General features: G+C 44.2%; 6 protein-coding genes and 2 long non-coding RNA genes across 13 annotated transcripts; 3 read left to right on the top strand and 5 right to left on the bottom strand.

Moving 5' to 3' along the window:
• Positions 1-9271: 9271 nt before the first annotated feature.
• On the bottom strand, positions 9272-92684 carry EDC3 (enhancer of mRNA decapping 3). 3 transcript variants are annotated; one of them, XM_073579539.1, is made up of 7 exons: positions 92532-92684; positions 74284-74479; positions 66276-66562; positions 36840-37190; positions 16234-16387; positions 11969-12186; positions 9272-10005 (listed from the first exon to the last, which is right to left on the bottom strand). In XM_073579539.1, exons 2-7 carry the CDS (start codon positions 74445-74447, stop codon positions 9671-9673), a joined length of 1509 nt encoding a protein of 502 aa, XP_073435640.1. In that variant the 5' UTR covers positions 74448-74479; positions 92532-92684; the 3' UTR covers positions 9272-9670. The 3 variants fall into 3 exon arrangements, with proteins under 3 accessions (XP_073435640.1, XP_073435641.1, XP_073435639.1); XM_073579540.1 differs by having other exon boundaries at positions 66477-66562; positions 92433-92536; XM_073579538.1 differs by having other exon boundaries at positions 92433-92536.
• An 85260-nt stretch (positions 92685-177944) lies between these two features.
• On the bottom strand, positions 177945-204801 carry CYP1A1 (cytochrome P450 family 1 subfamily A member 1). 2 transcript variants are annotated; one of them, XM_073579542.1, is made up of 7 exons: positions 204701-204801; positions 182337-183178; positions 181988-182114; positions 181522-181611; positions 180343-180466; positions 179971-180057; positions 177945-179165 (listed from the first exon to the last, which is right to left on the bottom strand). In XM_073579542.1, the coding sequence occupies exons 2-7, from the start codon at positions 183171-183173 to the stop codon at positions 178862-178864; spliced, it is 1569 nt and encodes a 522-aa protein (XP_073435643.1). In that variant the 5' UTR covers positions 183174-183178; positions 204701-204801; the 3' UTR covers positions 177945-178861. The 2 variants fall into 2 exon arrangements, with proteins under 2 accessions (XP_073435643.1, XP_073435642.1); XM_073579541.1 differs by lacking the exon at positions 204701-204801 and adding an exon at positions 185599-185634.
• Positions 204802-445662: 240861 nt separating this feature from the next.
• Positions 445663-597329, bottom strand: LOC141093086 (uncharacterized). Its single transcript, XR_012232980.1, has 2 exons — positions 597152-597329; positions 445663-446302 (listed from the first exon to the last, which is right to left on the bottom strand). It is a non-coding gene; the product is annotated as an uncharacterized lncRNA (long non-coding RNA).
• Positions 597330-597437: 108 nt separating this feature from the next.
• Positions 597438-706487, top strand: CSK (C-terminal Src kinase). 3 transcript variants are annotated; one of them, XM_073579545.1, is made up of 14 exons: positions 597438-597858; positions 607631-607815; positions 637272-637348; positions 644122-644235; positions 655421-655533; positions 679639-679858; positions 689116-689209; positions 689738-689803; positions 697089-697188; positions 698595-698685; positions 698797-698870; positions 699436-699631; positions 700565-700651; positions 702790-706487. In XM_073579545.1, the coding sequence occupies exons 3-14, from the start codon at positions 637334-637336 to the stop codon at positions 702970-702972; spliced, it is 1353 nt and encodes a 450-aa protein (XP_073435646.1). In that variant the 5' UTR covers positions 597438-597858; positions 607631-607815; positions 637272-637333; the 3' UTR covers positions 702973-706487. The 3 variants fall into 3 exon arrangements, with proteins under 3 accessions (XP_073435646.1, XP_073435645.1, XP_073435647.1); XM_073579544.1 differs by lacking the exon at positions 607631-607815; XM_073579546.1 differs by lacking the exons at positions 597438-597858; positions 607631-607815; positions 637272-637348; positions 644122-644235; positions 655421-655533 and adding an exon at positions 664418-664510.
• LOC141093087 (uncharacterized) lies at positions 706006-869094 on the bottom strand. Its single transcript, XR_012232981.1, has 2 exons — positions 868544-869094; positions 706006-706687 (listed from the first exon to the last, which is right to left on the bottom strand). It is a non-coding gene; the product is annotated as an uncharacterized lncRNA (long non-coding RNA).
• LMAN1L (lectin, mannose binding 1 like) lies at positions 723558-933353 on the top strand. The gene is made up of 13 exons (XM_073579548.1): positions 723558-724553; positions 725286-725440; positions 737611-737718; positions 742949-743010; positions 773987-774086; positions 785531-785654; positions 791697-791752; positions 792783-792900; positions 793752-793939; positions 836769-836836; positions 856896-857037; positions 862567-862676; positions 933081-933353. The coding sequence occupies exons 1-13, from the start codon at positions 724373-724375 to the stop codon at positions 933115-933117; spliced, it is 1449 nt and encodes a 482-aa protein (XP_073435649.1). The 5' UTR covers positions 723558-724372; the 3' UTR covers positions 933118-933353.
• A 91438-nt stretch (positions 933354-1024791) lies between these two features.
• CPLX3 (complexin 3) lies at positions 1024792-1057044 on the top strand. The gene is made up of 3 exons (XM_073579547.1): positions 1024792-1025577; positions 1047589-1047676; positions 1051174-1057044. Exons 1-3 carry the CDS (start codon positions 1025414-1025416, stop codon positions 1051396-1051398), a joined length of 477 nt encoding a protein of 158 aa, XP_073435648.1. The 5' UTR covers positions 1024792-1025413; the 3' UTR covers positions 1051399-1057044.
• Positions 1057045-1057941: 897 nt separating this feature from the next.
• Positions 1057942-1132291, bottom strand: ULK3 (unc-51 like kinase 3). Its single transcript, XM_073579543.1, has 16 exons — positions 1132049-1132291; positions 1118162-1118302; positions 1117427-1117547; positions 1116584-1116688; positions 1100260-1100403; positions 1087287-1087369; positions 1085832-1085987; positions 1071801-1071906; positions 1071655-1071695; positions 1071384-1071486; positions 1061650-1061714; positions 1061488-1061563; positions 1059120-1059160; positions 1058800-1058841; positions 1058637-1058703; positions 1057942-1058049 (listed from the first exon to the last, which is right to left on the bottom strand). Exons 1-16 carry the CDS (start codon positions 1132142-1132144, stop codon positions 1058033-1058035), a joined length of 1404 nt encoding a protein of 467 aa, XP_073435644.1. The 5' UTR covers positions 1132145-1132291; the 3' UTR covers positions 1057942-1058032.
• Between the last annotated feature and the right edge of the window lie 21142 nt (positions 1132292-1153433).

Raw genomic sequence — 1153433 nt, forward strand, 5'->3', positions numbered from 1 at the left:
GATAGTAAAAAGCTGGTGTGACCATTCTTTTTTCAAGAATCCTCTTATACTGTGCAACATATATGCTCCGAATACAGCCCAAATAAAATTTCTTAAATGAGTTATGCTTAAGATTTCACATCTCTCACCTTCAGCCATAATCTTAAAATCTCCTTGTAACATGGTGTTTAGCAAAACTATCAATAGACATGCCTTGTCTGGTAAACCACCATCTCTGTCCCAAATTTATTTCTAAAGAATTTTGTAAGCTCATTAGGAAATATTCTTTATATGACTTATGGAGGATAAATCATCCAGGCGAAAGGTCTTTCTCCTTTTTTCACCACATCATTGTACCCATACACGTATAGATTACTTTTTCAGACACACCCCTATGATTCGTATACTGGCAGGTGAGGGAATGGGCCCATAACATGGTCAGACCATACCCCAATAGAAATCTCACTGAAGAGGTCCTCACTGTATACCTCACTGAAGACTTAATGAGACGTTATCGAAGAAGTCTCATCTCAGAGAAGCTTCAACCTCATTAAAAGAATACTTTGAACTTAATGTTGCTTCTGATGAAACTGAACCTATATTATGAGAAGCTCACAAAGCAGTCATTAGAGGACAATGTATAGCCACGAGCTCTAGCTTTAAGAAAGACTATACATTGAAACAAGAAGCTTTGACTTTGGAATTAAAGCTTCTCGAAGCAAATATGCTCTCTAACCTTCCCAGAATAACCCTTAAACGACTTATAGACGTTCGGGCTCAGTTAAAAAACTTAGCTTTGAAACGGGTAGACAAGCTTCTTCTCTATATTCGACAAAGATTATGAGAAGGCCAATAAGCTTCACACGTTGCTAGCTAAACATAGAGATCATACAGAACAGACTATCCCCTCATGCCTTACGTAATAAAAATAATCAAATTACACATAACCCTAAAGACATGTTTCATGACCACTTCTCACAACTTTGCTTCTGGTTAGTGGGTTCTGATGGCAGAGTAGAATGGAGTGAGTAATCTTGTTGGTTCTTTGTTGGACTCTTGTCATTTACCTTCTCTTTCCTCAAAAGCAATAGCATCATTAAATGATATAATTACTGAAGAGGAAATTAAGGATGTAATGCATAACCTTCCAAATAGGAAGGTACCTGATGGCCTGTACTACTTCGACTACAAGACCTTCCAAGATGAACATCTCCAATCTCCATACATCAATTCTCCTTTTCAATTAATTTCTAAAGGGAACCCTGATCCCTGCCTCCTGCTACACTCATTTATAACATTGATTACCAAACTAGGCAAGGATAGACTAGACTGTAAAAACTCTAGACTGATTGCCCTTCTCAATTCAACTCAATTGTTAAGATATTCACAAGCATTTTAGCAATATGGCCGAATCAGTGGTTGTTGCCTTATATGATTCACAAAGATCAAGTGGGATTTGTCTTTTAGACAAGGCGGTGACAACACCAGAAGTGCAGTTGATCTAATAGAAGTAGTTAAAACTCTGTAGAACCTACTCTTCTACTGAGTTTGGATGCCGAGAAGGCGTTTGATTACCTCAGTTGTCCTTTTATGCTTAAGGTCCTTAGGCCATATGGCATAGAAGGTCCTTTTTTTAAAAGCTGTTGAGGGATTATAGTCTAGTCCCTCGGCTATGATATATCTTCCTCATAGCTACTATAAACCAATTAAGATTAAAAAAAGGGCACCAGACAGGGATGCCCGCTTTCCCCTCTACTTTTTGTCTTTTGCATTGAACCTTTTGCTGCTGCTATTAGGGCATCATCAGACATTAAAGGAATCCAGTTTAAAAAGCAAAGAATTTAAAATTATTCCTTTTTGCCGACGATATCCTAGCACTCATGAAATCGCATACATCGCTCCCCAGCCTCCATTGCTTTTAAATGTGGTCAATTATCAGGGTATAAAACAAATACAAGTAAAACTGAAGCCCTTACACATAAATGATTCCCATTTAGATCACCTCCAGAGTAACTTTAAATTCCACTAGGGCACCGCCTATCTCAAATACAGTGAAGGAAATAATCATTTGATCCCTTACTGATTTTTTAAGTTTGCCCATTGACAGACAGCTGCTTGCAAGGCAAGGGGCAGCTGCCGGAATACTCAACGCTCTGCACGCCGGGACTGTGTGCGCGCAAAGCAGTGAGCATTCATTGCTCTCTAGCAAGCAGAGTGTCAGTCGGAGCCTTCCTGCTGCTGCTGGCGGTCACATGTACCGATACTTAATAGAATTGAATATTCACCCCATTCAATGAATATTCATTTCTCTTAAGTATCGGCACACGAGACTATTGGCAGCAGCAGGAAGGTTCCAGCTGACAATGTGCTTGCTAGAGAGCAATGAATACTCACTGCTTTGCGCGCAGTCGCGTCGTGCAGAGCATTGAGTATTCCGGCAGTTGCCCTTCAGCTTGCAAGCAGTGCATGCCATGCGCTGCAGACAAGCATTAAGCAGCTGCTGGCATCGGAACAGGACGCTGCGAGGGAGCGCCGGGAAGGCAAGTGTAATGGTTTGGTTTTTTTAATGCTTTCTAATGGGGCCAAGCATATCAGGATGAGGGTGGGGGTCAATCATACCAGGATAAGGAAAGGATGGGACCAATCATAACAAGAACTGGGATGGAGGCCAATCATACCAGGATACCATTAAAGAGAAATAAATATTCATTGCCCGCCCCACCCATGAGCATGAATATATTCATTTCTCTTTAGCAGCGGATACAGGAGTTACCGTAGAAGCTGGCTCCTGCCTCTGTGACCCGCTGCTCCGCTGCTCCTGCTCCACCTCCCCACCATATCCAGAGCCGGTACATCCGGTCTATAAGAGGCAACCCCCATTTTTGGAGGAAAAAAACGCGTCTTAGTCCAAAAAATATGGTACTTCACCGCATCAATGGGAGAATGGATGGAGCCATGTACTGTAAAATCCTGAGTGACAACCTCCTTCCCTCCACCAGGACATTAAAAAATGGGTCGTGGTTGGGTCTTCCAGCAAACAATGACCCAAACAGCCAAGGCAACAAAGGAGTGGCTCAAAAAGAAGCGCATTAAAGTCATGGAGTGGCCCAGCCAGTCTCCAGACCTTAATCCCATAGAAAACTTATGGAGGGAGTTGAAGCTCCGAGTTGCCAAGCGACAGCCTCAAAATCTTAATTTGATAATCTGCAAAGAAGAGTGGACCAAAATTTCTCCTGACATGTGCAGAAATCTCATCAACTACAAAATTCACCGAACACAGCTGAACATCATTGGAGTCAATGGGAATAGAAATGAACGAATATGTTCGGAACCGATCATCACACAAATTCGGAACAAATAGGGTACAGATATGGCACGAATATGGCAAATTCAGATTCTGCGACTGATTCTGAACATATATTCGCTCACCTCTAGTCCTCAACTCTTTCTATTAAATATTTTCCCTGAATCCATATCCAAGAGATCCATGTGCACTCGGGAGTTTTTTGATGGTACGGATTTTGTAGTAAAATCCGCAGATAATCCTGATATCTGCGGATTTGCCTGCGGTTTCACACCTCATAATGGATGAGGTGTGAAACCGCAGCGTTTCTGCACAAAAGAATTGACATGCTGCGGATTGTAAACCGCAGAAAAATTTGCAGCATGTGCACAGCGTTTTCCAGTTGACCATTGAAAACAATGGTACTGCACAACGCACCTAAATCTGCTGCGGACCCGCAGCTGCAGAAACGCTGCGGATCCGCAGCAGAATCCGTACCATGTGCACATACCCTAAGATTGCATTTACATATGTTAACAGCAGCATGCTGTCCTCTCCACCTTCCCAACTAGATTTATATTCTCGCATCAAGGATATCAGGAACTTTGGATATCAGGCAGCCCTTAACAATACCATAGAGAGATTTAACCTTGTTCGATCTCCTTGGGATTCCTTTTGTGCCATGTTAAATATATGGCCTATATGAGATGCATCTAACTAGGTCATAATATTCCACATCATTTCTCCCCCACCCCCCCCGTTCCTTTTGTCTGAGTCTGTGTGTTTGTCTGTTTGAAAGATTTTACTCTTTATATACTTGAAAATGTAGCTATTAATATAGTATGATTGGATGTTAACCTTTAAATGATAGTGAAAAAACTAAAATGCCTATTTTTCTTTTCCTGTAAAATTTGAAACATTTCAATAAAAATTACAATTTATAAAAAAGTGATTAATTTGGTTAGTCATATTGGACTGCTATTATTTTAAAATACTACTATACACAAACTCCAACAAAATAGAGAATTTTATAAAAACCTTTGATGACTAAGCTTGGCATCCAAAAATTGATGTTGCAGTTTTTGTGGCGTTTTGGGGAATTGATGCTTCAGTTTGAGGACATGGGATTGCTTAAGGTTGCAAAACACAGAAAATCCAAAAGGCTTCTCAAAAAGAACCTAGGAAGCAACTGAATCTACATCCATGGCAAAGTCTCTGTCTGGTTTGAACAACTGAATGTACAAATTGGGGTAGAAAAATGGGAGTGAATATCTTCACCTCCCTACCTGCCATCCAGAAGGCAGATTTTCTCTTTGCTTAGGCCTGTTTCACACATCAGTTTTTTTGTGTCAGTTAAAATCCGCCAAAATGGCAGAAAGCGGATCCGTTGTTAACTGATGTGAATGGATGCCACTGGACCGTTTTTTTTTACGGATCCGCCGAATGAATAATTTTAAAGGAACCGCTGCCCCGGGAAGGAGAGAGAGAGTGAGAGTGAGAGAATTTTTTTTTCTGTCCGCCCGCCAGAAATGATTTCAGGGTTAAATTTCCTCCTGACTTCATTCCTCCGGGCATGCGCTCTATAAAAATGCGGATCCTGCAGTACAAAAAACGTTACATGGTCCTTCCAGGCATCTTGGCGGACGCAAAAAAATTGACGGATCCGCAAAAAAACGGATCCAACGAATGGCCATCCGTCAAGATCCACCGGTAATGCAATGGGGAAAAAACCGGACCCGCCAAAAAAAATGGCGGATCCATTTTTTTTTACAAAAACGGCGGATTTTGACTGATGGTGAAAAACGGAAGTGTGAAACAGGCCTTAATAATAATAATAATAAATTTTATTTTTATAGCGCCGACATATTCCGCAGCACTTTACATTTCAGAGGGGATTTGTACAGACAATAGACATTACAGCATAACAATAATCACATACAGTAGATTATAACAAATACCAAGAGGAGTGAGGGCCCTGCTCGCAAGCTTACAGTCTATGAGGAAAGAGGTAGACACGAAAGGTGGGTGGTAACAGTTGCCCTGCTTGTATGGACCAGCCATAATGTTAAGTGTGTAACAGTACAGACACAGAGGGCTAATGGATGCATAAAGCATGTGGGAACATGATGCTGGGAACCTGGTTATGGTAAAACTTTTGGCTCTGCCACACAGGGATAGATTAGGTTAATGTGTTGAGGCGATAGGCCAGTCTGAATAAATGCGTTTTCAGGACACGCTTAAAATTGTGGGGATTGGGGACTAATCGTATTGACCTGGGAAGTGCATTCCAAAGAATTGGCGCGGCACGTGTAAAGTCTTGGAGACGGGAGTGGGAGGTTCTGACTATTGAGGATACTAACCTCAGGTCATCAGCAGAACGGAGGGCGCGGGTAGGGTGGTATACTGAAACAAGGGAGGAGATGTAGGGTGGTGCTGAGCCATTGAGGGCTTTGTGGGTGAGGGTAATAAGTTTATACTGAATTCTGGAGTGGATGGGTAGCCAGTGTAATGACTGGCACAAGGTAGAGGCATCGGTGTAACGATTGGTGAGGAATATGATCCTGGCTGCAGCATTCAAGACAGATTGGAGAGGGGAGAGTTTGGTAAGAGGGAGACCGATTAGAAGAGAGTTACAATAGTCGAGACGAGAATGAATAAGAGAAACAGTAAGAGTTTTTGCAGAGTCAAAAGTAAGAAAAGGTCGAATTCTAGAAATGTTTTTGAGGTGCAGATGACAAGAGCGAGCCAGTGATCGAATGTGGGGGGCAAAGGAAAGCTCGGAATCAAGTAGACAAACATATCTATGTCCATTAACAATCATTTGGTTAGACCAAGCGATGAGGGCTCTTTACCATTAGCTGTCTCTCAAACTGAGAAACCTGAACTAAGCTATTGCAGGGGCATATTCTTCTTCTGTTCTGTGTTGCTGCCTGCTTATGATTGGCCTAATATCTTACAGGAGATAGAAGCACACGCCCCCAGTGAAAATTGTCTGATAACACCCACTTGGACTTACCGAAAATTAACTCATTATTGCCAAATACTTTGATTGCTAGTATCTCTGCAATGAAGAGGCAAGACGCAAAAAATAAAAACACGCTTTATTCAGCTGTGAAGACCCTGTTACATTGTGTGTCCAGATCAACATGAAAAATTTGGCTTGCTTTTGACAAGCAAGATCAGGCAAAGATTTTGTCAGTTTTCAACCCATGGACACTTCCAAAGCTCCCAGACCTATTGTTCCAGGGTCCAATGTCTCATCCTCAAATACCGTCCAACAGCCTGGAATATGAAAAGGGAAATGACATAACGGTTTCCCAAACATATCTATCTATGCTTTAAACAAGCAGCAAATACTTATGGTAAAATCTGGATTTCTATGTTTCGGAGGGAGGAAGGGTTAGGCACCCAAACTCAAGAGTTCAGGCATCTGAACCTGGAAGTTTTATTTCATTGTAATCTAGCTGAGAAAAGCTGTTTTGAAGTCTTTAATGGCTAGCTTTAGATTTGGACCCCAGACGGGTCAAATAGTTCCTCGTTGGGGCCTAAATCTGGTATAAGAAGCACTTATTGAAATTCATTATGAACCTTTGGAACTGTAACCTATAAGGATTCTTACCTCAAAACCATACTTATGGTTGCTTTAACCTTAGCTAGTAGTTTGTGAATTCTATAGTCCCTCCTTTTACTATATACTTGGATGATAAAGTAATTTCCAAACCTGATGCAGAGTTAGTGCTCAAAGTATCCTCCAAGTTTAGCAAGGTCTCAGGAGATAGTTCTTACTGCTTTGTGTAGTAGGAACCCGAAAACTCCCAAGTAGAATTTTATTCTTAGATGTTGATAGATGCCGAACATAATTATTAGGACTATTTAGGCTAAGGCTACATAGCGAAATGTGTTTTGCAACAGCAAATTGCTGATGTTGTAAGCAAGTCACATATGACTTGAATTGAAGTCTATGATAAGCAAGTTGCGTTTGATTTGTGACCAGTTCTAGAAAATCAAAACACCTTTGGAAACATTTGCGACACCATAGGAGATCATTAGATGCGTGGACGCATGTAGTTAAAGGCCAACTCCAGTAGAGTAATTTTTGACACCTGGGTTGACACAACAAATCCATCAATTGAACAGGTTTGTAAAACTGCTGCTAAGTCTTCACACTTTAACACCCACTACCAGTTAAACTTAGGATCTTTATTTGATGGTGAAACCTTTCTAAGGATGAAAAACACCTAGTTAATTCTCTGGTTATGTCCTGAATGAAGGGAAAATATGACAACTACACTCATCAGTAGCTTCATTATTTATTGTTTTGTTTTTTGTTTATTTTTAGAACCCATGACAGCCCCCTTTAGTCATTTGTATTTTGGGTACTGGTTTCTTCTCTTGTGTGTTTAATGTGGAAGCACAGCAAGATAAAAATGTAACTGTTTGGTACCAGCAATAAGGCATGTTAGGTTTATTTTTAGTTATTTAAATGAATAAGGTGCCAGCTAATGTGGTCATGAAATCCACTCATGTTTTGGCGAGACTACACCTTTACCGTTAGGTCTCCTGTCCATGAGGTGCTTTCCCTTGATCTGGTGCGGTCATTTTATGGAAAATCAAATTTGCCTTGGGGAAAAATATATTTTTATGCAAAGATTAGTAAAAAAAAAAAAAAAAAAAAAAATGTATAGAGTGATATATTCACCTACTGTCAGTCAGGTGGACCTAAAGTACGTGATCTGCTCTTGAAGCGAAAACTATGCCATCAATATATCATAAGACTGAGATTGGCTATATAGCAGTCAGAAATGTGGGTCATCAGATGTTTTTTGATTATGTGTTTTTCCCAGTCATTGATCACTGCAGCCAATCAGGAGAGACAGTGTTCCTGTGACATTAGGATGGTGTAGTCATCACTTCTGTAGATCACTGGCACAGCCTGTACTGAATGGAGAGGTGTCAGCAGTGGACTACAGTGAAGTCAATTTCAATTCCCATAATTTATTGCCCTGACCCCTTCTTCATGCTAGTAGAATGTAATAAAACATTTATATTTTATCTATGAGTTTTGGATGACTAGTCTGTGGTTGGTCCATTGTGGATTTTCCCTACCCCACTCCCTTACATTGACAGACCTCATGCTGTGTGTTAAGGTACTGTCACACTTAGCGATGCACCAGCGATATGACGCGGTCAGGATCGCTGGTGCATCGCTAAGTGGTCGCTAGTGAGCTGCCACACAGGCAGATCTCACCAGCGACATAGCAGGGGTCGCTACTTACCTGTCAGACAAGGCGATCCTGACGTCCTCCCGTCCACGTCCACTCGTCTCCACAGCACGTATCCCAGCAGGAAGCTGAAGATGAGAAACGGCCCAGGACGTTCTCACGCGATCAGCGAAAACCAGTGGGGGAGTGGTCGGAGGTAAGTATCAGACATAGCGATATCGCTATAACATCACAAAAACCAGTGACGTTATAGCGATATTGCTAGTGATATCGCTTAGTGTGACAGGCCCTTTAGTCATGGGAAGCGGGGCGGGGAGAAGCCAATCTCCCATGGACTTGTCAGCCCACAGTTCCTGGACAGCTTTTAAAAGTATGCCTTCAGTAAAACGCTGCAGTGTTTAAGAGTAAATCACACAAAACTGCAATAACAGTCACTGTCTGGATTTATGATGCCCATGGTTTGGGCAGCATGAATAAGCTAACAGGTTCCCTCTCTTTAAATGATACTTGAAAGAATTGCTAACTTTTATAACATCAGATATCTAACCATCGGCTAAATGTCTAGATTTCTGTGGCTATCCCATTCATCGCAATAGGATATTCAGAAAGCCATGTACTGGCTACAGAAAACCACCCAATTCGGATATATGAAAGGATTTACTGTTGTAGAAATATAAGCAGCAAGTCTTCTGCATGTGAACATGGCTTCTCTCGCGATAAATGACATTGTAATGAACAGTTCTGCTCAATTTGTCATCCAACAATTAAGAAAAAACCACACCATACATACACAGAACACCAAGTGCTTCATTTGGTTCATATCACGAGTCAAGTGATAACATGGCAATGAACAGCTGGCAATGCTACACGGTAACAGGATTGTATTGCACAAACAATGTGAATCCAAAAACTGTTTTAGACAGTATTAACTAAAACAAAAAAAGGAAAAAATAAAAAACTTCCTTTTTTTATAGGAAGAACACCTCTTGCATTGTTTACATAACTGGTATGTGAGGATAGGAAAACAAAGAAATAAAAACATTTTTGTTTCCTCAATACCCCTTGATTGTGGCCAGAAATTTACCACTGTGGTGGAAATGGACAGCAATGGCAGTCTTGTGCCCATATTAAGGCACCGTCTTGAAGGTTGTGTGGCATTATTAAACACTTGAAGCTCATATCATGCCTACATGGAATGCAGAGGAATAACAAACTTGCAGCCAAAAGGTGAATGATAGCTGATTCCAACCTCTCTGAAAACCTTTTGAGGAATGCCAATGTCACACAGGTAAACTCTTCCAGCCTGCTCTCCAAGGGCTAATGGGAGACCCAACTGTAGTGACCACTTGGCATGGATACCCTGCCCCTGGTCAGCCACTGGAGGGTCAATGCTAAGCACTGGGGCTCGGTTCTGATTGGCCCAGTCCACAGCTGCTCTGTACCATGGTTGATCTCGTAGAAAGGCATTTTCATGGCAGTCCAGACAATTAATAACCAGGTCGACAGGGCAATGTGGAAGATCTGAAACAGAAAGATATATAGCAAAATTTAAATATTTTTCTGCCAGAATACACATAATACAATATTTAAGTAAAACAAACTTCAAAATGTAAAACTTTGCTGAGTTACCAAAAGTCCAAAAAAAATTTGAAAAAAATTAAGGATAAGATTTGCTAATGCTTTCTATTCTTCATACAAAGCCACAAGATGGCAGTATTGCATTGAGAAATACGTAAAATGCTGCAATTTCTTATGCTCCATTTAAGCATAATTAGCACCGTCTGCTTGTGGCTTTGACCAATGTACCCATAAAATGGCTTTTTGTTTTTTTTTTTAATTTGGCAACGCCTGCAGTTTTTAATCATTAAGGCACATAAAGGCTGTGTCCAATCTACTTTTGTCTTAAGAGACTAAGTATACGATATACACATATGATATGTGAACACACATGATCGTGCTACTTTGCTTTATGCAACATTGAAAAGTCATTGTATGCTATCCAATTCAGCAGACTTTTCTTAACCAGTGGCTACATTCATACATGTGTCTATTTTAACATTATGTAAAGTGGACTTTTTTTAAATCACGTGTCATCCATATTGCCTCTGTCTTCACGTTCCAAACCTTTTTTGATTGTTTAAATAATGAATAAAAAAGCCTAATAAAAAAACTGCATTATCAGGTGCATTGTCTGTCAAGCAGTTGTAGAACACTGTCACAAAACTGCAGTTTTTTTTTTTTTTTTTTTTTTTTTTTAAATCGGGGGTCTGAAACATTACACCCCTCGAATAAAGGCTGTCAGTCACATTACGAAGAAGAGAAAGCACATGAAAGTTTGCTAAATCTTACATCCTGTTCACATCTGTACGTGGAATAGGTCATCATACTGTACTACTTTTGAAAACTACGAATGCCTTCTCGGAGCCTGCGCCAATGGGGTCCTTTGGGCACTAACAACTCATTGTTTCCTCAAACGAGGACTGTAGTGCAAATGTTACAGGGTCCTAGATTAGGCCTAAGTAAACATGCAAACAAATGTTTCCAATAACCAACTAGGGTCAGCAATTCCATACATATCAGACCAAATACTTGTTTTGAGGGGTTTTGGATGCTTTAATGAAAATGGCATTAAACCAATCAAAATATTTTTACCAAGTGTAGATCTATGTATTTTGGCACAGACCAGCTCAACAAGTCCATTAGATGAGAGATGATTTTTGGAAGCTCACTGGAGCATTCACACAATACTTTACTGGGCAATTAAAAATCTGAGCAGTGAAAAAGGGCTCAAAGCTTCAGTAGTGGGACAAAACATGTGGTTATGGGCACACAGCAACTGACTCAAATTTTAAATTCTTGAAATTAACAGCAAATCTGATTTTGTGTAAGCACAGTTTCAAAAATTGTGTGGCACAAGATGCATATATGCTTATGAGGCTGCAGAGTTCCGTACAAGAGACCTGTGGAAAGTCTATGCATTTTGGATCTTCAGGCTTAGAAGCAAAGCCTGGTATTATCTGGCAAGTCAGAATAGCCATCACATGACCAGTAGTGATGAGAGAGTGTGCTCGTTACTAGAGTTTTACAAGCAAACTCGAGTTTGGCGCGCTCGGAGATTAGGTTTCAGTTTCCGCTGCTGAATGATTTGCGGCTGCTAGACAGCCTGATTACATGCAGGGATTGCCAGTTTGCTAGGAAATCTCCGAGCATGCCAAAAATACTCAGACGACACCTAAGCATGCTCAGAAAACTCGAGTAACGAGTACACTGGCTCATCACTAGTGAGCAGAAAGATGACCAGAGCAGTGCTGGGAATCAGTGACTATGGCGATCGTTGAGTATATTACTGCAGTTGCACAGGTTTTGGCAATAGTTTTGTGAGAATGCTCTTTTAAGTAAATGTTTCTGACAGGCATTCACAAAAAAGTACTAGTCAAATACCATCGGATGATCCAATCGCTTATTATGCAACTCAAGCACTGACCTTTTACATTTGACACCTGCTTGCCCTCTGTTCGACAAAACAGATTTATCTCATTGGTAACCGACTCCAACATCTTCACAAAATTCGGTAGAAAGAGGATAATATCTACATCATGATTGGCCAAGTGCCGACCGCAGCTTATTCCCTGAGCCCCTTTGATGTGTGGTCCACACAGAACGGCAACAATGGGTCGCTGGTGAACATTTTTAGGATTAAGCCTACAAAATAGATTAAAGAAACAAATGAATACAAAATGAGATTATACTTCTATATTAACAATCATTATTACATTTTTCACCATTTGTCAGCTTTATGAGACTGCTTTGGAGCACTACTACAAGGAAGAGTGGGCAAAGTTTGCCAATTGCAGATGTGCCATGCCGATAAGACTCCTATCCAGAAAGACTGAATGTTAACAAATTCAAAGGCAACTTCAAAAGGATTAGTTTAAGGATGTGCATAATTTATGCAACCAAATTATGTTAGTATGGGATTATTTTAGATGTCTGATCCTGTAAAGCCCCCCGTTACACACTGCGATATCGCTAGCAATATCGCTGTAAAGTCACCGATTTTGTGACGTAGCAGCGATATTGCTAGCGATATTGCTGCATGTGATACTTACCTCCGACCGGCTCCCCCCGCTGCTCATCGTTGATCGCGCGAGAAGCTCCTGGACCATTCCTCGTCGGCCACTTCCTGCGGCGCCGACGAGCGACGCGTGGAGCCGGGCAGGAGGACGTGAGGTTCGCCGCGTCTGACAGGTAAGTAGCGACCCCCGTCCCCAGCGATGTCGCTGGTGAGATCTGCCTGTGTGGCAGCTCACTAGCGACCACCTAGCGATGCACCAGCGATCCTGACCGCGTCATATCGCTAGTCGGGATCACTGGTGCATCGCTAGGTGTAACTGTACCCTTATGCATGCCAGGGTCCCACAACCCACAAATTCAGGCCTGAATTTTGATGCTTTTGACAACTTATATTTAGTAAAATCACCAATGAATAGGGCTCCCCAATCTTATTTAAGAGGTTTTAAGACCAAGTTAAAAAAAAATAAGCAGTTTTGGGCTTCGTTTATTCCCCTTTTTTTTTTTTAAACCAGCCATATGGCATCAAAGATATGTGCCTTTTTATTTTGAACTTAGTTGCCATGGCCGTACCAAGGAGGCGTTACTCTAGGGGTGAAGTAAATAGTTTTAAAATGCTGCCTGGCCGCTTTACTAAAAACGAGCTACCAGGAAGATATGAGCTTACCGTATATCTTCCCAGAAGCCACTTCAATCAGAGATGAGTACAAAACAGTTAGTCACCACTCACATTGTGGAAGGTGGTTGTAATCACTAACTGGCAAATGATGGCCAGCCCCAGACTGGCGATAGGTACTCTAATAAGTTTTCAAATCTTATTAGGGTGTAAAGCGCCTCAATTTCCCCGACTCCCGACCCCACAGCCCTGCCTCCCTACTGAGCATGTGCATAACGTGCAGACCAGATTCATCTCCACTAAAAGTCTTGATCCTTAAATAAGGATCACAATTATAAAACATTTCATAACTTTCTCAAAAGTTTATGAAAAAATATTCAGCACCTACTGCATTTAACTACTGCACCCAATTTATTATACACTTTAATAATAATAATAATAATAATACATTTTATTTTTATAGCGCCGACATATTCCGCAGCACTTTACATTTCAGAGGGGATTTGTACAGACAATAGACATTACAGCATAACAATAATCACATACAGTAGATTATAACAAATACCAAGAGGAAAGAGGGCCCTGCTCGCAAGCTTACAGTCTATGAGGAAAGAGGGAGACACGAAAGGTGGGTGGTAACAGTTACCCTGATTGTATGGACCAGTCATAATGTTAAGTGTGTAACAGTACAGACACAGAGGGCTAATGGAGGCATAAAGCATGTGGGAACATGATGCGGGGAACCTGGTTATGGTAAAACTTTTGGCTCTGCCACACAGGGATAGATTAGGTTAATGTGTTGGGGTGGTAGGCCAGTCTGAATAAATGCGTTTTCAGGACACGCTTAAAATTGTGGGGATTGGGGACTAATCGTATTGACCTGGGAAGTGCATTCCAAAGAATTGGCGCGGCACGTGCGCGGCACTTTAGGAGTCAGTGTGTTTTCTTGGAGTCAAGTTCGACTCAGACTACACAGTACTGGTGTAAAAGTCAGCTTTAGTTTAACCTCTTCTCCAGTGAGGCTTATAATCTAATTTCCTTATTTAGAAGAAATATATTCTGGCTAACAAAAAGCAAAAAACAGAGAGATAACGAATGTATATATTATTAACTGCTTAAATTACACTGCTATATAGTATACACAAATTACTACACAATCTACATAGCACATGATATGGTATTTTATTAGTAAAATGATTTACAGATTATGTTACAAGCCAATAAACAGGCATTGAATGTTAAGTCTCCAGAGATATCGGTGTGTTTCATGCAGAAGTAATGATATCCGGTTTATTCACACTTTGAAGACCAACCCACACCTAGTAATTTATTTGTGCTTGTTTATACACACGCAAGGCTTGCTAAGCACGACCTTGCTAAATTGGTTTGTACTTTAGTGCCCTGAGTAAAACTGGTCTTACTGGTGTGGTGTGAGAGCAGGAAGAGAGGAGGGCAGAAGATCGGCATCGCGTGTGAGAAGAACATTCCTAACAGACTTGTATCACTTTAACAGTGGGAAATAGAGGCCTGGTTGTATAACTGGCTTCATTCCTCTTCTTATCTTGCACGTGTGGTGGCAGAGTTCCCAGTTTTAAGGCTAGACATTGGCTTGGCAACTCTAATGATACAGTTAGACACTCAAGGTTTTATTCAATTTGCGTTCACCTCGTGCCTGTGACCGATCAGTATATACTGCATATAGATACAATTTGGATAAACTAGTTTCTCTCTCTTCCATGTCTGAATCTTATATCTTATGCTGGATGTAAATGGTAGTTCTAAGCTGGGCAAAAAACTTAGGACATGTAGAGCACATAAAGTGCATTCAATCGTCAAAGTGCTTGATGCAAGGGAATTTTTTCACAGCACCAACCAAGAGGGGACAGAAAGTGTAGAAGTGGGGGGTAGGTGGAGTTGGCTGTACTGAGGAAGAGGGGTGTGGGGAAATTAGTAATCAGAGTGTGACCTCTTGTAATGTTCCTATCCAATCTAAGTGTTTTGGAAGAAAGGAGAATAAAAAAAAATCTTTTGGTCTAGATAACAACTTGATCATCATCATGCATCGGAAGGATGGCCTGGTCTCTTGAAACCTAGATCTTGCGATACTCCACTTTTTTGCATATGGCAACCCCTTAACTGTAGCCCAGCACTAAGAAATTTTATCTAGTCTAGACCTAATAATTACTTTGTTTTGTTATCTAAATAATTATTCATAATTACTGGCAATTTCTGTCCTAAATACCTTAAAGCTGGAGTCACACATAGCAACTTACCAGCGATCCCAACAACGATATCAACGTGTCAGGATCGCTGGTAAGTCGCTATGTGTTCGCTGGTGAGCTGTCAAACAGACCGCTTCACCAGCGATTAGCACAGCGATGCCGAGCGCGCAGCGTCGCTGTGTTCGTTAGCGCTGATGCCATATTCTTGTCAAAAATAGAATTAAAATAAAAAATATTGTTATTCTCACCTTCCGACGTCCCGCGTAGCATTCCCGCCTCTCTCCACGCTCCGGTCCCAGTAATCCTTTGCGAGAATTACCGCGATGACGTCCGTTATCGCGGGATCGCGAAGTCTCGCAGTCATTCTTGCAAAGGATTACTGGGACCAGGAGCGTGGAGAGAGGCGTGAAGACTGTGCGGGATGCCGGAAGGTGAGAACAACAATATATATATTTTTTCTATTATTTTACAGCTGATCGCTGGTCTCCCGCCTGTCACACGCAGCGATGCGTGCTGGCCAGCGGGAGATCAGCGACAAAAAAAATGTCCAGAGGTTTCTTGCAGCAATCAGCGATACCGGCAGGGGGGCCGGTCGCTGATCGCTGTCACACACAGCGATCTCACTGGTGAGATTGCTGTTGTGTCACAAAAGTTGTGACTCAGCAGCGATCTCGCTAGCGAGATTGCTATGTGTGACAGGGCCTTTAGTTTAATCTCTGACAATAAACAGAAAAATATAGCACCTTCATGAGTTTCCAGATCTGTAATCACATTTGCCAGATCTGTTAACAGAAACGTGAAACATTTTTTCATAAGCAGTGTCATTCTTTTTTAGCTCACCTGTTTGGCCCACCAAGTAGCGTCAGTGCCATCTGACTGGCACAAACTCCTGACATTTCCAACCGTTTCTCTACTGATAGGCCGTGCTTCTCAGCCACGCTTAAGAGCTTTTTGTGCAAACCATATGAAATGCTGGGTACCACCAAACCCGAATCTGGAAAATAAAGAGTTTGAAGTCAAAAACTTTAGTGGAAAATATAAGAAATACCATGCAATCATCTGAACAGAGCTTGTGGAACTCCATATACTTCCCACCAAAACAAACCCATTTAGATGTAGCCATGTATAGGAGACATGTTTAGTGTAGATTCACCTATCCTTTTGCAGCTCAACTTAATGATAGCAAGCTGCAATGCCCAAGATATCCCTTTTTTGCAAAAAATCTGTGAAGCCAAGCTGCTGTCATGGATTCAGAAAACATGTAACATACAAGGCCTTGTCTGAGTTGTTTCAAATAAAATAGAAAAAGGTCTTAACGTTCAACTTCTGATCTGCGCTTTATGCTCTGCTGCGAATTTAATATGGCTAGGAGTTGTTTAAAACGGAACTCTTACGTAATAATCTGACTGTAACACTTACAGTAAACGATGTATATAAACTAAAGGGGCAAAGGGCCTAGTTCTTCTGCATTCTGATAAGTAAAGCTATGGCAATGTGTTTATTCACACAATTCACAGTTGCGTGCAATACACTGTAGACTAACTTGACTATGGGTGCCACCCGTGTCACATGGGGAGCAGAGTCTGTTGTTCTACTGCACGAAAGCCTGGCAGCTGTGATTAGGAATTGGCACAAGGACTAAGGCAAGCAGCCAAGCCTCTCACCTCAGATAGAGGCAGCTGGTGACTTCTGGCACAAGTAGATTTGCTTGTCACGTTATGTTCATGGAACTGACCAGGAGCCAAAGCTTGCCCCCTCCTCTGCCCTTACGAACCAGCACTATTTATCAGTTACCAAGATGAAAGAGTGTAAAGGTAGCACAAAAACACAACAATTACAATAAGGAGCATATGCTGGCAACTCTACAGTAAAGATCACACACACAGTTAAACAAATCTTGGACCCACTGTGACTTAAAATAGAGCATATAATTAGCTTAAATAGAACAGCATATATACCATCATGGGAAAAACTAAATACGCCATCTTTGAAGTAATAATAATAGTAATAATTTTAAGAGCTTCTAAGGACCAGAATTAAATAAACAGAATAAATAAGTCGACATGACAAATTACCATACACTATTTAAGAAAAAATAAAACCTGGACCAAAATGTAGAAGACGTAGTGTGTGATACACTGGGTGCATCCTCTGAATTAAAGGGAACTGGTCACTATTAATATGCAGTCCAACCTACAGGCACCATGTTATAGAGCAGGTGAAGCGGAGCAGGTTGATATATAGTTCTTCAGGAAAAGATTCAGTATAACTTGTGTATTATTCAGTTAACCCCTTCGCGACCCCAGCATGTTTTCACCTTTCTGACCACCGTCCCTTTAACTCTGAAACGCTTCAACGGATCCCATTGATTTTGAGACTGTTTTCTCGTGACATATTGTACTTTATGAAAGCAGTATAATTTCTTTGTTATGACTTGCGTTTATTTGTGAAAAAAAATGGAAATTTGGTGAAAATTTTGCAATCTTCCAACTTCTAATTTTTATGCCCTTAAATCAGATAGTGACATATCCCACAAAATACTTAATAAGTAACATTTCGCACATGTCGACTTTACATCAGCCCAATTTTTTAACCAAAATTTTTTTCTGGTTAGAAAGTTATAAGGGTTAAAAGTTGACCAGTGATTTCTCATTTTGAAGTGACTTTGAGGGGGTCTATATGATAGAAAATACAAAAAAAGATACCCAAAAGTGACACCATTGTAAAAACTGCACCCCTCAAGGTGCTCAAAACCACATTCAAGAAGTTTATTAACCCTTCAGATCCAATTTGTTTTATTTTACCAAGGGTACCAGGAAACCCCCACCAGTAACACCATTCTGGAAAGTAGTCTCCCCCCCAAGGAACTTCTCTAGATGTGTGATGAGCACTTTGAACCCCTAAGTGCTCCACATAAGTTTATAATGTAGAGCCGAAAAAATAACATCTTTTTTTCACGAAAATGCTCTTTTCGTCCCCATGTTTTTTTATTTTCCCAAGGGTAACAGGAGAAATTGGACCCCAAAAGTTGTGCAATTTGTCCTCAGTATGCAGATACCCCATATGTAACAAAGTAGCATAGTTATTAAGGTTGAAGGAAGACTAAGTCCATCTAGTTCAACCCATATCCTATCCAAACTTGCACTAACATGTTGATCCAGAGGAAGGCAAAAAAAAAAACAACATGTGGCAAACAGTAAGCTTCACATTGGGGAAAAAAATTCCTTCCAGACTCCACATACGGCAATCAGACTAGCTCCCTGGATCAACGCAATATTAAGGAAACTAGTGTATATACCCTGTAATATTATACTTTTCAAGAAAGGCATCCAGTCCCTTCTTAAATTTTAGTAGGGAATCACTCATTACATCATATGGCAGAGAGTTCCATAGTCTCACTGCTCTTACAGTAAAGAATCCGCGTCTGTGAGTATGCTTAAACCTTCTTTCCTCCAGACGTAGAGGAGGCCCCCTTGTCCCCAGTCTAAAGGGGGTTTTACACTAAGCGATATCGCTAGCAATATCGCTAAAACGTCACTGATTTTGTGACGTTATAGCGATATTGCTAGCGATATCGCTATGTGTGATACTTCCCAACGACCGGCTCCCCCGCTGTCCATCGCTGATCGCGCGAGAATGTCCGGCTCCATTTCTCGTCGGGCGCTTCCTGCTGAGACTTCCTGCTGTGACGACGAGCGACGCTGGCGGGAGGACGCAGGATCGCTGTGTGTGAATGGTAAGTATCGTGCGCTGCGTCGCTGCTGCATCGCTGTGAGATCTTTCTGTATGAAAGCTCACTAGCGATCATTTAGCGATGCACCAGCGATCCTGACCGGGTCGGATCGCTGGTTGGATCGCTGGTGCATCGCTAAATGTAAAAGGGCCTTAAGAGTAAAAAGATCATTAGAAAGGTCTTTGTACTGTTCCCACATATATTTATACATTGTAATAAGATCACCCCTAAGCCTTCGATTCTCCAAACTAAATAACCCCAAGTGTAATAACCTGTCTTGGTATTGCAGACCCCCTAGTTCCCTAATAACCTTGGTCGCTCTTCTCTACACCCGCTCCAGTTCAGTTATGTCTTTCTTATACACCGGAGACCAGAACTGTACACAGTATTCTAAGTGTGGTCGCACTAGTGACTTGTATAGAGGTAAAATTATGTTCTCCTCAAGAGCTTCTATGTTTTTTTTAATGCAATGTGGGGGTAAACCATTGTTTGGGCGCATGGCAGAGCTCGGAAGGGAAGGAGCACCATTTTACTTTTTCAGCGCAGAATTGGCTGGTATTGAGATCAGACGCATGTCGCGTTTGGAGAGCCCCTGATGTGCCTAAACTGTGGAAACACCCCAAATTAACCACAAACCTAACCCCAACACACCCCTAACCCCAACCTGAACTTTAGCCCCAACCCTAAGCCGAAAATGGAAATAAACACAGTTTATTTTATTATTTTTCCATAATTAATGGGGTTATAAAGGGGGGTTTGAGTTACTATTTATAGCGGGTTTTTATGTTTGGCAGCTGTCACACTAAATGAAGCTTTTTATTGCAAAAAGTAGTTTTCGCATCACCACATTTTAAGAGCTATAATATTTCCATATTTTGGCCCACAGAAGCATGTGAGGTCTTGTTTTTTGCAGGACGAGTTGACGTTTTTATTGGTACCATTTTCGGGCACATAACATTTTTTGAAAGCTTTTTATTCTGATTTTTGGGAGGCAGAATGAACAAAAACCAGCAATTCACAAGTTTCTTTTTTTTTTGGGGGGGGGGAGTCTATACCGTTCCACGTGTGGTAAAATTAATAAAGCAGTTTTATTCTTTGGATCAGTATGATGACATCGATACCTCATTTATGCCATTTTTTTCATGTTTTGGTGCTTTTATACAATAAAAACTATTTAATAGGAAAAATTATTTTTGCAACGCTTTATTCTGAGAGCTATAACTTTTCTTTTTCCGATGATGGAGCTATATGGCGGCTTGTTTTTTTTCGGGACAAGATGACGTTTTCAGCGGTACCATGTTTATTTATATCAGTCTTTTTGATCACGTGTTATTTCACTTTTTGTTTGGCGGTATAAAGATAAAGCATTTTTTTTTGCCTGCTTTTTTAATGGTGTTCCGTAAAGGGGTTAACTAGTGGGACAGTTTTATAGGTCAGTTGTTATGGATGTGGCGATACCAAATATGTACTTTTGGGAGTTTTTTTATTTATATAAATGAATTTATTGGTAAAATATTTAATTTTTTTTATATGGGGATTTTTTATTTTCACACTTTTTTTTTTTTTTTTACACTTTATTACATTGTCCCAGGGTGGGACATTACTATAAAAAGTCAGATCGCTCATCTGACACTTTGCATAGCACAGTGTCAGATCAGAAATCTGACAGGGAGTGAAGAAGGCTTGCCGGAGCCTCCTTCTCCTGATTATGGTCATTTGGATGTTTTTGGTTGTCATTATGATTTAAAAAGAGAAAACACATTAGTTTGACAATAAATGGCTTCACCCAACCACTAACCATGAGTGGAGAAAAAGTTTTGGTGTTATCATTCATTTTCGGAAAAAAGGCCAAGAAAGCAAAAATTCTGCCAGGGTTTGTAAACTTTGAGCACAACTGTACATCCAAGTTGATGTCCAGCTTGAAAGCACCATTTTATTGAGATCACTTTCTAATGTGTGCGTATGTATGTATGTGTTATACACACACACACACACACACACACACACACACAATTAGAAAGTAATCCCAATAAAATTGTGCTTTCAAACTGGACTGCATTTTCATGGTAATTGATTCTTTTATTTAACATCAAACTGGATGTATATTTGCTCATGTGCTTGGGATTATTGTCCTACTGTGGGCAAGCTTTAAGATCAATATCCTCACATTCAACTGTGTAGTACTTTGGAATATGCAGATGCCCAGGGTCTTGTGGCTGCAAAACTAGCCCAAACCATGACCCCACCACTGTGTTTGACAATCAGTATGTGGTGTTTTTACTCATCTGCTGTGTTTGGTTTTCTCTAAATATTGCACAAGACAGGACCTAACATCTTCACTTTAGTCTCGTCTGTCAAAAGTACATTGTTCCAGAAGTCTTGTGACTTGCTCAACTTTGCAAACTTTTGCGGTGCGGTCATGCTCTTTTTTGAAAGAAAAGACACTCTCAGTAACCCTTTTAAGCAAGTCATACACTTGTTCAGTCTCTAATTGTACTGCCATGAACGTATTCATTTACCATGCTAACTGAGGCTTTTAGAGTCTGAGCCTTAGCTCTTGGGCGTTTTGCAATTTGTCCGAGCATTGCACAGTTTGTTCTTGAGGAAACTTTGTTGAAAGTCTACCTGGAAAATTTTACACTTGGAAATAATCTATTTCACTGTGGAATGATTGACAACAAATTGTTCAGAAATGGCCTCAAAATTTTTCCCAAATTTGATTCTCAAAGATCATTACTGATTTTCCTCCTTGGTATTGCGTTAACACACTGGAAATGCTCTAGAAAATCTAACTGTTATAACGTCAGATTAGCGGTCAAAACTTGCTAATGACCAATATTTGAAGGACATTACAATAGCAGCTTCTTAGCCCTCTTAATTCCTACGTTAGCAGTGCTTAATTTTTCAAACACTGCTCTTGCATTTTGGCTTAGTTTTTGTCATAAAATGTGTAATTTGTCATGTGTTGTTGTATTTACTACATTTTAAAAAGACAAGATTTCTTTTGTCTTGTTACTTAAAGCCATGGAATTCAAAGAGGGTGTTCTTGGTTTTTCCCATTACTATCTTTCTGCCCATCCCTGTTTGAAAACCTTCTCAATAATAAACTTACCATAATAAAAGTTTAAAGGGTCATCCACCTTCTTCATAGTGCATCTTCTCACAAACTAACCAGCACTTCTGTCCATAAAAAGCTGCTGATGGAGGAGCAGGTGACAAGACCTGTCCATCAGCCTCCAATAGTAAAGTGCTGCTCTGTTTGTGTGGAAAGATGCATTAACAAGGGAATGTGGACAACCCTTTAAACTCAACTTACTGTTTATGCTATTTGCCACCATTACAGCTCTGTACTTTTGCTATAATATGGCACCATTGAATACCAATATCAGCTTATGTGCACAACATATACAATCTGACCAAATATTGACTTCCTTGACAAGGTAAATGTAAGAAGAAAAAAAAAAAAGATAATGAGTTGTCAGACAGGTTACTCAGGCTGCACCTGATTTTCCCAGCTGTTCAACAGTCACACGCAACATAAGTCTCCATTCATGAGGTCTCATTCATCTACTGTGTTCCCTAGCACAGCCAAATCTCTGTTTAACCCATTCACACACCTGCAGTTGTGTATTAGCTCAATCTGCGAATAGTTCTTGAAATTTTGAAAATCGCTTCTCAAAATAAAAATAAAGCCAAACGTCTTGCCAGAATGAACACCAATCAAGGAGATAAACTAGCAAAGGCCATTTTACATAGACCGGTACAACTTTTATAGGGATGAACAATCGCTAAAGGGTACCAGTCACCTGGCTCATGCTGCTCAAGCTACAGGCAGCATAAATAGGTGGGTGGCTGCACAACTGGAGTCAGGTATATTTTTCACCAAAAAGCTCCGACGCTTCAGAGAATGTCTAAACAGGATACGTCTGGGGACCATAGGCAGAGGAAAGACTGGTTCAGCGCTGCCTCAGCTGGCTTTTTTTATGCATCGCTCTAGGTGACTGACCAAGAGACCTGTGGATCATATGGAACAGCGATGGGGTAAGCTGGCCGGGGGCAGTGCTGAACAAGTCTCAACTCTATCTGTAGTCTCCCCTCCAGGAAGTTTCAGAGTCAAAAAAATGCCTGGCTGCAATTAGGCAGGTAGGCTCCAATTCATACAGCCCATGGTTTGGGCAGCTGCATCAAGTGACAGCTTCCCTTTAATAGGATTGTACGGCCTTCATTTGGTCTAAACAATATCAACAAGAATTAATCCGTTTATTTGGAGCGATGTGCTGCAGACAACATTTAGGCCAGCATAAGGGATACAATCCGCTGTCGGTCCAATGATCAGCCTGTGTAAGGCTAGGTTCACATTAGCAATTGAGTCAGCAGCATATCATTTGCATGCGTAAACGCATGCATGTTTACACAGCGTTAATACGCATCATCTTATGCATGACAGAAAAAAATGCTGCATGTGCGTGCGTTTGTAAGCGTTTTTGCATGTGTTTACGTTGTTTATGTGCATGCATTCGATATGACATCAAACAAAAATGGGTGTGTCTCATGGGATTTCTATCTACATTTTGAAGAATGCATGCGTATCGAACGCATGCGTACGCATGTCCTTGTGTACCAATGCGTTCCCATAGACAGTAATGCGTTTTTTACGCACTCATCCGCATGCATGCGCATATTTGACGATGTTTACGCCTCAAAATGCAACATGTTGCGTTCTCCACACACCATGCTAAATATATGTATGCATGACACATGCAGATCTATGCGGATCAAACGCTGGGCACACAGACGCAAATGTGAAACCAGCCTAAGAGGGCGTTTTACCAAGTATTGTGTTTCCACAGCACAATAAGCTAACCCCATTGGTGTCCTCTGCTTTTGTGATCAAAACTAATGAGATGTACTTAGGCATTAGCCCGAATTTGGTGGCTTACTGTCCAGTACTGTATAACAGGAGGTTATCAATGAATACTTGTGTTTATTTGTCCATGCAAAATTCTCAAATATCATTTTGCAGGACTGGCTTCACTCCATCTATGTACCTTGGTCTCTCCATGAGGTTTCTAATATACAGTCATCTAAGCTACAAAAGAAAAAGCAGTGACTGGAAAGTTACAGAAATATATAAATTTTAACCCCATGTGTGAGTGCGATTGCTGCTGAAATCCACATCAGCATGCAGTTGTAAATACTCTTAAAACTGGTTTAGACCTGTGCAGCTTTGGAGATGGAACTGAAGTTTACCTGCAAACCTGCATGGACAGCATTACATTTATAAACCATGCAAATTGGCTGGAAAGTACATGTAGCACTGTTTGTCTGCAGCTAAATTTATCTGTACTCATTTATCAAGACGCAGAATTTTCATTCTCCTTAAAGTGATTTTTACGCTCTCTGACGATTAGATCCCTGCTCTGAGATGCTGGAGACATGTGTTGCAGTTCTAGATATGGTTTTGGAAAGGGTAATTATGCTTAATGCTAGCAAACAAGATAAACATGATGTAATTACACCTAATAACAGATGCCCACATTCCTCACACTTTGCGTGCCATACAACACTATCCTGCTGGCATTGCTCACACTATATTGGCAGGTAACTTTCAGGAACTGGCAGGCAATGTATTTAACTCTCTAACTTTTGCCAAGGTGACCCATCGCACACAACCTAATCGAGGACAGAGAGGGTGAAGGAGAAAGTCCTGTCACGCAATGAGGGAGAATCTAAAGCTAATGTTTAGACTTTTAATTACTGGATGACATATGTGCGAGTGAAGAAGGAACGCCTCCTGCCTCGCACACACGCAAGCCAACTCTAAGGCAAACCACAGCAGAAGTAATAAGGGATGTAATATAAACTTTACAGTGGGGTAGAGAGGAGCAGGAGCTCCTCTGGGAGGTGAGAAAGCTGGAAGGTGAAGTTAAACATAAAATATGAAGTAAAATGGGGGGACCTTGGCAAAGTGCTATATGTTCTTCTAAACAAGCTGAACCTCAGGCACAATGGGGCTTGCTGTGGATAGGAAGCTGGGGGGGAAGCTTGGCTGCTCAGGAAGCCAAGTAATTAAAGAGGCCCTGAAAGGAGGCGGGAGTGGGGCTGTTGGAAAAGTTTTACTATGAGATTTTACAGCTGGTAGTGAAGCTAGGCAGATACTGATTGAGCAGCACTCTTAACACGCAACACAATCATTCACACTGTGGGAAGGAGCAAGGGTCACTTGTAATACAGACAATACCCAGTAACCCACTTCTGTCTGTATCAATCACATGACTTTACAACACGTGTATGGAATCAGAATTGGGGCTTATTCACACTTTTTACTTTGACAATTCCCAGCCCAACTGCAGGTCTCCTGAGCACATGTAGCACTTGTTGGGTCAGAAGAACGACAGGTTAGTCTGAGAGTTGCAGTTGTACCATGGACTGTAAAATACAGCCGGTATAAAGTCATGTGAATAAACCCTATGGGCCTACGCATACCACGTTACATGCTCTAGTGCATGCTATATATATTTTCTGCCCTAATGCTACTACATGTGACTATAGTGTGCATGTTGAAGGCAGTCTAAAGTGTACTCTGTGCAACAGCGTACATGTCAATTTACACGGCACCGAGCTCCAACGTGTTCAGCTATATCAGGTGTGAATGTTTCCATAGAATGAAAAGCTCCTAATGATACATATTTATTATACTGCAAAAGGAAAGTTTAAACAGATGACCTATGGCCAGAAATACAATCGAGCATATTGATAAATGGCTCCAGGGGGTTTGTGCACCTCGACGTAAAATGACAATTATATAGAGCCCAATTCTCTCTACTGTATTTCAGAGCCGGAATTAAAACAGTGGCCATTAAAACAGGGCTTCAATGCTGGCCATTTGACCAGTTGGCTCTCCATGCAACTGTTGTGACTATAACACAGCCATGACACATGCAACTGCGGAACCAAACAGCTGATCAGCTGGCGTGCTCCAGGAAGCCGGGTTCTCTCTGCCGCTATAGCTTGCAAATAAGCCCTGACCCGATCAAATTCTCTCATCTCTATTAATAATCTACAGGTTAATAGCCACCACTTAGACCCCTGCTGCCTGGAAGAAATTAACTTTATTCCACCCAGCAGCATTTGGGGTTCAGTCACTGCTCTGTGTATAGAGCGAGTCGGCTGTAACTGTGCCCTGGGCACTGTCAACAGCTTAGCATTAGTGCCGGTTGTCAGTCAGTGCTTGGGGCGTGGCTAAATTGCGCTGGCACCATTCCTATGACTGAACGCCAGAATACTTATCAGAGACCCATGACATTTTCAATATTCTGAATACAGGCCTTGAGAAGGCTTATTCTTTGCACCCTGAACTGCCATTTTTAATGATACCATTTTGGGGTAGATCCGAAGTTTTGATTGCCTCCTATTGCAATGTTGCGAAAGCTAAAAACCTTAATTTGTTTAGATATTTTTTTCTCATTACGCCGTTTACAGATTTGATTCATTTAATATTTTGATAGATTGAACTTTTTTCGACGTGACGATAACAAATGTGTATTTTTTATTTTGCTTTAATTTTTAAAGAGGCAAAAAATGAGGGGGGGATTAGAACTTTAATTTTTTTTTTAAAATGACAAAAAAAATACAAAACTTTTTTTTCTCACTTTTTATTGTATTCAATAATCCCTTAAAAGGACTTCAAGCTGCATTCATCCAATCACTTATACCACACATAGCACTTCTTTCACAGGAATATCATAAATGACCGGCCCGGGGTTCTTCAGCAGCCCCCCTGCTGTCATGGCAACACATAGTCATGGGCGCACCGATTAGTGTTAATGCCACTCCTCCCGCAGCTGTTAGAGGCAGATAATAGCTGAATAAATCAGCCATCATCTTCTGGGACAGATGCAAGCCAAGTAAGCAGCAAAGGAAGTGACACGACATATGACGTAATTGTACCTCATGTCGTAAAGAGGTTAAAATGTGGAGCCGAAAACTGGATCCCATATTGAAGATATGGCCTTACCAGTGATTTATAGATGGGCAATAAGGTGCATTATTCTACAGTTATTAACATTAAACTTCATTTGCCAAGTGTTTGCCCATACAGATATCCTATCCAGATTCATTTGTAATACATTACACTGTCAAGATCAGCTTTTATTTTACTCATTTATATAGCGTCATTAATTCCACAGCGCTTTACAAACATTATTGGCACTGTCCCCAACGGGGCTCAATCTAGAATCCCTATTAGTATGTCTTTGGAATGTGGGTGGAAACCAGAGTACCCGGAGGAAACCCACGCAAACACGGGGAGAACATGCAAACTCCTTTCAGATGTTGTCCTTGGTGGGATTTGAACCGAGGACCACAGCGCATTATCTACAAAGTTGTGGTCATCAGCAAAGACCAAAGAGCCATTTTGCAAATTTGTATGGCTATTGGAGCATGTTTTTACTGAATTCAGAACTTTCCTTGCAATGAATGGAGAGCTTCACATGCATAACTACCTTCTCCTGTTATTGAGTCAGCCTCCAGTCAGATTTGGGGTGGATTATGGTACCAATATTATGCAAGCAGATGTGGATCCCACCCACATTCCTTAGACATGTATGAGATATCCTGTAGATTAACAGCTATGTACCTACTGTAGCCGCTAAGATTAGAGATAGCCAAAATTAACCCCTTTCTGCCATATGATGTACTATACCGTCCATGGGACCCGGGACCCTATGCCCATGGACGGGATAGTACGTCATTGTTATGCGAGGCTTAGGTCGAAGGAGGCTGACAAAACCCGGGCCCCTGCGGAGTCCCTCAAACTAGGGAAAACCCTGTCTGACCCTCAACCCAGGGTTTTTGCTAAAGGTGCAAATGCCTGAGCCTCCAGCCTCTCCTTATCTCCTGCTCAGCCCTAAGCTGAACCCTCCACCCTCCACCCAGTGAGTTGTCAAACCACCAAAACCCACACAGTAATGACAGACAGGGAGAACTCAAACCACACCGCGCCGCAACCACACAGGACAATACTATAATGTGAACAGGGCAAAACAAAGCACAAATATAGGAAGACGAAAAGGAACCAACGGATCATACGACACCAGCTATGAATTTCTCTCTCCAACACCTCCACTCCAGACCGGAACCACTTGGCACAAAACACAAGCTATAAATCGGCGACGCCCACAGGCCAGCACGACTATTTAAAGACCGTGGGCGTGACCAAACATCCCACCTGATTTCCAGCTAGATTAACCCCAGATAACCTGAGTAAAATCAAGCCGGCGCCACTGAGGCTATAGTGGACGGAGATGGAACTACCGCTGCCTGCCGGACGCTGTGGTGTGAACAGCGTCCGACATGACAGTACCCCGTCTTCTACGAGGGACCCCAGGGCCCTCAAGACTCATAGGACCCGGCTTGTCCGGATGACGGCGGTGAAAGGAACTGACCAGCCGATCCGCATGTATGTCTGAGGCTGGAACCCAAGACCTCTCCTCCGGACCATACCCCCGCCAGTGCTCCAAATACTGAAGAGTACGGTGCAGTACTCGAGAGTCCACCACTTTGGAGACTTCAAACTCTAAATCGCCATCCACCATGACTGGAGGTGGCATCGGCGTCGTGTCCACAGAGCCTACCACCTTTTTCAATAAAGACCTGTGAAACACGTTGTGTATCTTGTATACCGCAGGAAGCTCCAACCGAAAAGCAACCGGGTTTATGATGGCAGCAATCTTAAAAGGGCCAATAAACCTTGGACCCAATTTCAATGATGGAATTTTGAGTTTTATGTTTTTAGTAGCTAACCACACCCAATCACCCACACACAGGTCCGGACCTGGCACGCGTCTAGAGTCAGCCACACGTTTGTATCTTGCACTCATGCTCAGCAATCGCTGTTTCACACTCCTCCAGACCGATGATAGTTGAACTCCTAACCGGTCCTCCTCTGGGACGCCCCCAGAGCCCCCCTGATGCAAGGTACAAAATTGAGGATGGTGCCCATAAACACAAAAGAACGGAGACTCTCCTGATGATTCTTGGCGGTGATTATTTAATGCGAACTCGGCCAAGGGAAGGAACGTCGACCACTCCTCTTGGTTGTCGGACACAAAACATCGCAAATACTGCTCCAGATTTTGGTTCTTGCGCTCAATTTGACCATTTGACTGCGGATGAAACGCCGACGAATGAGACAACTTGATCCCCAATCGTGAGCAAAAAGCTTTCCAAAACTTCGCCACAAACTGGGTACCCCTATCAGACACTATGTCCGACGGAACTCCGTGCAGTCTGACCACCTCCTGCACAAAGACCTGAGCCAACGTCTTCGCGTTGGGCAAGGAAGGCAACGACACAAAATGCGCCATCTTCGAAAATCGATCAACCACCACCAGGATGACCGTGTTCCCCGCCGAGGCAGGCAAGTCTGTGATAAAGTCCATGGAGATTTCTGTCCATGGCCTACTAGGTATCCCCAGAGGCTGTAGAGTGCCAGCAGGACGGGTTCTGGGCGACTTGGCCCTGGCGCACGTGATGCAAGCTGTCACGTAGGAAACCACATCCTGCCGGATTTTTGGCCACCAGAAGCGGCGCGATACCAGTTCCAAGGTGCCCCTAACCCCTGGATGACCGGCCAGGACCGAGTCGTGGTGTTCCCCCAACACTTTAAGACGAAGATGAAGGGGTACGAACGACTTATTAGCGGGAAGTCCTGGTGGTACCTCCTCCTGGGCCTCGGCAATCTCCACCTCTACCTCAGTCGTGAGAGCCGAAACCACTACACCTTCCTGGAGGATGGGTACCGGCTCTTCCCGAGGTTCTCCCCCCGGAAAACACCTGGACAAGGCATCCGCCTTGGTGTTTTCCGCCCCAGGACGGTAAGTCACCAGAAAGTTAAAACGTGTAAAAAACAATGCCCAGCGAGCCTGCCTGGGAGACAGACGCTTGGCCGACTCCAGATAGAGCAGGTTTTTATGGTCGGTGATGACTGTGACCTGGTGGGCCGCCCCCTCCAAGAAGTGTCGCCATTCCTCAAAAGCCAATTTGATGGCCAACAAATCCCTGTTGCCGATGTCGTAATTCCGTTCGGCCGGCGACAGTTTCTTGGAGAAGTAGGCGCATGGACGCAAATTGCTCAAGGACGAGCCCTGCGACAGTACTGCCCCCACTCCCACCTCAGACGCATCGACCTCCACCGTAAAAGGTTTGGTTATGTCCGGTTGCACCAGAATGGGGGCTGAAGCAAAACGGTTCTTCAGAAGCTCAAATATACGCACGGGATCCTCAGACCAGATAGCGAGATTGGTACCTTTTTTCGTCATGTCCGTGAGCGGTTTGGCTATAGTAGAGAAATTCTTAATAAACTTCCTATAATAGTTGGCAAACCCAAGGAACCGCTGGAGCGCCTTTAGATTACCAGGCCGTTCCCATCGCAGCACCGCTTGCACCTTCGCGGCATCCATTTTAAACCCTGCGGCGGACACAATATATCCCAAAAAAGGCAACTCTTGAACAAAAAACACGCATTTTTCAAGCTTAGCATAGAGCTTATTCTCACGGAGCAGCTGTAACACCTGCCTGACATGCTCTAAATGAGTGTCCTGGTCGCTCGAATAAATAAGGATATCATCCAGGTACACAATCACAAACTTCCCCAGCACATGAGCAAATACATCATTTATGAAATGTTGGAACACAGCAGGCGCGGTTGTCAACTCAAATGGCATAACTAGGCTTTCAAAATGACCCTCAGGGGTATTAAATGCCGTCTTCCACTCATCCCCCTGACGGACCCTTATGAGGTTATATGCCCCCCTGAGGTCAAGTTTGGAAAACCACTTCGCACCAGCCACCTGGTTGAACAAATCAGGGATCAGAGGCATCGGGTAGGGATCACGGACCGTAAACTGGTTTAACTCCCGGAAATCCAGACACGGGCGTAACCCCCCATCTTTCTTCTTAATAAAGAAAAACCCCGCTGCTACAGGTGAGGATGAAGGCCGGATGTGCCCTTTACTTAAACTCTCCGCAATGTAGTCCTTAAGAGCTTGTCTCTCCGGACCAGAAATACTAAACATCCTCGCCTTTGGCAATTTAGCCCCGGGTTTTAACCTAATTTGACAGTCATAGGCTCGATGTGGAGGTAGTTCTGAGCAACCCCTCTCAGAGAATACGTCCACAAAATCCAGCAATGCCTCCGGAAGGCTGGACTTCACGGCGGACACACATGTGGCCAAGCAATTTTCCTGGCAGAAACTGCTCCACTGGACTATGTCCTGGGTTCTCCAGTCAATCACCGGGTTGTGCTTAGACAACCATGGGAAACCCAGGACTATTTGTGCTGGGAGATTATTGAGTACCTTACATGTAACCCACTCAGAATGTAGGACCCCAATGTGGAGTTTAACCTCAGCTACAAACTCAGTAATCTCCCCCTGTGGGAGGGGAGCGGCATTAATGGTAACCACGCGAATAGGATGAGGGAGTTTTTCGATCTTGAAACCTGCCATGCGTGCAAACTCCTCATCCATGAGATTGGTGGCTGAACCGCTATCCACAAACACTGATATTGGTAGCTCTCTGCCCACAATAATAACCCTGGCAGGGAGCATACATTGAGATACCATCATGGAGGATATGCATACGCTCAGTTGGGCCTCCTCCATACCCTCTGAGCTTACCAGTTTTCCGCCGGTGCGACTTTCTTTGGTAGCACAGGACAAGCATTTACATAATGATCTCTTTTACCACAGTAAAAACATGCTCCATGCTTCCTGAACCCAGGAACGCGACGCTGCACATGTGATACCCCAGCGATTTGCATAGGTTCCGTGGGCTCATCTGCAGCAACCACACTGGCACCCCTGCTTTCCCCCAGAGGCAGCGTCTCCTGCGCCCCTTGACGCAAACGGCGATCAATACGGATTACCAAACTCATGGCAGATTCTAACGATGCAGGAGTCTCATACATCAGGAGGGCCTGTTTAACTCTTTCTGAGACCCCATGAATAAACTGACTCCGCAGCGCTGGGTCGTTCCACTGTGTGTTTACTGCCCAACGGCGAAATTCTGAACAATAGTCTTCCGCCATACGTTCCCCCTGACGGAGTGCGCGGATCTTAGATTCTGCTAAAGCCAATCTGTCGGGGTCATCATAAATGAGCCCGAGTGCTGAAAAAACATTCTCAACCGAATGAAATGTAGCAGAGTCGGCTGGTAAGGAAAACGCCCATGCTTGGGGGTCCCCACTCAGTAATGATAACACCAGACCCACCCGCTGAGCCTCATTACCTGAGGAGACCGGGCGCATGCGAAAGTATAACTTGCAGGCCTCCCGAAAGATGACAAATTTGCTGCGTTCCCCAGAAAATCGTTCAGGCAGCGGAATCTTAGGCTCTGCACCTGCACCAGCAGAAGCCGCTTGTACATTAGCTACAACCAGGCCCTGCTGCTGAACTGCCCCCTTCAACTCGGTGACCTGTACGGACAGCGCCGCCAACTGGCGGTTTATGGAAGTCATGGAATCCATGGAAAAATGTTGGGCCGATTATAATGTTATGCGAGGCTTAGGTCGAAGGAGGCTGACAAAACCCGGGCCCCTGCGGAGTCCCTCAAACTAGGGAAAACCCTGTCTGACCCTCAACCCAGGGTTTTTGCTAAAGGTGCAAATGCCTGAGCCTCCAGCCTCTCCTTATCTCCTGCTCAGCCCTAAGCTGAACCCTCCACCCTCCACCCAGTGAGTTGTCAAACCACCAAAACCCACACAGTAATGACAGACAGGGAGAACTCAAACCACACCGCGCCGCGCCGCAACCACACAGGACAATACTATAATGTGAACAGGGCAAAACAAAGCACAAATATAGGAAGACGAAAAGGAACCAACGGATCATACGACACCAGCTATGAATTTCTCTCTCCAACACCTCCACTCCAGACCGGAACCACTTGGCACAAAACACAAGCTATAATCGGCGACGCCCACAGGCCAGCACGACTATTTAAAGACCGTGGGCGTGACCAAACATCCCACCTGATTTCCAGCTAGATTAACCCCAGATAACCTGAGTAAAATCAAGCCGGCGCCACTGAGACTATAGTGGACGGAGATGGAACTACCGCTGCCTGCCGGACGCTGTGGTGTGAACAGCGTCCGACATGACAGTCATTGCGATCAGCGGCGCCCACGTGGTGAGCGCCGCTGATCACGGCCGGGTGTCAGCTGATTATCACAGCTGACACTCGGCACTATGTCTCAGGGGCGGTCACGGACCACCCCCGATACGTTACCCCTGGCACACTGCGATCAAACATGATCGCAGTGTACCGGGGGTTTAGGGAAGCATCGGGAGGGAGGAGGCTCCCTCCGTGCTTCCCTGAGACCCCCCACAGCAGCGCAATGTGCAGCGCTGCTGCGGGGGTCTCCTTCCCTGCAGGTCCCCGGATCCAAAATGGCAGCAGGGACCTTCGAGGGCCTGCAGGGAGCTGGCTTCCTCAGTGCCTGCAAAACGCAGGCACGAGGAAGCCTTCTGCAATGCCTGTGACAGATCGCTGATCTGTCACAGTGATCTGTGATGTGTCAGATCAGCGATCTGTCACATGACAGTTATGTCCCCCCTGGGACATTGTAATAAAGTATAAAAAAAAAAAAAAAAAAAGTGTAAAAGTAATTTATAAAAAAAAAAAAAAAAAAAAAAAAAAAAAAAAAAAAAAAAAAAATCGCTAAATAAATTAAAAAAAAAAAAAAATTCCCTAATAAATTCATTTTTTGGAAATAAAAAAAAAAAAAACAATAAAAGTACACATATTTGGTATCACTGCGTCCAGAACGACCCGTCCTATAAAACGGTCCCATTAGTTAACTTCCTTAGCGAACCCTTTAAAAAAATAAATAAAGCTTTATCATCATACCGCCGAACAAAAAGTGCAATAACGCGAGATCAAAAAGACGCATATAAATAACCAGGGTACTGCTGAAAATGTCATCTTGTCCCGCAAAAAACGAGCTGCCACACAGCATCATCAGCGAAAAAATAAAGTTATAGCTCGCAGAATAAAGCGATGCAAAAATAATTATTTTTCATATAAAATGGTTTTCATTGCATAAAAGCGCCAAAACACAAAAAAAAGACATAAATGAGGTATCGCTGTAACCGTACTGACCCGAAGAATAAAACCGCCTTATCAATTTTACCGCACAAGAAATGGTGTAAACGCACCCCCCAAAAGAAATTCTTGAAATGCTGGTTTTTGTTCATTCTGCGTCCCAAAAATCGTAATAAAAAGCGATCAAAATAATGTCACGTGCCAGAGAATGGTACCAATAAAAAAGTCAGCTCGTCCCGCAAAAAATAAGACCTCACATGACTCGGTGGGTCAAAATATGGAAAAATTATAGCTCTCAATATGTGGTGATGGCAAAAACTATTTTTACAATAAAAAGCTTCTTTTAGCGTGCGACAGCTGCCAAATATAAAACCCGCCATAAATAGTAAATCAAATCCCCCTTTATCACCCCCTTAGTTATGGAAAAATAATAAAATTTTAAAAAAAATGTATTTATATCCATTTTCCCCATTAGGGTTAGGGCTGAGATTAGGGTTAGGGGTGTGCTGGGGTTAGGGTTGGAGTTAGAATTAGGGGGTTTCCACTGTTTGGGCACATCAGGTGCTCTCCAAACGCAGCATGGCGTCTGATCTCAATTCCAGCCAATTCTGCGTTGAAAAAGTCAAATGGTGCTCCTTCCCTTCCAAGCTCTGCCATGTGCCCAAACAGTGTTTTACCCCCACATATGGGGTATCAGCCTACTCAGGACAAATTGCAAAACAACTTTTGGGGTCCAATTTCTCCTGTTACCCTTAAGAAAATAAAAAATTGGGGGCAAAAATATAATTTTTGTGGAAAAAAAATGATTTTTTTTATTTTCACGCCCGGGCGTTATAAACTTCTGTGAAGCACTTGGGGGTTCAAAGTGCTCACCACACATCTAGATAAGTTCCTTAGGGGGTCTAGTTTCCAAAATGGGGTCACTTGTGGGGGTTTCCACTGTTTAGGTACATCAGGGGCTCTCCAAACGCAACATGACACCCGCAGACCATTCCATCAAAGTCTGCATTACAAAACGTCACTACTTCCCTTCAGAGCCCCGACGTGTGCCCATACAGTAGTTTTCTCCCACATATGGGGTATCAGCGTACTCAGGACAAATTGGACAGCAACTTTTGGGGTCCAATTTCTCCTGTTACCATTGGGAAAATAAAATTGGGGACTAAACGATAATGTTTGTGGAAAAAATATGATTTTTTTATTTTCACGCCCAGGCGTTATAAACTTCTGTGAAGCCCTTGGGGGTTCAAAGTGTTCACCACACATCTAGATAAGTTCCTTGGGGGGGTCTAGTTTCCAAAATGGTGTCATTTGTGGGGGGGTTTCCACTATTTTGGTACATCAGGGGCTTTCCAAACGCGACATGGTGTCCGATCTCAATTCCAGCCAAAAAGTCAAATGGTGCTGCTTCCCTTCCGAGCTCTGCCATACGCTCAAATAGTTGTTTACACCCACATATGGGGTATCAGCGTACTCAGGACAAATTGCACAATAACTTTTACGGTCCTGTTACCCTTGGGAAAATAAAAAATGGGGGTGAAAAGATCATTTTTTTGGAAAAAATTTGATTTTTTTAATTGTACGACTGTACGTTATAAACTTCTGTGAAGCCCTTGTGGGTTCAAAGTGCCCACCACATATCTAGATAAGTTCCTTGGGGGGTCTAGTTTCCAAAATGGGGTCACTTGTGTGGGGTTTCCACTGTTTAGGTACATCAGGGGCTCGCCAAACGTGACATGGCGTCTGATCAGAATTCCAGCCAATTTTGCATTGAAAGAGTCAAACGGCGCTGCTTCCCTTCCGAGCTCTGCCATGCACCCAAATAGTCGTTTACACCTACATGAGTTATCCGCGTACTCAGGACAAATTGCACAATAACTTTTGCAGTCCAATTTCTCCTGTTACCCTTCGTAAAATAAAAAAAATTGGACCTGAAGTAATTTTTTTGTTAAAAAAACTTAAATGTTCATTTTTTTCTTTTTAAACATTCAAAAAATTCCTGTGAAGCACCTGAAGGGTTAATAAACTTCTTGAATATGATTTTGAGCACCTTGAGAGGTGCAATTTTTAGAATGGTGTCACTTGGGTATTTTCGATTATACAGACCCCTCAAAGTGACTTCAAATGTGAAGTGGTCCGTAAAAATAAAATGGTGTTGCAGAAATGAGAAGTCGCTGGTCAACTTTTAACCCTTTTAACTTCCTAACAAAAAAAAAAAATTTGGTTCCAAAATTGTGCTGATGTAAAGTAAACATATATGAAATGTTATTTATTAATTTTTTGTGTGCCATATTTCTGTGATTTAAGGGCATAAAAATTCAAAGTTGGAAAATTGCGAAGTTTTCGCCAAATTTCCGTTTTTTTCACAAACGCAAGTTATTTGAATGAAATTTTACCACTAACATGAAGTACAATATGTCACGAGAAAATGTCAGAATCAGTGGGATCCATGGCAGCGTTTCAGAGTTATTACCTCATATAAAGGGACAGTGATCAGAATTGTAAAAATTGGCCCCGTCATGAGCGTGCAAACCACCCTTGGGGGTTAAGGGGTTAAAGGTCAAAATCTGAGTTGACACAGGTGATCAGTGAAATAGACTCTTCTTACCTGTGCAGTATTCCTTAACACCGGGTTGTGGTACTATAATTCTCCTATATATGATAGGCTCAGATTCAAGTATATTTTCATCATGTCTGTATGTTGGGGGTCTTTCATTTGGGGTTCCACGAGTCTTGGACCCTCCACCAGAGCCTCCACCTTTTCTCTCATGAGTATCTATCTCTTCAAAGACTGCTGCTTTGTCAAAGAGAGCAAGATTTCCTTCAAAGTCAAAATCTGTATCTGGAATTTCCTCTAGGTCATCTCCAAAGCACTCATCATCCCGAGCCTTCAACTGCCCATTCTTGGGTCCACTCTTTTTAGGCGTAGCTTGGTTAGGGTGCCGACTGCTTGATGACCCTAGGTGTAAAAAGCAACAATATCATATAAAGAACACGAACTATAGATGGTAACAAAGCACTTTGCAAAGGTTTTATGGTATAGATTGAATTTTGTTCTGAAATATGCATAGTTTATATATTCATATAATGCCCGGGTAACCGTTCCTGTTCTTAGTACATTATGTACTTGAGGCAGCTTTACATGACTTGCGAGGATTTAATTTACTTATTGTACTCATTCCACTGTTCCTTTAACACAACTTACACATAGATCTGTCTTTCAAGCAGAGCCCATTAGCAAACCAACAAACTGATGTCCTCAGGGAACCTATGGTAAGTAAGGTCATTTGCTGAGTCACACTATTCACAATAGAGTTATACAAATCCAAAATTACACAAACTTTACATAAAACTTTTTGTTGTACATGTTCCTTCATGTTGTCAATATAAGCATCTGAAAGCCACTTTCAAACATAAAAAAGGTGTACATTTTCCTTAAGACAAGCTGCAGTGGTAACAGTCTAAAGTGAGAACACTGGTTTCCATAACTCCCTTTGATTATATAGGAAAGGAAGAAATTAGAATTACGTGGTGTGTGGAGGGCTGTGGAGTCGGTGTCCATTTTAGTGGAGTCAGTTGGTATAAAATGGGTACAGTAGTACAATGCAGGATGTGCTGTAAATGTTTTCAGAAGAATTTAGGAAAGTTATAATAATAATACATTTTATTTCTATAGCGCCGACATATTCCGCAGCACTTTACATTTCAGAGGGGATTTGTACAGACAATAGACATTACAGCATAACAATAATCACATAGATCTTAACAAATACCAAGAGGAATGTGGGCCCTGCTCCCAAACTTGTTACAATCTATGAGGAAAAAGGTAGACACAAAAGGTGGATGTTAACAATTGCCCTGATTGTATGGACCAGCCATAATGTTAAGTGTGTAACAGTACAAACACAGAGGGCTAATGGATGCATAAAGCATGTGGGAACATGATGCGGGGAACCTGGTTATGGTAAAACTTTTGGCTGTGCCACATAGGGATAGATTAGGTTAATGCGTTGAGGCGATAGGCCAGTCTGAATAAATGCGTTTTCAGGGCACGCTTAAAATTGTGGTGATTGGGGACTAATCGTATTGACCTGGGAAGTGCATTCCAAAGAACTGGCGCAGCATGTGTATAGTCTTGGAGACGGGAGTGGGAGGTTCTGATTATTGAGAATGCTAACCGCAGGTCATCAGCAGAACGGAGGGCGCGGGTCGGGTGGTATACTGAAACAAGGGAGGAGATGTAGGGTGGTGCTGAGCCATGGAGAGCTTTGTGGGTGAGGGTAATAAGTTTGTACTGGATTCTGGAGTGGATGGGTAGCCAGTGTAATGACTTGCACAAGGTAGAGGCGTCGGTGTAACGATTGGCGAGGAATATGATCCTGGCTGCAGCATTCAAGACAGACTGGAGGGGGGAAGAGATTGGAGGGGGGAGAGTTTGGTAAGAGGGAGACCGATTAGAAGAGAGTTACATTAGTCAAGACGAGAATGAATAAGAGAAACAGTAAGATTTTTTGCGGAGTCAAAAGTAAGATAAGGTCGAATTCTAGAAATGTTTTTGAGGTGCAGATAACAAGAGTGAGCCAGTGATTGTATGTGGGGGGCAAAGGAAAGCTCGGAGTCAAGTATGACCCCAAGACAGCGGGCATGTTGCTGGGGAGTAATAGTGGAACCACACACAGAAATGGCAATGTCGAGTATAGGTACATAAGTAGAGGAAGGAAACACAAGGAACAGTCTTTGACAGGTTCAGTTTCAGATATAGTGAGGACATGATGTTAGACACAGTTTAGACAATCACTGGTGTTTTCTAGAAAGGCAGGCGTGATGTCAGGAGAAGGAGCATATAATTAGGTGTCATCAGCATAGAGATGGTACTGGAAACAAAATCTACTGCTTGTTTGACCAATAGGGGCAGTGTACAAAGAAGAGGAGGGGGCCTAGGACTGATCCTTGAGGAACCCCAACAGTAAGGGGAAGATGGGAGGAGGAGGAACCAGCAAAAGATACAGTAAAGGAGCGGTCAGAGATAGGATTAGAACCAGGAGAGAACGGTGTCCTTGAGGCCAATGGAACGGAGCATAGTGAGGAGGCGCTGATGATCCACAGTGTCGAATGCTGCAGAGATATCCAAGAGAATTAGAATGGAGTGATGACCATTTGATTTAGCTGTTAGTAGATCATTAGAGACTTTAGTGAGGGCAGTTTCAGTAGAGTGTAAAGAGCAGAAACCGGATTGGAGAGGGTCGAGAAGAGTTATCAAAGAGATAGTGGCTAAGACGGGAGTGGACCAGGCGTTCCAGGAGTTTAGAGATGAAGGAAGATTAGAGACAGGTCTATAGTTAGCGGCACAGTTTTGGTCGAGGGATTTTTTTTTAAAGTAGTGAATGTATGATGGCATGCTTAAATGAGGAGGGAAAGATACCAGAAGAGAGAGAGAGAGGTTAAATATTTTAGTTAGGTGAGGGGTGACAGCAGGGGAAAGGGACTTGAATAGATGTGACGGAAATGGGTCACTGGTGCAAGTGGTTGGGCGAGAAGATACAAGGAGCCTGCTTACTTCTTCTTCTGTGACTGGTTCAAAATCAGAGAGTGAGCTAGATGCAGTGGGGGAGGAAGGACAGTGCATAGTATGAGGTGATTGGGAGATAATTTCCTGTCGGATCTAGTCAATTTTTTCTTTGAAGTAATTGGCCAGATCGTCAGCTCGAAGCTCCGTGGTTGGGGCCTGTACTCTTGGGTTGAGTAGAGAATGAAAAATGTCAAAGAGCTGTTTAGGGTTATTGGACAGTGAGGTGATGAGGGTGTTGAAATAGGTTTGTTTTGAGAGGTGAAGGGCAAAGTTGTATGTTCGAAGCATAAACTTATAATGGATGAAAATTTGGTGTAGATTGGAGAGAAGACCAAGTCGAGGGAGTTTCCGTTTTCATGCGTTGGCGAATTAGTAAACTGCGAAAGGCCAAACGAGCAGGTTAGAGATAAAAGGTGAGTAGCAGATAGGGAGAGGGGAAGAGCAATGGGGATGTTGAAATCGCCCATGATGAGGGTAGGGATGTCACAGGAGAGAAAATGTGGAAGCCAAGTAGCCAAATGATCCAGGAACTGATGGGAGGAGCCGGGAGGACGATATACCACCGCCACTCGCATGGAGAAGGGGATGTAGAGTCTGACGGCATGAACCTCAAAAGAAGGGATGACAAGTGAGGGTACTTGAGGGATAACCTGAAAGGTACATTTTGGTGATAGGAGCAGACCAATGCCTCCACCTGCTCTATTGTCTGATCTTGGGGTATGAGAGAAGTGTAGTCCACCATATGAAAGAGCAGCAGTAGTGTCTGACTGCTGGATCCAGGTTTCAGTAAGAGCCAGAAAGTTAAGAGAATTAGAAAGGAAAAAGTCATGAATGAAGGAGAGTTTGTTACACACTGAGCGAGAATTCCAAAGGGCACAATTAAGAGAGACAGATGGCATGCAGGGAATATTAATAAGATTAGAGGGGTTTCTGAGTGTAGCATGTGGGGGTTTGACTTTCTATAACATGGGGGACCAGGGTTGGGAGCAATGTCTCCTGCGACTAGGAGAAGGAGGATAGAAAGAGTGAGCAGATGTTAAGTGATTTGTGAGGGAGTCTCTGATGTTGAATGGTGGGACTGAATGGATCTGTGCAATTTAGCAATGTGAAAAGAGCGTGAGTGCTATACATAGGAGAGGAAAGGAGTGAGGGGCCGATATGGATGGAGTTTAGAGAGTTATTGCCAGGGCGGTGGATGTGTGTGAATGCAGCAGCCAGGATATAAATTACACAAATGCATATAGTATATATTTATTGTAATACAAATGTACAGGGAGTAAGTGTCTTACCTGTCTCTTGCCCTGTCTAACTGCCATGGTATAACTGCCTCATACTTTGATTAAATATGCATAAATGCCTTCCCAAAGCTATGTATGAATATATAGGAGGCGAAGGCTTAGATCTCTTTTATTTTGCTCTCTCTCTCTTCTCGTTAATCAATCAAACTAAATTGAGACAGCAGGACCCAATAAATGTTGTGGTCAGATAAACAAATGTCCAGCACTACATGGATCATAAAGCACTTTGAAAAGTTTCATGACCTCACAACATAAGGGGACAAGCAGAGTAAGCTGAAATAACTATATACCAGATATAAGCTTGCATAGTTAAAAACACATATGTAGCATTCAGGATTAACTGCTTGCTGACATTGAATGAAATTGAGACACACATGAGTTGATTCAGAGCAGAGATTGAAAAAGCTGGTTACCAGATATAAGCTTGCATAGTTGAAAACACATATGTAGCATTCAGGATTAACTGCTTGCTGAAAGTTACAGGAACAAATCCATATATAATTGGAATATAAATAAATTCTTAAAGACTTTTAATTAGCAAATAACACTTACAGAAACCAGTCCCAGAAAGTTTAATAGTAAAGTTGTCTGTGAGAATTTGCAGTAGGAATAGTTGCCCAGCCAAGTGTAGGAAGGTGTGATATTTTGATAGAATGCTGGAGATACCAGTGGTACTCTCGCAAGAAAAAGGCTGCTCACCAGAAAACAAGACAAAAAACACATTAAACTGTTTAAAAGTAGTGACTGCTACAAAAGAATGCAATCTATTGTGCTTTTGTGCAGTAGTTATATTTATGCTATATAGCATGCAGCAATTTTTCTGCATTCTAAGGTAAGGAATTTCATATCTAGAGAATAAAGTATATACGGTAAGTGTCCTACTTTTGAGTGACAGTGTACGTGCCTGTGGCTTACAACCTGTTCACATCTCGTGCTGAGGAAGGAATTCCCACCTCCTGGGGGATGAACTGCAGCACGGATTCTCCGTGACAATATAAGTGAGCTGGGAGGCAGCGCACGCATGGAGACATGAACTCTGTCTACCCTAGCCCAGGCAATGTTTAATCTAATTGTGTTTGTGTAGAGCTTATTAAGCAGCACTCTCTTTTTTGGCAGAAATAGGTCTTCAATGAATCCCTGAAGAAATAGCAAAAACAAACACTGCCTTCCCTCCCACATGAAGGGTGCGTGCAAGGATTTGCTCATTTTCAGTAGTGGAAAACTATCTCAAAGCCTGAAATGCCCTGGAAATCACTTATCTAGTGTTTGATAAGTGTTTAAAATAAACTTCAAAATCACTTTACGCAGAAACAAAAATTTAACGGATATATGGCGTTATTAATGAAAAGGAACAGAGTCTCCTCACCCTGCAGACGCTTAAGGGGATTAGGAAAACTTGTATGCAATGCAATGTAGGGTTTTAGGAGCAAAAATAACATCATTTTGGAGAGGGAACAGCCTATTATAGAGGTCTGATGGAGGTAAAATAAGGTTATCAGGTTGGGAAGTCCAAAATCTGAAGGCTCAGCTCAGTTTATCACATGTGCACGTCTTTGCATGGCATGCTTTTCTGTTACGTTAATAGTGACTTTATTTTAAAACAATTCAATGTCCAGACAGAGGCACATGAACAAGATCTGCCTGAGGAGAGATGGAGGGAAACCTAGTAACATTTTGCTGCAAAGAATGTAGGTATTACCGATCACTTTCAAGCCTATTGCCCAGGCTCACAGCTTTAGGTGCAATAGTCAGCACACAGGGCTCCTGTGAAGTTGGGGAGCAGGATCATGAGTCTTCCTTCTCTCTTGTCTGTAAGGAAGGGGGCTGAATGTGACACCAGAAGGATCGATCATAGCTACTGTCAGCTCTTCACTAGTGCATTCTCCAGCGACCCCAGAAGGAGAGGAGTGGAGATGGGGGGAGATACAGGAACTTTCCCTTATGTTTATATATGCTAACCAGTAACTGCAATTGCTCTCTAATGGCCACACTTTAGGGGCATTTTGTTCCACTAATTAGGGCCAAGATTGAGCAGTTGTACATTGCATCACTAATGTTGCTTAAACTACCCATGTTTTGACTCCATGATTCGGATGCTTACCAGCACTTGTATAATCAATAATTTGGGATATTACACAATGCATGATCCATGCAGAGGTGGCATGAATAAAACGATGCACAAATTAATTTTTAGTAGGTGTTGTATAGCTTAAACTCTGCTTGGTCAGACCTCTACCTACAATTCTTTTTTTTTTTTCCCCACTTGTTTTTTTTCCTTTTTATACTGAATACCTCACTTTAAAGAAAAATTGCAGAAAGGCAATAGTGAATGGCAAAAACTGATTTAAAATGTCAACAAAGTACCAACATTCAGAAAATACATCATAATTGGGTTAATAATGACTTTGTATTTCAGGTTTTATTAGGGTATGAAAATAAGCTAATTATGGTGAAAATTAAGGATTAAAGCTGCAATTCAGCATTTTTATTTATTCACATCCTTAGCCACAGTTATGTGCACAGTGGATGTAATGAAACGCTTACAGACTGCCATTTTCTCCATTCCTAACGATGTACCAAGCCTCTTCTAAACCAAATGACGGCAGTTCTGACTACCCGGCTCTGAGCTACTGTTGTGGGCTGAAAGTCACTTTCTCAATGTGAACCTATGAGACTTGCATCAAGGCTCTAACAGAACTACATTGATAAAGCAACTTCCAGTCCACACAAGAGAAGCTGTGAGCCGCCTGGTCAGAACTGTGGCCACGTGGTTTATAAAAGGATCGGAACACTGTGGAGAACTGGAAAAAATGGTGATCGATAAGTATTTTAATACGTTCACTGGGCACACCAACTATGACGGAGGGAGTAAATAATAAAGATTAAGCCAAGCTTAGCCAATAGGACCAATATAATTAAAATTTATTTTTATATACCCACGTTAATAAAGCACTCCCACGGATTTTTTTTTTTAAATTTAGGCTACTTTCAGACTTGCGTTCTGAGGAGCAGCGCAGGGCCGCCGCTTAGCTCCGCCCCCGGTTGCGCCTCCTCCGGTCAGCTCTTCCTATGGGCGCATGACGCTGCATGCGACCGGTGAACCCTATATTTAGCGTTAGGTAAGCTGGCCGTGCCGACGTGCGCCAAACGCACCGTGTTGCATTTTTGTGCGCTCGGCGCAGCGCAAAAAGGGCGCATGCACCGGCAGAAACATACCAGCGCACGGCCAGCGTACCCAACGCTAAATATAGGGTAAGCCGGTCGCATGCAGCGTCATGCGCCCATAGGAGGAGCTGACCGGAGGAGGCACGTCCGAGGGCGGAGCTTAGCGGCGGCCCTGCGCCTCAGAACACAAGTCTGAAAGTAGCCTAACTGTGTGTATATGTATATGGTGTGTAGTGTGAGCATTAATATACTCACCCACCACCGCCTTCTCTGGAATCCAGCACACTTGTGCTCCTCTTCTCAGTGACATCAATGCAATTCTGACCATCAGGCTATGTGCACACATTGCGGATTCTACCGCGGATCCGAAGCGTATTTGGCCCTGTGGGTCCACAGCAGATTCTGCTGCATTGTATAGTACTATTCAAGTCAATAGAATTTGAAAAACATTGTGCACATGCTGTGGAAAAATCCGCGCGGATTAGCTGCGGGTTCATTTCCGCAGCATGTCAATTCTTTGTGTGGATCTGCAGCAAAACTGCAGGTCTCCAAAAGATCTGCGGCTTTGCTGCAGATGAAATGCTGCAGATCGGTAGAGGGGAAGAGTGGGGGCGGTGATGTGTGCATGTATGGTGTTTGGGCGGGCTGTGTGTGGCTCATCGGGCTGTCCGGGCCTCTGCGATGTGTGTATGTGTTTGTGTACCGTGTGTGTGCATGCGTGCGCATCGTCCGCGCGCATCGTCCGATGGGCCTACAAATCCCAGCGGGCGATGCCTGCTACACTGTCCATGAGTAACACATTAGCCAATGATGGGACAGTAGTAGTCCCATCATCCGGCTAATGTGTTGCATGTAAAAAAAAAAAAAAAAAAACACAATACATTACATACATATAACACAACACATAACAGAGTACATACTCACCACACACACCTACCGTAATTCCCCGAAGCCATTGATCTCCTGTAATAAACATAAAATAAACCAACCTATACTCACCTCTCCGCCGTAGTCCAATTAATAAACGAGGGTTCCACAACGATCTCCCGTGAAGAACAGCCGCATTAGCTGATGCGACAGCTCTCTAGGGGCTCCTGCACTGAAATGACAGGCAGAGGTATCCCTCCGCCGGGAAAGAGGTCCTGTAACCCTAACCCCAGCCCTAACGCAGCAGTGCTGTAAAATGAGACTGCACTCCGGTAACCTCAGTGATGGACTGCAGGAGGCATTGTCTCCTGTCAGTTCATCACTGGGAGGCCCCATAGAGCAGTGTTCCCCAACTCCAGTCCTCAAGGCCCACCAACAGGTCATGTTTTCAGGATTTCCTTTGTAATGCACAGGTGCATTATCACCTTGTCAATACTAAGGAAATCCTGAAAACATGACCTGTTAGTGGGCCTTGAGGACTGGAGTTGGGGAACACTGAAATAGAGCAGTGACATCACCTGCTCTATAGGGGAGATTGTTGAGAGACCCTCGTTATTAATTGGACTGCATCGGACAGGGAGTATGTATATGGTTGGTTTATTATTTTCGTTTTTTTTCTAGTAAACGAGTGCGTCGCATGGATCTGAGCGTGCAATAAAAATATGAAAACCGTGTTGTGTTTAATTTCATTAAAAGATTTAATAGATCGGTGTCTTATTGACACCTCTCCATTATTAACCGGGCTTAATGTCACCTTCCAATAGCAAGGTAACATTAACCCCTTTTTACCATATATCCCACTGTTACACAGGAGTGGGAAGAGAGGGGCTAAGTGCCAGAATTGGCCCATCTTATAGATGCGCCATTTCTGGGGCGGCTGCGGGCTGGTATTTGTAGCCGGGGGGCCGGGCAATATCCATGGATCCTTCCTACGCTACGAATATCAGCCCGCAGCTGTCTGCGTAGCCTTTCTGGCTATAAAATATGGGGGTACATCATTCTTTTTGGGGGTCCCCCTATTTTAATAGCCAGTAAAGGCTACGCAGCCAGCTGCGGGCTGATATTCATGGCCTAGGAAGAGGCCATGGATATTGGCCCCTCCTGGCTACAAATATTGGCCCCCGGCTTCCACCCTATGGTACAGAAAATTGCGCGGGAGCCCACGCCATTTTTTTTTTTTTTTTTTTAAATTTATATGGCCATATATCTATAGATATCTCTATGGCTAAATCTATAGATAGATCTATCCATAGATAGAGCCATAGATCCATCCACCCGTGTGTAATACAGTGTGGGTTGGACCAATGTAAATGAGGAGGTTGGACAGAAATGACATCACAAATCTTTTTGTTGTTAAATAACATCTTTATTTAGCTTACAAAAACGCATACAAACCCGCAGGCAAAACCGCACTGAAAAACCGCATTAAATCCGCGGCAAAAACGCACCTGCGTTTTCTGCCAAGAGCTGCGTTTTTTGTGCGGAAAGTCAGCGGGAGACTCCACAACATGTGCACATAATAATAATCTTTATTTTTATACAGCACTAACATATTCCGCAGCGCTTTACAGTTTGCACACATTATCATCACTGTCCCTGATGGGGGTCACAATCTAAATTCCCTATCAGTATGTCTTTGGAATGTGGTAGGAAACCTGAGTACCCGGAGGAAACCCACGCAAACACGGGGAGAACATACAAACTCCTTGCAGAAGTTGTCCTTGGTGGGATTTGAATCAGGGCTGTGGAGTCGGAGTCGTGGAGTCGGTGCTCATTTTGGTGGAGTCGGAGTCGGTATAAAATGGACCGACTCCTAAAATATATAATAAATTGGGTACAGTAGTTCAATGCAGAATGTGCTGAATATTTTTTCATAGGAGTTTGGGAAAGTTATGAAATGTCCTATAAATGGCTGTTATATTCCTGATCTAAGGCTACATTCACACACAGCGTTTTTCCTGCGTTTTTTGAGGATACGTTTTTCAGTTGCAAAAGCAGATCAGCTTTTTAAAAAACTGCATCACCTGAAAGGTTTTTGAGCTCATAGATAATGTTTTCAATAGCAAAAGCAGATTAGAAATCTGCTCTATCCATTTATCCATATCTGTCTATCCATATCGTATCTGTACCAAAAAGAATGAAAACCGGGTAGTACACCAATATATATTCTGTTCTATCTAAATATCTTGATTATTGGATCACAAAAATGATTAAATGTCTGAGGTTCACATTGTACTACAATAAATTTTTCACTTAAATATAAGCAATATGTGTGGGAGTCGGAGTCGTGGAGTCGGAGTTGGAGTCGGTGTAAGGGAAATTGAGGAGTCGGAGTCGCAGGTTTGGCTTACCGACTCCACAGCCCTGATTTGAATCCAGGACTCCAGCGCTGCAAGGCTGCAGTGCTATCCAGTGAGCCACTGTGCCGCCCACATAGCCTAAAGCTCTCACTGTATACATGAGCCGGAAGTCTCTTACAATGTAAGCCTTGGGAGCCTCTCTCCAAAGACTTACATTATAAAAACCACTTCTGGGTCACACACAATGGAGTATGACCCTAAGGGTGTGTGCACACGTTGCGGTTTCTGCTGCGGCTCCGCAGCAGATTTGGCCCTGGGGATCCGCAGCAGTTTCTGCTGCGTTGTACAGTACCATTTTAGTCTATGTAAATAGAAAAACACAGTGCACACGTTGCGGAACTTTCCGTGCGGATTTGCTCCATGACAGGTGTCAAACCACAGGAGAAAACCGGAGGTCATTTGACCTGCGGATTTAGACAAGTCTGCACGGTAAAATCCGCAGCAGAATCTGCAACGTGTGCACACACCCCAAGGGTCTGCAGAGTGGTGAAGTCACTAAAAAGCAGACCAAAATGGTGCTTGATCCCAGAGAGAGCAGAGGCAGGGGAGTATGTTAGTATTCTCACATTAAATAACAGACATACACACATTTAATGATAAAAATATTCATGGGGTGCTTCTTTAAAATGGTTTTCTGGTTTCAGACCACTCCTTATCCACAGCTACAGTATATATATATATATATATATATATATATATATATATAAAAAAAAAAAATTACCCACCCTCCTCCTTGGGTCCAGCGTTTCTTCTGCAAAGCTGTAACTGTCTGCACACGATGACCGTGCTGCCGCCAATAAGGCTATGTGCCCACGTAGCATTTTAATCCGGACACTGAAAACCGGATTCCTTCCCAGAAATCGCGCGTTTTTTCGTGCGATTTCATCGCGATTATGTTCGCGATTTTCACGTGCGATATTCAAGCACTTTCCAAGCGATTTGAAGCATCGCTTGGTAAGTGATTGACAGGTTGGTCACACTCGTCAAACAGTGTTTGACAAGTGTGACCAGCTTTTTACTATTGAGGCCGCCTATGCGGCATCAATAGTAAAAGATAGAATGTAAAAAATAATAAAAAAAATCGGGGTATATTTACCTTCCGACGTCCCGCGCAGTCTCAGCGACACTCCCGTTCCCAGCGATGCCTTGCGAGACCTGTGATGACGTTGGTCTCACGTTGCTATAGCGATCTCACGAGACCGCTAGAGTCACGCGAGACTACATCTTCACAGGCATTACCGGGAACGGGACTTTAGTCCTGCGGATTTATCTGCGGTTTTTACTACAAAATCCGCAGAGCCAAAAAACTCCGTGTGCACATAGCCTAAAGCTGCTTATCTCACCGATTGGCTGCAGTGCTGTCAATGTGATGTCAGTGTTGTTTCAGTGGAGAGGGGATTTCCAAAACCAGAAAACCCTTTTTTATTTACCATTACAGTACAGAGAACTTTATATACTTTTTTTGTGTGAATAACTGTAGCTTTTCAGGCAAAATTTTGGGGAACCTGTAAGCTGTGATTAAAGCTTTACTTATACGAATTTAGAAGTAAATCCACTTCATTTTAGGCAAGGAAATCTCCGCAGCAACACTTTTCTACTCAAAAAAACAATGCACACATCACAGAAGTATCAATAGTTGCTGACCAGAACTAGAGAACTGCTGTTTTCTGGTCGGTGACATTCTTTGACTTACATGATCTGTCTGATCCTGCTATACCTTTAGTCTGCATTTATTCAGCATGGATGATAGAGATGTATGAGAAATACATAAACACATGTAATTTCCTGACCACAACACTATTTATGCAGTCTACCAAGTCACCTACTAGAATTTGCAGTTTACTGCTGCTAAGTTTTCGTCAGTAGACCTAATTGAGACCGCCATATTGCAGTGGCCATTTGTTCAATTTTTATAAGATGCAGCATTTTTACAAGAAAATGTTATCTGTAAACTATGGCACATTGATGGATTTTGTATGCCATCAATTTTTAACCCTTTAATGCATAATCTGGACTTAATTTTAACAATTATAATTACAATGTTGTGCATTTTTTCATATCTTACTTTACAATATTGAAATAAACTTGTAAAAGTGTATTTGAGTTCCTCCATATGATTTGCACAATGGCCTAAAAGGCTCGGGTTATGTGAAAGTGTATATTTCAGAGGTTACGCATTCTCTTAAAAGAGCCCCATGCATGATCTGAAAAAAATGGATCAGAAAAGGACCATACTTTTTTTCAGAACCAGACAGACAGATGTGTAGCCCCATTGATTTGTATGATGACAAATGGACTTAAAAACAAAATTCTTGAGTGAATAAGCTCTTAGGTTACTTTCAGACATCAGTTTTTTAGCATCAGGCGCGATGCGGCGAAAAATGTAAAAGCCGGATCCGGCTTTTACCCCATAGACTAGCATTATCTCCGCATTGCGCCTGATGGCCATGTGCCCGGCCATCAAGTGCCCGGCAAGAGAGAGATCTCTCTCACCCGGACACGAGAGATCTCGCTCGCCGAGCACTTGTGGGTTAACACTCAGTGTCCGGGTGACAGAGAGATATCTATCTCTCCTGGCACTTGTGGGGTTAACCCCACAAGTGCCAGGAGAGCGAGATCTCTCTCTGTCGCCCGGACACTGAGTATTAACCCCACGTGTCTCTCTCTCTAACCGCCACCCCTTCCCCTCCCCCCATACCCTTCGGCGGCTGTCTCTCTCGTCCCCGATGTATCTTCCTCCTGCGACTCCTTTAAATCCTGTCCGAGCCGTATCAGACACCGCATACACATCCGGTGTCACTGCTGCAGGCCGGATCCGGCGGCTCGGCTTTTCGCCACACGCCACCGGACCCCACACACCAGATGTCTGAAAGTAGCCTTAATCAGATATCAACAATTTAAGTATCATTTTGTGTCTATAGTTTTTACCTAGATTTTGTAGGCAATTATAGGACACATTACAAATGGGTACATAAAATACAGTACACCGCCATGCAATCACCATATAAAAACAATAACATGCACGGATGCATTGACAAGTTTACTGACTTTAAATGAGGCACTGTCATAGGAAGCCAGCTGAAAGTTCTGATCTTTAAAATCAACGGTGATAACTATAACTAACTATAAACTATATTAACTATATGGGGCCAATTGATCAAAATTGTTATACCAGAAAACAACTTTTTTGCAAGGTGGAGATGCAAACATTTTCCAGCTTTTTGGCGTTTTCATGCCAGTTTCAAGCAGCTCTGCCAAAATGGGTGGAGCTGAGGAGAAGCCAGGTTGGAAAACAGCATGGCTATGAACACCCATTAAATCCAGTATAAATTCTGGCATTCAAGTCAGAAATGTTACTCAAATTCCTAAAATGGAATAATATTTTTGGCGCGGCGCAAGCCACTTATAAGATGCTTCAAAATTAATTAAGTGGTGTGTCACATTTTATTCCTGCACACCTCTCATTAAGACTGGCGCACAAACCAGTTTTAACAAATCAGAGCTTAAAACACTAATTTTAAAAGTGTAAGCAACAATCAGTCACAAGGAGATGGAACAAGCAAACTCACAGAGTGGTGCTGGCGACAGCCAAAACGCATGGCTCTTAAAAAGTTAAATAAAAATAAATCAACTATCGTGTTGCAATATTCTTTACGGAGTTCAAAAAAGTGACCCAAATGCAAGAATGAGCACTGGAAGCTTAAATCAAACTTGGCAGTTTGGTGGGTGCTTTGAGTACACCCCCCCCTCACTGAAATATATAGTTCCTTCTTAAAGCACCACGCTTGCAAAAAACACTGCTGGAGTTGGGCTTATTAATTTATTGGCAGAGAAAAAGTTACATAAAAAAAAAAATCGGGCAGACTTCTAAGGTTTAGGTTAGGCCTATTTGCAGTGAAGGGTAATATTAATGCAACAGCATACAAAAGACATTTTAGGAAATTATCTTTCTCGTGCAACATCAGTGCCTGACTATGGCACTAACTCTTTTGCTTGAATGGTAGAAGTTTCTATGGACACAGGAGCTGGAGGGATTATCACCGCTAATCAGAGTCTGACATTCTTATTTTCTATTAGATTGGCAGAGATCAATAAAGAGATAGAATTACACCATGGTCTACAAGAAACATGAAAGCACGTTATACATTTGAACAGGAATCACATATATTAGTAGAAAATACAAAGCAACGTGAATAAACCCTCAGGAGGATCATCGGGGCAGTCATGACCTCCCACTGATGTGACCCAGTGAGCTACCTTGGAGAAATAGTTCAGCATCATTAATAAAACATTTATACTACTAGGCTTCTTGACTTAAAGCACGTATCTCTCATATATCCAAGACAATATACTGTTAACTGCACAACTTATAGATAAGGTCAAGGAGAAAAGAATATTGGAAAGTTGTCAGGAGGCATCAGAAAGAAAAGGTCAAAGAAAGTTCCATATTTAGAGTGTGATAACATTGTGGGAACAAAGGTGAATTATGGAGCAAAGATCAACTATAGCACCAGGCTTTTTCTTGTTATGGAGAATATAATGCACATGAAATCACTGTGCTTTTGCTAAACAAAAGGGACATAAAACTCCATACAACATATATTTATATATTCCAAACACTACAGTTTTAGGAATTCCCCTAAGCAGCTAAAATACAGTGGGGAAACAAGTATTTAGACAGCCACCAATTGTGCAAGCTCGCCCACTTAAAAAGATGAGAAGCCTGCAATTGACATCATAGGTAGACCACAACTAAGAGTCAAAATTGAGAAAACAAATCCAGAAAATCACCTTGTCCGATTTAGCAAGTTTTTTTTTTTTTTTTTGCAAATTATGGTGGAAAATAAGTATTTGGTCATTAAAAAAAGTTCATCTTAACATTTTGTTATACAGTGCCTACAAGTAGTATTCAACCCCCTGCAGATTTAGCAGGTTTGATAAGATGCAAATAAGTTAGAGCCTTCAAACTTCACACAAGAGCAGGATTTATTAACAGATGCATAAATCTTACAAACCAAAAAGTTATGTTGCTCAGTTAAATTTTAATAAATTTTAAACATACAAGTGTGGGTCAATTATTATTCAACCCCTAGGTTTAATATTTTGTGGAATAACCCTTGTTTGCAATTACAGCTAATAATCGTCTTTTATAAGACCTGATCAGGCCGGCACAGGTCTCTGGAGTTATCTTGGCCCACTCCTCCATGCAGATCTTCTCCAAGTTATCTAGGTTCTTTGGGTGTCTCATGTGGACTTTAATCTTGAGCTCCTTCCACAAGTTTTCAATTGGGTTAAGGTCAGGAGACTGACTAGGCCACTCCAACACCTTGATTTTTTGCCTCTTGAACCAGGCCTTGGTTTTCTTGGCTGTGTGCTTTGGGTCGTTGTCTTGTTGAAAGATGAAATGACGACCCATCTTAAGATCCTTGATGGAGGAGCGGAGGTTCTAGGCCAAAATCTCCAGGTAGGCCGTGCTATCCATCTTCCCATGGATGCGGACCAGATGGCCAGGCCCCTTGGCTGAGAAACAGCCCCACAGCATGATGCTGCCACCACCATGCTTGACTGTAGGGATGGTATTCTTGGGGTCGTATGCAGTGCCATCCAGTCTCCAAACGTCACGTGTGTGGTTGGCACCAAAGATCTCGATCTTGGTCTCATCAGACCAGAGAACCTTGAACCAGTCTGACTCAGAGTCCTCCAAGTGATCATGAGCAAACTGTAGACGAGCCTTGACATGACGCTTTGAAAGTAAAGGTAACTTACGGGCTCGTCTGGAACGGAGACCATTGCGGTGGAGTACGTTACTTATGGTATTGACTGAAACCAATGTCCCCACTGCCATGAGATCTTCCCGGAGCTCCTTCCTTGTTGTCCTTGGGTTAGCCTTGACTCTTCGGACAAGCCTGGCCTCGGCACGGGAGGAAACTTTCAAAGGCTGTCCAGGCCGTGGAAGGCTAACAGTAGTTCCATAAGCCTTCCACTTCCGGATGATGCTCCCAACAGTGGAGACAGGTAGGCCCAACTCCTTGGAAAGGGTTTTGTACCCCTTGCCAGCCTTGTGACCCTCCACGATCTTGTCTCTGATGGCCTTGGAATGCTCCTTTGTCTTTCCCATGTTGACCATGTATGAGTGCTGTTCACAAGTTTGGGGAGGGTCTTAAATAGTCAGAAAAGGCTGGAAAAAGAGATAATTAATCCAAACATGTGAAGCTCATTGTTCTTTGTGCCTGAAATACTTCTTAATACTTTAGGGGAACCAAACAGAATTCTGGTGGTTTGAGGGGTTGAATAATAAATGACCCTCTGAATAAACTTTTCACAATTTAAAAAAAAATTAAACAAAGAAATAACATTCTTTTTTGCTGCAGTGCATTTCACACTTCCAGGCTGATCTACAGTCCAAATGTCACAATGCCAAGTTAATTCCGAATGTGTAAACCTGCTAAATCTGCAGGGGGTTGAATACTACTTGTAGGCACTGTATATCCTTTGCTGGCAATGACAGGTCAAACGTTTTCTGCAAGTCTTCACAAGGTTGGCACACACTGTTGGTGGTAAGTTGGCCCATTCCTCCATGCAGATCTCCTCTACAGCAGTAATGTTTTGGGCCTGTCGCTGGGCAACACAGACTTTCAACTCTCTCTAAAGGTTTTCTATGAGGTTGAGATCTGGAGACTGGCTAGGCCACTCCAGGACCTTCATATGCTTCTTACAAAGCCACTCCTTCATTGCCCTGGCGGTGTGCTTTGGATCATTATCATGCTAAAAGACCCATCCACATTTCATCTTCTATGCCATTGCTGATGAAAGGAGGTTTGCACTCAAAATCTCACGATACATGGCACCATTCATTCTTTCAGGTTCACAGATCAGTCGTCCTGGTCTCTTTGCAGAGAAACAGCCCCAAAAGCATCATGTTGCCACCCCCAATGCTTCACAGTAGGTATGGTGTTCTTTGGATGCAACTCAGCTTTCTGTCTCCTTCAAACACAACGAGTTTTGTTTCTACCAAACAGTTCTACTTTGGTTTCATAAGACCATATGACATGATTCTCCCAATACTCTTCTGGATAATCCAAATGTTCTCTAGCAAACTTGAGATGGGCCCGGACATGTACTGGCAGGGGAACAAGTATGGCACTGCAGAGTCCCTGGCGACGTAGTGTGTTACTGATGGAAGCTTTTGTCATGGTGGTCCCAGCTCTATGCAGGTCATTCACTAGGTCCCCCGTGTGGTTGTAGGTTTTTTTGCTCACCGTTCTTGTGATCATTTTGACTCCACGGGATGAGATCTTGGGTGGAGCCCCAGATCGATGGAGATTATCAATGGTCTTGTATGTCTTCCATTTTCTTAGTATTGCTCCCACAGTTGATTTCATCACACAAAGCTGCTTGCCCATTGCAGATTCAGTCTTCCCAGCCTGGTGCAGGGCTACAATTTTGTTTCTGGTGTCCTTTGACAGCTCTCTGATCTTCACCATAGTGGAGTTTAGAGTGTGACTGTTTAAGGTTGTGAACAGGTGTCTTTCATACTGATAAGTTCAAACAGGGGCCATTACTACAGGTAATGAGTGGAGGACAGAGGAGCCTCTTGAATTACATGTCTGTGAAAGACAGAAATCATGCATGCTTTTTGGTGACCAAATACTTATTTTCCACCATAATTTGCAATAAAAAAATCTTGCCAAATCAGACTAGGTAATTTTTTTGGATTTGTTTTCTCATTTTGACTTTCATAGTTGTGGTCTACCTATGAAGTCAATTACAGGCCTCTCTCATCTTTTTAAGTGGGAGAACTTGCACAATTGGTGACTGACTAAATACTTTTTTTCCCCCCACTTTAACTGCTTCATCCGTTTCCCAATTCCTCCCCACAGAATGTCAAAGGCTTTTGGGAGCGATGCTGACAAGCAATAGTGAGAAGACAAATGAAAGATGAAATTTACTGATAATTGGATTTTCTAGACTTCCTGACAGCACCACACGAGAGAAGGGATCCGCCCATCAAGGACAGAACCTCTCCCCCACATCAGTTAGGTTACAAAGCATGAATGGACCTCCAAGACAATTACACTCACTGGCCACTTTATTAGGTACACCATGCTAGTAAGGGGTTGGACCCCCTTTTGCCTTCAGAACTGCCTCAATTCTTCGTGGCAGAGATTCAACAAGGTGCTGGAAGCATTCCTCAGAGATTTTGGACCATATTGACATGATGGCATCACACAGTTGGCGCAGATTTGTCGGCTGCACATCCCTGATGCGAATCTCCCGTTCCACCACATCCCAAAGATGCTCTATTGGATTGAGATCTGGTGACTGAGGAGGCCATTTGAGTACAGTAAACTCATTGTCATGTTCAAGAAACCAATCTGAGATGATTCGAGCTTTATGACATGGCGCATTATCCTGCTGAAAGTAGCCATCAGATGTTGGGTACATTGTGGTCATAAAGGGATGGACATGGTCAGCAACAATACTCAGGTAGGCTGTGGCGTCGCAACGATGCTCAATTGGTACCAAGGGGCCCAAAGAGTGCCCAGAAAAAATTCCCCACACCATGACACCACCACCACCAGCCTGAACCGTTGATACAAGGCAGGATGGATCCATGCTTTCATGTTGTTTACGCCAAATTCTGACCCTACCATCCGAATGTCGCAGCAGAAATCGAGACTCATCAGACCAGGCAACGTTTTTCCAATCTTCTACTGTCCAATTTCGATGAGCTTGTGCAAATTGTAGCCTCAGTTTCCTGTTCTTAGCTGAGAGGAGTGGTACCCAGTGTGGTCTTCTGCTGCTGTACCCCATCTGCCTCAAAGTTCGACGCACTGTGCGTTCAGAGATGCTCTTCTGCCTACCTTGGTTGTAACGGGTGGCAATTTGAGTCACTGTTGCCTTTCTATCAGCTCGAACCAGTCTGCCCATTCTCCTCTGACCTCTGGCATCAACATGGCATTTCCGGCCACAGAACTGCCGCTCACTGGATTTTTTTTCTTTTTCGGACCATTCTCTGTAAACCCTAGAGATGGTTGTGCGTGAAAATCCCAGTAGATCAGCAGTTTCTGAAATTCTCAGACCAGCCCTTCTGGCACCAACAATCATGCCACGTTCAAAGGCACTCAAATCACCTTTCTTCCCCATACTGATGCTCGGTTTGAACTGCAGGAGATTGTCTTGACCATGTCTACATGCCTAAATGCACTGAGTTGCCGCCATGTGATTGGCTGATTAGAAATTAAGTCTTAACACACAGTTGGACAGGTGTACCTAATAAAGTGGCCAGTGAGTGTATATGTACATACCATACACTACAACAACATCTGAACTATACACCTAATACTATTAGTGCACACCAATGTCAGTGGGTGAGGAATATAAGGGTGCTATAATGGGCACTGGAAAATCCCATTACCAGTAAGTAATTTTCTCTTTTCCTTTCCCCCCATGACAGCACCACTTGAGAGACTTACAGAGAAAACAAATCCACCCTATGTAAGGACCACAGCTTGTAGAACCCTTCTTCCAAAAGGATAGATCAGATCAAGCCTTTAGTGCTTATAGAAGATGGAAGGAGAGGCACATGCTGACACCTTACCCATCTGGTCCATTGACACCCCCTCGTTCTCTGCCCAGGAAGTTGCGACAGCTCGGTTAGAATGAGCTTTTATGCTTTCTGGTACTGAACTACAATTAGAAGAGTAGGCTAACCTAATGGTTCCTTAAATCAATCCAGCTAGGGCATCCCCCTTCAAGACTTTTAAGCTTTTCCTAAAGCTCTATAAGGAACCCAACGACTGGCTTTTTTTTTTTTTTTTTTTCTTTTTCATTTTATTACCGATATGTAATTTCATAAAATCCTCCTATTGTTCAAGGTATTATTTTTTCCTCCTCTCGGTTCTTACGATAAGTGCAAATGGAGGGAAAAATAATCTCCTGACTCCTATGAAATTTCATAGCAACTTTTGGAAGGAAGGCTGGATTCCACCAAGGCCAACAACTGAAAGGATGGAGAGAGTTTGTATGTTCTCCCTGTGTTTGCATGGGATTCCTCTGGGTACTCAGTTTTCCTCCCACACTCCAAAAGGACATACCAATTGGTGCTCACAATATAGATTCCCTAGGAGGACAGTTCCGATAATGACTGTAAAGCACTGTGAAATTAATGTAGCTATATAAATGAGTAAAATAAATACAAAAAATAAGATCTGGTCTTAGAATAACCCTATCTTCCAAAATCTATATAAAAAGGGGCATTAGCTGACAAGCCCTGGATATTACCGACTCTACGGGCTGAAGTCAGTGCTACCAGAATCAGTCAAAAAAGTTAAGTATTTAACAGATGAGATATAGAACGGTTCAAAGCAGGTGATGGTAAATGCCTACAGCACCAGATTCAGCTCCCAAGGTGGAATCTTTGGCCTAAGGATTGGTTTTGACTCATCACATGCTTTAATAAGTCTAGTTTATCGATCTACTGACAGCTAGGTCACAGTTATACAACACTTTTAAAGGCCAAAATCTGCACTTTAAAAAGTGCTAATGGATAGCCCAAGCTCAAATCATTTTTGGAGAAACTCTAGGATAGATTTAACCAGAATTTCCTCTCTGACTTTCCCCTGAATTAGACAAACTTTTATCAGGTCCTACCATATATTTTTTGATGCAAGACTGCTGGAGTCAGGGCCATTCCCCTTGTCTTAGTCAACTGCGGCTTAGGAAGTCTACCCGGTCGTTCTCTTTCCCTTTCATATGTGACGCTGCGCAGCTAGTGACAAAAAATGCTTTTCTGTCATCTGGAAAATTTCCTCCATTGCCGCCATCAGGGAATGAGATCTTGTCCCCCCTTATGGTTAATGTAAGCCACAGTCATTTGATTGTCTGACAGGATATGAACATGACTGCTTTGGAGGGATGTGAGCAATTTCTTCACCACATATGTCACTGACAAAAGTTCTTTGATGTTGGAGGAGCGTCTCTTATGACCAAACACCCTGGACTACACCCATTCCTCCCTCAGGTGAACTCCCCCATCCACTTGGGCTTACAACTGTAGTTATGACATCTGTAACTTGATTTACCCATGGAACCTCTGCTGACATTCTCTTTGCGTAAGAGAATTGGATGCCACTGAAGAAAGACAAATTTTCCAAACACCCTATGTAATTTGCTTATCAGTATCTCCTGCTGGAATTGTCTGGTATACAATTGAGCCCATAGTATTGTTGGAATACATGAGGTCAGAGTCCCTAACTATGACATTGCTTTCCTGAGTGTCAACTTGGTGGGGTTGCTGACTGATGCTGATACCAAGCATGCAACTTTATGCTTATTCTCTTCTGGTTAGAAATAAGTCTGACTTACTGAGTCTAAGAGATTACCTAAAAAGACTGAGCTTTTAAAATGGAACTATTTTTTTAGGTTCAGGAGTGAACCCAATTCTTTCAGGGTGGCTCTGACCCTTGCTAGCTGGAAGTTGCAGTGTTCTGTTGACAATCGGGAATTCATCCAGGTACGGAATTAGAGTATCCTGCTCCTGAAGATCCACTTATTTCTACTACAATTTAAAAAAACCGCTTGGGTAAATACAGAGGGATAAGGCCCTAAACTTAAAATGCCTGACGTGCTTGTTTATGGATAAGGCCACCCTTAGGAATTTCTGGTCTTTTGCATGAATAAGAACATGGTAGTATGCATTTTTAAAGGTTCAGCACACATGTAACAGTCTGGGAACAAGTTTTATAGCCAATCTTATTGACTGCATTTTCAAAGGTCAATATATCAGGAATTTGTTCGGATTCTTCAAATTGATGGTTCTGAAGGTGCCATCTGGCTTCTTTGGCAAGAAAAGGAGGGAATAGAATCCCTTTTCTTCTTCCTCCTCTATTGGTACTTTTATGAGAACCTGTTTCTGAACTAGATCCATAACTTCTGTTTCCAGGACTAATTGTTCCTCCCAAGATTTGAAGCATGTTACTGCGAATGTTTGGGATGTTACTGAGAATGATTACAAAGGAACAGTCCAAAATTACAACCCCGGGCCTGATTCTGCTGTACGTAGAATCCAGCCAGCCACAGGACAAAACTTGTGCCAAGGGAGGAAGAGGGAAAGCTTTCCCCCTACTCGGGGAGTGGCATCATTGGGATGACTTTTTCCCCCCCTGTGGATTGACCTCCAAACGCAAATCCTGTTTTTTCCCCTCTTTAGTCTTCCCATTTCTCTTGATCCCTGGGAGCTCTTTTCCGGCCACACCTTTTCCTCCAGAAGGACTTTTTAATACACCGGGATGGACAAACTGGGATATCCTTTCTTCGTATCACAAGTTTTGTTCAGGATTTGGACAAGAACCTGACCAAATAAATGCCAAACATATACTCTCCATCACACAGGATGGAACATAATTTGGTTTTAGACAGGACATCCACTATCCAACATTTGAGCCATACGAGAAGCCGGCTGATCTGGCCGCCAACCTCACCATGTCTGCTGAAGCATCTGTGAAAAAAGCTGTTGCTCCCAGCATTAGTGGCAGATTGGCCAAGATCATATCTCACCGAACATTATCCCTTTGTTGACCCTCCAGAGTATCATAGATCTTGCTATACAGTTCACAGATGGCCGGTTTCAGGGTTCCTGACGAGGAATCCCAGGTATGCCTTAGGTATCCATCAGCCTTCCTAGCTAAAGAATCTTTTAAGATGGCCATTTGAAGACATGGTTATGTAGATTTTTGGCCACTACTACATATATCTTTGGAACTTTATCCCACGAGGCTGTCACCTCCTCTTCAAAAGAGGTACTTTTTTTTTTTTTTTTTTGTAGACTAGGGTAGAGAACCTCTCTTTTCCGGTTTCTTCTATTCCTTTTTAAGGAGAGCCTGAATTTTCTAATATATTGGAAATGTTCACCTTTTCTTCTGCTCTAACCCCACCGAACAGAATATCCTGTACTGATTTGGGCTTTTATCATCTATGATGCCCATTGTAGCCCTTATAGCTTTGACAGGGAAGCATTGCCTACCCCCTGGTACTACCGTCAGAGGATGAAGAGAAACAAGCATCAGATCCACATTCATCTTCCAACATCACGGATTCATCTGAATCACATGACATCCTCTTTTTCCCCCCTTCCATCTCTTTCTTTATGGATTAGTCTTAAGGGAAGCTTTAACGTCTGCCGTAAACAGAGTTTAAGTTCATGGCAAAGTTCTGAGATTCTTCACAAATAGATTTTTTATACAAAGCTGAGCAGCGGTTCGTTTCCCTGCAACACCCACACTTTTTTTTTTTTTTTTTTTTTTTTTTTTTTAAGCTTTGCACCACATTTCTTAGGTCTTTCCTAATAAACAAGAAAACGGACCTTTGTACCATGGTGAACTTTCACAAAGATCACTCACCACTCAGTCGCTTAGTAAGGGTTCCGGATTCAGAGGTGGGATCAAATAACACGATTTTTCTCCCTAAGAGGCTGGCCATACTGTTGTTTCCTGTTTCTTCTGTCACTGCTGCGCCTACTCTCTTGCTGGCACTGCCATTGTTGCTGCTGCTGATCCTCCTCTACAACCACAGTGGAAAGGCAAGCCAGAGCAAGTGTCACTCTCTGGCAGTCAGAACCTTATTTAAATGGAGGGACAAAGCAACAGCTTCTCCCTCCACATGGATGTCTCTGTTCCGGATCCCCCGGATGTGAAGTTACCACTTCCAGGACAAAAGACTACGGCTCGCGTGCCATGCAAATTCGTAGACCCAGGGCGACCGGCAGAAAAATGGAATCTCTCCACCACTCGGGTCCGCACAAGCCCCCACTGGACCCGACACCATTGCTACAGACACAGCCATTCTTCCAGGCAACCGGCCACACCTGGGCAAGTCTTTTTTTAGGTCACATAGATATAGGACAGGAAACCAATTGATGCAGGGAAGAGGTTCTGCAGTTTTTATTCAGTAGGTTCCTGTCCTTGATAGGCAGATCCCTGCTCTAGTGTGGTACTGTCATGGGGAAAGATCAAGTCTTTCTAATTGGACTGCATAGTTACCGTAGGTAATTTTTATATAGGTGATGCAAGCCAAACCTCCGACTCCGAAATTTCCATCACACCGACTCCACCAAAATGGGCTCCAACTCAGACTCCATGACTCCAGCTCCACAGCCCTGCTAATAGTACCATCTATCACTGCTTGGTCCTCACTAACAAGGCTCCATATATGGCTAACCCTGATGTGTACACTTATCAGACATAACATTAACAGGTGACTGAAGGAGAGGAATTATCATGTGACAATGACACTTGGCAAAGTGTGAGATATATTGGGCTGCAATTAAACAGTCAGCTCTTGAAGTTCATGTTTTAGAAGTGAGAAAAGTGGATTAACATAAGGATTAAAATGAGTGACCGGGGCAAAGTCATTATTGAGATGCTCCATCTCGCAAAAGGCACATGTCTTGTGAGAGGTTTCTTGTAGTGTATGCACTGGTTTTTAACACAAAAAGCAATCCAAGGAAAGACAACGAGCAAACTAGTGACAAAAAGAGGGTTGCTCAATCCTCCTTGATGTGGAAAGGGAGCAAAGGCTAGTCAGTATGGTCTAATTTTACAGACCAGCTACTGTGGTAAAAATAGCTCAAAAAGGTATTGGTGGCTATGATGGCAACCATACAGTACCCGCTCAAGTCTTTGTACTAAGATACCATATAACACCTTAAGTATTTTTTGAGGTAATGCCAGCAGGACAAGAGTTTTAGGGGCAAAAGGGTTACCTGAGCAAAATAAAGGAAGTAGGTTTAAAACGAAGACCATCAGCCCAAATTTACACTTCAAACTAACCATCCTAGACGGGAATGGTGCAAAAATAAAGATCAAGCATGCATGCTACAGAATTCTCTTCAACTGGCTATGGACAAGCCAATGCTGCCAATCAACATATGAAGGGTAGGCATGCTAAATTTGTGGGTGGAATAATGCACAGGGGCCACGCCAATAGTATGCTGAACATCCTAACTTGCATATTTTGGTTTTATTTTTATAAGAAAGCTTTTGTGGTGGACAAAGGAGAAAAAGATTTAAAAAACTAAACCAAATGTCATTGTTTTTAAATCCCCTACAAGCTGAATGCTTAGTCTGAAGTATACAATAGGCTGAAAGATTGCTTTAATGGTATGGCTGATGAGTGTATAGCCAGTTACAACTTAGGCATACGGCCTGGGTTGGCTCAGTGAAAGATTTGCAGATCTAACTTAGATCCTTTATAAAGGGATATGCTAGTCTGAAAATAACTATTTGATATATTTTAAAATAATGCAATATCAATTCCTTCTAGTTTTAAGGATTTCTGCTTGCAATTATTTAATATGTGTCTTCACAGTACTTACTATGTGCATCAGAGCTGCATAATGTACGAAGCAGAGCAGGTCAAAACAGATATTTATGCACTGAAGGCTGTGAATGAATGAGAGGAACTGATACAAGAATTATATTGGAAAATCTTTATAATACTATTGTTACCAACAATAATATGAATATAATGATAATTTGGTACTTTTAAAAGGGATCACTCACCGTGGAACCATTTCAAAAAATGAGGTTATGAGCATTCTAGTCTAGTACTTAAGAGTAAGGGGATCCTACAGTACATCATCACTGGTGATAAAGCTCATTTCAGTTACCAGAGCAATGCAGTATCCTACTTTTATATTAAAAAGTTGTAGAAGATAAATATGGACAGAAAACAACCTAACGAGGGCAAAAAAAAATATCAGGAAATAGGACATTGTAATATATTGCAGACAACGAAATACAAAAATGTAGAAAGACAAAACGTAAGGGGAGAATAGTGAACCAATAATCTACAATTAAAAGTGAACCTGTCAGCAGGATTGTGCTGAGCAACCTACAGACAGTGTCAGGTTGGCACCGTTATACTGATTACAATGATACCTTGGTTGACTAAATCAATCTTCTGATTGTTGTTTAATCTTTATTTTCAATTTTCAGTTAATGATATGCTCGTGCTTTGGATTGCCAATAGATTCTACTTAGCAGGAGCAGTCGGCATCATTTCGAAACAGTTTATTTATTTTATTAATTTATACCAGCAAATAAAAGAATATTATGCACATTATACATGTGATCATGCTATAGCGCAGGCGCCTGTCTGCTGAAGGTGATTATGTGTGTGTGTGTGTGTATATATATATATATATATATATATATATATATATATATACACACACACATACATATACATATACAGTGCCTACAAGTAGTATTCAACCCCCTGCAGATTTAGCAGGTTTACACATTCGGAATTAACTTGGCATTGTGACATTTGGACTGTAGATCAGCCTGGAAGTGTGAAATGCACTGCAGCAAAAAAGAATGTTATTTCTTTGTTTAATTTTTTTTTAAATTGTGAAAAGTTTATTCAGAGGGTCATTTATTATTCAACCCCTCAAACCACCAGAATTCTGTTTGGTTCCCCTAAAGTATTAAGAAGTATTTCAGGCACAAAGAACAATGAGCTTCACATGTTTGGATTAATTATCTCTTTTTCCAGCCTTTTCTGACTATTTAAGACCCTCCCCAAACTTGTGAACAGCACTCATACATGGTCAACATGGGAAAGACAAAGGAGCATTCCAAGGCCATCAGAGACAAGATCGTGGAGGGTCACAAGGCTGGCAAGGGGTACAAAACCCTTTCCAAGGAGTTGGGCCTACCTGTCTCCACTGTTGGGAGCATCATCCGGAAGTGGAAGGCTTATGGAACTACTGTTAGCCTTCCACGGCCTGGACAGCCTTTGAAAGTTTCCTCCCGTGCCGAGGCCAGGCTTGTCCGAAGAGTCAAGGCTAACCCAAGGACAACAAGGAAGGAGCTCCGGGAAGATCTCATGGCAGTGGGGACATTGGTTTCAGTCAATACCATAAGTAACGTACTCCACCGTAATGGTCTCCGTTCCAGACGAGCCCGTAAGTTACCTTTACTTTCAAAGCGTCATGTCAAGGCTCGTCTACAGTTTGCTCATGATCACTTGGAGGACTCTTGAGTCAGACTGGTTCAAGGTTCTCTGGTCTGATGAGACCAAGATCGAGATCTTTGGTGCCAACCACACACGTGACGTTTGGAGACTGGATGGCACTGCATACGACCCCAAGAATACCATCCCTACAGTCAAGCATGGTGGTGGCAGCATCATGCTGTGGGGCTGTTTCTCAGCCAAGGGGCCTGGCCATCTGGTCCGCATCCATGGGAAGATGGATAGCACGGCCTACCTGGAGATTTTGGCCAAGAACCTCCGCTCCTCCATCAAGGATCTTAAGATGGGTCGGCATTTCATCTTCCAACAAGACAACGACCCAAAGCACACAGCCAAGAAAACCAAGGCCTGGTTCAAGAGGCAAAAAATCAAGGTGTTGGAGTGGCCTAGTCAGTCTCCTGACCTTAACCCAATTGAAAACTTGTGGAAGGAGCTCAAGATTAAAGTCCACATGAGACACCCAAAGAACCTAGATAACTTGGAGAAGATCTGCATGGAGGAGTGGGCCAAGATAACTCCAGAGACCTGTGCCGGCCTGATCAGGTCTTATAAAAGACAATTATTAGCTGTAATTGCAAACAAGGGTTATTCCACAAACCTAGGGGTTGAATAATAATTGACCCACACTTTTATGTTTAAAATTTAACTGAGCAACATAACTTTTTGGTTTGTAAGATTTATGCATCTGTTAATAAATCCTGCTCTTGTGTGAAGTTTGAAGGCTCTAACTTATTTGCATCTTATCAAACCTGCTAAATCTGCAGGGGGTTGAATACTACTTGTTGGCACTGTATGTATATATATATATATATATATATATATATATATATATATATATATATATATATACACACACACACACACACACACAGTATATATAATATTTAGAATGTTATATAGGGGGCAGGTCACAGTGATCAGTGACCTGTCATAAGACATCAGTATGAATAGCTAAAGCGTGTTATTAACTGATATCGGGAAATAAAAGATTAAAAAAACCACAAGACAAATTTCATCAACCAAGGTATCATTTTAAATCAGTGGAACTACGCCCACCTGACACGGTCTGTAGGTTATTCAGCGCAATCCTGCTAACAGGTTCCCTTTAATGCCAGAGAATATGGGACGCAAGATGTGCCACAGTCCGTGCTGCTGAATCCACAAAATCACCTGGGATGCAAGATGTTGTAACAAAGTACTTCTTTATTTCTTCCTACGCGTTTCGGCGCCCTTCCTGGCACCTTCCTCAGGGATATCCTACGCGTTTCACCCTGAGGAAGGTGCCAGGAAGGGCGCCGAAACGCGTAGAAAGAAGTACTTTGTTACAACATCTTGCATCCCAGGTGATTTTGTGGATTCAGCAGCGCGGACTGTGGCACATCTTGCTTCCCATATTCTCTGGCAGTTTTTCCACTTTGGAGTGGTCGGTGGAGGTCCTGCAGCAGCTGATACTGTGTTATGTCTTCAAGCCAGTTGTGGGCCACACAACTGGAATAGGTGAGTGGAACTGCATCACACCACTCACATCGTAGTGTCACTAGTGATAGGGCACTATTGCGCCTCTTGTTCCCCCACCCTTTTTGTATTGATACAGTGAATCATAGGTTCCCTTTAATGTCAGTCTTAAAATACAAAAATATATTCACTCATGGTTAAATGACATTGTTCCTATTCATGTCAGTACTCACATGAGTTGTGCCTACGGCGAAAATTCTTAGGCTGGTTAAGACCTTCAGTGTGTCTGTCCACATAACTTTTTGAGTAGGGCTGTGGGGAAGTGCCTACAGAATCATTGCTCCTCACATCTGATCTGCGAGGGATATTCTGTGCATTACTTGTCTCTACTGGCCTTTGCATTGTTGTACCATTTATGTAGTCTGTATTCATACCCGTTGTGTTCTCAGGTAGGTCATTTGTCTTTAGTTTGTCATCTACAGGCATCTCCAAAATCTTCAGCTCTACAATGTCCTCTGCCCTAGATAAAAAAAAAAATATATATATATACGGTATATATAATCTCAATATTAAACATGTACACATAAATGGGTTTGGTTTCTCACATCATTGTTCCTGTCAAAACCTTTCCCTGCCATCACAGCATTCCAGCTACATTGCAGTTTATTTTTTATGTATTATGCACCTCAATCTTATATTACAATTGATAACAGTTAAAGCTTTGAGCCTTACCTTTTTTTAATGTTGATACAATCACGAAGTGTACAAAGAAGTGTATTTTAGACATCACACACAAATTGCTGCCCATTAAGTACACTATCAGGGGCCTCTGACTGAATAGAAACTATATGCAGATGTTCCTCCAACTTAAGGGCCCGTTACACTAAGCGATATCGCTAGCAATATCGCTATAACGTCACTAGTTTTTTGACGCTGCAGCGATATTGCTAGCGATATCGCTATGTGTGATACTTACCTCCAACCGGCTCCCCCGCTGATTATCGCTGATCACGTGAGAACGTCCTGGGCCGTCCCTCGCCGGCAACTTCCTGCTGTGGCGACGAGCGGACGTGGGCGGAAGGACGTCAGGATCGCCTCGTCTGACAGGTAAGTAGCGACCCCCGACCGCTGCTATGTCACTGGTGAGATCTGTGTCATGGTCACGTGAGACTGGACACACCGCCTCCAGCAGGGCGAATTTATATGACACGCGTGACCCTGGATGCACCTCCTCCAGCATGGCGAATTTAAATAGAACGTGCAGCCGGATACACCACCTGCAGCAGGCAAATTTCAGTAGTACCCGTATGTCTGGATACACCGCCTCCAGCAGGGCGAATTTCAGAATAAAGGGGAAAACCAGGAAAACAATTACAATGGTGGCCCTGCGATAGGGAACGGGGACGTGGAGACCTCCTGCACTCCCCTGAGTCAGAGTCTCTACACTCCTAACGATCCCTAGGCCGGTTCCACACCGGGCGCCGATCAGGATACCTGAAATCCCTAGCTCGCCCTGAACCCATCCCTTACTAGTGAAGTGGACGGTGCAGAAACTAATCCCACCACTGCTCTAAAACACACATTGAGGAAAGTGACAAACAGGGAAATACCACTTAGCTATGCTCTGTTGCTAATGCTCCAAGCAACAGAGTCCGACACCCGAGTGCATCTTTTCCTCCAACCGGATCCAACACCTGAGTGAAGCTTTCCAGCAACAGAGTCCTGCATCTGAGTGCAGCTTTACAGCAACAGAGTCCAGCATCCGAGTGCAGCTTTCCAGCAACAGAGTCCAGCATCTGAGTGCAGCTCTCTTCCAGCAACAGAGTCCAGCATCTGAGTGCAGCTCTCTTCCAGCAACAGAGTCCAGCATCTGAGTGCAGCTTTCACCATAGGTGCCACTCCACCAAGCTTTGCAAGAACTCCTTGCTGACACCATAGCTGTCACTCCAGGATTCTGACTGAGCTGCCAGGAACTCTCTCTAGCTCCTTCCTTCACCAAGGATGGTTGGAAAAGACCAGTATCACCAACAGTGAGTGAGAACACCTGACACACCTTTATAGTTAGGAGCCAGAGTCTCATACCTGTTAGATTCCTGTGCAATAACGCTCACCACCACCGGGGGGCAAACTAGAACAAAAGACACCACTGTGTAATAACCCTAATGGCCACCGGGGGCAAAACCAACTCTAAGCAACCAGCTCAAAGGAAAAAAAATAAAAAAAAGGTTACTTAGGGTGGTTTCACATTAGCGCTTTTTAAGCGCACGCACGGCCGGGGTAGCTCCGCCCCCGAGCCGGCTCTCTGCCCGGCGTGCCCGCCCCTTGCTTGTAGCGCCGCCTGCGATCGGCGCACCCTATCTTTAGCATAGGGTGCGCAGATCGTGCGCAGGCCGTGCGCTAGTTGCGCTTTGACCTGCGCACTTTTGACGGTGCGCCGTGCGCGCCAAAATCCGAAAAGTTTGATTTTGGCGCGCACGGCGCACCGTCAAAAGTGCGCAGCGCAGGTCAAAGCGCAACTAGCGCACGGCCTGCGCACGATCTGCGCACCCTATGCTAAAGATAGGGTGCGCCGATCGCAGGCGCCACTGTGTGCTAGGAGGCGGCGCTACAAGCAAGGGGCGGGCACGCCGGTCAGAGAGCCGGCTCGGGGGCGGAGCTACCCCCGGCCGTGCGTGCGCTTAAAAAGCGCTAATGTGAAACCACCCTTATTCAAAACCTGTCATATCCAACCTGGATCACGACAATCTGCCTTTTGGCAGCTCACTAGCTACCACTTAGTGATGCACCAGCGATCCTGACTGGGTAATATCGTGGTAGGGATCGCTGGTGCATCGCTAAGTGTAACAGTACCCTAAGACATTTAGTTGAATGAACTAAACAGAGTCTAAAGCTCCTCCCCCACCATACACAATAGAATCCTTCATACATAGACAAGCGCTTCTTTATTCTCTGTAATAGAGCTGCTGACTGATTCCTGGCAGCGGCTTTTCTCACCAAGAACTGAAAAATGCCAGGTTGCCGGATCCTTCTCTTCCAACATCTGTCAGAGGAGAGGTAGTAGGCACCCATACCTATATAAAATGAGCCCGCTGACATTGGTTGGGGGGAAAAAAAAAAAAAGTCAAGATATCCGTTGACATGGACTGACCAACGGCACCGATAAAACCGCTGATTAGTAAACTTTTACTGATCGTCATTCATTTGAATGCCTGTTTACCCAGGTAGACCAAAATAAATTATGTGCATGGAGTTATCTTCATTCTAGATTGCTTAGTGTGTACTATTTAGTTCAAAAAAATTACACTGCAAACATTTGTTGATTAGCAAAAACAAGAAGATAGATTAAAGGAGTAAACTACAGGATCAAACTACAAATGGTTTGTTTGCATCTGCTACCATAGAGAACATACAGCAAGCCTGCATAACAGCTGTAGACACAAAAGTATTAAGTTATGTACCGGTAACAGTATTTTTCGGAAGCCCATGACAGCACTACGAGAGGGGAGTCCGCCCTTCGGGAACAGGAGACCTACATACACAAAAGGGCAGCACCTCTCACACGCATCAGTTAGATTACAGAGCTTGAGAGGAGCTCCATGGTTAAATGGCACAAAATAAGCTAATCAACCCACGTGAAAATTATAAGTGGAAGAAGTGCGCACCCACACGTGAAAGGGAGGGAACTAAGGGTGCTGATGGGCTTCCGAAAAATACAGTTACCGGTACATAACGTAATACTTTATTTGGAGGGTTTTTTTATGTTTTTTTCAATGCAAGGCCATTATACTGTCTGCAGCACCACGTGGGGCCATTATACTGTATGCAGCATCACGTGGGGCCATTATACTGTATGCAGCATCATGTCCGACCATTATACAGAATGGAGCATTGTGTGGCCATTATACAGTATGGAGCATCATATGTGGCCATTATACAGTATAGAGAATTGTGTGTGGCCATTATACAGTATGGAGCATCATATGTGGCAATTTTACTTTTGAGTAAAAATCCTATCCATTCTCAAGAACAGACCTCCACTGCAATCGGTGGCTAGTATCTTAGGCTTGGAGTGCAGGGATTACGAGCTCTTTGCTATAGCGCGCTAAGGTAGGAGTTGTTTTTCTAATCTAAAACCTCAGTATTCCGGTTAAATTGCCATGTTGGCATTTTGCGATAAGTGGGTTTTAGATTGCAGTTTGGGCACTCTGTCTCTAAAAGGTTCGCCATCAACGATCTAAGGTATGAAGTTTTTCCTCCTTCTGGTTAGTGGGGTTAGGGAGGAAGGAGGGGAGAACTCTCTCTTGTGTTCTGTGGAAGTCTGAGGCAACCTTGGGAAAGTAGGCAGGGTCTGGCCTAATTACTACCCTGTCGTTCAAAATCTACATGTAAGGAGGGTTCCAACTGAGTGCCTGGATATTGCTTATTCTACGTGCCGATGTAATAGCTACCAAAAAGGCTACTTTGAGGGATAGTCTTAGGCTACTTCCACACTAGCGTTTTTTGCGCTGCGCCTCGTGCGCATTCCAAACGCATGCAAAAAACACATTAAGCGTTTTGCGTGTTTGCTGTTTTTGCGAATGCGATTTAACCAGTTTGTCGCCATGTTAACTCAAAACGCATGCAACTTTAAACGCATGCGTGCGCATGTCCTAGCGCACGCGTACGATACCATGTTGCGTCTGGCGCGCCTGGGCGCACACCTGGAAAAACGCAGCGCACGAAAACGCACATGAACGCGTACAAGCGCTATCCCATGCGCCTGCCATGTTAAACATATGGGAGCAATGGACATGCGCTTGATAGCGCACGTGGCGCAGCGCTAAAAAACACAAGTGTGAAACCAGCCTTAACTGAGGCAGATACCATGGGTTCAAAGGGAGTCTCCGTCATAGCCGTAAGGACTAAGTTTAAGTCCCATGGTACGTACCTTACCTTGTGTATGGGCCTAGATCTGCCAGCTACTTTAATGAATCTAGATATCCAGTAATTCTTTGCAACATCACAATTAAATAAGGCACCGAGGGCTGAAATCTGCACTTGCTAGTAGCTAAACTTACAGACCCTTCTGCAGGAATTCTAAAACATGTCGTATGGGAACCCCTTTTACGGTTTTAAGGTCAAAAGTGGCTGGACTTGCATCAGTAGTTACTACTCAGCATATGTGATTCTCCCAGGGAACTCCAGAGGACAAGTTGTTCTTGTTAAGCCACCATTTTAGGGAATTCAAGGCAGATGGACCTACTATCATTTTATCAAGTAGGGACCCCCTAGGTCTTTATCAGATAAAGTCTCTCTCTGAAGGGCTCTGGTATGAAACCAAGCCTATTTGACGGCCGGGATACAAAATGTTAGGGAACCCAATAGGGACATGGCCTGTCTGAGGGACATGGATGATATTTACCGCAAGCAATACCTGATGACGAATATGAGAGATTGTGTCAGTTGGCAGACGACATTCTTGTTTTTCAGAAACAAAAATGAGACCGAGAAATTGCTGGACCTTCAAGGGTTGTAAATGGGATTTTTCAAAGTTTATCAGCCAACCCAAGTTTTTTAGAACGGATATAGACCTTTCTACTTGGAAAAGGCAATGGTCTGCAGAATTGCCTATAATTAAGAAGTCGTCTAAGTACCGTACTATTAAGATGTCTGACTCTCGAAGGTGGGCCGTAACTTCAGATATTAACTTTGTGAAAGCTCGAGGTGCTCCTGAAAGGCCAAAGGGAAGAGCTCTATACTGGAAATGCCGGATTACGCCATCTATGGAAACAGCCACTCTTAAGAAGCGTTGGTGATTTGCACGAATAGGCACATGGTAGTACGCGTCTTTTAAATTTAAAACCATCATAAGATAGTTCTGAAACATTTTTATTCCTGAACAGTTTCCTTTTTAAAATTCCTACCTACTAAGAACCTATTAAGGGACCAAAAATTGATAATGGTCCTTTAAGAGTTATTCGGTTTCCGAACCAAGAACAGGGGAGAGTAAAATCCTCTACCCTCCTCGGAATCCGGTACTTCCAACTAGGACTTTTTTGTGAAACGATTTAACAATCTCTGTTTCCAGAGACGTCTGTTCTGAGAACACGGACCAGAGTTGTCCTAAACATATAACCTGGGACTGAGAGGAACTGAAGCTTTAGTCCTGTCGATATCACATCCTGCACTCAAATGATGTTTGTGATAGGAGCCCAAGCTGGATAAAAGGCCGACAGTCTACCACCTACGGGGATCGCTATTCATTGGGATCTACAAAGGGCGCATTCTCTGTGCATTTCTTCCCCTAAGACAAAAAACATAAGGGGGAGGCTGCATCACTGGGTGAACAACATTCACATAGATCACTTACCAGCATTTCCAGTAATAGCTACCGGGATACAAGGAGGGAAAAATCTCAGCTGGTGATGTTGTCTGTCGTCTGGAAGAGCTCTTCCGGCTGGACCGGTCACTCAACTGGCCTCGACTTGCACTCCCGTTTTTCTGTCGGGTCTGAAATTTATCTGCTGCTTGCTGCTCTGTGGCTTCTTCCTGCTGCAGTGGTTGCTGCAGCTGCTCAACCTCCATGGTGAAGAAAAAAAATGGGCCAGAAGCATGGGTGCCCCTGCTTAACTGCCATATATACTTCCCCTCAGTATCCGGTCAGCAGGTGATGCCGCGCTTGCTCCCCGAGCTCCCCCGCAGGTACTTGCATTTCCAAATCAGTGCTCCGGTCCCCTTGGATGGCAGCCGCCAGTTTCCCGGCACCAAAAAAGCCCCACAAGTGCGCAGAAGGGAGCCGGCGCCGGTGACCCGGAAGCGACCGCCGGCCCCATCCCCGGCGACCCCAAAATGGCGCTGACCATGTCTGAGGCCGCTCCAGGACTCCCAGAGGGGAGCCGTACGTGACCCGCACCAGACACCACCGGACCCGGGCACACAGAGCCCCCGCATCACTGGAGCCGCAGGGAGACCAAGGGGATACTTACCTCGCGCAGGCTTTCCTTCCGGGGACGGTGATCCTCCGGACCCCGCTCCCTGCTGCACGCACACTACCGTGAAGTCCATCGAGGACCACTGTGGCGCCTCCAGGGCCTCTGCACTGGTCGAGGTAGGAGCAGACAGACAAAACAGCATACAGATGGCTTTTTTCCCCCACAGACTTGCATTGTGAATTTTGATTCGATACTCGGGTCAATATCAGATGTGTCTCTGCGTTTCTGCATAGACCATTCGGTCTGAGGAAAAAAATCTGACAGGTGAACTACACCATAGGTATATCAGTGAGGGAAAAAAAAAAAAAAAATTGACGTGTGAGTGAGGCCTAAGTAATACGGTGTTTGTTTTGATATGACTCTTGCAGCTTATAGCCCAAAATGTTTTGGAAGGTAACAACGCCTTAAATCTCCACACACCTAACCTCATTGATAGCTCCAAAGTGTTCCTTATCCCATTTGCTGAAATCTCACACCTCACATACAGGCTGTAGTCGTCCATAACCATAAGTTGGTGCAGACTTAATATACTTGGACTCATGAGCTCTCTCACGCTATAGATAGATCATAAAATGCTCATTTTAACATCAAGATTATACAGCTATTCCAACATGTATTTTAAAGCAAGTACATCAGCCTTGTTAGGTCTGACAGATCTATTTAAGAATGCATACAGTTTGGATTGGGAAAGCTGGTGAAAGGTCTGCTTACAAGGATTGTTGAAAGCCACTCACTTTCGCAACCTGGAGATGAACAGTGAACGGCATCTACATAAAATATTTCATGTTAAAATCTCATGTACCTTGCTGCTGTAACTGTAATATACCAATTTCCACCTGAAAATCAGAGCAAAAAGTCTACAGTACACAACATGACCATATCCTTAAAATCCACTGAGTCTGCTCATTTTTGCTGAGGATTTTCTCTGCAGCATGTGGATGAGATTTTGTACAATCTCCACCACAATGCTGGTACTGTAGATTTTCAACACTGACTAATTTTCTGGCAAGTCTATTCTTTCATTTATACATGTACCGTCTGAATTGTAAAGTGCTACGGAATAAGTTTCTCTTAACTGTATAAAGATTAATTGTGTGAATTATAGAAAATATTATGGAAAATATCTACTGCGTGTACAAATTCCATGCTGCACTATTACCACACAGTGAACTTACTCTCTAACATACAGACTTTTTACTGCTCACATACACCAACAAGTAACCAAAGGCAGAGGCTTATAAGAAGAAAAAACAAAAAAGTGTCAACTAACCTGAATGTAACCTCTGGAACGAGGCACTTAACTCCATTATGGAAGGGTTGTGTGAGCGATATTGTCTGATTGAGCTGATCAACAGAAGATACAAGGCCTTGGTACACTCCAAGGATGTTTCCACAATTTATGGATACAATGCTCCCCAGCCAATCTAGTGCCATTGTTTAGGCTTAATTTATCCAAAGTGCTTTCCCTGGAAGAGAAAACAAAGTCTATAAGTCCATACAAAAATGTATAAGTGCACATTGTCACACCATGTAAAGGCTAAAATCAGCAGCACTCAACTTTTTATCGCATCAGACGAGAGTGAACAAGAGTCTTTACCCATTTTGCCCACATAGCCTGTGTGGATGAATGCATGTGTTTTCATTAATTCTAACAATGCCATAAAGCAGAATGTAGCTAAATAGCCACCGAAAACTATTAAAGAGTATCCGTCTCCAATTCTCAGTAGTATTTTCTTTTCAGGAGTATTTTACAGATTCAGACAATATTAATATTCTACAATTTTTTTTTGTTTTAAACAAGAAAATATACAATTTTCTTTTGTACCCTCCCCACGCAAGGAGTTAGCAAGCAAATAAAAATTATAACATCACAAAGACCATTACATAAATAATCAGCTGATAACTGCTTCCTCTGATTTACTTTAAAGAAGTTGTCCACTAGATTTACAATGATGCCCTATCCTTAGCATCTGATCAGCTGGGATCCGGCACTCCCGCTGATCAGCTGTTATTCATGCCGGTGGCAGCCAGACAGAATTGCCTACTTGTGGAGCTTGGCTATCTACTTGTAGGTGCCAGAGCTTGGTACATCCTATTGAACTGAATAGGAAGCGGATGTGTAGTACCTCACAGCAGCCACTACAAATAGACGGCCAAGCTCCACGAGTAAGTACTGTACTTCCAGCCGGCCGGCAGCCGCCACCGATAACAGCTGATCGGTAGGTTGCTGAGTGCCAGACCCTGGACGATCAGACACTGATGCCCTATCCTTAAGATAAAAGTCAAAGTAGTGGACAGCCAATAATATTAAACCCATCTCCAAAGGTCCCTTGGTCCTCCTGCTAATGTGGCTACAGAATTCAAGTTATTAATGATTGGAGTGGCACCCACATGTGCAAGTGGATCTTTTATTCCCTGCTATGGGAGAGTGTGGAGGCCATAAATCATAAGGGAGAATATTGTTGCATCATGGTTCATAAGGGGAGATTGAGTGGTGCATATATTCATACAGCTCCACTCTTTGTTTTTTATCCCCTTATTTGGATATCAATTTGTTTCAAGCATTGCTATATGGTAATTTTGACAGCTTGCATTACCAGCATAGTTTTATTCCCTGTGGTTTGCACTTTGCCTATTTGCACATAATGCCCTGTCATGTATTGTGGAGTCTATTTTGTTCTCATTTATCATTATAATACTTGACATCTATTAACATATGGACTATAGGATCTGTGTGTTCTACAAACCTGGATTATTGCTGCATGAAAAATTTTCTAGTCATATATATTTCACGTTTTGCCTAGCATATTGGAGGTGAGCATTAGGTCCTTACATGGATCTTGACTGGTGTTTACATGTGGCCAATTAGTTCTGACCTTTTTAATTGTTTTTAACTTTTGTCACTTGTGTTTTTTTTGTGAATAAAATTTATTACTATTTTTCCATGAAATATTGTAGTTTTCATTATAGGGTTGATCGCGTCCTCTATACACACTTCTTTCTTTGTTCTCAGTTTACACATATTGTTAGGTGCATGTATATTTGGACAGAGACAACATTTTTCTAATATTGGTTCTAGACATTACCACAATGAATTTTAAACAAAACAATTCAGATGCAGTTGAAGTTCAGACTTTCAGCTTTCATTTGAGGGTATCCACATTAATATTGGATGAAGAGTTTAGGAGCTTCAGCTTCTTAACATGTGCCACCCTGTTTTTAAAGGGACCAAAAGTAATTGGACAGATTAAATAATTGTAAACAAAATGCTCATTTCTAGTACTTGGTTGAAAACCCTTTGTTGGCAATGACTGCCTGAAGACTTGAACTCATGAACATCACCAGACGCAGTGTTTCATCCTTTTTGATGCTCTCCAGGTCTTCACTGAGGTGGTTTTCAGTTACTGTTTGTTTGTGGGCCTGTCTGAAGTTTAGTCTTTAACAAGTGAAATGCATGCTCAATTGGGTTGAGATCAGGTGACTGACTTGGCCATTCAAGAATATTCCACTTCTTTGCTTTAATAAACTACTGGGTTGCTTTGGCTTTATGTTTTGGGTCATTGTCCATCTGTAGTATGAAACGTCGACCAATCAGTTTGGCTGCATTTGGCTGGATCTGAGCACACAGTATGGCTTTGAATACCTCAGAATTAATTCGGCTGCTTCTGTCCTGTGTCACATCATCAATAAACACTAGTGACCAAGTGCCACTGGCAGCCATGCATGCCCAAGCCATCACACTGCCTCCGTGTTTTACAGATGATGTGGTATGCTTTGGATCATGAGCTGTACCACGCCTTCGCCATACTTTTCTCTTTCCATCATTCTGGTAGAGGTTGATCTTGGTTTCATGTGTCCAAAGAATGTTCTTCCAGAACTGTGCTGGCTTTTAGATTTTTTTTTAGGAAAGTCCAGTCTAGCCTTTCTATTCTTGATGCTTATGAGTGGCTTGCACTGTGCAGTGAACCCTCTGTATTTACTTTCATGCAGTCTTCTCTTTATGGTAGATTTGGATATTGATACGCCTACCTCCTGGAGAGTGTTGTTCACTTGGTTGGCTTTTGTGAAGGGGTTTCTCTTCACCATGGAGATTATTCTGCGATCATCCACCACTGTTGTCTTCCGTGGGCGCCCAGGTCTTTTTGCACTGATGAGTTCACCAGTGCTTTCTTTCTCAGGATGTACCAAACTGTAGATTTTGCCACTCCTAATGTAGCAATTTCTCGGATGGGTTTTTTCTGTTTTTGCAGCTTAAGGATGGCTTCTTTCACCTGCATGGAGAGCTCCTTTGACCACATGTTTCCTTCACAGCAAAACCTTCCAAATGCAAGCACCACACCTCAAATCAACTCCAGGCCTTTTATCTGCTTAATTGAGAATGACATAATGAAGAGATTGCCCACACCTGTCCATGAAATAGCCTTGGAGTCAATTGTCCAATTACTTTTGGTCCCTTTAAAAACAGGGTGGCACATGTTAAGGAGCTGAAACTCCTAAACCCTTCATCCAATTTTAATGTGAATACCCTCAAATGAAAGCTGAAAGTCTGAACTTCAACTGCATCTGAATTGTTTTGTTTAAAATTCATTGTGGTAATGTCTAGAACCAAAATTAGAAAAATGTCTCTGTCCAAATATATATGGACCTAACTATGTGTGTGTGGTCGGCAATCCCCTTTAAAATTTGGTAGTGCCCTCAAGTTTCCTAGTTTATATTCATAAAGGAGGACGGTGTGGCAGTTAGGCTGTGTGCCCACGTTGCATTTTCACCGCAGCGCACAAAAAAAGCGCTAATAAAATGAATCCTCATGCAATCCTATGGGATTCCGCAGTTGCTGTGTCAATGCTGCGGATTTTACCGCTGCGGAATTGCATAACGGTAAAATCCGCAGCATGTTCATTATTTCTGCAGAATTGCGGCGATTCCACCGCCATAGGATTGCATTGAAACGCTCACTTTACGAATGTGGCTATGCTCACCATGCGTAAAGAGAGTGCTTCATGTGCGGATGGTACCCAGGGTCTGGAGGACAGGAGACTCTCCTCCATGCCCTGCGTACCATATTCCTGTAAAAAATAGAATTAAAATAAAAAATAGGAATATACGCACCTTCTGGCAGCCACCGGAGCCTTCCAGCCTCTCAGCTACGCATCTTCCGTTCCCAGGGATGCATTACGCGAATGACCTCTGATGACAGAGCATCATCAGATGTCATTGTCACAAAGCATCCCTGGGAACAGAAGTTGCCGGCAGCGCCAATGAGGGGCGGGACGACTCCGGGGCAGACAGAGGGTAATTTTTTTTTTTTTTTTTTTACTATTAACATTCTATCTTTTACTATTGATGCTGCATAGACATTATATAGTCATTACAAACAGAGTGATCTAATTCAAGTGTTTATTTCTGTTAATGTTAATGATTATGGCTTACAAACAATAAAACCCAAAAGTCATTATCTCAGTAAATTATAATAACAAAAACACCTGCAAAGGCTTTCTAAGCATTTAAAAAGGTCCCTTGGTCTGTTTCAGTAGGCTCCACCATCATGGGGAAAACTGTTGACTTGACAGATGTCCAGAAGGTAGTCAACACACTGCACAAGGAAAGTAAATTTTGCATTTCACTTCGAAATCAAGGTCCCAGAATCTGGAGGAGGAGTGGTGAGGCACACAATCCAAGCTGCGTGAGGTAGAGTGTGAAGTTTTCACAATCAGTGATGGTTTGGGGAGCCATGACATCTGCTTGAGTAGGTCCACTTTGTTTTATCAAGACCAAAGTCAGTGCATCTGTACAACAGGAAATGTTAGAGCACTTCATGCTTCCCTCTGCCAAGAAGCTTTCTGGAGATGGAAATTTCATTTTCCAGTAGGACTTGGCACCTGTCCACACTGACAAAAGTGCCAGTACCTGGTTTAACAACCGTATCACTGTGCTTGACCTTAACCCCATAGAGAATCTTTGGTGTATTGTCAAGAGGAACATGAGAGACAGCAGACCCAACAAAGCAGATGAGCTGAAAAGTGCTATCAAAGCAACCTGGGCTTCCATAACACCTCAGCTGTGCCACAGCCCGATTGCCTCCATGCCACTCTGCATTGATGCAGTAATTCATGCAAAAAGAGCCCCGACAAAGTATTGAGTACATTTACTGAACATACGTTATAATAATAATAATAATAATAATAATAATAATAATAAATTTTATTTTTATAGCGCCGACATATTCCGCAGCACTTTACATTTCAGAGGGGATTTGTACAGACAATAGACATTACAGCATAACAATAATCACATACAGTAGATTATAACAAATACCAAGAGGAAAGAGGGCCCTGCTCGCAAGCTTACAGTCTATGAGGAAAGAGGGAGACACGAAAGGTGGGTGGTAACAGTTACCCTGATTGTATGGACCAGTCATAATGTTAAGTGTGTAACAGTACAGACACAGAGGGCTAATGGAGGCATAAAGCATGTGGGAACATGATGCGGGGAACCTGGTTATGGTAAAACTTTTGGCTCTGCCACACAGGGATAGATTAGGTTAATGCGTTGGGGTGGTAGGCCAGTCTGAATAAATGCGTTTTCAGGACACGCTTAAAATTGTGGGGATTGGTGACTAATCGTATTGACCTGGGAAGTGCATTCCAAAGAATTGGCGCGGCACGTGTAAAGTCTTGGAGACGGGAGTGGGAGGTTCTGACTATTGAGGATGCTAATCTCAGGTCATCAGCAGAACGGAGGGCGCGGGTAGGGTGGTATACTGAAACAAGGGAGGAGATGTAGGGTGGTGCTGAGCCATGGAGGGCTTTGTGAGTGAGGGTAATAAGTTTATACTGAATTCTGGAGTGCATGGGTAGCCAGTGTAATGACTGGCGCAAGGTAGAGGCATCGGTGTAACGATTGGTGAGGAATATGATCCTGGCTGCAGCATTCAAGACAGATTGGAGGGGGGAGAGTTTGGTAAGAGGGAGACCGATTAGAAGAGAGTTACAATAGTCGAGACGAGAATGAATAAGAGAAACAGTAAGAGTTTTTCCAGAGTCAAAGGTAAGAAAAGGTCGAATTCTAGAAATGTTTTTGAGGTGCAGATGACAAGAGCGAGCCAGTGATCGAATGTGGGGGGCAAAGGAAAGCTCGGAATCAAGTATGACCCCAAGACAGCGGGCCTGTTGCTGGGGAGTAATAGTGGAACCACACACAGAAATGGCAATGTCGGGTATAGGTACATTAGTAGAGGGAGGAAACACCAGGAGTTCAGTCTTTGACAGGTTCAGTTTCAGATATAGTGAGGACATGATATTAGACACAGCGTTTAGACAATCGCCGGTGTTTTCTAGAAAGGCTGGCGTGATGTCAGGAGAAGAAGCGTATAATTGGGTGTCATCAGCATAGAGATGGTACTGGAAATCAAATCTACTGATTGTTTGACCAATAGGGGCAGTGTACAAGGAGAAGAGGAGGGGACCTAGAACCGATCCTTGGGGGACCCCAACAGTAAGGGGAAGATGAGAGGAGGAGGAACTGGCAAAAGATACAGTAAAGGAGCGGTCGGAGAGATAGGAGGAGAACCAGGAGAGAACGGTATCTTTGAGGCCAATGGAACGGTGCATAGTGAGGAGGAGCTGATGATCCACAGTGTCGAATGCTGCAGAGAGATCCAAGAGAATTAGCATGGAGTAGTGACCATTTGATTTAGCTGTTAGCAGATCATTAGAGACTTTAGTGAGGGCAGTTTCAGTAGAGTGTAAAGAGCGGAAACCGGATTGGAGAGGGTCGAGAAGAGAGTTTTCTGAGAGATAGCGGATAAGACGGGAGTGGACCAGGCGTTCCAGGAGTTTAGAGATGAAGGGAAGATTAGAGACAGGTCTATAGTTAGCGGCACAGTTTTGGTCGAGGGATGGCTTTTTAAGTAGTGGATGTATGATGGCATGCTTAAATGAGAAGGGAAAAATACCAGAAGAGAGAGAGAGGTTAAATATTTTAGTTAGGTGAGGGGTGACAGCAGGGGAAAGGGACTGAAGGAGCTGTGACGGAAATGGGTCACTGGTGCAAGTAGTTGGGCGAGAAGATGCAAGGAGCCTGCTTACTTCTTCTTCTGTGACTGGTTCAAAATCAGAGAGTGAGTTCGATGCAGTGGGGGAGGGAGGACAGTGCATGGTATGAGGTGATTGGGAGATAATTTCCTGTCAGATCTGGTCAATTTTTTCTTTGAAGTAATTGGCCAGATCGTCAGCTCGGAGCTCCGTGGTTGGGGCCTGTACTCTTGGATTGAGTAGAGAATGAAAAGTGTCAAAGAGACGTTTCGGGTTATTGGACAGTGAGGTGATGAGGGTGTTGAAATAGGTTTGTTTGGAGAGGTGAAGGGCAGTGTTGTATGTTCTAAGCATAAACTTAAAATGGATGAAATCTTCGGGTAGATTGGATTTTCTCCACAGACGTTCGGCGCACCTGGAGCACCGCTGCAGGAAACGTGTTTGCACCGTGTGCCAGGGTTGTCGCCGTCTGCGTTGTGGTGTTCTATTTATAGGGGGTGCAAATTCATCCAGGGCACTTTGAAGTGTTTCATTGTAATGCTTCAATGCAGAATCAGGACAGGAGAGGGAGGAGATAGGGGCCAATGAAGACTGCAAGTTCTTCATAAGTTTCTGGGTGTTAATGGCCTGTATGTTTCTATAAGTATGGACAGTGGGGGTGACCTGAGCAGCATGGCAGTTCTTGATAGAGAATGAAAGAAGATTGTGGTCAGAGAGCGGGAGAGGGGAGTTTGCAAAATCATCCACTGCACAAAGCCGAGAGTAGACCAAGTCGAGGGAGTTTCCGTCTTCATGCGTTGGAGAATTAGTAAGCTGCGAAAGGCCAAACGAGGAGGTTAGAGATAAAAGGTGAGTAGCAGATGGTGAGAGGGGAAGAGCAATGGGGATGTTGAAATCACCCATGATGAGGGTAGGGGTGTCACAGGAGAGAAAATGTGGAAGCCAAGTGGCAAAATGATCCAGGAACTGATGGGAGGGGCCGGGAGGACGATACACCACCGCCACTCGCATGGAGAAGGGGGTGTAGAGTCTGACGGCATGGACCTCAAAAGAAGGGAAGACAAGTGAGGGTACTTGAGGGATAACCTGAAAGGTACATTTTGGTGATAGGAGCAGACCAACGCCTCCACCAGCTCTATTGTCTGATCTTGGGGTATGAGAGAAGTGAAGCCCCCCGTATGAAAGAGCAGCAGCAGCGGTAGTGTCTGACTGCTGGATCCAGGTTTCAGTAAGAGCCAGGAGGTTAAGAGAATTAGAAAGGAAAAAGTCATGAATGAAGGATAGTTTGTTACACACTGAGCGAGAATTCCAAAGTGCACAATTAAGAGAGACAGATGGCATGCAGGGAATATTAATAAGATTAGAGGGGTTTCTGAGTGTAGCAGTCGGGAGGTTTAACTTTCTATAACATGGGGGACCAGGGTTGGGAGCAATGTCTCCTGCAACTAGGAGAAGGAGGATAGAAAGAGTGAGCAGATGGTTAAGTGATTTGTGAGAGCGTCTCTGATGTTGAATGGTGGGACTGACTGGATCTGTGCAGTTTAACAACGTGAAAAGAGCATGAGTGCTATACATAGGAGAGGAAAGAAGCGAGGGGCCAATGTGGATGGAGTGTAGAGAGTTAATGCCAGGGCGGTGGATGTGTGTGAATGCAGCGGCCAGGATTAAAATTACACAAATGCATATGGTATATATTTGTTGTACTCCAAATGTACAGTGAGTAGAAGTATATAAATGTCTTACCTGTCTCCTGCCCTGTCTAACTGCCATGTTATAACTGCCAGTACTTTGATAAACTGTACTTGGATAAAGTGTGCATAATTGCCCCCTGCATTCAATAGGCCAACATTTTGGATTTTAAAATAAATTTTTCAAGATGGTGTTATAAAGTATTCTAACTTACTAAGATGACGACTTTTGGGTTTTTATTGGCTGTAAGCCATAATCATCAACATTAACAGAAATAAACACTTGAAATAGATCACTCTGTTTATAATGACTCTAAACAATATGAGTTTCACTTTTTGTATTGAAGAACTGGAATAAATTAACTTTTTGATATTAGAATTTTGTGAGAAGCACCTGTGCCCGAATCGAACGGTGCATTTACATTGGCCAATGGTAGTGTTTAATCCCTTGACAAATATGACGTATGTAGCAAGTCATATGCCATTTTCCTTTATCTGATGAGGGCTCATTTGAGGGCTTAAGCAACCACAAAAGAGCTATATTCAGCTGATAGTCATTTAATATCCTGATCAAGCAGGCTGACCACACTATCATGTGCACCAAACGATTGCCATCAATCTGTCATATTTCTCGTGCGATAATCGCATCACACTGCACGGACTGGCCGACACCTCTCCTGACCTAAGCAAGACAGCGTGATGGATTACTATGCAGCTGTCAAGCTCAGGTCAGGAGAGCCGACAGCCAGTGAGTTTTACGATGCGATTCTTGCACGAAAAATACGGCAGTGTGTCTCTGCCCTAACTGGGAGCACGTCCTCTTTACACAAGACGATATCCTGCTGAGAATGATTCTTAGGGATCGCTAACATGCGCATACAACTTGGACGAGTGCTATCCTATGTTTTACTCAGATCAATGTTATTCTATTGGGCAGTGCTGATCAGTGTTTTTCCTCATGCTGCAGCTTGCTGCAAGTTGCTCTGCAAATTGGATGACACGCACTCATTCAAGTCTATGGGTGCGTTCAAAACATTGGACTGGTATTCAAGTGCAGTCCAACATCCGCAGCCTCAGACAATGGAGAAGATGGAGAAATTACATTCATCTGCTCCTCACTTGTGCTATGGTTTCTTCACTCAAGAGAATCCATACACAGTAAGTTGTTACTCTGATCAAACTCGGAGCAAACTATGATTGGAGACTCATTAGCATAACTGAGCGGATTCTCTCACATGAGAAAAACCAAAGCTCACGTGAGAGCCCTCAGGGTATGTGCACACGCTGCGGATTCTGCTGCGGATCCGCAGCAGAACTAGCTGTGTTGTACAATACCATTATATCCTATGGAAAATGGAAACCGCAGTGCAGAATTTTCCGCGCGTTTTTTGCTGCGGTTTCCAATCCGCAGAAAGAATTGACATGTCATTCTTTTCTGCGGATTCCACAGCGGTTTGCCATCTCCTTCATTGTAGAGATGATAAACCGCAGGGCAAAACCGCAGGTCTTTTGACCTGCGGATTTTGCGGAAAAATCCGCAGACCAATCCGCAGCGTGTGCACATACCCTCAGAGGCTTCCAGGTTTGGGATGAAAGTCTGCAGTCACACTAGGTTACCATAGACTTTTGAATCCCCACACATGCACATTGTCAGGATTCTCTAGTCCCAGATGTGAAACCATGCGGTCACATGACCGCAACTATGTGATTTGCATAGATGCGGTCAAGCGCCAACTAGACATGCTCAGTCTCACTAATTTGATTTGTATTACGTGAGGCCACAGAATGCAACAGAAGTCAGAATGCAGCTGGAAATATGCAAATCACTTATTTGTCGTCACGTGAGAGCCTGTTTGCATCACTGGCACAGGAAAATCATGATAGCGTGAGGTACGCTCTAAGGATGATGAAAGTCTACAGAATTCATCACAATCCTAGACAGCCACTCTATGCAACCTTAAAACCCATTTCATTAAAAAAAAAAAAAAAAAAGCAAGTGTTACTCCTTAAATGATTAATAGCCTTACTGTCTGATCAGTACAGTCATTTTGTCAAGTCAGCAGTCGGTTGATGGCTGGCAACCACAATTCTAGGATCTCATCACCATTGTTTAGGAAATATTGGGGGATGGCAGGTACATGCGATTCAACTATATATGGTGGCGGCTGACCAGACCTTGCAATTGATTGCTGTCCTACACTTAGCGCTGCATTCTTGTACAAATGATAGTTCTGATCCTAATGCCCTATTGTAGTATTCTTTAATTTCTCAGATGACGTGTACATGGCTATGTTAATCACGCATTGTGCCGTCTGACAAGTTATGGTATGTGCACACGATCCGGAGTTGCTGCGTGTTGAACGCTGCATACTTTTGAAGCATCCAACCAACAGAAGCCAGATGTTACAGCATAGTGGATGGGATTTCAAGAAATCCTATGTCCACTATGTGTTCACAGAAACCCACGGCATGTCAAGTACTCTTGCGGAGACGTTAGGCTGGGTCCACATTGCATTAGGGGGGGTGCGTTTAACGCATCCATTACACAGCGGCACTAACACTATGTAACGGATGCGTTAACGCCCCAATAGACGGCAATAATGTAGTGCATTGCTAATGCATGTCATAATCGGCATGCATTATCGATGTGCTGTCATTCTGTGACGGACCCTCAAACGCGTTAGCGTGATCGCATAACGCGATCAGAAAATAGGGTAGCGTTAACGCTATGCGTTGAAAGGACCGCATTAACGCTATGTGAACCTGGCCTTAGTCTTTGCAAGAGAAGGTTCACCAATACAATGTATTGAATGCTGTGAATCTGCATGGTTCAATGAACATAAGCAAATTCACCTGCATTCAAAGAACAGCAGCAAACATGCCCTGCGTCCAAAGCGTTGCTACTTCGGGATTGTGTGCACCCGGCCTTAAGGATTACTATTGTATATTCAGTGGGTACAGAAAGTATTCAGACCCCTTTCATTTTTTCACTCTGTTTCATTGCAGCCATTTGGTAAATTCACAAAAAGTTCATTTTTTTTTCTCAGTGCACACTCCGCACCCCATCTTGACTGAAAAGAAAAAAAAAAAAAAACAGAAATGTAGAAATTTTTGCAAATTTATTAAAAAAAAAAAAAACTGAAATATCACATGGCCATAAGTATTCAGACCCTTTGCTCAGTATTGAGTAGAAGCACCCTTTTGAGCTAGTACAGCCATGAGTCTTCTTGGGAATGATGCAACACATTTTTCATACCGGGATTTGGGGATCCTCTGCCATTCTACCTTGCAGATCCTCTCCAGTTCAGTCAGGTTGGATGGTGAACGTTGGTGGACAGCCATTTTCAGGTCTCTCTAGAGATGCTCAATTGGGTTAAGGTCAGGGCCCTGGCTGGGCCAGTCAAGAATGGTCAGAGCTGTTCTGAAGCCACTCCTTTGTTATTTTAGCTGTGTGCTTAAGGTCATTGTCTTGTTGGAAGGTGAACCTTCGGTCAAGTCTGATTTCCAGAGCACTCTGGAAGAGATTTTCATCCAGGATATCTCTGTACTTGGCCGTATTCATGTTTCCTTCAAACACAACCAGTTGTCCTGTCCCTGCAGCTGAAAAATATCCCCATAGCATGATGCAGCCACCACCATGTTTCACTATTGTGATTGCATTGGGCAGGTGATGAGCAGTGTCTGGTTTTCTCCACACATACCGCTTAGAACTATCACCAAAAAAGTCTTTCTTCGTCTCATCAGAGCAGAAAATCTTATTTCTCATAGTCTGGGAGTCCTTCATGTGTTTTTTTTTTTTTTTTTTAGCAAACTCTATGCGGGCTTTCATATGTCTTGCACTGAGGAGAGGCTTCCATCGGTCTACTCTGCCATAAAGGCCTGACTGGTGGAGAGCTGCAGTGATAGTTGACTTTGTGGAACTTTCTCCCATCTCCCTACTGCATCTGTGTAGCTTAACCACAGTGATTTTGAAGTTCTTCTTTACCTCTCTCACCAAGGCTCTTCTCCCATGTTTTCTCAGTTTGGCTGGACGGCCAGGTCTTGCAAGACTTCTGGTGGTCCCAAACTTCTTCCATTTTAAGGTTTATGGAGGCCACTGTGCTCTTAGGAACCTTGAGTACTGCAGAAATTCTTTTGTAACCTTGGCCAGATGTGTGCCTTGCCACAATTCTGTCTCTGAGCTCCTTGGCCAGTTCCTTTGACCTCATGTTTCTAATTTGGTCTGACATGCACTGTGAGGTCTCAAATAGAAAGCTGTGTGCCTTTTTAAAAATCAAGTCCTATCAGTTTAATTGAAACACAACTGGACTCTAATGAAGGAATCAAATCATCTCAAGGAGGATCACAACGAAATGGACATCATGTGACTTAAATGCGAGTGTCTGAGCAAAGGGTCTGAATATTTATGACCATGTGATATTCCAGTTTTTATTTTTTAAAATTGTCTACATTTCTGTTTTTTTTCAGTCAAGATGGGTTGAAGAGTGTACATTAATGAGTAAAAAAAAAAAATTATGTCTGCAATGAAACAAAGTGAAAAATATAAAGGGGTCTGAATACTTTCCATAGCCACTGTATGGTAGGAGCATTAACGTTCTGAATTTTGGAGAGAGGGCAGAATAATAGAATAATGAGCGATCAACCTCGGCGTGCTGTGTAAATTGTGTAATCTCAAGAAATATTTGCATAATAGCTACTTCATTATCAGTACTCAAAACAAAACTCTCAATCTTTGAAAAAGATGATCTGCAATGTGTTGCTCAGTGCTGAGCTTCCGCTCAAGCATGAATGCAGAGCGGTACGGTATACAAGCTCATCAGAAAGTCTATGTTTATTAACAACTCTCTAATAGAACCGTTTCTGTACCCACCAGACCATAAACTAAAAGTGAGCACTAAGGCCTGGGCTACTGTACAAATTTTTGTAGCCCTACCGATTAATTTAACTGTTTAGCTACAGCTGCAACCAAAGGCAACACATTGAGTTTCATGCAATTGAGTAGGCTGCAGTTGCCACTTAATTAGAATTAGTAGTACTATGCAAAGTAATAGTGAGGCCCAAGGCTGCATTCACACATTGCAGCCAAAGTGTGTTTTTCAGATAGCAAAACAGCAACATTTGTTTTTGCGATTTTCAGAAATTACACACAATGCATTTTTTTTGTGCCCAAAAAAATGCACCAAGGTAACCAAGTAGCTTGAAAGAGTCTAGGGCAGCTAAAAGATGTAAATATGGGACTGTATACATCATGTGACACCTATGTGTTACCAATTTCAGAGGATAACATCTCAATAAAATGGCACAAGGAGCCTACTAGTATCTGCGAAAAAAAAATCTATTTTCCATTGGCCAAAATTTACAACAAGACACAGTATAACCTTTAATAGCTGATCCATATTTAAGATGACAGGGCTGTGCACTTGGTGGCTTTTACTTTATCTACATGGTATCAAATGTTCTCTACACACATTGTATAATTAGTACCAAAACAAAGTCATGAAAAGAAAGCACAATTATAACAATTTCTTTTTCTGCACTCGCTTGACAAGAACTTCTCACTAGTCATGAGCGAATATACTCATTGCTCGGGTGTCCTCCAAGTATTTTGGCGCTCCGCGATTTAGTTTCTGTCGCCGTAGCTGCATGTTTTGCGGCTGCTAGACAGGCTGAAAACATGTGGGGATTGCCTGTTTGTTAGGAATTCCACACGTATTCAGGCTGCGGAGATCACTCGAGCATGCTCAGGAAAACCAGAGCAATGAGTATACTCGCGCATTACTACTTATCACTTATACTAGGGACACAACTCAGCCTTAGGCCTCCTTCCCATGTCCTATAGCAGGGGTGGGGAACCTCAGGCCCCAGGCCTCGATGACCTTTAATCAGGCCCCCGAGCAGATTCTCAGGGACCGCATTCTTGGTCAGGGAGCTGTATTTTGATTGCCACAATCTCATTAATTTCTTCTTGCTCTGTTAGCACACACACACAGTGTTCACTACTGCACATTGAAGGGCATGCAATGAAAGATTAAGTCATGAAACCAGTGCCAGAGTCAGGATGTACTTTGTGGGCGGAGTTTGTATGGCCCCCCGAAGGATGGTATAAAAATCCAAATGGCCCTTGGCAAAAAAAAAAAAAAAAAAAAAAAAAAAAAAAAGATTCCCCACCCCTGTCCTATAGTATCTGTTTCTTCACAGATACGTATCCATTATAACCTATGGTGCTATTCACGTGTTTTTTTTCCCGGCAGCGTATTGGACCTTGTCATCTATAAGTCTATGAGTTTGTAAAAAGCATGTACAACACATGGACGGCATCATTGCACCGTCTGTATTTAACATTGAAAAGTATAGAAACTTTGTCATTTCTTTATCCATGGTGGACAAATACTAATGGAAAACACTCATGCCACCAGTACTGTTTTTTTCACGTATGTGTTTTATACACTACCGTTCAAAAGTTTAGGGTCACTTAAAAATGTCCTTATTTTTGAAAGAAAAGCATAGTTTTTTCCAACGAAGCTAACATTAAAGGATTCAGAAATACACTATACATTGATAATGTGGTAAATGACTATTCTAGCTGCAAATGTCTGGGTTGTAATGCAATATCTTCATAGGTGTAGAGGCCCATTTCCAACAACCATCACTCCAGTGTTCTTATGGTACTTTGTATTTGCCAAATGTGTAAGAAGGCTAATGGATGGTTAGCATACCCTTGAAAACCCTTGTGCCAGTATGTTAGCACAGCTGAAAACAGTTTGGCTGATTAGAGAAGCTATAAACCTAACCTTCCTTTGAGCTAGTTGAGAATCTGGAGCATTACATATGTTGGTTCCATTAAACTCTCAAAATGGCCAGAAAAAAAGAACTTTCATGTGAAACTCGACAGTCTATTCTTATTCTTCTTAGAAATGAAGGCTATTCCATGCGAGAAATTGTGAAGAAACTGAAGATTTATTACAACGGTGTGTACTACTCCCTTCAGAGGAGAGCACACACAGGTTCTAACCAGAGTAGAAAGAGAAGTGGGAGGCCCCCCTGCACAACTGAGCAACAAGACAAGTACATTAGAGTCTGTAGTTTGAGAAGTCGATGCCTCAGAGGTCCTCAACTGGCAGCTTCATTAAAAAGTACACGCAAAAAGGCAGTGTCAACATCTACAGTGAAGAGGTGACTCCGGGATGCAGGCCTTAAGGGCAGAGTGGCAAAGAAAAAGCCATATTTGAGACTGGCTAAAGAAAAAGGAAAATATTAATATGGGCAAAAGAACACAGACATTGGACAGAGGAAGATTGGAAAAAAGCATTATGGACAGACGAATCCAAGTTTGAGGTGTTTGGATCACACAGAAGAACATTTGTGAGACGCAGAACAACTGAAACGATGCCTAAAGAGTGCCTGACGCCATCTGTCAAGCATGGTGGAGGTAATGTGATGGTCTGTGGTTGCTTTGGTGCTGGTAAAGTGGGAGATTTGTACAAGGTAAAAGGGATTTTGAATAAGGAAGGCTATCACTCCATTTTGCAACACCATGCCATACCCTGTGTACAGCGCTTCATTGGAGTCAATTTCATCCTACAACAGGACAATGACCCAAAACACACATCCAAATTATGCAAGAACTATTTAGGGAAGAAGCAGGCAGCTGGTATTCTATCTGTAATGGAGTGGCCAGCGCAGCCACCAGATCTCAACCCCATTGAGCTTTTGTGGGAGCAGCTTCACCGTATGGTACGCATAAAGTGCCCATCAAGCCAAACCAACTCGTGGGAGGAGATTCTGGAAGCATGGGGTGAAATTTCTCCAGATTACCTCAGCAAATTAACTGCTAGAATGTCAAAGGTCTGCAATGCTGTAATTGCTGCAAAGGGAGCATTCTTTGACGAAAGCCAAGTTTGAAAGAGAAATAATTTAAAATAAAAAAAATTTTGAACCTTGTTAAGGTCTGGACTAGATTTTAAATTCATTTGGCAACTCATTTGATTAATAAAAGTAAGAGTTTTCATTGAAAACACAATTGTCTGTGTGACTCCAAATTTTTGAACGGTAGTGTACGTACACACTGATGGACACCGCTACCGGTTTTCACACGTTTTATATAGACATATTAAAGAGGACTAAGGCTATGTGCCCACGTTGCGTTTAAATCCGGACACTGAAAACCGGACTCCTTCCCAGAAATCGCGCGACTTTGCTGCGATTTTTGCATGCGATATTCAAGCACTTTCCAAGTGATTTGAAGCATCGCTTGGAATGTGATTGACAGGCTGGTCACACTCGTCAAACATAGTGTTTGACAAGTGTGACCAGGTTTTTACTATTGAGGCTGCCTATGCGGCCTCAATAGTAAAAGAAAGAATGTAAAAAAATCGGGGTATATTTACCTTCCGACGTCCCGCGCAGTCTCAGCGACGCTCCCAGCGATGCCTTGGTCTCGCGTTGCTATAGCGATCTCACGAGACAAATAGAGTCACGCGAGACTACGTCATCACAGGACCTTGCCGCAAGGCATTACTGAGAACGCTGAGGCCCGGGAAGGCAGCGCGGGACGTCGGAAGGTAAATATACACCGATTGTTTATTCTTTTTTTTTTTTACAGAGGTATGGTACCCAGGGCCTGGAAGACAGTCTCCTCGCCTCCACACCGTGGGTACCAATCGCACATGAGATGCTTAACTTCGCGCATGGTGGCCATAGCCACATACGGGAAGTGATTCTCATGCATTCCTATGGGTGCGGAATCGCGGCAATTCTTTGCGATTCCGCACAAAAGAATGATCATGCTGTGATTTTTTTCCGCGATGTGATTCCGCCGCAGAAAAAAGCGCAGCATTAGCACAGCATGTGCGGAATGCCATAGGAATGCATGGGGTGCGTTCTGTACAAGATTTTTAAACGCTTTTGCGCCGAAAATCGCGGCAAAAATGCTTAAAAATCGCATCGTGGGCACACAGCCTAAGTGTAAGGCCAGACTGCAAGGGCTGCAGCTTTGCCCACCAGCATTGGGCCAATGGCTGCATAATTGTAAGAGAAACTAATTGGCACCTGGCCACTGCAGAATTTCAGCCATCTTAGCCTCTGTTCACATGTGTACTCCATTACAGGTGCAGAAGACAACAATTAACCACAATTATGGATTGGCTACATGAATAAAACCAGCAGTGCTCGTTGACTATAACGGGATGTGTTAGATTTCTGCATTCTACCTCTCAGAATAGCTCAGCATGCAGATATGTCCAGTATAACTTAGGGGAACATGCAACAAAGCCTCCAATGCAATAGTGCGCACAGCCTTAGGTGATTAGAAGAGACCCATGTGCAGGAGGCCAAGGCCACCACCACAATTCCCAAGAGTATTGATTGGCACAGCTTTCCGATGCCCAAGAATGGAGCTGAAAGTTACAAGGAGTTAGGAACGTGACGGCATAAAGGCGGTGTCATCCTCATTATGTGACAAACAGGAGACCTGCGACCTCCAGCCGCCATGCAGTGTGTGGTCACAGCTCTGGGCCACAGACACGGTTCTGTCACATGCTCGTGTGTCTGAGCAGCAAATTACAGCCTTATGGATATATTTTTAGCGCTTCCCACGGGGCGTGAAGTTTGCACCCACACGTGGGCGACAGGAAGGTAAACCAGCAGTATCCCGGAACAATGCCACAGACGCGGCTCACTGCACAACTTCTCCGCATTACCGAGTGCTGTAGGGAGGACTCAAAGCGCCTCAGAAGCCCACAGACACCGAGAAGAACGCGCCGGTACAGACAGCTGCCTACCGCGGAACACTCACCCACCTTCATCTACACAGAAGTGTCGAACATAAGCTTCCGCTTCCGGTCGCCTACTTCATGACGTCACTGCCGGTTTTGTAAAGCATGTGCATTGTTGCTATGGAAACGGGGGGAACGCGGCTTCCCTGCCTGTACTCTCTGACGTCACTCGTAGGAGGAGGCAGTGTAGTGCTGCTTTGTGCTTGTGGGCGGGCGCCAAGTTCCCGCTTCTTGCTGGTTAGATGGACGTAATGGCCTCCAGTGTTTCTTGTGTGGAAAAACCTCAGGGACGTTTATTAACGTTTCTGCCCTTTCATTTTTTAATCTTGCGTTTTTCCAAGAGCCATTAGTTTTTTTTTTTAATAGCCATTTAAAAGTTTGTAATGTTTTGCAGGCTGGATTTTTTTCTTTTACTATAAAATGTACTGAAAAACGGAAAAAAAAATCCAGTTGGATACGAAACGGTGAAAAAAGATTCAAAGTCACCGATTTACAGCGATACCAAACGTATAGAATATTTTTGTTTTTGTCACCATTTTCTTCAGGTGCTTTCACATTGCGTTTTGGCGCCCGTTCAGTGGCTCCGTCGGGGCTCACAGCTGAACCCCACCCCACAAAATGGGATTCGGAGGAATGTGCTGACAGGGCCGTAGACTGTAATGGTGCCGGCAGAGCATCATTTTCAGGCATTTACACCTGCTGGAGACGGTCACCAAGACTCTGTCTACTACGTCTCAGTGTTCACCTTCAGTAGGCGCAGATGCCCAAAATGACGCAATAGGTCCCATGATCGCTCTGCCGTCACCATTATAGTCTGTGGTCCCATCACGCATACATCCGAATCGCGTTTTGTAGGGGGGTTCAGATGTAAACCCTGACGGGGCCTCTGAACAAGTGAAGAAAGGCAGTGAGATAGCACCCCAAGCACGGAAACAACGGATGAAAAGATTCTAATTGTACTTCAGTATAGTATAGAAACATTAGAGTAAAAGATGGAAAAATACTGACACCAATTTTGGTTTTTACAAACTTTACTGCTTCTGTCTCAAAACTTTTGGCCATGACTAGAAAAAATGACAAACTAATGCTTGTTGCCTATAGCAACCAATCAGAAAACTTGTTTTCATTTCTTAAATTCTTGAGGTAAAATGAATGCAGTTATTGGTTGTTAAGGGCTGCACGGCCAGTTGTCATGACAAGTTTGATAAAGGCCAATTGCGATGTCGTAAATCATCAGAGTTGAACTTTTATTTTTAAATCAGTGCTAAAAAAGTAACGTTCTTATTGGGGCTTTAAAGCTAATTCTTCACTTTTTCTGTGCTTCAATCACCGGTACTTGCCGATTGACTGAAAACTGCACTGAAAAAGTGCGAGCTGCATTTTAGGGTATGTTTCCACAGTCAGTATCCGGCAGCTCTTTGGACGCAGCACATGTCCACTCTGTCCAAAGCGCTGCTGGCTTTTGAACGCAGGTGAGCCCGCATGTGTTCATTGAACCGTGCGGAATCACATTGGATGGGTGACTTTATCTTGCAGAGACTGAGCATCTCCGCAAGATAAATAGACATGCTGCAGTCAGTAAAGACGCGCCACATGTGTATACGCAGGGAAGCGGGAAGGCGTCCTGCATGCATAGTGGACATGGGATTTCATAAAATCTCCAATTTTCTAATTTGTGTTACTCCACCACATCTGGCCACTGCGGGCTGGACGCTGGGGAGGTATGCAGCGTCTAACCCGCAGCATTTACTGAACGTGGGAACATACCCTCACACACTCGTTCAAGAACATTCAAAGTAATCTGCTGTGTAAACAAGTTACCGATTGCCCAATTTAGGCCACATTTACACGTTCAGATTTTGGTCAGTATTTCAAATCAGTATTTGTAAGCCAAAACCAGGAATGGGTGAGAAATCCAGAAGTGGTGACTAGTGTTGAGCATTCCGATACCGCAAGTATCGGGTATCGGCCGATACTTGCTGTATCGGAATTCCGATACCGACTTCCGATATTTTTTCAATATCGGAATTCGGCATCGGAATCGGAAGTTCAAAGTTGATTGACAGACTGACGTCATCATGATGCGCGGTGTGTGCGCATCATGATGCGCCGTCATTTCGGGCCTTCCGGGGGTCTCTGCCGGCCTGCCGGGGGGCTGTGCCGGCCTGCCGGGGGGCTGTGTGGACTGCCCGGGGTCTGTACCGGCCTGCCGGGGGGCTGTGCCGGCCTGCCGGTGGTCTGTGCACCCTGTGGGGGTCTGTACCGGCCTGCCGGGGGGCTGTGCCGGCCTGCCGGTGGTCTGTGCACCCTGTGGGGGTCTGTACCGGCCTGCCGGGGGGCTGTGCCGGCCTGCCGGGGGGCTGTGCTGATGTCCGGGGGTCTGTGCAAGCATCGTCCGATGGGACTACAAGTCCCATCGGGCGATGCCTGCTACCATGACAGTGATTGACACATTAGCCAATGATGGGACAGTAGTAGTCCCATCATCCGGCTAATGTGTTAAATGTTAAAAAAAAAAAAAATACTACATACATACTACATGCATGCTACATACATACTACATGCTACATACATACTACATACATGCTACATACATACTGCATGCTACATACATACTACATACATACTACATGCATGCTACATACATACTACATGCATGCTACATACATACTACATGCATGCTACATACATACTACATACATGCTACATGCATGCTACATACATACTACATACATGCTACATGCATGCTACATACATACTACATGCTACATACATACCACATACATACTACATACATACTACATACTACATATATACTACATGCATGCTACATACATACTACATGCTACATACATACCACATACATACTACATACATGCTACATACTACATACATACTACATACATACTACATGCATGCTACATACATACTACATGCTACATACATACTACATACATGCTACATACATGCTACATACATACTGCATGCTACATATATACTACATACATACTACATGCATGCTACATACATACTACATGCATGCTACATACATACTACATGCATGCTACATACATACTACATACATGCTACATGCATGCTACATACATACTACATACATGCTACATGCATGCTACATACATACTACATGCTACATACATACCACATACATACTACATACATACTACATACTACATATATACTACATGCATGCTACATACATACTACATGCTACATACATACCACATACTACATACATGCTACATACTACATACATACTACATACATACTACATGCATGCTACATACATACTACATGCTACATACTACATATATACTACATGCATGCTACATACATACTACATGCTACATACTACATATATACTACATGCATGCTACATACATACTACATGCTACATACATACTACATATATACTACATGCATGCTACATACATACTGCATGCTACATACATACCACATATATACTACATACATACTACATACAATACATTCATACAATACATACATAGACATACAGTACATATAACATAGAGTAACATACTTACCAATACTTGTCACATTGTTCCCCGAAGCCATTGTCTTTTCCGGAATAAATATTAACATAACAAACCACAAAAATACTCACCCACGATCCGAAGCAGTCCACGAGTGTGTCCCACGACGATCTTGGGTAGAGAACTGCAGCATCAGATGATGCTGCCGTTCTCTACGGGCTGCAGGAATCCAATGACGGAAGGTAGGTATCCTTCCGCACTGTATTCCTCCGCCACTTAAAAAAAAAAAAAGTCCCTAGTCTCACTTTATGCCATTGCTGCGTGGGAAATTCATTGGATTCCTGCAGCCCGTAGAGAACGGCAGCATCAGCTGATGCTGCAGTTCTCTACCCTAGATCGTCGTGGGACACACTCGTGGACTGCTTCGGATCGTGGGTGAGTATTTTTGTGGTTTGTTTTGTTAATATTTATCCCGGAAAAGACAATGGCTTCGGGGAACAATGTGACAAGTATTGGTAAGTATGTTACTCTATGTTATATGTACTGTATGTCTATGTATGTATTGTATGAATGTATTGTATGTAGTATGTATGTAGTATATATGTGGTATGTATGTAGCATGCAGTATGTATGTAGCATGCATGTAGTATATATGTAGTATGTATGTAGCATGTAGTATGTATGTAGCATGCATGTAGTATATATGTAGTATGTAGCATGTAGTATGTATGTAGCATGCATGTAGTATGTATGTAGTATGTATGTAGTATATATGTGGTATGTATGTAGCATGTAGTATGTATGTAGCATGCAGTATGTATGTAGCATGTAGTATATACACTCACTGGCCACTTTATTAGGTACACCATGCTAGTAAGGGGTTGGACCCCCTTTTGCCTTCAGAACTGCCTCAATTCTTCGTGGCAGAGATTCAACAAGGTGCTGGAAGCATTCCTCAGAGATTTTGGACCATATTGACATGATGGCATCACACAGTTGGCGCAGATTTGTCGGCTGCACATCCCTGATGCGAATCTCCGGTTCCACCACATCCCAAAGATGCTCTATTGGATTGAGATCTGGTGACTGAGGAGGCCATTTGAGTACAGTAAACTCATTGTCATGTTCAAGAAACCAATCTGAGATGATTCGAGCTTTATGACATGGCGCATTATCCTGCTGAAAGTAGCCATCAGATGTTGGGTACATTGTGGTCATAAAGGGATGGACATGGTCAGCAACAATACTCAGGTAGGCTGTGGCGTTGCAACGATGCTCAATTGGTACCAAGGGGCCCAAAGAGTGCCCAGAAAAAATTCCCCACACCATGACACCACCACCACCAGCCTGAACCGTTGATACAAGGCAGGATGGATCCATGCTTTCATGTTGTTTACGCCAAATTCTGACCCTACCATCCGAATGTCGCAGCAGAAATCGAGACTCATCAGACCAGGCAACGTTTTTCCAATCTTCTACTGTCCAATTTCGATGAGCTTGTGCAAATTGTAGCCTCAGTTTCCTGTTCTTAGCTGAGAGGAGTGGTACCCAGTGTGGTCTTCTGCTGCTGTAGCCCATCTGCCTCAAAGTTCGACGCACTGTGCGTTCAGAGATGCTCTTCTGCCTACCTTGGTTGTAACGGGTGGCAATTTGAGTCACTGTTGCCTTTCTATCAGCTCGAACCAGTCTGCCCATTCTCCTCTGACCTCTGGCATCAACATGGCATTTCCGGCCACAGAACTGCCGCTCACTGGATTTTTTTTCTTTTTCGGACCATTCTCTGTAAACCCTAGAGATGGTTGTGCGTGAAAATCCCAGTAGATCAGCAGTTTCTGAAATTCTCAGACCAGCCCTTCTGGCACCAACAATCATGCCACGTTCAAAGGCACTCAAATCACCTTTCTTCCCCATACTGATGCTCGGTTTGAACTGCAGGAGATTGTCTTGACCATGTCTACATGCCTAAATGCACTGAGTTGCCGCCATGTGATTGGCTGATTAGAAATTAAGTCTTAACACACAGTTGGACAGGTGTACCTAATAAAGTGGCCAGTGAGTGTATGTAGCATGCAGTATGTATGTAGCATGCATGTAGTATATATGTAGTATGTATGTAGTATATATGTAGTATGTATGTTGCATGTAGTATTTATGTAGTATGAATGTAGCATGTATGTAGTATGAATGTAGCATGTATGTAGTATGCATGTTGTATGTATGTAGCATGTAATTTTTTTTTTTTTTTTTTTTTTTACATTTAACACATTAGCCGGATGATGGGACTACTACTGTCCCATCATTGGCTAATGTGTCAATCACTGTCATGGTAGCAGGCATCGCCCGATGGGACTTGTAGTCCCATCGGACGATGCCTGCACAGATCCCCGAAGCCTGCACAGCCCCCCGGCAGGCCGGCACAGCCCCCCGGCAGGCCGGCACAGCCCCCCGGAGCCTGCACAGCCCCCCGGCAGGCCGGCACAGCCCCCCGGCAGGCCGGCACAGCCCACCGGAGCCTGCACAGACCACCGGCAGGCCGGCACAGCCCCCCGGCAGGCCGGCACAGACCACCGGAGCCTGCACAGACCCCCTGGCAGGCCGGCACAGGCCCCCGAAAGGCCCGTACAGACCCCAGAGAGGCTGTACAAGGGCAGGAAAGGGTTTTTCTTATTCCGATACCGGAAGTCCCATAGACTTGAATGGGACTTCCGGTATCGGAATCGGCGATACCGATACTTTTTTTAAAGATCGGCCGATACCATCCGATACGATACTTTGAAGTATCGGACGGTATCGCTCAACTCTAGTGGTGACGTGTTTCTATTATTATACTTTTCCTCTGATTGTTCCGCTCCTGGTTTTGGTTTACATATAGTGATATAAAATACTGACCAAATACTGAAGGTGTGAACTTAGCCTAAGGCCGGAGTCACACACAATGTATAAAAATACAGTTCGTATTTTACTGTCGAAATACGCAGAAATGTTCCCTGAACAGTGATCCGTATGTCATCTGTTGGCAATGCGAGGATGCGATTTTTGCTCATGTAAGCATCCATATGGCATCCGTATATGTTTTTTTCTCGCAACCTTGCAAAATGGACAGAATGCTGTAGATAAGCCCCTGATGGCGGTGGCCGCAGCTTATAGAGCTAAAATGGGGTGACAGATACCCTTTAAAATCACATAGCCATTGGAACTCTTTTAATGTTGTTATGGCATGGCTTGTTAGGCCTCTTTCACACATCAGTTTATTTGCGATTAGTCACAATCCGTTGTTTTTTGAAAACAACGGATCCAGCGTTTGTTCATGTTGGATCCGTTTTTTCTCAGAGACTTGTATTACCGACGGATGGCGGCACGTGTCATCCGTCGGTCGACTGATCTGTCGGAAATTCTCTGTCCGTTGGACAGAGACAACGAACATAGGAACGTTTTTTGTCTATGTTGAAAAGTCGGACAGCGACGGATCCAGCACCATCCTTCATTGGCTATAATGGAAGCCTATGGGCGCAGGATCCGTCGCTGTCCGTCAAAAGACGGAATCCATCGACGGATTCCATTTTTTAAAACTGAGCATGCCTGGAACATTTCTCTTCCTTTAATGTAACCCCTACAGCTGAGTTTTCCATTCTTGCACATAAAAATTCTCTCTCTCTCGCATCAGTTTTTCTCAATCTGCGCAGGATCAGTTTTTTTCACACTTTGACGGATTGCGACTGATTGGAAAAAAATAATGTGTGAAAGAGGCCTTAGGTAGACACTGTAACTTTGAGTAATGTCATTTTGTTTTAACCTTAAAAATGTTATCCAATTTTTTTTCTTTTTTTTCTTTTCTTTTAGCTTCCTTAGGCTACTTTCACACTTGCGTTTTTTTTGCACTGCGTGGAGACTCTAGGGCAGTGATGGCGAACCTATGGCACGCGTGCCAGTGAGGGCACGCAGAGCCCTCTCTGCTGGCACGCAGCATCGCCTCATCTGCAAGTGTCCTCACTCCGGAGCTGCAGCTTCCGGCGTGGCTGTATGGCATCTCACTGTGCCAGTGAGAGGAAGCTGCCGGCGAGCGCGCGGAGAGGTGAGAGGTGTGTGTGTGTAATGATGGAGATGATGAAGAAGGCAATGATGGGGGAGAGGGCAATGATGGGAGTGATGGGGAGAGGGCAATGATGGGAGTGATAGAGAAGGCAATGATGGGGAGAGGGCAATGATGGGAGTGATGGAGAAGGCAATGATGGGGTGATGGGGAGAGGGCAATGATGGGAGTGATGAAGAAGGCAATGATGGGGATGATGGGGAGAGGACAATGATGGGAGTGATTCTGGAGAGGGTAATGATAGGAGTGATGGAGAAAGCAATGATGGGTGGTGGGGGAGAAGGCAATGATGGGGGTGGTGAAAAGGGCAATAATGGGGTGGTGAGGAGGAGGAAATGATGGAGGTGGTGGAATCAGAAATTTCTACATGAAGGGGATTATAATGGGGCACATTTCTACATGAAGGGGATCATGCAAACAAAAAGACCAAATGGAGTAACCATAAACCACAAAAAGGATAAGGTAGATTATATAGAAAACATATCATTATTAAAGTTAAAAATATCAAACAATTGTAATATAAGAGGTATCTAGAAGGTGCAGTCCAGAAAAACAATCAGCAGTGAGGAACTGACATAATATACATGATACGCAACGGCAACAAAATATTACAGGTGTAAGTCCCAATATGTAAGACAAGGGTGTAGAGATAAGCCTAGATGGCGGTGCATCAATATCAAGTCCAAACATAGTCGTAAAAAATCATTAGCAGCCTATTACCGCATGCACCCCATGCAGGTCAAATCAAAATAAATTTACAGAGATTGTATCTCCATATCTCCACATCAGGTACTTAGATCACTCACCCATGTTGCCAAGATGCCCAGGTCGGTACCTCACCGCTACCCCCGACGCGCGTTTCGCCACTTCTTTTTCAAGGGGAGATGTCTGCCCATATTACAAGTCCACCTTTTATGCCTGAAATCCCAGATGCCATTAATTAACACGGCGCATGCCCAGTGGGGCCGGACGGCGATAACACCATGAACCGCCGCCATCACAAGAGTCGCGCGCATGCGTGGTACAATAACCACCCATGTGACGTCATTATAATGCGCGCGACTCATAATAGATGGCCGGAACATGTAACGCCGATACCGGTCACACTGCGCATGCGCTCAAAATCGCGGCCATTTTCTTGTAGATCAATTGCCGGACGCCATACTAGGAGAGTCCTATTTCCCACAACACGATTACTGTGTCTATAATATGTCCTTATTGCGAATAGAATACATAGATGTCAAAAATCACCTTCCCCAGCGTATTAGTCTGGTATAAAAAAGTACAAAAAAACACAAAATGTTTAGTTACAATTACAATGTTATCTAAATCTCAAGTACACAATATATAAATACATAGAATATTAATACAAAACAGGAAAAAAGACATATCTCATATATTACTAAACATCACTCCAACCGGTTCCATTGAGTCTCTCAGTTTAATTATTCATCCAAAAATCAATTATTGAAGTGTAGATGGATTAGAACCCTTGGGGAAAGATGTCCATGGCAGACCGACCTGAGTGATCCTATAGATCACACTCAAATTTCCGGGAGCAGGCATAGATCCATCAAGACGAAATTAAATTATAATTGAATGATAAACTAAAAAGCAAACACACAAATATAAAATTAAAACATATTAAAATACAGAAACCAAGGAAATACACAACCAAAGAGTTTTTCAAGCAAAGAATGAAAAACACAGAACCAAATAAAGGCAAAGCGAGAAAAAGATATAGATCCGGAGCACCGAGATCAAGATGGATCAAAAGAAGAGAGGAAATAGTTAAAGAAAAGACCCAAAGCTGTTAGTTTCATTTAATCCTTTTGGTGCCAATGTATCTAATGTAACGATCCATCTGCACTCATGCTGTGCAAGGATCTTCTTAACATTGCCACCCCGGACACCACACTCAATTTTGTCAATACCTCGAACCAACAAACCCTTAGGATTAGCATCGTGAAACAGTTTAAAATGCTTGGGAAGAGTTTTCAGATTAGAGATATCTTGAATTTCCCTAGCCGCTATTATGTCCCTCACATGTTCACGTATGCGGATCTTAAGTTCCCGTGATGTGAGTCCGACATAAATTTTACCACAGGGGCAGGTGGCATAATATACCACATTAGTTGTATTGCATGTGATGAAATCCCTTATATGGAAAGTTTTTTTCCCATCAGATGATATAAATGTCGAAGTTCTACAGACATTTGGGCATGCCACACACCTGCCACACGGGAAACATCCCTGTGTTCGTCTTGAATTCATAAATGATGTTGTCATTTTCGGTACATAATGACTTTTGACTAAATAGTCTTTTAAATTCATACTGCGTCTAGGGATTATTCTTGGTGTCGATGGTAAACAGGCCATTAAAGTTGTATCGGTCTGTAAGACCGGCCAACATTTTGTCACAATATCTCTCATCCAATCCCAATAGCAATTAGAAGTAGATACAAAACAGATGGTATTTTCATTTTCTTGTTGCTGTGGATTGGAAGGTTTAGTTAATAATTCATTGCGTGGGGTCCGTTTGGCTCTCCTATATCCCTGTCTAATGCAGCGATTACTATATCCTCTCGATCTAAATCGTTCTCCCAGATCTTTCGCCTGCCGCTCAAATTTTTCCTCTGTAGAACAAATACGCCTCGTCCGTAAATACTGTCCAGTGGGAATAGCACGAATAACGGGTGGAATATGCGCAGAGGATGCGTGTAAAAGGGAGTTTACCGCTGTCTCCTTACGGAATAGGTCAGTTTGGATTCCTCCATCTGCATCCACACACAATAGGACATCCAAAAACTCGAGGTTTGATTTGTGCCATTTGTAAGTGAATCGAAGGTTTACATCGTTTAAATTAAGATATTGCATAAATTCTCTAAGCTCAGGTATAGAGCCTTGCCAGATGACTAACACGTCATCTATATAACGATGCCAGCACTGCACATGTTCTGCGGCGTGCGCCCTGCCACCGAGAAAAATCTGCCTCTCCCAAAACCCAAGAAACAGGTTTGCATATGACGGGGCGCACGCCGCACCCATGGCAGTGCCGCGTCTTTGTAAGAAAAAACGATCCTTAAAAACAAAAAAATTGTGATATAATACAAACTCCAATAATTCTAATATGAATTCGCACCAACCACCATTAGGGTATGTCATCTCCAAATAAAATTGTACTGCCGCCAATCCATCACTATGATTAATCGATGTATACAGTGACTCAATGTCAATGGCCACCAAAACCATATCATCCTCGAGTGTAATCCCATTGATCTTGTTCAACAAATCTGTCGTGTCCCTGACATAGGAGGGAAGAGTTTCCACAATAGGTTTTAAATAATGGTCAATAAATGTACATACCATATCACACGGCCCCCCTATGCCAGAGACAATTGGGCGCCCAGGTGGATTAACCGGATCTTTATGGACCTTTGGCAGTAAATAAAAGGTTGGCACTCTCGGATTTTTTATCAATAGCCCCTCAGCGACTTTCCTGGGAATGAGACCTGCCTCAACCGCATTAAATAAAATTTTTTCCAAAAGCTGAGTAAACAATGTAATAGGATTACTCGACAGTTGTTGGTATGTCTCCTTATTTTTTAGTTGTTTGAATGCCTCTTTTTCATATTTCTCAATAGGCCACACCACGACATTCCCGCCCTTATCTGCAGCCTTTATTACTACATCATCCAGTTTCTGTAGGTCCTTTAATGCTTTTCTCTGTTTAAATGTAAGATTATCCCTACCGATACTTGTTGGAATTTTTTTAAATTCTTCAATTACCATTTTGCAAAAGATCTCAACCTGTGGGCATACAGCAAGGGCAGGGAATGTCGTGGATCTAGGCAAAATAGATTTAGGAAACATACCTGTAGTCTCAACCTGTTGTTCCCTAAGTAGATCCTCAAGGGCCAACAACGCTTGCTGTTCAAGATCCTTATCCAAATTTGCATTCCTCTGTCGTACATGATGTAGCTTAGCAAGTATCAATTTGCGACAGAAGAGATGCATATCTTTCACAGCTGTGAAAAAATTGAAACTATTACTCGGAGCAAATGATAAGCCCAAGCCTAGGAGGTCACATTGATCCCATGTAAGTGTATGATTCGAAAGATTAATTACCTCCATAGTCTTGGACTTAGATTTAGCTCCAGCTGGAGATGGGGGATTCGCCACTCTTTTCCCAGCATACCGGCTTCTAGTATGGCGAGTATTCCTCCCGAAAAAATTCCGTTCCCTTACATTCATCCCAGAGTTATTAGGTAGTCTCGATTCTTCCGTTGAAGTATGAGATGAAAGTGACTCTGATCTAGCCACAGAGGGAGATCTATCACGTTTAAAACCTGATTTCCACCTATATACCCTGTTATTCTGGAAATCTAGTGTATCCCTCTGGAATTTCTTGGATTTATTGGAACAGATCTCCTGTTCCCATTTACCGAATGACTCATCTAATTCTCTATTGAGTTTTATCAGAGCATCGGTAGATAAATTCTTTTTCAGTTCAATTTGGAGTGCATCTATTTCACTTTCCAAAGAGCTAATTTTGGCACTGTCAAATTTGATTAATAGCTCCATATATTCTCTAGAGGACCTAGTAGAAATCTTCTCCCAGTTTTCTTTAAAAACGGTATCATCTACAGGGAAAGCAGGGAATAGCTGGATACGTAATCCCCTTGGTATCAGTCCTTTACAAAGGTATTTTTCTAAGAAAGCCCTGTTCCACCATGATCGTGTTCTTTTGAGAAACAGACTTTTCAACCGTATGATTTGTTCCTTGGTATCTTTAGTTTGTGAATCTAAAAGAACTGGAGCCTCCTCCTTAAAAACCTCATTAAGTCGCGTAAGTCAAGATTGGTCGCGAGCACGAAAGTCCATTTGTTTTGAGTCAGCTGTGAAAAACACAGGAAACAACAATATCAACCAAAATATCAAAACATACATAATTCTATTAATAGGCCAGGAGATTGTGAAAGACCCACTCTAACTCCCCCTTGATATATGGACATAAGAATAAATGTGGAATACTCCCAATAGCATGCAAACAAAAAGACCAAATGGAGTAACCATAAACCACAAAAAGGATAAGGTAGATTATATAGAAAACATATCTTTATTAAAGTTAAAAATATCAAACAATTGTAATATAAGAGGTATCTAGAAGGTGCAGTCCAGAAAAACAATCAGCAGTGAGGAACTGACATAATATACATGATACGCAACGGCAACAAAATATTACAGATGTAAGTCCCAATATGTAAGACAAGGGTGTAGAGATAAGCCTAGATGGCGGTGCATCAATATCAAGTCCAAACATAGTCGTAAAAAATCATTAGCAGCCTATTACCGCATGCACCCCATGCAGGTCAAATCAAAATAAATTTACAGAGATTGTATCTCCATATCTCCACATCAGGTACTTAGATCACTCACCCATGTTGCCAAGATGCCCAGGTCGGTACCTCACCGCTACCCCCGACGCGCGTTTCGCCACTTCTTTTTCAAGGGGAGATGTCTGCCCATATTACAAGTCCACCTTTTATGCCTGAAATCCCAGATGCCATTAATTAACACGGCGCATGCCCAGTGGGGCCGGACGGCGATAACACCATGAACCGCCGCCATCACAAGAGTCGCGCGCATGCGTGGTACAATAGCCACCCGTGTGACGTCATTATAATGCGCGCGACTCATAATAGATGGCCGGAACATGTAACGCCGATACCGGTCACACTGCGCATGCGCTCAAAATCGTGGCCATTTTCTTGTAGATCAATTGCCGGACGCCATACTAGGAGAGTCCTATTTCCCACAACACGATTACTGTGTCTATAATATGTCCTTATTGCGAATAGAATACATAGATGTCAAAAATCACCTTCCCCAGCGTATTAGTCTGGTATAAAAAAGTACAAAAAAACACAAAATGTTTAGTTACAATTACAATGTTATCTAAATCTCAAGTACACAATATATAAATACATAGAATATTAATACAAAACAGGAAAAAAGACATATCTCATATATTACTAAACATCACTCCAACCGGTTCCATTGAGTCTCTCAGTTTAATTATTCATCCAAAAATCAATTATTGAAGTGTAGATGGATTAGAACCCTTGGGGAAAGATGTCCATGGCAGACCGACCTGAGTGATCCTATAGATCACACTCAAATTTCCGGGAGCAGGCATAGATCCATCAAGACGAAATTAAATTATAATTGAATGATAAACTAAAAAGCAAACACACAAATATAAAATTAAAACATGTTAAAATACAGAAACCAAGGAAATACACAACCAAAGAGTTTTTCAAGCAAAGAATGAAAAACACAGAACCAAATAAAGGCAAAGCGAGAAAAAGATATAGATCCGGAGCACCGAGATCAAGATGGATCAAAAGAAGAGAGGAAATAGTTAAAGAAAAGACCCAAAGCTGTTAGTTTCATTTAATCCTTTTGGTGCCAATGTATCTAATGTAACGATCCATCTGCACTCATGCTGTGCAAGGATCTTCTTAACATTGCCACCCCGGACACCACACTCAATTTTGTCAATACCACAAACCAACAAACCCTTAGGATTAGCATCGTGAAACAGTTTAAAATGCTTGGGAAGAGTTTTCAGATTAGAGATATCTTGAATTTCCCTAGCCGCTATTATGTCCCTCACATGTTCGCGTATGCGGATCTTAAGTTCCCGTGATGTGAGTCCGACATAAATTTTACCACAGGGGCAGGTGGCATAATATACCACATTAGTTGTATTGCATGTGATGAAATCCCTTATATGGAAAGTTTTTTTCCCATCAGATGATATAAATGTCGAAGTTCTACAGACATTTGGGCATGCCACACACCTGCCACACGGGAAACATCCCTGCGTTCGTCTTGAATTCATAAATGATGTTGTCATTTTCGGTACATAATGACTTTTGACTAAATAGTCTTTTAAATTCATACTGCGTCTAGGGATTATTCTTGGTGTCGATGGTAAACAGGCCATTAAAGTTGCATCGGTCTGATTGTTCCGCTCCTGGTTTTGGTTTACATATAGTGATATAAAATACTGACCAAATACTGAAGGTGTGAACTTAGCCTAAGGCCGGAGTCACACACAATGTATAAAAATACAGTTCGTATTTTACTGTCGAAATACGCAGAAATGTTCCCTGAACAGTGATCCGTATGTCATCTGTTGGCAATGCGAGGATGCGATTTTTGCTCATGTAAGCATCCATATGGCATCCGTATATGTTTTTTTCTCGCAACCTTGCAAAATGGACAGAATGCTGTAGATAAGCCCCTGATGGCGGTGGCCGCAGCTTATAGAGCTAAAATGGGGTGACAGATACCCTTTAAAATCACATAGCCATTGGAACTCTTTTAATGTTGTTATGGCATGGCTTGTTAGGCCTCTTTCACACATCAGTTTATTTGCGATTAGTCACAATCCGTTGTTTTTTGAAAACAACGGATCCAGCGTTTGTTCATGTTGGATCCGTTTTTTCTCAGAGACTTGTATTACCGACGGATGGCGGCACGTGTCATCCGTCGGTCGACTGATCTGTCGGAAATTCTCTGTCCGTTGGACAGAGACAACGAACATAGGAACGTTTTTTGTCTATGTTGAAAAGTCGGACAGCGACGGATCCAGCACCATCCTTCGTTGGCTATAATGGAAGCCTATGGGCGCAGGATCCGTCGCTGTCCGTCAAAAGACGGAATCCATCGACGGATTCCATTTTTTAAAACTGAGCATGCCTGGAACATTTCTCTTCCTTTAATGTAACCCCTACAGCTGAGTTTTCCATTCTTGCACATAAAAATTCTCTCTCTCTCGCATCAGTTTTTCTCAATCTGCGCAGGATCAGTTTTTTTCACACTTTGACGGATTGCGACTGATTGGAAAAAAATAATGTGTGAAAGAGGCCTTAGGTAGACACTGTAACTTTGAGTAATGTCATTTTGTTTTAACCTTAAAAATGTTATCCAATTTTTTTTCTTTTTTTTCTTTTCTTTTAGCTTCCTTAGGCTACTTTCACACTTGCGTTTTTTTTGCACTGCGTGCGCAGTGCAAACGCACATAAAAAACGCATCATGCATTTGTATGCATTTTTTGTGTTTTTGCACATGTTTTTTTTTTAAAAACGCATGCGGTTTTTTTGCGCTGACGTGCGCATTACCATGCGCACGTCAGCGCTCCCATAGACTATAATGTGTTTTTGGGTGAATTTTGTGCGCATTGCGTGCGCATTGCGTGCGCATGCGTTTTTTTGAGACAGGTCGGACGCACAAAAAATGCAACAGGATGCTTTTTGTGCGCCCGGGCGCACACTACAAAAAAACACATGCGCATACAAACGCGTACAAACGCATGTCTATGCGCACCCATGTTAAGTATAGGGAAAAAAACACAGCGCAAAAAAACGCATGTGTGAAACCAGCCTAACTGGTCTTTCATATGCTGCACTGCATCATGAATTTTTAATCAGGAAATCCACAATATCAGCCATAGTCCGCTCTACCTGTTCAGAACTATGGTCATGACTTCATCAAGTGGTTATGCCTGAGCCAAAGAGAGAAGACTGGTTGCAGATTTCCCGTGGATTTGAAGAGACCTGCCTGTTTCCAAATTGTATTGGAGCCCTGGATGGGAAGCACATCCGTGTGCATAAGCCGCCAAACTCAGGGTCCCATTTCTATAATTATAAACAATATTTTTCTGTAGTTTTGTTGTCCCTGGTCGACAGTCACTACAGGTTTATAATTGTAGATATTGGGGCCTATGGAAGCATTGGAGACTCTAGGGCAGTGATGGCGAACCTATGGCACGCGTGCCAGTGAGGGCACGCAGAGCCCTCTCTGCTGGCACGCAGCATCGCCTCATCTGCAAGTGTCCTCACTCCGGAGCTGCAGCTTCCGGCGTGGCTGTATGGCATCTCACTGTGCCAGTGAGAGGAAGCTGCCGGCGAGCGCGCGGAGAGGTGAGAGGTGTGTGTGTGTAATGATGGAGATGATGGAGAAGGCAATGATGGGGGAGAGGGCAATGATGGGAGTGATGGGGAGAGGGCAATGATGGGAGTGATAGAGAAGGCAATGATGGGGAGAGGGCAATGATGGGAGTGATGGAGAAGGCAATGATGGGGGTGATGGGGAGAGGGCAATGATGGGAGTGATGAAGAAGGCAATGATGGGGATGATGGGGAGAGGACAATGATGGGAGTGATTCTGGAGAGGGTAATGATAGGAGTGATGGAGAAAGCAATGATGGGTGGTGGGGGAGAAGGCAATGATGGGGGTGGTGAAAAGGGCAATAATGGGGTGGTGAGGAGGAGGAAATGATGGAGGTGGTGGAATCAGCAATTTCTACATGAAGGGGATTATAATGGGGCACATTTCTACATGAAGGGGATCATGATGGGGCACATTTCTACATGAAAGGGATCATGATGGGACATTTCTACATGAAGAGGATCATGATGGGACATTTCTACATGAATTAGAGCAGGATGGGGCATATCACTAAAAGAAGGGGACAATGATGGGGCATATTACTACAAGAAGGGGATCAGGATGGGGACATAACTACTGGCTGTGGGATCATTCTAATTGGGCAGGTGGTGAGCACAGTAATTAAAAGATAAAGTGTGTACCTGTTACTAGTTTGGCGGTTGTTTGCAATCTCAGCACCTGGACCGCCAGCGATTTTTTAAATATATTTTTTGGCAAATGTGGAGCCACAGCAAATATTTATACTTTTTCAGTTCACGGTGAAGCCTCCTAGCCTGCCATTCTTGCCAGGTGTTGTCTACAAGCCACACAGCTTCCCAAGCCAGCCATCTCCATGCCAGGATTCAGAAGTCAGCAGCCAGATACAGTGAGTGTTACCAAATTTGTGTGACTGTGGCTAGAGATTAGAGATATTCATACTTTGAAATGAAGTGGATTTCAGCGTGGAATCTGCTTGCATTCCATGCTAAAATCTATCTATCTATTTATCTATCTATCTATCTAATATTCTGCATTTTTTTTCCTAAAGATCAATCCAACTGCTGTGTCTGGAAAGGGCTGTGTGAGTGGCTCAGTTTCAGTGTATGATAAGGACGCATGAGCTTGAAGCCCCCCTGCTGAACAGAAGAGAACACTGCAAAGGTAAGTTTAAAATCAGTGAATTGTTGACATAATAGAATTGATCATCAGGGTTTAGAGACGGCAAGCGCTGTACAGGGAAGAGAGTTGGCAGCTGCTGACTCTCCTCCTGTACAGTGCTTGCCCTGTTGGCACTTTGTCATAAATAATTGGGTTTTAGGTTGCAGTTTGGGCACTCGGTCTCAGAAAGATTCGCCATCACTGCTCTAGAGTCTTCAATTCTTCCATTATGGGTCGGCGGCTGCGCAATAATCAGTTGGACCTACCACCACCACGTCAGCTTCCAAGCTCCAATATTGAACCTGTGCCTTAAGTCCTTGTTGCAGATGAGGCCTTTCAATTGACCCGTCATGTAATGAGGCGCTATCCCCGTAGAAACCTGGACCACCGGCGCAGAATCTTTAACTTGCGCCTATCCCGCGCACGACGACTGGTGGAGCGCGCCTTTGGCATTCTTTGTGCCAAATGGCGTGTCCTCCAGTCTGCCATTCAGCTGAGTGAAGCTAACGTTAATGAGGTAATTAAAGCATGTGTGATCCTACATAACGTCACCCGAATACGTGATTGCTCCTCATCTGATGGTGCTGAAGTTGTGTTGGGAAATGTGGGGATGCCTATTCCACATGTGATACCTCCTCGTCGTCCGCCTTCTAGACTCAAAGTACGTGATGTGTTCAATAATTATTTTGTTTCACCTCAGTGAGCTACTCCATGGCAAGATAATACTATATATATTGTGACATCGGCGGTCATGCCCGCCGCAGTCCCGTCAGCGGCGGCACCCGCCGCAGCCTTCTCTTAGCTGCGCTCCTCCACCCGCGCGCCCTGCAGTCCTGTCTCCCGCTCTGCTGTTGTCCCGTGCGTCTTCTTTAGGCCGCGGGCGCGCGCCCGACCGCTCTCTTTACCTGGCGGTGGGCGTCGCTGAGGGGCATGGCTTGGTGACCTACTTCCTGGCATGAGGTATTTCAGGTGTCTTCCACAAAGGGGAAGACGCCTGGTGATTGTGTGGTATTCTCTGCACTGTTCTGGCCGCCTATAGTTTAGCTATAGTTCTCTTGTCTCGTGTTTTCCTCTGTTCCTGCCTGCTTCGTCTCTGTCACTGGTTCTGCTGCCGTCCTCCCTGTCTGCCTCCGCCTCGTCCTCTCCGTGCATTCCACTCTGTGTCCTCCCTGTCTATCGTCTGGTGTACGTGCCCCTGTGCTTGTCTCCTTCCCTTCCTAGGGTTCCAGTCCGCTGCCCGTCCGTTGCTCTATCAGCCCTTGGGGCTCCTTGTCTGCTTTCCCTTGCCTTCTGTGGCCCTCTCCTGCTGCCCCCTGTGTGTATTTGCTGCCTGGCTCCCTTTGTCCTTCCTTCCCCGGTAACCCCTGCTCAGGTACCCTAAACTCCGTCCAGCATCCCGGTCCCGCCTATAGCCTTGCTTGTCCTTCGAGCAGTCCCTCTTGGTTCCGGCTGTCGCAGTTCTGACCCCTGTGGTCCTGCCCCTTACAATCCCTGTATAGGGGTCGGTCATCACCTGGCGCGCTCGGCCCGGGGGCTCCAGATCCACGATCCAGAGGGTCCACTCTCGGACGTTGTCTGTTCCTGAGCGTCACATATATGTTGTAATTATCATTTATTTTGTTCATTAAAAAGCCTGTTTGTTCTTGCAGTTTGTGTGGGGTTTCCCTTACACTGTGGCAAATGTGTAAATATTAAGATGATCAATATCTGAATTAAAAAACACAAAAAATTCATATGGTTTTAACTTTTTATAATGCCAAAATATATGCGGATATTTAGTTTGGAAAAACAAAGGCTTAGGGGTGATCTTATTACAATGTATAAATATATGCGGGGACAGTACAAAGACCTTTCTAATGATGTTTTTACTCTTAGACCTGTGACGGGGACAAGGGGCATCCTCTACGTCTGGAGGAAAGAAGGTTTAAGCATAATGACAGATGCAGATTCTTTACTGTGAGAGCAGTGAGACTATGGAACTCTCTGCCTATGATGTTGTAATGAGTGATTCCTACTAAAATTTAAGAAGGGCCTGGATGCCTTTCTTGAAAAGTATAATATTACAGGTTAAATACACTAGTTTCCTTGATATTGCGTTGATCCAGGGAGCTAGTCTGATTGCCGTATGTGGAGTCGGGAAGGAATTTTTTTCTCCAATGTGAAGCTTACTGTTTGCCACATGTTTTTTTTTGCCTTCCTCTGGATCAACATCTTAGGGCAGGTTAGGATAGGATATGGGTTGACCTAGATGGACCTAAAGTCTTCTTTCAACCTTAATAACTATATTACTATGTTAACTTTGGAAACAAATAAACCAAATTTTTGTCATATGGCTTTTGTGCTCATACAAATTTGGGAAGAAATAGATATCCCATTTTGAAAAACAAAATTATTAACAAATTAAGAACTTTGCATAAGCAAATTAAAAAAAAACAACATTATAAATTCTGATATGTTGGTGGTGGGGATGGCAGGAGTCCAGCTTGGGATGGATGCTGGGTTTGAGGCGCAACTTGGACCTCACCCTGTGTGAGGACATATTCTGACCCAGGATGGGTGATGTGGCCAGGATTCTGTTGCTGAGGATAGAAGTGGCATGAGAGGTATTGGAGTGGATGCTCCTGTGGATTTGGGTATCCACATGGTTCATACCCCTCAATATGGCCATGTCGACCAAACCCAGGGTGGGACCAGCCTCCAACACTGGGTCTGATCAAGTGGCCATATTGGGCAGGTGGATTATAGGCTGCCATTTGAACCTGTGTAGGTTATTGTTGGGTTGGTGGTGGATTGGGATGTGGTGTAGGCACCCGTGGAGGAGGTGGCTCAGATCCTGATTGTGCCTGCACTTCTGGTATTGTGGACATTCTGAGCTGCTTATTGGGTGACAGCTGCCAGCGCTCCAAATACTCAAATACCTGATATGGGTTATTGGGGGGGTGTGCAGGCATCAATCAGGATTTGAATCTATCCTCTCACACGCAGTCTGACCTCCCGGGGTAGTGGATGGAGGTACCGGGCCAGACTGCGGTCATAGGCTTCCTCACCATCATCGTGGGCAGCCCTGGTCAAATAATTTAACACCCCTGTATCGACATGCCTCCTTTTGTCAGAGGCAGGGATGTCTCTCCTTCGTTGGCCACAGCGACATATGACGGCAGGCTGGGGTGAGGTCTCAAGAGGCACAGTAGGGCTGCTGCTGTTTCCCTGGTCCTCTTGTTGCTGTTCCTCCAGGGTGCATGATGCCACTGCTTGTGCTGGGGATGGTACTGGTGTGGTGGTGGTGGTGGGATGCAGCTGGAAGGTTCAGAAGATGGTCCAGCCACCTCTTCGCCTCCCCCGAACTGGGTCAATAATGGTCTCGGAATCTGAGCCTGTCTCTCTGTCAGTGAGGTTGGACTGAGTGCAGTTTTTTGGGGTAAAAAAAGCACAAATATTTAGAGTTTTAGGAAACTAAATAATGCTGTCAGCCGCTGTTGATGGCATCCAAGTTATTCATGGTGAATATCCATATGGCAAAGTGGGGCCCTAGGCAAAGTTTAAAATGGGGCTCCAAATGCTAACATATTGCACATCACACAGAAGCATTTCGATTGTATTTACATATGCTGAGTTCAGGCCGCTAAATGATCGAAAAAATTGAAGAAGTCGTTCAAAACTTGTTTCCCGGCCTCTTTCCACCATCTGCCCCATAGTTCTCCATATAGTATTATACACTCCTCAGTCCTCCATATAGTATAATAAACTCCTCACAGCCCTCCATATATTAAAATACACTGCTCAGTCCTCCATATAGTATAATACACTCCATATAGTATAATGCACCGCCATAGTCACCCATGTAGTATAATTCACTTCCCAAATCATAATGCACCCCATAGTTCTTCATATAATGTATTCCCCATAGTCCTCGATACAGTATAATGCAGCCCACATATAGTATAATGCAGCCACCCAATAGAGCATAATGCAGCCACCCCACAGAGTATAATGCAGCTCCACCATACAATATAATGTAACCCCTATAGAATATAATGCAGCCTCCCTCTTATAGTATAATGCAGCCACCCCTTAGAGAATAATGCAGCTACCCCAAAGTATAATGCAGCCACTTCACAGAATATAATGTAACCCCCCATAGAATAAAATCCACTCCCCATATAGTATAATGCAGCCCCTCCATAGAATATATGGCAACCCCCTCATAGGATATAATACAACCCCTTATATAGTATAATGAAGCCCCTCCATATAATACAGTGTAGCCCTCCTCATATAGTATAATGCAGCCTCCATCGAATATAATAAATATAATACAGCCCCCCATAGAATATAATGTAGCCCCAAATAGACTATAATACAGCCCACTTCCCCATAGAATATAATGTAGCTCCCCATATTATATAACACAGCCTCCCCTATAGAATATAATGTAAAATGTACCCCCCATGGTATATTACACAACCGCATAGTATATAGCCCAGCACCACATGGTATATAGCCCAGCACCACATGGTATACAGCCCAGCCCACCATGGTATACAGCCCACCCCACCATGGTATACAGCACAGCATGGTATAATATAGCCCACCATGGTATACAGCCCAGCATGGTATAATACAGCCCAGCATGGTATAATACAGCCCAGCATGGTATATAGCCCCCCAGAATGGTATAATATAGTCCAGCATGGTATATAGCCCCCTAAAATGGTATAATACAGCCCAGCATGGTATATAGCCCCCCAGAATGGTATAATACAGCCCAGCATGGTATATAGCCCCCCAGAATGGTATAATACAGCCCAGCATGGTATAATACAGCCCAGCATGGTATATAGCCCCCCCAGAATGGTATAATACAGCCCAGCATGGTATAATACAGCCCAGCATGGTATATAGCCCCCTCAGAATGGAATAGTACAGCCCAGCATGATATATAGCACCCCCCAGAATGATGTAATACAGGCCAGCATGGTATAATACAGCCCAGCATGGTATATAGCCCCCCCAGAATGGTATAATACAGCCCAGCATGGTATATAGCCCCCCCAGAATGGTATAATACAGCCCAGCATGGTATATAGCCCCCCAGAATGGTATAATACAGCCCAGCATGGTATAATACAGCCCAGCATTCTATATAGCCCCCCCCCAGAATGGTATAATACAGCCCATCACAGTATAATACAGCCCAGCATGGTATATAGCCCCCCAGCACGGTATAATACAGCCCAGCATGGTATATAGCCCCCCAGAATGGTATAATACAGCCCAGCATGGTATAATACAGCCCAGCATTCTATATAGCCCCCCCCCAGAATGGTATAATGCAGCCCATCACAGTATAATACAGCCCAGCATGGTATATAGCCCCCCAGAATGGTATAATACAGCCCAGCATGGTATATAGCCCCCCAGAATGGTATAATACAGCCCAGCATGGTATAATACAGCCCAGAATTCTATATAGCCCCCCCAGAATGGTATAATACAGCCCATCACAGTATAATACAGCCCAGCATGGTATATAGCCCCCCCAGCATGGTATAATACAGCCCAGCATGGTATACAGCCCAGCATTGTATAATACAGCCCAGCATGGTATATAGCACCCCCCCAGAATGGTGTAATACAGGCCAGCATGGTATAATACAGCCCAGCATGGTATATAGCCCCCCAGAATGGTATAATACAGCCCAGCATGGTAGATAGCCCCCCCAAAATGGTATAATACAGCCCAGGACAGTATAATACAGCCCAGCATGGTATATAGCCCCCTCAGAATGGTGTAATACAGCCCAGCACAGTATAATACAGCCCAGCATGGTATATAGCAACCCCCAGAATGGTATAATACAGCACAGCATGGTATAATACAGCCCAGCATGGTATATAGCCCCCCAGAATGGTATAATACAGCCCAGCATGGTATATAGCCCCCCCAGCATGGTATAATACAGCCCAGCATAGTATATAGCCCCCCCAGCATGGTATAATACAGCCCAGCATGGTATATAGCCCCCCAGCATGGTATGATACAGACGAGCATGGTATATAGTCCCCCCAGCATGGTATAATACTGCCCAGCACAGTATATAGCCCGCCCAGCATGGTATAATACAGCCCACCATGGTATATAGCCCCCCCACCATGGTATAATACAGCCCAGCACGGTATATAGCCCGCCCAGCATGGTATAATACAGCCCACCATGGTATATAGCCCCCCCAGCATGGTATAATACAGCCCAGCAAGGTATATAGCCCCCCCAGCATGGTATGATACAGCCGAGCATGGTATATAGTCCCCCCAGAGTGGCCCCACAGTCCAGTACTCACAGTGATTTAAAAAAAAAACAAAAAAAAACACTCCTCACCTTCTCCTCGTGCCTGCGCTGCTGGCTGCTCCTGTCTCCTCCTACTCTGTCTGGCACACAGTGAGAGCGCGATGACGTCATCGCGCCCCCGCTGTGTCAGAGGCAGAGCGGGGAATGATGGGAGAGGGAGCGTCAGCTAAAGCGCTCTCCTCCATCACTGCCTCCTTCAGTGCGGCGGCAGCGGGAGTCGGCGTTGGGGGCAGGCGGGCCCCCCTGCCTCACAGGGGCCCCGTAGCGGCTGTGTGATGTGCGGCTGGCTGGGGGCCCCTGGAGGAGCGGGGGCCCTAGGCAGCTGCCTGGTCTGCCTGCCCATAACGCCGGCCCTGCCCACAACGCCCAATGCGTGTCGCTGCTGCCTGCAGCTTCGTGAGGGGAAGTGATTTATCATTATTTGCTTTCTTTCATTTAACTTGTACGAGAGTAATATTTAGGCACTACGGATTTACCATATGGATATTCACGATGAATAACTTGGACACCATCAACAGCAGCTGATAGCATTATTTAGTTTCCTAAAACTCTAAATCTTTGTGATTGTGCCCCATATTTCCTCTCCTGCTAGTTTGTGATTCATTATCTCATATTTTACCATGTGTTACCCTTTGTTCAATGGTAATATGTACATGTACACTTTGTTGTGATTGTGTATCCACTAGCCCACATCTTCTTTGTTTTTAATTGTTTTTTATTGTGCACATTTGTCTGTCTGGTATATGCATGTCTAATAAAAGCCTTCTCAATACTGATTCATGCAGTGATTGCACCTTTCTCTGTGCTTCTTTTTCTTTCCTCATTTCAACCTTCCACTGCAACGTCACACAATAATTAGGACATTGCAAATATTTCTACACACTTTAATATATATTTTACAGTGTCATGTGGCCTAGTAAGGTATCATTTTAACATCAGATATATTACACAGAATGGGCCAAAACCAACACATATTATGATTTTATGGTCTAATGGGAAACGTGTTAGTTTGCGCATTAATATTACTTAATAAAGGATAGAACTTACTAATTTGTTGCTGGCTGTCACGTGGTCTGTCCTCATAGTCATGAAACATCTGGACACATATCCTCCTCCATGCCGCCTCTTTTAGGGCCCGGTCTGCATAATGGGCGTCCCTCTGATCCCACAGTTCTGGCCACTCTTGGACCAGAACGATCAGCATTTTTTTTTTTAATCAGATAAATTTTTACTAGTGATATCAATTATAACATATATGACATCAAGCAATTGTTCACATATAATCATATATTTTTATGAACAAAACTCCCCCCCCCCTTTTTTTCCCCCCTATCCCCCCCCTCCGAGACTCGCTCAATGTCTTCCTCATTTCTATTCCGGTACTCTTTCCCACATCCATATATAATTGTTTAGTATGAACATCATCTATATCATAATACATCCTCCCCACAAATCTAACTCCATTCTACCCATGGCTGCCATATCTTTTGAAATACATCGAGTTTATTTCTGTTAGTATAAATACTATTTTCCAATGAAATTATATGCTCCGCCTGCATAAGAAAGTCTCATCTAGTCGGAGGCTCTTCTCTGATCCAGAACCGAGCAATCAACTTCCTTGCTATGAACAACAGTCTAACAATCGCCAGTTTGACCATGGATACCGCTACTAATTCTTCCACATAACCTAATATACAGACCAAAGGGTCTCTGGGGATTACACACCTATATATCAATTCAATCCGAGTCAATACAACTGTCCAGTAGGTAGACAATCTAGGGCAATGCCACAGCATGTGCAGCATGTCTGCCCGTTCCTGCGAACATCGTGGACACTCGGAGTCAGACCTCAAACCCATCTTAAACAGTCTATCTGGAGTTCTGTAAGCTCTATGAATTATGTATAGCTGAGACATCCTCCCAGGTTCGCTCATAGAGATCTTAGGCACATATTCTAAAATAGATTCCCATCTATCTTCATTTATCTCTCCCAATTCAGCTTCCCATTTCACTCTAGACTTGATGGGATGTTTGACTAGAAAGGTGAATAATAAATCTCTATACACTTCTGAGATTGCCCCCCTTGTCACGCTGTTCTCCAAAATGGAGGCCAGCGTGATATCAATCTGGATCTCAATCAGTTTTCTCCGACATTGTGACCGATACGCATGCTGAATTCTTTTATAATGATATAAATTTGAATGTGATAGCTGGAATTCTGATTGTAGCTCCACGAATGACTTAAGTCTCCCCTGACCCATTAGCTGACCCATCCTTCTGATTCCTGCCTCTCTCCAGGGCCCAAATCCTTCCATTTGCTTGAATTCTTGCAAATTTATATTATCCCACACAGGAGAGTATTTGGTAAGGACCGTGTCACCCCTAATCTGTTTAACTTTTTCCCATACCTTATGAATTAGGAGAACAGTAGGAAACCGAGAGCCTAATTTTAAAAACTGCCCCCCTTCCAAACTCTCTCCCAGAGGCCATTTTCCAAACAAAAATCTCAAACTACTGGGCGATTGTCCCTGTCCCGTCTCCTCCCCCCATCCTCCCATATGTTGACATTGTGCTGCTAAAAAATATACCCAGGGGTTAGGGAGCGCTAAGCCTCCTTCCTCCTTTGGCCTCTGCAAAGTTTCTTGTTTAAACCGTGGGCTTTCCCCCCCCCCATATTAGTTCGCCAAACAGCGATTTAATTTTGCGGAACCTACTCTGCGAGATCCAAATTGGAGAATTATGCAGTGCATATAACAGCTGTGGCATCACAATCATTTTTAAAAGGTTCACCCTTCCAATTACCGAAAGATGTAATTTATTCCATGCCGAAATTTTGGAACAAATTTTTTGTAACAAAGGGCTTAGATTAAGTTCTTCAAACCTAGTCAAAGGAAGGGCGATTTGTATCCCCAAATATTTAAATCTCGAAACTACCTTCAATTTTGCTGACATTTCCTCCTCCCCCATATCCCTATCTACCTCATCAATGGGCATAATGCACGATTTGTCCCAATTGATTTTGAGTCCGGAAAATTCCCCGAATTCCTCAATGCCACCGCGTTATCCAAATTCTCCCCTGAGTCCTCCAAAAATAACAAAATATCGTTGGCATACAAAGACACCTTCTCCTCCTTCACTCCATATACAAATCCTTTTATCTCTCGTGCATCCCTTATTTTTGTGGCCAGGGGCTCCACGGCGATGGCAAACAGCAACGGAGACAATGGGCATCCCTGGCTCGTACCCCTATGTAATGAGAAACTATCAGATAATTCATTATTTACTCTAATGTTTGCCGTTGGAGAGGAGTATAGCAACCCCACCCAAGATATAAACTTAGACCCGAACCCAAGGCCCAACAAAACCGACCACAAGTACTTCCATTCTACACAATCAAAGGCCTTATGGGCATCCAAAGACACTACTACTCTCTTTCCAGCATTTTCGGATGGAATTTGCATATTTAAATATAGCCTCCTTAAATTGATTGCTGTAGATTTATTGGGCATAAATCCCGATTGATCTGGGTGGATTACTTTATCAATCACGTGGGTCAGTCTGTTGGCCAAGGCCTTCGCCAAAATCTTTATATCTGCCGTAAGGAGTGAAATTGGTCTGTAGGACTCCGGATTCAATGGGTCCTTATCAGCTTTAGGAATGACCACAACAATGGCCTCTCTCATAGATGTAGGTAACATTCCCCTCCCCAACGACTCATTAAATACCTTCTCCAATTTAGTTATTACTTCTTCAATAAAAATTTTATACACCTCTGCCGGAATGCCATCCGCCCTCGGGGCCTTATTACCCGCCATGTCCGCCAGTGCCACCCTCAACTCCTCCGCTGCAAGCGGCCTATCCATCCATTCTCTGTCTTCATCCCCTAATCTAGGAAGCTTAATCGCTCTCAGATACCTGTCCATCTCCTCTTGACCTTTATGTATCTTTGAGGAGTATAGCTCACTATAAAATTGTTTAAATACATCCAAAATTTGATCCCCCTGTGTAACCACATTACCGTCCTTAGATTTAATTGCATACACATGTGAGGATTCCCGTTGTGCCGAAGCTATCACTGAGAGCAGGTGCCCCACTTTTTCACCCTCCGCATAGAATGCCTCATTCTGAAATGCCCGCCGTCTCTCTGCCTTACGGATGTGAAGTTTATTAACTTCCGACTGGGCCACTCTCATGCGGGTCTGCGTAGCTTTAGTACACTGCGCACCCAATGCTTCCTCCGCCGCCCTTAATTCCTCCATCACTGCTTTGTCTAGATTTTGAGACCTAGTCTTATATCGAGATACTTCTCTGAATAAAATCCCTCTCAAAAACGCCTTCATAGTATCCCAGACTATATGACCCTCTGCATTACCTTCGTTTGTCCTAAAGAATTCTCCCAGTTCCTCTCCTATCTTTCCCATATCCAGCAACCGTAACCAAAAGGGGTGAATTTTCCAACCCATACCTGTCAACCTCCCTTGTTCTCCCAATTGTAGAGATACCACCAGTGGACAATGATCCGATAGGACTCTGGGCAAATATTCCACTTCCTGTACCAAGTTATCCATCCCCTCATTTCCCAAAGCCACATCAATGCGAGACAGGGATCCATACGTCGCCGAGTAGCACGAGTAAGTGTAATTCTCCAAATTCCGAACTCTCCACAAGTCTATCCAACCAATTTCCCTCATGTAGTTTCCAAAAGGTGTCACATTCCCTCCCTCTCTGCTCCCCGTATGTTTACCCTTATCTCAATGATCATTTGCAATATTATTCACGTAACCTATTACAAGCAACGGGACCCCAGTCCATTTCCCGGATAAGTCCAGAATTTCCTGTATCTTTTTTCCAGAAAATGGTGGAGGGATATACAAAGACACAATACATAATAATCTATTCAATATCCTACATACAATAAACACGTATTGCCCATCCTTGTCTATTATAGACTCCACTTCTTGATATGGAGTAGAAGTGTGGATTAACACCGACACTCCCCTAGCATAGGCTGAGTACGTCGAGTGATAAGCCTTCCTCACCCATCTTTTTTGTAGCATAGCTACTTTGTCATTTACCAGATGTGTTTCTTGGAGGCAAATCACAGAGGGCCTCAGCTTCAGCAGATATTGTAAAATTGCGGCCCCTTTTGAGACATAAGCGAGACCCCTAACTTTCCAGCTTAGAATTTTAATTTTACCCCCCATGATATGTTGCAATACCAAACATTTGACACGTTATAACTGAAATCTCGGTCCTTCCCCCCTATCCCACCCCGCCGCCCCCCCACCATCCCGCCTCTACCTCCTGTCCCAACCTTCCAACTGAAATAACTCCCATCCTTCCCCCCGTCCCCCTCCCAAAAAATTAGTTGTCTCCCACAGCATTTAAGCTGATAAGGATTCTCTCTCCCTCTCTATTTGAGATCTAGAAGGGCGTTTTTACAGCCTAACAATACAAGCTCTGCACTCCAACTACTCTCCCGTCCACATTTATCAAACTGCAATAAGCGTTGCGCCGCCAAACACAACCCACATAAACCAACATGGCATTACTGCATCTCAGAGATGACCATTAACTTATCAAATTCAAACTAAATCACAGTTAGTCACTGTTTCAACATCACTCAGAGTATGCTTCAACGGGACCGTCCCGCTTTGATATTTTTTATGTTAGAGTCAAGCCAGAGTGTCGCCTCCTCTGGATTTTGAAAAAAGTGCACTCGATCCAAAGCTACGACTCTCAGCTTAGCTGGGTAAATCATTGAATAGCGCACATCCATGTCTCGTAGTCATTTTTTAACTTCTCCAAACGTCATCCAGAGCCTTTGAACCGCTGCAGAATAGTCTGGGTAGATGGAGATGCGATTGCCATCTATGGTAAGTTCCGCACAGGTCCTGGCTTTCCTCAGTAGAGTTTCCCGGTCTCGATAATTCAGAACTTTAGCCAAGATGACTCTTGGGGCTGATCCTAGGGGCGGGGGTCTGGTGGGCACACGATGTGCTCTTTCAACGGAAAACATTTTAGTGAGACCATCCCCTCCTACAGTATTTTTCAGCCATGACTCAATGTACTCAGTGGGGTTATTTCCTTCCGCTTTTTCTGGTACCCCCACAATCCTCAGGTTGCTCCTACGGGAGCGGTTCTCCAGATCATCAGTTTTAAATTCCAGTTCAGCTATACGCTGCACATACTTTTTTTCCCTTTTCAACTGTTCATTAACCTGGTCTTCAGCGCTCCCCACACGTTCTTCCACCACCTCCATTCTCTGTTCAAGTTTGCGCACTGCAGCATTAATCGCAGCCATCTCTCCCTTTAAATCATCCACACGACTGTTCAGAGCCGGAAGGGATGACTTGTTGTAGATTACCACAGAAAATATATCTGAGCGTCGGCTCTGTTATATCTAATATGTCCGGCTGTTCAAGCTGGCCAGCACGTGCAGCCACAACAGGGGATCTCTGTTCCTCCCCACCACTCTGTGGCTGGCCCCCTCCTTCCTGCTGTTTCCCAGAGACATGCGTTGTGTCAGGTCTCTCACCTTCAGCCGCTGACCTCTCATTAGTAGCCTCCTCTGACCTCGCAAAGCGTTCCAGCCGAGCGATCACCTCCATCCTTCTTTGATATGCCGTGCTCGCCCTTGCCACCTCCTCTGCAGCCTCGGCGCCATCTTGGGCCTGAGCGCTTCCCGTCGCTGCCTGCTCCTTCTGTCTCCTGCGCGTCATCCTCGTGCCGGACTCCTCTCCACCAGACTGCACTCCACTCACTGCTACTCCCCGGATCTCTGCACACTCCTAGGAGCAATTTCAGTGTTCGGCGGCGCCTCAGGTATCATTAATAAGGGAGATTGTGGCAGGAGAGCACCACTGCACGGCTTCTCACATCGTGCGCTGAACGATCAGCATTTTAACGTTTATGTAGGTAGACATGATGGTGGACTCTGTGGAGGCATTCTTCCGGGATGTCTTAAGCCCTTTAATTAGCATGTCAAAGCTTCCTGATAATGGATGATTCCATTTCCTGTCACCTGGAGAAGTCTTGCATATTTCTCGCAAGTCACACGTGTTGTCCGTGTGTAATCCGTAGTTTTCTCGCCCCCATAGACTTGCATTGGCGTTTTACGGGCGTAATACGGTGACAATCGCAGCATGCTACGATTTTCTCAGCCCGTATAATATGGCGAAGAAGAAATCGGCTGATGGGAGCTGCCCCATAGATTAACATCGGGACGAGCATAGCACTCGTCCGTATTTCTCGCTAGTGTGACTCCGGCCTTAAGAAGCAAAACAGTTGTCAGGTGAAGTGATCTTTTAACCCCTTAAAGACTGCCGATACGCCTTTTAATGGCGGTAATTAAGGGTACTTAAACCACAGCGCCGTTAATTCAGTGTCAGATTTTTTCTGGGGTCTCGGCTGCCAGGGGTAGCTGAGACCCCAGTGTTATGATTGAGTCACCGTAGGAGGCGAAAACAGAAATGCTAGCTAGTCCTGAAAACCAGAGAAGTTGGCAACTATCAGATTGCAGACCCCTGAACCTATCAACACAATTAGCAGTAGCCGTGGGGGGTTCCTACGATGACCTAGACCCCTCGATCACAGCCGGAGAGATACATAGGCCTAAAGAAGGAAAGGGGAAATCTAACTGCCCCAGAGCAGACCCCAAAGCGATAGGCAGCCCCCCACATATAATGACGGTGAAGCAAGATGAAAACACTTACACAGACAGAAAGACAGGCTGAGCAAAGACGGGGCCCAAAAACTACCTAGATAGGAACGGATAGGAAGGCTGCTGTCTGCAATCTGCCAAAACCCTATCAGAGACAAAAGCCAACAAGCTGATATAAAAATGGCCCTGAAGCAACTAAGCTTCAAAAACTAAATCAGCACTCAGGTACTTTCAGAAGACAGAGCTCTAGGAACACTGCTCACTCCAGCAGGGAGTGGCAGAATCCAAAAAGCAAGAAAAGCAAAAACAAATCTTAGATGCAAAAAGGCAAAACAGAAAACTTAGCTTTAGGAGAGCAGGAATCAGACTGGTGTCCAAGAGTCCACAGAGAAATCACCCGCAGGGCAGAAAGGGCGTAGGCTGCCTTAAATCCAGTCAGTGACTCCACTCAGCCAATCGTCTTCATTAGTCCCAGGTGCCTGATAATCAGGCTCACTACCTTCCTTCACTAGAATAGGGAGTTCACCAGGTCTCAGTGACGGAGGGGAAACCCTATAACGTCGATCGCAAAAAAAAGCCGCGATTTTGCATTTAATTTCTCTCTCCTCTGATGTGATTGCACATCAGAGGAGAGAGAAATAAGGTCCCCGATCCCCCCCTGTACCTCCCGGTGGTCCTGGATTCCCTCCCGGTGGTCCTCTGTCCTGCCGGCATCCTCCAGTGGGCACCGCCATCTTGGATCCGGAAGAAAATGGCAGGCGCATGCACAGTGCGCCCGCCGCGAATCTGCCGGCTGTCGATTCCATTCATTCATTTTGATCACTATGATAAACTATCATAGTAATCAAAATAAAAAAATAGTAAATAACCCCCCCCGTTTATCACCCCCTTAGTTAGGCAAACATAATGAAATAAAGAAAATATATTTTTTTTTCATTTTTCCATTAGGGTTAGGGCTAAGGCTAGGGTTAGGGCTAGGGCCAGGGTTAGGGTTAGGGTTGGAATTAGGGTTAGGGTTGGAATTAGGCTTAGAGGTAGAATTAGGGTTAGGGTTGGAATTAGGGTTAGGGTTAGAATTAGGGTTAGAATTAGGGTTAGGGCGAATTAGGATTAGGGTTAGAATTAGGATTAGGGATTAGGGTTGGGATTAGGGTTGGAGCAAGAATGGAGGGGTTTCCACTGTTTACCAACTTTGGGGGTCTAATTTCTCCTGTTACACTTGGGAAAATAAAAAAAATTGGGGGCTAAAAAAATCACTTTTGAGGAAAACAAAAAGACTTTTTTATTTTCACGGCTCTGCGTTATAAACTTCTGTGAAGCACTTGGGAGTTCAAAGTGCTCACCACACATCTAGATAAGCTCCTTGGGGGGTCTAGTTTCCAAAATGGGGTCACTTGTGGGGGGTTTATACTGTTTAGGCACATCAGGGGTTCTACAAACGCAACATGACGCCCGCAGACGATTCCATCAAAGTCTGAATTCTAAAATGGCACTCCTTCTCTTCCGAGCTCTCCCATGCACCCAAACAGTGGTTCCCCCCACATATGGGGTATCAGCGTACTGAGGACAAATTGAATAACAACTTTTGTGGTCCAATTTCTCCTGTTACCCTTAGGAAAATAAAAAATAATGGGCTAAAAATCATTTTTGATGAAAAAAAATGATTTTTAATTTTCAAGGCTCTGCGTCTATAAACTTCTGTGAAGCACTTGGGGGATCAAAGTGCTCACCACATATCTAGATAAGCTCCTTCAGGGGTCTAGTTTCCAAAATGGGGTCACATGTGGGGGTTTATACTGTTTAGGCACATCAGTGGCTCTGCAAACGCAACATGACGCCCGCAGACCATTCCATCAAAGTCTGCATTCCAAAATGGTGCTCCTTCCCTTCTAAGCTCTCCTATGCGCACAAACAGTGGTTCCCCCCCACATATGGGGTATCATCGTACTCAGAACAACTTGCTCAACAACTTTTGTGGTCCAATTTCTCCTATTACCCTTGAGAAAATAAAACAGCGGGCTAAATTATCATTTTTGAGGAAAAAAAAGTGATTATTTTATTTTCACTGCTCTGCGTTATGAACTTCTGTGAAGCACTTGGGGGTTCAAAGTACTCACCACACATCTAGATAAGTTTCTTAAGGGGTCTAGTTTCCAAAATAGTGTCACTTGTGGGGGGTTTTCACTGTTTAGGCACACCAGGTGCTCTCCAAAATCAACATGGCGTCCAATCTCAATTCCAGCCAATTCTGCATTGAAAAAGTCAAATGGTACTCCTTCCCTTCTGAGCTCTGCCGTGCGCCCAAACAGTGGTTTACCTCCACATATGGGGTATCAGCGTACTCAGGACAAATCGCACAACAACTGTCGGAGTATGATTTCTCCTGTTACCCTTGTAAAAATAAAAATTTGGGGGCGAAAAGATCATTTTTGTGGAAAAAAATGATTTTTTATTTTCACGGCTCTACGTTATAAACTTCTGTGAAGTACTTGAAGGTTCAAAGTGCTCATCACACATCTAGAAAAGTTCCTTAATGGGTCTAGTTTCCAAAATGGGGTCACTTGTTGTGGGTTTCCACTGTTTAGGAACATCAGGGGCTCTCCGAACGCAATATGGCATCCAATCTCAATTCCAGCCAATTCTGCGTTGAGAAAGTCAAACGGCGCTCCCTCCCTTGCGAGCTCTGCCGTGCACTGAAAAAGTGGTTTACCCCCACATATGGGATATCGAAGTATTCAGGAGAAATTGCACAACCAATTTTTGTGGTTCATTTTCTCTTTTAACATTTGTGAAAATAAAAAAAATTGGTTCTGAAGTAAATTTTTTGCAAAAAAAAGTTAAATGTTAATTTTTTCCTTCCACATTGCTTTAGTTCCTGTGAAGCACGTCAAGGGTTAATAAACTTCTTGAATGTGGTTTTTAGCACCTTGAGGGGTCTAGTTTTTAGAATGGTGTCAGTTTGGGGTATTTTCTGTCATGTACACCCCTCAAAATGACTTTAAATATGATGTGGTCCCTAAAAAAATGGTTTTGTAAATTTTGTTGTGAAAAGGAGAAATCACTATTCAACTTTTAACCCTTATAACTTCCTAACAAAAAAAATTTGTTTCCAAAATTGTGCTGATGTAAAGTAGACATGTGGGAAATGTTATTTATTAAGAAATTTGTGTGATACATCTCTCCGATTAAAGGGCATAAAAAGTTAAAGTTTTAAAATTGCAAAATTTTCAAAATTTTCGCCATATTTATGTTTTTTCATAAATAAATACAAGACAAATCGAAGAAATTTTACCACTAACATGAAGTACAATATGTCATTAAAAAACACTCTCAGAATCAGCGGGATCCGTTAAAACGTTCCAGAGTTATAACCTCATAAAGTGACTGTGGTCAGAATTGTAAAAATTGGCTTGGTCATTAAGCTGCAAACTGGCTCTGTCACTAAGGGGTTAAGCTTGCTTAGAAAAATTAGAAAAAATTGTTTGTGGCAGCATATTGTCCAGTGTAAGGGTATGTGCACACAGTGCGGATTCTGCTGCGGATCTGCAGCGTTTCTGCAGCTGCAGGTCCGCAGCAGATTTAGGTGAGTTGTACAGTACCATTGTTTTCAATGGTAAACTGGAAAACGCAGTGCACATGCTGCGGATTTTTCCGTGGTTTACAATCCGCAGCATGTCAATTCTTTAGTGCAGAAACGCTGCAGTGTCACACCTCATCCATTATGAGGTGTAAAACCGCAGATAATCCGCAGGACTTTAGTCCTACGGATTTATCTGCGGTTTTTAGTACAAAATCCGCAGAGCCAAAAAACTCCGTGTGCACATAGCCTAAGCGAGACATGCTGGCGAGAGCAACGCCAGTCAGTCCTCATAAAATAATCTATTACTGATTGTTTTTTTGTGCATCATTAGCGCAGTCAGCCTGTCTAAACAGGCTATTAAGCAATTGACAAATGTTGCTGATCGGTGATCATTTAACATCTTATTTTGCCTCTTGTGTAAAATAATAGCTACAGTATATTCACTTCCAGTGCACAATTAGGCTGATATGCTAATGAGCCTAAAAGAAGTGTGACAATCACCACCAGTCAATTTATTAAAGAAGTGCTCCCATTAAGCTTAGAATCATAGAATTGTAGAGTTGGAAGGGATCTCCTGGGCCATCTGGTCCAACCCCCTGCTCAAAGCAGGATTCCCTAAATCATCCCAGTCAGATGTCTGTCCAGCCTCTGTTTGAAGACTTCCATTGAAGGAGAACTCACCACTTCTCGTGGCAGCCTGTTCCACTCATTGATCACTCTAACTGTCAAAAAGTTTTTTCTAATATCTAATCTGTGTCTCCTCCCATTCAGTTTCATCCCATTGCTTCTAGTCTTTCCTTGTGCAAATGAGAATAAAGTTGATCCTTCTACAATGTGACAGCCCTTTAGATATTTGTAGACAGCTATTAAGTCTCCTCTCAGTCTTCTCTTTTGCAAACTAAACATTCCCAAATCCTGCAACCTTTCCTCATAAGACAGGGTTTGCAGACCAGTCACCATTCTGGTCGCTCTTTTCTGAACTTGCTCCAGTTTGTTGATGTCTTTTTTAAAATGTGGTGCCCAAAACTGGACACAATATTCCAGATGAGGTCTGACCAAAGAGGAGCAGAGGGAAATAATGACTTCACGTGATCTAGACTGTATGCTTCTGTTAATACATCCTAGAATTGCATTTGCCTTTTTTGCTGATGCATCACACTGTTGACTCATATTCAGTCTGTGATCTATTAGTATACCCCAGTCTTTTTCACATGTGCTGTCACTTAGCCCTATTCTTCCCATTCTGTATATGCTTTTTTCATTTTCATTGCCCAGATGTAGTACTTTGCATTTCTCCCTGTTAAAACCATTCTGTTAGTTGCTGCCCACTTCTCCAGTTTATTTAAATCTCTTTGAATCCTCTCTCTCTCTTCTCTAGTATTAGCTATCCCTCCTAGCTTTGTGTCATCAGCAAATTTAATTAGTTTACCCTCAATTCCTTCATCTAAATCGTTGATAAAGATGTTGAACAATACAGGGCCCAGGACAGAGCCCTGTGGTACCCCACTTGAAACATTCTTCCAACTGGATGTGCAGCCATTTACGACCACTCTTTGGGTCCGATCACTAAGCCAGTTATGAATCCACCTAACAGTTGCCTTGTCCATTCCATACTTAGTCATTTTTTCAATAAGGATTGTATGAGATACTTTGTCAAATGCTTTGCTGAAGTCAAGATATACTATATCTACAGCATTTCCTTGATCCACCCAATCAGTGATACCGTCATAGAAGGAAATTAAGTTAGTCTGACATGACTTATTAGTTACAAACCCATGCTGACTCTGTTTAATCACTTCATTCTTATCCAGGTATTGACATACATGTTGTTTAATAATTTGTCCAAAGATCTATCCTGGTATAGAAGTCAGACTCACCGGCCTATAGTTGCCTGGGTCCACCTTCTTCCCCTTTTTGAAGATAGGAACAACATTTGCTCTTCTCCAGTCTTCTGGCACTTCTCCTGTTCTCCAAGAATTTTCAAAGATTATGGAGAGGGGTTCAAAAATGTCTTCTGCTATCTCCTTCAGTACTCTGGGGTGTAATTCATCTGGACCTGGAGATTTGAATTCATTTAGGTTAGCTAAGTGTTTCCTCACTATCTTTCTGTTTATAGATATCCTGGACTCTTCTATTCCCTTAATAGGACAGTGAAGAACAGTTGATGTTACATTTCCTTTCTGAGAGAAAACAGATGCAAAATAGGAATTTAAAAGTTCAGCCTTCTCAACATCCTGTCTTACCATTTCATCATTTTCATCCTGTAAAAATCCTATAGCATCTTTGACTTTTCTTTTACTTTTGACATATCCCCAAAATCCTTTATTATTGCTTTTGACATCTCTTGCAAGCCTCAATTCATTTTCAGCTTTAGATAATCTGATTTGTGCCCTGCAGGTTCTGCAGACAGCATTATATTCTTCTTTAAATATGCCTCCCTCTTTCCATTTTATAAACATTTTTTTCTTCCTTTTTAGCATGTGCTTAAGTTCTGTGTTCATCCATCCTGGTTTCCTTAAATGCTTCCTATTCTTCCCTCTTTTCGGAATTGTTAACAACTGTGCTTTGAGAATTTCATTTTTCAAGATTTCCCATCCTTCCTGGACATTTTTGTCTTTAAGGATATCCAGCCATTGGATCCCTCCAATTCTCTTTCTGAATCTTTGAAAATCTGCCTTTCTGAAATCTAACCTTGACGTCTGAGTCTTCACAGGTCTTCCGCCTCTAGTTATCCAAAATTCTAAAATATCATGGTCGCTACCTCCTAGGGTCCCAGCCACTTTTACCTCCTCAACCATTTCCTCCCTGTTTATAAGGATTAGATCCAAGGTAGCAGTTCCCCTTGTTTTCTCCCCTACCTTTTGGAAGATAAAGTTGTCAGCAAGAGAGGATAAGAATTTCCTTGACCTGTTAGTTTTGCCTGAGAGAGATTCCCAACAAATGTCTGGATAGTTGAAATCTCCCATGACAACTATGTCATATTTTTTGGAGAACTTGGCCATTTGATGCATAAAGAGTTCATCCATATCTTCAGCTTGCACAGGCGGCCTGTAGTAAATGCCTACAATGGTGTCCTTTCCATTGTTCTGTCCTTGTATTCTTACCCAAACAGTTTCCACAGAACTCCCAGTCTCTGAAGCTTCAATCTCTGTGCAGATATACGCGTTTCTAACATACAATGCGACACCCCCTCCTCGTTTATCAAGTCTGTTTCTTGCAAATAAGTTGTATCCTTCTAGTCTTGTATTCCAATCATGTGTATTGTCCCACCAAGTTTCAGTGATTCCAATGACATCATATTTCTTTTCCTGTGTTAGTAGTTCCAATTCTCCTTGTTTGTTGCCCATGCTTTGTGCATTAGTATAGAAACATTTTAGTTTTGATTTGTTTCTCTTTCTCCAATATTTTTATTAATTAGATTCTTTTGTCTTTGTTCTTCCTTTCCACTTCTAATAGCAGAGTTCTCAATAGCATTTGTCAGGTGTATGGCTTTTTCTGGTCTTTTGCTTCCCTTCCCATGTTGTTCTAGTTTAAAGCTCTCCTTACAAGTGTAGCGAGGCGACTTCCAAATACATGCTTTCCAGTCTTCGTAAGGTGCACCCCATCTCTAGCAAGTAGTCCATCGTATAAGTAATTCACTCCGTGATCCAGAAATCCAAATCGTTGCTGACGGCACCATCGTCGTAGCCAGTTGTTCATTAGCAGAATCTTATTCCACCTCCTTGTTCCATGGCCATCCACTGGGAGGATGGAAGAGAAGACCACCTGCGCTCCCAGATCTTTCACTTTCTTGCGTAAGTCTTCAAAGTCTCTGCAGATGGTTTCCAGGTCGTTTCTTGCGGTGTAATTTGTCCCCACATGTAGTAGCAGGAATGGGTAGTCATCTGTAGGTCTGAAGAGTCCTGATATCCTGTCAGACACATCTTTAATTTTTGCACCTGGAAGACAGCACATTTCTCTTGAAGTTATATCCGGTCTGCAGATAGCGGTCTCTGTTCCTCTCAACAGGGAATCCCCCATGACCACCACTCTCCGTTTCTTCTTCACAACATTTTTCTTTCTCCATCCAGGAGGACTCTGAAGGCGTACAAGGTTGCTGTTTGTTGGCAAAGTCTTATCCTGATGTATTTCTTCATCACTTTCCTGCGTGAGAGCCTGGTACTGGGTTCTGAGCAGTATGGGTGCTGACTGCCTCCTGATCCTCCTGCTTCTCTGGGTCACATGTCTCCATTCCTCTGTTTCTTCAGGTGCACTTCGAATTTCTTCTCTTTCTGTAACATGAAGAGATAATTCTGCTCTGTCCAAGAACTCTTCACCTTCCTTAATGATCTTCAACGTAGCTAACCTCTCTTCGAGATTTTGCAACTTTTCCTCCAACAGGGACACAAGCTTGCATTTGTGGCATGTGAAGTTTGGCTTTTCCACTGGTAAGTCTGTGAACATGTAGCAAGAAATGCAGCTCACCAAATGGCTCCTGGCCTCTTCCATCTTAAGATTTCTTAAAAACGATGAAAGATGAGGTTTATTTATAAACCTTTGTATATGTGATTGTAATGTAGTGTGTGTTAAAGTGGTTATGTCACTGAGGAGAAGAACGGCACTGGATCCCAGAGAAGGAGGCAATAGGTGAATATATTATATCAATCACACTGCATTACATGCATAGATTTATATAAAAAATAATCCTTATGTGAGTGATTCTTTTACCCCTTTTTGATCTTTGATTTAAGTTTATGTCATGGTCAGGAAGTGGTTAACGACCTATGATGTAACATACGTCATAGGGAGTGTGTAGGCACAGGAGCTGTGCCCGCGCGATCGCCACCAGGAGCTTGGCGTAAGTTATAACCAATCTCTGGCTGTCATGGCCAGGAGCTCCCAAGTCATTTAACCCCCTAAATGCTGTGATTGATATAGTCTGCAACATTTAGGAGAAGGAGGGTGCTCCTTCTCCCGATTGGCACCATGCAACGTCATTTCTAGGGCCCGATGGTCGTCATGTCAACCTGAGGTCGTCATGATGACTTCTGTGTCTGCGAGCTACAGCAAGCCTGTTAGACCATGCTGAGAGCATTATACCACCGATCAGAGTCATAAAAGTTAAAGTCCCAGAGAGGGACTAAGGCTAATTTCACATTAGCGTTTTTTTGCGCAGCGCATCGTGCGCAATAGAAACACATGTAAAAACCGCATCATGCGTTTTTGCATGTGTTTGCGTTTTTTATGCGCATTTGTTCTCTAGGGGTTAAAACCAGTGTCTACACATTTTCATGCCAAAACCGCATGCGCACAAAAACGCAGACAAACGCATGTCCATGTGCACGCCATGCTTTCCCATAGACTGTAATGCGTTATTTTGTCGCATTCTGTGCGGAAGCATGCGCGTGCGGTTTTTTTACGCCTTTCAGCGGACCCAAGAATGCAACAGGTTGCGTCTGGCGTGCCAAGGCGCACACCTTGAAAAAACGCATGCGCACGAAAATGCATACGAACGCGTGCAAACGCAAGACCATGATCACGCCATGTTAAACATAGGTACGCATGATGCATGCGCATGGACGCGCACGATGCGCTGCGCAAAAAAAGCTAATGTGAAACCAGCCTAAGTAAAAAGTTTTTAAAAAATTGTAGCAATATTTATTTTTAAATCACAAAATAAAAAAGTGAAAAAAATATTATACCATTAAATACATATATTTATTAAAAAAAAGCGTAAGTTTGCTATTGGTGCGTCCATAACTACCCAAATTATGAAACTGTCAGGCTGAGTTCACACGTGGCGGTTTTTTCGCGTTTCCGCGGCGGTTTTAACCGCGCGATTTTGCCGCGAAAACGCGAAAAATAAGCATCCCATGCATTCCTATGGGATTCCGCAATGCTGTACTAATGCTGCGGATTTTACAGCGGCGGAATCGCTTCGCGGTAAAAACCGCAGCATGCTCATTAATTTGCGGAATCGCGGCGATCCCGCACCCATAGGAATGCATTGTTCCGCTTACTTCCCGCATGTGGCTGTGCACACCATGCGGAAAGTAAGCAGAACATTTGTGGATGGTACCCACGGTCCGGAGGAGAGGAGGCTGTCCTCCGGGCTTTGGGTACCATATCCCTGTAAAAAATAGAATTAAAAATAAAAAATATTGTTATTCTCACCCTCCGACGTCCAGCGCAGCCTTCCCGCCTCACTCCACGCTCCCGTTCCCAGTAATCCTTTGCGAAAATGCCCGCGATGGCGTCCGTTCTCGTGGGATCGCGAAGTCTCGCGGTCATTCGCGCGACATCATCGCGAATTACCGAGAGACATCGCGATCCCGCGAGAACGGACGTCATCGCGGGCATTTTCGCAAAGGATTACTGGGAACGGCTGCGCGGAACGTCGGAAGGTAAGAATAACACCATTTTTTATTTTCTTTTTACATTCTATCTTTTACTACTGATGCCGCATAGGCGGCCTCAATAGTAAAAACCTAGTCACACTTGTCAAACACTATGTTTGACGAGTGTGACCAACCTGTCAATCAGTTCTCCAAACGATGCTACAGATCGCTTGGAAAACGCTAGCATTTTGCAAGCTAATTACGCTTGCAAAATGCTAGTTTTTCCGCGGGAAAATCGCGGGAATTTAAAATGCGATTTTCCCGCGGACTGGAATTCCGGAATTCTCGCGGTAATTTCCGCAAGAGTTCCGGTACGTGTGCACTTAGCCTCACACTAGATAGCCCCTTCATTGAACGCCGTAAAAAAATGAATAAAAAACTTGGTAAACTATGCTTTTTAATCGTACCACTGAACAAAAAAGTGGAATTAAACTTGATCAAAAAGTCAAATGTAAATAAAAATGGTATGAAAATATCATCTTGTTCTACAAAAAAAAGTTGCTATACAGCTCCATCAGCGGAGAAAAGCTATGGCTATCAGAATATAGCAAAAAACAATTCTTTTTTTTAGTTGTGCAATACGTCAAAACCTATAAAAATTATATAAGTATGGCATCGCTGTAAGGCCGGGGTCACACTAACCGACGCAAAATACGGTCCGTAGTTTACAGGCGTAATACGGTTGAATGACCCCTAAATAGTGCTCCGTAGGTCATCCGTAAGCAAGGTGTGGTTGCGTATTTTGCGCATGTCTGCATCCGTATGTAATCCGTATGTAATCCGTATGGCATCTCGCCGCCTTGCAAAATGGACATATAATGGAGCCCTATGACAGGGTTTATAACAGAAACGAAATAATAGATATAGACACATAGAATGCATATTTATATATATATATATATATACAGTATATACACACAAGTCATTGAGATAAACATATATAAATATATATATTTATATTTCACAGAGTTCTTCATAGCAGAATAGCCGCTAATTAAATTGCCGGCTTCTATCAAATCCTTCCCCAACCCGACATGAAATGACACATGGTTTACATTCAGTAAACCATTTCATTTCATGTTTTTTTTATATTTCCTTTACTAATAATTAGATGCTGCTTTGTGTGCAAAATTTGGGAGTTGTAGTTGTTATTTTAAGGGGTTAATTTGTTTATAAAAAATGCGTGGGCTTCCCATTGCTCTGTAGCGGTGGCGAATGGGTTAATCTAACAAAGGGTTAATGTCACCTTACAATCGAATGGTGACATTAACCCTTTGTTAGATTAACCCACTTGCCACCAATATAGGGCAAAGGGAAGCCCAAGCATTTTTTAACAACGAATTAACCCCTTAAAATAACAACTACAACTCCCAAATTTTGCACACAAAGCAGCATCTAATTATTAGTCATGGACATATAAAAAAACATGAAATGAAATGGTTTACTGAATGTAAACCATGTGTCATTTCATGTCGGGTTGGGGAAGGATTTGATAGAAGCCGGCAATTTAATTAGCGGCTATTCTGAAGAACTCTGTGAAATATAAATATATATATGTTTGTCACAATGACATGTGTGTATATATATATATATATATATATATGTATTCTATGTGTATATATCTATTCTTTCTATCTTTATTAAACCTGTCAGTATGAGTTTACTGTATAGCGCACTGAATTGCCGGCTTTTCTAAAAGACATCGGGTGCGTATTTCTCGCAAGTCACATGTGTGGTCCGTGTGTAATCTGTATTTTTTGCACACCCATAGACTTGCATTGGCGTATTACGGGCGTAGTACGCTGACAATCGCAGCATGCTGCGATTGGCACGGACCGTAGAATACGGCCGAGAAATATACGACTGATGGAAGCTGCCCCATAGAGAATCATTTGTCCGTGTGTAATGCGTGCTTTTAGCGCCTCTCACTCGTCCGTATTCCTCGCTAGTCTGACCCCGGCCTAATTGTACTGACCCTAAGAATAAAGTTGTCATCACTTTTACCACACAGAGAGTGGAATAAAATTAAAACCAAAAAGCTATTCCTGAATTGCTGGTTTTTGTACATTCCACTTCCCAAAAATCAGAAAAGAAAGGGATCAAAAAATGTTATGTGCCCGAAAATGATACCAATAAAAACATCAACTTGTCCCGCAAAAATAAGCCCATTCGTTACTCTTGTCGACAGAACTATAGAAAAATATAGCTCCCGGAATATGGTGATCCAAAACCTTTTTTTTTTATAAAAGAAAAATGTCTTCTAGTGTGTGATAGAAGAACATAAAAAAAACCCTGATATAAATCTGGTATCGCTGTAATTGTACCGACCTGAAGAACAAAGAATAAAGTTGTCTAATCACTTAAACCGCATGAGAAACAAAGTAAAAAAATAAATAAAACCCATTATTCACCTTCTGTTGATTTGTTTATTCTTTATGTTGAGCGCTTACACCGGGGTTTCTGTGTAAATCTTAAAACGGAACCCCCGGCTGAAGATTCCTTTCAATGAGGCAGTTGAAGACACTGGATGCCATTTGGCCTATGATCCGGTTGTGTCCCATTTTTTAGGCATGCACAAAAGCGCAGTCAAACACAGTTTTGTGTACATCAGAAAAGGACACCACTGAACAGAGACCACATGGAGTGCAGAGTAACTCTGCTGCCTCATTATAGTGAATGGATCCCTCAGGGGTTTCATCTGAAACCTTTCATTCGGAGATTTAGATGGAAACTCTGAAGAAAGTGCTCAGTGAAGAGAGCCTAATAAATGTGATCCAAAAGTTTATGTAAGTTGTTCCCAGTAACAGCTTTAACTCAATTTAAAAAAAAAACAAGTCCCCACTCAGGTCTATCATCTTTCAATGGAAAATATAGAGGGTTTCCACGTTACTGGTAGTACAAAGGCTCTAGAAAATTGCTCCTCTCCTCCCAAAAGAAATCCAGCAAATTCTGCACTCCCATTTATGTAACAATGAGACTCCACTTAATTTGTGGGGTCCATTTCTCCAGAAGAATGAGCTGGGCACAATGTAAGGGCAATACATTATACGGATGCTAAAATGACAGATTTGCAATTTTCACTGAGAAACATCCATTGCTGCTTGTTTTTGGAAAACACCCATGGAGTCAAAATTGCCACTACAGCCATAGATAAATTCCTAGAGTGGTTTAATTTTCAAAATGTGGTCACTTGAGTGTGGGATTCCGTTCTTCTGGCACTTAGAGGCTTGCACTGCTAGCAAGGAAAAAACCTGCACTGTTTAATACAATGGGGAAGTACCTTTAACCAGTGCAGTAGTGCGTGAACCAGACTTCACAGTCTGCTGGCCCTTCTCTGTCATGGTATTACTGTGACGGAATCTCCTCTTCTAAGACGACCCTCCAGAACGTATTTATCAGAGTGTGCCGTGTGAAAAAAACGGATCAACGTGTCCACATGGACGTCAGATGCTGGTACCCACCTTCTCTCTTCAGGACCGTAATACTTCCAGTGTACCAGATACTGAAGAGATCGACGAACCAAATGAGAATCGTTAACTTCGTTATCTGAAATTCCAAATTCCCATCAATGACCGGGGAAGGTGGTGGGGATGGGTAAGAGGACACAATGTATTTTTTGAGTAAAGATCAGTGAAACACATCATAAAAGTTGGTAGCAAAGCAAGGCAAAATGTTACTGGATTGACGACAGACAAAATTTTATAGGGACCGCTGAACTTGGGTCCCAATTTCCAAGAAGGAACCTTCAACTTAATGTTCCTTGAGGACAACCACACAAAATCACCAACACATAGGTCCAGACCCACCAAACGTCTCTGATACAAATATCTAAAGGGCTGTCACATTGTAGAAGGCTCAACTTTATTCTCATTTGCACAAGGAAAGACTAGAAGCAATGGGATGAAACTGAATGGGAGGAGACACAGATTAGATATTAGAAAAAACTTTTTGACAGTTAGAGTGATCAATGAGTGGAACAGGCTGCCACGAGAAGTGGTGAGTTCTCCTTCAATGGAAGTCTTCAAACAGAGGCTGGACAGACATCTGACTGGGATGATTTAGCGAATCCTGCTTTGAGCAGGGGGTTGGACCAGATGGCCCAGGAGGTCCCTTCCAACTCTACGATTCTATGATTCTATGATATAATAGATGATGAAAACCGTTCCACTTCAGGTACTCCTGAGGAATGATTTCTTTTGAAAGAGAAGAATTGAGGATGAAATCTGTATGCCCCGAAGAACAGGGACTTGACAGTAGACTCATAACAATGGTTATTCACCACCAATTTAGCTAGAGGTAAGTAAGTAACTCAATCTTCCTGATTCTCAGACACAAGTAAAACTAAGATAAGCCTAAATATTCTGGTTTACACATTCAGTTTGCCTATCCAACTGTGGATGAAAGGCTGAAGAAAATGAAAGCTGAATCCACAAACGAGCACAAAATTCTTTTTAAAAATTTGGAAATAAATTGCACTCCCCATCTACAAACAATGTCAGTAGAAATCCTATGTAACTTCACAATTTCTTTTATGAAAGTTTGCGTCAAGGTCTTGGTGTTAGGTAAAGCGGGGAGCACAATGAAAGGAGACTTAACCCTAAAGAAGGCTCTGCAGCCGAAACATGCGTAGGAGTTCATGATACCACACTGCAGGTCTGGTAAGCTTATGCCATGTACTAATACATACCTTTTGGTCTAGTGATTCTTATACAATGACTTGACTGGGAGTTTATCTCTATATAGGATACGAATTATACTGGTTATTGAATATTAATGAATTATATTACTTAAATAACTATGTTCCTATAGCCTGTGCTTTTTGATCTATTTATAACAAATGTATTGTATATTATATTTACTTAGCTTCTGCTGGCATGTGGTGCCAATTTTTGGCTAACTTTGTATGTACCTTTTTTAATAAAGTTTATTTTATTCATTCTTCTTAAGTTGATGTGGTTTTTCCACACTGTTATTTCTATATGATTTATACCTGCAGATACGGGTAGCTCTGTGATGAAACCTACTGGTAAGTTAATCCAAGGTCTCCTTGGAATGGCCAATGGTTGAAAATCCCCAGATGGACAAGTAAGAGGGGTCTTAGAACATGCACAAACACTGCAGTCAGCTACATACTCCCGAACATCGTGGTGCACCAAAGACCACCAAAAACGCAGAGTAAGGAGATCTGTAGTGGCTTTACTACCAGAATGCCCGGGCAAGACCGAATCATGATGTTCACTTAAAACTTTAAGATGGAGATTCCCATGAACAAACTTAAAGGACAGGCAGCAGGGAAGTGCTGCTGGCCATCTACAAACTCCCTCTCCAGATCAGAACATATAGTTGCAATAACTACCACCTTTCTGTATTATAGGAACCGATTCACAATTATATCCACTCCCAGGAAAATAACAAGATAATGCATTCGTCTTAATGTTCTTTTTCCCCTGCCTATATGGGTCGCCCTCGCACACCCAGGGCAGCGGGGTACTCGGTACCGGGCCGGTGTCAAGGCGGGAATGTGTCACAGCAGCGGTGACCCGGTCCGTGGCCCTGGGCGCCCAATATCAATGGCGGTGATGTTAATGGTGTTAAAGTTTATATGAATAGTTTGTAACGCCACCCGTGGTGTTTGGCAAGTAAGATGGTAAGCCAACACTGCATACAGATCCGCTGGGACTGATGGTGTGGTGCAGCAGAGATGGTATAGCTCCCCACAGGTGGAGCTGTAGTCCCAGGGCAGTGTAGGTGCAATGGATGAGGAGAGGCGCAGAATGGTATGGATGCTGGTACCCAGGTGTAGCGGTGCTGGAATAACGGGAGAACACCAGAGTATGCGGTTCCAAAGCTTTACTCACTGTTTGCAGTTCACACAACTGCCTGCCTCCATACTGTGTTCTCCAGGTCAGGGCTCCAGCCAATCTCCAGGCAGTATTGGATTCTCCCTTCCACACTCCGCCAACATGTACCTTACTGAACGACTCCTCCAGTGCGCTTTTAGGTGCGAAGCACTCCAGTACTTAGTTACCCTGGAATGCCTCTCTCTAGGTGTTCCTAGTCTTTACTCGTATGACAGACAGCTGTAGCCTGCTTCGGGGACTCCTCACTGCGTTCCGGCTCTCTATTCAGTTGCTGTTGTGTCCCAAGTCTATGATGGGAGCAAGGCGTTAGCAGCTCACTACTCCTCCGGTGTCTGTTGCCGGACATAAAGATCCAATCAACCTCGGGGACTGGGCCCCGGCCTTTGCGCTCTCTGGACTGGAAGGGTTCTCTATCTTTCTTCAACCAACTTCCCACCGTCCTTCTATTCTCCTTCATTCTGATCTGTTCTCTCTCTCTTATGGAAGGTTAGGTTATCAATCTTATCAGTCTCTTTCTCTGGTCTTTCTCGTGCCAGCAGCCCACCATTACAGACAATGAAAAGTTGTTAATGGCTAATGAATTGCTCAGTAGCACAGATGAACCATCAGAGCACGCTAGGGTTGTAAATCCAAAAGTTAGGAAAGAAAAATTAAAAGAGGTAGGAAGTAACCGACTTTAACGACCTTCTGACAAAAGATGAAGAACAAAAGCAATATGTCCTGCAAGTTGTAAGCAAATGCCGAGCATTATATTCTGACATTTCAAAAACTACTTTAACAAAAGCTCTAGAATAGATTAGATAACTATGTAAAATTATCAACTCATGTAGGTTAGCGTGCTCTGATGGTTCATCTGTGCTACTGAGCAATTTATTAGCCATTAACAACTTTTCATTGTCTGTAATGGTGGGATCAAAAAACGATAATCCCACCAACTCTGCATTCAAATACCACAAATGGTTCGAAAATTTGGTCAGGGCTATTTCTGCAATGTTGTTGTCACATTCTTTATAGTCTAGCAGACTATGCAAAATACCTAAATCTTAAAATACCTCAATTTGGATTTTTTCAAACTTTGAGCGACGAGCGGCACGGGTTAACGTCGTTTGATCGAGCTCAAATTTTGGCTATCTCAATATCTGGAAAGGGGAATCATTTTGTGGGGTCCAGACGAACAAGATTCTGACATTTTTTCCCCCCCATATGAGATCCGGTCACCCTACTGGACATCAGAACAAGGACAGACATCAGGACTTAGGCAGGACATCAGGAACACGGACTGGAAATCAGGAACACGGACTGAACATCAGGAACAGGTCACGGACAGGACATCTGGACATCAGGGTACCAGGCGGACATCAGGACATCTGGTCACCAGGTGGACATCGGGCGGACAACAGGACATCAGGACTCCAGGTGGACATCAGGACACCAGGAAGACATCAGGGTCTCAGGACATCAGGTGGACATCAGGTGGACATCAGGACATCAGGTGGACATCATGACATCAGTACTCCAAGTGAACATCAGGACACCAGGGAGACATCAGGGCATCAGGACACCAGATGGACATCAGGTGGACGTCAGGACATCAGGTACAGCACATCTGGAAGAGGTCGTCAGACACCGGACGAGAGGCCACGGTCATCAGGCTCTGGACATCTGGCAGCAACCTAGAATGGAACCCAAGCGGTCTGGTGAAAACCCCACCGGGTTGGACTGGAACCGGCAGGAAATTGCACTGAATAACCAGCTGAGCACAGCATAGCAGAAACTCAGCAGATACCCCGGACTCCTACTTCCAAGATGAACCCAGGATAAATCACAGTGAGTCAGGTAGCAAAGAGTCACAGTCACTGGGCACAGGGTTCAAGACACGGAGGGACCTCAGGAACATCACACAGAGGACTCAGTTCAGACAGGGTCAGGTAAAGGAGCAGATTCAGGATTCAGGAAACAAGACACAACATGGATGGGCCTGGATATGCAGCCTCCAGGAAGGGAAATCTGGCTATTATGCCCCCAGAGCAGGCCAAGATACAAGACACAGTTCACACAGGGACAAAGAGCAACAGCTCCCCCAGAACTGTTAAGAATCAGAGCAGGAGCTGAACACACAAACTCACATGGCTAGGTTCAGGAACTTAATGTGAAGCTCTGGCAACTCCCCAAAGGGGAGGGAACTTTATATAGGAGATGCCTCACAGTGATAGGCTGGAGCAGCAATTGTAGCACACGCCCATTTCTCATAAAAGCAGGGGAGGTGTGGCCGCGCGCACCCTAAGCAAAATCAGACAGAAATCAGCAATGCAAAGGACACCTGGCGAGAGCTGCAAGCCTGCACACACTGGTAAGCCATACACAGTGCAGAGGACCCATTAACCCACGGGTAGCTTTCCACAGCGGCAGCCAGGGACCGCACCAGCGGGTGGTCATGCAGAGCAGTGGAGCCACACACGCATATACGGCTAAGCAGCGGGACTGGGAACTGAGCAGCATCCACACAGGTAACTGACAGCAGCATTCCAGCTCTTTAGAGGGAAAGGAGCGAAGGGTTAAAGCGGAGAAATGCAGCGTAACGCCGTGAAACAAGGTCCAGATGCAGCGACGTTACAACGATAAGTAAATAACCCAGGAAACTGATCTCCTGAACCAAGAACATACAGTCATGGCCAAAAGTTTTGAGAATGACACAAATATTAATTTTTACAAAGTCTACTGCTTCATTTTTTCTAATGGCAATTTGCATATACTCCAGAATGTTATAAAGAGTGATCAACTTAACAGCAATTACTTGCAAAGTCAATATTTGCCTAGAAAATGAACTTTATCCCCCAAAACACATTTCAACATCATTGCAGCCCTGCCTTAAAAGGACCAGCTAACATCGTTTCAGTGATTGCTCCATTAACACAGGTGTGGGTGTTGATGAGGACAGGGCTGGAGATCAATCTGTCATGATTAAGTAAGAATGACACCACTGGACACTTTAAAAGGAGGCTGGTGCTTGGCATCATTGTTTCTCTTCTGTTAACCATGGTTATCTCTAAAGAAACACGTGCAGTCATCATTGCACTGCACAAAAATGGCCTAACAGTGAAGAGTATCGCAGCTAGAAAGATTGCACCTCAGTCAACAATCTATCGCATCATCAAGAACTTCAAGGAGAGAGGTTCCCTTGTTGCCAAAAAGGCTCCAGGGCGCCCAAGAAAGACCAGCAAGCACCAGGACCGTCTCTTAAAAGTGTTTCAGCTGCGGGATCGGGCTACCAGCAGTGCAGAGCTTGCTCAGGAATGGCAGCAGGCAGGTGTGAGTGCATCTGCACGCACTGTGAGGCGGAGACTCATGGAGCAAGGCCTGGTCTCAAGGAGGGCAGCAAAGAAGCCACTTCTCTCCAGGAAAAACATCATGGACAGACTGATATTCTGCAAGAGGTACAGGGAGTGGACTGCTGAGGACTGGGGTAAAGTCATTTTCTCTGATGAATCCCCTTTTCGATTGTTTGGGACATCTGGAAAACGGCTTATTCGGAGAAGACCAGGTGAGCGCTACCACCAGTCTTGTCTCATGCAAACTGTCAAGCATCCTGAAACCATTCATGTGTGGGGTTGCTTCTCAGCCAAGGGAATGGGCTCTCTCTCAGTCTTGCCTAAAAACACAGCCATGAATAAAGAATGGTACCAGAATGTCCTCCAAGAGCAACCGTCCAAGAGCAGTTTGGCGATCAACAATGCCTTTTTCAACATGATGGAGCACCTTGCCATAAAGCAAAGGTGATAACTAAATGGCTCAGGGAACAAAACATAGAGATTTTGGGACCATGGCCTGGAAACTCCCCAGATCTTGATCCCATTGAGAACTTGTGGTCAATCATCAAGAGACGGGTGGACAAACAAAAACCTTCAAATTCAGACAAAATAAAAGCATTGATTTTGCAAGAATGGACTGCTATCAGTCAGGATTTGATCCAGAAGTTGATTGAGAGCATGCCAGGGAGAATTGCTGAGGTCCTGAAGAAGAAGGGTCAACACTGCAAATATTGACTTGCTGCATTAACTCATTCTAACTGTCAATATAACCTTTTGCTACTCATAATATGATTGCAATTATATTTCTGTATGTGATAAAAACATCTGACAAACACACATAAAAACCAGAGGCCAGCAGATCATGTGAAAATATAATATTTGTGTCATTCTCAAAACTTTTGGCCATGACTGTACAGTACATTTGTCTGGCTTGACAAATAGTTTATTGTCTTTGAAGATCTGCAAGACCTGCATGACATGTACCTGATGTTATTCGAGGTCAGGGGAATAAATTAGTATGTCATCAAGATAGACAACCACAGATCTACCTGCCACGTAGCTAAAAATGTAATTAACAAAGTGCTGAAAGACTGCAGGAGCATTAGTCAACGCAAATGGTATCAAGGTTTTCATTGTGTCCCTCTGGAGTATTAAAGGCTGTCTTCCACTCATCCCCCTCCTTAATTCAGATGAGATTATTATGCCCCCCTGAGATCCAGTTTAGAAAACCATTTTGCTCCGACATTCTGGTTAAAGAGGTCCAGAATGAGAGGGAGGTTATGGATCCTGGACCGTGATCCAATTTGGTTCACGGAAATCTAGGCAATTGGTTTGTAAATTTGTGTATTCAATAAATTATTATTTGTTTGGAATTGAATCCGATGAATTGTGCTTTTTCTGTTGTTCATCTTCCACATTTGGTAGGATTTTAGTGTAGCAGACGGGTTTAAATTTATGTTTCTGGCACATGATTATCATTGGATCTTTTTGAGATTTAAAAAGATTTAACAAAAAAAAACCTGTAATGGGAGATGAGGAAGGTCTGATATGACCCTTTGCCAGACTTTACGTTTCCTACATGGCCTACGTCTCTGGACCAGAAATATTATACACTGCTCAAAAAAATAAAGGGAACACTCAAATAACAAATCCTAGATCTGAATGAATGAAATATTCTGTCATGTCGGACGCTGTTCACACCACAGCATCCGGCAGGCAGAGGTAGTTCCACCTCCAGCCACTATAGCCTCAGTGGCGCCGGCCTGATCTTCAGGCTCTCGGGGGTTAATCCTGCTGGAGACCAGGTTGGCTGGTTAGTCACGCCCACGGTCTTTAAATAGTCATGCTGGCCTATGGGCGTCGCCGATTATAGCTTGTGTTTCATACCAAGTGGTTCCGGTCTGGAGTGGAGGTGTTCAAGAGAGAGAGATTCATATCTGGTGTCGTATGATCCGTCGTTATCCTTTCTCCTTCCCATATTTGTGTTTAGTTGTGCCCTGTTCACATTACTGTTTATTCCTGTGTGTGTGCGGCGCAGTGCAGTTTAAGTTCTCCCTGTCTGTCATTATTTGTGTGGGAGCTTTGGTGGTGACTTCTCACTGGGTGGAGGGTGGAGGGTTAAGTGCAGGGCTGAGCAGGAGATAAGGAAAGGTCGGAGGCTCAGGCATTTGCACCTTCAGCAAAAACCCTGGGTTGAGGGTCAGACAGGGTTTCCCCTAGTAAAGGGACACCACAGGGGCCCCGGGTCTTTCAGCCTTAGTTGAACTAAGCCCCCGTGACATTATAATCGGCCCACATTTTTTCAGGAGTCCATGGATCCATTAGATTCCATAACCCGCCAGTTGGCGGCGCTGTCCATACAGGTCTCCGAGTTGAATGGGGCAGTTCAGCAGCAGGGCCTGGTAGTAGCAAAGGTGCAAACGGCATCTGCAGGTATCGGTGCAGAGCCGAAGTTTCCGCTGCCAGAACGATTTTCAGGCGATCGCAGCAAATTTGTCGTATTTCGGGAGGCCTGCAAATTATACTTCCGCATGCGGCCAATATCCTCAGGTAATGAGGCCCAGCGAGTAGGGCTGGTGTTGTCATTACTGAGTGGTGACCCCCAAGCATGGGCATTTTCCTTACCACCTGACTCTGCTACATTTCATTCGGTCGATAATGTTTTTTCTGCCCTCGGGCTCATTTACGATGACCCTGACCGACTGGCTCTAGCGGAATCTAAAATCCGCGCCCTCCGCCAGGGGGAGCGCTTGGCAGAAGACTATTGTTCGGAATTTCGCCGCTGGGCTGTAGACACACAGTGGAATGACCCAGCACTGCGGAGCCAGTTTATTCATGGGGTATCAGGGAGGGTGAAACAAGCCCTCCTGATGTATGAGACTCCGGCATCATTGGAGTCTGCCATGAGTTTGGTGATACGTATTGATCGCCGTTTTCGTCAGGGGGCACAGGAGACGCTACCTCTGGGGGAAAACAGAGGTGCAGGTGTGGTTGAAGTAGATGAGTCCCCTGAACCTATGCAGATTGCTGGCGTGGCACAGGTTCAGCCTCGCGCTCCGGGAGTCCGGAAGTCCGGAGCATGTTTCTACTGTGGTAAAGGTGGTCATTATGTTAACGTTTGCCCGGTACTACCTAAGAGGGTCACACCGGCGGAAAACTGTTAAGCTCAGAGGGTATGGAGGAGACCCAACTGAGCGTATGCATATCCTCCATGATGGTATCTCAATGTATGCTCCCTGCCAAGGTTATTGTCGCCGGCAGAGAGCTACCTATATCAGTGTTTGTGGATAGCGGTTCCGCCACCAATCTCATAGATGAGGAGTTTGCACACACCGCCGGGTTTAAGATTGAAAAACTTCCTCACCCCATACAGGTGGTGACCATTAATGCTGTTCCCCTCCCTCAAGGGGAGATTACTGAGTTTGTGGCAGAGGTGAAACTCCACATTGGGGTCCTACATTCTGAGTCGGTTACATGTAGGGTCCTCCGTAATCTCCCAGCTCAAATGGTCCTGGGTTTTCCATGGCTGTCCAGGCACAACCCGGTAATTGATTGGAAAACTCAGGACATAGTACAATGGAGTGGTTTCTGCCAAGACAATTGCTTGGCCACATGTGTGTCCGCCGTGACGCCCAGCCTGCCGGAGGCTTTGCAGGATTTCGCGGATGTTTTCTCTGAGAAGGGTTGCTCAGAACTGCCTCCACATAGAGCCTATGACTGTGCTATTAGGCTAAAACCCGGGGCCAAATTACCTAAGGCCAGGATGTTTAATATTTCTGGTCCTGAGAGACAAGCTCTGAAAGACTACATCGCGGAGAGTCTGAGCAAAGGTCACATCCGGCCTTCGTCCTCGCCTGTAGCCGCGGGGTTTTTCTTCATTAAGAAGAAAGATGGGGGGTTACGGCCGTGTCTGGATTTCCGAGAGTTAAACCAGATTACTATCCGTGATCCCTACCCAATGCCGTTGATCCCGGATTTGTTCAACCAGGTAGCGGGGGCAAAATGGTTTTCCAAGCTGGACCTCAGGGGGGCGTATAACCTCATAAGGGTCCGTCAGGGGGATGAGTGGAAGACGGCGTTTAACACTCCTGAGGGTCATTTTGAGAGTCTGGTTATGCCGTTTGGGTTGACCACCGCGCCTGCCGTTTTCCAACATTTTATTAATGATGTCTTTGCTCATGTCCTGGGGAGATTTGTGATTGTATACCTGGATGATATCCTCATTTATTCTAGCGATCGGGACACTCATTTGCAGCATGTTAGGCAGGTGTTACAGTTGCTCCGGGAGAACCAGCTCTATGCTAAGCTGGAAAAATGTTTATTTTTAGTCCAGGAGTTGCCCTTTTTGGGATATATTGTGTCCGCAGCTGGTTTTAAAATGGACACCGCTAAGGTGCAAGCGGTGTTGCAATGGGAGAGGCCGGAGAGTCTGAAAGCACTCCAGCGGTTCCTGGGGTTTGCGAATTATTATAGGAAATTTATAAAACACTTTTCGACTGTCGCCAAACCGCTCACGGACATGACAAAAAAGGGTGCCGATCTGGCGAACTGGCCTGAGGTGGCTATACGTGCATTTGAGCGTCTGAAGAATAGTTTTGCTTCAGCCCCCATTCTGGTGCAACCAGACGTGTCTAAACCTTTTGTGGTAGAGGTTGATGCGTCGGAGGGGGGAGTGGGGGCAGTACTGTCTCAAGGCTCGTCCTTGAGCGAGATGCATCCATGCGCCTACTTCTCCAAGAAGTTGTCGCCGGCCGAACGGAATTATGATATCGGCAACAGGGAGTTGTTGGCCATCAAACTGGCTTTTGAGGAATGGCGACACTTCTTGGAGGGGGCGGCTCACCAGGTCACAGTTATCACCGACCATAAGAATCTGCTCTACCTGGAGTCGGCCAAGCGTCTGTCTCCTAGGCAGGCTCGCTGGGCATTGTTTTTTACTCGTTTCAATTTTCTTGTGACGTACCGTCCCGGGGCTAAAAACACCAAGGCGGATGCTTTGTCTAGGTGTTTTCCGGGGGGAGAACCTCGGGAAGAGCCGGTACCCATCCTCCAGAAAGGGGTAGTGGTCTCGGCTCTCACGACTGAGGTAGAGGCGGAGATTGCCGAGGCCCAAGAGGAGGTACCACCAGGACTTCCCGCCAACAAATCATTTGTACCCCTGCATCTTCGGCCTAAGGTGTTGAAGGAACACCACGATTCGGTACTGGCTGGTCACCCAGGGGTGAAGGGCACCTTAGAGCTGGTATCGCGTCGTTTCTGGTGGCCCAAAATCCGGCAGGACGTGGTCTCGTACGTGGCAGCTTGCATCACGTGCGCTAGGGCTAAGTCACCCCGAACCCGTCCTGCTGGCACGCTACAGCCTCTGGGGGTACCCAATAGGCCATGGGCAGAAATCTCCATGGATTTTATCACTGACTTGCCAGCCTCGGCAGGGAACACGGTCATCCTGGTGGTGGTTGACCGTTTTTCAAAGATGGCGCATTTTGTGGCGTTGTCCTCTTTGCCCAATGCTAAGACGTTGGCTCAGGTATTTGTGAAGGAGGTGGTCAGACTCCACGGAGTACCGTCTGACATAGTATCTGATAGGGGTACGCAATTTGTGGCGAGGTTTTGGAAAGCTTTTTGCTCAAGGTTGGGGATCAAGTTGTCACATTCATCGGCGTTTCATCCACAGTCTAATGGACAAACTGAGCGCATGAACCAAAATCTTGAACAGTATTTACGATGCTTTGTGTCCGACAACCAGGAGGAGTGGTCTACTTTCCTTCCTCTGGCCGAATTCGCATTAAATAATCACCGCCAAGAGTCATCAGGAGAGTCTCCATTCTTTTGTGTGTACGGTCAACATCCTCAGTTTTGTACCTTACGTCAGGGTGACTCCGGGGGGGGTGTCCCGGAGGAGAATCAGCTAGGAGCCCAATTGTCATCAGTCTGGAGGCGGGTGAAACAGCGTTTGTTGAGCATGAGTGCCAGGTACAAACGGGTGGCTGACAGTAGACGCGTGCCAGGTCCGGACCTGTGTGTGGGTGAATGGGTGTGGTTAGCTACGAAGAACATAAAACTCAAAATCCCTTCTTTAAAACTGGGTCCAAGGTTTATTGGGCCTTTTAGGATTTCTGCCATCATTAACCCAGTGGCTTATCGGTTGGAACTTCCCGCAGTGTATAAGATACACAACGTGTTTCACAGGGCTTTATTGAAAAAGGTGGTAGGCTCTGTGGACACAACGCCGATGCCACCTCCAGTCATGGTGGATGGCGAGTTAGAGTTCGAGGTCGCCAAGGTAGTGGACTCTCGAGTAGTACGCCGTACTCTTCAGTATTTGGTGCACTGGCGGGGGTATGGTCCAGAGGAAAGGTCTTGGGTTCCAGCCTCAGACATACATGCGGATCGGCTGGTCAGTTCTTTTCACCGTCGTCATCCGGACAAGCCGGGTCCTATGAGTCTTGAGGGCCCTGGGGTCCCTCGTAGAAGACGGGGTACTGTCATGTCGGACGCTGTTCACACCACAGCATCCGGCAGGCAGAGGTAGTTCCACCTCCAGCCACTATAGCCTCAGTGGCGCCGGCCTGATCTTCAGGCTCTCGGGGGTTAATCCTGCTGGAGACCAGGTTGGCTGGTTAGTCACGCCCACGGTCTTTAAATAGTCATGCTGGCCTATGGGCGTCGCCGATTATAGCTTGTGTTTCATACCAAGTGGTTCCGGTCTGGAGTGGAGGTGTTCAAGAGAGAGAGATTCATATCTGGTGTCGTATGATCCGTCGTTATCCTTTCTCCTTCCCATATTTGTGTTTAGTTGTGCCCTGTTCACATTACTGTTTATTCCTGTGTGTGTGCGGCGCAGTGCAGTTTAAGTTCTCCCTGTCTGTCATTATTTGTGTGGGAGCTTTGGTGGTGACTTCTCACTGGGTGGAGGGTGGAGGGTTAAGTGCAGGGCTGAGCAGGAGATAAGGAAAGGTCGGAGGCTCAGGCATTTGCACCTTCAGCAAAAACCCTGGGTTGAGGGTCAGACAGGGTTTCCCCTAGTAAAGGGACACCACAGGGGCCCCGGGTCTTTCAGCCTTAGTTGAACTAAGCCCCCGTGACATATTCTCATTGAATACTTTGTTCTGTACAAAGTTGAATGTGCTGAAAACAAAATCACGCAAAAATCATCAATAGAAATCAAATTTATTAACCAATGGAGACCTGGATTTGGAGTCACACACAAAATTAAAGTGGAATGTAATGTCCTTAAAACAAGTCAAAATGAGTCTCAGTATTGTGTGTGGCCTCCACGTGCCTGTATGACCTCCCTACTAGACAACGCCTGGGCATGCTCCTGATGAGGAGGTGGATGGTCTCCTGAGGGATCTCCTCCCAGACCTAGACTAAAGCATCCGCCAACTCCTAGACAGTCTGTGGTGCAACGTTGGTGGATGGAGCGAGACATGATGTCCAAGATGTGCTCAATCGGATTCAGGTCTGGGGAACGGGCGGGCCAGTCCATAGCTTTAATGCCTTCATCTTGCAGGAACTGCTGACACACTCCAGCCACATGAGGTCTGGTATTGTCCTGCATTAGGAGGAATCCAGGGCCAACCGCACCAGCATATGGTCTCACAAGGGGTCTGAGGATCTCATCTCAGTACCTAATGGCAGTCAGGCTACCTCTGGCGAGCATATGGAGGGCTGTGCGGCCCTCCAAAGAACAGCCACCCCACACCATTACAGACCCACTGCCAAACTGGTCATGCTAAAGGATGTTGCAGGCAGCAGATCGCTCTCCATGGCATCTCCAGACTCTGTCACATCTGTCACATGTGCTCAGTGTGAACCTGCTTTTATCTGTGAAGAGCACAGGGCGCCAGTGGCGAATTTGCCAAACCTGGTGTTCTGTATTAAATGTCAAGTGTCCTACACGGTGTTGGGCTGTGAGAAAAACCCTCATCTGTGGACGTCGGGCCCTCAGACCATCCTCATGGAGTCGGTTTCTAACTGTTTGTTCAGACACATGCACATTTGTGGCCTGCTGGAGGTCATTTTGCAGGGCTCTGGCAGTGCTCTTCCTGTTCCTCCTTGCACAAAGGCAGAGGTAGCAGTCCTGCTGTTGGGTTGTTGCCCTCCTACGGCCCCCTCCATGTCTCCTGGTGTACTGGCCTGTCTCCTGGTAGCGCCTCCAGCCTCTGGACACTATGTTGACAGACACAGCAAACCTTCTTGCCACAGATCGCATTGATGTGCCATCCTGGATGAGCTGCACTACCTGAGCCACTTGGGTGGGTTCTAGAGTCCGTCTCATGCTACCACGAGTGTGAAAGCACAACCAACATTCAAAAGTGACGAAAACATCAGCCAGAAAGCATTGGTACTGAGATGTGGTCTGTGGTCCCCACCTGCAGAGCCACTCCTTTATTGAGGGTGTCTTGATAATTGCCAATAATTTCCATCTGTTGTCTATTCCATTTGCACAACAGCATGTGAAATTGATTGTCAGTGTTGCTTCCTAAGTGGACAGTTTGATTTCACAGAAGTTTGATTTACTTGGAGTTATATTCTGTTGTTTAAATGATCCCTTTATTTTTTTTGAGCAGTGTATAATCTGCTCTTAGGCAGCTTGGCCCCATAAATAAGATTAATAGTGCAATCATAAGGATGATGAAGAGGGAGTTCTTGACACCCTTGATCTGAAAACACATCCCTGAAGAAAGGCAGGTATTCCGGCAGAGACTGGGCATCCACCTTGACTAATTGGGTGCCCAAGCAGTGTTCATCACAGTACTCGCTCCACCTTACCACCTTCTGGGTCTGCCAGTGCACTATGGGATTGTGCAGCGTAAGCCAAGTTAGTCTAATAAACACAGTAGAGGGTAAGCACTCTAGCACATAGCAATCAATTAATACCCCCTATCTGCAGATGTATCACTTGAACGACCTGAGTTAAATACCCCTGGCTCAAGGGTATAGAGTCAATGGTGAATATGGGTATTGGATTAAACAGTTTATGTGGTTTGAGACATTGGTCCTGGACGAACCAGGCATCAATCAGATTAAACTCCAACCCACTGTCCAGAAAGGCTGAATTAACCACCTTAGGCTGGTTTCACATTCGCGTTAAAACAACGCTGCGCCCTGCGTCGTTAAGCCCCGCCCTGAGCCGGCTCCCTGCCCGCCCCATCCGGGATCACCGCCTACTTTCGCATTTGCACGCATGCGATCGGCGCACCCTATCTTTAGCATAGGGTGCGCAGATCATGCGCTGCCAGTGTGAAAGCAGCGTGCTGCGCACTTTTGACGGTGCGCCGTGCGCGCCGAAATGCATCATGCAGGCAAGTTTGCTGGTCAATGAAGCACATAGATACTGTTGTTTTTAAACCAGGTATTGGTACTTTTGGCAGCATCAACAGGTGCCAAGTCCTGCTGGAGAATTAAATTTCCATCTTCAAAAAGCTTGTTGGCAGAGGGAAGCATGAAGTGCTCTAAAATTTCCTGGTAGACGGCTGCCTGACCTTGGTCTTGATAAAACACAGTGGACCTACACCAGCAGATGACATGGCTCCCCAAACCATCACTGATTGTGGAAAATTACAGTAGACCTCAAGCAGATTGGATCGTGTGCCTCTCCACTCTTCCTCCAGACTCTTGGCAGATCCAGACTCTTGGCATATTAGCAGATCTTGTGGACAGTCCCGGGACCACACTGGTTAGTAGCCAGCAAAAGTGATCCGAGAAAGGGCAATTAGTGAACTAGCAGAGAGGAACACGAATGTCAGGAATACCACACTGCACTTGCTCACTGAGCCAGTGCGCATGTCCTGAGTTGAACAAACTATGCTCAAAGATACCTGTGGAGCGGGGCGGCATCGGTGAAGATGCGTGCTTCAGGTAAACAGGACCTGAAGCACGTGACTCCTGGGGGAGTGCCTGGGGGCGGAGACGAGCCACGGCGCTCCTGAGACCAGCGCTTGGGCTAGAAATGCCCAGAGAGTAGTCAGGCAGGCGTGGATCTAAGCCAGGAGATGGCACGGTACAGGATGGGCAAGACAGGGATGTGGTCAGTCACAAAGCAGAGTCTGGAAACCTGAGATAGCAGCACGGTACAGGCAGGAGCAATGGAACGGAAGGTCAGAATCATAGAATCATAGTATCATAGAGTTGGAAGGGACCTCCTGGGCCATCTGGTCCAACCTCCTGCTCAATGCAGGATTCGCTAAATCATCCCAGACAGATATCTGTCCAGCCTCTGTTTGAAGACTTCTATTGAAGGAGAACTCACCACCTCTCAAGGCAGCCTGTTCCACTCATTCATTGATCACTCTAACTGTCAAAATTTTTCTAATATCTAATCTGTGTCTCCTCCCATTCAGTTTTATCCCATTGCTTCTAGTCTTTCCTTGTGCAAATGAGAATAAAGATGATCCTTCTGCATTGTGACAGCCCTTGAGATATTTGTAGACAGTTATTAAATCTTCTCTCAGTCTTCTCTTTTGCAGGCTAAACATTCCCAAATCCTGCAACCTTTCCTCATAAGACAGGGTTTGCAGACCGGTCACCATTCTGGTCACTCTTTTCTGAACTTGCTCCAGTTTGTTGATGTCTTTTTTAAAATGTGGCGCCCAAAACTGGACACAGTATTCCAGATGAGGTCTGACCAAAGAGGAGTAGAGGGCAATAATGACTTCACGTGATCTAGACTGTATGCTTCTGTTAATACATCCTGGAATTGCATTTGCCTTTTTTGCTGCTGCATCACACTGTTGATTCATATTCAGTCTGTGATCTATTATTATACTCAAGTCTTTTTCACATGTGCTGTTGCTTAGTCCTATTTCTCCCATTCTATATATGCTTTTTTCATTTTTATTGCCCAGATGTAGTACTTTGAATTTTTCCGTTAAAAAACATTCTGTTAGTTGCTGCCCACTGCTCCAGTTTATTTATATCTTTTTGAATCTTCTCTCTCTCTTCTCTAGTATTAGCTATCCCTCCTAGCTTTGTGTCATCAGCAAATTTAATCAGTTTACCCTCAATTCCTTCATCTAAATTGTTGATAAAGATGTTGAACAATACAGGGCTCAGGACAGAGCCCTGTGGTGCCCCACTTGAGACATTCTTCTAACTGGATGTGCAGCCATTTACGACCACTCTTTGGGTCCGATCACTAAGCCAGTTATGAATCCACCTAACAGTTGCTTTGTCCATTCCATACTTGGTCATTTTTTCAATAAGGATTGTGTGAGATACTTTGTCAAATGCTTTGCTGAAGTCAAGATATACTATATCTACAGCATTTCCCTGATCCACCCAATCAGTGATTCTGTCATAGAAGGAAATTAAGTTAGTCTGACATGACTTATTAGTTACAAACCCATGCTGACTCTGTTTAATCACTTCATTTTTATCCAGGTACTGACTGACATACATGTTGTTTAATAATTTGTTCAAAGATCTTTCCTGGTATAGAAGTCAGACTCATCGGCCTATAGTTGCCTGGGTCCACTGTTATGATTGGGTCACCGAGGAGGAAAACAAGACCAAGCTAAGCCACAGAAAACCAGAGAGGTTGGTAACCTGCAATAACCACCGATCGACCAAACCGCTGCACGACCAGCTCTACCCTCGCCTACTGTATTCTCACCCATCCCTTGTAGATTGTGAGCCTTCGCGGGCAGGGTCCTCTCTCCTCCTGTACCAGTTATGACTTGTATTGTTTAACATTATTGTACTTGTTTTTATTATGTATACCCCTCCTCACATGTAAAGCGCCATGGAATAAATGGCGCTATAATAATAATAATAATAATAATAATAACTAAGCGGATTGCAGACCCCTGATCCTATCCACACAACTAGCAGTAGCCGTGGAGCGTACCTACGATGATTCTAGATGCCTCAACACAGCCGGAGAACTAAATAAGCCTAAAGCAAGAAAAGGAGAAATCTAAACTGCCCCAGAGCAGACCACAAAGGAATAGATAGCCCCCAAACATATATTGTCGGTGAGACAAGATGAAAACACAAACACAGGTAGGAAAAGAGGCTGAGCAAACGATGGGGCCAATTAAATCAGCTCTATTACCTCCTGTAACCACCAGAGGGAGCCCGGAAAGAGAACTCGCGACTCCTCTGTCAATACTACCAGCTCCACTACCTTCACTAGCAATCAGAGGTAGGCCAGAAAGTGAATTCACAACAGTACCCCCCCTTGAGGAGGGGTCACCGAACCCTCATCCACGCCACCAGGCTGATCAGGATGGGCCCGGTGAAAAGCACGAACCAATCTATCGGCATGAATGTCAGAAGCAGAGACCCAAGAATTATCCTCCTGGCCATAACCCTTCCATTTGACCAAGTACTGGAGTCTCCGTCTAGCCAAACGAGAATCCAATATTTTCTCTACCTCATTCCACATTGCCTTTAACCAATACAGGGTCAGGAGGTGCCGCCTAAGAACTACTGGCTCAACAAACCTCTTCAACAGAGATTTATGAAACACGTTATGTATCTTAAATGTAACTGGAGGAGCCAATCGAAAAGAAACATAATTAAGAATCTAAAAAATCTTATAAGGTCCAATAAATCTTGGCTTGAACTTTGGAGACGCAACCTTCATAGAAATATTCTATCAGGATCCTGACAGCGCCGGCGTACAGCCTCCGCTGAGCAGGGACTCACCCGCACTGTAGGGACCCCTGGGGACCAGAATAGCCAGAAAGTATAGGTGCACAGGACCTTAGTGATGAAGTTTAGCAAGCCAGCACGGGACCTACGGTCATGTGACTGCAAGGGGGCGGGGCTTAGCATCCTGCTTTCACAGAAGACAGCAAACTCAGAGTCAGGCAAAACAGAGGTCGTTCACAGTACGGTCAGTGAGGTACAGAAGGGGTAAACAGACGGGAGGTCAGACAAAGCCAAAGGTCATACACAAGAGGGCGACGAGGTACCAAGGGGACGAGCAGAGAGAAGTCGGTTCACAAGCAGAGAGTCATACACGAGAGGTAGCCCAGTACAAGAGGGACAGGCAGAACTCATAACAGGGACAGAACCGAATCAAAAACCAAACAAGCAAGCAAGATATCAGGCACAAGGCACACATACGCACAAGGTCAACTAACTCAGCCGAGGGCAGGAGTATAACTGACACCGGACCTAGGTCCAGTGAGCATTAAATAGCCGCCCTCTGCCAGGGAGAGGCGGAATAATTAACCCCCAATCAGACCAGGACGGGCCAAAGCGAAACCCCATCCTGGATCATGACAGTACCCTCCTCTCAATGGGGGGGCCACTGGACCCCCAAGGTCTCTCAGGGTACTTGGCGTGAAAGGCCCGGACTAACCGATCCGCATGAACCGATCGAGCAGGAACCCACGAGCATTCTTCAGGACCGCAGCCTTTCCAATGTATCAGATATTGAAGGGCACGACGGACCAACCTGGAGTCGACAATTCGTTCCACCTCGTACTCCGACTGCCCGTCTACCAAAACCGGTGTTGGGGAAGCTGATGATCCCTCCCCAGCGGACCTCACAAGTTTCAAAAGGGCCTTATGAAAAACATTTGGGATCCGCAGAGATGGCGGGATACGCAACCGAAAAGCCACCGGGTTAACTGCCTCGGTAATTTCATAAGGACCGATAAACTTGGGTACAAGCTTCACACAGGGGACCTTGAGTCTTATATTCCTGGTGGACAACCATACCTTATCCCCAATCTGCAATACCGGTCCCGCGGATCGTTTTTTGTCCGCAAAAAATTTAAACTTGTCCTGGGCCTTCTTAATATTACTCTGGACCTCTCGCCATATCTCCCCCAACCGCTGGATCGTCTCATCTGCCCCAGGACACCCAGAATTCAAACGGGAAAATTCTCCAAAATGAGGATGAAACCCATAATTGCAAAAAAAAGATGTACCCGTAGACTGTTTAACACGGTTGTTAAATGCAAACTCAGCCACCGGTAACACAGAACACCAATCATCTTGTCGGTCTGGAGTCAAGCAACGCAGAATTTGCTCCAGAGACTGATTGGTCCGCTCGGTCTGCCCATTAGTCTCTGGATGATAAGTGGATGAAAAGGACAGACCAATACCCAACCTTTTACATAAAGCCCTCCAAAATCTGGAAACAAATTGCACTCCTCTATCAGACACCACATTCAAGGTTACCCCATGCAACCGCACCACATGCTCAACAAACAATCTGGACAATGTTTCCGCATTAGGTAGAGCTGCCAAAGGTACAAAATGTGCCTGCTTACTAAACCTGTCCACCACAACCCAGACGACGGTATTACCCTTGGAGGGGGGAAGGTTGGTGATGAAATCCATGGACAAATGCGTCCATGGTCTCTCAGGAATTGGCAGTGGTACCAATTCCCCGGCCGGTTATGGGGGGGTTTTTGCACGGGCACAAACATCACAAGCAGACACATATTCCCCAACATCACAGGCTAAAGCAGACCACCAGAATACTCTAGCAATGGCCTTCCGGGTAGCCGAGATCCCTGGATGTCCACCCAGAACTGAGTCATTGAACTCCCGGAGGACCTTAAGGCGAAGCTGAGCTGGCACAAAAAGTTTGTCCACCGGCTTAGCCGGCGGTGCAAGAGACTGGGCTTCCCGAATCTCTCGTTCCAACATATTCGAAATACCTGCCACCACCACCCCAGGCTGAAGAATGGAGGATGGAGTTCCGAGGGGGACACCGGATCTAGACTGCGTGACAAGGCATCTGCTCTGACATTTTTAGATCCTGGCCGAAAAGTGATCGAGAAGTTGAATCGGGAAAAAAAAGTGACCATCTAGCCTGTCTAGGAGTCAACCTCTTAGCTGACTCAATATAAGCTAGGTTTTTGTGGTCCGTAATTACGGTTATAGGATGGACAGCCCCCTCCAAAAAATGCCTCCATTCTTCAAAGGCCAACTTAACGGCCAGAAGTTCTCGATTTCCCACATCATAGTTTCTCTCCGCAGGAGAGAATTTCTTTGAGAAAAAGGTGCAAGGTCTTAAATTGGTCAAAGCGGCGGGTCCTTGGGACAATACCGCCCCCACCCCCACCTCTGAGGCATCTACTTCAACAATAAATGGTTCAGACGGGTCCGGTTGAACAAGAACCGGGGCCGACATGAAACATGTTTTCAAAAACTGAAATGCCGCTACCGTTGCGGTTGACCAATTCTTGATATCGGCCCCCTTTTGAGTCATGTCTGTGGTGAGGGGTTTAACCACCTGTGAGAACCCCTTTATGAATTTGCGATAGTAATTGGCAAATCCTAGGAAACGCTGCAGAGCCTTCAAATCACAAGGTTGAACCCACTCGACAATGGCCTGCACCTTATTAGGATCCAAGCGATACCCTTCAACAGACACGTTGAACCCCAGAAACAACAGTTCCTGAACAAAAAACAAACATTTTTCCAGTTTAGCAAAGAGACAGTTCTCCCGAAGCCTTTGGAGAACTGCCCGAACATGACCAATGTGAGTCTGTTTATCAGGAGTATAGATCAATATGTCATCCAAATATACCACCAAAAAATGTCCAATAAAATCAGAGAACACGTGATTTATGAAGTTTTGGAAGACTGCTGGTAACCTACGGTCATGTGACTGCAAGGGGGCGGGGCTTAGCATCCTGCTTTCACAGAAGAAAGCAAACTCAGGACCAGGCAAAACGGAGGTTGTTCACAGTACGGACAGCGAGGTACAGAAGGGGTAAACAGACGGGAGGTCAGACAAACCCAAAGGTCATACACAAGAGGGCGACGAGGTACCAAGGGGACGAGCAGAGAGAAGTCGGGTCAAAAGCAGAGACTCATACACGAGAGGTAGCCCAGTACAAGAGGGACAGGCAGAACTCGTAACAGGGACAGAACCGAATAAAAAACCAAACAAGCAAGCAAGATATCAGGCACAAGGCACACGTACGCACAAGGTCAACTAACTCAGCCGAGGGCAGGAGTATAACTGACACCGGACCTAGGTCCAGTGAGAATTAAATAGCCGCCCTCTGCCAGGGTGAGGCGGAAAAATTAACCCCCAATCAGACCAGGACGGGCCAAAGCGAAACCCCATCCTGGATCATGACATATTCTTTGACGACAACCAAACCATATCACCCACTTTAAACCAGGGACCAATGGTCCTATGCCGGTTTGAAAACCGCTGGGTCCCAAATCTGCTGCATACTCTTGTGAAGGGTTGATACTAAAATCAGAGCTTAAGTTTCACTTCTCCATTCTCTGGAGGTTTCGTTTCTTAATTTTTGTTGTTGTAAGATAAATTTTTATAATTGGCATGGGCTGTCATGAAACCAGACTGTTCTCATCGGGTACAAAGATAAGGGAGGCGGGGGTGTAAAACTCTGAAGAATACGCCACTATACTACTTTCTATGACGGACATATATGTAGTTTCCGGTTTTCTTGCAATATTATTGGCTTATAAAGTGAAATGATGCTATTGGTACTTGAGAACCTTGCATAATTAAGCAAAAGATTATAAAAGATGTGACTAAAATAAAGGGGCTTAGTGATCTGCCTCGATCCTCCCGTACAGAGACCCCCGTCTCCGTGTGGTCATTTGAGTTGCTAGCAACACTGGAATAATTTGGAAATCACTGGCTCAACTGTGAAGGGTTAATTTAGCCCTCCCTAAATAGCTACCTCGACAGTGGCGCCCAACGTGGGGCCCCCGAACAGGGATGCCTCTGCCCCCGGAGGACAACAAGACAAAGGACCCTCGGAGCGGACACGGGTGCTGGAATATTGGGACTGATCACCCCCACGACCACGGTAAGTTGGCATTTATACTGTTCAGACTGACCATTGGTGTGGTTTTCCTGTGCTTGTTGCTGCAAAGAGGATCTGAGGTTTGTCCCCTGGTGGGGTGATTCATGGGTGGAATCATATAGAGGTGTAGTACCGTTGGGGGCCCAGTGCTCGAACCGTACCTCATAAGGGACGGACACCCCGGATTGACCAGTGATTGTGATTCGCTTTATAGTCAAAATATCCTGAAATCCTGAATTCACTATTAGAGTCAGGCGTGGTGAGTGATCGAAGACTGGGTAGGATACGTAACTCGGGTATATATAGATAGATATATATAACCAGAGGTGTCCGGAGGGATAGTCTGAGACGCCCTCCTCCTTTCACTGAGTACCGCAAATTTTGGGCTTCCCAGAGGGGGTTGACCCTGTGGAACAAACGGAGACGGCTGCTCCAGTATTGTGCACAACTGAAGGATATTTAGCTCTAAAGGAGAGAATTATGTTTCTGTGGAAGAAAAAGAAAAGTTTGGAATTGTGTGAAGGATCAGATACTGTTAAGTCTTATGATTCAAAGACGAGGAAAGAAATGTGTCAGGAATGCAGGAAAAATATTTTCGATTCTGGGATTTCCTAAGGGCGGGAGGTTGCAGCCTACGCTATGGGACGAAGGAGTTAAAAGATTGACTGATGATGGATTACTTAAAGGCGCTGAGGAATTCCGTGGCTTGGCACATGAATTGTATAATGAAGGTTATGTGGAAATTGAACAGCAAGTGAATTCTGATTGTTTCTGTTACTGCTATGTTGAAGAAGGAAAAAATGTCTATTACGACAGGGAAGGGATGTTTTATGGTTCAAGAAAGTGACTATGGTGTGAGAATGTGATTGATTAAAGAAGGAACTAAGATCCAGACAATGTGTCAGGCAGTCGAATAGTTAAAAGTGATGATTTGAAACAAGAGGTCTCCCTGCTAGATGACAATTGTACAAGGAGACGGAGAGTCGCCTATTATCATCCGCCGCCAGCCTTAGTTATTGCTAGTGGTTGAGTATCCACCCCTTCCATTTACCAGCTCCAGAGGAAAAAAAAAGTTTTCAGAAGACTTTAACCCACTCTGTTCAGGAGAGAAAAAAAAAAAAAGAGCAAACAGCAGCCTCCAGCCCCCACCGCAGCTGCGAGCACACAGTGTGCCCTTCAGCCCACACAGCAAACTCTCGCCCCCTTCCTCAGACTTCAGCTAGGGGGAACCCTGCTCCTCAGCCCCTCCCTGCTAATTCTCGTTACTGCTCAATTTGTAATCTCTCTCATATGTCCTGTAAATTTACTAGGGGTAGATTAATTATCACAGTTCCGCTCCAGAATACAATTCCAAGATGATGGTCAGATTTTTTTTTTGTTATAAAATCCCTATGTAGATGAAGACAGTGAGGAAATCTGTATTTTGCATGCCCTTCCTACAGTTATGATGGCCCTGATAGGCTCAGATCCACCCCCAATATTGCCAGAGGATCAATGACTCACCCCATACCTCTCAGAGATACTATCTAAACTCTGGTCAAAAGGGTCAAATGATATAGGGAAAATGCCTGTAGAACTAGTAGAAGTGTTTCTCAAACCTGGTGCCCCTTTTCCCAAAGTCCATAAATATCCTTTGAAACATGATCAGGAGCGGGGCCTTCAGGAACAAATAGAAACGTTACTTGATAACGGTGCTCTGGTACCCTGTGTTTCTCCATGTAATACGCCCTTGTTTCCCTTTAAGAAAAAGACCCCACCTAGCCAGCCCCTGTGTACCGGCTGGTACAAGATCTACAGGCAGTTAATGCCGCTACTATTCTGGAACTCCAGTGGTGCCTAATCCACATACTCTTTTGTCCCAAATACCCCAGGATGCTGCTTGGTTTACAGTTATTGATCTTACCAATGCCTTCTTTAGCATTCCATTACACCCAGACTGCCAGTTTCTATTTGTATTCACTTAGCAGGATCGACAGTTAATATGGACAGTTATGCCACAAGGGGCCCAAAACAGTCCCAACCAGTTTGCAAAAAAAATATGAGCAGGTGTCTTTTGCCATTGTTGCCACTGTTAGCCTCCTTAAAGCATCTGGCAGCACTGAACTGTTGGGTTTCGGCCTCGGGACTTCAGTTCTGCCTTGGTCAAGTGATATTCTTGGGTCACTGTCTCCTTCAGGGTGCCAGACATCTCACAGAAGAAAGAAAAATAGCTGTCAGCTCCCTTCCTTTCCCAAAAGATGAAACTAGATGAAACTGTACTCCAGCGTTTTATTATGCACTTATTGTTGTCAGTGGATACCGGATAAATCCCGCATAATGCAACCCCTTTACAACGCTTTGAAAGACGGTATAATGAACTATAAGGAAAGATGGCAGTGATGAGGATTACGTCCAATATGATTGTTCCCAACTTCTGACTGAAGAAACAGCTACTCCACCAAATGTCAGTGAGAATCCACTCCCAAATCCTGATCTGGTGTTATACACGGATAGTTCAAGATATGCTGACGAGTTTGATAGATTCCACACGGGATATGCTGTTACCACAGAGGACACTGTAGTGCACGTAGCTGCACTCCCACCCTCACTGTCAGCACAAGAAGCAGAACTCCAGGCTCTGTCTACTGCATGTACTTTGGCCAAGAACAGACGGGCTAATATATACACGGACTCACGGTATGCATTTGGTATTGCTCACGATTTTGGGGCTCTATGGGCCAATCGAGGGTTTATTACTACTGCCGAAACCCTCATGGGCTCGATCAAATTACCTACTCAGGTGGCTATTATCAAAGTTAAGGCGCACGGTCCTAGGACCAGACCACAGCCTGTTGGCAACGCATTTGCGGATATGCAAGCAAAAGCCGCCGCTCTCTTACCCGTTGAACCAACTATACCAACTATGGTGACCACACGCTCTCAGCGTAAACAGTTACAAGAAGCACTGACCCTACAAGAACCAGATGATCTACAACAGACTGAAGTTTTCTGTCGATCCCTGCGAGACCGCTTAATGACAACGCAGAGAATGTCTCCAAAGGAAGAGGTGAAGCAATGGAAGACTGATGGGGCACGAATAGATAATGGTCTCTGGAAAAAAAAAGATCAACTCCTGTGTCTCCCTAAGCGGATGTACCCTGCTATTGCCATATGGGCACACGGGCCTACACATCGAGGAAAGAATCAGGCCCTCGCACTGGTGCAAAAATTCTACTGGGCCCTGGTTCTCCAGTTGGCCGGAAGCATTCCCTGTTAGCAACATGACTGCAAAGACCACAGCGAAGAAACTGGTGATGGAAGTTATATGCAGATATGGGGTTCCAGAAGTTGTTGAAAGTGGTCAAGGCCCGGCCTTTTCTTCTCATGTGTACCAAGAAGTTCTGACAATACTTGGATCCACTGTAGCCCTTCATACTCCGTACCACCCACAATCCAGTGGGAAAATTGAGAGGTTGAATGGCGCACTGAGGGGACAATTGACCAAAATGATGCAGGAGACTACGGCTCCATGGCCAGAGCTCCTACCCATTGTACTATACCATATTCGTACTACCCCTATTGCAAAACATGGCCTGTCCCCATATGAGATATTGTTTGGTGCTAGGCCCCCAGTTGCAAATTTCCAGCCCCAGCAGTTATCAGAAGAAACTGACCGTGTTGTTCAATATGTTATTCTGCTTAGTAAAAATCTTGCTAACACCTATGTTCTAGTTTCCTTCTCTTTTCCAGATTCAGCAGAAACCGGCACTTGTCATAACCTGAAGCCTGGTGATTTGGTAGTCATGAAAAGGCATGTCAGGAAACACGGACTAGAACCCTTGTATGACGGTCCCGATCAAGTTCTCCTCATCACCCAACAAGCCAATAGCAAATGAAAGGGACATAATGTTTTGGTTTTCCGCATTTTTCATATTATTATTGGTAGAAGTTAAAGTTAAAGTTTGAAGATATTCAAAGACTCAGAGATCAATATGATAAAGACAATGATCGTAATAAGGACAGTTGGTGGTCAGACACCTTCTCCTTTCTCAATCCAGCCAATTGGTTTAAGGGAATTGGGGGCTGGATAGCTGGGATCTTACAAAGCTTGTTGCACATTGCTGCCTGTATCCTTGTTGTATATGTGATACTAAACCTTGTTCTTTGGTGTATTTCTGTATGTATTAGGAAATTCTGCATTAAGCCAGCTAATGATGATACCAAAGGTGTCGTTGCCCCTGCTCTTCTCTGCACCGATCTCAAAAGGCTATCTGATGAAGATGTTGAAGCCAAGCACATGCCTACCTAGAAAAGATCCCCACCACCGTCATCAAAAATTGTTATTCGTGAATTGCAGTATACAGGGGGGATGGGTGCGCCGCGACAGGCATGACTGATAACACGGCATCAGTCATGTGAAGAACAGTACCCCTCAAGCTGTTAGCTTGGGATAGCACCTCTGATGCTGAATATGTGTTAAAAAATTTTATCTAGGGGGGAATGTGAAGGGTTAATACTAAAATCAGAGCTTAAGTTTCACTTCTCCATTCTCTGGAGGTTTCGTTTCTTAATTTTTGTTGTTGTAAGATACATTTTTATAATTGGCATGGGCTGTCATGAAACCAGACTGTTCTCATCAGGTACAAAGGTAAGGGAGGCGGGGGTGTAAAACTCTGAAGAATACGCCACTATACTACTTTCTATGACGGACATATATGTAGTTTCCGGTTTTCTTGCAATATTATTGGCTTATAAAGTGAAATGATGCTATTGGTACTTGAGAACCTTGCATAATTAAGCAAAAGATTATAAAAGATGTGACTAAAATAAAGGGGCTTAGTGATCTGCCTCGATCCTCCCGTACAGAGACCCCGTCTCCGTGTGGTCATTTGAGTTGCTAGCAACACTGGAATAATTTGGAAATCACTGGCTCAACCGTGAAGGGTTAATTTAGCCCTCCCTAAATAGCTACCTCGACACTCTCAACCACAATGTCCACACTTGGGCAGGTCGAAGAGTCCACTTTCCCTGAAGAAAATCGAGGATGAAACCCAAAGTTACAGAAAAAGGGCGACATCAAAGTGGCAGAACTAGCTCTATTGTTTAGCGCGAATTCGGCCAAGGGCAAAATTGAGACCCAGTCATCCTGATCAGCAGATATAAAACATCTCAAATAGGACTCCAAAGTCTGGTTTGTTCTCTCAGTCTGCCCATTGGTCTGAGGATGAAATGCAGAGGAGAAAGATAACTGAATTCCCAGATTGGAACAAAAAGTTTTCCAAAATCTGGAAACAAACTGGACTCCTCTGTCCGACACAATGTTCTCAGGAATCCCATGCAACCGAACCACCTGTTGTAAAAACAAGGGCACCAACTCTGAAGAGGATGGCAACTTTGGGAGTGGTACAAGATGGACCATCTTAGAAAATCTATCACAAATCACCCAGATAACAGTCAGTCTCTGAGAGACAGGAAGATCAGAAATAAAATCCATTGAGATATGGGTCCATGGCCTCTTGGGCACTGGCAGGGGCATCAACAACCCACTAGAATGAGAACAGGGTTTAGACCGAGAACAAGACCCACAGGACTGCACAAAATTCCTGACATCATGAGATAAGGCAGGCCACCAAAAGGACCGACTCACCAAATCACTGGTACCAAAAATACCTGGATGACCAGCCAACGTGGAGCAATGAATTTCAGACATCACTCTCTTCCTCCACTGGTCAGGAACATACAATTTTCCCATAGGACAACGCTCCTGAAATTCCTCCAGGGCACGTCTCAAATCAGGCGAGATGGCGGAAAGAACTACCCCCTCACCTAGGATGGCAGTAGGCTCGGTCACAACAAGAGAATCCACAAAGAAACTCCTAGAAAGGGCGTCCGCCTTAACATTCTTAGTGCCCGGAAGAAAAGAGATCACAAAATTAAAACGCGTGAAAAACAAGGCCCACCTAGCCTGTCTAGGATTCAAGCGTTTGGCTGATTCAAGATAAATCAAATTCTTGTAGTCAGTGAGGACCACAACTTGATGTCTAGCTCCCTCCAACCAATGTCTCCACTCTTCAAATGCCCATTTCATGGCCAACAATTCCCGATTCCCCACGTCATAGTTACGTTCAGATGGGGAGAATTTTCGAGAAAAGAAGGCACAGGGATTCATTTTAGAAGTCACCGGATCTTTTTGGGACAAAACAGCTCCTGCACCAATCTCAGAAGAATCTACCACCACCTGAAATGGAAGTGAGACATCAGGTTGCCGTTGAACCGGAGCAGAAGTGAATCTCCGCTTAGCTCCTGAAATGCCGAGACAGCCTCAGGAGACCAATTCAGTACATCAGCGCCCTTCTTGGTCACATCAGTCAGTGGTTTGACAATACCAAAACAATTACCTATAAATTTACAATAGAAATTAGCAAAACCCAAAAACTTCTGGAGAGCCTTCAAAGAAGTGGGCTGAACCCAATCATAAATGGCCTGTACCTTGGCCGGGTCCATTTCAATAGCTGACGGAGACAAAATAAATCCCAAAAATGAAATCCTCTGTACACCAAAGAGGCATTTCGATCCCTTAACATACAGGGAATTTTCCCTCAAAATCCGGAACACAGGCCGGACATGTTCCACATGAGAATCCCAATCACTGGAAAAGATCAAAATATCATCCAGATAGATTATCAAAAACGTATCCACAAAGTCCCGGAAAATATCATTCATAAAGGATTGGAAGACAGAAGGGGCATTAGTGAGCCCAAAAGGCATCACCAGGTACTCAAAATGTCTCTCCGGAGTATTAAACGACGTCTTCCATTCATCCCCTTGATGCGAATAAGATTATACGCCCCCCTGAGGTCAAGCTTGGTAAACCAGCAGGCACTTTTAACTCTGGAAAATAAATCAGAAATCAGGGGTAACGGGTACTGATATTTAACCGTGATTTTGTTAAGGGAACGATACACCTTAATGAACCATCTTTCTTGGTCACAAAAAAAGCCCAGCACCTAAGGGTGAAGAAGATGGTCTAATATGACCCTTCTCCAACGACTCCTTGATATAAGATCGCATAGCATCATGTTCGGGAACCGATAAGTTGAAAAGCCGACCCTTGGGAAATTTACACCCGGGCATCAACTCAATTGCACAGTCATAACTCCTATGAGGAGGCAAAGATGCAGACTTACTCTCACTAAATACATCAGAAAAATCAGCCAAATAATCAGGAATATCATGAGACTGGGGAGAGGTGGAGAAAACAGGAGCGTCACTAAGAACACACTGACAACCCCTACTCAGCACAGACACAGATCTCCAATCCAAAACAGGATTATGAGTTTGCTACCAGGGAAAACCCAGAACAATAGTATCACGCAAATTGTGCAGCACCAAAAATTTACAATTTTCTTGGTGGTCCAGGGCGACCCGCATTATCACCTGGGTCCAAAACTGGGGTTTATTCTCCGCCAAAGGAGTAGCATCAATACCCCTCAAAGGAATAGGCGTCTGCAGGGGTAACATGGGAAAACCACAACGGTTAGCAAAGCCCAAATCCATCAGATTCAAAGCTGCTCCTGAATCCACAAAAGCCTTAGCGGAAAATGTGGATAAGGAGCAGATCAGAGTAATTGCCAAAAGGAACTTAGGTTGTACACTGCCCACAGCAAATGTGTGTGCAAAACGTTTCTCTCGTTTAGGGCAGACAGAAATAGTAAGAGAGGTGTCTCCACAGAAAAAACACAGCTTATTACGCCTTCTAAACTCCTGACGTTGCACCCTAGACAAAACCCTATCACATTGCATGGGTTCAGAAGTTTGTTCAAAAGGCGGCAACGCCTCTCGTGTAGTTTTAAGTTCACGTAAACGCCGATCAACTTGACTGGCTAATGACATAGAATCATCAAGACCAGAGGGAACAGGAAATCCCACCATAACATCTTTTACGGTCTCTGATAAACCCTTCCGAAAGAGAGCTGCTAAGACACCGTCATTCCATGTAGTAAGAACCACCCACTTTCTGAATTTTTGACAGTATAACTCTGCAGAATCCTGACCCTGGTTCAATGCCAATAGGGTTTTCTCAGCTTGATCAATAGCATTAGGTTCATCATACAACAACCCCAAGGCTTGAAAAAATGCATCCACATTAGTCAGAATAGGATTTCCAGGTGTCAGAGAAAAAGCCCAATCCTGGGGATCGCCGTGCAGCAAGGAGATGACAATTTTAACCTGCTGCACAGAGTTCCCCAATGGGTTAGGCTTCAAGGCAAGAAATAATTTACAATTATTCTTAAAATTCAAAAGTTTAGACCGATCCCCAGAAAACACATCAGGAGTAGGGATTTTTGGTTCAACAGCAGGTGATTGAGCGAGATAGGCAGAAATTCCCCACACTTCAGCAGCGAGCTGCTCAACACGATCAGACAATTGCTTAATCTCCATTAAAGAAAAAAATCCTCCTACCACCCCAGAGAAAAAGAGGAAAAAATATGTATAAAAAAAAAATTCTGACCCTTTTTTTTTCTTTTTACAATTCTCTCCTGCTTTTTAGTACCTTAGAATCTGCGGTTTAGGCTGGTGATTCTGTTATGATTGGGTCACCGAGGAGGAAAGCAAGACCAAGCTAAGCCACAGAAAACCAGAGAGGTTGGTAATTAAGCGGATTGCAGACCCGTTATCCTATCCACACAGCTAGCAGTAGCCGTGGAGCGTACCTATGATGTTTCTAGATGCCTCGACACAGCCGGAGAGCTAAATAAGCCTAAAGCAAGAAAAGGGGAAATCTAAACTGTCCCAGAGCAGACCCCAAAGGAATAGATAGCCCCCAAACATATATTGTCGGTGAGACAAGATGAAAACACAAACACAGGTAGGAAAATAGGCTGAGCAAACGATGGGGCCCACACTAACTAGAAAGGACAGGAAGGAACGACACTGTCTGCAATCATGCAAAAAACCCTGCAAAAATGTCCAACACTTCTGATAACAAAAAACTCTGAAGTCACTAGACTTCACCCACTATATCAGCACTCTGGCATATTCTGAAAGCAGAGCAAAATGAGGCCAATCTAATAAGGGACAAAAAATAAACTGGCACAAACAGTAACATAAGGATGGAAATTCAGCACAGCCCCAGCCGGGGCTGGCTGACCACACAAAACTGAATAGACAAAATCAAATCAAATGTGATCAATAGCTAAGAACACTTAGCTTGAGCATGCAGGGACTGAACTGGAAACTAAGACCTCAGGAGGCAGGAAAAATCACCAGCAGGGATAGAGGGAGTCGGCTGTCTTAAATCCAGTCAGAGACTCCAGATGTCCAATCATCGTCCTCATTATCAGGTGGCAGGCCTCTGTCATTTAGATCAGCTCCATTACCTCCTGTAACCACCAGAGGGAGCCCGGAAAGAAAACTCGCGACTCCTCTGTCAATACAACCAGTTCCATTACCTTCACTAGCAACCAGAGGTAGGCCAGAAAGTGAATTCACAACAGTCCACCTTCTTCCCCTTTTTGAAGATAGGAACAACATTTGCTCTTCTCCAGTCTTCTGGGACTTCTCCTGTTCTCCACGAATTTTCAAAGATTATGGAGAGAGGTTCAAACATTTCTTCTGCTATCTCCTTCAATACTCTGGGGTGTAATTCATCTGGACCTGGAGACTTGAATTCATTTAGATTAGCTAAGTGTTTCCTCACTATATTTCTGTTTATAGATATCCTGGATTCTTCTATTCCCTTAATAGGACAGTGAAGAATAGTTGATGTTACATTTCCTTTCTGAGAGAAAACAGATGCAAAATAGGAATTTAAAAGTTTGGCCTTCTCAACATCCTGTCTTACCCTTTTATCATTTTAATCCTGTAAAAATCCTATAGCATCTTTGACTTTTCTTTTACTTTTGACATATCCCCAAAATCCTTTATTATTGCTTTTGACGTCTCTTGCAAGCCTCAATTCATTGTTAGCTTTAGTAATCTGATTCATGCCCTGCAGGTTCTGCAGACAGCATTATATTCTTCTTTAGATATGCCTCCCTCTTTCCATTTTATAAACATTTCTTTCATCCTTTTTAGCATGTGCTTAAGTTCTGTGTTCATCCATCCTGGTTTCTTTAAATGCTTCCTATTCTTCCCTCTTTTCGGAATTGTTAACGATTGTGCTTTGAGAATTTCATTTTTCAAGATTTCCCATCCTTCCTGGACATTTTTGTCCTTAAGGATATCCAGCCATTGGATCCCTCCAATTCTCTTTCTGAATCCCTTAAAATCTGCCTTTCTGAAATCTAACCTTGACGTCTGAGTCTTCACAGGTCTTCCTCCTCTAGTTATCCAAAATTCTAAAATAACATGGTCACTACCTCCTAGGGTCCCAGCCACTTTTACCTCCTCAACCATTTCCTCCCTGTTTATAAGGATTAAATCCAAGGTAGCAGTTCCCCTTGTTTTCTCCCCTACCTTTTGGAAGATAAAGTTGTCAGCAAGAGAGGATAAACATTTCCTTGACCTGTTAGTTTTGTCTGAGAGAGATTCCCAACAAATGTCTGGATAGTTGAAATCTCCCATGACAACTATGTCATATTTTTTGGAGAACTCGGCCATTTGATGCATAAAGAGTTCATCCATATCTGCAGCTTGCAGAGGCGGCCTGTAGTAAATGCCTACAATGGTGTCCTTTCCATTGTACTGTCCTTGTATTCTTACCCAAACAGTTTCCACAGAACTCCCAGTCTCTGAAGCTTCAATCTCTGTGCAGATATACGCGTTTCTTACATACAATGCGACACCTCGTCCTCGTTTATCAAGTCTGTTTCTTGCAAATAAGTTGTGTCCTTCTAGCCTTGTATTCCAATCATGTGTATTTTCCCACCAAGTTTCTGTGATTCCAATGACATCATATTTCTTTTCCTGCATTAGTAGTTCCAATTCTCCTTGTTTGTTGCCCATGCTTTGTGCATTAGTAAAGAAACATTTTAGTTTGTGATTGGTTTCTCTTTTTCCAGTGTTTTTATTATTTAGATTCTTTTGTCTTTGCTCTTCCTTTCCACTTCTAATAGCAGAGTTCTCAATAGCATTTGTCAGGTGTATGGCTTTTTCTGGCCTTTCGCTTCCCTTCCCTCATTGTTCTAGTTTAAAGCTCTCCTTATAAGTGTAGTAAGGCGACTTCCAAATACATGTTTTCCAGTCTTCGTAAGGTGCACCCCATCTCTAGCAAGTAGTCCATCGTATAGGTAATTCACTCCGTGATCCAGAAATCCAAATCCTTGCTGACGGCACCATCGACGTAGCCAGTTGTTCACCTGCAGAATCTTATTCCACCTCCTTGTTCCATGGCCATCCACTGGGAGGATGGAAGAGAAGACCACCTGCGCTCCCAGTTCTTTCACTTTCTTACCTAAGTTTTCAAAGTCACTGCAGATGGTTTCCAGGTCGTTTCTTGCTGTGTCATTTGTCCCCACATGTACTAGCAGGAATGGGTAGTCATCTGTAGGTCTGAAGAGTCCTGATATCCTGTCAGACACATCTTTAATTTTTGCACCTGGAAGACAGTACATTTCTCTTGAGGTTATATCTGGTCTGCAGATAGCGGCCTCTGTTCCTCACAACAGGGAATCCCCCATGACCACCACTCTCCGTTTCTTCTTCACAACATGTTTCTTTCTCCATCCAGGACGACTCTGAGGGTGTACAAGGTTGCTGTTTGTGGGCAAAGTCTTATCCTGATGTATTTCTTCATCGTTCTCCTGTGTAAGAGCCTAGTACTGGTTCCTTAGCAGTATGGGCGCTGACTGCCTCCCGATCCTGCTTCTCTGGGTCACATGTTTCCATTCCTCTGTTTCTTCAGGTGCACTTCGAATTTCTTCTCTTTCTGTAGCATGAAGAGATAATTCTGCTCTGTCTAAGAACTCTTCACCTTCCTTAATGATTTTCAATGTAGCTAACCTCTCTTCGAGATTTTGCAACTTTTCCTCCATCGGGAACACAAGCTTGCTTTTGTGGCATGTGAAGTTTGACTTTTCCACTAGTAAGTCTGTGAACATGTAGCTAGAAATGCAGCTCACCAAATGGCTCATGGCCTCTTCCATATTGTTATTATTAAAAAGATTTCAAAGCAATGAAAAATGAGCCAAAAGGCGCGCGGTTTACCGATTTCCTTTTTTCAGCTGCAACGGCCAAAATCCAGTGATCGTTGAGCTCGCGGAGACTCTTTACTTATCCCAGAAGGCACTGGGAATATGCAAATTATATCCTCAGGACTCTTCCCCTGTACTTCATGTTAGTGGTAAAATTTAATTCATATAACTTGCGTTTATTTGTGAAAAAAACAGAAATTTGGCAAAAATTTTGAAAATTTCGCAATTTTCCAACTTTGAATTTTTATGCTCTTAAATCACAGAGATATGGCACACAAAAAACTTAATAAGTAATATTTCCCACATGTTTACTTTACATCAGCACAATTTTGGAATCAAAATTTTTTTTTTGCTACGAAGTTGTAAGGGTTAAAAGTTGACCAGCGATTTCTCATTTTTACAACACCATTTTATTTTTAGGGACCACATCACATTTTAAGTCACTTTGAGGGGTCTATATGATAGAAAATACCCAAAAGTGACACCATTCTAAAAACTGCACCCCTTAAGGTGCTCAAAACCACATTCAAGAAGTTTATTAACCCTTCAGGTGCTTCACAGGATATTTTTGAATGTTTAAAAAAATGAACATTTAACTTTTTTTCACAAAAAAAATTAGTTCAGGTCCAATTTTTTTTTATTTTACCAAGGGTAACAGGAGAAATTGGACTGCAAAAGTTATTGTGCAATTTGTCCTGAGTACGCTGATATCTGATATGTGGGGGGGACCACTGTTTTGGCGCATGGCAGAGCTTGGAAGGGAACGAGCGCCGTTTGACTTTTTCAACGCAAATTGGCTGGAATTGAGATCGGACGCCATGTCACGTTTGCAGAGCCCCTGAAGTGCCTAAACAGTGGAAACCCCCCACAAGTGACCCCATTTTGGAAACTAGACCCCTATGGAACTTATCTAGATATGTGGTGAGAACTTTGAACCCCCAAGGGCTTCACAGACGTTTAGAATGTACAGCTGTACAATTAAAAAATCATATTTTTTCCCAAAAAATGATCTTTTCACCCCCAATTTTTATTTTTCCAAGGGTAACAGGACCCCAAAAGTTATTGTGCAATTTGTCCTGAGTACGCTGATACCCCATATGTGGGGTAAACCACTATTTGGGCGCATGGCAGAGCTCGTAAGGGAAGCAGCGCCATTTGACTTTTTTAGCTAGAATTGAGATCGGACGCCATGTTGCATTTGGAGAGCCCCTGATGTGCCTAAACAGTGGAAACCCCCCACAAATCACACCATTTTGAAAACTAAACCCCCCAAGGAACTTATCTAGATGTGTGGTGAGAACTTTGAACCCCCAAGGGCTTCACATAAGTTTATAACGTGCAGTCATAAAATTAAAAAATCATATTTTTTCCACAAAAATGATCTTTTCACCCCCAATTTTTATTTTTCCAAGGGAAACAGGACCCCAAAAGTTATTGTGCAATTTGTCCTGAGTATGCTAATACCCCATATGTGGGGATAAACCACTGTTTGGGCACACTTCGGGGCTCGGAAGGGAAGTAGTGACGTTTTGGAATGCAGACTTTGATGGAATGATCTGCGGGTGTCATGTCGCATTTGGAGAGTCCCTGATGGGCCTAAACAGTGAAATCCTCTCATAAGTAGCCCTATTTTGGAAACTAGACCCCCCAAGGAACTTATCTAGATGTGTGGTGAGCACTTTGAACCCCCAAGTGCTTCACAGAAGTTTATAACGTAGAGCCATACAAATAAAAAAAACATATTTTTTTTCCACAAAAATGATATTTTTGCCCCTAATTTTTTATTTTCCCAAGGGTAACAGGAGAAATTGGACCACTAAAGTTGTTGTGCAATTTGTCCTGAGTAGGCTGACCTTTTCAACGCAGAATTGTCTGGAATTGAGATCAGACGCCATGTTGCGTTTGGAGAGCCCCTGATGTGCCCAAACAGTGGAAACCCCCCAATTCAAACTCCAACCCTAACCCCCAACACACCCTTAACCCTAATCTCAGCCCTAGCCCTAACCCTAACCCTTTCCCTAACCCTAATGGGAAAATGGAAATAAATAAATTTTTTTAAATTTTATTATTTTTCCCTAACTAAGGGGGTAATAAAGCGAGGTTTGATTTACTATTTATAACGGGTTTTTATGTTTGGCAGCTGTCACACGCTAAAAGACGCTTTTTATTTAAAAATAGTTTTTGCATCACTTTTGAGAGCTATAATTTTTCCGTATTTTGACCCACAGAGTCATGTGAGGTCTTATTTTTTGCGGGACGAGTTGACGTTTTTATTTGTACCATTTTCGGACACGTGACTTTTTTGATTGCTTTTTATTCCGATTTTTGGGATGCAGAATGAACAAAAACCAGCATTTCATGAATTTCTTTTGGAGGTGGGGGCATTTACACCATTCTGCGAGTGGTAAAATTGATAAAGGGGTTTTATTCTTCAGGTCAGTACGATTACAGCGATACGTCATTTGTATCTTTTTTTATGTTTTGGCTCTTTTATACAATAAAAAGTTTTATATAAAAAATAATTATGTTTGCAACGCTTTATTCTGCGAGCTATAACTTTTCTATTTTTTTCGCTGATGACGCTGTGTGGTGGCTCTTTTTTGCGGGACAAGATGACATTTTTTAGCGGTACCATGTTTATTCATATCCGTCTTTTTGATCGCGCGTTATTGCACTTTTTGTTCAGCAGTATGATGATAAAGCAATGTTTTTTGCTATTTTTTGAAGGGGTTCACTAAAGGGGTTAACTAGTGGGACAGTTTTATAGGACGGGTTGTTACGGACGTGGTGATACTAAATATGTGTACTTTTATTGTTTTTTTTATTTACAAAAAAAGAATTTATAAGGGAATATTTTTTTTTATTTTTAATTTATTTAGGAATTATTTTTAAATTATTTTTACACGTGTTTTTTAATTTTTTTTTTTTACTTTATTACTTTGTCCCAGGTGGGGACATCACTGTTTAGTGTCAGATCGCTGGCGCTGGCACTGGCACTGGATCTGACAAGCACTGGAGCAGGCTTTCTCAGCGCCTGCTCTCTGCAGGCGCTGAAGAAGCCGCCTCCCTGCAGGACCCCGAAGGCCCCCGTGGCCATATTGGATCCGGGGGCCTGCAGGGAGGAGACCCTCGGAGCAGCTCAAGCACATCACGTTGCTCTTGGGGTCTTAGGGAAGCACGCAGGGAGCCCCCTCCCAGGGTGATTCTTCCCTGTTCCCCTGGTACACTGCGATCATGTTTGATCGCAGTGTGCCAGGGGTGGTCCGTGACAGCCCTGGCACATAGTGCCGGGTGTCAGCTGTGATAATTAGCTGACACCCGGCCACCATCAGCGGCGCTCCCCCCGTGAGCGCCGCTGATCGCGTTGGGCGTACTATTCCGTCATTGGGACTTAGATCCCAGGTCACATGGACGGAATAGTACATCAAATATAGGTAAGGGGTTAATAACTATGTGTTATCTTTCCCTTTGTCTAAGGAGTGTGTCCCTTAATTACCATCATTGTTTGAACTGTGTCAGACTGTAGGGAAAACACAAATGGCAATATCCAGTTGTAAATTTATTGTTAACTTTGTAGAAAATATAATCTATGAACTGTACAACGCAGAGTTCCAGAAATTTGCTCCATAATGTTATGACTGATCAATGTATGTAATAGTAAATCTAAATACACTGAACAAGAATATAAACGCAACATTTTTGTTTTTGCTCCCATTTTTCAAGAGCTGAGCTCAAAGATCTAAGGGGTACTTCACACTAAGCGAGATCGCTAACTAGATCGCTGATGCGTCACCGATTTTGTGACGCGCCAGCGAACTCGCTGTGTGTGGCACGCATCAGCGACCGGCCCCCCTGATGGGTATCGCTGATTGTGCAGGAATCTCCTGGGCCATTTTTTGATTGTTGGTCTCCCGCTGGCCAGCACGCATCGCGAGGAAGCCATAGCGAAACGCACGTCGGGGCATCTGCGCTCTGGTTTGGGCTTTTTGGCATGGGTAAGGATGGACTTTGGCTATATACTATACAATGAGTTACTGCACGCTGATCGTTACTGAGCAGAATTGCTATGTTAGTGTTAGTACCGGTACATGGTGCCCAGTGTGTTGTTGTGGGATGATTAATCTCTAACCCTCTTCCTCACTCTGGCCTGTCTTTACCGTTTGTATACATGCATGTTAATTGGCTATATTATGCTGCTGTAAATTGCACTATGCACTTTAGCAATTGATGTATGCTAACATGCCTACTTACATTCATTTTGACGCCCTCCATGGCATTATGGTTGTATCATTGCCCGCTTGTTCCTTATTACGCTAATTTTTAGCCTTTGAATTTTTTATATAAACATCATTGCTACACTTAATAAAGACAATTTGCACTTTTATGGAAGCTTGTCTTTGATTATTGAAAAAAATTTTTTTGGAGTATATTGTTGGTAATGGGATCAAATAAGCTCTCTGTTTTTCAGATGGTTCTCATTATTGTTTGAGAGTATCCTATAGGTAGAGTATGTATATCGTAACCCAATTTTTCCCATATGTCTATATGCACCTTCAAGATAGTCTGAGACCAGTCACCCGGACAGCTGCTGCAACAAACGCTTTGCAGATTTCTACACAAGCTGTCAGAAACCGTCTCAAGGAAGGTCATTTGTACACTCGTCATCTTCATCAGGGTCTCCACCTGACTGCAGTTAGTCATTGTAAATGACTCGAGTGGGCTCACAATCAATGGTGTCTGGCACATTAAAGAGATGTTTTACTCACGGATTGCACTGTTCTGGGCAGATGGCAGACTGCGTGTATGGCGAAGTGTGGATGAGCGGTTTGCTGATGTCAATGTTGTGAATCAAGTGGCCCATGGTGGCTGTCTGTTTATGGTATAGGCAGGCATAGGTTTTAGAGAACGAACACAGGAGCATTTTATTGATACCATTTTGAATGCACAGAGATACAGAGATGAAGAGTGTTGTGCCATTCAGCCACGACCATCACTTCATGTTGCAGCATGATAATGCACGTTGCAAGGATCTGTACACAATTCCTGGAGGCTGAAAACATCCCAGGTCTTACATGGCCAGCATACTCACCGGACATGTGACCCCTTGAGCATGTTTGGGATTCTGTGGATCGGCGTATACGACAGCGTGCTCAAGTTCCTGCCAATATCCAGCAACTTTCACAGCCATTGAAGGAGTGGACCAACAATGCACAGGCCACAATCAACAACCTGATCAACTCTATGCGAAGGAGTTGTGTTTCACTGTGTGAGGAAAATGGTGGACAATCCAGATACTGACTGGTTTTCTGACTTCCCTGACCAACCACCAGTACTGTAAAACTGCACATTTTAGAGTGATCTTTTATTGTGGCCAGCCTAAGGCACCCCTGTGCAATAATCATGTGTCTAATCAGAATCTTGATTTTCCACCCGTGTGAGGTGGATGGATTATCTTGGAAGAAGTGAAGTGCGCACTAACACACATTTAGACAAATTTGTGAACAACTTGAGAGAAAAGGGTCTTTTGTGTACACAGAAAAAGGCTTAGATCTTTGAGTTCAGCTCATGAAAAATGGGAGCACAAAAAAGTGTTGTGTTTATATTTTTGTTCAATGTAGGTCCAAACATAAGCTACCATACGTATGACAAACCACACTCCCACATCCGAAACATCTTTTATTTTTATAGATCTGTTTTATTATCTCACAGAGATCATAAAAGTATACAGATTTTCACAAAGTTTGTATAATTATCATTACAAGAATATATCATTTACATAAAGCTTATTTCTCAGTATTTTATGAAAAGGACAAAATAACCAGCTAAAAGAGGTGCCTGTATTAGACTTTTGCCTGGCCCTTCTACTAAGAGACATATAACATTAGCTAAATTGAAATTGTGAATGTACATGTGCAGACATGGTTTATTTTATGTCTCGAGCACCTATGGCAAGATTTGGCGTTACTGTTGTATACAATGGTTAATAAGCATTCTCCCTTTACGAGCAAGTTGTTCTACTTTTTGAAGGATACTCAGCGGTAAGAGACTAAAAGTAATGCCGGGAGTTCATGCATCTCCACATATTAGTCTCATAAAGAATTAATCGCAGATACTTCAGTAAATAACGGTGAGCTGTCCCTGTGCCTTCTATAGGGCCAGCAGTAAAGTGAAGGCTAGTGTTAGGTAGATCTAAAGATACCAATTATATAACTGATTACTTCTTAATCTTCTAAGCAATGTTTTACGACACTAAAGACGAGTACTGTATAATATTTGGTTAATATGACAGATGCATGATACGCATCTTTGCAAGAATACCTTGCACATTATATAGCTTACCAAAAAAAATAGCTTGCTTTAAAGATTCTCCCTATCTGCAATATGAGCAAGATTCTGATCAGTTCTGTAAGGTCACAGACAATGTTCTATGTATCTCTCCAACACTGGATCTTCACAAATTGTCCAGAGACTATAGCTTACAAGTTATGCTCATGCAGCAAGTAAAAAAAAAAAAATCATATTTCAGGATAATAATGTGAATACAGTTCTCACTCTATCCAGGTAGACAGTAGCAGAATTTCTAATCAGTGGTTATTAAAGGAAAACGGAGTTTGGCATTAAGAAGGCATCGCTTGTGTTTCATCGTCAGTCCATACTGTGGTGACATGTCCAGTTTTTCGCCTTCTTGTTTGGAGAACTGCATCTGCTGAAGCATGGTAGTCAGGAATAAAAACACCTCCATTCTTCCAATGGCCTCACCAAGGCATCTTCTCTTACCCAGACCAAAAACCATAACTTTTTCTGCATCTATTTTGTTTATTGATGAGCCATCGGCATTCAAGAAACGTTCTGGACAAAAATTAAATGGGTCTTTCCATAGGTTCCTAGAAATATAAAACTGCATTTAGATTCTGCTAAAAAACCCAACAACAAATACTTACAATGTAATGAGAAAGGAAATCATTTAACCTTCACGCCTCTCAAACAGAAGCATCCTATGCTTTTGTGTGATGTTATATTTCTAAGTGCATGCTGAATGCAGGGTATATCAGTGCTTAAAAAATTTCCCCAACGTAATAAGAAATGTAACCACATTTTAGGATATGTGGATATGACATAAAAGTAGATCACAGTCTGTAACATTTTAAATCCTACTCCAAAAATTACTAGAACTGTTCATACATTATTCGTTTCCTCTGACTTATTATCAGGGTTAGGGATAAAGTTAGGCACTTCCATTATTTAGGCTATGTGCACACGCTGCGGATTCTGCTGCGGATCTGCAGCGGATTTGGCCCTGCGGATCCGCAGCAGTTTCTGCTGTGGTGTACAGTACCATTATTCCCTATGGGAAATGGAAACCGCAGTGCAGATGCTGCGGAATTTTCAGCGGTTTCTAAACCGCAGAAAGAATTGACATGTCAGTTCTTTTTGCGGATTCTGCAGCGGTTTACCATCTCCTCCATTGTGGAGATGGTAAAACCGCAGGGCAAAACCGCAGGATAATCCGCAGGTCTTTTGACCTGCGGATTTTGAAAAGCCGTGCGGATCAATCCGCAGCAGATTCTGCAGCGTGTGCACACAGCCTTACAGATCAGTCTTATGTTGGCACTTTTCAGGTAACCATACTCAAAAAAGGTCATGTTCATAATGGTATATAACATATTTTTCGAAGATTTCAATACTTACGGGTCATGATTCACTTGCCATTGGTTGATAAGCACGCATATGTCCTTAGGGATGAAGTAACCATTGAGTACGGTATCAGAAGTTGTGCTGTAAAATGAAGACAAATGCTTTACTCCAATATTGTGGAAATTAGTGTAAATCAGGTAAGTCAATTAATCGTGTACATCATTGTTAAAGCCACATGTAAAATTAAACATTTTTTTCTATAAAAACTTTTTTTTATGTATACTAGTATTTCTGTATGTCCCTCATAAAACATTATGTCCTGTACATTTATATTTTGCAAATATGTTCTACATGTCATTGTAAAGCAACAAATCTAAGTACTGTATATAAAAAAACCCATCAAGTTATTTTAGTATGAGCACTTACCAGTGTGGGATTGTGAAGGGAAGGAAAGACGAATGGCGGAACATCTCTAAGATGAAAGCGTCAGTGTAAGGCAGCTGAGTTCTGTCTGATAACTTTGGCCGTCTCTCTCTTCCAATGACCTGATCTGGAACACAAAAAGAATATCTTAATTAGAAATAATTACATACAATGTCCTTATTCTACTAAGGCTAGGGTCACATAAGTGTATATTCTATCATCTGAGAGAATCAGGCTGATTTTGCTAGTAGCACGCTGATCAAAGTGTCAGCATAGTGTGAGCCAATTATCTCAGATGAAGAGAAGATGGGGAAAAAAAAAAATATCTCCGCCTTCTCCATTCTGTCAGTATGTGGAAATTGGACTGCATTCAGATGACATCCAAGTGCAGTCCGATGTTTGACTCGCATGGCCAAATAATGAATCAAAGTTGAGCATGTGCACAGCTCTATAGACCAACATTGGTCAGAATGCAATCCGATGTTTCGCCGGATCGCACATGGACCAAAAATACAGTAGTCTGCACAAGCGCTAAGGGTCTGTGTAGCATGAACACATTCATTTTAACGATGAACTGTGTGATCCTAACTCATGACTAGCAACAAAGTGTTTCTTGTTTATACAGGATGAGAATCGGAAGTGAAATGATTTAAAAGCGATCGTTTCACTCCTCCTTTTTGCTGGTCTAATCATTGAACGGGCAAACAATTTCCATTTCACAATCTTAAAACAGATGAACGAGGATTTTTTTGCTCACTCAAAATGAATTTATGAATGGTAAACGTGCGTTTTGGACACACGGTTCAGTCGCTCAACCCATTCACAAATATTGTCAACAATGCATCGTTAGCATTAGAATTTGACAGGTGTCAAATGGCCCTCAAAGGTGGATGGAGGATATGGCCAATGAGTTCAATAATTACTTTTATATTCAGAAGTGTTTGTAAAGTGAACAATGGCAAACGTTATGGGCACGATTAAAAGATGTTGATCAGTAGTAGTTATTGTAACAATGGGAGTGTTTAAAAACAAATGTGAGATGATGAAATTGATTCCATGAAAAAAAGTGTATTGCTGGCAAAACTTATTCTGATTCACAAATTTTAAAACTTCTCTTAAGTGTCTCCAGGAGCTACCACTTTACATTTTCTGATTAACACAAGTTAGGTAAGAGTCACTCACCGAGTTCTTTCTGGATCTTTTCTTGTATTTCGGGGTTGGCCACCAGGTACATGAGACTCCATGACAAAGCAGTTGTAATGGTATCAAACCCTATAAAACATGCAAATTTAAGAGTAAATTACCACTTAAAAAAAAAGTTATAGCAATCATTCTGAGTTAACAAAGAATTCTATAGTGTCTTAGTAGAGACAGGTTGCTGAGTGGACGGTACAGTAATTCACTAGATACACCATCACTTACTATAAGCAAGCAATCATTGTAGGTACCAAAGTGTAAGAATTTGAGGACAGCAAGAACAGTACTCTTAGATTGTATCTAATTATCAATGATTTTGAAAATTTGTGTTAATAAATTAATAAGCATAAAAGAGTTCATCTAAAAACCCAGAATGAGTAAAAACCTACTAATTATGTGTTAATTAATGATTTCCAGGAAAATGTGATTTTTTTTTGGATTTTACACTCACCTGCCCCAAAAAGATCATTTACAATGTTGACAATTTTCTGTTCTGACAATGGGACATTGGAGTTTTCATCTAATTTCTTGTCTTGCGAATGCTGAATAAGGGAGTCAGTAATATCCCGAATGGCATTCTAAAATAAATAAACCATGTATTTGTTATATGAAAGCATTTTTTTTTTACAATTCAGCACAAAATGCATGTTGCATGTCGATTTAACAAAGCCAATTTATCAATCGGTAATTGAAGTTGTTTTTACAGACTTAAGTAATAAAGTTTTTGAACTACGTTGTCAATAAAATGTTATTTTAAAAAAAAATTGTGCTACTAGTTGAAATTTCCAACAAGTACTTACACCATCTATTGTTCTGTAGTGTTCATGCACAATTTTCTGTGTGAAGGACCTAAACTTGTTATTGATATCAATGAAGTTCTTCATTGTGCGACTTGGTAGATATCGAAGAATAGGGATGAAATCAGCTGGATTTCCTGATGCAGCAGCTGCCCCAAACTCATCAGTCACATTGACTAGGTCTAGGAACTCTTGGTCATCATGGTTATATCGTTTTCCGAAGCACATTGCGCAGATGACATTCGCCACCGAAACAACCACATATCTATAAGGGTCAAAATAACCGTTTTCTTCAATCAGCTGCTGAAATTTCCTCACTAGATACGTAGCTTCTTTAGATATATGTTCTTCCACTAGAGTTGTATCTGATGATGCCAAGGAGGGAGCGATGGCAAAGGTCTTGATGGCATTGTGGGCCAGTCTACGACGTGCTTTCCATACTTCACCAGAATCATGACTGAATGTCAAACTCTGACCATCACCAATTAGACGAAACGTAAAAAGGTCTGGTCGTGCAGAAAACACATCACCTTGCTTCAACAGGGCCTGATGAAGTGTTTCCAGTCCACTGAGCACTAAAACAGGCTTTGTGCCAATCTGGATTTGGAGCACATCTCCATAGATCTCACTCATCTTGGTTAGGCTAAGATGTGGATTCTTGCTTAGTGAGAGCAAATTTCCTATTAGTGGCAAAGGCATTGGCCCTGGCACTGGCATTGTTCCTTTGGGAACAGTCTTCCTGTAGGACTTAACAAGCAGGAATAGAATGGAGAAGACCACAGAGGAAATGAGTACCTCTGTGGCAGATATTCCGCCAAAGGAGTTGATCAAAATTGTCATTTTGTCTAAAAAAAAAAAAAAAAAAAAAAAAGACCAAGAATAAGGATGGTTAAACGTCATGAGATACAATAGCATCATGTTTTTTCTAATATGTTATAGGTAGTGTATTGTGCTACTGTAGTTTTGAACATGAAGTCATCAGTCAAGCGTATCAGTAATAGCCTCAGGTTTGTGATGAAATCAAGGTGACAAAGTGATTTTAAAGGCATGTATGATTAAGATGAATGTGGACTATTTCACCCAAGTTATTTCAATTATATCTTGGTCATTAAGACAAAGGCCAGTCGTTTTTGGATCTCCGTATTGTATTGTTATTTTCTGTGTAATTGAATAAAGTGGCTTGTTTGAGGCTCTGGATAATAACAGCTTCATACATGTTACTTTAATTGCAATATTACATTAGGAAAGACATCAATAGTAGCCTCAAAGACTAGAATTACAGTGAAAGCCTTATAGCATTAGACAGCGCTTCAGGACTTTATGTTTTTAAGTAACCAACCATCAGTCACATGTTATTTTATGACAGTTTACATGTATACTATCTTGTAAGAAAGGGAGGAATGTGTGTCTTGGTCAATTGTCAAAAAGTTTGGGAAATTAGAGTGCACTTTTAGTATCATATGATGCCTTCACATTTCATTTCAAACTGCTCCTGACTTTAGCATAAAAACCTTAACAGAAGCTACATGTAAGATTCCAGCTATATGCTTTTTGCAAATGAGTGTATTGTTATTCATCCATAAAACAGATTCATGGAATTAAACAATATGCATCAGTATTTTATCAGTTTTTGTAGCCATGTTTGCATTCATTGATTATTTTTTTTTTTTTCTCTTGGGCAAAAGTAGATCTTCATTTGCGCAAAAGAACATAATAGCAATGAATATGTATGCAAAACTGAGCAAATTTTGATGCATCTGAATGTTAAGCATTTTCCATAGACTTTAATGGGAGTATGCTATCTGCAAAATGGTTCAAAATAGCACATGCTGAGGTTTTAAAATGTATTTGAAAAAAAAACAAACAAACGCCCATGAATAGCCCTATTAACATTAGCACTATATTTTACTATGTGAATAATGGATGACAAATATACTAGACTAGTGTAAAAACAAACACCATACCCAGGTAATATAGTATCTGTACCACACACTACTGGTGAAGCGTGTTCAGAAATTATTCATGTGTTGTTATTACATTAAGAGGTGCAATATTGCTGAAGTATCCAGTTCTACATGATACCATTGGGGTTTTTTTATTTTGTTTTAAATAAAACCAAGACTATTTGTCTACACAGTTAATATCACTGCATATTTCAGAAGAAAACATTGCACAGAGGGGTAAACACCGGCATGTCGGACTAACAGAATACATCACATATATAAATGCATACATACATATGGAAAATGCACAAGAAGGACTGCAGCCATTGCAATTAACACTGCATAAAGGAGTAGCGCATCTGCTAGGTGTGTTATTGTGGTAAAAAGAATCATTGGTGTGTTTCCCATCATGTAGAACACCGGTGGGTTTAGGGTGATCTTCTTCTGCAGTGATTCTACTTTGTATAGGTATAGGAGATTAAGGGCTCATACTCACTGGCGATTAAAAAAATGTTCGATTTTGGGACTGTAAAAAAAAGGGTGGAGTGCTATGCGAGTGTTATGCTATTTCTAATCTTTCCATCCGTTTTCTATCCGTTTTGCATCCGTTTTACATCCGTTTTTTTTTCCCCAGCAACTATTTTTCTACAGTCATTTACAGGACCATTTACAGCGTTCTATGCCACAGAATGGTAATGTATCCGTTTAAAACAGATGGAAAACGGAGGGTCCGTTTTTTTTAATCGCACCCATTGACTTGCATTGGTGAAATTTTTTTTCTCAGTCCGATTTTGGATGGGAAAAAAAAAAAAAAAAAAAAAAAAAAAAAAAATCGCAAGTGAGATGTCACCCATTGACTAACGTTGGTCAGAGTGCGATACGATTTTAAATCGGATTGCAAACGTCCGATTTTATCGCCAGTGAGTATGAGCCCTAAAAAAAAAAATCACTAGTATGAAAACCGTGCCAGTGGTTATTCTACATGCCAGGCTCAGCTTTCTCCCATTTTTAGGTATTGAGTGGAATTGTGCTGTGAACTGATGAGACATCTGCTTTATGTTGCATTAGCTGCCGGTAATTCATAATTTTCCACTAATGTCCCCTGGTAGCAGTGATAGGGTAATGCTTTGTAAAAATGTAAAAGCCCAACATCAATAAACAGTTAATTTGGACACTGCCTTCCTGAAATCCTAGGCATAGACAAGTCATTCTTGCACTATCCCCCTTGCTGCATTGCAGTCCCCCAACTGTATAGGAGAGATCATGCCTGAGACATGAGAGCAGACACTGCAATGCACAGTGGCAGAGGACCCAGTACATACCTTGCAGAGAGATGCGGCTCCTATGCATCAGGACTAGAGAGTACCATGGTGTGAGCACTGCCTGCACGCTCATATATATTCCTCCCCGACTCCTGATTGGCCAGGGCTCCACCTCACGTGACTACAGGACAGGAGCGCTCACCCGGATTCCTGGCACCAGTGCAGATGGTTGCGTGAAGAACACGGAGCCAAGTGTTCCCAGAAGCGATCTGATGGCAGATAAGGAGCACACGGGCTGATCACTCCTCTCATTACAGGCTGAGCTCTGTGTCACCCGTGCTGGGGAGGAGGACTGCTCCGGCTGCAGAGGGCACACAGCTCGCATCTGCCCCAGCCAGCAGTAACACACACCACTAGTGGGAATGGAGCCCACCAGCTGGGAGCTGACGCCATGACTAGGGACAACGACTCTCATCATTGTGTCCATACTCCACCACACAGATCTTCTAGATCACAATGTGTGCAGCGATCCTAGAATCAGAATCTCAGGAGCCTGCAGTGGGGGTAATCACTGACTACTTGCCACAAAGCCCCCGGTACCAGGAGTCAGGTGATTCATTCATGGCAGTGATATCAGTATGGGGGATGGCTTCATTCATAGTATAAGAACATATTCAGGATTGAGAGTCCTCAGTGGTTGATACCTTTTAATGGCTAACTGAAAAGACAGTAACACATTGCAAGCTTTCCAGACTACTCAGGTCTCAGGGATAGACTAATACAACATCTGAAGAATCACATATTTATGCACCACAGGGCAGAGATAGCCATTAAAAAGTATCAACCACTGAGCACGCTCAAATCTAAATATTTGGCTAACACTTTACAAGGATGTATCTATCCTTGGTAGTATAAAGAATATTCCCCAGACACCCTAAATCCCATCACCTCTAATACTAGTATATAGTGCTAGACTCTTGGTTATAGGAAGGCATGTAATATTAGTACATATTAATGCACACATGGTCAGGGTACTGTCCAATTGGTATACAGAGCAAGAACAATTGCATAGTATCATCTCTATAACTGCAGCTATATGACTATCTTCACCCCTCTAATTCCAAAATTCTCTATATAGTGCTGAGCACAATTTAACTCTAGGGTATCAGTCCATATACTAATGAGTATATCAGTACTAATGGAGTATCAGTCCATATACTAATGGAGTATCAGTCCATATACTAATGGAGTATCAGTCCATATACTAATGGAGTATATCAGTACTAATGGAGTATCAGTCCATATACTAATGGAGTATATCAGTACTAATGGAGCATCAGTCCATATACTAATGGAGTATATCAGTACTAATGGAGTATCAGTCCATATACTAATTGAGTATATCAGTACTAATGGAGTATCAGTCCATATACTAATTGAGTATATCAGTACTAATGGAGTATCAGTCCATATACTAATGGAGTATATCAGTACTAATGGAGCATCAGTCCATATACTAATGGAGTATCAGTCCATATACTAATGGAGTATATCAGTACTAATGGAGCATCAGTCCATATACTAATGGAGTATCAGTCCATACACACCTTCACCTGTGGTACTTATAGTCGGGTGTAGGAAGGGATAGAGACTGCTCTGTAATATCACCACATTCTAGTTACATGGTCTGGACAGCTTTACAAATATGACCTGGAAATCAGTAAAAAAAAGAGGTATCAGCATCCTCCTCCTTCCTAGCATAGTACTGGGTATTTTTCTGTACAATTATAACATATATTATTATATATAGTGATACATGAAGTTCTATACCCTTCATTGCATCTCCCTGATATTAAATGTCGGCACATTGCAGGGGTTGCTGCTTCATTCAGGTTGCTAGAATTTTGTTTTTGTTTTTTGTTTTCCCACCAATGTTCTTATAACATTAATCAGTAAATCACCTGCTAAAACTGTTCCCCCACCTAATTCTGTTCATTGCATTTCGTTCACCCATATAAGAAACACTAGCTTTCTGTTACCTCCCTCCTTAGCCTGCAGTTCCAATAATCAAAATTAGTAATCATTTAATGATGTAAACAAGTCAGTGATTTCCTTGATTAATTCCATACTAATTAGTTCCAAAACGAATTAAGATTTTGTTTTTGTTAAATTAATGGTTTGGTTTTGTTTACAGATCATTTTACCAAATTAACGGCAATAAATTGCTCTATAGCAGAGCAGGCATTGTATGATAAGCAATAGGTCAGTATCGAAAAGCTTCACTTCTACCACAAATATATATATTCTAGTATAGCTCTGGGAACGAATAGATGTTTATGACTGACAGATAGATCCCGTTGAGTGAATTTCGGCAAAATATTAAGACTATGTTGCATTAATCTATTGTGGTTATTCTATGCTATATACTATACTGTGCTAAGTTTTACTATATTTTATACAGTTATACTATGAAAACTACTATACTATATTAACTAAACACAACAGTTGTAGTAATAATATAATATATTATGCTAGATATACTACTATACTATATTAAACTGTGATATAATGTGACATAGTTCCTTATTCTGCTATCATACCATGCTAGTATTATACTTTATTTTACATTGCTGTTCTATTACACTGCATGTCATACTAGCTTAAGTACAATATACTACATTATGCCATATTATATAATATTCTCTTACTACTCCATTATTTCTCTACACTGCCATAATATACCAGTATGTTGTCATTCTAAAATTATTTAACTACTGAATACATATATTGTGCACCTTTAAGAGTGGATGGATGTTTGCATGATTTTTAGTTGTTTTTTTTCCCCATTATTTATGACTTTACTGAAATATTGGAAACCACTGTATGAACCCCCAGACCCACAAATGTTCTGAGCACTGACTCCTGTTCTCCAGTATTGCCGGTGGTTGGGGGGCTTACAGTAGATGTGGGGGTCCTGACAATAGATGGGCAGTCCTATATCACAGTCAGAAGCATCCTGGTTAACGTTTACCCTGCAGAGACCGGTTAAAGATTGGCCAATGTGCGTGACAACTGTGGGGCCACTTGGCTGAGGGTGTAGTGGTGCCCAGACAAGCTCTGATAAGGGGCTGCTCACACGTTAAAGTGATAAAAGAGAATATGGGAACGTGACAAGACACAATTAACAAATACTTTCTATATACATGTCATTAGTGATGAATGAGAATAATAAACCAATTATCAATACATTCATGACAGCTGCTTCTACATTTATTTAGTGGAGTATGACCTGTGCATATCAATCATCATCTTATGTTACTACTTACAGAAACTAGACCCATCATCACTTCAGCCCATTTTACTATGTGTAGTCTATGTCCTTAGAAATAAATACGTGTATTCATTTCATAATTCCACAGGTTCTTTTATACAGGTCATATATTATAAAGGGGAAAAAACTCACAATAAAGAAAGTAGCAGTAATAATAAAAATAAGAACAATTTACATTATAAGTGGTGATGGTACTATTAATATTATCGCAAGCATTAATGTGCTAAAACACTTCTTAAAATACTAACGACAAGCTTTTATCATTAAGGCCGGAGTCACACTAGCGATGAAATCGGACGAATGCAATGCGATAAAAAATCGCATTGCATTCGTCCCAATGTTATTCTATGGTGCTGCTCCCATCATCCGTGTTTTAATCGGATCCGATCCTCGGACCAAGACAATCGCAGCATGCTGCGATTGTCACCGATTTTCGGATCGGATTCGCCAATGCAAGTCTATGGATGAGAGAAAAAAATCGCATTGAAAACGCACCACACGTGGGACTTGCGATTAAATCGCAAGACTTCTCCTGGTCAACAGGAAAGAGCATCAGGCATTGGATGTCAATTTGATGCTTAGATGCGAATAAAATCATCGCCGGAAATTCGTATGACAGACGGATCCCTGGACAAGAAATCTTTGTGCAATTTCGTACCGTTAAAATCAGACCGATTTTTTAATGGTTGTGTGTCTCTCCAGCCTTATTGTCTCAGTTATATCGGATCCTGTATTGACTGTAAACGACTTCTTGCTTCTTTGGGAATACAATGTGAGATTGTGCTCCCTGGTGTGGTGGCGTTAGGTTACTACTAGGTTACATACAAACACACACATGTATACAGATATACATATTAGGGCTCATCCTCATTTGCGATTAAAAAAAGGTCCGATTTCTGGACTGTAAAAAAGGGAGGAGAGTTATGCGAGTGTCATGCGATTTCTATGCGATTTTTAATCTTTCCATCCGTTTTCTATCTGTTTTGCATCCGTTTGCAATCCGTTTTTTTTTTGGCAGCAACTATTTTTCTACAGTCATTTACAGGACCATTTACAGTGTTCTATGCCACAGAATGGTAATGTATCCGTTTAAAACGGATGGAAAACGGATGGTCCATTTTTGGTCCCTTTTTTTAATCGCACCCATTGACTTGCATTGGCGAAAATCGCAGCAAATCGCAGCATGCTACGATTTTTTTTCTCAGTCCGATTTTGGATGGGAAAAAAATCGCACGTGAGATGTCACCCATTGACTAACATTGGTCAGAGTGCAATCCGATTTTAAATCAGATTGCAAACGTCCGATTTTATCGCCAGTGAGTATGAGGCCTTAGGTATATATACTGCTCAAAAAAATAAAGAAAAAAATAAAGGGAACACTAAACAATACATTGTATTGTTTAGTGTTCCCTTTATTTTTTTTGAGCAGTATATATCTATATATATATATGTATATATATATATATATATATAAATAGAGATGTAAATATATATATATCTCAATATATTTACATCTCTATTTATATTTATTTACATATATTTATATAGCGCCATGGAATAAAAAAGCTATAAAAATGATTAATAATAATATTTATAATGTATATCTGTCTGTCTATACATACAAATATATCTAAATCTCTCTTTGTGTATATATAAAGATATATATGCACACACACATAGATATAACTATATATAAGTGTGTAGATATATTTAAATATCTATCTATGTATACATATACATGCATTTACATATTTATCTGTAGACAGATATGTAATATATATATATATTCCATGTCTATCTGTATATAGTATATGTATATGGGTGTTTGTGTGTGTATTGTATATGTGCATGTAGATGAAGCCCTGTGCTTGCAGCTGTGTCTCTGCATTGGGGGATGGGAGAGGGCTCTCTCCAGGTGCTGGCAGGGAGAGGGGAGAGGTCACTGTGTTTGGGGCATTGCGTGACAAGAGGACTGGGAGATGGTTTAACTCTCAGGACAAAACTTGCCAAACTTTCCTGGGTCAGTCACGCAATGGGCGGACTTAAAGAGACAGTGCAGCAAAGGAGGAGATTCCACTTTGTGCACAGCAGCGAGCTCCACCTTAAACATTTAAGGTGGCATGGAATCCGGTGCTGGTGCTGCTGTGGTGGGTACATTTTACTGCATAGAATCACTCCTTTATTCATACTTTGGTTACTTATCCACTTGGGGTTACTGTTGTGTTTACATACATAACAGTCCAAGTAAATCCCTAAGAGTATTATCAATTATTAGCCCAATTTCCACGAAAATAATAAATAATATTATGATATGTCATTTTTCACAATATCCAATGCCTACTATGACTAATCTACACCAAACATTGCACATAGCTAGACAATAATATCCCCCTGACTCTCAGACTGTAGGCATCCATTTACCTGTACTGTCCTGAATGTTTTGCACTTTTGCAGACTATATACTGTGCTAGTTATATAGGCTACATGAAGCAGAAGATAAAATGCATCATGCAAACAATAGTACAGCATTTTTAACTGGAATGATATATGTCATTTCTACTTTATAACATAGTAACTTTTTCTTTTGCAGTTTTTTTCCCTTTTTTTCCCCACATTTGTGAAGTCTACACAGTTGCATAAAGGTTGTATCAGTATTTCAAGCAGTAGGTTCTAAGTCCATCAAATGTGACAACACATTTTGTGTATTTTAAAGCCTGGAATTTTGCAGAAAATCTTTGTTATCACTAGCAAAGTTCTTGTGATTTACTTGGAAGTTGTTTGTTTTAGATTGACATACAAATGTTTTACAAAGTTTTTATGATGCTAATTTTAGGGATTTATGACTTGGTTTGTAATAAATTTTAAATCACATTTTTTTACTTTTCACATTTCACAGTCCAGTGAAATCACAAATTTACAGTAGACTTGACATCAACCTGATACCAATAGTTAAAACAATAAAAATAAAAATGAGAACAAAACAGGAACATATTTAGACAAGGAGACATGTTGTAGAAATTTGCCATGAATGACTGTTTTATATATCAGACTGGCTTAATTTCTGTATTATGTACATGGATTTCTGCAATCTCTAATTAAATGAATGGGAAAGTCTCAAAAGTTTCTTCTATAAATAAGTCTGCCAGGCTGAACATTCCCAACAACTCACAACACTTTTTTTGAAGGATTTACTAGAAAATAATCACATATGTAAAAATAGCTGCCACTGAGCAGATTGATATTAACATTGTTTTATTGTAATTCTTTTGTTTATTTTTACAACTAACCTAAACTGATGTTTCCTAAATGAGTTTACACATTTATTCAATCAGTTTTACTTTTAGGAATAGTAAATATTAAATGTGTTTTCGATTTTGCTTAATTAAAAAAAATAAATAAATAAACAAAACACAAAACAACAGATTCTGATTGATCTGTTCCAAATTCATGCAAACTGAAATTAATAAATAATAATTTTATTGATATAGCACCAACATATTCCATGGCACTTTACAATTGAGCTGGGACATACACAGGCAAAGTAAGTCATAGTTCAGCAGTCACAGGAAGAATGAGGGTCCTGCTTGCAACCTTACAATGTATAAGGGGATGGGGGTAATATATAGAACCTGGTTGTCATGCATGCTCCAGCCATCATTATAATAAATAGAAGTTTTGATATAAAGCTGCATGATCTGTCATCAGCCAGTATCTGTATAAGTACAGTTACAAAGTGATATGTGCATGGGGGATGTGGCGACAGATGAATAGGAAAGAGCAGATTCTGAGGACATAATTAGAAGTGAAGTGAGGTGATAAGCCTGTCTCAAGAAATGTGGTACAAAACCGTGCCTAAAAATGTGGGGCTAAGTATGTAAGTATGACTTGGAATTTCTGAAGTAGAAAACTCCAGAAAACTGGTGCAGCATAAGAGAAGTCATCTAAAGAAATGTACTGGATTCATCAATGGGGAGGATGGCGAGTATAAAGATGTTAATTGCCATATCAGATCATTCTTCTACTGCACAACTAGATGTAACATTGAATTAATATTCAAAAATGATATATAAGGATAAATTTAGCATAACATATCTAGAATATTACAGTGGCTACTGTGAACTGAGGTAAAATTAAGCATGACCTGGCTGTAGGTGCTGCATTTTGTTAAGTTCATGTGGTCATCCCATACAACTGAGTAACTGCATTATGTGCTCAGCATAACTTCTTTTGGGCTGTTATCTACATCATGCACACTTACTCTGAAATGATGATGTTGGCATAGTCATATAACCACATTGGTGTCTGATCAATGGAGATCCAACAGATATGAACCCAAGAAATTGCTGTAATGTAATAGCAATGGAGTTAGCTAAATTCATTCCTATTTTGGAGGTACTTAAATTATATCTTTCACGAGTCTTTGTCTAGCTTAAGGGTTTGTTCACAGTAGACGTTCTCGCTATCATTCTGTGTTTTCTTTAATGTATTTTATTAATTTCTATGGAATATAATCTCATGACAAAACCATACGGTGTGCATTATGTGATAGAAACAACAGCAGCTACATGTGCAATCCAGGATTTGTTTTCTTTATAGGGTAGCCACTTTTGAAAATAGTAGCCCCAGCTCTACTCATTTTCCCCTGCTTCAGCACCGCCTGTCTGCCACTACTTTATTGATGCAATGTCTACAGCCCGTGTGACCGTGTGTCCATAATGGTCCAGAACAGAACTGGAGAGACAGATCTGAAGTGGGAAAAGTTGTCATTTTGAACAACTTCAACCCTATGGATAAAAAAGTATATTATTTTTAGTTATCCAACATCTTTAAATTATGCAACATCTTTGATGAATTGAGATGCTGAAAACTTCACAGATTCCTTGGATGCTGGACTGCAAGATCTCTGCAGGAGCTGTGCCCTTTTAGGGTACCGTCACATTTAGCGATGCACCAGCGATCCCGACAACGATATGACCCGGTCAGGATCGCTGGTGCATCGCTAAATGGTCGCTAGTGAGCTGCCACACAGGCAGATCTCACCAGCGACATAGCAGTGGTCGGCGGTCGTTACTTACCTGTCCTCCCGCCCGTGTCCATGCGTCGCTCGTCGGCGCCACAGGAAGCCCAGCAGGAAGCGGCCGACGAGAAACGGCCCAAGACGTTCTCGCGCGATCAGCGATAACCAGCGGGGGAGCCGGTCGGAGGTAAGTATCACACATAGCGATATAGCTAGCAATATCGCTGCTACGTCACAAAATCGGTGACGCTAGCGATCTCGCTTAGTGTGACGGGGCCTTTAGGCTCCTTTTGGAATTTTCTTATGTGCAATATACAGTAAAGTAAAGAACCTCAATACAGAACTTTAAAGTGAGACAGTAAATGCTGTGGGGATCCAAAGAGGTAAACAGCTCTGCAGCTTTCTTTTATCCTTTTATTTCTAGTATCAGGGTTACATCTTCCAGACTTCCCCATTTAAAACTTGAGAAATGTTTGTCATCATATGTCATATTTACAAAACTATCCTTCATCTGGGATTCCGGGCAGATTCAAAGTGGCGCAAGCAGGCTGTAATGCACATAGAGCTTTCATGAGGCGCAATCTCCTTACCCAGGCAACCAGCCACTCTGTGACTGGGCAATGAGATGAAGACTATTAAATAAAAAATACCTCCATTTTTGAGAATGGAAAGAATTTTTAATAAGAAGTAAGTTGCAAAGATGCTTGTTTTTATATGTATTTCGCAATTTTAATCGCATAAGAACTTGAGAAAGCCTTTTTAAGGTAATAATGAGCTGATAGTGGTTATAGGATGAATATTCATGCAGGCTCTTGCTTTTCTGGATATTCTCCATGAAACATATTGCATGACAACCTTACCTGAGTTTGAATTTATCTTAAAGTACAGTGTAAGATATACAGTATGTAAATGCAAATGTATAAAGTTGCTATATATGGCATCTTCCCTTGTAAACCTTAAGACAAGTCAATCTATAGACAGTGATTTAAAGTATATTCAGGGTTCACCTGTAACCTAAATAAAGTAAGCACAAAATACAAAATACTTGTGACTATTCATAGGAATGCAGCTTGTTATAATTTAAACGCATCATCAAACTAAATGGAACCTGTTAAGTACAAAAATGATATCTGCAGATATGTGGCTAGTCTGCAGTTTAATACCATTCTGAAGCTGCCTGGCTTCCGCACTAAGAGCCCCGCTGCCGGGAGCAAATTAACTTTATTCTTCCAGGCAACCTCCAGTTTTCAGTCTTAGAAGTGAGACCCCAGTCACCACTCAGAACATAGTGAGCTGTGCCTGTAACCACACCCTGGCATTGACTGACAGCTGACTTAGCATTAGAGCCAGTTGTCAGTCAGTGGCATGGTCTCAGCCGCTGCTCACTATGTATTGAGTGGTGACTGAAGCAGGCCTGGGTGCACCCCTATTACTGAAAGCTCAAATGTTATGGGCTGACCTTGTGAAGTGGATTCTCTAAGCCCAGGTCCGGGTGGGCAATTGGATCTTGGGCACTGATGCAGCAGGGAAGTGATGCACGTGGGAAATGAGGATTAGAAACATTGGTGGCATCAGGCAGACAGTACACCGAAAAGTAGGTATGTAGCAGGTAATAGAAGCACTGGAGACCACAGGCAGACCGGACACCGGAAAGCAGGTACTAGAAGCACTGGAGGCTGCAGGCAGACAGGACACCTGAAGACTAAGAGTCTTAATATCAAGACAAAGATATGTATCTTGGTGGGCCTTATATAGGTCTAGGCAGATGGAGCATTCCAGTCCACTTGCAAAACTCATCGTGGATCACATCACAGAGCAGCGGCCATAGGAAAAGGTGATTAAGCCCAGCTAAGACTGGGCAGATGCATTCTGACCAGAGACTAGATTTCCCATTATCTGTCTGCTCTAGCTATCCCCTTATTTGCACAACTACAATTCTCCAAGATCCTAGTTTAAAAGCTTCTCCATCAGTCCATTTTTCCCCTAAGACATCCGCACTCAGGGCTGCCGTCAGGGCATTACTACCCTTACTGTCGTATAGGGCCCAGTGAGCAGAAGTAAAGATGGGGGCTTTTGTGCTTTCCTTCCTTTGTGCTTCTGCTCACTGGGCCCCAGGGTATAATAATGTAATCTGTGCCAATGCGCTCCATGCAGCTCCAAGGGAGCCCCCCCTTATGTGAAGCACTGGTGATGGCGTATACACGAGCTGCAGGGGATTGTATGAAAGGTTAGTATGAATAACGTTTTTTTAATTAAATAAAATTAAATGTGTGTGGGGCAGCAAATTATTATGAACTGAGGGTAGGTGATGGTGGACAATACATGATGGATTAAGGGTGGGGTATGGGGACAGCAAATAATGATGAATTGATGATGGGGAGAGCAAATAATGATGGATTGAGCGTGGAGACAGCAAATAATGATGGATTGAGGTGGGGGACGGGAGACAGTAAATAATGTATTGAAGGTGGGGGATGGGGGACTGCGAATAATGATGGTTTGAGGGTGGGGGATGAGGGACAGCAAATAATGATGAATTGACAATGTGGGATGGGGCAACAAAGAATGATTGTGGGTAGGGTACAGGGACAGCAAATAATGATGGGTGGGGGATAGCAAATAATGATGTATTGGGGTGGGGAACAGGGGACATCAAATAATGATGGATTGAAGGTGGCGGACAGGGACAGTGAATGATGATGGATTGAGGTGGGATAGCACAAATAATGATGAAATGGCGGTGGGGGACAACAAATGATGACTTGAAAGTGGGGAACAACAAATGATGACTTGAAAGTGGGGGACAGCAAATGATGACTTGAGGGTGATGAATTGAGGATGGGGAGAGTAAATGATTTATTGAGACTGGGGGATAAGGGACAGTAAATGATGAATTGAGTGTGTGGGACAATAAATGATGATGAATTGGAGGTAGGTGGAGAGTGAATGCTGAATTGATTGTGGGGGAGAGCAAATGATACTGTATTGAGGTTGGGGGAGTCCAAATGATAATGAACTCTGGGTGGGAGAGATGGAGAGATAGAGGACATGGCATAATGAATTGGAGGTACAGAGTGGGGGGTGTTGAGGATACAGGAGTGTGACTGGTAATGAATTGGAGAAAGGAATACAGGTGCTAATTGGGTGGGGAAAGTGGCTATTTATAGTTAGCGGGGGCATAGTGGTGAATTATAATTTACATTTGGAATGGTGGGCTGCATAATAACTAATTATATATTAATGGTGTGTGTAAGTCTATATTCAGCTGAACAATGTGTATAAGTTGGGGAAATGTGGGGAATGTGTTCTGGAAGCACTGCTCTAGATAACTATGTTATTTTTTTTAGAGACGAGTCCTGGCTGGAAGAAGTGATGGCAGTCTGCGCTGGATGAAGAAGAAAAGCTAAGATGAAGGACTTCAACTCGAGATGACGCTGTTAAGTCAGTGTGTTACCTGTACACTTACACTATACACTATATAGTATATACAGAGCTCCTGTGTATAATGTCAATGGTGATCACTATATCACTTGTACACTGACACAAAATGCAGAGTTCCTGTGTATAATGTAACTGGTGTTCCCTGTATTACCTGTACACTGACACTATATACATAGCTCCTGTGTATAATGTCACTGGTGATCACTATATCAACTTTGCACTGACACTATATACAGAATTCCTGTGTATAAGGTCACTGGTGATCACTCTATACACTGACATTATATACAGAGCTCCTGTGTATAATGTCACGTGATCAGTATTACCTGTACACTGACACTATATACTGTACAGAGCTCCCGTGTATAATGTCACTGGTGATCACTGTATTACCTGTACACTGACACTGTTATTATTATTATTCATTTTATAGTGCCATTTATTCCATGGTGCTTTACATGTGAAAAAGGGGCATATATAGACAAGTACAATAAACATGAGCAATACAAGGCACACGCAAGTACAAAAGGAGAGAGGACCTTGCCCGCAAGGGCTCACAGTCTACAGGGGATGGGTGAGGATACACTAGGAGATGGTAGAGCTGGTCGTGCAGCGGTTCAGTTTAGGATCACTGCAGGTTTTAGGCTTTTTGGAATAGGAGGGTCTTCAAGTTCCTTTTGAAGCTTTCCGTAGTAGGCAAAAGACTGATGTGTTGGGGTAGAGAGTTCAAGAGTATGAGGGAAACATGGGAAAAGTCTTGTATGCAGTTGTGGAAAGAAGATTGGAGTAGAGAAGGAGATCTTGAGAGGATTGAAGGTTGCGTGTAGGTGAGTACCGGGAGACCATGCACAGATGTATGGAGGAGACAGGTTGTGGATGACTTTGTATGTCATAGTTGGGGTTATGAACTAGAGCCTCTGGACAATAGGAAGCCAGTGAACGGCTTGGCAGAGAGGAGAGGCTGTGGAATAGCGAGAAGACGGGTTGATTAGTCGGGCAGCAGAGTTTAGGATAGATTGGAGTGGTGCAAGAGTGCTAGAGGTGAGGCCAGATAGTAGGAGGTTGCAATAGTCAAGGCGGGAGATGATGAGGTCATGCAGAAGCGTTTTTGCAGTTTCTTGGTCAAGGAATGTGCGGATTCAGGAAATATTTTTGAGCTGGAGTTGGGAGGAGGAGGCAAGGGCTTGGATATGTGGCTTGAAAGAGAGGGTAGAGTCGAGGATGACCCCAAAGCACTGAGCATGCGGGACTGGGGAAAGTGAGCAGCCATTGACGTTGATGGATAGGTCTGGTGGAGAGGTAGAGTGAGGTGGGGGAAGATGATGAATTCTGTTTTATCCATGTTCAGTTTTAGAAAGTGAGCATAAAATAAAGATGAAATAGCGGACAGACATTGTGGGATTTTATGAGCCGTCCCAGGCCGAAGGTGTAGATGGAGAAGAGTAGAGGTCCTAGAACTGAGCCTTGGGGAACACCGACAGACAGGGGGCTAGGTGAGGAGGTGGTATGGGAGAGGGAGACACTGAATGTCCATTCTGTTAGATATGATGAGATCCTGGATAGGACCAAATCTGTGATGCCAAGAGATGAGAGAATGTGTAACAAGAGAGAATGGTCCACAGTGCTAAATGCAGAAGACAGGTCCAGGATGACAGAGTAGTGTCGCTTCTTCTTGGCGGTTAGTAGGTCATTGGTGACTTTAGTTAGGGCAGTTTTAGCAGAGTGATGTGATCGATACAGAGCTCCTGTGTATAAAGTCACTGGTAATCACAATATTACCTGTACACTGTACACTATATACAGAGCTCCTGTGTATAATAGCATGTATGATAACATTAGCATTGTGGTTTTTTTTAATGATCAGTGTTGTAGTATTCGGTCACTATGTGGTGATAATACGTGATCCTGTTGTGGCGACATTTATCCCCTGTATGTAGTATTCAGTCACTATGTGGTGGTGATATGTGGTCCAGCCATGTTGTGATGTTATTTGTTCCTTGTGTGTAGTATTATTGATCATTTTAGAAAATGTATGTGACTCATTCCCTCAACAAGAAAAAAAATACTATATATATATGTATGTATATATATATTGTGGTTTAGTGACCACTGTGTCCTCTAGGAGGCGCTGTGTGGATGTCCGAGGAGAGAGGATGAATGGCAGAGTCATGAATGACCATTATGTATCTCAAGGTGGGTGGCCTTGAGATGGAGACTGATGTGTGTGTTGATCAGCAGTGATACTGCTGACGTGTTGTGTCAATGTGTCAGGGTGATTTCTCCAGGTAGGAGATGGGCGGACCCAGTTACCTGCAAACTCACCCAGGGGGTGTGTTTAAGAACGCTGTTGCAAAGTGTGTGTGAAGGGTTCAAGGACCTGTGATGAGGTCATAGTCATGTGACCCGGTGGACGTGGCTACGGACCATATAAGGTGGCCAGGGTAAGTCACATGTGGTGAATGCAGGGACCCGGTTAGTCCATTGTGGAAGGTCCCGCTGGGAGATGGGGCTTCCTGCCTAACAGCATGTGAAGTGGCTGTGTGTAACGGCTGCCAGCATCTGAGAGTTCCCAGGGGAACGAATGAACGTCTGGAGTACGAAGCAGCCATGAGGAGACCCTGACAGGGTGAGATAACTTGGTGGCTAGAAAGCCTGCATATTGAACATTGCATAACCTGTATGACTACAGGGTAACAGAGTGGAGCTCTGGCATGGACGCTATGCTGTTTTAATGAACTTTATGTTATGGCTGTGGGTGTTAGGAACGGCGGAACGCACTAAATAAAAATAAATAATAAAGTGCATTCGCAGAGATGTCAGCAGAGGTAAACACAAAAGGCTGAGCCTGTTAGTGTCACAGGTCTCAGGTATAGAATCATAGAATCATAGAATCATAGAATCGTAGAGTTGGAAGGGACCTCCTGGGCCATCTGGTCCAACCCCCTGCTCAAAGCAGGATTCCCTAAATCATCCCAGTCAGATGTCTGTCCAGCCTCTGTTTGAAGACTTCCATTGAAGGAGAACTCACCACTTCTCGTGGCAGCCTGTTCCACTCATTGATCACTCTAACTGTCAAAAAGTTTTTTCTAATATCTAATCTGTGTCTTCTCCCAGGTAAATGCACACACGGTATCTGGTCACAGGAGCAGTACCCAAGACAGAGGAGCTGCGTCCGTCTAGACCTATCGTGTGTGTGGCGTCGCTACTGCGGACGCCAAAGAGGGCTGCAACTGCAGCGCGGCATAGGACACTGCCGCTAGTCGACAAAGCAAGGAAGCAGGCGCAATGTCGAACGCTAGCACTGTGGGTGATGCTGTAGTGGCTTGAGGCTTGCCACGCGCTGGCGCTGACACTAATCTAAGTCCCTGTACACATTCGTAATATCAGAGGGAGGGGATCTTAATGAGTCATTCGCAGGTTCAAACATCCATCATCATTCACACAGTAGCAACTAGAGACTATAATAGCGCATGGCCGAATGGTCATGCGCGCTTTTTATAGCCGGGACCTTCTGGAAGCTTCCAGATCTCCGAAATGGACCAATGAGATCTGGAGCAGGACCTGGGCACATGATTCCCGATCTCAAATGAGAGATCGTCTCATGAGCATGCCCAGTAGGAGAACAGAGGGTCTTAGGGTACCGTTACACCTAGCGACTCACCAGCGATCCCGACCAGCGATATGACGCGGTCAGGATCGCTGGTGAATCGCTAGGTGGTCGCTAGTGAGCTGCCACTCAGGCAGATCTCACCAGCGACATCGCTGGGGACGGGGATCGCTACTTACCTGTCAGACGCGGCGATCCTGCGTCCTCCCGCCCGGCTCCACGCGTCGCTCGTCGGCGCCACAGGAAGCGCCGCAGGAAGTGGACGACGAGGAATGGTCCAGCAGCTTCTCGCGCGATCAGCGATAACCAGCGGGGGAGCCGGTCGGAGGTAAGTATCACATGCAGCGATATCGCTAGTAATATCGCTGTAACGTCACAAAATCGGTGACTTTACAGCGATATTGCTAGCGATATCGCAGTGTGTAACGGGGGCTTAAGTCTCTGGAGCGATCTGCTGCAAAGTAATCTCCTCTGCGGTAGATAGACAGCAGGAGACCACAGAATGTGAGGGTCTGGATTCCTGCAGAGCAGATGCAGAAACCTGATGCCTAACATTACCCCCCCTCCTAGGGCCCCCTCCCCTCTGAGCCTTCCATTCCACCACCTTGTGCCCATCAGAGGCATAGGCCTCAGACTCGTCCGAAGGCAAGTCTTATGTCCCGGCAGGTGACACGGAAAATCGGGACACGTGGAAGGTATCAGAGGCGGCAAGATCGACAGGTTTAAGAAGGGACATGTGGGAGACAACGGGAGCGGAAAAATCGCTAGGAGCAGAAGTTGAAGTGGAACGCCGCAGTGTGTCGGCGGGCGTCACCACTCTCTGTTTAAGGAAGCTATTCCAAGCACAAGAGGCACATGCCCGAATATACTTTTTAGTGTCCCGAGCCCTGTGCGGCCACCAATAAGACCCTGCCAGGAGTTTTGTGGTCTGCATGTAGCCACAGTGACCACCCGCCCTGGACGCGTGTGTCCACGTGAGAACCTTCGGCCGAAGGAGAGGGGGAACAAAGGTCTTGCCCGGCGGCACCGAGTTTGGCCATTGCGGGGCCCGTTATCCTGGGGAACAGAGTGCTTACAGTGGTAACTGCGAGTGGAGCTTAGTGCCGGACGCGCCTCGAGACTGGCGCGCGGCACCTCCATGGGCTCTGGGAGTGAACACTCTGGCTCGGATAATTCCGGAGGTTCAAAAAGGTTGGGAGCCTTGATGTCCTGATGTCTAGATATCCTTCCTGATGACCTGATGTCCTGATGTCTGGCATGTATCCTGATGTCCAGTCCCTGTCCCGATGTCCAGTCCATGTTCCGATGTCCAGTCCTTGTTCCGATGTCCAGTCTGTGTTCTGATGTCCCATCCGTGTTCCGATGTCCCGCCTGTGTCCAGATGTCCTGCCTGAGTCCGGATGTCTGTCCGAGTTCCGATGTCCAGCCTGTGACCAGATGTCCAGTCCGTGGATCTGGTGGTCCAAGTTGTGCTCTTGAGCCGGTCCTGCTCATGTTCCTGGATGGATTCCTCCTCCGTGGTGCTGTAGTGCCAACGTTCCTGGACCTGTGCTATCCGTGTCTTGCTTTTGATCTGATGTCCTGCCGGTTCCCTGGGGTCTTACCCGTGATGGCTCCTGCCATTGTATGAAGGCTGCCTGAGGTCAGTGTCTGATGCTCTCCTGCTGTGCCAGTGCTACGCCTGAGGCCTTAGAGAGAGGCTATCTAGTATGCTTGAGCCAGATAACCTTGGACTGCATCAACCCATGATGACCCTAGCCATCATCTGACGTCTGCCTGAGGTTGGTGTCTGATGTTCTCCTGCTGAGCCTGTGCTACGCCCGAGACCTAAGAGGCCATCCTAGTATGCCTGTGCCAGACAACCCTGGACTGCGTCAATCTGTGATGACCTCCTGCCATCGTCTGAAGCTAGTCCGAGGTCAGTGTCTGATGTTCTCCTGCTGTGCCTGTGCTACGCCTGAGGCCTGAGAGAGAGGCCATCCTAGTATGCCAGCGCCAGATGATTCTGGACTGCGTCAACCCGTGATGACCTCCTGCTTCGCCTGTCAACCTGAGATGTGTCTCCTTTGTGATGTGCATATTCCATAACCTGGTGTTTACATGTCTTTTGCTTTATTTCAGTAAACCTTGTTTCTTTATACCTGAAGTTGTGCTGTGTCTTTTAGTCCTGCATATGGCCATCTTGTCCACAAGCTCAGCTGCCACAGACCCCGGCTGCTACGCTTCCTTAGTCCGGGTAGGCCCGGGTCCCCTCTGTGGTCCAGTGGGTCCACATTCCATGATCACTTGGGACGCATACCCCGTCGTCGTTATGGTTCGATGACATGGGAGCGTAGGCTGGGTAAGCCACGCTGCGTCCGAGATCGTAACACTGCTGTGGCTGCTGTGCTTGTAGTAGATGTTTGAGCAGGTCCTCTTGGCTGACGTCGTCCGCTGGCTTGTGGCTGTCACGCGTGTTCGCTGGAAACGTTGCCCACACTTCTAAAACCACCTGTGGTGGATCCGCTTACTAGGCTGCACACGGAGGTAGTAAATTGAACACTGCACTGCACAATTGCTCAGTAGCACAGATGAACCATCAGAGCACGCTAACCTACATGAGTGGGTAATTTTACATAGTTATCTAATCTATTCTAGAGCTTTTGTTAAAGTGGTTTTTGAAACGTCAGAATATAATGCTCGGCATTTGCTTACAACTTGCAGGACATATTGCTTTTGTTCTTCATCTTTTGTCAGAAGGTCGTTAAAGTCGGTTACTTCCTACCTCTTTTAATTTTTCTTTCCTAACTTTTGGATTTACAACCCTAGCGTGCTCTGATGGTTCATCTGTGCTACTGAGCAATTTATTAGCCATTAACAACTTTTCATTGTCTGTAATGGTGGGAACAAAAAAAGCGATAATCCCACCAACTCTGCGATTAAAATACCACAAATGGTTTGAAAATTTGGTCAGGGCTATTTCTGCAATGTTGTTGTCACATTCTTTATAGTTTAACAGACTATGCAAAATACCTAAATCTTAAAATACCTCAATTTGGATTTTTTCAAACTTTGAGCGACGAGCGGCACGGGTTAACGTTGTTTGATCGAGCTCAAATTTTGGCTCTCTCAATATCTGGAAAGGGGAATCGTTTTGTGGGGTCCAGACGGACAAAATTCCGACATCGATTTTTTGCGGTCACCCTAGTGTGCACACACCCTTAGTGTATTTCTGCTGTGGAAATGCACTAATAACACAGATGCGTTTTTTTTTTACCCGTGGATTTTCCTCATCCCATTCCAGTCTGTGGAGAAAAGCTGCAAGAGAATTTGATGTTGCAGATTTCAGTTTCAGCTATGTAAAAACGAAGCACAGTTGTGATTAGTTTTCTATAAATTTCATCCACTTTGCTGGAACTGTAACAACCCGCTTTTTTTGTGCAGTGACAATATGCACAGTCAAAAACGCACCAATAGTCATCATGGGAACTTGGTCAAAAGATTTAAACATAAAATATATTTATGCAATAATAGAAACATGAAGTGCAGATCTCATATTTCTGACATAACTTACAATGTGTCTTTTGTATGATAGGGGTGGTCAAGGCTAGTAAATTATATTCACATATGCACCAGTGAAAGGGTTAAGAAAGAACCTTTCACATACAATGTAGAAGGAGCTGTAAATCAAAAGACTAGGGGTGTACCTGTTTACAGGCAATAAGATGAAATAATATCCTGTTGACAAGCATGCTATTATCCTGAGAGCGCACACATACACACGCACCTTTTAAAATGACACTGCAGCATGCAATGTGATAGAGGCAGTGACACAACTCACAGCTTGACACGCAAGGACCTTATCATCTCAGTAGGGACACATTGGAGAGTAGTATACTGATGTTTCCAGGGCTGCCTATATCAAGCTCTGCAATGGCATGTATGGCTGTCCCTAACAGAGAAAAGTAATACCTGAATCTTTAAGATCTTAGACTAAGAAAAACTGAATAGATGCAAAGAATACTTTTCTTTCTAAGTCTGACTAAAAGAAAAGTTCAAACAGAGGGCTGCACTTTAGGATTTCCTTATGCCCTAATAAGCCATAGCGACATTGTCTCACTTAAAGGGGCTGTCCAGGACTTTTACACTGATGATCTATCCTTAGGCTAGGGTCAGACGGCCGTAGATTCTCTTATCTGAAAGAAACAGGCCAGTTGTGCAAGTCACACGATCAGAATTTGATCCAAGTGTTTGCATAGTGTGATCCGATTTTCTCAGACGAGGAGAAGATGGAAAACAAAATTTCCACATTTTCTCCATTCTATGAGTACATGGAAGTATGACTGCATTCAGATGTCATCTGAGTGCAAAGTCTCATGATTTGCACGTACTCATTGACTTGCATGGCCGAGTGCAATCTAATCCAATGGAATTCGGACATGCTTCGTTTTTTTTCGTCAGAAAAAAGTCGAAAATATGCACAGCCCCATAGAACAACATCGGTCCGAGTATGATCCGATGTTTTGTCAGCTCGCACTCAGATGGAAAATATAGTGGTGCGCACCTGACCTTAGGATAAATCATCAATATCTGATCAGTGGGGGTGCAACACCTGACACCCTCCCCTGATCAACTGATCCCAGTACCAGCGGCCAGAAGTGCTCAGTTGTGGAGCTGCACAGCACAGCTTCATCAACTGTATAGTAGTCATTGCCAGACACTGCACACCTGCCCCCTAATGATTTGCACCAGGAACAACTAATTGGCAGAAGTGCCGGATTTCACACCCCTACTTATCTAATATCGATGACCTATCCCAAAGATAGGCCATCAATATAAAAGTCCCAGATAACCCCTTTAATGATACAACATATTTAATGATTGTATGATAAGCGCCCTACAACATCTTTAATATACTTTGACCACGATTCATCATTTGTGGTGCTTTTTTAACTAATTTTTTGTCTTGTCTTAGTTGTCATTTTTTTGTGTCAGATAAATTTGGCGCAAAGTTACTTTCTTTCTGTTTTGAACTGTTTTCGGAACTTTTGGTGCCCAAAGTCACAAAAATTGCACCAAAATGTTGGCATATGCAAAAAATACACCGGGGGGGGGGCTGGAGTGAAGTTGCGCCAAATTTTGTGACTTTTTAAAATGTCGCAATTGATGTATCAGGCTGAAACACCTGGAATTGCTAGACTCTGCCCACAAAGTGGAAAAAAATATGCAAGGAAATAAAAAATAGACTTCAAAAAAGGAAAAAGAATAATGAAATTAGGTGCAGAAAAAAGTGCAAAACACATATGAAACATTCAGATATTTAAAATCTGTTCTGAGTAGATGGTTTGATGACACATACAATGGGGCAGTACTGTGGCTATGCAGCACTGGGGTTCATGGTTCAGTTCCCACGGTGGACAATACCCGGAAGGTGTTTTTTCGTGTGTTTCCTCCCACACTCCAAAAGCATACTGATAGGAAATTTGTGTACTCCAATGGGGACAGAGATGATTAAGTCTGTAAACCACTGTGGAATGTGATGGTGCTCTATAAGTAGAATAGATTCTTGCCCTAAATATATATACACACTACTCAAAAAAATAAAGGGAATACTAAAATACCACATCCTAGATGTCCAGTTATAAATCTTTATTCATTGCATAGAGGAATGCATTGAGAATGATAAAACATAAAAATGATCAATGTAAATCAAAAGTAATATTCCATGGAGGTCTGGATTTGGTTTATACTGAAAATCAAAGTGGAAAATCAAATTACAAGCTGATCCAGCTTCAGTGGAAATGCCTCAAGACAAGGAAATGATGCTCAGTAGTGTGTGTGGCCTCCACATGCCTCTACAACCTCCTTTCAATGCCTTGGCATGGTTCTGATGAGGCAGCGGATGTTCTCCTGAGGGATCTCCTCCCAGACCTGGATTAAGGCAACAGACAACTCCTGGACAGTCTGTGGTGCACAGTGGCGTTGGTGGATGGAACGAGTCATTATGTCCCAGATGTGCTCGATTGGATTCAGGTCTGGGGAAAGGGCAGGCCAGTCCATAGCATCAATGCCTTCATCATGCAGGAACTGCTGACACACTTCAGCCACATGAGGTTTAGCATTGTCATACATTAGGAGGAACCCAGAGCCCAGTGCACCTGCATGTGGTTTCAAAATGGGTCTGAGGATCTCATCATGGTACCTAATGCAGCCAGGGTACCTCTGGCTAGCACATGGAGGGCTGTGGTGCCCTTCAAAGAAATGGCTCCTCACACCATTACTGACCCACTGCCAAACCAGTCATGCTGGAGGATGTTGCAGGCAGCAGAACATTCTCCACGGTGTCTCCAGACTCTGTCATCTCTATCACAAGTGCTCAGTGCGAACCTGCTCTCATCTGTTAAGAGCACAGGGCGTCAATGTCAAATCTGCCAAACACTGTGTTCTCTGGCAAATGCCAAACATCCTGCACGGTGCTGGGCTGAGAGCACAACCCCCATCTGTGGACGTCGGTCACTCAGACCATCCTCATGGAATCGGTTTCTAACCGTTTGTGCAGACACATGCACATTTGTGGCCTGCTAGAGGTCATTTTGCAGGGCCCTGGCAGTGCTCCTCCTGTTCCTCCTTGCACAAAGGCGGTCCTGCTGCTGTGTTTTTGCTCTCCTATGGCCCCCTCCACGTATCCTGGTGTACTGGCCTGTCTCCTGGTAGCGCCTCCAGCCTCTGGACACTACGCTGACAGACACAGCAAACCTTCTTGCCACAGCACGCATTTAGCCACTTGTGTGGGTTGTAGAGTCCGTCTTATGCTACCACGACTGTGAAAGCACAACCAACATTCAAAAGTGACCAAAACATCAGCCAGAAAGCATTGGTACCGAGATGTGGTCTGTGGTCCCCTCCTGCAGAACCACTGCTTTATTGAGGGTGTCTTGATAATTGCCAATAACTTCCATCTGTTGTCTATTCCATTTGCATAACAGCATGTGAAATTGATTGTCAATCAGTGTTGCTTCCTAAGTGGACAGTTTGATTTCACAGAAGTTTGATTAACTTGGAATTACATTCTGTTGTTTAAGTGTTCCCTTTATTTTTTTGAGCAGTGTGTGTGTATATATATATATATATATATATATATATATAAACACACACACACACACACACACACACACACACACACACACACACACACACACACACACGTGTCCCATGATTCACTAGTTTTCTACTACAGGAAAGATGTATATCTTTGTACCGTGTTAGTACAGTAGTTGATACCTTTTAATGGCTAACTGAAAAGATGGTAATACATTGCAAGCTTTCCAGACTACTCAGGTCTCTTCATCAGGCTAGACTAATACAATATTAGTTTTCTACTATGTATTTTTCTGCCAATTTGACCTCTTCATCCCATTCTTTCACATTTTGGTCATCCCCTACTGTCAATCACTATTAAAAAAATATTTTTTTTCTATTTTGCAGTGTTCTGTCTGTTTGGCATGCTCTTGCCACAAAATACTCAAGAAGACCGCTTTTTTTTTCTTCCCCTGCTATCAACCTTTTTCTTAACTTCTCTTTTACTTAAAAGTCTAGCTTGGCTAAGCATCTGGCCACTTATCTTTTTACTAACTATTCCCTCTATCTCTCTCGGTTTGTGTTTGCAGTTTCATCTTTTGGTTCAGATGATACCAAAATATACGCATCATCCCAGATAATTTTTCTTACCCTTCTAAATAACACCCACACTAGTTAGTGTCTGTTGACTATATGCTTTATATCATAAAACTGAAGGCTCTTTCAATGAGACAATGGTTGCTGAGACACAGACCTCAGTTATACAGTGTTTGACTCCGATCTGTGTTTTCTCCTCACAGTCCACTGCCAAATCGTGTTGCATTTACCAATAACATCTTATTCTATTACATCTATAGAATGGGAGGAATAGAACTAAGCAACTGCACATGTGAAAAAGACTTGGGTAGCTAATAGATCACAGACTGCACATGGGTCAGCAGTGTCATGCAGCAGCTAAAAAGGCAAACACAATTCTGGGATGTATTAGGAGAAGCATAGAGTCTAGATCATGTGAAGTAATTATTCCCCTCTATTCCTCCTTGGTCAGATCTCATCTTGAATACTGTGTCTGGGCACCATGTTTTAAAAAAAGACATTGAAAAGCTGGAGCAAGTTCAGAGAAGAGCTACCAGGATGGTATGAGGACTGCAATGTATGTCCTACAAGGAATTGTTAAAGGTCTGGGAATGTTTAGCTTGCAAAAAAGAAGGCGAAGAGGAGACTTAATAGCTGTCTACAAATATATGAAGAGATGTCACAGTGTAGAGGGATCATCCTTATTCTCATTTGCACATGGAAACACGAGAAGCAATGGAATGAGACTGAAAGGAGAATATATAGATTAGATATTAGAAAAAAGTTTTGACAGTGAGAGTGATCATTGAGTGGAACAGGCTGCCACGAGAGGTGGTGAGTTCTTCTTCAATGGAAGTTTTCAAAATTAGGCTGGACAGACATCTGTCTGAGATGTTTTAGTGAATCCTGTATTGAGCAGGGGGTTGGACATGATGACCCTTGAGGGTCCCTTCCATCTCTAACATTCTATGATTTTATGTTTCTATTCCTATATACCACTTACAAAGTGTTCCACAATTCTGCAAAATAAGCAATTTTGCACTTTACATCTTATTAAAAGTTATCTCTGTTCTCAAGAATGTAGAGATTTTTGATTCACTTGTGTACAACTCATTGCTTGGGTTACTGGCCATGCTCAGTCATATCTCAGTGTGGCCACTTACCTGTGCAAGTAGCATGTGCCACGTGGTGGATCTATACTTTAAGGGCTCATTCACAAGTCCAGTTTTTCCACGTACGAGAAAAATTGACTGAATATTGTAATCTGACTTTGATCAGAGTTTGATCAGCATTTGATCAGGGTGTGGTCCGAGTGTCATCCATTTTGTATGTTTTTATTGCGTGTGGAGAGAAAAATAAAAAGTTTATCCACTTTCTCCTTTCTGACAGTGTGTGAAAATTGTACCTCACTTGGATGTCATCCGAGCCCGGGCCTATACTTTCACGGACTTGCATTGCCGACCATCAAAATTGAACAAGTCTCCGATATTTTCTGCTGACCACTTTGAGGAAAAAAATGAGACTTGTGCTCAGCCCCATAGAATATCATATGTACGAGTACTATCTGTAAAAACCATGGATAGCATTAGTGCGAAAAAATAGGAAATGTGAATGTGTTCTTAGCCTGTAAGCGCAGCTTTGAAGATGCTTCTGTGCCCCTGTGCTTTTCCCATACTCAAAAGCAAAGCTGCCTCTGCTCACAGCATGAGAGATTGCTCAGTTTGGTCAAGCAAAAGGACAATGCCACTGGTTGGATCGGTCATTGTTCAGGAGTGCACTGCTCCCGGAAACAGAGTAGCCGAGAGACAGAGAAGCTGTAGACTTTTGAAGAAAATGAGACAAACTCTTGTTTTTTTCAAACAGACTTATGTCATATAACCATAGCACTTGGCCCATATACAATGTGAACTGGTCACAGATCTGTCCTCAGCTAGCTACTATGCAGCATTACTTTATACTTTATATCCTTGTTGGCTCAGAAACTGGCTGGGCGACTGGTTCATGAAGCTTTATTTATATTCCTCATCCACTTGCCAAGTTTCTTAAGACAAAATTAGATCATTGTATCTATTATGTTACTCTTCCAATTTTATTTACATTGTAAGCTCTTAAAAGCAGAAATCTTTCTTTTTTTGTCTCATTGTTTGTTCATTTGTTTTTCATTATTTGCCAAATTAGGTGAGGTTCACACACATACACTGGGCTGCACTTTGCACTGAATGGGGGTTTCTGTCGGAATCTTGCTTTTTTTTTGCGGATTACGATTGAAGCCCCGACAGAGCCCCAATGGAGTCATTCACTTCACTGAAGCTGGCAGAGTTAGTTTGGGCACTGCTTGACCTCTGATAGAAACCCCAACATAGTGCTCAACCAGGGACGAACAAAGAAATAAAGTATGACAACAGAAGTGCCCCCGAAACACTGTTTGATACCAACACAGTGAATTCATACATAGCACCCTCCAGATGCACAGTATGATGACTCTACTGTGCCCACCCGCAAAGTGACCTCAACACAGTATGATGCCCCGACTATGACCCCAACACAGCCTTCCACACAATATGATGGCCCACATAGTATGATGGACCCCAAACAACCCTACACACTGTATAATGGCCCCATCAAGCTCTCCAAACTGTATAAGAGCCCCCACATAACCCTTCAAACAGTATAATGGCATCCGCATAGCCCTCCAAACAATATAATGGCCCCAACATAGTCCTCCAAACAGTGTAATGGCCGGCCTCCACAGAGACCTCCAAACAGTATAATGGCCTCCACATAGACCTGCAAATAGAATAATTACCTCCGCAAAGGCCTCCAAACTGTATAATGCACCCCCACCTAGCCCTCAAAACAGTATAATGCTCCACCACATAGCCCTCCCAACAGTATAATACCCATCACACATAGCCATCCAAATAGTATAAGGGCCCCCACATAGTCCTCCAAACGGTATTATGGCCTCCACATAGACCTGCAAACAGAATAATTTCCCCCACATAGCCCACCAAACAGCATAATTCCCCCCCTCACATAGCCCTTCCTGTAATATAATGGCCCCACATAGCCTCCCATATAATATAATATAATATCTTACACATTGCCTTCCATACAATGTAATAGGCCTACATAGCCATCCAAAATAAAGAAATGGTCCCACAAAGCCTTCCATACTACAGTATGTATTGGGCCACGCATAGCCTTCCAAATAGAATAATCGGGCCCCGCATACCTTTCAATACAATGTAATGGACCTCACATAACTCTCTATATATTAAATGGCCCCACATAGCCTTCCATATAATGTAATGTCCACACAATGTACTAATTGATTAAAAAATAAAACAATAAAATACTCACCTCTCCCCGGTCTCCCGCTGTTGCGGACTACACAGTGTGTCTTCTGCAGCTCTGCACAGCCGGTGCATTTTTGTGACGTAATCGCACTCGCTGCCCTGAGATGTCAGATGCAGAAGGAGTATGATGGATGAGGGAATGCCAGCTGACATTTCCTCCTTCATCTTTTCATTCAACTGTATCTGCATCCATACACTTCTGTGAATACTGTTGATCTCTGACAACAGACATGCCATGGTGACTTTTAGCAGGCTACTCAATCTACAAGAAAACATGGACACGTGAACAGCCTCATAGTCTACAATCGGTATGTGTTCTTTCAGTGAAAATCACGAACACAACATGTACATGATTCGTGGATGTCTGAACGAGGCCTTCCTTTATTGTTTTTTTTTCTTACTAAATGTAAAATGCTGAAAACTATGTTAAAGAGGTTTTCCACTGCTTTTACATTGATGACCTGACCTATCCTAAAGATACTGTCACACTAAGCGATATCGCTAGCAATATAGCTATAACTTGTGACGTTATAGCGATATTGCTAGCGACATCGCTGTGTCTGATACTTACCTATGACCGGCTCCCCCGCTGGTTATCGCTGATCGCGCGAGAACGTCCTGGACCGCTTCTCGTCGTCAGCTTCCTGCGGCGCTTCCTATGGAGAGACGAGCGACGAGCGTGGAGCCGGGCGGGAGGACGTCAGGATCGCCTAGTGTAACAGGTAAGTAGCGACCCCCGTCCCAGCGATGTCGCTGGTGAGATCTGCCTGTGTGGCAGCTCACTAGCGACCACTTAGCGATGTACCAGCGATCCTGACCGCGTCATATCGCTGGTCGGGATCGCTGGTACATCGCTATGTGTGACAGTACCTTTAGATCATCAGGATAGGTCATCGATGGCTGAACGGCTGGGGTCCGACAACCGCAACAGCTGTTTTCAGTGTTGGGGCAGTGGCCCCCAGCTGGAAGTACTCATTTTCCTAGCCGCTCCATCTACTTGTAGTGGCTGCCGCATGGTACTGCACATGCGTCCGTCTCGTATTGATTTGAATCAAGGTGGATGTGTAGTACCCTGCAGCAGCCACTACAAGTAGACGGAGCAGCTCGGCAAGTGATCAGCGAATTTAAATAGTATTACGTCCCTGTGCACACGCACACAGGTCACAAAATTAATTAACACAGACATTTAAAGCAAGATACAAAGACACACAATAAAACACAAAAAGATTACAAAATAATGTATCTAATATATAAAGCTGAATGTGTGTGTATGTTTGTATGTATGTATGTGTGTATGTCCGGGATTAGAATTTGCACCGTCGCAGCTACAGCCACAAAATTTTGCACAGTCACACGTCTGGACCCCAAGAGCGTCATAAGCTATGTTGTGAGGTGGAATTTTAACCCTGCGCATTCCATTTCACCAAACAATTTTGCCCCTAGGTACATAATGGGGAAAAAGTGTATGTACTGTATGTATGTATGTGTGTATGTCCGGGATTGGCATCTGTACCGTCGCAGCTACAGCCACAAAATTTTGCACAGTCACGCGTCTGGACCCCGAGAACAAGCATCATAGTCTATGTTGTGAGGCGAAATTTTAACCCCGTGCGTTCCAATTCACCAAACAATTTGGCCTATTATTCTTATAATTTCTATGGTGTTATCGTCCTTCTGTAAAGCTGGAAATAACACAATTTATTACCGTGCCAACACAGACCACCCTCTGACACAGACTGCAGGGGGAGCCCAGTATCACACAGGATAGAATTAGATACACGGCTCAGCAGTCAGTATCACACAGGATAGGATTATATACACAGCTCAGCAGTCAGTATCACACAGGAGAGGATTAGATACACAGCTCAGCAGTCAGTATCACACAGGATAGGATTAGATACACAGCTCAGCAGTCAGTATCACACAGGATAGGAATAGATACAGGGCTCAGCAGACAGTATCACACAGGATAGGATTAGATACGCAGCTCAGCACACAGTATCACACAGAATAGTATTAGATACACGGCTCAGCAGACAGTATCACACAGAATAGGATTAGATACATGGCTCAGCAGTCAGTAACACACATGATAGGATTAGGTACATGGCTCAGCAGTTGGTATCACACAGGATAGGATTAGATACACGGCTCAGCAGTCAGTATCACACAGGATAGGATTAGATACACGGCTGAGCAGTCAGTAACACACATGATAGGATTAGGTACACGGCTCAGCAGTCGGTATCACACAGGATAGGGTTAGATACACGGCTCAGCAGATGGTATCATACAGGATAGGATTAGATACACAGCTCAGCAGACAGTATCAGACAGGATAGGATTAGATACACGGCTCAGCAGTCAGCATGACGCAGGAGAGGATTAGACACATGGCTCAGCAGTCAGTATCACACAGGATAGGATTAGATACACAGCTCAGCAGTCAGTATCACACAGGATAGGATTAGATACACGACTGAGCAGTCAGTATCACACAGGATAGGATTAGATAAATGACTGAGCAGTCAGTAACACACATGATAGGATTAGGTACACGACTCAGCAGTCAGTAACACACGATAGGATTAGATAAACAGCTCGGCAGAAAGTATCACACAGGAGAAGATTAGGTACACAGCTCAGCAGACATTATCACACAGGATAGGGTTAGATACACAGCTCAGAAACAGGATGTGCCAAAGGAGAGGACATTTTCATTCCAAGAATTCCACTCATTCCATCTGATTTGTTTTTTTATTTTAAATGCCTCCAGTTTCCAGTTCAACTGCTATTTGCAATGTCCATTAACAATGCTCAGGGACAGACCTTGAGAGTAGTAGGGATCGATTTGCAATCTCCATGCTTTTCTCATGGTCAACTTTATGTGGCCTGTTCAAGAGTTGGAACTGCCAAAAATCTGTTCATCTTTGCACCGAAAGGAAGAAGCAAAAATCTTGAATGAGTTGAAAATAAAATACTCTCAATACTTGGATAATCGTTTAGTTAATTTGTGTTGCAAATCTGTAGTGTTGAATATATGATGTGAAATGTTTTTATGTGCAATATAATCATTATAATTTGTTATAACTAACCACAGTTGGTTACTATGCCCAGGCAACGCCGGGTTCTTCAGCTAGTATAAGATAAAACCACTATGGACATGATTATATAGTTACTGTAATTCCGATTAATTGAACTCAATGAGACAAAGTTTAGCCAAGATGTAACTGCAATGTCATTTAATTCAAGAAATATATATAGTAATCAAACAAACGTGTTATAATAGCCAAGGTATCTTGTTAGACACAATAACAGGATAAAGACGATTTTACGTCCATTGGGCTGGAGCCTCCTTTTCTATTGAAACACTATTCATAGGATTTATTGAAGTGTTTTCACTGATTCACTAATTGCTAGAACAGGTTTTGAGACCTGATGGATATATTTAAAATGTGCTTTAGAAAAATATGGAAGACAATATCCCTGTGACAAATGCTATGGAAGCTCCATTGTAGACTGGAAAGAAGAGATTTACAGCAGGTGCTATTCACTAATGGGGATTCACAGAATGAAAAATGTGTTGCGCGTGTTGTTGTGGAACCACTCTGCCACAGTCCAGGGAGAGCCTGGAGGGGCATAACTTGGTGGACACCTGACTCTTTGCTAAAGCCCCTGACGGTGGGGTTAGACTTGGCTCCAGATGGACGCTAGGTGCTACTCCAGGTTAGACCAACGGAGCCGTGGCAGCTGACTCTCAAGGGGGACAGGGAAGCAAAACCGTCCAAGAACTGGTTAGCAGGAGGGTACAGCAGGTAGACGGGTGTGGGTTCAGACACAAGCAGGACTGGTACAGGAACATAAGATGAGCACAGGTACGAGATCATGGGTGAAGGTATATAGAAGCAGGTTCTACTACTACATCGGCACTTCATAATATTATGTAATGTAGCTAGCACTCAATATTTCTGGAAAGTAAAACATAGAACATAGTGATTGCATACTGATAGCATATATGGCTATGTAAGGATATGGACATGCTGCCTACCTTGAAGAAACAAGTTTTATTGTTGAAATGTGTTAATTGTTGTTGTAAATTGTGTTTTGTGTCTCTTTGTAAATATCGTGTAGTGTGAATAGTGTAATGTGATTAGTGCTAATCAAGTGTTAATGATGTTAGGAATGTGTATAGTTGACTATAGGGAAAGTTGAGAGTTATTAGTTTGGACAAGTCCACCATGTGAGGGACTAGTGTAAGGGAAAGTGACTGGTTCCTTCTAGAAAGACAGATAGCGCCTGAAGTGCTTAGTGAGCAGACCAAGAGGTTCGCGGTGAACAGTGCAGCATTCAAGGGTGACCCTAAATGAGAGGAGATAGCAAGATCCTGAGCATTAGTGATAGAGAGACAGAATATCCTTTCTGAGATGGGTCCTAAGAGAGGACGCCTAGCCACAAGATCCAGAGCTTGTAATGCTGGAAGGTGACAAGCCTAAACAGGACTGAATGACTGAAATTAGTGAAGGGTTCAGAGCGGGAGTTCCAGGAGGAAGGATGATGTATAGAGAATGCTTCAAAGTGTAAAGGAAGCGTCCATAAGACTTTGTATCTGCTATACCTGCTACCCCTTTTATACAACTCTTCTCAAGTTGCTATTCAGTAAAATAATTTATTTTTGAATGGTGGCCCCTCATTGCTCATTGGGGGAACTACAATACCCAGAGAGATTAGCAAAATTAGGATTATTTAGTCTAGAAAAAAGATGACTGAGGGGCGATCTAATAACCATGTATAAGTATATAAGGCTGGGTTCATATTGCATTAAGGGTGTGCGTTTAACACATCCATTACATAGCCGCATTAACGCTATGTAACGGATGCGTTAAAGCACCCATACACTGCTATAGACGAGCGCATCGCTAACGCATGTCATATTCGGCATGCGTTAGCGATGTGCCGTCACTACTAGCTAGTGAGATCACATAACGCGATACACAAAAAGCAGTTGCGCTAGCACAGTCCGTTTAACGCATAAGTTGAACGGACTGCACTAACGCAATCTGAACCTGACCTAAGGGAACAATACAAGTTTCTCTCCGTGGATCTGTTTATACTAAGGAAGGTGATGGTCACAAGGGGGCATACTCTGTGTCTGGAAGAGAGAAGGTTTTTTCACCAACATAGAAGAGGATTCTTTACTGTTAGGGCAGTGAGAATCTGGAATTCCTTGACTGAGGAGGTGGTGATGGCGAACTCAGTTGAGGGGTTTAAGAGAGGCCTGGATGTCTTCCTGGAGCATAACAATATTGTACCTTACAGTTATTAGGTTCTTTAGAAGGATGTAGATCTGGTGATTTGTTCTGATGGAATATAGGCTGAACTGGATGGACAAATGTCTTTTTTCTATGTTACTATGTTATGTTATTGAACAGTGAAACATCTGGTCTTGGCAAACCAGCAACATCTTTTGCATGTGACCTACATGGGTGTAATACCCTAACAGCACAAGTCCACACACTCAGCCAGGACCTCCACTTTCATATAACGTGCCTGTTGCCTCAGAAAAATGCCTCGCCCATGACTACCGCCCTGCATCACGTTACCGCTCCGTGGTTGTATGTATACATATATATATATTTTGCTTCCATAAAAGGGGTCCATAGTAGATACTCAAGTTTCAAATTTTTAATTATTTTTTAAGTTGATATTGAACAGATTTATATGGTTATATCTAAAAGTGACCAATGTTAACGGACAGGCAACTATATCCAATTAATCCCAATGGGATTTATACTTTTATATGATCATTTTAAGCCATTAGCAAAACTCAATAATGTAAAATATCTCATTGTTACAAGACATGAACCATCTTGATATGACTGGAGGAAGTGGACAAATGACAGCGAGATTCTGCTATGGACGTTAATTACATATGCTGTGTAGCAACTCTGCTGGCATCACTGCATGGCCTCCCATTCCCCACTCACCAACTTGCTCACTGCTCCAGGCCATGCTGTGAATTCTGTTTACTGCCAGCTCCTTGCCTTGCCTCCTGTCTGTTGTGTTCATGTTTCCTGACTGTGTGTATTGGGGGGCAGTGCCTGAACTCTCTGCTTCTTATTGAGTCAGGGTGCACCTGACTAATGTGTCCCTGACCAATTACCTAGAGCCCTCTACTATTTAGGGCTGCCCCACCCACTGGAACCTTGCCTGAGCAATGTCTAAACTCAGTTCGTGTTTTGCTGCTGAGTAAGCCAGGTCCTGTTCTGTGTTTCTCCTTCTCTGGAGGCTACACTCCAGCTTTGTCTTGTGCCTGTATGTCTGCCCTCCTGGAGGCAGAATATCCTGGTCCCTGTGCTATAGCTCCTGACTTTGTCTTGCCTAGTACCTCCGTCCGCCCTCCAGGAGGCAGAATATCCTGGTCCTTGAGTCTTTGTCCCTGCACCTTGTCTGAACTCTGTCCTACCCCTGCCTCCTTGTCTTTGGCTTCTTTCCCTGCTGTGTCTTTCCCTGTGTCCTCTGTTATGAATGAGTCACCGAGGAGGAAAAAACAAAAAGCAAGCTAAGCCCAGAAAACCGGAGAGGTTGGTAACTAGCGGATTGCAGACCACTGATCCTATCCACAACAACTAGCAGTAGCCGTGGAGCGTGCCTACGGTGGTCCTAGACGCCTTGTCATGGTCGGAGAACTAAATAAGCCTAAAGAAAGAAAGGGAAAATCTAAACTGCCCCAGAGCAGACCCCAAAGCAATAGACAGCCCCCAACATGTATTGTCGGTGAAACAAGATGAAAACACAGACACAGATAGAAAGATAGGCTGAGCAAACAATGGGGCCCTCACTAACTAGAAAGGACAGGAAAGAAAAGCCGCTGTCTGCAATCATGCAAAAAACCCTGCCAAAAATAATGTCCAACACGTCTGATAGAAAAAGGCCCTGAAGTCGCTAGACTTCAAAACACTATATCAGCACTCAGGTATATTCTGAAGACAGAGCAAAAGAGATCAACTGATCAGAGACAAAATGGGGATTCAGCCCAGTCCCAGCCAGGGCTGGCTGAACACAAAAGCTAAGTAAACCAGACAAAAACTCATTAGAACAATAGAAAACTTAGCAGAGAAAACTTAGCTTTAGGAAGGCAGGAACCAAACTGGAAACCAGAAGCCACAGTCAGGAAAAATCACCAGCAAGAAACTAGGGAGTCGGCTGCCTTAAATCCAATCAGAAACTCCTGATGTCCAATCGCAGTCCTCTTCCTCAGGTGGCCGGTCTCTGCCATTTAGATCAGCATCATTACCTCCCTTCACCAACAGAGGGAGTCCAGATAGAGAACTTACTACTCCTCTGTCAGCACAGCCAGCTCCATAACCCTCACCAGAAGCCAGAGGAAAACCCGAAAATGAGCTCATAACAGTCCTCCCTGTCCGTGCTCTGCACCCTTACAGCTCTGCCTTCTCTGCACTCTTGGAGCTCCGCCTGCTCTGCACCCTTGCAGCTCCACCTGCTTCGCACCCTTGCAGCTCCACCTGCTCTGCCCCCCTGCAGCTCTGCCTACTCCGCACTCCCGCGGCTCCGCTCCTAACCTGCTTTGTCATACTCCACTCTTTCCTGTCAATACCCGTACCTGCTCCTCCTGTGTGAACAGGTCCAAACCTGTTCCGTCATACTCCACTCCTTCCTACCTATACTGCTACCTGCACCTGCTGTGTGAACAGGCCCCTACCTGTTCCTTCTCATACCACGCCAGCCTGCCGTGTCTTATCCGTGCCAGCCTGCCCTGTCTCAGCCTTGCCAGCCTGCCATGTGTCTCAGCCGTGCCAGTCTTCCCTGTGTCTCAGCCATGCCAGTCTGCCCTGTGTCTCAGCCGTGCCAGTCTGCCCTGTGTCTCAGCCGTGCCAGCCTGCCCTGTATCTCAGCCGTGCCTGCCTGGGTACCAGCCGTGCCTGCCGTGCCCACCTGCCTGCCTGTCACTCGCACCTGACCAAGTGTCCTGTCCCCGAGTGCGATCAGCAGTCACAGCCAGACACCACCCTGGATTGGCACCTGGCAGCTGCCTACTGCACAACCCTGACCTCACCATTGGAGGCTCCAGAGAAGACCAAGGCAGCTGTCTTAGTAACGCCCCTTCCAGGGTAGTTTGGTCTGTGGCACAGTGGGCCCACAACCCCCCCCGGCTCTTACCAACCCACCAAGGCGTGAGCGTGACAGTAGTGGGGCCACAATCCCCTGGCTCGCGTCAACCCGCCACGGCGCGAGCGTGACATGCTGTTTATCATTTTTTTTTTGTTATTGTTCCCAAAAACAATGTATCTGTATTGTGCAGTGTTATGCTGCTAATAATCCAGGCTTCTCATTGCTTCTATAATGTTATACAGAGTCATGTTTTCATAAGCGTGCCGCTTCCTGATGTGTGGGCTCTTTGGCTGCTGGCCAATGCTGACAACTTTTCAGCAGAGCAATTGACCCACAGGCTTGAAGGAGTTGAAGTTTCTAGTTTTTGTAAGACACTGGATGAAGGGTTATATTCAATGACTACCATAGAAGTCTGGGTTCCAGCACTTTATTTTAACTATGATTGTATTTACTGTTCCTGTTCTGAATTTCCCTTTATATTTGGCAGCCACATAACATCTACAAGGAACCCAGTTTCACTAGAACATTTAAGTCAAATAGTTTATGTCCCTGAGCACCGTAACGTACTAAATCTGCTGAATAGTTTCCTTGAATCAGCAGTCCGAAATGTAACCAAGTTCCTGTAAAATCAGGAGAGCAATAAATGGAAAGAGGTACATTTTAGGAAGGTTATTATGAGATTATAGGCTTGTGCACATGAGCAAAGAAAGAGATTACCGACAATAGCATGTGAACTGACAATTAGCAGCATGCTACTAAGCTAGCACAAGAGACTCTGGTAACCCCCATATGCATCAGGGAATTATCCTATTCCAATTAATCCAACTTTACTGTGTATGTCCTGATTCATCCTCAAACACATACCATCTATTTTTATTATGAATTAAGCTCCTGTTAGGCATTAGATAATTTTCCGGAATTTTTTTTATTTTAAGGAATGTGTAATCAGAAAATTTCCTATAGTTTCCATCAAGCATTGTAGCCTATGATCACCGTTACCTTACAGCATTGAGTCCCTGGGTATGAAACCGATCAAGCAACACAAGTTTTGAACAAAGAAATGGACCGAGTGCCACAATAAATGACAAGTTTTGAAAACAATGACTGATCTTCCTGATTAGTACCGACCTTTTCTAACATAAAGGCAGAAAAAACAAATAAACAAGATAGACGCCAAGATAAAAATGTGGTATGCTTTGGGAAGAAAATAAGGTGAAGAACAATGCTTCCCGAATCTGTATGCTCATGTATCCCTCCGTCAGGAACAATGTATCTGACAGGCGCAGCTCTTCTACTTTCATTTCTCCCTTCTCACCAGATTTTCAGGAGTTTCCTGGCTCTAGCTGCTGTGTGAAACCTGATACCACAGTTGATGAGGTGGGAGTCTGTGAACTAAATTCTGAAACAGAGCAAGATGGTGACAGTGATGAGGAGGAAGAAGATATAGAATCTTATTATATGGGAAAAGATAAAAAAACAAATGGACCAAGAAGCCAGCCATGAAAAAACATATGGAACCTCATAACATTATCCCTCACCTTCCTGCAGTTATGGGAACAGCATGTAATGCAAAAAATGCAGCTGAATGCTCTAATACTTTTTTCACAGATGACATTCTGGACTCTATTGTCCTATACACTAATCAATATATAGACAATATAAAGCACAAGTTCATCTGTGACAGAATCCTGAAGCCCATGGATGAAATCGAACTGCGTGCATTTTTTGGATTATTATACCTTCCAGGAGCTTATAGGGCAAATCGGCAAAGTTTGGAGGAACTTTGGGGTATAGAAAGTGATGGAATTGAAAAATTTGGCCTTGTTATGTCTCTAAAAAGATTCAAGATTCTAATTCGTTGCCTTCGGTTTGATGACAGAACTACCCGAACCAAACGTAAAACATATGACCGGCTTGCTCCAATTCGCGATGTATTCCAAAAATTTGTGGAAAACTGTAAGGTAAACTATCGCCCTGGGACAAATGTCACAATTGACGAAATGCTCCCTGGTTTTCGTGGCAGATGCACATTTCGTCAATACATACCATCAAAACCTAGCAAATACAGAATAAAAATGTATTCCCTTGTTGATGCCAGTAAGACCTACACATACAACATTGAAATTTATGCAGGAAAACAACCAGAAGGTCCTTACTGTGTCAGCAACAAACCCACTGATGTTGTGAAAAGAATGTCTGAGCCCTTATTTGGATCAGGTCGCAATATAACTGCTGATAATTGGTTTTCAAATTGTGATCTTATTGATTATCTAAAAACGCAGAAGCTTTCATATGTCGGAACTGTAAGAAAAAATAAAAAAGAATTGCCGCCACAGCTTGTTACTGTGGCAGGGAGAAAACAGTACAGCAGTATGTTTGCATTCCATGATGGAAAGGTTTTGGTTTCCTATGTACCACGCGGAAAAAAAAATATACTTCTTCTCTCAACGCTTCATAATGATGATGCCATCGATCCTAAATCTGAAGCACAACAAAAACCAGAGATTATTACATTTTATAATGAAACCAAAGGGGGTGTTGATACAACTGATCAGATGTGCTCAACTTTCAGCGTCAGCAGAAACACCAAGCGCTGGCCAATGGTCATATTTTTCGCTATGCTAAATTTGGGTGGTATAAATTCACAAATCATTTACCTTGAAAACCAGCTTGAACCACTCCGTAGACGATTGTACCTGAAAAAATTGGCCCATGAACTAAAGCTTGGAGAGCTACGCAGGAGAAGTATGAAAACCATCGGTATCCCCTCTGGCCTTCAAGTTAGGCTCAAAAGATTCCGCCCAGATATTGATACTGAAAATCCAACACCTGTACCACCTCCCAAAAGAAGGCGATGCACCACCTACACCATGGAAAGCGGGAACAGAAGGCTTTCAAATTATGAATGTCTCAAATGTCATCATGCAATCTGCCTGACACATGCAAAAATGTATTGCAATTCTTGCTCTTTGCTTTGCAAATGTGTTTTTTTCTGGGGAACCTTCAGGATCTAATTCAGATTAATTCTGTGTGTAATATTATTCTAGGTGCCTAGAAAATGTTTTTGTGCCAAAATTTTCTCTTTTTAATAACCGTTACTTGATATCATTGGGGGCTATTTGGTGGGAGTTTTGAAAGTTGTGTATATCAAAGTTATTACTTTTATGTTGAGTAAATGGGTTTGTTTTGCACCTGATAATGTGTAGTCTCTTTTATTACATCCCTAAGAAGGTCTCTGATCACTTTTAGATCACTGAAATTGAGAAGATTAGATTTTCTAGGCATTTTTCTAGCCTGCACTTGACAGGCACATTGTTCCATTACGAGTTAGTGCGAATATTGTTCCTGACGGAGAGGTATGGATAAAATTGAGATAATAAAATTAGCATTTTTACCCCCTAAAGGGGTTGTCTGGTCCAAAATGATAAATCTGCAGTCACTATGTGTGACTGCAGACTTATGAATCACCCCATTACACACACTGTGGGCTGTGGGGATTCGTCAGTTTCTGAGCAGGGACCATAGTGTATGTATGCATAATGCATACCCGCGGCCGGATCCCTTTCAGTGGGCGCAGTCTCACTCTATACACTTGTATGGAATCGACCACACCCACTGGACGGCCGCATACCTAGTCGGGGCACGACCTCGCCCTATACAAGTGTATGGAGCGAGGCTGAGCTCACTGGACGGGCTCTGGCCGGGAGTACATATAACGCATACATAACCTCTGGTCCCAGCTCAGAAACCAGCGAATCCCCGCAGTGCACAGTGCATGCACTTTTTGGGATTCATACAGTAAGTCTGCAGTCATACAGAGTGACTCCATACTTATCGATTTAGACTGGACAACCCCTTTAAAGACAATGTCAGGTCCAATAATGCTATTAAAGGGACTCTGTCTGCACAGAATAACTGTTCAAACCAAGTACAGGCACTCAGTGCATCATGGCACGGCCAAAGAGTTAAATACCCCTTCTGATCTGCTTGTTTTCCCCTCTATCTCTGCCCTTCTCTCAAAGAAAAGGGGACAATGGAGATACATGGAAAACAAGCATTCCTCTGTTGTCTGAGTATACTTGGTATTTTTCGTTATCCCTCTTCTTATTGCCTTGTTAGTCTGGTTGGCATATTATGGTACACTATTACTTCCCTCTTCCCTGAGTGGGGGAAGGGTACAGACTGAGGACAGATTCAGGATCTAAAGCAAGGAATGTGGCCCCGGTGTCTTCACCATCAGAAGTAATCCAGGGAATAGGGTGAGCTAGGGCGTCCCTACCGTTAGGGACAGGGAAGAAGCCCCTGGTACCGGTGTACAGAGGAAGACCGGGCTGCAGGTACCTGTATTGAGCAGGGTCCAGAACTGTCAAGGCTGCGTCCCATGTGGCCCAGTGGAAGGAATAGGGGATTGGACAGGTCCCATGACCTGGAAAGAGGGGGCGTGTTTAAGACAGAAACAGAGATGAAAGCAGGAATTAGTTTCCCGCCGGCAGCGCGAGCAGAAGCAGGCGTGCGGCACACTACGTAGGGTGACAGACAGCACGGAGACGAGCTGCGGCAGAAATTAAGTGAGCACTCTAAACAGACAGTGAGTGTGCAGAGCGCCATGTACCCGGCTATACAGAGGGCTGTGCTTGTACGGAGGAATGTGTGCCAGATGCAGGGTCCCAAGGTGTGTCCTCCTTTACCGACAGACGATCAGCATCAGCACACATATTGGACAGAGACTCCTGCAGTGCTCCCTACTTTGGCTGCACAGATTTATGGACTAGGGGCTCAACGAGTAAAACTGGTGACTGCCCATTGCCGCCAGAAGCTGGACCGTGATTTGCTGGTTCCACCTAAGGACGCCACGCTGGTCATTGCTGGTAATACAACTCCCATCAGACTGTATTCGAATGAGGACCAGAGAAGACCACGATAAGTGCCATTTACAAATCAGACTGTTGCGTTAACCCTTTGTATACTCCCCTTGTTACTATCCATTGGATAATGTTATTAGCTCCCTGCGAGGAGACCATTGCCACCCTTTACTTTGTTAGCCATTTAAACTACCTTGTTATACAGCCTTGTTCTGCAATCCCTGCGTTACTGCATTCCCGAACCTGCATACACCGGGACACCCGACAACAGAGTCGTGACACTCGGACTGGCCCAAAGGAGGACAGGAGAATCCTCTGGTTGGCCTCTGTATCCTCTGGTAGGCCCCTGTAAAGGACTGCTATTAAGTAGTGCTATTACACTTGATTCACAATTTGCAGAAAAATGTATCTACTCATTGATTAAACAAGCTATCCAAATTAATATTATATAGAAGCAAAAATAAATTTGGGTACTAGGGTCAGGTTATTTTTTCACGTAGCTGAAGTGTGGGCACCAAGAATCAATGTTACTGGTGGGACTTTACCAAGCCAGTCTGATGCTGCCAACATGTGCAGGTTAATAGCGCTATCTGACCAAACAGGATCCCTTTAAGTATCACATATGAAAGTTTAAATAAGGTCTTCAGTATAAGAGAAGAAAAGTGATGTTTAATGCTGATCCTATCTAAAATTATCTGCTTCTCTTTTGTAATCCGATGCTTGCTGGTGAAAAATTCTGCCCTTAGGTGGGTGTCTACAATGACATAGTAAACAATAGTTAGTGTTTCGTGTCTTTCCTGCCTCAGACAACTTACTACTCTAGCTGCCAAGAGTGACTGATCTTCAGGTTTAAGGTTAATGACACACTGGGGGATGTGCTTTGATTAAGAGTTTACTGATGAAGTCTTTGCGTGACTAGTTCTCATGCACGTGAAGAGGGGGATGTCATTTGCTTCAAGCAAATGGGAGGTCTATGACAGCACTCAATTATGTTTTCATGATTCATTATAGATAGTTTCTGTATATGTATATATATAAAGAAATTCAGCTCTGCTCGGGTTTTTAGAGCAGTAATACATATCTGAATTCAGTGAATACAGCAGGTCAGATGCAGGCTATCCAGATGTCGGAAATTACAGCCCCCATCATTTTGCAATTTTATAGTTTTCCTTCCCTTGACTATGGCCTACTCTAATTCCAGAATGTATACCACGTGGGGTACATGATTGACTATAGTGGTAACTGGGAAATAAGAAGCAGATATGTGATTGTTAAAGCTAGATTTTGCCTCTTGTTCTACCGTTCTACCTTACACAAATAAAAATGTCAAAAAAAGATATTGAGGAAATATATAATGGATCCTTCAGGATCTTTCTTCTCCAGCATATAGTACAGAAACACAATTTGTTTTTGAGCAGAAACGTTAAGTTATTCCATATTACTTTTATTATTTTTAGTACCCAGTATGCTACATTTGATGGCGTTTGAAGCTCTGAAGGGTTGTCACAGTGCAAAGAGATCATCCTTATTCTCATTTCACATGGAAACACGAGAAGCAATGCAATGAGGCTGAAAGGGAGAAAATACAGATTAGATCTTAGAGAAAACTTTTTGACAGTGAGAGTGATCAATGAGTGAAACAGACTGCCACGAGAGGTGGCGAGTTCTCCTTCAATGGAAGTCTTTAAACAGAGGCTGGACAGACATTAGTCTGAGATGGTTTAGTGAATTCTGTGTTGAGCAGAGGGTTGGATACGATGACCCAGGAGGTCCTTTCTAACTCTAACATTCTATGATTCTACATTTCAGATGGGACTTGTACAGACATTAAGACATAACAGAGTAAACACATAATTCAACAGATACCGAGAGGAGTGAGGGCACAGTTGCTCGCAAGCTTACACTATATGAGGAAATAGGGAAGACACGAAAGGTAAATGGTAAAAAGTAGTTGTATTGTACGTGGAGTGCCCGCAGGGTACTCGGTACCGGGCCGTTCACTCCTTAAAGGGGATGTCACGGTGGCAGTGACCCGGTCCGTGGCCCCGGGCGCCCATACAAAAATGGTGTAAAATGAAAATAATAAAGAGGGGGTTTTTAAAGGGGAAATGTTCGTGACGCCACCTGTGGTTTCTGGTCAGAGGTGACCAGCGCTGCGGTGCAGATCCTCTGGGACTGGTGGTGATGCAGCAGAGTTTAAATAGCTTCCCACAGTTGAAGCTGAGATCCAGGGCAGAGGTACTATGTTGAAGATGGTAGTGATGTAGAATTTGGCAAGGGATGTAGCAGTACTGAGTGGGTGTTGCAGGAAGAACTTGAAAGGACACAGTCAGGTGCAGTTTCCAAAGCTTTACTCACATTTCTCACAGATGCCCATTTGGTGCCATGTCCTCCTGGTGAGGGGTCCAGCAAGCTCCCAGGTAGATCAGGATTCACTTTCCCAGGACTCCCTTCAGTATACGCCTCTCCTGGCCGCCTCACTGCGTTGGCTGACCGCCTCCTGCCCAACACCTCACAGTCAGTGTCCCAAGCCAGCAGCCGCGGAACCTGTCGGGTAATGTCCTCTCTGAGTTCCCTTGCTCCTATATGGCTGCCTTTTCAGTGAAGATAACTGTGGCTTGTGCCAAGACGCCTACAGGTACCCCTGCCTCCGGCTTGCTAGTTGAGCCTAATGATATCCCCACTAGGCTAGAGGGCTGGTACCCCACTGCAACCTGGTCCCTCCACCCAGGGCCGGCATTTGGGAAAGGCAGACCAGGCAGATGCCTGGGGCCCCCACCTACAAAGGGGGCCCCCTGCATCTGCAGCCAATATATCAAGTGCCCAGAGGGTGTACAGCTGTGAATAATGCTGTGCATTGCTCTGAAGTCTTGGAGTGTCTCTCGCCAAGCCCCTTGAGCCCCCCTGTCTCTTTCTTCCTGCAGTTAGGTTAAAAGTTGAGAGTGAGGGGGAGGGGCTGATTACAGCACAGTGACAGTGCAGGAAGGAAGATGCCTGAAGCTCTGTATGTCTCCTCCTGAGTCCTGATCATGGCTGCTCCTAGCACTGTCCTGAGAATGGATATGCCTAAGTGAAGCCACAGATCCTGGTAAGAGCAGCAATAACAGGTCAGAGTGCAGTGATTTACTCACTGTGGTCCGGAGCTCTGTGCTGATTGCTTTAGGATCAAGATTCACAGCCACATACAGCAGCGATCAGCATCTGCTCTGACTACAGTCACTAATCACTGCTTGTAATGTGACAGGGCGACCTCCTGTCATTACTGTCTGGATGGCACAAGACAGGGATATTGTCTGCTGAATCAGGGGATTTATGATATAGAAATAAATGAATTCCCATGTGAAATAATAAGGGTAAACCCATACATATATACAGTACAAGTACAGGTGTGCATTTGAATCAGCGTTTTTGGTGCATTTTTTTTTTGCTGCCAAAGCCTGCTATTTTGGCAGTAAAAACACTGCTTTCAAAACACCAATTTTTAGGGTATGTGCAGACGATCCGGAAATGTCAGCACTTTGGCGCAGCGGACATGTGCTCCGTCTAAAGTGCTGCCATCTTACGCAGGTAAATCCGCATGTGTTCATCCCCTCCACTATGCTGTAACATCTGGCCGCTGTGGGTTGGATGCTGTGGACTTCTTATTTGCAGAAGAAAAAGCTGCAAAAATTCTGCATATGAATGTGGCCAAAAGCTACTTTTTAAAGTGCCAGCAAAATATATGAGATTTCTGAAATCTCCTGCATGCGCTTGTTTTTTTTCTGACTGAATTTCAGAACTGTAGCGCTTTTTAAATCTGCAGCGTGTCACTTCTTTCAGTGTGTTTTCACCCGTAGAAAGCAATGAAAGAATATAAAAGAGAAAGCTGCAGATATTGCAACGGCATTTTTCGCTGCAATTTTTTAAGTGGTTTTGTTGAATTAAACTATTAAATCTCGTTCACGCGTTCAGTATTTAGTCAGTATTTCACATCAGTATTTGTAATGCAGAAACAGCAGTGGAACAATCAGAGGAAAAGTATAGTAGAAACATGTCACCACTTCTGGATTTCTCACCCTCCTGGTTTTGACTTGCGCATACTGATGTGAAATACTGACCGAATATTCAACGTGTGAACGTCGCCTTAAACATACTGTAGACAAAGCAAACATCCTCACATTGAAAAAAGCTGAAAAGAGTGTAAAGAACACCAGAAAACAAGCTGAAAAACAGGTGCTTTGAACGCAACATTTTTACTACCAAGAGAACAGGTTTTGGCTACTGAAAAAAATGTGTGTGAACATAGCCATAGCATTTCAGAGTAAGACTATCTGTGGTGTTACCTAGGACTGCAGGTGACAACTACTACATTATCTGTTCTCAGAGAGTTATTACTGCTCTCTCTGGTGTTACATAGGATGAGATCACAGTCATGTGACTGGTCACGAGAGCTGGGAGGGCTTCTGTTCTGGAGTGTGCTGTGCATAGAGGGAATTGTATGGCGATCGGTACACAGCCCCTTCTGAAATGACAGGTGGGCGTGTTGGCTGATTCGCAGTGCGGGAAAACTACAATTCCGGCTGGGATAGCGGGTGGGAGTGTCAAAATCGGGACTGTCCTGCTGGATCCAGGACAGTTGGGAGCCCTGCTGTGTTATCTGCAGTGTTAAAAAAAAAAATAAGAGGGGGTTGGGGGACAACTCTTTGTCTTTGGGGCTTGGGCCCCCCAATCTTTTCTGACCCTAGCAATGCTCCTGTGTAATGCTAATAGTGGCAGACCCGTCGGCCATTATAAGGCCCCTGAATATGGGGGCCACAGTGCCAACACTGGCTCCAGGCCCCTCTGCCAACTGTTCATGTAACCTAAATGTATGATTTTACAATGTTAGCATTTGGGGCCCCACTTTAAACTTTTGCCTAGGGCCCCACTTTGTCTAAAACCAGCCCTGCCTCCACCCAACGCTAGTCGGCGTGGAATGAGTCCTGCGGTCAGTATGGTCACTGTGCCATGCCTTTAGGACCCCTTCTGTCCTTCTGGGAGCTTCCTTCTCCCTCTTCACTTCTTCTCTAACTTTCCTGTCAGCACTCTGACTGACCAGTCTTGTGAGCTCCTTCCTCCATCTTTCCCTTCTGCTGACTCACTCTTCCAGAAACTTCTCTGCTCCTGCAGCTCCTCCTGACAGGGAGCTGCTTCATCGCACTTCGCTCCACTTTCACTTTCTCCTCATGTCTGACTCACTCTCTCTGCACTGTCCTTTCCTGCTCTCTTAGCTACTCCCCTAGTCCTACTCACTCCACCCACCTCCCAACACCCTTTCCTACTCAGCAGGGAGAGACGGAAGACCCTGCTACTGTAGTGTGTGTGGGGTGCAGGTGTCAGAGTCCTGGGTGGTGCTCCCTTCTTACCTGAGAGTGGGGTACCACACCTCTGGGTTGGGTGCAGTACCTCTATGGTGACTGAACCCTCAGGGGCACCACATACGATCCTGTCATCAATATAATAAATAGAGTATTCATATAACGCTGTGTGAGCAAGTTGCGGTCTGCAGTGACAGACAGAAGGCAGAGCAAGAGGTAACAACTTTACTTTAACAGGGGGATACGCCACGCAGGGAGGTAAAGGGTTAAATGGGGGAAATAAGCAGTTAAATGGTTGAAAGCATGATTCAAAGACAAATGATATGCAGTGTTGAAGACCAATGGATACAGTAACGGCAGTTCGTTTAAGTTAACTTATACTGTTGGCCGTTTCTCAGGCCGTGGGTGTTGCTGAATGGACGATGGCGCCAACAATGGCTGGCACGATGCTTGTCTGATGTAGTCCTGTGGGCAACGATGATCTGTCTTCTGGCGGCAGCGGTCGGTCTCCGGTACCTTCCGCTGAGACCCTAGATGTATATTGGCAAGTTAGGGTGCAAACGTTTGTCCCGCACCCAGTCTCTCTTAGGTGGCACATGCGCTGTACTTACGGGCTCGCAGTGTATGTCACCTTGTTTTGTAGTCACCACCGGACACACTGAATGTCTCTCTCCTGTCTCTGCTAGCAACAGCGGAGGTAAGCAGACGTGGGCCTGCGTGGTAGCGGTACTCCAGGGACGATAAACTTTTCTCTTCCTGACGCGCGCTGCCTGTTCCCGCCAAGACTGACTGCTTCCGCGCGCGCTGTGACTGCTGCAGCTTAGCCACACACCCTACTTCTGTGTGCAAAGGTTTGTCCGATCCCTTATGCTTTCCCCCGGACAGCAGAGAAGACAGCCCCGACAGTTCCGTACCCGGCACAGAACAGGATCCCGTGGTCCGGTTTTCCTCCTTACAGCTGCATGAATCGGTCGCCAGCCAGTATGTGTGCAAGCACAGATACAGAATGTTATTAAATGCATGGAGGCTATAGGAACACATGCTACAAGGGACCTGATTTGGAAGAAAATTTTAAAGGTCAAAAAGGGAATAGTTGTATAAGTGACATGAGGTGATAGGCCATTCTCAAAAATGTGTTTTTAGGGCACACTTAAAATTGTGGGTATTGGGAATAAATCAAATTATCCAGAGTAGCGCATTGCAGAGAATTGGAGCAGCATGCAGAAGTCTTGGAGGCGGAAGTTGGAGGTTCCGATTATTGACAACGTTAGATGTAGGTCATTAGCCGAATGGAGGGCACTGGCAGGGTTATAGAGCTGAGGGATGAGCTGTACGGTGGTGCAGAAGAAGGCTTTAGCGCCCAAACATCATGCGTAGGGGACACTGGCATCACAATCTTTGCTCTGGTAAACATAGTTTATGTTGCAAATTGCCTCTTCAGAAAGAATGAGCACTTTTACTCTACAGCGCCACCTATTGGTAGTAGCGATCCTATAAGTCACAATCAACCCTTTAACGAGTCTTGTAATATGACTTAGGATACAAGCCAAATAAGAATCTCAATTTGCAGACACGGTGTTTCGAGCTATTGGCTCTCATCAGTGCAAAGTATGAGATCTGATTTGGCTAGGTGAGAGGCTCTGGACTAGGGTCTAAGAGGTAAGGTTTCTCCTTGCGGAGAGTGACATGCCAGCTGTGGCTTGTCAAGGTAAGGAGGCTTATTCGCTGTGCAATGCTCCTCTGGGAAAATAATATGCAAACCTTACCTCTTAGACCCTAGTCCAGATCCTCTCACCTAGCCAAATCAGATCTCATACTTTGCACTGACGAGAGCCAATAGCTCGAAACACCGTGTCTGCAAATTGAGATTCTGATTTGGCTTGTATCCTAAGTCATATTACAAGACTCGTTAAAGGGTTGATTGTGACTTGTAGGATTGCTACTACCAATAGGTGGCGCTGTAGATTAAAAGTCCTCTTTCTTTCTATAGAGGCAATTTGCATATTATTTTCCCAGAGGAGCATTGCACGGCGAATAAGCCTCCTTACCTTGACAAGCCACAGCTGGCATGTCACTCTCCGCAAGGAGAAACCTTACCTCTTAGACCCTAGTCCAGAGCCTCTCACCTAGCCAAATCAGATCTCATACTTTGCACTGACGAGAGCCAATAGCTCGAAACACCGTGTCTGCAAATTGAGATTCTGATTTGGCTTGTATCCTAAGTCCTATTACAAGACTCGTTAAAGGGTTGATTGTGACTTGTAGGATCGCTACTACCAATAGGTGGCGCTGTAGAGTAAAAGTCCTCTTTCTTTCTGAAGAGGCAATTTGCATATTATTTTCCCAGAGGAGCATTGCACGGTGAATAAGCCTCCTTACCTTGACAAGCCACAGCTGGCATGTCACTCTCCGCAAGGAGAAACCTTACCTCTTAGACCCTAGTTTATGTTGATTACTCCTGTTTAATTTCTATCCATTCCATGCCTCTGCTGGGAGACTATCTTTATAGTTTATCCATTGAGTGTACCACTTTACATTTTTCATTACGTCTTTGAAATTGGATATAGAATTTTTCATCTTTGTCGAGTCATCCTGCCTTTTATTACACTATATATATATATATATATATATATATATATATATATATATATATTAGTTGGACGTAATCAGCATATAGATGATACTGAAGACCAAATTGACTTATAGTTTATTCAATGGAGGCAATACATAAGGAGAAGAAGAGGGGACCCTGAGGAACCCTTGCAGTAAGGGGGAGAGGAAGCAGCCAAAAGATACAGTTAAGTAGTGATCCCATAGGTAGGAGGAGAAACAAGAGAGTGCAGTATCCTTGAGGCCGATAGAGGGGTTGCATAGTGAAGAGGAGCTGGTGATCCACAGTATCAAATGCTGCAGAGAGATGCAGGAAAATCAGCACAGAGTAATGACTGTTAGATTTAGCTGTTAGTATATTATTAGAGACTTTAACCCCTTTACTCCCAAGGGTGGTTTGCACGTTAATTCCCGGGCCAATTTTTACAATTCTGACCACTGTCCCTTTATGAAGTAATAACTCTGGAATGCTTCAACAGATCTAGGCGATTCTGAGATTGTTTTCTCGTGACATATTTTACTTTAGTTGTAAAATTTCTTTGCTATAACTTGCGTTTATTTATGAAAAAAAACGGAAATATGGCTAAAATTTTGAAAATTTTGCAATTTTCAAACTTTGAATGTTCATGCCCTTAAACCAGAGAGTTATGTGACCCAAAATAGTTAATAAATAACATTTCCCACATGTCTACTTTACATCAGCACAATTTTGGAAACAAATTTTTTTTTTGTTAGGAAGTTACAGTATAAGGGTTAAAAGTTGACCAGCGATTTCTCATTTTTACAACAAAATTTACAAAACCATTTTTTTTAGGGAACACCTCACATTTGAAGTCACTTTGAGGGGTCTATATGGCAGAAAATACCCAAAAATGACACAATTCTAAAGACTGCACCCCTCAAGCTACTCAAAACTACATTCAAGAAGATTATTAACCTTTCATGCGCTTCACAGGAGCAGAAGCAACATGGAAGGAAAAAATTAACATTTAACTTTTTAGTCACAAAAATGATCTGTTGGCAACAAATTTTCTATTTTCCCAAGTGTAACAGGAGAAATTGGACCCCAAAAGTTGTTGTCCCATTTGTCCTGAGTACGCTGATACCCTATATGTGGGGGGGACCACTGTTTGGGCACCGTTTGACTTTTTCAACCTAAAATTGTCTGGAATTGAGATTTTACGCCATGTTGCGTTTGACGAGCCCCCGATGTGCCCAAACAGTGGAAACCCCCCACAAGTGACCCCATTTTTTGAAACTAGACCCCCTAAGGAACTTATCTAGATGTGTGGTGAGTGCTTTGAACCCCCAAGGGCTTCACTGGAGTTTATAATGCCCGGGCATGAAAATAAAAAATCATATTTTTTCCACAAACATGATCGTTTATTCCCCAATATTTTATTCTCCCAAAGGTAATAGGAGAAATTGGACCCTAAAAGTTGTTGTCCAATTTGTCCTGAGTACGCTGATACTTTATATGTGGGGGGGACCACTGTATGGGCGCACCGCGGGGCAGGGCCGGCCCGAACGTATAGGCGAACTAGGCGGCCGCCTAGGGTGCCGACCCAAAGGGGGCGCCAGAGAAAAAATAGAAAAAGAAGCGATGAAGAGTTTGAGAAGCTGTTAGTTGATGCGAGGGAAATCGCAGAAGAGCTTGGCATACCAGCTAATTTTGAGTCAAGTTCTGCACCAAAACGTTTAAAGAAAAAAACCAGACAGTCCTCTTATGAAGGGAAAGATGAGCCCATAAGAGATGAGAAACAGAGTTTCAAAATTAACTTTTACGTTGCGATCTTAGATACTGCTATAAATTCAGTTGATGAGCGGTTCACTCAGCTGAAAGAAATGGAATTGAAATTTGGATTTTTGTACCACATCCGTTCACTTGAGGGAAAACTAAGCAAATTTGTTCTGGATAAGTGTAAAGCTCTGGAAAAGTCTCTTACACACAACGAAGTAAAAGACATCGATGCCATAGAGCTATGTGGTGAACTGCAGGCAATGTCAAGACGTGTTCCAGAAGATTCATCACCAAAAGACGTTCTTGAACTTTTGCTTAAATCTGACTTGAAAGAAAGTGTCCCCAACCTGGTGGTGGCTCTAAGAATTTTTTTGACTCTGCCTGTGTCCGTGGCATCAGGAGAGAGAAGCTTCTCAAAACTAAAGCTAATTAAAACATATTTAAGGGCAAATATGACGCAAGAGAGGTTGGTTGGGTTGGCAACAATTTCGATAGAATCTGAAGTTGCTAAACAAATTAATCTCGGTGACTTAGTGTCATCCTTTAAAAAAAAAAAGGCAAGGAAACAAAAATTTTAATTATCTATGGTCGTTTTTGTTTTGTGTTATTGATTACTTTGTATATATTTGTCCTATACAACTTCTCAGAAGATTAAAGAGTTAGGAGAGAGTTAATTAATCATTGTTGTTGTGGTTTATTTTGCTCCTAAATTTATATCCCAAGTTTTCATCTACTGCCAAGAATAGTAGGGGCGCAACAAAATAGTTTCGCCTAGGGCGCCGTAATTTCTCGGGCCGGCCCTGCCACAGGGCTCGGAAGGGCAGCAGCGCCGCTTGGCTTTTTCAACCTAAAATTGTCTGGAATTGAGATCGGATGCCATGTTGCATTTGACGAGCCCCCGATGTGCCCAAACAGTGGAAACCCCCCACAAGTGACCCCATTTTGGAGACTAGACCCCCTAAGGAACTTATCTAGATGTGTGGTGTAAAAAATCATATTTTTTCCACAAACATAATCGTTTATTCCCCAATATTTTAGGTAACAGGAGAAATTGGTAACAGGAGAAATTGGACCCTAAAAGTTGTTGTCCAATTTGTCCTGAGTACGCTGATACCCTATATGTGGGGGGGACCACTCTATTATTTATTACATTTTTTTAAAAATTCACTAATAGAATAGGAATTTTTTATTGTTCATTGGATCTCTTCATTTTTTTGGCTAATTCCTTATGTAAGTCCGAATATTGATGTTTATTATTTGGGCGCATGGCAGAACTCGGAAGGGAAGCAGTGCCATTTGACTTTTTGGCTGGATTTGGGATTGGACGCCATGCCGCGTTTGGAAAGCCCCTGATGTGCCTAAACAGTGGAACCCCCCCACAAATGACACCATTTTGGAAACTAGACCCCCAAGGAACTTATCTATAGATGTGTGGTGAGAACTTTGAACCCCCAAGTGTTTTACTAAAGTTTATATTGCCCAGGCGTGAAAATAAAAAATCCTATTTTGTGCCCACAAACATGATTGTTTAGTCCCCAATTTTTAATTTTCCCAAGGGTAACATGAGAAATTGAACCCCAAAAGTTGTTGTCCAATTTGTCCTGAGTACGCTGGTCCCCATATGTGGGAAAAAACTGTTTAGGCACACGTACGGGATAGGAAGGGAGTGACGTTTTGGAATGCAGACTTAGATGGAATGGCCTGCGGGGGGTCATTTTCCATTTGCAGAGCCCCTGATGTGCCTAAACAGTAAAAAAGTCCCACAAGTGACATTGTTTTGGAAACTAGACCCCTAAGGAACTTATCTTGATGTGCCCCAACTAATCTAATGTTTCCGGTAAAGTAATTTAGTAGTGCATTGAGGTGTGGTAAGCAATCCTTCATACACAGGCCAGGTTTTTCGGGGCAGGTGTCGCATTGATAAATGGTGTCCTTGTGTATTCCGTTTTTGTAACACACAATACGAGCACCTTCAGTTCCTGAAGTTCTGGGGCCCGCTCCTTCCAGAGTGCCAAACATCAGGGCCTTAACCACTACCTCCTGGAACTCAAGGTATGACGTATCGGTGTGGCGTGCATATTGTGACAGCAGGAATGCGTTGAGCATTGCCAATTGGACGATGTGAACGGCCAGCTTTTTGTACCACACCTTGACCTTTCTTAAAGCATTGTACGGTTGGAGGAGTTGATCGCAGCGATCAACGCCCCCCATGTTTTTATTGTACCCAGCACACATTCAGGTTTGCTGACCTGTGCAGAGGTACCCCGTACAGTGCTGAGGGCGCTGCCATCACCGTGTATGGTGGTCAAGAGAAGGACATCCCTCTTGTTCTTGTACTTGACCACCAGCAGGTGGTCGCTACATTGGGCCCTGCTCTCACCTTTTCGGAGCATCTGCCAAAGTAGTGTCTTCGGGAGGCCTCTCTGATTTTTGCGGACAGTACCGCAAGCTGCGGTACCTCGCGCAGAGAGGGATTTGTAGAGTGGGACGCTGGTATAAAAGTTATCAGTGTAGAGGTGATAACCTTTATCCAGCAGTGGGTGCACCAAATCCCACACAATTTTCCCACTCACTCCCAGGACAGGACACTCAGGGGGTTCAATCCTGGTGTCCTTTCCTTCGTACACTCTAAACCTGTGGGTGTACCCTGAGGTACTCTCACACAGCTTGTAGAGTTTGATTCCGTACCTGGCCCTCTTACTGGGCAGGTATTGACGGAATCCGAGCCTGCCCTTAAAATGGACCAAGGACTCATCCACGCAGATGTCCCTTTGGGGCACGTACACTTCAGCAAACTTTTTGTTGAAGTGTTCGATGATCGGCCGAACTTTGAACAGATGGTCAAAGTTGGGGTCATCTCGTGTGGGACACTGTGCATTATCGTTATAATGCAGGAATTTGTGGATGGCCTGAAAACGCGTCCGGACCATGACCATTTGGAACACTGGACTGTTGTATAAAATATCAACACTCCAATATTGCTGAATTTCAGGCTTCTTCAGGATACCCTTGTGGAGGACCAGGCCCCAAAACTGCGTCATTTCAACTGCGTCAACAGGAGACCAGTTAGAATAGGATGAAAGCGGGTGTTGTTCCAAAAATTGCCAAGCGTACAAATTAGTTTGCTCCACCATGAGGTTAACAAAATCCTCAGAGAAAAAGACTTTAAAAAAGTCAATTTCTGTGAGGCCGGTTGTGTCAAACTTGATTCCTGATTCTGGCACAAAATCAGGAATCCATGGCTCTTAATTTTCAGGGGGCGAGGTCCACACAGGGTCTGCTGAATCAGCTGCCGGGGCATGGTGGGCACTGCCTCATCTTCTGTCCTGGAGCGTCTGCGTGGCGGTTCCGCAGGACCCGAGGAGGAAGATGAGGAGGGGGAAGAGGATGAAGAATCCGAAAAATAAAGAAAAGTGGGATCCTCTCCTTCGCTATCAGTGTTGGAGGCAAGTAAAGCATATGCCTCCTCCATTGAACAGCGCTGTTGGGAGGAAAGTGATGGGCGGGACATTTTTTTGTGTAAATATGGTGCTTGGGTGTACTTTATTCATAACTGTGTATGTGTGTATGGGGGGGCTAGTGATTGGTGCACACTATCCTGTAAGAAAAAGCTAAAAGGAAATGGGGAGCAAAATACCTGTGGAAAAAAAGTCTTAAACAACAGGCCCTAGATATGATAAGTGAACAACGTCACTTATCAAAATTTAGTAGCTGCTGGATGTGTTCACATGGGTGGCTCAAAGAGGGGGTGAAAAAGAAAAATGGAAAACAGCCGGCACGAGCTTTGATAAGTGAATTGTGTCACTTATCAAAATTCGGCGGCGGCTGCTAAATGTGCACACGGAAACGGCGCAAAGGGGGTAAAAAGAGGGGGCTAGGAGGATTGGGGTTGATGAATAGAGATCGGGCAGGGATCAACAGTTAGGGTTGTAGTTAGGTGGCACAAAAAGGGGTGAAAAAAATGAAAAACGGCAGGCACAAGCTCTGATAAGTGATGTGCGTCACTTTTCGAAGTTTTGCGGCTGCAGGGTGTGTGTGCGGAGGTGGCGCAAAGGGGGCTGAGTGAAAAAAAGCTGGCACGAGTGTTGATTGGTGAACTGCGTCACCAATCAAGGCTCGGCGGCTGCGAACGGAGGCGGCGCAAAAGGGGGGATGGAGGGGGGTAAAAGGGGAGTTAAGGGGGGATTGGTGTGGATGAAGAGAGATTGGGCAGGCATCATCAGTTAGGATTGTAGCTAGGTGGCACAAAAAAGGGTGAAAAAAATGAAAAACGGCAGGCACAAGCTCTGATAAGTGATGCGCGTCACTTATCAAAGTTTTGCGGCTGCGGGATGTGTAGGAGGAGGTGGCGCAAAGGGGGCTGAGTGAAAAAAAGCGAGCACGAGTGTCACCAATCAACGCTTGGCGGCTGCGCACGGAGGCAGCGCAAAAGAGGGGGTGGAGGGGGTAAAAGGGTGGGTTAAGGGGGGGTAAAAGGGGGGGTGGAGGGGGGATGGGGGATGAGGATAGATTGGGGGGTGAAGATAGATTGGGCAGGGGATCAGGGATCAATTAACACTTACAGTTGTAGTGTTCTTTCTTCTCTCTTCTGCAGGGATTGTGATGCTACAAGCTGTGGCACCACAATACCCAGCACAGGAGCTCTTGCTTCATCTGACCTCTCTGCAGGAATCCTCAACTAAGAGTGAGGACCCCTGCAGAGATGTCAGAGAGGTCAGAGGCAGGTCAGGGACAGGTCACAGAGCGGTCACATCGCTGCTGTGACCTGTCATTGGTGGGATTGAAAGATTACATCGATCCACCAATCCCTGCTCTGCCTGGTGACCATGGCAACTGGCTACGATCGAAGCTCACAGCTCCAATTCCTAGGCAGGTCATGGTCAGGTCACCAGCAGCTATGCCCTGTGGTTGGCGCGATCATCGATCTAATCGATTGCGCTAACCACTTCCTACAGGCCCTGCTGGGCCTATCCTAGGCTCCGGCGAAATTCCGCCGTTGTGCAATGCGATTGGCGCGATCGATTAGATCAGGCCAGGCACCAGTCCTAGGATCGAGTACATCGGTACCCGATCCTAGCCTAGGACCTCGTTGTTTTAGCCAATTTGATTGGCAGAAACAATGAGAAGCGTTGTGATTGGCTGTTCTGAATTGAACAGCCAATCACAGCGCACAGAGGGGCGGGCCAGGGAGGAGACAGCCCGGGATGCCGAGGCCATCTATCCTGAGGTAAGATGACGTCGGCATTTTAATGCGATCACCGCGACTTAAGTTGTGATGTCGCGTTAAAGGGCATGACGTACTATTCCGGCCATGGGACTTAGGTCCCAGGTCACATGGACGGAATAGTACGTCTAATGTAGGAAAGGGGTTAATAAGGGCAACTTCCGTACAGTGTAAGAGAGGAAACTGGATTGTAAAGGGTCAGAGCATTATCTGAGAGACAGTGGATTAGATCGGAGTGGACGAAACATTCCAGAAGTTTAGAAATGAAAGAGAGATTAGAGACAGGTCTATAGTTAGCATTGCGGTTCATGTCGATTGTTGGCATTTTAAGTAATAGCTAGAATGCCAGATGAGAGATAGAAAGGTAAAATATTTTAACCTGGGAAAGGGACTGAAGGAGATGTGAAGGAACAGCGTCACAGGTGCAGGTAGTATAGTAAGAATATGGAATGAGCCTAGAAATTTCTTCTTCCGTAACCGGTTAAAAGACAGAAAGTGAGCTAGATGAAGTGCAGGACAGAAGAAAATGTCACACACATGGATCGTGGACCCACTGTGATGCAAGCCGGGTTTACTCATGAGGAGCAAGGTTAAGAGGCTACCTGGTTTTCGCTAATGCTCCTGATGGTTGATTTAGGCTTGCAATTCAGGTAGCCACCAGGTACCACTCCTGTGCCGTCCTCAGTACTGCAGCAGTTGACCCAAAAGGTCAGGATCGCAGTCACAGACACGGACTCGCAATCACTGGCAGGAAAGGATTCTGAACCACAGGGAGACTAGATATCGGAACCTGGTTTAGAGAGTGCAGATCATGGAACACTTGACAGGATGGACACTGGTGCAGGTTCAGACAATGCAGATCCTGCAACAATTGCAGGTTTAGACAACACAGATTTCAGGAACAGGTTTCGGCTCAAACAACATGGGTTTTCAGGAACAGGTTCTTGTTCATTTAGCATGGGACCAAGAACAGGGGCCTGGCAACATACTAATTGCACACACTAAGTAGGGAAATTACATTTGTGACTTGTATACCTGATACATCCTAGCTATTAGCTTTAAGAATTGGGGAGCGCACGCACTAAGCATGCCACTGAGTGACCTGCACGACCTTTGCAGACTATAACGCCAGCTGTCCGCAATACTGATCTCGCTTTCCCCGCTTCCTGGGTCCCACGCCGCATCTCGCCTGCACTTCCGGGTCCTTGTCCGCGCTGGGGTTCCCGCTCCTTGCGCATGTGCACTAGGTCGCATAGGTCGCAGTCACGTGCTCTCCTGGCAGCTTAATGCTGGCAGGTTGCTCTGACCTGGAAGCACTACACTGTCCGGGCAGCAGCTACTGGGTATATCAGGCCGCTTCCTGCTAGAGGAAGCGCCTGATTATTGTTAGTGCCTATGTCTGTGCCTTCCTTAGGTCCCATCCTAGCACTGTTCCTTACTCAGGTCCCCTTGTACCTTGTGTCTATCTGTACACTACTACCCTGTACCTCTTGTGCACTTCTACCTTGTGTCTAATTGTGCGCTGCTACCTTGTACCTCCTGGTGCGCTATTTACCTTGTGTAGTCTTACTCCGTCTTGTCCCCGTTTCTTTGCAGTATCTGGATTCCTGAATTCCTGTCTGAGGCTGACTCCGGCGCTGCCTTCACGGTTCCTGGTCCTCGTCTCCCATTCCTTCCCATCCTCCCAGGTGTGTGTCCTGTTTTCCTGTCTGCACCCTTCCAGCTTAATTGTCAATCTCCCTGTCATACCACAGCCCTACTATTCTCTTCTCAGTCTCCTATGAGCCGCCCCTTGGTACTGGCTGTTGTGGTATTTTGTCCCCCTCGGCCTGCCCCTGACGCTCCCTGTATAGATATAGTTTCACTAGGCCAGCTCACTCAGGTGGGTTCGGGTATCACAACCCTGAGGGTCCACTCTAGGATTTGTAACACAGGCCCAGAGAATCCGGAAGCCACAGCAGGGAATGCGGACACCGCCGCGTGGCTGGGGCAGTGACTCTGTCTGCTTCCCTGCCGGGAGGATGGAGAGGGACTACACAGGGATACCGGCATTGGCGTTACAGTACCCCATCTTACGCACCCTCTTCTTAAAGCCCGCTAGGAATCTCTTCAGAGGAAGTGTGGCGTGACTATTCTCCTTGAACTACCACAATTTCTCCTCTGGGCCACCTTCTCTCCAGTTCACTAGAAGAAAGGTTTATGTCCAGGATGCTTCTAACCACTACCGCTGGCGGGCATAGTACCAGGATCCTTTGAAATGCAAAGTCTCTCCCATTCCAGCAAGACGGGCCACCATCTTGGAGGAATAGAAGACAAACTGAGGTTCTCTTTCCTGGTCGGTGGATGTGAAAGACCTGGAAAGCGCTTCCGCCTTATTGCTCTCATAATCCGGCCACTTGAGAATTGAAGATACTCTTTCCGGGTCCATCTTCAACCCAGTGTCCATGAAGATACATCCTCAAGGCGGTGAGGATCCTGGGAGCAGGTCTATGGAACAATTGCCTGAACTGTGAGAAAATAATGTCTCCGCTTCTCTCCTATCAGAGATGTCAGCGCACAACCATTTGGCGGATGGCAGACCTCCCGGAGAAGGTGGCAAAACCAGCTCCCGAACTGGACATACAGGGACCAGACACTTTTTGGGCACAACTATCCTCACTGGATCTCCAGTCCAGAATGGGCCACTTGAATGGTCTTGGATTGGTCATTTGTCTCGACTGACAACACCATAAAAGGATTCTGGAGGCGAGAGACGGGAATCTGATACCGATCTACCACGGCTTGCTACAATAAATTTCCCATCGAGTAGATGTAGTCTGTCTCCACGAACTAGGAACCTAAACATAATACCGATACAGTCAAAGTCAGGGATGAAGATATATTACTCTTGTCTAGGGTAGCTTCTCCTACAGGCCCTAGGTCTTCAAGTTTTTCAGATCTCTCAGAACAAAAGCAAATTAAATATTCCTCCCTATCACAGCAGTAGCACAATCCTTTGTCACGACTGTGTTCTGGCTGCTAACAGACTAACATGATTGACCTGCTTAGGTTCAGATAAGGCTGAAGAACGAGCAGTCTCTAGAAGGACGAAGCCAGGATTCGGAATCACAGGAAGACTAGATATCGGAACTAGTGATGAGCGAGTGTGCTCGTTACTCGAGTTTTCCGAGCATGCTCGGGTGTTCTCAGAGTATCTTGGGTGTGACCTGCCTGTTTGTTACGGAATCCCCAAATGTATTCAGGCTGTCTAGCAGCCGCAAATCATGCAACTGCGGAGACACAAACGTAATCTACGAGCACGCCCAAGTTACTCGGAGAACACCCGAGCAGTTTGTATTCTGGAACACTAGCCAGAACGGACACTGTTGCAAGTTCAGACAGTGCAGTTCCTTGAACACTTGACAGACGGACATGGACACTGGTGCAGGTTCAGACAGTGTAGATCCAGATTCAGTAAGAGCTAGAAGGTTAAGGGAGTTTGAAAGGAAAAAGTCATGGATGTAGGAGAGATTGTGTCATGTCGGACACTGTTCACACCAGGGTGTCCGGCAGACAGCGGTAATACCCTGTTCCACTACAGTATTGTCATGTCGGACACTGTTCACACCAGGGTGTCCGGCAGACAGCGGTAATACCCTATTCCACTACAGTATGCTCAGGGACTTTGTTGGGTATTCTGTTCCAGTCGGGATAGGGTTAACCAGGTTGTCATGCTGGCTGAGGGCTGGGCCACGCTCTTGGTCTTTAAATAGTCCCTCCTGACTATGGGCGTCGCCGACTATAGCTTTTGCCTAGTGCTAGCAATACCGGTCAGCAGTGGTGGTTTTGGAGCGTCTGATATCTGGTGCAGTATATCTCTCAGTTGTTCTTTCTCCTATCTGTTATATATATATATATTTGGTTGCCCTTGCACATTATTGTATTCCCTTGTGTATTAACGGTGTGGTGTTTCTTTTACCCCTGTCCATACGTATTTGTGGGGTCTGGTGTCTGGTCCCCTCACTGGGTGTAGGGTGGTGGGTTCAGCTTAGGGCTGGACAGGAGACAGGGACAGGGTGGAGGCCCTGGCAGGCACACCTTCAGTGTAAACCCTGGGTTGAGGGACAGACAGGGTTTTCCTTAGTCTGAGGGACACCGCAGGGGTCCCGGGGTTTTAGCATAAAGTAACCTAGGCATACCATGACATTATAGTCGGCCCAAATACTAAAGTAAGAGAGAAAAAAAAAAAAAAAGTATAGATAGGGAATATAGGGGTTAGGCCGGTTTCACATTAGCGCTTTTTAAGCGCACGCACGGCCGGTGGTAGCTCCGCCCCCGAGCCGGCTCTCTGCCCGGCGTGCCTGCCCCTTGCTTGTAGCGCCGCCTACTAGCGGACAGCGGCGCCTGCGATCGGCGCACCCTATCTTTAGCATAGGGTGCGCAGATCGTGCGCAGGCCGTGCGCTAGTTGCGCTTTGACCTGCGCTGCGCACTTTTGACGGTGCGCCGTGCGCGCCAAAATCCGAAAAGTTTGATTTTGGCGCGCACGGCGCACCGTCATAAGTGCGCAGCGCAGGTCAAAGCGCAACTAGCGCACGGCCTGCGCACGATCTGCGCACCCTATGCTAAAGATAGGGTGCGCCGATCGCAGGCGCCGCTGTCCGCTAGTAGGCGGCGCTACAAGCAAGGGGCGGGCACGCCGGGCAGAGAGCCGGCTCGGGGGCGGAGCTACCCCCGGCTGTGCGTGCGCTTAAAAAGCGCTAATGTGAAACCGGCCTTACTTACTATGAATCCTATACTTTCCCTAACCAAGCAGCTGGAGGCTCTATCCATACAGGTCACTGAACTTAGGGGGGCGGTCCAGCAACAAGGCCTGTCAGCTCCTGCAGTACCTGCTGAGGCTGCAGCCAGGGCAGCTGAACCCAAGTTTCCCCTTCCTGAACGATTTGCTGGTGATCGTGGTAAGTTCACGGTTTTTCGTGAATCATGCAAATTGTATTTCCGTATGCGTCCACATTCCTCAGGTAATGAGGCTCAACGCGTGGGCTTGGTGATTTCTTTGCTGAGTGGTGATCCACAGGCTTGGGCCTTTTCACTCCCGTCTGACTCACCGGCATTTGAGTCTGTAGATTTTTTTTTCTCTGCTCTGGGTTTGATCTATGACGATCCGGATAGATTAAATTTAGCAGAGTCCAAGATACGCTCACTACTACAGGGTGAGCGACCAGCTGAGGATTACTGCACGGAATTCCGGCGCTGGGCGGTGGACACGCAGTGGAATGACCCTGCGCTTAGAAGTCAATTTTTGCATGGGGTTTCTGGAAGGGTTAAACAGACTCTCCTAATGTACGAGACTCCCGCCTCTCTGGAGGCTGCGATGGCACTTGTAGTACGCATAGACCGCCGTCTCCGTCAGGGGGCGCTGGTTTCGTTGCCTCCGGGAGGTGGGGGAGTTGTAGGTGAGGTTGCCTCGGGTGAATCCGTGGAACCCATGCAGATCGCTGGTATAGCACAGTCACCGAGTAACAAGCCTAAACGTCCTTGGCACAGAAGGCAGGGGGTTTGTTTTTTTTTGTGGCAAAGGAGGACATTTTATTAACGCTTGCCCCCTGGTACCTAAGAAGGGCGCGCCGGCGGAAAACTGATAGGCTCAGAGGGTTTGGAGGAGTCTAGTCTGAGCCTTTGTGTATCCTCCGTCATGGTTTCCCAGTGTATGCTCCCTGCTAGGGTAGCACTTGGGGGGCAAATGCTCTCTATTACAGTGTTTGTTGATAGTGGCTCAGCTGCCAATCTCATTGATGAGAGGTTCGCGCATACAGCGGGATTTCCGGTGGAGAAATTGCCGAACCCCATCCGGGTGGTTACCATCAATGCTTCCCCGTTGTCTCAAGGGGAGATCACAGAGTGTGTGTTGGATATACAACTCCACATTGGAGTATTACACTCAGAGCGGGTAACTTGTAAGGTGCTTAGTAACTTACCGGCTCAGATGGTTCTGGGCTTTCCATGGTTGTCAATGCATAATCCTGTTATTGATTGGAAGACCCAGGACATAATTCAGTGGAGCAGGGAGTGTCAGGAGAGGTGCCTGGCTACATGTATTTCCGCTTTGACTCCCAGTTTCCCGGAGCCGTTGCTGGACTATGAGGATGTATTTTCTGAGAAGGGTTGTTCAGAACTACCACCGCATCGCCCCTATGACTGTGCTATTAGGTTGAAACCAGGGGCCAAGTTACCTAAAGCTAGAATGTTTAATATCTCAGGTCCCGAGAGGCTAGCTCTCAAGGAGTACATTGCGGATAGTCTGAGCAAGGGTCATATTAGACCTTCCTCTTCTCCTCTGGCTGCTGGCTTCTTCTTTGTTAAAAAGAAGGATGGCGGTTTACGCCCGTGTCTGGATTTCAGAGAACTCAACCAGATTACGGTTCGTGATCCTTACCCTATGCCACTTATACCCGATTTGTTCAACCAAGTTGTTGGTGCCAAGTGGTTCTCCAAACTGGACCTCAGGGGGGCGTACAATCTTATAAGAGTCCGTCAGGGGGATGAGTGGAAGACGGCATTCAATACCCCTGAGGGTCACTTTGAGAGTTTGGTAATGCCGTTTGGGTTGACTATGGCACCGGCGGTCTTTCAACATTTCATAAATGATGTCTTCTCTCATTTGTTGGGGAGATTTGTTATAATTTATCTAGATGACATCCTCATTTTCTCTCGCGACCATGATACACATATAGAGCATGTTAGACAGGTCCTGCAGTTGCTCAGAGAGAACAGGCTCTATGTCAAGCTTGAAAAATGTGTGTTTGTCGTACAGGAGCTACCGTTCTTGGGTTATATAATCTCCGCCTCAGGGTTTAAGATGGACACCGCAAAGGTGCAGGCGGTACTACATTAGGATCGGCCTGATAATCTTAAGGCGCTTCAGCGATTTCTTGGCTTCTCCAATTACTATAGGAAATTTATTAAGAATTTCTCTATGATTGCCAAACCACTTACTGACATGACTAAAAAGGGTACCGACTTTTCTGACTGGTCTGAGCCTGCGGTACAGGCGTTTGAATTCCTCAAGAATAGTTTTGCCTCAGCGCCCATTCTGGTGCAGCCCGATGTCTCCTTACCGTTTGTCGTGGAGGTGGATGCGTCGGAGGTTGGAGTAGGGGCTGTACTGTCTCAGGGCCCATCTTGGGCCAAGTTGCATCCGTGTGCCTACTTCTCCAAGAAGCTGTCGCCTGCGGAGCGTAATTATGATATTGGCAACAGGGAATTGTTGGCCATCAAATTGGCATTTGAGGAGTGGCGACACTTCTTGGAGGGGGCTGTTCATCAGATTACTGTGATAACCGACCATAAGAATTTGCTTTATTTAGAATCTGCTAAGCGCCTGTCCTCCAGACAGGCTCGCTGGGCATTATTCTTCACCCGGTTCAACTGCATTGTTACCTATCGACCTGGTTCGAAGAATATTAAGGCAGACGCTTTATCCAGGTGTTTTCCTGGTGGAGAGTTATGTGAAGAGCCGGTGCCTATTCTCCAAAAGGGTGTGGTGGTATTTGCCATCACAACAGAAATTGAGGCAGAGATTGCGGAGGCTCAGGAGGAGGTACCGCCGGGGTTGCCTGCTAATAAATCTTTTGTGCCACTACATCTACGCTCTAGAGTGTTAGGCGAACATCACGACACGGTACTGGCAGGTCATCCAGGGGTTAAGAGCACTCTGGAACTGGTATTGCGTCGTTTTTGGTGGCCTAAAATCCGGCAGGATGTGGCCTCATATGTGTCTGCCTGTACCACGTGCGCACGGGCCAAGACTCCTCGTTCCCTTCCCGCTGGTAGGTTGCAGCCTCTCGGGGTGCCCAATAAGCCATGGACTGAGATTTCCATGGATTTTATTACAGACTTGCCCGCCTCGGCGGGGAACTCGGTCATTTTGGTAATTGTTGATAGGTTCTCCAAAATGTCACATTTCATTGCTTTACCATCTTTGCCCAATGCTAAGACTCTTGCTCAGATATTTATTCGCGAGGTGGTCAGACTTCATGGTGTCCCGTCTGACATTGTGTCTGATCGAGGTACGCAGTTTGTGGCAAAGTTTTGGAGAGCTTTTTGTTCTCGCCTTGGGATCAAATTATCTCATTCATCGGCTTTCCACCCTCAGTCGAATGGGCAGACTGAGCGGATGAACCAAAACCTGGAGCAATACTTGTGCTGCTTTGTTTCCGACAATCAGGAAGAGTGGTCAGCGTTTCTTCCTCTGGCAGAATTCGCAATAAACAACCATTGCCAGGAATCGTCTGGGGAATCTCCTTTTTTTGTGTGTATGGTCAACATCCTCAATTTTGTACCTTGCGTCAGGGGTGCTCGGTTGGCGTCCCTGAGGAGGACCAGTTGGGAGCTCAATTGTCATCTGTTTGGAGGAGAGTCAAGCAGTGCTTGTTGAATGTGGGTTCCAGGTACAAACGGGTAGCTGACTGCAGACGTGTGCCAGGTCCGGACCTGTGTGTGGGTGATTGGGTGTGGTTATCTACAAGGAACATCAAGCTCAAAATACCGTCACTTAAGTTGGGTCCCAGGTTCATTGGCCCATTTAGGATCTCCGCAGTGATCAACCCCATGGCATTTCGTTTGGAGTTGCCGGCTGTGTATAAGATTCATAATGTGTTTCACAAAGCATTGCTAAAAAAGGTCGTGGGTTTGGCGAATGGTTCTCCCGGGCCACCACCTCCCGTCTTGGTGGATGGCGCGTTGGAATTTGAGGTGTCCAAAGTGGTGGACTCTAGGGTTGTGCGTCGCACTCTACAGTACCTGGTCCACTGGCATGGCTATGGTCCTGAGGAGAGGACATGGGTGCTGGCCTCAGACATTCATGCTGATCGACTGGTTACTATGTTCCATCGTCGCCATCCGGACAAGCCAGGTCCTCGACATGGTGAGGTTCCGGAGGTCCCTCGTAGAAGGCGGGGTACTGTCATGTCGGACACTGTTCACACCAGGGTGTCCGGCAGACAGCGGTAATACCCTGTTCCACTACAGTATTGTCATGTCGGACACTGTTCACACCAGGGTGTCCGGCAGACAGCGGTAATACCCTATTCCACTACAGTATTGTCATGTCGGACACTGTTCACACCAGGGTGTCCGGCAGACAGCGGTAATACCCTATTCCACTACAGTATGCTCAGGGACTTTGTTGGGTATTCTGTTCCAGTCGGGATAGGGTTAACCAGGTTGTCATGCTGGCTGAGGGCTGGGCCACGCCCTTGGTCTTTAAATAGTCCGTCCTTACTATGGGCGTCGCCGACTATAGCTTTTGCCTAGTGCTAGCAATACCGGTCAGCAGTGGTGGTTTTGGAGCGTCTGATATCTGGTGCAGTATATCTCTCAGTTGTTCTTTCTCCTATCTGTTATATGTATATTTGGTTGCCCTTGCACATTATTGTATTCCCTTGTGTATTAACGGTGTGGTGTTTCTTTTACCCCTGTCCATACGTATTTGTGGGGTCTGGTGTCTGGTCCCCTCACTGGGTGGAGGGTGGTGGGTTCAGCTTAGGGCTGGACAGGAGACAGGGACAGGATGGAGGCCCTGGCAGGCACACCTTCAGTGTAAACCCTGGGTTGAGGGACAGACAGGGTTTTCCTTAGTCTGAGGGACACCGCAGGGGTCCCGGGGTTTTAGCCTAAAGTAACCTAGGCATACCATGACAGATTGTTACACGCTGACTGAGTTACAGGGAGCACAGTTAAAGGAGAAAGGAGAAATGCAAAGAATATTAATGAGATTCACAGGGTTTCTGAGTGTAGCAGGGAAGGAGTTAAACTTAGGCTAGGTTCACATTACGTTAAGCAGCCCGTTCAATGCATAGCGTTGATGGGCTTGGTTAACGGTATAGCGGTATAATGATTAACGGTATAGCAGTTGGGTCGCCCTCCCAGGGCGGTGGGGTACTCGGTACCGGGCCGGTGTCAGCGGGACGTGTCACAGCAGTGGTGTCCTGGACCATGGCCCTGGGCGCCCAATTAATGGGGGATGTGCAGACAGATCCTCTGGGACAGATGGTGTGGTGCAGCAACAATGTTATAGCCCTCCACAGGCAGCGCTGTTGTCCCAGGGCAGTGTAGATGTGGAGACACTTAGATGGTGTAGTGTTTGGCGCAGGGGATGTAGCAGTGCCAGGTGGACGGACGCAGGAAGGAATGGAGGACACCAGGGCATGTAGTTCCAAAGCTTTACTCACAGTCTGTAGTGCCCGCTTCTGTGATGTGTCCTCCGGGTCAGGGACTCAGTCAACCTCCAGGCAAGATGGAATGCTCCCTTCCACACTCCACCAACTTATGTGCCTTTTCTGAACGTCTCCTCTATAGCGCCTTTAAGTGTGAAGATCTCCTAGTACTGAGTTACACTGGAGTTCCTCCTGACAGATGTTCCCAAGAACTCTACTTGCACGGCAGACAGCTGTAGCCTGCTTCAGGGACTCTCTACTCCTAAGTCCCGGCTCTCTATCCGTCTTGCTGTTGTGCCCTCAAGTCTTAGATGGGAGTAGTGCATTTACAGCCCACTACTCCACCGGTGTCTGCTGCAGAACCATTAGTGTCCATACAACCTCGGGGTCCAGGCCCCGGCCTTGCGCTTAGAACTTCTAGGCAGGGTTCTTCCTCTAAAACACGTCCTCTGTGTTCCCTTTTACTCCTACGTTCCGTGTAACGGGGTCTACCAAGCTGGGGTACCTCTTTCAGTACCACCCCGTGTTTTCGGAGGTCCGCTCTGCGTTGGCTGGAGTCTGAATGAAGGATGCTGGCTGGAATCCCTGGTTTACATGGGCGCAAATAAAAGATCACTGCTTCTCCAAGTATTTCCAGTCTGACAACACTTTACTCACAGGACACAGAATATATCACACAGATACAGAGGGCAGGCCAATAGAAAAGCGGCAGGCCAGACATGCATTACAAAAGCCGCAGGTGGCCGGAGCCTGCCGATGTTTACTGTGGAAATTACAAAGGTGGGGGAGGGCAGACAAAAGTGGAATGCTGATGCCTTAGGGACATGCATCTCACATAGAACCTATTATCCATACATATAACTGCACAACATATTCTGGGTGCTAAGTGGTTCTGTAGCACGGCTCCCCTTTTCAGTGACGCGATTGGCATACACAGTCTGATCCTCAACGGATCGGTTTGGGGATGACCGAAGTTTATGGGGTTGGTACAAGTTCCGTTTGTCGACTTAGTCCATCGGTGTTACCATTTTGTTTGCCGGGTCTGTGGTGGATGGTGAAGTCCAGAAGTTGTAGGGTTAAACTCCACCACAGCAATCTGGCGTTGTCTCCGGGGACCCGATTAAGCTAGACTAGGGGATTATGGTCCATTAGGAGGGAAATCTGTCGTCCATACAAATATGGTTGCAACTTCTTGAGTGCCCATACTACCGCCAGGCACTCCTTCTCAATGGCCGCATAGCTTACTTCACTTGGCAGTAGTTTCCGACTCAGGTAAGCTACCGGGTGTTCTTGGCCGTCCGGCCCGACTTGGCTCAGTACTGCCCCCAATCCAAACATGGAAGTGTCTGTATGAACAAGGAAACGTTTAGTTGGATCGGGTGCAGCCAATACAGGGGTATTGGTGAGGGCGTCCTTTAGTTGGCGGAAGGCTTCCTCACACTCTGAGGTCCAGGTTACCTGGCGGGATTGGTTCTTACGGGTCAAATCAGTGAGGGGCTTGGCTACGCTGCTGTAATTAGGAACGAATTTCCTGTAATACCCCGCTGTCCCTAGAAACGCTATGACCTGGGTTTTAGTGCGTAGGATGGGCCATTTGGCTATGGCCTCAATCTTGGCTGGTTCTGGTCGTTGTTTCCCACTTCCCACCCAATGCCCTAAATACTGAACCTCTGCTTTGCCCAAGTGACACTTGTTTGGGTTTAGGGTGATTCCGGCCTGGTGGATCCTGTCCAATACTGTCTCTAGGTGATTTAGATGCTCTTCCCATGTCGCACTGTAGATGGCGATGTCGTCCACGTAGGCACAAGCATAGACCTGGAGACCATCCAGAAGCCGGTCAGCCAGCCTTTGGAAGGTCACCGGGGCATTCTTCATCCCGAATGGCATAACTAGAAACTGGAATAAGCCGAACAGGGTGACAAATGCCGACTTGGGAATAGCGTCAGGACTAAGAGGAATCTGCCAGTAGCCTTTGCATAGATCGATGATGGTCAAATACTTTGCCCCCGCCAGCCGGTCTAACAACTCATCCACACGCGGCATGGGGTATGCATCCGTCACTGTTTTCTCATTGAGCTTACGATAGTCTACACAAAACCGTGTAGTCCCATCCTTCTTGGGCACTAACACTACGGGGGATTCCCAGGGACTATCTGACTCTTCAATGACCCCTAAACGCAACATCTCTTGTATCTCTTGTCGCATCCCCTCTCGTACAGACTCAGGGACGCGGAAGGGGTTTTGTCGCAGGGGGGTCTGATCCTGGGTCTCAACCTTGTGTTGTGCCAGGCGAGTGTACCCCGGTCTCTCTGAAAACATCCTCTGTCGCAGCCTCAACAACGCCTCCGCCTGCTGTCTCTCCCGGGGGCCTAGGTCTTCACCCAAGTGTACCTGGTCCCATGTTTTAGACTGAGTCCTTTCCCCTTAGACATCTGGCAAGGGAAGTCCGGCTAAATCCTCTGCTTCAGGTGCACAGATGGCCACTACCTCTTCAGGGCGCTCCTGGTAGGGCTTCAGCATATTCACGTGGAACATGCGGATAACCCTGGGGTCATCACAATCGGCGACATTATAGGTTGTGTCGGCTATTTTCCCCACTACCTGGTAGGGCCCCTGCCATGCAGCTTGAAACTTATTCTACTTAGTGGCCTCTAACACCAGGACCTTCTGTCCTATTTCCAAAGTTCGCTCTCTGGCCCTCCGATTGTACCATATGCGCTGGCGCCACTGGGTCGCCTGCATGTTCTCACGTACAGCCTGAGTCAGCTCCTGTAGGCGGTCCTGGAATTCCAGCACATAGGGTACAATAGGTACCCCTTCTATGAGGCCCTCCCCTTCCCAGTGTTCCAGCACTAAGTCTAGGGGTCCCCTTACCCGTCTCCCGTATATCAGCTCGAACGGGGAGAACCCCGTGGATTCTTGGGGCACCTCACGATAGGAAAACAGGAGGTGTGGCAAGAATTTCTCCCAGTCCCTGTAGGTCCTGGTAAAAGTCCCAATGAGCTGTTTTAATGTCCCGTTAAAGCGTTCACACAACCCATTGGTTTGCGGGTGGTACGGGGCGCTTCTAATGGACTTTACACCGCACAGCTTCCACAGTTGGTTGGTCACCTCTGCTGTAAACTGGGTACCCTGGTCCGAGATAATCTCCCGGGGAAATCCAACCCGTGAGAAAACCTGGAGCAGTGCGGCCGCCACCGTCTCTGCCAGTATGTTAGGTAACGCAACCGCCTCTGGATACCATGTGGCATAATCTACCACTGTCAATATATACTTTTTCCCGGACGGACTTGGTTTGGCTAACGGCCATATCAGATCGACCGCTACTCGGCTAAATGGTTCCTCCACAATGGGGAGGGGGCGTAATTTGGCCTTGCATCGATCTCCCCTCTTGCCAATGCGCTGACAACTGTCACAGGTCTGGCAGTACTGACGAACATCATAGGTTACCCCCGGCCAAAAGAAGTTTTGTGTCAGACGATGCCTGGTGCGACTGACGCCGAAGTGCCCGGCCAAGGGTATGTCATGAGAGATTCACAGTAACTCCTGCCTATACTTCTTGGGAACTACCAGCTGTATAGTGGGGCTCATCCCTGTGTGGTGCTGCTCTGTGATCCGGTAGAGGAGTCCCTGCTTCCATACAAACTGTTCCCCTTCCAGTACTCCTCTCCCCTCCTGTGCCTTCCCACGATATCCCTCTAATGAAGGATCCTCAAGTAACTCCCTCTTAAATTCATCTGGGGTGGCCCAATAAATGTGTCTGGCTATGGGAATACGTGCAGGGCTGGGATGTCTTACCTGGGCCTCCTCAGAGTGTGATTCCGCCTCCGCAGCTCGAGCTTGTCTCTGGGTGGTCACAGGATAGGTCTCAGCCAGAGGGGCCACCGAGAATGCTGACAACATGGGCCCTAAGTCATTTCCCAGCAAGACGTCTGCAGGCAAATCCTCCATCAATCCGACCTCAACAAGCCCATTCCCGACTCCCCAGTTCAGGTGAATCCTGGCAGTGGGTAGTCGATGTATAGCTCCCCCTGCTACATGGACTGCCACTGTCCGGTCCGTCTTCTCTTGGTCCCGGACGAGATGAGGCTTCACAAGGGTCAAAGTTGCTCCCGAATCTCTTAGTCCTTGCATACGTTTCCCATTAACTCACACGACCTGTCGATGCTGTTGTCGATTATCTACCCGGGCTGCCTGCACGGGGTCTACTTCATGCAGCACTTCCTAAATCTCTTCCACCCCTTGGTTAGTCATAGCCCCCAATGCCGGGTCAGCTTCGACTTGGTAGCAGTGTACAGCAGCCCGGCTGAAGGTAGCTGTTCCCGCCTTTGGCCACTGGGTATGCTGAGTCCGGTTGGGGCATTGTCTTTGCAGGTGACCCAGCTGACGGCAGGTGTGGCATCGCGCCCCAGGGGGACTGTGGTAGGCCGGGTTTCTAGCTGGTCCCCCTACAATCTTCGGTGGTTTGGGGCCCTCCAGGTCCATGGGCGGGCCCCTAGTGACCACCTTTGATCCAGAGAACTGCGGTCTCCTGGCATCATGATGTTCATCGGCCAGATGAGCGGCTTCCTCTAGAGTCGTTGGCCGCCTGTCCCGAAGCCATTCCTGTGTCTCGGGGTTTAGTCCATTAAAAAAGTGTTCTAACAGGAAGAGCTGGGGGACGTCCTCCTTAGTGGTTGCTTGGCTCCCTTGTACCCACTGTAGCAGTGACTGCCGTAATTTACAGGCCCATTCAGCGTGGGTATCGGTTACGCGTTTTATAAGTCCGCGGAACTTTTTGGCGATAGGCCTCTGGTGTCAGCTCATAGTCCATACAGTCCTCATCAGGTACCATGCGATAGGTGTCCGCTGCCCGGCCTGTCAGCTTGCTGGCCAGAATCTAAACCCATTCCTCCGGCTTCACTTGATGAAGGGCACACTGCCGCTCAAAGTCCTGCAGAAAGCCATCAATGTCTTCCTCTGCCTCCCCCAAACTGTCGGAAGGCATTATACTGGATCTTTTTGTGGCTTACTGTTGAAGGTACCTGGTCGAAGGCCAGAGCTCCCCCTGCTTGCTGGCTCTCCGCTCTGCCATCTCCATCTTGGCTAGCTCTATCCTGGTCCACTTGGCCATCTTTTCCTTTAGATCAGTACGCACATCAGCCATCACCTCTCGTATGATCTCTACTGCAGGATTTACTCCATAGAACGCCAGTCTGTTCTTTACCTCCCTCTGGAATTCGGTCTCCTCCACGTTCACATTGGGGGGCGCTGCACTGTTGTGTTCCATGATGGCTGCTATCAAATCCGCTTTTGTTTTGTTGCTGGCGATCAACCCTCGGACTTCCACCAGATCTTTTAATGTAGTCCTCTTTAACCTCTGGTAGTTATTTTCCATTCATTCCTTTCCTCCTGTAGAAGGGGTATCAAATCCCGCTGTCTGCCACCAGTGTAACGGGGTCTACCAAGCTTGGGTACCTCTTTCAGTACCACCCCGTGTTTTCGGAGGTCCGCTCTGCGTTGGCTGGAGTCTGAATGAAGGATGCTGGCAGGAAAGCCCTGGGTTACATGGTCGCAAATAAAAGATCACTGCTTCTCCATGTATTTCCAGTCTGACAACACTTTACTCACAGGACACAGAATATATCACACAGATACAGAGGGCAGGCCAATAGAAAAGTGGCAGGCCAGACATGCATTACAAAAGCCGCAGGTGGCCGGAGCCTGCCGATGTTTACTGTGGAAATTACAAAGGTGGGGGAGGGAGGACAAAAGTGGAATGCTGATGCATTAGGGACATGCATCTCACATAGAACCTATTATCAATAGATATAACTGCACAACATATTCTGGGTGCTAAGTGGTTCTGTAACACGTAACATTCTGTATTTGTCTTTCTCTATGGAAGCTCAGGCTTCAGTTCAATGTCTTTCTCCTTCTTTCCTTTCCCGTGCCAGCTGGCTCAGATCACTGAGGCAGCTGCAGCACTCCTTCTTCCATCCCTCTTCCAGGGATCCCCACTCCTCTCCGAGTGGCTTCCTCTCTCCACGACTGACCTACTGACTGACCTGTAATCCTAAACCATCCCGCTCTTTTATGTATTCTCAACTCCACCCACCTCCCAGCACGTCTAGTGTTCCAAGCAGGGAACCACCAAAGGTGCTCTGCTTCTCTCTAAGCAAGGAGCCGCAATGTGGTTTTGCTGAACTACTTGTGAGATAGCGCTGTCATCTAGTAGGGGATCACTCGCTTGGCAGCGAACAAAACACATCCGGCACCAGGTTTTCCATAAAAACATAGCAGTCCATGCGGTTTATTCACCCTCATAAACCACAGCAGCAATGTACACCAGCTTCATATCACCAGCATAGCGTCCATTAAACAGGCTATTCAGCCCCAGTGTTATCTCACCCGTCAGGGTTCCTTATGCGGCTTATCAGGACATTTATGTTAGTTCCCTCCAGGGAGCTCTCAGGCACACATCGCCCTTGCACACGCCCAACCGCTCCACAGGCTGTTAGTGAGGAGATCCTTCTTCCCACGGGACCTTCCAAACTGGACCAACCTGGTCCCAGCATTCACTCCTTGTGACCTATCCTGGCTACGTTATATGATCCGTAGCCACGCCCACTGGGTCACATGGCTATGACCTCATCACAGGTCCTTCACCTACTCACATAGCCTTTTACTATAGGTGTTATCAGACACACCCCTGGGTGGGTTTGTGGGCAGCTAGAACCCGCCCATCTCTCCAGCTGCCTGAAGGCTTCTCCCTAACACATAGGCACGAAAGATCAGCTCTGCTGATCAGCACATAACCAAGCCTTCATCTCAAAGCCACCCACTTTGAGACACACCACGGTCACTCCGTATTCTGCCACTCATCCTCTCTCTTGGGACATCCACACAGCGCCCCCTAGTGGACACAGTGGTCATCACACCACATACCCCGCCCCTCTGTTCAAACTTGTGGGGTTGAACACACAATCTTACACCAGGATCTCGAGACCAGGCACACATTACACCTTGCCCCACAGGTCGATAGAACCGTCTCCACCTGTCATACGGCCTCATCTCTGCATTAGGCCTCCCCCGCCCCAAGCGGTCAGAATACCGGTCATTGTCTTTGACCCTCCAGTTGCAGTCTGCGTCATCAGACACTGTTTAGTCACCACCCTCCTAGAGTGCGCTTTGTCACCTGACCATTCTCCCACTGACCAGCTCTCCCGGTTGGTACGGTCATCAGTCTTAATCGGTCCTACTGTCTGGCCTGAGTCTGACCCATTCAGCGTCTCACAGGAACTGCTGTCTCTCAGCCTCGCACGGCCCATCGAACTGCCACTTGCTGACATTCTTCAGCCACCTGCCATGCCACTACTTGGAGGAACCCTTCGGGTCCTTACATCTTGGGTTGGAGGCGGCCGCCACCTGGTATTCCGTACTTCTTTATTAATTCGCTGACGGTCCAGCCTCAACTGCTCAATTTCTTGCAGGTACCCCACTCGATACTCCACGAGCATCCGAAAATCTCTCAGGCTCTCCATGGAGCCAACCACGATGATGGGAATTCTACCCACTTCACTGGATACCGGGTCTTCATTAGCAGGAGGGATCCTCACCCTCATCACACCGGAAATATTCACGAGGTCTTACATCACCTTCCCGGATCTTCCAATGATTCTCCCAATCAGAGCTTTGGGTACCGGAACCACATCTTTCCGCAAACCCCGCCGATCCATAGACTCACTTGCTATCTCTAGGCATCGAGCAGCCCTCACATTACTCTGCCTAACCAATTGTTTGACACGTAGATACTGCAAATGCATCTCTTTCAGGACAGCTACTCGGTTTGATGTATCTTCTCTGGCTGATACTATCACCAACTGCCGAGTCTCAGGTGCCCAGTGCACCTTACAGGCTTTGACCGCCTCTTTGAAAGCCTCATGCACACCTTCCTCAGCACAGGCTTCTTGCATGTCCTCTGGTACATCAATCACAGACTGGAAGGTCATGGTCTTGCTCTCTCCCTGGACCGAAGGATCTGGCTTTACCACGGACACTTCCCTCACTACAGTTGCCCCGACCGGGTGACTGTCTTCTTTAGTTCTTAACTCACCAACTTCACATGATGGGATCACTTCATGACCCTTTGCCACGATGGCTACTGGCAGTTCTGTCTTATTATCACTCGCGTTCACCGGCGGTAAGTCTTCGTTCAATTTCTCCCGCAGAAGATTGTTAACTACTCCTCTGAGTTCCTCCATCTCTTCCTTGAGGTTCTTGTTCACACTTTGCCAGGTGGACAGGTGACCTCTGAGCTCCAAGACTTCTTTCTCGAGCTCCTCGACCCTGTGCTCGGCCGTTTGTCTCAGTACGCTTTCTCGTTTGACATGTTCATCCACCTCTTCTCTGAGGGCCTGATTCAGTCCTTGTCACGTTACCATGTGACCTTTGAGCTCAGAGACTTCTTTCTCTAGCTCTTCTAGTCTGTGCTTCCTATCTCTCTCAGAGCCACAATCAGAGTCTGAGTCACCCCGACCTGCCGAGTACTCCTTCCAGCTACCCATTAACCGGGCGACTACTTCAGCCGTCTTATCCACCATGTCAGCATCAGTTTTGTCACGAGATGTCTGGTCCGTCCGTTGGGCTGAAGTACCCCTTTTCCCGGTCACTTCCACCTCTGACCTTTCCACGTCAGGAGCCGTCACCGTCTTCGCATTGGTTAGCCCAACAGTAGGAACGTCTCCACCCTCCTGGCCTATATCATCAAACCTGACAAAGTCCCGGCCCCACTCCAAGGCATACACTAAGTCTGATGGTATACTGCCCCTTTGGCCCTTACTGCCTCCAAGCCCCTCAAACACCACTCTGTCTAGCACATAGTTCACTGTGACCCCATGTTTACAGCGAACCTGAGCCATTTTCTCAGTCAGACAGAATGTGAGAGGAGTTCCTACCAGAGTCACCTGACTCTTGGAGTCCAACCGTCCCGAAATTCCTTCCCGGTGCAGCATCACAGTACACACTTGCGGCCAGTCATCACTCGGAAAGAATATCCCACATTCTGGAAATGACATACATGAACACTGCGGTTTCCCAGACATACCCACTGAGCCAACCAGTGCTGCCATTTCTTCACACTCGGCGCCTTTCTGGACCACCACCCCAATTTGGGTCACCTCCTCCTTCTGAGACTCCACCCCTTTTTGGGTTACCACCCCAATTTGGGACTCCACCCCCTTTTGGGCTACCACCCCGATTTGGGTCACCGCCCCCTTTTGGGATCTCCCCATGTCTGTTGTACCGGTCTTCTCAGACCACAGTTCACATCACACAGTTTATGTCTCTTACGATACCAGACAAGTCCTTGCTGGCACCAGCACAGCTCCTGCTGTCACCCATCACCGGCACCACCAGCTGCTGTTCACACACACAGAGGTTGGAGTCACTGCAGCTCCTGCTGCGCCGTCTTCGTGGACCCGCCGATCCACCAGAAGCCGCTTGTCACCTTCGTGGCCCCACTGAGCCACATCAAGCCGCTTGTCACCTTCTTGACTCCCACTGAGCCACCGCAGGCTGAGTCGAGAAAAAAGAAGAAAAAACGCACCACAAAAAACTCAAAAACTCACGTGTCCTGACTGTGTGCTATTCAGGACGCTCCTGTCTCCACCTGAGACCGTCCAACATACAGGGCGCACCGGGTGCGATTCAGGGAGCGACCCTCCTCCCAGGGTCTCCCAACACGCCGGCCTCACCAGATCCAGGGGCTCGGCGGGTGCTTTTCAGGACATCTGTCTCCGCCTGAGATTGCCCAACACTCGCGCCTCACCAGGTCCAAGGTCACACCACATGCTCCTGGGATCCGACTCTGCTCCCAGGGCTGACTCTCCAGGACCTTTCCTCACTGAACCCTCCAGGAACAGTGTCTTCCTCACTGACCCAGGTCAGTACCACACGAACAGCTGTCCGATACCTGTGTCGGCCACACGGGTCACCGTTTTACTCATTGACCCAGGTCAGTACCACACGAACACCAGTCCGTTTCTCCTGTGTTGCCCACACAGGTCCTCAGGTACCTCTTCTCCGCAGAGGCACACTAGCAAATACCAGTCTCTTTCTCCTGGGGAAGCGGCCGCACTGAGCTCACCGATCCGGACAGTGCCTTACTTACTAGGCCGCCCCACGGTTTCCAAAACCACAGCCGGACAGTGGCTTCCCGACTTGCAGGCTGTCACAGGCTCTGCTCACACGTGGCCGGTCAGCAGCACATCACACAGCTTCCACAACCGTCAGCCTTCCTGGCTCAGCGTTGCTCTTTGCCATCAAATTTTGCAGTCCTTTTCCATTGCTCACAGCAACAAGACTACAACACTGCCCATAGCTTCTCCATCAATTGTGAGATAGCGCTGTCATCTAGTAGGGGATCACTCGCTTGGCAGCGAACAAAACACATCCGGCACCAGGTTTTCCATAAAAACATTGCAGTCCATGCGGTTTATTCACCCTCATAAACCACAGCAGCAATGTACACCAGCTTCATATCACCAGCATAGCGTCCATTAAACAGGCTATTCAGCCCCAGTGTTATCTCACCCGTCAGGGTTCCTTATGCGGCTTATCAGGACGTTTTATGTTAGTTCCCTCCAGGGAGCTTTCAGGCATACATCGCCCTTGCACACGCCCAGCCGCTCCACAGGCTGTTAGTGAGGAGATCCTTCTCCTCACGGGACCTTCCAATCTGGACCATCCTGGTCCCAGCATTCACTCCTTGTGACCTATCCTGGCTACGTTATATGGTCCGTAGCCACGCCCACTGGGTCACATGGCTATGACCTCATCACAGGTCCTTCACCTACTCACATAGCCTTTTACTATAGGTGTTATCAGACACACCCCTGGGTGGGTTTGTGGGCAGCTAGAACCCGCCCATCTCTCCAGCTGCCTGAAGGCTTCTCCCTAACACATAGGCACGAAAGATCAGCTCTGCTGATCAGCACATAACCAAGCCTTCATCTCAAAGCCACCCACTTTGAGACACACCACGGTCACTCCGTATTCTGCCACTCATCCTCTCTCTTGGGACATCCAAACAGCGCCCCCTAGTGGACACAGTGGTCATTACACAACATACTCTGTTGTGTGGGGTGCGAGTATTGGAGCGTGGTCAGGAGCCTCCAACTTACCTGGATGGTGGGGCACCATACCTTAGGAGAAGGTGCAGTACCTCTGTGGCGACTGAGCCTCCGGGGCGCCACACATTCATCTGCGCTAGCGGTTATGGAGCCTCAGATGCTGCAGCCCGCGTCTGAGGCTCCTTCAGTGAATGACGGCACATCGCGAACGTGTGCCTCTTTACGGCATGCGTCGCGATGCGCCCAACAATGGGGCTCAATAGCAGCATTAACGGACTGCTTTACACCGCGTTATACCGCAGTGTAACGCAGTCAGTCTAACAGACTGCCTAATCGCAGAGTGGCCCTGGCCTTACTATTACAAGAATGGCCTGGGTTAGGTAACATGTCTCCTGTGACTAGGAGAAGGATAAGAAAGAGAGAGCAGATGGTTTAGTGATTTTTAGGAGCTTCTTTTATGTTGTATGTGTGGGTGAATGGATCTGTGTTGTTTAAGATTGTGTAAAGAGCATGTGAGCTGTACATAGGAGCAGGTAGGAGAGGGCTGATATGGATGGATGCCCAGAGTGTGTGAAAGTGTGTTAGATATGAGTGACTGCAGGAGCTAGAACATAAATGATACAAATAAATAGGGTGAATGTGTTGCATGGCTTACAATTCTTCTGCATTGTGCAACTGCCATGTTTGACAGACCTGGCACTTTGAAAAATATGATACTTGGACAAAATCTGCACAAGTGCTTTTCCCTTAAATCTGCCTAAATATATAAGAAGGTTTGTGCTTAGATCTAGCAGCAATTTAACTCGCTAACAAGTTAACGGAGCTTGACAAAGATGAAATTTATGCTGGTCTATAACCCCTTCCTGACTAATATCTGTTGTTTTTTTTCTTTTCGTTTTTTCCTCCACTTCTTCCAAGAATCAAAACTTTTTTATATTCTTATCCATTTACACATTTGAGGGCTTGTTTAACACCATAACACCATTTGTTTCAGAATTGTGTACTGGAAATGGAAAAAAATAATTACCGTATTTTTCAGACTATAAGATTCACTTTTTTCCCAAAAGTTTTGGGAAGAAAATGGGGGGTGCATCTTTATAGTCCAAACGCAGGCTTACCGGGTGGTTGCGGCAGTGGTGTAGCAGCGGAACCAGCGGCGGCAGAGGTGTGGCGATGCTGATGCTCGGTGTCGGAGCAGATTGAGATCTTTCCCGTGGTTTTTCCTTCCCGGGGAAAGACCTGGCTAGTCATTGCTTGCGTTGAGAAACATGTGATGGTGTCTCCGCGGCTTGTGTTTTGCATGTTTTACATATTTCCCATAAGGGATGGGGACATTGCTCTAGTATCACTGTGTCGAGAAACATGTGATGGTGTCTCCGCAGTGCTGGATGTTGATCTCCATGAGTTCATTCATCCTCATTTTTCACAGATTGAGATCTTGGCGGCCCTCAGCTTCAGGAAAATAGCTGCCGAAGGCCGCGCATGCGAAGTTTGAGATCTCGGCGGCCATTTTCCTGAAGCCGAGGGCCGCTGAGATCTCAGTCTGAGCACGCGCAGCCTCAGTAAGATGGCCGCCGAGAAACCGGTGATGCACTCCGCTCTGCTCACCGTGGATACCGGGCTGCAGCATCGCCACATTTCTGCCACCTGCATCCTGAGGAAGGGACCCTGCTCCATGCTCTTACTTACCGCCAACACCGGACCCGTGTAAGGAGGAAGACAGGGCTGTAGAGTGCAGAAGGGTGAGCAGTGCGCTCCACATACAGCACAGCGAAGCAGAGACATGCCGCGACCAGGCTTACCCGCATGCTCCAGCGGGATTGTCACTGAGGAGAGTGCCGTGCACCCACATATACATTGAGCAGCTCTCGTACGGAGAAGTGTGGGATAGCTGCAGAACACCGAGGTGCGGTTCCCTTTGCCGACCAGCGCGCATCAGCCCACACTTGTTACAGGGACTCCTGCAGCTTCCCTCACTTTGTTTGCTCAGGCTTATGGACTAGGGGCTCAGCAGGTAAAACCAGAATGTACAACCGGAGACCGCCCGCTGTCACCAGAAGTTGGACCGTTGACAGAGGACCCCATCTGAGGACACTACTCTGGCCATTGCTGGCACAACCCCCCATCGGACTGTATATCACGGAGGACCAGCGGAAGTCATGATAAATATTGTTTATACTGTATCTCAGACTGTCGCATCAATTCTTACTATTCCTTTAATCCTTGCTTACTGTTTATTAACTCCCTGAGACGAAATTAATTTAATCTTTACTCGCAGATTAAATAATATTGTTACAACACATTGCTCTGCAATCCCCGCGTACTGCATCTCAGCACCGGCGTAGTCAGCAGTATGCAGTCTATGAGCGCAGCAGACCAAACGGTCATGGGTGCCCCAAAGGCCAGTTTACCCCTGAGGGCCATGCTCAGCAATCTCCCAAAATTTACAGGGAGCAATTCACTGCTGTGCGACTGGACTGAGCAAGTTAAAGATATGCTGAGGATGCACCCTATGACCCCCTCTATGCAAGCAGAGTTTGCTGTGATGGCCCTGGTCGGGGAGGCTAGATGTTCGGTAATGTTTCAGCCCTCTCATGAATGGAACACCTTCACCAAGGTGTTGCAAATGTTAGCAGAGATGCATGGGGATCCCACTGATATCGGAGAGTTGCGGATGTGATTGTTTAGCCGTATTCAGAGATCGGAAGAATCCGTGACTCAATATATGAATGCGCTCCAAGAGGTGCACGCGGCGATCACAAAGTGGGATAATGTGGGCGTGGGACCCCCTGATGTGATCTTGTGAAATCAACTTGTAGCGTGCCTAAAGGCCCCTTTACATTTAGCGATGCACCAGCGATCCCGACAACGATACGACCCGGTCAGGATCGCTGGTGCAACGCCAAATGGTCACTAGTGAGCTGCCACACAGGCAGATCTCACAGTGATTCAGCAGCGTTACAGCGGTCGCTACTTACCTTTCAGACGCGGTGATCCTGACGTCCTCCCGTCCGCATCAATGCGTCGCTCGTCGGCGCCAACAGGAAGCCCAGCAGGAAGCGCCCGACGAGAAATGGAGCTGCGCGATCTCGCGCGATCAACGACAGACAGCGGGGGAGCCGGTCGGGGGTAAGTATCACACACAGCGATATCGCTGCTGCATCACCAAATCGGTGATGCTTTAGCGATATTGCTAGCGATATCGCTATGTGTAAAACCCCCTTAAGAGATGTGTTGCTTAAACAAGCTTTGTGGAGTGCCTGCTTGCGAATCCGTGCATGACTTTCCTGTAGACTGGGGAGAAGGCGCGCATGCAAGAGCAAGGGATGGTAGCCTTGACAGGAATGGTTCAGAGTAGTTGGGTACCAACCACGTCCGCGGTCAAGACAGGATGGGCCCGAAAGATTGGGAAAGAAATATAGGAGATGCAGGAAGCGTGGTCTGGCCTCCGAAGAGCTCCCACCATTGCTCCAAATCCATCCAGAGACAGGAGTGACCCGCTAGTCCCACTTGCCCGTTGTACCTCCCCAGGAAAGGGGACAATCCCGAATAGAGAGACATCCGACTTGTTTCAAATGTGGGGACATTGGACACTGTGCCCGAGGCTGTGCGAGATGGGGCGGCCCCTTACTCAGCAGCCGTTAAACTAGTGGGCTCCATGGCTAGAGGACGACGCCCGGAGCTTGAGAAGCCAAATAGGAGAGAAGGCAGTCCCAAATGTTTAATTTCCATGAGCTCCCTCGTATGGGCTGAAATGAATGCTCGAGCCGTCCGCTGCCTAGTTGATAGTGGTTCACAGGTGACCACCATACCGGAAGCGTATTTCAGACATCATTTTCCCCAAGATGACGCGCCCGGAGTGGGGCCCAGTAATCAAGTTGATGGCGGCCAATCAGTTGCCCATCTCGGTCATAGGGGTCTTCTGGATGCATTACACGTGCGCTGCATTACAGCGTGCGGCAAAGATGTTGACCAGTGGAGAAAATAGCAATGGGCCTCTATTGTCTCTGGGGATGAATGTGCTGAAAGAACTCAGAACTCTTCAGATCAGCCAGTCACCCAACGCTTTTCTGGACCGATAGAGCCCACGAACCCCCCAGAGGAAGGTGTTTCAACAATTGATACGGGTCGCCCAAGCCCAGGAGATGTCAAGTGAAAGGAAAGTTCTAGGAAAAGTGATAGTCCCTGCAGCTGCTAAACTCGTCCTACTGTCTGGCCAGACTGTGCTCACATTGCCTGTACGAGCTTGTTCACCTCTCGAAGGAGTAGAAGTTCAGATAGAGCAAGCCTTAATGGACCAGATAACCTCAGGACTCCTCTTTGCCTGGACATTAGCCATCATCCATGATGGTAGCGTTCTGATGCGGAGCTTGAACCTGGGGGAGGACAATCTTACTCTCAAGCCCAAGAGTGAAGTGGCCAAAGTGCTGGCAATGCCAGAAGAGTTGATGCAGCCGGAGGCCATCCAGTTGGCAGTAAAACAAGAAGATCCATGGACTGTAGCCATTACAATGACCCTGGAGCTCCTGCCTGGAAGCATGAAGCAAGGGCACCGAATCTTGGAGAAAATGTAGGCTGAATTGACGGGACTCTAACCGCCACAGGTGCAACAGGTGGAAGCGGTACTGGAGCGTTACCAGGATGTCTTCGTCTGTCATGAAGATGACTTTGGGAGCACTACAGCCATTACCCATGAGATACCCACGGGAAGTGAAGCCCCGATCCGGGAGAGATACCAGCAGATACCGCCTCAGATGTACCAGGAGGTGAAAGAAATGTTGGCACACATTCTGCAGAGTGGAGTCATACGGGAGAGCCAGAGCCCATGGGCAGCTCCCATTGTCCTAGTTCAGAAGAAAGATGGGATTCTGCGTTTTTGTGTCGGCTATAGGCGACTGAATGACTGTGAAAGCAGGTTGTGGGAGGCAGTGACAAACAGGAGGCAGAGCAAAGGTTTACAAATTTAATTAACAATAAAGGTACTCCTCGCAGGGAGATAAACAATTAAACTGGAAATGAATAAAGGTGAATAGCAAAAATAGCAACAGTTCACTCAGTAAACTTATCGCGTCTATGGTTTGCTCAGCCGCAAATGTTCTGATGAGGGTAGTAGTGCTTGTAGCTGTCCTCAAGGGGGGTCCAAGGCTAGCGATCCGTCTTCTGATGGCAGCGGTCGGTCTCAGTTACCTTCCACTGAGTCCCTAGTCCATAAGCTGATGCAGCCAAATTCACAGGTTTGGAAAAAACCCCGGTAACAAATGAGGTCTCTGGTATGCGGGACAGCAAAGGGTTCCTCAGCGCCGGGTCCGGTACGCAGCCAACACCTTTTTGCACATGCACGGCCCAAAGCCTAACAGAGCCCACGGGCATGTCTCTGCTCACAGCCCCGGTTACATGCCCATGGGTTGTCAGCTGCAATCCGCCACGCCTCTGCTTCCTGGAAGCCGGAGCATGCACCCCATCTGCCTGTCACGATCGCTTCAGAGGTGACAGGCTATCATCCTGCGTCAGGCCTCAGAAGGTCTGAGCGCCTGTCCATACAGACTGCTCCCTGAACCATCTGCCTCTAGGACCCAGCGTCGACCTACTGCCCTGAGAAGTTTGGATATATTTAGTTAGTGGCTCAGCTGTAACCAAGTGCGGGTAATAGCTTCATTTCCACTTCTGCTTGCTAGAGTGTTGGACCTTCTCAGAGTGCTCCAGTTTGGTGTCTGGAATCCCTCTTCTGGTAACCGTATCTGGCGATTCAGCTAAGTGTTCCCCTGTTTGTCTCACCCTACCGTGTTTAGTTTAGCAGAGACTGCCTAGTGCGCATCTCCCTCCCGTTCCCTATTCAGGACTAGGCCCCAGGGAAATTCAGGGCCTCAGGTCCGGCTCAGCGATTGGTGAGGAACCAATATAGGGACTCAGAAGGAGTTCTATGGAGAGATTAGATCTAGCCTAGGGGTTGCCAAATTCCTTCCTTAGTGTCTGGGCCCCCTTCCCCATTTCCCTTTATGTTACACTTGGTTTTCCCTCACCGTACGTGACATTATTACCCACCGCACTGTTTAGAGAAAAAAAACAAACAAAAAAAACTGACACGTGGTTCATTTGTGCATGTGCTTTGTTAGTTTTGTGGTTTTTTTTATTGTGTTTTTTTTTCTCTCTCTCTCTCCCTTTGGAGATGGATGCAGTCACTGAGTTGGTTGAGCGACTACGCTGTCTGTCTCTGGAAGTGACTGATCTCCGTCGGGAGGTTCTGCAGCAGCTGCAGATCGCCAGTGTTGGGGCCTCTGCTGTTGGGCTGGGTCGGCCTGAACCTAAGATTGCTCTCCCTGACAGATTTTCAGGAGGCAGGGACAAGTATTTTGTGTTTAAAGAGGCCTGCAACTTGTATTTCAAACTTCGTCCATACTCATCTGGCAGTGAAAAGCAAAAAGTAGGGATTGTGATTTCTTTATTGCAGGGAGATCCACAATCCTGGGCTTTTTCCTTACCACAGGATTTTTTGGGGCCCTGGCCCTTATTTATGACGACCCTGACCGAGTTACCCTGGCGGAGTCTAGACTTCGCCACCTCCTGCAGGGAAACCGGTCAGTAGAGTCATATAGCTCTGAATTCCGTAGGTGGGTAACGGACACATAATGGAATAATGCGGCTCTTAAGAGCCAATTTTGTGAGGGTCTTTCTGAAAAACTAAAAGATGTTCTGGCTATGTATGAGGCTCCTGTGTCATTGGAGGCGGCTATTTTGCTTGCTATATGTGTGGATAGACGCCTTCGGGATCGGTGGATAAGACCACTTTCCCCAGGTCCTTCTGGTGGGAGTCGTACCCCTGTGTCCGGGGATCAGCCTGGCTGTGAGCCTGTGTTGGGAGAGGAGTTAGAACCCATGCAGGTAGGAGGGGCTGCCACCCCATATATCTCCACTGAGAGTCGCAAGAAAAAAGGTGTTTGTTTTTTCTGCGGGGGAAAAAGGGTCATTTTATTGAAGCCTGCTCTTTGGTACCAAGGCAAAAGGGTACTCGGTTAACCCTTGGTGGTCTGGAGTTAGATAAGCATGTCGTGCATTTTTCTTTTGCTTGCAGTTCCCGATTTGTCCTGTCAGCAGAGGTGGTGCTAGAGAGCAAGGCTGAGAACATTTCTGTGTTTGTTGTCAGTGGAGCTGGAGTCAGTATGGTGGACGCCGAGTTTGTGAGAACTCATGGTCTTGCTTGCTGTACATTAGCTAAGCCTATTCCCATTTTCTCCATTGATTCAGCTCCACTTGCACCGAAGACTCTCACACAAATTGTTCATAATATAAAACTGAGGGTGGGGCCGACTCATTCTGAAATAATTCCATGCTATGTTTTAGAGGGTCACTGAATGGGGAGATTACTATCAGGAAAACTGTCTGAATGTTTCCCTCTCTGCAGTCTCTGCTGAAATCTTGCCTGGATTTCTGAAGGGCTTTGAGGACGTCTTTTCGGAGAGGGGGAGTCAGGAGCTACCCCCGCATCGTGCATACAATTGTCCCATTAACCTGATCCCCGGAGCTAAACTGCCCAAATCCAGACTGTATAATCTTTCTGGCCCTGAGAGACAGGCTATGAAGGAGTTCATTGCCGAAAGTCTGGAGAAGGGACACATCAGATCCTCATCTTCGCCTGTTGCGGCGGGGTTCTTCTTTGTGAAGAAGGATGGCGGCTTACATCCCTGTGTAGATTTCCGGGAATTAAATCAAAATACCATCTGAGATCCATACCCTCTGCCTCTGATTCTAGATTTGTTCAGTCAGGTGGTGGGAGCTAAAGTGTTCTCCATGTTGGACTTAAGGGGGGCTTATAATATGGTTAGGATCAGAGAGGGGAACGAATGGAAACCTGCCTTCAACACCCCTGAGGGACATTTTGAGAGCCTGTTATGCCATTCGGTCTCACTACTGCCCCTTCAGTTTTCCAGCACTTCATCAACGACATATTTCATCACTTCGTGGGCAGGTTTGTGGTGGTCTATTTAGATGACATTTTGATTTATTCCCGGGTTTTGAGACACATCAGGGGCATGCTAAACAGGTACAGATCTTAAGAGATAACAAACTGTACGCCAAACTGGAAAAATGTGTTTTTGCCGTACAGGAGATACAGTTTTTGGGATATTTGTTGTCATGTTCAGGGTTTCGGATGGATCCGGAGAAGGTCCGTGCTGTTCTGGACTGGGACCGTTCTGAGAACCTGAAGGCCTTGCAGCGTTTTCTGGTCTATATGAATTTTTGCCGAAAATTCATTTGGAATTACTCTGCAATTGTTAAACCCCTTACTGACATGACAAGGAAAGGGTCGGATTTTTGTAATTGGTCAGAGGCCGCTATGAATGCTTTTTCCTCCCTAAAAAAACTGTTTTGCCAAGGCACTCATACGCAGTCAACCCGATGCCTCTCAGCCATTTATTGTAGAGGTTGATGCATCGGAGGTGGGGGTGGGGGCTGTGTTGTCTCAGGGTCCGTCTCCTGGTAAATGGCACCCATGTGCATTCTTTTCGAAAAAATTGTCCTCGGCCGAGAGGAACTATGACGTGGGCAACAGGGAGCTGTTGGCAATTAAATTGGCATTGGAAGAATGGTGACATTGGCTGAAGGGGGCTGCCCATCCTATTACAGTTATTACTGATCACAAAACTCTTGCATATCTGCAGTCGGCCAAGCGTCTGAACCAGAGACAAGCTAGGTGGTCGTTGTTTTTACGAGGTTCAATTTCGTGGTTACTTTTCGCCCTGGTGTCAAAAATGTTAAGGCGGATGCTCTGTCTAGGAGCTTGCCGGGTGGGGGAGACCAAGAGAGTCCAGTACTGATATTGCAGGAGGGGGTAGTTGTTTCGGCACTATATCCTGAACTGGAGGCTGAGGTGTTGGAGGCACAGGGGGACGCCCCTGTCTCCTGTCCTTCAGGGAAGCTATTTGTACTGCCCAATCTGCGCCACAAGGTTATTAACGAACACCACAATTCGGTGCTAGCAGGGCATCCAGGGGGTAAAGCAACTGCAGACCTACTCTCTCGTCGTTTTTGGTGGCAGGGGTTGCAACGGGATGTGGTAGAACAGGTGTTTGCATGCAGTACTTGCGCTCACTGTAAGGTATCCCATACTCACCCATCTGGTACTCTCCTCCCATTACCCATTCCCTCCAGGCCTTGGACACATCTATCCATGGATTTTATCATGGACCTACCAGTATCAGCGGGTAAAACGGTGGTGTTGGTGGTCGTGGATAGATTTAGTAAAATGGTCCGTTTCGTCGCATTACCAGCACTTCCTATTGCCAAGACTCTGGCCCAGGTTTTCATTAATGAGATCGTAAAACTTCACGGGGTTCCCTCCAATGTCGAGTCTGATCGGGGAACCTAATTTGTTTCCAAGTTCTGGAGGGCATTCTGTTCTTGACTGGGGTACAGCTGTCCTTCTCTTCAGCCTTTCATTCCCAGTCGAACGGGCAGACAGAGCGGGTCAACCAGAATTTGGAGACATACCTCAGGTGTTTCATCTCTGAAAACCAAGAGGATTGGTCATCTTACTTACCATTAACTGAATTTGCAATTAATAATCACCGTCAAGAGTCCACTGGCAGGTCACCGTTTTTCGGTGCGTATGGTTATCATCCACAGTTTAGTACCTTTAATGGGGGAGGGGCTTCAGGATTTCCGGAGGAGGAGCGTTTCGCGTTGTCGCTCTCTTCCATGTGGCAGGGCGTCCTGAAGAATTTGAGAATCATGGGAGACAGGTACAAACGTATGGCTGACAGGGGACGTGTGCCAGGTCGGGACCTGAATGTGAATGATGTTGTGTGGTTGTCCACTAGGAATATTAAGTTGAAGGTTCCTTCTTGGAAGTTGGGACCCAGGTTTACTGGTCCTTCTAGAATATCTGCTGTCATAAACCCAGCAGCGTTTCATCTGGAGCTTCCTCAAGCTCTCAAAATCCACAATGCTTTTCATAGATTTCTTCTTAAGAAATGTGTGAACCCCATTGAGTCCTCATCCCCACCTCCCCCCAATTTTGGTAGATGGCAATTTGAGATTTCGAGGATTGTTCATTCTCATCTCCTTCATTGTTCTTTGCAGTACTGTTAGACGTCGGATTTCTGACTCTGCACAACAGGAATCCAGAGCCGTACATACAGCGGTCTCCCATTCCCCTCCGACCGCTCAGGGTTCTGCTCAGCAATCTCGGCGATCCAGGTGTCCTGCTCAGACCCACTCTGTGAGTCTGGATGTTGCTGCCACCTCTGGTGCAGCAAAGGTAGCGCAACCTGCTTTGCAGGGAACCGCTCCAGAGGCTAAGTCCTCTCGCCGTGCTACTGGGCATGCCCGCAAGATGACCTCTCAGTGGAGAGCAGGGGTCACATGCTCAGGTCCTGCGTTGGATCTGATTGGTCCTTCCCAAAGTACTGGAAGGTCCCGGAAGCGCATGGCTATAAAAAGCCCGCATGGCGGCTCGGCCATGCGCTAGTGTAGACTTATCTGCTATGTGTGTATGGTGATGGATGCATGTGTCTGGTGACTGACTTATTTAAAACCCCTTCCCTTTGATATTACGAATGGTGACAGAGTGTTCGTATTAGTCAGCGCCAGGTTGTGGCAAGCTATGCACCACTGTGCTTACAGCGCCTATCACTAGCGTCCGACGGTGTCCGGTCTCCCGGCACTGTCGTTAAGCGGCTGCAGTTACTGCCGCGCTGCGCTCAGCAGCACCTCTTGGCGTGTTCTCCTAATTTATATTAGGGCTTCTCTGTGCCTTTAACAGAAGCCTGCCTTAAGTGCCTCGGCTGACGCTAACCCGAGCGCAGTACTCCGCCTCCTGGCGAGTCTGCCATTAGTCAGCAGCGGTCTTCCCATCTACCGCACGGTGGACCCCGGGCGGCGAACGCACCTCCTATTATTTATATTTGGTGCGTTCCGCCGTCCCTAACAAGTACTTGGTGCACTGGAGGGCTTATGGTCCAGAGGAAAAGACGTGGGTGTCAGCATCAGAGGTCAATGCCCCCAGGTTGGTTAGGGCATTCCATACCTCACATCCTGAGAAGCCGGGTCCTGAGTGTACGGAGGCCACTTGTAGGAGGGGGGTCAGAAGGTGTCAGAATTTTTTTTTTTTTATATGTATATTTTTTCCTCTTTTTCACTGGGGCCGTAGGAGGATTTTTTTTTAATGGAGATTAAGCAATTGTCTGATCGTTTTGAGCAGCTCACTGCTGAAGTGCGGGGAATTTCTGCCTATCTCGCTCATTCACATGCTGCTGAACCAAGGATCCCTACTCCTGATGTGTTTTTTGGGGATCGGTCTAAATTTTTGAATTTTAAGAATAATTGTAAATTATTTCTTGCCTTGAAGCCTAATTCATTGGGGAGCTCTGCGCAGCAGGTTAAAATTATCATCTCTTTGCTGCGCGGCGATCCCCAGGATTGGGCGTTTTCTTTGACACCTGAAGATCCTATTCTGACTAATGTGGATGCATTTTTTCAAGCCTTGGGGTTGTTGTATGATGAACCTAATGCTATTGATCAAGTTGAGAAAGCCCTATTGGCATTGAACCAGGGTCAGGATTCTGCAGAGTTATACTGTCAAAAATTCCAAAAGTGGGCGGTCCTTACTACCTGGAATGATGGTGCCTTGGCAGCTCTGTTTCGGAAGGGTTTGTCAGAAACCGTAAAAGATACTATGGTGGGATTTCCTGTTCCCTCTGGTCTTGATGATTCTATGTCATTAGCCATTCAAATTGATCGGCGTTTACGTGAACGCAAAACTACACGAGAGGCGTTGCCACCTTTTGGGCAAATGTCTGAACCTATGCAGTGTGATAGAGTTTTGTCTAGGGCGCAACGTCAGGAGTTTAGAAGGCGTAATAAGCTGTGTTTTTTCTGTGGAGACGGCTCTCATATTATTTCTGTCTGACCAAAACGAGAGAAACGTTTTGCACACACATTTGCTGTGGGAAGTATACAACCTAAGTTTCTTTTGGCAATTACTCTGATCTTCTCCTTATTCACATTTTCCACGAAGGCTTTTGTGGATGCAGGAGCAGCGTTGAATCTGATGGATTTGGACTTTGCTAAACGTTGTGGTTTTTCCATGACGCCTCTGCGGACGCCTATTCCTTTGAGGGGTATTGATGCTACTCTTTTGGCGGAGAATAAACCTCAGTTTTGGACCCAGGTGACGATGCGGGTTGCCCCAGACCACCAAGAAAATTGTAAATTTTTGGTGCTGCATAATTTGCATGATACTATTGTTCTGGGTTTTCCTTGGTTGCAAACTCATAATCCAGTTTTGGATTGGAAATCTGGGTCTGTGGTGAGCTGGGGTTGTCAGTGTGTTCTTAGGGACTCTGCTGTTTTCTCCACCTCTCCTCAGTCTCATGATATTCCTGATTATCTAGCCAATTTTTCTGATGCATTTAGTGAGAGCAAGTCTGCGTCTTTGCCTCCTCATAGGAGTTATGACTGTGCAATTGAGTAGATGCATGGGTGTGAATTTTCCAAGGGTCGGCTTTTCAACTTATCAGTACCCGAACATGATGCTATGCGATCCTATATTAAGGAGTCATTGGAGAAGGGTCATATTAGACCATCCTCGTCACCTTTAGGTGCTGGGTTTTTTTTGTGGCCAAGAAAGATGGTTCATTAAGACCGTGTATTGATTATCGTTCCCTTAACAAGATGATGGTTAAATATCAGTACCCGTTACCTCTGATGTCTGATTTATTCTCCAGAGTTAAGAGTGCCTGCTGGTTTACTAAGCTTGACCTCAGGGGGGCGTATAATCTTATTCGCATCAAGCACGGGGATGAATGGAAGACGGCGTTTAATACTCCGGAGTGACATTTTGAGTACCTGGTGATGCCTTTTGGGATCACTAATGCCCCTTCTGTCTTCCAGTCCTTTATGAATGATATTTTCCGTGACTTTGTGGATACGTTTTTGATCATCTATCTGGATGATATTTTGATCTTTTCTAGTGATTGGGATTCTCATGTGGAACACGTCCGGACTGTGTTCCGGATTTTGAGGGAGAATTCCCTGTTTGTTAAGGGATCGAAATGCCTCTTTGGTGTACAGAGGAATTCATTTTTGGGATTTATTTTATCTCCATCGACTATTGAAATGGACCCGGCCAAGGTACAGGCCATTTATGATTGGGTTGAGCCTACTTCTATGAAGGCTCTCCAGAAGTTTTTGTGTTTTGCTAATTTCTATCGTAAATTTATAGGTAATTTTTCTGGTATTGTCAAACCACTGACTGATCTGACCAAGAAGGGCGCTGATGTGCGGAATTGGTCTCCTGAGGCTATCTCAGCATTTCAGGAGCTTAAGCAGAGATTTAATTCAGCTCCAGTTTTACGGCAACCTGATGTCTCACTTCCATTTCAGGTAGAGGTAGATGCTTCTGAGATTGGTGCAGGAGCTGTTTTGTCCCAAAAAGACCCTGTGACTTCTAAGATGAATCCCTGTGCCTTCTTTTTTCGAAAGTTCTCCTCATCTGAACGCAACTATGATGTGGGGAATCGGGAATTGTTGGCCATGAAGTGGGCATTTGAGGAGTGGAGACATTGGTTGGAGGGAGCTAGACATCAAGTTGTGGTCCTCACCGATCACAAGAATTTGATTTATCTGGAGTCGGCCAAACGCTTGAATCCTAGACAGGCTAGATGGGCCTTGCTTTTCACGCTTTTTAATTTTGTGGTCTCTTTTCTTTCAGGCACTAAGAATGTTAAGGCAGACGCCCTATCTAGGAGTTTCTTTGCTGATTCTCTTAGTGTGACCGAGCCTACTACCATCCTAGGTGAGGGGGTAGTTCTTTCTGCCATTTTGCCCGATTTGAGATGCGCCCTGGAGGAATTTCAGGAGGATAAACCTGAGCGTTGTCCTATGGGAAAATTGTATGTTCCTGACCAGTGGAGAAAGAGAGTGATGTCTGAAATTCATTGCTCCGCATTGACTGGTCATCCAGGTATTTTTGGTACCAGAGATTTGGTGAGTCAGTCCTTTTGGTGGCCTGCCTTATCTCGTGACGTCAGGAATTTTGTACAGTCCTGTGGGACTTGTTCTCGGTCTAAACCCTGTTCTCGTTCTAGTGGGTTGCTGATGCCCTTGCCGGTGCCCAAGAGGCCATGGACCCATATCTCAATGGATTTTATTTCTGATCTACCTGTCTCTCAGAGAATGACTGCTATCTGGGTGATTTGTGATAGATTTTCGAAGATGGTCCATCTTGTACCACTCCCAAAGTTGCCATCTTCTGCTGAGTTGGTGCCCTTGTTTTTACAACAGGTGGTTCGGTTACATGGGATTCCTGAGAACATTGTGTCCGACAGAGGAGTCCAGTTTGTTTCCAGATTCTGGAAAGCCTTTTGTTCCAATCTGGGAATTCAGTTATCCTTCTCCTCCGCGTTTCATCCCCAGACCAATGGACAGACTGAGAGAACAAACCAGACCTTGGAGTCTTATTTGAGATGTTTTATATCTGCTGATCAGGATGATTGGGTCTCATTTTTGCCCTAGGCCGAGTTCGCACTGAACAATAGAGCTAGTTCTGCCACTTTGATGTCACCCTTTTTCTGTAATTTTGGGTTTCATCCTCGATTCTCTTCAGGGCAAGAGGAATCTTCGTCCCGCCCAGGTGTGGACACTATGGTTGAGAGAATGCAGCAGATATGGGACCAAGTGGTGGATAAGTTGTCACTCTCTCAGGAAAAGGCCCAGCGATTTTCCAACTGACATAGGACCATTGGTCTCCGGTTTTAAGTGGGTGATATGGTTTGGTTGTCGTCTAAGAATATTCCTATGAAGGTTGCATCTCCTAAATTTAAGCCAAGATTTATTGGTCCTTATAAGATTTTGGAAATTCTTAATCCTTTTTCGTTTCAATTGGCTCTTCCAGTTACATTCAAGATCCATAATGTATTTCACAAATCTCTGTTGAAGAGGTTTGTTGAGCCAGTGGTTCCTGTGGCAGCACCTCCTGACCCTGTGTTTGTCGAAGTCAATGTGGAATATGAGGTAGAGAAAATATTGGATTCTCGTTTGGTTAGACGGAGACTCTAGTATTTGGTCAAATGGAAGGGTTATGGTCAGGAGGATAATTCTTGGGTCTCTGCCTCCGATATTCATGCCAATAGTGTCAGGAACACCGCACTGCACTTGCTCACTGAGCAAGTGCACGTGTCCTGAGTAAAGCGAAACAGTGCCCAAAGATACCTGTGGAGCGGGCAGCAACCGAGTAGATGCGTACTTCAGAGCCACAGGACCTGAAGCACGTGACTGCTAGAGGCGTGGCCTAAACTCCACAGAGCTAGGAGCTGCAAGAGAATTCCTAGCAGAGTAACTGCGAGACAAAGTTACCAAGGGGTATAGACAGGGAGAATAGTCAGGACGTAGCCAATGAGTCACACACAGATAGCTGCAAGGTACCAAAGGGGCGAGCAGAGAGTAGTCAGGTCACAGGCAATGTGTCTTACACAGATAATAACGCAGTACAAAATCAACAGGCAAACTCACAACGGGAAACAGAGCCGGGTCAGAACCATATAAACAAGCTATAGCAACAAACAGGCACACGGGGGTCAGCACACTAGGCCAAAGGCAAAAGTATAACTGGCAGGGATTGAAGCTTCCCAGGGGTTTAAGAAGGAGGCCACAATAATAACCCCAAGTGTGCAGGTCAAAACCTGCACAGAGCTCCAGACATTAACCCCCGGTGTGGAGCTCAAAAACCTGCACTGGGATCATGACAAATAGATTGGTTCGTGCTTTTCACCAGGCCCATCCTGATCGGCCTGGTGGCGTGGATGAGGGTTCGGTGACCCCTCCTCAAGGGGGGGTACTGTTGTGAGTTCATTCTCTGGTTCACCATTTGTGAGTTCCCCTTCTGAACTCCCTCTGGTGGTGACTGGAGGTTGTGCGGCTTGTTTGATCGGTGGAGATCTGCCACCTGAGAATGAGGATGACGATTGGATCTCAGGATTCTCAGATTGGATTTAAGACAGCCGACGCCCTATTCAGTTGCTGGTGATTCCTTCTGGCTTGTCAGCTCTTGGTTTTCAGCTCTGTTCCAGTCATCTAAAGCTAAGTTTTTCTGCTAATGTTCACACTTGATTTTGTTGGTCTATTCAGCTTATTGTGTGGTCTGCCAGCCCCGGCTGGGGGCTGAGCTGAATTTTCACTGTTATTTATCAGTATTTTGCCAATTGGCTTTTTGTCCCTTACTAGTTCGGTCTCTTTTTGCTCTGTCTCAGAATATTTCAGAGTGCTGATATAGTGGGAGAAGTCTAGAGACTTCAGGGTTAATTTTGCTATCAGAATTGTTGGACATTATTTTTGTAGGGTTTTTTGCAGGTTGCAGACAGTGTCTTCCCTTTCCTTTCCTGTCTAGTTAGTTTGGGCCCCATCATTTGCTCAGCCTATTTTCCTGCCTGTGTTTGTGCCTTCATCTTGTTTCACCACCAATACATGTGTGGGGGCTATCTATTCATTCGGGGTCTGCTCTGGGGCAGTTAGTTTTCCCTTTTCTTGCTTTAGGCTTATGTAGTCCTCCGGCCGTGACGAGGCGTCTAGGTTCATCGTAGGCACGCTCCACGGCTACTGCTAGTTGTGTGGTAGGATCAGGGATCTGCAATCTGTATAGTTACCAACCACTCTGGTTTTCTGTGGCTTAGCTTGTTTTGCTTTTTTCTCCTCGGTGACCCATTCATAACACCCGGCACTGTCGTTAAGCGGCTGCAGTTACTGCCGCGCTGCGCTCAGCAGCACCACTTGGCGTTCGCGGCTGCGACGCCACACGCTGGCTGGCCCTGTGAAGTCAACAGGCCCAGCGTGTACTCCTAATTTATATTAGGGCTTCTCTGTGCCTTTAACAGAAGCCTGCCTTAAGTGCCTCGGGTGACGCTAACCCGAGCGCAGTACTCCGCCTCCTGGCGAGTCTGCCATTAGTCAGCAGCGGTCTTCCCATCTACCGCACGGTGGACCCCGGGCGGCGAACGCACCTCCTATTATTTATATTTGGTGCGTTCCGCCGTCCCTAACAAGTACTTGGTGCACTGGAGGGGTTATGGTCCAGAGGAAAAGACGTGGGTGTCAGCATCAGAGGTCAATGCCCCCAGGTTGGTTAGGGCATTCCATACCTCACATCCTGAGAAGCCGGGTCCTGAGTGTCCGGAGGCCACTTGTAGGAGGGGGGTACTGTCACGAGCGCTTCGGAGGTGACAGGCTATCATCCTGCGTCAGGTGTTATGAATGGGTCACCGAGGAGGATAGCAGGCCCAGGCTAAGCCACAGAAAACCAGAGAGGTTGGTAACTAAACTGATTGCAGACCCCTGATCCTGTCCACGCAACTAGCAGTAGCCATGGAGCGTACCTACGATGATCCTAGGCGCCTCGGCACAGCCGGAGAGCTAACTAAGCCTAAAGCAAGAAAGGGGAAATCTAAACTGCCCCGGAGCAGGCCCCAAAGGAATAGATAAGCCCCCAAACATATATTGTCGGTGAGACAAGATGAAAACACAAATGCAGGCAGAAAAATAGACTGAGCAAATGATGGGGGCCACACTGACTAGACAGGACAGGAAAGGAAAGACACTGTCTGCAATCACGCAAAAAACCCTGCAAAAAGTCCAACATGTCTGATGCACAAAAACACTGAAGTCGCACGACTTCGCCCCCTCTATATCAGCACTCTGGTATATTCTGAAAGCAAAGCAAAAAGAGACCAATATAACAGGGGACAAAACAAACTGGCACATGCAGTAACATATGGGCGATGATTCAGCACGGCCCCAGCCGGAGCTGGCTGACCCGCATAAAGCAGAGATAGACAAAACCAGATCAAATGCAAACAGAATAGCAAAGGAACCACTTAGCTGAACCATGCAGAAGGAGACTTCAGAAGGCACTGGAAGAAAATCACCAGCAGGGATAGATGGAGTCAGCTGTCTTAAATCCCAATCAGAAACCCCAGATCTCCAATCGTCTTCCTCATTATCAGGTGGCAAGCCTCTGTCAATCAGATCAGCTCCACTACCTCCAGTAACCACCAGAGGGAGCCCAGAAAGAGAACTCGCAACCCTCTGTCAATCTGACCAGCTCCACTACCTTCAGTAATCACCAGAGGGAAGCCAGAGAGAGAATTCACAACAGTCAGGCCTCAGAAGGTCTGAGCGCCTGTCCATACAGAATGCTTCCTGAACCATCTGCCTCTAGGACCCAGCGTTGACCTCCTCCTGCCCTGAGAATTTGGATCTATTTAGTTAGTGGCTCAACTGTGAGCCAGTGCAGGTAATAGCTTAATTTCCACTTCTGCTTGCTAGAGTGTTGGACCTTCTCAGAATGCTCCAGTTTGGTGTCTGGAATCCCTCTTCTGCTATCCATATCTGGCGATTCAGCTAAGTGTTCCCCTGTTTGTCTCACCTTACCATCTTTAGTTTAGCGGAGACTGCCTAGCGTGCATCTCCCTCCCATTCCCTATTCAGGACTAGGTCTCAGGGAGATTCAGGGCCTCAGGTTCCGGCTCGGCGATTGGTGAGGAACCAATATAGGGACTCGGTAGGAGTTCTAGGGAGAGATTAGATCTAGCCTAGGGGTCTCCAAATCCCTTCCTTATTGTCTGGGCCCCCTTCCCCATTTCCCTTTATGTTACACTTGGTTTTCCCTCACCGTGCGTGACACTGCCTCAGTCTGTGCCGGTGGGAAACTGCCTGATGCTGAGCGTGCTTTTGCTTTTAACACGCCTCTACTTCCTGGGTCATGAGGTTTATCTGGTCCCCTGTTCCTTCCCCCAGGCAACATGGGACGCAGCCTCAACAATTCTGGAACCGGCCCGGTACAGTTACCCGCAGCCCGGACTTCCTCCTTACACCTGCACGGTGCGAGATTCTTACCCCTTACCCAGAATTGAGAAGGCTCTAACTGCCTTGGGAAAGGTGAAGTATTTCTCATCCCTGGATCTGGCCAGTGGATACTGGCAGGTGCCCATGGCTGAACACGACCGGCCGATGACCACGTTCATACTGCCCATGGGATTGTTTGAATTTAATCGGATGCCCTTCAGCCTGACTAATGCTCCTGGGATGTTTCAGCAATTGATGGAAAGGTGCTTGGAAGATCTGAACTTCGAAGTAACACTTATCTACCTGGATGACATCATTGTCTATGCAGCCAACTTTGAAGAGCACCTCCGGAGGCTGGATCACGTGTTGAGTCAACTAGCACGGCCTGAAGGTGAAGCCCCAAAAATGTCACCTTTTCCGTAAGCAGATTGAGTACCTGGGACACATTGTATCCGCTGAAGGAGTGAGACCCGCACGTGAAAAGATAGCGGCGGTACAGGACTGGTCTACCCCGAAGACAGTGAAGGACGTTCAGGCCTTTCTGAGACTGACTGGGTACTACCGGAAGTTCGTGAAGAATTTCACCCATATCCCCTTTTGGAACTACTAAGGCTAGTTTCAGACTAGCATTTCTGGGCGCAGCGCAGGGCTGCTGCTAAGTCCCATCCCCGGCCGCGCCCCCTCCTGTCATCTCCTCCTCCGATCGCATGACTATGCATGCGATCAACGTACCCTATACTTAGCGTTGGGTGCGCTGATTGTGCGCTGGTCTGATTTTGCTGGCGCTGTGCCCAGCGCGCAAAAATGAAACACAGGAGGGGGCGTGGCCGGGGCGGAGCTTAGTGGTGGCCCTGTGCTGCGCCCAGAAACGCTAGTCTGAAACTAGCCTCAAGAGTGCCAGGCACCACCGAAATGCTCACTCCCATGGCCCACGACTGCGATGAGGAAGAACCACTTGCCCCGCTCTCAGGTTTGGATAGTCAGCCGCCCGCCAGTCCAAGGGAAGTGCGTAGGCCTGAAACTCCAGAGATGGTTGATTCATTGGACCCAGACGTGTGCCCGTATTCTACCCCTCAACCTGACTCTACCACTCAACCTGAACCATGCCATACTGAGCGAACGACAGCTGGAAGACCTCCCACTCGTTATGAACAAGACCAGTTTATTTGGCAGTGAATTGTTCGAGAAATGGAAGAGTGTGTGTGAACGCCTGATGAAGGAACTCTCCCCCGTGGAATGGCGAGTTAAAGGAGAGAGAGAGTGTAAGGAGGAAGCCCAGGCTGCGGGTACCTGCATTGAGCCAGGTCCAGAACTGTCGAGGCTGTGTCCCATGTTGCCCAGGGGAAGGAATAGAAGACCGGACAGGTCCCATGACCCAGGAAGAGGGGGCGTGTTTAAGCTGGAAGGAGAGCTGAAAGCGCGCAAAGTGGCAGAGAGTTTCCCGCTGTAAGGGAGAGTGTAGCAGGGTGAGCAGCGTGCTCCACATCCGGTGCAATGAGCCGGCTCCAGGACACCAAGGTGCGGTTCCCTCTGGCGACCAGCGCGCATCATCCCACACTTGTTACAGGGACTCCTGTAGCTTCCCTCACTTTGTTTGCTCAGGCTTATGGACTATTGGCTCAGCAGGTAAAACTGGAGACCGCCCGCTGCCGTCAGAAGTTGGACCGTTGACAGAGGACCCCATCTGAAGACACTATGCCAGCCGTTGCTGGCACTACAACCCCCATCGGATTGTATATCACGGAGGACCAGCGGAAGTCACGATAAGTGTTGTTTATACCTCAGACTGTTGCATCAATTTTTACTATTCCTTTAATCCTTGTTTACTGTTTATTAACTCCCTGCGAGGAGATTAGTTTCATCTTTACTGTTAGATTAAATAATATTGTTACACCGCATTGCTCTGCAATCCCTGCGTACTGCATCTCAACACCTGCTTACACCCCGGGACTGTAGCATTGCCCTACTTCTGCCGCCGCCAGCTTACTGAGGAAGGGACCATGCCTCCTGTGACCCCGCTCTACCACCGCCGGCCCTCAGATAACAAACCTTAAATTCGGATAATAAGACGGACCCCCATCTTATAAAAATCTTTTTTTCTGCTATTTTCCACCCCAAAATTCGAGGTGCGCCTTATGGTCCGAAAAATATGGTACAAGTGCGGTAAAATTGTGAAAAAAACCTCAATTTTGACATTGTTTTTTGGCAATGCATTTTGCATCGTGTGCTAAAAATCACCTGGCATCATGATTGTCCAAATAAGTACGATTATGGCAATACAAAATTTGTCTAGTTTTATTATTTTTGTGGTGAAAAAAAATATCAGAAATTTCTTAATACATTATTTTTTATTGTGTTACCACTTTCCGAAACTCGTAATGTTTTCAATTTTCATTAGATGGCGCTGTGTGGGATTATTTTTGCAAGGTGAGATAATGTTTTTATACGTATCATGTTGGGATAGACACGACATTTTTATAATCTTTTACTGCATTATTTTCGGTGTTACAGCTACAAAAAAATCCCTTTTTTTTATCTCTTCACAGAGTTTACCAGTCCGTTTAGTTAATTTTATATTTTGATAAATCGGACTTTTGTGGATGCGGAAAAAACACATATGTGTATTTTTTTCTATCTTTATTTTTAATGGGTTGATTCAAATGTGTATTTTTTACATCTTCATTTTTAATGGTGTGATTAAAATTGTTATGTTTTTAATTGTTTTAATATTTTTTAAAAACTATTTTTACTTTTTACTTTCTTCATTAAACCCATCAAGGGACTTGAATCTGCGATCGCCTGAGTGCTTGCTCTATATACAGTTGAAGAAACACATTAAAAATGCATGTGTGTGTTTTTTTGTTTTTTTTTACCTATGGCTTTTCCACATTTAATGCAATTCTATGGGGAAAATCTGCACATAAAACTCAACATACCCGCAAGAGAAATCGTCATGTTGTGGAATTAAAACACACTCTGCAGGTCAGATAACATTGAATTAAAAAAAATAAGCACAGTGGGCATGATTATTTCTATAAGGACGGTGTCACACCAGAGAGAAATACGGACGAGTGAGAGGCGTAAAAACCACGCATTGCACATGGACCAATGATTCTCTATGGGGCAGCTCCCAACAGCAGTATATTTCTCTCGCATATTTTACGGTCCGTGCCAATCGCAGCATGCTGCGATTGTCAGCGTATTCCGGCCGAAATACGCCAATGCAAATCTATGGGTGCGCAAAAACAACGCATTACACGCGGACCAGATGTGTGAATTGCGAGAAATACGCACCCAGTGTCCTTTAGAAAAGCCGGCAATTCAGTGCGCGATACAGTAAAATCACACTGACAGGTTTAATAAAGAAACGAAAGAATAGATATATACACATAGAATATATATAATATATATAAAGCTGAATATGTGTGTGTGTATGTTTGTATGTATGTACAGTATGTGTTTATATCCGGGATTGGCATCTGCACCGTCGCAGCTACACCCACAAAATTTTGCACAGTCACACGTCTGGAACCCGAGAGCGTCATAGGCTATGTTGTGAGGTGAAATTTTAACCCCACGCATTCCAATTCACCAAACAATTTTGCCCCTAGGTACATAATGGGGAAATAGTGTATGTATGTACATATGTGTGTATGTCCGGGATTGGCATCTGCACCGTCGCAGCTACAGCCACAAAATTTTGCACAGCCACACATCTGGACCCCGAGAGCGTCATAGGCTATGTTGTGAGGCGAAATTTTAACCCCGTTCGTTCCAGTTCACCAAACAATTTGGCCTATTATTCTTATCATTTCTATGGTGCTATCGTCCTTTTGTAAAGCTGGAAATAACACAATTTATTACCGTGCCAACACAGACCACCCTCTGACACAGACTGCAGGGGGAGCCAGTATCACACAGGATAGGATTAGATACAAAGCTCAGCAGTCAGTATCACACAGGAGAGGATTAAACACTTGGCTCAGCAGTCAGAATCTGTCATGTCGGACGCTGTTCACACCACTGCGTCCGGCAGGCAGAGGTAGTTCCACCTCCAGCCACTATAGCCTCAGTGGCGCTGGCTTGATCTTCAGGCTCTCGGGGGTTAATCCTGCTGGAGACCAGGTTGGATGGTTAGTCACGCCCACAGTCTTTAAATAGTCATGCTGGCTTATGGGCGTCGCCGATTATAGCTTGTGTTTCATACCAAGTGGTTCCGGTCTGGAGTGGAGGTGTTGCAGAGAGAGAGCGATTCGTGTCTGGTGGCGTATGATCCGTTGTTTTCCTTTCTCCTTCCCATATTTGTGTTTAGTTGTGCCCTGTTCACATTACTGTATAGTCCTGTGTGTGTGCGGCGCAGTGCAGTTTAAGTTCTCCCTGTCTGTCATATTTGTGTGGGGGCTTTGGTGTTGTGAGTCCTCACTGGGTGGAGGGTGGAGGGTTAAGTGCAGGGCTGAGCAGGAGATAAGGAAAGGGTGGAGGCTCAGGCATTTGCACCATCAGCAAAAACCCTGGGTTGAGGGTCAGACAGGATTTCCCCTAGTTATAGGGACATCACAGGGGCCCCGGGAGTTACAGCCTTAGTTGAACTAAGCCCCCCATGACATTATAATCGGCCCACATTTTTTCAGGAGTCCATGGATCCATTAGAGTCCATAACCCGCCAGTTGGCGGCGCTGTCCATACAGGTCTCCGAGTTGAAAGGAGCAGTTCAGCAGCAGGCCCTGGTAGTAGCGAAGGTGCAAACGGCATCTGCAGGTATCGATGCAGAGCCGAAGTTTCCGCTGCCAGAACGATTTTCAGGGGATCGCAGCAAATTTGTCGTATTTCGGGAGGCCTGCAAGTTATACTTCCGCATGCAGCCAATCTCCTCAAGGAAATGAAGCCCAGCGGGTAGGGCTAGTGTAGTCATTACTGAGTGGTGACCCCCCCAAGCATGGGCATTTTCTTTACCAGCTGACTCTGCTACATTTCATTCTGTTGATAATGTTTTTTCTGCCCTCGGGCTCATTTACGATGATCCTGACCGACTGGCTCTAGCGGAATCTAAAATCCGCGCCCTCCGCCAGGGGGAGCGCTTGGCAGAGGACTATTGTTCGGAATTTCGCCGCTGGGCCGTAGACACACAGTGGAATGACCCAGCCCTGCGGAGCCAGTTTATTCATGGGGTATCAGAGAGGGTTAAACAAGCCCTCCTGATGTATGAGACTCCGGCATCGTTGGAGTCTGCCATGAGTTTGGTGATACGTATTGATCGCCGTTTTCGTCAGGGGGCACAGGAGACGCTACCTCTGGGGGAAAGCAGAGGTGCAAGTGTGGTTGAAGTTGATGAGTTCCCTGAACCTATGCAGATCGCTGGCGTGGCACAGGTTAAGCGTCGCGCTCCGGGATTCCGGAAGCCCGGAGCATGTTTCTACTGTGGTAAAAGTGGTCATTATGTTAACGTTTGCCCGGTACTACCTAAGAGGGTCACATCGGCGGAAAACTGTTAAGCTCAGTGGGTATGGAGGAGACCCAACTGAGCGTATGCATATCCTCCATGATGGTATCTCAATGTATGCTCCCTGCCAAGGTTATTATCGTGGGCAGAGAGCTACCAATATCAGTATTTGTGGATAGCGGTTCCGCCATCAATCTCATAGATGAGAAGTTTGCACACACCGCCGGGTTTAAGATCGAAAAACTTCCTCACCCCATACAGGTGGTGACCATTAATGCTGTTCCCCTCCCTCAAGGGGAGATTACGGAGTTTGTGGCAGAGGTTAAACTCCACATTGGGGTCCTACATTCTGAGTCGGTTACATGTAGGGTCCTCCGTAATCTCCCAGCACAAATGGTCCTGGGTTTTCCATGGTTGTCCAGGCACAACCCGGTAATTGATTGGACAACTCAGGACATAGTACAATGGAGTGGTTTCTGCCAAGACAATTGCTTGGCCACATGTGTGTCCGCCGTGACGCCCAGCCTGCCGGAGGCTTTGCAGGATTTCGCGGATGTTTTCTCTGAGAAGGGTTGCTCAGAACTGCCTCCACATAGAGCCTATGACTGTGCGATTAGGTTAAAACCCGGGGCCAAATTACCTAAGGCCAGGATGTTTAATATTTCTGGTCCTGAGAGACAAGCTCTGAAAGACTACATCGCGGAGAGTCTGTGCAAAGGACACATCCGGCCTTCGTCCTCGCTTGTAGCCGCGGGGTTTTTCTTCATTAAGAAGAAAGATGGGGGGTTACGCCCGTGTCTGGATTTCCGAGAGTTAAACCAGATTACTATCCGTGATCCCTACCCAATGCCGTTAATCCCGGATTTGTTCAACCAGGTAGCGGGGGCGAAATGGTTTTCCAAGCTGGACCTCAGGGGGGCATATAACCTCATAAGGGTCCGTCAGGGGGATGATTGGAAGACGGCGTTTAACACTCCTGAGGGTCATTTGGAGAGTCTGGTTATGCCGTTTGGGTTGACCACCGCGCCTGCCGTTTTCCAACATTTTATTAATGATGTATTTGCTCATATCCTGGGGAGATTTGTGATTGTATACCTGGATGATATCCTCATTTATTCTAGCGATCGGGACACTCATTTGGAGCATGTCAGGCAGGTGTTACAGTTGCTCCGGGAGAACCAGCTCTATGCTAAGCTGGAAAAATGTTTATTTTTTGTCCAGGAGTTGCCCTTTTTAGGATATATTGTGTCTGCAGCCGGGTTTAAAATGGACACCGCTAAGGTGCAAGCGGTGCTGCAATGGGAGAGGCCGGAGAGTCTGAAAGCACTCCAGCGGTTCCTTGGGTTTGCCAATTATTATAGGAAATTTATAAAACACTTTTCGACTATCGCCAAACCGCTCACGGACATGACAAAAAAGGGTGCCGATCTAGCGAACTGGCCTGAGGTGGCTATATGTGCATTTGAGCGTCTGAAGAATAGTTTTGCTTCAGCCCCCATTCTGGTGCAACCAGACGTGTCTAAACCTTTTGTGGTGGAGGTTGATGCGTCAGAGGTGGGAGTGGGGGCAGTACTGTCTCAAGGCTCGTCCTTGAGCGAGATGCATCCATGCGCCTACTTCTCCAAGAAGCTGTCGCCGGCCGAACGGAATTATGATATCGGCAACAGGGAGTTGTTGGCCATCAAATTGGCTTTTGAGGAATGGCGACACTTCTTGGAGGGGGCGGCTCACCAGGTCACAGTCATCACCGACCATAAGAATCTGCTCTATCTGGAGTCGGCCAAGCGTCTGTCTCCTAGGCAGGCCCGCTGGGCATTGTTTTTTACTCGTTTCAATTTTCTTGTGACTTACCGTCCCAGGGCTAAAAGCACCAAGGCGGATGCTTTGTCTAGGTGTTTTCCGGGGGGAGAACCTCGGGAAGAGCCGGTACCCATCCTCCAGAAAGGGGTAGTGGTCTCTGCTCTCACGACGGAGGTAGAGGTGGAGATTGCCGAGGCCCAAGAGGAGGTACCACCAGGACTTCCCGCCAACAAATCATTTGTACCCCTGCATCTTCGGCTTAAGCCGTTGAAGGAACACCACGACTCGGTACTGGCTGGTCATCCAGGGGTGAGGGGCACCTTAGAGCTGGTATTGCATCGTTTCTGGTGGCCCAAAATCCGGCAGGACGTGGTCTCATACGTGGCAGCTTGCATCACGTGCGCTAGGGCTAAGTCACCCCGTACCCGTCCTGCTGGCACGCTACAGCCTCTGGGGGTACCCAATAGGCCATGGACAGAAATCTCCATGGATTTCATCACTGACTTGCCAGCCTGGGCGGGGAACACGGTCATTCTGGTGGTGGTTGACCGTTTTTCAAAGATGGCGCATTTTGTGGCGTTGTCTTCATTGCCCAATGCTAAGACATTGGCTCAGGTATTTGTGAAGGAGGTGGTCAGACTCCACGGAGTACCGTCGGACATAGTATCTGATAGGGGTACGCAATTTGTGGCGAGGTTTTGGAAAGCTTTTTGCTCACGTTTGGGGATCAAGTTGTCACATTCATCGGCGTTTCATCCACAGTCTAATGGACAAACTGAGCGCATGAACCAAAATCTAGAACAGTATTTACGATGCTTTGTGTCCGACAACCAGGAGAAGTGGTCTACTTTCCTTCCTCTGGCCGAATTCGCGTTAAATAATCACCGCCAAGAGTCATCGGGAGAGTCTCCATTCTTTTGTGTGTACGGTCAACATCCTCAGTTTTGTACCTTACGTCAGGGTGACTCGGGGGGTGTCCCGGAGGAGGATCAGCTAGGAGCCCAATTGTCATCAGTCTGGAGGCGGGTGAAACAGCGTTTGTTGAGCATGAGTGCCAGGTACAAACGGGTGGCTGACAGTAGACGCGTGCCAGGTCCGGACCTGTGTGTGAGTGAATGGGTGTGGTTAGCTACGAAGAACATAAAACTCAAAATTCCATCTTTAAAACTGGGTCCAAGGTTTATTGGGCCTTTTAGGATTTCTGCCATCATTAACCCAGTGGCTTATCGGTAGGAACTTCCCGCGGTGTACAAGATACACAACGTGTTTCACAGGGCTTTATTGAAAAAGGTGGTAGGCTTGGTGGACACGACGCCGATGCCACCTCCAGTCATGGTGGATGGCGATTTAGAGTTTGAGGTCACCAAGGTAGTGGACTCTCGAGTAGTACGCCGTACTCTTCAGTATTTGGTGCACTGGCGGGGGTATGGTCCGGAGGAGAGGTCTTGGGTTCCAGCTTCAGACATACATGCGGATCGGCTGGTCAGTTCTTTTCACCGTCGTCATCCGGACAAGCCGGGTCCTATGAGTCTTGAGGGTCCGGAGGTCCCTCGTAGAAGACGGGGTAATGTCATGTCGGACGCTGTTCATACCACTGCGTCCGGCAGACAGAGGTAGTTCCACCTCCAGCCACTATAGCCTCAGTGGCGCTGGCTTGATCTTCAGGCTCTCGGGGGTTAATCCTGCTGGAGACCAGGTTGGATGGTTAGTCACGCCCACAGTCTTTAAATAGTCATGCTGGCCTATGGGCGTCGCCGATTATAGCTTGTGTTTCATACCAAGTGGTTCCGGTCTGGAGTGGAGGTGTTGCAGAGAGAGAGAGATTCGTGTCTGGTGGCGTATGATCCGTTGTTTTCCTTTCTCCTTCCCATATTTGTGTTTAGTTGTGCCCTGTTCACATTACTGTATAGTCCTGTGTGTGTGCGGCGCAGTGCAGTTTAAGTTCTCGCTGTCTGTCATATTTGTGTGGGGGCTTTGGTGTTGTGACTCCTCACTGGGTGGAGGGTGGAGGGTTAAGTGCAGGGCTGAGCAGGAGATAAGGAAAGGGTGGAGGCTCAGGCATTTGCACCATCAGCAAAAACCCTGGGTTGAGGGTCAGACAGGGTTTCCCCTAGTTATAGGGACATCACAGGGGCCCCGGGAGTTACAGCCTTAGTTGAACTAAGCCCCCCATGACAGTATCACACAGGATAGGATTAGATACACAGCTCAGCAGTCAGTATCACACAGGATAGGCTTAGATACACAGCTCAGCAGTCAGTATCACACAGGATAGGAATAGATACACGGCTCAGCAGACAGTATCACACAGGATAGGATTAGATACACAGCTCAGCAGTCAGTGTCACACAGGATAGGATTAGATACACGGCTCAGCAGACGGTATCACACAGGGTAGGATTAGATACACTGCTCAGCAGTCAGTATCACACAGGATAGGATTAGATAGACGGCTCAGCAGTCAGTATCACACAGGATAGGATTAGATACACAGCTCAGCAGTCAGTATCATACAGGATAGTAACATAACATAGTTTTGAAGGCTGAAGGAAGACCTTATGTCCATCTAGTTCAGCCTATTTTAGTGCAGCTGTTCTGCATTGCTGATCCTGGGGAAGGCAAAAAACACACAGAGTAGTAGCCAATTTTCTCCATAGGGAAAAAAAATTCCTTCCCCTAAGCTGGGTCAACCATCTACCTATAATATTCTGTTATTCGTAACCTTCTATACTGTTACTCACAAGAAAAGCATGCATTCCTTTCTTAAATTCATTCAGTGAGTTGTCCATCACCACTTCCTCAGGAAGAGAATTCCAGAGCCTCACTGCTCTTACCGTGAAGAACCCTCTTCTATGCTGGTGCAGAAATTGTCTTTCCTCCAAACGAAGAGAATGCCCCCTTGTTCTTGTCACAGTCCTTGGTACAAACAGTTCATTGGAGAGATCTCTGTATTGCCCTCTGATATACTTGTACATATATATTAAGTCTCCCCTAAGTCTTCTCTTTTCTAGAGTAAATAGGCCTAATTTTGATAACCTTTCTGGGTATTGTAGTGAACCAACTCCATTTATCATTTTAGTAGCCTGCCTTGTACCAAGGCCTGTGACAAGAACAAGGGGGCATTCTCTTCGTTTGGAGGAAAGACAATTTCTGCACCAGCATAGAAGAGGGTTCTTCACAGTAAGAGCAGTGAGGCTCTGGAATTCTCTTCCATTCATTCAGTGGTGATGGACAACTCACTGAATGAATTTAAGAAAGGAATGGATGCTTTTCTTGTGAGTAACAGTATAGAAGGTTACGAATAACATAATATTATAGGTAGATGATTGACCCAGCTTAGGGGAAGGAATTTTTTTCCCTATAGAGAAAATTGGCTACTACTCTGTGGGTTTTTGCCTTCCCCAGGATCAACAATGCAGAACAGCTGCACTAAAAATAGGCTGAACTAGATGGACATAAGGTCTTCCTTCAGCCTTCAAAACTATGTTACTATGTAAAACTATGAATGAGTTGAAAATAAAATACTATCAATACTTGGGTAATCATTTAGTTAATTTGTGTTGCAAATCTGTAGTGTTGAATATATGATGTGAAATGTTTTTATGTGCAATATAATCATTATAATTTGTTATAACTAACCACAGTTGGTTACTATGCCCAGGCAACACCGGGCTCTTCAGCTAGTATATATATATATATATATATATATATATATATATATATATATATATATACATATACACATGTCATTGAGACATATATATATATTTACATTTCATAGAGTTCTGCATAGCAGAATAGCCGCAAAATCAATTGCCGGCTTCTGTAAAGTCATTCCAAAACCCGACATGAAATGACACATGGTTTACATACAGTAAACCATTTCATTTCATGCATTTTTTATATGTCCCTGAATAATGATTAAATTAGGGTTTGTGTGTAAAATTTGGGACGTCTAGGTGTTAAATTAAGGGGTTAAGGCTGGTTTCACATTTGCGTTTTTTAGCGCTGGAAAAAAACGCATACCTGTGCATGCGTTTTTTCCCCTATATTTAACATGGGTGCGCATACCTGCGCGCTGGTAAGCGCACGTATGCGATTTTCATGCGCTGCGTTTTTTTGGGGTGTGCGTTTGTATTTTCCAGACGCAGCATGTTGCATTTTTTGGCCCTGCAAAAAAGCGCATGCGCACGTATGCGCACGTTTTGCGCTAAAATTCACCATTATAGCCTATGGATGCGCATATGTGCGCACTGGCATGCTCATGTATGCGTTGTTTTGCACATGCGTTTTTTTTTTTACCATTAGTTTAGACAATGGAATTTAGGGGTTTGGGTAAAGTTAGGGTTAGTTAAGGGGGTTTAGGGTCAGGGTTAGGGTCAGGGTTAGGGTTAGGGTTAGGGTCAGGGTTAGGGTCAGGGTTAGGGTTAAGTATGGTTTGGTTAGGGTCAGGGTTAGGGTCAGGGTTAGGGTTAAGTATGGTTTGGTTAAGGGTTAGGGTTAGGGTTAGGGTCAGGGTTAGGGTTAGGGTTAGGGTCAGGGTTAGGGTTAAGTATGGTTTGGTTAAGGGTTAGGGTCAGGGCTAGGGTCAGGGTTAGGGTTAAGTATGGTTTGGTTAAGGGTTAGGGTCAGGGTTAGGGTTAGGGTTAGGGTTAGTTAGGGTTTGGGTTAGGGTTAAGTATGGTTTGATTAAGGGTTAGGGTCAGGGTTAGGGTTAGGGTTAGGGTTAGGGTCAGGGTTAGGGTTAGGGTTAGGGTCAGGGTTAAGGTCAGGGTTAGGGTTAGTTAGGGTTTAGGGTTTGGGTTAGGGTTAAGTATGGTTTGGTTAAGGGTTAGGGTCAGGGTTAGGGTTAAAGGTTAGGGTCAGGGTTAGGGTTAGTAAAGTCATGGTTTGGGTTAGTGTGAGGGGCCACCTAATGTTGGAAAAAAACGCAAACGCGGTAAAAACGCACTAAAAACGCATACAAACGCTTAAAAACGCTGCGTTTTTTCATGCATGCTCATAAAAATGCTTGAAAAAAACGCAGCAGTTGTATGCTTTTGTATGCGTTTTTTCAATGCGTTTTTTTGCGGGAAAAACGCTCTGCAAAAAAAAGCAAGTGTGAAACTAGCCTAAGTCGTTGGAAAAAATGCGTGGGCTCCCGTGGCAAAATCGCAACCAGAGAGGTAAAGCAGGTGAGTGAGGGCAGATTTTAATAGCCTTGAGAGAGACCATTGTTTTTTCCCCCCCCCGGCTACAAAAATCTTCCTCCAGACACACCAGAAAAGGCGCATCTATAAGATGCGCCTTTTCTGGGACTTATCCTCTCTATTCCCATTGCCCTGTAGCGGTGGCTAATGGGTTAATATGAATGGATTAATGTCATCTTGCAATTGGAAGGTGACATTAAGCCGATTAATAATAAAGAGGTGTCAATTAGACACTTATCCATTATTAACCCTAGACTATTAAATGGTTAAAAAACGCACACAGACAGTAATTAAAAAATATTTTAATGAAATAAAGACACCTAGTTTTTAACAAGATTTATTGCTCTGGTAATCCAAAAATAAACCATCGAACTGTAACAAAAATAAAACAAAAAATCAACCATATCCTTACCTCTCCATTGCTCAGTCAGGTCCCCCGCTGCAATCCATCAGAAAGGGTTAAGTGGTTTACACAGGGATCGGTGCTAATGTGACCAGCCCCATGTAAACCATTGCCAGAATGAATTATTTCATCTCTGCGCAGCCTCCCTGGCTGCTCTGAGATGAACTAATTAGCGTGAGAAAGTTTCTGTATTTTTTTCCCACGCTCATTAGTTCAGCTCAGGTCAGCCAGTGACGTCAGTGAGGCTGCGCGGAGTCCCCTGCAGTTGTGAAAAAGATCCACTCAGGATCGAAACATGTAGCTGATGGTTTAGTGCCTGACAGCACATCCATATGCTTATGAGGAGAAAGTCGATATACTCAATTTTAAAAATTTCGTAATAAAGTAAGCATTTTTTAGCAGCTGGAACGCTCCTGTTTTTTTTGTCTACAATCAACATTCGTTGGGTCCAGACGAGGTTCCGTGCTCCGACTGTGGTTGGTGAGCTGGCTAGGGCTTTTTTAGCCCACTCTTTGTATTTGTGTTAATCTCATCTACTCTGCGTAAAGAAGCTGCAATGTTTGCAGCGTCAAAAAGTTACCAAAAACTAATCGTGGTAACACAGGCTATGTTCCATCAATGAGCTTCTGGGGAGGTTTTGTATGTTGCAGATTTTCTGTACCTATTATGCAAATTAGATTACTTGCATTTTTCCATTGTGTTTTTGAGTGTGCGATTTTACATGCATTTTTGTTATGTTTTTGACACTGCGTTTTTTGGTCTATTTTTGGTATTGTAGCATAGGTGGGGAGGACAGGGTTAAATCCCACCTCTGCAGTGTTTAATTAGAAGCACCTGCTCTGTTTTTCTAAGAAGCAGGAAGTAGGTTCATTGGGTGGCAGTCTCCTGAGGGATTTTCCATCAGCTGGTTGAAGCAGTGGCGAATGTGTTGGCTGGTAAGTGTACAGACCGTGTGCACCAGACTGGATGTGTCTTGTAGCTAAAGCGAGAGACAGGACAGAATCATCTTTGAAAAGAGTTTGCACAGGCCATGTGCAGAGAAACACAAGCATCAGTGGTTGCTATGGATAATAGCTTTGTTGTTTGACCTAGCTGCTGTTAGCTCAGACTTGTATGAGTAGCAAGGGTTTGTACTGTTTAACCCCTTTACCTCCCCAAGGCTATTTGCACCTTCATGACCAGGCCAAATTTTACAATTCTGACTACTGTCACTTTATGACGTAATAGCTGTGGAACGCTTCAAAGGATCCCACTGATTCTGAGATTGTTTTTTGTGACATATTGTACTTCATGATAGTGGTAACATTTCCTTGCTATGACTTGCATTTATTTGTGAATAAAAACCCAGAAATTTGGCAAATTTAGAAAATGTTGCAACTTTCAAATTTAATTTTTATGCCCTTACATCTGATTGCTATGTCACACAAAATAGTTAATAAGTAAAATTTCCCACATGATTACTTTACATCAGCACAATTTTTTAAAACTTTTTTTAGGAAGTTATAAGCTTTAAAAGTTGAAAAAAAAAATCATAAATATAGACCTAAATTGCTAAAATATGTTTATTAAAAACTTAATTAACATTCTAGCAATTTAGGTCTATATGATTTTTTGTTTCCAGTTAAGACCTTGCTCTTTACATAATCATTTTCTGCTAAGGGTTCAAAGTTGACCAGCGATTTCTCATTTTTCCAACAAAATTTACAAAACCATTTTTAAGGGACCACATTACATTTGAAGTGACTTTGAGAGGTCTATATGACCGAAAATACCCAAATGTGACACCATTCTAAAAACTGCATCCCTCAAGGTGCTCATTACAACAATCAAGAAATGTATTAACCCTTTAGGTGATGCACAGGAATTAATGGAATGCGGAAGGAAAAAAATGAATATTTAATTTTTTTTCACAAAAAATTTACTTTAGACCCAAATTTCTTTATTTTCACAAGAGAAACCCAAAAATTTGTTGTGCAATTTCTCCTGAGCATATGTAGTGGAAAAATACTGTTTGTGTGCATGGCAGGGCTTGGAAAGGAAAGAGCACCATTTGACTTTTTGAACGCAAAATTGGCTGGAATCGAAAGTGGACCCATGTCCCATTTGGAAAGCCCTGGGGTGCCTAAACAGTGAAAGCCACCCACAAGTGACCCCGCTTGGGAAACTAGACCCCTCAGGGAGCTTCTCTAGATGTGTGGTGCGCACCTTGAACCCCCAGGTGCTTCACAGAAATTTATACATGCCCTAGATACGTCTGTGTGTGGCTCTTGAAACAATGACTCCAGCAGCAGTCAACTCCTTGTGAATCTCCCCCAAAGTTTTGAAGGGCCTTTTCTTAACAATCTTTCAAGGCTGCAGTTATCCCGGTTGCTTGTGCACCTTTTTCTACCACACTTTTTCCTTCCACTCAATTTTCGATTAATAGTCTTGGATACAGCACTCTGTGAACAGCCAGCTTCTTATCAATTGCCTTTTGTGGCTTACCCTTCTTGTGGAGCGTGTCAATGACTGCCTTCTGGACATCTGTCAAGTCAGCAGTCTTCCCCATGATTGTGGAGCCTACTGAAACAGACTAAGGGACCTTTTTAAATGCTTAGGAAGTCTTTGCAGGTGTTTTTGTTAATTATTCTAAATTACTGAGATAATTACTTTTGGGTTTTCATTGACTGTAAGCCATAATCATCAACATTAACAGAAATAAACATTTGAAATAGATCACTCTGTTTGTAATGACTCTATATAATATGAGTTTCACTTTTTGTTTTGAAGAACAGAAATAAATTAACTTTTTGATGATATTCCAATTTAATGAGAGGAACTTGTAACTGTCAGTGCTGCACTTACAAAAGTCCCTTAGACCGCTTTCTGCATATGGTCTCAAGGTCTTGCTGAAGCCTGGTGACCCGGGTGACATCGGGTTACCATGGCAATGTCAGGACCCCGTGATGATTGGAGTGCAGAGTGGTTAAAGGGGTTAGAGTATGTAGGGGGATAAAGTGCTGAGAGTGGTGTGCACACTTCAGCTAACACCTGGCAGCGATTGCGTGTGCACAGCTCTCGTGTTGTGCAAAATCGCCTGGATGTATTCAGTACTGGCGGGGATTTGGAGTCTTTTGTCTGCAGCTGGGACCTGATTACCGCGATCAAGTAGTTTCGGAGACACTACTATCCCCAGTTATTGTGGTTCAGCCTGAAGTGAGACACGCAGTGTACACTACTCTGGGGACCAGACAGTGCATGACTGCTTCTGAGTACCAAGAAGAGGCAGAGCCTATTGTAGAAGTTAGGCAAGATTCAGCTCCATCATGTTCAGTAAGGCCGGATGCAGGCCAGCAACTATTGCATTGTGCTCAGCTGTCAACTCGAAGAAGCTGCGGTGAATTCCTCAGAAGCATTGAGCAGTGGTATGATAAGGGGAGGAAGATAGTAGATGAGCTCCAGAAACGACTTTGGGCCTTTACTTTACTCTGGGAACCTGATGCAGTTGTGCAGGTAGCTCCAGTGATAACTTCATCTGGAAGTGGCTTGGATCTGCCCGAGATAAGTCTGGAAGAAGATGGAGAAATTCCAGGAGACACCTGAGCAGTGACCAAGGTGCCCTCTGGGCAGTTGCAGTTACTCGGTTGGTCCAGCGGGCTATTTTGAGGGTTCGAGTTCTGAGGAACCCCTATTCAAAGGCTGGAGACCTGTTGAGTCTCAGGAAACAAAGTTTAAGACACCTTGCCTCTGTTATTTTTGAAAGGACTGTTGGTACCTTCATGGCCAGAAGGACAGTGTGTTTTTCCTAAAAGGAATCGGAGGGACTGTTCAAGATACCCTCGAGGCCAGATGGGTCTGTAGTAGCCACGGATGGCTGAAAATTGGTTTGCCCTTTGCTGACCCCCCCGTTGGATTGCAGGACTGTGAGCTTTTAAAGGGCCAGAAACCCTTTTCTGTCCCTATGGACTGTGCAACTTAAAGGGACTGCTGTTCACAAAAGTGGAAGGGGAGGAATGGAAACGGACGTGCCGAGGATCGAGCTGGGTAAGTGCTGTGTTAATTGCACCCTTGTCTTAAAAGATAGATGAGGGACTGTATGGACTGTGCTCCAGAACTACTGGAGCTGTTGCTGTGTTAGCCAACCTGCCTGTGATTAACACGAACTTAGACACGCAGTGTCAGGGTCTCCACACTGGCGAAACCAGGGTCATGCGGACCTATGGAGACAAGTGGATGACCCGATGTCCCAACCGGGTGAAGGAAAATGGACTGCGCCCACGAACTGAAAGGGCCATATTGTTGGCTTGTGGGCCCTTGCAAATCAGGGCCAATGTTAACCCAAAGGATTGTTGCCGGGTTAAAGAGACTTGAGTAGTTGTAGTTCCAGAGTACTGACCAAGTAGGACCAATTCCGTGTCACTCCAGAAGAAAGAAGGACAAAGACATCATGTTGGTTAAAATGTTATGATATGTGTGTTATAGTGCATTGATGTTTTCCAGTTGTTTTAGATGGTCGAGGATGACCATCATTAAAGATGGGGAAAATGTAAGGAGATGAACATATTGCCCTGCTCCCCCTTGAAGACATCACCACTGTGTATAATGTGATGTGTAATCTGAATAATGTCCTGTGTCTTGTGTACATCTGCTGTCATGTGAAATGTAAGATGTTTGCCTATGTAATGTGATAATGTAAGGTATTATAATGCATAGCCAAGTGATGCATGAAAGACATAGGTTAGGACTTAGGACATAAGGTAGTGTTTGCATAGAATGTAGGTGAAGGGGTTTCCACAGCAACAGACACAGGGGGGGCTTAATGCTAGTGACCTGCTTCCTGAAATTAGTCAGAGCAGAGTTAGAGTCTGAAATCACAGAGCTGCTGTGTGAGTGAACTACAGCAAAGGAGACAAAGGGACGATGATGTAGCGTGACTAGGAGCTGAAAGAAAAGGCAGGGTGGCCTCCTACCTTAAATGGGTCCTTGAATAGAAAGACATGTCATGAGAAACCTTGATCTTGATAAACACCAAAGGTACAGACCTAAACTGGATTGAGACTGTGGGACTAGTGGGAGTCCTGAGTGGTAGATCCAGCGCATCCATAGCGAGAGGACGCGAAGCCACTGAGCAGGTGTATAGAACCTCGCTGAAAGGTGCTGTGGTGACAAGCTAGGCTGTGATGAAGTAGGGCAAAGCAATGTGCTATACCGGCCCTGGAGCAGACTACAGTGGAAAGATGATGTCAGTGAAAAGGCTTCTTACTGTGAATGAAAAGTGCATAAGAGGGTGTACTCTATCCCTTGTATATAACCCTCATCAAGTTCAGTAAAGTTCCCATGTTTGAACAGAAGTCTCCTTTGCTAATCTGTGGAACTTGTGGTCCTGTAGGATGCCAAAGCGAGTGGGGACAGAAGCTCGCTCACGACTACTTCGCTTGGGTATCTTACACTAATACTAAGCAACACCACCCTCCCTTTGGTGACAGGTGTGTGAGTGGTTGCTTCCTGTTGCGAGGGGATAAAGAAGTAAGGCTGTGTGCCCACGTTGCGTTTTTTAAGCGTTTCCGCAGCGCTTTTAGACACGCGTTTCTGCTGCGGAAACGCTTAAGAAAAGCATCCCATTGAAATATAATTGAATCAGCACATGTTGTGCTAATGGTGTGTTTTTTTCCGCTGCGGAAACGCTAAGCAGGAAAAAACGCAGCATGTTCATTAATTACATGCTGTCTACAAATATCTAAAGGGCTGTCACATTGTAGAAGGATCAACTTTATTCTCATTTGCACAAGGAAAGACTAGAAGCAATGGGATGAAACTGAATGGGAGGAGACACAGATTAGATATTAGAAAAAACTTTTTGACAGTTAGAGTGATCAATGAGTGGAACAGGCTGCCACGAGAAGTGGTGAGTTCTCCTTCAATGGAAGTCTTCAAACAGAGGCTGGACAGACATCTGACTGGGATGATTTAGCGAATCCTGCTTTGAGCAGGGTGTTGGACCAGATGGCCCAGGAGGTCCCTTCCAACTCTACGATTCTATGATTCTATACATTCCATTGTATTGCAAAAACGCATAGGAAAACGCATGCGAAAATGCTTAACAAAAGCGTCAAAAACGCTTACAAAAGCACTTCATAAAACGCTTCGTTTTCCCGGTAAGAGGGTGTGCGTTTCCGCTCAGGAATATTCTGCATGAAAAACGCTACGTGGGCACATAGCCTAAAGGGACACATATAAAAGTGTTTGAAGCTTCGTATCTGTGGGCGAACACCGCCATCTGCTGGTCAATAGTGAAAGTGAAAGTAAAGAACAAATTAAAGTAGTAGAAATCCCAAGGGTGGAAGTGCATTTTCCCGGGAAGAAATTAAATGAAACACCTGGTCAGGTGGCAACTGTGTCACAGTTATCAATTATAAAAGGCCTGGCCAGGCTGAGAAGGTGGGAGTTGGCGCCAGATCCTGCACCAGGCAGGTCATGTGGCTGTGAAGTGGGCTTAAAGCCACTATCACCACAGAAGGGTCCAAGAGGGGTCAAATGCCGGTGAAGGTCTGAGCTGTGAGGAAGATCAGTACCCCATGCCAACAGAAGACCGTAAACAGTGGCAGTAGAGGACCGTAAGCAGCAGCAGTAGGAGACTGTGACCAGATCTGAACTAGTCTTGGGAGATGATCCAGCTTTTGCAGAGGATCATTCCTCTGGGCCAAGCCTCCCAACCATCCCAGATCCAGCGGGACAGTCCCGATTTTGACCCCCCCACACACTGTCCTGCCCGGGAGTCTATTTTTCCCGCACTGCACTGAGATAAGCCGCACGCCCCCCATGCACCCCGTCCTTGCCCTCCCAGAGAGAGTCACCACAGCCCCTCACAGCAAGCAATGACGTCACTAGGCTGTTCTCTTCTGTGCGTACAGGACCCGTGATGAGGTCACAGGAGGGGAGGAGTCAGGGGTCACATGATCAGGGGCCTTGGTGTATGCAGGACTCTGCTGTGCTGGTTGTTATCGTGATGGATGGGGGAAGTTTATGTGTGGGGTCATGAGGGGTTTACAGGGTGGATGTAGCAGAGCCACATGTATACGAGGTGTACGGAGCAGAGCCACATGTATACGAGGTGTACGGAGCGGAGCTGCGTGTGTACAAGGTGTACAGAGCGGAGTCGTGGGTGTAAGGGGTGTACGGAGCGGAGCCGTGTGGGTATGGAGCGGAGCAGAGCCGTGTGTGTATGGAGTGGAGCTGCGTGTGTATGGAGTGGAGCCACGTGTACGAGGTGTACATAGCGGAGCCACGTGTATACGAGGTGCATGGAGCAGAGCCGCATGTGTACAAGGTTTATGGAGTAGAGCCATGTGTGTACAAGGTGTACAGAGCATGGCCGCGTGTATACAATGTGTATAAACACTTAAAATAGGTCACTCTGCTTGTAATGACTCTATATAATATATGAGATTCACTTTTTGTATTGAAGAACTGAAATGAACTAACTTTTTGATGATATTCTAATTTTGTGAGAAGCCCCTGTAGTAAGTTTCTTCCATCATTATTTTTTATTTCATGCACTGTATATGATGTATTGTTTTGCCCCCTTTGTAAAATCTTTTATATTTTTTTATATACATCGTAAGAAAGAACAGAGAGAGAAAAAGAAAGAAAGAGGGGAAAGAAAGAACAGAAAGAGAAAGAAAGAGGGGAAAGAAAGAAAGAAGAAAGAAAGAAACAGAGAGAAAGAAAGAGGGGACAGAAAGAACAGAGAGGGAGAGAAAGAAAGAAAGAACAGAGAGAGAAAGAAAGATAGAAAGAAAGAAAGAAAGAAAGGACAGAGAGAGAAAGAAAGAGGGGAAAGAAGGAAAGAACAAAGAGAAAGGAAGAAAGATGGAAAAGAAAGAAAGAACAGAGAGAAAGAAAGAAAGAGCAGAGAGTGAGAAAGAACAGAGAGAAAGAAAGAACAAAGAGAAAAAAAGGACAGAGAGAAAAAGAGGAAAGAACAAAAAGAACAGAACTATTACATTTTATATTTAATCCAAAAAGAGGCGATGTTTATAAAAAAAATAAAAGATTTTACAAAGGGGGCAAAACAATACAGCATATACAGTGCATGAAATGAAAATAATAATGGAAGAAACTTACTACAGGTGCTTCTCACAAAATTAGAATACCATCAAAAAGTTAGTTCATTTCAGTTCTTCAACACAAAAAGTGAATCTCATATATTATGTAGAGTCATTGCAAGCAGAGTGATCTATTTCAAGTGTTTATTTCTGTTAATGTTGATGATTATGGCTTACAGCCAATGAAAACCCAAAAGTCATTATCTCAGTAAATTAGAATACTTTAACACCAGCTTGTAAAATGATTTTTAAAATCAGAAATGTTGGCCTACTGAAATGTATGTTCAGTAAATGCACTCAGTACTTGATGAGGGCACCATTTGCCTCAATTACTGCATCAATGTGGTGTGGCATGGAGGAGATCAGCCTGTGGCACTGCTAAGGTGTTATGGAAGCCCAGGTTGCTTTGATAGCAGCCTTCAGCTCGTCTGTATTGTTGGGTCTGGTGTCTCCCATCTTTCTCTTGACAATACCCCATAGATTCTCTATGGGGTTAAGGTCAGGCGAGTTTGCTGGCCAATCAAGCACAGTGATACTGTTGCTTTTAAACCAGATATTGGTACTTTTGGCAGTGTGGACAGGTGCCAAATCCTGCCGGAGAATTACATTTCCATCTCCAAAAAGCTTGTCGGCAGAGGGAAGCATAAAGTCCTCTTAAATTTCCTGGTAGACTGCTGTGCTGACTTTGGTCTTGATAAAACACAGAGGACCTACACCAGCAGATGACATGGCTTCCTAAACCAACACCGATTGTGGAAACTTCATACTAAACCTCCAGCAGCTTGGATTGTGTGCCTCTCCACTCTGACTCTGGGACCTTGATTTCCAAATTAAATGCAAAATTTACTTTCATCTGAAAACAACACTGAGCAACAGTCCAGTTCTTTTTCTCCTTTGCCCAGGTAAGACGCTTCTGACATTGTCTATTGGTCATGAGTGGCTTGACACAAGGAATGCGAAACTTGTAGCCCATGTCCTAGATATGCCTGTGTGTGGTGGCTCTTGAAGCAATGACTCCAGCAGCAGGCCACTCCTTGTGAATCTCACTCATATTTTTGAATGGCCTTTTCTTAACAATCCTTTCAAGGCTGCGGTTATCCCGGTTGCTTGTGCACCTTTTTCTACCACACTTTTTCCTTCCACTCAACTTTCCATTAATATGCTTGGATACAGCACTCTGTGAACAGCCAGCTTCTTTAGCAATTACCTTTTGTGGCTCACCCTCCTTGTGGAGTGTGTCAATGACTGCCTTCTGGGCATCTGTCAAGGCAGCAGTCTTCCCCATGATTGTGGAGCCTACTGAAACAGACTAAGGGACCTTTTTAAATGCTTAGAAAGCCTTTGCAGGTGTTTTTTGTTAATTATTCTAAGTTACTGAGATAATGACTTTTGGATTTTCATTGACTGTAAGCCATAATCATCAACATTAACAGAAATAAACACATGAAATAGATCACTCTTTTTGTAATGACTCTATATAATGTATGAGTTTCGCTTATTGCATTGAAGAACTGAAAAAAATAACTTTTTGACGATATTCTAACTTTGTAAGAAGCACCTGTATGTCACTCACAGAGATGAGTCAACTTACTGTAGCTGAAGGTGAGCACTTTTATTTGTGTGTCGCTCAATGAATGGAATTCATGCATACACAATGTGAATCTCTCTGCAGGAACAAGATGAACAATCGACTTGACCTTCTATCAGTTACACCCACACACCCCTCTGGATGACCTTACGTGGGTTGTTCTCAGCCCCTCAGGATTTTATGAAATTATTAACTTATGCGATAACTTCTCTCCGGATGATCGCAGAATTTCAAGATTGCTGCCATATTTTTTATTGAGATTTTACCATTACCCAGACACCAAACATGACATGGCTGTCGTCAGAGTCTATCCACTATTGATTTGTGGCTTATAGGCAGGGGTTACAATTAGGAAAAAAATGCATATTCTTCCCCTATTAGCCCGGAAGATGAAAATTCATGTCCCATCACTACAGAATTTATCAAATTTATAAAAACCCTAATATTTATACTTTTGTTTTGGTGCCTCATCTTCTGCCAAAGATGTTTGAATGAAAGGAATATGCACCTGTGAACAATAGCTACTGTATCTCTAAAGGGTATGAGATATTCCCTTTAAAACTTAAACTTAACTTTTTCCTGTCTTAACTATTTGTCCAATCCACTGAAAAAAGTTTTCCTGCCTATTCTAAATCTCAATTACCTTTCCAAACTTTAACTTTGTCCATGCACAACAGACAACCTCATTGACACTGCAGGGATCCTTTACTTCACAAAGGGGATGCCTGCTAGTTAATTTAGGATGATTCAATTCTCTTTGTATGCAATGTAAGTCTATTTCTAAAGCCCCCTTCTCACATAGTGAGATCGCTAGCGATATCGCTAAAGGGTCACCGATTTTGTGACGCAACAGCGATATCGCTAGCGATCTCGCTACATGTGACATGTACCTGCGACCGCCCCCCCCGCTGATTGCGCTAGAACGTCCTGGGCTATTTCTTCCTCGTTGGCGTCCTGCTGGCGCCGACTAGCGACGCATGGACGCAGGTGGAAGCCGTCATCATTGCTGCCATGTGACAGGTAAGAGCGACCGCCGCTGGATCGCTTAGGCCTGTTTCACATTTCAGTTATTTTACATCAGTCCAAATCCGCCAGGCTGTGAAAAAACGGATCCATCAGCGTTGTGACACAAACGGATGGCACCGGATCCGTTTTTGGACGGATCCGCTTTAGCAGGTAGTGACCGAAATTTAAAGGAAAACTAGTCTGGGGAAAAAAGGAGAGAGAGAGAGAGATTTTCTTCCGCCAGAACGGAATTTGGGGTTAAAGGTCTGGCAAGGAAATTCTTCCGGGCATGCTCAGTGTGAAAAAGCGGATCCGTTGCCGGATTCCGTCAAAAAACGGTTGGCAACGGATCCGCCGCCCATAGGCGACCAGTATAACGAATGGCGGATAGCGGCGGATCCATTGCTATCCGGTATTTTGACTCAGCCAAAAAACGTTTCATTGTCCGTCCACTAAAGTCAGCGGACGCCAAAATTTTGGCGGATCCTTCAAAAAATGGATCCAACGGATGACCATCCGTGAAAATCCGCTGCTAATGCAAGTTAATGTGAAAAAAACGGATCCGCCAAAAAAATGGCGGATCCGTTTTTTAAAAAAAATGGCGGATTTTGACTGACGTCAAATAACTGAAGTGTGAAACAGGCCATATCGCTGCTGCGTCGCTGTTGAGAGCTGCCTGTTTGGCAGCTCACTAACGACCATTTAGCGATGCACCAGCGATCCTGACTGGGTCGTACCGTTGTCGGGATCGCTGGTGCATCGCTAAATGTAACGGGACCCTAAGGCCGGGGTCATACTGCGTTTTAGCAGTCCGTTAGATGGACTGCGCTACACCGTGGTATAAAGCAGTGTACGCAGTCCGTTAACGCTGCCATTGACCCCCATTATGTGGCGCATCGCAACGCATGCCGTAAAGTGGCACGTGTTCACGATGTGCTGTCATTCACTGACGGAGCCTCGGACGCGGGCTGCAGCGTCTGAGGCTCCATCATCGCTAGTGCAGATGAATCATCAGCGCTAGCGGTATAGCATAACGCATATCGTGTTATGCTATATCGTTAACACAGCCCGTCAACGCTATGCGTTGAACGGGCTGTGTTAACGCTATGTGCACCTGGCCTAAGAGTGATAACACGTCACCCATACAATATTTTTAAGTGTAAGTGTTATTAATGTGATCAGTATGAAGTTATACCATTAAGGAAAGAGTTAATGAATTTTATGTTAAGCTGTGCTAAAGCACAGCAGGTTATATCGGGTTTCAGCTGGTTTGACTTCCCGCCCTTTTTTGGAAAGCTGATTGGCTGTCAGCTGTGAGGGGGAGGTATTTTTAGGTATAAAACAGCTGTTTTGTGGAGCCGTTACATCATTTTCCTCAGAAGACTCAAGATCCCTCCCATGTTTATATTCCCCGTTTATTTTTGGGAAAATCTCCCTTTTAGGGTGGATTGGGAAGTAAAGTTATGAATTAATTCAGTTATGGAAGTATGTTTTGATTCAATTTGTTACGATTAATAAAATCTGATTTATGAGTAACTCAAAATAAATGCCACGGCCATTTTATCCACACTTATTTCTGTCTCAAAGTGTATTTTTTCTGGGAGTGGGGCTTGTGTTACCATGTGCCTTCACTACAGAGTCATAGAAATTTTAATATTTTCTATTACACTGTTAGAAGTGTTTCATTTTCCAAATTACCAATATTCTTTCCACAGTCTTAGGCCACTTTCACACATTCAGTATTTGGTCAGTATTTTACATCAGTACTTGTAAGCCAAAACCAGGAGTGGAACAATCAGAGGAAAAGTATAATAGAAACACGTCACCACTTCTGGATTTATCACCCACTCCTAGTCTTGGTTTACAAATGCTGAGGTAAAAAACTCACCAAATACTCAACGTGTGAACGTGGCCTTTGCCTATGTTCCCATGAAGAGCTTTTGGTGAGTTTTTTGTGCTTCATATTTTCACTAAGCAAAAAAGCAGCTTTTTACAGTTCCAGCAAAGTGGATAGGGTTCATAGAAATCTCATGCCCACTGTACTTTTTTGTTTACTCAGTGTTGTAGCTGCTTTTTGTTCTGAACAAGCGTCAGATATGCCAGATCACCAGTGAGGCAGGATTAGGAGTTTTCGCCCTTAATGCACAATCGCTTGGAGACAAAGAGACTCAACACACACTAGCCGTGGTCAAATCACTTTATCTGACGTAATGAAATACAAGGCAATGTTTTATACCATTTACAACAATATGTAATTCGATGGAGCTCATGTAGCCCCCACCATCACTAATAGACTAATAGTCTACATAAGAATAATTCTAGCAATAATAGGCAAAAGGCAATTTAAGTATTAAAGGCAATTAAAGGGATATAAAAGCAAACCATTAACTCTTCTACAGTATATCAATTTCCCCCTTTTCTAAATGGTATAACCTTTGCCACAGGGTCAGCTGATGTCCACAAAGGAGCTACTGTCTCATGTGTCTAGTACCCATAAGGGGGCTTCCTACCTGCTTCTCCCATCCACCCTCAGTGTGGACACTCACTTTCCCCATCAACAACGGCTATCTGGTGTCTATGATGCACTACAGAAGGTTCAGCCTTAGATTCTTTTTTTATGCATACATTATTCAGTAGCTTAAGTAATACATATATTAGCGCTTTTACGGCTACATAAAACAATAAGCAAAACAACAAAACTTGCATACAAGTCTGTACAATGCCAAAAATCCATCCTGCAGGGCCATTAAACCAATTTGCTGGATTTAGGAAAGAGAATGTGTTACCCAACCAGGAGTCTCTGTTTGCACTGTGTTGTTTTAACCATTGGTCTCTAAGTTCACCTATTTTGTCTATACTGGCCCTGATCTGGAGATTGCCAGCAGGTTCGATATAATTACAACAGGTGGGACCAATTATCTGACTCATTCCTCCTTCTTTTGCTGTCAGGTAATCTAGTACTATAGTATGTTGGTTAGTAACTACTGTATGATTAATTGTCTCTGTATTGTATTAGTTTCATTAAGAACTTCAAGCATCTGGAAAATCTGATCGTCCAGGTAGTCGGTAGCTTCCACTAATTTATCCCACATTTGTGTTATGAAGGGGTATATTAGCATACTACTGAATATTTTATTTGTTATCCCCATTTCTACTAGATGCGGCCTACCATTTGGCCGGGGCTTATTGTCTGCAGCCCTTCTATACAAGGTATGAATTGGAACTGCTGCAGTGTCTATTTTACTATGAGGAACTATGAAAGTGGCTGGTGTTAGTTTGGCAAGAGTGCAAACTCCTCTTACGTCTGGGCTCACCCACCTGTAGGCACGATGTCCGCAAACCAAGAATACTCATTCGGGGAGAACACAAACGTGACCAGGGGTCTGTATACATTGGTATAAAGTCAAAAGTCCTGACATAGGCTTATGGGCACTCCAAGTATTATTCATTTGTTTTCCCCTTATACCAGATGTACATTTACCCCTTTCTTTCCTTATTATTTTACCCGTAGATGCTTTACAGCCTTCAACACCATCCTGGTACACCGTCTCATTAACCTGTGTTTGATCATGAGTGTATATGCGGAAGCAATTATTGTCCTCACCAAAGGTATTTGCTTCAGTGTGTTGAAGACTGAACCACAGTCCATCATTGGGAACGGGGTCTGAGTGAGGGATTTCGGTCCTCCTCCTGGCGACTATATTTCCGACATCTGAATCATATTCCCGCCACCAAATTTGTACCTTAGGCCGCGTTATATTAAACTGAAACCAGGGATTAGCGGCCCATCCGATTATAGCCAATGAGGCAGATATATCACGGGGCACATCTTTTCCCCAAAACCTAGATTGTGTCCAAGTCTCATTATGTATGCAGTGTGGGGTTAATACCTCCCATGGCTCCAGAGGTAAGGCTAAGTACGGCATAGTCCTCGCAGATACTGGGCTGTGTGTACAGATCTAACAGTCTTTCGGTTTCTGTCCTTCCATGCCCTTTATAAGAACAGCATGATGCCAAATAAGTTTGTTGTCCCAGTCAGCATTTAAGAGTTTAGCCTGTGTCTCTGTAGAGTGCAGTAACCCTGTCACTGCCAGCACGGTGATGAGGAGTACAGTCATTCTACTGTTGACAGGACCTTCTTGTAGTGACTGGCGTGGATCCAGGTGGGCTTTCCATCAAGTTTTACTGAGGTGGATGTGGTCAGCTGGACTTGGAAATGGCCATCAAATCATGGGTCCAGACTCCTCACGTGTCTGCGTATAACCACCCAATTACCTGGATTCAGCTGATGCACATCTGCAGTGGCATTAGGATCTGGAATGGATGAGAACACATGTTTATGCACCACATTAAGTCTTTCCTGCAAGACCTGAACGTAGGCTGTCCTAGAACCGTGTTGCATTTGTAGCACCTGTGGGAAGTACAGACCAGTCTTTGGTGCACTACCAAACAGGACTTCAGTGGGAGACAAGCTTGTCTTTCTATTTGGAGTGTGTCTGACTGGAAAGAGTGCAAGAGGCAAGCACTCTACCCAGTTCTTTCCTGTGTCCGCCATGGCCTTTTGAATTTTCAGTTTAAGTGTCCCATTTAGTCTTTCCACCTTCCCACTACTTTGTGGCCTATATGGTGTATGAAATGCTTGCTGTACACCCAGGGCATGCATGACTTCCCTCATTACTTCTCCCGTGAAGTGTGTACCCCTATCGCTTTCTATGGTTTCTAGGGACACCATACCTGCAGATCAGTTCTTTCATCAGTTTGTCTGCAGTTGTTTTAGTATTTGTACATTTTACCGGATAGTGTTGTGAGTTCATTTTCCCCTTCACCGTCGATGTCTGATGAACTCCCTCTGCTGGTGAAGAGAGGTAGTGAAATTGATTGGGATGGGAAAAACCTGTCATCTGAACAGGCGGAACGTGATTGGACACCCGGAATCACTGAGTGCATATAAGGCAGCTGATGCCCTGCAGGGGTGCTGGTGATCCTTTCTGCTCTGAGCTCTTGCAAACCAGTTCAGTACCTGTCTTCTGAAAGCTAAGTTTTTGCCCTCTTATTTTTCCATGAGATTGTGTCTGTTTTCTTAGTGTTTGTGTTCTGCCTGCCCTTGTTGGTTCAGGCTGAGCTCCATTTTTGTCTCTGGTCAAGTTGATCTTTTGCTCAGTCTTCAGAATATACCTGAGTGCTGATATAGTGATTTTGAAGTCTAGCGACTTCAGGGCCTTTATGCCTATCAGATGGTTGGGACATTTTTGTAGGGTTTTTGCAGATTGCAGCCAGCATCTTTTCTGTCCTTTCCTATTTAGTTAGTTGGGCCCCATCGTTTGCTCAGCCTGTCTTTCTGTCTGTGTTTGTGTTTTCATCTGCTTTTCACCTACAATACATGTTGGGGGCTGTCTATTGCTTTGGGGTCTGCTCTGGGGCAGTTTAGATTTCCCCTTTCTTTCTTTAGGCTTATTTAGTTCTCCGGCTGTGAACGAGGGGTCTAGGGCACCGTAGGAACCCCCCACGGCTACTGTTAGTTGTGTGAATAGGATCAGGGGTTTGCAATCCGATAGCTACCAACCTCTCCGGTTTTCTGGACTTAGCTTGTATTTTTGTTTTTTCCTCCTTCGGTGACTCATTCATAACAGGATAGGCTTCCGGCCAACCAGAGAAGAGATATACACATACTAGGACATTTGCATACACTCCTACCTTGGTAGCTGTATGTCGTCAATCTGCAGTCTCTGAAACGGGTAGAGAGGCCTAGGTGTCGCTTTCTTAGGGACTTTTACTATTTTACCTGGGTTGTGCTGTGCACAGATGAGGCATGATTGTACAAGTTTCGCAGCTGCGTAACTGAAACCAGGAGCGATCCAGAAGGCATCCACCATGGCACACATGTGACTTTTTGAGGTGTGAGTGGGGCCACGTGTTGCTTGCGCCATGATTGGGAACAGGGACTTCGGTAGGCACAACTTATGCTTATTCTCCAATACTCCGTTTGAGTTCAGCTCAGCTCCCAGTCTCCCCCGGTGTACCTTCTCTGTTTGGGCAGCCTGTTGCTGGAGAGATTTCAGGACATCTAGGCTCAGTGTGGCTGGAATACGCTGACTCCCTGCCACCGTCCATTGTTCTCTATGCCGCCTTGCTGCTACTTTAGCAGCCTCGTCCACCCTTCTGTTGCCCTCTACCTCCAAGGAGTCACCTTTTGTGTGTGCTTTTACCTTGACAATGCCAACCTGGACTGGTAACATCAATGCCTCCATTAATTGTCTCACCAGCTCTGCTTTTTTAATGGGCTTCGAATCTGTGTAAATATTAGCGACTTTACCTGTAGCGGCTCTACACGCCTCAGTGAGTGCCTTCAACTCTGCCTCCGGTGCCGACATTTGAGGAGGGAGTGGTTCAGCTCGGATTACCTCATGTGAGGATACTACTGCATATCCAGTGTAGAATCGTCCATCCTGGTGGTATCTGGAGCCATCTACAAAAAAACCCTAAAATCTGCATTAGGAACAGCTCTATGCAGTCATGTTCATGCGTCATGTCAAAGTATTCTTCCTCACTTGCTAATACGGTCACCAATTCCCCCTTTTCTGAATCCACAGGCAGGAGGGTGGCTGGATTCAGAACATTACATCTTTTGAGGGTGACATACTCAGGAATTAGTAGAGCACATGCAAGTCGGAGCTGTCTGGCCATAGACAGATGTTTTGGTTGAACTTGTACTTACCAAGGCCTACAGTAGGTCACTAAGCCTAGGAAAGTGCATAGATGCTGATGTGACCTGTGTAGAGGGAGATTTTGAATTGCCTGTTTCCTGTCTTCAGTCAGGTGTCTGGTACCTTCGGCAATACAATGTCCCAAAAATGTCACCTTTTGTTTGAAATACTGTAATTTGTCACGTGAGACCTTGCAACCCTTTTTTGCTAAAAAAAAAAAAACATAGCAAGGAGACTGTGGCTTCCCTGCAGGACCTCTGGTCCAGGCAGAACAGCAAAAGGTCATCCACGTACTGTAATAGTACAATCAGCGGATGAGGTGATTGCCACTACTCAAGGATCCCTGCCATCGCTGCTGAATAGATGGCAGGAGATTTCTTTCCCCCTTGTGGGACGACTGTCCAATAATATTGCTTACCTTTATGAGTAAAGGAAAAAGATACTGACAGTCAGGGTGCAGGGGTACAGAGAAAAATGCACCTGCTAAATCAATGACTATAAAACATTTTGACATCACTAGGATCTGTGACAGTATTGTGTGTGGATCAGGGACGATTGAGGTCACACTCTCTGTAACATCATTAATAGCCCTTAAGTAATGAACCTTTCTGTAAGTGTCCGCAAACCCTTGAGTTCTTTTTCCCTAATGGGATACAAAGGGCTGTTGCAGGGGGAAGATCTTTGCACTAGAACCCCTGCCTTAACATACTCTCTAATATCTCTGCTCGGGGCCATTGATTTGGCTAGGCTCAAGGGGTATTGGTTGAAACAAGGAGGAATGGTTCCTTTTTTTTTCCTCTTCAATTTAATCATGACAGTAAATTCATAGGGGTATTGTCACTAACAATAAGTTTTGTAAGTACCACAATTCCAACACCTCACTGTTTCTAGGTCCCTTGGTCCCTTATTACGTCTCCAATGTTTTCCTTGTGTTCCAGCATACATGACAGGCTGTCTTATTGTCCTTGTTTGCTCAACTACTTTAGCTACCTTAAGGAGGTCTTTCGGATCTACATATCTCCATTCAGGTCTGGCTGTCTGTACTGCATCTTGCAAGTCTTTGTTCATACCGTCAATGAATGCATTCACCAGTATTCTAACATCAAGTGGGTTTATGCAAATGTACCCCGTGTCTGCCCATTTCAGCTGTAACCGTCCAAAGTACATCTCTACACTCTCTCCTCTTTGCTGTGTCACATTAGTCAGGAGTACAGACTGCTCTGATTGTTCCATTGTAGCCCACTGTTTTAGTGACTCACAGTACGTCTCCCCTGACCGTGCAGATTTATCATCCATGCCTCAAGCCTGATTCTTTGCCACATCTTTATGTGTCTTAATTATATGTCCTAGTGCGTCACCAACCTCTCTAGATGTGCCCAGGTACACTTATATGTCTGCTGTACTTCCTTTATGTGTCTGTATAACGGGAATGGTTGGTCTTCAGGGTCAGGCAACTGCTTCAACAAAGCTAGCTGGTCAGAGGGGCTCCAGGGATAATACATCTGCATCTTTCTTATTCTAGCGCCCTTCTAGGTCCTGGTGTGGTTGGTCGTCTGATGTCTACTGTCAGCTTACTCCTCAAAGGTCAATGTCCCCACTACCCACTAACCACACTCTTATGTCACTACATATGATCTTGTCTGGATAGGATTTAGCGCAACTCGCTTAGGTCAGTAGCACAGGTCACACAAGTAGCTATCCAGTCTGGGTTTGTCTGAGTCTGATCACAGTGTTTACAAGTCCATCTGTTTTGTCTGGGTCTCTGGTTAAATTTTGTCAATCAAAACATTCATAATACACCTTCCATACTGCTGCACATTCTCAGACATCATTTATTCACTTGTTATTTTCTTCCCTTGTCTGTGCCTTTTTGTACATCCAAACATTTACACTCTGGTATTTTTGCCTTTTTCAATATTGGTCCCACTTGTTTTACTGCTTCCTTTCTTCTCTGTCTTTTTCAATTTGCATAGCTGTCCGGGATCCCATTGGGGGCACCGACTGTACACAGAAAAAAGTTGCCCATGGCTTCAACCTTCCTCTGCCGACAGCTCATCTTTCTTCTGAAATGCCCTTCTGTGTGTCTGGACCTCTGTCTTACAGCCCACACATAGCAAGTCAGAGTGAGCCTGCCAAGGTGTAGCGGGAAGGCTCCTTGCCTCTCACCCGGTAGACCTACAGGATGTAACGAGAAGGCTCTCTGCCTCTCACCCGTTAGATCAGCTGGCTAGAATAGGAATAGGCCTTTTTCTTCCAGCCCAGCTCCATGGATTGTGGGAAGGCTGCTTCAACTTAGACAGCTCATATTTCTTCTGAAATGCCCTTCTGTGTGTCTGGACCTCTGTCTTACAGCCCACACATAGCAAGTCAGAGTGAGCCTGCCAAGGTGTATCCAGAAGGCTCCTTGCCTTCACCTCTCATCCACAACAAAAAAACCCGCTGACTAAAGTAAGAAGGCCCAGGTGTGATAGGCCTCTAACCTACTTTATCAGCCATACAGTCGGCTACCTCCTTTGTTGATCCACAATTTGCTATACAAATCAATCACACAACTAGAAGCAGGTTCAAACACATTAATGACCAAACACTTACAATTTCCTTCTAAATTAGGCTAGTTTCACACTTGCTTTTTTTTGCAGCGCGTTTTTCCCGCAAAAAAACGCATTGAAAAAACGCATACAAAAGCATACAACTGCTGCGTTTTTTTCAAGCATTTTTATGAGCATGCATGAAAAAAACGCAGCGTTTTTATGCGTTTGTATGCGTTTTTAGTGCGTTTTTACCGCGTTTGCGTTTTTTTCCAACATTAGGTGGCCCCTCACACTAACCCAAACCATGACTTTACTAACCCTAACCCTAACCCTAACCCTAACCCTAACCCTGACCCTGACCCTAACCCTGACCCTGACCCTGACCCTGACCCTGACCCTAACCCTGACCCTAACCCTGACCCTAACCCTTAACCAAACCATACTTAACCCTAACCCTAACCCTAACCCTAACCCTGACCCTAACCCTAACCCTGACCCTAACCCTTAACCAAACCATACTTAACCCTAATCCTGACCCTAACCCTGACCCTAACCCTTAACAAAACCATACTTAACCCTAACCCTGACCCTAACCCTAACCCTGACCCTGACCCTAACCCTTAACCAAACCATACTTAACCCTAATCCTGACCCTAACCCTTAACAAAACCATACTTAACCCTAACCCTGACCCTAACCCTAACCCTGACCATAACCCTAACCCTAACCCTGACCCTAACCCTAACCCTAACCCTGACCCTAACCCTTAACCAAACCATACTTAACCCTGACCCTAACCCTTAACAAAACCATACTTAACCCTAACCCTAACCCTGACCCTGACCCTAACCCTAACCCTAACCCTGACCCTAACCCTTAACCAAACCATACTTAACCCTAATCCTGACCCTAACCCTGACCCTAACCCTTAACAAAACCATACTTAACCCTAACCCTGACCCTAACCCTAACCCTAACCCTGACCCTAACCCTTAACCAAACCATACTTAACCCTAATCCTGACCCTAACCCTGACCCTAACCCTTAACCAAACCATACTTAACCCTAATCCTGACCCTAACCCTGACCCTAACCCTTAACCAAACCATACTGAACCCTAACCCTGACCCTGACCCTAACCCTAACCCTAAACCCCCTTAACTAACCCTAACTCTAACCCAAACCCCTAAATTCCATGGTTAAAAAAAAAAACGCATATGCAAAAAAACGCATACATGAGCATGCCAGTGCGCACATATGCGCATCCATAGGCTATAATGGCCATTTTTAGCGCAAAACGTGCGCATATGTGCGCATGCGCTTTTTTGCAGGGCCAAAAAATGCAACATGCTGCGTCTGGAAAATACAAACGCACACCCCAAAAAAATGCAGCGCATGAAAATCGCATACATGCGCTTACAAGCGCGCAGGTATGCGCACCCATGTTAAATATAGGGGAAAAAACGCATGCGCACATATGCGTTTTTTTCCAGCGCTAAAAAATGCAAATGTGAAACCAGCCTTAGGCACCATATTTTACTTTCAACTTCAACTTACAAAATTTCATTCCACTTCAATTAAGTACTGTGGCTTTAAAATGCACAAATCTAATAGCGAGCATTTAAGAACCACAGAGAATCTTGAGTGCAGCAGAGATAAGACGAGAGGAAACCACGCAGCGGCATCATTCTCCCTCCCATCAGAATGTAGTGTCCTTCATAAAGTAACAGAATGCCGTAGCTCTTTAGACTTAATCAAAATCAATTTCTACAAAAACCCTCAAAATCACAGGATTTCACTATAAGAGCAGATAACTGTATAATGAAAGGTAACAATCTCTTGACACAAAATGATGTGTGATGATTCATTCATATGTGCTCATTCAGGGATTTTTTTTTTCTTTTTTTTTTTCCTTCTCTTTCACTTTTCAGTGGTCATTTGATTTTACAAAGAGAAGATAACAAAAATCCCTTATACTCAATTACTCATCTCTCATCTTATTCAGAGGTTCTCATAGACATACAGTTGTGGCAAAAAGTATTGACACCCCTGCAATTTAGTCAGATAATACTCAGTTTCTTCCTGAAAATGATTGCAAACACAAATTCTTTAGTATTATTATCGTCATTTAATTTTAAATGAAAAAACACAAAAAGAATTGTCCTAAAGCCAAATTGGATATAATTCCACACCAAACATAAAAAAGAGGGTGGACAAAAGTATTGGCACTGTTCAAAAAATCATGTGATGCTTCTCTAATTTGCATAATTAACAGCACCTTTAACTTACCTGTGGCACCTAACAGGTGTTGGCAATAACTAAATCACACTTGCAGCCAGTTGACATTGATTAAAGTTGACTCAACCTCTGTCCTGTGTCCTTGTGTGTACCACATTGAGCATGGAGAAAAGAAAGAAGACCAAAGAACTGTCTGAGGACTTGAGAAACCAAATTGTGAGGAAGCATGAGCAATCTCAAGGCTACAAGTCCATCTCCAAAGACCTGAATGTTCCTGTGTCTACCGTGCGCAGTGTCATCAAGAAGTTTAAAGCCTATGGCACTGTGGCTAACCTCCCTAGATGTGGACGGAAAAGAAAAATGGACAAGAGATTTCAATGCAAGATTGTGTGGATGTTGGGTAAAGAACCTTGACTAACATCCAAACAAGTTCAAGCTGCCCTGCAGTCCGAGGGTACAACAGTGTCAACCCGTACTATCCTTCGGCGTCTGAATGAAAAGGGACTGTATGGTAGGAGACCCAGGAAAACCCCACTTCTTACCCCGAGACATAAAAAAGCCAGGCTGGAGTTTGCCAAAACTTACCTGAAAAAGCCTAAAATGTTTTGGAAGAATGTTCTCTGGTCAGATGAGACAAAAGTAGAACTTTTTTGGGCAAAGGCATCAACATAGAGTTTACAGGAGAAAAAGAGGCATTCAAAGAAAAAAACACGGTCCCTACAGTCAAACATGGCGGAGGTTCCCTGATGTTTTGGGGTTGCTTTGCTGCCTCTGGCACTGGACTGCTTGACCGTGTGCATGGCATTATGAAGTCCGAAGACTACCAACAAATTTTGCAGCATAATGTAGGGCCCAGTGTGAGAATGCTGGGTCTCCCTCAGAGGTCATGGGTCTTCCAGCAGGGCAATGACCCAAAACACACTTCAAAAAGCACTAGAAAATGGTTTGAGAGAAAGCACTGGAGACTTCTAAGGTGGCCAGCAATGAGTCCAGACCTGAATCCCATAGAACACCTATGGAGAGATCTAAAAATGGCAGTTTGGAGAAGGCACCCTTCTAATATCAGGGACCTGGAGCAGTTTGCCAAAGAAGAATGGTCTAAAATTCCAGCAGAGCATTGTAAGAAACTCATTGATGGTTACCGGAAGCGGTTGGTCGCAGTTATTTTGGCTAAAGGTTGTGCAACCAAGTATTAGGCTGAGGGTGCCAATACTTTTGTCTGGCCCATTTTTGGAGTTTTGTGTGAAATGATCAATGTTTTGCCTTTTGCTTCATTCTCTTTTGTGTTTTTTTCCATTTAAGACAAATTAAATGAAGATAATAATACCAAAGAATTTGTGTTTGCAATCATTTTCAGGAAGAAACTGAGTATTATCTGACAAAATTGCAGGGGTGTCAATACTTTTGGCCACAACTGAACGTACAAGGATTCACACAGCCTGCCTATCTTGCACTTTGGATTTGACACCTTAACCTACAGCAGTGTCCACTGACACTCTGAAAACACCAAGGCCAGCTTCTTAAACAACAAGAATCAACAAAGACCAAAACAACCATAAACCCCAGCCCTATACAAAATACAGCCTCATATGATTTACTGCCAATCCAAAATCACACTGCACGGAGTCTATCCAAGGCTCTGTGCTGCACAGTACACCAGTTAGTATATTAGTATATTGCCAGAACAGATTGACAGATAATACAGATGACAATTATTATCTTATTACTCTATTATTCAACTCTCATACGGACATACTCACCGCTCACTGGTGATGTGGGTTCTTTTGAACTGTGTTGTACAGTCTTACCCAGAGATATATAGGCATCCTTAGAGAGGTTGCAAATGCAAAATCAGTGTAAGAATAAATGTTCTCACCTGCTGCAGCCTGGATTTTGAATATTCAACCTCCCAGTAAACTCCCACATACGGATTCCGAATAGGCTGGTTTCCACAGTCCCCATTGGGCATCAAAAACTGTTGTAGCTGCTTTTTGTTCTGACCAAGCATCAGATATGCCAGATCACCAGTGAAGCCGGATTAGGAGTTTTCGCCCTTAATTCACAAGTGCTTGGAGACAAAGAGACTCAACACACACGAGCCGTGGTCAAATCACTTTATCTGACGTAATGAAATACAAGGCAATCTTTTATACCATTTACAACAATATGTAATTTGATGGAGCTCATGTGGCCACCACCATCACCATCAGGGTTACAACATGTTTACAATGTACCCAGAACATGTTACTGACTATTGAGAACAAATATGATAACAAGTATAGTTTCCTTGAAAACAGAGACTAATAGTCTACATAAGAATAATTCTAGCAATAATAGGCAAAAGGCAATTTAAGTCTTAAAGGCAATTAAAGGGATATAAAAGCAAACCATTAACTCTTCTATATCATCAGCATAAACTGAACTGTGGTCAATCTGCAACATGTTAATTTCTCTTGCTGGTACGCTGAGTTTTATGTACAGATTTTTTTCAAAGACTTGCATTAGTTGTGTAAAATCAGTTGGTAAAAACGCACATGCATTTTTAGCACGTTTCAGCTGAAAAAAGTATCAAAACCGCATGTAATCCGCACATAAAGTTTTGTTTAGACCGAATATCATGAAGTATGAAAAACAGAAACTTTTTTTATAACTTGACATACTAAAAAGAGACAAGAACCAAAGCATCAAAAACGCAATAAAAACGCAAATAAAAACACACTCAATTGCATTTAACCTAATTCACTTAATAAATGCAGAAATTTTGCAGAAATTGTTCAACAAAAACTCACCAAACCGTGGGAGTGTAGCCTTATTGTACAACTCTCATTATACTTGGAGCAGAACATCATAAAAAAGGCTTATTTCTTGTATTGCGTTAAATGAAATTAAGATGTTTCACCTGCTGCCAGATTACTGGCAGTACATTATCTTTCATAAGAACAGAAGATTGGGCATGTTGAAATCCAACATGCATGATCCTTCTCCTGACATGTTCAACGGAGGAAAGTCAGTACACCCCCTTAGATATCAGCCAATTCTGATGAAATCACCACGTTTGGTTGACGTTCATCTAATATGCATGGTGCTCCAAGGTGGCAGTGTGAGGGGCGCAATTTGCCTTATTTTGCCTAGGGCACCAAAACACCTTGTCCAAGCCCTGATGTAGAGTTTCATTAATATTAATGAGCAGCTTGTAACTGCTTAGCAGGAAAGGAGGACACTTCCCCTTCATCAGAATTGCACACTAAACCTTCGGGGTGGTGACTCCACAACCCAGTGTGGAAAAGACTTCCTCAGTGTCAGCAACACCATGATCAGAGCACAATTCACAGTGGTCCAGGCTGGGGCAGATGTGGGAACATATAACGGGAATCTGTAAGTACAATTTTGCTATGCTGAGAGCAGCATAATGTAGTGGCTGGGAGCCTGTTTCTAGAGAAGTATCACTTAGGCTAGGTTCACATTTGCAGTTGAGTATGCAGCGTATTTTGCAAACGCATGCAAAAACGCATGCATGCATTTGTAGTCGCGGACGATTAGTAAGTGCTATTTTCCCGGTGAATTTTTAATTGTTCACAAGCCACGCCCAGTGGGTGTGTCTTATGTAAATTATTGCGTATGCAAGCACAAAGCGTACACATGTGCTTGCATACCTATGCGTTCCCATAGACTGTAATGCGTTGTTTAGATGTATTCCTTCAGCAAGCGTCTGCATGCGTTTGGAGGCGGAAATGTTCCGCCTCCAAAATTGCAACATGTTGCGTTAGCCGCGCCCCGCCGCACAACCCGAAATGACGCATGCGTAAGCAAACGTGGTTGAGTGCATACAAACGCACGTACCTGCGTCCACAACATTAAAGATAGGAAAACACGGATGTATGCGTCAGAAACACTGCGGACACAACCGCAAATGTGAAACCGGCCTTACTGGACTACCTGGTGAAGATTTGCTAGAATTATTTTTCTCTGTTGTAGATGCAGCAGTGCTCAATTTGCTAAACTGTGCATAACCCTGTTCACATGTATGACTAGCAGCTTTCTGCGTACACTGCACATTGTGATTAATCCGCCACTCAGTGGTGGAATTACACAGATTGACAGATGAGTCCTAGCCCTGCAGTGATAATTTCCTGCTCATAAAACACTGATTTTATTGAAACTACAGCACTCGGCCTAATAAGTGACACATCCCTGTAATCAGGGTCTCTTGCCCTATATTATGTTGCTCTCAAATTAAATAGCAAAAACCTGCTGAGAAATTCTCTTTAAGTGTATTATTGTTCTCAGATGTCATAACAGGACTCTGAAACACTTAGGACGAGGCTAAAGAAGAAAGATTACATTTTTTACTACTTTGTTGGCATTAATTTTACCAGCCAGAGTCCAAGGCCTCAGGGTCATAACATATGATGAGCGAATGTCCTCGCCACTGCTTAACACTCGATCGTGCTCAGACACGCTCGTTGATCAAATGAGCATTGCTGGTGCTTGAGCTCCATGCTAGAAACCTGTTAGTCAAAGGGATTGCCTGCCATACATGGTAATGCCATAGCCATGTTGGATACTGGCATTACTGTGATTGTCCAGCCGCATCACATCATAGTCTGTAAGATGACTGCTGGACAGGTCCTTGAGGGGAGATTTGGAGATATGTATCATCGTGGTATGCAGCATCAGTGATGTGAGCTCGGAAAGCATGCTTCAGCACATGTAATGCTGAGAGAGTTATTAGGCCATTCCAGGGCCTGGTTTTATGAGCAGTCAAAAGTGATGGGTGAGAATGACCGCTCACATATCCGAACTCCAGGTGCGTGGTTTGGCAGATAAACTGGAGAACGAGTATCTCATTCAGTGTCTGGGTGTGGAAATGTGTGGATCTCCAGACACCACTGGAGCCATAGGCGGAGGAGGACATGACTTGGGGATGGGTGGACCTTTACTCCTGCAGCTTTTTTGGTATAGTGGTGTAGATTTTAAGCAAGAGTGATGTTGCTTTCAGAGTAAGAAGCACAGTATGTCTGTGCCTGGCGGGTTACTGTGAGGAGGGTGGGGCTTATATAGAACAGGAAATCTGTCTCTCTCCCTCTTTCTTACACAGGATGAACAGGAGGAAGCATCTCTGCAGTGTCAGGGAGTATAATACTGGGGTTATCACCTCACATTACAGATGATAGGAGCACATTCACCTCAGACATCATGTACCAGTGTAGTATCAGCTCCTACATTATGTATGGGATCAATATTACCTCAGAAATTCATGTAGCTGCCATGTCCCTCATGTGCATGCTACATTTTCCTCACAGACTGTGAGACACCTTCTGTGTGACCTCCCTGCAGACATGTTTGATATACTACTCTGCATTCACCTCAGACATGGTGTAGTGTGTACTAGGGTAGTATCAGTCCTACATCATATCTGGGATCAATATTACCTCAGAAATTCATGTAGCTGCCATGTCCCTCATGTGCATGCTACATTTTCCTCACAGACTGTGAGACACCTTCTGTGTGACCTCCCTGAAGACATGTTTGATATACTACTCTGCATTCACCTCAGACATTGTGTAGAGTGTACTAGGGTAGTATCAGCTCCTACATCATATCTGGGATCAAGATTACCTCAGAAATTCATGTAGCTGCCATGTTCCCTCACTTATTGCAGAGGCAGCTTTTGTGTGTCCTCCCTGCAGACATTTCTGATATACCACATTACTGCTGTATTATACAGAGTCTTCATGAGTTCTGGGTTTATGTATGATAGGACAGAGCAGGGACACATACAGTGTCTGCCATTACTATGGTGGAGCTGAGCAGTCACATGTATTAGTGACACTGGTGAGAGGAGCAGTCGGTGGATGGTATATGTATGATGATGAAAGGCTGCACTTCATGTTAGTGTATACTGACACTGTTGTGTGCTGATTATCCCCCCTTCCCAGTTATGGAGTCTGATGATCTGTATGTGACCTCATCTGTTACATACTGTGAGGCTGGGTGTGCAGATCCAGTGTAACCAGGTTACTCACTATATGTGGTATATGTGTAAAGGCTCTATTCCTGTGCTGTATACTTAACCTGTACCACAGGTCTGTATAGATGATATCACTCCTCACTCTGATATATACGGATCATGCTGGGTATAGACATCCTGTGTCTCCAGGTCATTTTCCTGGCTGTACATATAATCTGGACCTGACTTCCAGCTTGGTGCTTTATTTCTGTAGCTATTGCTGCCTCTATTCCTCTTATGTTACATGCTGTCCTGCCGGATATATCCATCCTCTTTCTGGATATTGTCTCCCTCGTATGTTGCATGATCAGAGTATACCCACCAAGAGCTTATTTTATATTACAAAAAACAAAGATGGAAAGCGCACATAGGGTGTATCGTCTAGAAGAACCACAATAGCAAGCTAGCCCAATCAGTTAGACTCACCTGCTGAAGTTGTGTGAGTCACAACAAACTGGGAATCACTCATAAAAGTCCGGTCGTCGCTGGTATCCCGCTGGTAGTGAATGAAACAAATCCAAAATGGAAAAAATCCAAAGTGGGGAAAAAAAGAGCCTGGCTGAATATGTAGGGAAGTTGACCTGACGGACGGACGGACTAGTCAGAGTGAAGAAGGAAAGGTTTGCACAGTGTAGGTAGGTGTTAGTGGGGAAACAGCTAGGAAAGTGTAGGGGACGTGCAGTACCTTGGGTTGACCATTAGATGGCAGGGAGGAGTATGAGCAAAGGACTTGACAACAGCTTAGGGCTTTAGAAACCGTTGGTCATGGGGGGCGTGGTTACAGTGACAGGGGACCGGGAGAGCAATAAATACTGAGGGAGGGTTCCAGAAGGTTCCAGTCCCCAGGGGGAGCTCCAGTGACAGGAGCACTGCTACAGTCTGTGCGCTGTGAGGAGAATCCAGACCAGGGGGACTGAGGAGAGAGAACGTCAGGGGGGTGGTCCTGACAGATATACCGCAACAGAGACGAGTTAAAGAGAATAGGCATACCGTGTAAAGAATGACGTTTGACCAGTGAAAGGACTGTTGGTGATTAGGCCTAGGGCAGCCACAGTGTCGGAAGCTGTCAGTGCGTCAGGAAAGGAAAAAGGACAGGACGTATATATATGTCCCAGGCGAGAAACACGGTGTGTGAAGCGGCTCTGGATACAGAGGGCCATGAGTGAGGTACTGTGCTGTATTGTGAGGCGGCTCTGGATACGGAGGGCCATGAGTGAGGTACTGTGCTGTATTGTGAGGCGGCTCTGGATACGGAGGGCCGAGAGAGAGAGATATGGCGATGTGCTGCGAGGGCCGTCAGGCGGACGGCGAGCGAAAATAAACTTGGACCTGTTGCACCCAGAATCTGCCTCCATTTCATCTCTGTTTCGTCTCTGCGTGGTAAGAAGAGGGACTACCCCCCCAGCTCACCCCACTAACCCTACAAATAAACCGCGCTGACCAGAAAAAAAAGCACCTTCGGCAGTCCATATAATAAAAAACTTCTTTAATAAGCCTACGCGTTTCGTGGCAAAACCAGCCACTTCATCAGGGCATAAAGAACAATCACAAATTCAGGATATAAATACAATCACAAACTGTTTCAATACACCTTTCTTTGACATCATTTCCTGTGGGAACGCCCATATATTATATAAAACCATGTATATAAATAAAATGCTTCGATATTGTGATTAAAACCCAGTAACATTTCTATCAATATCATGGAAATATTATACACCAAAATAACAAAAAATATATATTATAAAATAAACTGCAAAAAAATATAAAATCGAACCCACCACTTCAGAACAACTCATAAATGTAGTTCACGTGTCTAAGGCTGGTTTCACATTAGCGCTAGTTGCGCTTTGACCTGCGCTGCGCACTTTTGACGGTGCGCCGTGCGCGCCAAATCAAACTTTTCGGATTTTGGCGCACACGGCGCACCGTCAAAAGTGCGCAGCACAGGTCAAAGCGCAACTAGCGCATGGCCTGTGCACGATCTGCGCACCCTATGCTAAAGATAGGGTGCGCCGTTCGCAGGCGCCGCTGTGCGCTAGGAGGCGGCGCTACAAGCAAGGGGCGGGCACGCCGGGCAGAGAGCCGGCTCGGGGGCGGAGCTACCCCCAGCCGTGCGTGCGCTTAAAAAGCGCTAATGTGAAACCAGCCTTAGGTTTCACACTTGCGTTTTTTTGCGCTGCTTTTTAGCGCAAAAAACGCATGTTTTTTCCCCTATACTTTAACATGGGTGCGCATATGTGCGCATACATATGCGCACGTACACGTTTGTATGCGCATACGTTTTTTTGCAGTGTGCGCTCGGGCGCACAAAATGCATCCTGTTGCATTTTTTGTGCGTCCGACTTGCCCCCAAAAAACGCATGCGCATGCAATGCGGTCTTTTTTACAGCAAAACACCCATTAAAGTCTATGGGTGCGCATACGTGCGCATTGTAATGCGCAAAAAAAGCATGCGTTTTTAAAAAAATGCACCAAAACCCGCAAAAAAACCGCACACAAACGCATGATGCGTTTTTTTCATGCGTTTGTGTGCGCAAAAGCGCGCAGCAAAAAAACGCAAGTGTGATAGTAGCCTTAGCCCACTAGACCACGCCAAATCCACATACCTCCTCAGACCCTCATATATAATTAACAAATACCCCACTCATTTTATTATTTCACCAGAATATGTCTAAAAAAGGTCACTAATTTCATTTAAACCCATCGGTTGGAGTGTATTTAATCTATATATCCAATAAGTTTCCTTTCTTTTTAAATTTTGTATTCTATTCGGGGTATGTTCGGATACATGATCTATGGGAAGCACCGTCAGAGACACAGAACCCTGATGGAACACTGCGCAATGACAGGACAAACCATGTTTCATATATCCCTTCCGAATGTTAAATCTATGGGAATTAATCCTCTTATGTAATGGTTGAGATGTCCTACCTACATATTGCTTCCCACAGTTGCATTGACTCAGATAGATGACAAAACTGGTCATACACGTCATCCTATATCTTATCCTAAATTCCCCACTAGGATAACTAAAGGAGTGAAATCTATCAGTAGAATCAATTATAGATCCACAACACTGACAGCCCTTCCTGTTACATTGAAAAGCTCCTTTTTTCTCATGTGGTATACTACTGTTTAGTGAAATATCCCTTGAGGAGATAACACTAGGGGCTAAAATATTCTTAATGGTGGGAGCCCTCCTAAAAATCAACCCCGGCTTCTGATCCACCACCTTATTCAGAACTGGATCATTTAAAACAACTTTCCAGTGCTTTTCCAATATGTTACGAATATGAGAATTCTGCACAGAAAAAGTGGTTATAAAATTCGCATCATAATTATCCACACCTCTATCAGTCTTACGAGAATAAATTAAATCCTTTTGGGTCAAATTTTTTGCTGATTTATATGCTCTTTTTATCAGTCTGGAAGGATAATTTTTTTCTTGAAATCTATTTAATAAAATTTTGCTACCTGCCTCAAAGGTTATATCTGAGGAGCAATTTTTTCTAATCCTAGTATATTGATTGCAGGGAATATTATTAAGCCAAGGTTTATAATGGCCACTATTATAGTGAACATAGCCATTGGCATCAACCTTTTTGAAATAATTACTAGTAAGAACCTTCCCAGAATTGTCTACATAAATAATGAGATCCAAAAAAATAACACTCTGCTTATCAATCAGTGGAATCAATTCTATACCCCAACAATTATTAGTCACCCCATCTAAAAAATTTTTGACATCATTCCCTTCATTATTATAAATGACAATAATGTCATCAATAAAGCGTTTATATAACACTAATTTTGCCCCATATTCACCACGGAGGACATGTTAGGACTCGAAGATAGCCATAAACAAATTTGCATAAGTAGGTGCTGCCCTTGAGCCCATGGTGGTACCCCGCGTCTGGTGGTATATAGCATCCCCAAAACGGAAGTAATTATTCTGTAAAATGAAAGCCATACTTTTAATCAAAAAATGTTTTTGTGCCATGGATAAAGCCAGGTTTGTTGTGAGTTCATTTTCCCCTCCGTCACTGAGGCCTGGTGAACTCCCTATTCTAGTGAAGGAAGGTAGTGAGCCTGATTATCAGGCACCTGGGACTAATGAAGACGATTGGCTGAGTGGAGTCACTGACTGGATTTAAGGCAGCCTACGCCCTTTCTGCCCTGCGGGTGATTTCTCTGTGGACTCTTGGACACCAGTCTGATTCCTGCTCTCCTAAAGCTAAGTTTTCTGTTTTGCCTTTTGCATCTAAGATTTGTTTTTGTTTTTCTTGCTTTTTGGATTCTGCCACTCCCTGCTGGAGAGTGCAGTGTTCCGTGAGCTCTGTCTTCTGAATGTACCTGAGTGCTGATTTAGTTTTTGAAGCTTAGTTGCTTCAGGGCCATTTTTATATCAGCTTGTTGGCTTTTGTCTCTGATAGGGTTTTGGCAGATTGCAGACAGCAGCCTTCCTTTCCGTTCCTATCTAGGTAGTTTTTGGGCCCCGTCTTTGCTCAGCCTGTCTTTCTGTCTGTGTAAGTGTTTTCATCTTGCTTCACCGTCATTATATGTGGGGGGCTGCCTATTGCTTTGGGGTCTGCTCTGGGGCAGTTAGATTTCCCCTTTCCTTCTTTAGGCCTATGTATCTCTCCGGCTGTGATCGTGGGGTCTAGGTCATCGTAGGAACCCCCCACGGCTACTGCTAGTTGTGTTGATAGGTTCAGGGGTCTGCAATCTGATAGTTGCCAACTTCTCTGGTTTTCAGGACTTAGCTAGCATTTCTGTTTTTGCCTCCTACGGTGACTAAATCATAACAGAATCACCCGCCAAACCGCAGATCCTGGGGTACTCAATAGCAGTTAAGAATTGTGTTTAAAAAAAAAAAAAAAAAAAAAAAGAGTGTGTATATTCTTTCCTCTATATCTCTGAGGCCGTAGGGGGAATTTTTTTTCTCTCAGTGGAGATAAAGCAAGTGTCTTGCTCGTTCACATGCTGTTGAACCAAAGATCCCCACACCTGATGTATTTTTTGGGGATCGATCTAAATTTTTGAGTTTCAAAAATAATTGTAAGTTATTTTTTGCTTTGAAGCCTAACTCGTCAGGGAGCCCCGCGCAGCAGGTTAAAATTGTCATCTCTTTGCTGCGCGGCGATCCCCAGGATTGGGCGTTTTCTTTGAAACCAGATGACCCTATTCTGACTAATGTGAACGCATTTTTTCAAGCCTTGGGGTTGCTGTACGACGAACCTAATGCTATTGATCAGGCTGAAAAGACCCTGTTAGCATTGAACCAGGGTCAAGAATCTGCAGAGTTGTACTGTCAAAAGTTCCGAAAGTGGGCGGTCCTTACTACCTGGAATGATAGTGCCTTGGCTGCTCTCTTTCGGAAGGGTTTGTCAGAAGCCGTAAAAGATACTATGGTGGGATTTCCTGTTCCCTCTGGTCTGGACGATATCTATGTCTTTAGCCATTCAGGTTGATCGGCGTTTACGTGAACGCAGGATTACTCTAGAGGTGTTGCCACCGGTTGAACAGACGTCTGAACCTATGCAATGTGATAGAGTTTTGTCTAAGGCGCAACGTCAGGAATTCAGAAGGCGTAATAAGCTGTATTTTTTCTGTGGAGATGCCTCACATGTTATTTCTGTTTGTCCTAAACGTGAGAAACGCTTTGCACACACGTTTTCTGTTGGTGGGGTTCAGCCTAAGTTTCTTTTGGCGATTACTCTGATCTGTTCCCTGTCCACATTTTCCGCCAAGGCTTTTGTGGATTCGGGAGCAGCGCTAAACCTAATGGACTTGGATTTTGCTAAACGTTGTGGATTTCCATTGACACCTCTGCAGACGCCTATCCCTTTGAGGGGGATTGATGCTACCCCTCTGGCTAAAAATAAACCTCAGTTTTGGACCCAGTTGGTCATGCGGGTCGCCCCAGACCACCAAGAAAATTGCAGATTTTTGGTGTTGCATGGTCTGCATGATGCCATTGTTCTGGGGTTTCCCTGGTTGCAGATTCATAATCCAGTTTTGGATTGGAAGTCTGTGTCTGTGGTGAGTTGGGGTTGCCGGTGTACCTTTAGTGAGGCTCCGGTTTTTTCCACCTCTCCTCAGTCGCATGAGGTTCCTGACTATTTGGCGGACTACTATGATGTATTTAGTGAGAATGAGTCTGCGTCCTTGCCTCCTCATAGGAGTTATGACTGTGCAATTGAACTAAACCCGGGGTGTAAATTTCCTAAAGGTCGGCTCTTCAATTTATCTGTACCCGAGCACGAGGCTATGCGGTCCTATATTAAGGAGGCGTTGGAGAAGGGTCATATTAGACCATCCTCTTCACCCTTAGGTGCCGGTTTTTTTTTTGTGGCCAAGAAGGATGGTTCTTTAAGGCCTTGTATTGATTATCGTGCCCTCAATAAAATTACTATTAAATATCAGTATCCGTTACCCCTGATTTCGGATCTATTCTCTAGAGTCAGAGGTGCTTGCTGGTTTTCCAAGCTTGACCTCAGGGGGGCGTATAATCTTATCCGCATTAAGCAGGGGGATGAATGGAAGACGGTGTTTAATACTCCGGAGGGACATTTTGAGTACCTGGTGATGCCTTTTGGGCTCACTAATGCCCCTTCTGTCTTCCAGTGCTTCATGAACGATATTTTCCGAGACTTTGTCAATAAATTTTTGATTATCTATCTGGATGATATTTTGATCTTCTCCAAGGATTGGGATTCTCATGTGGAACATATTCGGACTGTGTTCCGGATCTTGAGAGAGAATTCTCTGTATGTCAAAGGATCAAAATGCCTTTTTGGAGTACAGAGAATTTCTTTTTTGGGATTTATTTTGTCTCCGTCAACTATTGAAATGGACCCGGCCAAGGTACAGGCCATTTATGATTGGGTTCTGCCCACTTCTTTGAAGGCCCTCCAGAAGTTTTTGGGTTTTGCTAATTTTTATCGGAAATTTATAGCAAAATTTTCTAGTATTGCCAAACCATTGACTGACCTGACCAGGAAGGGTGCGGATGTGTTGAATTGGTCTCCGGAGGCGGTTGCTTCCTTTCAGGAGCTGAAGCGTAGATTTACCTCCGCCCCGGTTCTGCGGCAACCTGATGTCTCACTCCCGTTCCAGGTAGAGGTGGATGCTTCTGAGATTGATGCAGGAGCGGTGTTGTCCCAAAAGGATCCGGTAACATCTAAAATGAATCCCTGTGCTTTCTTTTCCCGTAAGTTCTCTTCATCTGAACGTAACTATGATGTGGGGAATCGGGAACTGTTGGCCATGAAATGGGCATTTGAGGAGTGGAGACATTGGTTGGAGGGAGCCAAACATCAAGTTGTGGTCCTCACCGACCACAAAAATTTGATTTACCTAGAGTCGGCTAAACGCTTGAACCCTAGACAGGCTAGGTGGGCCTTGTTTTTTACACGTTTTGATTTTGTGGTCTCTTTCCTTCCTGGAACTAAGAATGTCAAGGCAGACGCCCTCTCTAGGAGTTTCTTTGCTGATTCTCCTGTGGTGACCAAGCCTGCCACCATCTTAGGCGAAGGGGTAGTTCTTTCTGCCATCTCGCCCGATTTGAGACTTGCTCTGCAAGAGTTCCAGGAGGACAAACCTGAGCGTTGCCCCAGTGGAAAGTTGTATGTTCCTGACCAGTGGAAGAAGAGAGTGATGTCTGAAGTTCATTGCTCTGCATTGGCTGGTCATCCAGGTATTTTTGGTACTAGAGATCTGGTGAGTCGCTCTTTTTGGTGGCCCACCTTGTCTCATGATGTCAGGAATTTTGTGCAGTCCTGTGGGACTTGCTCCCGGTCTAAATCTTGTTCTCGCTCTAGTGGGTTGTTGATGCCTTTGCCGGTCCCCAGGAGGCCATGGACCCATATTTCAATGGATTTCATCTCTGATATGCCGGTCTCTCAAAGAATGACTGTTATTTGGGTGATTTGTGATAGGTTCTCTAAGATGGTTCATCTTGTACCACTCCCTAAGTTGCCATCTTCCTCTGAGTTGGTGCCTCTGTTTTTGCAACAGGTGGTTCGCTTGCACGGGATTCCTGAGAACATTGTATCTGACAGAGGAGTTCAATTTGTGTCTAAATTTTGGAGGACGTTCTGTTCCAAGTTGGGAATTCAGATGTCCTTCTCCTCTGCTTTTCACCCGCAGACCAATGGGCAGACAGAGAGAACAAACCAGACCTTGGAGTCGTATTTGAGATGTTTTATTTCCGCTGATCAGGATGATTGGGTTTCATTTTTGCCCTTGGCCGAATTTGCTTTAAATAATAGAGCTAGTTCTGCCACTTTGATGTCACCTTTTTTTTGTAACTTTGGTTTTCACCCTCGATTTTCTTCAGGGCAGGTGGAGCCTTCTGCCTGCCCAGGTGTTGACACTGTGGTGGAGAGAATGCACCAGATCTGGGACCAAGTGGTGGATAAGTTATCTCTCTCCCAGGAAAAGGCCCAGCGGTTTTCCAATCGACATAGGACCATTGGTCCCCAGTTTAAGATTGGTGATATGGTGTGGTTATCATCAAAAAATATTGCTATGAAGGTGGCTTCTCCTAAGTTTAAGCCTAGATTTATTGGACCTTACAAGATTTTGGAGATTATTAATCCGGTCTCTTTTCGTTTGGCTCTTCCTGTCACATTTAAGATCCATAATGTGTTCCATAAGTCCTTGTTGAAGAGGTTTGTTGAGCCAGTTGTGCCTGAGGTGGCACCTCCGGACCCTGTATTGGTTGAAGGTAACTTGGAATATGAGGTAGAGAAAATTCTGGATTCCCGTCTGGCTAGACGGAGACTCCAGTATTTGGTTAAGTGGAAGGGTTATGGTCAGGAGGATAATTCCTGGGTCTCTGCCTCTGATATTCATGCCAAAAGATTGGTGCGTGCCTTTCATCGGGCTCACCCTGATCGCCCTGGTAGCGTTGTTGAGGGTTCGGTGACCCCTCCTCAAGGGGGGTACTGTTGTGAGTTCATTTTCCCCTCTGTCACTGAGGCCTGGTGAACTCCCTATTCTAGTGAAGGAAGGTAGTGAGCCTGATTATCAGGCACCTGGGACTAATGAAGACGATTGGCTGAGTGGAGTCACTGACTGGATTTAAGGCAGCCTACTCCCTTTCTGCCTTGCGGGTGATTTCTCTGTGGACTCTTGGACACCAGTCTGATTCCTGCTCTCCTAAAGCTAAGTTTTCTGTTTTGCCTTTTGCATCTAAGATTTGTTTTTGTTTTTCTTGCTTTTTGGATTCTGCCACTCCCTGCTGGAGTGTGCAGTGTTCCGTGAGCTCTGTCTTCTCAATGTACCTGAGTGCTGATTTAGTTTTTGAAGCTTAGTTGCTTCAGGGCCATTTTTATATCAGCTTGTTGGCTTTTGTCTCTGATAGGGTTTTGGCAGATTGCAGACAGCAGCCTTCCTTTCCGTTCCTATCTAGGTAGTTTTTGGGCCCCGTCTTTGCTCAGCCTGTCTTTCTGTCTGTGTAAGTGTTTTCATCTTGCTTCACCGTCATTATATGTGGGGGGCTGCCTATTGCTTTGGGGTCTGCTCTGGGGCAGTTAGATTTCCCCTTTCATTCTTTAGGCCTATGTATCTCTCCGGCTGTGATCGAGGGGTCTAGGTCATCGTAGGAACCCCCCACGGCTACTGCTAGTTGTGTTGATAGGTTCAGGGGTCTGCAATCTGATAGTTGCCAACTTCTCTGGTTTTCAAGGCTTAGCTAGCATTTCTGTTTTTGCCTCCTACGGTGACTCAATCATAACACAACTCCCTATTCACATACATCTCAAAGCAAGACAGACCAATATTATGTTCAATATTCGAATATAATCCTAACATCCATAGTAATGAACACATATTCATCTTTCCATACGATATCTTGAAGCATCTGTATAAGATGGGTAGAATCTCTGAGATAACTTCCCAATCTTTTTACAGAGTTGTTCATAAACAAATCAACATAGGCGGATAAATTAGAGGTTAATGAATTATTCCCTGCAATAATGGGGCGCCCAGGAGGGTTCACTAAATTCTTGTGTAGTTTTGGTAGGTGATAATAAATAGCCATAGAAGGGTTCTTTATATCAAGATAGTCTTTTTCATTCTTATTTAAAATCCCAATCTTATCAGCATATTTAATCAATTCCCTATAGTTTTTAACCGCATTGTCATATTCATCAATACTAGAGATGGCTTAAGTAGTACCATCCGACAAAATCCGATCCGCTTCTTTTAAGTAGATATTCAGATCCTGTATGACAATACCCCCTCCTTTATCGGCAGATCTGATCACTATGTTGGTATCATTTTTTAGAGATCTCAAACCTCTGATTTCTGCAGCAGAGAGATTACCCATCTTTTTTTTTTTCAAATTAAGGGATTCAAAATCCATCAAAACCAAATCAGTAAAGGTTTTTAAATGATGGCCTTTATTATAAATAGGGTAAAAATTGGATTTTCCCCGAAGTTGAGAATGAACTATCCCATCTTCCTTGGTTCCCACTGCTTCTCCCCTAGCATGATTTATTGCAAAATGACACTTAAGGGTTAATTTTCTCACAAAATGCTGCAAATCCATATATAAATTTATATCTCTAGAAGTATTTTCAGGGCAAAAAGATAATCCTTTATTAAGAATCAAAATTTCTCCCTCCGTGAGGATATGTCCAGAAGTATTAAAAATATTACCAATTCTTACTACACCCTGTTCGAAAGTACAACCCACATCGATTCCGGAACTTCTATTTTCCATTAAGACAGTCCTGATTTCTTGTTTTTTGGATTTTTTTATTATTTTTTCCTCGAGTTCCCCTTCTACATTTTTTCTTTTTTGTGATTTTGGTGTAAGGTATCTCGTCATAGTATTTTTTTGTTCCATTACCTTGGGTAAAAAAGATACAGATGCCGATCCTGAGGTGGAATTATCTATTATTGTATTCCCCTTTCTAGTTCGATCACACTCATTCCTTATGGAACCCTGATGGAACACTGCGCAATGACGGGACAAACCATGTTTCATATATCCCTTCCGAATGTTAAATCTATGGGAATTAAACCTCTTATGTAATGGTTGAGTAATGGGTCGTACTTTCGAACAGGGTGTAGTAAGAATTGGTAATATTTTTAATACTTCTGGACTTATCCTCACGGAGGGAGAAATTTTGATTCTTAATAAAGGATTATCTTTTTGCCCTGAAAATACTTCTCGAGATATTGATTTATATATGGATTTGCAGCATTTTGTGAGAAAATTAACCCTTAAGCGTCATTTTGCAATAAATCATGCTAGGGGAGAAGCAGTGGGAACCAAGGAAGATGGGATAGTTCATTCTCAACTTCGGGGAAAATCCAATTTTTACCCTATTCATAATAAAGGCCATCATTTAAAAACCTTTACTGATTTGGTTTTGAAGGATTTTGAATCCCTTAATTTGAAAAGAAAAAAGATGGGTAATCTCTCTGCTGCAGAAATCAGAGGTTTGAGATCTCTAAAAAATGATACCAACATAGTGATCAGATCTGCCGATAAAGGAGGGGGTATTGTCATACAGGATCTGAATGTCTACTTAAAAGAAGCGGATCGGATTTTGTCGGATGGTACTACTTAAGCCATCTCTAGTATTGATGAATATGACAATGCGGTTAAAAACTATAGGGAATTGATTAAATATGCTGATAAGATTGGGATTTTAAATAAGAATGAAAAAGACTATCTTGATATAAAGAACCCTTCTATGGCTATTTATTATCACCTACCAAAACTACACAAGAATTTAGTAAACCCTCCTGGGCGCCCCATTATTGCAGGGATTAATTCATTAACCTCTAATTTATCCGCCTATGTTGATTCGTTTATGAACAACTCTGTAAAAAGATTGGGAAGTTATCTCAGAGATTCTACCCATCTTATAGAGATACTTCAAGATATCATATGGAAAGATGAATATGTGTTCATTACTATGGATGTTACGGGATTATATTCGAATATTGAACATAATATTGGTCTGTCTTGCTTTGAGATGTATGTGAATAGGGAGTTGGCTTTATCCATGGCACAAAAAATTTTTTTGATTAAAGGTATGGCTTTCATTTTACAGAATAATTACTTCCATTTTGGGGATGCTATATACCACCAGACGTGGGGTACCGCCATGGGCTCGAGGGCAGCACCTACTTATGCAAATTTGTTTATGGCTGTCTTCGAGTCCTGGCATGTCCTCCGTGGTGATTATGGGGCAAAATTAGTGTTATATAAATGCTTTATTGGTGACATTATTGTCATTTATAATAATGAAGGGAATGATGTCAAATTTTTTTTAGATGGGGTGACTAATAATTGTTGGGGTATAGAATTGATTCCACTGATTGATAAGCAGAGTGTTATTTTTTGGGATCTCATTATTTATGTAGACAATTCTGGGAAGGTTCTTAATAGTAATTATTTCAAAAAGGTTGATGCCAATGGCTATGTTCACTATAATAGTGGCCATTATAAACCTTGACTTAAAAATATTCCCCGCAATCAATATACTAGGATTAGAAAAAATTGCTCCTCAGATATAACCTTTGAGGAGGGGAGCAAAATTTTATTAAATAGATTTCAAGAAAAAAATTATCCTTCCAGACTGATAAAAAGAGCATATAAATCAGCAAAAAATTTGACCCAAAAGGATTTAATTTATTCTCGTAAGACTGATAGAGGTGTGGATAATTATGATGCGAATTTTATAACCACTTTTTCTGTGCAGAATTCTCATATTCGTAACATATTGGAAAAGCACTGGAAAATTGTTTTAAATGATCCAGTTCTGAATAAGGTGGTGGATCAGAAGCCGGGGTTGATTTTTAGGAGGGCTCCCACCATTAAGAATATTTTAGCCCCTAGTGTTATCTCCTCAAGGGATATTTCACTAAACAGTAGTATACCACATGAGAAAAAAGGCGCTTTTCAATGTAACAGGAAGGGCTGTCAGTGTTGTAGATCTATAATTGATTCTACTGATAGATTTCACTCCCTTAGTTATCCCAGTGTTGAATTTAGGATCAGATATAGGATGACGTGTATGACCAGTTTTGTCATCTATCTGATTCAATGCAACTGTGGGAAGCAATATGTAGGTAGGACATCTCAACCATTACATAAGAGGATTAATTCCCATAGGTTTAACATTCGGAAGGGATATATGAAACATGGTTTGTCCCGTCACTGCGCAGTGTTCCATCAGGGTTCTATGTCTCTGACGGTGCTTCCCATAGATCATGTATCCGAACATACCCCGAATAGAATACAAAATTTAAAAAGAAAGGAAACTTATTGGATATATAGATTAAATACACTCCAACCGATGGGTTTAAATGAAATTAGTGACCTTTTTTAGACATATTCTGGTGAAATAATAAAATGAGTGGGGTATTTGTTAATTATATATGAGGGTCTCAGGAGGTATGTGGATTTGGGGTGGTTTAGTGGGCTAAGACACGTGAACTACATTTTTGAGTTGTTCTGAAGTGGTGGGTTCGATTTTGTTTTTTTGCAGTTTATTTTATAATATATATTTTTTGTTATTTTGGTGTATAATATTTCCATGATATTGATAGAAATGTTATTGGGTTTTAATCACAATATCGAAGCATTTTATTTATATACATGGTTTTATATGATATATGGGCGTTCCCACAGGAAATGATGTCAAAGAAAGGTGTATTGAAACAGTTTGTGATTGTATTTATATCCTGAATTTGTGATTGTTCATTATGCCCTGATGAAGTGGCTGGTTTTGCCACAAAATGCGTAAGCTTATTAAAGAAGTTTTTTATTATATGGACTGCTGAAGGTGCGTTTTTTTCTGGTCAGTGCGGTTCATTCAGCCTGGCTCTTTTTTTCCACTTTGGATTTTTTTCCATTTTGAATTTGTTTTATTTTATATTACCTAAGATGGTGGATAGCACAGGTCAGAATGGTTAGGTTTTATCATGTGTAAAATAGATCATCGGGGAGTAACTCGGCACATTTGAGTCGGCACTTATAACTCAGCACATGGCGGTTCGGTGAGTGGGCATTCCTAGTGTGATGCTGCACATTGCTCTGGAAAACACATCATGGGCCCAGTTTTCAGCCCTGTCTCTCGTCTATTGTAATTGTATGTAGTAGAGTGACTGACTGGGATACAGAACTTGCATTTTTCTGCTCACACACCTATGGCTGCAGGCAGCTTATATTAGACCTACATATTATATTTCTTACCATTTATGCGAAGCTGGTGATTAGAGTCTGTCTGTAACTGCTGTAGAGGAGCAGGCGGCTTCTCATTTATTGTTACAGCATATAACACACCATTGCCCATCTCTGTCTATTTCTGGACCTTACCATGGGGTATTTTCCATTATTAACCTGTTCTATACCTTGGTTGTAAACCTGCATGGTTTCACCCTCACTTATCCCACATCTTGTGCGGTTGGAGGGGTCCTTGAAGTTGGTTAAATATGGTCTGGGAGAACCATTGGGATATGGTTTCCTCCTTTGGGAATTTAAAATGGTTTTGGATCTGGTGAAAGGTGGAGGGGAGTTTTGGCAAGGGTTTGTCGGATCCCAAGGAAATTCAAGTGAACATTGGAACCCTTGTGGTTATGGTGCTCCCGAGCTAGTGGGGTAATGGCTGGGAGTAATTGTTGGTACATTTTATGTTCACTTTATGCTTGGTAATCACCTGATTTTGGGAGCTTCAAGGACTCCTACCAGTGTGATAATATTATTTATGCTTTGATGTTTTATTGTATGTTTGTTTTAATAAAGGCGTGAATACAAATTAAAAAAAAAAAAGGATCGGTGTATACCCACCAAGTGCTTATGTTACTTAAGATGGTGGATAGCACAGGCCTGAGTGGATTACCTGGAGCCTGGTGGTTGGGGGGTCCTTGAAGTTGGTTAGAAATTGGTCTGGGGGATCCATTGGGATATGGATTCCTGTTTTTGGATGTTAATATGGTTCTGGACCTGGTGAAAGGTGGAGGGGAGTTTCGGCAAGGGTTTGTCGAATCCCCAGGAAATTCAAGTGAACATTGGAACCCTTGTGGCTATGGTGCTCCCGAGCTAGTGAGGTAACGGCTGGGAGTAATTGTTGGTACAGTTTGTTTGGTAATCAACAGATTTGGGAGCTTCAAGGAATCCCCCCAGCGTGTTAATGTTATTTATGCTTCGATGTTTATTTTATGTTTATTTTAATAAGAACATGAAATAAAAATTTAAAAAACAAAAAACAAACAAAAAAAACATTATTTGTTTTTCTTTTAGTGGGTCCTTGAAGTTATTTATAAATTGATCAGTAGGGGTAACCATATTAAGTATAGACCTCTGGTTTGGGGGGGTGTTCATCACAGTACGACCCCCCTGGGTTTGGAAGGGTAACCATTTCAGGTATGGCACCCTGTTTTTGAGGGGTAATCATCTCAGGTATGGCCTCCTGGTGTGGAGGGAAAACATCTCGTGTATGGCCCCCTGGTGTGGAGGGGGTAACCATCTCGGGTATGGCCCCCTGGTATGGAGGGGTGACCATCACGGTATGGCCCCCTGGTCTTCAGAAGCATTTATATTTTATAGGACCCTGTTAGGGTAAATTGGCTCCTCTGAGCCAGGAACAGCGTCTGGAGGGGAGAAGAGAACAAGGTAAGCATGCTTTTCAATACAATTTATAGCTTCAAGGACCCTCTCTCTTTTTTCATGTGACTTGAGAATGCTGAGCCACGGTTTTTGACTGTTTATATTGACCAAACCATGTTTCTTTCCATGTTTCTCTCAGGGTATGTGCACACGTAGTTTTTTGGGTGTGCGGATTTTGGAGAGAAAACCGCAGGTAAATCCGCAGGACAAAAGTCCTGCGGTTTATCTGCTGTTTTGCCTGCGGTTTTGCCTTGCGGTTTTACACCTCATAATGGATGAGGTGTAAAACTGCAGCGTTTCTGCACCAAACAATTGACATACTGCGGATTGTAAACCGCAGCAAAACCGCGCGGAAAAATCCGCAGCATGTGCACTGCGTTTTTTTTCCATTGAAAATAAAGGTACTGTACAACGCAGAAGAATCTGCTGCATTTCCGCAGAGCCAAAACCGCTGCGGAAACGCAGCAGATTTCACTACGTGTGCACATACCCTCAAGGTTGTCGTCTGGACAATGCATTTATCTAGTGCATGAAACTGAAGAGCAATGTACCTAATCTGTGTGCCCTTGAGTCAGTGGGAGTGACTAAGGGTAAAGTAATCAAGTGCATTAACATGAAGGGCAATATGCCTATTCCCGATGCCCTTGAGCTGGTGGGAGCGGCTAAGGGTATAATCTAGTGCATTAACGCAAAGGGCAGTGTGCCTATTCCCGGTGCCCTTGAGCCAGTGGGAGCGGCTAAGGGTAAAGCAATCAAGTGCATTAACACGAAGGGCAATATGCCTATTCCCAATGCCTTTGACCCAGTTGGAGAGGTCAACAGTAAATGTTATCAAGTGCATGAAAAACAATTAACAATAGCGTGGCAGGGTTATTAATAATGCCTTTGTAGACTTTTTCTGCTTTAGGGTTATTTAAATTACTGCTTCCAGATATTCTGAATGTTATTTTATGGTCGGTTATAATGTTGATGTTATATTGTGTATAGTTTTTAATTACTCCCTATTTATAATATCTTTCTATTGACATGTTCATCACTTTTCGGGTAGTGATAGGAAGTGGGTTTAAGAAATTTTACTGCACAGCTACTGTAAATAATGGTGGTTTCTAGAACTAAAATCTGTGAACTGGTGAATTATTAGAGCTGGCTACAATGCATGCAGTATAATAGTTTTTTGAGGCATGACAGATGTCATTATACAAGTATTCAGATTGTAGCTACGACCTTAACCCGTTAAGCCCCAAGGGTGGTTTGCACGTTCATGACCGGGCCAATTTTTACAATTCTGACCACTGTCCCTTTATGAGGCTATAACTCTGAAACACTTCCATGGATCCCGGTGATTCTGACAAAGTTTTCTCGTGACATATTGTACTTCGTGTTAGTGGTAAAACTTCATTCATATAACTTGCGTTTATTTGTGAAAAAAATGGAAATTTGGCAAAAATTTTGAAAATTTCGCAATTTTCCAAATTTGAATTTTAATGCCCTTAAATCACAGAGATATGCACACAAAAAAATAATAAATAACATTTCCCACATGTTTACTTTACATCAGCACAATTTTGGAACCAAAATTTTTTTTTGTTAGGAAGTTATAAGGGTTAAAAATTGACCAGCGATTTCTCATTTTTGCAACACCATTTTATTTTTACGGACCACATCACATTTGAAGCCACTTTGAGGGGTCTATATGATAGAAAATACCCAAAAGTGACACCATTCTAAAAACTGTACCCCTTAAGGTGCTCAAAACCACATTCAAGAAGTTTATTAACCCTTTAGGTGCGTCACAGGAATTTTTTTGAATATTTAAAAAAAAAATGAACATTTAACTTTTTTTCACATAAAAATACTTCAGGTTAAATTTTTTTTATTTTACCAAGGGTAACAGGAGAAATTGGACTGCAAAAGTTATTGTGCAATTTGTCCTGCGTACGCTGTGGGGGGGAACCACTGTTTCGGCGCATGGCAGACCTCAGAAGGGAAGGAGCACCGTTTGACTTTTTCATTGCAAAATTGGCTGGAATTCAGATCTAACGCCATGTCGCGTTTGGAGAGGCCCTGATGTACCTAAACAGTGGAAACCCCCCACAAGTGACCCCATTTTGGAAACTAGACCCCCCAAGGAACTTATCTAGATATCTGGTGAGAACTTTGAACCCACAAGGGCTTCACAGAAGTTTATAACGTACAGCGGTACAATTAAAAAATCATATTTTTTCCACAAAAATGATCTTTTCACCCCCAATTTTAATTTTTCCAAGGGTAACAGGACCCTAAAAGTTATTGTGCAATTTGTCCTGAGTATGCTGATAGCCCATATGTGGGTGTAAATGACTATTTGGGCGCATGGCAGAGCTCGGAAGGGAAGCAGCGCCATTTGACGTTTTTGGCTGGAATTGAGATCGGACACCATGTCGTGTTTGGAAAGCCCCTGATGTACCAAAACAGTAGAAACCCCCCACAAGTGACACCATTTTGGAAACTAGACCCCCCAAGGAACTTATCTAGATGTGTGGTGAGCACTTTGAACCCCCCAGTGCTTCACAGAAGTTTATAACGCCCGGGCGTGAAAATAAAAAAATCGTATTTTTTCCACAAAAATGATATTTTTGCCCCCAATTTTTTATTTTCCTAAGGGTAACAGGAGAAATTGGACCCCAAAAGTTGTTTTGCAATTTGTCCTGTGTATGCTGATACCCTATATGTGGGGGTAAAACACTGTTTGGGCGCATGGCAGAGCTTGGAAGGGAAGGAGCACCATTTGACTTTTTCAACGCAGAATTGGCTGGAATTGAGATCAGACGCCATGTTGCATTTGGAGAGCCCCTGATGTGCCCAAACAGTGGAAACCCCCCAATTATAACTCCAACCCTAACCCCTACACACCCCTAACCCTAATCTCAGCCCTAACCCTAGCCCTAGCCCTAACCCTAGCCCTAACCCTAGCCCTAACCCTAGCCCTAACCCTAAAGGGAAAATGGAAATAAATACATTTTTTTAATTTTATTATTTTTCCCTAACTAAGGGGGTGATAACGGGGGGTTTGATTTACTATTTATGGCAGTTTTTATGTTTGGCAGCTGTCACACGCTAAAAGACGCTTTTCATTGTAAAAATAGTTTTTGCATCACCACATATTGAGAGCTATAATTTTTCCGTATTTTGACCCACCGAGTCATGTGAGGTCTTATTCTTTGCGGGACGAGTTGATGTTTTTATTGGTACCATTTTCGGGCATGTGACTTTTTTTGATCGCTTTTTATTCCGATTTTTGGGACGCAGAATGAACAAAAACCAGCGTTTCATGAATTTCTTTTGGGGGGGAGGGTGTTTACACCGTCCCGCGTGTGGTAAAATTGATAAAGCGGTTTTATTCTTCGGGTCAGTACGGTTACAGCGATACCTCATTTAGGTCTTTTTTTATGTTTTGGCGGTTTTATGCAATGAAAACTATTTTATATAAAAAATAATTATTTTTGCATCGCTTTATTCTGCGAGCTATAACTTTTTTATTTTTTTGCGGATGATGCTGTATCATGGCTCGTTTTTTGCAGGACAAGCTGACGTTTTCAGCGGTACCATGGATATTTATATGCATCTTTTTGATCGCGCGTTATTGCACTTTTTGTTCGGTGGTTTGATAATAAATCATTATTTTTTGCTTATTTTTTTATTTTTATTTTTAAGGGGTTCGTTTAAGTGGTTAACTAATGGGACAGTTTTATAGGACGGGTCGTTACGGACGCGGTGATACCAAATATGTGTACTTTTATTGTTTTTTTTTTATTTTCAAAAAATGAATTTAATGGGGAATATTTTTTTTTTTTACTAATTTATTTAGCGATTTTTAAAAAATTATTTTTACACTTTTTTTTTTAACTTTATTACATTGTCCCAGGTGGGACATCACTGTCCTGTGACAGATCGCTGATCTGTCACATCACAGATCACTGTGACAGATCAGCGATCTGTCACAGGCACTGCTGCAGACTTCCTCATGCCTGCGCTTTGCAGGCAGTGAGGAAGTCAGCTCCCTATAGGTCCCCGAAGATCCCCGTCGCCATCTTGGATCCGGGGGCCTGTAGGGAATGAGCCCCCCCGCAGCAGCGCTGCACATTGCGCTGCCGTGGGGGGCTCAGGGAAGCACGGAGGGAGCCCCCTCCCTGCCGATGCTTCCCTTTAACCCCCGGTATACCGCAATCGTGTTTGATCGCGGTGTACAAGGGGTTAACGTGTCGGGGGCGGTCCATGACCGCCCCTGACACATTGTGCCGGGTGTCAGCTGTGATAATCAGCTAACATCCGGCCGCGATCAGCGGCGCTCACCACGTGAGCGCCGCTGATCGCTATGACGTACTATCCCGTCCCTGGGAATTAAGTCCCAGGGCACATGGACGGGATAGTACGTCTCATGGCAGAAAGGGGTTAATTATGGTTTACTTTCCACATTCCCCATTATGGGATCCTCATTGCAGGATGTTTAGCAACTGTTATTTTGCTGTAGTTACCGTATTATCGATCATAACTTGGTAGCATGGCATTGATAAAATTAATCTGTCGGAGCTCTGGAATTTTTTTTATTTTTTTTATTTTTTACTTGTGTGCACAGTCTTTCCATAGCATGTAGAAATGGTTGATGGCTTTATTAGGCATGGTTGATGGGGATCGAGTCCATTTAAGGTGTCAAATGGCCTCTCTGGTGGCGGTTTAGGAGTCAGGTGGAAGTTGCAGACAAGTTAAGGTGGACTCATTTTAACTAATAGAGGATGTAAAACTGTTATGAATGAGTCACCGTAGGAGGCAAAAACTGAAATACTATCTAAGTCCAGAAAACCAGAGAAGTTGGCAGCTATCAGATTACAGACCCCTGAACCTATCAACAACAACTAGCAGTAGCCGTGGGGGGTTCCTACGGTGCCCTAGACCCCTCGATCACAGCCGGAGAACTACATAGCCTAAAGACGGAAAGGGAAATCTAAACTGCCCCAGAGCAGACCCCAAAGCAATAGGCAGCCCCCAACATATAATGACGGTGAAGCAAGATGAAAAAACACACAGATAGAAAGATAGGCTGAGCAAATGATGGGACCCAAGCTAACTAGATAGGACAGGATAGAAAAGCTGCTGTCTGTAATCCGCTAAAACCCTATCAAAACAAGAGCCAACAGCTGATAGGGAAAAAAAGCCCTGAAGACGCTAGGCTTCAAAAAGACTATATCAGCACTCAAGTATTTTCTGAAGACAGAGCAAAAAGGAATTCAGCTCACCCCAGCAGGGAATGGCAGAAATCAAGGAAAACAATGCAAAAAAAAGCCAAAACACAAATGCAAAAAGTAGAGCAGAAAACTTAGCTTTTGAGGAGCAGGAATCAGACTGGTCTCCTAGAATCCCTCAGAGAGATCACCAACAAGGCATAAGGGCGTCGGCTGCCTTATATCCAGTCAGTAATTCCCGTCACCCAGTCATCATCATCCTGCCCAGGTGCTTGGTAATCAGCTTCACTACCTTCCTTCACCAGAAGAGGGAGTTCATCAGACCTCAATGGTGAAGGGGAAAATGAACTCACAACATAAAACCTCATGGTGGTGAACAGGCTCGGCTTTGGTAGCCAGCCTCAAGGACGTTGTAATGGTAACATCAATCAGGGGCGGGCACAGTGGTTAAGCACAGGAGTGAGGATAATAGGGTCATTGGTGCCCTGAAAGTTTACTGGCTTGAATGGCAAGCCAGTGCGTGCCACCCCTTTATGGCTGTTTGTCCTGGTTCTATATGTCAGACAGCTGGGGATATCACAGTACTTGTGAATCCCAATGTACTAGCACTTCACCTGACTCCTACTGTGATTGTTTTAATCCTGTGATTTAAATAAAGCTGTGGCAATTTTGACAACCAAAATAATGTGTTGTGTATTTATTCTAGTGCCTAGGTTTACTGTAGTTATGGTGGTTTTAAGATGGAGTGGGGGTCCGTCCCATATCCATAAGTCATGTCTGCCCTAAGGCCTTAAGAACTGGACACTATCCTGAGCGGGTGAACCCGCTATATTGTATGGACTTTTTACTTTTTGTTTTCACTTTGTTCTGGAAAAGGCTATCTTGTGTTTGCTTATGTTGCACTTAGTCTTCCCATACTGTGCTTGACACTGTCCAAACGACCACAATAAGTCGTACACTCCATAGAGGTGGTCTTTATGGAAGTGTGGGCTGAAAAAAGCCTTTATTTACACACAAAAATTGTAAGGCTATGTGCACACGCTGCGGATTCACCAGCGGATTTTTCCGTGCTGATCCGCAGGTAAAACCGTAGGTAAAGTGACCTGCGGTGTTCCTGCGGATTGGCCAGTGGTTTTCCCCTGCGTTTTGAAACCTGGACAATGGAATAGGTGTCAAACCGCAGCGGAATCCACAGAAAGAATTGACATGTCAATTCTTTCTGCGGATTTAAAACCGCAGCTTTTCAGCAGTGAAGAAACCGCAGCATGTGCACTGCGGATTGTAAATTCCATAGACTTACATGGTACTGTACACTGTCTGTGGAACTGCTGTGGAACCGCAGGGCCAAATCCACTGCGGATCCGCAGCAGAATCCGCAGCGTGTGCACATACCCTAAGGCTCCTTTTGAGTTTTCCAAAAAGACATGTAGGAGACTTCCCAAATGTAAGGAGGAAAGGTGCTGTGGTCAGATGAGACCAAAATGGAACTTTTTGGCCTCCAAGGCAAACGCTGTCTGGCGCTAAACCAACACAGCTCATCACCCCAAGATCACCATCCTCCCAGTTAAACATGGTGGTGGCAGCATCATGCTGTGGGGATGTTTTTCGGCAGCAGGGCCATACTGTGTTAGGGTGACTGTGGGGGCATCATTCTATCTGTGGGAGACTTTGGTTGAATCATAATGCCTATGGGGAAACTGCAAGGGGCCACCGTGTGTGTGGGGGCACTTTGTGGGGCATCATATTATGTGTGGGGGGCTGAAACTAAACTAAAGCTAAATATTAATATTTAAAATAAAAAATAGCTGTAAAGACCTTCAGGACTGAAAAGATCATATCTAAACTATTGATGGGCGAGCACTAAAATGCTCGGGTGACTGTTGCTTGGGTCGAGCAAACTGGAATACTAGGGTACTGGGACAGAACAATGAGCCCAATGTAAGTCTATGGGAGACTCGAGCATTTTTACCGCGATCCCCCCGGGGGTCCTTTTAAGGTGTAAAAACATCTGAAAATGATGAAAACACTGCTCAAATGACACGGAGACATCATGGGGATCGTCCCTGGAACCATTTCTGACTCCTAGTTCACAGCTTTAAACAATCTTGTCAGAGTTTCATGCCATTATTACCAGTGCACCAAAAAACATACCAAAACGGATTTTGCTGGGAAATACAGTATGTAAAGGTACATCTGTGGCGCCCCTGAGGCTTCAGTCGCCACAGAGGTACTGCACCTTCTCCAAAGGTGTAGTGCCCCACCATCCAGGTTAAGGTGGGAACTCCTGACCACACTCCACACCTGCATTCCACACACAGGATAGTTCAGTGGGGCCACCTAACAGCTTCAGGCTGGGGGTTAGCAGAGCACCCCTCGTGGAACAATGCTTCGTAACACGAGATGTGCTGGGACGCGGGTGGAGTGAGATGATATAAAAGAGTGGGAAGAGTGAGAGTTAGGGGTTAGTTGGAGAGAGAGAGAAGAGAGAAGATGGGTGTCTGAAGGACGTGATGCAGCAGGTTCCAGTGATCTGGGCTGCTGGCACGAGAAAGACCAGAGAAAGAGACTGATAAGATTGATAACCTAACCTACCATAAGAGAGAGAGAACAGATTGGAACGAAGGAAAATAGAAGGACCGTGGGAAGCTGGTTGAAGAAAGATAGAGAACCCTTCCAGTCCAGAGCGCAAAGGCCGGGGCCCGGTCCCCGAGGTTGATTGGATCTTTATGTCCGGCAACAGACACCGGAGGAGTAGTGAGCCGCTAACGCCTTGCTCCCATCATAGACTTGGGACACAACAGCAACTGAATAGAGAGCCGGGACGCAGTGAGGAGTCCCCGAAGCAGGCTACAGCTGTCTGTCATACAAGTAGAGACTAGGAACACCTAGAGAGAGGCATTCCAGGGTAACTAAGTACTGGAGTGCTTCGCACCTAAAGGCGCATTGGAGGAGTCGTTCAGTAGAGGTACATGTTGGCGGAGTGTGGAAGGGAGAACCCTATCTGGCCTGGAGGTTGGCTGGAGCCCTGACCTGGAGAACACAGTACGGAGGCGGGCGTGTGTGTGAACTGAAAGCAGTGAGTAAAGCCTTGGAACCGCACACCCTGGTGTCCTCCAGTTATTCCAGCACCGCTACACCTGGGTAACAACATCTATACCATTCTGCGCCTCTCCTCATCCGTTGCACCTACACTGCCCTGGGACTACAGCTGCACCTGTGGGGAGCTACCCCATCTTTGCTGCACCACACCATCAGTCCCAGCGGATCTGCCCGCAGCGTTGGCTCAACATCTTACTTGCCAAACACCTCGTGTGGCGTCACAAACTATCCATATAAACTATATTACAACATCACCGCCATTGATATATTGGGCGCCCAGGGCCACAGACCGGGTCACCGCTGCTGTGACATGCATCCCCCTGACACCGGCCCGGTACTGACACCGGCCCGGTACCGATTACCCCGCTGCCCAGGTCGAGATGGGGCGACCCACATCCTTTCCAGATTAATGACTTGTATATAAGGCAAAATAATTAACCCCAGACCAAAATGTTCCTCCCCCACTTGGGCTATGTTCAGAAGCAGCGTTTTTTAAGTGTTTTTCAACTGTAAAACATTGCTTTCAACCAATACAAATGGATTTGCTTGGAAAGATCATTGTATCATTTAACAACCCTAGCTGGCCATGTGGTGTGTGACACATAAGCAGACATATCTTGTTTCATTTATGAATGAGGGACTCAAAGTCACAGAGCCTTTTTTTTACCGGGGCATAAGGCAGCATTAATATTCTTAAAGGACCATTATTAAACAGTGGTCTCCTAAACTGTTATTGCCTATGCAGTGAGTGGGTGGGCTGCCAAGAATTACGACGCACTACAATACCCCTTTTACGAGAGGTACAGGATGGCTTCCAGAAAAAATGTTGCATTAAATGCAAGGCCTGGCTTGCCCCAAAGTTACATGCACCCCAATAAGCCTTTGAACCCAGGTACTGGATGGGCACAGGAAAATCCACTTCACATTATTCATTTTGTACTCCCATTCTGATTTCTTATGCAATGACTGCAAGGCCTGCCCTGCTACCAAGTCATATGTGGGTCGCCCCCGCTGGCTTCACCCAGGGCTGTGGGGTACTCGGTACCGGGCCGGTATCAGGAGGATGATGTGTCACAGCAGCGGTGACCCGGTCCGTGGCCCTGGGCCCCAATATCAATGGCGGTGGTGTTTGGTTGTAATATACATTTCGTGACGCCACCCGTGGTATTTGGCAAGTGAGGTGTTAGCCAACGCTGCGTGCAGATCCTCTGGGGCTGATGGTGTGTCGCAGCTTAGATGGTGTAGCTCCCTACAGGTGAAGCTGTAACCCCAGGGCAGTGTATAAGTGATGGGCACAGGGATGTAGCAGTGCCGACAAGTTAGGAAGCAGACACAACACAGCAGGGTGCAATTTCTGTACCTTTACTTGGTAACTGCAGTCCAGGGTCCTGATCACAGATGGTGTTGGAGCAGGCTAGCCTGGAAGCAACTCAGGGATTCTCTCTCTCAGACGGGCTGTGCAGTCTCCCTAATAGCGCTGTGTGTGTGAAGCACTCCAGTCCTTAGTTACTCTGAAGTTCCTCCTGTCAAATGTTCCTAGACTTCCACTTGCACGGCAGACAGCTGTAGCCTCTCTCTCTGGGACTTCTCTCACTCTCTGAATCCCTGGCTCTCTATCCGTTTTGCTGCTGTGCCTCAAGTCTTCGATGGGAGCAGGGCATCTACAGCCTCCTACTCCTCGGATATCTGTGGCAGGGCCGATAGTACCCGTACCACCGTGGAGACCCGACTCCAGTTCTGTGCGCTCTCAAGCTGAGGGAGCTCGCCTACTGCAGCTCAACCTCCAGCTTCGCATTCCCCGTCTGCACACTTCACCCTCCGCAGACTAACTGACTCTTCTTCCTCCTGGTCCTCAGGGATCACTCCTCCCTTCAATCTTGGGTCAGAGCTCCCCCTGCTGGTCAGGAGGGGAACTGTGTTGTATGCATGGATTGACTGTGAGAGAGTCCCATCATTGACTCCAAGCCTGGCATTACCCTCCCCTGGAGGAAGGCAAAGCCAGTGTGGCGACCGTACTCCTGGGGGCGCCACATATGCGTCCCAATAACCCCAATCCTCCCTTGGAAGAAACATGTAGGAGGGTCTCTTACCAAATGTCCCATTAAAATGGAGCGGGTCTCCTAGACTTGTAATGGCCATACACTAAGTGTATTGGGCTGACAAACATTTTCCCCTGTGGGGTACATTTCGACCTTTTCCATAACAAGTATTTAACGCCCAGCAAAGACCCCCACCCTTGTTAGGATTTTGACACTGGCTGTAGCAGCACGTAACACGTTAACGCTGGTGATCTAGTGGTGGTGAATGATGAAACGTGGAGGAAAGCCTGATTAAAAACTATGGCCAATTTAAAGGAGCGGGTCTCCTAGACTTGGAATGCCCATACACTTAGTGCATGGTGTCATGGTTTTCTGGGTTCTTGGATTAGGGGGAGTTAGGGTTAACTCGGACGGCCTCTGTGGGTCCCTGGAGGCTTCTTATAGCCTCATTGTGGGGCCATCCTTTGTCGTTTATACTCTGACCCTTGGCTGAGTGTGTCTGACCCTGTTGTGCTTGTGCTTCGTGCCTGAACTATCGTGTGTCTGTCTGGTTTTTGATCTGGTTCCGTCCCTGTTGAGGTTTTCTGTCTGCTGTCCTTGTACTGTTGTTTGCGCGGCTTGGTTTTCTGACTTATTGGCTACGTCCTGACTATTCTTTGGTTTTTCCCTCTGTATTTCGCTTTTCTCTCCGTGCATGACCTTTGGCTAGTCTGATCTGGTATCTCTCTCATACCCACGCTGCGTACCTCCGCTGCTGCCGGCTCCCAGTGGTAAGCTCCGCCCCCTTTCTGATGCGTGGTCATGTGCCGCAGGTCCTGCCCGCGTGCTACACTCCACAGCGTCTCTGTCCTCCTCAGCTACAACTGACTGCGCTCATCCCGGACGACTAACCCACGGCCCATCGCCTCTGGGTAAGTTAACATTGTACCCCTCTGTTCCCTTAACCTCTACCTGTATCTTTGCACTATCGCAGCAGGCATAACTGCTGTCAGGTCCCTGACTTATGGGCTGTCAAACATTTTCCCCTGTGGGTTACACCTCAAATGTTTTCAGAACAAGTATTTTACGCTCAGCATAATCACCCACCCTTGTTAATAATTCTCCTAGACTTGGAATGCTCATACACTAAGTGTATTGAGCTGGCAAACTTATCCTCTGTGCGACACACCTCAACCTTTTCAGAACAAGTATTTTACACACAGCATAACCCCCAACCTTGTTAATAATTCGACACTGGCTGTAGCTGCACGGAACACGTAAACCCTTTTGATCTAGTGGCGGCGGATGATGAGACGTGGAGGAAAGCCTGATTAAAAACTATACCCAATTTAAAGGAGCGGGTCTCCTAGACTTGGAATGCCCATACACTTAGTGTATGGGCTGTCAAAAATTTTCCCCTGAGGGGTACACCTCAACCATTTTCAGAACAAGTATTTTACGCACAGCATATCCACCCACCCTTGTTAATAATTCGACACTGGCTGTAGCTGCACGGAACACGCAAACCCTTTTGATCTAGTGGCGGTGGATGATGAGACTTGGAGGAAGGCCTGATTTAAAACTATGCCCAATTTAAAGGAGCGGGTCTCCTGGACTTGGAATGCCCATACACTAAGTGTATGGCCTTGCAAACATTTCCCCCTGGGGGTAGATATCAACATCGTGTGTACATTTTTTTTTAGAGGCATAATAAACACCTTGCAAAACTGTAACATAGTTTCCTACACAGTTGCAGCTGGGAAGGTGCATGTTTTTAGTAACAATATGGTGGACGAATCGTTGGATGAAGTAATCTGGAAAAGGGGCATGGTGATGACAGGAATGGGAAAGTACATGATTAATAACAGCAGTGGCTATGGGAGGTATAAGATCCAGGATACAGCCAACAATGATTCGTCGTTTAGCCACCATCAATTACCAGAATCGGTTTCATGCCCATTTGAAGATCAGTGTAACAGATGCGCGTGTAAGACTCGGCCTAAGAAATGCCCGTCCAAAATATGTTGCCAAAGACGCACGTGTCTGTATAAAGGGTAAAGTGCAACATGTTTGTGAGATGCTGAATTAGAGAAATCAGATCAGTGTTGAAGGAAAACCAAACAAACTAATGGATGCTCGTGAAAAACTAAGTTTAAAGAGGAGTGCACCGTCCGTAACTATAAATACACCCGTGACACAAGCTTCTTCATCTTCACCCATGCATATTACCAATAATATCGTAATGTTCCAGTCTATAATTAATTGTCTTAGTGTAATGAACACTGTTAAAGGAATCGCACAAAACGTACATAACCACAACCCTTGGAAACACCTGATTTCCTCTTTACAACAAATGGACGATGATGGTATTGATGACGACTTAGAAATTTACCACATCCACACCAATAAGATGAAGATCACAGTTACAAAAAATGTGCAAAAAAGGCAGTGAATGTCTGGAAAATCATTTTCTCTAGGGCAAAGTTTACCTCTTACTAAAGTGGTACCGAATAAGGCATACACAGCTCTCAGGTGTACTCAGCGTGAGATGCTTGAAAGATGATGTATTCTCATTTGTCCATGTCCACTTTTTGAAAGCAAGCAGAAAAGAAGGATGATATAGCGGGAAGACGTGTGATTTTGGTCAGTAAGGAGGTGATGTCAGGTACAGATAGGTAGATCTGCGTGTCATTGGTGTAGTGATTATATTGCAAACTGTGCCATTACATCAGCTGTCCCAGGCCGAACCTGTAAATGGATAAGAATAGGGGTCCTAGAACAGAGCCTTGGGGAACACCGAAAGACAGGTGTGTGGGAGAGAGAGACAATGAATGTCCCCCTACCAGTCTTGTTGATTTTTAAACATTCTGCCGATGGTGCCAAAGGACATTTGCAACACCGGCCATGGTCGCATCAGCAGGGGTGGTAAAACTAAAAGCCTTACCACCACCAGCATGATCAGGTACATGGCAGCAAAGCACCCGACTTTGTTGGTTGAACACCAGGCTCCATTAACAGTGTCTGCGGGTGATACCATTGCTTCTTCTGCTGTTGTGCGTGCAAGCCAATCCCCTGTCCACGGTGCATGCGAAGATGCCTCCTGCCCTGCACCTGCCGTTGACCACAGTCAAATAGCACCATCATCAAGCACGTCCACGTACTTGTCCCAGCGCAACTTTCAGTTGTCCATACCCCAGTCATTGGACCACAAGCGGAAAGACGCAACCAACGGCCCACAGGCTACAGTACTAAATTCACAAATTTCTCATCTGCTTGCACTCTAAATGTTGCATTTTAGGCTCGTGGGAGACGGACACTTTCCTCAACCTGATGGCGGTGACAGTAACAAGGTACTCAGTCCCCATCTGCCACTATTTCTCCGGGTATGCCGTCACGACATTACACAAACAAACACGTGTCTCACAACATTACCCAGGCCATCAACAATGCTGTTACAGGGAAAGTGCACCTAACCACGGACCCATGGACAAGGGTTTGTGGGCAGGGATGGTACATGTCGGTGACGGCACACTGTGTTTGCGTAGAAGTCATGGCCCAGTCGGACATTGGGAGACCATGTCACAGATGTATGGAGGAGACAGGTTGCGGAAGGCTTTGCATGTCATATTTAGGGTTTTGAACTGTAGCTTGTGGGCAATAGGAAGGCAGTGAAGGGCATGGCAGAGATGAGGCTGGGGAATAATGGAGGGACAGTTGTATTACTCTGGCAGCACAATTTTGGATAGAATTGAGTGGTGCAGAGTGCTAGAGGGGAGGCTAGAGAGTATAAGGTTGCAATAGTTGAGGCGGGAGATCATGAGGGCGTGCACAAACATTTTTGAATTTTCATGGAATGTACGGATCCAGGAAATGTTTTTGAGTTGTAATGGGCAGGAGAAGGCAAGGGTTTGGATTTTAGCTTGAAAGAGAGGGCAGAGTTGAGTATCACCCCGAGGGCACGAACATGCGGGAATATTTGTCCCGGTGTGCTATCCCAGCATTACACAGGCACGTGTCCAACAACATTACCCGTGCCCTCCACAATGCTGTTACTTGAAAAATGCACCTGGACAAACACGTGGACAAGTGCTTGTGGTCAGGGATGGTACATCTCACTAAGGGCATAATAGGTTAATATGGTGAAAGCCGAGACCCACTCCGACCTTGGTATGGTGCACGTCCTCGCAAACCCCAAGTATTGTGGGCCCTAAGTCAATCTGGGTTGCCCCCACAGTCTACAGCTCCTGCACCTCCTTCTTCGCCTCCTCTTCAGCCTCCAGTTACAAAAGGTAGCACATCCCTGGAATCAGCATTGGGAAATGAAAGTGGGAATAGGCTGTGCTGAAGCTGATATGCTTCTGTGACAAACCCCAAAATGCTGAAGAGTTGTGGACAGCTCTGAAAGAGCAGGCAGATCGTTGGCTGAGACGGCTGAACGCACAGCCAGGCATGGTTGTGTGTGACAATGGCTGGAACCTGGTGGCTGCTCTGTGGCGAGGCGAGCTCACTCACATGCCATGCCTGGCTCATGCGCATAACCAAATTGGTCAACGTTTTTTGAAAAGCAACACGGAGCTGGCAGATCTGCTTGGTAAAGTGAAACGCTCTAAATACCCATTTTAGAAAGTCAGCTACAGCTTCATCTGCCCTTGCCGTGATTCAGCAGCTCTTGCAGCTTCTGGCTCAGCGACTGGTGTGTGATGCCCCCAGGACTTGGAACTCTACACTGCAGATGTTGGAAAGGATTTGTGAGCAGAAGAGGGCAGTTGATGAATAGTCTACCAGCATCAACAAGGTTGTCGGTATTCAGAATGCACGAAATGTGCATTCTGTGCATATAAGGGTGTGACCGCCCTGTTTTTGAGTTGGGAAATCCATCCTGTCTGGCCTATGCTTTTACTGGTGGTTCAGTCCCTTGGTCCTTGTTCACATTTACATCACTTGTAAAAAGTCATCCGCTCAATGCCGACTTTTATTTCCCATTGACTTGCATTGGGGTTGGGTTTCGGACGAAACTCCGACTTTTTTTTTGCCCTAGTCGGACCAGTTTCATCCAACTCAAATTTTGTTTCATTCAGGTTTCACAAAACCCGATCTGACCAAAGTCGCTCAACTCTAGGCGGGATGGCTTGTACATTCTTTTGATCAAAATTATGTTTACTAAATACCCTTATTATTATTACTACCTTCATGCAATTTTTGTAATTTATTTTTTACTTTTTTATTTTAGGATATTTGTTTTTTATAGTTTGTGCACAGCTGAACAGAATTGTCAGAAAAAAAATTCCTTCAATAACATGTTTCATAGATTTTCTAGTGGAAACACCCATATAGTATTTTTATTATTATTTAGTCATTTATATAGCACCATTAATTCCATGGTGCTGTATATGACAAGGAGTTAGATACATAGTAATAGATATCGTTTACCCCCCAAAAAATTACAATGACATACTGTTATAGAGGAGAGAGGACCTTGTCCTTGCCGACTTTCATTCTGCTAGAGAATGGGAAAGAGACAGAAGGTGGTGGATGCGGCACCTCGGGAGGTGGAGAGGCAGCAGCTCATGTGGTGGTGTAGAAGTCACATGTCCGACCACCACGCTTTCCAATTGACATATCTGGAAATGCATCCGAATTGTCAAAATCTCTAGCTTCAGTTATAGAAAATGCATGGGCTCCTTTTAAACATCATCGTCCAACCAGTTCAGTATTACTAGGTGAGGGCTTGTCAGAATCCTGCACAGGAACACCAGGCTTCAGTAGTTGCGAGTCCTGTCCCCGTGATCTTCAACGTTATCTTGCTATGGCTCTTCCAGGCATGATTTCAGAAGATTTAGCCTTCGTAATACAGAGACAGAGTACAATACAGAGTACAACACCGCCTAAGCGTTCACCCTCTGCTACTCAGACTTTCTATCTGTGCAGTGACTGCCTCTAGGCTGAAGATGATGATGGTGGTAGTAGTTGGGGCATTTAACACAGTCATGAAGCTGCCATAACAGCTTGAAACAGAAATCTTTTTACCGTCGTACCGCACTGTAAAAATTTTTTTTTATAAAAAAGAGTGCTGGATATAACGAGAGTGACAGACTGCCCAAAAAAGGGAATTTAGGAATAAAATGCCTCAATTTTTGGCACACGGATGTATGAGGCGTAAAATGTGGCCTGTTTTTTTAAAATAATGCAACCTAGTGCTGTATATAATTTGAGTACCAGACAGGGAAACACTGGAGTACCGGCCTAAAATCCACAAATTTTTATCACACAGATGTATGATGCGTGTCACAGATATACCACACTGAAAAATATGTTTATTTTTTTGTTTTGTGGATGCAAAAGAGTGCTGGATATAACGGAGTGACAGACTGCCCAAAAAAGGGAATTTAGGCCTAAAATGCCTCAATTTTTAGTACACGGATGTATGAGGCGTGTCACAGAGAGACCCCACTGTAAAATGTGGCCTGTTTTTTAAAATAATGCAACATAGTGCTGTATATAAGTACTGTGACACCCAGGACAAAAAAAGAAAACTGCCATAAACTGGCCAAACTTTGGGCACGCACAGATATGAGCTGGCACGGAGATACCACACCGAAAAATGTGTGGCCTGTATTTTTTTGGCTAAATACTGCTGTATATAAGTAAAGTGACACCCAGGACAAAAAAGAAAACTGCTGTAAACTGGCCAAACTTTGAGCACGCACAGATATGAGCTGGCATGGAGATACCACACCGAAAAATGTGTGGCCTGTAATTTTTTTATTTTTTGGCTAACTAGTGCTGTATATAAGTACAGTGCCAGACAGCCAAAAAAAATTGAATTTAGGGCTAAAAAGACCAAAATTTTTGGAATACGGATGGATGAGGCATGTCACAGATATACCATACTGTAAAATATGTGGCCTGTATGTACTTTTTGGGGGGCTCAGCAAAATAGTGTCAAGAAATTGTGTAAGGCACTCAAAAAAAATTTATTCAACCATACCACATAAAAATATTTCTCTGTGTACTCAAAAGGGATGTTTGGGACCCCTTTAAAATTGCTGGATTTTCATGCTGTGCTAGGACAAGGATCTGGCCTTATTGTGCACTGTCAAAAAGCAAATGGAAGAAAAAAACAAGTGCTCTGGATTGCTTTGCAATTAAAAATGCTTTATTAACCCTGGCCAAAAAATGTTTCAAAGCCAATTACACCTGGCTGGGGCTAGGTATTTTCCGCCAATATATCCTACAGGTAGCAGCAGCAGCTCCAGAACACAGGAAGGGAATGGACCCTCTTGATGTATGCAATGATCTATATACACACATACAGTGCCTGCAGGCCTTGCACTGATGTGTATAGAGCGACGTACACTACCATGCCTACCTAACACTGGAACTTATACACTCCAGAAGTAGTCCTTAAAAGGATTGTTGGTTTATCTGAATTTGAGTAGTTTAAGATGGTAGACCCCACACTGATTGATAAATCCCCAATTCTGACCCTATCTCGGCAGCAGCTCTCCCTACACTATCTAAATCCGGAGCTGAATGCGCCGAGCAGGGCGTCCGGTCTCTTATACCCCTGATGATGCTGTGCGGCCAGCCAATCACTGAAAGAACACAACAAAGATGGCTGCAGCGTTTCATTGCCTGGCATACAATCCCTGCATCGTGTTTGGGTCTCTAAAGTCCGCTAAAAAAGCTGAGTGGAGACCTGAGGTCCCGCCGAGTAATCCCAGAAATGCTTGGTGCTCACTAAGTACACCAAGTACCGTGATATTCGGGCGAGTAACGAGTAGTGGCATGCACGTTCGCTCATCAGTAATCTCAACTTTTCAGGTTCTAAGATTTGTAACAAAGGGTTCATTCTGTTTCACTAACAAAAGAGCAAAAAAGAAAACAGTAGGGGAGTTCTGTAGACAAAAAAGCCAAGGATTTAAACATTGACCTTTATATTCTTTTCATTCTTTGTTGAGTCTTATACTCATGCATGCTGTTTGGGTGTACAGGACCATGTTAACAAGGAAACATATAGGCAAGAGAATACCATTAGAAAAGAATGTACGGTAAGTCAGGGAGTAGCAGAAAGCACAACTCTTTAAAAATTGATGGGAATTTTAATTAAAAAAACACAAACACAAAAAAGCAAAACATAAAGGTTAATATTTATAAATGTAAATAATAAAAACAGGACCGCTTATACTGCAAAATTCACACAAAGGGTTACTGCATATTTCTGTACAATTTAAGAGGTTAATCTATGTGAAATCAAGTCATTTTTTTTACTTCACGACTGACTAATGACCGAGACCGAAGATTAATTTTCTGCTGCCATTTATAGGATATGCTATCAATAACACATCAGTAGGTTTCCAACTACCAGCACCCATGCTGTTTTGAAGGGTGTGATATGAGCTTGACTCCAAAGTGATCTAGTACTCATGGCTGATCCCAAGGCATGAAATATTATAGTTAAAGGATAACTCCTTTTAAACTCTTCAATATGGCAGCTCACTGCAAGTCACTCTTTTCCACGTGAATTGGACTGAGCTGCAATATCAGGCTACAAAAATTTGGACTGTGTTTTGTGAACAATGAAGAGGACACAGTGTTTTCTGAAGTACAGCTTAGTCTGATCATCAGTGGGGGTACCAGGAGTCGAACCCACACTTTGGCTAGCTGTCATCTAAATGATGGTTCAGATGATAGTTAAACTGGCAGCTACTGTATTTCACCTGACTTGTCCATATAAAAAAATACTCAATCTTCCAAGTGCTCCTGTGTTTTCTATGAGAAAGCAGTTGCCAGACATCCCTGCCAAGAACTAATGGATCGGCAGACTGAAATCAGACATGCCAGATCATTATGTAACGGGCTGGGTGGTGGAACCACTGTGCCAAAGCCCAAGTAAGGCCTGGAGGGCCGTGACTAGGAGCCTCACCCAATCAGTCTCAGAAACAATGTACTCCAGAAACGGAAGGAAGGACTGTTTGAAGATGTACTTTTCAAATTTGGCGTAGAGACGGTTAGTTCTTAACCTTAGTAGAACCTGGCGAACATCACTCCTGTGTTTTGGCAGATCAGGAGAGAATACCAAGATGTCATCCAGGTATACTACCACACACGTATTTAGCAGGTCACGGAAGATGTCGCTCATCAGTTCTTGGAAGATGGCTCGAGCATTACATACGGCATAATGAGATACTCGTAATGGCCATCGCGGGTGTTCAAAGCCGTCTTCCACTCATCTCCATAGCGCCCTGCAAATTAGCAGAAGTAGGAGAAGTAGGAGACCGGACAGGATGAACGAGAGTAAGGCACATTTCATGACACCCTGAGCCCCAACGAAGTACTTCTCCAGACCTCCAGTCCAGAGCTGGTTCGTGTTTTTGAAGCCACGGGAGACCCAGAAGTAGATGATAAGAGAGACCAGACAGCACATGAAGAGAAATCTTCAATGCAGCGTACCCACCTGAAGATTCACGGGCTCCGTGATGAACTGGATGGTCTCTAGGAGAGGTTTTCCATCCACTGATGAAATCACCAATGGATCTGGAAGACGTAGGACCAGAATCTTATATGGCTCCACCACAGCCTGTTCAACAGTTACCCGCTGAACTGGAGTCCAGATGGGCCAATTCAACAAAATTCTCTTTGCCACAGGAGACAAATACAGTCAGGGTCAATGACGGAGAGGTAAAAGTCTTACCCAGGGTAGCCTCTCGAACCGACCCTAGGCATGTCCCATCCATTAGATGAACCTCTTGGTGGCGCCTGGATAGCTTCACCTGGTCTATCTGCATGGGTTCAGGCGAAGAAGTCGCAGCAATAACTAGCTTACTGATCGGTTGTTGGAAGGTGGGAGCCAGGCGTACTGATCTTCTCTCACAGTTCACCTCTTTGGTCCGTTCCTGGAACCTAATGTCAATTCTGTTTGCGAGAGACACCAGGTCATCCAGAGAGGTGGGTCTCTCCCGGCCTGCCAGTTCATCCTTGATTCGCCCGGAGAGGCCTTCCCAGAAAGTCTCCACCAGAGAATCATTGTTCCAAGTGAGTTCCGAAGATAAGGTACGAAAATGGACTGCATACTGGCCCACGGAGAGGTTACCTTGGTGTAACCTGAGCAGAGAAGAGGCTGCAAAAGAAACACGGTCAGGCTCTTCAAAGACCTTACGAAAGGCTTCCAAGAAGGACTGTAGGTCAGACACTAACGGATCCCCACTTTCCCACAGAGGATTGAGCCATGCTAGGGCCTCACCAGATAAATGTGACATGATGAAAGCCACTTTGGCTCGGTCCGAGGTGAACTGATGAGCCAAAAATTCGAAGTGCAATGTGCACTCGTTAATGAACACCGACACAGTGCGGGATCTCCGCCATAGCGTGGAGGAGCCGACAGACGAGGTCCAGAAACTGGTGCATAATTGCTGCCTGGTGGGTCACCGTGGTAGTAACTGCCGTCTGCGAGGGTGTGGAAGCGGCCGATACTGCCAGCGTATCAAGACGGGTGTTAATAGACCATAGATGGGAAAGAATCTTGTCCTGCTGATCCTTCTGGCGGGAGACCTCCTAGTATAGGTCCGAGATGGAAGACTCCTGGGAGCCAACGGATTCCATGGCCTATGCAAACTGTAAGGGGCTGGGTGGTGGAACCACTGTGCCAAAACCCAAGAAAAGCCTGGAGGGGCCTGACTAGGAGCCTCACCCAATCCGACCACGGACATGCAACAACTAATGACACCGCAGTCCGTAGAGAGACAAGGGAAGTGATCAGGTGCTACTCTAGGACTGATCTTGGGTAGATGGCGGCTGACCCCTAGAAGCGGATAGCTGCAATGGCCTGGAGAAACATCCAACAGATGCAGACAGGTGGAGAAGATGACAGGACCTGCAGGTGCTGACAGGACAGTCTAATGGACAGATGAACACTGACGGGTGCAGCTGGCTCAGCTGCCGTTGAGGTGAGCACTGGTGAGTACAGCTGGCTCTACTGCCGGTGAGGTGAGCACTGGCAAGTGTAGCTGGCTCTGCTGCCATTAAGGTGAACACTGGCAGGCACAGCTGGCTCTGTTGCCATTGAGGTGAGCACTGGCAGGTGCAGCTGGCTCTCCCACTGTTGAGGTGAGCACTGGTGGGTGCAGCTGGCTCTGCTGCTGCTGAGGTGAGCACTGGCGGGTGCAGCAGACTCAGTTTCAAGTACAGGGATGTAAGAACTGACAAGCGTGTTAGGAGCAAACTCACAACATTGCACTGGCACCTCCATGTTGGAGGAGGCAGTTTAAATAGTAAGTGACCTCCAGCTATTCGCTGGGGACACTTTAGAGGAACGCATGCGGCCCCTTTATGAAAGAGGAAGTGTGCGTGCTCTAAGCACAGTGCCTGAAGATCTGCTAGGAGTGCACGCACACCGGGCAGCAGCAGACTCGGGAGAAGCAGGACGGGAGCCTTGGTGGGGAGTGCGCTAATGTCTATGCAGAGAGAGGGACTGCTGGTAGAGATGCGGGAGCTAAACATTATCTCCTCCGACATCATTTGTTGGGGTACAGTTGCGGCCCACCATACTCATTAGGCTGTCTGCCAAACCTGTAGATATTGGTGCGTTCGTCCGTTAGTGTAATGTGTATGATGAACTCAAAAGCAGAAACTCTGAATATATGGTCATAAAAGGTCAGAAATGTGAAATTTGAAAAGTAAAAAAAACTTTATTTTGCAAGCAATAGTAAAATGGTGGCACTAAAGAAAACGGGTGCTCACACTACATAAAATATAATGATGAAGAGAAACCTCCAAAAAAACATTTTTAATCCATTACTATAAATACATAAATTATGCCTCATCAAATATTCATCAATAGAGACGACTCTCAATTGTACTAAAAAACAGGAGAATACCAGAGTCCAGGGCTATTTTACTAAATATAATTTTTTATCAGTGCAAAAAGACACACTAATGAGAAACAGGACAAATATTGTTATCAATACATTAAACACTCTAAAGGCCCCGTCAGACACAGCGATCTCGCCAGCGGGATCGCTGTTTTGTGACGGTGGATCAGCGACCGGCCCACCTGTCGGTTATCGCTGATCGTGCAGCATCGGCCTGGGCCGTTTTTCGATCCCTGGTCTCCCGCTGGCCAGCACGCATCGCGTGTGGCAGCGAGAGACCAGCGATCAGTGACGCTGGATGCTGGTTTCTAATGTAAACATCGGGTATCCAGGAGCTGCGGTTCCTGGATACCTGCTGTTTACCTTGGAAACCGGCGTACACGCTGGTTTCCAAGGTAAACAGCGGGTATCCAGGAGTCGCGCGGCTCTTAGATACCCGATGTTTACCTTGGAAACCAGCGTGTACGCCGGTTTCCAAGGTAAACAGCGGGTATCCAGGAACCGCAGCTCCTGGATACCCGATGTTTACATTAGAAACCAGCGTCCAGCGTTCCTGATCACTGGGGCTGTCTAACGATGTCCCAGCAATCCCATCATGTCGGATCGTTGGTGGGATCACTGGGACATCGTTATGTGTAACGGGGGCTTGTGGGTTAGTAGCCCGGAACCATGAAAAGAAACAGACCAGCAACCAAATAGTTAACACAGAGCCAAATGAAACAGCTTCATGGAAGATAAGTATTGTTTCTGTAAAAGTCCAGTATATAATGGGGCTAAAAAGTGATCTCACAGAGGGATCCCTAAGCTAATTGCTGTAGCAATTCATACAAAAGTGTGTGACGTTGCACTTTGCCCAGTGAAATTAATTTATTAACACTGCAGTGGGGGATGCAGCCACAGCAGGCATAAAATAACAATGTCCCTTACAAAATGGTCTCTGTTAATTTAGCCATGCCCGCTGCAACTATAAACATCACCGCAGTGCCAGAGAAGTGGACTAAGAGCAAAACCGCAGCATGTCAAAGACGGGACCCCACTGAATAAATCTACATACCATGTGTGTATTGCACAAAGCCCACAAAAAAGGTGAAATGACTGCTACAGAAACATACCCATCATATCGTGGTCCAAGAGGTGGCTGGTCTGATTAAATGGGTACACTAATAGTAAAAAACATCCTGAATCACACAAGAGCAAGTCATGTACACATAGATAAATAGAAATAGAAAGAAATAGCCAGCTCACCAGAGATCAAGCGCAGAAACTCGGAGCTCCGTGCGGACCAACGTCATAGACCATAGAAGGAAAGTTCTGCTCCAGCTGCTATTAAAATCTTCTTTAATGAAAAAACAATAAAACATACAATGGTGAAGACTCTCCATATAACCTCACCACAACAGAGATGACAGGCTACGCGTTTCGACCAGACGGTCTTTGTCAAAGCCATGTTTGAAATTTGCCTTAGATTAGACATATATATGTAGCTTAACGAATAAAACATCATATAAAAATCACATGATCACATGAGCCAATCCAATTGGACACATGTAATTAAATACAAAAGCGACATAGGAAAAAAAAAAGAAAAAAAAAAAAACCCAAAGTTTTTTTTTACTTTTTTTTTTTTTTTTTCAACAATTCAACAATAGTGCAACAATAGATCATGTCTTTTATTGAGACCGTTTGGATGTCTAGTATTTAAATGGTATATCCAAAATGCTTCCCGAGTAAGGAGACATCAGCTGATGTCTCCCCCACGGGATGACAGGTTTACTTTTTCTATTCCCTGAACTTTAAGGTGTGATGTATTGCGGGCATGGCAATCAATAAAATGTTTGGAAACTGCTGAGACATTCCGTATAAAATTATTTGTATTGCTAATATCATTTAAATGTTCCCTTATTCTTATTTTTAGCTGCCTCGAGGTGCAACCAACATAGGATAAATCACATTGTTCACAATTAATTTTATACACTATATTGCTAGAATTGCAATTGATATAATTTTTTATTTTAAAACATGAAGTATGATCATTATTAGTGAATTCCTGAGAAATTTGGGCATATTTGCATATTTTACAAATGTTAGCACCACATTTGTAAAAGCCCTTCACCGTTAACCAGTTTTCTTTAGGCTTGTGATGTGTTAGTGAAAACATGCTGGGGGATAATATACTCCCTAAAGACGGTGCTTTTCTTGACACCACATTAATTCCTGATGATAAAATTTTAACCAATTCATTATCCTGGTGCAGAATGGGTAGAAACTTGTGAACAATATTTTTTATAGATGTGAATTGCGGGCTATACTGGAAACATATCTAGGGTTTTTTTCCCATAGTTATTGCCTTTTTTTTCCCTTCTGTACTTGATGCCAGCAAGTCATTTCGATCTTTGGTTTGCACTATTTTTTGTGCTCTAGTTAGGGTCCATTTTGGATAATTGCGATTTGTCAATTTATTGGTAACATGTGCAAATTCCTCTTGCAAGGATTCCTCTGAGCTGCAATTACGTTTAACTCTGGTGTATTCACCAACAGGGACTGACCTGATTGTATGTTTTGAATGACTGCTCCTTGCATGTAGCACCGTGTTCCCACTGTATGGTTTATGGTGCGTTTTGGTATGAATGACCGCACCATCTGTGCCACTCAAACACAAATCCAGAAATGCAATATTGTTAGAACTGTAGTTATACGTGAATTTGTTATTATAGTTATTAGAATTAATATATTTTATGAAATCTGGTATGGCAGAAATATCTCCACCCCAAATGATGAGGGTATCATCGATATATCTACCATACCAGATTAATTGCTTTGAAAAAGGGTTGGCAGTGGAATATATATATTCCATTTCCCAGAATGACATTACAAGATTTGCAAAGGAGGGTGAGAATTTAGCTCCCATTGCAACTCCTCTAAGTTGCAAAAAAAATTCTCCATTGAACGTGAAGAAATTATGTGAATGCAACTACTTGTAGAATGTAATTTTGCAGCTCAGATGAAAAATTGCTGTATTTGACAAAATGGAATTGTAATGCTCGTATGGCTATATCATGGAAAATGCACGTGTATAATGAAATAACATCACAAGTTAGCCAACTATATTTGGATGACCAAGTTTTTTTGGAGAATGCCCCCAAAACCTGTTTGGAGTCCCTGATGTATCCCGGGGTGCGCTGCACTAAAGGTTGTAACAGCGAATCTACCCACTGACATAAATGCTCATTATTTGAGCCAATGCCCGATACTATTGGGCGCAAAGGTGGAATACCCTCAGATTTATGGATTTTGGGGACCCCATGTATTATTGGCAAAATGGGATTTTTTACCTCCAAGTATTCTGCTTGACTAGCTGTTAAAATCCCCAAACTGGAACCTTCCTTTATTAGAGCACTACTTATTTCCTTAAATCTTATTGACGGGTTATGCGGTAGTTTTTTATAGATGGTACTGTCTGATAATAATTCCATCATTTTTTGATAATAATCAGTGGCATTCAATACCACTACCACTCCTCCCTTGTCTGACATTTTAATGACTAAATCAGCATTATTTTTCAAATCCTGCAGGATTTTGTGCTGATAATTTGAAAAAAAATTTTTTTTTGTTGTTTGATTTATCTTTGGATTTCATTTGATCATATAAATGGAGCAAATCCCTCTCTACCATATCCTGAAATTGTTCCATGCAACTAGATCTCGTTTGCACTGGGTAAAAATACGGATTTTTTGTCTCAAAAGCATGTGTCTGTTCACATTGATCATTGCTGGAAAGGGAATGTTCATCTAGATCCTGCAGAGTAACCAGTGCTAACTGTTCCTCAAAATTCATGTCCACAAACTCATTGTTAGCGTCTGAGGGGTGACTAGATAGAGGGACACAATCTGAATTATCAATGTCAAAAAAATGTTTTTTAACTGTCAAATTGCGAATAAATTTATTAACGTCCATAATGGTGGAAAACAGATCAAAATCTCGATCAGGGACAAAATTGAGACCCAATGATAATATTTGGGTTTGTTCTTTGGTTAGAATAATTGAAGATAAATTGAGGACATTATTGCAGCTTTTTATTGGTGCCAATATTTTTTTCTCCGAGTTGTAATTCCTTGTGTTCCTCCGGTGTTTTCTGCCTCCACGCCTCTGACGTTTTTTGAATAATGAAGATTACGTCTGGACGCACTTGGAGTGATCTCATTAGATGAAACATCAGATATGCTTGAAAAATTGTCAGAAGAATCCAACTCTGATGAAGTGGAGGAAACATGGGATCTTGGAATTCTGGTGGAGTTTCTGCGCTTATTGTGAACATGGCTTTGCTTCAAGATAGATTTTGGGGTTCTATTTAGACTGCCGGTGTGGGTTTTTTTTTTTTTCTATGTCGCTTTTGTATTTAATTACATGTGTCAAATTGGATTGGCTCATGTGATCATGTGATTTTTATATGATGTTTTATTCGTTAAGCTACATATATATGTCTAATCTAAGGCAAATTTCAAACATGGCTTTGACAAAGACCGTCTGGTCGAAACGCGTAGCCTGTCATCTCTGTTGTGGTGAGGTTATATGGAGAGTCTTCACCATTGTATGTTTTAATGGTTTTTCATTAAAGAAGATTTTAATAGCAGCTGGAGCAGAACTTTCCTTCTATACACATAGATAAAGCCAAACATGTAGGACGTTATGCCTAGTACGGCATATCACTGAACATATGTGTCACGAGCGCTTCGGAGGTGACAGGCTATCATCCTGCGTCAGGCCTCAGAAGGTCTGAGCGCCTGTCCATACAGACTGCTGCCTGAACCATCTGCCTCTAGGACCCAATGTCGACCTCCTGCCCTGAGAAGTTTGGATCTATTTAGTTAGTGGCTCAGCTGTGTTGTAGAGTGTTGGACCTTCTCAGAGTGCTCCAGTTTGGTGTCTGGAATCCCTTTTCTGGTATCCGTATCTGGCGATTCAGCTAAGTATTCCCGTTTGTCTCACCTTACTGTCTTTAGTTTAGTGGAGACTGCCTAGCGCGCATCTCCCTCCCGTTCCCTATTCATGACTAGGCCCCAGGGAGATTCAGCGCCTCAGGTTCTGGCTCGGCGATTGGTGAGGGTCCAATATAGGGACTCGGTAGGAGTTCTAGGGAGAGATTAGATCTAGCCTAGGGGTCTCTAAATCCCTTCCTTAGTGTCTGGGCCCCCTTCCCCATTTCCCTTTATGTTACACTTGGTTTTCCTTCACCGTGAGTGACAATATGGTATCAAAACAGCATTTGGTTCACCCTTCCAGGGCTGGCGGGGTACTCGGTACCGGGCCCGATGAGCTTCAATGGGAGATGTCACGGCAGCTTGGACCCGGCCCGTGGCACGGGGCGCCCATTGCCTACATTTGTATTCACCAATAAAATAAAATAAAAACCTGGACAATGTTATCACAGTAATTGTTCTGACCTGCAAAATCATGTCACTTTTACCAGACAATGAACATCGATTAAAAAAACAAACAAATCCCCCTCCCCCCCAAAAAAAAAGGTTGAATTGCATTTTTTAGCAATTTCAATGCACGTTTGCAAAATACATGGTAAAATGAATGGAGTCATTCTAAACTACATGCCATATCATTAATTTGAAGGTAAAATAAAAAAGTGATGGCTCTGGGAGCGAGGGGATGAAAAATTCCTGTGTCATTAAGGGGTTAATGTGGTTGAACTTGAGCACAAACCTGGCACTGAAGATTATTGTATACCAACATTAGATAGACTGTATAAAGATATATTCTATTATAAGTTATATGCGAACTGATCCAATTTATTTGCTGCAATCAATTGAGAAAAGGAAGAACCAACTATATTGACAGTTTCTGCCTATTTGTAACCTTTCCTCCTGCACCTTACACAGATAATCCAAAAGAGGGAGCAGCCAAGCGACTTCAAGAGTGGATACAAATGCTTCTAGTGACTAACTTTGAAGGATTCTAATCGATCCACTTCAAGAAAAACAGCACTGAACAGAATAAAGTGAAATTGTTGTTCATCTGTTTTATTTTTGTGTTCATAAAGCCACTTTATAGTATTTATTCTGTACAATGTAACAATTATGAATGTATGTAATGTCTTATACTTGTATGTTGTACAATTAAGCTATATGTCATATTAAATGTTTGAATAATGTATATGGATGTTATTTTACAATTCCCTACTAGATTCACTTGACTGCTCAAAGAAGGCATGGAAAAGGGAACCCTCACTGGAGGGGATTAGCAGTGAACAGCTACTTCTGAAAGCCAATGGATTGGAAGATAAAAAGGTTGCCTTCTAGAAATTGATGATCTGAGGATTTTTTTAATGCTTCAGCCTGAGGGGTGCATGTTAAATAAAACCAAACGGATTACAGGCTCCAGGCTCCTGGCTCCATGGTCTCTTTCTGTCTGATGAAGCTGCTGTCTTTGGTCCTGAAAGTGTTTGAAGTTTGTGCTTCTGGGATAAAAAGATTCCAGAATTACAGTGCACTCGTGTTGTTAGCCCACCAGCCAAATACTAATTAAACAGGATGTGTTTAATGTGCTTAGTTTTCTTCTACTGCAGCGGGTGAAGACTGTTGGGTGTGAGAAATAACCATTATTTGTATACCTATAAATACACTGTAAATAACTGATTCATAGACAATTTATAAGGATATTAATCCTAAAGATGAATGAAACAAAGTAAACACTTATCTGTCCATCTGCAAAGGCCATAGATAGATGGGTTGCCTTTATGAGACATTCCCTTTAAACAGACAAAACTGGGATCCATCTCATTCTGTATCTTACGAATAGATTGATATCAAGAAAGATAGATCCACTGAAACAATAACAGATGTCACTGGAAAACACATAGAATCAACAGTACCACCACCACCAAATCACTCTCGTGATAATAAAGAAAAGAAAACGAAAAGCAGCACAGGCAGATAGCGTTCCTGGGTGCCATGCATCCAAGGCAATGACCAAACCTCCATATACATTGCTGTGCAAATTAATTGGGACAAAGCATTTTTTTTAAGTAAAATCATAAGTTGGTTACCAGTCAGTGATTCAAACCAGTTTTAACTGCTTTGAACAGGTGTGAGTGCCTGTTCAAAGCAGTTAACACTGGTTTGAATCATTGACTGATTGACTGGTAACCAACTTACGATTTTGCTTAAAAAAATGCTTTGTCCCAATTAATTTGCAAAGCGCAGTACAGGCAAAAAACGAAGGCACAACACCAGTTCAGGGTGAAAAAATGTGGCTATCTAATTGCCCCAAATGTCAACTTTTCGGCTCAGGATTGTGAGCCTTTCTCAAGAAAGAAAGAGGCTCACAATCCTGAACCGAAACATTGCCATTTTGGGCAAATAAATAGCCACATTCTTTCACCCTGAACTATTGTGCTGACTTCGTTTCTTGTCTTGTGATAGTACAGATACACATGACAATCAAATAGATTTAAGAACAATATTTTATTAGAAAAAATTATTAAAATGTAGATACATAAACAAAACGCTTCAGAGTGTGGGGAACATCTGACAGAAACAACATTAGTAGGCCAGCCATACACCAATGAGCAAAGCTCAAACAATATGCAAAAGAGCATAGCAATAAAGTTTAAAATTTACTGGTCAACAATAGCAGAAGTACACAAAATCATAAAAAGAGTGTACAGTCATGGCCAAAAGTTTTGAGAATGACACAAATATTAATTTTTACAAAGTCTACTGCTTCATTTTTTCTAATGGCAATTTGCATATACTCCAGAATGTTATAAAGAGTGATCAGCTTAACAGCAATTACTTGCAAAGTCAATATTTGCTTAGAAAATTAACTTTATCCCCCAAAACACATTTCAACATCATTGCAGCCCTACCTTAAAAGGACCAGCTAAGATCGTTTCAGTGATTGCTCCATTAACACAGGTGTGGGTGTGGATGAGGACAGGGCTGGAGCTCAATCTGTCATGATTAAGTAAGAATGACACCACTGGGCACTTTAAAAGGAGGCTGGTGCTTGGCATCATTATTTCTCTTCTGTTAACCATGGTTATCTCTAAAGAAACACGTGCAGTCATCATTGCACTGCACAAAAATGGCCTAACAGGGAAGAGTATCACAGCTATAAAGATTGCACCTCAGTCAACAATCTATCGCATCATCAAGAACTTCATGGAGAGAGGTTCCCATGTTGCCAAAAAGGCTCCAGGGCGCCCAAGAAAGACCAGCAAGCGCCAGGACCGTCTCTTAAAAGTGTTTCAGCTGCGGGATCGGGCTACCAGCAGTGCAGAGATTGCTCAGGAATGGCAGCAGGCAGGTGTGAGTGCATCTGCACGCACTGTGAGGCGGAGACTCTTGGAGCAAGGCCTGGTCTCAAGGAGGGCAGCAAAGAAGCCACTTCTCTCCAGAAAAACTTCATGGACAGACTGATATTCTGCAAGAGGTACAGGGAGTGGACTGCTGAGGACTGGGGTAAAGTCATTTTCTCTGATGAATCCCCTTTTCGATTGTTTGGGACATCTGGAAAACGGCTTATTTGGAGAAGACCAGGTGAGCACTACCACCAGTCTTGTCTCATGCCAACTGTCAAGCATCCCCTCTCCTCTACTTCAGTATTCCTGTAGCGAGTATACTACATTATCTGCAGTAGTAGGACGCTATGCCCCGCCCCCTGCGGTCACATGATCGTAGGTCCTGTGCGCACCTAACTCTTCATCCTTGCTCCACCTCCCGCAGGTCCTCAAGCTACTCTGTTCCTACCCAAATTAGATGCCAGGACTCCCGTGGCTGCGGGTAAGAGTCCTCCACGTGCACTCTATCTGTGTCCTTGTTACTTGAGGTGGCGGTGCTGCTGAAGCACCCCTGACATTATAAACGACCTGTACAGTTTTTTTTTCTGTGTTGTGCTGCACGGGAAGGAGATTGTTTGGGGGTATTTTCAGATTGGTGCTATGGATCCCATGCAAGCACTATCAGATCAAGTGAAACATTTGACTCAGCTGTTCCAAAAAATGAATGTGGAACAGCGCTCTGTGGCCCATACCCAGCAGCAGCTAGTAGACACTGTGCAGGGGGTTGTCGCTGCAGGGGGCCGCGGTCCTGAGATTAAAGATGTGTCCCTTATGTCCCCTGAATCTCCTGTCAAACTCCCTGACCCCTTCTCTGGGGATAAAAAAGAATTCAGGGCTTTCAGGGAAGGATGTAAATTGTTTTTTTCCTTCAGACCCCGGTCCTCCGGGGATGAATTTCAGAGGGTGGGAGTCATTATTTCCTTACTTCGGGGTGCCCCACAAGCCTGGGCATTCTCTCTTGCCTCCACGGCCCCAGAACGAATGACTCTGGACGCTTTCTTTGAGGTCCTGGGTCGTATTTATGGCGAACCAGACAGGGTTCGAATGGCTGAGGATATGTTGATGAATGCACGTCAGGGTCGGCACTCAGCAGAGTGGTTCTGCTCAGAGTTCCGCCGGTGGGCGGCAGAGGTCTCCTGGGATGATGCCGCTCTTCGGGGGCTGTTCCGTAGAGGCCTGTCTGAGCACCTTCAGGATGCCTTAGCACTGCATCCCCCTCCTGACACTCTGGAGGAGGCCCTTGACCCAAGCAGTGCAGATGGATCGCCGGCTAAGAGCCAGAGGAGTTATGCACTCCGAAACCTCCTTGTTTTCGGGTAGCAAAGAGGTCGATGCCAGTCCGGTACCCATGGAAATTGGCGCCACCTCAGTCAAAGAGAAAGAGAGGAAACGCCGTCGAGAGAAGCAGCTCTGCTTTCATTGTGGAGAATTGGGACATTGGAGGAGGGATTGCCCATCGTGTCCGTCATCCTCCAAGTCGACGGGAAACTACTAGGACTGGGTAGTTGTCGAGGAGGCTGCCCAGACCTTTAGGTACTTTTTTCCTCATGCCCTAAAATTTTGCTTGAAGTTGAACTGGTAGTAGACAATTATCATTTTGTTTCTACAGCATTGGTAGACTGCGGTTCTTCCCTCAATCTGGTCAGCTCCGATATCATCTCCCAACTCAAGATAGGGACAGTCAGGCTGGAGACCCCACTGAAAATTGTGGCTATTGACTCTTCCCCCCTCACCCGTTCAGGGATTCTTTATGTTTCTGACAGTTTTTTTCTGCAAATTGGTTCCTCTCACTTTGAGGAAATGAAATGTTTTGTGATGGACAAATTGCCCGCAGGGCTGGTATTGGGCATGCTCTGGCTTCAACGACACAACCCAGTAATTGATTGGGAAAAAAGGGAAATCGTCAAGTGGGGCTTTAAATGTACTGACTGTTGTTATAAATCTGTTTTTTGTGTGACACCTGCAAAATCTGTCTATGAGTCTTCTGTCAGTCTGGAGGGTATTCTGGAGTACCTCAAGGATTTTGAGGACATGTTTTCTGAAAGCAAGGCCGAGGCATTGCCACCGCATAGGCCATTTGATTGCACTATTGATTTGATTCCTGGGGCCAAATTGCCCAAAGCCCATTTGTTTAATTTGTCAGGCCCTGAGAGCCTGGCTATGAAAGAATACATCGCCTTAAAGTCTCCGTAAAGGGCATATAAGACCTTCAGTGTCCCCAGTTGCAGCGGGGTTCTTCTTTGTTAAAAAGAAGGATGGTGGCCTGCGTCCCTGCCTCGACTTTCGAGAACTCAACAAAATTACCATCAGGAACACTTACCCATGACCCCTGATTTCAGATTTGTGTTACCAGCTCTCAGGGGCTAAGTGGTTTTCCAAATTAGACCTCAGAGGAGCTTATAACCTGATAAGAATAAAGGAAGGAGACGAATGGAGAACAGCTTATCTTACGACAGAGGGATTGTTTGAAAATTTAGTAATGCCGTTTGGGCTTACTAATGCACCAGCTATCTTCCAGAACTCCATTAATGTTGTGTTTGCGGATCTCATTGGCCACTTTGTTGTTGTCTATTTAGATGATATTCTGATATATTCTGCCGACAAGGACTCTCACTTATTGCATGTCAGAAGTGTTTTGCAAAGGCTCAGAGAAAACCAGCTGTTCGTCAAGCTTGAAAAATGTACATTTTTTGTCCAGGAACTAACATTTTTAGGGCTCATAATCTCACCACAGGGGTTTCGAATGGATCCCAAGAAGGTGCAGGCCATCATGGAGTGGGTCCAACCTCAGGACCTTAAAGGACTCCAATGCTTCTTGGGATTCGCGAATTATTATCGTAGTTTCATCAAAGGCTTCTCGCAGATAGTTAAGCCCCTTACTGATCTCACATGCAAAGGGGCTGATATTAGAATTTGGTCTTCTGCAGCTAAACAATCTTTTCTTGTTCTAAAAAAACCATTTCATGTCTGCTCCAGTATTGATTCAACCAGACCCATCTATGCCATTTATTGTGAAGGTCGATGCTTCAGAGGTGGGGGTGGGGGCTGTGTTGTCTCAGGGGCCTGCCACTCTGACTAACCTCAGGCCTTGTGCCTATTTCTCAAAAAAATTTTCTCCAGCAGAGAGAAATTATGATGTGGGGAGTAGAGAGCTCCTGGCGATAAAATTGGCGTTTGAAGAGTGGAGGCATTTTAGCGAAGGGGCAACTCACCCTATCACGGTCATCACTGACCACAAAAATTTGGAGTATATTAAAACTGCTAAAAGACTAACGCCCAGGCAGGCCCGCTGGTCACTTTTTTCTCCAGATTCCAATTTTCTATTACTTTCCGTCCAGGGTCTAAAAACGTGAAAGCAGATGCGTTATCACGTAGTTTTGAGCCGCTGTCCGCCCCTGACCCACCCTCCTCCATTCTTCAACCTGGGGTGGTGATTGCGGAACTGTCATCGGAGTTGGAGCGGGAGATTGTGGGGGCTCAATCTTTAGCTCCAAACTCCAAACCTGTACATAAATTGTTTGTTCCACAGCATCTGCTCACCAAACTCCTGTGGGAGTTACATGACTCGAAATTGGGAGCTCACCCAGGCATTACAGCCACATGCGAAGCAGTAAAGAGAGTTTTTTGGTGGCCATTAATGTCTGCAGAGATCAAGAAATATGTCGCAGCTTGTGGGGTTTGTGCCCGTTCCAAGAGCTCTCATTGCCGGCCGGGGAATTGGTACCTTTACCAATTCCGAGAAGACCGTGGACTCATTTGTCCATGGACTTCATTACTAACCTCCCTCCATCCCGGGGTAACACTGTAGTTTGGGTAATTGTAGACAGGTTCTCCAAACTAGCACACTTTGTACCTATGGCTAAGCTACCATCAGCAGAAATCCTGTCTAGACACTTCCTGTCCCAGATTGTTGGTCTTCATGGAGTGCCCATGAACATTGTGGCCGACAGTGGAGCGCAATTCGTAGCTAAGTTTTGGCAGGCCTTTTGCAAAAAGCTGGGGATATCTCTGTCTTTTTCCTCAGCTTATCACCCAGAGAGCAATGGACAGACAGAGCGCACCAACCAGTCGCTTGAGCAGATTCTCCGGTGTTTGACTTCCACTTTACAGGATGACTGGTACGATGCCTTACCGTTGGCGGAGTTCGCCTTCAACAATCGAATTAATCAATCTACTGGTAGGTCACCGTTTTTTATTAATTACGGATTAAACACTCAATTCAGGGAATTTTCTTGTCTGGATTCCAATTGTCCAGGGGCCGAGGATTGTATCAATCAGATTAGTGATCTGTGGTCTAAGGTTCTTTAAATATTTCCAGAGCGCAAGGGAAATATAAATATTTCGCAGATAATAAGAGGGACTCTGGTCAGACGTTAAAGTGCGGCGATAAGGTGTGGCTTTCCACACGACACATAAGCCTAAGGTTACCCTCCGCCAAACTAGGGACAAAATTCATTGGCCCGTATGAGATAACCAAAGTGGTTAATCCGGCAGCGTATCGTTTACGTCTTCCTTCATGATTAAAACTCCATGATGTCTTCCATAGGTCCCTGCTTAAACCTTTAGGTTCAGTGGTGGAGGATCCAGGTTCCCTTCCAACCCTGGTACTGGTGGATGGACATGTGGAATTTGAAGTGCAACACATTGTACATTCCCGATGGGTTCGCGGGTCTTTACAATACTTGGTGCACTGGAAGGGGTACGGTCCGGAGGACCGGTCGTGGGTACCAGCCAGATTGGTGCACGTTGACCGCCTGGTTAGGGCATACCATGCTCGATATCCTGAGAGACCTGGGGGTTCAGAGGTCCCCCGTTGAAAGGGGGGTACTGTCATGGTTTACTGAGGCTCCAGGTTAAGCGGTGCAGAGGTTAATCTGGGAAGTCTCTCTATGGATCTGGGGAGGGTTCTTATAGCCTCATGGAGGAGCCGTCCCCTGTCGTCTATACTCCTAGCTGAGTGTGCCTGACCCTGTTCTGTCTGTGCTTCATGCCTGTCTTCTTATGCTTGCTTGGTGTTTGATTCGGTCCTGTCACGGTTTACGTCTCTTGTATTCTGATTCTGTACCTCTATGCCCGCCCTGTGTATGACCCCTGGCTACGTATTGACCTTTCTGTGATTATCCCTCCTGTACCTCGCTGCCCTCCTTGTGTAGGACCTCCTGGCTTGCCTGACCTGAGTTCCCCTCTCCTCTACTTCAGTATTCCTGTAGCGAGTATAAGAGAATAGTCCAATGAACATAGTGCGATTTTATGGCGATTATGTTCGTCTAGGCATGGGTTTTCACTATATGGATTTATGCTATTGGTCCACTGTATGATGTCATTTCTACAAAGCCAATTTTTTCTCTTTTTCTTTTTTTCTTATTATTTGTTATGCGATGTGAATCCTATATAATTCTTTACTAGGCTTTGTCTTTGTGACATACTTTGATTACTATTTCTTCCAGTTGCCCATTTCCTTGCCCACATATGCCATGGTGCGCCCTATCTTATCCATTGCAGTGCGCGTGCGCCCTGCTTTCGTTGTGTCGGCCGGCTCGCGTCTCGGCGGTGCGCCGACTCCCGGGTCACGTGGGGCCCCACGTGACTCCGGCTCTCGGCTGCCCGTGTGAGCGCGATCCGGCGGACGTGACGTCACCGGGGGGCCGCGCGGCCGCAATGATGGTTCCGGTATGGATTGTATTTAAATTCAGACGTAGTACCTTTAGCCTTATTCCCCCTGATGAAGACACGCCGAAACGCGCGTTGGGGTTGGTAGGTCGGTCCGGGAGGGTTGACTCTTTGCCTACAAGGTACCTGTATACTTCTATACTTTGATTATTATTGGTAGTATTCACCTTTTGTACGAACATGTGACTCTGTTCTGGGTATGGCAAATTTGCCTGCATGGGTACCTGGTATTCATTACTTGTTTTCATAATATCATGAGTGATTGATGTATTCATAATACCCTGTTGTTTATTGCTACTCCCCTGTGACATACCTACCTGGGGCTTTTTGTATGTGGTTGATATAGCCTTTTTTCATCTTTCAGCCCTTTTCTATGCATGTTTGTCTGTATATATGTGTATATATATTTTTATACATACTAATAAAATTGTTTTTACTTGGCGTTTGACCTTTTGACTGTATTTGCTATTTGTCTGTGAGTTCCCATTGCAGTTGGTCTTCTTTCTGTCTTTATTATGGTGGATATGTGAGATTGTGGCTGTGTCCATTATAATACTTTTTAATCCTCTTATCCACTATGTTCATTGGACCATTCTCATATCTATATTTTGCTGTGTTATGCACAGGTGACTTTGCTGATGAAATGGACTATCGAGCCAAAGAGAAAATATGGCTCAACCAAATGGATCAGACCTTCGGTGCTGGTGGGCCTGGTGCACAGTTTACTGTTGGCTCTGAGTGTGACGATAAGCTGATGATGGTTAAGAACTCAGTAATAAAACGATCGAAGATATGGTGGAATAAAATATTTTTGGAAAAATACATCTCTAATAAGATGATTCCTAGAGGTTTGAGGGTTCGTGTAACACCCACGTTCCCTGTAGAAGATGATGTATTTATTAAAAAATGGGAGGAAGCTTGTAACAGCTGTTCCTTTACACTCATGCAGCTATTGGTTAACTGTAATAATTCCAGTATCTGTGAGCTGGATAAACTCATTGATGAGTTACAAGTGGGCTTGAGAACGGACTGCCCCAAGGAGAAATTACAACAATTTGATCTTGATTTGGAGAAATCCATTGATAGCCTTGTTAAAAAGATTCAGGAGAATCAATTCTCCAAATATAGTAGGGATACTAAGGATTACCAGAATGGCAAGGTCTATTTATGGAGAAAAATCCATCTACCATGTACATCTTCTAATACTTCACTTTCGTCGGTCAGCGGTCAATCGGATGTGTCAGCTTCTTCCGGCACATTACGATTAAGGGACCACTCATACCACCCCTATAGGAGACAACATACTCAACAAGCTAACCTGGACAAAAGAGATAATAGGGTAATTAACTTAAGCCATTATATACTATCTCCCTCTGATTTGTCTCTTTTGGGCAGGGGCTTTTCTTTTTCACCCACTCCAGAATTTGATGTATTTACCACTGTCAAGGATCTTAACCTTTTTGCTAGGTCGTTACTGCTGAAGAGGCATTTCTTTAATAATGACACCAATGTACTTTTCCCTACAGAGGAGGAACAGACGGCTTTAAGAGCCTTAGAGGAGCTGGCGGTGGAAAACGTCCACGAGGGAGGTAAGATCCCTCCGTCTATACGCCCTCGATCCACGAGGTCTCCTCCCCTGGCCTCGTGTTCGAGTATTGATCTTTTTGTCCAGGTGGTGACTCGTGAACTCACTCAGATCCCCAGGTTTTCTAATCAAGACAATTTGACCAGGGAGGAACGTGTCAGATTGAGACACTTTCAGAATCTCCCGGATGTGGTGCTGAAGCCGGCTGACAAGGGTGGTAATGTCGTCCTGTGGCCTACTAAGTTATATGAGAGGGAAGCTTATCGTCAGCTAAATAATAGCATATGCTATAAAAAGTTGACGTATAACCCCTCAAGTACTTATTCCAATCAATTAGAGAATATTATTAAAAAGGCTACACGCGACGACATTATCACCAAGGAGCTGGCTTCGGCACTACTGGTTAGTGAGCCTACTGTTGCCACTTTTTACTTATTGCCAAAGATCCATAAGGATCTGAGGTCACCACCTGGTCGACCAATCGTATCAGGGAGACGTAATTACTTAGAGCATGTCAACCGTTGGATTGACTTCCACCTTCAGCCTCTCGTTACAGCTCTCCCCTTGTATCTGAGAGATACAGGTGAACTTTTGTGCAAGGTCGATGGCCTTTGCCTTGAGGGTGAATCCCTGTTAGTTTCAGCAGATGTGGAGTCCCTGTATACTAACATCAAACATAAAGATGGTATAGCTGCAGTACGATTTTTTCTGCAAACTTCTAATTTATCGATTGCCTTGAAGGGACTCCTGCTGGAACTGCTGGAATTCACCCTCACACACAATTTTTTTGTGTTTAAGGGGTCCTTCTTCCTGCAGCTCCAGGGGACAGCCATGGGTGCGGCCTTTGCGCTGGCCTATGCTAACCTGTTCCTGGGGCTGTGGGAGAGGGACCTCTTCCTTTCGGGCAGGGTGCCGTCGATGGATCGCGTCCCTTTTTGGACACGGTATATCGATGACATCCTGTTCGTTTGGCAGGGCACGGCCATCGACCTTGCCCAATTCGTTAAGTGCCTCAATAGCAGTGACTTAAATATTTCCTTGACATGCGAGTGGGATAGTACTAGAATCAATTTTCTGGATGTCACGATTTCCAAGGATAACTGCGGCAATGTAAATACTGACATTTTTCGTAAACCCACTTCCACTAATACATTACTACACGCATCTTCCTGCCATCCGCGACATATGGTTACCTCTATACCGGTGGGACAATTTCTCCGTTTGAGACGATTGTGCTCATCGGATGAAGATTTTGAGAGGCGGGCAGAGGAATTGAAATTACGATTCCTTGAACGTGGGTATAGTAGGCGGATTGTTAAGAAGGCCTATCATAGGGCCAAGCACTCTAAACGGAATTCTCTACTATATAATAAACGGGCCAGGGAACCTGATAATATGAATCATTGTAGGTTCATTACTACGTTCCATCCTCATTCGGATCGGGTTAGATCAGCACTAACTAAGGCATGGCCTATTCTACAAGTGGATCCTGTAATTAATAAATTTTTACCTAAACGACCATTAATTACGTTTAGACGTGCCAGGAATTTACGTGACCTCTTAACTAAAAGCCATCATGTGGGTTTACAGCCATAGACGTTTTTGGGTGCTGGTTCAATTGTGGGTGGTTGTTCTCCTTGTGGCCGCTGTGTGGCATGCCCTAATGTGGACAGGTGCAATGATTTCTCTAATTCGGCCGGTACAAAAACCTATAGTATTAGGAAACGTATCACGTGTACCACAAGGTATGTGGTGTATTTCGCCACTTGCCCTTGTGGTTTAATTTACGTGGGGATGACGACAAGACAGCTTAAGGTCCGGATTAGAGAACACGTTCTAGGCATTCAAGCTGCCGACGGGCATGATGAGACAACCACCCTTAAAACTATCCCCAAACACTTTAAGTTATTCCATCAATGCAACAGCTCTCTTTTGAGAGTTCGTGGCATTGATGTGTTGGAGATTAACATCAGGGGTGGTGATTTGTCCAAACGCTTAGGTCAATTGGAGTGTAGATGGATTTGGACCCTCAATACAGTTCAGCCATACGGATTAAATGAGAATCTCAGCTTTTCGCCATTTCTCTAGCCATTGGTTCACTGTGCTTGGTTATGCTTCCGCATACATCATTTTTAACTGGTTTTAATTATGTTTTTGTTTTTCTTCTTTTTTTAGTGTTTTGTGTTATTGATGACGGCTATCTGTATCCGGTTACATATATGGACGCGTATTCATCTCTGGATTTATTCCACAATCGTCGTTATACATATATATTTTATGCGTTGGTGTTTTTTGTCATCTTGAATGTTCTCGCCTGTGGGGATATGCACATATATATATACTGTAAATAATTTTTGGGGTCAGTATTTCTGCTGAGACAGATTGATGCTGTATTTGTCATGTTGTATTTATATTCTCAATGTATGGGATAATATGTGTGCTATAATTAATGACATGGCTATTATATTTGTGATGTATCTGTTCTTTATGCATCTATATGGGATCGCTTGTGTTATAATTGTATGCGCATTTTCAATTTCTTTGTTGATACTCCATATATGCATATACTTGTATAATGTTAACGCTTTTGTATATATTGTTATGTTCATCTGCGATTTTATGGCGATTATGTTCGTCTAGGCATGGGTTTTCACTATATGGATTTATGCTATTGGTCCACTGTATGATGTCATTTCTACAAAGCCAATTTTTTCTCTTTTTCTTTTTTTCTTATTATTTGTTATGCGATGTGAATCCTATATAATTCTTTACTAGGCTTTGTCTTTGTGACATACTTTGATTACTATTTCTTCCAGTTGCCCATTTCCTTGCCCACATATGCCATGGCGCACCCTATCTTATCCATTGCGGTGTGCGTGCGCCCTGCTTTCGTTGCGTCGGCCGGCTCGCGTCTCGGCGGTGCGCCGGCTTCCGGGTCACGTGGGGCCCCACGTGACTCCGGCTCTCGGCTGCCCGTGTGAGCGCGATCCGGCGGACGTGACGTCACCGGGGGGCCGCGCGGCCGCAATGATGGTTCCGGTATGGATTGTATTTAAATTCAGACCTAGTACCTTTAGCCTCATTCCCCCTGATGAAGGCACGCCGAAACGCGCGTTGGGGTTGGTAGGTCGGTCCGGGAGGGTTGCCTCTTTGCCTACAAGGTACCTGTATACTTCTATACTTTGATTATTATTGGTGGTATTCACCTTTTGTACGAACATGTGACTCTGTTCTGGGTATGGCAAATTTGCCTGCATGGGTACCTGGTATTCATTACTTGTTGGCATAATATCATGAGTGATTGATGTATTCATAATACCCTGTTGTTTATTGCTACTCCCCTGTGACATACCTACCTGAGGCTTTTTGTATGTGGTTGATATAGCCTTTTTTCATCTTTCAGCCCTTTTCTATGCATGTTTGTCTGTATATATGTGTATATATATTTTTATACATACTAATAAAATTGTTTTTACTTGGCGTTTGACCTTTTGACTGTATTTGCTATTTGTCTGTAGCGAGTATACTACATCATCTGCAGTAGTAGGACACTAAGCCCCGCCCCCTGCAGTCACATGATCGTAGGTCCTGTGCGCACCTAGCTCTTTATCCTTGCTCCACCTCCCGCAGGTCCTCAAGCTACTCTGCTCCTACCCACATTAGACGCCAGGACTCCCATGGCTGCGGGTAAGAGTCCTCCACGTGCACTCTATCTGTGTCCTTGTTACTTGAGGTGGCGGCGCTGCTGAAGCACCCCTGACAGACCTAAGGCGGAGGAGCTGCGTCTGTCTAGACCTACCGTGTGCACGGCGTCGCTACTGCGGACGCCAAAGAGGGCTGCAACTGCAGCGCGGCGTAGGGCACGGCCGCTAGTTGACAAAGCTAGGAGGCAGGCGCAATGTCGGACGCCAGAGTAGAGGTGGAGTGCACAGTGGCCTAAGGCTTGCCACTGACTGGCGCTGACTGCTGCACTAATTCCCTATCCACATGCGTAATATCAGAGGGAAGGGGTTTCAAATGAGTCAGTCACCAGAGTCATACATCCGTCACCACTCACACATTAGCTTGAAAAGTCTATACTAGCGCATGGCCGAACGGTCATGCGCGCTTTTTATAGCCCTGCGGGACCTTCCAGATCTCCGAGATGGACCAATGAGATCTGGAGCAGGACCTAGGCACATGACTCCCGATCTCCAATGGGAGATCGCCTCGTGAGCATGCCCAGTAGGAGCACAGAGGAACTTAGTCTCTGGAGCGGTCTGCTGCAAAGTAGTCGTCTCTGCAGTAGATAGACAGCAGGAGACCGCAGAATGTGAGGCGCTGGATTCATGCAGAGCAGACGCAGAACCCAGATGCCTAACACACGGAGCAACTGCCGGCACCAGAGGCAACCAGGTTACATTATCCAGAAGTAGGACATGAACTTGGTGGCCTGGAGGAAGAAGTGCTGGCGGTAGGGGTAACCTTCCCTTCGGTGGACGAGGGGAAGAATTCTCCCATAGAAGTATTGGCTGGAGAGGTGGAAGACTTGCCTCCGGGACACAAGTTGTCAGACTTGAATGTGTCAGGTGACAATTTTGGTACGGCGCAACTCCGAGACCCTACATTGGCCCGGGCCACGGAAAATGTACTGTTTGTCAAAGGAGGAACCCCAACATCCTGGGGCACCTACAGTGCAGCCACGCTTTGAGCTACACCAAGATTTGTTGTACCAAGTGGAGAAAATACGTGGGGAACTGGTAGAACAGTTACTCGTACCTCAGACATATCGTAGGCTGGTAATGGACTTAGCACATGCGCATGTACCTGGTGGGCATTTGGGCCAAAAGAAAACCCCAGACTGAATTCTGCAGTGGTTCTACTGGCTAGGGGTCCATGAAGAAGTTAAACGGTACTGTAATTCCTGTCCAGTGTGCCAGGTAACTATTCCCCAGCCTCACTTTCGGAGTCCTTTGGTGCCTTTGCCAATTATAGTGGTACCCTTCGAGAGAGTGGCAATGGATCTGGTGGGGCCTCTCAATAAGTCAGCAAGGGGACACCAACACATCCTGGTAGTTCTAGCATATACTACCCAATATCCTGAGGCCATTCCTCTGCGCCACACATCAGTTAAGCTTATAGCAAAGGAACTCATGGGTATGTTTTCGCGGGTGGGAATTCCTCAAGAGATTTTAGCAGACCAGGGAACCCCCTTTATGTCAAAAATTATGAAGGAACTCTGCCATTTGCTAAATGTTAAGCAGTTTCGCACATCGGTCTATCATCCCCAAACAGACGGTCTGGTAGAAAGGTTCAATAAGACGCTGAAAAGCATGTTAAAAAAGGCAGTTTCCAAAGATGGGAAGGACTGGGATCCCTTATTGCCATATTTGTTGTTTGCAGTGCGGGAGGTGCCTCAGGCATCTACGGGGCTCTCGCCCTTTGAACTATTGTACGGCAGACATCCACGGGACTTACTCGATATAGCCAAAGAGGCCTGGTAGAACCAACCTACCCCCCACAAAAGTGTGATAGAACATGTTGCAAAAATGCAAGAAAGAATGGAGACAGTCCTACCCTTAGTCCGGGAACATATGGAGGCAGCACAACAGTCACAGAGTCGGGTCTATAACCGGGAGGCTCTGGTAAGAACCTTTAGCCCTGGGGATCGGGTGTTGGTACTTGTGCCTACCGTAGATAGCAAATTCCTTGCAAGGTGGCAGGGACCCTATGAGATCATGGAAAAGGTGGGGCCAGTAGACTACAAGGTACACCAGCCAGGACGGAGAAAGCCAGAACAGGTTTACCATGTTAATTTGCTTAAACCATGGAAAGATAGAGAAAACCTTGATGGGGATAGTCCGCTGCCTGTGTTTCAGATGGAGAAGGCTCCATTACCTCGGGGCGAGGCAGGAGAAACCCAACCCGCAGTCAAAATTGCAGATACTTTGTCTCCTAGACAGGTTCAGAAGGTCCGGGAGTTAATTAGCCGAAATCCAGATTTTTTTTTCGGAGCTCCCCGGACGCACCTCCCTAATCCAACATGACATTGTCACAGAGCCACAGGCCAAAGTCCGACTAAAGCCATATCGGGTGCCTGAGGCCCGGCGACAAGCCATCTCGGAAGAGGTGAAAACTAAGCTACAGTTAGGGGTCATAGAAGAGTCCCAAAGTGAGTGGGCCAGCCCAGTAGTCTGATGGGTCTCTAAGATTCTGTAATGATTTTAGAAAGCTTAATGACATTTCAAAGTTTGATGCCTACCCCATGCCCCGGGTTGATGAGTTGATAGAGCGATTTGGGAAGGCACGGTATTTTACAACTCTGGACCTCACAAAAGGTACCCCTAACAGAGGCGGCGAAGGAAAAAACGGCTTTTGTAACGCCTGAGGGGCTGTTCCAGTATAAGGTGTTACCCTTTGGGTTGCATGGCGCACCAGCAACATTCCAGTGATTAACGGATATTGTTCTCCATCCCCATCACCGCTATGCCTCAGCCTATCTAGACAATATTATTGTGTATAGCACCGACTGGGAAAGTCACTTAGCAAAAGTACAGGCAGTGATAGACTCTCTGCGACAAGCAGGGCTAACTGCCAACCCAAAGAAGTGTTCCATAGGGTTGGTGGAAGCTCGGTACTTGGATTACGTCATTGGGAGAGGAGTTCTCAAGCCTCAAGTAAACAAAGTGGAGGCAATTCAGAACTGGCCCCGTCCTCTCACAACAAAACAGGTAAAAGCCTTTTTAGGTTTGGTGGGATATTACAGGCGGTTCATTCCCAACTTTGCAACCCTGTCCGCGCCTTTAACAGACTGCTTAAAAGGAAGGAAATCTGTGATGGTCCACTGGAATGATCACTCCAAATTTCAAAAGAAAGTTCGTTGTGCAGACTGATGCCTCTGAGATAGGGCTCGGTGCTGTGCTGTCTCAGGATGTTAACGGGAAGAGCAACCCGTTAGTTTCCTAAGCCGGAAGCTTACCCCAGCTGAAACCAGGTACAGTATTGTGCAGAGAGAGTGACTGGCCATCAAGTGGGCATTGGAGTCATTGCGCTACTATTTGCTGGGGAGAACATTTCGGTTGGTGACAGATCATTCCCCTCTTACGTGGATGTGTCAAGCTAAGGAGAGGAATGCTTGAGTCACCAGGTGGTTCCTGTCCCTACAAAATTTTAAATTTTCAGTAGAACATCGGGCAGGCAGACTACAGGGGAATGCAGATGCCCTGTCCAGAGTTCACTGTATGTCATGTGTACACCCCTCTAGGGTTGAACATAGTATGGAGGTATGTGGTACAGTAAAGGGTTTTTTACTGGATGGGAGATACATTTCTCCCAGCAGATTAATGTTTGGCTGGGTTTTTCCCTAAAGACAGGACCTGCGATGATGTCATGGTCACGTGATCAGCCCATGTGATGTCTAACTCACCGGTGGGAGGGGTTATGGGCTATGTAATGGAGGCTGGTATTTGGCACATGGTGAGTTTGTGTCTGGATGTTACAGGAACTTGGCAGGACTTAGCCTGAACTTGCACACAGGATCCCCGTGCTGCAGGACTATAGCAGCAAGACTCTCAACAACCTTGGGAATGGCACCTGGCGGATGTTGCAGGACGTGGCAGCCGCTTAGTTAAGCCTGTCCCATGCAAGGGGTGAGTCTGGGACCAGTGGTTCTCCAAGCTGGAGTGCATTTATGGTTTTCCCTTATTTTCTGTTAACCTGCTGTTGCAAAGTGACATTAAATCATTGAAATTAGACTTTGAGCCTGTGTGTTGCCTCGCTACTGCAGCCCTGCCATTAGCTACCAGAGCGAATCCCTACATTCCCCAACTTGAGTTCGTTATCCTGGTAAAGCATACAGTATCTGGTAAGATTAATATCTTTTCTTGCAATCAGTGTTGCACAGAGATGTTATTGACTGTATGGCAGCCAGTGCTCAGTAGATCATAGAATCATAGAATCGTAGAGTTGGAAGGGACCTCCTGGGCCATCTGGTCCAACCCCCTGCTCAAAGCAGGATTCGCTAAATCATCCCAGTTAGATGTCTGTCCAGCCTCTGTTTGAAGACTTCCATTGAAGGAGAACTCACCACTTCTCGTGGCAGCCTGTTCCACTCATTGATCACTCTAACTGTCAAAAAGTTTTTTCTAATATCTAATCTGTGTCTCCTCCCATTCAGCTTCATCCCATTGCTTCTAGTCTTTCCTTGTGCAAATGAGAATAAAGTTGATCCTTCTACAATGTGACAGCCCTTTAGATATTTGTAGACAGCTATTAAGTCTCCTCTCAGTCTTCTCTTTTGCAAACTAAACATTCCCAAATCCTGCAACCTTTCCTCTTAAGACAGGGTTTGCAGACCGGTCACCATTCTGGTCGCTCTTTTCTGAACTTGCTCCAGTTTGTTGATGTCTTTTTTCAAATGTGGTGCCCAAAATTGGACACAATATTCCAGATGAGGTCTGACCAAAGAGGAGTAGAGGGAAATAATTACTTCACGTGATCTAGACTGTATGCTTCTGTTAATACATCCTAGAATTGCATTTGCCTTTTTTGCTGCTGCATCACACTGTTGACTCATATTCAGTCTGTGATCTATTAGTATACCCAAGTCTTTTTCACATGTGCTGTCACTTAGCCCTATTCCTCCCATTCTATATATGCTTTTTTCATTTTTATTGCCCAGATGTAGTACTTTGCATTTCTCCCTGTTAAAAACCATTCTGTTAGTTGCTGCCCACTTCTCCAGTTTATTTAAATCTTTTTGAATCCTCTCTCTCTCTTCTCTAGTATTAGCTATCCCTCCTAGCTTTGTGTCATCAGCAAATTTAATCAGTTTACCCTCAATTCCTTCATCTAAATCGTTGATAAAGATGTTGAACAATACAGGGCCCAGGACAGAGCCCTGTGGTACCCCACTTGAGACATTCTTCCAACTGGATGTGCAGCCATTTACGACCACTCTTTGGGTCCGATCACTAAGCCAGTTATGAATCCACCTAACAGTTGCCTTGTCCATTCCATACTTAGTCATTTTTTCAATAAGGATTGTATGAGAGACTTTGTCAAATGCTTTGCTGAAGTCAAGATATACTATCTCTACAGCATTTCCTTGATCCACCCAATCAGTAATACCATCATAGAAGGAAATTAAATTAGTCTGACATGACTTATTAGTTACAAACCCATGCTGACTCTGTTTAATCACTTCATTCTTATCCAGGTATTGACATACATGTTGTTTAATAATTTGTTCAAAGATCTTTCCTGGTATAGAAGTCAGACTCACCGGCCTATAGTTGCCTGGGTCCACCTTCTTCCCCTTTTTGAAGATAGGAACAACATTTGCTCTTCTCCAGTCTTCTGGCACTTCTCCTGTTCTCCAAGAATTTTCAAAGATTATGGAGAGGGGTTCAAAAATTTCTTCTGCTATCTCCTTCAGTACTCTGGGGTGTAATTCATCTGGACCTGGAGACTTGAATACATTTAGGTTAGCTAAGTGTTTCCTCACTATCTTTCTGTTTATAGATATCCTGGATTCTTCTATTCCCTTAATAGGACAGTGAATAACAGTTGATGTTACATTTCCTTTCTGAGAGAAAACAGATGCAAAATAGGAATTTAAAAGTTCAGCCTTCTCAACATCCTGTCTTACCATTTCATCATTTTCATCCTGTAAAAATCCTATAGCATCTTTGACTTTTCTTTTACTTTTGACATATCCCCAAAATCCTTTATTATTGCTTTTGACATCTCTTGCAAGCCTCAATTCATTTTCAGCTTTAGATAATCTGATTTGTGCCTTGCAGGTTCTGCAGACAGCATTATATTCTTCTTTAGATATGCCTCCTTCTTTCCATTTTATAAACATTTTTTGCTTCCTTTTTAGCATGTGCTTAAGTTCTGTGTTCATCCATCCTGGTTTCCTTAAATGCTTCCTATTCTTCCCTCTTTTCGGAATTGTTAACAACTGTGCTTTGAGAATTTCATTTTTCAAGATTTCCCATCCTTCCTGGACATTTTTGTCTTTAAGGATATCCAGCCATTGGATCCCTCCAATTCTCTTTCTGAATCCCTTAAAATCTGCCTTTCTGAAATCTAACCTTGACGTCTGAGTCTTCACAGGTCTTCCGCCTCTAGTTATCCAAAATTCTAAAATAGCATGGTCGCTACCTCCTAGGGTCCCAGCCACTTTTACCTCCTCAACCATTTCCTCCCTGTTTATAAGGATTAGATCCAAGGTAGCAGTTCCCCTTGTTTTCTCCTTTACCTTTTAATTAGACACCTGTGTATTCCATGTAAAGTTTACATCACACTGTATACTTCCTGTAATTGTGTTAGCTGTGTGATCATCTGCCCAATACTTACCCATGTCATTTGTATTCTTTATAGTTTTACCGCATGTTCTATACTCTTCACCAATAAACAAGTTAGACTACAGAGAACAGACTGCTTATTTTGGAAGATAGAAGGTGGTTTATGCTGTATGCTAGATTGCACACAGTGTCAACGTGTATGAAGGCAGAACAGTTGTTGTCCCATGACACTCCGAAGATATGTTTTCAGCAACTTTAGCTTGCTAAAGCTTCTTTCACTGGAAGCAACCAATACTGGTATAGTCAGGAAGATTTTCAGAGCCGTGGCTATATTGTGATAGGCATCTTGTAGTCCATTCTTGTATATCTCGATAAGCAGACCTTCAGGTGTGGCAGTTTTCATACTCTTGTTTAAATGCAGTGCATGATGTTTAAAACTTTCCACTTATGGAATTATTTCATCTTTATCAAGATCCTTCTGATATATCTGGGCTAATTTCATGGCCTGCTCCTTGAGTTCTTCTGCTGTTAATGAGTGCTGTTAATGAGTTAAACCGAGGTCCAGAGAGAAAACCAGGGGTGGGCTGGGCCAGATGGCAGAGAGGCAAATGCCCCCCGTGCCGCTCCCCCAGCACCTGTACAGGGCGGGCCGCACAGCAAATTGTGGGCGGCCGTGCCCTCTGCTCTGTGCTGTGACGCTGTGACGCCGCCGGCAGCAGACAGCCGCCCGCGTCACAGTCTATCAGGCCGGGGTCGGGAGCTGTGCACGGTGCACGGCCGTCACCTTGACGGCTGCTCAGCTCCCGCTCTCTCCGGCTGTACTTCCGGGTCAGGTGTCGGGCGTGCGCGATGACATGTCCCGGATGATGCTGAAAGCAGAGACGCTGCTGGGGAGCGAGCCAGCTGTGAGGTAAGTATGGGGAACTTTTTTATTTATTTATTTATAAAATGAATTCAATGGGGGGAGGGGGTGACTGGGGGCTGTACATGATGAAGGGGGTGAGTGGGGGCTGCACATAATGAAGGGGGTGAGTGGGGGCTTCACATGATGAAGGGGGTGAGTGGGGCTGTACAGGATGAGGGGGGTGAGTGGGACTGTACAGGATGAAGGGGGGTGAGTGGGGCTTCACATGATGAAGGGGGTGAGTGGGGCTGTACAGGATGAAGGGGGGATGAGTGGGGCTTCACATGATGAAGGGGGTGAGTGGGGTTGCACATGATGAAGGGGTGAGTTGGGCTGTATATGATGAAGGGGGTGAGTGGGGCTACACATGATGAAGGAGGGGTGAGTGGGGCTGTATGGGATGAAGGGGTGTGAGTGGGGGCTACTCATGATGAAGGGGGTGAGTGGGGGCTACACATGATGAAGGGGTGATTGGGGGCTACACATGATGAAGGGGGTGAGTGGGGGCTACACATGATGGAGGGGTGAGTGGGGCTGTACAGGATGAAGGGAGGTGAGTGGGGGCTTCACATGATGAAGGGGGGTGAGTGGGGCTGCACATGATGAAGGGGGGTGAGTGGGGGCTGTACAGGATGAAGGGGGTGAGTGGGGGCTACACATGATGAAGGGGGTTGAGTGGGACTAGACATGATGAAGGGGGGTGAGTGGAGTTGTACAGGATGAAGGGGTGAGGGGGGCTTCAGATGATGAAGGGGGTGAGTGGGGCTGTACAGGATGAAGGGGGGTGAGTGGGGCTGTACAGGATAAAGGGGGGTGAGTGGGGCTTTACATGATAAAGGGGGGTGAGTGGGGCTGTACAGGATGAAGGGGGGATGAGTGGGGGCTTCACATGATGAAGGGGGGTGAGTGGGGCTGCACATGACGAAGGGGGGGTGAGTGGGGCTGCACATGATGAAGGGGGTGAGTGGGGCTGTATATGATGAAGGGGGTGAGCGGGGCTACACATGATGGAGGGGTGAGTGGGGCTGTATAGGATGAAGGGGTGTGAGTGGGGGCTACTCATGATAAAGGGGGTGAGTGGGGGCTACACATGATGAAGGGGTGAGTGGGGGCTACACATGATGAAGGGGGTGAGTGGGGGCTACACATGATGGAGGGGTGAGTGGGGCTGTACAGGATGAAGGGAGGTGAGTGGGGGCTTCACATGATGAAGGGGGGTGAGTGGGGCTACACATGATGAAGGGGGTGAGTGGGGGCTGTACATGATGAAGGCGGGTGAGTGGGGCTGTACATGATGAAGGGGGGTGAGTGGGGGCTACACATGATGAAGGGGGTGAGTGGGGGCTGTACATGATGAAGGGGGTTGAGTGGGGTTAGACATGATGAAGGGGGGTGAGTGGGGTTGTACAGGATGAAGGGCGTGAGTGGGGGCTTCACATGATGAAGGGGGTGAGTGGGGCTGTACAGGATGAAGGGGGATGAGTGGGGGCAGCACATGACGAAGGGGGGTGAGTGGGGCTGCACATGATGAAGGGGGTGAGTGGGGCTGTATATGATGAAGGGGGTGAGTGGGGCTGAACATGATGAAGTGGGGATAAGTGGGGCTGCACATGATGATTTAAGGGGTAAGTGGGAATGCACATGATGAATTAAGGGGTAAGTGGGACTGCACATGATGAATTGGGGGTAAGGGGAACTGCACATGATGAATTGGGGGTAAGGGGGACTGCACATGATGAACTGCGGGTAAGGGGGACTGCACATGATGAATTAGTGGGTAAGGGGGACTGCACATGATGATGTGGGGGTAAAATTAACTGCACATGATGATGGGGGAGTGGGGCTGCACATGAAGTGGGCGGGGAGGGGACTGCACATGATGAAATGGAAGGGGGGATAAGGGGCTGCAAATGATGAAGGGGCACTGCAGATGAAGTGAGGGGGTGATAGGGACTGCAATGGATGAAGTAAGGGGACTTCAAATTAAAGTGGGGACTGCAAATGATAAAGTGGAGGAGAGGATGGGGGCTGCAAATGATGAATTCAGTGTGAGTGACGGGGCACAGTAATTTAATTGAAGGTGGGGGCTGAGGAGAGCAAATGATGAATTGAAGGTGGGGCTGGGTAGAGCAAATGATCTATGGGGAGAACAAATAATGAATTTTAAGAGTAGGGGAGTAAATGATGTATTGAATGTGGGGTAGAGCAGTTGATAATGAATACAGGGTCGGAGAGAAAGACATGACAATGAATTGAGGCAGGAGGGGCATGTAAATATAATGAATCGGAATTAGGGTTAGAGCGGGAGGTACATAGTGGGGGGCGTTGAGGATGACGTGCCTGGTACTGAATTGGGGAAAAAATTATAGGCGCTACCGTATTTTTCGGACTATAAGACGCACCCCAATTTTCAGTAGGAAAATAGGGAAAAAAAAAATAATGTGTCAAATGGGGGTCTGTCTTACAGTCCGAATTCAGCTTACCTGGGAAGGGATCCGGCACAGGTGGAGAAGTAGTCACAGGGGTCATTCTGTGGTCCAGGCTCGTGCGGTGGTGGCTCTGTGCTGGGGCAGGTTGGTTGTGCTGGGGCAGCTGCGCTGGGGTAGGGGCAGCTGTGCTGGGGCTGGGGCAGCAGTGCTGGGGCAGGTGGGCTCTGCAGTGGTGGCAGCTGTGCTGGGGCTGGGGCAGGTGGGCTCTGCGGTAGTGGCAGCTGTGCTGGGGCAGGGGCAGCTGTGCTGGGGCAGGGGCAGCAGTGCTGGGGCAGGGGCAGCAGTGCTGGGCAGGGGCAGCTGTGCTGGGGCTGGGGCAGCAGTGCTGAGGCAGGGGCAGCTGTGCTGGGGCAGGTGGGCTCTGCGGTGGTGGCAGCTGTGCTGGGGCAGGGGCAACTGTGCTGGGGCAGGGGCAGCAGTGCTGGGGCAGGGGCAGCTGCGCTGGGGCAGGTGGGCTCTGCGGTGGTGGCAGCGGGCGGCGCTCTGCGGTGCGGTGGTGGCAGCGGGCTGTGCTCCGGTGCAGGGGCCACGGCTCCGCCGGCATTTCTTCGCAGCCCGGAGGCCCCCGCAGTTCCCTTGCTGGCCGCCGCCATGTTGCGGTGGCCTCCGGGAGCATGGATGCCGGAAAGATGGCCGCCGGTTCTGGTAATTCCTGTATTACCTGTACACTGACACTATATACAGAGCTCCTGTGTATAATGTCACCGGTGATCACTGTATTACCTGTACACTGACACTATATACAGAGCTCCTGTGTATAATATCACTGGTGATCCCTGTATTACCTGTACACTGACCCTTTATACAGAGCTCCTGTGTATAATGTCACTGGTGATCTCTGTATTACCTGTACACTGACACTATATACACAGCTCCTGTGTATAATGCCACCAGTGATAGTAATATGTGGTCTGGTCATGGTGTGGCGCTATTTGTTCCTTGTATGTGGTATTATTCGGTCACTATGTGGTGTGGCCATGGTGCAATGGTGCGGCAGCATTTGTTCCTTGTATGTGGTATTATTCGGTCACTATGTGGTGGCAATATGTGGTCTGGCCAAGGTGTGGCGGTATTTGTTCCTTGTATGTGGTATTATTCAGTCACTATGTGGTGGTAATATGTGGTCTGGTCATGGTGTGACAATATTTGGCCCTTGAATGTGGTATTAATGGTTGATTAAAAAAAAATGTAAATTTATGTGACTCATTCCCTTAAAGAAAAATACATAAATATATATTTATTTAGTTTAGAGTAGAGTAGGGCCCGGCTGAAAGAGTCTACCGTGTCGTGGTATCAGCTTAAAAATTATTTTGGCCAAAACAAAAGCTGCTGGTTATGGATGTGATCTGGTGCTTGATGGGAACTGTTAATATCTGATCGGTGAGGATGTGGTGGTGAAGTTGAGTTTTTCCAAGAGTGGGAGGTGGGACGGTGGAGGCGGAGCTGGTGTGGAACCTATGCTGAGTCTCAGGAGAACCCACTGGCGTAGCGTGGGGGGGGGCGGGGGGGGCGGTCCGCCCCAGGCGGCATGTGTGTGGGGGCGGCGCGGCAGCAGCAATTCCACCCTGCAGTGCAGTGCAGCGGCGGGCAGGGAGCGATGCGATCACGGTAGCTCCGCTGCCTGCAAGAGTGAATAGCAGGAACGGAGCGGCAAGGGTCCGTCCTGCTTCCTGCCCGGAGGCCGCGCTTCCTGTTTCACACAGAGGAGCGCCGCTGAATGACGTCATCATTCAGCGGCCGCTGCTGTGTGAGGGAGGAAGCGCTGGCGATGCTGCGGACAGGTGAGAGGAGAGAGGTGGTGTCTTGTGTGTATGTATGTGTGTATGTATGTATGTATGTCTCTGTGTGTGTATGTCTGTGTGTATGTCTGTGTGTATGATGGAGCAGGCAGTGATGGGAGTGATGGTCTAGAAGGCAGTGATGGGGTGATGGAGCAGGCAGTGATGGGGTGATGGAGCAGACAATGATGGGGTGATGAGCAGGCAGTGATGGGGGTGATGGAGAAGGCAGTGATGGGGTGATGGAGCAGGCAGTGATGGGGTGATGGAGCAGGCAGTGATGGGGTGATGGAGCAGGCAGTGATGGGGTGATGGAGCAGACAATGATGGGGTGATGGAGCAGGCAGTGATGGGGTGATGGAGCAGACAATGATGGGGTGATGGAGCAGGCAGTGATGGGGTGATGGAGCAGACAATGATGGGGTGATGGAGCAGGCAATGAGGGGAGTGATGGGGGTGATGGAGCAGGCAATGATGGGGTGATGGAGCAGACAATTATGGGAGTGATGGAGCAGGCAGTGATGGGGTGATGGAGCAGACAATGATGGGAGTGATGGGGGTGATGGAGCAGGCAATGATGGGGTGATGGAGCAGGCAGTGATGGGGTGATGGAGAAGGCAGTGATGGGGTGATGGAGAAGGCAGTGATGGGGTGATGGAGAAGGCAATGATGGGGTTATGGAGCAGGCAATGATGAGGGTGATGGAGCAGGCAGTGATGGGGTGATGGAGAAGGCAGTGATGGGGTGATGGAGAAGGCAGTGATGAGGTGATGGAGAAGGCAATGATGGGAGTGATGGCGTGATGGAGCAGGCAATGATGGGGGTGATGGAGCAGGCAATGATGGGGTGATGGAGCAGACAATGATGGGAGTGATGGGGTGATGGAGCAGGCAATGATGGGAGTGATGGGGAGAAGGCAGTGATGGGGTGATGGAGAAGGCAGTGATGGGGAGAAGACAATGATGGGGTGATGGTCGAGAGGGCAATGATGGGGTTGTGGGTGAGAATGCAATGATGGTGGTGGTGGAAAGGGCAATAAATGGGGGTGGTGGAGGAGGAGGAAATGATGGAGGTGGTGGAATGGGCAATGATGGGAGTGGTGGGGGAGAAAGCAAAGATAGTGGTGGAGAAGAAAATGATGGAGGTGGGGGAGAGGACAATAATGGGATGCGAGGGGAGGAGGACAATGAGGGGTGTGGGGGATTGGGATATACATAATAAAGGAGACTATGTAATATATACCTGCATGTGTGTGTGTGTGGCTATATAACATCAATAATCTATATATATGTATATATACACACACGTAGCTTTGACGCCATAAAAGGAGGGGGGCCCGGACACATTTCTTGCACAGGGACCCCAAGCTGTCAGTGTCCGCCCCCTGTCCGCCAAAATAATTTGTACTTTCTGGTTTTTTTTCTGTCACATTATTAAAAATTAGTATTAAAAAAAGCCATTAGGTCTTCATCCAGCATCATCAAGCTAATACATACATATAGAGAACTGCAAGAAGTTGAAAGTCTAGAAATTTAGAAATAATAGCAGAGTTAGTAGCAGACTAAAAATTAAATCTTTGAGTGTAGTGTGGGCTCTTCGGATGCTTCCGAATTATCAATGACCAAAGGGGCGGCAAATTTTTCGACCGCCCCGGGCGCCACAAACAGTTGTTACGCCACTGGGAGAACCCCAAAATTTTGCCAGTATGGGGCCCCGAAATACCTAGTGGAAGCCCTGGTCTCTCATAAGCTGCAGATCGCAGCTTCCTGAGACTTCAGTGTGTTCGCGCAGGCGGCGTGATGACATTATTGTATCATGTCGCTCTGCGAACCGGAAGAGAAAATGGAGGTTGCAGTGTCCGGAATCAGGATGAGGTGAGTATAAACTTCATTATTTTTAATATTGAGAACTGGGGCCATCCTACTATATAGATATGGGAGAACTGGGGCTATTAGGGTAAGTGCACATGGAGTTTTTTGGTGGTGCTGATTTTGTAGCAAAATCCACAGATAAATCCGCCGGACTAAAGTCCTGCGGTTTATCAGCGGTTTTGCCCTGCGGTTTCACACTTCATAATGGATGAGGTGTGAAACCGCAGTGTTTCTGCACAAAAGAATTGACATGCTGCGGATTGTAAACCACAGCAAAACTGCGCGGAAAAATCCGCAGCATGTGCACAACATTTTTTTATTTCCATAGGAAATAAAGGTACTGTACAACGCAGCAAAATCTGCTGCGGACCCGCAGAGCCAAAACCGCTGCGGATCCGCAGCAGAATCCACAGCGTGTGCCCATACCCTTATACTATATATATGGAGATAACTGAGGCCGTCATACTATATATATGGGGAGAACGGGCCCATCATACTATGTATGTGAGGAGAACTGGGGCCATCATACTATATATATGTGAGAAGAACTGGGGCCATCATGCTAGATATGTGGGGAGAACTGGGGCCATCATACTAGATATGTGGGGAGAACTGGGGCCATCATAATAGATATGTGGGGAGAACTGGGGCCATCATACTAATATATATATATATATATATATATGCAACTGGGGCCATCGCACTATATTTATGGTGGGAACTGGGGCCATCGCAATATATATATATCCCTTATCTCTATAGTAAGCTCGGTTCTGCTCCCATATCTCTGTGGTAAGCTCTGTTCTGCTCCCATATCTCTGGATTAAGCTCAGTTCTGCTCCAAATCTTTGTAGTAAGCTCGGTTCTGCTCCCATACCGCTGTAGTAAGCTCGGTTCTGCTCTCATATCTCTGTAGTAAGCTCGATTTTGCGCCCATATCTCTGTAGTATGCTCTGTTCTGCTCCCGTATCTCTGGAGTATTCTCCGTTCTGATCCATATCTCTGGATTAAGCTGAGTTCTGCTCCCATATGTTTGTAGTAAGCTCGGTTCTGCTCACATATCTCTGGAGTAAGCTCCGTTCTTCTCCCAAATCTCTGCAGTAAGCTCTATTCTGCTCCCATATCTCTGGAGAATGCTCTGTTCTGCTCCCATATCTCTGGAGTAAGCTCTGTTCTGCTTCCATATTTCTTTAGTAAGCTCTGTTCTGCTCCCATATCTCTGGAGTAAGCTCTGTTCTGCTCCCATATTTCTTTAGTAAGCTCTGTTCTGCTCCCATATCTCTGCAGTAGGCTCTGTTCTGATCCCATAGCTCTGCAGTAAGCTCAGTTCTGCTCCCAGTTCTCTGTAGTAAGCTCGTTTCTGCTCCCATATCTCTGCAGTAAGGTCTGTTCTGCCCCCATATCTCTGGAGTAAGCTCTGTTCTGCTCCCATTTCTCTGTAGTAAGCTCGTTTCTGCTCCCATATCTCTGGAGTAAGCTCGGTTCTGCTCCCATATCTCTGGAGTAAGCTCTGTTCTGCTCCCATATTTCTTTAGTAAGCTCTGGTCTGCTCCCATATCTCTGCAGTAAGCTCTGTTCTGATTCCATAGCTCTTCAGTAAGCGCGGATCTGCTCCCATTTCTCTGTAGTAAGCTCGTTTCTGCTCCCATATCTCTGCAGTATGCTCTGTTCTGCTCCCACATCTCTGCAGTAAGCTCTGTTCTGATCCCATAGCTCTATAGTAAGCTCGGTTCTGCTCCCATTTCTCTGTAGTAAGCTCGTTTCTGCTCCCATATCTCTGGAGTAAGCTCGTTTCTGCTCTCATATCTCTGTAGTAAGCTCGGTTCTGCTCCCATTTCTCTGTAGTAAGCTCGTTTCTGCTCCCATATCTCTGTAGTAAGCTCGCTTCTGCTCTCATATCTCTGCAGTAAGCTCAGTTCTGCTCCCATTTCTCTGTAGTAAGCTCGTTTCTGCTCCCATATCTCTGTAGTAAGCTCATTTCTGCTCCCATATCTCTGTAGTAAGCTCGCTTCTGCTCCCATATCTCTGTAGTAAGCTCGTTTCTGCTCCCATATCTCTGCAGTAAGCTCGTTTCTGATCCCATATCTCTGTAATAAGCTCGTTTCTGCTCCCATATCTCTGTAGTAAGCTCGGTTCTGCTCCCATATCTCTGGAGTTAGCTCAGTTCTGCTCCCATATCTATGCAGCAAGCTTCTCACTGTTCCCATATCTATGTACCAGCCTATTTGTAAGGCTGTGTGCACACGCTGCGGATTAGGTGCGGATTCATCCGCGCGGATTTTGCCCTGCGGTTTTTCATCTCAATAGAGGAGATGGCAAACCACAGGAGAATCCGCAGAAAGAATTGACATGTCAATTCTTTCTGCGGATTGAAAACCGCAGATAATCCGCGCGGAAAATTCCGCACCGTCTGCACTGCGGTTTTTGATTCCCATAGGGAATCATGGTACTGTACACCGCAGCAAAAACTGCTGCGGGTCCGCAGCGGCCAAAACCGCTGCGGAACTGCAGCAAAATCTGCAGCGTGTGCACACAGCCTTAAGCCTGTTATCTCTGTTGCTTTAATGCAATGGCCAGAGATAAGCAGGTAAAGGGAGGGCCACCGCAACTCGAGGGCCACTGCCTTGTCCTAAATTTGTCTTCGTGTGACAACTGAACACTGTCATCTTCACATTCTTCAACAAACATCTTATTAATCTTTCGCTTCCTTATCTGTCTGAAGTGCGGATCAAGGCCACACCTTTCTGCAATCTGTTTTGCTTCACTGATTGCATCAGCTGCACTACTTGTTCCATAAAGAGACCATAAATTTGCTTTGCAGACATATCAATACTGATTTTTTCATTTTGTTGAAGTTTGTTGATGCGATCAATGTGACTCAACCTTTGTCTCCATATTTGCTACTATATTGGTTTTTAGATCATTTAAAGCATCAATGATTTTGCTTAGATGCATATAAATAGGTCATACCTCTTCTAGCTTCGCTGACCACCTGGTTTTGCTTAGTGACTTGAGGTACATGTTTCTGTAAAACTTCCCATCTAAAAGTGGAGGCAATTAAGAACAAATAAAGACACTGCGCTGCTCCAAAGTAAGTCTCTGCTTCTCTTGACACACTAGCAGCATTTACACCATCCAGATTTAGGGAATGAGCGACACAGGATACAAAATACGCTAGGTTGTTTTCTTGAAGCAATCGTGCTTTAACCCCTTTGTACTTTCCAGCCATATTTGCCCCATTGTCATCGGATTGACCCCTGCAATTTTTAATATCTAAGCCATCTTTTTTGATTTTTTGTAAAATTATTTCAGTGAGAGTAAGTCCAGTCTTCTCACTCAGAGTAAAAAAGTCTATGAAGCTTTCTACGATTTCAGGGCCATATTTTGTTATTTTGACATATCCACTCCCTGACAGAAGTAATGTTGCTTATCCATGTTATGTAAATAAAATCTTATAACCTGACGTTAAATTCATCCATTGGTTGTATAAATTACTCTTTTGAAAGCTGAAACCCTCCGAAATGTGGTTTAGGTTAAGAAAATAAATTGGCATCAATGCAGAAATATTGATCATTTAATGAAAACAGAATGGTCAGATTTTGACAAGACAAAAGTTTTGTCGCCTGGTGATATAATGCACCCAATCCTAGTTTACAACCTCATCTGTGCTCAGTAAATGATCGGTTAATTAGTGGGTGTGTCTATAAAAACCCCAGCACCCCAGACCTTCACTTGAACTGCAACTTGAGCTCTGACAACATGCCAAAAATCCAACCTGCGACCAAAGCCTGGATTATCAAGAGGCTGAAGACCAGATGCACTGCAGAGGTGGCTGGCACCTTTAATGTGTCTCAGCATCATGTACAAGGAATTAAAAAAAATTTGAAGAAACTGGAGATGTTTGTTTGAGAAACCCAGGTCCGGCAGACCCCAGAAGACAACTGCTCAGGAGGAATGTTTGTTGATTAGAAAATCCAAAGCAAGCCCCTCTTCCACTGCAGCAGAGCTCCAACAGGCCTGGTCACCTCAAGTCCCTGTGTCAACTAGAACAGTTTGTAGGATTCTGTCTCGAAATGGCCTCCATGGTCGAATCAGTGCCCAGAGGCCAGCACTAAACAAAAGGCAAATAAAAAACTGTGTGGCATTTGCAAAGTCCCACAGCCTGCTAAACAGATGGATGCTGGAAAAGATGCAGAAGGTGGATTTCTCTGTTGAATCTTCAGTAGAATTACACCAAAGCCGCCGCAAATACTGCAGGAGACCTAATGGAGCCCGTATGGATCCAAAATACACCCAGAAAACAGTTAAATTTGGTGGTGGAAAGATCATGGACTGGGGTTACATTCAGTATGGGGGTGTGCAAAACATTTGCAAGGTGGAAGGCAATATCAATAACCTAAAATATCAAGAAGTATTAGCTACCTCTTACTTTCCAAATCATAAAAGGGGTCAAATTCTGCAGCAGGATGGTGCTCCATCTGATACATCCATCAAAAAAGATCAAGGTGCTCAAGGACTGGCCAGCCCAGTCACCAGACGTGACAATAATTGAGCATGTTTGGGGTAGGATGAAAGAGGAAGCTTGGAAGACAAAGCCAAAGAATCTAGATGAACTCTGGGAGGCATGTAAGAATGCATTCTTTGCTATTCCTGATGTCTTCATTAATAAATTGTATGAATCATTGTTGAACCGCATGGATGCAGTCCTTCAAGCTCATGGAAGTCACACAAAATATTAAATATGACTCTAAGAGCACCACAACTTCATTCACCAATGTTATGCAACATATATTTGTCTTTTAAGTTAATTATTTGTTTGAATATCACATTACTTTCTGTGGGCGACAACACTTTTGTCTTTCCAAAATCTGACCATTCTGTGTTCATTAAATGATCAATATTTCAACATCGATGCCAATTTATTTTCTTAACCTAAACCACATTTCGGAGGGTTTCAGCTTTCAAAAGAATAATTTATGCAACCAATGGATAAAACGTCAGGTTATAAGCTTTTATTTACATAACATGGATAAGCGACATAACTTCTGTCTGGGAGTGTCTAATGACTTCAGACATTTGTTCCAAATGGCTTATGTCAGGTGTGCAGTCAAACATCACAGAAAAATACTTAGCCTCCACAACATTATTAAGTATGTGTTCCCTTATTTTGCCTGCTATGATGTCTAAAAATGTGAATATTAGGTGAGAAATAGCTCACTTCTCCTTTCTTATGACGCTGCAAATGTTCACGCAGAGGGGTGTTATAATGAGAAACAAGTTCAATTATATTTAGAAATTTTCCACTTTTAGGGTCTGCAAAATCAAGACTTTCATGTGAGCCTCGCAATGCACTTCCTTGTCTTGCTAAGTACATGAGTACGTCAACAATTAGATGAAGAACTTCCTTCCAGTTGTTTTCTTCCTTCAATATCTGCTCTTGAAGTTCTTTGTCAATGCCACCCTTACCTATTGAGACCTCAAGTGTTTTCCATGAACAGAAACACATTTTATGGTGTAAAGAATTTTCATGTTCAGGAATTCTCTCGCTTAATTTTTTCCAGTGTGTCAAAACTGCCTCCTTTGACAAAAATGATCGTTTTGGTTCTGAATCTGAAAACATTCTGCATGGTATGCAGTATACAGCATTTTTTAAGCGTTTATTCTAGCCAACAATCTATGGTGAGTTTTCGTCCATCTCTTAAACTATTACTGATGTCAGGTTCATGTGTTGCTTTTGTCTTCATGCTGGTAACAAAACACCTTTGTGCATCTAAAAATTTGCTTGGCCATGTTCCTGGGTCACAACAATTGAAGGCGAAATTCGACTCACGATGAGAAGAAGACGATGAAATAGCATTCAGTTCTTCTAGAGAATGTGTTGTGCTGCTACAACACGGCATAGCATCTAAATCAATCACATGATCTTCAGTGGTTTCATCTATAGTGGCATCTGCAGTCTGTCTTGTTTCGTGCTCCACCACAGTATTACCTTCTTGACTCTCATGCTTAGAGTTTCTATCAACACTCAAGTTTCCTCTGCTGACATCTAAAATAAAGCAAACATAAAAAAATAAACAGTTGCATGTCATGGTCACATTATTATTACTACAAAAAACAAACACAGTTTCTGAAAAAATAGGCATGTGTATACACATACCTTTTATATCTTCTGGTTTTTCATTCAGCCATGACATTGAAAATGAAAATTGTCGCTCTTGTTTTTCTTTCTCCTTTGTTCTTTATCGGAATTCTGCTCCGGATGTTTTTTTTGACATCGCTATTGGTAGCAGACCAATTTTTTTCCCCTGTCCCTTAAACAAAAGCAAAAAACATTAATATCTGGTGTCATATAATGGATATATACATATAGTATGGTATACGTATGCAGTTGTATAGTATAACAACGTTCGGTGTAAAACTGAGAGAAGCAGGAAGAGAAGCTCATTGTCACGTGACAGTAACTAGAAAAATTGCATATGAGTGAAGTGGCCATGTGATAACTGATGAAACCAGCAAGCAGAGCTGAATCCTGACAGTGAGGATATTACACGCTGTTAGGATTGGCTACAAGGCTTCATTTTATTATTATAGAGCTTAATTACTCTATGAGACTGCAGGCTTCTGAATTCGCACAGCGCATGCACTGCACACTTTCAGGATTCTCCCTGGCCAGTGCCAAGAGTGGACTATCATGTGAGCCATAGTATGTGATTTGTATACTTCTGGTCAAACGTGTCCTGTACATCCTTGCTCAATTCATTTTTTTTGAGCGAGGCCATGCATTTCTAGTTGGCATGTGACCGTATGTATGCAAATTGCATATTTGCGGGTTCGTGATCTCCCACTCTCATCGCTGGCAGCAGAGGATCCTGACAGCATGCACTACTATGTATAAGAACTCAGAAGTCAGCAGCTGCTTAGTGACTGGAGACTTTCATCACAAAATTGAACAATCCCTTTAATGCTCCTAACATAAATAAAAACACGAGTAACCCTTAACTTGCTAGATGGCACAACACTTTATTAACATAGCCATGTGTCATGTAATCTTACTAGTTAAGGATTATCACGTGTTCTCTCACAGTGGCCCCTAAGCGTGTGGTATGTGCACGTTAAGTATTTGGATGCAGAAATTTCTGCACCATTTCTGCATCTCTTGCCAGGAAAAACGCAGCAGTCAAAATGCAAATTTTTGCTGCTTCTTGACCTGCATTTTTGGACAGCAATGAATACTATAGAGATAGACATAATAGTTAAAGGGAATCTGTCACCTCCTTTTCCCCTATGAGATGTGGCCACCACCATCAGGGGCTTATCTACAGCATTCCGGAAAGATAGGAAAAACGAGTTATATTATACTCACCCCGGGGGCGGCCTGGTCCGATGGGTGTCGCGGTCCGGGTCCGGCACCTCCCATCTTCTAGTGATGACGTCCTTCTCCTTCCTTCTGTTGCTTCTCAGTCGCCACAACTGCACCTCCTCCTGAGGTGTGGTGCCCCACCATCCAGGTAAGGTGGAAACACCTGACCACACTCCAACACCTGCACCCCACACCACAAAGTAATGTAGCAAAGTACCTTCGGCGGCTCCCTGCTTGGAGTATAGCAAAGCACCCCTTGGTGGCTCCCTGCTTGGAACACAAAACGTTCTGGGAGGTGGGTGGAGTTTAGTTCGCACCAAAAGAGCGGGAAGAGTTGAGTTAGTCAGTCAGTCTTTTCATTCATGTAAATCAACAGCCGCGGAGACACCATCACATGTTTCTCAACGCAAGCAATGACTAGCCAGGTCTTTCCCCGGGAAGGAACAACCACGGGAAGGGCAGTCTCCAATGAAGGAAACCACCTATGCCAAAACATGGTATCCATCCACAGACAGCTGTTTCGGGGTATTGCCCCTCATCAGTGTGGAGTAGGAAACTGGCTAGTAGGAGCAATGCCTAGTGAAAGGCTATGAACATAAGGATGAGTGACCTCATGGAGATCAACATCCAACACTGCGGAGACACCATCACATGTTTCTCAACGCAGTGATCTAGAGCAATGCCCCCATCCCTTATGGGAAATATGCAAAAGCATGTAAATCAACAGCCGCGGAGACACCATCACATGTTTCTCAACGCAAGCAATGACTAGCCAGGTCTTTCCCCGGGAAGGAACAACCACGGGAAGGGCAGTCTCCAATGAAGGAAACCACCTATGCCAAAACATGGTATCCATCCACAGACAGCTGTTTCGGGGTATTGCCCCTCATCAGTGTGGAGTAGGAAACTGGCTAGTAGGAGCAATGCCTAGTGAAAGGCTATGAACATAAGGATGAGTGACCTCATGGAGATCAACATCCAACACTGCAGAGACACCATCACATGTTTCTCAACGCAGTGATCTAGAGCAATGCCCCCATCCCTTATGGGAAATATGCAAAAGCATGTAAATCAACAGCCGCGGAGACACCATCACATGTTTCTCAACGCAAGCAATGACTAGCCAGGTCTTTCCCCGGGAAGGAACAACCACGGGAAGGGCAGTCTCCAATGAAGGAAACCACCTATGCCAAAACATGGTATCCATCCACAGACAGCTGTTTCGGGGTATTGCCCCTCATCAGTGTGGAGTAGGAAACTGGCTAGTAGGAGCAATGCCTAGTGAAAGGCTATGAACATAAGGATGAGTGACCTCATGGAGATCAACATCCAACACTGCGGAGACACCATCACATGTTTCTCAACGCAGTGATCTAGAGCAATGCCCCCATCCCTTATGGGAAATATGCAAAAGCATGTAAATCAACAGCCGCGGAGACACCATCACATGTTTCTCAACGCAAGCAATGACTAGCCAGGTCTTTCCCCGGGAAGGAACAACCACGGGAAGGGCAGTCTCCAATGAAGGAAACCACCTATGCCAAAACATGGTATCCATCCACAGACAGCTGTTTCGGGGTATTGCCCCTCATCAGTGTGGAGTAGGAAACTGGCTAGTAGGAGCAATGCCTAGTGAAAGGCTATGAACATAAGGATGAGTGACCTCATGGAGATCAACATCCAACACTGCGGAGACACCATCACATGTTTCTCAACGCAGTGATCTAGAGCAATGCCCCCATCCCTTATGGGAAATATGCAAAAGCATGTAAATCAACAGCCGCGGAGACACCATCACATGCATATTTCCCATGAGGGGCAATACCCCGAAACAGCTGTCTGTGGATGGATACCATGTTTTGGCATAGGTGGTTTCCTTCATTGGAGACTGCCCTTCCCGTGGTTGTTCCTTCCCGGGGAAAGACCTGGCTAGTCATTGCTTGCGTTGAGAAACATGTGATGGTGTCTCCGCGGCTGTTGATTTACATGCTTTTGCATATTTCCCATAAGGGATGGGGGCATTGCTCTAGATCACTGCGTTGAGAAACATGTGATGGTGTCTCCGCAGTGTTGGATGTTGATCTCCATGAGGTCACTCATCCTTATGTTCATAGTCTTTTCATTCAGTCAGTGAGTGAAGATGTAGAAGGACAGAGTGTGATACAGAGAAGATCCCCGGGAGAGGGATGGAAGACGGAAGTGCTGCAGCAGGCCACAGTGATCTGGGTCTGCTGGCACAGGAAAGAGACAGAGAACGGAAGCTTGATTCTCCATTGGGAAGAAGGATTAGCACGGAACGTGAGGAGAATAAGAGAACAAGGACCAGGGTTAGAAGAGAACCCTTCTCAAGTTCTAAGCGCAAGGCCAGGGTCCGGTCCCCGAGGTTGTACGGATACTAATGGTCCTGCAGCAGACACCGGAGGAATAGAAGTAGTGACCACTTTATTCCCACACAAGACTTAGGGGCACAACAGCAACATATTAGTGAGCCGGGACTTAATAGCAAGGAGTCCCCGAAGCAGGCTACAGCTGTCTGCCGTACAAGTAGAGTTCATAAGAACATCTGACAGGAGGCACTCCAGTGTAACTCAGTACTAGGAGTACTTCACTCAAAGGCGCTATAAGAGGAGATGTTCAGAAAAGGCACATATGTTGGCGGAGTGTTGGAAGGGAGTATTCCATCTGGCCTGGAGGTTGACTGAGTCCCTAACCCGGAGGACACAGCACGGAAGCGGGCACCTGTTTGCACAACAGACTGTGAGTAAAGCTTTGGAACTACATGCCCTTGTGTCCTCCACTTATTCCTGCGCCAATCTGCCCAGCACTGCTACATCCCTGCCTGTGGAGGGCTATAACATCACTGCTGCACCACACCATCTGTCCAAGAGGATCTGTCTGCAGCGTCGGCTTACACCTCTATTGCCGAATACCACAGGTGGCGTCACAAATCACTTATAAACTTTCACTACCATAAGCACACTGAACAATCCCCTTTTACAATGGGCGCCCAGGGCCACGGGCCGGGTCCCAGCTGCCGTGACATCTCCCATTGAAGCTCACCGGGCCCGGTACCGAGTACACCACAGCCCTGGGTGTGAGGGGGCGACCCACTTCTGCGCAGGCGTAATTCTCTGCACTGTTGAGGGCAGAGTAAAGTACTGCAGTGCGCAAGCGCCGGACCTCTCTGACCTTTCCCGGCGCCTGGGCACTGCAGTACTCTGCCCTCAACAGAGCAAAGGGTTACGCCTGCACAGAAGCATGACAGGAAGTAAGGAAGGGAACGTCATCGCTAGAAGATGGGAGGGTCCAGACCCGGATCGGAAACGCCCACCGGACTGGACGGCCCCCGGGTGATTATAATATAACTCTATTTTCTTATCTTTCAGATTATATCGGGGGCTAATCTAGAGCATTACAGAATGCTGTAGATAAGCACCTGATGGCGGACGCATCTCATAGGGGAAAAATGAGGTGACAGATTCCCTTTATAGACAGACATATAATTGCTCAACGCCCCAAAATATTATAAAATTGCACCCTTAGTGTACAGCTTTTTATGATTAAATAAATTAAAAAAATTATGTGGGGTCCCCCCAATTTTGTCAGAATCACGGGGATCCATGGAAGCGTTCCAGAGTTATTATCTCATAAAGGGACAGTGGTCAGAATTGTAAAAATTGGCCTAGTCATTAACATGTAAACCACCCTTGGGCATAAACGGGTTAAAATGGTTTACAAAGAATTTTTAATGTAACTTATTAGGCAACCCTTATCAAAACTTGTTTTTTTATTCTTGGAGCCAATTAGGTCAATAATGTCTTGAAAGAAGACAAGATACAAAGTAAATGCAAGCCTCACTGTACTGGAATATCATGATGCTGGAAACTTATTAGGTAACCTTCAGTTCCATATTTGCATAGCAAGGTGTATAATTTTCAAGTATTTGTAAATTGTTTGCTGAAAACCAGTACAGGGTAATGGAGGTTAGACTATGGTGATCTAAACAACATACAGTACTTACACACACATGTAAAATATGCTCTGTAAGTAAATTATATAATCTCTCCCATATAATGTTTAAAATGCAACATGTTATTCTAAACTGTTAAAAAGAATTTTAAATGAAAAAAAAATAAAGAAAAGAAGAATATACAAATCAAACTAGTTTTTCAAGTATATTGGTGAGTTTACCAGACACACCTCCAAAATCTCATATAGGGGAAAGCCCGAGGGGACGGAGATTTATTTAAGATGTGCGTGAGAGAAAAACACATCTTTGGGATGTATAGAGAACTGGGACTCTCCCTGCAGCTACTTTTAAGTATTAAAACCAAGTGTTTCTTTGGCTGTAAATATAATATACTGAGAAACGCTGGCTATGAGGCAAGAAGGGCACCCAAATCTATTGATTGCTCATATTTAATGAATACAGAAGAAAGTCAAATATTCACTCATATTGCGAATATAAACTAAATGCTGTAAATAATCATTGGATCTGACCTACATGAGTTTTTTTTATCTGACCACTGTTTTAGTATTGATCATAATATAAAGGCCAAATTACATTGCATGGGGAGAAAACCATCAGTCTGAAGGGGAAGTGAGCCTGCATATCATAAATACAACCTACATCGGACTCTTGCCTCACACTACTAGCATCATGCTGCCCCCCAGATAGCACAGTATAAACTTGGTGACAAATTACCCTTTATAAAAATTTGAAAATTTAAAGCCATTTTTGTAATTATTATAGTACGTTCTGTGTTTTTAAACTTCATCTTCATTCTTCCTTCTTCTTTACATGGATAGATATACAGTAGGTCTGATATTTATAAATAGAGTGGAGAGTCCAAGTTTTGCATAATTACACTGTGTTACCAAGGTTTTGTCCCTCGGACAATATTAAGTGTTCCTGATAGATTTTTTCATGCTGAGTTCAGAAATGACATCAGATTTTTCCTATCACGTAAGGCTTTTGAGAAATGATATGAAACTTTATAATATTCTGTTATAATTCTAAAAACTCATATATGAACTTTTTCTGAAACAGTATATTCTGAATTTTCCATTGAAATAACATAAATCGCTGATCTACACATTTGCATGCACTTATTATGCAAATTCCGCACAGTAGCAGTGAATCATTCGGTTGACCGTGTACGGAGCATACCACATCTCCTGGGCAGGGGAGAAATCAAAAGACAATACTGACATATTTAGAACATGGCTGAATGGATCGCGACCTTCAATGCTGTTTGCTGTCCCAATGATATGGAGAGAGTAGAGAGATCATGTAACAGATTGCTACTTCTGCCTTACAAATGTAACAGGATATTCAGCAAAGAACAAGAAATCAATAGAATATCCTAATCTTCCTTCAGCCATAAGACCAGTGCCACATGATGAAAGTCTTCTTGTTCCAAAGTCGCCCAAAGTATGGACAATGGAGGATGATGAAGATGAACTAACAAAATGTTAGGCTGACGGAACGCACCAAGTAATAAAAAGATAATAAGGTGCGTTCGCAGCCTGGGGTCCACCGTGCAGAGATGGAAAACTGCTGCTTAGTAATGGAGAAGTATTAAGTGAACACCGGCGGGTTAACCACAGACCCGGTGTGCACAGAGGCAAACTCTGTTACTTCACAGAGCCGCTAACAGAAACGCCGGAGCCTGTTAACCCCACAGGACTCGGCAGAGAAAGCGCATAGCGTAAGGTCACAGGACTCAGCCCTTAGACCACAGGACTGGAGTCCCTCTAGACCGTTAGTGCATGGCGCCGCAACTGCGGTGCCAGCTAAATATAATGCGTGCAAGTGTGCACTGTGGTGCTCAGGGGGACACCACTAATCGCCCAGGATTGGGCCAGATAAGCGCAGGTTGCACAAGGCATTGCACAGGCGTGGCTGTCACTTGCCGCGGTACGATAGTGCCCTGCAGTGGGCGACACCATCGGGCGCTAGTGTGCAGAAGTCTGGACTGCACTGTGGCGTATACAGTAGCCACTGACAGGCGCTGACTCTAACCGCTGAACCCTAACAACAAACACAACCAAGGGTAGGGGTTTCATAAGGAGTCAGTCACCAGATACATGAATCCATCATCATACACTCCATAAGTATTTGAGTCCACAGTATACTAGCGCATGGCCGAGAGGCCATGCAAACCTTTTATAGCAGCGTCCTTCCGGGACCTTCCTGGTGGTCCAATCCGAGCTGGAGAAGGACCTGAGCATGTGACCTCTGATCTTCAATGGGAGATTGTCCCAAGGGCATGCTCAGTGGACCGAAAGGAGGACTTAGTCCCTGGAGTTGTTCGCTGCAGACCAACATGCATTGCTATAGCTGGACCAGAGGTGGCAGCAGCAACCAAACCCACAAAGCTGGTCTGAGCAGAGTGTCGGGATCGACGAGTCTGCTGAGCAGGCTCCTCTGTGGCCAGAGAGGAATGGGAGACCGCCGAAGGCAAGGCTTGGGATTTCTGCTGTGCAGCGACAGAAACCCGACACCTAACAAAGTCAGTGGAAAATGAAACTGCTGCAGATCCAGACTTGGAGCCTTCTACATCTAACCCACATCTGTTCAGTCAAGCTGATGTAGGTGACTTGGTCAGAGATTTGACATTGTCAAAGAGGCAGGCAGAATTTTTGGGATCAAGGCTACAAGAACGGAATCTCTTATTACCAGGAACAAGTTTCTGTTTTTCGCAGTCGTCAAGAAGACCTTTATCAATTTTTCAACCAGGTCGACAGTTTAACCTTTTGCAACAATGTCTTGGGGTTGTTTGGTGCTCTTGGATGCAAACATGACCCGAAGGAATGGCAACATACACAACAGAAATATCTATCCTTCTACACTTATTGGACATGCCGTACACATGAAAGAAATGTATGAGAATATGGAGTTACTGTTGACCCACATTAATTATAGAAATTATAACTGGAATATATGTGGTGATCTAAAAGTTGTTGCACTTCTTCTTGGACTGCAGCTTGGATATACCAAGTATTGTTGTTTTATTTGTGAGTGGGACAGTCGTGCACAAGAAATGCACTATTTCAGAAAGGACTGGCCACTCCGCGAAAACCTGGTTGCTGGACAGAAGAATGTTAAATATAATCCTCTCGTTGATCCAGCAAAGATATTTCTCCCTCCTTTGCATATTAAACTTGGGCTTATGAAGAATTTTCTCAAAGCAATGAACAAAGAATCGGAAGCCTTTACTTACTTGCAAAAGAAATTTCCAAGAATAAGTGATGCAAAGATTAAAGAAGGTATTTTTATTGGCTCACAGATCAGAGATATAATGAATGACAGTAGCTTTGATGGTCTTTTGCAAGGTGCTGAACAAGTGGCATGGAGAGCCTTTAAAGATGTGACCTTCAACTTCCTTGGCAACAGCAGGGCACTGAACTTTGAACAACTCGTGGACAACATGCTCACAGCATATCATTTGATGAAATGCAATATGTCACTAAAAATGCATTTTCTACATTCTCACTTGGACTTTTTTCTAGCCAATCTTGGTGCTGTTAGCGATGAACACGGTGAAAGATTTCACCAAGACATTGCACTGATGGAGAAAAGGTACCAGGGACAGTGGAATACGTCAATTCAGGCTGATTATTATTGGAATCTTATTCGAGAAGCATCTGACACGGATTATAAATGAAAGTCGCCTGCAAAACACTTTTGAACAATTGCTTTTGCTACTGACATCTATGCACATGTATGTAGTGTCTCGGATGTCATAATATATAATCTATAAACTGTTGTTTCTTAAAAACCTTACGTGATACAGACTTTGGGAGCACATATTTGTGTTCAGCATATCAAAATCTATCAGATACAATAAAATTTTCTCAGCGGATAAGAACTTCTCCGAAATTGGTTGCGCAGTTTTATCTGAACATCCTTCAAACCCAAGGGTGGGGAACTTCGGGCCATAAATAGTCAATATAATTTTGTCCAGCCTTCTAGCAGATTCCTGATGGGCCGCAATTTTTTGGGCCAGCAGCCCCGTTTTCCGGGCGCCGAACAATTAATTTTTCTGTTGAGTGCATGGACACAGTGTTCACTAATGAACACCATGCACACAAGAATTAATTAAGTATTGTGCTGCCCAGTGCCAGTATCTGGATGTTCTTTGTAGGCAGAGTATACAGCATTCACACTTTATCCTATGTGATGTATATAGCACAGTCTCTGTTAGCTGTCGAGTTTCCCCCACTGCACAGGGGGAATCTCGAGCCATATCCTCTGCATTTCTTGGACAAACGGTGGATACCGTGTCCAGGAGGACCAGGCTTGCGCTCATCCGCTTTACCTCAGAGCAGTTTACTTATTGAGTCTGTCACAGGACATCAACTGAGCGCCCTCCATTAATCTTCAAACTACATTTAGTGCGTAACTAATGAAGGTCAAGTCGACCGAAACGTTTGATTTGGTACTACAATAAAATTACCTTCACAACACTAAGTTGAGTGCCAGGTTTTCTTTTGCTATACATATAGTTTGGGAACCTACCTTGACACCCCTTCAGTTGTGCACACAGTGTTTTTTATTAGACGTAGCTCCTGGGACTAAGTCCTGTCTTTTGCCTTCTGAGCATGCCCATGGGATGACCTCTCATTGGAGGTCAGAGGTCACATGCGCAGGTCCCGTTCCTGCTTGGAATGGTCCACTGGGAAGGTCCCGGAAGGACGCCGCTAAAAAAGAGTCGCATGGCCGCTCGGCCATGCGCTAGTATAGACTCTTGTTTGTATATGTGTGAGTGATGATGGATGTATGAAACAGGTGACTGACTTATTAAGACTCCCCTCCCTTGGATACGCATGTGTTAGGGAACTGTATTAGAGTCAGCACCTATCAGTGGCATTGCCTTTGCGCCACAGTACTTCCACTCACAGCACTTCACTTAGCGCCATATTTTGCCATCCAGCACAAGGCACCTTTGTACAGCCTCAAGTAGCTGAAACCGCCAGTAGTGGCACCGTGCACAAGCTGTGCGCTTTCCTTGCCCTAATCAGGGAGGTTAGTGGCGTCCACCAGAGCAGTGCAGCGTGCACCTTGTGCACTTATACTTTTGTTGTTCTTCCTGGCACCGCAGTTGTAGTGTCGAGCACTAGTGTGTCTAGAGGGACTCTAACCCCGCGTCTCAGGGGCAGAGTCCTGTGACTATACACTAGTGCTCATATTGCCGAGCTCTGTGAGCATTAACAGGCTCTGGCGCTTATGTTGCACCGGCTCTGTGAAGCAACAGAGTTCGCTCCTGTACACACCGGGTCAGCGGTTAACCCGCCGGTGTTCAGTTAGAGCTCCGCTATTACCTAGCAGCAGTTTACCATCTTTGCAAAGTGGACCCTGGGCTGCGAAAGCACTTATGCCATCTCTTTTATTCGGTGCGTTCCGCAAGCCCTTAACAGTCTCAATGTATACTTTGTTGAACCATATACCATCATGTCTTCAAACTTTGACAATACCAAGATGTGCCTTATCAGCAAGGATGGAGGAGATACCTCAGCAGCAGTGTCAAGGGATCATCTGAAACTATGCCCTGTCCAACTGAAGGAAAAGATTGTAGATAAGGACATTCTTCAACCAGTCAAAGAAGAAGAAGAAAAGTCAGCACTGTACTTGGCGAGTTCCCTTCAAATTGGACAAGAGTGAATCAGGCCATAGTAGTGCCCGTTTTGACCTTTCCCCAACTGGCAGTGCCATAAAAAGATGTGACTCAAGACCACCCTGAAAATCAACATGTACAGGCAGCGGATGCCACACCAGCAGCAGAGAAAGAGAATCCTCGCCCTGCCAGTGGTGAATCTGCTGTGCCCACAGTGATTAGAAGTGGTCCAAGGAAATCAGGTATCCCTGTGCTACGTAGAGTCTCCTGTAGCGTAGCCAGTAAAGAGCGCACTACACCAGTGGTAGTTAGCATAGGGAATCCAGTAAGGTCACCAGCGACGCCAGTGCTACGAAAGTCTACCCGTAGTAAACAAGGTAAAGCACCCATGAGGTTCCGTATATAAGTAAGCTATGTAAATATGTAATGTAAATATGTAACTTTCAAGAATATGTACCTACAGAGACTCTGTAAGAACTTTTGAGCAATCTTATTTTGTTTTGATGGACAATTGGGCAACAGGACTATGTGTGGCCAGGACTTTACTTGCATATAGTTACCAACTTGCTCAGGAGTAGACCATGGACAATGACACATGGACTAATCATCACAAGGACTATTTTTGAGCTATGGTTTTTCTAATTTTTCATTTTTTTTAAATCTTGTAACAGTTCTAATTGTTCATTTGTTAATATGTTTGTTTATGTTTCCTCAGTCCGGGAGTACTGAATTGTACTGGGGGAATGTTGCGCCCCCAGGAGTATGGCCACTACAGTGGCCTTACCTCCATCCTAGGGAGAGTGATGTCATGCCTGAAAGCAAGGAAAGGATCTCTCTATCAGGTAGTTCCAGCATACAACACAGTTCTTGCTCCAGGTCAGCAGAGGGAGCTCTAAAACCAACTTGACGAGATCTGCTCTCTCTCTGGTCAGGGGGAGGAAGTGAAGGGAGTTGGAGTGTGGACAGGGAAGAGAGAGGATGTGGGAAAAGGAGCTGGAGATTGGAGCTATAGCAGAGCTCATCTCCATCTTAAGCGCCAGAAAGCGGGCGCTGGAATCCGAGGCTGTGTGGATGCTAAAGGTCCCACAGCAGAAACCGGAGGAATAGGGGCCGCAAGTCCTCTGTTTCCAACTGAGACTCGACGACACAGCAGCACATGTGTGAGCCAGAGACGCCATAGTGGCACGATCCCTGAAGAAGGCTACAGTTGCCTGTCATGCGAGTAGAGTTCTAAGTAACAGACAGAAAGAGGAACTTGAGTGTAGTTCAGAACAGCAAGTACTTCAGAATAGCACTAGAAAGGAGACCTCACAACCCACCTGTATAGAGAGATTCCCAAATTGCTTCCAGTCTGACCGACTCCTGTACCAATTGCAACTTGAGCCCTGGACTTTACCTACCCAGCACCATAAAAGGTAAAGGAAACTGCACTCTGTTGTGTCCTTTGAATTCTTCCTGCGTAACCTTCTCAGCATTGCTACATCGATTGCTCCACACTACATCACCATCTATTCCTCAACATCTTTCACCTGCCCTGGGACAAAGCTCTACCTTTGGGGAGCTCTACCAACCCTGCTGCATCACCATCAGTTCCAGTGGATCTACACTGCAGCGCCTGTCACTATTGATCATATACCTGTACCACGGGTAGCATCACAAACTACTTACAAAAACTCTTTATCTTTCATTCCCTTGTAAATACACCCCTTTTATTGGATTCCCAGGGCCACGGACTGGGTCACCGCCGATGTGACACTGCCCCTTTAAGAAGTGGCCTGGTACCGAGTATCCCCACTGCCCTGGCAGGCGCTGCATAAACAGATCCTCGGAGAGATATTTATATTGTCCCCTTTCATACTTATACATGGTTATTAGATCGACCCTCAGTCGTCTTATTTCTAGACTAAATAATCCTAATTTTGGTAATCTCTCTGGGTATTGTAGTTCCCCCATCCCCTTTATTAATTTTGTCACCCTCCTTTGTACTTGCTCTAGTTCCATTATATCCTTCCTGAGCACCGGTGCCCAGAATTGTACACAGCACTCCATATGCGGTCTGACCGGGGCTTTGTACAGAGGCAGTATAATGCTCTCATCATGTGTATCAGGCCTCTTTTTATGCACACCATGATCCTGTTTGCCTTGGCAGCCGCTGCCTGGCACTGGCTGCTCCAGGTAAGTTTATCATTAACTAGAATCCCCAAGTCCTTCTCCATGTCAGATTTACCCAGTGGTTCCCGTTCAGTGTGTAATGGTGATATTCATTCCTTCTTCCCATGTGTACAGTATAACCTTACATTTACCATTGTTAAATCGCATCCTCTACCTTTCAGCCCAAGTGTCCAACCTATCCAGATACATCTGTAGCAGAATACTCTCTTCTCTTGTATTGATTGCTTTACTGTTTAAACCTTCTAGAAGATCGTTAAAAAATATGTTGAAGAGAATAGGTCCCAACACCGTCCCCTGCGGTACCCCACTGGTCTCAGCAACCCAGTTAGAGAAACTACCATTTATAACCACCCTCTGCTTTCTATCACTAAGGCCTGTTTCACACTTGCTTTTTTTTGCAGCGCGTTTTTCCCGCAAAAAAACGCATTGAAAAAACGCATACAAAAGCATACAACTGCTGCGTTTTTTTCAAGCATTTTTATGAGCATGCATGAAAAAAACGCAGCGTTTTTATGCGTTTTTAGTGCGTTTTTACCGCGTTTGCGTTTTTTTCCAACATTAGGTGGCCCCTCACACTAACCCAAACCATGACTTTACTAACCCTAACCCTGACCCTAACCCTAACCCTAACCCTAACCCTGACCCTAACCCTAACCCTGACCCTAACCCTTAACCAAACCATACTTAACCCTAACCCTGACCCTAACCCTAACCCTGACCCTAACCCTAACCCTGACCCTAACCCTAACCCTAACCCTAACCCTAACCCTGACCCTAACCCTTAACCAAACCATACTTAACCCTAACCCTGACCCTAACCCTAACCCTAACCCTGACCCTAACCCTAACCCTAACCCTTAACCAAACCATACTTAACCCTAACCCTGACCCTAACCCCAACCCTAACCCTGACCCTGACCCTAACCCTAACCCTAAACCCCCTTAACTAACCCTAACTCTAACCCAAACCCCTAAATTCCATGGTTAACAAAAAAAACGCATGTGCAAAAAAACGCATACATAAGCATGCCAATGCGCACATATGCGCACCCATAGACTTATATTGGGTGTCTTGCTGTAAAAAAAACGCATTGCGCGCGCATGCGTTTTTTTGAGGCAAATCGGACGCACAAAAAATGCAACAGGTTGCATTTTGTGCGCCCGAGCGCATACCGCAAAAAAACGCATGCGCGGTAAAACGCGTACAAACGCATGTGTATGCGCACATAAGCGCATCCCATGCAAAGTATAGGGAAAAAAAACGCATGCGCTATTTAGCGCTAAATTACCGCGAAAAAAAACGCAAATGTGAAACCAGCCTAAGCCAATTACTTACCCATTTACACACATTTTCCCCCAGACCCAGCATTCTCATTTTGTGTACCAAGCTCTTGAGTGGCACGGTATCAAACGCTTTGGAAAAATCAAAATATACCACGCCCAATTACCCACCCTGGTCCAGTCTATAGCTTACTTCTTCATAAAAACTAGTTAGATTGGTTTGACAGGAGCGATTCCTCATAAATCCATGCTGATACGGAGTTAAACAGTTATTTTCATTGAGATAATCCAGAATAACATCCCTCAGAAACCCTTAATTTCCAGGTTCACTTTTAGAGTCTTTTTTGAATATTGGCACCACATTAGCTATGCGCCAGTCCTGTGGAACAGACCCTGTCTCTTAAAGAGTCCCTAAATATAAGAAATAAAGGCTTGTCTACTACATTATTTAGTCCTCTTAGTACTCGTGACGGTGTATGACATCCGGACATGGAGTTTTATCTACTTTAATCCTATTTACCGGTTTGCACCTCTTCTTGGGTTAGATTGGTAACGCTAAATTTAGGGTTTTCTTTGTCTCTTTGTCTCTCAGCATTTCACCTAGCATTTTATCTTCTACCGTAAATACCATGGAGAAGAAGGTGTTTAATATATTAGCTTTTTCCTCGTCATCTTCAACCATTCTTTCCTCACAATTATTTAAGGGGCCTACACTTTCACTTATGATTCTTTTACTATTGATATAGTTGAAGAACAGTTTGGGATTAGTTTTACTCTCCTTAACAATGTGCTTCTCTGTTTCCTTTTTGGCATCTTTAATTAGTTATTTACTTAAAGTATTTTTCTCCCTATAGTTTTTTAGAGCTTCAGCGGTGCCATCCTGCTTTAGTAGTTTAAATGCTTTCTTTTTACTGTTAATTGCCCCTCTTACTTCTTCGTTTAGCCACATTGGGTTTTTCCTATTTCTTGTCCTTTTATTCTCACAAGGTATAAACCGCTTACGGTGCCTATTTAGGATGTTCTTAAACATTTCCCATTTATTATCTGTATTCTTATTTCTGAGGACATTGTCCCAGTCAACCAGATTAAGGGCATCTCTAAGCTGGTCAAACTAAAGTTCAGTGTTTTAGTAACTCCCTGACAAGTCCCCCTAGTGAAAGACAAGCGAAACTGTACAATATTGTGGTCGCTATTTCCTAGATGCCCGACGACCTGCAGATTTGTTATTCTGTCAGGTCTATTAGATAGTATTAGGTCTAAAAGTGCTGCTCCTCAGGTTGGATTCTGCACCAATTGTGAAAGACAATTTTTCTTCGTTATTAGCAGAAACCTGTTGCCTTTATGGGCTTTGCAGGTCTCTGTTTCCCAGTTCATATCTGGGTAGTTAAAGTCCCCCATAACAAGGACCTCATTATGGGTTGCAGCTCCATCCATCTGCCTTAGTCGTAGACATTCCATTATGTCTGTAATATTTGGGGGTTTGTAACAGACCCCAATGAGAATTTTGTTACTTTTTTTCCCTCCATGTATTTCGACCCATATGGACTCAACATCCTCATTCCCTTCGCTAATATCCTCCCTTAAAGTGGACATCAGACAAGACTGTACATAAAGACAAACCCCTCCTCCTCTCCGATTTTTACGGTCCTTTACAGGGCCGGACTGCGACTGAAAATCAGCCCTGGCACACAAACCCCAGCAGCCCACGTACTAAAACGTCCTCACCCCATTAAAACAGCTTATATACAAAGAATAACACAGATACTGAGAATTACACCCACTATCCAGGACAGGAGAATACGAATATGTGGACTATATTGTAGTATATACTGTGGAACTGTGTATATATTATTTAATGTGGAGCTGTGACTGTGTATATGATATGTTTTGGGAAGTTTACACCATACAAAGTTCCGCACTATATTCTGGATTACAGAATACAGTATGGAGTTGTGTATAAACTATATATTGTAGAGCTATGCCTGTGTATATTAGGTATAGTGTGGATTCAACACTATATAACAGTGATGGCGAACCTATGGCACGCAGAGCCCTCTCAGCTGGCACGTGGCCTTCGCCTCACCTCATTGTTCAGAGCTGCAGCTTCCTCACACACATTGAGCGGCGCTGCCGCGGAGCTGAATGATGATGTCATCCAGCTGCGGTCGCGCCTCTCAATGTGTGTGAGGAACTGAGAGGAAGTGGTGTGTGTGTGGTGTGTGTGTGGTGAGTGTGGCCATGTATGTGTGGAGAGGTCTAGTGATGGCGGTGATGGGGAGAGGGCCAATGATGGGAGTGATAGGGAGAGGGCAACGATGATGGTGGGGGAGAGGGCAATGATGGCGAGGAGGAAATGATGGAGGAGGTGGAATGGGAAATTTCTACATTTCTACAAAGGGATCATGATGAGGCATATTTCTGCATGAAGGGCATCACGATGGGGCATAATTCTACATGAAGGGGATCACGATGGGGCATATTTCTACTTGAAAGGGATCATGATGGGGCATATTTCTGCATGATGGGGATCACGATGGGGCATATTTCTGCATGAAGGGGATCACGATGAGGCATATTTCTGCATGAAGGGGATCACAATCACTTCATGGTAACCAAAAAAGTAAAAAGATCTGGTACCGCACAATGGCATAAATTAAGAAAGAAGGGGGCAAGAAGGGACGTCCAGGGATTCCCTCCAGCTGATAGTGAGGTATTTAACCCTTTGTTGTCCACCCTACCTGCGGTTAGTGCCGTTCAGGAGCTATACTTTAGAAGGGATTGCTACATGCCATGAATGATTAGATTTATATGTCTATATAGACAATAACTACTAGTTTTATTTCCAACTGAGGGTATTGCATCTTTGTTCCTTTCTCTTATCTACTGCATATATGTGTGTCCTATTATGTCTATGACAAATTGCTGTGGTGGGGTCTCCCATGGACTTTTTTAGTCCCTTTTTTATTGTCTGATACCTTTCTCATCTGTATATTTGTATGTATGTCAATAAAGATGTGTTTTCTTCATTTATGCCATTGTGTGGTACCAGATCTTTTTACTTTTTTGGTTACCATGAAGTGATTATATTTGTTGGTGGTATATTACCCTTAATTGGGAGTTGCAATTATTGGGCAACCATTGTGATTACATGAAGGGGATCACGATGGGGCATATTTCTACATGAAGGGGATCACGAAGGGGCATATTTCTGCATGAATGGGATCATGATGGGGCATATTTCTGCATGAATGGGATCATGATGGGTCATATTTCTGCATGAAGGGGATCATCATGGGGCATATTTCTGCATGAAGGGGATCATGATGGGGCATATTACTACATGAAGGGGATCATGATGGAGCATATTTCTGCATGAAGGGGATCATGATGGGACATATTACTACAAGAAGGGGATCATGATGGGGCATATTTCTGCATGAAGGGGATCATGATGGGGCATATTTCTGCATGAAGGCGATCATGATGGGGCATATTTCTGCATGAATGGGATCATGATGGGGCATATTTCTGCATGAAGGGGATCATGATGGGGCATATTTCTACATGAAGGGGATCATGATGGGGCATATTACTACAATAAGGGGATCATGATGGGGCATATTACTACAAGAAGGGGATCATGATGGGTGTGACGTATGTTGTGATAACAAAATAGGTTACGTCCGAGAGTGGACCCTCTGGATCGCGGCACTGGAGCTCCCAGGGGTGAGCGCGCCAGGTGGTGCCGACCCCTATACAGGGGCCATTAGGGGCAGACCCTGAGAAGACAGATACCGCGACTGCTAGAACCAAGAGGGGCGGCTCGAAGAACTGAGTGGAGGGTGCCGGACTGAGAACTGGAGTATAGGACTGGGCACTGGAGTACAGGATGGAGACACGGAGTGCGGGACGGAGACACGAAGCACGGAACTGGGCAGTGGAGTGTAGGACTTGGCACTGGAGCACAGGACGGAGGCACGGAGTACAGGACGGAGGCACGGAGTACAGGAGGGAGATACGGAGTACAGGACTGGGCAGAGGAGTGTAGGACTGGGCACTGGAGCACAGGACGGAGGCACGGAGTACAGGAGGGAGGCACGGAGTACAGGACTGGGCACTGGAGCACAGGACGGAGGCACGGAGTACAGGACTGGGCACTGGAGCACAGGACGGAGGCACAGAGTACAGGAGGGAGGCACGGAGTACAGGACTGGGCACTGGAGCACAGGACGGAGGCACGGAGTACAGGACTGGGCACTGGAGCACAGGACGGAGGCACGGAGTACAGGACTGGGCACTGGAGCACAGGACGGAGGCACGGAGTACAGGAGGAAGGCATGGAGTACAGGACTGGGCACTGGAGCACAGGACGGAGGCACGGAGTACAGGAGGAAGGCACGGAGTACAGGAGTGGGCAGAGGAGTGTAAGTAGTGAGAAGGGGAGAAACCCCTAAAAACCCAGGCCAGGATACCTTACGGGAAGTCCACACGATAATCAGGCGTCTCCACCATGTTGGAGACGCCTGATATACCCTGCAGAAGTCGGCTGATTGGGTCCTCAGACCGCTGGGCGGCGCTGCAGGGTTAAAGGATCTGCAGAGCGCGCGCCCGCGGCCTAAGGCGCCCGCAGGAAGCCGGCACACGCTGGACAGAGGAGAAGGAAGAGGAGGCGGGCACAGAGCGGCGCGGCGAGCGCAGGTAAGTAAAGGCGGCGGCGGGCCCCGCTGTTGCTGGGACGGCGGCGGCTACCGCCGCCGACGTGACAATGGGGCATATTTCTGCATGAAGGGGAACATGATCGGGCATATTTCTGCATGAAGGCGATCACGATGGGGCATATTTCCGCATGAATGGGATCATGATGGGGCATATTTCTGCATGAAGGGGATCATGATGGGGCATATTACTACAAGAAGGGGATCATGATGGGGCATTTGGCACGTGTTGGCACTTTGTCATAAATAATTGGGTTTTAGATTGCAGTTTGGGCACTCGGTCTCAGAAAGGTTTGCCATCACTGCTATATACCATACACATACAGCTACTTACTATAAACTGTATACACAGGTCTACACTATATAGTTAATTATGCTACGTATATAACATAGAAGACACCAGGGCTGGGGCATATAGCTCACATAGAATACGCTGAGGTCTTTGTATACCAATTACATAGGGGATGCTGGGGTTGGTGTATACCTATCACATAGGAGATGCTGGGACTGATTTATATACACCACATAGGAGACCCTGATGCTGCTGTTCATACATCAGCACAGTAGGAGAAGAAAGGGAGCAAACAGGTGTATATAATAAAAAAAATTGTATTTGTTAGCACAAAAGTATTAAAAAGACATGAAAATCCATAACAAGTCGCAATCCAGAAAAAAGGCAGGAGAAACCAGGGTCGGTTGATCCTGCTGCAATATATTGCAGAAATCCCAAAAGGAAAGTAAAAAAGTGCCAGTGAAACGTTTCGTGTGTCTGATACACCGCTTTCTCAAGGGGATGTCTTAAGTTGTGCATGAAGGACCTTATGAACCCATGAGACTCATTACATGGTGAACAATGGGCCAATTGCGGAGAGCAAGTCGGCGCGTGCGCAATGCACCCGCCAGGTCCCGGCAGATGCGAAGCAGGCGTCCAGCGTTACTGCGCACATGCAGGGACTGGTGTGTGATCGGGCGTCCTCCCTGGCCTTCTGCGTATGCTCGGGGCTTTCCCCCTCCCCACGCGCGTCGGGGCTCTACCACCTGGTCCAGGGTCTTCGTTGTCCTGCTGCTGATAAACGCTACCCCTAGGTATTGGTCACTTTGATCCTTCTAACATGTGTTATGGCGTTACTTGTCTGGGGTACCTGAATCTTGCTTATTAAGTGATCTGTTTCACTAGCACTTTTTTACTTTTGTGCAATATATTGCAGCAGGATCAACTGACTCTGGTATCTCTGCCTTTTTTCTGGATTGCGTCTTGATATGGATTTTCTTGTCTTTTTAAAACTTTTGTACTAACAAATAAAATTTAGATTTTTTTATTATATACACCTGTTTGCTCCCTTTTTTCTCCTACTGTGCACATGTTCCTTTGGAGTTGGTGTACTTTTTGTATTTGGGTGGACCACTGCTTAGTGCTACCACCCGGTATATACTATGCAGCGGAGGTTATTGTTTGTGTTTACACATCAGATAGCAGATGGTAGGGCATATGCATCACATAGGAGACCCTGAGGCTGGTGCATCTACATCAGATAGCAGACGCTGGGGCTGGTGTATATACACCACATAGCCCAATCCAACACATCCTGCTGCCCTACTCAGGGTCAGATTCCGCCTACACAGGCATCGTGTATGTTGCTGTAGCATACGTAAATGTGCGCATGCACATAGCAGCGTCATGATAGTAGAGCGCACGCACATGCTGTGGTGCCCGATTGTAGTGTACGCTCGGTTATCAGTTCTGCAATTGGACAAGTCAAAGATGACAAAGAACCCGGCAGCTGAAACGTGTTTCTCATAATGGATAAAAATAGCAGATCACAGCCTGTATGCACCACAGGACCCATTCCACGTCAGCGGAGCAGTACTTACTAAATATATATATACACTGTGTTCCAAATTATTATGCAAAAAATATTTCCTCATATTTTCTCTAAATTACCTATATGAATTGCAGTCATTGTTATTTTCCAGTCATCTAATATTCTAGTATAATTGCAATGTTTTTGAACAAACTGAATATGAAAACAGTATATTTTTAAAACTAAGAAACACTCAAAATGCATGTTCCAAATTATTATGCACAGCAGAGTTTTCAACCTTTTTATTTTTATTTTGAACAAAAAAATGGTCAATTGTGAAATTATAAGCATTATCAGCTTATTACAAAATGAAATCAAACAGTTCAAGTCAAAACTTTCTTCTAGGTGATGTTACATTTGCACATAGGAGCCCTTGTTCGAAAGAAGCTTCTGAACTCTCTCGTCCATTGAATTTGTCAGTTTTTGGATGGTTTGTGCTTCAATTGTTTTGCATGTGGACAGAATACCCTCCCAGAGCTGTTGCTTAGATGTGAACTGCCTCCCGCCATCATAGACACTCCTTTTGATGATGCTCCAGAGGTTCTCAATGGGGTTGAGGTCAGGGGAAGATGGTGGCCACACCATAAGTTTGTCCTCTTTTATGCCCATAACAGCCAGAGATGCAGATGTGTTATTTGCAGCATGAGACGGTGCATTATCATGCATGAAAATGATCTTGCTGCGGAAAGCACGGTTCTTGCTCTTGAACCATGGCAGGAAGTGCTGTTTTAGAAACTCCACATAGATTATGGAGTTCATCTTTACCCCTTCAGGGATCCTAAAGGGGCTGACAATCTCTCTCCCCATGATTCCAGCCCAAAACATTACTCCACCTCCTACTTGTTGGCGCCTTAGCGTGTTTTCATGGGGTGTCCATCAACCAGCCATCCTCCACTCCATCCATCTGGACCATCGAGCGTTGCACGGCACTCATCGATAAACAAAACAGTTTGGAAGTCAGTCTTCATGTATCATTTGGCCCACTGGAGCTGTTTCTGCTTGTGTGCAGTGGATAGAGGTGGTCGACAGGATGGCTTATGCACAGCTGCAAACCTCTGAAGGACCCTGCATCTTGTTGTTTGGGGGACGTTGGAGGCACCAGCAGCTTCAAAAACTTGTCTGCTGCTATGACAAGGCATTTTTGCAGCTGCTCTTTTAAACCTGACGCAATTGCCTGTTGGAAAGAGTCCTCAATTTTTCCTTATCAGCACGCACACATGTGTGCTGGGAATCAGCTACATACTTCTTGATTGTGCGATGATCACGATGAAGTGTCTTGGCAATGTTGATTGTAGTCATGGCTTGACCTAAATACTCCACAATTTGTTGCTTCTCAGCAGCCGACACATCCTTTTTCTTTCCCATTTTGGCAAAAAATGTAGGCTGCTTAATAATGTGGAACAGCCTTCTTAAGTAGTCTTGCCTTTATTTGGACACACCTGCCAAACTAATTTGCACAGGTATCTGCAATTGCTTTCAGTGATATAAAGAGCCCTGACACACATCACCATCAATGAGTTTAAATGACAAACAAAAAAATTCTAACCTTATCACTCCTAAACTCTTTTTGCATAATAATTTGGAAGACAGTATATATATATATATATATATGTATATTTTAGGATAGCTATTAGGACACGTCCCATGACAGAGAAGCAGTACGTATGCAAGTTATCACTACATGGACACATCCATTCCCTATACATTTTAACCCACCAGCTGAGCTCTTATCTATCCACAGGCTGCAGGCAAGCAGCAACAAGAGCAAGTTACCAGCACAAGTTAGTAGCCACATCCCCCATCTTCTTAGTGGCCACATCCCCCATCTTGTTCCCCCAGCCTCAAGCTACTTCATACACTGCACAAAGTTCACGCCAAGTCCAGGAAGAAGCGGAAGCTGCTCCGTCCACAAGACCGTCCACACACTGAGCGTTCAAATCATCCAACAGGTGATGTCAGTGATACTGTGGTTTTTGCAGGTACGCAGGATGCAGTGACGAGTCGCTAGACAATTTGGTGCTTGCTATAATAACCTTTATAAGACTAGAGGGAACTTTCCTCAGTCACGGCCTGATCAACAAAAGGGGTAACACGGGTTGCCCTCGCAGGGGCTCTATACAAGCAAACACAAACGGGTAGAAAACGACTACTTCTGGCAATAGCCGGTCACTATAGGGCCGCGGTATGGCAGACTACGGGTCCTTAATTATATATTCAACTTAGCCGTCCAGACGTCCCTCGCTGTTCGGGATGGTGGTCTTTCGGCGTAGTAGTCGCTGGGCCCAGTTGCTGAGGCGTTGACGAAGTCTTCGCGCGCTCCGGTGCGCTGATGACACTGGAGCCCCACAGGCCCTGGCGGAGTCCTTGGACGGATGGGCCGCAGTCCCCAGGCTGGGGCAAGCGGCAGCGATGTAAGGTGGCGAATCACAGGCCACCTGCGCAGCTAACGGCTGCGACGGCTGCGACGGCCCCTGCTGCGGACCTGCTCTCACCAGTGGTGGCTGCCGACGGCACTGTACTTGCCGCGGCCACTGGTGAGAGCAGGGCGGCTGCGGGTGGCGGGGAACAGGCCACAGCCGCGGGCTGGAGCGAGATGGCAGCGGCCGTGGGTGACCGTGGGTAGGCTGCAGCCGCGGGCTGAGGTGAGGCGGCAGCGGCCGCGGGTCAAACTGGGGCCGCAGCGGCCGTGGGCTTGAGCGGGGCAGCAAGTCTCGGATGATCGCCTTAGCACGTCCCTCTGGAGTCCTCAGTGAGCGTCTTCCCTGGCACTGGTAAGTCGCTCTAGCTTTCAGTTGCTCCCACGGTCTCCTGCTCTCTCTGATCCAGTCTGCTGACTCATCGTCCCGGGAATTCCCCGCCTCCTTTATCCTGGTCCCTCCCCCAGCCCATCTGTCTGTCACAAAAGTCCGTCCCCGAACTCTGTCCCCCGGGGACAGTTTCCCCTGGAACCCAGATGATGACTCCTTTGGTTCCAGCCCAGACACTCGATGGGGGCCGTTCCTCCCACACTACAACCTGAGCAGCGGCTTACACAAGCAACAATGGACCCCTGTGCAGGAAATATGTCAGGGACGCCCCCTCATGCATGTACACTGTGTATAAAATACCTATAATCACATACATGTATACACAGCAAGATAGACACACACTAGCCCTATATACACACACACACCACACACACTAGCCTTATATACACAGCATATACACACAGCACATACACACACTAGCCCTATATACACAGCACATACACACACTAGCCCAATATACTCAGCACATATACACACACTAGCCCAATATACACAGCATATATACACACACTAGCCCTATATACAAAGCATATATACACACACTAGCCTAATATACACAGCATATATACACACACTAGACCAATATACACAGCATATATACACACACTAGCCCTATATACACAGCATATATACACACACTAGCCCTATATACACAGCATACATACACACACTAGCCCTATATACACATCATATATACACACTAGTCCTATATACAGCATATATACACAGCACATACACACACAGCACATGCACACACTAGCCCTATATACACAGCATACATACACACAGTAGCCCTATATGCACAGCATATATACACTAGCCCTATATACACAGCACATACACCCACTAGCCCTATATACACAGCATATATACACACTAGACCTATATACACAGCATAAATACACACTAGCCCTATATACCCAGCATATATACACACAGTAGCCCTATATACACAGCATTTATACACAATAGCCCTATATACACAGCATATATACACACACTAGCCCTATATACACAGCATATATACACACACTAGCCCTATATACACAGCATATATACACACACTAGCACTATATACACATCAGTATATACACACACTATCCCTATATACACAGCAGTATATACACACATCAGCCATATAAACACAGCAGTATATACACACATTAGCCCTATATACACAGCAGTATATACACACACTAGCCCTATATACACAGCATATATACACACACTAGCCCTATATTCACAGCATACATACACACACTAGCCCCATATACACAGCATATATACACACTAGCCCTATATACACAGCATATATACACACAGTAGCCCTATATACACAGCATATATACACACTAGTCCTATATACACAGCATACATACACACACTAGCCCTATATACACAGCATATACACACTAGCCCTATATACAGCATATATACACAGCACATACACACACTAGCCCTATATACACAGCATATATACACACTAGACCTATATAAACAGCATAAATACACACTAGCCCTATATACACAGCATATATACACACAGTAGCCCTATATACACAGCATTTATACACACTAGCCCTATATACACAGCATATATACACACACTAGCCCTATATACACAGTACATATACACACACTAGCCCTATATACACAGCATATATACACCCATTAGCACTATATACACAGCATTTATACACACACTAGCCCTATATACACAGCATATATACACACAGTAGCCCTATATGCACAGCATATATACACACTAGCCCTATCTACACAGCATAAATACACACACTAGCCCTATATACACAGCATATATACACACTAGCCCTATATACAGCATATATACACAGCACATACACAAACAGCACATACACACACTAGCCCTATATACACAGCATATATACACACTAGACCTATATACACAGCATAAATACACAATAGTCCTATATACACAGCATATGTACACACAGTAGCCCTATACACACAGCATTTACACACAATAGCCCTATATACACAGCATATATAAACACACTAGCCCTATATACACAGCATATATACACACACTAGCACTATATACACATCAGTATATACACACACTAGCCCTATATACACAGCAGTATATACACACACCAGCCCTATATACACAGCACTGTGTATAAAATACCTATAATCACATACATGTATACACAGCAAGATCGACACACACTAGCCCTATATACGCACACACACCACACACACTCTAGCCTTATATACACAGCATATACACACAGCACATACACACACTAGCCCTATATACTCAGCATATATACACACACTAGCCCAATAAACCCAGCATATATACACACACTAGCTCTATATACCCAGCATATATACACACACTAGCCCTATATACAAAGCATATATACACACACTAGCCTAATATACACAGCATATATACACACACTAGACCAATATACACAGCATATATACACACACTAGCCCTATATACACAGCATATATACACACACTAGCTCTATATACACAGCATACATACACACACTAGCCCTATATACACAGCATATATACACACTAGTCTTATATACAGCATATATACACAGCACATACACACACAGCACATGCACACACAGCACATGCACACACTAGCCCTATATACACAGCATATATACACACTAGCCCTATATGTATATAGCCCTATATACAGCATATATACACACAGCACATACACACACTAGCCCTATATACACAACATATATACATACTAGACCTATATACACAGCATAAATACACACTAGCCCTATATACACAGCATATATACACACAGTAGCCCTATATACACAGCATTTATACACAATAGCCCTATATACACAGCATATATACACACACTAGCCCTATATACACAGCATATATACACACACTAGCCCTATGTACACAGCATATATACACACACTAGCACTATATACACATCAGTATATACACACACTAGCCCTATATACACAGCAGTATATACACACATCAGCCCTATATAGACAGCAGTATATACACACACTAGCCCTATATACACAGCAGTATATACACACATCAGCCCTATATACACAGCAGTATATATACACACACACTAGCCCTATATACACAGCAGTATATACACACACTAGCCCTATATACACAGCATATATACACACACTAGCCCTATATACACAGCATACATACACACACTAGCCCCATATACACAGCATATATACACACTAGCCCTATATACACAGCATATATACACACAGTATCCCTATATACACAGCATATATACACACTAGTCCTATATACACAGCATACATACACACACTAGCCCTATATACACAGCATATATACACACTAGCCCTATATACAGCATATATACACAGCACATACACACACTAGCCCTATATACACAGCATATATACACACTAACCCTATATACAGCATATATACACAGCACATACACACACTAGCCCTATATACACAGCATATATACACACTAGACCTATATACACAGCATAAATACACACTAGCCCTATATACACAGCATATATACACACAGTATCCCTATATACACAGCATTTATACACACTAATAAATGTCTCAGTCGACAGTGCTGGCGCTACAGTCTACTCAGCAGCAAAATATTAGGACAATACCACAAGATTAGTCCAAATAAATAAATAATATATAAAAATTCAATATTTGCGCTCAGAGATAGACCTGGATAAGTGATACACACCCTCTTATACAAAAAATGGAAAACTGAGTTCCAAAACTAACAAGAGGGCGTTTGGAGTCAGGCACCGCCCACTTGACTCTTTACCATAAAGTTCAAATGAAAGAATAAAGGGGTATAATCAGGATTAAACACATGCACAGCATATAAGGAATCCACCGTAGGGCCAAATAAAGGAAGCTGTCCACAGGAAAAAAGATTACCTTAAAATCAGCCGCTTTATGATGAAGTGTTTAGCAGCCCAGGTCCTGTAGATACGAGGTTCCAGCGTGGAAGTAACGATAATTAAGATAGGATCCAAAGGTATGGTCACCAAATGAAGAAATTAAAAACTGATGCTTGAAGTACTGGACGCTGTCCCGGCCGGAGATCCCTGAAGAAGGAATCCGTTGATTCAGAAATGCGTTGGATGTTTTGTGAGCTTCCCCGCTCTCCATAGCTAGTCACGTGAGTCATCACGTGACCGTGACGTCACGCAAGGTCCTGCGGACCTTATTAGCTATACCTTGCGTGCGACGCTACCGCCCTCAGCCGAGGCGGGCGCACTGCAGACAGGACGCTTGTCTCCGGCCGGGACAGCGTCCAGTACTTCAAGCATCAGTTTTTAATTTCTTCATTTGGTGACCATACCTTTGGATCCTATCTTAATTATCGTTACTTCCACGCTGGAACCTCGTATCTACAGGACCTGGGCTGCTAAACACTTCATCATAAAGCGGCTGATTTTAAGGTAATCTTTTTTCCTGTGGACAGCTTCCTTTATTTGGCCCTACGGTGGATTCCTTATATGCTGTGCATGTGTTTAATCCTGATTATACCCCTTTATTCTTTCATTTGAACTTTATGGTAAAGTGTCAAGTTTGCGGTGCCTGACTCCAAACGCCCTCTTGTTAGTTTTGGAACTCAGTTTTCCATTTTTTGTATAAGGGGGTGTGTATCACTTATCCAGGTCTATCTCTGAGCGCAAATATTGAATTTTTATATATTATTTATACACACTAGCCCTATATACACAGCATATATACACACACTAGCCCTATATACACAGCATATATACACACACTAGCCCTATATACACAGCATATATACACCCATTAGCACTATATACACAGCATTTATACACACACTAGCCCTATATGCACAGCATATATACACACAGTAGCCCTATATGCACAGCATATATACACACTAGCCCTATATACACAGCATAAATACACACACTAGCCCTATATACACAGCATATATACACACTAGCCCTATATACAGCATATATACACAGCACATACACACACAGCACATACACACACTAGCCCTATATACACAGCATATATACACACTAGACGTATATACACAGCATATATACACACAGTAGCCTTATATACACAGCATTTATACACACTAGCCCTATATACACAGCATATATACACACTAGCCCTATATACAGCATATATACACAGCACATACACACACAGCACATACACACACTAGCCCTATATACACAGCATAAATACACACTAGTCCTATATACACAGCATATATACACAGTAACCTTATATACACAGCATTTATACACAATAGCCCTATATACACAGCATATATACACACACTAGCCCTATATACACAGCATATATACACACACTAGCCCTATATACACAGCATATATAAAACACACTAGCACTATATACACATCAGTATATACACACACCAGCCCTATATACACAGCAATATACACACACTAGCACTATATACACAGCAGTATATACACACACTAGCCCTATATACACAGCAGTATATACACACACTAGCCCTATATACACAGCATATATACACACACTAGCCCTATATACACAGCATACATACACACACACAGCACATACACACACTAGCCCTATATACACAGCATATATACACACAGTAGCCCTATATACACAGCATATATACACACTAGTCCTATATACACAGCATACATACACACACTAGCCCTATATACACAGCATATAAACACACTAGCCCTATATACAGCATATATACACAGCACATACACACACAGCACATACACACACTAGCCCTATATACACAGCATATATACACACAGTAGCCCTATATACACAGCATATATACACACTAGTCCTATATACACAGCATACATACACACACTAGCCCTATATACACAGCATATAAACACACTAGCCCTATATACACAGCATATATACACACACTAGCACTATATACACATCAGTTTATACACACACTAGCCCTATATACACAGCATATATACACACACTAGCCCCATATACACAGCATACATACACACACTAGCCCCATATACACAGCATATATACACACTAGCCCTATATACACAGCATATATACACACTAGTCCTATATACACAGCATACATACACACACTAGCCCTATATACACAGCATATATACACACTAGCCCTATATACAGCATATATACACAGCACATACACACACTAGCCCTATATACACAGCATATATACACACTAACCCTATATACAGCATATATACACAGCACATACACACACTAGCCCTATATACACAGCATATATACACACTAGACCTATATACACAGCATAAATACACACTAGCCCTATATACACAGCATATATGCACACAGTAGCCCTATATACACAGCATTTATACACACTAATAAATGTCTCAGCCGACAGCGCTGGCGCTACAGTCTACTCAGCAGCAAAATATTAGGACAATACCACAAGATTAGTCCAAATAAATAAATAATATATAAAAATTCAATATTTGCGCTCAGAGATAGACCTGGATAAGCGATACACACCCTCTTATACAAAAAATGGAAAACTGAGTTCCAAAACTAACAAGAGGGCGTTTGGAGTCAGGCACCGCCCACTTGACTCTTTACCATAAAGTTCAAATGAAAGAATAAAGGGGTATAATCAGGATTAAACACATGCACAGCATATAAGGAATCCACCGTAGGGCCAAATAAAGGAAGCTGTCCACAGGAAAAAAGATTACCTTAAAATCAGCCGCTTTATGATGAAGTGTTTAGCAGCCCAGGTCCTGTAGATACGAGGTTCCAGCGTGGAAGTAACGATAATTAAGATAGGATCCAAAGGTATGGTCACCAAATGAAGAAATGAAAAACTGATGCTTGAAGTACTGGACTCTGTCCCGGCCGGAGATCCCTGAAGAAGGAATCCGTTGATTCAGAAACGCGTTGGATGTTTTGTGAGCTTCCCCGCTCTCCATAGCTAGTCACGTGAGTCATCACGTGACCGTGACGTCACGCAAGGTCCTGCGGACCTTATTAGCTATACCCTGCGTGCGACGCTACCGCCCTCAGCCGTGGCGGGCGCACTGCAGACAGGACGCTTGTCTCCGGCCGGGACAGCGTCCAGTACTTCAAGCATCAGTTTTTAATTTCTTCATTTGGTGACCATACCTTTGGATCCTATCTTAATTATCGTTACTTCCACGCTGGAACCTCGTATCTACAGGACCTGGGCTGCTAAACACTTCATCATAAAGCGGCTGATTTTAAGGTAATCTTTTTTCCTGTGGACAGCTTCCTTTATTTGGCCCTACAGTGGATTCCTTATATGCTGTGCATGTGTTTAATCCTGATTATACCCCTTTATTCTTTCATTTGAACTTTATGGTAAAGTGTCAAGTGGGCGGTGCCTGACTCCAAACGCCCTCTTGTTAGTTTTGGAACTCAGTTTTCCATTTTTTGTATAAGGGGGTGTGTATCACTTATCCAGGTCTATCTCTGAGCGCAAATATTGAATTTTTATATATTATTTATACACACTAGCCCTATATACACAGCATATATACACACACTAGCCCTATATACACAGCATATATACACACACTAGCCCTATATACACAGCATATATACACCCATTAGCACTATATACACAGCATTTATACACACACTAGCCCTATATGCACAGCATATATACACACAGTAGCCCTATATGCACAGCATATATACACACTAGCCCTATATACACAGCATAAATACACACACTAGCCCTATATACACAGCATATATACACACTAGCCCTATATACAGCATATATACACAGCACATACACACACAGCACATTCACACACTAGCCCTATATACACAGCATATATACACACTAGACGTATATACACAGCATATATACACACAGTAGCCTTATATACACAGCATTTATACACACTAGCCCTATATACACAGCATATATACACACTAGCCCTATATACAGCATATATACACAGCACATACACACACAGCACATACACACACTAGCCCTATATACACAGCATAAATACACACTAGTCCTATATACACAGCATATATACACAGTAACCTTATATACACAGCATTTATACACAATAGCCCTATATACACAGCATATATACACACACTAGCCCTATATACACAGCATATATACACACACTAGCCCTATATACACAGCATATATACACACACTAGCACTATATACACATCAGTATATACACACACTAGACCTATATACACAGCAGTATATACACGCACCAGCCCTATATACACAGCAATATACACACACTAGCACTATATACACAGCAGTATATACACACACTAGCCCTATATACACAGCAGTATATACACACACTAGCCCTATATACACAGCATATATACACACACTAGCCCTATATACACAGCATACATACACACACACAGCACATACACACACTAGCCCTATATACACAGCATATATACACATAGTAGCCCTATATACACAGCATATATACACACTAGTCCTATATACACAGCATACATACACACACTAGCCCTATATACACAGCATATAAGCACACTAGCCCTATATACAGCATATATACACAGCACATACACACACAGCACATACACACACTAGCCCTATATACACAGCATATATACACACAGTAGCCCTATATACACAGCATATATACACACTAGTCCTATATACACAGCATACATACACACACTAGCCCTATATACACAGCATATATACACACACTAGCCCTATATACACAGCATATATACACACACTAGCACTATATACACATCAGTTTATACACACACTAGCCCTATATACACAGCAGTATATACATACACCAGCCCTATATACACAGCAGTATATACACACACTAGCACTATATACACAGCAGTATATACACACACTAGCCCTATATACACAGCAGTATATACACACACTAGCCCTATATACACAGCATACATACACACACTAGCCCCATATACACAGCATATACAGTGGGGAAAAAAAGTATTTAGTCAGTCAGCAATAGTGCAAGTTCCACCACTTAAAAAGATGAGAGGCGTCTGTAATTTACATCATAGGTAGACCTCAACTATGGGAGACAAACTGAGAAAAAAAAATCCAGAAAATCACATTGTCTGTTTTTTTTCATTTTATTTGCATATTATGGTGGAAAATAAGTATTTTGTCAGAAACAAGCAATCAAGATTTCTGGCTCTCACAGACCTGTAACTTCTTCTTTAAGAGTCTCCTCTTTCCTCCACTCATTACCTGTAGTAATGGCACCTGTTTAAACTTGTTATCAGTATAAAAAGACACCTGTGCACACCCTCAAACAGTCTGACTCCAAACTCCACTATGGTGAAGACCAAAGAGCTGTCAAAGGACACCAGAAACAAAATTGTAGCCCTGCACCAGGCTGGGAAGACTGAATCTGCAATAGCCAACCAGCTTGGAGTGAAGAAATCAACTGTGGGAGCAATAATTAGAAAATGGAAGACATACAAGACCACTGATAATCTCCCTCGATCTGGTGCTCCACGCAAAATCCCACCCCGTGGGGTCAGAATGATCACAAGAACGGTGAGCAAAAATCCCAGAACCACGCGGGGGGACCTAGTGAATGAACTGCAGAGAGCTGGGACCAATGTAACAAGGCCTACCACAAGTAACACACTACGCCACCATGGACTCAGATCCTGCAGTGCCAGACGTGTCCCACTGCTTAAGCCTGTACATGTCCGGGCTCGTCTGAAGTTTGCTAGAGAGCATTTGGATGATCCAGAGGAGTTTTGGGAGAATGTCCTATGGTCTGATGAAACCAAACTGGAACTGTTTGGTAGAAACACAACTTGTCGTGTTTGGAGGAAAAAGAATACTGAGTTGCATCCATCAAACACCATACCTACTGTAAAGCATGGTGGTGGAAACATCATGCTTTGGGGCTGTTTCTCTGCAAAGGGGCCAGGACGACTGATCCGGGTACATGAAAGAATGAATGGGGCCATGTATCGTGAGATTTTGAGTGCAAACCTCCTTCCATCAGCAAGGGCATTGAAGATGAAACGTGGCTGGGTCTTTCAACATGACAATGATCCAAAGCACACCACCAGGGCAACGAAGGAGTGGCTTCGTAAGAAGCATTTCAAGGTCCTGGAGTGGCCTAGCCAGTCTCCAGATCTCAACCCTATAGAAAACCTTTGGAGGGAGTTGAAAGTCCGTGTTGCCAAGCGAAAAGCCAAAAACATCACTGCTCTAGAGGAGATCTGCATGGAGGAATGGGCCAACATACCAACAACAGTGTGTGGCAACCTTGTGAAGACTTACAGAAAACGTTTGACCTCTGTCATTGCCAACAAAGGATATATCACAAAGTATTGAGATGAAATTTTGTTTCTGACCAAATACTTATTTTCCACCATAATATGCAAATAAAATGAAAAAAAAAACAGACAATGTGATTTTCTGGATTTTTTTTTCTCAGCTTGTCTCCCATAGTTGAGGTCTACCTATGATGTAAATTACAGACGCCTCTCATCTTTTTAAGTGGTGGAACTTGCACTATTGCTGACTGACTAAATACTTTTTTTCCCCACTGTATACACACTAGCCCTATATACACAGCATATATACACACAGTAGCCCTATATACACAGCATATATACACACTAGTCCTATATACACAGCATACATACACACACTAGCCCTATATACACAGCATATATACACACTAGCCCTATATACAGCATATATACACAGCACATACACACACTAGCCCTATATACACAGCATATATACACACTAACCCTATATACAGCATATATACACAGCACATACACACACTAGCCCTATATACACAGCATATATACACACTAGACCTATATACACAGCATAAATACACACTAGCCCTATATACACAGCATATATACACACAGTAGCCCTATATACACAGCATTTATACACACTAATAAATGTCTCAGCCGACAGCGCTGGCGCTACAGTCTACTCAGCAGCAAAATATTAGGACAATACCACAAGATTAGTCCAAATAAATAAATAATATATAAAAATTCAATATTTGCGCTCAGAGATAGACCTGGATAAGTGATACACACCCTCTTATACAAAAAATGGAAAACTGAGTTCCAAAACTAACAAGAGGGCGTTTGGAGTCAGGCACCGCCCACTTGACTCTTTACCATAAAGTTCAAATGAAAGAATAAAGGGGTATAATCAGGATTAAACACATGCACAGCATATAAGAAATCCACCGTAGGGCCAAAAAAAGGAAGCTGTCCACAGGAAAAAAGATTACCTTAAAATCAGCCACTTTATGATGAAGTGTTTAGCAGCCCAGGTCCTGTAGATACGAGGTTCCAGCGTGGAAGTAACGATAATTAAGATAGGATCCAAAGGTATGGTCACCAAATGAAGAAATGAAAAACTGATGCTTGAAGTACTGGACGCTGTCCCGGCCGGAGATCCCTGAAGAAGGAATCCGTTGATTCAGAAACGCGTTGGATGTTTTGTGAGCTTCCCCGCTCTCCATAGCTAGTCACGTGAGTCATCACGTGACCGTGACGTCACGCAAGGTCCTGCGGACCTTATTAGCTATACCCTGCGTGCGACGCTACCGCCCTCAGCCGAGGCGGGCGCACTGCAGACAGGACGCTTGTCTCCGGCCGGGACAGCGTCCAGTACTTCAAGCATCAGTTTTTAATTTCTTCATTTGGTGACCATACCTTTGGATCCTATCTTAATTATCGTTACTTCCACGCTGGAACCTCGTATCTACAGGACCTGGGCTGCTAAACACTTCATCATAAAGCGGCTGATTTTAAGGTAATCTTTTTTTCCTGTGGACAGCTTCCTTTATTTGGCCCTACGGTGGATTCCTTATATGCTGTGCATGTGTTTAATCCTGATTATACCCCTTTATTCTTTCATTTGAACTTTATGGTAAAGTGTCAAGTGGGCGGTGCCTGACTCCAAACGCCCTCTTGTTAGTTTTGGAACTCAGTTTTCCATTTTTTGTATAAGGGGGTGTGTATCACTTATCCAGTTCTATCTCTGAGCGCAAATATTGAATTTTTATATATTATTTATACACACTAGCCCTATATACACAGCATATATACACACACTAGCCCTATATACACAGCATATATACACACACTAGCCCTATATACACAGCATATATACACCCATTAGCACTATATACACAGCATTTATACACACACTAGCCCTATATGCACAGCATATATACACACAGTAGCCCTATATGCACAGCATATATACACACTAGCCCTATATACACAGCATAAATACACACACTAGCCCTATATACACAGCATATATACACACTAGCCCTATATACAGCATATATACACAGCACATACACACACTAGCCCTATATACACAGCATATATACACACTAGACGTATATACACAGCATATATACACACAGTAGCCTTATATACACAGCATTTATACACACTAGCCCTATATACACAGCATATATACACACTAGCCCTATATACAGCATATATACACAGCACATACACACACAGCACATACACACACTAGCCCTATATACACAGCATAAATACACACTAGTCCTATATACACAGCATATATACACAGTAACCTTATATACACAGCATTTATACACAATAGCCCTATATACACAGCATATATACACACACTAGCCCTATATACACAGCATATATACACACACTAGCCCTATATACACAGCATATATACACACACTAGCACTATATACACATCAGTATATACACACACTAGACCTATATACACAGCAGTATATACACACACCAGCCCTATATACACAGCAGTATATACACACACTAGCACTATATACACAGCAGTATATACACACACTAGCCCTATATACACAGCAGTATATACACACACTAGCCCTATATACACAGCATATATACACACACTAGCCCTATATACACAGCATACATACGCACACTAGCCCTATATACACAGCATATATATACACTAGCCCTATATACAGCATATATACACAGCACATACACACACAGCACATACACACACTAGTCCTATATACACAGCATATATACACACAGTAGCCCTATATACACAGCATATATACACACTAGTCCTATATACACAGCATACATACACACACTAGCCCTATATGCACAGCATATAAACACACTAGCCCTATATACAGCATATATACCCAGCACATACACACACAGCACATACACACACTAGCCCTATATACACAGCATATATACACACAGTAGCCCTATATACACAGCATATATACACACTAGTCCTATATATACAGCATACATACACACACTAGCCCTATATACACAGCATATAAACACACTAGCCCTATATACAGCATATATACACAGCACATACACACACTAGCCCTATATACACAGCATATATACACACACTAGCCCTATATACACAGCATATATACACACACTAGAACTATATACACATCAGTTTATACACACACTAGCCCTATATACACAGCAGTATATACACACACCTGCCCTATATACACAGCAGTATATACACACACCTGCCCTATATACACAGCAGTATATACACACACTAGCACTATATACACAGCAGTATATACACACACTAGCCCTATATACACAGCAGTATATACACACACTAGCCCTATATACACAGCATATACAGTGGGGCAAAAAAGTATTTAGTCAGTCAGCAATAGTGCAAGTTCCACCACTTAAAAAGATGAGAGGCGTCTGTAATTTACATCATAGGTAGACCTCAACTATGGGAGACAAGCTGAGAAAAAAAAATCCAGAAAATCACATTGTCTGTTTTTTTTTTCATTTTATTTGCATATTATGGTGGAAAATAAGTATTTGGTCAGAAACAAAATTTCATTTCAATACTTTGTGATATATCCTTAGTTGGCAATGACAGAGGTCAAACGTTTTCTGTAAGTCTTCACAAGGTTGCCACACACTGTTGTTGGTATGTTGGCCCATTCCTCCATGCAGATCTCCTCTAGAGCAGTGATGTTTTTGGCTTTTCGCTTGGCAACACGGACTTTCAACTCCCTCCAAAGGTTTTCTATAGGGTTGAGATCTGGAGACTGGCTAGGCCACTCCAGGACCTTGAAATGCTTCTTACGAAGCCAGTCCTTCGTTGCCCTGGTGGTGTGCTTTGGATCATTGTCATGTTGAAAGACCCAGCCACATTTCATCTTCAATGCCCTTGCTGATGGAAGGAGGTTTGCACTCAAAATCTCACGATACATGGCCCCATTCATTCTTTCATGTACCCGGATCAGTCGTCCTGGCCCCTTTGCAGAGAAACAGCCCCAAAGCATGATGTTTCCACCACCATGCTTTACAGTAGGTATGGTGTTCGATGGATGCAACTCAGTATTCTTTTTCCTCCAAACACAACAAGTTGTGTTTCTACCAAACAGTTCCAGTTTGGTTTCATCAGACCATAGGACATTCTCCCAAAACTCCTCTGGATCATCCAAATGCTCTCTAGCAAACTTCAGACGGGCCCGGACATGTACAGGCTTAAGCAGTGGGACACGTCTGGCACTGCAGGATCTGAGTCCATGGTGGCGTAGTGTGTTACTTATGGTAGGCCTTGTTACATTGGTCCCAGCTCTCTGCAGTTCATTCACTAGGTCCCCCCGCGTGGTTCTGGGATTTTTGCTCACCGTTCTTGTGATCATTCTGACCCCACGGGGTGGGATTTTGCGTGGAGCACCAGATCGAGGGAGATTATCAGTGGTCTTGTATGTCTTCCATTTTCTAATTATTGCTCCCACAGTTGATTTCTTCACTCCAAGCTGGTTGGCTATTGCAGATTCAGTCTTCCCAGCCTGGTGCAGGGCTACAATTTTGTTTCTGGTGTCCTTTGACAGCTCTTTGGTCTTCACCATAGTGGAGTTTGGAGTCAGACTGTTTGAGGGTGTGCACAGGTGTCTTTTTATACTGATAACAAGTTTAAACAGGTGCCATTACTACAGGTAATGAGTGGAGGAAAGAGGAGACTCTTAAAGAAGAAGTTACAGGTCTGTGAGAGCCAGAAATCTTGATTGCTTGTTTCTGACCAAATACTTATTTTCCACCATAATATGCAAATAAAATGAAAAAAAAACAGACAATGTGATTTTCTGGATTTTTTTTTCTCAGTTTGTCTCCCATAGTTGAGGTCTACCTATGATGTAAATTACAGACGCCTCTCATCTTTTTAAGTGGTGGAACTTGCACTATTGCTGACTGACTAAATACTTTTTTTCCCCACTGTATGCATATACACAGCAGTATATACAGTATATATACACGCACACAAACTAGACAGATGAACATACACCACATGTAATGTGCACTTACAGTGAGTGCAGTACATGGAGCTGGGCCATCTCAGAGGAGCACAGGGAAACTGTTGAGGAGACATGGAGCCTGTCTAGACTGTCTGCTCTCAGCCCTGCAGACTGCAGTGTGCCTGCCAGTGCCAACCATTCCTCCCTCTCTCCAGATTCCGACTACTGAGCTTCCTGCAACAGCAGGAAACTATCTCCGGCAGTGATGAGCTTTGCTGTGTATTGTATGCTGCCCTCCTAGTGCTGCAGCATACAATACACCATGACGGGGAAACGAGTGCCGATCAGATCGGCACAGATTTTACTTTCTTGATGGGGCCCCCTCCCTCCATAGGGCCCTGAACTGCTGCACACATAGGAAGGATGCTCACCCCTGAGCAGGAGCTGTGCCAGGCACTACTCACCATTCCAGGAGCAGGAGCAGTCAGCTGGCAGAGTCGGTGTCTGTGAGGAGATTCCAGGCAGGGAGTCAGATGCTTCCTGCCCAGCAGCGCTACCGCGTCCCGCTCATAATGTGCGTGTGCGCACATTGCAGCTGCGCACACTGATGACATCAATTGTTATTAAAGGGCCCAGCCATGAAACCAGGGCCTGCGGCGCACTTTGTGTCAAAGAGCTCCAGCCCACCGGGAATCTGCCCAGTTGGGCAGATTTTCAATCCGGGCCTGATCCTTTATAAACAGACTGGTTAACTGCCCAGTCATAGCTAACCATGTCTCAGTTACTCCCACTATGTCGTAGTTACCTGTAGATATTTCTGCTTCTAGTTCTTCCATCTTGTTAGTCAGGCTTCTGCAGTTTAGAGGATTTTGCTTTGCTTCAGTCTCCCCCCTGTGGATAGTTTTACAAATTTTCTTACCTCCCTTCTGATTATGTTGCATTGGGTCTTCTTTGCCGCACCTCATATCCTTCATCAGAATACTTTCTGGCTTCATGTTCAAGTCTAATGTTTTTATTCCCATCCCCTCTTGTTCTAGTTTAACGCCCTCCTGATGAGTGTAGCTAGTCTTCTGGCGAATGTGTGTTTATAAACGTTTGTTAGGTGAGCTCTGATGAATTTCCAACTTTGACAAGATATACAGTGAAATATGCATGTGTGTTCGGAGCAACTTATTGCTGCAAGTTATTCTTTTCAAAAGGTTTCATTGCAAAGAGTCAACTGCTCTCAAGAGTGACGCAAAGCTGGAAAAGCAGTTACGAGTAGTAACATCATCAATGTCACCTAACATCACAATTGCACCAAAGAGAAGCAGTTCCAGCCATCACATTAGGGATGAGTTAATTAAATGTTTGACTAGATATAGCAGGAAATATATTACGTTGATAATTTTGTATGGCCAATAAATGATGCCAAAAAAAAGATCCCCCTTCCCTGTTCTAACTGGAGATCACTGGACTATACTGTAGAACAGAATAAGCACAAATGTATCACAAACAATAATAAATATAATACATACTTTTGATACAATATGGACTTTCTATACATTCTATATAAAAAGAATAGCAGTGCACATTTGTGATGAGAATTATATTATTCCTCTTACTATATTCAGATTGTCTCTTCAGAGGAAGAGGACTAGAATTCTAGCTCCGCCTATAGCAATCATACTATAGGATAACAGCAATTCTTAAAGTCAACGTTGACCTTTTAACGAGCGGTGTCACATGACTTAGAATGAAAGCCAAAATCAGAATCTCAGTTTGCAGACACTGTGTTTTGGGGTACTGCCAGTGTGAGGAGACTGCAGGCACGTAGGATGCAGTAACGGACCGTACACATACCAAGAGTGATAGGGGTTTATTTTACAACAGAAAACTCCACGCAGGGAGAAAATGGAGGGATATTATTCTATAATACAGTGAATGATTGGTGGGGATAACTTAAGGCACAAGAATAATTATGGCAGACAGCACAATTAAATACTACCCTCAGGTGTCAGTCACGGTTAAACTTCTGACCGTGACTGGAGCCGCTTAGGATGCGTCGTCGTAGTGGAGGTCTGTCACAGTCCTGAGGAAGCTGGTATAATATATCCTGACGATGGCGGTGTCCTCTCGTGGTTCTGACGATGACGGCGACTCGGGATCCTGATACAGGTCTTGGGTCCAGAAGATGAAGCAATGAAGAGGGAAGCGTCTTTTTCCTCAGCGGTGAGTGTCCCAACACTACGGAGACTTGCAGCACTGCCCAAACACAGTTTACAATGGACAGCCCGCTTCGCTGTGTCGACTCGACACAAGCCTAAGTCCAGTTCACAGACCTTTTCTCTGTTGTCTGTTGTCAGCTGTGTCTGCGGTCTCAGCGAGGGCCGAGATGTCAGCGGGGACAGCGGTGTCTCAGTGGTACTCAAACGGTAGTCTCCTGTCAAAGCGCTCTGCCATCCCAGGCTCTGCTCTACTCTGCCCAGTCACCTCTCAGCTGATTTTACCTCACAGATCTCTCACGCGCTCGACATTCCTGCCGAAACTGTTTGAATCCTCGCACGCAAACCTTCTCTCAGCTTGGCCACGCCCCCTTCACTCAAGTACAGGGAGCGATCTTGCACTTTAAGCTTTTCCCCCTGCGACTTAGCTGATAGCCCCGACATTTCTGGACCCATCACGGAGGAGACATGCCTAACTAGTTCCTTCCCCTTACACCCCTCGTCAGTGCAAAGTGTGAGATCTGGTTTGGCTGTGTGAATGGAGTCTGACCAGGATCCAAGGGGTAACGTTTCTCCTTGTGGATAATGACATGTTAAGCATGCTGAGATGAAGAGACTTTTAAGCTGCAATGCTCCTCTAGAAAATATGCAAATTGTCTCTTCAGAGAGGAAGAGGACTAAAACTCTAGTGCCACCTATAGGAAGTAGTAATCCTAAGAGTCAATGTAGACCATTTAACGAGCCTTGTCACATGACTTAGGATTCTATTTTTCTTTTACTTCCCAAGGTCACCAATCTGCTGTGAACATTACACAGCAATGATATAAAGTTTTTGGTTGGCACAGTATGTGTAGCCTGCCAACTTTCAATATTTAGATTTTGATAATTTATTAACTGAATGTCCTTCTGGAGCCCAAATCAGTGCAAATGTTTTTTGGTAACTATTAAGTGATACTGTCATAATTCTTTGAATGTTCAGCACTGCATTAGAGGTGAAATTTTCATAAGAGCCTGGAGGTCAGTATGTAACTACTGTAGAATAGGGATTTCCAACCTGTGGCTCACGCTCACAAACTTGCCACTGTAAGGGCATGCCAAGAGTTTTAGTTTTGCAAAGGTTGGGGAGTGACAGTACTTCAGCATTTTTTTATTTTTGCAATATGTAAATGCTGAACCCTGACAATGCTGGTAAAACGGGAAAAATCTAAAAACAGGACTCACTTGGATGATACCAATCTTACAAATCTACAACAGCTGTGAGTGTTGATGCACAGGCTGACCTATTTGGCAGATATTGTTTCATATGTCTCTAGTTGTATCATGGAAATAAGATATTATCTTTGTGACTAGTGTGACAACTCTCTTCCAGGAAAATTCCTAGGAAATAAAAATACCTATTGTGAATCCAGTTTTGCAATGAAACATAAATATACTGTCATGCAACTATTCCAACTGCTGTTATTAAAGAAACAATAATATTTCTTGACTTACCATAGCATACAGTGATGCTTGAAAATTTGTGAGCCCTTCTGAATTTTCCATTTTTCTCCAATCTAAAACTATATCAGATTTTCATACAAGTCCGAAGAGTACTATAAAAATATTAGACTTTATAATTTTTTTTAAATGAGGAAAATATACCAACATGCCTTTTTTGACGGTGCGCCGACCTGCGCCAAACGCAACCTGCTGCCGTTTGGTTGCGCCGGCGCACCGTCAAAAAGGTGCATGCGCCGCCAAATGCATACTGCGCACGGCCTGCGTCCCCAGTGCTAAAGATAGGGGACGCAGGACGCATGGAGCGTCATGCGCCGGTAGGCGGAGCTACCGGCGGAGGCGTGGCAGGGGGTGGGGCTTAGCGGCGGCCGTGCGCAGGCCGTCGCTGCGCTCCAAAACGCTAGTGTGAAACTAGCCTAAGATCAGACATACTAAGGAGATATACCTGAGGCACCATGGTATGTATATCGCCAGCATTTCAGGATGATGTGTGCTGTGGACGCTGTGAGCGTCTCTTTTAACAGGGTATGATTGCCACCAGCTGAGATATGTAAATTAGGAGGAGCGAGCCCACATAAGTAGGCATAATGTCATATAAGCCATGCGTGTAAAGTAAGATCACGCATGCTCTGTGAATATAGTAAGAGCGTTGTCATGGAAACAGCGTGTGTGCAAAGGGAAATTACGCATGCGCTGTGAATGTGATGACCTAACCAAATGTTAGGAGCGTTGTCATGAAAGCCATCACGCATGCTCTGTGAATGTAATGTGCCAAACAGCAAATGTTAAAGACGCTGTCATAGAAACCGCGCATGTGTAAACAGGCTGGAAGTGTAAATTAGCGTACGTGATGTCATAAATTACCAGTGTGCAGAGAAAAACCTTGCCTATGTAAAGGGCATAAAAATTCTTTTATCGGACAACAATATAAAATCGTCCGTCCGATTGCGCAAATTCAAAAGCAGGGACATATATCATAGAAGAGCATGCAGAACTAAAAAGCTGCTGGCCAGTGAGAATGTATAAATAACTTGCATAAGTATATGATGTTGGCTATAAAATAACTTTACCATTCATAGAGATATACTGTATATACCCAAGAGTAACCAAAAATAGAAGAGAAGTGCATAAGAATGCTGGTCTATGTATACCTGTCAAACAGTTAAAGGACCTGCAAAAATACAAAAAATAAGTATTAATCAATTGTCAAATAAGATGAGAAAAAAATGTATTCAACTTTATAAATATATGTAAGGAAACATATTTATAAAGGAAAAAATTTAAAAAAATGAAAAAAGGGGAAGGGGAAATAATACATAATCAAATAAAGATGTTAGTTATACAATATCTCTTACTCTCTAATGAGACCATAAGGCTCCATAGTATTTAGCGTATAGATCCTAAATGCCTCTCGTTTCAATCTCAAAATTCTATTGCCTCCTCTTCTTGATATAGACACAGATTCTATGACTTGGAACCGTAACTGCGCTATATTATGATTAGCAACAAAATGTGCAGGGATTGGTAGCATTAATCTCTTACAATGAATTGTGGATTTACGTTGAGAAATGTGTTCTCGGATATGCTGGGTGGTTTCTCCAACATATCCGAGACCACATGGGAACTTAATGAAGTACACAGCATATGATGAATCACATGTGTGAAATCCATTGGTAGAAAAACGTTTCCCAGTTCTGGGGTGAAAAAATGATTCTCCTTTAATAACGCTGAAACATTGAAGGCAATGTAAACATGGATATGTTCCCTTACGTGGTGTATTCAAAAAAGTTTGTGTCTCCCTACATAATGTGGATACAATGTCGTCTCGAACTAATAAGTTACGCAAATTGTTCGGTTTTTTGTAGCATACTAGAGAAGGGTTGGAAAATTCCGAAATGTTAGGATAGGATCCTTTTAGAACAGACCAATGTTTTTTGATAATACTATGGAAACATTTGGAAAATGGATGAAAAGTATTAACAAAAATGGTTCTAGGTGTAGTATTTTTCTGATTAAGAGACGTTATAGGTCTCAATAATGCTGCGGTCCTTAAATTTATGCCTTATCTCATTGGCCGATACTATTCTATTTATACGGCAAAATTGAGATTTGGGAAGGGATTTTTTGACATGTAAAGGTGACAGCTGGAAAAATGACGAAGGCTATTCCTGTCAGTACTTTTGACAAATAAGTCAATAGACAGTGTATCATCGTTGGAAATGATGATGTTAGTATCCAGAAAATTAATTTTATTAAAGTCAAACTGCATTGTGAATTTAAGATTAGGAACAAGATGGTTAATGGTAGTATGAAACAACTGTAAGGATTGTAAGTCCCCTTTCCATATGATAAAAATGTCATCAATGTATCTCTTCCAGAGCAAGACAGTCTCCTGGAAGAGTACATTGGTGTAGATTGATGTGGATTCAAAGTGCGCCATGAAAATATTCGCGTAAGGAGGCGCAACATTTGAGCTCATAGCGGTCCCAATTTGCTGTATAGCAAATTGATCTTGGAATAAGAAATAATTCTTTGTGAGAATCAGATTTAACATCAAGATACAAAATTGTTTTTGGTTGAGAGAAAAAACTGTGTAATTATCAAGAAAATCTTTTACAGCCAAAATGCCTCTGGAATGATCAATATGCTGTTAGGGGGGACTGTTTTCAAATTTCTGATATAATGTAAAAAATCAGATGTGTCTCGGAGATAAGATGAAAAGCAAGTCATCATTGGGGAAAGGATTTTCTCAAGTATAATGGCCAACGGTGACAATACGGAAACCGTGGGGGCCACTATGGGTCTCCTCGGGGGATGGTTGAGATTTTTATGGATTTTTGGAAGTGTATAAAACACAGGTGTTATGGGATGAGTATTAACCAGAAATTATGATAATTTAGAGTCAATGACTCTCAATGTAGCGATGACCAAAATAAAGTAATTCTGCCATTTTTAATTTTTTTCTCATTATGCGGTTTACCGTTCGGGTTAAGTCTTTTTTTTATATTAATAGATCGGGTGATTCTGAACGCGGCGATACCAAATATGTGTATGTTTGACTTTCTTATTGTTTTATTTTGAATGTTGTGAAAGGGGTGATTTGAACTTTTATATTTTTTAATATTTTTAAAAACTTTTTTTTTTTTTTTTTTTTTTTTACCTTTTGCATGCTTCAATAGTCTCCATGGCAGACTAGAAGCTGCAGTTGTTCGATCGCCTCTACTACATACAGGCGATGATCAAATTGCCTGTATGTAGCAGAAATATTCACTTGCTCATAGCAATCCGGCTATGACAACCATAGAGGTCTGCTGGAGACCTCTGGTTGTCATGCCAGCCCATCGATAACCCACGATCACGTGACGGGGTCACCGATGGGTGGGATTTCCAGAGTGCTTACTGGAAGCGCAAGTTAAGTGATGCTGTCAGAGATTGACAGAGGCATTTAACAAGTTAAGAGCCATGGGTGGATCGCGATTCCACCTGCGGCTGTTAGAGGCACATCTCAGCTGTTCAAAACACCTGAGGTGCCAGGAAAGATGTGGGCTCAGGGCCGGAGCCCACATCAAAGGCAGGGATGCCGACGTGGGCGTACTATTACTCCCAATGTCGGAAAGGGGTTAAACTATTGTGGAAGTTCCTGAAGAGAACAGTTCACGAGAAAAAACACCAAAATAGTGGGGTAGAATCTGATGATGATGTGCAGGGCTTATTAACAATTACAGAAAACATTTAGGTTCAGATATTGCTGCACAATGGGGTTCAAACGAAATTCCTGAAGCAAAGGTTTGCAAACTTTTGCCACTCACACACATGATTTTAGATCTTTTTTTAATTTCAAGAAAATACAAAGTCTGATATTTTTAATTTGTTTGATTTGGTTCTCTTATCTATGTAAAGTAGCTTTCTTCATGATAGACTGGCAGCTTTTAATAAAGCTTGCGTAAGTTACTTGTTTATCAAGTCCCAGAGGACTGTATTGGGTCCACAGAGTGACTGCTGGCCTGTGAAATGGTCTGGCAGAGATGTGTCATATATGGTGGATCAAAACCAGAGAAGTCAGAAAGCAAGTCAGAATTGTCAGGCAATGGTAAAAGTCAATACAATCATATGTCAGCAACTGAACGACACACAGGATTAGGGCAGATGAGGTATAGGGAAAGAACCAGTATCAGGGATAGCCTATAACTAGCAATTAAAGGCAGGGAGCTAGAGCTAGAGTGTGAGTCTAGCCCAATGCTCGCAGAAGGGAGCTAATGAGATAACCATGCTCAGGAATTATCCCCCAAGCTCCCAGACTGAGAGAGCTGCATCATTGGTACACTGTGTCACCCACAGCATAGGCTCAATACTAATCGATGACAGAAGCAGGAGCAAAGGGATGCCCAAGGTCTGGATGCTCATCAAGTTCCTCAAGGTTCCCACATTCTTGGACACTTTTCAGGGTGATATGATTTATTTTTTGTGGCATGCTGCACCTTCTTCAAGTAGCACATGGGTGATAGAAAGCACAATCTAAGGCTTTTAATAAAGAAGCAGCTGTTTGACGTGCTAGTTTCATTACCTTTCAATGGACTAATTTATCTGTCACTTGCTCATCCAGGATAGGCATTAATTGGGGAAGGACAGGTGACACTGACTGGCAAATAATAGGCCCAAACTAACACATTGGCTGCAATCCACTCTAGTCTATTAGTCACTATATGGGAGCTATGAAGTTTTATTTAAAAGGAATCTGTCAGTAAAAAAACTTCACACTCTCCCAAACTGCATACAGTATATGGGAATGCCGTTGTCTGAAATATAATACCTTTATATCTTCTGTTTCTGCATTCCTGAGTAATTAGCATGTACAGCTGAAACCAGAAGTTTACATACACTATATAAAAGACATATATGTTCTTTTTTTTTTCAATATCTGACATGAAATCAGAACAAACCATTCCCGCTTTAGGTCAATTATTATTAATTATTAATATTTACCAAATGCCAGAATAATGAGAGAGAGAATGTTTTAAAGCATTTTTATTACTTACTGCAAAGTTAAAATTTTACATGCACTAAGATTACTGTTAGCATTACACTAGGAGGATTCCAGGAGTGGACCCTCTGGACCGTGGCACCGAGGGGCCCCCGGGCGAGCAACCAGGTGGGGCTGACCCCTATACAGGGACCATTAGGAGCAGGCCCAGGGGTTCGAATGCCACGGCAGCCGGTACCAAGAGGGGCGGCTCGGGATGGACTGGAGCAAGACAGAGTACCTAGTACCACGAGCACGGAGAAGGCGTAGGGCTCAGGTGGAGAGACTGGAGTAGGACAGCAGGAGACAGAGGGGAGCGAGCAGGACGGAGCAAGGACACACAGGCACGGAGTAGGACGCCAGGAATCAGACACGGGCAGGCAGGACCGGAGTAGGACTGCAGGAATCAGACACGGGCAGGCAGGACCGGAGTAGGACTGCAGGAATCAGACACGAGCAGACAGTACGGACCCAAGCACAGGACCGGAGTAGGACTGCAGGAATCAAACACGGGCAGACAGTACGGAGCCAAGCACAGGACCAGAGTAGGACTGCAGGAATCAGGCACGGGCAGGCAGGACGGAGCAGGATGGCAGGAAACAGGCACGGGCTGACAGGACCGGAGTAGATCTGCAATAGGAAGCACAGGAACATATGAGAAGCGGCACAGTGCACAGGGCAGGGACACGGGGCCTAGCGTATGGATAGAACACAACGATGAGGCGCCTCCATTACAGGAGAGCGGCCTGAAATAGCCTGGAAGCGGCCCCCATTGGTCCGGCGGTGCTTCCGGGTCAAGGCACCGCCGGAGCATAAGAAGAGAGAGAAGGACGCGGCCGCGGCCTACGGCGCATGCGCAAAGCATGCAAGGATGTCGCAGGCCACGGGCCGGTCACAGGACGCCGCGGCTGACGGGAGAAGACAGGCTGCGGCGCGGGAGCGGTCAGGTAAGTTCAGCGGGGCGCGACAGGGGCCGTAACAATTACTATGCCTTTAAATAATTCTGGACTGCCCATATAATGATGTCATGTGTTTGGAAGCTTCTGATATGGTTTTTGGCAAAATCTGAGTTAATTAGAGACACACCTGTGGATGCATTCTAATGCACACTTTACACACACTGCTTCTTTGTGTAGCATCATAGGAAAGTCTCAACAAATCAGCCAAGATATCAGCAAGAGAATTGTGGACTTGCACAGAGATGAACATGCTTTGGTCTGACATGTGCATATCAACCCAAGGACAAAAGCAAAAGACCTTGTGAAGATGATGGCAGAAGCTGGTAAGATTGTGCCAATATTCACAGTGAAACAAGTACTGTATCAACATGGGCTGCCAGGAAGAAGCCATTACTCCAAAAGATCAATAGTATAACGTGGCACAGCTGTGTCGGTGCACAAAAGAAGGTTCCCACACACCAGTATAGAATAATCAAAAAATTTTTTGGCACTCAACTCGTTGCAAAGATGAAGAATTTTTATTTGCAGTCACAAATATAGACGTTTCGGCTGTATCAAATAGCCTTCATTAGTAAACAAGACTGGTCCTATCTCTATAATTTTCTGGACATTATATTGTATGACCAATAGTAAATTAGGTGCTATTGGCAGACCTGCCACACCAGCAGTGGATGCCGTGTTCATACAGGTCCTGCTGCCACCCACCAACAAGACATTTGAAACTACAGCCAGCTGCTGTTCTTACAGCGTGAAATTGGGGTTTTCTATGAGTCACAGGATTTAACAGTTTATATACCAGTTCTTACATGGTGGATGGTATCACCTCCAATAGCACCTAATTTACTATTGGTCATACAATATAATGTCCAGAAAATTATAGAGATAGGAGCAGTCTTGTTTACTGATGAAGGCTATTTGATACAGCCGAAACATCTATATTTGTGACTGCAAATAAAAATTCTTCATCTTTGCAACGAGTTGAGTGCCAAAAATTTTTTGATTATTACTCTAAAAGAAGCATAAAAAGCCAGATTATTGTTTGCAAATGCACACAGGAACAAATACCTTAATTTTTGGAGACATGTCCTGTGGTCTGATTAAACTAAAATTTAACTTTTTGTGCATAATGACCATTGTTACGTTTGGAGGAAAAAAAGGAGAAGCTTGGATGCCTAAGAACACCATCCCAACTGTGAAACATGGGGGTGACAGCATCATATTGTGGGATTGTTTTGCTGCAGGAGGGACTAGTGCACTTCACAAAATAGATGGCATCAAGAGAAAAGATTATGTGACAATACTGAAGCAACAGCTCAATACATCAGCCAGGAAGTTAAAGTCTTCCAAACGGACATTGACCCGAAGCATGCTGCCAAAATGGTAACAAAGTGGCTTAAGGATAACAAAGTCAATGTTTTGGAGTGGCCATCACAAATCCTTGATCTCAATCCTATTGAAAATTTATGGGCAAAGCTGAAAAGGCAGATGCGAGCAAGGCAACTATAAACCTGGATCAGTAACACCAGTTTTGTCAGGAGGAATGGACCCAAATTATGACCAACTATTGTGAGAAGCTTGTGGAAGGATATCCCAAATGTTTGACCCAAGTCATTCAGTTCAAGGGCAATGGTACCAAATAATCATGAAATGTATGTAAACGTTTGACTTTGCCGAAAGTAATAAAAATGCCTTAAAACATTCTCTCTAATTATGGTAATCCTAATTGACCTAAAACGGGAATGGTTTATTCTGATTTCATGTCAGATATTGAGAAAAACATGCATATGTGTCTTTTTATATAGCATATGTAAACTTCTGGTTTAAACTGTACATTCATCTGCAGTCAAGACATGATGTGCTTTGTGTTTGACAAACCCCTTACCGACATGCAAAGAGCAGTATATGTACGCCGCACCGATCGCGCGGCCTCACGCTGAGTGCTGTGGCGATCTGATGCGGGTTTCAGCTGTATGTGACAGCTGACATCCCGCAGCAATGCCCACAATCAGTACTAGCACCAATCATGGGCCCCCTCTTATGCCATTGACTGCGGCATAGAGAAGCATCGAGCAGGGAGGGGGCTCCCTGTGCGCTTCCATTGGGACATCACGATTGTATCACAATGTTCTGATGGACTCCATGGAGATCCCTGGCACCAAGATGGCCACGGGGTCCTTCCGAGTGCTTCAGGGAAGGTGGCTTGTGAGCGCCTGCCAACATGCGCTGGCATGCCTCCTTCCCTGCCTGTCAGATCCTGATCTGATACTCTGCAGTGCAGTGTCAGATCAGCAATCTGACATTATATAGTGATGTCCCATCCTGGGACAATGTAAAACAGTAAAAAGAAAATGTGTAGAAATATTTTTTAAAGATATCTCTACATAAAGAAAAAATAAATATTTTCCAATAAATACATTTATTTATGTAAATTTAAAAAAACAATAAAAGCACACATATTTGGTATCTCCACATCCTGCTGTATAAAACTGTCCTACTAGTTAACCCTTTCAGTGAACACAGTAAAAAAAATGAGGCAAAAAACAATGCTTTATCATCATACCGCCGAACAAAAAGTGCAATAGAATGCGATAAAAAAGACAGATTTAAATTAAAATGGTACCACCGAAAACATCATCTTGTCTCACAAAAACACAAGCCACCATACAGCTCCATCAGCAGAAAAACAAAAAAGTTATAGCTCTCAGACTAAAGCAATGCAAAAGCTTTGCACTGTGCCTCAAAAGTAGTGGACATTCATCCACTCAATGCCGACTTTTATTCCCCATTGACTTGCATTGAGGTCGGGTTTCGGACGAAACTCTGACTTTTCTTGCCCTAGTCGGACCAGTTTCATCCGACTCAAATTTTGTTTCATTCGGGTTTCACGAAACCCGATCCCACCAAAGTAGCTCAACTCTAGTGAGGACTACTGTGAGCGCTGTCCTAAAGTGTGGGCACCATTGTAAGAGCTATTATAAAGTGTGGGAACTACAGAGGGGGTGTTGGAATATGTTTATTGCAACAACTCCATTCCTGTCTATGAGTGTTTAGTTGCTAGATTTGTATGCTGTTCATAAAGTTAGAACAAAAAAAAACTCCCAGAGGCTCACACAGGGATAGCATGTGACTGCATTTCCTGTTTTTCCTGTGTCTGTGTATGAGAGAAGCAGCCTGCTGTAGATGCGGCACAGATAGAGACACACAAATGATTTATTCCTGATCTGTTAAGCTTATCATATATTGTTCCTGTTTGTTCCCGAATAAATAAGCTTTGTTGTCACTCGCTTGGAGAGTATCCTGAATAATCCGCTGCCAACAGGGGGTCATCATACAGTGTAGGGACTACTGTGAGGGGCATTATACTCTGTTTTGGGAAAGCAGTGAGGATATCATGCTATATATAGAGAAGCTGTGGGCCTATCATAATTTATATGAGGAAGCTATGGGGCATGATATAGTGTAAGGGGGAGCTGAACATGGAGGGACTCAGGGAACATTATCAAAGGGATTTTCCACTACTAATTTCACCCCATTTTATTAGTTCTAACTCCATCTAACACTTTTCTAATGCACTTTTAGTACCTGCCCTGCTTCTGTAAGATCATCTTTGGTCAACTATCCTTTTTTATTCTGGCTCTGCTATTTCCAATCTGGGGACCGGGCACATCACTGGCACATCACTGGAGTGGGCGGGGCTATGCTGCCTCAGTGAGTGGCAGCAGTCTTAGCACAATTGCTTAGATCAGACTTCAGTCTTCTCTCTACGTGAATGCTATTTTTGAAGTGCCATCTGTTCAGCTGACAAGCCCTACGATGCTCTGATCATTAGAAAGTATATCAGGGCTTGTCCAATGATGGAACAGCATTTGTGAGCTCAGCCATGCGTGGTGCCGACTGAGTCTGCTGATGCCTTGAAGTGCTGTTGTAGGAGGAAGGGCCCCCGCCACGTGTCCGGGCCGGAACCAAGGGGATCATCACTAAGGTTCCTAGGGGGTCTGTTCCCAGGGGACGGAATTAGAGGATGGACGGCAGAGACTTCTAGAACGGTTGGGGGAGGAGCTACTATAAAAGAGGCGGAGGACGCTAGCGAGGGTGAGTTAGCAGATCGACAGAGGAGGAGCAGGAGACCTCAAGCACGCCAGAGAGCAAGAGCCTCCAGCAGCCACCAGAGAGGAAGACAGCGGCAGGAGAGACGGGAGACTTGCTGTGGACCATAGGGAGACGGCACCGAGCCGACCGACCGAGGAACACCGCTTCACTCCAGTCCGTGGCTGTGGCCTGCCCGCTGCCGCCCGCAGCAGTTGCCGCTCCACTCCAGCACACGGCTGCGGCCTGCTCACTGCCACCCGCGGCCATTGCCGCTTCATTCCAGCCCACGGCTGCTGCCTGCCTGTTGCCGCCCGCATCCGCCACCGCCCTGCCCCAGCCCGCAGCTGGGGTCTGCCCCTCATCATCCGTGGGACTCCCAGCACAGCCCCAGGGGGCTGCGCCTTCTATTCTCCCGCTAACAGGCGGGATTGTTGCCTCTGTGGGGGGTTACCCCGCCAAAGGATTCTCCTAGGGCCTGTTGTGCCCCCACTTTGCCTGGGCGTAAGGAACGCCCAAAGCCTCCGCCAGATCCTCAGCGGCTGGGCCCAGTGGCTGCGACGCCGAAGCAGAGCAGAGACGACGAATGAGAAGGAGAAGAAACACCGTTCGCTCTGGCCCCCGCCATACTCACAGCTACCACCCAAGAGCAAACTCATCTAGGACCTCCCAGGGGTATGCTGGAACAATCTCGTGACACCTGGATTCAGCAGCAGCAAGAAGACATGGAAATTGGGGCCCTATGCCGATGGGTGGTCGCCGGCAAACTACCTACCGACGCCCAGAGACAAATCTTGTCTCCGGACATGTTGCTAATGCTACGCCAGTGAGAAAAGTTCGTCATCAAGAAAGGACTACTATATCGCAAGGCGGTATCACGTACAACATCCACAAAAACTTTGCAGGTAGTTGTGCCTGGAGCCCAACTCGGTGAACTGGCTCGGGAAGCCCATGAAAAGGGGGCCCATTTTGGAGCTCAAAAGACCTTCCACTGCTTCCAGTAGTTGCAGCAGATGGTCTACCACCCTCGCCTACAAACGGCAGTGGAAGAAGCCTGCTGGGTGTGCTGCCTGTGCGAGCTGGCCAAACCACCTGCACAACAGGCTCCGGTACAGACAATAGTAACATCTGCTCCCCTCGAACTCCTGATGGTGGACTATATAACCATTGGCCCCGCACACCAGGGGTATAAACATTGTCTCGTCATGGTGGATCATTTCACCAAATTCGCCATGGTATCCCCCACCTGAGATCAAACTGCGGAGTCCGCTGCCTATGCGATTTGCAAGAACTTCATCCAAGTGTACGGCTGCCCTCAACGGATACATTCCGATCAGGGATCATGATTCCTAGGGAAGGTCATGGAGGAATTACACCGTCTCTATGGCATCGATAAAATCCCGAACCACGCCGTACCACCCGCAGGGAAATGGGGACTGCGAACGATTTAATCGAACGCTCATTCAAATGTTGTGCACCCTGGAGAGCGACCGGAAGGCCCGCTGGTCTGTGTATGTTCCCGAACTTGTGTGGGTATTGTGAGGTAGCGCTGTCATTCTAGGTTGGGGGACACTCGCTTGGCAGCCACACAATCAGATCCAGCATGGGTTTTCATAAGCCATTAACATAGTCCATGAGGTTTATTCGTCATCATAAACCACAGAAGCAGCCTAAACAGCATTACAGCATAGCGTCCATTATAGCTTCACTCTGGTTAAACCTGTGGTCACACACAGGTTACTCAATGTCCATACTCAGGCTCTTCAGCCTCATCATTATCTCACCCACGTCAGGGTTCCCACATGGCTGTTTCTCCAGGCTGCAGACATCCACTCACTCCTCAGGGACTCTCAGACGCTGGCCGCCATTACACACACAGCCGCTCCACAGGCTGTTAGTGAGGAGATCTTCTCCTCACGGGACCTTCCAAACTGGACCAATCAGGTCCCAGCGTTCACCCATGTGACCTACCCTGGCAACCATATATGGTCCGTAGCCACGCCCACCGGGTCACATGGCTATGACCTCATCACAGGTCCCTCACATAGCCTTTTACTATAGGTGTTATCAGACACACCCCTGGGTGGATTTGTAGGCAGCTAGAACCCGCCCATCTCTCCAGCTGCCTGAAGGCTTCTCCCTAACACATAGGCACGAAAGTTCAGCTCTGCAGATCAGCACATAACCAAGCCTTCATCTCAAAGCCACCCACTTTGAGATACACAAAGGCCACTCAATATTCTGCCACTCATCCTCTCTCTTGGGACATCCACACAGCGCCCCCTAGTGGACACAGTGGTCATTACACCACAGTATATAACAACCGGGTACACTGAGTCACCGGCTATACCCCCTACTCGCTGCTATTTGGGTGAGAAGGTAAAGGAATTACAGAGGTAGAACTGAACCCGGAAGAACCACAACCCTGGATAGGGATTTCATCATGGGTCCGGAAACACCAGCACCGACTACAGACCCTCCACCGAATCGTCCACAGCAAGCTCCAGGACATAGAACATTCAGGGGGGACTCTGCCTCCACCCGTCGACCTCCAAGCTGGAGATCGAGTACTCGTGCTGGACCAACGCCCTCAGAACAAGTTGGAACCCCTGTGGGAAGAGGGTCCCTATCGAGTATTGCGCCAAATAAGCCCCGACGGGCCCGTGTATGAGATACAACCTGAAAAAGACAGAGCTCTCCCTACTCGCACTGTACACCGTAATATGTTACAGCCCTGCACGTCCACTGACCCCGTAAGACCCGATATCACTCCCCAGGCCCCCGAACCCCTGCCAACGGTTTGGGACCTGGATGACGAGGAAGACTTCCCAGCAGTACAAACGGGTCCACCAAAGACTGATATCTCTGCAGGCCGTGTCGAACCTCCAGGACCAACCAACCCACCACCTTCCACCACTCCGGAAACGATACGAGCAAGATCTGTTCATATGGCAACGAAAACTGTTGTCTCAAAAAGCCAACACAGGCCTGCCCAAGGCCTCGCCTGAGGGCTGGTGAGCATACAGGGCGGAGGAGTGTAGGAGGAAGGGCCCCCACCGCGTGTCGGGGCCGGAACCAAGGGGATCATCACCAAGGTTCCTAGGGGGTCTGTTCCCGGGGGACGGAATTAGAGGACGGACGGCAGAGACTTCTAGAACGGTTGGGGGAGGAGCTAATATAAAAGGGGCAGAGGCCGCTATCGAGGGTGAGTCAACAGATTGGCAGAGGAGGAGCAGGAGACCTCAAGCACGCCAGAGAGCAAGAGCCTCCAGCAGCCACCAGAGAGGAAGACAGTGGCAGGAGAGACGGGAGGGAGACTCCCTGTGAACCACAGGGAGACGGCACTGAGCCGACCGACCGAGGAACACTGCTTCACTCCGGTCCGCGGCTGCGGCCTGCCCGCTGCCGCTGCCGCCCAATTCCAGCTCGCGGCTGCGGCTTGCCCGCTGCCACCCGTGGCTGTTGCCACTCCACTCCAGCTCGCAGCTACGGCCTGCCTGTTGCCGCTCGCAGCCGCCCCACCCCAGCCCGCAGCTGGGATCTACCCCTCACCATCCGTAGAAGTCCCAGCACAGCCCCAGGCTGTGCCAGGGGCCTGCCAGCCGCCACTCCGCATCACTGCAGATCGTCCCTGCCCGGATGCTGCGGCCTCTATCCTCCCACTAACAGGTGGGATTCTGTTGCCTCCGCAGAGGGTTACCCCACCAAAGGACTCTCCTAGGGCCTGTTGTGCCCCCATTTTGCCTGGGCGTAGGAACGCCCGAAGCCTCCGCCAGATCCTCAGCGGCTGGGCCCAGCAGCTGCGACGCCAAAGCATCATCGGACAGCACGCAGTGGGACGTCAAGAAGGCTTAGTGACACATAGTAACTAAGGACCCATAGTCGGCCATCCCGCGGCCCTATAGTGACCGGCCTTCGCCGGGTTAGTCGTGTTCTCATTACCCGTGTTTCTTTGTGTTTGGTCCCTGCGAGGACAATTGTTATCTTGTTCGGTTGCTCAGGATAGCCCCATCGGCATCCATATATATAAAAGCCACCACCAACAGTTACATCCGTCTCGTGTCTCGTCACTGCATCCCGCGTACCTGCTGTACCTACACTGTCTCCAAGCAGACACGTGTCTTTGTTTTAATCTCTGCAGACAAGTCGTGGCCATCGAAGTTGCCGTGTCTGTCTGGGCCAGATGGAAAAGTCGGGAAAGGTGAACGACTCCATCATAAAGAATGCCATCTGTAAGTCACTTTCCATAACAACGCTGTAATCTTTTATATGTTCTGCATCACTGGTATCTACCACTATATGTCAGGTAATATTAGTGTTGGTATTTGAAGAGTGATATATTTTTTATAACAGCATAGTCATAGGCCTTACACCTCCCTGGGTGGGGGACAGAACAGATACAGTGGCATGTAAAAGTTTGGGCACCCCTGATAAAAATTACTGTTATTGTGAACAGTTGCATCAAAGCTAGGACATGTCAGTTGTTTTGAACAGCTGAAATGTGCCCGCAATAAGCGCACATGCAATCGCGATCCACCCGCGCCTATTAACTAGTTAAACACCACTGGCAAAACGCTGACAGTGGCGTTTCACTAGCGCTTCTGGCCAACGGGCCAGAAATGCGCTCTTCGCTGAACCCCGTCACATGATTGGGGGTCAGTGATGCGTTGGCATAACAGAGGTCTCCTGGAGACTTCTATGGTTGTTGATGCCTGATTGCTATGAGCGCCACCCGGTGGTCGGCGCTCATAGCAATGCTGTATTTCTGCTACATATAGGCAATCTGAGCATCACCTATATGTAGCAGAGCCGATCGAGCTATGGCAGCTTCTAGCCTCCCATGGAGGCTATTGAAGCATGCCAAAAGTAAAAATATGAAAAAAATAAAAAAATTCAAATCACCCCCCTTTCGCCCCATTCAAAATAAAACAATAAAAAAATCAAACATACACATATTTGGTATGCCGCGTTAAGAATCACCCGATCAATAAAAAAAAGGACTACCCGATCGCTAACCGGCGTAGCGAGAAAAAAATCAAAATGCCAGAATTACATTTTTTTGGTCGCTGTGACATTGCATTAAAATGCAATAACGGGTGATCAAAAGAAGGTATCTGCACAAAAGTGATATCATTAAAAATATAATATTTTTTTGGCCTAAAATGCAAATTCACAATAAGAATAATTTTGACCAGGGGGTGGACAAATTTTTACATGCCATTGTAAGGGTTTAAATAGGTGCAAGGCAAGGCACGTGGCCCTGGCATCTCCACCTTCAGGAGCAATCCAGGGGACAGGGAAAGACTAGGGCACCCCTAGTTCCAAGGATTGGGTAGGCTCCCACTGTCCCTAGTTACTACATGACAGAGACTACTACTTGTTATAAAAAATGGGGCTCTAAAGAGCAGAAGTCAAGCTTGTGCATATTTATCACCAGATGTCAGGAAGCTTATTATTCTGAGAGTGAAGTCAGGCAAAAGCGATAAAGAGGTAGCTATGGAATTCAACTGCTCTCAGAGTCAAGTGTCACATATAATAAAGTAAGAAAAAGAAGGTTATGGGGTTAAAGTGAATCTCCAAACTGTGGTGCAACGGCTAAGAGTTGTAGGGATGAATGCAAGAGTTCGAGTCAAGAAACGAGAAGGTCTGACTTGAGTTTGCCAAAGAACACAGCCAATGGAAAGAGTCAGATTGGTCTAAGAGGTGTTGTGGTCAGATGAATCCAAGTTCAATCTGTTTGGTAGTGATGGCAAACACTATACTGCCCAACTGGAAAATGTAATGTTGTAAGGTACCAAACACCTACAGTGAAACATGGTGGTGACAATGTCATGGTTTGAGGCTGCATTTCTGCATTTACCATTGGTCCTGTAAATAGAATTGATGGAAATATGAATGCTACCATGTACAAGGATATATTGTAGAATGTAATGCTGCCACACGGGAAAACCAAAGTAGGCTGTGGCTGGAAATTCCAGCAAAACAATGATACTAAGCACTCATCCAATTTAGTCAACAATTGGTTAGAAAAGAAAAATTTTAGCCTGTTGCAAAGGCCAAGCCAATCACCTGATTTAAACCCTATAGAGCACATTTGGGTTGAGTTAGGGCGACGAGTTGGGGCCCGTGCACATAGCAATACAGATGAATTGTTTGCAGATTTGCAAATGGATTGGAGCAAGATCCCTCAGGATGTCTTGAATACCCCAGTGGCATCAATGCCCCATTGGTGTGGTGCAGTAATTAAAGAAATTAAAGCTATAGGTTATGCTATAAAATACTAAGTTATGGCATTGTAAACAATTAATTACTCTCTGTATTGTGATCAATAAATAGTATATGAAAAACTTCAGGCAGTCAGTTTTCTTTAATTAAATGACCTTACCTATATTCTAAAGCAATTTGGTTAAAATGAAGGTCTTGCATGATGACAACTTTCAATTCATCGCCAGGAAAATGGCATCACAACAACCAGACAGAAGTAATCACAGTTGTAAAAAAAAAAAATGCAAAACTTTTGGTCGCCACTATATTCAATTAGAAATGTTCTCCAAGGTTGGCATCATGTTGCCACTTTGCATATCTCTTTATATAACCATATTAATGAGTTGTCTTGCTTGTCTCTTCTCTCTGTTTGATTCTAAATTTCTATCTCTGTTAAAGTGATGTTGAAATAAAACTGCATACATGTGTGCATAAAAAGTGGTTCAACTGGAGAGGTTTAGGTGTGAATATTTTGTAGAAGTACATAAGTTTCATGCCGCATACTTCCCCAGCCTGTAAATCCCCGTAATGACAATTCTTTTGTTACAGCGACGGCTGATGTCCGGAGATGTGGATGAGATGATTGACAAATGGCAGTACATCATTTACTGCTCTCCATGGTGACCGTCAGAAACAGTTTCTTGGCCTGAAAGCATGAAACTCATAGTTATGGTTTCAGTAGACAGGCAGTCTGATAACTACTGAGTGAACCGGGTTACAGCTCCAGCGCTACACATGCTCGGCATATAGACTAGCACAGCAGAGCCATAGTAGTAGCCATGTGGGGGTCTGTTTCATTCTTCTAAGAATAACTTGCAGAAATGTTGAAGCATACAAAGGTACAACAGAAACTCTAGTTGGCTTTGTTCCCCTTCCCCACGGACAGGGACACTACAGGGGATGATGGCAGCAGCAGTAAAGAATATGAACTAGGTGGGAACTGGGATGTCCTAGGATGGAAGAATGAAGAGTGGAACAGCACTAGAAGTATCCTAAACTCCTATCGAGTTTATGCTACAGAGGCTTGGATGAAGAAATTACAAGGAAGAGGGATTGCAGAATCCAGATGGTAAAGCTGTTAGATTTGGTCACATCATGACGATTGAAATGTGAGTGTTGGATGTTGGTGTTGTAGCGCAGCAATGTGTGGCTTAATGCAACTGCAGCTCAACGCTTTCAAATAAAGTAAGTCTACACGCTAGCGACTGAAAAGTGATTACCATGTTTACCACCTGCTACCTTATCCATTCAGAATCTGCTCCTCCTGCTTCCACGATGGCTGCCAGATTGGCACGGAGAGTGCAATATTTGATGTCACAACATCTGAACCGGTTAATATATATGCCAAAAATAACTAAAGATTAACTCATGCTTCCACCTTTAAATATTCGGATTTGTCAGTCGATTATCCTGAGGAAAAAACATTTGAGATTATTATGCATTACCATTTAAAGAGTAACCATGGTGTTAATTTTTATTTCATAAATCAATAGTGCACATGAAAATGAGCAACTTTGTAATATATCTTATCAGAGAAATCTGCTTTTTTTCTCCTCCAGAATTGATTGTTCTTTATCAAACTTCTCAATTCTGCAGTAAAATCTGTATTCAGTGAAGATTTTCCCATTACTGAGATAGCAGATAGCGGCTGCTACTGATCAGATTCTATGTAGGTGAGAGGGAGGAGTTCTGTCTGTAGTTCCTCCCTCTTATCTACATGTAATCTGATCAGTAGCAGCCGCCATCTCCTATCTCAGTAATGGAAAAGTCTTCACTGAATACAGATTTTACTGCAGAATTGAGAAGTTTGATGATGACTGATCAATTCTGGCAAGGAGAGTTTATTATTTTCATGTGTACTATTGATTTATGAAATAAAAATTAAAACGACGGTTATTAAAGAGCTATTCTGGATTGTATTCTAGAAAATGACAGTACATGATATCTGTCAGTCGAGCGTACAACTCAGCAGGGATCTGTAGACATAATGTCAGAGGCCCAATGCGGAGGTGATCTTAGCTGGAATACCCCTGTAATAAATAGTCTTTTTCAAGGCTCTGACAAAATAAAGTTTCTCAAATGTATCAGATAGACCACTGCTCCATTCAGACACCATAATCTTGTGGGTCAGTTAGAATCCAGGTGGATGGCAGCTCAGGTATCAGACATGTATAACCTATTCTACATTGCCAGCAAAAAGGCAGGGTATGGCATCTCAGTTCAGCAGAACCACGATTACGTTGGCCTGAACTGTCAGTCAAAGAAGAGTGCCCACCCCCAGCAAACAGTAAGTCAGAACACTGGGGAGCTGTGTGCTCCTGAACAAAGATATTGAGAAAAACCCTTTGAGATATTGATGACATATCCAGTATTGATATCGACATGAAAGGAGCAGAGCAGCACCGCTCTTTTCACTGTTTGCTGCTTGTTCCCGGGATCTGCAGCTCAGCTCCTATTGAAGTACTTGGGAGCTAAGTTGTAGCACATGAAAAGAGTCACTACAAGGTGAATACAGCTGACCCCATTCACTAAAAACAACCGATAGATGGGGTGAAAGGGTAAGGAAGATATTTAGGTATCAATATAGTAAGCCTGGAAATCCCCTTTAAGATACCTCAGTATGCAAAACACTTTACATAGTGTACTATAGTGAGGTACGATATTGACTACACAGTCTCTCTCTTACTACTAGGCGCTTTGGGAGAAGCCTGGGCACACCATAGGGTTGCATTATGCAAATACTGCACTCAGTAGGTACATGTCCATTGGGCACAGTTCCTCCAGGGTAGCACTGACCTTATTTTTCTAATCTTTGAAGACCCTTTAAAATTATTATTCTACAAGTAAAGGTAAACAGTCTGGAAAAACAGCAGCTTTGAGTCCAGCAGGTTATAATGACACCTTAGCGTAGGACCAGCCGGTGTGTCGGAAGTGTGTGATTTCCCCAGCTGTTTATCTTAGCGTTTCTACTTGCATGCAAGGAGCTATGAATGACAGAAAGCTGTTTTTCAGGGTGTAGCAAGATCATGTTTTCCTAAACCTTGCTCCACCCTTTTCTGGTTGCAGATTCTCTGATATCCACAGACTCGCACGCTATGCTTGTCACACTCACACACACATACATACACATGTAGATGAGATGTCGGAGGTCACACGCGTGCTACATAGTAGTATCAGCATCACGCTAAGGGTGTGAAGTGCACAAATCAGTCAGGTTCAAAGTATTAACTCTTTTATGGGATCTAATGTGTCATTAGAAGATAGTGAGCTGATTTGTAGAACAGAAGCAGCAATCTGTCATTTATTTACAGGTCACCTGTGGCTCTTATATAGAGCATTTCATTTTGTCCAATAAATCCAACAGGAGCTGCCTAACATATCTGCAGCCCAATAATTCAATAGGGCCACACTTATGCTGTATTTACACTGAAAGATAATTGGAACAGTCGTTCTTAAGACACTTGAAATCTGATCCATCATTGCTTGCAACTGTTTCTGCATGCAGGTTCAGAGACACTTGAAAGTGTGATTCCGGGTGGTGGGCCTCATAGAGGTTGTGTGGTCTACTCACACTAATCCTAAACACAGTGTTATGGCCCCACATTGTATGATGCCTCCACAATCCCCCTACAAATACTACTGAAACAAACATATTCTCACCCAAGCCTCAATCCTGACGAGTCTACCGATAGAAAGCAGCAAGGAGCGGATGGACCAACATGGTGATGGCATTGCATCGGGGGGGGCATGCACAGGATGTCAGAGTCCCAGAGAAATGACGTCACTTAGCCCCCACCCTAGAATTTGCATCTCCCTGCGATTCTGTAGGCTGCAATACTAAAGCGAACTGCAGCCTATGGAACGGAGAGCGATAGTGCAGAGAGACCATGTCTCCCTGCTCTACTGTAGCATTTAACTGTATCAGCATATTGTACACAAATGATACAGTTAAAAGTGGTGGTCACTCCAAGTGAGAGGCCATGGGTGACTTCACCCCCTACCCTCAAGTATGCTACTGGAATCAGTGATTTGGTAACTGTATGCTCGAAACTCCATGCTGGCTGATCGGTGCTGTGTGTAGATAAGAAACCTGATCCTTCACTGACCCGAGAAAGCTCAGAGCTGTGGGACCACAGTCAGTAAATCACTGCTCCTCATCTCTGACTGCGCTGTTTTTTTTGTTATTGCTCTTGTCTGAGTCAAGATTGGTGAGATCAGCTTTCAGCCTCCCATTCCTTACAGCTATCTGCCATATTCTGGTCAGTGGGTTAGGGTAGGTCCTCTGTTAATAGAAACAAACAAAAAGAAAATTTGACTGCTTTCATTGCTCTCTACTAGAGTTGAGCGACTTTGTTCGGATCGGGTTTCATGAAACAAAATTTGTTTCAGATGAAACTGGTCCGACTAGGGCAAAAAAAGTCGGAGTTTCGTCCGAAACCCGACCCCAATGCAAATCAATGGGAAATAAAAGTCGGCATTGAGCGGATGACATTCATCCACTCAATGCCGACTTTTATTCCCCATTGACTTGCATTGGGGTCGGGTTTCGGACGAAACTCCGACTTTTTTTGCCCTAGTCGGACCAGTTTCATCTGAAACAAATTTTGTTTCATGAAACCCGATCCGACCAAAGTCGCTCAACTCTACTCTCTACCTAAAATCTCCTGCAGTAACCCTGGCCCATCAGATTGGGCTGATTAGGTTAGATGAGATGGGCCTGGGTGCAACACCTGATCTGAAATTGTATAGGAGCTAAACTGCAGTTCTTGGCAATGGCCACTACCCAGTGAAAGGAAGCTGACGTTACGTTCTCTATGATGTATAAAAAACGAATCTGAACTGAGAAAAGTAAGTTAATGTGTATGCACAATGTAAGTGCATATTAACACATGACCATTAACCAGAGAAAACAGAAAGCAAAAAACACAAATATCCTGAACTAAAAAGTAAAAAATAAAAAATAAACTGCAAATAATGCATAAAGGTAATAATAATAATAAGGGTATTTAGTAAACATAATTTTGATCAAAATAATGTACAAGCCATCCCGCCACGTCACGGCAACCCTTGTGGGACAGTCCCTACTCTAGTATTTAAAACCTTTTCACTTGCCAAGTGACATGAATGTGAACAAGGATCGAGCGGCTAAACCACTAGTAAAAGCTTAGGCCAGACAGGATGGTTTTCCCAGCTCAGAAAGAGGGTGGTCACACCCATATATGCACAGAATGCACAATGAAATGAATAAAAAACGAATCTGAAGTGAGAAAAGTAAGTTAATGTGTATGCACAATGTAAGTGCATATTAACACATGACCATTAACCAGAGAAAACAGAAAGCAAAAAACACAAATATTCTGAACTAAAAAGTAAAAAATAAAAAATAAACTGCAACTAATGCTTTCTGTTTTCTCTGGTTAATGGTCATGTCAGATTCGCTTTTTATTCATTTCATTGTGCATTCAGTACATATATTGCCCTCTTTCTGAGCTGGGAAAACCATCCTGTCTGGCCTAAGCTTTTACTAGTGGTTCAGCCGCTCGATCCTTGTTCACATTCACGTCACTTGGCAAGTGAAAAGGTTTTAAATACTAGAGTAGGGACTGTCCCACAAGGGTTGCCGTGACGTGGCGGGATAGCTTGTACATTATTTTGATCAAAATTATGTTTACTAAATACCCTTATTATTATTATTATTATTATTATTACCTTTATGCATTATTTGCAGTTTATTTTTTATTTTTTACTTTTTAGTTCAGGATATTTGTTTTTAGCTTTCTGTGCTCTCTATAATGTGTACATATAGCCGGCATCAAAGCTGAAAATAGCTGATCATTTCAGGTACTGTTTTTTTTACCCCCACTGATCTGACATTGATGATAGTACCATAAGACCAAGCAACCTCTTGTTTTTTTTTATTAAACACATGTAGAAATGTAACGTACACCCTCACAGCCGTTATAATAACTAGATTTTAACCTAAGGCCCGTATAATCATTCTAATAATAGCATTTACAGTTTTAAAATAATTCTGCTTGAGTCCTTTATTCTAATATCCTATATTTAGTAGGTGAAGGTTTGCCACGTTTACAATCCGCTCACCACCCAAACTCTGCACGCTATCCTCCTGAAATTCCCTAATCAAGTTGTTTATCTGCAAGGACACTCCATAGTTCATTAACTTATTAACTAAACATGCTTTCTGTCCCAGACTGTACGCACGCACACGACAAAAGGGGGAAACATTTAAAACACATAATTTAGGAGGATGATATGATTTAAAGCAAACACTGAGGGTGGAATCTACTTAAGGGCAGTTTCACACGTCCAGATAATTCCGGTACGGGAAAAAACGGTACCGGAGCTATCCGTGTCCATGTGTCCGTGTGCATACGTATGCCATCCGTGTGACATCCGTGTGCTATCTGTATGTCCATGTGTACCATCCGTGTGCTGTCCGTGTGCTGTCCGTGTGTCCGTGTCCGTGTTTTTGAAAAATTATTTTCAATGTTAACCCTTTGACTTTTAAAAAACGCACACGGATCGCACACGGACAACATCCGTGTGCGGTACGTGTTTACAGGGACCCATTGACTTGTATGGGTCCATGTGATCTGTGCTGTTGCACAAAAACGGACATGTTAGCGAGTTTTGCACACGGACACACGGTCCGTGAAAACACGCTGACATCTGCATAGACACATTCATTCGAATGTGTCTACGTGTGTCAGTGTCTCCGGTACGTGAGAAAACTGTCACTACACGTACCGGAGACACTGACGTGTGAAACTGCCCTAAGACTGCTATTTCTAATGCCAGTCTTAATAAGAATAAGCTGACAAGGTAAAAAATTCACTAAGAGGCTAACTCCTGTAGTCTTTGTGCCCCCCAAAAATCAAATCTATACGATCATTTATGCCAATTTCCTTGCGATAAGCTCGTCCGCATAAAAAATAAATAAAAAAAAACTGGTGTGAGCAGCAGAAAAATAAGTTATTGCGGAGAAGACATGACATGAACCATTAAACTGGCTTATGGGAAATGATACATTTCTACCTATTTATCATGAGAAATGTCAATCAATTTTGACTGGAGGCTCTGCTTCAATTATTTGCATACGTTGTTTGATAAATTTGTTGAAAAATGAAATATATGGTAACACCTATCTAGATAGGTTTTTTCCAGTTTTTACATCATCCTACTACTTAATTAAAAATTCTGATTGTTTTCTATTTTTTTTTTAAATACGTAAATCTAGCTCAGACCTATTTGCCTAGCCACCTTTCTCACCAATTTTGTAAAAGTGTCTTAATTTTTTTTGTTTTCAAACATGTAACTTTTTAACCCCATAAAACTAGTGTATAAATATTGCTAAATCCCCCACATAATATTTTACTTCCTTGGCTAGATTTGTCTGAACTACTTTTTTTTAAATTCTTTATTTCTATTATTCCACTTATATTCATATTCTATTTTCCGTTTCAAATGTAAATTATATGATACATATTGCAATATGAACTTTTGCAAAGAATTGGATTATGCATTTTCTCTTAGCATTCACTATTGTCTAGCTTTTTATGTATGGCAGTATAAATGATTAATTCGGTTGAATAGTGAAGAATGGAATTTAGCCACTGTATATTTGGATTATAGCACAACTCTACATTTCTTGCGAAAATTTAAACATGTTACTTGAAATAAAAGTTAAAAAAAACCTACACTAATTCATGTATTGGTTGCAAACGTCCTGCATAGACTTACAGTTAACCCCTTTCCAACATCGGGTGTAATAGGTAATACGCCGATATCGGACTCTCCAGCAAACCTCTATGGTTGTCACTGCCCAGTGGTCGGCACTCATAGCAAGTGAGCAATTCTGCTGCATACAGGCAATCTGATCATCACCTGCATGTAGCAGAGCCAATCGGGTTATGCCAGATTCTGGTCTCCCATGGAGGCAATTGAAGCATGCCAAAAGTTAAAAAAAAGTTTTTAAAAATATAAAAAAAATATATAAAAGTTCAAATCACCCCCCCTTTCTCCCCATTCAAAATAAAACAATAAAAAAAAATCAAACATACACATATTTGGTATCGCCGCATTCAGAATCGCCCGATCTTTCAGTATAAAAAGAGAATTAACCCGATCGCTAAACGGCTTAACAAGAAAAAAGTCAAAATACCAGAATTATATTTTTTTGGTCGCCGCAACATTATATTAAAATGCAATAACAGAGGATCAAAAGATCATATCTGCATCAAAATGGTATCATTAAAGACATCAGCTTGGCACGCAAAAAATAAGCCCTTACCCAACCCCAGATCATGAAAAATGGAGACGCTACGGGTATCTGAAAATGGCACAATTTTGTTTTTAACAAACTTTGGAATTTTTTTTCACCACCTAGATAAAAAGGAGCCTAGACATGTTTGATGTCTTTGAACTTGTAATGATCTGGAGAATCATAATGGCCAGTCAGTTTTAGCATTTAGTGAACATGGTAAAAAAAAAACAAATGGTGGAATTGCACTTTTTTGCAATTTCACCGCACTTGGAATTTTTTTCACATTTTCCAGCACATGATATGTTAAAGCCAATGGTGTCATTCAAAAGCAAAAAACAAGCCCTCACATGGCCATATTGACTGAAAATTAAAAAAGCTATGGCTCTGGGAAGAAGGGGAGTAAAAAACGAAAACACAAAAACAAAACTACCTCCGGGGGTTAAAGGGGTTGTCTGATATTGCTCTCCTTTACAATGGGAGCTGAGCAGTGCTGATGGCATGGCCAAGATGGGTTCCTGATTGTCATGTCTTATATACCTGTCCTGTTCAATAGAGTATATGTACATTTTTGCAACGATTTCTGGTGTGTTTGATGGTAAATCTGTCAGTGTGGGGGTGGTTGTGCCTCCTGACAAGTCAGACCAACTTTTTAATTACTTTTTAAATGTGACAGTAGAAGCAAAAGATGCAAAAAGTTGCAAATTTTTCCACAAATGTGGATCGTGACAAAATTTGTGAATAGTAAATTCCTCCCATTATGTAAATCATGGGTATTCCAATTACTCTTAGATATTTCATATGAACAAGCTTTCCAAGATATGCCTGCTTAGCCCTCCTTCACACATCCATGTTTCCAATATGTGTGTTATCCGTTTTTTTCACATATACCACATGCACCCATTATAACCTATGGTGATATGCACATTTTTTCTAGCAGCATGCTTAGCATGTCATTCTCCGCAAGTAGAAACGATACTTCTTGGATATTTCCAGCAGCACAGATGACAAGGGCCAATATAAGTTTATGGGCCTGTGAAAAACACGCATAGCACACGGATGGCATCACTGATGGAAACCACAGATGACACGATACTGGTTTTTCACATATGTGTTTTATATGAATGAGTAAAGGAGGTCTAAGATTGCTTTGATTTGAAACAATTCTGACAATCTGAAAACAGGGCAGCACGTGGATCCATATTTCTGACACTACTTAGACGCTTAGTATGGGACAAAGCATGCTAAACAAAAGTAGTTACAGCTTTCTAACAAGAAAACGCACAAGTTTGTGCATCTGACTGGAGTCTGTCCTCAGGATATAAGAAGAAATTTCACAGACGGATCAAACCTCCCTGCACGCAAACCTCCGAGGAGAAGAGCTCCGGGCCAAGTCAAAGAGAGTTGTGCCTGTCCCTTCTTTGTACCATTCCTCTTCCTCTGTGCATGTAATTGAACTGTAAGTAACTAGAGTCGCCTCAGGGTCACACAATGTATATTACGGGCAGCTATCTGCACGCACAGTATAATATCCCAGGTATAAACACCTCCACAATAGTGAGGGCTTGCATGATTTAGACAGCTTCCCAAAGGAGAGGGCGGGGCAAGAATCAAGTTTAAGCAACCTTGAAAGGTGTTCAGATTTATTACAAGAAGTAGATTGTACCATGTGCCAAAATTAATAAACTTATCATCTTAAACCGTATTGCATGTCAGCTTGACAAGTTCATGAAGTGAAGATTTAGGCCATTTACCCACATAGCGTAAATGCTGCGTTTTTCTCCTCTGCGCTTTTGTAGCAAGGCTCTGTCTGTGGTGACCTAGCAGCTCAAGATAAAATCCACAGATAGGATTAGACTGGCTACTTTGACTACCAGATTCAAGGAAAGCCTTGGCATTCACCCTAAAACCCCATAGAGAAACAGGTATGAGGGCTTACATGGGGGCCCTGGGTCAAGTCATCAGAGTTACTCACCGAGTGGGATCCCATGAATCTTCAGGTCGCTGGGTCAAAACCAGGAGAGAAGACTGGAGATAATCGTCTGACGAAAGAGGCCATAATCAAAATAAACTAAACAGCAGCAGAATAACTGAAAGGGAACCTGTCTGGGGATACATACTGCACAAACCGTGTGCAGCATTTGTCAGTCACTGGCTGTACGATCACAGCCAGGCATTTTTGTCTCTGAAGTACAGCAGCGTTTTTTTAAAACATACTTTTAATAGCTGCCGGGGACTGAGGTACACAGGTGACTAGTCCTACAGAGGGGTCCACGACGGCTTCTCATCTCCCACTGACAGTGACCGACAAGCCTCATAAAGGCTTCCATGCCCATAAAGGCAGAGGCTTGACACTCAGTGCCAACAGGCGGAGAGAAGCCACCATGGACCGGCCTATACAACTAGTGCACAGCGTGACTCAGTCCCTAGTGACAGAAGGAGATGTCGCGGGTCTAGGTGGAGATGTAACATTTTGTTCTTGAGCAGAAAATCAGCTGTGTTTATCAGTTCAAGCAAAGTGGATGTGATTTCACAAAAACTTATACCCACAGTGTGTTTGTTTAACCCCTTCCCGACATGCGCCGCACTAGTACAGCTCTGCGGGAACAGCGTTCGCGCAAACAGCAGTACTGGTACGGCAGCACGATCGCGCAGCCTCACGCTGAGTGCCGCAGCGATCAACTGCGGTTGTCAGCTGTATGTGACAGCTGACACCCTGCAGAAATGCCCTAGATCAGTGCAATCGATCGCGTTGTTCAGGTGGTCTCCATGGAGACCCCCGGCTCAAAGATGGCCGCAGGGTCCTTCCGGGTCCCGCAGGGAGGTGGCTTGTCAGTGCCTGCTGAGAACAGGAGCCAGCAAGCCACCTTCATTGCCTGTCAGATTGCTGATCTGACACTGTGCTATGCAAAGTGTCAGATCTGCGATTTGACATGATATAGTGATGGGAACAATGTTATTAAGTAAAAAAAAAAAGTAGAATGTGTAAACATATTTTTAAAAAATCCCCAAATAAAGGTGCAAGTACTATTTTTTGCAATAAAAATCATCTTTTAGTGTGTGACAGCTGCCAAACATAAAAACCCGCTGTAAAAACCCACTATAAATTGTAAATCAAACCCCCTTTTATCACCCCCTTAGTTAGGGAAAAATAATAAAATAGGAAAAGTATTTATTTTCATTTTCCAATTAAGGTTGGGGCTAAAGTTAGGGTTAGGGTTGGGGCTAAAGTTAGGGTTGGGATTAGGGTTAGGGCTGGAATTAGGGTTAAGCCACCCTTCACACACAGCGAGATCGCTAGCGAGATCGCTGCTGAGTCACAAGTTTTGTGACGCAACAACAACCTCAGCAGCGATCTCGCTACGTTTGACAGGGAGCAGTGACCAGGCCCCTGCTGTGAGATCGCTGGTCGTGTCGGAATGCCCTGGACATTTTTTTTGGCTCTTGAGGTTCCGCTGGGTAGCATGCATTGGTATGTTTGACACCTTTTACCAACGACCTTGTCAGCGACTCAGAAGCAAAACACATGGCGTGACATCATTACAAAGGTCGCTATGGGTCACCGGATTGTTGCTGCGTCGTTGGGAAGATCTGACTGTTTGACATCTCACCAGCGACCACATAGCGATGCAGCAACGATCCTTATCAGGTCGTTGTTGGGTTCGCTGTAGCATCGTTATGTGTGACGGGGCCCTTAGTGTTGGAATTAGGGTTAGGGTTGGAATTAGGGTTAGGTTTGGAGTTAGGGTTAGGGTTGGGATTAGGGTTAGGGGTGTGTTAGGTTTGTAGTTAGGGTTATGGTTAGGGTGTGGAGTAGGGTTAGGGATGTGTTGGGATTAGGGTTAGAGTTAGAGTTATTGGGTTTCCACTGTTTAGGCACATCAGGTGCTCTCCAAATGCGACATGGCGTCTGATCTCAATTCCAGCCAATTTAGCATTGAAAAGTTAAACGGCGCTCCTTCCCTTCCGAGCTCTGCCATGCGCCCAAACAGTGGTTTACCCCACATATGGGGTATTAGCATACTCAGGACAAATTGCACAACAACTTTTGGGGTCCAATGTCTCTTGTTATCCTTAGTGAAATAAAACAAATTTGATCTGAAGTAAATTTTTTTGTGAAAAAGTTAAATGTTCAATTTTTTAAAACATTCCAAAAATTCCTGTGAAGCACCTAAAGGGTTAATACATTTCTTGAATGTGATTTTTGAGTACATTGAGGGGTGCAGTTTTTAAAATGGTGTCACTTTGGGGCATTTTCTGTCATATAGGCCCCTCAAAGTCACTTCAAGTGTGAGGTGGTCCCTAAAAAAATGGTTTTGCAAATTTTGTTGTAAAAATGAGAAATCGCTGGTCAACTTTTAACCCTTCTAACTTCCTAACAAAAAAAAATTGTTTCCAAGATTGTGCTGAGGTAAAGCAGACATGTAGGTAATGTTATTTATTAACTATTTTGTGTGACATGACTCTCTAATGTAAGGGCATAACAACTAAAATTTGGAAAATTGCGAAATTTTTAAAATTTTCCCCAAATTTCTGGTTTTTTTCCACAAATAAACGCAAGTCTTATCGAAGAAATTTTACCACTATCATGAAGCGTTTCAGAGTTATGACTTCATAAAGTGACAGTGAAAATCAACCAAAGACACAAACAGTCAAAGAATCCCATAAAAAATAATGTTTTATTGGTAATACTTATAAAACATAGACAATACAGTACATGGAAATAGGGGGAGTAAAGAACAAGCGTGCACAGTGGCAAAAAGGCCAAATACACCACCAACACAGCCCCAGGATAATTAGCCTTATTAACTGCTGTGAATGATGACAAGTAAACACCCTTATAGGAAGTCAAAAGGACATTATTGTAAATACAGTGGCCGATGAATATATCAAAGAATCATCACATAGCAAGTGCTAATAATTATAATCGGACACTGACAAAGCTCCCTAACATGAAAGAGGACGAACCACCACAGAGCAAATGCTCATAGTAAATTTAGTATACAACGGGTCATTGCAATTGAGATGTCATTACCTGGGAGCGGTGGAGGCGGTTATGTCGGCCTGAGCCCAACGCGCGTTTTGGAGCACACAGCTCCTTCCTCAGGAGGCGCTGAGGCCAATACCAATACCAATAAAACATTATTTTTTATGGGATTCTTTGACTGCTTGTGTCTTTGGTTGATTTTCAGTAAAATTGCAGCTATCCTGCTACAGTCCTTTATTTATATGTGGTTAACCATTTTTTCTATGATCTATTTAGCTATGTAATTTATAATATCTTTGGTTCCCACATATATTATGTCTACTACAATTTTATTCCATAAAGTGACAGTGGTTAGAATTGGCCTGGTCAGGAAGGTGAAAACAGGCTTCGGGGCAAAGGGGTTAAAGACCCTGTGGAACTGTGCTTTTTTGTTGGAAGATGGCCTAAATCTCCCATCACAATCTAGAAACTTGAGAACAAACCCCTCCTAATGTGTTCAGGTGTTTAGACAGACGCATTCATTAGGGCATGTGCAAACCACATAAAAAACACATTTTTTAGAGTGTTCTACTGTTTTTGTCTTTTTTACATATATATGTTTATGTGCATATGGCATTTTTTGCTTATATAGATTTAGTGGTCAAATTTACACTGTTTTTCAAACAGATATGCCTTAAAAAGAAAAAATAATCAACACTTGTGCACTTTAGGCAGGTTTTCCCATTGAAATGAATAGGAAGTTTATTCAAAAAGAATTTGAAACTGTTTTTCAAGTGGATTTTGGAGCAGAATCTTTTCCAAAATACACATTAAAAGGGTTATCCTGTCCAAATCGAAAAGTCTGCAGTCACTCTGTGTGACCACAAATGTATGAATCCCCCCAGGCACTGTGCGCTGTGGGGATTTGCCATCTTCTGACCCTGTACTGGAGGGTATGTATGAGATATATGGCCAGGACCTGCATAGTGGGTGTGGCTTTGCCCAATATTCTTGTTTTGTGCAAGGTCACGCCCCGTCTATTGACGCAACCTCACTCAACATGTTTCACGACAAATTTTACTGATATAAAGTCCCTAATTTCTGGGGCACATGCGATGGAAGCTCCCAGTGAATGAAAAGCTAAGTTATTAATCAGATATGTAATATTTAAAAGATTGTGGTGAATGCATTCTAAGGCTATGTGCCCACGCTAGCATTTTTAAACGCTCAGGAAAAGGATCCCCTTTCCCAGAAAACGCGCGTCTTTTTCCGCGCGTTTCTTGCGTGTTTTTTGATGCGTTTTTTGACACGCGATTTCTGGGAACATTGGGGAAGGCTAAAAATGCTGAGCAATGCGAGAATTAATGAGCATGCTGCGTTTTTAGCCGCTAAGCAATTCCCGAGCGGTTAAAAACACATGCATTGGCACAAAAAGCCAAAAACACATGCTAATTAATTTGATGCATCTTTTAAGCATTTCTGCAGCGTCTGATCCGGCACAAACGCTGCGGAAACGCTTAACAAAACGCATCGTGGGCACACAGCCTTAGAATTAGTAGGCTACAAAGGAATGTGCTAAAATTGTCAATATATAATTAGAAAACAACACCACCAGTATGTTGTAAAAAGGTACCGTAAATAATAAATATTTTAAGCTAAAGAGAGCAGGTATTTGGTATGTGAGTAGATTGGTATGATCAACAATTATTATTGTTTCAAGCTTTAATATAAATTTTACCTGGATTATTTTCATCTAGCATAAAGAACTCATTTGATCTCAATTGCCCTATCTTACAGGGAAGCTACTGGAATGTTATATGCCCACAACGTCTTTTTTAGATGGGCGCTTTCCGTAAACCGCATGAGAAAGCGCAAAATAAATGTTAACAAAAAAGAACATATGAATTGCAATGTAAAAACTACTTGCTCTGCATATGTTTAGTTTTTTTAGGCGACTTTTAACCTTCTCTTTTACAAAGATGTCCTATGCTTAGGATATGTCATTAATATCTGACAGTAGGGGTGCGACACCTGACACCCCCGCTGTTCAGTTGTCCAAGACAGCAGCTGGAAGTGCTCAGTTGCAAAACAGCACAGGACAGCTATGTCAATGGTATAGTCAGGGACGGTTTTAGGCACAGTGGGGCCCTAGGCAAAAGTTTAAATTGTGGCCCCAAATGCTAGCATATTGCACCATCACACATAAACATTTTGGTTGTATTTACATGCGCTGATATCAGGCCACTAAAGAAGTGTGATCAACAATATTGAAGTCATTCGCTGCTTGTTTCCCAGCCTCTTTACACCTGCTGAGGAATAATGATGGGGACAGAATGATCACTCGTAGATCAATCTGTCCACATATAGTATAATCTTAGCAGCATATCTGCAGTTTTCACTGGGTGATGTACTGATGATAACAATGCCATCACTTGATGAATATCCTGCATTTTGCACTCCCCCTAGTCCTCCATATAGTATAATACACCCCCATAGTCCTCCATATAGTATAATATACTCACCCTAGTCCTTCATATAGTATAACACACTCCCCATAGTCCTCTATATAGTATAATAGACTTCCCATATTCCTCCATATAGGATAATACACTCGCCATAGTCATCCATATACAGTCATGGCCAAAAGTATTGACACCCCTGCAATTCTGTCAGATAATATTCAGTTTCTTCCTGAAAATGATTGCAAACACAAATTCTTTGGTATTATTATCTTCAATTAATTTGTCTTAAATGAAAAAAACACAAAAGAGAATGAAGCAAAAAGCAAAACATTGATCATTTCACACAAAACTCCAAAAATGGGCCGGACAAAAGTATTGGCACCCTCAGCCTAATACTTGGTTGCACAACCTTTAGCCAAAATAACTGCCACCAACCGCTTCCGGTAACCATCAATGAGTTTCTTACAATGCTCTGCTGGAATTTTAGACCATTCTTCTTTGGCAAACTACTCCAGGTCCCTGATATTTGAAGGGTGCCTTCTCCAAACTGCCATTTTTAGATCTCTCCACAGGTGTTCTATGGGATTCAGGTCTGGACTCATTGCTGGCCACCTTAGAAGTCTCAAGTGCTTTCTCTCAAAACATTTTCTAGTGCTTTTTAAAGTGTGTTTTGGGTTATTGTCCTGCTGGAAGACCCATGACCTCTGAGGTAGACCCAGCTTTCTCACAAAGGGCCCTAAATTATGCTGCAAAATTTGTTGGTAGTCTTCTGACTTGATAATGCCATGCACATGGTCAAGCAGTCCAGTGCCAGAGGCAGCAAAGCAACCCCAAAACATCAGGGAACCTCCGCCATGTTTGACTGTAGGGACCGTGTACTTTTCTTTGAATGCCTCTTTTTTCTCCTGTAAACTCTATGTTGATGCTTTTGCCCTAAAAACTCTACTTTTGTCTCATCTGACCAGAGAACATTCTTCCAAAATGTTTTAGGCTTTTTCAGGTAAGTTTTGGCAAACTCCAGCCTGGCTTTTTTATGTCTCGGGGTAAGAAGTGGAGTCTTCCTCGGTCTCCTACCATACAGTCCCTTTTCATTCAGATGCCGACGGATAGTACGGGTTGACACCGTTGTACTCTTGGACTGCAGGGCAGCTTGAACTTGTTTGGATGTTAGTGGAGGTTCTTTATCCAACATCCGCACAATCTTGCTTTGAAATCTCTTTTCAATTTTTCTTTTCCGTCCACATCTAGGGAGGTTAGCCACAGTGCCATGGGCTTTAAACTTCTTGATGACACTGCGCACGGTAGACACAGGAACATTCAGGTCTTTGGAGATGGACTTGTAGCCTTGAGATTGCTCATGCTTCCTCACAATTTGGTTTCTCAAGTCCTCAGACAGTTCTTTGGTCTTCTTTCTTTTCTCCATGCTCAATGTGGTACGCACAAGGACACAGGACAGAGGTTGAGTCAACTTTAATCCATGTCAACTGGCTGCAAGTGTGATTTTGTTATTGCCAACACCTGTTAGGTGCCACAGGTAAGTTATAGGTGCTGTTAATTACACAAATTAGAGAAGCATCACATGATTTTTCGAACAGTGCCAATACTTTTGTCCACCCTCTTTGTTATGTTTGGTGTGGAATTATATCCAATTTGGCTTTAGGACAATTCTTTTTGTGTTTTTTCATTTAAGACAAATTAAATGAAGATAATAATACCAAAGAATTTGTGTTTGCAATCATTTTCAGGAAGAAACTGAGTATTATCTGACAGAATTGCAGGGGTGTCAATACTTTTGGCCATGACTGTAGGATAATACACTCTACATAGTCCTCCATAGAGTATAGTACACTCCCCCATAGTCCTCCATAAAGTATAATACACTCCCCATAGTCCTCCATAGAGTATAATGCAGTTGCCATATAGAATATAATTTTGACCTCATATAGTATAATGCAACCCCCACATAGAATATAATGCAGCCCCCCCATAGAATATAATGCAGTTCTACAGCATAATGGCCGTCACGTACTCACTCTCTCACTGATATATACCATATTCATGGTTGTGGAGAGCAGTGAATATTCATTCCCATTATTAACGGGCACATGTGATTGCCCAGCAGCAGGAAGCCTGCAGCTGCAGCTACTGAATATGAATGAATATTCACTGCTCTCTACTCCTATAGTCCCTTCCATATCTCTTGGCGCTGGCTTCAGTACATAGCGCTGGGAGCGACTATTGGCATGGGGAGCAATGAATAATTCTCTTTAGCAGCAGGCACAGGCTTTAGCCAAAGCAGCCGGCTCTTGCCTCCTGTCATCCGCTGCTCCACTGCTGCTGTTTCACTGGCACCAGGCGGGCCCCCATGACTCACGAGTCGCATAGCAGCTGCATGGTGTGGTAGTGCAACACGCCACTGGCTGGGGGCAGGGGTGGACACTAATAGCTTGGGACCATCCAACCATCCATTAGCATTTGGTTCTGCTGGTTCCAGCGCAGTCAGACTTGCAGCCAAGTGACAACTAGTGTCCACTGTCAGAGAATAGGACACTTCAGACAAAGCTGACACTCTAGTTGGCACATGACAGCAAGTGTGCAGAGCACCTCCTTGTGGTTATGTGATAACTGCTGGAACCGGTAGAGCCCAGCCATATATATATTATATTATAATTATATTATATGTCTGGTATCTGATCTACAAATACCGTACATGTATACACACATACCGTACACATATATACTGTACATACACAGACAGATACACATACATATACCGTACATATATACACACACATACCATACATACATACACCTCACATACACACAGATACACATACATATACTGTACATGCAAACACACACATATACCATACATACACACAAATACACATATATATATCATCATACATACCGTACATATACATATGCATACACCGAACATACACCATACATACACATAGATACACATACATATACTGTACATGCATACACACACGTATACCGTACATGCATACACACACATATACCGTACATGCATGTACACACATATACCGTACATGCATACAGATACACATACATGTACCATACATACATACACACATACCATACATACAAACACATATACCGTACATACAATTATATACACATATAGTATACACATATACATACACATATACTGTACATACCTGCACATAAACATACATATATACCATATATACATACAAATTTATCACACATACACAGATACACACATATACTATACATACATATTTGGTGCCCCTGAGGGTCCAGTCGCCACAGAGGTACTGCACCTCATCCAAAGGTGTGGCACTCCCACTCTCAGGTAAGGAGGGGGCACTATCCAAGACTCACACACTAGCATCCAACACTAGGCTTCTTTAGTCCAGAGAGGAACTAGGTAGAGGGTGTGGATGGAGGAAGTAGATAAGGGTAGGACAGCTGGTGAGAAAGCTGACAGTGGGAGTGGAGAGTTGTCATGGTAACAGGAGTGACAGTTGTAGGAGCAGTCAGAAGGAGTCAGTTGGAGGGAGGTAGTGAGTTGATGCTGGGGACTTGAGCAGTGAGGCGGTCAGCCCTGGACCAGCAGACAGCGGAAAGAGAGAAAGGAAAGACAGAAGAACAGAAAGATAAGCTTCAGTGGAAGAGAGAAAGAAGGGGTTCTAGGGGCATGGGTAGTGAGGAATCCACCCGTGGGGCCCGCATCCACGCCGGCTGTAGTCGGGTGGAGGGACCAGGTCATTGTAGGGGACTGGCCCCATACTAGTGGAGAAACTAAGGACTGCAGCCACATCCAACATATTTGCTGAAAAGGTAGCCGGATAGGACTTAAAGCACATTGCCTGACAAGATCTGAGGCTGCTGGCTTGGGACACTGTGTGTGAAGGCGCAGGGCAGGAGAGGTGGGAGCCAGCGCAGTGAGACGGTCAGGAAAGGAACATCTGAAGGGGGTTCTGACACGTGTACCCTAAATTACCTGAGAGCTGGTTCGATCACTGACCCTGAGGACACAGCACCCCGGCCAGGGATTGTAACATCAGAACTGTGAGTAAAACCTGTGAAGACTGCACACTGCTGTGTCCTCCATTTTATTTACTGCGTCACTTGTCCTGCACTACAGCCACTATCGTTACCATCATATCTCACTACAACTGCCCTGGGGTTTAGCTCTACCCCGCGGCAAATTTTAGGCCATGCCCCCAACCACACCCATTTCACTACTAGTCACACCCATGTCCACACCCCAACTGCACCCATTTAGCACTGCTGATCACACTGACTGGTACTGAAGGCACAGTGGCTGGCATTATGTGCACAGTGGCTGGTACTGAGGAAAAGAAAGAAAGAACAGAGAGAGAGAAAAAGAAAACAGAGAGAGAAAGAAAGAAAGAACACCGAGAGAAATAACAGGGGGAGCCGCAGAAGAGTAGAGGGGAAAGAACTGCTCCTATAGTTTAAGATCGGAATTGCAGATAGAGGGAGACAGTGAAAGAGAAGCAGTGGCTAAACAACAAAGAACCCCAATGACAAAGGCATTTAAAAAGAGCCAAGCAAAACAGAATGTTAGATGAATCAACGTTTGTGAGTTTGCGACTGGATATATCTAGCGATTAGCAAAAGCAAGCAATTTGATTGGATTCCTCTACACGATGGAAATATGACGACAATGGCCATCATCTGAGAGACGTATGAAAATATAACAATTACAGGTGTGTTCACTCGCCTGGGTCACCACTGGAAGGAGACGGGATTGTTTAGAGAAAAACACTGGACAGCCTGTGGGGGATCTTCCCCCCTTTCCCCCCCTCCCTTTTTTTTTTTTTCTTTTCCCTCTCACACGTTCAACCAGACTGAATGGAAGACTGATTTAACCAACCAACAGTTTGATGTACATTGACCGGTGAAGAGATTGGGACTTCCAGGTTCACTGGTGCTGTGAGGTTTTCACAAAAGTGAGACATACATAAACTTGAGACAGTGATGGCCAGATAAGGTTCACATGCTGTGTGGAAAACAAGTCCATCATGGATTATAATTTTTTGCTTCAAACTAAGATTCATTTCGGGGTAAAATTATAATACAATGAAAATGTTGAGTTAACAGAATGGGTTTTTTATGGAGAGGGAGGAGGGAGGTGGAAAATATTTGCATCTTCTATATCTCTTTGATATCAAGGGGAGGAGAGGGAGAGCTATTATACTGATGCTATAGGTATTAAGGACTTGGGAATTGATATGGCAAATTAAGGGAGACAGATGTTGATTTAAGATTTTAGAGTTCTTAGGTTGTAAGAGGGTCAGGACTCAGATATTAAATGTGTATAACATGAGATGTTATTGACGGATTTGAGATAATAAACGGGTGGGAGTTCGTTCGGTTTGGATTATGTAGGGAAAAAGAGAAGTCAATGAAGAGTTTACTGTACGGGGAGGGGGAGGGACTGAAGGGGGAGAAAGAAGGTGAGAGAGGGAAGAAAAGGTTCATGAATTCACTACTATGGTACTAATTAGTTTATTACTGACTGGGGTGACATTGACTTGCAATTTATACCTAACAGGAAGAAGCCTCACAGGTCCTCGCGGAAGAAAACACTATGCAATTAAAAATGGTTAGATTAATAACTTGGAATATAAAGGGGTTACACTCACCACACAAAAGGATGATGATACTTCGCCACCTGAAAAGATTGAAAACAGATAAAGCTTTGCTTCAAGAGACACACTAGGGTAAAGATGATTTTTTTAGGATGAGGAAATTATGGGTAGGAGAGGTCTATGATTCTAGCTTGGTAGATAGGAAAGCAGGAGTCCTAATACTGGTTCATAAAGCGTTGGCGCATAAAGTATCATCTGTAGAAACGGACCAAGAGGGCAGGTTAATTCGTTTGAAATTGCAAATAAATAATGAAAATATTATTCTATATAACATATATGCCCCGAACACTAATCAAAAGAAATTTTTTATGTCCTTACAGAATAAAGTATTGAGAGATAGTGCCGACAACATAATTATAGGACGAGACTGTAACGAAGTGTTCAGGGAAGAGGAGGACAGAAAAAGGGGTTTAATAAGACTGATTCCAGAGGGAGGGAAAAGACCTGTGGGGAAGAAAGGCTACTTGGAAGGCATGATAGAGAACTGGCAGCTAAATGATGCATGGAGAACATCACACTCTATGGACAGGGAGTTTACACATTACTCTCATGCACACAAGACATGGTCGAGAATAGACATGTTCTTTATTTCAGACAACGTATTACATAAACTGCGTGACGTCAATATCGAAGACATGGTGATATCAGATCACAGCCCAGTATCTTTGGACTTAGCTGATACACATCAGAAAGGGACGGACTACTTATGACGCTTCCCGGGAAGCACGACAAAAGAACATGATTTTGTGAAACGGATGGGGAAGTGGTGGACAGAGTTCGCACTGCATAATGAGGAACATAAATCAAACCCTAGACTATTTTGGGAAACAGCAAAGGTGGTGTTAAGAGGGAATATCATGGCCCACACGCAGAGATTAAAGAAGCTAATAAAAGACCAATATGTAGTAGCAAGTGACGAAGTTAGGACCACGTATACAAAATATAAAATCTCACTACTAGAAGATGATGAAAGCAATTGGATGCGGGCCCAAAAAAATTTTGAAGAATGGCCAGAAAAATGGGAGCAATTATAAAGAAAACACTTAGAAATAGAACTAAATAGATATGGCGACAAAGCAGGGAAAACACTGGCTAATTTAGCAAGGGGAAGATACACATCTATAATGGCAATTAGGGATAAAAGAGGACAACGGCTGACGAACCCCAAAGATATAAATAGAACGCTGGGAAACTTTTACTCCAAACTATACAGGGAGGAGGGAAACATGACGAAACGGGGGAGGCATGGTTAAGCAAAATTAATATACCTAGACTAATGGATGAGGAATTGCAAGATTTAAATGGGTGTATTACGGAAGAAGAAATTAGTATGGCAATAAAAGGGCTGGGGGCCAATAAAGCCCCAGAACCCGATAGGTTTAGTCGTTCATTCTATAAGGCTCTGAGGGAAAAAATAACACCCACACTTAAAGATCTATATAACCACATTATTGTTGTGAATCGGTCACCGAGGAGGATGGCAGGAACAGGCTAAGCCACCAAAAAAACAGAGAGGTTGGTAACTAAGCGGATTGCAGACCCCTGATCCTGTCCACACAACTAGCAGTAGCTGTGGAGCGTACCTACGATGCCCTAGACTCCTCGGCACAGCCGGAGAGCTAACTAAGCTTAAAGTAAGAAAGGTGAAATCTAAACTGCCCTGGAGCAGACCCCAAAAGGAATAGATAGCCCTCAAACATATATTGTCGTTGAGACAAGATGAAACACAAACGCAGACAGAAAAATAGACTGAGCAAACGATGGGGCCCAAACTGACTAGACAGGACAGGAAAGGAAAGACACTGTCTGCAATCACGTAAAAAACCTGAAAAATCCAACACGTCTGATGTACAAAAAAACACTGAAGTCACACGACTTCGCCCCCACTATATCAGCACTCTGGTATCAATTGGAATCAAAGCAAAAGAGACCAATATAACAGGGGACTGAACAAACCGACACAGGCTGTAACATACGGAGCGGTGGTCCAGCACAGCCCCCAGAGGAGCAAGCTGAACCCGCACAACAAGCAGAGAAAGACAAAAACGGATCAGATGCAAAGGATTAGCAAATGAACCACTTAGCTGAGCAATGCAGGACCAGGGCAGGATAAATCAGACCTCTGAATGCACAGGAAAGCAATCACCAGCAGGGATTGCAGGAAGTCTGCAGACTTAAATAGTCCAATCAGTAAACCCAGATCTCCAATTGTCATCATCATCATCAAGTGGCAAACCTCTGTCAATCTGGCCAGCTCCATTACCTCCAGTAACCACTGGAGGGAGCAGGGGGAGCTTCGGCTGAGAAGTCTGAGCCAGGGAATTCACAACAGTACCCCCCCTTGAGGAGGGGTCACCGAACACTCATCCACGCCACCAGGCCGATCAGGATGGGCCCGGTGAAAGGCACGAATCAATCTCTTGGCATGGATGTTAGCAGCAGAGACCCAAGAATTATCCTCCTGGCCATAACCCTTCCACTTGACCAAGTACTGAAGTCTCCGTCTAGCCAGACGAGAATCCAATATCTTCTTTACCTCATACTCCAGATTACCCTTAACCAGTACAGGGTCAGGGGGCGCCGCCATGGGAACCACTGGCTCCACAAACCTTTTCAACAAAGATTTATGAAAAACTTTATGAATCTTAAATGTAACTGGAAGAGCCAAATGGAAAGAAACGGGGTTAAGGATTTCCAAAATCTTATAAGGTCCAATAAACCTTGGCTTGAATTTTGGAGATGCAACCTTCATGGGAATATTTTTTGAGGACAACCAAACCATAACACCCACTTTACACTGGGGACCAATGGTCCTATGCCGGTTGGAAAACCGTTGGGCATTTTCCTGAGAGTGGGACAACTTATCCACTACTTGGTCCCAAATCTGCTGCATTCTCTCTACCACAGAATCCACACCTGGGCAGGCAGAAGCTTCCACCTGCCCCGAAGAAAATCGAGGATGAAACCCAAAGTTACAAAAGAAAGGAAACATCAAAGTGGCAGAACTAGCCCTATTGTTTAGTGCAAATTCGGCCAATGGCAAAAATGAGACCCAATCATCCTGATCAGCAGATATGAAACATCTCAAATAGGACTCCAAAGTCTGGTTTGTTCTCTCAGTCTGCCCATTGGTCTGAGGATGAAAGGCAGAGGAGAAAGACAACTGAATTCCCAGTTTAGAACAAAAAGCTCTCTAAAATCTGGAAACAAACTGGACTCCTCTGTCCGACACAATGTTCTCAGGAATCCCGTGCAGACGAACCACTTGTAAAAACACGGGCACCAACTCAGAAGAAGATGACAACTTTGGGAGTGGTACAAGATGGACCATCTTAGAAAATCTATCACAGATCACCCAAGTAACAGTCGTTCTCTGAGAGACAGGGAGATCAGAGATAAAATCCATTGAGATATGGGTCCACGGCCTCCTGGGCACTGGCAGGGGCATCAACAAACCAATAGCATGAGAACAGGGCTTGGACCGAGAACAAGTCCCACAGGACTGCACAAAATTCCTGACATCACGAGATAAGGCAGGCCACCAAAAAGACCGACTCACCAACTCTCTGGTACCAAAGATACCTGGATGACCAGCCAACGTGGAGCAATGAATTTAAGACATTACTCTTTTCCTCCACTGGTCAGGGACATACAATTTTCCCATAGGGCATCGTTCAGGTTTATCCCCCTGAAATTCCTCCAGGGCACGTCTCAAATCAGGAGAGATGGCAGAAAGAATTTCTCATTTAGAATGGTAGTAGGCTCGGTCACATCAAGAGAATCCGCAAAAAACTCCTGGAAAGGGCGTCCGCCTTAACATTCTTAGTGCCCGGAAGAAAGGAGACCACAAAATTAAAATGCGTGAAAAACAAGGCCCACCTAGCCTGTCTAGGATTCAAGCGTTTGGCTGATTCAAGATAAATCAAATTCTTGTGGTCGGAGAGGACCACAACTTGATGTCAAGCTCCCTCCAACCAATGTCTCCACTCTTCAAATGCCCATTTCATGGCCAACAATTTCCGATTCCCCACGTCATAGTTACGTTCAGAAGGGGAAAATTTTTGAGAAAAGAAGGCACAGGGATTCATCTTAGAAGTTACCGGATATCTCTGGGACAAAACGGCTCCTGCACCAATCTCAGAAGCATCTATCTCCACCTGAAATGGGAGTGAGACAGGTTGAGGTAGAACCGGAGCAGAAGTGAATCTCTACTTAAGCTCCTGAAATGCCGAGACTGCCTCTGGAGACTGATTCACCACATCGGCACCCTTTTTGGTCAAATCAGTCAGTGGTTTAAGAATACCAGAAAAAATGCTTATACATTTACGGTAGAAATTAGCAACACCCAAAAACTTCTGGAGAGCCTTCAAAGAAGTGGGCGGAACCCAATCATAAATGGCCTGTACCTTGGCTGGGTCCATTTCAATAGCAGACGGGGACAAAATGAATCCCAAAAACAAAATCCTCTGTACACCAAAGAGACACTTCGATCCCTTAAAGGGGTTGTCCGGGCTTTTCACATAATCTCAGTGCATATCTGGGCTGCAGAATGCTGACAATAAGAAATTTACCTTCTGTGGCCAGTTTGCAGGGTTTCCAAGATATGATCTCTTGCTTGTAAGAAAAACGTCCAAGGGGGGGGGGGGTGTTCTGGCATTGAAATGAGAACTAGTCGTTTCCTCCTACTCTACTAAAAACATGCCCTCTATAGCAACAATCCCACCCTCCATATCAACAGGCCCTCCCCGACCACATGAACAAGCCCTGCTCACACAGTAACAAATCCTCCCCCTCTAGCAGCCTCAGTGCAGAGAGCAGCTGCTCCCCCTCAGACACACGCTGAACAGTGATCTATGGAAAGTGAAACTATTGAGGAGGAAACGACCAGTTCTCATTTCAATGCCAGAACACACCTCCCCGGACGTTTTTATTACAAGCAAGAGATGATATCTAGCAAATGCTGCAAACTGGCCACAGAAGGTAAATTACTTATTGTCAGCATTCTGCAGCCCAGATATGCACTGAGATTATGTGAAAAGCCCAGACAACCCCTTTAACATGCAGAGTATTTTCCTTCAAAATCCGGAACACAGTCCGGACATGTTCCACATGTGAATCCCAATCATTGGAAAAGATCAAAATATCATCCAGATAAATGATCAAAAACTTATCCACAAAGTCCCGGAAAATATAGTTCATAAAAGATTGGAAGACGGAAGGGGCATTAGTGAGCCCAAAAAGCATCACCAGGTACTCAAAATGTCCCTCCGAGGTATTAAACGCCATCTTCCATTCATCCCATGCTTGATGCGAATAAGATTATCCGCCCCCCTGAAGCCAAGTTTGGTAATCCAACAGGCACTTTTAACTCTGGAAAATAAATCAGAAATCAGGGGTAACGGGTACTGATATTTACAGTGATTTTGCTAAGGGAACGATAGTCAATACATGGCCTTAATGAGCTATCTTTCTTGGCCACAAAAAAAACAGCACCTGAAAGTGAAGAGGATGGTCTGATATGACCCTTCTCCAACGACTCCTTGATATAAGATCGCATAGCATCATGTACAGGTACCGATAAGTTGAAAAGCTGACCCTTGGGAAATTTACACCCGGGCATTAACTCAATTGCACAGTCATAACTCCTATGAGGAGGAAAAGACACGGACTTATTCTCACTAATACATCAGAAAAATCAGCCAAATAGTCAGGAATATCATGAGACTGGGGAGAGGTGGAGAAAACAGGAGTGTCACTAAGAACACATTGATAACCCCAACTCACCATAGACACAGATTTCCAATCCAAAACAGGATTATGGGTTTGCAACCAAGGAAAACCCAGAACAATAGTATCATGCAAATTGTGCAACACCAAAAATTTACAATTCTCTTGGTGGTCAAAGGTGACCCGCATTATCAACTGGGTCCAAAACTGGTGTTTATTCTCCGCCAAAGGAGTAGCATCAATACCCCTCAAAGGGATAGGCGTCCACAGGGGTATCATGTGAAAACCACAACGTTTGGCAAAGTCAAAATCCATAAGATTCAGAGCTGCTCCTGAATCAACAAAAGCCTTAGCGGAAAATGTAGACAAGGAGCAGATCAAGGTAATCGCCAAAAGGAACTTAGGCTGTACGCTGCCCACCACAAATGCATGAGCAAAACGCTTTTTTCAGTTAGGGCAGACAGAAATAGTATGAAATGTGTCCCCACAAAAAAAAACCCCACAAGTTATTACACCTTCTAAACTCCTGACATTGTGCCCTAGACAAAACCCTATCGCATTGCATTTGTTCAGAAGCTCGTTCTAAAGGCGGCACCACCTCTCGTGTAGCTCTACATTCATGTAAACGCTGATCAACTTGAATGGACAATGACATAGAGTCGTAAAGACCAGAGGGGACAGGAAATCCAACATCTTTTATGGTTTCTGCCAAACCCTGGGGATCACTGCGCAACAGGGAGATGACAGTTTTAACCTGCTGCACAGAGCTCCCCGATGAGTTAGGTTTCAAAGCAAAAAATAGTTTACAATTATTCTTAAAATTCAAAAATTTAGACTGATCCCCAGAAAACATATCAGGAGTAGGGATCTTTGGTTCAACAGCAGATGACTGAGCGAGATAGGCAGAAATTCCCCGCACTTCAGCAGCGAGCTGCTCAACACGATCGGACAATTGCTTAGTCTCCATTTAGACAAAAAATCCTCCTACGGCCCCAAAGAAAAAGAGGAAAAAATATACAAGAAAAAATATTCTGACACTTTTTTTTTTTTTTTTAACAATTCTTTCCTTCTTTGAGTACCCTAGCGTCTACAGTATGGCTGGTGATTCTGTTGTGAATGGTTCACCGAGGAGGATGGCAGGAACAGGCTAAGCCACCAGAAGACCAGAGAGGTTGGTAACTAAGCGGATTGCAGACCCCTGATCCTGTTCACACAACTAGCAGTAGACGTGAAGCATACCTACGATGCCCTAGACGCCTCGGCACAGCCGGAGAGCTAACTAAGCTTAAAGCAAGAAAGATGAAATCTAAACTGCCCTGGAGCAGACCCCAAAAGGAATAGATAGCCCCCAAACATATATTGTCGTTGAGACAAGATGAAACACAAACGCAGACGGAAAAATAGACTGAGCAAACGATGGGGCCCATACTGACTAGACAGGACAGGAAAGGAAAGACACTGTCAATCTGGCCAGCTCCACTACCTCCAGTAACCACCGGAGTGAGCAGGGGGAGCTTCAGCTCAGAAGTCTGAGCCAGGGAATTCACAACACATTATACAAGGAGGAGCCTTGTCAGAGGGGATGAATACGGCCTACATAAAGCTTCTGCCGAAGGGAGGGAAAGATTTGGAAGATCCCGCGGGATATAGACCGATATCATTAATAAATCAAGATGTTAAACTCCTCTCAAAAATAATGGTAGACAGGTTGACCAGGATACTACCAAGATTAATATCGAAACAACAAGCAGGTTTTGTGAAGGGAAGGTCAGCCGTAACTAATATAAAGAAAACAATGTTATTGCTAGACATGGTTTGGAACAAACATTTGGACAAGGGAGAAGACCCAGCCATCGTCACATTAAACGCAGAAAAAGCGTTTGACAACGTGAGGTGGCCATGGCTGGGTCAAGTACTAGATAAAATACATTTGGTGGGCCCATTTCGACAATTTTTGGCGGTGTTATATCACAACCCCAAAGCAAAGATATACACGCCGGGGTTTCTTTCAGATGCCTTTGAGCTGAGGAAGGGAACGAGACAGGGGTGCCCACTGTCCCCTTTACTGTTTAATCTAGTGGTAGAGCCTATGTCGAGATATTTAAATGATTAAAGCGCCTACAAAGGGATAAAGGTGGGAAAAGAGACAGTCAAAACGGCCCTATTCGCAGATGACATAATTTTATTGATGAGGAACCCAGAAGAAGATCTTCCTATATTACTGCGTGAAATTGAAGAGTTTGGAAAATTCTCGGGCTTTCGGTTAAGTAAGACTAAATGTGAAATTCTGTTCATGAGAAATTACGTGAAACGAAGTCACGAAGGAAATATATAATGGGTATTCCGAAAGCGACAACATTTATAAAGTATCTGGGAATAAACTTGGGAAGAACGCCGAAACAAATTTATGACCTTAATTACAAACCCATTATTGATAAAATAGAGAAAGAACTGGAAAGATGGGGTAATCTGCCCCTTTCACTTCTAGGCCGCTGCCATCTAATTAAGATGACTAGTTTTGCGAGATTATTATATCCAATGCAAACTATCCCAATGTTGATTAGACATGCAGATGTTCTCAAATTAAATAAGGTCTTTTCTAAATTCATCTGGAGGGGTAAAAGAGCGAGACTTGCTTTAAGAACTCTAATGCACATAAAAGAAGGAGGGGGAGTAGGTTTACCAAATATTAGGGGCTACAATTTAGCGTGTTTAAAGAGAAATGTAGTGGACTGGATTAAAAAGACGGGGCGTTATACCAATTACGTATTGGAAACAGAATTTTGTAGTCCATGGGACTTGACGGCGCTGCTACATACGACACTGTCGCATATTCCTTCTGACATTAAACACTCAGTAATATGAAAAGACACCATCGCCACATGGAAGGCAGTAAGAAAAAAACTGAAAATGTTGTGGAAAGTGTCAAAACACCTGAATCCTTGGGCATTTCCGGCCTATAGATTAGGTAGAGAAAATAAATTGTATACAGAATGGTTTAGAAAAGGCAAACAAACTCTGCAGGACTTGTTGCACCTACATGAAGGCCGCTGGTTGATGGGATCAGAGGTGATAGACAAATTTAAGTTACCGATATTCCATCTGATGGTATATAGTCAATTAAAGCATTACATATTGGATCTCCTGCAAGCTGTGAGGAAGGAAGTTGACTCAGATATATGGAGTGATCTGGTCTCCAAAGACATTGGAGAAATATCGATCACCTCAATATACAGGATGCTGAGAGACATGCTGTGACCTTCAGGGAGGGACAAAATGTTTTATAAATGGGAAAAGCACATACAAGATGAGGAACTTGAGCATAAAATATTACGGGGTTGGGAACTGGTAAGAAAGCATATTATCAATGAGCAGTGGAGAGACAGACAATTTAGGATAATGCACAAAATAATATGTGGATTCAATATACCACCATATCCGCAGAACCCTGATAGACAGACAAGTCGCCCAAAATATAATACACCTAAAACAGATGTGGAGCATGGACTGTGGTCATGCCCCAGGACACAAGAGTTATGGAGGGAGGTTCAAGATATGCATTGCAGACATGTGAGACATGGGTAGAGGTCGAACCGTTGTGCTGGTTGTTTCACTATACAACGGACAAAACAAGAGGTGGGAGCTTGCATGACCGATTCCACACCATTACAATGGCAACAAAACATTTAATATTGAAACACTGGTTGGCCAAGTCACTTCCAGGGATAGAGGAGAACAAGGCAAGAATAATGTCTGTTTTATATTTGGAGAAGAGAGAAACAGAAAGAAACAAGGATAAAATGACAAAAAAAATTTCAAAAGTGGAGACCGTTTATAGAAACGTCATTACCCACTAGAGAAATTCAAGATTTGAAGAGACTTTTTATTAATTCAGATTGGTTTCTGCTAGAGGACTTGAGTGACAGTTTAGGTAAATTAAAATATGTCATGTGAGGTTTATACAAGTGGATGCATGGCTTGGAATTTAGTGTCAGATCACAGTCAATGTATGTTAAATTTAAGTAAATGTGGATGTAAAAGGGGTTGTTAATATTATCTATGTATATTTCTATGTTGTATGTATGGTTAATTGCATCTGAGTAATACTCTAAAGCAACGCTTGCAATCCATATTATGCAATTTTATTATAAAATTTAATAAAAATGATGTTTCAAAAAAAAAAAAGAAAGGAGAGAGAGAGAAAGAAAGAAAGAAAGAACAGAGAGTCAGAAAGGAAGAACAAAGAGAGAAAGAAAGAGGGGAAAGAAAGAAAGAGAACAGAGAGAGAAAGAGGGGAAAGAAAAAAGAAAACATATAGCGAGAAAGAAGGAAAGAGAAAGGAGAGAGAGAGAAAAAAGAACGAAGAGAGAAAAAGAAAGAACAGAGAGAGAGAAAAAAAGAAAGAACAGAGAGAGAAAGGAAGAACAGAGATAGGGAAAGAAAGAAATAAAGAAAGAAAGAAAGAATGAGAAAGAAAAACAGAGAGCAAAAGAAAGGACAGAAAGAGAGAAAAAAGAGGAAAAAGAAAGAACAGAGAGAGAACGAACAGAGAAAGAAAGAATGAACAGAGAAAGAAAGAATGAACAGAGAGAGAAATAAAGAACAGAAATAGAGAAAGGAAGGGGGAAAAGAAAGAACAGAGAGCGAAAGAGAACAGAGAGAGAGAAAGAAAGAGGGGAAAGAAAAAACAGAGAGAGAAAGAAAGAGGGGAAAGAAAGAACAGAGAGAAAGAAAGAAAGAAACAACAGAGAGAGAAAGAGGGGACAGAAAAAAAGAACAGAGAGAGAGAAAGAAAGAGGGGAAAGAAAGAAAGAACAGAGAGAGAGAACGGGGAAGAAAGAAAGAACAGAGAGAGAAAGAAAGAGAAGGAAAGAAAGAACAGAGAGGGAGAGAGAAAGAAAGAACAGAGAGAGAGAAAGAGGGGATAGAAAGAAAGACAGAAAGAACAGAGAAAAAGAAAGAAAGAACAGAGAGAAAAAGAAAGAAAGAAAGAATAGAGATAAAGAAAGGGGACAGAAAAAAAGAGCAGAGAGAGAAATAAAGGGGAAAGAGAACAGAGAGGGAGAGAGAAAGAGGGGAAAGAAAGAACAGAGAGAAAAAAGAAAACAGAGAGCGAGAAAGAAAGAAAGGAGAGAGAGAGAAAGAACAGAGAGAGAAAAAGAAAGAACACAGAGAGAAAGAAAGAACAGAGTAAGAAAGAAAGAACAGAGAGAGAGAAAGAAAGAGGGGAAAGAAAGAAAGAGAACAGAGAGCGAAAAAAGAAACAAAGAAAGAAATAACAGAGAGAAAAAGAAGGAGAGGAAAGAAAGAACAGAGAGAGAAAGAAAGAACAAAAGAACAGAGAGAGAGAAGGAATGAACAGAGAGAGAAAGAACAGAGAGAGAAATGAAGAACAGAGATAGAGAAAGAGGGGAAAGAAAGAAAAAACAGAGAGCAAAAGAAAGAACAGAGAAAGAAAGAACGAACAGAGAGAGAAAGAATGAACAGAGAAAGAAAAAAAGAAAGAACAGAGATAGAAAGGAAGAACAGAGAGAGAAAGAAAGAGGGGAAAGAAAGAACAGAGAGAGAAAGAGAAGGAAAGAAAGAGAACAGAGAGGGAGAGAGAAAGAAAGAAAGAACAGAGAGAGAAAGAAAGAGGACACAGAAAAAAGAACAGAGAGAGAAATAAAGAAAGAAGGGGAAGAAAGAATAGAGAAGGAGAGAAAAAGATGGGAAAGAAAGAACAGAAAGAAAGAAGTGAAAGAAAGAACAGAGAGACAGAGAAAGATCAGAGAGAGAAAGAAAAAAGAAAGAAGAAAAAAAGAAAGAGGGGAAAGAAAGAGAACAGAGAGAGAAAGAAAGAAAGAAATAAAGAAAAAGAAAGAAAGAAAGAGAAAGAAAGAAAGAAAAAAAGAGGGGAAAGAGAACAAGAGAGAGAAAGAAAGAACAGAGAGGGAAAGAAAGACCAGAGAGAAAGAAAGAACAGAGAGAGAGAAAGAAGAAAAACAGAAAGATTAGAGAGCGAAAGAACAGAGAGAGAAAGAAAGAACCAAGAATGAAAGAAACAGAGAGAGAAAGAAAGATTAGAGAGAGGGAAAGAAAGAACAGAGAGAAAAAGAAACAGAGAGAAAGAAAGAGATTCTATAAAGATACTATACCAGCCTGGCTACCATTGTAATGCCTACCTGAGCCTCCCAATGCAGGACATATCATGATCCGCTCACATGGCCGACATCCCCAATTCCAAGGCGATCCCGCTGTCCGTGCTGTCAGAGGAGGACATGGTGATGGTATCTGAAGCATTCCCTGAAGTGCCTACATGGTTCCATCACAATCTCCTCCTGAAATTACCTCATTTCCAGTCAGCTTCCAGCACATCACTTCCGGTGGAACGTCACGTGCGAGTTTTAAAGTGCTCCTCGGGGCTCCGCTGTTATGAATGGGTCACCGAGGAGGAACAACAAAAAGCTAAGTCCAGAAAACAATAGAGGTTGGTCACTATGCAGATGGCAGATCCCTGATCTTAACCACACAACTAATAGTAGCAGTGGAGCGTTCCTACGTTGTTCCTAGATGCCTCGTTACCGCCGGAGGACTACATAAACCTAATCAAGAAAAGGGAAAACTAACTGCCCCAGAGCAGACCCCAAAGGAAAAGACAGCCCCCACACATGTATTGACGGTGAAGCAAGATGAAAACACATACACAAGCAGGAAAATAGGCTGAGCAAACGATGGGGCCCGACTAACTAGAAAGGACAAGAAAGGAAAGCCACTGTCTGCAATCTGCCAAAAAACCCTACCAAAAATAACGTCCAACACGTCTGATAGCAAAATTAACCCTGAAGTCACTAGACTTCTCCCACTATATCAGCACTCTGAAATATTCTGAAACAGAGCAAAAAGAGGCCAATCTAATAAGGGAAAAAAAGGCAAATTGTCAAATACAGATTGTCATGGTTAGGACATGGTTAATGTCCTGTTCTGACAGGGTTAACATTGCCGGCCTCTCTTTGGATCTGGGAGGGGTATTTATGCTCACTCCATACTGGCATTCTCTAAGAAGTTCTCGTCGGCCGAGAGAAACTATGATGTCAGTAACAGGGAACTGTTAGCAGTTAAATTGGCCTTTGAAGAATGGAGGCATTTTTTGGAGGGGGCCGCTCATCCCATTACGGTCGTCACTGATCATAAAAACCTGGCCTATATCGAGTCTGCTAAGAGATTGACCCCCAGACAGGCTCGGTGGGCACTTTTTTTTTCTCGATTTCAATTTACCATCACGTTCCGACCAGGGTCTAAAAATGTAAAGGCAGATGCCTTATCCCGAAGTTTTGATTCTGTGTCCCCTCCAGAACCTCCTTCCTCCATTCTTCAACCGGGAGTGGTTGTAGCCGAAATCTCCTCTGAGTTACAGAGAGAGATTCTGGAAGCACAAGCACAAGCTCCCAGGAATAAACCCCCAGGTAAATTGTTTGTACCCGAACAATTCCGTCCCACACTCCTCCAAGAATTTCATGACTCTATGTTAAGTGCACACCCTTGCATACATAGGAAGGAGAGAAGTCCGGCTTTCAGGATCGCGCTGTTCCAGTCCAAAGTTCACAAGGAGTTAATCCAAGGACCAAGCAGTGATTATAACTTTCTTTTTATTCCATAAACTCTACGCGTTTCGTGTACACACTGTACACTTCCTCAGGAGCAAAGAGGGTAACTTTGCTCCTGAGGAAGTGTACAGTGTGTACATGAAACGCGTAGAGTTTATGGAATAAAAAGAAAGTTATAATCACTACTTGGTCCTTGGATTAACTCCTTGTGAACTTTGGACTGGAACAGCGCGATCCTGAAAGCCGGACTTCTCTCCTTCCTATGTATGCAATTCTAGTGACCGGCTGATTGCTGCAGTTCATCGGATCCTACCCATTTGTGCTTATGGTTGTTGTGTTCCACACAACTGAACCAGGTGAGTGGATCCATATCTGTGAAACGTTTATATCATTGGATAAGACCCTATTGTGCGCTTCTGTCTCCCCCTTTTTTTAAAGTGCTCACCCTGGTATTGCAGCTACCCGGGGGGCAGTAGCTAGGGGTTTTTGGTGGCCCTCTATGGGTACTGATATAAAAAGGTTTGTGAATACTTGTGCGGTGTGCGCGCGCTCTAAAAGCTCTCAAGTCCGGCCGGCCGGGGAATTGGTGCCTTTGCCAATTCCGGATAAACCATGGACACACCTGTCCATGGAATTTATCACTAACCTTCCACCTTCCAAGGGCAACTCAGTGGTATGGGTAGTGGTTGATAGATTTTCTAAGCAAGCCCACTTTGTGCCATTACCTGCGTTACCATCTGCTGAAACCTTGGCTCGTTTGTTTATACAGCACATTGTTCGACTGCATGGAGTGCCTGTGAACGTGGTGTCGGACAGGGGTGTGCAATTTGTGGCCAGGTTTTGGAGAGCGTTTTGTATGAAGTTGGGGGTCACGTTGTCATTCTCCTCTGCCTATCACCCGGAATCTAACGGACAAACGGAACGAACCAACCAGTCATTGGAGCAGATTCTGAGATGCCTGGCCTCCTCCAGACAGGAAGACTGGTGTGAGGTATTGCCCATGGCAGAATTTGCATTCAACTGTTGGGTTAATCAGTCTACCGGAAAGCCTCCCTTTCTGGTCAATTATGGGTTTGTTCCGCAGTTTGGGGAATTTTCCCGTATGATTCGGATTGCCTTGGTGCCGAGGGGATGGTACAACAATTAAAAACCCTCTGGAAGGAGGTACAGGGGAACATCTCCAAAGCCCAGAAGAAGTTCAAACATTTTGCAGACAGGAGGAGGGGGGTGGTTCCTGCGTTGACAGTGGGAGAAAAAGTCTGGTTGTCCACTCGTAACATCAAACTTAAAATACCCTCTATGAAGTTGGGCCCCAAATTTATTGGCCCATACAAGATTGTAGAGGTGATCAACCCGGTGGCATACAGATTACAGTTGCCCACCTCCTTCAAAATCTCTAACGTCTTCCACAGGTCCCTATTAAAACCTGTGGGGACAGTTAGAGTAGATCCCTCATCCGTGGCTCCACCAGTGTTGGTAGAGGGTCAACTGGAGTACGAGGTAGGGCGCATCATTGATTCGCGGTGGGTGCGCCGGAGACTTCAGTACCTTATCCATTAGAAGGGATATTCCGTTGAGAATCGATCATGGGTTCCGGCCAGTTCGGTGCACGCTGATCGACTGGTGCGGGCTTTTCATGCCAGGTACCCTGAGAAACCTGGGGGTCCGGTGGCCCCCCATTAAGAGGGGGGTACTGTCATGGTTAGGACATGGTTAATGTCCTGTTCTGACAGGGTTAACATTGCCGGCCTCTCTTTGGATCTGGGAGGGGTATTTATGCTCACTCCATACTGGCATTCTCTGTCAGTTATACTGCTATTCTGGTGTGTCTGACCCCTGGTGTGTGTGTACTCTGCATTGTTTGTTTGCTTCCCGTGTATGACCCGGCTTGTTCCTTCACTCTGTACTCCGTCTCTCGTTTTTGGTACCATTGTCTTTTCTGGTTCTGACCTCCTGGCTTGGCTATCGTTACTCCGTTACAGTTTACCCCTATTGTACTGTATAATACCTGTTCTGGTTTTCTGATCTATTGCTACGTCCTGACTATTCTTTCTGTCTAAGCCCTTTGGTACTGTCCTGCTATCTCGTGCTTTGACCCGGCTTGATCTGGTGTCTGTCTCTGTCTATGCTCCTTGGTAACATTGTCCTGTAGTTACCCATCTAGGAGTTTCCCTGCAGCTCCTAGCTCTGTGGAGCATAGGCCACGCCCCCAGCAGTCACGTGATTCAGGTCCTGGAGCATGCATTGTCACCACTGCTGCTCACTCCGCAGGTATCTTTGTGCACAGTCTTTGTACTCAGGACACGCGCCCTGGCTCAGTGAGCAAGTGCAGTGCGGTGTTCCTGACATTATAACTGACACAGATAAGTAGGAGTGGAAGTTCAGCATAGCCCCAGCAGGGGCAAGCTGACCACACAAAAAACTGAATTGACCAACAAGCGCAAGTGTGAACATTAGCAAAAACAAACTTAACTTAAGAAGACTGGAATAGAGCTGAAGTCCAAGACCTGAGAAGCAGACTGAATCACCAGCAGCAGGATAGGGCGTCGGCTGTCTTATATCCATTCTGATACTCCAGAGATCCAATCATTATCCTTCTCATCAGGTGGCAGATCACTACCACTTAAACCAACCTCACTACCTCCTGTCACCACCAGAGGGAGAACGGAAGAAGAACTCTCAACTGGAGGAGCAGAAAATGAGCTCATAACACTCCGCCGTGTACTCCTGTGTCCGTGGGATAAGTAAGCTCCTGGCTGGGACAGCGGGGCAGACTCTCAAAATTGGCACTGTCCCACTGGATACGGGATGATTGGGAGGTATGAATGCTCCCCACCATACACCTTGTACACGAACGGCTCCGCACACCTCATACACACACGGTTCCGCTTTGTATGCCTCATACACACACGGCTCCCCTCCGTACACCTCGCACACACATGGCTCCACTCAGTACACACATGGTTCCACTCCGTAAACCTTGTACACACACAGCTCCACTCCGTACACCTCTCTCACACACGGCTCCACTCAGTACACACATGGCTCCACTCCGTAAACCTCGTACACACGGCTCAGCTCCGTACACTTCGTACCCACAGGGCTCCGTCTTGTACACTTCATACACATGCGGCTTTGCTCCGTACACCTCGTACACACACGGCTCCATACACTTCATACATACAGGGCCCCGTTCTGTACACCTCGTACACACACAGCTCCGCTCCGTACACCAAGTACACACATGGCTCCGCTCCGTACACCTTGTACACATGTGGCTCCACTCTGCACACCCCGTACACACGCGGCTTCGCTCCGTACACCTCGTACACACACGGCTCCATTCCATACACCAAGTACACACACGGCTCCGCTCCGTACACCTTGTACACATGTGGCTCCGCTCTGCACACCCCATACACACACGGCTGCACTCCGTACACCTTGTACACACATGGCTCCGCTCCGTACACCAAGTACACACGTGGCTTCTCTACGTACACCTCGTACACACATGGCTTCGCTCCGCACACCTCGTACACACATGGCTCCGCTCCGTACACCTCGTACACACACAGAACCGCTCCGTACACCTCGTACACACACGGATCCACTCCCTACACCTCGTACACACACAGCTCTGCTACATCTACCCTGTAAACCCTTCCTGACCCCACATAAACTTCCCCTCATCCAGCACCATGACAACCAGCACAGCAGAGTCCTGCATACACTTAGGCCCCTGACCATGTGACTCCTGACTCCTCCCCTCCTGTGACCTCATCATAGGTCCTGTGCGCACAGAGCAGCCCAGCAACGTCATTGATGGGATTTATTAGCAGTGAGCTGGGGCTGCGGTGGGTCTCTCTGGGAGGGTGAGGAATGAATGGGGTCGGTGCATGGGGGGGTGGCGGCTCAGTGCAGTGCAGGAAAGTAAAATCCTGGTCGGGAAAGCAATATACCAAAACCCAGGGGTTCCCACATTACCAACCTTCAACAACCACTCCCACCACACTGTCCTATCCAGCTTTAAGTACTTCCTCTTACTGGCAGTATCATCCTCCAGCTTACCAGACTTAAATTATCTCTGAACCCTCAAGGCCAGTTAGGCTAAGTGCCCACGTTGCAGAAATGCTGTGGAAATGTTCGCAGCATTTCCGCAACTCTCTGCCGCGGGTAAAACGCATGCGGAATTTGCATGTGCTTTCCCGCAAAACACAAGCGTTTTGCAAGCGTTTTTAGCTTGCAGAATGCTTGCGCTTTCCAAGCGATTTGAAGCATCGCTTGGAAAGTGATTGACAGGTTGGTCACACTTGTCAAGCATAGTGCTTGACAAGTGTGACCAACTTTTTACTATTGATGCTGCCTATGCAGCATCATTAGTAAAAGATAGAATGTTAAAAATAATACAAAAATTAAAAAATATGGTTATTCTCACCTTCTGACGGCCCCTGATGTCCTCAACGGCGCTCCCGGTCCATTCCTTTCCCAGGGAAAGGAAGATGCTGGCAGCGTGGCTGAGAGGCGGGAGAGCTTCGGGGGGCCATCAGAAGGTGAGTATATCACTATTTTTTATTTTAATTCTATTTTTACAGGAATATAGTACTCAGGGCATTGAGGAGAGTCTCCTCTCCTCCAGACCCTGGGTATCATCTGCACATGAAGCGCTCACTTTATGCATGGTGGGCATAGCCACATGTTTAAAAGTGAGTAATGCAATCCTATGGCGGCGGAATCGCCACAATTCAGCAGAAATAATGGACATGCTGTGGATTTTACCGCTATGCGATTCTGCAGCAGTAAAATCCGCAGCATGGTCACAGCAACTGCGGAATCCCATAGGATTCCATGGGGATGCGTTTTATTAGCGTTTTTTAAGCGTTTCCGCTACGGCAAAAACGCATAGAAAATGCAATGTGGGCACACATCCTGAATGTGCATCCAGATCAGCACTTCGGTACTGGGCTACTCATAAAAGTGACATCTGGAGACATGCTCTTCATAGCTGTTTGTTAGACCTGGTGGTAGTGTAACAAGCTGGCAGACAGCCAGGAGCCATGGGCCTGCAAGACACAGGTTGGTGTCATGATCCAGGTTGGATCTGACAGATAAATGCACAAGGTAACCTTTTTTTCCTTTGGCTGTGTGCCAAGGTTTGGTTTTTGCCCCCGGTGGCCATTAGGATTATTGCACGGTGGTGCCTTTTGTTCTAAATTTGCCCCCCGGTGGTGGTGAGCGTCATTGCACTTGGTTGCTTTAGTTTGTGGACGCAATTATGTAACAGGTGTGATTGCTCTATAAGAGATTGTCAGGTGTGTCAATCACTGTTGGTGATTAGTCCTCAGTTACAAGCAAGCCTGGGTGAAGGATGGAGCTGAAAGAGAGTCCCGGGCAGCTCAGTGAGAGTCCTGGAGTGGCAGCTATGGTGTCTGCGAGTTCTTGCATGGCTTGGTGGAGTGGCAGCTATGGTGTAGAGCTGCACTCATGATGCTGGATTCGGTTGCTGGAAAGCTGGACTTTTGGCGGAAAGCTGGACTCTTATGCTGGACTCTGTTTTCTGGACAGCTGCACGCAGGTGGTGGACTCTGTTTGCTCCAAGGCTGCACTATGGTGTTGGATCTGGTGGGAGGAAAAGATGCACGCTGTCAGGATCCTGTCAGCGTCGGCAACTGCCACGGCTGAGCAGGGTGACTTACCCACACTGTGGGAGAGCATGGGTCCCAATACGGTAGTGAAGGTTTAAGCAGACAGGACCTGAGGCACGGAAAAGAGTAAGGAGTACCAGGACCTACGATCATGTCACTGCAGGGGCGGGCTTAGCGTCCTACTACTGCAGATGATGTAATGTACCTACTGCAGGAATACTGTAGTAGAGGAGAGGAAAACGCAGGTCATACACAAGAGGGCGGTGCGGTACCAAAGGGACAAGCAAAGAATAGTCAAGTCACAAGCAGAGAGTCACACACGAGAGGGCGGTGCGGTACAAGAGGGACAGGCAGAACTCGTAACAGGGACAGAACCGGATCAAAACCAAACAAGCAACAAGTTATCAGGCACAAGGCACATGTACACAAGAGGTCAACTAACTCAGCCGAGGGCAGGAGTATAACTGACACCGGGCCTAGGTCCAGTGAGCATTAAATAGCCGCCCTCTGCCAGAGAGAGGCAGAAACAATTAACCCCGTCTGACCAGGACGGGCCAAAGCGAAACCCCGTCCTGGATCATGACACACGGAGGTGGTGGGCTCTATTGCTGGGAGCGTAGGCAACAGAGCAAAGCTAAGTGGTGTCTCCCCTGTTTTGTCACTCTTCCTTATGTGTGTTTAGTGCAGTGGTGGGATTAGTTTCTGCACCAGACTTTTCCCTAGTGAGGGTTTAGGTGCAGGGTGAGTCAGGGTTTTTAGGTTCCTGATCGTCGCCCGGTGCGGAACCGGCCTAGGGAACGTTAGGAGTGTAGAGACACTGACTCAGGGGAGTGCAGGAGGTCTCCACTTCCCCGTTTCCCTATCGCAGGGCCACCATTGTTATTGTTTACCCAGGTTTTCCCTTATTGTTTAAATTCGCCTTACTGGAGGCGGGGTTTCCAGACTTACGTGTATTTCCGAAATTTGCCTGTTGGAGGCGGCGTATCCTGCTGCACATGTTATTATTTAAATTCGCCCAACTGGAGGCTGTGTATCCAGGGTCACGCGTGTCATCTAAATCCGCCCTGCTGGGGGCCCTGTGTCCAGCCGCGCGTGACCGTGACAGAATCACCAACAGTGATTGACACACCTGACAATCTCTTATAGAGCAATCACACCTGTTACATAATTGCGTGCACAAACTAAAGTAACCAAGTGCAATGACGCTCACCACTACCAGGGGGCAAATTTAGAACAAAAGGCACCACTGTGCAATAATCCTAATGGCCACCGGGGCAAAAACCAAACCTTGGCACACAGCCAAAGGGAAAAAAGGTTACCTTGTGCATTTATCTGTCAGATCCAACCTGGATCATGACAGTTGGGGACCCATGGTCTAGAGAGATCTATATATAGTATGTTGCTTTCTTGTTTAATTATTCTTTGATTTCAGTACTTGCTAGTTTGATTAGTTCTTGCGCCAACCTCAGTTGGCCGATGTTCTTACTTTGCTTGTTTTGGGTTTGCATACTCATTCAGTAGCTTCATACATTGACGCATGATTCAATAATAACTCTTGACCATACCAAGGTACTGAGATACCAACTCCCTGCTATGTTTAGCTGCAAACATTTATTATTTGCATTTTCCCACACAAGATGCTGGTGTTTTTTCTAATTATACCTTCATTTGACAAATTTAGCTCATTCCTTCATAGATTAACATTGTTTAGAGTGAATGCAATTGAATTTTGAAAACATTATACTTCTTATTATTCTCTTATCACTTATTTCAACTTTTAGCTCTTGGCTTTGTGTCATGCTCGTTGACACATCTTGTCCTTATTTCAGTGCAATTTTCATATTGAGCTAAGCCTTGAGAATTCAGAATAAGCCATATTTATTTATTGGGGATAGACTGCCTGACATCTCTGTTAGCCAATAAATCAAGTGTCTCATTAGACACTGGCTTGTTAGATACAGGCATTGAGGTTAGGTTTTCACACTTCAGATACCAAACTATGCCCACATGCAGTTGCTAATGACACGACAAATTTTTAAGCAGTACTTCCACTTAACAACAGAATCATTTGGCCATTGACCTACAAAGGAAGACCACAACCAGCATTCGAAGATGTTATCTCCAGGGATAGAAAAAAAGAAGGCAGATAAATAGATCCCTAAATACCTTTGACCCCCTTCCCGCATTAAGACGTGAATAAGCATCCCATGGAGGTACGCAGGTGTCAAGGGCCTCAGGATCTTGGCTTAGCTGCATGAGTATAAGAGGCTATATACAGTATAAGGGGCCAAAATGCACCCAAAAGTTCAAAAATAACTATGTAGAAAAGCTGAAAATCAATAAAAATGAAACATGAAAATAGAGACATACAAAAGTCAGACATATAAAATAATAAAGATAAGAAAGTGATAATAACAAAACTCCCTTGCGTGATTTTTTTCTATATACTGTAATACGGTCAAATTGCAATACAGGGACCACAATATCTATGATGCCAGTAGCTGATCTCTCTGCTCTAAACAAGTTGACAGCATGAGCTACACAGAGCCAATGACCTCATTGTTTGGCTGCCCAGCTATCGATGTGACGTCAGCGTTGCAGGCAATAATGGTAACTGGTAGCAGTGGTGGAGACTCAAAACTGGACTCGGGGAATGTGAGCTAAGAACAGTTTGCTTTCTAAAAACAAATTGCAGACAAGGGACAGGGGTTTTCCGAAAAACAGAAAACTCCTTTAATCATGAGGCTTAATTTAAAACAGCATAATAACAAATAACATAACACATCATATGTTAGTCTATTAAGATGACAGGGCTCTGTTCTTCACAGTTTCAGAGGTGGGGATGGCACTGTCTCTTTTGTTGAGTGCCATATTACAGTTTTATGGAGAGGAACTGTAGGAGAAAAAAAAGCTCAAATAGGGTCTTATCCAGTAGACTAGTGAGGGAGAGCCAGGGCCGTAGCCATGGCCAAGGACACCGAGGCATCTGTGCCCTAGCCTCCCATCACATGAAAACAATGTCCATTAGTCAGCATACCTGTGACTTCAGGACCAGCATCATCCGGATCCCTTCTGCGCCACTGGGCTGTCTGCAAACGTTTTCACATGAATTAAGTCACCGTCTATTTCAACTTTCAAAAGGACAACTTTACTGTAAGTGACAACGGTGACACAGCCTCCTCACCCTTTTGGGGTGTCACTTACATTATATGCCACAGGTACTGTGACCATTTGTCTGCGGTTAATTCCTTTTTTCATTGGCAGCCTTTTTTTCAGTGTTTATGTAGGTTCTGATTATCACATACACTTAAACACATTATGTGTCATACTGCTATTGTGATTATATACTGATGTACTTTTTCACTGAAACTGGCTGCTTTATGTATGTACTTTTGAATATTTCACTGGCACAAATGAGTTACATACCAGTATTTTACTTTAATTGTATACTTTATGGTACCATTATTTGATATTGGTTATAATCAGTTGGCAGTTGGTTGCGTGCCTCTTTCTGGGCATTTTTGTTTATTTATTTACTCTATTATTTTTTAATTTTTTTAAAAAAATTCACTAATAAAATAGGAATTTTTTATTGTTCATTGGATCGCTTCATTTTTTCGGCTAATTCCTTATGTAAGTCCAAATATTGGTGTTTATGATTTGGGCGCATGGCAGAACTCGGAAGGGAAGCAGTGCCATTTGACTTTTTGGCTGGAATTGGGATTGGACGCTATGCCGCGTTTGGAAAGCCCCTGATGTGACTAAACAGTGGAAACCCCTCACAAATGACACCATTTTGGAAACTAGACCCCAAGGAACTTATCTAGATGTGTGCTATGCACTTTGAACCCCCAAGGGCTTCACAGAAGTTTATAATGCCCAGGCATGAAAATAAAAAAAATCATATTTTTTCCACAAACATGATCTTTTAGTCCTCAATTTTTTTATTTTCCCAAGAGTAACAGGAGAAATTGGACCCTAAAAGTTGTTGTTCAATTTGTCTTGAGTATGCTGATACCCCATATGTGGGAGAAAACTACTGTATGGGCACAGGTCGGGGCTTGGAAGGGAAGTAGTGATGTTTTGGAATGCAGACTTTGATGGAATGGTCTGCGGGTGTCATGCCGCGTTTGGAAAGCCTCTGATATGCCTAAACTGTTGAAACTCCCCACAAGTGACCCCATTTTGGAAACTAAACCCCCCACGGAATTTATCTAGATGTGTGGTGAGCACTTTGAACCCCCAAGTGCTTCACAGAAGTTTATAACGCCCGGGCGTGAAAATAAAAAAATCATATTTTTTTCCACAAAAATGATATCTTTGCCCCCAATTTTTTATTTTCCTAAGGGTAACAGGAGAAATTGGACCCCAAAATTTGTTTTGCAATTTGTCATGAGTAGGCTGATACCCCATACGTGGGGGTAAAACACTATTTGGGCACATGACAGAGCTTGGAAGGGAAGGAGCACCATTTGACTTTTTCAACGCAGAATTGGCTGGAATTGAGATCAGACGCCATGTTGCGTTTGGAGAGCACCTGATGTGCCCAAACATTGGAAACCCCCCAATTCTAACTCCAACCCTAACCCCAACACACCCCTAACCCTAATCTCAGCTCTAACCCTAGCCCTAACCGTAACACTAGCTATAACCCTAGCCCTAATGGGAAAATGGAAATAAATACATTTTTTTAATTTTATTATTTTTCCATACCTAAGGGGGTGATAAAGGGGGGGTTTGATTTACTATTTATCTGTAAAGTATAGCGTGGCACTACTACAGGGTGCACAAGTAGGTTACCCAGACCCAAGTGAATAATAAAGTAACTTGGCACTCAACTGAATGATCGTTTTTGAAAACAAGTTTTTATTGTGGCAGTCACAAAGGACGTTTTGGCCTACAATTGGCCTTCGTCAGTCTGCCGACTGCTGCAGATGATGAAGTTAACAGTGGAGAATTATATAAGATCCTGTTACAAGGCAGTGATTTTGGAGGTTACTGCAATGACCAACTGTCTATAACACGTGTAGTGCTCTGGTGAATCCGGGAGAAATTGGAACAGGCAATGGAGCTTAAGTCTCTAGGGGCTTTATGCCTGTAAGAGTTTATGCCTGGTGGGTATGGGTTAATATCTGTTGATACTTGAACCAATTAATGTTAGAGAAAAATAAATTTCTTAAAATCCTAAGAGGTTAATGCCTGAGGCGCTTTAACAGTCTTGTATCAGTAGATCAGGTTACATGAACACGTGCAGGTGTAGTGCCTGGGCGTATGGACCTGGACGCAGTATCCGCTGCTAGCCCCTGACGTCCGGGGCTAGCAGCGGATACTGAGTCCAGGTCCATATGCCCATGTAACCTGATCTACTGATACAAGACTGTTAAAGCGCCTCAGACATTAACCTCTTAGGATTATAAGAAATTTATTTTTCTCTAACATTAATTGGTTCAAGTATCAACAGATATTAACCCATACCCACCACTTTTAACTTCATCATCTGCAGCAGTCTGACTGACGAAGGCCAATTGTAGGCCGAAACGTCCTCCAAAATCACTGCCTTGTAATGGGATTTTATATAATTCTCCACTTTTAACTTCATCATCTGCAGCAGTCGACAGACTGACGAAGGCCAATTGTAGGCTGAAACGTCCTTTGGACTGCCACAATAAAAACTTATTTTCAAAAAGTTTCATTCAGTTGAGTGCCAAGTTACTTTATTATTATATGATTTACTATTTATGGCGGGTTTTTATTTTTGGCAGCTGTCATATGCTAAAAGTCGCTTTTTATTGTAAAAATAGTTTTTGCATCACCACTACAATTTTTCCGTATTTTGACCCACCGAATCATGTGAGGTCTTATTTTTTGCGGGACGAGTTGACAATTTTATTGGTACCATTTTCGGGCACGTGACATTTTTTGATCCCTTTTTATTCCGACTTTCTGGACGCAGAATGAACAAAAACCAGCATTTCAAGAATTTCTTTTGGGGGGGTGCGTTTAAACCGTTCCGCGTGTGGTAAAATTGATAAGGCAGTTTTATTCTTCGGGTCAGTACGGTTACAGCGATACCTCATTTATGTCTTTTTTTATGTTTTGGCGTTTTTATGCAATGTAAACAATTTTATATTAAAAAATAATTATTTTTGCATCGCTCTATTCTGCGAGCTATAACTTTTTTATTTTTTCGCTGATGATGCTGTATGGTGGCTCGTTTTTTGCAGGACAAGATGATGTTTTCAGAAGTACTATGGTTATTTATATCTGTCTTTTTGATAGCGCGTTATTGCACTTTTTGTTCGGCGGTATGATGATAAAGCTTTATTTTTTGCCACGTTTTTTATTTTTATTTTTTAAGGGGTTCAATAAAGGGGATAACTAGTGGGACAGTGTTATAGGGCAGGTCGTTACGGACGCGGTGATACCAGATATGTGCACTTTTATTGTTTGTTTTTTTTATTTCCAAAAAATTAATTTATTAGGGAATTTTTTTTATTATTTTTTAATTTATTTAGCGATTTTTTTATAAATTACTTTTACACTTTTTTTAAACTTTATTACAATGTCCCAGGGGGGACATAACTGTCATGTGACAGATCGCTGGTCTGTCACATCTCAGATCGCTGTGACAGATCAGCGATCTGTCACAGGCAGTGCTGAAGGCTTCCTCATGCCTGCGCTCTGCAGGCAGTGAGGAAGCCGGCTCCCTGCAGGCCCCTGAAGGTCCCTGCCGCCACTTTGGATCCAGGGACCTGCAGGGAAGGAGACCCCTGCAGCAGCGCTGCACATTGCGCTGCTGTGGGGGTCTCAGGGAAGCACGGAGGGAGCCCCCTCCCTCCCGATGCTTCCCTAAAACCCGATACACTGCGATCGTGTTTGATCGCAGTGTGCCAGGGGTTAACGTGTCGGGGGCGGTGGCACTGATCGCTATGATGTACTATCCCGTCCCTGGGAATTAAGTACCAGGGCACATGGACGGGATAGTACGTCATATGGCAGAAAGGGGTTAATGCAGATTGCCTTTGCCAATTTGATGCAAAGTTTAGCTGTAGAAATTTCAGAGTAAATATGTCTTGTGAGACCATAGTTCTATGTTAGTGTTCTACTTCTTTTTGCATATATCATGCAATGCCAACCACTATTTATATTTTGCAGAGAGGTATTTCTATGGAACTAAAGAAATTGGAACCATACTGCCCTCTTGTGGGTTAAAACTTTCTTGGATGCTGATGTGGCTCAGTTATAAAATTAGAGTAAATATGTCTTAAAATTGGAGAAATACTTTGTTTTTGAATAGCAATATGTAATTTAAACAACTTATAAGTTGTCTTTTAGAAGGAAAGTTTCTGTGTCATGGGGCAATGTCTTTTCAGTGAACCCTATGTCAAAATTTCGAAATATGTGATGTATGGGACCAACACTATCCCCGAGGGCAGCTGTACATGATCATTTTCTCTTTTCCGAGAAAAACATTCCAATTATGCTGATCAGACTCTGATCAGAATTTAATCTGAATGGAATCAGGCTTTTTTTGGAGGTGGAGAGCAAAAAAAAAAAAAGGGTCTCCTTTCTGTCATCCGAGTGTGGTCCAATTTTTTAATGGACCTATAGACTTACATTGCTGATTTGGAAACGAATCTCTGATCAAAATCAAGCATGTCTCTGATTTTCTTCCTCCATGTGCTCAGCCCCAAAGTGTTCACAGCCCCATAGAATATCATGCACAAATGACATCCATGAAAGCTAGATAGCAGATAGCGTTTGTCAGAGATAACACTAATGTATCATGATTTTTGATCCCAGGGAATAAATGTAATTTCTTAACTGTTTATATCCTAAAACATGTAAAAAATGAATTGGCCTGCAAAAAGTTTGAATTTGCGGTCAGGATAGCAACAAGTTGAAAATGGAAAACTTTCTTTAAGGAAAATTACAAATGTTTGGGTTCAAGTTCATAAAAAAAACCACAATACAATATATTTCTTTTCAAATAGTTTTTATTTAAAATTTTTAGAAAATAAGGAAGATGGGGAGGGGAAGGAAGGGAAAAAAAAACAGGGAAAGGCGATAAAATTAAAGAACCCTTATTACACAGTTTTAAGTAGTAATACAAAAAGCAAATCTAGTCGATCAACTAAATACTTTAGAAAAACATCAAAGAAAATGTTAAGCACCGTATGTACTCGAGTATAAGCCGACCCGAGTATAAGCCGACCCCCTAATTTTGCCACAAAAAACTGGGAAAACTTATTGACTTGAGTATAAGCCTAGGGTGAAAAATGCAGCAGCTACTGGTGAAATTAAAAAATAAAAATAGATACCAATAAAAGTAAAATTAATTGAGACATTAGTAGGTTAAATGTTTTTGAATATCCATATTGGATCAGGAGCTCAACATAATGCTCCATACAGTTCATGATAGCCCCATAAGATGCTCCATACAAAATACACCCCATATAATGCTGCACAAAGGTTAATAATGGCCCCATAAGATGCTCCATAGAATAATATGCCCCGTATGCTGCTCCATAAAGGTTATGACCCCATAAGATGTTCCATAGATTATGCCCCCATATGCTCCCCCCATAAAATGCTCCATAGGTTATGCCCCCATGTGCTGCCCCTATAAGATGCCCCATAGATTATGCCCCAATATGCTGCCCCTATAAGATGCTCCATAGATTATGCCCCCATATGCTGCCCCATAAGATGGTCCATACATTATGCCCCCATGTGCTGCCGCTTCTGCTGCATTTAAAAATAAAAAAATGACATACTCACCTCTCCGTCGCTGGGGCCAGGTCCCGGTGTCACTGCTGGCACCTGAGATATTCACCTGTCAGGGGTCAATCGCTGCTTGCTGCTGTCTGGCACGTCATCTGTCAGTGATGTTCAGACTGCAGGGGGTGCGGTGCGCACTAACCACATCACCGTGCCCTCTGCTGTCTGAACGTCACTGACAGATGACATGTCAGACAGCAGCAAGCAGTGATGGACCCCGGACAGGTGAATATTGCTATACTTACCCGTCCTGGCGTGGTCTCTGCAGCCCCGTTCTCCCACGGTCTCCCTTCCTGCCTTCAGCGGTCACATGGTACCGCTCATTAAACTCATGAATATGCGCATATTCATGAGTTTAATGATCAGTACCATGTGACCGCTGAAGGAAGGAAGGGAGATCGCAGAGAAGCTGGGGGCTGCAGAGACCACGCCAGGACGGGTAAGTATGACCTGACACCCCAGCCCCCCTCCCCCTCTGACCCCCTGGTGTATATGACTCAAATATAAGCCGAGAGGGGGACTTTTAGCCCAAAAAAATGGGCTGAAAATCTCGGCTTATATTCGAGTATATTCGGTAGCTTAATATTGTATTCTAATACATAAATTACTCTAAATTTTGACCAGACCTAACCCTACAATCAGAGGAATAATTGAGAAACCAAACATCCTAAATATTAATTTCCTAGGAATTTTAAATTCCACTTATCCCATTTTTTGTGGTATTTATTTTGAAAATTATTATTAATAGCGAATCTGTTTTCCAAGTGGCTATGCTGATATAATTTGTCTAGAATGTCAGAGAATTTCGGTACCTCTACAATCTTCTACCAGGAAGCCAAGGAGTTCTTAGTTACTAGAAAAACGTGTATAATAGCCGACTTTTTCGATGGATCAATATTTTCGAGGTTCAGTGATAGCAATGCCATCTGAGGAGTAATAGTAATACTGCCATTAGATAGAGTATTTACATGTTGTATAACTTCTTTCCATAAATTTCTTATTTTGGGGCAACTCCAGAATGTATGGTATAAGTTTCCTGGAAAACCACAGCCCTTCAAACAAAGAGGAGAGTTACCCTGGTTGATATGAGCTAAACATTTTGGAACATAGTACCACCTCAACAGAAGTTTATAAAAAGACTCCTGTAAGGACATAGAAATATTTGAATTATAGGTATGTTTGATGGCATACTCCCACTCCTCCTACGACAATGAAATATTAAAATCTGCTACCCAAAGCTGAATTTAAGCATTTTTGGTCCACCTTGTATCTTTGTTGAAATTGTCATAGATGTTTCTGAGACTCCATAAAATTTTATGGTTGGGGCTTCTAAAAAGTAATGAAACAATTTTAGGATTAATAGCTCTGCTGTCTAATAATTTTTGGATGTTATCTTTTAAGATAGTAAATGAAAGAAACTCTGATGAAGGCAGATTAAACTTACTTTTAATGTTGCTAAATGAGGTAAATGAGGTAGATTCCACCCCATTATAGATATCACCTACTTTCCTAATTTTGGAGTCCGACCAGCTACTAGGTAATGAGAATTTAAATATCGTAGCTAATAATGATAAAGCAAAATCTTTGATATGATTCTTTCTATCATCCTTTCTTGTTAATTTCATTAGCCGTTTCAAGTGGAATTGATGGGGTTGAAAATTAAGTGCGGGTGATCCTTTAAGGATGGTTTAAGTGTCATGATCCCAGTGCAGGTTTTTGAGCTGCACACCGGGGGTTAATGTCTGGAGCTCTGTGCAGGTTTTTACCTGCACACTTGGGGTTAATGATTGTGGCCTCTTTCTGGTTCTGGGAGAGCTTCTTAAACCCCTGGGAAGCTTCAATCCCTGCCAGTTATACTTTTGCCTTTGGCCTAGTGTGCTGACCCCCGTGTGCCTGTGTGTTGCTATAGCTTGTTTATATGGTTCTGACCCGGCTCTGTTTCCCATTGTGAGTTTGCCTGTTGATTTTGTACTGTGTTATTATCTGTGTATGACTCATTGCCTGTGACCTGACTACGCTCTGCTCGCCCCTTTGGTACCTTGCAGCTATCTCTGTGTGTGACTCATTGGCTACGTCCTGACTATTCTCCCTGTCTATGCCCCTTGGTAACTTTGTCTCGCAGTTACCCTGCTAGGAGTTCTCTTGCAGCTCCTAGCTCTGTGGAGTTTAGACCACGCCCCTAGCAGTCACGTGCTTCAGGTCCTGCGGCTCTGAAGTACGCATCTACTCGGTTGCTGCCCGCTCCACAGGTATCTTTGAGCACTATTTCACTTTACTCAGGACACGCGCACTGGCTCAGTGAGCAAGGTTAGTGCGGTGTTTCTGACATTAAATAGGTAATTAAGAAGTAGGTCCTGCAAGGGGTTATAATTGTTGTAAGCTAGTTCTAAGTGGATCCATGCTGGGTGGGATGTTATGATTAGGTCACCGAGGAGGATAGCCGGGGAATAAGCTAGGCAACCAGAAGACAGCCAAAGTGTTAACTAAGCCTAAAGCAAGAAAGGGGAAAGCTAAACTGCCCCGGAGTAGAACCCCAAAGGAATAGATAGCCCCCAAACATATATTGCCAGTGAGACAAGATGAGGCACAAACACAGGCAGATAATAGAGTAAGCAAATGATGGGGCCCAAACTGTCTAGAAGAACAGGACAGGAAAGATACTGTCTGCAATCACGCAAAAAAACCCTAAGAAAAATCCAACACGTCTGATATGCAAAAATACTGAGGCCACACGACCTCTCCCCCACTAGATCAGAATTATGGTGTGAACTGGAAGCAAAACAAAAGATACTGATGTAACAGGGGACTAGCAATACTGAACAGACTGACATAAGCTGTGGCATATGGAACAGGGTCCAGCACTGGTCCCAGCAGGGAACAATGCTGAACCCACACAGCAAAGCAGAAAGCAGTGAAAGGCAAAAACTGGATCAAATGCAAAAAGATTCCAGCAACCAAATAATTTATCTGATCGATGCAGGAACAAGCAGGGGGCAAGCGGACTTCAAAAATGCACAGGAAGAAAACAAAATCACCAGCAACAACTAAGGGAAACTTGCTCACTTAAATCCTCCCAGTCTGTAACACCTGACCTCCAATCATCCTCTTCAGGTGATTGACTTCTGTCAACCCGACCAGCTCCATTACCCGCAGCAAACACCAGAGGGAGCCCAAACTCAGAAGTCAGGTCCAAAATGTTCACAACAGTGGGAATTGTCCTTTAGCCAATATTGACTGTGTTTAATAAGCATGGCTTGATGGTAAGCCCAAATATTAGGGAGGCCTAGGCCTCCGTTGCATCGTGTTTTATAAAGTATATCCAAGGTAACTTTTGCCCTTTTTTCTGTCCAAACAAATGATTTTATTAGCTTTTGGTCCTCCCTGAATGGCGGTACCCTGGATCTCTCCCGCAGGCACACAGCGTGGATCTCACTTGCAGAAGCTGCATATTTAAGCACTGTCACCCTCTCCTTCATGCTCTGCCTGATCCAGCCTCATACATATTCCAGCCCCAGTCAGATAGATTCGTGTTCCAGTTATCACAATAACCAGTAACATAGACTTTACTCCTGTCACAGGATATCTGTCACTCCAATTATATCTCTTACAGTTCTCACTAAAGAATTGAAAAGATCTTTCTGATGAAGGTCCCTTGCTGGACCGATAACGTTCAAATATGATATTTTTGCCTGGATGCACAATAAAGGAATCAATGCTTCTTCAGTACTGAGCGCCAAGTATTTTTTCATGTTTACGGGTTGGATACCTAACTTGAGCACCAATTCATCTCTTTTTGATCTCATGAGAGCCGTGTTTTTTGTTGTCTAGCTAGAGGTAATGTTCTAAATAAATATAAATTTTTTTCTAAAATAAAGGATTTTACCACCAAAATCTTGCCCACCAACAAAAGATCAGTAAGTTTAAAACTAGAAAAATCCATAGAAATTAGTTTAATGAGTTTATCTATATTAGTCAGGTTGAATGACTTTATATTATTTATAATAGTAATCCCTAAATATGCAATTCCTTTTTGCTCCCAAAGAAAATTCATTTGGCTCTTTAATTTTTTAATCGTTAAATAATCTAGGTTAAAGTGTAAAATTTTTGACTTATATGAATTGATTTTAAAATATGAGACTTCTTGAAACAAATCTAGTTCTGAAAGTAGAGCCGGAATAGACTTGATGGGATCGGAAATTGACATGAATAAATCATCCGCACACATACCTATTTTATAATGCCGTCGTTGAGTTTTGAATCCTGTAAAGAAATTATTTAGTCTAATTCTCTCAGCCAAAGGCTCTATTGCTAGAACAAATAGCAAGGGTGATAGTCGGCATCCCTGTCTTGTTCCGTTTGTAATAGGGAATGTCTTAGATAGATGGTTGTTGGTATAAACTTTAGTATCGGGTTCTGAGTATAGGGTGAAGACTGAAGAAACAAGTTTATCGTTAAATCCAAACTTAGACATAGTTGTTCTTAGATAGGTCCAATTTAGCCTGTCAAAGGCTTTTTCCGCATCAATAGCTAGAAATATAGAGGGGGATTTGGAGGATTTAATCAAATTTAAAATATTTAGCATTTTGCGTGTCCCATCTGGAGCTTGCCGCCATCATTGATCAGATTTGGAAGAACTCTTTTTAAACATTCTGCAAGAACTTTTGAATATATTTTAATGTCTCCATTTATAAGAGAGATAGGTCTATAGCGCTCTACTTTTTCCAAATCCCCTTTGTCTTTTGGTCTTAAAATGATAGATGCTTCTAGCATTTCTCTGGGGAATGAGCCCTGGGAGGAAGCTAAATCAAACACCATTTTCAGGTGTGGGGAAATAACATTTGAGAATGTTTTAAAATAGTCATTTATAAACCCATCTGGTCCAGGAGCTTTTTGAGAATTCAAACTGTTAATTGTGTTCATTATTTCAATTTGTGAAAAGGGTTGATTTAAAATATCTAAGTCATGTGGGAGATTCAGATTTGAAAAAAAAAGATTCTATAGTATCAGCCTTTGGGATGAATGTTATAGGATCTTGCTTCAAGTTGCATAAATTAAAGGAAAAAATCAGCAAAGGCACTATTAATATCTGCTGGATGGGTTATTAATGTCGCCTAATGGGGATTTAATTTTAATTATTCTCTTGTTAACTCGTTCCTGTTTCAGCTTGCTCATCATATAGCCTGTCGGTTTATTGATTGACGAGTATACTTTAAATTTTGAAGATCTTATTATTGAGTCGTAATCGGCACAAATTTACGCTTTTAAATCTTTTCTCAGTTTCATAATTTCTGATTGGAACCGAGGGGAAGGATTAGCTGACTTATTTTGTGTGTCTTCCTTTAATTTTATTTGATGCTGTAGATTGACAATTTTTTCCATGTATTTCTTTTTTTGTCTGGATGATAATTGGATGAGACAACCTCTGACGACCGCTTTGTGAGCGTTCCATAGTATCAACGGGTTAATTTCCTCTGAACAATTTTCTTTAAAATAATTGTTAATTGTATGTTCTATCATCTCCCTGCACTCTAGAATTTTAAAAAGGGATAGATTAGACTTCCAAAGAAAAGTATTATTTGTTGGAGGCCCTAAATCAAGTTCCGCCATAACTAGTGAATGATCTGAAATGGATTTATTTAAAATACTGATATTCTTGAACTTTCATAAGGGAAATACCGTCTGTTAGCAATAAGTCTATTCTAGATGAGGATTTATGCACATCTGAGCAGTGTGTATATTCTCGGGATTTGTCTTTTGTTAGGGGCATAAATATTGACTAAAGTACAAATCTTGTGGTTTAAATAGCAAATAAGAATATGAAATCTGCCTTGAGGATCCTTGATTTCTTCTACAAACTGAAAGGGAAGGTTGTTGTTAATGATAGTAATTACACCTGCCTTTTTTGTTTCTTTAAGGGATTTAATCATATGAGGGAATTCTTTATGTTAGAATCATAGAATCATAGAATCATAGAATCATAGAATCGTAGAGTTGGAAGGGACCTCCTGGGCCATCTGGTCCAACCCCCTGCTCAAAGCAGGATTCGCTAAATCATCCCAGTCAGATGTCTGTCCAGCCTCTGTTTGAAGACTATAGAATCATAGAATCATAGAATGTTGAAAGTGGGATGATTTTCTCTGGCAAATTTGGTTTCCTGTAAGTAAATGATATCAACCTTTTAAAGTTTAACTTCTTTCCAGACAGTAAAACGCTTATAAGGACTGTTTAAACCTCTGACATTTTATGAAAGGATATTGATTCTCATCTTAAATATTCTGGGTTCTTGAAATGAAAGTTAATACTAGGTCTGGGCAAAAAACATGAAAGTGATAAATATTAAGTTTTGCTCTTTAGACTAAGATTAAAAATTTAAGCAATTAAACAGTTAAAAATATCAAGCAAAAATGACTCAATAGAGTCCTCCTGGAGGACTCCACCTAAAGTGGAGTCTCTCTTAGACTGGGGGGAAAAAAAAGCTGCTAAGTTCTCCCATCACCACCCCTACTACTTTATTAGAGGCCTTATTTAAAATTGTTTTTGCCATTTGAAATATAGCCTTTTTCTTTGTCTTTGTATGATCCCTGGAGAAAGGTAACAAAGCTTAGACCTTCCTCAGGAGTATTAAGTGGAAGATTTTTGCCCTTATACCACACTAATAGTTTGGTTGGAAATCCCCACCTATATGGAATTCCTGCTTCCCTGAGCATAACGGCAATGTCTTTGTAAGTTTTCCTGGCGTCCATAGTGTCTTTTGAGAAATTGGAAAAGGTTTTAATATGTGCGTATGGGGCCGGAAATGAACCTTTTTCTCTAGTAAATTTAAGTAATCTTTCTTTTATCTCGTAAAAGTGAAAATGTAAAATCACATTTGGCTTATCTGGTGGTAAGCCTTTTGGTCTTGGCAGGCGGTGTACACTGTCTATAGTGAGCTCTAAATCTGTCAATTTAGGTAGGGCCTTCCTGAAGAGTGCCTTAAGGTAGCTTAAAAGATCATTTTGAAGAACAGGACAAGCGAGGACGCTGGTATCCAAGGTAAACAGCGGGTAACTAACCGTCGTGCGCTCTTAGTTACCCGCTGTGTATCCAGGGTGAGGCTGGTTTCACATTTGCGTTTTTTTTCGCGGTATTTTAGCGCTAAATAGCGCATGCGTTTTTTTTCCTATACTTTGCATGGGATGCGCTTATGTGCGCATACACATGCGTTTGTACGCGTTTTTCCGCGCATGCGTTTTTTTGCGGTATGCGCTCGGGCGCACAAAATGCATCCTGTTGCATTTTTTGGGCGTCCGACTTGCCTCAAAAAAACGCATGCGCGCGCAATGCGTTTTTTTACAGCAAGACACCCATTATAAGTCTATGGTGCGCATATGTGCGCATTGGCATGCTTATGTATGCGTTTTTTTGCACATGCGTTTTTTTTGTTAACCATGGAATTTAGGGGTTTGGGTTAGAGTTAGGGTTAAGGGGGTTTAGGGTCAGGGTTAGGGTTAGGGTCAGGGTCAGGGTTAGTTAGGGTTTAGGGTTTGGGTTAGGGTTAAGTATGGTTTGGTTAAGGGTTAGGGTCAGGGTTAGGGTTAGGGTTAGGGTTAGGGTTAGGGTTAGGGTCAGGGTTAGGGTTAGGGTTAGTAAAGTCATGGTTTGGGTTAGTGTGAGGGGCCACCTAATGTTTGGAAAAAACACAAACGCGGTAAAAACGCACTAAAAACGCATACAAACGCATAAAAATGCTGCGTTTTTTTCATGCATGCTCATAAAAATGCTTGAAAAAAACGCTGCAGTTGTATGCTTTTGTATGCGTTTTTTCAATGCGTTTTTTTGCGGGAAAAACGCGCTGCAAAAAAAGCAAGTGTGAAATTAGCCTAAACAGCGGGTAACTAAGCGCGCGCTGCGCTTAGTTACCCGCTGTTTACCTTGGATACCAGCTCCCAGAGCAAGCACGCTGGTATCCAGGGTACACAGCAGGTAACTAAGTGCGCGGCGCTTAGTTACTCGCTGTTTACCCTGGATATCAGCTCCCAGTGTCTGCTTACAGCGCTGGGAGCTCGCTGATCGCTGGTCTCCCGCTGCCACATGCAGCGATGTGTGCTGGCCAGCAGGAGACCAAAGATCAAACAAAGGCCCAGGACATTCCTGCATGATCAACGATACTCGGCGGGGTGGCCGATCGCTGATGCGTGCCACACACAGCGAGATCGCTGGCGAGATCGCTGATGCATCACAAAATCGTTGACTCATCAGCGATCTCGCTAGCGATCTCGCTTAGTGTGAATTACCCCTTAGCCATAAACCCCTCCATAATCTCTGATACAATCAAGCCATCGTAGTTAATGGGGGTAAAAGCATTCTCTGCCAGCGGTTCTGAACATTCTTTTTTAGAGCGTTGTATAATAGGGCTGCTATTGGGAGATGAGTCATCAGAGGTACTGTCTGAATCTGTTGTTATATGGTTCCCCTCTTTCTCCCTAACCTTAGAACCCTTTCTCTTGCCTGACTTTGATACGTCCATTTTTTCCTCTAATACTGTATGGTAATTAGCCTTATTCTTAAATTCCGTTGAAGATAAAGGGGATTTTGGAAGAGGTTTAGACATTGAGATTTTTTGTTCTGTACCTTCCTGTAAGATGTTGCCATATGGAAAAGTAGAGGGGATTTTAGGAAAATTACCAGTCATAGCCTCTCCTTTAAGGGGTGACCTTGATTTAATAGGGCTTATCAATTAGGAGAATCTCCTGTTGAGTTTGAGTAAGTTCGAAAGGTAACGCTTCTTGCCTTTTGACTCTTACTAGTAGGGGAGTCACCTTTCTTAAGAGAAGATTTGAGTTTGGCTCCTCCAACTTCCATTGTAGAAGTAATTAAGCCCAAACAGTAATAATTTTGTAAAAATCTAAGAAGAGCACAGAGTGATTGAAATCACTTACTAATATGTTTAAGAAGTGGCCCCATCCCTTTAAGTATCAAAAATTTTGTTGTATCAATCACAAAATGAAGGTGATGAGAAATTGACCTATAGCAAGATAGTATATAAAGTTGCAGAATAACAAATATAGAACAATATATTTCAAACCAAATGATTTTTTTTATCAAAATGCTATAAATTGATGAAAACGAACCTAGAAATGTTTAAACATTTAATGTTATTATTCCCCCATAGAAAACTCAATACGCTGAGGCTAATATTTTCTATGGTGGTGTGCTTTAGTGTCCCTGCTATCCCAAAGACAAATAAAGCATGGGAACTTAGTATATGCTCCTTGAAAGCCCATCAAGAATGCAAACTTTTTGAAATCTCCAATTACATACCAACAATATTCCTCATATTCCAATGCATTTAGCAATTTATTCACATTTTCATAGTCTTCTTTAAGCTTTGCTGAAATGACAAGGGGATGAGAAGGATACTTGTTACTATTATGAAGTAATACTGCTTAAAGACTCTTTGATGAACTGTCAATGAAGATGTGCCACGCAACACAATGTCTGTAAATTGAGATTTTGATTTTGTTTTTTTATCCTAAGTCATGTTGCATGGCTCGTTAGTTGGTCAATATTGACTTTTAGGATTGCTACTTTCTATAGGTGGCACTAGAGTTCTAGTCCTTTTCCTCTCTGAAGAGACAATTTGCATATTTCCCAGAGGAGCATTGCAAGGCTTAAAAGTCTCCGCACCTTGTCATGTCAGGCTTGACATGTCACTCTCCACAAGCAGAAACATTACCCCCTGGATACTGAAAGAGTTAGCAAAGGAAATTGCAGAACCACTAGCCAGCATCTTTGAAAAATCCTGGAGAACAGGGGAAGTCCCAGATGATTGGAGAAGGGCAAATGCTGTTCTTATCTTCAAAAAAGGAAAGATGGATTCAGGAAATTACAGACCAGAAAGCCTTAATTCTATACCAAGAAAGATTTTTGAACTAATTATTACACAAATTATTAAACAGCATGTATGTAGGGGATTAAATAAAAATATAGTAAAAAACCAGAGCCAGCATGGGTTTGTAGCAGCCAAGTCATGCCAGACTAATCTAATTTCCTTCTATGATGGAATCACTGACTAGGCGGATCAGGGAAATGCTGCAGGCATAGTATATCTCAACTTCAGCAAAGCATTTGATAAGGTATCTCATTTTATCCTTATTGAAAATATGGTCAAGTATGGGATTGACAAGGCTATGGTTAGAAACAAATCCAAAGTTATGAACTTGCATTTAAATTGGTGTACAGAAACATTTTGATTAAATACACTGCAGTAAATAAATAAATAGTATAGTGCATGAAAATAATACACAATATTTAGTTAATTGTTTTTAGATTTAAAAAATGCATCACGGCAATTGGGACAGTCCTAACTCTATTATTAAAAACCTTACCATTTGTCAAGTGACGTGCATGTAGATAAGGGCTGAGATGGACTGAGCTCAACTAGTGGACACACAGCCAAGGGAGACCACATCAATATAATGCCCAGCTCACAAGAAAGGCAGGCCACACATTTATATGCACATGTTGCAGACAGAGGAAAAAAAAACAAAGGTATGAACTGGGATATAAATTAGTGTGCATGCAGCGTGTAAGCGCCAGTTTACACTAGCCACTGAACAGAAAGAAAACAAAGACAGAAACATAATGATTAAATCCAGTAGTAAATAATACAAGCAGTAAGGCTTTTAATATTAGAGTTAGGACAGTCCCAATTACGGTTGCCTTGACAAGGCGAGATGGCTTTCGCATTTTATTGATCAAAAGGCTGCGGTTATGTGGTATGATAACTGTCTCAGTAATCGTACTCAAAGAGTGTTAATACATGGTTGCACATCCAATTGGAAAAGTGTTTCAAGTCTCTGTTCTGGCGCCAGTGTTGCTCAACATTTTTAAAAATGATCTAAATAAGGGAACTGAAGGTAAACTGATCAAATTTGCAGACAATACAAAGCTAGGAGGGATAGCTAATACTAGAGAAGACAGAGAAAGGATTCAGAAGGATCTAGATAAGCTTGAACAATGGGCAACAACTAATAGGATGGTATTTAACAGGGAGAAATCCAAGATTCTACATATTGGCAAGAAAAATGAAAATTACATCTATAGAATGGGAGGAATAAAACTAAGCAAAAGCACATGTGAAAAGACATGGGTATACTAATAGATCACAGACTACACATGAGTCAACAGTGAATCAGCAGCAAAAAAAGGCAAACACAGTTCTAGGATGTGTTAAGAGAAGCATAGAGTCTAGATTACATGAAGTAATTATTCCCCTCTACTACTCCTTGGTCAGACCTCATCTGAAATACTGTGTCCAGTTCTGGGCACCACATTTTAAAAAAGACATTGAAAAACTGGGCCAAGTTCAGGCAAGTTCAGAGAAGAGCTACCAGGATGGTGAGTGGACTGTAAAGTATATCCTATGAGGAACGACTACAGGATCTGGGAATGTTTAGCTTGCAAAACAGAAGGCTAAGAGGATACTTAATAGCTGTCTACAACTATCTGAAGGGATGTCACAGTGAAGAGGGATCATCCTTATTCACATTTACAAGAGAAGCAGTGGAATGAGACTGAAAGGGAGAAGATACAGATTAGATACTAGAAAAAAGTTTTTCCCAGTGAGGGTGATCATTGAGTGGAACAGGCAGCTACAAGAGGTGGGGAGTTCTCCTTAAATGGAAGTCTTCAAACAGACGCTGGACAGACATCTGTCCGAGATGGTTTAGTGAATCCTGCATTGAGCAGGGGGTTGTACACGATGAAGAGAAAATCCAGATTTTTGCAAAAATAGAGGATAAAATTTAGCATAGTAAGGACAAAAAGTTGTGTTATCAATTTGTTTCAGGTGTCACAGCACCCTTAGTCATGATGACCCTGGTGGTCCATTCCAACTCTAACATTCTATGATTCTATGAGTCATAGGATGAAGCGGAAGTGCCCTCCTAAGCCTCCTTTACAAATCTTTTTTCATATGAGAAAACTGAAAAACTGGTCTTTATTGGATTTTCATTTGCCTAAAACAAGAACAGACATGTGAACATGACCATAGAATATAAAGGTGGAAAACAAGGATACAACATATACTATATATGTATATATGAAAAATAGATGTTTAATAGTGGTCTAAACGGTTTTTAAAAAGAGGTTTTACTATTTTGGCAAGTCACTATCCCTCCAAAGGTCAGGTAATAACTTGCTGACCCCTGGGATCATGAGAATACGTTCATGAGAATGGAGCTCTGAAGTGTGTGAATGGAGCTATGGCTGCATATTTATTATCTATGGGGCTGCCAAAGGTAGCAAATTACACCGCTGAGTTATCTCCAACAGTCCCATAGACAATGATTAGAATGATTAGAATGGTGTCGCATTTTCAGGATAGTAGGGAGCCCTGTGGTGGGACCCCCTGTAATCAGCAAGTTGTTACCTATACTTTGTAAAGGTGAAGACTTCCTAAGATGGGAATAACTACTTTAAGTCTTTATAAAGAATTAACCCGAAATATATAGTGATGAGCAAAAGACGATGCGTGAATAAGAACATTTATGTAGACCCAGTAAAGCACTAAAACAAGTAATTGGTAATTGAATTGCAACATTAGCATGTCTAATTGCTTCATTGAGTTTTATCATGGATGAATATTATAATTATTGTATATTATAAACATGATAAAAAGATAAGTCATTTTTGTCACTGTGTGTGTTTTAATATTTAGCAATGTAACCTTGAAACACTTGGTTCCTGAGTTTGACATCATCTGCATTGATTCTGTAAATTATTTCTTCCCACACGTCATAAAGATGCTCATAGGAGATCAGGATTTTTATGAAATTATCCATAGTGTTTCAAATACAGAGAAATTAGATTGTGAGCACAAGCTCTGAAGTGAGTGATAAAATCTTTACACATCAATGAGGGATATGCTGAAACAGAAAAAAATAGAGAACACGATAAGTGGAGGAATAATTCTATTCTTTCAAATTAGTCACAAGTGTCTCCAATATACAATTATTGGAATTAAAGAGGACCTTACATTAGTATGAATATGTTAAACTGACCACATAATGGAATAAACTCACAGACCAGAGTGCAATACTTAGAATTTGTCACAGAAAAAATATTTTGCTCTCTTAAAATATAAGTTTTATTAAATTCTATGAATAAAATTCAACCATAGATAATATCTATAGATGAAGTAAAATGGACTTACTGAAAAACATGAAAAAACACACTTTGTGTGGTGCAGCCATTTTAAAAGATGTTTAAACCTATTAAATAGTGATGAGCGAGCAATAAAATGCACGGGTTCTCATTGCTCGGGTCGAGCAAATTGGAATGCTCAGGTGCTCGACCCGAACAATGAGCCCAATGTAAGTCTATGGGAAACCAAAGGATTTTTGCCGCGACCCCCCGGAGATCTTTTGAGGGTCTAAAAACTGCAGAAATCTATGGGAAAAGTGCTCAAAAGTGCCCAACCGGCGATACACTGACAGGAGATAATCGCCCCTGCAGTGTATCAGCTGATCGGCTCCATTCTGTCACTTACGGCACCGCTGCGTGGGAAAGTTCTCACACAGCAGTACTACGGTAAAGTGAGAGCACCGGAGTGATGAACTCCGGTGAACTCTCACGGCGGCTCAGTGATATCACCTGAGCTGCATAGATCAGTCACATCTCCCGATGTGACTGTTCTACACGTCAGATTGCAGTGGGACAATCTGGATTACCTTGGACTACAGCGGACAGGGAGTATATGGTGGTTTATTATTTTACGTTATTTATAGGAGACGAGGGCATCGGGGATTTGATGTGCGGTGAGTATATTGTGTTTTTATTTTTTATATGACTATGTATATATTATGTATCAATATGTATGTATTATGTGAATAATGAATATTTATGTAATTTTACTTATTTTTTAACAGTGAGCACAGGTGCTGGCAGATGATACTACTCTCCCATCAGCGGCACCTGTTGTCACTATTATCCGTGACACCAGAGATAGCCCCATGGGAGCAGTAGTCTCATCGGGCCAAGCCTGCTTCACTGCTTGAGGTCACAGTCAGATGCAGAATCACGCTGACATCTGACAGCATGATCCCACAGCGCTGTGACAGTCAGTACCGGGGCGGTAGCGTTACTGCACACACAGACACCCGCACACACCTGCAGACACAAGCACTCACAGAAACCCGCACACAGCCGCACACACAGACATACCATGTGACAAGCATGGTGGCGCCAGGTCTGAAATAAACCTGCTGACGCTGTGCGACCAGCCAATCACTGTAATGCCACAACCAACATGCCTGCGGCATTACATTGCGTAGCAGACAATCCTTGCATGTTCATTGGCTCTCTAAAGAGAGCTCCAGCCAAGCAACCCCTTTAATACTCGGCGAGCTCTGAGCATCGCAACCACTGTGATGCTCGGGCGAGAAATGAATAGTGGCGAGCATGCTCGCTCATCAATACTATTCAATGAAGAAATTGAAATGAAGAAAATACACTAACAGCGATGTGGATTTTCCAATTATCTTTGTACTGTATTTAATATCTGAATAATTATAGTTATAATTATATATAGCATAGTATACTTTATAGTATAATATATATAGTTATAATTATAATTATACTGGTCAATCTCTGCCAACCTTCCTTGATGAAATCACGGGCAGGGGTGGTTGCGTGCTGTGCGGCAGATGTGTTGCCTGCCCCAACATTGAACGGAGTACCACCTTTTCCAATTCAGACGGCTCCGAATGCTTTCCGATTAAACAACGTACCACTTGCATCACGAGATACGTGATATATTACACCACTTGCCCATGTGGCCTAGTGTATGTAGGACTAACTACTAGACAACTTAAAGTCCGTACTCGAGAGCACGTGTTGGGGATTCAGGCAGCATCTGTCTGCACGGACGTTTCCACCCTCAAGACTTTGCCGCGACATTTCAGGGAATTCCATCAGTGTGATGTTTCTCTCTTGAGGGTACGTGGCATTGACTCCCTGAATATAAATATCGGGGGGGGGTCTATCCAGGCGCCTGGCCCAGCTCGAAACTAGGTGTATTTGGTCGCTTAAGACCATCCACCCGAACGGACTTAATGAAAATATGTCTTTTGTCCCTTTTCTGTGATCCCTACTTTTTTGCGTATTGTGTACACTGTGTGGACACACATTGGTTTTATGTGTTTTTAATTATTTTTATTATTTTTTTGGTAGATAACTTCTCATGTATGTTGATAACCCTGAAAAGTGACACTCGAAGACGGAATAGAACGTGGAGAAAGTTCCGGACTGCTCAAGCCTCTTACTCTTACAATATTCTATTATAATGGGACCTTATTTACACTATCACTGTTTTCTTAGCGTAATGTGGGACATAGAAGAGAGAAAGTTTTCCATTTTTCATATTTTATACACTTTATGTGTTTTGTATTTTTTATTTTTTCACTTATTTATGTTTTTTGTTTTGTAATATTCACTATGTGGATATATTTCTTCCTGTAATATACTCTGGTCTCCTATATGTCCCACTGTCCCCTAGTCTGGAATGACCAGTTATGCGTAATTATTCTTATGCTTGTGAAAAGTACTTAGGTTCTCGTTTGTATATCAGTATTACGGCTATTTTGGCTTTATGTATTTGGTGGGGGAATTTAATGAGTTTAGAAAATATGTTGTAAAATATATATTCACTGTCACAGGCTGCTTAGTTTGACTGTACTAGTTTTTGAGGCGCAGCCTGTCTGTCTTTTTATTGGTAATTGTCTGTCCTGCATTTTCTCCCTCCTTTTTGCCCTGCTTTATGATGACTACTTGTCATTTAGTCTTTATTGCGCATGCGCCGCCTCTCTTTGTGTGGCTGGCGTTAATTCCCCTGTCCTTGATTGCTTGCCATCTCAGGTTGTACTGCGTCTGCGCCGCTTCTCGCATTGTGGACGGCGTCACTCCCCCTGCCGTCTGACTACAGGTCACGTGGGGACCCGCGTGTTTCCTGTATCAGCGTCCCGGGGAGGTGCTCGCTGTGTCACTGTGTGCGGGCGGTGCGGCATTATATGGGCACTTCCGGTTAGCACCATATATAGATATGGTGGCTTGTGTTTGTCTCCACGCCCCCTGAGGGGACCTTTCATCTGTGTGTGATTAGAGCCCACATCACTTTATTATATTAATATACTAAATGTGTAGCTGCAGAGGTGTCCGGTCCTAATGCTCATTTTTCTGTGTGACCACTTGGTGTGTACAACATTCTCTGCCCTTACCGTTGTACTGTGTCTATTTTTACATTTTTGTATCTAATAAAGTATTGAATTTTAATGGGACCCCATGACTGTTTTTTCAGTGTTTTCTCCTAATCTCTACATAAATATGCAGAACATTATACAATGCAATATATTACAATCTTACAGCATGGTAACACATATATGATGTGGAAGTACCAATAAAGCAAACAATGGTAATACACTATAAGTTTAGCAGTACCAAGAATAATTACATATATACATTAGCACTTCTTAAAGGGAGGTGGCATTGAAAGGAACATCTTACGTCACTCCTCTAAACACACATGGGTATATGCTTCCTGATTTGGGCTATTTGCTGTTGTCCTCCTTCTCCTCATCCTCCACCACCATATCACCAGGGTGACCGTGGTCCGTGATGCAACACCCACATAATTTTTTTTAAAGGATGTTTATGATGCCCATAAAAAACTTTGCTAAACAGTATGCTCATGTATACCCCCAGGGGTAAATGTTTGTCAGCCCATACACTTACTGCATGGGCTCCACAAGTATAGGAGACCCGCTCCTTTCTAATGGGAACATTTTTTATGAGACCCTCCTCCACGTCTCTTCCAAAGGACATTGGAGTGACTACAAATTTTTGGCAGCCCTTCCATTCACTGCATAGGCAAACACTATGAGAGACCCACTTCCAAATAATGGGAACCTTTTTCATGAAGCCCTCCTCTACGTCTCTTCAAAGGGGCATTGAAGTGCCTCCAAAATTTTGGCAGCCCTTGATTCACTGCATGGGTAAACAGTATGGGAGAGTCACTTCGTAATAATGGGAATATTGTTTTCAGAAGGCCCTCCTTTACACCTGTTCAAAGGGGTATTGGGGTGTATCCAAATTTTGGGCAGCCCTGCCACTCACTGCATACGCAATAACAGTATAGGAGACCCACCGTTTAATAATGAGAACAAAGCATAGCCAGCTGATGGCTCTCTAAGAATAGTGAGGGCCGACTGCTGGCCCTTTAAGAATAGTAAAGGCCATCTGATAGCCCTATAAAAATAGGCTTTGTGACTTTCAGAGTTCCTCCTTCATAAATGAAACAGGATGTGTCTGATGATGTGTCACACACCACATGGCCAGATAAGGTTGTAAAATGTTAAAATGACATTTCCCAGTGAATGCATTTGTCTTGGTTGAAAGCAATGATAAAGTTCAAAAACGCATCAAAAACGCTAAGTATGAACATAGCCCAAGGTGTGGAGGAGCATTTTTGTTTTTGGTTATTTATTTTTCCTTATATACAAGTCATTACCCTAGAAAGGATGTTCCTTAACATATTTCCCAGGAAAATCCATTTTGGTTTAGTTTTTGTTTGTTTTATTGTGAGTCTGTAAAAGTGGTGAAAGACTCTGACAACATTGTTCAAAGCAGCGACCTGGGAGTCAGAAATGCTTCCAGGAGTCTTCCCCATGATGTTCCCATGTCATTTGAGCACTGCTCCCATCGATTTCCGCAGTTTGTATTCCCTCTGCAGACCGCTTGGGGGGCAGCCGGAAAAGTGCTCGAGTCTCCCACAGACTTACATTTGGCTCGTTCCATTCCATTTTAGTGCTCGCACATCACTAGTAGTAGCCACTTCTCGGTCCAGCAGATCACTAACATACCATGAATATGTATGTACTCAGAAGTATATGGCAGACTTTCTGTAGACTAAAATGGGCCAGACATTTTTAAAAGAGGTTATTTTGATGTTTTGTCAGGTTTGGGTTGTATTGAGGGTATTTTTTAGACAGAAAACATGATGAAAATATATGGGATAAATTGAATTGCAATATACATAGTCCTCTTCCAAGGATACTCTCAACATACAATGTAAAACATAAGAAAGAACCAGAGAGCTTTTTAAATCCTATTAACTACAATGTAGAAAAGTAAAAAAACTTTTTTCCAAGACAACTTTGAATAAAAATTATATAAATTGTTTTTATTAAGATATAACACACATGTGAACACAACATTCAAAACTAGTGCTCACAATCAATAACATACGAAAGAACAGGCGGGCAGCGTATAACCTTGAAGCACTGGAGGGTATCAGTAACACATGAGACCTCAGGCATACATATTTTGTAACCTAATTATTAAATAGTAAAGTGCATAGTGCAATCACTAACAACAAATATGCCTTATGATCTCATCCTAAATGCAGGGAAGGACAGAGGATAAGTAAAAGACTATGTGCCAGTATCATGTGCCAGTATCATATATGATGTATAGCATCAAAGCGGCAAAGGAGTTTAGCAGACATGAACGCCAGTAATAAGTCCCATAAGAAATAACAATAATGTAAGTCATGAACCATAAACCCCTCCGCAATGATTAAACCCCATAACCTTACCCATAATAAAGACCACTCCAGCGCACGAATGCCCCGACGCGCGTTTCGCTGTGGCTTCCTCGGGTGGCAGTTCGCATTGTGTCCATGGTGCCATCCTTAAGTACACCGCCATAGCCGCTGACAGCAAATCGCTGCCACGAGATCATAAAACTTCCCACCGCATCTCCTGAGTGTATGGAGGCGGAGCATCCCCCGAGTATGTGACGTCACTTCCGGCATCAAGAGGCAATTGGTGGAGAGAAAGTTCAATCCACCGGAGTATGCAATGCCCGTTACAGATGCCGTTGGTGACGCACGCTGGAGGGAAGGCCGCTACCACACGCTACCCGCGGTGTGAAGAGGAAGTAGATGATCCTCCAATACAGGATCCCTGAACCGCCATATTGTTTTTGGGCAAATGAAAGGTCAAAGGGTATTTAATGCAAAGACAGACCGTAAATCAATTTAACACTTAGCAAATTTATAATATCATAATTGTATGTTACAATCATTTAACCCCACATCCCAAATAAGTCCATTAGACATATTATACATTTTTACATGCCCAATGACCTTCATGCACATTATCAGCCCACAAAAATCATCCCACATCCCCAGATGATAAAATACAAACACAAAATACTATGACCCCATTTGATCTTAATGAAAAATTAAGTTTTTCATCCTTTTTGTGACGTTCTCTTTTGGCCCTTTACCTAATTCAATGATGTTCTTCTAATTATTGTCACTGGAACATTTTATTCATTTATTTTAACTTGTGTGTTTTGTGCTTGTATTTTATCTTTTGTAGCGGACGTCATCCTGCATATAACATGTGCCTTGGCACGTCTTATAAAACCGCCGTGACATCTATCCATCTGATCAACAACAATGGATCCTGTGAACCATTATCCTGGGGATGTGGGATGATTTTTGTGGGCTGATAATATGCATGAAGGTCGTTGGGCATGTAAAAATGTATATGTATAATGGACTTATTTGTGATATGGGGTTAAATGATTGCAAAATACAATTATGATATAACTTTGTTAAGTGTTAAATTGATATACGGTCTGGCTTTGTATTAAATACCCTTTGCCCTTTCATTTGCCCGAAAACGATATGGCGGTTAAGGGATCCTGTATTGGAGGATCATCTACTTCCTCTTGACACCGCAGGTAGCGTGTGGTAGCGGCCTGTTACACCCACAGGGCATGAAGATGTATAGTGGACTCACTAGACCACTGATGGTGCAGTGGTAGCTGTATACCCGATACACAAGAGACAGGAGAATGAGCTTCAAAAAACCAACGATGTTTATTAAAGGAAGCAAACAAATGCAAAAGGTGCCTGAGGGAAGAACCCTCTGGACCATGACAAAGAACCACGTAGTGGAGCACCGGGCAAGGTGTACCCCTATACAGGGGCTCCCCCGTCGCAGCACCAGGTGACCTTAGTGCCGCGATACCCGGACCAGAGGGACGACCCATACAGACCGTATAGAGGAGGTGGCGAGAATCCTGGAAGATCCATGTAAACTTAGAAAGGCGGATATAGCCAGCAATGGTAACTGGATGATTCCCAGAGAACAGCCTTGGTCAGTCTGGGGTAGAAACCGGAGTGTCCCGAAGGATCCAGGAGAGGGAACTTCCAGCAGAGGATTCTGAGGAAACAGAGATATATTAGGATATAGCAACAGCCTTCAGTATGCAGAGCAAAGCAGAGTGTGGCCTGAATGGAAGCCAGCGATCACACAGAATGAACATGTTGTTCAGGCACCTCCCGCAAAGGGAGGATGCCTTTTATGCACAGAACATCACAGCACAGACAGCCCTAATAGAAAACAGGTGCCCTGCTGTTTTAAGTATGTGCAGGAAGCGGGGCGTGTCTCCTAAGAGCATTACCAGGAGACCTGCCAAGAGGACGCAGGTTCTTAGCAGAGAAAGGAGCCGCTGACTGTCTGGAGCCACGGACAGGGTGAGTAGTACCAGTGGAGCTGCGAGATAGGCGCCGGTCTCCCTGCGCAGCAGAGACCGGGCCTGCGGCTGAGGGCATAACAGTACCCTCCCCCTTATGCCCCCCCTTCTTCAAACCTGCCAGGAGCTTTCTAAGAAGAAACGGGGCATTAATGTTCTCCTCAGGCTCCCAGGATCTCTCCTCAGGGCCATATCCCTTCCAGTCAACCAGAAAGAGTGACCTGCCCCCTCTTCTCTTCATGGCCAGGATGTCCTTCACTTCATAGACATCCTCGGAACTGACAGGAGAAGGAAATTTACCTGGATCCTGGAAGAAGTGACTGAGAACAACTGGCTTCAGCAGGGAGACATGGAAGGAGTTATGGATCCGTAAGGAGGCTGTCAACTTCAAACGATAGCACACATCATTGATCCGGTGGAGCACTTCAAAGGGACCGATGAAACGGGGAGCCAGCTTATAGGAAGGGACCTTAAAATGGATGTGCCTGGAAGACAGCCATACCTTTTCTCCGGGTTGGTAAGGTGGAGGATCCAGACGTCTCTTATTCGCATGCTTCTGGGATCGAACCGATGCCTGCTCCAGTGAGGTCCTGGTCTCTGTCCAGACCTTTGAGAAGTCCTTGGCCAGGGACTCAGCTGCAGGATTTCCGGAAGCAAGAGGCAGTGGAGTCGGGATCCTAGGATGCTGTCCATAAACAATGAAAAACGGGGAGTTAGAGGAGGACTCACCAACATGATTGTTATAGGAAAACTCCGCCCACGGCAGCAGGTTGGCCCAGTTGCTGTGGTGACCATCCACAAAGTGTCACAGATAGTTTGTGAGGACTTGATTCACTCTCTCCACTTGGCCGTTAGATTGTGGGTGATAGGCCGAGGAGAAGTCCAGGGTGACATCCAACAACTTACAGAGGGACCGCCAGAAGCGGGAAATGAACTGAACTCCTCTGTCAGAGACAATGTGGAGTGGAAGTCCGTGAAGCCGAAGGACATGCTGAATGAAGAGCTCTGCGAGTTTAGGAGCGGAAGGAAGACCGGACAGCGGAGTGAAATGTCCCATTTTGGAGAACCGGTTAACAACAACCCAGATTACTCTACAACCGGATGATGCTGGCAGATCCGTGATAAAGTCCATGGCAATGTGTTGCCAGGGAGCAGATGGAATCGAGAGTGGGCAGAGGCGACCGGCTGGCAGTTTCTTGGGTGTTTTATTACAAGCACAGGAGGGGCAGGCTGCAAGGAAGTCCAGAACATCTTGGCGCAAGGTGGACCACCAGTAGTGTCGAGATATTAGTTGTAGCGTCTTCTTTTGACCGGCATGTCCAGCAAGCTTAGAAGAATGACCCCTGCGTAGAATTCGCTTCGTCTCTTTCAGTTACAAGAGTCTTACCGGGAGGGATCTGCGACAGCCTGACTGGAGCCACCGTGATCATCTTGGGTGGTTCAATGATATGCTGTGGCTCTTCTTCAAGGTCGTCTGACAGGAAGGACCTGGAAAGTGCATCGGCTTTGATATTCTTCTCTGCAGGACGGAAATGGAGAGAGAAATTGACCCGAGCAAAAAATAAAGACCAACGAGCCTGGCGTGGGTTGAGTCTTTGAGCTGACTGGAGGTAGGACAGGTTGTTATGATCCGTGTAAATGATGACTGGATGAACTGCGCCTTCAAGCAGATATCGCCATTCTTCTAAGGCTAACTTAATTGCCAGTAACTCTCTATACCCAATTGAATAGTTATGTTCGCAGGGTGAGAATGCCTTGGAAAAGAAACCACAGTTCACCATCTTACCGGTAGACAGTTTCTGTGTGAGGACTTCTCCGGCTCCGAATGACGAAGCGTCCACTTCCAGGAAAAACTGCTTGTTGATAATTGGTCTGTGAAGAGCCGGGGAAGTAGAGAAGGCTTGTTTGAGGGAGGTAAAAGCTGACTCGGCCTCAGGAGTCCAATCCTTTGGTTTGGCACCTTTACAAGTCAGGGCGGTGAGTGGTCTTACCAGAGAGGAGAAGCGCGGAATGAATTGCCGATAGTAATTGGCGAATCCCAGGAACCGCTGTATGGCCTTGATTCCCTCAGGTCAGGGCCACTTAAGCACGGCGGAGACCTTCTCTGGATTCATATCGAGACCTGTATCAGAAATGATAAAGCCAAGAAAGGGTAAAGATCTCTGTTCAAACAGACATTTCTCAAACTTCGCGTAGAGGAGATTCTCTCTCAATCGTTGAAGAATGAGACGAACATTCCTCCTGTTAGATGATAAGTCAGGAGAAAATACCAGGATGTCATCCAGATACACCACCACATAAACATAGAGCAGGTCACGGAATACGTCATTGACAAACTCCTGGAAGACGGCGGGTGCATTGCTTAATCCGAAGGGCATCACCCGATATTCGTAGTGACCATCTCGCGTGTTGAAGGCGGTTTTCCACTCGTCCCCAGATCGTATCTTGATGAGGTTGTAAGCCCCACGGAGATCCAACTTGGTAAAAATCCTGGAACCTCGAAGACGATCAAAAAGCTCTGGAATTAAGGGAAGAGGGTATCTGTTCTTTACAGTTATTAGATTGAGACCACGGTAGTCTATACACGGACGAAGAGATCCATCTTTCTTCTTGACGAAGAAGAATTCAGCTCCAGACAGACAGGAGGACTTCTGGATAAACCCCCGAGCCAAATTCTCCTTGATGTAATCAGACATGGCTTGAGTCTCAGTGGGAGAAAGAGGGTAGATCCTACCTCAAGGCAGAGTGGATCTGGGGATTAGGTTGATGGGACAATCGTAAGGCCTGTGAGGGGGAAGAGTTTCGGCCTCCTTCTTGTCGAATACGTCTGCTAAGGACCAGTAGGCGGCGGGTAGTCCGGGTAAGGCTGCAGGAGGGCGCGGAGATGAACCAGACCATACAGGTATGAGGCAGTGATCGTGACATGACTGACCCCATCGAAGGACATCTCCTGACTGCCAAGCCAGGACGGGTTCATGATGGCGCAGCCAAGGAAGACCTAGCCGAAACGGTGGAGAAAGATTCGGTAACACAAAGAAGGCAATTCTATCCTTGTGGAGTGCTCCTATTTGAAGTTCCACCTCTTCGGTGACACCAAGAATGCGATCTTTCAGGGGTCTTCCATCTACGGAGATGATGTGCCGGGACTGCTGCAACGGATTTATAGGAATCCCGAACCGCCTGGCCACTGCTTGCTGGATGAAGTTTCCACCAGACCCAGAGTCCAGATAGGCCATCTCAGAGAACCGCACCTTTCTGAAGATTGCCTGTATGGAGATAGTTAGTGGAGGAGAGGAATCATTCTCACCTAGGGAGGCCTCTCTTTCGTGTCCCAGGTGGAAGAGTTTCTCCGGCCTCTCCGTGCCACTGCATAAACTGGGAGCAGGGCGTCCACCATAACGATGCGGATTCCTAGCGGACCTTGTCTCCTGCCTATTCCTCTCCACCTTAACGCGATCAAGCCCCATGAGTTCTTTCTCTGAGACCGAAGCAGGACAAGGTGGAAACCGAGGTTTCGGTGAAGAAGATGCAGGACGAGGGAACCGCTTCTCGAGAATCCTCTCTGGAGCGCTCCTGGAGATGCAGGTCAATTTGAATGGCGAAGGATGAGATCATCCAGGGTGTCAGGTAGGTCCCTGACTGCCAATTCATCCTTGATTCTTCCAGATAATCCTCGCTGGAAGGCTCCGACCAAAGGCTCATTGGTCCACTGGAGCTCCGAAGCCAGGGTACGGAAATGGATGGCATACTGACCGACAGAGAGAGAGCCCTGTTGCAAATTGAAGAGAGACTCCATGGCAGATGTGGCACGACCAGGCTCATCGAATATCTTGCGGAAGGTGTCCAGGAATACCTGCAGATCAGACACGATGGGATCATTCCGCTCCATTAGGGGGTTGAACTAGGATAAAGCCTCTCCCTCCAGGTGAGAGGCAAGGAAAGCCACCTTAGCCATGTCAGTCGCATAATGTTGAGGCAAAAAACAAAAATGTAACAAGCATTGGTTGAGAAATCCTCTGCACAACTTGGGGTCATCATTGTAACAAGGAGGCTTGCAGAGACGAGGGCTAGGTCCTGTAGTGGGCACAACCATAGAATGCTGTACTGGAGGCTGAAGGACTGGGGAAGCAGCAACCAGCAGTACTTTAGTTAACTGGTCCTCCACAGAGGTCATGTAGTCCAACAGGCGAGTCTGCATCTCTAATTGGTGAGTGAGTTCCAGATGGAGCACTGCTAGCTGGGTCGTGTTGGTGGGCTCGGCAGCCTGTAGAGCAGACAGGTGGGTATCCAAGGTTTGAATAAAGGCCACTAGCTGATCCTGACTCTGTCGAAGCGCAGCCAGCTCTCTCTGGGCTGAGTATCGGGCATCAGCAGAGCCCATGGCCTGAACAAACTGTTACACCCCCAGGGCGTGAAGATGTATAGTGGACTCACTAGACCACTGATGGTGTTGTGGTAGTTGTATACCCGATACACAAGAGACAGGAGAATGAGCTTCAAAAAACCAACAATGTTTATTCAAGGAAGCAAACAAATGCAAAAGGTGCCTGAGGGAAGAACCCTCTGGACCACGACACAGAACCACATAGTAGAGCACCGGGCAAGGTGTACCCCTATACAGGGGCTCCCCCATCGCAGCACCAGGTGACCTTAATGCCGCGATACCCGGACCAGAGGGATGACCCATGCAGACCGTATAGAGGAGGTGGTGAGAATCCCAGAAGATCCGTGTAAACTTAGAAAGGCGGATATAACCAGCAATGGTAACTGGATGATTCCCAGAGAACAGCCTTGGTCAGTCTGGGGTAGAAACCGGAGTGTCCCGAAGGATCCAGGAGAGGGAACTTCCAGCAGAGGATTCCGAGGAGACAGAGATATATTAGAATATAGCAACAGCCTTCAGTATGCAGAGCAAAGCAGAGTGTGGCCTGAGTGGAAGCCAGCGATCACACAGAATGAACACGTTGTTCAGGCACCTCCCTCAAAGGGAGGATGCCTTTTATGCACAGAACATCACAGCACAGACAGCCCTAATAGCAAACAGGTGCCCTGCTATTTTAAGTACCGTATGTGCAGGAAGCGGGGCGTGTCTCCTAAGAGCATTACCAGGAGACCTGCCAAGAGGACGCAGGTTCCTAGCAGAGAAAGGAGCCGCTGATTGTCTGGAGCCACGGACAGGGTGAGTAGTACCAGTGGAGCTGTGAGATAGGCACCGGTCTCCCTGCGCAACAGAGACCGGGCCTGCGGCTGAGGGAATAACACGGCCTTCCCTCCAGTGTGCGTCACCAACAGCATCTGTAAGGGGCATTGCGTACTCCGGTGGATTGAACCTTCTCTCCACCAATTGCCTCTTGATGCCGGAAGTGACGTCGCGGACTCGGGGGGGATGCTCCACCTTCATACACTCAGGAGACGCTGTCGGAAGTTTCATGATCTCGCGGCAGCGATTTGCTGTCAGCAGCTATGGCGGTGTATTTAAGGATGGCACAGTGGACACAATGCGCACTTCCCCCTGAGGAAGCCACAGCGAAACGCGCGTTGGGGCATCCGTGCGCTGGAGTGGTCTTTATTATGGGTAAGGTTATGGGCTTTAATCATTGCGGAGGGGTTTATGGTTCATGACTTACATTATTGCTATTTCTTATGGGACTTATTACTGGCGTTCATGTCTGCTAAACTCCTTTGCCGCTTTGATGCTATACATCATATATCATACTGGCACATGATACTGGCACATAGTCCTTTACTTATCCTCTGTCCTTCCCTGCATTTAGGATGAGATCATAAGGCATATTTGTAGTTAGTGATTGCACTATGCACTTTGCTATTTAATAATTAGGTTACAAAATATGTATGCCTGAGGTCTCATGTGTTACTGATACCCTCCAGTGCTTCAAGGTTATACGCTGCCCGCCTGTTCTTTCGTATGTTATTGATTGTGAGCACTAGTTTTGAATTTTGTATCCACATGTGTGTTATATCTTAATGAAGACAATTTATATAATTTTTACTCAAAGTTGTCTTGGAAAAAAGTTTTTTACTTTTTCTACATTGTAGTTAATAGGATTTAAAAAGCTATCTGGTTCTTTCTTTTGTTTTACATAAATAAAACATGCTATTACACGTTTTTTGGCCCCCTCTTTGCCTGTGTAGATAGGATGGGTGTCACGCCGCCTCCACATACTCATCCGGCCTCCGCTCCCACGCCGCAGCACCCCGCCCGACAGCCACGGCTGTCCCTTCTGACAGGCTCGCAGCCGATGGGGTATCTGCATGCAATGCGCATGCGCCATAGGGCGCTGCCGCGCCTCCCTCCTGTTACATGTGCTCCAGCAATGCCCTGACCCGGAAGCACCTACGGACCAATGTCAGACCTGACAGGGCCATATCAGGCCGTTCCCCCCTGAGGGAGGCGCCTGACCGTTGTGTTTGCTAGCACACTGGGCCCTGCTTCCTCGTGTGCTCTCTGCAGTCTCGCAGTCCTCTCTTCAGTGATTCCTGCAATAGCCTCGCAGTCCTGCCTTCCATGGTCCCTGCAGTAGCCCCGCAGTTCGGTGCTCCGTGGGTCCAGCTATCCACCCTCCAGTCCTTCAGTCCTACTCCAGTCCTGCCTCCGGTGTTCCTGCTCCATCCTGCTATCCACACTCCAGTCCTTCAGTCCTACTCCAGTCCTGCCTCCGGTGTTCCTGCTCCGTCCAGCTATCCACACTCCAGTCCTTCAGTCCTACTTCAGTCCTACTTCCGGTGTTCCTGCGCCATCCTGCTATCCACACTCCAGTCCTACTCCAGTCCTGCCTCCCGTGTTCCTGCTCCGTCCTGTTATTTATGGTCCAGTCCTGCAGTTCTACTCCGGTCCAGTCTCCAGTGATCCCGCTCTGTTGTCTACGCTTCAATCCCGCACTCCTACTCCAGTCCGTCTTGAGCCACCCCTCTCGGTACCGGCTATCGTGGTACCCGAACCCCTGGGCCTGCTCCTAACGATCCCTGTATAGGGGTCGGCTCCACCTGGCAGCTCGCCCGGGGCCCCTCGGTGCCACGGTCCAGAGGGTGCACTCCTGGAGATTTGTCTCCTGACCAGCCGTGGTAACAATGGGCTGTTACAAACATCTGGTGAGAATATCATGTCAATAGCACCTTTAGGCTGGATTCACACTAGAAAGGAATACGGAAGAGTGCTATGCGAGAAAAAATTGCATAGCACTCGGACCACTGTTAATCTGTGGGGCAGCTCCCATCACCGTATCTTTTCTCGGCCGTATTATATGTGCGAGTGAAATTGCAGCAGGCTGCGATTTTCACCATATATCGGCCGAGACTCGCTAATGCAAGTCTATGGGTGCAAGAAAAACTCGCACACCACACAGACCATCAGTGTGACTTGCCAGTAATACACATCGGTCTCCTTTGAAAAGCTGGCAAATTCAGTGCAGTGTACAGTAAAATCACACTGACAGCTTACAATAAAATAGATAGAATAGAAATATATATACATATATATATATGTCACTGACACACATATATATATATATATATATATATATATCTTTACATTTCATAGAGAGATTGATAGCAGAATAGCCGATAACTTTTGTCGGCTTCTATAAAATCATTGCAGAACCCGACAGGATAGGAGACATGGTTTACATACAGTAAACTAGCGCTGACGTCACTGATGCTGCGCAGCCTTCCAGCCTGACCTGCGATGAACTCGGCGGCGTGGGAAAATGAACTGTCACTTACCCACGCTCAAGAGTTCACCTCGGGTCAGGCTGGGAGGCTGCGCTGACGTCACTGATGCTGCTGCTGCCGCCAGCTTCTCATTCATTCCTCAGTAGTTTACAGCCGGGGCGGTAGCATTACAACCGCTCCTGGTTGTAAACTATTTAACCCCCAGATATGGATTACGCCATGGGAGTGTTTGCAGGACAGGTATGGTATATTGTTTTTTAGTTTTTATTTATTACAGGAGATCGTGGGCATAGTTTGGATTAGCAGAAGAATAAAGATGGCAAAACTGTGTGGTCTTTCATTTTATTAAAATACTTTTTTCTGCCTGTGTGTGCGTTTATTTAAAACTTTATAAACTTTAGGACTAGTAATGGATAGGTGCCTTATTACCCCAGGGCAATGGGAAGAGAGAGACTAAGTGCTGGAATTGGCGCATCTTGCAGATGAATCTTTTCTGGGGTGACTGGGGGCAGATTTTTTTAGCTGGGCGGGCAATAACCATGGTCCCTCTCTAGGCTATTAATTTCTGCCCTCAGTCACTGGCTTTCCCTCTATGGCACAGAAAATTGCGCGGGAGCCCACACCAGTTTTTTCCGTGAATACATTCTTTTAGTAAATTCATACAGGTCCCAAATTTTACACACATACTACTAACAGTATTAAAACTGACATATATAAATCTAACTGTTCTGCTTGGGGTTACTGTATGTAAACCATGTCTCCTATCCTGTCGGGTTCTGCAATGATTTTACAGAAGCCAACAAATGAATTATCGGCTATTCTGCTATCTATCTCTCTATGAAATATAAAGATATATATATGTGTGTGTGTCACTGACATAAATATATATATATATATATGATTTGAAGATTATTTGGTATTAAAATGATGTTTACAGCTGTGTTTTACAATGCAATTTTAACATGATCTTTTACATAGAGAACTGCTGTATGTAAAAACTCATGTTAAAATGGCATTGCATACGGATGCCATACAGATGTCACACTGTTACTAGATGCAAGGAAATCGCATCCTTGCATTGCAAACGGATTACATACGGATCACTGTTCAGGGAACATTTGTGCGATTCTCGGCAGTCAAAATTGGACCAATTTTTTATACGGTAAGGCCACATGCACACATTGAATATTTGGTGAGTTTTTTACCCCAGTATTTATAAGCCAAAACCGGGAGTGGGTGATAATTGCAGAAATGGTGCAAATGTTTCTATTATGCTTTTCCTCTGACTGTTCCACTCCTGGTTTTGGTTTACAAATACTGGGGTTAAAAACTTACCAAATACTCCATGTGTGCATGTGGCCTAAGTGTGACTCAAGCCTTAGAAATATACTGACTTAGAAAATTGGTGTTGTTTTCAATACTTATTTCACCTGCTGTATGTTTTTAGCGTATACTTGCAACGCATACATCTGCAGATACACAAACATGAACTTAGTTTTAATTGGAAGAAAATGTTTCCCTGACATTTTTGAATTAGCCACAAGATGTCTCCACTGCACAGCTAATGAAGTTGAGCTATAGTCTTTCAAATAAGGCAACTATTTGTCATATTTCAGATATTGAAGGATGGAGATGTATAGCGAATGGAGCGCACAGAACATAGGGTAAAACCTTAATTGAGGAGGGTAAAGGGACAATTGGTGGTGCTCTACTTAAGGGGCTGTGTGAGACACGACTACTGAATGAATATAGAATACCAGCTGCTGCTGTCCTGCGACTGGCTGAGGACATCTGCAAGAAAAAATTGACCAAGTTGGACGAAACACATTGAAATAGGCTGCGCTGCTGGTATGAAATTCCTTTGACATGATAGAAGTAAAGGTTTTCATTAGCACTACACATTTCGATGCAGAATAAGCGTCTTTCTCAAGTGAAAAAAATAATGTGTTTTTTCCAGTTTGGTTATTTTTTCAGATATTGTCATTTTACTATTCCGTTAAACGATATCATTTCCTCTGCCTGTACAGTTAGAATCTCATTCATATGGCTAGGCTGAAAAAGGTGAATGTATTTTCGTGTAAAAAAATGTCAGCAGAAGCAAAATTTAAAAAATGCCAATATTTGTGTATGTAAAAATAACAAGGCCAGGAAAAAATGTGGTTTGAATTTAAAGGGTTTTTCTCCACACCCTTGTACTTTACAAACACATAGTGTCCCAAGTTCATTAGTTGTTGTGTGGTGTACAGTGCAATGTACTCACTTGCAGGCCGGAGTCCTTCGCTGCATCCATGTCCATGTCTGCATCCATGTCCATGATCAGCCACGCACACATCAGGGAACACCCAGTTCATTATAACAAGTTCTATTTTACTTGACAGTTCAAGGACATCAGTCTAACACGCAGTATCGGGCACAGCACCCTCAAGTTCCATTTTTATCATCACAGTACATTTCAAGCTTCTTCTTACGTTCAGCTCGGACTATCCCTATGCTTGATCCTCCTGTTAGCCCAAAGGATTTCCTGTCCAAAGCTACAGCACTCCCGAGGTCCGTTACATTTCCCTCACAAGTTTCCCCGTCTGGCTTCCTTTGTATGGATGGGATTGAGGCACACTTCCCAGTGCCTAGTTCAGGCCATAGGCCCTGGACGTTACAGGAATGTAAACAGGAAATCTAATATGACCGCATTCTGACAGAATGTTATGCACTCCACGTGCCTCCAGCCCGCTGCAATTTGAACTTTCACTTGTCACGATCCTCACAATACATCCAACTCAGACTGACTAAACCAGGAAATGCTTTCCCTTTTTGCTTGACCATTCCCCCTCCCATGCTGTGCTGGGCCTAAACATTTAACTGTATACTATACTGTTCCTATACTGTACACTAATAAGGCCCACCACTGCCAAACCTATTTTAATGTTCCTATATGTATATCACGAGCTAAGCACTAAACTATGTTCCTTACTTTCCTTCCCCTGATCTGAGTGTACCAGGTTACCTTAGGCATTACCAATACAGTACCCATAGCAGCATCAGTACCTGTAACACGCTATGCATTTTACATTACATTTTACACACTTCATATTATACAATAAAGTGCAGCAAAACCCAAGGCAATATTCACATTACAATTGTTGTCTTCAGGGGCAGGTATATGACAGTCTCTGTCCCACCCCTACACTATCATCCCTTGGATGCAGTGGTCTGTCAGGACCAAAAGTGATCATATCCCATTCTTCATTCATCTAACAGCTGAGGACTGTGATTGACTGCAGTTGTCAGGTCTTTGGAACAACACACAAATGAAAAGAGAGATATCCAGGGCTCAAGAATAAAAACTTTTTTATTCAATCATCAGATATCCATCAAAGCATAATGTCCAGACACACCACCAACGCGTTTCCAATGCATAATGTGTCCTTAGTCATGACTTGAACGACATATCATTAGAGACACATTTGGATCCATGGGATCAGAACCCTCTGACACATTGTACTAAATCATAGGATTTAATTACTATTAGTATTTATATTGTTTGCAATGTCCAGGGAAAATAGAAAAATGTAGCAGATGTGTAAAAATTCAAGTTGCAGTTGAGGTAAAAATAGACTATGAACCACTTTAATTTTTTTTTGCAGCTTGTTATTAACTAATTGTGTACATGTGCCCTCAGTTGCCAACCCGATTTATTGCTTTTTTTTTTTCTAGACAACAAATCTAAAAAACACGGACAGTCAACATTTTTTTACAGACTCGCTAAAAAAAAAACCCATAATGAATCATAAACATTCTGAGTGATACATGTCTATGGCTCAATAAACCGATTACAAAGACATAATGCAGCATTAACAGCAATTACTGTGACCTGTAAAATGATTGCAAACACAATAATCTGTACAAGCGTCTCCAGCTTCCAAAAAAGCAGTGATGCATCAAATTATTTTTTTTTATGGACAGAGGTAAATAAATTGAAACTCTGCCTGCTCCTCATGCCAGCTGCTTCTGTACCCATTGCAGGTGGATACAAATGTGTACCATGCCAACTCAGTTTGTATCCTCTACTTTGGGTGTCTAGTAGAGGAACATAATGCACTGTTAGTCCATGCATTGTAGTAGGAACAATGGGAATGCAAGTAGTCTAAATGAGATAGCAATAGTCTCATTGCATCCAATTAATATATATGTGGCGCCCCTGAGGCTCAGTCGCCACAGAGGTACTGCACCTTCTCCTAAGGTGTAGTGCCCCACCAACTAGATAAGTTGGGAACTCCTTTCCACATTCCAACACCTGCATCCCACACGTAGGATAGTTCAGTAGGTCCACCTAGCAGCTTCAGGCTGGGGGTAGCAGAGCACCCTTCGTGGAACCCTGCTTCGTAACACGAGATGTGCTGGGAGGTGGGTGGAGTTAGTAAAAAAGAAGGGGAAAGTAGAGAATAGGAGGTCAGTCAGACAGAAGGTCAGTCTGGGGTGAGTCCCAGAGAAGTTCAGTTCTGAAGTTCAGTTTTGGGTTCAGTTTGAGTTCAGTTTAGAAAGAGAGTGCTGCAGCTGCCTCAGTGATCTGAGCCTGCTGGCACGGGAAAGAGAAGAGAAAGAGAAGGACGTTGACCTGCAACCTCAGCTTCCATAAGAGAGAGAAGGAACTGCGCGGAACGAAGGAGTAGGAGAACAGAGAGGAGTTGTGGGTTGGAAGAGGAACCCTACCTATAGGTTCTCAGCGCAAGGCCGGGGCCCGGTCCCCGAGGTTGTATGGACACTTATGGTTCTGCAGCAGACACCAGTGGAGTAGTTGGCTGTAAATGCACTACTCCCATCCAAGACTTGGGACACAACAGCAACCGATTTGCGAGCCAGGACTCTGAGAGGAGTCCCCGATAGAGGCTACAGCTGTCTGTCATACAAGTAAGGTTCTAGGAACATCTGACAGGAGGAATTCCAGAGAACTCCTGTACTGGAGCTCTTCACATTAAAAGGCACAATAGAGGAGTCGTTCAGGAAAGGCACATGTTGGCGGAGTGTTGGAGAGGAGAACCCTGACTTGCCCAGGAGGTTGATTGAGTCTCTACCCCGGAGGACCCGGCACAGAGGCGGGCACCAGTGGGTACCACGAACTGTGAGTAAAGCTTTGAAACTACAAGCCCTGGCGTCCTCCATTCATTCGTCGCTAACACCTTCAGCACCACTACATCTGGGTACCAGCATCTATACCATTCTGCGCCTCTCCTCATCCATTGCACCCACACTGCCCTGGGACTACAGCTCCACCTGAGGGGAGCTACACCATCTTTGCTGCACCACACCATCAGTCCCAGTGGATCTGCATGCAGCGTTGGCTCAACATCTTACTTGCCAAACACCACGGGTGGCGTCACGAACTATTCAACTAAGCTATAACACTATTGACACCACCGCCATTGATATTGGCCGCCCAGGGCCACGGACCGGGTCACCGCTGCTGTGACACATCCCCCTGACACCGGCCCGGTACTGAGTACCCCGCTGCCCTGGGTGTGAGGGGCGACCTATATATATATATATATATATATATATATATATATATATATATATATATACACACACAGCGGGTGAGATAAGTATTGAACATGTCAACAATTTTCTAAGTAAATATATTTCTAAAGATCCTATTAACATGAAATTCTCACCAGATGTTGGTAACACCCCATCCAATGCACACGGGCAAATAAATCAAACCATAGATGTCCATAAATTCAGTTATCTATTTATATAATTGCCTTGTAATGTTTGAACTTCCTGTTCTGTCCAGATGTCACCGTATCCCAGAATTCCAAGCGGAGGAAGTTCACCAACCGCCATATTGGGACACCTAAGTGATGGGTGTCCCAATATGGAAACTGCAGCTGGTACCAACCTATTGCGCGGTACCACCAGCGGAACATCGTCGCACCACACAAACTCTATACGCCATACGCACCACACTCACACACACTCACACACTCAGACTCACACACTCACATTCACACACTGACACACTCACACTGGCACTCACACTTGCACTCACACTCATACACTCACACTCACATTCACACTCTCACACTCATATTCACACTCTCACTCACATTCACACACTCACAGCCACACACTCACAGTCACACTCACACTCACACTTTCACACTCTCATACACTCACACTCAAACACTCACACACACTCATACACTCACACTCACATTGACACTCTCACACACACTCTCACACTCAAATTCACACACACACTCAGACTCACACTCTCATACTCAAACAGTATTACACTCACACTCTCACACTCACTCACACTCACGCAGCCTCTTGCACGGTACCACCATCGGAACACCGTCGCATTGAAGGGGCAGTGAATCATTAGGCTGATCCCGGTCGCAGATACACGACGTGTCTACAGGCAGAGGAAGCCGGTCACATTAAAGGGGTTTTCCCACGAATGAAAGTTCATTTTAAAAATTGTCTGCATCTGACCGTGTACGGAGCATACCACATCTCCTGGGCAGGGGAGGAAGCAAAAGACAATACTGACATTACAACAGGAGATCGCAGAAGATTCATTTTGTGAGGTAAAATATTTCACTGACTGTTTTTATACAATATTTTACCTCACAAAATGTATCCTCTGCGATCTCCTGCTGTAATGTCAGTATTGTCTTTTGCTTCCTCTAAACAGCAATAGTACAAAAAGAGGACTTGAAAATCCTCCAAAAATTCAAAAATACAGCAAAAATGGCAGAGATGCTTACCTGCCCAGACCTCCAAACAAATGCACTATCAGGATGCAGTGGACCCATATAGTTAAGATGGAGGCACACAGGTGCAAGACTACTGATGAGACAACCGCTCACATCCTACCAATCCATGGAGGGGGCGGTTGCTTGGTATATTAATGCACAATGAAGACTTGTATGTGGCGCTGTTCACACTATGGCAATGCACAGCATCCAGGTTAACAGCCTATTCGTTACGCCTTTCTATTAGATCAGGCGGGCTGCCCAGCGCTATCAAAATGCATCCCATGTGAACAGACACCACAGTTTACAAGACCAAATGGGCCCAACTGCACCCTGAAAAATAAAGTGCAAAAACCACATAAAATGTGAGTTATTAGTTGATGTTTTGGCCAAAAAACGTAAGCTCGTAACCCTCATCACGGATCTCCATGCTTACGAGTTCTAACACTAAACAGCAATAGCACAAAAAGAGGACTTGAAAATCCTCCAAAAATTCAAAAATACAGCAAAAATTCTGAGTCTAAGACCGTATACCGCTTGAAACGCGTGCAGAACCTTCTGGGCACTCTCTATGCGGCTATCCCATGTCAGGGTAAAAACCGCAATGATGACTATAGCAGCCATGCTTGTATTTTAATGAAATAAATAAAGAAAATTCTGGATTTTACTCCTTGAGCTGGACTTTCCTTTTTCTATGAAGTATTCCAAGACGTCCAAGTGGAGACATGTCCTTGCTCGGACCTTGCTGCAGCATCAATGAGGGGTGAGCTGAACTAAATCCTTTTTTCTCCAGTGTGAACAGCGCCACATACAAGTATTCATTGTGCATTAATATACCAAGCAACCACCCCCTCCATGGATTGGTAGGATGTGAGCGGTTGTCTCATCGGTCTTTTGCTTCCTCCCCTGCCCAGGAGCTGTGGTACGTTCTGTACACGGTCAGACACAGGGGTGAGAGAGACAGAGCATAGGGGAGAGACAGTTCAAACAGAACAGCACATGAGGGGAGAACACAGCACAGGAAGGAGAGAGACAGCAGACAAGGGGGATAGCACATGAGGTAGACAGGTCAAAGAAGAGAGCACAGATGGGAGAAGTCAGCACATGGGGAAAGAGAGAGTGGATAGGTGGGTGAGCACATGAGGGGGGCAGATTCTCAACGCTGCAAAGCCTGCCCCCATCGTGACATTATCGCCCTCCTGATGTGATAGCATCGGGCCTCCATCTAGTGTGCAATAATGAGAAAAGACATAGGGAAAAAGTATTGAACATGCTTACTGAAATGTAATACTGCATACAAAAGCCTTTGTTGATGATGACAGTTTCAAGAGGCTTCCTGCATTTACAGTAGAAACTATTTGCATGATTTGCTAAGGTGCAACTTTGGACTATTCTTCCTCACACTCTTCAAATCCTGAAGGTTCCATGGGCTCCTTTTATGATCTCAAAGCTTTAGTTCCTTACATAAATTTTCTATTGGATTCAGGTCAGGTGATTGGCCGGGCTATTCTAGCAGCTTTGATTTCTTCCTCTGAAACCAATTGAGAGTTGCCTTGGCTGTGTGTTTGGGATTATTTTCATGCTGAAATGTCCACCCTCGTTTCATTTTCATCATCCTGGTAGATAACAGTAGATTTTCATAAAGAATATCTCGGTACATTTGTCCATTCATCATTCCTTCAATTATATGAAGTTTTCCAGTGCTGTATGCTATAAAACAGCCCCAAAACATGATGTTCCCACCTCCAAACCTCACTGTAGGTAAAGTGTTTTGGAGGTGATATGCAGTGCCTTTTGGCCTCCAAACATGGTGTTTTGGCATCAATTTTGGTTTCATCTGACCAGACTATATTCTCCCAGTATTTGACAGGCTTGTCTAAATGATGTTGAGCAAATTTTAAATGTGCTTAAACATGCTTTTTGGTCAGCAATGGAGCCTTGGAAGTGAGCGTCCACCATACAGGCCTTGAAGGTTGATACTTTTCTTTGAAACAATTGTACCTTATGATTTCAGGTCTTTTTGTAGCTCTCCACAGGCGGTCTTTGGCTCTTGGACAACTCTGATAATTCTTTTGACTTCTTTGTCTGAAAACTTGCGGGGAGCACCTGGTCATGCCGGGTTTAGGGTGAAATTATGTTCTTTCTTTCTACAAACAGATTATGGCCCCAACAGTGCTCTCTGGAGCCTTCAGTAGGTTATCAATTCTTCTGTAACCGATGCCATCAGTATGTTTGGCAACTATAAGGTTGCGAACGTCTTCAGACAGTTCACTGATTTTAACCAACATGAAATGTTTCTGTCATGTCAGCAGCAGTTGCTCGTGGTTGGTGGACCCACTGTGCCACAGACTGGACTCACCCTGGAGCCTCTGGTGAATAGGTCAGCGTTGTGAGGCAGGCAGCTGCCAGATGCCACTCCAGGGCAGCGCCTTGCAGTAGCAGTTGACCCTAAAGTTCAGAGACGTTAGTACAGATAGAGAGTCCTAGACAGGGCAAACGGCCACTTGGGACAGGAATAAACTATGTGGCACTGGATAGTGACAGGATAGCCACTTGGGACAGGTACCGACACACAGGTCTCGTGAAAAGGTTCCAGTGTCACCGAAGTAGCCACAAGGTTCAGGTACCATAGAATCATAGAATCGTAGAGTTGGAATGGACCTCCTGGGCTATCTGGTCCAACCCCCTGCTCAAAGAAGGATTCGCTAAATCATCCCAGTCCTGGCCACACGGTTCAGGTACGGTCGACGCGGCTTAAAGGTAACCTATAAACTACACAGGACTACATGGAAAGTACTGCATAGGCAATAACTATAATGGACTAAGGACAGGGGACCTGGCAATGTACAGTTGCACACACCAACACAACTAACAAACTAACTATAGGAGTTGCTCAGGCATCTCCCTAGTGGGGAGGATGCCTTTTATGGAAGATGCCTCCCAGCTATTGGCTGGAAGCCATCTTGCAGGTGAATTCATTTACTAAATGCCTCCCAGTCTTTGGCCTGGGGGCACTACACTTATGAGCAGGGGAGCACGTGTCACAGGGGGACAGTGTGGCGCACATACTCAGAACTGGAAGGAGGAGGCAGGAAACACACTGGGGACCACGCCGCGAGGCCGGGGCAGAGAGAATGGTGGCGTCCCTGCATGGAGGGAGAGGGGAGACAATACAGGGGCGCCGGTAATAGGATTACAGTTTCTTGTGTGGCACCTTGGTAACGATACACCTTTCTATAGGCCATCAGTTGAACCTGTTGATATTCACTAAGCGGCAGGATTGCTTTATAAATGCTGGTGTCATGACTTTCCATGGCTTTTTGCCATGTGTGGATTTTGTTAGGCGTCGGGTTCTGGGCACTGCACAGCGGAAATCCCAAGCCTTGCCGTCGATGGTCTCCCATTCTTCTTCGGCCGCAGTGGAGCCTGCTCAGCAGACTCCTCGATCACGGCGTTCTGCTCACACCAGCAGTGTGGGCTCGGTTGCTGCTGCCACCTCTGGTCCAGTTATCACAATGCAGCCTGGCCAGCAGCAAAAGACTCCAGAGTCTAAGTCCTTCCATTGCTCCACTGAGCATGCTCATGGGACGATCTCCCATTGGGGATTGGGAGTCACATGCTCAGGTCCTTCTCCAGTTCTGATTGGACCATCAGGGGGACCAGGAAGGTTCCGGAAGGACACGGCTATAAAAGGTTCGCATGGCCGCCCCATCATGCGCTATGATAGATAGAGGATATAGTGCTTAGTGTATGTGTGATGATGGATGAATGAGCCTGGTGACTGACGCATTATAATTCCCCCCTGATTGGATATTACGTATGAGTTAGGGTTAGGAATCAGAGTCAGCACCTTAGCTCTGACACTGCTTAGCGCCGCAGTGTGTCTCCTCATCGTCCACTAGCGCCCTGGGCATCGGCCAGTACAGGCCTCTGGACTACTGCTACCGCAGCCTCCGCCAGAGCAGTGCTGTGCGCTGTATGTGCGCTTTCCAGCACCGTTGACAGGCTGGTTAGTGGCGTTCGTCAGGGCGGACATTGCACTCGCTCCAAGCGGTGGTTCACATTACCGTGACCTGTGTCGTTAACAGGTTGCGGTTGCTCGCCGGCTGGCGCGAACTACGTGAAGTAACGGTGTTCGTTCCTGCTAGCACCGGGTTAGTGGTTACCCAACCGGTGTCTGGCTTTCACCTACATGCCTTCTCCTCACTGGTTAGGTGATGTTGGTCACCTCTGCACAGTGGGCCCTGGGCTGCGAACGCACCTCATATATTATTCCATTTTTATTATTTGGTGTGTTCCGCCAGCCCGTAACAGATTTGATGGATTGATACCAACATCTGGTGAGAATTTCATGTCAATAGTGTAAAGGGAGGCCAGGACTATAGTCGTGGCCAGAGACACTAAAGCATCAGTGTCCCGGCCTTCCCTCTCAGAGAATTGCATTTCACTTTTCAGCGTATGGGACAGCAGTCCCGGGAGTAAGCTTCCCCTTTCTTTGAGGGAAGTACAGTCTTTCTTCTGGTAGTCTCCAGCCAAGAAGACAGTTTTCCGCTTTTCCAGCGGAATGAAAACATAATTCTCCCTCTGTACAAATAACTCGCCAGACAACACTTGGAGTATTGTGTGCAATTTTGGATGCCGGTGCTCAAGAAAGACATTACTGAACTTGAAAGGGTTCAAAGGCGGGCTACTAAAATGATAAATGGAGATGGTTCACTACAATACCCAGAAAGGTTATCAAAATTAGGTCTATTTACTCTAGAAAAGATAAGACTTAGGGGAGATATACAAGTATATCAGAGGACAATACAGAGATCTCTCCAATGAACTGTTTGTACCAAGGACTGTGACAAGAACAAGGGGGCATTCTATTCGTTTGGAAGAAAGACAATTTGTGCACCAGCATAGAAGAGGGTTCTTCACGGTAAGAGCAGTGAGGCTCTGGAATTCTCTTCCCGAGGAAGTAGTGATGGCCAACTCACTGAATGAATTTAAGAAAGGAATGGATGCTTTTCTTGTGAGTAACAGTATAGAAGGTTACGAATAACAGAATATTATAGGTAGATGGTTGACCCAGCTTAGGGGAAGGAATTTTTTTCCCTATGGAGAAAATTGGCTTCTACTCTGTGGGTTTTTTGCCTTCCCCAGGATCAACAATGCAGAACAGCTGCACTAAAAATAGGCTGAACTAGATGGACATAAGGTCTTCCTTCAGCCTTCAAAACTATGTTATGTTAGAATGGACGCAACAGGCACAACAAAAACAATAAGAGTCCATGGGCTCCAGATATAACACCTAGCTCGCAGTCCTCCAGGCCAAGGTAAATAAATATACAAAAAGCAGAAGAAAATAAACAATGCTTCGCTTCAACATTGTGAATGGGCCGCAATGGCCGTGTGGCTCTTAAATCTGCAGAGCATGACAGGGCTCCCTGCCCTATGGGGACGTGTAACAGTCCCGAATCAAACTTTGGGTGTAACATGCACAACTTTTTATCAAACAGTAATGTTCAACTTCACGTGTTGCTCCTTTTTCTTCCGAGGTCATCACTGCGACCGCAGAAGATGCAGACTGCTGCACAGCAGCGCAAGCGGTAGCGCTGGTGGGCTCCCCAGTGCCGGCTGACGGTTGGGCCTGCACCGATTCGGGGAAGAGCCCCATGTCATCTTCGTTGTAGTGGGTGGCCGCTACCGCAAAGTACCCATGGGGACAGTCCTCTTTGAAGGAGACCTGATCTCCCTGCTTCAGCAGTTATCAACATACTCGGTCATACATGGCTCGTCCCTTCAGTTCCCACCCATTTACAGGGGGGTCCGCCTCCGACAGCTCCACCCATCTGTTGTTAGTCAGTGGAAGGGGGAGAGGTTTTCTCTTCTTCATCTGCACCCACCAGGGGCGGACCAGGGCATACTGACAGGCAGGTTTTGGCACCAGGGGACGAAGGCAACACTCACGAAGGACGCGGTTATTGTTTTTTACTTCTTTACCATCTCCCGCCAATTCCACAGCCGTCATCTTGGTCACAGTAATAGTGTCAGACTTTCTCATCAAATAAGCCAAGTCCAACTCATTAGTCAAATCCAACTCATTAGTCAAGTCCGGTGTTGTCACTAAATCTTTAGTAGGCAAATCCAGTGTTTCATCCATGTCTACAAATTCTTCTCCAGATCCAGCGACCAATTGCCTCTTTTCCCGGTCATTTTCCAGGGGCGCTGCAGTCGCACACACATCATCCTCATCATCAACCTTTCTTTCCGTGGGTTCTCTGCATATCGAGGTGGTCGCATCCTGCCGACTACGCCAAATGTGAGGGGAGGCCAGGACTGTTCAGCGTACCTGCGTCTCCAGGTTCGGGTCCCCCTGGGCACTTCCCAAGTGGCGATGGCCCTTCTTTGAGGTGACTCCCAGTAATTGAGACACAGTCCTGTTGTGAGTTCATTCTCCCCTTCACCTTTGATGTCTGATGAACTCCCTCTGCTGGTGAAGAGGGGTAGTGAAATTGATTGGGATGGGAAGAACCTGTCATCTGAACAGGCGGAGTGTGATTGGACATCTGGAATTTCTGAGTGGATATAAGGCAGCCGACGCCCTGCAGGGCTGCTGGTGATCCTTTCTGCTCTGAGCTCTTGCATCCAGTTTAGTTCCGGTCTACTAAAAGCTAAGTTTTTTGCCCTGCTATTATTCCATGAGATTTTGTCTGGTTTCCTTAGTGTTTGTATTCAGCCAGTCCTGGTTGGGACTGGCTGAATTCCATTTTTGTCTCTGATCAGTTGATCTCTTTTGCTCTGTTTTCAGAATATACCTGAGTGCTGATATAGTGATTTTGAAGTCTAGCGACTTCAGGGCCTTTTTCCCTATCAGACGGTTGGGACATTTTTGGTAGGGTTTTTTGCGGATTGCAGCCAGCATCTTTTCTGTCCTGTCCTATCTAGTTAGTTGGGCCCCATCGTTTGCTCAGCCTGTCTTTCTGTCTGTGTTTGTGTTTTCATCTGTTTTTCACCGACAATACATGTTGGGGGCTGTCTATTGCTTTGGGGTCTGCTCTGGGGCAGTTTAGATTTCCCCTTTCCTTCTTTAGGCTTATGTAGTTCTCCGGCTGTGACGAGGGGTCTAGGGCACCGTAGGAACCCCCCACGGCTACTGTTAGTTGTGGTGTATAGGATCAGGGGTCTGCAATCCGATAGCTACCAACCTCTCCGGTTTTCAGGACTTAGCTTGTATTTTTGTTTTCTCCTCCTCGGTGACTCATTCATAAAATAGTCCATAGTAACTTGAATGGTTTCTTTACTGATAATTTCACACAATATATCCACAATTGGCACATCATAGGTTACACATTCATCTTTACTTGCTTCCTCAGCTCTCCCTACTTTGCTGACGCTTCTATACGGCACACGTCCAGACCGGACCATCTTAGACTGCTTCTAAGCTTCTTCCTGGCCTAACTTTCGCCATGATGACAATTCCTTCTGCCTGATTCGCCCCAGACTCGAAATCATCCGTCACCCAGTTTGGTTGCCTCTGGAAAAGCATCCGACCCGTCTGTACTGCTCCTGATGAAGCTTCAGCATCCTTCTGTTCCTCACTCCAACCGACTCCCGCCCTAAAGGCGCCCACCCAGGCTATGAGTCGCCACATCTTCTACTGTGCTGGCCTACTGTATTGATGTCCAGTGGCCATGGATAACGTGGGCTGTCACTGCTTAACGTTGCGTGGCTGCCGAGCCGTCCTGGGCCTATAGCCCTTGCAGACATTTCGGGGCACCCTGACCCCGTCTGAACTAACTTCCCTTCTTCGCTAACCTTAACTCCCGGCAGCCCCTCCTACGCTTAACCCGATCCTACTACGAGTTCTATATACTAGAGTGCCCCCTCTAGTGTCCAAAAAAGAGCACTACACTTTCCCTATACTGTAAATGACAAACCATGAAATGCAGTAAACATTATCACAACTATGTGCAAATATAAGCAAAAATACAATAAAATGTAAAGACAAAACAAGGGTAATACCCAGAAGGGGTAGCAGTACCATTTCATAAGTGCGGTAATACATGTAAACATGTAGCAGTACTAGTTAGCAGAGAGTAATAAATACAGCAATGAACATTTTTATTTAGCACCTTTACAATAGCACCTTAAGAAATATATACGGTTCTGCCAACACGTCATGCTCCACCACCTGTGTATGCCATGGCAACTCTGAGAACAGGTCTCGGTTCTGCTGCAACAGCTCCTGACACTGTTGCCTCTGGGCCGGCGTTAAGAGTCTTTTCAATTGTAACAACGTCCACTGTGGCTTTGGGACTGGCTTCCATGCAAGGGGTTTCCAGCGATCCCTAATCTCGTCAGGGCTTGAGCAAGTTCACATGATATATATTTGGTGCGGCTTCCTTCGACCTGGCTGGTTTACCTTGTAGTTCACCTCACCCAGTTTTTCGAGCACCTCGTTTGAGCCTTGTCACTTGGCTAGGAACTTGCTGTCTACCATGGGGACGAGCACTAGCAGTCCCTGGGCTGGAACTGTCTCAACCTCGTTGATCTGTTGTACACCCTTGCCTGTGCATCATGTGCCTGGAGAAGATGCTCCTTCACGATAGGCATTACTTTTGTTACCCTCTCTTGTAACTGGGCGACATGCTCTATGATGCTCCGGTGTGGCGTGACTTCAGCTTCCCAGGTTTCCTTGGTGATGTCCAGGAGTCCTTGCGGATGTCGACCATACAGGAGCTCGAACAGCGAGAAGTCAATGGAGGCTTGAGGAACTTCTCTGACAGAAAAGAGCAGAAACGGAAGCAGATAGTCTGTCGGGGTACCTCAGGGCTCAGTCCTTGGCCCCCTTCTTTTCTCTCTCTACACGGCCCAAATTGGACAGACCATCAGCAGATTTGGCTTTCAGTACCATCTTTATGCTGATGACACACAACTATACACGTCTTCCCCCGACCTTACCCCCGCTGTACTACAGAACGCCAGTGACTGTCTGTCCGCAGTCTCCAATATCATGTCCGCTCTCTATCTGAAACTCAACCTCTCCAAAACTGAACTTCTTCTGCTCCCGCCGTCTACTAACCTCCCTAAATCTGACATTTCCTTCTCCGTGGGTGGTACCACAATAACACCCCGGCAGCAGGTGCGCTGTCTGGGTGTTATGTTTGACACCAATCTCTCCTTTACATCCCATATACAATCCCTTGCCCGCTCTTGCCGCTTACACCTAAAGAACATCTCTAGAATCTGCCCTTTTCTCACTACGGAAACAACAAAAACCCTCACTGTTGCATTGATCCACTCTCGCCTGGATTACTGCAACGCTCTATTAATTGGCCTCCCCGTCACTCGACTATCCCCTCTCCAGTCCATACTCAATGCAGCAGCCAGGATCGTCCATCTGGGTAATCGGTACTCGGACGCGTCCGCTCTTCGCCAGTCCTTACATTGGCTGCCCATTCATTATAGGATCCAATTCAAAGTACTTGTTCTCACCCACAAAGCTCTCCACAGTGCGGCACCCCCTTACATCTCTTCTCTCATTTCTGTCTATCGGCCTAGCCGATCGCTGCGCTCTGCAAACGACTTTCGACTAACCTCTGCACTAATCCGTACCTCCCACTCCCGACTCCAAGACTTCTCCCGTGCTGCTCCTATCCTCTGGAATGCTCTACCCCAAGAAATCAGGACTATCCACAATTTGCATAGTTTTAGGCGCTCCCTCAAAACACACCTGTTCAGAGCGGCCTATCACATTCACTAATCAAAGTCATTCTCTGTGTAAGTGTGCGTGCGTAGCCCATTCACTATCTCCATCCATCCTTCACTCCTGCAAGATGGCTGGACCTTCATTGTAAATACACCATTGTAAATACACACCTGTACTCTGTATCTCCCTCACCTCATTGTAGATTGTACGCTCTCACGAGCAGGGTCGTCTTATTTTGCTTTAATTATTGTATTGTTAGCGTTGTTACTTATGATTTGTGTTTTGAAACTGTTAAACTGTAAAGCGCTGAGAAATATGTTGGCGCTATATAAATAAAGATTATTATTATTATTATTATTATTATTAGATAGTCCCAGTCTCGACCATCACTCTCAATGACCTTCTTGAGCATCGCCTTTAAGGTTTTATTGAGGCGCACTACTGAACCGTCTGTCCGCAGATGGTTAACAGGTTCGCAGCTGGGCAATCTGGAGGACCTTCAACTGCTCTTTCATCACCTTGCTCACAAACGGGGCTACCTGGCCTGTCAAAATCTCCTTTGGCAGGCCCATCTGTTATGAATGAGTCACCGAGGAGGAAAAAACAAAAAGCATGCTATGCCCAGAACACCGTAGAGGTTGGTAACTAGCGGATTGCAGACCCTGATCCTATCCACAACAACTAGCAGTAGCCGTGGAGCGTGCCTACGGTGGTCCTAGATGCCTCGTCACGGCCGGAGAACTAAATAAGCCTAAAGAAAAAAAGGGAAAATCTAAACTGCCCCAGAGCAGACCCCAAAGCAATAGACAGCCCCCAACATGTATTGTCAGTGAAACAAGAAGAAAACACAGACACAGGTAGAAAGATAGGCTGAGCAAACGATGGGGCCCTCGCTAACTAGAAAGGACAGGAAAGAAAAGCTGCTGTCTGCAATCACGCAAAAAACCCTGCCAAGGAGAATGTCCAACACGTCTGATAGAAAAAGGCCATGAAGTCGCTAGACTTCATATCACTATATCAACACTCAGGTATATTCTGAAGACAGAGCAAAATAGATCAACTGATCAAAGACAAAATGGGCAATAAAAATGAAAAAAGCATATATAGAATGGGAGGAATAGGGCTAAAATGGGCAATAAAAATGAAAAAAGCATATATAGAATGGGAGGAATAGGGCTAAGTGACAGCACATGTGAAAAAGACTTGGGTATACTAATAGATCACAGACTGAATATGAGTCAACAGTGTGATGCAGCAGCAAAAAAGGCAAATGCAATTCTAGGATGTATTAACAGAAGCATACAGTCTAGATCACGTGAAGTAATAATTTCCCTCTACTCCTCTTTGGTCAGACCTCATCTAGAATATTGTGTCCAATTTTGGGCACCACATTTTAAAAAAGACATCAACAAACTGGAGCAAGTTCAGAAAAGAGCGACCAGAATGGTGACCGGTCTGCAAACCCTGTCTTATGAGGAAAGGTTGCAGGATTTGGGAATGTTTAGTTTGCAAAAGAGAAGACTGAGAGGAGACTTAATAGCTGTCTACAAATATCTAAAGGGCTGTCACATTGTAGAAGGATCAACTTTATTCTCATTTGCACAAGGAAAGACTAGAAGCAATGGGATGAAGCTGAATGGGAGGAGACACAGATTAGATATTAGAAAAAACTTTTTGACAGTTAGAGTGATCAATGAGTGGAACAGGCTGCCACGAGAAGTGGTGAGTTCTCCTTCAATGGAAGTCTTCAAACAGAGGCTGGACAGACATCTAACTGGGATGATTTAGCGAATCCTGCTTTGAGCAGGGGGTTGGACCAGATGGCCCAGGAGGTCCCTTCCAACTCTACGATTCTATGATTCTATGATTCTATGATTCTATAATTCAGCCCAGTCCCAGCCAGGGCTGGCTGAACACAAAAACTAAGTAAACCAGACAAAAACTCATATGAACAATAGCAGAGAAAACTTAGCTTTAGGAAGGCAGGAACCAAACTGGAAACCAGGAGCTACAGTCAGGAAAAATCACCAGCAAGAAACTAGGGAGTCGGCTGCCTTAAATCTAATCAGAAACTCCTGATGTCCAATCGCAGTCCTCCTCCTCAGGTGGCCGGTCTCTGCCATTTAGATCAGCTTCATTACCTCCCTTCACCATCAGAGGGAGTCCAAATAGAGAACTCACTACTCCTCTGTCAGCACAGCCAGCTCCATAACCCTCACCAGAAGCCAGAGGCAAACCCGAAAATGAGCTCACAACACCCATCCTAGCAAAAATATGGACAAGTTCCCAGGTGATACTCTTGGCCAAAGAGTTCCTTACTAGTACTGCTTCAGGGTACCGGGTCGCATAGTCCATGATCATTAGGATATATTGATGCTCTCTTGCAGACTTAACTAGAGGACCTACTTGTCAAGGGTGTGTCAGGTGTGACAGACAGTCATCCTGGATCCAGCTGTAGAAGGTCTTTGTGATTAGCTCAAGCACCTTCTTGATTTTTGCATCTGTGTTGTGGAGCGATATCCTCCTTCCTTTAGGACCCAACAGTTACCTCGACCTTCTGCTACTAATTACACACCTGGGCTGTAGGTTTACATATATTCAATTGCTGCTGCATGGTGCTGGTGTTAGCTCTTACTTGTCTCTGTCTAGTTGGATGTACTGACAGTCGGTTAGTTCCTTCTCAGAGGAGTATTGGAGAATTGGTGGCGTGACATCTCGGTTGTCGTCTCAAGCTAAGTATTCCCCTCATTCGTCTTCCCTCTTTGTCTTTAGTTGTAGTTGGGCTTGACAAGTGCATACCCCACCCCCTCCATAACCAGTGCCTATTGCTAGGGTCAGGCAGGGTTTAGATTCCTGCTCTGCGATAGGTGCAAAACCAACATAGGGACGGTTAAAGCAGACAGGGTGATTTTAGATCTTCCTAGGGGTCTTAAATTCCCACTTTCATAGTGTTTGGGCTCCCTCTCCCCATTGTTGCGCACTTACTTAAAAAACCTGACAATCGTGTGTTCAGACTACTACCTGATTCCTCCTCTACCCCAAGAACCACCACAACCACCTCCTCACCAACACTATTAAAAGTGTGCTCCAGCATGTAGATGACAGTAATAGGGATGCTGATGATGGCGTCATCACCGCTAACTGTTACGCTGTCTGTCACGCTGCTCTCACCTAGGGCCGGCCCTGGACTGACCCTGTGTGCCTCCTAGCCCAGGGCTGGCTAGTGGCAGGGCTAGCTGTGGACTGTCCTTGTAAGGGCAGGAGTCTTGGGGTGCTAGGTTCAGTACCATAATATGGACTGATAGGGATATTATCTGGACCCCTACTCATTGAAGCTGTGACTAAGGAAAACCAGCAATTGGTGAGACTGTTCCTTTCTTATACAGCCTTATGGTTATTAAATGTGAACAATATGGTTTCTTTATAACTAAGCTCTATAGAAATAATAATGAAGTATTGAACTATTTTGTTGATTCACAAAATAATATGGTGAGATGAAAGTCCTAAACATTTTTTTCCTCCCTTCTTTCAAATAGGGAGTAAATAAGTCTGTAATTTATCTTGGACAGGGAACAGGAATAAGTGTGTTTTTATAAATATTTGTGCACTAGTGTATTGGTTCACTTAAAATTGTTGAGGTGAAAACCTGTTTTTAAAAAACTAACAAGTAAAAGTTATGTTTTAAACCATGTACTCTATTTGCTATATTCTCTATCCTTTCGTTGTGTGGTACAGATAGTGGTGGGAGACTGTTGTTATCTACTTCTCTTGCAATATACAATCAAAAGATTACATACCCCAGTAGAATTTTTGCTTTCTTGGAATTTTTTTTTCCAGAAAATATGAATGATAACACCAAAACATTTTCTTAACTCATGATTAGTTGTTAGTTAAAGCCATTTATTGTCAAACTACTGTGTTTTCTCTTTTTAAATCATAATGACAACCCAAAACATTCAAATGATCCTGATAAAAAGTTCACATACCATGGTGATTTTGGACTGATAGTATGCACAGAAGTTGATACAAGTGGGTTTGAATGGCTACTAGAGGTAACATCCTCACCTGTAACCTTTTTGCTTGTAATCTGTGTGTGTGCATAAAAGCAGAGTGAGTTTCTAGGATCCAGACTCTTGTATCTTTCATCCAACCACTGATGTTTCTGGATTGTGAGTCATGGGGAACGCAAAAGAATTGTCAACGGATCTACGGGAAAAAGGTAGTTGAACTTTAAAAAACAGGAACAGAATACAAAAAGATATCCAAGGAATTGATAATGCCAAACAGCAGTGTTCAAACTGTGATTAACAAATGTAAAATCAGGGACTATGTAAAAACAAAAGCACGGTCAGGTAGACCAACAAAAATTTCACTCACAACTGTCAAGAAAATTGTTTGGGTTGCAAAGAAAAACCCACAAATAACATTAGCTGAAATACTGGACTCTTTGAAAACTAGTGGTGTGGCTGTTTCAAGATGCACAATAAAGAGGCACTTGAAAAAAAATGGGCTGCATGGTCGAGTCGTCAGAAGAAAGCCATTATTGTGCAAATGCCACGAAGTATCTTGCCTGCAATACGCAAAACAACCACAGAAACACGCCTCAAAACTTCTGGAACAATGTATTTTGGAGTCATGAGACCAAAATTGAACTTTTTGGACACAACCATAAGCTTTACATTTGGAGAGAGGTCAACAAGGCCTATGATGAAAGGAACACCATTCCTGCTGTAAAGCACGGAGGTAGATCGCTGATGTTTTCGGGATGTGTGAGCTACAAAGGCACAGGAAACTTGGTCAAAGTTGAAGGAAAGATGAATGCAGCACATTATCAGCAAATACTTGAGGCAAATTTGCAATCATCAGCCAAGAAGCTGAGCATGGGACATAACTGGACGTTCCAACAAGACAACGATCCAAAACACAAGGCCAAGCCGACCTGTCATTGGCTACAGTAGAACAAAGTGAAAGTTTTGGAGTGGCCATCTCAGTCTCCTGACCTCAATATCATTAAGCCACTCTGGGGAGATCTCAAGCACGCAGTTCATGCTAGACAGGAATTTACAGGAACTGGAGGCTTTTTGTCAAGAAGAGTGGGCAGTTTTACCATCTGAGAAAATAAAGAACCTCATCCACAACTACCACAAAAGACTTCAAGCTGTCATTGATGTTTAACTTTATTACATTGTCCCAGGGGGGACATCAGATCGCTGATCTGTCACATCATAGATCGCTGTGACAGATCAACGATCTGTCACAGGCAGTGCTGGAGGCTTTCTCATGCCTGCGCTTTGCAGGCATGAGGAAGCCGGCTCCCTGCAGGCCCTCGAAGGTCCCCGCCGCCATATTGGATTCGCTGGGAAAGGCAGAGCACTAATATGCACAGGGTTCTAACTCACCCAGATGCAATAAGGCAAGCCCTGTTAAAGCACACAGAGCTGCAGGGAAAAATAACACAAAATAGTGTCGCTGAGCCTGTTAACAGCACAGGATCTCAGCGGCACACGTGCGGTAGCCGGAAACCGGAGTAGTTAAGGATAGTCACTACAACCGAGCGGACTTACCGTGTACACGTGTGCTCGGCGTCGCAACTGCGCACGCCTGGAAAGGCTGCAACTGCAAATATCGCAAGCGCGATGCAGGACGCTATGCTGCTGGAAGATGGAGCTTGTGCGCGTTGGCGTTAGCGCAGGTGCTGACAGAATACCACTCACTCACACAGACGTAATAACCGAGGCAAGGGGTTTCATAATGAGTCAGTCACCAGTCCAAGCATCCGTCACCATTCACACAGCAGCAGTATAAAAATACTAGCGCATGGCATAGCGGCCATGCGCACTTTTTATAGCGTACAGGACCTGCCAGAAATCTCCAGAGTCCTGAGCTAAGCCAATGGAATCAGGAGCAGGACCTGAGCACCTGACTCCTGAACTCCAATGGGAGCTCGTCCCGTGGGCATGCTCAGAAGTTGGAAAAAAGGACTTAGCCTCTGGAGACAAATGTGAGAACCTGGATTCCTGCATAGGCAGCATAGAACCCAGATTCCTAACAGAAATATAATGAAAACAAACATATTTGGTATCATCGCTTCCATAAAATAAAAGTCAAAATATGAAATCATTTAAAGCATATTGAACACGTAAAGAAACCACACATCTCCAAGAAATAGGTACATATACGGTTTTTAAGGCACCTGTAAAGTAGCGCCTATTATTCGGGTTGGGGGACACTCACTTGGCAGCCGATTAATAGGATCCGGCACAGGGTTTTTCAACATAACCAGTCCATACGGTTTATTGTTACACAGCATAAACCATAGAAGCATGTAGAAAGGATAACAGTCTTACATCAGACCAAACAAATGTTCAATGTAGAGCTCAGCTCTCTTAGCCCTGTGGTCACACAGGCTATGGTTTGTCCAGCAATCAGGCTCTATAGCCTCACAGTTATTTCCCCCTGTCTGGGGTTACCTCTTAGTTGCTTCTCATTCAGGACATCCATTCCCTACTGGAGACTGTCCCCGACACACAGGCCAATATACACAGCCCTCACCAGGTCCGTGGCCTCAGCATGTGCTCTTCAGGGAGGCAACACACCTTCCAGCACCTAGGCCTTCTGGGACCTTCCACATAGCTCAATCAGATCCATGCACACTCTCATGTGACCCACCCTGCTCACCTTATATGGTCCGTAGCCACACCCACAGGTGAGGTATGGATCACATGGCTATGACTTCATTGCAGGTCCTTTCCAGACACCCAGCCATACACACACATATAAAGGTTTTACTATGGGCATTCAGACACACGCCCCTGGGTGGGTTTGTAGGTGACTGGTCCCACCCATCTCACCAAGCCACCTGGAAGCCTCCCTATGGTAAACAGAACCCATCAGCAGAATATCTGCTGATTAATACTGGTTCCAGCTTCCATCCCAGGGCCACCCCCCCAACTAGCCCTCATCCAGCCCAATTTACATAAAAATAAAATAAAGTTATGGACTACTGAAAATGTCCATACAAGCAACATTTTTATTTTTTCAAATTTCTGAATTTTTTTCATTATTAAAATATAAAAAAAACAATATGTTTGGTATTATCGTCATACTTACCTGGAGAATAATGTTGTCTGGAAATTATTACAGCACAATTAACACTATAAAAATAAAAAAAAATGGTTGAAATGCAGTTTTTCACAGTTTCACCCCATTTAAAATTGTATTTCCATTTTAGTATATGATCCAGTAAAATGAATGGTGTCATTCAAAAGTATTATTATTATGATTATTTATTTATATAGCACCATTGATTCCATGGTGCTATACATGAGAAGAGGTTACATACAAAATACAGATATCACTTACAGTAAACAAACTAACAATCGTAGACTGATACAGAGGGAAGATGACCCTGCCCTTGCGGGTTTACATTCTACAGGATGGTGGGGAAGGAGACAGTAGGTTGGGGGGGTTGCAGCAGCTCTGGTGCTAGTGACGCGGTAGCTCTGGTAGTGGTGAGGAGGCAGCGGGGTCATTGCAGACTGTAAGCTTTCCTGAAGTGGGTTTTCAGATTCCGTCTGAAGGATCTGAATGTGGTTGAGAGTCGGACGTGTTGGGGCAAAGAATTCCAGAGGATGGAGGATATTCGGGAGAAGTCTTGGAGGCGGTTGGATGAGGAGTGAATAAGTGTGGAGGAGAGAAGGAGGTCTTGGGAGGATCAGAAATTACGTGAGGGAAGATATCGGGAGATTAGTTCAGAGATGTATGGAGGAGACAGGTTATAGATGGCCTTGTAGGTCAGTATTAGTAATTTGAACTGGATACGCTGAAGGAATTGGAGCTAGTGAAGAGATTTGCAGAGGGGCGAAGCGGAGGAGTAGCGAGGAGAGAGATGAATTAGTTGGGCAGCAGAGTTAAGGATGAACTGGAGAGGTGCGAGGGTGTTAGCAGGAAGGCCACAGAAAAGGATGTTTCAGTAGTCGAGGCGGGAGATGATGAGGGCATGCACAAGCATTTTAGTAGATTGAGGGTTGAGGAAAGGACGGATTCTGGAAATATTTTTGAGCTAGAGGCGACACGAGGTGGAAAGAGCTTAGATGTGTGGTTTGAGGGACAGGGCAGAGTCAAGGGTTACTCCGAGGCAGCGGACTTCCGGTACAGGCAAAAGCGTGATTTCGTTAATTGTGATAGATAGGTCAGGTAAGGAAGATCTGTGAGATGGAGGAAAGATAATGAGTTCAGATTTGTCCACATTGAGTTTGAGGAAGCGAGAGGAGAAGAAGGAGGATATAGCTGATAGACACTCTGGGATTCTGGATAGTAGAGATGACGTCTGGGCCAGAGAGGTAGATCTGAGTGTCATCAGCATAAAGGTGGTACTGGAATCCATGGGACTTTATGAGTTGTCCCAGGCCAAGTGTATAGATTGAGAAGAGTAGGGGTTCTAGAACAGAGCCTTGGGGGACTCCAACAGAGAAAGGGTGGGATGAGGAGGTAGTGTGGGAGTGGGAGATGCTGAATGTGTGGTGGGAAAGGTATGAGGAGATCCAGGATAGGGCGAGGTCTTTGATGCCAAAGGAGGAGAGGATCTGTAGTAGGAGGCAGTGGTCAACTGTGTTGAAAACAGAGGACAGGTCTAGAAGGAGGAGAATAGAGTATTTTCCGTTAGCTTTGGCTGTAAGTAGGTCGTTAGTAATTTTGGTTAGGGCTGTCTCAGTGGAGTGATGGGGGTGAAAACCAGATTGTAGATTGTCAAAGAGCAAGTTAGATGAGAGGTAAGAGGAAAGTTCAGCATGGACATGCTGCTCCAGGAGTTTGGAAGAGAATGGGAGCAGCGATATTGGGCGATAGCTGTACATACCGGTTAGGTTAAGTGTTGACTTTTTAAGGATAGGCAAGATTGTGGCATGTTTGAAAGCAGAAGGGAAGGTACCAGAAGTACAAAACTTACACAACTAAAGCTGGAGTCACACATAGCGACTCATCAGCGATCCCGACAACGATATCAACTTGTCAGGATCGCTGATGAGTCGCTACATGATCGCTGGTGAGCTGTCAAACAGACAGCTTCACCAGCGATCAGCACAGCGACGCTGAGCGCGCGGCGTCGCTGTGTACGTTAGTTACCAGGGCGCTGATGCAGGGAGCTGATAACTAAGGTACACATCGGGTATCTAAGGGACGTGCGTCCCTTAGATACCCGATGTGTACCTTAATTACCAGCTCCCTGCATCAGCGCGCTGGTAACTAACGTACACATCGGGTTTCTAAGGGAAGCACGTCCCTTGGATACCCGATGTGTACGTTAGTTACCAGCTGATCGCTGGTCTCCCCCCCGATGCGCACTGGCCAGCGGGAGACCAGCGATGGAAGAAATGTCCAGAGGTGTCCAAGAGCGATCAGCGATACCGGCAGGGGGGTCGGTCGCTGATAAGTGTCACACACAGCGATTTCGCTGGTGAGATCGCTGTTGTGTCACAAAACTTGTGACTCAGCAGTGATCTCACTAGCGAGATCGTTATGTGTGACGGGCCTTAAAGTAACCTAATTTACTTAATAGGTGCAAAAATGCTGATGAAAATGAGCAACATCAAAACTCACCAAAAACTCATCGCGGGAATGTAGCCTTAGTACGATTAAGCTCTACACTTTTAGAATATGGCCTTCACCAACCAGATATAAAGATAAAATCTGTATTCTGACAGCATTAACAATTGTTGCTCAACTAAAGCAGCTATAACACATATGAAATAATAGCAGAAATTTACTTTTCCACTGACTATATATAGAGTGAGACATGGAGAGGAGAATAAACCTTGTCTTATCGGAAGCAAAGTTGGCACTTACAACTGCATCTACAAAATGTTAACGAAACAGAAAGGACAAGGAAAGCAAAAAAGTACATGTCTATGGATGAAACCAGCAGGATGACAAGAATAAGGAAAAACTAAGGGCAGAATACAAAGGTTATTTACAGTAAGAATCAGAAATTTGAACCAGACAACCATCTGTTGGCGGCTTGACAGCTGCTGATAGCTATTTCTCCTGTTCCACTAGAAGTCAATGACTTCTTGCTGCTTTATTGTTATGACAACTTACCTCCATACCAAGAACAGATTTTTACAGTGGCTTGTGAAAGTATTCACCCCCCCTTGACTTTTTATCTATTTTGTTACATTACAACCTGTGTTTAAATTTTTTTGCAATACGCTTTGTGTGTGATACATCAGCACTAAATAGTCTAAGTTGGTGAAGTGAAGTGAGAAAAATATAGGCATAAATTAAATTTATGGGATCAAATAACTAAAAATGTTCATGTGCATATGTATTCACCCCTTTTACAATGAAGCTCCTAATAATTTCTGGTGCAAGCAATTACCTTCATAAGTCACATGCTTAGTGAAAGTCGACCTGTGTGCAATGTGTCACATGATCTGTCAGTATATACACAGTGTCACGCTGTGATGGTCTTTGGTTAGGAAGGGGGGCCTCAAACTCTCCCTGGAACTGTGACTCTAACTATCCCTGTCCGAGGGTACTCTTAAAGGTAGAAAGGCCTGAGTCTCCGACCTTACTATGCTCCTGTTAATGTCCTAAGCTGTCCACTCCCCCTCCCCTCAGAAGGCCTGGGACAGATATGTTAGTGTATATGCACGTAAGACAAACAGGGATCTAGCAAAATTAGCAAAAGACGGATCCGCAGGTAAAACCGCAGGTCAAGTGACCTGCGATTTACCTGCGGATTATCCTGCAGTTTTGCCCTGCGGTTTCACACCTCTACTATGGTAAAGGTGTGAAACCACTGCGGAAAATGCCCAAACAATTGACATGCTGCAGTTTGTAAACCGCAGCAAAACCACGCGGAAAAAAACGCACCGTGAGCATAGCGTTTTTGAAACCCCATAGGGTTTCATTGTACTGTACTTTGTCAGGGGAACTGCTGCATTTCCGCAGGGGCAAAACCGCTGCGGAAACGCAGCAGAATCCGCACCGTGTGCACACAGCCTAAGTAAAAAAACCCAGCAGTACACTAATCTGACTGGTCTAGATACTCAGACATATGACAAGAATTCCAATCAGAAACTAAAGACTATCACCAGCAGAGCAGACCAGCAGGGGGTAGGTTTAAATAGTAGCACATGCAGTGTGATGGGACAAGCTACATAACAAATGAAAAACACCTGCTGTCTGACAAGAATGGACAAAGGCAAAAGGCAATTAGCACCCAGACAGTGACAGAAGCTGCTGTGGATTAGTGGACAGCGACACTGACAGAAGAGTACAGGACCGCCAGATCGAATCCTGAAGCATGACATAGCGTACTTAGAAGAATGTGGGAATATAAACTTGCGATTAATGGAGCACACTCGGACTGGGTCACGGTTAGCAGTGGGGTACCACAGGGGTCACTTCTTTTTTACATATTTATTAATGACCTTGTAGGGGGCATAAAGAGTAGAATTTCAATATTTGCAGATGACACTAAACTCTGCAGGGCAATCAATACAGAGGAGGACAATTTTATATTACAGGAGGATTTATGTAAACTAGAAGCTTGGGCTGATAAATGGCAAATGAGCTTTAATGGGGATAAATGTAAGGTCATGCACTTGGGTAGAACGAACAAGATGTATAATTATGTGCTTAATTGTAAAACACTGGGCAAAACTGTCACTGAAAAAGACCTGGGTGTATGGGTGGACGACAAACTCGCATTCAGTGGCCAGTGTCAGGCAGCTGCTGCAAAAGCAAATAAAATAATGGGATGCATTAAAAGAGGCATAAATGCTCATGAGGAGAACATAATTTTACCTCTATATAAGTTACTAGTGTGACCACACTTAGAATACTGTGTACAGTTCTAGTCTCCGGTGTATAGGAAAGACATAGCAGAACTGGAGTGGGTGCAGAGAAGAACGACCAAGGTTATTAAGGAAATGGGGGGTCTACAATACCAAGACAGGTTATTCCATTGGGGTTATTTAGCTTGGAAAATCGAAGGCTTAGGGGTGATCTTATTACAAGGTATAAACATATGTGGGGACAGTACAAAGACCTTTCTAATGATCCTTTTATTCTTAGATCTGTGACGGGGACAAGGGGGCATCCTCTACGTCTGGAGAAAAGAAGGTTTAAGCATATTCACAGACGCGGATTCTTTACTGTAAGAGCAGTGAGACTATGGAACTCTCTGCCATATGATGTTGTAATGAGTGATTCACCACTAAAATTTAAGAAGAGACTGGATGCCTTTCTTGAAAAGTATAATATTACAGGGTATATACACTAGTTTCCTTAATGTTGCGTTGATCCAGGGAGCTAGTCTGATTGCCGTATGTGGAGTCGGGAAGGAATTTTTTTTCCCCAATGTGGAGCTTACTGTTTGCCACATGGGTTTTTTTTTTGCCTTCCTCTGGATCAACATGTTAGGGCAGGTTAGGATAGGCTATGGGTTGAACTGGATGGACTTAAAGTCTTCCTTCAACCTTAATAACCATGTTACTATGTTACATTCAGAGCAGGAATGAATGAGACAAAACGGATTTATGTCTTTTTACATATATTAAGGAATGTGCTCCTCAGACCTTGTGTGGGCATCACAATCCCTAGACCAGATCTCAATCAGAGGACAATAAAACTTTCACACTCCTTATCTATGAACTCCTCCAATATTTAGTGCCAAAACTGTTTCTCATGTCACCCGTCTTATTTACTGCATTATTCATGTGTCCTGTTGGGTATAAATATGTGAATTTACATATTTCCTGCTATATTGAGCCTGATGAAGAGACCTGAGTAGTCTTGAAAGCTTGCTAATTATTAACATCTTTTCAGTTAGCCATCAAAAGATATCAACCACTGAGAATTCCTAAATTTTAATATTTTTCTAACACAGCTGAGACAACCTCTACGCATCGGTAGCTAAGTTGGAATTTATGAAGAGAGATGGAATGCAGGCGGAGGGAGATATGGTTTTGTGTAGCAGAAAATAAACTCTGTTAGAAACCAACATTACCTACAGCCTGTGTCTCACCTCATCCCGTCCATCCTCCTTGCAACTTACCATATAGCTGCTAGTACTTAGTTTACGCATACAGCTGAGAGATTTTCCCAGTTGTGTTTTACACAGATTAGCTCTTATCCCTCCTCATGAAAGGCAGAAGAGCTTTCTTTGCTTACACAGTCAATCCTGCTCTGTAGTTACACCAAGGTTTGTGTTTAGCAATGTGATTGCTGCCATTTAAAAAAATCCTATGATTGTTCCCTAGTTAAGACTAGTGTAACTAATTGAGTATTGGTAATTACTTCATAATAAATTGTTTCAATTATTAGTTATTATTATTTAATAATTTAAACTATTATTTTCTTTATTTCCTGGAGAACCCCATTAAGTATCAGAATATTAATATGGATCTTTTAAGCACTTTAAATTTATATCATTTTTTACACCTACACAATGTCTAATATCTGTATCCTCAAAACATTAATCTGAGGAATGCCATCATTTTTATATGTTTATACTGCATTGGTGGAAGAATTCTTCCACTTCCACTAAGCAGCAACACAGTATAAATACAGTATCAATTTCAACATTGACAATCTATCTTAATACTGTAAACTACCCAAGTGAGGTAGTTGTGGGCGAGATGCTGCTCCCACTCGCTCTGGCATCCTACAGACAAAAAAAATTGTCTCAGTCCCGGTGTGCTGCTGTGTGTGGGGTGCACTGCACTTACTTCTGGCCCACAGGCCTCTATTGGCTCCAGGTTTTCCTTGTCTGGAACCTTGGCAACAATCAATCCAGGGAACACAGTATTTGTTAAAACAATCAAACATTTACTTGACAACTGGCAGTCTTTACAAACAGGCAACAAGGATAAGGCCCAACGGGTTGTCGTCTTTCCCACAGGTACCGGACACAACTTCAGCCCTGGTTCTTGGTACGGGTAGAGCATCCCTCCTACTAACTTCTCTAGCATTAGGAATTCTTCTCCATCACTAGCAGTGTACCCCGATTGCATCACCTCCCGTCTTCTAGAATTTGAGTCCATCACAGGCTGGTCCATCACCAAGGGCTCCAACGTCCATCTTGAGGTTCCCAGGCCAGCAGGCGGATTCACATGGAAGGGTACATTGGCAATCCACTGCCCTGAGTATTAGGCCCATGTTGTCCCTATCAGCGTATCACCTGCGACTGCTGCTGTCATTACTATTCTCCCAACTGAACTGTCACTTCGTGACCTTGGCAATAACTCTCAATCCCCCCCCTCAGAACTGGGCCAGCCATTACATTTAACCCTATCTAGGCTAGTTTGAAACCATACAGGGTTCTACCTTCGATAACATACATTAACATAAAATACATTTAACCACTTGAGGTGTCAGAGGTTAGAACATCACCTCCACCACTCCTACAATACAGTGTCATCTGCCAGACAACTTGTGCAACTTATTATGATGCAACATGAATCTAAATTACATGATTGTGATGTGGTTGGATTGTGACACAATGAATCATATAAACTGCATTGAAGGAGATTAATGCCTCAATGTAGTTTATTCATCTGTGTCTTGTGATTGGGGGGCAGAAGGCAAAGAAAAGATAAAGCAAAATGCGGAAGCCACAAACTCAAAAAGGTCACATGGGGTCACTACTGGTCTATCCTGGAGGCGTCTGTCTATACGAATTGCAAGGACCATGGCGGTCTACAAAAAAGATGAAGTTTCATACAGCGTCAATGCGTCTTTTACCTGTTCATGCAGGCCCTGACAAAACTGACTCTTAAGGGTGGTTAGGAAGGAGGAGGGCCTTAAACTGTCCTGGAACTTGGACCCTAACTATCCCTGTTCCGGAGGTAATCTTAAGGGTAGAGAGGCAGAGGTTTCTGACCTTACAATGCTCCTGTTAATGTCCTAAGCTGTCCCCTCCCCCAGGATGCCTGAGAGAGATATGTTAGTGTATATGCACGTAAGACAAACAAGGATAACAAAAAGCAACTTACATACAAAAACACTCACCAAGGGTAGAGCGGAATAAAGGGAAGGATAGGGAGGTACAAACCAAATGGGAATAGGATAATGGAGAAAGCATACACCCAAAAAACACCAGACAACAATCTCTAGCAGCAACTACGAACCCCAACTCCAGAAAGCCAGGAAGCCAAACTTTCACAGGTAGGGATGAGGTCTGGCCAGGTTTTATAGAGAGAAAACGAGCAGGTCAGGAGCAGCAGTGGGATGGAGCTGCATGTCTCTAACCAGCATACAAACAATAGTTAACTTATTCAGCGTCAAAAGAAATAAAGTCAGTGATCAAGAAAGAGAAAAGACTTGATTAACCCCTTTACGACCAATGAAGTGCATAGCATGTCATGAAGGGGTGTCAGTTCCCACACCATGACGTGCTATGTCCGTCTTGCATTTAAACTGTCACTGTGTGTAAACACGCAGTGACACTTTAGTGCCGACAGCTGAGTGGCACGGGAAGAGGTGCGCGGACCCATGTCATTGGTCTCTGCACTCCGGGCGCAGTGATCGGTCAGTAAGACTGACCAATTACAGCATGATCGCACAGGAGGTGCTGAAATATCAGCACCTCCCAACTGATCACAGTAGGAGCTTGGTACAGCTTGTGGCTGAGCTCATGCTGTGACAGCAAGAGACAGTGCCAGTCCCTTCAGAAGGGTGTAACGAATGGAAGCAGAGGCACAGATGGTGAAGTGCACATTCGTTTATTGCTATTTTGGTGGAACCACTGGACCACGGTCTGGGGGGCTCCGAAGGGGGCATGACTATGCGAACCTCAGACACCCGTAGTAAGACCCCTCAAACAGGATCAGAGTGGAAAGTCCGAGGGGCACAGGTGCTACATCCAGTTAGACCCCGGACAGAAGTAGTACACACAATATCATTGGTTAATCACATTTTGAAAAATGCGCACTGACCTTAGAGAGATGCAACCTTATTCTCATACCGGGGGATGTGCTGGTCGAGCGCCAGGAAGCAGGGGAAGGAGCAGAGCGGCAGGAAGCGGACTGAGAGCGGGGACCCTGCGGAGGTACGGGTACAACAGTTGGAGGAAGGGGACCCCGGCGGGGACGGGACGGGTGTTACAAAGGGCGTCGCAGGGCTCCGATCGTTGCCATGGCGACCTGAGGTTGTCATGACGACCTACGGATCACCAAGCTATGGAAAGCATCTTTGACCATGCTCAGAGAATTGTCTGAGATGTTTCAGAATAGGTATAATGCATTGCAATGCTGCAATACCTGCAATCAAAGCTAAGTAAAACAAAATTGCAAAAATATTTTTTGTGAAAATTACAAAATAATAATATAAAAAAATAATTAATACATTTGTGTAAAAAAAATAGTACACATATTTGGTATTGCCACGTCCAGAATGACTCGATCTATAAAACTGTCACACTAGTAAACCCCTTCAGTGAACACCGTAAAAAAAAAACAAAACATGGCAAACTATATATTTTCATAATCCCACTGGAAAAAGTGGAATTAAGCGCAATCAAAATGATGAATGTAAATAAAAATATAGCTGAAAACTTGATCTTGTCCTGCAAAAAGCAAGGCTCTATACTGCTCCGTCACCAGAAAAATTAAAAAGTTATAACTCTTAGAATAAAGTGATGCAAAAATAGTTTGTTCTATAAAATAGTATTCTTGTGCAAAAGCACCCCAAAAATTATATATTATTTTATCACACGCAAAATAGTATTAGAAAAACAAAAAAAATTCTGAAATTACTGTTTTATGTACATTCAGCCTCCCAAATATCGGAACAGAAAGCAATAAAAAATACTATGTGCCTGAAAGCCCTCACATTTCTTTGTCGGCTGAAATGTGACAAAATTATAGCTCTTATAATATGGTGATGTAAAAACCAGCTTTTGCAAAAAAAAAAAAAAAAGTGTCCTTTCGTGTGTTACAGTAGCCAAACACAAAAAATATATATAAATCTGGCATCACTGTAATCGTTCCAACCGCAAGAGGAATGGTGTAAAAATAAATAAAACCAATTTTTGTCCTACTATTCATTTGTTCATACTGCTTCCCACAGATCGCAGTAAGGCTCGGCTCAAATTTATCCTTTGCTCTAAGCTGAGCGTTTACACAGGGATTTCCGTGTAAATCTCTGAAAAATGTGAGTCAGACGTAACCTCCGTCGGAAGATTCAAATGATAACAATAAAATCTGCACTACAATATGGCGCTCCTTCCCTTCTGGGTTTTGCACTATAAAGTATTGGCGCAATCAGGAAAAATTGCACAACAGAGAGGTCCATTTTGTTGTATTAACGCATACAAAAATTTAAAATTTGGGGTTAAAACAACATGTTAGCAGTAAAAATGTAATTATTCTTTCTTCACAACCCAATGGTATAAATTTCAGTGAGGCACGTGGGGTGTCAATATGATCACTGAACCCCTAGATAAATTGAGAGGTATAGTTTGTAAAATGGGGTCACTTATGGGGGATTCTGCTGTGCTGGCACCTCAGGAGTTCCCCAATGTGACATGGTACCTGCAAACCATTTCAGCAAAATCTCCAATATGACAATTATTCCCTTTAGAACTTTGCCCTGTGCCTCAAAAGTAGTTTTCCCCCACGTATGGGGTATTGGCGTACTCAAGAGACATTGCACAACAAATTGTATGGTGCATTTTCTTCTGCTATCATAGTGAAAATAAAAATTTGGAGCTATAAAACATTTTTGTGGGAAAACTTAATTTTTTATTTTCACAGCTCTACATTATAAATTTCTGTGAAGCACCTGGAGGTTCAAGGTGCTCACCACTAGAGTTGAGCGAAACGAGTCGAAAAAATTCAAAAGTCACCGACTTTTGGCAAAGTCACCGACTTTTGGCAAAGTCGGGTTTCATGAAAAGAAACCCGACCCTAGGATGAGGTCGGCCACGAGGTCGGCGACTTACACGCCAAAGTCGCGTTTCAAAAGTTTGTTTAGCGCTCTTTTTCAGCCAATCAGGATCCACGGACACTGTGGGCAACGTGATGACATAGGCACGGGTCACCACCATCTTTCAGAAGGGCATGTAAGTGATTGGCTTGCTTTGGTGGGCGTCACAGGGGGTATAAAAGGGCGTGCACGCCGACCGCCATCTTACTTCTGCCGATCTTAGTATAGGGAGAGGTTGCTGCTGATTCTGTAGGGAGAGCGTTAGGCAGGGAAGAAGACAAAAAAACTGCTTCTGCTGCTAGCGATTTGGCCTGCACAACACACCAGTCACTGTGTGTGCAGTGCAAGGGGAGGCTAAATAGTGGTGTATCAGTGGTGTTGGTTGTTGGGCTGCCTTCTAAGGCTTCCTGACATTCCAGCATTGCTGTTTACCCACTGCTCCGCAAACTGCTTTTTTAAAAGCAATCCCAATTTTTTTTTTGTCCTGCTGAGAAGACAAAAAAACTGCTTCTGCTGCTAGCAATTTGGCCTGCACAACACACCAGTCACTGTGTGTGCAGTGCAAGGGGAGGCTATATAGTGGTGTATCAGTGGTGTTGGTTGTTGGGCTGCCTTCTAAGGCTTCCTGACATTCCTGCATTGCTGTTTACCCACTGCTCCGCAAACTGCTTTTTTAAAAGCAATCCAATCTCCCTTATCCTCTAGTCACTTTTGTCACAGCTGTGCCATCGAGCCTGTCACATAGCGCTCAGATATTCATTGGGCCTCACACAATCCAAAAGTGTCCAGTGTCCAAAAGTGTGTGCAGAGATTCAAAATCTCCCTTATCCTCTAGTCACTTTGGTCACAGCTGTGCCATCGAGCCTGTCACATAGCGCTCAGATATCAGTGGGCCTCACACAATCCAAAAGTGTCCATCCAGTGTCCAAAAGTGTGTGCAGAGATTCAAAATCTCCCTTATCCTCTAGTCACTTTGGTCACAGCTGTGCCATCGAGCCTGTCACATAGCGCTCAGATATCAGTGGGCCTCACACAATCCAAAAGTGTCCATCCAGTGTCCAAAAGTGTGTGCAGAGATTCAAAATCTCCCTTATCCTCTAGTCACTTTGGTCACAGCTGTGCCATCGAGCCTGTCACATAGCGCTCAGATATCAGTGGGCCTCACACAATCCAAAAGTGTCCATCCAGTGTCCAAAAGTGTGTGCAGAGATTCAAAATCTCCCTTATCCTCTAGTCACTTTGGTCACAGCTGTGCCATCGAGCCTGTCACATAGCGCTCAGATATTCATTGGGCCTCACACAATCCAAAAGTGTCCATCCAGTGTCCAAAAGTGTGTGCAGAGATTCAAAATCTCCCTTATCCTCTAGTCACTTTGGTCACAGCTGTGCCATCGAGCCTGTCACATAGCGCTCAGATATCAGTGGGCCTCACACAATCCAAAAGTGTCCATCCAGTGTCCAAAAGTGTGTGCAGAGATTCAAAATCTCCCTTATCCTCTAGTCACTTTAGTCACAGCTGTGCCATCGAGCCTGTCACATAGCACTCAGATATCAGTGGGCCTCACACAATCCAAAAGTGTGTGCAGAGATTCAAAATCTCCCTTATCCTCTAGTCACTTTGGTCACAGCTGTGCCATCGAGCCTGTCACATAGCGCTCAGATATTCATTGGGCCTCACACAATCCAAAAGTGTCCAGTGTCCAAAAGCGTGTGCAGAGATTCAAAATCTCCCTTATCCTCTAGTCACTTTGGTCACAGCTGTGCCATCGAGCCTGTCACATAGCGCTCAGATATCAGTGGGCCTCACACAATCCAAAAGTGTCCATCCAGTGTCCAAAAGTGTGTGCAGAGATTCAAAATCTCCCTTATCCTCTAGTCACTTTTGTCACAGCTGTGCCATCGAGCCTGTCACATAGCGCTCAGATATCAGTGGGCCTCACACAATCCAAAAGTGTCCATCCAGTGTCCAAAAGTGTGTGCAGAGATTCAAAATCTCCCTTATCCTCTAGTCACTTTGGTCACAGCTGTGCCATCGAGCCTGTCACATAGCGCTCAGATATCAGTGGGCCTCACACAATCCAAAAGTGTCCATCCAGTGTCCAAAAGTGTGTGCAGAGATTCAAAATCTCCCTTATCCTCTAGTCACTTTGGTCACAGCTGTGCCATCGAGCCTGTCACATAGCGCTCAGATATTCATTGGGCCTCACACAATCCAAAAGTGTCCAGTGTCCAAAAGTGTGTGCAGAGATTCAAAATCTCCCTTATCCTCTAGTCACTTTGGTCACAGCTGTGCCATCGAGCCTGTCACATAGCGCTCAGATATCAGTGGGCCTTACACAATCCAAAAGTGTCCATCCAGTGTCCATAAGTGTGTGCAGAGATTCAAAATCTCCCTTATCCTCTAGTCACTTTTGTCACAGCTGTGCCATCGAGCCTGTCACATAGCGCTCAGATATTCATTGGGCCTCACACAATCCAAAAGTGTCCAGTGTCCAAAAGTGTGTGCAGAGATTCAAAATCTCCCTTATCCTCTAGTCACTTTGGTCACAGCTGTGCCATCGAGCCTGTCACATAGCGCTCAGATATCAGTGGGCCTCACACAATCCAAAAGTGTCCAGTGTCCACAAGTGTCTGCAGAAATTCAAAATCTCCCTTGTCCTATAGACACCTTGTACCTTGTTTTACATTACTATATAGTTTGTTGGATTTTGTCTACATTTCTACCAAAAATGAGGAAGGCTGGTGGAAGAGGCCGTGGAATTGGGCGGGGGTTGGCAGCTGGTAATGATGGTGTTGGTGGTGGATCTGATGGTAGTGGCAAGAGCAAAATAGGACCGAATGCAGGAGGTGCTGACCCTGCGTCATCGTCTGGCTACATAAGGCCTCGAACGCTTAGTTTTCTAGGAGTTGGCAAACCGCTTTTAAAGCCAGAGCATCAGGAAAAAGTTTTGTCTTACATTGCTGACTCAGCCTCCAGCTCTATCGCCTCCTCTTCTTCAGTTGTAAAAAGTAAAAGCACTGAGTCGTCATTGGAGGCTCATGTTCATGAACCACACCTTTCCTTGTGTCCTTCACCCCAACCAAGATTGAAGGATGACGCAGGCCATACTACTGATTACTCCATGGAGCTGTTTTCACATACCATGCCTGGATTATCAAGTGAAATGGTGAATTACCCAGGCCAAGATGAATCTGACATGGAGTGCACTGATGCACAGCCGCTGATGGATGATTCTGCTGGTACATTCACTCAGAGCACTACATTGTCCTCGCAGTGTACAGAGCCAGATTCTGACCCTGATGAGACTCAGGTGCCCCTTCCCGCACACTATACCACCATACACGGTGACACAGAGGAAGGTGCACATGACATAGAAGAGGAGGTGATGGATGACCCAGTTGTTGACCCAGATTGGCATCCATTGGGGGAAGAGGGTGCTGCTTCCAATAGCTCAGATGAGGAGCATTGACAGCAGACATCGACATCGCAACAGCTGTTATCTGGCAGGCCCGGAGCACTCCAAAGACAGGTTCCAAACATCAAAAGAGTTGCTGGACAGCTTGTCCAGAGGGTCAAAAGATCACAGCGTGCTAGGCCGCAAAATGTCTGCCAAAGTAGGAAGAGTGCAGTGTGGCACTTTTTTGAACAAAATCCTCATGGTCAGGCCAAGGTTATCTGTAAGAAGTGTGCAAAGACCTTTAGCCGAGGGAAAAATCTGAAAAATTTGAATACCAGTTGCATGCTTAGACATTTAACCAGCATGCACTTGCAAGCGTGGACACAACACCAAACCTCAAGTGCCACATGTGCAACTGATCACAACGAAGGTAGTCAGCAACGCTACATTGTTTCCCCCACTGTAAGCCCACCGGTTAGCACAGCAGCAAATGTTGAGGTGTCGTTGCAAGACCACAGCAGTCAGGGAATCCCACTGTTATATCAACGAAAGACTGATTCTAGGCCATCAGAAAGAACACCAACTCCATCACCATCATCAACCCTCTCTCAGTCTGCCCTGTCCACCGCTACTTCCACCATATGCAGCTCTCAAGTCCAGCTCACCCTCCCAGACACTATGAGTAGGTCAAGAAAGTACTCAGTCTCTCATCCGTGTACACTGGGTTTGAACGCCCACATTGCCAAACTAATCTCGTTTGAGATGATGCCCTTTCGGTTGGTGGAAAGCACAGCTTTCCGCGAACTCAAGGCCTATGCAGTACCACGCTATGACCTACCCAGTCGCCACTTCTTCTCTCGCAAAGCCATCCCAGCCCTCCACCATCATGTGAAAGACCGCATTGTCCATGCACTCAAGCAGTCAGTGAGCGGAAAGGTGCACCTCACAACTGATGCATGGTCCAGTCGGCATGGCCAGGGCCGTTACGTGTCCATCACTGCGCACTGGGTTAATGTGGTGGATGCAGGGTCCACAGGGGACAGCGGTGGTGGGACAGTGCTGCCTAGCCCACGGTATAGGAAACAGTTGGCTGTAGGCGTTCGACCCTCCTCCTCCTCCTCCAGAAGCGAAAGCTCGTCCAGAGCGCAGTCGTACGAGCACTCCATCTGCAGCTGCCACTGTTGCACACGATGTGTCCCCCTATCGAGCAGCTAGTGGAAAGCGTCAGCAGGCTGTGTTGCAGATGATGTGTTTGGGCGACAGACACACCGCCGAGGTGCTGGCCGAGTACTTGAAGTGACAAACTGAGTCATGGCTGGGCAGTGTACATCTTGAGGCAGGCAAGGTAGTTAGTGATAACGGCCGTAATTTTGTGGCAGCCATAGCCCTTTCAAAACTCAGCCACATACCTTGCTTGGCTCACACCTTGAACCTGGTGGTGCAGTGCTTCCTCAAAAATTATCCGGAGTTAACAGCCCTGCTCCAGAAGGTGCGAAGACTGTGCGCGCACATCCGCCTGTCGCCTGTACACTCCGTTCGTATGCAGAAGCTGCAGCGATTGCTCCACCTTCCCAACCACCGCCTCATTATCGACATTGCAACAAGGTGGAACTCCACCCTGCACATGGTGGAGCGGCTGTGCGAGCAGAGGCAGGCCATAATGCATTTGTGGGAGGATACACGGCCAGGCACTTTGAGAGCAGACATGGAGTTGACAGGTGTGCAGTGGTCGAAGCTGAAAGACATTTGTAAAGTCCTTCAGTGTTTTGAGGAATGCACACGGCTGGTAAGCGCAGACGACGCCATCCTAAGCATGAGCATCCCACTTATGCGTCTGCTCATGCAAACTTTGACGCACCTTAAGGAGCAGGCGTCTGCAGCCAATGTTGATGAGGAGGAAGAGGAGGAGGGAATCCTTGATGACATTAAGCCATTGTCTGCTCAGGGACCTCTCCTGGACGAGGTGGAGGAAGAAGAGGAGGAGGAGGATGATGGGGATGATTACTTAGGGGAGGAGGATGCATCTCGTGGGGCAAGTGAAAATGTTGGCGTGGCAAGGTCTGGTACAGGGTTTGTGCGTGACTGGAGGGATGTGGATTTGCCAGAAAGTGCTCCTCCACCCAGCACTCGCAGTGCATCATTGACACCGGGAACATTGGCCCACATGTCAGATTATGCCTTGCGGATCCTAAAAAGGGACCCCCGCATTGGCAAAATGATGAACGATGACGACTACTGGTTGGCCAGCATCCTGGATCCACGCTATAAAGGCAAATTACAAAACATCATGCCACAGGAGAACCTTGACCTAATATTGGCTAATAAACAAGCAACTCTGGTAAATCGGTTGCTTGAGGCATTCCCAGCACACAGCAGCGGTGATGGTTCTCACACGAGCCGTACAGGCCGGGGGCAGCTTGGCAGAGGTGTTCGTGGTGCACACAGCAGAAGTGGCGTTGGAGACAGGGGTTTCATGACAATGTTGTGGACTGATTTTTCAAATACCGCTCATACAACTGGTAATACTGCATCGATGGAAAGTGACAGGAGACAGCAGTTGTCAACTATGGTTACAAACTACTTTTCCTCCCATATCGATGTTCTCCCACACAGGTCATTCCCCTTTGACTATTGGGCCGCTAAACTGGACACCTGGCCTGAATTGGCCCAATATGCCTTACAGGAGCTCGCTTGCCCAGCTGCAAGTGTGCTATCGGAAAGAGTCTTCAGTGCAGCTGGATCAATCCTGACAGAAAAAAGGACCCGTCTGTCAACCCAAAATGTGGATGATCTAACCTTCATTAAAATGAACCACGCATGGGTTTCCAAGGATTTTGTCCCACCTTCCCCTGATGACACATAGGGTGACAGAAAAATGGCTTGCTTTGGTCCACCTCTTCCTGGTACTTCACCTATTTCGCCTTTTGCATCAGCTGAATGTCCAACATCAACATATGCCACTTTCTAAAACTCCCTAACTGTGCTGCCTCCCCCCCCATGGCCGGGGTCACCACCTAGCGCACGACACCGTGCGAGTGCCGTTGCCCTGGACAGGTGGGTAGGCCGACTCTTGGGCGCGGGCACTGGCACAGGGTCCCTCATAGTGCAATCAAGTGTCTCTGACGGTGGTGGTGCACACCCGCCGTCAGACACACCGCTGTACTATGAGGGGCCCAGTGCCAGTACCGACGCCCACGAGTGGGCCCCCCTTGCTTGGGCAGGGCCCCAGCATTTGCAATCTTTACCTCTCCCTGCTCCTCCGCTGTGTAATCTGGGTCGTCAAATCCATACTGTGCCTGACACCGTCTGAGCCTGCCTCCTGATGTATAGACATATATTTTGAATGTGTACGCTATCCATACATGTTATCCGGGGATACGGTACCCTTTCTAACCTTTGTGCAATCACGTGCAATCCATACTGGGCCTAACACCGTCTGAGCCTGCCTCCTGATGTATAGACATATATTTTGAATGTGTACGCTATCCATACATGTTATCCGGGGATACGGTACCCTTTCTAACCTTTGTGCAATCACGTGCAATCCATACTGGGCCTAACACCGTCTGAGCCTGCCTCCTGAGACATATATTTTGAATGTGTACGCTATCCATACATGTTATCCGGGGATACGGTACCCTTTCTAACCTTTGTGCAATCACGTGCAATCCATACTGGGCCTAACACCGTCTGAGCCTGCCTCCTGAGACATATATTTTGAATGCGTACGCTATCCATACATGTTATCTGGGGATACGGTACCCTTTCTAACCTTTGTGCAATCACGTGCAATCCATACTGGGCCTAACACCGTCTGAGCCTGCCTCCTGAGACATATATTTTGAATGTGTACGCTATCCATACATGTTATCCGGGGATACGGTACCCTTTCTAACCTTTGTGCAATCACGTGCAATCCATACTGGGCCTAACACCGTCTGAGCCTGCCTCCTGAGACATATATTTTGAATGTGTACGCTATTCATACATGTTATCTGGGGATACGGTACCCTTTCTAACCTTTGTGCAATCACGTGCAATCCATACTGGGCCTAACACCGTCTGAGAATGATAGATGGGGCCCACCATACACTGGAACATTCCAAAGGTGGACATCAGACACTGGAGCAGCATTTACAGGGCCCATTATACACTAGAGCATTAGAAATGAGGCCCATTATGTTTGGAGCATTATTTGGGCCCATAAGACAGTAGAGCTTCATCCATGGGGACCAACATATACTGTAGCATTATGTGGAGCTCATCATATACTGTTTCAAACATTATATGGGACCAATGATTCTGTATGGAGAAATAGATGGGCCTCGTCATGAGATGTAAAAAGTGAGGTATTTTTCATTGTACTATACCGCTATTTCTCTGCCGTATCGGAGCATGATGAGTTGTGGTATGTGTTAAAGGGGCGCTCTTTCGCCCAGGGCACATGAAAACCTGGAGCCAGCCCTACCCCCCACAGTCTGTAGCCAAATAACCCCCATTTTTCAGTGCGTAACTTGTATTATGAAGTTAATTAAGGTTGACAAGCTTAAGTAAGAAGAATTGATGCTTTTGGCATTCAAATGGGCACTGTTGGTGTGTTTCCTGTCCTCCTCTCACTGCCGACTTTTATTCCCCATTGACTTACATTGGGTTTCGTGTTTCGGGACGACCCCGACTTTTCCCTATAATCGGACGATCTTGCTCGACCCGACTTTTGGAAAAGTCGGGTTTCACGAAACGAAACGCGACCCTAAAAAACCAAAAGTCGCTCAACTCTACTCACCACACATCTATATACATTCCTTCAGGGGTCTAGTTTCCAAAATGGGGCCACTTGAGAGGGGTTTCCACTGTTTAGGCACATCAGGGGCTCTCCAAACGAGACATGGTGTCTGCTCACAATTCCAGTGTGTATGTGTGCACCTTTATTTGAAAATAGAATAGTTTTAACCCCTTTCTGACAAGTGACTATCCCGTCCATGTGATCCGGGCCCGTGGACGGGATAGTACGTCACCTGATTATCACAGCTGACATCCGGCACTATGTGCCAGGGGCAGTCACGGACTGCCCTCGGCACACTACATGATCAAACATGATCGCAGTGTACCGGGGGCATAGGGAAGAATCACACAGGGAGTGCACTGCAAAGTGTCGGATCAGCGATCTGACATTTTAAAGTGATGTCCGCCCCGGGACAATATAATAAAGTAAACAAAAAAAAACAAGTGTAAAAATAATGTTTAAAAAATTCCTAAATAAATAAATAAAAAATATTCCCTAATAAATTCTTTTTTTTGTAAAAAAAAAAAACCCAATAAAAGTACATATTTAGTATCACCACGTCTGTAACGACCCGCCCTATAAAACTGTCCCACTAGTTAACCCCTTTAGTAGTGTTGAGCATAATGCCCAGTATCAGAGAACGAGACAAGGCGGTGACCATGGTCCAAAAACGCCTTGTGCATGGATTACCACTCCATATGCTAATCTTAAAAAGGAGAAAACGGAGTAACGGATACAAAATATATGCAAAAGTATAAATTTTATTAATACTCACATCAAGTGCTGACAAGTATACAAGTTGACTAAAATAGGGGGGATAAGCCCCAATGATACAACAATCAGGACAGACAAGGACAGGGTAAATAAAATGATACCAGTGCTCGAAATCTACATGGCACAACGTTCAGTCAGCCCATGGGCATTGCACATAACAGACATGTGTCTAATGGTAAAAGATAGTCAAAATATGGCATACTCAATTAAATGTGTATTGTACATAGTTGTACATGTCTAGAGCGCAAAAAAAAAAAAAAAAAAACATCCAGAGGGGTCAATGTGCAAGTCCAATGGACACTGAACATAAATGAATCAATGACATGTGGAAGGATTCTTACATAGTAAATAACATATGTATCAGCATATCAAAACTGCGCAATTGTGCCAGAGAGAACCCGGGAGACGACCCGCCCAGCGGTCCAAATGACCGAAGTGTGGAAACAAGTAAAGGCAGGCTGCTTACCGGGGAGCAGAGGAGGTGAAGGCCCATGCAACGACACCCGACGTACGTTTCGCGCCCGCCACAGGCGCCTTATCAAGGGGATAAAAAAAAAAAAGTCCCTAGTCTCACTTTATGCCATTGCTGCGTGGGAAATTCCCACACAGCAATGGCATAAAGTGAGACTAGGGACTTTTTTTTTTTTAAGTGGCGGAGGAATACAGTGCGGAAGGATACCTACCTTCCGTCATTGGATTCCTGCAGCCCGTAGAGAACGGCAGCAACAGCTGATGCTGCAGTTCTCTACCCAAGATCGTCGTGGGACACACTCGTGGACTGCTTCGGATCGTGGGTGAGTATTTTTGTGGTTTGTTATGTTAATATTTATTCCGGAAAAGACAATGGCTTTGGGGAACAATGTGACAAGTATTGGTAAGTATGTTACTCTATGTTATATGTACTGTATGTCTATGTATGTATTGTATGAATGTATTGTATGTATGTAGTATATATGTGGTATGTATGTAGCATGTAGTATGTATGTAGTATGTATGTAGCATGCATGTAGCATGCAGTATGTATGTAGCATGCATGTAGTATATATGTAGTATGTATGTAGTATGTATGTAGCATGTAGTATGTATGTAGCATGCATGTAGTATATATGTAGTATGTATGTAGCATGTAGTATGTATGTAGCATGCATGTAGTATATATGTGGTATGTATGTGGTATGTATGTAGCATGTAGTATGTATGTAGCATGCATGTAGTATGTATGTAGCATGCATGTAGTATATATGTAGTATGTATGTAGCATGTAGTATGTAGCATGCATGTAGTATATATGTAGTACGTATGTAGCATGTAGTATGTATGTAGCATGCATGTAGTATATATGTAGTATGTATGTAGCATGTAGTATGTATGTAGCATGCATGTAGTATATATGTGTTATGTATGTAGCATGTAGCATGCATGTAGCATGCATGTAGTATGTATGTAGTATGTATGTAGCATGCATGTAGTATGTATGTAGTATATATGTGGTATGTAGTATGTATGTAGCATGCAGTACGTATGTAGCATGCAGTATGTATGTAGCATGCATGTAGTATGTATGTAGTATATATGTAGTATGTATGTTGCATGTAGTATTTATGTAGTATGAATGTAGCATGTATGTAGTATGAATGTAGCATGTATGTAGTATGCATGTTGTATGTATGTAGCATGTATGTAGCATGTAATTTTTTTTTTTTTTTTTACATTCAACACATTAGCCGGATGATGGGACTACTACTGTCCCATCATTGGCTAATGTGTCAATCACTGTCATGGTAGCAGGCATCGCCCGATGGGACTTGTAGTCCCATCGGACGATGCCTGCACAGACCCCCGAAGCCTGCACAGACCACCGGCAGGCCGGCACAGCCCCCCGGCAGGCCGGCACAGCCCCCCGGAGCCTGCACAGACCACCGGCAGGCCGGCACAGCCCCCCGGCAGGCCGGCACAGCCCCCCGGAGCCTGCACAGACCACCGGCAGGCCGGAACAGCCCCCCGGCAGGCCGGCACAGCCCCCCGGAGCCTGCACAGCCCCCCTGGCAGGCCGGCACAGCCCCCCGAAAGGCCCGTACAGACCCCAGAGAGGCTGTACAAGGCAAAAACAGGGTTTTTCTTATTCCGATACCGGAAGTCCCATAGACTTGAATGGGACTTCCGGTATCGGAATCGGCGATACCGATACTTTTTTTAAAGATCGGCCGATCCATTCCGATCCGATACTTTGAAGTATCGGACGGTATCGCTCAACTCTACCCTTTAGTGAACCCCTTAAAAAAAATAAAAAACAAAGCAAAAAACAATGCTTTATCATCATACCGCCGAAAACGTCATCTTGTCCTGAAAAAAATGAGCCGCCATACAGCGTCATCGGTGACAAAAATAAAAAAGTTATAGCTCGCAGAATAAAGCGATGCAAAAATCATTATTTTTTTTATATAAAATTGTTTTAATTGTATAAAAGCGCCAAAACATAAAAATGTGATATGAGGTATCGCTGTAATCGTACTAATCCAAAGAATAAAACCGCTTTATCAATTTTACCACATGTGGAACAGTGTAAACGCCCCCCCCAAAAGAATATAATGAAATGCTGGTTTTTGGCTCATTCTGCGTCCCAAAAATCGGAATAAAAAGCGATTAAAAAATGTCACGTTCTCAAAAATGGTACTAATAAAAACGTCAACTCGTCCCACAAAAAATGAGACCTCACATGACTCTGTGGGTCAAAATATGGAAAAATTATAGCTCTCAAAATGTGGTGATGCAAAAACTATTTTTACAATAAAAAGCGACTTTTAGCGTGTGACAGCTGCCAAACATAAAAACCCGCTATAAATAGTAAATCAAACCGCCCTTTATCACCCCCTTAGTTAGGGAAAAATAATAAAATTAAAAAAATGTATTTATTTTCATTTTCCCATTAGGGTTAGGGCTAGGGTTAGGGGTGTGTTGGGGTTAGGGTTGGAGTTAGAATTGGGGGGTTTCCACTGTTTAGGCACATCAGGGGCTCTCCAAACGCAACATGGCGTCTGATCTCAATTCCAGCCAATATTGGGTTGAAAAAGTCAAATAGTGCTCCTTCCCTTCCAAGCGCTGTCATGCGCCCAAATAGTGGTTTACCCCCACATATAGGGTATCAGCATACTCAGGACAAATTGCACAACAACTTCTGGGGTCCAACTTGTTACCCTTGGGAAAATAAAAAGTTGGGGGCAAAAATATCAATTTTGTGGAAAAAAATATGTTTTTTATTTTTATGGCTCTAAGTTATAAACTTCTGTGAAGCACTTGGGGTTCAAAGTGCTCACCACACAGCTAGATACGTTCCTTGGGGGGTCTATTTTTCAAAATGGGGTCACTTGTGGGGGTTTCCAGTTTAGGCACATCAGGGGCTCTCCAAACGTGACATGACACCAGTAGTCCATTCCATCAAAGCCTGCATTCCAAAGCGTTACTACTTCCTTTCCGAGCCCCGACGTGTGCCCATACAGTAGTTTTCTCCCACATGTGGGGTATCAGCGTACTCAGGACAAATTGGGCAACTTTTGGGGTCCAATTTCTCTTGTTACCCTTAGAAAAATAAAAAAATTGGGGAGGAAAAGATCATGTTTGTGGAAAAAGATGATTTTTTTATTTTCACGCCCGGGCGTTATAAACTTCTGTGAAGCACTTGGGGATTCAAAGTGCTCACCACACATCTAGATAAGTTCCTTAGGGGGTCTAGTTTCCAAAATGGGGTCACTTGCAGGGGGTTTCCACAGTTTAGACACATCAGGGGCTCTCCAAACGTGACGACACCCACAGTCCATTCCATCAAAGTCTGCATTCCAAAACATCACTACTTCCCTTCCAAGCCCCGACATGTGCCCATACAGTAGTTTTCTCTCACATATGGGGTATCAGCGAACTAAGGACAACTTTTGTGGTCCAATTTCTCCTGTTTCCCTTGGGAAAATAAAAAAATTGGGGACTAAAAGATCATGTTTGTGGAAAAATATGATTTATTTATTTTCACGCCAGTGCGTTATAAACTTCTGCGAAGCACTAGGGGGTTCAAAGTGCTCACCACACATCTAGATAAGTTCCTTGGGTGATCTAGTTTCCAAAATGGGGTCACTTGTGGAGGGTTTCCACAGTTTTGGCACATCAGGAGAGGCCTGTAATTGACATCATAGGTAGACCACAACTATGAGAGTCAAAATGAGAAAACAAATCCAGAAAATCACCTTGTCCGATTTGGCAACATTTATTTTGCATTGTATGGTGGAAAATAAGTACGGTATTTGGCCATTAAAGGGAATCTGTCACCCCATTTTTCAAGTATCAGCTGCTGGCACCGCCATGAGGGGCTTATCTACAGCATTCTGTAAGGCTAGTTTCACACTAGCATTTTTTTGCGCTGCGCCTCGTGCGCATACCAAACGTATGCAAAAAACGCATCATGCGTTTTGCATGCGTTTGCTGTTTTTTTGCGCATGCGATTTAGCCAGTTTGTCACCATGTTAACTGAAAAAACGCATGTCCTAGCGCACGCGTGTGTTCCCATAGACTGTAATGCTGTTTTTGTGCGCATTCCGTGTGCATGCGTTTTTTTGAGACAGGTCGGACGGACCAAAAATGCAACAGGTTGCGTCCGGGGCACCTAGACGCACGCTACAAATAAAGCATGCGCACGAAAACGCATACGAACGCATGCCATGCGCACCCATGTTAAATATAGGGGAGCAATGCGCATGCACACAATAGCGTACAAGGCGCAGAGCTAAAAAATGCAAGTGTGAAACCAGCCTAATGCTGTAGATAAGCCCCCGATGTTACCTGAAAGATTAAAAAAAATGAGTTAGATTATACCCACCCAGGGGCGGTCCGGGCCCGGTTTTAGTCCGATGGGTGTCGCGGTCCGTTCCGGCGCCTCCCATCTTCTAACGGTGAAGTCCTCTTCTTTGCTTCCCATCGTGGCTCCTGTGCAGGCGCACTGCTCAGCCCTGTTGAGGGCAGAGCAGAGTACTGCAGTGCGCAGGTGCCGAGAGGTCCGGCGCCTGCGCCCTGCAGTATTCTGCTCTGCCCTCAACGGGGCAGAGCAGTGCGCCTGCATGGGAACTACGACAGGCAGCAAAGAAGAGGACGTCACCGTTAGAAGATGAGAGGCGCCGTACCGCATCACCCATCGGACCAAGCCCCCCCGGTGAGTGTAATATAACTCATTTTTCTTTTTACATAGGAGGCTTATCTACAGCATTACAGAATGCTGTAGATAAGCCCCTGATGGCGGTGCCGGCAGCTGATACTCGAAAAATGGGGTGACAGATTCCCTTTAACAAAAGTTCATCTCAATATTTTGTTATATATCCTTTGTTGGCAATGAAAGGGGTCAAATGTTTTCTGTAAGTCTTCACAAGGCTGGCACACACTGTTGGTGGTATGTTGGGCCATTCCTCCATGCAGATCTCCTCTAGAGCAGTGATGTTTTGGGCCTGTCGCTGGGCAACAGGGATTTTCAAATCCCTCCAAAGGTTTTCTATAGGGTTGAGATCTGGAGACTGGCTAGGCCACTCCAGGACCTTCATATGCTTCTTACGAAGCCATTCCATCGTTGCCCTGGCGGTGTGCTTGGGATCATTATCATGCTGTAAGACCCATCCATGTTTCATCTTCAATGCCCTTGATGGAAGGAGGTTTGCACTCAAAATCTCATGATACATGGCCCAATTCATTTCTTCATGTACACAAGATCAGTCATCCTGGTCACTTTGCAGAGAAACAGCCCCAAAGCATGATGTTGCCACCCCCAAGATTCACAGTAGGTATGGTGTTCTTTGGATGCAACTCAGCATTTTGTCTCCTCCACACACAACGAGTTTTGTTCCTACCAAACAGTTCTACTTTGGTTTCATCAGACCATATGACATTCTCCCAATACTCATCTGGATAAACACAAATGCTCTCTTGCAAATTTTAGATGTGCCCGGACATGTACTGGCTTAAGCAGGGGCACACGTCTGGCACTGCAGGATCTGAGTCCCTGGTGATGTAGTGTGTTACTGATGGTAGCCTTTGTTACGGTGGTCCCAGCTCTATGCAGGTCATTCACTAGGTCCCCCCCGTGTGGTTCTGGGATTTTTGCTCACCGTTCTTGAGATTATTTTGACCCCACGGAGTGAGATCTTGCGTGGAGCCCCAGATCGAGGAAGATTATCAGTGGTCTTGTATGTCTTCCATGTACTTATAATTGCAGCGACAGTTAATTTCATCACACCAAGCTGCTTGCCTATTGCAGATTCAGTCTTCTCAGCCTGGTGCAGGGCTACAATTTTGTTTCTGGTGTCCTTCGACAGTTCTTTGGTCTTCACCATAGTCTTTTGAAGTGTGACTGTTTAAGGTTGTGGACAGGTGTCTTTTATACTGATAACAAGTTCAAACAGGTGCCATTACTACAGGTAAAGAGTGGAGGACAAAGGAGCCTCTTAAAGAAGTTGCATATCTGTGAGAGCCAGAAATCTTGCATGTTTTTAGGTGACCAAATACTTATTATCCACCATAATTTACAAAATAAATGTTGCCAAAACAGACAAGGTGATTTTCTGGATGTTTTCTTATTTTGTAGTTGTGGTCTACCTATGAATATATATATACAGTGCCTACAAGTAGTATTCAACCCCCTGCAGATTTAGCAGGTTTGATAAGATGCAAATAAGTTAGAGCCTTCAAACTTCACACAAGAGCAGGATTTATTAACAGATGCATAAATCTTACAAACCAAAAAGTTATGTTGCTCAGTTAAATTTTAAGAAATTTTAAACATACAAGTGTGGGTCAATTATTATTCAACCCCTAGGTTTAATATTTTGTGGAATAACCCTTGTTTGCAATTACAGCTAATAATCGTCTTTTATAAGACCTGATCAGGCCGGCACAGGTCTCTGGAGTTATCTTGGCCCACTCCTCCATGCAGATCTTCTCCAAGTTATCTAGGTTCTTTGGGTGTCTCATGTGGACTTTAATCTTCAGCTCCTTCCACAAGTTTTCAATTGGGTTAAGGTCAGGAGACTGACTAGGCCACTCCAACACCTTGATTTTTTGCCTCTTGAACCAGGCCTTGGTTTTCTTAGCTGTGTGCTTTGGGTCGTTGTCTTGTTGGAAGATGAAATGACGACCCATCCTAAGATCCTTGATGGAGGAGCGGAGGTTCTTGGCCAAAATCTCCAGGTAGGCCGTGCTATCCATCTTCCCATGGATGCGGACCAGATGGCCAGGCCCCTTGGCTGAGAAACAGCCCCACAGCATGATGCTGCCACCACCATGCTTGACTGTAGGGATGGTATTCTTGGGGTCGTATGCAGTGCCATCCAGTCTCCAAACGTCACGTGTGTGGTTGGCACCAAAGATCTCGATCTTGGTCTCATCAGACCAGAGAACCTTGAACCAGTCTGTCTCAGAGTCCTCCACGTGAGCATGAGCAAACTGTAGACGAGCCTTGACATGACGCTTTGAAAGTAAAGGTACCTTACGGGCTCGTCTGGAACGGAGACCATTGCGGTGGAGTACGTTACTTATGGTATTGACTGAAACCAATGTCCCTACTGCCATGAGATCTTCCCGGAGCTCCTTCCTTGTTGTCCTTGGGTTAGCCTTGACTCTTCGGACAAGCCTGGCCTCGGCACGGGAGGAAACTTTCAAAGGCTGTCCAGGCCGTGGAAGGCTAACAGTAGTTCCATAAGCCTTCCACTTCCGGATGATGCTCCCAACAGTGGAGACAGGTAGGCCCAACTCCTTGGAAAGGGTTTTGTACCCCTTGCCAGCCTTGTGACCCTCTACGATCTTGTCTCTGATGGCCTTGGAATGCTCCTTTGTCTTTCCCATGTTGACCATGTATGAGTGCTGTTCACAAGTTTGGGGAGGGTCTTAAATAGTCAGAAAAGGCTGGAAAAAGAGATAATTAATCCAAACATGTGAAGCTCATTGTTCTTTGTGCCTGAAATACTTCTTAATACTTTAGGGGAACCAAACAGAATTCTGGTGGTTTGAGGGGTTGAATAATAAATGACCCTCTGAATAAACTTTTCACAATTTAAAAAAAAAATTAAACAAAGAAATAACATTCTTTTTTGCTGCAGTGCATTTCACACTTCCAGGCTGATCTACAGTCCAAATGTCACAATGCCAAGTTAATTCCGAATGTGTAAACCTGCTAAATCTGCAGGGGGTTGAATACTACTTGTAGGCACTGTATATATATATACTGTATATATATACACATATATTTATATTTTCTTATTTTATTTTTCTATTTTCATATAAAGGTGTACACATACACACTATAATCATATATATTATATATATATATATATATATATGCTGTATGTGTATTTTGATATCCTCACTATCCAGTACCACTTTCTTGTAATAAAAAATCCCTATTTTTTCCCTTGATTTATTGCGACAATTGAAGGGGCGCAGTCACCAGCTTTAAAATTCCTCTTGAGGTCCCAAGCCAGCATACCCTGACGAAGGGGGACTGTGATTTCCCTGAAACGTGTGTTTTGGCAATTGGACACCGCAGAGCTCCGTACTCAACCTAATGTCACACAGCACAGACACCTTCAGCCGCGTGATTACCAGGGACACTACCGCCTGGAGCGCCCTGGTCCGAGCACTCTCAAGCAAGCCTGGACACTAACATGAGTAGGAGTGTTGAAGATGCCCACACTCCTGTCCTCCTTTGGACGATGAGGATTCGACCCCTGCACATAGTATGAATTTTATTTTTAGTCCTATTTAATTAAAGTGGGGATTTACATTTGGAAGAGGAAGTCTGCTACTCTCTAGCATCCAGCGATCATGGACTATTTTGGAGGATTATTAATAGCAGTGCTTACCTAATTTCATTGCCCTATCTGTACAGGGGTTTATTGCTACCAGAATAAATTATTACAATCTTCTACCTCACTCTAATTGGCACAATTACCTTTATATTCATATTTCCAGGCCTTAACCAAGCCTTTTATTCACTTACTTCTTTATGCTAATATTCTAATAGATATTAGTATATTGGGTATACTAATAGATCACAGACTGAATGAGTCAACAGTGTGATGCAGCAGCAAAAAAGGCAAATGCAATTCTAGGATGTATTAACAGAAGCATACAGTCTAGATCACGTGACGTCATTATTTCCCTCTACTCCTCTTTGGTCAGACCTCATCTGGAATATTGTGTCCAGTTTTGGGCACCACATTTTAAAAAAGACATCAACAAACTGGAGCAAGTTCATAAAAGAGCGACCAGAATGGTGACCGGTCTGCAAACCCTGTCTTATAAGGAAAGGTTGCATGATTTGGGAATGTTTAATTTGCAAAAGAGAAGACTGAGAGGAGACTTAATAGCTGTCTACAAATATCTCAAGGGCTGTCACATTGTAGAAGGATCATCTTTATTCTCATTTGCACAAGGAACGACTAGAAGCAATGGGATGAAACTGAATGGGAGGAGACAGATATTAGAAAAAACTTTTAGACAGTTAGTGATCAATGAGTGGAACAGACTGTCACGAGAAGTGGTGAGTTCAATTTCAATGGAAGTCTTCAAACAGAGGCTGGACAGACATCTGACTGGGATGATATAGCGAATCCTGCTTTGAGCAGGGGGTTGGACCAGATGGCCAAGGAGGTCCCTTCCAACTCTACGATTCTATGATTCATTACATAGTGTATCATGCATTTCTGGAGCCTAACCAACCCTCAGGGTGACTCCTAATCAAAATGGTTAATTTAGAAGCACGGCGCAATGATATTAGACGCTGCAATATAATGGCTTTAGCATGGAGTTTTTTTCTACTTCAGAAATTACCATGTCAACAGGAGCGCTCCATTGCTTGCCCTGCTGTGATGTCAGCTAGAGCGCTGTCCCATTAGAAGCGTGTCACATGACAGGGGCGTGGCTAGTAAAGGACGTGACTTCCAGTGAAGTTTATATGAACCACAAGAGCGGGGGGATGACGGTAAGGCAGCCACACACTTTGCTATAGCTCCCCTGATGAGTATAATTTAAGGAAACGCGTCGGGAGACGCAACCTACAAGGCAGGCACATCTGGTATCATCCACCATGACTGTGTGGTAATGATAGAGGATACAGGAATGAATAACCTCCTCGAGACTGGGTGAGATCTAACAAGATAAGAGCCGCACTAGTATGTGATAATGCGGTATTGTTGTTTTTGAGCTGGTTATGGCCACTTGGAATGCTCACTGATATAGTGAGGTAGCTTGAATCCTCTAATGTGATTTGTCATAACATACTGCTTCCATCACTGCCTTTTTAACTGCAATTTTATAAATAACATTGGCCTCCTGATATCCATTGTTTGTTTCCTTTTACTAATAGCAGTGGCCATTTAGGAACTCTTTACATATGCAAATACATGTTCCATTGGTTCATTATCACTGTCTATTTGGTTCAATGGTATAATCATCTCCTATTGGCATAAGAATTGAAATGATTTCTTGGCAGGGTGGATAAAAATCAATGTTTTTTTTAAAAAAATAAAAAAAAATCGGATTTTTTTTATTTAAATCGGATTTTTTTTATTTAAATCGGATTTTTTTCAATAAACTGCTTTTTGAGGAAAATATTTTACCATCCAAAGGTTCTTCCATCATGAGATAAAGCTGAGTTGTTTAACTCAGTAGAATAAAGGCTGTATATGTGTAACATTCACAATGCCATGCTCTTCCAGAGGTTTCTGTAGGACTAGTGGGCAGTTTCTTTCCTATATTATCACAGACGCTCGCTTTACTTACGCAGTTCTCAAAACTGAATTTGACTCCGCAGAGGTCCCAGCCTCTTCTTCACGGCAAAAATGTTACAACATGAACAGAGTTGAGAAAAAGACCTTAATCCTATTGTTCTACAAACCTATGAATACAGAATCAACCCCTTCAGTGCCAAGTCCAAGAAGTTAGACAATATGTTTCTGATTGTTTGGAGTGGAATAGATCTGCACAACACAAGAAGAATGTGAATCTAAGTGTGAGGAGGAGGAAGGGCAAGCAGACAAGAAAATGAAAGTGAAACTTTGAGCACAATACTGCAGCATAGCCACAGACAGACAAGTCTGGATCTGTTTGTGTGTACGATCTGAGGTTTATTACATTCTTTCCTTATAATGGCAGCAGGCCGTAAAAGAGACCCAGTTTGGGAATATTTTAATGAAGCTCCTTCGCCTATCGGTAAGGCAGGCATGCGTGCAAAATGCAAACGATGCAACAAAGAGATGCAAGGCCTGGTGGCGCGAATGAGGCAACATCATGAGAAGTGCGGTGATGAAGATGACCAAAGAAACACTTCTGAACAGGCAGGATCTTCAGGTTGGTAAACATTTTTATTGAATCCTATTTCTAAAGACTGAACTGTCATGTGTGAGAAAAATTATATTTCTTATTATTACTGCATGTTACTGTCATTTGGTACAGTTATGAAGAAAAACAAATATTCCTTTTGGGGCAGGGGCAGTGATGTGTTGTGTAAAATAAGCAGAAATTGCATAAACCATAAAATAACAGCATTGACTTTTTTGTTTAGGGGAATTCATGGATTCTGGAATCTATCCACCTCCAAGATCACCATCATCCTGTTCTACAGTTTCAGAGTTATCCATCCAGGATAGTGCTTCATTAGCAGCAGCAGCATCATCATCAGACACCCACAGCCACATATCACCATCACCCAAAAGGAAGAAAAAACCTTTACCTCCTGGAACCACCATAGATAGGTTTGTGATAAGAACTAGCAGATTAGAAAAAGAGTTGATTGATGAAAAAATTGCCCAGTTTATTTATGCAACGAACTCTTCTTTCCGTCTGACTGAGAACCCACATTTCATTAATATGGTTCAGTCACTGAGACCAGGATACAGTCCACCCAGCAGAGCTGATGTTGCAGGGAAACTGCTGGATCAAGTGTATGACAGAGAAATGGAGCAATGTGCAACAGCTCTGGAGGGTAAAATTGTTAACCTAAGTATTGATGGGTGGAGTAATGTCCACAATGATCCTATTGTATGTGCTTGTATAACAACAGAAGAAGGTAAAGTCTTCCTTGTACAAACAACTGATACGTCAGGAAATGCACACACAGCAGAATACTTACAAGAAGTGGCAGTAAAAGCTATAACGACATGTGAACAAAAATTCAAATGTCTAGTACGCAGTTTGGTCACTGACAATGCTGCAAACCTATCCAAGAGAAGAGATTTAGAAGAGCAGGGAGGGAATACAAAGCTGCTAATAACATATGGTTGCAGTGCTCATTTGCTGCACCTCTTAGCCAAAGACTTAAGTGTTCCAGAAATAAAGGCTAATGTTGTTGAAATTGCTAAATACTTCCGTAATAATCATTTTGCTGCAGCAGCTCTGAAAAGGATGGGTGGAACCAAGCTAACGCTCCCACAAGATGTTAGATGGAACTCTGTGGTGGACTGTTTTGAGCAGTATATCAAAAACTGGCCTATTCTGATGACACTTTGTGAAGAAAATCGAGATAAAATAGATGTCACTGTCACGGCCAAAATCCTCAACATTGGGCTTAAGAGAAATGTTGAACATATGCTGAGCTTCCTGAAACCCATCTCTCAAGCTTTAAACAAAATACAGAAAAATAGCTGTTTTATTGCGGATGCTGTTGAAATTTGGAAGGAACTGAGTGAACACTTAAAAACAGAACTACACATGGACAGAATTAAATTACAAGCAGTAAACAAACGAATGGGACAAGCACTGACTCCAGCTCATTTTTTGGCAAATATTGTCAATATCCAATATCAGGGTCAAAACCTAAGTGCTGAGGAAGAGGAGTTAGCTATGACATGGGTATCCATCTTTAATGCCAACTATAATAAACTTCAGAGCTAAGGGGGAACCATTCAAGAAATATATGCTTGCTGAAGATATTTTAAGGAAGGTCACACCAGTAAACTGGTGGAAGTCACTTAAGCGCTTGGATTTAGAGACTGTTCAAGTAATGATTTCACTTTTAACAGCAGTAGCTTCTTCTGCAGGCGTTGAAAGAATATTCTCTTCCTTTGGACTCATTCATTCTAAATTGAGAAATCGGTTGGGACCCAATAAAGCAGGAAAGCTTGTTTTTCTTTTCCAGATTATGAATAGGAACAAAGAAGAAGATGATGATGAAGATGACGACAAGTGAGCTGCAGGGACAGTAGTATTTAAGTTTTTCATGTGTCGGCTGGGCTGACAGTCTAAGTTTCTTAAAATATATATATATTTTGTTTAGTCAAATTAGTTAACAAACATGGATGTTTGTTTAAGCAAATAACTTATGCTGTAATGTTGTTATTGTTTCAGTTGAATAAATCTATTTAAATTGTTATTAAGGTCAGGATTATTTTTCTCCTTCCTATGTACAACAGAACAGTGGTGTCCAAATATGAATGATTAACCCCTTCACCCCCAAGGGTGGTTTGCACGTTCATGACCGGGCCAATTTTTACAATTCTGACCACTGTACCTTTATGAGGTCATAACTCTGGAACGCTTCCATGGATCCCGGTGATTCTGACATTGTTTTCTCGTGACATATTGTACTTCATGTTAGTGGTAAAATTTCATTCAAATAACTTGCGTTTATTTGTGAGAAAAATGGAAATTTGGCGAAAATTTTGAAAATTTCGCGATTTTCCAACTTTGAATTTTTATGCCTTTAAATCACAGAGATACGGCACACAAAAATCTTGATAACTAACATTTCCCACATGTTTACTTTACATCAGCACAATTTTGGAACCAAAATTTTTTTTTGTTAGGAAGTTATAAGGGTTAAAAGTTGACCAGCGATTTCTCATTTTTACAACACCATTTTATTTTTAGGACCACATCACATTTGAAGCCACTTTGAGGGGTCTATATGATAGAAAATACCGAAAAGTGACACCATTCTAAAAACTGCACCCCTTAAGGTGCTCAAAACCACATTCAAGAAGTTTATTAACCCTTTAGGTGCGTCACAGGAATTTTTTTGAATATTTAAAAAAAAATGAACATCTAACTTTTTTTCATAAAAAAAATACTTCAGGTTCAATTTTTTTTATTTTACCAAGGGTATCAGGAGAAATTGAACTGCAAAAGTTATTGTGCAATTTGTCCTGAGTACGCAGATACCTGATATGTGGGGGAGAACGACTGTTTCGGCGCATGGCAGAGCTCAGAATGGAAGGAGCGCCGTTTGACTTTTTCAATGCAAAATTGGCTGGAATTCAGATTGGACGCCATGTCACGTTTGGAGAGTCCCTGATGTACCTAAACAGTGGAAACCCCCTACAAGTGACCCCATTTTGGAAACTAGACCCCCCAAGGAACTTATCTAGATATGTGGTGAGAACTTTGAACCCACAAGGGCTTTACAGAAGTTTATAACGTACAGCGGTACAATTAAAAAATCATATTTTTTCCACAAAAATGATCTTTTCACCCCAATTTTTATTTTCCCAAGGGTAACAGGACCCTAAAAGTTATTGTGCAATTTGTCCTGAGTACGCTGATACCCCACATGTGGGGGTAAACCACTATTTGGGCGCATGGCAGAGCTCGGAAGGGAAGCAGCGCCATTTGACTTTTTGGCTGGAATTGAGATCGGACACGATGTCGCGTTTGGAAAACCCCTGATGTACCAAAACAGTGGAAACCCCCCACAAATGACACCATTTTGGAAACTAGACCCCCTAAGGAACTTATCTAGATGTGTGGTGAGAACTTTGAACCCCCATGGGCTTCACAGAAGTTTATAACATAAAGCCATACAATTAAAAAATCATATTTTTTCCACAAAAATGATCTTTTCATCCTCAATTCTTATTTTTCCAAGGGTAACAGGACCCTAAAAGTTATTGTGCAATTTGTCCTGAGTACGCTGATACCCCACATGTGGGGGTAAACCACTATTTGGGCGCATGGCAGAGCTCGGAAGGGAAGCAGCGCCATTTGACGTTTTGGGCTGGAATTGAGATCGGACACCATGTCGCGTTTGGAAAACTCCTGATGTACCAAAACAGTGGAACCCCCCCACAAATGACACCATTTTGGAAACTAGACCCCCTAAGGAACTTATCTAGATGTGTGGTGAGCACTTTGACCCCCCCCAGTGCTTCACAGAAGTTTATAACACCCGGGTGTGAAAATAAAAAATTCCTATTTTTTCCACAAACATGATCTTTTAATCACCATTTTTTTATTTTCCCAAGGGTACCAGGAGAAATTGGACCCCAAAAGTTGTTGTCCAATTTGTCCTGAGTATGCTGATACCCCATATAGTAACATAGTAACATAGTTATTAAGGTTGAAGGGAGACTTTAAGTCCATCTAGTTCAACCCATATCCTATCCTAACTTGCCCTAACATGTTGATCCAGAGGAAGGCAAAAAAAACCCATGTGGCAACAGTAGGCTTCACATTGGGGAAAAAAATTCCTTCCCGACTCCACATACGGCAATCAGACTAGCTCCCTGGATCAACGCAATATTAAGGAGACTAGTGTATATACCCTGTAATATTATACTTTTCAAGAAAGGCATCCAGTCCCTTCTTAAATTTTAGTAGTGAATCACTCATTACAACATCATATGGCAGAGTTCCATAGTCTCACTGCTCTTACAGTAAAGAATCCGCGTCTGTGAGTATGCTTAAACCTTCTTTCCTCCAGACGTAGAGGATGCCCCCTTGTCCCCGTCACAGGTCTAAGAGTAAAAAGATCATTAGAAAGGTCTTTGTATTGTCCCCGCATATATTTATACATTGTAATATGTGGGAGAAAACTACTGTATGGGCACACGTCGGGGCTCGGAAGGGAAGTAGTGACGTTTTGGAATGCAGACTTTGATGGAATGGTCTGCGGGTGTCATGTTGCCTTTGGAGAGCCCCTAATGTACCTAAACAGTGGAAACCCCCCACAAATGACACCATTTTGTATACTAGACCCCCCAAGGAACTTATCTAGATGTGTGGTGAGCACTTTGAACCCCCCAGTGCTTCACAGAAGTTTACAACGCCCGGGCGTGAAAATAAAAAATTCGTATTTTTTCCACAAACATGATCTTTTAGTCACCATTTTTTTATTTTCCCAAGGGTACCAGGAGAAATTGGACCCCAAAAGTTGTTGTCCAATTTGTCCTGAGTATGCTGATACCCCATATGTGGGAGAAAACTACTGTATGGGCACACGTCGGGGCTCGGAAGGGAAGTAGTGACGTTTTGGAATGCAGACTTTGATGGAATGGTCTGCGGGTGTCATGTTGCCTTTGGAGAGCCCCTAATGTACCTAAACAGTGGAAACCCCCCACAAATGACCCCATTTTGAAAACTAGACCCACTAAGGAACGTATCTAGATGTGAGGTGAGCACTTTGAACCCCCAAGGGCTTCACAGAAGTTTATAATGCAAGGGCATGAAAATAAAAAAATCGTATTTTTTCCACAAACATGATTAGTCCCCAATTTTTTCATTTTCCCAAGGGTAACAGGAGAAATTGGACCCCAAAAGTTGTTGTCCAATTTGTCCTGAGTACGCTGACACCCCATATGTGGGAGAAAACTACTGTATGGACACACGTCAGGGCTCGGAAGGGAAGCAGTGACGTTTTGGAATGCAGACTTTGATGGAATGGTCTGCGGGTGTCATGTGCGTTTAGAGAGCCCCTGATGTACCTAAACTATTGAAACTCCCCACAAGTGACCCCATTTTGGACACTAGACCCCCCACGGAACTTATCTAGATGTGTGGTGAGCACTTTGAACCCCCAAGTGCTTCACAGAAGTTTATAACACTCGGACGTGAAAATAAAAAAATCATTTTTTTTCCACAAAAATAATATTTTTGCCAATTTTTTATTTTCCTAAGGGTAACAGGAGAAATTGGACCCCAAAAATTGTTTTGCAATTTGTCCTGAGTAGGCTGATACCCTACATGTGGGGGTAAAACACTGTTCGGGTGCATAGCAGAGCTTGGAAGGGAAGGAGCACCATTTGACTTTTTCAACTCAGAATTGGCTGGAATTGAGATCAGACGCCATGTTGCATTTGGAGAGCCCCTGATGTGCCCAAACAGTGGAAACCCCCAATTCTAACTCCAACCCGAACCCCAACACGCCCCTAACCCTAGGCCTAGCCCTAACCTAACCCTACCCCAACACACCCCTAGCCCTAACCCTAGCCCTAATGGAAAAATGGAAATAAATACATTTTTTTAATTTTATTATTTTTCCCTAACTAAGGGGGTGATAACGGGGGGTTTGATTTACTATTTATGGTGGTTTTTATGTTTGGCGGCTTTCGCACGCTAAAAGACGCTTTTTATTGTAAAAATAGTTTTTGCATCACCACATATTGAGAGCTATAATTTTTCCGTATTTGACCCACCGAGTCATGTGAGGTCTTATTTTTTGCGGAACAAGTTGACATTTTTATTGGTACCATTTTCGGGCACGTGAAATTTTTTGATCGCTTTTTATTCCGATTTTTGGGACGCAGAATGAACAAAAACCAGCGTTTCATGAATTTCTTTTGGGGGGGTGCGTTTACACCGTTCCGCGTGCGGTAAAATTGATAAAGCGGTTTTATTCTTCGGGTCAGTACGGTTACAGCGATACCTCATTTAGGTCGTTTTTTATGTTTTTGTCGGTTTTATGCAATGAAAACTATTTTATATAAAAAATAATTATTTTTGCATCGCTTTATTCAGCGAGCTATAACTTTTTAATTTTTTCGCTGATGATGCTGTGTGGCGGCTCGTTTTTTGCGGGACAAGATGACGTTTTCAGCGGTACCATGGCTATTTATATGCGTCTTTTTGATCGCGCGTTATTACACTTTTTGTTTGGTGGTATGATAATAAATCATTATTTTTTGCTTCGTTTTTTATTTTTATTTTTTAAGGGGTTCGCTAAAGGGGTTAACTAATGGGACAGTTTTATAGGGCGGGTCGTTACGGACGCGGCGATACCTAATATGTGTACTTTTATTGTTTTTTTTTTTATTATTTCCAAAAAATGGATTTATTGGGGGAATATTTTTTTTTTTTTTCTAATTTATTTGGCGATTTTTTTAAAATTATTTTTACACTTTTTTTTATTTTTTTTTAACTTTATTAAATAGTCCCAGGTGGGACATCACTGTCCTGTGACAGATCGCTGATCTGTCACATCACAGATCACTGTGACAGATCAGCGATTTGACACAGGCACTGCAGAAGGCTTCCTCATGCCTGCGCTTTGCAGGCACTGAGGAAGCCAGCTTCCGCAGGCCCCCGTCGCCATCTTGGATTCGGGGGCCTGGAGGAAGGGAGTCCCCCGCAGCAGCGCTGCACATTGCGCTGCCGTGGGGGGCTCAGGGAAGCACGGAGGGAGCCCCCTCCCTGCCGATGCTTCCCTTTAACCCCCCGGTACACCGCGATCGTGTTTGATCGCGGTGTGCAAGGGGTTAACGCCGCTGATCGCGCCGACGTACTATCCCGTCCCCGGTCATACGGGCCCGGGTACCGTGGACGGGATAGTACGTCGGATGGCAGGAAGGGGTTTACCCATTAAACTGGGGAGAAAAAATATAAAATAAATATAATATAAAAAGTGATTCTAAAAATCTTCATCTACTTGCATGTTAAAGTAGCAAGAACTAGTTTAGGTAGAAACTTTGATTTAAATCACTGATTTAAAACAAGCCTTACTGACTAGTGATTTAAATCGTGATTTAAATCAAATCCACCCTGTTTCTTGGTAAAGCTATATCAGGCTGCACGATTAACCATTGAAGCATTTATATTGAATATACTGTGGCCTTTTTTGATATACCACAGATAAACTATTCATTATTGCCAAGAGGCCTATACTCAATACAGGCAGGACAAACCTGCGAGTATTTTTACCTGTGTGTCTTCATGGTTTTGTGGTTTTTGTTGTTTTTTTTACTGGGTGATCATTGCTATTTTATGGGACTTTGATTAAAAGCTATATTTTATCCATTGCTATCTACTACAACAATTTGGTGGATTTATAATCCCGCTACATTATTATCATGCATTTCCCTTTCTGTAGGTGATAAGGCCATATTCTCCCTATTCTTAGCCCTCTAGCACAGTAGTATCGCTCGATCACCATTCAGGTTGTCACACAGGACCCATTTCACCTAAAAGCAGCAGCCCGCTAATCCCATTCCCATTTTGGGCTCTGTGTCCTATACCGATCTCACGTTTGTTCCAGAGTTATTACCTCATAAAGTGACACTGGTCAAAATTAAAAAAAAAAAAAAATAAGGCCCGGTCATTAACTTACAAAGTGTCTCAGTCAATAAGGGGTTAATTGGGACCTAAATTTACACAACATTGGACTGGACCAGTCCCGGACCGCCATCCTTACAGCGCCTGAGGAACACGCACCAATTTCGTCGTCCCTGTAATGAGACACGTCCTGGGAACCAGTAACTCCATATCCCTATGTAGGAGACCCAGCACTGCTGTGAACTGAGCAGGGTGTTCTAGAATGACCCAGGCTCGCACACCGGACCGAACACCGCCATAACGTGGCCTCTAGTCCCGTCGCTGTTTCTGCGTCGCCTTAAAATGTCGTCACCAACCAACCACACGTCAGGACGCATCTTGCCATCCACAATGTGGAGGAAAAAGGAGGGGTGGTTCACGCCCTGCGCCCCCGCTCTGGTCGCGCAGGCGCGGTGCGGTGGTCGAACCTGGCACCGTTTCCTCTGTCAGGGCCGCGTCTGCAGAGACAACTGAACGGAGGCCTGTCTGCTGCTCCGAGCCTGTAACGGTCCCCATACCGGGCTGCTCCGTCCATGAGGATATCGCCAGGACTCGCTGCCACATACACCCCGGGGCGGCTGCCATTGTCTAGCCCCGCTATTGTAGCCCCATACATCCCGGTCCTGTGGACCCCCGTGCTCTGTATGCATTGTCCGCAGCACTCAGCTTCTGCATGTTCCCGGTGTCAGCCCGCCCCCTCCTCTTTGCTCCCAGCATAGGGTGCACCCTCTCTCATCCCCCTGCGCTGTCTTCTCCTGCCTCACCCCCATTCCTCCTCCACACGTCGCCCCAAATCAATGGGAGCTCCTGGACACCCGTCCCTCCAGGTGAGGCAGTGTGTGTGGCTGACAAGCCTGCTCCTGGCAGTGCTGCTTGGGTGTGGGGTCCTGTGTGTATACTATATGTAGGCTGCCCTCATCAGGTGGCCATCATGCTGGGATTGGTGACCTGTACAGGGTCTGGTGGCCGTGCAGACAATGGTGGGCTTCCTGACCATGTCACTTGCTGTCCATCCTGGTTAGTAATTGTGTGCGCTGACACTGAGGTGTCTTCTGGGATTCACCAAATTAATGTCCAGTTTCTTAATATAATCTTAACGCCCGGATTGTAACGTCATCTGTTTTTTGGGTTTATCTAGAAATTGTCTATTCTCGTGATCTGTCTAGTAAATCCCTTGGTGTATAGAGTCCGGATGGACCGGAAATTCACTAGACGCTGGGCTCCTGCATGGCGAGTTCTGATTGACATGTCTGATGTTTATACTATTGACATTGTTGAAAACTATTTGCAGGAATAGTTCTAATTTCTCTTGTAGACGGTGTTACCATTCTAGTTCTTGTGTATTGTTGTACAGGTGATTTTTCTAATCTAAAGCCATTGATGGGGTGTCTGCTCTGGATCCCCCACTTAGGAGGTGTGCACACGCTGCGGATTCTGCTCTGGATCCCCCACTAAGGGGGTGTGCACACGCTGCGGATTCTGCTGCGGTTGGATCCGCAGCAGTTTTTGCTGCGGTGTACAGTACCATTATTCCCTATGGGAATAAAAAACCGCAGTGCAGACGGTGCGGAATTTTCCGTGCGGTTTTCCTGCGGTTTTGAAACCGCAGAAAGAATTGACATGTCAGTTGTTTCTGCGGATTCCGCTGCGGTTTGCCATCTCCTCCATTGTGGAGATGTAAAACCGCAGGTCTTTTTACCTGCGGATTCTACAAAATCCGCGCGGCCAAATCCGCACCCCAATCCGCAGCGTGTGCACATACCCTTAGTGTCAACCAAGGACAATAACTCTTCCTTCATTGATCTCCTACAGAAACACTCTCTGGAATATATCAATGGAGGATTCTCTATGATGTGACCTTCTGATTGACCTGGTCAATATATTCTAGATTTGAAAACATCCTTTATATAAAATATCAAATTGTTTTTAAAATTGTTGGGCTTTTTATGGATAGGTTATCGATGTGTACATTGGTGGAGGTACAACTGTCCATCAGTTTAAAGAGATCCTGGTGCTCAGCAGTCACAAGGGCTCCGTCAAACAGCTGATCGGCGGGAATGATGAGAATTGGACCCTTAGGATCAAATATTGATGGCCCACGCCAAGGATACTGTCCTGCCCAGTGTGCTGTTGTCTCTCCTTGGCAGATGTATTGGGGGGGGATATTTGTCTGGACAACCACTTGAATCATCCTGGTAGTAGGAACTTTCATAGACCACAATAGAAAATTACTCTAAAGTCCTAGGAACCAAATCTAATTTTCAGGGTATGCTTGTGTGCTGGGACTGTTGAAGAAAAAAATATTCTGCAACTGAGAAACTGTGCTTGCTGGGACTTTTGGTAACGTTTCTGCAACTGAGAAACTCTACTGAATGAGGTGAATAGCAATCGGCAACTACAACTTTATTCTGTACATATAAGTGGGATTTTTTTTTTTCGGCAAATAGATTTCTACAAACTTCATTCTGATGTTTGGGGGAATTGCAGGAATTTCTGCAACTAATCTGCTTGCCTCGTAATCAAAGTTTGTATGTGAGGATTAAACTGTTTGACGTTTTGTCATTTTTACGTCTGTCTTGACCCGTTGACAACTTTTTTTGAAAAATGGGCACATTTTAGCTGGGTGTTGGGTGAATGGCCCCAAAAAATGTATCATAATTCACTCCACAAAGTGGCATGAATTTTGACAACAATGTAACGGAGGCCCATCTATTGCGGTGGCACACGTCTCTTAATGAGTTTGGCACCTCTTAATCCGGTGCCCTGTTGACCAAGAATGGGGAGCAAAATACCAGTCTTGATGAATCGAGGCCTATGTTATTGACCTTTTTAAACTCTTCTAAAAAAGTGTCCAGATTTTAAAACACTTTTTTTTTTTTTTTTCATTTTGTAATTAATAAAACATGCAAGTTCCGTTACTCATTTTCTGTACAGATGCCAGTGGCAAACTCCAGAAAATATACCATAGCCAAAGCATGCTGCTTTTTTAAAAAGAAATCAGAAGCCTCCGCCCCCCCCCCCCCTTAAAAAAAAAAAAAAGTAAAGTATGTAGGTAGACTCTTCAGTAATATACTATGGATTTTGAAAGGACATTTTGTCACAGCATTTTTCACCCACGCCTTTTATAAGTAACAACAAAACTCAGTGGACCCTACGTTCTCAGGATTGTCAGCGGTCCAGGAGTTAGACCAGCAGTGACCATAGTGTGAGAGCATATATTTGCCATATACCATCATTTTACAATATTATGAAAATATTTGCGTTTCCTCTATTAAGCAGATTTCACACATCTAAAATTCACTGCAGGTCTCCCGATCCTAACTCGACAGCCTTTGGGTATGTGGACACGCTGCGCAGCGGATTTGGCCCTGCGAATCCGCAGCAGTTCCGCAGACATTGGCTAACATGGTACTGTACAATGGGATTTCAAATCTGCAGTGCACATTCTGCGGATTTTTCCGCACGGATTTGCTGCGGTTTTAAATCTGCAGCATGTCAATTCTTTCTGTGGATTCCGCAGCGGTTTGACACCTGTTCCATTGTCCAGGTGTCAGTCCGCAGGGCAAAACCGCTGGCAAATCAGTAGGAAAACTGCAGGTCACTTTACCTGTGGTTTTACTTGCAAATCTGCGCTGAAAAATCCGCAGGTGAATCCGCAGCGTGTGCACTCACCCTTATAGCTGAGGCTGTTGGGCTGTGCTTGTGAGACGTGTTGGCCAGTCCGATGTTGAATATATGTCGGACCAGTCGTTACATAACAGTTCTTTAGAATCTCAGTATTTGGAAAATTCTTCTGTATTTCATAAAGAAGGCAGACAGCATTTGAGTGTTGACTTGGGCAGCCGTTATCACAATGGCATGGCAGTGTTTTATCTGTGGCTGTCAGTGTACGCTCCCCAGGGATGTCCATGTCACTCACTATCTGGGCACTTTCAGAAATTCCAGCTGTCCAGGGTGGTAGAGAATAGAAAGGCTGTCATTATTGTTGTTATTTTTGCTTCAGACCAACTCTCTGTAAATCTTCTTTAGGGTAAGTGCACACACAGTTTTTTGGTGGTGCGGATTTTTTAGCAAAATCCGCAGATAAATCCGCAGGACTAAAGTCCTGCGGTTTATCTGCGGATTTGCCTCCGGTTTTGCCCTGCAGTTTCACACTTCATAATGGATGAGGTGTGAAACCGCAGTGGTTCTGCACAAAGGAATTGACACGCTGCGGATTGTAAACCGCAGCAAAACCGCGTGGAAAAATCCGCAGCATGTGCACGCCAAAATCCGAAAAGTTTGATTTTGGCGCGCACGGCGCACCGTCAAAAGTGCGCAGCGCAGGTCAAAGCGCAACTAGCGCACGGCCTGCGCACGATCTGCGCACCCTATGCTAAAGATAGGGTGCGCCGATCGCAGGCGCCGCTGTCCGCTAGTAGGCGGCGCTACAAGCAAGGGGTGGGCACGCCGGGCAGAGAGCCGGCTCGGGGGCAAAGCGCTAATGTGAAACCGGCCTTACTTGTGGGGTTTTTTGTGCGTTTTGGCTTGCGTTTTTTTTCTCTCCATTCATTTGAATGACTGAATAACGCTGATAGAATTGACATGCTGCGGACTTCAAAAAATGATTTGCTGCTAAAAGAAAAGCGCAAGGAAAGCGAAGCATGCGAATGAGATTTTAGAATTCTTAATTTTGTTTGCTGGTGCTGTAAAATTAAGCAATTTTTTTTTTAAGCAGAAATAAAGAAAAAAAAACTCTGCAAAAAAGAAACATGTGAACATGTCCTTCTTTATACCTTCTTTACACAGGAAAAATGTGATAAATCTGGGATTGCACAGGCTGTGACGATTTTATCTGTTTGCAAAACCAGAACGTGTTCTGTTAAGGGAAAAAAAAAAAAAATCACCAATGTATCAAAAAAGTCTCCCATTTTATAAAGTGTTCCTTTATCTGTTGTACGCGTACTTGAACACCATAGCGTGGCACCCGGAGTGGCTGCGGTCTCCATGTGCCACCATCCAGCCTCAGACTAGATTTGCACGCAGTGTACAGAATGCTGTGCAGATCATCAGTAAATCCACATGTTTAACGTGGATTTTACAGCGGAATAGCCACACTCCATCACTTACAGTAGAGCAATTGGCTTTGCCTCTATGAGAGGCTGTTGAGTCAGCGTCAAGCGATAAGGGCCCCTACTAATCTCAAAAGGTAGCTGAGAAATGTTAAATTTGAAAAAATCCTCTGATCACACATTTTCTTTTTGTCTGAAAATATTTGTTGAAACCTTGACCAGATATTGATGACCTATTTTTTATGCTTTCATTAATATGAAAATGGTAGACAACCCCTTTAAGCAATGAAAAACATAATGTGGACAGCTTACAGTAGTTAAAGAAAATCTCTATAATACACATGCAGCATATTTACTGCAGAAATGTCTGTGACTGTCAATCTTTCATACATCTGGCAGCAAGCACATGAATTTGTGCAAGACACACTCAGAGAAATAGTACGAAAGTTTCTGTAACGAAACTGTTGCATCTGAATTCAGTCTATACAGTGGATACGGAAAGTATTCAGACCCGGTTAAATTTTTCACGGGAAAAGGAAAAGATCCAACCAGCTCACCTGTTGCAGCTTGTGGTGTGTGGGAGCACGGGAAAACGTAGTCCAGCGTGTGTTCAATCAAGAGATAAAATAAGGGAGAAATTCCCAGCTTCCAAAAGATCCATAATTTATTGTGTAAAAACAAAGTTGACAGAGTTCACATGAATGTCAGAGCGACGCGTTTCGAACACAAGACCTGTGTTCTTATTTGCATCCATTTGGTAAATTCAAAAAAGTTCATTTTTTCTCATTAATGTACACTCTGCACCCCATCTTGCTGAAAAAAAACAGAAATGTAGACATTTTTGCAAATTTATTAAAAAAGAAAAAACAAAATATCACATGGTCATAAGTATTCAGACCCTTTGCTCAGACACTCATATATAAGTAACATGCTGTCCATTTCCTTGTGATCCTCCTTGAGATGGTTCTACTCCATTTGAGTCCAGCTGTGTTTAATTAAACTGATGGGTCTTGATTTGTAAAGGCACACGCCTGCCTATATAAAAGCTCACAGTGCATGTCAGACCAAATGAGAATCATGAGGTCAAAGGAACTGTCCAAGGTGCCCAGAGACAAAATTGTGGCAAGGCACACATCTGGTCAAAGTTACAAAAGAATTTCTGCAGTTCTCCAGGTCCCTAAGAGCACAGTGGCCTCCATAATCCTTACATGGAAGAAGTTTGAGACCACCAGAAGTCTTCCTAAACCTGGCCGTCCAGCCAAAGTGAGCAATCGTGGGAGAAGAGCCTTGGTGAGAGAGGTAAAGAAGAACCCCAAGATCACTGTGGCTGAGCTCCACAGATGCAGTAGGGAGATGGTTGAAAGTTCCACAAAGTCAACTGTCATTGCAGCCCTCCACCAGTCGAGCCTTTATGGCAGAGTGGCCCGACGGAAGCCTCTCCTCAGTGCAAGACATATGAAAGCCCGCGTACAGTTTGCTAAAAAACACTTGTACGGATCCCAGACTATGAGAAATAAGATTCTCTGGTCTGATGAGACGAAGCTAGACCTATTTGGTGATAATTCTAAGTGGTATGTGTGGAGAAAACCAGGCACTGCTCATCACCTGCCCAATACAATCCCAACAGTGAAACATGGTGGTGGCAGCATCATGCTATGGGGGTGTTTTTCAGCTGCAGGGACAGGATGACTGGTTGCAATTGAAGGAAAAATGAATGCGGCCAAGTACAGAGATACCTTGGATGAAAACCTCTTCCAGATTGCTCAGAACCTCAGACCTGGCCGAAGGTTCACCTTCTAACAAGACAATGACCCTATGCATACAGCTAAAATAACAAGAGTGGCTTCAGAACCACTCTGTGACCATTCTTGACTGGCCCACCCAAAGCCGTGACCAAAACCCAATTGAGCCTCTCTGGAGAGCCCTGAAAATGGCTGTTCACAAATGTTCAACATCCAACCTGATGGAAGTGGAGAGGATCTGCAAGGAAGAATTTCAGAGGATCCCCAAATCCAGGTGTGAAAAACTTGTTGCATCATTCCCAAGAAGACTCATGGCTGTTCTAGCTCAAAAGGGTGTTTCAACTCAATACTGAGCAAAGGGTCTGAATACTTATGACCGTGTGATATTTCAGTTTTTTCTTTTTCATAAATTTGTAAAAATGTCTACTTTTTTTTTTTTTTTTTTTTTGTCAAGATGGGGTGCAGAGTGTACACTAATGAGAAAAAAAATGAACTTTTTTGAAATTCCCAAATGGCTGCAATGAAACAGTGAAAAATTTAAAGGGGTCTGAATACTTTCCGTACCCACTGTATATATGTACAGTTGTGTGATAAAGTATTTGCCCCCTTCTTGATTTCCTATTCTTTTGCATGTTTGTCACACTTAAATGTTTCAGATCACCAAACAAAATTTAAATATTAAAGATTACACAAAAATGGAATTTTATTGTTAAGGGAAAGAGAAATCCTACAAGGTCCTGTGTGAAAGACTGAACTTGTAACATAACTGGTTGGGCCACCCTTAGCAGGAACATCTGCATTGAAGCGTTTGCGATACCTGACAATGAGTCTTTTATAATGCTCTGGAGGAATTTTGGCCCACTCATCTGTGCAGCGTTGTTGTAATTCAGCCACTCCGGAGGGTTTCCGAGGACGAACCACCTTTTTACAGTCGTGTCACAGCATCTCAATCGGATTAAGGTCAAGACTTTGACTAGTCCATTGAACTTGCTGGTTTGTTTTGGCTCATTGCCCTGTTGCATAACCCAAATGTGCTTCAGCTTGAGGCTACGAACAGATGATCTGATATTCTGATTTGGTAGACATTTAGAATTCATGGTTCTATTTACCACAACAAGTCTACCAGGTCCTGAAACAGCAAAACAGCCTGAGACCATCACACTACCACCACCATATTTTACTGTTGGTATGATGTTCCTTTTCTGAAGTGCTGTTATGTCTACACCTGATGTAATCGGACATGCACCTTCCAAAAAGTTCAACTTTTGTCTTGTCAGTTCTCAGACTATTCTCCCAAAAGTCTTGGGGATCATTAAGATGTTTTCTGGCAAAGCTTAGACAAGCCTTTATGTTCTTATTGCTAAGCAGCGTTTTTCTTCCTAGAACTCTGCCATGCAGGCCCAGTCTCTTATGGTGGAATCATGAGCGCCTGCTGTTCTTTGGATGTTGTTGTGGGGTCTTTTTTGTGACCTCTTGAATGAGTCGTCGCTGTGCTCTTGGGGTCATTTTGGTCAGTCGGCCACTCCTGGGAAGGATCACTACTGTATCATGTTTTCACTACTTGTGTATAATGGCTCTCACTGTGGTTCGCTGCCGGTCTTTCTCCACCTAATGGCCAGTCCAAGGTTTGCGATGCTATACTCGCGTGATTAGTATTGCCATCTGACTTTAAACTAAGATTCACGAAGAGTGACAAAGCTATGAAATGGCTTTATAACCTTTTTCAGACTGATGGATCTGAAATATTTATTTTTTTACTTATTTATTTAGAGCTATTAATTCCACAGTGCTTTACAGACATTATTACTTTGTTTCTCATTTCTCCAGAATTTCTTTGGCTCGTGGCATGATGTCTTTCTCCACCTAATGGCCAGATTGTGTGTAGCTGGGAGGGTTAGCATGACTGTCACTCTTTAAATGAGCAACTTTGATTCGCAAATTAAAGATGGCCACATCTTTGTAATTTTTTTGTGGACCCCTTGTCGTAAAAAAAAAAAAACAAACAAAAAATGTTGACATGATGGCCATTTGTTTTATCGATGAAAGACATAGAACATGAATGTCAAACACTTATGTGAATGATGAAGCCTTGCAAAGATTTCCCTCGCAATCCATATGTTTTAATTTTCATCATGCTTTTTGCATTTGCTGAGAAATTAATGAATGAGCAGTTGTAAAGGACAGAAGGAGATGCAAGAGGAAGTAAAACAAAAAAAAGCCTTATTATGTGAACAGGACAGATCTTCAGCTACAAACAGGAACTAATGAGATTACCAAGCTTAATATTTACCATCCTCCATCTTTATAAATAGCTACAGTAGGGAAATTAATAACGCACAACTCTACGCAATATGATGTGTATGATGATTCACTTCACAGTTTTGCTGCATTTGCGGTTTCACCTTTGCAGGACGATGGGTGTGATGTTAGTACAGTGGGCACTGATGTAACTGTAGAAATGGAGGTATAATTGTTGTCTGTCACTGATTGGAAACAAGTGGGGAGCAGCACTATGAAAAGCTTTTCTTGTGGTGTAACGTCATCTGACGTGGGATGTCACATCCAGACGTGATGCACAGTATCTGTAGTATCATCATAGTGTAGACTGCAAATGTCATGGGTACAGGTGGCCTCAGAATGACGGGTTTTAGGTATGTGACAAACAAAAAGGTGTGGAGGCCTGGAAAGTAGGCTAAACCTGAGAACAGCAGTGATTTAGAGGCAGCAAACAGTCTTCATTTCATCAGACAAAACCTAAGATAAAAACAAAATGAGCAAATACCCTGCAGTAAGTAAATACCTAACAATACTGCACGAAAATAATATAGGGTTCTTAATTATCATAATTTTGATTTAAAAAAATGTAGAAGCCATCCCACCACGTCAAGATGACCGTATTCGGGATGGTCCTAACCTCTAGTAATAAAACCTTACCATATGTAAGTTGACTTAAGTGTGATTAAGGGCCGAGCATGACGGAGACCCTGTCTAATGAACAGCCAGCCATGGGGAGCTATATAAATGTAATGTGCAGCTCAAAGAAAAGGGGGGGCATACCCATATATGCACACAGTTCAAAAATCTGAAACTAACTTGAAGAGATGAACTGCAATATAAGTTGGTATTCATACAATGTGTGGGCACATGTTCACACTGGCCACAAAACAGACAAAAGCTAAGGTAAAAAAAAAAAGAGCAAATACCCTGCACTAAATAAATAAATGTGTCTATTATTTGGGGTTTTGGTCCTGAATGACCCTAATTCACATTAACGTCACTTGATTTATGGTAAGGTTTTAATACTAGAGGTAAGAACCCTCCTGAATAGGGTCACTTTGATGTGGTGGGATGGCTTTTATACTTTTTTTTATTAAAAATTATGTGAACTAAGTACCCTGTTATTTTCATGCACTATTGCTATTTATTTACGGCAGGGTATTTGATCATTTTGTTTTTCTTAGGTTTTGCCTGTTTAGTGCCTTCATTTCATGTCTACTGTAAATGTTCTACCAGATACTGTGAATATCATTTACACAAATGAGTGTCCATGTTTGAGTCTCTATTTGACTTAAATTGTCTGAAAACATTTTGCTAGAAGGGAAAAAAAGTTGTCTCTACCAATATGGGCACCTGCGCTGTGCCATCTTGACACAGAATTTTTATTTTTTCTGCAGAAATTTATATCACTACATAAAATTAAATGGATTTTTTATATGCGATCATGCTGCAGCGCAGGTGCCTGCTTGCTGAGTGTGTTTTTTTTTTTTTTTTTTTTCTTCTTCTTTCTCTCTTCCAAACATATTCAGTATGTAAAATATAGGGCAGATGACCAAGAGATCGGTGACCTGTCAGAAGCCATACAGATGAATACCTAATCGGAGCACCTCATGATGACCCCCCCACCCCTGCCCACAGGCCACAAGCATATCATTAACTGAAAACTACATATAAAGATTAAACAACAACCACAAGACAGATTTCATCAACCAAGGTATCATTGTAATCAGTATAACGGCGCCGACCTGACAATGTAGGTTACTGTGCACAATCCTGCTGACAGGTCCCCTTTAACCCCTTAATGACAGCCAATACGTCTTTTTACTGACCTGAGATATAAGAGCATAGCATCCCCATATAGGTGACAATCCAGCAGCTGATGGCTGTACACTATAGCTTACAACTTGCTGTATCACAAATGATTAGTGTTGGCACCATCCAGATCTGTTTAACCCCTTAGTTGCTGCTGTCAAAAGTGACTACATCTAATAAATGGTTAATAGATTGTGGGTCTTCTTCTTTAATCTAATTGACACACCGAGATCATGATTGTGTGGTCCTGATGTTTACCATAGCAGTTCATGGCCAAATAGCGGCCTTAGAGTCTGCCGGCTGTAGCGGTCACTTCAGAAGTTAGCGATATTTAGGTGGTAAACAAACACTTTTTCATTCCTGCTATACCACTTTGCATTAATTCCTGAAAATCACCTGAAGGGTTAATAAACTATTTGACAGCCGTTTTCAATATGTCGAGGGGTGCTGTTTTTAAAATGGTATCACATTTGGGGTCTTCCAATATATAGGACTCCCAAAGTCACTTCAAACCTGGATAGGTCCCTCAAAAAAATAAATTTTGTAAATTTCCTTGAAAACATGAAAAATTGCTGCTACATTATTAAACCTCCTAAAAGGCTAATAAAATAAATTAGCGTTTTAAAAATGGTGTTGATGTAAAGCAGGCATGAGGGTAATGTTATTTATTAATGTTTTTGTGTGATAGGACTATCTGGATTAAAGAGATAATCATTCAACTTCTGAAAATTGCAATTTTTTTACATTTTTGTCAAATTTCTGAAACTTTATATAAATAAACACAGTAACACATTGCAAGCTTTCGAGACTACTCAGTTTTAATGGCTAACTGAAAAGATTAAAAGGTATCAACTACTGAGGACTCTCAATCCTGAATATTTTTCTATCTACTGGCTAACACGGTACAAAGATATACATCTTTCCTGTATAAATAAACACAAAACTTATCGACCAAAATCAATGGGATTTGTTGAAGAGTTCCAGAGTTATCACCACATAAAGTGACATTGTTCAGAATTTAAAAAATTGGCTCCGTCACTAAGGGGTTAAACTCAGAAATGAAATAACAAAAGGGCTCATTCACATAGATCAGTGGTAATTTACAGCAGAACTGAGGCATATGGATTTGTATCCTCTTCGTCTTCCCTGTTGAGTCACGCCGGTGTCACATAGGATTTCTCAGTTCTAGGTGCCAACTTGAATTCACTTGCTTTGAGGGCTGTGGAGTCTGTAAGCCAAACCTCTGACTCCTCAATTTCCCTGACCCCATAGCACTGGTAACTACTGAGCATGTGCATAAAGTGCAGCACAGTAAACTCCGCTAAAAGCCGAGATCAGGAACAGAACAGACATTTATTGGACATTTCATAACTTTCCTAAATTTTTATGAAAACATTTTACAGCACAGCCTGCACTTTACTACTGTAACCAATCACATTTTATATATATATATAAAATGTGTGTGTATCACCAACCGATCATGAAGCATCTTTCATTTCACCAGAGCTGTTCAAAAGAGGCTGAGCTGTGATTGGTTGCTATGACCAACAGTTTTCCCACTTGACAACACCTCAGCAGACACTGACATGGTGGGAGAAATATAGCATACCTGGGAACATAAGCTCCCAGCCATTGTCTGCCCCCCTGAAAGGAGCAGAGAGCACGTGACAGAAATGAATTCTCCTCCCCCCCCCCCCCTTCCCATATCCCCATCACATATCCTCCATCCCATAGGCACATCTTCCCTCTTAAAGGGATCATTGGTATGGAAGTCAGAGCAAATCCATCCAGCGCTTTGGTTTTGACCCCAGGCATCTCTTAAAGGGATCCCCGGTTTGGAAGTTTGGACAGTTCCACTCAGCTCTGTGGTTCTGACCCCAGGGTCCCTTAAAGGGATCATTGGTATGGAATTTAGGGCAAATCCACTCTGCACTTTGGTACTTACCCCAGGCCCTTCTTAAAGGTATCTCTGGTATGGAAGTCAAGGCAAATCCATCCAGCGCTTTAATTCTGACCCCAGGCCTCTCTTAAAGGGATTCCCGGTATGGAAGTCAGGGCAATTGCATTCAAATGCTCTGGTACTGACCCCAGGCTCTCTTAAAGGGATCTCCTGTATGGAAGTTAGGGCAAATCCCTCGGTGCTCTGATTCTGACCCCAGGGTTCTATTAAAGGGATCATTGGTATGCAAGTCAGGGCAAATCTACTCAGCGCTCTGGTTCTGATCCCAGGCTTTCTTAAAGGGATTCCCGGTATGGAAGTTAGGACCGTTCCACTCACCGCTCTGGTTCTGACTCCAGGCTGCCAGGATGATGTGGGGTATTAGTGGTAGTTGTCCGGTAGCTCTGGCTGACTGGATGATGTGGGATATTATAGTGAATGTGGCTATGCGGAATGGGCGGGGCTCTGCACTCAGCTATATATATATTATTCATTATAATTTGTTATAACTAACCGTAGTTAGTTACTATGCTTTTCCGCTAGTTTATTATATATTTTAGGCGTCTTGAGTCGGTCCATTTAATTCCGACTCCACAGCTCTGCTTACTTCTAATGTCATAGCGCACCTGGTTGTGTGCCCTATCTCTTAGGTTTTTTGCTGAGCTTGCTGCGTTGTTCTTGTGTCTTACTGATGGCTTACTCTTTGTATCCTAAGGAATATAAAGATGCTACAATTCTATAATTAGCAATTTTGTTTTTCTTCCTTTGTCTTACAATTTGCCTTCCCACTACAACAAATGTTGTATTTATCTTAGTGGTACACGTTACTGTTTTTATATAGTAGATGAGATTGTCACGGGCAGTTGACTATAGACCTGGTCATATGTGAAAAAATATACCAGCAATCATCTTGATCAGATACCCATCTCAAATGGCGACTCAAAAACAACAATATAAGCAAGGAGGAACAATGAGTATATGTTGCCACAATTGTATCAAAAAATATATTGTTTATTATCAAAGTGTTTTACAAAATTCATGATCTAATACATATCACAGTAATTTCATGGTTTTTTCTGAGGAAGCGACATCTTGTGTACGCGAAATGCGCGTTGGGGTACGTGACCTGGGTCAAGATGGGACTTTTTGATACCTATGGGTAACTATTCATTACGTTGTTAACCCCTTTTTTATCACATTTTACACTGTTTGTATGGAGCGGTATTTAGCAGACATGTGATAGTCACTATAATGGGAATCTTCTTCTGTTTTTTCACTTTATGGCTAAGTTCACACGTACCGGAACTCTCGCGGAGATTATCGCGAGAATTCCGGAATTCCAGTCCGCGGGAAAATCGCATTTTAAATTCCCGTGATTTTCCTGCGGAAAAACTAGCATTTTGCAAGCGCAATTAGCTTGCAGAATTGCTAGCGTTTTCCAAGCGATCTGTAGCATCGCTTGGAGAACTGATTGACAGGTTGGTCACACTCGTCAAACATAGTGTTTGACAAGTGTGACCAACTTTTTACTACTGAGGCTGCCTATGCGGCATCAGTAGTAAAAGATAGAATGTAAAAAAAAAAATAAAAAATAGTGTTATTCTTACCCTCCGACGTCCCGCGCAGCCGTTCCCAGTAATCCTTTGCGAAAATGCCCGCGATGACGTCCGTTCTCGCGGGATCGCGATGACCGCGAGACTTCGCGATCCCGCGAGAACGGACGCCATCGCGGGCATTTTCGCAAAGGACTACTGGGAACGAGAGCGTGAAGAGAAGCGGGAAGGCTGCGCGGGACGTCGGAGGGTGAGAATAACAATATTTTTTATTTTTAAATTCTATTTTTTACAGGGTTTTTGTACCCAAAGCCCGGAGGACAGTCTCCTCTCCTCCGGACCGTGGGTACCATCCGCAAATGTTCTGCTTACTTTTCGCATCGTGGGCACAGCCACATGCAGGAAGTAAGCGGAACAATGCATTCCTATGGGTGCGGGATCGCTGCGATTCCGCAAATTAATGAGCATGCTGCGGTTTTTACCGCGAATCGATTCCGCCGCGGTAAAAACCGCAGCATTAGCACAGCATTGCGGAATCCCATAGGAATGCATGGGATGCTTATTTTTCGCGTTTTCGTGGCAAAATCGCGCGGTTAAAACCGCCGCGGAAACGCGAAAAAAAACGCCACGTGTGAACTCAGCCTATCTGTTGGCATATGCTTCCACTATGGAGATATACGTAATCCATATTCAATGGTAATATTTGTCTATATTTGCCAATTCCAGCAAATTTTATCCCGCCTTGTATTCATTGGTCATTCATGCCTATGGATTTAGTCACGATATTGGTAGAAAAAACCATGAAATTATTGTGATATGTATTAGATCATGAATTTTGTAAAACATTTTGATAATATTGTGGCAACATATACTCATTGTTCCTCCTTGCTTATACTGGTCATGTGTGCAGCCATTGTATTTATTATCTTATTATTCTTATCCAGACACACTAGCTGTTTACCTAAACATTGAGGGTACCGTTACACCTAGCGATGCACCAGCGATCCCGACCAGCGATATGACGCGGTCAGGATCGCTGGTGCATTGTTAGGTGGTCGCTAGTGAGCTGCCACTCAGGCAGATCTCACCAGCGACATCGCTGGGGACGGGGGTCGCTACTTACCTGTCAGACGTGGCGATCCTGCGTCCTCCCGCCCGGCTCCACGCGTCGCTCGTCGTCACAGCAGGAAGCGCCGCAGGAAGTGGCCGACGAGGAGTGGTCCAGGAGCTTCTCGCGTGATCAGCGATAACCAGCGGGGGAGCCGGTCGGAGGTAAGTATCACATGCAGCGATATCGCTAGCAATATCGCTGCAACGTCACAAAATCGGTGACTTTACAGCGATATTGCTAGCGATATCGCAGTGTGTAACGGGGGCTTTACATTTCTGAAGGGTCCACACAGCGCTGGCTCCTCTTGTTTGCATGACTGCTCCTGTGCCTAAAGTCACAGCACAGAGGCTGTCAGTTAAGGAGTAGGTGGCGGCACTCAGGGAATAGAGCTGGAGTGACAGAGGCATCAGATTTTCAGCTCTTTTACATTTCAAATCCAACACTGATTTCAATCAGTATGTGTAAGCCAGGAGTGAGACAGTCAGAGAAATGTATAATAGAAACCTATCACTGTATTTCTGTATTTATGGGTATGGTCAGCTTTAGATAGCAATTTTTCAAGTGCTTGCTTGGCTAATGGCTACTCCCGTACCCCCACAACCTTATACGCATGCATGTGTTCTGAATAAGGAAAAACTAAGTTGTTTCCAGAAACTTTTGGAGGTAGATTATTTCCATTGAGAAAAAAAAATCCTCCGTCATCTATACCATAAAAGGCTATGTGCACACGTAGATTTTTGGGTGTGCGGATTATGTAGAGAAAACCGCAGGTAAATCCGCAGGACAAAAGTCCTGCGGTTTATCTGCGGTTTTGCCCTGCGGTTTTACACCTCATAATGGATGAGGTGTAAAACTGCAGCGTTTCTGCACCAATCAATTGACATGCTGCGGATTGTAAACCGCAGCAAAACCGCGCGGAAAAATCTGCAGCATGTGCACTGCGTTTTTTTATTTCCATAGGAAATAAAGGTACTGAGGTGTAAAACCGTAGGCTAAACCGCAGGACTTTTGTCCTGTGGATTTATCTGCGGTTTTCAATACAAAATTCGCAGAGGCAAAAAACTACGTGTGCACATAGCCTAAGAGTGATTGTCATGGTACCCTCCCTCCATACATATTAGGAGAACCTACAGTGTATCCGTTCACTCTACATGTTCGGATACGTGGCCGTGATCAGGAACTGCTGAGAGTTTGACGCTTCGTATTTATGCAGCGTCAAACCTGCAGTGGACAAATGTTACAGCATAGTAGATGGGATTTTAAAAAATCTCATGTCCACTATGCGTCCACAGACACTCACGGATCACCCGCAGAGACGGACATCCGACGCGTCTTTCCAGACCACAGCATGACAATTTCACCAATAGAATTTCTGGGATGCGTTAAATCCGCATGATTTGGCGAACACATGCTGATTCACCTGTGTTCAATAGACGGCAGCGCATTAGACGCAGTGAACATACCCTGCATCCAAAGCGCTGTTACTTCCGGATCGTGGGCACCCGGCCTTAAGGCTGAGTGCCCACGATGCGATTTTTAAGCGTTTTTGCAGCGAGTTTTGGCGCGAAAACGTTTAAAAATCTTGTACATGACGCACCCCATGCATTCCTATGGCATTCCGCACATGCTGTGCTAAAAAAATCGCAGCATGATCATTCTTTTGTGCGGAATCGCAATGAATTGCCGCGATTCCGCACCCATAGGAATGCATGAGAATCACTTACTTCCCGCATGTGGCTATGCCCACCATGCGGGAAGTTAAGCGTCTCATGTGCGGTTGGTACCCACGGTGTGGAGGAGAGGAGACTGTCCTCCAGGCCCTGGGTACCATACCCCTGTAAAAAAAAAAAAAGAATAAAAAATAAAAAATCGGGGTATATTTACCTTCCGATGTCCCGCGCTGCATTCCCGGGCCTCAGCGTTCCCAGTAATGCCTTGCGGCAAGGTCTTGTGATGACGTTGTCTCGTATGACTAGCGGTCTCGCGAGATCGCTATAGTAACGCGAGACCAACGTCATCACAAGTCTCGCAAGGCATTACTGGGAACGCTGAGGCCCGGGATGGCAGCGCGGGACATCGGAAGGTAAATATACCCCGATTTTTTTATTTTTTATTCTTTTTTAACATTTTATCTTTTACTATTGATGCCGCATAGGCAGCCTCAATAGTAAAAAGCTTGTAACATTTGTCAAACACTATGTTTGACGAGTGTGACCAACCTGTCAATCACTTTCCAAGCGATGCTTCAAATTGCTTGGAAAGTGCTTGAGAAAATCGCGGTAAAACCGCGCGATTTCTGGGAAGGAGTCAGGTTTTCATTGTGCGTTTTAAAACGCTACTTGGGCCCATAGCCTAAAACTGATTTCTGGCATTTTAATGCACTGCAAACAAGTGTTGAAATATACTGACCGCTTGTGTGACTTGGGGTTTGTCTTACAAAGCATTGGAGAAACCCCCTCTCTCCACTCCCACGGAGATTCCTCTGCACCGTGAATGTAGTAATACATGCTGACTATTTAGGTGGATAGTGAACCATGTCATCACATTGACATCCTCTGAAGCAGGTCCTGCTCTGGTTCATAGAAGGGGATCTCGAGAGGAGAATTCCCCTCTGTGGTTTCTGAATCCCTGTTAGTGGGACTTAAGGAGTAGGGATTATTTCTATTCACGTCATTATTTAGCAATCAGCGTTACTGTTAATGTAGACGTGTAGTTCCCTGTTTGGTGGTGTTCAGAGCCCTTTTACTTCTGTCTTGGGTTTGTTCTGATGTGGCACACTTCTGTAGAAGCTAAAATATCTTTAGCCACTGGTTTATATTTTCCTGTATTTTTATGTGGGGTGTATCAATCTGTCAGATCCACTTAAAAACAGAAGCTTTACTTTCCGCCTCCCATCCATTCCCATCCTCTTGTATCTCTGAGTACCTTAGTGTTCTGCACATTTCTTACAAAACAGATCTGCTATTGAATGACGTAAACAGATGACCATCCATTATAAACCATTACTCATAGACTTTAATCTTAAAAGCAAAACCCTTTCATTTTATTTAGTTTTTTTTTTCTTTGTCTAAAAATTAGCAAGCTGAATGGATACAAGCTGGTGACATTTTAGGAACGCCTTATTTCATTTTTATGCTTACCAAACTGAACAGAACAATGGAGATAAAAAGGGGCATGTGGACAGTGCCTAAGGCTAAATCCACATGTCGCAGTGGTAATGCGGGATGTTATACGGAATGATTTTATGCGATCTTGATAGGAACAATGTAACTTCTGGCTGCGGGAAGGCTACCTGCCATGATCAGGAATAGCAGCATTTTGGACTCAGCGCATTTTCACTGTGTTGTAATCACCGCTCTTGTTTTAGTACATGCGGATTTACTGCATGTAATTACATTCTATTGGTCAAAATACACTGCAGAGACTAGCGTCTGCGCTACAGAAATTGACATGCTGCAGCTCGTAATCCCGCACCGTGGGTGAGTTTACTCGGAGTTAATCAGAAGTACAGTGGCCATGGGATTTCTATAGATCTCATCCACTGTGCTTCTAATGTAGAACGCGCAGCGGTTTAGGCCTGTTTCACACTTCATTTTTTTGTCATCAGTTGAAATCCGCCAAAGATTAAAAAAATGGATCCGTTTTGTAGCAAGCGGATGTGACTGGACCGTTTTTTTGTACGGATCTGCTGAAGTTCCGAAGGTCAGAAAATTTAACGGAACCGCGATGTAGAGAGATTTCTTTGAATTGTTTATGCCGCTTCCAGAACGCTGTTGAGGGTTAAAATGCCTGGCAGAGGAAATATTCCTGGCATGCGCAATTAAAAATTGCGGTCCGCCGCTACCAAAAAACGTTATATTGTCCGTCCACTTCAGCCGGCGGCCGCTACAATTTTAACGGATCCGTCTAAAAACGGATGCACCGGACGACCCTCAGTCAAAATCCGCCGCTAATGCAAGTCTATGGGGATCCGTCAAAAAAGGGACCGATCCATTTTTTCATAAAAACGGTGGATTTTGACTGACGTAAAAAAACTGAAGTGTGAAGCAGGCCTTAGACGTAACATGCAGCCTAATACATTATTGTATCAACGGGCACGAAATACAAATGTATCCATGTTACCTTCTGACTGCTACTGGCGTCATTTGCGCTTTACTATAGATAGAATTTAAATGCATCCCTATAACAATACCGCAACTTTAATATAGGATGTTAATGTGTCCACCATAAGTTCACATTCACATGATCTGTATTTGTGTTTTATATATCATTATTTAAAAGCCAAAACCAGGAATGGAACAATCAGAGGAAATCTATAACCCGTCACCACTCCTGTATTTATCACCCAATACTAGCCCTGGCTTACAAATACTGATGGAAAATACTGACCAAATACAGAATGTGGCATAAGAGGCGATGTCTACTTTCTTTGGCCGCCTCTTTTAGTCAGAAACGGTAAAGCTCTTCTTGGAGACACATGGTGTATGACAAGCAGATAAGCAAGCTTCTTATTAAATGCCAAGTGGAAGTTATTGAGTTTTTACTCTGAGCAGTTCTGGACTAGGAGTGTCCTCACCCTTCCCACTTAATTCCTTCAAAGGGTTGGAGGGGAATGTATGGGACCAGTGCAGCTGATTAACAAGCTTCATGTATTAAAAAGTAGCAAGGACGGACTGGGAGTGAAATTGAGCCCTGGCGTATGAAAACAGGCCCGTGTTGTATGGTCTGTTTCAACTGCACCCTGAGGACGCTGATACTGTTATCGGCATAGCAGACAGTGCGGCCTACAACTGGACCAGCCTATCTGGCATTTGCCAGAATTGCCAGATAGCCAGTCTGGCCCTGCTTACTACTACACTGATGATCTCTCTGTTTAATGATTAATGTCTGATTGGTTGAGGTCCAACACCTGGCACCCCCACCGATCAGCTTTTTCCAGCAGTAGGAGCAGTTGAATGTAAACGGAGCCAAACAGCTGAGCTCTGTGGTGGCAGTTCTCAGGCAATGAAGGGTGTAGGTGCTTATCTGCAGTACCCAGGAATGGCCACTACATAGTGAACGGAGCTGTGCTGTTCATCGCTTAACATCCAGCTGTAGCGATCAGATGTGTATCCAACGTCAAGTGGGGAGGGGGTGACCGGACATAAATCAGTATGAAAAGCCCCTTAAGTGTATATCTGTATACCCCTAAGCATTACTACTGTCATAGATGGTGTCCCCCTTTCATTTGCTTAATTTTTCTAGCCAGTCATTGGCATCATAGATGTGTAATACCGTTTTAGTTTTGCATGTTCGGAGTGATATTTTTAGAGATACTTTTTTTTTTTTTTAAACAAAAATTTAACATAAACCCTTCGTACTTGTGGATGCAGTTCCTCTTTTTTTTCTTCTAGAATTTGCATCTTGAGGTTCTCACCATTTAGACCTTACTTCCTCCTGCTGTGCTCCCCGTGCTGCTCAGGGGTGAGAAATACAAGAGGACAAATCCGCAGTGTGACTGTACAGTTAGAGACCTCGGCTATGCTTCTCAGTGCTGTTTCTGCCAATGGCCCCTCCATCATTTGAAACTTTGTTGCTGGTAGAAAGCTATCACATTCCTTATTTCATTTTTCTGCATTTAAAGGTAATCTGTCACTAGGTGTTAGCACCTAATTGGAGTGCTGCATAATGTAGTTTCACTGATCTGCTTACAAAAGTTTCTAAACAATCATTATTTTTTCAGATTATCACTAGAAGACTGCTTGGCCCTCTGCCAAGTAGTACAGCCCCACCCCTGATTGATGCCTTTCTGCCTATGCACAGTGTACATGGGAAGCTGCCAATCAGTAGTGTGGCTTGGGCTATACAGAGCGTTGCATTCAGAGAACACCTAGATCTGCAGTAGATAAAGCTGTTTTTAACCAGAACTGCAGAACTCAGTAAAGTACATTATTCTTTGTGGAATCAGGGTCTCTGCCCCTACATTAGGCTGCTCTCAGATTGGGTAAAAAAAAAACCTGATGAAAGATTCACTTTTATAAAGATTTTTTTTCTGTAGACGATTGGCACTTCTCACTCATTTTGCATATATTTTAATAAAGTGTTATAGGGAATCTGTCACTTACTCTACTGCTTACTGACATTTTGATAATCTTCTGCAGGTAAAACGTTGAGATCTACCAGTTAGCTGAATCCTGAGCTCTGTATAAACCCACCCACACCACTGATTGGCAGTTTTCTGCCTATGCACTGTGTGCACAGAAAGCTGCCAATCAGTGCTGGGGCGGGGGTAACACGGAGCTTATGAATATGCTTGACTATCTGTCAGCAGGTTTACCAGTCCTCTAGTGATTATCTCCTGCTAATTTTTATCAACTACGTTAAGCAGCCCAGTAAGTGACACATCGCTGGAATCAGGGTCTCCGTCTCTACATTATTTTGCTCTCAGATCAGCCCATATATACAGATGTGTATATGGAAATGCGAATGTCATCCTCAATTTTGACACGTCCCTCCTTAATTGGCAGGATCTCTCATATCTGGTTGTGAAGCATGGATGCTAATGCAATGATGCTTTTTGTATCCTGTAGTGAAAACTAGTGCTGATGCAGAGGTTTCCCCATCAACAAGTCAAAGGGTCTCAAAGGAAGCATTCTGCAGCCATGTTTTATTTAGGGGCGCCCGCAATTTGGAAAACCTTTTTTTGTGTGGGCACAAGAAGTTCTGAACTCTTATTTCTGCATCTTCTTTGTGATAAATAAAGCTGTGAGGACAGGATGCTGAGCAGACAGGGCACAGGACAGACAGCTAGGTTTTCCCTCGCTGAGCTGTGACAATGACATGCTGTGTTCTGCTTCTACAACCAGTAGCCTGGCAGATTAAGTTGGTATACTGTGACTAATAATGGAAATATGACACAGTCCAGCTCATCACCATTGTGTCTATAGGGACTCAGAAATGGATATCTTTCCTTTCACCACGTTTTAATCTAAATTAGCGCTCTTGTTTCAGACACAGCCAAACGCCTCTGTGAGTGACTTATCTCCGGGCAAACAAAAAGATTCAGCATTTGCAATAATTTGCTGCCTGACCCTCTTCTTTTCCGACAATACACATCTTAGAAAAGTCGGTATGTCCCCATAAAAAAAGTGATGGCCGTAATGGGCAGGTTTGCGGACAACCATCAAATGTTATGGGGGGCTGTAAAATTTATTATGGGGGCTGTAAAATTAGAACAGTCTCAGGTTACAATATTGTTAGTTTGAAACAAGTTTTGAAGAAGAGAAAATCCCCTTTAAATCTTTTATTTTGGTGAAGGAGGGTGTGTTGCTGCTTTGTGCTCACAATGTGAGTCTGAACATGATCTTATATGTCTGATCGATTTTTACAAATTTCTTTAACAGAACACCTTAAACTGATACAGGAGAAATTGCCTCTTCCTTAAAGGGACCCTGTAATTATGAGTCATTCCTAATCAATGGAACAATTTGTGCATGAGATTTAGGGACCGGCAGAGGTGCCATCACACAACGCTGACTTTGGATCTCCTGTCACTCAAGCCATGGAGGGCGGTGTTGGGTGAGGAAAGCTGAAGAGAAGCATAAATTGCTGTCCCACCACTCCACCCATCAGTCAATTTGCAGTCCAGTTTGCATAAAGATAGTATTTCTCAACAATGGCAAAACTGATCCGGACCAAAGCGATTATGGCACACTAGCCTATTCAGTTTTGCCTTTGGGTGACACCATAAAATGAGCTGTGTGGTTCTTTATGATCACATTGTATGCATTAGAGTAAGAGCTGATGCCAAATACTGTGAGACTGATCACTTTACAAATTGCAGGCCTACTGTCTACCAGCTACATGCAGCACTTTCTGGAATGAACTTGGCTCTATAATTTATGTACCAAGGCTACACTTCACCTGATATGTGAGTCCCAGTTATCGGGAAATGCAGCTTGAAAATAGATGTAATTTTTAAGCGTTCCCTAAGGGTCTCTCTTGACCTTTTGGGGGGAGGTCACAAAAAAAAGTCTTATCCTGACAATCTAGAACTATAATGCACACTTCATGTATTGTACAGAGCTCAGCTGCTGTACCGCTAAGAAAATCTGCAGTAAATTAAACTGAAATTTACACACCGGAAAAATAGCTGTATTTTTCTGCTCCTGAATATGCCTGAAGGCTTTGTTCAAATTGCTTAATTGTAACAGAGAAAAGAGGTTTCTTTGCCAAACTTTTAAAGGGGGTTTCCAGGACTATGCTATTGGAGACTTCTCCTTTAACATGCTCTTAAAGAAGTTGTCCACTACTTGTACATTGCTAGGATAGGGCATCAGTGTCTGATCGTCATCCCCGTTGATCAGTTATCGGTGACGGCGGTGGCCGCCAACTGGAAGTTCTTGTGGAGCTTGGCCATCTACTTGTAGTGGCTGGGGCTTGTTCCTGCACATGCACTTCCTATTGAGTTGATTATGAGGCGGATGTATAGTAACCCGCTATGGCCACTACAAGTAGACGTCTAAGCTCTGCAAGTAAGTACTTGCAGCTGCTGCCGTTAGCGCCGATAACAGCTGATCGGCGGGGTTGCCTAATGCCTCACCCCGGCCGATCAGACATTGATGCCCTACCCTGAGGGCGTCAATGTAAACGTAATGGACAATCTTTTTAATATGGGATTGGTGGGCCCATTACCTCCATGATCAACTGTTACTATTCTGCACTTTTGAAGGACGTGGTGATCAAGAACAACCCTGGCTCCATACACTGTGTAGTAGCTATTGGATGTTGTAATTCAGCTTAATTGTGCTGCAACTGGCACTACACAGCATACAGAACTGCGGTGTTTCGGCTGGGCACGCTTTGTCCTTCTACAGGCCGTGAGACCTAGTAATTGCTGATTGTAGGCCTAAAATCATTGAATTAAACCCTGCCTCTGAGCAAACGAGGGATCTCGCTACAGCATTTGACAATGAGGATCACCAGCTCCTCCTCACTATGCTCTGTTCTATCGGCCTCAAAGATACCGTTCTCTTCAGATTCTCCTCCTACCTATGACCGCTCTGTCACTTTATCTATTGCTGGCTCCTCTTCTTCTCTTCCCCTTACTGTCGGGGTTCTTCAGGGCTCAGTCCTGGGCCTCCTCATCTTCTCCTTATACATTGCCCCTACAATCAGTAGATTCAGTTTTCAGTACTCTCTATGCTGACGACACCCAATTATACACATCGTCTCCTGGCATCCCTTCATTACTACAAAAGATTGTGTTTCTGTTGTCTCTAACATTATGTCCTCCCTCTATCTAAAACTGAATCTCTCAAAAACTGAACTCCGTGTTTCCGCTGTACGCTCTACACAACCTGCCTATGCGTGATATTGCCATTTATGTGCATGGTTCTACCATTACTCGCCAGCAAAATGCCCACTCTCTTTGGGTCATATTTGACTCAGATTTTTCCGTCACCCCCTACATCCGATCACTTGCTTGCTCATGTCACCTACACCTCTAAAACATCTCTCCAATTCAACCTTTTCTTACCTTTGGCTGAATCTCATACTATTAGCTCCTATTAATTCCCATCTAGACTATTGCAACTCACTACTAAATAATAATCAGTCTCCCTCTTATTAAACTCTCCCCTCTCAAATCCATCCTGAATGCAGCAGCCAGAATCAGATTATTTTCCAACCGCTACACCAATAATTTTTTTTGTATAAGATTATGTATGTTACTTATCATTGTATCAATAAAATCATGTTTATTTTTTGAAGTCGGCAGTTTTTATCCTCATTTTTTTTTTATTAAGACTGCACTATTGATTATTTGATTATGTTCATTATATTATTCACGACTTGTCTTATAATCAATTACCCTGTGAATTATTTAATAAGAGTCCAATACAAACTTGTCACCCAGACCCACAAAGCAATCCACAGTACAGCACAACTTTACATCCCCTCAGTCACCTGTCTATATCCCTACCCGTCCCCTCTGTTCTAAGGCTAACATCCTCAATAATCCGAACTCCCCACTCCCATCTCCAGGGCTTCTCACATGCTGCACCACGTCTCTGGAATGTATTACCCAGGACTATTCGATTAATTCACAATACTCAGTTTTAACGTTGCCTAAAAATGCATTTCTTTAAACTGTTCTATCACCTCACATCTAACTATACCCATTTTGCCTTCCCCAAACTTTCTTCTAAATCGGGACTCTCATAGCATCTGTCCACACACCCTCCATGCTCTTAATATCCCTCTGTGTCTGTACTGTACACTTACTGGTGATCGGTTCATGCAGCGTTGTGTATACCCTATTTATTGATGGATGGACCTTACAATACCATCACTCTTACGTTTTGTCTCCCCTATTTCCTCCTAGATTGTAAGCCTGCGAGCAGGGACTTCACTCCTCTTGGTATCTGAGTTATGCTTATTCTGTAGTGTCTTTGTCTGTACAAGTTCCCTCTCTAATGGAAGTCCTGCGGAATATGTTGGCGCTATAGAAATAAAAATTATATGACATTTTTGCATCCCAAATTCCAGTTTCTTAGCAATAACGATCCTTACAAAAGGAATAGGAATTAAGGTCAGAGAGGCACTCCATCCTTCTTATATGTGGGTTATCGACATCTCTGGCATCTTTTCATCCCTCCCAATATACTATTTTCCGGATTATATTGCTCTTGTACCCCCCCCAACCGTGAAAGGTTGCTCTACTTGATTTTGCAGTGTCTGTAGCATATACATATTTATTCAGAAAAAAATGGTGTAAATTGTGTAAGTGCCGGGACTAATATGACATAAGTGTGTAAGGCGTGGTAGACACTTGTCTGAATCCATTTTGCCTCCTTATGACTGTATATGCACACCAATATTTTGCACAAGAGAAATGGTGGCCAACTGAAAATTTCTAAAACGCATATTACATTTTCTGTATGCCGTATATTCCATTTCTAGAGCAACTAAAGTCCAAATTCTGTTGCATCGTGGTTATGTTCTCTTTATGCGTTTTCTATTTTAGAAAGTAAAATGTTTGTCAAGCAGTAGGTAATTGGTAAGAAATACTCAGCAGGAAGCCGTGGTTTTGATATCTTTGGTTTTAGCGCAGCTTTGTAGCATTGGGCATATGTGTATGTAAGACTACATGAAGAATGGGGAGGGTAGGCTTAGGAGCAGTCAGGGGAATGCAGTTAGACGAGACCATCGCACACCTTTGTTCCTTAGGGCTTGTGCATAATCTTTTCCCTGTCATTTACGACTACTGTACAGTAGAAAGCACGTTTGTATGAATACTTGTCTAGGTGCAAATTACTGCAGAGTTGCAGCCAGTGACTTCATGTCTTTACATGATTTTAGGGATTTCTTTATGAGCGCTGTGTATTCAGTCTGCTGGAGTCTGGTACTGTACTATTGGCAAAGAACATGAAGAGAAAGTGATGTCTCTATTTAGCTTTGTTGGCCGTTTACAGCGAGTAGTGATTTGTGTGACAGGAAGCGATTTGGGTTAAAAAAAAAAAAAAAAAAAGCCTTCCCTTCTGTATCCCCACCCGCCTCCTTTTATAATGTTAAGCAAGTTTATTTTGTCTCCTTGCTAGCAGGGTCATTTTTTTTTCTTGTAGTTTTATATGCTTCATTGAAAAAACAAATCTGAGATGAGATTCATGGGTACCGTATTTTTCAGACCAGGTTTTAGAGGAGAAAAATAGAAAAAAAATTGAAGTAAAAAATGTAGTCAATTATGTACTAATGTTTCCCATCCTCTTTAATAGCGGGCACATTGATCCCTCCCGCCTCTCGGTGCCGGCCTCGGTGCATAGTGGCTGGAGGGCCTGTGGGCGTGGGGAGCAGTGAATATTCATTTTAGCAGCGGGCACACGTGTTAGCCACAGCAGCCGGCTCCTGCCTCCTGTGATCCACTGTTCCCCCACCTCCCCATCCACAGCAGGTACATCCATACTATAAGACGCACCCCTCATTTTCCTCCAAATTTTGGGAGGAAAAAAAAGTGCGTCTTATAGTCTGATAAATACGGTAGTTTACATGTGAAATATCATCATTTGCAACTCAAGACTAAAGCTTCACACTTTTACAATAGTCTTTGTTAAGCACTGCATTGGGTTTTTGTTGGCGTTTCCAAAAAAACATTTTCCACTGAGAAACCAGACAAAGTCCCATCAACCATTCACATAAATGAAACTGGAGTCACTATGTGGTCTTTATTGGTATTGATTTTTTTCCGACATGCAGAAAACATGTCAGGGTATGTTTCCACGGGGCGTATTGGCAGCGCTTTGGACGCAGCTCCGCCCAAAGCACTGCCCCCTTTTGTACGCGCAGTGATTCCGCATGTGTTAATTGATCATTTGCAGAATCTCTGCATCCTATACATAGAACGGTGCTATTTATCTTGTGGAGACTGAGCGTCTCCGCAAGATACCACATATACTCGAGTATAAGCCGACCTGAGTATAAGCCAAGGCACCTCATTTTGCCACGGAAAACTTAGTAAGCTTATTGACTCAAGTATAAGCCGGGTATGCTTTGTCCCCTCATCCCTGTCCTGGTATATGTGGCTCCCCCTGCTGTATGCATGGCTCCTCTGTCCTCCCCCTGTTGTATGTATGGCTTCTCCGTCCTCATCCTCTTATGTGCATAGCTCCTCTGTCCTCCCCCTGTTGTATGCATGGCTCCTCTATCCTCCCCCTGTATGCATGGCTCCTCTATCCTCCCCCTGTATGCATGGCTTCTCCGTCCTCCCCCTGCTGCTCTATGCATGGCTCCTCCGTCCTCCCCCTGCTGTTGTGTGCATGGCTCCTCCGTCCTCCCCCTGCTGTTGTGTGCATGGCTCCTCCGTCCTCCCCCTGCTGTTGTGTGCATGGCTCCTCCGTCCTCCCCCTGCTGTTGTGTGCATGGCTCCTCCGTCCTCCCCCTGCTGTTGTGTGCATGGCTCCTCCGTCCTCCCCCTGCTGTTGTGTGCATGGCTCCTCCGTCCTCCCCCTGCTGTTGTGTGCATGGCTCCTCCGTCCTCCCCCTGCTGTTGTGTGCATGGCTCCTCCGTCCTCCCCCTGCTGTTGTGTGCATGGCTCCTCCGTCCTCCCCCTGCTGTTGTGTGCATGGCTCCTCCGTCCTCCCCCTGCTGTTGTGTGCATGGCTCCTCCGTCCTCCCCCTGCTGTTGTGTGCATGGCTCCTCCGTCCTCCCCCTGCTGGTGTGTGCATGGCTCCTCTGTCCTCCCCCTGCTGGTGTGTGCATGGCTCCTCTGTCCTCCCCCTGCTGGTGTGTGCATGGCTCCTCCGTCCTCCCCCTGCTGGTGTGTGCATGGCTCCTCCGTCCTCCCCCTGCTGGTGTGTGCATGGCTCCTCCGTCCTCCCCCTGCTGGTGTGTGCATGGCTCCTCCGTCCTCCCCCTGCTGGTGTGTGCATGGCTCCTCCGTCCTCCCCCTGCTGGTGTGTGCATGGCTCCCCCGTCCTCCCCCTGCTGGTGTGTGCATGGCTCCTCCGTCCTCCCCCTGCTGGTGTGTGCATGGCTCCTCCGTCCTCCCCCTGCTGGTGTGTGCATGGCTCCCCCGTCCTCCCCCTGCTGGTGTGTGCATGGCTCCCCCCGTCATACTCGCCCCCTCCTGGCGCGGTCGCTGCACTTCTCTGCTTCTCCGATGGTCTCCGGCAGCTTGCTCCTGTGTTCAGCGGTCACGTGGTACAGCTCATTAAAGTAATGAATATGCTCTCCACGCCTATGGGAGCGGAGTCGCGTGCATATTCATTGTGGGTACAATCTAATTTTGTTTTATATGAGTACTGTCATTAGGGGACTACTTTTTAAAAAGTGGAAAACCCCTTTAAGTATATAATAAGATTTTATGTAATTTCTGGGAAAACAGTTTGAAAAAGGCCTCCTCCAATATCTGTAATTGCGAGTGCAGACCCTGTCGGAAGTACTGATCTGTAGTTAGTACACAGCCCCTTCAGGCAGCTGCTCAATGAGGCTGAGGGGAGTACCACACACCGATCTGACGTTGAATGTGTTTTCAAGGGGGGGAATGTATAAGCCACCTCCAGAGATCTGGGAAATGAAAATGGATTTTTTTTCTGCCTAACCCTATACTACTTTTGCAGTAATTAGACCCCTTAGATGCTGCTGTAAATAAAACTGCAGCCTCTAGGTGGTCAGGTCAAATGATGCAGACCCTATTGAAGGCATCGGAGTATTCCATCCTTGTATTCAATTGATCGCTACAACACGATTGCTGAAGTGACAATACAGAAGAATTGCAATGTATTTTACTCACCATCAAGTAATTGCAGGTACAATTCCACAATGGGACTAAAAGTGTAGGGAAAAAGGCACAAACACAAAAAATAATATTTTGAAATAAAAAACCTGAAGAAAAACATATTTGGTATTATTGCACCCATAACTGTCTGAACTAATCCTGCATGATGAATGCTGTAGAGGGAGAAAGTTAAAGTATAGTACATTGATTGGGGGAAGGGGAGGACAGGAAAGCAAAATGGCCCTCACTACATAGCGGCACAAACCAATTTTATTTTTTCCCTTATTAAAACAAGAAACAAGATATAATTTATTAGTACCATAAGTTTACCGCCTCAACTAAAAGATTACTATTACTGTAAATACCTTTTTTGTTTCACTTCCACCACACACAATTTTTGTGTTTTTAACACATTTTACAGTAAATTAAATGTCATTATTAAAAAATGTAATGTATCCCACACTAAATAAGGCCTTACAGTTGTCTAGATGGAGAAATAAAGTTCTGGCCCTTATAAGATGAAAAAACTAAAGCCAAAATTGGCTATTTCCTCAAGGGCCTAATTAAAACTGATCTCCTGGTTATGCGCCCACGGTTAGTAAAAAGCCTTTCCTGAAGGAGCAAATGGATTAATCAACTCCTTATTAATATCAATCATCCCACATAGACGTGGTGCGGCGACCAGGTGCACATGGGCTTGTGGCCATTTAGGGCCTTGACTCCTGACTTAGTGTAGTGAGTGATTAAAAATGTTAGGTGTATCCTAAGGCCTCTTTCACACTTCAGTTTTTTGCATCAGTTATAATCCGCCAAAAAGGCGGACGAGAGAGAGAGAGATTTTTTTTTTTTTTTGTCCGGCACCCAGAAAGAATTTCGGGTTAAATCAGTGTCTGGAGAATCCGCCAGAGAAAAAAACGTTACAAGCTCCGTTTTGAAATCTTTGAGGATGGTGACGGACAGCAACTTTTGGCGGATCCTCAAAAAAAACGGATGCAACGGACAGCAATCCGTCACAATCCGCCATTAATGGAAGTCAGTGGGGGAAAAAAACGGATCCTCAAAAGAAAATTCAGGATCCGTTTTTTTCAAAACCTGGCGGATTGTGACTGATTGTAAAAAACGGAAGTGTGAAAGAGGCCTAAGCCTTAGTGTAATATGTCAGTGTTGCCTAAGATTTGAGTTTCTGGAGAAAAAGCTATATTTTGGGGTAATTCTTATATTTCGATGGCCAGATGACTTGTGAAAGATTGAAATTTTCTTTCATCATATTTACAAGTGGAAATTAGTAAAATAAATGGTTTGATGTTATCCTCTTGTGGTTTCTTTTTCTAGCAGTGATATCAGTCCGGGTACACATGCATAGCCGTGCTATATACAGTGCAGAATGCACAGGTACATGTAATTATGCTGGGAATGTGCTATGATGGCTGTCAGCTGTTGTTAAACCAGATTATCCAAGCTCTTATAGACTGCAGCAAAATTGTAAGGCCTAATGACTGCAAAACAAGGAGCGGCATGTCCCTCCTCTCCTCATGTATAGACTTGGTCCATACCAATGCGGATCAGTCATTAGAAAAAACCCAATTATATTATGAAAAATTATGGAGCTGAAATCTAGTTAATGCTGAAGGGAAGCCATGTGTGCTGCGCTAGGAGAGCAAATACATGGGGGAGCCGACTCAGACATTTCCTCAATCAAATTTAGCACGTGAACCCTCATCGCTGTGACTGGCGATCATTCTGAGAAGTGTCAGTCGCTTACAGCTCAAGCTAGGTTTGAACTTCCCATCATTCATTCTTCGATCGCTGGGTCTGTTGTAACCACATCGGTCATCTTCATTGCCCCCCCTTTTTATTACCCTTTTTCCATTGTCATCAAGCAGCTGTGACTGCGCCCCTTTTATGTTGGCTATTTAGAGCCCCTGTTGCTGTATACCACTAGGTCATCTGACAAGGCTTGCTAAATCCTTGCATCCTGGTAGCACCTAGTCATTTTTCTCTATAGCTCGCCATGTGTTGTATCTTCAGCCAACCTTTGACTTACTCGTAAATGTGCTTGTTTTAGTAGAATTAAGATTGTCTTCTGGTGTATCTAGGATAACAAATGTACAAAGAGTTAAATGTAATGGAAATTGCCTTATTTTACCCCATGGGAAATGGTAGGACAGTTGATCTGTCTTTCTATAAAATGAATTGGGTTTGACCAGAAAGCATGATTTGCCCAAATTCTCATTTTTAACTGAGCCTCTAAATTAATTTATACTGACTATTGGGAGACCCATTACACTTGGGTTTTATCAGGGCTGTGGAGTCGGTAAGTCAAACCTCCGACTCCGACTCAATTTCCATGACTCCGACTCCACCAAATGGACTCTGACTCTGACTCCACTGCCTTGGTTTTACTTAATACTGTTTATCTTTACACCTAGTCCTTCATGTAGTGCCAAGTCAGTTCTAATGGGCATACTAGGCTTCATTGTAACGGGTGGGACTTTCTATAACCTCTGTGATGGAGGGTTGGGGAGAATACACAGTCGCCGGGGCGCAAAGTACTATAAAGCCACAAGTTTTTTCGTAGCTGAATAAAAAGTTACCAGATATACATGCAGTGATGACCTGACACTAGTCCTTAGAAAAATAAATCAACTAGAAAAATCCTAAATTAATAATTATCACATTTTTGTTCTGGGGGATTAGATCGCGTCTGTTTGCTGCAAGGTGAGATTCCATAAAGTTTGATTCCTACTCTTTATACCAAAGAGAACAAGGAGTAATTCAATAACATAATATAAACCAAACATATACTAAATAAGGTTCAAGTAGGCAGCAGAAACTATACATACAAAAACTCCTTGAGCACTAGGATAAGCACAAAAATATCAATACAAAAAAGTATATATCAAAGTAACAATTTTTATTAAAGACACCAATCAAGACAAAATAACAAAGTAGAAAAGGGGGAAGACATGCTAAAAAAGTATAAAATACAATGAAACACAAGGGGAGCAGGGCTGCACATGCAATGTAAACATGATCAAGGAGTATATAACAATTGAAAACAGGAGAATTTTATGACCATAATATCAATCAATATTTTTTAAATGATAAAGTGCTGTGCATAATAATAATCCAAATGGTATTGGAGAATTATAAAGAGGGGTATATATTGTAAATATATAGTTCATGTATAGCGGTGTCCATATGTAAGGTATCAGCATTAGTATATGGGTCTGCAGAAATCTCCATAAGAGTGAATGAAGTAGGTATACTCATCCTGTATGTGCTGCCCCACACTCCAGCAAGCGTTTCACACATTGTTTTTAATTGCATGCTATACCTTTTTTATCCACCTTTTTTACATTATTTTGTCTTGATTGGCGTCTTTAATACAAATAATGTTACTTTGATATATACTTTTTTTGTATTCATAATTTTGTGCTTATCCTAGTGCTCAAGGAGTTTTTGTATGTATGATTCCTATTCTTTGCCTTAATCTTAAAGATCTGCCAGAAGACAAGTGGTTAGTTCATGTCACCAGAGTGCCCTTCCTTCGTGGTGGCATGGGGCACACAAGGCATCTAATTGTTGTCACATCCCACACATGATGGGCATTTCATACCACTAGTGGGCGAAGTATGTCGGTATGTAATGCAAATATGGATGCTGGCCCTGATGAAACATGTCTGCTAATGATTATCATCAAGCGTCTGCTAGTTAAATGTATCCGCAATGACACAAGCTTGACACGTTCCAGGAGCCATGTGTAGAAATCTGCAATCGGCACCATATTTTTAGAGGTTGCTTGCTCTAAAGTTTGTGCCTATACAGATGCTCCAATGTACCAACAATTCTAGAGTGAAAGTATGATGTGCTTTTTGATTTTTTTTTTTAAATCATGGATAACCCCCCCCAGTATCACTCATAAGCCACTCCAACTAAGAAAGGGCGCTTGAACCATTTATTTTCATATTTTGTGAGCGGTGATATTTATCTGCAAAAATGTCAGCTCTTGTCAGAGAGAAAGGTGATGACTTTGCAAGTGAGACCTAGACCAGTGCATGCACAGAGTGACCATGATTCCTCTGCCCGCTAAAGGGAAGACATATTGTGCATGCACCAGTCCTCTGCTGAATCCGTCTAAATCAATTCCACAGATGAATGGTTTGTGCCAGCTCCGCATGACAACTTAATGGTCAGGACACAACCATACAAAGGGTATGGGGTGTCCCGGGGAGTGCCAGGGGAAAAAACAAGGTTGGGTATGTTAGACTTCAGCATGCCTGACCTTATTGTTCCTGCCTCATGAATGGTCCACCAGTAGCTTATTTCTACCCCTTTCAATGAGGGTACATGTAAGCTCTGAGCACGTGGTTGTCTGGACGAATAACTGTTATCCCATTCACAGTTTGACCAAGACACTACCTATGGCAGCTTTTTATTTAGGCTTGAAGACAAAGGGTTGGACATGTTGAAATTTAAGATGCTCAAATTTATGGGCCTTCATCACAAAATGGGTGAATATATATGCACATGCCAATTTTTAGTTATTTGAGCCCATAAATTTAATTTATGCCTATATTTTTCTCCCTTCGCTTCAACTTACACTATTTAGTACTCATGCATCACACACAAATAGGATTGGAAAAATATTTAAACACATTTGAACGCCCAATGGGGTGAATACTTTTGCAAGCCACTGTATTGTTGAAAATCAGATGCTAGACAGTGCAAGCTGCAATTTTTGTTTTTCACACTGGTGCGTTGTTTCTGATTACTTTGGCATCCTCTTATTCATCTGTAGAGACCTTTCCTAGTTCTTGCTATTCCTGATGCATGTTGTCAATATTATAAGGTTTGGATTTGGAAACTAAGATTAAAGGGAACCTGTCAGCATATTTTTGCTATGTAGTCTGAGAGCTGCATTATGTAGAGGCAGAGACCCTGATTCCAGCAATGTTTACCCTCTTTTTACTGCTGTAGATGGTGGTTCTGAGCTGTTCATAACTCTGCCCACACCCCTGTAATTAGCAGCTTGCTGACAATGCACTGTGTACACAGAAACGGACAACTGGTGGTAGCGGGTTTATATAGAATAGTTGGACTAGTCCTGCAGTGATAATCTCCTGCTGATAAAACAGTGATTGTATTGAAACTACAGCAAGTTGCGGAGCAAGTGACAGCTATGGAATCAGGCTGTCTGACCCCACATTAAGCTGCTCTCAAATTGAATGGCATAAAACCTGATGACAGATTTGGTGGAAATCCTATATTGCAATATATATTGGCTTCTGAGCGCCGTTTTGGATTTCCACCAAATCTGAGTTTACCTTAATTAATTTTTTGACAATAGGTTCTTATTGTCACCCAAACAGGCAGCTAGAATCCTCATCAAAAACCTGCTGTTTGGCGCCAGTGGATTTTTTGATTTTTCTCTGACAGATTCCCTTTAACCATGAAGTGCTCATTCTGCTGGGAATTTACTGAGAACTCGGGAAACCATTGAACTGATTCTGCTTAGACAGCTGTAGGAATGTAGAGAATGGAGAACATCCGCCTCTTCTATCTGACCCTTCAAACATTTATGTACGGACTGCTTGAGAAAGTAAGCCAAATGTTGCCTATGCTGAAGGAATGTGTTTATATACATAGACATATCAGCTAGTTCTAGAGGTATACTGTACATATACTGTTATTTCTTCAGAGTGTGTGTGGGGGGGGGGGGGAGCATAAATGCATCCCAACTCACAATGGCAGTAAAAAACATGTCATACACGCAGGAAGACAATTATCAAATTGCTACCATAACCAATCCATTATTTACCACCCTATCCATTGTGTACTACCAGTAAGGTCTGTGCAGTTGCCCCACGTGCGCTTTTCTCACCTGATATCAAAGGCAATTTTGCTAAAAATGTAACGGTGCCATAGAGAGAACTTTTCGTGTGGATTATTAACGGGGATATTTCGTTATGATCAGTTCAATTTTCCATACAAGCCACCTCTATGGCGTGTCGTTATTGTGGTCGTAGGGGCAGATACTCCAGTCTCTGCTTGGGAGCTCTGCAGCTCCTTCAATGTTACTTTTTACTCTCTGTGCTGCCTCTCTGATTAATGCACTCCTTGCTTTGGTGGGCAGCCCTCTCTTGGCAGGTTTGTTGTGGTACCATGTTCTTTCCATTTGATGGTGGATCATCAGAGATTGGGATATTTCTTTTTCTATACCCCAACCCTGACTTGTACTTCTCAACCACTTTGTCCCTGACTTGTTTGGAGATCTCCTTGGTCTTCATGGTGTTTGATTGGTGATGTTGGTGTTGCAGCTTCTGTGGCCTTTCAGAAAAGGTAAAGTCTATGTACTGACAGACCATGGGACAGTTACATTGCACAGTTGGGCTTCTTGTCACTAAGCATGTGACTTATGAAGGTAATTGCTTGCACCAGAAATTTTTGGGGACTTTATAGCCAAAGGGGTGAATACATTTGCACATGCCAATTGTTAATTATTTGATCTCTTAAATGTAATGCCTATATTTGTCACACTTCAGTTCACCAGCTTAGACTATGTAGTGCTGATGTATCACACACAAATCAGGTTACAAAATTGTTTGAACACAGATTGTAATGTAACAAAAAAGTAAAAAACCAAGGCGGGGGAGCGGGGCTCCGCGAAAACTTTCACAAGCCACTGTAGCCTTTCTAGAAGGCGGTGTGAGAACTCCATGGGGAATGCTGGATATTGGCCTCACGTCTTTGCTGCTTTTTAATGTTTCACATCATCTTCCATCATTTCCAAAGTGTAGTGCTATAACAGCACAGGCATAAATCTATTGGCCTGGCTTCTCTTGTCCTGCCATAGCACATTTATTGCCAAGGTTAAACCGTCTTTGCATCTGACCCCTTTTTATGACATTTGTCCTCTTCTGCCGGTCTCATTTTCTTGATTATCATCCCTCCCATGTCACATTTCCTGCTCCAGCCATCTGTAGTCTGTGCTACTTTAATTTTTACATAAATCCCACTTGTCCGCCTCCATGGAGTGCATTTCTTGTATGCCAGCATTTTCTTCATCCCCTTCTCCTCTCTTTCCGGCTTCCACACTACTCAAATAATGTCCTAAAATAGCATCAAACAGCTGGGCCTCTTAAATATGACTTTTTATGCCTTAATTGTCTGCCGAGCTGGGGAGGGGTAATAATTAACTCTTATACAGCTGAGCTTTTTCAGCGAGCTGTCCTTTGCATATAGGATTCTCTGGGGAGCCTCTCTGCTTGGTCTTCAGCCTCTGATATTAATGACCCCAGATGACAAATTAATCCATGCTTTTAGTTAATGCGTCAGATGTCTTCACCGGGGTTGATCAAAGGGGTGGGGGGGATGTAGGGGCTAGTGTTTGACCAAAACCACAGTTCAGTAATTGATGCTCTGTATGAAATGAGCTCTGTCTTTCAAACCAGCTCATCCCGTTGGCGTGCAGGACATTTCAGCTGTTGTCCTCTTTATATATTGGTGTCAAGGACGTTCGATAGCCTCCAAGCATAGTTCCGCTATAGGTTCATATCTAGGGAGTTAGAGACATTTCTTATCTATCCTCTGCTTATTTGCCTATATTCTTAGCCAGCACGTTCTGCAGCGCTTACATTCCTGCAGTGTTCCACTCATTCTGCAAAAATGGCTCATGGTCAGACTTTCCCAGTACTTTGGTTTAGCAAGACAACCTATCATTTCTTAGGACTTCATCTCTCCAGTTACACAGCGGTGGCCTGGTATCGGTAGTGGTATACATTATTGACACTAAATTTAAGTAAAAGTTTAAAAAAATAAAAAAGACAGGAGAAATTTGACATTTTCTATTAACATTTTAAGCTGGAAACGTGTGTAGTTTGGTTTTTTTTCTACTTTTTAATACATTTCTATTTGCAAGCCATTGTTAAAAATAGTCTCTTCTGTGTGCAGAAAATGCTTAGCGGATTAATATATGATTATGTGTAGAATATGTAATTTGTTACTTGTAGTTTTTGATCACTATGGGCTTAGGAGTCCAGTGGGAGGTTTTTATAAGTGTGCGTACAGAAATGTCGATCACTGATTAGGATCACTTATGGATCACAGAACAGATTGGACTGAATATTACACGTGACAGGATGACTTTAAGGTCGCTTGCTCTTGCTCACGTTTAGATCTAATAGTGGGAAGATCTGAGATTTTTACAGTAATCCCGTAAAGTGTATCATACTTAATTTATTGGGTAGTTTTTGGTATTTTATTCGTATGGCATGCACTCATTGCTATGAGCATCAATATCAGATAAGTGGGATCCGGCATCCACAGCGATGAGCTGTGATCAGCTCTGCAGATGTTACACAGTGGACAGAAATGAACGCCAGCGCTCCGTTACACTTAGAAGTAGCCTCTCTCTGGAACTGCAGGTCATCAGATAACAAGAATTCATTAATCTAATAGGGGAAAGTACATTTTACTAAGAATTTGTTCTCTAATATACCATGTTTTGATGCCTCTGGATATCTTGGCCAGAGGTGTAGGAGTATGCACAATAATACATATGTAAGTCCACAATACTAAACCTAAAATAAACATTGAGAGATGTAACAAGTTTTTCAGGTGGAAGATTACCCTCCATAAATGTGATAGTGTGCAGATTGCTATCATGTCTGACTATCCGAGAAGTCATCGAGACTGATTTACCTGCTCTCTACACAGGTCGATCAATAAGCCTGGCTATACATAGTTATATTGCTAAGAATACTACAAAATCAAACTGCCATCTATGTGGGTGTTTGCAGACTTTCCACACCACGTAACAAACCCACTTCCTGTGTAATGGCTGATGCGAAGTAGTCTACATGTTTAGGCGAAGGTGTCGGTGAGCATCCTTTTCAACTTGTGATGTCTAGCTTCACATTTATGCCATATTTTATGGGACATACCTTTTTATAGGACAATACTTTTACCTCTGGTGATATTGATGACCAGTGAAGGAAAGAATATTGATCATTTAAAGCACCACTCCAGTGAATTTATTTTTTCTATTTACCGTGTGGTTAGTGCCACCAATCTGTTCACTGCCCCTAGTAATGAAGTCTCCAGCCCCCATCTTCATCGGTTATCGGCGCCACTCCAGTCATTTTTCTGAAGTTTGTGATCTAGCAAATTGCTCCAGTATTTGATGAGTTTCTGGAAGTTGTGGTCATAAGATGGCAGCGCTGGGAAGATCTGAAGACCGCATTAGATAAGTGTAAGACACGGGCCAGGGAACTTGCATTACTGGCACCACTCCAGCCCTGAAATAAAACAAAATACTGAAGTGGTGCTTTAAAGAGAACCCGTCACTTACAGAAATGCAATTTACCTGTAAATATAGTGGTAATTGGCAGGAAAACGGGGTTTAGATAATTTGTACCCAGCTTATGTTCCTGCAGCTACTCTCTTCCTGTCTTTGGGCCAGTACAGGGACCTATAACGATAACTGCTCACTACACAGTGACTGCGCTGTAATAACGCCCCAGGACAAGGACAATGCTCTTCGGCATGTGTGCAGCATATGTGTGTACTGGGAAGGCTGTCAATCAGTGTGTCGAGCAGTGATTACAGCCACGCTCAATGTATAGAGATTGGTGACACTAACAGCTCTGTACTGTGCTGCTTGGACTGGAAGCGATTGGCTGCAGGGAGAATTTCACTTTGTTTTCTCCCTGGAGCTGCTGCTCCAGTGAGCTGTAAATATTCTGTACCTGCAGATATAGTGGAAATCCATAAGTAAATTACATTCCTGAACATGACAGGTTGCCTTGAAGTTACAGAAGGAAATGGTTATAGCTGCTGTTGTGTTCAACTACCTTTTAAGAACAAATGGCTGTAAATTACTATACCCAGTATTACCCACCATAAATGTTTGATGAATATAGATCCATATCTATCTCTAGAATGGGGCCCAGTCTCGCACCACAGTCGTCAGGTCAAAAGCGGACAGATTTTAGTCTTATTATATTCCGGATGCTGCCATGAGTAATTTTGTTTTTCTATACATGCAATATGCAGTTCCAGAAATATGTGCCTTAATATTGGTACTTTTTCTGGTCTCTAACAAGGAGTCGTGGCTCACAGGATCCTATGAGCCATACCCCTTTTAAGAACAATTGGCAATGAATAAAAGGGCCCAGATCTATGCAAGTGTATGGAACTGCAGTGGAGCAGCATGAATAAAATAAGAGTGAAAACTGAACACTTCAGACCTGGTGACTGATGTCCTTTAAAGAGGACCTTTTCCTTTATCATTGTTTAACATTTAAAAAATAAGAGTTCCTCCTTCAGTTGCCACTGCTCCTTTGACTCTGGATTAGTTTTTCTTTCTTCTTTCTTTGTGCCCCTCCTTTCCAAAGATATACATTCACAATAATTTTGGAGCTATTGTTGCCTTCAGCATCTATAAATTAGCTTTATAAATGCCTTTTCTGTTACATAATTTTGATTTTCTTTATTCTTAGGTCTGATTACTGTCTGCAGAATACCATCACTCTGAGTCTCCTTTACAAAGACTTCTCCCAAGATGTCTGTGGTGCAGGTAAGTCTTGAGTTTTGTGGTGTTTTTTTTCTATTCCACAGCTATGTACATTTTTACTGACTCCTAGTTAAAAGATTTGGACAATACATCCCTTTTACCTGGAAAAGAAGGATTTGCAAGTGAGAAGTTCATTGCCTTAAGTTAAAGACCTGGATTAAAATAAAAATGCTCTCCTTATATTTTCCCTAAAAGGGTTGTTCCTTTTTAAAACTTTCATTGTACCATAAGGGTGGAGAGGTCTAAAATTACCGTACAAATGCAGCTGTTGCTCAACTTCCTGGGGTTTAGTGCTGCCTTTCCACCACTGCTCCGGTCTTTGATGATTAGCTGTAGCAGTTACATCCTATATACAGTGCAAGTAACTGCAGAAGCCAATCACTGAGCTCATTGCCTCTACTGATGGAGACTACACAGTCTGTTGAGCCTAGTGATTGGCCTAGTGATTGGCTGCAGCAGTTATAAATGCTGTAGACGTGACAGTCGTCTGCACCGCTGCAGCCAGTCAAGTATGGGAACAGCGTTTGTGCAGCAGCGCTGGATTGCAGGGATGTTGAGTAACCAGTCCATTTGTTAATTTACAGTTGTGCTCAAAAGTTTACATACCCCGGCAGAATTTTTGCTTTCTTGGCCTTTTTTTCAGAGAATATGAATGACATTCCTGAACATGACATCAAAACTTTTTCTCTACTCATGGTTAGTGATTGGATGAAGCCATCTATTGTCTTACTACTGTGATTTCTCTTTTTAAATCATAATGACAACCCAAAACATCCAAATGACCCTGGTGATTTTGGCCTGATAACATGCACAGAAGTTGACACAAATGGCTACTAAAGGTAGCATCCTCACCTGTGACCTGTTTGCTTGTAATCAGTGTGTGTGTGTGTGTGTGTGTGTATAAAATCTGAGTGAGTTTCTGGGATCCAGACAGACTCTTGCATCTTTCTCATCCAGCCACTGACGTTTCTGGACTGTGAGCCATGGGAAAAGCAAAAGAATTGTCAACGGATCTAGGGGAAAAGATAGTTGAACTGTGTAAAACAGGAAAGGGATACAGACAGATATCCAAGGAATTGATAATGCCAGTCAGCAGCGCTCAAACTTTGCGTAACAAATGGAAAATCAGGGGCTCTGTAAAAATAAAACCACGGTCAGGTAGTAGCACAGAAAGAGGACTTAAAAATCCTCCAATAATAGAAAAAAGCAAAAGAGCAAAAAGGTTTACCCGTCCAGGCCTTCAGATAAATGCACTATCAGGATGCAGTGGGCCCATATAATTAAGATGGCAACACAGGTGCAAGAATACCGATAAAACAACCGCTCACAGCCTACCAATACATGGAGGGGGTGGTTGCCTGGTATGTTAATGCACAATAAAAGACTAGTATGCGGCGCTGTTCACACTATGGCCATGCACAGCATCCAGGCCAGCCTAGTAGTGACACCCTTCTATTAGCTCAGGCGGGCTAGCCCAGCGCTATCAAAATGCTTGCCATGTGAACGGACACCGCAGTTTACAAGACCAAAAGGGCCCAACTGCACCCTGAATAAAAAGTGCAAAAAACACATTAAAAAATGTGGAGTATTAGCTAATATTTTGGCCAAAATACGTGAGCCCGTAACCTGCGCCAAAGGTCTCCACATTTACGGGTACCTAACACTAAATCCACTAATACCTTTAGTGTTAGGTACCCGTACGCAGGTTGCGGGCATTTAGAGAGAGGTCAACAAGGCCTATGATGAAAGGAACACCTTTCCTACTGTAAAGCACGGAGGTGGATTGCTGATGTGTTTTTTTGGGGGGGGGGTGAGTTACAAAGGCACAGGAAACTTGGTCACAGTTGAAGGAAAGATGAATGCAGCACGTTATCAGCAAATACTGGAGGCAAGTTTGCAATCATCATCCTGGAAGCAGAGCATGGGACGTACTTGGATGTTCCATCATGACAACAATCCAAAACACAAGGCCAAGTTGACCTGTCATTGGCTACAGCAGAACAAAGTGAAGGTTGTGGAGTGGCCATCTCAGTCTCCTGACCTCAATATTATTGAGCCACTCTGGAGAGATCTCAAGCGCGCAGTTCATGCTAAAAAAATATTCAGAATTGAGAGTCCTCAGTGGTTGATATCTTTTTAATGGCTAACTGAAAAGATGGTAACAAATTGCAAGCTTTCAAGACTACTCAGGTCTCTTCATCAGGCGTTGACTAATGCAAAATCTGAACAATCACATATTTATGCACAACACAGCACAGAAATAATGCAATAGATAAGACAAGTGATGTGAAGCAGACCTATCAGTATGGGAGAGTGATAGACAGTTATGGCCATAAATATTAGAACAGTTCATAAATAAGGAGTGTGAATGTTTTATTGTCCTCTGATTGGGGTCTGGTTCTGTGTTGTGATGCCCCCACAAGGTCTTAAGAGCAAATTCCTTAACTGATGTAAAAATACATAAATCCATGCGACACATTCATTCCCTGCATTGAGTGTGTCAAAGGTTGTCATGAGTTTATACTACCAGACCCTTCTGTCTCTCTGAGATTTGAAATTACCTTTCCAAACAAGTAATTTCGTGTCTATGGTGCTGTGATCAGGCATACAAAAATGTTTTGCCATAGGTAGATCCATTCTTTCTTCTCTTATTGTGTGGCAATGAGAATTTATGCTTGTTCTCAGTTTTTGACCGGTCTCCCCTCACATACAAACACCCAGTTTGGACATTTAGTACAAATAGTTAAAGGGAACTTGTCACGCCCCCTCGGTGGTTTTAACTAAAAGAGCCACCTTCAGCAGCACTAAGGCTGCATTCTGTGAAGGTGGCTCTTCCGTTTCTGACCCCCAGTAATGCCGAAATATTAACTTTTATAAATAGGTCCTCATACCTTTTAATGAGTCCCATAGGTATGGAGTCTCCCCCTGAAGCAGCAGCCGCCTCCCCTCCTTCAATCTTGTCTCTGTAGCGTCTGGGCACCGCCCTCCCATAGTCATCCATCATGCCCCTCTGCTGCCGTCTGTGCCCCGCCTCCCATAGCCATCCATCATGCCCCTGTGCTGTCGTCTGTGCCCCGCCTCCTGTCTCCTATGTCGGCGCCTTCTCTTTGAAAACAGTTCTCGGGCATGCGCAGTGCGCGCTACTTGTGAACTGACATCAGGAGATCACGCCTGCGTGTTGTGGAGGCCCAAGATCCTGCCCCGCAGTGTGTGTGTTATATCACACTGCGGGGCTGGGAATCTGGGGCCTCCACAACACGCAGGTGTGATCGCCTGATGTCAGTTCACGGGCAGCTCGCACTGCTATGGGAGGGCGGTGCCCTGGCGCTACAGAGACATAATTGACAGCAGGGAGGCGGCTGCTGCTTCAGGGGGAGACTCCATACCTATGGGACTCATTACAGGTATGAGGACCTATTTATAAAAGTTAATATTTCGGCGTTACTGAGGGTCAGAAACGGAAGAGCCACCTTCACAGAATGCAGCCTAAAGGCCCCTTCTCACATAGCGAGATTGCTAACGAGATCTCTAATGCGTCACCGATTTTTGTGACGCAACAGCGATCTCGCTACATGTGACACATAGCTACCGTCGACTGCCCCCCTGCTGGATATCGCTGATCGTGCTCGAATGTCCTGGGCCATTTTTTCATCGTCGGCGTCCCGCTGGCCAGCATGCATCACTGTGTTTGACGCCGACGAGCGACCTCGTTGGTGACACAAAACTCAGGGACGCAGGCTGGAATAGCTGCTGTGTGACAACGCACCAGTGATCCTTACCAGGTCGTATCATTGTCGGGATCGCTGGTGCGTCATTGAAGAGATCTGCCTGTTTGACATCTTACTAGCGATCAATTAGCGACGCACCAGCGATCCCTACCAGGTCATATCGTTGTCGGGATCGCTGGTGTGTCGCTATGTGAAACGGGACCCTTAGTGCTGCTGAACGGTGGCTCTTTTAGTTAAAAATGCCCGGGGGGGGGTGACAGGTTTCCTTTAAATACACCACATTAGATGTGATGCAGCTGAAAGTACTTGGGATCTTGTAGTCCTGATGTGAGTTGGGGATCTTCATCTTGTTCGTGGTCATTATAAATGGACAAGTTTTACATTTTTTCTAGTTGCAAGGAAAGGTTCCTGCAGCTGTTCTATCTACTGGTTAACATGGTGCAAAGATATACATCTATTCATTTCATGCTACACAGCCCAGGAATTTACAGGAACTGGAGGCTTTATGCCAAGAAGAGTGGTCAGCTTTACCATCTGAGAAAATAAAGACCCTCATCCACAACTACCACAAAAGACTTCAAGCTGTCACTGAGGTTGAAGGGCGCTATACACTGTATTAAGAAATGGGGTATGTGAACTTTTGATCAGGGTCATTTGGATGTTTTGGATTGTCATTTTGATTTAAAAAGAGAAACCACAATAGCTTGACAATAAATGGCTTCACCCAATCACTAACCATGAGTGGAGAAAAAGTTTTGGTGTTATCATTCATATTCTCTGAAGAACAGCAAAGAAAGCAAAAATTCTGCAGGAGTATGTAAACTTTATTGCACATCTCCGCATCCCTATAGTACAATACAATTTTGAAAAGGATAACTTCTTTAAAAGGGTTCTCCAGCTGAATACTTTGTTAGTATTTTCTTTGCAGACTGCTCGTCCAGGTTATGACCCTTCATCTTATTCCAGTCAGTTACGGTGTCTTTATTCTTGTCTGGAAAACTCCTTTTACACTTTGGTTAAGTTGACTTAAGTGTTTAAAAAAAAAAAAAAAGTAACAATTATGTTACTGCATTTTAGGAGTAGATTGGAAAACCTTTTTTGCATTAGTTTATCTTCATTACTCTTTTATATAATACTAGATGGTGGCCCGATTCTAACGCATCGGGTATTCTAGAATGACTGTACTACGTGCCACTATGACTGACAGAACTTGTTCAGTAAATGTGACTGAACTACATCACACTGTGACTGACAGAACTTGTTCAGTAAAGATGAGTAAACTACGTCACGCTGTGAGTGAGGGTTAAATTCCGCGCCAATATCGCTGATCGCCGGTCATCTCCCGTCTACGTCGCCGCTGACCTCTGTGTGCCGCAGCTCTCCCGACGGTAGCGGTGGTGTGCGTCGTTCGAATTCCGCGCCAATGCACGGCCGCAGACTGCGCCTGTTGCTGATTGGTCGCATCCGGCCGGCCTCAACCAATCAGCGACGCAAGTAATAGAGTATTATGCCTAGACATCCCATAATAGGGGAGTAATAGGCCAAGACATCCCATAATAAGGGAGTAATATTCCTAGAAATCTCATAATAGGGGAGTATTATGCCTAGACATCCCATAATACGGAAGCAATGTGCCCAGACATCCCATAATAGGGGAGTAATATTCCTAGACATCCCATAATAGGGGAGCAATATGCCTAGACATCCCATAATAAGGGAGTAATATTCTTAGACATCCCATAATAGGGGAGTATTATGCCTAGACATCCCATAATAGAGGAGTATTATGCCTAGACATTGTAGAGTACAGAAGAACAAAATCCACTGATACCTATCCATTCCCTATAAAGGTCAATATGCCATAATAAAGGACATAATGTAATACGGACACTTCAACAATCTTACTCCTACAAAAACCACGGAGCTTCAATCCAAAAAATGTGAAAAATGTTTTTATTAATATCAATGTAATCTAAAAGCAATCACTTATAATACAGACAAAATACAAAATTGTTCATACAGGGCTCATATGTGGTAACCACAAAATCACACCAAATAGCAGAATGGAAAAAGAAATGTGTATATATATCACCTAAAAAGAGTGACCAATATCATGATACCACCAAATACATTTCAAATAAAGTGCATAGTGCAAATTATGCAGTCAAAATGAATAAAGCAAACTGCATCACTCAAAAATCACAGCGTCCTATAGAGTATAAATCACCAATGAATCATAAAACAGACGCTGCAAAGGATTATATACTAAAAATCTTACCCATTAGTTTCTGCTGGTGGACGTGGCACAAAAGCAATAGCCCCAACGCGCGTTTCGCGTTTGCTTCCTCGGGGGGCTATATCTGTGTGTTGGAAAACGCACACACAGATATAGCCCCCCAAGGAAGCCCACGCGAAACGCGCGTTGGGGCTATTGCTTTTGTGCCACGTCCACCAGCAGATACTAATGGGTAAGATTTTTAGTATATAATCCTTTGCAGCGTCTGTTTTATGATTCATTGGTGATTTATACTCTATAAAACGCTGTGATTTTTGAGTGATGCAGTTTGCTTTATTCATTTTGACTGAATAATTTGCACTATGCACTTTATTTGAAATGTATTTGGTGGTATCATGATATTGGTCACTCTTTTTAGGATTGTAGAGTACAGAGTATTATGCCTAGACATCCCATAATAGAGGAGTATTATGCCTAGACATTGTAGAGTATAGAGTATTATGCCTGCACCAGTCGCTGATTGGTCGCGCCCGGCCGGGCGCGACCAATCAGCGATTGGGATTTCCATTACAGACAGACAGACAGAATTAGACGATTATATAGTAGATAAATATTTTCTATAATTATTTTTTAAGCACACTCCCTCCCCCCCCCCCTCCCCTTCATTGTAACGTCAAGCTCGGTCACATACAACAGACTGCATGAACTACCAAGTATCCTTGGGTTACTGATCTTGTACAATAAATATTAACTATATTATTGTCAATTTTAAGTTAGAAATATTTTATTAAAACTCTTCCTTGTATGCATAGACACCCTGGCAAGCTGGTACAGAATGTGTCGCTAACTATGATTTCCAGAGGAGAACGGACCAGGATCTTCCATTTACGAAAGGAGAAGTCTTGACAATTGTGGCTGTGACCAGGGTAAAGTGAATTCCCATTGTTCTTGTCCTGATGTACTATGTATAAATCCTTAGATGCTGCGCAGAATGTAGACCTGCACTTATTGGTACTACTGTGTTTCAGTGTTTTTGTTGCTTTTTTCTTTTGAAGTGAATTAAGGAAACAATAACATAGAGAGAAGATAAGTAATTATACACAATTTTTAGATGTATTGTTGATTTTTCTCAAAAACTGTTCTAGGAGCAATGCAAATTACAATGTTTAGCATCTAATACAAAACACAAGGCAAGTACTAAATTTCATAGACTGTACACGTCTGTTATGTTTTATAATTATTGTGTTCTGTGAATGGTCTGGCTATATAACATTCTGTTTACTTGGCATAACCAAGAAGTCTTGAAACTTGGAATGTAGTCAACCTAAGTTTTTATAGGGTTTCCTGAAGCAGTTAGTTTTTCCCTGTAATTTTCTACATAGGATTTGTACACATCTCATTATGTGAACATATATAGCGTACCAACTGCGAGAGCACACGGTGTACACGACACACATGGCTATGAATACCCTTTCACCCAACATAGACTATTGTTTTCCAACTCCCAGTGTGAAGTGTTTTTCAATTAAAAGAATCTGGTGGATACAGTTAGGTCCATATATATTTGGATAGAGACAACATTGCGTTTTTGCATGCGTTTGCGTTTTTTATGCGCATTTGTTCTCTAGGGGCTCAAACCAGTGTCTACACATGTTTACGCCAAAAACACTTGCGCACGAAAACGCAGACGAATGCATGTCTATGCGCACGCCTACATTCCCATAGACTGTAATGTGTTATTTGTCGCATTCCGTGCGCAAGCGTTTTTTTTTACTCCTTTCGGTGGACCCAAAAATGCAACAGGTTGTGTCTGGCGCGCCTAGATGCACACTTTGAAAAAACGCATGCGCACGAAAACGCATATGAACGCGTGCGCACCCTGTTAAAGATAGGTACGCATGCGCATGGATGCGCTGCGCAAAAAAACGCTAATGTGAAACCAGCCTAAGATAATGAATATGCACGCGTCTTCACTTCCATAGGCGTGGAGGGAATATTCATTACCTTAATGAGCAGTGCCACGTGATCACTAAGCACAGGAAGAGCTGCAGGAAGCCGACACCAACGAGATGCTGCGAGGGCACGGTGGAGGAGGGTGAGTTGGATGTTTGCTTTTTTTTTTTGGATCATGTATACCAGGACGGGAGAGGGGAGCCACGCATACCAGGACAGCGACGGGGGAAGCCAGACATACCAGGACAGCGACGGGGGAAGCCACGCATACCAGGAGAGCGACCGGGGAACCACGCATACCAGGACAGCGACAGTGGAAGACACGCATACCAAGACAGCGACGGGGGGAGCCACGCATATCAGGACGGTGACGGGGGAGCCATGCATACCTGGACAGCAACGGGGGGACAATGCATACCCGGCTTATACTCGAGTAAGTAAGCTTACCCAGTTTTCCGTGGCAAAATTAGGTGCCTCGGCTCATACTCGAGTATATACAGTAATTGCTGACCAATGATGTCCCAATTGTGCTCAATGGGATATTAGTCCGGAGACGCTCTAGGCCATGTAACAAAAAACTGCTCTTGGGAACTTTGAAGAACGGATGTACCACTGGTTCACGACTAAGTCAATGTAACATAGAGATGTTAAGCCCTTCCCGACCTTCGCCGTACAATTACTGCTCTGCGGGAACTGCATTGCTGCCCGCAGCGTTACTAGTACAGCGGCACGATCACTGCGGCCTCACGCTGAGCATCGTGGTGATCGGGTGCGGGTGTCAGCTGTGACAGCTGACACCCCGCAGCAACACCCACGATCAGTGCTAGCACCGATCGTGGGCATTTAACCCCTCTGATGCATAGAGAAGCATTGCGCAGGGAAGGGGGCTCCCTGCGCGCTCCCACCGGAACAACGCAATGCGATCGCGTAGTTCCGGTGGTCTCCATAGAGACCCCCGGCTCCAAGATGTCCGCGGGGTTCTTCAGTGAGGTAAGGAGCCTGGCAAGCCTCCTTCACTGCCTGTCAGATTGCTGATCTGACACTGTGCTGTGCAAAGTTTCAGATCAGCGATCTGACTTTATATAATTAATGTTCCATACTGGGACAATGTAATAAAGTTAAAAACAAAAAATTATAATGTGAAATAAATATATATATATATATATATATATATATATATATATATATATATATATATATATATATATATATACCGGGTGAGTCATAAAGGACGGATGTATTTGAAGTGGCTATAACTCACCACCAGGTGGAGGTAGAGATGTGCGGGAGGCGGGGTTATGTTTGTGAGGTGAAAGCATTGTTTTTATTTTAGTTTCAGTTTAAGCTATGGTGCCGTGGACGATAGAACATCGCGTTTTTGCGTACGCCATTTTTGTCAAGAATAATGAGTGTATCACAGCCGTTCAGCGTGAGTTTCGGCGTCATTTCAATATTCACAGAAATCAAGCTGTTCCCGCTCGTAACACTATCCTACGTTGGGTTGAAGCACTCCGTACACGAGGTACACTAATGAACAAACGACCACCGGGGGCTCCACGAACGGCACGTACCCCTGAAAATGTGGAACGCGTCAGGCAAGCCATGCTGCGTAGTCCGAGTCGATCTGCTCGGAAACATTCTTTAGAACTTGCCCTCAGTAATCGTACAGTAAGGCGTATTTTGCATTTAGACCTGCATTTCCACCCCTATAAATTGGCCATTGTGCAACAGTTGGAGCGCGGGGATTACGCAGCGCGACTGAAGTTCGCACATGAGATGGAAGCAATTATTGAGCAAAACGACAACCTTATTTTATTCATGAGTGATGAAGCTCATTTCCCTGTCAATGGCATGGTTAATCAGCAGAACTGCCGTTATTGGGCCTATGAAAATCCGAAAGAATTACATGAACGACCGCTGCACAGCCCTAAGGTAACGGTGTGGTGCGCTATGGGCAAATATGGCGTGATCGGTCCGTACTTTTCCGAAGGCGATAATGGCAATACTGTTACCGTGAACTCACAACATTATATCGCCATGATAAATAACTTCTTTGTTCCTGAGTTACGACGGCAACATATCCCCATCTCTAGTGTGTGGTTTCAACAAGATGGGGCAACGGCCCACACAGCCGGAGCAACAATGAACGTTCTTCGCCCTCTCTTCCCTGGTCGCATCATTTCCAGGTTTGGCGATATTAATTGGCCTCCTAGGTCCCCAGACCTGTCCATGTGCGATTATTACTTATGGGGTCACCTCAAATCACGTGTATACAAGCTTAAGCCTCGATCATTACAAGAACTGAAGGAAGCTATTCGAGTGGAAGTTGCCCAAATCGACAGAGTTGTGTTGGAACGTGTTGATGCCAACTTCCAAGAACGCCTTTGGAAATGCATCACTGATAATGGCCACCACATGGCAGATGTTGTTTTCCACACTTGAATTTGTCAAATATTTGTCAGTATACGTAACCAAATCTGTGAATACATTTATATTTAATAAATATTTAACGATTTTATGATTAGTTTAAAAACGTCCGTCCTTTATGACTCACCCGGTATGTATATATATATATATATATATATATATATATATATATATATATATATAATGAAAAAATCCCCAAGTAAAGAAAAAATTAAATAAATATTTTACCAATAAATACATTTATGTAAATAAAAAAAAGATAACAGTACACACTTGGTATCACCGTGTCCGTAACGACCCGACCTATAAAACTGTCCCACTAGTTAACCCCTTCAGTGAAGACCATAAAAAATAAATAAAAAACGAGGTAAGAAGCAATACTTTATCATCACACCGTCGAGCAAAAACTGGAATAACACGTGATCAAAAAGACTGTTATAAATAAACTTGGTACCCCTGAAAACGCCATCTTGTCCTGCAAAAAAACAAGCCATATAGCTCCATCACCATAAAAATAAAAGTTATAGCTCTCAGAATAAAGCGATGCAAAAATAATTATTTTTTTCTAAAAAATAGTTCATTGTATAAAAGCGCCAAAATATTAGAAAAATGATTTTTTTTTTGGGGGTGTCTGTCATTGTACTGACCCGAAGAATAAAACTGCTTTAGCAATTTTACCACACGCGGAACGGTATAAAGCCCCACCCCCCCCCCCCCAAAAAAAAAAAAGAAATTAAAAGAAATTCATGAATTCCTGGTTTTTGTTCATTCTGCCTCCCAAAAATTCGGAGTAAAAAGCGACCAAAAATGTCATGTGCCCGAAAATGGTACCAATAAAAACGTCAACTCGTCCTGCAAAAAACAAGACCTCACATGACTGTGAGCCAAAATTTGAAAAATTATAGCTCTCAAAATGTGGTGATGCAAAAACTATTTTTTGCAATAAAAAGCGTCTTTTAGTGTGTGACAGCTGCCAAACATAAAAACATGCTATAAATAGTAAATCAAACCCCCCTTTATCAGCCCCTAAGTTAGGGAAAAATGATAAAATAAAAAAAGTATTTATTTCCATTTTCCTGTTGGGGTTAGGGTTGGGGCTAAAGTTAGGATTAGGGTTGGGGTTAGGTTTATGGACTCTCAAAACGCGACATGCGTCCGATCTCAATTCCAGCCAATTTTGCATGGAAAAAGTCAAACGGCGCTCCTTCCCTTCTGAGCTCTGCCATGCGCCCCATCAGTGGTTTACCTGCATATAAGGGGTATCGGCGTACTCAGGACAAATTGTGGAACAACTTTTGGGGTCCAATTTCTCCTGTTACCCTTGGTAAAATAAAACAAATTGGATCTGAAGTAAATGTTTTGTGAAAAAAAGTTAATGTTCATATTTTTTTTAAACATCCCAAAAATTCCTATGAAGCACCTGAAGGGTTAATAAACTTCTTTAATGTGGTTTTGAGCACCTTGAGGGGTGCAGTTTTTAGAATGGTGTCACTTTTGGGTATTTTCTATCATATAGACCTCTCAAAGTGACTTCAAATATGATGTGGTCCCTAAAAAAAAAAAAAAAAAAAATGTTGTTGTAAAAATGAGAAATCACTGGTCAATTTTTAACCCTTCTAATTTCCTAACCAAAAAAAAAAATTTGTTCCAAAATTGTGCTGATGTAAAGTAGACATGTGACAAATGTTATTTATTAACTATTTTGGGCATAATTAAATTTGTAAAACTGCTAAATTTTCAACATTTTTGCCAAATTTCAATTTTTTTTCCACATAAAAACGCAAGTCATACCGAAGACCTTTTACTGCTGCCATAAAGTACAGTATGTCACAAGGAAACATTTTTAAAATCCCTGGGATCTGTTGAAATGTTCCAGAGTTATTACTTCCATAAAGGGACAGTGGTCAGAATTGTAAAAATTGGCCGGGTCAGAAAGGTGAAAACAGGCTGGGTCACGAAGGGATAAATGTACATGGAATGAGGTCTAGAGTAGTCCGGCCACCTAACATTTATGCAACTCCATATCATAATGCCAGGAGCTGGACCGATGTGGCATTCATTTGTAAAGACCTGTCCTCATGGTTTCATTAGATTCGAAGAATGGTTGGTAGTGATTAATTCTGTACTGCCCATTGAAATTGGACGTCACATACCAAGCCTAAAGAATCAAACGGTGCCCACACAAACAATCACAAGGCGTTTGCATGATGTTCGGCTACGAGCCAGACGTCCAGCTAGAGGCGTTAAATTCTGAGCAGTCGGTAAGCCAAACTACCTACTGACTCCTCAATTTCCCTGACTTCCCACTCTGACCCCACAGCCCTGCCTCACTACTGAGCATTTACATAAAGTGGAGCACAGATTCATCTCAGCTAAAAGCCGAGGTTGTAATGGAGGTCTATCTTGAGCACTTCTTTTGGATGCTAATGTATCTGGAGATTGATCTGAAGACAATGTGGGCAACTCCATGAAGATGCCTTCACGAAAGAGCATGAAACTATCCTAGATGTCATTTTGCAACACTACTTGCCAGGCTGCTTCTTACTTGTGTTACTGTCAGCAGCCTATGTGGTCTAAACATGCTACCATGGCCTGCTGCTTTTTCAGACTTGTCCCCCAGTGAGCACATCCTGGACATCATTGGTCTGCAATTGTAAAGGGAGCTGCCAGCAGCGGAACTTGATGATTTGTAAGCCCAAGTGCAGTCAGCGTGACAGAACATTCCTCGGACAACCATTACTAACCTCATTGATAGGATGCCAACACATATAAATACATGTATCTGTGTGTGGGACTCATACTCGATACTGAATATGTTGAGATGTTTTGTTGCCATTTTTTTTCATCAGTTACATATCATTAAAGGGAACCTGTCACTAGGTTTGGCAAATATAAGTTACGGCCACTGACTTTCAGGGCTGATATATAACATTCTATAATGCTGTATATCTGCCTCCAACCCGACCTGTAAGGAGAAAAAAAAAACTTTTATTATACTTACCTGCGGGGCCCTCCTGTCCGAGGGGTGTCACAGGTCTTGGCCCGGCGCCTCACATCTTCTTACGATTGCCGTCCTCCTTCTTGGTCCGTGTGGATGACACATCCCTGCATCATCCACATAGTCTGCCTGGCATCGCGCTCCTGTGCAGGTGTGCCTATCTTCCCTGTTGAGGGCAGAGCAAAGTCCTGCAGTGCGCAGGCGCTGGGCCTCTCTGAGCTTTCCCGGCACCTGCGCACTGCAGTACTTTTGCTCTGCCCTCAACAAGGCAGTTAAGTACGCCTGTGCAGGAGCGCGATGCCGAGCAGACTGTATGTATGATGAAGGTTGGCGATCGCAGGTCGATGGGAGGTGACGGACCAAGAAGAGCAACACCCATCGGACTGGACCACCACTCAGGTGAGTATAATAAGTTATTTTTCAGTTCCTCTAAGTCTGGTTAGGGGCAGATATATAGCATTATAGAATTCTGTATATCAGGCCTGAAAGGTGGTGGCTGTAACTCGTATTGGCCAAACGTGGTGACAGGCTGAAATTCAAATTCCTCTTCTCTTATTTTCTGAGGTGTGTCTGTGTGTATATATGTCATGAAGTGCCACAAAATCATGTTCTCAACACATTTGTTGTAAAGATGACATGAACAACCCCTTTAAGGCTTTGCCAAGATGTTAGCAGAACCATAGTTTGGCAAGCATCTTGATTATCAGTTATTGCAAACATGGTTAATAAGTCGCTCGATGCCGACTTTTATTTCCCATGGACTTGCATTGGGGTCGGGTTTCGGACGAAACTCCGACTTTTTTTGCCCTAGTCGGACCAGTTTCATCCGACTCAAATTTTGTTTCATTCGGGTTTCACGAAACCCGATCCGACCAAAGTCGCTCAACTCTAGTGAAGACTCTTTTACCCTGCACCGTACGTGGCTTTAAATGAACTTCAATCAACAATTTGCTGGTCAGTGGTCATTAATAGACTGTTTGCACAGGGTGACCGTGATACAGATGCTCACTAGACCGGTTTGTAATAGATCGCTCAGTGTGCTGCTGTTCTCTGCAGCACAGGTCCTGTTGAGCTAACTAAAAGATCAATCATTTAACATGTCAAACATACAAAGTGCTTTTTCATCTGATTGGCAGCCTGTTTACCCTGCAGGATTACTATGTTAGGAATGCTTGTTCACATTAATTGTGCAGTGTAAGTGCACCCTTAGAATAGATATCTTGGACATAACTCACATCACCTACATGCTCTAATTGTACGTCTGTTTACTCTTCAGAGTTCCATGCAAATTTTTTTTATTGTAAGGAATAGATTCTATATTTTGTAACTTATTCACACACTACTTCCTCAAAGCTGCTAAAAGGGGTTTTTCGTATCTGACATATTAATGACCACATCCGTAGCACCCCTACTGATCAGCTGTTATCTGCTCTGGTGGCAGATGGATATGAATGGCTCTGTGGCCCGGCAGCTCTGTAGATTGTACAGTGGCCTCTCTGGTACTTAAGATCACCAATGCAAGTGGCAGATCCCAGGAGTGGCCACTAAATATACAGAGCCACCCTGTTCCTGCTCAATACAATGGTTGTATATGACCACTGCTGGACCAGTTAATAGCTGATCAGTGGGAATGCCTGGTGTCAGACCCTATGGATAGGTCTTCGAGACGTTCGTCGCATACAGCCTTTCTGATTTCTAGGACATGTCCTGTGTTGTTTTTTTTTTTTTTTTTTTTTAATTTCTTGAGTTGATTTCAGTGGGGGCAATGTAAATTTTTTTTTTAAATATTGCTTCTTGAGATGGCCATTTTGGCCCAATAAAAAATGTTGACCTTTTAAAAAGGTCCTGGCACATGATGTCAATTGCATGACAGTTAGTATTTCTGACAAAAGAGATGTATGCGACAAGAAAAGTCATCTCGCCACATTCAGATGCGCTCTTGTTAGACATTGATCATCGGACGGAGCCATGCTACTCTGGGACGCGATAGCAGCATACAAAAGAAAGGTGGTTCTCCAGAGAAGACCAATCCAATTAAAAGTGAAAAAAAACTTGTTTATTAAAGTAATAAAAAATGAATTTTAAAAAAAAACGCACCGGTCGCCATTAAAGTCCGCAATTAGAGTTAAGCAATTATGTTCAGGTTTTCATAGAAGAAAAATATTGAATAGGAAATCGTGCTGGATTTTTAAACTACAAACTAGAGTTTCACTTAATATGAATATCCGACAAGATTTGATTTTACAATATAATTTAATATACTAATTATATAAAAATATTTTTGTGCCTTTTTTTAAAAAAAAAATTTACTTGCATTTTGCTCATTTCTAGTTGTTTCATTATGTGTTCGTTTATAACTGTTTTTACTACTTTAATAAAGAAGTTGTTTTTTTTTAACTTCTAATTGGATTGGTCTTCGCTGGAGAACCACCCACTTTCTTTTGTACAATTAGTATTTCTCGTTGTTTGAGAACTGAACACAAGGTACTATACTTTATACAAGTGGCATGTTGTTAGTGACAAGTCTCTGGCTTGGGACTTTCCCGTGTCACTTCCTTGTTGTTAATATGAAGGCTGATGTTTCTAAAGTACTACCTGAGAAACTGTGCGCGCTGCACCGTGGAACCTAGTGTCATGTTGTAATATGGCTGTATGCATAGACTCCTGTAATATTCAGCTTAACATACATTTGGTGATAAAGAAGAAAACTCTCTAGATTCTGTAGTTTTTTTTCTATGGGAACTGTTTTTTTAAGTGCAGATCTTTAACCCCTTAAAGACTGCTGATACGCCTTTTAACGGCGACAGTTAAGGGTACTGCGCCCCTCCAGCGTCGGAAAATCTCTGGTGTCTGGAGAACATGATTAGGGCCGGTTTTTATGGTCCCCTGTCACGTGAACACCGTTATTCACCAAATAACGTTGCTCACAAAAGTCGGATTTAAAATTGATTTCTCTCTCCTCTGATTATGATCTAACATATCAGAGAAGAGAGAATTAGGGTGCCTTGAGCCCACCTGGGCCTTCCTGCTCCCGCCCTCCACGTCATCTTCCTGGGAAAAAATAACGGGCGCACTGCGCCACCGAGAACTGCCGCCCGGCAACAAGAGGGAATTTTTCCTATTGGTTCATTTTGATCACTGTGATAGACCCTATCACAATGACCAAAATAAAAAAAAAATTAGTAAATCAAACCCCCTTTTGTAAATCTATGAAGATAGATTAAAACAAGTGCTGATGGACAATGCAAAGCGTTGGAAAAATTTCACAAGACATACATTTATGTGGTACAATAATCACCTGTTTTGTGCTTACTATTGCTTGTCTTTCCTTCTCCCAATTCAAACCACTTTTACATGATTGTTTGCATTCATGTATTCTCAGCAAATCTTCAATCTTATGTCGGCATACAAGATGTGATCATTGACAAATCAGTGAATTCCTTAATTTTTTATTTTTAATGTATCACTTTCCGAACAATAATTTAAACCTTTTGTTCTTTTATTTTTTTCCATAAGGATATCATAGCATTTTAAACAAAGAACAGACTGGGATTAATGATTTCTGGATCACCCTTAGGCTTCAAATGTCTGGGTGGTCCTCACTTTACGCTGTGATGATGTTCTAAAAGGTCAATGCAGAGTAAGCTTTTTGCATAAACTCTTGTAGCTGTTCCAGCAGGGAACCAATTGTTAGAGAAGACAAAGTTGGTTTATTACCATATCTGCCTTTTTGATCGCTGTATACACAGCAAAGCAAACAATAACAGTGCTTCCTCCTCAGGACCCATAGATCTTGTGATCACTGTGTGTAGTGAGAGTCAAGCAGCCTATGCAGGCAGGAGGCTATATTTCCCCTGTAACCAGGGTGAATTTATCAGTCAGTTACAGGGAACATCTGTAATGAAAAGAATACACGAATATGTTAAAATTCTCTCCCAGTGGTATTCTAAGACCAGAAGTGAGCAGTGTATGATATACGGTAAATGAAAAAAAAATAATTAAAAAAAGCATAGAAAATAAATGGGTTTCCAGGGAGGACACTGCTCAGAATTAGTGGTGAGCGAACATGCTCTGATAAGGTGTTACACGAACACGCTCAGGCACTACCCGAGTATCTTGTGTGTGTGCTCCAATAATATGTTCAAGTCCCCACGGCTGCATGACTCGCTGCTGTTTGACAGCCGCAACACATGCAGTGATTGCTTAACAAACAAGCAATCCCCACATTTGTTGCAGCTGTCTTAACAACCATGAGACATGCAGCCTCGGGGATTCAAACATATTCAAGCATGTCCAAGATACTTGGGTAGCGCCTGAGCATGTTCGGATAACACCTTATCCAAGCACATAAGCTCTTCACTAATCAAAACTCTACATTGCTTGTACTGGTTTGTGTTCTAACAATAGTGATCCTAGTGCAATTTCTTAACTATTTAAAAGGGTTGTCCACTATTTGACAACTCCTTTTTAATGTCCTCAGAGTGCTACATAAAATAAATAAAATCTATACTTTCCTCCTGAGTCCTTTGCTCTGAGCCACCTGACCCACACATCACTTGTGTCACATCACTTCTAGCTGCTGATTGGCTGTAGCCTTCACCTTTTACATTCAAGTGAATGCCACCACTAAGATGAAATTGTAATTTTGAAGTTGTGGATTGGTTAGTTTTTACAGATTTTTGCTATAGGATAGATTTTCTGTTATTTTATTATTTGTGTATATTTTCATGCAGGATCCTAACTGGTATAAAGCAAAGAATAAAGGTGGCCAAGTTGGTTTTATACCCGCCAACTATGTACAGAAGAGACAAGGCGTAAAATCAGGGACAAAGCTTAGTCTAATGCCGTAAGTATATCTAGCCTACTACCTGTATACTTCTAGCAGCAATATACTGACAATAATTATTGTGCTATAAAAATAGTAATTTGTACTGTTTCTAAGTCAGTACAGATGTGCTCAAACGTTTACATACCCCAGCAGAATTTTTGCTTTCTTGGCCTTTCTTCAGAGAATATGAATGATACCACCAAAATTTTTTCTCCACTCATGGTTAGTGGTTGGGTGAAGCCATTTATTGTCAAACTAATGTGTTTTTTCTTTTTAAATCATAATGACAATCCAAAACATCCAAATGACCCTGATCAAAAGTTCACATACCCCATTTCTTCATACCGTGTATTGCCCCCTCTAACATCAATGACAGCTTGAAGTCTTTTGTGGTAGTTGTGGATGAGGTTCTTTATTTTCTCAGATGGTAAAGCTGTCCACTCTTCTTGACAAAAAGCCTCCAATTCCTGTAAATTCTTGGGCTTGTGAACTTTTGATCAGGGTCATTTGGATGTTTTGGGTTGTCATTCTGATTTAAAAAGAATAAAAACAGTATTTTGACAATAAATGGCTTCACCCAACCACTAACCGTGAGTGGAGAAAAAGTTTTGGTGTTATCATTCATATTCTCTGAAGAAAAGGCCAAGAAAGCAAATATTCTGCCAGGGTATGTAAACTTTTGAGCACAACTGTAACTGTAAGTATTATATGTTCATTATCACAACGTAGCATATTGGTAAATCTTCCTATGATATATAACGTAGTCTTTGCTCATTTGGACAAAGAATTCAGAAACAATAATAGATCTTTTTTACATGATGCAGTAAGCTCAAGCTAGTGTCAAAATGTTATTTAAATCTAGGTCTTACTTTGGGACTTGCAGCTCTGTATCAAAAAAACGGAGCTCCAACCATGTTATGTTTTAAGAATTGGTCAGCATAGAGTTTTGTACCTTTAAAGGGAACCTGTCATGTCCCCAAATGCTATTAACCTGCTGTTATGGTGTTAATGTTCAGGTAAATAGCGTTACGATGCTGCCGCCATCTTACTGAAAGCGAGTAGACATGTAACTTGATTCCTACAGGGAGTGTCCGGCTTTCAGTCATAGAGGTGTACCCAGAGCAGTTAGTCCATTCTCAGCACACAGTGAGCGGGCAACTGTAAACAGGCGCTGCCACTTTGACACCTCGCTCTGCACAGATGTGCTGCAGAGCAAGTTCTCAATTTAGTGCTGGATCATACTTGCAGCCACCACTCACTGTGTAGAATAAACGGTTCGCTGTAGTTTTGATAAAATCACTGTTTTTTCTGCTGCAGAACTACCGGTTCTCTGAATGCTGAGCTCTGTATAACCCCGATCACACACTGGCATCTTTCTGTGTGCACTGTGCATAGTCAGAAAACTGCCAATTAGTGGTGGGGGTGGAGTTATTAATGCTGAGCTCATTATTGTTGAGGACTAAATGGCAGCATACACTGTGTTTGTGCCCCTACTGCTATGTTAATGGATCCTGGACATCCATAGATCAGAAGTGCATATATACAACTCACTAACTTTAGTCTTTCCATTGACTATACACCTACTTTATCTTCTGAGAGGTAGAAATGTCTTCAATTAGAAAATCTTTTGAAGCTTAATAAATACATGTATTCAACTTGCTCATGTATGCTTTGTTGAAGATGTGTTCAGTTTTCTTTACTGGTGAGGCACTGCACCCTGTATTGCCAAGCCCTTGAGTTCTGCTTGGAGGGGTGCATTTGTACTTGGTTGTCCACTACTTGACAGCCCCTTCTTGAGTGCCCTAAGCGAAACAAAAGCACTCCCCCGCTGAACTGGTGCTATGTGAGTAATGTTCATCAGTCTGACATTCTATCGGGTGTCCGTTGCAGCCTATTGATGGCTGCCGATTGGCCATGGCCTTCACATTCCATTACCGTTTTGTCATTTTAAACTGTTCCAAATGGTGGAAGAGGGAAGGCTGCCTCCGATCAGGAACTGCTGGTTATGTCACGTGAGCGCTGCAGCATAGTGATCAGCAGCCGCCTTCACACATCCGTCAGAAGGAAAAGCTTAGTCTCCTGGCCACTGATGGGCTGCAGTGCTCATGTGCTGTAAGAATATTACACGTAGCGCCATTCTTCTGAGGTATGTGGCTTTATATATTTGGAGTTCCTTAGAATTTAAAGAGTAACCGTTGTATAAATTTTTATTTCCTAAATCGGTGGTACACATCAATATAAAAAAAGTCATAATATCTTATCAGGGAAACCTGCTTCTTCTCCAACAAGACTGATTAATCATTCTTAAAGTTGTAAATACATGGGGAAAATCTGGATTCAGTGAAGGTGGCATTACTGAGATAGGGGCTGCTACTGATCAGATTACATGTAGACTGGAGAAGCTCTACCTAGTTTCTCCTTTCTTCTCACCCCTCCACATATAATGTCATCAGTAGCAGTTGTCATCTGAAATTTCTCTGAGATATATTATACATTTTCAGATTTTATTCAGGCCTTTACAGGTTTTAAATGACTGCTGATCAGCTACGTTTAAGCCACCCAGCAGTCTTTTACTGGCTTGCTGACTGAATGAAACTGGGATGGGGACAGATTGATCGCTAATACAGTTCTTCTCACCCATACAGTAGCAGTAGTTATCAGTAAAATATCTGCTGATATTTATGCATGAGTAAAAATCAGTGCACCTGACGAATATATTGCTTGGTATTTGACTGTTTGCTTTAATGCTTAAACGGACCCATAATGGGGCACAAGCATTCAGTTATTGGCCCTCCTAAATTCCTCATGTGTGCATGTAATATTACATCAAGGCATAATGATTTGTTGTGGGGGAAAAAAAAAGCCTAAAAATTCAGGTTTGGGACTATAAGGCCACGTTCGTGTATTTTACATCCGTGTGTGTAAACCAAAATCAGGAATGGAACAATCAGAGGTAAAAGTATAGTAAAAACCCGTCACCACTTCTGTATTTTTCAACCACTTCTAGTTTTGGCTTATAAGTGCTGATTTTAAAATACTGGATGTGTGACCGTGGGGAGCAGCACACCTTGATGATTCCTTATAGACCCAATCTTCACCTGACCGGGTTCTTTTCATCTGTGTGATGTTCACTCTCATTTAGTGAATGGGGATTATTGCATGACCCGTGAGTCAGTTTGTATGTCAATATCTGTAATTGCTCTATTATTATTAACAAGCGTTTGATATGATTATCTGACTTCTCTTTCTATGTCCTTGATCATTATTTTACATTTTTGTTGCTAGCTTCATGCTTCCATGAACCACAGTCCTATTTGTTGGTCAGTGCTAGTGACATACACTGCTCAAAAAAATAAAGGGAACACTTAAACAACAGAATATAACTCCAAGTAAATCAAACTTCCGTGAAATCAAACTGTCCACTTAGGAAGCAACACTGATTGACAATCAATTTCACATGCTGTTGTGCAAATGGAATAGACAACATATGGAAATTATTGGCAATTATCAAGACACAATAAAGGATTGGTTCTGCAGGTGGGGACCACAGACCACATCTCAGTATCAATGCTTTCTGGCTGATGTTTTGGTCACTTTTGAATGTTGGTTGTGCTTTCACACTCGTGGTAGCATGAGACGGACTCTACAACCCACACAAGTGGTTCAGGTAGTGCAGCTTATCCAGGATGGCACATCAGTGCGAGCTGTGGCAAGAAGGTTTGCTGTGTCTGTCGGCGTAGTGTCCAGAGGCTGGAGGCGCTATCAGGAGACGTGGAGGGGGCCATAGCAACCCAGCAGCAGGACCGAACCTCTGCCTTTGTGCATGGAGGAACAGGAGGAGCTCTGTCAGAGCCCTGCAAAATGACCTCCAGCTGGCCACAAATGTTCATATGTCTGCACAAACGGTTAGAAACCGACTCCAGGAGGATGGTCTGAGGGCCCGATGTCCACAGATGGGGGTTGTGCTCACAGCTCAACACCGTGCAGAATGCTTGGCATTTGTCACAGAACACCAAGATTGACAAATACGCCACTGGCGCCCTGTGCTCTTCATAGACGAAAGCAGGTTCACACTGAGCACATGTGACAAACATGACAGAGTCTGGAGACACCATGGAGAGCGATCTGCTGCCTGCAATATCCTTCAGCATGACCGGTTTGGCATTTCTTTGGAGGGCCGCACAGCCCTCCGTGTGCTCACCAGAGGTATCCTGACTGCCATTAGGTAACGAGATGAGATCCTCAGATCCCTTGTGAGATCATATGCTGGTGCAGTTGGCCCTGGGTTCCTCCTAATGCAGGACAATGCCAGACCTCATGTGGCTAGAGTGTCAGCAGTTCATGCAAGATGAAGGCATTGAAGCTATGGACTGGCCCGCCCGTTCCCCAGACCTGAATCCAATTGAGCACGTCAGGGACATCATGTCTCTCTCCATCCACCAACGTCACGTTGCACCACAGACTGTCCAGGAGTTGGCGGATGCTTTAGTCCAGGTCTGGGAGGAGATCCCTCAGGAGACCATCCACCGCCTCATCAGGAGCATGCCCAGTCGTTGTACAGTAGGGAGGTCATACAGGCACGTGGAGGCCACACACAATACTGAGCCTCATTTTAACTTGTTTTAAGGACATTACATTCCACTTTAATTTTGTGTCTCTCCAAATCCAGACTTCCACTAATTAATATATTTGATTTCCATTGATTTTTGTGTGATTTTGTTGTCAGCACATTCAGCTTTGTACAGAACAAAGTATTCAATGAGAATGTTTCATTCATTCATTCATTCATTCAGATCTAGGATGTGTTATTTGAGTGTTGCCTTTATTTTTTTGAGCAGTGTATTATATGTTTATGATGAGGTTTTGTTTTTGGTGTTGCACTGTTTTGCACTTTCAGTCCTGCAGGACTATATCTATTCAATGGTTTTATTTGCATTATTAAATGCTAAGTTTTATATTACCACTTTTTTACTTTAATAGTGTGAACGTGGCCTTAGTCTGAGATAAAACACCTTTTATAAAAGAGATACTTGAGATTTGCAACGTTCTTAAATGTCAATTCTGTGTATGTGTACATACTGTATGTTCATGATAACCATACTTCATAGATCAATAATTTTCATGTTCTAGATGCCATTAGGCTTGTGAGTCAAACTTGACAAATGTCCTAGTTAGGCATAAGAGTCTTGAGATCTAAAACTGCTCAGCTTCTTACCTCTTAAATAAAAAAGTCTCACCCTCATTCCCACCAAAAGTGACATACCCCGTTAGATTATGAAGGATTGGTGGTGATATGAAAAAAAGTTCCTGTATAATCCACTCCCTCAGGTTACTGGAAGACTATACAGAAGGAATAATGGACCAAGATCCACGAGCCCTAATTTAGGTCTCCTGCCTGGGGTCTGACCAATTTTTGAGTCTATTCTGATGCCTGATATTTGAGTCTGAATAAATGTTGACCTTTTTGTATCTTGCCACATGCCTATAAAAGGTCACTAAGTGTTGGCCCACTGCCATTATTTTTATTCTACTTGCTAATTGAGTAGGCCCTGTAAAGGGGTCCCCTGAGATCTCAAGGAATATTTCACTAAGAATATTGAGCCTGATATAATTTGAAACTTAATCATCGGGATTCTAAGCTCTAGTTCTTGTAATGTAATATGTTATGACTTTAACACTTAGGCTGGTTTCACATTGGCGTTTTGTGACGCAGGCCATCGTGCGCAATAGAAACGCATGCAAAAAAACACATGATGCGTTTTTGCATGCGTTTGTGTTTTTTAGGCGCATGTGTCCTTTAGGGGTTAAAACCAGTGTCTACACATTTTTACGGCAAAAACGCATGCTCACGAAAACGCAGACGAACGCATGTTCATGCGCACGCCTGCGTTCCCATAGACTGTAATGCGTTATTTTGTCACATTCCGTGCACATGCGTTTTTTGACACATTTCGGCGCACCCATAAATGCAACAGGTTGCGTCTGGAGTGCAAAGGCGCACACCTTGAAAAAACGCATGCGCACAAAAACGCGTGCAAACGCAAGACCATGCGCCCCCCCATGTTAAAGATAGGGGCGCATGACGCATGCGCACGTATGCGCCGCAAACGCTGCGCACCAAAACGCCAATGTGAAACCAGCCTTACAAGGTCAGTGATACATTCTGTTAAAAAGGATATTATGGTTTCAATAATAGCCATGTGTTGGTCCTACTAATGTACATCTTGTCACAAAGCGGAGGTCCAAGAACAGTTCAACAACTGTAGTAAACTGACCTTCACCGATTTTCATCCATGAGAAGTAAATTTAAATCTAAATGCACACGCAACAACTACATGTAGTATGTAAGGCTAGTTTCACATTTGCGGACATTTGGCTGCGGACTTCCTCCGTAAAACCCCGCCGCGCCTCCTCTGGTTACCAGGGCTGTGGAGTCGGAGTCGTGGAGTCGGTGCTCATTTTGGTGGAGTCGGAGTTGGAGTCGGTATAAAATGGACCGACTCCGACTCCTAAAATATAAAATAAATTGGGTACAGTAATTCAATGCAGGATGTGCTGAATATTTTTTCATAGGAGTTTGGTAAAGTTATGAAATGTCCTATAAATGGCTGTTATATTCCTGATCTAAGGCTACATTCACACACAGCGTTTTTCCTGTGTTTTTTGAGGATACGTTTTTCAGCTGCAAAAGCAGATCAGCTTTTTAAAAAACCATCACCTGCAAGGTTTTTGAGCTCATAGATAATGTTTTCAATAGCAAAAGCAGATTAGAAATCTGCTCTATCTATATATCCATTTATCCATATCTGTCTATCCATATCATATCTGTACCAAAAAGAATGAAAGCCGGGTAGTACACCAATATATATTCTGTTCTATCTAAATATCTTGATTATTGGATCATAAAAATGATTAAATGTCTGAGGTTCACATTGTACTACAATAAATTTTTCACTTAAATATAAGCAATATGTGTGGGAGTCGGAGTCGGTGTAAGGGAAATTGAGGAGTCGGAGTCGCAGGTTTGGCTTACCGACTCCACAGCCCTGCCGGTTACCTCCGCCTATTTCTGCATGCGGCTTCCTGAGGCCTGCGTACCCAGTATGCGGATGTTGCCGCATGCGTCGTTTTGACGATGCAGTGCCCGCATAAAATTCCAACATGATGCGTTCTACGTGGGTCGCCGCACCGTCAAAACGACGCATGCGACGGCATCCGCATACTGCGGCACGGCCTGCGTACCCAATGTTAAAGATAGGGTACGCAGGCTGCAGGAAGCCGCATGCAGAAATAGGCGGAGCTAGCCGGAAGAGGCACTGCGGGGGCGGGGCTTTACGGAGGAAGTCCGCAGCCCTCCGTCCGCAAATGTGAAACGAGCCTAACATGTATTGCTGCAGATTCATTGTTAAATCTGTGGCTAAAAAGTCTACTGCATGTGAGGGAAAGGCTTCTTTTGAATGGCTATCAGGGATCTTAGAGAACCTGTCATCAGGAATATGCCTGTTAGAATGAAGGTATGGAAATATCGGTGCTGTTATACTGATTCAAATGATACCTTCAGTGAAAATATTCGCAGCCTGGTGGTTGTTTAATCATGATTAGAAGTCTGGGTTTCCTGAGGTTTCGGATACACGAAAAATAGATTTGTATCTGGTTGGCTTTAAATAGGTATCTACCACTGAGGATAATATTTTTGTATGAATTCTGTGTATTTGGATGTCACTATGGGTAGGGTCTCCAGTTCTGCCCGAGCCCTCTGCTGCCCTTGGTGACGGTATCTTCTTCCTGTTTTACATTTGGCCCCTTCCTAACCACGGATGGCGCTTGGACACATTGATCTTGCGGCAAGCTTCAGTGAAATTTGTCAATGGTGGCGAATGTGTAGATTTAAATTTTAACTCGGTGATGAGCCAAATTATCAATCTGCGCATGCACCACCACGGCGCCATTTTACTGAAGACTGCTTTTAGAATGGTGCTGGCGAAAACTGTTAAACAGGAAGAAAATACTGTCACCAGACGCAGCGGAGGGGTCGGGGCAGAACCTTAGCCCCTACCCAAAAACTCACCCAATGCACAGAAAGCTTAGGAGACCCAAACTTCTCATGATGATTAAACAACCAGGCTGCGGATTTCTGCACTGAAGGCATCATTTAAATCATTATAACAGCGCCATTATGGCCATACCTTTTATTTTAAAATGCACAATCGTGATGACTGGTTGTCTCTTTAAAACCATGAAAAGTATCTTATATACTTACCTAAAATTGTCCGTCATCCACTTTCATCCGGACGTCCTCGAATCCCACAATCCACTGCGCCGCATCAGAAGTATGCCGACCGCCATATTGGAATACCCAAGTGATGGGTATTCCAATGTGGCACCCGCTGGTGGTACCAGGCCCCTCTGCAGTACCACCAGCGGGACACCGCCGGACCCCCGCTAGGACCTGCTGCCTTACTACACGCTCCGGATCCCGCCGCTGCCTGCCCACCTACCTCTGTGTAGTCTCAGCCGGCAGGAAAGACCGCAGCCTGTGCTGGAGATGGGGTGCGGTCACCCTCTGGTGGTGCCGCACCCCATTTCCAGCACAGGCCGCAAATCACCCTCTTTCCTGCCGGCTGTGACAGCACGACAGAGCTGCCCCCATCGTGATGTCACTGCCCTCCCGGTGCGATAGCATCGGGCCCACATCTAGTATTAGATAAATGGAATACTTCTTTACTATTGAACCTTCAAGTACTATTGCAGGAAATCCCAGCTCTGACTTCTGAACCTGCTGTTTTGCTCGTCATTGCTTTTTTTCTTACAACTGGTCATAGCCCATTATTGCCCTTTGAACTTAATTTGCATACACATTTTTCTGTGAACTTCCTGGTGCAGTGTTGAGTGTTCGCGGTTGTTGCTGTATTAATGTGCTGCTGCTTGATACGGGTGCAGGAGCGGCAGCAATGTCTAAAATGCCATTATCCTCCTCTGCAATTTCAGTGCCCAGGTAACCCCATTTTAATATCTGCGGTTTTTATGTTCATTTTCTGTTTTGTGTATATTGAAGTTTCTTTTCAACAACTTGAATTTTTGTACCTGTAGTTTATTACTGTGGACACTTAACTGATGCATGAATATTGGAGATCAGAAGAACAAAAGTAATAAGAGTAACGTTTTTAATTATTTCATAAATCAATAGTGCACATGAGAATATGCAACTTTGTAATATATCTTATCAGAGAAATCTGCTTCTTTCTTTGCCATATTTGATCATTTGTTATCAAACTTCTCAATTCAGTGAAGACAGACTTTCCCATTACTGAGATAGGAGGTGGCGACTGCTACTGACCAGTTTCTATTTAGGTAAAACTTGGAGGGAGGAGGACCCTCTTCCCCTGTACATAGAATCTGATCAGTAGCAGCCGCCATCTCTTATCTCAGTAATGGGAAAGTCTTCACTGAATACAGATTTTACAGCAGAATTGAACATTTTGGTAATGAGCAATTTTGGCAAAGACAGGAGCAAATTTCTTTGAGATATATTACAAAGTTGCTTATTTTCACGTGTACTATTGATTTATGAAATAAAAATTAAAACTGTTACGCTTTAATACTTCTACTTTCATATTCTCCTACTGTTATTTTGCTTAACAGGATTGTCTCTTCACAATATATTGATGACCTGTGCAATAAAGATATGTTGCCAATTTTAGCGCTGTGTCAGGTGTCTGACCCCATCAGCTGTTGTTTGCCCCAGTGACTGCCGAAAGGAAGCACATTGAACATAGCTGCGAAACCCAGCTCCATTCAATGTGTAGATGCTGAGTACTGCTAAACAGCATCTGTTCTTTTGACAGGCTTTCTATATTAGTTTATATGATGCTTTTGAATTCACCTTTCTGCAGTACTTGTCAGAGATTTGCAACACCTTTTAAAGGGAACCTGTCGCCTCCAGCAATGCTATTTATCTGCAGGTACTGTTCAGCAGTCGTGGTCTAAGATGGCCATGACTTCAGGGTTTAGAGGAGGATCAGTGGCTGTATCTGCAGGTAATGGTGTTAAATAATGCCTGGCTGCCTTAGTGGAGCAGTAGCAACAGGAAGAAAATCAACTTATATTCTCCCTGCAGCCACACGGCCTCTAACATTGCCAGACATGCTTAAAAGCTATTTACCTGCAGAGTCCCACTATACAGTGTGTCCGTAAAGTCATGGTGCACTTTTGACCAGTCACTGGAAAGCAACAAAAGACGATAGAAATGTGAAATCTCCAAATAAAAGAAAAACTCCGTTTCATATCTAGTCAGTACAGTTCGATGTGGGCTCCATTTGTTGCCCTAGACACATCCAAACGATAGTGAAGTTCTTGCCACACACGGGTAAGGGCGTCTGGTGTAACAGAGTAATAACGTCTGTGATTTTCTGTTTTAAAGGGAAGCTGTCACCTATTTTTCGTATATAAGATGCGGCCACCGCCATCAGGGGCTTATCTACAGTATTCTGTAATGTTGTAGCTAAGCTCCCGATGTAACCTGAAAGATAAGAAAAACGAGTTAGATTATACTCACCCAGGGGCGGTCTGGGTCCGGTCCGGCGCCTCCCATCTTCTAGCGATGATGTCCTCTTCTTTGCTTCCCGTTCGGCTCCGGTGAAGGCGTACTATATCTGCCCTGTTGAGGGCAGAGTACTGCAGTGCGCAGGCGCCGGACTTCTCTGACCTTTTGCCGGTGCCTGCTCACTGCAGTACACTGCTCTGCCCTCAACAGGGTAGAGCAGTGCACCTGCGCCGGAGCTGCGATGGGAAGTAAAGAAGAGGACGTTATCACTAGCAGATGGGAGGCACCGGACCGCAACACTCATCAGGCCCGGACCACCCCTGGGTGAGTATAATATAACTCGTTTTTCTTATCTTTCAGGTTACATTGGGGACTTATCTACAGCATTACAGAATGCTGTAGATAAGCCCCTGATGTCAGTGGCCGCATCTTGTATACGAAAAATTAGGTGACCTAATGTAAATGGCCTGGGTCCGGTCCGATGGGCGGTGTTTCTTTCTTCTCCACCACATCCGTGGCCCCCGTCCGCAATATTCTCCGGTATTCTTCTCCATTTGTTCGCAAAGCAATCTTGCTTCGCGCAGTATGCTTTGCCCAACTGCGGGCAAATCCGAAAATCATTACTGCGCATGCGCCGGTCACTATGTCCCGGAACACAGCAACATAGTGTACCGGCGCATGCGCAGTAATGATTTTCGGCTTTGCCCGCAGTTGGGAAAAGCATACTGCGCGTCGGATTTCTATCGGCTCGGATTTCGCAAAATCCGCAGGTCAAAAGACCTGCGGTTTATCTGCGGATTAGCCTGCGGTTTGACACCTATACAATGGAGCAGGTGTGAAACCACTGCGGATTCCGCAGAAAGAAGTGACATGCTGCGGATTTGAAACTGCAGCAAATCTGTGCTGAAAAATCTGCAGCATGTGCACTGCGGTTTTTGTTTTCCATTGAAAATAAAGGTACTGTACACCGCAGCAAAAACTGCTGCGAATCCGCAGCAGAATCTGCAACGTGTGCACACACCCTAAGGGCGTCAGATCTGGGGACCGTGGTGGCCATGGCTTGACAGAACCCCTGCCAATCCACCGCCGGGGGAATGTTCTATCCAGAAACTCATGAACAATGGTGGCGTAGTGTGGAGGAGCGCCGTCCCGTTGAAAGATGACACCTTCTGGAAATTGTGGCACTGCATACAATTCCAACATGTCAAGATATGTGTTTGCCGTCACAGACTGCGCCGCGAAAAAAAATGGGCCTATCACCGTATCATGCCACACCACACGTTCACTTTAGGGGTGTTACGTTCATACTCAACGTAGGCATGAGGATGTTCAGCAGCCCATATTCGGATGTTATGGCTATGAACATGTCCACAGATATGGAAGGTTGCCTCATCGCTAAACACAATCTTCTGCACAAATCTTGCATCATTGTCGATCTCATGAAGCATATCTGTAAACGCGCATCGTTCGGATCTATCCTCTGTACCGTCCACATCTCGAATAGCATGGACTGCTCCGCTGTATACACTGTGTTACGTCCTCATCTGCGCATGTGTACATGCTGCCACATCATCCTACAGAAACTGGGAGGGTTTTCCTTTTATTTGGTGCAGATTTCACATTTCTGTCATCTTTTGTTGCTCTCCTGTGTTTGGTCAAAAGTGCACCATGACTTTACGGACACACTGTATCTGAAGGCAAATGTTGTTTCTGGAGGATTCAGGTTCCCTTTGAGGCTATGTGCCCACGTTGCAGAAATGCTGCAGAATTGTCCGCAGCATTTCCGCAACTCCCCGCCGCTGATAAAACGCATGCAGAATTCGCATGCGTTTTCCCGCAAAACACGCGTTTTGCAAGCGTTTTTAGCTTGCAGAATGTTAGCGCTTTTCCAAGCAATTTGAAGGATCGTTTGGAAAAGTGATTGACAGGTTGCTCACACTTGTCAAGCATAGTGCTTGACAATGTGACCAACTTTTTACTATTGATGCTGCCTATGCAGCATCAATAGTAAAAAAGAGCATGTTAAAAATAATAATTAAAAGAAATAAATATGGATATACTCACCTCCTGGCGGCCCCGGATCTCCTCAGCAGCGATCCTGGTCCTCAACTGTGCTGCCGGCAAGTTCCCAGCATGCTTTGCGAGAATGACCTTTGTGAGGCCGCCACGTCATCAAGGTCATTCTCTCAAAGCACGCCTGGGAACGGAACTTGCCGGCAGCGCCGCTGAGGACTCCGGGGGCCGACAGAGAGTAAGTATATCCCTATTTTTTTATTTTAATTCTCTTTTTTTTTTACAGGAATATGGTACCCAGGGCATGGAGGAGATTCTCCTCTCCTCCAGACCCTGGGTACCATCCGCACATGAAGCACTCACTTCAGGCATGGTGGGCACAGCCACATGCGTAAAGTGAGCTTTTCAATGCAATCCTACGGCGGCAGAATCCCCGCGATTCCGCAAAATTAATGGACATGCTGCGGATTTTTCCGCTATGCGATTCCGCAGCGGAATAATCCGCAGCATTGGCACAGCAACTGCAGAATCCCATAGGTTTGCATGGGATGCGTTTTGTTAGCTGTTTTTAAGCGTTTCCTCAGCGGCAAAAACGTTGCGGAAACGCTTAAAAAAACGCAACGTGGGCACACCGACTTAAAGACTAGATATCATTTTTATTTTATTAAACAAAATTACACACAAAAATAAACATATGATATATTATAATCCGAGGTCTCTGCTTCTTTCTCGGAATAATCTCTGTTTAGGAGGAGACTATGCCTTCTATTAAAGGGGTGTTCTCAAGTTTTTAAAAAGTATTCTCTAGCCGATAGGTTATAACTTTCTAAAAGCTGGTGTTCCAACTGCCATGGCCTCCATCAATTGTTAGAACCGCAGCACTCGGCTGATCTTCAGCTCTCCTAATAGAATGAGAGGAGAGGCAGTGGGTATGATCATCCTTGCAATTCAGCCAGGGATCTTTATGCTCTTCAGGATCGCTGGGGGCCATGGTGGTTGGACCCTGTGCAATTGTAACGTTATCCCCTGTCCTTTGGATAGATCTTTCAAACTTGAACGCCCCTTTAGGGACAGGGTCATAAAGCCGTCGATACTCCCATGTGTCAAGCATCCAGTCAAGCATATGTAAATCAAAAGTAAATGTGCACCCCTACCCCTCTGCGCTGACCTCAGTGATCGTAAATGACAGTGTAGGAATAAATGAAACCCTTCAGAACCAGGAAGGCATCCCTCTTGCGCAAGGTTTTTACCATCACTGACGCCGCTGCAGAGAGGTGGTAGGGATTATGGGTGTGGCTAGGGGCGCACATTTACTTTTGATTTACATACTCTTTACTAGATGGCGTGCGACTCAGAATTGTACGGCGCTTACTGCAATAAACGTTATAAATCCTGAAAGTGCTGGCCAAGCCCTATTTCAGGATACTATTAGTATACTGTGAAAACAATCACCTGACAGATTCCCTTTAATTTCTCAGTTTTCTCCATTGTCTGTGCGCTTAAATCGGACTGCACTCAGATGACATCCGAGTGCAGTCCAATGTTTTACACGCCCCCCCCCCCCCCATAGACTTGTATGGGTGCCCGTAGTCTGATTTGTGGAACCACTCGCAGTATGCGGAGATTGTTTTCTCATACTGAATCGGGATGAAAAAAAAATCGCAGATCTGCACCACCCCATAGAAAAATAAAAAATGGCTTTTTAAAAACAGAAGTATTTAGAAAAGAAACCGCAACAAATAATTACTTACATTATAAGTGCGCTCACCCATTACACACTAAAAAGGGCCTTCCATATAGTCAAATGCTAAGAGTAAGAAAACTGAATAATGATGAAACCATTTTTAATGAACAAATTTCTGAGCTGAAACAATGTTTTTTGCAAAGGGGATACCCTATGACTTTATTAAATGAAGCATATGAAAGGGTAAAAATATTTTCTCAGATGGATTTATTAAAGGAAAGGACAAAAAAATTAAATAGTGTAGTCAAACCTACAAAAAAAATTTAATTTTTGTTTCAAAAATAGTGCAATGGATGGAGCAATACATGCAGCAGTGAGAAAACACTGGCATCTCATTGATGCAGAAAAAACCTTACACACAGATGGTAAATTAGTTCCTCAATTTGCATACAAAAGGGAACATAATATAGGTGATTTATTAGTACATCATAGACTTCGTCCTCCTCAAAAAAAATTGGCTACGAGATTTATCAATAAAAGGAAATTATAAATGTGGTCACTGCAAATACTGTTATCTTCATCTGATAGGGAATTCTATACATTTTGGCTCTATTGAACATAAGGTACAAAACTACATTTCTTGTCAAACTAAATTCGTGGTTTATATTTTTTGTCCATGTGGTTAATTTTATATTGGAAAAACTATAAGACCACTTACTATACGTTTTGGTGAACACTATAGATCTATTACATCAGGAAAGGGCTCACTGCGATAAATTAAGCATATTCAAGATGTGCATAAAGCTAACCCAGAAATTTTGAGTTTTGCAGGGATTGAAAAGGTCAATTTTCCACCTCAAGGAGGTAACCATGACAAAGCTTTATTGCAACAAGAAGCAAAATGGATCCTGAAAGCGAACGCACAAGGTCCTTTGGGACTAAATGACCGGATCGATCTATCAGTATTTTTATAAAATATTATATAAAAAATTGTATGTAAAGTTATTTAGATTATAATCTTCCTATGATATTGTAAAAATATAGATTATCTTGTAAATCGATATGGAAAGATTTATTCTTTCTAGTATCTTGCACTCTGTATATTGTATAACTATATATTTTTTTTGTAAATGTTTGTTTCACAACTTGTTATGTATGTTAATTAGTAAGGTCTGTGATCCTATAAAGGGAATGACCTTTAGCTAATCCCCACACCTGGACCCGTAGAAGCGAGTAATCGCGAAACGGCCGTTGTCTGGCACCTCCCTCCCCTAGCATTCCTCTACGTCCTGCATGTCCACACATTTGATGGAAATTATGTGAAATACTCAGTTTTTCAGCTACATCGGTGAGTGCTGCATATTTCTTCTTTTTTCGCTTCACATTGAAATATTCATGTTTTTTCATGCAAGCACCTCCATTTTTTGACTGAATTATATGCCGCAATACTTCAGATAAATAGCTCCGTCTGGTAATGTGGTGATTTGTGTGCCCTAGTATGCCGTTCATCTGTTTGCTCTTTGCTGGGATCATTCCCCTTATATTTAACCAGCCAGAGTAAGGCTATGTGCACACGTTGCAGAATTCCATTCCATGGGAGTTATGCGAGCAAATCACATTTTAATTTCCGCCTATTTCCCGCGGAAAAACTAGCGATTTGCAGGCGTAATTAGCTTGAAGAATGCTAGCGTTTTCCAAGCGATCTGTTGCATCACTTGGAGAGCTGATTGACAGGTTGGTCACACTTGTGAAACATAGTGTTTAACTAGTGGGACCAACTTTTTACTATTGAGGCTGCCTATGCAGCATCAGTAGTAAAAAGATCTAATGTTAAAAATAATTTAAAAAAAAAATCGTATTTTTCTTACCTTCCGGCGTCCCGCACAGTGTCCCCGATCGATGCGATGCTCCCGGCAAGTCCCTTTCCCAGTAGTGCATTGCAGCAATGACCTTTGAAGACGTTGCGGTCTCGCGAGACTGCTACGTCATCACAGGTCATTATCGCAATGCATTACTGGGAAAGGGACTTGCCGGGAGCATCGGTGAGGCCTGGGAATGCTGTGCGGGACGTCGGAAGGTGAGAATATGACGATTTTTTTATTTTAATTCTATTTTTTACAGGGATATGGTACCCAGAGCCTGGAGGAGAGTTTCCTCTCCTCCACCCCCTGGGTACCATCCGCAAATGTTCTGCTTACTTTTCGCGTGGTGGGCACAGCCACATGCGGAAAGTAAGCAGAACAATGCATTCCTATGTGGGCTGAATCGCCGCGATTCTGCAAAATTAATGAGCATGCTGTGTATTTTTCCACGATGCGATTCCGCCGCGGAAAAATCTGCAGCATTAGCACAGCATTGCGGAATCCCATAAGATTGCATGGGATGCTTTTTTTGTGTGTTTTTGCGGCAAAATCGCACGTTTAAAAACGCAGCGAAAACGCAAGAAAAAGCTACGTGTGAACACAGTCTTAAGCAGACAACTGGGATCCAATATCCATGAACCTTACTAGCCTGATAATATCTGGCTGCAGCAGTCTGCTCACCTTGGATCGTTAGCAAAAATAGTGGGATCCCCTCCAAAAAAAAATAGCATAGGGTCCCCCTATTTGTGTTAACTAGCCAAGGAAAAAGCAGAGAGCTGCAGCCTGGTATTCTCAGTTCGGCGAGGCCCATGGATTTTGTCCCTCACCAGGGTAAAAATAACCTGCAGTCGCCCCACAATTGGCACATTCAAAGATGCACCAGTTGTGGTACCTTATCCGGCTCTTCCCACTTGCCGGGTAAAGTGGTGGCAAGTGGGGTAATATTTGTGCGGTTGATGTCACCTTTGTATTGTCCGGTAACATCAAGCCCACGGATTAGTAATGGCAAAATGTCTATACGACACCTATCCATTACTAATCCTAGTTACATGGTAAAAAAAAGACAGCCAGAATTGACACACTCCTTTAATAGATCTTAATTAAACCATACTTACTGCATCGCCTATTCCACCGACACCCTCCCTCTCCTGTAAGAGAATTAAAATTAAAAAGCAACAATATCCTTACCTGTCTACCGAGAAGATATACATACTGTCCCATGACGAGTCTAGCTCTGCTACATCTGAATGCCATTGGCTGAATGGTGGCATTATTCCACCACAAGGCTAGACATCGAGAACGCAGTGGAGCTTGAAGATGACCACCAGAGATAACTTGGTCCCCGGCCGTCATGTGCTATGCAGTTCTCGTGCTCAGCTCATCGTGAGTACTGCAGTGTACTCGAATTTCCGGCTGAAACAAGGTACACCTTTATTTAAATAATTTAACCCATAGGTCCCAAATACTGTAAATTATATAAGGACAAAGAACTCAAGCATAGACTAAACACCAAGAGGAAAAAAGGAGGGTTAATGAACCACCACCATAGAGTATAATCCTTTTAAAAATAAAAATTTTATTAAAGTTTACATGTAGATAGACAAAATAGCACGAAGTTACCAATAAAGCGCATATAAATAAGCGCCGAGTGTCAGAAGATCCTTGGCTGAGGCTAGGTTTGGCTACGCATGCGCCGTCAGGTTGGGACTTCTTTCACACCACTGATTCTACGCAAATTGGCCACAGATCGACGGAATAAATAATTATCAATTTACCAGCTTAGCTATTGGATGGGCTTTCTTTAAAGGGAATCTGTCACCCCTTTTTTGAGATCTCATATAATATCGTTCAGTTGTGTGTCACATAAGGATTCTCTTAGTACTTTTGCTTCCCCCTGACCCCGCACCTTTCATGCATAAATACCTTTTTTATATCGGTTCAGATGTATGTAAACTGGCACGGTCCGGTCCGATGGGCGGGGCTTATTCAACTGCTCCCCCCTCACTGTCTTGCTCTACTCAAGAAGAAATGCGTAGAGCAAGACGGGGGGGGGGGGGCAGTTGAATAAGCCCCGCCCAGCGGACCGGACAGCGGCAGTTTACATACATCTGAACCGATATAAACAAGGTATTTATGCATGAAAGGTGCGGGGTCATGGGGAAGCAAAAGTACTAAGAGAATCCTTATGTGACACACAATTGAATGATATTATATGATATCTCAAAAAAGGGGTGACAGATTCCCTTTAAATAGTCTCCATATCCCTCTACTAACACACGCCTCCTAAGGAAGTCGTTATGAAACTTGCATTGGGGCGGTAGGGACACGCAGGTTACCACATCTATTGTTGTAAGTTGCTTCTTGGTGCTGTGTTTGTAGTGTGTTTAGGCTTGTTTGCCATTCTCCTACTTAACCCCTTAGTGACTGACAAATTTTTGAAATCTGACCAGTGCCTGAACAGGCAGGTTGGAACGTTCAGATGCGGACACTGTAGTTTTTGCAAGTTTGTTATACCTTCGAAAACCTTTACCAGTGCTTACACGAAAAGGACATACAAGATGAATTCATTTGCGAACTGCAAAACTGCAGGGGTTGTTTACTTATGCAAATGTTCCTGTCCCCGAGACTATGTGGGCAAAACCAAACGTGAGCTCCGCATACGTATTCGTGAACATTTGGGTGATATCAGACATAAGAGAGATACACCATTAGCACGCCATGTCAACTTGGTTTCATGGTGGGGGCGAGAAGCAGATTGGTTTCTGTGTTATTGAGAGAGTTCAGATTCTGGCAAGACAGGGGGATTGGGACAAGAAAATCCTACAACGTGAGACACGTTGGATTTTCTGGCTTGAATCACAAAGCCCTAATGGTTTAAATGAGCAGTTGAATTTTACTAGCTTTCTATAAGATGGTACTTGATGAATCCAGCATGCTATTTTTCTTGTGTGCTTATTGTGTTACTTTATTTTTCATTTATCTCTTTTTTTTGGATACATAGAGGTCTTTTGAGTGCTCTGTTATGATGACTAATGCTCTACCCATAAGGAATATCTTTATATATCTTTCCATGTTATTGGAGATGTCCTGGAATTTCCTTATTGAGTTATTATTGTTCATAATTACGTATGATTACAACATTACATCCTGCAGCGATTATCTATTGTTATGAGCTGCTACATGGATTTATCTTATGTTGTGATATAATTTGGGTGATGCAGGACGCGATGTATAGGAAACACAAGTTCCGGGGTGTGGGTTTGGAGGTGACGCCGCATGTTTAGATGGGAAGCAGGATGGTGTCCATCATAATTCTTCCCCACTATGTGTGCGCACTGCGGAAGTGACGTTGCCGGTGTCTCATGCTTCTGAATCCCTCCAATGAGAGTATTGTTTACACCACACGTGATTGCGGCGCGTCACCGGAAGTGACGTCACAACTAGAACGCGGTAAATATGAGCCTCAGAGACACGGAAAAGACGCCGCACACTGCACTGATCTTTCGGCCAGAGGGGATGGAATCCCCTTTCCTTCTTTGCCCCTGATGAACCCTCAATATCTAGGAGGGGGAAACGCGTCGGGCTGGGCCTCATATCTTCTGATGGCTGATAAGTATATTCATAACGCTGACAGACCTATTGTTTGATGGTTGGCAAAATGTTTCTGTATTAGGGCAACCTGGCAATCAGGGATTGTTTTTTGCTGCCACCACTGTTTATATGTAGGACTATTATGTCCATTATTTAAGCGTTGTGTATATTATTTTTATGTCACTAATCTTTATCTGGTGGATAATTTTGGCTGTTATGTAACCTGAGGTGCTTGGATTGTGCATCCCTGTGGCTGCACCTCTTACTGTATACGTTTTTTCTTTTTCCCTTTTTTTGGGGGGGGCTATATCAGGTCTGTTATTTTGCAGCATAAGCCTTTTTATTACGAGATAAGCTAATATAAGCTGCTATATATCAGTATTTTTTACTACGAGATAATATCTGGGATGGGTTTATTTACCCATGATTTTAGTACGAGATAAGTTAAACATCTTCTGAGACGTTATACAGTCTCTCCACCAGGGTTTTTCGGGTGGTTATTGTGTGTTTGTGTTTTTTTTTGTGTATCCTCGTCGTGGACTAGGGTCTTGTAGGGTGTATTAGGGTCACCGACGTTGAGCGGGGGCGCCACTATCGTCTACAACTAGGGTGCCAACCTCCGCGGCTAGGCAGGGATTGCCAGGGCCCACTAGGGCGAGTTTAGTGACCTGGAGTATCTATTACTATTTTTTGTCTGGTGTCTGTTTAAATATTACCCTAGTCCTTATGCACTGGGATTGTCCAGATTTTAAACATTGATTAAAAGTGAAGTTTTAGGGATCATTTTTCTGTTGCTACCTTGGTTTCTTTTCTTGTCCCAAAATATTTTTTGGAGGTTTTTTTTCAGTGTCACTTTGTGGTAATAACTCTGGAATGCTTCAACAAATCCCAGTGATTTTGAGATTGTTTTTTCGTGACACATTGTACTTTATGATAACGATAAATTTAGGTCAATATGTTTTGTTCTTATTTATAAAAAATATCAGAAATTTGAGAAAAATGTTAAAAAATTAGCAATTTTCAAACTTTGAATACTTATCCATTTAATCCAGATTGTCATACCACACAAAAACATTCATAAATAACATTTTTCACGTCTGCTTTACATCAGCACCATTTGTAAAATGTTCTTTTATTTTGTTAGCATTTTAGGAGGTTTAAAAATGTAGCAGTAATTTTTCATTTTATCAAGGAAATTTGCAAAAAAAATTTTTTAGGGACCTATCCAGGTTTGAAGTGACTTTGGGGGTCCTATTTATTGGAAAACCCCCAAAAGTTATACCATTTTAAAAACAGCACCCCCTGACATATTGAAAACTGCTGTCAGGTAGTTTATTAACCCTTCAGGTCATTTTCAGGAATTAATGCAAAGTGGCATGACAGAAATGAAAAAGTGTGTTTTTACCGCCAAAATGCCGCTAACTTCTGAACAGGTTACAACAGCCGTCAGGCTTTAAGGACGCTATTTGGTAGTGAATTGCCCAGGCAAACATCAGGACCACACAATCATGATCTCAGGGTGCCGATGGGGATAAAGAGGAAGCCCCCACACTCTGTTAACCATTTATATGATGTCACTATTAACAGCAGCATTTAAGGGGTTAAAATGATTTGGACTGTGCAAACACTGATCGTGGCTGATGCAGCAAGTTGTCAGCTATAGTGTACAGCCGACAGCTGCTGGATTGTCACCTGTATGGGGATGCTATTCTCTTATATCTCACGTCAGTTAAAAGACGTATTGGTGGTCATTAAGGGGTTAAATTAATGCAGTATCATTTCCATATACTGTGCTAGCACTTTGCACTTTATTTTTTATTCACTCTGCTATGATTTCCATGGCACTATTGCCACATTGAATATCTTTTAACTTGAGTCCTCTTGTTTTGACCTCTTCAATTGATCTATCCTGGACTCTATTTTAGTCTCTATCTCTTGTGCTCTATGATCACTCTGCAGGTAGACATCAGTGTATTACCGCCATATATATTGCATTTGTTGTTCACTGTATTGGCATATTGCGCCTTTTCTTTGCCATTGGTCATTAGCACTCTTCTGTAGCCACTTACGTGCTGATTGATTTATATGCACTTTATTGGGAACTTCGCGCCCCTGTATTTTGGTGCACAGCAGCTTATTTTGTCTATCTACATGTAAACGTTCATAAAATCATTTTTAAAGGATTATACTCTATGGCGGTGGTTCTTACCCCTCCTTTTTTTTTTTTTTCCTCTTTGGTCTTTATTTAAATTAGTACACATGCGTAGTAAGCTGTGTTCCCGCCCTTAATACGCATATGACTAAGTAGATAATGCGGGTTTACCGCATCTAACGATAGTGAATGGTAATTCATGCAGTGGAGCGTTTTTGCTACATAAATTGACATGCTCCGGTCTGGAAAAGACAACCACATGTGCATCTCCACAGGGAAGCTGGAGGCAGCCGTGCACGATTAAGGGCCTGTCACACTAAGAGATATCGCTAGCAATATCGCTATAACTTGTGACGTTATAGCGATATTGCTAGCGATATCTCTGTGTCTGATACTTACCTACGACCCGCTGATTATCGCTGATCGCGCGAGAACGTCCAGGACTGTTTCTCGTCGTCAGCTTCCTGCGGCGCTTCCTGTGGAGAGACGAGCGACAAGCGTGGAGCCGGGAGGGAGGACGCAGGATCGCCTGGTGTGACAGGTAAGTAGCGATCCCCGTCCCCAGCGATGTCGCTAGTGAGATCTGCCTGTGTGGCAGCTCACTAGCGACCACTTAGCGATGTACCAGAGATCCTGACCGCGTCATATCGCTGGTCGGGATCACTGGTACATCACTAAGTGTGACAGTACCTTTAGTGAGATGGGGTTTCTTCAAATCCCATCCACTATACTGTAACATCTGGCCGCTGCGGGTTTGACGCTGCGGAGGTACGGAGCGTCCAACCCGCAGCATTTACTGACCGTGGGAACATCTATTATCCAGCCTGAAAATGGTTAAGGGCAGATGAATGAAGTCTGATTTACAGATTTGGTGCTGATCTCTGGCAACAAAAATATATCAAGAGACAAATCATCCAATAACTTTGGATAAGGCATCTTCTGGGCTATAGTGCTGCTTTCTTGCTTATCTGCTAAGGCCTGTTTCACACATCCGTATTTTACCATCAGTCAAAATCCGCCGTTTTGCAAAAAAAAAAAAAAAATGGATCCGCCATTTTGATTGGCGGATCCGGTTTTTTTCCCGTTGAGTTGCATTACCGGCGGAACTTGACGGATGGCCATCCGTTGGATCCGTTTTTTTGCGGATCCGCCAAAATTTTGGTGTCCGCCGACATGCCTGGACGGACAATGCAACGTTTTTTCGGGCGGCCGGATCCGCATGTTACATTGCGCATGCCCGGAGGATTCGGCCGCAAATTTAACCCTAAACCCTGTTCTGGCGGCTGAAAAAAAATTCTCTCTCTCCCCATCTCCCCCCCCCCCCCCAGGCAGCGGTTCCTTTAAAATTCTTCCTTCGACGGATCCGTTAAAACAATGGTCCGGTGCCAACCGTTGTGGTCACTACAAGAACGGATCCGTTGTCCGCCATTTTAGCAGATTTTAACTCCTGAAAAAAACTGATGTGTGAATCAGGCTTAACTGAAATAACCAGCGTCACCTATGCAAAGAAATCCTCACCCTTGGGCTAAGTGCACACGTTGCAGAAAATTTCTGCTCAAAAACCTGAATCCCTTCCCAAAAACCGCACCTATTTTTCTGCGGCGGCTTTTGCGCGGTTTTGATGCGTTTTTTTCCGCAGCGGTTTCAAAACACATGGAAGAAGCCAAAACCGTGGAAAAATCTGCAAAATTAATCAGCATGCTGCATTTTTTACCGCGATGCGGTTTTTTCGCGGTAAACGCATCAATGTGCAAAATGCATAGAAATGACTGGGAAGCTTATTTTTAGCGGTTTTATAGTGAAAACCGCAGTAAAAACGCTGTGTGTGAACACAGCCTTACTGTGTCAGCTCTGGGGATGAAGTGTTGAAAGCCGCATGCAATCTTATATGGGTTGTATAACATGTCTGACCCAAGTTAAGGGAGTTTAAAAATTCTGTCATTTTTCCAGTTTATATCAGAAATGTATTTCTCCAGTAAGTCATCTATTACATAAAAATGATTTCTAACTTGCTGCAAGTTCCTCTAACCTTTTGCCCTGTGTGATTGCAGAATTAACATATTTCCATTTATGGTTTAAATGACATTAGTTCCTGTATTAAATATAGTATAACTCTGTGTGAATTCTGCCATGTTTTCAGGGTAGTTTGTTTGCTCATAAATTGAGTGTAATGAAACAAAAATCTAATGATTTTATAATGTAATCGATTTATGACACCTATAAAGAATTGTTATTGCTGCCAGCCACATTACACCTAAATCTAAGGTTCATCTTCCAGATGGTTCCATGGCAAGATCACTAGAGAACAAGCTGAGCGACTATTATACCCTCCAGAAACCGGCCTGTTTCTTGTGCGAGAGAGCACAAACTATCCCGGAGACTACACACTGTGTGTGAGCTGCGAGGGGAAAGTGGAGCATTACCGAATCATCTACAAGACCGGCAAGCTGACTATTGATGAAGAGGCATACTTCGATAACCTCATGCAGCTGGTGGAGGTAAGGGGCTTTACCAAGATCTCTCGTGATTCAGTTCCTTAATTTAGTGTGATATGATGCGTGACGTGAATCATTTTATGGTATTCAGCGTCTGCACAACTTTTTTTTTTTTTCAATTTCACTACTTTAGTAACGCAGTCAAACACATGAAATGCTGCTTGGTGCAATTTCTACATTAAATAATCATTGTAAGGCCTATCCCTTCACAAACTCTTTAAGGTGAACCTACACTTTCAGAAGAAACTGATTATGGTGCAGAACTCCTGCTCTATGATCACTCTTTTAGTGGCTCTTGCTGATAACCTGCAGCACGGACCACCCAAAGAATATGCTGCGGGCTACACCAAACTAGGCAGCATCCCGCTTGTCACTCTTGGCTACTGTCTTTATTGCTGGAGTAAAAGCTATAAAATTCTCTGACTCTACCACTGAAGACTGCAGCCTATCAGCAGAAGGACGCTGTTTAATTTAGTGTAGGCCGGAGCGCAAACTCCGGACGGTCCGTTGGGGTTATAGCCAAAAAACGCCAAGAGAGAGCTAGAAAAATGATCATATTACAAAGCTGGAGGTACGCTTTAAACTCTGATTTTTCACTACTTTTTTTTATCACAATCATATAGTGAAAAGCATAGAGCTGGATGTATCTGCTGTATTCACTATGCATTGATCTGACATGGCTGCATAGATAAAGTAAAAGTAAGACGGTAGAATTCTGGCTCAATTTTCGCCACAAACTGTCTTTCATGACTTGCCATATTTAGTGTATGTTTTACACACATACTGTGTCTTGTCCAACAAGGGGCATAGCTCTGCTGAAAAGGGGTTTGGCTACTATGCCTTGTCCAACAAGGGGGCATAATTCTGCTGAAAAGGGGTCTGGCTACTATACCTTGTTCAACAAGGGGGCATAGCTCAGCTGAAAACAGTTGTGGCCAAAAGTATTGACACCCCTGCAATTCTGTCAGATAATACTCAGTTTCTTCCTGAAAATGCTTGCAAACACAAATTCTTTGGTATTATTATTATTATTATTATTTATTGTTATAGCGCCATTTATTCCAGGGCGCTTTACATGTAAGGAGGAGTATACATAAAAACAAGTACAATAATCTTAATACAAGTCATAACTGGTACAGGAGGAGAGAGGACCCTGCCCGCGAGGGCTCACAATCTTCAAGGGATGGGTGATAATACAGTAGGCGAGGGTAGAGCAGGTCGTGCAGCGGTTTGGTCGATCGGTGGTTACTGCAGGTTGTAGGCTTGTCGGAAGAGGTGGGTCTTCAGGCTCTTTTTGAAGGTTTCGATGGTAGGTGAGAGTCTGATATGTTGTGGTAGAGAGTTCCAGAGTAGGGGTGATGCGCGAGAGAAATCTTGTATGCGATTGTGGGAAGAGGAGATAAGAGGGGAGTAGAGAAGGAGATCTTGTGAGGATCGGAGGTTGCGTGCGGGAAAGTACCGGGAGACGAGGTCACAGATGTATGGAGGAGACAGGTTGTGGATGGCTTTGTATGTCATGGTTAGGGTTTTGTAATGGAGTCTCTGGGCAATTGGGAGCCAGTGAAGGGATTGACAGAGGGGAGAAGCTGGGGAATAGCGGGGGGACAGGTGGATTAGTCGGGCAGCAGAGTTTAGAATATATTGGAGGGGTGCGAGAGTGTTTGAGGGGAGGCCACAGAGCATGAGGTTGCAGTAGTCAAGGCGAGAGATGATGAGGGCATGGACTAGGGTTTTTGCAGATTCTTGGGTGAGGAATGAACGGATTCGTGAAATATTTTTGAGTTGAAGTCGGCAGGAAGTGGAAAGGGCTTGGATATGTGGTTTGAAGGAGAGATCAGCGTCAAGGATTACTCCGAGGCAGCGAGCTTGTGGGACTGGGGAAAGTGGGCAGTCATTTACTGTAATTGATAGGTTCGTAGGGGGGGTCACGTGAGATGGGGGAAAGATGATGAATTCTGTTTTGTCCATGTTGAGTTTCAGAAATCTAGCGGAGAAGAAGGATGAAATAGTGGACAGACATTGAGGGATTCTGTTTAGTAGGGAGGTGATATCTGGTCCAGAGATGTAGATCTGTGTGTCATCAGCGTAAAGATGATACTGAAAGCCATGAGATTCTATGAGCTGTCCCAGGCCAAAGGTGTAAATAGAGAACAGCAGGGGCCCAAGGACTGAACCTTGTGGGACTCCGACAGATAGGGGGCGAGCTGAGGAGGTGGTGTGTGAGTGGGAGACGCTGAATGTCCGGTCTGTTAGGTATGATGAGATCCAGGATAGGGCCAAGTCTGTGATGCCGAGGGATGAGAGGGCCTGTAATAATAGGGAATGGTCCACTGTGTCAAAGGCAGCCGACAGGTCCAGGAGGAGGAGGACAGAGTAGTGTTGCTTGCTCTTGGCGGTTAAGAGGTCATTGGTGACCTTAGTAAGGGCAGTTTCAGTGGAGTGGTGTGACCGGAAGCCAGATTGTAAGCGGTCGAAGAGGGAGCAAGAAGAGAGATGGGAGGACAGTTCAAGGTAGACGTGTTGTTCCAGTAGCTTGGAGGCGTAGGGGAGAAGTGATATAGGGCGATAGCTAGATACAGAGGATGGGTCAAGAGAGGGCTTTTTGAGGATAGGTGTGATGGAGGCATGTTTAAAGCTTGAGGGGAAAACACCCCCTGCGGCAAACTGTAGAGCGAGATTAGCTTGCTGGATATTTTTGGTCACATGGTGCCAGTGGTGGGATAACTAAGATAAGCCCCACTGCGCCTGTGATAGCCGTGTGCCGGCATTGTGTCACGTCCCTCCGTCCGCTGATACACCGGTGTCAGTGGTGGGATTGTAACATAGTGGTGACACAGGGTCCGCTGTCCGTCGCGTTTTGGTGGCAGCGGGACCCCCGTTAGTCGCCTCCGTATTTGGACGAACGGCGGTGGGCCGTTCGTCACATATTGGGAGTATTATTATCTTCATTTAATTTGTCTTAAATGAAAAAACACAAAATAGAATGAAGCAAGAAGCAAAACATTGATCATTTCACACAAAACTCCAAAAATGGGCCAGACAAAAGTATTTGCACCCTCAGCCTAATACTTGGTTCACAACCTTTAGCCAAAATAACTGCGATCAACCGCTTCCGGTAACCATCAATGAGTTTCTTACAATGCTCTGCTGGAATTTTAGACCATTCTTCTCTGGCAAACTGCTCCAGGACCCTGATATTTGAAGGGTGCCTTCTCCAAACTGCCATTTTTAGATCTCTCCACAGGTGTTCTATGGGATTCAGGTCTGGACTCATTGCTGGCCACCTTAGAAGTCTCCAGTGCTTTCTCCCAAACCATTTTCTAGTGCTTTTTGAAGTGTGTTTTGGGTCATTGTCCTGCTGGAAGACTCATGACCTCTGAGGGAGACCCAGCTTTCTGACACTGGGCCCTACATTATGCTGCAAAATTTGTTGGTAGTCTTCAGACTTCATAATGCCATGCACACGGGCAACAGTCCAGTGCTAGAGGAAGCAAAGCAACCCCAAAACATCAAGGAACCTCTGCCATGTTTGACTGTAGGGACCATGTTCTTTTCTTTGAATGCCTCTTTTTTTCTCCTGTAAACTCTGTTGATGCCTTTGCCAGAAAGCTCTACTTTTGTCTCATCTGACTAGAGAACATTCTTCCAAAACGTTTTAGGCTTTTTCAGGTAAGTTTTGGCAAACTCCAGCCTGGCTTTTTTATGTCTCGGGGTAAGAAGTGGGGTCTTCCTGGGTCTCCTGCCATACAGTCCCTTTTCATTCAGACGCCGACGGATAGTACGGGTTGATACTGTTGTATCCTTGGACTGCAGGGCACCTTGAATTTGTTTGGATGTTATTCGAGGTTCTTTAGCCAACATCTGCACAATCTTGCGTTGAAATCTCTTGTCAATTTTTCTTTTCCGTCCACATCTAGGGAGGTTAGCCACAGTGCCATGGGCTTTAAACTTCTTGATGACACTGCGCACGGTAGACACAGGAACATTCAGGTTTTTGGAGATGGACTTGTAGCCTTGAGATTGCTCATGCTTCCTCACAATTTGGTTTCTCAAGTCCTCAGACAGTTCTTTGGTCTTCTTTCTTTTCTCCATGCTCAATGTGGTACAAACAAGGACACAGGACAGAGGTTGAGTCAACTTTAATCCATGTCAACTGGCTGCAAGTGTGATTTAGTTATTGCCAACACCTGTTAGGTGCCACAGGTAAGTTACAGGTGCTGTTAATTGCACAAATTAGAGAAGCATCACATGATTTTTCGAACAGTGCCAATACTTTTGTCCACCCTCTTTTTTTATGTTTGGTGTGGAATTGCAGGGGTGTCAATACTTTTGGCCACAACTGTACCTTGTCCAATAAGGGGGCATAGAACTGCTGAAAAGGGGTTTGGCTTAGTGAGAGGTGCCATGGTTAACTTCTGACATCATGCACCAAAATATGTAGCAAAATTGTGGTGCAACTTTGTGCTACTCAGTAAACCAACTAACAGGTGATGTAAATATGTCCTACTGGAATCAACTTCCATACATCCGAAGATGCAAGAAAAAATGTCTCCATTTTTAGTACTATTCCCTCCCTGCAGAAAGACACAGCATATTTAATTCTGCAAAACCGAGCATCATTACATGAACCGTGTGGTGCCAACATCTTCCTGAACATGACTAACCTCACCCGGTTTCCTGTGTCAGGAACTGAGATAGGCCGAAACAGCGCAGCCAGTTCCTCTATGTGCTGAGCTGTGCTGCATTCACATTCTGGTACATAAAGCCCCAGCATACTCAGCCATGGAAGAAGTACATGATCATGTTATAGGAATGAAAAGTTGTGTTTTCAGACTTCAGAAAGACCTTTGCCATATAAAATGTGATTTACCAGAGCTGCAAGAATCAACATTCATGTGAATGAAACTGAATACTATAAAGTCTCTGTTCCATACATTAAAAAGGTTATCCACATTTTGAGACCATTTTTTTTGTAACTGTTTCATTAAAAATCTTGTACCGTTTGCCTTCTATTGCCCGGTTTGTAGCTGGCTGCAGAATGGGTTGGTCATCTGCTGGTCTGATGAGGAGTTTAACATTTATCTGTCTTTTTCTGAGCCCCTCTTGGCTGATTTATGTCTGCAGATGACCTCAACGTAGAATGTGCAGGGAAACAAAGCCTGTAAAAGCCAAACTGCAAAATGTTTAACACAATTCTAAAAAAATTTAGTCCCAAGTACATGCATTTAAAAAAAAGTTGCAAAAGATGGACAACCCCCTTTAAGGGTACAGCCCACCACAGTCATCTGCAATGTAGATTTTTCCAGACTTTTGAGTTTTGTTGAAAATCTGCCTTTCAGAGTAGGAGAAGTTCATTGTGATAGGGACGCACTGTCACTATTATCCTACGCATGAATCTGCTGCCTGGTTCCATTTTTGGGGTAGGACATCATGGTTTGGTTGCACTGAATGTTACCTGGCTTGTTAGTGCAGCCTGCCTCACAGACATCACCACTCTCCTGAACACAAAATGGCAGCTGGCGTAGGAGCACGAGACCAGACATGTCCATTAGGCGTTTCTCGTTGAGTATCGCTGCACCGTGGAAAAGACTGGTGGACAGGTCGGGTCGTATGCTCCTCTGCCGGCAGCCATTTTGTGTTCAGGAGAGCGGTGATGTCCGTGAGACCGGCTGCACAAACCTGTAACATATTTGGTGCCACATAGCCATGTTCCCAATATATTTATTAATATATAACAACCAGAGCCGAAATGGAAAGGAAGGGAAAGTTTCCACAGTAGATTTGACGGCCACATCCACTCATTTTGCCGGAGTTCCTTAGCTGTATAGTGTGGATGAGGGGCAGCATGATTGTCCCCCGATGGCAGTCATTGGAAAGAAGCTTCTGCATGCTGAATTTCTACATGTCTGTTGGTTCTAAGTGCCCCCTCTCCCTATAACATGCTTGTATGACGTGGTCCGCCATGTTTGAGGTAAATAACTGACTGAGCGTTGGATTCTTCTGAGCTCGGGCCAGGAGCGATTTGCTGACAGTTTCTATTGGAGCCCTGTACGCTGGATGTATAAATGCAGGGAGCGCTGGTGTATTCTGCACTGTGGTTCTCACGGCAGAAACTAATAGAATCCGAACACGCTCAGGACCTTTCTTAAACTTTGTACCTGGAATGCTAAGCGATTAGCCCCCCTGGGACTGTCTTGCCATTTAGTTCGTGTTTCCAGGTTGCCCGGTGCTGTGCAGGTATAGTTAGCCCTATAGTAATGTGCCGGGGTGATGTGTCCTGCTTTAGGCAAATGTGTTTCATTTCTGCTTTTTCTGTTGTGAAGCAAATGGCACAACTTTCAAGTGAAACTGTGTAAACTTCCTGATTTGTCCTATTAAGCGCTTGCGGTGACCTCATCTTGAATAAATGGCTATATTTAATGTGGAAATGTGCAATATATAGTGAAAAAAATGACAAGAACAAAAGTGTCAGAAGTGGAATACTTAAACTGTGCGATCACATAGCTTGCCTGACGTCACTAAGCTGTATGCAGTGATGATCAGGACAAATTACCGCTTGGCATTTTTCTTCTTTGTTTTTAGGAGCACACCGCTCCGCAGCCCCCTGGCTTCCTACAGGGCGGTGCGCTCCTCAGCCGCTGGGTTAGCTGATCGCGCACTTTCCAGTGCTGCAAACAGTCTGCATTGACTCTGCAGCATCATAGGAGCGCAGGGGAACTGAATATGGCTGGAACCAGCCAGCTTCAAAACAGTGATTACAAGCTCTAAGGAAGAGTTTGTAAATGCCTCACTGCTTGTTTAAGGGACCCGCCTCTACTGATAGACTAGCCCATGAGCAGTATGCAATCAAATGTAACATTTTTTCTTGTTCTTGCAAATTGAGATTTTTTTTTTTAGTAACAAGTAAGTTACAAAGATGCTTGTTTTTGCAAACACCTAGTACTGTAAATTGAACAATATAGGATGATGAGTAAAAGCCCTTTAAACTGGTGTCTATAGGTTTCATGAGGCGCCTTTTGTAGTAAAGAGCGCAGGAAAGAGTCTCAGACGAGAGATGGGGTTAAACCACAACGTGTTTCGACGGAGGATCATCTTCATCAGGTGGATGAAACGCGTTGTGGTTTAACCCCATCTCTCATCTGAGTCTCTTTCCTGCGCTCCTAAGACCGTTTTCCATTTTCTCATTGCTCCTATCCTCCATCGGAGGTTTTCGGCTGGAGCTGCGGTGGAGACCTGACGTTCTAATCTGCCCCTGGGTTGATTCCTAAGCGCTCCTTTAAGACCGCTTATCACTGACTCTTATTCGCCTGTTGTAGTAAAGTCCTGTATCCCCCATGAAATACTAATTGTAGAACCTCTTTTCTTAGAGCTCTCCTTTATGCCGTTCCTCTGTTATTCCTCTAGAAATTCATGAATTAATTGACCTCTTGAGGGCTAGTCTATGCACACGGACACGTAGTCTGTATTGATTAAGACCCTTTTGTTAAGGTGAACGTTTACACTCCTTAGGAAAAATAACAAAGGAATGGTAGATTGAAGAGATGCTCCAGAGTTCTTATATTGTGGAGAATACAAGGATTTGCTAATCTCTGCACTTCAGGAGTCACCTTAACGGGATTCTTTATCCTTACTTTAGTAAGTTTATTGGGCTATATACGGTAGATCCTTTTGTTTTTTGTGGGGTGAGTTGAACGTTTCTTAAAGCATCATATAAAATTTTTTTTAAAAATCTTAATGATTTTTTTATGATTTACATTATAATGGCAAAATGCATATCTGCCGGTGGTTTTTTTTTTTTTTTTTTTTTTCTTGCATTGGTTACTGTAAATAAATTAGTTATAAACTGGATTGTTCGCACTATGAAGATTCAAGTTAAGAATTTTTTTTCCTGAATTATTTACATAAATCTTCATTATTTTTAACATTTTTTAATCTTTTAGGAGACTTTTTTCAATTTAAATATATTTTTAAACTACTGTATATTTCAGTGTCATTATTCTTTTTGACATTATATTGCTGGCTGTGCAATGTTTATGCACAGGCAGCAAAATTCCTTCGATATGCTGTAACTTAATGCCTGCATTATTTCTGGACAGCAATGGATTTTTGTTTTTTTAATTTGCAGCCTAGGCTGTCCATATAAAACCCATCAGACCTGGTTACCCCAATTCTGGAACTTTCAAACTTTTGGCAGAACTGTGGTTACCTTTGAATAACTTAAAGGGAATCTGTCACCAGGGGTTTGCCACCTAATCTGAGAGCAGCACAATTTTAGAGATCAAGACCCTGATTCCAGCGATGTCACTTATTGGGCTGCTTGCTGTAGTTTTGATAATCTCTGCTGATAAAACAATGATTTTTGTCACTATAGTACTAGTAAGCCTGCTGTCATGTAGTAATTAGTGATGAGAGAGAATCCCCAGATTAGGTGTTATCAGAGCTCGCTCGGGTGCTATCCGAGTGTTTTTTGGCATGCACGGAAAATGTTAAGAGTCTCCGCAGCTGCATACCTCGCAACTGTTAGTCGCAGCACATGCAGGGATTGACTAACAAATCCAAGCTGCGACACACGCACCTGCGGGGACTGGAACATATTTTTTGGGCATGCCAGAGGCGCTCGGTTAGTACATGAGCATGCTCAGATAACACCTTATCCTATAATGCCTTATCCAAGCACGCTCGCTCATCACTAGCAGTGGTCCATATTGCTGAGCTCTGTATTACTGTACCCACACCACTCACGGCTTTCTGTGTCCACTGTGCATTGGTAGAAAGTTGCCAATCAGTGGTGTCGGCAGGGTTTTGCATAGCTCAGTATTCAAACAACTGGTAGATCTCTGAGCAGCCCAATAAGTAACACATTGTCGAAATCAGGGTCTCTGCCCTTACATCATGCTGCACTCAGATGAGGTAGCAGAAACCCAATGACAGATTCCCTTTAATATAGTGAACACAGGCAAGTGCCAAGTGTAATATAGGCTTTAAGAAAAAGACGAAACGGGCACAGACACACTTGTGAGAGGAGGAATGGAGTAAGACTACGATCATTAAGTATGTAACAAACACATAAAGTATATATAGCATAGCTATGGGAAAGGACTAGCATGAAAATGTTGCAGGGAGTGTTTCTCTAAGAAGGCGTCTAAGTGAATCTATTACCGTATTACTACTGTTTGAGGTTTTGTCAGCCTCTAGTGGATGTAAGATGAAGTAAGATGACGTTTCCCGTGCCACAGTAACCTTTTACTTACTATTTGCAGCACTACACTAATGATGCTGATGGCCTCTGCACCAGTTTAATGAAGCCCAAATTGATGGAGGGAACGGTGGCTGCTCAGGAAGAGTTTTTTCGGAGTAAGTTGCGTAGATGTTTTAACAGATTTTCTGGAAAGTAACTTAGTATATGTTATACTACTGTTGAAATGACTTGTATTCCATTAACTACATAGCTAGAACTGTGTGCTGGAGAATACAGTGCAACCCCTTAGAGATCTCCACCCAACATGGCAAATTAAGAGTGGTGGTCCTCTCACAGAAGGTGGCCAGTAAAAATAATTTATGGTGGAAATGAAAATCTTATAACAGGAAATTGGCTCTGGACATTTGCCCGTTCTTACTGGCATGTACTCCTTTTTCTGTTGTAAACCCTTTCTGTACTTTAAATTCTCTTCTCTAGCACTTCTGCCATCTACAAATACTTGGCTACTACATTGTTCTTTTTTTTTTTTTTTTCTTTTGTTTGGTCCCTTCTTTTTACCTGTAATTCTCCCAGCCTCCTTTTTCATTTTTCTTATTTTTATTCATCTGACTGGTTTTTATTTTGTTTTTTTGTTTTTTATACTATATCTTTCCACGCGTCACCAACTGTATTTTTTTTATCAGGTGGCTGGGCACTGAAGATGAAAGAACTGACCCTTTTGCAGACTATTGGGAGAGGAGAATTTGGAGGTACTTATTTTTCTTTTCATCATTAAAAAGTGGAACTTTACTGTGGGCCATGAGTATACTTTAATACAGGTTCATTTTCTTATATTCAATTAATACACCCACATCCTGAATTAATATGTGCAAAGAGAGGTATTTACCATAGTGGGTTTTCTTCAGATATATAATGGGGAGGTTTAGAACATGTAAGAGATCACAGAACGGCTTCAGATGATGATTTACAGCTGACGTTCTTTCTGATGGAATCGTTCCTTTTTCTTGTCTTTTCCCGTCTTTTCCATCTGTCCCAGACCGACATGACACCTACTTCAGCCAGGATTCAGCTGCAGAGATTACAACAAAAACACTTCTGACTTCTCACATTTCAGCCACCGTCCCATCTATGCCCAACCTACAGAAACTCCTCATCTTGCTGATACCCAAATGCTGAGCCGCTACTGCCGTATGTGTCCCTATTACTGCACCTCCTGTGTGGTGCGGTGTACCCTCTAGATGGTAAAACAAATCTATAAAATATATTAATGCCCTGTGCAAGTGCCCACATTTTGCCCCCTAGAAAGTAATAATGCCCTATGTGTACCCCTTTCACAGTCACGATAACCACTTAACATTTAGTAAAGTTCTGAATCTCCTCCTCCTGAACAGCTCCCCTCTTCACATGATGCTCCCCTATACACAGTATAATAAGTATACTGACCCCTTAGTAGCCCCTAAACTGCTTGATTGCGCCAACACTGTATGATGACCCTCACATTAGCCCCCTCACTGTAATCACCACACTGTATGATGGCCCCCATATAGTATACTGCACTCCTCATAGGCCTCTGTATAGTATCATGCCCTCACCATATGCCTCAGTATAATGCACCCCATAGCCCTCCATATATTATAATGTACCCCCATAGGCCTTCATATAGAATAAAACACTCCCCATAGGAATTCATATAGTATAAAGCACTCCCCTTAGGCCTCCATATACACTGCTCTAAAAAATAAAGGGAACACAAACAGAATACAACTTAAATCAAACTTCTGTGAAATCAAACTGTCCACTTAGGAAGCAACACTAATTGACATTCAATTTCACATGCTGTTGTGCAAATGGAATAGACAACAGATGGAAATTATTGGCAATTATCAAGGCACACGTAATAAAGGAGTGGTTCTACAGGTGGGGACTACAGACCACATCTCAGTACCAATGCTTTCTGGCTGATGTTTTGGCCACTTTTGAATGTTGGTTGTGCTTTCACACTCGTGGTAGCATGAGACAGACTCTACAACCCACACAAGTGTCTCAGGTAGTGCAGCTCATCCAGGATGGCACATCAATGCGAGCTGTGGAAACAAGGTTTGCTGTGTCTGTCAGCGTAGTGTCCAGAGGCTGGAGGTGCTACTAGGAGACAGGCCAGTACACCAGGAGACGTGGAGGCCGTAGGAGGGCAACAACCCAGCAGCAGGACCGCTACCTCCGCCTTTGTGCAAGGAGGAACAGGAGGAGTACTGCTAGAGCTCTGCAAATTTACCTCCAGTAGGCCACAAATGTGCATGTGTTTGCACAAACTGTTAGAAACCAATTCCCTGAGGATGGTCTGAGGGCCCGACGACCACAGATGGGGGTTGTGCTCACAGTCCAACACCGTGCAGGAAGCTTGGCATTTGCCAGTGAACACCAGGATTAGCAAATTCGCCACTGGCGCCCTGTGCTCTTCACAGATGAAAGCAGGTTCACACTGAGCACATGTGACAGAGTCTGGAGTCGCCGTGGAGAGCGATCTGCCTGCAACATACTTCAGCATGATCGGTTTGGCAGTGGGTCAGTAAAGGTGTGGGTTGGCATTTCTTTGGAGGGCCGCACAACCCTCCATGTGCTCGGCAGAGGTAGCCTGACTGCCATTAGGTACTGACATGAGATCCTCAGACCACTTGTGAGACCATATGCTGGTGCGGTTGGCCCTGGGTTTCTACTAATGCAGGACAATGCCAGACCTCATGTGGCTGGAGTGTGTCAGCAGTTCCTGCAAAATGAAGGCATTGTGAAGCCATGGACTGGCCCGCCCATTCCCCAGACCTGAATCCGAATGAGCACGTCTGGGACATCATATCTCGCTCCACCCACCAACATCACGTTGCACCACACTGTCCAGGAGTTGGCAGATGCTTTAGTCCAGGTCTGGGAGGAGATCCCTCTGGAGACCATCCGCTGCCTCATCAGGAGCATGCCCAGGCATTGTACAGTAGGACGGTCATACAGGCACGTGGAGGCCACACACAATACTGAGCCTCATTTTAACTTGTTTTAAGGACATTACATTCCAATTTAATTTTGCGTGTGACTCCAAATCAAGGCCTCCATTAGTTAATAAATTTGATTTCCATTGTTGATTTTTGTGTGATTTTGTTGTCAGCACATTCAACTTTGTACAGAACAAAGTATTCAATGAGAATATTTCATTCATTCAGATCTTGGATGTGTTATTTGAGTGTTCCCTTTATTTTTTTTGAGCAGTGTAGTATAATGCACTCCCCATAGGCCTCCATAAAGTGTAATGCACTCCCCATAGGCCTCCATACTGTATAATGCACTCTCCATAGGCCTCCATACAGTATAATGCACTCCCCATAGCCCTCCTTATTATTATTATTATTATTATTATTATTATTATTATTATGAATCCATTTATTCTATGGTGCTTTACATGTGAAAAGGGGTATACATAACAAAAAAACAAGTACAATGATCTTATAGAATCATTGAATATTAGAATTGAAAGGCACCTCCAGGGTCATCATGTCCAAACCCCCTGCTCAATGCAGCGCAGGATTCACTAAACCAGCTCAGACAAATGTCTGTCCTTTGCTTGAATATTTCCATTGAAGGAGAACTTGCCACTTCTCGTGGCTGCCTCTTTCACTCATTGATCACCGCTGTCAAAAAGTGTTTTCTAATATCTAATCTGTATCTTCTCCCTTTCAGTTTAATTCCATTGCTTCTCGTGTTTCTATGTGTAAATGAGAAAAGGGATGATCGCTCTACACTGCGACATCCTTTCAGATATTTGTACACCGCTATGAAGTCTCCTCTTAGCCTTCTTTTTTGCAAGCCAAACATTCCCAGATACTTTAACCATTCCTTGTAGGAAATACTTTGCTGTCCGCTCACCATCCTGGTAGCCCTTCTATGACCTTGCTCCAGTTTTTCACTGTCTTTTTTTAAAATGTGATGTCCAGAACTGGACACACAATTCCAGATGAGGTCTGCCCAAGGAGTAGAGGTAGTAATTACTTCACGTGATCTAGACTCTATGCTTCTCTTAATACATCCCAGATTTGTTTTTACTTTTTTTGCTGCTGCATCACACTGTTGACTCATGTGCAGTCTGTGATCTATTAATATACCCAAGTCTTTTTCACACATGCTGTTGCTTAGTTCTATTCCTCCCATTCTGTAGATGTAATTTTCGTTATTCTTACCCAGATGTAGAATCTTGCATTTCTCCCTGTAATAGAATGGTATTTAACTCCCTACCCATTGTTCAAGCTTATCTAAATACTTCTGAATCCTTACTGTCTTCTCTAGTGTTGGCTATCCCTCCTAGCTTTGCATCATCTGCAAATTTGATTAGTTTACCTTCAGTTCCTTTATCTAGATGTTTTATAAAAAGATGGAAGAAAACTGGGCCCAGGACAGAGCCTTGTGGTACCCACTTGAAACACTCTTCCAATTGGATGTGCAACCATTTATTACCATTCTTTGGGTGCGATCACTAAGCGAGTTATTAATCCACCTAACCGTAGCCTTGTCAATCCACTACTTGATAATTTTTTCTATAAGGCTACTGTGAGATACTTTATCAAATGCTTTGCTGAAGTCGAGATATACTATATCTACCGCATTTCCCTGATCCATCTTTCATCTTTGAAGGAAATTAGATTAGTCTGGTATGACTTGTTTGCTACAAACCCATGCTGGCTCTTGAACAAAATTAGTCACCAACTGGTACAGGAAGAGAGAGGGACCCTGCCCACGAAGACTCACAATCTTTAAGGGATGGGTGAAGATGCAGTAGGTGATTGAGCTGGTCGTGCAGCGGTTTGGTGGAACGAAGATTACTTCAGGTTATAGGCTTGTCGGAAGAGGTGGATCTTCAGGTTTCTTTTGAAGGTTTCCACAGTACTCCATATAGTATAATGCACTCCCCATAGGCCTACATATAGTATTATACCAAATCAAAAAATCCATTAGTTAGGTGACCCAAACAGATGGCTCTGTACCAACTATCATGATACATTGGCTAGACACCTGGCAGACAAAAATAAATTGTATAGCGATGAGGAAGTGCAAATTTATAACCACCCAAAAAAAAGTATCTGTCAAACCATGCCCTTCGCAATCAACCGGTAGTTACCAGGGTATCAGGTATGGCACAGAACGAGCCTCAACTCGTGTTTTGCATTTGTTTTTTCGGGGGCCCCCAGTTGCTTAGACAGGCAGCAGCTGACAGTCACTGGTAAAAGAGACTTTGTCAGCAGGTTTTTGCTATGTAATCTGAGCGCAACATGATCTAGAAACAGAGATCCTGATGCCAGCTATGAAGTTTACTGGGTGCAGCAGTTGGCGGGGTTGGCCAGGAGGCACGGGACACCTAGTCCTCTAGTGATAATCCCCTGCTCATGAAACACTAATTTTATTAAAGCAGCAAAACACAGGTTAGCAAGTGACACATCACTGGAATCTGGGTATCTTTCCCTTCATCACGCAAACTCTCAGATTACATAACAAAAGCCTGCTGACAGATTTCCTTTAAGGGAGACATAAGAGGCTCGGGAAGTGCTACACTCAGTGACAGGTCAGCTACTATTGGACTAAACGGCACATTATATACACCCTGATAGAGGTCAGCACATAACCTGACAGATGTGCTTTTATGTCAGTTGCTGGGTTTTGCAATTGCAAATTACATTTTGGAAATTTGATGTTCGTATTTTTGTGTCTGCTGCAGTCGTATCTTTGTGTTTCTAGCAGACAAAACAGGAACATGCTGTGCTCCTCTACCTTAAAAGCCCATCTTGTGACCAGGTGTGATGAATAACACTTTGACTACGCTCCACACTTTTATGGCTATAAAAAAAACGTTTTTGTGCTCTGATTTTTTTTTTTAATTTTGTGTGCATTATCTTGGACTTCTAGAACTGGCGAGCTAGAGTTCTTAAAGCACATGAATTCATTTGTCTATATCTTTTTGCCACAGTTTTTCTGCAAACACAAAATTTGTGCATGAATGTTCAGCAGAATGGCAGACCTGATGTACATGAAATTATCAGGCACAAGCAAGCATACCACACTCTGGGGGGGCTTGAATCACTCTATCTCTGTGCATACTGAATAGCTTACCACCATGTTTTACTGAACCTACTGCAGAATAGATATCACAGTTACCTGCTGGATAAAAGAGAGAAAAAGAGACTGAAGAAGCTCATAGACATTATAGGTTTGGCCTCTTTCACACTTCAGTTTTTTGCATCAGTCAAAATCCGCCAAAAGGACGGATGCTGGATCCGTTTTAGAACTGATGACAACGGATGCCACCCATCCGTTTTTTTGACGGATCCGCAAAATGAAGAATTTTAAAGGAATCGCAGTCTGGAAAAGGAGAGAGAGAGAGAATTTTTTTTTTTTTTTTATTGTCCGGCACCCAGAAAGAATTTCGGGTTAAATGAGTGTCTGGAGGATCCGCCAGAGAAAAAAACGTTGCAAGCTCCGTTTTCAAATCTTTGAGGATGGTGACGGACAGCAACTTTTGGCGGATCCTAAAAAAAAAACGGATGCAACGGACGGCAATCCGCCAATAATGGAAGTCAATGGGGAAAAAAACGGATCCTCAAAAGAAAATTGATGATCCGTTTTTTTTTCAAAACCTGGCGGATTGTGACTGATTGCAAAAAACTGAAGTGTGAAAGAGGCCTTAGCTGGCATGCTCAATTGCACATGGAGGCTCAAAGGGAATCTGTCACCATGTTTATGCTTCCCAATTTGACAGCAACAGAAAAGTGTGAGACCCCCTGATTCTAGCAGTATGCTTTTTACTGTTATTTTTTTTTTTTTGCTGTTGCTTTTCCTAAAATCACTATCTAGCTCTGCTAGTCCTCTCAATGATGAGCTCTATCTACCCCTTCTCAAATATTTTTGGCATCTTTCTGTGCATAGGCAGAAAGTTGCAAATTAATGGAGAGGGGGCGTGATAACCAAGGCTCATGAATATCAAGAACTTCATAACAACATTGTTGCTCAGTGGTTAGCATTAAAACCTTGGAGCGCTGGTATCCTGGATTGAAGTCCCACCTAGGGCTACACCTGCAAGGAATTTTGTATGTTCTCGCCTTGTTTTCATGGGTTTATTTCAGGTACTCCGGTTTCCATCCACACTCTAAAGACCTACTGATGTAGAATTTAGCTTGTGAGCCCCAGTGAGGGACAGTGATGATTTCGTTAACAAAGCGCTGTGGAATATGATTGCTCTATATACACAATAATAATAAATAGCAGGATATCATCATTGAGAGGACTAGCAGATCTGCAGTAAATAATACAATGCTTTATTAAAACTACAGCAAGAATGCCAGTATGTGACCCAGCATTACAGTCAGGATTTCTGCCCATACTTTAAACTGTTATGAGATGGGGCAACAGCAATCTGTTTGCAGATCTTTAGGGGTCCTTTCATTTGGTTTAATTTAAACTGAGGACCTCCAATTCGTTCTGATTAACTGTTTCTGCAACCGTTTTTCTTTGGTGTCCCTTTGTGCCAAAATGATTTTACACAAACCCCCACACCCTCTACCTCACTTCCCACTTGGGCGTATGCCAGAGAACTTTTCTGTGGGTGCTGCCTTGTTTTGATTGGCCGACCATCAGAGGGGGGGAATAAAAAGCAAATGCCCTCAGAAGTTCTGTGGTACAGGCTCAATTGGTAGAAGGGAAAATTTTCACTTTTATTACTGGGGGGCATAACTCGAACAGGAGGGTCACAGAAGAAAAGCTGTTCCAGAATCAGAGCAGTGCCAATTGAATTAGGTACTCCGTTTTAATAAAAATAAAAAGGTTCCAGTGAAAGATCCTCTTTAATTCTCCATGCCAGACATCCTCATTTTTGAATGTGATGCTAAACTGGGCAGTGCATGTTTGCATACAGTACCTACAGAGAAGTAGTGTTTAGTCGTTGTAAATTATACACATTACATGTTCCAAGCTGTAATTTTAAATGTTGGTCTTTAATTTCTCCTGCAGATGTCATGTTGGGTGAATACAAGGGATCAAAAGTAGCTGTCAAATGTATCAAGAATGATGCAACAGCTCAAGCATTTGTTGCTGAGGCTCTTGTGATGACGTAAGTGAAGAACTCCTTGTATGAATGCATAGTTTCCATGTATTGGGGAAGGAATAAATTGAGGTACCCTGATCACTTCCAGGTATTTTCAGAAATTTGCACCTCTGGCAGTCAGGACAATTTTTTCACTTGACTTATGGAATGAAAACTTAAATTTTATGTATCCTATTTAAACATTTATAGCAAGAGGAGACACTTGATACACTGACAAAATGCTACTGAGCACTATATCTACCAGAGTGCCGTGATACTATATAGGGCTAAAATATAATTTTTATAAAAGTTTATAGTGGAGACAGAAAGTGTGATCAAAGTTTGATGCACAACACCTGCAAAAAAATGATGGTTTGAAATGTGCATCATCCATTCATACTACCAAAGCTTCTATATAAATATCTACAATAGGAGGGATCGCGTTAAATTCTCAAATAATAAATATACCGTAGATAATCATATGGGACCATTGAACTACAATTCAAATATAAAACAGACTACAACAACACAGTAAATACTATGAAAATCAAGTAAATTCTTTATTGGGATAAATACAGTAACCAGACACCCAAAGATTAAAAAAAAAATGGACAACTGAATGGATAATTCATGTGTCCAACCACATGTCTACAGTGCAGCAGATCGGTCAAGTTGTGAAAAGGGTAGCGGGACTTGGGAGCTCTGTTCTAATGATTGTACGTACAGGGTCCCCAAGAATCATACATTTATCACTTGACATGTTGATGATAATAATGGTGGTAGTAAAAGTTCTTAGTGGCATTTCACTTTTAAGGCTGTGATTAGATCAGAAGCCATTATTGGTGCCATATAGTTTATACTAGGAGATTTCAGTGGGGTGTGTCAATCTGAGGACAAAATTAGTGTTATGCTTTTTTTTATTCTCTCCATCAGAAGCGGTGAATCCCAAATCGGAGGCTTTTAGAACCAATGTGAACAGAGTACAATTTTCCACAACCAGATACATTTGTATGCAAAGCCCATTTGTTCTTTAGTATGATTACAAAAATAGCCGAGTAACTCTATTATGGATGATGTTCTAGTTTATTATGGCAGCTCTGCACCTTATAATGTTGATAGACCTATAGCATAATTCCAATATCCAATTCACAGCAATCCAACTCTTCAATTTGCCTGTTTATTAAAGTAACGCTTAACATGGAAGACTCCCAAAAATATAAAAACGTATCTCTGTAATTCTTTAGAGATAAGTCATGTGCCCCGTTCTCCTCTTCTGGATCCTAATAAACATGGAGGGCAGGATTATCATTCATTTATAGATTTATGGGCCTCTAAATTTGTATAACCTGGGCATTCCCTAGTCGTCACGTATTCTCTATCTGGAGTAGATAATGTGACCCTTCTTTAACTGAAGGAATGATTTGTATTTTCAGGCAATTACGACACAAGAATCTGGTTCAGTTACTGGGCGTGATTGTAGAAGACAGGAGCAGCCTGTTTATCGTCACAGAGTTCATGGCAAAGGTAAATTCTGGCTTCCATGAAGGTCCCAGAATATTGATCTCGTCACCTTCTTGCCCATATATTACTTGTGCACCCCATTGTTCTGACTAGTTGTATGTTTGTCTTTCCTAGGGGAGCTTAGTAGACTATCTAAGATCTCGAGGAAGATCGGTGCTGGGAGGGGATTGTTTACTGAAGTTTTCTTTGTAAGTATTCCCAAATAATCCCTTTGGTGTTAACATGAAGACAAATATTTGATGTCATTACCTCAAAAAGTTCTTACAAAACTACAATAAAACAGTGATTTCCAAACCGGTGTACTGGGAAATCTGTCTTATACAGTGAAAGGCTCTTATTATGTTGGCTAAACCTGCTGATATCGATGGGTTCAAGAGATTTCGATCCAGCATGTCCGATTTTGGACTGCTCTCCCGGAGATGAGTCATCACCAGGCATGTCTGCACCGGCTTTCTCACAGAACACACGAGATCGCTGTTCTGAATGATTGCTCATATGTATGTGAGAGCCTGCTGAATGATCAGCTGAAGCTTCGTTCAGAACATAGCCAACTAATCAGTATGGCTGACTTTATGGGCTTCAGGTGGTCTTTTTCTAGTTTATGGCTCATCTATGAAGGTTATCACCTTGGATTGCAGTGCCACAAGTTATCCCCATTAAAATGCTTATCCACTATTGGTGTTGCTCACAACCACAGGTAGAATGAGTCTTTGTGGTCCTCTGTTCACTATGAATGCCTTTTGTTTTTCTTAGAGACGTGTCAGAAGGTATGGAGTATTTAGAAGACAATAACTTTGTGCACAGAGATTTAGCAGCACGTAATGTGTTAGTCTCAGAGGACAATATTGCCAAAGTCAGTGATTTCGGACTCACAAAAGAAGCATCTGCAACACAAGACACCAGCAAATTGCCTGTGAAGTGGACATCGCCCGAGGCTCTTCGAGAGAAGGTAAGTGGCGTTTGAACATAGTTGGCAGCATCATGACTTAGCTGGATATGTAAATAACCTCAATCTGCTCCAAGCTCTGAGATATTTCCATTCGATTTCTTAATTTAATTTTTCTACTACTTTTGCAAATATGATATATTTAGGGGGTGCAGAGGTAGTGGTGCTGGGGCACTGGTGATTCTGGGGTTACAAAAGCTTAAAGAATACTGGAATTTTAAAACTGACACTTAGTGGCTGCTACAGATATTGCTCAGGTGATGCAAGGCACACTTCCAGGCATAATTATGCATCTTAAAGAGGTTATGGGTATAAGCCACTAATTAGCTATAGTCCTTACTATTCCAAAAGAGCAGATTTTCAGTCTGGCTTTTAACCTGCTCTACTCTGTCAATCAACAGACACGGTCGCATAACAATATCTGTCATGGATCCACCAGGTGATTTCCCAGTAGTTAACAGCCTCATAAAACTTTGCATGTAAAACTGAAGATTTTAGCATCTAAAGTCTCTAGAAATAGATACCGAAAAGCAAAAGTGAATAAAAATGAATTCAATTTTTAAAGAAGTTACAGGTTATCCAGAGGATAGCTAATATGTTACTTATCACTAGGGTCCTATTGCTGACGTCCCGCAGTCATGAGAAGTGAGACACAAGACTCCCTAGTTATATAGAGCATCAGGGAAACCTAAGCACTGCCCACCATTCAGTGACAGCTGGAGATGGCTGGCTGTTCCGTAGACTGTGAATGGAGCAACAATGTTCATGCCCGATCCTTGCTTCTTTCAAATGAGTGACACTGGGCACCTGTTTTTGTATATTTGTTGGTAGCTCCAAGCTGTATGATCCCCAATTTCTTGCCATTCTTAAAGATTAGGAGTAGAAATGTAAATTTCTTTGCATCATTTACAACATTATAATGTATATTTTTTACAGAATTTTTCAACAAAGTCTGATGTGTGGAGTTTTGGAATACTGTTGTGGGAAATCTACTCATTTGGGCGAGTGCCTTATCCACGCATTGTAAGTATATTGGTTGTTACTTATCAGCTGAAAAGGCTATTGCCAGCAGGTAGAATTCATACAGGGAACTGTATATGTGAAATAAGATTAGTAAGGGCTCTATATCTCTTCAGTAATATAATTATCTGCATACATACGGCTAAATGTGAATGCTATTTATGCTATGGTTCAGAACTTTCTGCTTAGTAAAGTGCTAATTTGTCCACTGAACCTCTCCAATCACTAGACCTCAAGCTCCTGTTAGGCTGTGTGCACAACATTGTGTTTTTGATGGTTTTTTTTCTGTGCAGGTTTGTAACAAACCCTGGCTGGTTTCCTGATGCCACAAAGTGAATGAGATTGAGTTGCTTATTTGTGATTTGCAGATTTAAATCTGCAGCATGTCAATTCTTTCAGCATTTTTGATGCAAATTTCAACCATGCTAAAGAGTGGGGAACAATCTGCAGCAAAAAAGCGCTTGTTTTATTCGGCGATTTTTATTTTTTTATTATTTTTTTTTTTTCCTGCAGAGAGATGCAGAGAATTCTTCACTAAATACTTAACATGTGCACAAGCCCTTATCTGCTCACAGATGAATTATTCCAATTTGTGTAACACCCATGTAGAGGTCGTTGGAGGTATTATCAAATTTGAAAGCTATTCCCTAACCATGCAATAGTGGTAACTTTACCATCGCTGAGAGTCCGACCACCATGGTCCCCAGCAATTCTGAGAACTGTGGCTCTGAAAGAGGTCGGCTAATTACAGTTGGACATTGATCGTGGACACTACCATTCTATTCAATCTTAGTGGGAACCCCAGAGATTGCCTAGCGCTTTGCTTGGTTGATGTTCAGCACTCCTAATAGAATGGATGGAGCGGCGGTGTGCATAATCGACCTGCACTGCATTCAGCCTGGGCTCTTCAGAGTCACCATGATTGGGATCACTGGGGGCCCCAGCGATTTGAATGATATCCTGTGGTTGGGGGGTAGTAACTTCAAAAATTGAGAATACTCCCTTAAGCTGTCCTATCTGAGCATGGTAAACCCTGTTCTTAGGCCCACTACTGAAAATAATCTAAAACTGTGCCCTTTAGCCCTGTATGAGTTTAGTAATCTAAAACTACATATCTCCAGATTCAGCCTCTTTCAATCCTTCCTTAGTTGCTGTTGGGTAGGATGGCACAGAAGACATGACATAACTACTGGCATTGTAGTAGTCTAATTTCATTCATTATAAAGAAGCAGGGATTAGCATTCAGTCCACCAAAATATCAAAATCCTAGAGAACCCTAGCTTTTCTTTGCGGTGTTTTTGTTTTTAAATTGTAATTTTTATTACATTTTAAAAAAACTTTACAATCAGAAAGAAGACAAAACAGTCACAATTTGGCTTACTAATTAGAGGATCAGAAAGAATGGAGTACAATTAGAATGAACTCTTGGAAGACATTTCCCCTTAGTGGCATGAAAACATATTGGGTAATAGAACAGAAAAAGACAAAGCCCAACAGCAGTTCTAAATGATGCCAAGTTAAGATGACTCCATCCCCATACACCTATTATAATTCTTATAACACCACAATGCTAAATAAGGCAAGACACAAATACAGGAATGGAAGGAAAGAAGAACCCTGTTCAAAAACCAACATGCTGTTGTTTTGGGCCCTAAAATAGTCCCAGGGAGCCCAGACAGTCTTAAGTCTGTCCAAACTCGCATTTAATAAGGCTGTCCTCCTTCCTGCGGATGTCGTCTATTCTATCCGGAACCTTCTGATAAGAGTGGGGGGAGTAGTCTTTCTCCAATGAAGGACAATCAAACATCTAGCTGCCATCAACAGATGTAACAGCAGTCTGGTTGAATTCCTCACCATCCCTGTAGGGGAAAAATGGAGTAGGCATATAGCAGAATCCAGCTCAACCTCCACATATAGACCCTTTTTGTATTAAGGTTTTCACCTATTCCCAAAATCCAGCCAGCCCAGGGCAAGACCAGACAATGTGGAACTGAGAACCTGGTGCTCAGCAACAATGCCAGCAAATATTTGGAAGCTGGTGGTTCAGTCTATGAAGGAGCACCGGAGTGTGATACCAAAACATTAAAATTTTAAATTGGTTTTCTCGGTATGTTTTAACATCTTGATTGTTTGCTACCTAGGCCCTAAAAGATGTTGTCCCTCGGGTGGAGAAAGGATACAAGATGGATGCACCAGATGGTTGCCCCGCTATTGTGTACGAGTTGATGAAACAGTGTTGGCATCTTGACCCCAACCAGCGACCTTCTTTCAGGAAACTACGTGAACAGCTAGAGCATATCAAAGACAATGAGCTGTATCAGTGAAGGCAAGGAGGCTACATGTAATCACAGAGCCAGAGACAGTGACTCGTATATATCCAAACTGTGGATATGGGCACAGAAAAAGGACTTTTGTGAGTAGAGTAAATATATGTTGGGCTCTCCAAACTCCCCTGCCTTGCACTACCTACCACTCTTGTGCCCAGAAATTGGCTGAAGATCCCTGCTGGTCTGGAGAAGGATTCAGATGTTCTCCAAAAAAAGTGGTTTTTATTGTCACATTTTCCATCGCCTCCTTATCTGGGTTTTCTGATACATGGGCACCCCTCAATGGCTATGCTCTGAAAGAGAAGATTACATGGCCAGGCAACAGCAGATATAGAGACCAACACTGAAAACTACTTTGAATTCTAATTCTGTTTAGTTTTTCTGTTTTTGTTTTTTTTTGTTATTTTTTAGGTCACTATGTTAAACGTGTTATAAAATCTTCAGAGACCAGGGGAATCATTGCAACAAACAATCAGCAATGGCTACTTTTGATGTTCTTGTATAATATAATGCAAATAATAATGCATGCTTCAGACCAGGAACTTCTTTTCTGATGCTTCTCTGCCTTACTTAATGGGTTATAAACTGACATTGAGCTGGAAAGCAAATTTATGGGGGTTATACAATTCATGATAACTTTTGCCTCCTTTACTTGCCTACCTTCCTACAGAGCACGTCACAAGTCTAGTGCAATCCCTCCTAAATTTGGAAAGTACCACTCTTTAAGCATTCTGTATTAAAACCCTGTATGACCCCACTATTTTTTACATAAATGAATAAACCTATGTACCAAATATAGGAGCGCAAACATTTCATTAGCCCGTACATGTGGTATTAGCATTTCAAGTGAGGGAGGTGCTAGCATTTGTGCAATCATCACGTACCACAGTTTTAGCATTTGGATAACCTGGTCACTGTCAGAGCAGGTGGCAATACTCCTTCTTTTATTCTTTTTTTTGTTGCACCTGCAGCATCTTTTTGGATGTTTCTTGGTCCTCATGCAATTTGTTGTATCCAAAATTTTGCAACAAACCAATTATTGGCAGGCTCCAATAATTATTTTCCTTGGGGTCATATTTAGCTTCCCTTTGTAGCAGAGCGCACCGCCATGATGCAATGCCATCCTCTTTTAAAATGCTTTCTTCAGGCTCGTTGTGTTGGTGTAAATACCAGAAGCTTTTTAACGATGTATATTATTGTGAGATAGATGTGCAGCCAGGACCACATGTGATTTCCAATGGGAATGGTAATACCCAACAGTCAGAATAGGTCCATCGCCAGGTCTTCTTACTACCGGGGACAGATTCTACAGGGAGTGCTCATGAATCTTGACCTTCAAGGCTGACTGCTCAGCCGTCTTCATTTTAGCCGGTGCCTATATTCAGTCAGTTCGAGGATAATGACTTATAGTTTTCTGATCCATAAAGTGATTTAGAGTTTTAAAGCTTGCTCAGGGAAAGGGTAGATCAAATCTAAAATCTGCAGCTGATTTCCGAGACGATGGTAGGATAGCAAGACCCAACTTTAATCCCTGTCCCTCTACCCATGTCTTGCTGTTACTTACATTTTTATAAAGAAAACCATTCACGAAAATTTATGAGCCTTAAACATATGTTATCTAAATTATTGGCCTATCGGATTTCCTGCCTTCTTAAATAAAATTAGATTTAATTAAAAATGTATTGAAACTAGAAAATACCACAATTCAGCCAAACCTTTGCATGCCTTTTGTTGAAAACACCTCGTTTTATGAAATGTCCAGGTACCAGTATGTGTCAATAGAACAGTAGAGAAAATGCTTGCACCCACAGGATATACCCCCTTCAGGCTTTTACTTTTGGTGTATGCCCCTTAAAGGTGAACCTCCATAATAGATTCTTGTTCTGTGATTGCAGCCTGTTTCTGAAATGCTGCGGACTTTAAGAGAAAACTTAAGGTCACTCACTTAGCGACGCACCAGCGATCCCAACAACAATATGACGTGGTCAGGATCGCTGGTGCGTCGCAACCTGGTCACTAGTAAGCTGCCAAACAGGCAGACTCACCAGCGACCAGGACCTGCGAGCACGCTGGTATCCAGCGCACGGCGCTTAGATACCCGCTGATTACCCTGGATACCTGCGTGCTCACGCTGGGAGCTGGTATCCAGGGTAAACAGCGGGTAACTAAGCGTGCGCGTCGTTTAGTTACCCGCTGTTTACCCTGGATACCAGCTCCCAGCATCTGCTTACAGCGCTGGGAGCTCGCTGATCCTTGGTCTCTTGCTGCCACACGCAGCGATGCATGCTGGCCAGCGGGAGACCAACGATCAAAAAATGGCCCAAGACATTCCTGCACGATCAGCGATATCCGGCGGGGGCGGTCGCTGATGTGTGCCACACACAGCGAGATCGCTGTTGCGTCACAAAATCGGTGACGCTTCAGTGATCTCGCTATGTGAGAAGGGGGCTTTAGTTTGGATAGCCGGCAGAGGATTACATATAGGGATTAGACCTGACTAGTCCGCCGCAGCGTCCAGCTGTCTCCTCCCGCTCCAGTTGATTGTCAGGTCTCCACCTGATATGTACATAAGGAGATAAGGGCCTGTGGCGCACTACTCTAGTCCCTCCTTATGGTCCCCATTCACTGTTTAAATATGTTTTTCTCTGAAATCATACAGGTCTGCAATCATCTGTGGGTCTGGATGTATGAATCTAGTAACAGGTTCCCTTTAATGTTCTGTTCACACTTCATTAGGACCTTCTTGCATAACAAAGCTATGAAAGTTGTGGCGGATTTACTTTTAAAGAGATCCCAGCAAATCGTGACTAACAAGATTTATTCGTAAAGGGGTCCTTTAAGTTTCCATCTGGGTTTGGGTATTTTTGATGAGAAAACTAGCATTGCAGATTTTGTTTTTATCAAACTTACCAGAACTCTTTAATAGTTGTGTGATCAAAACCGTAACATATTAAGTTTTCTTTTAAGAGAATCAATTTTTTTTAAATGTACGAAAACTGGGTATCAAAATATAGGATGTGTTAAACTATATTCACTTTGAATTTTGGCAGGGGGGAGGGGGGGAATACTTCCTAATGAAAAGTCCAGAATTTCCGTCTGATTGTGTACTTGTATTTTGTGTATAATTTGCCATATAGTTTTGTTTTGTTTTTTTTTAAAGGGGGCGCAGGGGAGTCCGTTTTTCATATATATATTTTTTTTTTACTCGTGTTTTGTTAAAAATCACAAAAAATACTGCCTTTTTGGTTAATGAGGTGTTTTACTGAAGTACGAATTTTATTTTTATTGTATACAAAGACAAACATGGTTTGGGGAGGATGGTGGGGAAAAAGATACAATCACTCTGGAAAGGTGAACTTTCTTGGATTTAATCTTGTGGAAATTGTGTGCATGCTGTCTTGTGTCTTCATTTCCAAAGGCCTTTCCTTTCTTCATTCCTGTCCAGTGCTTTAAACACATGTATATGCTGCATTTTGGTGGGATAAAAATGTAATAAACCATTCCATATGGAAGTTATCGTTGCCTGTTTGCTCAGTATACACAAATTATATTGGTCAATTATTGCATTTAAAGTTGACTTACACACATATGGTATCTATACACGGAGGGTGGTGGCAAAGGGGGACTGGTTTTCACTGAAAAGGTCCATCGGTTTGCTCCTTTCTTGGTGCCCTAGTTCACTTCCTTCATTCTGTACATCTGGTTCCCTTCCCTGGGAAAAGTTCAAAGGATGGACTTAACTGTTGTTCTTATGTATTTTAAAACTGCATTTGTTCAGTAGGACCCATATCTTAGGAAGGTTTGGGATGACAAAAAAAACTGCTTCATACAGACTTTATGCAGGGATTGCCTGTTAGGAGATTAGAAGTTCAATAGAATCACTGCACACGTAAAATATGCTTAAGGTGAGCAGTAGCGCAGTGTCATTGCTCAGGCACGGTGCTGCCTGCATCCTCCACTGCGCCACCAATGATCATTTGGCATACCTCCACCATTTCAGCTCCACTGGAACTGGGACCACCAGCCATATTGGATAACCTTCAATCTTTGAAATATTGCCTAGCAGTGACACTAATTATCCGGTGACTACAGACCCTCTACTTTTAAAGGGCTACTATGTGATAAAGGCCGCTATCAGACCGAAACGTCAGCTGTCGCTTCTTCACCGTCAATCAATTAATAAATACCTTAAGCATATTTTTCTTGTGCAGTGATTTTATTGAACTTGTGACTAAGGGACCGGTCCGCTGGCTCCTTTTCACTAGCACCGTATATTCAACCCGTCAGTCGAGTCCTAACCATTTCGATTATCTACTGTTAGGAGATTATCACTACAGGACTAGGTCTCACACTCAAGCCAGACCAAGCTAGTCTGTGTAACCATGCCCTCCCCTCGGATTGGCAGCTTGCACAGTGTACACAGGCAGCTGCCAATCGGGTGTGGGCGGGGTTATATACAGCTCAGCATTCAGAGAACTGCTATATCTGGAGCAGAGAAATCGGGGATTCTATCAAAACTGCACCAGCAGACCAGTAAGTGATACATCGCTGGAGTCAGGCTTTCTGCCCCTACATTGTACTGCTTTTGGATTACACACCAAAAACTTCCTGATGGATTTAATGAAATAAAGTTTTTGGGTTTTTTTCCCTAAGCATGCACATTTTAGAACTTGGTGAGTTACCTTACAAAATAGCAAGCTGAGACACATCATACGTGGATCTCCAGAGGAAAGATATTTTTCAGTGTTTTTACTTGACTGTGTAATGTGAGTTGACCTGTTACTATACAAGTGAATGAAGATATCACCCCACTATGCAACATTTCTCTGCATTATGTATTGCACTAAAGTATGGCCCCATTTTGCCTTGTTCAGGCTATCATATTTTACTTCCAAGCTTTGTCCAAATGCAAAACTGATAGGATACAGACAGCACCTGGATAAAAGTAAGTAAATAATTTATATGGTTCATATGTAACAAAAAATTGCAGTGACTAGTCTTTCTAGTTTTTTTTTATCAGAAAAAATTGTCTTTTTATACTTTTTTTTTTTTTTTTTTCCTTTTATGATCCACATCAGGTTTTGACGTCACAATTTCATCAGTAAACCAGACTGCGTGGCCTTACTGACACCGATCCAATAACGGGTGTGTCTGTCTACACAAGAATCGCAGCATGCACCAGTCTGGTCCGATATACGGGCAACTTCGGTGCTTGTCCAATATCCAGATGTGATTGGCCTGGCAAAATGTTTTAGTATCTAGCTTATGAAAAATCATTTGTTTTCCAAAAAGGAAAAAAAAAGACAATTTTAACCCCTTTACCCCCAAAGGTGGTGTGCACGGTAATGACCCAGCCAATTTTAAAAATTCTGACCACTGTCACTTTGAGTTAATAACTCTGGAACGCTTCAACGGATTCCACTGATTCTGAGATTTTTTTTTCGTGACATATTGTACTTCATGACAGAGGTAAAATTTCTTTGGCATAACTTGTGTTGTGGGAAAAAACCGGTAATTTGGCGATAATTTGGAAAATATTACAATTTTTAAACTTTGAATTCTTATGCCTTTAAATCAGTGTGTTATGTCACACAAAAAAGTTAATAACATTTCCCACATGTCTAATTCACATCAGCACAATTTTTTAAACAAAAATTTTTTTTTTGTTAGGAACTTATAAGGATTAGAATTTGACCAGCGACTTCTAATTTTTGAAACAAAATTTACAAAAAACATTTTTTTACGGACCACATTTGAAGTGACTTTGAGGGGTCTTTATGATAGAAAATACCCAAAAGTGATTCTAAAAACTGCACCCCTCAAGGTGCTCAAAACAACATTCAAGAAATGTATTAACCATTCAGATGCTTCACAGGAATTTTTGGAATGTGGAAAAAAAATTTAACTTTTTCATAAAATATTTACTTTAGACGCAATATTTTTTTTTTTCACAAGGGTAACAGAAAAAAATGGACCCCAAAATGTGTTGTGCAATTTGTCCTGATCATGCCGATACCCCATATGTGGGGGAAAAAACACACTTTGGGGCTACGGAAGGTAATGAGCAGCATTTGACTTTTTGAATGCATAATTTGCTGGAACAATAAGTGGATGCCATGTCGTGTTTGGAGAGCCCGTGATGTGGCTTAACAGTGACAATCCCCCCACAAGTGACACAATTTTGAAAACAATACTCCTCCAGTAACTTATTTAGATGTATGCTGAGCACATTGAACCCCCAGGTACTTCACAAAAGCTTAAAACGTTGAGCCATGAAAATAAAAAAATTCACATTTTCTCCACAAAAATGTTTTGTTTGTTTTTTAGCCTCAAATTTTGCATTTGCATAAGGCTAACAGGAGAAATTGCACCATACAATTTGTAGTGCAATTTCTCCTGAGTATGCAGATACCCCATATGAGGGAGAAAACTACTCTTTGGGCTTGGAAGGAAAGGTGAGTTATTTGACTTTTTGAACCCAAAATTGGCTGGAATAATTAACGGACTTGATGTCTTATTTGGAGCACCCTTGATGTGCCTAAACAGTGGAAATCCCCCACAAGTGACCCCATTTTGGAAACTAGACCCCTCAAGGAATGTACTTAGATGTGTGGTGATCACCTTGAACCCTCAGATGCTTCACAGAAGTTTATAACGTTGAGCTGTAAGAATAAAAAAAAATCACATTTTCCTCACTAAATATTTTTTAGCCCCAAGTTTAGCATATTCATAACAGGAGTAACTACACTGTACAATATATTATGCAATTTCTCCTGAGTACCCAGATTCCCCATATGTAGGGGAATACTACGTTTGAGGCACAGTGCAAAGTTCTGAAGGGAAGAAGCGCCATATTGAAATTCAGATTTTGCTCGAATGGTTTGAGGGTGCCATGTCACATTGGTAGAGCCCCTGAGGTGCCAGAACAGGAACCCACATATGTGAACTCATTTTACAAACTAAACAACTCAATGAATTCATCTAGGGATGCAATGATTCTATTGACACCACATGTGCCTCACAGAATTTTATACCATTGAGCGCTGAAGAAAGAATAAATTACATTTTTATCACTACAATGTTTTAGCCCCAAGTTTGTAATTTTTCTAAGGGCTAATAGAAAAATGTTTTACAATAAGCTTGGGTCCATTTTTTCCTGAGTGCGCCAATACCTACCCTACATGTAATCAGGAAAAAAATTTCGGGCACTGTGCAAAGCTCAGAAGGGAAGGCGCGCCATACTATAATGCAGATTTTACGGTTATGGTTTGTGGGTTGCCATGAACCACACTGAGAGCCCCTGAGTTGCCAGAACAGCAGAACCTCCATAAGTGACCCCATTTTACAAACAATATCTCTCAATGAATTCAACTAGGGGTGCATTGATCAGTGATCATATTAACATCTTTCATCTACTTTATATATGGGTTCTTTTCATGTTAGCCTACACTGATTTACCCTTTCACAAAATAGATTGATTTGGTTTTTGAATTTTGAGCATAGTTAGCTTACTGGTGGGTCCTTTAAATACAGACTCATGGTTGGAGGATGCGAATCAAGCATTCAGTATTTCCAATTTGTCAAATGGTGGTGGTGGGTTCCAATCTCTGAAAACATTATTCAATGAATTATATACAGGATACAAGGAACACATTAAATCGTGGTGGGGGTCCTTACGAGGGAGGAATATAGTGTGATGAGAATGGGCCTAAATTTTGTTCCCACCAATCACTTTGACTGTTTTCGAGGGACCAAGGATGTAAATTTGTTCTGTAGAAAACTTTAATGGGAAAAAAATTTCACGCCATAACAGGGAAGAATGTTCACAATTGGGTTTGAGTGAGGATGAATTTTAGGGCTATAGAGCCCTGATCGGACTATTGAAGGAGAATGAAAGGGATTATTCCACAAGGCCATTCACTGATCTCAGGAAAAGAGCACTAAAACCCCACCACATGGTGATACCAACCGTGTGGACATTTTCCTAAAATTGGTGGAAAGGGACCTTCGTAAGATCCCCTCTAAACCTTTTATTCCAGACTACAATTTATCTTGGGGTGAAGAACATGCTTTACATGAATTGTCTAGAAATGATAAGCTTATCATAAAATCATCCAATAAGGGCGGAAACCTTGTCATTATGGAGGCCGCAAATAATCTAAACGTATGAAGCCATATTGCGTGATAAGGACACGGACGAGATTTTGGAATCTGATTCCACAGGCAGATGTAAGGATGTGCTTAAGGTCACACTGGGTAAGACAAGGGATAATGCACGAATGTAAAAAAAGTGTTTTTTTTTTTTTGTTTTGTTTTTTTTTTTTATTATCAACGTATCCCTTACTAGCAATCTTTTTCTCTCTGCGCAAGGTGCATAGTGGTTTAAACCCTTTGAAAGGACCCCCGATCGTATCTGTAACTGATTCCCTTATCCAAAATTGTGGTGTATACATTTGATAAGATCCTCCGCCGCTTTGCGCTCGCCCTCCCGTCATACTGTACATAAGGGATACATCTGACCACCTTACTAAACATGAGAGGATCCATGTTGTTGAAGGTACCTCCATTGATATTGTGTCCATGTACAGTAACATCCCACAAGAGAATGGCATTCAAGGGGTTAGATATTTTCTGAGGTCTAGGTCATTGAAATGTGGAAGACACAATGTTTGTTCTTGATCTCAGTTTCACACTCACCCACAACTTCATCTTCGACAGGAAGTACTTCCACCAGCTTAGGGGCACTGCGATGGGGAGTCCCTGCACGCCCCATTATATGCCATCCTGTTCCTGGGTTGATGGGAGGAAACCTTTGTCTTCACCGATGAGCCTAGGTGGTGACATCCCCACACAGGGGCTTGGCACAGGTTCATCAATGATATCTTTGTTATCTGACATGGCATTGAGGCTGATACACCTTAGGTTTATCAAGGATCTTAATGTGAACACGATAGGCATTAGACTAACCTCTGAGGTAAGTACTGACTCTCTCCCTTTTCTTGTCCTCATTCAGAGACATGATGATGGTGGTCTGAATACGCAAATCTATCATAAACCTACCAGTACCAATATTTTACTTGGATGGGATAGCCATCATCCATTACCTTTAAAATGTGGCAACTCTAAAGGACAGTTTTTGAGGCTGAGGAGGAACTGCTCCAACATGGATGACTTTCACAGACAAGCCAGAGACATGAGTACCAGATTTGATAAGGGTTACCCGAGGCATACGGTTGAAATGACTTTTTAACATGCCCTCTCTTGTGACAGAAGATTGCTTCAAACACGCATGAAACTCACTGAAAATGCCCCAGAACATATCATTGGCATGTTTGATTGTCAAAGCAGATGTGTCTTGAGAGAGTCGTAAATAAACATTGGGACATTTTGACTGCTGATCCCGATTTGAAGGATGTGGTGGGACCTTCACCTATGATCATATATAGGAAGGGGCGTTCTATCAGGGACAACCTGATGCATAGTTTCAGGAGACCAACTCCAGAGGGCACCTGGTTGGATCGAAAGATATGTGGGGTTTTTTAAGTGTGGCAATTGTGTTAATTGCAGATGGATTAAATCTGTCTGTAGGTCTTCTGGCAAAAGATTCTACCAGCGTGATTTTTCCTACTGTAAAAGCACAGAAGTAATCTATGTGGCTACATGTACATGTCCCTTGGACTACATAGGAAAGATGAGTTGGGAGGTCAGAAGGAGGGTGGATGAGCACATAGGAGACATTAGATATAAGTGGGCTACCCCCCTTGCAAGACACAGGAATGGGACTCATCAGGGTAACCTTAAACAGGTCTCTTTCTGTGTCTTGGAGGTAGTGAAACCTAATCCAAGAGAAGGCAATTACCATAGATACTTCCCATAGATACTTCAAAAAGAGTGTGAATGGATCTTTCATATGGGATCATTGACCCTCTCAGGTCTCAATGAACAAATTTCATATGCCTGTTTTCTCTGAACAACCTATGTCATGAAGATCGCCAATTTGGAATATTGCAGCCATGTCTCTTTATATATCCCTTACTTGGGGTATTCACCTATTATGGTGTTCATTCTTTTTTTCATCTTTGTATTTTGTTCATTTGTTCTCTTGGGATTATCACTTTTAATGTAATATGTGGATGCTTGCTCACTAATATCTTCATATATTGTGCTTATCCCCTCCCCTTGTCTGTCCGTGCATATTTTTGTTTACGATATCAATGTATTTATCTGTGGGCTTAGAGGTCCCCATGTTGATCTCTTCCTATATTGGTTTACAGCTTATCTGAGTGGGAAAATGCTATCATTAGTCAAGGTTATGCAATACAGCAGATACATTTAGTGTATGCACCTAGTTATTGCCATCTGATATATGGTGCCTAATATGACTATGTGACCCAGGCTATAAAATATGAGGTGACCGGATGCATGCGCAATTGTTGCATGTGCCGTGGCAGGCCTGTGAAAAGCTTATAGGCTTAGCACATGCGCAGTATCTTAGCCATGCGTTCCAGTATGTGGAACACATATAGGTCTAGCGCATGTGCAGTACCGCAGTCATCGGGGCTGTGATATCAATTCCAGTCAGGTGACTGTGGTGTGTCCGGAAGTGCTTTCCCACACATGGACAGTGCGCAGAGCGGGCAATGCACATGTTTTAGCTTGCGTTCCAAGGTGGAACGCACGCGCACAAGGCCCCTATTATGGCCAGTTGCCTCTCCATGAATAGTTGTTTGTTTTGCAGTGTTGTGAACATTAAACATCAAATAGAGGCATACTCAGTGCCATCTTTAAGGAGTCCTGCTACATTTATAACGTCTATATGGGTTTTTCCCTTTTGAGGGACATAAATTATTATTATTATTTATTGTCATAGCGCCATTTATTCCATGGTGCTTTACATGTAAGGAGGAGTATACATAAAAACAAGTACAATAATCTTAAACAATACAAGTCATAACTGGTACAGGAGGAGAGAGGACCCTGCCCGTGAGGGCTCACAATCTTCAAGGGATGGGTGATAATACAGTAGGCGAGGGTAGAGCTGGTCGTGCAGCGGTTTGGTCGATCGGTGGTTACTGCAGGTTGTAGGCTTGTCGGAAGAGGTGGGTCTTCAGGCTCTTTTTGAAGGTTTCGATGGTAGGTGAGAGTCTGATATGTTGTGGTAGAGAGTTCCAGAGTAGGGGTGATGCGCGAGAGAAATCTTGTATGCGACTGTGGGAAGAGGAGATAAGAGGGGAGTAGAGAAGGAGATCTTGTGAGGATCGGAGGTTGCGTGCGGGAAAGTACCGGGAGACGAGGTCACAGATGTATGGAGGAGACAGGTTGTGGATGGCTTTGTATGTCATGGTTAGGGTTTTGTAATGGAGTCTCTGGGCAATTGGGAGCCAGTGAAGGGATTGACAGAGGGGAGAAGCTGGGGAAGAGCGGGGGGACAGGTGGATTAGTCGGGCAGCAGAGTTTAGAATAGATTGGAGGGGTGCGAGAGTGTTTGAGGGGAGCATGAGGTTGCAGTAGTCAAGGCGAGAGATGATGAGGGCATGGACTAGGGTTTTTGCAGATTCTTGGGTGAGGAATGAACGGATTTGTGAAATATTTTTGAGTTGAAGTCGGCAGGAAGTGGAAAGGGCTTGGATATGTGGTTTGAAGGAGAGATCAGCGTCAAGGATTACTCCGAGGCAGCGAGCTTGTGGGACTGGGGAGAGTGGGCAGTCATTTACTGTAATTGATAGGTTCGTAGGGGGGGTCACGTGAGATGGGGGAAAGATGATGAATTCTGTTTTGTCCATGTTGAGTTTCAGAAATCTATGTGCATGTAGCCTAGTCATGTTTAATTGGGGGAGGGACCATTCAGGTCCTACTATATATAAAGCACAAGGAGCTTGCCCTGGCACCATGCAACATCCATTTATCTAACCTGATGAGCCGTGTGGTGAAACGCGTAGAGGTCACATGCAGCCCATTTTTCAAGTGCCTCCTTATTGTGTATCTTGAAACAGCGAAACCGCTAGTTCTCAGAGAGTCCAGTAATTCAGCTTATGCTATCTGTGGTTTGTTCTTTGCATCCTGAACAATTTTCCAGGCATTTGCATGGAGAAAAAGTTTTGGTGTTACCATTCATATTCTCTGAAAAAAGGCCATGAAAGCAAAAATTCTGCCGGGGTATGTAAACTTTTGAAGCACAACTGTATCACTAGAATTGGTCCTGCCTGGCAGTGGAGTTTGGCACCCTTAGTTTCTGCGGTATGGCGCCCCCACTCGTTGGCGGCTCTCCCTGATGTCTCTATTAATCCCTACCAAGGAAAAAATGTCCCAACCAATACACCCCGTTACCCGTGAAAAATCAAAAAAGATATATGTGAACTGGTGAGTACTCACCAATAGTTGTATATTAAAGGAGAGGAGCATTTGGATTTGGGAGCTATTTCACTTTTCCAGACTTTGTACTACCAGTAACTTGTAAGCCCCTATATTTCCGTTAACAGGGAAATTGCTTTTTTTGATTGAATTGAAACTTTTGATAAGAACATTTCACATACAGGTGCATTTCATAAAATTAGAATATCATCAAAAAGCTGATTTCAGTTCTTCAATACAAAAAGTGAAACACTATATATATATATATATATATATATATATATATATATATATATATATATATATATATATATATATATATTTATATAACGCCTTATGTCTGTAACCGAAATCCCGCTGCGCTGATCGGTCACGGCCGCCAGGCCGCAACCAATCAGCAACAGGCGCAGTCGGCAATTAGGACGCATGCCACCGCTACCGTGCCGTCGGGAGATCAGCGGCGCTGATTTTAAAATCTGAAATGTTGGCCTACTGAAATGTATGTTCAGTAAATGCAGTCAATACTTGGTCGGGGCTCCTTTTGCATCAATTACTGCATCAATGTGGCATGCAGGCTGTCAGCCTGTGGCACTGCTGACGTGTTATGGAAGCCCAGGTTGCTTTGATAGCAGCCTTCAGCTCGTCTGCATTGTTGGGTCTGGTGTCTCTCATCTTCCTCTTGACAATACCCCATGGGGTTAAGGTCAGGCGAGTTTGCTGGCCAGTCAAGCACAGTGAAACTGTTGTTTTTAAACCAGGTACTGGTACTTTTGGCAGAGTGGACAGGTGTTAGGTCCTGCTGGAGAATGAAATTTCCATCTCCAAAAAGCTTGTCGGCCGATCACTGATTGTATATATTTCACACTAGACCTTGGAAATCAAGGTCCCAGAGTCTGGAGGAAGAGTGGAGAGGCCACAATGCAAGCTGCTTGAGGTCTACTGTGGTTTCCACAACCAGTGATGGTTGGGGGGCCATGTCATCTGCTGGTGTAGGTCCACTGTGTTTATCAAGACCAAAGTCAGCGCAGCCCTCTACAAGGAAATTTTAGAGCACTTCATGCTTCCCTCTGTCGACAAGCTTTGGGGATGCAAGCAGAGTATCCTAAACTGGAGACCATGGGCAGATCTTAGCACAGTATATGTGATTTTTTTTTTTTGTTCCTTTAAAGTGACATACATTTCCCCAATGTGAAATCTTCACTCTGTCTCTATAGTTTACTCTTAATACCATTACTTGTTATCTATTTGCACTACTTTTTATTTAATTATATTTTAAGACCGTGAGTGTTGCTTTCCTCATGGGGAACATTGACCTTATGAGCACTGGTGCTTTAGTTGATTTGCTGCTAGACTCTGTTCTTCCCATCTAAAATAAAGGACTATCCATTTTGTATAAAAATTTGATCATTACTACTTTTTAATTTTCATGTTTAATATATTTTTGAATACATTTTGATATATTTTTATCTGGGACTTTTTGTGCTCTCTTTTCTTCTTGTGTTTTCATTGGCAAACATTTATCTGGCTTTATATGTTTCTATTGGAGAAATGGCTTTTTCCTGGCAGAGTGGCCTTTCAGCCCATGTTGATACAGTACTTGTTTAACTGTGGATATTGACACAATCTTACCAGCTTCCGCCATCTCATTATTCTGGCATTTTGGCAAATATTAATTATGGAAATCCTAACTGACCTAAAACATGAAGGGTTTATTCTGATTTTATGTCAGATATTGAGAGAAACAATTCTTCTGTGTCTTTTTATATAGTGTATGTAAACTTCTGGTTTCAACTGTGTGTAAAAAAAAATATATATATATATATATATATATATATATATATATATATATATATATATATATATATATACAGTATATATATTATAGCTGTCATTCTTGAGCTAGGGTTACATGGCGACATATATTACACACACTTTTCAACATCAAAATTGAAACACCAAGATGGAAAAGTCATGGAATTATGGAAATCACAGGATTGATAGACATGTTAATGATATTCAAATTAAGAAAAATGAAAACAAAACATCTTGATTTATTCAATATTGAGTATGAGCGCCGCATGCATAAATACACACACTTACCTTAATATTTCATTGATGTTGTGATGCTGTAGAATAATTTTGGAGAAAGTCATATACCTCCTGCATGGTATTGCATGGTGGATAAATAGCTACCTGCATTTCTCAGCATTGAGGACACCTTTAACCCCTTTCTGACATCAGAAGTACTATCCCGTCCATGGGACCCTATGCCCATGGACGGGATAGTACGTCTAGCGCGATCAGTGGCGCCCACGTGGTGAGCGCCGCTGATGTTTATCACAGCTGACACCCGGCACTATGTGTGACCACCCCGACACGTTAACCCCTTGCACACCGCGATCAAACACGATCGTGGTGTACCGGGGGTTAAAGGGAAGCATCGGCAGGGAGGGGGCTCCCTCTGTGCTTCCCTGAGCCCCCCACAGCAGCGCAATGTACAGCGCTGCTGCGGGGGGCTCTTTCACTGCAGGTCCCCCGATCCAAGATGGCGACGGGGACCTTCGGGGGCCTGCAGGGAGCTGGCTTCCTCAGTGCCTGCAAAGCGCAGGCATGAGGAAGCCTTCTGCACTGCCTGTGACATTGCTGATCTGTCACAGTGATCTGGGACAACCTAATAAAGTTAAAAAAAAAAAAAAAAGTGTAAAAATAATTTTAAAAAAATCGCTAAATAAATTAAAAAAAAAAATATTCCCTAATTCATTTTTTGGAAATAAAAACAAAACAATAAAAGTACACAGATTTGGTATCGCCGAGTCCGTAACGACCTGCCCTATAAAACTATCCCATTAGCTAACCCCTTTAGCAAACCCCTTAAAAAATAAAAATAAAAAACGAAGCAAACAATAATGATTTATTATCATACCGCCGAACAAAAAGTGCAATAACGCGTGATCAAAAAGACGCATATAAATATCCATGGTAACGCTGAAAACGTCATCTTGTCCCGCAAGAAACGAACCGCCACACAGCATCATCAGAGAAAAAATTAAGTTATAGCTCGCAGAATAAAGTGATGCAAAAATAATTATTTTTTATATAAAATAGTTTTTATTGCATAAAAGCGCCAAAACATAAAAAAATGACATAAATGAGGTATCCCGAAGAATAAAACCGCTTTATCAATTTTACCGCACGTGGAAAGGTGTAAACGCACCCCCCCAAAAGAAATTCATGAAACGCTGGTTTTTGTTCATTCTGCGTCCCAAAAATCGGAAATAAAAAGCGATAAAAAAAGTCACGTGCCCGAACATGATACCAATAAAAATGTCAACTCGTCCCGCAAAAAATAAGACCTCACGTGACTCAGTGGGTCAAAATACGGAAAAATTATAGTTCTCAATATGTGGTGAAGCAAAAACCTATTTTTACAATAAAAAGCGTCTTTTAGCATGTGACAGCTGCTAAAAATAAAAACCGCCATAAGTAGTAAATCAAACCCCCTGTTATCACCCCCTTAGTTAGGGAAAAATAATAAAATTAAAAAAATGTATTTATTTCCATTTTTCCGCTAGGGTTAGGGCTAGGGTTAGGGTTAGGGCTGAGATTAGGGTTAGGGGTGTGTTTGGGTTAGGGTTGGAGTTAGAATTGGGGGGTTTCTACTGTTTGGGCACATCAGGTGCTCTCCAAACGCAACATGGCGTCTGATCTCAATTCCAGCCAATTCTGCGTTGAAAAAGTCAAATGGTGCTCCTTCCCTTCCAAGCTCTGCCATGCGCCCAAACAGTGTTTAACCCCCACATATGGGGTATCAGCCTACTCAGGACAAATTGCAAAGCAACTTTTGGGGTCCTATTTCTCCTGTTGCCCTTAGGAAAATAAAAAATTGGGGGCAAAAATATCATTTTTGTGGGAAAAAAATTATTTTTTTTATTTTCACGCCCGGGCGTTATAAACTTCTGTGAAGCCCTTGGGGGTTCAAAGCGCTCACCACACATCTAGATAAGTTCCGTGGGGGGTCTAGTTTCCAAAATGGGGTCAATTGTGAGGAGTTTCCACTGTTTAGGCACATTAGGGGCTCTCCAAAGGCAACATGACACCCGCAGAGCATTCCATCAAAGTCTGCATTCCAAAACGTCACTGCTTCCCTTCCGAGCCCCGACGTGGGCCCATACAGTAGTTTTCTCCCACATATGGGGTATCAGTGTACTCAGGACAAATTGGACAACAACTTTTGGGGTCTATTTTCTCCTGGTACCCTTGGGAAAATAAAAAAATTGGGGACTAAATGATCATGTTTGTGGAAAAAAATACGATTTTTTTATTTTCGCGCCCGGGCGTTATAAACTTCTGTGAAGCACTGGGGGAGTTCAAAGTGCTCACCACACATCTAGATAAGTTCCTTAGGGGGTCTAGTTTCCAAAATGGGGTCACTTGTGGGGGGATTCAACTGTTTAGGTACATCAGGGGCTTTCCAAACGCGACATGGTGTCCGATCTCAATCCCAGCCAAAAAAGTCAAATGGCGCGGTTTCCCTTCCGATCTCTGCCATGCGCCCAAATAGTGGTATACCCCCACATGTGGGGTATCAGCGTACTCAGGACAAATTGCACAATAACTTTTAGGGTCCTGTTACCCTTGGGAAAATAAAAATTGGGGGTGAAAAGATCATTTTTGTGGAAAAAGTATGATTTTTTAATTGTACCGCTGTATGTTATAAACTTCTGTGAAGCCCTTGTGGGTTCAAAGTTCTCACCACATATCTAGATAAGTTCCTTGGGGGTCTAGTTTCCAAAATGGGGTCACTTGCGGGGGGTATTCCACTGTTTAGGTACATCAGGGGCGACAAATTGCACAATAACTTTTAGGGTCCTGTTACCCTTGGGAAAATAAAAATTGGGGTGAAAAGATCATTTTTGTGGAAAAAATTATTTTTTAATTGTACAGCTGTACGTTATAAACTTCTGTGAAGCCCTTGTGGGTTCAAAGTTCTCACCACATTTCTAGATAAGTTCCTTGGGGGGTCTAGTTTCCAAAATGGGGTCACTTGTGGGGGGTTTCCACTGTTTAGGTACATCAGGGACTCTCCAAACGTGACATGGCATCCGATCAGAATTCCAGCCAATTTTGCATTGAAAAAGTCAAACGGCGCTCCTTCCCTTCTGAACTCAGCCATGCGCTGAAACAGTGGTTCCCCCCCACATATCAGGTATCAGCGTACTAAGGACAAATTGCACAATAACTTTTCCAGTCCAATTTCTCCTTTTACCCTTGGTAAAATAAAAAAAAATTGAACCTGAATTATTTTTTTTGTGAAAAAGTTAAATGTTCATTTTTTTTTTTAAATATTCAAAAAATTCCTGTGAAGCACCTGAAGGGTTAATAAACTTCTTGAATGTGGTTTTGAGAACCTTGAGGGGTGCAGTTTTTAGAATGGTGTCACTTTTGGGTATTTTCTATCATATAGACCCCTCAAAGTGGCTTCAAATGTGATGTGGTCCGTAAAAATAAAATGGTGTTGTAAAAATGAGAAATCGCTGGTCAACTTTTAACCCTTATAACTTCCTAACAAAAAAAAATTTTGGTTCCAAAATTGTGCTGATGTAAATTAAGCATGTGGGAAATGTTACGTATTAAGTTTTTTGTGTGCCGTATCTCTGTGATTTAAGGGCATAAAAATTCAAAGTTGGAAAATTGCGAAATTTTCAAAATTTTCGCCAAATTTCCGTTTTTTTCACAAATAAACGTAAGTTATATGAATGAAATTTTACCACTAACATGAAGTACAATATGTCACGAGAAAACAGTGTCAGAATCACCGGGATCCATGGAAGTGTTTCAGAGTTATTACCTCATAAAGGGACAGTGGTCAGATTTGTAAAAATTGGCCCGGTCATGAAAGTGCAAACCACCCTTGGGGGTGAAGGGGTTAATCCTGTCCAAGTCCCCAGCTCCATTTGCTGAAATGAAACCCCAAACTTGCAAGGAACCTCCACAAGGCTTACCTGTTGCCTGCAGACACTTGTACTGCTTTTCAGCTCTTTGGTGAACAAACTGCCTTTTGTTAAAGCAGGGATGTCAAGCTCAAATATACAGAGGGCCAAATTTAAGGCTATGTGCACACGTTGCGGATTCCGCTGCGTTTTTTTCCGCGCGGAAACGCAGGTAAAGTGACCTGCGGTTTCACACCTCTACTATGTTAAAGGTGTGAAACCGCAGCAGAATCCGCAGAAATAATTGACATGCTGCGGAAAAAAAAAACGCAGCAAAACCGTGCGGAAAAAAACCGCAGCGTGAGCACTGCGGTTTTGAAAACCCATTGGCTAACATGGTAAAGTACCATGTCTGCGGAACTGCTGCGGTTCCGCAGGGTCAAAACCGCAGCGGAACCGCAGCAAAAACCGCAGCGTGTGCACATAGCCTAAAAGCTTGGAGAAAGTCGCAGGCCGACCTTGATATTTATTAAGGAAAAACTTCCTCAATTGTAGACTTTTTTTTATCAAATATTACCACGATCCTTTTCATATGAAAGCAAACTTAAAGTAAAAAGTACATTTTAATTAATAGATCTTGTAGAACTTATATTGTTCCAATATTTTATTCTAAGAGCAGTTAAAAGTATATGGCCCAATGGCCTAATTTAAATATGTATTAACAAGGGATAAAAAAACTTTAATAAGATAGCTAATAAACTATGATGCCAAAAAAGTGCCCCCAAGCACCAAATGATAATCCCACAGTACCTTACACACACACGGTATGATGAGCCTACTGTACCCCTCCCCTTCAACCAACCCAATAAAGTATGGTGACCCTATCACAGTATGATTCCCTAATTGTGAATCCCACACAGTATAATGGACCCCACATAGTGCTCCATACAGTATAATTTGCACCACATAGTCATCCATACAGTGCAAAGGGCCCCACTTAGTGCTCCATACAGTGTACCAGGGCCCTGCATTGTCCTTGTTACAGTATAATGGGCCCCAAATTTAAAAAAACCTCCTAGTTGCCCTGCTGATTCAGTTTTGGCACAGCGGGTGCGTTGTAATGATGCGTCTGCGCTGAGACGTCAGAAACAGAGGGAGATTGATGGTGGAAGGACGCTGCCTCCTCCATCTTTGCTTTCAACTGTATTGGCATCCAGCGTGCAGATACAGCTGAAAATGCAATGCTGAGTGGATGGTCCTCCTCCCAGGTGTCGCTGGCCAAATATACTCACCCTGTGGGCTAGAGTTTGACATGTGTTTTAAAGACGAAAGTATTTTCTCTTGCAGTCGCCTAGACCTGTTTCCATGTTGAACATATGGCCTTTTGGCCACAGTTCTTCCATGACCACTTCTGGGCAGACTTCTCCGAACAATACAAGCATGCAGCTGGGTCCCAATTCTTTATTCATACACCCTGACTGTAATCCTACAAAATCCCTGACTTTCTGCAAGAGTACCTAGAAGAAGTGATGCTGTTTTAAAGGCAATGTGTGGTCAAGCCAAATGTTGGCTTCATTTAGATTTCTTTTTTGTTCATTCACTTTGCATTTTAATTGATAAAAATAAATTAACTCCTCTATCTTTTAAAGTATTTTTACTTTCTAGCATTTTTTTTCCCAAACCTCACTAAAACTTTTGCATGGTACTATGTCTAATATATACCGTATTTTTCGGACTATAAGACGCATTTTTTTCCTGTCAAAATGTGGAGGAAAAAGGGGGGTGCATCTTATAGTCCGGATGTACCGGTTGTGGTGGGGAGGTGGGGGAGCGGTTTCGGCGGAGTTGCAGGTCACAGAGGCAGGAGTCCTGTGCCCACTGCTAAAGAGAAATGAATATTCACTGCATTCCAGAATATTCATTTCTCAAGTATTGGCAGCAGCAGCAGGAAGCCGGTGGCTGACACTGCCCGCTACTGAAGAGCAATGAATACTCACTGCTCTCTGTGATGAACAGTCCCGGCGAGTATTCCAGGAGCTGTGCTCTGTTTGTGACCAGCGCATGATGTCCCTGCCGTGCACTGCTTACAAGCATTAAGCAGCTGCTGGCATCAGAACAAGATGCTGCGAAGGAGAGGAGGAAGGTAAGTATAATGTTTTTTTGTTTTTTTTTTTTAATCTTTTCTGATGGGATCATGCATATCAGGACCAGGATGCGGGCCAATCATACCAGAATAAGGATGGGCCCATGCATACTTGGGTGAGATGGGGACCCTGCATATCAGTATAGGAATGAGGGCGATCATTCCTGCCAGGATAAGGGTGAGGGGGCCATGCATACCAAGCTAGGGATGAGGAGGCATGCATACCAGGATGGGGATGAGGGCCATGTATGTCAGGATAGGGATGAGGGGCCATGCATACCAGGATAGGGGATATTAAGTACAGAATTGACCAAATTTTTTGCTTCATTTTTTCCCCTAATTTCCTCCTCTAAAACCCAGGTGCATCTTATGGTCTGGTGCGTCTTAGAGTACAAAAAATATGGTGAACGCACATACAAGAATACTGATTCTCATCCATAACTCTTTTTTTCTTTTGTTGCCTGCAGAATAACAGTGATTTTATTTCCTTGCAGGTTTTAGTAGATAAGATTTTGACATTATATCAGAAAATTGCTTGAACTACAATTCTATAGTATTTTTAAAGAGACTTTAAACTGTTTGATAAATGACTCCTATTTGTTTTCATCCACTATACGAGCAAACCTAAATGCAGAAAAATGTCTTTGCTTTTCTAACCTTAGCTCAATATCACCAGTGTATATATTGTATATTTTGTAAAGGGTTTTGAGACAAATTCTTTCATTTTGGGTCTAATATATTTGACATGTTTATATAGGAAAATGTTCATTATACCTTGGCGCATAGGTGAAAGTTAAAGGTTACAAATTAACCCTCCATGTGTGGGAATATCCAGCTGCTCCAATTCTGCTAACTGATCAATGAGTCCTTTACCCAATCAGCAAACGCCGGGTTTTCTTCCCTTCTAACCTGCCTCCTTGGTCCTCTCTGGCTTGTGTGGCTAGCGTGGTTCTCCTCTGATCATTGTCTACCGATGGTCCATACTGACCTACAGATGTGTTTCCCTGGTTGGTTCTTGCTTCTGTCCCTCCTCGCACCTTGTTACCTTGCACAGGACGAGCCGGCTCACCGCAGGTTTGAGTACAAGTACAGTTTCAAGAGTCCTCATGTCACCCTTCCTGATGGGACTCTACCCTTCTGGGAGACCTATGGAGGTAATTTTATTTTACAGTACAAGACTGTATTAAATACACACATTTTACATTATGTATACCGAGCTCCACTTGTGTAACTTCCTAGATGGCAAATATATTTTGTATGATGTATAACAATTTAAAAAAAAAAAAAAAAAAAAAAGAAGAAGAAATGGAGGCCAAAGCCACATGGTTAGATGAGACATTATGGCAGTAATTTACCTTCTCTTAGGTTTTTATTTTGGTATCACAAACCACTTTCTTGGTTGAAATAATGGCAAATTCTCCTTTTATGCAATTTATAACCCTTTGTATCATACCCCTACATGTGCCACAATATCTCTGGTCTAAAATGTGGCAAAAGTAACAAATGACAAGTGATAAATGTGTAACAAAATTTAAAAAAAAACTTGTAAAATAAAAGAGACTGACAAAGAATACCTGTAGTGCATGTGGACCAATGTACCCTCTTGCTTTAAATTAACATTTTATTATCAGAATCTATGCAGCCATCCTGACAAGTATTTTCAAAGTAAGTGCATCCGTCTCACCAGGGCTAGGATCTATTAAAAAAAAAAAGTATTCAGTTTCTATTGTGACATCGTATTTAGTAATTTAGGATTACGATGCTGTACTGTAGTTTGGGTATAAAATCCTGATGTCAGATTCCCTTTCGCTCTTTTGCACAAATTCTTGAATTAGGATAATAATTTTCAATGTTTCAGTTAAATTGTGACATATGTATCTTTGTAGATGCTGTTTCTGGTCCTGATGAAGTTCGCCTTGTTTCATCACTGAAAAATCGCAAAGGTTCGATGTGGACTAAGAATAATTCTTCTTTTCCACACTGGGAAGTAGAGATGTCTATAACGATCTCCGGTCATGGACGTGAAGGGGCAGAGGGACTGGTAAACAGAATCTTAATATTGTATATGGGAGAAAGAAGCTTTAGAGCAACTCTCCAGGTTCACATACATTTGCCACACAGATGTGAGATATGAGAATCATTTTACTATTTAAAAATGACTCTTTAAAAAGTTTCATATTTTTGACTAATTTGTTTGATTTGGTTCTCTTTTTCTACTTTTAAGACTTGTGTGAAAATCTGACAATAGTTTTAGGTCAAATTTATGCAGATCAATGGAAAATTCTGAAGGGTTCACAAACTTTCAAGCACCACTGTAATTGCTATTGTGACTTGAGGGACCGATGTACCTCAGACCCTTGTGGTCAGTGTAGATGAGCTGTGTCAGATCACCGCAGCAGATATGCAGGGAAATAGCAGGTAACCAACGCTTAGAGGTGACAGTGACTTCTAAAATGGATGAACAGTCACTGTAAGGCTACTGTCAGATGGCCTTAGATTCTATCATATGAGAGATTCGGGCTGATTATGCAAATGACACTCTGATCAGAGTGTGATCAGATTGTCTTTGATGACGAAAAGATGGAGAACAAAATTTCGCCATCTTCTCCATTCTATGAGTCCATGGTAATCAGACTGCACTCCGTTATAATACGAGTGCAGTCTGATGTTTTCCATGCACCCATAGACTAGAATGGGTGAGTGGCATCCAATTTCAAAGTGAAATCACAGCTTTCTTTGTATCAGCACTGCCCCATTGTATAGCATTGGTCCGAATGCTATCTGATAAAAGAAATCAGATGTCACTCCTCTAATGTATACGCTGGTGTGAGCAAGTCCTAAAGCAACTCTCTAAGTTGGATCATCCCTCCTAGACCATCTATATGGGCATATAGGTGAAAGAAAGTTGAATAAAATTATATAAAATATAAATGAGCTGTTAAGATCTATGGGCCGGAGACAGAACTCCCTGAGAATCTGCCTCCAGAGCTTATTTTAAATGAAAAGGGGAATAACGAGTGAAACATGTAATGACTGACAGTCTGCTCTCCTGATTTACATATCTCACACTGGTAACGCCCCTTTTAATTTAAAATAAGATCTGAAGGCAAACTATTGGGGAGAGAAATGTCCTGCCCATAGATCTTAACATCCCATTTACATATTAAGGAAAAAATTTATTTTTCTGGAATAAAACATCAGATCACAGATCTTAAGGTATCATTTCTATAACCTACATGACCATATAGACGGTTTAGGAGGGTTGACCCTACAGGCAGATTCCCTTTAAGACTGTTTCTTGTTGTTAGATACCTTTCAAACTCATTAATAATTAAATTACTGAATCTATATTCCTAACTCCAGTTAACTATTGACTGAGGTGTCCTCTAGTTGTGGGTGAGGAGAGCATGGGAAGCACCAGAATTGATTGTACACTGCACTGTTCTTTCTCTGGCAACTCCTGTCTCTGGTTTTAGTAGCATGTTTAACTACTATTGTGCTTATTCTAAGGTCTACTAGGTATAGGAAACAAGCGAGCAACATACCGTATATATTTTGACATGGACTTACAGTTGTGCTCAAAAGTTTACATACTCCGTCAGAATTTTTGCTTTATTGGCCTTTTTTCAGAGAATATGAATGGTAGCACCAAAATTTTTTCTCCACTCATGGGTAGTGGTGGGGTGAAGCCATTTATTGTCAAACTGTTTCTCTTTTTAACTCATGATAACCCAAAACATCCAAATGAGCCTGATCAAAAGTTCACATATCTTAATACCGTGTATTGCCCCCTCTAACATCAATAACAGCTTGAAGTCTTTTGTGGTAGTTGTGGATGAGGTTCTTTATTTTCTCAGAGGGTAAAGCTGCCCACTCTTCTTGGTAAAAAGTCTCCAGTTCCTGTAAATTCCTGGGCTGTCTAGCATGAACTGCGTGCTTGAGATCTCTCCAGAGTGGCTCAATGATATTGAGGTCAGGAGACTGAGATGGCCACTTAAGAATCTTCACTTTTTTCTGCAGTAGCCAATGACAGGTCAACTTGGCCTTGTGTTTTGGATTGCTGTCATGTTGGAATGTTCAAGTACGTCCCATGCGCAGCTTCCGGGCTGATGATTGCAAATTTGCCTCCTGTATTTGCTGATAACATGCTGTGCTCATCTTTCCTTCAACTTTGTTTCCTGTTCCTTTGTAGCTCACACATGCGCAAAACATCAGCGATCCACCTCCGTGCTTTACAGTAGGAATGGTGTTCCTTTCATCAGAGGCCTTGTTGACCTCTCTCCAAATGTAACATTTATGGTTGTGGCCAAAAAGTTCAATTTTGGTCTCCTCACTCCAAATTACCTTGTTCCAGAAGTTTTGAGGCTTGTCTCTTTGCTGTTTTGCGTATTGTAGGCAAGATACTTAGTGGCATTTGCGCAGTAATGGCTTTCTTCTGGCGACTCAACCATGCAGCCCATTTTTCTTCAAGTGCCTCCTTATTGTGCATCTTGAAACAGCCACACCGCTAGTTTTCAGAGAGTCCAGTATTTCAGCTGATGTTATTTCTGAGTTTTTCTTTGCATCCTGAACAATTTTCCTAGCAGTTGTTGGTCTACCTGACCGTGGTTTTCTTTTTACAGAACCCCTGATTAGAGTTGAGCGAAACGGGTCGAAAAATTTCAAAAGTCGCCGACTTTTGGCAAAGTCGGGTTTCATGAAACGAAACCCGACCCTAGGATGAGGTCGGCCACGAGGTCGGCGACTTACGCGCCAAAGTCGCGTTTCAAAAGTTTGTTTTGCGCTCTTTTTCAGCCAATCAGGATCCACGGAAACTGTGGGCAACGTGATGACATAGGCAAAGGTCACCACCATCTTTTAGAAGGGCATGCAAGTGATTGGCTTGCTTTGGTGGGCGTCACAGGGGGTATAAAAGGGCGTGCACGCCGACCGCCATCTTACTTCTGCCGATCTCAGTATAGGGAGAGGTTGCTGCTGATTCTGTAGGGAGAGCGTTAGGCAGGGAAGAAGACAAAAAAACTGCTTCTGCTGCTAGCGATTTGGCCTGCACAACACACCAGTCACTGTGTGTGCAGTGCAAGGGGAGGCTATATAGTGGTGTATCAGTGGTGTTGGTTGTTGGGCTGCCTTCTAAGGCTTCCTGACATTCCTGCATTGCTGTTTACCCACTGCTCCGCAAACTGCTTTTTTAAAAGCAATCCAATCTCCCTTATCCTCTAGTCACTTTGGTCACAGCTGTGCCATCGAGCCTGTCACATAGCGCTCAGATATTCATTGGGCCTCACACAATCCAAAAGTGTCCAGTGTCCAAAAGTGTGTGCAGAGATTCAAAATCTCCCTTATCCTCTAGTCACTTTGGTCACAGCTGTGCCATCGAGCCTGTCACATAGCGCTCAGATATTCATTGGGCCTCACACAATCCAAAAGTGTCCAGTGTCCAAAAGTGTGTGCAGAGATTCAAAATCTCCCTTATCCTCTAGTCACTCTGGTCATAGCTGTGCCATCGAGCCTGTCACATAGCGCTCAGATATTCATTGGGCCTCACACAATCCAAAAGTGTCCAGTGTCCAAAAGTGTGTGCAGAGATCCAAAATCTCCCTTATCCTCTAGTCACTTTGGTCACAGCTGTGCCATCGAGCCTGTCACATAGCGCTCAGATATTCATTGGGCCTCACACAATCCAAAAGTGTCCAGTGTCCAAAAGTGTGTGCAGAGATTCAAAATCTCCCTTATCCTCTAGTCACTTTGGTCACAGCTGTGCCATCGAGCCTGTCACATAGCGCTCAGATATTCATTGGGCCTCACACAATCCAAAAGTGTCCAGTGTCCAAAAGTGTGTGCAGAGATTCAAAATCTCCCTTATCCTCTAGTCACTTTGGTCACAGCTGTGCCATCGAGCCTGTCACATAGCGCTCAGATATTCATTGGGCCTCACACAATCCAAAAGTGTCCAGTGTCCAAAAGTGTGTGCAGAGATTCAAAATCTCCCTTATCCTCTAGTCACTTTGGTCACAGCTGTGCCATCGAGCCTGTCACATAGCGCTCAGATATTCATTGGGCCTCACACAATCCAAAAGTGTCCAGTGTCCAAAAGTGTGTGCAGAGATTCAAAATCTCCCTTATCCTCTAGTCACTTTGGTCACAGCTGTGCCATCGAGCCTGTCACATAGCGCTCAGATATTCATTGGGCCTCACACAATCCAAAAGTGTCCAGTGTCCAAAAGTGTGTGCAGAGATCCAAAATCTCCCTTATCCTCTAGTCACTTTGGTCACAGCTGTGCCATCGAGCCTGTCACATAGCGCTCAGATATTCATTGGGCCTCACACAATCCAAAAGTGTCCAGTGTCCAAAAGTGTGTGCAGAGATTCAAAATCTCCCTTATCCTCTAGTCACTTTGGTCACAGCTGTGCCATCGAGCCTGTCACATAGCGCTCAGATATTCATTGGGCCTCACACAATCCAAAAGTGTCCAGTGTCCAAAAGTGTGTGCAGAGATTCAAAATCTCCCTTATCCTCTAGTCACTTTGGTCACAGCTGTGCCATCGAGCATGTCACATAGCGCTCAGATATTCATTGGGCCTCACACAATCCAAAAGTGTCCAGTGTCCAAAAGTGTGTGCAGAGATTCAAAATCTCCCTTATCCTCTAGTCACTTTGGTCACAGCTGTGCCATCGAGCCTGTCACATAGCGCTCAGATATTCATTGGGCCTCACACAATCCAAAAGTGTCCAGTGTCCACAAGTGTCTGCAGAGATTCAAAATCTCCCTTATCCTCTAGTCACTTTGGTCACAGCTGTGCCATCAAGCCTGTCACATAGCGCTCAGATATTCATTGGGCCTCACACAATCCAAAAGTGTCCAGTGTCCACAAGTGTCTGCAGAAATTCAAAATCTCCCTTATCCTCTAGTCACTTTGGTCACAGCTGTGCCATCGAGCCTGTCACATAGCGCTCAGATATCAGTGGGCCTCACACAATACAAAAGTGTCCAGTGTCCACAAGTGTCTGCAGAAATTCAAAATCTCCCCTGTCCTATAGACACCTTGTACCTTGTTTTACATTACTATATAGTTTGTTGGATTTTGTCTACATTTCTACCAAAAATGAGGAAGGCTGGTGGAAGAGGCCGTGGAATTGGGCGGGGGTTGGCAGCTGGTAATGATGGTGTTGGTGGTGGATCTGATGGTAGTGGCAAGAGCAAAATAGGACCGAATGCAGGAGGTGTTGAGCCTGCGTCATCGTCTGGCTACATAAGGCCTCGAACGCTTAGTTTTCTAGGAGTTGGCAAACCGCTTTTAAAGCCAGAGCATCAGGAAAAAGTTTTGTCTTACATTGCTGACTCAGCCTCCAGCTCTATCGCCTCCTCTTCTTCAGTTGTAAAAAGTAAAAGCACTGAGTCGTCATTGGAGGCTCATGTTCATGAACCACACCTTTCCTTGTGTCCTTCACCCCAACCAAGATTGAAGGATGACGCAGGCCATACTACTGATTACTCCATGGAGCTGTTTTCACATACCATGCCTGGATTATCAAGTGAAATGGTGAATTACCCAGGCCAAGATGAATCTGACATGGAGTGCACTGATGCACAGCCGCTGATGGATGATTCTGCTGGTACATTCACTCAGAGCACTACATTGTCCTTGCAGTGTACAGAGCCAGATTCTGACCCTGATGAGACTCAGGTGCCCCTTCCCGCACACTATACCACCATACACGGTGACACAGAGGAAGGTGCACATGACATAGAAGAGGAGGTGATGGATGACCCAGTTGTTGACCCAGATTGGCATCCATTGGGGGAAGAGGGTGCTGCTTCCAATAGCTCAGATGAGGAGCATCCACAGCAGACATCGACATCGCAACAGCTGTTATCTGCCAGGCCCGGAGCACTCCAAAGATAGGTTCCAAACATCAAAAGAGTTGCTGGACAGCTTGTCCAGAGGGTCAAAAGATCACAGCGTGCTAGGCCGCAAAATGTCTGCCAAAGTAGGAAGAGTGCAGTGTGGCACTTTTTTGAACAAAATCCTCATGATCAGGCCAAGGTTATCTGTAAGAAGTGCGCAAAGACCTTTAGCCGAGGGAAAAATCTGAAAAATTTGAATACCAGTTGCATGCTTAGACATTTAACCAGCATGCACTTGCAAGCGTGGACACAACACCAAACCTCAAGTGCCACATGTGCAACTGATCACAACGAAGGTAGTCAGCAACGCTACATTGTTTCCCCCACTGTAAGCCCACCGGTTAGCACAGCAGCAAATGTTGAGGTGTCGTTGCAAGGCCACAGCAGTCAGGGAATCCCACTGTTATATCAACGAAAGACTGATTCTAGGCCATCAGAAAGAACACCAACTCCATCACCATCATCAACCCTCTCTCAGTCCGCCCTCTCCACCGCTACTTCCACCATATGCAGCTCTCAAGTCCAGCTCACCCTCCCAGACACTATGAGTAGGTCAAGAAAGTACTCAGTCTCTCATCCGCGTACACTGGGTTTGAACGCCCACATTGCCAAACTAATCTCGTTTGAGATGATGCCCTTTCGGTTGGTGGAAAGCACAGCTTTCCGCGAACTCATGGCCTATGCAGTACCACGCTATGACCTACCCAGTCGCCACTTCTTCTCTCGCAAAGCCATCCCAGCCCTCCACCATCATGTGAAAGACCGCATTGTCCATGCACTCAAGCAGTCAGTGAGCGGAAAGGTGCACCTCACAACTGATGCATGGTCCAGTCGGCATGGCCAGGGACGTTACGTGTCCATCACTGCGCACTGGGTTAATGTGGTGGATGCAGGGTCCACAGGGGACAGCGGTGGTGGGACAGTGCTGCCTAGCCCACGGTATAGGAAACAGTTGGCTGTAGGCGTTCGACCCTCCTCCTCCAGAAGCGAAAGCTCGTCCACAGAGCGCAGTCGTACGAGCACCCCATCTGCAGCTGCCACTGTTGCACACGATGTGTCCCCCTATCGAGCAGCTAGTGGAAAGCATCAGCAGGCTGTGTTGCAGATGATGTGTTTGGGCAACAGACACACCGCTGAGGTGCTGGCCGAGTACTTGAAGCGACAAACTGAGTCATGGCTGGGCAGTGTACATCTTGAGGCAGGCAAGGTAGTTAGTGATAACGGCCGTAATTTTGTGGCAGCCATAGCCCTTTCAAAACTCAGCCATATACCTTGCTTGACTCACACCTTGAACCTGGTGGTGCAGTGCTTCCTCAAAAATTATCCGGAGTTAACAGCCCTGCTCCAGAAGGTGCGAAGACTGTGCGCGCACATCCGCCGGTCGCCTGTACACTCCGTTCGTATGCAGAAGCTGCAGCGATTGCTCCACCTTCCCAACCACCGCCTCATTATCGACATTGCAACAAGGTGGAACTCCACCCTGCACATGGTGGAGCGGCTGTGCGAGCAGAGGCAGGCCATAATGCATTTGTGGGAGGATACACGGCCAGGCACTTTGAGAGCAGACATGGAGTTGACAGGTGTGCAGTGGTCGAAGCTGAAAGACCTCTGTAAAGTCCTTCAGTGTTTTGAGGAATGCACACGGCTGGTAAGCGCAGACGACGCCATCCTAAGCATGAGCATCCCACTTATGCGTCTGCTCATGCAAACTTTGACGCACCTTAAGGAGCAGGCGTCTGCAGCCAATGTTGATGAGGAGGAAGAGGAGGAGGGAATCCTTGATGACATTCAGCCATTGTCTGCTCAGGGACCTCTCCTGGACGAGGTGGAGGAAGAAGAGGAGGAGGAGGAGGATGATGGGGATGATTACTTAGGGGAGGAGGATGCATCTCGTGGGGCAAGTGAAAATGTTGGCGTGGCAAGGTCTGGTACAGGGTTTGTGTGTGACTGGAGGGATGTGGATTTGCCAGAAAGTGCTCCTCCAACCAGCACTCGCAGTGCATCATTGACACCGGGAACATTGGCCCACATGTCAGATTATGCCTTGCAGATCCTAAAAAGGGACCCACGCATTGCCAAAATGATGAACGATGACGACTACTGGTTGGCCAGCATCCTGGATCCACGCTATAAAGGCAAATTACAAAACCTCATGCCACAGGAGAACCTTGACCTAATATTGGCTAATAAACAAGCAACTCTGGTAAATCGGTTGCTTGAGGCATTCCCAGCACACAGCAGCGGTGATGGTTCTCACACGAGCCGTACGGGCCGGGGGCAGCTTGGCAGAGATGTTCGTGGTGCACACAGCGGAAGTGGCGTTGGAGACAGGGGTTTCATGACAATGTTGTGGACTGATTTTTCAAGTACCGCTCACACAACTGGTAATACTGCATCGATGGAAAGTGACAGGAGACAGCAGTTGTCAACTATGGTTACAAACTACTTTTCCTCCCATATCGATGTTCTCCCACACAGGTCATTCCCCTTTGACTATTGGGCCGCTAAACTGGACACCTGGCCTGAATTGGCACAATATGCCTTACAGGAGCTCGCTTGCCCAGCTGCAAGTGTGCTATCGGAAAGAGTCTTCAGTGCAGCTGGATCAATCCTGACAGAAAAAAGGACCCGTCTGTCAACCCAAAATGTGGATGATCTAACCTTCATTAAAATGAACCACGCATGGGTTTCCAAGGATTTTGTCCCACCTTCCTCTGATGACACATAGGGTGACAGAAAAATGGCTTGCTTTGGTCCACCTCTTCCTGGGACTTGACCTATTTCACCTTTTGCATCAGCTGAATGTCCAACATCAACATATGCCACTTTCTAAAACTCCCTAACTGTGCTGCCTCCCCCCCCCCATGGCCGGGGTCACCACCTAGCGCACGACACCGTGCAAGTGCTGTTGCCCTGGACAGGTGGGTAGGCCGACTCTTAGGCGCGGGCACTGGTACAGGGTCCTTCATAGTGCAATCAAGTGTCTCTGACGGTGGTGGTGCACACCCGCCGTCAGACACACCGCCGTTATTATGAGGGGCCCAGTGCCAGTACCGACGCCCACGAGTGGGCCCCCCTTGCTTGGGCAGGGCCCCAGCATTTGCAATCTTTACCTCTCCCTGCTCCTCCGCTGTGTAGTCTGGGCCGTCAAATCCATACTGTGCCTGACACCGTCTGAGTCTGCCTCCTGAGACATATATTTTGAATGTGTACGCTATCCATACATGTTATCCAGGGATACGGTACCCTTTCTAACCTTTGTGCAATCACATGCAATCCATACTGGGCCTAACACCGTCTGAGCCTGCCTCCTGAGACATATATTTTGAATGTGTACGCTATCCATACATGTTATCCGGGGAAACGGTACCCTTTCTAACCTTTGTGCAATCACGTGCAATCCATACTGGGCCTAACACCGTCTGAGCCTGCCTCCTGAGACATATATTTTGAATGTGTACGCTATCCATACATGTTATCCGGGGAAACGGTACCCTTTCTAACCTTTGTGCAATCACGTGCAATCCATACTGGGCCTAACACCGTCTGAGCCTGCCTCCTGAGACATATATTTTGAATCTGTACGCTATCCATACATGTTATCTGGGGATACGGTACCCTTTCTCACCTTTGTGCAATCACGTGTAATCCATACTGGGCGTGAGAACGGCTGGCGAGCTGTTAAGCAAGCTACAGCACCTGTGGTTTGCACACGTAAGTTTTTCATTTTTTCAGGAATGACGGTTAGGCCTAATTCTGGAACTGCGGTTGACCTGCACTTACTGGGAAATCATTGTTCGCGGGTAATAATTGTAATCAGTGATCCCCATCACTAACGTTGTTCAGCGGGTTATCTGCACCTGTAAGCGACAAACGCTGGCCTTTTCAGTGTAGCGCACATGCAGCCACGGACATGTAAGGGCATGACACACCAGTTATTGGCCAATCTCATGTGCCAGAGCCTCACGTGTCCCTCTAGTAAGCCGGACTCGGACCGCGGGGCATGACGGAGTCTCGTTCGTTAATGGAATTAAGCTTGCAATGTGTGCATCTGTTCTGTAGCTGGCATGGTTGAGGTTTCCCAGGTGGAGTCGAATTTAACCGTAGGCTCCACTCCTGGTGGTGCCCTTCTGGACATTCCTTTAAGGTTCAGCTTTGCAACCATACTGCCCACGTAAAACAAACACTTTGCCTTCATGAACGCTGTTTGGAGGGTCATGACTCGTGGGAATAACGCCGCCCAATCAGTTAACCTGCTAGAGAGATCCTTCGTTGCTCCCAAGCATGACATCACACTCCCTAGGAAGAAGGTAATGCCACTGTGGCGACCGTACTCCTGGGGGCGACACAAGTGCACTGATGCTCAGCCACTGCTCGATGAATCTGCTGGTACATTGACCCAGACCACTACATTCCCCTCGCACGCTACACGACCTGAATCTGACCCTGATGAAACTCAGGTTACCCTTCCCATATACAGTTCCATCTTACACAGTGACAAAGAGGAAGCTGCAGATGAAAGTGCAGGTTCGGCCCACCCGCCATCAGACACACCACCGTACTATCAGGGGCCCTGTGCCAGTGCCGTCGCCAACGAGTGGGCCCCCCCTGCTTGCCCAGGATCACAGCACTTGCAAAGTTGAAATACTGTGCAGTGAGATGGAAGATGGGGACGACGAGGAATCCAGACAAGTACAGGGATTCCCTAGCGAGGAGACTTATTTGATTGTTTTCAATGTTGGGACAGCAATTTTTGGGGAGCACTATACTCTGGAGAATGATAGATGGTGCCCACCATACACTGGAACATTCCAAAGGTGGACATCAGACACTGGAGCAGCATTTACAGGGCCCATTATACACTAGAGCATTAGAAATGGGGCCCATTATGTTTGGAGCATTATTTGGGCCCATAAGACAGTGGAGCTTCATCCATGGGGACCAACATATACTGTAGCATTATGTGGAGCTCATCATATACTGTTTCAAACATTATATGGGACCAATGATTCTGTATGGAGAAATAGATGGGTCTCGTCATGAGATGTAAAAAGTGAGGTATTTTTCATTGTACTATACCGCTATTTCTCTGCCGTGTCGGAGCATGATGAGTTGTGGTATGTGTTAAAGGGGCGCTCTTTCGCCCAGGGCACATGAAAACCTGCAGCCAGCCCTCCCCCCCCACAACCTTAGCCAAATAACCCCCATTTTTCAGTGTGTAACTTGTATTATGAAGGTAATTAAGGTTGACAAGCTTAAGTAAGAAGAATTGATGCTTTTTGCATTCAAATGGGCACTGTAGGTGTGTTTCCTGTCCTCCTCTCACTGCCGACTTTTATTCCCCATTGACTTACATTGGGTTTCGTGTTTCGGGACGACCCCGACTTTTCCCTATAATCGGACGATCTTGCTCGACCCGACTTTTGGAAAAGTCGGGTTTCACGAAACAAAACGCGACCCTAAAAAACCAAAAGTCGCTCAACTCTACCCCTGATTAAAATCACCAGGGTATGTAAACTTTGATCAGGGTCATTTGGATGTTTTGGCTGTCATTATTATTTAAAAAGAGAAAACACAGTAGTTTGACAATAAATGGCTTCACCCAACCACTAACCATGAGTGGAGAAAAAGTTTTGGTGTTTTCATTCATATTCTCTGAAAAAAGGCCAAGAAAGCAAAAATTCTGCCAGGGTATGTAAACTTTTGAGCACAACTGTAAATCACGTGTGCTAATGCCCAGGGATCACCATGTTCTGGCTGACGGTACATAAAATAAAAGAAGTCCTGTTCTAGATAATAAATGCCAATAGATCTACTAATATTCTCTCACTTGCAGGAAATGCTTTTTGTGATAATTTGTCACATTTTTAAATTAAAGCAGAATTTTTACCATCAGAATGAATGCTATTTTTCCTGACGTTCCAGATTGTCATCATGGAGTATACATTATTGCTGGTGACTGTGGGTCTATAGCCTGCATTTAGACCATTAATGTTGGGTTTTATAACACCTTCTTGCGATCAGTGGTATAGTAATGAAAGTAATTTAGAATGTATACTAATTAGAATACCAATCCTTCTTAAAAAGCAACAACTATATTTAATATTATACGGTATATTGGTCCATCTTCTCTTGAATGGGACTTGTCATTTAAAAAAAAAAATCACATCATAAAATGAGATGTCAAGAATTTCCCTACAATTATTTTTCCAGAAAAAAAATCTCAGAAATAAATTTGAACCTTAATAGTGTGATGAAGTGTGATTGTAGAATCCTGTATGATATAGTGATCCGTTTCTTCTAGGCCTTTTGGTATACCAGGGAAAAAGGAGAATTAGGCACAGTATTCGGTGCTGCTGATCTCTGGGATGGAGTGGCAATTATTTTTGACACATTTGATCATGATTCTATGGTAAGTTCACATATTACACGTGCACATACACACATCTCCTATGTCAAAATAGCTCAAGGTAATTTAATGCTGTATTCACTCTAGGTAGAACGTGCTTGTCATTTATGGTTTATCATTATCATAGTCTAAGCTGCATGATCCGGTCATTGGCCAGTATCTGTGTAAGATCAATCACCAAGTGCTGTTGGGTGCATGAAGTCTGTGGAGATACATGAGTAGGAGAGACCAGATTCTGAGGAAAAGTTAAAAAAGGGAACAGGGAAGAGTTAAGTTAGTAACATTTGGTGATAGTCCTGTCTAAAAAATTGTTTTTAACCCCTTTATGACCTATGATGTATAGGTATGTCATAAATCGCCTCCCTCTCTTTGATGCTGGCTCCAGTGCTGAGCCCACATTTTTTCAGGCACATGGCAGCTGATTTGATCAGCTGTCATGTGCGCCTAACAGCCGCAGATGGGATTGCGAGACACGAGCCACTGTAAACATGTTAAGTGCTGCAGTCAATCTCTGACAGCGGCATTTAACATGTACACACTGGAAACACGTCGCAAATCCCGCCCATCGATGCCCCTGTCGCATAATCATGAGGCGTCGATGGTTTAGCATGACAACCGGCAAAAATTAAGAGACCACTTTCAAGTGTTCAGTTTGTCTGATTTTTCTCTTTATAGGTATATTTTTGAGTAAAATGTAAATTGCTCTTTTAGTCTATAAACTTTTGACAACATGTCTCCGAATTTCCAATCAATAAATTTTGTATTTTTTTCTGACAAGAAAAATGATCAAATAAAAAAAAACCCCAGTGCTTTCAGACCTCAAATAATGCAAAGAAAACAAGTTCATAATCATTTAGAAACAACAATACTAATATTTTAACTCAGAAAGAGTTCTGAAATCAATATTTTGTGGAATAACCAAGATTTTTTAAAACAGCTTTCATGTGTCTTGGCATGCTTTCCACCAGCCTTTTACACTGCTCCTTGCGCAAAAATGTAAGCAGTTCTTCTTTATTTCATGGCTTGTGATTATCCATCATCCTCTTGATTACATTACAGAGGTTTTCAATGGGGTTCAGGTCTGGAGAATGGGCTGCCCATGACAGGGTTTTGATGTGGTGGTCTCTTAATTTTTGCCAGAGCTGTATAGCACAAGTGATCAGAACATAACAGCTTCAAGTCTCCTAGAGGCCCCGTTACACATAACGATGTCCCCGCAATCCCACCAACAATCCGACATAGATGGGATCGCTGGGACATCGTTAGGCTGATCGCTGGTGAGCTTTCACATAGACAGCCCCTCCAGCAATCAGGACCGGCGAGCAAGCTGGTTTCTAATGTAAACATCGGGTATCAAGGAGCTGCGGCTCCTGGATACCCGCTGTTTACCTTGGAAACCAGCGTGTACGCCGGTTTCCAAGGTAAACAGCGGGTATCCAAGAGCCACGGCTCCTGGAAACACGATGTTTACATTAGAAACGAGCGTCCAGCATCGCTGATAGCTGGTCTCTCGCTGCCACACGCAGCGATGCGTGCTGACCAGCGATCAAAAAATGGCCCAGGATGATCGAGCACGATCAGCGATACCCGGCAGGGGGGCCGGTCGCTGATCCCCGTCTCACACAGAAGATCTCGCTGGCGAGATCGCTGTGTGTGACGGGACCTTAAGGAGTCTATTGAAGCAAGTGAAAAGTTATAAAAGTTGTTAAAAATTCAAGTTCAAATCACCCCCTTTTGACCAATTCAAAATAAAACAATAGAAAATATAAAAAGTACACATATTTGGTATCGCCACATTCAGAATCGCCCAATCAAAATATATTAAAAAATAATTAATCCGAATGGTAAACGGTATAATAATAAAAAATTGAAATGCCAGATTTATGGTTTTTTTGGTGCCACAACAATGCAATACAATGCAATAACAGGTGATCAAAATAGTGTATTTTCCCCAAAATGGTATTGATAAAAACATCAGCCTGATAGGCAAAAAATAAGCCCTCTCCCAGCCCCAGATCCTGAAAAATAATAGAGACACTACGGGTCTTGGAAAATGGTGCCTTTTTTTTTTTTTTTTTTTTTTTTTTTAATACAAATTTTGGATTTTTTTTCTAATATTTAGTGGACATGGTAAAAAGAAAACACAAAACAATTGTTAAATTGCACTTTTTTTGCAATTTCACCATACATGGAATTTTTTTCATGTTTTCCAGTACATTATATGGTAAAAAGAATGGTGTTGTTCAAAAGTACAACTCATCCTACAAAAAATCAAGCCCTCACACTGCCATGTTGACGGAAAAATAAAAAAGATATGGCTCTGGGAAGAAGGGGGAGCAAAAAACAAAAACACAAAAAACTGAAAATCCCAAGGTGGTAAATGGGTTAAAGCATGCTTAAAAATGTATTAATCAGATTGTCTTGGGTAGAGCATTTCAGAAAACTGGCGCAGCATGAGAGAAGTCTTGGACACGGAAGTGGGATTTTCAGAGTATGTACCGTAGGTTGTTAGTCTTAGATCAGTTGCAGAACATTATAAATAATATGTAAAAGACAATAGACTGCTGGAATTGTTATGATTGTTTCCAGTATTTTGTATTCCTGAAATGGAATTACTCTGCTGTGATTCAATGACATCTTTCTCTGGTGTCTAATCTGCTGGGATGCCGAATGAATCTAGAGACCACTTCATGAGTGGAGTGGCTGCATTATATATTACATAAACCAATTTGTTAGTGTACTCCATTATGACAATTTCACACTGCATTTTAAAGCATTTATCAAAAGTTTACAGTAAGCTCTAGACATCAACATTAACAGAAATAAACAGTTGAAATAGACTTGTTTGTAATGACTCTATATAATATATAAGTTTCACTTTTTGTATTGAAGAACTGAAATAAATTAACGTTTTGATGATATTCTAATTTGGTGAGAAGCACCTGTATGTGCCATGAGCTTTTATGGAACATATCGCAAATGGACAATGTAAAATGAAGTGCTTTACCTGGATAATGACCACTTGGAACCTTTTCTTTAATCTATCATAACATTTATCAGCCACGGCAGCTCATTTTGAAACTTAGGACAGTACTGCAAGACCGTGGGTTCTAACTACTGAGCCACTACACCACCTTGATGGTATCTGCTTAGCTAGAATTTTATATTTATGCTTTGCCCTTTTGCTACTCAAGTAGATGTTTGAGCTACTCCAAAACACTTACTTTATACAGGGTGGGCCATTTAACAGATACGCCTAAATAAAATGGGAATGGTTGGAGATATCAACTTCCTGTTTGTGGCACACTAGTATATGGGAGGGGGGAAACTTTTCAAGATGGGTGGTGACCATGGCGGCCATTTTGAAGTTGGCCATTTTGGATCCACCTTTATTTTTTCAAATGGGAAGAGGGTCATGTGACACATCAGACTTACTGAGAATTTCACAATAAAAACAATGGTATGCTTGGTTTTAACGTAACTATATTATTTCATGAGTTATTTACAAGTTTATGACCACTTACAAAATGTGTTCAAAGTGCTGCCCATTGTGTTGGATTGTCAATGCAACCCTCTTCTCCCACTCTTGACACACCGCAGAAGAAATGCTAGTCTAAGGCTAGTTTCACACTTGCTTTTTTTTGCAGCGCGTTTTTCCCGCAAAAAAACGCATTGAAAAAACGCATACAAAAGCATACACCTGCTGCGTTTTTTTCAAGCATTTTTATGAGCATGCATGAAAAAAACACAGCGTTTTTATGCGTTTGTATGCGTTTTTAGTGCGTTTTTACCGCGTTTGCGTTTTTTTCCAACATTAGGTGGCCCCTCACACTAACCCAAACCATGACTTTACTGACCCTAACCCTAACCCTGACCCTAACCCTTAACCAAACCATACTTAACCCTAATCCTGACCCTAACCCTGACCCTAACCCTTAACCAAACCATACTTAACCCTAACCCTGACCCTAACCCTAACCCTGACCCTAACCCTTAACCAAACCATACTTAACCCTAATCCTGACCCTAACCCTGACCCTAACCCTTAACCAAACCATACTTAACCCTAACCCTGACCCTGACCCTAACCCTGACCCTAACCCTAACCCTGACCCTAACCCTGACCCTAACCCTAACCCTAACCCTGACCCTAACCCTTAACCAAACCATACTTAACCCTAACCCTGACCCTAACCCTGACCCTAACCCTTAACCAAACCATACTTAACCCTGACCCAAACCCCAACCCTAACCCTGACCCTAACCCTAACCCTAAACCCCCTTAACTAACCCTAACTCTAACCCAAACCCCTAAATTCCATGGTTAAAAAAAAAAACGCATATGCAAAAAAACGCATACATGAGCATGCCAGTGCGCACATATGCGCATCCATAGGCTATAATGGCCATTTTTAGCGCAAAACGTGCGCATATGTGCGCATGCGCTTTTTTGCAGGGCCAAAAAATGCAACATGCTGCGTCTGGAAAATACAAACGCACACCCCAAAAAAACGCAGCGCATGAAAATCGCATACATGCGCTTACAAGCGCGCAGGTATGCGCACCCATGTTAAATATAGGGGAAAAAACGCATGCGCACATATGCGTTTTTTTCCAGCGCTAAAAAACGCAAATGTGAAACCAGCCTAAGGGGGTCAGATTCCTTGTAGGAATGCTCGGACCTGACACCCATAATGTGGTGGTGCACTATCTTGCTGGAAAAACTCAGGGAACGTGCCATCTTCAGTGCATAAAGAGGGCAACACATCATCATGTAGCAATTTCAGATATCCAGTGGCATTGAGGTTTCCATTGATGAAGAATGACCCCACTATCTTTGTACCCCATATACCACACCATACCATCAATTATGGGTGTCAGGTCCGAGCATTCCTACATGAACAGTTTCCTGGAAAGTGGATTGGGCCAGTTGAATGGCCACCAAGGTCTCCCAGTCTGACCACCTTAGACTTTTATCTTTGGGGTCATCTGAATGCAGTTGTCTATGCTGTGAAGATACGAGATGTGCAGCACCTAAAACAACGGATACTGGAAGCCTGTGCTAGCATTTCTTGTGCGCTGTTGCTCTCAGTGTGGCAAGAGTGGGAGAAGAGGGTTGCATTGACAATCCAACCATTCCCATTTTATTTAGGTGCATCCATATACATGGCCCACCCTGTATATTTCATAGCCCTGCTATCTGAAGAATCATTTTCTATTTTTTTTTCTCCAGGGAAATAATCCAGCTATAGTCATTGTGGGCAACAATGGCAAGCTTCAGTATGACCACTTGCGGTAAGTGCAGGGGGAAAAAATACGCGTTTTTTGGGATTTCTATAAATAGACCTATTTATTCAAAGCAAAAACATTAACTGATTTCTTTTCATAAGCAGTATGTATATATATATATATATATATATATATATATATATATATATCTTATATACACAGTATATTTCTGCAGGCATTTCATCACGCTGAAAGATAAAATATACAACTCTGACTTCAGGCAGTCACGCTGTCACGTGAAAGTCTCGTATTTAATGATTTAGTGAATCCTGCCTTGAGCAGGGGGTTGGACCAGATGACCCAGGAGGTTCCTTCCAACTCTACCATTCTATGATTTTATGATTTCTTCTATGTACAGTAGCTTCCCTATATGATGCAAATGTGGCCCAGGTTTTATTTTCCATCTGCATAGCATTGTGGTTTCATAAGGCTGCTACATAGCTGAATTTGTGGCCTGTGTTTCCGTTTCTGTATTTTATTTTTTCCAAAACAGGATTGGAATGGTTTCAGAACGGTAACTCCCTCTATTTCCTACCAGCCGACAAATTACATTATCAGCTTTCGGAATACCATAGATTGTGCAACCGTTTATTAGTCGGAAATGATAAAAATAGAGCAAGCTGCATTGTCACGTCTCGTACAGAAGTAACAGTAGGCATGATGAGAATAGAAGTCGCTTTTCAGCAATATTTCCTTCTTTCTGTTTATTTGTACATATTTGGTAGATGCAGCTTCATACACCCTCCTTAGAGACAGGAACACACCATATGGCTGTTCCCTCCATTCCCTCCAAGTTATAATGTCCCCACGCACATATGTGCAGCACTGAATGCGCAGCGTCTTCCTAGCCTGGAATTAAGAACATCTGTTAGCCCTTTGCTCTCTAGCTTCGATGGACTCATGAAGAAATGGATGAAAATATTTAGAAATTGTCCACGTGGTTTTTCCTATTTTTGCATGAAAGATGAGTACCTTTTTGCCCTGGTTATTGTTGCTTTGGCATTTTGTTAATGTCGGGGTACCATATGCAATGTATCTACACAGTACGTAGTATTTCATAGTATCTGACAAATTGATTTGCCAGCATCTGACACCAATTACCGGGAACACTTTGGTGTTGATGCAGAGAGAACATTGTGTATAGCGTTGCTCTGCGCCATACCACTTCCTGACTGCTGGCCAAGCCAACAATCTGTACTTCACAGCGCAAACACATTGCACTCCAACTTTATCTAAAGCTACTCTTAAGGGGACTTTACACATAGCGATGTCGCTAAAGCGTCACCGAGTTTGTGACGTAGCAGCGATATCGCTACATGTGATACTTACCTCCGACTGGCTCCCCCGCTGGCTATCGCTGATCGCGCGAGATCGGCCTGGTCCATTTCTCATTGTCGGCTTCCTGCTGGCGCCAACGAGCTAGCCATGGACGCAGGCGGAAGACGGACACCCTCGCCACGTCTGAAAGGTAAGAGCGACCGCCGACTGCTGCTGCATTGCTGGTGAGATCTGCCTGTTTGGCAGCTCACTAGCGACCATTTAGCGATACACCAGCAATCCTGACCGGGTCATATCGTGGTCGGGATCGCTGGTGCATCGATAAATGTAAAGGGGCTTTTAAATTGAAAATATATCATAACCTTATTTTCTCTTAAAGACAACCTGTCAGGTCCTCTATGCCCTCCAACCCTGCAGCATTCACATGTATACTACTAAATTCCCTGGCTAAGCAACCCTTTATAATTATATTATTTTAAATTCATGTTTTTCTTATGATAATTTGGACTTTTTCCCCATACTAGTCAGCCCTCTTTGCATTTGATAACATGATTTGCAAGCGCCGTCGGCATCACCAGCTCCTTGCAAATCTTGCGCATGCGCACGGCTCTATTCGGCAGTGTTATTGCGCATCTGAAGCTGAGTGTACGCTTCCAGGCTTCATAGACACAATATACATGACCTAAAGTGCAAAAGATGTACGCGAGAAGGTTTTTGCTATTTAATCTGAGAGTAGAATAATAGGGCAAGAGATCCCGATTTCAGAGATGTGTCACTTATTGGGCTGTGTGTTGTAGATTCAATACAATCAGTATTTTATCACCAGGAGATTATCAGCAGAGGGCTAGGTCTCACTCGCAGGCCAGTCAGTGGTATGAGCATGGTTATACACAGATCAGCTTTTTGACCACTGCTATATCTGCAACAGAGAAAACTAGGGTTCTAGCAAAGCGTCCATGGAATCAGGATATCTGTCCCTACATTGTGCTGCTCTCAGATTACATAACAAAAATGTACTGACAGATTCCCATTAAAGTTCATCTTTAGATCAACTTCTATCAAGTGATATGCAATACTTATTTTTAGGTCAAAACGACGTATATGTATTTAAGTATAAAAAAAAATTCTTTAATGAATATATTCTGGGCTAAAAATAATTTTTGCTTTTCAGCTGGTTTAAACATTTTCCACCATTTACCATCTATGCCTTCTGTGTTTCACAACCAAAAATTCCAAACCCGTGTAATGGATTATGGTATCTTAGAAGCCAGATCAGAACTTTGTTTCAGGTAATCAGAGCTATTGGTAACATAAGTCAACATGTCCTTACTTGTGTTGCTCTTCATGGAGAAATGTACCCAAATATAAAGATACTTCTCCAAACTCTCCTCAATGGTCACTGACCATGGGAAGTGGGCCACACATGGCCAGGTATAACTGAATTTGCTTAAAAAAACATGTAGAATGGTGGAAAATTGGGTGGATGAGGTGCACTGGCCTTAATATGAAAGATTTTGCTTTTGGTGCCCTAATTCCCATCCAGGGCAGGGCACTGTTCACCCTTCTTGAACTGAGTTGATATGGAGGCTGGTTCACAAGAAATTGTGTATGATAACCCAAATAAAATGCCATTAGATATATTCAGACTGTAGAAAAACCAGGGGAAGAGTCTTGAAGAGATCATTTGCATATTCCCAGTGCCTTCTGGGATAAGTGAAGAGTCTCCGCGAGCTCAACGATCACTGGGTTTTGGCCGTTGCAGCTGAAAAGAGGAAATCGGAAAACCAGGGGAAGAGTCTTGAAGAGATCATTTGCATATTCCCAGTGCCTTCTGGGATAAGTGAAGAGTCTCCGTGAGCTCAACGATCACTGGGTTTTGGCCGTTGCAGCTGAAAAGAGGAAATCGTAAAAACCGCGCGCCGATAGGCGCGCGAATTTTGGCTCATCTTTCATCGTTTTTAAGAAATCTCAAGATGGAAGAGGCCAGGAGCCATTTGGTGAGCTGCATTTCTTGCTACATGTTCACAGATTTACCAGTGGAAAAGCCAAACTTCACATGCCACAAATGCAAGCTTGTGTCCCTGTTGGAGGAAAAGTTGCAAAATCTCGAAGAGAGGTTAGCTACGTTGAAGATCATTAAGGAAGGTGAAGAGTTCTTGGACAGAGCAGAATTATCTCTTCATGTTACAGAAAGAGAAGAAATTCGAAGTGCACCTGAAGAAACAGAGGAATGGAGACATGTGACCCAGAGAAGCAGGAGGATCAGGAGGCAGTCAGCACCCATACTTCTCAGGAACCAGTACCAGGCTCTCACGCAGGAAAACGATGAAGAAATACATCAGGATAAGACTTCGCCAACAAACAGCAACCTTGTACACCTTCAGAGTCCTCCTGGATGGAGAAAGAAAAATGTTGTGAAGAAGAAACGGAGAGTGGTGGTCATGGGGGATTCCCTGTTGAGAGGAACAGAGGCCGCTATCTGCAGACCGGATATAACTTCAAGAGAAATGTGCTGTCTTCCAGGTGCAAAAATTAAAGATGTGTCTGAGAGGATATCAGGACTCTTCAGACCTATAGATGACTACCCATTCCTGCTACTACATGTGGGGACAAATGACACCGCAAGAAACGACCTGGAAACCATCTGCAGAGACTTTGAAGACTTAGCCAAGAAAGTGAAAGAACTTGGAGCGCATGTGGTCTTCTCTTCCATCCTCCCAGTGGATGGCCATGGAACAAGGAGGTGGAATAAGATTCTGCAGGTAAACAATTGGCTACGTCGATGGTGCCGTCAGCAACGATTTGGATTTCTGGATCACGGAGTGAACTACTTAAACGATGGACTACTTGCTAGAGATGGGGTGCACCTTACGAAGACTGGAAAGCATGTATTTGGAAGTCGCCTTGCTACACTTGTAAGGAGAGCTTTAAACTAGAACAACATGGGAAGGGAAGCAAAAGACCAGAAAAAGCCATACACCTGACAAATGCTATTGAGAACTCTGCTATTAGAAGTGGAAAGGAAGAACAAAGACGAAAGAATCTAATGAATAAAAATATTGGAGAAAGAGAAACCAATCACAAACTAAAATGTTTCTATACTAATGCACAAAGCATGGGCAACAAACAAGGAGAATTGGAACTACTAACACAGGAAAAGAAATATGATGTCATTGGAATCACTGAAACTTGGTGGGACAATACACATGATTGGAATACAAGACTAGAAGGATACAACTTATTTGCAAGAAACAGACTTGATAAACGAGGAGGAGGTGTTGCATTGTATGTTAGAAACGCGTATATCTGCACAGAGATTGAAGCTTCAGAGACTGGGAGTTCTGTGGAAACTGTCTGGGTAAGAATACAAGGACAGAACAATGGAAAGGACACCATTGTAGGCATTTACTACAGGCCGCCTGTGCAAGCTGAAGATATGGATGAACTCTTTATGCATCAAATGGCCAAGTTCTCCAAAAAATATGACATAGTTGTCATGGGAGATTTCAACTATCCAGACATTTGTTGGGAATCTCTCTCAGGCAAAACTAACAGGTCAAGGAAATTCTTATCCTCTCTTGCTGACAACTTTATCTTCCAAAAGGTAAGGGAGAAAACAAGGGGAACTGCTACCTTGGATCTAATCCTTATAAACAGGGAGGAAATGGTTGAGGAGGTAAAAGTGGCTGGGACCCTAGGAGGTAGCGACCATGCTATTTTAGAATTTTGGATAACTAGAGGCGGAAGACCTGTGAAGACTCAGACGTCAAGGTTAGATTTCAGAAAGGCAGATTTTAAGGGATTCAGAAAGAGAATTGGAGGGATCCAATGGCTGGATATCCTTAAAGACAAAAATGTCCAGGAAGGATGGGAAATCTTGAAAAATGAAATTCTCAAAGCACAGTTGTTAACAATTCCGAAAAGAGGGAAGAATAGGAAGCATTTAAGGAAACCAGGATGGATGAACACAGAACTTAAGCACATGCTAAAAAGGAAGAAAAAAATGTTTATAAAATGGAAAGAGGGAGGCATATCTAAAGAAGAATATAATGCTGTCTGCAGAACCTGCAGGGCACAAATCAGATTATCTAAAGCTGAAAATGAATTGAGGCTTGCAAGAGATGTCAAAAGCAATAATAAAGGATTTTGGGGATATGTCAAAAGTAAAAGAAAAGTCAAAGATGCTATAGGATTTTTACAGGATGAAAATGATGAAATGGTAAGACAGGATGTTGAGAAGGCTGAACTTTTAAATTCCTATTTTGCATCTGTTTTCTCTCAGAAAGGAAATGCAACATCAACTGTTATTCACTGTCCTATTAAGGGAATAGAAGAATCCAGGATATCTATAAACAGAAAGATAGTGAGGAAACACTTAGCTAACCTAAATGAATTCAAGTCTCCAGGTCCAGATGAATTACACCCCAGAGTACTGAAGGAGATAGCAGAAGAAATTTTTGAACCCCTCTCCATAATCTTTGAAAATTCTTGGAGAACAGGAGAAGTGAGTGGTGAGTTCTCCTTCAATGGAAGTCTTCAAACAGAGGCTGGACAGACATCTGACTGGGATGATTTAGCGAATCCTGCTTTGAGCAGGGGGTTGGACCAGATGGCCCAGGAGGTCCCTTCCAACTCTACGATTCTATGATTCTATGATTCTTAAGTGCCAGAAGACTGGAGAAGAGCAAATGTTGTTCCTATCTTCAAAAAGGGGAAGAAGGTGGACCCAGGCAACTATAGGCCGGTGAGTCTGACTTCTATACCAGGAAAGATCTTTGAACAAATTATTAAACAACATGTATGTCAATACCTGGATAAGAATGAAGTGATTAAACAGAGTCAGCATGGGTTTGTAACTAATAAGTCATGTCAGACTAACTTAATTTCCTTCTATGACGGTATCACTGATTGGGTGGATCAAGGAAATGCTGTAGATATAGTATATCTTGACTTCAGCAAAGCATTTGACAAAGTCTCTCATACAATCCTTATTGAAAAAATGACTAAGTATGGAATGGACAAGGCAACTGTTAGGTGGATTCATAACTGGCTTAGTGATCGGACCCAAAGAGTGGTCGTAAATGGCTGCACATCCAGTTGGAAGAATGTCTCAAGTGGGGTACCACAGGGCTCTGTCCTGGGCCCTGTATTGTTCAACATCTTTATCAACGATTTAGATGAAGGAATTGAGGGTAAACTGATTAAATTTGCTGATGACACAAAGCTAGGAGGGATAGCTAATACTAGAGAAGAGAGAGAGAGGATTCAAAAAGATTTAAATAAACTGGAGAACTGGGCAGCAACTAACAGAATGGTTTTTAACAGGGAGAAATGCAAAGTACTACATCTGGGCAATAAAAATGAAAAAAGCACATATAGAATGGGAGGAATAGGGCTAAGTGACAGCACATGTGAAAAAGACTTGGGTATACTAATAGATCACAGACTGAATATGAGTCAACAGTGTGATGCAGCAGCAAAAAAGGCAAATGCAATTCTAGGATGTATTAACAGAAGCATACAGTCTAGATCACGTGAAGTCATTATTTCCCTCTACTCCTCTTTGGTCAGGCCTCATCTGGAATATTGTGTCCAGTTTTGGGCACCACATTTTAAAAAAGACATCAACAAACTGGAGCAAGTTCAGAAAAGAGCGACCAGAATGGTGACCGGTCTGCAAACCCTGTCTTATGAGGAAAGGTTGCAGGATTTGGGAATGTTTAGTTTGCAAAAGAGAAGACTGAGAGGAGACTTAATAGCTGTCTACAAATATCTCAAGGGCTGTCACATTGTAGAAGGATCAACTTTATTCTCATTTGCACAAGGAAAGACTAGAAGCAATGGGATGAAACTGAATGGGAGGAGACACAGATTAGATATTAGAAAAAACTTTTTGACAGAGTGATCAATGAGTGGAACAGGCTGCCACGAGAAGTGGTGAGTTCTCCTTCAATGGAAGTCTTCAAACAGAGGCTGGACAGACATCTGACTGGGATGATTTAGCGAATCCTGCTTTGAGCAGGGGGTTGGACCAGATGGCCCAGGAGGTCCCTTCCAACTCTACGATTCTATGATTCTATGTCAAAAATTTTCACCGCCTTATGCTCTGACCAGGTGTGCCCTTATGGAGTTACTAATTACAGTGGGTATGGGAAGTATTCAGACCCCTTTACATTTTTCACTCTTTTCTTCATTGCAGCCATTTGGTAAATTCATTTTTTTCTCATTAATGTACACTCTGCACCACATCTTGACTGAAAAAAAAACAGAAATGTAGAAATTTTTGCAAATTTATTAAAAAAGAAAACCTGAAATACCACATGGACAAAAGTATTCAAACCCTTTGCTCAGTATTGAGTAGAAGTGCCATTTTGAGTTACTACAGCCAAGGAGTCTTCTAGGGAATAATGCAACAAGTTTTTCACACCTGGATTTGGGGATCCTCTGCCATTTTTCCTTGCAGATCCTCTCCAGTTCTGTCAGGTTGGATGGTGAACGTTGGTGGACAGCCATTTTCAGGTCTCTCCAGAGATGCTCAATTGGGTATAGGTCAGGGCTCTGGCTGGGCCAATCAAGAATGGTCACAGAGTTGTTCTGAAGCCACTCCTTTGTTATTTTAGCTGTGTGCTTAGGGTAATTGTCTTGTTGGAAGATGAACCTTCAGCCAAGTCTGAGGTCCAGAGCACTCTGGAAGAGGTTTTCATCCAGGATATCTCTGTACCATAGAGGATGGCCCCTTGTCTCCGTCACAGATTTAAGAGTAAAAAGATAATTATAAAAGTCTTTTTCATCCAGGATATCTCAGTACTTGGCCGCATTCATGTTTCCTTCAATTGCAACCAGTCGTCCTGTCTCTGCAGCTGAAAAACACCCCCATAGCGTGATGCTGCCACCACCATGTTTCACTGTTGGGATTGTATTGGGCAGGTGATGAGCAGTGCCTGGTTTTCTCCATACATACCACTTAGAATTATCACCAAAAAGTTCTATCTTCATCTCATCAGACCACAGAATCTTATTTCTCATAGTCTGCGAGTCCTTCGTGTGTTTTTTAGCAAACTCTATGCTGGCTTTCATATGTCTTGCACTGAGGAGAACAGAAGATATAACAAGGCACTGCTGTGAGTGGTGCCTAAGTAGGATCCCAACCTGTGAGTAATATCAAGAGAATACTTGGCACTCAACTTTTGATGACTATGAAAATTTTAATGCAGTTCAAAATCAACAACGTTTCGGTCCTAGAGTGGACCTCCTTCAAGTACCGACTGCTCAGTGTGAACACACACACGCCAATATGTTGGGATAGAAACCAGCCTTTTTTGAATTTACCAAATTTACCAGGGGTCTGAATACTTTCCGTACGAACTGTACGTTTACGATCACCCTTGTTGGGAGTATGGCAGTTTGACAATGGAGAGATGTGTTTCCTTGTTCCTACTAAACCGTATATCACCTTTCATTCCCCATCCTGTGTGACTATGGATCTAGTCCAACCTATTTTGTATTCTGCTTCCCAATTGATGGCCAAAAGTGGGTATATCAGCTGGTCATCTTGGTAGTCAAACAGTACAAGGTAACTTATCAAACCCCAAGACTACCCTTTCACCATTTGTCTATGGGAGTTGGCTTGTACCAGATGGTCAAGGACCTGAAAGTTTTGGAACATTTCCAAGGCTTGTATAATCAGACTGGTCAGAGAGCTCTTATTACCGTGGTCCACAACAAGGAAATAATTGCGAAAGTGCCATAATCGAAGAATCTAAAGACTTGAATATATCTTGGTGTGATGAAATTGTTAAGTTTTTCACGGGTAAATCCCCCACTCCAGAGTACGGTAGGTAATTTCTTTACGCATCCCATAATCTAGGTGTTTATTCTAGGTGGGATTGTGTTTGGTTGTTCTCTCTGGATGTGCTATAGACAAAGGCTTCTTACAAAAGGTCTGACTCATGTTGAGGAGTTGTATCGTCTTCAGTCTGAGTACATCAGCAGGCTGCTCTCATAACCTGCTTCCTCCATGATTCATAGTCCTAAGATATCTAACCCTAATATTGCCGACCCAAGTCCAGATAGTCCGTCTAAAACCAGCTCACGAGTATATGAATTGATGAACTCCCTCGCTGACCCAGTTTACCATAATTCATCTTTGTGTATTAGAACATGGTGAGTTGTACTCTGCAAAGAATACAAGAGCAGGCATCTTGGACAATCTCTAGTCAACTAACTTTGCAGCTAATGATTTGAGGCTCTCCCCAGAGTGGAGGTATAAAATGACATTATTGTCATTAGTAAGTATGGATGAAGTCCAGAAAGACTGATTGGAACAGCTGCAGGCAACCGTGATAGTTAGTAATTGGTAGTGAGTAGTGTACGAGGGGCGATCCAAAAGTAATGATAATCAATAATAAACAAAATGAATATAGTCAAAAATTTTTTTTATTTTTCTACATAGTCTCCACATTTAGTCCATCTCTTTTCTAAACTTAGAATTCCCTTCGAAAAAAATTATTGATCTTGACCCTCAAAAAACTCCCCAACAGCGGTTATCACGTCGCTATTGTTGTCAAATTTTTTGTCCCGGAGGTGTTCCTTGAGCCGAGGAAAGAGAAAGAAGTCACTGGGGGCTAGATCTGGCGAATAGGGGGGGTGTTCCACCAGTTCAAAGCCCGCTTCTTGAATGGTAGCCATGGCAACTGCAGCTTTGTGAGCCGGTGCGTTATCTTGGTGAAACAGCACTCCAGTCCGCAGTTTGCCGCGCCTTTTCTCCTTGATAGCCTCCCGCAATCTTCTTATTTGTTCTGCGTAGTAGGAGCCCGTAATAGTGGCTCCCTTCTCCAAATAGTCCACCATAATAATTCCTTCAACGTTCCAAAAAACGGACGCCATAACCTTCCCTGCTGAGCTTGACACTTTGAATTTCTTCAGCGTCGGTTCGTTGGCTCGTTCCATGTCATCGATTGTTGTTTAGTTTCGGGATCAAAGTGGTGGATCCAGGTCTCATCCATGGTCAAAAAACGTGACAAAAAATTCTCCTTGTCTGCTTGGAACTTTTCGAGATTTGCTATTGAAATGTCAACTCGTTTCTTCTTTTGCTCGTCGGTTAACATTTTTGGCACCCAACGTGCGGAGACCTTTCTCATATGCAATTGTTTTGCAAGGATTCTTTGAATACTGCCATATGAGATCCCTGTGACCTCAGCTACATGCCTGATAGTCACTCTTCGATCTGCCAACAAAACTTCTTCAACTTTATTCACGTTTTCTTCATTGAGGGACGTGGAGGGGCATCCTTCGCGATGTTCATCTTCCGTCGATGTTCTTCCCAGCTTAAATTGCTTGGCCCAGCGTGCAACTGTGGAATATGGAGGAGAAGAGTCCCCCAATGTTTCCACCAAGTCGCTGTGTATGTCTTTGGTAGACATTTTTTTCAAGCAGAGGTATTTGATGACAGCTCTGAGCTCGTTTTTTTCCATTTTGATGTTCACTCTTTGGCAGTTCATATTCAAATGAATGTAGCTCCCGGGAATCGTGGCCTATTTAAGTGATTTTTTTTTTCCTGGACTAGTGGGTACCTAAGAGAGAAGAAAACATTTTATTTTAATTTCTGTGTGCAATAGAAATAACCGATTATCATTACTTTTGGATCGCCCCTCGTATATATTGAGTTGATATAGAAACCAGGACAGTAGGGCTGTCAGTTTATAAAGAGATAAGTGAGGCTAAGAACAGTGATGCGAGTACTGACATTAGCTGAAAGGAACATGGAGTTTTAGAGGATTATAATCAGGTTTGTTGCAGTACCCATAAATATTTAATGTTGTATCATTGCTTGATTTGTTCAAAAATGTAGACGCCTTTTTTTGCAGCATGTAGTTTCCTTTGTGTAAGGGCTTTCTCAGACTGGCGTATAACTCGGACGAGTGCTATATAATTTTTCATCAAATAGCACTCGCTCCATGAACTAGCATTTATTTTCTTATGCTGAGGCGGCATGAAAATAAAATCACTACATGCCCTGATTGCCAGTGTATTTCGGACGGCACGCACCCATTTAAGTCTACGAGTGCGTGCAAAACATCGAACTGCACTCGGATGCCATCTGAGTGCAGGGTGATTACCACCAATTCCTACAGTGAAGGAGATGGAGAAATTACTTTCTCCATCTCCTCTGAGCCTGTGCTGCACAGAGCACTGATACTTGGCTTACGCTCGCAGCAGAGTCTGAGCCGAGTGTCCTTAACATATTGGATTGGATGCTATATGCTATGTGACCCTGGACTTACGATAAATAGAAAAACCATATGCTGTAGTCTGGGGCCAGAACACCCGCCACCCTCTCATCTGGACACCTGTGTCTGCTTGCTTCAACTAACCTGTCTTCTGTATCTTCTCTGTTGCGCTTCTCTAATAAACCTCAGTCCCCGCTCCATAGAAGAATTGTCTACAGTGTCTTCTTGGACTTTGTAACGCTCTCACTTACTTTCTAACAGCTGTCTGCAGAATGAGATTACAGATTTCTTTCCATATTGATAAATGGGTATTCTCAGATAGCACCTGGATATACAATCAATTTTGCCATTTACTGCTTAATTTTTCAGCCATAATACAAATTAACAGATAGAACAGTTACTACTACTCCCATTTCTTTATCATCTCTAAACATTGATATTTCTGTAACAATTAGTCATATTTTGAATGGCCTACGTGTTTCAGAGTTGCATCGGGTCCCTTCTTCATGATAATTTATCCCAATGACATTGATTTATCTTGAAATGTGTAGATTCATTTCTTTTTTTTTTTTTTAATTCTTTATTTTCAAATTTAAACCACACCATAAGACACAACACCATTTTACAAGTACAGTTGGCGAAGTATTGCTTAGGAGTCGGTCTAAGGTGAAAGGAAAGAAAAGAGGGGAGGGAAATGTGGGTGGGAAAAAAAGAGAAGGAAGGGAAGGGTAAAGAGGGATACATAATAATGAACAATATCAATAACAACAACAAAAAGTAGCCGTCGGCATGAACACTAGCATTTGATGGGTGTATTTAAAAAAAATAGAGTAGGTGGACTGTTCTGTAAGCAACCGTGGGATCAGCTACCCCAGTATAAAGGCCATCAGGTCAAGTAAGACTTTATGTGATATTAGATTTCTCACCAAGAGGATTATCCTCTAGATATCTAGTCCATGGGGCCCAGGTCGACACATAAGATTTATGGTTAAAAATGTCCCAGCTAGACAGCTCCTCCAGACGAGAAACCTGATTTATCTTAACGTGCCACTCCTCCAATGTGGGGGGGGGGCAACATCTTTCTAGTGTACAGCTATCAGCTGTTTTGCAGCACTTAGCATCAGTGGGAGTAGACCATGCTTTTTTGGTAAGAAATCCTTTGACGGGCACGAAAGAAGAACTTCCGTAGCCCTAAGATTAGTCTTTATTAGTTGTAATTTTTTGAGAACTAGCTCAACGCCATCACAAAAATGTCTCAGTTAGGGACAGTCCCAGAATATATGTGTGTGATGTCCTCCAGAGTTGAGGCATCTCCAACAAGCATCATTATCAGCAAGACCCATCCGAAAGAGCTTCGCGGGAGTCCAATGCCACCTGGTCAATATTTTATAAGACTTTTCCTGCAAAAGTACACACCTAGAGAATCCCCGTGTACCAGATAGCATTCTAGCTATTTGTTTCTCTGTGAATGTAGTGTTGAGTTCCATTTCCCAGGAGTAAATAAATGAGGGTTTAAAATGTGCTCTCGGAGAGATAAGGTGTGAGTAAATACGAGATAAAATTTTTAGCCATGGAGGTTTGACCATAATATCTAACCAGGACCAATTGGATTTGGTTGGGAATTTCTTCCTAAACTGTAGAAGCGTACGTCGAATGTGCTGGCTCTGAAGAAAATTAGTTGGTTGAATCGTTGCACTTGGTGGCCAAACTCCTCTCTGTAATATTTTATTACCATAAAAGCTACTGTCATGCCCCCTACCGGTGTCATGCCCACTACCGGCCATACTTACCAGCGCTGCCCCGCTGCTCTCCTGCACGCTTCCCGGTGCGCTCCAGCTCCACGTCGCGACCCCGCTCCAGACATCCGGATTCCCCGTCGTCGTTCCTGCGCGCCTGCGCCGGTCTATTCCCTTGGCGCTCGGACCTCTGGGAGCAGTGACGCGGTGGCTCCGCCCACAACATGGCGGCGCCCACCGGCTATTTCAGCAAGGCATCTTGTCAGGTAAGAGGCCTGATTATCTTCTGCGGTGACGCTGTTCCTGCTCTAGCGTTTCCGCTCTCCTCATGTCCCCGTATCCTCTACGCTATCCTGCTGTCCTGTTTGCGCTGCCTCCGGTAGCTTCTCTGCTCCGTGGCCCACCTGCCTTGTCCAGTGTCTGTCTTGTCCCTAGTGCCTCTCTGGTCCGTTACCCTCTGCTATCCGTCCGTCCGCTCTGTGTGTTGTCCGTACCTGGCTCTCCTTCCTCTCTCACCCACAGTCACCAGCCTCCGTCTGGCCCTAATACTCCCGGTCCTGCTTGTCTCTATTCTCCTTAGTTGTTGCAGTCCCTCCGTGCGCCTGGGCTCTGTCCCTCCTCGCCACAGACTCTCTTATTTCTAGCCCTGGTCGTCCCTTTGGCTCCGGCTGTTACGGTTCCATCCCTCGGGGGCCTGCTCCTAACGCTCCCTGTATAGGGGGTGGGTTTCACCTGGTCAGCTCGCCCTCAGGGGCTCTGGAGCCGTGACCCAGAGGGTCCACCTCCAGGTTCCTCCTTTAGTTCCCACACCGTAACAGCATAATCAGGCCATGGATCCCGCTGGAGCCTTGGTTACTCAGAAGGAGTTAGTGTCTTTACGGGAGAATCAAGTACGCATAATGTCCTTAATGAAATCTTTGGACTTGCGCTTTTCGGCTCTCCAATCCGCTGATCCAGGCAATGCTTCTCAGCTGGTGGGTTTACAGCAGGAGTTGGCCCAGCAGCGAGACACCTAAACGCATTTTCTTAGCTACATGGCCTCTGTGGACACTCGATTGCTCTCCTTGCAGTCGGCTGCCTCAGCATCTCCTCCCGTTGCGCTTTCTCACCCTCTGCCACGCTTGGCCAAACCGCACCGGTATGGTGGTGATGCTAAACTATGCCGGTGTTTCCTGAACCAATGTAGTCTCCATTTTGAACTGTTGCCCCAACAGTATCCCACTGACCGGTCCAAGGTGGCCTTTATTGTTTCTCATTTAGAGGAGGACGCTTTGGCGTGGGTAAATCCCCTTTGGGAGCGTGACAATCCCGTAGTTTCCCAGCTGACCCTTTTTCTGGACACTTTTCGGCGAGTGTTCGACAAACCAGGTCGTCTAGCCTCCACTACGGAGTCCCTGTTCAGTCTTTGTCAGGGTTCACAAACCGTGAGTCAGTATGCCATCCAATTCCGGACCCTGTCGTCCGACTTAGGGTGGAACAATGAGGCATTGGTAGGAGCCTTTTTGCGGGGGCTCTCGGGTCGTATAAAGGACAAACTCGCTGGTCGCGATAACCCCACCGCTCTGGAGGATCTAATTTCTCTAGCCACGCGGATTGACCTCCGGTTCCAAGAGCGGTCCCGCGAGAGACGACTTTCTCGTCCAATGCCATCCGCCCGCAAATCACCCAGTCCCCGACCCAGGGCTTCTACCTTCGATCCCGTTCCGGAGCTTCTCCGCCTAGGTCAGGTAAGGGAGACCTCCCTACGTGGTCAAGATACCGCTCAACCCCTTACTTTGTCGGTCCTCCTGCATGTCGGTAGTAAGCGGGTTTCTTTTATGGCCTATGTGGATTCGGGTGCTGCTGGAAATTTTATCAGGCTCGATGAGGTCACCAAATTGTCTATCCCCGTTAGGACCCTCGAAAAGCCTCAGGTCCTCGCCTCTGTGGATGGCAGACCTTTGCTAGAGACCATTACGTTGGTAACACAGGAGGTAGAGTTACAGGTAGGCGCCTTGCACACGGAGAGAATTTCGTTCTATGTTTTGGCTGGTATTTCGCATCCCGTCCTTCTCGGCCTTCCTTGGCTGCAGCTCCACGAGCCCACCTTGGATTGGCGTAATGGCAATGTGCTTCGCTGGGGGGAGTCTTGTCGGGCTCGGTGTCTGCTGCCGGTTCGTCCAGTAGGTATTCCCCTTCCCCTCCCTGTCCTCTCCGGGCTGCCGTCCGCGTACAGTTCCTTCTCGGATGTCTTCAGCAAGAAAGAAGCTGAAGTCCTTCCTCCTCACCGTTCCTACGATTGCCCCATTGAGCTTATTCCTGGTACTATGCCTCCTCGTGGAAGGATTTACCCTCTCTCTCCAGCGGAGTCTCAGGCCATGTCCGAATATGTTAAAGAAAACCTAGCCCGAGGCTTCATTCGGAAATCCTCATCCCCTGCTGGAGCAGGCTTCTTCTTTGTGAAAAAGAAGGATGGGTCTCTCCATCCATGTATCGATTATCGTGGCCTGAACCGCATTACAGTGAAGAACAAATATCCACTGCCGCTTATCTCGGAGCTATTTGACCGCTTGAGGGGAACAAGAGTCTTTACCAAGCTGGACCTGCGAGGAGCCTATAACCTTGTTCCCATACGATCAGGAGATGAGTGGAAGACCGCATTCAACACGCGAGACGGCCACTACGAATATTTAGTCATGCCTTTTGGCCTCTGTAACGCGCCAGCAGTCTTCCAGGAGCTCGTTAACGACATCTTCCGAGACCTCCTATACTCCTGTGTCGTAGTCTACCTAGACGACATCTTGATCTTCTCCCCAGACCTATCCACTCATCTCCGAGATGTCTGCCAGGTTCTCCAACGCCTCAGGGAAAATCTCCTTTTTGCCAAATTGGAGAAGTGCATTTTTGAGCAATCCTCGCTGCCCTTTCTTGGGTACATCGTCTCGAGCTCCGGGTTGGAGATGGATCCTGAGAAGGTTTCTACAGTCCTCGATTGGCCACGTCCACTTGGGGTGAAGGCAATCCAGCGTTTTTGGGATTTGCCAATTATTATAGGCAATTTATCCCTCATTTTTCGACTCTGACTAAGCCCATTTCTGCTCTTGTCTGCAAGGGGGCCAATCCTAACCACTGGCCCACGGACGCTGAGGTCGCCTTCGAGGCTCTGAAACAAGAATTCGCAAAATCTCCTGTGCTCCACCGCCCTGATGCCAATAGGCCATTCATCCTCGAGGTGGACGCATCTTCAGTTGGAGCAGGAGCGGTTCTTTTGCAGAAATCCTCCTCTGACCGCTTAGTCACCTGCGGATTCTTCTCTAAAGCCTTTTTCCGCCCCGGAACGAAATTACTCCATTGGGGATAGAGAGTTGCTGGCCATTAAGCTAGCCCTCGAGGAGTGGCGCTATCTCCTTGAAGGGGCAGTTCATCCGTTCATCATCTTCATGGATCACAAAAATTTGGAGTATGTTCAGTCCGCCCAAAGACTCAACCCACGGCAGGCCAGGTGGTCTTTGTTCTTCGGGCGATTCGATTTTGAACTCCACTTCCGACCGGGGGACAAGAACATCAAGGCTGACGCCCTATCCCGGTCATTTTTGCCCATGGACAGCGAGGATGAACCTGCACATATTATTAACCCGGCCAAGATTCTCACCGTGGCCCCGCTAAGCCTAGCCACTCCACCACCGGGCAAAACCTTTGTGTCAAGTGGGGACAGGCAGAAGGTCCTACGATGGAGCCATTCCTCGAAGTTTTCCGGGCATGCTGGAACCAAGAAGACCCTCTCTCTCGTCTCCCGCCACTATTGGTGGCCCTCGCTTCACCAAGATGTAGTGGAGTTCATCGCCTCCTGTCCCTCCTGCGCTAGAAACAAAGTCCCTAGACAACGTCCTTCTGGTCTCCTACACCCGTTGCCTGTACCTTCGGTCCCATGGACCCACATTGCTATGGACTTTATTACCGATTTACCTTCGTCCTCTAAGTGCTCAGTGATCCTGGTCGTCGTAGATCGGTTTTCCAAAATGGCCCATTTCATTCCCTTACCTGGTCTGCCTACGGCCCCCGAGTTGGCGAAGATTTTCTTGCTCCACATCTTCCGCCTCCATGGTTTTCCTCAACATATTGTCTCGGACCGAGGAGTCCAGTTTACCTCCCGCTTTTGGCGAGCTCTCTGCGGATTAATGAAGATCACTCTAGATTTCTCCTCGGCTTATCATCCGCAGTCGAATGGGCAAGTTGAACGAGTCAACCAAACTCTAACTTCCTATCTCCGGCATTTTTCCAACGCCCACCAGGACGACTGGGTTGCTCTTCTGCCCTGGGCCGAATTCGCCTACAATAATCATCCCAGTGAAGCCTCTTCCAAGTCTCCTTTTTTCATAGTTTTTGGACAACATCCCGGCATTCCCCTTCCCGTTTCCCCCACCTCTGGCGTGCCGGCGGCGGACTCCGTGACCGCGGACTTCTCTCAGATTTGGAGAGAGACTAAGGGGGCTCTTGAGGCTGCCAGTTGCAAAATGAAGCAGTATGCCGACAAAAAACGTTTAGACGCTCCTCCGTACCGCCCAGGAGATAAGGTTTGGCTGTCCTCCCGATACATCAGGCTAAAAATCCCATCCTATAAGTTAGGTCCACGTTACATTGGCCCCATGGAAATTGTAAAACGCATCAACGACGTGGCCTACAAATTGAAATTACCTGCCTCTCTGCGTATCCCTGATGTCTTTCACGTATCACTCCTCAAACCAGCAGTGTTTAATTGTTTCCACTCAGCTCCTTCCCTCACCCCCCTACCAAATAGTGCTGACAACACTTTTGAGGTGAAGGATATACTTGCTATGAAGACGGTTAGGGGAAAAACTTTGTTTTTGGTCCTGAGGAGAGATCTTGGGAACCCCGAGAGAATATTGATGCTCCTCGTATTATGAAAAGATTTCTCTCCAGCGTTAGAAAGAGGGGGAGTAAAGGGGGGGGTACTGTCATGCCCCCTACCGGTGTCATGCCCACTACCGGCCATACTTACCAGCGCTGCCCCGCTGCTCTCCTGCACGCCTCCCGGCGCGCTCCTGCTCCACGTCGCGTCCCCACTCCAGACATCCGGATTCCCCGTCGTCGTTCCTGCGCGCCTGCGCTGTTCTATTTCCTTGGCGCTCGGACCTCTGGGAGCAGTGACGCGGTGGCTCCGCCCACAACATGGCGGCACCCACCGGCTATTTCAGCAAGGCATCTTGTCAGGTAAGAGGCCTGATTATCTTCTGCGGTGACGCTGTTCCTGCTCTAGCGTTTCCGCTCTCCTCAGGTCCCTGTATCCTCTGCGCTATCCTGCTGTCCTGTTTGCGCTGCCTCCGGTAGCTTCTCTGCTCCGTGGCCCACCTGCCTTGTCCAGTGTCTCTGTCTTGTCCCTAGTGCCTCTCTGGTCCGTTACCCTCTGCTATCCGTCCGTCCGCTCTGTGTGTTGTCCGTACCTGGCTCTCCTTCCTCTCTCACCCACAGTCACCAGCCTCCGTCTGGCCCTAATACTCCCGGTCCTGCTTGTCTCTATTCTCCTTAGTTGTTGCAGTCCCTCCGTGCGCCTGGGCTCTGTCCCTCCTCGCCACAGACTCTCTTATTTCTAGCCCTGGTCGTCCCTTTGTCTCCGGCTGTTACGGTTCCATCCCTTGGGGGCCTGCTCCTAACGCTCCCTGTATAGGGGGTGGGTTTCACCTGGTCGGCTCGCCCTCGGGGGCTCTGGAGCCGTGACCCAGAGGGTCCACCTCCAGGTTCCTCCTTTAGTTCCCACACCGTAACAGCTACTCAGTGTTTCTCTAGGGAGGGTAGACCATAGATTATATGGATCTTGAAAATCAAGATCTATTAGATAGGGTATTGAGCCAATCGGCGTTAACGTCGAGGGAAAAGTGTCCTCCGGTAGTTCCCCCAACATCAATCTTTTGATACGTAATGTAGTAGAAGTTATCTCGTCTAGCCTAAGAGCGACTGGTGGTTTAGCTTTAGTCCAGAGATAAGGTAAACCCCTCGGGCCCAATAGAGCCAGGTCAACACAAGTTCCCTCCCCACCTTCAGCGCAAGACACCACCTTTGACCATCTGCTAAGATGGATTGCTTTATAATATAAAAGGGGGTCTGGGACTCCCAATCCACCAGAGGAGACTGGATAAGTAAGAAGCCTATAAGGCAACCTAGCCGGTTTAGATTTCCAGATAAATTTTCCTATTAGTGACTTTAACGACCCGAAAAAGGTCAGGGGTATCTGAATCGGAACCATATTCATGGCATGCAATATGATAGGCATGATATACGCCTTAAACACATTGATGAGACCCATCCAGGATAAAGTGGGTAGGTTATATTTATGCATCAGGTTTGTAACTTTTTTAATTAAGGGAATTAAATTACTTTGAAATAAGTTAGTGGGGTCTCTAGTTATGAATATTCCTAAATATTTAATAGAGCTATTAGCCCAAGAGAAGGGAGTCTGTGTACGAATAGTGGAGAGTTGAGAATGAGGGAGAGTAATATTTAATGCTTCAGATTTGGTTAGATTAATTTTAAAATTGGAAAGGAAGCCAAACTGTTGAAAAATTTGGAGGATGATCGGGAATGCCTGAGACGGGTTGGATATGAGGAAAAGCAGATCGTCTGCGAAAGCTAGCGTTTTGAGTATCCCCGGACCCACCGACAACCCCTCTATGCGTTGTTCTTTTCTGATGCTTTGTATCAAAGTTTCTATGACTAAAATGAACAAGGATGGAGACAGAGGGCATCCCTGCCTAGTCCCGTTGTGAATCTCAAAACTGTTTGACAGGGTGCCATTAATCCTGACCTTGGCCGTCGGTTGAGAGTAGAGAGAGAGAACTGCTGTTATATATTGAGGAGGGAAGCCAAATTTAATCAATACCTGTTCCATAAATCTCCAGCACACTCTGTCAAAAGCCTTCTCGGCATCCGTTGACAGGAGTACTAAGGGGACCTGCCGGGTCTTGTCAAATATTATAGACTGTATGGCCCTAGTGGAGTTATCTTTCCCTTCCCTACCCCTCACAAAGCCCGCTTGATCCACATGAATTAATTTGGGTAAAAAGTTGCTTACTCTGCCCGCTAGTATTTTAGCCCACATTTTGATGTCAGCATTAAGCAATGAGATTTGTCTGTAGCTGGTGCACAAGTTGGGATCCTTACCCTCCTTCGGGAGAACCGTGATGTATGCCTCCAGGGATTGCTTAGGGGGAAGCTGGCCCTCCAAATAGGAATTGAACAAGGTCACCAGATGAGGTAAGAATGATTTTATGAACTTTTTATAGTATATAATGGGGAGACCATCCGGGCCTGGGGCCTTTCCATTTGGAATGGTGGAGAGGGTGTCTAAAATTTCTTTAGGGGTAACCGGAGCAGTTAGTAAAGATTGGCCTTCCGGGGTTATGTTAGGGAGATTTAGTGGAATCAGGAACTCTTTGATTTTTTCTATAGCTGTTATTGGGTCTTGCATGCTATCTGGTATGCTTAAATTGTATAAACTGTCATAAAAGGATCTAAACTCCTCGGCAATGTCTGCGGTCTCGAAAATTGAAGAGCCGTCCAGAGCTTTGAGTTGTCTAATAAACGTCTTGTCCTGCTGCTTTTTAAGCAGTGAAAACATAAGCTTACTACTTTTATTGCCGTGGAGATAGAACCTCTGTTTACTTCTCATATAGGTTTTGGCCGATTTGAATATTTAAAAGATTTTTTAGTGAATTCCTTAGGTCCGTCAGTTCAGTTTGTATCTTATTTACTTGAGATATCTTGTGCAATCTTTCCAAGGAATTAATTTGGTGCAAAATAGACACAACCTGTTTTGTTCTTTCTTTTTTGAGATGGGAACTCAAAGCTATAAATTCTCCCCTCATTACCGCTTTATGTGATTCCCACACCACAGGTAGGGGCGGGCCAGAGTGTAAATTTGTCTGGAAAAAGAATTCAAGAGTGCCAGTCAGTTTCGTAATGTGGGAATCAGAATCTAATAATGTCTCGTTAAGTGACCATAACTTGGCTGGCCGCGGAAGGGTTACTATGCCTATGTCGAGAAAAATAGGAGCATGGTCCGAGAGAGAGGTAATGTCTATAGTCGCATTTTTAACTAATGGGAGATTAGTTGTTTGTGTCAATAGATAATCAATTCTGTGATAGTTACCACACGGGTGGGAATAAAAAGTGTAGTCTCTGCCCGAAGGAAAGAGTGTCCTCCAAGGGTCTGTCAAGTGCAATTCTTGTAAAGAAAGGTGTAATTTTCTCAGTGCCCTTTGAGAAAGGGTCGACTTGTCCGTTGAAGTATCTAGGGATGGGTTGAGTGATACGTTAAAGTCTCCCCCCATCAACAACAAACCCTCAGTAAATAGTTTTAAGGTATTCATTGTTTTGCACAGCCATCCAATCTGATTCCTATTTGGGGCGTATAGGTTACACAGAGTAACTTTAGTATTGGCTATAAGGCCCTTTAGTATAATATATCTTCCTTCGGAATCTGAAAGGCAATCATGCAAGACAAAAGGAACATTCTTTTTAATAGCAATACTCACTCCTCTAGACGCTGACCCACCCGTACTATGATACCAGGTCAGGTAACGGGATCTAGACATATCCGGGACTCTCCCCACTTTAAAATGTGTCTCCTGTAGGAAGACTACACTAGCCTTTTTTGCATATAGAAGGTTCAATACCTGGCTCCTTTTACACGGGGAACGTAAGCCTTTTACATTGTATGAAGCCACTACCATAGTGACGAAATTGACCTTATCACCCATAGTAAAATAGATGGAGCAAAAAAAATAAATGAGTAAGTGCCCCATGCCGACGAGCCACAAAAAATACAAAATACAAGATAAAGTAACAGATAACAATAACCAACTACCTGCCTGTGGCAGGGGTAGGGGGTCAAACATACCCCCCATAGCAGAGCAGTTAATTACATCACCAATACACGAGTGGTACATGTTAGCTTATAAGGCAGTTAAATGAAAGCAGCAACACATTAGCAGATGCCAATCAAGGCAAACTAAAGTGATCTAAAACATTAAAGAGTTATACAAAAATTTACGGGTCTATATGTGAGAAAATACGGCTAGACAGAGCACAATAGAACTCAGGGGGGCATCTCTTTTCTCGCCCCAGATTTCCCTCGTTTAGGGGGCATGCGTCTCTTCACTGAGGCCCAGTCCCCCTGACCTCCTGTATAAGCATTGATAGGAGGAGGCGTGCGAAGATCCATGTCTAAAGGTAACCATGAAGGAATATCAATAGGAGCAATGTCGAATGTGTCCCATATTTTGGTTAAATCTTCGGGACTCCTCACTGTTTGTTTGCCGTCTCCATTTACCGATATTCCAAACGGAAATAGCCATTTATAAAGGATTTTACGCGAGCGTAGCACTTCCAATAAGGGTCTTAGGATCCTTCTTTTTGCAAGAGTCGACGGCGCAATGTCCTGATAAAGTTGGATAGCAGATCCTTCATAGGTGAGATTTTTAACGTCTCTTGAGGCAGACAAAATAATATTTGTGTCCACATAGCTCAACAAGCCGCAGATCACATCCCTCGGGGGTTCAGAAGGCTTAGGCTTGGGTCTGAGCGATCTATGGACCCTCTCTATTACAATTTGGTCGCATTTTTCTTGCGGGATTAGGAGGGCAAAGATCTCTTTCGTGGATTTTTCTAATATTTCTGTAGAGACACTTTCAGGCAAGCCTTTAATCCTTATATTTTTTTCTGCGACTCCTATTTTCTTGATCTTCTAAGGCCAGAAGAGAGTTATTAAGCTGTGTTCTGTGGTAGTCCAAATGATCTCTCATGGCGTTGGAGTGGCTAATGAAAGAGGACTGAGATGATTCAAGGGACTCCACTCTATTACCAATATGTGACAAATCTGCTCTCATACCAGATATCTCCGCAACCAAAGGCTTTAAAGCTTGGGCCAGAAGTTTTTTGAAGACTGATCTAGAAAACTTTCCAGAGTCTGAGTGGGTAATATCACTGCCTGAGACATCATCACTTGAGTCCGAGTCCTCGACCTGTTCCTCCACCTCAGCATTTGCGTGCAGCTTTTTAGGTGTGGACCTAGCCGACCCAGGTTTATTTTTCAGAAATTTCTCCATTTCACTTTGCCTGCCCTGATGTACACTAGTAGCCAGCGGTTTTGCACGCTCTTTTTTAGATTTAACCATAATGCTTAATTAAAGCGTGCGTTTGAATCACCCCTCGTGCATTCAGGGAAAGTCTAATAATGCATGTTCATAGATGAAGATAACCCCATGCGTCTTGAAAGGTGATGCGCTGACATGAGTGAATAGGGCGGTATCAGCGCTCTAATGTGGTGCACTATATAGAAAGTCTCACACTGCCGTGGCATAAAATTAGGCCGGTCTTGGCGCCTCTGAAAGGGTGAAGCGATACCCCCAGACTCCAGGTCGCCCCAGTTCCCTGTATGCAGCAGGAGCGGCCGCCTCAGATACCCCGGGCAATGCACCAGGAGCACCCAGCACCGCGGTCACCCCCTGTTCACCAGCCAGGCACGTGCGACCGGCTCACCTCCCTCTCCTCCGGTAAGCTAATACGTTCCTTCCCTTCCTTGTTAGTCAGCGGTCTCTCTTCCGGCAGAGGCCACGGGCCCTCCACCACCTCCAACAGCTCTCTGCAGACTGCTGTCCGGACCACCTCAGGAAGAAGCGGTAAAGATGGCGCCTGACCGCCTCTGGCGCCAAGGCCCGCTCCCCGTGACCGTTCTCCTTGCAGTGAGCCGCGGTTCTCCCCTCGCTGTCCTTCACCACCTTCGCTAAGCCCAGCTCTCTCTGGGGGGCATATAGACACTTTCGTTGGGGTCAGAAGAGGGTATATTTTGTGGCTGGTAGCGGGAGCTGCAGCAAAGCGCGTCTTCCCTACAAGCGATCCAGGCCACGCCCCCGTGTAGATTCATTTCTATTGAACAATGAATGTTTTAGATCGAACAGCTACTACACATTTTTTACTGTCTATCTGTTAATTTGGAGTTCCATCAATGAACCAGATTAATCCAGGATAGGGGTCACCGGCTGAGAGCGGTAGTCATGACCAAGCTGCTCTCTGGTCACACTCTGGCACTTTACAGGAAATCAGTGTCCTAGTCACAGGGTGCTGTGAGCAGTGTAGGGTGCATCACACTCACTTGTAGGCCGCAGGCCTCCACTGTCTCCAGGCCTCTGTCTTCAGGAGCCACGGAACATAACTCAGGACACTCAGTTTATTGCAACAAGCAAATGTTTACGGGTCAAGTTCATCAAGTTGTAACATGTTGGATAGGGCACAACACTTAATTTTCCTTACTTCTTTTACACAACACATCTTCAGCCCTACCAGGAATTTCCTGTCCAGTTCCGCAGTGCACCCAGGATCAGACACCTGCCTTTCATACAGTTCTGCATCCATCTACCCATGTGCACCAGAGGACAAGATGTGCCCATCAGCCCTCACAATGAGAGTTGGCTCCTGACGTTGCCGGAATGACCGCAAAGGATAATCAGTACGGCCCCCCACTGCCTCGGATGATTGCAACATAGTGGCCCTAGCAGCCCACTTCACTTGAGTTTGACCTTGATGCTGTACTTTGCAATCTTACAACTACCAGGAAGTGGGTCCCTTTTATAATCTCAGTAACCCTTCCCCACTTTGAACTAGCCCCAAACATTAACCATACGTTATCCTATATCAGTTGTGAAGGGCTGACACACTCAGCTGCTTCACAAGGTAGACACAGGAGCGGTTTTGGTTGTAGATCACCTGCTGGCTTTATTATGGACAGCATACCTTATCAGGGTTCAGCAAAATAAACAGAGACTTTCTGGTGTAACGGTAAAACAAAACAAAGATACAGTCCAAAAGAGCCCTTTCCCTGCAGGAGTCACCTGCAGGTAGCACACAATGTCTTCAGCTCCTCCTGGAGCCACATGGGAGTTCCTCCTCTCCAAAGACACAACACACACTGACTCTCTGGACCAACTTTTTAAGCCAGGCCATGTGATGATCACATGACCGTGACTTCATTCCATGTCCTGTCAGTAAATAGGCCGGTATTAGCTCTACCAGTGGAGATATGGTGAGCACCCTCCCACTCACTCTATGGGTGCCCACATAAAACCATCCCATGTATACAACTTTAAATTAACCCTATCAACACGTAGTGTGCTGGAGGTAAAATATCCTGGTTTCACATCACTGATGCCAATATGCGCAGTGACACATATCTCCCCTCATACATTGTACCAGTGAACCTGTCACACAATATACTGTATACTATGCCTATTGTCCTATACCACTGCTAAGTCACATAAGTATATTAACAGCACTCATACTATTCCATATTACAGCCTAGTTACATAGTATATGGTTCACATAACTATATACAGGGCCGGACTGGAACTAAAATTCAGCCCTGGCATTTGAAGTTACACAGGCCCACTAGTCACATGGTGACTATATAATATCTTTGTACACTTGTAGGTTACAAGAAGTGAGAGGAGATTAACACGACTATATAACATGTAGTCAGAGCTGTGCCCAGTACTTCAGCTCAGTCCTATTTATTGCTTTTAGGTACAGTACTCCTCCCAAAGCTCTGTCCCCTTTTGTACGCACGGTGACAGAATTCCTGGCAGCACTGTTATCCATTGGGCAACCAGACCCCCTGGTCATAGCTGCCCCTATCATACCTCCCAACATTTAAAGAAGGGAAAGAGGGATAAAGACTGCGGCTCGCGCAGCGCACTGCTGCAAATTTTAGGCCAAGCCTGGCCACACCCATTTCGCAACTAGTCACACCCATTTCCACGCCTAATCGCACCCATTTAGCACTGCTGATCACACTGACTGGTACTGAGGGCACAGTGGCTGGCATTATGGGCACACTGACTGGCACTAAGGAAGAGAGAAAACAGAGAGAGAAAAAAGAGAGAAAGAAAGGAGAGCGAGAGAGAAAGAACAGAGAGAGAAAGAAGAAAGAACAGAGAGAGAAAGAAGAAAGAACAGAGAGAGACAGAGAAAGAACAGAGAGAGAAAGAAAGAAGTAAAGAAAAGAAAGAAAGAACAGAGAGAAAGAAAGAGAGGAAAGAAAAAGAAAGAGTGGAAAGAAAGAACAGAGAGAGAGAAAGAAAAAAGAAAGATTAGAGAGAGAAAGAACAGAGAGAGAGAAAATGAGGGAAAGACAGAACAAAGAATGAGAAAGAAAGAACAGAGAAAGAAAGAAAAAGAAATAAAGAAAGATTCTATAAAGATACTATAGCAGCCCGGCTCCCATTGTAGTGCCCACCTGAGCCCTCCCGCTGCAGGACATATCATGATCCCCTCACATGGCCGGCATCCCCGATTCCAAGGCGATCCTGCTGTCTGCGCTGTCGGAGGAGGGCACGGTGAAGGATCTGAAGCATTCCTGGTTCCGTCACAATCTCCTCAAGAAATTATCTCATTTCCGGTCAGCTTCCAGCACATCACTTCAGGTGGAACGTCATGTGTGAGTTTTAAAATGCTCCTCGAGGCTCCGCCATGTACTCCTGTGTCCGTGGGAAAAGCCCGCTTTGTATGCTTCGTACACACTTTGCTCCGCTCCGTATATCCCGTACACATATGGCTCCACTCCATACACACACGACTCCGCTCCGTATTCCCCATACACACGCGGCTCTGCTCCGTACACCAAGTACACACACTGCTCCGCTCCGTACACCTCGTACACGCGCGGCTCCGCTCCGTACACCTCGTACACACGCGGCTCCGCTCCGTACACCTCGTACACGCGGCTTTGTTCCGTACACCTTGTACACACATGGTTCCTCTCCATACACCTCGTACACACACGGCTCTGCTCCGTACACCTCGTACACACACGGCTCCATTCCGTACACCTCATACACACACACAGCTCTGCTACATCTACCCTGTAAACCCCTCCTGACACCACACATCGTGACCCCACACATACTTACCTCATCCAGCACCATGACAACAGCACAGCAGAGTCTTGCAGACACCAAGAGGCAAGGCTGAGCGCACAGGACCTGTGATGAGGTCACAGGAGGGGCGGAGTCAGGGGTCACATGATCAGGGGTCTGAACAAAGGCTCCTGATGATGTGACCCCTGACTCCTCCCCTCCTGTGACCTCATCACAGGTCCTGTGAACAGAGAAGAGAGCAGGCAAGCAACGCTGTGAGTGGCTGCGGGGGGGAGGTCTCATGCTACGGCAAGGATGGGGTGCGTGGGGGGGGCGTGGCGGCTTATCTCCCTGCAGTGCGGGAGGGTTGGAAACTATAACTGCCGTGCCCGCAGAAGGCCGGCGGCAGGAGCAACAGCCAGGACAGTGGCCGCATTAGCTGGCAAGCAGCCAGATGATCGGGCGCTGCCGCCCGCGGCCCACATGACAGCGGCCCAGAGGGAAAATGCCCGGTTGGTTATAGTAACAATCCAGGCCTGACTATATATATACATACATATATATATATATATATATATATATATATATATATATATATATATATGACATTATTTCCATTACTCAATTGTTGTTTTCAGGAACAGGACAATACAGTCCACGCTTACATTCCTCCTTTATTGTGTATGGCCAGCCTCGACCATTCAGGAACTAGATAACAACAACGCCTTTCTCATCATATGAAATACATATAAAATTAATGGTCCCTTCTTCCCGAGGTATGTAGTGTCCATAGCTGGAGATGCACTAACCCCAGAATAAAAGAGAACTAGTCCTTTGGGCTCGCAGTCCAACACAATAACCGCCCAAAAGGCGTATACCAAGTCCTTCTCCTACTCGCTACTTAAATTACTCCATCCTCTCGGCTAGAACAGCAGAAATTATGTATATCCGAGTCCATATTTCTCTTTTAACAATGGCACTTAGACCCACACAACAATGGCTCATCAGTCCAGACTTATCTGTTTGGACTGGACAACCCCTTTAACACACGTTAAAATCCACAGTAGACTACCTCAAAAGGCGCAAGCTGAAGGTTTTACAATGGCCCTCACAATCCCCTGATCTGAACATCATTGAAAATCTGTGGCTAGACCTCCAAATAGCAGTGCATGCAAGAGACCCAGGAATCTCACAGAACTGGATGAATTTTCCAAGGAAGAATGGATGAAACTCTCTCAAACAAGAATTGAAAGACTCTTGGCTACAAAAAGCATTTACAAGCTGTCATGCTTTCAAAAGGGGCCGCTACTATGTACTAACCATGGAGGGTGCACAAACTTTTGCATCTGCCCATTTTCCTTTTTTAAATTTTTAAAATGTAAAATATATATATATATGTGTGTGTGTAATTGCCTAAAATATAAAGGAAATGTGTCTTCTTTAACTTTAGGCCTTTTAGAGATCATTTCATCTTCTACTTGCTTAACTGTTCACAATAACAGTAATTTTTGTAGAAAGCTTGGCACTCAGGTAAATGTTGTAAGCAGATAATTTTATTGTGTGCAGGCAATCCAAAAATAAAGAAGACGTTTCGTTCCTACAATCACCTTGTGCTGCTGATCCTGAGCGCTCTTTTCTGCCTGTAACCCTGTGCACACTGCAATCTGTCTGACCGATGAAGGTGATTGCAGGAACATTCTTGCTGTTCCTCATTATGAGCATTGTTTTCATTGTCCAGATGTTTTGGAGGTAATTCACAATTTGCAACTTTTTGAACTGTTACAACATTTTTGTAGAATTGTATTCCAATACTCTAGTGGACTAAAAAAATGTGTTTTTTTAACTCAAACGTCATAAACCCATCTGCATCATTTTGATGAATTTGGTTAATAAAACTGCAATGAACATACAGTTGTGGCCAAAAGTATTGACACTCCTGCAATTCTGTCAGATAATACTCAGTTTCTTCCTGAAAATGCTTGCAAACACAAATTCTTTGGTATTATTATCTTCATTTAATTTGTCTTTAATGAAAAAACACAAAAGAGAATGAAGCAAAAAGCAAAACATTGGTCATTTCACACAAAACTCCAAAAATGGGCCAGACAAAAGTATTGGCACTCTCAGCCTAATACTTGGTTGCACAACCTTTAGCCAAAATAACTGCGACCAACCGCTTCCGGTAACCATCAATGAGTTTCTTACAATGCTCTGCTGGAATTTTAGACCATTCTTCTTTGGCAAACTGCTCCAGGTCCCTGATATTTGAAGGGTGCCTTCTCCAAACTGCCATTTTAGATCTCTCCACAGGTGTTCTATGGGATTCAGGTCTGGACTCATTGCTGGCCACCTTAGAAGTCTCCAGTGCTTTCTCTCAAACCATTTTCTAGTGCTTTTTGAAGTGTGTTTTGGGTCATTGTCCTGCTGGAAGACCCATGACCTCTGAGGGAGACCCAGCTTTCTCACACTGGGCTCTACATTATGCTGCAAAATTTGTTGGTAGTCTTCAGACTTCATAATCCCATGCACACGGTCATGCAGTCCAGTGCCAGAGGCAGCAAAGCAACCCCAAAACATCAGGGTACCTCCGCCATGTTTGACTGTAGGGACCATGTTCTTTTCTTTGAATGCCTCTTTTTTTTTCTCCAGTAAACTCTATGTTGATGCCTTTGCCCAAAAAGCTCTACTTTTGTGTCATCTGACCAGAGAACATTCTTCCAAAACGTTTTAGGCTTTTTCATGTAAGTTTTGGCAAACTCCAGCCTGGCTTTTTTATGTCTCGGGGTAAGAAGTGGGGTCTTCCTGGGTCTCCTACCATACAGTCCCTTTTCATTCAGACGCCGACAGATAGTACGGCTTGACACTGTTGTACCCTCGGACTGCAGGGCAGCTTGAACTTGTTTGGATGTTAGTCGAGGTTCTTTCTCCAACATCCGTACAATCTTGCGTTGAAATCTCTTGTCAATTTTTCTTTTCCGTCCACATCTAGGGAGGTTAGCCACAGTGCCATGGGCTTTAAACTTCTTGATGACACTGCGCACGGTAGACACAGGAACATTCAGGTCTTTGGAGATGGACTTGTAGCCTTGAGATTGCTCATGCTTCCTCACAATTTGGTTTCTCAAGTCCTCAGACAGTTCTTTGGTCTTCTTTCTTTTCTCCATGCTCAATGTGGTTCACACAAGGACACAGGACACAGGTTGAGTCAACTTTAATCCATGTCAACTGGCTGCAAGTGTGATTTTGTTATTGCCAACACCTGTTAGGTGCCACAGGTGCTGTTAATTACACAAATTAGAGAAGCATCACATGATTTTTTCGAACAGTGCCAATACTTTTGTCCACCCTCTTTTCTATGTTTGGTGTGGAATTATATCCAATTTGGCTTTAGGACAATTCTTTTTGTGTTTTTTCATTTAAGACAAATTAAATGAAGATAATAATACCAAAGAATTTGTGTTTGCAATCATTTTCAGGAAGAAACTGAGTATTATCTGACAGAATTGCAGGGGTGTCAATACTTTTGGCCACAACTGTAACAAAACAAATAAAAAAGAAGTCACCTAAAAGAATGTTGCAAATGATGAATTGGGCCTCTTACATTATTCCTGACTGTTATTTAAATGGCCAGAGCTATTTACATAAGTACAATGCAATCTACACTTTCAAATGTTATTTTCTATTTCTGTTACTATTTTCATAGTTATATATATTTTTTCCAGGTAAGATTTCACATCTCGCCACTGTATGTTTCATTGATGTTGATTAATCATACCATATAATATCATACACCAATAGTTCAGGATCAGCAGTTTTTTTTTTGTTTTGTTTTTTTTAGGGATGGCTCGAGTCAAGCACTGGGCACTTGTGTGAAACATTTCAGGAACACAATTCGTCCATTCAAAATAAAGATAACCTATTATAAAAGAACTCTGCGAGTGAGTGTCCCAAACATTTATATGTACCGGGGCTTGTCTGTATATCTGTACTGTATAAATCCAGATTCATGATTAGTGATGAGCGCAAGTCCTCCTTACTCGAGTTTGCACAGAGTACCGCGAGTTCTTGATTGACATGTTCAAGTCCCCGCTCTCGCATGTTTCACGGGTGTTAGACAGCCACAACACATGCTTGGAGTACACGGTCAATCCCCGCATGTATTGTGGCTGTCTAACAGCCGCGAAACATGCGGGAGCCGGGACTTGAACATGTCAATCAAGCACGCGTGGTACTCCGTGCATACCGTAGCAGCCTAGGCAAACTTGAGTAAGTAGTGCTTGCGCTCATCACTAATCATGAAGATACTAATTGCATAGTTGCTCAATCAACAGCAATGTATTTGTTCAGTAATAAAATTAATCATCAAAAATACAAATTGAATAATAATTCTGCACCTCGGGGCGCAGTTTGCACAGGTGTGGTTTAGTGTTTCATCTAAGCTTCTGAATATTGAATTCTCCAACCTCTAAACTTACAAATGTAGGCCTATGTGTACTGAACAGAAATAGTTGCCAGAAATGGTATGGCTGCCCAATATAGTGCCTTTTATTATGTATCTGACACTTGTCATAGGTCTTGAAGCTTTCTAAGAAGCAGATGTTGCTAATGTGATTTATTCTCTTACATAACGGAGCAATAAAGATGTGCTGATCGTTTGCTCAACACAAACCATGCTGCTTGGCTGGGGAGCTCTTATTCTTGATGGATTTATTACAGCCATCATTGCAAGAAGTGTTGGCAGAAAGTGCAAAGAAAACAGATGGATGGGCTTGGTGGTGTGGGCCCCACAGACCGGATACTCCAGAAACAATTAATTCTGGGACTGCATAGCACATCCTTGAGGAGAGCGATGTCAGAACGGGCCCGTGTAGATCCGACGCTTTCATTCCTTCAAATCCTGGCAGAAGCAGTGGCCCGACGCAAGGAAGACAGTTACACGTCTGGTGTGATGTGTGTCCAGGGTGCCAATACCAGAGGAGACCTAAATCATCAGGAGGCGCTGATCCAGGTAGTGCAAGACTTGCAGCGGTCTCTTGTCAGTATGCAGTACTCGGATGGAGCAAAGAATGGGAGAACAACAGTCTGACTCAACGAACTCATATAACCATTCTTCGGCCCGACCTTTAAGGCTGGTTTCACATTAGCTTTTTTAGTATAGCGCATCGTGCGCGTCCATGCGCCATGCGCCCCTATGTTTAACATGGTGGGCGCATGTTCTAGTGTTTGCACACGCTCGTGTGTGTTTTCTTGTACATGCGGTTTTTTTGTAGTGTGCGCCTAGGCGCGCCCGACGCAACCTGTTGCATTTTTGGGTCGGTCCAACGGCATAAAAAAACGCTTGCGCATGTAATGCGACAAAATAACCCATTACAGTCTATGGGAACGCAGGCGTGCGCATGGACATGCACACGCCTGCGTTTAAAATCGCATGCGTTTTAAGAGTTAACATGGCTAGAAACTGGTTAAAACACATGCGCCTAAAAAATGCAAACACATGCAAAACGCATGATGTGTTTTTTTGCATCCGTTTCTATTGCACACGAAGCGCAGCGCTAAAAAAATGCTAATGTGAAATTAGCCTAAGGGGTCAGTGGGTGCAAGCTCCCCCCCCCCCCGCCAGGCATCAGAGGCACGAAGACAGGCTCGGGGTGCCCCTCGGCGAAGAGGAGGCATCCAATGCTGGGAATGTGGAGGAAAAGGGCACCTTGCCAGGGACTACCGGAATAATGCTCAAAGCCAGCAACAGGTGCCGTTAAACTACCAACCCCAGCAGTAACGCGGCACTCTGTGGGGGAAGCAAGAAGAGAGTCCGCTCCTTATCATAATGAACACTTGATTTCTGGGAGTCCCATCCTGCGTGCTGAATTTGAGGAAGTTGCAGTGGATTGCTTGATAGATAGAGGGTCACAAGTGACAACGATGCCAGAATCATATTTCAAACAGCATTTTCAGGCCCTGGCTAAGCCAGAGAAGGAGACATTGATCCGGTTGTTTGCTGCCAATCAACAGCCGATCCCGGTCACAGGGGTCGTGTGGATGAATATTCGAATCTGTGGGCAAGAAGTAGGGAAAAAAGGGATGCTGCTAGTTCCTGAGCCCATCAAAGAAGATGTGCCTGTAGTACTGGGAATGAATATCCTATGAGAACTCAATCAGATAATGTTCACCAAATGGGGACCCAGTTATTGGAAGAAGGCTGCCACACACAAGCCTACTCAAGCAGCCCTTCAGCGATTAATCCGCGTCTGTGGGACGCAGAAGAGTGTGCCGTCTTATCAGGCGGTAGGGATCACCAGGGCCCCTGGGAAGGAGTCTGTAATCCTGCCTCCTGAGCGAGAAAGTATATTACACCTTTCAGTGGGGACTCTTCGCAACCTTGACGGGCTGGAGGTGATAGTTCAGCCTGTGGTAGGCGGAGGAGCAGACCAAGAAGTCATGATAGCTCGTACGATAGCTGTAGTCCAGTGAGGACACGTCCCCATAAGAGCTTTGAACGTGGGCCTCAGGGAGGTCACCTTGCCACGGGGGACAGATCTGGCCTGGGTGTACCTACACAAGGGCGAAGTGGTGAGTCAGAAAGATGTCTTTATTGCCGATCGAAGGTGCAGGGTGGACCCTGGCAGTCGCTGCGGGGCCCGAAGAGAAGCCATCCCCGGAGTGGAATGGTCATCCTTGATCAAATGGAAGTTGATGTGAAGGCTCTTTGCCCTGAGCGTGTGCGGGCGATAGAAGCTATGCTGTGGCAAATTAAGCCGCATTCGCCCATCACGCCGAAGATTTTGGCTGTACCGAAGCAATCACACACATGAGATACCGACCGGCCAAGTTTGACTTTACCATCCATTGTCGCTCTGCTACTGAAAATGCAAATGCCGATGGCCTGTCACGAGTGACGGTGGAAACTCCAGTGGGGGATTTTGATGAACAACTCGAAGAGGAAGAAACCCCAGACTTCCGTAAGTTCAGGACCCCAGTGGTTGCGTTCCAGTAGGGAGGCCTGCACACTACCCCGATCTCTGGGGAGAACCAATAAAGAGTGGGGAAATGTTCAAAATGAAGACTGAGAGCTGAGACAGATGAAATGCTGGGTAGCGCAGAAGCGGAAGCCAGGCAAATAAGACAGAGGTAGTCTGGACGCTGAAATGAAGAGTGTCTTACACCAGTGGGATAGGCTGGAGGTGCAAGAATCGGTGCTATATCGCAAGAGGCAACAGCTGAAAGATACTGAAGTAAGGTGGCTGGTGGTAATCCCAGAAGGAATGGCCTAAGAAGTGGCTAAAGATGCCCACGAATTCAGAGCCCACTTAGGGTCCACAAAGACCTACCAGTGGTTACAGCGGCACGTGTACTGCCCCAGGTTGGGGTCCGTGGTAGAAGAGGTTTGCCGGCAATGTTAGGTATGCAATCTCATTAAGAGTACTGAACAAAGGGCACCCATCCAGACCATACATACTAAGGAACCGCTAGAATTCCTGATCGACTATCTCCTCATGGAACACTCAGCCCGGAGGCCATAGTACTGTTTGGTGATGACCGACCATTTCTCCAAGTTTGCGGTAGTCACCCCGACTAGAGATCAGACTGCCAAGTCGGCGGCACAGGCCACGTGTCAAGACTTCATCCGAGTGTATGGGTGCCCAAAGCGCATCCACTCTGACCAAGGTGCTTATTTCCAAAGCAAGGTGATGAAAGAACTGTATCGTTTGTATGGCATCAAGCGGTCCCGGACCACCCCATGCCATCCTCAAGGCAACGGAGCATGTGAACGCTTCAACCAAACCTTACTTCAAATGCTGAGGATGTTGGAAGAGGACAAGAAGGCATGCTGGCCAGATTTCCTGCCAGAGTTGGTCTGGACCTACAACAATCGGGTCCATTCCACCATGGGTTACGCCCCCTATCTGCTGCTGTTTGGAAGAGCTGGACGAGAGATCATTGAATTGAAGTTGGAACAGCCAGAGGAGCTGATGGAGCAAAATGTCACTTCATGGGTGAAAGAACATCGGAAACGACTGCAAACAATACGGCGGTTGGTGGGTCAGCAGCTACAGGACAAAGAACATACGGGTCATAAACCGATTCAAGAGATACCGTTCCGGCCCGGGGACCGAGTATTAGTCAGAGAGAAACGCCCCAAGGGTAAACTAAGTGAGAGATGGGAAATACAGCCTTACAAAATCATTGAGCGAGTGTATGCTGATAGTCCGGTCTACAAGGTACTTCACAAAAATATGCTGCGGCCATGCCGGTCCAGAGCCTGTCCCGTACCAGTGCCACCTGAAGACGTTGCTCCACTTCCTGAACCTGTCTTGCCTGCTGGTGAAATCAATGATAAATGGTGAATTGACCCTGACACCATGGGGGGTCCTCAGCCAGACAGAGATGGTAATCCTCTGGAGGTACCACTACCGCCACGTGATGATGAGTCCAGACAAGAGCCTACAACTCTTGCAGCAAGTATTTCTTTGGAAGATCCCAGAGGTCTACTGCAGGGGTTCCACCAGTCCATTATGTAGAACAGTGTTCTCTGTCTTTTTTTCCGTTTGTGTTGCCTCCCCTATAGGTGCTATTCTGCATTGCAAGTTTCTTCATCCCACTGCAACCTTGATGCTGTGATGGTTGAGGATGACCATATTTAAGTAGGGAGGCATGTAAGAGGGTGGCGTTGCTATGGACAGTAGAGACAAACTGCCACTTTAAGAGACAGCACCTCCTTGACTAGAGCAATGGGACATTCGGATCTCCTCTGCAATAAGACTGTTTTGGTTTGTTCTACCAGCAATGGAGAGGGGAGGGGCTGTTTTTCCTGTGTGTGTTCTGTGCTGGGAGTCTGCTGGAAACTGACGAGCTGGGAGCTGTGAGGAGAAAACATGCAGCTTGAAATTGACTGAACTTGTGGGATTGTGTAGACCCTTCTGGGGATAATGAAGGTGGCTTTCCTGTGTTGCTGTGAGGAAGCACGAAGATATACAAGGAAGGAATCCAGAGGAGGGAATCCACCGTTTCTATGAACAGGCTCAGGATCTTCACACAAGGACAAGACCACGTTGCACAGAGCTTCCAGGAGGATGTTGCATCATCTTGCAGGGAACTGCAGGGGGCCCCCAGGAAGGAACTGAGATCCCAACGTTACTGTGTTATCCCCTTGTGCGCACGTTAGGGATTAGGATTGGCTTCAATAGAGAGCACGGTAGCCGTGTGGCCAGTGTAGCAGAGGCCAGGTAGGCTATAGTTAGAGTAGCAGCATACTGTACTTTATTGTATTGTTTTGCCTTTTGGAAAAATACACTGATCTGTAATAGTTGGTGCACCATGCCATTTGGTGGCCCAGCTAGAGAATATCCCTTTTGTAAATTGTTTCATGTCATTGCATACCCCTGTTTACAGCTTCCTAACACTGCATTCCTTGCCTGTAAATAAATTAACCCTTTGTTGGTTGCACCTCATCTTGCGTACTGTAGTCTCCCTGCTGTAATGAACACCGCACTGCATTTGCTCACTGAGCCAGTGCGCGTGTCCTGAGTAAGACAAGCTGTGCTCAGAGATACCTGGGGAGCGGGGCAGCAGCGGTGAAGATGCGTGCTTCAGACCAACGGACCTGAGGCACGTGATTGCTGGGGGCGTGGCCTAAGCTTCAGAGAGCTAGGAGCTGAAAGAAAACTCCTAGATGGTAACTACGGGACAAAGTTACCAAGGGGCACAGACAGAGACGTAAACAGATCAGGCCAGGGTCAAAGCACGAGATAGCACGACAATACCAAAGGGCTAGACAGAAAGGATAGACAGGACGTAACCAAGAAGTCAGATACCAGAGAAACAGATATACAGTACAGAATCAACATGCAAACTCACAACGGGGGACAGAACCAGGTCAGAACCATAGAAGCAAGCTAGAAGGCAGTCAAAAGGCACAGGCACACAGGGGTCAACTAACTCAGCCGAGGGCAGGAGTATGACTGACACCAGATCTAGGTCAATTGGCAACTAAATAGCTGCCCTCTGCCAGAGAGAGGCAGAAACAATTAACCTCTGTCTGACCAGGATAGGACAAAGACAAAACCCCGTCCTGGATCATGACACCTGCATTGTGATGGTCTCTCGGCCATTGCTTTACTTCCTCGAGTCCAGACTCTGGGACCTTGATTTCCAAATGATATGCAAAATTTACTTTCATCTGAAAACAACACCTTGGACCACTGAGCAACAGTCCAGTTCTTTTTCTCCTTGGCCCAGGTAAAACATTTCTGGTGTTGTCTATTGGTCATCAGTGGCTTGACAAAAGGAATGTGACACTTGTAGCCCATGTCCTGGATACGTCTGTGTGTGGTGGCTCTTGAAGCAATGACTTCAGTAGCAGTTGTTAGGAGTCGGGTTCCTGTGACTGCACAGTAGGAATCCCGATCCTTGCCTTCGGCGGTCTCCCATTCCTCTCTGGCTGCAGAGGAGGCTGCTCAGCAGACTCATCAATCTCGTCGCTCTGCTCAGACCAGCACTGTGGGTTTGGTTGCTGCTGCCACCTCTGGTCCAACTATAGCAGCGCATGTTGGTCAGCAGCGAGCTACTCCAGGGACTAAGTCCTCCTTTCAGTACACTGAGCATGCCCTTGGGATGATCTCTCATTGGAGATAGGAGGTCACATGCTCAGGTCCTTCTCCAGCTCAGATTGAACCATCAGGAAGGTCCCGGAAGGACGCTGCTATAAAAGGTTCGCATGGCCACTCGGCCATGCGCTAAGATACACTTTTGTTGAGACTTGTGTGAGTGTTGATGGATGCATGAAACTGGTGACTGACTAAATAACCCCTCCCTTTGATACGTATGTGTTAGGGTTAGTTTAGCTTGAGTCAGCGCCTCATGGAGGCAAAGCATGTGCTCCAGTCTAAGCACTAAGGTTAGCGCCATAGTGCCGCCATATCTTCCGTACCTCTGGGTGGTACAAGTCTATCCGCTTCACCCTGTGACAGCTAACAGGGCACAGCATTTTCCTAGTGTCACTCCCTAGCGCCGCTGCAGCGGCTCTGTGTGCAAGTGGGTCTAAAAGGACTCTGACTCCGTGCCTCTGGGCAGAGTTCTGTGACCACATCGCTTGCGCTCATATCATATTAGTGTGGCCTTGTGAAGTAACAGGGTTCAACTCGTACACTCTGGGTGAAGTAACCCGAGCATGTTACTATCCGCCATTACCTAGCAGCAGGTTACATCTCTGCACGGTGGGCCCCGGGCTACGAACGCACCTCTTACCATCATAATTATTTGGTGCATTCCGCTAAACCCTTAACAGCAGTCCACTCCTTGTGAAACTCACTCAAATTTTTGAATGGCCTTTTCTTAACAATCCTTTCAAGGCTGCGGTTATCCCGGTTGCTTGTGCACCTTTTTCTACCACATTTTTTCCTTCCACTCCACTTTCCATTAACCCCTTACCTGCAATGGACGTAATATTCCGTCCATGTGACCCTTGACCTAATTACCATAGATGGAATATTACGTCACAGCGATCAGCGGCGCCCCACGTGGTGAGCGCCGCTGATCGCGGCCGGGTGTCAGCTGATTATCACAGCTGACACCCGGCACAATGTGTCAGGGGCGGTCACGGACCGCCCCCGACACGTTAACCCCTTGTACACCGCGATCAATCGCGATCGCGGTGTACCGGGGGTTAAAGGGAAGCATCGGCAGGGAGGGGGCTCCCTCCGTGCTTCCCTGAGCCCCCCACAGCAGCGCAATGTGCAGCGCTGCTGCGGGGTTCTCTTTCCTCTCTTTTCTCGGGGGCCTGTAGGGAGCTGACTTCCTCACTGCCTGCAAAGCGCAGGCATGAGGAAGTCTGCAGAACTGCCTGTGACAGATTGCTGATCTGTGACAGGACAGTGATGTCCCACCTGGGACAAGGTAATAAAGTAAAAAAAAAAGTGTTAAAAATAATTTAAAAAAAATCGCTAAATAAATTAGTAAAAAAAAAAAAAAAAAATATTCCCCAGTAAATCCATTTTTTCAAAATAAAAAAAAAAACCAAAACAATAAAAGTACACATATTTGGTATCGCCGCGTCCGTAGCAACCCGCCCTATAAAACTGTCCCATTAGTTAACCCCTTTAGCAAACCCCTTAAAAAATAAAAATAAAAAACGAAGCAAAAAATAATGATTTATTATCATACCACCGAACAAAAAGTGCAATAACATGCGATCAAAAAGACGCATATAAATATCCATAGTACCGCTGAAAACGTCATCTTGTCCCGCAAAAAACGAGCCACCATACAGCATCATCCGCAAAAAAATAAAGTTATAGCTCGCAGAATAAAGCGATACAAAAATAATTATTTTTTATATAAAATTGTTTTCATTGCAAAAAACCTACAAAACATAAAAAAACGACCTAAATGAGGTATCGCTGTAGCCGTACTGACCCGAAGAATAAAAACGCTTTATCAATTTTACCGCACGCGGAACGGTGTAAACGCACCCCCCCAAAAGAAATTCATGAAACGCTGGTTTTTGTTCATTCTGCGTCCCAAAAACCGGAATAAAAAGCGATCAAAAAATGTCACGTGCCCGAAAATGGTACCAATGAAAACGTCAACTCGTCCCGCAAAAAATAAGACCTCACATGACTCGGTGGGTCAAAATACGGAAAAATTATAGCTCTCAATATGTGGTGATGCAAAAACTATTTTTACAATAAAAAGCTTCTTTTAACGTGTGACAGCCGACAAACATAAAAACCGCCATAAATAGTAAATCAAACCTCCCGTTATCACCCCCTTAGTTAGGGAAAAATAATAAAACTAAAAGAAAAAGTATTTATTTCCATTTTCCCATTAGGGTTAGGGCTAGGGTTAGGGTTAGGGCTCAGATTAGGGTTAGGGGTGTGTTGGGGTTAGGGTTGGAGTTATAATTGGGGGGTTTCCACTGTTTGGGCACATCAGGTGCTCTCCAAATGCAACATGGCGTCTGATCTCAATTCCAGCCAATTCTGCGTTGAAAAAGTCAAATGGTGCTCCTTCCCTTCCAAGCTCTGCCATGCGCCCAAACAGTGTTTTACCCCCACATATGGGGTATCAGCCTACTCAGGACAAATTACAAAACAACTTTTGGGGTCCAATTTCTCCTGTTACCCTTAGGAAAATAAAAAATTGGGGGCAAAAATATCATTTTTGCGGAAAAAAATTATTTTTTTATTTTCACGCCCAGGCGTTATAAACTTCTGTGAAGCACTTGGGGGTTCAAAGTGCTCACCACACATCTAGATAAGTTCCGTGGGGGGTCTAGTTTCCAAAATGGGGTCACGTGTGGGGAGTTTCAATAGTTAAGGTACATCAGGGGCTCTCCAAACGCACATGACACCCGCAGACCAATCCATCAAAGTATGTATTCCAAAACGTCACTACTTCCCTTCCGAGCCCCGAAGTGTCCCCATACAGTAGTTTTCTCCCACAAATGGGGTGTCAGCGTACTCAGGACAAATTGGACAACAACTTTTGGGGTCCAATTTCTCCTGTTACCCTTGGAAAAATAAAAAAATGGGGACTAAAAGATGATGTTTGTTGAAAAAATACGATATTTTTATTTTCACGCCTGGGCATTATAAACTTCTGTGAAGCCCTTGGGGGTTCAAAGTGCTCACCACACATCTAGATAAGTTCCTTGGGGGGTCTAGTTTCCAAAATGGTGTCATTTGTGGGGGGTTTCTACTGTTTTGGTACATCAGGGGCTTTCCAAACGCGACATGGTGTCCGATCTCAATTCCAGCCAAAAACGTCAAATGGTGCTGCTTCCCTTCCGAGCTCTGCTATGCACCCAAATAGTCATTTACACCCACATATGGGGTATCAGCGTACTCAGGACAAATTGCACAATAACTTTTAGGGTCCTGTTACCCTTGGAAAAATAAAAATTGAGGGTGAAAAGATCATTTTTGTGGAAAAAATATGATTTTTTTAATTGTACCGCTGTACGTTATAAACTTCTGTGAAGCCCTTGTGGGTTCAAAGTTCTCACCACATATCTAGATAAGTTCCTTGGGGGGTCTAGTTTCCAAAATGGGGTCACTTGGGGGGGTTTCCACTGTTTAGGTACATCAGGGGCTCTCCAAACGCGACATGGTGTCCGATCTGAATTCCAGCCAATTTTGCATTGAAAAAGTCAAACAAAGCTCCTTCCCTACTGAGGTCTGCCATGCGCCGAAACAGTGATTCCCCACCACATATCTGGTATCAGCGTACTCAAGACAAATTGCACATTAACTTTTGCAGTCCAATTTCTCCTGTTACCCTTGGTAAAATAAAAAAAATTGAACCTGAAGTATTTTTTTTATGAAAAAAAGTTAAATGTTCATTTTTTTTTTTTTAAATATTCAAAAAATTCCTGTGACGCACCTAAAGGGTTAATAAACTTCTTGAATGTGGTTTTGAGCACCTTAAGGGGTGCAGTTTTTAGAATGGTGTCACTTTTGGGTATTTTCTATCATCTAGACCCCTCAAAGTGGCTTCAAATGTGATGTGGTCCCTAAAAATAAAATGGTGTTGCAAAAATGAGAAATCGCTGGTCAATTTTTAACCCTTATAACTTCCTAACAAAAAAAAATTTTGGTTCCAAAATTGTGCTGATGTAAAGTAAACATGTGGGAAATGTTATTTATTAAGTTTTTTGTGTGCCGTATCTCTGTGATTTAAGGGCATAAAAATTCAAAGTTGGAAAATTGCGAAATTTTCAAAATTTTTGCCAAATTTCCGTTTTTTTCACAAATAAACGCAAGTTATTTGAATGAAATTTTACCACTAACATGAAGTACAATATGTCACGAGAAAACAATGTCAGAATCACCGAGATCCATGGAAGCGTTTCAGAGTTATGACCTCATAAAGGGACAGTTGTCAGAATTGTAAAAATTGGCCCGGGAGTTAACGTGCAAGCCACCCTTGGTAGTGAAGGGGTTAATAAGCTTGGATACAGCACTCTGAATAGCCAGCTTCTTTAGCAATGAACTTTTGTGGCTTACCCTCCTTGTGGAGTGTGTCAATGACTTCCTTCTGGACACCTGTCAAGGCAGCAGTCTTCCCCATGATGGTGGAACCTACTGAAACAGACTAAGGAACCTTTTTAAAAGCTTAGGAGGCCTTTGCAGGTGTTTATTGTTAATTTTTCTAATTTACTGATAATGACTTTTGGGTTTTCATTGACTGTAGGCCATAATCGTCAACATTGACAGAAATAAACACTTGAAATAGATTCCTCTGTTTGTAATGACTCTATATAATATGAGTTTCACTTTTTGTATTGAAGACCTGAATTACAGTAAATTAACTTTTTGATATACTAATTTTGTGAGAAGCACTTGTATCTCATTGCTCACTGATAATTATCTGATTTTTCTTTGTTCAGATCTTTGTACAGACCGGCTTTTCTCCCAGGAACACTCTGTATGAGCAGTGTGCACAGGTGCCCAATATGGTGATCCCATCCACTGGATATTTTGGCATCTCGGCAGCTACATCGGCACTCGCAGGTGATACTGCCATACTTATATGTCATGTTTAAAATTTGTATTATAATTAAATCATTTATTTGAAAAAGTAACATGCCAACATTTTTTTTGCCACTTTCCTTGTCTTCAAAGATTGCTAGTTATAATTTTAGTATTTGTGCTGCACTATTATCAGGGTGTAAAGTGAGAAACCCAATTCCGAAGCTGTACATAAAAGACAAATAATTAGTAGTATTGCTGGAATGTTAATACGTATAAAGGTAATCATTATTAATATGTTATGTGTGCAGAAATTATCACTATATTATCGGTTTACATGCTCATGATTGATGAATTGAATTTACTTGCTTTTTATTCTAACGGCCAGTGTAAAATCATTCCCAGTAGTATGAGCTAAATTCTCATATCCATACAATATTACTTTGATAAAATGACTAAAAAAATCTATTTTCTATATACTGCTGAACATAATATCTGCCTTTTTCTTCAATACTTTTCAGTGTCTTGATATTTGTGGCACTAGGTGGCGCTGTTACTCTTAAGACTACTGTATATTTAGCACACGGAATAGAATGATAATCTAATATATAAAGCTCAAAGTGTGTATGTATGTATGTGTGTATGTCCGGGATTGGCATCAGCACCGTCGCAGCTACAGCCACAAAATTTGGCACAGTCACACGTCTGGACCCCGAGAGCGTCCTAAGCTATGTTGTGAGGCGAAATTTTGACTCCGCGCGTTCCAATTCACCAAACAATTTTGCCCCTATCTACATACTGGGGAAACAGTGTGTGCGTATCAAGCCCCACCCCTCATTATGATGTCACAATGGTTGCCATGGCGACTCTGATGTCATCAAGCCCTGCCGCTCATTATGATGTCATAATGGTTGACTATGGGATGGAGGATGTGTGATGGGTATATGGGCACTGGACTGTGGGATGGAGGATACGTATGACGGGTATATGGGCACGGGACTATGGGATGGTGGATGTGTGATGGGTATCTGGGCACTGGACTGTGGGATGGAGGATATGTATGACGGGTATATGGGCATGGGCCTATGGGATGGTGGATATGTATGACGGGTATATGGGCACGGGACTATGGGATGGAAGATATGTATGATGGGTATATGGGCATGGGACTATGTGATGGAGCATGTGTGATGGGTATATGGGCATGGGACTATGAGATGAAGGATGTGTGATGGGTATATGGGCACTTGACTATGGGATGGCTAATATGTATGATGGGTATATGGGCATGGGACTATGGGATGGAGAATATGTATGATGGGTATATGGGCATGGGACTATGGGATGGAGCATATGTATGATGGGTATGTGGGTACGGGCCTATGGGATGGTGGATATGTATGATGGGTATATGGGCACGGGACTATGTGATGGAGCATGTGTGATGGGTATATGGGCACGGGACTATGGGATGGAGGATATGTATGATGGGTATTTTGGCATGGGACTATGAGATGAAGGATGTGTGATGGGTATATGGGCAAGGGACTATGGGATAGAGGATATGTATGATGGGTATATGGGCATGGGACTATGGGATGGAGAATATGTAAGATGGGTATATGGGCATGGGACTATGGGATGGAGCATATGTATGATGGGTATATGGGTACGGGCCTATGGGATGGTGGATATGTATGATGGGTATATGGGCACGGGACTATGGGATGGAGGATATGTATGACGGGTATATGGGCAAGGGACTATGAGATGAAGAATGTGTGATGGGTATATGGGCACGGGACTATGGGATGGAGTATAATTATAATTTGTTATAACTAACCACAGTTCGTTACTATGCCCGGGCAGCGCCGGACTCTCAAGCTAGTTATCTCTATAAAGACTGGTAATTATGGATGTATTATAGTGGGTACGGGAAGTATTCAGACCCCTTTAAATTTTTCACTCTTTGTTTCATTGCAGCCATTTGGTAAATTCAAAAAAGTTCATTTTTTTCTCATTAATGTACACTCTGCACCCCATCTTTACTGAAAAAAACAGAAATGTTGAAATTTTTGCAAATTTATTAAAAAAGAAAAACTGAAATATCACATGGTCATAAGTATTCAAACCCTTTGGTCAGTATCGAGTAGAAGCAGCCTTTTGAGCTAGTACAGCCATGAGTCTTCTTGGGAATGATGCAACAAGTTTTTCACACCTGGATTTGGGGATCCTCTGCCATTCTTCCTTGAAATCCTCTCCAGTTCTGTCAGGTTGGAAGGTAAAGGTTGGTGGACAGCCTTTTTCAGGTCTCTCCAGAGATGCTCAATTGGGTTTAGGCCAGGGCTCTGGCTGGGCCAGTCAAGAATGGTCACAGAATTGTTCTGAAGCCACTCCTTTGCTATTTTAGCTGTGTGCTTAGGGTCATTGTCTTGTTGGAAGGTGAACCTTCGGACAAGTTTGAGGTCCAGAGCACTCTGGAAGAGGTTTTACATAGTATTTAAGATGGAGTGGAGACTTTAAGTCCATCTAGTTCAACCCATAGCCTAACATGTTGATCCAGAGTAAGGCAAAAAAATCATGAGGCAAACACTAAGCTCTACATTGGGGAAAAAAAAATCCTTCCCAACTCCACATACGGCAATCAGACTAGTTCCCTGAATCAACGCCCTATCAAGGAATCTAGTATACAGTATATTCCCTGTAACATTATTCTTTTCAAGAAAGGCATCCAGTTCCTTCTTAAATTTTAGCACTGAATCACTCATTGCAACATCATACGGTAGAGAGTTCCATTGTCTCACTACTCTTATAGTAAAGAATCTGCGACTGTGATTATGATTAAACCTTCTTTCCTCCAGACATAGAGGATGGCCCCTTGTCCCCGTCACAGGTCTAAGAGTAAAATGATCATTATAAAAGTCTTTTTCATCCAGGATATCTCTGCACTTGGCTGCATTCATGTTTCCTTCAATTGCAACCAGTCGTCCTGTCCCTGCAGCTGAAAAACACCCCCATAGCATGATGCTGCCACCACCATGTTTCACTGTTGGGATTGTATTGGGCAGGTGATGAGCAGTGCCTGGTTTTCTCCACACATACCGCTTAAAATTATCACCAAAAAGTTCTATCTTCGTCTCATCAGACCAGAGAATCTTACTTCTCAATGTCATGTGTTTTTTTAGCAAACCCTATGTGGGCTTTCATATGTCTGGCACTGAGGAGAGGCTTCGCTCGGGCCACTCTGCCATAAAGGCCTGACTGGTGGAGGGCTGCAGTGATAGTTGACTTTGTGGAACTTTCTCCCATCTCCCTACTGCATCTCTGGAGCTCAGCCACAGTGATATTGGGGTTCTTCTTTACCTCTCTCACTAAGGCTCTTCTCCCACGATAGTGTAAGGGGTGTATTGGGACTGACTTGTGCCACACTCCCTTTGCCCTAATCCCTGTTATTATGTGTTATGTCATGTATGTTTGTAATGCTGCTACTGTCTAAAGTCATTTGTAAATATATAAGTTGTAGGAAAAGGGCAGTACTCAAGTTAGCCCACTAGAGGGGGCAGATTAGGACTAAATAGTAAAAAGATAGCAACTAGTTAAATTAGGAGGGGCCAACTGTGGGTAAGTTGTAGGATTTCCTGAATTCTAGTCAGTAGGGCCTGAGAGCCTGGTCAGTGTAGTTGGCCATGCAACGTTAAGTGATGAGCCCAGTCATCCAGGACAAGTGGGCTGAAGGTCACGGCAGCAGAGGAATGCAGGGCAGCTCTAATATGTGGCAGCTAACTACGTGGGCTGATGCCCTTTTGTCTGGGCAAAACGGACAGGGGATCTCTTGAAGATAGTTTGGCTGTCCAGAAGGAACGCTGCGGTACCGAACGAGTCGGAAGGACCATGGGGCATTATAGAAGAAGCAAGGGAAAACACAGGGACAGACATGAATGTGCTCTGTGATGATCCCTATGTTGTTGCTGTGACTGAGCTGGACGTGCTGAGAATGGAATCAAGTAAACTTTGAATTTGGAACTAGACTCTGTCTCTCTTTATTTAAAACCGTCAGAAGAAACTCCTCAGCAGATCAGAGAGGACCTTGATGGATCTGAAAGCGCAAAGAAATGTACGCTACAAAGGAGACATTGTATGCATGTGACAGAGGGCCAGGGTGCGTTGAAACAGCCACCATTGTGGGCCACGACTACGGCCCTGGACCCCCTCACGATTGCTCAGTTTGGCTGGACAGCCAGGTCTAGGCATACTTCTGGTGGTCCCAAACTTCTTCTATTGAAGGATTATGGAGGCCACTATGCTCTTAGGAACCTTGAGTACTGCAGAAATTGTTTTGTAACCTTGGCCAGATCTGTGCTTTGCCACAATTTTGTCTCTGAGCTCCTTGGCCAGTTCCTTTGACCTCATGATTCTCATTTGGTCTGACATGCACTGTGAGCTGTGAAGTCTTATTTAGACAGGTGTGTGTGGATCGCCCGCTAGGGCCGTGGGGTACTCGATACCGGGCTACTATTTAAAGGGGTAGTGTCACGGCAGCAGGTGACCCGGTCCGTGGCCCTGGGTGTCCAATTAAAGGGGTATTTACAAGGGATAATAAAGTTTATAACGTTCATAATAAAGTGTTTGTGACGCCACCTGTGGTATTTGGTCAGGGGACTGACGCTGCTATGCAGATCCTCTGGGATGATGATAGGGCAGCAGAGATGGTTTACCTCTCCACAGGTAGAGCGGTATCCCAGGGCAGCTTGGATGTAGATGTTAAAGGTGAGGTTGGTGAGTGTGGTGCAGGGCAGGTGATGCAGGAATGATTAGAGGACATGGCTGCATGCAGTTTCCAAAGCTTTACTCACAGTTCTTGTGCGCAGGTGCCCGCTTCGTGCCGTGTCCTCAAGGTGAGGGGTCCAGCAAACTCCCAGACAGATCAGGATACACCTTTCCAGGACTACTTTCTGTATATGCCTCTCCTGGCCATCTCACTGTGCTGGCTTTCCACCCTTCCTGCCCAAAACCTCACAGTCAGTGTCCCGAGCCATCAACCGCGGACCCTGTCGGGTGATGTCTTCTCTGCGTCCCCTTGCTCCTATGTGGCTGCCTTTTCAGCGATGTGACTGTGGCTGTGGCTGGAGCACCTAGAGACGCCCATGCCTCTGGCTTTCTAGCTGAGTCTGGTGATTTCTCCACTAGTCTTGGGGGTTGCTGGTACCCCACTGTGACCTGGTCCCTCCACCTGATGGCAGTCAGCATGGATACGGGCCCCATGGGTGGACTTCTCACTATGCGTGTCCCAAGTACCCCTTCTCTCTTCTGGGAGCTTCCTTCTGTCTCTCCCTTTCAGCTTTCTCTCTGCAGCTCCTCCTGACAGGGAGCTGCCTCACAGCAGGTCTGCTTACTTTCACTTTCTGCTCTTGTCTGACTCACTCTCTCTGCACTGTTCTTTCCAGCTCTGTTAGCTCCTCCCCTTTTTCCTACCTTCTCCACGCACTCCCCCTTTACTACCCAGCCCGGGATGAGACCATTCTCCCTTAGGGTACGTCCAGGGTGCCCTGCTGCAATAGTCTGTGTTGGGTGCAGGTGTTAGAGTCCTGGATGGTGCTCCGTCTTACCTGAGAGTGGGGAACTACACCTCTGGGTGATATGCAGTACCTCTGTGGTGACTGAACCCTCAGGGGCGCCACATGTGCCTTTACAAATCAAGTCCTATCAGGTTAATTAAACACAGCTGGACTCAAATGAAGGCGTAGAACGATCTCAAGGAGGATCACAAGGAAATGGACAGCATGTGACGTAAATGATTGTCTGAGTAAAGGGTCTGAATACTTATGACCATGTGATATTTTGTTTTTTCTTTTTTAATAAATTTGCAAACATTTCTACATTTCTGGGGTTTTTTTTTGTCAAGATGGGGTGCAGAGTGTACAATAATGAGAAAAAATGAACTTTTTTGAATTTACCAAATGGCTGCAATGAAACAAATAGTGAAAAAAATTGTAAAGAGGTATGAATACTTTCCGTACCCACTGTAAGTTACTAATGCCTTATGTAGCACTTTGGGGTTAATCTTTCTCTTTTTCTTTCTCTCAGATAACCATGATGTTTTCTCTTTTATGGTGTACAGCCTAAGCACAAGCTGGGAAGAGGTAGCAACATTTTTCTTTATATTACTTATCTATTTTTTAATCTTATTTCTCTTCTCTGAATTTAAAGAGTAACTGTCATTTTTATTTTTTTCCCCATAAATTAACAGTACGCCTGAAAATAAGAAACTTTATAACATATCTTATCTTTTAAATAACAGTGGACAGTGTCAAAGTGGCAGTCAGATAATTGTAAAGTGACATATTTTACCACCTAAGTAAAGCCAACCCAGCATACGGGCCTCCTATCTGCTGCTGTGGCTGTGTTATTGAACACTTTAACAGAAAATAGCCTTCCAAAGTTATTTATTAGAGCCGAATGCATTTAACAAGTCACAAAGTAAAATGGTAATATGCATATGCTTTGTTCTGAAAATCATCTGGTTTATCAGAATTTATGATCAATAGGACCAATTTCATGAACTGAAGTATCGTCTGCCAGCTGCAAGTGAAAATAGACACGGCACTCATACAGTCAAAAAAAACTTGTGGTGCACAAGTAGGGTGTCCAGCCCATAGTACAAATCGTAGAAAAAACTTAGCACTTAGGGAGAAGTGTGGTAACATAAAGGTTCCATTTATTGCATCCAGAATTAACGTTAAACATTTTCGGTCCACATCCGGACCTTCATCAGAACTGGTATGGAAAAACTGAGTGCTCACCCTCTGCAACTATGTTCGCCTGCACCCACGCGCTACTACATACAAGTCTCTCCACCAGGCATCCAGGTTTCCTGAATTTCTCCCTGGATTTACTGTAGAAAACAGGATATCCATAGCAAGACACAGAACCCAGGTTTTCCAGTTCTGATGAAGGTCCGGATGTGGACCAAAAATGTTTAACGTTAATTCTGGATGCAATAAATGGAACCTTTATTTTGCCACACTTCTCCCTGAGTGCCAAGTTTTTTCAGTGATTAGCATGACAGCTGCATCACCCTACAATATTAATGTAATGTGGCAGCCGTCATCTAGGCAGCTGTTACATCTATACGTAGTCTCTGTGCAAACTACTGTATGTTTTGCATTAAAGTCTCCAGCAGCTCAGATCCCAAAGGACGAGAGGGAAAGGTATGAGAAAGAATATGAGGAGTTTCAGAAGGAACTGGAAAAGAACATGGAAGACTTCCAGAAGAAAAATCCTGTTGAAGGTCTGAGTTTGAGCATTCTCCATTGCTATGTCATATTCTCTCAGTATCAATGGTGACCCAGCAGCTGGAAGCTTCATCACATTACAGTCCGCACAGGCATTCATTTGGGGAAGGGTAGAAGCAGCCATATGGGATATTTCCATATTTAAAATGTGTTTCCCTATTCCAAAGGTGGAGATCCGACCCCTGAGACCTCCAGTAATGCCAAAAGCAATACTCTGAAAGGTCCAATCGGAGTAGTTGACGGATCATTTCAGAGCACAGTTTTTGAGATTTCTAGGGGTCTCAGCTGTCAGATCCCCAACTTTTGGATAAATGATAACTTTCAATGATGGGAATAACCCTTTAAGACTCCTTCTACCCTGCCCCAAATGAACAGACTGTACATACAAACATGATGAAGCTACCAAATACTATACAACCAGGGGTTGCAGTCACACCCAGGCCCTGGAGAGAAGGGATGCTCAAAAAGTCGTTTCAGCCCAAATGAGAAGACCAATATTATTAAAGACCCCTTCTAATGAGGGGTCATGTTTGAGATTTTGCATTGGGGCCTATGAGCTTTAAGTTGCACCATTGAAAAGAACATTTAGTTTTATTTCCACATTAGAAACCTGAAGGTTTCCACTCAGGTACAGATCTGAAGCTATACATTTATAATATTGCTATATTATGAGCATTATTTTAGGCGTTGCTTAGTTGGGCACTGTGTAGTGCAGTTTGACCTGCAGAATTCTATTCAACCTGACGATATCTCTCCATGACAAGCACTAGAATACTGTTTTTTGCTGGCTACTTCTGTGCCTTCCTTACCCATAACTTCACATCTTCTTGTTGTTCATCATGGTCAGAAGAGGATGAGTTTGAATCAGAGAGTCAGCGGGAACTAGAAATGATACTTTTTGGACAGACTCGGTTGCTGGAGGAGACAAGAGTACTGAAAACAAGACTAAACATGACTTTAGAGGCGCAGATCAGACACCGAGACATATTGAGCAATTCCAAAGCCAATGAGACCACCACTGTAAGCATGGAACATGTGAGTATAGGCAGCACTCGGGTCTACTACCTAAAGGGTACCTGCCATGGTGAAATTAGTGTTTGATCTCCACGTGGGATGTTATAGCGCGGGAGGAGCTGATCACATTGATAGACATTTTTGTGGGAAAGGTTTCAGTAAAACTTACATTTTATTCTTTGAAATCCCTGGTGTTTGTATGCGCCCATTCGGCGGCGCTACTCAGTGATTGACAAATAGTAGACAGTGAAGGAACTACACACCTCAAAGATACTCACACTTAAAGATACTTCAGGATTTGGCAGTACTTCATATCTTTTGGTTACATTGTGGTAAGTACAGTATTATGTAATGTTTCGGGTGAAGACCATCAGACATAAGGCCTTGATATGGCTAGATCCTGTTTGTCCTTTTTTTTAGGGAGGGGGGGAAATCCCATCCCGCACCCTGGATCCTCTTGACCTATATGCAGTGGACATAGCCCATACTTCTGATGAAGGGTTTTCACCTGAAACTTTAACGTATTACTGTACATACCCTGGTGTAACCAATGGATATTAAATACTGCCAATAAATCCTATTTGAAGCATCTCTGTGTCTCTAGGTGTGCAGCACCTTCATTCTGTCTACCACTGGTCTACAGTAGCTCAGTGGCTGGCTCCAGAGGATCAAGCACCCTTCTCAAGCTAACTCTAAATCACTGAATGTGCCACCTACCTCTTTGACTACGTAATGATTGACAGTCTCACCAAAATGACTGTGTCTGCAGAGATAGCTGTCAATTACTGCGTAAGAAGGACCACCCACTGGACTCCCATGTATACCAACACCAGGGATTTCAATGAATAAATGCAAAGTTACAAAAAAATCTTCCCTCAAGTTATATATCATTCTGTTCAGCTTCTCCGCCTTGTCTACACCATGCTGTCCACAGATCCAACTGCATGTACAATGTGACAGGTTCCCTTTAATTGCATATGTATAGTGTTTATAGAGGTGATGAGTACGCAGAACAACAGACTGCACAGACTGCATGCAAAGGAAAACTCCTTGCAACTGGCTTATGAGCTGCCCCCTCCTATTCACTTATTCATTCATTCATTTACTTAGATGCTGTGGTCTGTGGTCTTAAACCGCTTATGATTTCATGGATTAAGAGCTTAGAGAAAAGGTTTTCTGTTTTTGTTCCTGTTTTTTTTTTCAGCAGGATAAATGTTTTTGAGTGTAATCATTTTCCTGTATTGTTCTGCTTGATACGTGCAACTCATCCAAGGAAATGTATCTATGAAACAGTAATTACTAAATAATTACACCCACGACTTCTACACTACTGGGCAAAAGGTGTGCAAAAAATGCAGCAAAGAAAGAATTTTTTTAGAATAGATGTGTTTGTTGTTATAAATTAACAAAATGCGAAGTGAATAGACAAAAGAGAAATCCGAATTAATTCAGTATTAGGTGTGACGGCCAGGGGCATAACGACCACGGTCATATTTGTAGCAACTACGACCATGCAAGTGAGGAGTCAACGAACGTTAAAACAATTTTCAACTGGATGTGTGTCCGACGCGTCGGGTCCGTGCACGTCAGTACAAGCTGCCAGCCAATCAGATGCCAGCACCTGACATTGGCGTGCATGTGACTGGGGGCATATGGCAGTGAAGTCATATATTAGTCCTGATGGGGCCAGGATAAGGGAGAAACATACCAGGAAGGGGCCATGATGAAGGGAATATATATATACGGCATATATATACAGTATATACCAGGATGGAGGCAATCAGACCAGCAGACTAGTTATGCCACTGGTGACGGTCCTTTGCCTTGAAAACAGCAACAATTCTTCTAGGTACAGTTGTACACAGTTTTTGTTAAGAAACTCAGTAGGTAGATTGCTAAAAATATCTTGGAGAATTTTTTGTGGATGTAGGCTTGCACAAAATTCTTCTGTGCCTTCAAGTAATCTCACCCAGATTTGATTATAGAGACCAGGACTCTGTGGGGATGATATTGTCACTTCCAGGACTCCTTGTTTGTTCTTCCTTACTCTGAAGATTATTTTTAGTGTCATTGGCTCTATGTTTGAGGTTGTTATCCTGCCGCAGAACAAATTTGGAGCCAATCAAACGCCTTCCTGATGGTATTAAATGACGGAGAAATATCTGTCTTTAATAAACTATTACCATTTCTATTTTTTAAAGTATTCTTGTTGCATTTTTTTCCACATTTGCTTAAGATTTGCACAAAACTTTTTTGAAATATATATTTTTTTCATTTTTGTTTATTAATAATGATCATCATTTTCTCAATATTCCATCTGGTATAAGGGTACACTACAGAAGTATTTTGTGGACATTTTGTAATTTGCTCATCTGCAGACACATAGATAGCAATATAGGCATTCCATGTTATTTCATATACTATGTGCCATAATTAGGCTATGGTATGGATTTGAAAAGTGGAGACACAAATACGACATACTGTATATGCAGTTATGTGATAAGGTTCATTAGAGGGTCGATATTGACTTTTAGGATTGCTACTTCTATAGGTGGCACTAGAGTTCTAGTCCTCTTCCTCTCTGAAGAGACAATTTGCACATTTCCAACAGGAGCATTGCAAGACTTAAAAGTCTCCTCACCTTGGCCTGTCAGTCTTAACATGTCACTCTCCACAAAGAGACACGTAACCCCTTGGATCCCGGTCAGACGCACTCTGATGCAGCCAAACCAGATCTCACAATTTGCTCTGAGGGACAGTAGCCCAAAACACATTGTCTGCAAATAGAGATTTTGGTTTTGGCTTCTATCCTAAGTCATGTGACAATGCACATTAAAGGGTCAATATTGACTTTTAGGATTGATACTTCCAATACGTGCAATAATAATAATAATTTTATTTCTATAGCGCCAAAATATTCCGCAGCACTTTACATTTTAGAGGGGACTTGTACAGACAATAGACATTACAGCATAACAATAGACACATAGCTCAAAACAGATACCAAGAGGAGTGAAGGCTCTGCTTGCAAGCTTACAATCTATGAGGAAAAGTTGAGACACGGAAGGTAGATGGTAACAATTGCTTTCGTTGTTCGGACCAGCCAAAGTGTAAGAATCGGGTGTTCATGTAATGCTGCATGAACCGGTTATCAGCCTAAGTATGTAACAGCACAGACACAGAGGGCTATTTAAATGCATAAAGCATGTGAGAAAATGATGCAAGGAATCTGGTTATTGTAAAACATTTTGAATGGGTAACACAGGGATAATTAGGTTAATGCGTTGAGATGGTAGGCCAGTCTGAACAAATATGTTTTAGGGCACGCTTAAAACTGTGGGGATTGGGGATTAATCGTATTAACCTGGGTAGTGCATTCCAAAGAATTGGCGCAGCACGTGAAAACTCTTGGAGACGGGAGTGGGAGGTTCTGATTGAGGATGTTAACCTCAGGTCATTGGCAGAACGGATGGCATGGGTAGGGTGGTAGACTGAGATGAAGGAGAAGATGTAGGGTGATGCTGAGCCATGGAGTGTTTTGTGGGTGTGGGTAATAAGTTTGTACTGGATTCTGGAGTGGATGGGTAACCAGTGTAATGACTGGCACAAGGTAGAGGCATTGGTATAACGATTGGTGAGGAATATGTTCCTGGCTGCAGAATTCAAGACACATTGGAGAGGGGAGAGTTTGGTAAGAGGAAGACCGATTAGTAGAGAGTTACAATAGTCCAGACGAGAATGAATAAGAGATACAGTAAGCGTTTTTGCAGAGTCGAAAGTAAGAAAGGGTCGAATTCTAGAAATGTTTTTGAGGTGCAGATAACAAGAGCGAGCCAGCAATCTGATGTGGGGGGTAAATGAAAGCTCGGAATCAAGTATGACCCCAAGACAGCAGGCATGTTGCTGGGAAGTAATGGTGGAACCACACACAGAAATGGCAATGCTGGGCATAGGTAGGTTAGTAGAGGGAAGAAACACAAGGAGTTCAGTTTTTGACAGATTCAGTTTCAAATAGAGGGAGGACATGATGTTAGATACAGGGGTAAGACAATCACCAGTGTTTTCTAAAAAGGCAGGCGTGATATCAGGAGAAGAGTGTCATCAGCATAGAGGTGCTACTGGAAACCAAATCTGCTGATTGTATGACCAATAGGGGCAGTATACAAAGAGAAGAGAAGGGGGCCTAGAACGGTGTCCTTGAGGCCGATGGAGTGGAGCATAGTGAGGAGGAGCTGATGATCCACAGTGTCGAATGCTGCAGAGAGATCCAAGAGAATTAGCATGGAGCAGTGACCATTAGATTTAGCTGTTAGTAGATCATTAGAGACTTTAGTGAGGGCAGTTTCAGTAGAGTGTAAAGAGCGGACACTGAATTGTAGAGGGTCGAGAAGAGAGTTATCTGAGAGATAGCGGATAAGACTGGAGTGGACCAGGCGTTCCAGGAATTTAGAGATGAAGGGAAGATTAGAGACAAGTCTATAGTTAGGGGTACAGTTTTGGTCGAGGGATGGTTTTTTAAGTAATGGGTGTATGATGGCATGTTTAAATGAGGAGGGAAAGATACCAGAAGAGAGAGAGGTTGGATATTTTTGTCAGGTGAGCAGTAAAAGCAGGGGAAAGAGACTGGAGGAGATGTGACAGAATGGGGTCACTGGTGCAAGTGGTCGGGTGAGAAGATGCAAGGAGCCTGATTACTTCTTCTGTGACTGGTTCAAATTCAGAGCTAGATGCAGTGGGGGAGGAAGAACAATGCATGGTATGAGGGGATTGGGAGATAATTTCCTGTCGGATATGGTTAATTATTTCTTTGAAATAATTGGCCAGATTGTCAGCGCGGAGATCCATGGTTGGGGTCTGCACTCTTGGGTTAAGTAGGGAATGAAAAGTATCAAAGAGACTTTTCGGATTATTGGATAGTGAGGTGATGAGGGTGTTGAATGGTGTTGAATAGGTTTGTTTGGAGAGGTGAAGGGCAGTGTTGTATGTTTTAAGAGTAACTTATAATGGATGAAATCTTCGGGTAGATTTGATTTTCTCCATAGACGTTCCGCTCACCTTGAGCACTGCTGCAGGAAACGTGTTTGCAGCGTGTGCCACGGTTGTCGCCGTCTGCGCCATATTGTTCTATGTATAGGAGGTACAGTTTCATTCAGGGCACTTTGCAGTGTTTCATTGTAATGCTTCTGTGCAGAATAAGGACATGAAAGGGAGGAGATAAGGGCCAATGATAACTGCAAGTTCTTCAGAAGTTTCTGGGTGTTAATGGCCTGTATGTTTCTTTAAGTGTAGAAAGTAGCAGTGACCTGAGCAGGATGGCAGTTTTTGATAGAGAATGAAAGAAGGTTGTGGTCAGAGAGCGGGAGAGGGGAGTTTGTAAAATCAGACACTGAGCAAAGCCGGGAGAAGACCAAGTCAAGGGAATTTCCGTCTTCATGCGTTGGAGAGCAAGCTGCGAAAGGCCAAAAGAGGAGGTTAGAGATAAAAGGTGAGTAGCAGATGGGGAGGGGGAAGATGTTGTGAACACTCTTGACCTGACTTCTGAGTTTGGGCTCCCTCTGGTGGTTGCTGCTGGTAGTGGAGCTCGTCGGGTTGACAGAAGTCCATCACCTTGTCATGTGGACCCGTCGTGTGACACGACCCGCAGGTCGGTAACTAAGACAACAAGACACGGCACGTGTATCTGTCCTGTGTGACACGACCCGCAGGCCAGTAACTAAAACAACAAGACACGGGGAAGGGGAAACAGTTACAACGGTGGGCCCTGTGATAGGGAACGGGGACGTGGAGACCTCCTGCACTCCCCTGAGTCAGTGTCCCTCACACTCCTAACGTTCCCTATATAGGCTCCTCACCTGTCGCCGAGCCGGAACCTGTGACCCTAGCACACCCTACACCTATCCCTTGCTGGGGAGCTGGGTGGTGCAGGCACTGGCCCCACCGCTGTACTAATACACACCAGGGAAAAATACAAACAGGGAAACACCACTTAGCTTTGCTGTGTTGCTATTGCTCCCAGCAACAGAGTCCACCATCAGAATGCAGCTTTCCTCCAGATTAGCTGCTACTTCTCCAAGCTTTGTCAGAGCTGCAAGGAACACCTCTCTGTAATTCCTTCCTTCACCAGACTTTATACCAGAGCTCCCCTGAGCTGCTCTCTGTAGTTCCTTCCTTCACCAGTCTTGGTTGGAAATGAGCAATATCACCAACACCTGCTCATAGACCATGTGACCCTATATAGGAAAAGGGAATGGTCAAATGATCAGGGCCAAAAGCTGCTATAATCCCAGTGACCACCGGTGGCAAAAGGCAAAGCAAAGAAAACATCAAGTGCAATGACCCTAACGGCCACCAGGGGCAAAGCTAGAACTGAAACCACCAGCTTAAGGAAAAAAAAAAAAGGTTACAAGTGCTTTTTATCTGTCATGATCCAGCATGGATCATGACACACCTGAAGACGATGAGTGGAAGTCAGGTGTTACAGACTGGGAAGATTAGGTGAGCAAGCTTCCCTCAGTTGCTGCTGGTGATTTGTTTTTTCTTCCTGTGCATCTTGAAGTCTGCTTGTCCCCTGCTTAGTCCTGCATCGTTCAGATAAGTTATTTGTTTGCTGGAATCTTTTTGCATTTTGATCCAGTTTTGCTTTTCTCTGCTTTCTGTTTTGCTGTGTGGGTTCAGCATTGTTCCCTGATGAGACCAGTGCTGGACCCTGCTCCATATGCCACAGCTTATGTCCGTCTGTTCAGTATTGCTAATCCCCTGTTATAGCAGTGTCTTTGGTTTTGCTTCCAGTTCACACCAGAATGCTAATCTAGTGGGGGAGAGGTCGTGTGGCCTCAGTGTTTTTGCATATCAGACGTGTTGGATCTTTTAGGGTTTTTGCATGATTGCAGACAGTATCTTTTCTGTCCTGTGCTGTCTAGACAATTTGGGCCCCAACATTTGCTTACTCTATTTTCTGCCTGTGTTTGTGCCTCATCTTGTCTCACCGGCAATATATGTTTGGGGGCTATCTATTTCTTTGGGGTTCTGCTCCAGGGCAGTTTAGCTTTACCCTTTCTTGCTTTAGGCTTAGTTAACTCTTTGGCTGTGCCGAGGCATCTAGGGCATCGTAGGTACATCCCACGGCTAATTCTAGTTGTGTTGTTAGGTTTAGGGGTCTGCAATCTGCTAAGTTACCAACCTTTCTGGTGTTCTGGGTGCCTAGCTTATTTCCCGGCTATCCTCCTCGGTGGCCTAGTCATAACAGGAAGAGCAATGAGGATGTTGAAATCACCCAAGATGAGGGTGGTGATGTCACAGGAGAGAAAATGTGGAAGCCAGGTGTCAAAGTGATCCAGGAACTAATGGGAGGGACCCAGAGGATAATACACCACTGCCACTCACATTGAGAAGGGGATGTTGAGTCTGACAGCATGGACCTCAAAAGAAGGGAAGACAAGTGAGGGTACTTGAGGGATAACCTGCAAGGTACATTTGGGTGATAGGAGCAGACTAACGTCTCCACCTGCTCTGTTGTCTGATCTTGTGGTATGAGAAGTGTAGTCCACCATATGAGGGAGCAGCATCAGCGGTTGTGTCTGACTGCTTTATCCAGGTTTCAGTAAGAGCCAGGAGGTTGAGAATTAGAAAGGAAGAAGTCATGGATGAAGGAAAGCTTATTACACACTGAGCGAGAATTCCAAAGGGCACAGTTGAAAGAGACAGAAGGCATGCAGGAAATATTAATAAGATTAGAGGGGTTTCTAAGTGTAGCAGTTGGGGTGTTTGACTTGCTATAACATGAGGGACCAGGGTTGGGAGAGATGTCTCCTGCGACTAGGAGAAGGAAGATAGAAAGAGTGAGCAAATGGTTAAGTGATTTGTGAGAGCGTCTCTTGTGTTGGATGGTGGGACTGAATGGATCTGTGCTGTTTAGCAATGTGAAAAGAGCATGAGTGCTATACATAGGAGAGGAGAGGACTGAAGGTCCAATATAGATGGAGTGTAAAGAGTTAGTGCAAGAACGGGGGATGTGAGTGAATGCAGCAGCCAGGACATACATTATACATTATTGAGTTTATACAAATTCATATGGTAAATATTTGTGGTAGTCCAAAAGTACTGGGAATAGGTTTGTATAAATGTCTTACCTGTCTCCTGTACTGTCTAACTCTCATGGTATAACTGCCAAGTACTTTGATGAAATGTACTTCGATTAAATGTACATAAATGCTAACCCCTGCATAAATGCTTCCCCAGGCTGTGTCTCAATATATAGGAGACTAGCTCTAAGATCTCTCACTATTTTACCTCATTAGCAATCAATCAACTAAGTTAAGACAGCAGGAGGCCATAAATGAACTAACAAATAAACTATGCAGGCCTACATGGATCATAAACCACTTTGAAAAAGTTGCATGACCTTACAGCATAAAAGGACAGAAAACACCTGATACAGAGTAAATGTCCACAAATTATCTTGTATGAAAAACGTACAAGTTTATTAAAGAGAACAACAATTCAGTATATGTATTACACTCATTAGTATGTGACAGAGGGTCTTAACTATAAGGACAGAAGGTAAACACACAAAATACCTTGTGTCCAGACATTAATATGCGAGGTGGGGGAGCAAATAAGCGGCTAATTGTAATAATGCAAAGAAATACCTGAGGTGCCAATTGCAATTGCTGAATAAATACTATCATTGTTGGAGAACCTCCAGTACTCCCATTACCCTTTCAGCACAAACCCCTGACAGGTATTACAAACATCATGATAGCACAATTTGCTCTCACCCATAGTGCCTTAGCCCAGGAACACGCGGTACCGCAGCCCCAACGCGCGTTTCGTGTTGGCTTCTTCAGGGGGACATGTGGTCTTATATAGACCAGATCGCATGTGAGCACAGGTGCCGTGGACAAGCAGCGCGCAGCCTCCGCCCCCCATACCGGAAACACACGTCATCCCCAGCATTCACAGACGGATCAGGGCCTGGGGAAATCCCCGATGATGTCAATGGTCCGCCCCGTCATAGCAAGAAGCCGGAAGTGACGTGACGGCAATGGGATGGCAAGAGGCGTGCGCACCCACTACAACATGTAATCACAGGCTCAACTCCACATACTCCATCTTGTGTATGGACAGAAAATAAGGGCAAACATAACGCTTGCACAATCTCAGAATGGGCAGATATCTGGGCTGACCAAGTAAACATTAAGAAGTAAACAAATATAAAATATATATAGGTATATACATATAGAAGCATATAAAGTGCATTGTGCATATACAGAGGCAGTGATCTATCAATCCAGACATGGATGGGGGGCGGAGGCTGCGCGCTGCTTGTCCACGGCACCTGTGCTCACATGCGATCTGGTCTATATAAGACCAGATGGACACTTTTATACACACGGCCCCCGAAGAAGCCAACACGAAACGCGCGTTGGGGCTGCGGTACCGCGTGTTCCTGGGCTGAGGCACTATGGGTGAGAGCAAATTGTGCTATCATGATGTTTGTAATACCTGTCAGGGGTTTGTGCTGAAAGGGTAATGGGAGTACTGGAGGTTCTCCAACAATGATAGTATTTATTCAGCAATTGCAATTGGCACCTCAAGTCTTTCTTTGTATTATTACAATTAGCCGCTTATTTGCTCCCCCACCTCACATATTAATGTCTGGACACATGGTATTTTGTGTGTTTACCTTCTGTCCTTATAGTTAAGACCCTCTGTCACATACTAATGAGTGTACAACATATACTGAATTGTTGTTCTATTTAATAAACTTGTATATGTTTTTCATACAAGATAATTTGTGGACATTTACTGTGTGTGTATCAGGTGTTTTTAGACTGAATAAGAGTGTCCTATGGGGGATATATTGGTCCTGGTCATGAAATGGTGGACGTCGTCCCCCCTCCAATATAAGTGCTATATGAGTTTTGTTCAGACTTTGTTGTTACCAGCATAAAGGGACAAGCAGAGTAAGTTTAAATGCCTAAATACTAGAGTTGAGCGACTTTTGGTTTTTTAGGGTCGCGTTTCGTTTCGTGAAACCCGACTTTTCCAAAAGTCGGGTCGAGCAAGATCGTCCGATTATAGGGAAAAGTCGGGGTCGTCCCGAAACACGAAACCCAATGTAAGTCAATGGGGAATAAAAGTCGGCAGTGAGAGGAGGACAGGAAACACACCTACAGTGCCCATTTGAATGCCAAAAGCATCAATTCTTCTTACTTAAGCTTGTCAACCTTAATTAACTTCATAATACAAGTTACGCACTGAAAAATGGGGGTTATTTGGCTAAAGTTGTGGGGGGGGGGCTGGCTGCAGGTTTTCATGTGCCCTGGGCGAAAGAGCGCCCCTTTAACACATACCACAACTCATCATGCTCCGATACGGCAGATAAATAGCGGTATAGTACAATGAAAAATACCTCACTTTTTACATCTCATGACGAGGCCCATCTATTTCTCCATACAGAATCATTGGTCCCATATAATGTTTGAAACAGTATATGATGAGCTCCACATAATGCTACAGTATATGTTGGTCCCCATGGATGAAGCTCCACTGTCTTATGGGCCCAAATAATGCTCCAAACATAATGGGCCCCATTTCTAATGCTCTAGTGTATAATGGGCCCTGTAAATGCTGCTCCAGTGTCTGATGTCCACCTTTGGAATGTTCCAGTGTATGGTGGGCCCCATCTATCATTCTCCAGAGTATAGTGCTCCCCAAAAATTGCTGTCCCAACATTGAAAACAATCAAATAAGTCTCCTCGCTAGGGAATCCCTGTACTTGTCTGGACAGGTGCTGTAGCTTGCTTAACAGCTCGCCAGCCGTTCTCACGCCCAGTATGGATTGCACGTGATTGCACAAAGGTTAGAAAGGGTACCGTATCCCTGGATAACATGTATGGATAGCGTACACATTCAAAATATATGTCTCAGGAGGCAGGCTCAGACGGTGTCAGGCCCAGTATGGATTGCACGTGATTGCACAAAGCTTAGAAAGGGTACCGTATCCCTGGATAACATGTATGGATAGCGTACACATTCAAAATATATGTCTCAGGAGGCAGGCTCAGACGGTGTTAGGCCCAGTATGGATTGCACGTGATTGCACAAAGGTTAGAAAGGGTACCGTATCCCCAGATAACATGTATGGATAGCGTACACATTCAAAATATATGTCTCAGGAGGCAGGCTCAGACGGTGTTAGGCCCAGTATGGATTGTACGTGATTGCACAAAGGTTAGAAAGGGTACCGTATCCCCGGATAACATGTATGGATAGCGTATACATTCAAAATATATGTCTCAGGAGGCAGGCTCAGACGGTGTCAGGCACAGTATGGATTTGATTACACAGCGGAGGAGCAAAGAGAGGTAAAGATTGCAAATGCTGGGGCCCTGCCCAAGCAAGGGGGGCCCACTCGTGGGCGTCGGTACTGGCACTGGGCCCCTCATAGTACAGCGGTGTGTCTGACGGCGGGTGTGCACCACCACCGTCAGAGACACTTGATTGCACTATGAGGGACCCTGTGCCAGTGCCCGCGCCCAAGAGTCGGCCTACCCACCTGTCCAGGGCAACGGCACTCGCACGGTGTCGTGCGGTAGGTGGTGACCCCGGCCATGGGGGGGGAGGCAGCACAGTTAGGGAGTTTTAGAAAGTGGCATATGTTGATGTTGGACATTCAGCTGATGCAAAAGGTGAAATAGGTGAAGTACCAGGAAGAGGTGGACCAAAGCAAGACATTTTTCTGTCACCCTATGTGTCATCAGGGGAAGGTGGGACAAAATCCTTGGAAACCCATGCGTGGTTCATTTTAATGAAGGTTAGATCATCCACATTTTGGGTTGACAGACGGATCCTTTTTTCTGTCAGGATTGATCCAGCTGCACTGAAGACTCTTTCCGATAGCACACTTGCAGCTGGGCAAGCGAGCTCCTGTAAGGCATATTGGGCCAATTCAGGCCAGGTGTCCAGTTTAGCGGCCCAATAGTCAAAGGGGAATGACCTGTGTGGGAGAACATCGATATGGGAGGAAAAGTAGTTTGTAACCATAGTTGACAACTGCTGTCTCCTGTCACTTTCCATCGATGCAGTATTACCAGTTGTGTGAGCGGTATTTGAAAAATCAGTCCACAACATTGTCATGAAACCCCTGTCTCCACCGCCACTTCTGCTGTGTGCACCACGAACACCTCTGCCAAGCTGCCCCCGGCCCGTACGGCTCGTGTGAGAACCATCACCGCTGCTGTGTGCTGGGAATGCCTCAAGCAACCGATTTACCAGAGTTGCTTGTTTATTAGCCAATATTAGGTCAAGGTTCTCCTGTGGCATGATGTTTTGTAATTTGCCTTTATAGCGTGGATCCAGGATGCTGGCCAACCAGTAGTCGTCATCGTTCATCATTTTGGCAATGCGGGGGTCCCTTTTTAGGATCCGCAAGGCATAATCTGACATGTGGGCCAATGTTCCCGGTGTCAATGATGCACTGCGAGTGCTGGGTGGAGGAGCACTTTCTGGCAAATCCACATCCCTCCAGTCACGCACAAACCCTGTACCAGACCTTGCCACGCCAACATTTTCACTTGCCCCACGAGATGCATCCTCCTCCCCTAAGTAATCATCCCCATCATCCTCCTCCTCCTCCTCTTCTTCCTCCACCTCGTCCAGGAGAGGTCCCTGAGCAGACAATGGCTGAATGTCATCAAGGATTCCCTCCTCCTCTTCCTCCTCATCAACATTGGCTGCAGACGCCTGCTCCTTAAGGTGCGTCAAAGTTTGCATGAGCAGACGCATAAGTGGGATGCTCATGCTTAGGATGGCGTCGTCTGCGCTTACCAGCCGTGTGCATTCCTCAAAACACTGAAGGACTTTACAAAGGTCTTTCAGCTTCGACCACTGCACGCCTGTCAACTCCATGTCTGCTCTCAAAGTGCCTGGCCGTGTATCCTCCCACAAATGCATTATGGCCTGCCTCTGCTCGCACAGCCGCTCCACCATGTGCAGGGTGGAGTTCCACCTTGTTGCAATGTCGATAATGAGGCGGTGGTTGGGAAGGTGGAGCAATCGCTGCAGCTTCTGCATACGAACGGAGTGTACAGGCGACCGGCGGATGTGCGCGCACAGTCTTCGCACCTTCTGGAGCAGGGCTGTTAACTCCGGATAATTTTTGAGGAAGCACTGCACCACCAGGTTGAAGGTGTGATCCAAGCAAGGTATGTGGCTGAGTTTTGAAAGGGCTATGGCTGCCACAAAATTACGGCCGTTATCACGAACTACCTTGCCTGCCTCAAGATGTACACTGCCCAGCCATGACTCAGTTTGTCGCTTCAAGTACTCGGCCAGCACCTCGGCGGTGTGTCTGTCGCCCAAACACATCATCTGCAACACAGCCTGCTGACGCTTTCCACTAGCTGCTCGATAGGGGGACACATCGTGTGCAACAGTGGCAGCTGCAGATGGAGTGCTCGTACGACTGCGCTCTGTGGACGAGCTTTCGCTTCTGGAGGAGGAGGAGGAGGAGGGTCGAACGCCTACAGCCAACTGTTTCCTATACCGTGGGCTAGGCAGCACTGTCCCACCACCGCTGTCCCCTGTGGACCCTGCATCCACCACATTAACCCAGTGCGCAGTGATGGACACGTAACGGCCCTGGCCATGCCGACTGGACCATGCATCAGTTGTGAGGTGCACCTTTCCGCTCACTGACTGCTTGAGTGCATGGACAATGCGGTCTTTCACATGATGGTGGAGGGCTGGGATGGCTTTGCGAGAGAAGAAGTGGTGACTGGGTAGGTCATAGCGTGGTACTGCATAGGCCATGAGTTCGCGGAAAGCTGTGCTTTCCACCAACCGAAAGGGCATCATCTCAAACGAGATTAGTTTGGCAATGTGGGCGTTCAAACCCAGTGTACGCGGATGAGAGACTGAGTACTTTCTTGACCTACTCATAGTGTCTGGGAGGGTGAGCTGGACTTGAGAGCTGCATATGGTGGAAGTAGCGGTGGACAGGGCGGACTGAGAGAGGGTTGATGATGGTGATGGAGTTGGTGTTCTTTCTGATGGCCTAGAATCAGTCTTTCGTTGATATAACAGTGGGATTCCCTGACTGCTGTGGTCTTGCAACGACACCTCAACATTTGCTGCTGTGCTAACCGGTGGGCTTACAGTGGGGGAAACAATGTAGCGTTGCTGACTACCTTCGTTGTGATCAGTTGCACATGTGGCACTTGAGGTTTGGTGTTGTGTCCACGCTTGCAAGTGCATGCTGGTTAAATGTCTAAGCATGCAACTGGTATTCAAATTTTTCAGATTTTTCCCTCGGCTAAAGGTCTTTGCGCACTTCTTACAGATAACCTTGGCCTGATCATGAGGATTTTGTTCAAAAAAGTGCCACACTGCACTCTTCCTACTTTGGCAGACATTTTGCGGCCTAGCACGCTGTGATCTTTTGACCCTCTGGACAAGCTGTCCAGCAACTCTTTTGATGTTTGGAACCTGTCTTTGGAGTGCTCCGGGCCTGCCAGATAACAGCTGTTGCGATGTCGATGTCTGCTGTGGATGCTCCTCATCTGAGCTATTGGAAGCAGCACCCTCTTCCCCCAATGGATGCCAATCTGGGTCAACAACTGGGTCATCCATCACCTCCTCTTCTATGTCATGTGCACCTTTCTCTGTGTCACCGTGTATGGTGGTATAGTGTGCGGGAAGGGGCACCTGAGTCTCATCAGGGTCAAAATCTGGCTCTGTACACTGCGAGGACAATGTAGTGCTCTGAGTGAATGTACCAGCAGAATCATCCATCAGCGGCTGTGCATCAGTGCACTCCATGTCAGATTCATCTTGGCCTGGGTAATTCACCATTTCACTTGATAATCCAGGCATGGTATGTGAAAACAGCTCCATGGAGTAATCAGTAGTATGGCCTGCGTCATCCTTCAATCTTGGTTGGGGTGAAGGACACAAGGAAAGGTGTGGTTCATGAACATGAGCCTCCAATGACGACTCAGTGCTTTTACTTTTTACAACTGAAGAAGAGGAGGCGATAGAGCTGGAGGCTGAGTCAGCAATGTAAGACAAAACTTTTTCCTGATGCTCTGCCTTTAAAAGCGGTTTGCCAACTCCTAGAAAACTAAGCGTTCGAGGCCTTATGTAGCCAGACGATGACGCAGGGTCAGCACCTCCTGCATTCGGTCCTATTTTGCTCTTGCCACTACCATCAGATCCACCACCAACACCATCATTACCAGCTGCCAACCTCCGCCCAATTCCACGGCCTCTTCCACCAGCCTTCCTCATTTTTGGTAGAAATGTAGACAAAATCCAACAAACTATATAGTAATGTAAAACAAGGTACAAGGTGTCTATAGGACAGGGGAGATTTAGAATTTCTGCACACACTTGTGGACAGTGGACACTTTTGGATTGTGTGAGGCCCACTGATATCTGAGCGCTATGTGACAGGCTCGATGGCACAGCTGCCTGTGACCAAAGTGACGAGAGGATAATGGAGATTTTGAATCTCTGCGCACACTTTTGGACACTGGACACTTGTGGATTGTGTGAGGCCCACTGATATCTGAGCGCTATGTGACACGCTCGATGGCACAGCTGTGACCAAAGTGACGAGAGGATAATGGAGATTTTGAATCTCTGCGCACACTTTTGGACACTGGACACTTGTGGATTGTGTGAGGCCCACTGATATCTGAGCGCTATGTGACAGGCTCGATGGCACAGCTGCCTGTGACAAAAGTGACGAGAGGATAATGGAGATTTTGAATCTATGCGCACACTTTTGGACACTGGACACTTGTGGATTGTGTGAGGCCCACTGATATCTGAGCGCTATGTGACAGGCTCGATGGCACAGCTGTGACCAAAGTGACGAGAGGATAATGGAGATTTTGAATCTCTGCGCACACTTTTGGACACTGGACACTTGTGGATTGTGTGAGGCCCACTGATATCTGAGCGCTATGTGACAGGCTCGATGGCACAGCTGCCTGTGACCAAAGTGACGAGAGGATAATGGAGATTTTGAATCTCTGCGCGCACTTTTGGACACTGGACACTTGTGGATTGTGTGAGGCCCACTGATATCTGAGCGCTATGTGACACGCTCGATGGCACAGCTGTGACCAAAGTGACGAGAGGATAATGGAGATTTTGAATCTGTGCGCACACTTTTGGACACTGGACACTTGTGGATTGTGTGAGGCCCACTGATATCTGAGCGCTATGTGACAGGCTCGATGGCACAGCTGCCTGTGACAAAAGTGACGAGAGGATAATGGAGATTTTGAATCTCTGCGCACACTTTTGGACACTGGACACTTGTGGATTGTGTGAGGCCCACTGATATCTGAGCGCTATGTGACAGGCTCGATGGCACAGCTGTGACCAAAGTGACGAGAGGATAATGGAGATTTTGAATCTCTGCGCACACTTTTGGACACTGGACACTTGTGGATTGTGTGAGGCCCACTGATATCTGAGCGCTATGTGACACGCTCGATGGCACAGCTGCCTGTGACCAAAGTGACGAGAGGATAATGTAGATTTTGAATCTCTGCGCACACTTTTGGACACTGGACACTTGTGGATTGTGTGAGGCCCACTGATATCTGAGCGCTATGTGACAGGCTCGATGGCACAGCTGCCTGTGACCAAAGTGACGAGAGGATAATGGAGATTTTGAATCTCTGCGCACACTTTTGGACACTGGACACTTGTGGATTGTGTGAGGCCCACTGATATCTGAGCGCTATGTGACACGCTCGATGGCACAGCTGCCTGTGACCAAAGTGACGAGAGGATAATGGAGATTTTGAATCTCTGCGCACACTTTTGGACACTGGACACTTGTGGATTGTGTGAGGCCCACTGATATCTGAGCGCTATGTGACAGGCTCGATGGCACAGCTGCCTGTGACCAAAGTGACGAGAGGATAATGGAGATTTTGAATCTCTGCGCACACTTTTGGACACTGGACACTTGTGGATTGTGTGAGGCCCACTGATATCTGAGCGCTATGTGACACGCTCGATGGCACAGCTGTGACCAAAGTGACGAGAGGATAATGGAGATTTTGAATCTCTGCGCACACTTTTGGACACTGGACACTTGTGGATTGTGTGAGGCCCACTGATATCTGAGCGCTATGTGACAGGCTCAATGGCACAGCTGCCTGTGACCAAAGTGACGAGAGGATAATGGAGATTTTGAATCTCTGCGCACACTTTTGGACACTGGACACTTGTGGATTGTGTGAGGCCCACTGATATCTGAGCGCTATGTGACACGCTCGATGGCACAGCTGTGACCAAAGTGACGAGAGGATAATGGAGATTTTGAATCTCTGCGCACACTTTTGGACACTGGACACTTGTGGATTGTGTGAGGCCCACTGATATCTGAGCGCTATGTGACAGGCTCGATGGCACAGCTGCCTGTGACAAAAGTGACGAGAGGATAATGGAGATTTTGAATCTCTGCGCACACTTTTGGACACTGGACACTTGTGGATTGTGTGAGGCCCACTGATATCTGAGCGCTATGTGAAAGGCTCGATGGCACAGCTGTGACCAAAGTGACGAGAGGATAATGGAGATTTTGAATCTCTGCGCACACTTTTGGACACTGGACACTTGTGGATTGTGTGAGGCCCACTGATATCTGAGCGCTATGTGACACGCTCGATGGCACAGCTGCCTGTGACCAAAGTGACGAGAGGATAATGGAGATTTTGAATCTCTGCGCACACTTTTGGACACTGGACACTTGTGGATTGTGTGAGGCCCACTGATATCTGAGCGCTATGTGACAGGCTCGATGGCACAGCTGCCTGTGACCAAAGTGACGAGAGGATAATGGAGATTTTGAATCTCTGCGCACACTTTTGGACACTGGACACTTGTGGATTGTGTGAGGCCCACTGATATCTGAGCGCTATGTGACAGGCTCGATGGCACAGCTGCCTGTGACCAAAGTGACGAGAGGATAATGGAGATTTTGAATCTCTGCGCACACTTTTGGACACTGGACACTTGTGGATTGTGTGAGGCCCACTGATATCTGAGCGCTATGTGACACGCTCGATGGCACAGCTGCCTGTGACCAAAGTGACGAGAGGATAATGGAGATTTTGAATCTCTGCGCACACTTTTGGACACTGGACACTTGTGGATTGTGTGAGGCCCACTGATATCTGAGCGCTATGTGACAGGCTCGATGGCACAGCTGTGACAAAAGTGACTAGAGGATAAGGGAGATTGGATTGCTTTTAAAAAAGCAGTTTGCGGAGCAGTGGGTAAACAGCAATGCCAGCGTGTCAGGAAGCCTTAAAAGGCAGCCCAACAACCAACACCACTGATACACCACAATATAGCCTCCCCTTGCACTGCACACACAGTTACTTGTGTGTTGTGCAGGCCAAATCGCTAGCAGCAGAAGCAGTTTTTTTGTCTTCTTCCCTGCCCTAACGCTCTCCCTACAGAATCAGCAGCAACCTCTCCCTATACTAAGATCGGCAGAAGTAAGATGGCGGTCGGCGTGCACGCCCTTTTATACCCCCTGTGACGCCCACCAAAGCAAGCCAATCACTTGCATGCCCTTCTGAAAGATGGTGGTGACCCGTGCCTAGGTCATCACGTTGCCCACAGTGTCCGTGGATCCTGATTGGCTGAAAAAGAGCGCAAAACAAACTTTTGAAACGCGACTTTGGCGCGTAAGTCGCCGACCTCGTGGCCGACCTCATCCTAGGGTCGGGTTTCGTTTCATGAAACCCGACTTTGCCAAAAGTCGGCGACTTTTGAAATTTTTCGACCCGTTTCGCTCAACTCTACTAAATACCATTACATATGCTTGCAAACATGAATAGGAATAACTGTACACATGCAGGATGGATCAGTGAAGGAGTAGAATGAGCTGATTACTAGAGTTGAGCGAAACGGGTCGAAAAAATTCAAAAGTCGCCGACTTTTGGCAAAGTCGGGTTTCATGAAACGAAACCCGACCCTAGGATGAGGTCGGCCACGAGGTCGGCGACTTACGCGCCAAAGTCGCGTTTCAAAAGTTTGTTTTGCGCTCTTTTTCAGCCAATCAGGATCCACGGACACTGTGGGCAACGTGATTACCTAGGCACGGGTCACCACCATCTTTCAGAAGGGCATGCAAGTGATTGGCTTGCTTTGGTGGGCGTCACAGGGGGTATAAAAGGGCGTGCACGCCCACCGCCATCTTACTTCTGCCGATCTTAGTATAGGGAGAGGTTGCTGCTGATTCTGTAGGGAGAGCGTTAGGCAGGGAAGAAGACAAAAAAACTGCTTCTGCTGCTAGCGATTTGGCCTGCACAACACACAAGTCACTGTGTGTGCAGTGCAAGGGGAGGCTATATTGTGGTGTATCAGTGGTGTTGGTTGTTGGGCTGCCTTTTAAGGCTTCCTGACACGCTGGCATTGCTGTTTACCCACTGCTCCACAAACTGCTTTTTTAAAAGCAATCCAATCTCCCTTATCCTCTAGTCACTTTTGTCACAGCTGTGCCATCAAGCCTGTCACATAGCGCTCAGATATCAGTGGGCCTCACACAATCCACAAGTGTCCAGTGTCCAAAAGTGTGCGCAGAGATTCAAAATCTCCATTATCCTCTCGTCACTTTGGTCACAGGCAGCTGTGCCATCGAGCGTGTCACATAGCGCTCAGATATCAGTGGGCCTCACACAATCCACAAGTGTCCAGTGTCCAAAAGTGTGCGCAGAGATTCAAAATCTCCATTATCCTCTCGTCACTTTGGTCACAGGCAGCTGTGCCATCGAGCCTGTCACATAGCGCTCAGATATCAGTGGGCCTCACACAATCCACAAGTGTCCAGTGTCCAAAAGTGTGCGCAGAGATTCAAAATCTACATTATCCTCTCGTCACTTTGGTCACAGGCAGCTGTGCCATCGAGCGTGTCACATAGCGCTCAGATATCAGTGGGCCTCACACAATCCACAAGTGTCCAGTGTCCAAAAGTGTGCGCAGAGATTCAAAATCTCCATTATCCTCTCGTCACTTTGGTCACAGGCAGCTGTGCCATCGAGCCTGTCACATAGCGCTCAGATATCAGTGGGCCTCACACAATCCACAAGTGTCCAGTGTCCAAAAGTGTGCGCAGAGATTCAAAATCTCCATTATCCTCTCGTCAATTTGGTCACAGGCAGCTGTGCCATCGAGCGTGTCACATAGCGCTCAGATATCAGTGGGCCTCACACAATCCACAAGTGTCCAGTGTCCAAAAGTGTGCGCAGAGATTCAAAATCTCTATTATCCTCTCGTCACTTTGGTCACAGCTGTGCCATCGAGCCTGTCACATAGCGCTCAGATATCAGTGGGCCTCACACAATCCACAAGTGTCCAGTGTCCAAAAGTGTGCGCAGAGATTCAAACTCTCCATTATCCTCTCGTCACTTTTGTCACAGGCAGCTGTGCCATCAAGCCTGTCACATAGCGCTCAGATATCAGTGGGGCTCACACAATCCACAAGTGTCCAGTGTCCAAAAGTGTGCGCAGAGATTCAAAATCTCCATTATCCTCTCGTCACTTTGGTCACAGCTGTGCCATCGAGCGTGTCACATAGCGCTCAGATATCAGTGGGCCTCACACAATCCACAAGTGTCCAGTGTCCAAAAGTGCGCGCAGAGATTCAAAATCTCCATTATCCTCTCATCACTTTGGTCACAGGCAGCTGTGCCATCGAGCCTGTCACATAGCGCTCAGATATCAGTGGGCCTCACACAATCCACAAGTGTCCAGTGTCCAAAAGTGTGCGCAGAGATTCAAAATCTCCATTATCCTCTCGTCACTTTGGTCACAGGCAGCTGTGCCATCGAGCGTGTCACATAGCGCTCAGATATCAGTGAGCCTCACACAATCCACAAGTGTCCAGTGTCCAAAAGTGTGCGCAGAGATTCAAAATCTCCATTATCCTCTCGTCACTTTGGTCACAGCTGTGCCATCGAGCGTGTCACATAGCTCTCAGATATCAGTGGGCCTCACACAATCCACAAGTGTCCAGTGTCCAAAAGTGTGCGCAGAGATTCAAAATCTCCATTATCCTCTCGTCACTTTGGTCACAGGCAGCTGTGCCATCGAGCGTGTCACATAGCGCTCAGATATCAGTGGGCCTCACACAATCCACAAGTGTCCAGTGTCCAAAAGTGTGCGCAGAGATTCAAAATCTCCATTATCCTCTCGTCACTTTGGTCACAGCTGTGCCATCGAGCGTGTCACATAGCGCTCAGATATCAGTGGGCCTGACACAATCCACAAGTGTCCAGTGTCCAAAAGTGCGCGCAGAGATTCAAAATCTCCATTATCCTCTCGTCACTTTGGTCACAGGCAGCTGTGCCATCGAGCCTGTCACATAGCGCTCAGATATCAGTGGGCCTCACACAATCCACAAGTGTCCAGTGTCCAAAAGTGTGCGCAGAGATTCAAAATCTCCATTATCCTCTCGTCACTTTGGTCACAGGCAGCTGTGCCATCGAGCGTGTCACATAGCGCTCAGATATCAGTGAGCCTCACACAATCCACAAGTGTCCAGTGTCCAAAAGTGTGCGCAGAGATTCAAAATCTCCATTATCCTCTCGTCACTTTGGTCACAGCTGTGCCATCGAGCGTGTCACATAGCTCTCAGATATCAGTGGGCCTCACACAATCCACAAGTGTCCAGTGTCCAAAAGTGTGCGCAGAGATTCAAAATCTCCATTATCCTCTCGTCACTTTGGTCACAGGCAGCTGTGCCATCGAGCGTGTCACATAGCGCTCAGATATCAGTGGGCCTCACACAATCCACAAGTGTCCAGTGTCCAAAAGTGTGCGCAGAGATTCAAAATCTCCATTATCCTCTCGTCACTTTGGTCACAGCTGTGCCATCGAGCGTGTCACATAGCGCTCAGATATCAGTGGGCCTGACACAATCCACAAGTGTCCAGTGTCCAAAAGTGCGCGCAGAGATTCAAAATCTCCATTATCCTCTCGTCACTTTGGTCACAGGCAGCTGTGCCATCGAGCCTGTCACATAGCGCTCAGATATCAGTGGGCCTCACACAATCCACAAGTGTCCAGTGTCCAAAAGTGTGCGCAGAGATTCAAAATCTCCATTATCCTCTCGTCACTTTGGTCACAGGCAGCTGTGCCATCGAGCGTGTCACATAGCGCTCAGATATCAGTGAGCCTCACACAATCCACAAGTGTCCAGTGTCCAAAAGTGTGCGCAGAGATTCAAAATCTCCATTATCCTCTCGTCACTTTGGTCACAGCTGTGCCATCGAGCGTGTCACATAGCTCTCAGATATCAGTGGGCCTCACACAATCCACAAGTGTCCAGTGTCCAAAAGTGTGCGCAGAGATTCAAAATCTCCATTATCCTCTCGTCACTTTGGTCACAGGCAGCTGTGCCATCGAGCGTGTCACATAGCGCTCAGATATCAGTGAGCCTCACACAATCCACAAGTGTCCAGTGTCCAAAAGTGTGCGCAGAGATTCAAAATCTCCATTATCCTCTCGTCACTTTGGTCACAGCTGTGCCATCGAGCGTGTCACATAGCTCTCAGATATCAGTGGGCCTCACACAATCCACAAGTGTCCAGTGTCCAAAAGTGTGCGCAGAGATTCAAAATCTCCATTATCCTCTCGTCACTTTGGTCACAGGCAGCTGTGCCATCGAGCGTGTCACATAGCGCTCAGATATCAGTGGGCCTCACACAATCCACAAGTGTCCAGTGTCCAAAAGTGTGCACAGAGATTCAAAATCTCCATTATCTTCTCGTCACTTTGGTCACAGGCAGCTGTGCCATCGAGCCTGTCACATAGCGCTCAGATATCAGTGGGATTCACACAATCCACAAGTGTCCAGTGTCCAAAAGTGTGCGCAGAGATTCAAAATCTCCATTATCCTCTCGTCACTTTGGTCACAGGCAGCTGTGCCATCGAGCGTGTCACATAGCGCTCAGATATCAGTGGGCCTCACACAATCCACAACTGTCCAGTGTCCAAAAGTGTGCGCAGAGATTCAAAATCTCCATTATCCTCTCGTCACTTTGGTCACAGGCAGCTGTGCCATCGAGCCTGTCACATAGCGCTCAGATATCAGTGGGCCTCACACAATCCACAAGTGTCCAGTGTCCAAAAGTGTGCGCAGAGATTCAAAATCTCCATTATCCTCTCGTCACTTTGGTCACAGGCAGCTGTGCCATCGAGCCTGTCACATAGCGCTCAGATATCAGTGGGCCTCACACAATCCAAAAGTGTCCACTGTCCACAAGTGTGTGCAGAAATTCTAAATCTCCCCTGTCCTATAGACACCTTGTACCTTGTTTTACATTACTATATAGTTTGTTGGATTTTGTCTACATTTCTACCAAAAATGAGGAAGGCTGGTGGAAGAGGCCGTGGAATTGGGCGGGGGTTGGCAGCTGGTAATGATGGTGTTGGTGGTGGATCTGATGGTAGTGGCAAGAGCAAAATAGGACCGAATGCAGGAGGTGCTGACCCTGCGTCATCGTCTGGCTACATAAGGCCTCGAACGCTTAGTTTTCTAGGAGTTGGCAAACCGCTTTTAAAGGCAGAGCATCAGGAAAAAGTTTTGTCTTACATTGCTGACTCAGCCTCCAGCTCTATCGCCTCCTCTTCTTCAGTTGTAAAAAGTAAAAGCACTGAGTCGTCATTGGAGGCTCATGTTCATGAACCACACCTTTCCTTGTGTCCTTCACCCCAACCAAGATTGAAGGATGACGCAGGCCATACTACTGATTACTCCATGGAGCTGTTTTCACATACCATGCCTGGATTATCAAGTGAAATGGTGAATTACCCAGGCCAAGATGAATCTGACATGGAGTGCACTGATGCACAGCCGCTGATGGATGATTCTGCTGGTACATTCACTCAGAGCACTACATTGTCCTCGCAGTGTACAGAGCCAGATTTTGACCCTGATGAGACTCAGGTGCCCCTTCCCGCACACTATACCACCATACACGGTGACACAGAGAAAGGTGCACATGACATAGAAGAGGAGGTGATGGATGACCCAGTTGTTGACCCAGATTGGCATCCATTGGGGGAAGAGGGTGCTGCTTCCAATAGCTCAGATGAGGAGCATCCACAGCAGACATCGACATCGCAACAGCTGTTATCTGGCAGGCCCGGAGCACTCCAAAGACAGGTTCCAAACATCAAAAGAGTTGCTGGACAGCTTGTCCAGAGGGTCAAAAGATCACAGCGTGCTAGGCCGCAAAATGTCTGCCAAAGTAGGAAGAGTGCAGTGTGGCACTTTTTTGAACAAAATCCTCATGATCAGGCCAAGGTTATCTGTAAGAAGTGCGCAAAGACCTTTAGCCGAGGGAAAAATCTGAAAAATTTGAATACCAGTTGCATGCTTAGACATTTAACCAGCATGCACTTGCAAGCGTGGACACAACACCAAACCTCAAGTGCCACATGTGCAACTGATCACAACGAAGGTAGTCAGCAACGCTACATTGTTTCCTCCACTGTAAGCCCACCGGTTAGCACAGCAGCAAATGTTGAGGTGTTGTTGCAAGACCATAGCAGTCAGGGAATCCCACTGTTATATCAACGAAAGACTGATTCTAGGCCATCAGAAAGAACACCAACTCCATCAACATCATCAACCCTCTCTCAGTCCGCCCTGTCCACCGCTACTTCCACCATATGCAGCTCTCAAGTCCAGCTCACCCTCCCAGACACTATGAGTAGGTCAAGAAAGTACTCAGTCTCTCATCCGCGTACATTGGGTTTGAACGCCCACATTGCCAAACTAATCTCGTTTGAGATGATGCCCTTTCGGTTGGTGGAAAGCACAGCTTTCCGCGAACTCATGGCCTATGCAGTACCACGCTATGACCTACCCAGTCTCCACTTCTTCTCTCGCAAAGCCATCCCAGCCCTCCACCATCATGTGAAAGACCGCATTGTCCATGCACTCAAGCAGTCAGTGAGCGGAAAAGTGCACCTCACAACTGATGCATGGTCCAGTCGGCATGGCCAGGGCCGTTACGTGTCCATCACTGCGCACTGGGTTAATGTGGTGGATGCAGGGTCCACAGGGGACAGCGGTGGTGGGACAGTGCTGCCTAGCCCACGGTATAGGAAACAGTTGGCTGTATGCGTTCGACCCTCCTCCTCCTCCTCCAGAAGCGAAAGCTCGTCCACAGAGCGCAGTCGTACGAGCACTCCATCTGCAGCTGCCACTGTTGCACACGATGTGTCCCCCTATCGAGCAGCTAGTGGAAAGCGTCAGCAGGCTGTGTTGCAGATGATGTGTTTGGGCGACAGACACACCGCCGAGGTGCTGGCCGAGTACTTGAAGCGACAAACTGAGTCATGGCTGGGCAGTGTACATCTTGAGGCAGGCAAGGTAGTTAGTGATAACGGCCGTAATTTTGTGGCAGCCATAGCCCTTTCAAAACTCAGCCACATACCTTGCTTGGCTCACACCTTGAACCTGGTGGTGCAGTGCTTCCTCAAAAATTATCCGGAGTTAACAGCCCTGCTCCAGAAGGTGCGAAGACTGTGCGCGCACATCCGCCGGTCGCCTGTACACTCCGTTCGTATGCAGAAGCTGCAGCGATTGCTCCACCTTCCCAACCACCGCCTCATTATCGACATTGCAACAAGGTGGAACTCCACCCTGCACATGGTGGAGCGGCTGTGCGAGCAGAGGCAGGCCATAATGCATTTGTGGGAGGATACACGGCCAGGCACTTTGAGAGCAGACATGGAGTTGACAGGCGTGCAGTGGTCGAAGCTGAAAGACCTTTGTAAAGTCCTTCAGTGTTTTGAGGAATGCACACGGCTGGTAAGCGCAGACGACGCCATCCTAAGCATGAGCATCCCACTTATGCGTCTGCTCATGCAAACTTTGACGCACCTTAAGGAGCAGGCGTCTGCAGCCAATGTTGATGAGGAGGAAGAGGAGGAGGGAATCCTTGATGACATTCAGCCATTGTCTGCTCAGGGACCTCTCCTGGACGAGGTGGAGGAAGAAGAGGAGGAGGAGGAGGATGATGGGGATGATTACTTAGGGGAGGAGGATGCATCTCGTGGGGCAAGTGAAAATGTTGGGGTGGCAAGGTCTGGTACAGGGTTTGTGCGTGACTGGAGGGATGTGGATTTGCCAGAAAGTGCTCCTCCACCCAGCACTCGCAGTGCATCATTGACACCGGGAACATTGGCCCACATGTCAGATTATGCCTTGCGGATCCTAAAAAGGGACCCCCGCATTGCCAAAATGATGAACGATGACGACTACTGGTTGGCCAGCATCCTGGATCCACGCTATAAAGGCAAATTACAAAACATCATGCCACAGGAGAACCTTGACCTAATATTGGCTAATAAACAAGCAACTCTGGTAAATCGGTTGCTTGAGGCAATCCCAGCACACAGCAGCGGTGATGGTTCTCACACGAGCCGTACGGGCCGGGGGCAGCTTGGCAGAGGTGTTCGTGGTGCACACAGCAGAAGTGGCGTTGGAGACAGGGGTTTCATGACAATGTTGTGGACTGATTTTTCAAATACCGCTAACACAACTGGTAATACTGCATCGATGGAAAGTGACAGGAGACAGCAGTTGTCAACTATGGTTACAAACTACTTTTCCTCCCATATCGATGTTCTCCCACACAGGTCATTCCCCTTTGACTATTGGGCCGCTAAACTGGACACCTGGCCTGAATTGGCCCAATATGCCTTACAGGAGCTCGCTTGCCCAGCTGCAAGTGTGCTATCGGAAAGAGTCTTCAGTGCAGCTGGATCAATCCTGACAGAAAAAAGGACCCGTCTGTCAACCCAAAATGTGGATGATCTAACCTTCATTAAAATGAACCACGCATGGGTTTCCAAGGATTTTGTCCCACCTTCCCCTGATGACACATAGGGTGACAGAAAAATGTCTTGCTTTGGTCCACCTCTTCCTGGTACTTCACCTATTTCGCCTTTTGCATCAGCTGAATGTCCAAAATCAACATATGCCACTTTCTAAAACTCCCTAACTGTGCTGCCTCCCCCCCCATGGCCGGGGTCACTACCTACCGCACGACACCGTGCGAGTGCCGTTGCCCTGGACAGGTGGATAGGCCGACTCTTGGGCGCGGGCACTGGCACAGGGTCCCTCATAGTGCAATCAAGTGTCTCTGACGGTGGTGGTGCACACCCGCCGTCAGACACACCGCTGTACTATGAGGGGCCCAGTGCCAGTACCGACGCCCACGAGTGGGCCCCCCTTGCTTGGGCAGGGCCCCAGCATTTGCAATCTTTACCTCTCCCTGCTCCTCCGCTGTGTAATCTGGGCCGTCAAATCCATACTGTGCCTGACACCGTCTGAGCCTGCCTCCTGAGACATATATTTTGAATGTGTACGCTATCCATACATGTTATCCGGGGATACGGTACCCTTTCTAACCTTTGTGCAATCACGTGCAATCCATACTGGGCCTAACACCGTCTGAGCCTGCCTCCTGAGACATATATTTTGAATGTGTACGCTATCCATACATGTTATCCGGGGATACGGTACCCTTTCTAACCTTTGTGCAATCACGTGCAATCCATACTGTGCCTGACACCGTCTGAGCCTGCCTCCTGAGACATATATTTTGAATGTGTACGCTATCCATACATGTTATCCAGGGATACGGTACCCTTTCTAACCTTTGTGCAATCACGTGCAATCCATACTGGGCCTAACACCGTCTGAGCCTGCCTCCTGAGACATATATTTTGAATGTGTACGCTATCCATACATGTTATCCGGGGATACGGTACCCTTTTGTAACCTTTGTGCAATCACGTGCAATCCATACTGGGCCTAACACCGTCTGAGCCTGCCTCCTGAGACATATATTTTGAATGTGTACGCTATCCATACATGTTATCCGGGGATACGGTACCCTTTCTAACCTTTGTGCAATCACGTGCAATCCATACTGTGCCTGACACCGTCTGAGCCTGCCTCCTGAGACATATATTTTGAATGTGTACGCTATCCATACATGTTATCCAGGGATACGGTACCCTTTCTAACCTTTGTGCAATCACGTGCAATCCATACTGGGCCTGACACCGTCTGAGCCTGCCTCCTGAGACATATATTTTGAATGTGTACGCTATCCATACATGTTATCCAGGGATACGGTACCCTTTCTAACCTTTGTGCAATCACGTGCAATCCATACTGGGCGTGAGAACGGCTGGCGAGCTGTTAAGCAAGCTACAGCACCTGTCCAGACAAGTACAGGGATTCCCTAGCGAGGAGACTTATTTGATTGTTTTCAATGTTGGGACAGCAATTTTTGGGGAGCACTATACTCTGGAGAATGATAGATGGGGCCCACCATACACTGGAACATTCCAAAGGTGGACATCAGACACTGGAGCAGCATTTACAGGGCCCATTATACACTAGAGCATTAGAAATGGGGCCCATTATGTTTGGAGCATTATTTGGGCCCATAAGACAGTGGAGCTTCATCCATGGGGACCAACATATACTGTAGCATTATGTGGAGCTCATCATATACTGTTTCAAACATTATATGGGACCAATGATTCTGTATGGAGAAATAGATGGGCCTCGTCATGAGATGTAAAAAGTGAGGTATTTTTCATTGTACTATACCACTATTTATCTGCCGTATCGGAGCATGATGAGTTGTGGTATGTGTTAAAGGGGCGCTCTTTCGCCCGGGGCACATGAAAACCTGCAGCCAGCCCTCCCCCCCCACAACTTTAGCCAAATAACCCCCATTTTTCAGTGCGTAACTTGTATTATGAAGTTAATTAAGGTTGACAAGCTTAAGTAAGAAGAATTGATGCTTTTGGCATTCAAATGGGCACTGTAGGTGTGTTTCCTGTCCTCCTCTCACTGCCGACTTTTATTCCCCATTGACTTACATTGGGTTTCGTGTTTCGGGACGACCCCGACTTTTCCCTATAATCGGACGATCTTGCTCGACCCGACTTTTGGAAAAGTCGGGTTTCACGAAACGAAACGCGACCCTAAAAAACCAAAAGTCGCTCAACTCTACTGATTACCATTACAAACTGCTTGCTGACATAGAATAGAGTGAACACATGCAGGATGGATCAATGCAGGAGCTGAATGAACTAAGTATCCCTATGTTGCCCATTCAAAATCTTTTACCATAACCAGGTTCCTCGCATCATGTTCTCACATGCTTTATGCATTTAATGGTCCTCTGTGTCTGTATTGTTACATACTTAGGCAGTGGCGTAGCAACTGTTTAAGCCCGGGGCGGTTGAAAAATTTGCCGCCCCTTTTGGCGTTGATAATCCGGAAGCATCCGAAGAGCCCACACTACACTCAAAGATCTAATTGTTAGTCTGCTACTAACTCTGCTGTTATTATTTCTAGACTTTCATCTTCTTGCAGTTCTCTCTATATATATATATATGTATGTATTAGCTTGATGATGCTGGATGAAGACCTAATGGCCTTTTTAATAAGAATTTTTAATAATGTGACAGACCTAACATATTGAATTATATAGAGCCCTGTTTTTTATTACATACCGTCCTGTCTTGTTGGCTGTATAATGCAGTGATGGCTGATGGAGCATGGGAAAGCTTCCTTTCTAATGGAGGAGCTGATGGACTGGTAGTTTGGTCACTGGCTCCTCGATCAGCAGTCATTTTATATCTAACAAGAGAGGGGACTATGTAATAAAAGAGGGTGCTGTGAATAACAAAATTAACAAGAATACACTATGTAAGAGACAGCACTATACATAACAGCAGAGGAAGCTATATAATAAGGGACGGCATCATATATAACTAGAGAGGATGGTACGTAATAAGGGATGGTGTTATACATAATAAAAGAGGAAACTGTAACTAAGGATGGTGTTATACAGAATTAGTGAGTACACTATATACTAAGGGACTGTGTTAGACATAGTGAGTACACTATATACTAAGGGACTGTGTTAGACATAGTGAGAACACTATATACTAAGGGACTGTGTTAGACATAGTGAGTACACTATATACTAAGGGACTGTGTTAGACATAGTGAGTACACTATATACTAAGGGACTGTTAGACATAGTGAGTACACTATATACTAAGGGATTGTGTTAGACATAATAAACGATAATGTCTTCCTCCACCTCCCCCTGTTCCTAAGGCCATTATAAGTCCCCCTTCATCCCATCCCAATCCCCCACACCCCTCATTGTCCTCTTCCCCTCGCATCCCATTATTGTCCTCTCCCCCACCCCATCATTGCCCTCTTCACCACCTCCATCATTTTCTTCTCCCCCACCACTATCTTTGCTTTCTCCTCCACCACCCCCATTTATTGCCCTTTCCACCACCACCATCACTGCATTCTCCCCACCATCATTTATTTTTCCCCCACCACCCCATCATTGCCCTCTCATTCACCCCCATCACTGCCTTCTCCCCATCACCCCCACCCTTGCCTTCTCCCCATCATTGCCTTCTCCTTCACCCCATCACTGCCTTCTCCCCATCACTCCCATCATTGCCTGCTCTATCACCCCATCATTGTCTTCTCCCCATCACTCCCATCATTGCCTGCTCCATCACCCCATCATTGTCTTCTCCCCATCACTCCCATCATTGCCTTCTCCATCACCCCATCCCTCCCATCATTGCCTGCTCCATCACCCCATCACTCCCATCATTGCCTGCTCCATCACCCCATCACTGCCTTCTCCCCATCACTCCCATCATTGCCTGCTCCATCACCCCATCATTGTCTTCTCCCCATCACTCCCATCATTGCCTTCTCCATCACCCCATCACTGCCTTCTCCCCATGACTCCCATCATTGCCTGCTCCATCACCCCATCACTCCCATCATTGTCTGCTCCATCACCCCCATCATTGCCTGCTCCATCACTCCCATGATTGCCTTCTCCTTCACCCCATCACTGCCTTCTCCCCATCACTCCCATCATTGCTTGCTCCATCATCCCATCATTGTCTTCTCCCCATCATTGCCTTCTCCATCACACCATCACTGCCTTCTCCCCATCACTCTCATTATGGCCTTCTCTCCCCATCATGGTCTTCTCATGTCCCCATCTCCTCCAGGGCCAGGCTAACCTACACACACACACACACACACACACAGATACACACAAAGACATACACACAGACATACACACACATACAAATACATACACACAGACATACACACACAGACATACACACACACTGACACCACCTCTCTCCTCTCACCTGTCTGTAGCATCGCCCGCGCTTCCTCGCTCACACAGCAGCGGCCGCTGAATGATGACGTCATTCAGCGGCGCTTCTCTGTGTAAAACAGAAAGCAGGACGGGTCCTTGCAGCTCCGCTCCTGCTATTCCCGCTTGCAGACAGCGGAGCTGCTGTGATTGCTCCATGCCCTGCACTGTGCCTAGCTGCCTCCGCGCTTCTCCCACAGAGAGGAATTGCTGCCGCGCCGCCCCCACACATGTGCCGCCTGGGGTGGAACGCCCCCCCCCCGCCCACCCCACGCTACGCCACTGTACTTAGGTTGATAACCGGTTCAAGCAGCATTACATGAACACCTGATTCTTACACTTTGGCTAGTTCGAACAACGAAAGCAATTGTTACCATCTACCTTCCGTGTCTCCCCTTTTGCTCATAGATTGTAAGCTTGCGAGCAGGGCCTTTATTCCTCTTGGTATCTGTTTTGATCTATGTGTCTTTTGTTATGCTGTAATGTCTATTGTTTGTACAAGTCCCCTCTAAAATGTAAAGTCCTGCAGAATATGTCGGTGCTATAGAAATAAAATTATTATTATTATTATTAGTGATGAATGTATTCACCTGTCAAGAAGAGATATCCAACATTTAAGAATAAAATTATATATTTTTAATGAAACACAATTTTGAAATCATTTAAAACAGGGTGGAAATAATGGGGAATGTGACCTCCAAAAAAGGAAGGGAAACTGCCACGGGAAGAAGCCATAGCGAAACGGTGCCCGTCGGGTGTGAGGGAAACACCGTACACCATCCTGACTAGAACTACTGGAGCTCCCGCCAGGGCCGGGGGGTACTCGGCACCGGACTGGTTCTTAAGGGGATGTGTCACGGCAGCAGTGACCCGGTCCGTGGCCCTTGGGTGTCCAATGAAAAATGATGATAAAAACGGGAATAAAGTTAGTTTGTGACACCACCTGTTGTATTCGGCAAATAGGAGATATTAGCCGTCGCTGCTTGAGGAGACCGCTGGGGCTGATGGTAATGCAGCAGAGTTGTCACAGCTCTCCACAGGTAGAGCTAAACCCCAGGGCAGTAGTAGTGTAATATGATGGTGATGATGGTGGTTATAGTGCAGGGCAAGTGACGCAGTAAATAAATTGGAGGACACAGCAAAGTGCAGTCTTCACAGATTTTACTCACAGTTCTGATGTTACAATTCCCAACCGGGGTGCTGTGTCCTCAAGGTCGGTGGTCCAGACAGATCTCAGGTTAATTGGGGTACACCGTGTTAGAACCCCCTTCAGATGTTTCTTTCCTGGCTGTCTTACTGCGCTGGCTCCCACCACTCCTGCCTTGCGCCTGCCACACATTGTCCCTCAAGCCAGCAGCCTCAGATCTTGTCGGACGACGTACTCTAGGTCCCCTGGATCCTACCTATATGGCAGCCTTTTCAGCAAATGTGTCCAGATTTGGCTGTAGCACGTACAGATACTGCAATCTCCGGTTAGCTAGCTGAGTCCCCAGTTTCTCCACTAGACTGGGGCAGGTCCTCTAATTGTGACCTAGTCCTTCCACCCGACTGCAGTCGGCGTGGATACGGGCCCCACGGGTGGATTCCTTACTACCCGTGCCCCTAGGACCCCTTCTTCCTCTCTGCCACTGAAGCTTATCTTTCTGTTCTTCTGTCTTTCCTTTCTCTCTTCCTGCTGTCTGCTGGTCCAGGGCTGAGCTCCTCACTGCTCAATTCCCCAGCTCCAACTGACTCTCTCTCACTGTCGACCCACACCCTCTGCCTAGCTCCTCCCGAGCTCTGAAAGGTCTGGTGTTGGATGTGGAGCACCCACCAGGGCAGTGGGGATACTTGGTACCGGGCCGCTTCTTAAAGGGGCAGTGTCACGGCAGCAGTGACCTGGTCCGTGGCCCTGGGCATCCAATAAAAGGGGAATAGTGAAAAAGGGAAAAATAAAGTGTTTGTAATAAAGTGTTCGTGATGCCACCTGTGGTACTCGGCAATAAAGATGTTAGCCGACGTTGCAGATTCACTCCACTGGAACAGTTGTTGATGAAGCAGAGTTGGTTGATGCAGAAAAGTCCTGAGGAGAGAATTTGCATATTCCCAGTGCCTTCTGGGATAAGTGAAGAGTCTCCACGAGATTTTGGCCGTTGCTGCTGAAAAGAGGATATCGGTAAACCAGGGGAAGAGTCCTGAGGAGAGAATTTACATATTCCCAGTGCCTTCTGAGATAAGTGAAGAGTCTCGGCGAGCTCAACGATCACTGGATTTTGGCCGTTGCAGCTGAAAAGAGGAAATCTTTTGGCTCATTTTTCATCGCTTTGAAATCTCTTTACAATAACAATATGGAAGAGGCCAGGAGCTATTTGGTGAGCTGCATTTCTTGCTACATGTTCACAGACTTACCAGTGGAAAAGCCAAACTTCACATGCCACAAATGCAAGCTTGTGTCCCTGTTGGAGGAAAAGTTGCAAAATCTCATTGAAGATCATTAAGGAAGGTGAAGAGTTCTTAGACAGAGCAGAATTATCTCTTCATGTTACAGAAAGAGAAGAAATTCGAAGTGCACCTGAAGAAACAGAGGAATGGAAACATGTGACCCAGAGAAGCAGGAGGATCGGGAGGCAGTCAGCGCCCATACTGCTAAGGAACCAGTACCAGGCTCTTATGCAGGAGAACGATGAAGAAATACATCAGGATAAGACTTTACCCACAAACAGCATCCTTGTACGCCTTCAGAATTCTCCTGGATGGAGAAAGAAAAATGTTGGGAAGAAGAAGCAGAGAGTAGTGGTCATGGGGGATTCCCTGTTGAGAGGAACAGAGGCCGCTTTCTGCAGACCGGATATAACCTCAAGAGAAATGTGCTGTCTTCCAGGTGTAAAAATTAAAGATGTGTCTGACAGGATATCAGGACTCTTCAGACCTACAGATGACTACCCATTCCTGCTAATACATGTGGGGACAAATGACACAGCAAGAAATGACCTGGAAACCATCTGCAGTGACTTTGAAAAAAAAGGTAAGAAAGTGAAAGAAATGGGAGCGCAGGTGGTCTTCTCTTCCATCCTCCCAGTGGATGGCCATGGAACATGGAGGTGGAATAAGATTCTGCAGGTGATCAACTGGCTACGTCGATGGTGCCGTCAGCAAGGATTTGGATTTCTGGGTCACGTAGTGAATTACCTATACGATGGACTACTTGCTAGAGATAGGGTGCACCTTACGAAGACTGGAAAACATGTATTTGGACGTCGCCTTGCTACCCTCATAAGGAGAGCTTTAAACTAGCACAATGTGGGAAGGGAAGCAAAAGGCCAGAAAAAGCCATACACCTGACAAATGCTATTAAGAACTCTGCTATTAGAAGTGGAAAGGAAGAACAAAGACAAAAGGATCTAAATAATAAAAATATTGGAGAAATAGAAACCAATCACAAACTAAAATGTTTCTATACTAATGCACAAAGCATGGGCACCAAACAAGGAGAATTGGAACTACTAACGCAGGAAAAGAAATATGATGTCATTGGAATCACTGAAACTTGGTGGGACAATACACATGATTGGAATACAAGGCTTGAAGGATGCAACTTATTTGCAAGAAACAAACTTGATAAACGAGGAGGAGGTGTCGCATTGTATGTTAGAAATGCATATATCTGCACAAAGATTGAAGCTTCAGAGACTGGGAGTTCTGTGGAAACTGGGTAAGAATACAAGGACAGAACAATGGAAAGGACACCATTGTAGGCATTTACTACAGGCCGCCTGTGCAAGCTGAAGAGATGGATGAACTCTTTATGCATCAAATGGCCAAGTTCTCCAAAAAATATGACATAGTTGTCATGGGAGATTTCAACTATCCAGACATTTGTTGGGAATCTCTCTCAGGCAAAACTAACAGGTCAAGGAAATTCTTATCCTCTCTTGCTGACAACTTTATCTTCCAAAAGGTAGGGGAGAAAACAAGGGGAACTGCTACCTTGGATCTAATCCTTATAAACAGGGAGGAAATGGTTGAGGAGGTAAAAGTGGCTGGGACCCTAGGAGGTAGCGACCATGCTATTTTAGAATTTTGGATAACTAGAGGAGGAAGACCTGTTAAGACTCAGACATCAAGGTTAGATTTCAGAAAGGCAGATTTTAAGGGATTCAGAAAGAGAATTGGATGGATCCAATGGCTGGATATCTTTAAGGACAAAAATGTCCAGGAAGGATGGGAAATCTTGAAAAATGAAATTCTCAAAGCACAATTGTTAACAATTCCGAAAAGAGGGAAGAATAGGATGCATTTAAGGAAACCAGGATGGATGAACACAGAACTTAAGCACATGCTAAAAAGGAAGAAATGTTTATAAAATGGAAAGAGGGAGGCATATCTAAAGAAGAATATAATGCTGTCTGCAGAACTTGCAGGGCACAAATCAGATTATCTAAAGCTGACAATGAATTGAGGCTTGCAAGAGACGTCAAAAGCAATAACAAAGGATTTTGGGGATATGTAAAAGAAAAGTCAAAGCTGCTATAGGATTTTTACAGGATGAAAATGATGAAATGGTAAGACAGGATGTTGAGAAAGCCGAACTTTTAAATTCCTATTTTGCATCTGTTTTCTCTCAGAAAGGAAATGTAACATCACCTGTTCTTCACTGTCCTATTAAGGGAATAGAATAATCCAGGATATCTATAAACAGAAAGATAGTGAGGAAACACTTAGCTAACCTAAATGAATTCAAGTCTCCAGGTCCAGATGAATTACACCCCAGGGTACTGAAGGAGATAGCAGAAGAAATTTTTTAACCCCTCTCCATAATCTTTGAAAATTCGTGGAGAACAGAAGTCCCAGAAAACTGGAGAAGAGCAAATGTTGTTCCTATCTTCAAAAAGGGGAAGAAAGTGGACCCAGGCAATTATAGGCCAGTGAGTCTGACTTCAATACCAGGAAAGATCTTTGAACAAATTATTAAACAACATGTATGTAAGTACCTGGATAAGAATGAAGTGATTAAACAGAGTCAGCATGGGTTTGTAACTAATAAGTCATGTCAGACGAACTTAATTTCCTTCTATGACAGAATCACTGATTGGGTGGATCAGAGAAATGCTGTAGATATAGTATATCTTGACTTCAGCAAAGCATTTGACAAAGTATCTCACACAATCCTTATTGAAAAAATGGCTAAGTATGGAATGCACAAGGCAACTGTTAGGTGGATTCATAAATGGCTTAGTGATCGGACCCAAAGAGTGGTCGTAAATGGCCGCACATTGAGTTGGAAGAATGTCTCAAGTGGGGTACCACAAGGCTCTGTCCTGTGCCCTGTATTGTTCAACATCTTTATCAACGATTTAGATGAAGGAATTGAAGGTAAACTGGTTAAATTTGCTGATGACACAAAACTAGGAGGGATAGCTAATACTAGAGAAGAAAGAGAGGATTCAAAAAGATATAAATAAACTGGAGCTGTGGGCAGCAACTAACAGAATGGTTTTTAACAGGGAAAAATGCAAAGTACTACATCTGGGCATTAAAAATGAAAAAAGCATATACAGAATGGGAGGAATAGGGCTAAGCAACAGCACATGTGAAAAAGACTTGGGTATACTAATAGATCACAGACTGTATATGAGTCAACAGTGTGATGCAGCAGTAAAAAAGGCAAATGCAATTCTAGGATGTATTAACAAAAGCATACAGTCTAGATCACGTGAAGTCATTATTACCCTCTACTCCTCTTTGGTCAGACCTCATCTGGAATACTGTGTCCAGTTTTGGGTGCCACATTTTAAAAAAGACGTCAACAAACTGGAGCAAGTTCAGAAAAGAGCGACCAGAATGGTGACCGGTCTGCAAACCATGTCTTATGAGGAAAGGTTGCAAGATTTGGGAATGTTTAGCTTGCAGAAGAGAAGACTGAGAGGAGACTTAATAGCTGTCTACAATTATCTCAAGAGCTGTCACATTGTAGAAGGATCATATTTATTCTCATTTGCACAAGGAAAGACTAGAAGCAATGGGATGAAACTGAATGGGAGGAGACACAGATTAGATATTAGAAAAAACTTTTTGACAGAGTGATCAATGAGTGGAAAAGGCTTCCACGAGAGGTGGTGAGTTCTCCTTCAATAGAAGTCTTCAAACAGAGGTTGGACAGACATCTGTCTTGGATGATTTAGCAAATCCTGCTTTGAGCAGAGGGTTGGACCAGATGGCCCAGGAGGTCCCTTCCAACTCTACGATTCTATGGTTCAGCCCTCCACAGGCAAAGTTATGTCCCAGGGCAGTTAGGATGTTAGAGGAGATGTTGGCAGAAAGTGTGGTGCAGGGCAGGTGTCGCAGGAAAGATTCAGAAGGCACAAAAGAGTGCAGTTTCCTTTACCTTTTACTGAGCAATACAGGTACAGTCCAGGGCTCAGATTACAGATGGTTCTGGAGTTGGTCAGCCTGAAAGCAATTTGGGAATCTCCTTATTCAGATGGGCTCTGAGGCCTCCTTTCTAGCGCTATTCTCTGAGGTACTTGCTGCTGTAGACTCTATTCAAGTTCCTCTGTTTGCTACTTAGGTACAACTCCACTCACATGACAGGCAGCTGTAGCCTGCTTCAGGAGTCGTTCCTGTCTGGCGTCTCCGGCTCCCACGTGCTGCTGTGTCATTGAGTATCAGTTGGGGACAGAGGATCTGTGGTCTTATGTCCTCCCGATTCTGCTGCTGGGGCTTTAGTACCCACACAGCCTCCGGCTCCGGGACCCGGTCTCAGGCGCTCAAGCCTGGGGGTGAGCTCAGCTATACCTCCTGTCCCCCAGCTCTTCTCCACACATCTTGTCTCAATCCTGTTTAGGCACTAACTCTCACTAACCTCCTCCTCCTGACCAGAGAGAGCAGCTCCCGTCAAGTTGGGTTTAGAGCTCCCTCTGCTGGCCTGGAGCAGGAACTACCTGCTAAGGAGATTCCTTCTTTGCTTCCAGGCATGACATCACTCCCCCCTGGAGGGAGGAAAGGCCACTGTGGCAACTGAACTCCTGGGGTGCCACCGATGCATGTGTGTGAGTTCTGTGTGGTTCCCCCTCCTTACCTGAGAGTGGAATACCACACCTCTGGATGAGGTGCAGTACCTCTGTGGGGACTGAACCCTCAGGGGTGCCACACTACCATCTCTGTGGAGGTAAAAATTCACCAATTTCATGTCTATACATTTGTGCCACTATTCTTTGTAAGAGAAGGGATGGTATACACAGCTGATATATAGGTATTTTTTGTGACAACAAATACTTGGTTGCTGTACATCCAGCAGCGCCTTATAAAGGACTACTTGGTTTACAGCCAGCACACTAGATTACCTGCTACCTAACGTATAGCTTCGTCCTACAATTCCCCCCCCCTCTTTTTCTCTGACTTTTAGTCCTTACCTCCCTTTTATTTTCAGATTTGCAATTGGCTGATGGCAGTTTCCACCCTTTTTTGGAGGTCACATTCCCAGTTCTTTTCAACCTGTTTTAAATTATTTTAAAATGTGTCAATAAAAATATATAATTTTATTCCTAAATGTTACAAAGGAAAAAACAAGGGAGGGGGCGCAGACATAGGGCTTCACCTGGTATAAATCAATGAAAATGAAAAAAGTACTCTGAAGTACTCACCCTTTATGGGTTGTGTTCAGACACAACCACCAACATTTTTTTTTTTGCAGTTGTATAGCTGCTGCAGAGCTCGTGCAGGTGGAAACGTCCACTAAGAATCACAAGTTGAGGATCAAGAAAAGCACTTCTGAGCAACCGCGCTGCTACAGTGACACGAATTCTTCAGAAATCCATATAAATCTTTCAAGTTCTTTATTGAATGTACTACAAAAACTACGCGTTTCGAGGAGACAAACCGCACCTCTTCTTCAGGTTGAGGAACAGAGTTGTAATCGGTCTATACAAGTGATAGCTTTATATGCTGTGGGTTGACGCCCTTTTCTTACGACGGGGGGCTATGTCCACACAGCATATAAAGCTATCACTTGTATAGACCGATTACAACTCTGTACTGAACCTGAAGAAGAGGTGCGGTTTGTCTCCTCGAAACGCGTAGTTTTTGTAGTACATTCAATAAAGAACTTGAAAGATTTATATGAATTTCTGAAGAATTCGTGTCACTGTAGCAGCGCGGTTGCTCAGAAGTGCTATTCTTAAATGTTGTGAATCTCTTCATGACAGGTGAATACATTCATAATTTGCCTTTAGTTTTTCATATAGATGCATATGTATATTTAACTAATGAATTTATGTAATTTTTAAAAGTGCAATCTAAGGCCAATATACATGTAAATTACATAAAATTTTCAAGAGGCTGCTGGTATTGTTTAGTCATTTTTTTAAACTAATGATTTCACTAAGTCATGCAGAATATTTACTAATATAAATAATTAGGGCTGTGACAATATGTCAACTCATTTTTATAGTGAAGAAGCTGATCGCCAGTTGTTTAGCTCCAGAAACTGCTATCCATATGCTGTTATCCCCAGGCCAAGTTTCAGCTAGTCATACAAGGGAAATTTTTTATGACATGTTGGCTAGCTACATGTTTAACGTATGTGTTCTATTCTTGGTAGAATATATATCCATTGCAGCCTTTGGAGATGTTCACATGTCTGTTTTTTATTCTGTTTTTTATCTTATTTGTGGATAAAATGTGGGATTCAAGTTAAAAAGTCCATAAAAAAGGGGATAGCACTAGGATGCTATAGCATGATCTAAGCGCTCTCTGATTTTTAGGCTAAGTTCACACTAGATTACTGTTTTATGCATTTTTGTATGATAATATTCAGCTGCGTTTTACAGTACCAGAAAAGCCTATGAGATTTCAGAAATCATACCACACTTTTTTTGTCATCAAAAAATGGGTAATGAAAAAAGCAAGTACAGCAGTATATGATACCCATTTATGTTTGTGATTTGCCCAGGTTTACCATCTTATCTTGGTCAACTGAGATGGCAGTTTGGATTAGTACAGTTTAATTAAATTAGTGATGCTTAGGTAAATATTGGCCCACAAAGGTGTGAGATTGAACAATGCCTGTGCACCAGTGATCCGACCAGCGATCCGACCCGGTCAGGATCGCTGGTGCATCACTAAATGATCGCTAGTGAGCTGTCACATAGGCAGACCTCTCAGCGATGCAGCAGCGACGCAGCGGACGATACTCACCTTTCACACACAGCGATCCTGCGTCCTCCCGCCCGCCTCAACGCGTCGCTCGTCATCACAGCAGGAAGTCCAGCAGGAAGCGCCCGACGAGAAATGGAGCCGGACATTCTCGCGCGATCAGCGATGGACAGTGGGGGAGCCGGTCGGAGGTAAGTATCACACATAGGGATATCGCTAGCCATATCGCTATAACGTCACAAAATTGGTGACGTTATAGCGATATCGCTAGCGATATCGCTATGTGTAAAACCCCCTTAAGATTGCACAATGCCTGAGCAACTCAATTGCAGACCAAAGCGTGAAAGTTAAATAGTTAACTCAATGCACTGCCAGTGTCTTAGGTAAATTGTTCCAGGCCAATTCACCTCCCCCAGCTGTTACATTTGTATGTGTATTTTTTCATGAATATATGTCTTGTATTGGTGACCTGTGTTCATGCTTCTGTGGTGGAAGCAAAGCTGAACTTTGGGATCCTAAAATACGCACCAAAACATGTGGTTTTGACTCTGCTACTTTTCTGCCAATAGTGCAGATTTTGCTGCAGAAAAAAAGCAGTAAAAACGGCTAGTGTGAACTTAAGGGCCCGTTACACATAGCGATATCGCTAGCAATATCGCTGTAACGTCACTGGTTTTGTGACGTAGCAGCGATATTGCTAGCGATATCGCTACATGTGATACTTACCTCCGACCGGCTCCCCAGCTGTCTGTCGCTGATCGCGCGAGAGCGTCCTGGACCATTTCTCGTTGGGTGCTTCCTGTGGCGCCGACGAGCGACGCATGGACGCGGGCGGAGGATGTTAGGATCGCCGCGTCTGACAGGTAAGTAGCGACCCCCGACCGCTGCTATGTCGCTGGTGAGATCTGCCTGTGTGACAGCTCACTAGCGATCACTTAGCGATGGACCAGCGATCCATATCGTTGTCGGGATCGCTGATGCATCGCTATGTGTAACAGTACCCTTAAGCTTACTGTTTAATTAGTAAAAGAAGTTTTGTTTTTTTTTCTTTATGCAAGAAACATAGATGACGCACTGATAGCAAACATGGACATACAGCATACAGGCCAAAAATGAATGGAAATCAAATCCAGAACACGGATCAAATTCAGGCCTTGTTTTTTCTTGTATGCAAAAAGTACGGACATCATGTAAATGAGCATAAGCATGCCTCTTATTTTTTCTGAACCACAAGGACTGTCATAATTGATTCTATCAATAGCTCAGAGGGAGTTTGAGGATGCTTTCCATGCTGCCGACAGGATTTAAGAACCTAGCGTAGTAAAATGATGGTTTATTTCAACGCGTTTCGAAGTACAAGGTTACTTCTTCATCAGGAATACCACATGGCTCATGTGGTTCTCCTGAAGAACTAACCTTGTACTTCAAATCGCGTTGAAATAAACCATCATTTTACTACGCTGGGTTCTTAAATCCTGTCGGCAGCACGGAAAGCATCCACAAACTCCCTCTGAGCTATTGATGTCTGATGGTCACTAGCTGGACCCTTGGATCTGCAGCAGCTGATATTGCACTATATGCTGTTTTTTTCGGAATAAACAGACCCTATTTTTCGCTGATCTCTCCTACAGTTTTCCTTGGATAATTGATTCCATAAACACTAATGACTTTTGGAATCATATTTAAAGGGATTCTACACATACAGTTAGGTAAAAATCTAAAGAGGTGAACTTGGATATAAGTTCATGCGCATGCAGCTTGTAGACGCATGGCCACACTGGCCATTAAACAGACAAAACCTAAGATGAAACAAAATAAGCAAATACCTTGCCATAAATAAATAAATAGATAGCAATAGTGCATGAAAATAATATAGGGTACTTGATTAACAAAATTTTGATTAAAAAAAAAAGCATAAAAGCCATTCCACCATGTCAAAGTGCCTCTATTCAGGATGATCCTAACTTCTAGCATTAAAACCTTATCGTAAGTCAAGTGACGTAACGTGAATAAGGGCTGAGAAGGACTGAGATCTGACCAATGTACACCCAGCCATGGGTAACTATATAAATGTAATGTCCAGCTAAAGGAAAAGGGATGCCACACCCTTACTGTATATGCACAGAAACAAAAACATAAAGAGATGAACTGCAATTTAAGTTTGTATGTATGCAATGTGCATGTTTACACTGGCCACTAAACAAATGAAACCTAAGGTGAAAAAGACAACAACAAAAAAATGGCATTTTTTTGTAACTTTGCATCACACAATATGCCTCATTTTAGATTACAGTGCCAAAAATAGGCTTGTAGTACCTAACAAAGTTGTAGTACCTAAAATACATTCTATAAACATAAATCTTTCCAATGTATAATATTGGCCATAAAGTGATACAAGGTCCCTCTCTCATGTTTCGCAGGTGCACAGTAGTCTTGAAACTGTCATGAATGGTATGCCAGATCTTCTCTCCATGATAAAGGATCTCAAGTGAGTAATGTCAGCTTGGACAGGTTACAAGTTTTTAGAACCTATAGCCTGCATTAGACTATGATTGTAGAGGGATCAAGGTGGATTTTGGTTGTCATATTTATAAAGGTATCACTCACCACCTTGTAATAAAATTGGTGAATCATGAGTGAATGTCGCTTTAACGCATTCAGTAAAGCAGTAATATTTTTTAACCCTTTTGCCCCAGAGTCTATTTTCACCTTCATGATCAGGCCAATTTTTTCAATTCAGACCACTGTCACTTTACATGGAAACAACTCTGGAATGCTTCATCATATCCCAGTGATTCTTAGAATGTTTTTTCGTGACATATTCTACTTCATGTTAGTGCTAAATTTAGCTAGATATTTTTTGTTTTTATTTGTCAACATATCGGAACGATGGTGAAAATTTAGCAATTTTCAAACTTTTAATTTTTACGCCCTTAAACTAGATAATTATGTCACACGAAATAGTTAATAAATATCATTTACCACATGTCTACTTCACATTAGCATCATTTTTTTAAACATAGTTTTTCTTTTTTTGTTAAGAAGTTATAAGGGTTAAAAGTTAATCAGCAATTTCTCATTTTTCCAACCAAATTTACAAAACTAATGTTTTTTTAAGGGAACACATGAAATTTTAAGTTACTTTGAGGGGCCTATGTGACAGAAAGTACCCCAAACTGACACAATTTTAAAAAAGGTACCCCGCAAAGGGCTCAAAACCACATTTGAGAAGTTTATTAACTCTTTAGGTGCTTCAAAAGAATTTCAGTAATATGTAAAGAAAAAATGAAAATTGTACTTTTTCCCACAAAAAATGTTATTTAGCTCCAAATTTCACATTTTCACAGGGGTAACAGGAGAATATGGGCCATACAATTTGTTGTGCAATTTCTCCTGATTACACAAATACCCTATATGTGGTGTAAAACTACTGTTTTGGTGTACGGCAGGGCTCAGAAGGTTAAGAGCACTATTTGACTTTTGGAAAGCAAAATTGGCTGGAATAGATAGCAGACTCCATACCACATTTGCACAGCCCTTGCCTAAACAAACTTGGAGATGGTCTTATAACTTTTACCTTTAACATGTTTGTCTATAATTTTCTTTCTAATGTCCTGAGACAGCTCTTTCCTTTGCTTCCTCTGGTCCATGTTGAGTGTGATAAACACCATGTCACAAAACAGCCCAGTGAGTATCTGTAGCCCTCTATACAGGCCACTCACTGATTCCAAGATTGTGGATACCTGTGATGCTAATTAGTGGACACACCGTGATTTTACATGTCCCTTTTGTCACATTATTTTCAGGGGTATCATCATTTCTGTCCACAGTTAATACGGAATAAATTCTTGGACTTTAAGTGCGCTGCCAGACAAATTCCATAACCACACAAGGTTAAGAAAAGTTAACCCTTTAATCCCTACGCGTTTCGAAGCATAACGCTTCTTCTTCAGGGGTTGACACATCATTTCTGTCCAGACCTATTATATAAGTTTTATTTTTATAAAAATTCTGAGGAAGCATGGTTGAAAAGCAATGTCTGGCTTTCATTTATTCATTTTCATAGATTTTTTATTTATTATTACTTTTGTCAGATTCAAGTGATTTCTGTGATCAATGTAGGTTTTTCTGTCATTAAACGAGGAGTACCAACAATTTTGTCCACGTGTGTAGGTTGCGGACGCAATGTCACCTTTTAAAGAGCTCCTGATATGCAAAACAGCATAAACACCAAGAATTGATACCCATTTTGGAAACTACACCTTTTAAGGAATTAATCTAGGGAAGTAATGAGTATTTTTAATACTCAGGCAATTCATAGAATAGTATAATATTGGGCTGAGTTAATGAAATATTACCATTTTTTCCAGTAAAATGTGGCTTTGGCCCCAGGTTTGTAATTTTCAAAAAGGGTAATAAGAGAAAACAATCAGTACCATTTGTTATGAAATTTCTCCTCAGTACCCCAATACCCCATAAGTGGTCAAGAAATACCTTTGAGACACAATGCAAAGTTTAGAAGGCAAGGAGCTCCCTATTGTAGTGCAGATTTTGCTGTTATGGTTTGCGGGTGCCATGTCACATTGGCAGGGTCCCTGAGGTCCAAGAACAGCAGAACCTCCCAAAAATGACCCCATTTTACCAACTACACCTCTCAATTAATTTAAATAGGGGTACAGTGATTATATTAACACCACAGATGTGTCACAGAATTTTATACCATTGGACGGTGAAGAAAAAATAATTACATTTTTACAAAACAATAGTTTTAGCCACAGATTTTACACTTTCACAAGGTGAAATGGGTAAAAATAGTACCAAAATTTGTCCCACAATTCATCTGAATGTGAAAATACCCCATATGTGGCTGTACAGAGTTGCATAGCCACACGGCGAGACTTGGGAAGGAAGGAACGTTATTTGCCTCCTTGAGAACAATATTCAAAGACCCTCCCTTCCTATGCTACAGGCAACCTCCTAATTTAAGAAACATCATGATCCTAAGTTCAATGCCCTCAGATACACCAAGAGGAACTTATCTTGGCAATGTGAAGAGCTTCAAAATCTGCTCTCATGTAGAGACCAAAGACAGGATACAGATCTGTAAGAACATGAGCCGGGACAGAGTCAGCGGTTTCCTGTACACTTTGGGGCTGGAACTATCGGGACTGTCACCACTGTTGCTTGGGGAAGGTTCTTCTGGGAGGGGAGGACCTTTGCACTGGACAGCAGGGGGCATGGGGGAGATAAAAGGGACTGAGTGCGGGAACGGGGGAGATTTGGTGGGAAGGTGACAGGAGAACCAGGAGAAGGTTGACTCCCTCCCCATCCCTCTCCCAGCATTCTGACTTGCAAACTGACTGCGTCCCTACTGAGCTGTCCTCGGACCCTACCTTGCTGGATGGCTCCTTCCCGCTCTCAGTGAGAGACAATTTAAATTGTTCCGTTTCTAGAGACGAATTCAGAGGTTTGCATGCTGCCGCGGCCTGCGAGCGTGCATGCGGTCCGTGTTCGGCGCCATCCCAGAGGAATCCACAAAAGTGACTGTTTTTTTGTTCCAGCGCATTCAAGCCAAGCGGGACCGGATACATCGGCACAGTCAGGAGACGGTGCTTTTCGTTTCTCCGTAACAGAGCCAGAGACATTGTCCACGACTTACGATGCAGGCGGGAGATATTCCAGCCTTTCCCCAACAAGAACTGCAAGCGATAAGTTATCTTTTTCGTACACCTTTTTCTCAAATATTGTGCTTGTATGCAAATCCTGTTGTTGCCGTTACTGATCTCGTCTCCTTGCGTGGAGTATTCCTCGTATGTTAATAACCTGTTATAATAAATTCTGCTAACCCCCTCTCTGCCTCTGGCTCTTCACTGCATCCAACGAATGTTGCTTTCCGTACCTCTTACATTTTGACATAATTGGCAGGATGCCGTCTAATAACACAGAGGTGGCAGAACAGTCAGCTGGGCCCAGAACAAGTATCTCCCTGGGGGCCATGCTGAGTAACTTGCCTAAATTCACGGGGTCCGAAACTATGTTGTGGAGTTGGACGAAGCGCATGAGGGGTATGATGAGAATGCACCTTATGACCCCCGCGCTTCGAGGCCGAGGTGGCCATTATTGCTTTGGATGGAGAGGTTCGAGACTCTGTGATGTTGCGTACCCCCGAGACTGTGATATGTTTGCTAAAGTACTCCAAATCTTTGAGGCGACCCATGGGGACCCCAATGATGTAGGGGAACTGAGGACTCGCATGTTTAGCTGTATGCAAAGAGAGGGGGAGACGGTTACGCAATATATGAATGCACTGCAAGAGTTTCACACCGCCATTCCTAGAAAGGATGGAGTGGGGATAGGGACGACTGATGTCATGTTGCGTGACTTGTTGGTGACTGGCCTGCGGGACGCCCTGACCAAGCAGACCCTGAGAGCGCGGGTGCGGGTGGACCTTCGTATCACTTTTGCTGACATAGGAAAAGAGGCCAGCTCACGTGAACAGGAGCAGGGGATGACGGTCCCGGTAGGGAAGGTCCAGAGTGGTGAAGCAGCAGAGAAGATAGTTGCTGAATCCCAGTGGGTTGAAGAGACGAGAAAAGAGCTGTTGAATATTCAAGGAGAATTGGCCCAGGTGAAGGGGAAAGATGAAGCCGGTCAGCACGCAGCCGGGGGCCAAGGTGAAGCAGATGTCTGTAACAAGGCCAGAAGGTCCTGCTGACAGAGGCCCTTTGTTTGCTATAACTGATGAGAAGTAGGACATATGGCCAGGGAATGTCCGCGACGGGTCGGGCCCCGGCCGCGCCAACCTTTAAACTAGAGGGCTCCAAGCCTGGGGGTTGTCGCCTGGAGCCAGAATGGAAAGGATGGAGTAGTGAAAGTCCCATAAATCTGGTGTCTACATGCCCGCTGGTCTGGGCTAAGTTTGATAGTCGGGCCGTGCGTTGCCTGGTGGATACTCGGTCTCAAGTGACCACAATGCCTGAAGCGTATTTTCGCCGACACTTCCCAGAGACTCTGCCCTGAGTGGGGCCCGGTAGTAAAACTGACAACGGCAAACCACCTGCCCATCTCAGTCGCAGGGGTGGTGTGAATGCAGGTCTCCTTGTGCGGGAAGGATCTTGGATGGAGGGGTATCGTGCTGACCCTGGGGGAGGCCAGCCACGGTCATACCGTGACCCTGGGGATGAATATCCTGAAAGAGTTTGGAAAACTGCTCAGCAATGAACCTTCTCATTTGTCCTTAAAGCAGTGGAGTCCGCACACCTCCCAGCGACAGGTGTTTCAACAGTTAATTCGTACTGCTCGGGTTCAGATCTTTAGTCAGGGGGAAAAGCTAGGAAAAGTGGTTGTGTCAGCCTCCACTCAACTCGCCCTACCACCAGGACAGACCGTACTGACCCTGCCTGTCTGAGCACATGCCCCGCTGGAGGGGTTGGAAGTACAATTGGAACCCTCAGTAACGGAACAATTGCCTGCAGGACTCTTAGTGGCCCGAACACTGGCCGTGGTATGAGAAGGGACGGTGCTGGTATGCTGTGTAAATTTAAGGGATCAGGAGATTGCCGTCCAACACAGGGGTGAAGTGGCGTGCAGTGCCGGACTGGAGTACCTGGGGCCCACCAGGAGAACTCAATCTTGGGGCCCACCAGCCCCATGCAGTTACCGTACTGTATATAAAAATAACATAAGTCCACAAACTCTTTCAAAATTAATTAACTTTATTTACCAATAAATAACCAATAAAATGAATAAATAACAAACTAAAGAAACACTCTGGCAAAAGAGGACACACTGGTGTCTTATTCACATCAGTGTGGGATAAAGTGCCATAACAGAACAATAAATACTTTCAAGGTACATTCTCTTAAAGTATAAGTGCCACAAATTGAACCTGCATCTATCTAGTATCCCAGCAGCCAGCATCATTGTAGCAGTACCAAACTTGCCCCACTCGGAAAACTTAATGAATTCTATAGGCATTTTGGAAGTTTGTATTGCACGTTTTCCTCTCATCTATAATACAATACCATTCAATTTTTATGGGTTCACACTACCATTTTTAGCAGGTTTTATCGGCATCTGCTAAAAACTTAGAATCTTTTCCAGAAGCGCATAAGCGCTAAAGAGCTCTTTAGCGCTTATGCGCTTCTGGAAAACATTCTAAGTTTTAAGCGGATGCCGATAAAACCTGCTAAAAATGGTAGTGTGAACCCAGTCGTATATTGAAAGGACCTATAACAACAAATAAACACACAAAAACGGTCATGCAGCAGCAAAATTACAAAAGTTTTTTTTTCAGAACAGAAGATGACATTGCATATGTATTAATAATGTCATCATAGTCTAAGTTCCTTGAAATGTCATACTCAATGTTCAACAGAAGGAGTGACTCTAAAAGCTCCTGTCCAATCGAAGACCTCAGACGATTTTTTACAATCTTCAGCTTTGAAAACACTCTTTCACATGAAACCTGGGTGCAAGCTAATGTAAGAAGTGTCTTGTAAACGGCAAAAAGGTTTGTGTAAGCAGCAGAATGTAAATTGTAGTCATATAAAAGTCTGTAGCAGCAGGAAAGACAGTTTTCGCAAGCTAACTTTTTGGTATCAATGACCTCCTCTTCATCATCCTCTATTTCATGTGTGATTTCATCCATAGGAGGGCATGGATTTTTGAGAGCAGAATAGTTTTCTTTAAAACTAACTAGCTCAACTTTAAGTTGAATAACATCAACTTCAGCCAGTGTAGCTACAGTCTGCAAAGCCTCTGATGGAATGTCAGTATAGCTAATACGGTCAAACTGTCTGGGGTCAAAGTACGCTAGATCTTGAATCAGGTTTTTGTTTTTTGAGAATTTGTTTTCAATGCTCATTGTTGCCTGGTCAATGACAACATAAAAAACATGATGCTGAAAACTTTTCAGGGGGTCAGAAGAAGGCTCATCCTTTGCTAACTCACCAGGCATAATTTTTTTTCTACCTATTCTTTTCTGGGGTAAGGCTTTTTCAATAATAACATTGATTGACTGTTCGTCAAGTGTAGAAGCTACATTTTCAATAAACGAATTGACTGTTTTAATAAGGTCAGAGAAGGAATCCCTGAGCCTAAAGATCTGAATTCTGGCACTTTCGATCATGCGCCATGCCTGTAAAACATCCAGTCCACTGCCAGCCTCTGTGGTACTATCTTGTTAGTACTACCACCAGTGGCTGTCAGGACATGCTGGGTGGGCATGGTAGTACCACAGACGCTGGCAGGACATACTGGGCAATGGGCATGCATGATAGTACCACCAGAGGCTGGCATGACATGCTGGCCAATAGGCATGATAATCATGCCCATTGAGCAGTAGTATGCCCTGCCAGCCTCAGCCAAGGGTCCCAGCCCAGGCAATTACCTCCTCATCCTTCCTGCTGCTGGCTGTGAGTCATGTACAGTGTAGCATGAAGTTTGAACGCCACACTAAGGAGATGCTGCTTCTACTACTGCCAAGTGGAGGCGAGGGCCACAAGAGATTACAGGGGCCCCATTAGGGATGGACATGGGTCCCTATCAGGGGTGTACATAGAGATCATGGCCGGGGCCCACTCAGGGGCATGCATAGAGATTACGGGGCCCAGTCAGTGGCGTACATAGAGATCATGGGGCCCAGGCAGGGATTGTACATAGAGATCACGGGGCCCAGTCAGGGATCGTACATAGAGATCATGGTGCCCTGTGAAGTGAGGATCTCACTGCCCCAGTATGGTGTCCTCAGGGAGCTCCCACAGTGTTTGCTTCATACTAAGGCCTGTAATGCCCTGTGGGAGCTGGGAGCTCCCTGATGGCACACCATAATGGGGGCAGTAGTAGAAGCAGCATCTCCAGTGTGGCATTCACATCACATTACATGCTGCACTACAGGCCCCCAGCCAGCAGGACAGAAGGAATGGTGGAGGCTGGAGCACTGTCTTGGACCCCTGGCCCCAGGCTGGTGACTGAGGAGCCTATCTTTTATGGCAAAACAGATGGGTGGCCCATCTGTTCTGCCATAAAAGATGGGCTCCTCAGTCACCAGCCTGGGGCCTGCTGTATGCCACTGCTGGGGCCCACTGTATGTCACTGCTGGGGCCCAATGTATGCCACTGCTGGGGCCCGATGTTGCTGGGGCCCGCTGTATGACACTGCTGGGGCCCGATGTATGCCACTGCTGGGGCCCGATGTTGCTGGGGTCCGATGTATGCCACTGCTGGGGCCCGATGTATGCCACTGCTGGTGCCCGCTGTATGCCACTGCTGGGGCCCGCTGCATGCCACTGCTGGGGCCTGCTGATGGGCCCCCTCAGTCACCACTGCACTACAGGCCCCCAGCCAGCAGGACAGAAGGAATGTGGGGGCTGGAGCACTGTCTGGGAACCCTGACCCTGGCCCCAGGCTGGTGAGGTGACTGAGAGGAGCCCATCATTTATGGCACTGGCAGAACAGATCATGGGCCCCCTCAGTCACCCACCACACTCAGAGTCACCACCAGCACCAACACCCTCCCCCAATCCCCCCCCCGCTCACCCTTCACCCGGCCCCCCGCCTTCCATACTCATCAATCATGCTGCCATGGTTTTTCTCCTTCAGGCAGCCGGGTTCTTCCTCCGCAGTGCGACACAGCGAGCGCCGGCACCCGCGGCACAGGAAGCAGGAAGCAGACAGTCATGACTCATCATCGCCGCCAAAACTGTCTCCTCCTGCGCGCATGTGCCGGGCAAAGCAGTGTCGCGCTGCGCAGAGGAGACTCAGAGCTCCCGGCAGCAGCAGCAGCAGCACTGTGCGGAAGCCGCTGCAAAGAGGGGGAACAGAACATGATCACATTCCCTGTGTGCTGTGTCACTGACTCACTGATCATATCGGCAGTGCGCCGATATGAGACAGTGTGTACTGTCATTACCGGACGGGGGCCCCAGGGGGGGTAGGGGGCGGGGCTTTGGGGGCGTGGCCAACAATGGTCGGGGCCCACCGGGGATTTCCCCGATCTACCGGTGGGCCAGTCCGCCCCTGGTGGCGTGGGTAGTGGGCATGTCCAAAGAAATCATACTGCCCCAGGTTATACATTTGGCAGTAAATCCAGAAGACCCGTGGTCGGAAAAAGTTACCACTTCTCTGACAGCCGAACCTCAATACATCCAAGAGGATCGGCACACACTGGAACAGATGCGTGCTGAACTCTCTAAACTCACGCCCACCCGGGTACAACAAGTGGAAGCGTTACTGGGGCGATACCAATACATTTTTGCAAATCATGAGGATGACTTTGGCTGCACTACAGCGATCACTCACGATTCACGAAATACCAATGGGGAATATAGAACCCATTCGAGAAGGTTACCGGCAAATTCCCCCTCAGTTATATTAGGAAGTGAGAGAGATGCTCGGTCAGATGCTACAGGCGGGCTGTTATGAGTTCATTTTCCCCTACACCATTGAGGTCTGATGAACTCCCTCTTCTGGTGAAGGAAGGTAGTGAGGCTGATTACCAAGCACCTGAGCTGGGAGAGGATGACTGGGCGACGGGTATCTCAGACTGGATATATGGCAGCCGACGCCCTTCTGCCTCGCTGGTGATTTCTCTGTGGAATTCTAGGAGACCAGTCTGATTCCTGCTCCTCAAAAGCTAAGTTTTCTGCTTTGCCTTTTTGCATTTGTGTTTTGGTTTTAGTTTGCCTTGCTTTTCTGGATTCTGCCATTCCCTGATGGGGTGAGCTGAATTCCTTTTTGTCGGTTTGCTCTGTCTTCAGAAAATACCTGAGTACTGACATAGTCTTTTTGAAGCCTAGCGTCTTCAGGGCCTTTTTCCCTGTCAGTCTGTTGGCTCTTATTTTGATAGGGTTTTTCGCGGATTGCAGACAGCAGCCTTCCTATCCTGTCCTATCTAGTTAGCTTGGGCCCCATCATTTGCTCAGTCTATCTTTCTATCTCTGTTAGTGTTTTTTCTTCTTGCTCCACCGTCATTATATGTTAGGGGCTGCCTATTGCTTTGGGGTCTGCTCTGGGGCAGTTTAGATTTCCCTTTCTGTCTTTAGGCTAGGCAGTTCTCCGGCTGTGATCGAGGGGTCTAGGGCATCGTAGGAACCCCCCACGGCTACTGCTAGTTGTTGTTGATAGGTTCAGGGGTCTGCAATCCGATAGCTGCCAACTTCTCTGGTTTTCTGGACTTAGCTAGCATTTCTGTTTTTGCCTCCTACGGTGACTCATTCATAACAGCGGGCGTCATTAGGGAAAGCTAGAGTCTGTGGGCAGCTCCCATTGTGCTGGTGCGGAAGGACTGGACACAGGTTCTGTGTGGGTTACCGCAAACTCAACGCCTGCACCGTGAAGGACTCATAACTTCTACCCCGGATTGAGGAATCCTTGTCTGCATTGGGAAAAGCCAAATTCTTCTCGACACTGGATCTTGCCAGTGACTACTAGCAAGTGCCCATGTCAGAAAAGGACCAGGCGAAGATTGCCTTTATACTACCTATGGGCCTCTTTAAATTCAACAGGATGCCATTTGGCCTGGCCAATGCCCCCGGTACGTTCCAATGACTGATGGAGAGGTACCTAGGTGATTTGAACTTTGAAGGTGAAATTCCAGAAATGCCACTTGTTCCAGACCCAGATCGAGTACCTAGGTCATGTCGTTTGCACCGAGGGAGTAAAGCCGTCACAGGAGAAAATCGCAGTGATTCAGGATTGGCTAACCCCGGAGACCGTAAAAGATGTTCGAGCATTCCTGGGACTGACGGGGTATTATCATCGCTTCGTAAAGAATTTTGCCCGTGTGGTGCAACCTCTGGTAGAACTTCTGAAAGGGGTGCCTGCGAATACAAAGGGTCGATCCATCCGCTGGAAGGAAAGGCAGGAGAAGGCTTTTCCTGACTTAAAGAAGGCATTGACCGAAGCTCCGGTACTGGCTTATGCGGACTTCTCTATACCGTTTATTCTCCACACCGACGGAAGCTTGCATGGACTTGGGGCTGTGTTGTCACAGATGCAGGACGGGAAAGAGAGGGTGATTGCCTATGCTAGTCGGTCCCTTCACGATTCCGAGTGTAACCCGGACAACTACAGTTCCTTCAAGCTGGAATTGCTGGCGTTGGTGTGGGCCATAACAGAGAAATTCGCAGAATACCTGTCCAGCTCGGTGGTGCTGGTGCACACCGATAATAAACAGCGCATCTGGAGAATGCCAAGTTAGGGGCCTTGGAACAGCACTGGGTGGCCCGGATGGCGAAGTTTCGGTACAGAATTGCTTACAGGAGGGAGGCGGAGAACACCCACGCCGACGACCTATCCAGAGCAAGACATGCACCACCTGGAAAGAGTAAAGATGTGATGCTGGAGGGGGGAGGAGGTTCCCCAGTTCCAGAAGACCGCCGGAATGGTGGCGGCCACGCTGGACCAGATACGGGCCCCCCCCATCATGAAGGAGTTTTGGGAAGATCTCGGGATGAGTGGGTCCGGTTGCAGTAGGAAGATCGTGAACTTGCTCTGTTTAGACAATGGGTGACACTGAAGAAGCTGCCTATTCAGGAACAGCGGGGTACTCTGACTCCAGAAGCACTGAAGATACTCTGGCAATGGGAGCGCCTCCAGATGAGAAACGGGTTGTTAAATCGGAAGGTTCAATTACAAAAGGAGTTGGGAGCCTCATGGCAGGTGGTGATTCCAGAGACAGTGCTGTCTACAGTGGCCACTGAAGCTCATGAAAAGGTCTTGAAAAAACTTTCCAGCGCTTCAGCGGTTTGTCTACCACCCTAGGCTTAGAACAGCGGTTGAATAGGCTGTCAGACTCTGTCGGGCCTGTGAGTTGGCCAAATCCTCAGAACAAAGAGCACCTGCTCAAACCATAGTGACAGCAGCCCCCCTGGAGCTGTTGACCATCGACTATTTGACCACTGGGCCGACCCACCAAGGATACGACCACTGTCTAGTGATGGTAGACTGCTTCACAAAGTTTACGGTGGTGACGCCCACCCGGGATCAAACGGCTGAGTAACCATACAGAGTGAAGCGTCGGGTCGGTACAGAAGGACCCATATACGAGATTTATCCGGAAGGAGAAAATAATGCTCAAACTAGAGTTGTACATAGAAGTATGCTCCGACCATGTTTCTCAAAGGACCCCATACAAGAAGAAGAAACACCTGAGTTTCTGGAAGTGGTGCCTGCCGTGACAGTAGAAGATGAATAAGAAGAAAGTCTTGAGCAGCCATCTGAGAGTACGTCTGTTAGTCAGGGCCATGGGACCCAGGAAGAAAACGTTACAGCAGGTACAGATCCAACTTTGCCTCCACTAGAAGACTCCACTATTCCTTCCAATCTAGGTCACTCCGAACGCACAAAGGCTGGGTAACCCCCCAATCGTTACAACCAGGATCAGTTGATTTGGCAACAAGTCACTAAGACAGACAAACAATGTCTAATGTTTCTCAAAATGCCTCGCCCGTGGAATGGCGAGTGAAAAGAGAGAGGGGGTGTTAGAAGATGAGCCGGGACAGCGTCAGCGGTTTCCGGTACACTTTGGGACCTTTGCACTGGACAGCAGGGGGCGTGGGGGAGATAAAAGGGACTGAGCTCGGGAACGGGGGCGATTTGGCGGGAAGGCGACAGGAGAACAAGAAGGTTGACTCCCTCCCCATTGCTCTGACTGCTAACTCCACATCATCCATCCCCCAGTGTTCTGACTTGCAAACTGACTGCGTTCCGTCTGAGCTGTCCTCGGACCCTACCTTGCTGGACGGCTCCTTCCCGCTCTCAGTGAGAGACAATCTGACTTGTTCCATTTCTAGAGACTTCAGAAGTTCGCATGCTGCCGCGGCCTGCGAGCGTGCATGCGGTCCGTGTTCGGCGCCATCCCAGAGGAATCCACAATAGAGACTGTTTCTTTGTTCCAGCGCACTCAAGCCAAGTGGGACCGGATACATCGGCACGGTCGGGAGATGTTGCCTTTCGTTTCTCCATAACAGAGCCAGAGATATTGTCCACGACCTACGATGCCGGCAGGAGATATCCAAACTAACAATGACAGACTGATACAGAGGGGAGAGGACCCTGCCCTTTCAGGCTTACATGCTATAGGATGGTGGGGAAGGAGACAGTAGGTTGGGGGGTTGCTGCAGCTCCGGTGTTGGTGAAGCGGTAGTTTGGATAGTGGTGAGGAGGCAGCGGGGTCATTGCAGGCTGTAAGCTTGCCTGAAGAAGTGGGTTTTCAGGTTCCGTCTGAAGGCTCCGAATGTGGTTGGTAGTCGGATGTGTTGGGGCAAAGAATTCCAGAGGATGGGAGATATTCGGGAGAAAACTTGGAGGCGGTTGGGTGAGGAGCGAATAAGTGTGGAAGAGAGAAGGAAGTCTTGGGATGACCGGAGATTACATGAGGGAAGTGTTATGATTGAGTCACCATAGGAGGCAAAAACAGAAATGCAAGCTAAGTCCAGAAAACCAGAGAGGTTGGCAGCTATCGGATTGCAGACCCCTGAACCTAACAACACAACTAGCAGTAGCCGTGGGGGGTTCCTATGATGCCCTAGACCCCTCGATCACAGCCGGAGAACTATATAGCCTAAAGACAGAAAGGGAAATCTAAACTGCCCCAGAGCAGACCCCAAAGCAAAAGGCAGCCCCCCACATATAATGACGGTGAAGCAAGAAGAAAGAACGCAACACAGACAGAAAGATAGACTGAGCAAAGACGGGGCCCAAGCTAACTAGATAGGAAAGGACAGGAAGGCTGCTGTCTGCAATCCGTGAAAAACCCTAAGAAAATAAGAGCCAACAGACTGACAGTGAAAAAGGCCCTGAAGACGCTAGGCTTCAAAAAGACTATGTCAGTACTCAGGAATATTCTGAAGACAGAGCAAAGGGCAAAAGGAGATTCAGCTCACCCCAGCAGAGAATGGCAGAATCCAGAAAAGCAAGGCAAACAAAAACAAAACACAAATTCAAAAAGGCAAAGCAGAAAACTTAGCTTTAGAGGAGCAGGAATCAGACTGGTGTCCTAGAAGTCCACAGAGAAATCACCCGCAGGGCAGAGGGGCGTCGGCTGCCTTATATCCAGTCAGTGACTCCACTCAGCCAGTCATCATCATTAAGCTCAGGTGCCTGATAATCAGGCTCATTACCTTCCTTTACCAGAATAGGGAGTTCACCAGACCTCAGTGACGAAGGGGAAAATGAACTCACAACAGGGAAGATATTGGGAGATTAGTTCAGAGACATACAGCATGGAGGAGACAGGTTATAGATGGCCTTGTTTTTTATATATCACTGCTGAGCACCACTGGAGAGTATGGGTGTTGCTATTAATCTTCAGGATTTAATTTTCTGATGACATGTTCCCTTTAACTATTATAAATTTTGACTTTAGGGCAATCAGTTAAACGTTCCTGTTGTTAATTACCGTTCATTACGTAGACACCATTCTGTTTGCTGGGAACCATTCTGTGTCTCTTCTGCTTGCTGCATAAATTAGTATTTATTGTAGTTACTCGTAATACACAATTATCATAGTGTTCTGCCTTCTGGCTGCAGCAAAGTATCCTATGGTTTATTTAAAGAACAGAACAATAAGTATGAATGTAGACACCCAATTATATATGAAAATGTAATCTACATGGGTTCTGTAAGCCCGAAGAAAAAACAATGTTAGTCTCTTAATAATGCTTTGGTGGCAATATCTGTATAATCAGTTTTGACATGGTAATTCTTGGGCCGCTGATTTTTCCCTTAGCATTTTCTTGGCATATACTGGATTGCCCTTTCCAAGTATCTGGGCATTATTTGACCCACAGGCCTCAGTGACTCCTAGATGTGTGTAATCAGATCTATGGTTTGTTTTGTAGAAATAATTCTTACTAATGAATCTACACATGAGAGCTTGGGGGAGAATCACAAGTGAATTGAAAAATGACTTTAGTGTTGACCTTGTGAAACATTATAGTTACACAGGCTTTCTATTATTCAATTATTTTGTGCAATTTCAGTCATTAACCCCTTTCTGCCATCCGACGTACTATCCCGTCCATGAGACCTGGGCCCCTATGCCCATGGACGGGATAGTACGTCTAGCGCGATCAGCGGCGCCCACGTGGCGAGCGCCGCTGATCGCGGCCGGGTGTCATATGATTATCACAGCTGACACCCGGCACAATGTGTCAGGGGCGGTCACGGATCGCCCCCCGACACGTTAACCCCTTGCACACCGCGATCAAACATGATCGCGGTGTACCGGGGGTTAAAGGGAAGCATCGGCAGGGAGGGGGCTCCCTCCGTGCTTCCCTGAGCCCCCCACGGCAGCGCAATGTGCAGCGCTGCTGCGGGGGGCTCCTTTCCTCCAGGCCCCCGAATCCAAGATGGCGACGGGGGCCTTCGGGGGCCTGAGGAAGCTGGCTTCCTCGGGGCCTTCGGGGGCCTGAGGAAGCTGGCTTCCTCGGGGCCTTCGGGGGCCTGAGGAAGCTGGCTTCCTCAGTGCCTGCAAAGCGCAGGCATGAGGAAGCCTTCTGCAGTGCCTGTGTCAGATCGCTGATCTGTCACAGTGATCTGTGATGTGACAGATCAGCGATCTGTCACAGGACAGTGATGTCCCACCTGGGACTATTTAATAAAGTAAAAAAAAAAAAAAAAAAAAAAAAGTGTTAAAATAATTAAAAAAAAAATCGCCAAATAAATTAGAAAAAAAAAAAAAAATATTCCCCCAATAAATCCATTTTTTGGAAATAATAATAAAAAAACAATAAAAGTACACATATTAGGTATCGCCGCGTCCGTAATGACCCGCCCTATAAAACTGTCCCATTAGTTAACCCCTTTAGCGAACCCCTTAAAAAATAAAAATAAAAAACGAAGCAAAAAATAATGATTTATTATCATACCGCCAAACAAAAAGTGTAATAACGCGCGATCAAAAAGACGCATATAAATATCCATGGTACCGCTGAAAACGTCATCTTGTCCCGCAAAAAACGAGCCACCACACAGCATCATCAGCGAAAAAATAAAAAAGTTATAGCTCGCAGAATAAAGCGATGCAAAAATAATTATTTTTTATATAAAATAGTTTTCATTGCATAAAACCGACAAAAACATAAAAAAATGACATAAATGAGGTATCGCTGTAACCGTACTGACCCGAAGAATAAAACCGCTTTATCAATTTTACCGCACGCGGAACGGTGTAAACGCACCCCCCCAAAAGAAATTCATGAAACGCTGGTTTTTGTTCATTCTGCGTCCCAAAAATAGGAATAAAAAGCGATCAAAAAAGTCACGTGCCCGAAAATGGTACCAATAAAAACGTCAACTCGTCCCGCAAAAAATAAGACCTCACATGACTCGGTGGGTCAAAATACGGAAAAATTATAGCTCTCAATATGTGGTGATGCAAAAACTATTTTTACAATAAAAAGCGTCTTTTAGCGTGCGACAGCTGCCAAATATAAAAACCGCCATAAATAGTAAATCAAACCCCCCGTCATCACCCCCTTAGTTAGGGAAAAATAATAAAATAAAAAAAAAGTATTTATCTCCATTTTCCCATTAGGGTTAGGGCTAGGGTTAGGGTTAGGGCTAGGGTTAGGGCTCAGATTAGGGTTAGGGGTGTGTTGGGGTTAGGGTTGGAGTTATAATTGGGGGGTTTCCACTGTTTGGGCACATCAAGGGCTCTCCAAATGCAACATGGCATCTGATCTCAATTCCAGCCAATTCTGAGTTGAAAAAGTCAAATGGTGCTCCTTCCCTTCCAAGCTCTGCCATGCGCCCAAACAGTGTTTTACCCCCACATGTAGGGTATCAGCCTACTCAGGACAAATTGCAAAACAATTTTTGGGGTCCAATTTCTCCTGTTACCCTTAGGAAAATAAAAAATTGGGGGCAAAAATATCATTTTTGTGGAAAAAAATGATTTTTTTATTTTCACGTCCGAGTGTTATAAACTTCTGTGAAGCACTTGGGGGTTCAAAGTGCTCACCACACATCTAGATAAGTTCCGTGGGGGGTCTAGTGTCCAAAATGGGGTCACTTGTGGGGAGTTTCAATAGTTTAGGTACATCAGGGGCTCTCCAAACGCACATGACACCCGCAGACCATTCCATCAAAGTCTGCATTCCAAAACGTCACTGCTTCCCTTTCAAGCCCCAACGTGTGTACATACAGTAGTTTTCTCCCACATATGGGGTGTCAGCGTACTCAGGCCAAATTGGACAACAACTTTTGGGGGTCCAATTTCTCCTGTTACCTTTGGGAAAATGAAAAAATTGGGGACTAATTGATCATGTTTCTGGAAAAAATACGATTTTTTTATTTTCATGCCCTGACATTATAAACTTCTGTGAAGCCCTTGGGGGTTCAAAGTGCTCACCTCACATCTAGATAAGTTCCTTAGTGGGTCTAGTTTTCAAAATGGGGTCATTTGTGGGGGGTTTCCACTGTTTAGGTACATTAGGGGCTCTCCAAAGGCAACATGACACCCGCAGACCATTCCATCAAAGTCTGCATTCCAAAACGTCACTACTTCCCTTCCGAGCCCCGACGTGTGCCCATACAGTAGTTTTCTCCCACATATGGGGTATCAGCATACTCAGGACAAATTGGACAACAACTTTTGGGGTCCAATTTCTCCTGGTACCCTTGGGAAAATAAAAAAATGGTGACTAAAAGATCATGTTTGTGGAAAAAATACGAATTTTTTATTTTCACGCCCGGGCGTTATAAACTTCTGTGAAGCACTGGGGGGTTCAAAGTGCTCACCACACATCTAGATAAGTTCCTTGGGGGGTCTAGTTTACAAAATGGTGTCATTTGTGGGGGGTTTCCACTGTTTAGGTACATTAGGGGCTCTCCAAAGGCAACATGACACCCGCAGACCATTCCATCAAAGTCTGCATTCCAAAACGTCACTACTTCCCTTCCGAGCCCCGACGTGTGCCCATACAGTAGTTTTCTCCCACATATGGGGTATCAGCATACTCAGGACAAATTGGACAACAACTTTTGGGGTCCAATTTCTCCTGGTACCCTTGGGAAAATAAAAAAATGGTGACTAAAAGATCATGTTTGTGGAAAAAATACGAATTTTTTATTTTCACGCCCGGGCATTATAAACTTCTGTGAAGCACTGGGGGGGTCAAAGTGCTCACCACACATCTAGATAAGTTCCTTAGGGGGTCTAGTTTCCAAAATGGTGTCATTTGTGGGGGGTTTCCACTGTTTTGGTACATCAGGAGTTTTCCAAACGCGACATGGTGTCCGATCTCAATTCCAGCCAAAAACGTCAAATGGCGCTGCTTCCCTTCCGAGCTCTGCCATGCGCCCAAATAGTAGTTTACCCCCACATGTGGGGTATCAGCGTACTCAGGACAAATTGCACAATAACTTTTACAGTCCTGTTACCCTTGGAAAAATAAGAATTGAGGGTGAAAAGATCATTTTTCTGGAAAAAATATGATTTTTTAATTGTATGGCTTTATGTTATAAACTTCTGTGAAGCCCATGGGGGTTCAAAGTTCTCACCACACATCTAGATAAGTTCCTTAGGGGGTCTAGTTTCCAAAATGGTGTCATTTGTGGGGGGTTTCCACTGTTTTGGTACATCAGGGGTTTTCCAAACGCGACATGGTGTCCGATCTCAATTCCAGCCAAAAACGTCAAATGGCGCTGCTTCCCTTCCGAGCTCTGCCATGTGCCCAAATAGTGTTTTATCCCCACATGTGGGATATCAGCGTACTCAGGACAATTTGCACAATAACTGTTAGGGTCCTGTTACCCTTGGAAAAATAAGAATTGAGGGTGAAAAGATCATTTTTGTGGAAAAAATATGATTTTTTAATTGTATGACTTTATGTTATAAACTTCTGTGAAGCCCATGGGGGTTCAAAGTTCTCACCACACATCTAGATAAGTTCCTTAGGGGGTCTAGTTTCCAAAATGGTGTCATTTGTGGGGGGTTTCCACTGTTTTGGTACATCAGGGGTTTTCCAAACGCGACATGGTGTCCGATCTCAATTCCAGCCAAAAACGTCAAATGGCGCTGCTTCCCTTCCGAGCTCTGCCATGCGCCCAAATAGTGGTTTACCCCCACATGTGGGGTATCAGCGTACTCAGGACAAATTGCACAATAACTTTTAGGGTCCTGTTACCCTTGGGAAAATAAAAATTGGGATGAAAAGATCATTTTTGTGGAAAAAATATGATTTTTTAATTGTACCGCTGTACGTTATAAACTTCTGTAAAGCCCTTGTGGGTTCAAAGTTCTCACCACATATCTAGATAAGTTCCTTGGGGGGTCTAGTTTCCAAAATGGGGTCACTTGTAGGGGGTTTCCACTGTTTAGGTACATCAGGGACTCTCCAAACGTGACATGGCGTCCAATCTGAATTCCAGCCAATTTTGCATTGAAAAAGTCAAACGGCGCTCCTTCCATTCTGAGCTCTGCCATGCACCGAAACAGTGGTTCTCCCCCACATATCAGGTATCTGCGTACTCAGGACAAATTGCACAATAACTTTTGCATTCCAATTTCTCCTGCTACCCTTGGTAAAATAAAAAAAATTGAACCTGAAGTATTTTTTTTATGAAAAAAAGTTAGATGTTCATTTTTTTTTAAATATTCAAAAAAATTCCAGTGACGCACCTAAAGGGTTAATAAACTTCTTGAATGTGGTTTTGAGCACTTTAAGGGGTGCAGTTTTTAGAATGGTGTCACTTTTGGGTATTTTCTATCATATAGACCCCTCAAAGTGGCTTCAAATGTGATGTGGTCCTAAAAATAAAATGGTGTTGTAAAAATGAGAAATCGCTGGTCAACTTTTAACCCTTATAACTTCCTAACAAAAAAAATTTTGGTTCCAAAATTGTGCTGATGTAAAGTAAACATGTGGGAAATGTTAGTTATCAAGTTTTTTGTGTGCCGTATCTCTGTGATTTAAGGGCATAAAAATTGAAAGTTGGAAAATTGCGAAATTTTCAAAATTTTCGCCAAGTTTCCGTTTTTCTCACAAATAAACGCAAGTTATTTCAATGAAATTTTACCACTAACATGAAGTACAATATGTCACGAGAAAACAATGTCAGAATCACCGGGATCCATGGAAGCGTTCCAGAGTTATGACCTCATAAAGGTACAGTGGTCAGAATTGTAAAAATTGGCCCGGTCATGAACGTGCAAACCACCCTTGGGGGTGAAGGGGTTAAAGAACTACAAACAATAATTACCATCTTAATACAAAAAATTTCAGGTCTGAATTCCTTAGTTTTAGGTGATTGAAAGCATTGCAAATTGTGTTTTGTCTCCAATACACCTACTTACATTTAATGCATTCTTATGTAAAAAAAAAACATTATATAGACCATTGACAGGTTGATTACAAGGAAATCCTTTAACATTCAGTTAACTAGACAAATAAAAAGTTTCAATAGTCCTTACAATTATCATTATTATTGCTAAAGGATGCAGTCGTGAAACATTCACTTTTTCACATTCTATATTATCCATGTTCTGTATTATTTTAATGCTACAAACAAATATTAATACCATCTGTACTATATTTGCAGAAATGACATTAAAAAAATGGCCAAGGACTTATCTTCACCTAAGGGGTTAGACAGCATCCCCCATAGTTCAAAGAATGTCAGTGAGGTGAAGGATGATTTCCGCAATATTAGGAAAAGCCTGCAAAGCCTTGTGAAAAGTCCGGTAAGACTTGTATTGTAAATAATGCTAGTAACTATACTTTTGTGAACAAGGTGAGACCTCACAGTTTACACAATTTATCTTATTTCTTTATTCTGAACTATGTAAATTGTGCAATGGATGGGGGTCTCAGCAGCTGGACTCTCAGCAATCATACATTTATCATTCACACTTTGGATATGAATAGTAAAAGCTGGCACCAGCTCAACGGAATCATCCCCAGGAAGGATTCGGGGTCTAAAACTGGGACGGGAGCAGCTGAGATGGCGTTCCCAGCATCTCTTCTTAATGCAACCAGATGAGGGAGTGTCAGGGAGCTGGTGACATGTAAAGTGCAGATGGGACATTTCTCCAGAGAAGTTACTCGAAGAGCAGGTACAAAGAAAAATGATCGGGACACGGAGTGTTCAAGGAGACGTCAGAGAAGGAACGAGGAAAGAAAGAGGAGGAATACAGTGAGTAGGGAGTCTGCCTGGAAGGCAGGGAAAATTCAGGATATTTGGCTTTGTGTGAACTGTACTGCCAAAGTGATGTGTGCTTATGTTATTAGTAAAGTTGAACTGTTGAAAAAGGACTGTGGCTCTGCCGTGTTTAATGGAACCTGGGAACCTGAGGCTGAAGTGATGAGGATCGAAGGGACTTCAGCAACTACAGTGACTACTCTACTGCACACCCCACACACGTGACAGAAGGCATTGTGTTTTTCATCTGTGGGGTGCCAGGGTGTGGGACTATCACAGTTTGTTGCCATGGCTACCACCCTGGCCACCTTACAGCATTACCATGGCTTATGGAGCTGCACTGCTCCCTGTCCAATCCCATTGTCACCCATCAGCATCCACTCCAGCCAGATCCGTCATTCCCCTCAGAACACCTGGTTCTCAAGTGGGGCTGGGATTCTAATTTAATCCCCAGCTTTATTTGCAACTTAACCGGATCCCAACAGATCACGCCCTATTTTTTCTTAGGCCATCAGGCTCATGCAGGCTTTCTTTCTGAACTCAGGCTATTCTAAAACTCCTTATTCTTTACTTTTTCACTGGGAACGTCATCTTCATGCTCTATGGATGAAGCTCTCAAAGGAAGTAGCCTACCACACCAGAGGCTGCCAATCTGTCTCACTACATAGCACTGGCTCTCAGCTCTGTTTTTTCAGTCACATTCCGCAGAGCATGGACACCTATCTAGGTAGGACCGGGTAGGCTGTCTGTCTGCCGGGGAACTGACACTAGTGGTATCCCACCAGTTCTCTTTCAATCTTGACATGCACTATTTTTTCTGTTTTCTTTATCTCTGTGCCTTCTCTATCTCCTATCACGTCTGAACTCAAGAGACAATAACTAATTTCCTCAGCCGATTCCCCCTCAGGAGTTACCCACAGCCCACGTAGAGAGCCCCCTTCCCATGAAATGTGGGTTGCCATCGTGGAACTTCTACCTAGGTTCATTCCCACCTCTGATACTCTAGCCACTGCCCAGAGTGAATGAGACCCATCAACTACCCTACACCAACATGGTAGATTGCATAAGCAGTCTAAGTGGCCTCAGGTGAGTTAATATTCCAGGTCTCCCTGTGTCTTCGCAACTCCATTGATCTGTTCTTTATCAGACTCCCTATCCCCTAAAGCCCATTTTCTGCAGAGGTCAAATTTGGACTCTGACCGGACAGTCAAACTAAGATGATTCACAGGTTTTTTTTAGACAGTAATCTAATTTTTAAAAGAAAGAATGGCTGACTTCTCTTCTTCAACAGAGACAGGGGTTCTTCAGGAGAGTTAGTTGTGCGTATAAATGTTTCTCCATCCAGAAGGAGTTTGTTGGGGTGCTAAACAAGGAGCGCCCAGACAAATGCTTTTACAAATGGAAGCGCATTCTGATATTGTATCCTTTCCAAGCGGAACATGTGGTGACCGTTTTCCCGGTCTCTGTTATTGAGAACCACAGTCCTTCCTAAAGGAATCTCTAAAAGCACCCTATGGACAAATATGTCAAGTCGTTTTGCCAAGTATACCTTTGAAGCCGCAGGCACGGCCATGTGACCAACCTTCTCCACCGGGAAAATGTTCTTTAAGAGACCTGAATTGATGAATTGGCAAGGCTGACGAGATCAACAAGTAAGTTGGCTAGGCTTCTTTGGAAGCTGCTGGTTGTTCTGCATAAACCTCAAGCAATTTGGTGTCTATCCATCAAATTATGTGGCTTAAGATGTGGAATGCGTTCCATGCTTTCAAAAGATCATTTTGGACACCTCTGGCATCAAAAGCATTTTGCTCCCACAGTCCAAGCCCAGACACCCTTACAGTAAGTAGAGGACACATCAGTTTCATCAGTTCTCTTTGGGGATGGCCCTCACTGTCCAAATAAATCCTTCAGTACCCCAGGAAAAGAAAAGACTATCTTTTAAGCTGACCCACCCTGGCAGCCATGGGGTGTGACGGACAAGTCCTCTAGGTTTAGAGACAATGGATTTTCCTCAGCGTGCCAGACTGCCTCCATTTGGAAGGCTCTCCTCCGATGAGCAGCGGTCTCCTTCTCTAGAACTTGAAATAGTTAACTTAAATGAAAGATGAGGAGATAGTTACAAATTTCTACTCCAAAAACAGGCAAGGTGGATTATTACTTCCAATGCACAAGGCCTATTGTAATTAAATGATAAGAATGACTTATCTGTTTTATTGTGATCTTATACAAATATTTGTTCTGTATTTTTTCTACTTTGTTTTCAATTAAATAATACAGTCTGTTATTTGTCACAACTCTTGTTAGGCTCCTTCCCTGTTCCTAACACTAGGGGCGCCCTAGCTCGCCCTGTTCCCCGGATTACTTCTGATGGTGAAGACGCCGGGGCCATGTACCTTGCCTTAGCTCCTGAATCCGCGCTCAGTCTGTACCCTTCTCTCACCCAGGGAAGGCACAAGTAGTAGTGTACTGTAATACACCAACCATACTAACAAACTAATACGAAAAGGGATAACAAAAAATACCAAACTTACAAATATACACACATAACAGAGTAATGCACCGGGAAGAGGGTGAGGGGGTAAAACCAAAGCAGGAGAAGAAAGGGTATTATCACACACTCAAAACCTAGCAACAGTCACCGATAAATCCACCAAATGCCTTCTCCAATAACAACCTCCATCCATGTAGCATAAGCTAGATCTGACAATGACTGCTTGCCAGGGCCCAGATTATACAGGAGATGGGAGTGACCAACAGTGCACAGCTGAGCCTTGCAGGAAAGCTTCCAGGAGCTCTCAACTGTGCAGATTAACCCCTGCACTGAAAAAAGAAACTTGCACCATTTAATATAAAGGTGAAGTGTTTCTAATCAGTGCAGGGTTAAGAGAAATCAGACGCTGCTCTCTGTTGCGGTAAACCCGTGACAGTATTAACACACAAAACGTACATTGTCTTACTGCACACTGCAAGATCCAATACTGCCTGTGTGTTTTAAAGGACTTCAATAAGTGCATACATTTTAATACATATGGTGAGGGCCCCTTAATTCTTTCTTCATAGCATCATATAACATCTGGTCTTTACACTCAGTGAACTTAAAGCTATGTGCACACGCTGCGGTTTTTGCTGCGGATCCGCTGCGGTTTTGGCCGCTGCGGATCTGCAGCAGTTCTGCAGACAGTGTACAGTAGCATGTAAATCTATGTGATTTACAATCTGCTGTGCACATGCTGCGGATTTTTAACTGCGGAAAAGCTGCGGTTTTGAATCCGCAGAAAGAGATGACATGTCATTTCTTTTGTGCGGATTCTGCTGTGGTTTACCATCTCCTCCATTGTAGAGGTGATAAACCGCAGCCTAATCCGCAGGTAAAACCGCAGGTCATTTTACCTGTGTTTCTGTAGATACAAATCCGCAGACCAATCCGCAGCGTCTGCACATAGCCTAATGCAGAGCACCACTATATACTATTGCTTCAGCTGTGTAAGAAGCGGCATTTTATCTCCTTACATTTTCATTGATGGCGCCAAACCATTTCCCTTCTCTTGTTTTTCCCTCTCCTGTGTATAGTGGCTGCATGCTGCAGTCTTATACTGCGTGTAGCAAATGGCTGCTATACGGCAGAAAAGGATGAGAACTCAGCCCCTGCACTCTAAGATTGTGTATGTAATCACTTGGCCTCTTCAGTGTCAGTATGCGCAGGGCTGGGGAGTTAGGGTACCGTTACACCTAGCGATGCACCAGCGATCCCGACTAGCGATATGACGCGGTCAGGATCGCTGGTGCATCGCTAGGTGGTCGCTAGTGAGCTGCCACACAGGCAGATCTCACCAGCGACATCGCTGGGGACGGGGATCGCTACTTACCTGTCAGACGCGGCGATCCTGCGTCCTCCCGCCCGGCTCCACACGTCGCTCGTCGTCACAGCAGGAAGCGCCGCAGGAAGTGGGCAACGAGGAATGGTCCAGGAGCTTCTCGCGCGACCAGCGATAACCAGCGGGGGGAGCCGGTCGGAGGTAAGTATCACATGCAGCGATATCGCTAGCAATATCGCTGCAACGTCACAAAATCGGTGACTTTACAGCGATATTGCTAGCGATATCGCAGTGTGTAACGGGGGCTTTAGCTCACGCAGTGCCCAAAGCAAGTGCTGCAAATTACCAACAGGGGAAGGGCGGAGTATTGAAATTGAATTGGTGAACAGTTGCACCAAGATCTTTGCCTCACTAAGGTTGCACCGAAGACTCTCATCTCAGGGGCGTACATATATCATTGGTGCAACCTGTGCAGCCACCCAAGGACTCAAAAGGCAAGAAAGTCCATTTCCAATTCCGAAGCAGGTGTGCCTAATATAAGGAACTATGTTTAACAAGAGAGAGCATTGCGTGAGAAAACAACTTAAAAAATTGTGGTCAGTTCTGTATGTCTATATGTCAAAGAGGTGACTAACTGGTCGCTCCACATGTGATTTTCTGCTCAGTACAGTTGAAAGATCTCTCCCTTCATCAGTTGGATCATTTTAACTGTTACTAAATTACATTACCTACAGTTAAGGTACTGTCACACTTAGCGATGCACCAGCGATCCCGACCAGTGATATGACGCGGTCAGGATCGCTGGTACATTGCTAAGTGGTCGCTAGTGAGCTGCCACACAGGCAGATCTCACCAGCGACATCGCAGGGGTCGGGGGTCGCTACTTACCTGTCAGACGCGATCCTGACGTCCTCCCGCCTGCGTCCACGCGTCTCTCGTCTCCACAGCAGGATGCTGATGATGAGAAACGGTCCAGGACGTTCTCGCGCGATCAGTGATAACCAGCGAGGGAGCCGGTTGTAGGTAAGTATCAGACACAGCGATATCGCTAGCAATATCGCTATAACGTCACAAGTTATAGCGATATTGCTAGCGATATCGCTTAGTGTGACAGTACCTTTAGAGTAGGAAGATCTTGTTGATAAGTTATCACTTTAAAGGGAACCTAATATTCATTTATTGGTCCTGATTGTTTAGAAACCCAAAATTAGGAATACCGAGGAGACCAACAGATTTTTTTTTTTAATTTCTTCTAGGCAACATCATGTCCCTCAAGCAATGCTCACGCTTCCTGTTTGTCCAGTGGGGTGTTCCTGACTTTTCTCTTTCTTCAGAGTGTTTGCACAGTGGCTTTCATGTTCTACAGGTGAGGGTTTTCTTTTTTTAGTTCTAAGTACGGTACATTCTTTTTTAAATTTACACCTCAAAGTCCTAGTTCCTTTTTATTTCATGGATAGTTTTAAACAGAAATTTCAAAGTGATGCTCACGGACTTATATCTTTTATAGTATCTGAAGTAAATACTGCATAGCTTAAGTGATACTCATCTCACTGATCCCCTACTGCGCCCATTCAGATTTTGCCTGTTCCCTGCCAATCTCTACTTCCTGCTACAGTGATGATGCTGACTGACACATGAACATGTGACCAGCTAAAGCCAATTACTGGCTAAGGCTGATCACCACTGTAGCCAGCGATTGGCTGATCTGTCTCTTCCTAATTATAAGGTAGGACCAGAAAGTAAAGACCAGCAGAGGAAAACGAGGCTGACAAATAAGAAACCAACTTCTGCCCCGAATAAGAAACTGGACAAATAAGAAACCAACTTCAGCCTCGTCAGAGGACACAAGAATGCTTTTTTTTATGCTATTGTGACCATTTTTTGAAGTGTAGACAACCTTGCTACAGTATGCCTTTACTCATTGATAACAAAATGGCTTTTAACTCAACAAAGGAAAATAAACTGATAGCACAGCACTGATTGGGTTAATAAATAAGATTGTCTAACAAAATGGTACTGTAAATGCATAACAAGGTGATTCATGAAATGAGAATATTAGAACTTTGGTAAGTTCCATCAATATTGTATAGGCCTTAGATCATATTCATAAGGCACAAACCTTGCCATAGGCAAATCTACCATAGATTTTTCAAAAAGTCAGTAGCTAAAATTGGTATTTTTTGTATTTTATAATGCAAATTTGTCAGCAAATCTGGACCTGGATCAGCACTTTTGTAATTCAAAGGACGTAAATCAATGTTGTTTGTGGAATCTGCGGATTTTGTGCAGAATCCTCTGCAATTATTGAAAAATTGTATATCACACACACATTGCTGGTGGGATGGCGTCAGATTCTGTCAAGATTTAGGTGTGTAAAGTATGACTAAATTCTGACAACATCCTGAAGGTGTGAACATGGTTTGAGAGTAAATTCCTATATTTGAGGATGCAGCTATATAATTGATACAGGTGATCACACATAGAACAACCTATCGGTCTTTTCCTGCTGAGTAGGAACACAGTGTAGTAAGACTAATGTAGTAGAATGTTATGTAGTTGGATTGATATAATAAATGGGATACTTAGTCTCAGGGCTGCCACTAGGAACTTCACGGCCCCATACTGGCAAGATTTTTGGGCCCCCTTGAGACTCCACCCAGGCTCTACCCCAGCTCCGCCTCCACACCTCAAACCTTCCACAGTCCCACCGTCCACTCTTGAAAAAACTCATCTTCTGCACCACGTCCTTGCCAATCTGATATTAACAGTTCCCAGCAGACACCATAACACATACATAGCCAGCAGCTTTTGTTTTGGCCAAAATTATTTTTGTATTTAAATATTTTTATTAAAGTTTTTATAAAACTGGGAGGTGGATAGGGAGGGGGAACAAGAAAAAGGGAGGGGAAAAGGGTAAATGTACATAGGAAGGTGTAATAAAAAATAGAGAACCCTTGTAACAAAGCATACATTAAAGGGGTTGTCCGGGCTTTTCACATAATCTCAGTGCATATCTGGGCTGCAGAATGTTGACAATAAGTAATTTACCTTCTGTGGCCAGTCTGCACGGTTTCCAAGATATGATCTCTTGCTTGTAAGAAAAACGTCCGGGGGGGTGTGTTCTGGCATTGAAATGAGAACTGGTCATTTCCTCCTACTCTACTAAAAACATGCCCTCTATAGCAACAACCCCACCCTCCATAGCAGCAGGCCCTCCCCGACCACATGAAGAAGCCTAGCTTTCCTCACACAGTAACAAATCCTCCCCCTCTAGCAGCCTCAGTGCAGACAGCAGCTGCTCCTCCCCCAGACACATGCTGAACAGTGATCTATGGAAAGTGAAACTAGTGAGGAGGAAACGACCAGTTCTCATTTCAATGCCAGAACACACCCCCCTGGACGTTTTTCTTACAAGCAAGCAAGAGATCATATCTTGGAAACCGTGCAGACTGGCCACAGAAGGTAAATTACTTATTGTCAACATTCTGCAGCCCAGATATGCACTGAGATTATGTGAAAAACCCAGACAACCCCTTTAATAAGTATACAAAATACTAATGTAAATAAGAGGCACAATAATGCTGAACCTTTAAGGAGGAGATACAAGAATTCGGTCTAGTCCAATCACTTAAGGAGGTGCATGAGAGAAATTTAAACTTGTCTAAATTTACTGTTCCAGACATTCCACTTATTAGTATTGGCGAGAATATTATTGTTACTAACTGCAAACCTCCATTCGATAGCATTATGTTGGTAGATTTTGTCTAGGATATCAGAAAATTTAGGTCAGGCTTCTTCCAAAAGTAAGCCAAGTTATTTGTAACTACCAAAAGGATATGAATAACTACCTGTCTCACCAACGGGTGTAATTGATCCAAGTCCAAAGAAAGCAATGATTTTTGGGGAGTCAGGGTAAAATTGTCTGTAAAGGGGTCATTATGACGAGAAACCTGGAGCCACAGGCGTTTTAGTTTCAAGCAACACCAAAAGATGTGGTAAAGATTCCCCTGTTGTCCGCATCCTCTCCAACAATGGGGGAGTGGGCCTGGTTAATGTGGGAGAGTCTGATAGGCGTGAGCTACCACCTGGTAAGTAGTTTGAAATAAGACTCGTGAAGAGTCAATGATATGGTAGATTTATACGTATTTTTTATGTTGATGTACCATTGCTCAATCGGAACAACAGTCCCAAGGTCGGTCTCCCATCTCCTTAAATATATGTTCTTGCAAGAGAGTACCTCTCTGTTGAAAGAGGAGTATATATTCCTTAAGCTCCAGGTATTTTTATTATTTAGGCTGCACAGCAGTGAAGACACAATTTCATAATTAAATGGTTTGCCTAATAGGATTTTTTGTACCTTATCTTTCAGCATTAAGTAAGGGATAAATTCAGAGGAAGGGACATTATATTTTGCTTTTATTTCGCTGAATGTGAGAAAATTAGACCCATTGTCTATGTTTTTTATTTTTTTAATACCTAAATTACTCCAGATTTCTGAGAGAGGGAAGTCAAATATTAAAGCCACTACATAAAGCGGAAGCCTCAAGGCCTGTTCAACTTTGTTAAATTTTTTATATGATTTGATCAGTGATCTCCATGCAGAAATGATGGGACTGAAAATAGGATGGGAAGATGCCTTTCGAGGCTCTTGAAACAAGAAGTAGAAAAGCAACTCTTTTAGAGAGACAAATTTACTTATGACAGGTAAAACCAAGCTGGAAATTTTTGTTTATTGTTGAGCCAATACCAGCTCTGCTTAATTAATAAGGCCGAGTGGTATGCATGCAGGTTAGGCATGCTCGTACCTCCTCTGCTCTTATGTTGATATAGAATTTCTGCCGACACTCTAGGTCTCCTGTCATTCCACATGAATTATTTTAGCAGGTTTTGCAAATTTTGTATGGATTGAAATCAGAGAAAAGAGGGAGACACAAAAGCGCAAATAGGGTCTTATCAAGCATTACACAGAGTTGCCCACCAAGAGAACTACTCACCTGGTGAGAGTGAAGGAAAGATATATATTAATGGCGGCTGCTGCAGATCCACAGGTCAGTGCCGACCTGGTTGAAGCATACACTTAGGTAGGAAGGAAGGATCATCCCCGCGCTGCCGCAAGAAGAATTCCAAAAATTGTAGAGGTATCAGCGTGGTTTATTCTACACGTTTCAGGGTTCAGGTGACCCCTTCATCAGGACATACCACAAATATTGTCAATATTTGTGGTATGTCCTGATGAAGGGGTCACCTGAACCCTGAAACGTGTAGAATAAACCATGCTGATACCTCTACAATTTTTGGACTTCTTCTTGCGGCAGCGTGGGGATGTTCCTTCCTTCCTACGTAAGTGTATGGATTGAAATGGGTGAGTGATCGGGAGCGTCCGAAAAAAATATAGTATTTTGGGCAGAATGATGGATTTCACAACCATCACCCTATCGCTAATACAAAGAGCAAGGGTGACAAAGGGCACCCCTGTCTTGTTCCGTTCAAAATGGGGAACGGGTTTGAGAGGCAATTATTAACATAAATTCTGGCAGTGGGGGCAGAATATAACGCAAAGACCGATGACAAGAATCCTTGGCTAAAACCAAATTTAGTTAAAGTTGCTTCCAGGTAAGACCGATTCAGCCTGTCAAAGGCCTTTTCTGCATCCAACGCCAGAAACGCCAATCTAGTATTGGATAGATTTGCCCTGGTAAGTAAATTCAAAACTCTCCTCGTTCCATCCGCCGCCTGACGTCCCTCTACAAAGCCAATCTGGTCATCGGAGAGCAATCGAGGGAGTATATTTTTTAACAGTTCGGCAAGTAATTTAGAATAAATTTTAATGTCATTGTTTGTGAGTAATATTGGCCTGTAATTTTTCATCCTCTCCGGGTCCCCCCCCCGCTTTCGGAATCAGAACAATTGCAGCTTCCAGCATCTCTTTTGGGAAGGAGCCCTGAGAGGACGCTGCATTAAATACTGAGACCATATGTGGGATCAAGGCTTTAGAAAAGGTCCTGAAATATTCGGAGGAAAAACCATCCGATCCTGGGGATCTTTGGGTTTTTAATTTATTGATAACGGACAATAATTCCTCTTCCAAGAAGGGGTTGTCAATTTGCTCCAAGTCTGATTGAGTCAACCTGGGAAGGTTGATGTCCGCCAGGAAATTATTAATAGATTCGTGGTTTACAACAGGGGCCCCAGGGTTGTCTTTAAGATTATACAAACGCTGGTAAAATTCTGCGAATGAGTTGGTAATATCTTTAGGGTGTGTTTTGGGTTTGCCCGAGTGGGAGACAATCTTGTTTATCCTTCTGTTAACTCTCTCCCTTTTTAGTTTCGCCATCATGTATCTGATGAGTCTGTTCTATTGTGTATAATTCTTAAATTTTGAGGCCTTCATTACGGTCTCGTATTCTTGGGTAATTTTGAGTCTTAGGCTTTGTCTAAGTTTTAAGATTTCCCCTTGAAGGGCAGGGGAAGGAAGTGTCAGATTGTTTTGTTGTTCCTCTCTCTCATTGATCTGTTTTTGCAATGTGGCAATTTTTTCTCTGTTTTTCTTTTTATACCTTGAGGAAGTCTGGATGAGATTTCCCCGTAATACAGCCTTGTGGGCGTTCCATAGTGTAAAAATATCAATTTCCTCTGATTGGTTTTCATTGAAGAAGCTGGCAATATGATTTTCAATCTCTTGTCTAAACTCAGGTATTTTAAAAAGTGATGGGTTGTTTTTCCAGAGATGGGTATTCTCTGGGATGGGCCTAGTGTGAATTGTGCTAAGACCGGGGAATGATCAGTTAATGACTTATTCAAGATTTTAATACTTTGAAACTTGGTTAATGTTAAAATATTTGTAAGAATCAGATCAATTCGTGAGGATGTCATATGGACATCCGAATAGTGAGTGTATTCCCTTGAAGACGCATTAAGGCAGCGAAATGTGTCGTAGTATTCATTTTGAAGAAGCAAATTTTTTAGTACTGGGGCCTTGTACCTGACCGATGAGGTAGAATCCAAGCTGCTGTCGGGTATTATGTTAAAGTCTCCAACTAGGACAAGTTCCCCGGATTTCATTTTGTTAATTTTCTTTTGGAGTTTATTTAAGAAAGAAATTTGTCTTTTATTGGGAACATAGGTGTTCACTACCGTGCAGAGCCTATTATTGAGGAGACAAACAAGGATGTGATATCTCCCCAAGGAATCAGTAACCTCACTGAGCAGTTTGAACGGAACATCTCCACTTACCAAAGTAATGACTCCAGCTTTCTTAGAAGGACCTAAGGATTTGAATTGATGAGGGTATTTTTTATGCTGGAAATATGGTTGGTGGTCAACTGCCATCTTAACCTCCTGTAAACAAACAATATCAGCGTGAATGTGATTGATCTCCTTCCATATTGCAAATCTCTTATGGGGGCTATTGAGACCCCTGACATTGTAAGATAAAATCTGTGTAACACTCCTAAAAGGGAAACAGCAGGTTAACAATAAAAAAAACAAAAAAAAAACAAAAAAAAACAGGAAACAGATAGGCAAACTTGCCTAAAAAGTCAGACCTAAGAGGAAAAGGAGAGCTATCCTAAAAAAAAAAAAAATATAAAGTAGCAAGAGTTCTCCTGGCGGACTTAAATACAGCTGAAGTCTCACCTTAATTTGGGGGCAAAATTAGAAATATGTGGCCGAGATCCCGGAAGGACATCATGTGTTTAGAGGTATATTGTACTAACTAAAAAAGCATATAGGACCAAAGATAGTTATTAAAGAGCAACAGACGCAACAGACAACATCTCAATTCCTAATCTTTATCCCTGAAAGCTGGTTCCTCCAGGAACCACTGACCCTCCTGAGGGGTTTTGATAATGTGATTTTTATCGTGATACCAAATAATCAGTTTAGTGGGAAAGCCCCACCTGTAGGGGACTTTGAGTTACCTGAGTTTTGTGGTAGTATCTTTAAAAGACCTGCGAGCGTCCATCGTGGTTTTAGAAAAGTCAGAGAAAACCTTTATATTTCCATAAGGGTCTGGAAAGGAACCCCTGTCTCAAATAGCCCTCAATATTTTCTCCTTGGTGCTGAAAAAATGGACTCTGAGAATGGTGTCCCTAGGCCTGTCTTGAGAAATCCCCCATGGGCGAGGGAGACGGTGGATACGGTCAATATTTAACTCAAGGTCTGTTAAGGTGAGGACCAATGTCTTGAATAGGTGTTTTGTGTACCCTGAAAGACTCTCTGGTGAAATAGATTCCGGAATACCCCTTGTAATATCCACACGTTATGAAGAATTCAAGGTATTAAACTTTAGATATGTTTTATTCTTCGTCCTCCAGCACACAGCATAACACTTGCATTCCCATGCTACCAGAAGTGAAAACTGAAACTTCCCTTCTCATCCCTCTTGTCTCCACCCTCCAAGTCCCATAAGTCTGGCTTGCTTAAAGAGACAGATCTAATTATTATACATTACATCATCCCCTCTTTTTTTTTTTTTTTTTTTTTAATAAATAATCTATATTACTGATAAATGCAACAACATGAAAACGTCCAAAGAAATCATATGTCCGTTTTGTCTTATTTGTTCAATTCTAAAACCAGAGAAACAAAGAACAAAAAAAAAAAACAAACAAAATTGTAGTTACACTTCTTCAATAAGCCTCGATGGAGCTCTTCTCTCTCGTGTAGGATAACGTCTGGGCTCATTGAGAGAGTTCATTGTTGATGGACCAGCTACCTCTTGTTGGTCCTCTCCACCATCAGATACCAAATCTTCCACCAAAGAGAGTTCATTGTCATCATTCTGCGGTATGACTTTAAAATATGAAGAATTTCGCGTTATGGAGTGTCCATCTCGTTCAGCTGTGATCATGCTGCCTTTCCTTTTGGTAACATAATATTTTGCAGGACCATATACAAGTGAGTTCTTGTTGGTTGGTCTTTGACGTACCACCACGACATCCCCTCTTTCGATGGCACTTGACTGTGTCCTTCGCCTTCTGTCTGCATAACGTTTCATGGCTTGTTTGTTGGAGAAATCTGTGGATCTCACTGAGGAGTCACTCGGTCGGGGATGGCTGGTCACATCAGGGAGACGTATACGCAGGGTTCTGCTGAACATTAAATGAGCTGGAGCAGCATTAGTAGTGGAGTGTGGCGTATTGCGGTAATTACGCATGAATTTGTATAATGACTGTTTCAGTGGGATGTGCTCCAGACTCGCTGCCTTGATACGTTTCCCCAGAGTGCGCATAAAACGTTCCACAATTCGATTGGCTTGCGGCCAGCAAGGTGTGATTTTCCTGTGATTGAATCCCAAGTATTCTGAAAATTGTGTAAACACATGTCCATTGAATGGAGGTCCATTGTCTGTTTTGACCACTTTTGGAATACCATATGCCGAGAAAATGTCGTCCAGCTCTGGTATGACATTATTAGCAGATGTTGAAGAGATAAATGAAATAACAGGGTATCGAGAATATTCATCAATTGTTACGAGAATGTATTGGCCATTTGGCAATGGTCCATATATATCGACTGCCACTTCCTCCCAGACAGCAGTGGGTAACGGAGACATTTGTAATGGCTCTAAGTTTGATGATGGAGTGATTAATTGACAAGTAGAACAGCGTCTAATCTTTTCTTCCACCAAGTGATCCATATTTGGGAACCACACTTTTTCTCTGAGTAACTTCTTTGTGCCAACAATTCCTAAATGACCTTCATGTGCTATCTGTATGACTAAGTTACGCAAAGTCTTAGGTACAACTAGTTTGGTACCTCGAAGAATGAGGTGTTCTTCAGTGACTGATAATTCCTCACGTACGTTTGAGAATAGTTTTAACTCTTTCAGATTAATCTCAGAATCAGGAAATTTTTCTTTTTGAATTTCATGCCACCTTCGATTTTTGGATGATTTGTATTAGGGCACAGTGTCTTGTCTTTTGTTGTTTCATTTATAAATTGATCAAGAGAAAGTGCTTTTGGCACGGCATGATCTGTAACAAAACGTAGGTATTCTTCAATGGAGGAATGCACAGGTATATCATCATTAGTAGGATGTCTTGAAAGATAATCAGCCGGATTGCTGTATTTTCCAGGTTTGTGAACAATTTTATAGTTGTAGTCCTGTAGACGTAGGCCCCATCTTTCAATTCGTGCAGGCATTTTAGCTCTGGGATTTCCAAAAATTGTAAGAAGTGCTTGATGATCTGTGACAATGGTGAAGGGAGCTCCATAGAGAAATAAGTGAAAGTGTTCACATCCCCAGACAACTGCCAAGCTTTCTTTTTCAGGTTGAGGATATTTTCTTTCAGTGTTTGTTAAGCTCTTACTTGCATAAGAAATGATGTGAGGATTTTGATTGTTATCCTTGTATTGCGCTAGAATAGCACCCAGTCCCACGGGACTGGCATCCACAATCAGTTCAGTTCGAAGAGCTGGATCAAAATAAGCCATAGTGGTTGTCGAGCAGAGTTCATTTTTAATTGTTTCAAAAGAGGCCTGACAGCCTTGAGACCATTGAAAAATACAACTTTGTTTTGTAAGTTCCCGTAGTGGATTGCTGATTGTTGAAAAATTCGGAATATATCTAGCACAGTAACTTGCCATTCCAAGGAAAGAACGCACTTCACTAGCATCCTGTGGAATTGAGGCTGTTCTGATAGCTTCCACTTTCTTGGGGTCGGGTTGTGCTCCTTTTGCCGAGAAGATGTGACCATAGAATTCTAATGAACCCTTGTCAAACTCGCACTTCTCTTTGTTTAAAGTAAGTCCAGCAGAAAGCAGGCATTTGAAGATAGCATATAGAGCACGATTATGCTCAGCTTGAGTTTTACCAAAAACCAATATGTCATCACTGTAATTAAAGGCATTTGGGATGTGTTGAATGACACTCCTTATTGCATCCTGAAAAATTTCTGCTGCTGAGCAGACTCCAAAAGTCAATCTTTTGTATCTTCTGAGGCCCACATGGGTGGAAAATGTGGTCAAATATCGGGATTCTGGACTCAGTTCTAATTGATGATATCCCTTATTGAGGTCGAGCTTTGAAAAGACGGTGGCTCCATTTAATAAATGAATAATGTCATCAATCGTAGGTGAGATATGTCTTTCCCTCTGGATAGCGGTGTTGGGCAGGCGCATGTCAACACACAGTCTCACTTGATCAGGAGTCTTTGGTTTTGGAACTACCACAAGTGGAGAGACCCACGGAGTGGGACCAGTAACAGTTTCAATAACGTCCTCATCCATGAGCAATTGGAGTTCCTTTTCTACCTTCTGTCTCAGGTGAAATGGAATACGCCTGTGAGGCTGGGCTACTGGACGAACATTGTCATCCACATGAAGGTGTACTTGAGAGTCCTTTAGTTTTCCCAAACCACTAAATAGGGAGGGAAAGCTGTTCACCATAGTTTGTACATCCATATCCGCAGGGTCAGTTATGGTATGAATAATCTGGATGAGCCCTAGCTCCAAGGCAGTGTGATAGCTGAGAAGACATCCTCCCGATCCTTGTAATGTGTGGAAAGTGGTTTTCTGCCTGTTTTCTTTATATCTAATTTCAGCATCAAATTGTCCCATTATAGCTAGAGGTGTTTTAGATCCATAAGGAAAGATTTTAGTCTGCACTTGTTGTAAGACTGGCCTTGTTTTCAATTGTTCATATGTAGTGCCATCTATGATATCCACTGAAGCTCCTGTATCTATTGTGAGGCTATGTGCACACGTAGCGTTTTAAAACGCTTACTAAAAACCGGACTCCTTCCCAGAAATTGCGCGATTTCACCGTGATTTTACCGCGATTATGATCGCGATTTTGCCGTGATTTTCGCGTGCGATATTCAAGCACTTTCCAAGCGATTTGAAGCATCGCTTGGAAAGTGATTGACAGGTTGGTCACACTCGTCAAACATAGTGTTTGACAAGTGTGAGCAGGTTTTTACTATTGAGGCTGCCTATGCGGCATCAATAGTAAAAGATAAAATGTGAAAAATGATAAAAAAATAAAAAATCGGTGTATATTTACCTTCCGGCGTCCCGCGATGCATTCCCGGGCCTCAGCGTTCCCAGTAATGCCTTGCGAGACCTGTGATGAGGTAGTCTCGCGTTGCTATAGCGATCTCGCGAGACCACGTCATTACAGGGCCTTGCCGCAAGGCATTACTGGGAACGCTTAGGCCGGGAATGCATCGCGGGACGCCGGAAGGTAAATATACCCCGATTTTTTATTTTTTATTCTTTTTTTACAGGGATATGGTACCCAGGGCCTGGAGGACAGTCTCCTCTCCTCCACACCGTGGGTACCAACCGCACATGAGACGCTTAACTTCCCGCATGGTGGGCATAGCCACATGCGGGAAGTAAGCGATTCTCATGCATTCCTATGGGTGCGGAATCGCGGCAATTCTTTGCGATTCCGCACAAAGAATGAGCATGCTGCGATTTTTTCCGCGATGCGATTCCGCCGCGGAAAAAAGCGCAGCATTAGCACAGCATGTGCGGAATGCCATAGGAATGCATGGGGGGCGTTCTGTACACGATTTTTAAGCGTTTTCGCGTCGAAAATCGCGGCAAAAACGATTAAAAATCGCTACGTGTGCACACAGCCTAAAGGTAATGTCAGTGTTGCAGATTGAGAGTGTAACACAGGGAGACTGTACTGAACCAGTGACAGAGGTAGTGAACACATAGTTCTCAGTCGCAGACATTTCTTCTGTGTCCTGATTTATCACTTTTACATCTGCAGATTTTGTCATAGGCAGCGGAGGCTTGTAGTGCGCTGATTTGCAAACAGCTGCAAAATGATTCCCTTTTCCACATTTACTGCAGGTTTGTCCCATAGCTGGACATTTGTTCTGGTGGTGAGGGAAATCCTGTCCACATCTATAACATTTCTTCTGTTTCTGGGCTTGTTTGTCTGGTAAATTTTTCTGTTTGAGATTATGCACATGTAATTTATCCCCATTCTCCATTACGGTAGCCTGATGATCTGCTATTTCTATAGCACGGGCCATTTTGAGCAAATCATGTAGAGAGATATCCTGCTGCAGAGCCTTACGCCTTAGGTAATTAGACGAGCAGGTGACAATTATTTGAGTTAGGATTTCATCATCTACATCTGTAAAGGCACATCCATGTGCTAACTCTTTCAGCCGTGTGACATAAGTGTCTATGGACTCTTCTGGAAGCTGCTTGGCAATCCTGAATTTATATCTTTCATATCTGATGTTCTGTTTGGGGTTGAAATAGCCAGTGAGAGCTTTAGTGCAGTTGCTGTATGTGTCTGTTTCTGCTGCAGGTAACGTACTGTATATGTCATAGACTCCTGTGCCTGCACAATACAGGAGCAAAGCTCTCTTTCTTTTCTCCTCCTTTATGTCCATGGCTTCTAGGAAATTCTCAAATCTGTTTAGCCATTTTCTCCAGTTATGGGAGAGATTAATGACATCAGTCATATCAAACTGTGGGAATGTGTGCAAGTAGTCAGCCATGATAGAGTCTCTCAGTGGTGCTGACGTGTGAAGCGGTAAAATAGAGTCCGTACTCACAGCAGTAGGTGATTATATCCCATCCTCGTCGCCAGTTGTAATATCCACACGTTATGAAGAATTCAGGGTATTAAGCTTTAGATATGTTTTATTCTTCGTCCTCCAGCACACAGCATAACACTTGCATTCCCATGCTACCAGAAGTGAAACTGAAACTTCCCTTCTCATCCCTCTTGTCTCCACCCTCCAAGTCCCATAAGTCTGGCTTGCTTAAAGAGACAGATCTAATTATTATACAATACACCCCTTAACTTCAAATTATTTTGTCTATTTCGATCCTCGAGATCGGTTACATTATTTTTAAGAAATAAGACCTCTTCCTGAAGGACCGAGTTCTGTTTGGAGAGGAATCTAGTGTCCTCCTCTACTGTAGTCAATATTTTGTCACGTTTTTCAAGTTTTTGGTTAAAACTGTTACATATGTCCTGAAGGGTCCTGGTTTCTGTTTCGAACCCTATTTTCATAGTGTCACTAAAGGATTTGAAAACCCCTGCTAGAAAACCTTCTGTAACTTGTTTACTGGAACCAAGATAATGGTCCAAATCAAGTGAGGGGGGTGCCACTGATATTATTGTTGTCACAGTTTTGTGTGTTCTTTTAACCCTCTGTCTCTCCGGACTATTGTTAGGGGAATAATCATCGGAGAAACTTTCAGATTCCACAGCACAAGAATGGGGTGTGCTCTCTTGATCATTATGAACTTTTCATTTAGCCAAAATAGTGGTGTCCAGCCCCTCTAAAGAGAATTAATCAGGTCTGGAGGGCTGGCTGCCCCTTTAGAGTTACCTTTAGAGGAGGGCATGTTAGTTTGATATTTTGACCCTGAATTTTTTAAACCAGAGCCATTACCCCCTTAGTAGATTTACTATAGCTTGGGATCTGCAAATGTTTTAGAAAGAAAGACCTCGACTCATCTCCCTTCAATGGGGATCTCAATTTGCCCAGGCTTAACAGGCTAGGAAAGTATTCATATGACTCCATCATTTGCAACCCCCTTCATCATTTGCAGTCCCACTTCATCATTTGCAGTACCCCTCCATCATTTTCCAGCCCCCCTTCCATCATTTTCAGCCCCCTCCATCAAATGTAGCCCCTTTATCATTTGCAGCACCCCTTTATCATTTGCAGCCCCCCTCCATCTTTTGCAGCCCCCCTCTCGCCCATTCAATTCAGTTTAAAAGAAAAAAAAACGTTTTTCATACTTACTCCACAAGCGATCCCAAGCAGGCGCAGCTCCGCTTCTGGTCACAGTGTCCTCGTACATGTCGGCGCATACGCGATGACATCATTGCGTACATGCCGACACCTGACCAGAATTCCGGAGAGGGCGGAGGGAGTTGGAGCTGCGCAGCCGTCAACGTTAGACAGCCGTGTACAGCTCTGAGAAACCTTCCAGGCCCCAGCACTGACGTGTGCGCTGCAGGCCCGCAGTGCCCAGCACATTAGTTCATGATGGGGCCCAGAGAGCAGAAGCACAAGAGGTGGGGCCCTGTGTGACACTGCTTACCAGCAGGGGTGAACCTAGCCTCTCTGCTGCCTGAGGCGAACTGCAAAATGGGGCCCCCCTTAGTAAAATCAGTACAAATAAATCTGGTTTACTCTTTACTAGCCTAACCTGACGCACATGTAAAATACATACACTTTTAAATAGGAATATATTTGAAACATCGATCTTTACACTTCTTCAGGGACTCAATACCGCCTGAGGCGAAGTGATCAACTTGCTTCACTTTAGGTGCGCCCCTGGCCAGGGAACAGTGCTTACTGTAGCGCTTCTTCCCCAGCATCCGTCCGTGTGGCACTGATGCGACAGACAGTTGCCATACGTATTACACACACGGACACGGATATCTCCAGTACCGATTTTTCCGGTTCCGAAAATATCAGGATGTGTGAAACCAGCCTAAAGCCACATTCACACGTTCAGTATTTGGTCAGTACTTTACCTCAGTATTTCTAAGGCCAAGTCAGGAGTGGGTGAGAAATCATGAAGTGGTGACGAGTTTCTATTTTACTTTTCCTCTGATTGTTTGCCTTACAAATACTGAATTAAAATACTGAACGTGTGAACGTGGCCTGATAGCATGTTTCCAGAGGCGTAACTAGGGTTTTGGTTCAGGGGGGCGAAACTTCTGAGTGGGCCCCTAACTAGGTAACTGTGATTACAACTCGGTGACGCACCCTAATAGTGGATGTAGGAGATGACTGCGCTGTTACTGAAAATAATCCCTATATAAAGACCAACATGGATATTACCGCAATATGGTCAGTGGTAAATACCAGTCCTACAAAACATATGTGATTACTGCACAGGTATAGTTGGTGTCTTACCGCTGACGTTCTTTCTGATGGAATCGGTCACTTTTCACGTCTTTTCCATCTGGCCCAGACCGACATGACAACTCCTCCAGCCACGACTCTGCAACAGAGAATACAACAACGACACGTTTCACTTCTCATATTCCAGCCCCATCACCATGTATCCCCAACCTGCACAAACCCCTCATCCTGCAGATACCCCAATACTGAACCGCTGCTGCTGTATGTGTCCCTATTACTGCACCTGATATCCCAATGCTGAGCCGCCGCTGCCGTATGTGTCCCTATTACTGCACCTGATACCCCAATACTGAGCCGCTGCTGCCGTATGTGTCCCTATTACTGCACCTGATACCCCAATACTGAGCCGCTGCTGCCGTATGTGTCCCTATTACTGCACCTGATACCCCAATACTGAGCCGCTGCTGCCGTATGTGTCCCTATTACTGCACCTGATACCCCAATGCTGAGCCGCCACTGCCGTATGTGTCCCTATTACTGCACCTGATACCCCAATGCTGAGCCGCTGCTGCTGTATGTGTCCCTATTACTGCACCTGATACACCAATGCTGAGCCGCTGCTGCCATATGTGTTCTTATTACTGCACCTGATATCACAATACTGAGCCGCTGCTGCCGTATGTGTCCCTATTACTGCACCTGATACCCCAATGCTGAGCCGCTGCTGCCGTATGTGTCCCTATTACTGCACCTGACACCCCAATACTGAGCCGCTGCTGCCGTATGTGTAGTAATACTGAGCCGCTGCTGCAGTATGTGTCCCTATTACTGCACCTGATACCCAATGCTGAGCCGCTGCTCCCGTATGTGTCCCTATTACTGCACCTGACACCCCAATACTGAGCCGCTGCTGCCGTATGTGTAGTAATACTGAGCCGCTGCTGCAGTATGTGTCCCTATTACTGCACCTGATACCCCAATGCTGAGCCGCTTCTGCCGTATGTGTCCCTATTACTGCACCTGATACTCCAATACTGAGCCGCTGCTGCCATATGTGTCCCTATTGCTGCACTTGATACCCCAATACTGAGCCTCTGCTGCCGTATGTGTCCCTATTACTACACCTGATACCCCAATACTGAGCAGCTGCTGCCGTATGTGTCCCTATTACTGCACCTGATACCCAATGCTGAGCCGCTGCTGCCGTATGTGTCCCTATTACTGCACCTGACACCCCAATACTGAGCCTCTGCTGCCGTATGTGTAGTAATACTGAGCCGCTGCTGCAGTATGTGTCCCTATTACTGCACCTGATACCCCAATGCTGAGCCGCCGCTGCAGTATGTGTCCCTATTACTGCACCTGATACCCCAATGCTGAGCCGCTGCTGCTGTATGTTTCCCTATTACTGCACCTGATACTCCAATACTAAACCGCTGCTGCCGTATGTGTCCCTATTGCTGCACTTGATACCCCAATACTGAGCCTCTGCTGCCGTATGTGTCCCTATTATTGTACCTGATACCCCAATACTGAGCCGTTGCTGCCGTATCTGTCCCTATTACTGCACCTGATACCCAATGCTGAGCCGCTGCTGCCGTATGTATCCCTATTACTACACCTGATACCCCAATACTGAGCCACTGCTGCCGTATGTGCCCTATTACTGCACCTGATACCCCAATACTGAGCCGCTGCTGCCATATGTGACCCTATTACTGCACCTGATACCCCAATACTAAGCCTCTGCTGCCGTATGTGTCCTTATTACTGCACCTGATACCCCCTATACACACGCGGCTCTGTTCCGTACACCTTGTACACATGTGGCTCTGTTCCGTACACCTTGTACACATGCAGCTCTGTTCCGTACACACGCAGCTCTGTTCCATGCACCTTGTACACACGCACCTCTGCTACGTACACGCTGTACTCACGCGCCTCTGCTACGTACACGCTGTACACACGCGCCTCTGCTACGTACACGCTGTACACACGCGCCTCTGCTACGTACACGCTGTACAAATGCGCCTCTGCTACGTACACGCTGTACAAACGTGGCTCCGCTCCGTACACGCTGTACAAACGCAGCTCCGCTCCGTACACCTTGTACACACCTGGCTCCGCTCCGTGCACTTGTACACATGCGGCTCTGATCCGTACACCTTGTACATACGCGGCTCTGCTCCCTACACCCCGTACACACGCGGCTCTGCTCCGTACACGCTGTACACATGCGGCTCTGCTCTGTACACGCTGTACACATGCGGTTCCGTTCCGTACACCTTGTACACACGCGGCTCTGCTCCGTACACGCTGTACACATGCGGCTCTGCTCCGTACACGCTGTACACATGCGGCTCTGCTCCGTACACGCTGTACACATGTGGCTCTGCTCTGTACACGCTGTACTCATGCGGCTCCGCTCCGTACACTTTGTACACACACGGCTCTGCTCCGCACATCCCGTACACACATGGCTCTGCTCCGCACATCCCGTACACACGCAGCTCCGCACCATACACCTCGTACACATACGTCTCCAATACGTACACATTGCCCACACGGCTCCACTCCGTACACCCCGCACACACACTGCTCTGCTCCGTACACCCCGTACACACACGGCTCTGCTCTGTACACCCCGACCCGTACACACTTGGGTCCGCTCCGTACACAAACGGCTCCACTCACCCCATACACACGCGGCTCCGCTCCTCCGTACACCTCATACATGCATATTTCTGCTCCGTACACCTTCTACACACACGGCTCCCCTCTCTACACCTCACACACACAGCTCTGCTACATCCACCCTGTAAACCCCTCCTGAGAGCACACAGAAACTTACTTCACCTCATCCAGCACCATGACAACCAGCACAGCAGAGCCCTGCAGCAGTTGAAGCCCTGATCATGTGACCCCCTGACTCCGCCCCTCCCGTGACCTCATCACAGGTCCTGTGTGCACAGAATAGCCCAGGATGACATTGCCGGCTGTGAGGTGTGGGGCGCACTGCTGGCACCGGGGCCCCCCACCGCCTTCTCAGGGCCCATAGCGGCTGGGCGGAAGAGTAGGGAGATCGATTCTCCCTGCTCTGCCGCAGAATGTAACTGTATGGGCGCGCTGCGCACGCCGATACAGTTACAGTAGTGTAGCTCCGGTGGGCCCCCTCAGAGCTTGGGGCCCGGGGCCTCTGCCCCCCCGGTAGCTATGCTACTGCATGTTTCTGTTACTCCTGACTTCCCGCAGACAGAAGTTGCAGTCACAAAATCGTGCTGATAAAAGATGAAGATGGCAGCAGGGAGTATAGGAGCAGGGCAGGGACCTTAGGTTAGAAGCACCACTGCAGGGCAACCCCCCAAGACAACATAAAGTGGTGCTTAGAGTGCAGAAGCCCAGCATTAAATCTACACCAAAAATACATACACTGGGAAACCTAAAAGATACAGCAAAGACCCAATAATCGGAGCAGATTGTTAACAACAAAACATATATATATATATATTAAAGGCGAAATGTGGAAAAACGCATTGTTTCTGCATTTAGGACGATGGCACAGAGGGCAGACAACCTGGATATATTAGCAGCACCCAGGGTTTAGGATTTGGGGACATTTTGCTGAGACAAATTACTTGTGAGTAAAACTGGTGATAAATTAGTGCTTAGTAATAGTGTAACAAATGCTGTAAAGAACAAAGGAGATTTGTCCCGGCTCTGCACCTTCCTGGGAGCAAACATTGCCCGTGTACACACAGATAGGGCTGCCACTAGGAATTTCGGGGCCCCATACTGACAACATTTTGGGGGCCCCCTTGAGACTCCACCCAGGCTCTACCCCAGCCACGCTTTCACCCCTCAAACTGTCCACAGTCCCACTGCCCTCTCTTGGAAAAACTGCGCTACTCACCAATCACACATTAACAGTTCCCATCACCAGATCACACATATAGCCAGCAGCTTTTGATTTGGCCAAAAAAAATTTTAAGCCGCCACCACGACAAGGTAGACTCTTTTGGCCAGACCCTACTCTACTCTAACCTATTAAACATTTGTTAAAATATCCAATACAATTTAGGTATATTTTTATTCATTTTTCAATTTTTAAAATGATCAATAATATCACATACAGGGGACAAATACCACCGCACCATGACCAAACCATATATTACCACCACATAGTGACCTATAATACCATATACAAGGAACAAATACAGCCACACCATGTCCAGACCACATATTACCACCACAGTGACTGAATACTACCACATACAAGGAACAAATACAACCACACCATGACCAAACCATATATTAGCACCACATGGTGACCAAATAATACCACATACAAGGGATAACTACCACCACACCATGACCAGACCACATATTACCACCACATAGTGAACAAATAATACCACACCATGTCCAGACACCATATTACCACCACAGTGACCGAATAATACCACATACAAAGGAACAAATATCACCACACCATGTCCAGACAACATATTACCACCACATAGAAACCTATAATACCACATACAAGGAACAAATACCACCACACCATGACCATGACCAGACCACATATTACCCCATGGTCACCAAACCAAATAATACCACATAGAAGGGACAACTACCACCACAACTTGACCAGACCACATATTACCACCACATAGTGTCCAAATAATACCACACAATGTCCAGACACCATATTACCATCACAGTGACTGAATAATACCACATACACGGAACAATTACCACCACACCATGTCCAGACACTATATTACCACCACAGTGACCGAATAATACCACATACAAGGAAAAAATACCACCACACCATGTCCAGACACCATATTACCACCACAGTGACCAAATAATACCAAAGACAAGGAACAAATACCACCACACCATGACCAGACCACATATTAGCACATACAAGGAACAAATATCACCACACCATGGCTGGACAACATATTACCACCACATAATAACTGAATACTACAATACTGATCATTAAAAAAATATTAATATCCCCTTAAGCGTCATTATACACAGGAGATCTGTACTTAGTATGTAGTGTCTGTGTACAGGTAATACAGTGATCACCGATTACATTATACACAGGAGCTCTGTCTATAGTGTCAGTGTACAGGTAATATAGTGATTACCAGTGACATTATACACAGGAGCTCTGTATATAGTGTCAGTGTACAGGTAATAGTTATCACCAGTGACATTATACACAAGAGCTCTGTATATAGTGTCAGTGTACAGGTAGTACAGTGATCACTGGTAACCTTATACACAGGAGCTCTGTATATATTGTCAGTGTACAGGTAATACAGTGATCACCGGTGACATTATACACAGGAGCTCTGTATATAATGTATAGGTAATACAGTAATCACCGGTGACATTATACACCGGACCGCTGTATATAATATACAGTGTATAGTGTCAGTGTACAGGTAATACACTAACTCACCTGTGACATCTCTAGGTGCATTCTTTCATCTTTGCTTTTCATCTTTCATCCAGCACAGACTGCCGTCACTTCTTCCAGCCAGGGCTCGTCTCTCAGGAAATAACACAGTTATCTAGAGCACCGTTTGCTGAACACGTTACTTAATTTTATCCTAAATTCTAAACTACATCAGATGAAGAAAAAAGCGACAGTGTCCATCTGCACATTAACAGGACCACCTCCCCCATTTAAAACAGTAACCTAAAAAAATAAAATAAATACATGACTGCAGTAATAATATCCCTTAATTAGCATATAAACCAGGAATAGAACAATCCACAAAATAGATTATCTGTGTAGCAAGGTGGATATTAAAACTTAACCTTTATTAGGTAAAATTGTAAAAAGCCAAATTAGTCGAACAAAAACAAAGGGGTACGACAGTGAAGGAAGTGCCCTAAAACTAACGAACAGAAAAAGGGGGTTGTTAAAAAGGTACTACTGACCTCTCAGATCCGCAATATTAATCTTACCTGATAGCAAAATGACTATAATTGCCCATAGGATATGTCATCCACTTGCCCAAGTAAGTCACAATAACATGTGTGGGTATAACATGCTTTTCTTATAAGCACCACTTATTTGTGCCATGTAAATGAGATCATCATATTCATCCTATGGGCAACTATGGTCATTTTACTATCAGGTCAGATTAATATTGAGGATCTGAGAGGCCAGTAGTACCTTTTTAACAACCACTCCTTTTCTGTTTGTTGGTTATAGGGTACTTCCTTCACTGTGGTACCACTTTGTGTAATTGTTGTTTGACTAATTTGTCTTTTTACAAATTTACCTAATAAAGGTTAAGTTTTAATATCCACCTTGCTACACAGATAATCCCTTAATTAGCCCCTATGGTAATAATATCCCCCATCCTAGGCCCTGTGTGTCAAATTCCTGGCTCCAGCCTTCGGTTCTCCCATCCTGCCCTCATGAGTATCCATTCTGCCCCATGTGATGTCCCATGATCCTGCCACATCCCATCTGTCTCCATCGTATCCTTCCTGCCCCATGATCCTGCCCCATCTGTCTTCATCCTGCCCCATCATCCTGCCCCATCTGTCTCCATCCTGCCCCATGATCCTGCCCCCTGCTCTTTTCTGCCCTGTGCTCCACTCTGCCGCTCCGTGCTCCATTCTTCCCCCGTGCTCCATTCTTCCCCCGTGCTCCATTCTGCCCCGCATGCTCCATTCTGGCCCCGTGCTCCATTCTGCCCCCATGCGCCATTCTGCCCTTCAGCAAATTTTAGGCTATGCCCCTGACAACACCCATTTCACAACTAGTCACACTCGTACCCATTTAGCACTGCTGATCACCCTGACTGGTACTGAGGGCACAGTGGCTGGTACTATGGGCACACTGACTGGTACTGAGGAAAAGAGAGAAAGAACAGAGAGAGAAGGAAAGAACAGAGAGCAAAAGAAAGAACAGAGAGAAAAAAGAAAGAGTAAAGAAAGAGAGCAGCGAAAGAAAGAGAAAACAGAGAGAGAAAGAAAGAGGGGAAAGAACAGATAGAGAAAGAAAGAACAGAGAGAGAAAGAGGGGAAAGAACAGAGAGAGAAAGAGAAAAAAGAAAAAACAGAGAGCGAGAGAAAAAAGAAAGAAAGAGGGAAAATAAAGAACAGAGAGAAAGAAAGAGGGTAAAGAAAGAAAGAACAGAGAGAGAAAGAAAGAGGGGAAAGAACAGATAGAGAAAGAAAGGAGAGAAAGAAAGAGAACAGAGAGAGAAAGAAAGAACAGAGAGAAAGAAAGAACAGAGAAAGAAAGAGGGTAAAGAAAGAAATTACAGAGAGAGAAAGAAAGACCAGAGAGAGAAAGAGGGGAAGAAAGAACAGAGAGTGAAAGAAAGAACAGAGAGAGAAAAAAGAAAGAAAGAAAGAGGGTAAAGAAAGAAAGAACAGAGAAAGAAAGAGGGTAAAGAAAGAAATTACAGAGAGAGAAAGAAAGAACAGAGAGAGAAAGAGGGGAAGAAAGAACAGAGAGTGAAAGAAAGAACAGAGAGTGAAAGAAAGAACAGAGAGTGAAAGAAAAAACAGAGAGTGAAAAAAGAAAGAAAGAGGGTAAAGAAAGAAAGAACAGAGAAAGAAAGAGGGTAAAGAAAGAACAGAGAAAGAAAGAGGGTAAAGAACAGATAGAGAAAGAAGAGAGAAAAAGAAAGAACAGAGAAAGAGGGTTAAGAAAGAACAGAGAGGAAAAAGAAAGAAAGAGGGTAAAGAAAGAACAGAGAAAGAAATAGGGTAAAGAAAGAACAGAGAAAGAAAGAAAGAGGGGAAAACAGAGAGAGAAAGAAAGAGGGGAAAGAACAGAGAAAGAAGAGAGAGAAAGAACAGAGAAAGAAAGAGGGTAAAGAAAGAAAGAGGGTAAAGAAAGAACACAGAGAGAGAAAGAAAGAGGGGAAAGAACAGAGAGAAAGAAGAGAGAAAGGAAGAACAGAGAGAGAAAGGAAGAACAGAGAGAGAAAGGAAGAACAGAGAGAGAAAGGAAGAACAGAGAGAGAAAGGAAGAGGAAGAAAGGAAGAACAGAGAGAGAAAGAAAGAACAGAGAGAGAAAGAAAGAGGGGAAAGAGCAGAGAGAGAAAGAAAGAACAGAGAGAAAGAAAGAGTGGAAGAAAGAAAGAACGGAGAGAGAGAGAAAGAAAGAACAGATAAAGAAAGAACAGATAAAGAAAGAACAGAGAAAGAAAGAACAGAGAGAAAGAAAAAGGGGGAAGAGCAGAGAGAGAAAAAGAAAGAACAGAGAGAGAAAGAAAGAGTGGAAGAAAGAACAGAGAGATAAAGAAAGAACAGAGAGAAAAAGAAAGAACAGAGAGAGAAAGAAAGAGTGGAAGAAAGAACAGAGAGATAAAGAAAGAACAGAGAGAGAAAGAAAGAGGGGAAAGAACAGATGGAGAAAGAAAGGAGAGAAAGAAAGAGAACAGAGAGAGAAAGAAAGAACAGAGAGAAAGAAAGAACAGAGAAAGAAAGAGGGTAAAGAAAGAAATTACAGAGAGAGAAAGAAAGACCAGAGAGAGAAAGAGGGGAAGAAAGAACAGAGAGTGAAAGAAAGAACAGAGAGAGAAAAAAGAAAGAAAGAAAGAGGGTAAAGAAAGAAAGAACAGAGAAAGAAAGAGGGTAAAGAAAGAAATTACAGAGAGAGAAAGAAAGAACAGAGAGAGAAAGAGGGGAAGAAAGAACAGAGAGTGAAAGAAAGAACAGAGAGTGAAAGAAAGAACAGAGAGTGAAAGAAAAAACAGAGAGTGAAAAAAGAAAGAAAGAGGGTAAAGAAAGAAAGAACAGAGAAAGAAAGAGGGTAAAGAAAGAACAGAGAAAGAAAGAGGGTAAAGAACAGATAGAGAAAGAAGAGAGAAAAAGAAAGAACAGAGAAAGAGGGTTAAGAAAGAACAGAGAGGAAAAAGAAAGAAAGAGGGTAAAGAAAGAACAGAGAAAGAAATAGGGTAAAGAAAGAACAGAGAAAGAAAGAAAGAGGGGAAAACAGAGAGAGAAAGAAAGAGGGGAAAGAACAGAGAAAGAAGAGAGAGAAAGAACAGAGAAAGAAAGAGGGTAAAGAAAGAAAGAGGGTAAAGAAAGAACACAGAGAGAGAAAGAAAGAGGGGAAAGAACAGAGAGAAAGAAGAGAGAAAGGAAGAACAGAGAGAGAAAGGAAGAACAGAGAGAGAAAGGAAGAACAGAGAGAGAAAGGAAGAACAGAGAGAGAAAGGAAGAGGAAGAAAGGAAGAACAGAGAGAGAAAGAAAGAACAGAGAGAGAAAGAAAGAGGGGAAAGAGCAGAGAGAGAAAGAAAGAACAGAGAGAAAGAAAGAGTGGAAGAAAGAAAGAACGGAGAGAGAGAGAAAGAAAGAACAGATAAAGAAAGAACAGATAAAGAAAGAACAGAGAAAGAAAGAACAGAGAGAAAGAAAAAGGGGGAAGAGCAGAGAGAGAAAAAGAAAGAACAGAGAGAGAAAGAAAGAGTGGAAGAAAGAACAGAGAGATAAAGAAAGAACAGAGAGAGAAAGAAAGAACAGAGAGAGAGAAAGGAAGAACAGAGAGAGAGAAAGGAAGAACAGAGAGAGAGAAAAACAGAACAGAGAGAGAAAGAAATAGGGGAAATAAGAGAGAGAAAAAAAGAACAAAGAAAGAAAGAGAACAGAGAGAGAACGAAACGGGAAGAAAGAACAGAGAGAGAAAGAAAGAAAGGGTAAAGAACGAAAGAACAGAGAGAGAGAAAGAAAGAACAGAGAGAGAGAAAGACAGAACAGAAAGAGAGAAAGACAGAACAGAGAGAGAGAAAGACAGAACAGAAAGAGAGAAAGACAGAACAGAGAGAGAGAAAGACAGAACATAGAGAGAGAAAAACAGAACAGAGAGAGAAAGAAAGAGGGGAAATAACAGAGAGAAAGAAAGAACAGAGAGAGAAAGAAAGAACAGAGAGAGAGAAAGAAAGAGGGGAAATAACAGAGAGAAAAAAAGAACAGAGAGAAAGAAAGAACAGAGAGAGAAAGAGGGGAAGAAAGAACAGAGAGAGAAAGAAAGAACAGAGAGAGAAAGAAAGAAAGGGTAAAGAACGAAAGAACAGAGAGAGAAAGAAAGAGTGGAAGAAAGAAAGAACAGAGAGAGAGAGAAAGAAAGAACAGAGAGAGAGAAAGAAAGAGGGGAAATAACAGAGAGAAAAAAGAACAGAGAGAAAGAAAGTGAACAGAGAGAAAGAAAGAGGGGAAGAAAGAACAGAGAGAGAGAAAGAAAGAACAGAGAGAGAGAAAGGAAGAACAGAGAGAAAGACAGAACAGAGAGAGAGAAAAACAGAACAGAGAGAGAAAGAAAGAGGGGAAATAACAGAGAGAAAAAAAGAACAGTGAGAGAAAGAAAGAAAGAAAGAGAACAGAGAGAGAAAGAAAGAGGGGAAGAAAGAACAGAGAGAGAGGAAGAAAGAACAGAGAGAGAGAAAGAAAGAACACAGAGAGATAGAAAAGAAAGGGTAAAGAATGAAAGAACAGAGAGAGAAAGAAAGAGTGGAAGAAAGAAAGAACAGAGAGAGAAAGAACAGAGAGAGAGAAAGAAAGAACAGAGAGAGAGGAAGAACCGAGAGAAATACAGAACAGAGAGAGAGAAAAACAGAAAAGAGAGAGAAAGAAAGAGGGGAAATAACAGGGAAAGAAATAACAGAGAGAGAAAGAAAGAGGGGAAATAACAGAGACGAAAAAAGGACAGAGAGAGAAAGAACAGAGAGAGAAAGAAAGAGGGTAAGAAAGAGAACAGAGAGAGAAAGAAAGAGGGTAAGAAAGAACAGGAGAGAAAGAAAGAACAGAGAGAGAAAGAAAGGGTAAAGAACGAAAGAACAGAGAGAGAGAAAGGAGAGAAAGAACAGAGAGAGAAAGAAAGAACAGAGAGAGAAAGAAAGAACAGAGAGAGAAAGAAAGAACAGAGAGAGAGAAAGGAAGATCAGAGAGAAAGAAAAAGGGGAAAGAACGAAAGAACAGAGAGAAAGAAGAAAGAAAGAACAGAGAGAAAGAAAGAACAGAGAGAGAGAAAGAACAGAGAGAAAGAAAGAAAGGGTAAAGAACGAAAGAACAGAGAGAGAAAGAGAGAAAGAAAGAGTGGAAGAAAGAAAGAACAGAGAGAGAGAGAAAGAACAGAGAGAAAGAAAGAAAGAACAGAGAGAGAGAAAGGAAGAACAGAGAGAAAGACAGAACAGAGAGAGAGAAAAACAGAAAAGAGAGAAAGAAAGATGGGAAAGAACAGAGAAAGAAAGAACAGAGAGAAAGAGAACAGAGAGAAAGAAAGGGGAAGAAAGAACAGAGAGAGAAAGAATAGAGAGAGAAAGAAAGGGTAAAGAACGAAAGAACAGAGAGAGAGAGAAAGGAGAGAAAGAAGAGAGAGAAAGAAAGAACAGCGAGAGAGAAAGATGCAATACATAGAGGGTTGGAAGAGTGAATTGGAGAACTCCCAGAAACTCACCATCTACAGGTCACTGCGGAGGGACTACACACTGGCTCCATACCTGGAAAGGCTACGCCACCCCAAAGACAGGCAGACCTTGAGTATATACAGATTAAGCGCCCACAACCTAGAGGTGGAAACAGGGCGGCACCGACAGACATACAAGCCACGAGAGAACAGACTGTGCCAGCAGGGGGCTCTGGAAGATGAGGTGCATTTCCTGCTGCACTGCAACAAATACAAAAAGCAAAAAACACAAATATCCTGAACTAAAAGTAAAAAATATACTGCAAATAATGCATAAAGGTAATAATAATAATAAGGGTATTTAGTAAACATAATTTTGATCAAAATAATGTACAAGCCATCCCGCCACGTCACGGCAACCCTTGTGGGACAGTCCCTACTCTAGTATTTAAAACCTTTTCACTTGCCAAGTGGCGTGAATGTGAATAAGGGTCGAGCGGCTGAACCACTTGACACAGCTTAGGCCAGACTGGATGGCTTTCCCAGCTCAGAAAGAGGGCGGTCACACCCATATATGCACTGAATGCACAATGAAATGAATAAAAAACAAATCTGAACTGAGAAAAGTAAGTTAATGTGTATGCACAATGTAAGTGCATATTAACACATGACCATTAACCAGAGAAAACAAAAAGCAAAAAACACAAATATCCTGAACTAAAAGTAAAAAATATACTGCAAATAATGCATAAAGGTAATAATAATAATAAGGGTATTTAGTAAACATAATTTTGATCAAAATAATGTACAAGCCATCCCGCCACGTCACGGCAACCCTTGTGGGACAGAAACTCACCATCTACAGGTCACTGCGGAGGGACTACACACTGGCTCCATACCTGGAAAGGCTACGCCACCCCAAAGACAGGCAGACCTTGAGTATATACAGATTAAGCGCCCACAACCTAGAGGTGGAAACAGGGCGGCACCGACAGACATACAAGCCACGAGAGAACAGACTGTGCCAGCACTGCCAGCAGGGGGCTCTGGAAGATGAGGTGCATTTCCTGCTGCACTGCAACAAATACTCAGCAGTGAAGGACTCCCACTTCCAGAAACTTACCACCCATACCCCAGACTTCCCATCCATGGATGAGGAGAGGAAACTCTGCATCCTACTGGGGGAAGAAGAATCAATGGTGGAGGTCGCCGCCCAATATGTCACCACATGTCATAAGATGAGAGGAACTAAAGACCTCCAAATGGACAACCACTCCCCAAATTTTGCCCCCAACACCCCATCCCCACTACCCTAATCCACTCCCCTGCCACACTTCTTTTCTTGCTTTGGCAACACTAATTGTATTTTGGTCCTGCCAATAAAGCCTATTTGAATTTGAATTTGAAAGAAAGAACAGCGAGAGAAAGAATAGAGAGAGAGAGAAAGGAAGATCAGAGAGAAAGAAAAAGGGGAAAGAACGAAAGAACAGAGAGAGAAAGAAGAAAGAAAGAACAGAGAGAGAAAGAAAGAACAGAGAGAGAAAGAAAGAACAGAGAGAGAAAGAAAGAACAGAGAGAGAGAGAAAGAACAGAGAGAGAAAGAAAGAGTGGAAGAAAGAAAGAACAGAGAGAGAGAAAGAACAGAGAAAGAAAGAACAGAGAGAAAGAAAGAACAGAGAGAAAGAAAGAACAGAGAGAAAGAAAGAACAGAGCGAGAGAAAGGAAGAACAGAGAGAAAGACAGAACAGGGAGAGAGAAAAACAGAACAGAGAGAGAAAGAAAGAGGGGAAATAACAGAGAGAGAAAGAACAGAGAGAGAAAGAAAGGGTAAAGAACAGAGAGAGCGAGAGAAAAAGAAAGAACAGAGAGAGAGAAAAAGAAAGAACAGAGAGAGAGAAAGAAAGAAAGAACAGAGAGAGAGAAAGAAAGAACAGAGAGAGAGAAAGAAAGAACAGAGAGAAAGGAAGATCAGAGAGAGAAAGGAAGATCAGAGAGAAAGAAAAAGGGGAAAGAAAAAGAGCAGAGCAAAAGAAAGAACAGAGAGAAAGAGAAAGAAAAAGGGGAAAGAAAGAACAGAGAGAGAAGGAAAGAGGGGAAAGAGAACAAAGAGAGAGAAAGAGGGGAAGCAGAGAGAAAGAAAGAACAGAGAGAAAAAGAAAGAGGGTAAAGAAAGAAAGAGAACAGAGAGAGAAAGAAAGAGGGGAAGAAAGAACAGAGAGAGAAAGAAAGAAAGAACAGAGAGAGAGAAAGGGTAAAGAACAGAGAGCGAGAGAAAAAGAAAGAACAGAGAGAGAGAAAGAAAGAAAGAACAGAGAGAGAGAGAGAAAGAACAGAGAGAGAGAGAAAGAAAGAACAGAGAGAGAAAGGAAGATCAGAGAGAAAGAAAAAGGGGAAAGAAAAAGAACAGAGCGAAAGAAAGAACAGAGAGAAAGAGAAAGAAAAAGGGGAAAGAAAGAACAGAGAGAGAGAAAGAAAGAGGGGAAAGAGAACAAAGAGAGAAAGAGGGGAAGCAGAGAGAAAGAAAGAACAGAGAGAAAAAGAAAGAGGGTAGAGAAAGAAAGAGGGTAAATAAAGAAAAGAGAGAGAGAAAGAAAGAGGGGAAAGAACAGATAAAGAAAGAAAGAAGAGAGAGAAAGAAAGAACAGAGAATGAAAGAGGGTAAAGAAAGAAAGAACAGAGAGAAAAAGAAAGAAAGAGGGTAAAGAAAGAAAGAACAGAGAGAGAAAAAAGAAAGAGGGTAAAGAAAGAGAAAGAAAGCATGTAAAGAAAGAAAGAACAGAGAGAGAAAGAAAGAGGGTAAAGAAAGAACACACAGAGAGAGAAAGAAAGAGGGGAAAGAACAGAGAAAGAAAGAAGAGAGAAAGGAAGAACAGAGAGAGAAAGGAAGTACAGAGCGAGAAAGAAAACAAAGAGAAAGTAAGAGAGGAAGAAAGGAAGAACAGAGAGAGAAAGAAAGAAAGAGAACAGAGAGAGAAAGAAAGATCAGAGAGAGAAAGAAAGAGGGGAAAGAGCAGAGAGAAAGAAAGAACAGAGAGAGAAAGAGTGGAAGAAAGAAAGAACAGAGAGAGAGAAAGAACAGAGAGAGAGAAAGAAAGAACAGAGAGAGAAAGAAGAAAGAACAGAAAGAGAAAGGAAGAGCAGAGAGAGAAAGAAAGAACAGAGAGACAGAAAGAACAGAGAGAGAGAAAGGAAGAACAGATAGAAAGACAGAACAGAGAGAGAGAGAAAAACAAGACAGAGAGAGAGAAAGAAAGGGGAAATAACGAGAAAGAAAGAACAGAGAGAGAAAGAAAGAGGGGAAATAACAGAAAGAAAGAACAGCGAGAGAAAGAAAGGGTAAAGAACGAAAGAACAGAGAGAGAAAGAACAGAGAGAGAAAGAACAGAGAGAAAAAGAAAGAACAGAGAGAAATAAAGAACAGAGAGAGGGAAAGAAAGAACAGAGAGAGGGAAAGAAAGAACAGAGAGAAAGAGAGAGAAAGGAAGAAGAGAGAAAGAAAAAGAACAGAGCGAAAGAAAGAACAGAGAGAAAGAGAGAAAAATGGGAAATAAAGAACAGAGAGAGAGAAAGAAAGAGGGGAAAGAAAGAACAGAGAGAGAGAAAGAGGGGAAACAAAGAGCAGAGAGAAAGAAAGAACAGAGAGAGTAAAAAGAAAGAAAGGAGAGAGAGAGAAAGAACAGAGAAAGAGCGGAGAGAGAAAGAAAGAACGGAGAGAAAGAAAGAAAAGAGAGAGAAAAAATAAAGAGCAAAAGAAAGATTAGAGAGGGAAAGAAAGCGAGAGAGAAAGCAAGATTCTATAAAGATACTATAGCAGCCCGGCTCCCATTGTAGTGCCCACCTGAGCCTTCCGATGCAGGACATATCATGATCCGCTCACATGGCCGGCATCCCCGATTCCAAGGCGATCCTGCTGTCCACGCTGTCGGAGGAGAACACGGTGATGGATCTGAAGCTTTCCCTAAAGTGGCGCCATGGTTCCGTCACAATCTCCTCCCAAAATTACCTAATTTCCGGTCAGCTTCCAGCACGTCACTTCCGGTGGAACGTCACGTGCGAGTTTTAAAGTGCTTCTCGGGGCTCCGCCATGTACTTCTGTGTCCGTGGGAAAAGTAAGCTCCCAGCTGGGATAGTGGGGCAGACTCTCAAAATTGGGACTGTCCCGCTGGTTCTGGAATGGTTGGGAGGTATGAATGCTCCCTACCATACACCTCTTACACGCATGGCTCCACGCACCTCATACACATATGGTTCTGCTTTGTATGCCTCGTACACACACGGCTCTGCTCCATGCACCTTGTGCACACACGACTCCACTGAGTACACACATGGCTCCACTCCGTAAACCTCGTACACATGCGGCTCTGAGCTGTACACCTTGTACACACATGGCCACCCTATGTACACCTCGTGCACACATGGCTCCACTCCGTAAACCTTGTACACATGTGGCTCTGCTCCTTACACCTTGTACTCATGTGGCTCCGCTCCGTGCACCTTGTACACACACGGCTCCACTCCATACACCTTGTACACACACGGCTCCACTCCATACACCTTGTACACACATGACTCCACTTCGTAAACCTTGTACACATGTGTCTCTGCTCCGTACACTTCGTACACACGGCTCCACTTCATAAACCTTGTACATATGCGGCTCTACTCCATACACCTCGTATTCATGTGGCTCCGCTCCGTAAACCCCGTACACACACAGCTCTGCTCCGTACACACACAGCTCTGCTCTGCTCCGTACACATACGGCTCCACTATGTACACCTCGTACACACATGGCTCTGCTCTGTACACCAAGAACACACACGGCTCCGCTCCATACACCTTGTAGACATGCAGCTCTGCTCCGCACACCTCGTACACAAACGGCTCCGCTCCATACACCAAGGACACACACGGCTCCGCTCCATACGCCAAGTACACACACGGGTCTGCTCCGTACACCTTGTACACACACGGCTCCGCTCCATACACCTTGTACACACACAGCTTCACTCCATACACCTTGTACACACGCCTCCGCTCTGCACACCCCGTACATGCGCGGCTCCGCTCTGTACACCTCATGCACGCATGGCTCTGCTCCGTACACCTCGTACCCACGCGGCTCTGCTACATCCACCCTGTAAACCCCTCCTGACCCCACACATAAACTTCCCCTCATCCAGCACCATGACAACCAGCACAGCAAAGTCTTGCATACACTGAGGCCCCTGATCATGTGACTCCTGACTCCTCCCCTCCTGTGACCTCATCACAGGTCCTGTGTGCACAGAACAGCAATATATGAGCAACCCGAGCAGATGCAGGAGAGGAGAATCTGCCACCCCCTCTCTTCAGGGATGCACTGCCGCCTGAGGCAAAGTGCTCAACTTGCCTCATGGTAGGTGCGCCCCTGCTCACCGGGCCCCATACAGCAGTAAAGGCAGTAATGCCCTGATGGCATCCCTGCTTAGTCCCCCCACAAAAAAAGTTATTGGTCCAGAATTGTAGCTTTTATAACTGTGGCATCAAAATGATAAACAGATACTTACCTATTAATCCATGATCCTGGACCCTATGACAGTGGGGTCAAAAGATGGAATGTTTATTAGAAACATCTAAAATATGACCATAAAGGGTGAAATTAATGCGTTCTTAAGGGCCAAAAACTGATGTACAACAGTTTGAATTTGCATAGTTTGGCAAAAAATTGTGACTTTTGGCATTTTCACTTTGGAGCAGCTCCACTAAAATGTGCAGGTGTGATTATGCTCCCTTGTCAAATTTATCACAAACTCCTAAAAAATAAAAAATATATTGTATCCATAAATAAATATTATTATGAAAAAAAGTACACATATTTGGTATTGCCGCATCCAGAATGACCCAACCAATAAAACTTTCCCACTAGTTAACCCCTTCAATGAATACCGTAAAAAATAAAAAGACAATGCTTTTTCATCATACCTCTGAACAAAAAGTGGAAAGGAAATGCAGTAATAAAGGCGAATATACGGTAAATAAAAATGGTATTACTAAAAAAATCATCTTGTCCTGCAAAAAATAAGCCACTATGCAGCTCCATCAGCAGAAAAATAAAAAAGTTATAGCTCTCAGAATAAAGCGATGCAAAATAATTATTTTTTCTATAAAATAGTTTTTATTGTGTAAAAGTTGCAAAGCATAAAAAATTATATTAATGGAGTATTGCTGTAATCGTACTGACCCAATGAAGAAAGCTGCCTTAATAATTTTACCTCACACGGAACTGCATAAAAGAAACCCACAAAAATGACTGAATTGCTGGTTTTGTTCATTCTACCAAAAAAAAATTGGAATAGAAAACGATCAAAAAATGTAATGTGTCCGAAAATGGTACCAATAAAATGTGAACTCGTTCCACAAAAAACAAGTCCTCACATGATTCTGTCAGCAGAAATGTGGAAAAATTATAGCTCTCAAAATATGGTGATGCAAAAAATATATATATATTTTTTTAAAAAAGCTTCTTTTGGTGTGTGACAGCGGCCAAAACAGAAAAAAAATTATATAAATCTGGTATCTCTGTAATCGCACCGACTCGAAGAATAAAGTCATCTAATCACTTATACCACACAAGGAATGGAGTAAAAAATAAATAAAACCAATCCTTCACCTGCTGCTGACTTATTGATTCTGACTATTGCAGTAAGGCTCGGCTCACATTTTTCCTGCGTTTTACGCTGAGTGCTTACACCGGAATTTCCATGTAAATTTTCTGAAATAAGTGACTCAGACGGAACCCCCGGCAGAAGATTCTTCAACTCCAGTCCTTAAGACCCACCAACAGGTCAATTTTTCAGTATATCCTTAGTATTGCACAGGTGATAATTCCATTACCGGCTTAAGCATTAATTCCATCACCTGTGCAATACTAAGGAAATCCTGAAATCATGACTTGTTGGTGGGTCTTGAGCACTGGAGTTGAGAAACACTGAGTTAGATGGAGGCACTGTGGTTGCCGTCTGACCTGTAATCCAGTGGTTTTTGTCTTTTTAGTCGTGCATAAAAGAGGGCCACAGTTTTGTGCACTTCTGAAAAGAAGGACAATGCTACTCATTATAGTGAATAGATCACTCAGGGTTTCATCTGAATCACATTTTACATCTACATATTTTACATTTCTGTAGCTATGAGAGCCCACCTAATTTATGGGTGTGTGTCTCTGGTAGGCCCGGATTGATAATCTGCCCAGGAGGGCAAATGCTCCCTGAGCCAATGGCTCTGAGCTTCAAAATGGGCCGCCAGCCCTTTAAATATTCTGCGCAGGCTCTTGTGCGCGCGTATTCTCTCGGTGCACGCACTGACCAGGGCCGCATCGGCCCGCGTCAGCTTGTGAGCACGGCCCTCGTTAGTGCGGGAAAGCAGGAGAGCGCGCACCAGGACCTGTGCAGAAGCTTCAAAAGGCCGCTGCTGTGCGCACAGGATGCCCGCCTGAGCCTCACTCTGACGCTGGCCAGTACCAGCGTCAGAGAACAGGGCTCTCTTCACCAATCCCCGGCAGGCATCTGCTCCACCTCGGACACTGGCTGGACAGTGGACCCACCTCATCCTCCCCCCATCTCAGGTGAGTACCAAGGTTGGAAGCATTTTTTATGTATATACAGCATTTGCAGTTTGACCTATATAATGTTATATAGACTGCTGTATGTGCAATATATAGGTGATGCTGCTGTACGTAAATACTGTATCACCTATATAATGTATGTACAGCAGTCTATATACATTATATAGGTGATACCACTGTGTGTATATACTGTATATACTGCGACCGCTGTGTAAAGCCCATATAGGCCAGCCGCAGTGTATATGTGTGTATATACACTGTGGGGTACTCGGTACCGTGCCGGTATCAGTGGGATGTGTCACAGCAGCAGTGACCCGGACCGTGGCCCTGGGCGCCCAAGTAATGAGGGAATTGTGTATGGTGGAATAGTTTGTGACGCCACCTGTGGTGTTCGGCAAGTGGGATGTTAGGCCAACGCTGCTTGCAGATCCTCTGGGGCTGGTGATGGGTTGCAGCCAAGATGGTGAAGCTCCCCACAGGTGGAGCTGTAGCCCCAAGGCAGTGTAGATGTAGGGGAAGAGGAGAGGTGCAGGCGGTGTAGAAGCTGGTACCCAGATGTAGCGGTGTTGAGTGTGTTGGCGCAAGAATCAATGGAGGACACCAGGGACTGTAGTACCAAAGCTTTACTCACAGTCTGTAGTACACACACAGGTGCCGGTCTCCGTGCCATGTCCTCCGGGTCAGGGACTCAGCCAACCTCCAGGCAAGATGAAAGCTCCCTTCCAATGCTCCGCCAATATGTGCCTTTTCTGAACGTTTCCTCTTATAGCGCCTTTTGGTGTGAAGATCTCCTAGTACTGAGTTACACTGGAGTTCCTTCTAGGCAGGGTTCTCTCCTAACCCACGTCCTCTGTGTTCTCTTATTCTCCTATGTTCCGTACTTGTCTTTCTTTCCTATGGAAGCTCAGGCTTCAGTTCAGTGTCTGTCTCCTTCTTTCCTTTCTCGTGCCAGCAGACCCGGGTCACTCAGGCCTGCTGCAGCACTCCTTCCTCCATCCCTCTCTCAGGGATCTCCTTTCCTCACTCCTCTCTGAGTGACTTCCTCCCTCAGTCTCTCCGACTGACTACTCACTACTGACCTAAATCCTAAATGTTCCCACTCTTTTATGTATTCTAACTCCACCCACCTCCCAGCATGTTTCGTGTTCCAAGCAGGGAGCCACCAAAGGTGCTCTGCTACACTCTAAGCAAGAGCCGCAATGTGGCTTTGCTGAGCTACCCGGTTGTGTGGGGTGTGAGTCTTGGAGCGTGGTCAGGAGTTCCCACCTTACCTGGATGGTGGGGCACCACACCTTAGGAGAAGGTGCAGGACCTCTGTGGCGACTGAGCCTCAGAGGCGCCACACATACTTAGATGAGATGGGGGCCCTGCATACCAGTATAGGGATGAGGGCGATCATTCCTGCCAGGATAGGGATGAGGAGGCATGCCTACCAGGATAGGGATGAGGTAGCCATGACTACAGGATAGGGATGAGGGGGCCATGCATACCAGGATAGGGATGCAAGGCCATGTGTATCAGGATGGGGATGAGGGGACCATATTTACCAGGATAGGGGGTATTAAGTACAGAATTGACCACATTTTTTGCTTCAGTTTTTTTCCCCCTAATTTCATCCTCTAAAACCTAAGTGCGTCTTATAGTTCGAAAAATATAGTGTACATATTGGAAAACCCATTTAAATAGATTATGCCAAGTAATCCCCTATCCCGAGACCTATGTAGTCACTGGGGTCCGACCGCTGGGACCCCCATGATCCCGAGAACCAGAGCTCTAATGTAGTGGTCGATCATGCGCACTGCGGTGGCATTCATACATGGCTCTTCAAGTAACGCCTTTAAGAGGAGTGTTGAAGAGCATGACAAAGTATAGCAAAATTCACTGATCGGGTGTGGGGAGAGTGTTATAGTATGTGTGCTGGTGGGGTTTTTGTGGCAGGGCTGCTTTTTTGTCCCAGTCTGGCCCTGGTCTCTGGGCACAAGGTATAGGCACTACAACCTACTTGTCACTACAATGTACTAAGGACTACAACATACTTGGCACTACAATGGCAGTTTGCTATTTTCACTCAGCAACATTCACTGCTGCTTGTTTCTGGAAAACAAACACCCAAAAAATCATCACTACACCTGAAGATAAATTCCCAAAGTGGTATACTTTCCAAAATGGGAACGCTTGAGGGGAGATTTTGCTCTGCTAGCACTTGGGGGCTCTGTATATGGAGTCATCAAACTATTTTAGGAAAATCTGCACATCAGGAGACAAATAGCACTCCGTTCCTCCCGAGTCTCGCCATCTGGTAAGCAGTACTGTACAGCCACATATGGGTTATTTCTGTATTCAGCTGAAATTGTGGGACACATTTTGGTGCCATTTTTACTCATTTCTCAGTATGAAAATGTAAAATCAGTGGCTAAAACAAAATTTTGGTGGTAAAAATGTCTTCACTGTTCAATGATATAAAATTCTGTGACCCACCTGTGGTGTCAATATGATCACTGCACCCCTAGATTAATACATCGAGAGACGTAGTTTGTAAAATGCGGTCTCTTATGGGGGTTCTGCTGTTTTGGCACCTCAGAGACTCTGCCAATATGACAAGGCACCCTAATTCCAGTCAAGCAAAATCTGAACTCCAATATGGCTCTTCTTCCCTTCTGAGCTTTACACTGTGCCTCTAAAGTAGTTTTCAACCACATATGGGTTATCAGCGTACTCAGGAGAAATTGCACAGCAAATTTTCGGATCCATTTTCTCCTGATATTCTTTTCAAAATGAAAAATTGGGGGTAAATCAACATTTGTGTGGGAAAAATATATATTTTTTCATTTTCACAGACCAACGTTGTAAAATTCTGTGAAGCACCTGTGGGTTCAAGGTCCTCATCACACATCTAGATAAATTCCTTGAGGGGTCTAGTTTCCAACATGGGGTCACTTGTGGGGCTTTCTGTCACACAACTTGTAGGAAATGATAAGTGCAACATGAAGAGAAAAGGGAAAGGGGACCAAACACTAGGGAAGTGGGGAGTGGAGACCCCTAGACAGATCTAACATCACCTTGTCTGCCCTATCATCCCTATATAGGTTCAACACCTATCGCCGAGCAGGATACCTAATCCCTGCCTAACCCTGGCGATGATCCCTGCATTGGGAAGGACAGGATGAATGATAGTCAATCCCCACTACCACTACAGTAAGGACAGATGGGATACACGAAACAAGGGGGACACTTAGCTTGAATAGACTCACCGACATCCGCCAAACTCCAAAGAGAATACCAGACTGCTACAGCTCCAAGCCTCAACAGGAAAGTGCAAATAGAAAATATCAACTCCCAACAGCAAGTAAGTTGGTAGTTTTAAACACCCAGATCCAGATGTGACCATTACAGCCAGGGGAGGTGGCCACTGGGTCCTAGCGTCAGAAGGACCAGGCAGAAGTCCGCAAAGCAAACTGCTGAGACCTTCTGCAGACAGATGCAGTGCAATAGTCTGAAACCTCTGACACATCTGTGACACTTTCCATTGTTTAGGCACATCAGGGCCTTTCTAAACATGACATGACATGCGCAGACCATTCCATCAAAGTCTGCATTGCAAAACACCTCTCCTTCCTTTCTGAGCTCTGCCGTGCTCCCAAACAGTAGTTTACCCCCACATATGGGGTATCTGCGTACTCAGGAGAAATTGCACAACAAATTTGGGTTTCCATTTTTGTCCTGTTATCCTTGTAAAAATAAAAAAATTGGGGTTGAAAGAACTTTTTTGGCCTGGTCATGAAGGTGAAAACAGGCTTGGAGGGTAAAGGGGTTAATAAAATGTATAACAGGTGACGTGTATGATAAAGACTATTTATCACCTATCATATAATGTCCTTCAATTGTGACTGCAATTTTTCTTTAAAAAATCTGTAACCAAGAAAACAAATGTTCGCCTTTTTCTCTCTAATATTTTCATTTTTTAATTGCTGAAAATAATCTCGACCATGAGTTTACCGAGAACAGACGGCATAACAGAATGATCTCAACATACAAATGTGTGTTTTGATTATGTAATCTCAGCCAAACAAATGTTCATTGTCCGAATATCTGCTTCAAAAAGACATTGTGGCTGGACCCAGAAAGCTGCATCATGCTTAGGGCTTGTACGGAATTATAATTACTATGGAGAGTTTTCGTCAGGTGTTTTTTTTTACTTATTTAAATGTGCAGGTGAGAAGTATTTTATATATTTTTTCAAAGAAATCTTTTCAGTTTCAGGTTGAAGCTGCAGAATCTAATATATATACTTACCTTTAATGTCTTGACATCCTGTTCCATCCAGATGTCTCTGGATCCCAGAATTCCAGGTGGCGGAAGTTCACCAACTGCCATATTGGGACACCCAAGTGATGGGTGTCTCAATATGGAAATACTGGTGGTATCAGCCTCTTGCGCGGTACCACCAGCAGAACACTATCGCACCACACCCACACACACCCACACACTGTATACGACGTACGCACCACACACACAAACACACACTGTATATGCCGTACACAACACACACACACTGTATACGCTGTACGCATCACACACACGCACTCTGTATATGCCGTACGCACCACACACACACAGTATATGCCGTATGCAGCTTCTTGCGCGGAACAACCAGAGGAACACCGTCACGAACACGCCTCCGCCAGGATCAGCCAAATTTTTCACTGACCGCCGCCATCTTTGTACCAGAGGAACGCATGCGCAGTTTTAATGTGACCACCGCTATCTGTCTGCACAAAGATGGCGGCGGTCTGATTTACTGTGCCTGCGCGGATTCCGCGCAGGTGCAGTGAATCATTCAGCTGATCCCGGCGGCAGATGTGCAACGTGTCTACAGTCAGAGGAAGCCGGTCACGTTAAAGGGGTTTTCCCACGAATAAAAGTTCATTTTAAAAATTGTCTGTGTCTGACGATACGGAGCATACCACATCTCCAGGGTAGGGGAGGAAGCAAAAGACAATACTGAGATTACAGCAGGGGATCACAGAGGATTCATTTTGTGAGGTGAAATATTTCAATGACTGTTTTTAAGCAATATTTTACCTCACAAAATGTATCCTCTGTGATCTCCTGCTGTAATGTCAGTATTGTCTTTTGCTTCCTCCCCTGCCAGGAGCTGCGGTATAGACAGGTCAAAGAAAAGAGCACAGACAGGAGAAGTCAGCACATGGGGAAAGAGAGAGTGGATAGGTGGGTGAGCACCTGAAGGGGGGAGATTCTCAACGCTGCAAAGCCTGCCCCCATCGTGACATTACCGCCCTCCCGATGCTATAGCATCAGGACACCATCTAGTTAGATAATATTTCTCAAGAATAAAAAAAAAATATCTGGTCTACAATTTCATTTGAGTATATTTTTAGTTTCAAAAGATTTTATTAATACAAAAATAATAGGAAATTGAGTAGGTTTCAAACAGTCAGACTCCAGCCTAATTGTGGAAATAGGAGATCCTCAGCAGATATTACTGAAATAAATAAATTTCAATATAAAGATCAACATTAATATTTCCGCCATACAGTCATGGCCAAAAGTATTGACACCCCTGCAATTCTGTCAGATAATACTCAGTTTCTTCCTGAAAATGATTGCAAACACAAATTCTTTGGTATTATTATCTTCATTTAATTTGTCTTAAATGAAAAAACACTAAAAGAATTGTCCTAAAGCCAAATTGGATATAATTCCACACCAAACATAACAAAGAGGGTGGACAAAAGTATTGGCACTGTTCGAAAAATCATGTGATGCTTCTCTAATTTGTGTAATTATCAGCGCCTGTAACTTACCTGTGGCACCTAACAGGTGTTGGCAATAACTAAATCACACTTGCAACCAGTTGACATGGATTAAAGTTGACTCAACCTCTGTCCTGTGTCCTTGTGTGTACCACATTGAGCATGGAGAAAAGAAAGAAGACCAAAGAACTGTCTGAGGACTTGAGAAACCAAATTGTGAGGAAGCATGAGCAATCTCAAGGCTACAAGTCCATCTCCAAAGACCTGAATGTTCCTGTGTCTACCGTGCGCAGTGTCATCAAGAAGTGTAAAGCCCATGGCACTGTGGCTTACCTCCCTAGATGTGGACGGAAAAGAAAAATTCACAAGAGATTTCAACGCAAGATTGTGCGGATGTTGGATAAAGAACCTCGACTAACATCCAAACAAGTTCAATCTGCCCTGCAGTCCGAGGGTACAACAGTGTCAACCCGTACTATCCGTCGGCGTCTGAATGAAAAGGGACTGTATGGTAGGAGACCCAGGAAGACCCCACTTCTTACCCCGAGACATAAAAAAGCCAGGCTGGAGTTTGCCAAAACTTACCTGAAAAAGCCTAAAACATTTTGGAAGAATGTTCTCTGGTCAGATGAGACAAAAGTAGAGCTTTTAGGGCAAAAGCATCAACATAGAGTTTACAGGAGAAAAAAGGCATTCAAAGAAAAGTACACGGTCCCTACAGTCAAACATGGCGTAGATTCCCTGATCTTTTGGGGTTGCTTTGCTGCCTCTGGCACTGGACTGCTTGACCGTGTGCATGGCATTATGAAGTCAGAAGACTACCAACAAATTTTGCAGCATAATGTAGGGCCCAGTGTAAGAAAGCTGGGTCTACCTCAGAGGTCATGGGTCTTCCAGCAGGACAATAACACAAAACACACTTCAAAAAGCACTAGAAAATGGTTTGAGAGAAAGCACTGGAGACTTCTAAGGTGGCCAGCAGTGAGTCCAGACCTGAATCCCATAGAACACCTGTGGAGAGATCTAAAAATGGCAGTTTGGAGAAGGCACCCTTCAAATATCAGGGACCTGGAGTAGTTTACCAAAGAAGAATGGTCTAAAATTCCAGCAGAGCATTGTAAGAAACTCATTGATGGTTACCGGAAGCGGTTGGTCTCAGTTATTTTGGCTAAAGGTTGTGCAACCAAGTATTAGGCTGAGGGTGCCAATACTTTTGTCCGGCCCATTTTTGGAGTTTTGTGTGAAATGATCAATGTTTTGCTTTTTGCTTCATTCTCTTTTGTGTTTTTTCATTTAAGACAAATTAAATGAAGATAATAATACCAAAGAATTTGTGTTTCAATCATTTTCAGGAAGAAACTGAGTATTATCCGACAGAATTGCAGGGGTGTCAATACTTTTGGCCATGACTGTATGGTGACCATATAGTGGTAGATACCAGTCTTGCAGAACATGTAAGAGATTACAGTACAATTACATATAGCAACGTGCAGCTGACGTTCTTTCTGATGGAATAGTTCTCTTTTCCTGTCTTTTCCACCTGGCCCAGACTGACAGGGACAACTTCTTCCAGCCAGGACTCAGCTGCAGAGATTACAACAAAGACACAGCTGACTTCTCACATTTAAGGCACCATCCCCATCTATCCCCAACTTGCACAAACTCCTTATTCTGCTGATACCCCAATACTGAGCCGCTGCTGCCATATGTGTCTATATTACTGCACCTACTGTGTGGTACTATGTGCCCTCTAGATGGTAAAACAAACCTCCAGAATATAGTAATATCCTGTGCAAGTGCCCTAGAAAACAGTGCCCACATTTTGCCCTTAGAAAGTAGTAATGCTCTCTGTGTGCCCCTTTGACAGTGACAACCTGAGTTAACATTTTATAATGTCTTGAATCTCCCCCTGTTCAGCTCCCTCTGCACAGTATGATGCTCTCTTATACACAGTATAGTAGCTCCCACACAGTATACTGACCCCCTTAGTAGCCCCCAAACTGTTTGATAGCCCCAACACTGTATGATGCCTCCTACACCAAACAAAGGCCTCACATTAGCTCCCACACTGTACTATGGCCTCCTCAGTAGCCCCCACACTATTTCATAGCCCCCAAAGTAGCCCCAATTGTGAATCATGACCCCTTTAGTTGCCCTTACTCTGTATCATGGCCCCCTTAGTAGCCCTCACACTGTGTCATGGCCTTCTTAGTAGCCCTCACACTGTTTAATAGCCCCTAAGTAGCCCCCACTCTGTATCATGGCCCCTTTAGTTGCCCTTACTCTGTATCATGGCCCCCATAGTAGCCCCCACACTGTCCCATGGCCCTATTAGTAGCCCCACACTCTATGATTATGTGGCACCCCTGAGGGTCCAGTCGCCACATAGGTACTGCACCTCATCCAGAGGTGAGGTACCCCATTCTCAGGTAAGGAGGGAGCACCACCCAGGACTCCAATAACTGCACCCAACACACACCCTATAGCCTAGTGGAGATATCATCAGACTCAACTAGCAAGCCGGAGGTAGAGGCACCTATAGGTACCTCAGCCACAAGCCACAGTTATCTTCTCCGGAAAGGCAGCCATAAGGGAGCAAAGGGGCTGCTAGCCTGGGACATTGACTGTGAGGTGTTGGGCAAGAAGAGGAGTAGGAACCAGCACAGTGAGAAGGCCAGGAAAGGCACACACTGAAGGGAGTCCTGGGAAGGTGGATCCTGATCTACCTGGGAGTTTGCTTGACCCCACACCTGGAGGACGCAGTACCAAGTGGGCACCTATGCACACAAGAACTATGAGTAAACCTTTGGAACTGCACCCAGCTGTGTCCTCCAATTATTCCTGCATCACTTATTCAACTCTGCTACCTCTATCATCCACATAGCAACTGCCATGGGACAAAGCTCTGTCTGTAGAGAGCTGCACCAACTTAGCTGCATTGCCATCAGTCCCAGAGGATCTGCTCTGCAGCACTGGTCACCTCTGACCAGAAACCACAGGTGGCGTCACAAACACTTTATCACAAACATCACAAACTTTATTACAAACTCTTTATTCCCTTGTAAATATCCCTTTTATTGGATACCCAGGGCCACGGACCGGGTCACAGCTGCCGTGACACATCCCTTTAAGAAGCGGCCTGGTACCGAGTATTCCCACTGCCCTGGAGAGCGATCCAATGACCCCTCAGTAGCTGTCTATATCATGGCCCCTTTAGAAGCTCCCACACTGTGTCATGACCCCCTTAGTAGCCTCCACACTGTCATGGCCCCCTTAGTAGCCCTCACAATGTATGATGGCCTCCCCTTAGTACCCCCCACTATTTATGGGAGCCCCCTTAATAGCCTCTACTATTTATGATGGCCTCCTTAGTAGCCCCCACTATTTGTAGAGGCTGCGTTAGTAGCCCCCTCTATTTTTGTGGGGCCTCCACACACATTATGGCTATAGCAGAATTTTAAAAGAAAAAAAAATAAACATCATATACTCACCTTACCCCAGAGAGTACAGCAGCCAATATAGTTAATAGTACCGTAGCCCCGGGGGCTGGGCCCCTCAGAGCGCAGGACCCGGGGTGACTGCACCCTCTGTCCCACCAATTGCTATGCTTCTGACTCCAAATATACATTTTATTATGACCAATTGACTGCAGACTTGTGAATACTCACATTGCGCACACTGCGAGCCATGAGGATTCTCCATACTGGTGCCGTGAGCGGGCAGGCACATGACTACAAGTAAGCAATTTGAATACTTCTGGACACATGCTGACTAGACCCTCGCCTTGCATTGAGTGAGGCCACACCCACCTAGTTGGCATGTGACCACAAATATGCAAATCACATACTTACAGTCATGCTTACGTCGCGCATCAGTGAATCCTCACAGCATGGAGCGCGCGTGATCTGAAAATTCACAAATCTGCAGTGACTGCAGACTTATAGCCTAAAGCCGGACAACCCCTTAAACATTTTACTTTGCTATAAAGCCCATTTACTGTATATTTGTGGTATAAATCTGAACGAACATAGCCCAGATGACAGATGGCTGCTACTGTATGCGGACAAGATTTTAAGTGGTACTGCTGTACTGGAACCGGGCACTATTTGATGCCAGTGATGGTGTTCATAATGCTCCTGCTTCATGGCGGACACTCTGTTGTGTAGATGATGTGTATGGAGGTATTATATATAGGATGTGTATTATGCTATGCTGATATCTGTAGGTTTTCATTAAATTAAGTTTCTACCAGAGGGCATGTTTTGTCTTTCTCCATTTTAGGAGAATACACTCAGAGATCAGGCCCTTAGGCAGTTCTGCACCCATCTGCTATAGGTCATCATGCAGTGTAAGCCATAGCGATACAAAGTACATTTCTTTATCATACCACATGCTCCTGTTTTTCTCCCGATGACAGACTGTTCCATTCTATACCATTCTGTGATGCCGCACAGGAAATGTGACTCTTGGCCAGAAAGATTGCGGTATAGCCCTGTCAATAACACACATCTTGTTGGATCCCTGAAACAATCTGTACAAAGTGATAAGTTAGTGACTATTTAGCATAGACACCTGCCAGAGCTGTCATTAATATATTCTGGTCACAGATGGTGTTTTATTTAGGGGTTCCATCTGGAGAGAGAACATTTCCTGCTCCCCCCGTTCATCCATCCCATTTTAATTTGAGATTCTATGTTAACTACTTCCCTTTTGCACAATTAACAGTAATTAAAGTAAAGCTCCACCTTTAAAATATACTAAAGAATGACATAGATAGGAATGTCTAATGATTATTTATTATTAGTAATGTTTGTTTGACTGTAGAAATATTATTATTATTATTATTATTATTATTATAATTGCTTGACCCCTCATGTTGCCCTTTACACCAGAATATAACATTTTCTGTTTTTTATCAGACCTTGTCCACTTTTAGGCCCCTTTCACATATCCGTGTCTCCGGTACGTGTGGTGACAGTTTTCAAATTAATGAGTCTATGCACATGTCAGTGTTTCCATGGACCGTGTTTCCGTGGGCAAAACAAGCTGACATGTCCGTTTTTTGCCGTTATCATGGACGGCAAAACGTCCCGCACACGTGCACACGGTGAACACACATTGATGTCCTCCATGTGACACGGATGGCCGCCGGGGAGGAAGTGCTACTGTAAGCGCTGTTCCCCGGCGGCTGGTGCTGAAGCTGGCTGTCATTCTCCCCTGCGCTGCCAGCGAGCAGAGGAGAATGATGAGCGCTATATGACTGAAAACTCGAAGCTGCCGGAAAAGTTAGAATTAACTTTCTCCCGGCAGCGGGGCTTGCAGTGTGGGCGCCGGGCTGCTTCAGAATGCTATTAACCTGCATATTAAACCCATATCTGCAGGTTAATAGCGTTTTTTACATGACAGGTTCCCTTTAAGTAGAACCCTAGTGGTCAGTACTTGACACCACACCTTTAACCCCTTATCGACTAGGGGTATTTCAGTTTTTGCGTTTTAGTTTTTTGCTCCCCTTCTTCCCAGAATCATAACTTTGTTTATTTTTGGGTCAATATGGCCTTGTGGGGCTTGTTTTGTGCAGGACAAGTTGTACTTTTGAACAACTCCATTGGTTTTAACATATAGTGTACTAGAAAATGGGAAAAAATTCCAAGCGTGGTGAAATTGCAAAAAAAAAAGTGCAATTCCACAGTTGTTTTTTGTTTTTTACCATGTTCACTAAATGCTAAAACTGACCTGCCATTATGATTCTCCAGGTCATTACAAGTTCATAGACACCAAACATGTCTAGGTTCTTTTTTAACTGGTGAAAAAAATTCCAAAGCTTGTTAAAAGAAAAAAAAATTGCGCCATTTTCCAAGACCTGTAGTGTCTCCATTTTTCGTGATTTCGGGTTGGGTGAGGGCTTATTTTTTTGCATGCCAAGCTGACATTTTTATTCATACCATTTTGGTGCAGATACGAACTTTTGATGGCCCATTATTGCATTTTGATGAAATGTTGCGGCGACCAAAAAAAGTAATTCTGGCGTTTTTACTTTTTTTCTCGTTACACCGTTTAGCGATCAGGTTCATTCCTTTTATTATGTTGATAGATCAGGCGATTCTCAACGCTGTGACACCAAATATTTGATATTTTATTTTTTTGTTGTTTAATTATGAATGGGATGAAAAGAGGGTGATTTGAACTTTTATATATTTTTAATATTTTTAAAAACATTTTTTTTACTTTTGGCATCCTTCGATAGTCTCCATGGGAGACTAGAAGCTGCTATAACCCGATCGGCTCTGCTACATACAGGCAATGATCAGATTACCTCTATGTAGCAGAATTACTCACTTGCTATGAAAGCCGACCACCGGGCGGGGCTTACAGCAAGCCAGCAGTGACAACCATGGAGGTCTCCAGGAGACCTCTGGTTATCATGCCAACCCATCAGTGACCCGCGATCACATGACGGATGTCACCAATGGGCGGATTTCCGGTGCGATTGCCGGAAGTGCTTGTTAAATGCCGCTGTCATCGTTTGACAGCGGCATTTAACGGGTTAATGGCGGCGGGTGGATCGCGATTCCATTCGCAGCTGTTCTGGGCACATGTCAGCCGGTCAATACAGCTGCCATGTGTCGGGAAAGATGTGGGCTCACCCCCGGAGCCCCCATCAAAGAGAGGGAGTCCAACGTGTGCGTATTATTTTGCCCAACGTTGGAAAGGGGTTAATCCTAATAGGGAAATTCACCCTTACTACAGTTGATGCTTATTTTTTTAAACCATTTATATAAAATAGACAATGACTTTCTGAAATCATTATTGTACTATTATTTTTATTTTCATTTTTTAGTTTGGATATGACTAGAGTTAAAGATATGGTGAACTCTTTGCATAATGTTTTGTGTCATATTCAGATAAGACATAACTCGGATGATTACTGGATCGCACTCCTGTGGGTTTAGTAGCTTACATTGGCAGCATTTTGCTTAATCACTGAAAGTGGTGATTAAGGTTGGGATAAGTACAGGAGGAAATAGATTGGTGAGAAATGTCAGTTTAGCAGAAGCTAAGAATGCTAGGTGTTTGAAATATGTGTAAGAGCTTTAGTGAGAAAAGGTGACACATGTTCCCATGATGGAAAATCCAAAATATAGAGCTGGAGTCACTAAATCGTGTGGTTCCCTTAACCTGTGATGTGAATTGTGTGTAAATTAACTATTTATTAATAAGTACAGCATTACTACCATTATTCAGCCAAAGGAAAATAGCAATTTGATACAAGTAATGTATTTATGGGCCTGCAAATGACACAATGTGACAGATGGTCCAGGAATAACAAGTTGAGTAGACATCAAGATTCAAGACTTTTTAAGTGTTAGGAAAATGAAATCACAGATGTGGCTTGAAATTTAAGAGCAAAGAAGTGATTCAGCCTTATCACACCTTTTATCAAATGAGGAGCAAGACAGACTACACATTTATAGCCAGTAGAGTACACGATCCGTACTGATTAATAACCGCATTTAATGTTAGCCGCTACCAAGGGTTTATTCAGATGGTTGGTATGATAGGACAGCTGTCAATTCACTTACTGGTATATATGTCTCCCATCCTGAGACCCTTCCTGGTATCATAGCTCCAAACCGTCCCGATTCTCATGGGACAGTCCCGTTTTTGACCCCCCCCACCCAGGACTCTATTTTTCCCGCGCTGCACTGAGCCGCCACACCCCCCCATGCACCGATCTCATCCTCGCCCTCCCAGAGACCCACCACAGCCTGCAATGACATCCTAGACCGCTCTGTGGCTGTGCGCACAGGACATGTGTTGAGGTCACTGGAGGGGAGGAGTCAGGGGTCACATGATCAGGGGCCTCCGTGTCTGCAGGACTCTGCTGTGCTGGTTGTCATGGTGCTCAGAGGTGTGTGTGTACGAGGTGAACGGAGCGGAGCCGCATGTGTACAAGGCGTACGGAGCCACGTGTGTACGAGGTGTACGGAGCCACGTGTGTACGAGGTGTACGAAGCGGAGCCACGTGTGTATGAGCTGTATGAAGCGGAGCCGCGTGTGTACGAGGTGTATGGAGCAGAGCCGTGTGTGCGAGGTGTACGGAGCGGAGCCGCGCGTGTACTTGGTGTACGGAGCGGAGCCGCGTGTGTACGAGGTGTACGAAGCGGAGCCACGTGTTTATGAGCTGTATGAAGCGGAGCCGCGTGTGTACGAGGTGTATGGAGCAGAGCCGTGTGTGCGAGGTGTACGGAGCAAAGCCGCGCGTGTACTTGGTGTACGGAGCGGAGCCGCGTGTGTACGAGGTGTACGGAGCGAAGCCGCGTGTGTACGAGCTGTACGGAGCGGAGCCGTGTGTGTACTTGGTGTACGGAGCGGAGCCGTGTGTGTGTGAGGTGTATGGAGAGGAGCCGTGTGTGTACGAGGTGTACGGAGCGAAGCCGCGTGTGTACGAGGTGTACGGAGCAGAGCCGCGTGTGTACGAGGTGTATGGAGCAGTGCCGCGAGTGTACGAGGTGTACGGAGCGGAGCAGCGTGTGTACGAGGCGGAGCCGCGTGTGTACTCGGGGTATGGAGCGGAGCCGCGTGTGTACGAGCTGTACGGAGCAGAGCCGCGTGTGTACGAGCTGTACGGAGCAGAGCCGCGTGTGTACGAGCTGTACGGAGCAGAGCCGCGTGTGTACGAGCTGTACGGAGCAGAGCCGCGTGTGTACGAGCTGTACGGAGCAGAGCCGCGTGTGTACGAGCTGTACGGAGCAGAGCCGCGTGTGTACGAGCTGTACGGAGCAGAGCCGCGTGTGTACGAGCTGTACGGAGCAGAGCCGCGTGTGTACGAGCTGTACGGAGCAGAGCCGCGTGTGTACGAGCTGTACGGAGCAGAGCCGCGTGTGTACGAGCTGTACGGAGCAGAGCCGCGTGTGTACGAGCTGTACGGAGCAGAGCCGCGTGTGTACGAGCTGTACGGAGCAGAGCCGCGTGTGTACGAGCTGTACGGAGCAGAGCCGCGTGTGTACGAGCTGTACGGAGCAGAGCCGCGTGTGTACGAGCTGTACGGAGCAGAGCCGCGTGTGTACGAGCTGTACGGAGCAGAGCCGCGTGTGTACGAGCTGTACGGAGCAGAGCCGCGTGTGTACGAGCTGTACGGAGCAGAGCCGCGTGTGCACGAGCTGTACGGAGCAGAGCCGCGTGTGCACGAGCTGTACGGAGCAGAGCCGCGTGTGCACGAGCTGTACGGAGCGAAGCCGCGTGTGCACGAGCTGTACGGAGGGAAGCCGCGTGTGCACGAGGTGTACGGAGGGAAGCCGCGTGTGCACGAGGTGTGCGGAGGGAAGCCGCGTGTGCACGAGGTGTGCGGAGGGAAGCCGCGTGTGCACGAGGTGTGCGGAGGGAAGCCGCGTGTGCACGAGGTGTGCGGTGCGGAGCCGCGTGTGCACGAGGTGTGCGGAGCGGAGCCGCGTGTGCACGAGGTGTGCGGAGGGGAGCCGCGCGTATATGAGGTGTACGGAGGGGAGTCGTGTGTGTACTTGGTGTATGGAGCAGAGTGGAGCCGTGTGTGTACGGAGTGGAGCCATGTGTTTACAGGATGTACAGACTGGAGCCAAGTGTGTATGAGGCATACAAACGGGCTTTTCCCGTGGACACAGGAGTACACGGCGGAGCCTTGAAGAACACTTTAAAACGCGCACATGACGTTCCACCGGAAGTGATGTGCTGGAAGCTCACCGGAAATGAGGTAATTTCATGAGGAGATTGTGACGGAACCATGGAGGCACTTCAGGGAATGCTTCAGATCCATCACCATGTCCTCCTCCGACAGCGCGGACAGAGGGAACGCCTTGGAATCGGGGATGCCGGCCATGTGAGGGGATCATGATATGTCCTGCACCGGGAGGCTCAGGTGGGCACTACAATGGGAGCCAGGCTGCTATAGTATCTTTATAGAATCTTTCTTTCTCTATCTGTTTCTTTCTCTGTTCATTCCTTCTCTCTCTGTTTCTTTCTTTCTCTGTTCCTTCTCCCTCTGTTTCTTTCTCTCTGTCTGTTCTTTCCCTCTCTTTTTCTTTCTCTCTCTGTTCTTTCTTTCTCTAATCTTTCTTTTTTCTTTCTCTCTCTGTGCTCTTTCTCTCTGTTCTTTCTTTCACCTCTTTCTTTCTTTCTTTTTTCTTTCCCCTATTTCTTTCTTTCTTTCTTTCTTTCTTTCTTTCTTTCTTTCTTTCTTTCTCTCTGTTCTTTCTTTCTCTTTCTTTCTTTCTTTACTTTCTCTCTGTTCTTTCTCTTTCTCTCTCTGTTCTTTCTTTCTTTCCCCTCTATCTCTGTTCTTTCCCCTCTTTCTTTCTCTGTTCTTTCTTTCTTTTTTTATCTTTCTCTCTCTGTTATTTCTTTTCTCTCTATCGCTCTGTTCTTTCTTTCCCCTCTTTCTTTCTTTCTTTCTCTCTGTTCTTTCTTTTTTTCTCTCTCTATTCTTTCTTTCTTTCCCCTTTCTTTCTCTCTGTTCTTTCTTTCTTCCCCTCTTTCTTTCACTCTCCCTCTGTTCTTTCTTTCTGTCCCCTCTTTCTTTCTCTCTCTGTTCTTTCTTTCCCCTCTTTCTTGCACTCTGTTCTTTCTTTCTCTCTCTGTTCTTTCTATCTATCTGTTGCCTCTCTGTTCTTTCTTTCCCCTCTTTCTTTCTTTCCCCTTTCTCTTTGTCTCTCTCTGTTCTTTCTTTGATCTTTCTTTTTTCATTTTCTCTCTATGTTCTTTCTTTCTCTCTCTCTGTTCTTTCTTTCCCCTCTTTCTTTCTTTCTATTCCTTTCCCCACTTTCTTTCTTTCTCTCTGTTCTTTCTCTTTCTTTCTTTACTTTTCTTTCTCTCTCTTCTTTCTTTCCCCTCTTTCCTTCTCTCTCTGTTCTTTCTTTCTTTCTGTTCCTTCTTTCTTTTGCTCTCACTCTGTTCTTTTTTCTGTCCTCTTTCTTTCTCTCTCTGTTCTTTCTTTCTCTGTTCCTTCTCCCTCTGTTTCTTTCTCTCTGTCTGTTCTTTCCCTCTCTTTTTCTTTCTCTCTCTGTTCTTTCTTTCTTTCTTTCTCTAATCTTTCTTTTTTCTTTCTCTCTCTGCTCTTTCTCTCTGTTCTTTCTTTCCCCTCTTTCTTTCTTTTTTCTTTCCCCTATTTCTTTCTTTCTTTCTCTCTGTTCTTTCTCTTTCTTTCTTTCTTTACTTTCTTTCTCTCTGTTCTTTCTCTTTCTCTCTCTGTTCTTTCTTTCTTTCCCCTCTATCTCTGTTCTTTCCCCTCTTTCTTTCTTTCTCTCTGTTCTTTCTTTTTTTATCTTTCTCTCTCTGTTCTTTCTTTTCTCTCTATCGCTCTGTTCTTTCTTTCTTTCCTCTTTCTTTCTTTCTTTCTTTCTCTGTTCTTTCTTTTTTCTCTCTCTATTCTTTCTTTCCCCTTTCTTTCTCTCTGTTCTTTCTTTCTTCCCCTCTTTCTTTCACTCTCCCTCTGTTCTTTCTTTCTGTCCCCTCTTTCTTTCTCTCTCTATTCTTTCTTTCCCCTCTTTCTTGCACTCTGTTCTTTCTTTCTCTCTCTGTTCTTTCTTTCTCTCTCTGTTCTTTCTTTCTATCTGTTGCCTCTCTGTTCTTTCTTTCCCCTCTTTCTTTCTTTCTTTCTTTCCCCTTTCTCTTTGTCTCTCTCTGTTCTTTCTTTGATCTTTCTTTTTTCATTTTCTCTCTATGTTCTTTCTTTCTCTCTCTCTGTTCTTTCTTTCCCCTCTTTATTTCTTTCTATTCCTTTCCCCACTTTCTTTCTTTCTCTCTGTTCTTTCTCTTTCTTTCTTTACTTTTCTTTCTCTCCTTTCTTTCCCCTCTTTCCTTCTCTCTCTGTTCTTTCTTTCTGTTCCTTCTCTCTTTTGCTCTCCCTCTGTTCTTTTTTCTGTCCTCTCTTTCTTTCTCTCTCTGTTCTTTCTCTCTCTGTTCTTTTTATTTCCCCTCTTTCCTTCTCTCTGTTCTGTATTTCCCCTTTCTTTCTCTCTCTCTGTTCTTTTTTTCTTTCCCCTCTTTCTTTCTCTCTCTGTTCTTCCTTTCTCTTTCTCTCTGTTCTTTCTTTCTCTCTCTCTGTTCTCTCTGTTTTTTCTTTCCCCTCTTTCTTTCTCTCTCTGTTCTTTCTTTCTCTCTCTCTGTTCTTTTTTTCTGTCCCCTCTTTCTTTCTCTGTGTTCTTTCTTTCTCTTTCAGTCTCTCTCTGATCTTTCTTTTGCTCTCTGTTCTTTCTTTTTTTCCCCTCTTTCTTTCTCTCTTTGTTCTTACTTTCGCACTCTGTTCTATCTTTCTTCCCCTCTTTCTTTCTCTCTGTTCTTTCTCTTTCTCTCTCTGTTCTTTCTTTCTTTCCCCTCTATCTCTGTTCTTTCCCCTCTTTCTTTCTCTCTGTTCTTTCTTTCTTTTTTTATCTTTCTCTCTGTTCTTTCTTTTCTCTCTATTGCTCTGTTCTTTCTTTCTTTCCCCTTTCTTTCTTTCTTTCTTTCTCTCTGTTCTTTCTTTTTTCTCTCTCTATTCTTTCTTTCCCCTTTCTTTCTCTCTGTTCTTTCTTTCTTCCCCTCTTTCTTTCACTCTCCCTCTGTTCTTTCTTTCTGTCCCCTCTTTCTTTCTCTCTCTGTTCTTTCTTTCCCCTCTTTCTTGCACTCTGTTCTTTCTTTCTCTCTCTGTTCTTTCTATCTGTTGCCTCTCTGTTCTTTCTTTCCCCTCTTTCTTTCTTTCTTTCCCCTTTCTCTTTGTCTCTCTCTGTTCTTTCTTTGATCTTTCTTTTTTCATTTTCTCTCTATGTTCTTTCTTTCTCTCTCTCTGTTCTTCCTTTCCCCTCTTTATTTCTTTCTATTCCTTTCCCCACTTTCTTTCTTTCTCTCTGTTCTTTCTCTTTCTTTCTTTACTTTTCTTTCTCTCCTTTCTTTCCCCTCTTTCCTTCTCTCTCTGTTCTTTCTTTCTGTTCCTTCTCTCTTTTGCTCTCCCTCTGTTCTTTTTTCTGTCCTCTTTCTTTCTCTCTCTGTTCTTTCTCTCTCTGTTCTTTTTATTTCCCCTCTTTCCTTCTCTCTGTTCTGTATTTCCCCTTTCTTTCTCTCTCTCTGTTCTTTTTTTCTTTCCCCTCTTTCTTTCTCTCTCTGTTCTTCCTTTCTCTTTCTCTCTGTTCTTTCTTTCTCTCTCTCTGTTCTCTCTCTGTTTTTTCTTTCCCCTCTTTCTTTCTCTCTCTGTTCTTTCTTTCTCTCTCTGTTCTTTTTTTCTGTCCCCTCTTTCTTTCTCTGTGTTCTTTCTTTCTCTGTGTTCTTTCTTTCTCTTTCAGTCTCTCTCTGATCTTTCTTTTGCTCTCTGTTCTTTCTTTTTTTCCCCTCTTTCTTTCTCTCTTTGTTCTTACTTTCGCACTCTGTTCTATCTTTCTTCCCCTCTTTCTTTTTCTCTGTCTGTTATTTCTTTCGCTCTCTGTTCTTTCTTTCTCTCTCTGTTCTTTCTCTCTCTGTTCTTTTTTTCTCTCTCGCTCTCCTTTCTTTCTCTCTCTCTGTGTTTTCTTTTTTTCTCTCTTTCTCTGTTTTCTTTCTTTTCCTCAGTACCTGTCAGTGTGCCCACTGCACCAGCCACTGTGCGCATAATTCCAGCCACTGTGCCCTGGTACTGCCCTCAGTACCAGTCAGTGTGATCAGCAGTGCTAACTGGGAGCGGTTGGGCGTGGACATGGGTGTGACTAGATGTGAAATGGGTGTGGTCGGGGTGTAGTCTAAAATTTGCCGCGGCAAGCTGCGTGCGCCACAACCTTTGCCCCTCTTTCCCTTCTTCAAAAGTTGGGAGGTATGCTGGTATATATGTCCCCCATCCTGGGCCCATTCCTGGTATATATGTCTCCAATCCAGGGCCCCTTCCAAGCATTTATGTCCCCCATTCTGAGCCCTTTCATGATACATATGTTCCCCGTTAGGCATAAAAAATAAACAAAAATCCAAACATTCTTCTCACCTCCCTTCGTTCCCTTGACGTGCATCATCCTCTTCATTGTTGTCTTCTGGCCCTATGTGGGAGGGAGACCTGCCGACCCCAGTGCCTACTTCAGCTGGATGTTCGTCAGCTGAATTGCACTGTGGTGCTGGGATTCTCCGGCTCCCTGCACTGCAATACATACCACCGAACAATCAGAGGCTGGCAGCTGACATTGGCATGCCTGCCATGGTGATGCATGATGTCACTGCCATGAGACTTCAATGCCTGGGTAAGTTTAGAGCAGCAAGGAACAAACATATTACATTTTAAATTTACTATACAAAAAAAGTACAGTGCTTGAAAATTTACAAGAGATGCAATAAGAAAAAGTCATAAATACAGCCCAAAACAGTATAAAATAATTGGGATAAAATACAGATATCCCCTACAAATTGGATCCATGAGTGCTTCAGGTGAAGGAGAATGCCACAGGAAATGTGAACAGATCTGCAGTACTCGATTCTTCTCCTTAGGTCTGACCATGATATTTGGTAGATAAGGTACTATAAAGGTTCTCACAAGATCTCTCACTCTTCTGTCCGATGAGCTAAGACACACAGGTGCGCGATGAAGTGACATCATCGCACACCGGCTGTGTCTGCGGCAGAGGGGAATGATGGGAGAAGTAGCGTCTGATGCTCTCTCCTCCATTATTGCTTTCAACTGTATCGGCATCTATGAGTGTTTAGTTGCAAGATTTATATGCTGTTTATAAAGCTAAAAAAACTCACACAGGGATAGCATGTAACTATATTTCCTGTTTTCCTGTGTCTGTGTATGAGAGAAGCAGCCTGCTGTAGATGCTGCAGATAGAGACACACAAATGATTTATTCCTGACTAGAGTTGAGCGATACCGTCCGATACTTCAAAGTATGGTATCGGCCGATCTTTAAAAAAAGTATCGGTATCGCCGATTCCGATACCGGAAGTCCCATTCAAGTCTATGGGACTTCCGGTATCGGAATAAGAAAAACCCTTTCCTGCCCTTGTACAGCCTCTCTGGGGTCTGTACGGGCCTTTCGGGGGGCTGTGCCGGCCTGCCAGGGGGTCTGTGCAGGCTCCGGTGGTCTGTGCCGGCCTGCCGGTGGTCTGTGCAGGCTCCGGGGGGCTGTGCCGGCCTGCCGGGGGGCTGTGCCGGCCTGCCGGGGGGCTGTGCAGGCTCCGGGGGGCTGTGCCGGCCTGCCGGTGGTCTGTGCCGGCCTGCCGGTGGTCTGTGCAGGCTCCGGGGGTCTGTGCAGGCATCGTCCGATGGGACTACAAGTCCCATCGGGCGATGCCTGCTACCATGACAGTGATTGACACATTAGCCAATGATGGGACATTTCCCACGCAGCAATGGCATAAAGTGAGACTAGGGACTTTTTTTTTTTTAAGTGGCGGAGGAATACAGTGCGGAAGGATACCTACCTTCCGTCATTGGATTCCTGCAGCCCGTAGAGAACGGCAGCATCATCTGATGCTGCCGTTCTCTACCCAAGATCGTCGTGGGACACACTCGTGGACTGCTTCGGATCGTGGGTGAGTATTTTTGTGGTTTGTTATGTTAATATTTATTCCGGAAAAGACAATGGCTTTGGGGAACAATGTGACAAGTATTGGTAAGTATGTTACTCTATGTTATATGTACTGTATGTCTATGTATGTATTGTATGAATGTATTGTATGTATGTAGTATATATGTGGTATGTATGTAGCATGTAGTATGTATGTAGTATGTATGTAGCATGCATGTAGCATGTAGTATGTATGTAGCATGCATGTAGTATATATGTAGCATGCATGTAGTATATATGTAGTATGTATGTAGCATGTATGTAGTATGTATGTGGTATGTATGTAGCATGTAGTATGTATGTAGCATGCATGTAGTATATATGTAGTATGTATGTAGCATGTAGTATGTATGTAGTATGTATGTAGTATGTATGTGGTATGTATGTGGCATGCAGTATGTATGTAGCATGCATGTAGTATGTATGTAGCATGCATGTAGTATGTATGTAGTATGTAGCATGTATGTAGTATGTATGTGGTATGTATGTAGCATGTAGTATGTATGTAGCATGCATGTAGTATATATGTAGTATGTAGTATGTATGTAGTATGTATGTGGTATGTATGTAGCATGTAGTATGTATGTAGCATGCATGTAGCATGCATGTAGTATGTATGTAGCATGCATGTAGTATGTATGTAGCATGCATGTAGTATGTATGTAGCATGCATGTAGTATGTATGTAGCATGCATGTAGTATGTATGTAGTATGTATGTAGTATGTATGTAGCATGCAGTATGTATGTAGCATGTATGTAGTATGTATGTAGTATATATGTAGTATGTATGTAGCATGTAGTATGTATGTAGCATGTAGTATGTATGTAGCATGCATGTAGTATGTATGTAGCATGTAGTATGTATGTAGCATGCATGTAGTATGTATGTAGCATGTATGTAGTATGTATGTAGTATATATGTAGTATGTATGTAGCATGTAGTATATATGTAGCATGCATGTAGTATGTATGTAGTATTTTTTTTTTTTTTTTAACATTTAACACATTAGCCGGATGATGGGACTACTACTGTCCCATCATTGGCTAATGTGTCAATCACTGTCATGGTAGCAGGCATCGCCCGATGGGAGTTGTAGTCCCATCGGACGATGCTTGCACAGACCCCCGGACATCAGCACAGCCCCCCGGCAGGCCGGCACAGCCCCCCGGCAGGCCGGTACAGACCCCCACAGGGTGCACAGACCACCGGCAGGCCGGCACAGCCCCCCGGCAGGCCGGTACAGACCCCCACAGGGTGCACAGACCACCGGCAGGCCGGCACAGCCCCCCGGCAGGCCGGTACAGACCCCCACAGGGTGCACAGACCACCGGCAGGCTGGCACAGCCCCCCGGCAGGCCGGTACAGACCCCGGGCAGTCCACACAGCCCCCCGGCAGGCCGGCAGAGACCCCCGGAAGGCCCGAAATGACGGCGCATCATGATGCGCACACACCGCGCATCATGATGACGTCAGTCTGTCAATCAACTTTGAACTTCCGATTCCGATGCCGAATTCCGATATTGAAAAAATATCGGAAGTCGGTATCGGAATTCCGATACAGCAAGTATCGGCCGATACCCGATACTTGCGGTATCGGAATGCTCAACACTATTCCTGACCTATTAAGCTTATGTTACACCGCTCCGTCATACTCACCTGGCCTCCGCTCCCACGCCGCAGCCTCTCTTCACCCGACAGCCATGGCGGTCACCTCTGACGTGCTCGCAGCCGACGCTATCCCTGCATGCAATGCGTATGCGCCATAGGCAGCGGCCGCGCCTCCCTGCTGCTTCTTGTGCTCTGGCTGTGCCCTGATCCGGAAGCACCTTTGGACCAATGGCAGACCAGATGGGGCTAGATCAGGCTGCTTCCCCCTGAGGGATGTGCCTCATCGTTGTGTTACCTGGCACACTGGGCCCTGTTTCCTCCTGTGCTCTCTACAGCCCCTCGGTGCCACGGTCCAGAGAGTCCACTCCTGGAGATTCCGGCTCCTGACCACCCACGTTAACAGTCTAACATCAAACCGGTAATTGACATGATCCATCCTGCTCCAGTCCTGCCATCCTACTCCAGTCCTGCCTCCGGTGCTCCTGTTCCATCCTGTTCCAGTCTTGGCGTCCTACTCCAGTCCTGCCTCCGGTGTTCCTGTTCCATCCTGTTCCAGTCCTGCCGTCCTACTCCAGTCCTGCCTCCGGTGTTCCAGTTCCATCCTGCTCCAGTCCTTCCGTCCTCCTTTATTCCTGTCTCCTGTGTTCCAACTCTGTCCTGTCATCTACACTTCAGTTCCTCCACGTTCCAGTCTATAGTCTTACTCCATTCCTGTCTCCTGTGTTCCAGCCCTGTTTTGTCATCTACACTTCAGTCCCACTGTCCTATTCCAGTCCATCCTGAGCCGCCCCTCTCGGTACCTGCTACCGTGGTACTCGAACCCCTGGGCCTGCTCCTAACGGTCCCTGTATAGGGGTCGGTTCCACCTGGCAGCTCGCCCGGGGCCCCTCGGTGCCACGGTTCAGAGGGTCCATTCCTGGAGATTCCGGCTCCTGACCACCCACGCTAACAGCTTATCATATATTGTTCCTGAATAAAGAAGCTCTGTTGTCACACGCTTGGAGAGTTTCGTGAGTAATCCGGTGCCAACAGGTTATGGGCCCAGAGTGACACAGAGCCCCAGAATAACACAGCAACAGAAGCCCAAAGCAAAAGCAGCACAGAGCAACAGAGAAGATGTCCACTAACAGCAATCCTGTCAAGTACTCAGTGCTAAGCCTCACTAACCAGAACAATCAGTCCTGGAAATTCAAGGTGAAGATGCTGCTCACAAGAGAAAGTACGTGGAAATATACTCAGGAACAAGTCCCTCATCCATTTTCAGATGATTGGCTAGAGAAGGATCAGAAAGCACAAAGCATGATCTCCCTCAGTGTAGATGATCAGATTGTGCATATATGCAAGTTTGCAACTGAGAAGGAGATGTGGGATGAGTTACAGAAAGTGTATGAAAGATCAAATCTCAGTAATAAGCTTTATCTAATGAGAAAGCTGTATCAGTCTAAGCTAAGTGATGGACAGAATATGCAGGACTATCTAAGAAACACCCTAGAGATTGTGGAGGGTCTCTGTGGAATTGGAGAAGAAATTAAAGATTTTCATGTTGCTGTACTTCTATTAAGTGGTCTTCCAGAAAGTTATGACACACTTGTGACTGTACGGCCAGATGATGAGCTGATACTAGAGTATGTTAAAGGCAATCTTGTGGTGAATTCAAGAGAAAAACGCAGCATATAAGCAGCAGTAATGAATACAGAGCAGAAACAGCATTAAAGACACAGGATTTCCCTAAATATAAGAGCAATCTAAGAGAAACTCGAGAATATTTTGTCTGTAAAAAGCCCGGCCACCTTAAAGCATACTGCAGAATTTGGAAAGCAAGAATGAGTCAGCTTAAAAAAGCAGAACAGTCATCAAAGGGTTAAAACAGCTGTAAAGGAAGATTCTGCATGTGCTGAAACTGCATTTAATGCCAGTACAGACCCATCTGCAAAGTGTCATGATCCAGGTTGGATATGACAGAGAAAAAGCACTGGTAACCTTTTTTTTCTGTGCTTAGGTTTGGTTTTTGCCCCCGGTGGCCATTAGGATTATTGCACTGTGGTATCTTTTGTTCTAAATTTGCCCCCCCAGCGGTGGTGAGCATCATTGCACTTGGTTACTTTAGTTTTGTGCATGTAATTATAAATCAGGTGTGATTGCTCTATAAAAGAGTGTCAGGTGTGATAATCACTGTTGGTGATAGTCCTCAGTTACAAGCAAGCCTGGGTGAAGGATGGAGCTGAAGGAGAGTCCTGGGTAGCTCAGTGAGAGTCCTGGAGTGGCAGCTATGGTGTCTGTGAGGAGGGCTGGCATGGCTTGGTGGAGTTGCAGCTATGGTGTCAGCAAGGAGTTCTTGCATGGCTTGGTGGAGTGGCAGCTATGGTGTAGAGCTGCACTCATGATACTGGATTCAGTTGCTGGAAAGTTGAACACAAGATGCTGGACTCTTTTGCTGGAAAGCTGGACTCATATGCTGGACTCTGTTTCTGGACAGCTGCATGCAGGTTGTGGACTCTATTTGCTCCAAGGCTGCACTATGGTGTTTGATCCAGTCGGAGGAAAAGATGCACGCAGGTGGTGGGCTCTGTTGCTGGGAGCGTAAGCAACAGAGCAAAGCTAAGTGGTGTTTCCCTGTTTTGCCTCTTTTTCTTATGTGTGTTTAGTGCAGTGGTGGGATTAGTTTCCGCACTGTCCACTTCACTAGTGAGGGTTTAGGTGCAGGGTGAGTCAGGGTTTTTGGGTTCCTGATCGTTGCCCGGTGCAGAACCGGCCTAGGGAACGTTAGGAGTGTAGAGACACTGACTCAGGGGAGTGCAGGAGGTCTCCACTTCCCCGTTCCCTATCACAGGGCCACCATTGTTATTGCTACCCAGGTTTTCCCTTTTATTGTTTAAATTTGCCTTACTGGAGGCGGGGTTTCCAGACATACATGTATTTCTGAAATTCGCCTGTTGGAGGCGGCGTATCCAGCTGCACGTTTTATTATTTAAATTCGCCCAACTGGAGGCGGTGTATCCAGGAGGCGGTGTATGCCATCTAAATCCGCCCTGCTGGAGGCGCTGTGTCCAGCCACGTGTGACCATGACACAAAGTATATATGGTGTATGGATTCTGGTGCAAGCAGCCATATGACAAATAACAAGGATTTCTTCACTGACCTTAATGAAAGCAAGTCAGAAAAGGTTATCTTAGCTAATGGTCACTGTATGACTTCAGATGGAGTAGGAGACTGCTGCCTCCACTGTCCAGTTTCCTCAGCACAAAGCAGAAAGATCACAATAAAGGATGTTCTCTATGTTTCCAGCCTTAAAAGCAATCTTCTGTCAGTAAAGACCCTCACGCAAAAGGGGAATGTAGTTCCTTTTAGAGATAACAGCTGCATCATCTCAAAGAAGGGTCACACTCTTGCAGAAGGAAAAATCCAAGATGAACTTCATCAGCTAAAATGCAAAGAAAGAATGTACAGTGCTATACAAGATTTACATAAGAACTGCATCCATGTATGGCACAGACGTCTTGGGCACAGAGACCCAGAAGCAGTAGGAAGCTAGCTCAACCTGCAAGTGGTATTGAAATCAACCAGTGTAGTCAAATGATGAAGGGCACTAGCTGTCTTAAAGGGAAAATGTCCAGAAATTCCTTTCCTAAAATAAGCACTACTTGATCTGCACAGCCTCTGGATCTGATACATACAGATGTATGTGGTTAAATGAGTGTTCAAACTCCTAGCAAGAAGAGTTATTTTCTCACATTTATTGATTACTAGTACTACTCCAGATATACAGTCGCCTACCTGCTTCACAATAAGGATGAAGTTCCACAGAAACTTGAAGAATATCTTGCTGTAGTGTTTAACAAATTTGGAAGTATGGCAAAAGCCCTGCGTGCAGATAATGGAACCGAACATACAAGTTTTAAGGTTCAAACCATTTTGAAAAAGGATAGAATCGTGTTCCAGACTACCATTCTATACAACCAGTAGCGTAGCTACCGGGGGGGCAGAGGGGGCGGTGGCCCCGGGCCCTGTGCTCTCCGGGGGCCCACTCGGCGCTACGTTACAGATGCATTTTGCGGCAGAGCAGAGATAATCAATCTCCCTCCTCTGCCATCCGGCCGCTATGGGCCCTTGAGCAGGCGGGGGGGACCGGTGCCAGCAGTGGGCCCCCCGCCCGTCATCGCAGGGTCAGTGGTGTCGGCTACATGCCGACACAGCTGACCGCATTGATGACAGAAGGAGCGAGCGCTCCTTCTCTCATCATCCCCCTGTCAGCGTCTGACGTCACCGACGCCGACACTGATAGGGGGCGCGATGACGTCAGTACCCGGCGCCTGCAGTCGGAGATGAGCGGGATCAGCATAGGAACCAGGAGAAAGAGAGGTGAGTATTTAGTTTATGGGGGAGTGGTGCATTATCCTACAGAGGATGGCTATGGTGGTGCATATGCATAGGGTAGCTATGGGGGTGCATATACAGAGGATGGCTATGGGGGTGCAATACAGAGGGTGGTTATGGGGGTGCATATACAGAGGATGGCTATGGGGGTGCATATACAGAGGATGGCTATGGGGGTGCATATACAAAGGGTGGCTATGGGGGTGCATATACAGAGGGTGGCTATGGGGGTGCATATACAGAGGGTGGCTATGGGGGTGCATATACAGAGGGTGGCTATGGGGGTGCATATACAGAGGGTGGCTATGGGGGTGCATATACAGAGGGTGGCTATGGGGGTGCATATACAGAGGGTGACTATGGGGTACATATACAGAGGGTGGCTATAAGGCTGCATTTACAGAGGGTGGCTATGGGGTTGCATATACTACAGAGGATGTCTATGGGTGTGCATATACAGAGGGTGGATATGGGGGTGCATATACAGAGGGTGGCTATGGGGGTACATTATACTACAGAGGGTGGCTATGGGGGTGCATTATACTACAGAGGGTGGCTATGGGGAGTGCATTACACTACAGAGGCTGTCTATGGGGAGTGCATTACACTACAGAGGCTGGCTATGTGGAATTCATTATACTATAGAGTCTGCCTATGGGGAGCGCATTATGTACAGTATAGAGTCTGCCTATGGGGAGTGCATTATACAATATAGAGTTCCGGCCTTAGTATTTTCTAGAGGGTTGCTTTAAAATTTAGAGGTCACACAGGGCCACACAGCAGGTGCATTAATAGGGTCACATACGACAGCAGCGGATCAGCATTGGGGCATCAGCAGGATGAGGCGTTTGTGCAGGTTGAGGATATTCCCGTTTTGGACAGTGCTGAAAATGTGAGAAGTGAAACATGTCTTTGTTGTATTCTCTGTAGCCGAATCCTGGCTGGAGAAGTTGTCATGTCGGTCTGGGCAAGATGGAAAAGATGTGAAAAGTGAACGGTTCCGTCAGAAAAAACGTCAGCGGTAGGTCATTATCTGTAGCTGTGCTGTGATCTCTTATACAGTATGTTCTGTAGGACGGGTATCTACCACTGACCATATGGCGGTAATATCAATGTTGGTCTTTATATAGCAATTATTTTCAGTAACAACGCGGTCATCTGCTGAGGTTCTCCTCCACTATTAAGGTGCGTCACCCAGTTATAATCAAGGATACCTAGTTAGGGGCCCACTCAGAAGTTTCGTCCCCCCGAACCAAAACCCTAGCTACGCCTCTGCATACAACCCAGAACAAAATGGCATTGCAGAGAGAAAGAACCATCCTCTCTGTGAGTGGAAGAAGTATGTTGTTTGATGTAAATCTACCTACAACGTATTGGGGAGAAGCCACCATGACAGCTTGCTATCTTCAAAACAGTGTCAGGTAAAGCCACAAATAAAACTGCATATGAGCTATGGATCTGCGAGAAGCCTAACCTGAAGCACCTCAAGATATTTGGAAGCAAAACGTTTATGTATGTTCCCAAAGAAAATGCTTCAAGTGGGAATCACATGCAAACAAGGAGTCCTGGTGGGCTATAGCGAAATTCAAAAGGGATACAGAATTCTGCACCCAGAGACCAACACAGTAACAATCAGCAGAAATGTAGTGATTGATGGAAACTCTGTTTCTCTCAAATTCCATGAAGTTACACTAGTTATTTAACCTAAGAAGCAAGAACAAGAATCTTAATCACAAAACCCAGAGGCCAAAAAAGAAAACACTGAAGTGTGGATAAGCTCTGAAGCTACCAAGGAAGACACAGAAGAAACAATTCAACCTCCAGTCAGGAGATCAGAAAGGCCAAACAAAGGTATCCCAGCTAGACTCTTTTCTTATATGGTCAGAACATTTCCTAAACCAGTTTGGAATGTCAGAAACCAAAGGTGCATCAACACCAATGGATCCATCCTACTTAACGTTTTAAGGAGAAGATCTGCTACAAAGCAATGAGAGTTACAGACAAGCAGTGGGGGCACTTCTGTACATAGCAACCACAACTCATCCAGATATCACAGCCACAGTTGTAATTCTCTTAAAGAAACTCAAAGACTAAATCTTAAGATATCTGCATCAGGAGATCTCACTCTCAGAGGTTATGTGGATGCAGATTGGGCTGGAGATTGGAAATCAACAAGTGGTTACTTGTTCAAGTTAGGAGAAAATTAAATTTCTTGGTCCAGCAGAAAACAAGTGTCAGTCGCATCTTCTACAGAAGCAGAATATATGTCTGCTGCTTATGCAAGTCAAGAACTAATTTGGTTGAAACAACTTTTGGAAGATTTTGGCAAGCCATTAGGTCAACCTACAGTTATCTATGAGGACAACCAAGGATGCATTAAACTTGCCAGCAGTGAGAATATTAGTTCAAGCACTAAGCACATTGATGTAAAACTTCACCACTTATGTGACTTAGTGGAATGTGGTGTACTCAAGTTTGTTATTGCGAGTCTGACAAGATGATAGCTGATGGTATGACAAAGCCATTATCAAGAGCCAAGTTTGTGGACTTCAGAACTGCAATAGGACTAACAAGCTTAGTAGTAACAACTCCATTCCTGTCTATCAGTGTTTAGTTGCAAGATTTGTATGCTGTTTATAAATTATTTTTTTTTTTTTAAACTCCTAGAAGCTCACACAGGGAAAGCATGTGACTGTATTTCCTGTTTTCCTGTGTCTGTGTATGAGAGAAGCAGACGGCTGCAGATACTGCATAGATAGAGACACACAAATGATTTATTCCTGATCTATTAAGCTTATCATATATTGTTCCTGAATAAAAAAATAAAAAATTCTGTTGTCAAATGCTTGGAGAGTATCGTGAGTAATCTGCCAACAAAAAGTGAAACTCATATATTATATAGAGTCATTACAAACAGCGTTATCTACTTCAAGTGTTTATTTCTGTTTATTTCTGTTAATGTTGATGATTATGGCTTACAGCTAATGAAAACCCAAAAGTCATTATCTCAATAAATTAGAATATGTTATAGCACCAGCTTGAAAATTGATTTTAAAATCCGAAATGTTGGCCTACTGAAAAGTATGTTCAGTAAATGCGGGGCCCCTTTATGCATCAATTAATGCATCAATGCGGCGTGACATGGAGGCGATCAGCCTGTGGCACTGCTGAGGTGTTATGGAAGCCCAGGTTGCTTTGATAGCAGCCTTCAGCTCGTCTAGCATTGTTGGGTCTGGTGCCTCTCATCTTCCTCTTGACAATACCCCATAGATTCTCTATGGGGTTAAGGTCAGGCGAATTTGCTGGCCAATCAAGCACAGTGATACTGTTGTTTTTAAACTAGGTATTTGTACTTTTGACAGTGTGGACAGGTGCCAAGTCCTGCCGGAGAATGAAATTTTCATCTCCAAAAAGCTTGTCAGCAGAGAGAAGCATTAAGAGCTCTAAAATTTCCTAGTAGACGATTGTGCTGACTTTGGTCTTGATAAAACATAGTGGACCTACACCAGCAGATGACATGGCTCCTCAAACCACCACTGATTGTGAAAACTTCACACTAGACCTTAAGCAGCTTGGATTGTGTGCCTCTCCACTCTTCCTCCAGACTCTGGGACCTTGATTTCCAAATAAAATGCAACATTTATTTTCATCTGAAAACACTTTGGCCCACTGAGCAACAGTCCAGTTCTTTTTGTCCTTGGCCTAGGTCAGACGCTTCTAGCGTTGTCTATTGGTCATGTGTGACTTGACACAAGGAATGCGACACTTGTAGCCCATGTCCTGGACATGTCTGTGTGTGGTGGCTCTCGAAGCAATGATTCCAGCAGCAGTCTACTCCTTGTGAATCTCCCCCAAAGTTTTGAAAGGCCATTTCTTAACAATCCTTTCAAAGATGTGGTTATCTCGGTTGCTTGTGCACCTTTTTCTACCTCACTTTTTCCTTCCACTCAACTTTTCATTAATATGCTTGGATACAGCACTCTGTGAACCGCTAGCTTCTTTTGCAATAACCTTTTGTGGCTTACCCTCCTTGTGGAGTGTGTCAATGACTGCCTTCTGGACATCTGTCAAGTCAGCAGTCTTCCCCATGATTGTGGAGCCTACTGAAATAGATCAAGGGACCTTTTTAAACGCTTAGGAAGCCTTTGCGTGAGTTTTTTAATCATTCTAGTTTACTGAGATAACGACTTTTGGGTTTTCATTGGTTGTAAGCCATAATCATCAACATTAAAAGAAATAAACAGAAAAAAATTTAGTTTCACTTTTTGTATTGAAGAACTGAAATAAATTAACTTTTTGATGATATTCTAAGTTTGTGAGAAGCACCTGTAGATTTGACAGCTAAGGGGGCACAAAGGGGGCACTGCCAGTGGTCACATGACCTAAACCTTTTATTCACATAATTCATATCTCCATTCATAACGGTATACAAATGCTATGCCACCTCCTTTCTTATGTGAACATCATAGATAGGCTACGCATGGTAACTCCTGGTGACAGCAGCTTTTTTTTCAGTCGTAAGTATATAGAGCTTAGTTACTATCATTGACCGGTAGGAAGTTTTCAGGATATCAATCTAAGTTAATAGTAGCTTTCTGTAAGTCAATAGTATTACAAACATGTACCAGGTATGGAAGCAAGATTAGATACAAGCTATGACCAGTTGGGGTCAGGGACAGGAGAGAAATGGTGCGGAATATAAGACATTTATATATCCATAATGAGATGAGAAGGACAATTCGAGACCTGAAATGCGTTATTTGCAGGTGCATAGTAGGAGAAAACACTTCAGCAATAGAAGGAGTATAACTAGAATAAAGAAGACAGAGGAGGATCACAGAGTGCTAACTAATGCTGTTATCACATAAGATAAAAAGAGAGCAATAAGCTCAACAACTTGTCACAGGAGCATTAGAGTGTCTGTGAAACTCTCAGTTTTAATGTGGTATCAAGGGCAAGGACAAAAACGTATTTCCTATTTTGCATGTCAGGAAATTGGACACTTACATCTTGCGCCTTTGTGAATGAAGACGTGAAGACGTGACCGGACATGTGGGGATTCCAAACATAGCCAATGTCTCAGCGGCACACAGCACCGCAGGAAGGAGACATGTACAGCTATTCTGCTGGGAAGGCAGCTCCGCCATTGCAGGGTGTTTTATTGGCTTTTTATATTATGGAGAATAGTTGTTACAAGTGTAGTTAGGCTTTGATAGGAATTTATCTTCAGAAAAAAAAGATTTTTTTTTCACACTTTTGTTGTTCCTTTCTGGTATTTTCTGGTTTTTTTTAACAAAATTTAAAAACAAAGTTTAGAAATATGTCAGTTTTCCGCACTGACCACTCAACATCTTATTTGGCTGACACTTCCCGCTGTGTAGAGATCACTTTTCAGAATTCTTCTCATTATCATCACAGGCAGGATTACAATGAAATATAACACCTGTATTTTGTGGCTAGAGACGGGCAATACTGGATCCCACCATACACCATAGGTGATGGTCACAGCACACCCTCCCTGCACAATGACCTCTGCACAGGTCACGCAGCATGCTCACAACACTCTTCTGTAGCAATCTGAGCTGCTATTTGACTGAGGGTCTTTTAACCCACGCGGCTGCATTAATGCAATAATCTTGACTGTGTTTCATAACTCAAAGCAGCGGCAGGATGGCAACCCTCTATAGTTAAGTAAAGAAACTGAATATAACAAAAATTGAGTAGAGAAAGTATAAACAGACACATGCAAATATAAATATGAAGTTAACATAAATATATTTAATGAATTTATTTTATATGACAGTAAAATACAAATACTGATCCATTTTATTCATGCATGTTATACGAAAATGTAATCCATGTGGAGGCATGCAACACGTAGGATTTCAGTACGGAGAAAATGGTAATATATTATTACAGCAATAACCAGTGGTAACCACACAAATCAGTTGTTCCGCCACTCAAATTTGAACACACTAAATATACCCATAGATAAAACCCCGAAAAATGATTATGCCTATACTTTGTGTAGCAATATGAATCTATCTGGAAAAAAAAAACAAAACAATATAACCCCTGGATATTAGTACATGAATCTTGATCCTATCGTACAAACAGATGCCTTTACAAAGAAACCACAGTACACACAACATTTTGAGTTAAATTGTATTGCATTGGCTAATTATATGAATATTACTTGTATATGTCATACCAATATGATCAGTGGGGGTCCACTTTTGGGACCCTCACTTACTTTTTTAGAAAAAAAGATGCAAATGCACCTTAAGATTTTTTCCCTACATAGTGCCACTCATGGCCATCCAATGTGCAGGCTTCTGCAACACAGCAAATATTCCCGTGAATTGACTGTTTGGGACTCTCATGAACAGTGGATTGTCATGGAGCATCATGGTACAGGGAAAATCACTTGTGTAGACAATGCCACCTCTTAAAGAGGTGGCATTGAGATAATGGAGAGCCCAGCAGTCATGTCTTCCCCGGTCAGTAAGACTCCTTTCACATTGCGTTCTTGCCCACGTTCTGTGGCCCAGTTGGGTCTTGTGTATCCTTGCCTGCAAAACGGGTTTCGGGCATATGCGCCGATGGGTCTATTGACTGTAATGGTAATTGTAGTCACCAAGTGCTGTGTCGTGCATTATTTTAAGGAGTGTACACCTACTGAAGGCCAACACTCAGACGTAGCAAACTGCATCTGAGTATCCGCCTCCAGTAGGTGTATATGCCTGAGAGTGATGCACAACACAGCACACAATGACTATGTCGGCACCATTATGACCAGTGTCTCCATCAGCGCATACGTCTGAATTCCCTTCTGCAGTGGGTTCAGAAACAAGCCCCAATGAGGCCACTGAACATGGGCAAAAAATGTAATTTGCAGGCATCCTAACTAATGGTATAGTTTATTGGACTATGGGATGGAGGATATGTATGACGGGATATGGGCACGGGACTATGGGATGGAGGATGTGTGACGGGTATATGGGCACGGGACTATGGGATGGCGGATATGTATGATGGGTATATGGGCACTGGACTATGGGATGGAGGACATGTATGATGGGTATATGGGCATGGGACTATGAGATGAAGGATGTGTGATGGGTATATGGGCACGGGACTATGGGATGGAGGATGTGTGATGGGTATATGGGCCACGGGACTATGGGATGGAGGATGTGTGATGGGTATATGGGCACGGGACTATGGGATGGAGGATGTGTGATGGGTATATGGGCACGGGACTATGGGATGGAGGATACAGTTGTGGCCAAGAGTATTGACACCCCTGCAATTCTGTCAGATAATACTTAGTTTCTTCCTGAAAATGATTGCAAACACAAATTCTTTGGTATTATTATCTTCATTTAATTTGTCTTAAATGAAAAAACACAAAAGAGAATGAAGCAAAAAGCAAAACATTGATCATTTCACACAAAACTCCAAAAATGGGCCAGACAAAAGTATTGGCACCCTCAGCCTAATACTTGGTTGCAAAACCTTTAGCCAAAATAACTGCAACCAACCGCTTCCGGTAAGCATCAATGAGTTTCTTACAATGCTTTGCTGGAATTTTAGACCATTCTTCTTTGGCAAACTGCTCCAGGTCCCTGATATTTGAAGGGTGCCTTCTCCAAACTGCCATTTTTAGATCTCTCCACAGGTGTTCTATGGGATTCAGGTCTGGACTCATTGCTGGCCACCTTAGAAGTCTCCAGTGCTTTCTCTCAAACCATTTTCTAGTGCTTTTTGAAGTGTGTTTTGGGTCATTGTCCTGCTGGAAGACCCATGACCTCTGAGGGAGACGCAGCTTTCTCACACTGGGCCCTACATTATGCTGCAAAATTTGTTGGTAGTCTTCTGACTTCATAATGCCATGCACACGGTCAAGCAGTCCAGTGCCAGAGGGAGCAAAGCAACCCCAAAACATCAGGGAACCTCTGCCATGTTTGACTGTAGGGACCGTGTTCTTTTCTTTGAATGTCTCTTTTTTTCTCCTGTAAACTCTATGTTGATGCCTTTGCCCAAAAAGCTCTACTTTTGTCTCATCTGACCAGAGAACATTCTTTCAAAACATTTTAGGCTTTTTCAGGTAAGTTTTGGCAAACTCCAGCCTGGCTTTTTTATGTCTCGGGGTAAGAAGTGGGGTCTTCCTGGGTCTCCTACCATACAGTCCCTTTTCATTCAGACGCCGACGGATAGTAAGGGTTGACACTGTTGTACCCTCGGACTGCAGGGCAGCTTGAACTTGTTTGGATGTTAGTCGAGGTTCTTTATCCAACATCCGCACAATCTTGCGTTGAAATCTCTCGTCAATTTTTCTTTTCCATCCACATCTAGGGAGGTTAGCCACAGTGCCATGGGCTTTAAACTTCTTGATGACACTGCGCACGGTAGACACAGGAACATTCAGGTCTTTGGAGATGGACTTGTAGCCTTGAGATTGCTCATGCTTCCTCACAATTTGGTTTCTCAAGTCCTCAGACAGTTCTTTGGTCTTCTTTCTTTTCTCCATGCTCAATGTGGTACACACAAGGACACAGGACAGAGGTTGAGTCAACTTTAATCCATGTCAACTGGCTGCAAGTGTGATTTAGTTATTGCCAACACCTGTTAGGTGCCACAGGTAAGTTACAGGTGCTGTTAATTACACAAATTAGAGAAGCATCACATGATTTTTCGAACAGTGCCAATACTTTTGTCCACCCTCTTTTTTATGTTTGGTGTGGAATTATATCCAATTTGGCTTTAGGACAATTCTTTTTGTGTTTTTTCATTTAAGACAAATTAAATGAAGATAATAATACCAAAGAATTTGTGTTTGCAATCATTTTCAGGAAGAAACTGAGTTTTATCTGACAGAATTGCAGGGGTGTCAATACTTTTGGCTACAACTGTATGTATGATGGGTATATGGGCATGGGACTATGGGATGGTGGATATGTATGATGGGTATATGGGCACGGGACTATGGGATGGAGGATATGTATGATGGGTATATGGGCATTGGACTATGAGATGAAGGATGTGTATGATGGGTATATGGGCATGGGACTATGGGATGGAGGATATGTATGATGGGTATATGGGCACGGGCCTATGGGATCGTGGATATGTATGATGGGTGTATGGGCACGGGACTATGGGATGGAGGATATGTATGATGGGTATATGGGCACGGGCCTATGGGATGGAGAATATGTATGATGGGTGTATGGGCACGGGACTATGGGATGGAGGATAATCATAATTTGCTATAACTAACCACAGTTAGTTACTATGCCCGGGCAGCGCCAGGCTCTTCAGCTAGTTGTTACTAAAGTGGGAAGGAAGAAGTCAGAAGAGGGGCGAATATAAACATTTGCTTTACATGGGATGTCCCATGTAGGGAGACACATAGCCACAGGATAAGTGTTCTTATTTTTAGAACTCTTATACAAGTGAACTGAGAGAGCTGCATGTGTGCAACCACCTCCTCACTAAGAGGATCATACAACATGGGTCCTTTCTTGAGACAGAGGTAGGAATTGCACCTGTTGGACATGTATCCTGAGGACATGCATTCAATGTCCAATATGGGAATAAGCCCTGAATATTTATAGATATCTGTTTGGTGGTATAACATCGAGAAATCTTTTTTTTTCTTCATTAGGAGGCAAACAAAAACAGCCACTAAGAAATTTTACTGAAGATGGAAGCAAAGAAATGCAGCACCTGAACTTGTGCTCCTGTTGTGAGGGAACGTCTTTCCTGTAACAAGACATCTAGAAGAGAAGAAATCATTTCCAAGATCCCTCCCTTGAGAACAGAACATTTTGGAGCTACAAGAAATGAAAAGTCTGACTTCGTAATGTTGTGTTACTACATTTGTTTACTGTGCAGATGAAACACCATTACCTAAAGCAGATAAAATAGAAACCTGCTTACATGAGCCTTTTCTCTTTCATCTATGTAACAAACATACTATATTTCAAAATAATTTTATGAAATAGAAACTATACATGATGAAAATACTAAGAGTCTTTACATTTGTGCTGTCATATCACTTCTAAGTTCATCTGGGAATGTATGCTGTAAGCCTAGGTCAACAGTAAAATTGTGAAATTTTTACGTTTTCAGTGTTTGAAAACTTCCAAAGTTAATCTTGGTTTGTGGAGAATTGATAATTACTTGTGCTCATATCAGTTTGCATAGGATGTGACTTGGTAAAGCTGGAGTTTGTGTTCAGTTCTGGTTCTCTATCAATGCGAAATAAGAAGTTAGGACTGAAGTCGGTCACTCTGTAGTTACTTCATTTTATTTTGCGCTATCTATATGGTGCCAACATAGTCTGCAGTGCTGTACAGAGGTAATTACTGTGCACCAGAGTTATGAAGCATAGATATTTCGCTAACTAGTAACTCCGGATACATCCAAAAAACACACACATGCTTTTTCTGCTTCTTTTTCTCCATTTCCACTTACGAGTCCCTGCGCTAAATTCAAAAATGGCTCACACAGGACATAGATTAGAAGAAAGTAGAATGAACTTGGCACTCAAAGCTGGATGGTAAGTAATTGTGATTGTAATTAATTGCAGTCCAAATAGTACGATACAGATGTTTTGGTAATTAAAGACCTTCCTCAGTGCACCGACTGCTCATTAGATGAAAAAAATAGATAAAGGAATGGTAGTTTAACTCAGTGTCCTTTTATGGGAATGTTCCATGGGAAGGTGATAATGGTGAAATCAAAAGGCAAAAGCGGTGTCCACCGCAGTTAAGAGGTCTCCAAGGTCAAAAGACCTGCGATTTATCTGCAGATTTATTGCGGAGTAGCCTGCGGTTTTCCCCTGCGGTTTGACACCTGGCATGGAGCAGGTGCCAAACCACTGCGGAATCCGCACAAATAATTGACATGCTGTGGATTTAAATCCGCAGCAAATCTGCGCGGAGAATTCCGCACAGTGGGCACTGGGTTTTTCTATTTACATAGACTAAAAGGGTTCTGTACAATGCAGCAGAAACTGCTGCGGATCCGCAGGGCCAAATCCGCTGCGGATCCGCATCAGAATCCGCAACGTGTGCGCACACCCTTACATCACCAAGCACAATGCCCAGTGTCAGATGAAGATTTGTAAAGTCGCCGCCATTGGACTCTAGAGCAGTAGAAACGTGTTCTCTTGAGGGGTGAGCTTTGTTCCACTATGTGACAGTGTGATGGATGAATCTGTGTTTGCAGAGGTGTATCTGGGGGAGAAAGCAGCTAGGGTATTTGTGGCACCCCTGAGGCTCAGTCGCCACAGAGGTACTGCACCTTCTCCTAAGGTGTGGTGCCCCACCATCCAGGTAAGTTGGGGGCTCCTGACCACGCTCCAACACTCACACCCCACACAATAAAGTAGTTCAGCAAAACCACATTGCGGCTCCTTGCTTAGAGAGAAGCAGAGCACCTTTGGTGGTTCCCTGCTTGGAACACTAGACGTGCTGGGAGGTGGGTGGAGTTTAGAATACATAAAAGAGCGGGATGGTTAAGGATTACAGGTCAGTCGGTCAGTCAGAAGGAGAGAAGGAGAGAGGAAGCCACTCGGAGAGTAGTGGGGATCCCTGGAAGAGGGATGGAGGAAGGAGTGCTGCAGCTGCCTCAGTGACCTGAGCCAGCTGGCACGGGAAAGGGAAGAAGGAGAAAGACATTGAACTGAAGCCTGAGCTTCCATAGGAGAGAAAGACAAGTACGGAACGTAGGAGTAAAAGGGAACACAGAAGACGTGGGTTAGAGGAAGAACCCTGCCTAGAAGTTCTAAGCGCAAGGCCGGGGCCCGGTCCCCGAGGTTGTATGGACACTAATGGTTCTGCAGCAGACACCGGTGGAGTAGTGGGCTGTAAATGCACTACTCCCATCTAAGACTTGAGGGCACAATAGCAACACGGATAGAGAGCCGGGACTTAGGAGTAGAGAGTCCCCCAAAGCAGGCTACAGCTGTCTGCTGTGCAAGTAGAGTTCTTGGGAACATCTGTCAGGAGAAACTCCAGTGTAACTCAGTACTAGGAGATCATCACACTTAAAGGCGCTATAGAGGAGACGTTCAGAAAAGGCACATAAGTTGGCGGAGCGTGAAAAGGAGCCTTCATCTTGCCTGGGGGGTTGACTGAGTCCCTGACCCGGAGGACACGGCACAGAAGCGGGCACTACAGACTGTGAGTAAAGCTTTGGAACTACATGCCCTGGTGTCCTCCATTCCTTTATTCCTTCCTGCGTCCGTCCGCCTGGCACTGCTACATCCCCTGTGCTGGACACTACATCATCTAAGTGTCTCCACATCTACACTGACCTGGGACAACAGCCCTGCCTGTGCAGGGCTATACCATCCTTGCTGCGCCACACCATCTGTCCCAGAGGATCTGTCTGCAGCATCGGCTTAACACCTCCCTTGCCGAACACCACAGGTGGCGTCACGAACTATTCATCTAACTACATTCCACCATTCACATCTTCCTATTACTTGGGCGCCCAGGGCCACGGTCCGGGTAACCGCCACTGTGACACATCCCACTGATACCGACCCGGTACCGAGTACCCCACAGCCCTGGGAGGGTGACCCATATGTTCCCCGGGCACCTCCAGCAAAGGGGCGCCATAGAGCTGCCTAATGCGGCTGTCCAAACTGTCTCTCCTGGCGGCTGCATTCGGCCACCATCCGGATTGGGATTCAAGCAGTCTCTGAGCAGTCGGCTCACAAGAAGATGCAGCGTACTTGCTCCCAGAGTCCAGTGAACAATTGTATTTGTGTCTTTTATACGCAAGAACAATTGAAGCTCTGACCACCGGGTCAGAGCGGAGTCAGCAGCATGATCACGACATGTGATCACATTTCTGACGTCACTTGCAGGCGTGCAGAAGAGAGAAGAGCATTGGTGGTAAGTGCTCCTGTGGCTGTAGAGCTGAAGACACCGAAGATTCAGAGTAGAGGGGGGATTTATTCCGTGTGGAGGAGGGGATTTATTCCGTGGGGAGGGGGATTAATTCTATGTCAATGGGTGGTGGATTTGTGTGGCCACAGTATGAGTAGCAAGGGGAAAAATGTGTGCGGACACAGTATGGGGATTGAGGATTATGGGATGTGTGAGGAGGAAGTATGGGGGTCGAGGGTGATAATATGTGTGCAGACACAGTATGTACCATAAGAGGAACAGTAAGGGGGTCATATATTATGCAAGTGTAAGGCTGTGTGCCCAAGTTGCGTTTTTTTATGGGTTTCCGCTGCGTTTTTGCAGCCTCGGAAACGCTTAAAAAACACTTCAAAAATGCATCCCCATGCAATCCTATGGGATTCCGGAGTTGCTGTGTCCATGCTGTGGATTTTACCTTTGCGGAATTGCATAGCGGTAAAATCGGCAGCATGTCCATTATTTCTGCGGAATTGTGATTCCGCCGCCATAGGATTGCATTGAAAAGCTCAATTTGCGCATGTGGCTATGCCCACCATGCGTAAAGTGAGCGCTTCATGTGCGGATGGTACCCAGGGTCTGAATCATAGAATCATAGAATCGTAGAGTTGGAAGGGACCTCCTGGGCCATCTGGTCCAACCCCCTGCTCAAAGCAGGATTCGCTAAATCATCCCAGTCAGATGTCTGTCCAGCCTCTGTTTGAAGACTTCCATTGAAGGAGAACTCACCACTTCTCGTGGCAGCCTGTTCCACTCATTGATCACTCTAACTGTCAAAAAGTTTTTTCTAATATCTAATCTGTGTCTCCTCCCATTCAGTTTCATCCCATTGCTTCTAGTCTTTCCTTGTGCAAATGAGAATAAAGTTGATCCTTCTACAATGTGACAGCCCTTTAGATATTTGTAGACAGCTATTAAGTCTCCTCTCAGTCTTCTCTTTTGCAAACTAAACATTCCCAAATCCTGCAACCTTTCCTCATAAGACAGGGTTTGCAGACCGGTCACCATTCTGGTCGCTCTTTTCTGAACTTGCTCCAGTTTGTTGATGTCTTTTTTAAAATGTGGTGCCCAAAACTGGACACAATATTCCAGATGAGGTCTGACCAAAGAGGAGTAGAGGGAAATAATGACTTCACGTGATCTAGACTGTATGCTTCTGTTAATACATCCTAGAATTGCATTTGCCTTTTTTGCTGCTGCATCACACTGTTGACTCATATTCAGTCTGTGATCTATTAGTATACCCAAGTCTTTTTCACATGTGCTGTCACTTAGCCCTATTCCTCCCATTCTATATATGCTTTTTCCATTTTTATTGCCCAGATGTAGTACTTTGCATTTCTCCCTGTTAAAAACCATTCTGTTAGTTGCTGCCCACTTCTCCAGTTTATTTAAATCTTTTTGAATCCTCTCTCTCTCTTCTCTAGTATTAGCTATCCCTCCTAGCTTTGTGTCATCAGCAAATTTAATCAGTTTACCCTCAATTCCTTCATCTAAATCGTTGATAAAGATGTTGAACAATACAGGGCCCAGGACAGAGCCCTGTGGTACCCCACTTGAGACATTCTTCCAACTGGATGTGCAGCCATTTACGACCACTCTTTGGGTCCGATCACTAAGCCAGTTATGAATCCACCTAACAGTTGCCTTGTCCATTCCATACTTAATCATTTTTTCAATAAGGATTGTATGAGAGACTTTGTCAAATGCTTTGCTGAAGTCAAGATATACTATATCTACAGCATTTCCTTGATCTACCCAATCAGTGATACCGTCATAGAAGGAAATTAAGTTAGTCTGACATGACTTATTAGTTACAAACCCATGCTGACTCTGTTTAATCACTTCATTCTTATCCAGGTATTGACATACATGTTGTTTAATAATTTGTTCAAAGATCTTTCCTGGTATAGAAGTCAGACTCACCGGCCTATAGTTACCTGGGTCCACCTTCTTCCCCTTTTTGAAGATAGGAACAACATTTGCTCTTCTCCAGTCTTCTGGCACTTCTCCTGTTCTCCAAGAATTTTCAAAGATTATAGAGAGGGGTTCAAAAATTTCTTCTGCTATCTCCTTCAGTACTCTGGGGTGTAATTCATCTGGACCTGGAGACTTGAATTCATTTAGGCTAGCTAAGTGTTTCCTCACTATCTTTCTGTTTATAGATATCCTGGATTCTTCTATTCCCTTAATAGGACAGTGAATAACAGTTGGTTACATTTCCTTTCTAAGAGAAAACAGATGCAAAATAGGAATTTAAAAGTTCAGCCTTCTCAACATCCTGTCTTACCATTTCATCATTTTCATCCTGTAAAAATCCTATAGCATCTTTGACTTTTCTTTTACTTTTGACATATCCCCAAAATCCTTTATTATTGCTTTTGACATCTCTTGCAAGCCTCAATTCATTTTCAGCTTTAGCTAATCTGATTTGTGCCCTGCAGGTTCTGCAGACAGCATTATATTCTTCTTTAGATATGCCTCCCTCTTTCCATTTTATAAACATTTCTTTTTTCTTTTTTCTTTTCTTCCTTTTTAGCATGTGCTTAAGTTCTGTGTTCATCCATCCTGGTTTCCTTAACTGCTTCCTATTCTTCCCTCTTTTCGGAATTGTTAACAACTGTGCTTTGAGAATTTCATTTTTCAAGATTTCCCATCCTTCCTGGACATTTTTGTCTTTAAGGATATCCAGCCATTGGATCCCTCCAATTCTCTTTCTGAATCCCTTAAAATCTGCCTTTCTGAAATCTAACCTTGATGTCTGAGTCTTCACAGGTCTTCCGCCTCTAGTTATCCAAAATTCTAAAATAGCATGGTCGCTACCTCCTAGGGTCCCAGCCACTTTTACCTCCTCAACCATTTCCTCCCTGTTTATAAGGATTAGATCCAAGGTAGCAGTTCCCCTTGTTTTCTCCCTTACCTTTTGGAAGATAAAGTTGTCAGCAAGAGAGGATAAGAATTTCCTTGACCTGTTAGTTTTGCCTGAGAGAGATTCCCAACAAATGTCTGGATAGTTGAAATCTCCCATGACAACTATGTCATATTTTTTGGAGAACTTGGCCATTTGATGCATAAAGAGTTCATCCATAGCTTCAGCTTGCACAGGCGGCCTGTAGTAAATGCCTACAATGGTGTCCTTTCCATTGTTCTGTCCTTGTATTCTTACCCAAACAGTTTCCACAGAACTCCCAGTCTCTGAAGCTTCAATCTCTGTGCAGAGGAGAGGAGACTCTTCTCCATGCCCTGGGTACCATATCCCTGTAAAAAATAGAATTAAAATAAAAAATAGGGATATACTTACCCTCTGTCGGCCCCCGGAGCCTTCCCGCCTGTCAGCCACGCTGCCGGCATCTTCCGTTCCCAGGGATGCATTGCGCGAATGACCTCTGATGACATAGCGGCCTCACACTATGCTTGACAAGTGAATGAAGATGGATTTAAGGTGCAATGATACACTGCACTGCTGTAGGTATAATTCAAGGAACTTTATTGGTGCCTACGCATTTCCTGAGCTGTCCAAGCTCACTTCATCAGGGCATGATACAGGCATGCAATGCAGGAGTTTATATACAATCCAAAGTGGAAAAAAAAAAAGGGGAAGGACAAGTAACTGCCACATCAGCAAGGCAATGGTATAAAGCACATTAAAATAATTGTATTTAATAGAATATATTAAAACCGCATAAAATAAGAATACATACTCAAGAACAATAAAAAAGAAAATGTATATATTTCTTTTAAAATAGACATGGGGGATCACGGGGTCCAATAAAAAAAGTAATTAAAACCATCCTCACGGAGTCTAGAACACAGTTCCAAAGTTAAGAGTGTATGGTGTTTTAAGCCACATGACCATGGTGACTAGTGAGGAATGGGGTATGATTTTTCGGATCAATGTTAAGATCAATCTATTCTCTTCCAGAATAAACAGTAAATCAAAAAAAAGTCCCTGAATAGCGAATATATTGAAAAGAATAAAATTGAAACTATTGGGATCAACTGTTGGGAGAAGAATAGTAGAAAGAAAAAAAAAAAAAAAGGATTACGGGCACTTATATAAAAAAAGGATGTTGAATGTAAAAAAGAAAAAAAGAAAAGAAAAAAATTATGAAATAAAGTGCAGTGGTGTTTTAATGTTAAAAATATTAAATCATAAAAACATGATAAAAATGTAAAAAAAAGTTTTGTAGTATTATAAAGAGACACTAGATGGTTCTAACAAGAGCTTCAAGAAAGTGTCAGAAGCTTGAAGAGAATACTACAGTTAAAAGAGAGAGCTTTCTGTGTGAAACCAATGTGTGGAATGGAAGGATAAAAAAAAGGTGGTCAGGCAAAACATCCCAATGGAAGGTTCAGTATGCATGGGAGGCAAGGACAAAAAATTCCAAAAAACAAAATGGACTTTTAATAAAAGACATCAGAAACAATATTTAGTCCAAAGGGTTGCAGAGATTTTAATTTGTAAATCCAGTACACCTCTTTCCTATTAAGTGTCTGGATTCAGTTTGGTGTATTGTCTGGTATCTGTTCAATGGGGTAAATAGTCAACTTCTTGATGTCACGACCATGTATAAGGTCAAAGTGACGTGACAGACCATGCTTCTGAAAGCCAATTTTAATATTATGTCGGTGGGAATTTAACCAACAATGAAGTGCCTGGGTGGTACGTCCAACACAGATTTTGGGACAAGTGCATGTAATGATATAGATGACATGTGAGGACAGACAAGTGAGGTGGTATTTGATGGGGAATTTTTCTTGAGTGATGGGATGTGAGAAAGTGATAGTCTGATGTGCAATATTGTGACAGCAACTACATTTAGAGTGATGACATTTATAGATGCCAGGAGATAAGAAATTGTTCTGCTTGTGAGATGGAATGGTGAGCCTGCTGGGTGCCAGTGTGTTTTTTAAGGATTTAGCCTTCCTGAAGGTTATAGCAGGTTTCTCTGGAATGATTTTGTTTAAAATGGGGTCTCTTTTGACAATATGCCACAGACCCTCCATGATGTTCCTGATAGATTTGTGTTGTGAACTGTAGGTGGTGATAAAGATGGTACTAATTTTCTAGGATATTTCTGACTTAAAAACCTCTCCTTTATAATGTTAGCCTGGCTAGTAAAATCATCATCACTAGTACAGTTCTTGCGGATCCTTTGGAACTGGTTGTGAGGGATATTAAAAAGCCATTTCTGGTAGTGGCTACTACTAAAATGGACATAGCTATTTGTATCTACCTGTTTAAAATAAGTCATGGTGCAAATCTTACTATTCTTGACATAAAAAGTAATGTCCAGAAAGTTCATAGTTTGGTTACTGATGTGAGGGGTGAATTCCAGTTCCCAGTTATTATTCTATTATTCTGTATGGTGGAAATGAACTGATCAGCACTTAAAAAACGTGTGTCCCATATTAAAAAGAGGTCATCTATATATCTTATATAAAGGATTATGCTTTTTGCAAATTCAACTGTAGTAATAAAAGCCTCCTCAAAAACACCCATAAAGAGATTTGCATAAGTAGGTGTGACCCGTGATCCCATGGCTGTACCACGTTTCTGGTGATAAAAAAAACCCCTAAAAAAGTAAAAAAAATTGCTTTGTAAGATAAAATCCATCCCTCTCAGTAAAAACATTTTTTGAGTATCAGACAGTCTAGCATCGGAATTAACAAATTTCTCAAAACACTTTAATCCTAATTGGTGGTCTATATTTGTGTACAGGGCAGATACATCAAAGGAGATAAAGCAATAATAGTCATCCCACTTAATGCTCTTTGTAAGGTTGATCAATTGAGTGGAGTCTTTTAGATGACTATTTAGACTCATAACATGGTGCTGCATAATCCTGTCAATATATAAAGCTAGACTGCTAGTAAGTGACCCTATGCCAGAAATAATAGGTCGCCCTGGTGGGCTAGTAGTATTTTTGTGTATTTTTGGAAGGTGATAGAGAAAGGGTGTGGAGGGGTTTTTTATGGTCAGAAACTTCTTTTCTTGTTCATTTATGGCATTGTTAGAGAAGGCTTCAGTTATTAAATGATTATATGAAGAAATAACAAATGGCATAGGGTCATTTTTGACAGGTTTATAAAAATTAGTATCTGAGAGGATTCTATTGGCCTCTTTAATGTAATCAGATCTATCTTGTACCACAATCGCTCCCCCCCTTATCAGCAGGCTTTATAATGATATCAGTATTTTTCTGCAACTCTTTGAGGGCTAGAACCTCTATTTTAGTTAAATTAGGTTTGTCAGACATAGAAGGATTCAGTTGAAGATTGTGGAGCTGATCTAAAAGGAGGTCAGAAAAAGTTTGTAGGTGGTGACCTCTACTTTCAACAGGATAGTAATGGGACTTAGCCCTCACATCCAGGTGTAGAGAGGGATTAGTGTCATCAGTTGGAACATTAAGGTACTGTCACACTTAGCAATGTACCAGCGATCCCGACCACCGATATGACGCGGTCAGGATCACTGGTACATCGCTAAGTGGTCGCTAGTGAGCTGCCACACAGGCAGATCTCACCAGTGACATCGCTGGGGACGGGGGTCGCTACTTACCTGTCACACTAGGTGATCCTGACGTCCTCCCGCCCGGCTCCACGCTCGTCGCTCGTCTCTCCACAGGAAGCGCCGCAGGAAGCTGACGACGAGAAACAGTCCAGGACGATCTCGCGCGATCAGCGATAACCAGCGGGGGAGCGGGTCATAGGTAAGTATCAGACACAGTGATGTCGCTAGCAATATCGCTATAACGTCACAAGTTATAGCGATATTGCTAGCGATATCACTTAGTGTGACAGTACCTTTAGTCTTACTATTATCACTGGTATTAGAGGAGGCAGATAATTTTTGAATCTCATAGTGTCGGATCAGGGTCAATTTACAGATATATTTTTGCACATCTAAAAATTGTTCAAATCCATCACTCTTATTTGTTGGACAAAAGGATAAACCTTTTCTAAGTAGTTTTTCCTCATCACTGGTGAAAATGTGAGATGACAAATTGACTATATTGGTTTTCACTGGAGAGAGGGATCATTTTTCCCTTTCTTTTTGTTTTTGTTTCCTTTCCCTCGGCATCCTCTATAAGATGTTTTCTTTTTAACTGTACTTTTGAAAAAAAATGAGTAATGTTAGAGTTTTTTAGAGTGGTATCTCGAGGGGTTTTAATGGCTGCAGACAGAAAAGATACTGCTGCAGAAGTGCCGACTCCAGAGTTATCTATAATGATAGGTCTAGAGCTTTCAGCAGTAGTGCTGGAAAAGAGGTTGTCAAGTGTTTCCATCACTGAATTCAGTAAGGAGGGATGAATAGATAATTCCAAGAGTTCTTGGATATCTGGTGGATCAAAATCAATGAGGGAAGTGGTAGTAGGGGAGGGGGAACAAGGGGGATTGAAAAAAGGCAAAGGAAAGGAGGAAGATTTTCTCCTTTCATTAATGATGTTCACCATATCAGTGGTACTGGGTATTGGTGCCTTTTGTGTAGTGGCAATTTCAAGAGGCATTGTGCTCAGTGAATTGAGATTAGACTCAATGAGTTCAGACATAGTGGGTTTGACAGGAGGTTTAGGAGTAATGCTAGATCTATTGGGGATATTATACGTGGCTCTCTCTCTACTAGTAGGAAGATTCCTACTTCTATTACTGTTGAAGAAGGTTCTAACCCCTTTATCTGAATACTGAGTAGCACTGTGGGGGTGGAGAGTCTGCGAGGGTGATTGGGTTTGGGAATGACAGTGTTAATAGAATGCTGTATGTTTGCTGCATGAACTGCACTAGGAGGTCTCTCAGGGGAAGATGAGGGATCTTCTCTTTCTCTGATTAATTTTCTAGATTTTTTAAGAATGGTCTCATGCTCTAGTTTAAGAGCAGAGGTGCAGATACTACTACTAATTTTTCTAAACAGGTGATGATTGTTAAACCTAGCAAGTTTCACATTAGTGTCCAACACTTCTTGTGCAGCTATTTCAGATAGAGCTGTCCTTTTCTTAAAAAGGCAGCACAAGAGTCTTTGCATGCAATCATGCAAAATAGAGTCCCATTCTTTTGTGAAATTACAATCTTGTGGAAAAGGTGAATGGTGAGAGATTCTCAATCCTTTGGGACACAGGTGTTCCTCCATGTAGATATCTAGGAATCTGGCGTGGAGACTTTGATGAATTTCTTCTTTGATGTGATTTTCCAAGGAATGAAATAAATCCTTCATGATCATGGTTTCTTCATCCGAAAAAGTAGATGGTAAAATGTCATCAAGTTCTGTTGGGCTGGTAGAATAAGCCTTTCTCTGGATAGGAGGCGATGTTGAAAATAATCTCTTTCTCTCTTTGTGGGTGTTTTTGAGGAGGCTTTTATTACTACAGTTGAATTTGCAAAAAGCATAATCCTTTATAAAAGATATATAGATGACCTCTTTTTAATATGGGACACACGTTTTTTAAGTGCTGATCAGTTCATTTCCACCATACAGAATAATAACTGGGGACTGGAATTCACCCCTCACATCAGTAACCAAACTATGAACTTTCTGGACATTACTTTTTATGTCAAGAATAGTAATATTTGCACCAAAACTTATTTAACAGGTAGATACAAATAGCTATGTCCATTTTAGTAGTAGCCACTACCAGAAATGGCTTTTTAGTATCCCTCACAACCAGTTCCAAAGGATCCGCAAGAACTATACTAGTGATGATGATTTTACTAGCCAGGCTAACATTTTAAAGGAGTCAGAAATATCCTAGAAAATTAGTTTCTTCCACATGTGAGAATGTTTTTAAAAATTCTAATCAAGATCTCTTACTGTCCAGAAAACCCACTCCCGAACCCTCAGGTGACAAATTCTGTACCAACTTTATCACCACCTACAGTTCACAACACAAATCTATCAGGAACATCATGGAGGGTCTGTGGCATATTGTTAAAAGAGACCCCATTTTAACCCCTTCACCCCCAAGGGTGGTTTGCATGTTCATGACCGGGCCAATTTTTACAATTCTGACCACTGTCCCTTTATGAGGTAATAACTGAAAGGTTTCCATGGATCCTGGTGATTCTGACACTGTTTTCTCGTGACATATTGTACTTCATGTTAGTGGTAAAATTTCATTCAAATAACTTGCGTTTATTTGTGAAAAAAACAGAAATTTGGCGAAAATTTTGAAAATTTTGCAATTTTCCAACTTTGAATTTTTATGCCCTTAAATCACGGAGATATGGTACACAAAAAATGTAATAAGTAACATTTCCCACATATTTACTTTACATCAGCACAATTTTGGAACCAAAATTTTTTTTTTAGGAAGTTATAAGGGTTAAAAGTTGACTAGCGATTTCTCATTTTTGCAACACCATTTTATTTTTACGGACCACATCACATTTGAAGCCACTTTGAGGGGTCTATATGATAGAAAATACCCAAAAGTGACACCATTCTAAAAACTGCACACCTTAAGGTGCTCAAAAGCACATTCAAGAAGTTTATTAACCCTTCAGGTGCGTCACAGGAATTTTTTGAATATTTAAAAAAATGAACATTTAACTTTTTTTCACAAAAAAAATACTTCAGGTTCAATATTTTTTATTTTGCCATGGGTAACAGGAGAAATTGGACTGCAAAAGTTATTGTGCAATTTGTCCTGAGTATGCTCATACCTGATATGTGGGGGGAAACCACTGTTTCGGCGCATGGCAGAGATCAGAAGGGAATGAGCGCCGTTTGACTTTTTCAATGCAAAATTGGCTGGAATTCAGATCGGACGCCAAGTCACGTTTGGAGAGCCCCTGATGTACCTAAACAGTGGAAACCCCCTACAAGTGACCCCATTTTGGAAACTAGACCCCACAAGGAACTTATCTAGTTATGTGGTGAGAACTTTGAACCCACAAGGGCTTCACAGAAGTTTATAACATACAGCGGTACAATTAAAAATTCATATTTTTTCCAAAAAAAGGTTTTTTCACCCCGAATTTTTATTTTCCCAAGGGTAACAGGACCCTAAAAGTTAGTGTGCAATTTGTCCTGAGTACGCTGATACCCCACATGTGGGGGTAAACCACTATTTGGACGCATGGCAGAGCTCGGAAGGGAAGCAGCGCCATTTGACGTTTTTGGCTGGAATTGAGATCGGACACCATGTCGCGTTTGGACAGCCTCTGATGTACCAAAACAGTGAAAACCCCCCACAAATGACACCATTTTGGAAACTAGACCCCCCAAGCAACTTATGTAGATGTGTAGTGAGCACTTTGAACCCCCCTGTGCGTCACAGAAGTTTATAACACCCGGGCGTGAAAATAAAAAAATCATATTTTTTCAACAAACATGATCTTTTAGTCCCCATTTTTTTATTTTCCCAAGGGTAACAGGAGAAATTGGACCCCAAAAGTTGTTATCCAATTTTTCCTGAGTACGCTGATACCCCATATGTGGGAGAAAACTACTGTATCGGCACACGTCGGGGCTCGGAAGGGAAGTAGTGACGTTTTGGAATGCAGACTTTGATGGAATGCTCTGCGGGTGTCATGTTGCTTTTGGAGAGCCCCTAATGTACCTAAACAGTGGAAACCCCCCACAAATGACACCATTTTGGAAACTAGCCCCCCTAAGGAACTTATCTAGATGTGTGGTGAGCACTTTGAACCCCCAAGGGCTTCACAGAAGTTTATAATGCCCGGGCATGAAAATAAAAAAATCATATTTTTTCCACAAACATGTTCATTTAGTCCCCAATTTTTTTATTTTCCCAAGGGTATCAGGAGAAAATGGAACCCAAAAGTTGTTGTCCAATTTGTCCTGAGTACGCTGTTACCTCATATGTGGGAGAAAACTACTGGATTTACAAATTAAAATCTCTGGAACCCTTTGGACTAAATACTGTTTCTGATGTCTTTTATTAAAAGTCCATTTTGTTTTTTGGAATTTTTTGTCCTTGCCTCCCATACATACTGAACGGGATGTTTAGCCTGACCACCTTTGTTTTATCCTTCCATTCCACACATTGGTTTCACACAGAAAGCTCTCTCTTTTAACTGTAGTATTCTCTTCAAGCTTCTGACACTTTCTTGAAGCTCTTGTTAGCGCCATCTAGTGTCTCTTTATAATACTACAAAACTTTTTTTACATTTTTATCATTTTTTTATGATTTAATATTTTTAACAATACAACAACACTGCACTTTATTTCATAATTTTTTTCTTTTCTTTTTTTTTATTTTTTACATTCAACATCCTTTTTTTTATATAAGTGCCCTTCATCCTTTTTTTTTTTTTTCTACTATTCTTCTTCCAACAGTTGATCCCGATAGTTTCAATTTTATTCTTTTCAATATATTCGCTATTCAGGGACATTGTTTTTGGATTTACTCTTTATTCTGGAAGAGAATAGATTGATCTTAACATTGATCCAAAAAATCATACCCCATTCCTCACTAGTCACCATGGTCATGTGGATTAAAACACCATACACTCTTAACTTTGGAACTGTGTTCTAGACTCCTTGAGGATGGTTTTAACTACTTTTTTATTGGACCCCGTGATCCCTCGTATCTATTTTAAAACAAATATATACATTTTCTTTTTTATTGTTCTTGAGTATGTATTTTTATTATATGCGGTTTTAATATATTCTATTAAATACAATTATTTTAATGTGTTTTATACCATTGTCTTGCTGATGTGGCAGTTACTTGTCCTGCCCCTTTTTTTTGCACTTTGGATTGTATATAAACTCCTGCATTGCATGCCTGTATCATGCCCTGATGAAGTGAGCTTGGACAGCTCAGGAAACGCGTAGGCACCAATAAAGTTCCTTGAATTATACCTACAGCAGTGCAGTGTATCATTGCACCTTAAAGCCATCTTCATTCACTTGTCAAGCATAGTGTGAGGCCGCTATGTCATCAGAGGTCATTCGCGCAATGCATCCCTGGGAACGGAAGATGCCGGCAGCGTGGCTGACAGGCGGGAAGGCTCCGGGGGCCGACAGAGGGTAAGTATATCCCTATTTTTTATTTTAATTCTATTTTTTACAGGGATATGGTACCCAGGGCATGGAGAAGAGTCTCCTCTCCTCCAGACCCTGGGTACCATCCGCACATGAAGCGCTCACTTTACGCATGGTGGGCATAGCCACATGCGCAAATTGAGCTTTTCAATGCAATCCTATGGCGGCGGAATCACAATTCCGCAGAAATAATGGACATGCTGCCGATTTTACCGCTATGCAATTCCGCAAAGGTAAAATCCACAGCATGGACACAGCAACTCCGGAATCCCATAGGATTGCATGGGGATGCATTTTTGAAGTGTTTTTTAAGCGTTTCCGCGGCTGCAAAAACGCAGCGGAAACCCATAAAAAAATGCAACTTGGGCACACAGCCTTACACTTGCATAATATATGACCCCCTTACTGTTCCTCTTATGGTACATACTGTGTCTGCACACATATCATCACCCTCGACCCCCATACTTCCTCCTCACACATCCCATAATCCTCAATCCCCATACTGTGTCCGCACACATTTTTCCCCTTGCTACTCATACTGTGGCCACACAAATCCACCACCCATTGACATAGAATTAATCCCCCTCCCCACGGAATAAATCCCCTCCTCCACACTGAATAAATCCCCCCTCTACTCTGAATCTTCGGTGTCTTCAGCTCTACAGCCACAGGAGCACTTACCACCGATGCTCTTCTCTCTTCTGCACGCCTGCAAGTGACGTCAGAAGTGTGATCACATGTCGTGATCATGCTGCTGACTTCGCTCTGACCCGGTGGTCAGAGCTTCAGTTGTTCTTGCGTATAAAAGACACAAATACAATTGTTCACTGGACTCTGGGAGCAAGTACGCTGCATCTTCTTGTGAGCCGACTGCTCAGAGACTGCTTGAATCCCAATCCGGATGGTGGCCGAATGCAGCCGCCAGGAGAGACAGTTTGGACAGCCGCATTAGGCGGCTCTATGGCGCCCCTTTGCTGGAGGTGCCCGGGGAACATATGAGTCGCCCTCCCAGGGCTGTGGGGTACTCGGTACCAGGTCGGTATCAGTGGGATGTGTCACAGTGGCGGTTACCCGGACCGTGGCCCTGGGCGCCCAAGTAATAGGAAGATGTGAATGGTGGAATGTAGTTAGATGAATAGTTCGTGACGCCACCTGTGGTGTTCGGCAAGGGAGGTGTTAAGCCGATGCTGCAGACAGATCCTCTGGGACAGATGGTGTGGCGCAGCAAGGATGGTATAGCCCTGCACAGGCAGGGCTGTTGTCCCAGGTCAGTGTAGATGTGGAGACACTTAGATGGTGTAGTGTCCAGCACAGGGGATGTAGCAGTGCCAGGCGGACGGACGCAGGAAGGAATAAAGGAATGGAGGACACCAGGGCATGTAGTTCCAAAGCTTTACTCACAGTCTGTAGTGCCCGCTTCTGTGCCGTGTCCTCCGGGTCAGGGACTCAGTCAACCTCCCAGGCAAGATGAAGGCTCCTTTTCACGCTCCGCCAACTTATGTGCCTTTTCTGAACGTCTCCTCTATAGCGCCTTTAAGTGTGATGATCTCCTAGCACTGAGTTACACTGGAGTTTCTCCTGACAGATGTTCCCAAGAACTCTACTTGCACAGCAGACAGCTGTAGCCTGCTTTGGGGACTCTCTACTCCTAAGTCCCGGCTCTCTATCCGTGTTGCTATTGTGCCCTCAAGTCTTAGATGGGAGTAGTGCATTTACAGCCCACTACTCCACCGGTGTCTGCTGCAGAACCATTAGTGTCCATACAACCTCGGGGACCGGGCCCCGGCCTTGCGCTTAGAACTTCTAGGCAGGGTTCTTCCTCTAACCCACGTCCTCTGTGTTCCCTTTTACTCCTACGTTCCGTACTTGTCTTTCTCTCCTATGGAAGCTCAGGCTTCAGTTCAATGTCTTTCTCCTTCTTCCCTTTCCCGTGCCAGCTGGCTCAGGTCACTGAGGCAGCTGCAGCACTCCTTCCTCCATCCCTCATCCAGGGATCCCCACTACTCTCCGAGTGGCTTCCTCTCTCCTACTCTCCTTCTGACTGACCGACTGACCTGTAATCCTTAACCATCCCGCTCTTTTATGTATTCTAAACTCCACCCACCTCCCAGCACGTCTAGTGTTCCAAGCAGGGAACCACCAAAGGTGCTCTGCTTCTCTCTAAGCAAGGAGCCGCAATGTGGTTTTGCTGAACTACTCTATTGTGTGGGGTGCGAGTGTTGGAGCGTGGTCAGGAGCCCCCAAATTACCTGGATGGTGGGGCACCACACCTTAGGAGAAGGTGCAGTACCTCTGTGGCGACTGAGCCTCAGGGGTGCCACACATACCCTAGCTGCTTTCTCCCCCAGATACATCTCTGCAAACACAGATTCATCCATCACACTGTCACATATTGGAACAAAGCTCACCCCTCAAGAGAGCACGTTTCTACTGCTCTAGAGTCCAATGGCGGCGGCTTTACAAATCTTCATCTGACACTGGGCATTGTGCTTGGTGATGTAAGGGTGTGCGCACATGTTGCGGATTCTGATGCGGATCCGCAGCGGATTTGGCCCTGCGGATCCGCAGCAGTTTCTGCTGCATTGTACAGAACCCTTTTAGTCTATGTAAATAGAAAAACGCAGTGCCCACTGTGCGGAATTCTCCGCGCAGATTTGCTGCGGATTTAAATCCACAGCATGTCAATTCTTTGTGCGGATTCCGCAGTGGTTTGGCACCTGCTCCATGCCAGGTGTCAAACCGCAGGGGAAAACCGCAGGCTACTCCGCAATAAATCCGCAGATAAACCGCAGGTCTTTTGACCTTGGAGACCTCTTAACTGCGGTGGACACCGCTTTTGCCTTTTGATTTCACCATTATCACCTTCCCATGGAACATTCCCATAAAAGGACACTGAGTTAAACTACCATTCCTTTATCTATTTTTTTCATCTAATGAGCAGTCGGTGCACTGAGGAAGGTCTTTAATTACCAAAACATCTGTATCGTACTATTTGGACTGCAATTAATTACAATCACAATTACTTACCATCCAGCTTTGAGTGCCAAGTTCATTCTACTTTCTTCTAATCTATGTCCTGTGTGAGCCATTTTTGAATTTAGTGCAGGGACTCGTAAGTGGAAATGGAGAAAAAGAAGCAGAAAAAGCATGTGTGTGTTTTTTGGATGTATCCGGAGTTACTAGTTAGCGAAATATCTATGCTTCATAACTCTGGTGCACAGTAATTACCTCTGTACAGCACTGCAGACTATGTTGGCACCATATAGATAGCGCAAAATAAAATGAAGTAACTACAGAGTGACCGACTTCAGTCCTAACTTCTTATTTCGCATTGATAGAGAACCAGAACTGAACACAAACTCCAGCTTTACCAAGTCACATCCTATGCAAACTGATATGAGCACAAGTAATTATCAATTCTCCACAAACCAAGATTAACTGAACCTTCCATTGGGATGTTTAGCCTGACCACCTTTGTTTTATCCTTCCATTCCACACATTGGTTTCACACAGAAAGCTCTCTCTTTTAACTGTAGTATTCTCTTCAAGCTTCTGACACTTTCTTGAAGCTCTTGTTAGCGCCATCTAGTGTCTCTTTATAATACTACAAAACTTTTTTTACATTTTTATCATTTTTTTATGATTTAATATTTTTAACAATACAACAACACTGCACTTTATTTCATAATTTTTTTCTTTTATTTTTTTTTATTTTTTACATTCAACATCCTTTTTTTTATATAAGTGGCCTTAATCCTTTTTTTTTTTTTTTCTACTATTCTTCTTCCAACAGTTGATCCCGATAGTTTCAATTTTATTCTTTTCAATATATTCGCTATTCAGGGACATTGTTTTTGGATTTACTCTTTATTCTGGAAGAGAATAGATTGATCTTAACATTGATCCAAAAAATCATACCCCATTCCTCACTAGTCACCATGGTCATGTGGATTAAAACACCATACACTCTTAACTTTGGAACTGTGTTCTAGACTCCTTGAGGATGGTTTTAACTACTTTTTTATTGGACCCCGTGATCCCTCATATCTATTTTAAAACAAATATATACATTTTCTTTTTTATTGTTCTTGAGTATGTATTTTTATTATATGCGGTTTTAATATATTCTATTAAATACAATTATTTTAATGTGTTTTATACCATTGTCTTGCTGATGTGGCAGTTACTTGTCCTGCCCCTTTTTTTTGCACTTTGGATTGTATATAAACTCCTGCATTGTATGCCTGTATCATGCCCTGATGAAGTGAGCTTGGACAGCTCAGGAAACGCGTAGGCACCAATAAAGTTCCTTGAATTATACTTACAGCAGCGCAGGATATCATTGCACCTTAAAGGCATCTTCATTCACAAGTCTTTGGACCCTGTGCAGACTGCAGCAGCTGTTTCATGCGGTTGTAGGTGTTGTGCCCGAAGCTTCGCAACCCTATCAGGCGAGTCTCTCCTTGTCTCACCATTGCAATTGTATTTTAAAGGTTTCACACAGTGGATGCACCCTGTTTTGTTTCTTTTACTATGCTTGACAAGTGTGACCAACCTGTCAATCACTTTTCCAAGTTATGCTCAAATCGCTTGGAAAAGCACTAGCATTCTGCAGGCTAAAAACGCTTGCAAAACGCTTGTGTTTTGCAGGAAAACGCATGCAAATTCCACATGCGTTTTACCCGCGGCAGGGAGTTGAAGAAATGCTGCGGACATTTCCGCAGCATTTCTGCAATGTGGGCACTTAGCATAAGAGGGTCAGGGCCTAGCCCTGTAGATGTTGATATTACTGTTTGCTTGTACATGATTGCCTTATTTGAATGTCTCGTATTTACCTATCTGTGCATTATGTGTAAGCTGTATATATGTGTTTATTGCCATATTATTATATGTAAGTTAGGGACAGTGTAGTTAGTAAAAAGGACACTAGATGGGGGTACTGAGCACATTCATAATAGAGCACAGTTTTTAGGACACTTTAGTTAATTAGAGGAGTGGTAGCTGGTGACTAGCTAGAGAGATTTCCTGGTTAGGGTCAGTCAGGGGTGGACCCTGGGTGCTGCTCAGATGTTCCTGTTCCTGAGCTGTGTAGCTGCCACACAAAGTGTGAAGTGGAATCCCTAGCCATCCATAGCAGATGTGGGGAGAATTGTGCAGAGCAGAGAAGTGAAGTATATGGTATCTGCAGCAGTGAAAACGTCAGTGGATGAGTCACTGAGCAAAGGTCAGCCAAGTCAGGGTGTTGACGAAGTAGTCAAGTGGGCCACCAGCAAGTGCTAGGGCAGGATAACCAAAAGGGGGTGGACGACCTAGTAGACGAGTATTTCCGTGTCTGGACTGAAGTCGGTTCCAGGGAGAGAGGTCAAACTACCATTTTCATCGGGCTCCTCGTCCCGTAGTGACTTTGTTGTACACTCTGGTGTAGCTGAAGAAGCTAGGGGAAGCTAAGAGATAGCACCCCCTTGGCTGATGCGATAGTACATTCTATTCTACCCTTCAAAAATCTGCTTTGGTTTGCTCTTCCAGCTATGGAGAGGGGAGGGGCTGTTTTCCCAGAGAGTTTTTGGAGCTGGGAGTCTGCAGGAGACTGATGTGAGGAGAAAAACATGCAACTTGTAACTGACTGAACTTGTGGATTGTGTATACCCTTCTGGGGATAACGAAGGTGGTTTTCTTGTGATACTGCGAGGAGCCACAAAGATCTACAAGGAAGGAATTCAGAAGAGGGAGTTCACCGTTTCTAGGAACAGGCTTGGAATCTTCACACAAGGACAGGACCATGTTGCACAGAGCTGCTAGAGAGGACATCGCATCATCATGCAGAGAACTGCAGGGGGCCCCCAGGAAGGAACTGAGACACCAACTTCACCGTGAGTGTTAACCCCATGTGCGCACATGTTTAGGGCTTAGGATAGGCTGCAACAGGCAGAGCACGGTAGCCGTGTGGCCGAAGTAGCAGCGGCCAGTCAAGCTATAGTTAGAGTAGCAGCATACTGTACTTTATTGTATTGTTTTGCCTTTTGAAAAATATACTGATCTGTAATAGTTGGTGCACCGTGCCATTTGTACGGCCCAGCTAGAGAATATCACTTTTGTAAATTGTTTTATGTCATTGCATACCCCTGTTTACACTTTCCTAACACTGCATTTCTTGCGTGTAAATAAATGGTGATGATATATATACGTGGTGCTGGGCTCAGTGAGCTGGGGCTGGTGATGATGTATATACAGGAATAGGGCTCATTATACAGTATGGAGCAGTTTCATTCACCTTTTTTGCTTAAAAATTTTACAACCTGAGCGATGATGGTTCCCCCCCCCCCCCCCTAGTTTTGATCCTGGGTACGCCCATGATTCACAGGATGCTATAATTTTTGCTATAATTTCTTTTCATAGAGACATCTTCAAAAAAGACCCAGCTAGGGTGAAATGTTGCTGCTAAGTCACTGAAGAGAATACTTTCTGAATTAACCACTTACAACGGGCATCACTTGTGTGCTTCACAATAAAAGATTGCGTTGTCTTTTTTTACAACAGATTATAGTGCGTAGTGAATTCTTCAATTTATTTGTGGGGCCACACACCCTACTGAACCTGTACCTCTTTCTTGAATTTTGAGTGCACGACTAGTAGTAATATCATTTAGTGTATTATGTACATTTAAAACTCCTGTCCAGCATGTCAAGAAGTCTCAACGTGTGTCGCATTAGATGCAGGACACACTTCCGGGGCATAGACCGCGCTGGAAAATACCGGCACTTGCGCAGTAGCGATTTTATGCTTCGCCCACAGTTGGGCAAAGCATACTGTGCAGGCGCCAGGGGCTTTTACATTGAGCAAGCGCGGAAACCAACGGCGTCTGTGGTATTCACAGACGAAGATTACGTGAAGCAAGCCGAGGGGGGGAGAAAGCGACTAAGCCACGCCCATCGGACTGGACCGCGGTGATTTGCATGCATCACCAACAAGCTAAAAAAGGCATTTATGCCTCAAAGGTGCGGGGTCGGTGGGAGTCAAAAGTCCGAATAGAATCCTTATGAGACGCACAATTTAGTTATATCGTTATATGATATCACTAAATATGGATGACAGATTCCCCTTAATGGGTACTTTTCATATCCAAGATCCTATCCCCATATGTAGTAGGGATAATAATATTAACAATACCTCCAATTAGAAATGTAAAATAGTTCTCCTGATAAACTATGTCGCTTACCTCAACTGTAGGGCATTACTGGGTCGCCCTCCCAGGGCTGTGGGGTACTCGGTACCGGGTCAGTCCTTCAGAGGGGAATGTCACAGCAGCAGTGACCCTGTCCGTGGCCCTGGGCGCTCATGTAAAAGGGGTTTGAGTGGTGAAATAAAGTTTATGAGTGATTCGTGACGCCACTTGTAGTGTTCGGCAAGGGAGGTGTTATGCCGACGCTGCAGACAGATCCTCTGGGACAGATGGTGGGGTGCAGCAGTGATGTTATAGCCCTCCACAGGCAGGGCTGTAGTCCCAGGGCAGAGTCGATGAAGATAATAGGTGTTGAGGAAGAGGGTGCAGTGTCTGGCACAGAGTTGTAGCAGTGCTGAAGAAGTTGCAGAAAGAAGGCAAGGACACAGCAGAAGGTAGTCTCTTTACCTTTACTTGTAAGTACAGTCCAGGGTCCAGATTACAGATGGCATAGGAGATGATTAGCCTGGAAGCAACTCAGGAATCTCTCTATCAGATGGGTTGTGTAGCCTCCTCTCTAGTGCTTACTTGAGGTACATGCAGTACAGTGTTAAACTGACGTTCCTCCTTCTTCCCTTTTGGATCTACCTCGTATGGCAGGCAGCTGTAGCCTTCTATCTCTCTTGGCTCACCCTTCGCTGTTGTGCCTCCGAGTCTTAGTTGGGAATAGAGCATTTACAGCTTCCTATTCCTCTGGTTTCTGTTGCAGGGCCTTCAGTATCCATACATCTGTGGAGACCAGGCTCCAGATCATGTGCTATCACTGGGAGGGAGCTCTCTATCCTCAGCTCAACCTCCAGCTTCTCTCCACACGTCTACACTCTTTGCCCTCCTCACACTAACTGCCTAATTTCCCTTCCTGGCCCTCAGAGAGCACTCCTCCCCCAATTCTGGTTCAGAGCTCCCTCTACTGGCTCGGAGTGGGAACTGTGTTGCATGATATGGTTAACTGCCAGAGAGACTCTTCATTGTTTCCAAGCCTGACATCACCCTCCCAGGAGGAAGGCAATGCCAGTGTGGCGACCATACTCCTGGGGGCACCACATTCCCCCTAGTGCAATTCAGCACTCCTGGGCTAATGAAAAACATACACAACATATAAACAAATAACAAATATAATTGTACAAGATTTAGAAAAATGAAAAATTCCAAAAACCAAAGGCTCCAAAAATAGTCCTGTGATGATAAGTCCATGCATCAACGTCCATGGTCTATTCCTGGGCAAATGGTGAACTATGTACAAAAGTAGTGACCACACCTAGTCTAGTGGCCAAAATGTCCATAACACAAATGGGAAAACTCAAAAAGGAAATTTCTTACAAAATATCTGTAGGCACAAAATTTGAACAGTTACATATATACATGTTAACACTTACATTGCTTTAACTTATGCATATGCGGAATCTAAGGGGTGGTATACCTTGAGTTGTACGGGTAGATCTACGTAACACTGGCGTGGTTGAGGATCTTACTGGTTGCCTGATGCTAACTACTGGTGTAGTGTGTGATGTACTGGATACACTACTGGTGGTTCTGCGTAGCACAGGGATACTAGATTTCCTAGGACCACTTCTACTTACTCTGGGTATGACAGATTCACCACTGGCAGGGCGAGAGTTCTCTGGCTCCACTGCTGGTGTAGCATCTACTGCTCGATTTTCCTGATTTTCAGGATTTTCTTTAGTCACTTCTTCTTGTACTACCAGTTGGGGAAATGTCAACACTGGCACCACTATGGCATCATTTACTTTAGTCCAACTTGCAGGGAATTCTCAAAGTATAGTGCTGACCTTTTCTTCTTCTATGGGTTATTTTGTTCTTCCATTCTTTCCTTTAGCTGGTTAGGGCATAATTTCAAATGATCCCTTGATATTGCTGCTGAGGTTTCTCCTCCATCTTTATTAATAAGGCACACCTTGGTATTGTCAAAGTTTGAGGGTAGAATGGTGTAGGGTTCAGCTTCCCGTTGGTCATCCAACTTAAACATCCTTCTTTTCCTCTTTAGGACTTGTTCTCCTGGTAACAAGGGAACTGCAGGTGCATGCTGATTGTAGTTCCTCTCTTGTCTTTGTCTTGCCTGAGCTAGACTCTTTTCCACACACTCTTGTACTCTTCTGTACTGTTGCTGCCTCTCTGTATCCCAGTCAGCATCTGGGGATATTACTTCAGGTGTCAGGACTCCCATATCCAAATCAATAGGCAGCTTACCAGGCCTTGCTCTCATGAGGTAGGCTGGAGTGCAGTTGGTGGAATTCACAGGAATGTGATTGTAGAGGTCTACCAGATCTGGCAACTTTTCTGGCCACAGATTCCTCTCATCCAAGGGCAAGGTCTTCAGTAGGTCAATCACTACCGCACTCGCTCTGGATATCCGTGTGGCCTACAAAAGTGATGTTGGAATGCTCTGGCTGCTGTTCTGGCTGTTTGATCCTTGACAGGCACTACTAACAGTACTAACAGGAATCTCGAGTAGTAGTCAACGATGGTAAGAGCATAAATGTAGCCGGAACGGCTTGGGACCAGCTTCACATGGTCCAGGGCAACCAACTCAAGTGGTTGCTTGGTTATTATTGGCTGCAAAGGAGCTCGCTGGCTGTTACGGTCCTTTCTGCGCAGGTTGCATTGTCCACACTCTCGGCACCAATTTTCAATGGCTTTCCTCATACCAGCCCAGTAGACTCTCTCTCGGAGCAAGGCCTCTAACTTCTTCCATCCGAAGTGTCCAGCTCCATTATGGTATGCTTCCAGGACCATTGATGCCTCTCTCTTTGGGACTACCACCTGCCAGACCAACTCATGAGTGCAGGAATTGATACTCCTCAGACACAGCTTTCCTTCATAGATGAACAGTCGGCCTCTCTCCTTCCACAACTGCTGGGTTTCTTCAGGAGCATCCAACTCTGGGCGTGAGTCAGCTTGTGACAGTAGCTCCTTCACCAGGTGGACTGCGGGGTCACTATCCTGGGTTTCTGCCCAGTCATGATGGGGCAATGGATTTAGGGTGGCCTCTTTCAAGCCAGACCTTCTGTTTCTCACTCCTTGGGCACGTTGGGCCGCAATTGGCCGGAGGAAGGGAGGTAACTCTATCTCTTCAAGAGCCTTGGGGTCTTCTCCTGCGTCTGGCAGATGGGGCATTTTGGACAGCGCATCAGCATTGGCATTCTTGTGCCTTGCTCGGTACTTGATGGTGAATTCATAGTTAGATAGCCGAGCCATCCATCGCTGCTCCAGTGCACCTAGCTTGGCAGTTTCCAAGTGAGTCAACGGGTTGTTGTCCGTGAAGATGGTAAACTTGGCTGAAGCTAGGTAATGCTTGAATCTTTCAGTCACAGCCCAGACTATGGCAAGGAACTCCAGCTTGAAGAAACTGTAGTTGTCAGGGTTCCTTTCAGTGGGACGAAGCTTCCTGCTGGCGTAGGATATCACTCTTTCTTTGCCATTCTGTACCTGTGACAGCACTGCTCCCAGTCCCACGTTGCTGGCATCAGTATACAGAACAAACAGTTGGTCATAATCTGGGTAGGCCAGAACTTCATCTCCTGTGAGAGCCATCTTCAGTCGGGTGAAGGACCTCTCCAACTCCTCAGTCCATTCAAATGTGGAACCTTTCTGTTTGGCTTTCTTGGACTGCCCCACCAGAAGATTTTGCATAGGAGTGGCTATTTCAGTGAAGCCTTTGATGAACCTTCGGTAGTAGCCTACCAACCCGAGGAATTGGCGTACCTCATGGAGGTTGTTGGGCTTCGGCCAGTCCCGTATGACTGTGACTTTGTCAGGATCCGGTGCCACACCTTCTGCGCTCACCACATGACCGAGGTACTGAACCTTGGGCTTCAGGAGGTGGCATTTGGAAGGCTTCACCTTCAGGCCAAAGTTGGACAAGGCTTCAAACACCTCAGCCAGGTGCTTCAGATGGTCTTCATAAGTCTTGGAGAAAACAATGACATCATCAAGGTACAACAGGACAGTCTCAAAGTTCTTGTGTCCCAGGCAGCACTCCATCAGCCGTTGAAATGTTCCTGGGGCGGTGCAGAGCCCGAATGGCATATAGTTGAACTCACAGAGACCCATTGGGGTGGTAAATGTTGTTTTCTCCTTGTCTGCCTCTGCCACGGGAACCTGCCAATACCCACTAGTGAGATCTAAGGTGGAAAAATAGTTCGCAGTTTTAAGTGCAGCCAATGATTCCTCAATTCTGGGTAATGGGTAGGCATCCTTATGTGTAATGCTGTTAATTTTCCTGTAATCAACACACATTCTCATGGTTCCATCCTTTTTCTTTACAAAAACTATTGGAGCTGCGCAGGGGCTACAACTGTCTCTGATCACCCCAGCTTCCTTCATTTCTCTCAACATACCTTTGGCACATTGGTATTGTGTTGGGGGTATAGGCCGGTACCTTTCTTTTATGGGTAGATGATCTCCAGTGGGGATATGATGTTGAACCCGTTTTGCCTTCCCAAAATCTAGAGGGTGTTTACTGAATACCCGCTCATACTCCTGGGTCATTCTGTAAACCCCACTCTTTTGGTATGAAAGGGTGGAGTCAGTTCCCACCTGCAGTTGCTGACACCACTCCTCCCGCTGCTTTACAGAGCCATTGTCCTCCACCTGGTCGGATGAGACCATGGGCTCTGCTGCCTGCATTGCATTATTACTGACAGTGAGCAGCTTAGCAACTGTGGCATACCGATGTATGGTGGCCTCCTCCCCACAATTCAAAAGGCGTACAGGTACTCTCCCTTTACGTACATCAACTACCCCTCTGGCTGTCAGGACAGTGGGCCTGCTATCAGAATATACTGGCTCTACCAATGCCTGGTAATCTTTTTCTCTGAGGCCCATGGCTGCCCGACACCAAATCAACATTTCACATCTGGGGGGTATTGCAATGGGGAAAGCATCACTCACTCTGACGCTGCCAATTTCTCCGCCAGAGAGTTCTACCTGCTGTATTTGCATCAGAGCCTTGATCTCCTTCTGCAGGACTCGTTGATCACTGGAACCAGCAGTCTCAGCCACCTGTTGCAACAAGACAATAACCTCGGAAAGATAATTTTCAATTACATTTGTACCAAGAGTCATCATGGGATTACATTCTCGTCGATCAATATCCACAACTATCAGACCTTGAGATTTTAACTCCACTCTACCCACTTTCACAGTAATTTCTTTACATCCCACTTGTGGTAAAGACTGACCAACTACTGTCAGTTCATCACTTGGGCCACGGGTAAGTTCAGAGTCAGCCCAATACCGCTTGTAGAGGATATAGGGCATAGTGGTCACCTGGGAGCCAGTGTCCAGCAAAGCGTTCATGGGGATGCCGTCAATCACCACTGGAAGGATCGGTCTCCCTCCAACATACTTGGCTCACCAGTTCCTTGGGCCTTGTGGTCCTACTCCTGGGGGTTGGCCCTCTGCCCCAGGGGTTGCTCGTTTAAATAACAGAATCTTGCAAGGTGACCTGCCTTGCGGCAGTGACGACAGATGGGACGTCCGTCCTGGTCATAGCGATCGTTGTTCCTCCCTCGGAGTGGCGGGGTTCTCCTCTTCCGGAGCATCGGGACATCCTCTGGACTGGAAGCAAGCTGGATCTTCTCCTTGGAGGACACCTGCAGGGACTGCACGGTTTTAGAAAGTGCAGCCATCCCTTTGGTCAACTCCTGGACCTGAAGACGCAGCTCTTCTGTCGGATCTTTATCCAGAGTCTGTGCATCAGCCTCCACAGGGATGGAAGGGAAAGATGTTGCTTCCTGGTGGTAGGTGATCGCTTGGCGCCTAGGGGGCGCTGGACGGCTGACAGTTGGTTCCTGCAGCACCCGGATAGCCCTGTCCTTGAAATCAGCAAAGTCTAGATCAGGGTTCTGTAGGGCTATGATGCGCAGCTGTGCTCTGTGGGTACTGGATAGGAGTCCCTCAATGAATTGCTCCTTTTACAGTCCGTCTCCATCTTTCACACTGTCAGGGTCAATCTGCTTGACGGCTCGCAGCGCCTCCTGCAGGTTAAGAGCATAGTCCTTTATATTGCCCTGCGCTTTCTGTTTACATCCAAAGAACCTCATCTTGATTTCAGCGTCAGTGCGCGTGTCAAAGGTGCTTCTTCAATACAAAAAGGGTGGGGGAACAAGAGGTGCAATAGTGCCCTATCACTAGTGACACTACGATGTGAGTGGTGTAATGCAGTTCCACTCACCTATTCCGGTTGTGTGACCCACAACTGGCTTGAAGACATAACACAGTATCAGCTGCTGCAGGACCTCCACCGACCACTCCAAAGTGGAAAAACTGCCAGAGAATATGGGAAGCAAGATGTGCCACAGTCCGCGCTGCTGAATCCACAAAATCACCTGGGATGCAAGATGTAGTAACAAAGTACTGCTTTATTCCTTCCTATGCGTTTCGGCGCCCTTCCTGGCACCTTCCTCAGGGAGATCTTTTTTTTTTTAGTAACAAAGTACTGCTTTATTCCTTCCTACGCGTTTCGGCGCCCTTCCTGGCACCTTCCTCAGGGATATTACACCAGCCATAGGAGCAGGGAATTTATAGCCCCTTCCATTAGCAATTATGGGTGTGTTCTGTTTACATATGATGTCATAATGGTCATCACTGGGGGAGGGGCCAGCATTTTTGGCACAATTTCACACAAATAACATAATAAAACAAGAAAATCCTTCAAAATACTTGCTAAAATGTACATAAAAATCCTACCAGTAAAATGATATAAAGACCTTCATAAAAATTGCAGCGGAAACATTGCCAAAGTATCCAGACTGTCAATGCAAAAACAAAAAAATTTTTTTTAAAAAAATATATTATCTCCCGACTTTCAGGGTAGTAGAACCCATGTGTTTACTGGTTTCATTTTTTTCTCTTGTGACTTATGTTGAGCGCCACGGTTCTGCTGGTATCAGTGCCTTTGGAACATAGGTTCTATGAACTATTTTGTCACAAAACTATCCTGTTAAATATGTGATACTATGGTTTGTTAAAAAATTATTATAAAAAATTGCAATGAACAATTTTCTTTATTTTTGTTTTGTAGGAGGGAATCAAGGAGCGATGCCACTATTAAATAAAATGGATTATTTCTAAAATTAACTGCTTTTAAAAAACTTATTTTTATTTTCATTTTTATTTTTATTATTTATTATCAATAAAGAATTATCTAAAAATTACTATTATATAATCGTATTATTAAAAATGGCCTGAAGAAAGTATCTATCATCTTCCGTATAGTTATGGTCACTATTTTATATATTAATTGTGGTGGTGTCACCCATGAAACGTGTGTCTTTTGGTCTAGCACACCTGGGTTCAAGTCACAGGTCTCCATGCAGGCATAAATGACATTGTCTTTTGTAATATCAGGAAAAATTATAAATTGTTATGAGCTTATGCATATTAAATTAGGGAATTGTGAAATTCTAGATAGGATACCAACTTTGATATATATTTAAACAAAATAAATGTGTCATTAGGTGTATGTGAGACATTAAGTGTTTAGATATACCGGTGCGATCAAAAAAGTAGTCAGATGAAAAAATAAATAAAATGAAAAAAGATAGAATGAAAAAATAATAAAAAAATAAAGTGAGGTTTGCTTAAGTGTGTGACATAAGGATGCAGGAATTCCTCCTACTATGGTGCGCCTTTCTTACCCACTCAGGATGTGACCAAGAGAGGGGGGGGGTTGGGGGATTATAATTTATATTAGTTCTGAAATTATGTTTAGCCCTCTCGGTTTTAATGTGTCCAGTTTAAACATCCAATATTTTTCACGTTTTTTGAGCAGCTCGAATCTGTTGGGTATATTCACTGCTATATGATCGATCGGGGTTATCTTGATTGCTGTTGCATCTCTGTTATGATACGTGTCATAATGGAATGACACTCCATGTGCTCTATACCCACTCTTTATATTTGAACGATGTTTGTTTAGCCGCTCATGAAGTGGTCTGATAGTTCTGCCAACATACTGCATGCCACATGGACACTCAAGCAGGTAAATTACAAACTCTGTAGAGCAATTCATGTCATGTTTAATGGTAAAGGATTCATTCGTTGATGCGGATTTAAAGCTGCTTGTCTGTTGGATGCTCCGACAACAAAGGCATCTATTTTTTCTACATTTTGATGTCTTTTTCTGCAGTACTTTGGCATAATTCGTGGTTGTCTTCTGTTTGAGCCTACTAGGAGCTATTATCCCTTTAATGTTTGGCGCCCTGCGGAAAGTAATTCCTGGTTTATCAGGTACAATGGATTTTAATATTGGATCACTTAGAAGTAAGTGCCAGTGTCTATGAAGGCATTTTTTGATTGACTTGTGACAATTATTATAAGTCGTTATAAAATTAAATGCTTTATTCTTCTCTGTCCCTTTTCTGTCTTTCTGTATAAGGAGGGTTTCTTGCGGGATTTCTCCACTGTGCTTTTGTGTGCTGGATATCAATTTTTTTGGGTATCCTTTCTCTAGGAATCTTTTTCTGAGTATTTCAGATTGAGAAGCGTAGTCATCCTTGGAAGTGCAATTCTTCTTAATCCTTCTAAATTGATTGGCCGGTATATTACGCAGCCATTTTGTGTAATGTCCACTCCTGAAGTCAATATATGAATTCCTGTCCGTAGGCTTAAAGTATGTTTTTGTATGTATCCTTGTGCCATCAGAGAAAATTGTTAGGTCCAGGAAATTGATGCTTTCTTCATGTATTGTTCGTTCAAAATTTATCCCCCAGTGGTTATTAATGATGTCACTGAAAAACTCCTCCATGTCACCAACTTCCGTGTCCCAGATCAGGAATAAGTCATCAATAAACCTTTTATATAAAACCAAGCCATTCTTGTATTTGTTTCCATATATATGTATGTCTTCAAAAAGACCCATAAAAAGATTAGCGTACGAACAAGCTGTTTTCGAACCCATAGCTGTACCATACTTTTGATGGTACATGTCACCATCAAAGGTGAAAAAGTTATTGTTTAATATGAAATTTAGGCCATCCAGAATGAAGTTGATGTTCCTTATATCCAATTGTATGTCTCTTTTTAGGTAGTATTCAATACAGAGTAATCCTATTTCATGACCTATATTCGTGTACAATGATGTAACATCCATGGTGACAAATCTATATGATTTTTTCCATGTGATTCTTCCCAAAATCCTGATCATATCCGTAGAATCCTTAATATAGCTTTCTAATTTCACCACGTATTTCTGTAAATTTCTATCAATATAGGTGGCAAGGTTACTTGTCAGGGAATCAATTCCTGAGATTATTGGTCGCCCAGGGGGATTGTCCAAGCTTTTATGAATCTTGGGCAAGTGGTATAGGAATGGAATGGGGGGTTGCCTTTTTATTAGAAACTTCTTTAAGTCCTTATTAATTATCCCCTGTTGGAATGCCATGTTTATTTTTTGATTGTGTATTTTTGTTAATGTGGGGTACGGGTTATTTTTTACTTTCTCATAGTATTTAGTGTCCGACAATAATCTTAATGCTTCTTTTTTATAATCATTGGTGTTTTGTATCACTATGCCGCCCCCCTTATCGGCTGCCCGAATTACTATTTCACTATTCTTACCCAAATTTTTCAGGGCTTCTCTCTCTTTCTTCGTAAGATTATTCTTATCCACCCTTAAGTTGCCGGCTTTCTTCATTAAGGTGTCCTTTTTAAGATCTTTTAATAGTAAGTCTTGGAACGTCTCTAGTATATGACCCCTACTTTCCAAGGGATAGAAATTGGATTTTGTTTTCAGAGTAGGATCAGATGGTGCTTCACTTTTGTTATCTTTCGTGTCATCTGGCTTTAATAAGAAATGCCTTTTGAGAGTCAACCTCCTAATATATTGATGCACATCTATAAAAAGTTTAAAATCGTCTGGTTGGTTCGTGGGGCAGAAAAGTAAGCCCTTATTCAGAAGCTCCTTTTCTTCTTCTGTCAATGAATAATCTGATAAATTAATGACATTATTATTAGTTACCGTTATCTGTTTCAATCCCGGAAAGTGATCTTTGCTTTTTTCTTTATTTCCTCTTCCTCTTTTTCCTCTTTTTTTCTTTTTCCAAGAGCGGGACTGAAAAATTTCGTTATATTTTGATTTGTTACGTTTACAGCAGCTAAAAAAGGAACTATGCCATTATTTTGATTTTTTGAGTTGTCTAATATAACCTTTTGTGTAGGGGTATTGCTACCTGTTTCTATAGGTGTTGGTGTTACTATACTGATTAAATCCTCCTGGTTCTGATCAGTTTCTGTAATAATCATTAAGTCGGGTACAGAGTTTTTATTGTTTTTCAATGGCTTATTATTGTCATGTAATATGATTGGGTCTAGGGGCCTCTCTCTGTTGATTCTATCGATGAGTTCTTTGATTTTGTTAAGATGTTCATCAACATTAACTGTTCCAGTTCCAACAGGTTTTGGATCCTCTGCATTATTATGTACTTGTGCTACAGTAATGACTTGATTGCTGCTAGCTGGCTCGTTATTGGATGCTTCTTTGTTTATATTCCTATCCCCATTGATTAATCTTGTCATGCTGCTAGGTAATTTCTCTATCACGATGAAACCCTCATCATCCAATATTTCATCTGGAAAAAGGCTTGACTCCTCTTTGCTATCTATTTCCTCCTCATCCATTGTCTCAATTTCATTAGTGCTCACAGTCACCGTAGATCTTAGGTTCAGTCCCTGTGTGCTGGATTTTTCAGGACCGTGCCTAGACACTGTTTTTGTCTCTGTCTGCATTTTGTTCCCAATAGGTGCTATCTCCGTATTATTCTTCCTAAAATCTATAGTATTTTGACTGTCTTGACTATTACTAGTGTTATTTCTTGTATCTCTCTCACCAGGGGTCTTAACCCTCCTGGAGCTGTTGGAGAAACTCCTTCCTCTATGCTCTTTGTGGTGTGTGGGAGTTCTATTCCTCCTATATGTATTATTCTCCATCTCAGGTTTGTACTGGGAATAGTCCTGTCTATCTCTGTTGAGCTTCCTGGACTTCCTAATTACTGTATCGTGTTCGATTTGCGTCAAACTAGTGCTGATATTAGAATATATTCTTTTAAATTCAGTACATGCATTAAACCTATTCAAGCTTGCACTGATTATGTTAATTTCTTCTGTTGCAGCATCTGCAAGTTTTGACCTTTTATCACATAAAATACTCAACAGCGTGTTCATACATTTTCTCAAAACAAAGTTCCAATTTGTAGTAAAGTCATTATCATCAGGAAATGGAGAATTCAATACCAATCTTAGCCCCCTGGGGCAGATGTTCTCCTCTATGTAAACAGCCAAAAACCAGGCATCAATGCCATACTGCACCTCCTTTTTGAGGGCATCCTCCAAAGCATGCAAAAGTTCCTTCATAGTCTTAAGTTCCTCATCGCCAAAGTTCTCACCACCAGTCACATTATCCTCAGAAGATGTTCGACCAGTACCTATGGTGCGTTGTATCAACTTCTCTCTGGAAGCAAATCTTCCACGCAAATAGTCCATCTTATCACGCAAAATTTATGCAGCACTCTGTTCCAAAACGGGATGCTAAGCCCCAACCACCGTCACTCTCCCACAGAAACGATGATTCACTGTATCAATACAAAAAGGGTGGGGGAACAAGAGGTGCAATAGTGCCCTATCACTAGTGACACTACGATGTGAGTGGTGTAATGCAGTTCCACTCACCTATTCCGGTTGTGTGACCCACAACTGGCTTGAAGACATAACACAGTATCAGCTGCTGCAGGACCTCCACCGACCACTCCAAAGTGGAAAAACTGCCAGAGAATATGGGAAGCAAGATGTGCCACAGTCCGCGCTGCTGAATCCACAAAATCACCTGGGATGCAAGATGTAGTAACAAAGTACTGCTTTATTCCTTCCTATGCGTTTCGGCGCCCTTCCTGGCACCTTCCAAAATCTTTCTAACAGTCTCTTTGTCAGTGTCCTGCCAGGCTTTTACTTCTCTCTGTGCTGTACCTGTTAGCTGCCCAATCAGGATGTTAACCTTCTGGCTTTCAGATAGAAGATACAACTCAAGCAAACTGCACAGTCTCTCTTTAAATTCACTCAGGATATGTGACTCCCCTAATACTGCGGTAGCCAGGCTGCTCCCGGTATGTAAGGCATAGACAGCGGCATTATGGGGACTGCTGCGGTAGGCGCTGTTTCTTGCGGTGCCCTGGAAGCAACACTGGCTGCTGGATTCAGCAGCGCTGTGGGGTCTGCGGGGGCGTCCGCCGCTGCATCGGTGCGTGCCTCGGACATTCTCCTTCCCCCCCCTAGTTAACGGTTGCCAGGCCCCGGGGTTGAGCGGCTTACCGGCTGTAGGCCTCAGCTTCTCCCCTTCTCGAGCGCTGTCCTCGCTTCCCGCGTGGCACTTCACTTCCTCGCGCTCTTCGGCAGGCTCCGCCCAGGACGGCCCACCTCTTTGGTTTCCCGCGCACGCCAAGCAGCAGGATAATGGCGGCAATGGCGCCAACAGTCCACAGTACACAGAACAGTCTCTGACACACCGGACCCGGGGATACCGGGCTCCGTAATCCTGTTTGTGATGCCAAAATGGGTCGCCCTCCCAGGGCTGTGGGGTACTCGGTACCGGGCCGGTCCTTCAGAGGGGAATGTCACAGCAGCGGTGACCCAGTCCGTGGCCCTGGGCGCCCATGTAAAAGGGGTTTGAGTGGTGAAATAAAGTTTGAGTGATTTGTGACGCCACCTGTGGTGTTCGGGAAGGGAGGTGTTAAGCCGACGCTGCAGACAGATCCTCTGGGACAGATGGTGGGGTGCAGCAGTGATGTTACAGCCCTCCTCAGGCAGGGCTGTAGTCCCAGGGCAGAGTCGATGAAGATAATAGGTGTTGAGGAAGAGGGTGCAGTGTCTGGCACAGAGTTGTAGCAGTGCTGAAGAAGTTGCAGAAAGAAGGCAAGGACACAGCAGAATGTAGTTTCTTTACCTTTACTTGTAAGTGCAGTCCAGGGTCCAGATTACAGATGGCATAGGAGATGATTAGCCTGGAAGCAACTCAGGAATCTCTCTATTAGATAGGTTGTGTAGTCTCCTCTCTAGCGCTTACTTGAGGTACATGCAGTGCAGTGTTACACTGACGTTCCTCCTTCTTCCCTTTTGGATCTACCTCGTATGGCAGACAGCTGTACCCCTCTATCTCTCTTGGCTCATCCTTTGCTGTTGTGCCTCCGAGTCTTAGTTGGGAATAGAGCATTTACAGCTTCCTATTCCTCTGGTTTCTGTTGCACGACCTTCAGTATCCATACAACCGTGGAGACCAGGCTCCAGATCATGTGCTATCACTGGGAGGGAGCTCTCTATCCTCAGCTCAACCTCCAGCTTCTCTCCACACGTCTACACTCTTTGCCCTCCTCACACTAACTGCCTAATTTCCCTTCCTGGCTCTCAGAGAGCACTCCTCCCTCAATTCTGGTTCAGAGCTCCCTCTGCTGGCTCAGAGTGGGAACTGTGTTGCATGATATGGTTAACTGCCAGAGAGACCCTTCATTGTTTCCAAGCCTGACATCACCCTCCCAGGAGGAAGGCAATGCCAGTGTGGCGACCATACTCCTGGGGGCGCCACATTACTATAGCTTAGGTATCCATGGTTACCTTCACTCATATTGTGACAGTTAGTTGCTAGTAGTCCTAACCATGGATACCTAAGCTGCTGCAATTCCTGCAATGAGGTAAGCAACATAGCTTATCCGAATAACTATACTAGACTTTTATAGTGAGGTATTTGCTAATATTACTATTATTATACCCACCACATTTTGGGATAGGATCTTGGAAATGGGAATACTCCTTAAACCCCTTCCCGAAATCCCCAGTATATCTATGGAGCTAAAGTAGCTGCATTCCTGCAAACCGCCGTACATATACTTCCTGACTCACACAGTTGTTGTAGTAAAGATGTTGTGTTTGATGATGATAGATGTAGCAGATTTGGATAGATGACGCAGGACTAATTAGAGGACACAATAGAGTGCAGTTTTGAAGCTTTACTCACAGCTCTGGCTGCAGCCCAGATGCCCACTTGGTGCCGTGTCCTCCAGGTGAGGGGTCCAGTAAACTCCCAGATAGATCAGAATACACCTTTCCAAGACTCCTTTAAGTGTGTGCCTTTCCTGGCTGTCTTACTGTGTTGGTTTCTTGCCTCTCCTACTCAACACCTCACAGTCAGTGTCCCAGGACCCTGTAGTGAAACATTCTCTCTCTGCGTTCCTTGCTCCCTTATGGCTGCCTTTCTGGAGAAGATAACTGTGGCTTGTGGCTAAGGTACCTAAAGGTGCCTGTTGTGAATTCCCTTGCTCGGACTTCTGAGCCGGAGCTCCCTCTGGTGGTTACTGGGAGTAGTGGAGCTGGCCAGGTTGATGGAAGTTTGCCACCTGACGACGATAATTGGGAATCTGGGATTACTGACTGGGAGCATATAAGTGAGCAGGTTTCCCTTGGTGGTTGCTGGTGATTTCCTCCTTGTGCATTTTGAGTTCTTCTGTCTCCTGCCTGATCTGCATGGTTCAGTTAAGTGATTCTTTTGCTAATCCTTTGCATCTAATCTGGTTGTGCCTTTTTTTTCCTTACTGCTTTGTTGCAAGGGTTCAGCATGCTCCCTGCTGAGGGCAGCGCTGGGCCCCGCTCCATATGTTACAGCATGTGTCAGTTTATTTAGTCCCCTATTATATTGGTATATTTTGCTTTGCTTCCAGTTCACACCAGAGTGCTGATCTAGTGGAGGTGAGGTCGTGTGGCCTCAGGTTTTTTGTATATCAAATATGTTGGATTTTTAGGGTTTTTGCGTGATTGCAGACAGTATCTTTTCTGTCCTATCTAGACAGCTCGGGCCCCATCATTTGCTCAGTCTATTTTCTGCCTATGTGTCTCATCTGGTCTTACCGACAATATATGTTTGGGGGCTGTCTATTCCTTTGGGGATCTGCTCCGGGGCAGTTTAGATTTTACCTTTCTGGCTTTAGGCTTAGTTAGTTCTCCGGCTGTGCCAAGGCATCTAGTGCATCGTAGGAACGCTCCACAGCTACTGTTAATTGTGTTGTTAGGATCAGGGGTCTGCAATCCGTTGTTACCCAACTCTCTGGTGTCCTGGTGGCTTGGCCTGTTCCTGCTATCCTCCTCGGTGACCCGTTCATAACAGGTGCCTCTACCTCTGGCTTGCTAGTTGAGTCTGATGATATCTCCTCTAGGCTAGGGAGCCGGTACCCTTCTGCGACCTGATCCCTCCACCCGACGTTAGCTGACGTGGAGCGAGCCCCGCGGGCAGTATGGTCACTGCGCCGTGCCTCTAGGATCCCTTCCCTTTACAGGGAGCCTCCTTCAGTCTCTGTCCTTTCCAGCAGCTCCCCTCACCAGGAGCTGCTTCACACATGTCCTTCCACTTCCTCCCCTACAGGAAGACTCCTCACTCTAACTCTACTCTCCTGCTCTCAACCCACTAGCTCCACCCCCCTCCCAACACCCTTTACTACCCAGGCAGGGTTGAGATCCTCCTCCCTTAGGGTACATCCAGGGTGCCCTGCTGCTATAGAGTGTGTGTTGGATGCAGGTGTTAGAGTTCCGTCAGGTGCCCCCACCTTACCTGGGAAGTGGGATACCACACCTCTGGTTGAGGTGCAGTACCTCTGTGGCGACTGAACCCTCAGGGGCGCCACACTAGTACCAATCATGGGCGTCTAACCCCTCTGATGCCGCTGTCAATAGTGACAGTGACATCAATGGGTATAGCATAGGTAGGTAGCACCCTCTCTGCTCCCTTCGGCACAATGCAATTGTAAATGCATTATGCCGATGGTCTCCATAGTGACTCTGGGGCAAAAAATGGCTGTGGGGTCACCCAGGTACAGTGGCCTGTAAGCTCCTGCTCAGAGCATGCCTCCACCCTGCCTGCACAGATCTAATGTAAAAGCAATGCAGAGTATTAGATCAGTGATCAGGGCAGGAAAAGTTGATGTCCCATACTGGGACAGGGTAAAAAAGTTAAAGAAAATTATTACAAATTGTAAGACTATTTTTTGAAAAATCACAAAATAAAGAACAAAAAAAAGGAAATTAAATCTTTTTATTTTATTCATATTTTTATGTAAAAACAAAATAAACAAGAAAGTACACATATTTGGTATCGCCATGTCCAGAATGACCCGACCTATAATACTGTACCACTAGTTAACTCCTCCTTCCTTTTTGTTCGTCGACAAGATGAAAAAGCTTAATTTTTTTGCCTGTTTTTTTTTTCTGCAGTGTTCAACTGCAGAAAAAAAAAACGGGCAAAAAAATTAAGCTTTTTCATCTTGTCGACGAACAAAAAGTGGAATAAAACACAATCAAAAAGACGAATGTAAATAAAAAATGGTATCTCTGAAAATGACATCTTGTCCCGCAAAAGACAAGCTACCATACAGCTCCATCAGTGGAAAAATAAAGAAGTTATAGCTCTTAGAATAAAGCGATGCAAAAATAAGTATTTTTCCAATAAAATAGTTTTTATTGTGTAAAAGCGCCAAAACATAAAAAATTATATAAATGTGGTGTAAGGCCTCTTTAACACATCCGTTTTTTGGCGTCAGTCACATTCCGTCGGCTCGACGGATCTGTCTCAGATTGTGAAAAACTGATTTGACGGATCCGTTTTTTCGACGGATCCGACTGATGGATCCGTCGAACAAAACGGATCCGTCGCATCTGATTTTTCATCTATTTCATCTGTTTTTTATGGATCTGTCGAATCCGTCAAAAGAATAGATAGATAGAAAGAAAGAATAGATAGATAGAAAGAATAGATAGAAAGAAAGAATATATACATAGAAAGAAAGAATAGATAGACAGAAAGAATAGACAGAAAGGATAGATAGATAGATAGATAGATAGATAGATAGATAGATAAAATAGAAAGAATAGATAGATAAAATAGAAAGAAAGGATAGATAGAAAGAAAGAATAGATAGATAGAAAGAATAGATACATTACCTGCGGTAACCTCTTCCCTTGGATTTTCCCACGCTTCAGAGTTCACTCCAGGTCAGGCTGTGAGGGGGCGGAGCTTCAGTGACATCAGCGCTAGTCACTGAACCCCCACTCCCAGCATCTCAATTCTCAGTGCTTTACAGCCGGGGTGGTCGCATTAGCATCACTCCCGGCTGTAAAGTATTTACCCCCAGATATGGATTACGCAATGGGACTTGACTGTTCGCCGGACAGGTATGAGTATATTATTGTTTTTTTATTTCTTTCAGTAGATTGAGGGCTTCGATTGGATAGGAGAACAATAAAGATGGAAAACCTGTGTGTTTATTTACTTCATTAAAAGACTTTTTTCTTATTGTGTGTGTGTATTTATTTAACCCTTGAACAACTCTAGGATTAGTAATGGATAGGTGTCTTATTGACACCTCTCCATTACTAACCAGGGCTTAATGTCACCTTACAATAGCAAGGTGACATTAACTCCTTATTACCCCACTTGCCACTGCTACAGGGCAAGTGGGAAGAGCCGGGCAAAGCGCCAGAATTGGCGTATCTAATAGATGCGCCTTTTCTGGGCAGCTGCGGGCTGCTATTTTTAGGCTGGGGGGCCAAGATCAATGGCCCCTTACCAGCCTGAGAATACCAGCCCCCAGCTGTGAGCTTTAGTCAGGCAGGTTGTCAAAAATGGGGGGCCCCCACACCGTTTTTTTTAAATTATTTAAATAATTTTTAAAAAAAGCGTGGGAACCCCTCTATTCTTGATAACTAGCCTTTCTGAAACTGACAGCTGAGGGTTGCAGCCCCCAGCTGTGAGTTTCCTCTGCCTGGTTATCAAAAATAGGGGGAGACCCACAACGTTTTTTTTTTACTATTATTTATTTATATTCAGCGCAGGAGCGGCAGATGAACACTCCCATCCGCCACTCCTGCTCTCACTGCAATTAGTGGTAGTAGGTGACGACTGATGGGATCAGTTGTCCCATCAGCTGACACCAGTGACCAGAGGAACTGAGCATGCTCAGTTAAAAAATGGAATCCATCGCCGGATTCCGTCATTTGATGGACAACAACAGATCCGTCACCCATAGGCGTCCATTCTTACAGACGACTTTTCGACGGACACAAAAAACGTTGCATTGTGCATCATGTCCGGCCGACGTACAAAGAATTTCCAATAGATCCGTAGAACGATGGATGAAACGTGCGGCCATCCGTCGCAATCCGTCACTAATAGAAGTCTATGAGAAAAAAATGGATCCAGCGGCATCAGTCACTGGATCCGTTTTTTCCAAAAAAGGACGGATTGTGACTGAAGGCAAAAAAACAGATGTGTGAAAGAGGCCTAATCGTACTGATCTGAAAAATAAAGCTGCCTCATCAATTTTACCACACGTGGAATGGCATTAAAAGACAAACAAAAACAGATTCCTGAATTGATGATTTTTGTTCATTCTGCCTCACAAAAATCGGAATAGAAAGTGATCAGAAAATGTAATTTGTCCAAAAATGGTACCAATAAAAATATCAACTTGTCTTGCAAAAAACATAGCTCAAATGACTCTTTTAGTGCTGGACAGCAGCCAAACATAAAAAAACATATCAATCTGGCATCACTGTAATCGTACCGACCAGACGAATAAAGTTGCCTAATCACCTATACCTCACTAGGAATGGCGTAAAAAATAAATAAACCTAATTCTTCACCTGTTGTTAATTATTTAAATCTTCTTCCCAAAGGTGCAATAAGGCTCGGCACACATTTATCCTGCGCTCTGCGCTGAGAGTTCACACCTGGGTTTCTGTGTAAGTCTCTGAAATACGTGATTCAGACAGAACCCATGAAGGAAGACTCCCTATAATGAGGCTGAACGGGGCACTGTGGATGCCGTCTGAGCTATGATCTGGCAGTGTCTGTCTTTTTGGGCGTGCAGAGAAGAGTGGTTCAGCACACTTTTGTGCACTTCTGAAAAGAAGGACAACATTGAACAGAGGCCAGACAGAGTCCACAGTAACTCCACTGCCTTATTATAGTGAGTGGCTCCCTCGGGGTTTCCATCTGAATCACGTCACTTGAAGATTTATATGGAGACCCCAAAGTAAGTGGCCAGCGTAGAGCGCCAGATAAATGTGATCTCAAACATTATGAAAAATGTTCCCCATGTTCAACTCAATCCACAAAAAAAGCATGTCCCCACGCAGATCTGTCATCTGTTAATGGAAATATGGGGGTTTCCATGTTACTAGTAGTATAAAAGCTCTTGGAAAGCGCTATGGCTCCTTGCCCCCCCAAAAGAAATTCAGCAAAATTTGCACTACCAAATCCAAATGCCCCCTCAATTTTGAGCTCCACAGTGTGCCTAAACCACAGTGATAGTGCATTGCTGCTGGGCAATTTTTGGATCCCTGGGCACCATACCATTAAGCAAAAAACCCTTGACACCTTAGCCCTATATCGCTGCATAACAGAGCACAAGGCCTCCATGAGATAATTTGAGACTTGTTTGAAAAAGACCCAGACGGGGTTGAAACTTCACACACTATTTACACGCTATTTGATCTCTGTTTCTTCACAAGTGAATTTTTTGTGGTGTAATTATTCACATCAATTAAAATAATTTTTTGCAAAGGATCAAAAGTGAGGCTGGATTAACTTCTATATGTTGTATCTTAAACCACATATAGCCAGGGGCGTATCTAGGGGGGGCAGCCGGGGCAGTTGCCCCGGGCGCAGCCAGCAGGGGGCACAATCGGGCCGCCTAATGCAGCGGTCCGCAGTGTCCTCCCTGGCGGCGGCGTTCTGCCGCCCCCCCGGCCTGAGAGTCGGTGGCTCTCTGTGTCAGCTGTCAAGCTGACAGCTGGCGCAGAGAAGGTGCGCGTGCTGGCTCCCAGAGAATAATAGTACTGGCGTCTATACAGACGCCAGTACAATTGAAGCTCTGACCGCTGGGCCAGAGCGACGTCAGCAGCATGATCAGGTTATGTGATCACGCTGCTGACGTCACTCCCCGGTGCCCAGAGCGAACGCTGGTGGTAAGTGCTCCACTGTGGAGCTGAAGACACCAAAGATGGGGGGGTGTTACTGTGGGGAAGGGGGTTAATGAGTGGATGGGAGTTAATGTGTGGAGATGGGGGGTTAATGTGTGGGGGGGTTAATGAGTGGGGATGGGGGTTAATGTGTGGAGGGTTAATGAGTGGGGATGGGGGTTAATGTGTGGGGGGTTAATGAGTGGGGATGGGGGTTAATGTGGGGGGATTAATGAGTGTGGATAGGGATTAATGTGTGGGGGGTTAATGTGTGTGGGGGGTTAATGAGTGTGGATAGGGGTTAATGTGTGGGGGGTTAATGAGTGGGGATGGGGGTTAATGTGTGGGGGGTTAATGAGTGGGGATGTGGGTTAATGTGTGGGGGGTTAATGAGTGGGGATGGGGGTTAATGTGTTGAGGGTTAATGAGTGGGGATGGGGGTTAATGAGTGGGGATGAGGGTTAATGTGTGGGGGTTAATGTGTGTGGAGGGGTTAATGAGTGGGGATGGGGTTAATGTGTGGGGGTTAATGAGTGGGGATGGGGATACTTAATGTGTGGGGGGATTTGGAGTGGGGATGGGGTTAATGTGTGGGGGATTTGGAGTGGGGGGTACATAATGTGTGGGGGGATTTGGGAGTAGGGATGGGGGTTATTGAGTGGGGATTGGGGGTTATTTAATGTGTGTGGGGATTTGGAGTGGGGTTGGGGGGTTATTTAATGTGTGGGGGGATTTGGAGTGGGGATGGGGGGTTATTTTATGTGTGGGGGGATTTGGAGTGGGGATGGGGGTTATTTAATGTGTGGGGGGATTTGGAGTGGGCATGGGGGGTATTTAATGTGTGTGAGGGATTTGGAGTGGGGTTGGGGGGTTATTTAATGTGTGAGGATATTTGGAGTGGGGATGGGGGTTATTTAATGTGTGTGAGGAATTTGGAGTGGGGATGGGGGTTATTTAATGTGTGTGAGGGATTTGGAGTGGGGTTGGGGGGTTATTTAATGTGTGGGGGGATTTGGAGTGGGGATGGGGGGTTATTTATTGTGCGTGAGGGACTTGGAGTGGGGATGGGGGGGTTATTTAATGTGTGGGGGGATTTGGAGTGGGGATGGGGGTTATTTAATGTGTGTGAGGGATTTGGAGTGTGGATGGGGGATTTAATGTGTGTGGGGGATTTGGAGTGGGGATGGGGGGTTATTTAATGTGTGTGAGGGATGGGGGATTTAATGTGTGTGTGGAGATTTGAGGACACAAAATGAAGAGTATTGTGAGAATTATGTGGGAATAGTGGATGAGGGCAGGTATATCTCGCCCAGATTCCTTTCCTTTGTGGCCTAGTCTGGTCAGTGTCTCACCTGCTTGCTAATGAATAATGGGAGGTTTATATAAAAGGACGCCAGGTGGTTGTGTGAGTGTCTCAGCCTGGGAACACAGAGAGCCTGTCTGTGTGAGAGACACACGTGAGTGAAAGCAGTGCCCACTGCAACTGTGGTTTGGCTGGACGGGAGAAGCCCGCCAGTTGGTAGTTATGTTGTCCATTGTTTAGTTAGTGCCGGACAGGCAAGGATTTGTTTTATGTTTTATTTCCTTTTGCATTGCTTTCACCGTTAATAAACCTGACCCAGTGTCAGTTACACCCGTAACCCAGCTCTGCGCCTGAGTTTCATGCTGAACGCACGTGACCTTTGACCCCAGCAAAGCCGATCCCGGAGTGTTTTATCACATTGTGGTGGAGAATGCGGGCATCACGTTGCAAGCATAAGCATGGAGGACGTGGTGAAAGCGCTGGTACAGTCCACCGCCGTCCAGCAAGAAGCTAATCGGGTGATGATGGCCCAGCTGAAGGAGTTGGTGGACATGACAGCTACCGATTGTTCGCTTCTCAAGCAGGTGGCGCAGCACCTGGCAAGCTTACCTGAGGTTAACCTGGAAGCAGAGTCAAGAGTGATTCACGTGAGTTGGTACTGGCAGAAGATGACGACCGAAGATGACGTCGACGCATACCTGACCACGTTTGAACGGACGGCGGTGCGAGAAAAATGGCCGAAGGCACGATGGGCCAGCCTGATTGCCCCGTTTCTTTCCGGTGAGGCCCAAAAGGCGTGTTATGACTTGGAACCTGAAGCTGCGCAGGACTTTGACAAATTGAAAGCCGAGATCTTGGCCCGGCTGGAAGTGACGACCGCTGTCCGTGCACAGAGAGTGCATCAATGGACTTATCAGCCGGATAAACCACCGCGGTCACAGATGTTCGACCTGATCCACGTGACGAAGAAGTAGCTACAACCCGAGGTGTTGACAGCGCCAGAGATAATCCAGAGAGTCGTCATGGACAAGTACCTGAGAGCTCTACCGCCAGCCCTGAGGAAGTGGATAAGCCATGGAAATCCTACGATGGCAGATCAACTGGTGGATCTGGTTGAACGTTACTCTGTGGCGGAAGGACTCCGAGACGACGCTACCCCACCTCGTTCTTCATCATCTCCACGTGGAACCGGTAAGACTGTTCCAGGGAGTAGGGGAGATGGAAAAATCCTTAAGACAGTGGGGGAGGAAAACGGGACTGCCCGCACTGCGAGGCCGAGAGTAACGAACTATGGTCTAAGCAAGGGGCCCGTTAGGTGTTTCCGCTGCCAAGAGATGGGACATATTGCTGCGAACTGTCCGGTCACTACTGAACCCATGCAGTGCGATGTCACAGACTCTAAAAACCGCATGTCTATGGTTGCACGGGTAGTGAGTGTGAATGCCGGTCAAAAGGATGTGGAAAAACACTTGTGTGTTTTAACTGTTGATGGCAAAAATGTGGTGGCATTGTTAGACTCGGGAAGTGTGGTGACTCTGGTGAAGGCCAGTCTAGTGTCAGCACCGACTGGACCATCAGACAAATTTTCTGTAACGTGTGCGCATGGAGACACCTGTTCATACCTCACCATGGTCATATGCATTACTACTTCCTATGGGTCTGTGCAACATAAAGTGGGACTCGTCCCGGCGTTATTGCATGATGTTATCCTGGGCCGGGATTTTCCCCACTTCTGGCAATTGTGGGAGAATCAGTTGATGCCCTCGGGTAATAGTGTACATGATTCTTCTCCCAGGGCGCGTGGGGGTCTCGAACCCCTGGAAGATGTCTCCCCGGAAGACTCGGGGGAAGAGTCTGCGGGAAATGACCTGCAGTTCCCGTTTTCAGTCATGGCGGGTGATACGGAGGAGACCGGGGAAGAGGAGGAGGCCGACAGCCGTCCACCTCCCTGTTTGCCGGATTTAGAAGTTCAGAAAGATGACTTCCAAAGCGAGCAAATAAAGGATCCTACCCTTTCTCAGGCTAGGACAAATGTAAAAGTGATAAATGGGTTACCCGTAGAACCTGGCTCTAGGCTGGCATATCCTTACATGGTTCTGGAGAATGATTTACTCTATCAGATAGAGAAAAAGGGGGAAGATACGGTGCAACTATTAGTCGTGCCAAAACCCTACCGGCGGCAGGTGCTGGACCTGGCCCACGGACATGTGATGGGAGGTCACCTGGGAGTCCAGAAAACCACCGAAAGGATATTACACTGTTTTGTTTGGCCAGGCATGCATCACGATATTCGTGTATATTGTGAGTCTTGTCCTGACTGCCAAGCCTCTGCACCTAAGCCCCGGTTCTGTAGCCCTTTGGTACCCCTACCTATTATTGAAGTCCCGTTTGAGAGGATTGGGATGGATTTAGTTGGGCCCCTTCCACGGTCTGCACGTGGACACCAACATATCCTGGTCATCTTGGATTATGCCACTCGTTACCCGGAGGCCATCCCTTTGCGTAACACGGCCACCAAGACGATTGCCAAGGAACTGGTGCATGTGTTTAGTCGGGTCGGTATACCAAAACAGATACTCACCGACCAGGGGACCCCCTTTATGTCCAGGGTAATGAAGGAGCTCTGCCGATTGTTACAAATCGAACCGTTACGCACATCCGTGTATCACCCTCAAACAGACGGGTTGGTCGAACGGTTCAATAAAACTCTGAAGCAGATGCTGAGAAAGGTGATAGACAAGGATGGGAAGAACTGGGACTATTTACTTCCGTATTTGCTTTTTGCCATCAGGGAAGTACCCCAGTCTTCCACGGGATTCTCGCCTTTCGAGTTATTGTACGCCCGACGTCCTCGCGGACTGTTAGACGTTGCAAAAGAAATCTGGGAAGGTCAGGTCACACCGTTTAAAACAGTGATAGATCACGTCACACAAATGCAGGACCGTATTGCGGCTGTTATGCCTATCGTCAAATAACACATGATACAGGCTCAAGGAGCCCAAAAAAGAATCTATGATAGGGGCGCCAAGATCCGTACGTTTGCACCCGGAGATAGGGTGTTGATCCTGGTCCCCACGGTGGACTGTAAGTTTCTGGCAAAGTGGCAGGGCCCCTTTGAGATTAAGGAAAGAGTTGGTGAAGTAAACTACAAAGTATACCAGGCAGGTAAACGAAAACCTGAACAGATTTATCATGTAAATCTGATAAAACCTTGGAAAGATCGGTCTGCCTTGTCAGCGGAGCTGGCCCGTCCCGTCTGCTCGCATACCGTACCGGAGGTACAGGTTGCAGAGACTCTCTCGGAGCGGCAAAAGACTGAGGTCAGGCAGTTTCTACTTCACAACCAAAAGTTTTTCTCAGAAAAACCCGGGCAGACTACGCTAATGAAACATGACATTGTAACGGAACCTGGTGTCACAGTTCACGTAAAGCCCTACCGAATCCCGGAAGCGCGCCGTGAAGCCGTTTCCCGAGAAGTGAAGGCAATGTTAGAGTTAGGTGTCATTGAGGAATCGCACAGTGCTTGGTCCAGCCCGATTGTGCTAATTCCTAAACCGGACGGCACCATCCGGTTCTGCAATGACTTCAGGAAACTGAATGCGGTCTCAAAATTTGATGCCTACCCCATGCCCCGGGTCGACGAGTTAATAGATCGGTTAGGAAAAGCCCGGTATATTACGACCCTAGACCTAACAAAGGGGTATTGGCAGATCCCTCTGGCGGAGGCTGCCAGAGAAAAGACAGCACTTGCTACCCCAGAGGGTCTATTTCAGTATGTGTATATGCCGTTTGGACTGCACGGAGCACCGGCGACCTTCCAGAGACTGATGGATCGAGTCCTGAGGCCACATAGGTAGTACGCTTCGGCCTATTTGGACGACATTGTCATTTACAGCTTGGACTGGGAGACTCATCTCCAGGAAGTACAAGCTGTGATTGATGACCTGTGGGAGGCAGGTCTAACCGCGAACCCCAAGAAATGTCACATCGGGCTAGAAGAAGCCATGGTATTTGGGGTATGTAATTGGGAGGGGTGTTGTTAAACCCCAGGTTGATAAGATTCAGGCGGTTCAGGACTGGCCACAACCTGTCAACAAGAAGCAGGTGCAAGCCGGTTCATACCCAATTTTGCAGCCATCGCTACCCCCCTGACGGATCTTACAAAAGGGAAAGACTCCGTCATGATTAAATGGAGTTTAGCGGCTGAAGAAGCCTTCCATAGCCTAAAACGGGCACTTTGCTCTCAGCCCGTACTGGTGACTCCGGACTTCCGCAGCGAGTTTGTGGTACAAACGGATGCCTCTGATACCGGTATCGGGGCCGTACTCTCACAAGTGAGGGACGGAGTGGAACACCCAGTCCTCTATCTCAGCAGGAAGCTGAATAAACACGAGCAAAGGTATGCAGTCGTAGAAAAAGAGTGCCTCGCCATTAAGTGGGCTCTAGAGGCCCTCAAATATTACCTGGTGGGCCGAAAGTTCAGGCTGATCACTGACCATGCCCCTCTCAAGTGGATGCACTTGAACAAGGAACGGAATAGCCGGGTGACCCGGTGGTTCCTTGCCCTGCAAGCCTACACTTTTACGGTGGAGCACCGCCCAGGGGTACAGATGGGAAATGCAGATACCCTGTCCCGAGTGCACTGTTTGGCGGGTGTCATTGCTCGACCGGAGTGGTCTGAGCAGAGGGGGGAGATATGTGAGAATCATGTGGGAATAGTGGATGAGGGCAGGTATATCTCGCCCAGATTCCTTTCCTTTGTGGCCTAGTCTGGTCAGTGTCTCACCTGCTTGCTAATGAATAATGGGAGGTGGATATAAAAGGACGCCAGGTGGTTGTGTGAGTGTCTCAGCATGGGAACACAGAGAGCCTGTCTGTGTGAGAGACACACGTGAGTGAAAGCAGTGCCCACTGCAACTGTGGTTTGGCTGGACGGGAGAAGCCTGCCAGTTGGTAGTTAGGTTGTCCATTGTTTAGTTAGTGCCGGACAGGCAAGGATTTGTTTTATGTTTTATTTCCTTTTGCATTGCTTTCACCGTTAATAAACCTGACCCAGTGTCAGTTACACCCGTAACCCAGCTCTGCGCCTGAGTTTCATGCTGAACGCACGTGACCTTTGACCCCAGCAAAGCCGATCCCGGAGCGTTTTATCACGGTATGTATGAGGAAACAGTATGGGGGATGGGTGCAGACAGTATGGGGAGCGAACGGGTTAACGTATGTGGACACAGTGTGGGGAGTGAGGGTGATGGGATGTGTGCAGACACAGTATGGGGAATCGGGAATGTGTGAGCAGACAGTATAGAGAGTGAGGGGGTAAATATATGAGGAGACAGTATGGTGAACAGAGGGGATGTTAGAGGAGACAGTATGAGGAGGGAGGGGAATAGTGTGAGGCGACAGTATATTGCAGACATTTTTATTTAGGAGCATTATAATGACACTTCTATCTTTAAGGGCGTCGTGTGGAGATTTGCTGCAGAAGACCGTAGAAGATGGACGTCTACACAGACAGCTGTGGATGAGAAAACTCATCATGGGGTCTGGACAAGAAGAAGAAAAGGAGACCGACTGCAGAGACGACGTCATCTATAAGGTACCTGGATGTAAATATTATTTGTGATACTGACTAATTCTCATGTTTTTATTTGTTAGGAGTTAAAGGGGTTGTCCAGGTTTGTGCTGAGTCTGCAGTCATTCTATGTGACTGCAGACTTCTGAATTCTCAGTGCTCACTGAACGCTGTCAGGATTCTCTCGTGCTGTTAATTTACATACACACGGTCACATGCTGACTAGACATGTGTGGCCTCACTCAATGAAAATGAACAGAGCGAGGCCGGGCACGTCTAGTTGGAATGTGGCCAGAAGTATACAAATCACATACTTGTGCTGACATGACTGTATATCAGCAAGGGAGAATCCTAAAAGTTTGCAGTGCATTAGTTGTGAGAATTCAGAAGCTGCAATGTCAGGATTCAGCTCTGCAGGTTCCAGTGCCATCACATAGACACTTCACTCATATGCAATTTTCATAGTTTTGGTCCTGTGACAACGAGCTTCTCTTCCTGCTTTCAGTTTTTTACTGAACATTGAGAGGATTAGGGAGAGCAGCTCGTGGGTACATGACTAACTGTGCAAGTCGCATATGTACTTGGGGGGGGGCCGAACCAAATTCTTGCCCCGGGTGCCAGAAAGCCTAGATACGCCTCTGCATATAGCGCCCACATGTTTGTTTGGCATTTCTGTAGCGATGACATCCCTCCTAATTTACAGGTGCATGTCTACAGAAGCATGAGCTGGGCACTACATCATTCTAGTGACTATAACGTACTGGTCACTCCAAAGGCAGTTTGCAATTTTCACTCAGCAATTTCCAATACTGCTTGTTTCTGGAAAACACCCATGAAGTAAAAATCATCACTACACTTGTAGATAAATTCCCAAAGAGGTATAATTTCCAAAATGTGGTCTTTTGAGGGTGGATTCTGCTCTTTGAGCACTTAGGGGCTCTGTATATGGAGTGTGCAAACTATTCTAGAAAGATCTGCACTCCAGGAGGCAAATAGTACTCTGCCCCTCCCAATCCCGAGTCTGGCCGTATGGCTAAGCTGTACAGCCACATATGGGATATTCCTACATTCAGCTGAAATTTTAGGACAAATTTTGGTGGCATTTTTAACCATTTCCCAGTATGAAAATGTAAAATCTGGGGCTTAAACAAAATGTTGATAGTAAAATTGTAATTATTTTTTCTTCAGTGCCCAATGGTATAACATTCTGTGACATACCTTTGTTGTCAAAAGGATCACTGAACCCTTAGATGAATTCTTTGACAGGTGTAGTTTGTAAAATGGGGTCACTTATGGGGTATTTTGCTGTTCTGGCACCTCAGGGGCTCTACCAATGTGACATGGCACCCTCAAACCAGTCTAGCAAAATCTGAACTCCAATATGGTGCTTCTTCCCTTCTGAGCTTTGCACTGTGCCTCAAAAGTAGTTTTCAACCATATATCTGTATCTGTTTACTCAGGAGAAGGTAACAACATATTTTGCGGTCCATTTCCTCCTGCTATCCTTGTTAACATGAAAAAATATGGGGCTAAAACAAAATTTCACAGATCAACGTTGTAAAATTATGTGAAGCACCTGGTGGTTCAAGGTACTCAACACACATTTATATAAATTCTTTGAGGAGTCTAATTTCCAAAATGGGGTCACCTGTTGGTGGTTTCCACTATTTAGGCACATCAAGGGCTCTCCAAACACAACATGACACCCACAGACCATTCCATCAACATCTGCATTCCAAAACGTCACTCCTTCCTTTATGAAATAGTAGTTTTCCTCCACATATTGGGTCTCGGCGCACTCAGGAGAATTTGCACAACAAATTGTATGGTACATTTTCTACTGTTACCCTTACGAAAATAAAAAAACTGGGGCTAAAAGAACATTTTTGTGATTGAGATTTTTTTATTTTCATAACTCTACGTTACAAACTTTTGTGAAACACCTAGTGGTTCAAGGTGCTCACCACACATCTATATAAGTTCCTTCAGGAGTTTAGTTTCCAAAATTTGGGTCACTTGTTTGGGGTTTTACAATGTTTAGGCACATCAGGGGCTCTCCAAATGGGACATGGCGTCCGCTAATGATTCCAGCAAATTTTGCATTCAAAAAGTCAAATGGTGCTCCTTCCTTTCCGAGTCCAGCTGTATGCCCAAGCAGTAGATTACCCACAGTATCTGTGTGCTCAGGAAAAATTGCACAGCAAATTTTTGGGTTCATTTTCTTATGTTACCCTTGTGAAAACAAAAACTTGGGGTCTAAAGGAACATTTTTGTGAAAAAAAGTTAAATGTTCATTTTTTCCTTCCACTTCAATGAGGTTTTCTAGTTTTTAGAATGGTGTCATTTTGGGGTATTTTCTATCTTATAAACCCCTCAAAGTTACTTCAAATGTAATGTGCTGCCTAAAAAAATTGTTTTGTAAATTTTGTTGAAAAAATGAGAAATCGCTGGTCAACATTTAACCCTTATAACTTCTTAACAAAAAAAATATATTTCAAAAATTGTGCTAATGTAAAGTAGAATAAAATTGCAAGTTTGCAAATTGCAAAAATTTCAAAATTTACACAAAATTTCCAATTTTTTCACAAATAAATGCAAGTCATATGAAAGAAATTTTATGACTGTCATGAAGTACAATATGTCCCAAAAAAAAAAAAGAATCTCAGAATTAGTGGGATTTGTTGAAGCGTTTCCAGAGTTATTACCACATAAAGTGACCCTGGTCAGAATTGTAAAATTTGGCCTGGTCATGAAAGTGAAAATAAGCTCAGGGGTTAAAGTATTTTGTCGCTTAAGTGCTGGATTTGCATAATGCACCTATGTCATTAACTTACAGGGGTAAATCCTGCTAACAGATTCAATTCAGTACTTGTAAGTTCATGTAGCATGTCTTTTTACTCTTGGAACTGGAAATCTAATATGTTATACTGAGTTTCAAGACATTTTAGTATGTTTATTAATATGGATTCTGATTTTTCCAATGTGATCATCTGAGACATGGTGGGACAGTTGTCTGAGTTGTAAATGTCAAATTAAGCCCATGAGCAATACCCACCATGCAACACAGGGTGGCCCATAGGTACCTTCGAGCGTGAAGTATGGGGCTATGTAATCAACACTATAAAAACATGGGAGTTAGTGTACGGTAGAAAATATCTGAATCATCAAACTTTGCAGTCTCACAGAAAAGAAGAAAAGATCCTGTAGCATAGCCTGAGAGTCAGATCAGCTTAACAGCATTGGACATCTGTGCGTGACACTGAATTACAACTATAGGAACCGATATCACTGGTGCAATCTAAAGTATATAGTAAATAAGATATTAATCTCGAGAGAGATCTTTCCTGATTACACTGTGTTACCAAGGTGTTGTCCCTTGGACAATTTTGAGTGTTCCTGATAGATTTTTTCATGCTGATTTCAGAAATTACGTCAGATTTTTCCTATCATGTAAGGTTTTTGAGAAATGATACGAAACATTATAATATTCTGTTATAATTCTAAAGACTCATATATGAACTTTTTCTGAAACAGTAAATTCTGAATTTTCCACTGAAATAACATAAATCGCTGATCTACATGTAGGGTTGGTGGGCCGGACTGGGGGGTGGTCCCTCTGTATACCGCGCAGTAATGTACAGACACAAGATGGAGGCAGTTTTCGGGTGCAACAGGTCCAAGTTTATTTTCCGCCGTCCGACTGACGGCTCTGATAACACACCGCAATTCCTTCATAGCCCTCCGTTTCCAGGCCCCGGTACACACACACCGTACTTTCACTTGGGACATCGATACACACACCGTCCCTTTCTCAGCTTAGTGACGTTCCTGCCAGTTTGGTCACTGTGGCCGCCTTAGGCCTGTACACCAACAGTAATCTTACTGGTCAGCTGTCGTCAAATTCGGTATGCTTTCCCTCGGGACCTCGTCTGTACTGCGGTACTTCATGTCAGGACCACCCCCCTGACTTCTTCTCTCCTCAGTCCCCTCGTTGAGCTTTCCTCACAGCACCCACTTTGCCACAGGCTCCTCTCCTCTCGAGCTCCTCCCGGGGACTGGAACTTTCTGGAACCCTCCAGTCAAATTTATAACTTTCCCGGTTCCCTGTAACTCCGCCCCCATGACCAACGGTTTCTAAAGCCCTAGGCTGCTGTCAAGTCCTGAACTCACACTCCTCCCTGCCATCTTGTGGTCAACCCCAGGTACTGCACGTCACCTACACTTTCCTAGCTGTTTTCCCACAGTCATAACTGCTATCTGCCTAAAATGTGCAAACCCTCCTTCCTACTTGCTGACAAGTCCGTCCGTCAGGTCACCTTCCCTACACTCCCCCTTCCTTTGTCTATTGTCGTCCTCGACAATCTTCACCCCTGCCTGCGTCGTTCTGAAACTTCCCCTACTTTCTGCTGTCGGACCGGTGGTTGGGCCAAACCCACCATCTGCGGGGGCCGAACCAAACCAGGAGCACCATGCTCCGAGCAGCCTACCACCACTCACCAGCGCGCACGCCACATGACAACTCCTTTCAAGTTGAGCTAGGTACACCCGGATTCTCTCTACGGCGTGTACTACTCTCCCCTTCTGTCACCTTCCACTATCCGGCACGCCATGATCGAGGCCTTACGCCTACCAGATCATTGTCAGCGTCCACTTCCTGCTTTGGGAAGGCCCTTGGTGTTAGGAACCTGACTTGGGACTTTTGTCCGTCTCACATCTTCCATCTCTTTACCTTCCTCTTGGTAACAAGTCATGGTCGGCGTCTCGGTCACACCGACCCTCTCATCTCATAGACCCCTTTGGTCTCACACTTCCTTCGGTCACACAGACCTTCCCGTACCCAGACCTGTTACATTTTACTTTTGCATATTATATAACAAAACAACTCCATAATAGCACAAGTACCCCTTTTTTTTTCTTTTTTTTTCATTTACTGTTTTGGTTTTTTTAACCGGCATGCAGCAACAACCACAAAAACATAACAAGTTTCCTCTCCCCCTTCCTTAGACATTGACACTCCCTTTCTTTTTCTTTATAGCATCCCCGTGATGTCAGGCAAAGCAAGAAAAAAAAAAAAAACATTCTTCGTCACTCAGGGCGCAAACTGTCCCCATATTCTGCATAAACGTTGCAGCGAACTCCCGACAGTCCATGCCATCTCCTGGTGGCTGGTAGCAAGGGACCCCACAGCCGTGGAGCTCCCAGGATGCAGGGAGTGTCCTTAAAGTCCTTTCTACAGGGGCTCGTGATCTTCAGGTTCGGCGAGCACGGCTATCGCATAGTAGCCGCGGGGCAGTACTTCTTATAATAGGACACCAAGTCCCCTTCTTGCAAAGCTCGGCCATGGCGAATAGAGGACACATTTAGATAAACTTTCTGGCCGGTAGCAAGATCTCGAATAAACCCGTATCCCTTTGATATATTTGTGTATACGAGCCGTCCCAGAGATCGTGTAGCCGCCATGCCAGCCTCTCCCTTTGTATGGAGCAGGTTCCACACTTCCTGCTCCCTGGCTTTTTTATTCTTTATGACCTCCGCGACCCAAACGGAGGGTCCAGTATAGGCCCTAGAGTCCGGTGGGCGGGACTTTGCCGGGGGTGAAAGCTAGGCAGAGGCGGTCGTTGATGTCAGCAGCCACTGGGGCCGGGCGGTGGGCAGGAACAGCCGTATTTACCGATGAGTGGGCCACAGGACCCAACAAGTAGGCCGCAGCCGGATCCAGTGCCGGCATAGCCACGGCCACGGGGTAGGCCGCACCCGGAGTTCCAGACGGAGCCGGAGTAGCTGCCGGTTTCTGGGATGAGGTTGCTTCTGAAAGGGGAAACACAGCCGTGTATTCCGGAGGCAGGCTCCGCACCGGCGCCACCGGGCGTGGCGCCACCGGGCGGGGTGGCTCAGGGACGGGAGCGGAGGCCCTGCTCAGCTCAGCGTAGACAGTAAGGGCCTCCTTGGCCAGGTTTTCGGGGACACAGCATCAACAACCCCACCATTCACAAAAAACGTGGAATATACCAAGGGATATAAACGACAAGATATAATATAGGTAATCAGTTTTAATTACAACCCGCTATAATGCAGGTCTATAGACAATATAATGTAAGTCATACAAAGATGAATTCAAAAACAGAAAAGCATAACGTCATACGCAACCCATAATTCACAATAATCAGGATCAAATTTGACTATATGCTAAGGAGCCTGTGGATTATTAGCATATAGTCAAATTTGATCCTGATTATCCCTTGATATATTCCACGTTTTTTGTGAATGGTGGGGTTGTTGATTAGAACTATACCATCTACCTTAAGCCTCTCCATGCTGTATATTATTTTGTTATACATCATTATGGTTTTGACTTAATTATTCAAGGCTCGTGAGGGATAAAAATCTCTATTGGGTTTGAACTAATATCACCTTTGTCTCTGTGGTAAAGAATATCTCTGGTTGAGGCCTTTGCATGTTGAAACCCTTACAATATGCAAGCCTGGGGCAGTAGGGAGGAGCCTGTGGAATAATAGCATAAGTGTAATTTGATTTTGACTATTGAGAATAATTGGGCATACATGATGGTTATGTATGTCTACACCTGAGTGCCTTGATTACTCTAAAAAGGAACCTCATATAAGACAATTGTGCTAGCTATGTCCTTTTTGTCTTTGGCTATACATTTTTTTGCTTGATGAAACTCCCATTATATGCAAGCTTGGTTTAGCAGGGTGGAGCCTGTGGAATAGTAGTATAAGTGTAACCCTATGTGGACTATTGAGAATATTTGGCATATATGACGGTTTTGCATGTCTGCACTTGAGTATACCTTCTCCGTCATACATTACCATTGCCTTGACTATTCTAAAAAGAACTCCATATAGGATAACTACGCCTGCTATATATTATTATACATATTTTTTTCTTTCTTTGATCTAATAGCGTACAAGCGTTGCGTATGTTTGTGCAAGTGTTTGAACTGAGATAAACCCTTAACAACTTTTCTTTACACTTGACCAATGTATCATGAGCTTCAGTTCGTCTTGATCAACTACTCTATACCTATATTGATCTTATTTGCGTTCCGTGGTTAATGGTAGTAAGTGTTTCATAATATGCTTATAATTTGGCTTTATTTTACTATGGACATATATTACATCTGCACAACCAATATTTCTTTTGGGGGTGGGGGGTTGTGTTATTGCTATTATTATGTCATAAACATACCATATATAATTGACAGTGACTTTATGTGTTCATTCATTCATCTTTTGCGCTATTGATTTAGACAGGCTATAATTAGCATAAAAATCTTATAGTGTATTTCTATTATATATGTTCAGCGTATATCGAGTCTTAGGGACATTTTATAATGCCTCCTTTGTTATCATGAACAATGACGCTTTTAGATAACCTATTGAGATGTGAGCGCATGCGGAGTACTAACGTCCAAGAGACATATAATAATGTCATATTACGTTACTTGTTTGATTTATTGTGTATATTATTTTTTTGTTTTTTGCAAAAAGGGAACTGTTTACATAGCTATCATGTTAATACATCGCGCTATTACCAGCATTATGTTAAAATTATGTCTGTGTTAGCGACCGATAGCTTTTTGTTTGTTGGCATATTGCCTACCTAAATAACTGTGAAGTTTATATGGATTTATAATAAACAACCTGTATGACTAGGGAATTATTGTTCCCTTTATATGTCTGGCGCTTGCGCTGTGCTCAAGATAAATGATCTCCTTCTATTGTTGTATAGAAAAGCGGCGTATACAATGCTGATTTGTTTGCGCAGTCGCATTGTCCGTGTTTGGACATATAGACCGGATTGACCTCCTTCCGTCGGAAGTGATGACACTACAGGGCTGTGGGCCCGCCTCTCTACATACGCGACTCCATAGGAAAGCGGCGCTGACTTGTTTGCGCAGCCGCATTGTTAATATCTGAACATATAGATCGGATTGACCTCCTTCCGCCGGAAGTGATGACACTACAGGGCTGTGGGCTGAAACAGAGTGCCTGGCCCCGCCTCTCTACACACGCGATTTCACAGGTATTTACCTCAGCTGCCACTTATAAACTATTTGTATATAGCATATAAATACCATGTCTGACAGGCTTATTCCTCAGCCCCTGACGAAGCTACCCAGCGGTAGCGACACGTGTCGGGCAATCCACAGGCTCCCCCTGGTATGGTAATGGCTCTGCACCCAGCGCTTGTATATATTTTTTAGCGCTCATTTTTGGAGGAGCGTCATTAGGCTCCGAATCATTGTAATCGGGGCCTTGATGTACCTTCTGGTTTTCTACCTTGTTATTATATGATCATTTTAAATGGAATATTGATCCATCGGTGTACAGATTTATGGGCTAGTATTCTGTAGTTCATGATTAGCTTTGTTGTTATCAATGACTTTATGCATGTATATGCACCACGATTTGTACCTTGACCTAAGTACACCATTATTTTGATCTGCCATTATTATTATCATGATATCTATGTATGAGGGGAGTTTGTTTTGTAGGGTTATATTATTAACCCTTCAGGGTTCAATTTCACTGTCATATAGTGACTTTTAATTGTTTTTATGGTGTTTTGGTCTGTCTTGACAATTAATAAAATTTGTATTAACTTTATTCAGTGTGTGATCCCATTGTTATGGTCAGTAGCTTTTTCTTGTCTTCTCACAGCTTTCGTGGTATTTCTATCAGTTTTGTACCCAGAACACAACTATTTGTATCCTGCAGCTAAATATGCAAATTTTATCTTCAGAGATGAAGATGACTAGAATTCTAGCGCCACCTATTGGAGGCAGCAATTCTAAATGTCAATATTGACTCTTTATAGAGCCTTGCAATATGACTGACATAGGTTAAAAACCAACCCAGAATCTCAATTTTCAGACATGGTGTTTCGGAGTGTTGCCCATCATCAGTCCAAAGTAGGAGCTCTGATTTGACTGAGTGAGAGGCTCTCGACTGAGATCTAAGGGGTACTGTTTTTCCTTCTGGAGAGTGACAAGTCAAGCCTTTCATATATTACCTATTAGACATGAGTCCAAAGCCTCTCATCAGTCAAATCAGATCTCATACTTTGCACTGATGAGGGGCAACACCCCAAAACACAGTGCCTACAAATTGAGATTCAGGTTTCGCTATTATCCAAAGTCATATTGCAAGGCTCGTTAAAGAGTCGATGTTGACTTTTAGAATCGCTGCTTCCAATAGGTAGCGCTAGAGTTTTAGTCCTCTTAATCTTTGAAGAGACAATTTGCATATTTCATTTCCCAGAGAAGCATGCATGGCTTATAAGTTTCTTCACGCTGACCTGCCAGGCTTGGCTTGTCACTCTTGTCACTCTTCAGTAGGAGAAATGTCACCCTTTAGACCACTGTCCTACAGGTAAAATTATTTGTAAATCTCATTTAATGCAGCCTTTAGTATTTTCACTTAAGCAGCGACAATATTATAGCCTTCTTGCATAAGAACAATAGTTGCAGACCTCCCTCACTCCTTCACTTATCTCCTAGTGTTAATATTTCTGTAAGCAGGGCATATTCAGTTGAGAGGATGTATCTTCTATCTATATAACCCCCATCTTTGAAATCCTCTTACTGTTTCATGTGCAGTAATCTCTGGTATAAATCTCTTTTTTATTGCTCCTCTTAATCCATTGGTATAAATTAATGCTCTTACTGTATTTAATCATTCTATAGATCTCCCTACAGATGAAACAGCCTTAAAGAGTATTTCCGCCTACATGGTATTTATTGATGAGTGCAATCGGGGGTTTATAAAATGCTGCTAATGCAATGCTTATACTATGACCTCCTGTCCCAGAATGTGGGGGGAGGGAGCAGCAGCCACACTAATCACTGTTATATCTCACATCTTCAGTTGTGGCTATTAAGCCTTTTCATCACTGCGCTCACTGCTGATTTTATTTATCCTTACTCCAGTACATTATGAACCATACCTTTATTTAGATTTAGTGCATTATCACTTTTCTACCTAGTTGGAGATATATAATATATGTATATCTATATATACATATATATATATATATATCTATCTATATCTGCATATATCTATCTATCTATCTATATATATATAAATAAAGGGAAAGCTTAGACAACAGTGGCTCAGGTAGTGCAGCTCATCCAGGATGGCACATCAATGCGAGCTGTGGCAAGAAGGTTTGCTGTGTCTGTCAGTGAAGTGTCCAGAGGCTGGAAGCGCTACTGGGAGACAGGCCAGTACACCAGGAGACGTGGAGGGGGCCATAGGAGCGCAACAGACCAGCAGCAGGACCGCTACCTCCGCCTTTGTGCAAGGAGGAACAGGAGGAGCACTGCCAGAGTACTGCCAGAGCCCTGCAAAATGACCTCCAGCAGGCCACAATTATGCATGTATCTGCACAAATGGTTAGAAACCGACTGCATGAGGATGGTCTGAGGGCCCGATGTCCACAGACGGGGGTTGTGCTCACAGCCCAACACCGTGCAGGACACTTGGCATTTGCCACAGAACACCAGGATTGGAAAATTTGCCACTGGCACCCTGTGCTCTTCACAGATGAAAGCAGGTTCACACTGAGCACATGTGACAGACGTGACAGAGTCTGGAGACGCCGTGGACAACGATTTGCTGCCTGCAACAGCCTTCAGCATGACCAGTTTGACAGTGGGTCAGTAATGGTGTGGGGTGGCATTTCTTTGGAGGGCCACACCGCCCTCCATGTGCCCACCAGAGGTAGCCTACTGCCATTAGGTACCGAGATGAGATCCTCAGACCCTTTGTGAGACCATATGCTGGTGCGGTTGGCCCTGGGTTCCTCCTAATGCAGGACAATGCCAGACCTCATGTGGCTGGAGTGTGTCAGCAGTTCCTGTACGATGAAGGCATTGAAGCTATTGACTGGCCCACCCGCTCCCCAGACCTGAATCCAACTGAGCACATCTGGGTCTTCATGTCTCGCTCCACCCACCAACATCACGTTGCATCACAGACTGTCCAGGAGTTGGCGGATGCTTTAGTCCAGGTCTGGGAGGAGATCCCTCAGGAGACCATCCACCACCTCATCAGGAGCATACCCAGGAGTTGTACAGTAGGGAGGTCATACAGGCACGTGGAGGCCACACACAATACTGAGCATATTTTCCTTGTCATGAGCCATTTCCACTGAAGTTGGATCAGCCTGTAATTTGATTTTCCACTTTGATTTTGAGTATCATTCCAAATCCAGACCTCCATGGGATATTCAGTTTGATTTACATTGCTAATTGTTATGCTTTATTATTCTGAACACATTCCACTATGCAATGAAAAAAAAATTTCAACTGGAATATGTCATTCAGAGATATCTAGGATGGGGTATTTTAGTGTTCCCTTTATTTTTTTTCAGCAGTGTATATATATATATATATATATATATATATACAGCTCTGGCAAAAATTAAGAGACCACTGTAGAATTTTCAGTTTGTCTGATTTTTCTCTTTGTAGGTATATTTTCAAGTAAAATGTAAATTGCTCTTTTATTCTATAAACTACTGACAACATGTCTTTGAATTTCCAAGCACTAAATTTTGTATTTATTTTCAGAAAATGAGAAATGGTCAACATAACAAAAAAATGCAGTGCTTGCATACCTCAAATAATGCTAAGAAAACAAGTTCATAATCATTTAATATTTAATGATTTAACTCAGGAAGAGTTCTGAAATCAATATTTTGTGGAATAACCATGATTTTTAATCACAGCTTTCATGCTCCTTGGCATGTTTCCCACCAGTCTTTCACACTGCTTTTGGGTGACCTTATGCCACTCCTGGTACAGAAATTTAAGCAGTTCTTCTTTATTTGATGGCTTGTGACTATCCATCTTCCTCTTGATTACATTCCAGAGGCTTTCAATGGGGTTCAGGTCTAGAGCTTGGGCTGGCCATGACAGGGATTTGATGTGATGGTCCTTCATCCACACATTGATTGACCTAGCTATGTGGCATGGTGCATTGTCCTGCTGGAAAAAACAGTTCTCAGAGTTGGGGAACATTGCCTGAGCAGAAGAAATCAACTGTTTTTGCAGGATAAACTTGTATGCGACTTGATTCATATGTCCTTCGCAAAGATGAACCTGCCCAATTCCAGCCTTGCTGAAGCATTCCCAGATCATCACCGATCCTCCACCAAATTTCACAGTGGGTGCAAGACTCTGTGGCTTGTACGCCTCTCCAGGTCTCCGTCTAACCATCAGACGACCAGGTGTTGGCCAAAGCTGAAAATTAGACTCATCAGAGAAGGTTACCTTACTCCAATCCTCTATGGTCCAATCCTTATGGTCTTTGGCAAACTTCAGCCTGGCTCTCCTTTGCTTATCATTGATGAAAGGCTTTTTTCTAGCTTTACATGACTTGAGCCCTGCCTCTAGAAGCCTGTTACGAACTGTTCTTGCCGTGCACTTCAACACAGCTGCCATTTGCCATTTCTTTTATAGGACACTTGATGTGATCCTGCGGTTGCTGAGTGACAGTCAAATAAAATCAGTGGAGAGTCGTTTTCGCCCTCTGCTGGTCTGTAGTTTTGTTGTCCTCAATGTCTGCTGCTTGACCTTGTTGTAATGGACTGCTGTCTTAGAAATTTTAAGGATGGAGGCAACATGATGCTCACTGTATCCCTCTGCTAGTAAAGCCAGAATTGAGCCCTTCTTTTCCTCACTCAAGACTTTTCTTTTCAACTCCTTTGGCATGGTTAAAAGTTATTTTTTCATTCCTATTACTTTTGGGATATTATTAGCACTTGTTTTGCCATCCAGCTTGTCCTATTGCAAGAGGATTGCAAACACCACAGCAGGGTCTTTTTTTTTCCTTCATTAAATAAGATTTGGTTCAGGTGATCACCTAATCAGAAGCACATTAAGTAGAATGATAATCTAATTTTGTGAGATGCACCTGTATATACGCGTGGTCAAAATTGTTGGTACCCCTCGTAATGGCAGAAAAACCCACAATGGTCACAGAAATAACTTGAATCTGACAAAAGTAATAACAAATTAATAATCTATGAAAATGAAAAAATGAAAATCAGGCATTGCTTTTCAACCAAGCTTCCACAAAATTTAAAAAAGAATAAAACTCATGAAATAGGCCTGGACAGAAATGATGGTACCCTTAACTTAATATTTTGTTGCACAACCTTTTGAGGCAATCACTGCAATCAAACGATTCCTGTAACTGTTAATGAGACTTCTGCACCTCTCGACAGGTATTTTGGCCCACTCCTCAAGAGCAAACTGCTCTAGTTGTCTCGCGTTTGAAGGTTGCCTTTTCCTGACGGCATGTTTTAGCTCTTTCCAAAGATGCTCAATAGGATTTAGGTCAGGGCTCATAGAAGGCCACTTCAGAATAGTCCAATGTTTTCCTCTTAGACATTCTTGGGTGTTTTAGCTGTGTGTTTTGGGTCATCATCCTGTGATTAGCCAATCACCTGACCTGAATCCTATAGAAAATTTATGGAAGGAACTTAAGCTCAGAGTTCTTAGAAGCAGTACACGGGATCTTCAGGATTTGAATAGTGTTTGTGTGGAAGAATGGGCCAAAATCACACCTCAGTGATGCATGCAACTAGTTTCTACATACAGAAGGCGTCTTGAAACTGTCATCACCAACAAAGGCTTTGTACAAAGTATTAAATAGATTTCAGTAAGCGTGTTCAATGCTGTCATCTCTCAGTATTACACATAGCTTATGGATATCTATGGTTTGATTTATTTGCCTGTGTGAATTGCATAGATTGCTAATGATATCTAGTGAAAATTTCATGTCAATCGCACCTTTAGAAATATATTTACTTAGAAAATTGGTGATCTGTTTAATACTTCTTTCACCCAGTGTGTATACCGTGGCATATAAAGTTTGGGCACCCCTGGTCAAAAATATATATATATGTTATTGTGAACAGCTAAGCATGTTGAAGATGAAATTATCTTTAAAAGGCCTAACGTTAAAGACGACATATTTCATTTGTGTTTTAGGCAAAAAGAATAAAGAAATATATATATATATAGTCAATTTTTACGCTTTAAACATGTCAAAAAGGAAAATGAACTGATACAAAAGTTTGGGCACCCTTGGAGAGTAGTGTGCTCAGATAACTTTGACCAAGGTGTCAGACGTTAATTAGCCTGTTAGGGTTCTGACTTCTTCACTATCTTTAGGAAAGACCAGGTGATGCAAATTTCCCAGCTTTATAAAAACCCAGCCTCCTCTAACCTTGTGCAAAGAGCAAGCAGCAACCTAGCTCTCTGAAAATGAAAATGGTGGAGGCCCACAAAGCAGAAGAAGGTTATAAGAAGAAAGCAAAGTGTTTTCAAATTGGCCTTTCCTATGTTCAAAATGTAATTAAGAAACAGCAGTTAACAGGAACAGTGGAGGTCAAGATAAGGTCTGGAAGACCAAGCTAAATTTCATTGAGAGCTGTTTGTAGGATTACTAGAAAGGCAAATCAGAACCCATGCTTGACTGCAAAAGACCTTCAGAAAGATTCAGGAGACTCTAGAGTTGAGGTACATTGTTCTACTTTTCAGAGACACCTGCACAAATATGGCCTTCATGGAAGAGTCATCGGAAGAAAACTTTTCCTGCTTCCTCCTCATAAAATTCAGCCGCAGAAGTATGCAAAAGAACATCTAAATAAGCTTGATGCATTTTGGAAACAAGTCCCGTGAATTGATGAGGTTAAAATAGAACTCTTTGGCCACAATGATGAAAGGTTTGTGTCGAGAGAATTTCAGAATTTCAGGAAAAGAACATCACGCCATACATTAAGCATGGTGGTGGATCAATCATGCTTTGGGGTTGTGTTGCAGCCAATGGCATAAGGAACATTTCACGGGTATTGGGAAGAATGGAGTCAATTAAATTTAAAAAAAATCTAGATGAATGCATAATACTATCTGTAAAAAAAAGCTGTAGTTGAAGAGAGGATGGCTTCTACAAATGGATAATAATCCTAAACACATGTCAAAATTCACAATAGGCTACTTCAAAAGGCACAAGCTGAAGGTTTTAAAATGACCTTCACAGTCACATGATCTGAACATCATTGAAAATCTGTGGCTGGACCTCAAAATAGCAGTACATGCAAGATGACCCAGGAATCTCACAGAACTGGAAACATTTTCCAAGGAAGAATGGATTGGATGAAAATTCCTCAAACAAGAATCGAAAGACTCTTGGCTGGCTACAAAAAGCATTTATAAGTTGCGATACTTGCAAGAGGGAGTGCTACTAGGTAATAACCATCCAGGGTGCCAAAACTTTTTACATGCCACTATATAAATACCGTTGAGCACAAAAGTTTACATACCCTGACAGAATTTTCCCTTTATTGGCCTTTTTTCAGAGAATATGAATGATAACACCAAAACTTTTTCTCCGCTCATGGTTAGTGGTTGGGTGAAGCCTTTTATTGTCAAACTGTGTTTTCTCTATTTAAATCATAATGACAAACCAAAACATCCAAATGACCCTGATCAAAAGTTCACATACCCCATTTCTTAATACCGTGTATTGCCCCCCTAACATCAATGACAATTTGAAGTCATTTGTGGTAGTACATTATATATACAGTGCCTTGCGAAAGTATTCGGCTCCCTGGAACTTTTCAACCTTTTCCCACATATCATGCTTCAAACGTAAAGATACCAAATGTAAATTTTTGGTGAAGAATCAACAACAAGTGGACCACAGTTGTGAAGTTGAACAAAATTTATTGGTTATTTTAAATTTTTGTGGAAATTCAAAAACTGAAAAGTGGGGCGTGCAATATTATTCGGCCCCTTTACTTTCAGTGCAGCAAACTCACTCCAGAAGTTCATTGTGGATCTCTGAATGATCCAATGTTGTCCTAAATGACTAATGATGATAAATATAATCCACCTGTGTGGAATCAAGTCTCGTGTAAATGCATCTGCTCTGTGATAGTCTCAGGGTTCTGTCTGAAGCACAGAGAGCATCCAGAAGACCAAGGAACACAACAGGCAGGTCTGTGATACTTTTGTGGAGAAGTTTAAAGCCGGATTTGGATACAAAATGATTTCCAAAACTTTAAACATCCCAAGGAGCACTGTACAAGCGATCATATTGAAATGGAAGGAGTATCACACCACTTCAAATCTACCAAGAACCGTCCGTCCCTTCAAACTTTCATCTCAAACAAGGAGGAGACTGATCAGAGATGCAGCCAAGACGCCCGTGATCACTCTGGATGACCTGCAGAGATCTACAACTGAGGTGGGACAGTCTGTCCATAGGACAACAATCAGTCATACACTGCACAAATCTGGCCTTTATGGAAGAGTAGCAAGAAGAAAGCCATTTCTCAAAGATATCCATAAAAAGTGTTGTTTAAAGTTTGCAACAAGCCACCTGGGAGACACACCAAACATGTAGAAGAAGGTTCTCTGGTCAGATGAAACCAAAATCGAACTTTTTGGCAACAATGTCAAACGATATTTATGGTGTAAAGGTAACATAGCTTATCACCCTGAACACACCATCCCCACTGTCAAACATGGTGGTGGCATCATCATGGTTTGGGCCTGTTTTCTTCAGCAGGGACAGGGAAGATGGTTAAAATTGATGGGAAGATGGATAGAGCCAAATGCAGGACCATTCTTGAAGAAAACCTGTTGGAGTCTGCAAAAGACCTGAGACTGGGACAGAGATTTGTCTTCCAACAAGACAATGATCCCAAACATAAAGCAAAATCTACAATGGAATGGTTCACAAATAAACGTATCCAGGTGTTAGAATGGCCAAGTCAAAGTCCAGACCTGAATCCAATCGAGAATCTGTGGAAAGAGCTGAAAACTGCTGTTCACAAACGATATCCATCAAACCTCACTGAGCTCGAGCTGTTTTCAAAGGAAGAATGGGAAAGAATTTCAGTCTCTCGATATACAAAACTGATAGAGACATACCCCAAGCGACTTGCAGCTGTAATGGCAGCAAAAGGTGGTGCAACAAAGTATTACGTTAAAGGGGCCGACTGTGAGGAACGGTGTTCAAGGGTTGATCAATTCCTTTCAGTTTATTCAGTCTTTAGTGTTTTGAAACTTTACAATGTGGACAAATAGATTCAATTTCTTATTTGTCCGCTTTATAGAAACCTACCAGCATGAATTAGTGATCATCTATATGGTGTATAAAGTGACGTTATAATGTTATTTCACAGTTTATGTGGTATATTGAATTATTCTGCACTTCAGGAAAGATATAGCTGTTATGTGGGATCTTGGGAGTTTGCCAGTGACATACGAACGCCTCACATCTCAAAGCTGTTTTGAGAAATTATAGTTTTTTTAATCGAAAACATACAGAATCTTACAGAGGAGGTTCATTTGACCTTTATGAAACGCCACTCATTCTAGGGCAGATTATTATCTCTCAGAAGGTAGTAGTTTATCTTCTGATCTACAGTACATCCATATTAGCAAGCAGGAATAGCAGAGCATGTAACGGTGCTCTTTGGCTGTGCTAATTTCATACAAATTCATTGATTTTTTTTACATTGCCCAAACTATTATCACATCAAATTTCATGTACATTGAAAACAACTTGGGGTGACGCTAATATGAATCTGGCACAGTACATCCAGAAGCATGCCCTCCATGAACGTGCCGGAGGAAATGCTACCTAAAGGCGTAAGTGTGCCCAGCATTAATAATAATTCTAAAACTGATCTGCATCATGTATCCTAATTTAAAGATGTTGATACACCAAGAATGAGAAAGAGAATGAGATTTATCAGGAATGTTTCAGCAGTGCCATTATAAGTAGCCCACCAATTCACAGTATGTTGTATAGACCCTTATACCATGTCACCCTATGCAATGACATAATCCTTTAGGTAGCACTCAATGTTCTAGCTATAATTAAAATCTTTAAAATTTTATTAATATCCAATATTTTTAAAAAAAATCTACTTTTCAGTAGCTCTGTACAAGCAGCATGTCAAATATAAGAATGTGGGGAACAACTAGCCTGTGCTTTCAAGGCAACGTGTTTCTGACCTATGTGGTCCTATCTCAAAGGCTGTGATTCCTGGGAAGCCTTGAGAGGATGCATGTCTCCAAAACTGAACATGACCAGAGGCATATCTAGGAGGGGCAGCTGGGACATGTGCCCGGGGCACAGCCGGCAGGGGGGGCGCAGTCGGGCCGCCTAATGCCGCAGTCCGCAGTTTCTCTCCCGGTGGTTGTATTCTGCCGCCCCCTGGACTAGGAGTTTGTCGTTCTCTGTGTCGGCTGTCAAGCTGACAGCTGGCACAGAGAGGCTGCAGTGCGCTGGCTCCCAGGGATCAATTGTATTCACGTCTGTACAGACACAAGTACAATTGAAGCCCTGACCACCAGGTCAGAGCGACGCCAGCAGCGTGATCAGTTCATGTGATCATGCTGCTGACGTAAGTCTGCTCCACTCTGGAGCTGAAGAAACCACTGAATATTAAAGGGGAGTGGGGATGGGGGTGTACATAATGTGTGGGGGGATTTGGAGTGGGGATGGGGGTGTACATAATGTGTGGGGGATTTGGAGTGGTGATGGGGGTGTACATAATGTGTGGGGGGATTTGGAGTGGGGATGGGGTGTACATAATGTGTTGGGGGGATTTGGAGTGGGGATGGGGGTGTACATAATGTGTGGGAAGATTTGGAGTGGGGATGGGGTGTACATAATGTGTGTGGGGGGTATTTGGAGTGGGGATGGGGGTGTACATAAAGTGTGTGGGGGATTTGGAGTGGGGATGGGGTGTACATAATGTGTGGAGGGATTTGGAGTGGGGATGGGGGTGTACATATTGTGGGGGGATTTGGAGTGGGGATGGGGGTGTCCATAATGTGTGGGGGGATTTGGAGTGGGGATGGGGGTGTACATAATGTGTGGGAAGATTTGGAGTGGGGATGAGGGTGTACATAATGTGTGTGGGGGGGATTTGGAGTGGGGATGGGGGTGTACATAATGTGTGGGGGGATTTGGAGTGGGGATGGCGTGTACATAATGTGTGGAGGGATTTGGAGTGGGGCTGGGGGTGTACATATTGTGGGGGAATTTGGAGTTTCCAATTATTTTCAATTTCAAGTCCTTTTATATCTACAAACGCCACATTATTTAATATTTCATTTTTTTATTGACATGACATGATAGCATCAGTATTCAGATGGTCGAATGGCTTTAGTCCAGCTGCAATCCTACACACCGTTTTGAACAATCCTTAGTTTTTTTTTAGTATGTAGAATTTTCTTAGTAAGGTATAGATAAGGTTTATGGTTGTCTTATTCTGCCCATTTTGTATCATGATATCATCAATGTAATTTGGGCAGGACAACCTCACTTTCTGCTTTATGGTATCATAGAATCATACAGGGCTGCCACCAGGAATTTCGGGGCCCCCAACTGGCAAAATTTCCAGGCCCACTGGAGACTCCACCCAGGCTCCACCTCAGCTCTGCCTCCACCCCTTATACATTCCACAGTCCTATGGCCCACTCTTGGAAAAACTCCACTTCTGCACCACATCCTCACCAGTCACACCTGAACAGTTCCCATCGAAACATCACATACATAGCTAGCAGCTTTTATTTGGGCCAAAAGATTTTTTAAGCTGCCACCATGACAAGGTAGACTCTATTGGTAGGGCCCTACTCTACTGTAACCTATTAAACATTTCTTAAAATAGCTAATACTCTTTTTAGGCATATATTTATTTATTTTTCTTTAAGGGAAGGTGTCACTCACATACATTTTTTAAAATGAACAACAATACCACATACAAGGGAAAATATTGCCACACCATGGCTGGACCACATAGTATCACCACACAGTGGCCAAAATATAGCACATACAAGGAACAAATAATACCACATGCAGAGGAGAAATACCGCCATAGCATGGCCAGACCACATATTACCACCACATAGTGGCCAAATACAATAATGATCATTAATAAAAAAAAACACAATACTAATATCAATACTATACTAAACAATACTAATATCACCATAAGTGCCATTATACACAGGAGCTCTGTACATAGTATCTAGTGTATACTGTCAGTGTACAGGTAATACAGGGATCACGAGTGACATTATACACAGGCGCTCTGCATATAGTGTATAGTCAACAGGTAATACAGGGATCACCAGTGACATTATACACAGGAACTCTGTTTATAGTGTCAGTGTACAGGTAATACAGTGATCAACGGTGACATTATACACAGAATCACTGTATATACTATACAGTGTATCGTGTCAGTGCACAAGTAACACACTGACTCACCAGTGACATCTCTAGTTGAAGTCCTTCATCTTTGCTTTTCTTCTTCATCCAGCACAGACTGCCATCCCTTCGTCCAGCCAGGACTTGTCTCCAGCAAATAACACACAGTTATCTAGAGCACCACCTCCAGATCAAATTCCCCAATTTTTCCCCTTCTATACTACACAAGATGAATAAAAAACAAGCTATATAGGGTCTCCCTGCACAGTAACAGGACTCCACTCCACACTTAAAACAGTATCCTCAAAAATAAAATACATCAAAGTGGTAATAATATCCCTTAATTAGCCCCTACAGTAATAATGTCCCACATCCTGTACAAATATGTACTCCATTCTGGATCCCACATCTCATTCTTGTCCCCATGTGTCTCATTCCTGGCTCCATATGGTCTCTCATTCCTGGCCCCATGTGTCTCCATCCTGCATCCATGTGTCTCCTTTTTGCCCTATGCATCTCTATTTTGCCCCCATGTCTCCATTTTGCCCATGTCTCCATTCTGACCCATGTCGTTCCATTCTGATCCATGTCTCTCCATTCTGACCTCATCTATATTCTGACCCATGTTTCTACATTCTGACCCCATGTCTCTCCATTCTGACCCCGCCTACATTCTGCCTTCATGTCTCTCCATTCTGCACAATGTCTCTATTTGGCACCATGTCTCTCCATTCTGCCCCATGTCTCTATTCTGCCCCCATGTCTCTATTCTGCCCCATGTCTCTCCATTCTGACCCCGCCTACACTGTGCCTCCATGTCTCTCCATTCTGCACAATGTCTCTATTTTGCCCCATGTCGCTCCATTCTGCCTCCATGTCTCTATTCTGCCCCATGTCTCTCCGTTATGCCCCATGTTTCTATTCTGCCCCCATGTCTCTCCATTCTGACCCATCTTCATTCTGCCTCCACGTCTCTCCATTCTGCCCCATGTGTCTCTATTCTGCCCCATGTGTCTGCATTCTTCTCCCATGTGTCTCCATTCTTCCCCATGTCTCCATTCTGCTTCCATGTCTCTACATTCTGACAGTATGTCTCCATTCTGCCTCATCTCTATACTACCCCCTTGTGTCTCCATTCTGCCCTATGTGTCTATTCTGCCCCATGTTCCTCCATTCTGCCTCATGTGTCTCCATTCTTACCCATTCTTCCCCTATTTTGCACCATGTCTCTCCATTTCTGCCCATTTCCATTCTGCCCCACATGTCTCCATTCTGCTCCATGTTTCTATTATGCTCCATGTGTCTCCATTCTGCCAAATGTGTCTCCATTCTGCCCCATGCCTCTATTCTACCCCATGTCTCCATTCTGCCCATCTTTATTATGCCCCCTATCTCTCCACTTTTCCCCATGTGTCTCCATTCTTCTCTATGTCTCTATTCTACCCCATGTGTCTCCATTTGGCCCCATATGTCTATATTCTGCCTCCATGTGTCCATTCTGCTCCCATGTCTCTCCATTCTGCTCCCATGTCTCTCCATTCTGCCCCTGTCTTAATTCTGCCCCATGTCTCTCCATTTTGCCCCATGTGTCTTCATTCTGCCCCATGTCTCTATTCTACCCCATGCTTCTCCATTCTACCCCATGTGACCATATTCTGCCCCATGTGTCCATTCTGTTTCCATGTCTCCATTCTGCCCCATGTCTCCATCCTGCCCCCATATTCTGCCTTTACAAAAAAGTTTCTCCTTACCTAGCCGGCATTCTCTCCTTTATCCATTTGGGATGCGGACACACCAACGCATGGTAGTGACGTCATACACTGACGATGTGAGCGCCAATGTCAGCTGCCGGCCTGTGATTGACTGGCAGCTGTTAACTATTGCTGTGCGGGAAGCACATTTAGTTAATGAAATGGCAGGATCTTGGCGCTGGGGTCTGGTGAGCGGAAGAGGACCGAGCCCCCCCTCTGATCACAGGGCCCCATACGCCAGTAAGGGCAGTAATGCATTGATGGTAGCCTTGGAATCATAGAATGTTAAGAGTTGGAAGGGACCTCCAGAGTCATTGTGTCCAACCCCCTGCTCAATGCAGGATTCACTAAACCATCTCAAATAGATGTCTGTCCGCCGCCTCTTCAAAGACGTCAATTGAAGGAAAACTCACCACCTCTAATGGCAGCCTGTTCCACTCATTGATCACCCTCACTGTCAAAAAGTTTTTTTTTTCTAATGTCTAATCTGTATCTTTTTGGGACAAAATTACCAAGCCCAATACTTATAATACACATGTCATGAATTTCTATAGAAAAATCACATTGGTATTCATGTTACAGTGCCTACAAGTAGTATTCAACCCCCTGCAGATTTAGCAGGTTTGATAAGATGCAAATAAGTTAGAGCCTTCAAACTTCACACAAGAGCAGGATTTATTAACAGATGCATAAATCTTACAAACCAAAAAGTTATGTTGCTCAGTTAAATTTTAATAAATTTTAAACATAAAAGTGTGGGTCAATTATTATTCAACCCCTAGGTTTAATATTTTGTGGAATAACCCTTGTTTGCAATTACAACTAATAATCGTCTTTTATAAGACCTGATCAGGCCGGCACAGGTCTCTGGAGTTATCTTGGCCCACTCCTCCATGCAGATCTTCTCCAAGTTATCTAGGTTCTTTGGGTGTCTCATGTGGACTTTAATCTTGAGCTCCTTCCACAAGTTTTCAATTGGGTTAAGGTCAGGAGACTGACTAGGCCACTCCAACACCTTGATTTTTTCCCTCTTGAACCAGGCCTTGGTTTTCTTGGCTGTGTGCTTTGGGTCGTTGTCTTGTTGGAAGATGAAATGACGACCCATCTTAAGATCCTTGATGGAGGAGCGGAGGTTCTTGGCCAAAATCTCCAGGTAGGCCGTGCTATCCATCTTCCCATGGATGCGGACCAGATGGCCAGGCCCCTTGGCTGAGAAACAGCCCCACAGCATGATGCTGCCACCACCATGCTTGACTGTAGGGATGGTATTCTTGGGGTCGTATGCAGTGCCATCCAGTCTCCAAACGTCACGTGTGTGGTTGGCACCAAAGATCTCGATCTTGGTCTCATCAGACCAGAGAACCTTGAACCAGTCTGTCTCAGAGTCCTCCAAGTGATCATGAGCAAACTGTAGACGAGCCTTGACATGACGCTTTGAAAGTAAAGGTACCTTACGGGCTCGTCTGGAACGGAGACCATTGCGGTGGAGTACGTTACTTATGGTATTGACTGAAACCAATGTCCCCACTGCCATGAGATCTTCCCGGAGCTCCTTCCTTGTTGTCCTTGGGTTAGCCTTGACTCTTCGGACAAGCCTGGCCTCGGCACGGGAGGAAACTTTCAAAGGCTGTCCAGGCCGTGGAAGGCTAACAGTAGTTCCATAAGCCTTCCACTTCCGGATGATGCTCCCAACAGTGGAGACAGGTAGGCCCAACTCCTTGGAAAGGGTTTTGTACCCCTTGCCAGCCTTGTGACCCTCCACGATCTCGTCTCTGATGGCCTTGGAATGCTCCTTTGTCTTTCCCATGTTGACCATGTATGAGTGCTGTTCACAAGTTTGGGGAGGGTCTTAAATAGTCAGAAAAGGCTGGAAAAAGAGATAATTAATCCAAACATGTGAAGCTCATTGTTCTTTGTGCCTGAAATACTTCTTAATACTTTAGGGGAACCAAACAGAATTCTGGTGGTATGAGGGGTTGAATAATAAATGACCCTCTGAATAAACTTTTCACAATTTAAAAAAAAATTAAACAAAGAAATAACATTCTTTTTTGCTGCAGTGCATTTCACACTTCCAGGCTGATCTACAGTCCAAATGTCACAATGCCAAGTTAATTCCGAATGTGTAAACCTGCTAAATCTGCAGGGGGTTGAATACTACTTGTAGGCACTGTACTTATTGAAGCAATATCCACAGGATTCCACTTGAAAACTATTTTGAGTTGTGCATTCTGCTTAGGACTTCTGCTGTGGATTCCACAGCAAATACACTTTAGATTTTTCTGATTTGTGTCAGGGTACCCTAAGGCATTCTGACCCAGAACCTACAGACTCATTAGCTACTCGGACATGTCATCCTAATGTCTGTCCAAAGTATTGTAAAGGCTGAATATTGTGGGTTTTGTTTTTGCTAAAATAACCTAGGAATCCCACATCCATCTTCAATAGTGCAATGAATGACTGCCTACTCCACCTACCCCTCATTCCAAACACTATACCAAGGCTCTATTATTTACATTGAAGTATCTTTCAGCCTTGTCCTCATTTGCAATACTTTATATGTAAGTAAATGTTTGTGACTTTTTAATGGTAGTATTTTTGACCAATGGCTTTATATGGTATATAGTAGCATATAGAGCTAGTAATATAGGTATATATTGATGATATACTCTATACACAGCTTCATATACTATGTTTGCAGAGATTTTTGTTTGCTAGCTGAACAATAATGCATTTATTAAACAAATTCACGTCTGAGTATGTGGCGCACAGCTGACAATCTAGTGGCTCTGAATTTGTGCTGCTTCATGCAGTGTGTGGCTGCTTAGGAAAGAACACTGAATGTCACGCTCCAATGGGTAAGTTCACGCAGATGGGGATCTCCCGGCACACAATCTGAAAATAGCAGCTTGGTCCTGACAGACACTACGCCAAATTAGAGAAACCCTCCGGGAAGTGCACTTCCATATACCCACATCCAAGTGCAAACACTATACACACCACTTGATGTGAAAATGTATTTAATTATAATTGCTCTCTGTGCTATAAAATACAATCTATACAAAGTATTCACAGAATAACAAGACATTTAAGCTTTGTAGATAGTCTAAAGGGCCTGTCACACTAAGCGATATCGCTAGCAATATCGCTATAACATCACTGGCCGTTTCTCGTCGTCAGCTTCCTGCTGTGGAGACGAGCGACGCGTGGACGCGGGAGGGAGGACGTCAGGATCGCCGCGTCTGACAGGTAAGTAGCAACCCCCGACCCCTGCGATGTCGCTGGTGAGATCTGCCTGTGTGGCAGCTCACTAGCGACCACTTAACGATGCACCAGCGATCCTGACCACGTCATATCGCTGGTCGGGATCGCTGGTGCATCGCTAAGTGTGACAGTACCTTAAGAGAGTATCTCTATTGGTATATATGATTGTGTAAACATGGATATTTTGAATTATATATATATATGCATAGAACTGGAGAAATAAATGGGTTATTCTGTGCTGTCATGGAGACAAAATGAAGGATGTCAATCCAATATCAGGTGGTTTTATTCATCAATGTGTTTCGAAGAATATAGCTACTTCATCAGGACAAACTATGAACGTCATGGTGTGTGTCCTGATGAAGGTATATACTTTGAAACGCATTATCGAATAAAACCACATGAAATTGGATTGACATCCTTCATTTTTTTCTCCACGGCAGCCGAGAATAACCTATTTGGTTCTCCAATTCTATGCATTTATCTTCTCGTGGGTCTGCAGCAGCCTCAAGCCTTATAAGTGGTTGTGTGCACAAAACCCTATTTGCGCTTTGTCTCCTCTCCAGTTTCTCTCCTCTCCAGTTTCTCTCCTTTGGACTATATACAAGCATTTAATAAATAAGACTAATTATGTCAATCTATAAATGTATAGCTGAGTGTATGTATGTGTGTGTATGTATCAAGCCACGCTCACTCCACATAGCCCCGCCTACTCCACATAGCTTCACTCACTCCACATGCAAAGCCCCATCCACACGGCCCACCTTGTTAGCGCACACGGGTGGAGACACATTCACCTCGAAAGCCACCCTGCAAAACTCGTGACATCCCAGCAGCTGCGAGCTACAATCAGGGCTGCCACCTTCAGAGTATCAGTATGCAGCATTCACAGGCCACATCTAGCTCCATCGTGTCTAGAATGGAGTTGCTCCTGTGAGGCATGACGTTAAGGGAAAGGGAGAAGCCTCATGGATTACATCGCTGTGTTCATAAAAGGACGTTGCTGGGCCCGTGTGATGGGAAAATGAGAGGTGTGATGGGAAAATAGTGGAGTGAGGAGAAACTGAGAGGTGTGAGGTGAAAATGAAGAGGTGTGAGTGGAAAATGAAAAGACTGAGGGGAAAACAGTGGAGTGATTGGAAAATGGCAGGTGTGAGGTCAAAATGACATGTGTGAGGGGGAAAATGAGAGGAGTGAGGGGGAAAATGAGAGGCGTGATGGGAGAATGAGAGAAGTTAGGTGCTGCTGCAGTATGAGGCTGTGTAAAGAGAAGAGTGAGGCGCTGCAGGTGGAGACTGTGTATAAGGCCACATTCACACGTTCAGTATTTGGTCAGTATTTTACCTCAGCACTTATAAGCCAAATCCAGTAGTGGGTGATAAATCCAGAAGTGGTGACATGTTTCTATTATACTTTTCCTCTGATTGTTTTACTCCAAGTTTTAGTTTACAAATACTGAGGGAAAGTCTTAGTTACTCACCGGTTAACGGTATTTTTCGGAGTCCATGACAGCACCACCTGAGAGAGGGGATTCGCCCTTTAGGAACAGGAAACCTACAGATACAAAAAGGGTGGCACCTCTCCCACGCATCAGTTGGATTACAGAGCACAAGAGGACTTTCAAGGTTAATGCATGGTTTATGTACAGTATTCTTTACAATTATAAACTTTTATCACCAGTGAGCATATACAAGAGAAAGACGTGCACACCCAAATTAAACTAAAGGGAGGGAATATACGAGTGCTGTCATGGACTCCGAAAAATACCGTTAACCGGTGAGTAACTAAGACTTTATTCGGTCGTCCATGACAGCACCACCTGAGAGATTTACAGAGAGTAATATCAGCTTTAGGGAGGGACTACAGCCTGCAGCACCCTTATACCAAAAGAGAGGTCTGTAGAAGCACCCAGGTCTAGCCTATAATGACTATAAAAGGTGCTCGGAGAGGACCAAGTAGCCGCCTTACATATCTGGTCAATGGAGACTTCTGATCTTTCGGCCCATGAGGTCGCCATGGCCCTGGTGGAATGCGCCCTCAGCTTCCCGGGTGGCGACCTGCCCTTTGAGGTGTATGCTATTGAAATCGCCTGTCTAATCCATCTGGCTAGTGTATTTTTCGATGCCCTACAACCTTTCCTGGGGCCTTGATGAGAGATAAATAGGGCATTATCTTTCTTCCAGGGATCGGTGACTGTCAGATATTCTATGAGGCCTCTCCTAACATCCAGGGTGTGTAGTTTCTTTTCCTTCTCGTTAGTTGGATTAGGGAGGAAGGATGGGAGAACTATTTCCTGTGTCCTATGGAAACTAGAAACTACCTTCGGCAAGTACGCTGGATCAGGTCTGAGTATCACCCTATCCTCTTTGAACTGTAAATAAGGAGGACGCCTAGATAAAGCCTGGATATCGCTTATTCTGCGGGCTGATGTTAGAGCTACCAGGAAGGCTACTTTGAGGGACAGGTTTTTTAGGGAAGCCGACGAGATAGGTTCGAATGGGGTTTCTGTCATAGCAGTGAGGACTAGGTTCAAGTCCCACGGCATGAATCTATCCTTCATTATTGGCCTGGATCTACCTGCCGCCTTAATGAACCTGCTTACCCAATAATTACCAGCGATGTTACAGCTAAAAAGGGCCCCCAAGGCTGACACTTGTACTTTAAGGGTACTGGTAGAAAGCCCCATGTCCAGACCTTTTTGTAGGAACTCTAATATCTGAATTATAGGTGCTGAATCCCCAGCGACTACTCCTGAGTTTTGAAGGAATTTTTTCCAAATTCTAACATAAATTTTCGTGGTAATGATTTTCCTACTCTTAAGTAGGGTGTTAATTAGGTCTGAGGAGATGCCCTTCTCTTCTAATAATGACCGTTCAAACTCCACGCCATCAGATGTAGGCCAGCCACCTGAGGATGGAAGACTGGGCCCTGGGACAGGAGATCCGGGATGTCCGGCAGAACCCAAGGATCGGACACCGACATGGTCCTGAGGCATGAGAACCATGCTCTCCTGGGCCAAAATGGAGCGATAACTATAACCTTCGCTCTGTCTTTCCTGATTTTCCTCATCACCAGGGGTAGAAGAGATAGGGGAGGGAAGGCGTAGGCTAGTCTGAAGTCCCACTTTATCAGGAGGGCATCTACAGCCAGAGGATTCTCTCTGGCATTTAGGGAGCAGAATTGTTTCAATTTCCTGTTGTCTCTGGTGGCGAAGAGGTCTACCTCTGGATATCCCCACTTTTGCACAATCAGATTGAATATGGAGGTGTTTAGGGACCATTCCCCTTGCTTTAGCTGATTGCGGCTTAAAAAGTCTGCCGTGATGTTGTTTCTTCCTTTTATATGCAACGCTGTTAAAGATAGAAAGTATTGTTCTGCTAGTTGGAACAACCGCTCTGCTACAATCATCAGGGGTCTGGAACGGGTCCCGCCTTGGTGATTGATATACGCCACAGTGACCTGATTGTCGGAGAACACTCGCACGTGATGGCCCTGTAGATACACAAGGAGCTTTTTAGCCGCCTGCTCCACTGCTGTCAATTCTTTTAGGTTAGACGACATTCCTAACTGATGATGTTGCCATTGGTCCTGGACTAATATTTCACCCATATGAGCTCCCCAACCGGAAGGACTAGCATCCGTGGTGACTATGCGGGTTACGTTATACTCCCAGGGCACTCCTTTAGACAAATTATCCTTGTCTAACCACCACTCTAGGGACTCCCTTGTGTTACGGGACAAGGTTAGCTGTCCCTCCAAGTAACCCCCAAGGACTTTTTGATGTAATAAGACCTCGCTCTGTAGTTTCCTTGCATGAAACTGGGCCCACTGGACTGCCGGGATACAGGCCGAAAGAGAGCCTAGAAGGGACATGGCTTTCCTGAGGGACATGGTGGGGTTATTGGAGGCGTTCAGGATCTGATAATGGAGGCGAACAAGCTTCTCCGGAGGCAGACGGCATTCCTGTTTCTCAGAACCTAGGGTTAGGCCCAAGAATTGTTGGACTTTCATTGGTTGCAACCGAGATTTTTTGACGTTCAGCAACCATCCTAACCGTTCTAGGGCAGACATTGCCTTTTGTAGCTGTTGTAAACAATGATTCGCCGTTTTGCCTACAATAAGAAAATCGTCCAGGTAGGGGATCACCAGAATGTCTGATTCACGTAGATGGGCCATGACCTCCGCTATCACTTTAGCAAATACTCGGGGAGCGACTGCCACTCCAAAGGGGAGGGCCGCATATTGGAAATGTCGAATTGACCCATCCAACTGAACCGCCACTCTGAGAAACCGCTGATGGCCTGCATGGATGGGTATATGGTAGTATGCGTCTTTTAAATCTAACACCACCATAAAGCAGTTTTGGAACAGCAATTTTATTGTAGATTTAATTGTTTCCATTTTAAACGGACGTATGACCAGAAACTTGTTGAGGGCCTTAAGGTTTATTATTGTCCTAAAGGAGCTGTCTGGTTTGCGGACCAGGAACAGAGGGGAGTAGAATCCCTTCCCCCATTCTCCCTCTGGAACCTCTATTAGGACTTTCTTGGCGCACAGGTCATGAACCTCGGCCTCCAGGGCAGCTTGTTCTGAAGTAGAAGACCTGAGTGGGGTGATTTTAAATTGATCAAGGGGAACCCTAGAAAACTCTAGTCGTAGTCCCACGGCTATTATCCCCAATATCCAGCTGCTATTAGAGATCAGAGACCAGGATGGGTAGAAGGCAGCTAGTCTCCCTCCTACCGGGGCAACTAGTCATTGGGGCGGCTTTTTCGTATCCCGAGCTGGACCTTCCTGGCGCCCCCCCAAACATGAATCCTGTACCTTTCCTTTTTTTCTCATCCCATCTGCCCTGATCTCTGGACGGCCTTCTCCGGAAAAAACCTTTCCTAGTAAAGGGACGTCTGTGAGAGGGGTTCGGGAGACTGGGAAATTTCTTTTTGTCATCTCCAGCTTTTTCTAATAATTCGTCCAAGACGGGGCCGAATAGGTACTCTCCCTCGCAAGGAATGGAACAAAGACGGGACCGGGCTTGAATATCTCCCGGCCAGCATTTTAACCAGAGCGCTCTTCGCGCTGCATTCTCTGCGTTTTTTGGGGTCTAGACCCCCGAACATTATGTCCTGTGCTGAGTTCCCGTTTTTTGTCCGCTACCCCCATGGTGGACCGTATTGCTTTCACTAATCTGTCCATCTGATCTAAGGGGAAGCAGAACCGGCTAGAGTCTTCATCTGAGGAAGACGACGAGGAGCCCGAGGAGTCCGAGGAGTTGTCACCTTTCCTAGGGGCGACTGAGGCCTCCGAGCCTGAACCACTAGCCTCTCTTCTCCTAGAAGGTTCCCTTTGAGGTAAGACTTTCATTTCTGCCCTGATCATCTCTCTCAGGTTTGAAGTGAAGTCAGGTGTCTCTTCCGCTACCTGCATAAATGGGGAAGAGTATAAGGGCCTGACAATCTACCCCTGGACTCCCTGTCTTTATTAACCCCTACCGTCTGCCGTATGCATGGCTGGCATAATTTTTTAGGGTGGCCATCTGGTAGGGGGGAACTACAGAGGGCACATTCCCTGTGCTTCTGTTTTCCCGTAGCTTTCTTCCCCTGCAAAAAAACATAAGGGAACACTGCATCAGGGTACATTCGCGGAGATCTCTTACCCATGCAGATGAAGCAGGTACCGGATCACGGAGGGAGGCAGGGGGATCCTTTCTGGAGGAACTTTCGCGGCTTTGGATGCTTGTTCATTTCTGCTTCTTCTGCTGGCCACTCGTATGCGGTTTTGTCGTGGCCTGTTTTGGCGGGCGCTCCTCCGCCTCGTCCTGCTGGTCTATGGGGGCTTCCGTCGTATCCATCGCTGGGGCCTTCGGAAGCACCCCAGCGGCGTCCCCATCTGCCTTATATGGCCTCCTGGTGTCCGGGTCAGCAGGTGTCTGGCCATAGCACCACCCACCCGGGATCCTTCGCGCACTCCCTCCCCCATGCTCCGGCCCCCCCTGCCTTACCCAGGCCGCCGCGCGACCCCCGGACAGGCGTGCACCCGCGGCGTGCGTCGGAGGCCGGCCGGCACCCGACTTCCGGTATCGGCGCTTTCGGCTCCGCCCCTTCCGCCGCATCACTTCCGCCGCTCACCAGAGCCTTGCGGGAGCGCGCACGAAGGAGCCGCGCAGCGCCCCTGCTCGGAATGCCTCCTAGCCCCACGCGCATGCCGCCATGACCGCCGCCAGGGGCCAGCATCGACCGGGAGGACCGGGCCCGGGGGAGCACAGCAGGAAACCCGGGGCATACATACCAGGTGCTGGCGTTCCAGAGAGGGTATCCACCAGACCCCTGCTCCACCTGCTTCGTCCACTGCCATGGTGACCTACCCGGCCCCACCGTGGCGCTTCCAGGGACCCCGCACTGACCGAGGTAGGAGACCCCCTCGCTACCTGGGTCAGTCAGCCGGCCTGGGTATTCAATGACGACTCCATGACGGACGATCTGTAGAGAGTCCTGTCCTCTAGGAACAGGAAACCAACTGATGCGTGGGAGAGGTGCCACCCTTTTTGTATCTGTAGGTTTCCTGTTCCTAAAGGGCGGATCCCCTCTCTCAGGTGGTGCTGTCATGGACGACTGAATAAAAATACTGACCAAATAACGTGTGAACGAGGTCTAAAGGAGAAAAGTATGGTGCTCCAGAAGAAGTAGGCTGTGTATACGATACACTTTATTACAATCAGTGCCATTTCTCTCGGGATCAACTGTTTCCAATTGTATATGGAAGAGGAAGATGAGGTGCTGCCGTAGGACTTCTGAAAGTAGTAGGGATCGATTTGCAATCTCCATGCTTTTCTCATGGCCAACTTTATGTGGCCTGTTCAAGAATTGGAACTGCCATAAATCTGTTCATCTTTGCATCGGAAGGAAAAACCAAAATGTTGTTTATCAAAGGGATCTTGAATGAGTTGAAGATATACTATAATACTATCAATACTTGGGTAATCATTTAATTAATTTGTGTTGCAAATCTGTAGTGTTGAATATATGATGTGAAATGTTTTTATGTGCAATATAATCATTATAATTTGTTATAACTAACCACAGTTAGTTACTATGCCTGGGCAACGCCGGGCTCTTCAGCTAGTATATATATAAAGTAGATAATATAAACTAAAGCATACACAATGATAGTAAAACTGTCATAAGACTAAAAGCCACAGTTATATTATCCATTTTTCATACAGCTCCTTCTCTATGACACATCTAGGCCACATTAACCAACACCTCGCTCACGCTTTCCTTTTTTTTTCTTCAGAGACATAATGTGATATAAATTGATACTGTTACATGGCATATTCTATTCACAATAATTTATATATTCTCGATCAGCCAAGTTTATCTGGCGTTAAAAAAAAATCATGAAACATGTCAGCAGCTGCCTACACAAAAAAGCTCAACATGAAATGATTAATTTACTATGTTGGTTGTTTGTGTTTTGCATCCATCAGCAAAGGGTTAATCAATGAGCACTAATTATATGCTAGTATGGTATTGGTATAATTATATTTGTATGCCTACTTGCTACCTTTATCAATCGCTGAATAGATATAGTGCTAAAAATAAGTATTTGATACATTGTCGATCTTGCAAGTTTTCCAACCTACAAAGAATGGAGAGGTCTGTAATTTTAATCAATAGGTACACTTCAACTGTGGAAGACAGAATCTAACAATAAAAAACAGAAAATCACATTGTTTGATTTTTAGAAAATTAAATTACATTTTATTACATGAAATAAGTTTTTGATCCAGGGCCGCCATCAGAGCATTACTGCCCTTACTACTGTATGTGGCCTAGTGAACAGTAGCAAAAAGAGGGGCCTGGAAGCCTTGGTAGCCCGGGCCCTCCTCTCTTGCTTCTGTTCATCGGGCCCCAGGCACAATAGTTCAGGGCCACTGCAAGCCAGATATATAACAACACTGCAGTGATTTAAACATACACCTATGCACCTGGCGGCCAGAAATCGGTGCTGTACCTTTAAGCCGCAGCAGTAAGCCCAAGGGCATCATGGTCCTGATATCGGTCATGTGACACACTGCGCGCTCTTCTTCATTCTGGAGCAGAGCAGCATGCCACGTTTGTGGGAGACAGGAGACACTGAAGTCGGTGCGGGCAGGCAGAGGAGGTGGGCAGTGTGTGAGGACTGGAAAGATTCTGCAGAGGGGAGTGAGGTGAGGGGAGGCTGCTGAGGGAAGTGAGGAGATGGGAGGCTGCTGAGGTGAGTGAGGAGAGGGGAGGCTGCTGAGGAGACAGGAGGCTGCTGAGGTGAGTGAGTAGATGGGAGCCTGCTGAGAAGAGGGGAGGCTGCTGAGCCGAGTGAAGAGATGAGAGGCTGCCGAGAAGAGGGGAGGCTGCAGAGGTGAGTGAGGAAATGGGAGGCTGCCTTGGGGAGTGAGGAGATGGGAGGCTGTGGAGGGGAGTGAAAAGTTGGGAGGCTGCAGAGCGGAGTTAGGAGATGGGAGGCTATTGAGGTGAGTCTGTGTCCGGCAGGGTGAGACTGCTGAGGGAATTCTGTGTCTGGCAGGGGAAGGCTAGTGAGGGGATGCTGCATCCGGCAGGGGGAGGCTGCTTACAGGAGTGAGGAAAAGCTACTGAGGGGAGTCTTTGTCCTACGTCCAACAGGTTGAGGCTTAGGAGGCGGCGGTGAGAACGACCAGGGCTAGTCAACGAGGAGCGGAGTTGTCAATTGCGTTTTAAAAGGGTGCCAACCTCTGCGGACAGGTAGGAACAAGGGTAGTTGACAAATAGTGATCCCCCTGTATACTTAGTACTTGATTTTTTTTTCTATTATCATATCACTTTTTGAGTTCTCATGTTTTGGGGTGTATTTACAGTATATTCTAGAATTTATAGGTTTTTAATGAATACCAATAAAGATATTTTTTGGTAGTGTATAATCAGTGAATATACACTCACTGGCCACTTTATTAGGTACACCATGCTAGTAAGGGGTTGGACCCCCTTTTGCCTTCAGAACTGCCTCAATTCTTCGTGGCAGAGATTCAACAAGGTGCTGGAAGCATTCCTCAGAGATTTTGGACCATATTGACATGATGGCATCACACAGTTGGCGCAGATTTGTCGGCTGCACATCCCTGATGCGAATCTCCCGTTCCACCACATCCCAAAGATGCTCTATTGGATTGAGATCTGGTGACTGAGGAGGCCATTTGAGTACAGTAAACTCATTGTCATGTTCAAGAAACCAATCTGAGATGATTCGAGCTTTATGACATGGCGCATTATCCTGCTGAAAGTAGCCATCAGATGTTGGGTACATTGTGGTCATAAAGGGATGGACATGGTCAGCAACAATACTCAGGTAGGCTGTGGCGTTGCAACGATGCTCAATTGGTACCAAGGGGCCCAAAGAGTGCCCAGAAAAAATTCCCCACACCATGACACCACCACCACCAGCCTGAACCATTGATACAAGGCAGGATGGATCCATGCTTTCATGTTGTTTACGCCAAATTCTGACCCTACCATCCGAATGTCGCAGCAGAAATCGAGACTCATCATACCAGGCAACGTTTTTCCAATCTTCTACTGTCCAATTTCGATGAGCTTGTGCAAATTTTAGCCTCAGTTTCCTGTTCTTAGCTGAGAGGAGTGGTACCCAGTGTGGTCTTCTGCTGCTGTAGCCCATCTGCCTCAAAGTTCGACGCACTGTGCGTTCAGAGATGCTCTTCTGCCTACCTTGGTTGTAACGGGTGGCAATTTGAGTCACTGTTGCCTTTCTATCAGCTCGAACCAGTCTGCCCATTCTCCTCTGACCTCTGGCATCAACATGGCATTTCCGGCCACAGAACTGCCGCTCACTGGATTTTTTTCCTTTTTCGGACCATTCTCTGTAAACCCTAGAGATGGTTGTGCGTGAAAATCCCAGTAGATCAGCAGTTTCTGAAATTCTCAGACCAGCCCTTCTGGCACCAACAATCATGCCACGTTCAAAGGCACTCAAATCACCTTTCTTCCCCATACTGATGCTCGGTTTGAACTGCAGGAGATTGTCTTGACCATGTCTACATGCCTAAATGCACTGAGTTGCCGCCATGTGATTGGCTGATTAGAAATTAAGTCTTAACACACAGTTGGACAGGTGTACCTAATAAAGTGGCCAGTGAGTGTATATGCAATAATATACACTGTTTACATTTATTGACCCCTTAACATGCAGTGTCCGTCATTGGACACCTCCCCCTGTTTGGTGCGGGCTCCGGCGATGAGCCCGCACCTTTTCTGGCACATGACAGTTGATCTGATTAGCTGTCATGTACCCCTAACAGACCGGGGTGGAATCGCGATACACCCGCAGCTGTTAACATGTCATATGCCGCTGTCCATGTCTGACAGCGGCACTTAACATGCACACGTCGTAAACCACGCCTATCAGCGCCCTTGTCACATGACTGTGGGTCGCCGATGGGTTGGCATGACAACCTAGCATCTGCAGCACACCCCTGTGGTGGTCATTGCCGCTCTGCTATGAGCGTCGCCCAGTGGTCAGCGCTCATAGCAAGCGAGCATTTCTGCTACATAGAGCAGGGCTGCATCCCTGCTATGTGCAGCAGAGGCAATGGGATAATCACAGCTTCTAGTCTCCCATGGAGACTATTGAAGCTATTAAAAAGTGAAAAAAAAGTTTTTTAAAAATATAGAAGTTTAAATCACCCCCCATTTTCCCCAATCAAAATAAAACAATAAAATAAAAATTAAAAAATACACATATTTGGTATTGCCGCTTTCAGAATTGCCCAATCTATCAATATATAAATAGAATTAATCTGATCGGTAAACAGCGTAACGCGGAAAAAAATAAAAAATGGCAATTATTTTTTTTGGTCGCTGCAACATTGCATTAAAATGCAATAATGGGAGATAAAAAGATCATATCTACACAAAGATGGTACCAATAAAAACATCAGCTCGGCATGCAAATATTAAGCCCTCACCCAGACCCAGATCATGAAAAATGGAGACGCCACAGGCCTCGGAAAATGGCAAACTTTGGATTTTTTTCCCATTTTCCAGGACACTATTTGGTAAAACCAATCATGTCATTCAAAAGTACAACTCATCCTGCAAAAAACAAGCCCTCACATGGCCATATTGATGGAAAAATAAAAAGTGGTCATGTATGATTGGGAAAGATCTTTATTTATTATTCTGGCAGCATAATTATTGGTCAGCACTCGTACTGCAGTGCATAGACTGGGCGCCGATCTCCTGGCCCGCATCCTCATACATGCTGTGTGGCTGCTGAGTTCAAGTCAGGAAACCCACGGCTGGCTCATGCACCGTAGTCTGAGCGCAGACCAATATCCACCAACAGCTTCCATAAATGTACAGAAAACAGATTACAATAATCTGCAATCAGAAATACAGATTATAAAAAAAGGTCACAATCTGGTTTCAATTATTTTAAAAAATGTATGTGACACATTCCCTTAAAGAAAAAGAAAAATATACCTAAAAACAATATTGGGTAATTTACCAAATGTTTAATAGTTTACAGTAGAGTAGGGCCCGGCTAAAAGAGTCTACCTTGCCGTGGTGGCGGCTTAAAAATTATTTTGGCCAGAACAAAAGCTGATGGTTATGTATGTGATCTGGGAACGGTTAATGTGTGATTAGTGAGGACGTGGTGCAGAAATGGAGTTTTTCCAAGAGTGGGTGGTGGGACTGTGGAAGATTCGAGGGGTGGAGGGGTAGCTGGGGTGAAGCCTAGATGGAGTCTCAAGGGGGCCCAAAAATTTTTGACAGTATGGGGCCCTGAAATTCCTAGTGGCAGCCCTGATTTGATCACATACCAACTAGCAAGTATTCTGGCTCTCACAGACCTGTTAGTTTTTCTTTAAGAAGCACTCCTACTCTGCACTCATTACCTGCATTAATTGCACCTGTTTGAAATCGTTACCTGTATAAAAGACACCTGTCCACACAATCAATTACACTCCAACCTCTCCACTATGGCCAAGACCAAAGAGCTGTCTAAGGACATAAGGAACAAAATTGTAGACCTGCACAAGGCTGGGATGGGCTACAGGACAATAAGCAAGCAGCTTTGTGAGAAGGCAACAACTTTTTGCACAATTATTAGAAAATGGAAGAAACACAAGATGACTGTCAATCTTCCTCGGACTGGGGCTTCATGCAAGACCTCGCCTTGTGGAGTAAGGATGACTCTGAGAAAGAGAAAGGTCAGGAATCAGCCCATAACTACAAGAGAAGACCTGGTCAATGACCTGAAGACATTACCATTAGTAACACACTATGCGGTCATATAGAATACAAGACATGGAGGGCACCATCAAACAATTAAACTGAATGTAATAAAGATCCAACCGCAGTATGTCTTTAAGTTAAATCCAAGTGACCAAAGGAGCAAAGAAGACATACAAAATAGCAGGGATCACCTTAGAAAAATAACAATTTTTATTTCATAGGACATACAGAACACCACAAAGAATAAAAACACTTATAATATACAATGGTTATCACACGTAACCTGTATAAATAAGAGCAGCAAATAACCTTGTACCATACTTGTATAATATATAAATTCCTGAATGGAAGTCAGTACAATGTACAGCATGTCAAGTAAATAAGCTTACAATAAATGAATATATGGCTCTATAACTGGGGGATAAGGTACAGGGCCCGTAATGAGGGCCAAAAGAGCCACAATATAATCAGAGTTGGCACCAAATAGCAGTCCACAAAGGCATTGGCCAGTGCACTAGCCAATGCCCAATAGGGTTAAATATACCACTTGGATAGAAAGGTATAGAGAGGGTTAAGATAAATATCCAAATAACCACAAATATATCAATCTCCCCATCATACTTTACTACCCCAGACTGCAAACAAAAGTAAGGACATGCTCACTGAACACAGGTACTCATAAGAAATGTGTAGATATGGAAAAGCAAGGTGCCGCTCCCATAACCTGACACATATCGTCACCGTCGTGACTTCATCAGGGGTAGGAGGATGTGGTGAGGCTTGTAAGTCCCCTCAGTATATATATACCAAGGTAATTATTAAGTCACAGCAGCTGTTTAAACTCACCGCATGGAGAAAGCACATGGTATCAGTGTGTACCCGCCGTACCAGAAGTTCCAGGAGCGCATGAGCAGGACTAGTGTCATAGAAACCAAAGACGCTTAATATCGCGCAATGTAGTAAGTATGTCCGCTGTCATGGATCATAATCCTACAGGGCACGCAAGGTGCCCTTGCTCATGCCAGCACATGTCCAGGCTCGTTTGAAGTTCACTAATGACCATCTGGATGATCCAGAGACGGCATGAGAGCAGGTCATGTGGTTAGATGAAAACAAAATAGAACGTTTTGGTATTAACTTCACTCGCTGTGTTTGGAGGAAGAAGAATGAGGAGTAAAACCCCCAAACCACCATCCCAACTGTGAAGCATGGTGGGGAGAAACATCATACTTTAGGGTTGCTTTTCTGCAAAGGGGACAGGATGACTGCACCGTATTGAAGGGAGGATGGATGGGGTCATGTATCATGAGATTTTGGCCAACAATCTCCTTCCTTCAGTAAGAGTATTGATGATGGGTCGTGGCTGGGTCTTCCAGCATGACAATAACCCGAAACACACAGCCAAGGACAACTTAGGAGTGGCTCCATAAGAAGCATTTCAAGGTCCTGGAGTGGCCTAGCCAGTCTCCAGACCTTAACCCAATAGAATATCTTTGAAGTGAGCTGAAACTCAATGTTGCCCAGCAAGAGCCTTGAAACCTGAAAGATCTGTATGGAGGAGTGGGCCAAAATCCCTAGTGAAGTGTGTGCAAACTTGGTCAAGAACTGCAGGAAACATCTCACCTCTGTAATTGCAAACAAAAGTTTCTATACCAAATATTAACTGCCGTTTTTCTGCTGTATCAAATACTTATTTCATGCAATAAAATGCAAATTATGTAAAAATCATACAATGTGATTTTCTGATTTTTTTTTTGTAGATTCTGTCTCTCACAGTTAAAGTGTACCTACGATAAAATTTACAGACCTCTCCATTCTTTGTAGGTGGGAAAACTTGCAAAATTGGCAGTGTATCAAATACTTATTTTTCCCACTGTATATGACAGAACCTTGTTTTTTTTCGCAAAGTTAACATTAAATTGACAATTACTTTAGTAAACTTATTCACTGAAAAAACAAAAAGCAAAAAACACAAAAAGTAAAAAATATTATGCTAATAATGCATAAAGGTAATAATAATAATAATAATAATAATAAGGGTATTTAGTAACATAATTTTGATCAAAATAATGTACAAGCCATCCCGCCACGTCACGGCAACTTAAACTTATTCACTGAAGATTCTCTATGTACTTTCTCCACATTTTATAGGGCCTTAGACATACTGGGGTTATAACTGCAGTTGTCTTGTACTTTTTATACTATTTAGACCAGTTCTGGAAAAGGCAAAGAATTATTATTGTGGAATAAGTTTGAAGTCAGGTCTTGTGGGGATAAAAATGGCTTTAGGCTGCAGTGATGGTACACAGAGAGGGTATATATAGTAAACTATCTCACTTAGATCGAAAAATGTGATCTGCGATACGTGTGAAACTCAACACAATCGTGAAGGATTAGAAATAAATAATTGAGATGGGAAATATTTTATTGACTAATACAGAAAAGTTACAAGTCCTCACTCTTTCCTTAAACCACTCAGTTTTTAGGGTAAGGGAAGTTTTCAGATCTTGAAAGTATGATTATCTTTTAATAACGATGATCATTCTTTATGCATCTTGTAATTTCTTTTGTTACAATTAGGGTATTTGAACACAATATTATTGTCAGTATACTCTGACCTCTTTTTTATTTTTTTTTATTATTTTTGCTGCTCTCTACATTGAACATAAGGTTTCAGTTGAGGCTAAAACAGTCCTGTATTTGTGAGACAAACAAAAAAAAATTATGTAAAAAAATTTCCTAAAGAAGTTGTCTCATCAGTGAAAGACAGATTTAGGCAGTAGCCCCAGAGATGTTCAGCTGATTGTTCCAGGTTCTGCTCTAGGCACCCCTGGCAAATAGTTTATTTTGCCAGGGAAGCTGTTGTCAACCAATTACCAAGAAGCAAGAGAAATGTAGTATAAAGTTGGGGTTATACATAGGAATGGCCTGATATATAACACAAGGATGGCTCAAGACACTACATTCTGGTTTGTAACGAGGGTCATATAGAACTGCTCTCTTTAGAAAGAACTTGACGGCTGATACATGCTTCCCAAGGATCAGGCACTGGCTGTATGAACTCAGCCAGGTATGTTTGACTCTGAAATGCTGCGGCGTGCGCTTATAGGCAGAGACCTTTCAATCCAGGGCAGTGGATGGGAAGAAGCTGACGGGGATCCACCTGTCCAACTAGTCTCCAGTGAGGCTCGGTCCCCAGCAACTTTTAAAGTATGTTTCTCTCTAAAATGCCGGAGTGCTTCAGAGTCATACAGCCAGTGTCTGAAACATAATCAGCTGTCAGGTTCACTTTAATATCCATATGACATGGGCATATGACAAGGAGTTATGTTCATAAGACCTTTTAATCATCCCCTGAACCCCAATGGAATGCTGGACTGCCAGATTTCTCCTCAGTATGATAATAGCGGCCAGATACTTAGTAGAAATTGGAGGCAGTCCACTCTTCCTTCTAGGGAAGATTTTGATCAAACATGCATTGGATACTCAACCAGTAGCAGAATAAAGCACTATTCTTCCTGTCAAAATGACAGGTACCATTATAAGTCAATGTGGTCCATTAGGTGTCATTTGTGTCTGTAGTGTGATGAATCTTGTGTTCCATTAAATTTTCTGCTCCGAAGAATGAAAAGGAAACTGGAAATGACAATATAGATGTGAGCTCAGCCTTAGAACTGTACTCCTGAACTAAAAGATGTAAAGAATATCTCCCTGCATAATCACACAATGAAGTGTATTCATTAGATGCAATTTGGACTCCTTGGAACACTCATGGTTTCTACAAAGGTGTGGTAGCCCTCTTTACTGTAATGGTGCACTTTTTTTTACCTTGGACATGTCAGGTCTTGCTCTGTTGACAATATTTTCACTTTTGCATGATTTCAAGTAGGATTACCCTGCATATGACTTTAGTCATCCTATGTTACCGCTTCCCTTGTTGTCTGTGTTTTGTCATTAATTATTCCTGCACTAATCAGATTGCACAGAATACAGGCTTTACTATACCATTCCCTTTTCTTGTTCTGCATAAAGGTTATCTTTTGCCAGATGATATGCACATTACTCAATATATTAATATTTGCTTTTACGATATTTGGTACCTTACTTGAATAAAAATATCTATTTGCCTTTTTGTGATGAAAATTGTTTCATAAATGAGCATTTAAACAAAAATAAATAAGAAATTGCAACCTAATTCTCACCAATATAAAAGCTTTTTTTCACCTGAGCGTTCAGTTGCTGAGCTATTTTCTAAATCACTAATATTCTCTTATTACAACACAATTCTTTTATACTGGCAACATATTGCTGCCTTTATGGCTGTTACATTTGATTTAAGGCTTATGTATTAGTTACCTCCCCCCATACATTTCAGCAGGTCTGCTGATGTCTCTGTGACACATTGTAGATGATGATAAGGTGTTAATTGTATCATCATCTGAAGGTTCGTGCTATAATTCACACTAATAACCCGTCAGTGGCAGAGTTACCGTAGGTGTGAAGGCATCGTGTTTAGGGTATCTCACTGCTGACATTAACCCTTTTATAGACGATGATAAAATATATGTAGAAGGTGGACGTAATGGAGAGTAAAACAAGTCTAGATAAGTTTGGGAAAAAATAGGGGCTTGGGGAGCAGACACCAAAAGCATTTGAAGGGTTTAAAGCTAATAAAAATAGAAGCTGCTTTTCCGAACCGTCGCCCTAGTGAGTTAAGTGAACAGATTGGAGAGGATAAGTGACTTTACTACAGCCAATGGCTGCAATGATGTAAGCCAGACTCAACAGAAGGGGCTGATTGTGTTTTGAGATCTCATGCTAGTGACTCTGAAGTCTACTCCCTCCCTCCCTGCTAAGACTCAGACTGAGAGGCATAGTGAAGGTTTTACTGGGAGCTGTCCAGCATTGTAGTGCTGAAACATTAAACTGGGAGCTGTCCAGAAGTGTGGTGCTGAAACATTAAATTGGGAGCTGTTCAGGACTGTGGTGCTGAAACATTAACCTTGAAGCTATTAAGGATTGTGGTGCTGAGACTGGGATCTGAGCAGGATTGTGGTGCTCACTGAGTGCTTACATGGGACTTACCAGGAGCGTGGGGCTGAATGAAAAAAAAGAAGCAGTGACCCTTCTCTAGACATAAGGAGCTAAATTTCGGAGGCCTTTCAGACTATCCTCACTTCTGGTCTTATCTGCAGGACTTAATTCAACAAGACTGAGAAAATCCATTCAACTAATTAAACTGATCATACCTGAACCTACAAGATCCATGCTGAGCACAACAGACTGCACTTGCAAACTTACTGCTGAAGGGTTGTGAAGCGATTGAGTGTTACAGTAAGCAGCTTCTTGTGGGTTTGTAATCTTTGGTTGGTTCATAAAACCTTAAGATTCTCTACAGTTATGGCTTTTATGGTGAAGACTATGGTGGGTGGACAACTGAAGAACCTCACTGGAGGTCTGGGGAGCAAAGAAGAGAAGGGGGAAGGAGAAAAATCTGCAGCAGAAGCCCAAGGAATGACCAGGGAAGAATATGAAGAATATCAAAAGCAGCTACTGGAAGAGAAGTAAGGTTTTATGTCACTTTTTTCTTTTTGTTTAGCATCTTCTTGGGCAAATATTTACATTCTAATTTTGCTCTTTTTATAAATTTGGACTGAATATATTATAGAAACTTGCATGTTATTGGGGTTGTGTTTATTGGAGACCCTTAAGTGCATGATTACATGTCAAATGAAAAATGTAAAAAAAAAAAACAGCAGTGCATAAGCAAGTATTATTTATCTATAAATAGTCACAAGGATCCCAAAAGATTCTCCAATTAGAGAACTTTTTTAAAAGTATCATCCTAAAGGGCAGCTACTCTTTGCTTTTAACCATCCTTCACTGTTTTACTCCTTTACCAAACATGACCAAAATCCCTCAGATTTCTTTATAAATGTAGTAATATATACCATAATTTTATTTTACAAAATCAAGTTGATCCAATTGCTCTTTCTTGTTCTGTAGCTACTATAAGATAGTACAGAGGGGTAGGAGATGAAAGCAGGAGGAAAAAAGAGAATAGTCCTTTAAGGGGAGTATCTAGTAAGGTGTATTCTCAGTGTCCAGACATGTATTCACTCTATTGCCAATATGCCTAACCATTATACTGTATAATGCCCAGAATTAAATACCCGGACACTGGTGAATGTCAGTATAAATTATTATAGTGTAATAAATACATGTTCTCTGCTAAAATGTGGATGAATTGGAGAAGCATAGCTAAAATAGCACAGAAACCATAAGAGATAAAGCAACAGTTCAAAATGCTCTATTCTCAGTACGACCGGGGTGTTAGACATTTTTATGATCATTGCTGTAATTTATATGGATGACAAATATAAACTCACAAGTATGAATTTACAAATAGATTTTAATTTCACCTTATTCCTAATCCCTACCCAATAGCAATGTGACATTAGAAAAAAAATACCAAACATGAACATAATATAAAGAAATAAACACAGAACTTTGCAATTTCTATGGCACTTTTCCTTTACTGTTCTTTTATTTATTTTTCAGCTCCTCTGTGTCTGCTTTAGCTCTTGTTAGCTCCTAACATACTTTAGCTTTGTACTTTTCTAAATCTAAGCCACGTTCATTTGATGGGAATTCTTAGCTGTAATTTGTTCTAAGCCTATGCATATGGTTTGGTGCTACAGAAAAAGGAGACTGTCATGAGCTTTATGGACACTTAAGCAATTACAGTGCCATGTAGTGTAGTAAAACAAAAGTTGAAGCATACCTGTTTGGCCACATACACACAATGCATTCCAGAGAAGATAAATCTCAAGCAATATGCAAATGAGTTGGCAAGTGCTCTGAGGACTCTCCAAGCACCAGGAAGTGCTCCATCGCTCCTCACTAAACCCCGCCTAATGCCTTCCCCCTTGGCTTCTGCCGAGAAACCTCATGTATGTGGTATATAGTCGACCCACATGCGGTACTCTCCTTGCTGTGGTAAATTACCAATCTGATATGTATAATTAATATGTCATTAAGGTTGTTGCTACCAAAAACGGAGCACGTACCATGTATACACTGGATTTTGAACTAATGTGGCACATTAAAGAATTGAATTAATTTTTTGTCAGACCATGAACAGTCAGAGGTTGTTTTATACAGGCCTATGTCTTCAACATTATTGTTAGAAAGCAGGTAGTAGGTAGATAATCTGTATATATCAGAATGTATCTAATATTAAGAAAGCTAATATTACAATGAGTGAGCGCTAGAATGACTGACTTTATTTAAAAATATTCAGGATTGAGAGTCCTCAGTAGTTGATACCTTCTAATGGCTAACTGAAAAGATGGTAACACATTGCAAGCTTTCGAGACTACTCAGGTCTCTTCATCAGGCTAGACTAATACAAAATCTGAAGTTACATATTTATGCACAATACAACCTAGAAAAAATGCAATAGATAAGACAAGTGACATGAAGCAGAACTATCAATATGGGAGAGGGAGAAACATAAATATAAACATTGGACCAGTTCATAGATAAGGAGTCCGGATGTTTTATGGTCCTCTGATTGGGGTCTAGTTCTGTGTTGTGATGCCCCCACAAGGTTTTAAAAGGAAATTCCTTAATTGATGTAAAAAGACATAAATCCATGCGACACATTCATTCCAGCACTGAGAGTGTCAAAGGTCGTCATAAATTTGTACTCCCAAACTCGTCTCTCTCTCTGAGAATTGAAGTTACCTTTCAATACCAGTAATTTCATATCCACGTTGCTGTGATCAGGGATACAGAAATGTTTTGCCACAGGTAGATCCATTCTTTTTTCTCTTATTGTGACGATGAGTATTCATCCTTGTTCTAAGCTTTTGCCCTGTCTCCTCCACATACAGACCCCCAGTAGGACATTTAGTGACTTTATTTAAAGAGGACCTGTTACCAGGTCAAAAATGGCCAGTTCTTGCTTTTATTTTATTCATACTGCCTTCTTAAAAATTCTCTTTGGTTCATGTTTTTTTTTCTTGGTAAATGCCATGAAAATAAGCACGGAATAAAAAGGCTTATATCTCTAGAGCGCTTACATGGAGTTTAAAAAAATAAAACAAAACAAAGAAACTGCATAGGAGGAATAAAATAAGAGTAAAAACTGGCCACTTTTGACCTACTGACAGATCTTCATTATGCCTAAATTCCATAACTTCAGAAAAGTACATAGAATGCCAAATAGCACTACTGTAAGTGTATGAATATCTCATTGCAAACCATGGAAAGGGACGTCTGCTGTTGACAATCGCTATGTTAGAAGGATCCCCCAAAAATAACCTGACAAGATGTCCTGATATAGGGACCCCAGTGATCAGTTGTTACCTCTGAAGGAACTGGGCAGCTTTTAATTTTGATCTTGCAGAGCCACCATAGGAAATAAGAAGCATTATGCTGGGCCTGTATTAATTAATGGATTGTATATGAAATTCATGGAGATCCTAGACTTACCAGATACTCTTTGTATGCTAGGCCCTCCAGATGATAGGTCCTTCAGATGCTCTTCACTCTGGTTAATTGATGGACAACCTAATGATTTTAGCGTTAAGTAAAAATCAATAGAGAGCATAAAGGCTGGCCTGAAGTTGAAGATCCATTACACCTTAAGAGTGTTAAATGAAGTGAAGATATAGGGTTAGATTTGCCATGACGGTTGTTTATTTTTTAATCTGTAGATTGTTCTTGTCCAATAATTTTCTGGGTTTTAAAAAATCTATTGCAAAACAACCACCCATCTTAACCACTTCCTCCCCTCCCAGGAGATGTGGTATGATCAGACCATGTTCCTGCACGATCAGACACAGCCATTACACAGTACACAGCAGGGGCTCATTTATAAGATTATCTCAGCGCAGGAACATTTTTTTAACACATCTAATTGCGAAACTTATTTAAATTCCAAGATCTATTGATTAAAATGTACTTTGTATGAGAGAAAAAGCCTTTAAATTTTCCACATGGCCTTTGTGAAGGCAAGTAATTTTTTCAATAGTGAGCCATCACTGACAAAATATTTTTAATTTTGTCTTGGCTATTGTAAAAAGGAAACAGCTTTCCCTAAAGTCAATTAGCAATCTAAGCCAGAAAAACACAATTTTTCAATTCTTTACAAAATAATTGATTGCTGTTGCATTAAAATTTTCCTGCTGTTGAACTAATTGCCTCCCAAACCAAGAAAAAAATGCCCAAGGACTTTATGTATACGTCTATATATATTTTTTTTCTTTTACCAAATGTTATATTTAGCTATATGCATTCAGGCAAGTATTTTTCTCCTGGCATCTGCCAAGTCAGATTTGTTGATTAGATTACTAGTTGGTGACGCATGAAATATCACTAAAGAGAATGAGGAGAGGGTTTCCAATATTCCAAAGTCTGTATCCTTCACACCGGTCCAGCTAATGATCTGGATTGTGGCAAATATGACGCTCTTTGGCCATGGAAAACAAATCTATAAATCTCTCAATGAAGAGTTCTTGAACTTTACTAATGGTTCTTCAAGAACTTGGTAGTGAGCTCCGCTTCAGAAATCAATGTCCTATTGTGAAGATGAGTGGCCAACTGACTCAAAGCAAGGCTGTATATGCTCCTAGATATTTCCACTTGGAACAACTTATAATAGACCAAACATGTAGTTTTTGTGTTCTTTACATCTGCAAATTGCCTCTTCAGAACGGAAGACTTGAACTTTAATGTCACTATTGAAAGTAGCAATCCTAAAAGTCAATATCGACCCTTTAACGAGCCTTGCAATGTGACTTAGGATAGAAGCCAAACCAGACATCTCTATTTGCAGACAGTGTTTCGAGGTTTTGCCGCTCATCAGTGCAAAGCTTGAGATCTGCTTTGGCTGTATGAGAGGCTTCTGACTGGAGTCTAAGGGGTAATGTTTTGTTCTTTACAGAAATATGGCCTCTATTTTACATGGGCTGTGTCTAGTATTATAGCACTACCAAAACTTCCAGATTTATTGGAATGAAGAAGGAATATTTTAAAGTGGAAGCTCAATAAATAATATAGGTTTGATTTGAAAATAGGGAGCAGCACAACATAATCCATTTCCTCATGAGAGCTGGAGCTCCAGCTCTGGTGCTTCCTGAAAATTGCATGTACATAAGGTGTATGTATACGGTACACAGCTCTATGTAATCCTCTTGGATTGTGACTGGAATTGCTTCGCAGCCGATGGTCTACAAAAAGTCTTCAAAGGGGTTCAACTTTAGTGACAATTTTTGTTTCTTACTCAAATGCATGTGTTTTTGGCTCAAAACATTTTTGTAGTTGAGTTTCATTACAAATGTTACACTCTTTTCCTTGCATAGCCTTGGTGCTACACTGTATATTTCTGACTGCAGAATGGATTAATCGTGGATCCATCAGTGACCATCCAATGGGAAAGTTTCTAACACTTGTATGTGTCTTTTTTGAGCTTCTATCACATTATTTATGACCACAAACAACATCTAAATAATAATAATTATAATGATAATGTGCAAGAAAAAAAAATAGCCTGAAAAAGTCAAACAGTTGCTAAATGTGCCACCATTTTTACCTCCAAATGCATGCAATAAGGAGAAGATAAGGATCTATTTATATTTGTTGAGTGGAACATTTTAGTAATTTTGTACAAAGGTCATATTAAGATGTATTTAACAGTTAACCCCTTCGAGCACCCTGACGTGACAGTATATCATAGTCAATGTGTGCGTGTATGGTGTGGGCTCAGTATCCATGTTGGCTCCATTCAGCGCACATGCCAGCAGTAATGCAAAGCCGGCATCTCTCGGTAACAGCAGCGATCGGCACTAGCCGTAATCATTGCTGTTCAACTATTTAAAGTGAGTCTGAGCTCTGATACATGTTTCCCAATCTGTGGGCAGCATGTATCAGGCACTGGCTGCATGATCTCAGGCAAGTATGTTTAACGCTGAAACACTGCGGCATTTCATAGAAAAACAATCTTTACAAGCCACCAGGGTAGTGCTGGAGACTAGTTGGAGAGTTGGTTCCCCGGGAGCTACTTCCCACCCACTGCCTTTGAGTTACAGGTCTCTTCCTGCGTCCACGTAGGAGCATACTTGGCTGAGATCATACAGCCAGTGCCTGATACATGCTGCCCGTCAATCCGGCAGCATGTTTCAGCTGTCAGGTTCTGTATAAATGCTGCTGTCAATCTCTAATAGCGGCACTTAAATAGCGCTATTGCCGTTCTGTGCACAAAGGCTGACGTAGGCCCCCTCAACACGATCACAGGGCACTGATGGGTTACCATGGAATTTCTTCCAAGAAATTGGAAGAAAAATCATAATTGGTATCACTATTTCAATTAAAGTCCAGGCTATCAAAATAAAAAAATATCGTAATCTAAATCATATGTTTAACATGAAAAAAATCGAAATGCCAGGTTAAAATTTTTTGATTCACTACAGTTCCCTCAAAAATGTAATAAAAAGTGAACAATATGTTGTATGCACCCCAATATGATATCAATAAAGATGTCAGCTTTCCATGCAAAAAACATAGCCTCAAATAGCTCCATTGATGGAAAAGTTTAAAAAGTTATGCATCTCAAAAAATGATGAGGCTAACCCAATTTTTTTTACGCATTTCATGATTTTTCTTCACTACTAAAATACAAAAAAAAAAATATACGAGTTTGTTATTTCCATAAATGTAGTGACCTGGAAAATCATGTTGCCAAGTCATTTTTAGAGCACAATGAATTGCTGTAAAAACAAAAATCTGAATAACGATCAGATAAGTCCTCTATATGCCAGGGCAAATACACTGCATCACACAGCACTAGTCATATAAAAGGGGGCAAGGTGACAGTAACAAAAAAAAAAAACAGCAGATGTGAATGACACTAAGGACATATTCATGTGACTAATGCAAATTGCCGGAGGAATACATGGCTGGTGTGAGAACATTAGATGTAAAGACTAAAAAGGGAACAGTTGGGCACTTTTAGACACTAAAAGCCTGATTTATCATTTGCAATTTTTGGAAGTCTTTGGCCCTGAGTCACTAAAGTAATTTTGCCAGAATTCCGGCATGAATCTCTTTGAAAAGTTGTAGGAGTTGCACAAACATTTGCAACTTTCAGCATTTTCACACTAGCTGCTCCAAGCTCTGCCAAAGGGGCATAGCTGGGACAAAACAGCGGTGCAGCTTGTATAATTCCTTACGAGCTGTGGAATTCCGCAATCCAGAAATCTTAATCCAGTGACTGACTGGAGTAAGATTTGTGGCAAGACGCATGGAGGGACATGCCACTCGTCAGACACTCCAGAATCATGAAGAGGCATGCATCTCTTAATAAACCAGAAGAATTTGACTCCAACCGTCCCTTTTATAAAGACTGGTGTGTAAATCGTCTTGATGAATCAGGGCCTTTTTTTTTTCTTTTGTGGTATTTGTGGACTCTTTTGTGTCAAAATTATCAAAATAGTAGACACAGTTCATGAATTTGGAGCAAATTAAAAAAAAAAGCTCTTTATCTTTGCCTTAACCATTTTTTCTACTATTTAGAGCAAAAAATGCAAAATCCTTTAAAATTGCATGTTTGTCTTCAACTGCGTCTAATTAAAAAAGGTCAACCAGAACCCTTACTACGGGCAGAAATTAGAGTTCAATGCACCAACACCCCCACAAAAAAAGACTCCTACTGGGAGAGCGGTGTTGCTGTTCATATGGTTTCAGATTTCCCCACTATGATATGTCACTTTTTGAGGCAGATCCCAGCGGATAGCTGCGAGCAGAATAGTTGCATTGAGTTCATCATGTGCGGATCCATGGCAGTTTAAACCCCAACTCAACAGCAAAAACACAAGGGGTCAGCTTCATATTTTTGCTGCAAATTGCACTTCAAATACACACATTTAAATAAAAAGATTTAAATGAAAAAAAAACTTCCACGAGTTTAAGGGAAGAGTCACACAATTAGTTATGTACACACGTTTAGTAGTTACAGTAGATCAACACTAGAAAAACCGAAGTCATGTATCAATCTGTTCCAGGGAAACTATACAAGGAGCCACGTATCACGGTGAAGGAGCAGTCAAAGCAGTCGATAACTTCACCTACTTAGGCAGCACACTCTCCCGTGAAGTAACCAGAGACGCTGAGGTTAATAACAAAATTGCCAAAGCCAATGCTGCCTTCGGGAGACTGCATAAGAACGTCTGGGAATGAAGGGAACTCAGCCGTACCACCAAGCTGAAGATCTCACAACACTTCTCTATGCTACTGAGACCTGGACTGTCTACAGCCAGCATGCTAAACAGCTTAATCATTTTCACATGAGTTGCCTCCGCAGACGTCTCACATTGGGTGGCAAGACAATGTCCCGGACACAGCAATTCTGGAATAAACCAGGCTCTGCAGCGTTGAGGTAGGATCGATCACCTATCACCTCAGGAACACGTGCAGCTGATGACAGGAAAATCTTGGACGCAAAAAGAAAAAAATAAAATGTGTAAAAAACAAATACATTTAGCAAAAGTGGAAACTGAGAGACTCATTGCTAAGGAAAGTAAAACAAACCCCAAACTATTCTTTAATTATATAAACAGTAAAATGATTAAAATTGATGGTGTCGGCCCTTTAAAGAACAATGAGGGTGAAATCATAGAGAGAGATGTGGGAAAAGCAAATGTTTTAAATACTTTTTTCTCAACAGTGTTCACACAGGAAAAGGATTTGCCAGGGGAAATGCAGAGTGATAATGTAAATTCCCCATTAAGTATTACCTGCCTAACCCAGGAAGAAGTGCAGAACCACCTTAGTAAGATTAAAATTGACAAATCACCAGGCCCTGATGGCATTCACCCTCGGGTATTAAGGGAGTTAAGTAATGTGATAGACAGGCCTCTATTCCTTATATTTAAAGACTCTATAGAAACAGGGTCTGTTCCTTTTGATTGGCGGCAAGCAAATGTGGTACCAATATTCAAAAAGGGGTGTAAAAGGGAAACTGGAAACTATAGTCCGGTAAGCTTAACATCTGTTGTGGGTAAAATTTTTGAAGGGTTTCTAAGGGATACCATTATGGAATATCTCAATGTTAATAAATGTTTAACTCCATATCAACATGGATTTATGAAGGATCGCTCCTGCAAACTAACCTGATCAGCTTCTATGAGGATGTAAGCTCTCAAATGGACCAAGGAGAATCATTGGATGTCATTTATCTCGACTTCTCTAAAGCATTTGACACTGTCCCACATAAAAGATTGGTAAGATGAGAAAGCTTGGGGTGGGGAAAATGTGTGTAGATGGGTAGGTAGCTGGCTTAGTAATAGAAAACAAAGAGCGGTTATTAATGGTGCATACTCAGATTGGGCCAGGGTTACTAGTGGGGTACCACAGGGTTCTGTATTGGGCCCCCTACTATTTAATATATTTATTAATGATCTAGCGGATGGCTTACACAGTAAAATATCAGTATTTGCAGATGATACAAAACTATGTAAGGTAGTTAACACAAAGGAGGAAAGTTTGCAACTACAGACAGATTTGAGTAAGTTGGAGAATTGGGCTGAAAAATGGCAAATGAGGTTTAACACAGATAAGTGTAAGGTTATACACATGGGAAGGAGAAACAGATGCAACAATTACTTACTAAATGGGAAACTGCTGGGGAAATCAGACATGGAAAAAGACTTAGGCATCTTAGTCAATAAGAAGCTAAATTGGAGTGCCCAGTGTCAGGCAGCTGCCACCAAAGCAAATAGGGTCATGGGATGCATTAGAAGAGGTCTGGGGACACGAGATAAAAACATTATTCTCCCTCTGTACAAATCACTCGTCAGACCACACTTGGAGTATTGTGTGCAATTTTGGACGCCGATGCTCAAGAAAGACATTACTGAACTTGAAAGGGTTCAAAGGCGGGCTACTAAAATGATAAATGGAGTTGGTTCACTACAATACCCAGAAAGGTTATAAAAATTAGGTGTATTTACTCTAGAAAAGAGAAGACTTAGGGGAGACCTAATATATATGTACAAGTATATCAGAGGGCAATACAGAGATCTCTCCAATGAACTGTTTGTACCAAGGACTGTGACAAGAACAAGGGGACATTCTCTTCGTTTGGAGGAAAGACAATTTCTGCACCAGCATAGAAGAGGGTTCTTCATGGTAAGGGCAGTGAGGCTCTGGAATTCTCTTCCTGAGGAAGTGGTGACAGCCAACTCACTGAATGAATTTAAGAAAGAAATGGATGCTTTTCTTGTGAGTAACAGTATAGAAGGTTACGAATAACATAATATTATAGGTAGATGGTTGACCCAGATTAGGGGAAGGAATTTTTTACCCTATGGAGAAAATTGGCTTCTACTCTGTGGGTTTTTTGCCTTCCCCAGGATCAGAACAGAACAGCTGCACTAAAAATAGGCTGAACTAGATGGACATAAGGTCTTCCTTCAGCCTTCATAACTATGTTACTATGTAAAGCGTGCTGTCCGCAAGGCACAAGCAGAATCTGGTGTACTGACCACATCTACTTCCTTATGTCAAATATGTGGGAGAACCTTCAGGGCCTGGATTGGCCTCATTATCCACCTCCGGACCCATAACTATTAATTCTCTTCTAACCCCGAAGTCATGGTCATCTTCGACTATGAAGGATGAACATCAATATAGAAAAACTTCAATAAATCTGCTAGGTCTGAAAGGGTTGTTCTAATTATTTTTCAGGATCACACTGCTTCCTGTTTACCGGGTGTGGTGCACTCCTGAGAACTGACAGTTTGGAACAGTTGGATAGTTGCACCACTGTTCCGAAAAGAGCATTCTCACAAACTAAAGGTACTGTCACACTTAGCGATGCACCAGCGATCCCGACCAGCGATATGATGCGGTCAAGATCGCTGGTGCATCGCTAAGTGGTCGCTAGTGAGCTGCTAAACAGGCAGATATCACCAGCGACATAGCAGCGGTCTGGGGTCGTTACTTACCTGTCAGACGAGGCGATCCTGACGTCCTCCCACCCGCGTCCACGCGTCGCTCGTTGGCGCCACAGGAAGCCCAGCAGGAAGCTGACGAGAAACGGTCCAGGATGTTCTCGCGCAATCAGCGATAATCAGCGGGGGAGCCGGTCGGAGGTATCACACATAGCGATATCGCTAGCAATATCGCTGCTACGTCACAAAAACCAGTGACGTTATAGCGATATTGCTAGCGATATCGCTTAGTGTGACAGGCCCTTAAGGCTGGCCAGATCCACCACCAGCTTCAGAGTACCGTGTGTAGCTTAAATAACATAGAGCCCAAAAGCGTTGCGAGTGCCTTACCTAGGTAACCGGCCATTCTGAGACTGCAAGGTGGTTGAAGCTAGGCAATGAATGGCCCACAGTACAAGAGAAAATCCCTCAGTTCTTGAGAATGGACTGTATTTTTAATAGGAGTTTGTTGTGTTGGCACCATTGAAATTGTTCCAGAAAATTAAAGTATTTCTCAGAAAAAGTTATTGCAATTGCACATTTTGTTATACACAAAAAAAACAGAGCAAAAAAGACAAACTGGACATTATTTCAAACAAAACCCTCAAAATTGGCCAGACAAAATTGTTGATACCCTCAACTTCATATTTGGTTGCACACCCTTTAACCCCTTAACGAACGCCGATACGCCTTTTAACAGAGGAAGTTAGGGGTACTTAAACCACATCGCTGTTAATTAACGGCGCTGAGGTTTAAGGTTATAGCGCCACCCAGCATCGAAATATCTCTGAGGTCTCAGCTGCTGGGGGTAGCAGAGACCCAAGAGAACATGATTCAGGTTGGCTTTTACAGACCCCAGTGTTGCGATCGCCGTTATTAACCGTATAATGACGACCGCAAAAAAGTCTGATTTTACATTTAATTTCTTTCTCCTCTGATGTGATCGCACAGCAGAAAGAGAAATAGGGTCCCCGCTCTCCCCCCGGTACCTCCCAGTGTCCCTGGACCCTCCTGCATCCCCCCACACCCGCCAGCGTCTTCTTCTGGGAACAATAGGAAATTTTTCCTATTGGTTCATTTTGGTCACTGTGATAGACCCTACCACAGTGATCAAAAAAAATTGTAACTCAAACCCCTTTCTCATGCACTTAGTTAGGGCAAAATAATAAAATAAAAAAATGTATTTACTTCCATTTTCCCATTAGGGTTAGAGTTGGGCTAAAGTTAGGGTTGGGGCTAAAGTTAGGATTAGGGTTGGGGCTAAAGTTAGGGATAGGGTTGGAGCTAAAGTTAGCCTTAGTGTTGGAGCTAAAGTTAGGGTTGGGCTAGGGTTAGGGTTGGGATTAGGGTTAGGTTGGTATTAGGGTTAGGTTTGTGGTTAGGGATATGGTTGGGATTAGGGTTAGAGTTGGAGTTAGAATTGGGGGTTTCCACAGTTTAGGCACATCAGGACCTCTGCAAACACGACATGGCGTCTGATCTCAATTCCAGCCAATTTTGCATTGAAAAAGTCCAACAGCAGTCCTTCCCTTCTGAGCTCTGCTGTGCACCCAAAGAGTGGTTTACCCCCACATATGGGATATCTGCGTACTCAGAACAAATTGCACAACAACGTTTGGGGTCTAATTTCTCCTGTTACCCTTGGGAAAATAAAAATTCGGGGGCGAAAAGATCATTTTTGTGAAAAAATATAATTTTTAATTTTCACAACTCTACGTTATAAACTTCTGTGAAGCACTTGGGGTTTCAAAGTGCTCACCACCCATCTAGATAAGTTCCTTTGGGGGGGTCAAGTTTCCAAAATAGTGTAACTTGTGGGGGTTTCCACTGTTTAGGCACATCAGGTGCTCTTCAAACGCAACATGGCATCTGATCTCAATTCCTGCCAACTCTACATTGAAAAAGTCAAGCGGCACTCCTTCCGTTCCAAGCCCTGCTATGCTCCCAAACAGTGGTTTACCCCACAATATTGGCGTATTCAGGAGAATTGCGCAACAAATTTTGTGGTTCATTTTCTCTTTTTACACTTATGAAAATAAAAAAATTGGTTCAGAATTAAAATGTTTGTGAAAAAGTTAAATGTTCATTTTTTCCTTCCACATTGCTTCAGTTCCTGTGAAGCACATAAAGGTTAATAAACTTCTTGAATGTAGTTTTGAGCACCTTGAGGGATGCAGTTTTTAGAATGGTGTCACTTTTGGGTATTTTCTGTCATGTACACCCCTGAAAGTGACTTCAAATGTGATGTGGTCCTGTTATGAGTCACCGAAGGAGGAAAAAACAAAAATACAAGCTAAGTCCAGAAAACCGGAGAGGTTGGTAGCTATCGGATTGCAGACCCCTGATCCTATCCACAACAACTAACAGTAGCCGCAGGGGGTTCCTACGATGCCCTAGACCCCTCAATCACAGCCAGAGAACTAAATAGGCCTAAAGAAAGAAAGGGGAAATCTAAACTGCCCCAGAGCAGACCCCAAAGCAATAGGCAGCCCCCAACATATAATGACGGTGAAGCAAGATGAAAACACTAACACAGATAGAAAGATAGGTTGAGCAAACGATGGGGCCCAAGCTAACTAAAAAGGACAGGATAGAAAAGCTGCTGTCTGCAATCCGTAAAAAACCCTACCAAAAAATGTCCCAACCGTCTGATAGGAAAAACAGGCCCTGAAGTCGCTAGGACTTCAAAAAGACTATATCAGCACTCAGGTAAGTTCCGAAGACAGAGCAAAAAGACAAACTGATCAGAGACAAAAATGGAACTCAGCACACCCCCGACCGGGGATGGCTGAACTCCAAAAAACAAGGTAAACAAAACAAAACTAATAAGTTCAATAGCAGAGCAAAAACTTATCTTTGGGAAGCAGGAATCAGACTGGTCTCCAAGAATCCAGCAGAGAAATCACCAGTGACTCAGAAGGGCGTCGGCTGCCTTATATCCAGTCAGAAGTTCCTGTTACCCAGTCATCATCTACAAGATCAGGTGTTTGGTAATCAGCCTCACTACCTTCTTTCACCAGAAGAGGGAGTTCATCAGACATCGACGGTGCAGGGGAAAATGAACTCACAACATGGTCCCTTAAAAAAATGGTTTTGTAAATTTTGTTGTAAAAATGAGAAATCGCTGGTCAACTTTTAACCCTTATAACTTCCTAACAAATGTAAACTGATTTAAAGTAGACATGTGGGAAATGTTATTTATTTAGTATTTGTTGTGACATCTCTCTGATTTAAGGACATAAAAATGAAAAGTTTGAAACTTGCAAAATTTTAAAATTTTTTGCCATATTTCCATTTTTTCCATAAATAAACGCAAGTCATATCAAAGAAATTTTACCACTAACATAAAGTACATTATGTCATGAAACAAAGTCTCAGAATCAGCGGGATCCGTTAAAGCATTCCAGAGTTATAACTTCATAAAGTGACAGTGGTCAGAATTGTAAAAATTGGCTAGGTAATTAAGTAGCAAATTGGCTGTCACTAAGGGGTTAAAATGAATAACTGCAATAAATCGCTTCCTATAACCATCAACAAGCTTCTTACTCGTCTCAACTGAAATTTTGGACCACTCTTCTTTTACAAACTTCTCCCGATCTCTCATATTTGAAGGGCGCCTTTTCCCAACATCAATTTTAAGATCTCTCCACAAGTGTTCAATGAGAATTAGATTAGGACTCATTGCTGGCCACTTCAGAACTCTCCAGTGCTTTGTTTCCATTGTCCTGCTGGAAGACCCCTGACCTAGGACGCAAACCCAGCTTTCAGGTTTCATATAGCATTGAAAACAGTCAAGGCACCCAGTGCCAGAGGCAGCAAAACAGCCCAAAACGTTTTTGAACCTCAACCATATTTGACTAGATGTACGATGTTCTCTTCATTGTAGGCCTCATTCCATTTTCAGTAGAATCATGTGCTTTACCAAAAAGCCCTTTCTTAATCTCATCTGTCCATAAGACACTTTCCCAGAAGGATTTTGGCTCACTCATGTACAGTTTGGCAAACTTCAGTCTAGCTTTTTTATGTCTCTCTCAGCAATGCGGTCCTCCTGGGTCTCCTGCCATAGTGTTTGATGTAATTCAAATGTCAACAGATAGTATATGCTTACTCTGATGCACCCTGAGCCTACAGGACAGTTTGAATTTCTGTGGAACTTGATTGGGGCTGTTTATCCACCATCTGGACTATTTTGCATTGCAACCTTTTATCAATTTTTTTCTGCCGTCCACGTCCAGGGAGATTAGCTACAGTGTCATGGGTTGTAAACTTCTTGATTATGTTGTGCACCGTGGACAAAGGAACATCAATATCTCTGGAGATGGACTTCTAACCTTCAGATTATTGATATTTTTCAACAATCTTGGATCTCAAGTCTTCAGACATTTCTCCCCTCCTCTTTTGGTTCTCCATGCTTAGTGTGGCACACACAGACACAATGCAAAGATTGAGCTAACTTCTCATCTGCTTTTAGGTGTGATTTTCATATTGCCCACACCTGTTATTTGCTACAAGCAAGTGTGAATGAGCATCATATGTTTGAAACAAAGTTGTTTACCCTCATTTTTGGAAAGGTGCCGACAATTTTGTTCTGCCCTTTTTTGGAAGTTTTATGTGAAATTATGTTGAATTTGCCTTTTTTTCTATTTTTTGTGTTATTCCAATACACACAAAGGAAATAAAGGTGTATAGCAAACATGTAATTGCAATAGTTTTCTGGGAGAAATACTTAATTCACTTTTGGTCATGACTTTATATGTTTACATAGTAACATAGTATTTAAGGTTGAAGGAAGACTTTAAGTCCATCTAGTTCAACCCATAGCCTAACATGATGATCCAGAGGAAGGCAAAAAAAACCCATGAGGCAAACAGTAAGCTTCACATTGAGAGAAAAAGAATTCCTTCTCGACTCCACATACGGCGATCAGACTAGTTCAATGCCCTATCAAGGAATCTAGTATATATACCCTGTAACATTATACATTTCAAGAATGGCATCCAGGCCCTTCTTAAATTTTAGTAGGAATCACTCATTACAACATCATACGGCAGAGAGTTCCATAATCTCACTTCGCTTACAGTAAAGAATCTGAGTCTGTGATTATGCCTAAACCTGCTTTCCACCAGACGTAGAGGATGCCCCCTTGTCCCCGTCACAGGTCTAAGAGTAAAAAGATCATTAGAAAGGCCTTTGTACTGTCCCCCCATATATACATTGTATTAAGATCACCCTAAGCCTTTGTTTTTCCAAACTAAATAACCCCAAGTGTAATAACCTGTCTTGGTATTGCAGACCCCCCAGTTCCCTAATAACCTTGGTCGCTCTTCTCTGCACCCACTCCATTTCAGCTATATCTTTCTTATACACCGGAGAACTGTACACAGTATTCTAAGTGTGGTCACACTAGTGACTTGTATAGAGGTAAAATTATGTTCTCCTCATGAGCATCTATGCCTCTTTTAATGCATCCCATTATTTTATTTGACTTTGCAGCAGCTGTCTGACACTGGCCACTAAATGTGAGTTTGCCGTCCACCCATACACCCAGGTCTTTTTCCGTGACAGTTTTGCCCAGTGTTTTACAATTAAGCACATAATTATACATCTTGTTTGTTCTACCTAAGTGCATGAGCTTACATTTATCCCCATTAAAGCTCATTTGCCATTTATCAGCCCAAGCTTCAAGTTTACATAAGTTTTCCTGTAATATTAAATTGTCCTCCTGTTTTGATTACCCTGCAAAGTTTAGTGTCATCTGCAAATATTGAAATTCTACTCTCTATGCCCCCTACAAGGTCATTAATATGTTAAAAAGAAGCGGGCCCAATACTGACCTCTGTGGTACCCCACTGCTAACCGTGACCCAGTTCGAGTGTGCTCCATTAACCTCTTCACCCCCAAGGGTGGTTTGCACGTTCATGACCGGGCCAATTTTTACAATTCTGACCACTGTACCTTTATGAGGTCATAACTCTGGAACGCTTCTATGGATCCCGGTGATTCTGACATTGTTTTCTCGTGACATATTGTACTTCATGTTAGTGGTAAAATTTCATTCAAATAACTTGCGTTTATTTGTGAAAAAAATGGAAATTTGGCAAAAATTTTGAAAATTTCGCAATTTTCCAACTTTGAATTTTTATGCCCTTAAATCACAGAGATACGGCACACAAAAAACTTGATAACTAACATTTCCCACATGTTTGCTTTACATCAGCACAATTTTGGAACCAAAATTTTTTTTTGTTAGGAAGTTATAAGGGTTAAAAGTTGACCAGCGATTTCTCATTTTTACAACACCATTTTATTTTTAGGACCACATCACATTTGAAGCCACTTTGAGGGGTCTATATGATAGAAAATACCCAAAAGTGACACCATTCTAAAAACTGCACCCCTTAAGGTGCTCAAAACCACATTCAAGAAGTTTATTAACCCTTTAGGTGCGTCACAGGAATTTTTTTGAATATTTAAAAAAAAATGAACATCTAACTTTTTTTCACAAAAAAAATACTTCAGGTTCAATTTTTTTTACCAAGGGTAACAGGAGAAATTGGACTGCAAAAGTTATTGTGCAATTTGTCCTGAGTACGCCGATACCTGATTTGTGGGGGGGAACGACTGTTTCGGCGCATGGCAGAGCTCAGAATGGAAGGAGCGCCGTGACTTTTTCAATGCAAAATTGGCTGGAATTCAGATCGGACGCCATGTCATGTTTGGAGTCACTGATGTACCTAAACAGTGGAAACCCCCTACAAGTGACCCCATTTTGGAAACTAGACCCCCCAAGGAACTTATCTAGATATGTGGTGAGAACTTTGAACCCACAAGGGCTTTACAGAAGTTTATAACGTACAGCGGTACAATTAAAAAATCATATTTTTTCCACAAAAATGATCTTTTCACCCCAATTTTTATTTTCCCAAGGGTAACAGGACCCTAAAAGTTATTGTGCAATTTGTCCTGAGTATGCTGATACCCCACATGTGGGGGTAAACCACTATTTGGGTGCATGGCAGAGCTCGGAAGGGAAGCAGCGCCATTTGACATTTTTGGCTGGAATTGAGATCGGACATCATGTCGCGATTGGAAAACCCCTAATGTACCTAAACAGTGGAAACTCCCCACAAATGACCCCATTATGAAAACTAGACCCCCTTAGGAACTTATCTAGATGTGAGGTGAGCACTTTGAACCCCCAAGGGCTTCACAGAAGTTTATAATGCCAGGGCATGAAAATAAAAAAATCGTATTTTTTCCACAAACATGATCAACTAGTCCCCAATTTTTTTATTTTCCCAAGGGTAACAGGAGAAATTGAACCCCAAAAGTTGTTGTCCAATTTGTCCTGAGTACGCTGACACCCCATATGTGGGAGAAAACTACTGTATGGACACACGTCAGGGCTCGGAAGGGAAGTAGTGATGTTTTGGAATGCAGACTTTGATGGAATGGTCTGCGCGTGTCATGTTGCCTTTGGAGAACCCCTAATGTACCTAAACAGTGGAAACACCCACAAATGACCCCATTTTGGAAACGAGAACCCCTAAGGAACTTATCTAGATGTGTGGTGAGCACTTTGAACCCCCAAGGGCTTCACAGATCACTGTGACAGATCAGCAATCTGTCACAGGCAGTGCACAAGGCTTCCTCATGCCTGCGCTTTGCAGGCACTGAGGAAGCCAGCTTCCTCCAGGCCCCCGTCGCCATCTTGGATCCGGGGGCCTGGAGGAAAGGAGTCCCCCGCAGCAGCGCTGCACATTGCGCTGCCGTGGGGGGCTCAGGGAAGCACGGAGGGAGCCCCCTCCCTGCCGATGCTTCCCTTTAACTCCCGGTACACCGCGATCATGTTTGATCGCGGTGTGCAAGGGGTTAACGTGTCGGGGGCGGTCCGTGACAGTCCCTGACACATAGTGCCGGGTGTCAGCTGTGATAATCAGCTGACACCCGGCCGCGATCAGCGGCGCTCACCACATGGGCGCCGCTGATCGCGCTAGACGTACTATCCCGTCCATGGGCATAGGGGCCCGGGTCCCATGGACGGGATAGTACGTCTGATGTCAGGAAGGGGTTAATAACCACCCTGTTTCCTATCCCTGAGCCAGCTCTTAGCCCACTTACACATATTTTCCCCTATTCCCATTGTTCTCATTTTATGTATCAACCTTTTGTGTGGCACCGTATCAAAAGCTTTTGAAAAGTCCATATACACCACATCCACTGCGTTCCCTTGGTCCAGTCCGGAACTTACTTCTTCATAGAAACTCATCAGATTAGTCTGACAGGAACGGTCCCTCATAAACCATGTTGATATTGAGTCATGAGGTTATTCTTCTTCAGATGATACTCCAGTATAGCATCTCTTAGAAAACCCTCCAGGATTTTACCCACAGTAGAGGTTAAGCTCACTGGCCTATAATTTCCAAGTTCAGTTTTCGTCCCCTTTTTGAACATTGGCACATTTGCTATACACCAGGCCTGTGGTACAGACCCTGTTATGGAATCTTTAAAGTCTATCAATGACTGTACTTAATTCCTGCAGTACTCGGGGGTATATCCCATCCGGGTCCGGGGATTTGTCAACTTTAGTGATTTTTAGACGCCGACGTACTTCCTGCTGGGTTAAGCAGGTTATGCTTCCCTGTAATCTAGAATATATAATCCAGAACCTGCCCTGTCCCAATTAAGCGTGATTGATGTAGTATTAGTGCTGTAGGAAATGCCAAACAGACCGAAGACTCAAAATAGCTTTTTAAACATCTTTTATAGAGTTGTCATGAGAACAACTCTAGACATAGAGACAGACGGACAGACTTCATAGAGATAGTATGACTCAGTTATCACCCGCAGCCAATTGCTATCGTTATGTTGGAAAAGTGGGTCTGCTCAATGTTCGAATTGAAGAAATAATAAGCATGGTGGCAAGGAGAAAAACAGATCTATAGAATAATAGGTGCTGGCTACAAAGGATATTTTTCAGCAGTGCATGAATCTATACACTTCTGGAATGAAATTATGGCCCCCTGCAATACACATAAATGGATGGAACGTCTCGTTCTAGGTGAGGGAGGAGTGGAGAGATGACATGTTTGAAAACAAAATTAGAGATTACCAGAGATGGGAATAGAACTAGAGAGGAGGCGGTGGAATAAGAGTGTCTGGTAAGAGGACATTAATTGATAAGGGAAGAAAACAGAAGTGTTGCTCAATAGCTTGCACTATGTTACAATGGTCATGATGAAAAAAGCCCCAAGTTATGAGGCCGTCTGCAGACAGTACAATAAATAAGCTAAAAATAAAAGATTAAAATCCTTTTTGCCATGTGCGTAATCCTTCTCTTACCATTATTGCTTTTAGTTGTACTGCTTCCTAAGGAGCTTTTCGAAACACGCCTTGCACACATGGCGCATTAAATTAGTACAGTGAGGAAGACTAGGATTAAACAATATATACTGACAGCAAAATGCAGGATGCAGTTGTGATCTTTAACCCCTCCACATCCAACTGAAGCTGTCATGTATTGTACTGGTGTATGCAGTGGCACGACCTGGAAAATTACAGTAATCATAGGCTAAGGCACCGATTTCCAAGTCTTTGAAGGTCACAAGCAACTTTTATTACTACTATTAAATATTACTGTAATATAATATTACATATTATCATTATTAAAAGGCAGATGCCTATTAAAGATATGACCGAGTGATATCGCTTATACTCCAATGTTAACAGCCAGTGGTGTGACAGATTTACCATAATTTACACCAGAAAACAGTAAAAACCATAAAGAATCTAGACCAACTTATAAATAGCAGACATTTAGGTTTGTCGTGCTCAGACATCCCAAAATACATCAAAATTTTCAAGAGTCGTCAAATTCTTAATACATTTTCAGCATCTTACTCCAATGGGTTTAGCAAATTACCCCCAAAAATGTTCCAAGTTGTCCCCACAACCACTCTCATGGTGTCGTTAGACATTAGATGAAACGTGACCAAATATGATATCAACAGAATCAGATGACTTTCCTCTGACAGCAGACAAGCCTATGCCAGAGATACCTGGGAAAGGTCCATTCTTGTCTCCATATTAAAAACACTTGTGCATTTGCCTAAGAAGATGAGACGGCCAACAGTTATGTAAAGTGTATGGGCCCAAGTAAATCTAATGTATAGTGAACAAGATTCTATAAAAGAAACATTTATAGCCTCTGGAGGTTGGTGCATTATAATCACTACTCTCATGGAAGCGTCACCTACATTTGGTTGACTTGTTACATGATAGGTGATCACTTGGTTCATACTGCCCGAACCACGAACAGCATGAATCAGAGACTGCTGTAGGTATTATTTTGAAACACTCCGGCATAGGAGAGAAAACATAATTTCAAGAGCCAGACGGAGAATATAGGGAGAGAAAAGACTAGTCCAGGGCCCCTCCGGGCCAGTTCATCTCCACACCACTCTAGATAATTGTCAGGTCTCTCCCATGTGTACATAGGTGAAGGCCTCAATAGTGATAAAAAAAGGGGTAATTGGCTTACCAGTCTGGTGCACGGCAAAAAGCCTTTGGAAGTAATATGAGTAGATCTATGTAGAAGCCAGCACTCATAGTAATCCATAGAAAATTAGGTTTATTGTTCAAATTAAAAACATGAGTGGCAAAGAGCAACAAAAATGATTAAAAAATATGTATCAATGGTAGAGAATGGCTGAATGTTTAATCAGGCATCTGGGCAACTAGTTTTTGACTATTGCTGTCCTTAGTCTGAGCTCTGAACAATAAACTTAATCTTTATGGAATAGTATGAGTGCTGGTTTCTACGTAGATCTACTCATAGTGGAAGACCTGTCAATCAACAAGAATGGTGCAGGGAAAAGGTGACCAGGGGCGGCACTGTCTCTCCCTAACTTAAATTTACATTTTCTCTGAAATGCTGGAACATTTCAGAGAAAATAATAATTTTTTAGCCAGGCTTTGGTTCGTGCAGTCGTTTGTTGGGCAGCACAATTCAAGTGACTGGTTTCCCTTAATTCACTGAAAGCATTGATACTGATGCTTCTCTAGTGGTTTGCCTAATGTCATGTCTTCCTGTCAGTGGTTCTTAGATCTCTGTAATAATGTGTGAGATAGAAATATTAGGATTCATGTAAGTACATATACAGTATGCACATTTTGTGAATATGTCACAGCAGACTAGTGAATGTTTACATTGCGCACACTGCACGCTGTAAGGATTCTCCGGCATACTTCCAGCCACATTACAAATAGATTGTGTCCGACCTCGCACAGTCTGGTTTCCTAAGGCCAGATATTGCTTTTAAGTTTCAGATAGAAGGGACTAACATGAGGGTTTGCTTATAGTCTATAAAAATAGAGATATGCTGGGTGACATAGGAGCTCTATACACAAATCAGTATATTTTTTTAAAATCTGATTGTCACATATACTGTACGTTAAAAAGCAGAATTTACTATAGCACTTTATAGTGTTCTTACAGTGATTACTGGGATGTTTTCTTTTATTTAATGGTCTTGTATATGTCTAGCAATATATAGCATTAACATGATTTGGTTCATCCAGGATGGAACGAGAGGAAATGTATACTCAACGCAAAGCTGAGAGAGCCACACTCCGGAGTCACTTCAGAGACAAGTACCGCTTACCCAAGGTAACAACTACAGTTTAGTTAAGGAGTTCTAAAACCAATGAAACTATAGAAAGGACGTGTTCAAAACTCAACATTTATCTGAGGGATCTCTATTTCATCTGACCTCTGAGCACATTTACATGAGCATTACTTTGTAAGCTTAGGGTTAGAGGCCTTCTCAAATTGGTTAATTTAGTCCAAACTATTTTGTTGCAGTCCTGAAAGTTCATGAAAAGCATGTTACTGAATCAAGAACATTACATGGCACCTTTAATAAAAGTAATACATGTTTCCTGAAATTACAGGATATTATCGTTTACTTTAAAAGAAAATGTTCACATATTTGTAAGTAATGTTGGAAAAGAGCATACAAAGGTTTGTTTTCATGATTACTATTCAGGAGCACACCACTCTCCTGCCTCTTGGCTTTCTGCTTGTGGAAGCGTGGTCGTCTTGTTGACTGGCATTTCGGATGATTGTGCTGCTGGCCCACTATATGTTCTCCTATGATGTAAGCAGAGGATTGTAGATCCAGCAATCTGGCCAGCTACAGAGAAGCAATTAAACGTTTAAAGGCAATCTGTCAGCAGGTTTTTGCTATGTAAGCTAAAGACAGCAGGAGATAGAGGCTGACACACAGAATTCAGGGATGGGTCACATGTCAAAGTGCTATTTACTAACTGTCAAGGATTTTATAACTAAGATATTAACATTGCCATACTACATGAGACTGGCAACTCCCCCTCCTGTGATAAGCAGCTCACTGTCTATGGATTTTGTACATGGAGAGCCTGGGGTGGGCGGGGTTAGCTTTCTCAGCTCTGCTTCACTCTAACTCTAAAATCTCTGTGTGAGAACCGTTGCACCCAGAAAAATAAGTGATATATCGTTGGATTCAGCTTCTTTGCCTACATTATGCTGCTCTCAGGTAGGGGAAAACCTGCTGACAAATTACCTTTCAAGGGAACCTGTCACCCCACCAGGCATTTTTAAGTAAAAGAGCCACCTTGTGCAGCACTAATGCTGCATTCTGTCAAGGTAGCTCCTTTGTTTAGCGTCCCTTCCACCGCAGAAATAAGTTTTTAAAATTGGTCAAAAATACCTGAATTTTGACCGGGGGGGCAGGTCTTTCTCGCTCTGACACAGACGCCTCACATCCATCACTCATTTCTTCCTTGAGTCATTGCTCCACCTCATCAGCGTTCTTTTGAAATCCTGCGCCTGCTCTCTACTATATTTTCTTGGGCATGCGCAGTTAGCGCTGCCCGTGCTGTCACATCACATCCTGGCCTTCCTATCGCGCCTGCGTGGACGCGCGGGCAGAGATCCCGCCCCGCAGTCGCTTATGATTTATTCACACTGCGGGGCTGGGAATCTTGGGTATGCGCAGCAGTTCTCTGAGGCTCTCATGCCCAAGAGTCCCAGCCCCGCAGTGTGAATAAATCATAAGCGACTGCAGGGCGGGATCTCTGGCCGCGCGTATACACAGGCGCGATAGGAAGGCCAGGATGTGATGTGACAGCACGGGCAGCGCTAAGTGCGCATGCCAAAGAAAATATAGTACAGCGCAGGCACCCTGATTTCATAAGAATGCTGAGGAGGCGGAGCAAAGACTCAAAGAAGAAATGAGTGATGGATGTGAGATGCCTGTGTCAAAGGGGGAAAGACCTGCCCCCAGGTCAAAATTCAGGTATTTTTGACCAATTTTAAAAACGATTATCTCTGCGGTGGAAAGGACGCAAAATAAAAGAGCCACCTTGACAGAATGCAGCATTAGTGCTGCACAAGGTGGCTCTTTTACTTAAAAACGCCTGGGGGGGTGACAGGTTCCCTTTAAGAAGTAAGCGCTTGCAAGCGCTGTGTTCCTTACTTACACCTGTTTCACACATCCGTTTGTCACCATCAGTCAAAATCCGCTGTTTTGGAAAAAAAACGGATCCGCCATTTTTCTTTGTGGATCCGTTTTTTTTCCCCATTCACTTTCATTATCGACGGATTTTGACTGATGATAGTCCGTTGCATCCGTATTTGTGCGGATCCGCCAAAATTTTGGCGTCCGCTGAGATCACCGAACGGACCATGCAACTTTTTTTGCTGTCCGGATCCGCATTTTCCCCTTTTAACCCTGAATCAAGTCTCGCTGCTGGATGAAAATTCTCTCTCTCCTTACCCGCCACCTCCTCCATTCCTCGCCCGATCTCCAGCCACATCTCTCCCACCGTCTCTCATCGCGCGATCTCCTCCCTCATGGTCTCTCATCGCGCGCTCACCCACATCCCGCGAGATGATCGCTCACAGCAGATGCTCTTCCGGATACCACTACATCCGGCAGTATTAATTTTTTATTTTTTTGCTTTTTTCCCAGGCACGGTTCTTTTAAATTTTTACTATCGGCGGATCCGTACATCCGCCGATCCGCTGACCCCCGTTTCTGTCAGTCCGCCTGCGGATCAGTTTTCCGCTATTTTGGCGGATTTAGACTGACAGAAAAAACTGATGTCTGAAACAGGCCTTAGGAGACCTGCACTTAAAGACTTCAGTAATTGCCAGTATTTTAGGCAACAACCAGAAATAGTTTTTATATTTTATCAATCTGTTCTTGAGAATGGAGATTTATGATAAGATGCAAATTGCGAAGTTTTCCAGTGATCCAGCCGGCTTCAGAGCATGCTTACAAGGGCTATAGTAAGAGCAAGCAAGTGCACATTCTTGCCATTGAAACCAGAAATCTTGAAAAACAGAGGTGGATGGTAACCTCTCCTATGAGCAGCACACAATGAAATGAAAAATCCCGTTACTCTTGAAAATGGAGAGGAGTTTTGATAGGAAATAAATTGCAAAGTTGTTGGGTTTTTCTTCAAGCACATTGCAATTTTACCCATTTATAATTCTAAAATATTTTTAATATAAAGGAAATAACTGCCACAAGCAAACTATCTCATGTATAATAAAAACTTGTCAATGTTGTTTTTCAACAGCAGCAGCATGATGTGGAGACAGAGAGCCTGATTCCAGCGATGTGTCACTTACTGTACTGCTTGATTTAATTTTGACCAAATCCGTTTTATCTGCTGCAATCTAGCAGTGCTCAAAATGCTGAGCTCTGCATAATCCCACCCACACCACTGATTGCCAGCTTTTTGCATATGTATAATCATTGGGGTGAGCAGTTCATGATTATTCTTGACTGCCTGGCAGCAGGTTTACTAGTCCGGCTGATAAAACAGTAATTTTTTCATAACTATGGCACGCAGCCCAGTAGTGACACATTGCTAGAATCAGGGTATCTGTCCCTATGTTATGATGCTCTCAAATTAGGTAGTAAAAACCTGGTGACAAATTCCAGGTACAATAGAGGCCCCTAGACTTCAGTGATTGTGATATGTGCCAGTACTATTGGGAAGTTGCGCAAAGCTAACATACAGTCGTGTACATGCCTACTCTTTCTTAAGCTTATAATTACTATCCTAACTTGTTACCACTGGATAAAACTTAAGTTTTTCTCTCTTCTGATCTAGAGTGACGTTGATGAGGCCCAGATCCAGCTAGCTGGTGGAGACGTTGAACTGCCGAAGGAGTTGGCTAAAATGATTGAAGAAGATAATGAAGAAGAAGAAGGAAGATCATCGGTCATTGGACAACTGAGCAATATCCAGAATATTGATTTGGACTCAATTAAAGGGAAAGCCCAGTCAACGTTGGATGATCTGAAGCAGTCAGCAGAAAAATGTACTCTCATGTGACTTTATGCAAAACTATAAAAGATTTCAGTTTCCTGATGGTGAACAAAGATTCTGAAATCCCCAAACTAGATACCAACAAAAAATACGTTGGGGAGGCATTACAATGTGTAATGCTAGCTCTCAACAAGCCCTTACAGTACATTGGAAATGGTCGATTCCTAATACCATGAGACAAGATAGTTCTTGATCATGTAGCAAAGAATGTATTTGATTATATATACTGAGGTTAATAGAAAAGGCTACAATATAATATCTATTACCCAGAAGGTCATTCTCCAACTGCCTGTAAAAACAGGCAAACCCAAATAAACCATGACAATTGTAGCTAAGAATAACTCTTCTTTATCTATGGAAGTCTCTATCAGTGTAGAGATGGGTTTATCACCACCCAACATGGGGCACTTAGCTGATCAGCGAGCGTTTATTAGCCTTTTTAGACAAGCTGACCACACGAACACTCAGTAATAGATCGTTCTGTGCACTTAGGCTGCCATTGTTCTCAATAGCACAGATCCTATTTACATGGGATAATGTGCTGCTGCGAACAATGATCTTTTAATAAAACCTAAATATCATTTCACCCAATGAATGAGGTTGTCCATCAGGTGACCAGAAGCCTATTTACGTTGCCCAGTTTTTGGGGAAAAAAGTGCTTCTAGAGACGCTCATTCCTGAAATTATGCATTGTAATGGTAATTTCAAACAATTTTTTTTAATCTAATTTCTAGCTTCAATACAGTGATCCTTAAGGGAGTATTACCATCGCCAAGATCCTATCCCAATATCTTGTAGGTGTAATAATAATAGCAATGTAGTGTAGTTTTAATTCGCTATGTCGGTTACCCCATGTGCAGGGCATTGCAGTAGCTTAGGTATCCATTGTTACAACCAACCACTAACAACTAACCTACTGTTACTGTATGAGTGGTTGTAGCTACTGTAATGCTCTGCACATAGGGTGATATAGCGAATCAGTACTATACATTTCTAATTGGAAGTATTTGCTAATATTTTTATTACGACTACTACTGATTGGGATAGGATCTTGGCGATGGGAATCCCCCTTTAAGAATACAAAAACCTCTGCATCCACAAAGTCCATTAAGAGTGGATACAAAATAATAGCTCTCATTCCCATATTGCTGACGAAGACTATAATGTGTACACCCTCCTGTAGGGAGGCAAGTTATTACACAGATATCTGACTTGTGTTGTGCTATGTTCATGTCACAGTTGTTCGGCAGTTGTTCGGCAATAATACTAAACAGTTTATTGTAAAAGTTTGATTGTTCTTTTGTGATATAAAATGTAATGTTTTCTTTTCTGGTGCACCGAAAATATGCAGTATCTGAAAAGATGGTTTTTGAAAGTATGTTCATGGGACATTTAGTACCCAAATCCTAATTTTCTAAAGTTTTTTGATAAATAGGGCATATAAGTATTTACAGCTTAGGCCGGGATCACACTACCGTGTGTGATGTGAGAAACTCGCACGAGTCTCTCACATCAACACCCGGCACTGCCGCGGGCACTCAGGACCGGAGCTGTGGTTGCATAGAAATACATGCAGCCGCAGCTCTGGTCCTGAGTACCGTCGGCAGTGCCGGGTATTAACATGCAAGACTCCTGCAAGTTTCTCTCATCACACACAGTAGTGTGATCCCGGCCTAACTAATATCTAGCTCCTGATGTAGAAGGCAAAGAGTTGCTTTCTGTCCAAAACAGCGCCACTGTTGTCCATGAACTGGTATTGCACTGCACTGCACTGTGACACCAGTGAAGCCCATTATCAAGATTGGGCAATTCATGTTTATTCACAACCTCTCAGGGTAATAAGCATCACAGGATGATCTACTATTCATATAAAGAACAAATACACATACAAGAAATGCATGTAACAACTAATACAGCAGTACTAGAACATGTTTCTTAAAGGGAAGGTGCCACAATTTTTAATTTTGTATTACCGTATTATTATTAATGGCCTATTTTAAATGCAAAATTAAATGTACAACTTTAATAGTTTTGTTTTTATTCATTTTTTTCAGCCACTCAGGGCTGCCATTTTCATTTGGGGTGTGTAAGCGTCTGAGAACGACAGTTACACACCTCAAATATGGCAGCCCCTCCTGGGTATAAGAATTTGTGGTCGCTGTCCCACCGCATGTATTGAGGCTGCTCCTGCCTCTAACCGTGACCGGGGCGCACCACCTGGGCTCTCATTAAGCATTAATACAGTGTGTCCGTAAAGTCATGGTGCACTTTTGACCAGTCACTGGAAAGCAACAAGACTATAAAAATGTGAATTCTGCACCAAATACAAGTAAAACTCTCCCAGTTTCTTACCTATTCAGTGCAGTTCAATGTGGACTCCAGTTGTTGCCCTACACACATCCAAACTTGTGGTTGCACGATGTCACAGACCTGGCAGTATATTAATCAGAGTTCGGTTTATCAGGGGTTAATCTGACTGGGGGCTCAGCAACAGCTTAAATGTGCTTAAATGTGTTTGTGTTGTTTGTTCTTGTTATCTCTCTTTATGAACAGGTTTGATATGATTGGGCCAGAAAAATGGCGCCAAAATGTAAACTATAAAAGTGCACCATGACTTTACGGACACACTGTACTTTACATTTTTTCAAATGTTGAAATAAAAAATTTTAATGGCACCTTCCCTTTAACAGCACTAAAAGGGGTTGTCCAGGATGTATTTGGCCATATGGTTTCAGCTGTAGAAAATACCAAAGCAATAGTCACCCCTAGCAGGTTTAGCACTGCCTCTCTGCCGCAGCCCTGTCTTTGTTGAAAGGATACATAGGTGACATCACAAGTACAGCACACATGACTGCAGAAGCAAAGTCTGGGCTCTGTGGCTACATCCTCATCACCGAGTCTAGCGATTGGCTGCAGTGGTCATGTGTGCTGCATCTGCGATGTCTGCACTGAAGCCTTTCAAGAAAGGCCAGATCAGTGGCAGAGAGGCAGCACTAGACCTGTGGAGAATTACTTTCTACAGCTGCAATCCTTTGGCCAAATAATACTCAATACTGGACAACCCTGTTAAAGGAAAGCTATGAAAATAACTGTTTAAATCTGGTTTTTGTGTTAAAGGAGTTGTCAACTACTGTACAACCCCTACTTAATTAATTCAGGGCCGCAAAAAAATAAAACAATGTATATTCACCTCCAACAGTTACGTCTCTTGTGCCAGGTTGGCGCTTCTCTTCTCGACAGGTGACATGACTTCATTGTGTCATGTGGCTGCCACAGCCAATCAGGGTGTGCGGATCGGATGCAGCTCATATTCCATCAGAGCTGATGTCCTTAGGGTGTAAAAAAAACTCTTTACAATGGAGGTATAGATATCAGGGATTATGTACCTTTATGTTGTCCAGATGACGCTCCCAAAATTTGTCACAGTGATTTCTAACCTTTCCGATAAGTAGGATAACACAAAGAGAACACAGCTAGTCTAAGAACTGTAGATGCTGTACTACTAAAGAAGGGGTTTTAAAGCCCGCCATAAATATGAAATGCAAACCCACTCAAATTTTGGCAGGACTGGCTGACCATCTAATTTGCATGGGGGCCTCCTGACTACATCCTGACAGATGAAATGGGGGGAGGTAAGGCTTGACAATTTCAACTTAAACGTTCTATCCTTTTGTGCTACCTGTAGAAGAGTCTGGCAGAGGCTTACTCCAATCTCCCCAATGAAAAAACAAACGCTATCTAGGCACCTTAAGGTCCTTTTTTTAACTAAGTTGTCCAAAGCTCACATCACCCATTGGAAAACGAATATCTGGTTGTACCAACTTTTGTAGTTGCAATCACTTTTCTAGAATTTTATGTCAATCTCTCACATACATAGTTTAATGGTAGGTTTTAATGTCCAAACGCCTCATTTTAGTTCCTGTTTTAATGGGGTTGCTTCAGATTAGAAAAGGGTCTGTTTTTCCAGAAACAGTGCCACACTTGTCCAATGGTTGTGGCTGGTACAGCAACTGAATGAGAAACAGGTGGAGAATAGCAAAAAACAGAAGTAGACTTGTTGGGTTTCAATGTCTTCAGACATAGATCAAGTATGAACAGGCTTCCCCACATCGCAAAAACACATTTCACTGTTGGTAAGAAGGATCTTACTGTGAAATACCTTATCTGCCTTTACCATACTTTTGCCTTTTCTGATCCTTCAGAGAAAGGATTTTATTCTGTAAATGTGTATAATTGCGTTTTCACCTTTCACCCTCCTTTTAATCACAAGCTTCCTACTTTCTCGTTATCAAGTTCTGAAACACAGATCTCAGCTGAGGGTACAAGATACGATGGGCAAAAAAATAAGTGGAGTGGCTGATCATACACATTAATGTAGGACGTATCTGCTGACATCGGTGGGCCCGGTCGACCATCTAATGTGCATGGTTGGGGAGTGGGGTGTCCTATTATTTCCCTACAATGATGGGAAACAATGACAATGACTGGCGAAAGAAGGATCAAGCTGTTAGATTTTAATATGTCTGATTATTTTGTTGTGAGCAAGATAAGTTTTCACTAGAGGTTTTTGACCAGTTGTAGTCACCAATACATTGTACAGAGCTGTTTTAATTTATACATACACATATCCGGTTTAATAATGATTTATGACACTTGGAGCATGCCCTATTCTCGTCCGATCTGTGGATCAGCCATTAAACATGGCTGAAAAACAGAAGCCATTTGTTTTTACTTAAGTAATCCATCCACGTTTCATCCTTTTTTATCCAAACTTTTGCTAAAAGTCAATAAAGATCAGACACTACCTCCATTAGTTTTTAAAAGCCTATGAGGGAGGAAAAAAAAAAAGCACATGCAAAACAGATAACACATGAAATAAGTAAAATGGTCTGTTTTACACAATTGGAAACAGAAGTGTGAAGTCAGCCTAAGGATTACTCCCCTCAAGGATGTACATGGGGTAGTCAAGATGAAAGCACTGTCGGCTGAGCGAGAGTTTATGTGAGCGCTATCTAAAAGTATATGACCAGCTGCATACATCTGTACTTAGAATTAGTGACGTTAAAAAGAAAACATGGCTTACAACCTTACCAGACCAATATATTTAGCAACTTTTTGAGCAATGTTACGGCCTTATTACACATGCATCAATGAGGCCTTACTTTTCCCATGGGTGATATAGGTGCTGGATGACTCTTCCTCTGAAGTACAGTGATAATATTAAGAATGCTACGTCTCCTTCCCCATACTGTCCATGACTCACATTAAATTTTATTTCCAGGTGTGAAAAAAAAAATCTATGTGACAAAATAAAGAAAATTTGCAAAGGAGCAAATACATATTCAAAGTACTGCATGCAAAAAACCCTGTAACTGAAATGCAGTGAAAGAGTAAAATGATCATGCCCTGGTTGATTCATCACTTGGTTATAGGACGTTTGCACCCGTCCAATAACTGAACAATAGCACAGCAAATCTAAAATAACCCATCTGGGAAGTATCTGAAGACTGCGCCCTGGCCGAGGACGCCTCACTCCACTATGTCTCAGCACTGTGTAATGGTTTGGAGAGTTTTGTTTAGATCTGTGAGTCTTTGTAACAGTGGTTTCTACATTTCTAACAACTTGATATTAAAAGAAATCTTTGGAAAGTTTGGTGCGGGGGTGTTTTTTTTTGCCTACAGTGGATAGAATTCGCTCACATTAATAAATTCCCGTCATCTATCTGCTTTCCAATGTGTATTGGAATAAACAACCTCATAGAGTAAAGAAATAGCAGCAATTGTCCAGAGGGGGTAGATCGAGACACTCCCTGACATGTCATAGGTGCACTGTTTGATAAGTTATGCCGCCTTATTTTCCTAATTGACAAATCTAAAAGTGAGTGTGTATGTGATATACAGACAACCGTTGGAGAGGAAAGAACCACCACAATCACGTAAAAACGTTCTTCTCCATTACAGGAGAGGTCAAATGTTAACATCAGGGTGGTGGAGATGGAAGGAAAAAAAAAAAAAAGGAGGAAAAAAAATAAGAAAAATATATTGCCGGTTATTACTATTGGTAAACAGTTTAGAAATGACAATAACAAATATATTTTATGTTCCATCAATCTAAGGTCTCTGTTTATTAATTAAAAAAAAATAATAGAGTGAAAATGACTGCAGTAAATTTGTTGTCATTGGCCATGTATGAAGGTGTCGGAGCCAAGACTTTGCTCACGGACTCCGCAGCCCTAGCTGACATACCCTCATTCTTATATAAATTGTGTAGGGTCTAAGCTGGAAGGGTGTTACGCAGGTTTGTTACACTCGTCATGCTAATCCTTAGATTATTTTATTGCTGACACAGTCGTGTTCTGGTTTCCTAGAACAGCTGTTGCTGTATGGATGCCGGGCCTGTGTACAGAATGTACTGTACTCACAAATGAGGACAGAATGCTGAAATAATAACATGTAGCTGAGCTGTAAACCAGTGTCGGAATTGTGCCCCATTTCTGCACCAGTCTGTAAGTGTAAGCTGTGGACATAAGGGGAAACAAATAGGCCAGAGATTGGAAAATAATTTAATTTACAGATAATATCACTAAAACAAATAACCATTTATAGAGAATTCTATCCAAGCTAGTGTCCCACGTTGCGGCTACTGCAGAGAACAAGCTGAAAAAGAGAGGAGACAATATATAACACATTGTAGAGACGTAAAGGCCAGCGGTTCTCGTGAGCTCACCGCTTCAATGGCAGCATTATCCAATAGTTCATACTGCATTATAGTACGTATTGGTTATTTAAAGGGAATCTGTCACCTATTTTTCGACTATAAGCTGCCGCCACCGTCATCAGGGGCTTATCTACAGCATTCTGTAATGCTGTAGATATACTCACCCAGGGGCAGTCCGGGTCCGGTCTTGGTCCGATGTGTGTCGCGGTCCGGTCCTTGCCTGCAGTACTTTACTCTGCCCTCAACAGGGCAAAGCAGTGCGCCTGCGCCGCGACAGGAAGATGGGAGGCGCCGGACCAGACCGCGACACCATCGGACCAAGACCGGACCCAGACCGCCCCTGGGTGAGTATAATATAACTTGTTTTTATTCTCTTTCAGGTTACATCGAGGGCTTATCTACAGCATTACAGAATGCTGTAGATAAGCCCCTGATGGCGGTGGCCGCAGCTTATAGTCAAAAAAATAGGTGACAGATTCCCTTTAACAAATAAAAATGTGGGAAAGATTAAAGTTTATAGACTCACAGCCCCGCACAGAATCCGATAACATCTCATGTCCAAGAGATTCAGACTTCCAATTGGAGGTTTTCATCTGCAGATAACCCATAAAAGAAATCACCTGATTTTGACATCCTAAGGATCTTCCTACATGTAAACTGATGTGTAGGGGGTTTTATACTCTACTTACCTGTTCCTTTAAAAATTCAGCTCGCTTCATTAGGGCCTGAATCTGTCGGATAAGCACATCTTTAGTAACACATAGAGGAGGGACGAGGTCACAACACCAACGAGGCCAAGTGGACAGGCCATAATCTTAGTATGTGGGATCACTGACAGATGAGTTTACGGCTAATCATGAAAGCCTGCACATTGCCATGCTTGAGGAAATGTATAGAAAAAAATGTATATACAATGTATAGAAAAATCAGACAAATACTGGGTTCCAATATGCTGGAAATATGTACCCACGTAACATTTCTCCCAGTAGAATACTACAGTTCCACTTACTTCAGCATGTAGAAGCTCCCGTCTTCTTCCAGCCGATTCAGCTACAACAGACCAAAATAAAAACTACTAATAAATGGGATGTATCTCCAGGTTTCACAAAATAAATGGAATACATTACTAAATCAATATCTTAAACCTGATTTGCTGCATTAATTTGAAAATCCATGTTAAAATGGTTGTATTAGCTCAATTTCTACCCACATAGCTTGACTGATTGCGCCTCCTCGGTGTCCCTCCTCCCTCCTGCTGCTGAATCTCCACCCATCTAGCTCCATCGCGTCTTTCTTGCTGCGGAGATCTCACACTGTTTAGTGCAAGCTGCATCTGTTATTCATTCTTGGGAAACTAATTGAAATACTCTTAAGCCCAATTCACTCATCCAGGTTTCACAGTACGAGTACTGACCCTGATTGAAGGACCAACTGCGGTCTCCTGACCCAAACTTGACAGCCTCATAGGCATGTTATGGACATTACTCAGACTGTGATATGTGAATGTGTGACTACAGCATTAAGCTCGTGAGCTACTTTATTTAATAGCTGAATTCTATGCTCATCTTAAGCCATTCTCAACATATGATTCGCCAGTACATCATGTCACTAACAGCAGTATCTGAAACTAGCTATTGTTTAATATTTCATATTCTATTATCAATCTTTCAGTGGCATTTAAATGGCTTATTAACTTCATATGATTGTTTTGTACCCAAGACCCTCCCCCAACAAGATTATCAAGAGCTAATGGTTTTCCATGGCAGCCAGGAACTTCATGTAGGCCCCAATTCCTGCCATCTAAAGAGGTTCCAAAAAGGAACTAAAAAATAAAGTAAAAAAATATATACATTTTAAATATAAAATAAGTCAACCCATCCGTTAAATGCTGTAAAAAAAATCCAGAATGTGATTAATTTTTCTTTTTTTGGTCACTGCACTTCTCCCAAAAGATGCAAAGAAAGAAAATCAAAATGTCAGATGTACCCCAAAACTGTATCAATAAAATCTACAGCCCTGGGCAGAAAAAAATATGCCATCATATAGCTCCATACTAAAAAAGAAGTTATGGGTCTCAAAAGATTTTTTTTTTTTTTTTTTTTTTTTTTAACAGGTTATAAATTAAATGAAAAAATTCTTCTAAATTTGATATCGCCACAATTGTACTGAACTTGAAAAATCATGTTTCCAGGTCATTTTTACAGCATAAGGAATTGCACAAAAAATAAAACCTCCCAAAAAAAACAAATGTCGAACTGCAGTTTATCGTCATTTCGCTGGAATTGGATTTTTCTTTTCTCATTTTTCAATACATTGTGTGAGAAAGTGAATGGTCGCATTCAAAATCACAACATTGTCTGCTAAAAAACTGTTGATGGGAGAAAAAAAAAAGTTATAGCTTGTATGGAAAAGTGGCGGAAAGAAATGAAAGAGCAAAAGAAGAAAAAGAAAACATATTACCAAGGATTATACAGCAATTCTTACATGGATTTTCAAAGTAAGTACACCAGTCTCAGAAGGTCCAAGAGCTCCTATATGACAATTTACAACAGTGAAAACATTTGGACTTTGTGCAGATTTTCAACTGTAGATATGCTAATTATTTGCATCTTTTGTAAAGAGAGAGACAACTGAAGAGATTTATTCTGGAGAAAATAATATATACATAAATATTCATTCACACAATCACCACAGTTTTCAAGAGTCTACCAAAGAACTAAATAAGTACTAGAAAATACCCTGCTGTTTTTTACATGTCCTTGGAGTGGTCTCCATTTAGGATTGCCTCCAGACATGGGAACAAATCTGGAATATATTGACTGCAAAAAGTGATTTTAGGCCATAAACCGGTTTTCACTTCAGAAAAAAAATGTATTTTGAGGAGGTGCACTAATAATGGATCTGGCACCATATCTATACCGTAAAGGTAAAGGCAAATACATTTTGTGCTTGGCGTCAATAAAAAATTGTGCTCCAAAATGTTACATTAAAGGTGTATATAAAGGAATACCACGATAATTATTTATTAAGGCAACTTGAAAAAAAGAAAACACCCCCTTAGTGACCCATGCAAATCTATTCTGATGCTTACTCGTCCCTCGCTGGTTTGGAATTATTGGGCAGGTTCTGAAACACTGAAAATGCCAACTCAGCCAATCACTGGCATCACAACTCGAGAGGCAGGTGGATCACGGAGGACGAGTAGCACTACTTTTATTTTTCAGGCAGTCTAATGCATTTAGAGACTAATTTACATTTCTTAGATAGCCCACTTAAAACTAAAAACAGAAATCTTAATCATAAAATATAAAGAGTCAGAACAGTTGTGTTTAGCACTGAATGTGTTTTGTTCATGTATCCCAAAACATTTCCCTTACCAGAGAGCATTAGTATTAATTCCCCCAGACTCTGCTGGTACAGATCCAGGGCATCTGCAGCCATGCCTTCTTCATCCTGCAGGGACATTGACGATAGAAGGAATGTAAGGAAGTTCTAGCAGATGATCTAGTTTTCCGCTATTTGTTCTGCTGATTTCATACCTTTACTATCGCAGCTGAGGCCACATCCAAAGCAGCAAACAGACGGGGCTTGTCCTGCGACATCTCTTTATTAAATGATTAAAGAGTAGTTAGTTTTGGCAAATTAATATAAATATATGTTTGGATAAAACAATAGTAATACCATAGTGAAAAAAAAATCTTTGTATGTTCACTTTCCTTCAAATTAAAAATATTCCAGCAAGAAATTGTTTAACCTGCTGTAAGTACTGTATATACTCGAGTATAAGCAGAGCATAAGCTGAGGCAACTAATTTTACCTAAAAAAAACTTATTGATTCGAGTATAAGCGTAGTATGCATTGTCCCCTCATCCCCACCCTGGTATGCACAGTCTCCACATCCCTATCCTGGTATGCATGGCTCCTTATCCCCATCCTTGTCTGCATGGCTCCACATCCCTATCCTGGTATGCATGGCTCCACATCCCTATCCTGGTATGCATGGCCCCTCATCCATATCCTGGTATGCCTGGCTCCTCATCCATATCCTGGTATGCATGGCTCCTCATCCATATCCTGGTGTGCATGGCTCCTCATCCATATCCTGGTATGCATGGCTCCTCGTCCCTTTCCTTGTCCATATGGCTCTTCATCCGTATCCTTGTATGCAAGGCTCCTCATCCCTATCCTTGTATGCAAGGCTCCCCCTCCCTATAAGTGTATGCAAGGCTCCTCATCCCTATCCTTTTTATGCGTGGCCCCTCATCCCTATTCTTGCATGCGTGGCCCTCATCCCTATCCTTGTATGTGTGGCCCCATCCCTATCTCTGTATGCATGGCTCCATCCCTATCTGTGTATACATGACCCCATTCTTATCCTGGTATTATTGGCCCCCATCAAAAAACATAAAAAAATAAACCATTACACTTCCCTTCCTGGGCTCCCTCGCAGCATCTTGTTCTGGTGCCAGCAGCTGCTTTATGCTTGTAAGCAGCGCATGGCAGAGACGTCATGCACTGCTCACAAGCAGAGCACAGCTGCCGGAATACTCACCGCTCCCCATGCCAGAACTATGTGCGTGGATGGTAGTGAGTATTAAGTAGCGCACACAGTGCCGGACGCCCATGGGAGTGGAGAGAGGTGAATATTCATTTCTCTTAAGTAGCAGCACACGTGACCGCCCGACATATGCAGGAGCCGGCTGCTGCGGCTGACACTGTGTGCGCTATTTCAGAGAAATTAATATTGATTGACAGTGCAGTGAATATTAATTTCTTTTTAGCAGCGGGAGTTAGACGCAGCAGCTGGCTCCTACCTCCTATGACCTGCTGCTCCGCCGCTGCCCCTACCCCTACATGTTCTGAACACCTCACTCTAGTAAAAGCCGAGGGGGGAATTTTCAGCACAAAAAAAATATGCTGAAAAACTCGGCTTATACTTGAGTATATACGGTAAATAAGTAAAAGCAATAGTGCATATAAATAATAATGGTTCATTAGTAAACACCATTTTTTATTAAAAAAGCTCAAAAGCCATCCCATCAGCATCAAGGTAAACCCAAATTTGGGATAGTTATAACCTCTAGTATTAAAACCTTAGCATGTGTCAGAGTGATGTCAATGTGAATAAGGGTCGAGCAGCAACGAGTCCCAAACATGGACACCCAGCAAATGGCAAGCTATTTAAATGTATGTCCAGCTCAAATGAAGGGAGGCCGCACCCTTACTTGCACTAAATGCAGAAATCTGAACTAAACCGTTCATTTTTTTTTTTTTCAGTTAAGCTTCAGATTTCTGCACTTATTGCACGTTAGGGTGTGGACTCCCTTCTTTAAGCTCGACATTACATTTAAGTAGCTTCTAATTTGCTGTGTGAAATTGTTTGGGAACCAGTCCTGCTCAGCTCTTATTCACACAGACGTCACCATGATGCATGGTAAGGTTTTAATGTAAGGTTTAAATACTAGAGGTTAGGACCATCCTGAGTTTGGGTACACTGACGCTGGTGGGATGGCTTTTACAATTTTTGAGCAAAAACAGTGTTTACTGAAGTACCCAATGTTATTTATATGCACTATTGCTTTTACTTATTTACTTACAGCAGGGTATATGTTCATTTTGTTTCTGTCAGGTTTTGTCTGTTTAATGCAAACGTTAAACTCTGGCCCACAGGGTGAGTATACTTGGCCAGCCACATCGGCACTGCCACCCATTACACTGCATAGAAGACTATGTGGGGCCCATTATTCTGTATGGAGGACTAAGTGAGGCCCATTATTCTCTATGGAGGACTATGTGAGGCCCATTATTCTGTATAGAGGACAATGTGAGGCCCATTATTCTGTATCGAGGACTATGTGAGGCCCATTATTCTGTATCGAAGACTACGTGAGGCTCATTATTCTGTATTGAGGACTACGTGAGGCCCATTATTCTGTATCGAGGATTATGTGAGACCCATTATTCTGTGTAGAGGACTATGTGAGGCACAATTATTCTGTATATTCTGTATAGAAGACTATGTGATGCCCATTATTCTGCATGGAGGACTATGTGACTATGTGGGGCCTATTATTCTGTATGGAGGAATGTGTGGGGCCCATTATACTATATGTAGGACTTTTAGGGGCTCATTGTACTGTGTGGGGATCACAGTTAGAGCATCATACTGTGTTGGGGTCAACTAACAAACAAGCAATCACCGCATGTGTTGAGGATGTCCAACAGCTGCAAATCATGCAGCCACAGGGACTCAAACATAACTTACGAGTACTCCCAGATGCTCGGCTAACACCTGAGCATGCTTGAAGACAACATTATTCATGCACGTTTGCTCATCAGTAGTCATCATATCTCGCTGGGGGGTACAGTAAGACCATCATACTGTGCGTGTGGAGGGTACTATGGAAGAATTCCCTGTGGGTGTATCTTATGTTGGCACCATACTTCATTGTTTTCTTTCATTCATCTACTGTGTGTTAACACTGATCCATGTTGCTCTGCCAGTCTATTTGTTGTATCTGTAGTTTATTGTCTCCTGCCATCTTAAGCTAGTAGCTTGATTGCTAATGAATTAAATTTGTGTTAGATCTAAACACATACTTCTCCAAATATTCAGACAGAGCTATGGGGGGGGGGGCATTTATGTAGATTTTATCCAAGTATCATATTTTTCAAAGTGCCAGGACAGATAGAAATGGCAGTTGGACAGGAAAGGAGGCAGGTAAGACATGCAAGACACAAACAAACTTGATTCCAGGTAATCCGATTTAGAAAAAGAGAACTCACCATATGCATTTGTGACATTTATGTTCCAGCTGCTGCAATCACTCACATCTACTGTCCTTATCACAAGCTCTGCACACTCCATCCACATCCACCCCTCTCTCCTATGTACAGCTCTCAGGCTCTTAATAATGTTAAATTGCACGAATCCATTCATTCCCACCATACAACACAAGAAACACTCTCACAAATGCTCCTTTCAACAAAATGTATCTTTAAGGTCATCCCCCCAGTACCCTCACTTATCTTCCCTTCTTTTGAGGTCCACACTGCCAGACTCTACCAGCCCTTCTGCCTGCGAGTGACGGTTGTGTATCATCCTCTGGGCTTCTCTCGTCAGTTCCTGGATCACTTTGCCACCTGGCTTCCAAATATCCTATCCCATCATATGTCTTATCATGGGGGACTTTAACATCCCCATTGGTGATCCCCGCTCTCCCATCTTTCTTCCAGTTTTTATCCCTAACTTCCTCCATCAGCCTTTCACATCTTACTAATTCCCCTACGCATGAAGCTGGTAATACGCTGGACCTGGTCTTCTCCTGAACTGCTTAGTGTATGACTTCACTAACTCCTCTCTTCCGCTCTCTGATCACAACCTTCTTTCCTGTGTCAAGAATTGTCACCCCGCTAAGGACACCTCCACTTTCCACACATATAAAAATATACGTGCCATTAACACCCAGAAATTTATGAAGAAGGTGCAGCCATCATTGGACCCAATCTCCTCCCTCTCATGTCTTGACTTTGCATTGAAACAATATGAGACATTGCAATGTGTCCTGGATGAAGCTGCACCTCCTAAATTTAGCACAACTCGGCACAAACTGTGTTAACCCAGGCACACACTGCAAACACGTTTCCTCCAGCGGTCCTCCGGGTGCGCCGAACGTCTGTGGAGAAAATCCAATCTGGCTGAAGATTTCATCCAATCAAAGTTTATGCATAAAACATACAACTCGGTCCGTCGCCTCTCCAAACAAACCTACTTTAACATCCTCAGCACCTCACTAATAATCCTAATCGACGACTCGTAACACTTTTCACTCTCAAACAGTAGAGGGCTCAACCACCAACCTCAACGCTAGCGATCTAGTCAATTATTTCATAGAAAAAAATTGACCATATCAGACAGGAAAATTTCTCCCAATCCCCTAATGTTATACATGCTCCTCCCTCCTGCTCTGCATCTTGCTCACTTTTGTTTTTTTAAATTAGTTTATTAACCATAAAACACATACACACATGAATACAGCCAAAGAGATACACATGCACTTGTCCAAGTAACTATAAAGGCTTAGCAACCTTACATGTTAGATCCTTAACACATCTATTGAACTCATAAGTCCATGTATTGCTGTAAGGATAATAAACCAAATCAACAAGTGAGCAGAACATTTTGTCTTTATATCCATTGGTGATATATATCTCAAAATGACACTACATATCTAATTAAACTGCAACACCCTGCCAAGTACATTTATGCAGTATTAATAGCAATTAGATGCCATAGGGCAGGGTTCCCCAACTCCAGTCCTCAAGGCCCACCAACAGGTCATGTTTTCAGGATTTCCCTTGTATTGTACAGTTGATGCAATTCTCACCTTTGCAATACTAAGGAAATCCTGAAAACATGACCTGTTGGTGGGCCTTGAGGACTGGAGTTGGGGAACCCTGTCATAGGGTAACTCAAAATATTTTAATCATAGTGTTTACGGTGGTAATGAACCACTACGTACTAGAATGGTGAGGTGAGAGGAGTTATACCTATCCCAAATTTTATCAAATTTCCCTGGACAGCCCCGATTCTGATATAACGTTCGTTCAAACGGTATAACTGAATTTACCAATTCAATCCACGCTCTGAGAGAATGTACACCACCCATCCACCGTAGCGCCAGCATCTTTCTAGCCAGAAAGAGCGCCTCCCGCAACAAGATTCTAACAGTGTCCGCACATCTCCCCGTCCAGCACCCCAAATAAACAGACCAATGGGTTAAGGGGAACCGGGATTTGTACTAGTGAAGTCAGCAGTGATGTGACCTCACTTCAGTAGGAGAGGATAATAGGACAACTCCACACCATATGAATAAAGTCTGCCTCTACTGAGTGACATCTCAAACAATCCGAAGATTGGAGTCGACTCATTTTGAAGAATCGTGGCGGGGTTTAATGACTGGTGTATCATATATAGCTGAATCATTCTATTATTGATCGATGGAGACACCCCAATCGAAGATTCAAGAACCTCCTCCAAATCCTCGTCCTGAGCATCAGGAATAAGATCCCCCCCACTTCTTCCTGACCACTACCATGGCAGAGCCAGTTCCCACAGAGAGCATACTGTAAAAACCGGCTATAAGGCCTCTTTCACACGTCCTGATATTTCTGGTACTGGAGAGGTCAGTGTCCGTGTAATACTTGCGGCTCACGTGTGGCATGCGTGTGCCGCATCAGTACCACACGGACAGTTGCCAGGGAAGAAGCGTTGCAGTAAGCGCTGTTCCCTGTCGCTGGGTGCTGAACATGGCTCTCGTCATTCTCCTCTGCTCTGCCGGCAATAATAAAATTAAAAAATATATATTTATTTTCATTTTCCCATTAGTGTGAGAGTTGGGCTAAAGTTATGGTTAGGGTTGGGATTAGGGTATGGATAAGGGTTAGGGTTGGGAATAGGTTTGTGGTTATGGTTGGGATTAGGGTTAGGGGTGTGTTGGGTTAGAGTTGGAGCTAGAATTGGGGGGTTTCCACTGTTTAGGCAAGTCAGGGGCTCTCCAAACGCGACATGGCGTCCAATCTCAATTCCAGCCAATTCTGCGTTGAAAAAAGTCAAATGGTGCTCCTTCCCTTCCGAGCTCTGCTGTGAGCCCAAAGAATGATTTACCCCTACATATGGGGTATCAGCGTACTCAGGACAAATTTCATAACTTTTGGGGTCCAATTTCTCCTGTTACTCTTGTGAAAATAAAAAATTGGGGGCAAAACGATCATTTTTGTGAAAAAAATATGACTTTTTATTTTTATGGCTCTAGGTTATAAACTTCTGTGAAGCACTTGGGGGGGTTGAAAGTGCTCACCACACATCTAGGCATGTTCCTTAGGGGTCTAGTTTCCAAAATGAGGTCACTTGTGGGGGGTTTCTACTGTCAGGGGCTCTCCAAACGCGACATGGTGTCCAATCTCAATTCTAGCCAATTTTGGATTGAAAAAAATCAAACGGCGCTCCTTCCCTTCCGAGTTCTGCCGTACTCAGGACAAATTGTACAACAACTTTTGGGGTCCAATTTCTCCTGTTACCCTTGGTAAAATAAAAAAAAAATGGATCTGAAGTAAGTTTTTTTGTGAAAAAAGGTTAAATGTTTTTCTTTTAAACATTCCAAAAATTCCTGTGAAGCATCTGAAGGGTTAATAAACTTCTTGAATGTGGTTTTGAGCACCTTGAGAGGTGCAGTTTTTAGAATGGTGTCACTTGAGTATTTTCTATCATATAGACCCCTCAAAGTGACTTCAAATGTGATGTGGTCCCCCCCCAAAAAAAAATGGTGTTGTAAAAATGAGAAATCGCTGTTTAACTTTTAACCCTTATATAACTTCCTAAAAAAAAAAAAAAAAAAAAAAAAATTTGGTTCCAAAATTGTGCTGATGTAAAGTACACATGTGGGAAATGTTAATTGTTAAAGAGGTTGTCCGGGCTTTTCACATAATCTCAATACATATCTGGGCTGCAGAATTATGACAATAAGTAATTTAATTTCTGTCACTAGTTTGCACTGTTTTCTAGATATTCTGAACAGAACGTCAGCATTGGCATTGAAATGAGAACTGGTCGTAACCTCCTACTCTACTCCAAACATGCCCTCAATAGCAACAACCCCACCCTCCATAGCTACAGGCCCTCCCCGTCCACATGAAGCAGCCCTCATCACACAGTAACAAATTCTTCCCCTCCAGCAGCCTCAGTGCAGAGAGCAGACCACCCAGCTGCTCCTCCCCCAGACACATGCTAAACAGTTATCTATGGAAAGTGAAACTAGTGCGGAGGAGGGAAAATCGTCCTGTATTCTGGGCCACTCCAGGATTACAATACATAACTCATTATCAGTAATTCCTTCCCTCACTGTCCCAGGCTGCTGGCAGCAGTGAGAACAGACTGTGTGATGGCCAGTGATGGGGGTCTGCAGCTTCTAATCTGCACAGGGGATGGCAGTCACTGATGTAATCTGTTCTGTGACAAAGCCTCTGCTGTGTGAATGAGACAGCTCTGTGGCACTGATGTCTTCACCCAGCAGCAGATTTGGTGCAGTGTATTTGTGAGCACTGTGTCTCTAATGACACAAATACTGATGGGAGCAGCCTGTCCAATCAGCAGCTGTAACAGTGTGAAGTGTTGGGGGGTGTATGTATGTATGTATTGTGCTGCTTTCACAAATACAGGATCACTGCTGTGTTCTTTCCAATGCTGGAATGATGATAAAGATGAGTGCTGGTGTGTGAAGACATCAGTGACACAGAGCTGTCTCATTAACACAACAGAGGCTTTGTCACAGAACAGATTACAATCAGTGACTGCCATCCCCTGTGCAGATTAGAAGCTGCAGACCCCCATCACTGGCCATCACACAGTCTGTTCTCACTGCTGCCAGCAGCCAAGCCCCATCAATGCCAGCAGCCTGGGACAGTGAGGGAAGGACTCACTGATAATTAGTGAGAGTTATGTATTGTAATCATGGAGTGGCCCAGAATACAGGACGATTTTCACTCCTCACTAGTTTCACTTTCCATAGATAACTGTTCAGTGTGAGTCTGGGGGAGGAGCAGCTCTCTGCACTGAGGCTGCTGGAGGGGAAGAATTCATTACTGTGTGATGAGGGCTGCTTCATGTGGACTGGGAGGGCCTGTAGCTATGGAGGGTGGGGTTTGTTGCTATAGACGGCATGTTTGGAGTAGAGAAGGAGGTTACAACTAGTTCTCATTTCAATGCCATAACACACACCCCTTGGACATTCTGTTCAGAATATCTAGAAAACCGTGCAAACTAGTGACAGAAAGTAAATTACTTATTGTCATAATTCTGCAGCCCAGATATGTACTGAGATTATGTGAAAAGCCCGGACAACCCCTTTAAGTATTTTGTGTGACATACTGCATCTCTGTGATTTAAGGGCGTGAAAATTCTAAGTTGGAAAATGGCGAAATTTTCACCAAATTTCCGTTTTTTCACAAATAAACATAAATCATATCAAAGAAATTTTACCACTAACATGAAGTACAATATGTCACGAGAAAACTGTCAGAATCACCGGGATCCATGGAAGCATTCCATAGTTATAAGCTCATAAAGGGACAGTGGTCAGAATTGTAAAAATTGGCCTGGTCAGTAAAGGGGTTAATTTCTAAACTGAAAAAAATGAACTGTACATTTACAGCATCTCTAAAGTTGGTTCACAGAACACAGTCTTAATAACCAAAGGATCACATAACTACATTATTTGTATTGCTACTTTTTGGTAAGCGATCCACTCACAGGTGATCAGATAATACAGTGTATAATTACTATTTAAAATCTTTGTTACTATCATTGCCTCTGTGATACTGCCAGTAGCTCTTCACCTCCATGTACATCCATCCATATGACCCTATTATTTGGTAGTTCGCCTGTATGCACTGTTTTTGGATGTTATGCATTTACAAACACAAGGTTAAAAAACTTTCTAAGGTTAAGTTCACACTAGGAGTTTTTGCTGGCTTTTTTTTATAGAGTTGAGTGAATTTGTTCGGATTTGGTTCCGAATACGATCTGCAGCAAATATTGTTTTTACAATATTTGTCAAACACGGGCGAACGTCATTAGAGTCAATGGGAGTAGAAATCATCGAATATGCTCAGCACCGATCATCAAACATATATTCGGCTCGATTAGGGTACCAATATGGCGACTGAATCCAAACAAATTTGCTCAACTCTACTTTTTTATACTACTTTTCAGCTGCGTTTTTACAGTACCAGCAAGGAAATCTCATGCACAAACATTGTTTCTTGTCATCAGGATTTTGTACTTTGCATGTTTTTTTTGGACATAGTGCATGTCACTTCTTTCACCCCTTGACTTGAATGTGTGGTGAAAAAATGCTGAAAACACGCACCAAAAATGTAGGTATCATGTTTTGCTGCCTTTTTTTGTGCCAAAACCTGATTCTATGGAATACGACTTTTTTTTTTCTTTTTTTTTAATCAACACTAAACTTTACCAGCATGTACAAGAGACAAATCTAGCTCGCCAAAAACGACGCAAAATTGCAAGGAAAACCTGCTTTTTCTGCAGCTTCTTTCCTGCCAAGAGATCAGGTTTTGCTGAAAAAAAAAAAAAACACCTAGTGTGAACTTACCCTAAAAGGTCAAAAATAAACCAATGGCATCTATATATATTAAAACACACACACAAAAAAAAAATCAGGTTGTTCTCAGCTTTTCAAAAGGTGCCAAATCTCACCTTTCAAGAGTTCCCGAGATGAGATTCCCTGTTGCAGCAAGCTCTTATTATTAGACGACACCAGCACCTTTAGCTCTTCGGCTCTAGACACATACTGACAAACCTGCACCAAATACATAGTAATACTATATTCAAAGCCAAAAGATCACAATTATGTTTATATGTTTTTCTAGCTGACAAAATTACCAATATTGCAATGGGAAGCCTAAATCTATTTAATGCTAAAGACACAGGGTATTCATGATGATCAAGCAGTAGGCAGAGGACAAACCTTAGAGCGAATGGCTTCTTTGCGACGAACATCTGTTTCATCTAAAAGAAGTATTACGGTAGATAAGTGTTATAATACATATTTATCTGCAATCATGACAGAGGTTGTGAATTACGTGCAACAAAGATTGTAAAATAAATCCTTACAGTGCAGGGCAGGGATGAAGTATTCCAGAGCTCGGCAGTACAGTGTGAGGGCAGCTGAATGCTCCCCAGCTCCATCTTTCTCTACTGCTTCCACAACAAAGGCAGCCTGTACGGAAAATACAAAGAAAAAAAGATGTATTGTATTTTTCGGACTATAAGACTATGTGCCCATATAGCGTTTTAAAATGCACAGTGAAAACCGGACTCCTTCCCAGAAATTGCGCGGAAAAAAACGCGCGTTTTCACCGCGATTCTGTTCGCGATTTTCTCAAGCACTTTCCAAGCGATTTGAAGCATCACTTGGAAAGTGATTGACAGGTTGGTCACACTCGTCAAACATAGTGTTTGACAAGTGTGAGCAGCTTTTTACTATTGAGGCCGCCTATGCGGCATCAATAGTAAAAGATAGAATGTTAAAAATGATAAAAAAAAATAAAAAAATCGGGGTATATTTACCTTCCGACGTCGCGCGCTGCCATCCCGGGCCTCAGCATTCCCAGCGATGCCTTGCGAGACCTGTGATGACGTTGGTCTCTCGTTACTATAGCGATCTCGCGAGACCGCTAGAGTCACGCGAGACTACGTCATCACAGGACCTTGCCGCAAGGCATTACTGGGAACGCTGTGGCCCGGGATGGCAGCGCGGGACGTCGGAAGGTAAATATACCCCGATTTTTTCTTTTTTTTACAGGGGTTTGGTACCCAGGGCCTGGAGGACAGTCTCCTCTCCTCCACACCGTGGGTACCAACCGCACATGAGACGCTTAACTTCCCGCATGGTGGGCATAGCCACATGCGGGAAGTAAGCGATTCTCATGCATTCCTATGGGTGCGGAATCGCGGCAATTCTTTGCGATTCCGCACAAAAGAATGATCATGCTGCGATTTTTTCCGCGATGCGATTCCGCTGCGGAAAAAAGCGCAGCATTAGCACAGCATGTGCGGAATGCCATAGGAATGCATGGGGAGCGTTCTGAACACGTTTTTTAAACGTTTTCGCGACAAAAATAGTGGCAAAAAAGCTTAAAAATCGCTTCGTGGGCACACAGCCTAAGACGCACTTTTTTCCTCCCAAAATGTGGAGGAAAATGGGGGATGCGTCTTCTAGTCCGGATTTACCGGCTCTGGTTGTGGTAGGGACGTGGGGCAGCGGTTTCAGTGGATCAGTGGGTCACAGAGGCAGGAACTGGAAGCTCTGGCTAACGCCTATGCCCCCTGCTAAAGAGAAATAGGGATTTTTGTGTACTCACCATAAAATCCTTTTCTCCGAGCCAATGGGTGTTATGCTGCTGGCCACTAGGAGCACACTAAGTAAACCAGAAAAAAAGTTAGCTCTTCCCCTGCAGTATACACCCTCTCACTGGCTGAGATTTCTCCAGTTCGGTGAAAAAAGCAGTAGGAGCATAAACAGTCAACAATAACCATAACTATGTCAAAACCTAAGAATGCTACAGTGAGCCAATAGGCTAAACAGGGTGGGTGCTGTGTCCCCCAATGATTGGCTCGGAGAAAAGGATTTTACTTGAGTACACAAAAATCCCTATTTCTCCTATGCCTCATTGGGGGATACAGAGACAGTGGGACGTCCTAAAGCAGTCCCTGGGTGGGGAACATACATCTGCCTTCACCCCATGTACCACTGAGTCAACACTGAGGTACTGCCGATTGCAAGCTGCGTCTGCCGAGAGCTGCATCTGCAGAGACCTGAGAATGAATTAGGCAATGTTTGTAAAGGTATGCAGGCTGGACCAAGTCGCAGCCTTGCGGACAGGCCTGAGAATGAATTTGGTAATGTTTTGTAAAAGTATGCAGACTGGACCAAGTTGCAGCCTTGCAGACCTGTTCTGCCGAGGCCTGGTGCCGAATGGCCCAAGAGGCGCCCACTGACTGGGTAGAGTGAGCCTTAATCCCCGCTGGGACAGGCGCATTCCTGACACGTTAGGATTCCAGAATCGCTAAGCGAAACCACCTGGCTAGCGTTGCTTTTGACGCGGCTAGACCCTTCCTATGCCCCCCTGGAAGCATGAACAGGGCATCTGACTTGTGGAAGGGAGCCGTACGCGAGATGTACCGTCTCAGCGCCCTAACCACATCAAGGGTGTGGAGGGCCTTCTCAATGCGATGGATTGACGCCGGACAAAAGGAAGGCAAAACAATTTCCTCATTGAAATGGAAAGAGGAGACGACCTTGGGCAGGAAGGACGGGGACGTCCTGAGAACTACCTTGTCCTGATGAAAATTCAGGAACGGAGAACAGCAGGACAGGGCTGCCAAATCCAAAACTCGTCTGATTGACGTAATTGCCACTAGAAAGACCACCTTCCAAGAGAGGACGGTCAGTGACACGTCCTGCAACGGTTCGAAAGGAGCCTCCTGTAAGGCCCAGAGAACCAGGTTAAGGGCCCATGATTCCAAAGGCCTTCTATAAAGGAGGCGCCACATGGGAATCTCCCTGAATGAACGTCTTGACCTGAAGTTTGGTGGCAATTTTGCGTTGGAAAAGCACTGACGAGGCTGAAATTTGGCCCTTGAGCGAGCTAAGCGCGAGGCCTGATTTTAATCCGGATTGAAGGAATTCCAATTTGGCCAGAATGCAAAACACCAGAGGTGATCGACCATGATCCTTGCGCCACGAAAAGAAGGTTTTCCAGGTGCGGAGATAGATGGACATGTACACTAGCTTCCTAGCACTAATCATGGTGGAAATGACGTGAGAGAACCCAGCCTGTGCTAAAATCCAGGATTCAACGGCCACGCCGTCAAGGACTGGGTCCCAGAGTTCTGGTGGTAAATCGAGCCCTGTGAGAGTAGCTCCATGTGATCTGGAAGTCGCCAGGGGACGTCGGCGACTAGTTGTATTAGTTCTGCATACCATGCTTGGTGCGGCCAATCTGGCGCGACTAGGATCACTGGTACTCCCTCCGCACTGATCTTCTTGATGACCCTCGGAAGCAAGGTAAGGGGGGGGGGGGGGTGAGGGAGATGTACGGGAGCCGGAAGCGGTGCCATGGCAGAACTAGGGCGTCCGCTCCGATGGCGCATGGATCGCGTGATCGGGCAATGAACCGAGGAACCTTGTTGTTTAGTCTTGAGGCCATGACTTCCACATCTGGAGTCCCCCAACGATGACAAATATGCTGAAAGACTTCCGGATGAAGAGACCACTCTCCCGAGGCAATGCCTTGGTGACTGAGAAAATCTGCCACCCAATTTTCTACGCCCGGGATGTGGATTGCTGAGATGGGCGAATGGTTCGTCTCGGCCCAATGGAGGATGTGACTCACTCCGTGCTTGGCCATCCTGCTCCGGGTACCTCCCTGGCGGTTGATATACACTACAGCCGTGGCGTTGTCGGATTGGATCCTGATAGGGTGGTCTACGAGGAGATGGTGGAAACTCCGTAGAGCTATTCTGATCGCTCGTATCTCCAAAATGTTGATGGGGAGACGTGATTCTCGGGTTGACCAACGACCCTGTGCCGTGTGGTGACGAAAGACCGCACCCCAGCCGAGAAGACTTGCATCGGTGGTTACTACCAACCATCTTACTGGGAGAAAAGACCTCCCTTGATTCAGGGAGGACCTCAGTGTCCACCACCTGAGGGCTTGCCTGACCCACAGGGACGGTCCAGGGAGAACGGGTTCTTGTCCCAAGCTAACAGCAACGCATGTTGTAAGGGACAGAGGTGGAACTGTGCAAATGGAACTGCTTCCATCGCTGTCACCATCTTTCCGAGAACTTTCATGCTGAAACGAATGGAGTGAGAAACCGGTCAGGAAAGAGTCCGCGCTGCCTGTTGTAAGGCTTGGGTCTTTTCTGGAGGGAGAATGACCAACCCACGGGAAGTGTCCAAGATCATTCCTAAAAAAGGACATCTGCTGAGCCGATTTTGGGAAAGACTTTTCAAAGTTTATCTTCCACCCCAGGTGTGAAAGTGTATTTACTGTTATTCCACGGTTTTCTCGCAGGCTGGAAGGGACGGACCCTTGATGAGCAGATCGTCCAGATACGCTAACACCACCACTCCCCGAGAGTGGAGAATAGTCATGACAGCCGCCATGGACCTTGGTAAAGACTCTGGGAGCGGTGGCGAGTCCGAAGGGCAAGGCAACGAACTGGAAGTGTTCCTCGTGAATTGCAAAACGCAGGAACTGCTTGTGGACGCGACAACTGATCGGCGAGATTCCATTCGCAATCGCAATACCTTGACAAACTGATTTAAACAGTCTGAGATACAGAATGGGTCGCATCGTCCCGTCTTTTTTTGGAACCACAAAAAGGTTTGAATAAAATCCCCTGAAGCTCTCGTGAAGAGGGACCGGAATGATGACTCCGTCCCTTTGCAGAGCCTAAACAGCCCGAAGGAAGGCTCTTGTCTTTTTCTTGGGGGGGAGAGGAAAGGAAAAAACCTGTCATGATCCCAGTGCAGGTTTTTGAGCTGCACGTCAGGGGTTAATGTCTGGAGCTCAGTGAAGGTTTTGACCTGCACACCTGGGGTTAATGATTGTGGCCTCTTTCTGGTTCTGGAAGAGCTTCTTAAACCCCTGGGAAGCTCCAATCCCTGCCAGTTATACTTTTGCCTTTGGCCGAGTGTGCTGACCTCTGTGTGCCTGTTCGTTGTTATAGCTTGTTTATATGGTTCTGACCCGGTTCAGTTTCCCGTTGTGAGTTTGCCTGTTGATTCTGTACTGTGCTATCCTCTCTGTGTATGACTCATAGTCATTGCCTGTGATCTGACTACTCTCTGCTCGCCCCTCTTGTACCTTGCAGCTATCTCTGTGTATGACTCATTGGCTACGTTCTGACTATCCTCCCTGTCTGTGCCCCTTGGTAACTTTCTCTCGCAGTTACCCTGCTAGGAGTTCTCTTGCAGCTCCTAGCTCTCTGGAGTTTAGGCCACGCCACTAGCAGTCACGTGCTTCAGGTCCTGCGGCTCTGAAGTAAGCATCTACTCGGCTGATGCCCGCGCCACAGGTATCTTTGAGCACATTTCGCTTTACTCAGGACACGCGCACTGGCTCAGTGAGCAAGTTCAGTGCGGTGTTTCTGACATTATAACTGGCATGCTATTTTTTTTTTTTTTTCTTTCCTCACTTCTGCAGCATGGACCCAATGTGTGCTTTATCTGAGCAGGTGAAATGCTTGACTCAGTCACTGCAGAAGCTTAGTTTGGAACACCAAGCTCTGGCCCAGTCCCAACGGCGGGTTGAGGACTCAGTTCAGGGGGTACTTTCCGCAGGCTTCCAGCAGGTGGGGAATAGAGATGTCATTTTAGTCCACCCGAATCCCCAGTTAAATTGCCAGATACGCTTTCTGGTAACAAAGAGGATTTCAGGGCATTTAAGGAGGGCTGTAAGCTCTATTTCTCTTTGAGACCCCGCTCCTCTGGGGATGAGAAACAGAGGGTGGGGGTGGTTATGTCCCTGCTTAGGGGGTCCCCACAAGCCTGGGCATTTTCGCTTTCCTCTTCTGCCCCTGAGAGAATGTCTGTGGATGTGTTTTTTGAAGCCTTAGGGCTTATTTATGATGAGCCTGATAGAGTGCGTTTGGCTGAGGACAAGGTGATGAGTGTCTGTCAGGGGGGAGCACTCGGCCGAATGGTTCTGTACTGAATTCAGACGCTGGGCAGCCGAGATTTCCTGGAGTGATGCTGCCCTTCGGGGGCTGTTCCGTAGAGGCCTGTGTGAACGTCTGAAGGATGCTTTGGCACTCCATCCTCCGCCTGACTCCCTGGAGGATGCCATGACCCAAGCGGTTCGCATGGATCGCAGACTGCGGGCTAGAGGCGTTATGCAATGGGAAACACCTTTATTCTTCAGTGGAGATGAGACCAGGACTCTTCCTATGGCTATGGAGGTGAGCACTGTCACCTCTGAGGAAAAGGAAAGAAGACGCCGTCGGAAGAAGCAGTTGTGCTTCTATTGTGGGGAATCTGGACACTGGAAGAAGGAATGCCCCTCCTGTCCATCATCCTCCAAGATGGCGGGAAACAACTAGGTCTGGGTAGTAGTCGAGGAGGCTACCCAGACCTTCAGGTACAATTTTCCTCACGTGCAAAAATGGTGCTGCAGGTGGAACTGGAACTTGGTAATGGTCCGGTTCAGACTACTGCTTTTGTTGACTGTGGTTCTGCTGTGAACCTGATTGATACCAAAGTTATGACTCTTAATAAGATAGGGAGAGTCAGGCTTCAGGATCCTGTTAAACTTGTGGCAATTGACTCGTCTCCTCTTACCCAGGACGGTATCTGTTGCAGGTCTGAACTTTTTTCTCTAAAAGTGGGTTCCACTCATGTGGAAAAACTAAGTTGTCTTGTGCTAGATAACTTGCCCGCAGGACTGGTACTGGGGATGCCTTGGCCTCAATGCCATAATCCTACCATTGATTAGGTTACAGGGGAGATCACTCAATGGGGATGTAAGGATAAATGTGGTAACATGGGACATCTTCTTAACGCTGTTAAATCCGTATCTGTGTCGTCTGTCGGTCTGGAAGGTATTCCGGAGTACCTGAAGGATTTCGAAGACGTTTTTTCCGAAAGTGAGGCTGAGGCGCTACCACCACATAGACCCTACAATTGTGCCATTGATTTAGTACCCGGAGCCAAGTTACCTAAGGCTCGACTGTTCAATTTGTCTGGGCCTGAGTGCCAAGACATGAAGGAGTACATAGCTGAGAGTCTCTGCAAAGGGCATATCAGGCCTGCTGTGTCACCTGTGGCAGCAGGATTCTTCTTTGTGAAGAAGAAAGATGGTGGTTTGCGGCCGTGCCTCGACTTTCGGGAACTGAACAAGATAACGGTTAGGAACACTTACCCGCTTCCCCTCATCCCAGACTTATGTAACCAGTTAGCTGGGGCCCAATGGTTCTCCAAGTTAGATCTGAGGGGGGCCTACAATCTGATAAAGGTTCGGGAAAGGGACGAGTGGAAAACTGCGTTCCTCACATCAGAAGGACTCTTTGAAAACCTGGTAATGCCGTTTGGGTTAACTAATGCACCCGCTATTTTCCAGAATTTCATCAATGTTGTGTTTTCTGACCTGATAGGCCGTTTTGTTATTATTTATTTGGATGACATTTTGGTTTATTCCCCGGACAGCCAATCTCACTTGCAACATCTACAGACAGTTCTCCAGAGACTCAGGGAGAACAGATTGTTCGCTAAATTGCAAAAAGTGTTCGTTTTTTTGTACAGGAACTGTCTTTTTTGGGGTTGATTGTGTCCTGTGAGGGGTTTCGTATGGATCCTAAGAAGGTGCTGGCGATCGCTGACTGGGTTCAGCCTTGAGATCTCAAGGGGCTCCAGCGCTTCTTAGGATTTGCAAACTATTATCGAAGATTCATTAAAGGTTTCTCACAAGTGGTTAAACCACTCACGGATCTTACCCAGAAGGGGGCTGATGTAAAAAATTGGTCTGTACTCGCTAAGGAGTCCTTCTCAGCGATTAAGAAATGTTTCATGTCTGCCCCGGTGCTAGTACATCCAGACCCGTCCAAATCATTAATTGTGGAGGTGGATGCTTCTGAAGTGGGGGTGGGGGCTGTGCTGTCCCAGGGTCCGGCCACCCTTACCAATCTCAAACCCTGTGTCTTTTTCTCCAAGAAGTTCTCTTCAGCCGAGAAAAACTATGATTTAGGCAATAGAGAACTTCTTGCGGTCAAGCTGGCGTTTGAGGAATGGAGGCACTTTTTGGAAGGGGCGGCTCACCCTATCACGGTTGTCATGGATCACAAACATTTGGCATACCTTGAATCTGCTAAGAGGCTTACTCCTAGACAAGCCCGTTGGTCACTTTTTTTTTTCTTCACGATTTAAGTTCTCCATTACTTTTCGACCGGGGTCCAAAAATGTTAAAGCGGATGCCCTGTCCAGAAGTTTTGACCCAGTGTCTCCCCCTGAGCCGCCGTCCTCCATTCTTCCCCCAGGGGTGGTAGTGGCGGGGGTCTCGACTGAGTTGGAACAAAAAATTCTAAGGGCTCAGGCCCGAGCTCCGGCAACCAGGCTAGGGGATAAACTGTTTGTTCCAGATTCATTGCGGCCTAGACTTCTGCAGGAGTTTCATGAGTCTAGGCTGAGTGCTCATCCAGGTATCACGGCCACTAGAGAGGCAGTAGCCAGGGATTTTTGGTGGCCTTCATTAAGGTCCGATGTCAAGGAATTTGTTTCTGCTTGTGGCGTGTGTGCCCGTTCCAAAAGCTCGCATAACCAGCCAGCTGAGGAACTCATACCTTTACCGGTTCCTGATAGGCCATAGACTCACCTTTCCATGGATTTTATTACCGGCCTTCCACCTTCCAGGGGCAATACCATGATCTGGGTGGTGGTGGATAGGTTTTCTAAACAGGCCCATTTCATTCCCTTGGCAGCATTACCCTCAGCAGAAACATTATCAAGGTTGTTTGTGCAGCATGTGGTCCGACTGCATGGGGTACCCCTGAATGTTGTGTCTGACAGAGGTGTGCAGTTTGTGGCCAAATTTTGGAGGGCGTTCTGTATGAAATTGGGCATCTCACTCTCCTTCTCGTCGGCATATCACCCGGAGAGTAATGGTCAGACAGAACGCACCAATCAATCCCTGGAACAAATTCTCAGGTGTCTGACCTCCGACAGACAGGAGGATTGGTATGATGCGTTACCGTTGGCGGAATTCGCTTTTAACAACCGGGTGAGTCAGTCCACCAACATGTCCCTATTCCTGATTAACTATGGGTTTAATACGCATTTTGGGGAGTTTTCACGGGTGGATTCCGGTTGTCCAGGGGTAGAGGGGTCCGTTCAACGGTTAAAAAACCTCTGGGCTGAAGTCCAGCGTAATATCTATCGGGCCCAGGGGAGGTACAAATATTTTACTGACAAAAAGAGAGCCTCGGGAGACATGTTTCAGGTGGGAGAGAAGGTTTGGCTTTCCACACGTAACATCAACTTAAAGGTACCATCAGCTAAGTTGGGACCAAAGTTCATTGGTCCGTACGAGATTATGGAGATAGTCAACCCAGTGGCATATAGGTTGCGTCTCCCCGCCTCCTTAAAAATATCCAATGTGTTCCATAAATCTCTGTTGAAATCCGTAGGGTCAGTCAAAGAGGACTCCGAGCCTGTTGTTCCTCCAGTGCTGGTGGAGGGTCAATTGGAGTATGAGGTCGGACATATTGTGGACTTTCGGCGGGTGCGCCGCTCTTTGCAGTACCTGGTCCACTGGAAGGGATATGGACCAGAGGAGCGCTCATGGGTCCCTGCTCGCTCTGTACATGCAGATCGCCTGGTTCGGGCTTTCCATGCCAAGTACCCGGGGAAGCCTGGAGGTCCAGAGGCCCCCCCGTTGAGAGGGGGGTACTGTCATGATCCCAGTGCAGGTTTTTGAGCTGCACGTCAGGGGTTAATGTCTGGAGCTCAGTGAAGGTTTTGACCTGCACATCTGGGGTTAATGATTGTGGCCTCTTTCTGGTTCTGGGAGAGCTTTTTAAACCCCTGGGAAGCTCCAATCCCTGCCAGTTATACTTTTGCCTTTGGCCAAGTGTGCTGACCTCTGTGTGCCTGTGCCTGTTCGTTGTTATAGCTTGTTTATATGGTTCTGACCCGCTTCTGTTTCCCGTTGTGAGTTTGCCTGTTGATTCTGTACTGTGCTATCCTCTCTGTGTATGACTCATTGCCTGTGATCTGACTACTCTCTGCTCGTCCCTCTTGTACCTTGCAGCTATCTCTGTGTATGACTCATTGGCTATGTCCTGACTATCCTCCCTGTCTGTGCCCCTTGGTAACTTTCTCTCGCAGTTACCCTGCTAGGAGTTCTCTTGCAGCGCCTAGCTTTCTGGAGTTTAGGCCACGCCCCTAGCAGTCACGTGCATCAGGTCCTGCGGCTCTGAAGTATGCATCTACTCGGCTGCTGCCCGCTCCACAGGTATCTTTGAGCACAGTTCGCTTTACTCAGGACACGCGCACTGGCTCAGTGAGCAAGTTCAGTGCGGTGTTTCTGACAAAACCGAGTTGGAGGGGGAGAAGAAAATTCTATCTTGTATCCGGAGGACACCAGCTCCCTGACCCACTTGTCGTGGACGACCGCGAGCCAGGTGTGGCTGAAGGAAAGTAGGCAACCGCCTACTTTGTCTGTGTCCGCCGGATACCGCAACAAGTCATTGGGTAGATCTATGAGATCTGGCTCCCCTAGATCCAGAAGCCCTAGGCCTGAGTTTCCAAGAGCGGTTAGGTCTGTATGAGACATGGGAGCCTGTCTACGTGCGGGGACCGACCTGATCCGGAAGAGAAGGTAGAGGAGGACCAACCGGAATTGTTGCGAAGAGATCGAAAACGCGTCGGCTGTTGGTTGTGAAACGGCCTAACAGCCTTTTGTTGAGGAAGGACTTTACTTTTTTTTCCCCCGGTAGTATCAGAAATGAGCTGGTCCAGTTTCTCTCCAAAAAGATGACCCGTTTGAAAGGGGAGAGAAGTCAACGATCTTTCAGATGTGGCATCCGCCCGCCAGCCGTGGAGCCATAGGGCCCTTCTAATGGAGATCGCATAAGCGGCAGTTTGAGCCGCGCAATTGGCGGCGTCAAAAGAAGCGTGTACTACAAAGTCTGCTGCGTGAATTATCTGCCTGGCGACAGTGGTTGCCTCCGGAAGAAGATTGATGCCCTGGAAGGAAGTAATCAAGACTTCTGCCCAAGGGGCCATTGCCTTAGAGACCCAAATTGCCACGAAAGATGGAAAAATCGCTGCTCCTGAAGCTTCAAAAAACTGAACGGAGGTTCTTCTGACTGAAGAACCCTCAGAAACAGATAGGAGCGTTTTAGAAGCAAGACGCGATACAGGAGGGTCCACCGAAGGGGACTGTAACCAATCCTTCATTAGGTCTGGAGCAAAAGGGTATTCATAGCCTGAGTAGACTTTTGCCCTGAGAACTGCTTATGTGGCCGATCCCTATGATTCTGGACAATTTCCTTAAACACCGGATAGTTGGTAAATAACCTGCACACACGCTTGGTTTTCTTAAATGAGATAGGGTGTGCTGGAGCGGGAATATTTTATTCATCCAACTTCAGAATCCTGTTGACTGATTCTATAAGAGAATCAAGCAACTCTTGATCAGTTGGGGGATTCTGAGGGGCTGACGTGTCAGATTCGAATTCAGAGTCGTGCTCGCTGTGAACCTCAGGAGAGGGAGAGCGAGAGACAGGAGTCGCCGATGCTGAGGCACGAACGTGACTAGGGGACGCATCATGGGTCGGCTTTCTAGAGACCTGACCATCCCTTGAACGAGTATGGCCCCTGCTGGTGGACGGTTCCCGGCCGACGCCAGAGCCCTCCTCGGGAGGTAAGTACGCTTTCTAACTTAAAGGGTCCTCCTGGAGGGAGAATATAGCCTGGGTCAGAGACTCCACCGACCGTGACAGGGACGCAGCCCACTCAGGGGTACTAAACGCAGGAAGCCCATCAGCAGCGGCGGCGTTTGAGCGCAGGTCGGGGCGCAGTCCGTGCATAACGGATTAGTCTGTGCACTGCGTAAGGCAGACTTGCAAGTGGTATACACGATAAAAAACACAGTGTGCTTTTTAGCAGCCCGTTTAGCCTCCTTAGATTGGGACATAGTGCTCCTGAAAGGGTTAACGGCAGAGTCTGCAGCTGCAGGGAATGTGCCGGGAAGGGGTTAAGCTTTAATCTGAGGGCAGATGCAGCTTACCCACGGTCCTGTGCTGCGTCCCCTGGGAGGAAAGCGGTGGCCCTGTGGTGTCACCCGGTATCCGGCTGTCCAGAGGAGGCTTAGCGCTCTTGAAAGGGTTAACTGCAGCTGAGGTAAAAGACATGGCCCCCGAGATTAGAATTGTGCGTCTCGTAAGGAATGAGAGGCGCCAAGAGGAGGGGGCGGAAACGTTAGTGCGGGCGGCACTATTCAAATTGGGGACTAAATTTTTGGCCTACCCGAGCGGAGAGAGCGTGGGCGCCGGTGCACCCCGCCGCTGACGCTAAGTCAGCGCTTCTCCCGGGGCCAGGACCCGACCCCATACCTCTACTCCAGTGCTCGTCAGGCTGTTCTGTCCGGGGTCATCCATGCAGGTCTTCTCATCCTCCTGGCTGATGAAGCAGAGCTGGAGGAGTTCTTAAAGGGGTATGCTCAATTGATCCTCCCTATGGCAGGGGGATGGAGAGCTATGGGGCTGGTTCAGGGCATTCGGAAGCGCTGTTCCAGTCTTCTCCATTGCACTCCATGCGCTTGCCCTCGTATCCGTGGATTACCGTGGACCGTAAAGATCATCGCCATAGCAATCAGCCCCAATCGTCGCAGGAAAGTGTACGGGGAGGTATACTCCGCGTGCTTGCCTGTTGTTGGTTCGGGGGGAGAGCGGGCCGTAGAAAGGAACCGTCGCCCCCTTCACTCCATTAATTAAAAATAAAAATTTACAGAAAAATCAAAAATAAACTAAAAACGGTGGGGTCTGAAACCAGACCCAAGTGCCTCCTATAGACACTAAGCAAGAACTGGAGAAAGTTCAGCCAGCGAGAGGGTCTATACTGCAGGGGAGGAGCTAACTTTTTTTTCTGGTTCACTTAGTGTCCTCCTAGTGGCCAGCAGCATAACACCCACTGTCTCTGTGTCCCTCAATGAGGCGTAGGAGAAGTGAATATTCACTGAATTCCATGCCCATGGGCATGGAGGGCAATGAATATTCATTTCTTTTTGGCATCCTGGTATGATTGGCCACACCCCCATCCTGGTATGCATGGCCCCATCAGAAAAGATTAAAAAAAAAAAACCCATTAAAACTTACCTTCCTCTGCTCCTTCGCAGTGTCCTGACCCGGTGCCAGCAGCTGCTTAATGCTTGTAAGCAGCGCATGGCAGGGACATGGCAGTGTCAGCCACTGGCTTCCTGCGGCTACCGGCGGTCATGTGTGCCAATACTTAAGAGAAATGATTATTCTGAAGGCTCCGGCTGACACTGCGCGCTACTGAAGAGCAATGAATATTCACTGCTCTCTGCGATGAACAGTCCCGGTGAGTATTCCGGCAGCTAGGCTCTGCTTGTGAGCAGCGCATGATGTCCCTGCCATGCGTTGCTTACAAGCATTAAGCAGTTGCCGGCACCGGAGTAGGACACTGTGAGAGAGCAGAGGAAGGCAAGTGTAATTTTTTTTTTTTTTTTAAATCTTTTCTGATGGGACCATGCATACCAGGATGCGGTTGTGTCCAATCATATCAGAATAAGGATGGGGTCATGCATACCAACACCGTGATGGGGACAATCATACCAGGATAAGGACAGGGCCATGCATACCAGAATAAGGATGGGGTCATGCAAACCAGGACTGGGATGGGGCCATGCAAACCAGGATAAGGACGGGGCCATGCAAACCAGGATAAGGACGGGGCCATGCAAACCAGGATAAGGACGGGGCCATGCAAACCAGGATAAGGACGGGGCCATGCAAACCAGGATAAGGACGGGGCCATGCAAACCAGGATAAGGACGGGGCCATGCAAACCAGGATAAGGACGGGGCCATGCAAACCAGGATAAGGACGGGGCCATGCAAACCAGGATAAGGACGGGGCCATGCAAACCAGGACTGGGATGGGGCCACGCATAACAGAATAAGGATGGGGCCAATCATACCAGGATAAGGATGGAGCCTTGCTTAACAATACTGGGATGGGGCCAATCATACCAGGATAAGGACGGGGCCATGCATACTTGGACGAGATGGGGACCCTGCATACCAGTATAGGGATGAGGGCGATTATTCCTGCTTGGATAAGGATGAGGGGGACCATTCCTACCAGGAGGGGGGATATTAAGTACAGAATTGACCACGTTTTGTTTTTTCTCCCTAATTTCCTCCTCTAAAACTTAGACGCGTCTTATAGGCCGAAAAATACGGTTAACAAGACAAAGCAAAACAAGACTATGATATGTAATAAATGATTGATTAAATAATTATAAAAAGTTACGCTATAAATAAAAGACATAACCTGCATTCTAATGAGAGTGTCAAACTATAATAGTTGGTACAGGCATAGATCAGAAAAGACACTTACAGCTTTCTGTAAAGACTCCACACAAGGCATATGCGCCAAGTCCACAAACAGGTGGTTGAAGAAATCTGGAAAAGGAATTCGTTGATCTGGATCTCTCACCAGCAGCCGTTGGAGAAGATCGCGGCATTCTGGGGAAACCCGTGGTCTTGTTGGGAGCTATATATGGAAAAACAAAAAGGTGATTTGGTAAGCGGTCATTCTCTGAGGTACGTATTGTTTTTATTTATTTATTTAGCTTCCCTATATAGCCCCATTAATTCCACAGCCTTTTACAGACCTCACCATCACTATCCCCATAGGGGATAGTCCATATCAATGTCTTTTGAGGGTGATAGAAAAGCCATGCAAACATAAAGAGAACATACAAAAACCCAATGCAGATATTGTCCTTGGTGGGATTTCAACCCAGGACCCCAGTGCTGCAAAGTAACAGTGCTATCCACTGAGCCAGCTTGCTGTAGCTGGACTTGAGTGAAAATAGAAGGGCAGAACCACAAACTCCTGCACAATGACCATAATGTGTTAGTAAGCTGGTAATTACAAATCTACTCTGCAGACATGCATATAATATGCGCATACTTCTACAAGCAGGGCCATCAAAGCTAAAAGCTAAACTGCTACTATACTAGTATTAGAGGATGTGTATAAAACTTTTACACCCACAAATAATCTGCTTATTATAAACACTGACAAACAATATAGAACTCTTCACACTTTCATTTAGGGACAGCAATCACCTACATATGCAAACTGCTTAGTGGCGAAGAACTGTTAAAGCGCAAGGGTGGCTTTAATTCGTTACTGCATAAACTAACAGAACAAATTTGCTTCTCTCTCGGTCCCGGATTGTCCTTTAGTTTATAGATAAAATCTGAATTCAGGGAAGACAGATTTTCACATTACTGCGATAGATGACAGTTAGTTCTTTTAAAACTCTATGGAAAGGGTATGGGTGGAGGAGAGAGGAGCCAGTTGCAGACAGACATTCTGCTGCAAGTTCCGTAGAACTATCATTTTCTATTTCAATAGTCTGTATGCACTGAAGATAGATTTTACTTGAGAAGTGTATATTTGAAAAGTGACAGATTAGTCCTGGAGGAGAAAGAAGTGGATTTCTCTACTAAGATATATTACAATGTTTCTTATTTTCACAAGAACTATCGATTTATAAAAAAGTTAAAACAACAACAGTAACTCTTTAACACAATGATTTGCCTCCATAGTGGTCATATTCTCGGCATTACATGCCGTTTACTTGAGGAGATATGCTGTCGACAAAGATGTCTGGCTTATCACTCGTTTGTTTAGACAGGAAAACGATGAGGAATAGGTTCTCCTGTGCACAATCGTTTTGTCAGTAATTAAAGTGGTGGTCCAAAGACGGGAATTAGGATGAAAATGAATTTGTATCTCGGACCACCCCTTTAAAGTGTCCTCAGTTTCTTCATATCTTACCTCTATACTTTGGTTGCTTCTTATTTTTTCTTCTAGTTCCGAAAATGACCTAGATGCAAAAGGTGCTCTCCCAAATAAAGCCTCTGAGATGAAAGAGAAGTGACATTAAAGGACAAGTGATAAGTAACAAATGTTTCATCCATCAGCAGCTATTAGATTCTATGCAAAGCCTTAAGGTGCATTTACACTGGCCGATAATCTGGAAGAGAGTTTGGATCCCAATTTTAGGCATGTCTAAATAGGCTGCCAATCACGCAATGAACGAGAAAAACGCTCGTTCATCGGGTGAAATTATTTTTAAGTGTGCTTAACCCCTTACTGCCATCGGACGGAATAGTACGTCAGCTGGCAGTATCCCCCGCTTTGATGTGGTCTCCGGCGGTTAGCTCACCTCAAAACCGGGACATGTCAGCTGTTTTGAACAGCTGACATGTGCCCGCAATAGCCGTGGGCTGAATCACGATCTGCCCGCGGCTAAAAACTAGTTAAATGCCGCTGTCAATCTCTGACAGCGGCATTTAACAAGTGCTCCCGTCCATCCGCCAGAAATGCACTCACCAGTGATCGGGGGTCATCAGTTTGTCGTAATGACAACCAGAAGTCTCCTTGAGACCTCTATAGCTGTTGACGTCTGATTGCTGTGAGCGCCACTCTGTGGGCGGCGCTCATAGCAATGCAGTAAATGTGCTACATACAGGCGATCTGAGCATCACCTCTTTGTTGCAGAGGCAAGCGAGTTGTGGCATCTTCTAGGCTATTGAAGCATATCAAAAGTAAAAAAAGGGGGATTTTTGCTACTTACCGTAAAATCTCTTTCTTGGAGCCTTCATTGGGGGACACAGGTTACCATGGGTGTATGCTTCTGTCGCTAGGAGGCTGACACTATGCAAATAAGAAAAAGTTAGCTCCTCCCCAGCAGTATACACCTACCGACAGGCCCAAATTACCTCAGTTGGTGATAAAGCAGTATAAGGAGCTACTATAAGAAACTCAACTGTAAGAACTCAACCTATGTACCAACCAAACAAGGCACATTAGCCAACACGGTACAACATTAAGGGAGGGTGCTGTGTTCCCCATTGAAGGCTCCAAGAAAGAGATTTTATGGTAAGTACCAAAAATTCCCCTTTCTTTCTCGCTTCATTGGGGGGGGACAGGTTACTATGGGACGTCCAAAAGCAGTCCCCAGGGTGGGAAAGAAATGCTGAGAGAAGGGAACTTAGGTCGGCTGGTGTGAAACCGCCGCCTGCAGTATCTTCCTGCCTAAGCCTGCATCAGCAGAGGCGTGAGTATCTACCTTGTAGAACCTCACGAAGGTATGAAGTGACGACCAGGTAGCGGCCTTGCAAACTTGCAAAGCCGAAGCCTGGTGACGAACGGCCCAGGAAGCTCCTACAGCCGTGGTAGAGTGAGCCCTTACCCCCGGAGGAGGCTGTTTGTCCTGGACGCAGAATGCCTCCAGAACCGCTGAACGAATCCAACGAGCAATGGTGGATTTGGAGGCTGGGAACCCTTTCCGATGACCATCCAAGACGACAAACAGGGAGTCGGACTGATGAAAGGGAGCAGTCCTAGCAAGGTAGATTCGAATTGCCCTGACCAAGTCCAACTTCTGCAGGGATCTCTTCAAGGGATGAGTTGGAGAGGGACACAGAGAGGGAATGATGTGAAAAGCAGAGACCACCTTAGGCAGAAAAGCCGGAACAGGTCTGAGTACTACCTTACCCTGGTTCAAAACCAGGAAAGGGGAATGGCAGGACAATGCTGCCAACTCCGAGACCCTCCGAATAGAAGTGATAGCGACTAGGAAGGCAACCTTCCACGAGAGGAGGGAAAGAGAAATGTCCTGAATTGGCTCGAAAGGCGCACGCTGAAGAGCGCTTAAAACAAGATTCAACTCCCATGGATCGACAGGAGACTGATAAGGAGGCGCTATGTGAGCGACGCCCTGAAGAAAAGTCTTCACCTGGGGAAAAAGAAGCCAGATCTCTTTGGAAGAGGATAACTAGAGCGGACACCTGACCCTTTAAGGGAAATGCCGGAGTCGAGACCCGTCTGCAGAAAACACAGAACGGAAGAAAGAGAAAAATCATAGGAGACACACTGTTGTCCTCACACCACCGAAAGAAGGCTTTCCAACATCTGTGATAGATGCGAGATGACGCCAGTTTCCTTGCCTTAATCATGGTCTGGATGACCTTGTGGAAAAACCTGCGTTTCTCAGGACCGCGGCCTCAACGGCCATGCCATTAAATTCAGAGACCGAGAATTCGAGTGGAAGAGGGACCCTGCGATAGAAGATCCGGACGGTCTGGAAGCCTCCAGGGGGCGTCCGAGAGCATGTTTACTAGCTCCGCATACCAGGCCCTTCGTGGCCAATCTGGAGCTACTAACAGAACGGGAACCCCTTCTGCCTTTATCTTTTTCACGATTCTTGGGATCAGGGGAAGAGGTGGGAAACTGGGACCACGGGAATACCAGAGCGTCGCAACCGATGGCCATCGGATCCCGAGACCTGGCTACGTACTGGGGAACCTTGTGGTTTGCTCAAGATGCCATGAGGTCAACATCCGGAACGCCCCACCTCAGACAAATTTGGTGAAAGACGACGGGGTTGAGAGTCCACTCGCCTGACACGAGCCCTTGACGATTGAGGAAATCGGCTTCCCAGTTGTCCACTCCTGGAATTGTATGGCTGATAAGGCGGGAACATGGCTTTCCGCCCAACGCAGAATCTTTGCCACCTCCAGCATGATCTGCTTGCTGCGAGTTCCGCCTTGGTGGTTTATGTACGCCACAGCTGTGGTGTTCTCCGACTGGATGCGGACCGGCTTCCCTGCGAGGATGGGCTGCCAGCGGATGTGGGCAAGAAAGACTGCCCTGATCTCCAAGAGATTGATTGGTAGGAGAGCTTCGTGAGCATCCCAGCAGCCCTGTGCCGTGAGGTGGAGAAAAACCGCTCCCCAACCCAGGAGACTGGCATCGGTGGTGATGACCTGCCATTGAATGGGAAGGAAGGATCTCCCGCGTAGGACCGAGGTGGGAAACGTCCTCTAGGTTAGGGATTGCCTCACCTTGAGAGGCAGAAGCACTGGGCGGTCTAGGGAGAATGTCGTCTTGTTCAAAGCAGACAGGAGGGCCAGCTGGAGAGGGCGGGAGTGAAACTGGGCACAGGGCACTGCTTCGAAGGAAGCAATCATCTTCCCTAGGACTCTCATGCAGAGTCGAATAGGAAGAGGGACAGAGCGCTTTAGGGCTTTGATCTCCTGTCGGAGGGAAGAAATTTTCTTCTTTGGAAGGAAGACTCGAGCTTGGCTGGTGTCGAATTCCATGCCCAGAAATACGAGACACTGAGTTGGGATCAGGGTCGACTTCTCTTTGTTGACTATCCAGCCGAGGCGATGCAGCGTGTCCAGAGTGATCTGGAGGCTGTGATTGCAGTCTCGGCGAGATGGACCCTTGATCAGGAGATCGTCAAGATAAGGGATTATAAGAATCCCCTTCGAACGAAGGATGGCCATGACCGCCGCCATGATCTTCATGAAGACTCTGGGGGCGGATGCCAGACCGAATGGGAGAGCTGTGAACTGATAATGGCACTCCTGTACGGCAAATCTGAGGAATTCTGATGCTGCACACAAACAGGAACGTGCAAGTAAGCGTCCTGAATGTCCACAGAGCAAAGGTATTCCCCCGGTTCCATGGAGGCGATCACCGAGCGCAAGGACTCCATTCGAAAATGGCAAACCCGAAGGTGACGATTCAACTGCTTGAGGTCCAAGATAGGTCGAAGGGAGCCGTTCTTTTTTGGGACTACGAACAGGTTTGAGTAAAACCCGGAAAACTGTTCGTGCCAAGGAACGGGTACGATCACTCCTGAGTTTAGGAGAGAAGAGACAGCCTGGGAAAGCCCTGGAGCATGAGAGGGCTGTTTTGGTGGACAGCCGGATCAGGGTTCTACGCCTTCCACCAAAGGATGCGGCGAATAGCAATAATGGTGCTGTTAGCTCTTGCTGAGCAAGCAGCAGCATCCAGGGAGGCGTTCAACAAATATTTACCAGCATGGGCAATTTGATCTGCTAAATCTGCTAGCTCCTCTGTGGGAGTTGCCGCCACAATGCCTCGACGGAGTATCTTGGCCCAGGCAGATATTGCTTTTGCCACCCATGAGGAGGCAAAGTTAGGGCAAAAGGAAGTGCCTGATGCCTCAAAGGCTTATTTGGCTAGGGCCTCAATCAGTCTGTCCGTAGTGTCGTTGAGAGATGCCGCATCGGGAATGGACAGGACTGTTTCAGATGCTAAACGTGAAACCGGCGGGTCCACCTTAGGAGATTCTGACCATTTGCTGACGAGGTCAGGACTAAAGGGGTAAAGGATGTCCAGATGTTTTCTTCCTGGGAAGCGTTTTCCGGGATTTTCCCAGTGTCTAGAGGTAGTGATGTCAAACTCGTTGTGATTGGGAAAAAGCTTGGAAGGACGTTTTACGACGTTTTTAAAAGAAACGGATTGGTCCTGAGCAGTAGCATTTTCCTCCTTAATTTCGAGCGTTTGCACAATAGCCAAAATAAGGCTACCATGTCCTGCGTTCTAGAGGTGTGATCTGCGTCAGAGTCAGACTCTAACAGAGAGGCTACGTCTGACCCGACATCCGCCTCCGAGGAGGGGGAACGGGCAGAGGGGCACCCTTGGTGCTGCCGAATCTGAGGAAGAGCTAGACAGAGTCCGCTTCATAGTCCTTTCTCCTGATCTGTCTCTGGGAAGGTCATGGTCAGGTGCGTCCGAATCACCGTGAGAGGTGTTCGGAGCACTGGTGGCAGCAGAGAGATGCGGCATACGTTCCAGGACCTGTACCAGGGACTGTGAAATTTTGGTGAGGTCTGAAACCGATTGAGACATGGCAACGGTCAGACCAGAAACCAACTGGGACATGGCAACGGCCTACTCAGGAGGTAACATAGTAACATAGTTATTAAGGTTGAAGGGAGACTTTAAGTCCATCTAGTTCAACCCATATCCTAACTTGCCCTAACATGTTGATCCAGAGGAAGGCAAAAAAAACCCATGTGGCAAACAGTAAGCTTCACATTGGGGAAAAAAAATTCCTTCCCGACTCCACATACGGCAATCAGACTAGCTCCCTGGATCAACGCAATATTAAGGAAACTAGTGTATATACCCTGTAATATTATACTTTTCAAGAAAGGCATCCAGTCCCTTCTTAAATTTTAGTAGGGAATCACTCATTACAACATCATATGGCAGAGAGTTCCATAGTCTCACTGCTCTTACAGTAAAGAATTCGCGTCTGTGAGTATGCTTAAACCTTCTTTCCTCCAGACGTAGAGGATGCTCCCTTGTCCCCGTCACAGGTCTAAGAGTAAAAAGATCATTAGAAAGGTCTTGGTATTGTCCCCGCATATATTTATACATTGTAATAAGATCACCCCTAAGCCTTCGATTCTCCAAACTAAATAACCCCAAGTGTAATAACCTGTCTTGGTATTGCAGACCCCCTAGTTTCCTAATAACCTTGGTCGCTCTTCTCTGCACCCGCTCCAGTTCAGCTATGTCTTTCTTATACACCGGAGACCAGAACTGTACACAGTATCCTAAGTGTGGTCACACTAGTGACTTATATAGAGGTAAAAATATGTTCTCCTCATGAGCATCTATGCCTCTTTTAATGCATCCCATTATTTTATTTGCCTTTGCAGCAGCTGCCTGACACTGGCCACTAAATGTGAGTTTGTCGTCCACCCATACACCCAGGTCTTTTTCAATGACTGTTTTGCCCAGTGTTTTACAATTAAGCACATAATTATACATCTTGTTCGTTCTACCCAAGTGCATGACCTTACATTTATCCCCATTAAAGCTCATTTGCCATTTATCAGCCCAAGCTTCTAGTTTACATAAATCCTCCTGTAATATAAAATTTTCCTCCTCTGTATTGATTACCCTGCAGAGTTTAGTGTCATCTGCAAATAGTGAAATTCTACTCTTTATGCCCCCTACAAGGTCATTAATAAATATGTTAAAAAGAAGCGGGCCCAAAACTGACCCCTGTGGTACCCCACTGCTAACCGTGTCCCAGTCCGAGTGTGCTCCATTAATAACCACCCTTTGTTTCCTATCCCTGAGCCAGCTCTTAACCCACCTACACATATTTTCCCCTATCCCCATTGTTTTCATTTTATGTATCAACCTTTTGTGTGGCACCGTATCAAAAGTTTTTGAAAAGTCCATGTACACCACGTCCGCTGCATTCCCTTGGTCCAGTCCGGAACTTACCTCTTCATAAAAGCTTATCAGATTAGTCTGACAGGAACGGTCACTTGTAAACCCATGTTGATATTGGGTCATAAGGTTATTCTTCTCCAGATACTCCAGTATAGTATCTCTTAGAAAACCCTCCAGGATTTTACCCACAGTTGAGGTTCAACTTACTGGCCTATAATTTCCAAGTTCAGTTTTTGTCCCCTTTTTGAATATTGGCACCACATTTGCTATACGCCAGTCCTGTGGTACAGACCCTGTTATGGAATCTTTAAAGATTAAAAATAATGGTCTATCTATGACTGTGCTTAATTCCTGCAGTACTCGGGGGTGTATCTCATCCGGGCCCGGGGATTTGTCAATTTTAGTGATTTTTAGATGCTGCCGTACTTCCTGCTGGGTTAAGCAGGTGACAATTAATGGAGAATTTTTATCCCTGATCATGTTATCTGTCATGGGATTTTCTTGTGTAAATACTGTTGAAAAAAAGTCATTTAGCCTATTGGCTTTTTCCTCATCCACCATTTCACCCAGACTACTTTTAAGGGGACCAACACTATCATTTTTTAGTTTCTTACTATTTATGTAGTTAAAGAATATTTTGGGATTATTTTTACTTTCTCTGGCAATGAGTCTCTCTGTCTCAATCTTTGCTGTTTTGATTTGCTTTTTACAGAATTTATTTAATTTTCTGTATTTATTTAATGCCTCTTCACTACCTACTTGCTTTAATTCTCTAAATGCTTTATTTTTATCTCTTATTGCACCCCTTACAGCTCTATTTAGCCATAGTGGTTTCCTCCTATTTCTAGCATACGGTATATATTGTGCACAGGTCCTATTCAGGATGCTAATAAACGTCTCCCATTTTCTTTGTGTATTTTTAGGTCTCAGGATATCGTCCCAGTTAATTGCACCAAGATCATCTCTCATCTGTTGGAAATTTGCCTTCCTGAAGTTTAGTGTCCTTGTAACCCCTCTACTACACATCTTATTAAAGGATACATGAAAACTTATTAATTTGTGATCACTATTACCCAAGTGACCCTCAACCCTTACATTTGATATGCGGTCTGGCCTGTTGGTTAATATTAGGTGTAGCAGTGCCCCCCTCTTGTTGGGTCCTGAACCAGTTGTGAAAGGTAATTGTCTCTCATAATTGTCAAAAACCTATTACTGTACTTTTGCTGGAACTGCAGGTTTCGGTTCCCCAATGTATTTCAGGGTAGTTGAAGTCCCCAATAATAATGACTTCTCCTTGAGTCGCAGCTTCATCTGTTTGCTTTATGAGGATATTCTCTGTTGCTTCCATTATTTTTGGAGACTTATAACAAACCCCTATCAGTAATTTATTATTCCCCCCCCCCATATCTCTACCCACTGGGACTCTACATTTTCATTAGATTCATATATATCACGAAGGATGGGTTTTAAGGATGATTTTACATATAAACACGCCTCCCCCTCGCTTATTTCTACGGTCATTTCTGAACAGACTATAGCCCTGTAAATTAACCGCCCAGTCATGGCTCTCGTCCAGCCATGTCTCAGATATCCCCACCATGTCATAATTATGCTCCAACAACATTAACTCCAATTCCTCGATTTTGTTGGCGAGGCTTCTGGCATTAGTATACATGCACTTTATGTATCTCTCTGTACCTCTATTCTTTCTTAAATTATTAACTGTTCTAACCCCACCCCCCATGCCTTGAGTGCTCTCATCCCGGGCGTTAGAGGAGTCCTGAGGCGCCGACATGGTGGAAGGACTGCAGGACGAGCAGAAAGGGGACGGCTGGCTTGAAGCCCACTTTCTCTTACAGCAGGCACAAGCGTAGTGAACTACCGTAGGGATATAGGCAGAGGCCCCTGCAGAATTGGGCATAGGTAGAGTCTAAGTGAATACTGCAGCAGAACGCTATGGAGGTGATACTGCTGAAGGGAGTTAACAGCCGGTCAGGGTAAGGAAACAAGAGCCTACCAGACACCCAGCGATGCAGCAGCAGTATCGCAGGTAACCGAGTCCCCCGCCGGAACACAGATGAGGAGGTCCCAGAGAGAAAAGATGCTGCAGGAGCACAAGATGGAGACTGTGCACTCTGAGCCACGAGAAGAGCAGGACGGAGGGCAGGGTTAACAACCTAGACACCTCTAGTAAATGGCCAGACACGCCGAGAGCGCCAAAAGAAGGGGGCGTGTCGGGCCGGAGAAAACGAAAGCGGGGTCCTGATAGGCTGGCCCGCCTGAGGGGTTGCAGCCACCGTGCTATGAAAGTAAAGGGAGAGACGGGACATAGGAACAGGCAGGGGGGCGTGCCAGGTGCTGGAGAATGAAAGGACGGCGCCGATTGGCTGACGCCGGCCAGGAGGCGTGCCCCAGCAGGGGAGAAGAGGCCGTTGATAGTGGGAGAGCCGGAGGGGGCGTGGCCTAACCTGAGAACAGCCGGGAGGCAAGAGGGCTGTAAGGAAAAAAAAAAAAGTCGGACAGCGCGCGCTATGTGAAGATAAAAAGGCGTGGAATTTTAATCTGAATAGAGGAGAAGCAGGGGCTGCAGTGGCTTAATGGTGGGTGCTGCAGGGGCTTAGCGGTGTCGGGGTAGGGCCTACTACCCGTCTCTTGAATCCGGCTCCACTTCATAGCTGAGGATGACATCAGGAGCCCTCGGGGAAGAGGGTCCTGGGAAAACAATCCTCCTTCCCGCACCGTGTCACCCCTAAAGAATAAGGGGGAAGGCCACCACCGATGACCACCATCTTCCTCTCTCAGCCCTCTCCGAAGAGAGGCGTGAGGAGGGGAATAGGCAAGGACTGGCCACCGAGAGTCGCCCTGAAACACCCTTACGGGGGACAGGAGACAAAGTCCTGCCAGCGGGCACGAGAGTAGGCGATGTGGGTGACACCACACTGCTCTCTCGGTCGCTTAAATGTGGGAAAACAGGGTGAGCATTCTGCACCCTGTTACCCGACAAGCTGTATCTGAAAAATAAAGCAAAAACCTGTAAAGAAAAAATACTGCGGATCTGGTGTTAGATTCAGGTCCGCCTCCTTCAGACACTAAGCAAAAACTGAGGTAATTTGGGCCTGTCCGTAGGTGTATACTGCTGGGGAGGAGCTAACTTTTTCTTATTTGCATAGTGTCAGCCTCCTAGCGACAGCAGCATACACCCATGGTAACCTGTGTCCCCCAATGAAGCGAGAAAGAAAAATGTTTTTACAAATATGAAAAAAAAAACAAAAACACTTAGATAAAAAAAGAATCTAGACATGTTTGGTGTCTATGAACTCGTAATGACCTGGAGAATCATATTGGCAGGTCAGTTTTAGCATTTAGTGAACCTAACAAAAAAGCCAAGCAAAAAACAAGTGTGGGACTGCACTTTTTTTTGCAATTTCACTGCACTTTAAAAATTTTTCCCTTTTTCTGTTAAATGACATGGTAAAACCAATGGTGTCGTTCAAAAGTACAACTTCTCCCGCAAAAAACAAGATCTCACATGGCCATATTGATGGATGGAAAAATTGAAAAGCTATGGCTCTGGGAAAAAGGGGAGCGGAAAACGAAAACTGAAAAGCTCTGGTCATTAAGGGGTTAAAAATCATCATTCTTGGCAGCAGAACATCCTGTGTAAACAAACAGGACATGTGCTGCAGATAGTATTATGTTGTCCATGCACAGATTGATCGTATGTGCACACTGATAGACATGTCTAATCATGCTACTAAATGAACACTGATCGACTTGCATGTAGTTGATCGTCAATCATTTAAACGGCCGAGGTCATCCTCTGTACATGCACCCTTAAAAGGGTTTTCCAATGAGCAAAGTACATTTTAATTAAAAGATCTTGGAATATTACCAAGTTCCACAATTGGATGTTTTAAAAAATGTTCCTGTGCTGAGATAATTCCTGTGCCCCTGCTGTGTACTGTGCAATGGCTGTGTCTGACCGTACAGGATCATGGTCTGATCATGCCACAGTTCCTGGGCAGAAGAGGAACCAAAAGAGAGAATAGAGACTGGACAGAATGGGATCGCAATTGCTGGTTTCTGTGAGGTAATACATTTCTCTGCCTGTTTAAAAACATGTTTTCCTCATTGAACAAATCAGCCGCGATCCAATGCTGCCCTGTCTGCATGCTCTCTTTTGCTTCCTCCCCTGCCCAGGAGATGCGGTATGTGCAAGATTATCACAGCACAGGAACATTTTTTAACACATCCAATTGTGGAACTTACTTTTATTCCAAGACCTAATGATTAAAATGTACTTTGTTTGCAGGAAAACCCCTCTAAGCTCTGTTCACATGTCCGCTCAACTATTAAGGCTGGTTTCACATGAGCGTTTTTTTGCGCAGCACATCGTGCACCTCCATGCGCATGCGTACTTATGTTTAACATGGTGTGTGCATGGTCTAGCGCTTGCACGCGTTCGTATGCGTTTTCGTGCGCATGCGGTTTTTTAAGGCGTGCACCTAGGCTCGCCAGACGCAACCTGTTGCATTTTTGGGTCCGTCCAATGGCGTCAAAAAACGCATGCGCACACTTGCACACGGAATGCAACAAAATAACGCATTACAGTCTATGGGAACGCAGGCGTGTGCATGTCCATGCGCACGCCTGCATTACAAAACGCATGCGTTTTAAGAGTTAACTTGGCTTGAAACTGGTTAAAATGCTTGCGCCTAAAAAACGCAAACGCATGCAAAACGCATGATGTGTTTTTTGCATACGTTTCTATTGCGCATGAAGCGCTGCGCTAAAAAACGCTAATGTGAAAGTAGCCTAAGTGTGTCTGTTCCATTTAGAATAAACAGAACAGATAAACAGAAATATGATTCTCTGCATTTGTATCAAACAGAAGCAGAGGGTCCCTCTCGATTTATATGTGGTCAGTCTGGTATTCATTTCTTAAAAACTTACACCAAATGGAAATCTAACTGACCCCATAAAAATTAATGGGTCGCCTCGGTTTCCGCTTGAAACAGGAATGCGCATGATCCGAATTCCATTTGTTCTAAGTTCATCAGAGAAACCGAAAATGAAGTGAAAAGCGACTTAACAGGAATCACTTATACCTCAATAAACTATTTAAAAAAATATTAGGAAAATGTCTAAAAAAATGTATTAGTATGACCCTTTAATTCAAGTGATGCCTAAACAGACGTATAATGCACGTCCACTTATTCACAGCTAATGAAGTCCTACTCATTGGAAGTAGATTATTAAAGATTAGTAATGAGCGAACGAATAAGTTGTTATTGGTGCATGGTCGGGTGCTAACCGAGTGACTTCGGCATACTCGAATAATACTGTATATACTCGTGTACAAGCCAAGATTTTCAGCTAATTTTTTGGGGCTGAAAGTCCACCTCTCGGCTTATACGAGAGTCATATACCAGGGGGGGCGACAGGGGAGGGGCAGCGGGGGTGTCCGATCATACTTACCCCCTCCATGGCGCGGTCTCTGCAGCCCCCCCCCCCGCTTCTCCCAGGTCTCAGGCTCCTTCCTGCAGCGGTAATGTGACACCGCTCATTAAAGTTATGAATATACGCATATTTATGACTTTAATGAGCGGTACCACGTAACCACTGCAGGAAGGAACCTGAGACGGGGAGAAAGGGCTGCACAGAGACCGTGCCAGGAGGGGGTAAGTATATGCTATATTTACCGATCACCGGTCAATCGCTGCGCACTGCTCTGCTGTCTTCAGTCCTCTGTCTGTGATGTTCAAACAGAGGGCGCGATGACGTAGTCAGTGCGTGCCCTCTGCCTGAACGTCACTGACAGAGGGACCCGGCAGACACAGGGGCGCGCAGCAATGGACGGAGGATCGGTAAGTATCGCCAGTGCCGGGGTCCTGAGCCAGCAGTGACCCCGGCACCTGGCCCCCGACAGAAAGGAAAGTATTTATTTTGTTTTTTTCTATTTGCGGTGGCAGCAGCAGTATATTGGGGGTATACTATGGAGCAGCACATGGGGGTATACTATGGAGCACCTTATGGGGGGTATACTATGGAGCAGCATATGGGGTGGTATACTATGGAGCACCTTATGGAGCAGCATATGGGGGGGTATACTATGGAGCACCTTATGGAGCAGCATATGGGGGGGTATACTATGGAGCACCTTATGGAGCAGCATATGGGGGGTATACTATGGAGCACCTTATGGAGCAGCATATGGGGGGGTATACTATGGAGCACCTTATGGGGCAGCATATGGGGGCATAAACTATGGGTCATCTTACGGGCAACACAGGGAGCATAATCTATGGAGCAGCATATGGGGGCATAATCTATGGAGCAGCATATGGAGCCCATCATGAACTGTATGGAGCATTACATGGGGCTCCTGATTCATATGGATATTCAAAAACATTTAACCTACCAATGTCTCAATTTTACTTTTATTGGTATCCATTTTTATTTTTGAAATTTACCAGTAGCTGCTGCATTTTCCACCCTAGGCTTATACGCGAGTCAATAAGTTTTCACAGTTTTTTGTGGCGGGGGGGGGGGTCGGCTTGGCTTATACACGAGTATATACGGAATGTTTGAGACCCCGCATGTTGGATGTGTGAATGCAGCTTAATATTACACAGATGCAAAATAAGCCGAAAAGATGTGTCTACCAAAACGCATATGGTACGTTGTTGTACAGTGACAGTGATGAGAAAGGATGGCATTAACCATATCTTACCATAAAGAATAACCCCGACAGACCATAGGTCTACTCGAGCATCATAGTGTTTACTGCACACCATCTCAGGAGCCATATATAGGGGAGATCCTCGTAGGGACTGAGGCTCATCCTGGCATGTCATGTGCTGAGCAAAACCAAAATCTAAAGGACAGATGAATCAATAATAAGCAAGGGATAGTTAGCAGTAAATATTCAAAAGCACTGGCTAAATGTAGACAAGGTCTTCCATAACATGTGAAAATTTAGAATTTTTTTCACCATACAAAATTATTTTCCTTCTATGTTAACTGAGAACTAAAGGCAATATACCGTTGCGCTCAAAAGTTTACATACCCTGGCAGAATTTTTGCTTTCTTGGCCTTTTTTTTTTTTTTTTTTTTAAGGAATATGAATGATAACATCAAACCTTTTTCTCCACTCATGGTTAGTGGTTGGGTCAAGCCATTTATTGTCAAACTACTGTTTTCTCTTTTGAAATAATAATGACAACCCAAAACATCCAAATGACCCTGGTCAAAAGATTATATACCCCATTTATTAATACTGTGTATTACCCCCTCTAACATCAATGACAGCTTGAAGTCTTTTGTGGTAGTTGTGGATGAGGTTCTTTATTTTCTCAGATGGTAAAGCTGCCCACTCTTCTTGGCAAAAAGCCTCCAGTTCCTGTAAATTCCTGGGCTGTCTAGCAAGAACTGTGCGCTTGAGATCTCCCCAGAGTGGCTCAATGATATTGAGGTCAGGAGACTGAGATGGCCACTCCAGAACCTTCATTTTGTTCTGCTGTAGCCAATGACAGCAAAGACAAAAAATATATTTATTCCAATATAAATAATATTTTATTGAATATTTAATAAAGAAAAATTACATATTTTTTCGTTATTAAATTTTCAATAAAATATTTATATTGGAATAAATATATTTTTTGTCTTTATTGAACAATTTTTGGAGGATTTTATGTAAAGGTGTGCTTGACAATTTTATTGTATATACAATTGGTTTCGTCTTTGATTTTATTTGTAGCCAATGACAGGTTGACTTGGATTTGTGATTTGGATCGTTGTCACGGAACGTCCAAGTACGTCCCATGAGCAGCTTCCGGGCTGATGATTGCAAATTTGCCACCAGTATTTGCTGATAACGTGCTGCATTCATCTTTCCTTCAACTTTGACCAAGTTTCCTGTGCTTCTGTAGTTCACACATCTCCAAAACATCTGCGATCCACCTCCGTGCTTTACAGTAGGAATGGTGTTCCTTTCATCATAGGCCTTGTTGACTTCTCTCCAAATGTAACGCTTATGGTTGTGGCCGAAAACTTTAATTTTGGTCTCATCCCTCCAAATTACCTTGTTCCAAAAGTTTTGAGGCTTCTCTCTGTGCTGTTTTTCGTATTGCAGGTGAGATACTTTGTGGCATTTTCGCAGTAATGGCTTTCTTCTGGCGACTTGACCAAGCAGCCCATCTTTCTTCAAGTGCTTCCTTATTGTGCATCTTGACACAGCCACACCGCTAGTTTCCAGAGAGTCCAGTATTTCAGCTGATGTTATTTGTAGGTTTTTCTTTGAATCCCGAACAATTTTCCTGGCAGTTGTGGACGAAATTTTTGTTGGTATACCTAACCGTGGTTTTGTTTTTACAGAGCCCATGATTTTCCATTTGTTAATCACAGTTTGAACAAGGTTCACTACCATTATCAATTCCTTGGATATCTTTTTGTATCCGTTTCCCATTTAATACAGTTCATGTACCTTTTCCCGTAGATCCGTTGACAATTCTTTTGCTTTCCCTATGACTCACAATACAGAAACGTCAGTGGCTGGATGAAAGATGCAAGAGTCTGTCTGGATCCCAGAAACTCACTCAGCTTTTATGCACAGTCACTGATTACAAGCAAACAGGCGAGGATGTTACCTTTAGTAGCCATTCAAACCCATTTGTGTTAACTTCTGTGCATGTGATCAGGCCAAAATCACCAGGGTAAGTGAACTTTTGATCAGGGTCATTTGGATTTTTCAGGTTGTCATTATGATTTAAAAAGAGAAAACACAGTTGCTTGACAATAAATGGCTTCACCCAACCACTAACCATGAGTGGAGAAAAAGGTTTGATATTATCATTCATATTCTCTGAAAAAAGGCCAAGAAAGCAAAAATACTGACCACCCCCGGGTTAGCCCCCCCTTAGTGAGAATTTGGGTAAAAAATGACTACATTCGTTAGATCTTTGTTAGATCCGGTTTGATCAACCAAAACTAACGTTAGATCACCCCTACAAAATGAGATATTTACGATCTTTTCCAGGGGGGGCTAACCCGTAGCTAGCCCCCCCAACTATGAAATTTGCCGTTTTTTGGATGGATTCTGATAGATATTCGTTAGATCCGGTTTGATCAGCAAAAATTAGCGTTAGATCTCCTTTCGTTTCCGAGATATTGGGGGGGGGGCGGTGGGGGGTTAGCCCCCCCTAATTTGAAATTTGCCATTTTTTGGATGGATTCTGATAGATATTCGTTAGATCCGATTTGATCAGCAAAAATTAACGTTAGATCTCCTTTCGTTCCCGAGATATTGGGGGTGTCAGGTGGGGGGTTAGGTACGGGTTAGCCCCCCCTAATTTGAAATTTGCCGTTTTTTGGATGGATTCTGATAGATATTCGTTAGATCCGGTTTGATCAGCAAAAATTAACGTTAGATCTCCTTTCGTTCCCGAGATATTGGGGGTGTCAGGTGGGGGGTTAGGTACGGGTTAGCCCCCCTAATTTGAAATTTGCCGTTTTTTGGATGGATTCTGATAGATATTCGTTAGATCCGGTTTGATCAGCAAAAATTAACGTTAGATCTCCTTTCGTTCCCGAGATATTGGGGGTGTCAGGTGGGGGGTTAGGTACGGGTTAGCCCCCCCTAATTTGAAATTTGCCGTTTTTTGGATGGATTCTGATAGATATTCGTTAGATCCGGTTTGATCAGCAAAAATTAACGTTAGATCTCCTTTCGTTCCCGAGATATTGGGGGTGTCAGGTGGGGGGTTAGGTACGGGTTAGCCCCCCCTAATTTGAAATTTGCCGTTTTTTGGATGGATTCTGATAGATATTCGTTAGATCCGGTTTGATCAGCAAAAATTAACGTTAGATCTCCTTTCGTTCCCGAGATATTGGGGGTGTCAGGTGGGGGGTTAGGTACGGGTTAGCCCCCCCTAATTTGAAATTTGCCATTTTTTGGATGGATTCTGATAGATATTCGTTAGATCCGGTTTGATCAGCAAAAATTAACGTTAGATCTCCTTTCGTTCCCGAGATATTGGGGGTGTCAGGTGGGGGGTTAGGTACGGGTTAGCCCCCCCTAATTTGAAATTTGCCGTTTTTTGGATGGATTCTGATAGATATTCGTTAGATCCGGTTTGATCAGCAAAAATTAACGTTAGATCTCCTTTCGTTCCCGAGATATTGGGGGTGTCAGGTGGGGGGTTAGGTACGGGTTAGCCCCCCCTAATTTGAAATTTGCCGTTTTTTGGATGGATTCTGATAGATATTCGTTAGATCCGGTTTGATCAGCAAAAATTAACGTTAGATCTCCTTTCGTTCCCGAGATATTGGGGGTGTCAGGTGGGGCGTTAGGTACGGGTTAGCCCCCCCTAATTTGAAATTTGCCGTTTTTTGGATGGATTCTGATAGATATTCGTTAGATCCGGTTTGATCAGCAAAAATTAACGTTAGATCTCCTTTCGTTCCCGAGATATTGGGGGTGTCAGGTGGGGGGTTAGGTACGGGTTAGCCCCCCCTAATTTGAAATTTGCCGTTTTTTGGATGGATTCTGATAGATATTCGTTAGATCCAGTTTGATCAGCAAAAATTAACGTTAGATCTCCTTTCGTTCCCGAGATATTGGGGGTGTCAGGTGGGGGGTTAGGTACGGGTTAGCCCCCCCTAATTTGAAATTTGCCATTTTTTGGATGGATTCTGATAGATATTCGTTAGATCCGGTTTGATCAGCAAAAATTAACGTTAGATCTCCTTTCGTTCCCGAGATATTGGGGGTGTCAGGTGGGGGGTTAGGTACGGGTTAGCCCCCCCTAATTTGAAATTTGCCGTTTTTTGGATGGATTCTGATAGATATTCATTAGATCCGGTTTGATCAGCAAAAATTAACGTTAGATCTCCTTTCGTTCCCGAGATATTGGGGGTGTCAGGTGGGGGGTTAGGTACGGGTTAGCCCCCCCTAATTTGAAATTTGCCGTTTTTTGGATGGATTCTGATAGATATTCGTTAGATCCGGTTTGATCAGCAAAAATTAACGTTCGATCTGCATTCGTTCCCGAGATATTGGGGGTGTCAGGTGGGGGGTTAGGTACGGGTTAGCCCCCCCTAATTAAAAATTTGCCGTTTTTTGGATGGATTCTGATAGATATTCGTTAGATCCGGTTTGATCAGCAAAAATTAACGTTAGATCTCCTTTCGTTCCCGAGATATTGGGGGTGTCAGGTGGGGCGTTAGGTACGGGTTAGCCCCCCCTAATTTGAAATTTGCCGTTTTTTGGATGGATTCTGATAGATATTCGTTAGATCCGGTTTGATCAGCAAAAATTAACGTTAGATCTCCTTTCGTTCCCGGGATATTGGGGTGTCAGGTGGGGGGTTAGGTACGGGTTAGCCCCCCCCCAATTTGAAATTTGCAGTTTTTTGGATGGATTCTGATAGATATTCGTTAGATCTGGTTCAGCAGCGGTCCCGAGGTGTAGATGGAGAAGAGGAGGGGTCCAATTGGGGGAGACCAACAGAGAGAGAGTGAAGTGAGGAGGTGGTGAGTGAGTGGGACAATCTGAAAGTTCGGTCAGTGAGTCATTTTCGTCCCCCATGATGCCTACAGGCCGCCTCTTCGCAATCATCGCAGCACACTCCCCCCCCCTTCCTCGCCGCGACACATCGCCAGTGAAGTCCTGATGCTGCCCACAACTGGCCCCCGCCGAAGTCGCCGCTGCTCAAACGGATCTAACGAATATCTATCAGAATCCATTTAAAAAACGGCAAATTTCAAAGTACAGGGGGGCCTGTTTTTTGCATAGCTAGCAAGTTGTATTTTTCCTTGGCACCACTTTGGAGTGCATATAATGTTTTGTATAACTTTTATTTATTTTTTAGGATGGAGAAAATTTTAAAAAAATTAATTGCGCTAATGTTTTTTGAGTTTTATTTTTAGTTAGTTTCCTGTGCGGTAAAAATAGCAGAATAACTTTATTCTCCGTGTCAGGTCAGACACACCGAAACCAAATTTATGTAATTTTTTTTTTTTTTTACTACTTTTAAAAAGTAAAACGTTTTTTTTTTAAATAATGAGAGAGGATTTGGTCTCACCGCATGCGCAGCCCCGTAGAGCTTTTATTTGTCTGACTACGGAGCTGTGGGATGCCTCATTTTTTGCGGGAAGAGTTGTAGCTTTTATTCGGACCATTTTGGGGTATATCCGATTTTTTTAATTACGTTTTATGCCTTTTTTTGTGACTCAAACAGTGAAAAAAATAGAAATTATGGCTTTTTTTTATTTTTTATGGCGTTTACCGTGTGGAATAAATATTAAAATATTTAATTTTTGGGGGTTGGGATCCCAGCTGACGGTAGGACAGCTGGGTTCCTGCGATTGCCGACGGGGCAAGCTGGGGCTGCCATTCCCCGCCCGACGTGAAAACTCTATGGCGGAGGAATAAGGCCCGGCTGGCCCCGTCGGCAAAAGTCAATGGGCGGTCGTCAAGGGGTTAAAAAAGCCTGTACATAGACTAAACAAAAACTCCTCATGTGGTCTCATTTTTAATCAATTTAATTATCAAACAAATACAGTGGGGGAAAAAAAGTATTCAGTCAGTCAGCAATAGTGCAAGTTCCACCACTTAAAAAGATGAGAGGCGTCTGTAATTTACATCATTGGTAGACCTCAACTATGGGAGACAAACTGAGAAAAAAAAATCCAGAAAATCACATTGTCTGTTTTTTTTTTCATTTTATTTGCATATTATGGTGGAAAATAAGTATTTGGTCAGAAACAAAATTTCATCTCAATACTTTGTGATATATCCTTTGTTGGCAATGACAGAGGTCAAACGTTTTCTGTAAGTCTTCACAAGGTTGCCACACACTGTTGTTGGTATGTTGGCCCATTCCTCCATGCAGATCTCCTCTAGAGCAGTGATGTTTTTGGCTTTTCGCTTGGCAACACGGAATTTCAACTCCCTCCAAAGGTTTTCTATAGGGTTGAGATCTGGAGACTGGCTAGGCCACTCCAGGACCTTGAAATGCTTCTTACGAAGCCACTCCTTCGTTGCCCTGGCGGTGTGCTTTGGATCATTGTCATGTTGAAAGACCCAGCCACGTTTCATCTTCAATGCCCTTGCTGATGGAAGGAGGTTTGCACTCAAAATCTCACGATACATGGCCCCATTCATTCTTTCATGTACCCGGATCAGTCGTCCTGGCCCCTTTGCAGAGAAACAGCCCCAAAGCATGATGTTTCCACCACCATGCTTTACAGTAGGTATGGTGTTTGATGGATGCAACTCAGTATTCTTTTTCCTCCAAACACGACAAGTTGTGTTTCTACCAAACAGTTCCAGTTTGGTTTCATCAGACCATAGGACATTCTCCCAAAACTCCTCTGGATCATCCAAATGCTCACTAGCAAACTTCAGACGGGCCCGGACATGTACAGGGTTAAGCAGTGGGACACGTCTGGCACTGCAGGATCTGAGTCCATGGTGGCGTAGTGTGTTACTTATGGTAGGCCTTGTTACATTGGTCCCAGCTCTCTGCAGTTCATTCACTAGGTCCCCCCGCGTGGTTCTGGGATTTTTGCTCACCGTTCTTGTGATCATTCTGACCCCACGGGGTGGGATTTTGCGTGGAGCACCAGATCGAGGGAGATTATCAGTGGTCTTGTATGTCTTCCATTTTCTAATTATTGCTCACACAGTTGATTTCTTCACTCCAAGCTGGTTGGCTATTGCAGATTCAGTCTTCCCAGCCTGGTGCAGGGCTACAATTTTGTTTCTGGTGTCCTTTGACAGCTCTTTGGTCTTCACCATAGTGGAGTTTGGAGTCAGACAGTTTGAGGGTGTGCACAGGTGTCTTTTTATACTGATAACAAGTTTAAACAGGTGCCATTACTACAGGTAATGAGTGGAGGAAAGAGGAGACTCTTAAAGAAAAAGTTACAGGTCTGTGAGAGCCAGAAATCTTGATTGCTTGTTTCTGACCAAATACTTATTTTCCACCATAATATGCAAATAAAATGAAAAAAAAAACAGACAATGTGATTTTCTGGATTTTTTTTTCTCAGTTTGTCTCCCATAGTTGAGGTCTACCTATGATGTAAATTACAGACGCCTCTCATCTTTTTAAGTGGTGGAACTTGCACTATTGCTGACTGACTAAATACTTTTTTTCCCCACTGTAAATCTTATTAGTACAGTGAAAAACACAAGTAAAAGTAATACCTTACAGAAATAGATATTTAACAGTGAAAACCTGAAAGTTTAGGACTGCAAATCCCTGTAATATAAATAGAACACCTACATTTTAACATCTAGACGGAGTTCCTGAGTTATCGGTGTTTGACTTACACAAAAAACAAAGAAAATTACTAATGTGACTCGATATAAATTTATTCAAATGTTTAATCTCATAGAATACCAATAATAATTTACAATAAATATTCATGAAAGATGTAGGCTGTATCTGAAGAAGAGAAGGACTGGAAATTCCCATGAGTGCAAAGTAACTCAAACAAAACAAAGAAGAACACCAACACCCCAACACCGGGGCATTCCTGTTCTTCTTCTTCTTTCCTTTGAGTTACTTTGCACTCATGGGAATTTTCAGTCCTTCTATTCTTCAGATACAGCCTACATCTTTCGTGAATATTTATTGTAAATTATTATTGGTATTCTATGAGATTAAACATTTCAATAAATTTATCTCCATTTCCCTTTTAGTTTTTCTTCACTCATACAAAAACCCTACTTCGGAATGGAGGAACCGTCTTTGGATAGAAAGAAGTGTGTGGCGGTCGGGGCGCTCCTCCGAGGCCGGCTTAGCTCCTAGTAGAGGCTGTAGCTGTGCTCAGCCTGTGAGGAGCTTGGCAAGCGCTGCTGTGTGTCACTGCCTCCTAAGCGTCCTGACCCAGCCTGCAGATGTCGGATCAGCTCAGACAGCAGCAGCCCTCCTATAGGTGAGCGGGATGATGAGCTCCATGCAGCCACTTGCTCCTGCTGCCATGTAAGCCATATTGCTGTGCAGCAGGTGGTGAGGAGTGGGACTAGGGACACACAGGAGAGCAAAGCGAAGGCAACATTACTGACTTTGGGGGCATTATTGCTTAAGATGGGGGTATGTGAGGGTTGTTACTTGTATTACATGTATTGTCTGTAAACATTACTGCATGTAACATGGAAAGTGATCCTACTTAATCGCCAATACACCATGGACATCTCAGTGTTTTGGTTGGAATTTCATTTGTAAAGTTGAACTGTCATCAAAAAATAGATTTTGTTTAAAGGGTACCGCAACGTTTTTTTTATTTATTTATTTTTAATTCTGTCATGCTGTGGCTGCTGGCCACAGCATGACAGTAAGTTATGTGCGGCAGTACGGCGGGACATCTGTCCACCAATGCCGCTGCACCGGTCGGGGGACCCCCTACCCCCGCCGAATCTGGTGAGTGGAAACCTTCAATGACCTGGTGATGAACCAGGTCATTAGGCATAACGCCCACCGCCGCTGAAGCCCGCCCACCCACAGCCATTGAATGGGCCAAGAGTCGACGTCACGTGACGCAGCAGACTGCTGCATCATGTGATGTTGCAGGGGGTGTGGCCTTCATTCCAGGAAGTGGCCGCATCGCAGCCACTCCTGGCCTGCCCCCGGCGCGAGGACCTTGACTCATTTAGCATTTTGCCAGATCAGTCAAGAGATTTCTGGCTCTGGCGGTGGGAGGAGGGCTGCAGGAGGTCAGGAGCACAGCTGCAGCTGCACACAGTTTTCTGTCATGCTGTGGGCATCAGCCACAGCATGACAGAATGCAGAGTAAAGGTTCAGGTGCTCTTTAACGCTGTGTCCATGCTCACAATTTTTCCCCATCAATGACTGCCATCATGGCAGGAAAGAAAAAAAGGTGAGGTGATGGTCCGATTCAAAGTGAATGGGACCATCATTACAATTTTTTGTCTCCCCACTACTTCACCGTCCCGTCATGTCATCATAAGACTGGGTGGGAAAGTAGTGGGGAGAAAATGCTGCTAGCAGCCTTATTCTTGTCGTCATTCACTGATGGTCAGAGCACTGCCTGTCGTCTGCCCCTCAGAGAATTAATAATTTTCAATGCAGTTTCAGGCCGCCGACTCTCATTTCTCTGGCACCTCCTCTGGTTCATGAGCTGGAGGTGGTCGGATCGCTGACGTCTGGCACACTCTTGTGTACTTGCAATCTGCACATCAGCCTGCATGGAAGTGAACAGTGCCAGCAGGGGAGTTCCTCAAGTATACTGGATGATGTCCGCCATCTGAACACATAAGCTGGAGGAGGAGACAGATAAGATAATTAGCTGCCTGAGACAGCATGCCTCTGCACACCCATCAGGCTGGGAATGCCTCTTTAGTGGGCATCATGCTTCTTTCTCTTTTGGATTTATATATGTTGGTGTGCTTAAAGGGAATCTTCCACCTAATGCTACTCTATGCAGCTGTGAGCAGGCCTGTATTGTCCTGCAGACACACAGAATAATGACACCAGTGGCGCTCCACTCCGAGGTGCCGTCTGGGTGCTGCAGCGCCCAGAACTAGGCGCATGCCAGCTATCTAATAGCACGACTAGGCTGGTCATGTGGTCATTAGCCCAGCTCTGCTGCCAGTTCTCAGCATTTCAGTGAAGCATTCTACACTCGTGTGAATGACTAATATCCTATATATGAATAAATTGGCCAACACAAATAACGTAATGGGGAGGCTTGAAGTAAAGGACGGGTTTGCAGCTACTTGGCACATTTTCCTATTGTGCACTTATGTGCTTAAAGTGGGATTAAATTTCCTAACACACAGCTATGTACATCCATTCTCCTGCCGCCATCCATATCTGCACACACTGACCAGCAGATCCATACACACACTCATGCACGGATTACACACAGCAGATCAGACCTTCCTGCATAGAAATATGCCATACATAGGAAATCAATACCAACCTTCACATTTAGTGATCACACTTATACGAGGATGTGTTTCTCTGCCTGCTCTTATGACTAAAGTGAAGCTGAACATCCAAAGAAAAGGGTCACACACAGGGTCAAACAGAGGGCGGGATCAAAATCACTCAAAAGTGGAGACATGGTGTTGATAAAACTACATGCAAATGTAAAAGGAGCTAAGTGGGTTTTCAAGCCATTGCCCCACCTGGTTTTTCCACATGTGGTTTTCAATGGCATCATGCAGTGCTTAGGGAGCGGATGAGCATGTGATCGGCTCCATCATGCTGCGCTCCTTTGTTCCACCGCTATGCCACCTGTTGCATTTCCTGCCCTGTATTTAGCTTTCAGGTAACTTTTGATAAGTCATAGAGGCATATCAACGTTTATCTGCTGACGTAGGCTAAGTTCACACTGCTTAAATATGACACCTGTTTTGTCTGAGCCGAAATTAAACTCTGAATGTGGTACTGCAGGGGTTCCTTGGTGTCTCCTGCTGGCGGGGTGACATCGCCCCTCCAGTGTCCTATGCCGGGGAAATGCCAGGGAACCACAGGCAAGCCCTGCAGTACAAGACCCACAGGTAGCCGACAGCAAGGGAGGCCATGAGTACCCGTGCCGCTGCAGCGGAGCACTGCTCACAGGCGTCCCTCTGTTGTGGCACTGTAAGGATTCCCTGAGCTTTCCCGCTGGCAGGGTGACGTCACCCCACCAGCGTTCTGCAGCCTGGGAAAATCCCGGGGAACCCCTTCAGCACCATACATCACATGCTCACATTGGATTACAGATCAGCTACTACCAGGGGTCAAGTTCTGGGAAAAAAATGTGGGAACTCACCCAAGATTTCCTACTTGCCCCCACTCTGATGAGAGTTACACCAACGTAGTAATGAAATAATACTGCCATACTGTGACTGAATAAAACACCATGCAAAGACCAATATTACTCCTATACAGTGACCATAGATAGGCAGAAACTAGCTACACAGGCGCTCTGCAGACCGCACTAGTGGTTATGTTACTTTTAGGCTTCTTTCACATGATCATATGCGTATTGCGCGCGTTAAAAATGCAGCGTTGTCACTGCACATTTCCCGTCATATTTCACGCAGCCCAGTGATTTGTATTAATGGGCTAATCGTGTAATATGCTACAGAATAGAACATCCTGTAATTGTTTTTTTTTTTTTTACACACATTTGCGTATGCGTGAAAATAACGCATATGAGAATAAACGCATCGGTTTCAATGGGTACATTTCATCGTGAAATACACATGCATGAAAAACAGCGTATTACACGACAAAACTAAGATCATGTGAAAGAGGCCTTATATCCAGTGGTCACATGCGACGTTTGCTGTTACTGGGGTCATTTGCTTTGCCTATTTCTAGTCCAGACCGCCACAATGAATTTTCCAAGCCGCTACTTGTCTCTGTAGGATTTTGCATTCAGACAGCTACGGGTTAGCCCCCCCCCAGAAAAAGATCGGAACTATCTCGGGAACAACAGGAGATCTAACGTTAATTTTTGCTGATCAAACCGGATCTAACGAATATCTATCAGAATCCATCCAAAAAACAGCAAATTTCAAAGTTGGGGGGGCTAACCCGTACCTAACCCCCCACCTGACACCCCCAATATCTCGGGAACAAAAGGAGATCTAACGTTAATTTTTGCTGATCAAACCGGATCTAACGAATATCTATCAGAATCCATCCAAAAAATGGCAAATTTCAAATTAGGGGGGGCTAACCCGTACCTAACCCCCCACCTGACACCCCCAATATCTCGGGAACGAAAGGAGATCTAACGTTAATTTTTGCTGATCAAACCGGATCTAACGAATATCTATCAGAATCCATCCAAAAAATGGCAAATTTCAAATTAGGGGGGGCTAACCCGTACCTAACCCCCCACCTGACACCCCCAATATCTCGGGAACGAAAGGAGATCTAACGTTAATTTTTGCTGATCAAACCGGATCTAACGAATATCTATCAGAATCCATGCAAAAAACTGCAAATTTCAAATTGGGGGGGCTAACCCGTACCTAACCCCCCACCTGACACCCCCAATATCTCGGGAACAAAAGGAGATCTAACGTTAATTTTTGCTGATCAAACCGGATCTAACGAATATCTATCAGAATCCATCCAAAAAACTGCAAATTTCAAATTAGGGGGGGCTAACCCCCCACCGCCCCCCCCCCCAATATCTCGGGAACGAAAGGAGATCTAACGTTAATTTTTGCTGATCAAACCGGATCTAACGAATATCTATCAGAATCCATCCAAAAAACAGCAAATTTCAAAGTTGGGGGGGCTAACCCGTACCTAACCCCCCACCTGACACCCCCAATATCTCGGGAACAAAAGGAGATCTAACGTTAATTTTTGCTGATCAAACCGGATCTAACGAATATCTATCAGAATCCATCCAAAAAATGGCAAATTTCAAATTAGGGGGGGCTAACCCGTACCTAACCCCCCACCTGACACCCCCAATATGTCGGGAACGAAAGGAGATCTAACGTTAATTTTTGCTGATCAAACCGGATCTAACGAATATCTATCAGAATCCATCCAAAAAACAGCAAATTTCAAAGTTGGGGGGGCTAACCCGTACCTAACCCCCCACCTGACACCCCCAATATCTCGGGAACGAAAGGAGATCTAACGTTAATTTTTGCTGATCAAACCGGATCTAACGAATATCTATCAGAATCCATCCAAAAAACTGCAAATTTCAAATTAGGGGGGGCTAACCCCCCACCGCCCCCCCCAATATCTCGGGAACGAAAGGAGATCTAACGTTAATTTTTGCTGATCAAACCGGATCTAACGAATATCTATCAGAATCCATCCAAAAAACAGCAAATTTCAAAGTTGGGGGGGCTAACCCGTACCTAACCCCCCACCTGACACCCCCAATATCTCGGGAACAAAAGGAGATCTAACGTTAATTTTTGCTGATCAAACCGGATCTAATGAATATCTATCAGAATCCATCCAAAAAATGGCAAATTTCAAATTAGGGGGGGCTAACCCGTACCTAACCCCCCACCTGACACCCCCAATATCTCGGGAACGAAAGGAGATCTAACGTTAATTTTTGCTGATCAAACCGGATCTAACGAATATCTATCAGAATCCATGCAAAAAACGGCAAATTTCAAATTAGGGGGGGCTAACCCGTACCTAACCCCCCACCTGACACCCCCAATATCTCGGGAACAAAAGGAGATCTAACGTTAATTTTTGCTGATCAAACCGGATCTAACGAATATCTATCAGAATCCATCCAAAAAATGGCAAATTTCAAATTAGGGGGGGCTAACCCGTACCTAACCCCCACCTGACACCCCCAATATCTCGGGAACGAAAGGAGATCTAACGTTAATTTTTGCTGATCAAACCGGATCTAACGAATATCTATCAGAAGCCATCCAAAAAACTGCAAATTTCAAATTAGGGGGGGCTAACCCCCCACCGCCCCCCCCCCCAATATCTCGGGAACGAAAGGAGATCTAACGTTAATTTTTGCTGATCAAACCGGATCTAACGAATATCTATCAGAATCCATCCAAAAAACAGCAAATTTCAAAGTTGGGGGGGCTAACCCGTACCTAACCCCCCACCTGACACCCCCAATATCTCGGGAACAAAAGGAGATCTAACGTTAATTTTTGCTGATCAAACCGGATCTAACGAATATCTATCAGAATCCATCCAAAAAATGGCAAATTTCAAATTAGGGGGGGCTAACCCGTACCTAACCCCCCACCTGACACCCCCAATATGTCGGGAACGAAAGGAGATCTAACGTTAATTTTTGCTGATCAAACCGGATCTAACGAATATCTATCAGAATCCATCCAAAAAACAGCAAATTTCAAAGTTGGGGGGGCTAACCCGTACCTAACCCCCCACCTGACACCCCCAATATCTCGGGAACGAAAGGAGATCTAACGTTAATTTTTGCTGATCAAACCGGATCTAACGAATATCTATCAGAATCCATCCAAAAAACTGCAAATTTCAAATTAGGGGGGGCTAACCCCCCACCGCCCCCCCCAATATCTCGGGAACGAAAGGAGATCTAACGTTAATTTTTGCTGATCAAACCGGATCTAACGAATATCTATCAGAATCCATCCAAAAAACAGCAAATTTCAAAGTTGGGGGGGCTAACCCGTACCTAACCCCCCACCTGACACCCCCAATATCTCGGGAACAAAAGGAGATCTAACGTTAATTTTTGCTGATCAAACCGGATCTAATGAATATCTATCAGAATCCATCCAAAAAATGGCAAATTTCAAATTAGGGGGGGCTAACCCGTACCTAACCCCCCACCTGACACCCCCAATATCTCGGGAACGAAAGGAGATCTAACGTTAATTTTTGCTGATCAAACCGGATCTAACGAATATCTATCAGAATCCATGCAAAAAACGGCAAATTTCAAATTAGGGGGGGCTAACCCGTACCTAACCCCCCACCTGACACCCCCAATATCTCGGGAACAAAAGGAGATCTAACGTTAATTTTTGCTGATCAAACCGGATCTAACGAATATCTATCAGAATCCATCCAAAAAATGGCAAATTTCAAATTAGGGGGGGCTAACCCGTACCTAACCCCCACCTGACACCCCCAATATCTCGGGAACGAAAGGAGATCTAACGTTAATTTTTGCTGATCAAACCGGATCTAACGAATATCTATCAGAATCCATCCAAAAAACGGCAAATTTCAAATTAGGGGGGGCTAACCCGTACCTAACCCCCCACCTGACACCCCCAATATCTCGGGAACGAAAGGAGATCTAACGTTAATTTTTGCTGATCAAACCGGATCTAACGAATATCTATCAGAATCCATCCAAAAAACGGCAAATTTCAAATTAGGGGGGGCTAACCCGTACCTAACCCCCCACCTGACACCCCCAATATCTCGGGAACGAATGGAGATCTAACGTTAATTTTTGCTGATCAAACCGGATCTAACGAATATCTATCAGAATCCATCCAAAAAACGGCAAATTTCAAATTAGGGGGGGCTAACCCGTACCTAACCCCCCACCTGACACCCCCAATATCTCGGGAATGAAAGGAGATCTAACGTTAATTTTTGCTGATCAAACCGGATCTAACGAATATCTATCAGAATCCATCCAAAAAACGGCAAATTTCAAATTAGGGGGGGCTAACCCGTACCTAACCCCCCACCTGACACCCCCAATATCTCGGGAACGAAAGGAGATCTAACGTTAATTTTTGCTGATCAAACCGGATCTAACGAATATCTATCAGAATCCATCCAAAAAACGGCAAATTTCAAATTAGGGGGGGCTAACCCGTACCTAACCCCCCACCTGACACCCCCAATATCTCGGTAACGAAAGGAGATCTAACGTTAATTTTTGCTGATCAAACCGGATCTAACGAATATCTATCAGAATCCATCCAAAAAATGGCAAATTTCAAATTAGGGGGGGCTAACCCCCCACCGCCCCCCCCCAATATCTCGGAAACGAAAGGAGATCTAACGCTAATTTTTGCTGATCAAACCGGATCTAACGAATATCTATCAGAATCCATCCAAAAAACGGCAAATTTCATAGTTGGGGGGGCTAGCTACGGGTTAGCCCCCCCTGGAAAAGATCGTAAATATCTCATTTTGTAGGGGTGATCTAACGTTAGTTTTGGTTGATCAAACCGGATCTAACAAAGATCTAACGAATGTAGTCATTTTTTACCCAAATTCTCACTAAGGGGGGGCTAACCCGGGGGTGGTAAAATACTGCGGGGGGTATGTAAACTTTTGAGCACAACTATACATTATAGAGATATTGGTAGAGCACTCATATGGCCAACCGTTATCTGTTTTTACTCCCCTTTAAAAATGGACATTCGGCTTAGCCAAAAGGGAATGTTTATTTTCAATGTGGAGGCTGAATAATCCCCTGCCAAACCTTTTAACAGTGGCTTATCCCACATGAGAACAAAGACTCAGGTGTGTTAGAGAATTTAACATGCCACATCCTTTCTCCCATAACTTCAGCCACGGAGTGAGGGTTGGGTGGAGAATGACCACACTCACCGGCAAGCTTAAGGTGGGGCCGATCAAGGCTGCTAAGCAGAATATTTTGAGGCTTCAGGTCCAGGTGGGATATATTTTTTTCATACAGAAACTTCAAAGCACTTGCTGAAAATAAAGGAAGATAATTACGTTGATATGCTATGAAGCCCGTACTGTTGCACACCTGTAGTTATATTAATAGAAAGAATTCCAGTCTTCCTTCAGATTGCTATATGTCAATTTTCCTATCAGCTTCAAGTTCACAACACAAAAGTTGTATCAAAAATTCCCTTAACATCTATTGGCTCCAACTCAGTCCCCACTTCACTTATACAAAGATATAATTTGCCACAAGTGTGGAAGGAAGCTGATACCCAGGAATAGTGAAAGGCAACTGTGGATCTGCACTTATTGGTCAGTCTCATACATACAAAAGGCTCAAAGTAGCTAACAGAAGTATACTATAAGACTGCAGAAATGCAGCTGTATAATATGAAATCTGGCGTACCTTGAGAACTGCATATTACAAAGATTAAAGGGGTTTCCCAGCAATCATAACTTATCACACTTTTACGTGTATCTGATCACGAAAACGAGAGTCCTGTGCCTCTTGTTCTAATGGGGCAGGAGTTGCACCAATAGACAATTAGGCAGTGGGAATCATGCGCAACTTTCACCAGGGACACAGGACTCCTATTCTTTTGATTGGAAGTATGCGGAATAAGTTGTGACATCCCAATAAACTAAAATCTCAACAGCTGATGTGAGCAAAATCTCTGTGCTTGTTGCACTACTTTTCTCTTATATTTTAGGAATCCAGAAGAGATGTCAGTAAACAGGAGCCACAACATGAAAATGACCCACCTAGTTGTTGAAGGAAAATCTGAGTAACCTTCTCTGGAAGAATACGACGGGTTCTGATAAATCGAGAAAGGTCTCCACCAGCACAGTACTCTGTGATCAGGAATATGTGATCTCGGTCCCACTGTGACACAGCAATCCATCCAGAAAGTAAAAGGAAATGAAATCAAGAGAACAAATGAGGAACAGGGAACAAGGGCAGATCTGAATAGCTCTCAAGAATACATACAGATGTAAAAGTAGTGATATAGCAAAATAATTAGAAGAAAAACTTGAGAGTTTGCCACATTAGGACAACCTCTTGAATGTTTCAGACATCATAATAAGGGAGGTCCCACATCTGGACCACCACCCTATATACTAGGATGTAAGGTCAATGATCATGTCTTATTTTTAGGCCATATACAAGTGGACAGCTATACATATGACTGAATGATGTAGAAAACTGCACTACTCCTGCAGTATATTGCTGCCACGGCATCCTCTAGTTGTGAAAAGCTAATTGATGGTTGTCTTCTGTTTAGAAAATAGATTATTACCTTTGGATAACTCCTGTAAAAGGAACCTGCCATGTCTAGAAACATTAACTACAGGTAAATAGTGTTTCCTGATAGTAACAAATAGAGACAGAAATTGGATTCTTTAAACGGAACCTGTCCTATGTAAGTCAATATACCCGGGAAAAATACGAAAACCATTGTGACTAGTGGAAGGCCATCACACACTGCTGTAACTGACCTGGAAGTCCTTCAGCTCGAGGATATGAGGATGATGCACAGTTTTCAAGATCTCAATTTCGGTCAGTAGGTTCTCCACAGACACTTTATTCAGGCTTTTTTTGCTGACACATTTAATTGCCACTACTTCACGTGTGTTGTGCTGACAATGGAGGGAAGGAAGGCATAAAAGGTGCATGTTAGGGAAGGCAGCAATACTAGAGTCACAGTTGTGTCTGCATAGAAGTCTATGTATACTGTGTGCAAGGACAAATGGGGGAGAATAGAGGAATGAGAGGGAAAAGCAAGATTTTGGGTACTCACCATAAAATCTTTTTCTCGGAGCCTTCATTGGGGGACACAGGAAACCATGAGTATATGCTGCTGCCACTAGGAGGTTCACACTATGCAAAAAAAGGGTTAGCCAGCAGTATATACCCACTAACTGGCAGAAGCTAATCAGTTAGTGAGAAAGCAGTAGGAGAAGTAGAAAACATAACAGAACGAATGTAACAGATAACAGAACCTGATACAACAGTAAACAAGGGCGGGTGCTGTGTCCCCCAATGAAGGCTCCGAGAAAAATATTTTACGGTGAGTAGTAGTACCCAAAATCTTGCTTTCTCTCTCGCTTCATTGGGGGGACACAGGAACCCATGGGACATCCCAAAGCAGTCCCAAGGGTGGGAAGAAGTAAAATATCCTCAAGTCAGAGCTCAGGCCACTGCCACATGCAGGACCTTTCTACCAAAGTTCGCATGAAAAGAAGCACGAGTGTGAACTTGGTAAAAGTAAGAATGGAGGCCCATGTAGCAGCTTTGCAGAGCTGCGAGGCTGCGCATGAAGGCGAACTGCCCAGGAGTCTCCCCACCGAACGAGTGAAGTGTGCCGTTATCCTCAGTGGGCTTGCTCTACCTCGTAGACGGTAAGCTTCCAAAACTGTGGGACGGATCCATCGAGCAATGGTAGACCTGGATGCAGGGAGACCCTTTCATGGACCTTCTAGGATGATGAACAGAGAATCTGAGTGCCAGACAGGCTCAGTCCTGGACAGATAAATAGGTAGAGCTCTCACTAAGTCAAGTTTGTGTAGTGACTGCTCTCGGGGGAGAGAGGGGGACGAACAAAAGCATGGAAGTACAATGTCCTCATTTATATGAAAACCAGAAACCACCTTGGGAAGAAAGGATGGAACCGGACGTAGGACCACCTTGTCCTGGTGAAAGACCAGGTAAGGAGAGCGACAAGAGAGTGCCGCTAGCTCTGAACCCTGTCTAATTGAAGTGATCGCAACCTGGAAAGCGATCTTCCAGGAAAGGAATGTGGAAGAGATCTCTTGTAGTGGTTCAAACGGGGTCTCCTGTAAGACATCTAGTACCAAATTAAGGTCCCAGGGATCCACTGGGGGTTGGTAGGGAGGAACGGAGTGAGCATCTGCCTGGATGAATATTTTGAGCTGTCGGCGAACCACCAAATTCCTTTGGAACAGAATGGACAGAGCTAAAACTTGTCCTTTAATAGAACTAAGGGACAGTCTGGACTCCAGACCTGACTGCAGAAAAGACAAGATGGATGGGAGGTGAAAAACCATTGGAGCGATTTGGTGAGTTTCACACCAGCGGAAAAATGCTTTCCATGTCCGGTGGTAGATAAGAGAAGATGAAGGCTTCCTTGCTTTAATCATGGTCTGGACTCTGGACTACCTGATCGGAGAACCCAGTCAACCTCAAAACCGTCGCTTCAACAGCCATGCCATTAAATTGAGCGACTGAGAACTCTGGTGGAAGAGGGGCCCCTGCTGCAAAAGGTCCGAGCAATCCGGAAGCCTCCATGGCGTGTCCGCTAGGAGGTTGACCAACTCTGCGTACCAGGGTCTTTCTGGCCAATCCGAGGTGATGAGAATGACGGGAATTCCCTCCGCTTTTATATTTTGGACTACCCTAGGGATTAGCGGTAGAGGTGAAAATAGGTATGGAACGGAGAACTGTGCCCAGGGTATCACTAGTGCATCGTATCCTATCGCTAGCGGGTCGCGAGATCTGAACACAAACTGAGGAACCTTGTGGTTGAGTCTGGACGGCATGAGGTCGACGTCCGGAGTCCCCCATCTGTGGCAGATCCTGTGAAAGACTGACGGATTCAGTGACCATTCGCCTGCGGCAAGACCCTTTTTGCTGAGAAAGTCTAACGCCCAGTTTTCGACTCCTGGTATGTACACTGCGGAAATTGCTGGAACATTCTGCTCGGCCCAAGACAGGATCTGAGCGACCTCTAACATCACTGCCCAACTTCGAGTTCCCCCTTGGCAATTGACATACGCCACTGTCGTGGCATTGTCGGACTGGACTCTAACAGGATATCCAAGAAGAAGTTCCTGCCAATGAAGCAGGGCGAGAAATATCACTCGGAGTTCCAGATTGTTTATCGGGAGGGAAGATTCCTGAGCTGACCACCAACCCTGGACCGTAAAATCTTGGTACACTGCTCCCCAGCCGAGAAGGCTGGCGTCCGTTGTTACAATTTTCCAACGAATGGGAAGGAAAGGTCTCCCGAGATGGGCCGACGGAGAACACTCCCACCATTTTAGGGACTGTTTTAACTGCGGGGAATTGAGACGACCCGATACAGGGAACGGATTGACTTGTCTCCATCTTGCCAGAAGGAAAAGTTGGAAAGGGCGCTTGTGAAACTGAGCAAACAGAACTGCTTCCACTGAAGCAACCATCTTGCCTAGAACGGCCATGCAGAAGCGGAGGGAGCGACCCCTGAGAGACCGAACACCACGCATGAGTGCTAGAGATTTTTCCTTGGGTAAAAAGATCTTTGCTTTGGAGGTGTTGAAGAGCATTCGCAGAAAAACAAGACGTTGGTCTGGGATCAAAGACTACTTTGCGGTGTTGACAATCAAGCCCAGCCGAGAAAGAGTGTCCAGGGTGATCTGCAGACTCTCGACACGCCGAGGGTGTTGCGGCCTTGATGAGGATGTCGTCTAGATAAGGAATGACTAGGATGCCCCTGCTGGGTAGAATGGCCATCGCTGTTGCCACTACTTTCATAAAAACTCTGGGGGCAGTGGCTAAGCCAAACGGTAGTGCTGTGAATTGGGAGTGAAGTCCCTGAATGGCGAAAGGAAGGAATCACTGGTGCGGGGAAGGGGAATGGGAATGTGCAGGTAGGCGTCTTGAATGTCCACCAAGCAGAGGAATTCCTCTGGCTCCATGGAGGCTATTATGGATCGAAGGGACTCCATCTTGAAGTGACAAAAGCGTACATATTTGTTCAATAATTTGAGGCCCAGGAGGGGACTAACTGAGTCATCCTTTTTTGGGACCACAAACACAAAAACCTGCTCGGGTGGGAAAGGAGATGATGATGCTGGCCTTGAGGAGGGAGTCGACAGCCGTGAAAAAGCCCAGAATGAGAGAGGCATTTTTCGGTGGACGGGACTCGAAAAAACGAAATCGAGGGAGAGTAGAATACTCTATCTTGTAACCGTAGGAGACGACATCTCGTACCCAGGCGTCGTCGACTACGGATAGCCACTCGTCCCGAAACTGAAGGAGGCGACCGCACACCATGAGAGACTTTCCAGGTGGGGGCGTCTCGTCATGCTGATGAGAACCTGTTGGTGCCTGATCTGGTAGGCTGGCGTTGAGTAGGTCTTGAGCACCAGGTCGGGGTCGGCTTAAAGGAGGGTCCATTCCTTCGTTGATGCACTGGGGACTTGTCCTGTCGGGGGGTTACTCCATGGTTGGAAAAAAAAAAAGGGGGAAATGATCCCCCTTTTTCCCTCATTCTCTTACTCTGTGGTTGGAACCTCCGAAAGGAGCGAAAAGGAACTGTGCGACAGGGAGTACGCTTGACCCTCTGTTGGGGTAGAAGAGTACTCTTTCCTCCCGTGGCATTGGAAATTATCTTGTCCAGCTCTTCTCCAAAGAGACGAGAACCGTGGATGGGAAGACCTATGAGGGACTTTTCTGAAGCCGAGTCCGCGTTCCAGGCTTTTAGCCACAGGACCCCACGGATCACCATCAATGGTGACGATGTTGCCGGCTGCTAGAGTTGAACATTGAGGGACGCAGATAAGAGATATTTTCCCGCATGGCCAATCTAGTTCGCCAGATCTGCCAGCTCGTCGACCGGGGCACCACCTATGATATCTTCACGGAGATGCTTCGCCCAGGCGGAGACTGCCATGGCCACCTAGGTAACCGCTAAGGACAGGCAGAGGGAAAAGCCCGCGGCCTCAAAAACGGACTTGACCAGAAATTCGATGTGTCTATCGGAGGGTTCTTTTAGAGAGGAAGTATTGTCTTTGTGGTCAGCTGGGAGACCGGAGGGTCCACCGAAGGAGACGCTGCCCACCTGTTAAGCAGGTCAGGATCAAAAAGATACAGGACGCTCATGAGTTTTCTTCTCCGGAAACGCTTGTCTGGGTGCTGCCATTCCACCGTGAAGATCCTGTTGAACTCGTCGTGGTTGGCAAAGACACGGGGAAGGTGCTTAGTTTTCCTGAAAGACACAGTCTGTTCAGAGGGAGAGCTCAGAGTCTTTAATGTTACGAGTCTCATTAACCGCGACTTTTGGGTATGCGAGGGGTTAACAGCCGATGCATCCGAGGGGGGTAACTGAGACCCACTGGCAGGGGCAGGATTAGGCAGCCGTTCCAAAACCGAGACCAAAGTGTTAGACACCTTGGTTAGTCAGCTACCGACTGTGATAGAGATGTCACCCACTCAGGAGGGGGCGCACTCTCGTTGCGAGCAGTGAGGGGGTCCTGGAAAGACATATTAGATGGTCTGCAATTAGGGCAGAGGGATGAGATCTGACCAGGGGGTAACATCACTTCTTCTTACAGGAGGAACATGCGAAGTGTACTACAATAGGAGGATGGGAGTGAGGCTCCCTAGAGTTAGACATAGCTAGGAAGAGAGCGAAGGACTATGTGCCAGGGGAGATCTACTGGGGATGAGAGCTGACTTCCCCCAGTGACAGAGCTTACAGACCTGAAACCTGGCTTGGAGCAAATCGATCGTCAGAGCTCGCAGGGGTAGCAGGATGGAGTCCGAGAGTTGGGGTGTGAGGATGCAGAGCGGCATGAAGATGGCGCCGGGTCGTGGGTAGAGCGCGCAGTTTTCCCGCTCGTTTACGGCAGGGAGGGAGAGGGAGGGGCGGAGGAGGCAGGCGGTGTTGCCAGGTCTGTGAGAAAAAGGCGTGCAGTTTTGCCGGGCCAGGGGAGCTAGGCGGAGCGTCGACGCAAATGATTGGCCAGCGGGAGGCGTGACCTGGCCCTATATTAGGCCTAGAATGGAGCCGGGAGCAAAATTTGGGCCGGGAAGCCGCAGGGGGGAGAGAGGGAGCGCGTTGGACGCTACGGATAGCCGAGGGAGCCGGGGATGGGACCGGAAGACGGCTATTGTAAAGGATGCCACTTTGACGCTTAAACCCCCCCCCCCCCGGTCAGGACCCCTTGAATATACACTCACTGGCCACTTTATTAGGTACACCTGTCCAACTGTGTGTTAAGACTTAATTTCTAATCAGCCAATCACATGGCGGCAACTCAGTGCATTTAGGCATGTAGACATGGTCAAGACAATCTCCTGCAGTTCAAACCGAGCATCAGTATGGGGAAGAAAGGTGATTTGAGTGCCTTTGAACGTGGCATGATTGTTGGTGCCAGAAGGGCTGGTCTGAGAATTTCAGAAACTGCTGATCTACTGGGATTTTCACGCACAACCATCTCTAGGGTTTACAGAGAATGGTCCGAAAAAGAAAAAAAATCCAGTGAGCGGCAGTTCTGTGGCCGGAAATGCCATGTTGATGCCAGAGGTCAGAGGAGAATGGGCAGACTGGTTCGAGCTGATAGAAAGGCAACAGTGACTCAAATTGCCACCCGTTACAACCAAGGTAGGCAGAAGAGCATCTCTGAACGCACAGTGCGTCGAACTTTGAGGCAGATGGGCTACAGCAGCAGAAGACCACACTGGGTACCACTCCTCTCAGCTAAGAACAGGAAACTGAGGCTACAATTTGCACAAGCTCATCGAAATTGGACAGTAGAAGATTGGAAAAACGTTGCCTGGTCTGATGAGTCTCGATTTCTGCTGCGACATTCGGATGGTAGGGTCAGAATTTGGCGTAAACAACATGAAAGCATGGATCCATCCTGCCTTGTATCAACGGTTCAGGCTGGTGGTGGTGGTGTCATGGTGTGGGGAATTTTTTCTGGGCACTCTTTGGGCCCCTTGGTACCAATTGAGCATCGTTGCAACGCCACAGCCTACCTGAGTATTGTTGCTGACCATGTCCATCCCTTTATGACCACAATGTACCCAACATCTGATGGCTACTTTCAGCAGGATAATGCGCCATGTCATAAAGCTCGAATCATCTCAGATTGGTTTCTTGAACATGACAATGAGTTTACTGTACTCAAATGGCCTCCTCAGTCACCAGATCTCAATCCAATAGAGCATCTTTGGGATGTGGTGGAACGGGAGATTCGCATCAGGGATGTGCAGCCGACAAATCTGCGCCAACTGTGTGATGCCATCATGTCAATATGGTCCAAAATCTCTGAGGAATGCTTCCAGCACCTTGTTGAATCTCTGCCACGAAGAATTGAGGCAGTTCTGAAGGCAAAAGGGGCTCCAACCCCTTACTAGCATGGTGTACCTAATAAAGTGGCCAGTGAGTGTATATATATATATAATTTTTTATTTTTTTTGATAAATGGAGCTCCCTGCTGCCGCATGGTATACCTCTCTTAAAGATCCCGCATCCCTCTTTACAGAACCGGCGCTGGAGGACGGACTTGCGTGTAGACCTCTGGGCCACTGAACGTCTTCGGTGACCGTCAGGTAACGATTTCGTGTTCCTACTCTGCACGGCTGGCTCTGGAGGGCGGGCAGTGCGAGGGGTTGCGGCAAGGACCAGTCCGCATCTTCTCTCTTGCGGATGCCCCAAACACGCTTGAAGTGTTAGGAGGCAAGGAGTCCTGCCTGGTAGACACGGGAGGGTACAGTAGTGATGCATTCCCACACTGTGCTCCCGGTCTCTAGGGGGGAGAGTGGAGTGACCAATTACACTCCGTCGCCCAGATCACAAGCTGAACATGCAAAATAGAGATCAATAAAAACACAACAAAAATCCTAAAGGTAGAAATGGGGATGAGAGCAGCCCTGTGTCCACCCCCTACTGACACCAAGCTAAAACTGATTAGCTTTCTGCCAGTTGGTGGTTATATACTGCTGGGGAGGAGCTAACCCTTTTTTTGCATAGTGTAAACCTCCTAGTGCCAGCAGCATACACCCATGGTTTCCTGTGTCCCCCAATGAAGCGAGAGAGAAAGCAGAACTGTCAGCCACTGCTAGTAATGGGAAATCTAATTTTTTACAAGCCACTTTCTCCTTGTATTTGTTTTAGACGTATAGTATATACATATATATGGGACAAGGAAAGAAGAGAGAAACAAGTATATAAATATGTGCTCCACAAGAGTAATCCAACACAACCTCTGCACCCAGAAAACTCTTTGCTCGAGCCATGCCAAAAAAGGCTATATCTCACTCAGTAATAGGGGGTGCTTGGATAGGATATTACTCCACATGTAATATAAAATAATCCGGCACCCTCTTGTGCAAGGAGAAGGACGTGGTTATATCATCCAGTACCTGCAACGTCTCGTCTGACACCCAGACCCTCACCAGATGGATTGCCACTAGGTTGGCTGTACAAACAATGGAACGGTAAGCAGCGCAATACAGACAGGCAACTGTACAGAAGATGTGTCCTCCTGTGGTCTAAGTTAAAGAATTATACCCTCTTTATCTTAAAGACCTCGAAAAGCAGCAGCTTTACTTTAAAACTATGGTATTCACAGTGAACACCCCTATTGGAGCTTATGAAAATGTGCCCCACCTGGGTTTATAGTTACAGAATGCTGATCAACAAAAATTTGGGGAACTAACCTGGAGATTTAGAATACTTACACTAGCATCTACTTTATGTAAATTTCCCCCAAAAAATATTTTATCACATTAAGGCCTCATATGAATTATGGATCTGTGTTTGGATTCCTACTCTGGTACGGATAAACTCCTGCCAAGAGACACACACAGAGGTGACGTCGTGGCTACTGGCCCATCTCAAACAAATGAAAAGACGTATGCCAACTCTTTTCGCAGCTCATGAGCAAAAATAAATTAAATAAATCTTTAACTATCATCCCAAGTAGATTTCCATTATAATTCAGCAATCTTCTGGTGTAAACAATAGTGACAATGTGGTGCTGCATATTAGGGGTGTATAGATAGGGAAGGGGCGCAGGCGGGGCATTTTTCCCCGGGCGCAGATAGCAGGCGGGCACCTTCGGGCCACCTAAACAGTATGGGGAGCGAGGGGTAGTGTATGATGAAACAGTGTAAGGGGTGCGGACACAGTATGGGGAGCGAGGAGGTGTGGTTGCGAAAACAGTAAGGGGATGGGTGTGGACAGTATGAGGAGCGAGGGGGGATAGGTGGTAAAGATAGTAAAAGAAGTGAGGGGGACTGTATAAGGAAATAGTATGAGGGGGTAATGGGTGTGGACATAGTATGGGAAGCGAGGGGTAGTGATGTATGCGGAAACAGTATGAGAGGGGGATGGGGTGGATGCAGACAATATGGGGTGGATGTGTGAGGGGGGAATGGATGCAGAAACAGTATCGGGAGGGAGAGAAATCTGAGGACACAGTATGAGGAGTGGGGGGATGGGTGCAATCACAGTAGGGGTTAGCGAAGGGGAGTGTATGAGAAAACAGTACAGTATGAGGGGGGTAACTGGTGCAGACAGTATGGGGAGCGAGGGGAGGGATGGGTGTGAACATAGTAAGGGAAGAAATGGGTAGTGTATGAGGAAAAAGTATGATGGGGTAATAGGTATGAACACAGTATGGGGAGCGAGGGGTGGAGATGTATGAAAAACAGTATGAGGGAGGGGATGGGAGCGGACACAGTATGGGGAGCGAGGGGGGTGGGTGCAGATACAATATGGGGAGCAAGAGGGATTAGATGGGAGCGGACACAGTATTGGGAGCAGAGCGAAAAATGTGTGAGAAGACTAGTGAGGGGAATAGTACGAGGAGATAATCGTGATGGGGCACAATAGAGACTGGGTAGCGTGGGATGCGGTATAGAGAGGGGACAACATGGGGGAACAGTATGCAGAGGAGAGGGAGTGTGATGAGGGAGCACAGTATAGAGACTGGGCAATTTAAAGGGACACAATGTGTGAGAACAGTGTGAAGAGGGGGACCAGTAAGGAAAGGTGAGGGCAGTGTGTGGGTCATATTTTGTGCAGGGAACACAGTCAGAGCCAATTATTTATTTAGGCACAAAGCGTTATAATCACGCTATTATTCAGGAGCATTATAATCACGCTATTTTTAAGGGAATCGTGTGGGGATGTGCTGCTGTAGAAGAATGGAGAAGATGGAAGTCTGCAGAGATGAGCTGTGGATGTGAAACGTTATTATGATGCCTGGACAAGATGAAGAAAAGAAAGAGAACGATTCCAATCAGAGATAACGCCATCTAGAAGGTACCTAGATGTAAATATTTATTTGTAATACAGACTAATTGTCACCAGTACTGTGGCTCCTGTATGCTCCGCAGTCTGATGATGACCAATAGCAACAAGACCCAGCATCTCTTTACCATTGTTAAGGACATACTTTGAATTGTACTTTCATGCGATACAAATGTATAATGGTCTGACCCGACATAACAATTAATGTACCATGAAACGATGGTGGTTCTGGTGATGTATTCATGTACTCATCATGGGCTAGGTAATTTATTCATGTAATGATGGTGGTTCTGATGCTGAATTCATGTATGAATTGTGGTCCTAGTGATATATTAACGTATGAAGGGGATTTCTGGAGATATATTAATGTACTAATGAGGTATTCATGACCTGATGGGCGTTCTAGTTAACTACTCCTGTACTGTTAGTGCTTCTGGTGATGAATTTCTGCATTGATGGAGATTTTGATTACCGTATATACTCGAGTATAAGTCGATCCGAGTATAAGTCGATCCGAGTATAAGTCGACCCCCCCCCTAATTTTGCCACAAAAAACTGGGAGAACTTATTGACTCGAGTATAAGTCTAGGGTGGGAAATGCTCCATAGATTATTCCCCCATATGGTGTCCCCAGAAGAAGCTCCACAGATTATTCCCCCATATGCTGCCCCCATAAGAAGCTCCTTAGATTATGCCCCCCATATGCTGCCCCCGTAAGAAGCTCCACAGATGATTCCCCCATATGCTGCCCCCATGCTGCTGCTGCATGTAAAAATAAAAAAATGACATACTCACCTCTCCGTCGCTGGGTGTCAGATTCTCACCTGTCCTGCGTCCATGGCTGCTCCCCGCTATCTGCCACGTCATCAGTCAGTGACGTTCAGACTGCAGGGGGCGCGGCGCGCACTAACCACGTCACCGCGCCCTCTGCTGTATGAAGTCACTGACCGATGACAGACAGCGGCAAGCAGCCATGGACGCAGGACAGGTGAGTATCGCTATACTTACCCGTCCTGACGCTGTGTCTTGAGCCCCCAGCTTCTCCGCGCTCTCTCTTCCTGCCTTCAGCGGTCACGTGGTACCGCTCATTAAAACTCATGAATATGCACATATTCATGAGTTTTAATGAGCGGCACCACGTGACCGCTGAAGGCAGGAAGAGAGAGCACGGGGAGAAGCTGGGGGCTCAAGAGACAGCGTCAGGACGGGTAAGTATGACCTGACACCCCCGCTCCCCATCCCCCTCCGACCCCCCGGTGTATATGACTCGAATATAAGACGAGAGGGGGACTTTCAGCCCAATTTTTTGGGCTGAAAATCTCGACTTATATTCGAGTATATACGGTATGTGTTTCTGGTGATGTATTCTTGCGCTGTTGTCGGTTCTGATCCTCTGCAAATGCCACAATCCATAACTTGTAAGATTCCGTGATACATGTCTAAGTTAATAGTGTTGTTTTGTCTTTCAAGTTATGGGTTACTAAGTTTTTATGTTAGGAGCATTAAAGGGGTTGCCCAAGTTTGTGATGAAAATCTGCAGTTACTCTACGGGTATGTGCACGCGCTGCGGAATGGGGTGGGGATTTGGCCGCGGTTTTACTTGCGGATTGGCCTGCGGTTTTGCCCTGCCGTTTTTCATCTCCACAATGGAGGAGATGGCAAACCACAGCGGAATCCGCAGAAAGAATTGACATGTCAATTCTTTCTGCGGTTTAGAAACCGCAGGAAAACCGCACGGAAAAATCCGCACTGTCTGCACTGCGGATTTCAATATCCATAGGATATTATGGTACTGTACACCGCAGCAAAAACTGCTGCGGATCCGCAGCGCCAAAACCGCTGCGGAACCGCAGCAGAATACGCAGCGTGTGCACACACCCTGAATGTATGCACACTTCTGAATTCTCACAATGCGTTATCTACATAAAACATAATAAGCAAATACCCAGCAGTTAAAAAACCGCAATAGTGCATGAAAATAATATAGGGTGCTTAGCTATCATAATTTTGATCAAAGAAATGTAAAAGGCATCCCACCACGCCACCCTCCCGAATAGGGTCACCGTGACATGATGGGATTGCTTTTACATTTTTTTTTTTAATCAAAATCATGTTAATTAAGCACCGTATATTATATTTTCAAATTACCTAAGGCAAATAAAGATCCCTCATAAAGACCCGAAACGTGTCATGTGTTTTTAAAGAGGTTTTGTTTCCGCTACTAAGGGTGTGTGCACACGCTGCAGAATGATCTGCGGATTTAGCAAAATCTGCAGGTCAAAAGACATGCGGTTTATCTGTGGATTAGCCTGCGGTTTTGACCTGCAGTTTCACACCTCTACAATGGAGCAGGTGGCAAACCGCAGCAGAATCCGCAGAAAGAATTGACATGTCAATTCTTTCTACGGATCTGAAACCGCGGAAAATTCCGCACAGTGTGCACTGCGGATTTCATTTTCCATAGGCTAAAAGGGTACTGTACAATGCAGCAGAAACTGCTGCGGACCCGCAGGGCCAAAACCGCTGCAGATCCGCAGCAGTATCCGCAGCGTGTGCACACAGCCTTATTATCACATTATTAAAAGTTAAGTTTTATTTGGGGTCTTTATTTGCCTTAGGCAATTAGGTATAGAGTGATAAACCTAGCTGACCTGGACAGCTTTTTTCTGGTGCTATATTATTTTCATGCACTGTTGCTATTTATTTACTGCAGGGTGTTTGCTTATTATGTTTTTATCTTGGGTTTTGCCTGTTTAGTGCCCAATGTGAACATGCGTCTACATGTTGAATGCATACTAACTTATATTCCAGATCATCTCTTCATGTTTTATGCTGTTTACATACATGTCGTCACATGCCAACTAGACATGGGTGGCCTCACTCAATGAAAATTAATTGAGCGAGTTCGTACACGTCTAGTCGGAATGTGACCGGAAGTTTGCAAGTCTCATACTTGTGGGGACATGGTCTTGCCACCAGAGAGGGGGAATCTTAAAAGTGTGCAGTACTCACGCTACGAGAATTCAGAAGCCTGCTGTCACATAGATTGACTGCAGAGTTTCGTCTGAAACCTAGAAAAGCTCTTAAATTATAAAAGGAACCCCTGTAACCAATCCTAACAGCGTGTAACATCCTCACTGTCGGGATTCAGCTCTGCTTGCTGGTTCCAGCAGTCATCACATGGCCGCGTCACTCAAATGAGATTTTCGATCTTACGGTCACGTCACAACGAGCTTTATTCCTGCTTTTCTCAGTTTTTCTCTGAACATTGAGAGAAATATGAAGAGCAGCTCGTCGGTACATGACTAAGCGAATCGCATATGAATGAGTAGTCACACCGCATGAGGGGGGGCGCCAAACTGAAGTCTTACCCCCGATGCCGGAAAACGTGATGAGACCATGTCTCTTCCAATAAGACTCATCAACTTTTTTTTTTTTTTTTTAAATCTTATGGCTGCCGCAGAATAAAACAATTGAAATAACAAAAGCGTGCTCTGATCTCTGCCATCTTCTGATGACATGCCCGCTGCTGCCAATCACCGGCCACGTGCCACAGTAAGGGTGTGTGCACACGCTGCGGATTCTGATGCGGATCCGCAGCAGATTTTGCTGTGGTGTACAGTACCATTATAACCTATGGAAAACAAAAACCGCAGTGCACACAGTGCGCATTTTTCCGCGCAGATTTGCTACGGTTTCAAAACTGCAGCATGTCACTTCTTTCTGCGGAATCCGCAGCGGTGTCAAACCACAGGGCAAGACCGCAGGCTAATCCGCAGATAAACCGCAGGTCTTTTGACCTGCGGATTTAGCAAAATCCACGCGAAAAATTCCGCTGGTGAATCCGCAGCGTGTGCACACAGCCTAAGGGTGTATTCACACACTACGGACTCTGCTGCGGATCCGCAGCGGATTTGGCCCTGCGGAACAGCAGCAGAATCAGCTGCAGTGTACAGTACCATTAAAATGAATGGAAAATGACATGTCAATTCTTTCTACGGCTTCCACTGCGGTTTACCATCTGCTCCATTGTAGAGGTGATAAACCGCAGGGGAAAACCGCAGGCTAATCCGCAGATAAACAACAGGTCTTCTGACCTGCGGATTTTACTAAATCCTCGCGGAAAAATCTGCAGACCGTTCCGCAGCGTGTGCACACACCCTCATACATGTTAAGGCCAGTGACTGGCAGCAGCGGTCATGTGATCATGGCGTGGCCGGCAGTCCTGCATGCAGTGAGGTGTACGAGCCGCACACAGTGTGCACACTCCCCTGCCCACACTACGTAGCTGTATACCCAGAAGCTCTCCCATCATGGCGGGCACACTGCTGCCGGTTACCTTCCTGTAGGCCTTATATACGGTGGCATAGGTGCCGCTGCCCAGCTTATCGGTCAGGATGAAATCATTCAGCCGAGGGGGAGCCCAGCTAGCCATGCTGTGCCATGTACCCTCTGTGTGCAGCTCAGTGCGGTCTACGTGCCCCCCTCACCACGCCCGGTTGCCAGGTGTCCGGGCACCATGGTGGAGACGAGCTGTCATCCTACATTACACTTCCTTATTGATGTCAGGAACAGGAAGCTCGTAGCGTCTCTCAGTAATCAGGGGGAGAGAGAACTGGCGCCATCTTGTGGTGGAGAGCGGCATGGCGCTGCAATTCTGGCAGGAATCTGCATGTAACATTGTTATCACTGGTACCCTGGCATGGTAGCTGGGGGTTGGGTCTCCTCTGTGCGGGCTTCTGGGGATAAGGTCCTCTCGGTGTGGGCTGCTGGAGTAGGGTCCTCCCTGTGTGGGCTGCTGGAGTAGGGTCCTCCCTGTGCGGGCTGCTGGGGGTAGGGTCCTCCCTGTGCAGGCTGCTGGGGGTTGGGTCCCCTCTGTGCGGGCTGCTGGGGGTTGGGTCCTTTCTGTGCGGGCTGCTGGGGGTTGGGTCCTTTCTGTGCGGGCTGCTGGGGATAAGGTCCTCTTGGTGCGGGCTGCTGGGGGTTGGGTCCTCCCTGTGCAGGTTGCTGGGGGTTGGGTCCTCCCTGTGCGGGTTGCTGGGGGTAGGGTCCTCCCTGTGCGGGCTGCTGGGGGTTGGGTCCCCTCTGTGCGGGCTGCTGGGGGTTGGGTCCCCTCTGTGCGGGCTGCTGGGGGTTGGGTCCTTTCTGTGCGGGCTGCTGGGGATAAGGTCCTCTTGGTGCGGGCTGCTGGAGTAGGGTCCCCTCTGGGTGGGCTGCTGGGGGTTGGGTCCTCCCTGTGCAGGTTGCTGGGGGTTGGGTCCTCCCTGTGCGGGTTGCTGGGGGTAGGGTCCTCCCTGTGCGGGCTGCTGGAGTAGGGTCCCCTCTGGGTGGGCTGCTGGGGGTAGGGTCCTCCCTGTGCAGGCTGCTGGGGGTAGGGTCCCCTCTGTGCGGGCTGCTGGGGGTTGGGTCCTTTCTGTGCGGGCTGCTGGGGATAAGGTCCTCTTGGTGCGGGCTGCTGGAGTAGGGTCCCCTCTGGGTGGGCTGCTGGGGGTTGGGTCCTCCCTGTGCAGGTTGCTGGGGGTTGGGTCCTCCCTGTGCGGGTTGCTGGGGGTAGGGTCCTCCCTGTGCGGGCTGCTGGGGGTAGGGTCCTCCCTGTGCGGGCTGCTGGGGGTAGGGTCCTCCCTGTGCGGGCTGCTGGGGGTAGGGTCCTCCCTGTGCGGGCTGCTGGGGGTAGGGTCCTCCCTGTGCGGGCTGCTGGGGGTAGGGTCCTCCCTGTGCGGGCTGCTGGGGGTAGGGTCCTCCCTGTGCGGGCTGCTGGGGGTAGGGTCCTCCCTGTGCGGGCTGCTGGGGGTTGGGTCCTTTCTGTGCGGGCTGCTGGGGATAAGGTCCTCTCGGTGCGGGCTGCTGGAGTAGGGTCCCCTCTGGGTGGGCTGCTGGGGGTTGGGTCCTATCTGTGTGGGCTGCTGGGGGTAGGGTCCTCCCTGTGCAGGTTGCTGGGGGTAGGGTCCTCCCTGTGCGGGTTGCTGGGGGTTGGGTCCTCCCTGTGCGGGTTGCTGGGGGTTGGGTCCTCCCTGTGCGGGTTGCTGGGGGTTGGGTCCTCCCTGTGCGGGTAGCTGGGGCTAGGGTCCTCCCTGTGCGGGTTGCTGGGGGTAGGGTCCTCCCTGTGCGGGTTGCTGGGGGTAGGGTCCTCCCTGTGCGGGCTGCTGGGGGTAGGGTCCTCCCTGTGCGGGCTGCTGGGGGTAGGGTCCTCCCTGTGCGGGCTGCTGGGGGTAGGGTCCTCCCTGTGCGGGCTGCTGGGGGTAGGGTCCTCCCTGTGCGGGCTGCTGGGGGTAGGGTCCTCCCTGTGCGGGCTGCTGGGGGTAGGGTCCTCCCTGTGCGGGCTGCTGGGGGTAGGGTCCTCCCTGTGCGGGCTGCTGCGGGTAGGGTCCTCCCTGTGCGGGCTGTGTGGGGGTAGGGTCTTCCCTGTAGGGGCTGCTGGGGGTTGGGTCCTTTCTGTGCGGGCTGCTGGGGATAAGGTCCTCTCGGTGCGGGCTGCTGGGGTTAGGGTCCCCACTGTGCGGGCTGCTGGAGTAGGGTCCCCTCTGTGTGGGCTGCTGGGGGTTGGGTCCTTTCTGTGTGGACTGCTGGGGGTAGGATCCTCCCTGTGCGGGCTGCTGGAGTAGGGTCCTCCCTGTGCGGGCTGCTGGGGGTAGGGTCCTCCCTGTGCGGGCTGCTGGGGGTAGGGTCCTCCCTGTGCGGGCTGCTGGGGGTAGGGTCCTCCCTGTGCGGGCTGCTGGGGGTAGGGTCCTCCCTGTGCGGGCTGCTGGTGGTAGGGTCCTCCCTGTGCGGGCTGCTGGTGGTAGGGTCCTCCCTGTGCGGGCTGCTGGGGGTAGGGTCCTCCCTGTGCGGGCTGCTGGGGGTAGGGTCCTCCCTGTGCGGGCTGCTGAGGGTAGGGTCCTCCCTGTGCGGGCTGCTGGGGGTACGGTCCTCCCTGTGCGGGCTGCTGGGGGTAGGGTCCTCCCTGTGCGGGCTGCTGAGGGTAGGGTCCTCCCTGTGCGGGCTGCTGAGGGTAGGGTCCTCCCTGTGCGGGCTGCTGGGGGTAGGGTCCTCCCTGTGCGGGCTGCTGGGGGTAGGGTCCTCCCTGTGCGGGCTGCTGGGGGTAGGGTCCTCCCTGTGCGGGCTGCTGGGGGTAGGGTCCTCCCTGTGCGGGCTGCTGGGGGTAGGGTCCTCCCTGTGCGGGCTGCTGGGGTTAGGGTCCCCTCTGTGCGGGATGCTGGGGGTTGAGTCCTTTCTGTGCGGGCTGCTGGGGATAAGGTCCTCTCGGTGCGGGCTGCTGGAGTAGGGTCCCCTTTGGGTGGGTTGCTGGGGGTTGGGTCCTCCCTGTGCGGGTTGCTGGGGGTTGGGTCCTCCCTGTGCGGGCTGCTGGGGGTAGGGTCCTCCCTGTGCGGGCTGCTGGGGGTAGGGTCCTCCCTGTGCGGGCTGCTGGGGGTAGGGTCCTCCCTGTGCGGGCTGCTGGGGGTAGGGTCCTCCCTGTGCGGGCTGCTGGGGGTAGGGTCCTCCCTGTGCGGGCTGCTGGGGGTAAGGTCCTCCCTGTTCGGGCTGCTGGGGTAGGGTCCTCCCTGTGCGGGCTGCTGGGGGTAGGGTCCTCCCTGTGCAGGCTGCTGGGGGTAGGGTCCTCCCTGTGCGGGCTGCTGGGGTTAGGGTCCCCTCTGTGCAGGCTGCTGGGGGTTGGGTCCCCTCTGTGCGGGCTGCCTGGGGTAGGGTCCTCCCTGTATGGGCTGATGGGGGTAGGGTCCTCTCTGTGCAGGCTGCTGAGGGTAGGGTCCTCTCTGTGCAGGATGCTGGGGGTAGGGTCTTCCCTGTGCGGGCTGGGTGGGGGTAGGGTCCTGCCTGTGCGGGCTGGGTGGGGGTAGGGTCTTCCTTGTGCGTGCTGCTGGGGGTTGAGTCCCCTCTGTGCGGGCTGCTTGGGTTAGGGTCCCCTCTGTGTGGGCTGCTGGTGGTTGGGTCCTCTCTGTGCGAGCTGCTGGAGTAGGGTCCCCTCTGTGTGGGCTGCTGGTGGTTGGGTCCCCTCTGTGCGAGCTGCTGGAGTAGGGTCCCCTCTGTGCGGGCTGCTGGTGGTTGGGTCCTCTTCTGTGCGGGCTGCTGTGGATAGGGTCCTCTCTGTGCGGGCTGCTCAGGCTGGGGAACGTCCCATGCAAGATTTGCTTTTCATAAACCTACTATATCTGGCTCCTGAGCTGGACCTAAAATGTATATTTTAACCCCTTCACAACATCGTGATTTTCTGCTTTTGCATTTTCATTTTTTCCTGCCCTTCTTCCAAGAAACATAACTTTTTTTTTTTCATGTTTCCAACCTCATAACATAGAAGTTGGCTGTTTTACTATTCAACATACTGGAAAATGGGGACAAATTCTAAGCAAAAAATTATATTTATTTTTATTTTAGGGCATTCATTTTGCGATAAAATATGCCCTAGCATTCTGATTCTCCATGTCAGTATAACTGTAGCAATACCAAACTTGGATTTAAGTAAAAATCAGAAATTCATAGAACAAAATATTGAGTGTCGCCTATTTCAACGATGACCCATCACAGTTTTATTTTTATGTCCATGGAGCTGTGTGAGTTAGTTGTTGTGGACCTGAGCTATCTGATATTGATATCAATTTTGGGTAGATGCAGCGTTTTAATCGTTTCTTGTTGCATTTATTTGTGTGTTGAGGTGAATGATAAACTGCAACTCTGGTGTTTTTATTTGTTTTTCTTGTTATATAATTTTCCATAACCAGTTAATTTTGTATCTTAATAGATCAGGTTTTTATGGATGTGAAAATGTTTATTTTTTACTTTTTAATGTGGAACCTAAGCAGTAATTAAAATTTATATTTTTTATATATTTAGAAACTTTATTTTTACTTTAATTTTTAGTCTCCTTGAGGAATTTAAAACTGCGATCGTCCAATCATTTGTATTGGCTACTACAGTATTGCAGTAAAATAAAAGTCACGGTCTCCTGTGACCAGCAACCACAGGCTGCTTTCTTAGGCTAAGTTCACACTTGCCTATGACTGGCCTGCTTATGGCTGCTAACATCCTCCCTTAAGCTCCGCCTACGCACCACCTACTTCCACATGCGTCCTTCGTACCTATCTTTAACATTGGGTACGCAGTGACATGCGTTGTTTGCGGATGCGTCCGCATTTGGCATTTTGACGTGCCTGCCGACTGCATGGGTGCTAGACTTAGGGTGGAGACCTCCATGCATTGTGAGGAGCTTTGTTGTCTTCACATCTGCAGCTTCCATCTCTTCTTTTGGCCAGCACACTATGCCAGCAGGGTATCTGATAACTGGCAGAGCATATGTATTGATGGCACGGATTTTCTTCTTCCCATTGAGCTGACTCTTCAGGACCTGTCTTACCCTTTGATAATATTTGGATTGTGCCGCTTTCTTAGCCTCCTCATCATGGTTACCGTATCCCTGTTGGATGCCGAGGTACTTGTAGCATGTCTGTACATCTGCTATATGCCCTGCTGGTAATTCCACTCCATTGGTCTTGACTATCTTGCCTCTCTTTATTACCAACCGGACGCACTTCTCCAGTCCGAAGGACATCCCAATGTCTTCACTGTAGATCCTTGTCAGGTGGATCAGTGAATTGATGTCTCGTTCGTTTTTCGCATACAGCTTGAAGTCATCCATGTAGAGGAGGTGGCTGATGGCGCTTCCACTTTTGAACTTGTATCCATTACCAGATTCTGTAATTATCTGACTGAGGGGGTTCAAGCCTATGCAGAACAGCAATGGGGACAGTGCAGCACCTTAGTATATGCCGCATTTGATGGTCACTGGTGCTAGTTGTCTTGAGTTGACTTCCAATGTAGTTCTCCATAGCCCCATTGAGTTTCTGAGGAAGGTTCTTAATTTCCTGTTGACATTGTAGAGAGCCAAGCATTCACAGATCATTGTATGTGGCATTGAGTCATAGGCTTTCCTGTAGTCAATCCAGGCTGTGCTGAGATTGGTCTGTCTGGATCTTGAGTCATGAGCAACTGCTCTGTCTACGATGAGCTGGTGCTTAGAGCCTCTGGTGTCAGTCTCGATGCCTTTCTGAGCTGGATTCATGTACTGGTTCATATGGTTCTGTAGCTTGGTGGCTATGATGCCTGACAGGAGTTTCCATGTTGTTATAAGGCAGGTTATTGGGCGGTAGTTGGATGGAACTGTTCCTTTATGAGGATCCTTCAAGATCAGTACTGTTCTACCTTGTGTTAGCCAGGCTGGGTGGTGGCCTTCTTCTAGCAGTTGGTTCATCAGCTTTGCCATGCGTTCATGTACTGCTGTTAATTTCTTTAGCCAGTAGGTGTGGATCATGTCCGGGCCAAGTGCTCTCCAGTTGTTCATGTTCTTGACCCGCTGTTGGACGTCTGTTCCTGTCAGGGGCGGACACTGACAGCTTCTGGCCCCTGTGCAAGAAATGTGTCTGGGCCCCCCTCCCTTTATGGCGTCAAAGCTACGTGTGTGTGTGTGTGTGTATATATATATATATATATATATATACACAGTGTATATATATATATAATGTATTGAAATTATATAGCCACACACACACATACATGTATATATATTACATAGTCTCCTTTATTATGTATATTGCTGTCCCTTACACAGTGCCCTCTCTTGTTATGTACAGTAAAGTCCCTTACATATTGAATTATATAGAGCCCTGTTTTTTATTACATACCGTCCTGTCTTGTTAGCTGTATAATTCAATGATGGCTGATGAAGCATGGGAAAGCTTCATTTCTAATGGAGGAGCTGATGGACTGGTAATTTGGTCACCGGCTCCTCGATCAGCAGTCATTTTATATCTAAAAAGTGAGGGGACTATGTGTTAAAAGAGGGCACTGTAAATAACAAAATTAACAAGAATAAACTATGTAAGAGACAGCACTATACATAACAGCAGAGGAAGCTATATAATAAGGGATGGCACCATATATAACTAGAGAGGATGGTACGTAATAAAGGATGGTGTTATACATAATAAAAGAGGAAACTGTAACTATGGATGGTGTTATACAGAATTAGTGAGTACACTATATACTAAGGGACTGTTAGACATAGTGAGTACACTATATACTAAGGGACTGTGTTAGACATAATGAGTACACTATATACTAAGGGACTGTGTTAGACATAGTGAGTTCACTATATACTAAGGGACTGTGTTAGACATAATAAGCAATAATAATGTCTTCCTCCACCTCCCCCTGTTCCTAAGGCCATTATAAGTCCCCTTTCCTCCCATCCCAATCCCCCACACCCCTCATTGTCCTCCTCCCCTCGCATCCCATTATTGTCCTCTCCCCCACCCCATCATTGCCCTCTTCACCACCTCCATCATTTTCTTCTCCCCACCACTATCTTTGCTTTCTCCCCCACCACTCCCATCATTGCCCATTCCACCACCTCCATCATTTCCTCCTCCTCCACAACCCCCATTTATTGCCCTTTCCACCACCATCATTGCATTCTCCCCCACCACCCCATCATCATTTCTTTTTCCCAGACAACCCGATCATTACCCTCTCCATCACTCCCATCATTGCCTTCTCCCCATTACCCCCATCATTGCCTTCTCCCCATTACCCCCATCATTGCCTTCTCCCCATTACCCCCATCATTGCCTTCTCCCCATTACCCCCATCACTGCCTTCTCCCCATCACTCCCATCACTGCCTTCTCCCCATCACTCCCATCACTGCCTTCTCTCCTTCACCCCATCACTGCCTTCTCCCCATCACTCCCATCACTGCCTTCTCCCCATCACTCCCATCACTGCCTTCTCCCCATCACTCCCATCACTGCCTTCTCCCCATCACTCCCATCACTGCCTTCTCCCCATCACTCCCATCACTGCCTTCTCCCCATCACTCCCATCACTGCCTTCTCCCCATCACTCCCATCATTGCCTTCTCCCCATCACTCCCATCATTGCCTTCTCCCCATCACTCCCATCATTGCCTGCTCCATCACCCCATCATTGCCTTCTCCCCATCACTCCCATCATTGCCTGCTCCATCACCCCATCACTGCCTTCTCTCCATCACTCCCATCATTGCCTGCTCCATCACCCCATCAATGCCTTCTCTCCATCACCCCCATCATGGCCTTCTCCCATCACCCCAGGCATCATGGCCTTCTCTCCCCATCACGGTCTTCTCTTGTCCCCATCTCCTCCAGGGCCAGGCTAACCTACACAGACACACACACACACACACAGACACACACACACACACATACACACACACACACAGTCATACATACACACACACACCATCTCTCTCCTCTCACCTGTAATAATAATAATAATATAATAATAATAAATTTCTATAGCGCCGACATATTCCGCAGCACTCTACATTTCAGAGGGGACTTGTACAGACAATAGACATTACAGCATAACAATAGTCACATAGATCATAACAGATACCAAGAGGAATCTGTCCGCAGCATCGCCCGCGCTTCCTCGCTCTGACACAGCAGTGGCCGCTGAATGATGACGTCATTCAGCGGCGCTCCTCTCTGTGTCAGACAGGAAGCGTGGGCGGCGGGCAGGAAGCAGGACGGGTCCTTGCAGCTCGGCTCCTAATATTCCCTCTTGCAGGCAGCGGAGCTGCTTGCATCGCTCCCTGCCCGCTGCTACACATGAGGGCAATCTGGTCAGGGGCCCCCCGGAGCCTCGGGCCCAGAGAAAACGGTCAGATTGCCTTCATCATTAGCCGCCTTGAAGGGCCCCCTGGAGGCTCTGGGCCCCGATGCAGTGCATCGGTTGAACGGGCGGTATGTCCGCCCATAGTTTTTGTAATGGTGACTGGTTCTTGCTCTAGATGGTTTCTGTGTTTCATTCTCAGATCTTGCAGCCACATTGCACTGGTGTTGTGTTTTTTTTCCTTCTCCCATACACTACCGTTCAAAAATTTAGGGTTACTTAGAAATTTCCTTATTTTTGAAAGAAAACCACAGTTTTTTTTCCAATTAAACTAACATTAAATGATTATTATTATGCATTTATATAGCGCCATTCCATGGCGCTTTACATGTGAAAAGGAGAAATATAGACAGGTACAATAAACATGTGTAAGACAGGGGACACACAAGTACATAAGGAGAGGGGACCCTGCCCGCGAGGGCTCACAGTCTACAGGGATGGGTGAGGATACAGTAGGAGAGGGTAGAGCAGGTCGTGCGGTGGTTCAGTAGAACGAGGATCATTGCAGGCTGTAGGCTTGACGGAACAGGTGGGTCTTCAGGTTCTTCTTGAAGGTTTCCGTTGATGGTGAGAGTCTGATGTGTTGCGGCAGAGAGTTCTAGAGTATGGGGGAAGCACGGGAGAAGTCTTGTATGCGGTTGTGGGAAGAGGAGATAAGGGGGGAGTAGAGAAGGAGATCTTGAGATGATCGAAGGATGCGTGCAGGTAGGTACCTAGAGACCATGTCACAGATGTATGGAGGAGACAGGTTGTGGATGGCTTTGTATGTCATGGTTAGGGTTTTGAATTGGAGCCTCTTGGCAATAGGAAGCCAGTGAAGGGCCTGGCATAGGGGGGAGGCTGGGGAATAGCGGGGAGACAGGTGGATTAGTCGGGCAGCAGAGTGTAGGATGGACTGGAGCGGAGCCAGAGTGCTAGAGGGGAGGCCAGAGAGTAGGAGGTTGCAGTAGTCGAGGCGGGAGATAAGAGCATGCACTAGTGTTTTTGTGGTTTCGTGGTTGAGGAATGAGCGGATCTGGGAAATATTTTTGAGTTTGAGGCGGCAGGAGGAGGCGAGGGCTTGGATATGTGGTTTGAAAGAGAGCGCAGAGTCGAGGATCACCCCAAGGCACCGAGCGTGCGGGGCTGGGGAAAGAGAGCAACCATTGACATTGATGGATAGGTCTGGTGGAGGGGTAGAGTGAGATGGGGGAAAGATGATGAATTCTGTTTTGTCCATGTTCAGTTTGAGAAAGCGAGCAGAGAAGAAGGCTGAGATAGCAGACAGACATTGTGGGATTTCAATCAGTAAGGAGGCGAGGTCGGGTCCAGATAGGTAGATCTGCGTGTCATCGGCATAGAGGTGATACTGCAAACCGTGGGATTCTATGAGCTGTCCCAAGCCAAAGGTGCAGATGGAGAATAGTAGGGGTCCTAGGACAGAATCTTGAGGAACACCGACAGACAGGGGGCGAAGTGAGGAGGTGGTGTGTGAGAGGGAGACACTAAATGTTCGGTCTGTTAGGTATGATGAGATCCAGGATAGGGCCAAGTCTGTGAGAGAGAGAGAGTCTGTAGCAGGAGGGAATGGTCTACGGTGTCGAAGGACAGGTCCAGGAGGAGGACAGAGTAGTGTCGCTTGCCCTTGGCGGTTAGTAAGTCGTTAGTGACTTTAGTTAGGGCAGTTTCAGTTGAGTGATGCAGTCGGAAGCCAGATTGTAACCGGTCAAAGAGGGAACAGGAGGAGAGGTGGGAGGACAGTTCAAGATATACATGCTCTTCCAGTAGTTTTGAGGTGTAAGGGAGAAGAGATATCGGGCGATAGTTAGACACAGAGGATGGGTCAAGGGAGGGCTTTTTGAGGATGGGTGTGATTGAGGCATGTTTGAAGGATGAGGGAAAGACACCATTTGTAAGTGAAAGGTTGAAGAGGTGTGTTAGAGTTGGGATGAAGATTGTGGCCAAGTTAGGGATGAAGTGAGACGGGAGTGGGTCGAGGGCACAAGTGGTGAGGTGTGATCTTGACAGAAGGGTGGAGAGCTGATCTTCTGTCATGGAGAAGCTGGCTTTTGCAGAACAGGGCTGAGCGGCTAAGAGGGGCATTAGGGGCTGCAGGCCAAAGTTTTGTCTGATTGTGTCGATCTTCTGCTTAAAGAAGGAGGCAAAGTCTTCAGCAGAAATGAGAAATGAGAGGAGGGGGAGGAGGTGCTGTGGGACGGAGTAGAGAATTGAAAGTGTTGAAGAGCTGTTTAGGGTTGTGAGCCAGGGAGGATATGAGAGATGCAAAGTAAGTTTGTTTTGCGGCAGAGAGCGTGGACTTAAAGATGGCAAGGGACTGCTTGTATGCGATGAAGTGCTCAGTAGAATGGGTTCTCTTCCATCTCAGCTCAGCGGCCTTGGAAACCTGTCTCGGTTCTTTGGTCAAGCTGGTCAGCCAGGGCTGCCTGTTGATTGTTCAAGATTTGCTCTGCGTGAGGGGGGCAGCTGAATCAAGTGTTGCTGTTATTGTGGTGTTATAAAAAGTGGCAGCAGCATCTGTGTCATGAAGGGAAGCTATGTCTGTAAGAGGGAGATGGGACTCAGAGAGTGATTGTAAATTGAGGTGTTTGAGATTCCTGCGAGGATGAGCAAGTTTATGGAGCGGGGGTTGCACAGTAGGAGAGGGGAGGGAAGAGAATGTCAGTAGGTTGTGGTCAGACAGGGAGAGTGGTGAGTTACTGAGATTAGTGAGGGAACAGAGACTGGTGAAGATAAGGTCCAGCGTGTGACCATCTTTGTGAGTGGCCACAGAGGACCATTGAGTGAGGCCGAGGGAAGCCGCGAGCGATAAAAATGATTCAGAAATACACTCTATATATTGTTAATGTGGTAAATGACTATTCTAGCTGCAAACATCTGGTTTGTAATTCAGTATCTTCATAGGTGTATAGAGGCCCATTTCCAACAACCATCACTCCAGTGTTCTTATGGTACTTTGCGTTTGCTAACTGTGTAAGAAGGCTAATGGATGGTTAGAATACCCTTGAAAACTCTTGTGCAAGTATGTTACACAGCTGAAAACAGTTTGGCTGATTAGAGAAGCTATAAACCTGACCTTCCTTTGAGCTAGTTGAGAATCTGGAGCATTACATTTGTTGGTTCCATTAAACTCTCAAAATGGCCAGAAAAAAAGAACTTTCATGTGAAACTTGACAGTCTATTCCTGTTCTTAGAAATGAGGGCTATTCCATGCGAGAAATTACCAAGAAACTGAAGATTTCCTACAACGGCTCGTACTACTCCCTTCAGAGGAGAGCACAAACGGGCTCTAACTAGAGTAGAAAGAGAAGTGGGAGGCCCCCCTGCACAACTGAGCAACAAGACAAGTACATTAGAGTCTGTAGTTTGAAAAATCAACGCCTCACAGGTCCTCAACTGGCAGCTTCATTAAATAGTACACGCAAAACGCCAGTGTCAATGTCTACAGTGAAGAGGCGACTTCAGGATGCTGGACTTCAGGGTAGAGTGGCAAACAAAAAGCCATATCTAAGACTGGCTAATAAAAGGAAAAGATTAATAATATGGACAAAAGAACACAGACATTGGACAAGGAAGATTGGTAAAAGTGTTATGGACAGACGAATCCAAGATCGAGGTGTTTGGATCACACAGAAGAACAGTTGTGAGAACAACTGGAAGACTGCCTGATGCCATCTGTCAAGCATGGTGGAGGTAATGTGATGGTCTGGGGTTGCTTTGGTGCTGGTAAAGTGGGAGATTTGTACAAGGTAAAAGGTATTTTGCATAAGGAAGGCTATCACTCCATTTTTGCTGTGCCATGCCATTCCCTGTGGACAGCGCTTGATTGGAGCTAATTTCATCCTACAACAAGACAATGACCCAAAGCACACCTCCAAATTATGCAAGAACTATTTAGGGAATAAGCAGGCAGCTTGTATTCTATCTGTAATGGAGTGGCTAGCACAGTCACCAGATCTCAACCCCATTGAGCTGTTGTGGGAGCAGCTTGACCGTATGGTACGCAAAAAGTGCCCATCAAGCCAAACCAACTTGTGGGAGGGGCTTCTGGAAGCATGGGGTGAAATTTCTCCAGATTACCTCAGCAAATTAACTGCTAGAATGCCAAAGGTCTGCAATGCTGTAGTTGCTGTAAAGGGAGCATTCTTTGATGAAAGCAAAGTTTGAAGGAGAAAATTATTTCAAATAAAAATCTTTTTTTCGAACCTTGTCAATGTCTGGACTAGATTTTAAATTCATTTGACAACTCATTTGATTAATAAGAGAAAAAAGAAACAACAGCAATGTACAATAAATAAATAAATAATATACAACAAAATATAATTTAATGAGTGACCGATGTGTTTCTTTCAAGAGTGGATGGCAGACCATCCGGTATACATGAGAAGAAAAACTAACTCATGATGTAAAAAAGAGAGAACCAGGATTGATGGGCATATGTATATAAAAAAAACTAAAATAAAAACAAAATTATGTATAATAAAATAAGCCTTTATTGTAAATTTTGGCCAGACAACAACAACGGCAATGGAAAGATATATATAGAAACATAAATGATATAAAAAGTGGCAAAAAAGACCGCACAATTAATTAATTATCAAGTATCCATACTTATAATAATTTCACCACTGTACAGACAAGAATTGTTCAGATAAGGCACATATAATAGTCCCCATGTAGAGCAGCAGAAAAACGTGAAATGATAAGTGCGATAAATGGTGAGGTGATAAAAAAAATATATATATATATATGTAAAATAATAAAATACAGATAACAACACCAATAAAAATGTGAAAATCACTAATGAAAAATATGTATACGTGTGTATATAAACCAATATTAGTGAATAAAGCAAAAATTACACACCATATAATAGCTATATAAGAGGCCACTGAAGAAGTGCCATAAAAAGCGCTATGTAGTAGAAATGGGCCAAACCAAAGACCAGACAACCTGCATGCTAAATGGTGCTGTGTAAATTACATGGGCCACGTTCAGCACAGACGTACCATGTATAGCAATGGGTAATAAAGCGCTTGTACAACAAAATGCTGGCCTAAATCATGCAGCACAATATAGCGTGGCGTATTACCTGGAAAGGCAAATAACCGGACAGTGGTCGAAGCGGTGTGCCAATAGAACGCGCCCCGACGCGCGTTTCGGAAAAGCTTCTTCGGCATTTGATTAATAAAAGTATGGGTTTTCATGGACAACACAAAATTGTCTGGGTGACCCCAAACTTTTGAACAGTAGTGTATAGATAGATATATGTGGGCGCTCCGCGGTTACGGCTCTGCGCCGGCTGTCACGTGAGTCCGCGTCGCTGTGGTTGCTGTGGCGCCACCATGCCTTTCGCTGATTGGGCCGTTTGTGTCAGGTGACCGGTGGCCCATGATATTTAAGAACATACAAGCCGCGGAGACACCATCACATGTTTCTCAACGCAAGAAATGACTAGCCAGGTCTTTCCCCGGGAGGGAACAACCACGGGAAGGGCAATCTCCAATGAAGGAAACCACCTATGCCAAAACATGGTATCCATCCACAGACAGCTGTTTCGGGGTATTGCCCCTCATCAGTGTAGAGTAGGAAACTGACCAGTAGGAGCAATGCCTAGTAGAAGACTGTGAAAAATGAGGATGAATGAACTCATGGAGATCAACATCCAACACTGCGGAGACACCATCACGTTTCTCAACGCAGTGATTCTAGGGCAATGCCCCCACCCTTATGGGAAATATGTAAATATATGCAAAACACAAGCCGCGGATACACCATCACATGTTTCTCAACGCAAGCAATGACTAGCCAGGTCTTTCCCCGGCAGGGAACAACCACGGGAAGGGCAGTCTCCAATGAGGGAAACCACCTATGCCAAAACATCCATCCACAGACAGCTGTTTCGGTGTATTGCCCCTCATCTGTGGATGGATACCATGTTTTGGCATAGGTGGTTTCCTTAATTGGAGACTGCCCTTCCTGTGGTTGTTCCCTCCCGGGGAAAGACCTGGCTAGTCATTGCTTGCGTTGAGAAACATGTGATGGTGTCTCCGCGGCTTGTGTTTTGCATATATTTACATATTTCCCATAAGGGTGGGGGCATTGCCCTAGAATCACTGCGTTGAGAAACGTGATGGTGTCTCCGCAGTGTTGGATGTTGATCTCCATGAGTTCATTCATCCTCATTTTTCACATGATAATTAAGAGGCATTTTTTAATCCATTAGCCACGCCCTGCAAGGAAGAAAATATCATCTTTGTGAAACGTGCGCTGGAGTGACCGGTGCACCTGAGCGGCTACAGCAATGAGTAATTTATCATTCTCTTAACCTGCTTTTGATTTTGCCTCCTTATTGGTGGTGCGGTGTAAACACCTCCTTTCAGAGGCATAGCTAGGGTTTCGGTTCAGGGGGGGCAAAACTTCTGAGTGGGCCCCTAACTAGGTAATTTTGATTACAACTCGGTGACGCACCCTAATAGTGGATGTAGGAGATGACTGCGCTGTTACTGAAAATAATCCCTACATTATATAAAGACCAACATGGATATTACCGCCATATGGTCAGTGGTAAATACCAGTCCTACATAACATATAAGTGATTACTGCACAGTTATAGTTGGTGTCTTCCGCTGACCTTCTTTCTGATGGAATCATTCACTTTTCACATCTTTTCCATCTGGCCCAGACCGACATGACAACTCCTCCAGCCATGACTCGGCTACAGAGAATACAACAACGACACGTTTCACTTCTCATATTCCAGCCCCATCACCATGTATCCCCATCCTGCGCAAACTCCTTACCCTGCTGATACCCCAATGCTGAGCCGCTGCTGCCGTATGTGTCCCTATTACTACACCTGATACCCCAATACTGAGTCTCTGCTGCTGCCGTATGTGTCCCTATTACTGCACCTGATACCCCAATGCTGAGCCGCTGCTGCCGTATGTGTCCCTATTACTGCACCTGATACCCCAATACTGAGCTGCTGCTGCCATTTGTGTCCCTATTACTGCACTTGATACCCCAATACTGAGCCTCTGCTGCCGTATGTGTCCATATTACAGCACTTGATACCCCAATACTGAGCCTCTGCTGCCGTATATGTCCCTATTACTGCACTTGATACCCCAATACTGAGCCTCTGCTGCTGCCATATGTGTCCCTATTACTGCACCTGATACCCCAACGCTGAGCCGCTGCTGCCATGTGTCCCTATTACTGCACCTTATACCCCAATATGGAGCTGCTGCTGCCGTTTGTGTCCCTGTTACTGCACCTGATACCCCAATACTGAGCCGCTGCTGCCGTGTCCCTATTACTGCACTTGATACCCCAATACTGAGCCGCTGCTGCCATGTGTGTCCTTATTACTGTACTTGATACCCCAATACTGAGCCTCTGCTGCTGTATGTGTGTGACGAACGTCAGCTTACGCTGAGTCGTTTTCCTTTTTTGAGTGGACCCTCTGGGCCGTGGTGCCCACCCACCTAGGGCGAGCTGACCTAGTGAGAACCCACCCCCTGTACAGGGAGTGTCTGGGGCAAGACCAAGGGGGTGAGCCACCACGGCAGCTGAACCAGACGGCCGGCTCAGGGAGACACTATTGAGTGTCTGGCAACAGGACGGACAAGATACCAAACATAAAACGAAGTCACAGGGTTTCTTCAGCAAAGCGTGGTTTCACACTTTATTCAGGTGCAAGGCATAAACAGGAAATCAGGTGCAGGGCACAAACGGTGAAACATGGCAAGGTGCGTGCAAGGGCACTCCAAATGTTCCAGACATAACACGTGCATGAAAACATACCAGAGTCCAGGGCAGGGTACGTGTTAGGGATCACACCAGAGTTCCTAGAGGGGATGCGTGCTAGGGCATGCCAGAGTCCAAGACAAGGTGCGCGCCGAGAGACACTCCAGAGTCCAAGGCAGGGTGCGTGCAAGGACACGCCAGGATCCAAGACGGGGTGCGATGGCATCAGACTCCGGACTACTGGCAACGACCGACAGGGTCCAGGCATCAGGCTGCGGACATCAGCTCCGGATATCAGGCCGCAGTCATCTGGTTCCGGACCTCTGGCAGCGGTCGGCAGGTTTCGGGAATCCGGCAGGCAAGTCAGGGTTCAAGGCAGGGTGTGTGCTTGGAGCCATGCCGGGGTTCAAGGCAGGGTGCGTGCTTGGAGACATGCCAGGATCAGGTTCCCAGGACGGAGGCCTGCGCATGCCGAGGGGCATGCCAGGGACAGGTACAAGGATGGAGGCCTGCGCGTGCAGAGAGGCACGCCAGGGACAGGTACAAGGACGGAGGCCTGCGCGTGCAGAGGGCACGCCAGGGAGAGGCACAAGGATGGTGGCCTGTGCGTGCAGAGGGCACACCAGGGACAGGTATAAGGATGGTGTCCTGCGCATGCGAGGACCACCAGGGACAGGTACAAGGATGGTGGCCTGCGCGTGCGAGGACACGCCAGGGACAGAGTATGAGAACAGGGTTAGAACCTGTGCGTGCAAGAGGGCACGACAGGACACAAGGCAAAACCTGCGTGTACTTTTATAGAAGCACGGGGAGGTATGCCAAGGGCAGGCGAGGACCTGCGCATGCTATAGAGAGCACGCAGAGCACAGTGCAGAAACAGAATGAAGTGCAAGGAAGCACAGAGAGCACGGCTGGGGCACTGGCTAGCTGATCGGGCTGCGGCACTGACAGACGGGCAAGACTCCAGCGAACCCGACTGAGGCATGGCAGGCGACACAGCTGTCACTGACCGACGAGCACGGCTGAGGCACAAGCTGGCGGGCACGGCTGAGGCACAAACAGGAGGCTAGGAAGGCCAGGCGCATGCAAAGGGCACCCGAAGCAACAGAGCAAGGCAAGACAAGAAACCAGGCAGAGCATAGGCAGAGTACGGAACCAGGAACGGAAGCATAGGCAGAAACACGGAATCAGGTCAGAGCAAGAACAGAGCTAGCAGCGGAGCGTAGGCCGAAGCCCAGAGCCGGGCCAAGGCAGAGCCTTGGGACTAGCCTAGAAACGTGCAAGAGAGCACAATAGAAAAGAGGAGGAATGGTGCGTGTGCCAGAGGGCACTACAGAGCACCATAGGAGAGAGCGAGGCAGAGCAAGCAAAGACTGAGACCATAGGGAGGAACAAGGCAGAACAAGGTACAGAACAAGGCATAGCGAAAACAGGCAAGGCAGGGAACATAGAAAGTACTATAAGGCAAAGCAAGGCACGGACAAACATGGCACGAAGGACAAACGCTAGACAAGACAAGAGACGGAGCACGAGCACAGAGCGTGTGTAGAGACGCACGACAGAGCAAAGTGCAAGAGCACAGAATAGAGGGAGCGACCCAGCAGACCAAGCAGCCATGCAGGGAAGCAACACAATACTCAGGCCCTGAGCATAGGAAGGGGCGGTCTGCTATAGGGCATTGCACCTCCACTTCCGGGTCAGGACCAGGGGAGAACTTCCAGTTCAGATCCTCCAGGATCACAGGGAGAAGTCACATGATCAGGATTCCAGACATGCAGGGATGATTGCTGAACCAGTGCTGAAACCTAGGCAGGTCACATGATCAGAATTCCAGACATGCAGAGATGAATGCAGAACCAACCTCTGCTGGAACATAGGAAGGACACATGATCAGGGGTTCTAGACATGACGGGATGATCACAGAAGGCAGAGCAGAAACGCAGGCATCCCGCAGCTCAGTCATGAGGTGAGTGTGCACACTGCTCTAGGGAACACATAGGATAGCAGACATGAGATGCGCGTGCACACCGCTCCAGGGGTCATGAGGCAAAACAGACATGGCAGACATGGCGAGCATGACAATGTGTCCCTATTACTGCACCTGATACCCCAATACTGAGCCGCTACTGCCGTATGTGTCCCTATTACTGCACCTGATACCCCAATACTGAGCCGCTGCTGCCGTATGTGTCCCTATTACTGTACTTGATACCCCAATACTGAGCCTCTGCTGCTGTATGTGTCCCTATTACTGCACTTGATACCCCAATACTGAGCCTCTGCTGCCGTATGTGTCCCTATTACTGCAACTGATACCCCAACTCTGAGCCACTGCTGCCGTATGTGTCCCTGTGTCCCTATTACTGCACCTGATACCCCCTATACACACACGGCTCTGCTCCACACCTCCTATACACACACGGCTCTGCTCCGTACACCTTGTACACACGTGGCTCTGTTCCATACACCTTGTACACACACAGCTCTGCTCCGTACACATGCGGCTCCGCTTCGTACACCTTGTACACACCTGGCACCGCTCTGTACACCTTGTTCACACACGGCTCTGCACACCCCGTACACACGCGGCTCTGCACCATACACCTTGTAAACATACAGCTCCACTCCGTACACCCCGCACACAAACGGCTCTGCTCCGTACACCCCGTAGACACACGGCTCTGCTCTGTACACAAACGGCTCCGCTCACCCCATACACACGCGGCTCCGCTCCTCTGTTCACCTCATACATGCATATCTCTGCTCCGTACACCTTCTACACACACGGCTCCGCTCTGTACACCTCATACACCCACCCTGTAAACCCCTCTTGACCCCACACAGAAACTTACTTCACCTCATCCAGCACCAGACAGCCAGCACAGCAGAGCCCTACAGCCCCTGATCATGTGACCCCCTGACTCCGCCCCTCCCGTGACCTCATCACAGGTCCTGTGCGCACAGAATAGCCCAGGACGACATTGCTGGCTGTGAGGTGGGGGACCCACTGCTGGCATCGGGGCCCCCTACCGCCTTCTCAGGGGCCCATAGCGGCTGGGCGGTAGAGTAGGGAGATTGATTCTCCCTGCTCTGCCGCAGAATGTAACTGCCGCAGAGCCGTGTGCTGTCCACGCCGATACAGTTACAGTAGCGTAGGTCGGTGGGCCCCCTCACAGCTCGGGGCCCGGGGCGACCGCCCCCTCTGCCCCACTGGTAGCTACGCTACTGCCTCCTTTTGTATGTGAACCTTCCAAACACTGGTTACCTTTTTTGAGGTTGTTCTGCATCGCCATATATACTTATCAGTGTGTGGCTTTAGGCCATCGGTCAGGCACGACATGTGCTTTGTCAGTTCGGTCTATATATCTATAGATCTATCAATAGATCTATAGATAGATAGATATATCTACAGATAGATTGATAGATATATCTATATATAGATATATATCGATATATCTATAGATATATATCTTTCTATCTATAAATATATCTATAGATCTATCTATCGATAGATCTATCGAAAAATCTGTCTGTAGATCTATCATCTATATCTATCTATAGATCTATCTATAGATAGATCTATAAATAGATCTATCATCTATATATGTATATCTATAAATATATCTATAGACAGATTTTTTGATAGCTAGACCTATAGATAGATCGATAGATAATCTATAGATAGATCGATAGATAACACTGGTCAACGCAATTTTTCTGGCAAAAGGTTTTAAAACATATTTTAAGTCAATTTTGGCTGCTGATTACGAATATGAACTCCGTTTTTGGCTATCACATCAGGATTTCGAGATACTTTACTGTCTTCTTCATCAGTATAACAATGTGAGGAGAGATCTGTGTCAATGTTTTCTGGAATCTCAGTAAATTTTGGAACAGGTATGTCTTCACTATGGGCAACTAGTCGAATAGCTGAAGGGATACTCTGGTATTGCAAATATCGCTTGTTTTCCTTATTGAAACCTTTTATATCAACAAGGCAGAAATAGCAGTCTTCTAAATGATTGCATGGTTTTTGCCAAACCATAGGAACTCCAAGTTTAGCATTCTTTCCTTGAGACCATGATCTCAAGCTCTCAATACAGGTTTTGCACACTTTGTGAGGAGCCCAATGCTTGTCTTGTCTCCAAGTTTTACATTGAAGTACGCAAAATACACCCTCTTAACAAAGTCAGTAATGTTGCGCCTCTGAGTCTTCACAGTAAAGTTTCCACAGATGTAACAAAAAATAGTTGGATCATTTGAGCACTGTCTTCTGTGAGATGTAGAGGCCATTGTTAGATCAGCAAAACATCCTGCAGAGAAATACAAGATAAGAGTTGTTAGCTACCTGAGTTGTTCATTGAATTTCTGTCTCCCCCCCCACACCTTAGCTATTGATTCACAAACAGAAAAACAGCAGCATAAAAACAATAAATATCAAAATTCATTGAAAATTTCAATAAATAAAACAGTACCTGCACATGACTGTTGTGTACGTTGAAAACTGTTTGTTTACTTTCTTATCATAACAAATGGGAATTATGCATGTTCAAAGAAAACAAAGATATTCTCACATTTATTGGGAGACTAAGGGTCCCGTCACACACAGTGATCTCGCTAGCGAGATCGCTGATTTTGTGACACATCAGCGATCTCACCAGTGAGATCGCTGTGTGTGACGGGGATCAGCGACCGGCCCCCCTGCCGGTTATCGCTGATCGTGCTCGAGCGGCCTGGGCCATTTTTTGATCGCTGGTCTCCCACTGCACAGCACGCATCGCTGCGAGAGACCAACGATCAGCGACACTGGACGCTGGTTGCTAATGTAAACATCGGGTATCCAGGAGCCACGGCTCCTGGATACCCGCTGTTTACCTTGGAAACCGGCGTACACGCTGGTTTCCAAGGTAAACAGTGGGTATCCAGGAGTCGCACGGCTCCTAGATACCCAATGTTTACCTTGGAAACCAGCGTGTATGCCAGTTTCCAAGGTAAACAGCGGGTATCCAGGAGCCGCGGCTCCTGGATACCCGACATTTACATTAGAAACCAGCGTCCAGCGTCGCTGGTCCTGATCGCTGGGGCTGTCTATGTGACAGCTCACCAGCGATCAGCCTAACGATGTCCCAGTGATCCCATCCATGTCGGATCGTTGGTGGGATCGCTGGGACACCGTTATGTGTGACGGGGGCTTAAATGAAAACTAAATTTACCTTAGTGAACCGTATAAACTTTTCATACACTACTTATATTTTTCATGGAATTCATGAAAATGGG

Source organism: Dendrobates tinctorius, unplaced genomic scaffold, assembly GCF_039654945.1.
Source record: "Dendrobates tinctorius isolate UK_male_01 unplaced genomic scaffold, ASM3965494v1 ptg000062l, whole genome shotgun sequence".
Classification (NCBI taxonomy): Eukaryota; Metazoa; Chordata; class Amphibia; order Anura; family Dendrobatidae; genus Dendrobates; species Dendrobates tinctorius.

What these genes read in the sequence shown, in the direction of transcription:
- CYP1A1 (XM_073579541.1), bottom strand. Translation starts at nt 185,626, where the DNA reads ATGCATAGGAGCCGCATCTCTCTGCAAG. An exon ending in AAATGATCTTTTTGGGGCAG is followed by an intron (nt 181,612 to 181,987) that starts GTGAGTGTAAAA and finishes CATGTTTTATAG; the next exon opens with GGTTTGATACCATTACAACT. An exon ending in CCCTTCACAATCCCACACTG is followed by an intron (nt 180,058 to 180,342) that starts GTAAGTGCTCAT and finishes TTCATTTTACAG; the next exon opens with CACAACTTCTGATACCGTAC.
- LMAN1L (XM_073579548.1), top strand. Translation starts at nt 724,373, where the DNA reads ATGGTCCATACTGACCTACAGATGTGTTTCCCTGGTTGGTTCTTGCTT. An exon ending in ATTATAAAAGAACTCTGCGA is followed by an intron (nt 774,087 to 785,530) that starts GTGAGTGTCCCA and finishes TTCTTTGTTCAG; the next exon opens with ATCTTTGTACAGACCGGCTT. An exon ending in GAAGAAAAATCCTGTTGAAG is followed by an intron (nt 792,901 to 793,751) that starts GTCTGAGTTTGA and finishes CATCATGGTCAG; the next exon opens with AAGAGGATGAGTTTGAATCA.
- ULK3 (XM_073579543.1), bottom strand. Translation starts at nt 1,132,144, where the DNA reads ATGGCTAGCTGGGCTCCCCCTCGGCTGAATGATTTCATCCTGACCGAT. An exon ending in TGTCGGGGTTATTCTTTATG is followed by an intron (nt 1,087,370 to 1,100,259) that starts GTAAGATATGGT and finishes CTTTCATCTCAG; the next exon opens with AGGCTTTATTTGGGAGAGCA. An exon ending in GAAGCAACCAAAGTATAGAG is followed by an intron (nt 1,085,988 to 1,087,286) that starts GTAAGATATGAA and finishes TTCCATATATAG; the next exon opens with CTCCCAACAAGACCACGGGT.
- CPLX3 (XM_073579547.1), top strand. Translation starts at nt 1,025,414, where the DNA reads ATGGCTTTTATGGTGAAGACTATGGTGGGTGGACAACTGAAGAACCTC. An exon ending in AAGCAGCTACTGGAAGAGAA is followed by an intron (nt 1,025,578 to 1,047,588) that starts GTAAGGTTTTAT and finishes TGGTTCATCCAG; the next exon opens with GATGGAACGAGAGGAAATGT. An exon ending in ACAAGTACCGCTTACCCAAG is followed by an intron (nt 1,047,677 to 1,051,173) that starts GTAACAACTACA and finishes CTTCTGATCTAG; the next exon opens with AGTGACGTTGATGAGGCCCA.
- EDC3 (XM_073579539.1), bottom strand. Translation starts at nt 74,447, where the DNA reads ATGGCACTAGATTGGCTGGGGAGCATTGTATCCATAAATTGTGGAAAC. An exon ending in TGTTAAGGAATACTGCACAG is followed by an intron (nt 16,388 to 36,839) that starts GTAAGAAGAGTC and finishes TTTATTTTCCAG; the next exon opens with ATTCGGGTTTGGTGGTACCC. An exon ending in CTACTTGGTGGGCCAAACAG is followed by an intron (nt 12,187 to 16,233) that starts GTGAGCTAAAAA and finishes TCTATTTTGTAG; the next exon opens with GCTTAATCCTAAAAATGTTC.
- CSK (XM_073579545.1), top strand. An exon ending in ACCTCATGCAGCTGGTGGAG is followed by an intron (nt 679,859 to 689,115) that starts GTAAGGGGCTTT and finishes TACTATTTGCAG; the next exon opens with CACTACACTAATGATGCTGA. An exon ending in CCGAGGCTCTTCGAGAGAAG is followed by an intron (nt 699,632 to 700,564) that starts GTAAGTGGCGTT and finishes TATTTTTTACAG; the next exon opens with AATTTTTCAACAAAGTCTGA.